Here is a 1,052,164-nt window from a genome sequence, read left to right on the forward strand (position 1 = left end):
TTCTCTGTTGACGGACATTTAGGTTGTTTCCATGTCTTGGCTATTGTGAATAGTACTGCTGTGAACATAGGGGTGCGTGTATCTTTCTGAATTATAGTTTTGTCTGGATATATGCCCAGGAGTGGGCTTGCTGGATCATATGGTAATTCTATTCTTCGTTTTTTGAGGAATCTCCATACCGTTTTCCATAGTGGCTGCACCAACTTACATTCCCACCAACAGTGTAGGAGGGTTCCCTTAAAAAAAAATCTTAATTAAAAAAAGACGAAGAGGAAGTTTGACAACCCAGTGATGCTTCTGGGCCTGAGTCACCCTGCCATGGGGCCCTCTAACAGGACTTAACACAGAGAAGAAGTAATATCCCGACAGGTGGGAGAGGGGAGCACAGGTGGTCTCCGTGGAGGCAGGAAGGCCACCTTCAACCCTGGAGAGCTGTGTGCCGGCCTGGCAGCAGGAGGCCGTGGAATTACCAGCAGGACCCTCCTCCTCAGGGTCCCCTGGGGATATCCCAGGTGTGGTGGGGTCCTTCCCTTCAGCAGGTGGGAGGGTGATACGAAATTACGGGAGCAAAAGCACTTTCATTGTAACTTCACTTATACGCACAGGCTGATAAGGAAGGAAGGATACCCGGTTCCAGTCCTAAAAAGCAAAGCTAATCACAAAACTTCCTGTTCCAAGACCTCTGCTATTTCCCAGTAACCTACAGGATAAAACTCTGATTCCTCCACTTGGCACGCAGGGCCCTTTCTGGTCCTAATGCTCCCTCCCTCCCTCCCCTGCTTTGACTCTTGGGACTGCACACTTCCCCCCAACCCTGCCCAGGCTACAGGGCTCTGTTCATCCACAAATACACTGATCTCTGCACCTGTGCCCTCTGCACCCTGTCTAGAAAGCCTGCCTTTCCTTTCTCTGTCCTACTACTTATTTTCTAAGGTCTGCTAAGTTGCTGTAACTCCCCAGCTCACTTCTCTTAACTCACCTTCTGCTTTCTGCTCCCCAGTTAGTCATCCTTTCCTTTGAGCTCCAAGATACACAGCGCCCAGCTTTATTTAAACAATCACCGCGTGGTGTTATAATTGTTGGTTGCCATCCCCGTCTCCCTTACTCTAGCAGGAGCAACCAGAAGACAGCCACGCCTCTCTCATCCCTATCTCTCACACCCCTTCCTACCTCCTTTCCTTGAGGCTCTTGAGTCAAACCTACGAACCTGTGGGGAGGATTCTTAAATCGGTAGGCAAGGGAATCCTGTGTCTAAATCAACAAGAGGAGTCTTTTAGAAATCTAGATAGCAATAGATAATTTTGGAAGGCGAGGCACAAAATGCTGTGTGCTAGGTGACTCAGGGACAGGTGACCCAGGAAATGACCCTGAGTGATGGTTCCTGGAGTGCAGTGGACACTCTCTGAACGCTGGTTGAAACCAGACTTTCCCTTGGCCCTGATTCTTGTGTTCCTACTTGCAATCCCTTCCTAAGGGGACTGTAACTGTAACAACTTCCCTAAATCATCCACGGGAAAACTCCTTTCAGCATAAAGGTTAGTTTTTCATTCAAGAAACTGGGAGGGGCTTCCCTGGTGGCGCAGTGGTTGAGAGTCCGCCTGCCGATGCAGGGGACACGGGTTTGTGCCCCGGTCCGGGAGGATCCCACATGCCGCGGAGCGGCTGGGCCCGTGAGCCGTGGCCGCTGAGCCTGTGCGTCCGGAGCCTGTGCTCCGCAACGGGAGAGGCCACGACAGTGAGGGGCCCGCGTACCGCAAAAAAAAAAAAAATAAGAAAAATAAGAAACTGGGAGAATTGGAAAATATTAACCGGCCAGGTTGTGTCCCCCCTCGGTGTCCCCGGCCTTGACTGGGTCTCTGCCACCCTTGTGCAGCCCTCAGTCCCTGGTTCTGGGAGCACTCCACCCCTCCGTCTCTCCCCGCGCCTCCTCACTCTGCCAGGATCTGCCAGGATCTGCCAGGATCACTTACTGGGCCGGTTAGTTCAACCTCCCTGGCCACATGATAAAGGACAGTGTTCACAGCACCAGCAGTTTCTATGATTCAGGTCACTTTACTGAGTCATCTGTCCCCGTGTTATCAAACACACCTCATTCTGGCACACTTGTTTCCAAAAGTGTTGCAAGATATTCAGATTTCTAAAAGGCTCCTCTTGCGGATTTATTTTAGGGTAGACACAGGATTACCTGGCCTTCTGGCTTAAGGATCCTCTTCATACTTTAATAGGGTTTGAGGCAGAAGCTTCAAGAGAAGAGATAGGAATTGGCTTTTTCAGTCTACCCCAGGATATTTGCCTCTCTTAAAATAAATCAGCCCTGTAGATCAGCCAGGAACATCAGTGGAAACTTGCTCATTTGGATTCAAAGGGGCCTAAATGCCTTCATTTCCCATTTCAATTTGAGGCCGAGAAGATGACCAGCTTCACTTAAACAGAGGTGATCATCGTGGTCCTCCCCGCAGGAATCCTTCGTCAACCTGGAAGGCAGGAATCACTTATGAGTGTTTGTGTCTTAGGCATGTCACCTCCAAGGAGTGATCAGCAAATCCTTTATGACACCTGTGCTGTGTTTCTTAGCTCCACTAGGATGTATATTCTAGCAATAACTCATTGTGGAGCATTCATGTGTGCTATTCATGGTTATTCATGGACACTACCCATGTGTGCTGTGGTTAACATTTTTATAGCCTCCATAAGTCACGGCAAAGGGAGGGTACCTCAGTGCTCTTCAAACCAGTAGCCAGTTTCCATGTGTGACTATCTAAACTTAAATGAACTAAAATTAAAAATGCAAGTTCTTGTCCGCACTCACCACACTTTAAGGGCTCAGTAGCCATATGTGTCTAACTGGCTGCTGTGTTGGACAGGGTGTGTTAGAGAAATTTCCTATAATGGCAGAGCTTCTCTTGGACATTTCCTAAACTACTTCTATTTGGACACAGAGAACGTTTGTGTCGTGTTACCTTTCCACAAATCGATTCAGATTTGGAATGAAGTATGTCCTGCAACTGTACAGAGCTATACAGATTGCGGAAGGGCTTGTCTGTGCCCCTCCAAGAGAGAAAGGGTGGCTTCCCCCAGCACCCATAAGCCCGGGAGCTGCTGGGAAAGGAGACAGGATGAAGTCAACCCTTTGGGTGCTCCCAGCCCTCTGAGCACAGGAGACGATGGGAACTTGTAGTGCCCTGAAATGCTTAATGCTGCCGGGAAGCAGCAAGGTGCATCTGTCTTTGTAATTCTGTGTGCTGCAGAGTGGGAGCCCCAGTACTCCCTGACATATTGGGCTTTAAACCTGTCACAGTAAATAGTCAGGAATTAATACACCAACTCCCCGACTCTGGCAGTGCAATTTGCCATCTAAATTGTTACCTTCCGCTGAGCGGTACGTAAACAAAACGAGCAGGTCACAGGGACTTTGCAGCGCACCTGGCGCTTACGGGGAACAGGCTCTTCCCCAAGAAGAGGGAGGGGAAGTCATAGGGCAGGGAGTTGGCATTTCACAGGTTCCTGCTGTGGGCCAAGCAGGGGGCCAGGTGCCTAGCAGGCTCTGCCTCTCTTATCTCTACAACTGCCCTGGGAGGGAGGAATTACCATTCCCATCTTGCCAGGGAGGACAGTGAAGGTCAGAGTCATTTGCTCAAGGTCACAAAGCTGGTGAGTTAAGGAGTCACCCTCAGCCTCGGTGGTTCTGGCCCAAGTTTCACACTCCACTGAATCAGGTCTTAGAACAGTTCTGAGGGGGAGGAGTCAACATGAGGTGTGGGAGCTGTTCATTCGTGAAGTGGGACCCTGGACAGAGCCCTACCCACCCCCAGAGGCATCCCTTTGATCCTTTCTGTGCACCCTTCCCCCAGCAGTGGGTTCCTTTGGTTCCAGCAGCCATACCTGCCTCTCCCTAGGGAAGACTGTCTTTGGGCTGCCACGGCACTCTGCTCACAAGAGCAAAAAGCTCCAAGTGCCTGGAAATTTCTGACCTCCCAGGAGTCCCTTAGCCAAGGACTGACTGTTTGGGGACTAGGAAAGCCCACAAACTGTGAGTTGTGACCTTCCAGAGCTCTGCCTGGGCTCACAGCCCTGCTCCCCCATCCCTCCCTCTGGGAGCACCTCCCTAATAAATCAGTTTCCCACAGATCCCTGTCTCAGGGTCTGCTTCTGAGAAACCCACTCTGAGACAGAGCATTTCTTCCCTGAAGGCAGCTGACTTGGATGTGGGACAGAGTTGATGGAACAGCTCAGGGCTCTCCTCCTTCATTAGTAAGTCACTGGAGGCTAATACTGCTCTGTCCGTGTCTGCCAGAGTGCCTGCATAAGAATCTTTGCCCGGTTGATGAGTACAAACTGATAAAACGTGTACATTTGGATGTATGACAAGTCAAAATTTGAACCAAAATCCAAAAGTGCAGACTTTCTCCTTTTTTTCTGTAGTGAAATATAGGTGTCTTATAATGTTGTGTTAATTTCTGCTGTACAGCACAGTGATTCAATTATGCATATACATTCTTTTTTAATATTCTTTTTCATTATGGTTTATCATAGGATACTGAATGTAATTCTCTGTGCTATACAGTAGGACCTTGCTGTTTATACGTTCTATATATAATAGCTTACATCTGCTAATCCCCACCTCCCACTCCATCCTTCCCCCAACCCCCTCCTCTATGTCCGTGAGTCTGTTTCTGTTTCATAGATAGGTTCATTTGTGTCATATTTTAGATTCCACATAAGTGATATCGTATGGTATTTGTCTTTCTCCTTCTGACTTATTTCACTTCCTATGACAATCTCTAGTTCCCTCCATGTTGCTGCAAATGGCATTATTTCATTCTTTTTTATGGCTGAGTAATACTCCATTGTGTATACGTACCACATCTTCTTTATCCATTCATCTGTCGATGGACATTTAGGTTGTTTCCAAGTCTGGGCTATTGTGACTAGTGCTGCTGTGAACATAGGGGTGCATGTATCTTTCTGAATTATAGTTTTGTCTGAATATATGCCCAGGACTGGGATTGCTGAATCATATGGTAATTCTATTTTAGTTTTTTGAGGAACCTCCATACCATTTTCCATAGTGACTGCACCAACTTATAGTCCATCCAAAGGTGTAGGAGGACTCCCTTTTCTCCACGCCCTCTCCGGCATTTGTTATTTGTAGGCTTTTTAATGATAGCCATTCTGACTGGTGAGAGGTGATACCTCATTGTAGTTTTGATTTGCATTTCTCTAATAATTAGTGATGTTGAGCAGCTTTTCATGTGCCTGTTGGCCATCTATATGTCTTCTTTGGAGAAATGTCTATGTAGGTCTTCTGCCCATTTTATTTAATTGGGTTGTTTGTTTTTTTGTTGTTGAGTTGTATGAGCTGTTTGTATATTTTGGAAATTAAGCCCTTGTTGGTCGCATCTTTGCAAATATTTTCTCCCATTCCGTAGGTTGTATTTTCGTTTTGTTTATGGTTTCCTTTGCTGTGCAAAAGCTTGTAAGTTTGCTTAGGTCCCATTTGTTTATTTTCGTTTTTATTTCTATTGCCTTGGGAGACTGACCTAAGAAAACATTGGTGCGATTTAAGTCAGAGAATGTTTTGCCTATGATCTCTTCTAGGAGCTTAATGGTGTCAGAACTGCAGATTTTTAAAATCTCACCCAAAAAAGTTGTCCCCTCTTCCCAAAGGGATCTTAATACAACTGGTATGTTCCATTCAACCAACCTGGGGTACAAATCAGTCATATCTCTTGTATTCTTTAATCACCCAACTCCCATCTTCCCACCTTATGTGGAAGAAAATTCCTCCTTGGTACCTTCTCTATCTCTGTCTCCCAATATACTTGGGCCTTACAGACTTAAAGAGGCCAGCCTTGCCTTGAAATGCCTGGTGGAGAGAGAGTGACAGTCTGCCCAGTGTTGTTCCTGGTATTGCTTCTGTGGCTGCCACATGGTGTCACTGTTGAAAACTGGTCCTGCGGAGCTGGATGGATGCCCCTCCACTGGGGTCAGAGCCACACTGCCCCGCCGCGCAGGCCGCAGCCCAGCTCCAAGGGTGCCGTTCTCACACACAGCCATGTGGCCATAGGACACAAATATGCCATCTGCAGCTGGTACAGCTGTGCACAGCAGCCTCACTCACACAAGCCTCCGCACGGCCTGTGATGCCCCAATTTGGGCTCCAGGGTTGCAGTTCTTTGATTTGCATTCATATGCTCAGCCATTTCCAGCAGCTCCCCTCCCCACCCCTGCTCTCCCCCCCCCCCCCCCCCGACTCCTCACGCCCACACACGCCAGCCTCCAGACCGTGCTGGTGAGCCTGGGTCAAGAGCCCAGGCCTCCCTTCCTCCGTGGTGAGCTCACCTTTGGGCCCTTTGGTATCCTCTGGCCAAGGGGCCTCAGGATGACCCAGTGCCCCATGGAGGTTCTAACCTATCTGAACATCGGCAGCTTGGGGCACAAGTAGTAATCTCCCCTCCACTCCCTAGTCACTCAACTCCCACCTTCCCAGCCCTCCTCCCAGGAAACCTGTTAGAGACTGGATTTTGTCCTCCTCAAAATTCATATGTTGAAATCCTAATCCCCAGTACCCCATACTGCGACCTTGTTTGGAGATAAGGCCTTTAAAGGTGTCACGAAGGTGAAAGGAGGTCATGTGGTGAACCCTACCTTAGTGTGACCGATGGTGTCCTTACAAGAAGAGATTAGACCATAGACCTGCACAGAGGAAAAACCATGTGAGGACACAGGGAGAGGGTGGACAACTACAGACAAGGAGAGAGGCCTCAGAAGAAAGCAACCCTGCTGACACCTTTCTCTCGGACTTTTGGCCTCCAGAACTGTGAGAAAAAACGTTTTTCTGTTGTTCATGCCACCCAGTCTGTGGTACTTTGTTATGGCTGTCCTGGCAAATGAATAGAAAGCCCCTTGCAAACTTTCCCACCATCTTCCCTCCTGCCAGCTCTGCCCCTCAAGGGGTATTGGGAAGAGCCAGTCTTGTTCTGACACAGAAGGTGTCCACTCTCCCCTAGGACGACACTGACTCATCTTACATTTTTCATGGTACAGAGGAACCATTCGCATGTTCAAGGTGGCTTCCCATATTCCCAAGCCAGAGAAGGGCTAGCAGCTTCTTCCTCCACAGAGTTTCATTACTATAATCAAAGCTATGCAGCTACCCCTACCAGCAACCCACTCCCCAACTCGGGTCTAAGAGATTTTGTCTTGTGCTGTGAATGAGCCTTAGTGGTCCCAAAGCGATAGCATGGTAACGACACTACTTACTGCTCTATTTCACCTTCCAGAATTGGAGAGGGAGTCTACAGAATGTTATTTTTCCAAAAAAAAATGTAGCTGCCTGGAAGGAAATCACTGCTCTCACGGAAAAGAACATGCATAGTTTCTCCCTCACATTTAGAGCTACCTTGAACGCCTAAGGGACTTCCCCCAGAGAGACAAAGCAACACTGGACCCTGGAGATGGGAGTCACTGCTAATTTAGTTCCCTGGGTCACATAGAAATGGAAGGAGGTGGCGTAGGGAGAGAGAGGCTGGCGTTCCCTGTCCGCTCATAGGGCTGCGGTACACTTTACATATCCCAAAGGCCATAATTATCTCCTGGAGAAGAAATTCAAATGACCCAGATAGTTAATTCAGTGAGATTGGCCCAAAAAGTATTTACCTAAAAGGCAGTTTGGTTGAAAAGAACATCACAACACAGTAAGGGTTTGCTTTCATTGCCTGAAAAATACAGGTGCCAGTTCCAAGGCTAAAGCCTAATGCAGTTAGGGAGGGAGGAGCTTTGGGAGTCTGGGAGGCAGACAGAGAGAGAGAGAGAAGGAGGGAGGAAAGAAAGAAAGGAGGGAAAGCGGGGGTTTTCATGACCCGGGAGGGGCTGTCCACGAACCCCTAGATCCTAGGAGTTCCCTCTGCATGGAACAAAGTGGAAGCACAGGAGAAGCTTATGTCTGACCACCTCCATCTCCTTTTCTGTGTCCATCTCTGGCCTCCTAGGATCCCCTTTCCCTGCCTCCAAGGCCCCAGGTTCTCCCCACCCCCATGACTGAGCCTCAGTCCCACAATGACCCCCTTCTATTTCCCTAATACAAATACTCGTTCCCTTAGTACATGGAGCTCAGCTCTGAGTCAAGAGCGAACTCGCTGGTGGAATTAATTCCCACAGCAGCTACCGTATGCCCAGCACCATGCTCAGGGCCCCCGGATGAGGGAAGGCTAGACGTGAGCCAGGCTGTCATTGGACATATAAGAAAATGGAACCGAGGTGCTCTACAAAAGCACGATGCTATTGACATAAGGTATCCGGTTTGATACCTGAGGCTGAGTAAGCCTTAGTTTCCTCCTTGGCAAAACGGAAATAGCAGGACCTCACTTGCAAGGTTGTTTGCAAGGGCTAATTGACAAATGCAAACATCTTATGGATGTTTTCAAGCTTAGATTGAAGGGATCAAACTTATGTGGGACCGAAGATATGGGGCAAAGGAATGAGAGTAAGGAAGGAGGCCAGAGACCACAAGGGGCCCATCTGAGAACTTAGTGCATTTAGTGCTACATGGAGGACAGTCCATGGGCCAAACCAGAATCCTTCTACAGCCTCCTTGGGGTTCGGAGAGTAGCCAGCATCTTCGTGTGCGGTCTGCACCTTCCCGCACATCGGAGTATTATAAGCATAGATTGGGGTCAACAGGACCCCTGGTTTCCACGTGTCAGTCTGGTCTTCCCAGTTGGAACATAAGCCCCTTGTCTCGCACAGGGCATCTCTGTCAGACCTGGGCACAGAGCTGCTACAGAGCGGCCCCTCAATAAATATTTGCAGACTGTCTGCCGGGAATGAGGCATGACTTAGGCCAACCACGTCACACACCTTCTGCCACCTCTTGGCCTGTGGCTGCCTTTCAGACCTTGATGCCACAGATGGAATGCGACTTCTACCAACTGTGGATGAAAGAAACTTCTTCTTGGTCCTCTGAGGGGAGGAAGAGCTACGGCGGTGTCCGGAGGGCTGCAGGGCCATATCGAGAGGCCCTGTGTAAATAGCACTGGCTCGACCCTTCCGGGGACGTGGGGAAGGGTCAGATGAAAGCTGACTTTCCTCGCTGGCCGGGGTATTGGCACCTGAGCCGTTGGCAGCAGGGCCCACGGGAGAAAGAGCGGAAGGGAGGGCAGGAAATCCCAGCAGAGCCCCACTCTCTGCAGTGACGTGGTGCCCTGGCCACACCCGGCTGCTCCAGCGGGGAAACAACTTCCTTTTGTGGTCTGACCCTGGCCGGCCGCCAGGCCTTCCACAAGAGCCTTGTGATGTGCACTTCTGAAATGTGTCGGTGGCGCGGAATGGCATGTCTAACTCGTGTTTGATGCCCGTCTGCGTTTACATCTCTTTCCCACGCCCACGGATGCAGACAGGCTGTGTATGGGAGCCGTGGTGTCCGGCCGTCCCGATGCCTGACTGTGTGGCCGGACACACTTCCTTTTACCCTCAACCTGCCCTCTGTCAGGGGTGGCTCCCTTGGAGGAGGACAAAGAGAAGGCAAAGGGGGCTATACTTGATATCAGCTGTTGGACGTGCATTAAGTCATTTTTAATCTTCACGACAATTTCATGAGGTGTGATGGCCCCCATTGTACAGGTGAGGAAACTGAGGCTCAGAGAGGTTACATCTTTGGCTCAGTAAAGCAACACAGCCAGAATGTGGCGGAGCAGCGACTCGACTCCAGCCTGTGTCCTCCAGTGACCAAACTCTGCTCAGTTTGGTTCTGACCAAACTGGCCCCTCTCTTAGGAGGATCATTCTTCCCAGAATCTTTCTCTTTAAGGATGGAGGCGGCGGCAGCCACTGTCCACACTTCTACTGTCTGAGCCCGCCTCACAGATCACCGTTGAAAGCCAGAGTTTGAGAAGGACCAAGATAGGCTGGGTCTGCTCACTCCGAATTCAGGGTTTGCTTCAAGGGCGTTTGACTTCATTTGGGTTGTTAATTCTCAAAGTATGTCTGTCAGAGTGCAGAAATTACCGTGATTATTCTTTTCCCACGATTTTCTTGTTTCTCTGCTGTTTCTTGATTAAGGCAGCTCCTGCCTGGCAGTCCTAGAGACACATTTTGATTCTAGCAAGTTCCCTGGGGGGGGTCTCTGGGCGACCCAGATGAGAATGAGGTGTGACGCTTTACACGCTGGTGACAGAGCCCAGCCCATTCACAGGCACTGGGAGGAAACAACTGTAACCACACAGACCCTGTCTTGGAGAGGGGGGTCCCCCCAAGGATTAGAACTGGAGGGCACCTGGGTCACTGGGAGGCCACCCCAGAAAGCTGCAGGCGAGCAGTAGGTGCAGTGGGATAGGGAAGGAAAGACAGACGATACAGGGGTTATTTATGGACAGGTCACCTCTTTGGGCACCTGGGGTGCCCTGAGAAGCTGTGTTGACAGGCCTCAGAGTTGTGCCATCCAAGAGATGAGGCAGGTGGAGTGCTTATCCACGGTCGTTGGTTGGCTTAGGTCTGTTCCCAAAGCCGAACGCACTTGTGGTCAGAGTCCTCAGGCAGAGAGAGACACACGTGTCTGGGATCAGAACCTGCAGCAGGGGGGCTGGTGAGCGCTGAGGGGCCCCCATGGTGGTGCCGCGCCAGACACTAGGAATGCAGGACAGAGGTCTTGCCCTCTTTTCCCATCCTCCTCCTTACGGGTGCAGATTTGCAAGATGCTATAGGAGGTGCTCTTGGTCACCTGGTCTGTCTGCATGCTCACCTTCTCAGGCATCACGGGCCAGGGAAGAAGGAATCAGGGTTCACTTCCCTGTTTGGGGGAATCTCAGGGGGACATAGATGAGGCACTTGGCGTTGTCATCAATGAAAAGGAAAAGAAAGAGGGCTGATCCAGAAATCCCTCAACGCACTGGGCACAGAAGCTGAGGCCTTGGTTGACCACCTGCCACGGTGGAGGTCTGCAGTGAAAGCCTACAGTTTTCAGCCTCCTCCTGGGGGTTGTCCATTAGAAGCGAAGATGTGACCACAAGACAAAATCAACCATGGCTTCTCTTGCAAGCGCAGTGAGGGGCTGGGGCATAGGAAGAGGGCATCATTGCAGCCTGGGGGCCAGTGCTGTATCTCATTCCTTCTCATTACCCAGCAATAAATTCATTGCCGGTCTTCCTCCTTCCCTCTGTCTCTGAGTCTGTCTGGCTTCTCTCTGCTTCTCCCTGTGGGCTTCTGTTCCCATTCGCACTCTCTCTCTCCCTCTCTCTGTCTCCTCTCTCTCTGTCTCTCTCTCATGCTCTCACTCTGTGTGTCTGCATGTGTGTGTGTGTGTGTGTGTGTGCCACTGGGTGTCTAAGATGTTCAACACCATCTCCCGTCTCAGCCCTCTCTCCTCCTTCTCTTTCCACCTCACCCCATCTTCTTAGGCTGCTTCCCCCGCCTCCTTTGGAGACCTGTGTACCCCACTGGGAAGGCTTGGAGTTTCAGCACCGGGAGCTGCATAAGTAACCAGCAGGAGGGCACAGGGCATAAGTGTCCAGGTGGCACGCTGCCTGTGCAGGCAGAGGACCTGGGCCTGACAGCCTCATCCATTGCCAAAGGCTGCTCCCAGCGTCAGGCACCAGCAGCCTTCCCCTCCACCCGCCTCCTTTTAGCCATGATCAACATTTCAAAAGCGAACACACAGGCCTACAGTAGGTTCCTATAATTCACCCAAGGGTTGCGCCTGCCTGCCACTGGGAGACAAGCCGCATTCTTCTCTCTGAGTGAGCTATTTTTAAGACTGCTTCCCCCCCCACCCTCGTTCCCAGTTCCCATTTCAGTCCAAGCACTGAATTAGATTCTTTCTTCATTTTGTAGGCTCCCCCTCTCTGTTATTATATAAAACCATTTCAGCCCTTAAGGAGTTGGCATCTGACATCCGCAGCTTCTGAATCCCTAGAACAGAGAAGGGAAGGAATAAACAGTAGGGAGGGAAAGAAATGTTCTGTTTCCGCTCCAGCAACATGAATCGTCAGAGTTAAATAGCAACAAAGTATTTGGTGTTAATCTTTAATATTCCCAGGAACTTGTCACCTCCTCCTTCAATCCCGGAGCTGCCGTTCTCCAAGTGATTCTGGCGCCTCTCACAAGATATCACACCTTCTATTATGCTCTAAAAAAAGTACCCACCAGAGGGGAGTTCATAGTGATTAGACTGCCAAAAAAAGGGGAAGGTGCTCATTGCTATTTACAAGGAAATGACTGAAAAGGATGAGCCACGATTCCTTTGCCGTCAATCTCGCCTATTTTAAGCAGACCCTTCCTGAGCTCATCCTCTGATGTTATTTCTCCCTTCCTCAGGCTCCAGAGCCAGCGGGTGGTGTTTGACAAATATCTAGGGATGCAGGTGACATTTGGGGGGACAGCTAGGAGTCTGCGCAAGCTGGGAATTACCGAGTCATGAGTACACAGGTAGAACTAAAGCCAAGGGAGCAGATAAGATAAATAGCGTTAAGATGATCGTGCAGATAACCGAGGAAACGGGGATGTGACCAAGTCCTCTGGCACTTCTACACTTAATGATGGATAGTGTGGGACTTCCCTGGTGGCGCAGTGGTTAAGAATCCACCTGCCAATGCAGGGGGCGTAGGTTCAAGCCCTGGTCTGGGAAGATCCCACATGCCGCGGAGCAGCTGAGCCCATGAGCCACAACTACTGAGCCCGCATGCCACAACTACTGAAGCCCACGCACCTAGAGCCCATGCTACACAATGAGAGAAGCCACCGCAATGGAGAAGCTCGCGCACGGCGACGAAGAGTAGCCCCCGCTCGCCGCAACTAGAGAAAGCCTGTGCGTAGCAACAAAGACCCAATGCAGTCAGATAAATAAATAAATAAATTTATATTTTAAAAAAATGACGGATAGAGTAAGAGGACCCCAAAAAGTAGACTGAAAACCATTGGAGGTGTAGCAGAATATTGTGTCACAGAAGCCAGAAAACACCCTGGAGAGCAATCCTCCACCGGTGAGGGACCAGAGTTCATGAATAAATGCCCCAACTTCCTCCCTGGTGGACTGAGCCCCCCTTGCCTACAGAGGTGACCTGCTCACTTACTCACCCTGGATCAGCTCCCTTCCCTCCCCTGTCCTACTTCTCCAAACTCCTCCTACCTCGATCTGCTTGGGGGCCCCCTACACTAAGACGGGGCCTCGATCAGCACGCTGAGAGGGTTACTATGATGCTGTTTCTATGACTCCACCCTTTGTTTAGGGCAGGCTAAAGTTGGAGCCTCCCCTCAGGGCCCCAGCCGCAGACTGAGGGCTTTATTACAAAACTCATAGGCCTGTATTTCCAGGTCACATCGTCCACGCTCCTGCCGGCTCTGGATATGACTGATCAGACTACTCCCTAAATGTAAAGCCCCGTTGAGCTGCGACAACCACCACCAAAAAAAAGGGAGAAGAAGAAAGAAAGAGAGAGAGAGAGAGAGAGGAAAGAAAGAAAGAAAGAAAGAAAATAAGAGAAAAGAAAAGGAAAGAAAGAAAGAAACTCAACCAGACACTCCTAAGAAAAAAATAAAATCTATGTCTCTGATGGCGAGGTCAGGAGATATTTTATTTTTCACACATTTATGCTGTACCTTCACAGGCTGAACCCATGAATCTTCGGTCTTTATCTTGAAATATATATTAAATGGGCATTAAACTGAGCAATAGTGATCCCTTCTCACAAGCGCCCCAGGCCTCATTGGGAGGAAGCAATTGGGAATGCTGGGCCCACGAGGCAGGAAGGCAGCTCTCCTGGGGATGCCAGGGGTGGTGCCTCTGGTCCGTGGTGCAAATCCCACTCAGCACCTGCTGCCTCAGTTGATCCCCAGGAAAATCAAGCCACACAGGGAGCCTGGCCTTTCACTCCTCACTCTCCCCGGCATTTAAAGGAAGCACTGTTTATTGGAGTTGCCTTCCTGGGGACAGACAATATTGAGGCAAGAAGTTGCTTTGAGGTTGAGCTTTAGTGCTTCCAATATTACCTCAACCTAGATCTGAAAGTTTGGCTTACCACGTTAAGTCTGTGTCCGTGTTCTAGAAAGATAAAGCAGGACAGAGAGAATGATGACGAGCTAAAGAATAAAGCCTACTTCACCTTGCTCCCCATTTGTGTCAAGAAAATGTGTAGTGATTCTTAACCTTTTTTGGGTCAATGACACCTGAGGCGCTGATGAAAGCTCTGGACCTAGTCCCCGGAAACATACACATTTACCCAAACACGGGAAGTGCCGCCTACTGGCCCTCAGATGAAGGACCTCTGCTAAATAAGGAGGAGGAAGAAAGGTGAAAGTAAGAAAGAACAGCAAGAAGAAAGCAAAGGGAAAAGAAGGGGAAATGCTTGAATGGCACTTTACGGTTTAAAATCACCTTCACATATGTTAACTGGTGCTTGCCATGGGAGAACTGTGGGCCGGGTCTTTCGGCCACAGGAGGGGCTCCCAAGCCCAACCTGGGGGCGGAATGGCTCCAAGGATCTTGGGAGAGGTGCCTCCAAGGTGAGATCCCAAAAGAGGAGTAGGAATCCACTAACCAAGAGGGGAAGAAAGAGGACGCAAGCCTCAGAGACAAGCAGGTGGAAAGTTCTGGAGATAAGAGAAATGGAAAGACAGGGGTGGGTTAGAGGCTATTTAGGCTTTGTTAATGATTTGTGACTGAATGGTTAAGTCTGGGTGAGGGGGAAAAGGAACACCAAGGCTCTGCTTGGTCAACTGAGTGTAGGATGGTCATGGTCATGGTTTTATTTTTTTCTTAGGAGTGTCTGGTGAGCTTTCTTTCTTTCTTTCTTTCTTTTTTTACTTTATTTCTTTTTGTTTCTTTCTTTCTGTAAAATTAATTAGAAAAATATTTATGAATTTTATAAATATTTTCCAACCATAAAATCATGACCAGTAGGCCTAGAAGAGACTTCAGAGAGTGTCTCGGCCAATATCTTCACTGTCACCCAAGCGAGGCTGTAAAAAAGGGGGCCCGTTTTCCATCCACAGGCAATGAGGTTGCAGAGGTAGGGACCAGCAAGGTGGTGGAGGGAGTGAGCCGAACCAAGATTCTAGGACATTCATTCACCAATGGAGTGCTGGATGGACTGGTGGGAAAAGACTGAAGAAAGATTGCAGTAAGAATGATTTTCCTTTAAGCCTTGGGAGCCAGAAGAAACTCAGTCCGTAACTGTGGCCTTCTGAGGGTCACATCACCACTGTGGGACCCCGTTGCTACCTGTAAAAGGGGAGATCTTGACATTTATCTCAGGAGTTGAATGAGACAGCATCTCAGTGCCTGGCACATAGTAGGTGCTTCATAAACACTCACTTCTTTGTGACATACCCAATCTGCCTCACCACCCGGTTCACCTCTGCCTTCCTAAGTTTCTATTACTGGAACCACAGCTCCATGCACAGTTTTTCCAGCTCTCTAAGCCCACCGTCTCCAGTCCCCAGTTCAATCACTCATAACCCTTCCTCACCCCTTTGCTTTCCTCCACGGGGCCGCTGTGTCTGAGAAGCATATAAATGTGCATGGCCGGGGATGACAATGCGATTGTCTGACTGGACGTTTTCGGGTCAACATGTAGAAGCCTGTAAAGTCTGCGTCCCACCCCATTTTAAGAGGACACACTGGCTTGGATCTGTTAGGAAGACTCCTCTGATGTATTAATTACGGCCCCACTGATTACACAGGAGGGTTTCTGGCAGCATTATGAGAAGGGATGGGCACCAAGCAGCCAGGAAAAGGAATGATGAGTTCGGCTTTTGCCTCACACTTAAGTCCAGTCTGAATTTCAGAAAAGACTTTCCTTTATCCTTTGCATACAAGGGATGGGATTTTCCAGCCTCTGATAAAACAGGCTTCAGGAAGAGCCAGGGGAAGGTCACTCCCACATTCAGTGCAGGGGAAGGTCACTCCCACATTCAATGTCCGCTTCCTATTGCAGGTGCATTGCAATGCAAAAGAAAAATGGTTTTCTGAAAATTAAGGAAATGTGGCATCTGCTTTGCACTCACAAAAGGAAGAGAGGGCTTGGAAGCCCAGAACTTGGGCCCAGGACGAGGACCCATTCTGCCTGCCCTCACTACCCCAGGAGCTCCCCTCTGGATCCAGGACCCCCGTATACCTCCAGAAAACCCATCAGGCCCAAACTCCAGAGAAGCCAGCCCACCCCCAGGGAAACCATTATCCCCTGGGATCAGCAACTGAAGCGTTCCCAGGAGTGGTCAGCGACCACCAAATGCCAAGGGAAGGCCCCCAGGTCACCTGCTTGTCTGTGCAAAGTGGACACGCAGAGCCATCCAAGGACAATCCACACCCACACCCCACCCCTCGAGGCTTTGGCAACTGCAACCAAGACTCCCGTCTGCTGCCCTGGACCAGAGACTCCTCAGGGAGGATGAATCTGTAAAAAATACGTGTGGCTCAAAAACATGTGGCATTTATTTATAAGGTGGTGCTAACAAATAGCTCATTTATCCTGAGAAAAAAATGGGCCAACTGAGTGGCTTCAGGCTATTTGAAATAATCTAATGGAATCTTTTAATGTGTTTAATAAGATTTTTAATAATCTAAAGAACACATGTTCATGGTAGGAAAATGAAAATTAAGAACTCTTGCACATAAATGACGCACATGTCCACAAAGGCACATGCCCAAGAATGTTCTTTGCAACATTGTTTGAGATAGTCAATAAATAGAAGCTACTTAAATGTCCAACAAGGTGGAAAGGGTTGAGTAAACTAAGGTCCACCCTTGCAACATGGAAACAGGTTATTGATAGAGTCAAATGTAGAACAATATACATGGTATGGAAAAATTCCATGGATGGAAAAATTACTTTAAAAGTTTTTATGCATTTAGCACTATTTACTATAGCCTGGACATGGAAGCAACCTAAGTGTCCACTGACAGATGAATGGATAAAGAAGATGTGGCACATATATACAATGGAATATTACTCAGCCATAAAAAGAAACAAAATTGAGTTATTTGTAGTAAGGTGGATGGACCTAGGGTCTGTCATACAGAGTGAAGTAAGTCAGAAAGAGAAAAACAAATACCATATGCTAACACATGTATATGGAATCTAAAAAAAAAAATGGCTCTGATGAACCTAGGGGCAGGACAGGAATAAAGACACAGATGTAGAGAATGGACTTGAGGACACGGGGAGGGGGAAGGGTAAGCTGGGACAAAGTGAGAGAGTAGCATTGACATATCTACAGTACCAAATGTAAAATATGTAGCTAGTGGGAAGCAGCTGCACGGCACAGGGAGATCAGCTCGGTGCTTTGCGACCACCTAGAGGGGTGGGATGGGGGGTGGGGAGGGAGATGCAAGAGGGAGGGGATATGGGGATATATGTATGCATATAGCTGATTCACTTTGTTATACAGCAGAAACTAACACAACACTGTAAAGCAATTATACTCCAATAAAGAAGTTTAAAAAAAAAGTTTTTATGCATTTACAAACAGAGAAAAATTGTCTGGAAAGAAACCCACCTAATGGATATATGTTACCCCCAAGGAGGAGTTAGGGAGGGGTGAGAAGAGTGGAAGCCTTTGTTTTATACAGCTTATATGCATCTGAATTCTTTGAAAGTCTTACTTTTCTAGCTCAAAGAAAATGAGAAAACCCACATTAGCAATAAATAAAGAAAAACTATGCATAATAAAAACCTAGAAATAACTCTGGTTAGTGCATATGTCCTCTTCTAAGTTTTACTACACAAATAAGATTGTCTTCATAGCTTAAATTTGCCTTAAAACAATATATCATGCACTTCTTTCCAAGTCAGTAAGCAAACGTATTTTTAGGGATCACCTCACAGTCCATTGCATATTTAAACAATTCCTCATTAGTAAACATTTAGGTTGTTTCTAATTTCTTTCTTTTTCAAACAAAAACAATGCAGTAATGAGCATCCTTATTACTAGATTGTTGCACATAATCACAATTATGTCCGTAGAACTAATTCCTAGAAGTAAAAATTGTTGGGTGAAAAAGCACGTGTATTTTAAGTTTTTTGTTTTTTTAGTAAATTTATTTATTTATTTTTGGCTGCGTTGGGTCTTTGTTGCTGCGCTCGGGCTTTTCTCTGGTTGCAGTGAGCGGGGGGCTACTCTTCGTTGCAGTGCACGCAGGGGCTTCTCATCACGGTGGCTTCTCTTGCTGCGGAGCATGGGCTCTAGGCGGGCAGGCTTCAGTAGTTGTGGCATTCAGGCTCAGTGGTTGTGGCTCGCGGGCTCTAGAGCACAGGCTCAGTGGTTGTGGCACACAGGCTTAGTTGCTCCGTGGCATGTGGGATCTTCCCGGACCAGGGCTCGAACCCGTGTCCCCTGCATTGGCAGGTGGATTCTTAATCTCTGCGCCACCAGGGAAGTCCCTATTTTAAGATTCTTAATGCATATGGTAAAATTGCCCTCCAGAAAGGTCACGAAAACTGCCTCCACGAAATTGCCTCCACGAAAACTCTGAAAACTGTAAAGGCTTTACTAAGTTTAACAACTAAACTCATTTGGTGGCACACCCTGACCTGAATGGACACGAGGCTATTTATGGCTTTATTTATCCCACTTAGTATGAGTATTTGTACATTTCATGCAGACACATAAATGTATATATTGCCCTAGTTCCTACAGGGAGTGTTATATAATTTACACATCATGTTGCTTTTCAAAAATCTGAAAAATTCTAAATTCCAGCACACTTCTGTCCCCAAGAGTTTCAGGTAATGGATTATGGACCAGTGTTCATTTATGCTTCCCTCGGCGGTGTATGAGAGTGCCGTTTTCTTCGTTTGCTCACCAATAAATTGTTTTCATCTTTGCCAGCCTGATTTTTAACGAACTTAAATGAGGTGGGGCACTTTTCCCGAGTTTTTGGACCGTTTGAATGCCTCCTCGCTTAGCCTGTCCGCTGCTGTCAGTAGCTCTGAGCTCCTCGGCTCTAGCGCCCCTTGGGGAGGCCTTGGGCTTCTGAACCTCTGCACCTTCATGCTGCTGCTGACCACTTCTGCACCCCCGCTCAGGGACCGCTGGCCCAAACTCCCCACATCAGCTCTTCCTCTGCCTTGATGGGAAGCTTCTCACCCTCTGCCTCCTGATGTCTGGTTATCACATCCAGCAGGCTGGAAGGGTCACCATTCTCTTCTAACTCATCCAGTTATTGGGTGGAGGAGTGGTCCCACAGCAGAGAGACAGGACCCCTGGTGACACCATTACTATAGGAAGTTGTCTTGTTTTCAGGAGGCCTACGTCTCTGAAGGGGGCTGCTGGGTCCGTGTAGATTCTACTGAAGCCTCACTCTGACCATAACCCACACCTCTGTTACTGAGTCTGACCCACCTTACCAGAGTCATTCTGTACATGGGGTTATTTTTTCTACCACTGTCATTTATACCAGTCCAAATGACCATGAAATTATAGATAGAGCCGTTCAGGGAGACTGATCCCAGCTGTCTGGCCCCATCACCTGATATCGCTGGGGTCCAGAGGGCTGGAGGAAAGCCAGGAGGCTGGCTCAAAGGAGCACCTGGGGGGAGGTACTGGGGACAAGGTATACCAGCAGGAACATGACACTGATGTCCAGGACCATGGACCATCATAGCTGCCCCAGGTATCTAGAAGTTGATGGCTGTGCCTGCCTCACTAAAACACCTTTGAAGCAGAGGATCAGCCCCTGGCTGACGCATGCAGATTCCTGCCTCCGGCCCAAGCCCGGAGCCTGTCATGGAATCACCCGTAGGCTAGACCAAGGTATCGGGAACACAGTCGTAGGGGCTCCAATCAGGGATGCATCCCAGAGAGCACTGCTCGAGCCTGGGGAAGGGACATCTGAATCCCGGTAAAGCACGTCCCTGAGAACCTACAGAAGCAGCTGCAGCCAGTGTAGACAGGAACAACCAAAAAAAAAAAAAAGAGTCTTGACGCAGAGCCTTCAAGAAGACATATGCAGTCATCCATGCCCTCGGGACAAAGCGTATCTGATGGCCCAAGACCACGTAAGCAGGCTTTGGGAAGTGGGCCAACGGGATATGTGGGTATTTCTAAAAGCAGTGTATTCTCCTGGCTCTTAATCTGGGATACTAACTGGGTTTATACATTGGTTCTAGCACTTCGGTAAGCTATGTAAATTTTCTGTGCCTAGCTTTTCTCATCTGTAGAGTGCGGATAGTTATTAGGGTCAAAAGAGGTCATATGGGTAAGATACGTGAGACAGTGCCTGGTGCGTAGTAAGCACTCAATAAATGTAAGCTGTTGTTGTTGTTATTGTTGCTTTATTGTTCCTTTGAGTGGTTATTAATATCATACTAGATGAAGAGTAAAAATATCTTTGATCCGGAGCCTCAAAGCTCGCTATGGAAAGCAGTAGAGAAAAGAACAAGAAACAAAGAAGGTGTCATTATCAAGGCTGGAGTTCTGATTGCCAGACCAACAGGAAATCTCTAATTTCTTCTGGTTAATAAAATTAATATGAGATGATACAGAAGAAGGGGTTGAGTCCCAAGACAACAGAAAGGGAATACACAGCAACTGAGGGGACTGCAAGGAAACCCACCAGGACCCTGGTGGCTGGGCAGGCGAGCCCTCAACCTACAGATGCCGCTGCAGACTGCAATCCCGGGGACGTGCAGGGGGAGGGTTGCTGGTGGCATAGGACAAGCCATTAAGAGGGCATGAGCATATGCAAAAAAGAGTAAGTTTAGAATGAGAACTCTTCTCTACAACTGCAAAAGTTAAAGGCACTTAGAAAAAGTTGGAAGACTGAAAGTTATTAAAAGAGGGCAGAGAGCTGAGGCATCTCCATCTTGCACGGGAATGGTCTTAGTAGGTGAAGTCTTTCCCCAAGAGAAATACGGAAACAAAGATAAAATGGATTCAGCGCTCAGTGTATCAGTGAAATGTCACAAGTCTCCATAATTTTTGCCTCTCCATGGCCAACCCTGAGCCCCACCCAGAATGTGCCTGGGTTGGGAGGGCTGGGGCCTGTGGGCTGAAGCTTCCCCCATCATGGAGAGGCAGTCAGCCTGGAACCCTGGGGAGGGGGCTCAGGGAGGTGGGGGGCAGTGGTGGGTCTGGACCAGGAGGGGTGCAGGGCTTGTTTAATGAACAAGCAGCCACTTGATCAATTTCAGGTGTTCACTCTCCACTCTGGGCAGCAGGTCTGGGCTCTGTGTGGACAGCCTTGCCATCCACCCACACCCCATGAAAGCCAGCCACAGAGACAGAGAAGTGTCTGTGGCCCGCTTACCAATTTTATAAGTGGCAGGACTTGACTTGTTGTTCTATAAATGTCAATTATGCCCACCCTTGGTAAAATTGGTAAGAAACATAACACCACAAAAAGGAGGAGGCTCTGATTCTGAAGAGATATCAACGGTGGCTCCAACCCACCAATTTTAGGATATAAAAGACCTTCTTAGAGTTAAGGGCATATCATCAAAGAGTTGCAAAGGATTATTTCAGGTTAACAAAATCCCTTTAAGATTTTCCAAGCTAGAGTTCTAAAATAAAATGGTGGGACTTCCCTGGTGGCGCAGTGTTTGAGAATCTACCTGCAAATGCAGGGGACACGGATTCAAGCCCTGGTCCGGGAAGATCCCACATGCCACGGAGCAACTAAGCCCGTGCACCACAACTACTGAGCCCGCGTGCCACAACTCCTGAAGCCCGTGCACCTAGAGCCTGTGCTCTGCCACAAGAGAAGCCACCGCAATGATAAGCCCACGCTCCACAACGAAGAGTAGCCCCCGCTCATCACAACTAGAGAAAGCCCGTGGGCAGCGACGAAGACCCAATGCAGCCAAAAATAAATAAATAAATAAATTTATTTTAAAAATAAATAAAATGGCAAAAGGGAGAGGGACACAAAACATTACTACTTATTTTCTATGGGTGTGGGTGTACACATATGAATACATGCACACGCAAATACTAAAGAGTGAGTATTTGCTGAACATTAATTCAATTTGATCTATCACTATGTATATGAACACAATATATAGAGAAAAAGGACTCTGGGAGCAAATATACCAAAAATGTCAATAATGGGATTGTGCAAGGTAGGATTCAGGTGATCATTTTCTTTTTTGAATTTTTTTTCCATTTTTCAAATTTCCAATGTTTTTGGTTTTGTTTTCGTTTTTTAGAGAAAATGTTAGATCTCAATGCCCTTGACCTTGACCTTGTACCTATGTATCCACCTTGTCCCAAGCAACCACATGTGAGCCGTGTGTGAGGACATACAGCAACTAGGCCCAAAAAAGTCCTGCCGTGTCTTTCTCCCACTGTGATTGCTCACAAAACAAAAATGAATTTTTCCATGGTAACCTACAGCTGCCTCGGTTAGACACAGAGGCCACTGGCAACTTTTAAGTAGCAGCTTCATGCCCTGCTCCTCTTCATGTATACAACTCGAGAGAAAAGTCGGGAAAAGGCAGAACACACTGTCGTGACTACGTCGCTTCAAACTGGCCATGGTTATCTGGGTGGTGAGATCAAAGATGACTACTATCTTTTTTCTTTTCACTCTTGTTATAATATGAATTTTTAAAATAATAACATGTATGGGTTATAGAGCCATATGAAAAATAAATAGTTTTATTTTAGGGGGGAGAAAAGAGTAAAACCTCGTTGCCACTCTATGCCCTCAGGAGAAAAATTCAATATCTTGACACAGCTTATAAGGCCCCACGTGATCTCATCCCAGATTATTCAGTGACATTTTAAGTATTTGGTTGAACCATGTGACATTGCAGTTTTTCTTAGTCAAAAGTGGTCAGTTATTGGCAACTTTATTTGCTTGAGCTCACCCAAGGCCCTTAATCTCAACCCAGTGCTGCTTCCTCGGCCTGCAAAACCCAACCCCTGCCCACCCCCATCTTTCCCTACCTCCCCTCACCACTTCTGCCTTGCTAACTCCTGCCTTTTCTTCAAGTCTTCTGGTCTCTCTGTCATTTCTTCCAAGAAGCTTTGGATTCTGGATTAGGCACCCCTCCTATGGGCTTCCCAAGCATCTGTCCTCATTCACTCAACAAATCATTATTAAGCACCCATTACACGCCCACCGAATTCCAGGCAGTAGGGACACGGTAATGACCAAGTCAGTGACCCCTAGTCCTACTGTACTGTAGTCCTGTCGGGTTCTTATTTCTAATCTCCATTAAACCCTGAACTCTTCTAGGTCCAACTGCATGTCTTGTACACCATGAAACAGCCACAGCTCCACGTACCTGACACATAATAATCACATACTCATTGAATGAAAAATAAATGAATTACTCAAATTTATCAAAGTAGTATTTAACTGATTTTATTTCTCTTCTGTACCAGTTTTTTTTTTTTTTTTTTAAGGTTATTGCTCTCACGATTTATCTTCTGACAAAAGGAAACAGCTGATAAAAGAAGCCCTCCTTTGTTCTGGATTTCCTGGCCGGGTCGTGCAAGTCCTGTTTGTTTTGACCGCCTCTGGAGTGCTTGCTGGGTGAGGTCAGGGAAGGGAAGGAGAACGCCGCCCGCCTGTTGTTGGAGCCACAGGAAGCCAGCTGCAAGCTCCGCTGTGTGGAGAGGGGGCGGGGGTTTGGGAGAACAAACCCCAGCCTGAGGAGAAGTGTGTCCTTAACGCCTATGCCAGCCTCAGGACCTGCCCAGCAAAAGCAGGCCATACATATTCAGGTCCCAGAATTGGAGGGCACTAGGGAAATAAAGACAACAAGCAGAGTCAGCACTTGCGAAGATCACAGAGCCAGGCCACAGCAAAGCTGAGGGTCCAGCCCTAACTTGCGACCCCAAAGTCCTTGTATTTTCCTGGAACACAGCTGGGGGCAGGGTGGGGGGTGGTATCTAAACCTCATAGCTCCTGGCTGCCACTCAAACTACATGACTTTGGGTGATCAACCCGCCCACCATTATTCACTGAATGCCTGTTATGTTCCAACACCTGTCCAGGTAGGCTGTAGTGGGAGAGGCAAATTCCCACCCTTGAAATCCCCACAGTGGGAGCGATATGATTTGTGGCGTCCATAAAATTATGCAACTCACCTGGGTGAGTCAGAGTCTGAGGCTCTGGAAGCCTTTGAAGGGGGAGGTGGCCTCTTCAGCCTGCCCCTCCCAGAAGCTCTGAGTTCAGTCCTTCCAGCCTGAAGCAGAGGCCCTGCTCCCTGAGTCCCACCTCCTCATGGTGGAACCTTTTACTTGTCTGAAGCATGTAGGAGTCCTGAGAACCCAGACAGCAGAGCAGAGGGGAAGGGAATACCCCAGCTGGCCATCTACAGTGGGCCAGGCCCTGGGTCGAGGCCTAAACACGCTATGTCCTTTCATCCTCGATTCAGTTCTTTACTGATTAAGAGACTGAAGCTTTAAAGAGAGTGGGGAGGACTGAGTTCTGGAGTGTCTGCTGCGAGCCCCCCAGGACTGTATTGCTTCCTTACGTTCGTTATGCACTAGCACAGGGATCCCAACCACACCTTCTATAACGAGTGGTCCAAGGCACTTCAGTTTGTCCATACTGGACAGCATGGATTTTGGAGAACATTTCCAGCATCTCAGACAGTTCTATTAAACAGCAGTGAACTAAGCCACGAGAGCAGGCAGCTCATAAAAGCACTTTTCCACCCCCTGCATCTTCTACTCTCATCCCTCGCAAAAGTGGTCATGGAGAAGGGGATGTTGCCGCCGCTTAATAAATATTTTCAGGATAAATGGGGAAGATCTGGTCTGAAAAGCAAGAAGGAAGTGGCTGCAGAGGTGTGAGTAAGCCCGATTTAATTGAGAAAGGCTCGCTACATGGTGGAGAGCTTGGGCAGACCGAAAGGTCCTTCCTTCATCACCCGTCCTCACCCATGAAAACACAGTAATGAGTGGTGACATAATTTATTGGAGCAATAAAGTCCATACCTACCCATCACTTCTTCAGATGCCTCATGTCTGACTGTGGGCACTTGCAGTAAAGCATTCCATCTGGACCAAACGGTAGTTAGCTCTGATGCGGGCAAGAGCGCCTGGTTAAAGTGAGAGCTAGGATCCTGGAGTTCCTGGAACCCAGTTCCTTTATGCTACTGATGGGGAAACTGAGGCCTCATCTATGGTCACACAGCTAGATGGAGGCAGAGCTGTTCTCCTGCCCACTTGCCACCTGGAGTTCAGGCCAGCGTGAGAGCAGACGCTCCTTGTCAGGACAAAGGAGAAAGAAGCTCAGGTGGCCAGAGAGCCAAGACTGAGATCAGGTTGATGAAGAAACCAGGAACAAAATAAGACAGGGGGTCGGGAACAAGCCCAGAGCGGTAGGGTCGACCAGATGCACACTGAGAAGGGGACGGCAGTTGGAAGGAAGATCCAAGTCTGACAGCATCCGGTGTTGGTGAGGATGATGGAAATGGTCACTCTTGTACACTGCTGGTGAGACTGCATATTGGTGGGGCCCTTCAGAGGACAATTTAACATTGTCTGGTAGAATTTAAAATGTGCATCCCTGTGACTCAGAAATCTCACTACTTCTCTAGGGAAATATTTGCACATGTGCAGAGACAGACATAAAACTTCATGGCAGCATTTCCTACGATCATGAGAAACTAGAAGAAACTTAGATGTCCAACCACGGGGATGGATCCATCGAAAGCAGTGTGTCCACACTAAGGGAATACTACAAAGCAATTAAATAGAGCATGGAGGATCCATCCAGGACCACCACATCACACACCATATCTTTGAATGAATTAGAATAGTCAGAGAAAGACAGCCTTCTCTTTGGGTTAAGCTGGCGGAGATGGGCTGGGTTTCAGCCTCCCTCATGCCCTCCAGGCTGCGTTACCAGAGAGAGAGCTCTGAGTTCAGTCCTTCCAACCTGAAGGACCATGTCAAATGGAAAAACAAGTTATAGAATAGTGTGCAAAACAGAATGCCTTTAATAAATGTAAACACACATTCTTTATATTTTCTACGGGGACATAAATACACAGCATGAATGTTAATGAGTAGAAAAAGAGCTAGGGGGTACACGTCTTCCTGCCATAGCTATTACTTCTTTAGTGGGCGGGTGGCACTGTTTGTCAAAGTGGTCTGTAATCTTATCCAAAGTGTTTTGCTTTAATGTTTCACAAGGAGAATGCATTTCTTTATAATTTGTATAATTAACTTTTAAATTAAAAACTAAAAAATGGAAAGTTGGGAAGTTGGGTTTTTGGGACAGAAGAAGAAATGTATGACATCCTAGGTGACACTCACACCACCATCACCACTAGATTTAAAGGCATCTTGCTCCATGGGCCAAAAACCCACACGAGTCCCTCCTGGACCTCAATTTGGAACTCAAGTTTCTAGGGTAGAGAGTGACAGAGTGCTCACATTGGATGAAAGAAGTTTTTAAAAATCAGAGAAAAGTAAGCCTAGTGAGACTCTCTCTTTTAGGTATGCCTGCAGGCAACCTTGGTGACTGCAGCCTCAGAAATCCCAGCTTTGTCCTCAAGGCTGGAAAATAACTGGAGAAAGTGGGGGAAGGAAGTGGAGTCTCCCCTTTCCCCATCTTCTCCCAGAAGCGGCATTTCCCCCAAAGCAAGGAGTACCTCTGTGCCCCGGTGGAAAATGGTGAGACAGTCAAACACAGTCAAGCAAGATCAAAAGGAACCATCCGATGACTTTGGGGCTTTATCACAGTGAAAAGAGGTGAGGGAAGTTGACTGGTCTTGAAATGTTTTTTAATTGTTTGATTTCACAGTCTTCTTGTTACTTAGTACCATTCATCTTCCTTCAAATCTCTAGCGGGAGCTTCATATGCTTGGCAGCTCAATTTCCTCTCAGCCTACAGATGAGACAAAAAGGTCCACCGGTCACTTATCTAGGCAAAGCATATTCGGAGCCATTGGAAGCTGCAATCCCTGGCAGGCTGTACTGAACCAGAGAGAATCAAGGCCCCCTTACCACATGGGAGTTGTGTAAGTTGACCCCTTCTTCCCATCCCTCCCCTACTGCCCAGTGTAGACCAGCTAGAAACATGAGCGATGGAATAAGGGAAAGGAAGACCATGCGTTCTCTCCCTACAAGTCCTTTGAGCCACAAGTCTAAGGCAGGCAATGGCAGAGGAGAAATCACAGCAATGGATAGAAGATTGGTGTTTTATTAGGACCTGGCTGTATTTAATCACTGAAAGTGGCCAGAAAGTTGTGGACTGTGCCAAGATAAATTAAAGATCAAGAAAAGCAGATATCACAGAGCACAGCAATGGGGAGGAAAAACAGTCTCATGTTTCTATCTCTACCACACTGAGTGTTCCCAATGAACCTCTTACATTTGGATTCTCTTAGTTGACCTATTTTTCCTAATCCTTTTGAGCCATTCAAAGCTCATTTTTATGTATCTTTTTAGGGATGAGAAACGAAACCAGAGCTCTCTGTCTCTCCCTTTGCTTTGCTTATATCTGCTTGGTTCATTCTCTCCCACAGCAGACAGGCTTTCTCTGAGTGGTAGAGAATAAGGCCACCTTCTTCTTCAACTTCAACTCCTTTCTGATCCATAACCCCTGGGACAGGGCCCTTCTCCAATTCCAACCGAAAAGTCTCAGAGACGGACCCTGATTGGTCTTGCTTGGGTCACATGATCCCCCAGCAAGGGGTCAGAGTCTTGTAACTGGCACACCCCCTCCCAGGTCATGTGTTTGGAGTTGGGGATGTGCAGTTCGTCAGAGCAGGGATGGGGCATGCTGGAACAAATGAGCAGGGCCCACGTGATTCTAATGCACATCTTCAGTAAGTACAGCCTCCATTCTTCTGACATCTTGGAATTCTTGTCTCTCTACTTTTAAAGGATAGTTTAAATCATGTGAGAGTTTTTTTTTTTTTTTTTTTTTTTTTTTAGCGTTACGCGGGCCTCTCACTGTTGTGGCCTCTCCCATTGCGGAGCACAGGCTCCGGACGCACAGGCTCAGCGGCCATGGCTCACGGGCCCGGCCGCTCCGCGGCATGTGGGATCTTCCCGGACCGGGGCACGAACCCGTGTCCCCTGCATCGGCAGGCGGACTCTCAACCACTGTGCCACCAGGGAAGCCCCATGTGAGAGTTTAAAAAAAAAAAAACTCCTTTTAACAGAATCAGGTGATTATGAAACAATAAAAATGAGTGATAGGAAAATTTCCATATTTAGCTTCCTCTCCCTAAAAGTTATAAAGCCCATTTGTTAACAAAAGAACCTCCCTTTTTGCTGTCCTTTTTCTTCTTTTGACAATAACCAGGGCTCTTAGAAAAGACTCATTCTCTTATTCAGTGAAATTTTATCCACTTATTCATATTTCAAAATATTTGGAAAAGTTAAATTTAAGTAATTTTCTAATATCTAAGCAGGACCTTAAAAAGAATCAATTGCCCTTCAGTCCATTTCCATACCCCCAGAGACCACAAGTTTGGTCTTTAGTTCAAGGTAGCAAAGATTAACTACTAGAACTTCAGGAACTTTGGAGACGTACAGAATAGCATATTGCTAAACATCCCTCTTGCTTTTTGCAAGACTGATCTCAAAAGCTATGTCCTCTCTGACCAGCCACCCATTCTAACCTAAGTGGAACTGATCACGCCCACTTCTGTGTCCCTACCATTGTTCTGAAGTCTACCAATCATAACAGGAAGACCATCATGGTGGAGATAATGGGGCTATGTTCATTTATCCCTCTCTTCCTTCCAGGCTGTGTACTTCTTAGGTTCGTGTCTGATTCACCACTGTGTTCCCTACATGCACTTGAGGGTGTGGCACAGTGGCAGTCTCTGGGATGGATGGATGGATGGATGGATGGATGGATGATGAAGTTCCTCTTGACGCCGAGAGTGTAGGTGATTCGTGAGTATGTGAGCCTATGGATGTGCTAGTGATTCAGGCCATTTTGATGTGGCATTTCCACAAGACCTACAATGAGTGAATAAATGACGTCCCTGACTGCAGAGGACCCCATCATCAATCTTGTGCCTCAAGCAGGCTCGCAAGGAGACGGAGTCGCTTTGTCCGTCTTTGCTTTACTTGGTTGTACAAGGCACAGCTTGGAGTGTTTCTCTGTTTCCTCGGCGGCTGTGGGCCGCACCCGCGGTGTTCACCTGTGAACTCTCTCCCAGAGCAGAACCAGCGTGCTGCGCCGCCCCCCCCGCCCCCCGCAGTAGTGCCAAGCCTCAGGGAATGCTGCCCTCCTGTCTCCCGCCGACAGCCAAGGCTCTGCAGAGCCTCAGAGGCGAGAAAGCAAAGCTCCCCAGAGGCCCAGTGCCTCCCTGGCAGGCATCCCCAGGGATTCAGGGCAGGCAGAGAATTGTCTCAGGGGCGGGCTTCCCGCCCACTTGACTGTGGCTCTGTGCAGGGCATGGAGAGGGAGTGGGGCACTGTGTGCAAGGCCGGGGAACCAGAGGAGGGCTGACACTCCTGTGAGACTGCTCGGCTCCCCAGCTTCCAGCCCTGCACAGAATCTCCACATTGCTTCTCCTCCAAGTTCTCCAGAAGCAGTGGTCTCAGGAGGTACAGCCTGGACACCCCCCACACCCAAGGACCTCGGGGTGGGCGGTGCCCTGCCATGCTGAGGTCACGCTGATTTGTAACTCAGCTGAGTTGACATCAGAGCCATCACTGTGCTCATTCTAAGTTTCTCTCCCTGGGCAGCTCATCCACAGCTGGAACTAACCACCCCAGTGCAGACCGTACCCACTCTGAGCCTGCATCTTCAGGGAGGAGCTGCCACTGGGCCTCCCACAAGCACCCCAAACTCAGCATGTGCCAAAGCTCATCTTCCCCCAAACCTGCTCTTCATCCTGCCTTGGGCAGCGTCACGTTCCAGACAGGACCGTGAGAGCTGCTCTCCCCACAGTCCCGCTCCTGCACCCAGTCATTCACAAAGCACAGCTGATTCTACCTCTCGACTCACTCATACCCCTTCCCTCGTCGTTCTCCCTCTCCATTCCTGTTGCCCTGTTTGGTCCAGGTGGGTCACCTCTTCCCTGAGCAACTGGGGAGTCCACTGCAGGTCTCCCTCACCCCCTGCCTCCTGCCTGACTCTATGGCCCTCTACAGACACCTGTGGGTGTACAATGTCTTCCCCTGTGATTTTCCAGAAACGTAATTCTGATCCTGCAACCCTTCTGCTGAAAATCTTTGGAAGGCTTGCCCTAGCTTCCAGAAAACTCCAATTCCTCTGTGCTGGGCAGAAGGTTCTATTGATATTTGACCCCTCCTTTTCTCTTGAGCTCACCTCTGGTCAGTCAAATCCCAGGGAGAATGATAATTAGACAAATCAGTCGCAGGGAGAGCAAAAGCCTCTGGGCCCATGGTTTTGCCCATTTTAAAGGTCATCCAGGCAGAGGCAGCCATCCGTGCGGGAGAGGCTGGTCAGAGTTGAAGGCTCCTAGCTGCCACTTTAAAGGGTGATAGCATTTGCCCCAATACCCTGTTCATGCTCCTGCACCCCTCAGGAGCGCGTCTTTCAGGATTCCAGGCTCCCAGGAAGCTTACGTCTCTCTCCTCTGCCCACATCTGAGTAACGGGCTAATGACTGATGTTCGCTAAGCTCCTACCGAATGTTCCAGGTACCTGGCTATGCCCTGTCTCATTCAATCTTCACAGCACCCCTGTGACGCTGTACAACCGTTACCCTCCTTTTACAGATGACCAGCTTGAGTCGCAGAGGTCAAGTTGCTTGCCCAAGGTCACACAGACAGAGAGTGGCAGAGCCGGGATTTGTAACCATGGGTATGCCCTACACTGCTAGGCCATGATGTTTCTTAGGTTCAGGAAGCCAAAGCTCTTCCAAGAGCAGAACGGGGAGGGCGCTCTACGGCATGGTGTTTTATTCCTTTGTGTGTACTTCTAGCACAGGTAATCAGCAGCTGATCTAGCATCTCTTCTGAAAAGATGCTTTTGCCCCCTTTGTGGATTTAGGCGTCCCGTTGAACAGAAAGAATGCAGAAGTATCTTGGTGGTGAGTTGCAGCTTGGCCTACCGAAAGATCTTGTCTTGGCCAAATTTGGGGAGAAAAAGAGGAAGCTCCACTTGGTCACTCTGATCTCAGAGGCTGCAGGCAGGGAACCTCAGTTCAGAAAGTGACCTCCCACATGCCCGGAAATGAGTTTGATTGTGGATTTAAACCCACTGCCGTGGTTCCACCAGGGACAGGAGGAAGTGTGCTCTGCATCTCAGAGATGGCAGCTGAGACGTGTGTGTCCTGTGTCTCCCCTTCAATGTGAAGAAAGCCTCGTCATCTCCTCCAGATGATAGGAGGTGAGACCAGAGCCCACAGGATGCCACAGGGGAGGTCGCGAGAAGCGCTGTATTAGGCGTGAAGACTGGCACTTGGGAGCCGAGATGAGATTTCACAGACGTGGCTGATCCCTTAAAGAGTGAATCTCTCAAGCTTCCTGTCTCGTCCTTATGGCTCTTCATCATCGATTTGGCTTTGGATTTAAGGTCAGTGAAAACACACAGCGCAGGTTATTCAGAAACTGCCTCTAAGGAGGTGGCTGCTTCCTTCGCAGTGGAAACATGGAATTTGACCTGTGTTCTTATCCCATCCTGGGCAACACAGAGGAGCCGGGCTTGAGGATTGGGGATGCAGGAGCGGGCCCTAACTGCGGGGCAGTCCACGCAGGGTGGATATGTATTCCTGGCATTCAGGAGAATGATTTATGACTTCATTTTATGTTTTAATGCTTTCTGTCAAAATTCCAAGAAGCCATAGTGACTGATGGGCAGCACAGAAAGAGGAAGAATGCTGTAGTGGAAACAGCCCAGATGAATGTTTAAAGTGAACAAGCAGTTGTTCAGCAGATGTCTTCTGAGCACCTACCATAGCCTCCTCGCTGCTTCCCAGGGAAGCAGAGTTCAGAGCCACCCTCCCCGCCCCCGCCCTTGAAGGACACTGAAGGCTCTAGCAATGCCTGACCTCTCTGGCAGAATGAAGGTTGACAATCCTTCTAACCGGGGTGTGGGGAGAGAATAGCGTCTTAGAGGAGCCCTGGTTCATGCCAACCCCACCTCAACCAGCAGTGAAGCTTCAGAAAAACCGAGCCGATGAGCTCACCCAGGGCAGAGAGAGACAAGACACAGCTCTTTGCTCTTTCCGGGTTCCAAATCCTGCACAGCCCCGAGCACACACCAGTTAGACGCGATTCTGGCCGCGCTGATGTCTGCCCGACCTCATCCCTCTGACACCAAGGTGTTCTCCCCACAGGCTACCCAGAGCCTCCTGCAAAACAGCCGAAAAGCCCCGCCTCGAGGAGCTTGGTGTCCATGGTGGGCCCTCTGCCCATTTCCACTCTCTACTCCAGCCTCTCCTTTGAAATAAATGTATTCAGTACAGCGGTACAAAATGGATGAAACAGTTGTTTTTAAATGATTTCATGCCCCTCCCAGAGGCACTCTTTTGTTCTTCTGTTTAATTTTTACATCACCTTGGCAATAACAAACTCGAGGGCGGATTCATCAAAGGAAACTGATAATTGCTAACCGTACATTTTATTTGGTTCATTATTTTGTTAACACCTGATTCCGAAAAATACTCCTGAACAGGGTGGAAGTGGCATAAAAATTATTAGCAACAAAGAGATCCTTTTTTGCATAGAAATAGGTTCATTACCTGCCAGCTGCAGTAAGTGTGTGGGACTTGCTTTGTGGCAGCCAACAACATCTATCAAGCACTTTCCACCTGCCTCCAGGTAAACAAACCCTTACAACCTAAGGGCTTGGTTCTGTTTTGCTTTGCAGAAACGTACCCGTATTGTCCTGGTTGGGATTCCAGATGGGTGGAAAATAGTACAGTACCAGGGACATGGGGTCGAAAAGTGGGCCTGGGGCAGCCCCAAAAAGGCAACAAGGTGTAGGATGTCCTAAGGGTTGGTTGGGGGGAGCATACTGGGAGACCCCTGAATCACTGAGAGCAGTAGAAAGTGTGTGTGATTCATTCCACGTTTATGAGGTACTTCCTATGCTCACAGTCAACAGCAGAATTCAAATGTATGTAAGTAGTGGGTAGTGGGTACCCGTGGATGCCTCCCAACAGATTTCAATGCCTTTACTGTGTTTGGGGAAACTCTCTGGTTCGTGACTGCCCCCCTCCCGCCCCCACCCAATGCAAGAGAGAAGCTATTTAGAATGCCTCTTGCCCAGCTGCTACTGCTTCTCAGGTACAGGCACGAGATAGCCTTCACCAACCTGACACCCACAGGAGACTTCGATTGGGAAGCTAATGCCATGAAGAATTTGGTGGCACATGGAACCCATTCAGCTGAGCGAAGCGGCAGAGTATCCAGTTCCCTGTGACAAAGGTTCCAAGGAGCATCCCAGCCCCAGACTCGGGTACGTGAACGTGATATTTGTGTCCAGGGATGTATTCTATTTGTGATAGAATCTGGCCACTATTTTTTGCCGCTGGGCGTTCAGGTTTGTTCCTCTGGACCTCTCAGATTCTCTGAGTTATCTGATAATGCTTGAACAAATTCCTTTTCTGCTGAAACCGGCTAGAATGAGTTTCTGACATTTGCAGTTGGGAACCCACTGTGCTCATAGCTCTATATGCTGCAAATGACAGAAGCCCAGAGGACATTTGCTGGGTTGTGAAACCGAAAACATCCAGGAGTATGTAGCTTCAGATATGGTTAGATACATGGACTAGGTCCAACTACATAATGTGCAAGCCCCGGCACAAATTGAAGGCACAGGGCCCTTTTTCAAAAAGTATTAGGAATTTCAAGTTGACGATGTAAGAGCATTAAACCAAGGGTCCTTCTAAGTGCAGAGCCCTATGTGACCGCACAGATTGCATTCCCACAAAGCTGGCCCTGCTCCAGGACCCCCGTGTTTCTCTCTCTACATCTTGCTTCTGTCAAGTCCCACCTGACCCTTGCCTGCCCACGCACTCCAATTTTTCCAGAGGGAAAGGCTGGATTCACACAGTTAAGACTCGGAGACCAGTTGTACCCACAGTGTGCCTAGGCACGCTAACCACCAGCACACGGATTAGCCTGGTATGTGGACTCTGGTCTTAGGTCAGGCCCCTGAAAGTAGCCTCTGCTGTGAGGATCCCTGTGCAGGGGATTTCTAGAGGAAGTGCTCCCAGGGGAGACCCGTAGGGAAGCAGGGAAGGGGAGGAAACTAAGCAAAGGTGCGTTCCCCCGCAGAGACCCTCGAAGGGGCCTTGCCTGTTCCCATAAGGCAGGGGTCCCCAACCCCCAGGCCGCGGACCAGTCTGTTGGGAACCGGGCTGCACAGCAGGAGGTGAGTGGTGGGCGAGCAGGTGAAGTTTCATCAGCCGCTCCCCGTTGCTCCCCATCACTCACATTACCGCCTGAACCATCCCTACCCCCCATCTTCCGTGGAGAAATTGTCTTCCAGGAAACCCGTCTCTGGTGCCAGAAAGGTTGGGGACCGCTGCCGTAAGGGGCTCTAGAGGGTGAGTGATGCCTCAGAGTTGTCTCCACCTGGCATTTCAATGCTCCCCGTGTGTACCCATCAGTCATTGATTAAGGGCCACGCCCCGTGTGGGTGGGCACATCTCTTCCTAGGCACTGCTGGCTCTCTGTGCATACGGTCCCTGTAGACTGAGGACCAGCTTCTAAAAAAGAAACACAGGTGCTAGCTCTTGGAGGTCAACACCAAAGTGAGGGGAGGGGTCACAGGCATTCGAAAGCCCTGGATTCAATGACTTCCCAACATCCTGACCCTACCTGCCGCTGCCCTGAGAAAATGCTGAGGTCCACGACCCCAGAATTCCACTGGGAATGTTTGCGTGTGATCCCTCCTGCCAGTGAATCAGGAAGTAGCAGGTGACGGGCAAGTGGTGACCAGAAGATTACGTGTATTTCTGAGCTCTTATTTACCCTAACATTTTAAAACTTAATCTTAGGCTACGTAAGTAAGTAATACAAAACTCAGATTCCCTATTTTGAAATGAATGACTTTCATAACAGTGTTTCGTTAGGACTACGTGAGCTTCTGAGTCTGTCACAGGAACAAATTTTACGCCAACTCTGGTCATCTGTTTTGACACCTGCACTTAGTCCCAGGGGATTCCTATTGGTCTTGAGCGATGCATATCATTAGATTCATTAAGGATGGGATCCGCTAAGAACAGGATTAATTATTAACAATCAGACATATGAATACAGTTTTATAACAGCTTTGTTGAAGTATAATTCACATACCATACAATTTCCCTATTTAAAGTGTACGATTCAGTCATTTTTAGTATATTGATAAAATTGGGCAACAATCAGCACAGGCAATTTTAGAAAGTTTTCATCACTCCAAAAAGAAACCCCCATACCCATTAGCATTCTTTATTCCCACTAAGGATTTGGAAAACCTTAGTCCTAAGCAAAAAATATTTAGGGCTGGTGGACCATCCCTCTCGTTCCTAATTTCAGGAACCATCCAGAAAGCCCTCTGGGAACAAATAGCTCTGGAAAATCCTCTGTTATCTACATGCACTTGGGAGAGTCATGACTTCGATTGCCTTTCTGACTGCCAGACTCAGGGACTGAGAAACAGAAGAAAGGGAAAGGCTATATCAACAGAAAGAAAGGGAAAGGCTATATCAACTCAATCAAGCCATGCCAATAGGTCCGGCCCGGGTCCAGTCCGAGAGAAACGTGAACATTTGCATCCCCAGCTACCATGAGAGCAGCAGTCCCCTCCAGCACACGAGGCAGAGTTATGGCCTGTTTCTTTCCTGAACACCAAGAGGCCCTCAAGTCACTTCCTAAAGAGGTCTTGCATCTCCAAATTCCAGCTTGGAGAAAACAGGGCGTTCCTTACACAGGAAGCTGGCCATGATGGCTGACCCAGTTTATACACTTCTGTTCCAAAAAAAAAGCCGCCTTTTAGGAGAAGAAAAGAGCAACGGAGCACCCAGCTAAGCGTGTTAGAAAATCTTTAAGAAATAAATTGCCAACATTATTAAGGGATTTACGTCTGACGAAACATTTTTTTAAATTCTTGTAACTGAGACAAAGAGTTTAGAAAAAATTATCTATGAGCCCCAGGGTTATTAAGTCAATTAAACATATACCTGCATGTAACTTTGCTGTAATAAAAGTCCTGACCAGAGTCTGGCGTTACCGAGTGAGGTACACTGAGTAAACACTCATTTGAAGACCTTTCCGCTGGAACATAAGAGTAAGGCAGTGAAAAGAATATATGTTCTGAACATCACATCGGCCCCATTAGGAGGGCTCTGTGATCACATTATTATGTGCTTTGTCTTCAGAGACTTCCCTGTCTTTTTCACCCATAAGCAGAAGAAGTCCTCTCCATCTCATTATCAGGCTCCCAGGGCCCGTTCTCTCTGATGTGCCTCCCTCCCTCACTTTGGAGCTCGACTTCCTTGAGATCTGTCATTGTCACCTTTATTATAATGGAGTCTTACAATCCCACAGCTAGTGACACTCAGGGGAGGAGTATGCTGATGAGGAAGGTGGGGATGCCTGGAGGAGACGTCTGTGATGGAAGTTTCCACAGAGGCGACACTGCAAACAGGCAGGAAGAACGAAGGTCTGGTAGGGAGATGGGCACTTCACCGCCCAATTTTCCTCCCGTGGTCTCGTGCAGGAAAAAGGAAGAAAGGCCGTGGAGGGTATCCATGAAAGGGGACCCTGTGTTACTTTAGTTGCAGCAGGCAGGAATATTCTCTTCTCAGGTAGAACAAGCAGAGTCTGGTACACACAGAGGCAGATGAGTAAACAGACAGAGGTGATGCATTTTCTTTTGTGGCATCTGTGGGCAAAAGGAGCTTAAAAGGCCCGTGGGAGGAAGGAACGATAGCTGGTTTCCTTTTCTCTCGTTGAATAGAGCCTCTGATTCAATGGTAGGACAGTTAACCAGGCCAATAGAACATGATGGGCTTCTTTCATTCCAAGAAGAGACTAGCCCTCCATGGGTGTTACTTAACTAGAAGAAGGTCAAAGATCACTGAGTATGATTCACCCACATTTAGGGGGCAGAATTGACCTAGAATGTCATAAAAAAGCACCAAAAGTGCAAGAGCAGTATTTTTAGAAGCACACCTAAGGGGTGGCCAAACAGAAAGGCAGCAACAAATCAAAAAAAAAAGGTTTAATCCTTCTAATTTGTCCACTTTGGCCCAAACAACAGAATTTAATCAAGTTCATATGCAGATGTGATTTGGGTGACTTATTTAACACTCCATAGATGAATACAGATCAGCTCTGTCTATCTATCTGTCTGTCGGTCTATTTTTCGTATTTTGCTCCCTAAGAGTGAATAATTATCAAGACAAAAATAAATTTAAAATGTACACCGCAACATCCCGAGTTGCAAAAGGACCCCACAGATTTATAAAATTGTTTGTGGCACTCTCAATCTTTTTCATTACTTTTTGAGGCTGCAAGGAAAAACACACCGCAATCTTGAGGAGAGATCCGGTCCAATACCATATGAAAATGGCACACAAGTTGCTCTGCCATTTTGAACAGAACAAAAGGGAAAAAATGAAGAGTTGTGGGAAAGGAAGAAAATGTACACTGTCAGATGAGATAACCTATGGGCTCAGTAAGAAAAAGATACAGGGGAGCTATTGCAGGTAGAAAAATGCTGTAGCAGGAAACTCTTCTGCTACTAAGGGTGGTAAAGGCCAACTTAAGAGGAAAGCCAAGAGATCCATAATCATCTACAAGAGGAAATAGGTTGGGGCAGTGAAATAGGACACCTCACTCAAAGTAATCCAAGGGCAGTTGCAGGGTGATTGTGATTCTAGGAGAGATCACAGTGCAGGAGAAGCATGATGAAGGTAATAGTTGATGAATATCCACTAGGATAAATTCCAGTGGGTTAAAGATGCAAGCTAAAGGTTTTTTTAAAAGATTTATTGGAAAACATGGAATTCTTCTATAACTTGGAACGGAGGAGAGCATTTCTTACTATGACTCAAAATACAGAAGAGACAAGAGAAGATTGATTAATTTGTCTACATAAAAAGTAAAACTTCTGAATGGCAAAAAAAAAAAAAAAAAGAGGAGAAGGAAGAGAAGGAGAAAAGAAAGCAGAAAAACAGAAAATAAAAAAAAGGACAACAAACTGGAAAAAATATTCATATTGCAGACAAAGAGCTAATCTTCCTATTATGGAGTGATCTTTATAGAAATTGAAGAGACTAATAGACAAAAGACTTGACTATCAGTTCACAGAAATAGAACTAAAAATAGCTCAAATGAATGAATATATGCTCAGCTTCACTCACAAGAGAAATGCAAATCCAAATGACACTGCAATATCATTCATACAATTCCAAAATTTTGATGACAGCCTGTTCAGTTGGGTTCTCCCAGAAGCAGGCCCTGCGATGAATATTTCAGTGTAGGTAGTTTATTTGGGAGGTGAGGGCAGGAAACACAGGTAGGGAAGTGAGGAGGAAAGGGAAAGGTGTTATGAAGGGTGTGTTCTGAAGCCAAGCCTGGAGCTCAGTTGGAGAACCGTGGGGGACAGTGCAGAACACATTCCAGGGTTATCCCCTCTAAGAACAGGAAGCTGAGGTATTTATCCACCAATTCCCTGACCATCACTGGTTGATGGTTGCTTGTGGAGAATGAACTCTCAGGCGTTTCTGCCTTGTCCATCCCCCAGGCTCACGCACAGGTCAAGCCTGTTTCCTGGAGCCAGAAAGAAGCCCTGGGGCAGAGTGGCAGCTGGTCTAGAGAAGACCTTCTAGCGGGTGTGGGTCAGGCAGGGCAGCATCTTTCCCCACACTCTCCATCAGTGAAGCTCCCAGGGCACAGGCTCTCTCATTGCTGGTGAGAACAGATACTGTTACAACACCTATCTATGGCAATTGGGAGTGCCAACTAGTTATTGGGAATCTGACAGTACCTAGTACTGATTCCGCCCTCCCGGTACATATACCCTTTGACTCAGCAGTCCCACTTCCAGGAATTTATCCTACAGTTAAGATTTGCACCTGTCATAAATGACACACGTGTAAGATGATTTATGCAGTGCTATTTGTAATGACAAACTCTTGGAAACAATCTAACGTCCATCGATGGGAAGGGGAGAGTTAAAATGCAGCTTTTTAAAAAAGTATAGTTGCTGTACAATATTATATAAGTTACAGGTGTACAATATAGTGATTCACAATTTTTAAAGGTTATACTCCATTTATAGTTATCATAAAATATTGGCTATCTTCGCCATGTTATGCAATATACCCTTGTAACTTATTTCTTACATAGTAGTTGAACCTCTTCCTCCCCTACTCCTATGTTGTCCTTCCCTGCTTCCCTTTCCCCACTGGTAACCACTAGTTTGTTCTCTGTATCTGTGAGCCTGCTTCTTTTTTGTTGTATTCACTCGCTGGTTGTATTTTTTTAGATTCCACATATAAGCGATATCATACAGTATTTGTCTTTCTTCAGCTTTAAAAACAATTGAGGCAGTTCTCTGGGTAGTGGATGTGGTGAGATTTCCAAGATACGTTGTTAAGTGACAAAAGTAAAGTGCAAGAAGATTATACTATCTTTTGCGTAAAAGGGGGGGAGGGTAAAAGGAAAATAACACAAGGTCATGTTTGTTTACATATGCATAGAGAAAGTGGCGGGATACGGAAGAAATAAGAGAGTTAAGGTGAGGGTTGGTAACTTGTGGATAGGGTGAAATATATTGAAAATATGTGAATCTATTATTTGCTTCCAAAATAAATTTAGAAATGCTGATGAACATGGAAATCTGAGGGGCATGGAATTACGTAGCACTTTTTTATTCCATGTTACATATTTCGGATTTGTTTGACTGCTGTACATGGTGCCTGCGTTGCTTTGCAATGTGAAAGGATACTGGAGATATAGTGACTAGATGCAAACTAGGGAGATAGATAGACAACAGTCAAAAATACATTACGGGGCTTCCCTGGTGGTGCAGTGGTTAAGAATCCACCCGCCAAGGCAGGGGACACGGGTTCGAGCCGTGCTCCGGGAAGATCCCACATGCCGTGGAGCAGCTAAGCCCATGCGCCACAACTGCTGAGCCTGCACTCTAGAGCCCACGAGCCACAACTACTGAAGCCCGCGCATCTAGAGCCCGTGCTCCGCAACAAGAGAAGCCACCGTAATGAGAAGCGTGTGCACCACAATGAAGAGTAGCCGCCCCCCCCGCCACCCGCCCCCGGCTCGCTGCAACTAGAGAAAGCCCGCCTGCAGCAACAAAGACCCAACACAGCCAAAAATAAATGAATTTATTTAGAAAAACACATTACAATGGAAATGCTTAACAGAGCAGGTGTTGAACTTAAGGAATAGAAAATGACTGGCTGGCTAAAGCAGAAAAAGAATGTATTGAAAGGCTATTAGATAATTCACAGAATCACCAGGAAGGTAGAAGCAACAGGCTCAAAATAAAAGCTGAAGCCCAAGGAGGTGAGGAAACAATACCCACAGAAGCATCTGATGAGGTCACTGTTGTCATCGCCCTCACTGCTGTCCCTAGGGGAGCAGGAAGTCAGGCCAGAAGGTTCAAGTGAACCACAAAGATATGACAATTTTTAAATGTCAGAGTAAGGTATGGGGCAGGTCACCAGGCAGAAATGTCAAAGCGGATGACCCAGAACTGAGCGTAGTGAGGACGTGAAAGGGATGAGAGATCGAGGTTGGAGGCAGATCCTTGAAGAGAACGTCAGAGGGGCTGTTGTGGAGTCACTCCGTACCCAAGGGAGTGGCAGAGTGTTCTGGCAGGGGAGCTGCCCAAGAACCCACAAGAATGTCCACAACAGGGCCACCTTTAATCATTGGCCAGACCCAGACAGCAAAAGCCAGTTGACAACAGTAACCAGTCTGTTAAGAAATACTACGTTCCTCTTACCTTTCCTCATGGCCGCAACCCCAGAAGGGTCAAAAACAGCAACTGGGCGGCGGGGAGGACATGATGGTGTGAGGCAGGAGTCAAGCCACCCTCCTCGCAGCCCTAGCTGGGACGAGGGGAGAATTTTTACCTTCGACTGAAGATGGAAGTGTTAAATTGTGACCGTGTTTTGCAACGTAGTGACCAGAAAACTTTGTTAGCTGACAAAGACCAGGAAAGTCACGGGCATTCATTTCATGTGGCATCCAATGGTAATGGTGGGACCATCCCTAAGAAGGAGGCTTAAGGGGGTGTCAGGTTGGGGTGGACAAAATAAAGTTGCCTTTAAGAGTAACCATCGTAGATCCGGTAAAGTGACAGTTGCGTAGGAAGTGGACATAACAGCTGCAGTCACTGGAATAAGTAAACCTGCTTCTTCACGTCACGCGCTCTAGTTTCAAAGTCCCAAGCAGAGAATCTGATTGGCTGAGCTGAGGCATCATGCCCATGATCCAGCTCCACGACCCATACGCTACCTGATGAATTCCCCTCATTTAGGAAAAGGGTTCAGAAAGTGGATGGATAAAAACGGACACATATGCACTATAACGGGAAGCTATGCATTCACATCTGATGGGTACGTGCTGGAGGTGGGGTGGGGGAGGGAGGAGTGGATTCCAAGAAGAGTAACATAGACCCCGCCCTCAGTGAAGCGGAGTCCTACTATTATAGCAACTACAACCTACAAGTATCTCACTTTCATCTAAAACTTTATAGCTTAGAAAGCTCTTTTATGTCTATACATTTGCCCTTGACAACAACACAGTGAGGTAACTCCCCAGGGTTCACCATGGTGCCTGGCATGTAGTAGGTATTCAGTAAATGTTTGCTAAATGGATGGAAAAGTAAAGGAATGTATGAGTAAGGAAGATTTAAATCCAGTGGCAAAAGTACAGCCTTTGCAGTTGGACAGTCTTGTTCAGCAATGCCCAATGGAACTGATGATGGCTCTTTATTCATGCTGTGTGATATGGTAGCCAAATGTGGCTACTGAGTGCTTGAAATGTGCTAAAGAGACTGAGGAATTAAAATTTAATTTAACCTTATTTTATTTTAACTTTAATTCATTTAACTTTAAATAGCCACCCACAGCCAATGGCTACTGCACTGGACAGTACAGAGTTCAAATTCCAGCTCTGTGTATCTAGCTTATAACCTGAGCAAATGGATGTCACCATTTGGATTACTGTGACTCCCACCATCACTGCTGTTTCTGCCACTACTACAGAGGGGATGCCAGGACTCAGAGAGGTTAAAGAGTCTGTCCGGGTCACTGAACTAGTGCACCACGGAGTGGGATTTGTGTTTCCTGTTTTCATTCCTGCGGTGGCTTTCTCATTACCAAGTTAAGCAAGGGCCCAAATACCCCAGAAGGGCATGAAGAATCGTCTGTGCCCTGAAAAATGAGTCTTCCACATATGTCCGTGATTAGTATTCACATTCATGTAGATTCCACAGTGATTAATAAAACGCAAATTTGTTTAAAAGCCTTACTGATTTTATAGTAGCTTTTTGTCATCATGCAGATTCTTAAACAACAGATACTAAAAGTACAGCTATCATGTGAGGTATCTCAGAATCTTTTGACATTGAAAAGGCATCCTCGTCCTCTTTGTTGAAAATGTCATTAACACCCCCTTCTTTTATTTATTTATTTTTGGCTGTGTCAGGTCTTGGTTGTGGCACGCGGGATCTTTCATTGTGGTGGGCGGGCTTCTCTCTAGTTGTGGTATGCGGGTTTTCTCTTCTCTAGTTGTGGTGCAGAGGCTCCCGAGCACGTGGGCTCTGTAGTTTGCGGCACACGGGCTCTCTCATTGAGGCATGTGAGCTCAGTAGTTGTGGCGCTTGGGCTTAGTTGCCCCGCGGCATGTGGGATCTTAGTTCCCTGACCAGGGATGGAACCCGCGTCCCCTGCATTGCAAGGCGGATTCTTTACCACTGGACCAGCAGGGAAGTCCCCAACATCCCCTTCTTAAAACATAGTTAAAGAAAGAAATGGGATACATATCCACATACACAAAAGAGTTAAATACCAAGAGAAAATGGTGATGCAAGAGACCCCACAAACCAGTATATACATTTGCTAGAAACACAAATGGTGGTTTTTGTTTTTAACCAAAGGAGGTTTATTTAAACTCAGTTAATAGAAAAGATCAACGTGTAATTTCCAAAAGGGTTCTGCAACAATCAGCAACTATGATAAATAAAGCTGAGTTTAGTTTTAAAAAACAAATTGCACACATTCAGAATAGATGAACAATGCTTTAAGGCAGATTTTGTGGAAGATTTCATAGTTTTAGAAGAGTGGTCCTGAATAGTGGGAATATAACCCAAAAGGTGCCCAGGAGGATCTATTGGGATGAGGAAATAAAATACTGCAACTCCTATACTGACTTTTTATCTTAAAAAAAAGAAGCCAAGCTTCATTGATATTTAATACATGTATTGACAGCAGTACCTGTATATGATTTAAATAAATAGACATCTAGAGAGCATATGCTCAACATTTTTTTACTAACCAGACTGCATAATTTAAAATCTTTAGACATTTTTGTTGTAGAAGACAACAAGCTCAGGATAAACCTGTGGTATGATGTGATTATTAAAAACAAGGCAAAAGTTGCATCATCTTAGCTACATTCGTTAGCTTCTCCCGTGTAACAAACCACCCCAGAGCAAGCTGGTTTAAAACAATCATTTTCTACTCTTGAGAACTTGCACAGTGTCCCTTGTTCTGATAATGTAAGAATAAGGGTTCTGAAAACTAAGTCTTATGAGGAAAGGTTGAGAGATCTGGCATCATGATGCTATGCAAAGAGAACATTCACAGGAGAGAGGAATATGTGTGTTAGACACTTACAGTCTTGATTTCTTATAGCTTAGATTCTAATACAGTTTATAGGGGAAGGGTAATATTTTGAATGGATGATCCCTTAAAGCAACAGAAATTGAAGCATTTTTTCTTTCTCTAATTGATTTCATAATTATAGAACTATATGATTTCACAGAGTTCCATTTGTGTGGAACGACACAGTCGACTAACATCAAAATTACTGGAAAATCCCAGAGGAGATGGATATATTCCATACTTATCAACTTTTCTCATTTTTATCAAAGAATTGGCTGTTTCCCCTCTTTTTATGAGAAAAACAATGCAGTCTTTGTTTCTATTCCTTTCCCCCCCTAATTCAGATTCTATAATCATAAATTCAAAATGTGGGCAGATTTGAAAGTGGATTATGAAGAAAAAGCTTTAGCATAAACAAAAGAAAGATGGAGTAAAATGTATGTCCGTCACTGCATGAGAAATGGTGTGACAAATACACGGCAATTTCGTCTAGAGAATGGTGGTAACTCAGAGCATTGCTGTCCACCTGAAAGAATATGTGAAGTAAAATATATTTAAAAGAAAACCCGTGCAAATGCAGTGTCCCTTCTGGATACAGCCGGAACAGTGTTCTGTTTGAATAATTTTATATCCTCTCCTAGAAATAAAATTTCTGCAAAGTTAAAGCAAAATGCTATTTTAAAAAATCTATGCATTGTTTAAGAAACTATAGATCTAATTTATTGTAAGATTTAGAATTAAAATTTAAGATCATCCAATAAAGTAAATTTGAATAAACAATATCCTTGAAAATTTAGATCAATGGTAAAATTTATATTTTTTGACTTTTAAACAAACAACAAACTGAGGCTGCAATGAAAACAGAAATGTCATTTCCTTCGGTAGCATTATTGGGAGAAAACTCAGAAATGACTATATCCCTACGCTAAGAGAATTTTTTTTTTTTTTTGGTCAAGTAGTTAAAAAAATCAATCTATATGTTCCTCCACTTTTCTAGGCTCAAAGTTATTTTTTGCTGAGTGGTGCAAAACGGAAAATGGACATTTGCTTCTGGCACTGTGACCTTCCCCAGGCCCTGTCCATGCTGCCCTGTCTGATGCGGTGTATTTCTGGAACACACTTGTGATATAACCAGCAATCATTCTCCATAAACACTCAACTTGACAGCAAGTGAGAGTAAAGAAAAAGTCTCTCTTTCACATCAATGAAGAGTGCCACACTATAAACACATTTCCTTTTTTTTTGTAAGGGAGGTGATTTTTAAAAAGATTAATTATCTTTAAAAGATGGGCTACAGCTCAACACTGTTATTTTCCTTCTGGTTATACACATGAATACACTAATTTTTGTTTTAAAACCAATGGAGCTGATTTTTAAAAAGAAATCTATAGCTGTTCCATACGTTTTCCAGCTAAGACCCGGCATCAAACTTCCATACGTTTAAGAAAGCTATACCCTCCACCCGCGTACATACACACTCATACACATAAACACCCGATCCAACTCCACTGTTATCCACTGATGACTAAACCATTTGAGATAGGTTGGTGGGGGACTGGGGGGAAGGGGCTGGGGAGGATTTTTTTTTTTTTTTTACAACAGACACGCATAATATTTACTGAACAAGACGTTTTGCTCTGTATTCTTTTAGCATGTGGGGGGACTCATCATTTTACTTAGACTTTATATGGCATGGGTTACTCAGTTCGCAGCAGAGGCACCTGCAGCAAATTAATTTGTTGTAGCACATTAATTATCTCATAGCTTCTATTAGGCTGCAGCTGTTGCTATTATGTTAATAGTATTTCTTATCACCACTGTATACAACAGGTTATGGCAATAATAGAAATATCTCTTTTTTTGCCCCCCCTCCCTGTTGTTTCCATGTTTCTGTGTCAGAAGGGAAGGCTGGAAGAAATTTAGGCAAATTAAGCCCCAAAGCACACTATAATTTTCTATTTCTGAACCGATTTGTGAGAGAATGGGTAACTGAAATTAGCAAAGAATCACCCCACACAAAGATGGCGCGTGCAGAATTTGTGAAAGCGAAAAAGAAGACGAAGGAGAAGCAACAGAGGGACGGAATACTGCAGTGCTGGGGTGGTGAGTGTTTGGATGGGGGCGGGGAAAATGCTGCAGTTTTCATGAAATAATAAGGTGGGGGAAAAAAGGCATACAAAGAGTAGGTTTTTCATTGTTTGTAAAATATAAACACAGATGAATTCTGTCTTTGGTTTGTTCATGCTTTTCACTCTGCACAGCAGGGATGTTCTTAAGAAGTTGCCCTCTGCGAAATTTCACTAAATGGGAACCGTGGACCCTGCATGATGGGATTATAATCACACCAGCCACTCCTTTTACATAATTTTTTGTTTAAGATCCAGTAAGACTCCCTGTTTTTAATATATATAAAGCAATAGACCTGGATATGTCGATAAACTGAGGGTTTGTGTCCCTATAGCCTAGTGCAAGCTAAAACAAAAAACCAGTGGTATCACATCTACAAATCTCAATGGATTCAAAAACAATATGAAAATTTTTAGCTGACAAGAACATGTCTGCTGCCTGCAGTCCCTGCAATAGCTCACCATGTTGCCTACTAACCGAAAGATCAAAAATTATCGATTTCATGGCGCTGCGTGCTCTGGAAAGAAAAAGCTACTTTAAAATTTGCATTGTTTAAGAAAGGAGTTAAAAGAAAAGAATCATTTTTTTCCTGAACACTTTGGAATGTGAAAATGGCTTGTTTTAATCTTATCCATGATTTACTATAATTCTATTATTTTTAGCAGCTGGAGTCTAGAAATGATTTTTTTCGATGAATTTAGGATTTTGTCGCAGTATACATCTGCAGTCCCAGAATCCTCCGGTAAGTTAATCCTTCTTTCGATGGGAAACGCCTTTAACCTTCTTGTGAATGAAGTATCTGCAACCATTTTGAAATTTTTAATAGAGAGGTGTGTGTGTGTGTGTGTGTGTGTGTGTGTGTGTATGTGTATGTGTGTGTGTATGTTTGGGGGAGGTATGTCTCCAAAGCATGATTTCTTAGCAATGCAGCGGTGTTTGTCTTAGTTCTTAGAAACATTGAGAAACGTATACCTTTGTGCTCTTTGAATATGATGGACGATGTCTCCATTGCTTCTCCTTACACCTTCTATGGTAGCCATTAAAATGTACTTCCTTAGTATGGCAGAGACTCTTGTGTCAAGCCAATGAAGGCCTGGAGAACACATAACTCCAAGCATGAAAAGTGTTCCTGGCACAGCTGAAGCGGCCATGAACATAACTACCACTGCTGCTGCTGCCGCCACCACCATGGACATCGCCTCCCACCACCTTCACTGCCCCCCCTCGTGCCGCAGTGCACACCAGATGCAAGCTTTCCATAGTGGCTCTCCGCCGAATTTGCCCAGTGGGTTCCTAGATGACTTCTGTGTGTAAGAATAGCCAACCATGTAGTCTGACAAGAGGTATTTACAACTACTTAGTCTGTTCAGCTGGAAAGAAATCAAAAGATAACACTGAACCCTGAGATGATGGATTGCAAATCACAAGCCCCAATCCATAAACAGCCCACTTGATGAACTGCTAAATGAAAAGCTGATTCTGATTTTTGTCCAGTGTTTGCAGGTTGTTGAAAAGAAATATTTTTGAATGAGCCTTCTTAGAGAGTCGGGAGTTATTGTTTATAAATGCATGGAATATTATTTAGTCTTACCTTTCTGCTGGGGGAGGATTCTTCCCAAGGAGATTCAGATTGTCCACAAGAGACCACACCCTCGTTTCACTGTTTTCTACTGTTTCTGTTTCTTTTCAAGGAGGGCTTCTTAACAATTACAATTACACATTCATTTAAGGATCCTCATCAAAAGGAGCCAGGCATCCATTTCTCTCTAAAGGAAGCCCATTGTCTTAGTGTTCAATAAATGTTTAATTAGTGGATTTGATAGAGTTAACTGTCCCAAAAGGGAACGGGCCTTCTTTGCAATGCTGCCTTGATTAATGTTTCTGTCGGAAGTGCAAAAACAATCTGGGCATTTCTTTGCCTAAGGTGATTCAAAAGTATGTGTTTTAGTGAAGGGACGCTGTACCTTCAGGCTCCATGGAACCACTGCTGGATGTGCCAATGGTCTGAAATCATGACAGGTAATACTTCCTCTGTTAAACCAGCTGGAGACACTTTTGGTTTCCAGGAACACAGCCTGAAATTTAGAACCATTTGTCCTCTGCAGTTTCACAAAATGGATTAATTCACGTCAAACCCAAGTGGCTAGCTCTAGAAGGAAAAGGTGTAAAAAGATAGCCAAGTGTTTTTTATGAAATATATTGCCCAAGGTCAATTTTTAAAAATCATTGTTACAAAATCACTTATTTCACCAACTCATCAGGTATTTTGATGCTTGTATTTCTTGTTGGTTTAATGTTAATATTTGTCTTCATTTCAGAGAAGTTATTCATCTCATATTTTTGGTGAGGCAATTGGAACAATTTCTATCTTGGGGATAAGCAAATAAAAATTCTGAGCAATTTGTTAAATTCAACTAATTCGTCTTAGTGCTAGTCACCCAGTAATTCTTCAGTACACTTAGATGTGATGGGAAAAATAGCCTGCTGCAAATTTTACATTTCCTTTACTAACATGTGTTTGCTTAAAGTATTAGCTAGAGATTTTAAATATTAATTATAAATTTAGATTAAGATATCTAAATTATAGAAAAATGCTTCAATTATTTTGGCATCTAAATAGAGAAATACAAACCTAGAAGAGTTTTTATCCTTTAGATGTTCTAATGGTGCAGATATTCCTTAACCAGTTTTAATAGTGTGCCTTATTCAGCAAAACAGAACCAAACCTGAACACAGAAAAAGGAAACGTCTGTTAAAAAATCACTCCGATATTTATTAGTCATCTTATTTTAAATATATGACTTTAATCAAATCAACTGCATATTCTTTAACTGTGTATATAAACATTAAAATTGGGGATCGGTACCTGAAAAAATGCCATTTACAGTTTTAAGTTTATATTAGAAACACTGCTTTGATGAAGTATCTTTCCTTTCGATCCGTTCAAATTATGACCAGATGGTTAACTGCAACCATCCTCTACTCTTAATTCTACAGAACTACTAGCAAAGGCACAAATGAGAAAGTCGTTGTAGACAATGGATCTCACTGAACATCATCCTAGTCTGTGGACTTTGCCCACTGCAGGGCCCCACGTATGCTATGGTGATAGACAGCAGTTAACATTACCACGGTATATAATAAAATATCTTTAAGATAGGGGGAAAAATTGAATTATTTAAAGAACATGTTGCCCCTGAAGCATAGCTATGCGTAAAACTACATAACCTACTCCATGAGTGAATGAGTAAGACGGTTTCCTGCCAGTACCTATGTATAAAGACCTATTGTTTGCATGCATTAATTACAGAGATAAAAGCCTCAAGATAACTTTGTTGCTTTTTGTACTCTCTCCATTGTTTTGGAGGAAAAATAAGCATACAACAACAGACTAGAGAAAGTGAATCGATCATAATTTTTTGAGCTTTGACAAATGCCAATCCTGCTGGATTACAATGGAGACATTTCCAAGGTAAATGAAGAACCAACTTCAACCTATTAAGACGAATTCGAAAATGTTTTTGAAGAATAGAAAATGCGTTTTAAAAAATTAGAAGCTGCCTAATCGATAGCTCTTTCCATAAACAACATACTTGGATTTCTTAAATAAGTGATACCCTATAAATGCACCTCCTCCAAAGAAAAATCCTCGCCACCACCACAAAAATCTATTGATACTTAGTAACAAAGTGGAACCAGATGAAAATGGAATCTGTAAGAATTAACCTAGTTGGCAGGGCTCTAGAGCTAGTCCATTTCTATCAGTCATTTGTTCACAGTAGGGACTCATCAGGACTTGTTGAATTGCGGGCTAGGCGCCTATCCTAACGCGAGTTCACAGCTTTCGAGAGTGGGGAGAACCGGCGGCTCGGCCGGGTACTTCATTTCCAGATTCGGGGTGAACAGCCGGTAGGGATGCGAGATCCACGATCCGGACCGTGGGGGGGCTCTGGGGCTCTTGGCTCGCCTGCGAGCCAAGTCCTGCAGACAGCCTGGGGCCCAGACCGCAACTACGGCGGAAGCACGAACGCGCCGGGGTCCCCTGACCGGGAGCCGGGCGGCGGCGGCGCCCAGCAGCGCCCGGAGCGGGCGGGCCCCGACCTCATTCCCCGCGCCGCCGGCGCGGCCCCGGCCCCGAACTTCCGCCCTCCCGGGACCTGTGCCGCCTGGCCCGCTCGGCCCCGGAGGGCCTGGGTCCCGATGCCGCCTCCCGCGAGCAGCGGGCAACGCGCGGCCAGCCCCGCGTCCGCTCTCACGGCCCGGGGCACGCGCGAGGCGGGGACGTCGGGCTTCGGACAGTGGAGAGTACCAGCGTCGTCCTCCCCACAGCCTACCCCGGCTCGCGGGGGCCCCCGGCCTCCCTGACTCGGACCACGGCGCCTTAGCGGGCCGCTCTCCCGTTCCGCACGGCGGGGCAGCCGCCGGCCTCTACCCGGGACAGCGTCCGGAGAGGACGCGTGCGCCCCGCCCCTGCCCCGGGCGGGCAGACGGCGGCGGGCTGCTCCGCAGCGCGCCCGCGGACTACTTTCCACCGCCCCCCCGCGCCCCGCCCCTTGTCCTCGCGCGGCGGAACGCTTCGCGCTGCGCCGCTGGCGGCAGGATACAGAGGCTCCTGCGCGACTTATAAGAGCTCCTTGTGCGGCGCCATTTTAAGCCTCTCGGTCTGTGGCAGCCGCGTTAGGCCGGCCCCGGGAGCGGAGAGCGAGGGGAGGCGGAGACCGAGGAAGGTCCGAGGAGCAGCTCCGATCCCCGTCGAGCCGCCACTGCAGGCCGAGGACGGTCGGACTACCGCGGCGGGAGGAGCCTGTTCCCCTGAGGTGCTTGGGCGCTCCTTTCCTTACCCTTCTGGGGCTGCTCCCACTCCCGCTTCGGAGCCAAACTTCGTCGCGGGCGCGCGGTCCCGGCGGCAGCTGGGAACCGGGCCCAGCGCAGCCCAGAGGCCCCGGGTGGGGAGCGGGGGTTGCGGGCTAGGGACGCCGGAGAGGCGGCGGAGGCGGGCCGCGCTCGGGGGGTGGAGGGCGGCGGCCTGGCCCGGTTCCGGTCGCGCCGCTCCTCGGGGGCCCGGGGGGCACCGCTTTCGGGGAGGGGGCGCCGCGAGGGCGCGTCCTGGAGCTCGGATGGCCGGCGGGGTGTGGGGGGGAGTGCTGTGGTTTCTGTCCGGGGCTCCGGCCGCGGCTGAGTTTGGGGGAGGGACCCTGCGCCTCGGGATGCGCCGGGGTGGGGGGCGGGGTGGGGACGGGGGACTCCGCCTTCCCGGCCTCCGCGGGGAGTTGGGGTGCGGGCGCTGGGCCTGGGACGCCACCCGAGGTCCCATCTCCAGGTTCCCCCTTTCGTGCTTAAGGACGGATTGTTAAGAGGATCGTTAGTATTTTTTTTTTTAATGCCCTGCCGGCGCGAGTGCGCTTGTTTAAATCGAAGCAACTTTAAACCTTAGAGGATCCAAACTACTATTGCAGACGGTGCGATGCGCCAGGAGGGTTTGCACAGATAAAAATCCATATCTTGCACGTATATTTTCTTGTACGGTGCAGGTGGGTGAAAGCGGCGTGCAAGGGAGGTCCTGGGAAAAATAAGGGCGAGGGCGACTGGCTTACTGGCTCTTATCAAGTGACCCATGGGATTCAGCCTCTGACTGCTTCGAAAATTTTGTTCGTGGAAATTATTTATTCAGATAGTTTTATGGCAGCTAAACTTGATTTTGAGAACACTTTCCAGCGGGGTGAATTTTTCCCTCGCTACGAAATTGCCCGAAGGAAATTCAAGCGTTGCAACTTCGTTCCGTGTTTTGTCTGGGGAGAGGACCTGGAACAGAGACTTTCGAAGTTCAGTTCTTACAGCCCGCTTCTGAATCCGCTAAACTTGAAAGCTTTGGCAGTCGGATGTAGTTGTTTCCTTCGATTTCTGTTCCCTGTTGGAGGGAGCATTGTCTCCTACTTTGTATCTTCCAGACATCTGTGGTCTCCCCTCCCCCCCCCCCCCCCGAGTTTGTGAGTGGTGAATGAAGGGAGACTGGCCTGCTGGTATGCAGAGGTCGGCAGAAGGAAATCGAGGAGTGGTTTTAGTGAAACGAGAGCTTTGTGTCGTGAATAGTGGTGGCTTAGACTAGACAGCAACTTGAAGAGACGGCTAGCCTTTGATAAAGTCTGGGCTGCTGTTTTTTGGATCGCTAAGTTATAAAGTATTTTGTCTGGAACTTGGGAAGCCATTTCATTATTGTCCCTTGGTGTACATTCAGTACCTTCAGCTATCTTCCTGTTAACTTGTCTTCGTCCTAAGAAGTAGTGGACATAGCTTGAAATGTTATTTATATAATGCTGCTGTTTAGTATCTGCTTAAATTAGTGACGTAAACTTGGAAGGCTCACCGCCCCCCCGCCCCCCGGTGTGAACTAAGGCGGCTGCTACATTTATTTTACTTTTACATTTAAAACCCACAAATAATCTGGGTTAAAAAAAAAAGTACCATTAAGGTTTGAGAATATCCTTTCACAAAATTTGATTAAGTTGTGCCCAGTATTCATTACTTTGACCTGGTCTTTGTTCTGAAGGCCTTGTACAAGGCCCTAAAGTGATTGCAACAGTAGCTTGAAAAACTTCCAGAAGACTATTCTATAGGATTAAAGGAATGCTGAGGCTATTCAAGTCTGAAGTCCTTGAGGGGGAAATTAAAAAACTGCACTAGAAAGTTTAGTATAGTATGTAACTTAGAGCCCTTGTGGAGTTCTAGGCCTGAGATTCTCCCAGAGGCTAGAGCAGTCATTTAAAATCACTTTCAGGAAAAACCAATTAAAAAAAAAAAAAAGGTGGCTTAAAAAAAAAAATTTAGCAGTGTTCAAGTGTAAGTGTTCAAGAATTTTCTTTCTTTTGAAATGTTGTCTATTTCCTTTACCAAGGTAATTATGTAGAAAAATGTAGGTTCCCATATTAAAGCTGAAACTGAATTGAGCTTTCTACTGTTACTAGTGATTAAGAGAATAAAAATTATACATATAAATGAAGTGTATTTTTGTTTTCATAGACACTTCCCTCTTCCACCTCCCCAAATGGGAAAGGGAAAATATGAAGTAGGCAGATTTCTCTAAGGGTGTTTTGAGATTTGGTTCTTAGGAAAACTTTATCTGCAGATATCCTTTTTTATTGTTGGGAGGGGTGGAAAGAGGAGCATAAGTATTGTTGAAACTAGGAACATGGAGAATTCAAAAGTTTGAATCTCAGTCTTTTATAGTTTTAAGTAGCAGTGAACTTAAAACCACAGAAATGGAGTATATGTAGTATCTTCAGCCAAATGAAACTTTTGTGTTATTGAAATGAAACAGTATACATCTGTCCAGTTACAATAAGCTTTTATTTCTCTTTTATGGTTTACTAGTTGCTGATAGTAATTGTAGAGGAGGAGGTGGTAAATTTTAAGTTTGTACTTTGAGCTTGGTTGGAAGTGTGCTTGATTGCCAACCCAGGGCAGAAGGGATGAATGCATTTAGAGCAGGACAAACTTCTAATAAAAAGTATTGGCAACTCTTTCGTGCTACATGTTGACTTGTGACATTGGTTGTGAAAACATTAGTTGTGTTAACTTAGTTGTATTCTTGTAGCTCTCTCTTTGTTGGGAATATGGTATCTTTAGTTGAAACACCTTGACTAAAAACATTTTTATACCATGAAAGTAAATAGTAAAACATAGACTAGGAGCTACTGCTTGCTGATTAGTCCAGAGCATGTAGCTGTTGCCTCTTGTACCCTCATTGAGAGGATACTGAGTTGCAGAATCAGTTCTCATTCTTTAACAGACTATTGTTTATGTAATACCTTTCTAATTGTGGTGTGATAGAGTAATAGGCTAAAATAAGTACTTAAGTTTCATGAAAGGAAAATATGTGATTTGTATTGCTTGAAAATGAGTAGGAGTTAACTTGTGTAGTTTTTCATCACTTAAACTCTGGAGAAAGTTCTTTATTTCCTCTGTTTACTTAAGAATGCTGCTTTTGTGTTTTACGCAAGTCTGAGCTTGACCAGCTTTGAAATCTAGATACTTCTGTTGAGGCCTGAACCCTGCCTGTATCCTTGAAGTATGTTTTTAATCTGCTTTCTCCCTAAGGAAAAAGCAGCTCTTAATAGACAAAGTCAGTCACATTAGGAACCCTTTTTAGAGTTTAACTATCTCTGTAAGTTTGTTAATTGTGGGCATCTCTTCTTTTAAGAGAGATTCCCTATCCCCAAAGTCTCCCTCAAACTTGATGCAGTTGAGTGAGAATAGAGTTAGGGCATACTATTGCATGCTTCGGTCACATTGAGTGCCCTCCAGTGGATATAATATAATGCCAGTGGTATTTTTTTCCCCATCAAGTTTGCGTGGAATATATTTACAAACGGTTTTGATGGGAAAGCATCAGTCAAGGAACCTTTTGAATTCTAGAATAGCTTATTTATATTATTACTGCTAATTAAAAAATCGTCTTGAGAACATGTCATCTCAACCATTATTTGCAGGAGAAAGGTCAAAGTTAAGTTTGGGGTTAAATTTTATTTGTTACTTAAAATAGGAAGTTCTGCTTAAATATATCATAATTATAAACCAAAAACTCAGTATAGTTTTGGGGTAAATGATCCTCATGTCTAGCCATATTAATGAATTACAGAAACTAAAATTCTCAGAAGAAGTTAACAAAGAGGTGAATTGTCAATTTGTCTAAAATCTCTTATACAGTAGAACATGAGTAAGTCTTCAGCTTGGTTTTATTTTCAAGGAATATTATGTCTGTGTTAAGAACTGGATATCAACAAGGCTAGTTGAGTCAACGTACGTGAACTCTAGAGCACAATGCCTAGTGACTATAGGCATTTGTGTAGCGTATACATTTGTATAGTGCTGTGATGCACAATACCAGTATTTTGACCTTTAAAATTTTCAGTAAAAACCTTTCTCCACACTCCTATGTTAAAAGTTCTTGCTGTTTCTATTAGTATCATTATTTTATGAAAATACTTGTTTTAAATCAGGTTCTGATTAGTAACAGGAAGAAAGCCCATTTAAAAATAGCTTTTAGGGACTTCCATGGTGGCACAGTGGTTAAGAATCCGCCTGCCGATGCAGGGGACACGGGTTCAAGCCCTGGTCCAGGAAGATCCCACATGCCGCAGAACAGTTAAGGCCGTGTGCCACAACTAGTGAGCCTGCGCTCTAGAGCCCCCGAGCCACAACTACTGAGCCTGCATGCCCTAGAACCCGTGCTCTGCAACAAGAGAAGCCACCGCATTGAGAAACCCGTGCACCGCAATTAAGAGTAGCCCCCGCTCGCTGCAAATAGAGAAAGCCTGCGCACAGCAAGGAAGACCCAGTGCAGCCAAAAATAAATAAAAGCAAACATTAAAAAAAAAATAGCTTTTAGAAGTCAAATGGTCATTTTATGGAAGATTCTCAGTTTAGAAAAAAAAATTTTAACTTTGTATATTTTCCATAGATAGGTGCTTGAAATGAAATTTAAAAGTTGATTGAGTAGGGAGGGAAAATGTTATCACTTACTATTCTATTTCGCTCTTGGAATTTAGTATATTTTTGTGGAAACATTGATAATGATTTTTGACTATTTAAGAAATGTATTATTGTTATACCTTTTTTAATAGACTTAAAAAAATTATTTAACTTATTTATTTTTGGCTTTGTTGGGTCTTCATTTCTGCGTGTGGGCTTTCTCTAGTTGTGGCGAGCGGGGGCTACTCTTCTTTGGGTGCGCGGGCTTCTCATTGTGGTGGCTTCTCTTGTTGCAGAGCATGGGTTCTAGGCGCGCGGGCTCAGTAGTTTTGGCTCGCGGGCTCAGTAGTTGTGGCTCACGGGCTCTAGAGCGCAGGCTCAGTAGTTGTGGCACACGGGCTTAGTTGCTCCGTGGCATGTGGGATCTTCCTGGAACAGGGCTTGAACCTGGGTCCCCTGCATTAGCAGGCGGATTCTTAACCACTGCGCCACCAGGGAAGTCCCTGTTATACCTTTTTAAAAACATAAGGCAAGATTGCCTCCGCTGTTTTATATAAATGGTTATTTCAGAATGGGTTGTGATCCTTCAGAAAGCATCATATGTGGAATAAGTAATGTCTAAGTCCATAACTAGTATTTGCATCATTTACTGTCTGTAGGTCAAATAGCTTCTATTCCAGTTTTCCAAGATTTTTATGAGATGAGAGTAGATTTGAAAGTTCTCCTGAAAACTATGTACATCTTACTTAAAAAAAAAAAATTCTGCCTGTTGAGGACCTAATTTATCTCTTGAAATAGGCTGCTTGTCTTCATTTATATAGCATGCAACAATTTGACATTCAAGATAAGTGACTAAAGTAAGATGGCTGTCACAAACCATATAGGATTGATCTTGCATCATAGTGGGAATAACTACTCAGTGTCTCCAGGGCCAGGCAGGTATGGACTAACTGGGACCCTGTGAACTATGACAAATTGGGGAACACATGTCCTATCTAAGCCAGTCTTCAGCTCCAGCCATTGTGTGGGAAAGTAGTTCATGTTTCCACATCATCTGAATTTTTTTTCCCCTAAGAGAAGCAGGAAATCTGGATTAATGTGCATCCCATGATTTGCACACATTGGTTTGGAAAGTTGGGTATTTAGTTTTCTGACTACATGTTTAAATGGCAGACTATGTCTGGGCTGAAAACGCAAAACATAGGCCAACATTGGTTTTAAAAATAATCTGAAAATAGTGCTGAAGACTGCAATTGTTTTTATATGATATGGTATAGCATGCAAGCCAAACTGATCAGTGGACTTTTCACAAAACATTCATCCCAAGGTGTTCACCCCTTGGCCTGTTCCGCAATCCCCATATAACTTTACAGAGCCACTGTAAAGTTTCTCTTGTAATAGTCCAGAAATTTCCTGCCCCTGATTTCTTTTGAACTTGTTGAAAAGGCCTCCCCTGCAACCCCCCCCCCCCAAAAAAAAACAGTTTGAAAAGTATGAATAGCTGGATGATGCTGGTTTGAAACTGCTTCACGCAGTGCCATTTTGCTCCCCTGTTTCTTTCCATCTATTAATTTCTTCACTAATATTCCCATGGTTTTACTTGTGATTTCATAACTTACATGTTGCTGGACTGATATTTTCCTTTTAACTGACGTAACAGGTGTGTTAAACAATTAGTTAAAAAATTGGGGGTGAGGGAGATATTTTTAACCTGTTTCAGTTCTTTGAAGTTCATCAGTCCTCATGGCATACAAAGGATAGTTGTGATAAATCTTATCTTAAATTCTGGTAACTGATCTGACTTGGAACGAAAAGATGTGCACATGTTAAAGGGTTAGTTAATAAGTTTCTTTTATTAACAGGTTTTATGATAGCTGAAATAATTGTGATATTTATGTACACACACTATTGTACATTATCCATATAAAATTGTGAGAAGTTAGATTTACTGCAGACTTTCTCGGGAATGCATTTTGAAGATGATCTTAATGATTGTAATTTGCTTCTCAGGGAGGGGGTTGTAAAAGCTGCCCCCCTACTTTGTAGTATAATTAAGTGGTTTGGGGGTAAGGGTGTAGGGAGTGAGTCTGTCTTTGAAGTCTTCTATATACCAGATGAATGCCCTATGTGTAAGGGAGGAAGGGTTTCTTGGAAATATTTTTCAATCCAACTAACTATGGAGGTTTCTAAGTGGAGTTCCATTCTATTGTGTAGAAAGTGCTGAGGTAGACACTTCAAATCTTTCCTGAGCAACTGAAAGAATATAGCAATGTCAAACATTACTTTATACCCAACAGTTCATTTAGATACAAAAGTAGACACTACATGAATGTTATATAGGAAACATAGTATGCTGACATGGTACTCTTTAGATAGATTCTTATTAGTCTTTCTGGTACTTTGCTTAAAGTTGTTTTACCTAAAGTTTGTTTAGTTTTTAAATTATTTTATTTTTTTAATTTGATATCTTCTCTTGGAAAAGCCACATGAGATATGAGTGAGGTTTATATCGTTGTAACTTTTACTTACGAATGTCCTCTGTGATCCATTTACAAGGTGAAACTCATATCTGATAGTTGTCCTCTATAGGTCACCGTTTCCTGCCTTAATTCTGCTGTCATTTTTCCTAGGTCCGAGTCAGAGTGCCAGCCAGCCTATTCCCCATAGAATGAAAAGAGGCTACAAAGTTTAACAGATTAGAAATCTGGGAGTCACTCATAAGGCAAAGTAATGATAGTTAAAATACTAAAACTGGATCTTTTTTGTAAGAATACTTACATTCTTGAATCATGCTTGAAGAATGCCCTGACTATATGCCAAAGAGCCTTAGGTTTCTCCTTATTGCCGTTATACCCCAGATCGTATTACATTTCTCTAGAAAGTGCTAAGACAGAAGACTGTTTAACCGTCTCTTTGCTCGTCATACTAGTCCCCTTTTCCCCATCAGAAGCTAAATAAGTAGGAACTCCTTCACCTTCTTATTATCAATCTGCATGGATGGAGGTTCCATCTTTATAAAGGAGTAAGCATTATATTCTGGTCAGAGGTCAGTCCTAACACATGTGTTTTGTAGGACTTTGTTTCTTTAGTTATGCCTCACTCTTCTGTATGTATTACCCATATCCCTCCACATTTGAATCCCATTGCTGTTTTTGGTCTCCATCTCCCACATATTATCATCTCCTGAAGTCCATTCATTGTGCCTTCTGGAACTCATAGTCCTTAGCAAATACTTTTTATTGTCTATCTGTTCTGGGAATGTTTCCTTCTCTTTCTTGCTCCAGCTATAACCTAGCCTCTCCGCTGATAATGCTACTGACTTTGAAACTCTCTGAAGTGGTAGATGTTTCCTCTTCTTGCACACCTTTTATTGGTGAACCAAGAGGTAGAGTAGATGTCTTCTTTGTTCCTCGTTATCACTTCTTGACCATCCTTTTCCAAAACTTTAAGCTTTGACTCTCATGCCATCAAATTATACCACCCACTACCCCTCCTCATTTCAGTCATCTACCAACTTTACTGGGTCATTCCCCTACTTCCTTGAATACCATTATCTCCTGGCTCACTGTCGTCTTTATTTCTGTCATAATTCTTGGTTCTTGGTGATACCAATATCCATGTGGAGCAGTGCTGCTCAAAATGTCACCTGGTCTGTGAACTGTTTGTTACCAGTATGAATTGCAGTAAGGAGTTTGTGCCAAAATGTAACTCACCTGTGTTGCTAAGTTCAGTGTTTAGTTCAGCTGACTTTTTTTGGTACCAGAACTTTTTTGATGAAGGAAGCAGTATGTTGGTTTATATAATCTGGCACAAGCTCCTTAGGGTGTCGTGGTCTGGTACTTTGAGTAGCACTGATGTAGAGGATGCTTCTGCTGTTCTGACCTCTTAGTTCCTTGATGTCCTCTCCTCCAGTGATCTTATTTTTCCATCTGATTCAACCCCCCCAGTACTTCAATTCAAACAGCCTTTCAGCCCCACTGAAACTTACACTGTCTTTCTAAGCTTTTCAGTATCCCTCACCCTCACTTCTACCCAACTGAAATTTCATGTTGAATCATAATCACTTCCTTATATAAACTCTCAACAACCTTGTCCCTCTCTGATTTCATGTCCAGTGGTCCTCGGTCTCCTAGTTCACCCCTCTTTATGACTGTATCTTTTTCCTCTCTCCTCAAACCTCCCCAAACCCACTCCCCCATCCTTGCTTTCATCTATTTCCCTTGCTTTCTATTTCACAAAGCATATTGAATAATTGGAAGAATTCCTGTATGCTTCCACATCTGTGACTGTGCCCTTTACCTTCTCCTCTGTCATCATGGACAAACTGTAGTGTTTAGAGATAAGGACAACCAGCTCATTTCTATACGAGATCCCATTCCCTCTTGCTCTCAAGAATACGACCCTGTCATTCTCCCTTCTCTTGCATCATTGGTTTTTCCTTCTGTGAGCATACAGACATGATATTATTTGTCCCATTTAAAACAAAAAAATCTTTTCTTCCTGTTTCCCCTTTCATCCACCCAGTCTGCTTCTTTTTCGAACAAGACACTTTGAAACAATTGCCTGGATACACTCTCTCCCCTTTTCTTTTCAGCCCCTACCAGTGACCACCATGTTATAAATCTCTAAGTCCTCATCTCACTTAACCTCTCAGTAGCATTTGGTACAGTTGCTTGAGACACAAGTTTCCCTTGGCTTCTAGGCCACCGCATCTGCTAGCAGGTTTTATTTCTACCTCACTGGTGGTTCCTCCTTAGTCTTCCTTGCTTTTTCTGTCATCTCTGACCTCTATGTTGTAGTGGCTGAAAATTTAGTCCTTGGACCTCTCCTTTTTCATTGTGTAAATACACTCCAGTCTCATAGCTTTAAACATTTAATCTATTTGCTCATGGCTTCCAGATTTATATCCCTAGCCTGGATTTCTCCCCTGAACTATAGATCCTGATAGCCAACTTTTCCCCCAACATTTTGGATGTCTCAGAAGCATTCTCAAATGTAATATCTAAAACTGAGCTCCCAATTTCTCTTAAAGCTGCTTCTCTTAGTCAGTCCTAAATGGAACTCTGTCTTTCCAGTTACTCACACTTAAAACCTTGCTGTTCTTGACTGTCTTTATCGCACCCCATATCCAAACCCTGTCTGAGAATTGTGTCTGCTCTCCTTCTAAAATATGTCCAAAATCTAGGCATTTCTTACCGTGCCATTTCATAGCCTTGCTGTCCTAATCTTTTGCCTGGATTACTGCACAGGTCTTCTAACTGGTCTTCCTGCTTACACCTTTGTTCCCCTTAAACGTATTCTCAACACAGTGGCCAGAATAATCCTTTTAAAGCAATAGATCATATAACTTCTCTGTTTGAAAACCTCCAGGGGCTTAACCGTCTCATTCTGTAAAAGCACAAACTCCTATGTGTTTGGACTACTCTCTTTATCACCTACTCCTTTCCTCCTCTCACTCTTCATAGAAATAAAGCTGAAAGGAGATAAGAAAGAAAGAGAGGAAACCAGTAAAATAACTACGGCAGTCATCCAGGTGACAGATGGTGGTGGCTTAGGTTAGGGTAGTAGTAGTAATTGTGGGAGAGATTTCTTAGGTAGGTTAGTAGCAGTAGGCACAGAGTAGCTAGATTGGAGGAATGCTTTAGAGTTAGAAACAATAGGCTCTGCAAACTCAGTAAAAGTGCAGTTCTTCCCCAACTTTCTATCTCCTGTCTCACTTTATGTTTTTCCTTAGGCCTCATCACTGTCTAACATAATAGATACTTTACCTTTTTACCACCTTTTTCTTAGCCTCCTAGAACATAAGCTCTAGGAAGACAGGGATTATTGTCTATTTCCTTACTGTTTTCTTCCCAGTACCTAGAAGAATAGTACATAACTAGATGATCAGTGAATATGTGTTGAGTGAATGACTTTTAAATCTTTTCACCTCATTTTGGATCTTTCCCAATAGCATACAAATATATTCCACCTTTGCAGAGGTGGTTCCTTCCTGTCATTTATGGCTCATGTCAGATTGAGTTCTTCCCTCTTCACTCATTTTCACTTTATTATATTCTTTTATTTAGTTTGTGGCACTTAATCATATTCTGAAGTAACATTTGTTTACTCGCTTGTTCTTTCCCCTGTCACTGTCTTTTTCTGATTTGTATGCCTGGTACTCAGAACAGCATCTGGAAGTTGTAGGTGCTAATAAATACTTGTTGAATGGGTGAATATTCTGGAATTGGACGACCTTTGTTTCTTTCCAGCTAATGCCCCTTTAATTTCTCTGCTCCCTTTCATAGTCTGAAAGAGATATCCTATGGATATGGTCTTCATTTTTCATCTCCTATTCCAGTGTGTGTTCTGCTTTCATTATTTCAGTGAATGTGCTCTTGCTGAACTCACTGTTGGACCTCCATGCTGACCAGTCAAAGAGATACTTTTTACCTTTAGTCTTGCTGGATCACTCAGCATTTGGTGCATTTTTTTTTTTTTTTAACTTCCCTCTGGAACCGTAGTGTCCAGTAGAACTTTCTGTGATGGTGGAAGTGTTCTACATATGTGTGGTCTGGTGTGGTCGCCACGAGCTACATGTGGCTCTTGAGCACTTGGAATGTGACTGACGAGCTAAATTTTAATAAAATTTAAATGTAAATACTCATGTGTGACTAACGGCTACTGTATTGGACAGCGCAGTTCTAGAAACGTCCTCCTTTCTTACATTGCACCAAACTCAGTAAGTATCACAACCTAATTGCTCAAGCCAAACACCTAGTAGTCATCTTTAATTCCTCTCATCTACTTTAATTTCTCTCATCTACTGCAATCAGTCCATCAACCAGAGACTCTTTTCTATCTCCAAATTATTTCTCTAACCTAGCTACTTTTTGTTCCTAGTGCTGTTACCCTAGCCTAGGCCACCACCATCTGTTACCTGGACATTGCTATAGTTGCTTTACTGGTTTCCCTTTTTTCTGTTCCCCTTTCAGTTTTTTTTCATTATAGCCAAAGCCAGTTTTGAAAGACTCAAATACGATCTTGTTATTCACCTGCTTATAACCTTTTATGGACTTCCAGTGGCACTTAGAGTAAAAAATACATTTTTTAACAAAGGCTGTAGAGCCCTACATGATCTGGCTATTTTCAGCCTCATCTCATTTTAATCACACTTTCCCAGTTTAACCGTACCACCGTGGTCTTAAAAGATGACGGGGGTCCTGATGATTGTGGGCTTCTGCACATGTTTTCTTGTTTCTGGAATGTTCCTGCTCTGCTCCTTACATGCTGGCTCTTCTGCATCTTTCTTCAGGTTTCAGCTTGAAGGTTATCCTCACAGCTTAAAGGTACCCTTGAAGGTTACCACAGAAGCCTGTGGCCACTCTGAGTAGGGCCTTGCACTTGTCCTAGTGTCATTTCCACTCCATTCTCCCACTTGTTAACTTAGTTATACACTTATCACTCTTTGTAATTGTTTATTCACTTGTTGTCTGTCTATCAAGAATGCAAGGACCACATCTATTTTATATCACCACTGTGTCCCCAGAATCTACTCTTCTTGGTATGTAGCAGTTGCATAACAAAATTTGAATATATGAAATCTTTACATTGCATTTATGCTATTGGTATTGCTATATCCTGGAACTATGGAGTAAATGAAAGAATTGTGGGAGAGATTTCTTGTGGAACAGAAAATCTCTTGATTAAATCACAATTTGGTAAGCTGGGAAGATAATATACCAATTGGGCATTCTTATATAGCTCCAGATTATGACTTATTTATTGGTGTATTTTTGGACTCACAGTAGAACAGAGATTTAGAGTTCCTTGAATTTCTTTGTTTTCAGGTAATGGAGTAACATTTTGAAAATAAAAGTTTCCTAGCTTACTCTGCTTTCTATAATATTCTGCTACTCTTCCTAAATTTGAGAGAGCCTCATAATTAGGAGACCTACTGCTATGGTAAGGCTGTCAAACGCAGCAAGATGTCCTTCTGCTTGGGAGAGTGCCGTAAACTTGATATGCGTCGTGTGGGGGCAGAAGGTTGCTAAAGATTAAGTTAGAATATGTGCTGTCTTAATGAATAGATGCTTTGCAAGGAGCTGATGTTAGGGTTACTCTGTGGAGTCAGGTTTATGTTTTGGGTTTTTTAGCTTGGGTTACTGACTAATGTTATACATAGAGTTGAGTCATATAGTTTGTCTACAGCTGTAGCCCTTTGCTCTGAGGGTAGCAGCATCAGCAACATGTATGGCACTTAAAAAAATAATACAGTGCCAAGGTTCTGTCCCAGCCCTGCTGATAGAAAACCGTGGGGATGGAGCCTGGTAACCTGTGTTTTTTAAAGTTCCAGGTTAGAGCCTTTGGAAGGATCTGTTTGCCAGTTTAAAGGGTTCTACAAGCAAGCTTGGAGATCTTTTTAGTAAAACACAATTTTAAAGGGGGAAATTGGATGAAGGCAGTCAAAAGGTACAGACTTCCAATTAAAAGATAGATAAGTACTAGGGATGTAATGTACACCATGGTAATTTAACATTGCTTTATGTTATATATGGAAGCTGTTAAGAGAGTAAATCCTAAGTTCTCATCACCAGAAACAATTTTTTTCTATTAATTTTGTATCTATATATGAGATGATGGGTGTTTGCTGAATATACTGTGATAATCTCTTCATGATGTATGTAAATCAGATCATGCTGTATATCTTATACAGTATGTATGTCTGTTATATCTCAATAAAACTGGAAGAAAAAATTATAAACTCTGGAAAAAAAAATAAAAATAACTGTTGGAAGGTACCAAGAGAGCTGCAAAAGAAGTTTGAGGAGATGTGACCCATGAAAGAAGGGAACTGCACTCACTGGGTGACATCCATATTTCTAAGGCTTCTCCAGTGAGAACAATCACCAGTGTTTCTGGTGCAGTACGACTAGAACTCATGAAGTATCAGACGATGGAGCTCAGGGTTGCCAGGATGGCTGGAAGTTGAGTTGGGGGGTAGGTAGATTCACAGTGGAGGGAGTCCCAGAGGGGAGCTTCAGAATCTGTACATAACTCCCTTCAGATCCTCGGCCTACCCCAGAAGTGTGTGTGTGTGTGTGTGTGTGTGTGTGTGTGTGTGTGTGTGTGTGTCGAGGGGTGGGGGGTGGCAATTCCAAGGAACTCATTTTAAAGCAATACATGGAACACTGAGGAACATGAGCAGAAATTTCAGCTTCCACCCGCACAGTGAAGAAGAGTTTGGAGCTTGGTCCTGCCAAGTTAGGGGGTCTTGGTAAACACCTCATGCTTTTCGTTTGAAACCAGAGAAGGGTCACACCTTAGGAGTAAAGACATTTCCCAGGATTAAGGTAATTTACCCTAAATCTAAGGGTAAAATCTGAAATAGATTCCTCCTAAGAAAGTGTAAAACCAAGCTCCGTAAAATTAAGGTGATTTAACTGCCTTAAAGAAGAAAACGCAACAGTCTTTAGAAGACTCCAGAAACCAGAGTCTCCACAATATATCTAATACACAATCTATAATGTGTGCAATATACAATCAATAATTACTAGACATGTGATAAAATAAGAAAAAGTCACCCAAAGTCAAGAGAAAAAAAATGCTGAAATAACCCAGATGTTAGGATTTGCAGACAAAAGTAAGACAAGAGGAACAAGACCAGCATATAATTTATAACAGCTATAAATGAAAAAACATGTTTAAAAAAAAGACTCTCCAACTGGGTTAAAAAAGATAACACCCAACATAATATTCAATGTATGAGGCACATTTAAAACAAAACAAAGATTCAAAAGGTGAAAGAGAAGTAGCAAAAATATATCAAATAATATATAAATAGCAGAAGTAACAGTATTTGTATCAAAGTCAGTTTGCTATAAGAAATTTAAATTCTTTGATAATCTGTACAGTTTTACAGAATTTGGTATTATATCTACATCCGTTGATATCTCTGTGATACATTGTTTAGTTAAAATGCTTTAGAAAACACATTTGGTATGAAGATACGTAGTACAGTTGACTTTTTTTTTATTTTTGTGGTACCCGGGCCTCTCACTGCCGTGGCCTCTCCCATTGCGGAGCACAGGCTCCGGACACGCAGGCTCAGCGGCCATGGCTCACGGGCCCAGCCGCTTCACGGCATGTGGGATCTTCCCGGACTGGGGCACAAACCCGTGTCCCCTGCATCGGCAGGCGGACTCTCAACCACTGCACCACCAGGGAAGCCCTGTACAGTTGACTCTTGAAGAACACAGGTTTGAACTGCATACATCAACTTAAACACTTTTTTCCACCAATAAATATAGTGCCTGTATTTTGATTTTACAAATCTTTAAGTGTGAGGAAAAGTTTCTGTTGGATTAGAGATCACAGTATGTGGAAGAAAAAAAACCAAAACAAACCAGGGGTTTGAGTTTTGATTCTGTCCCATCCTTGGGCGAGTCATTTATCAGTTCCTTTGTTTCTGAGGCAGAGATAGCAGTATGCAGATTTTCTACCATGTGGGGGCTAGTGCCGCTAAACCCCTGTCGTGTTGTTCAAGGGTCAGCCGTGTATATATATCTTCAAAAATGTTCATTGAGCACTTTCTGAAAGTACCAGGTGCGTAACTGTTGAAAAATTAGACTAAAATGCATAGAGAGAAAGTTGGACTTATTAAGACAGTAATATTCTTCATATTCCTCTGTATAAAGGTATTAACTTATAATCAGAAAATATATATATATATACACTATTGGGGGAAAAGTAGATGAAAAATCATTCTCTCTATGACAGTAACACTAGAAATTGTTTCTAGAGAGTTAAAAAATAATTCTAGGTAACTCATAATTTCTGTGTCATCATAACATCCTCTGTAGACACTGTCTCCATTGGCCAAACGTGTGGGTCTAAGTGATATTAATAATGATCATTAATTAATAACAACAACAGTGGCTAACATTTTTTATGGGGGGAAGAAAAAGGCATATTGAAGCCATGTTCTAGTTTGGCAAATACCTGATCTTAATGGCCTGATATGTTTTTCCCAAACAAATGGACTTGATGTGGCTTTCATATGTCATTTGGTCCAGTTTCATTTTTTTCACACAGCCTGCTTTTGAAGATACTCCTGGGAAAAAGGTGAGTGACTTCTCTTAGTAACCTAGTAGCCCACTTAAAAACCCTTTCTCTTGTTGGTCTTCATATTTAGGTTTAATGTACTTAATTAAAATGTAAACTCACTTGCCTTTCGTTTGTACTTAGTGAAAGTAATAAATAAGTGAAGGGTTGGCCAACTGCTGCCTACCACCTGTTTTTGTATGGCCTGAGAACTAAGAATGATTTTTATACTTTTTAATGGCTGATAAAAATCAAAAGACAGATAATATCTCATGGCACGTGAAATTTACGAAATTCAAATTTGCACCTTCCATGAATAAAGTTTTTGTTTGTTTGTTTTTTGCGGTACGTGGGCCTCTGGCTGTTGTGGCCTCTCCCTTTGCGGAGCACAGGCTCTGGAAGCGCAGGCTCAGTGGCCATGGCTCACGGTCCCAGCCGCTCCGCGGCATGTGGGATCTTCCCGGACCGGGGCACGAACCCGTGTCCCCTGCATCGGCAGGTGGACTCTCAGTCACTGTGCCACCAGTGAAGCCCCATGAATAAAGTTTTATTGGAACCTAGCCATGCTCATTAGTGTGCATATTGTCTGTGGTTGCTCTCTCACTACAATAGCAGAGTTGAATAGTTGCTACAGAGAGCTTAAGGCCTGCAAAACCCTGTAATATTTACTGTCTGGCCTTTAACAGAAAAAGTTTGCTGACTTCTGTTCTAGATGATATACATTGTTCACAAATGAATCCTTCGTGTTCGTAAAGGCATTTAAGAAGTCTCAGGTATATATAATTGTTGGCTTTCTAAGCCTCTATATTACATTTCAGTTGTTCTGCCTACTTTTAGAACATTTTTCTTGTTTTTAGCACATTCAGTCCATCAAGTATTTAAGAGCTTAATGTGTGCTAAGTACTTTGGAAGCAGTGAGGAGCTAAAGGTACAGCCCCAAGACCTCTCAGAGTTCACATATTGAGCTTGCCTTTTCTTTTTTTTTTTTTTAAAGATCAGTGTGCCGGTATGGTGGGGAAGGGGAACTCTTTTTTTTTTTTTTTTTTTTTGCGGTACACAGGCCTCTCACCGCTGTGGCCTCGCCCGTTGCGGAGCACAGGCTCCGGACACGCAGGCTCAGCGGCCATGGCTCACGGGCCCAGCCGCTCCGAGGCACGTGGGATCTTCCCGGACCGGGGCACGAACCCGTGTCCCCTGCATTGGCAGGCGGACTCTCAACCACTGCGCCACCAGGGAAGCCCAAGGGGAACTCTTATAACAAGTGGAGAAGAGGAAGGTTATTGTTATGGGATAAAAAGCAATGCATTTAAATTGCTTCTGGAAGTCTTTGATTCCCTTCCATTAATTCTGCCTGTAGCCTGAATTTAGAGAGTAACATCTAGAAACTTTCTTGAAGTAAAATCTTCCATTTCCTTGGCATAATATACTCATGTTTGAAAATCCTGCATTTTCTTGTCAGCATTTTTGCTAGGCACAGAGTCAAAATATGGAGTATGTACTGATTCAAATCTTAGAAATATTTTTAAATTTTTCTTTTTTTTGCTGTGGTTACTGTTTAAAGAATGTAGTTCTTTAGTATTACTTATGATACTTTTATCTAAAAGTTGCTAACCCTTCTCTTGCACTTAACTGCAACAGTGATTGTTAAATACTAATAGTGTGTAACTTTGGGGTGGGGATGGGATAAATGATTTGATTGAAAGGGCATGTGACTGAGCTAGACAGACCTGGATATGAGTTTTAACAGAGCAGTTTAATAGCTCTACTCATATTAACTGTTGCTAATCATTTTTTTCATCTGATGATTTGGGGGAATGTTGTCTACTTTATGAGGTTGCTTGGGAAGATTCCATTACTTTGTGATGCAGTTGATTTTTAGAATATTGCAGCTTTAGTAGAATAAGAACTGAATGAAAAATCTCTGTTAGATTAAATTACTAAAAATAGAAATTTATTGATATAATAAAATGACATTTGCCTAAATATTTTAAAAACCTAAGTTTGATTTCTTTGCTTTTAGAAAACATTGGTTATTTTTCCTAAGAATGTCTCTTTTTTTTTTTTTTTAAGGATGTCTCTTTTTTTAAGCAATTTCTTTGTGCCTTGAGGTGCTAATGGTTGGCTGAGTAGTTCCCACATTTCTTTTGCAGAAAGTCCATTTTATAGGCCACTTAGCTTTTATGTTTAGAAACATTTACTTAATGCTGTATATCACTGGCTAACATAGAGTGGGCTAAATGATAGATATTTTCTTGGGCAAATACCATTTCTAATACCGATATATTATTTCTATACATTTTCTTTGCAAATGTATGCAAAAATGTCTATTAAAAAGTATGCAGTGCCTTGCATATTAGATATATGTTGAATTTTTTCTATGTATTCTTTTTAACTTTTAACGTCTTCATAGTAATTCTCTAACCCTCTCAACGTGGATGATTTACAGTAGCCTCCTAACTCTTCTCCCTGCTTTGCTTTTGACCCTCGTGGTCTTTTTTTTCCATATAGACACTAGAGTGAACTTTAAAAATCCTAAATCACAGGTGTTAGTTATTTCAGTGGCTTCCCAGTATGTACCCTTATCCATCTGCTCCCTACCTCTTTTCATGGTTCCCTGATTTCTAGTTATACTGGTGACCTTTCAGTACTGTTTCCCTACAGGTCTTTCCTTCCTTTGCATTGGTTTTCTGCATGGAGTGTTCTGCCCCATCTTCACTTGGCTAGCTCCTCCTTCTGTGCTCCTGTCGCTTCCATCCTCATCACTCACTCTTACATAGTGTAGCCCTCCTCCCCAACTAAGTCACTCTATTCTTACCTTATTTTCTTCACAGCAGTTCTCACTCTTCAAATTATCTTGTTTTTATTGCTTAACTCTCTAATAGTAGAATGCAGGCTTTCCTAGACGTATGACCTTGACTCTCTGACTGTTATTCACTGTTCCTGCAATGCTAGTAACGTAAAAGATACTTAAATATTTGTTGAAGAGATGAATATACATTCCATTCAATGGATACATTATTTTTTATTCACTCCCTTGTTGATGAGCATTTGGGTAATTTCCAGCTTTTTCTCTGTGAATGCGTCACTGTGAAGTCCCTTGGCATGCTTCTGTGAATATTCTGCAGAATACATTTCTATTACAAAATTGGAATTTTTATGTGAAAGTGTTTACACTTACATTTAATGGATAGTGCCAACTTACCATCCAAAAAGTTTCTGCCAGTTTAACTATATCCATCTCAGCAGTCGGTATTATCTTTTCAGTCTTACCAGTCTGATAAGCAGAAATAAATGAGTTTAAACTCTTTTGCATATGTTTATTGCTTACTTTCTATTTTTCCTTCAGTGATGGTTCCTGCCCTTCTCTGCTGTACTTATTGATTTCTCCTCAGTTCTTTGTGTACTATGGATATTAGCCTTTAATCATATTTCACTTCTGGTGTCCAATATGTCATTTAAAAATTACTTTATACATGGTGGGTTTTTGCTTGGGATTTTAAGGTTTTATGCACACACACAAATTATCCTATCTATTTGATTTCAGAGTTCCAAGTCATGCTTATGTTGGGCTTCTTACCATGGTTTTATTTCCATATACACCACCCTTGTATAGACCATATTTTATCCCATTGGTATTTTTTTTTAACCTGTAAATATTTGGCATATGTAGGTTTAATTTTAATACAGTAAGAATGAAAAAATGGTATTTTACAAGGAAAAGTCCCTTTCTCCTAATACTATTAAGTAATCCAGCTGTCTCCCACCAGTTGAAATATCACCGTTTACATTTATTAAATTGCTACATTAAGTCTGGGTGCTTTCTTTTTTTTTTTTTTTTTTTTTTTTTTTTGCGGTACGCAGGCCTCTCACTGTCGTGGCCTCTCCCGTTGCGGAGCACAGGCTCCGGACACGCAGGCTCAGAGGCCATGGCTCACGGGCCCAGCCGCTCCGTGGCATGTGGGATCTTCCCGGACCAGGGCACGAACCCATGTCCCCTGCATTGGCAGGCAGACGCTCAACCACTGCGCCACCAGGGAAGCCCAGTCTGGGTGCTTTCTGATTAGTATAGTCTCTTAACCATTCCTACCCCCTATAATGTAATTGTTAATTGCTTTGGCTGTTGATTTATAATGAATTTTAGTATCTGATAGAATTGGTCCCTTATCGTTATTTTAGTCTTTTTTCTATTATCTTCACACTTCCGTTCCAAATGAATTTAAGGATCATTTTCAGGGGATTCCCTGGTGGCACAGTGGTTGGGAGTCTGCCTGCCGATGCAGGGGGCGCGGGTTCGTGCCCCGGTCCGGGAAGATCCCACATCTCACATGCCGTGGAGCGGCTGGGCCCATGAGCCATGGCCGCTGAGCCTGTGCCCTGCAACGGAAGAGGCCACAGCAGTGAGAGGCCTGCGTAACGCCAAAAAAAAAAAAGAATCATTTTCACTCCTAAAGAAATCTAACTGAGCATTTTCTTGGGAATACACTGAATTTATAAACTAAGTTAGAGAAAACTGGCATCTTTATATAGTACAAAAAAATTCTAGTCAAGAATAAGACAGCTCTCTAATTTTGTATGTACCTTTTTTTGTTGTTTTGTTGCATTAGAGTGGAACTCTTTGTGATTATGTTTTTCTGACTGTCTTAAATGTATTATAGGAACTAGTTTGTATATAATTTAATAACTTTCATTAAAAATTTGGTTGAACTGTGTTTTCTGTGCAGCTTTATCAGACTGTAAAATCCACTTAAAATGGTATAAAAGTGTCTCTAGAATGTTAAAAAGAGTGTCCTCAGTTTTAAAAGTAGCCAGTCATCATTTTGTGAACTTTGAGAAACAGAATTTTCAGTTTCAAGATGTAATGGAAACAGATCCTCCCACATAACTACAACCCCTAGCCTTTTAAAATAGACTTGTAGGCTGTTTAGCTTTCGTGACTGCTACCTTTTCAAGGAGATGGACATGCTTATTTTATTCTCATATTCGAGACTTGAGTGTGTAAGGTTTAGCTGATTTAACAAAAGTTTCTTCAAAATATTCATGTTGTTTCTGGTAACTCCATTTTAATGAACTTTAAAAGATTAACATACAAAAGTGTTTTAAAATCATATTTGGAGTTTAAATTATTTATCTGAAATATTGATGTATGGCTGTTTCTTATTTTATTTAGCTCTTTTTGCTATGCAGAGTGTAGAGATTAATGTAATAAACACTCATGTACTCACCACCCAGATTAACAGATGTAATTTTGCTATTTGATTAAACACATACACACATACACACACACACACACACACAGCTAAAGAATTGAAGCCATCTTTAATATCCTTTTGCATACTATGCCTTTTGCCCCTGAGTATTAAGAAGCAGGTATGTATTCTTTGTACTTTTACTACATAAACAATATGAAGTGTTGGGTTTTTTTTTTCAACTTGCATAAAATTATATTCGGAAATTATAAAAATGTGCCTGTGTCGATAAAGGCTATTCTGTATGTATTTTGAAATAGCTGTATTTTAAAATATCAGTCTTATATGCACACCAGTGTTCATAGCAGCACTATTCACAATAGCCAAGACATGGAAGCAGCCTAAGTGTCCATCAGTCCATCAGCAGATGAATGGGTAAAGAAGATGTGGTGTGTGTGTGTGTGTGTGTGTGTGTGTGTGTGTGTGTATATATATATATATATATGCATGCAATGGAATATTACTCAACCATAAAAAAGAATGAAATAATGTCATTTGCCACACCATGGATGGACCTAGAGTTTATTATACTAAGTGAAGTAAGTTAGAGAAAGACAGGTATCATATGATATAACTTATATGTGGAATCTAAAAAAATGATACAAATCAACTTATTTACAAAACAGAAACAGACTCACAGAGATAGTTACCAAAGGAGAAAAGGGTTACCAAAGGGGGAGGGGGAGGGATCAGTTAGGAGTATGGTATTAACAGATACATACCACTGTATATAAACTAGTTAAAAACAACAAGGGTTTACTGTATAGCACAGGGAGGTTACAATATCTTGTATAACCTATAATGGAAAAGAATCTGAAGCTGTACACCTGAAAGTAACACAATATTTTAAGTCAACTATAGTTTAAAAAAAAAAAGAAAAATTAAAGAAAGAAATTAAATTGAAAAAGATCCGTCTTTTTGGTAGCTTATATTAGTATAAGCTGGAGAAAAACAGTTTCTACTTTTTGTAGTAATTTGTTCTTAGAGTGGAAAAAGTGAAAATTTGTCTTAAAAACATTTTTTTTCGTGACGGATCAGAACTATTTTAGGATTGTGTTTATTGACCAGAGATGCTGTGTGCAGTTACTCATCAGTGAGACTAATGACATATCATACATGTAAAGTATATTGCCATAATTGAATTATTTTAAGTAGTGAAATCATATTCTCAGATACACGTAGTTGGTTTAAATGTACTATGTCAGCGATTATTCAAGTGACTTCTTACGCATGACATATACATGTACTGCATAAAAATGTTAAAAGGACGACATAAAAATCTGGCAAGACAAACGGCTGCAAGTAGGGGAAAAAATTAAGCATTCAGTCTTCTCAGAATTTAGAAAAACTTGTAAGGTGGGGTGGTGGTGTATACATTAGATGGGTGGACATAGCTATTAAAAGTTGTCCGAGGGCTTCCCTGGTGGCACAGTGGTTGGGAGTACACCTGCCAATGCAGGGGACACGGGTTCAAGCCCTGGTCCGTGAAGATCCCACATCCTGTGGAGCAGCTAAGCCCATGCGCCACAACTACTGAGCCTGCTCTTTAGAGCCCTCAAGCCACAATTACTGAGCCTGTGTGCCATGGCTACTGAAGCCTGCACACCAGAGCCCATGCTCTGCAGCAAGAGAAGCCACCGCAAAGAGAAGCCTGCACGCTGCAACGACTAGTAGCCCTCGCTCCTCACAACTAGAGAAAAGCTCGCACACAGCAACGAAGACCCAGCGCAGCCAAAAAAAAAAAAAAAAAAAGTTGTCCAAGGTAACAGTTGACGCTTGATAGGCCCTTGGTAAGGTGATCACTATTACAATGCCTTCTTTGAAAACTGTATCAATTTATGCTCCATCAGTATTTTGGAGCTATGTATCAAAAGCCTTAAAACTTAAACGTTCTTATTCTTTAACCCAGTAATTGAAGCAGTCCTTAGGTGGAAGGGAGGTGGAAGAAATTAAGAGAACTATTTATATGCAAAGATGTTTTTTCAGTGTTGTTTGAGTAGCAAACTAAATAGGAAAGACAAACTAAATATTCAAGAATGGGAGGTATGGTTAAATTATAGTATAGACCTATGATACAGTACAGATAATATTTGGTAAGGGTCTACAACACAAGGAATTGGCTTTTTATTTTATATTAAAAAAAACACCTAACAGTAAATTTTTTTTTTTCTTTTCCCCCCGGTACGCGGGCCTCTCACTGTTGTGGCCTCTCCCATTGCGGAGCACAGGCTCTGGACGCGCAGGCTCAGCGGCCATGGCTCACGGTCCTAGCCGCTCCGCAGCATGTGGGATCTTCCCGGACCGGGGCACGAACCCGTGTCCCCTGCATCGGCAGGCAGACTCTCAACTACTGCACCACCAGGGAAGCCCCCCCCCAACAGTAAATTTAACAGAATACCAAATATAACAATGTCATTAACAATGTCATTATTATGGGAATGCCAAAGGAAAATACCATTTTATACTAAGCATATATTATTTTTATGGATGAGGTAGAAGAGACACTAAAATGAAAGAAGGAAAATGATCAGGAACATTCTAATTTTCCCTAGCCACAGACAGTTCAGATTTCTAATGGCCATTTTTGTACCTACATATTTAAAGATAATACCAGGAGTATCAATCTAGGTGTTTCAGAGGAGCGCAAGTGTCATTAAATGTTTGTTTTTTATTGCCCAGTTTGGGGAAGACCCCTCCCAGGACATGGACTCTCACACACACACACACACACACACACACACAGCTGAGGAGTAAAAGCAGAAAGGAAACTAGAGTAAGTTGTGACTTAAAAGTGTTAGTGTTGAATAAAAAGTGCTGAGCCAGGAAGATTTGAGGAGACTATAAGTTTTTAAATGGCAAGGTATTAGTAGTGACGGTTAATAAAAATGCATATGTATGTGCTTTTAGATTTACAAAATAGACTTTAGTAAGAACTTTTTTCTGATTCCTGAGAGTATATCAAAAGTTTTTCGTGCACTTTCTTACTAGATTCTTGGAAAAGTTAATTGTTAGCATGAACAGCCAGTATTCTATTATAAACTGGTTTGATAATCTGTTTTATAGCAAAGTTACTTCTAGTTAGTAGTACTCAAACTTTTTGAAATCCAAGGTAATTAAGATAATTTTGTGTTGATGGGTGATATCTATATTGTGTCAAGATTTCGACCGAAGGCCACTTAAAATACAGAAGGTGAAGTAGAGCCCCCCAACAATCATTTTGAAGTTAGCTCTAAGGCTAATCTTTTATAATAATGTGGTATGTAAGAAAATATCGTTACTTTTTATAGCCACATAATGTACTAATGTATGTAATTTACTTTAATATCATTCTGTAGGAAGGCACCAGTATGGCACAGTATTAATAATTGTTAAGTATAGGTGATGTGTGCATTATAAAGTTGTGTCCACTTTTCTGCATATTTGAAAAATTTCATAAGAAAAAAGAAAAACCTAGCACGCTTAAGTAGTCTTGTTAGAAAAGCTGAAGGAAAAATTACTCATAGTAATACTTAGAATAAGGTACGGTGTAGGATGAACTTTCTCCTTAGATTGAAATTATTATATGTAATGGATATATATTTTTATAAACCTTATAGAGTTTAAGTCAGAAATAGATGAATTTTGAGGTGTTCTTTACAAAATATATAATTGGAAAAGAGTATATGTTAAGCAAAAAGAGAAAAATAAAAGGAAGTGTGCATGTATCCATTACCTCATTAGACTGGATAAGTTGGTGATCCCCCAGCACCCTACTTTCTTTGTCAGAGCACCACTTGGTGGTGATAAAGGCTGTCAGGACACACAGCATTCTAAATATAGTCTATAGTTGTGGTCACTTGCATCTGGGAACATTTAGTACTTCCATTTTTTTTTTTTAATCATCATACTCCCTTTATCTTGATTGGTACATAGTGGGCTTTCCTCATTTTTGTTTCTCATAATTCTTTTTGAAGTTGGAGCTTTGATCCCCTGAGTTGATCCTCTTGTTCCTTCTCTTTGCATTCTGTGTGTCTTTCTCCTTTATGCTCTAGGAGTTTTCTCAGTTTCAGTTATCTATTGAACTTTTTATTATTCTCTCCAATTTTTATGAGGGTAATAAAGTGAAACATTCTGTTTCCCTCCCCACCTTACCCCGATTTTAAAGTTTTGTTTCTCTGGAGTCTGGTTTTCCTGAAGTCTTTGATAAGCCTTAGTTAATTAGGAGCTCTAGGCCCTTAATGTATGGCAGGGTGTAGTAGAGGAGAGCCAGCCCTTGGGCTGAAAGCTCTGCAAGAGGAGAATAAGGAAGCTTTCCTTTGGGGCAAGATTCTGCCGTAGTTCTCTGGATAGGAAATTCAATTTCTTCAGTAAATATTTCTCAAATTTTAGGTAAATTTGGATTTGTCTGCAGATCAGTGTAGGGGTGAGTTGGTATATACTGCTGCTTATGTAGATCCCCATTTTCACTCCTACTTTTTACTTCTTTACTTGCTGATTGACACTTGGCCTCCCTCGCTTCAGAGGGTTGCCGTGAAGAGCAAGAATAATTTTTATGTATGTTACATAAGATTTAAAGTGCTATAAAAAATAATAGTACTAAGACGTCCCCAACATGCAAGTAGATACTGTAAGTTTGGAACATGAACTTGCTTTTTTCCATAAAATCATTATAATCTTGGTCAAGTTACTAGGTCAGCCCACATAAGTAGATTTTACCCAGTAATATGGCTAATATGTTTTGTCTTTGTCTCAACAAGGAAAAAAACACTAAGTATTTTTTTTTTCTTGATGCCAGGTACATCAAAGCACTTGTTAAACAGCTGCACCTGTAGATGTGACTAGTTGGTTTTTGAGTCCTGTGGCATTGGCCAGAGGAGAAGCTCAGTGTAAAACATGTTTTAAGTCTCCTTCCCTGGAAATATATTGGGAGCTGGAGTGGGGAACCCATTTTTCAGAGGGGTGGAGAAATGGTTAAATAGCCATTCTCAAAGATAGGCAGAAGATGCGAACTAAAATACAGTCATCGGTGGACAGAGAACCTGGGTTTCTTCCATCATAGTATTTCTCAACATATGGTCTGCAGATCACTTTCTGCATCCTTAGAATGTTCATTAAAAGTGCAGGTTTCTACACACCCCTTCCCATCCTATTGAATCGAAACAATAAACACATAATCCTACTTAGTACGTGATTTTAAAATATAAGTTTCTTGTTGACAGGAATCACCTTTGTTATTTTCTGTCCTTCACTTTGCCTTGTAAGTAAATCGTCAGTTGTTCCTACTGTGGACGATAAGACAATTGTGTCCACAACTCTTGTCAGCTTTAGGTGTCAAGTGATCTTTATGGTTATAAAAATCTAGTTTTGGAAGAGCAAATCCAGGAATAATCAACACATGCTTCCTTTACATAGAGAAAATAGGACTTCAGAGTACAGTTTCCAACTGCATTATATTAAACACATTTAAACTTTTTTGGACACTGATAGAAAACACAGTTCACACTTAAGTATCTTAGTCCACGTTGGTAATTTACATCTAATTTTTAATTTGTAGTGCAAGAGGAACTTGTTTGGGGCAAACTATGTAATAAAGGAAGTTTTGTTATTAGGAATATCTAGAGACCATGAGCCCTTAAACTGGTCTCATTTGCAAATAGATCCCTGTGTAATTCAGTGTTTTCCTGAATATTACACAAAAATGCCAAAATGCAGACATAAATGAGATGCTAAGATTTTTTAATATATATGTGAATGATTTTTACATTGATCAAAGCATTCACTTGTATTTATAATAAATCATTGCTATAACAATTGAACTTAGAAAAGTTTGATTAAAAAAGGTGCTTTTGGGGCTTCCTGGTGGCGCAGTGGTTGAGAGTCCGCCTGCCGATGCAGGGGACACGGGTTCGTGCCCAGGTCTGGGAGGGATCCCACATGCCGCGGAGCGGCTGGGCCCGTGAGCCATGGCTGCTGAGCCTGCGCGTCCGGAGCCTGTCCTCCGCAACGGAGAGGCCACAGCAGTGAGAGGCCCGCGTAACGCATAAAAAAAAAAAAAAAAAAAAAAAAAAAAGGTGCTTTTAATTTGTGTTGCAAAACTTTAATTTGAGAAGTAATTTTACTTCTTAGTACAAAGTCTGAAATCTACTGTTCTGATCCAGTCACCACACATGAAATACCTTATGAAGTTATTTAGATGGCATTGTATCATATCAGAAAAGAAAACAGTAACAATTGACCCGTTAAATGAAAATTTGGTGTTTTTTTTTTAATTTGGTGTTTTAAAATCCCACTGGACCCTCTGTTGTCCAAAGAAGCCCTATGAATTTTTCAGTGAAAGGAATTAAAAAGGGAGAGGAGAGGACTTCTGGAACTCAAGGAGGAGTTGATTTGAATAGCTTTTCCCCTCCCTGGCTTTCATTTGTAGAGTGCTTATGCTCTCTTTGTCGTCTTCAGTAATTTTGCGTTTTTGACATCCTGTTTATCTGTAATTTATATTTCTCCTGAAAAGAGGTGCTTGTTAAAGAGAAGTTTTCACTTAGAAGTTTGGCAATGATAGAGCTGTGGTTGAAGTGTTTGGAGGAGACCATGAGGTCGGTGTTTCACTATATCACATGGTAAAAGACGACTTGGGGCTTTTTGTGGATGTAGTCCATGATGTTTGACAGGCCATCCTAGTGACTTATGAGTATTAAAGTCAAACAATTTTAAATCCTAATGACTTTGATTAACTCTTTTAGGGTCTCTGAAGTACACCATACTACGGTTTTGAAAGTCTTGCGTGGACAATGGCTACCCAAGGTTTGTATCATAGTCTTTAGTTACTGAATTGGGACTCTGCTTCATTGCCATTAACCCAGTCTGGCTCAGATTCCCCTGCTTTCCTCTCTCCCTGCTTACTTGTCAGGCTACCTTTTGCTCCATTTTCTGCTCACTCCTCCTAATGGCTTGGTGAAATAGCAAACAAGCCACCAGCAGGAATCTAGTCTGGATGACTGCTTCTGGAGCCTGGATGCAGTACCATTCTTCACTGATTCAGTGAGTAACTGTTTAGGTGGTCTCCTAAGAGTACAGATTTTTCATCACTGAGCTGATCCTGGCCATCATTCTCTTATCCTTGGCTGTCTTTCAGACTTGACTTTATTTCTAAAAAGATTTCAGTGAGTCATATCATAGATTTTTATTTTCTAATTAAGGTAACATTTCCCTGGTAGTAATACTAGTGCTGTTTGATTTTTATAGCTGACTTGATGGAGCTGGACATGGCCATGGAGCCAGACAGAAAAGCAGCTGTTAGTCACTGGCAGCAACAATCTTACCTGGACTCTGGAATCCATTCTGGTGCCACTACCACAGCTCCTTCTCTGAGTGGTAAAGGCAATCCTGAGGAAGAGGATGTGGATACCACCCAAGTCCTGTATGAGTGGGAGCAGGGATTTTCTCAGTCCTTCACTCAAGAACAAGTAGCTGGTAAGAGTATTATTGCCTTACTGAAAGTCAGAATGCAGTTTTGAGAATTAAATAGTTATTCTAATAAAAGTTAGTGTATAATAGCTTAAATAAAATGGTGTGGTAAAGAGAAGGGAGTGATTGCAATATCACCATGACTGTTTAGGATAGCAAATACTTGGTGAATGCTGAGCTATGGATACTGAGTGTTGAATTTACCTTTTCCAGATATCGATGGACAGTATGCAATGACTCGAGCTCAGAGGGTACGAGCTGCTATGTTCCCTGAGACGTTAGATGAGGGCATGCAGATCCCATCTACACAGTTTGATGCCGCCATCCCACTATGTCCAGCGTGCTGGCTGAACCATCACAGATGCTGAAACATGCAGTTGTAAATTTGATTAACTATCAAGATGATGCAGAACTTGCACACGTGCAATCCCTGAATTGACAAAACTGCTAAACGATGAAGACCAAGTAAGTAGTGACATGGCTAGCTTTTTAATCTGCTTTGAAGGAAACTCCCAAGGAAGTAGGTCTTATAATATCTACCCAGTATCAGTAGTTGAAAACTGGAAAATGATGTCTCTAATTCCTGTACATTATAGTGGTGGTTAATAAGCTGCAGTTATGGTCCATCAGCTTTCTAAAAAGGAAGCTTCCAGACACGCCATCATGTCGTTCTCCGCAGATGGTGTCTGCTATTGTACGCACCATGCAGAATACAAATGATGTGGAAACGGCTCGCTGTACTGCTGGGACCTTACACAATCTTTCCCATCATCGTGAGGGCTTGCTGGCCATCTTTAAGTCTGGGGGCATTCCTGCCCTGGTGAAGATGCTTGGGTAAGAAAACATGGTCAGAATGCTGCAAGCTCAGAAGGAGAAGAGTGCAATCACAACATTTCTGATGAGACTTTTTTCTTCTTCCCAGTTCACCAGTGGATTCTGTATTGTTTTATGCCATTACAACTCTCCACAACCTTTTATTGCATCAGGAAGGAGCTAAAATGGCAGTGCGTTTAGCTGGCGGGCTGCAGAAAATGGTTGCCTTGCTCAACAAAACAAATGTTAAATTCTTGGCTATTACAACAGACTGCCTTCAGATTTTAGCTTATGGCAATCAAGAAAGCAAGGTAAAAGAATTGTACTGAATGTGGGAGCATGGGAGACCCCCAGTGTCATGTCCTTCTATGGATTTTGGCAAATTCATTGTATGCCTCACCCTTTGTATGTATCCTAGAAAAGTTGGACATCTCTATTTCTTTAAATATTTGAGTTGTCAGTATGTAATGCACTAATGCTAGGTGATAGGGATATAGCATGCAAGCTTCTCTTAAAGCTTTTATTCTTGGGTGGAAGAGAGACACTGAAATAATACCCTATTTACTATTTAATTCGTATGTTAGGAGGAAGTAAAGGGGCTATGAGAGCATGTAAATGAACCAGACCCTCTTTTGAGGGTTCAAGCAGATTTCTTGGAGAAAGTGATAGTTGGGTTTAGCTCTTGAGGATAAGATGGGATTGATTAAAGGTGAATGAAGGTTAGGGAGAGGAAATGGCATCTTTGACAGTTCTGCTGAGGGAGGAGCAGGGCAAGATTTGGAAATTCAAGAAATGCAAAGAGTAAGGAAGAGGAAGTGTGTGAGATGAGACTGTTGAGATAGGGCAGATCCTGCAGGGCTTAGTGGAACATGTTAAAAGAATAATGCGAAACAGTTTTTAGCAGAGGCCTGAAGTGATGAGATGTGTTTTCAGATCGGGGTAGAGTCAGGAGGTGGGGGTGTGCGGGGGAGTAAAGGGCAAGAACGACTATTTTATGCTGTCTCTTTTTGAGGTGGTTATGATTAGGAATAGCAAAGAGCCAGATCATTAAGAGTTTTTAAGTGCCCATTCTGGTTCACATTTTCACTCAACATTGGCTTTGATATAACTTGTGTATCTGGGCATTACTGTTTCATACCAACACGGTGTTTGGTTGTTTTTGTTTTTCCTTTTACTATGATCAGTGTGGGAAGAAGAAAACTGGGCCAGAGTTTATATATTTTTGGGAGGACTGGGGTGCATGAATTTGAGTGAAATGTTGTACAAGGAGGGGTTAAATAGGGCCCCAGTATGGGGGTCTAGCTAATGACGACCAGGAATATATTTAAGTCATTAAGCTGGCTGAAATTCTTGTATAATAAAATAGGTTGGTAATAGTAGCTTTTCTCAGGCATTTGATCGAGATTCTGTGACTAACAATATATACGCATCTTTCTAGCTGATCATTTTGGCTAGTGGTGGACCTCAAGCTTTAGTGAATATAATGAGGACCTACACCTATGAGAAACTACTGTGGACCACAAGCAGAGTACTGAAGGTGCTGTCTGTCTGCTCTAGTAATAAGCCGGCTATTGTAGAAGCTGGTAAGTATACTTGTCTCTTCTGGGTTCTCATGTTTGCAGCACGTGTAGTTCTAATTAGATTACCTTTCTTAGGAAAAGGGTGATAGAACTGACCTTAACAGGCTGAAAGTAGATGGTCCTATTCAGTTTGAAGCCAAAGTTGCATTCAGACAAAGTGTATGTTCTGCTAGACACCTTCTTTGGTGCTATGCAAGCCTAGTTTAGGCAGTGTTCATATTACCCATCAAAAATGATGGCTAGGAGCTTCCCTGGTGGTGCACTGGTTGAGAGTCGACCTGCCAATGCAGGGGACACGGGTTCGTGCTCCGGTCCGGGAAGATTCCACATGCCGCGGAGCAGCTGGTCCCGTGAGCCACAGCTGCTGAGCCTGCACGTCTGGAGCCTGTGCTCCGCAACGGGAGAGGTGACAACGGTGAGAGGCCCGCGTACTGCAAAAAAAAAAAAAAAAAAAAAAAGGTGCCTAATACTTGGCTTGATAACAGCTATTCCAGAAATACCTGGAATGTGTGCAACAAATACAGATTTTTAGACTTACTTAATCAGAATCCCTGGAGTTTTGAGGTGACGAGAGAGTCAGTAGGTAGCTGGAAATGTACGGGACTGGAGGCCTAGGAATCTTGATTTTTAGAAGTTCCCTAGGTTATTCTGATGCTCATTTGTTTATTCTGAAAATATTCAGCCCCTGTGTTTCAAGCACTGTAATAAGCACACGGCATACAATGGATAACAAAATAGGCATATGGTCCCTGTATTTATTCTTATAGGTGGTGAAGGTGACAGAAATACGCAGAAAGATGGAGTGATCACATTGGAATGAATGTCACAAGAGAAGTGAACAGCAAGCAGATAGTGATACAGAATTAATGGGGAGGGAAGGGGCTTCCTTGGGGGGGGGGTGTTAAGTGAAATTGCAGAATGAGAAGGTGTAAGCTATATGAGAAGGATTAAGTGCCTTCCAGATGGTCCTGAAGGTAGGAAAGAAATTGTTGAGTTCTAGGTGCCGAAGAGAAAGTCTGTGTAAGTAGAACCTAGTGAGTAAATGGGATGAATAGCTCAGGATGAGGGTAATGAGCTAGAGCCAGGCAGGGCTATATTGTGCAGGAGTTTCTAGGTCCCTGGAAGATGTTTATTCATGCTTTATTCCAGCTTTGGAAACACAGGTGTAGAATGCTTAGGTCAATTTGAAATACTAGGTGGGATCCAAATCCTAAAGGGCTCCTGAAGGTTATGCTAAAGCATTTGGTCTTTATCTTTCTTTTTTTAAAAAAATTAATTATTTTTGGCTGCGTTGGGTCTTCGTTGCTGTGCGCGGGCTTTCTCTAGTTGCGGCGAGCAGGGGCTACTCGTCCTTGTGGTGTGTGGGCTTCTCATTGCGGTGGCTTCTCTTGTTGCAGAGCACGGGCTTTGGGCGCGTGGGCTTCAGCAGTTGTGGTGCAAGGGCTCAGTAGTTGTAGCTCACGGGCTCTAGAGCACAGGCTCAGTAGTTGTGGCGCACAGGCTTAGTTGCTCTATGGCACGTGGGATCTTCCTGGACCAGGGCTTCAACCCGTGTCCCCTGCACTGGCAGGCAGATTCTTAACCACTGCACCACCAGGGAAGTCCCTGGTCTTTATCTTATAATGAGAAGCTATTGATGGCTGTTGAGCAGTGGCACAGCATCACAGTGAGGTGTTGGGAATATTAATACTAGCATCGTATGACAGTTCGAATGACCAAAGGCAAGCAGACCAGGCCACTGGGATGTTACAGGCTTCTAGGAATGAAGTCATTAGATATTAAAAATACATAGCAAAGGATGAATGTTATTTGAATTGACATATTCAAAGTGACTAAAGATCAGTAGGTAGCTGGCAATGTATGCTACTGGAATGCAAGGGAAGACTGGGCTGGGATAGAGATTTGGGAGTTGCCCTCTTAGTGTATGTGAGTAAGGGCTACAGGGAAGAGGCGGGGGTGCCTCTAAGCCATCTGCACCGGACTTTTACCCTGGGCATGCTGAATCAGAATGTGTGTGTTTTAAGTCTCTCAGGCTATTCTGAGAGGCATCTGGAACTAAGATCCACTCTCTTAACAGTGGAGGGAGGGAATGAGATCTGAGGGGAATCAAGTCTTTTTTTTCTAAATATAATTTTACTTTTTAAAAAAATTTATTTATTTATTTGGCTGCGCCAGGTCTTAGTTGCGGCACGTGGGATTTTCGTTGCAGTGTCAGGGATCTTTTAGTTGTGGCATGAGGGGTCTTTAGTTGCGGCATGTGAACTCTTAGTTGTGGCATGTGGGATCTAGTTCCCTGACCAGGGATCGAACCTGGGCCCCCTGCATAGGGAGCATGGAGTCTTAGCCACTGGACCACCAGGGAAGTAGCATCAGCCTTGTGCTCTCTGTTAGCAGCTGGAGCTACTGTGAGGAATGAACCAGATAGGGATGATACTGTCTTACTGTAGGGGTGGTAGGCTAAATTATAGTTGTGATAAATGCTGTGAAGGGAAAAGTACAGGGTGCCGTGAGAATTATAGCAGGTAGACCTAACCTAATTGAGGAAATAAAGCAGACCTGAAAAGATAAACAAGGAGACAAGGAAAAAGTACATCCCACTGTATTTAGAAGTGATGTCGGTAGGAGAGAGATGGTAAAGTTAAGCCAGTGTGTGGGGAGTTGAGCTTCCATTTAGACTTCTCTGCCAGTGTAAACGTCCTTCATTAGGGTCCTAAAATGATGGAAGGTTGTGAAACTTGGAAGCACATCTTTTGAGTCAGTGTCTTTTATACAGTCCGAGACGTAAAGCATTCTGGTGCCTTCTTTTTGGATTGTTCTCACCCCATGAGTTTACATAACTCCTTCAGGTCTTTGCTCAGATGTCACCCTCACACTTAGGTGACCTAATTACCCTACTTAAAAATGTAGCCCCCTCCTCTGTCTTGTGTTATGTTTTTTGTAGCACTTAACACCATTTGACACACTGTATAGTTTTAGTTTACTAGTTGTGTATTTGTTTATTGTCTGCCTCCAAGTAGACCATGAGCTCTGTGAAGGTAGGAGTTTTAGACTGTTCTGCTCACTGGTATAGCTCCAACTCAAAACAGAGCCTGGTATTAAATATTTTTGAAATAATTGGATGAAGGGAAGTAAGTAATAGGAATATTACCTACAGGGGGACTGTGGAGAGAATGAAGGCTTTTTCCACACAGGGGAGAAACAATAGATATTTGACAGAAATTGTCACTAGGTGAGATGAACTGGAAGAGAAAGGGAAACTGAGCAGCATTGTAGAAGATGAAAGGAAATAAAGGACTTCGATGGAGGGGATAAGCTTTGGCAATAAAGAGGGACACCTTCTAAGACTAGAGAAGACACTTTGTACTGATACGACTTGTGAGCTATTAGCCATCGCCTTAGATATTTTTAAATCTTTTTAGGTGGAATGCAAGCTTTAGGACTTCACCTGACAGATCCAAGTCAACGTCTTGTTCAGAATTGTCTTTGGACTCTGAGGAATCTTTCAGATGCTGCAACTAAACAGGTAAATTCTGAGTAAACTGGTGCCGCCTTAATGAAAAGAGTCAAGCTGAATATGTCCTGAGCGTCTGTTTTCATCTCCATAGGAAGGGATGGAAGGTCTTCTTGGGACCCTTGTTCAGCTTCTGGGCTCAGATGATATAAATGTGGTCACCTGCGCAGCTGGAATTCTTTCTAATCTCACTTGCAATAATTACAAGAACAAGATGATGGTGTGCCAAGTGGGTGGTATAGAGGCTCTTGTGCGTACTGTCCTTCGTGCCGGTGACAGGGAGGATATCACTGAGCCTGCCATCTGTGCTCTTCGTCATCTGACCAGCCGACACCAGGAAGCTGAGATGGCCCAGAATGCTGTTCGCCTTCACTATGGACTGCCAGTTGTGGTTAAACTCCTACATCCACCATCCCATTGGCCTCTGATCAAGGTAAATTGTCAGTGAAAGTAGAAGGTTGCAGAATTGAAAATGAACTGCCTCTGACTATTATTAGATGGCTGTCTAGGCACTGGGCATTGGTAAGTAGGAGTTGTATGCTTTAGTAAATAGGAAATATGTCTGGGATGGAGGTGAGGGTTTGAAGTGTTTCTGTAGTCAGTTTTACTTTCAAGTGATTGTGATAGTAGTGTGTTAGGAATTTTAGGGTAAGAAAATGGTTTTGTTGAGTTGTTCGCCAGTTCTTTACTCTTCCTTCTTTTCTGCAGGCTACCGTTGGATTGATTCGAAATCTTGCCCTTTGTCCCGCAAATCACGCACCTTTGCGTGAGCAGGGTGCCATTCCACGACTAGTTCAGTTGCTGGTTCGTGCACATCAGGATACCCAGCGCCGTACATCTATGGGTGGAACACAGCAGCAGTTTGTGGTAGGTAAATCTTAATAGTGACATCTGGCTATTTAAAAGGAATGCAAAAATCCATAAGATCCTGAACTACTGAGGTCATTGGCTTCCTCCATCCTCCTGCCTGCCTGAAGGGCTGCTTGCTATTGACTAAAAAAACTGACATGTCTCTGTGGCTGCATAGAAGAAGGAGTAATGTGGCCCCTGGTGGTATGTCCTTTGACATGTCCTTAACATCGTTGCCTCCTCAATCGTACAAAGGGGGTATGGAGTGTGATTTACTGCTTTGGGGTCTCATTTAACCCATACAAAAGGTTCACATCCTTAGGAAGTAGCAGAGCCATAATTTGAATCCAGGTCTGTCTGATTTCAGAGTCTCTTATCCCCCACTGCAGTTCTACCTATAAATGTTTAACGTACCTTTTACTAGCTCTTCCAAGAGTGGCTTAAAACTATTTCCCTGGACTTAACGAATGCCAACGAATTACAAGACTAACTAGTAGCATTTCTGGGATCTTTACCTACAGTCTTAGCCTGGAACTTCGATGTCAAGTTTGCGGTCTTAAAACTAGCTTCATTACAAGTATCTAAAGACACTTCTGATTCCTCAGAATGTGTTTTAAGACTCAGACCTTCAAAGATTCTCTCGTATTTAATCAGGTTACTTTAGAGAACAAGACTTTACAAGAACAGATCTTGAGACTGATTGCTAGTTGTGATATGGATGCACTCATTAGGAGGCTTTGCCTTTCTCTATTCATTACTTTTGGTGTTGGCCTGTCTCCATGAGGTGGCTTAATAGAATGCAAAGGGTACCTTTTAAAATCTCTCTAGGAAGAAAGGAGCTTTTGTGTCCTTATAAAAATGAAGTTGAATATAAAAGCTGCCGCAAGTAGCAGAATTATGACCTTTTAAAAAACTCAGATAGAGGGAAAGCAGATTGTAGTTATATTTTGCAAAAGCTAACTTCCTTCTCCCGTATAGGCTATCAGTTGAATAGTCTTGGAGGAGGTGAGTGGATTTTCTACTGGCAGCTCAGTAGAATTTTAGCAGTTGGTGATAAAACTTTGCTAAGTTTTCACCAAATACACATAGATGTACAAAGATAGAGGGAGCATCCGAAAGAAAACACTGACATAGTCTGCACGTCACTTTCCCATCTTTGTGTATCTTTTCTTTATATATCCTTTACCCAGAGTGATGGTGCCCTGACTGTAAGAAAGTTATCTTTGGGATTCAGAGGTATATTGAAGCTGTGCTTTGCTGTGCACAGTACCGTGATGGGGGAGGGGTGCTGCTTGGAATTAGTGCTGACAAGAGGCCACTTTCAGAAAGTGACATTCAACTGAATGGAGTCCACCTTCATTCCTGAGCTTAATTAATTGCAAATTCGGGGGAACTTTGGGTTTATAATGTGAATAACTAATCTAGTAATTGCTACTCATGAACAGAAAGCCTTTCAAGTATATAACTTTAGAGAGGACAGTGCCCTATTTATTACCACATTTCTCTTGGTAGGAGGGGGTCCGCATGGAAGAAATAGTTGAAGGTTGTACTGGAGCCCTTCACATCCTAGCTCGGGATGTTCACAACCGAATTGTTGTCAGAGGCCTAAATACCATTCCGTTGTTTGTGCAGGTATGTTGCTTTTAAGTGAGGTGTTCTAGATTCTGTGTGTCAGTAGAATTTCAGGATTTTAAAGATAAGCAAAATATCAGGAAATTAGAGACCAAAATAGGGGCACCAGCACTTAATTTTTCTTCTACTATCACCATTTCTAAAATGGCAGTACTGCCCATGCTTCCTGTTCAAGTATAAAAAATAGAATCTCAATGTGTCATGTCCTTTTAGTTGAATACATTTATGAAAAATTCCCTTCGTTTTTCTTGGGCAGTAGAAGGAGAAACATTGGGACTAGAACCTCAAGAAAGGAAGGAGACTTTCTCCTCCACCTTTAGGGTTGCTCAGTTTTGAAGGCACGAAAGCTGGTCTGGGCTGCTAGAGCACAGGCCTCCAGCCACCTCTGGGTCTTCCAAGTTTTAGCTTGCATAAAACTCTGAAGAAAAGGTTCATAGCTAAAAGTGCTCTAGAAAACCATTGCTCCTGAGCATCACTCAAGAACATAAATTTAGAGTTTATGATTTAATATAAGCAGTACAAATACCGCTTAGGGAATGTTTACACTGCAGTGCGGTGCTTGTCATGTTTTAACTTTAGGCTTAATTAGGTTTTGGGTGTATGTTTTCTCCTTAGCTGCTTTATTCTCCCATTGAAAATATCCAAAGAGTAGCTGCAGGGGTCCTCTGTGAACTTGCTCAGGACAAGGAGGCTGCAGAAGCTATTGAAGCTGAGGGAGCCACAGCTCCTCTGACAGAATTACTTCATTCTAGGAATGAAGGTGTGGGTAAGTAGGAAAGGAACCAGAGCCTTTAGCTTGTGTACAGTGTGACGCCTCAGCTTTTCCTCAAGGACCTTTATTCCATCCTTCTCCCAGCAACATATGCAGCTGCTGTTTTGTTCCGAATGTCTGAGGACAAGCCACAGGATTATAAGAAACGGCTTTCAGTTGAGCTGACCAGTTCTCTCTTCAGAACGGAGCCAATGGCTTGGAATGAGGTAGGCAGCGTGAGCACGCTTATTGGGCTGTTTGCTAGAGCAGGTATAAGGCGGTTCGTGGTTTCCTCTCAGACCACTCAGCACACGTTCATTTGCACCGACTGTGTCCTTGGCTTGAATATTCATTCTTTACACTCTTTTAGCAACTGCTGTGAGGAAAAACTACAGCTTTAAAAACAGCCTATTCAGAACAAACAAGTTAGAATTTCCAAGGGAGACAGATGAAAACGTTAGCAGATTGAAGAACAGTTTTCAAAAGGTTGTTGGGAAAGAGGCAGTCTATTAACCACCGGTAGTTGGAGGTCGGTTTATCAGTACTTAAAAAATGCTCAATTTTTCACCTACTTTTCTACTTGAATTTCTATTAATTTGTTCAGTATTTGTCCTCAGTACAGTTGTTCATTGAAACAGTAGAACCACCCTGAAAGTTTTTTCAATTATGGTACATAGTCATAAAGTGAATTATATTTGTTGAAATTTGTTGAATGAATGGAGGGAGATCCTGTATATTGTTAGGTGGAAAAAAAATAAAGCAAACTGCCCAACAGTGAGTAGTATGTTAGTTGGCTGTTTAATAGGCAATCTCAATATGTTCCAGCTTGAGCTCTGAACTTCCTCACCCACTCCCTTTCTCCAGACCTCTCCTCTCACAGTTAATGGCAACTTCGTTCTTCTAGCCGCGCAGGCTCTAAAAGTCTTTTCATATAACATATCCTGTCAGCAGCTCCTTTTGGGGGTAGACACTTTGCCTGTTTTGTTTCCTGTTATATTTCTAGCACCAGGAACAGCGCCTGGCACGTAGTAAGTACTTAATAATGTATACTTGTGGAAAGAATAAATTAGTATTTTTAATACTGTGTGCAATGGGAAAACATGTTTCTCTAGTATCTCTAGGTATCTTTGAAGGGTAGAGTTTGAAGTATTTCTGTATTTGTATACATCTGTATTTCAGAGTAATTCTGCATTTTCTAAGTATTTCTATAATGTTTGAGTTCTTTATTCTTTTCATAATCTCAAAATAAGTATGTTTTCAAAATACTGGACAGTATGCTCTGAGTTGAGAATTTTCATTTTGCTTCTTTGCTTTATACCTGTTTATCTAGACTGCTGATCTTGGACTTGATATCGGTGCCCAGGGAGAACCCCTTGGATATCGCCAGGATGGTATGTGTCTCACATTTCTTGATTATCTCCAGATCAAGCTAAAGGTCCAAAGCTTTATCAAAAGAGCTGGTTTGCTCATCTGGGAAACCAGTGTTGGCAGGAAAGTAGTGGTAGCAATTAAAGGCAGTTCTTAAATTCTAGAGTCAGCAGTAGTCTCTGTATTGGAGCACAGGGAATTCTGAGCCGCACTGAGCAAGCAGTGGGATCACACCAGTAAACGCGTCACTACTGCTAGGCCTCTGCAGTACAGTGCAGGGGGGACAAGTCGCCTGGCTTTTTATTCCGTTTTTTTTGTTCAGAGAACCCATAATACCTGTGTCTACAACCCACCCAGGAAGTGAGAGTATGGCAACTTCTGTCCCCAGGCTCCGCTCTGGGACGGGTATTTACATAGTTAGCTTTGCAGAAAACTCTAAAAATACAGTTCAAACCTGGGTAGTGGCGAGTGGAGCATAATTAGGGGTAGACCACTAACAGCTGTAACTATTCATCTTAAATTTATAATCTTACCTGGTTTTTCCTAGTTAATAAACCACTAAAGCTTATAAGCTTCTTACCTTCACAGGTACATGTTGTTAACCCTTAATACAAAACATATAAAGGCTTCATTGGAAACTGGCACATTTTCTTTGTACTTTTGTGGGTGTCGCCTGGACTTTCTAACAATAGATGACAGTTGCCAGACCTCCTTGTTATTTGCCTTCACTGCCTGCCATGACTCCTTGACGCCTCGGTGTCACACACAGTAGATTGCTGCTGCTGCTCCCCCCTCAGGAACCTGTCCCTGCCTGGGTAGATGCCAGAGGCCCAGGACGAGAACCTGCTGGTCTGCCTTTGGTGGAAACAGGCTTTGTGTGGCCTCATGGGTGGCCTGGCACTGGCACTTTGAAGAGGTTAGAAAGCAGCGCTTTCTGACAAGCTTGCTGCCCTTGGATGTTCCTAACCTTAGTGTTCACTTTTATGTCTTCTCTCTCTCTCTCCCTTACCCATTTCGTTGCTACCCCTGACTCTCCTAGATCCCAGCTACCGTTCTTTTCACTCTGGTGGATACGGCCAGGATGCCTTGGGTATGGACCCCATGATGGAGCATGAGATGGGCGGCCACCACCCTGGTGCTGACTATCCAGTTGATGGGCTGCCAGATCTGGGGCATGCCCAGGACCTCATGGATGGGCTGCCTCCAGGTGACAGCAATCAGCTGGCCTGGTTTGATACTGACCTGTAAATCATCCTTTAGGTAAGAAGTTAAAAAAGCCAGTTTGGGTAAAATACTTTTACTCTGCCTACAGAACTTCAGAAAGACCTGGTTGGTAGGGTGGGAGTGGTTTAGGCCTATTTGTAAATCTGCCACAAAAAAAGATACATTGAAAGGAGATGTCTTGGAACATGTGAATGTTCTCAGATTTCTGGTTTGTTACGTGGTCATGTGTGGAAGTTATTAACGTTAATGTTTTTTGCCACAGCTTTTGCAACTTAATACTCAAATGAGTAACATTTGCTGTTCTAAACATTAATAGCAGCCTTTCTCTCTTTATACAGCTGTATTGTCTGAACTTGCATTGTGATTGGCCTGTAGAGTTGCTGAGAGGGCTCGAGGGGTGGGCTGGTATCTCAGAAAGTGCCTGACACACTAACCAAGCTGAGTTTCCTATGGGAACAATTGAAGTAAACTTTTTGTTCTGGTCCTTTTTGGTCGAGGAGTAACAATACAAATGGATTTTGGGAGTGACTCAAGAAGTGAAGAATGCACAAGAATGGATCACAAGATGGAATTTATCAAACTCTAGCCTTGCTTGTTAAAATTTTTTTTTAAATATCTGTAATGGTACTGACTTTGCTTGCTTTGAAGTAGCTTTTTTTTTTCTTTTTTTCTTTTTTTTGCAGTAACTGTTAGTTTTTTAAGTCTCTCATAGTGTTAAGTTATAGTGAATACTGCTACAGCAATTTCTAATTTTTAAAAATTGAGTAATGGTGTAGAACACTAATTCATAATCACTCTAATTGTAATCTGAATAAAGTGTAACATTGTGTAGCCTTTTTGTATAAAATAGACAAATAGAAATGGTCCAATTAGTTTCCTTTTTAATATGCTTAAAATAAGCAGGTGGATCTATTTCATGTTTTTGATCAAAAACTTTATTTGGGATATATGTATGGGTAGGGTAAATCAGTAAGAGGTGTTATTTGGAACCTTGTTTTGGACAGTTTACCAGTTGCCTTTTATCCCAAAGTTGTTGTAACCTGCGGTGATACAAATGCTTCAAGAGAAAATGCAGTTATAAAAATGGTTCAGAATTAAACTTTTAATTCATTCGATTGTGTCACCTTTTTTTCCTTGTCACTTAGTGGTTTGCGAGGGTAATAAATTATTTCACTATGTGTCTTCCTCAGGATGAAGTTGAATAAACTTAAGTAATGATGGAAAGAGCCTTACTGCTAGTAGACGGAATTGTTTGTTTGCCAAGCTTCTTTAGCACTTACCCCTGGGTTAAATTGCACCAAAAGTGTTTCAGCCTTGAACGTTGATTCTGAGCTTGTGTAAGAAGAGGGGGGGAGTCCATCGTCTCCAACTGAAGGACTCTGGGCTTAGAGCTATGGCCAAGACTCCTTCATCCTGGCTGCAGCCACGTGTATAAATCCTGCCCACGTGACTAAAGGCATCTAGTTCTTTGGCTTTCAGTTTTGTCCCGTGTTGCCCAACAGGCATCCCCCACCCCAGACTCCATCACATGGTTTCATTCCTTTAAGGTAATAATGAAGAATTACTCACCTGGATTTGGACTTCAAGCACCTTCACAGAAGTGTGACTCATTTGGAGCGGGGAATTCCTTCAACTCCACTTTGAACTGATAGTTAAGATGGTTTACCTGCCGGTGTTTATCTGAATATATCAGAGAGAACTAGAATGGGCCTTCTTCCATGCTGTCTGCCAGGTGAGCCTGTCATCCTGGTGGTAGGTCTGACAGGCTTAGTTCATCCCTGAGGGCAGAGTCAGTAGACCTGTTTGTTAGAACTTGTGTTTTGGGCTTTAAAAAGCATGGAAGTGTTTTGTGCTTAGGGAGGGCTGTTTGTTTGTGATTTACTGTGTATTTAAAAACATGTATTCAGTACCTTTTTGTTGGATGAGGACCCTTTGGAGAAAGCTTTGTAAATTCTTCCCTGTGGTCTAAGATGTAATTGGGATTGGAGAGGAAACATTTGTGTACCTGGTGAGGGGGCAGTTGTGCCTCCAGTGCATGACACAGAGAACCAGGGCAGCACTGCATGAGCTATTAGGTAGGCTAGAGCTATTGGTTAGAGCGAAGATCTTCAGTGAGTTCAGCTTTTAACATAAAGAACCACAGCAGGGTGTTTTGTTTTTTTTTTTAAACCAAAAACATTTCAGAGCTTTGCCTAAAACCATTATAGTTTTGAAGTTCCATGTAAAAACTTTATATGAAGGTTAATCTGATTCAGCAAAGGTAGTTCTGCAGTGCACTTAGAAGGACAAAGAGCCAAGAACGGCAGAGACACTTGTGAAGAATAAGATGACAGGAGGACTTGTTCTGTCAGCTGTCAAGGCCTAACTGTAAAGCTAGAGGTGGTAAAATTTACACTGTTATTGGCACGTGTGTAGAAGTATACACTAAGGGAACAGAATAAGATGAAGACAATAGACACTTTAAGGGTAGCATTGGAGGTCAGTGTGAAAAAGAGGGACTTTTTAGTAAAAGTGTAGAACAGTTAGGTAGCCATTTGGATAAAACTGAAATTAATGCAAGAAAAAATCCATGATCAACAAAATATCAAAAGCCCTCACTGGAAGCCCACGTGTCCAATAATTTGCAAGAGAATGGCCGCAATGCAGTAAAAGACTACAGCTTCAACACAATAGTATGGGTATATCTCAAATATGATACTGAACAAAAGCAAGTCACAAATGCATGCCGTAGGACTGCACTGGTGCAAAAAGAAAGGCAAACTGTTTTAAGGAGATCATCTAGAGATAGTAAAACTAAAAAGCAAGAAAATTTAGATTACCACAAAAAAACAGAATAGTGGTTACCTGGGGATGGAGGTGCGTAGGACATCTGATCCCATGGCAGTGACCACCAATGAGCTGAAAAATGAAGCTTTTCCATGTTGGATGAGGTGTTCTAGACATGAGGCTTTGATCTGGTTATTGGAATCCTTGACAGTGAAAGATCTTGAGATAAATATGTCTTGATTAGTGTAATAAAAACAGAAGATCCGAATCGTGCCATATGGTTTGTAAACCAGCAGAGAGCTGAGTTGCTCCACTGCAGTTGTTTTGTTGTACTAGGTGAGAATCTAACTGCTTGCCTTGCTTGAGTGAACACCCATCAAATGCAATTAGAAAATAATGGGGGCGGGAAGCTGAAAAGGTAGTGCTTCCTTTTTCTTATTCATCAACGCCCTGTGTGGTGTCCACTCCACCTCCCCACCTCATGAGTAATCTACAGGGGGGTGACTGGCCTCCTCTGCCACCTCAGCATCAAGCCTCTGAGAGACCAGAGGCCAGGTGTGAAAGGCCAGCCTTCTTCCAGGTCACAGCAAGACTCCACACAGCCCTGGTCCTTATTCTGGGCCAAGGCTGGTGCTTGTTGCCCCTTCCCTCCCTCGGCCTCCTGGAAGCTTGAGGCTGTTGGGGCCAAAGCCTCCTGAAACTCAGTGAGTCTTGCCCCCACCCCACTCCAGACAGGTCTCCCCAGGGACCAAGCCTCTCTGGGCTTTTGTAGCTTCTTGCCGCCCCCTTCCCTACCAGTTCCCTCCTGAGGCTCCTACCTCAGCCCCTGCGTAAGTCCATTTATCAGAGAGATTTATTTCTACATATTTTTCTGTTGCTGGAGGAGGGAGAATAAAGGGCATTTTGCTTCAAGTGGAGGCAGGAGAGACCCAGGTCCTCTCACTATCGCTCACTTTGGACAAAAGCCTTAGCCACCGGAGCCTCCACTTCTGAGCTGTCGTCCCACAGGGCTAAGAGCTGCCTTGCATTCACAAAATTGACCTCAGAACCTCATGAGGTAATAGGGGAAACCTCATGACAGTATGGGAAACGGGAAGAGCTAGACAAGCCCAAAGAACCGTCAGTCGGTAAATTCTGTTGCTGCGTCCTACAGAGCCACTTGCTTAGCTGCCAGATGACTGTCAGTTCCTCTCAGGATACCCCCCAGGCCAGAGTCACCCCAGATAGATCGTCACAGAGGGACAGCTCCCTGGGCACCTACTCTCAGGCTGTAAGTTGAGGCAAGGTCTCAAAGCTTTGGGCCTGTTGTTAGGGAAAGAAGGCAGCCTGGTGCAGCCACTCGCCGGTCCGCTCCGCTCCGCTCCACGCAAGAAATGCTCCTGCTGCCTCCTTCGCCCCCTCACCCTGCAACTTCAGTGACGCCATTCACCCCTGGGGGGCTCAGCCGATGGACTGTAGCCAATTAGCAAACAGCTAAAGCTTGGAGGTGGTGGGAAGAGGAGGGCCGGTCGTTACCTGGGTCTGGGCCTCTGGTCACTGCGAGAATCCTGAGAGCTCTGATGGGTGGCTGGGGCCCAGGTCTTCTCAGAACTGGAGCCGGGGAAGCCGCAAAAGGGTATGGGCCTCTCACGTGGGGCAGGGGAAGGGTACTGCTCTCCGCCTCCCTCTTGTCTACTCAGCCAGACTGCTCATGTCCCCTCCCTCAGCTCATTAGGATTGGGGCTGCTGCTTTCCGTAAGGCACCTTTGTGAGAAGGACAAAAAGGATCCCCTAACTCCAGGAGGACACAGCCTCATGCCAGGGTGCAAAACTTGGCGTGGGCTAGCTTTAGCGCCTGTCACCCTGGGCTGAACACCCTTGGTGGGGTACTAGCCCTGCTTGGGGCCATCTCCTCCTTGCCCCTTGCCTATTCAAATACGCCTTTCCTCAAAGAGGCAAGGCTGTGGGACTCAGGGCCAGGCGTGGTCCACTTAACATGGTTCTGGAATGTTAAAACTTTCCTCCTGTTTCACCTTAAGCAGCAAAGACTCCTCCCTGCTCGACTCAAAAGGGTAGAGAAAGACGAATTCGATTGCTCTGAAATACCTTCTGGGGGACTCCAGGTCCAGAACTCCAGGGCGCTTCCCCCAAGAGCTGAATGAAAGGAGAGAGGACAGATTCTCTGGGGAAACAGGGAGAACTGTGCCTGTTCCCTGGACCAAAGAGGCAAAGCAACAGGAGCTGAAGGCCAGGCCTCCAGCTGCTCCCCATCAGCTTCCCCCACCCCAGGAACAAATCCAGCCAGGCCAGGGCCACCTGGGCGCACAGCCTGGTGATGGGCACATTGCCCAGCAGGACTTCCTGTGGGGCACTTAGGAGGCTATGAGAGCAAAGGACACTGCCTGCTCCTGGGTGGGGTTCCCCCTTACACCCCTGCTACTCAGCTCGACTCTGGACATCCCACTGGCAGACACACAGGCTGCGGACTCTGAGTCCCGAGTTCAACCCAGCAGTTGGGCAAGTGGACTGGCTCCTCTGAGCCTCAGTTTTCTCACCTATGAAATGGAGATAAGAAGGTCTGCTTGGCAGGTGGTGAGGTTTAAATAAGGTAAGTGACATCCACGCCTTTGACGGAGGGGGGCACGGAGCTGCTGTGTTCGTTACAAAGCCAAATGGAAGCTGGCACATTACCCAGATCACCGCGGCAAAGTGGGCCTGTTGGTGACAGTGTGCCCAGCTTCCCGTGATGCGGTAGGCGTGGGGCCGCCTTTGTGCCCCTGTGCCTCCCGCTTCTGCGTCCCCCGCCCATTCCCCCCACATAGGGGCTGCTGCCTGGGACAGAAGCCCATCTGGGCTCAGGCAGTGTGTGTCAAGGGGCAGATCCCCTCTCTAAGCAGCCCAGAGCACTGCAGCTACTGATGTAGTCGAGCCCTTTCATTCTGCAGGTGGGGAAACAGAGGACCCAGAGAGGAGGCCAAGGAATGTTCTCAACTTGCTCACCTGGTTCAAGCTGCCCAGGGTCCACCCCTCCCTCCCTCAGTACAACAGTCCCAGCCCCTTTCCGCAGTGTCCACCCAGTATTTTCACAGGCTTGACTCTTACACAGGGGGCACTAAGGGGCACATGTGTGAGGAAGACGCTGGAAAGGCTTCGAGGATAAGGGGGGGGGGGGCGGTCACTGGTAGAAGTTGGGGGTGTGATTCTACCTTGATGCCATCATCCCATCTAGATGAGCAGATCTTCAAGGAAGCCAGCGTTCCTTGAGTGTTTTGCATTCCTTTAGGCAAAGTTTTAACCACCTGTTCCTGTTAGTGCAGTCTTGCCCAGTTCTCCCCAAGATTCTTGGAATCACTTCATCCCTGAAATGAAGAAAAGCCAAGCAGGTAAAAGTAGGAGGAAGAGAAGAGACTATAACTTCCAAAGGCTTGCTCTGGAGCTGTAGCTGGGAGAGCATTCCTGCCTAGTCCTGCCTGTTAAATCTTCTCCAGAGAAGAAAGATGCTTATAGACGCTGGCAGGCCTAGACTAGCACAGGCAGTGCAGGCTTTAGCAGAGGCCTACCTGGCCCACACAGAGGGAAAGAGCATTCTGAGAACAGCTAGCAAACCTGGGGTTCCCAGATGCATCACACATGCACCGAGGAGGTCCATTCTGAGTGGGTGTTCTAGGATCTGGAGTCAGAGGTTCTGGGTTCAGCTGACTTTATTAGATCCAAATAGAGCTGTAGGTGCCACGTGGTGAATGTGTGTAGCTGAGGGTGGGTGCCGCAGAGTGGGCTCGTGCTAAATGCCTTCTTGCCTAGTGTCCAGCAGCTTGGAGGATCTCCAGGGCCAAGGAAGCCACTGCACTGTTGGCCGACGAACTGTGAGAAAAACCAAAGTAGAGACATTTAGGCATCCCCAGGGTAAAATGCTCTGTCTCCCAAAGGGGCTGGCCTCTTTTGCACCCGAGTACCTGATGGACCAGCTGCTTCCCAGAGCTGCCCCTAGCATCATCCCGAGAAGCAGAAACAGCGTTTGCAGGCTCCAGGGCCATGAGGGGAGGACCCCGGAGCCCACAGTCCCACAGGGGCTCAGCACCGGCCCTGCCACCCACCCCTCGACGTCTGAGCCCACTTTGGCCAGGTGCACCGATGCTGAGCTGTGAGGGCAAGTCAGGCGGACGGCAGCCAGAGCCTGCTGGCTCGAGGCCCACAGTGAGCCTGCCCGGCGCCTGCCTGCAGCTGACTTGTGCCATCCAGCAAAGATCCCAGCTGCTGACACTCCCTGCTCCATGCTGCCCCTTCTGGCCAATCAGCCAGAAGCTCATTCTCATAGGTCTGATGGGTTTATTCTCATAGGTGCGGATGTGCAATTAAGAGCTGCAAATGGAAACCTCGTTATTGGAGCAAATTGTTTGAGACACATTTAAACCTGTGCTTTAACAACTGTCACCAAAGAAAAGAATGGCGCGTAGCAGCGTGCCCTGACGTATCAAATTAGCTGACAGCACACCCTTCGCTACACAGAAATACAGCTGTTGCCAAGTGCCAGGGGGCCGCATAAAAGAGGTGGGTCGCAGGGGGACAGGACTGTGGTCGGAGATGGTGCCACGCACTCCTGCTCTGTGCATCAAAGGCCCCTTTGAGGGCGGAGGGAATGCACTTGAACTTGGCCTGCTCCCGGCTGAGACCAGGCTACTCGGGTGGAGCCGTGCTGCCCGCTCCGCCTGCCAGAGCAGCCCTTGGGGGCCAGTGACCGGCAAGGAGGACACACCCACCTGGCAGGGCCCCATCAGAACTGAGAATGCTGCCACCCAGTCACTCTTTGTCAACACGAGAAACCCTTTTTCTGGTGGGGCCATCCGAACAAAGCCCGAACAGGACAATTTCAGAGCAGCAGCCTGTCGACCAGTATGAGATCTGCCTGGTGTAGGCGTGTTAGTTGCTGGAGTGACACGTGTGGGTACGGAAGAGGCCACCAGCCTCAGGGAGGCTCGTTTTCACATGTTTGGTCCAAATTTGGGTCCAGCGCTCCCAAACTGGTAGAGCATGAATATGTACCGGCCTCGGACCCAGCTGGGGGGCGGGGGAGTCCCACACAGGCAGGCCGTGGAGAGGAAGGGCTCTCAGCAGCTCCCCGCTCAAGTCCATGCCTCCCGGTGGCTCTCCCACCCTCTGCCAGCACACATCTGCTCTGCTCACAGGGGCCTCATCTCAGCTGTCTGCACAAGGCCAGGGTCCCCAGGTATGGTCATCACCCGCTCCTCACGAAAACCAGTCTAGCGGAAGGCCTATGGCCCAGCCCGGGGAGCCAGTGTCCGTGCCTTACACCACAGGGGCCACCGGGCTGAGCAGGGGCCCCTCCCATCAAAGTCAGCCCGTCCTTCCCCTCAGCTCACAGTAACCACGGGAAAGAACTGACATCTTTGGCTTAAGCTACAGAGTAAAGGGGGTGGGGTAGGCCAGGAGGCGCTGTCCCCTCCCCACCCAATCCAGGATTAATACAACAAGGCTGCATGGAGCTGAGCCTTCGCAGACTCACCTTCCCAGCAATACCTCAACCGCATATGCTTCTCCAACTAATACAAAACCCCAAACACCAGGAAGCAGATTCCATAGAACCTTGTGGCCCTGAAAATAAACTACCAGGAATGCCGTGCACCACCCCGCGTCCCGCACACCCAGCGAAGGCCAGGTACCCCTTAGCAGGTGGGGCCTCCTCCCCAGGGCAGGGAGAGCAGCTGCAGCTCAGGGGCCACCACGCCCTCCGGCAGCCTCCCTCAGCTCTGGCGACAAGGCACTCACCCGAGTCATTTAATCAAGCCCCTGAACTGCCCCCAGAGCCCACCTGCCAGGCCCTGGCGCTGTCACATGCAGTGAGCCATTACACAGCACACCGGCTGCCTAAAGGGTGGATACCTGGGGGCAGTTCTCTCTTTATTCCCATGCCATTTTTCTCTGGTCACGTGGCACTAACATTTTAAATGACTCGTCAGCCCTACCCGCCCCCCCCTCCAACCCTGGAACCGCCTCTCCAGGGAGTGCAGGGGTGTGTGCGGCAAGAGCCCTCCCAGCGCCCTCACTACACCGGCATCGGCGTCACCGGGGGGCTGGCAGAGAGGCCGGTTCCTCCCTCCACAGGGTGCAGCGTGTTCCGGGTGACAGGGCCGTCCTGCTCTCGGCACCTCGCTTCCAGGATGCTCTAGACGTACTGACTGTGAAGCTGAGGACTGAGAGGCTGACCTAACCTCAGCTTCTCAGTGTCAAACTCTTCTAGGCGTTCAACAAGTTTTCCCTCTGACGGCAGCCGGGGCTGTAGAGTGGGCCTCCAGACCCTCCGCAAGGTGGTGGTAATGGGGCCTCTGGCCAGGCTGCTGCGGGGGGCACGTGTGCACAAACAGGTACTGCTTTTCTCATGAGGTTCATCAGGTCTCCCACCTGGTCATAATCCGCTCCCGTCCCCATCTGTAGATGGGAATACGGCCTCCCCATGCTGCACGGCTAGGATGCTCTTTTCTTCCCTCCTGTTACCTCCCCCAGCCTCCATAGTGGGGACTCCCGGGGGGTGGGGGCGCAGAGTAGCCCATCCCACACTGGGAGGGAGGGATCTCAGTGGGCAGTGTCAGGCGGGAAGGTGATGGTCCCTGGTGTGTAGGGGAAACCGGGGGGCGGGGGAAGAAAGAAGAGTGGAGAAAAGGAATGCCAGGCTATTTGCTGAGCCCAGGTACGCTCTGTGCTGCTCCTCCCACAGCCCTCCTGGGCCTACGTACCCCCCAGCCGGAGCCAGCCACTCCAGAGCCCGCAGGAGGCTGCCCGAATTCTTGAGGCTCTCCAGGTGCTTCTCATTGGAGGTGATCTGCAAGGGAGGGAGAGGAGAGTGGTCGGCTGGCCCATCCCTGACCCATGATCCGTTGGACGGGCACCCTGAGTCTCAGGCCACCAGTGCTATCGGGCAGTGAGCCCTGAGCCCCAGTGCACTGCTGACCACGGAGGCAACCCTTGGGGTGAGCAGGAAGGAGTCCGCTGCAGCTGGAGATGCGCCAGGGGAGGATGGGGTGCCTCCCGTCGGTCCCTCAGGAGGGTCTGTGTTCTGGAAGCCTGAACATTTCAGTTAAAGCAGATCATGGGTGGACAAACTTTCCAGTTGTCGGTTCCGGGACCCAGTGGGCCCATGCGTCCCAAGCCCAACACAACCTCTTTCATATAGACAGAAGGATGATGCTGGGCTCCCGTGATCTCAGGAGCCTGGGAAAAGAAAGAGGCACTAGGAATCAAACTGGTCACACCCTCACCCGCGTACCCTGGGAAGTGTGCCTCTGCCAATGGCCACCGTCCCGGGAGACACAGAGGAGGGACACTTGGGCGCCAGAGGCAGAATCATAAACTCTCAGGGCTGGAAGGGACTCGGATAGGCGCTGACCCAGCCCAGGCTCCTGGAGACCTCCTAATTCAGCCCTTCGGTAAAACGAGTCCATGCCCTACGAGGCAGAGAAGACTTCAGGAATGAACCTTGATTCTGCAATTAGACTGTTTCTCTTAATGCACCTTTCATGTCCTATTTTTATCTTTGATATTTAATAAATATTTTCTAATAAACACTTGTATGGAACTTCACATTTCAAAAGGCTCTGCAGTTTCCCGTACATTTTCTCACTTATCCCTTTCAGTAGCCTCACCTTGCAAGGTAAGCATGTCGTGTGTTTTATAGATGAGGTGACTGAAGCTTAGTGAGATTAAGGGACCACTACGGCAGTACACAGGGAGCTTGACCCTAACCCCACATGAGGCTGGAACCAGGCTGGCCTCGGCTGGCCCCACCATTTTCTGTCTTTCCACTTGATCATAGCAACCAGGGCTGGATTATCATCTCTGTAGTTCTCAGGGAGAGGCTGAATATTTCTTAATCAATCACTCATGGTGATAGGAAGGTCACAGGGGTAGTTAGACCTTAATGTGGCCTCTGAATTGTACGTGAATGAATCTGCACCTCCACTGAGCCCCTATCCCGCTTCCTGAGTGTGCCAGACCCCAGCTGCCAGCTCGACTGCATCAGGTGTAATTTCTGCAAAGATTTGCATCTTAAAAGAGCTGTGTGTAAATCTGTTCTGAAATTACACACCACTTGATGAGTTCAGAAGGCTGCTGTAGTTCAATTCTGTGTGAAGCAAGCACAAACTTACCCTGAAAGGGTCTTCAGCGAGGATTCCCATCTAATTTTTCTCAAAACCCTGCCTCATACAGCTCAGTTGAGCTACATCCAGACTCACTGCCCTTACCAGCCCTACCGTGGGATCGTGGGTAAGAGGCTGTGCTCCAAGTTGCAAAGAGATAACAAGACTACATTCACTCACGAGGCTAGCTGGAAGGTGCAAACAGAAGAATACGGTGAAAACTGTGTGATCAAAGGGAGAGACGAGAATAGCACCGTGTGCAGCTGACATAAATGCAAGCATAAGCAAAGCCAAGAGAATTAATTGAAAACTATGTGATCTGGCCACTTACCTGAACTCTTACTAGCAACATCAACTGTTGTTCTATCAATATGAGTTAATTAGAAAATAAAAATTTTAAATAATATCAATCAGAGGTTTTAGTTCTGGGAAAGACAGAGAAAACACATGCCACCCTTTCCATGTAAAACCTGAACAGAATGGACAGGGCAGCTCTTTCAGAACACTGAAGAGTAAACAACACTGGCAGATTGGGGAAGGACACTGAAACCGAAGCGCCATCTCCTCTCTCCCTCCAGTACAGACCACCTTGAACTCAACACACCCAAACCCCACAAGTGGGGCACACGAGAGAGCCCCAGGAGAAGCCAGGCTTGGGGAATGGGAAAGGAAACTTCGAAAAGCTCAGAGAGAGTAGATGAACCCCCCTTTCCTCTTCCTCAGTTCTCTCTTGCCCCAGGCCCCAGGCAATTCTGTGGTGGCAGCAACAGGAGCCATCAGCCAAAACTCTTCTCTCTCTCTGTTCTCACAGTGTTTGGCCCCGACATGACAATTGTGGAGGTTAAGCAGTTTGTGGCCAGACAGAAAATGGGAGACCCAGGGAGCCAGAAAGTACTGGGGAGATAACAGGGAAGAGCTCAAGAAAGCAACCCCATAAAATTATTTATGAACTTCTAGGCTCACCTTCAACCTGTGTTGGTTAAAATAAAAGGTTAAAAAAGATACACCATACAAACAGGAATCAACAGAAAGCTAGAGTGGCTGTATTAATATCAGGCAAAGAAGACTTTAGAACAAAGAAAATTATCAGGGATAAATAAAGACATAGCATCCTGATAAAAGGGTTCTCTCACTAAGAAGACAGAACAATAAATGTGTATGCATCTAACAACAGAAATTTAAAATACATAAAGAAAAACTGATACAACTGAAAGGAAAAACAGACAAATCCAAAACCGTAGCTGGAGACTTCAAATAACTCTTATAGTAACAGATAGGATGAGCAGACCAGAAATCAGCACGGATATGGAAAAGCTGAACAACACCGTCATCCAACTGGATCTCACTGATATTTGTAGAGCACGAAGCCCAGCAACAGCAGAATTTACATTTTTTTCCCAAGAATCCAGGAACGTTCACCAAGGTATACAATATTCTGGGTGAAAAAACAAATATTTACTAATTTAAGAGAACTGAAATCACATAAATTATATTCTCTGATCATCATGGAATTAAACTAGAAATAAATAACAAAGATAACAAAAATATCTCCAAATCAACTGGAAATTGAACAACACGCTCAAATAATCCAAGGATCAAAGAGGACATCCCAAGGAAAATTAGAAATGATTCTGAGCTGAATGAAAATGTCAATACAATATATCAACGTCTGTGGGGTGCAGCTAAAGTAGTGCTTAAAGAGAAATTTATAGTACAATACTTACATTAAAAAAGAAACGTCTCAAATCCATAATCCAAGCTTTCATGTTAAGAAACTAGAAAAAGAGCAAAACAAACCCAAACCCAAAGAGGGAAGGAAAAACAGAGCAGAAATCGAGAGTAATGTGGTAAATGTAGGCCCAAATATATCAATATCTAAATTTACCAAGTACTACAAATAAAAGACTAACTAACATTGTTAGATTAGATATAACCAAAATAAAACACAACTACATGATGCTTACAAACATACCTTAAATATAAGGGCACAGAGCAACTGAAGTTTAAAGAACGAAAAAAGAGATGCCACACAAATTGTAACCAAGGGAAGTTGGCATAGCTAATATCAGACAAACTCGACTTTAAGCCAATAATTATAACTAGGAATAAGGAGAGACATATCATATTTATAAAAAGATCAACTGGGCTTCCCTGGTGGCGCAGTGGTTGAGAATCTGCCTGCCAATGCAGGGGACATGGGTTCGAGCCCTGGTCTGGGAAGATCCCACATGCCGCGGAGCAACTAGGCCCGTGAGCCACAACTACTGAGCCTGCGCATCTGGAGCCTGTGCTCCACAACAAGAGAGACCGCGACAGTGAGAGGCCCGCGCACTGCGATGAAGAGTGGCCCCCGCTCGTCACGGCTAGAGAAAGCCCTCGCACAGAAACGAAGACCCAACACAGCCAAAAATAAATAAATTAATTAATTAAAAAAAAAAAAGAAGATCAACTGACCAGGAAGATATATCAAGTCTAAATTCTAAACGTACCTGATAACAACCTCAAAATCTGTAAAACAAAAAAATGACGGAACCAAAGTGAGAGTTACACAAATCCATAATCATGGTGGGATATTTTTCAATCTCTCCCAGTAACACGCATACGAAAATCAGAAGGGACATGGACGTTTTACACAACAAGATTAACAAACCTGACCTAATCGACATATATAGAAAAATTCATCTAACAACTGCAGAATATATGTTGTTTTCAAATGTCCATGGAAACTTTTCAACATATTACCACATACTGGGTCATAAAGCAAGTTCTGACAAATTTCAAAGATATAAATCTAACAAAATATGTCAGGATCTATGTTAAAAATTATAAAACGCTGATAAAATTTTTAAAAAACGAAATAAATGGATATAATGTGTTCATGAATTAGATGACTCAATATAGTAAAGATATTAATTTTCCCAAAATATAGGTTTAATGCAGTTTCTATCAAAACCCCAGCAGGATTTTTTGCAGACCCACACAAACAATATCAAAGTTTTGACAAGCGTGCAAAGGTAACTGAATGAGGGAACATTTTTGAACAAATGATGCTAGAACAAATGGACATCCATATGCAAAAACAGGACCCTAGGAACATGTCTTAATACCTCAAATAAAACATCATTCAAGGGAATTCCTGGGCGGTCCAGTGGTTAGGAGTCCACGCTCTCACTGCCGAGGGCCTGGGTTCGATCCCTGGTCTGGGAACTAAAATCCCATAAGCCGTGAGGCGTGGCCAAAAAAAAAAAAAAAAAAAAAAATAATTAAAAATGGATCATGGATCTGAATGCAAAATGTGAAACTATACAACTTCTGGAAGAAAATATAGGAGAAAAGATATGAGACCTTGGGTTTGTTCATGAGTTTTTAGATACAACACAAAAGCACAATCTCTGAAAGAAAAAAATGGACAAATTGGACTTTATCAATGTTAAAAACTTTGCTCTTTATATATGTACGATGGAATATTAATCAGCCATAAAAAGAATGAAATTTTGCCATTTGCAGCATGGATGGACCTAGAGATTATCATACTAAGTGAAGTAAGTCAGAGAAAGACAAATATATGATATCACTTACATGTGGAGTCTAAAACATAGTACAAATGAACTTATTTTAAAAACAGAAACAGACTCACAGACATAGAAAACAGACTTATGGCTACCAAAGGGAAAGCGGGGGGGATAAATTGGGAATTGGGGATTAACAGATACACACTACTATATATAAAATAGATAAACCACAAGGATTTACTGTACAGCACAGGGAACTATATTCAATATCATGTAATAAACTATAATGGAAAAGAATAAAAAATATAGATATATACATATGTATGTATAACTGAATCACTTTGCTGTACATCTGAAACGAACATTATTGTAAATCAACTACACTTCAGTTTCAAAAATTTAAAAATAAATAAATAAAATTTTTTTAAAAGCCTTTGCTCTTTGTAGAAGATTGATAAGAGAATAAGACAAAGCACAGACTAGGAGAAAATATTTGCAAATCACATATCTGATAAAGGACTTTTCTCCAGAACATATAAAGAACTCTTAAAATTCAGCAAGAGAATAACCCAATTTTTTAAATGGACAGAAAATCTGAATAGACACTTCATCAAAGAAGGTATTATAGATGGCAAACAAGGACATGAAATGATACTCAATATCATTTGTCACTAGGGAAACACAAATTGAAACTACAATGCAATACCACTACACACCTATTAGAATGCCTAAAATTCATAAAACTGACAATAACAAAGGCCAGCCAGGATGCAGAATACCAGAAACTCTCATTCATTGCTGTGGGAATGCAAAATGGTACAGCCACGGTGGAAGACACTTTGGCAATTCCTTATAGAATTGAACGTAGTTTTACCATACGGCCCAGCAATTGTACTCTTAGGTATCTGCCCAAGAGAAATGAAGACTTATGTCCACACGAAAACCTGCGTGCAAAAGTCTGTAGTAGCTTTATTCAAAAATCACTGAAAAGAAAAAGGAACCGAGACGTCCTTCAACAGGGAAATGGAAAAACAGCTAGGAAAGCCTTCATGCCTTACTTGGTATATAGGTCTGACTGGATTTTTAATGAGATATCAGTAAAGATAAGTCTGGATAATTTTTGAAAAGATAAGACTTTTAATCTGCCTTGCTAAATTATTTTGCCCTCTGACACCAATTTCCTAGGATTAGTCAAGCTTGTAATAGGATTTTAAATGGCTTTGAAATAATCCTTTGGAATGAGTTACTCCTTTCTCCCAGAGTCTGGTCTCCTCTTTGGCCACCAAAGGTTATAAATTATGATGGGTACCAACCTTCTTTTAGAAACATCCCACTGTATTTATCAGACAGTGTGGCCTTTACCCTTCTATTTTCTCAGTACTTAAACTTTGTTAAACAGCAAATTATGGGTCTGCTCAAAAGTCATCCCACCTCCTCCTCTTCTGAGTTACCTAAGCAGAGAACGTTCTGGGCACCCTGAGACCCGTCCTTCATGAGGCAGGAGGGAAAGTGACACTTGTCCACTGAGATACTGAATTCACGGCTGAGCAACTGCTGGAGAATTTCTCATGGCTCTGATGACAGTAGTCAAGAGCGAGCACTGCAGTGACTCTCTAAGAAAATAAATAATGCAAGAGGACACTAGCGAAGAGTGTCAACACAGTACCTTCCTCCTGTAGTTAATGTTTTCATTAGAAGTCACTTCCATTAGCCAAGACAAGGAAACAATTTTATTTTGCAATAATGTTCTATAGCAGAGGTTCCTGGACCTCTAAGAGTCCATGAGTAGATTTTATTATTTCAAAACATCAAATGGCAGGTGTCCATTTCCTGAAAACTAAGCCACGCCTGCCTCACAGTTTTCCTGCTCCTAAGACATCTGACTGGTAGCTGGATGGCTAAAGTCAATCAAAATGGAAACATGAATTATACTAAATACATACAAGTTCACCTGGTAGATAGGCATCCATTCAAAACATCGGGATCTTTAAGGGAAACACCATAAAAAGGTCGGGAATTTGAGCTTAGAATTAAGATCAACTTGGAAAGACAATTCCTCCATCTCTGTTTAATTGAGGGGATATGAAAAAGCAGATGATGGACTGAGGGTAAATATGCTACTTTATTCAACCTTCTGCTACAGTCCCTTGAACGTGGGTTGTGTCAATGAGCATTCAGGAATCACTGTGTAACCAAAACACTGAAAGGAGAGGCTGGTGTCCTGCAGAATCATCCCTCACGTTCCCACCAGGCTCACAAATTGTAAGGTAGTGGCTTTTTTTTTTTTTTTTTTTTTTAAACACACCCACCGTCCAGGACGGAGTGTGGGCTGGCTCCTTTCCGGATTTCAGCTTCCCAAATGCAAACTACCAAAAGAAGCCATCTCAAGCCCTCGGTTAATGACAGGAGCCTGAAGTTGGCAGCCTCCTCAGCGTGCCCGGGGGAGCTGAGGGGAGACTAGGTCTCCCGGGGCACAGTGGCCACCGGGGGACAAAGCCAGGCCTGGTGCCAACATTAATAAAGGCCTTAAAAACGCGTTAAGTCAGAATGTACTTTACTTTGTATCATCGTGATACATTGTGAGTTTATGCTCATGAATCTGACTCACAGCATCGTCCTCCTGCAGCTCGTAAAACCTTCGCTGCCAGCGTCTCTGGTTGGAAATGGTTTCACGTGTGGAGCTCCGTAGCCGTGAGTGAGGCAGGCACAGGCAGGCCGCCGGCCTCTGTTACGAGCGTGTAATGATACGTGTCTGTCTCTTCCCTGATCCTGAATGTGTGTGGCACGCCGCCGCCAAGTTAACCTTAGTTTTCTAATCGTGAGTTCCTCTGGACAGGCCCGGGCAACATGGACAGACCAGAAAAAACCCAGCAGACGGAGCTGACGAGAGCAAGCGTGGCCCAGGTGCTCCCCGGCGCTTGTTGTTACAGACACGCACTTCACACACGGGAGGATTATTTTAATTCCGTGGCCTTCAGATCTCATAAATACGAGTAAAAACAAGCAGGTAGCTATGACAACTCTACTTCAGAGAGTTTCAATTTCAAAAATAAACCTATCCATCGAGCCCCTTTATTTTGTTCTCCTAACATATACTTTGTCTTCTCTTCGGTTAAGGTTTTTGTTACTCCAAAGCCATTTCTACCCCTTGCATACTGAGACACGCTATCCCCTTGCCTTCTGATGCCAGGCTGGAATCTGGGAAGAACCTCTGGTCGGCGTGATGGAATCTGGCAGCCTCTCCCCGCTTTCCACCTGGTGCTCACTCTGGGTGTCTCCAGAAATTTCTTGAGCTGCCTTTCACATCCACATTTAAAGCAAGACTGTATGAATACAAGCTGCTCTGCATCCAGGCCCGTGTGCGTCTTCCATGAGTTGCTGAATGTATCCGGGGTGGAAGGGAGTAATTCTCACGCACGGCCTTTGGCTGCCTCATGGCATCTGTGCCTTCCCGGGAGTCCATTTAGAAATGTTGTATTCCTCAACAAAAGCAAGTGAGGCCCCCTTCTGACCCAGGCTAGTAATCAGGTGGATGATCTGAAGGAAATCTAGAGGCATCCCTAAGAATGCCTGTCAGTAGATCTGCTGATCACCAAGGAGTGAGGGAGTCCAGTTGGAACATACACTGGGGCATCTCGAGGGCAGAGGTGTGGGCTTGTGGATGAGGCAGGCCCAGTTCCAAAGCCTTAGTCACCCGGATTTGGCCCAGATCCTGTGAACTCAGGTTCTCTGCAGGGAGACCGAGACGTTACAGTGAAGCTGGGTGGTATCGGGCCAGAAGCGGCACCATCTTTGCATCCAGGCGGACTGCTATGGAGGCGTTCTTCCACGCGCTGCATGGAGCCCAGTGTAGCTTTAACTCACGGGGAGACCCTGGCAGCACAGAGGCCCGGGGAGACGGTGGCATCCGGATACAGTGATTCCTCAAGTTGAAGAAGGCTGAAGAGGAAGAAAACAGCTGAGCTCCTCTTGTTCAAGATCACCCATGAGTTTCCATGCCGAGCATTCAAAGAGAACGGGGAGGGGAGAGGGTGGGAGGATGCACAGGGCGTTCACCAACATGCATAGGCAGAGCTAAGAAAACCTAGGTTTCAGGTAAAAATTGTCGTGATTCACCTTTGTCTATAAAACTAACTGAGTCAGCAGGCCTTAGAGCAAAAAGAGCTCGGAATTTGGTTCAAGAAAGGAAACCACCATTTCTGAGCACCTATTGTGTGCAGGAACAGGGTTAAGTGCTTTCAAATATGTGAGCTTCTTTCTGACGACCATGAAAAAGAAGTCTTCCTAGGCTCACTTTACAGAAGAGGAAACGGAAGCCAGCAGGGCTAATGTGACTTGCCCAAGGTCACCTGGCCGGCAGGCAGTGGAACTGAGCTAAGACCCAGTCTCCCCACCTTCAAGATCCACGTGCCCTTCCAGAGAGTCCGTTCCATCCTCACGTCTGCTAAGCACACTGCCCAGCTGATGGCCGACTGGCTGATTAATAACAATCAATGACCGAGTGACCGATGACACGGTGTTTCACTTCAGGCTCCACTGGCTGCATGCCAACCGTGCTGCTTGGTGCCCCCTGCCACCCCGGTAGATCGTCTGGCACCCTTTGCTCCCCTCATTGTTGCTGTTGTTGATCCCCAACGTTTCCAGTGGGAGCAGGGTCCACAGAATCTCTCTCCTAGACAGCGTCAGGGGTTCCAGGTCTTGACCGAAGGAGTCCCTGGATCATATGTACTTCCAGCAAACACACCCTGATGTGCAGACCACCACGCGCTTGGTAGTTTCTCTTAGCACCTGGCGACCAGAAGGCTTTTCTGCATCTCTCCTCACACCCTCAGGTGGAGGGCTGTCCCTGCTGGGGATGGGACGTGAACTTACAGTTTGTGTACCATTATCTCCTGTTCTCTTCACAATAACCCTACGAGGAAGGTCTTCTATGACTTCACATTAGAGATGGGGTGAGGCTGGCATGGAGACCCAGATCTGGCCAACTCGCTCCACCGCCCTCCCTGCCCCAGTCGCCGTGCTGCCCTTTGCCGCCCCCATAAGGGTCTGGCTGCAGAAGCAGCGGCACAGAGACAGCCAGTGGCCACTGGGGAAGGCAGGAGCTGACACCTTCCATGAGTAAGGAGGAGGCTGCCATTCTGGCCCAGGGGGACCCAGCCCCGGCTTCCAGGAGCCCAGGTCCCGGAAGGAATGGCTTGGCCTGCCGTGTTTAAGACCGCAGTCTCTAGAGCCGGGGTCAAACTGGGGAGTACTCTCCTCTCATCTGATCTTTCCAGATTTGGAGAAGCAGCAAAAGCAAAGGAGGACAGATGGTGGGCAAATAGTTACCAAATGGCACGGGCGAGCTGACCTTAGTGAGAACACGCCAGTGTGGAAGGACTTTCTTCTCTCTGTTGACCTTTCCTTCCTCTCCTCCTGGGGTCTGTACGCTCCCCAACCTGGCCCGACACCTCAGTTCTCCTCTCCAAACTCCCGTCTGTACCTGTGGGCACCTGTTAAACCCAGAGCCCATGGAGATGACATGTTGAGGATGTGAATGCTTTTCTTTTTCACCCCATGAGACACGGTTGCTTTCTAGAAGAAAATTATCCGTAGCTGCCCTCTTCATTTTAGGCCAGCTAAATGAAGCTCTCTTCAGCTCTCTTCGGGGCAGTAAAAATGCCCTTAATGCTTAGAAACTGTTCATAATGACATCAGTTTCTGGCCATTCCATCCAGTAAGTTTAAAATGTTGAACATAAATATAGCTGGTTTGGGAAATCTTTTAGACCTGATCCAACTAACTATGACAGCCAAGTCCAAAATAAGTGAGGAAAAAGCAGTTTTAATTGGCAAAGAAATAGGATTGTGGATCTCTTGTGGATATAAGAATAAACTGTAAGTTGGCCCAAAGAAAGTTCTGGGGAAACACAGGATCAGACCGCACCATTTTCCCCAGAGGACCTGATCCAAGTGCTTAGAAAGGCAAACACGATAGAATACGTTTCCCAGTCAGTGGTGCTAGGATGTCAACCACGGGATGTGTCTGGAATCAGTTCCTCACAAGAGAAAACACCCAAGATAGTAACTGTCCTGTGATCTGGTAAGTGTGAGAACTTAGGGTAGTAAGAAGTGAGGAACTATGTGAGGAGATATTATGTGAGCTTGACCCAAACAAATCCCAGCTGACCCTTAGGAATGCTCTATGGGGTCATATTGAGGGGTCTATTTGACAACGCAGTCCTTGAATTTGTGGTGTGGGTAGGGTGTGTGTGTTAATGGTGGGGCTCTGAGGTGGAGAAGCAGATAGCGGAAGTGGCTTATTCAGTGCCTGCTTCCAGTCCTTTTTCTGAGCTTTCTATTGGATGGTGGGGAAAGGGGCGGGGGCAAGTGAGTGATATCAGGTCAACAAGGCTTAATAGGTCCCCCCAGTTTCCTTCTTTCCCCAGTTCCTCACTCGACCTAGTGAGGATACTGTCGGCCACTAAACCACGCTGCTGTGATCCAGCATCATAAATAAGAACAATCAGGAAAACGCACACCCTCTAATGTTAGGTAAAGAGCAGAAAATACAAAAGCAATGTGTGGAACGTGACTGCGATTACGTGAAATGACGATGGGGACATGCTCAGTTTGAGGTCTCCAGCGTTATCATCCTCGCTCCCAAGGCCCTCAGGCTAGTGAGAGGCGGGCAGAGAAGAAATCACAGTCCAACACGAGCTGAATACACATGAAGGCTCTTTCTGCAGCCGTAAAGGGTCGACAAATCTTAGTTAGCATGATTCTGTGGTCAAGAAGACAGGGTGTTGGGAATCCCCTGGCGATCCAGTGGTTAGGACTCTGTGCTTTCACTGCCAAGGGCGCAGTTTCGATCCCTGGCTGGGGAACTAAGATCCCGCAAACAGCATGGCGTGGCCAAAAAAAAGAAGAAGAAGAAGACGGGGTGTCTTGACCACCTGCTACATGCCAAGTCCTCTTTAGTTAGATTCTGGGGGTATAGTGTAGGATGGGTGTCAAGGCAGAGCTTCCACTGTGAGAAACACAGTTAAAACGTAAACGGAATATCCTTAAAAAACTAAAAACAGAGTCACCATATGATCCAGCAATTCCACTCCCGGGCATATAACCAGAAAAGACGAAAACTCTAATTCAAAAAGATACACTCACCCCAATGTTCTTAGCAGCACCATTCACAATAGCCAAGACATGGAAACCACCTAAATGTCCATCAACTGATGAATGGATAAAGAAGATGCTGCCTATGTATATACAATGGAATATTACTCAGCCATAAAAAAGAACGAAATAATGCCTTTTGCAGCAACATGGATGGAACCGGAGATGATCATACTAAGGGAAATAAGTCAGACAGAGAACGACAAATAGCATATGATATCACTTACAGGTGGAATCTAAAAACTGATACAATGAACTCATTTACAAAACAGAAACAGATTCACAGACAACAACAAACTTGGTTACCAAAGGGGAAAGGGCAGGGAGGGATAAGTTGGGAATTTGGGTTTAACAGAGAGAGAACCACTATTATATATAACAGATAAACAACAAGGACCTACTGTATAGCACAGGGAACTATATTCAAGATCTTGTAATAACCTATAATGGAAAAGAATCTGAAAAAGAATATACATACGTATGTACGTATAACTGAATCGCTCTGCTGTACACCTGAAGCACTGTAAATCAACAAAACTTCAATTAAAAAAAGAGTAAACAGGATAATTTGAGACAGCGGTGGGCGTCAGGAAGAATCAAGCAGGGGAGAGGGGAGAAGAGAAAGTGCGGCGGGCGGCCGCGTGCCCAGGACAGTCTCCCCGAGGAGACGACGCGTGAGGATGTGACGGTGAGAAAGAACGAGCCACGAGAAGAGACTGGGGACCCGTATTCTGCGGAGGGGCAAGAGCAGCTGTCACGCGGGTCCTAAGGGGGTAAGGACCCTGCTGGGGGCCTGGAGGTGGCAGAAGCAGGGACCCGCTGGAAGCAGGGAGCCAGTGAGGAGGGGATGCAGAACCGGCCCAGGGGCAGGCGGCAGGGCTCAGCGAACCACACCCAAGGACTCTCCGGCCAGCACCTTCCCTTCTGCTGAGCCTTCGACTAAGCACAGACGAGATGCTGCCGGGCCCTTCGTCCTGGACGGCAGAGCCTGCACGTCAGCAGAGGTGAGGCGTGGGTGACCGCCGGGGTCAGCAGAGGTGAGGCATGGGTGACCGCCGGGGTGAGGGTGCTGACGAGCCAAGCACGGACCTTTCCTCGCAGGCAAAGCACCTAAACAGATCCTTCTGGGGGGAACGAGAGGAGAGTCTGCATCCTAGCCTCTATGCTATGGAAACAGAGCCCTGGAGATTTCTATCAGAAATAAAGCAATTCAAGGACTTTTCCGAGAAGAGGAAGAAAAGGCAGGCATGGAGAGCTTAGATCTGAAAAACGGGTAACACGGATTACTTATTAATTCTCGGGGCGGGGCATAAATTACTGACCATTATCAGCAAGCTTGTAAACAGACTTAGTAAACGAGTGTTTCATTTTTTGCTAAGTGACCACTTCCGAAACACACGGTGAAACTGTCACCTAAATGAGCGAAGTCTTCAACCTCCTCCTGAAACACACACGTCACAGGTGGGGGGAAAGGTCAGTTGGTCGTGGCCGGCTGTGACTTCTGCTTATAGTCACACGCTGCACTGAGCAGGAGCTCCTGGGCCGCCGTGAATCCACTGAGTTCACAAGCACAGAAGGAGCCTTGGGGCTGGGTCTAGTACCCTGTCACCACAGGCCCTCAGGGCCGCCACGACAGAGGACTCCAGAGGCATCGAGTTGGGGTTTGTAAGTTCCGACAGAGGGTCTCGGGGGCTGCAGTTCAAGACAGCCAGGCCTGGAGACTGGACCAGAACACTCAGCCTGGCCTCCAGCCAGGAAGGCAAGTGAGGGGCCGCTCAGGGCTGGTGGGCAGGTCTGCAGACACAGGCAGCCACGGTCAGCAAAAGCCTGGCCGCGGGGAGCAGCCTGCTTTCTGAGGGACTCCGTCACCTCGGCAGCATCCTCGACACCCATCCGAACGAGGCAGACACGGTCGGGCAGAGCTAAGAGTCTACTTACTTCCTCTGCTGTCTTGCACCACCCTCCAAACATTACCTTATCCTCTGGGACTCTCTAAGGAAACATTAGGGGCTGCTGAAATTTCCTCGGACTGATAACACCGGGAGGGAAACGAAATGGGAAGGAAAATTAAAGCACATTTGGTTGATATAATTAAAACCATCAGACATCAATTAGTCCAAATTTAGGCCAGACATTGACTGCTGAAAATTCCCCTGGTGGCTCTTATGTTTGTTGAGGGACTTGATCAAATACTCCATTTGGAAATATTTTACTGATGACCATTTTTAGAAAATGAGCAGCTCCTTTGAGATCTCGGGCTCCCCTCCCACAGGCCGGACCACCGCTGGAGGGAAATCTTTGTGAGGCCCTTTGAGAAAGGCTGGTCCCACAAAGGGGAAGGGGCCTGGTGAAGTTCCTGGATTTTCACCTCAGAGAGACAGGTCAGCCGTCAGCTGACCCCCAAAGCATCCATTCTGCACAGCTGGGTGATGACAGGGTATGTGCATGTGCATGATAGGGGGTGGAAAACTCTCAGGAGAAGTCTGCCGACCCAAACATTCCCGCTCTGGGCGAACCTGATGGACCGCACAGGGCCAAGCAGAGTTGGTACGTGCAGGAAACAACTTCCCGGACAAGTGTCCAACTGGCCTCGGTTAAAATTAACTGAAGCGAGGTCTTGGAGGCTTCCGGAGCAACATCAAAGAGCCTGGGTATTCCTCTACGAAAGGGTCTGGCAGGCTGAGGTGGCCGACCTCTGCAGGCTCCGCCTTCATCCTTGGGCTGCTGGGCCCCGGTGGAGGCGGGGCACGGGGACAAGGAGCCGGTGCTGGTGACAGGACAGGGTTAGGGTCTTGGACTCAAGGGAGCAGTGACCACTCGTGCGGCCTCCTTCCGGGTCACCCTGAGCACTTTGAGAGGGACGCCAGAACTGTGGTCCAAGTGAGTCTCTAGTGGGTGGAGGTCTAGAGAAGCCTCAGGCTCTGCCTGTGCTCCTTTCTAGAGCAGACGGGACACAGAAGGGGCCTCGCAGAGTCGGGCCCAGAGCTCTGTGACCAACAGGGCCTCCCCCTCGACCCAGGCGAGTGACCGTGGGGGGATTCTCAGAAGTAGGTGGTTTGCCCACAGACAGGCTGGACCGTGGTTTCTCCACGTTTTCCTCAATGGCTCCGAGTACAAGGTCAAGCTTCTTAGAAGCCAAAGAGCATCACCCAAGAGGAAACCGTTCGGTGCTTTCAGATGAGGTTGAGTATTCATGACTTAAAGTGCCTCAAGGACCCTAGTTCAGAGGCAGAAGTATTCTAAGGAGGTTTTCCCTGAGCAGAGACAGGAAAATAAACAGACAGAGGAAAGGGTTTCTTTCACTAGAGGGGAGGAGGGGGAACCTTGCTCAAGTGTCCACAGCGCTGAGGCTGAGAGACCCTGGGTTTTGGATCCTGGATGAGGCGGATTGCTGCCTTCTCAAGTTATGCTAGGATGTCTGAGGAAGTTCAGGAGGTTACCTTTCCTTTTTTTTTTTTTTTTTTTTTTTTTTTTTTTTTTTCAAACATATGAAGCTAGGCCTTGGACCAGCCTTTGTTGTGATACACAATGGCCTTCCTTCTGCGGTACCTGGGTCTGTGACCATCACTGGGATGTATCCCACCCGGAATGCACGTGTGCTGCTGGGCCCTCCCCGGCTTCCTAAGGCAGAGCGCCCCCTGGTGAAGCATCCTTGAAACCCCACGCTCCGCCATCCCTGAATGTGGCTCCAGAAAGTACAGATTTTGCATATAGCTGCTGCCGGCCCAGCAGCAGTACCTCAGATGCAGCTCACAGAGGCCAGCCCCTGAGCTGCTCTCTGGACCAAAGTGCTCACCAGTTACACTGACTGACTCAACCAATCCAGGGGAGATGTTTTATATCCAGACCAAACTGGCACTCAGCTATCACTAGGTATTTCTTTTTTTTCCCATATGACCAACATGAGTGAGAGTTTAAGTTAAGCAAGCTTTATTATATTCCCCCGAAATTAGTTTTGTATGAGTTTCGGAATGGATCAGGATTCTGGAAAAAGTGTGACGGGCACGACGTTCTTACTTTGTATTTAGAGGATAATCACTCAATCACCATTCCAAGGTATCCCGTGGAAATGGGTAATCCTCCTCAATTAGCTTCACGAATAATTTCAGTGCAACTCCATGAAAAGAATAAAGGCCACAGGCTGTAGGAATTTTCCATGCCACTCAGCATGTCCTTTTACAGAAGATCCTAGGAACAGTTACTGGGCCTAGGATAGACAAATGAGTTCCAGGAATTGATGGTCCTCTGCTAATGCACCGTCTCCCATATCTGGATGAGATGGCTTCAGGGGAACAACAGGCTCCCTTAATTTAGGGCTATTATGAGGCTACAGTCCATTTCACCTCATGACAGAATGGCGCCACGATCCATTGTTACCTTGATGAGATGCTTTGGTTCACGATAATGAAGCATGACTTAAGACCTTAGGGATTCTGGGACTGTTTTAAGGAAATGCAACTTTATGCAGATTATCTACATACTGGACCTTCATAGGATTCCTTTAAATAGTCCAATCTCCATGCCTCTTAGAGTTATTCAAATGGTAAGCATTTGATTTTACACTTTCGTATAACGTTAAATTACTTAGTAAATAGAAGGATAGAGTAAAGCACTTGAACATAACTAGCCGAAAGGGTGCTGGGGAACATCCTGGACCCTGCGGTGGCTCATCTTTTTTCCACCCTCAGTACTTTGTGATGACACTACCTCTAGTTTGAAGGTGCAATGAAAACACTATCAGTATGAACTGTTATATGTGAAAATTATAGACTTTTCCATACTAGGTGAAATATACATATACATTAGAATAAACACACATACACACATCACTGTCAGAAGCCCAGGATAATGACAGACCAGGCTGTTAGCTAACGTGGAGGCCAAGAGGTCACTCAGAGAAGAAAGGATCCGTACACAATACACAATAAAAACTACCTCTTCAAATAGGGGGCCCAAAGTCCAGAAAAAGAGGTGAGGATGAGACAGCCAGATGGGGGAGGGTCTGAGGGCCAGGACTGGACATTCAGGTAAGGTACTCACTCCACCCATCATACTGCCCCCAGCTGAGGGCCCATGACCTTGGCTGAGGGCTCCACCTCCCCACCTGTCCACTCCTCTCCCTACAGAACCCAAAGAATCGCTCTGCACTTCTGTGAGGTCTCAAGTCCTCAGAGTGAGAAACTATAAACAAAGATCTTGAGCCCCTTCCCTTCCCTCCCTATGTCTTTTCTAACTTTTGTTATTTGTCTCTGAGTACACAGGGATGGGGGTGGGGGTGGAATCAGTGCTCTAAAGCTCAATCTTCTGCTGGTCCTCCCGAGATCCAAGGTAGCCTTGTGGCAACGCTCTGTTAGTAGCAGCTGGTCATGGCAGGAGCGAACAAATACTGAGCACTTACCGTATGCCAGGTACTGCTGTTCTAAGAACTTACAAATGAATTAGCTCATTTAAGCTTCTAAGGGTTAAGTGTTATTAAAGTTCCCATTTTATACATGAAGAGATTTTGGCACAGAAAGTTTATATTGCTAAGGAAGCTATTAAAAACCTTAAATAGAGAAATAGAAATTCAAATCCATAAAAATGACAAAATCCGAGAATAGAGGGCATTTTTGTCTTCTATTTATTTGTTTCTGTATTATTAAAACAACTGGCAAAATTTATTGTAATAACTTTTTTTTCCCTAAAATAACCATCTTTCTAAATGGTTTCTTTTTAACCATCTGTATCACGTGCAGTTTTTACCTAATTGATAGAGGACTTATAAAACTGTATTTTTTTTTTTACATTTTCTACATCCTTTTTCTATATTTTATCACTTCATTCTGTCTGCACATATTAATTTTTTTTTTTTTTTTTCAGTACACGGGCCTCTCACTGTTGTGGCCTCTCCCGTTGCGGAGCACAGGCTCCGGATGCGCAGGCTCAGCGGCCATGGCTCACGGGCCCAGCCGTTCGGCGGCATGTGGGATCTTCCCGGACCGGGGCACGAACCCGTGTCCCCTGCATCGGCAGGCGGACCCTCAACCACTGCGCCACCAGGGAAGCCCTGCACATATTAATTTTTAACAGCTTTACTGAGGCTTGATTGACATGATAAACTATACAAACAGAAGCTGTACAATTTGCTAAACTGTACATATGTATACAGCTGTATATATATGAGTATATAGTACATATGTATACAGTTGTATACATATGTGTATATGTACACGTGTTGTATACCTATGTGACGCAAACACCACAATCAAGATGGTGAACATACCCATCACCCTCAGAAGTTTCCTCCCGCCCATTTATAATCCCTCCCTTCTCCTCCCCACTCCCCCCTCCAATCCAGGTAACCACTCATCTGCTTTCTGTCACAATATGCTACTTTGCACTTCATAAAATTTTATGTAAGTGGCGTCATCTAGTACATATTCTTTTGTGTCTAGCTTCTTTTACTCAACATGACTATGTTGAGATTCATCCATATTGTAGCCCGTATCACTAATCCTTTCCTTTTTATTACTTAGTACTTCATTGTATGGATATACCAGTTTGTTTATCCAATCACTTATTATAAAGAAGTTTTAACTGAGTTTTTCTTTGTCATTTGGGAACCAAAATAATCATACGTGATACAATCTACAATAACCAGTTAGAAAATAAAGAAAAGATGACACATGCTATGAAATACCTAGAGAGGAAAAGTAAACTCACAAAAACTGGGCAAGACTTATTAGGAAAACTGAAAACTTCTAAGGAAGAGTCAAATACGAGAAGAGAAATTACATGCTCAGGGACGAGAAGAAGATACAGAAAGATGTCAGCTCTCTCAGGGTTCACCTGAAAATCCAATGCAACCCTTATCAAATGCCAATGAGAGTCTTTTGGATGGAATTTGATATGATTCGAGGTTCGTCTGGAAGAGAAAATATACAAAATACCAACGAACCACCCCAACAAGCTCCTCCTCTCAAGTGTCCAGAGCAGTCCCCTCTCTTGACAGCCAGCAGCACACCCAGGCCGTGGCCCCAGCCACATCCCTTCCAAAGTCCCCCTCAGAGAGCCACTTCCCAGCGCACCCCCGGATCATGGTCCTGGCAGGGCAAAGGCGTTAGGACCTGGGGTACAGCCTGTTGGGATGGGAGCAGTACTTTAATTGTCCAGAGCGCTTTCTCTCTTCTGGACTTTTCTTTGGGTGTGGTTTGGATGAGGTTGATACCCACCCTTTCCTTCAGGTGTGGGCATACGACCAAAGCCTGTCTAAGAAGTCCCAGTGGAACGTCACCCAAGCCAGGCCAATGAGATTCAATTCTAGGATACTGGCCGTTGGGCAGGACTGTTGTATACTGTCTTTCAGGGATCACTATCTTTCACTGCCTGATGCCCAGTGTCTTAAAAACCACTGTTTTATTGCTTATTATATACTGTTTATATATATCGTGTTGTTGTTTCAGGCAAGAGGGTGTATCGTGTCCTATTCTTCCATCTTTCCCTAAGGCGGAAGTCCTCATGTATTACTTTGTAATGCTTACACATCCAAAATTTATCTAAACATTTCTCTATCATACCTAGAACGTGTCCAGTTTTTCCTTTTCTGTGTGCACATGCATTACTTTGCAGTATATTTTAAGGTTGTACAGCAACACGGATAGCCAATAATACACTGATGTTCAGTTACAGTGGTAATAGTTTTCTTCAGAGAGCACAGATTAATTACCTTTTTTTTAAAAAAAAAAAAGCTCTAAGGACTGACTCACGGAGTTAAAGATGCGTAGCAAACACAGAATCTTAAATTCTTATTTGCAAGAATCTTTTGGCACAGATATAGCCAAATTAATTACAGGCCTTGGCCTAGACTACATGACTATACCTATATTGAACCAGAATAAAAATCCTGGTGGGCTTGATCCACTGCAGTTTGTTTAGATTTCTGACACTTCAGCAAGTAGTGCGGCCACTTACATCCCATGCAGCTGTGCTCCAGGTTGTCGGAATTCCTCTGCGTCCTGTATCTCATGGCTTCATGTGCCTAGGACTCCTACCTACCTGGTAGCAGGGAAGATGAAGGGTGATGGGAAAAGAATGCCTCTGTCATAGCTCTGCAACTCTGATAACCTGGATGCGGTGCCCTGTCCACTAACACTTCTGTGTGGGAATGCCTGAGACAGCTGTGCCCTGCACTGCCCACTAAACTGCCTCAGAGGCCCAGAGTCCAATGGGGTTGAAGTAGGGTGAACTAGGTCAACTCAAAGCCCTCACAAGAAAGACATGGGCCCACTGCACAGCCTGTGGTGCTCAGTGAACGTCCTGCAAGAAGAACTTATATATTACTTCCTATAAAGGATATTAGGACAGTGATGTGACAAAGCAGAGTGACTGCCGTGTCATTCGCTATCTGGGCTGCGGGTTGGCGCAGCTCTCCTCTTCACCTCCTGCCAGGGTAGAAACAATTTGCTGGTTGCAAAGGACAATTTAATAGCGCTTTGTTAGGGGCTACAATAAAGCATGGGTATGGATTCTGCTTTTGAAAAGTATTTGTCTTCTTTGACTTGATATTTAGGTGATTTTGAAGCAAACCATTAAGTACACAGAAACAAAACATTAGATCAAAAGATCAAACTTAAAAAGAATGCCTAGAAGATCAAAGCCTCCTACTTATCTTCTCTTGCACAAGTATCCAGCAGAGGGAGAAAACATTTCTTTTGAGAAATACTCTATTCAAAGAAAGATTAGAATCCGGCTTTAAGAGAATGGCCAAAGGGCGGAGAGAGAAAGGGTGGGGAAGAAGCAGTAATGGCATTCAGAGCAAACCTTCCGGCTACTAGTTCAGACAAGTTGGTGTATCCGTCAAATGTTGGAAAGCTCAAGAGCTTTCCAACAGCTCAAGAGCTGAGCTATTCAGCTGCTGGTGAACCCGCTCAGAATCTTTCCCAACATTGGTAGGGTCCACGGTGATGCCATTTGCCCAGGAAACGTGAGGCTCTGCTGTGCCCACCGACCAAGACTGACTCAGCTGCTGCTGCCACCAGCCTACGGGCAGAGTAAGTGGGTAGCAAGCTGTCCTTGCTGGGCATGGGCCTTGCCACAGCTGTATTTAGGAAGGGACCTCAATGCAGAAAGGACTGAGAACCAGCCCCTGATTCCAAGACTCTACAATGACAGAATATGTAACAGGTGAGACTATCGTTGATCCACAAGAGCCTGGTTTAGTGTCTAGGGGGAGCAAATGAGCTAGGGAAGGTATCTGTGAATGGCAGACACCTGCCCCACTGGCTGACCACACACTGGATTTCAACTCACTGACTAGGTGAATTCTCTCATTCTCCTACAGTTGTCTGATGATGGTAAGTGTGGGGCAGGCTTGGAACCTTTAACCAACCCCAAGTGAACAAAAGACGCCCTTCCCAGAGCTCTGGGGAAGCCCTATGCTCCAGTTACCTGACCTTCAAGACAGCCCTTCACTTCAGGTGTCATCTGTGTTCTCCATCTGGTGCAAGGCTCAAAGTTTTAGACTTTCCCCTGCTTCTCTGGACCATCCCAGGTCAGAGCCCTAGTAGCCCTTGCCACCTTCCCTTGGCTGACAGGGGAGATCAGAGGATCACAACAGGGGTTAGAAAAAGAATAAAGGTTTGAGACAGACTCCCTGGAAGGTCAGAGCTGAACAGCACTTTGTCCTCATCTTTTTTGCAAAGAATTTTGACAGAAACTTGACTACATAAAATCAAATTGTGCTCGGAAACCACCAATACGAACAGAATCAAAAGGTAAACGAGGGACTTCCCTGGTGGTCCAGTGGTTAAGACTCCATGCTCCCAATCAGGGGGCCTGGGTTCGACCCCTGGTCAGGGAACTAGATCCCACATGCCACAACTAAGACCCGGCGCAGCCAAATAAATAAATAATTTTTTTTTAAAAGGTAAATGAAAAACTGGGAAAACAGTTGCGACATAGTTCACGAAGAGCTCCTTTCCCTAGTAAAGAGCTCCCAGAAATCAATAACAGGGTCAACTTTTTAAAAAATGGGCAAAACATACAAAAACACAGTTCACAAGAAAGGAAACTCACATGGCTTTTAGACAGGAAACCGTGCTTAGTCTCACTTACAGTAAGTAAAATACAAATGAAAACTACAGCAAAATACCATTACCACCTCTCTGATTGGCAAAGATAAAACAAGTGGGGGGTGGGTGGGAAAGAGAGGTGCAGTGTGCAGAGTCAGCTGCCATTTGTGTAAAAGGGGAGGATGATGGACAGTCAACATTCCCCTCCATAAAGCATCTCTGGAGCAATGTCCAGAAAAATGATCATTCTGGCTGTCTCCAGAGCGGAGAGTCTAGTGACTGGAAAACGGGACTGGATGAGAGACTGTTCACTCTACATTCTTTTCATCAATTGAAATTTGAACCTGAGATTGCCTTAAAGCTGAACTCATTTTGTCAAGAACTAGGGAAAGAAGGTCTTTTCTGGTACCTCGTTTTGATGGACAGATTTACGTGCCACGCTGAATGAGACAGACTGTATCTTCAGAGATCGATATGGAACAATTTCCTTTAAAAAGATAATAGATCGGTGCATTATGGTTTGTGAAGGTCGTTCATATGTTATCTTCTTGAATCCTTGAAATAACCCTCTGAGGTGTGCATTATTTTTATCTCAGCTTTTCAGAGGGGGCGAGTGCGGCTCAGAGTGGATTCCTTGGGCCCAAGAGGGAAGTTCCAGAACCTGGATTTGGTCCTAAATTAACCTGGAGTGTGGCTCAGAGCAGCTTTCTTGAGCCCGAGAGGGAAGTTCCTGAGCCTGGATTCGGCCCTAAATGTAGCCTCACGAGGCTGCATTTTTAGATCTGCCCAGCCCAGGAGCTCAGAGGCCACGAACCTGCCCTAAGCCGAGGCAGAAGCAGAAGGGGGAGTGAGCGAGGGCAGCTGGCTGGCTGAGGCTGTGACGAGCCGCAGAGGGTCCCGCTTGGGTGTAGCCGCAAGACCCGTCCAGGCCTTCAGGAGAGGAGGCAGGGCCCAGGCAACACCTCAGGCTGCAGCCACAGCCACGGCTAGGGAGGCAGGGAGGCTGGTGCCAGGTGAAGAAAGGTGGCCCCGAACACACACTCAGAGCGGGGTAGGAGCACAGGTTTGGGGCAAGGCTTCCTGCCCAAACTGCAGGGCATCTTCCTTGTACCCCAAGCTCAGGCCCTCACACGCTCGGGGCTGCCTTCTCTCTCCACACCAGCCCTCGCTGCCTCAGGCCTTCAGCCCCTCCGAAGACCTCAACCCTAGGAGTGACAGTTAATCCAGGAGGCTCTCCACGGATGTCCATCATCTTTACCCAACCGTGATTCTCCAGGGACCCAAGACAGCAAGGCCTGGACTATCTGTCTCAGGGTCGGCCTGCTGCCAATTTCACCTTGTAATGGGCTGTTCACTGTTTGTGCAAACCGCTCACAGAAGATGGCAGAGGCCGACGCACAAGGCACTCCCTGCACATCGAGGGCCTGGCGGTAACTCCAGGAGAAGCAAGAGTTTTTCTCTCAACCAAATCCTCCCAGTAAGAGCCTCAAACCTTCCTAGGATGATATTAACATCTGCCAGAGTCCAAATATATGAACGAGAGCCATCTGTGAACGGGAAGTTATTGCACCGGAACCAAAGTCACGTTTACTCATAAAGTTTAGTCCAGTGGATTTTATTATTTATCAGGGCTACACGTGGAGACATCTGGGGGCAGAGTATGCGAGCCTTGTTTTCTTAAACTAGGTTGGACCTTCAGCTGGCCAAACTAGGTTGGACCTTCAGTTGGACCTTCAGTTGGCCAAGAGATGCCATGAGTCTGTGTAACATAATGTGACTGGGTTAAGTGTCTTCAGAGTTACCTTCAGGGTGCTTGGAAAGACCTAAAGGGAACACAGTGATTTTTTTGGACAAAGATAAGAATTATACTAAAATTCAGTTTGAGTCTGGTTATTCTTTGTATGTAGTTTTGTGGGAAAACTCAACTTCAAGTGATTTCACAAACAGAAAAAAAAAAAATTGAAATACAGCACGTGTGATCATAACAAACCCAACTTCCACTTTTCCCTTCCTAACCGAGCCTCCGGGGGACAGGAGGTCATTTCTGACTGTCTGAGTGAATCCTGGGAGCTGATCGCCAGCCAGGACCCTGACCTGGATCTAGTCACTAAGACTTTAGGGCAAGTCTGCTGGGAGCTTCTTGGAAAGGGTCCCTTCTCTAAGACCTGGGCAGGAGGTGGTGAAACTCTGGAGGGTCGGTCTTGGTATGATCTGAAGCTGCGGCAAATGTCCTGCTACAGCCCCAGAAAGCAGCTGGTAGAAGGAGGGCAGCTGCACAACGAGGGGCAAGCAGAGCCTCGTGCAGCTCCGGACCCCCTTCCATAAGATGTAACACACCCACTCCCCGCTTGCACTGTTTGACTCGGGGTTTTTTTTTTTTTTGCGGTACATGGGCCTCTCACTGTTGTGGCCTCTCCCGTTGCGGAGCACAGGCTCCGGACGTGCAGGCTCAGCGGCCATGGCTCACGGGCCCAGCCGCTCCGCGGCATGTGGGATCTTCCCAGACCGGGGCACGAACCCGTGTCCCCTGCGTCGGCAGGCGGACTCTCAACCACTGCGCCACCAGGGAAGCCCTGACTCGGGGTTTTTGTGACTTGCTGATAACATAACTACTAGTACCTAATACATGACGCCGAGAACGCTTTGAGGGGCCTTAACTTATCATACCCCAAGGGAACGGCAGCCAAAGACCAGCCAGCCCCACTCACGCACCTGCCCGGTGGCTGTGTTTACTCGGAGAAGGACCCTCTTCAAAGTAATTCTCTGAGTGGCCATCATTTCCAGCCTAGCCTTGAAATGTTGATGGTCAAACCTTTGGATTCCCCTTTGTTCTGGTTCACAAGAGAGCAGCGTCTCCCCAGCCGGGCCTCCCCACCTGACTGTTGGGGACCCACAGCACCAAACACACTGGGTGTGGAGGAGGCTCCGTGTCCGAGGGCACCGTGGAGGGAGCATGTGAAGCAGCCAGGCCACTCCTGAGGCTTTCGACCTTTTGCGAGTATAGCTGCATCTCCCACACATGTACACATTTTTAGTTAACTTATTGAAATTGCTTTGTTTCGTTACGGCTGTTGTTATGGCAATTATAAACCACATACTTAAAATGTTCTTGCCTCTGGAATAATACACCATCATCTGAGTGCAAGGACCATTGAAAAGTCATGGCTATTGCTTACCGGGTTTACCATTTCAGGTGTTTGAGGGAGAAGACGCAGTGCACTAAAACGACTGGAATAAATGCTTAAATCCCCAAGGGCGACACAATACTCAGAATTCTTAATTAGATTTTATAATCGTCTGTACCCAAAACCCATAACAATAATCATAATCACTTCCACAAAATTCCCTCAGAAATTTAGCATTATTGAAAATATCCACAAAGTACAAAGTGACTTTAATATGACTTGGTGACTCAACACAAACACATTCTACTGACAAAAGGCCAAGGCTGAGGCGAACGTTCGCCAGGATGAAAGCCTGAGCGGTATCCCCTGGCATCCTTCCGAGCCTCAGGTTGAAGGCGGCCGCAGAATCCAAGGTTGACAGAGCAGAAGGAATCTGGGGGCATATTCATCCAAACTCTCCTCATTGTACAGAGGGAACAGGGCTCAGACGGGAGGGCAGAAGCCCAAGGAGGAGAGTGAGTCAGTCTAATACTTGGCACTGGGCCCCCGATGTTCACGTTCTCCATTAATGCAAGCTTACTTTGGTACAAGACCTGGTAAGCTCTCTGCCGTACGTTATTATAGGGATGACGTTGATGCTGATTACGGTGGTGGTGGTGACGATGACAGCTAAGCTTACTGAAGATTTACTATGTACCAGGCACTTTATATGTATGAACTCATTTAATCAGACAACAGTTGGATGCAGAGGCGTGATTATGACCTCCATTTAACAGATGGGGAAATTGAGACAGGGGTCAAGTAACTTCCACCCAGCTGGAAAGTGGAGGAGTTGGGATTCGAACCCTCACATTCTGGCTTCCAAGCCTCTGCTCTTACTCTCTAGGTGATATTGCCTTTCGCCTAGGCTTCTGCCATCCTCCCTGGCTTCCACTCCTCAATAAGCCCTTTCTGGCTGTGTGGTGGTATTAGTGAGCGGTGGGCTTGCACTGGGAACGGTTCGGGGAAGCCCAAGGAACTGGACTGAGTTCTATTGCTGACATACCGAATGGCTGGGAGGCAATGTCATAAAGCACGTACCGGGTGCTGCCCAGGATTACTCGGGCTCCTCTAGGTCATGAGTTCCCTGTGGGGAAGGACTGTGGCACATGCATGCCATTTCCTGATACTCTGGACCATCGGTACCCTTCTAAGCTCTTGCCTGTCACAGCAGGGAACCCCAGAAACTACAATCCCCAGGGTCCCTTTCCAGCTGATGGTGGATTCGATTTTGGGGGTGAGATCAGTCAGGCCGAGAGAAGCCATGATTCGCTGGTGGATGCCAAGGGATTAGCAGAGGCCAGGTGTGAGATGGGTGGAGAGGCCCTCATGGTAGAGGCGACACTTGATCTGCATCTTGAAGGATTAGATGCAGTCTGTGAGATGGAGAGGAAGCAAAACGACTGCCTGTGGAGAGGACAGCGGGAACCGAGGCACGAGAGTGTGAAGGGTGTGGTGAGTCCAGGACCATGGGGCCGGCTGTGCCAGGCTTCGTGCGCCATGTGAAGGAGCCTGTACCTGTCTCTGTGAGTAGGAGAGAATCATGAGAGTTTCGGGAAAGGAAGTGATCAGATTTGGTTTGTAGTAATGTGACTCCAGGTCAATATGGTCAGCAGCAGTGATGGGGGGGAAAGTCCCTCCTTTTGTCGAAACGCACTGAAACGCAGGGTAGCACACAACCAAAACGACAAGGAGACACAAAATTCAGTCTGAAAGAGAGGGAAAGGATTCCTAAAGGGTAGTGGAGAGTGGGGCGGGAAGCCGAACCCTCCAGGGATCTTGACCAGGGTACCCACCACAAGGGCGGCTGTAGCACCAGCCTGGTGGGTGCCCGAGGTTACAGGCCCCAGACTTGCGAAACCAGAGCTAAGCTCCTTGGCTGAGGATGGGAGTCAGGAAGGTCTGTCCTGCCTGTAAAACAAGCACAGAAATCTCTGCCCAGCAGCTGGGGACCGTGGTGGGGAGGCGGCCAGCTCAGTGCCATTGGCGCCAAAAGGAAGAAGCATGAGACATGAGAGGCCTTTGTTGGGGGCTGACATTTACGCTGGGGCCTGAAGGAGAACGGGAGGCGGCCACACGAGGAGCGAGAGGAAGAGCAGAGCATCGGAGCGTCGTGAGCAGAGGGAACGCCGCGCCTAATGGCTCTAAGACCGCAAAGGGCCTGAGCAAAAAGCCGGGGTCTCCACGGCCAGAAGCTGATCACTGCGGGGGAGACGGGGCCCAGGCTGCCAAGGGCCTTGGGGTGACATCCAGATCGAGGCAGAACAAGCAGAATGGGGGTCACAGAAGGAAGGGGGAGGAAGTATCAGGTTGGGGAAACGGACAGTGAACACGGTGGTAAGACCTAATCCCCCAACTTTTCCCAAGCACAGGCCTGTCACGCTTCAGACCTCTGCAAATGGGGCCTGAGACAGTGAGGGGGCCATGCCCCAGGTGCTACCGTGTACCAGCTCCCTGCCGGGAAGGTGCTCTCTCCTTGCCTCACTAAAGCCCATCCATCCTGCAGGGACCCCATGTCTCCAGAAACTCCTCTCCCTCTTACAGCCTCCACGAGTCCCTGCTGTGCTCTCGCCCGCACTTATTTGCTGTTTAGCTTTCCCGTGTGTGCTTTGTGATCCTAGATTCCTTCCGGGCCCCTAGCTCCTGACTCTCTGTAGTCACTGATGCCTGGCACCTGCAGGGGGTGGCTGCTTCCCGCTTCAGTCGCTCGGAAAGCAGAACAGAGGGTGTGTCTCAGCTTTTTGATTCTGAGACTGATGCCACGCCACAGGAGGGTCCCACAGAGTTTCCCAGCATCTTGCACTGGAAAGGAGGAGACCAAAGGCTGCCGACGTTGAGCCCTCTTTAAAGGACTGCCAGACCTTTCTTCCTCAGAACACAGGTCTAATCCAGGGGGTCTCAACCCTTGTTACACACCAGAATCACCTCCACAGCTTTGAAACACACAGATCTTCAGGCCCCTCCAGACCCAGCACATCAGAATCTTTCGGGACTAGGGGCCAACACTTTCTTAAAGCTCCATAGGTTAATAGCCACTGAAATCAACTGAAGGCAAAGAAAAGTTCACACTATTAACTGATGTGTTTTCTCCAACATCTGAGGTGCTTTATGATGGACCACTGCTGCTTTCCAAAGTAAAGTACCTTGCCAAGCACAGCCTCTCGCACCGTAAAAGGCTGAGGATGGTCAGGCCATCAGAAGTTCTTGGATGGGCTAACGCATTATCATATTGCAGGAGAGCATGAACTTCAGCTCATCATCCCAGATGCAAAGGGCACGAACGATGCTCTCTTGGCAATGTAACATCCACACCGGCAGCACCTATAGGTCGAAGGCCTAACACAAATCGATACCTCCCCAGTCAACAATTGACTAGGCAACACTTCACCTTACGGGCTTACAGCAGGCAAAAAACTGCCCATCTCTACTGAGGACACTGCATCTATCACTGGATTCTGCTAATGAATGGAAGAATCAGACCATATCATATCATACAACACATACAGCAAGCGATATTCAGCTTAAAATGCAATGGATGAAAAATAATATCTGGCTTACAAGGCTAATACATAAACTCAAACCAGAAAGCTGCTGAGATACTTTTACAATTGAGCTTTTGTGTTTGCTGATGGATGAAGTATTGAAGTTTTTCTGTCCATAAGGAGAGAGAGCATTGGGACCAAAAGTAGTGGCTTTTGCTAAGCATTTAAAGATAAAAAGTGAAGAGTTTAAAAGCTTTCTATTCAACCCCGTATCGATCAGTCCCCAAAAGTCAGACAGAACTTCAACACTATACCCTGTCCACTCGTGTTTTCCTGTCTTTAACATAAATAAATTCACCAGAATTGGTGCTATTTGGAAATATTTAGATCTTCCTATTCTCATTTCTCCCTCTTAAAAAGAAAATAAGATTTTGATCTAGAAATAAGAAATAAGGGTCCCAGCTTCCATAGCTATGCCCTCTGTTATTGAAGATTAAATCAGTTAACAATTAGGCTCTCCTTCTCCAGACTGTATATTAGAGGAGTGATAACACCGGGAAGGTTGTAAACTTTCATGCATATTAGGAGTCCTCCAATCAGAGAGGGTCAAATGGAAGAAATATTCAAAATACGTAAGAAATGGCACGGCAAGGGACTGACCAGCCAGGATGCACACCATGGCCCATCCCAAGTGGCGCTTGTTTGGGTGTTTGGGTGGGATCTCAGGCTGGAGTAAAACATCAGGTTTGGAATAGCTGAACTCTTTAGGGAATCACTGAGGGTTAGGAACCTCAACAATTCAATGAGTTGGTGGCACAGAATATTTACAAAAATGGCTGCAATGATTTTCCCCTCTGTATCTACACCCCCGACTACGTGACCCTGCAGCTCCTCCCATCAAGAGGTAGCGTCTATTTCCCACTCTTGAATCCAGGTTGGCCTTCTGATTCGCTTTGGCCAATAGGATGTGATGGAAGCCATATGGTACCAGTTCCAAGCCTAGGGTTCAAGAGATTTTGCACACTTCCATTCTCCCTCTTGGACCTCTAAGAGAACAAGCCCGGATTAGCCTGTCGGAGAAGAGGTCACATGGGGCAGAACTGGCCCAGCTGTCCCAGCCAAGGCTCCAGATATGTGAGACAGCCCAGCAGTCCTGCAGAGCCACCTACCTGACCTGCAGCTGAGCAGGGATGCATGAGACGCCCCAGAAAGGCCAGCACCTCCCAGCCTAAACGGCTGACTTGCAGAATCATGAGCTATGACTATGGCTCTTGTTTTAAGTCAAGTTTCGGGGTGATTGGTTAATGCAACAATAGTTAACTGATGCAACTGGGGGTGGGGTCTCCCAGAAATTTAGATGGGGAGATTTTTATGTTCTGTGATTCTCTACTCAAGAGGAGTAGTTTGTAACTCTAGTGAACATACGCTTTTTGTGCTGCTTTACTTCCAACCATTATAGCCCATATCTTTTTCCACATTGCTTATCTGTATTTATTATAGTAATTTCTGACTATAAAATACTGCACTGAAGGAGTATAATATCATTTATCTAATCATGCCCATGTTGACGGGCTTTTGGATTGCTTGTAACTTCCAAGAATTACAAATAATTTTTTACATAAAACGTTTCCCATGTTTTGGATGATTTCTTTAGGACAGATCCTTAGGGACAGAATTACTGAGTGTAGGTTATTAACAATAATACGGCCCTTGAAACACGCCATCAGATCCTTTCCACAGGGGCTGAACCAATTTCCAGTGACATGAGCAGGGTTTGAGCACCAGTGTCATCACACACTTGCCAAAACTGGATTTATTTTTAGGAGGTGCACATTTAGCAGATGAAACATTGAAAACGGGGAGCTTTGCTTACATTTCTTTGAGTGGATGAAAGCCTGGGGCAACCATAGAGCTGTCTGATTTATATACCACTGGATAAATGAGGTTGGCATAAGATTTTGAAAATGCAGAGGATTAAGGAAGAGGTAAATGTTACTTAGATATTTATTTCTGGGACATTTACAGCAGCTCTGAATTGTGAAAACTGGTGGGTACTGGCGTTTCAAAAAATGAGTTTTTAGAGGAGGAAGCTTCATCACTACAGATACAGTATTTGAGTATGTATGCATGTGTAACTTTGCTCTACATGTATGTTTTTAATGGGCATTATTTAACATAATCATAACAATACAGAATCTTGCAATAAGTTTTCACTGATTTTTGTATTAAAATTATTCTGTGATTGCAGAACACTTCCCAAATAATATGAACACAGCTGGGAGAAGCTTTGTCTTAATTTAAGGATGTCCACACACAGCCACCAGACAGCCTGGTGAGGGCAATGGACACTTCCTCACCCAGATGGTGACAAGAAAGCACCACATAGGTCTCAGCTAGGAGAATGCTATGCTGACATCCTCCCAGGCATGATACAAGTGACTTGTGGCTAACAGTAGTTAGAACACTGACATTTATAAAAGAATTAATTTTCTCTTCTTGGAAAACAGATTAGAAACCCAAGGTTACCACCTAGAAATATTACATTCACCTTCTTGCATTCTGGAAGGCTCTTTTGCATGGCAAATTAAGGGGTGGGTTATAGCTAACGCTCTAGGAACTCAGCCTAACCTTCAGCTTATCACATCCATGCAACAGCAAGGAAATCCCGGAAGATTCTGAGCCTATGCACATGCCTCGCCAAGACCAAGTCAATACCAAGACTGGAAGGAAAAGTCAAATACGCTGGTGGACATGAGTTTGCAGATAATAGGCATCTGAAGTTTAACATATTGAACAAGTGAACACCCCATCTTGCTCTCCAAATCTACTCTACCTGCAGTCATTTTTGACTCCTTTCTCTGTCTCGCGCTCCAAATCCAATCTGTTAGGAAATCCAGTTCTGTCTCCAAAACATTTCAAAAATCTGACCACTTCGCACCACCCCTGCTACCACCACCCTGGGCAGAGCCACGGTTATCTTTGTTCTTGAAACTGTAATAAGCGACCTGACATCACCTTCCACTGTTCTCCTCCTCCCCCTCTCTTCTCTATCCACACTGGCCTCCCCTGATGTTCCCTGAGCCCGCCAGGTTTCTTGCTGTTCCTTGAACCTCCTGTTTTTTGAGTAAGTCAAGTACGCTCCCGTCTCAGGGTTTTTGCCTCTGCCGTTTCCTCTCCCCGGGATTCTCTTCCAGACACCTACACAGCTCACTCCCTCACCTCCTTCAAGTCTTTACACAAATGTCACCTTCCCAATTGCAGCCAAACCCCTTCATACGTTATATTCCCATTCCTTTGTTAATTGCCCCCAGCACTTAGTATTTCCTGCTACACTGTAGAATTCGTAATACACTGTATAATATAATGTCCTGTGCTTGTTGTTGACTGTCAGCTTCCCCCCACTAGAATGTAAAGTCTACAAGAGCAGGGATTTGTGTCTGTTCTGTTTCACTGATGCATCCCCAGATCTTGGAACGAAGTCTGGTATATGGTAGATAAGTATTTGTTCAATTGACTTTTTTCCTCCCCTTAATTTTAGACCCTGGGATCAGGGATGAGAAAGAGAAATCGTGAAACCTTCAACTCCAAAACAGGTCATGTTAATTTGGAGCCTTGAAACAATAAAAGATGGTACTACCAGTGCGACAATCCAGTGCCGGGCATGGCGCAGCACTTCTGCCCTCTGATGGACTATAGAAAAGCCAGAAGCTCCAGGACGCATTAACTGAACGTCAGTCCCAGAACAGTTCTTGAGCACAGATCTCACAATACCGACGGAACACTTTCTGGACTGAACATAATAAAATTTTGACCATCTCACGGATTTTGGGGGCTTCCTCTGACCTAGAATAGCTGGGATCTAAAGTCACAATAAGGAAGTAGCTGAACCCAGACTGAGGAGGAGGGTCTTGGAAGTATGTGGTGTGACTGGCTCAGGGACTTGCCCGAGGTCACGTCCGTATTGATGGAACAGGAGCCAGAAAGGGTCCGAGGAGGCTGCTGTATTTCACTCCAAAATGAAAAGGCGTGATTTCTGAATCATTTATTGCCCAGGGATCATTGGCACTGCCGGCTTCCTTCATCAGTCAACACTGTGCTGAGCGAAGTGGGGAGAAATTGATACCTGCAGGGATGGTGCCGCTGATATGAAGAATATTATACTAAGTAGATTTTTTTCTCTCTTAACCAGTTGGCATTTCTTTTTCACTTTAAGTGAAATGCTATTCAGTCTTTAAAAATGAGAGGAAATGTGCATTTCAATATAATGACAATACAGTGGACTGAATCTTGCTGAGACCCAGGATACCTACTAATTAGCTCCGAGTTACCCACCAGGAACTGATATAACACATGATCACTAACTTATTTAACGGTACAGAGACAGCTGAAAAGATTTTACGCCAATCCTAACTTATTTAACTTTTAGCCAGACAACAGCTTAAGCACCGGGTAGAATGGTTGGTCATGATTTTCTGCAGAAACAGGGGTGCTGTGTTTACAATACTGCAAAGGAATGCATCTGGGTAAACTAATTTTTAAGTATCTATTAATACAAATGAAAAAATGTGAAAAACATAAAATCAAGAGACTCGTTGCCATTTAATAAACATTGTCAGATATCACTAAAAGATCTCATAACCAAAATATTTATAGGGACAAAACATGTCTGTGAAAACTAACTTTGAATCCATGATGAATGTAACACCTGTTGGCGAGAGGTACTCTTATGTCTAAGAGCTATTTGATGCTGATTACCTATAGTAAAACTCAGTTCAAGGTTCTAAAACAATCTAGGCCTCTTGATTAGTAAATATTTTTATAATATTAATTCATTAAAATTTCTATTTAAGATTGACACTGAAGCCCAGGCTTAACTGATAACAAATGGCCAGGCTGAAGATGTCAGAGTCAGAGTAAGAACAGGGGGAAATTAGAATCATTCAAAGCTCTTGGATGAAGAACGTGGGCATTTTGTGTATTCTCACAGGAAACTTTTTTTGTTTTAACATCTTTACTGGAGTATAATTGCTTTACAATGTTGTGTTAGTTTCTACTGTACAACAAAGTGAATCAGCTATATGTATACATATGTCCCCATATCCTCTCCCTCTTGCATCTTCCCTCACACCCTCCCTATCCCACCCCTCTAGATGGTCACAAAGCACAGAGCTGATCTCCCTGGGCTATGTGGCTACTTCCCACTAGCTATCTATTTTACGTTTGGTAGTGTATATACGTCCATGTCACTCTCTCACTTCGTCCCAGCTTCCCCTTCCCCGCCGTGTCCTCAAGTCCGTTCTCTACGTCTGTGTCTTTATTACTGCCCTGCCACTAGGTTCATCAGTACCATATTTTTAGAGTCCATATATATGCATTAGCATATTATTTTTCTCTTTCTGACTTACTTCACTCTGTATGACAGTCTCTAGGTCCATCCACCTCATTACAAATAGCTCAATTTTGTTTCTTTTTATGGCTAAGTAATATTCCATTGTATATATGTGCCACACCTTCTTTATCCATTCATCTGTTGATGGACACTTAGGTTGCTTCCATGTCCTGGCTATTGTAAATAGAGCTGCAATGAACATTGTGGTACATGACTCTTTTTGAATTATGGTTTTCTCAGGGGATATGCCCAGCAGTGGGACGGCTAGGTCATAGGGTAGTTCTATTTTTAGTTTTTTAAGGAACCTCCAATACTCTTCTCCACAGTGGCTGTATCCATTTACATTCCCACCAACAGTGCAAGAGGGTTCCCTTTTCTCCACACCCTCTCCAGCATTTATTGTTTCTAGATTTTTTGATGATGGCCATTCTGACAGGTGTGAGGTGATACCTCATTGTGGTTTTGATTTGCATTTCTCTAATGATTAGTGATGTTGAGCATCTTTTCATGTTTTTATTGGCAATCTGTATCTCTTCTTTGGAGAAATGTCTGTTTAGGTCTTCTGCCCATTTTTGGATTGGGTTGTTTTTTTGATATTGAGTGGCATGAGCTGCTTGTATATTTTGGAGATTAATCCTTTGTCAGTTGCTTCATTTGCAAATATTTTCTCTCATTCTGAGGGCTGTCTTTTCGTCTTGTTTATGGTTTCCTTTGCTCTGCAAAAGCTTTTAAGTTTCATTAAGTCCCTTCTGTTCATTTTTATTTTTACTTCCATTACTCTAGGAGGTGGGTCAAAAAGGATCTTGCTGTGATTTATGTCAGAGTGTTCTTCCTATACTTTCCTCTAAGAGTTTTATAGTGTCTGGCCTTACATTTAGGTCTTTAATCCATTTTGAGTTTATTTTTGTGTATGGTGTTAGGATATATTCTAATTTCATTCTTTTATAAGTAGCTGTCCAGTTTTCCCAGCTTCCCACTTATTGAAGAGGCTGTCTTTTCTCCATTGTATAGTCTTGCCTCCTTTGTCAAAGATAAGGTAACCATATGTGCATGGGTTTATCTCTGGGCTTTCTATCCTGTTCCATTGATCTGTATTTCTGTTTTTGTGTCAGTACCATACTGGCTTGATTACTGTAGCTTTGTAGTATAGTCTGAAGTCAGGGAGCCTAATTCCTCTAGCTCTGTTTTTCTTTCACCAGATTGCTTTGGCAATTTGGGGTCTTCTGTGTTTCCATACAAATTGTAAAATTTCTTGTTCTAGTTCTTTGAAAAATGTCATTGGTAATTTGATAGGGATTGCATTGAATCTGTAGATTGCTTTGGGTAGTACAGTCATTTTTTTAAAAATTTTTATTTATTTATATATATTTTTGGCTGTGTTGGGTCTTCATTGCTGTGCACGGGCTTTCTCTAGCTGCAGCGAGCAGGGGCTACTCTTCATTGCAGTGCGCAGGCTTCACATTGTGGTGGCTTGTCTCGTGTACCACAGGCTCTAGGCATGCAGGCTTCAGTAGTTGTGGCATGCGGGCTCAGTAGCTGTGGCTCACGGGCTTAGCTGTTCCGCGGCATGTGGGTTCTTCCCAGACCAGGGATTGAACCTGTTGGCAGGCAGGCATTGGCAGGCAGATTCTTAACCACTGTGCCACCAGGGAAGTCCCAATATAGTCATTTTCACAGTGTTGAAACTTCCAATCTAAGAACATGGTATATCTCTCCAGCTGTTTGTATCGTCTGTGATTTCTTTCATTAGTGTCTTATAGTTATCTGCATACAGGTCCTTTGCCTCCTTAGGTAGGTTTATTCCTAGGTATATTATTCTTTTTGTTGGAATGGTAAATGGGAGTGTTTCCTTAATTTCTCTTTCTGATTTTTCATCATTAGTATATAGGAATGCAAGAGATTTCTGTGCATTAATTTTGTACCCTGCTACTTTACCAAATTCATTGATTTGCTCTAGTAGTTTTCTGGTGGCATCTTTAGGATTTTCTATGTATAGTATCATGTCATCTGCAAACAGTGACAGTTTTACTTCTTCTTTTCCAATTTGGATTCCTTTTATTTCTTTTTCTTCTCTGATTGCCATGGCTAAAACTTCCAAAACTATGTTGAATAAGAGTGGCAAGAGTGGACATCCTTGTCTTGTTCCTGATCTTAGAGGAAATCCTTTCATTTTTTTTCACCATTGAGAATGATGTTGGCTGTTGGTCTGCCATATATGGCTTTTATTACATTGAGATAGATTCCCTGTATGCCCACTTTTGGAGAGTTTTTATCATAAATGGGTGTTGAATTTTGTCAAAAGCTTTTTCTGCATCTATTGAAATTATCATATGGTTTTAATCCTTCAATTTGTTAATATGGTGTATCACAGTGGTTGATTTGCATATATTGAAGAATCCTTCAATTCCTAGGATAAACCCCACTTGATCATGGTGTATGATCCTTTTAATGGGCTGTTGGATTCTATTTGCTAGTATTTTGCTGAGAATTTTTGCATCTATGTTCATCAGTGATACTGGCCTGTGGTTTTCTTTTTTTGTGACATCTTTGTCTGGTTTTGGTATCAGGGTGATGGTGGTCTCGTAGAATGAGTTTGGGAGTGTTCCTCCCTCTGCTATACTTTGGAAGAGTTTGAGAAGAATAAGTGTTATCTCTTCTCTATATGCTTGACAGAATTCCCCTGTGAAGCCATCTGGCCCTGGGCTATGGTTTGTTGGAATTTTTTTTTTTAATTTTTTAATTTTTTGTGGTAAGCAGGCCTCTCACTGCTGTGGCCTCTCCCGTTGTGGAGCACAGGCTCCCGATGTGCAGGCCCAGCGGCCATGGCTCACGGGCCCAGCTGCTCCACGGCATGTGGGATCTTCCCGGACCGGGGCACGTACCCACGTCCCCTGCACCGGCAGGAGGATTCTCAACCACTGCGCCACCAGGGAAGCCCTGTTGGAATATTTTTAACCACAGTTTCAATTTCAGTGCTTGTGATTGGTCTGTCCACATTTTCTGTTTCTTCCTGATTTAGTCTTGGAAGGTTGTACCTTTCTAAGAATTTGTCCAGGGGCTTCCCTGGCAATGCAGTGGTTAAGAATCCACCTGCCAGTGCAGGGGACACGGGTTTGAGCCCTAGTCCGGGAAGATCCCACATGCTGCGGAGCAACTGAGCCTGTGTGCCACAACTACTGAGTGTGTGTTCTAGAGCCCATGCGTCGCAACGAGAGAAGCCACCACAATGAGAAGCCCATGCACCGCAACGAACAGTAGCCACCACTCATCACAACTAGAGAAAGCCCATGTGCAGCAATGAAGACCCAACAGAGACAAAAATAAATAAATTTTTAATTAAAAAAAATAATTTGTCCATTTCTTTCAGGTTGTCCATTTTATTGGCATATAGTTGTTTGCAGTAGTCTCTCATAATCCTTTGTATTTCTGAGGTGCCAGTTGTTAATTCCCTTCTTCCTTTCTAATTCTGTTCATTTGGGTCGTCTCCCTTTTTTTCCTGATGAGTCTGGCTAATGGTTTATCAATTTTGTTTATCTTCTCAAAGAACCAACTTTTAGTTTTATTCATCTTTGCTACTGTTCCCTTCATTTCTTTTTTCATTTATTTATTTATTTATTTATTTGCGGTACGCGGGCCTCTCACTGTTGTGGCCTCTCCCGCTGAGGAGCACAGGCTCTGGACACGCAGGCTCAGCGGCCATGGCTCACAGGCCTAGCCGTTCTGTAGCATGTGGGATCTTCCCGGACCGGGGCACGAACCCGTGTCCCCTGCATCGGCAGGCGGACCCTCAACCACTGCACCACCAGGGAAGCCCTTGACATGATCTTTATGATTTCTTTCCTTCTGCTAACTTTAGGGTTTTTTTGGTTCTTCTTTCTCTAATTACTTTAGATGTAAGGTTACGTTGTTTATTTGAGATTTTTCTTGTTTCTTGAGGTAAGATTGTACTGCTATAAACTTCCCTGTTAGAGCTGCTTTTGCTGCATCCCATAGGTTTTGGGTTGTCGTGTTTTCATTGTCATTTGTTTCCAGGTATCTCTTGGTTGTTTAGTAGCGTATTGTTTAGCCTCCACATGTTTGTATTTTTTACAGTTTTTTTTTTCCTATAATTGATATCTAGTCTCACAGCACTGTGGTTGGAAAAGATGCTTGATATGATTTCAATTTTCTCAAATTTACCAAGGCTTGATTTGTGACCCAAGATGTGATCTATCCTGGAGAATGTTCTGTGTGCACTTGAGAAGAAAGTGTATTCTGTTGTTTTTGGATGGAATGTCCTATAAACATCAATTAAGTCCATGTGGTCTAATGTGTCATTTAAAGCTTGTGTTTCCTTATTTATTTTCTGTCTGGATGATCTGTCCATTGGTGTAAGTGGGGTGTCAAAGTCCTCTACTATTATTGTGTTACTGTCAATTTCCCCTTTTATGGTTGTTAGCATTTGCCAATTTCCCCTTTTATGGCTTGTTAGCATTTGTATTGAGGTGCTCCTATGTTGGGTGCATAGATATTTACAGTTGTTATATCTTCTTCTTGGATTGATCCCTTGATCGTTATGTAGTGTCCTTCCCTGTCTCTTGCAATAGTCTTTAATAAAGTCTATTTTGTCTGATATGACTGTTGCTACTCAAGCTTTCTTTTGATTTCATTTGCACGGAATTTCTTTTTCCATCCCCTCACTTTCAGTCTGTATGTGTCCCTAAGTCTGAAGTGGGTCTCTTGTAGACAGCATATATACGGGTCTTGTTTTTGTATCCATTCAGTCAGTCTGTGTCTTTTGGCTTCAACAATTCATTCATTTACATTTAAGGTAATTATTTTTTTTATTATTTTTTTTTTTTGTGGTACGTGGGCCTCTCACTGCTGTGGCCTCTCCCGTTGCGGAGCACAGGCTCCGGACGCGCAGGCCCAGCGGCCATAGCTCACGGGCCCAGCTGCTCCGCGGCACGTGGGATCCTCCCAGACCGGGGCACGAACCCATGTCCCCTGCATCGGCAGGCAGACTCTCAACCACTGCACCACCAGGGAAGCCCTAAGGTAATTATTGATTGGTATGTTCCTATTACCATTTTCTTAATTGTTTTGGGTTTGTTTTTGTAGGTCTTTTCCTTCTCTTGTGTAGGAAACAACTTTTATCAATAGAAGTGCTATGATGAATGCTTGGCTAATGGAGAATTGAATAGACGTATTTAAAGAGTTTGAGTATCAGTTTAAAGTATGTTCAGCTTTCCTCTCTGAGATAAATGGAGTTTTCTCCAGCTCATGATTGAGTGGACACAAAATGATATTTGAATCAAGACTCAGTTGTTTAAGCAAGCTAGTACACAGGGATTTTCATATGTCTTGAATCCAGAATAAGAGAGGCAACAGGGATGACGGTGAAGGCCAGGCTACCATTGTGGCTTTTAAATGTCTAGTGGCCTTTTTTTTTGCCACACGTGGGATCTTAGCTCTCCTACCAGGGATTGAACCCATGCCCCCTGCAATGGAAGCATGGAGTCTTAACCACTGGGCCACCAGGGAAGTTCCCCTGGTGGCCTTCTGAAGAAAGAATATGAAAGAATAGACACCTGACAGGAACGATGCAGTGAGATTATTCTCTGAATAACCAAGTTTGTGATCAAAAGAGATAGTTTTATGAAAACTCAGCATGTTGTGATGAGCCATTTACTTTAACTATTTTCAAAGTACTTGAAGTATTTAGAATACTGCTCTGTTGTAGCACAGGTTTATTTACTTCCCAATTATTCTGCCAAAAGTTCAGATTCCAAGTTGCAAAACAGTCCTTATTTAAAGTGAACATAGAATTTTTAAATGAAGAAAAATAATAAAAAGCTATGATTCTAAATTAAAAAATCATGATGAATGTCTGTTGGGGAATACGGATAATTTCAAACATTTCAGTGATTTACGTTAGCAAATCAGCTATCTTTGGCTCTCTATATGTCAAACTTTAGATAAACAAGTTTATTTAAATATTTGAAAATCTAAATAATTTATCCCTAATTCAATGCAGACATCATAAGAGAATTTCATAATATTAAAGTGAAGTTTTTCTTAAAATGAAGTGTACTGAAACAGTCCATAGCAAAAGATTAGAAGACAAAATTATGCATTTATGTCAGAAGGACCAAAATCGGTATCGTATTCAAAATTCATAAAACGTCAAACATTCAAATATAAATGAGCAAATGTTATCATTATTCTTAAGTCATTACAATTTTTTAAAATGATAGCATTGGCTCATAATTGATTTTGACACTGTCTTCTTCTCAGGGTTCAGGAGAAAAGAGTTGCCTATTCTTGAAGAACATTTAAAGAACTTCCAGTTCAGGAGCTTACACTGTGATATTTTATTCTGCCTAAATCAAGATTAAATCATTGAAGATGTCACAGCAAGAAGTAAAACTCTAGGGAGGCTATTAACAATTTAGCATTTCTAGTTCATGCTGGAGTGTTAATTCCACTTCCCAAAGAAAACGGGAGAAGTGGTAATCATTCAAATTAAGATCCTGTGACTGCAGAACTGTGCCACCACATTTATATTAGAGCACATTTGGAGTAACGTGCAAATGTCTCTCCATGGAGGCAGTGAAGTTAGTGAGGTGTCAGCTTGATTTCTCCCTAAGTTATTTCTTCACACTAAAATACAGAAGTGATTCACAAACAGAAGTGAGTTTCTGCGTATGTGTCTAGCAGTGTCCTCTGAGATAAGGGGTTCTCTGGGCCAGGGACTAGTGATGGTCTTTAAGACTGCAGCTGTAAATGTGACTTTTCTGCACTGTAGTTTCCTTCTGACATGCTCAAGTCTGTAACTCAGGGTCACCTTGGGTAGCAAGCTCTGTAGCTACACCTGTGCTCTGAGGTATGCCAAGCTGGGGAGGACAGCAGCCTGCAGAAGTGCCCGGGACTGAAATTGGGCGCTGCGTGGCGGAGAATAACGTGAGAGGTGACAGCCAAGAGGTGTTCAAAACCCCCCAAGAATACTCAGAAATACGTGGGAGGGGGCCAGACATCCAGTAGTCATGTCCAATGGATGCTCTGCTTGTATTTGTCACTAAAGAGAGGGACACATTTGAAGGCCTGAAAAATGTGAGTAGGGGGTACTCAGTATCACGTGTAAAACGGTGAAACATCTGCCCGGGGTTTCCTCCTTCAAGAGAACATGGTCTTGTTGGCTCAGTAGAAACAAGAACTTTGAACATGGATAAATGTAACACTTGGATTCTTACTTTTTAGTAGCAAGCTGCTGAGATCAACCCTGGCTGACTTCAGCAGAGAAAGACATCAGGGGCTCACGATTCTGGGGGGGAGCTGGAAGCCTTGAGGCTAAGCTTTCAGGGACAAAGCTCACAGCAATTACCACCACTGCCACAAGGGACCCCAGCCTGCACCACGCTCTCTGCTGAGTGGGAAGCTCGTTATCCTACAGCCATGACTAGCAACAGCCCCGCTTCTTCTTGGCAATGCCATTTGTGCAGTGAGGGAGTCTGAGAGATATAGCTGAAATCCCCACCTGTAGCCCAGCTGCGAGGGAGGCTGGAATAGGAGTACAAAGTATTATCATTTGAGACAGTCTTGGCAGCTTCCTGCCAAGAGTTACAAGGCGGGGAACATTCCCCTAATATGGACAGGGGTGCACATGCTGGGCCATCAACGTGACAGGGTCAGGCCCAGAGGGGGAAGATATCTACCCTGGAGAGGGGAACTCCAGCCCTCTGTAAAGGTGGGTCCCTTTGTTTCATTTAAATTAATTAATATTTTTCCTGATGATAAAGATGCCTTGTGAGAGACTTCCATTCCCAACGTTAAGGCCTAGACTAAAAATTCTCACACTATAATAGCCTAGATGTGCTGATAAAATATGACCCACATTCCCTTAAATAAACAGCTGAACTAGCAAGGAAGTAAGGGAAATCCCCAGTGGGGAAACACAAGGAAGAAATTAAAACCTGGAGCAGTGGTGGCTGCCTGAGAACATGCTCATTTTGGTACACAAAAGCTTGAGTTTCCACTTCCCTTCTCATATTTATCGAAGGTCTCACTTTCCATCCTCACGTGCTGAGCAAACTCAATCTCTTTATTAATCTCACTGTGAACCAAATCTCATTGTACAGAAAAGTCCTTGGACTGGCACCAATCTATGGTTCATGCTTTGAGTAACACTGCATTTAGACTTTGTTGAATTAACTATACCCGTTAACTATTTAAAGATGACTACTAAATAAAAGAAACAAAATGTATCTATTTTTCAAACCAGTAGAAGAAGGAAAAAGGTATATATTTATTTACTTCTCAATCAGTTTACTAGAAGCCAGGAAAAAAAAAAGGGAAGGGGAAAGAATCAGAAAAATACAATAAAATGGCAGAAAAAATTAACTCCAAATATGATCACAATAAATGTGAACAGAATAAATGGACTAGTTACAAGACAGAGGTTGCCAGATCAGATAAAAACAACAACAGACGCAAGAGGGAAGAGATATGGGAATATATGTATATGTATAACTGATTCACTTTGTTATAAAGCAGAAACACACCATTGTAAAGCAATTACACCCCAATAAAGATGTTAAGAAAACAACAACAACAAAATCTAACTTTATGTTATTCAAATGAATAACAAATGAAACCTACCTAAAAGCACAAAAGCAGAGCAAGGCTGAGAGTAAAACTAAAAATGAAATAACAAGTATGATGGAAATTTATGCTTCAACTTGGTTAGGCCACAGTACCCAGACATTTTGTCAAACACTATTCCAGATGTTTCTGTGAAGGCATTTTTTAAGATGAGGTTAACATTGAAATCAGCAGACTTTGAGTAAAGCAGATTACCCTCCATAATGTAGGTGGGACACATCCAACCAGTTGAAGGCCTTAGTAGAAAAAGACTGACCTCCCCAGAAAAAGAGGGAATTCTGCCAGCAGATTGCCTTTGGACTCCACCTGCAACTTCCATGGGTCTCCAGCCTCCTGGCCTAACCCTGCAGATTTTGAACTCAACAAGCCTCCAAAATTGTGTGAGCCAATTACTTAAAATAAACCTCTCTATATACACATCTTATTGGTTCTGTTACTCTGGAGAACCCTGACCAACACAACAAGCAAACAAAGGGTAAAACAAACCTTAAGGTAAAGAGCATTAGGGGGGACATAGGAATAGAGGACTAAGAGGTACAAACCATTAGGTATAGAATAAGCTGCAAGAATACATTGTATAAGATGGGGAATATACCCAATATTTTATAATAACCATAAGTGGAGTATAACCTTTAAAAATTGTGAATCATTATATTGTACACCTATAGCTTATATAATATTGTACAGCAATGATACTCCAAATAAAAAAACAAGGATGAAGACGAGGAAGGCCTGAACACACTGATAAAAGAACAGTTCTCTAGGAAGTTTGCCAGTAAGCTAACAACTGTGATGTGCATAGACACAAATACTACAACCCTAAATATATGAGTAGAAATGAACGAATTATAAGGAGATATTGAAATCTATAATCACAGTGAGAGATGTCTATCATGCAGACAAAAACACTGGGAAGATGATAAAGACAGGAATGGAACAGAACTAACAAGATAAATATACCGGACACACATACAATTCTGTACCCTTATAGCTAGAGCGTAGAGTTTTTTTCAAACACGTGAAAAAATGACAAAAATTGACCACAAAGGATAGGCTCAGTGAATAGCTAACAACTATTATCAGCAAGATGGTATCTTCTGACCTATGATACAATTAAAATAGACAAAAATAATTAAAAGATACTTTAAAAAATCATAAATTTTGAATATTTAAAACATACTGCTAAATGACCAAGGGTGAACTCATGGAATACAGAATGTATTTAATGGAACACAGAACATATTTAGAACTAAAAAAGAATAGAAGGACTACATTTGAAATTTGCAGTTTTTAACTAAAGGGCTACTGAAAGGATAATTTAAAGTCTTAAGTGTTTTTATTAGGAATTAAAAGAAATTTAAAAATTAGTGGGAAAGATGATGAAATTATAAAGAAAAGCAATGGAATGATTATCACAAAGCAAGGAGAGTGGTTACACTGAGGAAGAGAGCAGAATATAGCAGGGGAGGCTGCACAAGGGATTCTGAGGGGCTGAAAATGTTCTTTTCCTAAACTGCATCATGGTTACCCATCTGTTTGCATTATAATTATTCTTTAAATTATGCAAATATGTTTACATGCCCTCTGTCTGAAAGATATTTTACAATAAAAGAGTTAAACTAAGAAAACAATTAAGTAAAACGTGTAACAGAGAGTTATCCGAAGAATAGCAAACAAACCAAAATCCAGCTCCTTGTTCTTTATAAGAGATACTTCTGAAACAAAGGTATGGAAAGGTTGCACGAAAAATGTGGAAAAAGACCAACCAGGAAGGTAATCAAAGAAATCTAGTGTAACTATATTAATTTAAAAAATAGACCTTAAGATAAAAACCATTATTAGGGATAGAAGAAGTTATTACAGAATAATAAGGTTTGAAATCACCAATAAAATAAAACAATTCTAAACTCGAATGCACCAGTGAAATAGTGTCAAAATATAGGAAGCAAAAACTGATAGAACTAAAGGGAGAAAGGTACAAATTTACAATCTGGCTGATAATCAGGCAGATACAAAATTTAAGTAGATATAGAATATTTCATCAAAATAATTAATAAGCTCAATTTAATGAGTATATATAGAGCTTTACACCCAACAAGTGAAGCAGGCATATTCTCCTAATGCACATATAAAACATTAGTGATAACACACTAGGCTATAAAGCAAGTCTCAAAAATTTTCAAGAATTAGGATCCATACAGATAAGGTCCTCTGACCACAGTACAATTCAATTAAAAGTCAGTAACAACAAAACAACCCAGAGGTTTGGAACCCCAAAACCTCACTTAAAAATAATTCATGATCCAAAGAAGGGATTATAATAAAATTGTTAAAAAATTTAGATCTGAGTGATAATAAAAATGCTATATATCAAAACCTGTAGAATTGTGCAAACGGCCCTATGAGGGATATTTATAGCCCTAAATGATTATATTAGAAAAGAAGAAAGGCTGAAAAGTAACAAGCTTATCATGAAAATTATTCAATAATAAATTAGAAGCAGAGAAGACTAAATCTAAAGAAAATAGAACTGTAGGAGCAAAGATGTATGAAACAGAAACAAACAAACACACAAATCAACAATGTCGAGAGATGGGTCTTAAAGACCAACAGAGTAGACAAACCTCAGGAGAAAATGAGAGAAGACAAAAAATACCATCAGGAATCAAAAGAGGTGCGTAATTACAGATACAGCAAAGACAAATAGTAGTAAGGCACTCAGTGGCTATGTGTCCCACGGGTAAATTATTCAACCTCTATAATACTTTGGTTTCATCATCTGTAAATTAGGGTTACCTAAAGAACCAATCTCACATGATTGTTGTGAAAATTAAACTAGTTAATGTATGTAATATGCTTAGACCTGTCCTTGGCAATAAAAGTGATAACAACTATTATATCTAGTGCTCACTAAATGTTAGGGGTTGCTCCCATTGTTGGTACTTATTTGTTATTTTCCCTTAGCCAGCTGGACTATTTTATTAGTATTTTCTAAGAACATCTTTTGATTTTGTTGATCTTCTCACTTATTGCATTATTTTCTATTTCATTTCCACTCATATCTAGCATTTCCTTCTGCTTTCTTTCAGCTTAATCTGTTATTCTTTTACAAGCTTCTTTAATTGAACATTCAACACATTTATTTTCAATGTTTCTTGTTTTCAAACTTTGTTTTTAATGCTAAAATGTCCTTCTAGCTAGCTAAGGCACTAAAGTACTGCCTAGGTTAAGCTATATAATGTTATTACTTCAATTCTATAGTAGTTTTAAAACATGCCCAGGAGTTCTTTGATAATCCTTCTATCAAAAAATGGAGTCTAATTTCCTGCTTCCTTCAGCCTGACTGACTGAGCTCAAGTGGAGAGAAGTGAGGGTGAGTGACTTCTGAAGCTAGGTCATAGCAGGAGATACAGCTACTGCAAGGCTCTACTGAGACGGTCATCCTTAGAACAAGCCAGCATGTTCTGGGGAAGCCCAGGCTATGTGAAGAGGCCGTGTATAGGTGTTCCAGCTGACAGCTACCATCCACTGCCAGACACAAGAGTAAGCCTTCAGATGATTCCAACCCCCAGACTTTGAGATGTGCCAGCTGATGTCCCGTGGAATAGAGGGGCAGAGACAGATGACTTTACTAAGTCTAAGCCAAACTACAGACCGGTCAACAAAATAAATGTTATATTTTTAGGCCACTAAGTTTCAGCATGCTTTGTTTTGTGGCAATAGACAACCATAACTGTTCTAAATACTTTTAATTTTAACATTATGAAATTCTTTTAAAGACATGAATTATTTAAGAATATGTATATTCCATAGTTTCCAAACAAACAAATAATGGTAGTGGTGATAGTGGTGATGGGATGGTTTATTTTATTATTCATTTCTAATTTAATTTGACTGTGGTTAGCAATGTGGTCTGAGTATATTATTTATTTTAAATTTGTTAAAAAATTTTGTAATAAGCTGTAAGTGTAATTGTTCCATATGTCCTTGTAAAGAATACATCTTTGTCTGGTGCAGGCTTTCATACATATATGTATTTGTGTGTGTGTGTGTGTGTATATATATATATATATATATATATATATATATATATATATACACACACACACACACATATGTACAAATATACACACATACACTCACACAAACATATATATATATGAAAACACTGATCTAATGAAAATTATATATAGGTCTACATTAGATGAGTAGTTTTCAAAGTTTTTGTTCTCAGGACCCCTTACATTTTTAAAACTGGAGGACCTCGAAGACATTTTGTTTATGTGGGGTATATTTATCAAGATTTACTGTACTAGAAATTAAAGCTGAGACATTTAAAAAACATTTATAAATTCATTTAAAAATTATAATAATAAAACCATGCATATTAGCAAATGTTGTACTTAAAAATGCATTTTTTAAAATAAGAAAATTTAGGAACAAGAGTGGCATTATTGGGCTTCCCTGGTGGCGCAGTGGTTGAGAGTCTGCCTGCCGATGCAGGGGACACGGGTTCGTGCCTGGTCCGGGAAGATCCCGCATGCCGCGGGGCGGCTGGGCCTGTGAGCCATGGCCGCTGAGCCTGCGCGTCCAGAGCCTGTGCTCTGCAACGGGAGGGGCCACAACAGTGAGAGGCCCGCGTACCGCGAAAAAAAAAAAGAGTGGCATTATTTTACACTTGAAAATTCTTTAATGTCTGGTGTATTAAAAGACAGTTGTATTCGTATATCTGCTTCTGCATTCAATCTGCTGGGATATATTGTTTTGGTCGAAGTACATGAAGAAAGTTCAGCCTCACACAGATACAAAATTGGAAAATGGAGAAGTATCATAATTGTCTTTCCAGGGAACTGTGAATATTCTTCTTTGATACTACTCCAACATAGAGCAAGTGTCAGTTTCTTAAGGATAACTGACATGAAATGGAAACCGTATCAGTATACTTTTCATACTCTATTATGTTGAAATTGATCCGTTTATCATGCACTTAAAATAGGTCTTTTACCACATAAAATTTTGTAATATCTTGTGTTTGTCATCTTGAAAATATTGTTCTACTGAGTTGTAAAGATATGCCCAAATGTTGACACATTTCATTATTTAATATCAAAAAAGTCATACTCATTAATATCACCACTGATCTCATCAGAAAAGTCTTTTAAGTATCGGGAGGTTGCCAAACTCAGTGGCGATTACACATTTCTAAAATTCTAATTTTTGCATGAAAACTGAATTTTTTGGCAACAAATGTGTTGTCTTTTCCAAAGTGACAGACTTCTTTCATTTTTGAGAAAATGACTGCCAAATGTTTGAGTCTAATCAGTTTGTCATTAGTTGTTCTTCTGAGTAAATATGGTATTCCTGACTTCCGGAATGGCAGTGTGAGGAGCTCCATGGACCCAGTCCCAGCAAAACAAGCATAATTGGTAGAAATTATTTTTTAAAAGTGTCTAAAATTGTCTTAAGGGCATACAACAAATGAAGAAACAGTTATTAAAGAAAACCCACTAATACTCAGTATGAACAGTGAAAGTCTGTGGCATTTCAACCATGATCCACTTAATCTCTCACCCTTTCCACCTCAGTATGATGGAAACTCCACTCCAGGCTGGTGCACCAAGAATACAGGGCTCCCTTTCCTGCCAGTTCCCACTTAAGGGCTATGATACACTCCTAGGAGGAGCAAGCCACGTGTGTTTCTCATCCTGCCCAACTATGTGTTGCAGAGGCTAAACTCTAGACAAATACAGCTGAGAGGCTGGGGGCTCCCTTCCTCCAGCCAGCTCCCACTCAGAGAGCAGATGCTCTAACATCAGGTGTGGCACACTGAGAATACTGGTGCCCAGATGGCCGTCACCCCTGTTTGTTCATAGGGCAGAGGATCCACCCTGGAATACATAAACTGAAAAGGCCAGAGGCTTCAGCCCCCACCTGACGCTGCTCACAAAACAAGGGTGTCACTCTAAGAGAAACTGGTCACTGTCCCCTCCCCCAGCTCCAGATTTGTGGCTCAGAGATTTTGCCCAGGGGAAGAGGCAGGATTTAAGAACCAAGAACGTCAAAGCTCTTCCCACAGGAACTGACTTTATTTGGAACAGAGTGTGAGGAAGTTCAAGGCAAAGGATGCTCTCAAAAACAAATAAGGTTTTGGTAGTCAGCAAGCAAGGGGAGGTCAGTAGCTTCATCACAGCAACAACCTAAACCGCAGGCCAACTTCTTTACCAGAGAGAACCAAGGAAAGAGACGGCTTGGAGGAGCCCTCCTGGGGTCAGAACAAATCTCAAGACTAGCCTCAAAAAGTCCCTGCAAAGGGGCCCAAATTTAATTGGATCAGACTGTGAGCCATTTTTTCCCAGAGCATTTTGAAAACAAAGATGGTACTCAGCAGTTAATAAAGGATAACAGTTTGATACGATACCAAAAATGCAGACAGCTTATTGGAGAGATCAGGGAAAGAGATAGAGAGCCTACTGAAATCATGGTCATCTCAGGGTGACTGTGTTGCACTCCTGAGAAAGTTTCATGAGAGGCTCCATGCTGCTGAGAGGGTGAGGAGAGAAACAGACTCCACTACAATAACTTGCCAGTCACTGAACAAATAAACAAGCAACTAGCAACGACAAACTCTGAGGGAAGGTGGACCGGTAACCAGAGTTGCTACAATATATTATCTTAAATATCCAGTTACCAACAATAAATTATGAACATGCAAAGAAACAGAAAAACATGACCCAAAGAGGAAAAAAAAAGGCAACAGAAACCATGACAGGGCCCAGACACTAGGTTTAACAGACGTAAACTTCAAAGCAGCGTTATAAATATGCTCAAAGATGTAACAGAAACCATGATTAAAGAAGTAAAGCAAAGTATGATGACAATATCTCATCAAATAGAGAATATCAATACAGATAATTTTTTTAAAAAAAATTAAATTCTGGTGTTGAAAAGTACAAAAATGAAACGGAAAGTTCACTAGAGACCCTCAACAGTAGATTTCAAAGGGCAGAAAAAAGAATCTGTAAACTTGAAGTTATATCAACAGAGAGACTATGCAATCCAAAGAACAAAGAGAAAACAAGAATGAAGAAAAATGAACAGAGGACTTGACTGCCAAGAAGGGAGAGCAGAAAGAGTCTGAGCTCACCTCCTTTCATGGGCACACCAAAATTACAAATATTTACAGAACAACTATTAGTGAAAAAGACTGGAACCTATGAGAAAAGATCTTCTACAATCAAAGATATAAAGAAGGAATCACAACAAGATGGGTAGGAGGGGTGGAGTAGCAGTATAGTCAAGACCCATAACCGCGGGTGGACAATACACAAATGGGAGAATAATTATAATTGCACAGGTTCTCCCCAAGGAACAAAGGGTCTGAGCCCCACGTCAGGCTCCCCAGCCTGGGTGTCCTGCATCAGGAAGACAAGCCCCCAGAACATCTGGCTCTGAAGGCCAGGAGGACTTACTTTCAGGAGACCCACAGGGCTGTGAGAAATAGAGAATCCACTTTTAAAGAATGCGCACAAAAATCTCACACACTCCGAGACCCAGGGCAGAAGCAGTCATTTGAAAGGAGCTTGTGTCAGAACTACTTGCTGATCTTGCAGAGTCTCCTGGAGAAGCAAGGGGCAACTGGAGTTCACCCTGGGGACACAGACACTGGCGGCAATGAATGTGGGGAGCTCATTCTACCACATGGACATTGGTGCTGACAAATGGCATCTTGGAATCCTCCCTCTGGCTTATTAGCCTCAGGACCCAGCACCACTCCCACCCACCAGTATGTAGACACCAGTATTGGGATGCCTCAGACCAAGCAACTAACTGGGTGAAGACAGAGCACCACCCACCAGCAAATAGGCTGCCTTAAGAACCCCCCTGAGCCCTTAGCCATTCCTGGACATGCCCTGCCCGTGAGAAGGTCCAGGACCAGGACCCAGCTACACAGAACTAGAATATTTTCCACAAAACTAGAACAAATAATTTTAAAATCTGTATGGAAACTCAGAAGACCCTGAACACCCAAAATGATCTTGAGACAGAAGAACAGAGCTGGAGGTATCAGACTCCCTGACTTCCGACTCTACTACAAAGCTACAGTAATCAAAACAGTATGGTGCTGGCACAAAAACAGACACATAAATCAATGGAACAATATAGAGAGCTCAGAAATAAATCCATGCACTTATGGTAAATTAATCTATGACAAAGGAGGCAAAAATATACAATGGAGAAAAGACAGTCTCTTCAATAAGTGGTATTGGAAAAAATGGACAGCTATATATATATATAATAAAATTATAACATTTTCTAACACCATATACAAAAATAAACTCAAAATGGATTAAAGGGGCTTCCCTGGTGGCGCAGTGGTTGAAGAGTCCGCCTGCCAATGCAGGGGACACGGGTTCGTGCCCCAGTCCGGGAGGGTCCCGCATGCCGCGGAGCGGCTGGGCCCGTGAGCCGTGGCCGCTGAGCCTGCACTCCACGGCGGGAGAGGCCATAGTGGTGAGAGGCCCGCGTACCGCAAAAAAAAAAAAAAAAAAAAAAAAAAAAGGATTAAAGACCTAAATATAAGTCCAGAAAGCATAAAACTCCCAGAAGAAAACATAGGCAGAACACTCTGACATAAATCACAGCAACATTTTTTTGGATCTGTCTCCTATGGCAAAGGAAACAAAAGCAAAAATAAACAAATGGGACCTAATTAAGCTTAAAAGCTTTTGCACAGCAAAGGATACCATCAACAAAGCAAAAAGATAACCTACTTCATGGGAGAAAATACTTGCAAATGATATGACCTATAAGAGATTACTATCCAAAATATATAAACAGCTCTTATAGCTCAACATATTAAAAAAGAAACAATTAAAAATGGGCAGAAGACTTGAAAAGACATTTTTCCAAAAAAGACATACAGATGGCCCACAGGCACATGAGAAGACATAATTAGAGAAATGCACATCAAAACCACCATGAGATATCACCTCATACCTGTCAGAATGACTACCATCAAAAAGACCACAAATAACAAATACTGGTGAGGATGTGGAGATAAGGCAACCCTTGTACACTGTTGGTGTAGCCACTGTGGAAAATAGTATGGAGGTTTCTCAAATAATTAAAACTAGAAATACCATATGGTCCAGCAATTTTACTCCTGTATATATAACTGAAGAAAACGAAAAGTAATTTAAAAGGCTACATGGACCCCAATGTCCATAGCAGCACTATTTACAATAGTCAAGATATAGAAGAAACCTAAGTGTCCACCAACAGGTGAATGGATAAAGAAGATATGTTACACACACACACGCCCCAAAGCACACACAAAAATGGAATACTATTCAGCCACAAAAAGAATGAAATCTTGCCATTTGCAGCAATGTGACTGGACTTGGAGGCTACTATGCTAAGTGAAATAAGTCAGACAAAAACAAATACTGTATGATATCACTTACATGTGGAATCTAAAAATAAAACAAACTAGTGAATATAACAAAAAAGAAACAGACTCAGAGATACAGAGAACAAAGTAGTGGATATCAGTGGAGAGAGGGAAGGAGGGAGGGGCAAGATAGGGGTAGGGCTGGGGTCCCCAAAGTCCTCTTAGGAACCGGGCCGCACAGCAGGTGAGCGGTGGGCGAGTGCGCGAAGCTTCATCTGCCGCTCCCCACTGCTTGCATTGCCGCCTCAACCATCCTCCACACCCACCCCTGACCACTGTCGGTGGAAAAATTGTCTTCCACGAAACCGGTCCCTGGTGCCAAAAAGGTTGAGGACTGCTGGGGTAGGGGATTAAGAGGTACAAACTACTACGTATAGGGACTTCCCTCCCTGGTGGTCCAGTGGGTAGGACTCCGAGCTCCCAATGCAGGGGGGCCGGGTTCTATCCCTCGTCGGGGAACTAGATGCTGCATGTATGCCACAACTAAGAGTTCGCGTGACGCAACTAAGAAGCCTGCATGCCGCAACGAAGATCCTGTGCGCCACAACTAAGACCCGGCGTAGTCAAAATAAATAAACAAATAAATATTTTTAAAAACCCACTACCATGTATAAAATAAATGTGCTACAAGGATATACTATATAGCACAGGGAATACAGCCAATATTTTCACAGTAACTATAAATGGAGTATAACCTTTAAAAATTGTGAACCATTATGTATGCCTGAAACATAATATTGTATATCAACTACACCTCAATCAAAAAAAGAAATCAAACTTCTGGTTACCAAAGGGGAAGGGACAAATTAGGAGTGTGAGATTAAGAGATACAGACTACTATGTATAAAATAGATAACCAACAAGGATATATTGTACAGCACAGGCAATTATAGCCATCATCTTCTAATAACTTATAATGGAGTATAATCTGCAAAAATACTGAATCACTGTGTTATACACCTAAAACTAACATAATATTGTAAACCGGCTATATTTCAATTAAAAAAAAAACAACAACTAGTATGCTGTGCCCCCTCCCCACAGCTGGTGTGCCAGCTCCATGAAGGCAGGAACTTGTCTTTTTTTGAGTTCGTCACCATATGCCAGCATCTACAACAGCCTCTTGTACATAACAGGCACTCAAGTCTTCGTTAAGTGAATGAGTTGACATCTTGGAATATTTTCCTCTTCTTTTGCTCTTCGCCCATATATTTTTCTTTGAAATTTTAAAAACATATTATATCATTTTCTAAAAACATTAATACTCTCCTTAAACATTCAAAGGTTTGAATGATTCAATATTTTAATGTAAAATAGGCAATTACATCTACTCTCTCAGCAATTCAAACTCACTTCTGATTTTGAAACACTATCATTTCACTTTTTTGCTGTCCCTGTAGAGCTGATTATTTATAAAGGTAAATAATCTAACACAAGGGTTTGCTAAACTTCTGTGATGGAAGAGGAGGTGACATAGCCCAGTTCCAGCCTGATGTCCCCCTCCCTCCCCTCACACTGACCAAGACACAACCACCATTTTTTTTCTTGGTCAAATATACATCCTTCTAAACAAAAATTTACTGATTTTATCATAGTAGGAACCTCAGGATTAACAGCTGATGCCGAACAGAATTGCAATTCTGATGGAGAAATTTATCGAAATACTCCAGAAGGTGTTTTGGTTTATCCTGCAATGCTATCTAAACCACAGACTGGGGCTCTGCCACTCACTAGAATAACTTCCCATGATTACAGACAAGAAAGACTTAGTTTCTGGTCCTGAGGTTGGGAAAGCTGCTGCCAGCTCCTCTCTTTTGATAGCTGTTTACTGTTAACTCACACATGCTGCAGGGAATCGTCACTTGACCTCCCTTCTCCTGTGGATGTAGTTTTATTGACCTTTTAACTAATGGGTATATCCTTTGCTATTGTCCCAGGGATTAAGGTAAATTATTAATGTTTTAAGGCAAAAATTGCTTGCAACTCTTTATCTTGCCTCTTGAGCAAATCCTAATGAAGGAAAATATAGGTGAAAAAAGTAAGATGGACAAAAAAAACCCTTGTTTTCGTTCTTCCATTCCATGAGTGATAAATGGTAATAGTTGAGATTCTGTTTCTCTGGCATAGAGAGTTGAGAAGATATTTTTAAAATGTGGGTCTCAAAACATAATTTCAGTCTGTAGATTAAGTTTGAGGTTATAAATTAAGAAGTCCACATCTGTTTGAACTGTGTTGTTAGGTTTTTTTTTACATTTTTTATTTTAACATCTTTATTAGAGTATAATTGCTTTACCATGGTGTGTCAGTTTCTGCTTTATAACAAAGTGAATCAGTTATACATATGTCCCCATATCTCTTCCCTCTTGCATCTCCCTCCCTCCCACCCTCCCTACTCCACTCCTCTAGGTGGTCACAAAGCACCGAGCTGATCTCCCTGTGCTATGCGGCTGCTTCCCACCAGCTATCTATTTTACGTTTGGTAGTGTATATACGTCCATGCCACTCTCTCACTTTGTCCCAGCTTACCCTTCCCCATCTCCGTGTCCTCAAGTCCATTCTCTACCTCTGCATCTTTATTTCCGTCTTGCCCCTAGGTTCTTCTGACCATTTTTTCTTTTCTTTTTTTTTTAGATTCCATATATATGTGTTAGCTTTTTAAAAATGGTTGTTTGCATATTTTCATAAAAATGAATACTTGGGTTTGGTCTTGAATTCAGTAAGTAGGCACAGTTATATTTAGTTTTTACTTAAAAACTGTACCTTTTTAAGTATAAATATAATAGTACTACGAGAAATGCCACAAATGAAGATTTGTTTATAGCTACCTAATCCTAAAACACTTTAATGAGAATCTTCTCTGTAGTTAGGGTACTATGCACGATGCTGGTAGAAAGAAAAGTCCAGGGTTTGTGACGTGCCCCGAGGCAAATCCTGATGAACAGGGCCAGCCAGCCACCTGAGTCATCTCGGAGTGACAGCGGCAGGCAGTCAGCCACGTGGTCTGTGTGGTCAGAGCAAATCTAGAAAAACTATTTGGACACTGTTGTTGACATTGTGTGTCCAACTGTGGCTTACAAAGAAAATGGGCAGCATTTGGAATGAGGAGGTCTTAATCAGTGACGTCCCCATAACTGGTAGAAGATGACTGATTCATTTAGAAAACTTAATTCCAGTATGTGTTAATTTTGTTCTAAAAAGAACTGTGTAGGACTCAGTACCACTGATTCTATTATGATGGATTTTGAGGAATAAAGGATCGTGTCTGAAAAGATATGATTAACTGTAACAGGTCTATGAAAATGAGTTTAGATATTTCTTGTGGATTTCTAGAAACAGGTCCTTTTTTTTTTTTTTTTTACTTAAATGCAATATTAAAACTAGTACAAGATGGCCCCAGAGACATTTAAGTGGCCATGTGGAGACTGAGGCAGCTTTGGGAACGGACCTGCAGACTATTTCTTTCTCAGGTGTCTGTGGGTATCTCCTCTAGGGTGGGGTGTCTGTGGACTAGTACAAGGGGCTGCTTGTGACGGCAATTTATACCGCAAACCAGGTGATTTCCATCATAAGAGCTATTAGGACACCTCGTTTCCACTGAGCTCTCAATGGCTCAAAAGATTTAAAAGCGCTTTTCATGTCATATGTGCATGGTTTTCATAACTCATCAAGAATGAGCTAGCTATTTACAATAACCAGGACATGGAAGCAACCTAAGTGTCCGTTGACAGATGAATGGATAAAGAAGATGTGGCACATATATACAATGGAACATTACTCAGCCATAAAAAGGAACAAAATTGAGTTATTTGTAGTGAGATGGATGGACCTAGAGACTGTCATACAGAGTGAAGTAAGTCAGAAAGAGAAAAACAAATACTGTACGCTAACACATACATATGGAATCTAAAAAAAAAAAAAAAAAGGTTCTGATGAACCCAGGGGCAGGACAGGAATAAAGACACAGACGTAGAGAATGGACTTGAGGACACGGGGAGGGGGAAGGGTAAGCTGGGACAAAGTGAGAGAGTAGCACGGACATATATACACTACCAAATGTAAAACAGATAGCTAGTGGGAAGCAGCCGCATAGCACAGGGAGATCAGCTCGGTGCTTTGTGACCACCTAGAGGGGTGGGGTAGGGAGGGTGGGAGGGAGGCACAAGAGGGAGGAGATACGGGGATATATGGATATGTATAGCTGATTCATTTTGTTATAAAGCAGAAACTAAAAATAAAGCAGTAAAGCAATTATATGCCAATAAAGATGTTAAAAAAGTAATAATAAAGCTTTACTGCTCCCCCCCCCCCACCCAGAAAAGAATGAGCTAGATGTTTAAGTGCTATCAATCTGGGGAGAGCCCAGATCAAAAGGGAGAACCTGCAGGTCTGTGGCTCTTTCAAAATCTAGGTTCTATTAAACAAGGAGAAACCTTTGCAAACATTGTTTTTACTAGCCTAAATATATTCTGGTATGTGATCAAAGCAAGTACATCTCCAATCTGCCAAGGAAATGCCATATCACCATATTCAATTTTTAAACATCTAACATTTACTGTTTACCATGCACCTGATACTTTTCTAAACACTTTTATATATTAGGTCATGCAAGCCTCCTAAAAGCTATATGAAATAGGTATTGCTATTGTACCCAATTAACAGATCTGGAAACTGAGGTCAGAGAGGTTAAATAAGTCTCCTTAAACTTAACACTGAATTAATAAGAGGTGGAGCCGGAGTCACTGAATTAATAAGTGGAGAGCCCAAGCTTTTATCTACTGATTCCATAATGGTTTCTTCATACATTTAGATACAAAACTTTCCCATAACTTAGTAAAACTCAGTAATGATATAAGTACGCTACATTTCAAATGTTTAAGGGTTTAAATGAAAATAAACTTGAATTTTCTTTTTTTTTTTTTTTTTTTTTTTTTTATGCGTTACGCGGGCCTCTCACTGCTGTGGCCTCTCCCGCTGCGGAGGACAGGCTCCGGACGCGCAGGCTCAGCGGCCATGGCTCACGGGCCCAGCCGCTCCGCGGCACGTGGGATCCCCCCAGACCGGGGCACGAACCCGTGTCCCCTGCATCGGCAGGCGGACTCCCAACCACTGCGCCACCAGGGAAGCCCTGAATTTTCTTTAAATTACGAAATAGGCCATATATGATTAGAAAATCTGCTCTTTGAATTCTGATTCCAGCTCTGCTGCTTACTGGTTACGAGACTTAAAGGAAATTCTCCTAGCGGTTTTGAGCCTGTTTCCCCAGCTATTAAAGTACAGATTTCTTGGGAGAATGAAGGGTCATACACATAAAGCCTCCATCTCATTGTGGGCACTCAACAAAAGGCAGCCATTATTATCATGAGATAATCTAGTGCAAAGTCCTATGTAAACCGTGCTATGTGAATCCAGAGAGTATCACTATCATTACCCTGAAAACGACGATGAATGTGATTATACAAGTCAACTGTTGGAATTACAGCCGAATTTTCAGTAACAGGGAGAGTTGTTGGGTCCCCAGGAGCCTCATACACCTAGCATAAATTCCTCCAGTGTCTGTGGGACAAAGAGGACACTCGCTAACCTTGCCCAGCTCCACAACCCAGGCTGGCCATTGAGAACAGCTTTCGCCAGCCACGGTCCCGGACAAAAATGCTTCTCAGTTTTTTTTTTTTTTTTTTTTTTTTTTTTTTTTTTTTTTGCGGTACGCGGGCCTCTCACTGTTGTGGCCTCTGCCATTGCGGAGCACAGGCTCCGGACGCGCAGGCCCAGCGGCCATGGCCCACGGGCCCAGCCGCTCCGCGGCACGTGGCATCCTCCCGGACCGGGGCTCAAACCTGTGCCCCCCATATCGGCAGGCGGACTCTCAACCACTGCGTCACCAGGGAAGCCCACTTCTCAGTTTTGAACAGGCTTCTGAATTGATTCTGAGGCCCATCCTTCAAATAAGGCATCTAGGCTGCTTCAGAATGAGTCTGAAGATTCAGTAATTTCATGCAATTATATCTTACTGCATTTTTTTAGGCCTGGAAACAGTCCATGGATCTTAACTGCCAGGTCTTCCTGGTTCTTACTTTTTCCCTTTATAATGCAGCAAATTCGGATCCTGGGAAGGTTTTTCCTCCCAAGATTTCACGATTCCATTACTACTTCAGGGGGCCCCTTTAAAATAAGATGAGAGGTAATAATTAGGGTCGTAACAGCCTCGGAAAACCCTTTTCTAGTCTCCAGTGTCCTTTAGAAACTCAGCATTAGTGTGCAAAGAGCTGGGGTATAAAATATTCAACAACTCCTGCATATATAGAAGGCTTGCTTCCTCCCACCCAGTGAGACTCCCACTCTAAAGGCTGGGTTGATGTTGCAGGTAAATTTTCCGTGACCTCCCTTTGCTCTAAGTCCCTTATGTGAATTTTTGTGGACAGTGTTTCTTAAAGCGATGTACCTGATACAACTGGACCCACTGTAAGGTAGTAGCTCTCAAGGTAATAGCTACAGACCACCTGCATCGGAACCACCTAGAACTGGATAAAAAGCAGAGCCTGACCCCAGACCTAATGAACCAGAATCTTTGGTAGAGGTCAAGAATCTGTATTTGTTCAAAGCTCCCAGGTGATTCCCATGAACACTAAAGTTTGGGAACCACTGGTTAAAGAAATGATGGATGCTTCCTTCTGGCCAAATCAGCCAATTCTCAGCGTACTTGCTAGACTACATCACAAACATATTAAAACTCGAGTCAAAATTTTTGCTTCACTCAAAAAGAAACAGAAATAAATATATACCAAAGATTTACAGGATGACATTTTGAAAATTAAGGTGAGAAGGACACATTGTAGGTAGTTATCTATATGATCTGGATAAGGGAAAGAATTCTTAAGCAAGGCTCCAAAGGTACAAACCAAAGGCAAACAGCTGATATTTTTTCTGGTTAACGAAGCACATCACAGGCAAAGTTAACAAGCATGACAGGCATGGAGATAATATGTGCCATCTTTAGATCTAAATACCCAGAACATATAAGCGATACTTGCAAATCAACCAGAAAAGGCCAAAGATACCAAGAGAACAATAAGCAAAGGATAGAAATAGAAAATTCACAGAAGCACTTGTTTGCAGAGAAACACAGATTAAATTTACGATGAGATATTACCTGACACCCATCGAAATGGATATCAGTGCCCAGCAAACAGAAAGTTGGGTAATACCAAATCCCGCAAGGATGTGCAGAAGCCAAGAACCCTCAAGAGCCACTGTGGATGGGTTTAACCTGGTGCAGGTCAAACCTCTGTCAAATCAAGTCAAACAATCTTTCAGTACTTTTTGAAAGACAGCCTGCCCATGCCCTACGTTTGGTCCTGTAAGTTCATCCTGGATCTGTACTCCAGATGCAAAGAACTACGTGTACATATAGTAACATGAATGGAGTTTTAAAGTCCAGTGTTGCGGAAAAAAAGTTTTTTAAAAAAACATTATCAATAGTACAGTGTCGTTTGAAATGCACCCACATACATACATAAAAGAGCTCTCTGTGTGTGAGTGGAGATTGGAGAAGGAGAAGAAACAACTAAATCCTGGCTCCTAGCTGAGTAACAGCAACAAACAACAAAAAAGAGTGGGGAAAGTAAGTCTCTCTAGACGGAGAAACTTTAAATTCAGCTCTAAGACAAAGAAATACACATTTTTGTTAACCAGGATTTACAGTATTGACTAAATACTCCAGTGGTCTCAGCACTCCTGTGCTATAGAAAGTTAATTCTCCATTGGCCGGCTAGGAGCTGACTGACATTCAGGGATCCTGCAACCATGCATATGGCCCTGCCTACTTACTGCCCACCAGGCAGGGCTGGCTGCACCTGCAGGTTTGCCGAGAGTCCTCTTCCCCCCAGCACCCCCTCCCCAATCTCACTCCCATGAGCACTTGCAAGTGGTGTAAAAGGCAGATAAGGTGATGGAGAGGCATTTTTACTGACAACAAAAAGTAACAAGCAAATAACCGCAATTCAAGGGGGAACAGACAGACTTTAGAATTTAAAAAAAATAGAAAAAAAGAAAAGATTGGAAATGTTTCCCCTTTCTTGTGGGCGGTACAGGTTAGTTACTCCCCTGGGTTCCTAAAGGGGGAAAGGCAGCAAAGCCTACACCTGGTTATCTTGAGCTGCTTCATGATCCAGCAGCATTTCAGCTCTTTGGCTTTGAGGAATGATGACTGTCACTGCAGGTTTGGCTCAGCAGGAAGGCAGGCAAACCAGAGATCGGGGTTCAGAGGCTGCAGCTAAGCTGAGTGAGGGGGGACCACTGAACGTCTTATGAGATCCTTTAGCAAATTCAGTGCATTTACTGAGTATCTACTCTGTGTGCAGAGCTACACAGAGGCAATGTGATATAGCAGAGCAAACATGAAAAGTTTAATAAGAACTCAATAATCAGAAACAACAGGGCACAGAGAACTACCATCAGGTACAGAGGATTAAGTGTCGGGGGAACAACCATTCAGTGTGCAGACAGCAGAGGAGGGGGCTGACAGCTATTGAGAGAGCAGAAATGGCAATGGGTCTTGAAGGATGGACGGGATTCGGGCAAGTGGAAAGAACAATGGGGGAACAGTAGGCGCAAAAGCAAAGGCTTGAGGTGAAAGGCACCCTCTCTCTCTGGGCCTCTACTCGCCAGCATTTTTCTCTTCACTTCATCAAAAGCAACATAAGGACATCTTCCTCCTTCACCCTGTGCACCGTGATCTCAGAAGAGCCTCCTTTGGTTTTCTTGTTTTCCAACCAGCATATCGTGATAAACTGTGCACATTTCCCTCTTGCGTGATGGAAATCTTTTTTTTGTGTGTGTGTGTGTGTGTGTGGTATGCGGGCCTCTCACTGTTGTGGCCTCTCCCATTGCGGAGCACGGGCTCCGGACGTGCAGGCTCAGTGGCCACAGCTCACGGGCCCAGCCGCTCTGCGGCATGTGGGATCCTCCCGGACCGGGGCACGAACCCGTGTCCCCTGCATCGGCAGGCGGCCTCTCAACCACCGCGCCACCAGGGAAGCCCTGTGAAGGAAATCTTGTACTAAAACTATAGATTGGGAAAACATTAGCACCGCGAGAATAAAAACAAACCATCATCCTTCCAAAGGAGGTAATTACCCAGCCAAATGAGATTATCTACACTAGCAGGGAGAAGGGAAGGGCCAGCAGGGCTGGTCCTCTTACAGTGGTAAGAATGTCCCTCATTTCTTCACAGCATAAACTATGATCTTCTGATGGCTTAAATGATATGCTTTTCATTAAAGAACCGCTTGAACTGTACACTCAGCCCCTGGTGACTATAAGATGGCTATCGTGGCAATATTCTCCCAAGAATCCCCTAGGCAAAGCTCTCTATCGAAAAAGTGACAATACCAGTTTGGTAACTCAGAAAAATGACATCTAAAAGAAGCCCAGTGGCTTCCCTGGTGGCGCACTGGTTCAGAATCTGCCTGCTAATGCAGGGGACGCGGGTTCGAGCCCTGGTCTGGGAAGATCCCACATGCCGCGGAGCAGCTGGGCCCGTGAGCCACAACTACGGAGCCCGTGCGTCTGGAGCCTGTGCTCCGCAACAAGAGAGGCTGCGACAGTGAGAGGCCCACGCACTGCGATGAAGAGTGGCCCCCGCTTGCCACAGCTGGAGAGGGCCCTCGTACAGAAACAAAGACCCAACACAGCCAAAAATAAATAAATAAATAAATGGTATTTTAAAAATAAATAAATAAAAGAAGCCCAGGAGGTGGGAGTGTCCTGGGCAGCTGGAAGAATTAAGATGGACTACGTGTGGATTAGAGACGGAAACAACTTTTCAAACAATATTTATATTTAAATATAAATTATTCACTGGTTTCTTAGAAGAAAGATAAGAGTTAAACTCCAATTAAGTACAAAAAAGAAATCAGATTTTATGTGATGTTATGTAAAGCAGATACTTTCAATACAAATACTTATCCATTCAGTAAATTCAAGGATTTATGTCATTGTCTTGGTTGAAAATGATTTTCAGAGACACTGAAATTGCATGTGAGGAGCCAAGTTCCTGGAACTGAGAAGGTGTTTTTAATGAAACAATGGATTTTATTTTACATACTATACACACACACACACACCTAACTGTATGTGTATACATGCACGTGTGTATGTCTGTACACATCTATATAGATAAACGTGTATATTTATATAGACATATAAAATAATGCTTTTATATATGTAATAAAGTAAAGCCAGGTCTTTATCATACTCCAGTAAAAATCACTGTACACAATGACGAGGCTCCTGGACCTCCCACTAACTGGGACTGTTTGCTTCAGCACAGCTGGAGCTCCCCAAGAACAGACTGCTCTGACCCGCTCTCTCATTCTCTCTGCAGGCAGCAAATTCACAGCATTCTGGTCACGAGAGGTACCATTATACCTCACAAATCAATACGGACAACTCCTCAAATTCGATTCTTGAATACAAGTTTGCAGTTAATTCCTGCAAGAATTTCATTATTAACTGAAATGCACTTTAGAATCTGTGATTGAAACGCCTGCTGGCTACAATTCCCAATTCTCCTCTTCAACTAGATTACCCTACATTTGTTGGAAAATGTATTAACCTTAAGTTAAAGAAAGTTCCATTTGCATGCTTGTATATACACAAGAACACGCATATAGTGGATTACATTATATCCTCCCTCCTGTGTTGAAAAAAAGTAAAAAGAAAAATATTAGGTCAATGGCAGACTTAAGGCAAAAGAAGCTTACAGTCAATAGGGTACATGTTTGGGGATTCTGGGATAAAAGAAAAGCTCACATGCAATCTATTGGTGGTCATGTGCGAAGTCCATTTGACAGAAGTTGTAAGCTGTTTTTAATGAAGTGTCTTCTCTTTCTCCCTAAGTCACTTCACGCTGATGGGTAGGATGGACAGTTTAACTGTTTCAAGGTCATTTAGAAATGGTCCTCTTTGACAGTGCCTGATGCTTTGGAGGGACACGGTAAAGGCCACAGAGGACAGGGGCACCATGAGCCAGACTAGCAACCAGAGGGACCCCTGCCAGAAGTCACGTAACCCCTCTCCCCCCGCTCATCCCATCAAGAGCAGGGCCTTTAGAACACACTGGCAGATGTTTTAGGTAAGGGCTCCGGATTGAATGCAGTCCCTTGACCAACTAGTTTAGCAATAACTATATAAAACAGCTCAGTGTTTGATAACACTGCATTTATATGTTAGGCTCTCTGACTTGATGTTTCCAAGCTTTTGATAAGGTGGACCAGCACAGAAGTTTTGCTTTGGGGGCGGTTTATTTATTTTTGGTGAAATGAGAAAAAACAATTTTTGGAATTAAACCCCCGGTTTCTAGAAGGGGAAGAAAAAGGACAATCTAGCACCTTCTACCTTTATCCTCACATCCTGAGCAACCTGCTAGAAGAAGATATCTTGCTGGACAAAGTCCACAGGGGACTTTGTTCAGAAGGAAATTGCACCAAATCCCTGGCCTATTTAATTTACCTCATTATAGCAAGGGCACTTTTTAGTCATGCCAACAAAGTGCTTTGATGACTATTTATTTTTTTTTTTTTACATCTTTATTGGAGTGTAATTGCTTTACGATGTTGTATTAGTTTCTGCTGTAAAACAAAGAGAATCAGCTATATGTATACATATATCCCCATATCCCCTCCCTCTTGCGTCTCCCTCCCACCCTCCCTATCCCACCCCTCTAGGTGGTCACAAAGCACGGAGCTGATCTCCCTGTGCTATGCGGCTGCTTCCCACTAGCTATCTATTTTACGTTTGGTAGTGTACGTATATCAATGCTACTCTCTCACTTCGTCCCAGCTTACCCGTCCCCCTCCCCATGTCCTCAAGTCGATGACCACTTATAACTTGCTTGTCCTTGAGATACTTTTCTCACTTCTCTCTATGGAATCTCTACTTCCGTTCATAGCCATTTGCCCTCGCACTGGCACCGGGGCCCCGGCCACTTGCCTTCTCTGTCATCTCCAGCACACTCCCCTCCAGGACCCACTAAGAGAAGCTGCTTCAGAATTCACAATTATGAACATAATTGACACCTTTTCATTCTGGAAGAGACCAGTAGTCACCTTTCAAGTGCAGCAATTATGGAAATAAGACACGCAGATGTGTAGTAATTTCCTAATAACTACAGACCTATGAAGTACCAGAGGAGGCCGTGAGGTTTCCAACCTGCTTAAGTATGCAGTGATGCTAATTAGCATGGTAACTTGTATTTATGCGGCGCCATCCTGCCCCAGCCACCTAAACTGGCATCAAGGCGTACCGTTAACAGTCACCAATAAAGAGTGACAACATTCAGAACACAAGAGGGACCTTTTTGGAAAGGAACACAGGCAGAGGAAACCTTAGGGCATGTTGGCATTTCTTTTCCTGTGGAAAAGGCTCTCCCACTGAGTCAGAGGCAATGGGGCAGAAATGAAGTTCAGACTTCTCCCTTCTTCACGTCTTAGAGGATGAAGATAATGGAGATGAAGACTTGGCACGTCTGAGCCTGAGTGTGGGGAGAACGGTAGATATGCCAGACGCCAGAACACTGCAGGATGCAAAGTGATCTGGATAATTCAGGATGGTCACCCAAGGAAGACGTAACTGAACAGGATAAATGCGGAATTCTGCAGTGAACGACAAAAGAACCCGCTCCTACTGAACAGGATGGGGAGTTGAGGCTTCACAGCGGCATGTTTAAAAAGGCAGTGTTTGCACACTTCCAGTCCACAGAGTGATACAGTTTCTACAGATGGAGAAGAAACCATCACTGTCACTAAATTAAGAACTGTTAGAATCAGCAAGAGAGTGGGCCAGCTCTGTTCTCTATTGTCAGACCACAGACGGAGAAGCACATTCACTCTGGGCCCTGCATTTTCAGAGGGATGCTGACAAACGAGGCGGCAGACAAAAGAGACCAGAGGGGTGGAGGGTCTGGAAACCAGCATGTAGCAGGATGAACAAAGAAACAGTTCTGAGGAGGAGAGGCGGGATGCTGAGAGAGCAGAGATGTGACTGCAATATACAGAAGTTTCTGGAGTTCTAAGAGAGGTTGGACTTAGTTTTATTTTATTACCAGTGAGCAAAATTAGATTCCATTGGTGGAAGTTACAGAGAGGAAGTTACACAGAAGGCCTATATGTAAATCCAACATAAAGCCTTGAAAGATGCTGGGCTTCCTGATATGGGATTTACTCAAATAGAAACTAAACAATCCCTTACAGGTGGAGGAACTGATCCTGGGCAGAGGTGAGGGTTAGGCTGCCCCTGGGACTCAGCCAAGGAGAGCGAGGCCTGCAGAGTAGGTGGATATATGGTGCTGAACAAACCAGAAGACCACAGCCCAGTTCTTATGTGGGACAGACACACAATCTTCCTTGGTTCCCCTTTATTTTACCTCTTTAAAATTTTTTTTAATTAACGTACAGTAAAATATATGTTTCTGTCAGTAAGAATTTTGGCATGTAAATTGTACGTTTCCCATCACCACAATCAAGATATGGTACAGTTCCATCACCAAAACTAATTCCCTTCTGCTGCTCCTTTTCCCAAAGCCTGGTAACCACTGACCTCTTCCCCATAGTTTTGTCATTTTGAGAGTGTCAGATAAATGGAATCCTACTGTATGGAACTTTTTGACACCGGCTTCTTTCACTTAGCACAATGCCTCTGAGATGCATCCGAGTTGCTGTGTGTGTCAACAGTTCAAATTCTTAAACAGAGGATGTTGGGGAACATCCAGTGGCTATTTTGGTTACTTTGAAATCTCTGGTTTTTCAGGTTTTCCAAACTTCTTGGCTTAATCTGGGGAGCAGTGAATCCAGTTCAAGAAAATTATAATATCTGGTGCCTCTAGTGATCTTTCTCTTTCCACTGCTCTTTAAATTTGAAGGAACCTGAACTCTAAAAAAGAAAAGTCACAGGCTCATTGTAAGAAACCCACATACTACAGATCGATTCATATATACATGGATAAGAAAAGGAAAACTTCCCTCTACAACTTTCACCTTTAGAGGAGTACGCTTTAATAGTGTAATGCCTATTCCTTATAAACTCTTTTCTAAACTTATTTAGTTACATATATTCAGTATTGATAAAAATGGAGTCTTACTAAAACGACAGTTTTATAACCCAGTACCACAAACATCTCTTCTTATCAATATATATAGTTCCACCTCATTATTTTTGTGTATTGCATGGTATTCTATTATACAGATAGACCAACATTTACATAATAGGTCCCCATATTGATGAATATTTAGATTATTTCCAAGTTTTCACTAATGCAATGTAACAATAAACACCTTTGTTTATATATCTTCGGGTTTAAAACCATTTGAATGAAAAAATAAAGCTCTCCGTAAGAAAGGGTATTTATTGGAAGAGCATATTAGATTTGAAAAATGGTACTGCATTAAGGAATAAAAATACAGAAACATACAGGATTATTAAAACATAGGCACCAAGATTAGAAGTTCCCAACTTGTACAAGCATGAAGGTGTTTCAGATTAATATCACATTACTTGGCCTCACCTCCACAGCCCCAGTGGTTTCTCTTTAGACAGTTAAATGTGCTTCTCCCCTGAAGCTGAGAGCTGTTTCCTGCCACTGATGTTACAATCCTGCCGTCACTGAGCTTTCTGGACTCAAGTGTACCAGGATCAATGCCAGAGACATTAGAATTTGCCAGCACAAGGATGCTCTGCATCTCTCGGATCCCTGCATGCCTATTTCCTCCTTGTTTCATTCAATCGTCTTCTCTCTCGTCCCCACAAGCCTCCTGGGACTGCTTTTGCTTTCCCAAGGAAATCGATGCTATACTGACTTCTTTTTTTATGAGTTTCATGACTTATCTGACAATCTGAGCACATTTGGACCTTTCCCGAGGCTGGCCACTGCTCACACATTGTCCCAGTTCCTCAGGCAATGCTTACCTAGGCAGTTTTTATAGGCAAAACCAGTTAAGTGAGGTCTAACTATTCTCCTACTGTGCTACAAACCCATCTGGGAATGAGGGTTCAGGGACCACGGCTGGGCATGGACAAGCAATGATGCTGTAAGAAGCTTGTGGGTCATCAAGGTGAGGGGTGACTGGAGAGTTAGAGGCCCAGAGCCAAGTCACAGGCTAAGAGACCCATTTACCCCTAAGGCATCTAAAAACTCCAAAGAACCCTTTGGCCCCAGCACTCTGTGGCTTAGAAGGACTTTTATGCCCATAATTTCACTTGGGCTCCATAATAGTCCCAGGCAGCAGAGCTAAGCCTATGAAAGCAGTCCAGCCACAGCCAGGGAAGTAGTCTGGAGTTCAGGGTTCTTACTAAGCCATGCTGTTATGCTCACAGTGGCTAAAAAGGTCATAGAGAAACGGGGTGAGGAGGCCAGAGGGAGACCAGAAGGAATGGTCCATCTGCCAGGCTCTGTAGGGAGTCACATGAGATCTGCAGCTTAGCGCTTGGCATTGCAGTTTCCCAAAGACCAAGGAGTCTGCTCATGTAGCATGCGCGCGCGCGCACACACACACACACACACACACACACACACGCACCACACACACACACACACACACACACGGGCTATTAGTAAACTCCATAATGAACTCTTTCGGGCACAGCGGCCGTTTGGGTGAAAGAAGGGAGTTGCCCCCAGACCGACTTAGGTAAATGTTAGTTCTGCAGGTCGGGCCTGCAACCATTCGTTAGGGTAAGAGATCTAGTTAGTACGGACTGTGTCAGGCAAGACTGTCTACCGAGGGGCAGGGAGCTCCTCTGGGCCAACAGTCAAGGAAATGGTACAGCAGTGATGCACGTAAGGGACTCATCAAGCGAGCAGAAACATTTGGGCGAGTCAATTCAAACTGGGCATCTACTCCACGGTTCTTGACAGCTAATCTACTCCAATTACCTGAAGAAAATGGAGTGTTCTTGGGGTAATAACATGCACAACTATAGAATAAAACCTGACTGCTTAATATTAATTCCGTGCCTTTAGATCCTTGGGAAAAAAGTAAAAACATGAGGAAAAATGTCTACCTGAGGTTATTCCTATGATCTTCTTTTCTCTCTACATCCCCAACCCCAAGATAACAAAAGTGTCACGACGTCATTTAGGATTCCTCAGTTTCTCCTTTTTCTATATTTACTTACACACTTTCCTAAGTATTTTATAGATTCAAGGTGAAAATGAACTTTTTCTCTGCAATCCAATTCCCTCATCATTAACACCTTTGCCAAGCCCACAGAATAGAGCTCTAAGGCTGTTTAAGGCAAATTTCTAAGCACTTTGTTTTATCCATTTGTATTTAATGAGAGATACCTAATAATGCAATTGGTCTCTGTTTGGTTGACTGTCAATAACTTCAGAGCCTTCCTTAGTGCCTTATAAAGAGCAAGTGATCAGTGAATATCTCTTAATATGGAATGAGTAGATATATGACTAGAAGGAAATATATCAAAATTATAACCAATAATTTATCTGGGACTATGGTATAATTTTTCTTTCCTCAAGTGTCTTTCCAAGTTTTCTATAAGCTAAAATAAATAGCTTTTAAAGAGAAAGTAAGATGTAAGAAATATATGGTGTAGCAGTACAAGATAATAATTAAAAGAAGTAAGATCTTGGGATGTTGAGTCTTAAAAGCTCACGAGTCTTTCTTCTGCACCCACTGGAAATCTGAGCATGACCACTATATGGCCTAGAGGACAAGGCTCATTCCTCCAGTAAGTACAGATTCTCCAGCCAAGAGGGAAAATATAAAACACAAATCAACAAGCCTACATTTCCATTTCAAAGCCGATCAACTCCAGAAGCACCAATGACAAAGCGGATCTGAGGGCCACATCAACATTTGTGAATTCCAGTCAAATATTCAAGTGATTTTAGGAAAAATTCTGGAGAACAGTCAAGTCTAAGCAAGAAACCACTTGATTTCATCATGATTAATGACACTTAGTGCTATAAAACGACAGTGTTTAGAGCTACCCATCTTCCCAACGTCAGTCTTGGTCAGAAGCCAGAAGTCTTAGCTGCTCAATGGAGTAAGCCTATACTGTGCTGCTTCGGAAGGCCAGATGGTATATAGCAAGCAAGGTAATAGTTTAAGATCCTTTCTTTAAGAAGCTTGGTATTAACCTTTAAACCAACTTTAATCAATCTTCAAAAATATTTCCTAGTCATCTCAGCTGAAATTTCTGAAACAAAACTTTTTTTTTTTTTTTTTTTCTTTCTTCAAGCAAAGCATGGTGCATTGAGACCCAGAGGGCAGGAAAATAACACACTTCTGGATGACTTATGCATGGCCATGATAAATCCAGACAGCGTGAGAGAGAATCTTTCCTGAAGGTCCCATTTCAGACTATATCAGAGTCAGAATAAACTGTGAAGACATCATCCAGAAATGTTTCAGATCAAGTCACTAAATTGAATCATGCAGACAAGTGTGACCTGGATAATTTCAAACTGCAGACTGACTGCCAGTGGCATCTATGGAAATTAATGTTATAATAGTAAAACCCGATGGTGTACACAACCTCAACAGACCTGCATTCACAGAGGGGAACTGGTGATTCAGTCACCACTCATTTCTATTTGTGACTGTGACGCCTTTTACTTCCCTTTAAATGGAGATACACTAAAAATCATGGAAAAGTTAATGCTGAGAAGTTGGATAGACAATCAGAATTGGGGGATCTGTACTGGGCCTCTGTCCGGGGAAAGAGTTGAAATCAGCAAATGTTTCATACTCACCTTGGCCTGCAGTACTGTTTCTTCACTTCAGTGTCTGGTATTTTTAAAATTCTGAAATCTTTCATATTTTACCTAAGGATAACTAAGGGTAGTGTCATCTTGTGATAATTTTCTTTTTCTTTCTTTTTCTTGCGGGGAGAAGTTGTCAGAAACAGATCCTGTAGTTTCTTTTTATCATTCAGGCAGTTTGAACTGAGCTGTTTTATTTTTCATCTATTTGCTGTAAAGGACATATAAACAGTTGGGATGCTGGCTATTCAGGACACGTATAATATAAGATAAATCATGATTGGCAAACCTGGTAGCACCTCAGTGGAGAACATTAAGAATTCAGACTCCCGGGCTGACCAGAGATTGTGATTCAGCTGGTCTGGACTGGGGTCTAATTGACTCCAAAGCAGGTGGGCCATGGATTGGCACTTGAGAACCATTGATCTAAGTGAAATACATAGTGCCAAGTTATTAAAGCTTCCAGGTCTGGCTTTCCCATTTTAATGGCCAGGTGCTATTTATTATAAAATGGTAAGATCTTGAGAGAGAATAAAAGTTCACAGGATAGGAAAACTGAGGAAAACACACACACACAATGGCAAAACTGAGGGTAGGAGACAGTCACATTTGCAAAATCGCTTTTTCCCTTCTAGTTGTTTATTAGAAGAGTGTTGCTATGGTGATAGGAAGAGTGCGGAATTGGAGGTTTGTGAAAGGGGTTGCAAACTGGAGAGAGCTTAACCTATAGAAATCTTTGTTAAAATTATTTCTCTGAATTGGGCTGACAGGCTGCCTCATCCACTCTCATCTGGAGGTCTGTCAAGTCTCTTTCGGTTCTATTAGCCACTGTGTTCTTTGTTTTCCTCCGTTACACTGGAGGGACCCAAAGCCTTGGCTACAAAGAAAGGGTGTCCCATCTGATATCCTAGGTTCCTTTCAGCTCTAAATTCTTGGACCTCCATCATGACTTTGGGGGATTTTCTTTATGGGCTATTTTTCTGCTTAGACCATATATTTATATAAATATTAATAAATACAGACAGACATTTTAAAATTGGTAAACCTGCTTTAAGCATCTTTGGAGGCTTCATGCTTGTCCATAAATATATATATATAACCATGAGCTGTGGAGAGTGACGCTAATGCGGGCTCTGCAGGTGCTTCTGTCTGCTACTCTTCCCCCACTCAACTTCCACATACTCTCCAAACAGGGTGGCAGGAAGTCCCCTTGTGTGGCTACATACCATTTAAACAAAGAAAGAGTTCTGGGTCTTTGAAGATTACTGCCAAAGAAAGATATCTGAGATGTGCATTTTAGTATCAGAATGGATGTGAATTTTGTGGAAAAGATTTAACCACAAAAAAGTTTCATTTTTTTTTGTTTTTTAAACTTATTTATTTTTGCCTGTGTTGGGTCTTTGTTGCTGCACGCAGGCTTTCTCTAGGTGCGGCGAGCAGGGGCTACTCTTCGTTGCGGTGTGTAGGTTTCTCTTCTTTGTGGTGCGTGGGCTTCTCATTGCGGTGGCTTCTTTGATGTGGAGCACGGGCTCTAGGTGTGCAGGTTTCAGTAGTTGTGGCTCACGGGCTCTAGAGCACAGGCTCAGTAGTTGTGGCACACGGGCTTAGTTGCTCCGTGGCATGTGAGATCTTCCCAGACCAGGGCTCAAACCTGGGTCCCCTACATTGGGAGGTGGATTCTTAACCACTGTGCCACCAGGCAAGCCCAAAACTTTCATGTTTAATTAACTTATGTTTTAATTCACCCTTTGAAGGAGTAGAGATCAAGATTCAAATAAAGGGGGAAGGAAAAACTGAACAGGGTTCTGGAATGTCACAGCTGGACGGGAAAGGGACAGTCAAAATGATAACTCTTTTCCTAGGGACAAAGAATTTAAAGTAGGACAAAAATTCATAAAGTTGAGAGTGAAAGGTCAACAAAGGTAAATTGTTATTTACATGAAACTGATGGTTATACAAGTGACAGAAACAAAAGTTTGACAATTCTAAATTGATTTTTTAAAAGGTACTTTTAACAGTGGCACAAGATTCTTTCTTTATAATTGTGTTCTTTAGAATGAGTAATTAGGTTACAAAAAAAAAATAGTAGTTACCGTACTTATTAAGAGTGGAGTTTTACTCCCAGCTAACAAAAGTCCAGGACCAGATGGCTTCACAGGTGAATTCTAAAAACATTCAGAGAAGAGTTAACACCTATCCTCCTCAAACTATTGCAAAATAGTGGTGAGGAAGGAATGCTTCTTCACTCATTCTATGAGGCCACTATCACCCTGATATCAAAACCAAACAAAGACATCACAAAAAATAAAATTACAGGCCAAGATCACTGATGAACATAGGTGCAAAAATTCTCAAACAAATGTTAGCAAACCAAACTCAGCAATACATTAAAAGGATCACACACCACAACCAAGTGGGATTTATCCCAGGGATGCAAGGATAGTTCAAAATTTGCAAACTGCTCAATGTGATACACCACACTCACAAACTGAAGAATAATAACAGATGCAGAAAAAGCATTTGACACAATTCAATAACCATTTATGATAAAAACACTCCACAAAGTGGGTATAGAGGGAGCATACCTCAACATAATAAAGGCCATATATGAAAGCCCACAGCTAACATCATACTCAACAGTGAAAAGCTGAAAGCATTACCTCTAAGATCAAGAACAAGACAATGATACCCACTCTCGCCACTTTTTTTTCAACACAGAATTGGAAGCCCTAGTCTCTGCAATCAGACAAGAAAAAGAAATAAAAGGAATTCAAATTAGAAAGTAAGAAGTGAAATTGTCACCGTTTGTAGATGATATGAGGTATACACAGACAATCCTAAAGATGTTACCAGAAAACTACTAGAACTCATTGGTGAATTCAGTAAAGTTGCAGGATACAAAATTAATATATAGAAATACGTTGCATTTCTATACACTAATGAGGAGCTATCAGAAAGAGAAATTAAGAAAAAACCCATTTACAATCATATCAAAAAGAATAAAATACCTAGGAATAAATCTAACTAAGGAGGCTAAAGATCTATACTCTGAAAACAGACACTGATGAAAGAAACTGAAGAAGACAGAAACAGATGGAAAGATATACCACGATCATTGACTGGAAGAATTAATATTGTTAAAATGACAGTACTACCCAAGGCAATCTACAGATTCAATGGAATCCTCATCAAAATACCAGTGGCATTTTTCACAGAATTAGAACAAATGATTCTGAAATACATATGGAAACATAAAAGACCCATAATAACCAAAACAGTCTTGAGAAAGAATAACAAAGCTGGAGGTATCATGATCCCTGATTTCAAATTACACTACAAAGCTATAGTCAGCAAAATGGTATGGTACTGGCATAAAAACAGACATATAGATGAATGGAACAGAATAGAGAGTCCAGAAATGAACCCACACTTACACGGGCAATTAATTTACAACAAAGGAGGCAAGAATACACAATGAGGAAAAGACAGCCTCTTCAATAAATGGTGCTGAGAAAACTGTACAGCTACATGCAAAAGAAGCAAATTAGACTACTTTCTCACACTATATACAAAAATAAACTCAAGATGGATTAAAAACTTAAATGTAAGACTAGAAACCATAAAACTTCTAGAAGAAAACATAGGCAGTACGCTCTTTGACATCAGTCTTAGCAATACTTTTTGAATATGTCTCCTTGGACAAGGGAAACAAAAGCAAAAATAAACAAATGGGATTACATCAAACTGAAAAGCTTTTGCACAGCAAAGGAAACTATCGACAAATAAAAAGGGAGCCTACTGCATGGAAGGAGATATTTGTAAACAATATAACCAAAAAGGGGTTAATATCCAAAATATAGAAAGAACTCATACAACTCAATAGTAAAAAAAAAAATCCTATTAAAAAATAGGCAGAGGTTCTGAATAGACATTTTTCCAAAGATGACATACAGATGGCCAAGAGGCACATGAAAAGCTGCTCAACACCACTAATTATTAGAGAAATGTAAATCAAAACTACAATGAGGTATCACCTCACACCAGTTAGAATGGGTATCATCAGAAAATCTACAAACAACAAATGCTGGAGAGGGCGTGGAGAAAAGGGAACCCTCTTGCACTGTTGGTGGGAATCTAAATTGATAAAGCCACTATGGAGAACAGTATGGAGGTTCCTTAAAAAACTAAAAACAGAATTACTTTATGACCCAGGAATCCCACTACTGGGCATATACCCAGAGAAAATCATAATTCAAAAAGACACATGCACCCCAACGTTCATTGCAGCACTATTTACAATAGCCAGGACATGGAAGCAACCTAATGCCCAATGACAGACAAATGGATAAAGAAGATGTGGTACATATATACAATGGAATATTACTCAGCCATAAAAAGGAACAAAATTGAGTCATTTGTTGAGATGTGGATGGATCTAGAGACTGTCATACAGAGTGAAGTAAGTCAGAAAGAGAAAAACAAATATCGTATATTAATGCATAGATGTGGAACCTAGAAAAATGGTACAGATGAACTGGTTTGCAGGGCAGAAACTGAGACACAGATGTAGAGAACAAACGTATGGACACCAAGGGGGGAAAGCAGCGGGGGGGTGGATGTGGGGGGATGTTGAATTGGGCGACTGGGATTGACATGTATACAATGATGTGTATAAAACTGATGACTAATAAGAACCTGCTGTATAAAAAAAATAAATAAAACTAAATTAAAAAAATAAATTAAAAAAAAGGCAGCCTACTGAATGGAAGAAGATATTTGTAAACAATATATCTGATAAGGGGTTAATATTCAAAATATAGAAAGAAATCATACAACTCAATAGTAGAAGAAAAAAAAATTCCAAATAAAAATTAGGCAGAAAATCCGAAAAGACATTTTTCCAAAGAAGATATACGATGGCCAAGAGGTACATGAAGACATCAACATCATTAATCATCAGGGAAATGCAAATCAAAACTACAATGAGATATCACCTCACACCTGTCAGAATGGCTATTATCAAAAAGACAACCAATAACAAGTGTTGACAAGGATGTGGAGAAAAAGGAACCCTCATGCACTGTTGATGGGAATGGAAATTGGTGCATCCACTATGAAAAACAGTATGAAGCTTCCTCAAAAAAAAAAAAAAAAAAAATAGAACTACAATACAAGCTGGCAATTCTACTCCTGGGTCTTTATCCAAAGAAACAAAAACACTAATTCAAAAAGATATAAGCACCCCTATGTTCCCTGCCGCATTATTTATAATAACCAAGATATAGAAGCAACCTAAGTGCCCACTGACAGATGAATGAAGAAAATGTGATACATACACACACACCCTCATGCACACGTGTACACACATACGGTAGACTATTACTCAGCCATAAAGAAGAATGAAATCTTGCCATTTGTGACATGTATGGACCTAGAGTGTATCACTCTAACCGAAATAAGTCAGAGAAAGACAAATACCATACAATTTCACTTATATGTGGAACCTAAAAAAAGAAAAAAACAACAAACGTAACAAAATAGAAGAGAACAAAGAGGTAGTTGCCAAAGGGAAGGATGCTTGGGGGGAGGAATTAAGAGGTACAAACTTTCAGTTACAAAATAAATGAGTCAGGATATAAAATGCACAGTGAGGGGAATGTAGTCAATAATTACATTGTGTCTTTGCAAAAAAAGAGATAATTTTTTTAAAAGACAGCTAAAAAAACAAAACAAAAAAAGGGTGGACTTTTTAATTAGCTTAATTTGAGTTAGGAACTAAGGCTCAGGTCGCTTAATGCTGGTTAACTCCACAGTAAGGTGATCTGAGTGTAAAGAATCACATTTCATGACCTGGGACACGAGAACTGATGTCATCAGTGACTCTGAATATTCATCAATCTCTATTTTCTTTTATTTAATAAATTCTTAAGTAGTTAAATGAGAATATCTTCATCTTCATATTATCATCAAGTTTAACAGCATTGGAAATTACTAAAATATTTCTTGGTGGTAGCTGATGTTTCTTGGGGACAGACAAAAGAAATACAAGAAAGAGTATCATAAAATGAAATACTTGTTCCCTTTTGCAAAGAAGTCACAACCACTAATGACACAAGATGTAAGAAAATTATGGCCTTATAAATTATTATAAGGTGTATACGCAAAGAACTATTTTGTTAAGGAATACTGTACATAATGCTGACTTACACCACGGAAATTGGCAGTTACAAAACAGGTGTGTCTTGGAGGCATGAGGCATTTAAGAGAGTTGAATGTCACATGCATGAGGACAGAAAGAAAGGATGTATTTGGTCTTTGAAGAGCACCAATGTTCTTGTCTCACATTATTTCTTATTTTAGATAATTTTTAAATGTCCATTCTGAGCCTCTAAAGGAATATGCAAAAAATGAAAAGAACCCAAATAAAAAATGCTCTACATTCTTATACAGAAATACTTAACCAGAAAATAGAAAAAAAAAAAAAAAACCCAAAAACCCTTGTAAACCTTTTCTAGAACAAGGCTGAGAGAAAGAGAGAGAGAGGGATAAAGAGAGAAAGCGAGGTGCTACATGGAGGAAAGAGGGAACCAGTTATGCCAGCTGACTGCATAGTATTTGCCACAAAGAAGGTGAGCCTGTCCTCCACCCAGACTCACTCAGCTACCCCTGGAGACCAGGCAGGGAAGGCAAGCGGGAGGATCAGGGCTCAGCTTGCTGCCCCTGCAAGACGTGGCGTCCCAGCCTCAGGCACTCCCAGCAGGACCCCTGTACTGTTACCAGGAAAACCCCCACTATAATGAAACTGCCTCTGGAGGACGACACTTTCTGTACAAAAGAAACTACCGACAAGAGCTCTAGGAAAATAACATGCAGTAAAGGGTCCTCCACACCAAGTTTAAAGCTTGTAAGAAAACGTGACAGAAAATGAAGGTGGGAGAACTTCAAGCCCCATCTGAAGTCCAGGGGTCTTGCCGGGCTCCAGCCTGGGAAAGACAAAGTGGTCAGAGGAGTGTCCTATGGATGTCTGTCCCATGTTGCTTCTGCACAAGCACAGAAGCCACTTCTCTTCAGCTCTCAAGGAGGAGTCAATGCACTGAAGGTTTAAGAAGTGAACTTGCCGGTACAGGCAGGCGTAGGGCTGGAGGATAAACTGCTATTTCACCCCAAAGTCCACCCACACTCCCCTTTACAAATGCCCGTGGGCTGCCCCTTCTTTGGCCAGGCCACTAACTGCCCCAGGTAGGCGTCCAGCGTTTGCGCTTACAGAGCCCAGCAATGGGTGGGACCAGGTAGGATGGGGTCTCCGGGGAGCCTGGGAGACGGGGAGTCAGGACGTCCCTGCCGTCTGCCTGCAGCCTGAGGGATGCCCGGCACAGGAAGCCGTGCGGCTACAGCCCCACTGCCAGTAACCTGCTGGGAACGACGGGGGAGAATGAAGAAGCTCTGCTTGGACTTGAGGACACGGGAAGGAACGGGAAGCTGGGGCGAAGTGAGAGAGTAGCATCGACATATATACATTACCAAGTGTAAAACAGCTAGTGGGAAGCAGCTGCACAGCACAGGGAGATCAGCTCCGTGCCTTGTGACCACCTAGAGGGGTGGGATAGGGAGGGTGGGAGGGGATATGGGGATGTACGTGTGTATGTGGCTGATCCGCTTTGCTGGGCAACAGAGGCTAGTGCAGTATCGTGAAGCAGTTACACTCCAATAAAGATCTATTAAAAAAATACCAACTGGGGAGGGGCTTCGCCGCAGCTCCAAACACTTTATTAAAGACGCTGATGACATTAGCTCCGTGTGAGAAGTCCTCTCCAGGTCACTACACTTCTCAAACGTCATCCTACTGGACTGTCACACAGTCTTTCTACTTCGGCCTTAGCCCCACTTTCTAGATGGGGAAAGGGAAGCCCCGAGACACTGCAGGCCACATAATGAGCCAACGGTAAATGCAGGTCTCAAATCCATGTCTTGTAACTCCAAATCCTGATAATGATTTAATTTTTATTTTGAATATTACATTTCTGGGCTCTAAAATTCTACTACACAGTATGTATTTACTGTGTTTATTTAAAAATACGAAACTAGGCAATTTTGGGAAAATAAAATTGACGTTGTTTTGACAGAGTCCTTGTATGGGCTTGGGGAGGGGTTCGGGAATAAGAGTAGCTGTCACCCCTCTCTGTCACTGGGGGTGTCTGGAAGGGCCTGGGTGAAGAAGGGGGCTCCTACGTTCCCTGTTCTGGGGGGCGGGGGGCGGGAAGGGCTGGTATCTGAGGTCACATCAACACCAGCCACACTTGCCAGGATAGGAAAAACGATACACACACACACACACACACACACACACACACACACACACACACGTGTGCACAGATGCAAATACAGCTGTGCATTCACATAGAATTGTGAAGTCTTGAGGCCCAGAATTCACCACCATTATCACCACCAAGAACTAAAATTTACAGTTTACAATTCCCCCTTCATACAATGTCCTCATTTCATAAGGTGGAATTAATCAAAGCCACTTAGTCTGTCTCAACCCAGACAGTTAATCCAAATCTGGTTCCTCTCCCGCAGTATGGGCTCCGGCCCAGCCCCCTGGGTTTGCCATCCTAATAGAAATCCCAGGATCTCCGGCAGCTCTGGATATGGCGGCCCTTGAAGTTCGGCGACTAGGGGACACAGAGAGCCATGGGGAGAATGTGTGAGCCTTTCTGTCTAGCCTCGTCTCTGAAAACCAGAGGGAAAGTTGATGAGGGCTAATCAAGTTCTCACAGCCCCACACCCTCTCTTCTCTCAAAGGCAGAGAGGATTCTCAAATGGAACAAAGCAATTTCTTTGCCAAGAAAGCTTTTATGTTCACCTTCAAAATAGCATTTCTGCTTTGCAGAAAGAGCCCATCAGAGAAGCACCTTCTTTGAGAGGGAGGAAGTAAATAAGAAGAGAGAGAGTGTCTGGGGCTCCAATTTTTCTCCAATAGGATCTGAGTGCCTCGACACAAGGGTACCCACACCCGGAATTCCAGTTTCCTTCCCCTGACTGTGCCCAGGCCTGTGGAGGCGGCTGCAGAAGTGGCAGGATGACCCGCTGGACACTCCACTGCTCCGAGATCAAGCTCGGAATGTGCTGGCCACGGCAAGGCAGGAATCACCACAGCATTCCTAAGATTTATAAGGAAATTCCCAGATGCTGGAGGAAAAACACCAAATCTTAATTTCTGGATTATGTGGGCTCCTCATTGGCTGGCCTTGCTCGTGAGGAGCTCTCTTGACCCAAACATCTTCCTCACTGGCCTGGCTACAAATTCCCTCCACGGCTCACCCCTCTGTTTAAAACTTGAAGACTGCTGTTAACATACCACTGTGATCTGATGGAATGATAACCCCTATGAAAGAAATCCCAGTTGCCTGGATAGGAAGCCCTCAAGGGCCCCAAGGGGACTCCAGGGAAGAGAGACCACGTGCTTTGGAGGAAGAGCAGCAGGCTGGGGGTGCCAGCTGTGGGCAGGGGCCTGGAGTAAGATTCCAGTAGACACAGCCGGTGCTCTGCCCAGTCCCCTCGGGTCTCTTTTCCCAAGTGTGCAGAGCACACCCAAGGGCCTGCACTCCCAGTGGGCTGCAGTACCTGGGGAGTCACATCCCACAGGATACCTCTTGCCAATGACTGACTGGAGGGCCACGGACAAAAGCCCAGTCCCCTGGTCTCAAGTGGGGACCAATTCTGATGCACAACTTACATTCAGTGTCCCCTGTGGAATCAGGATGAGACCACCCTCCTCAGAACTCTGCCTGAGATCCCACTGTTGTTTGGCTTTCTCCCCTTCCATGTCCTGTGTCTCCCAACCCCTTATAGGTTTCACCAGGGAGCACTTCCTCAGTCAACTCCTTGTACCCGAATCCTCACCTCAAGGTCTGCTTCTGAAGAACCCACCCTAAGACAGAGTTCCTGACTGCAAAGGACCAGCGGAATGGGGCTCCTCGGGTGAAGTGGGAGCAACACAACCTACATCCACTCTTCACTTTTCGGTTGGGGGCCCCTCTTAGAGCAAAGGTGGGAATTATACTTTGAATTTAGAATTCTCCAAGCAGCTAAAGGAAAACAGCCCTTTCTGAACACAGCAGCTTTGCTTAACCAGTGTATTTAATCACGTTCAGAGCTCAAGACCCACCTAGCGTTGTTGTCTAACACTTGTGGGCAGCAGGGCTGGGAAAGGCTGCTGGTTTCTCAACAGTGATTAATATTATTTGCATAAATTTGTAGAGGCACTTATCACAAAGAAAGTCTCCACCTAAGCAGTGCATGAAAATCAGCATAATATTAACCAGAAGAGGAAATTAAAAAGGAAAATGCCACCAGAAATTTCAGCTTATCAATCTTCATTCTTCCCCTTTAACACCGTTTCACTGCTGCTTATATCACATTTGCATAATTAAATTGCTGGGAGCGTGGGTTTTAATTTGGATGGAAAGTATATGTTATTTCTACTGTGTAAAAATTATTTGATGTTTGGGTTTTTAATGCTCACTCTTCAAATTAGTTACTAAAGGCAGAAAAATAATTTTGTTTTCCGTTTTTTTTTTTTTTTCCACAATCTATTTGACCGTGAGGTATTCAGATGTTGCTAGAAGGTTACAAGTACAGGAGTTAAGATGAAAGTAATGCAAACAGGCCTTGAGGAGGTGACATGGTGTCAGGGGAGTGCCCAGGTCAGTCTGTCCATACCCCAGCCCCTTATTTTGGTTTTGCCACGAATTTGCTGTGTGACACTGGGGTGGGGGCCATTTCTCTCTTTCTCACTCATCCATCCATCCATCCATTCAAGAAATATCTACTGATGCCCACTCTGGGCCAACAAGCGGTTAACTAGACCTACATTGTAATATAGTAGTGACTAGCCACATGTGGCTATTTAAGTATACATCTAAACTAATTAAAATTAAATACAATTAAAACTCAGTTCCTCAGTTCCCCTAGACACATTAGAAGTACTCAAGGGCTACCTATGACTAGTGGCTGCTGTATTGGACAGTATGACATAGAACATTTCCAACTGCAGGAGATTCTACTGGACACTGCTGAACTGCATGATTGCTCAAAGTCTTTACATCTCAAATGTTCCATGATTAAAATGATGCGAAAATGAGCCCAGTTCGTACTGGTAACCACGTGCAGTGCAAGGCTGAAGTTTCTGCCATTTTCTAGGCGTTCCCTGGGAGTCTTTTATAGAACTGGATGGGGTTGAGGTGGAAACACAGGGGACAAAGGGACAAGTTTCTGCTCTCGAAGGACATCTGAACCCAGTAGAGGAGACGGACACATGTACAAACGATACGCTGGGGCTGGGGGTAAAAGAATGGTTCCTAAGCTGAGAATAGGACCAGCCTCCTCAAATTTCCAAATGGAAGCCTGGCCGTTGTGTCATCCCACCTGGGAATGTCCCAGGCTGGTGTCATAACTGGTGCTCCCTCTGGATTAAGAGCCTATAATTGTTCTCCAACACGTGAGTTCTTAATTCTCCCGCAAGTACTGTGGTTATACCATGAAGGGGTTAAGAGTCTTCAGCATAAGCGGCAAGAGAGGAACAAGGAGACTGATGTGGGATTCACCTTCTGTGGCCAGGCCCTGTGATGGTGTGATAGTTTACATTACTTCCAGCAACTATTCACTGGGCCTTGGCCACGCGACTTGATTTGGCTTCACAGTGGGTAGAGATATTTGGATCTCCTTGATTTGGGGCTTGACCATGTGACTTGATTTGGCCAACGGGATGTTAGTGGACATGGCACAAGCAGAGGCCAGGAATGGACTCGCATGGTTGGGTTTGGTCTTTTGTGCTTCTGCCACTGCCAGGAGAAGGCCTTGTTCCGACCGGTCTACTGGCCCTGAGGAATGGAGCGGGGCTGAATCCAACCTGTGGCCTGGGGCCAGGCCTGGCTGAGCTTAGTCTAGATCAGAGAAACCCAGATGACCTGCCATCATGTGATCAAGAAATAAATGCTTATTGACGCGATGCTACAGAGTTCTGGGGTAGTGTGTTACATCATTGTGCTGTGCATTACCTTCATGATAGCTGATCATTACAGACGGTGACAAAAGGCAGGGCTAGGCCCGTTTCAGAAAAAGTACAGAGAAAGTACTGTGATTTTGTTTGGTAGTTGAGCTCTTTGGAGGAGCTGGCCTGGTGGCGCCACATTAAGCATGATAAAGACAGACCAGGGAAGCTTGGACAACCGCAGCCCCACAAGTGAAAGTTTACCTGCGCCGCGGAGACCTGCCCAAACCAGAACGGCAACCTAAATAAAGAGAGAAAGCCTGATGTTGGAACCATCACTATCACTATATTGTAACTTTGATTTCACAAAAGACAGAGGTGCCTAAGCCATCCTCACAGAGCACACTATATGCCTCTACTGCAAATTCTTTATAACTGACAGGGGAAGGGGAAACTTTGAAAATAACCTCATCCCTCAAATCTCTTTTCTCTCCTACCGACGTTATCAACGGGTATCCCTAGGGATAACATCACCAGCAAGTAGCCATGTCTGGCCCAGGAGAACAGATGAACAGACAGGTATGAATGGCGGTCGTGAGCCACTCTCCTCACCCGTCCCACACTCTTGGTCCGCTCCCAGCGGGGCAGGCACCCCTCTCATCTCTGTCCCTTGGGCTCAGGACTACTCTTCCTGAGAATCGCTGGAGGAAGTTGGCTATATCTCCTGGTGGAGGCTACAAGGGAGAAGAACAAGACCTAAAGCATCTGTAAAATCATCTCAAATATCAGAACATTTCCTGAAACATTTATAAATAAAGCGCACTACGTGAAAAGCTAAGAACGCACAAAAATTTAGCAGATGTGTTCAATGACGTAATTTTTTGGAGAAAACAACTCCAACATGGTTTGTGGTAAGACGTGGATGAAATGGAAGAAACTACCATGATGGTTTAATAAGTTTCTCTGCCTCCTTTTAAGTTCTTGGTCGATGCTGAGTAGAGAAGCGTGTGGGGAGACGACGTTACTGAGGTGAGGGTTCAGAATCAAGCTTCTCCATTTGCGTATTCGTGCCCGGGGACAGGCCAGCGCACCCAGTCACATCAGATGTGCACGGCCACAGGCCGCTTCACATCCCGGGGAAAGGGATGGACATGGAGAGGGAAAGGGCTGCCTGAGAGGCTAATGGACTTGCACCACAATCTAATGCTCCCATCTCGACTTGCTACTGAGCCGAGGCTTCTCACAGCTTTTCCTTGTCTGTGTTGCAATCAAAGCTGATTTAGGGGCCCCTAATGACTAGGATGTTGCTACTGTTATTAGAGCTAAAGTCATATAAGAAGGACGCAAGCGGCTACTGTCTAATACAGAGTCAGAGGAACAAAAAAGCAAACCACTGACAAGCTGTGGTCTTGTTTTAATTTGCATCCTTACGAGCTCCTGTCGCATTGTGATTGTCCGTAACAATGAATAAGCCTCTGTCACTGTGGAAGCTTCTCCCACAGCCTAACGCTAATTATCTTTTTCTTTCCCACCCGGGGCCTCGTGAGATTACTGACGAGACATAAACGGCAAACAAGGAGCCGCAGCAGGGCTGATGTGCCCCTCTCTTTGGTCTTACACAGTTTACATGAAAAACAGTGACTCACTTAGACTGTATTCTGGGCATCTTTATATTAGCTTTATATGTTTTTAAACACTTTAACCAAGATCATAGTGGTTAATGCCCAAATTTGATAAGCCTGTATATACTTTGCCACCCGTATTCTTTATTATAACAGCATCGCAGCAACTGTTGAAGTTGGGCTAGCTCTGGGTAGAGGGTAAACCTTACTTCAAGCAGCTCCTCAGAACAATACTAATGCTGAAAGCCCTCCCTCCCTCCCTCCCTCTCTCTTCATGTGAAAGAGAGAGAGAGACAGAGAGAGAGAGAGACAGAGAGAGAGAGCACGCCTGCAGGAATCAGAGGAGGGCAGCCCTGGGTGCTCTTCTGTGACTTGGGGCACGCAAGTCCAGAGGTCCTCAGTGTCCCTACACAAAGCACAGGCTTGACCCAACCATCTCAAGAGGAAGCAAGGTGGGTCCCGTGGGCACCTGTGTCTGCAGATGGCAACCTCCCCAGCCAGCATTCCGCCCAGGGTGGCCTCCTCACCCGACCGCCTGGCCTCACCTGTTGGAGGCCCCTGCTCCCCACAGACCCTGAGCTCTGTAGCAAGGCCTCATTCTCGTGCTCAAGAGCTGCCCTGAGGGGGTTCAGCACACTTGGTTGCATATGACTCGCACCCCTGTCGTATGCTTTCTCGTGCTATATTTTTCATAATTTAGTACGAACCTCTCTTCCCCACCAAGCTGTGAGCTCCTTGCGGGTGAGGGAATTTATTTTTTTTTAACTGATGCTTTATTCCCAGCGTCTGGCTCAATGCCTTGCAGGCATTCGATTCTCTCTCTTTCTTCTTCCTCCCTTCTTTCTCTCCCCCATTCTTCTGTCCTCCCTCCCTCTCGATGTCAGGGAGTCTTCTACGTATGGTCCATGCACTCTGCTAACTGCTAGTGGATGTGAACAAGACAGTTCCTCAAAGACCATCCAGTCTACGTGCAGAAACGAAACACAATAATGCCGTGAAATGCTACACTGGGGAAAGCCCAAGATGTTACCCAACTCGGGTTAGAAAAGGCTGTAAACTGAGCCTGCAGAGACAGCAGGGGTTTGCCAGGGGAAGAAGGTGAGCACAGGAGGTAGGGCTGGGAGGGAACAGAGCTCCAGGGACAGGGAACAACTCAAAGGTGAACAAGAGTCTGGTCAGCGAGGGGAACTGTCAGTGGCCAGAGTAGCTGCAGTGAAGGTACAAGGAGGGAGGAGGGCGAGGCAACACTAGGGAGATGAGCAGAGGTCAGCAGGGACTTCAAAAGCCGAGTTCAAGACTCCAGGGTTTATCCTGAGCGCACTGGGGACCCGCTGATAGGCTCTCGGCAGGGCAGGAAGGTGCTTTCACGAGGCGCTCAACCAGTATTTACCAAGCGGATTGCCCCATGCACTGAGGACATGCTTTCACTGGGACGGTCCATCCTTCTTGTCACCTTCAACATGACACACCGCTCACGTTTGGACACGTCATGACATTGGTACTTAATTTTATCAGCTTCTTGAAAGTTCGTATTGTCTCTTTCTTGTACGTGTCTCTAGATTTCCTCTTCCACAGCATTGTTCCCAACCTTTTTGGCTACTGAAGTCCTTAGCTCTCCTTCTCTGCAGACTCAGCGTTCCTTTTAGTGCCCGGAAAATGGGGCCCAGGAGGCACATCTACAGCAGACGTGGGGAGGGAGCAGGGGAGGCTGAAAGGGGCAGAAGAATCCTGACATTGAATGGTTTCAGGCTTAATTCAATACGTGCAAGCTTTTGGATGACGTTCATTTGCATCGTGACCGACTTTTCGTAATAACCGCAAAATGAATAAGGAAGAAGTACATTTTCACGTATGCCGTGGAAAAGAAACCGTAGGTAAAATAATTAAAAAAGATGACAGCAAGCAGAGATGCTATATCCTTGAGTTCTCTTCTCCTGAAATAATTCACTTAGAAAACCATTTTCCAAGTATTTTTGAGTATACGGCATTGAACGTGACAAGGGTGTGAGTCAGTCATGTGGATTTGGGGGCTCTGTCATGTATAGATAGACTCAATGCTTTTTCTGATGAGCTTCCAACTTTTCTAATGGCTTAAAAATAACCTGTAATACATGAGTCATTACTCAGGATTATCTTCAAAGAACTCCAATTACAGAATTTAGTCACTGGAATCCCCCCTTTTTAGACACAGGGACAAGTATTTAGGTAAAAAAACAACAACATAGGATTCACAAGTAAAGATTTATACTTTTTTCTGAATAGAACTAAATGAAAGTGCCGTCCCTGCAGCTCTGGCTGAGTTCAAAGGCACACAGTATCAGCTTTAAAGTCTATCCCAATAGTAGACTCAGCCCAAAGTTACACATGTTCTAACTAGACTTGTTGTGTGTCTACTGCTTTCAAGTCTTCAGCATGCAAAATGCTTCTTTATTTTTGGAGAAATCATAAAACAGAGAATTCTAACTTTGCATATTTCTAGTTTAGAGTTCATAGTCTAAAAAAAAGGGAGAATTGACAGCCTATAACACTGCAGGAGACAAGACATATTTCTCCCAGCTCTCAAAAATCAGGCGGTAGACAAACCCCTTCCAGATCAGGCTCTGATTCATCTTGGCAACTTCATTTCTTCCTCTTCCCTTTCATGCATTTAACACTCCATCTAGAAAAGGGAACCCTCCTACACTGCTGGTGGGAACGTAAATGGGCATAGCTACTATGGAGAACAGTATGGAGGCTCCTTAAAAAACTAAAAATAGAGCTACCATATATATGATCCTGTAATCCCACTCTGGGGCATATATCCAGAAAAGACAAAAACTCTAATTCAAAAAGATACATGCATCTCAATGTCCATCATCTCAATGTTCCATCTCAATGGAACCTAGAAAAATGGTACAGATGAGCCAGTTTGCAGGACAAAAGTTGAGACACAGATGTAGAGAACAGACATATGGACACCAAGTGGGGAAAACTGTGGTGGGGTGGGGATGGTGGTGTGCTGAATTGGGCGATTGGGATTAACATGTATACACTGATGTGTATAAAATTGATGACTAATAAGAACCTGCAGTATAAACAAACAAAACAACTAATACTAAACTTTCTTTGGGTTATTTGTATGGAAATATGTTAATATAAATGTTTCAGACATTACATGAAATTTCTAAAACTCTTATATGTTCTGGTATAATGTTATAAGTCATAATTCTAGTTATTACTTTAAAATGTATATCTCAGAAATAACTAAATTTCCTTGTCAATTGCATTATTATGAACTTTCATCCAATCTTTAACCGTGGTCATTTTTAAGTCTTCTGTCACTTACAGACAGCTCTGGGTGTACTCTGATGCTTTTGCAAATATGTTCCTATAAGAGGGTTTCATCTCCAAGGAGTTCATGGAAAAGACTCTGACGAGTACAGGTTTCTGGTAACTGACTATACTGCTGAACTGAATGAAGAAGCATTTTCAGAACTCTAATGGGAAACTGATGAACTCATAAAAGTGCTAACAAAAGATCAAGATGAAAAAAAAATTAATTACATGGGACTGAGTGAACTGATGAAGCTGATTATAATTTTTGTGACTTTCTGTTTGAATAAAAATAAAAAATCCCACAAGGACTCAGAGGCAAAGAATATACAAATCAACTTTCACTGCAAAGTAAAGGAGCTGTTACAGTGGAGGATTCCTGGACGGAATGTCAATATCATGACATAGTATGAGTGTGTTTCGTGTTTGGTAATTGCAATCGTTGCTTTTGTTGTGGTCATCCATTTACAATGCTTGGTGTCAGTCTATTTATCTCTTGTAAAAATAAAATACAGTGTGTGTGTGTGTGTGTGTGTGTGTGTGTGTCTGTGTGTCTGTGTGTGAGTGTGTGTGTGTGAGGAAAAAAAAAAAGATACATGCATCTCAATGTCCATAACAGCACTATTCACAGTAGCCAAGTCATGGGAACAACCTAAGTGTCCATCGACAGATGAATGGATAAAGAAAATATGGGGTATATATATATGCGTGTGTGTGTACACATACACACAATGGAATACTACTCAGCCATAAAAGAGAATAAAATAATGCCATTCGCAGCAATGTGGATGGACCTAGATATTATCACGTTAAATGAAGTCAGTCAGACAGAAAGAAAAGTATCAAATGATATCACTTATATGTGGAATCTAAACAGAATGATACAAATGAATTTATTTACAAAACAGAAATAGACTCGCAGACGCAGAAAACAAACTTATGGTTACCGAAGGGGAAAGAGAGGGTGGGAGGGATAAATTAGGAATTTGGGATTAACATATACACACTACGATATATAAAACAGATAAACAAGGACCTACTGTACGGCACAGGGAACCATATTCAATATCTTTTAATAACCTATAATGGAAAGGAATCTGAGAAAGAACATATATATGTATGTGTGTATATATATATGTATAACTGAATCACTTTGCTCTACACTTGAAGAATTGTAAATCAACTATACTTCAATAAAAAAATTAAATTTAAAAAACCTCCATCTAAAACTTCCTTTCCTTCCCCCTATATGGATCTCCCTTTTCTGCCTCCATACTCTTTCTCAGGCTGTTCCCTGTATCTGGAATGCTCTTCCCCCTATATCAGCACGCCTACATCATACATGAATGTTTCAAACTCATCTCAGATACCACCTAGTATCTCCAAGAAAAAAAGGAGGCCCTCGTCCCAATGGAATCATTGCAGCGCGCGGACCACATGTTGCCTTGCTGTGCCACGTACTGTGGGCTCATTGAGGGCAGCGTAAACCCACGGTAACCCCTAGTGCAGAGCCTGATTTACCACAGGCCTCAGTACCTGTTCCCTATATGAAAAATAAGGTATTAGAAAGTTATGAACAGGCAGATTTGCTGATTTAATACGTTAAAAAACTAAATGGGGATTGAGAGGAGGCAAAAAGAAAGACAAGGTCTCAAAGGCAAAAGGATGAAGTTCTGGCACAGGTGTAGCACTGACCACCAGCAAACACAATGCGGCATTTCCGGGTCCCTACACAAGGTGTCCTGGAGAACAAGGTAATGGCTACCACTGGGTGTGTCTGTGACCTGCTGGGGTTTCTGCAAGTGTTTTCCTTACACTATTTCATTTATTTCTCAAAAACAATTCTAGAATGTATGTTTTATTATCTCTGCTTCGCAGAGGAGAAATGGGGGTCAGAGAGGCTATGTGAGCTCAGGGAGGTCCAAACAGCTGAAATTTCTTCTCCTCCAAAGCCTATGTCTCTCTCCTTACACTGCCCCAAGATCATCATATTCTAAGAGAGAGAAGTGTAACTGAACACACACACCAAGCTCCAGGAAAACAAGGGTAAATGTACACATCAGGGCTTCCCTGGTGGTGCAGTGGTTGAGAGTCCGCCTGCTGATGCAGGGGATACGGGTTCGTGCCCCGGTCCGGGAAGATCCCACATGCCGCAGAGCGGCTGGGCCCGTGAGCCATGGCCGCTGGGCCTGCGCGTCCGGAGCCTGTGCTCCGCAACGGCAGAGGCCACGGCAGTGAGAGGCCCGCGTACCGCACACACATAAAAAAAAAGTACACATCAAACTCTTCGGAGCATTGTTAGTTTTACAGCAGGAAAAATCACAAGAGGTCAACAGAAGTTCCCCACATTGGCATAATACATCACACTTCCCAGAGAGCTTCCTTCCATGTCCATTAATTTACTCATCTATTACGTTCAGCATAATCTGAGTTAGAAGGTATGAACACGGCTTGGCTGTGCCTTCTTGGTGCTCACCTTACGCCAAGACTCAGAAAGCTTGGCGACTCCAGAGGAGAGAACATCTTCCGCAAGCTGACCCCGAACCAAGAGACCCAAGGAACCAAAGTGCCCTCCTAAAGCTGTGACCTGAGTGGTTCACTCTTCCCTGAGTCAGTCTCTAAGATACAGGTGCCAAGAGAGACGGGCACATCTGGAAGACCAGTGGATCTCCAGGGGTCAGGCCATACTAAAGGCCACACAAGATGGAAGGCTGAACTCTTACTGAATTTACCTCATACCCGCCCCCTAGTGTTATCATTTATAGAGCCTAGTTTTCTCACAATAACAGAACATCCCTTCATCTCTCGTCCATATCTAATATAGCTCCTAGAAGGCAGTCACAGACTCTTGTGACTTGACTGGGGCAAAAGAAGCACCTGCAGAATAATGCACGCTCAGAAGCTCCAGGTCTCTGGGGTCATCCTTAAGGAAGTCTGATTTTCTAGGTTGGTTCCTGAGAGCTGGCCTCTACGTCCATTCAGCTTGGGATGACTTAAGCCAAACTCCTCTCCTCCCAGCCCCTATGCCTGAGTCTTCCTCAGGGGCCAGCATGGAAGTTCCCCATTCGCCAACACCCAACATTTCTTGAGCAGATAGATGAGAGGGACCCGTAGTGGTAGTACTGGTAGTAGTATTACTAGTAGAAGTATTACTAGTCGTAGTAATAAGAAGCAGCTTCAAAGTCCTGTCCCTCAAGTAGAACTGAACTCTAGGAAAAGCAAAGGCAGGCTTTAGAATGGCAAAACAGGAATAGGGTCTTTTCTACCCTCATCCCATTTATCAAATATAAACATAAAGCCAATTTCCCCTTGGAGCTCTGAGCACACATACAAGGCATACAGGTTTCTCCTTGGAAGGGTCTCGCTATGGAATATAGGGCCCAAGGTACTTCATCTCTACTTTCAATGAAACAGAATAATTTTCCTTTATGTCGGTTTTTCCTCCATGAAGTAAAGGAAGCATCACCATGGCACCACTGTCAAGGTCACACATATCCTTCTGAAAAATAAGACCCAGATTACTTTGACCATCTTGCCATTATTAATATGGACATAAATTCTCTGTGTATATTTCCAGGCACATGGTATATATTTTATAATTTAGTATTACATTATGATAAACGTGATTTGAGTCATTCCTTCATAAACACAGATCTTGCCCATATTTTATGCAAACCTACTATTCATCATATTTAGCGCCCTCATATTTAACCTAAGAAGATAATGAAAGTGTAAGCTGAGGGAATCATTTTATAAAATTCTGACGTGGCTGTAGATGTCTCTCTCCCCTATAGAGGCTGTCCTTGACCCTTTGTTTTCTATTTTATTTTTCTTGTTTTTTGTTTTAAGTCATGGGCCTTTTTAAGACTAAAAGTCATGGATCCATTCTCCAGAAAAATATGCATGAACAGAAATGCAAGAGGTTTCATGTAACTAGTTATATTTCATTGCAAGTTTATTTCTTTAAGATGAATACAATAATCTGTATAAAGTATTATATACCGTTCATTATCCTTTTTATATGCCTATTGCACATATAAACCAAAAAGTAATCCTGCTTCAGAATGAACTTCAGTTTGAAGGCTTGCTGTTATATTTAGCTTCAGTAAGAAAGTGAGATTATGGCAGAGTGTTTGATAGCCAGGGGTGTGTGTGTGTGTGTGTGGTGTAGGTTTTTACAGTAACCAAATCTAGGCTTGCATCAAGCAACTCCAGAATCGTGTAGTATTCATGGTTCACTCTTCACTACGTCTTTCAAGAAGTGTCTTTGTGTTTGGCAAGGTCTGCCTCACTGGAGCTGCCCCTGTCATCACAGAAAAGATCCAGAAGTTTGAATTTCCATTTTAAAGTCTCAAAGGAGTTGGGTACTGTCGCCAGACGTCTGCAGATTTCTTTCTGTAGAGGAACTAACGAGACTTGGTCCTTTTGGAGGGTGAGCGGCGGGGCCTCTTCCTTCCCCACAGAGAGGTTCACGAGGTATCTGCCTCCACCCGGCTTTTCCACAATGAAAGCTCAGTCAAAAGAACTCAGGGTTTCTCAGGAGCATCAGTGATGGCAACCGTAGGACCTTGTAATGAAAGATTCCCCTCATTCATTTGGCAAAAGCCAAAACAAGACTTCTAAGTGTGTCACATGATCAATTTCTCCCTTCCAGATGGCTCTCAGAGTGAGCGGCCACCTTTTTTCACTCCCAACAGGAGTGTTCTGGACGGAAGATGGGCCAAACCACCCAAGAGTTGCCCTCTGGACAGCCAGCAAGCCTCTGGGCAGGAGGGGGAAATTTCACACCCTGTGTCACCACTTGACAAACACCTTCAGAAGCTGGTGAGTCAAGGCCTTGACTCTCCTAAATGACAACTTAGCCTGGCAGGAAATATTTCTTTGGGATTGTTGGTGGAAGGCCGGATACCAGAGCCCGTGGAGACAGAGATTAATGGCCCTTCCTTCTTCACGAAAGGAGTCAAACCAGAAGCTCTTTGGTTGAAACCACACACATCCAGTTGCAGCTGATAAAAAGTGGCATAATCGCCAATTTTTCCAGGATGTATTTTGAAATAATTAGAAATTTCAGGCATTCCAGAGTGGATGGTATTTGACAGGGCACTGCTTCATTCTTTCTCTCCTTATTCCAGCTACAAGCTGTAGACACTTCCCCACCTGCCACCCACCCCCCAGGATTGCTACAGGAGCCTTACGGACTGCCTAAAGATAAACTTAGGACACATCCAAGTTTCTGCCTTTTCAAACGTAGCCAACTTCCGTACCACCTAGTGAATCTCCACGCCACAGGGACAGGTGTTCCTCTGTGTTTAGCTGCTGGGGTCACCCTATCCACGGGGTAGAGGACCTGACCTTCCCTCCTCTATCCAGGTCACCTTTTGGGACATGCATTTTTACCAGGGCAATATTGCTCCCATAGGGGTAGAAATTGGCTTTTGGCAGGGGACAGGACTACACCTTAGTTACTACAATGATTTGTGTCCCTCCAAAGGACCACTATATATATATATATATATATATATATATATACACACACACACACACACACATATATATACATATATATACACACATATATATATATATACACATATATTTGTATATATGTATGTATGTATATATATAAAATATCTGTGGTATTTAAATTTTATAGGGAGAAGCAAATAGGAAAAATGTCTTAAGTTTCCTTGGGTACAAAATGGCAAAAGAAAAAAAGACAGACAAACACAGCTCCAGTGTATGTGAGGGGGTTGGGATGTCTCCAGACTGTTCCCATGTATAGCTATGTCCTCACACTCTTACTCGGCTGCAGGCATCCTCTGACTCAGCTTCTACTTACCACCTGGATTCGGGGACCACTGATTCCCTCCCCAACAAGTGCTCCAACGGTCACTGTAGCCACAAAGGTGAGGTCACACCCCACGCTGCCCCTGCCAGGATGCACACTGCTCCCACTTCCTTTATCCCTCCAGGCACAGCTTTCTTGAATAATATTTACCACAGTATTTACTGAGAGTATGAGAAAGGATTTGCCATTCAAAACAGAAGACTTAGGGCTTCCCTGGTGGTGCAGTGGTTAAGAATCCGCCTGCCAAGGCAGGCGACACGGGTTCGAGCCCTGGTCCGGGAAGATCCCACATGCCGTGGAGCAACTAAGCCCGTGTGCCACAACTACTCAGCCTACGCGCCACAACTACTGAAGCCCACGCGCCTAGAGCCCGTGCTCTGCAACAAGAGAAGCCACTGCAATGAGAATCCCGCACACAACAAATAGTAGCCCGTGCTCGCCACAACTAGAGAAAGCCCGCGTGCAGCAACGAAGACCCAAGGCCACCAAAAAAAAAAAAAAAAAAAAAAAAAAAAAAGAACACTTAGAAGTCTATATCAAGTTTTGGTGTCCCTCTAGGGGATTTAGCTGGTCGCCTGTTAACCAGTGCTTTCCCTGCCCCCTTCATGTTGCTGGGACCCCTCTCTCTCAGGTATAAGCTCATTCTCCCCATGCTCTGATTCCAGGCTTAGGACTCTCTGGCCACCAAGAAGAAGCCAAAAGTACTTAACACCACGGTAACCTCCCCTCCCAGAAAAGTGCCCTTTTGACTGGCCCAGCAGAGCAACTTAGCAGTCCTCTTTGTTTAACCTCCTCCTTTAGACTAGGTTCCCAGCCTCTGCGGAGCGCAAAACCCAAACAGGAAGCTGTGTGGCACGGAGGAAGGCAGATGACTCAGGGGATCTTTCCTAAGGTGCTGGTTAACAGGGGATGAGAAAGCTCTTGAGGTCAGACAAGGCCAACTCACAAGAGAACAGGGTATATGCATTTTCCAATCCCAAGCAAAACAGATCCGTAGCATCTTCCACTGGGTCAGAAGGGTACCCATGGGCCTCGACATCTGCCTCCTTCCCGTGCTTTTCCTCAACTGGACTTGCCGTCAAGGCCAGCAGTATCTGGTGGCCTTCCTCGTTGGGCTTAAAGAATCTAAGAAACCATCTGACTTTGGCCTCTCCCAGGGATACTGTTTCCTGCTTACTCTATGAAGTCCTAAGCTTAACACCCATTTCTGCTGAGTCTCCCCATCTTAGAAGCCTCTCTGGACATCAGGTTCCCACGGGCTAGAACCTGCGGGGCCTGGCTCCACTAGGCACTGACCTACTTCACTGAATACAAACCCGATAAGGCTCTCAGAAGGCCAGTGAAATAGGCACACATCTATATTGACGTATTTGGTTAACAATCTGGAGTAGTGGAGTGTTAATAAGAAGTCAACCACTATGTGTCTCAAGTAAATTGAAATCATACACTATTTGTCCTTTTGTGTCTGGCTTATTTCACTTAGCATAATTTTTTTAGGTTCATCCATGTTGTAGCATGTGTCAGAATTTCGTTTCCTTTTAAGGCCGAATAATATTCATTGTAAGGATATACAGAAGAAAAAAAAAAGAAGTCAATCACAACTAAAGCAAAACAACGTTCCATCTTACTTCCATAGAAGTAACTAACGTAATACCTACTACCTTGGTCAAAATAATGCTAGATGAAGTAGCAGATAATCCCTACCACTCTTTCACCTAAACCTCAGGGGCTTAACACCCTAGAAGTTTATTACTGTCTCCTTTAACAGTTCAGTGCAAGCTTCAAAGGTGGCCTGATGCCTCCGAGGCACATGTTCCTTCCATCTTGTGGCCTCACTGTCCCACGGGGGCCTCACAGCCCTGTGTATCCAACCGGCAAAGGGGCAGAGAGATGATGGAAAAGACACCTTTGCCTCCTAAGGAGCCTCAGCTCAGAGGCCACACCTGTGCTCACACCCCATTGGCTAGAACCCGAATGCAAGGGGTGCTGGGATATGCAGTCCCGTTGTGAGTCACATGAGAGGATGACTATGGCTGGCGCATCACTGGCTCCCGTCACCCTCCTTCTCCCGTCAGTCCACAGTGGCTGAGCAGAGGCTGTGCTGGGGTCGTGACCTCATGGGGAGGGGCCTTATGAGACCATGAGGACCAATCCCCTTTTACTGAAGGCTTGAGTGACTTGGCAGAGGCTGCATCCATTACAAACCAGCCTCCCTGGCTGTTTCAGGGATGTCCATGCTGAATGGTTTTCAACCAGCTACCTTTAGACCCCATTTGCAGGTAATTCTCATCTTCGTTTAACTGTTTCTTGATTTCACCTTCTAATTACAAACAATGTGTGGTAACAGGCCTCTTGCCTGTTAAGACTGGGAGCTCTCTGAGGTCAAGACACAATAGAGTGCTCTTTTATTGTACTTTATCTGCTCTTAAGTGAGGGAACCAAAGGGAAGCTTAACCAAGGCCAACTTATAGAAGGCTCCTGGAAGCTCAGGAAACGAAGGCCCCACTGTGAGACAGAGCAATGAAACTCTGAGGGGGTCAGGCCAGCCCACCAAAGAACCTGTGTTTACTACAGTATAACTTGTTTTCCAAATCTGTATTCATGCAACTGCAGACAAGAGCTACCGTGCAGTGTTGTCTAGGAAAACACTTGCCTTCTGCTATATTGTGGAAATCCAGAATGGCTGGCTGACCCCACTCCTACCTTGTGGATTCCCTTATCCCCAGTGATCTGGATCATCTTCTTTCCTTTCCCCTAACACATGCATCAAAACACTGCCCTCTTCCTATTAGGTTCATCATTCTTGAAGGAGTTGTTCTCAGCTCCCTACCACGTTGGAAAACCACTAGAAAACTCCTATTTGCCAAGGAACTAACGGTGCTAAGGGCAAACACAACACTCTTTCCAAGAGTGCCTGCCTATTAATGAGAGCTTGTTCCCCAAAGAAAGATCTCTAGTGGTGGAATTTTAGGAACTGATGATGGTTTCAGGGAGGACCTGAAAGGCAGAGATACTCTGAGGTGAAAAGGCATTCCTGATACTCTTCAATCACCCCCAAAACATGGTAGCTTTTGGTCCACCCACACCTAAACTTGCCCTGGAAGAGAGATCCAGCCCTGGGTTAAATCCCCACCTCCAAGCCCAAGAATGCCCTTGGGCGTAGCTAAAGCCCTGCAGAACCTGAGATCTGCTTACAGCCCAATTATTGCACCCATCTTGAAGACTTGGTGATGTTTTTTGGTGTCATCATCGCTACGGATACATTCTTAATAATAGAGATTTTGGGGTAGAAAGTCTTCAGGGAAATATTCACAATCAATCGGCACTTCCTTATTGTAAGAGAGCTGATTGTCAAGACTTGTTTGGGAAAAATATTTTATAAGGTCTCAAATCAAACTGTATAATCAGCACTCATGTTTTATGCAAATTAGAAGATATATTCTTATACTGCATCATAGGAACTAATCTGAGCACCACAGCTCAGAGAAAGCATTTGCCACCCGAAATTTAGAACAATAATTCACAGTCCATGGAACAGCGCATCACCACAGATTAGACTTGTTATAAATTTATAATGATTTCATATAAAAACATTACATTTTAATAGTTTCAAGAAATGACAGGGTAGGGCTGGTATAAATGTTTAACTAGCAGTGTCTCACACTTCACACTTTGTTTATTTCATTACTGGGTATGCTAAAATGAAACCGCTAGCTTGAAAAATGTCATCAAATTCAAAACAGAAAACTTATGAACAAAAACTCTTGATAAACCTGATTTCTAGCCCTGAGGATACCCCACAGCCTCTTTCAGGTAAACACCTGGATATTTCATTTAACTCTCCAGTAATTCTTCCATACAGGTAATTTTTAAAAATCATTCTTACTTGGGTAAGATGAATAATAGGCCATGGCCCTCGTAATTAAATTTATGTTCATATTGAAGGCTACCATGCAGGGGTCCTGTCCCTTCGTGTTCTCTGTGCCGAACTGTTCATTGGCTCTACTGTGACCTTACGTGTATTTCTATAAAGGAAAGAGGATCGCTCAAAAAAACATCAGGTCTTGTTAATAGGAGATTGAGCTGTGACAGTCACTGGGATGTGTCAGACACACAGACGAGACCTGAAGCTGCCTGGTAGAAATGCATCTGATTTGTTATTGTCGGGTCTGCCCTATTATCAGCTAGTGCCCTTTCTCTTGATACTCCCTTTTGAATTCTTAGTGGTTCTGACCTTTCTTTTCTGATACAATCACTCATAGAAGTCCGAGAATGCAGTGGTATTCCAAATCACAGCATGGTAAACTATATGCTTCCTATTTATTAATTGTAGACGAACCAGATTTAAAACTCCACGCCATACCAGCCAGTGCAAAAGGGCAGCTGTGGGACAGTATGTTTAGTCGGACTCCCTCTTCTGGGATTTTTAACTTTCTTAGTCATTTCTGCAACATTTGAATGATTATGACTAAAGGTCTGATGTTACCTGTACAATCAGCAAATAAAGACTGACTTTTGTTAGCTAAGAAAACAAGAATGTTCCTCCAGTCTAGGTGGTCCACAAGGAAGACAGGGTCAGTGTGGAAGGTAAGGTGATATCAGGCAAAGCCCATGAGAGCCAGGAGCCTGAGGGGTAGCTTCAAGTGGCAAGGGCAAGTCCCAGGTAGGGGACAAGGCAGGAGCTGAAAAGAAAGGGGCAGGGCTTCCCTGGTGGCGCAGTGGTTGAGAGTCCGCCTGCCGATGCAGGGGACACGGGTTCGTGCCCCGGTCCGGGAAGATCCCACATGCTGCGGAGCGGCTGGGCCCGTGAGCCATGGCCGCTGAGCCTGCGCGTTCAGAGCCTGTGCTCCGCAACGGGAGAGGCCACAACAGTGAGAGGTCCGCATATCGCAAAAAAAAAAAAAAAAAAAAAAAAAAAAAAAAGAAAGGGGCAGCGTGGGAAGTGGGATGCAGAGTAGAATATGGCACAAACACCCCATTCTCCACCTTTGGGGAGGTGGAACTTTGAAGGTGGCTCAGGTCCAAGCTCTGAGCAGGGCAGGGAGAGAAAGGCCAGCAGCAGGCAGGAATCGGGGATGTAAGTAACCTATAAAATCGAAGCCCCCTCCACTTTCCAGGCACCCTCTGCAACCCTGGGGGAGTGCTGGACCCTGTGGCATATTTTCCTTGGAGATTAAGGGAAATGGTGACCCTAAAAGCCTGGGATATGTGACGACATTTGGGCAAACGTGTGATCCTCATAGTAGCCTACAGGCAGATGCTTTCATCTGTAGTTCATTGATAAAGCAAAGAACGTTTACGGAAGTTAGGTAACTTATCCAAGGTTTCCCAATGGCATAAGCAGGGACTTATACCTAGACTGGAAATGAAAGCCTTGTCTCCTCATGAACCATAGCTTGCAGGGAAGCAGCTCTGAGCCAACTCTGAGAACGTCAGTGGTGTGTGGGCAGAACGTTCCTCTGAGCGTGGTGCACGGAGCTGGCAGGAAGACCACAACCGCCTTGGGGTGGGTGGGAGCCAGTGAGATGAAACCACAGACTGCATTGGGGCTACTTCCCTCACTGTCAGCTTCTCGGAGTGGGACGGCTCAACAGGGCAGGGCTGAGAGCTCCCTGGGACTGGAGACTTACCTGGGTTTGCCCATCATGCTTTGCCCGATGACCAGCACAGAGCATGGTGCAGAGCAGGGCTCAGCGCGTTTGCTGAACACCTTTATGAAATGGGAGTGGCTTGGGTATCAGTCTGCAGCCCAACGATCCAACATGCCACCCACTCTCCCTTACGTCGTCCCCCCGACAGGAGACATGTCAATTTGATGAATGCTCACTTAATTCAGGCTGCTGTGGCTGGTGTCACGGCAGATCCGAAGATAAATAAAAACAACAGAGCTGACACTGAGATAGTACCTCGCAATGTGCTAGGCACTGTTCTAACTGCTTTTGCAGAAGTAACTCATCTGAACTTCACAACAGCGCTACACAAAGAGAGTATTATTAGAATCCCATGCCACAGATGAAGGCATTGGGACACTGCAGGTTAAGGAACCTGAGGTCACAGGGCTAGTAAGCGGAGCTACGTTTCAAACGAGCGATTTTGGCTCTGGAGTCCAGGCTGCTTATCATTATGCCACGCTGCCTCTTACACGATCTCTTGCCACAGGGCATTTGGGGGCAAACACACCACGAAGTAGTGGGCTCTGCAGGACAGCCTGTGGCTTGAGTCCAGCCAAGGAGGAACAGGTGCAACGTTTATAAAAACCATTCATTTATCCAAACAAACCACAGGCCCAGTACAATTCTGTGTGTGAGGGACACAGAAAAGATGCTAAAAATAGACCTCATAGAGCTTATATCTTAGCGACGGAGATAAGCAGTAGAAAATAAACAAGCAAACAGACAAGACACCAGCAAACGATGAGTGTAATGGAGAAAAAGCAAGCTGGGTCAGGAGGCAGAGGGCACAGAGGCAGGGAAAGGGGCGTCTCGTTCACTGAGGCTGCCCAGGGAAGGCCTCTCGGTCCAGGTGACACCTGAGTCAAGACCTGAAAGGAGGCGGGAAGCCATGTGGGATTGGGAAAGCATCTTCCAGAGAGAGAGGCCTTGAGGTACCAGCGTGGCTGGTGTGTTTAAGGAGCAGCAAGTATGTCTGGATTGGAGGCAGCAAGAAGAAAGGTGGCAGGAGGGATGCTGAGATGTGCCGGGAGTGGAGGCCAAACTGTGAGAGCCTTGCAGGTGAGGGGAGGGCTGTGAGTTTCCTCTGAGATGGGGAGCCGTACTTCACTTGGGCTTTAAAAGGATCGCCCTGGCGGCTGTATTGAGAACAGCCTGTGGGGCGGGGACGGGCACTGGTAAAGCAGGAAGGCCCGTTCAGGCAGTTATCATAATTGACGTGAGAGGTGATGGATCAGCACAGGGGAGGTGGAGGTACTGAAAAGATCAGGTTCTCGATCTGTGTGGACAACGGGGCTGGAGCGAGATGGGGAGAAGTTAAAGATGCCTTCACTTGTTCCCCTGCTTCCTTTGGGCCCCGCTCAAAGGCCGCCCTGCTGGAGAAGCACTCGTACAGCCTGTGCTAGGTCTGACCTGACATACCTGAAGCTGCCATGGCTGAGATGGGGAGGGTGATGGGGCAGCAGGCTTAGGGAAGGAAGGCCACAGCACATCTGAGATACCCGTGGTCGGCTGAGCAAAGATGGGGAGCTGGCTGCCGACGCCATCAGATTCAAGTTCGGGGGCCCCGGGGGCTGAGCTCCCTGAGAAGCAGACGCAGATGGAGAGGAGTGGGCTTAGGGCGGAGTTTTCAGCGCCGCAGTGTTTAGAGAGACCAGCAAGGGAAACCAAGAGGTATGGCCAGCATGTCAGGAGGAGAAGCAAGAGAGTGCGGCGTCCCAGAATCCAAGGGAGGAGTTTCCTCAAGGAGCCACCAGCTGTGCCAAGGCCAAGTGAAAGGAAGGCCGAGGACTGTTGTTCACAAGCCACCATGCTCAGGGCTGTTCTGACGGAGGGGTGCGTACGGAAGCCTGGCTACCTGGATCCCAAGGAGCTCTGCTGGGACGGGGAGAGAAATGGGGCAGCTAGGCAGAGATGTGGGTACAGAAAGTGTTTTCTCCTTTTTAAAGATGGCTGATGTGACAACGTATCAGTACACTGATGGGACTGACCCCGCGGAGGGGAACATTGCGAGGCAGGAGATGGAAGGGGAACAGATGCTGGAGGCACATCCTTGAGCAAGAGGGAGGGGACGGAGGCCTTGGCCTCCCCCGCAGAAGAGGTGGGAGGTGGCGATGTCGGGGTGGGAGCCTGTGGCAGTTCTCTCCTGATCTAATTTCTCAGCGAAGTGTGAAGAAAAATCATTAGCCGAGAGAGAAGATGGAAAAAAAAATGATGGGTTTGGACATCTTTTAAAAAGGTTTGAAAGAGAAAACAGTAAACTAAGAGTCGACTGAGAGAAAACCCTCATTTGATGAGATAAAACTCAGGAGAAATAGACAAAATTATCAAAAGTACCAATTCCTTCTCCTGTTGTTTGAAAAGTGCTCTGGGACACAAATTCATCTTTTCCTGGGATCAGGGCTGACACGGGCCATCCCCTGAGGATGCGGGCGACTGAATCCATCAGAACTTGTTGCATATACTCTAGAAAACTGCTTAGAAGCTGGAAAGCTGTACTGTTGAACATACATCATTATAAGGGATTATTTTATATTACAACATTACCATCAGTTTTCATATCCCAGTGTGATTAAACCTTTTTTCAAAGCAGCATCTTATTGGGTGGTGGTTACATGAGTCTTTATTATTTTGTTCTCCACACGTTTCTGTGTGAGTGTGTAATAGCAATAATGATAATAAAATGCAGCTCCTTACTCAAATTCTGATATAATAGATGTGTATTACATGCAAGTTTCTGCCATAATATCTTTAAAGGTAGATTCTAATGCTTTGGAGTTGCTTCTAGGGAAGGTGGTTTATATTATGGATTTATATCATTACGAAGTAAGAGCTTCAGCCTTCTTGTAAAAAACAACAAAATAACTGAGTAAGCCTATACTTGGCGTTTCGCTGTTTGAAACATTACACAGGTCACTGTCTACTCAGAAAGGAGCTCAAAATAGTCGAGCAGAGATTAATTTGTGTTTAGAAGAGTTTTGCTGATAAACATTCTCTTACTGCAGTCTACTTTCCTGAGACACCATCAGTTGAATGCCTCAATGAACCAGAACAGCCCACTTCTTGGGCCAGAGCAAACAGCAGAGGGTTAATTATAGTAAGGTGATTCATTTCAGGTGTGAGGTCCTACAGGCATAGACCTGTGGATTAAAGAGCATGAAAAATGCAGCCCCTCCAAGTACTGCTGCCTGAAATATACAGAAAGTTCCTAGGTATGACAGTGCTAAATTATTTGGGGATTTTTTTTTTTTTTTTGAGAAAAGACAATTTTAAGAGAAAAGACATGTGGGATTGAATTAGAGACTGACATATTCAGGCTACTGATAAAGCAGAGATCAGTTAGGAAGATTTACATCAGCAACACATTTACAAAAACAGGTCCCTGGAGGATTTTGCCCATTCTTCCTTTCCTTTTTTCAATTTTTAAAAATTGTGGTAAAATACATGTCACATAAAATTTACCATCTTAATCGTTTAAGGTGTACAATTTCTTCCTTATTTGCAGTAAATATGATACAATATACACTACTTATGATGGTTAAAGATGTTAAATTAAAATATCTGGATTCAAATCCTCGATTCCCCACATACTCACGGGGCCTCCTGTGCCTCAGTTTCCCCAACTGGGGAAATGGGGTGTTCCTATCTCCCCTCATAGGGTGGCTCTAATGTCTTCCAGGTCAGTGACTCAGCTTAGTGGCCAGCCGAGAAAACACCCAATACACGTTGGCTGTTATATCATTATGAAGAGGGTGGTCAAGACAGTAACTTTGAAGAAAACCGTTTCCTAGTCTTTAGAGTCATCTGATTAACAGTGACAATAACTGGAAGGTCCCTGCACTTAGCAGCAGAGAACACTCCAGCTTTACAATGGCTCAGAAGCTCCGGAGAACAGAGCCCCACTCTGGCTGCACTGTCTCTGGGAGGTTACTGTGCAGTGATGCAGAGCCCGCCAGCCTGCAGCCTTTGTAGTGGTAATGGAGGCCGCCAGCCCGTGCACCACCTCGCAGTGGACTCTCCCAGCAGTGCGGCCCATCCTCAGAATGCCCCGGGGCCACTGATGAGACCCATACCAGAGGCTCCAGCTCTCAGGGGCCATGCAATTAAGCCTAACAAGGCACAAGGAGCTCCTTGGGGGGCACACGGAGATGCCCACAGTAATTGGCCACGGGCCTCTGGTTCCCCAGGGGTTAAGGATTATGTGCTGGCAGCAGGCAAGGGCCAAGGAAGGGTCAAGACCTTGAGGGAGGCCAGATGGGATCACCTCGCTTCATGCATAAGTCATGAGCAGCCCTGGTGACTGCTCTGTGCTTTCCTGGGCGAGACAGATCCCTAGTTCAGCGAAGCAGACGGCAGAGGCCTTCCCTGTGCTGGGAGACTGCTGGGGCCCAGGCTTGCTTCCCCACATCTGACTGTAGCTGCAAGAAAGCTGACTTCCGAGCTCTGGGTTCTTGCGGAGACAAGCAATAAAAACACGTGCATCGTGCGGTATGTGTTCTCATTTGGCTGCCGCTGAACCCCTCAGCAGGAGGTGTGTATCCCTGACAGGAAGGATGTGCATTCTCAACCAGAAAAAAGCCTTTACTGAGCAAATAAGAAGGAGGTAAGTGTACAATCTGGTAGGCATGTATGCCTGGATCCCGGATATTTATGAAGACACTTGCCATTTCCAAAATATGTATCTGTGTGTGCGCGCATGTACGTTGTCTTTTATCGGTGGCTTTCTCTGTGCTGTGACAAGGGATGCACTGCACTATGATAAACCCTTTGCGTAACTATCTCCTGTAATCCTCTATTAAGGGCCCTACCAGGTAAATTAGCACTCAGCTCTGAGATGTTAAGTGACCTGTCCAAGGACACACTGCAGCTAAGGGACAGAGTGAGGTCTGAACCTGCCTGTCCATGTCCAAGTGTCTTCCCTTAATCCAGTCACTGGTGCTTGACTGTCTAAAAGGGCTCACTCAGTACTCCCCCGAACCCATGTCCCAGCCTCTGCACCTGAACTGATGGATCAGCAACAATGCTGGCCCACCTGCTCTCCACCAGCCCCTAAGCTGGGCCCTTTGCCCTTGCTACTGCATTATTAATGCATTAGCCGGAGGATATTACCATTTTAACAGATTTTTTAAAAAAACTCTCCTACTTTCCGCTAGCCTGTTTCACAGCTTTATTTAATCAGTATTCTCTTCCTGATATTTCTCTCCTGGTGTTGCTCCAAGTCTCTCCCCTTGTGAATTCTTTACTAGATAAAATAGCCTTTAGAGACAGAAACCCTGAACAGTTACATCAATTTTGAATGTCATTATCATTTTCAAATAAGAGAAAAATTAAAATAAGAAATAAAAAAGATTTTTAGAAGTTGATGTCAGTAGGTCTTCCAGAAATAAATGGACAGACACAAATTAAGAGTTCCAGTCTCAAAAAAAAAAAAAGAGTTCCAGTCCCCTTCCCAGCAAACATAACTGAAAGTATCTGGAATTGGCTAAAGACACACTGGGTTCTGAAAAGGGCATCTCTCAGACTCAAATCTTGCTTACGGCTCTGCTAACCACCCATTCTGGATTTTTAGAAGCCACCTCTAGACCATGCTAGGACCACCTCTAGAACCACTTGGGGATCACGTTAAAGCACAAATTCTGACTCAACAGGCAAAGGGTGGGGCCTGAGATTCTGCATTTCAAATAAGCTTCCAAGTAATGAAGCTGCTGAAGGTCTGGGATCACGTTTTGAGTAGCAAGGGCCTAGAGGTCCTGTTAACCCCACCACACCAGGAAACTATGCCCAAGGTGGCACTTTTCAGTATTTTCACTAGACTCAATTCTGAATCCAAAAGTGCTTTTTCAAAAATAAACAAATGGGACCTAATTAAACTTAAAAGCTTTTGCACAGCAAAGGAAACCATCGACAAAATGAAAGACAACCAACTGCATGGGAGAAAATATTTGCAAATAATATGACCTATAAGGGGTTAATATCTAAAAATATATAAACAGCTCATACAACTCAACATCCAAAAACCAAACAACCTGATTAAAAATTGGGCAGAAGACCTGAATAGACATTTTTCCAAAGGGCACATGCAGATGGCCAACAGGCACACGAAAAGATGCTCAACATCGCTAATTATCAGGGAAATGCAAACCAAAACCACAAGATATCACTTCACATGTGTCAGAATGGCTATCATCAAAAAGACCACGAACAACAAATGTTGGCGAGGATGCAGAGAAAAGGGAACCCTCATACACTGTTGGTGGGAATGAGAATTGGTTCAGCCACTGTGGAGAACAGTATGGAGGTTTCTCAAAAAACTAAAAATAGAAGTACCAGATGACCCAGAAATTCCTCTCCTGGGTATATATCCAAGAAAACCTCAAAACATTAACTGGTAAAGATACATGCACCCCAATGTTTATAGCATCATTATTTACAATAGCCAAGACATGGAAGCAATCTAGGTGTTCATCAAAGTGTTCATCATGAATGGATAAAGAAGATGTGGTGTGTGTGTGTGTGTGTGTGTGTGTGTGTGTGTGTGTGTGTATGTATATGTATATATACACATACATGCATGTATATGTATGTATGTGTATACATATATAATGGAATATCACTCAGCCATAAAAAAAGAATGAAATTTGCAACAACATGGATGGACTTGGAGGGTATTATTCTATGTGAAATAAGTCAGACGGAGGAAGACAAATGCTGTATGACATCACTTATATGTGAAATATTAAAAATACAACAAACTACTGAATATAACAAAAAAGAAATAGACTCAGACATAGAGGACAAACCAGTGGTCACCAGTGGGGAGGGGAAAGAGCGGAGAGACAATCCAAGGGCAGGGGAGTAAAGGGTACAAACCATTATCACAAAACAAGCTACAAGGATATATTATACAACACAGGGAATATAGCCAATATTTAAAAATAACTATAAATGGAGTATAACCTTTAAAAATTATGAATCACTATACTGCACACCCGTAACTTATATAACATTGTACATCAATTATGCTTCAATTTTTTAAAAGTGCCTTTTGCTGAATCATCTCAGTATCTGGTCTGGAAGATCTAGCTGTCCTACCAGGGCCTGTCGTGAGTGAACACTTCTTCACATCACAGTAAACATTAACACTTGCTTCATTTAAAAAGAAGGGAATAAAAGGGAATAAAAAAAAGAAGGGAATAAAAAAAGAAGGGAATAGATATCCACTTAGGCACATACCCAATAAGCAAAGTGCTCTCCTGTGGAGGATGTGGGGAACCTGTCCACAACTGAGGGTTTCATCACCTTCTCTGTGCCAGGAGGGTGTTGAATGTGGGTGGGTCATCAGACCTGCTAATATACTGTTCCCACGAAGAGCTGTGGGGTTTCCTGGACCCATCTGCCACAATTCGTAACATTTCTCTCACTCTGTGCTCAGAAAGAATTCTTCAAGTTGGTTTCATAAATAATTCACTTGGCTTTTGTCAGTTTATTCCGTTATTCAATCCCTCTACTGGGTTTTAAAACTGGAACGTCGTGTTTTGTTTTACGGATGCGATAATCTTTGAAGTCTCTGTGAGAATACTAATTAGAATTTTTTTTTAAGTCTTCTTTCTTATATTTTTTTTTCCTGTGGCCACTGGCTTTTCTGGTTCACCTGTGGCCACTCTTTGGCCACTGACTTTCCTCAAATGTCCAGCAATTCTTCTTTGTCTGCCCATCTTTCGTAAAATGAAGATCTAATGAGCGAGGACTGGTACCTCAGGAATTTGTAAGATCTCGCTTTGATTTCCTTGGGGAAGCTGCTCCTGAATGATGCTGCTGAGAGCTATGGGCAGCCTTGCCCTGGGGTGAGTGAGAGAAATGTAAGAAAAATGAATGAAGACTTAACTTCAGAGAAGGAACAGGATGGAAGGTTGGGCATCCACTTTGGCGGAGGGCAGTGGCTCTGGAGGACCAGGGCAGCCCAGTCTGGAATTCAGTTATTCTTGTGCCCACCACAGGGCACCCTAGGGAAGACCCTGTGCACAGTGAACAGCTCCAAGGTGTGGGCTGGGCCTGGGCTCTGCCCTTCCTCTGAGCCTCTGCTGTTCCTGAGATTCTTCTAGAGCGTCTCAGCATTTCTGCTTCTTTCCCTATGGCGGTCTACGGTTTCCTAAATTCTGAATAGTCTTTCTGTTAAACTAATTGTGTCTTGTAGAAACTTCCCAAATTAGGCATCTACCACTGATACCTTTCCTTGTTTCCAGTGAGGTTGCGCATTTTCACTCATTTTTATACCTATTTTGATCATTTCAATGATTTTGGGAGGCCATCAAGGTAAACACATGAACTTTTTCACCATCATAATTTAAAATCTTAACTTGTTTAGAAATTGTATGTCAATATATGTGTTTATGTGTATATGTATATACACATACGTACATATATGTCATCTGTGTGTCTAGAAAGAAATAAAACATTAACTATGGTAATGTATGGATTATAAGTTTAAGGATGACATTATTTCCTTTTTACTCTTATATATTTCCCAAGTCACATTCCTTTTTTTGGATGCCGTTATTTTTTATAACAAAGTCACGTATCATAAAATTCACCATTTTAAAGTGTACAGTTCCGTGGTTTTTAGAATATGCACAAAGGTGTATAACCATCACCACAATAGGTTTTAGAACACCTTCATCATTCCCCCAAAACCCCGTATCCATTAACAGTCACTCTCCATTCCCTTTTCCCTCCAGCCCTTGGCAACCACTAATCTTTCTGTCTCTGTAGATTTGTCAATTCTAGTACATATTTCATAAAAATGGAAACACACAGTGTGTGGCATTTTGCACCTAAGTTCTTTCACTTAGCAAAACACTCTCAAGGTTCATCTATGTGATAGCATGTACCAGTACTTCATTCCTTTTTGTGGCTGAATAATACTTCATTGCATGGATATACCACATTTTATTTATCCATTCATCAGTTGACAGACATTTGGATTGTTACCACTGTTTATGGACAATGCTACTATGTATGAACTTCATGTGCAAACTGTGTATTACTTTTATAATTAAAAAATACTGCTTTAGAAAAATTACAAAAATATTTTTTCAAAAACAGTCAATAAGTCAAACTTTTCACTAATGTAGACTGGCTTTGTTCCTATTACTCAAAAGCGTTTCGTTTTACTGTACTCTTAAGACCTGTCTAATACCTGCAAATACTTGGATCTAATAAATTATCTAGGAGTAAGCAGACATTCTTGCATTAACTGGTGGTCAACTGACAAGTTTACCCTTTTTTTCAACATGGTGAAAGTACACTTATGTATGTTGACAACTTCTATGGTATTTCTAATCATTATATCAGAAGAGTAGGTCTTCCTTTTAAGAATACCATCTTAGAATGTATTTCACTCTGTCACGTACAACACTCAGAAGGCAATACTTGTGCAATGAATTAAAAACCTGCCCAGACGGTGAAAAAAAAAAAAAAAAAAATCTATGTTACCGCCCACTCATGGAGTGCAACCTTTAGAAAGGGATTATTTCCATTACATTTTCATCAGGGACTGGCAAAGAAAAGTATATCATATTATTACAGAGCCTGGAAATGAAATGACTTCCAGGTTGCTAGGCAACCCAGTAACGTTAAAGGCCCCAGGATCTGTGATCTCTAGAGACACTCTCAAATTTCATTAAAACCTTCTCATAACCATCACACAAAAAGTCCATGTGGAGTTTATAAACAGACTTTGTTTCTTGACATAATAATGAAGGAATTTTAAAAAAAGCAAATGGCATCAAAACTTGTGTGGTACTTAAAACCAAATATCTTTGTGACCCAATTAATGAAACCTACAATGCTTCTTGGGGTTTAAAGAAAGAAAGTACTCTCAGTTTATAGTAAATAAAAGTATTTAATATCCTGAAAAAAATTATACTGTGTAGAACTTAACAACTTTCTTTGACAAAAGGATAAATCTGTTCTGTGTATAAATCAAGAAGGGAGGCGAGGATAATTCGAAATGAGAGTCCCAGTCATTATTTGCTTCCAGGAGGGTCATGACAGTGGCATGTTTGCAACTGAAATAGGAGAGCAAGATGCTACGGGAAATAATTCTCAGGAACACTTTCAATACGTTTCCTTTAGCAATGTTGTTAGAAAAAGCTAATCCCTGAAACAGAAAAAGTTATGACAGGTCTCAGTAACGACCCCTGAGATACTGGTCTAGGATTTTTGGCTCAACTCCCTAAGATGTCAATGAGAATTGGTCTCTGTACCCCACATGTCGGCCACCTAACCTCCTCATCTATCTCCTGAAGTCCTAAGGAGGGATACTAGAAAGAGATCGTGTGGGTTTGCTCAGGCTTACTCATCCACCCCACGAGTCAAAACACTGAAAGATCAAAGTAAATGTCTACTGACATAGATCAGAAGGGTCATTTATTGTGATGGTTAATTTTAAAGGCAAATTCTTAAGCAGAAACTATGCCTGGATGTGGGATCATCAGATCTGCTAAGCTAAAAGGGTGATTACAGAGTGGCAAAGGGTTCTTATTACCCAAATTTTTATTTTCAAAAACCCAGGCCCCAGGAACTTGGGGCATGGATATGTTTACTGATAAATTGATGGGTGATTCTCTCTCATGTACACACATACACACAAACACACACACACACACACACACACACGTGTTCAGCCAGGCCTAGGCACAATGTTTTTTGTTTTTTTTAATTAGCATATCTGTGATACAGAAATCAACTACAAAGGGAAAATTCACATCTTACAAAAGATATGGGATTTCATTAAATCATTGCCAGTAATAGTGGAAGAATTACATAAAGTCTCTTTTTTTAACACCTTTATTGGAGTATAATTGCTTTACAATGTTGTGTTAGTTTCTGCTTTATAACAAAGTGAATCAGCTATACATATACATATATCCCCATATCCCCTCCCTCTTGCGTCTCCCTCCCACCCTTCCTATCCCACCCCACTAGGTGGTCACAAAGCACCGAGCTGATCTCCCTGTGCTATGCGGCTGCTTCCCACTAGCTATCTATTTTACATTCGGTAGTGTATATATGTCCATGCCACTCTCTCACTTCATCCCAGCTTACCATTCCCCCTCCCCATGTCCTCAAGTCCATTCTCTATGTAAGTCGGAAAGAGAAAAACAAATACCATATGCTAACACATATATATGGAATCTAAATAAAATAAAATAAAATAAATGATTCTGATGAACCTAGGGGCAGGACAGAAATAAAGACACAGACATACAAAGTCTTTGAAGAGGGAAGGTGTGACAGACAACACCGGATGGTCACCAGCTAAAGAAGAGAAAAATCTCTTCAAGTGTGAAGAAAGGGCAGGAACTTCAAAGGGGAATACTAATTTGAATAGCAATGGAAAATTAATGAAGACCTTAAACAGTTTTGCAAAAAAGACCGCATTTTACGATGATGCTGAGAAGGTTAGATATGAAGGCTGTTATAATGTGCTATCATGCACTTTTGAGAATGTGAAAGATGACACGCAAAAATGTCTAGAATTGCTGGTACAGCCCAATGTGATGGAGGAAAAGGGCCCAGCTACAGGCCGCCCTGGCAGGGTTCGGGTAGGTTCTGCCCACTCAGAGCAAGACAAGCCCTCTGTTGATTCTCGTGGGCAGAGAGACGTGGGGTCACCTCTGTCCTGGCTAGAGTCAGGAGAAGGCCCAGAACTCTGCAGGCACCAGCAAGGTCCCTGCCTCTTGCTCACAGCCTCATGCATTCTGTCTGCGCAATCTCAGTCGGGACCAGTCTCCAGCACCCACACTTCATCCTAGTTTACATTGATCACAATGCAGAGCCCAGGTCTCCCAGGTCACCCCTCTTCCCCTGGGCTCACACCCACAGTGCTCTGTACAGCCCTTTCTCGGGTTCCATTATTCACGGAGATGGCTCCGTGGTCCTCCCTGCTGCTTCCTGACCATTCCCCACTTTCTCCTCCATTACCCCCAGGGTTTTTTGCTTTTTTCTTTTTTTGCAGTACGCGGGCCTCTCACTGTTGTGGCCTCTCCCGTTTGCAGAGCACAGGCTCCGGACGCGCAGGCTCAGCGGCCATGGCTCACGGGCCCAGCCGCTCCGCGGCATGTGGGATCTTCCCGGACCGGGGCACGAAACCCGTGTCCCCTGCATCGGCAGGCGGACTCTCAACCACTGCGCCACCAGGGAAGCGCCCCCCGCCCCCCAGCTTTAAACCTAATGTCGCCAGAGAACACCGCCTGCTACTCTTCCCTGCTGCAGCTGTGGATCACTGGGTTCCCAGCTCACTGTCCTTGTCCCCAGTGCCACTCTTGTCACAGTGCCTGGTAATATTGCCGTCCATAGAGAGGGTCCTTCTAGTACCACTCAGGTCTCTGGTTTTCCTTCCCATGACCCTGTCTTCCTCCACACTTCAGACACTCACTCCTGTGGTTTTTCTCTAGACCTGGTTTTTGCCATTAACTGGCAGCCTTCCAGAATCCACATTCGAACAGCCCATGTTCTGATCACCACCTCTCACCGTTTTCTCCCTCCAGTCCAGACTTCTCTTACTTGGAATTCCAGGACCTGTAGATCCAACAGCCAACTAGACATTCCCACTTGGATGGCTGACAGGCATCTACCATAACGTGTCCCAAACACTGCTTCCGATTTCCCCTCTTCCCCCAGACCAGCTCCTCCTGAGTTTTGGCCATCTAGGTTTTGGGCTGGGCCCAAACTGGAATCATCTTTGACTACTGTTTGCCTCACAGCCCATATCCAATCTGCTGACAAATTCTACTGGTTGTACTGTCAAGATTTATGCAAAGTATAACCGCTCCAAGCCATGACCAGGACTCCCCAGGACTGCAATAACCTGTTGGCATCTCTCACCCCTCGCCCGCTTCAATGACCGCTCTCAGTGTGGCAACCAGATCGCCTCACCCTTCTGCTCAAAACCCTCCACAGGCTCTCGTCTCACTCAGGATGAAGGCCAGTCTTTGCAAGGATAACTTCCTCCCTCCACCAAACCCTTCTCTGTCATCTCCCTCACATCTTACGTACCTATTTCTTGCTTATTTTGCTTTGGACACACTGGCTTCCTTGGGGTTCCTGGGTAGGCACCTGCCTTGCAGACTTAGCAAATGCTGTCCCCTGTCTAGTGTGTCTTGCTCCAAATCTCCCCCTGGCTTCCTTCAGGTCTTTACTCAGATGTCATCTTGGTGAGACCTTCCCTGGTCACATCATCCAGGGCTGCAGATGTCCCACTGTGCGTCCTATCTTTCTTTCCGTCTATATGTTTCTTCTTAGTGCTTTTACTATCTAAAATATCAATAGTTTATTTAATAAATGCAGTTGCCATCTCACTCTCCCTGGTAAGCTCCAGTAGAGCAGGGATCTTAGTCTGTGTTGTTCGCACTGAACAGGCACTGCATAACTACTTGCTGAGCGAGTGGTCACTCTTACTTAGCGAAGACTTTTTCTGCACAGGCTTACAAAATGCGAAGTGACCCATTATAAGAATGCCTTCATAATGTTGTTAAAAGACAAAATCAATGCATTTAAATAAATTTCAGTTTTATTTCTTGAGATCAAGCCCCAGCCACACATTTTGTCATTACTTACCACAGTTGTTAGGCGGCCAGTTTAAGTGAATTTACATGAAGTGGTGGTTAGTTTTCCAGTATTACTTATTCCAGAACAAAAAGGAACCCCTGTGTTGCAAAATCATATACCTAAACTTGGTCAAGTATTTCTGTTGATCAATTTCAAAACACTTGCTTATACAAAACAACAAGAGGTCATAATTCACCTTTAAATTAAACTTTTCTAACGGCTTGAATTTAAAATACTCCCTCAGATAAATATTTAAAATATCAACTGAAAGTTTTTTTTATCTTTAGCTTTTCCCATGATTATTTAAAAACTGAAAACCCAAAACCCAACTCTGGTTCTTCCGTCATATACAGTATAACAACTTGAAAACAACCCTTTTGAGGAAAGGAAGATATTCCTATGAATATAATGTAGACATTAACTATTCTTTTAGCGGACAGAATTCATTTATTAAAATTGTTATAGATTATACAAAGGAAAATTACATTTAAAATATTCTTTTAAATACAAAAATTAGAAACATTTAGTACAGGTCTTCCTAAGGAAAGGTCCTCCAGAGCAATTTTCATTGCTCTCTGTATCCACAAGGAAGTAAACGTGTTCATCCTAATTTTTAACTATGCTTTGAATGTTCACTATTTTCAGAATGGTTTTGTTAAAGCATGTCATGGGTTTCCCTGGTGGCGCAGTGGTTGAGAGTTCCGCCTGCCGATGCAGGGGACACGGGTTCGTGCCCGGTCGGGAGGATCCCACATGCCGCGGAGCGGCTTGGCCTGTGAGACCATGGTTGCAGAGCCTGCGCATCCGGAGCCTGTGCTCCACAACGGGAGAGGCCACAACAGTGAGAGGCCCGCGTACCGCAAAAAAAAAGCATGTCATTAAAAAAATCCCACATTACCAAGGGAGTCTAGAGCATTCTGCACAGCAACAGCTGCACAGTGGGCTTGATGATGGTCAGAATGACCACGAAGAATCAGGAAAAGTCCACAGTTACTTGTAATCACTATCACTTGAACCAGATAATAAGTACCTATAAATGGGAATATTCAAAGTTTGAATAAATAAATGATCCCTCACAGCTTCTTCCCCTCCTTGGTCACGAGGAGGATACAAAACATAAAACAAATTCCAAGGACGCTTAGCTGTTTACTTATAATTTACAATGGGTAGATCCTCAACAAACTAATACTATGCAAGAAAGCAGCAGGTCTTCTCTCTTTTTGAGGGATACCTGTTCTCAAGGATAGCAGATTGGTCCTTTCCACAGTTTAAAAATTAATGCTTAAAAATTAACTACTTCTTTTGCTCCATCACCATTAGCCCATTTTTTATAGTCTTTTTATAGTCTTTTCTTTAAGAAGTTGTGGGGAATACAGATATTCACACAGTGCCAAAGCATCTCTGTGAGGATTACTTAGTGATTGCGAAGGGAAACACGTATCTACCTGATGGAGAAGCATAAGATAACCCCTTAGCCAAGCAATCAAACTTAGCATCACTGAAAGTGGGCAGCCTAGCATCATATGCTTCCCGATGGGATACAAGATTAGGGGCCATTACCAATGAGATACTGTGACCAAAAATGCTGTGAGGAAATATTCATACTATTTCAGACTGTTGGGCATTCTACCAGACAACTGACTCAGACTCTCCAAAAAGTCAATTTCATAGGGGAAAAAAAAGGCAGGAAGACTCTTCTAGATTAAAGGAGACTAAGAAAACAACAAATTCAGTATGTGAGCCTTGACTGGAACATGGCTTTTTTAAAAAAAGCTATTAAGTCGTTTTTTAACTAGGAAAATTAAACATGAATTGGGTATCAATGATATTATGAATCGTTATTAATTTTCTTGGGTGTGATAATGTTATTGGGCCAAGTGTCATGATTCCTTTGCTTTCACATGATTTAAAACACACACGTAGAAATAAAAAATATCAGGGTGACAACATTTTGTGTGAATAAAGTACATACAGAGACTTGAAAAATATGGTGAAATGATAACAATTCTGATAATAATTCTTGATTACATGGGTTCCCAATCATATTACTCTTTCAACTTTCATGTGGTTTTGAAACCTTTCATAATAGCAAGGTGGCTAAAGATACCATGCATGGCAACGGGAACGGAAAGAGGAAAAGACTCATTAGAGAACGAATTTTATCTGACAGAAGAATTTCAGGAGGCAGGTAGGGAGCTGAATCTCTTGAAATAAGAAGTCAAAACAGAAGGGAAATTATGCTGCCCAGGGCCCACAAACATCAGACTGAGAAGGAGGACAGGAAGGTGCCCAGCCTGACCTTGAGGAACCTCCATGTGGGAAGGGGCAGGGGAGAGGGCACATGCACACAGGAAATGTGCGCGAGAATGAGACATGTTCAGAGGGATGAGACATGTTGCACATCCTCAGGAAACCCACGGCAAAGATCCACATACTTCCTCTCTGAGGTGGATGTGGCTTCACTCACAGAAACACAGAAGTTTCGGTCTTGAGAGCGACTGGCTGTAAATGACCCTATTCCACTGGCCATAAGCTTCCTGATTTTGTCTTGCTCAGAATCTCAGGAATGTTCCCTCAGGGAACTAAGGAAAAATTTTTCAGCAAGATGTTTCTTTTCTTTGTTGGAAAGATACAACCAAATTAATCAAAGAGTTCCCAATTAACTTGTGAGTCCTATGGCAATCGCGGGCATAGATGCTCATCCAGTGCAACGATAAACGGTGTGCATGGATTCAGGGAAAGAGCCCTCTTGGAAACTCCTAAGAGCATCCTCTCAGAGTCTCAGGAAAACGTTCTAAGGGACGAGATTTCACAAAAATTGATTACATTTGCTTTTTACTCCTTTGGGTACAGAGTGTTTCTCTAAAAATTTTCACTGGCTTCACAACAATCTCCCCACTTCTTTCCCTTTGGGAAAATAAGTCAAGAAAAGAAGGCCTTACCATGAGAAAAATAAGCTAGGAGGGAGAGGTATCATTTTGCCTTCTTGTTATGCCTCAAGGAATAGTTCTTTACTTTTCTAATAGAAATTTAGGTCCCTTCTGATTCTACATCTACAACTCATCCTGCTCCTAAAATAGAAAAAGAATGGCTGCAGATTTCCTAGTTTCCTCATTTGGTCTCTTCAGAGCTTTAAAAACTCTGTATGTGAAGAAATGCTATTACACTGATTTTCAGCAACACAACATCTCTGCTCTCCTGGTGAAAATGGAAAGGACCAGGGGACCTATGTGAGAATTTGGAAGAAAAATAGTGGCGAGCATAGCAAGATTTTCTGAAAGCGGCAGGGTAAAGGATCCCCAAGGGATGGCTATTTGTAATAATCTTTAATACTATTCACCCTCAGAAAGCGAGCCCAAGTCCCACTGCTGCCACCTCTGCTGTACCAGGTAGATGGGTGAGCGGGCAGGTGAAAGGAGTTAGCAACCTCAGCGTGTTACGACCACCCTCTGCTTTCAGAGAGCAGTCAGTTTTACAGAACAAGTTTGTGGTGGCTTGTGTGTAGCCAATATTTTGAGTGTTGGAGTAAAGCTAGCTTTAATTAAGTGACAAGCAGCTGATCCACGATCATTACCCTGAGAAAACGCCCACTGATATCAAGTTTAAGGGACAGGTAAACCTGGCAGCAACCGGAAGGATCTCCATCACATTTTTAAAGCCAGAGTACAAAGTATATAATTATAAAACCACCAAACATCCTGGTAAATTACAATACATAATTAAATTCTCAGGTTTCCCCAACATTTTCTCAGTGTTCTAAATGCAGACTAAATAAGGAAGAGCACCCTAGGGGCAAAACATATCCCAACCCCATCAGCACAAATTAAACATCTTATTTCTTTCATCTGTTAGTGAAAATTCTGCTTTTAGAAAGTTACAGTCACAAGATTGGGAGCTGAAACAGATATTTCAAGAAAGGGCCTTTTGTGTAACTCACAGGGAGGAATCTGCCACATTATTCCTAAGATGGCTCTCTAATAACCACAGTTTACCGGTCATGGACACGCTTATTATGTGGCCTTAGAAACTGTAGGGCCAAGGGTATTTTGGGGTTGCCCTCTCTGAAATCATCCCGGCTTGCTCAGCTTTGGGGAAAGAGGCACTCCTCAATCAGGGCTTAAAAAGAGACAGTCTCACAGAGTAGAACCCTCTTGTTTTTAGAAATGCTCCGAAAGCGATTTACAGATTCAGTGCAATCTCTATCAAAATTCCAATAGCATTTTTCAAAGAAATAGAACAAACAATCCTAAAATTCGTATGAAACCACAAAAGACCCCAAGTAGCCAAAGCAATTTTGAAAAAGAACAAAGCTGGAGGTATCACACTCCCTGGTTTCAAACTATATTACAAAGATATAGTAATCGAAACAGTATGGTACTGGCATTGAAAACACACAAATATATCAATGGAACAGGATAGAGAGCCCAGAAATAAACCCATGCATATATGTTCAATTAATTTTTGACATAAGAGCCAAGAATATTCAATAGAGAAAGGTCAGTCTCTTCAATAAATGGTGTTGGGAAAACTAAACACATGCAAAAGAATGAAACTGAATCATTATCTTACACCACACACAAAAATTAACTCCAAATGGATTAAAGACTTGCACATAAGACCTAAAACCATACAACTCCTAGGAGAAAACATAAGCAGTAAGCTCCTTGACTCTGGTCTTAGAGATGATTTTTTTGGATCTGACACCAAAAGCAAAGGCAACAAAAGCAATAAACAAGTGGGACTACATCAAACTAAAAAGCTTCTGCACAGTGAAGGAAACCGTCAACAAAATGAAAGTCAACCTACCTAATGAGATAAAATATCTGCAAATCATATATCTTATAAGGGAATAATATCCAAAATATATTAATAGAAAGAGCTCATACAACTTAATAGTAGAAATGCAATCTGAATAAAAAATGGGCAGAAGACCTGAATAGACATTTCTCCAAAGAAGATATATAGATAGCTAGCAGGTACATAAAAAAATGCTCAACGTCACTAAACACCAGGGAAATGCAAATCAAAACCACGAGGAGATGTAACCTCATGCCAGTCAGAATGGTTATTATCAAAAAGACAACCAATAACAAATGTCGGCGAGGATGTGGAGAAAAGGGAATCCTTGTGTACTGTCGGTAGGAATGTAAACCAGTGCAAACACCATGGAAGACAGTGCAGAAGTTCCTCAAAAAATTAACATCAGAACTACCATAAGGCCCAGCAATTCCACTTCTGGGTGTATATCGAGAGAAAACAAAAACACTAATTCTAAAAGAAATATACACCCCAATGTTCACTGCAGCATTATTTACAATAGCCAAGATACGGAAACAATCTAAATGTCCAATGATAGAAGAATGTATAAAGAAAATTTGATACACAAACATACACACACACACACACACACACACACACACACACAATGGAATATTATTTGGCCATAAAAAAGAATGAAATCTTGGGACTTCCCTGGTGGTGCAGTGGATAAGACTCCATGCTCCCAATACAGGGGGCTTGGGTTTGAATCCTGGTCAGGGAACTAGATCCCACAACTAATGGTTTGCATGCCACAACTAAGGAACCCACGAGCTGCAACTAAGGAGCCCACCTGCTGCAACTAAGACCTGGTACAAGCAAAAAAAAAAAAAAGGAATCTTGCCATTTGTGACAACATGGATGGACCTTGAGGGAATTATGCTAAGTGAAGTAAGTCAGACAGAGAAAGATAAATTCCACATAATCTCAATTTTGTGTGGAATCTTAAAAGAAAAAAAAAATGGAAAGTAAAAGCCAAGCTCATAGATACAGACAATAGATTGGTGGTGAGGGGTTGGGAGTGGGTACAATGGGTGAAGGGATTAAAAGGTACAAATTTCCAGTTATAAAATAAATAAGTCATTGGGATGTGATGTATAGTATGGTGACTATAGTTAATAATACTGTATCGTATAATTGAAAGTTGCTAAGAAAATAAATCTTAGAAAAAAATGTATAACTATTTATGGCAATGGATGTTAGCTAGACTTACTGTGGTGATCATTTTGCAATATATACAAATATCTTGTACACCTAAAACTAATATAATGCGATATGCCAGTTTTGCCTCAATTAAGAAAAAAAGAATTGCTCCCAAGAAGGAGTGTGCACTTAATAAACGTCCTTTGAGGTAGGTCCTTAAAGAGCTTGTCTTTACCTCCTTAACTTCTTACAATCAGAAGGCTGCACTTAACAAGCCTCCTTAATCCAGTTACTGATTCAGGTAACAAATCCAAATTGCTCCCTGCCTCTCTATCAAGTCTGGCTCCCCCAGGCCACCGAGGAGAGCCTGAGACGCCAGCCCCCTTAAAATCACAGGAAATCTTTGCTCACATTCTTTCTATCTCCCAGGTTCCCATCCTCTATGCATCTACCTATCCAATCTCACCCCCTTCTAAGAAACTTGGAAGGGATAGTGTGGAGGGGACCGAAGCATCAGACTGGGGAACAACTAAATGCCTTTTAAGGTCCCTCTCATTCTGGCCTGTGCATCTACAAAGCACTCAAATGAGCTCACAATATACACTGAAGAGCAAAAATGAACAATTGCCAATAACAAAAGTAGAGATTTTATAGACATTTCTTACTCAGCTCAGTGGATACTTATTAAATACCAATTACATGCCGGGCACTGTGAGAAAGCTTTATTTCACCGTAAACATAATTTGAATTCAATTGAGATGCTACCACTGTCCTTTGGTTTCAGAGACCAGAACTTCCTAATTCTAACAACGGTGTCCGAACTCCAAATGTTTGGTCCCCTCTGGCCTTTCCTGGTCCATTTCTTATGTCTGTCAGTCTAGCCCTGTGGATTTTGGGGCCATTATTCAGGATGTGCTTCTTCCCGGTCCATGCATGGATGACCAACACATCCTTCTACACACTGCTCAAACACCATGTCCCGGCCAATCTCCTCCCCAAAGGGAATGTTTCTGTGGAACTTTGCTGGCTCCTCTAGCGTGGCACTGATTGCACTCTGCTTTATAATGAAGCTGGCGCTTCTCTCTCACTCCAGTTAGGGATCCCTGAGAACAGGCAGCAGGAAGAGCATATCTTACTGTCTTAGTTCCCCCAGTGTAGAGGATGCACACAGTAATAACTATTATTTTCCCATGAATGAAAGAATGAATCTCTTCGGTGCCTTCTAGATCGAAATTCAGTCAAGTTCAGCTTAACAAATACCCTCAGAGTCCAGATCAGTCCTGGACAGAGCAGCAGCAAGGTGGCTAGCTACTTGGCAAGAGCACAAGCTAGGGTCAGGTCAGCTTGGCTGGTCCCAGCTCTGCCGAGTCCTAGTTGGTGGCCTTGGGAGTGTTACGTAAGCTCTTTGAGCCTTAGCTTTTAACCTGTAAATGGAAGCAATCACTGGAGCTGACCGCTAAGGTAGCTGTGAAGATTAAATGAGATAATTCACCAGAAGTCCTTAACACAGAAACATCATCTGCTGACAACCTTTCATGGGCCAGACACTATAAACACGCTGAAAAAGACCACATCACTACTCTGAACAAGGGTAATGTGAAGGTGAGAACAGATGGTAAGCTGACAGTTACAAAGCAATGGCAACCACGGAGGTGAGGACAGGAAGCGGCGAGAGAGAGGGGAAGGACCACATCAGTCGAGAGTGCGCGCTGGCATCATACAACTCTGGGTCATCTGCTGCTGTTTCTCTCCAAACGTACTGAACTCAGTACTAAGTTTAAGCAGAACCGAGCCTCAGGATAGGCAAGTTCAAGGCCCAGAATCCCTGATTGTGTGTTTTGCACCACTTGAACCCAACACTGACCCATCCATGGCTAATTTAGAAAGTTTTCAGAAGATTATAAAGCACTTATCACAGATGGCTGGTAAACTTTATATTATGTTTACTTTACTACAATTAAAAAAAAAAACAAGCAGATGAGCAGAACCAGAAACTACTTCTATTTTCACATACACAGATAGAGTCACTTGGATTCAACTTTTCTTCCACCAACAAAACCTACCTGGCCCTATATGTGGCAGGTCAGAAACTATAAGGAAATCATTTCAGACAGTAAAATTAACTAAAAGATGGTGTAATCTGGTTACTTTGACCAAGTTGGGGTCTAACTGTTTCCTGCATGATTAAATTAACCTGGTTTTTAAAAATGATGTAATTTATTCCAAAGATAGGTCCATAATCTCCCTGCAATTCTAAAATCTAGAAAGCTCTGAAAATCAAAACTTTTATTCTTAAGTTTGGTTCAAAACCATATTTGGTGGCAAAACCTGACCTAACCCACGTGGGGTCACATATAGTTTTTGTTTACCCACTTGGTGTGAATGTTCATACACTTTGCAGCAGAAATATTACCATGCTTGACTACGGTACCACCCCAGGTGACTGCTGTGGAGTCATATCATATATAGTATAAGCACCATGCCCAAAAGATCTGGAAATTATAAAGTCCAAACTAAATATGGCCCTAACATTTTCAAATACGAGATGGTGAATCTCTATAAAATTAATTGTATCAGATGTGAGGTCAATATCCCCAAGCTTTTGTTTCTGTACCAAACACACGATTCTGCCACATGTACGTATCACTCATATTACCATATTTTCTAGTACTTGACCTCACATTGACTCACCAGTTTTAAATGAATAAAACTATTTTTTGAAAGAAATATCTTATCTCTACTGAAAAAGCTAGTCATCTGAGAGGCTTCCTCTCTGTTAAAAAGGGACATTCTGAAGGATTCGAGAGGTGTTAAAGACACAGCAGTACCAAATTGAGACTTTCCCCTTAAATCATCAGAAAGATCAAAATAAAATGGAAGAGGAAATATTTGCCTTACTATGTGATTCAATGTCATCTAGTGCTAGGTTGGAGTACCATGCCCAAGATCTACTTTCCCCAGAAGTATTTATCCTACACTTTGGGAGGCTCACTTAGATTGTGTCATCATCCGGTTACTCAGGGAATGACTCCACTAGACAGGAAGCATTGCTGCGGTTGGGAGGTTTGGCTGTACAAAAGCATAATGTAGCAGCGAGGAGGGTAACTCTCTATCCCTGTTCTAGTTCTGTCACCCATAACCTGCTGTGTAGATCTAGCTGGGTCACGTACTGCAGCTGTCTATCAAACTAGCATAAAAACTGTCTTGAAGGCAACTCTCTGGAGCATCCATAGCCTCCACTGCCAAAGGACACCTCAAGATAATTGGATCTAGAAGTGAACACAGAATGACAAGCCAGAACATGACACAGACTAATGGGACCTCCACTCCTCGACTAACTTCCACAACCGCTGCTGTAAATAACGGCCTTCGAAAGCAGCAGAACAAGATCTACTGTAAAAAGAAAGTCAGTCAGTCTTCAAAAGTACTTTCAAGTAAACATCAGCTATTTATATTTTTAAAAATAAAATAAATGGGGCGATGGACTTCCCTGATGGCTCAGTGGTTAAGAATCCGCCTGCCAATGCAGGGGACACAGGTTCGAGCCCTGGTCCGGGAAGATCCCACAAGCCGCAGAGTAGCTAAAGCCAAGCGCCACAACTACTGAGCCTGTGCCCTAGAGCCTGCGAGCCACAACTACTGAGCCTGCGCTCTAGAGCCCGTGAGCCACAGCTACTGAAGCCCGTGCACCTAGAGCCCTGTGCTCTGCAACAAAAAAAGCCACCACAATGAGAAGCCCGTGCACCACAATGAAGGGTAGCCCCTGCTTGCCGCAACTAGAGAACACCCTGGTGCAGCAAAGAAGACCCAACGCCGCCAAAAAATAAAATAAAATAAAATAAAAAAATAATACATGGGGCGAAAGGGAAAATTTTTTCCTACAGTACCACACTGGGGGTTAGAAACGTTGTGAGTTTGAAAATCTCCCTTTTGCAACCATTAAAAAATTTAAAAATAACAACACCACACTGATTTAATGAAGTGATCAAAATTAACATCACCAGTAAAGGGCAAACAGACGTCATAAGCCTCTGGATCTGATGGATTGAGAAGGACACAGTATGTCTTCTGGGGCTTACCTGAATCCAACTGTCCAGAAAACATCAGAGAGACCTACATTGAGGGAGAGTCTATAAAACATCTGGCCCGTTCTTCAGAAATGTCATGAAAGACGAAGAAAGGCTGCAGAACTATTCCAGATTAAGGACACACATCTACTAAAATACATGATCCTGGACTGGTTTCTACACCAGAAAACAAGCTATAAAGGACATTATGGGGACAGCTGACAAAACTGGAATACAGATGGCAGATTAGTAAAAGATTTGTATCAGTGTTAAATTTCCTGGTTTTGATAACTGTAGTTAGCTAAGTAACAGAACATCCATTTCATTACGAAGTACACACTCACATACTAAGGAGTAAGCAAGAACAATGTGTATAACTTACTCTCTCACAGTTCAAGAAAAATACTTGTACATGCAGATAGAAATGCAGAATATGATAAATGTTAACAGTAGGTGACTACGGGAAAAGGTAACTGGGAGTTCTCTGATGAAACTAGGTCGAAAAAAATGACAACTCCCCATCTACTGGCTGCCACTGAGGCCACCCACCCAAGCCCCAGTTTCTGTGTGGACTCACCATTCTTCTGAGAGTCCTCAACAGAAGCTTCTGCTCCTTCGGGTCCTCTTTGGACGTCAGTAATTCAGCAAAATTCTCTGCATTTTCGGGAGACAGGCTGTCTGGGTTTTCTCCTCCATACAACTGAACCAGTATAGACAGACACTTGGATGAAACTTCAAAAATTTCAGGATCCTCGTTAGGAAGCTGAAAATTAATAAATTGGACGACTTAAGCTTAACTGAAGATGGTGCTGGTATTCCTCAAGAACCACAGTAAAATTTGGCGTAACGGATAAAATGTCAGTCTGAGGACAAAGTTTAATGAAAGGAGTATTTTTTTGAATGGATCTTTTTCAAAATGCATACAGTAACTCAAACAAGGCTAACAGCACAAAATCAGAAGGAAATCCTGCAGTCCTTTCTTTAATCCATAGTGATGAATGACCTGTGACAAGCAAAGGACCAACATGTATTTTATATGCATATGTATAGATGCATATATTCATACAGGTGTACGTGCATCTATAGGTGTGGAAACAGTTTGATTTTTCCGAGGCACAACCCTTACATTCTTGTTTACTTAACTTGTTTAGGAAAATCCACTTTCTAGAAGATATTAAGAAACAGACAAGGTTGAACTTGTCTGTTTCCAAATCATTACTGACTAAACAGGCAGAGAGAAAGCATTGTTTCTGTATTAAAAGGTATATTATGAAATAATCATCATACCATAAGCGTTTTAACCTTTTAATGTTTTATTTTATTTCTAATAGCTTTGTTGAGCTATAATTCCTGTGACATACAATTCAGTCATTTAACATATATCTGCCATTCAATGGTTTTTAGTATTTTTCAGAGTAGTGCAACCACCAACAGAACCAATTTTAGAATTTTTTCATTACCTGAAAAAGAAACCCTGTACCTTGTAACCGCTACCTTCACGTCATCTCTTCCTTTCTACCCCCAGTCCCCGCCCAGTGCTAACGTGCTTTCTGTCTCTCTGGCTTTGCCTATTCTGGACATTTCAGATACTTGAAATCATACAAAATATGACCCTATCTGACTGGCTTCTTTCGCTTAGCATGTTCTCAAGATTCATCTATGCTGTAGCATGTATCAGTATTTCATTTCTTTTTATTATGTAGTAATATTCCACTGTATGGATATACCACATTTTGTTTATCCATTCATCAGTTGATGGACATCTGAGTTGTTTTCACCTTTTGACTAGTATGAATAACACTGCTGCGAAACATGTGTACAAACGTTTTTTGTGCAGACAAGCATTTGTTTCTCTTGGGTATATACTTAGAAGTGGAGGTGCTGAGTCATGTGATAACACTATGTGTAACTTTTTTTTTTTTTGCGGTACGCGGGCCTCTCACTGCTGTGTCCCTCTCCCGTTACGGAGCACAGGCTCCGGATGCGCAGGCTCAGCGGGCCATGGCTCACGGGCCCAGCCGCTCCACGGCATGTGGGATCTTCCCGGACCGGGCCACGAACCTGTGTCCCCTGCATCAGCAGGCGGACTCTCAACCACTGCGGCCACCAGGCAAGCCTATGTGTAACTTTCTGAGGAGCCGCCAGACTGTTTTCTAAGCTGCCATTAGCACCAGCAATGCGTGAGATTTCCAGTTTTCCCACATCCTCACCAACACTTGTTATTACCTGTATTTTTAATTACAGTCATCCTAGTGCATGTGGAGTGGTAACTCGTGGTGGTCTTTCATTTGTACCTCCCTGATGGCTAATGATGTTGAAAATCTTTTCATGTGCTTATTGTCCATTTGGATAACGTCTTTGGAGGAAATGTCTATTCAGATACTTTGCCCACTTTTTAAGATAGGTCATATGTCTTTTAGAATTGAGTCTAAGTGTCTTTATATATTTTAAATACAAATCCTTAGCAGATATATGATTTTCAAAAATGTTTTCCCATTCTGTGGGTTGCCTTTTTCACTTCTTGATAGTGTCCTTTTTTAAAAAAAATATTTATTTATTTGGCTGCGCCAGGTCCTAGCTGCAGCATGTGGGATCTAGTTCCCTGACCAGGAATCGAACCTGGGCGCCGCTGCATTGGGGCACTGAGTCTCAGCCACTGGACCACCAGGGAAGTCCCTTGATAGTGTCCTTTGAGGCACAAATATTTTTCATTTTGATGAAGTCAAATTTATCCATTTTTTTAAAAGATTTTTTTGATGTGGACCATTTTTAAAGTCTTGATTGAATTTGTTACAATACTGCTTCTATTTATGTTTTTTTTGAGTTTTGGGCCATAAGGCATGTGGGGATCTTAGCTCCCCGACCAGGGATTGAACCCACACTCCCTGCAATGGGAAGGCAAAGTCTCAACCACTGGACCACCAGGGAAGTCCCTATCTGTTCCTTTTATTCCTTGTGATTTTGGTGTCAAACCTAAGAAACCATTGCCTATTTCAAGGTCCTGAGATTTAAGCTTCTTCTGAGAATTTTTATAGTTTTAGCGCTTACATTCATTTTTAAGAACTTTATAGTTTCAGCTTTTACATTTAGGTCTTGATCCATTTTGAATTAATTTTTGTATATGGTATGAGTAGGCGACCACCTTCATTCTTCTGCAGGTGAATAAATCTTATTTTGAGATATTTGCAGGTTCATATACCATTGTAAGAAACAATACAAAGAGATACCACACATACTTCACCCAACTTCCCCAATGGAAACATCTTGCATAACTATAGTACAAGATCACAATCAGGAAATTAACATGTATATTAGGACAGCCACTCCTGCTTTTTAAAAATTAATATTTGCATGGTATATACTTTTCAAGCTTTTACTTTCAACCTGCCTGTATCATATCTGAAGTGAGATTTTTGTAGACAACACACTGTTAGACCATGTTTTGTTATCCATTCTAGTCATCTCTGTCTTTTAATTGGTGCATTTAGACCATTTACATTTTTATGATAAATATCAAGATGCTAGGGTTTAAGTCCAACATGCAATTTTATTGTCTTCTATTTATTTCCCCTGTTTCTTATTTTTCTGATTCCCTCTCTCTTTTTTTAACTTTCCTGTGGGTTACTTGAACATTTGTTTTGTGTTTTCATTAAGTATTATTAAATTCTCTTTTATTCCCAATATTATTTTCTTAGGGTTGCCATAACAAAGTACCACAAACTGGGTGACATAAACAACAGAAATGTATTACCTCGCAGTTCTGGAAGCTAGAAGTTCAAAATCAAACAGCAGGACCCTGCTCCCTCTGAAACTCATAGTATGAATCTTTGCTTGCTTCTTATGACTTGCTGGAAACCTCTGGCATTTCTTAGTTTGCGGCTGCATAATTCCCATCTCTGCCTCCGCCATCACATGGCTTCCTCCCTGTGTGTGTCTGAATTTACACGGTTGTCTTCTTACAAAGACACCAGTCACATTGGATTAGGGCCCCCCCCCCACTTGAGTATGACCTCATCTTAATTAACTACATCTAGACCATCAGTATTTTCAAATGAGGTTTAATATTCTGAAGTGCTGGGAGTTAGGACTTCAACGTATCATTTTTGTGGTGGACACAATTCAACCCGTTACACTTCCTATCAACTTTCTTGCGTGCTCAGCTGTTTATTCACCTTGGTTTCTCTCCTTCTGGCTGTTATGCTTCCCCAAATGTCTGGTGGTCCTTGGCTTTCTATTCTATGAATGAAAGATTGGTCAGATTATTATAGGCAGCTGGCTTCCATTTCCTTTCCATTTGTATATGTCTGATTCTTCAAGTTGCCTTCTCTGCCTGCGTTCTATGATTTCCTCAAACTCCAAATGCTTCTTTCTAGGGCATAACCCCAAACTAGAAATCACATCAGATAGTTCATTCTCTTTACAGTGCAGTTCTTGACCTATTATGTTGCAATAAAGCAGAGCAAAATTAATAAGGGAAGGGGACTGACAGGCCTGCCTGTTCTAAACGTGCATCTTCAATTAGCCTGGTTGAGTGCCTAGGGCCTCCATCAGTTTTCCACTCTGAGTTTATAGATCATCTGCATCTGTTCCTACCTTCTGGTTAGTTTCTTCCTATGTATGTTCTGGGTGATAAGTTTCTTCACTGTATTTCGATTCAGTTCCATCTGCTTTCTATCATCTAGTAACTGCACAAAATTTCTTTTCCACTAACAGCTTCTCCTTCCATTCTCCCATGATTGTAAGATATTTAATCCTTTCTCTATTTTCATAGCTTTTGGGTAGTTAGTGAGATACGAACAGGCATTCATGCTTCTATTTCAGTCTACTTTAACATTTCTTCATTTCTGAGTTAGTTTTGCTTCACTGTTGAAATGATGGGAGGATGCTTCTCATAAGTAATAATTTCAAAGATGGCTTATTTCTTGGATCCTTGTAAACTTGATAATGTTTGTGTTTTGTTTTGTTTTGTGTGCCCTGACCCACCACTACCAAAAAGATTGTGATGGTATAAAAGTCTTTCCATCTTCCCTGGACTAACAGGATAAGATTATACCCAAGTGCTTGCAAAAACAAACTAGCAGAAAAATACACGAAACAATGGTTTTTAAGACACTAGACATCAGGTAATGTAGGACAGTGATGCCCAAGGGATGGAGAACAATTGAGGTGAGCTCTACTCTTGTCCCAGGTCAGAGGCTTACGAGGTCACCAGGCCTAAGCACAGGGACGGCAACTGAGGTGGAAACCAGCAGATAAAAAATTTAAGTTGAGGAGACAGAGTGAAAAGTCTCAGAAAACCAAAGCAGCTAGAGTTCATAGGACAAAGTACCAGAGAGAAGGGAGCAGGCCAAAGCTCACTCTGAAGACACAGGTAACCTGGATAGCACTTTATCCATTAGAGAAAATGAATTTACGGTTAAAAACCTTCCTACAAAGAAAACTACAGGCCCAGATGGCTTTATTGGTGAATACCAAGTCTATACAAATTCTTCCAGAAAGCTAAAGGAAATGGAAACTTCCAAACTCATTCTATGTGGCCAGTACTATCCTGATACCAAAACTAGACAAACACATTCCAAGAAAAGACAACTTCAGTCCAATAGCCCTTATGAATATAGATGAAAAAATCTTCAGCAAAGTGTTAGCAAACCAAATTCAGCAACATATTAAAAGTATTGTATACTATGGCCAAGTGGGATTTATCCTAGGAATGTAAGGCTAGTTTAGCATCTAAAAATCAATGTTAGGTGCAACATTAATAGAATAAAAGACAAAAATCATAAGAGCCTTTCAACAGTCATAGAATAAGCATTTGACAAATTAAAACCCCTTTTAGGATAAAAAAAAAACTCAGCAAATTGTAAATAGAACAGAACCTTCTCAAATTGATAAAGGATATCTAGGGGAAAATCTACAGCTGACACCATACTTAACGGGTAAAGAGTGGATCCCTTCCCTCTAAGATCATGAACAAGATAGACGTCCATTCTTGCCAGGTCTATTCACCACTACATTGGAAGTTCTAGCTAGGGCAATAAGGCAAGGAAAAGAAATAAAAAGCATCTAGAAAGGCAAACCCTATTTGCAGATTACATGATCTTACATACAGAAAATCCTAGAGAATCCACTTTTTTTACTATAAAAATAAACAAGTTCTGAAAGGTGGTAGAATAAGAGATCAACATACACTAATATGTATAAAATAGGTAACTAATGAGAACCTGCTGTATAGCATAGAGAACTCTACTTAATGCTCTGTGGTGACCTAAATGGGAAGGAAATCCAAAAAAGAGGGATATATATATACACATAGTTGATTCACTTCGCTGTATAGCAGAAACTAACACAACACTGTAAAGCAACTATATCCCAATAAAAAAAAGCAATTGTATCTCTATACACTAGCAATGAAGAATCTGAAAACTAAATTAACAATTTCACTTATAATAGCGTCAAAAATAACAGGATATTTAGAACTAATGTTGAAAGAAGTACATAACCTGTACACTGAAAAGTGAAACATTCTTGGAAAAAATTAAACAAGGTACATAAACAGTAAAACATTCCATGTTCAAGGATTGGAAGAGTTAACATTATTAAGTTGGCAACATACCCCAAACTGATCTACAGATTAAAAGCATTCAGAGTTGCAGCTGGATTTTTTTTTTTTCAGAAATTGATGATCCTAAAATTCATATGGAAACGCAAGGGACTAAGAATAGCCGAAACAAACTTACAAAAGAAGAATAAATTTGGAGGGATCACATTTCCCAATTTCAAATTTTGCTACAAAGCTACAGTAATCCAGTAAATGTAGTACTGGAATAAGGACATGCATAATGATCCATGGAATAGAATTTAGAGCCCCTAATTAAACCCTTACATTTATGGTAAGCTGGTTTTCAACAAGAGTGCCAAGACAGTTTAATGGGAGGCGGTGAGAAAAATGGTCTTTTCAACAAATGGTGCTGAGACAACTAGATATCCATACGCAAAAGGACGAAGTTGGACCTGTACACCACACCACATCCAAAAATTATCTCCAAACGGATCAAATACCTAAATACAAGAGCTAAACATATAAAACTTTTAGAAGAAAACATAGGAGTAATTACACCTTTGTGTCCTTGGGTTAGGCAATGGTTTCTCGGGTAGGACACCAAAAGCACAAGCAACAACCAAAAAAATTTTGATAAACTGGACTTCAACAAAATCAAAACATTTTGTGCTGTAAATGATACCATGAAGACAGTAAAAAGACCACCCACAGAATAAGGGAAAATTGCTATGAATCTAATACCTAATAAGGGACTTGCATACACACACAATATAAAAACTCTTACAACTCAGTAATAAAAAGACAAATAACATAATTTTTCAAAGGCAAAGAAAATAGACATTTCTTGCAGAAAGGTATATAAATGGTCAATAACAACAGGAAAAGATATTCAACATCATTAGCCATCAGGGAAATGCAAATCAAAACCACTATGAGATACCACTTCACACCCACTAGGATGGCTGTAATTAAGAATACAGACAATGACAAGTGTTGGTGAGCGTGTGGGGCAACTAGAACCTTCATACATCGCTGGTGTTGATGGCAGCTTTGTAAAGCACTCTATTTCCTCAAAAGGTTAAACACACTGATCACAGGACTGACCAATTCCACTCTTAGATACATACTCAAGAGAAAGAAAGCACATTTACACAAAAACTTGTACACAGTTGTTCACAGTAGCCTTATTCAAAATAGCCAAAAAGTGTTAACTCAAATGTCCATAATAAATGGATAAGCAGCTATGGTGTATCTATATAATAGAATATTATTTGCCAAAACCAAGAATGAAGTACTGATACATGCTACAGACATGAATGAACCTTGAAAAAACATCATGCTAAGAGAAAGGCCACATATTATATAGTTCCATATATAAGAAATATCCAGAATAGGCCAATCTATAGAAACAGAAAGTAAATTAGTGATTGACAAGGGTCTGGAGGGGAGAGAATGGGGAGTGACTCTTAATGAATATGAAATTCCTTTCTGAACATTCAGACGAAGATGTTCTGGAATTAGATAATGGTGATGGTGCACAGCTCTGAGAAAATACTAAACAGCAGTGAACTGTACACTTTACAGGGGTTAAAGGGAAGCCCCTGATAAATCTTTTTTTAAAAAACAATAGCAACTCTGCACAAAGTCTTCAAGAAAAACGAAGAGGAGAGAATACTTCCCAACTCATTTGCTGAGACCAACATTATTACCCTGATACCAAAACCAGACAAAAACAGTATAAAAAAGTAAACTACAGGGCTTCCCCGGTGGCGCAGTGGTTGGGAGTCCGCCTGCCAATGCGGGGGACACGGGTTCGTGCCCCGGTCCGGGAGGGTCCCACGTGCCGCGGAGCGGCCGGGCCCGTGGGCCATGGCCGCTGGGCCTGCGCGTCCGGAGCCTGTGCTCCGCGGCGGGGTCGGGGAGGGGGGAGGCGGGCGGCTGCAGCAGTGAGAGGCCCGCGTACCACAAAAACAAACAAACAAACAAAAAGTAAACTACAAAACATATACACAGATGCACAAATTCTAAACAAAATTATAGCAAATCAAAGGATAATAATATTAAAGGAACAATAAAATATTAAAAGGATATTATATTATCAAACAAAATATTAAAAGGATAATAATAAGACAATACATCCTGACTAAACAGAGTATATCCTAGGAATGTAGGTCTGTTTAATGTTCAAAAAAATCAGTCAACGTAATAAATCAAATGTATTAATTTCCCAGGGCTACCATCATAATAAAGGATCACAAACTAGGGGAGTTAAAACAACAAAAATTTATCTTCTCACAGTTCTGGAGGCTAGAAGTCTGAAATCAAGGCAGAGCCATGCCCCTTCTGAAGCCTCCAGGGGTGAATCCCTCCTTGCTTCCTCCAGCATCCAATAGCCCCAGATGTTCCTTGGCTTGTGGCAGCAGAACTCCAATCTCTGCCTGCAACGTCACATTGCATTCTCCCTTGTGTCTCTGGCTTCATATGGTCATCTTCTTATAAGGACAGCAGTCATAATGGATTAGGGAGCCCTCACTATTTCAGTATGACTTCATCTTAACAAATTACATATACATGCAATCAGCCTATTTCCAAATAAGGTCCCACTCTGAGGTACTGGGGGGTTAGGATTTTAACACACACTTTTTGAGGGATATAGTCAACCCATAACACCATAATAACTAAAAAAGTAAAACCATATGATCATCTCAATAGAAAAAGTATTTAACAATATTCAACACCTATTTCTAACAAAAACTCAGCAAACAAGGAGTGGAAGGAAACTTCTTTAGCCTGATAAAAAATATGTCAGAGACTGAATGCCTCACCCTGAGATCAGAAAGATAGATAGGAACATCTGCTCTCACCACTTCCGCTCAACATGGGAGGTTCTGGTCAGCACAGTCAGGCCAAAATAAATTAATAAATAAAAGGCATCCAGATTGGAAAGGAACACTTAACTGCTTATTTGCAGAAGACATGATTCTCGATGTAGAAAATCCAATGGAATTCACAAACAATCCACTAGACCCCATAAATGAGTTTAACACAGTTAACAAAAACACTAAATGGAAAAGAGATACATGCACTCCAATGCTCATAGCAGCATTATTTACGGTTGCCAAGATATGGAAGCAACCTACATGTCCATCAACAGATGAATGGATAAAGAAGATGCAGTAAATAAATAAATAAATAAATAAATAAATAAAAATAAATAAATAAATATATGTACACACACACCCCCAATGGAATACTATTTGGCCATAAAAAGAATGAAATTTTGCCATTTGCAGCAATATGGATGGACTTGGAGGGCATTATGCTCAGTGAAATAAGTGGGACGGAGAAAGACAAATACTGTATGATACCACTTACACGTGGAATCTTAAAAATACAACAAATTAGTGAGTATAACAAAAAAGAAGCAGACTCACAGATACAGAGAACAAACTAGTGGATACCAATGGGGAGAGGGAGGGGGGAGGGGCAATATATCAATAGGAGTAGGGGATTAAGAGACACAAACTATTAGGTATAAAATAAGCTACAAGGGGGACTTCCCTGGTGGTCCAGTGGGTAGGACTTCCCTGGTGGTCAAGTGCAGAGGGCCTGGGTTCGATCATTGGTCAGGGAACTAGATCCTGCATGCATGCCGCAACTAAAAGTTCACATGCTGCAACTAGGAGTATGCAAGCCGTAACTGAGAAGTCCACATGCCACAACTAAGAGCCTGCATGCTGGAACTAAGAAGCCCACAGGCTGCAACTAAGAGCCCGCATGCTGCAACTGGGACCCGGTGCAGCCAAAATAAATAAATAAATAGATAAATAAATAAATACTAAAAAATAAATAAATCATTTTTTAAACACAAAGTAAGCTACAAGGATATACTGTACAACATGGGGAATACAGCCAACATTTTACAATAACTATAAATGGAGTATAACCTTTAAAAATTATGAATCACTATATTGTACTCCCATAACATTATATAATATTGCATAGCAACTACACTTCAATAAAATATAATTTTAAAAAATTTTAAAGGGAAATAATCACATGTGAGTATATCTGCATGTACAAAGTTATTCATTGCAATGCTATAAGTGAAAAAATTATAAACAGTCTAAATGTCCAACAGTAAATAATTATAATATGTACTCATAAAAAACCAATATCATGTACATCTAAAAAATTCAAAGATTTAGGGATAAATCTGACAAAAGATGAAAGACCTGTACACTAAACCCCACAAAATACTGCCGAGAGAAATTAAAGAGGATCCATATAACTGGAGGGATATATCTTGTTCATGAGTGAGAAGACTCAATTTTGTTAAAATGCCAATTCTCCCAAAATTAAGACTAAATGTAATCCCAATCGAAACCCCAATAGGTTTGTTTTTTTTGGGTAGAAATCAACAAACTGATTCTAAGTTTTTATATTATACATGTGTATATTAGTTGAAAGAATAATATTACCTGATTTCAAGACATTATTATAATGCTGAAATAATTAAAACAGTATGGCATTGGCGTAAAGTTAGACACAGATCAGAGACCAGGAACTAGACCCTCACAAATACAACTGAGTTTTGACAAAGGTGCAATGGCAATACAGTTGAGAATACAGTTTCAACAAATGTGCTCAAACAATATGCAGAAATATAAACTTCAATCTAGACCTTCTACCACGTACCAGAATTAACTCAAAATACTTGATAGCATGCGTCCATTCTAGGGTTAGCTAAGGTAGCTCAGAACCACCAAGGAACATCCACACTAAATGAAAGAAGCCAGAATCCTCAGGAATCCCTGAAACTCATATGGTTCTTTAAAATATATATATTGATAGACCTAAATACAAAACCTACCACTGTAAAATTTCTAAGAGAAAACAGAGGCAAAAAATTTGTTGACCTTGGATGTGGGAAAGATTTCTTACATATGATGCAAAAAGTGCAATTCACAAAAGAAAAAAAAAAAAGGTAAAATGGACTTCATTTAATCAAAAACTTCTCTTTGAAAAACACTGTCTAGTTCATATATGCTCAATAAGAGGTAGATAGTACCACCACCTCCCCCATTGCAAAGGATCCCTTTAATGGAGACCCATAAAAAAAGTGTTCTTTCAGATCTAGAAACTAGAATATGTTTTTTGCCCCAAAGAACTCTCACCCCACTACTCACCCCACTTACTGGGCAAGGTACAACTTGTAAATGATTATATTCTCATTTTTGTCTTGCAACCAGGACTCTTAAGGCCAAAACCATGGCCCAACTTTAGCAATTATATTAGACTTCATATTTGTATAGAAACTTCACCCTATCTTACCTTCCTTGTTTTCTTCACGTTTTCTACTTAGAAATTTCAGCCAGACCTTTTTTTTTTTTTAAAGGACACCCAAATTAAGTTTGAATTTCAGATAAACAATTTATCTTTTTTAGTTTAAGTATATCCATTTGGCATCTTGTAATTTACCGGATAACCCTAACTTGATAGCAAACATTCTCATTAGCAAACTCAAATGCTTTGTGGGAGAGATGAGATAACTAATATAAACACACACACAAATTGGATATATCTCAAAGTAAACTTATACTTCAACTTTAAAAACTGTTTTAAAAAATTGAAAATCACAGTTGTACTGTTTACTTCCCTTTATTCAACCCACATAATACAATACAGCATCTCAAAACCTTTCTCATTTTATATTCTATTTTTAAAATATTGCCTAGTACAGTGTTTTGCCAAAATTATAAGGGAATATTTATTTTCAGAGAAGAGAATATATTAACCAAGAAAGAAAAGAAGAAAACCACTTAGTAATACAAGGTTTTCTACCCCTTTGATATTATTTAAACACCTGGAGAAAAGATTCCCTCTGTTTTACCAAGACATCTTTAACAAGATTTCACATTAGGCCATGAATCTCTGTTCCTCTTCATTTTAATACATCCCTCCTGCCCAAACTCAGCTGAAGAGGCAGCAGAAAAGAGCATTAAGCTGATGAATGGTGGTTAATTCCTTATGACAGTGCCCCAGAAACACTGTTGACCACAGCCTTGACACTGTCCCCTTCCCCTGAGAAGTTATCCTTACTTCTTGGACCCCCAGGCACATTATATTCCTAAATGTGGAAATTTTGAGGGAAGAAAACCTGCCGTTACCATTACTGATTCAGCTGTAAGTCTATATATCATAGACTAGAGTAGCAGGGTTTTAAAAAAATCCAAAAATAAGTTGAAAGTCACTGGTAGGTCAAATCAGCATCGACTTCTGGGCCTCCTGCACTGCCCTGACTAGTTTCATAATAAACTTCACATTTTCCTCATCAATAACTAAAGAATGGGAAAACATAGATCATTTTAAAAATTATAACCAGTCAATATAGAAGGAGATTTAAATAATTCTACTGAAGCACCAAAGTTGCAGAAACCATAGAGGGTAAATACGTCAACACCGACTGCTAAGATGCTAGGTTCTGTGTAAAAGCTTTGGCCTGATCATATGTCCCTTTCTGCTATTTTTCTCTCTCTCCACTGTAGACATTCAGGTGGATTCTGTTTTTGTCATTGGATGACAGAAAGATGTTCGAGACAGATACCCAAGAAGTAACCAAATATTCCATTATGCTTCCACTTGTGTTCCCTACAATTTATTTTCCACACAGAAGCCACAGTGATTTTTTAAAAAACTTTTCTCAGATCATATCGCCCTCCTGCTCAAAACGTCCGAAAACTTCTCAGCGCATTTAGATATAGTCCAAAGGCCTTGCTGTGGCTGACAAGACCCTGTCTGAGCAACGAGGCAGCATGACTGGAGTGAATGTGGTGGAAGAGGCTAGACAATGAGGCCAGAGAGGGCAAGATGGCGCAGAGCCGGCACAAACATGAGTCAGATCCTCATTCACTGCTTGAACCACCATGAGCTTAGATATTCTTATGGTGATATTGTAGGTAGCATTATAGGATATGTGAGTGGAGTTCCAGGGATGGTCATGGCTAAAGATACAAACTTGGAAATCCTCCTTGTAGAGCCACCACTGAAATCAAGGAGTTGAGTGAGATCACCCGGGGAGAGGGTGGTAGCCCAGCCCTACACTGCAGGTGTGGAGCTTGGAAAGCTTCTCTTCAGGGAAGACACACATCACTTCTACCACCACCCTTCTCAGAAAATTCAGGCAGGCGTTACTCTGGGGTACTGTCTGATGTCTTCTCAGCTTCGACTTCTTTAGGAAAAGTCCCGGCATCATGTTGGAGGACGTGTACTAGGCTACTTGGTCTTCTGTATGTGGAAATTGGAGAAAAGCATAAGAGGGATCAAGTGCAGAGCTTTCCTCATACAGACTTTTGAAAACATCCCTATTTTCATCTCCTCCCCAGAGGCCAGAGGTGCTGTGGGGTTTCAGTGGGAAGGCCAACTCCCACCACCCTGCTGGCAACCCCGCAGGGTGTTTTGGGGCCAGGCTTCCTCTGCCTGTTTAATCCTTCTACAGGCTTCCTTCTGTCTCCTAGAAATACGTTGAAATCTTAATCTGCTACTGACTCCCATGTTCCCTTTCTCTTCATTGTTCTAACTTTATTCTTTCTTGAGTTCCTGCACTTTTCCTTTAAAGGCGTCTTGTGAGAGACAGGGGATGGACGTGTGAAAAGTGAGAACAGTGAAAAGAGACCTTCCTGTTCAAGATTTTCTTCGTAAATCTCACATTTATTCCACAGGACCATTTTAATGAACTAAAGAGTGTGGATGAAATTATGATTTAAAATTACTTAAAATTTGTAGATGAGTTTGGGAAGAATCTGTATTTTTAAATCTTACCATCAGGTACCTGCATGTCTCTCCACTCATTCAGGTCCTACCTTATGTCTTTGAAAATGTTACACAGTTATCGTCATATAATTTGCATGTTCTTGTTACATGTAGTTTTGGCCTTTTTGCGGGGGGCAGGGGTGTGGAGTTCTTTTCACAGAAAAACTTCTAACAGATTAATGCCAGTATAAAGAAAAGCTCTTGGTTTTGGTGTATTATGTTGTAAGCCACCAACTTACTGAAATTTGCTTTTAGTCCAACAAGTTTTTTATTTCAATCTTTTTTTCCCTAGGTATAAAAACCTTAGCAACTGCAAGTAATGATCATTTTTAGACTTAATATTTCTCTTATCTTACAGCATTACCAACAACACATCTCCCTCCCCCCGCCACTGTTGACTACTTCGTGACAGTAGAAGACATTCCTCTTTATTCAATTTTAATGAAAATGCTTTCAATGTTTATTTTAAATGCTTACAATTAATTTCTAGAAAATAACTTTCAACATGTTGGGAAGATTCACTCTATCTTAAATGGAGTTTTTAAAAATGAAGACTGGTTTAGCTGAACTAATTTTTAGCATTGATTATTATGATCATGTTTTTATTCTCCTTCAATTTCTTAAAATATTAAATTATGCTTTTCGAGTGCTTGAACTATTCTTGAATTCCTGGATCAAAACCTATTTGGTTACATTGGTCCTTTAATATACTGCTAGATCTGATTTACTTTTTTGAAATTTTCTCACCTGTTATTAATAAGTAAAAGTGATCTTCATTTGTTCTGTACTATTTTAGAGTAGGTTATGGCATTAGATTTATTATAGCTTTATGAAAATAAACTAGGAAGCTTTCCATCTTTTTCTGTACTCTAAATTATTTAAAGAGTATAGAAGTTGTCTATTTCTTGAAAATTTAGAACTCACTTGTAAAACCACCCAGGCCTGCAATGTTTTAATGATAGATCTTGTAGATGCAAAATATCACATTATTAGAATCCGGTTGTCTGGGGTGTTGTGTGTTTTTTTTTTTTTTCTATATTTTAAGTTTTTTCTTTTGGTAGTAACTAATGCAATTCTAGTATCTTCCCTTCAAATTGGCAGCCCTTCTAACTGTTTGTGAAAGAAATCTTAGCAGAATAATAAAGAGGAAAATGTTCCTTCTTTCCCTGCAGCTACAGAAAAGGAGAATCTATTGTATATCATAAAGTAGTCCTTGAAAATATCATTTCTAATAACGGAGCCTCATAAGACATCTAGAAGGCAAAGAGGGTGATCATGTCCTCTGTAACCAACATGTAACTTTTAAAACATAATTCTGATTTTTACCTTACCTAACAACATTTGCTTTCGTGATAATACCTACATTGACATCTTTGAATTTCTACAAGGTATACATACTCATAATGTCTCTGTTGGATTGCCATATCCTTCTTTTCCACATGCTTGTGGTGAAAACAAATTTAGACCTTGTGGATTCCTATTTAAACAGTTTGAGAGACATATTATTAGATGATTAAATTTACATCTTTTGAAGTTTGATATTTTTATCTATTCTGATGCCAATTTTGGTAATTTTTAATTTTCTATAAAATCGTCTACTTCTCTATACAAAGTTAATGCCTTAATGTTACACATAGTTTCCATTTGTGTGGCTATATTTCCTTTCTCTTTCCCAATGCTACAGCCATGGGATCCAAATTAATATAGTGAGACATCATTTTTACCTGGCAAATGGACAAAATTTTAGAAAGACTCAGAAGATGTAGTGCTGAAGATGTAGGAAAATGAGTATATTTATACACTTTTAATTAGAACATAAACTGCTAAAATCTTTTGGGAAGTCATATGGCAATTAATATTTATTAAAATTGAAAAGTAACTTTTAATCTAACCATCTCACTTCTGGGTGCTTATCTAACCAAAGGAAATACAGAAGTACCTAAACCCAAACAAAGATGTGTATTGTATTATGCTTCTAATAGCAAATAAGTGGAAACAACCTGACTGGCCATGCATCAGGAGATGTTTCAACTGAATAAACAACAGTACATTCACACTATGAAATACTGTGAAGCTATTAAAAAGAATGAGATCTTCTACGAGGCCACCATCACCTTGATACCAAAACCAGACAAGGATGTCACAAAGAAAGAAAACTACAGGCCAATATCACTGATGAACATAGATGCAAAAATCCTCAACAAAATACTAGCAAACAGAATCCAACAGCACATTAAAAGTATCATACACCATGATCAAGTGGGGTTTATCCCAGGAATGCAAGGATCCTTCAATACACACAAATCAATCAATGTGATACACCATATTAACAAACTGAAGGATAAAAACGATATGATCATCTCAATAAACGCAGAAAAAGCTTTCGAAAAAATTCAACACCCATTTATGATAAAAAAGCCTCCAGAAAGTAGGCATAGAGGGAACTTACCTCAAGGCCATATATGACAAACCCACAGCGAATATCGTTCTCAATGGTGAAAAACTGAAACAATTTCCTCTAACATCAGGAACAAGACAAGGTTGCCCACTCTCACCACTATTATTCAACATAGTTTTGGAAGTTTTAGCCACAGCAATCAGAGAAGAAAAGGAAGTAAAAGGAATCCAAGTTGGAAAAGAAGAAGTAAAGCTGTCACTGTTTGCAGATGACATGATACTATACATAGAGAATCCTAAAGATGCTACCAGAAAACTACTGGAGCTAATCAATGAATTTGGTAAAGTAGCAGGATACAAAATTAATGCCCCAAAATCTCTGGCATTGCTATACACTAATGATGAAAAATCTGAAACTGAAATCAAGAAACACTCCCATTTACCATTGCAACAAAAAGAATAAAATATCTAGAAATAAACCTACCTAAGGAGACAAAAGACCTGTATGCAGAAAATTATAAGACACTGATGAAAGAAATTAAAGATGATACAAATAGATGGAGAGATATACCATGTTCTTGGATCGGAAGAATCAACATTGTGAAAATGACTCTACTACCCAAAGCAATCTACAGATTCAAGGCAATCCCTATCAAACTACCACTGGCATTTTTCACAGAACTAGAACAAAAAATTTCACAATTTGTATGGAAACACAAAAGACCCCGAATAGCCAAAGCAATCTTGAGAACGAAAAATGGAGCTGGAGGAATCAGGCTCCCTGACTTCAGATCATACTACAAAGCTACAGTAATCAAGACAGTATGGTATTGGCAGAAAAACAGAAATATAGACCAATGTAACACGATAGAAAGCCCAGAGATAAACCCACGCACATATGGTCACCTTATCTTTGATAAAGGAGGCAGGAATGTACAGTGGAGAAAGGACAGCCTCTCCAATAAGTGGTGCTGGGAAAACGCGACAGCTACATGTAAAAGTATGAGATTAGAATACTCCCTAACACCATACACAAAAATAAGCTCAAAATGGATTAAAGACCTAAATGTAAGGACAGAAACTATCAAATTCTTAGAGGAAAACATAGGCAGAACACTCTATGACATAAATCACAGCAAGATCCTTTTTGACCCACCTCCTAGAGAAATGGAAATAAAAGCAAAAATAAACATGGGACCTAATGAAACGTAAAAGCTTTTGCACAGCAAAGGAAACCATAAACAAGACAACCCTCAGAATGGGAGAAAATATTTGCAAATGAAGCAACTGACAAAGGATTAATTTCCAAAATTTATAAGCAGCTCATGCAGCTCAATATCAAAAAAACAAACAACCCAATCCAAAAATGGGCAGAAGACCTAAATAGACATTTCTCCAAAGAAGAAATACAGATTGCCAACAAACACATGAAAGAATGCTCAACATCATTAATCATTAGAGAAATGCAAATCAAAACTACAATGAGATATCATCTCACACCAGTCAGAATCGCCATCATCAACAAATCTAGAAACAATAAATGCTGGAGAGGGTGTGGAGAAAAGGGAACACTCTTGTACTGCTGGTGGGAATGTGAATTGGTACAGCCACTATGGAGAACAGTATGGAGGTTCCTTAAAAAACTACAAACAGAACTACCATATGACCCAGCAATCCCACTACTGGGCATATACCCTGAGAAAACCATAATTCAAAAAGAGTCATGTACCAAACTGTTCATTGCAGCTCTATTTACAATAGACAGGAGATGGAAACAACCTAAGTGTCCATCATCAGATGAATGGATAAAGGAGATGTGGCACATATATACAATGGAATACTACTCAGTCATAAAAAGAAACAAAATTGAGCTATTTGTAATGAGGTGGATAGTCCTAGAGTCTGTCATACAGAGTGAAGTAAGTCAGAAAGAGAAAGACAAATACCGTATGCTAAAACATATATATGGAATTTAAGAAAAAAAAATGTCATGAAGAACCTAGGGGTAAGACAGGAATAAAGACACAGACCTACTAGAGAATGGACTTGAGGATATGGGGAGGGGGAAGGGTAAGCTGTGACAAAGCGCGAGAGAGGCATGGACACATATACACTACCAAATGTAAGGTAGACAGCTAGTGGGAAGCAGTTGCATAGCACAGGGAGATCAGCTTGGTGCTTTGTGACGGCCTGGAGGGATGGGATAGGGAGGGTGGGAGGGAGGGAGACGCAAGAGGGAAGAGATATGGGAACATATGTATAACTGATTCACTTTGTTATAAAGCAGAAACTAACACACCACTGTAAAGCAATTATACTCTAATAAAGGTGTTAAAAAATTATGCTATCTTGTGTCTAAGGAAAAAAAACAAAAAAAAAATTTAAAAAATAAAAAGAATGAGATCATTTTTTTAACATCTTTATTGTAGTATAATTGCTTTACAATGATGTGTTAGTTTCTGCTTTATAACAAAGTGAATCAGTTATACATATACATATATCCCCATATCTCTTCCCTCTTGCATCTCCCTCCCTCCCATCCTGCCTATCCCACCCCTCTAGGTGGTCACAAAGCACCTGATCTCCCTGTGCTATGTGGCTGCTTCCCACTAGCTATCTATTTTACATTTGGTAGTGTATATATGTCCATGCCACTCTCTCACTTTGTCCCAGCTTACCCTTCCCCCTCCCCATATCCTCAAGTCCATTCTCTAGTATAAATACTGACTTGGAAAGATGTCCATACTATTGCGATAAGTAAAAGGAAAAGCAAGTTACAAAATATCTATCCTCTGGTACTTTTAGAAATGGAAGCTAAAACAATACAAGAGAAAAACAATGATACAAACACATGTGATTGTAAGCAAAGTAAAAAGAATGCCAGGACACACATCAAATGTAAGCCATAGTTACACTGGAGGTAGTTCCTGGTTCGGGGAGGGGAGACTTTAGTTTTACTTCTATCATTTCTATATTGCTTGGAGTTGTTTTAATGGGCTGATGGCGTATTCTGCAATTCAAGTATTTGAAGTAAAGCTGTCTTCCCTACCCCAAAAATTTTTAAATGGGGAAATTTCCTGGGTACCTTCTGTAATGACCCTCACAAACTGTCAAGAGGTAAACGCAAGACTCACTATAACGAACGATAATGGCTGGAGAAGATGTGAAGGGCTAAGGCTGCATTTAACAGTTCCTGCAACAGACCATCATGATTTCTTATGACTGCCAAATAATGAACAAAGAAACTCGAATTTTTTACTTTTTGGTTATAAAATTCAAAAATGTGGACATCCCTGGTGGCACAGTGGTTAAGAATCCCCCTGCCAATGCAGGGGACACGGGTTCGAGCCCTGGTCCGGGAAGATCCCACATGTCACGGAGCAACTAAGCCCAAGAGCCACAGCTACTGAAGCCCATGTGCCTAGAGCCCGTGCTCCGCAACGAGAAGCCACCGCAATGAGAAGCCCGCGCACAACACAATGATGAGTAGCCCCCGCTCGCCGCAACTAGCGAAAGCCCGCGCACAGCAACGAAGACCCAACTCAGCCAAAAATAAATAAATAATAATAAAAAAAAAGATTCAAAAATGTATTACAGAATTACATGGATTAGAATTCTGCAAAAATTACTGTTTACTGAATCCAGGATATCAAAAAACACCTGGAGTTCTCTTTATGCTAAAATAATCCCTTTCTGAAAAGCTCATATCTAAATAATACAGGTTTGAGGTAGAGAATATACCCCAAAGGAAAATGTATAGGAGATAATACATTTATCCCTAAAAAGGGTTTTTATTTCCATTAAACGAATGGATATTTTATAGTAAAGTTACCAGGCTAATAAAATTAAAAAAACACTTCCTCACAGTAAAAAGCTTATCAAACCAGGCAATTTTTTACAATTGGGAGAAGAAAATTCTCTGCATAAAATGGTTAATTATAGTTATGGCTTTATTATCTAGACATTAAGCATAAATTCCATACGGTAAAGTCTCAGCTTTACAAACTAATGGTTCACTTATTCAAAGAAACTGATCCAGGATTAAAATAAAAGTGAGACTGTTTGTCTGAAGTTTTATACTGTGGGACTTTGTTGCCCCCAAAGCAGCTTTACTGGGAGGCTCTGCCCCTTGCACCTTCGTGATCTGTGCGACACTGCAGGGCACACTCACTGGAGATGAAATGGCAGTTAGTTAGGGCAGCTTATTTTAGAGTTAGAATGAAACTGTTGGCAATACCCCTGGGTACATTATTTCAGCACATTAATGAGGCTATTCACAAAGAGTTCATTACAATAAGAGAGATGTTTATTAGATCCGTAATATGATTACAGAACATGCTGTATGGGAAGGACCTCTGGGAGCTATAGGCAGGATAATTTTGCAGGCATTAAACAAAACAAAAAAGCCAAACACCATTATCAAAACTGCTAACTTCACTGTACCACAGTTATGGGTAAATATCCACATTATTTTTCTGCTTCAAAAATGATGCACCGGCATGCTTTCTGAATTTACGTGAAATCAAAGGGCTTTTTTCAGGGTGGCAAAAATAAAACAAATTCAGGGTGTTTACTGCTCATCTTAAATATGGTCTGAAGGCACCTGGGAATTGCATTTTGAGGTTGTAGCCGTAGGGGTTTTTGCATCGCATGTTATTGTACTACTGAGTAATAAAGATAATGCCGCCACCAGTATGGATACAACAGAGAGAGAAAAGCACACTGGTGGTGGGCGTTACTATGTGCCAAGTGCCGTGCCAACAGTTCTTCACACACTGTTCCTTTAGTCTTCCCAACAACCCCGTGTGGTGTTAAAATTTTCTCCTTTTTTTTGACATGGAAATGGAGACTTACTAACTTGCCCAAGGTCTTTCGTCTGGGCAACCAAAGAAGCCAACACAACCGTAATTAAATTAACTGGTGTTCAGAGGTGACCCAACGCCATCATGGAAATGCCACTGTGCCTTGCCAAACAGCCTCATGTGGACTGTCAAATCAATCAGATATCATCGTTTTGTCTCCCCTTTTTAAAGATGTAACCATTTCTCTTTTTGTTGCTGTTATCTATAAATGCAGAGCTCCGCGTTATTAGGCTATTATCCCCGCTGAAGACAAGTAACAGCAGTTTCCACAGTTTAAAAATCTAGCACACACTGTACGAGGCCGGGATATTTAAAGACCAGCAATGACAAAGTAAAACGCAATCAGTATGACCTTAAAGTAGACATAAAATACCTATATACAATACACACACACACACACACACACACACACAAATATATATATCAAGTTATCTGTTATCCATCAACACCTCGCAATTTTAAATGGAGTTTTCTTCATCACCCCGCATGTCTTGAGCGTGACTGTTTCTCTCTGATTAACCAATGGAGAAAAGGTGTCTTTCCACAGAGGAAACCAGCTGAAAATGCTACTTTCTCTGGAGGATCACATAATGTAAAAGCAAGGCTCTTCTGTGTAACCCCTGGCAGGATATATCAGAATAGCTCTCCTACCTGGAGGCTACTACTCACTTCCTTTCCTATGCTATAAAAGAATCACTATGGTTTCATCCCCTTCAGTTTTATTAGGAAAACATCCAATTAGGCCAAAGAGATGCTATTTTCATAGGACATGTTTTCCTATTATCTCTTAGGACACAAACTGCTCCCAATTATTTAATGATTGTGGCGCAAAGAATAAATATAATTATATTCAAAGAAATGGTATTTTCATAAGATATGCAGGTGCTACTCCCACTTATCTAATAATTATATGGCAAAGGATACAAAACAAAAATCTTAATAGTACTTGATGTTTGAAATCTTTTACAAATACAGCACCATGTAGATGTCCACCCTTCTCCTTACAACAAAATAATCCTGACTAAATCAAATATCTAAAAGTAGAAAACAAACAAACATGAAAGTACTAAAAGAAAATACAGGTGAATATATTTATAGTCTTGGAATGAGAAGGCCTTTTAAAAGATGACATAAAATTCAAAAGTCATAAAGAAAAACACTGATGGGCTTCCCTGGTGGCGCAGTGGGTGAGAGTCTGCCTGCCGATGCAGGGGACACAGGTTCGTGCCCCTGTCCGGGAAGATCCCACATGCCGCGGAGCGGCTGGGCCCGTGAGCCATGGCTGCTGAGCCTGCGCATCCAGAGCGCGTGCTCCACAACGGGAGAGCCCACAACAGTGAGAGGCCCAAGTACCACCAAAAAAAAAAAAGAAAAACACTGATAATGTTGACTACTGAATGAAAACTACCTTTATAGCTAAAGTACCAATAAAAATTAGAAACACAAAGAGAAAATAAAAAAGTATATTTGTTATGACAAAATTATAAACTTCTTAATATACAAAGAATTTTTAAAAATCAATAGAAAAAAACTAAATAGAAAACAAATGAGCAAAGATTACACTAAAGCAATTTATAGGAAAAGACACACAAACGGCTAACAAACCCACAAAAGATGCTAAATTACATTTAAAATGAAATAAATACAAAACACCAAAGACATACAAAATTTCATCTATAAGAAAAGCAAATGATGTAATTTCATAAAACTCAGTATCAGCAAGGCTGTGGGGAAACAGGCAGTCTCTCTTTTAGTGAGAATGAAAACTGGTTCTCCACCTTTTAGGGACAGCAATTTGGTAATATATATCAAAATTTAAAATTTACAACCCTTTCACCTAGTATATTAGACAGGATTCTCCCGAGAAAGAGCCAACAGGAGATATATAATTATTCAGAAAGAGATGTATTATGAAGGACTGGCTCCCATGGTTATGGAAGCTGAGAAGTTCCATGATTTGCCATCCATGAGCTCGAAGTTCAGGAAAGCTGATGGTATAGCTCTTCTCCAAACCTAGAGGCCCTGAAAACCAAGGGAGCCAATGGTGTAAATCCTAGTCTGAGTCTAAAGACCCAAGATCCAAGAGTTCTAACATATGATGGCAGCCGATGTAAGTCCCAGCTCAAGCGCAGAGCAAATTCACCTTCCTCTGTCTGCTTTACTGAGTCTACTGTTCAAATGCTAATCTCTTTCAGAAACACCTTCACAGGCACACCCAGAAACTACGTGTCACTATAAGCATTAAAAACAAACAAACAAATGAAAACTCAGAAGGGAGCTGTTCTACCCATACATCAGGATTACCGTCTCATGTTTCATTTGCACTTTCTGGCATCATGTATGTGAGGGTCCAGCATAAAAACATAATACATTATTCTATTATTATTTTATATTTTGGTACTTTATATTTTCCCAGTGTTAATGCTCAAAATGTTTTGAACTGATTTTTAAACAATCACTAGTACAGGAAAGAAGAGGTTAGTTATTAAATATTCAATTTATTTTTCTCTCAGTGATAAATTAAGAGAAACTGATCACAAAGTTACACACTGAATTTTCTGTATTTGCAGTGTTTCAGCATGATGGATTTTGTAATTATCTTGGCCTCCACATTCCAAACAGCTTTGAGGTTTCATTTACGTGAAATGTGAGTTTCCTGTTTTTGCCTCAAGTGTATCTTTAATTATGTGCTAAACCACACTTATAAAAAAAGTTGTGAGTTGAAAATTTAACCCTTCCATTCACCCTGACAAAAAGAAAGCCAGGGGAAGCTTAACCAAACAGTTTATACGCAAATCTACTTCTCTGTAAAATGAGTGTTTGTCTACTGAATTTGAAAGTGTATAGTCCAAAAGGCATGCTCTTGATGGTAGAATGATGACGGGAAATGAATTCTGCATGACAAGTCTTTAGTGACATCATACTGTTGTTCCCGAAGATGGCTCAACTCCAAGGACAGACAGAAACTATGGAAACCTGACTACTAATGACCCTAGGGAATCGAATGAAAATAAAAATAAAAATACCTATTAGAAGGTACACACCTAGGCTTAGAATCCACACAACGATACAGCAATTTCTAAGAAGGATGCTAATCAGTTCAACTCAGTCAAGGTTGATGATTCTCAAGTTGTTTCACCAGATCATGCAGACATGGCCCCAAATAAGTCTAAAATTGCTAAGATTCTATGTGAGAATAAGTCGTAACTTTGAACTAAAGATGAATACAATTATCTTTTGGCCCAAGTGATACTTCAAAGTAGGAACATGGAACTGCATGTAACCAAGATTCCTTGAGAATTTTTTTCTGAAAAATACTACACCTTTTCTGATACTGATACTAGGTAGTTTTCATTATCTCTGGAGTGAATTTTAAAATGACAGAGACTGAAGGGACCAGCAGAGCTCTTCTGGTCCAACTACTGACCTGTAGGCAAGACATGGTCATTTTAACTCCCTGGTGAACCTTTCAGATAAATTGGATGAAAAAGGTGCTTTTTACACACTGTGTCAATTGGCTGTGCTGGGTCACTGGATAAGGACATGTTAGGGTCCATCTGCCCAAAATGGCCTGCTTGGGAAGGGGGACCAGGTAGTCATGCTCTTTAACAGTAATTAGAAAGGAGACCCAGGGGCTGCTGCTAGTGACATGCCCACTCAGGAAGGGCATCAAGAATGGAATATTACTCTGCCATAAAAAGGAATGAAATAGGGCTTCCCTGGTGGCGCAGTGGTTAAGAATCCACCTGCCAATACAGGGGACACGGGTTCGAGCCCTGGTCTGGGAAGATCCCACATGCTGTGGAGCAACTAAGCCCAAGCACCACAACTACTGAGCCTGCGCTCTGGAGCCCACAAGCCACAACTACTGAACCCGCGTGCCACAACTACTGAAGCCTGCGTGCCTAGAGCCCCTGCTCTGCAACAAGAGTAGCCACCACAATGAGAAACCTGTGCACCTCAACGAAGAGTAGCCCCCGCTCGCCGCAACTAGAGAAAGCCCACGCACAGCAACGAAGACCCAACGCAGCCAAAAATAAATTTAAAAAAATAAATTTTTTTTAAAAAGGAATGAAATAATGCCATTTGCAGCAACACGGATGGACCTAGAGATTGTCATACTAAGTGAAGTAAGCCAGACAGAGGAAGACTAACATTATATGCTATCGCTTAAATGTGGAATCTTAAAAAAAACGATACAAATGAACTTATTTACGAAACAGAAATAGACCCACAGACATAGAAAGCAAAGTTACAGTTACCAAAGGGGAAAGGGGGTGGTGGGGTGGCATAAATTAGGAGTCTGGGATTAACATATACACAGTAGCATATATAAAATAGGTAAACAACAAGGACTTACTGTACAGCACAGGGAACTCTACTCAATATTTTGTAACAACCCATAAAGGAAAAGAATCTGATAAAAGTATATATCTGAATCACTGTGCTGTACACCTGAAGCTAACACAACACTGTAAATTAACTATGATTCACTTTTTAAAATATAGGAAAAAAAATAAAAGAATATTTTTTAAAAAAGAATTACAATTAGCAATCATCACAATGAATGTAGATCAAAAAAATCTCATTTGCTTTTTTCTAAAAGAAATCACTATTCTTATCATTTCATGGGTGTAGCACAGGTGCCCAGACATGGAACTTCCTGAGCCTAAAGTAGAAGAACAACATTTTAAAATTCAACATAAACTTTTATGCTCTACTGAGATATACCTAGCTGCTCATTTTGGAGGACCAAAATATAGTTTAGTATAGCATCACAGAGTGAATTTATTGCCACAGGAAATGCAACCAAATCGTTCTTCGTCTCCATTGAACAGAACAGTATGTTGACCCTTACTGGCAGAATTAAAGAGTGAATTCTGTTGTAGGAGCTACTGTGAGAAACTTAAGAGTTGCAGAGCTGGTGAACATTTATGAAGTTTTCCTACTGTGCTGGCCACTGGCAGAGATAGTGGGAGAGATACATGCTTCTGAATCATTCAAGAAGCATGGAGTACCCGTCAGATCTGACTCTGAGAATTCAAATCCTAAATTTAGAAAAAAAAAAACCACCTCACTGTTTACTAAAAATAAGGTGTATTAGGAAAAATGTTCAAGATTCTGAAGCTAGAATTACAGTCCAGATACAACTCTCCATCTGATGGACAGAATGTCAGATATCTCTAGAGAGGAAAGAGCTGGCACTAAGCTGCTTCCTTGCTTTGCTTCCATGCCTTACCTACTATACTCAGGGAAAAGCAAGAAGACCCCTTGGTCCCCACTGATGCAGGGTGAGAGCTGCCTCTGAGGCCAGCTTCTGGCCACTCTTGAATGAATAATGTTTCCAAGGCTGAGGCTGAATGTCACCTGTCCCGTGCCCTCTCAGGAGGATCCTTGCCCCACATCATTACACTAAACCTTTCTGTTTTATGACTCACACCCTAAATCAAAATTTTAATAAAAAATTGTCGAGAAATATCCTGTTAAGTCCTTGGTATAAATCACTCTACCCTCACTTCTTTTTGTGCCCTTTATACACACATACAAACAGCATGCTATAAATCAGCTCGTATTACAATTTTGTAACTAGGTTTCGGCACTTGTTATATCTCATTCGTGCACCCCACAATTATTTACTGACAGCTTGTGATAGCCAACCACTTTGAAAGGGTGGGTAGTAAGGCTGGGAACTAAACAGACAAGTGACTTTCAGTCAAGATAGTGTGTGACTTCAAATTTTGCACTACTACCTCCATAATAAGTACTAGAAGAAAAAAATTTATACGATACAAATATCTTTGTGGACCAGAAATGAAACAAACACACTGAAGCTTGAGGTTCAAAAGCTGTTAGAAGTATCTACACCGACTAGGATCTCCAATACAATTGGGGCCACACCCCATGTGGAGCTGGGACAAAAGTCAGGCACAGAGTGTGAAATGGAGGTTGGGGTTCCTGTCCACAAAAAGAAGCTGAAGAAGCTGTTCCAGCCTTGGGGCTTCGGATAATAAATGAAGCTGTTCTACTGTTGAAAAGAGCAGCAACAGAACCCGTGCCAAATCCCCTGCAGGCTCGATGTCTGGATTTGTAATAAATCCAGTATCATCATGATATTGGAATTTGGGGACCCAGAGCAGAGTCAAGGTAACCATAATATCACTAGATAGCAAGGGGCTGGTGCAGAGAAAAGAAACAGCAGCATCACAAAATACAAATAACTTCCACTCTTAATGAGCCTGGCTAGGAAGGAAGCCTAAAATAGAGAAAGAGAACCACCAAACACAATGACTACCGGGTGAATTCATTCAGGAAGAAATGAAAATAATAGAGTAGCCTCAAAAGGACTTATTTTTAACAGTTTCCTTGAAGCATAACTGACATGCCAAAAAACTACACATATTTATAACATACAGCAATCAAGGTAACAAACATATCCACAAACTTCAAAGGCATCTTTCCACCAATACCTCACTATTTTGATTATAGTAACTTCATAGTACATCTTGACATCAAGTAGTGTCAACCCTTCAACTTTGTTTTCTTCCAAAGTTGTCTTGGCTATACTAAGGTTCTTTGTATTTCATGAACATTTTAGAACAAATTAAACAATTCCTACAAAAAAAAAAATATCGTGCTGAAAAAATTCCCAGAAACACAAAAGCAACCAAGACTGAATCATGAAGAAGTAGAAAATGTGAATAGAACTGTAACTAGGAAGGAGATTGAATTAGTAATCAAAAATCTTCTGCAAGTACCTCTGCAGACCACAACAACACAGAGCCTAGGTGCTACCTCCTGGCGTGCACATGGGGCTGGCTCCTCAGCTACACGTCAAACACCAATTCTGCTGCCCGTGCTGGATGCCAAGTGAGATAATGTGATTTTTTAAAAAATAGTCTCCTATTTTCCTTTCTTTCATTTATTTATTTACTTATTAACATTTTTATTTATTTATTTATTTATTTGGCTGCTTAGGGTCTTAGTTGCAGCACACGGGATCTTTATTGCGGCATTCGGGACCTTTCCTTGCAGTGTGCGGTGTGTTCGTTGCAGCGCATGGGCTTCTCTCTAGTTGTGGCACGTGGGCTCAGTATTTGCGGCACGTGGGCTCCAGAGCGCATGGACTCAGCAGTCGCAGTGTGAGGGCTCTCTAGCTGTGCCGTGAAGGCTCCAGAGCGCGCAAGCTCAGTAGTTGCAACACATGGGCTCTCTAGTTGTGGCGTGCTCTCTAGAGTGCACAGGCTTAGTTGCGCCACGTCATGTGGGATCTTAGTTTCCCAACCAGGGGTGGAACCCACATCCCCTGGCGGATTCTTAACCACTGGACCAACAGGGAAGTCCCTATTTATTTATTAATTTTTTTGGCCACACCGTGCAGTTTGTGGGATATTAGTTCCCCAACCAGAATTGGAGGGCTTCACTGATGAATTCTGTTAAACATTTTAAGAAGAACTAATACTAATCCTTCTCAAATTTTTCCCAAAAATTGAAGAGAAGGGAACACCTAACTTGCTCTATGAGTCCAGCATCACCCTGATTCCAAACCCAGAAGACAGTGTAAAAAATAAAGCTACAGATCAATATCCCTAATGACCACTGACGCAAAAATCTTAAAATTCTGGACAACCAAATTCAGCAGCATATTAAAAGTATTAAACACCATGAACAAGTGGGCTTTATTCCTGGAATGCAAGGATGGTTCAGTATATGAAAATCAATCAATATAATACACAACAACAGTACCCAAAGCAATCTACAGATTCGATGCAGTCCCTCTCAAAATCCCAATAAAGTTTTCTGCAGAAATAGAAAACCCCATCCAAAAATCCATATGTAATTTCAAGTCACCCCAAATAACCAAAACCATCTTGAAAAAGGACAATAAAGCTGGACTCCTTGATGTTAAAACTTACTCTACAATGATGAAACCGGAAGAATGACATACAGACTAACTGAAGAGAACATAGATTCCAGAAATAAACCCACACATATATAGTCAAATGATTTTTGACAAGGGTGCCAAGACCGTTCAATGGGAAAGGATAGTCTTTTCGTCAAACGGTTCTGAGAAAACTGGATATCTGCATTCAAAAGAATGAAGTTAGACCCTTACCTAACACCATACGTGAAAATAAACTCAAAGTGAATGAAAGACCTAAGTGTAAGACCTAAAACTATAAAATTCTTGGAAGAAACATAAGGCAAAATCTTCATGACACTGCATTTGGCAACGATCTCCTGGATATGACACAAAAGGCACCAGGCAACAAATGAGAAATTAGGCAAACTGGACTTTATGAAAATTTTCAAGAAGTGTGCATCAAAACACAATATCAACAAGGTAAAAAGGCAACCCACAGAATGGCATAAAGTATTTTAATATCATATATTTGATAAAGCGTTAATTTTCAGATTACAGTTTCTTAATACTCGACAGCGAGAAACCAAACAACCTAATTCAAAAACGGGCAAAGAACGTGAATAGACATTTCTTCAAAGAAGATATCCAAATGATCAATAAGCACGTGAAAAGATGCCCAATATCACTAATAGTTAGAGAAAAACACATTAAAACTGCAATGAAATACCACTTCTATGCTAAAAGAAATAAGCCAGTCACAAAATGACAAATAATATATGACTCCACATACATGAGGTACTTAGAATAGTCAAAATCACAGAGACAGAAAATATTGGGTTGGCCAAAAGTTTTGTTCATTTTTTCCCGTAAGATGGCTCTAGCAGCATTTAGTTGTCTTTAACTTCATTGGAAACAATTTTGTTAGACTGTGTGTGACAGCTGTCATATCAGCGTGCATATAAAAAAAACTTACCAAAATTGGTGGATTTTTGTGTAGCCATTTTAATACTGAAGATGGAAGAAAAAAGGGAACATTTTCGGTATATTATGCTTTATTACTTCAAGAAAGGTAAAAACACAACTGAAACGCAAACAAAGACTTGTGCAGTGTATGGAGCAGATGCTGTGACTGATCGAACATGTCAAAAGCGGTTTCTGAAGTTTCATGCTGGAGATTTCTCGCTGGCTGATGCTCCGCGGTCGGGTAGACCAGTTGAAATCGAGAGCGATCAAACTGAGACATTAACTGAGAACAATCAACGTTATACCATTCGGGAGACAGCCGACATACTCAAAATATCCAAATCAAGCACTGAAAATCATTTGCACCAGCTTGGTTATGTTCATCGCTTTGATGTTTGGGTTCCACATAAGTTAAGGGAAACAAATCTTCTTGACTGTATTTCCACATACGATTCTCCATTGAAATGTAATGAAAACATTTTGTTTCTAAAACAAATTGTGATGGGTGATAAAAAGTGGATACTGCCCAATAACGTGGAATGGAAGAGACTGTGGGGCAAGTGAAATGAACCGTCACCAACCACACCAAAGGCTGGTCTTCATCCAAAGAAGGTGATGTGTATATGGTGGGATCAGAAGGGAGTCCTCTATTATGAGCTCCTTCCAGAAAACCAAACGATTAATTCCAGCAAGTACTGCTCCCAGTTAGACCAACTGAAAGCAGCACTCAATGAAAAGTGTCCAGAATTAGTCAACAGAAAACACATAAGCTTCCATCAGGGTAACGCAAGACCGCATGTTTCTATGATGACCAGGCAAAAACTGTTACAGCTTGCCTGGGAAGTTCTGATTCATCCGCCGTATATACAAGACACTGCACTTCGGATTTCCATTTATTTACGTCTTCACAAAATTCTCTTAATGGAAAAAATTTCCATTCCGTGGAAGACTGTAAAAGGCACCTGGAACAGTTCTTTGCTCAAAAAGATAAAAAGTTTTGGGAAGATGGAATTATGAAGTTGCCTGAAAAATGGCAGAAGGTAGTGGAACAAAAGGGTGAATACGTTGTTCAATAAAGTTCTTGGTGCAAATGAAAAATGTGTCTTTTATTTTTACTTAAAAACAGAAGGCACTTTTTGGCCAACCCAATAGAATGGTGGCTGTGTGGAGCGGGGAAGGGATAGTTACTGTTTAAAGGGTATAGAGTTTCAGTTTTACAAGATGAAAAGCATTACAGAGGTGGATGGTGGTTATGACTGTACAACATTATGAATATATTCAATACTACTGAACTGAGCACTTAAAATTGATTAACGGGGTAAATTTTACGTTATGTTTATTTCATCACAACAAAAAAAGAGAAAAAATTCAAACAGCCCTTCTTCCTTGGCCCAAATCATGTAGTTAGTTATTCCCTGCACAGGGCCCCAGGGAACCTAGAAGCATAGCAAAAGAATTTCTATATTGTACTGTGTGATAAATTGGCATGTTTGTGTACCCAATGGCTGTTCTTTGATCTTATGCATGATGCTTATGAAGGTATACTGAGGACCCTGTGTATTATTATCTGCAGAGTATATGCTGGATCTCTGTAATTCAATAATTTTTTGTCAGGAGGCTACAAGTTTACAGCCAAGAAGAAATGCCAGACACTTCACTAAAAGAAAAGTTATCCAGAGGATATTACAGGAGATCAACATAGGAGATGCTAGGTGAGGACTGCAATCCTACCCAGACTGCAGAGGGACAGCTTTCCGGTGGCCAAGAAAGACATGGTTAATATGAAAAGTATAAGCCAGGCTGAAGACTGGCATTTTTGGCATATAATAAGGAAAACCTTAAAACCAATTCTCTCTTATAAATTTGAAAATACTTATTTTAATAGGGGAATATTTAGGGGCTTCCCTGGTGGCACAGTGGTGAAGAATCTGCCTGCCAATGCAGGGGACACAGTTCTGAGCCCCGCAGAACAACTAAGCCCACGTGCCACAATTACTGAGCCTGCGCTCTAGAGCCCGCGAGCCACAACTACTGAGCCCGTGCACCACAACGACTGAAGCCCGCACTCCCAGAGCCTGTGCTCCCCAACAAGAGAAGCCACTGCAATGAAAAGCCCGCACACCGCAATGAAGAGTAGCCCCTGCTCACCGCAACTAGAGAAAGCCCGCGTGCAGCAATGAAGACCCAACGCAGCCAAAAATAAATAAATAAAATAAATTTATTTTTAAAAAAAGAAAATATTTATGTCAAACAACTACCCTGCTTTGTCTTTTCTTCAGGAGACATAGTCAACTTGTTATATATTTTATTAGCCATATCTTACTCACACTACGGTTACCAATTGAGGGTTCAAAGAGCCCCTTGAAATTCTGTATTGTGTACAGAACTTTGCATATAGGTGAGTCTAGGCATTTTTTCCCAGAGAGTTTAGAATCATCAGATTCTCTAAGTAGTTCACACTCAAGACAGACTGAGAGGACTTCCCCGGTGGTGCAGTGGTTAAGAATCCGCCTGCCAATGCAGGGGACATGGGTTCGAGCCCTGGTCTGGGAAGATCCTACGTGCCGCGGAGCAACTAAGCCTGTGAGCCACAACTACTGAACCTGAGCTCTAGAGACCACAAGCTACAACTACTGAAGCCCGCGCGACTAGAGCCCGGACTTCGCAACAAGAGAAGCCACCGCAACGAGAAGCCCACACACCGCAACGTAGAGTAGACCCCGCTCACCGCAACTAGAGAAAGCCGGGGTGCAGCAACGAAGACCCAAAGCAGCCAAAAATAAAAATTTATATATAAAAAAAAACAGACTGAGAATCCATCTTATACCCACAGTTCACTATGATTTTATAGTGTAAACATGGGTCGTAAATTATGGGTTGACAGGTTTCATGCTCCCTGAAGGATAAGTACGCTTACTTTCACAGGACCCTATCTGGAAAGAACCTCAAAAACTAACAAGTTCACTCTCCTTCCTTTAGGTAAAATACCTCTACAATTACCCAAGTCCAGTGAAAACTAAAAGTCTGCTTATTTTTCCCTGTGGGAAAGCAATTCCAGCACCTCATTCTGTAACTTATCACATTTTTAACAACCACTGTAAAAATTTATCTTTGGTCTGTATGTGCTCCAGTTGAGGCCCTCAATAGCCTTATTACTCTTGTTCTTCACTGTATACACAGCTGTAAATGTGTATTAATCTTTTCCAGAGAAGACATATTGTTTGTCGCAGGCCATTTTTAAACCTAATGACTCCAGTGGTAAATGTGTACATACACAACACAGTTCACACACTTTAGGCAGACATTTGGCCAACGTACTAGAACCTAAGTGTGATCAAGTTACTAGTAACAGGAGTTCAGAGTCCCAAAGGCTGGGGAAAATATCTCAGAGGATACACTGCAGCAAGAAGGGGCTCTCCAGCTATTTCTGGCAGCTGTAGTGTAGGCCAGAAGTACGGGTGTCATGGCATCTGGTGGAGGTCTGACCTTACCGGGGGCCCACAATATTGGGCCCCTCTGCAGCCCTCATCCTAGCCTGGCCTGTGATCACAGTTCCACTGCTCTCCCTAGTGGAGACTGTACATTCCAGGCTTTCCCGAGCACTGGCACCCCGACTCCCCCTACTTGCCTGCCTCTCTGGGTTCATCTCCTGTGGTCCTCCCTACACAGACATCGGACCCTCCAGGCCTCCCACCACCAGCAGCGGCACCCTGCCACCCTCTGTGTGTCTGCCCGCTAGCTAAGATTCACCGGCACTCTCAAGGGTTGCTTCCTGCTTCCCAGCGATTGTGGACGAGCTCTGCCCTGGGCAACCCAGCAAATTTGCCCACTGTCCTGTGGGCTGTAGTCACACCTTCTCCAATGAGGTCTGACCCACAGCCTTGGGGAAGAGGTATCCCCTTTCAAGTTTGTCCTTCCTGAGGTACTCTCCCTCTCCCTCAGCTTTCGGATACCCTACAGAGTTCTTTTGAAATCTTACATTTACTCGTCAATTATAGCTTAATAATTCTTTGTATTGAAATTCTTTTATTTAAATCACTATGTGGTTGGGACCCAGACTGACGCAATCACAATGTCTTTGTGCTCATCGATAATATTTGCTAACAGTGTATTTTCATTGTTTTTATTTTTCCTTCTAGTTAAAGTATATTATGGTTAAACAATGTGGTCTACACAATTCCTACTTATTGGAATTTATTGATATGCTTTTAACCTAACGCATGGTGAACTTTTTAAAGTATTTCCAGAAAATTGAAAAGAAGGTACAGTCTCTATTTTCAGGGTAGAAAGACAGATATACTTCTATTAGATTAATCTTACTAAAGTTTTCATATCCTCTATACCAGGGGTCAACAAACTTTTTCCGTAAAGAGCCAGATAGTAAACAACACAGGCCTGTGGGCTACAGAGTCCCTGTTGTAACTCCTCAACTCTACCGTCAAGATGCAAAAGCAGCCATAGACAATTGTTTGTGTGGCTGTATTCAATAAAACTTTACTTACAAAAAGAGGCAGTGGGCCAGAGTTAGTCCACATGCCTTAGTTTGTCAACCCCTGCTCTACATCATCATTTTCACCCACTTGAGTCGTCAAGCAATGAGAAAGACAGGTTAAATCTCTTGATATTACTGTACTTTGTTTTCCCTATATGTTTTGGTCTTTCCCTGTACGTTTTGGTCCTTCTCTGTTTTTATAGTTCCATGCTCTGATATTTGACACAAAAAGGTTCATAGTTATTGTATCTTCCTGTGGACTTTACTCCTTACCATTGTAGAGTCCTTCTCTTTGTCCTGATAAAGGTTTTTTGTTTGCATTAAACCTTACGTCTAATAGAGGAAAACACTTAGAAAGAAAACATACAATAAGACAATAAAATTAAGACCAAAGATAAGTTTAAGAATAAATCTAATTGGAATAAATTCAACTATTAAAGCAAATCTCAGAATGTGGCAAACACCAAAACCCTGTCTATAAGATACATATGTGAAATAGAGTGTCCTAGAAGTTTACCTGAAATAGATTCTTCAACTGCCTTTAAGCTTTTTTTATTGTTTAAATCTTATATGCTATTAATATAAGTATTATCCTACATACCATATATTGCATCAGTTATATTTAGTGGGGATATTTTGAGTCTTTTATATGGCCTTAAAGAGTGCATGATTTGGTTAGTCTTCCCTCTGTTCACTGGAGCCCCATCTATGTCCTGCATATTTCCAAAATATACAAACAGCTCATACAACTCAATAACAAAAAAAACCAAACAACCCAATCAAAAAATGGGCAGCAGACCTAAAAAGATATTTCTCCAAAGAAATATAGATAGCCAACAGGCACATGAAAAGATGCTCAACATTGCTAATTATCAGGGAAATGCAAGTCAAAACTACAATGAGGTTCAAACTTCAAGTCTCCATTGGGTTCTTTTCACATACTCAGTAGTCTTGTGCAGTCTCATCTGTTTTCGTGTAATTTCACTTATTTCATTCTATTTCTATGGAGACTGTGGTGGATATGCTCTAGCTCTGTCTGCGCTTCTGCATTTCAGGGTAGTCCTGCATGCCAAGTAACCCTAAAATATCTTTTTGAAAGAGAACTGACGCCCGCAATGGATTTCTTCTTCCTTCTTGGAATTCATTTCTTGATTTTCCTTTTTTTTTTTTTTTAACCTCACATCCATTAAGAAGAATTTGAGGCTCTGCCTTACTTAAATATCCACTTAAATGAATGATTAGCCACCGCATATTAAAGTAGAAATTTAGTATTTCCAGGCTAAATAATCTTCTGAAACTTCTTTCGGTTCTAGTTTTGAAAGGAATCAAAAGAGCACAGCAACTCAAGACATCATGAAATTCAAATAAAATCACTTCACCCTCTGCAACGACCTGAGAGACACACAAGCAGGTGTGTGAGCTCTTACCAGCGGGATAAGCAGGCTGATAAGGTCTGTCAGAGGCTTGCCGAGCAGCAGCAGGTCTTCTGCGGCCTGAGTGTCCCCTCCAGAGCCGGACTTCTGTGCCTGAACAGGGGGAGGAGAGGGGAAGGGGGTCTTGGAGATTAGTCAGTTTGGCCGCAGGAGACAGGTCCACCCAGTCCCAACAGATGACGGCGCAGAGGAAGCATCTGACCTCAGGCCCCTGAAGAGAAGCTATGCTGGGTAATCATGTGACAGAGTACTCACACTGCCACCAGCTGAGGCCACAGAGGCGGATCTGGGTGCACCACAGATAAAGCAATAACCAGGGCTGTCGCTGGAGGGATGATATTGATGTTCACACACTGCACGCAGTAAAGCACTTTACCTTCCCAACCATCCTGAGACGAGGTGCAGTTATCCCCATTTTTCAGGGGAGAAAACTAAAGTTCAGAGAGGTTGAGTAGTTTGTCTAAAGTCCCACAGACAATGGGTGACAAAGCTGGAGGATGAATCCAGGCTAAATGCCCCCAAATCACACAAGCTCACCTCTTCTGGGCACTGTTATACATACACATTATATGATGCAGACCAAATGCATTCTGCTGTGCCTTCCTTCTCTATATGCACACACCTGCTCAAATAACATCTAGAATATTGATCGAATGAACAGGCTTTGGACCACTGCATGAAGAAGCTTCAGATACAGGTCTACATTGCTTAGGAAGTACACAATGGAAGTAAGAATTCAGAAATGAGTGGCTTGAACTTTAAGTGTGCCTTTTCCAGGAGTTTTATAGAACTGCCTCATTTCAGAGAAGATTTCTATCATAGAGATGAATAATTTCATACTGAGAGAAGGCACTGATTATTTATTGTATTTGCTATAGCACATACACATTTCATTCACATACACCCTCTCTGTTTTTAATTTCACTCAGAACAAAACTACTTTTAGGTAATGACCTTTGCCAGAGCCTTTTTAAAGCAGGCTGCCCCGCCTTAGGTCACTAACATGGACTCTGGGGCCCCTCACATAAATGCCAAGATTCCTTCTGCCTTCGGGCGTATGGAGAGAATTTAAGTGGCGCGCTTTCCTTCGTTCAAAAAAAGGAAAAAGAAAAAAAAAAACAGGATGTTGTGGAAAATCAGACACCTGCCTTTTAACAGCTTGCACCTCTCTGCAGCCAAGGGGGACAACAATAATTGGTAGCTAGGAGTTTCCTCTCACCTCTCCCCTCCCCTATCCCTACTTCAACCCTTGGCCTCTATTAGAGAGGTGAAATTTCCTCCCAGAAAACAAAGGCGTAGCACTACCCTAGGTCTGAACCTTTCTGAGGTTCGGCTGTTGATGCTGCCTTCTGAAGCACCATGTGAGGTGGAATATCGGCCTTTGCACATTAATGTTATCCTTTAGAGAGGACCGACTGTCTCTTGGGAAAAATAAGGCAGTCTTGCAAACCAGCACCTAGGCAGGGAGGGGCATGGGGCCACTGCTTCCTTTCCAAACACACATAAGTAAGGAGACACGGCTACAAGCACAAGCACACACTGTGGGACTCTTCCCGCCAGGATATCCAGTGGGCCTCCAGACCCTCCAAGGTCTACAGTCATTTGTTATTGTCACCAAGAAACAACCTGACCCTGCCCGCCAGTATTCGGGTACCACCTCCTTATAAAGATGCCAGGCGTTCCAGAAAGGGAATGCTATAGCTTGCAGAAGAGGAAGGTGCACATCAGGAAGGCATATGAAATTCAACTCTCCTCACAAAAATCCAGGCCCACAGCAGAAACTCTGTGCGCCAAGGGGATCACATGTGGGTAGCCGAGCAACGAATACAGGGGCCTGGCCAGCCTCTCTCAGGGTCTCTCCAGCTCCCCAAGGGCACACTCTCCAGAGTCAGCCTCTCGATTCCCAGATACCTCATGTGTGCATTCTGCAAGGGGCTCTTTCCACAGCAAGAAAACCCACCTCTGCCGTGATGTTGCTACGGTCCTCCCTGTCCAGTCCTCTGCCTTTGCCTCTGTCCCACTGATCCCTTTCAGCAACTCACTGCCCCAGTCCTTGCTGGCTGGTAACCAACCCCACTCCTGGCCATCCACGGTTCTTGGCTCACCCAGCTGTTACAGCCTGGGCAAAAGGAGAGGGCAGCCTGAGTTGGGTGCTAGCAGTCGTGCTTGAGGCAAAATCTAAATTATTTGCTGACAAATTAAATGAGAAATATGAAAAAGGGAAATTTTAAGAATGACCCCCAGGTGTCTAGTTTGCACAGCAGGATGAGAGGGGCAGGGCTTGCTGGCAGGAGAATGGTTTGGGAGGTGAGTCCTGAGCTCCGCTTTAGACATGTTGAATTTGAGGGGACTGTGGGGCATTCTAGTGGTCACGTTTAGGAAGCTACTGAATATATTAAGTACGGATCTCAGACGAGAACTCCAGGTACAAATATAAATTTAATAGCTGTAAACATATAAAACACGGGCATGTCAACTTATGAGCCATATGTAATATTAAATGGCATTACAGCATTACCCAAAATGAGATAAGGGGATACAGCTAACTTCTTGGCACAAGAAGAAAGGCCAGGAAGAATATAACTCTATTACATCTACCACTGCTACATGAATCTAGTGCACAGGGGGCAGGTCCTCAACAGAGCTTTGTTACATAAACACAGAGGTACGGCACCTGTAGTGAACAAGAGTCAATTCCTCGGGCAGCTGCTGCCAACGTCTTAAGCAGGTTTAAGCACAACAGAGCACAACGTGCAATGGTGTGGCCTAGACAATTCAAGTCAACACTCGGTGTGCTCCCCAGACACCATCACCCACACGCTTGCCATGCACAGATGATACGACTCAGTCCCCACTCTGTAGAACCCCACGGTTTCATTAAAAGAATGGCATGCTTTACGATGGAAAACAGTATGGAGGTTCCTCGAAAAACTAAAAACAGAGTTGCCATATGATCCAGCAATATCACTCCTGGGCACATATCCAGACAAAACTATAATTCCGAAAGATACATGCACCCCTATGCTCATGGCAGCACGACTTACAGTAGCTAACACATGGAAACGGCCTAAATGTCCATCGACAGATGAATGGATAAAGAAGATATGGTACCTATATACGATGAAATACTACTCAGCCATTAAAAAGAATGAAATAGTGCCATTTCCAGAAGCATGGATGGATCTAGAGATGATCATACTATGCAAAGTAAGTCAGAAAGAGAAAGACAAGTACCATATGATAGCACTTATATGTGGAATCTAAAACACAACACAAATGAACTTATCTATAAAACAGACACAAACATAGAGAACAGACTTGTGGTTGCCAAGTGGGGAGGAGTGGGGTGGGCGAGGGAAGATGGATTGGAAGTTTGGTATTAGCAGATGCAAACTATTATACATAGAAGGGATAAACAACAAGGTCCTACTGTATAGCATAGGGAACTATGTTCGATATCCTGTGACAAACCATAATGGAAAAGAATATGAAAAAGAGTACACATATGCATAACTGAGTCACTTTGCTGTACAGCAGAAATTAACACAACACTGTAAAGCAACTATACATTAATAAAATTTAAAAATAGAAGAAGAATGGCAAGCTTTCAAATAACTGCACTAAAGGCAGAGTGTGAAAACTGCCACAGTGGAGGAGGGAATAGAGGAGCTGGGGCGGGAGTAGGAAAAGGTGACACAAAGTCACCGTTTGGATGGTGGGGACGAGGTCTGCAGGGAATGACATGGACAGCCGGTGTTTCAGGTGCTGGAATCACGTGAGGAAAGGCCGGGAGTGAAAAGGCACCGGATCCATGTGGAAAATGCCAAGGTGACTGTTTGGCGTGCGCATGGGCTGCATGAGGGCTGGCGGACAAGGCTGGAAAACCACCCTGGGGCTGATCATACGAGGCCTTGACCGTCTTGCAAAGGAGTTAGAAAATGATATGTAGATAATGAGATGTCATCGAAGTTTTCAAGGGCAGGAGAGAAACGATGAGGACCACGGACTACAGCAGACAAATCTCACTTGTACTCAGCCACCAGACAGGGTAGCTCATGGGGGACAACAATAAGGGCAAAGCCTGGAGGAGTCGAACTGGTAACTCCAAGGGATACTGAAATAGAGACTGTAGCCCCTACCCTGGCAGCCTTCACGTGGGTGTGAGATCAAAGACGACTCAGGGGCCACATTTCAGTCTTCCAGGCAATGCCGACACACCTGCCGACCAACAGCAGATAAACCGTCCTACTACCAGAGTAATGTATCAAGCTGTCCCCCATCACTCCAGAAGTGAGAGACAAGGCCCAGACTGGGAAGTCAGGTGACCTGGATTTTAATATTGAATATTTTCTTTCCCTAGCCCCCAAACTTGGTAACATTCCCCCGCCGCTGTTCACTCTGCAGGACCCTGTACCTCCCAGGGGTGAGGCATCTCAGTGTATTAAGATGATGATTTGCTCCACTATTTGGGTATTGGCCGTCATACCAAAATGAAGCTCCCTGACACCTAACACCCTTCTTCTCTTGATTCCTGCCAAAATCACAGGTGCCAAGCCCTAGGCTAAGCTCACAAATGCAAAATAAAACCATAAATTTATATCTCGTAAGCCTGCTAGGAATTAATTCTCTCCGTAAATACGAACTGAGTGCCCTCCCATGTGCCAGGACACAGAAATGAAGAAATCATGGCCCCCAGGAACCCTCTGTAAACAGAAAGGGGAGGTGAGCACCTTTCTTCTTGTTGCTATTAATAATACAGCAACCATTTATCGCTTACCTTCCCTGGGCCAGGTATACTTAAGGCACATCATATTTACATATCTTGTGTTCTCTCATTTAAGTCCCCTGCTGAGTAGTTAGCATGTCTACTTTACAGACAAGGAAACTGATACTCAGGACAAGTAACATGCCCAGCGCCTCACAGGTAAAAGTGACGTGGCTGGGGGCTTCCCTGGTGGCGCAGTGGTTCAGAGTCCGCCTGCTGATGCAGGGGACATGGGTTCGTGCCCCGGTCCGGGAAGATCCCACACACCACAGAGCGGCTGGGCCCGTGAGCCATGGCCGCTGAGCCTGTGAGTCCCGCAACGGGAGAGGCCACAAGAGTGAGAGACCCATGTACCGAAAGAAAAAAAAAAAAAGTGACGTGGCTGGGATTCAAATCCAAGGTGTTCCAGCCTGCAAGGCCCAGGTGCTCCCACCACACCAGTGAGTCCTGAGCATCTATTGGTCTCTGCTTCCACATCCTTCACACACAAACTCACAAGGTAGGTTGGGGATAGGGACTGGACTCCTAGCAGAGATTCTGACACCTCCCTCCCCTACTCCTCACCTTCCCAGTACACATTCCTGCATCATATCCCTCTCCTCCCTGAAAAAGAAAAGTGCTTCATAAATCTAAGCACTATTATCATTTTAAACACTGGCAACACTCAGCTCTTCTACTTTCGAGAGGTTCCTGTTAAAAGCAGACATGAGCTTTGAATGCAGAAGAATCCCAGGTGTGCAGACAAATGGAAGAGGTGACTTGTGCTTTGGAAAGAACTTTCAGCTCAGTGTTCTAGAAGGACGTGTCGTTGGCGCCCACTCCATTTCTTTTCGCAACCTTTTCCCTAATTCAGTCTCAAGGACCCTACCTCTTTCAGACTGACACCAGGTATCATGTAAATCAAAGTCAGTCATCAAGGTCAAAAGCAATACCTGGCAGATATTATAGGGAAAGATTTAGAAAGATGAGAGCAGTAAAATACAAAGTGGTGCTGAGGGCTTCCCTGGTGGTGCAGTGGTTGAGAGTCCACCTGCCGATGCAGGGGACACGGGTTCGTGCCCCGGTCCGGGAAGGTCCCACATGCCCCGGAGCGGCTGGGCCCGTGAGCCATGGCCACTGAGCCTGCGCGTCCGGAGCCTGTGCTCTGCAACGGGAGAGGCCACAACAGTGAGAGGCCCGTGTAACCCAAAAAAAAAAAAAAAAAAAAAAAAAAGTGGTGCTGAAAAAAATGAAAGAATAAAAAACAGTGATCTATTGGTACACTAACAAATTGAAAAAAAGAATTAGAAAATATTTTGTACTAAGGAGTTTCCTTTTAAACACCCTACCTGATCACTTGAAATAAAAGAGGATTTCTATGTTCTGGAATTTAAAGAATTTTTAGACTTCTGATCCTTTTTATCCACAACCTACACAATCTTTTTTTTTTTTTTTTTTTTTTGCGGTACGCGGGCCTCTCACTGTTGTGGCCTCTCCCGTTGCGGGGCACAGACCCCAGACGCGCAGGCCCAGCGGCCATGGCTCACAGGCCCAGCCGCTCCGAGGCACGTGGGATCTTCCCGGACCGGGGCACGAACCCGTGTCCCCTGCATCGGCAGGCGGACTCTCAACCACTGCACCACCAGGGAAGCCCCACAATCTTTTACAGATTGATTTCATCAAAGCATCTTGTGAGAGTAACTATCAACGACACCTTGAAGAATTACATAAAGCTACCACTGTGGAAAGTGAAATAAGAAACAATGCTCTCGATAACTGAAAAGGACCTACTGTATAGCACAGGGCACTCTACTCAATACTCTGTTATGACCTACATGGGAAAACAATCTAAAAAAGAGTGGACCTATGTGTATGTATAACTGATTCACTGTGCTGTATAGCAGAAACCAACACAACAATGTAAATCAACTATATTCCAATAAAAATTTTAAGAAAAAGAAACAATGCTCTCTGAAGAGACACTTATTAGAAAAGAGAGGGAAAACTAGGAGAAATCCATAATTCAGGATTCTGTAAGTACTTAGCCAAGCTTTACTGTTCATTTAGAATATGAGCAAAAAAAAATAGCAACGTAGTCCAAAGGCAATTTTCATCTACTGGCTTTACAAGTTTGGGTTAAAACTTATTGACTAACTATCAGCCTGGTTGAGGGGATCTTGGAATTATTTAGTAAAACACACAAGACAAGCTACATACATCACCACCTTAACTGCAGGTAAAAGATAATGATGAATAACAGAGACTAAACCGGGGTCTAGAGATTCATTCTTGGGTCTGCTACTGTGACTCTTGGCAAGGTATCAGAACAGTCTGCTTTCAACATCAACTTCTGCATCTATCCAAGCCAGGATGCTACCATTGATACACATCTCTTGCAATTTTATTGGGTTTCTAAATATAACAGTGAATTCATATTGGCTGTGTGCTATCCCATGATCTAAGTACCAGCTGACTCAATTCTTTAGAGAAAACATGAAAGGAGATAATTATGCATGTGGTGGTACCTAACATATAAAGTACTACTCAGTGAACTCACATGCCCTTCCTTCCTCAGAGCACGATGCCAGGTTACAGTCTGGGGCTACCTGACTTTTCTATAGCCACTAAATAATGGGGTGGCCAAAAGATTCATTCAGTGTTTCCATAAGATGGCCCTAGTGGCACTTAGTTGTCTTTAACTTCATTTGAAACAATTTTGTTAGTGACAGCTGTCATATCAGCGTGCGTTTAAAAAAAAACATCAAAATTGGTGGATTTTTGTGTAGCCATTTTAATACTGAAGATGGAAGAAAAAAAGCAACATTTTCGGGGGGCCTCCCTGGTGGCGCAGTGGTTGAGAATCCGCCTGCCGATGCAGGGGACGCGGGTTCGTGCCCCGGTCTGGGAGGATCCCACATGCCGCAGAGCGGCTGGGCCCGTGAGCCATGGCCGCTGAGCCTGCACGTCCGGAGCCTGTGCCCCGCAATGGGAGAGGCCACAACAGCAAGAGGCCCGCGTACCGCAAAAAAAAAAAAAAAAAAAAAAGCAACATTTTCAGCATACTATGCTTTATTATTTCAAGAAAGGTAAAAACACAACTGAAACGCAAACAAAGACTTGTGCAGTGTATGGAGCAGATGCTGTGACTGATCGAACATGTCAAAAGTGGTTTCTGAAGTTTCATGCTGGAGATTTCTCGCTGGTTGATGATCCGCGGTCAGGTAGACCAGTTGAAATCGAGAGCGATCAAACTGAGACATTAACTGAGAACAATCAACGTTATACCATACGGGAGACAGCCGACATACTCAAAATATCCAAATCAAGCACTGAAAATCATTTGCACCAGCTTGGTTATGTTCATCGCTTTGATGTCTGGGTTCCACATAAGTTAAGGGAAAATAACCTTCCTGACCGTATTTCCGCATGTGATTCTCCATTGAAATGTAATGAAAACGTTTTGTTTCTAAAACAAATTGTGATGAGTGATAAAAACTGGATACTGCCCAATAACGTGGAATGGAAGAGACTGTGGGGCAAGTGAAATGAACCGTCACCAGCCACACCAAGGCTGGTCTTCTTCCAAAGAAGGTGATGTGTATATGGTGGGATCAGAAGGGAGTCCTCTATTATGAGCTCCTTCCAGAAAACCAAACGATTAATTCCAGCAAGTACTGCTCCCAGTTAGACCAACTGAAAGCAGCACTCAATGAAAAGTGTCCAGAATTAGTCAACAGAAAACACATAAGCTTCCATCAGGGTAACGCAAGACCGCATGTTTCTATGATGACCAGGCAAAAACTGTTACAGCTTGGGTGGGAACTTCTGATTCATCCGCCATATTTACCAGACATTGCACCTTCGGATTTCCATTTATTTAGGTCTTTACAAAATTCTCTTAATGGAAAAAATTTCCATTCCGTGGAAGACTGTAAAAGGCACCTGGGACAGTTATTTGCTCAAAAAGACAAAAAGTTTTGGGAAAATGGAATTATGAAGTTGCCTGAAAATGGCAGAAGGCAGTGGAACAAAAAAGGGTGAATATGTTGTTCAATAAAGTTCTTGGTGCAAATGAAAAATGTGTCTTTTTATTTAAAAACCGAAGGAACTTTTTGGCCAACCCAATACATCTCTAGCCCTCAAAACCATCTTGCAGGGGGCCTGATTCCTCCAGCTCAAAGCAACGGTAATCAAGACAGTATGGTAGTGGCACAAAAACAGAAATATAGACCAATGGAACAGGAGAGAAAGCCCAGAGATAAACCCATGTACATATGGTCACCTTATCTTTGATAAAGGAGGCAAGAATATACAATGGAGAAAAGACTGCCTCTTCAATAAGTGTTACTGGGAAAACGCGACAGCTACATGTAAAAGAATGAAATTAGAACACTTCCTAACACCACACACAAAAATAAACTCAAAATGGATTAAGGACCTAAATATAAGGCCAGATTCTATAAAACTCTTAGAGGAAAACATAGGAAAACTATGACATAAGTCACAGCAAGATCCTTTTTGACCCACCTCCCAGAGAAATGGAAATAAAAACAAAAATAAACAAATGGGACCTAATGAAACGTAAAAGCTTTTGCACAGCAAAGGAAACTGTAAACAAGACAAAAAGACAACCCTCAGAATGGGAGAAAATATTTGCAAACGAAGCAACTGACAAAGGATTATCTCCAAAATATACAAGCAGCTCATGTAGCTCAATATCAAAAAAACAAACAACCCAATCCAAAAATGAGCAGAAGACCTAAACAGACATTTCCCCAAAGAAGATATACAGATGGCCAACAAACATATGAAAGGATGCTCAACATCACTATCATTAGAGAAAAGCAAATCAAAACTACAGTGAGGTATCACCTCACACCAGTCAGAATGGCCATCATCAAAAAATCTACAAACAATAAATGCTGGAGAGGGTGTGGAGAAAAGGGAACCCTCTTGCACTGTTGGTGGGAATGTAAATTGATGCAGCCACTATGGAGAACAGTATGGAGGTTCCTTAAAAAACTACAAATAGAACTATCATACGACCCAGCAATCCCACTACTGGGCATATACCCTGAGAAAACCATAATTCAAAAAGAGTCATGTACCAAACTGTTCATTGCAGCTCTATTTACAATAGCCAGGACATGGAAGTAACCTAAGTGTCCATCGACAGATGAATGGATAAAGAAGATGTGGCACATGTATACAATGGAATATTACAGCCATAAAAAGAAATGAAGTTGAGTTAGTTGTAGTGAGGTGGATGGAGATAGAGACTGTCACACAGAATGAAGTAAGTCAGAAAGAGAAAGACAAATACCATATGCTAACACATATATATGGAATCTTAAAAAAAAAAAAAAAAAGGTTCTGAAGAACCTAGAGGCAGGACAGGAATAAAGATGCAGGCGTAGAGAACAGACTTGAGGACACGGGGAGAGGGAAGGGTAAGCTGGGACAAAGTGAGAGAGTGGCATGGACATATATACACTACCAAATGTAAAATAAAATAGTGGGAAGCAGCCACATAGCACAGGGAGATCAGCTCGGTGCTTTCTGCCCACCTAGAGGGGTGGGATAGGGAGGGTGGGAGGGAGACGCAAGAGGGAGGGGATATGGAGATATACGTATACGTATAGCTGATTCACTTCGTGATAGAGCAGAAACTAACACACCATTGTAAAGCAATTATACTCCAATAAAGATATTAAAAAACAAAAAAAAACATCTTGCAATTCCACATTATCAGTCATAACGGAAAGCAAGTGTGAGGGTTTATGTGTTGCATATGCATGTATATGTATGTGTGTGTATCTATGCACATACAAACACATTATGTGTGCGTGTGTATGCGTACCTAAAACCTCAATCCGCTGCTGCTCGCTAGCTAATCCATCCTGTTGGGGGTGGGCTGGAGTGCCATCTCTGGACAGGAAAGACTACACACTGCCTGGCCAACCTCACAGTCCAAATGATCTCTGGGTCGCCAGCAGTTCCCTAATGAGTACTCACCAATTCTTTGCTTGGGCCTCTCCTGCTTTCCTTTCAGATTTTGTGTTCAAATTACCTGTCCTTGACACTGGTCACCCAAAGATGGCTAATGAATATGGTATTCTCTCCCTACGGAATCATATGTTCTTTTCCAAAAATAAAGCCACATTCAAGGAAGATGAGAGAAAAGAGAAGGAAAGGGAAGTGGGACGTGGCACAGGGTAGTTCAAGATGTGGAGAAAGAGGTCCTCTACCTGCAGAGCCAGTCGCACGACCCCGGAGGTATAGGTCAGCATGCTGTGCAAAATATCAAGCAGGGAAAATAGCAGGGCGGCTGCCATCTCGTTGTTGTTTTTATTGTCCACATCCAAGCACAGTGTGGCAGTTTCAGTGAACAGGTTACAGACATGATGGACCAGTCCTGGTGGTAAAATAGGAGAAGGGTAAAAACATTCATCATAAAATATAAAAATAACGTGTCACGTAAACCCAGAAGAGCAGGCATACATAGTCTACGTTGCATAAACTCTAAACAGTCCTTCAACTGTTATTTGTACCAGGTACACTTGGGAAGCGTTTCTAACATGCAGGTTCCCAGGCCACACGCCCAGAGAGTCTGCTCAGGAGCCTGGAATGAGGCCTAGGAATATACTTGTTAAAAAGCTCCCCCGCTGATTTTGATGGAAGGGTTCCCCAAATTACACTTTGAGAAACACTATACAACATGGACAGGCTTCCAGGGATGGAAGACTCCCTGACACTGCACAGTGCTATATGCAAACATCCTGTCCCCAGGTTCTGTTTAAAGGTACAGTTCTTCATGGGGTGGCTCAGAGACCACAAGTGAACTGGGGATCTATCAAGGATGGAAAAGTAATTGGGTCACCTCCAGAGGCTAAAGAAATGAAGTGATTTTTTTCACATGCATTCCAAAGTGTACGATAATGATTTTAAGCAATGTGAAATTGAGAAATTGCCAGGTCTGTCTCTGCAAACCTCATATTCACACTGTGGCTGGTCTTCATCAACTTTCACTTTTTTTTTTTTTGCGGTACGCGGGCCTCTCACCGTTCTGGCCTCTCCCGTTGCGGAGCACAAGCTCCGGACGCGCAGGCTCAGCGGCCATGGCTCACGGGCCCAGCCGCTCCGCGGCATGTGGGATCCTCCCGGACCAGGGCACGAACCCGTGTCCCCTGCATCGGCAGGCGGACTCTCAACCACTGCGCCACCAGGGAAGCCCTCAACTTTCACTTTGATGTAGTTTGTTATGACCAATACATTTAAGTTGGCATTTTTATTATTATTGTAACGCAGCATTACATTTTGAATTCCCAAAATGATTCAGATGTAAACGTGGTGAAAAGACAACATGAAATGTTATAAACCGAAACGGTAAGGGGGTCCTTTAGTATCAACAGATCTCAACGTTCTAGAAAAAAGTGAATCTTCGACTATAAATATTTTACACAAGCAGATGGGGAAAAAAACATGGTAAGCAAGGAGGACATGTGTTGTAAGCTGGACCTGCAATCCACTTATTTATTGGCCCTGCAATCCACTGGTCGCTAGTTCTCAGGACAATTGGATGGAAACTCTGTCAGGCACAGCCATCCGACCTTTGGTACCCTTCCCAGACACTGCACACGGTCATTTTCAGTAAACCAATCTAGTGTTCCTAGACAAGTGCAAAGTAATTAGACTACAAAAGCAATTAACTTTATCACTAAAGGCAGAGAGAAACCAAAATTACAGAGCATCATTCAAAGTTGTAATCCTTGCGGCAAAAACTGGTATAAGCCACAAAGCTGAAAATAAATACACTTGAAGGGAAAGTCGAATGAATTATTCGCAAAATTTCTCTATCAAGTGACAAGGTTTCATAGCACAAATCATCAATGACACATAGTAAAGAAAAGCAATTATTAGGACGCATGCATTACACCGACAGGCATTCTCTTCTGAGTTAGCCTGCATCACTCAAGTGCAGTCTATGAATCAGCACTTGGCGTTTGTGAGCTGCAGGTAGGGTAGAAGGGCTTTAAAATGTAGTATGTGGTAAACACATGCTGCAAGAGAAGATGCTCTCTTTTGGGGAGTTCAGGATTACTTTGCGACACATCATGCTGATGGTCAGAGGTGCAAGGGACCCAGCTATGTGAACAGCGGTCCTTCAGAAGGAGGAGGCGGACCCCTGGATACCCATCTACATGCTGCTTGATTCAGACGAAACAGCTGATGAACAACTGTGCTCTTCCTGATCTTTATTCAGTTTTCAAGCAGCACAAACAATGAATGCAATCGAATCCATGCTGGGCTGGCCAGCCTTTCCAGCCTGTGAAAAAACAGGCAACAAACACCAAGCTCTGAGATTACACTTGGAAGTCACCGGCTGTCAGGGAAGGTGCTCATATGAGATTAGAAATGAAGTATGACCTAAGTATTTCTTCGTAACAGTGAAAATGCCAGCAAAGCCCATTAATATGATGTTACATGGCCTAGCTCAGCCATATAGTCAGTGCTCCTCATAGACAGAACTTTCACTTCAGATGAAAATACAAGTTTTTCTTGTTTAAACATTTTATTATGAAAACAAAGAAAGTCATGAGAAATTTCAGTAAAATGAATCCCTATCACCCTCTTTCATAATTATGATAGTTTGCCAATATTGTTTAATTATCCCCATCTACTTTTTTTTTTTAGTATTTTAAAGCAAATTCTAGATATCATCTTATTTCTCCTGTAACTGCTTCTGTAAGTCTCACATATACCTTGTTTTTAAAAAACATAACCACAACGCCATTACCACCTAATACAATTAACCCACTTCTTAACATACTCAATATACCATCTGCGTTCAAAACTCAACTGCCACAAAAAACTGTCTTCTTTTTTACAGTTCATTTGTTTGACTCAAGATACAAAGCAGGTCCACACATTCCATTTGGCCACAGATCTTAAGTCTCCTTCAACCGCTAACAGTCCTCTTCCCCACCTGCAATTTTTCAGGCCATTTATTTCTTGGACAAATGAGAATATTTTTCCGGCAGATGTTCTTGTTGGGTTGTTCTTATATCCCTGCATTTCCTGTAAACTGGTAATTAGACCTATAGACTCAATTTAATTCAGGTTTGATTATTTTGGCAAGAATACTTGGAGCTGGCTACTGTGTATATCCTGTTGCAATATATCTGGAGGGATATACTGTCCGGTTGTTCTACTCTTAATAATGTTGAAATTGACCCATGGGTTCACGGGCGGTTAGCCTAACTCATCCAGTATAAACTTCCACATCAAACGTTATCTACTAATGACCAATGTCCAGTTGTATTATTTTAGACATGGCAATATGGAATTTTCAAATTCTGTCATTCCTTGTATATTTTTTCATCTGCTTTTCTTCTATAAAGAACCTTCCTTTATCAACTTATTTTGCTATCATAAAATATGGTTTGTAAAGGAAAGGCAAGGTAGATGCTTGATAAATGTTTCTTTGTTATCATTCACCAGTTTTCACAACAATGATTTTGGAGTGATTGCAAGTCCAAATGGGACCGAGGTGGCGGGGTGGGGGCAGCTAGAAATTACCAAGGTTACTGATTAGTTCACTTTGGAGCATCAATGTGAATATAATAGATTTTTAAATAACATATTTTATGGATTTTAGTTGATTTCGATCACTATTATTTTTATGCTAAACTTGTCCATCTATGGCCACTGAGAGCCCCTTGAAAATTACCTACCTTCTACTAAGATAATATGTCTCAAGCTCATCTTATGAATTCCTGCCTAAGACTGTGCATTAGTTACCTCTCGAGGGAGTCCTGGTTTCTTTTAATGAGACTGGTATTTAGAGACCATGGTCTCAGCACTAGAAACACTCATTGCTACTGGGTCACTGATTCAGTGGACAGAGATAAGAAGTATACATCTTTTAGACAGAAAGAAATAATGAGTTCATGCAGATATTTCCAATTCCACATTCCAGAAATGGACCCTCATCTCTAAGCAGCAAGGGAAAAAAGACAAATAACATACAAGGGAACTCCCATAAGTTTAACAGCTGATTTCTCAGCAGAAACTCTACAAGCCAGAAGGAAGTGACATGACATACTTAAAGTGATGAAAGGGGAGAACCTACAACCAAGATTACTCTACTCAGCAAGGATCTCATTCAGATTTGATGGAGAAATCAAAAGCTTTACAGACAAGCAAAAGCTAAGAGAATTCAGCACCACCAAACCAGCTCTGCAACAAATGCTAAAGGAACTTCTCTAAGTGGGAAACACAAGAGAAGAAAAAGACCTACAAAAACAAACCCATAACAATTAAGAAAATGATCATAGGAACATACATATTGATAATTACCTTAAACGTCAATGGATTAAATGCTCCAACCAAAAGACACAGACTGGCTGAATGGATACAAAAACAAGACCCATATATGTGCTGTCTACAAGAGACCCACTTCAGACCTAGGGACACATACAGACTGAAAGTGAGGGGATGGAAAAAGATATTCCATGCAAATGGAAATCAGAAGAAAGCTGGAGTACCAATATTCATATCAGACAAAATAGACTTTAAAACAAAGACTACTGCAAGAAACAGAGAAGGACACTACATAATGATCAAGAGATCAATCCAAGAAGAAGATATAACAACTATATATGCTCCCAACATAGGAGCACCTCAATACATAAGGCAACTGCTAACAGCTAAAAAAGAGGAAATCGAAAGTAACACAATAATAATGGGGGAACTTTAACATCTCACTTACACCCACGGACAGATCATCCAAAGAGAAACTTACTAAGGAAACACAAGCTTTAAATGACACAATAGACCACATACATTTAATTGATATTTATAGGACATTCCACCCCAAAACACCAGATTACACTTTCTTCTCAAGTGCGCACGGAACATTCTCCAGGATAGATCACACCGTGGGTCACAAATCAAGCCTTGGTAAATTTAAGAAAATTAAAATCATATCAAGTATCTTTTCTGACCACAACGTTATGAGATTAGAAATCAACTACAGGGAAAAAAATGTAAAAAACGCAAACATATGGAGGCTAAACAATACGTTACTAAATAACCAAGAGATCACTGAAGAAATCAAAGAGGAAATCAAAAAATACCGAGAGACAAATGACAATGAAAACACGATGATCCAAAACCTACGGGATGCAGCAAAAGCAGTTCTAAGAGGGAATTTTATAGCTATATAAGCCTACCTAAAGAAACAAGAAAAATCTCAAATAAACAATCTAAACTTACACCTAAAGGAACTAGAGGAAGAAGAACAAACAAAATCGAAAGTTAGCAGAAGGAAAGAAATCATAAAGATCAGAGCAGAAATAAATGAAATAGAAACAAAGAAAACAACAGAAAAGATCAATAAAACTAAAAGCTGGTTCCTTGAGAAGACAAACAAAATTGATAAACCATTAGCCAGACTCATCAAGAAAATGAGGGAGAGGACTCAAACCAATAAAATTAGAAACGAAAAAGGAGAAGTTACAACAGAAATACAAAGCATCCTAAGAGACTACTACAAGCAACTCTATGCCAAAAAAATGGACAACCTGGAAGAAATGGACAAATTCTTAGAAAGGTATAACCTTCCAAGACTGAACCAGGAAGAAATAGAAAATATGAACAGACCAAACACAAGTAATGAAATTGAAACTGTGGTTAGAAATATTCCAACAAACGAAAGTCCAGGACCAGATGGCTTCACCGGTGAATTCTATCAAACATTCAGAGAAGAGCTAACACCTATCCTTCTCAAAGACTTACAAAAAATTGCAGAGGAAGGAACACTCCCAAATTCATTCTACGAAGCCACCATAACCCCGATACCAAAACCAGACAAAGACACTACAAAAAAAGAAAATTACAGACCAATATCACTGATAATTATGGATGCAAAAATCCTCAATAAAATACTAGCAAAGAGAATCCAACAACACATTAAAAGGACCATACACCATGATCAAGTGGGATTTATCCCAGGGATACAAGGATTCTTCAACATAAGCAAATCAATGTGATATACCATATTAACAAATTGAAGAAGAAAAACCATATGATCATCTCAATAGATGCAGAAAAAGCTTTTGACAAAATTCAACACCCATTTATGATAAAAACTCTCCAGAAAGTGGGCAAACAGGGAACTTACCTCAACATAATAAAGGGCATATATGACAAACCCACAGCAAACATAATTCTCAGTGGTGAAAAACTGAAAGCATTTCCTCTAACATCAGGAACAGAAAAGGTTGCCCACTCTCACCACTATTATTCAACATAGTTTTGGAAATCCTAGCCATAGCAATCAGAGAAGAAAAAGAAATAAAAGGAATACAAATTGGAAAAGAAGTAATAATGTCACTGTTTGCAAATGACATGATACTATACATAGAGAACCCCAAAGATGCCACCAGAAAACTACTAGAGCTAATCAATGAATGTGGTAAAGTTGCAGGATACAAAATTAATGCACAGAAATCTCTTGTATTCCTATACACCAATGATGAAAAATCTGAAAGAGAAATTAAGGAAACACTCCCATTTACCACTGTAACAAAAAGAATAAAATACCTAGGAATACACCTACCCAGAGAGACAAAAGACCTGTATGCAGAAAACTATAAGACACTGATGAAAGAAATTAAAGATGATACAAAGAGATGGAGAGATATACCATGTTCTTGGATGGGAAGAATCAATACTGTGAAAATGACTATACTACCCAAAGCAATCTATAGATTTAATGCAATCCCTATCAAATTACCAATGGCATTTTTTACAGAAGTAGAACAAAAAATCTTAAACTTTGTATGGAGACACAAAAGATCCCGAATAGTCAAAGCAGTCTTGAGGGAAAATAATGGAGCTGGAGGAATCAGACTCCCTGACTTAAGATCATACTACAAAGCTACAGTAATCAAGACAATATGGTACTGGCACAAAAACAGAAATATAGATCAATGGAAAAGGACAGAAAGCCCAGAGATAAACCCACGCACCTATGGTCAACTAATCTATGACAAAGGAAGCAAGGATATACAATGGAGAAAAGACAGTCTCTTCGATAAGTGGTGCTGGGAAAACTGGACAGCTACATGTAAAAGAATGAAATTAGAACACTCCCTAACACCATATACAAAAATAAACTCAAAATGGATTAGAGACCTAAATGTAAGCCTGGACACTATAAAACTCTTTAGAGGAAAACATAGGAAGAACACTCTTTGACATAAATCACAGCAAGATCTTTTTTGATCCACCTCCTAGAGTAATGGAAATAAAAACAAAAATAAACAAATGGGACCTAATGAAACTTCAAAGCTTTTGCAAAGCAAAGGAAACTACAAACAAGACGAAAAGACAACCCTCAGAATGGGAGAAAATATTTGCAAACAAATCAATGGACAAAGGATTAATCTCCAAAATATAGAAAAAGCTCATGTAGCTCAATATTAAAAAAACAAACAACCCAATCCAAAAATGGGCAGAAGACCTAAATAGACATTTCTCCAAAGGAGACATACAGATGGCCAAGAAGCCTATGAAAAGTTGCTCAACATCACTAATTATTAGAGAAATGCAAATCAAAACTACATTGTGGTATCACCTCACACCAGTTAGAATGGGCATCATCAGAAAATCTACAAAACAACAAATGCTGGAGAAGGTGTGGAGAAAAGCGAACCCTCTTGCACTGTTGGTCGGAATGTAAATTGATACAGCCACTACGGAGAACAGTGTGGAGGTTCCTTAAAAAAAATAAAAATAGAATTACCATATGACCCAGCAATCCCACTACTGGGCATATACCCAGAGAAAACCATAATTCAAAAAGACACATGCACCCCAATGTTCATTGCAGCACTATTTACAATAGCCAGGTCATGGAAGCAACCTAATGCCCAATGACAGACGAATGGATAAAGAAGATGTGGTACATATATACAGTGGAATATTACTCAGCCATAAAAAGGAACGAAATTGAGTCATTTGTTGAGATGTGGATGGATCTAGAGACTGTCATACAGAGTGAAGTAAGTCAGAAAGAGAAAAACAAATATCGTATATTAACGCATATATGTTGAATCTAGAAAATGGTACAGATGAATCGGTTTGCAGGGCAGAAACTGAGACACAGATGCAGAGAACAAACGTATGGACACCAAGGGAGGAAAGTGGTGGGGGCTGGTGGTGGGATGAATTGGGAGATTGGGTTTGACATGTATACACTAATATGTATAAAATGGATGACTAATAAGAACCTGCTGTATAAAAAATATAAAATAGAATTCAAAAACAAAACAAAGCCTTCAAAAAGGAACACAATTTAGATCTTTATTAAAAAGGCAATGTATTTTCCATGTTTTACTTAAATTATATTGCATTAGTCATTTGCAATCATAGTCTATATGGAATTTTCCTTTGGGGGTTTTCATGTTTGGGTTTTAGGAAAGGACCCCCAATATATGGCTAATCTCTGAATAAATATTTTAACATTCCTAAATAAATAAATAAAATAAAAATAAAAAAATAATTCAGATTTTGGCCACAGAAGTGACACTTGGCAACTGACAGTTTCTCTTAGCAAATGATCATGGGATAAATGGAATAAATGCGACATGGATGGTGTCAACTGACAGATGATGTGGTTTTAAAACTCTCTTTCATGTATGTTGAACTGACCTTAAGTCAGCAATAATTGGAATAACTGAAGTCCAAATATCACGTGTATCACAAGTAGCCATGTTTAGCCACTTGTGCTGTCATGACAATGACAATCAGAGAGAGTGGTGGCATTATAAAGTTCCAGGGACACCAGTAATAAAAAAAAAAAAAAAAGGAACTTATATCCAGAATACGTAAATGATTCCTAAACTCAATAATAAAAAACCAAAATACCCAATGTTTAAAATGGATAATAGACTTGAACACTTAGTTTACAAAAGATATGTCAGTAAGCACATGAAAAGTGTCCAACATCATTAGTCATCAGGAAACTCCAAATTTGCAATGAGATACCACCACACACAAACAGGAATAATTATAATGAAAACACTGACAACACCAAATGTTGGTGAGGATGTAGAATGACCAGAACTTACATATACTGCTGATGGGAAACAGATGGCATTTTTTTATAAATTTAAATACATATTTACTACACTTCCTAGCAATTCCACTCTTAGGGATTTATCCAAGTAAAATGAAAACATATGTCCACAGAAAGACTCATTAGACCTGTGTTCAAAATAGCCCCAAATCGGAAATAGCCCAGGTGTCCATCAACAGGAGAACAGATAAACAAACTGAGATATATTCATACCATGGAGTACCACTCAGCAACAAAAAGAAATGAACCACTAAATCCCATAGTAACATGGCTGAATCTCAAAAACAGGGCTGAAAGAAAGACACCGGAAACAAAAAGAGGGTATATAAACTCAGCTGTATGAATACGTTTAAAGAAAACTCGTCTACATTGATTGAAACAGAATAGTAGCCGCTTCTGAGGGAGGGGCAGAACAGAACTTTCTAGGGTAACAGAAATGTTCTATACTTTAACGAGGTGTTAGTTACAGGAATGTATGCATTTTTCAAAAATGACTGAACTGTATATCTAACATTTGTCCCTTTCACTGTATATAAACCATACGTAAATTTTAAAGGAAATCAGTTGGGATAGACTGAGAGAGGTTGGAGGAAGTTAAGTGAAGCAGGAAGTGTGGTCTCTGCTGGGATGAGAGCAGCATTTACTGAGCACCTGCTTTGTGCCTGGCACTGGACTTTTACTTGGCTTTTTACATTTAATATCTCACCTGAATTCTCTAACAGCTCCAGGGGACAGATGCTAATATCTCCACTTTCTAGATGTGAAAACGAAAACTCAGGGGATTTAAGTAACCAGTTCAAGGTCACAGAGTAAGCAGGAGTCACAAAGTGATCTGAACCTGCATATAACTCCAAGGTCCATTTCTGTCAATACCACGGAGCCTCTGGGAGCAACCAGTGGGGAACTGAGACCAGAAGGTCAATGAGGAAACCTCTGCAGTTATGCCATGACCAAGTGCTGGTGAGGTGGGAAGCAAGGAGGGGGCAGAAACATCCCTCAGCAAGTGTGATTTGTGACTTCCTGGCAACAGTGAGGTGTGACCAAAAAGCCTCAGTAAGAGACAGGAGAACTAGACCCTCACTGGAGGAAATGGGCAAGTGAGTTTCCCAGGAACTATAATGTACGCTAGTTTTCAAGACACACTGGGTTTGAGATAACATCCAAAAGCCAAGGCGCAAAGGCTGTTGGAGATAAAGGCCTAGAAACCAGCTAACAGTCAGATCGGAAAAAGGTGGGAGATGACTGGAGAAAGTGGAAAAGTTTCCGAGGACGGGCAAGACAGAGGCCCAGAGTTAAAGACTGAGAGATGAGTAGATCCCAGACAGGGGAGGAATTTACAGGGGAAATGGAGGCAAAGGTGCCAACATAACAGAGAAAGAGCCATAATAACATAATGCCACAGACATCAACAAATGACCAGAATCAAACAGAAAAAGGGTGTCAAGGGTATCTAGTTGACACAGTTCAAAGCCTGAGAAAAGTTCACCGATTGGGTCACTTCCAGGTTACTGATGACTGTTGTTGGTAAAATTTGTTAGGTCCTGTGCCCTGAAGTCAGACTTCAAGTTGCCAGACCTTCCTTGTTACATTTTCCCACATACCATGTAGGTTTTGACATATTTGCTTCCATGCTGTCCAGAATTTCCCCATAGAGGGAGTTAGGAAATAGAGTTTCTTGGAAGGCAGGAGAGTTTGGACTAGCATTTGCATAAAGTTGACCACACCAGTTGTCCACATCCTCTGTGGGAGCAAAGGAGGCAGCCTGTTGGTCCCCTCACCTCACCGTATGGAACTTGAGGATTAGACTGTTCAAATAGGCAAAGCTCTGTGAAGGAGCTAACACATGATGCATTTTACTAAAGTGAAGGCATAAATCTAAGGAGGTGGCAAAGGGGAGGAAAGGAAGTTAACATTCCCTATTTCTGTACTTTCACTCTCCCCAGTCAAGAGAAAGACACTCCACCTCCAAAGAGACTGAATGAAGTTCCAGGATACTGCGAGGCTGGGTTCTCCAGAGTGAAAACTTTCCAAGGGATTCACCTGTCAGCAGGCACGTGCGTATGGCTCTTTCCTACCTTCCTCTGCCCCTAAGAAGGCTAATGACAATACAGCAGAGGCCGAGGCCTGAGCCCCTGGGAAGGGCCCAGCCATTTCTTTTGTTGCTGTCTTGGGAGGGGGTTTCTGCTCCTCTTCCCTCAACCAGACCCAGTCTGAGATACACTAGCCACCTGTGGCTAAGGTCAGCTCTGCTCCAGACCCTCAGGGCAAATGCACAGCCCCTTGCTATGTCCCCTGGCCCTCCCCTCGGGCTAGCTGGCTTGCATCTGTGCGCAAGGAAGAGAAGGCTCTCCTGCAGGAGGGTGTTGAGATCCAAGAGTGGAGTTCCAACGCCGAGGCAAATACACAGGAATAACAACAGCCAACTCTGTTTCTAGGTCAGCAGATGGACCTAGTATAGGAAGTGGGGCTAAGGGTGGTCCTCTATGGAGACCAGTATAATGAAAAGGGTTTCTGTGCATTGCTTGCCTGTCATCTCCCTTAGAGATGCTGTACAAAGACATCTGGGATAGCGTCCTAGTACTGCCCAGTCCTCTGGCCAAATGCCATCTTAATACTCCATCCCAGCATCTCTAAAAGAAATCAAAATTCATTAAGTCATAGAATGCAAGAACTATTTTACATGAATCATAACCAACTCTTCCCAAAAAATCCAAGAATTATTCTGTGTTAATTATAAGCAAATCTCTAAAGGGGTCATCCCCATAAGTTATTTTCAAGCGTTTCATATTCCAGAAATATTAATGAGCATGAGCTGTTCCCAGCTTTGGTCACTGTGTCCTTATTATAACACTACTTTCTCAAAATCTGTTGGAGCAGAGAACTAATATGAGTACACTTTGAAATTCCAAGCTTTTGAAAGTACTTTCCATTTCTATCATTAATGATTTGAAAACAACACTCTAAATCCAAGCATAAGCTCCCCAGATAGAGGCTTCCTTGCAGATAATTCTACATTTACATCATAAAAACATGTGGTCATTTCCACTAGGGTTCATTAGAGTCAACCTAAACAGACAATCCGGAAGAGGAGTAAAAAAGTATCTGTGCAACTCGATGTGGGGAAATGGTTTTGTTTTTCCCCAAATGATCAACGCTTAACCACCAAAACCACCAAAGTCACATCACATCAGCCGAGTTAAATGTCTTCTTTTAAATAGAACAACATGGAGGGTGAAAGTGGCAATGCTGTCCTGGATACACGGAAGGGTAAACGGAGGCATCTGTGAACTGCATGGGTCCTGAGCTGTAGCATCCCAGCAACCATTCCTGGCCAAAATTAAGGAGCTGACACACACACACAGAAATGACCCCAAACAAAAACACGTCCAAACATCTCTGAGGTTAAGAATTACTGAACCACCTTTGTGTCAGTCTTTGCCTCTGTTTTCTCCAGCCCGTTTATCTGTGTCCAATCTGCCTGCACAGGCTGGCATAGGTGCTTCCTAAGAGGCCCTGGGTGTCCACACTGTGCCTGGTCCCAGCCCACACCCTCACCCCAGCCTTCATCCTCCTCCCACATCTGCCCTCCCAATTCTTTTTTGGTTTTTTTTGGCCGTGCCGTGTGGCATGCAGGATCTTAGTTCTCCGACCAGGGGTCAAACATGCGCTCCCTGCAGTGGAAGCACGGAGTTTTACCGACTTGACCAGCAGGGAAGTCCCTGCCCTTCCAATTCTGCATGCCTCTGCCTTGGAGCTTTGGTGTCCACTCTCACCTAAAGCCCTCACCCTCACACCTGTCCCTCCCAAACACCGAGGGCCCATGAGAGTTTGGCTTTCCCCAGTCAGGAGAGGAACACTGAGTAAGTCTTGCTAGATGAGGATGACTAGCCAATTCATAATTCTATGCTCTGAAATTACTAACTCATTGAACCTGAAACGGAAAGTATGTCATAGGCTGGGACCTCTCAAATATGACAGACACTAATGTTTAAATGACACTTTTCTTCCAAAAACCTGAACGGACTCTGTATTCAGGGCATTCATTCTGAATTACTTTCCTAAGAAAACTTTGTCTATGAGAGTATCTTAAAAACAAACTCACTCCAGCTCCCCTGAGTCTACAACTCTCCCTGGATTCTCCTGTGATTAGCACAGAATCACTTAGTTCCACAGATAAAGAACACTGGACTGAATTATTCCAGGTGTATGATTTATCCTGGCCACCTGTCTCAGGGGCTGCAATGCCCTTTTCTGGTTTAAACAGAGGTCCTGAATTTTAGCAACACATAAACCTATTTCTGTGTGGCCAGAATGAGGCTCTAGTTGCATACTTGAGAGGTAAAAGTTTTGGACAGAATGAACTCAATTATAAAAACCATTGAAAGGAGCAGCTTAACACGTAAAGGATTTATGCACTGAAGATAACGTGAATTTTAATTACTCAGAGACAGCTAAAAGAGCATAGGATTAATTTAAACAAATATACCTGGAACAATTTTGGAAAGTGAGAATATAAAAAGTAGAAGTGGATGCTAATTTCATACCTGAAACTTATAATACAATGTTGTTTATGACTAAGTAAATTCTATTAACTCAAAGGTACAGAAACTTCCCAGTTTTTATCAGGAAATTAATGGGTAAAGAACAATGAATCATACACACGCAACGCCCAGGAAAGCGCTAGAAGAGAGTGGAGTGGAGGAGCAGGGAAGGAAACCCTCCTGGGAGGGAGGGACACAAAAGCAGGAGCCCAAAGTCCACTCCCCAAAGCCTGGAAGCTTTGTCTAATTCAGTTCCGACTACAACGCAGCACTTGCTGAATTATGAAGGGGCTTCTATGAGCTGGGCCCTGAGCTAGAGATGTGCTCTTGAGGCCCCAGAAGACCTTCAGTCCTTCCTTTTCCTTCCCCTGCCATCTATCTCCCAGCTGGTGGGTAAACGTTCAGGAGAAAACATGTATCAGGCAGCCAATGGTTCATTTGCGATATGCAGAGCTCATATGATGTACATCTCATAGTGCCAGACAATGGGGGAAAAAACTCAACAAGTGGCTCCTTCTTTTCAAGGCCCATTAAAAAGATATCCACGTGGGAAACACATCACAGAATAAAAGGTCAGCTTGGTGCTATCTGTCAGAGACCAATGATCAGTGGGAGGACAGGGGCAGGAGGGACTCAAAGTGGCCTTGGTAGGAAATGAGGGTTTGGATAGGCAGGAGGGAGGAGGGGCTCACTAGTTTTGGTCAAGAAACACGAGAAAGATTTCCAGTTGGGATTTGAACATGCCGTAGTCAAGCAGTTGCGGGAAGGCTAGAACATAGGGCCTGTGAGAGGGAGGCTGTAGTCAGATTCCCAAGGCAGAAGACCCTAGGTTTTATCCTATAAACAATGCAAAGTGGCAAAGATTTCTCCTATTGGTTTCTTACTATAAAAGCGATATATACTCATTATGGACAAACTCACATTTTGCATTTTTTTCTTACACTCTGTAAATATTCGAATAATACAGATATATGTATTTGTATATAAAATGTGTGACATAGAGAATTAAAACTCCCTAGACATTCCGTTTCCTTAAAAATCACGATACATAAGGGCTTGCTATGGATTCTTTCGAGGCATGTGAAATATACATAAACACACACACACACATGCATGGAACAGATTCTGTGGCTTGCCTTTTTTCACTGAAGAATCTGTCAGAGACATCTTCCCACACTATATAAAGTGCTTACTTGTTCTTTTAAATAACTAGATAGTATCCCATTTTTAAAATAAAATTCCATGATAAAGTTAATCCCAAGAAGGAGAAGCCGGGAAGTTTAGATATCGCCTGGCCGCTGTATGCTCTGCGTGAGGTGATTGTGTCCCCAGCCCTGTTTTCTTCCCCTGGAGTTCCAGAAGCAGGGCAGGGAAGGAGAGAGCCACATCTCTCTGGGGAACACATTTTAACATTTGAAACAGGGGAATGGCAGTGGTGATGCATCGTCTCCAGGATCAAACAGCAAGGATGCAGGGCTATAGCAAGAATGAAAAGGAAAGTGATGGACAGAAAAGAGAAACTGGGGGGAGAAGGGCTTCGAGTGTCACATTTGGGCCCCTGGTTCTAGCTGTTTCTGGGGCCCAGGAATGATTCTGCCTCGAGTGCCATCAGACACCCTTGGACTCGCAGACCTTCCACTTTTCATGTGGCTAGTTTGAGTCAAGTTTCTGATACATGCAGGTAAGAATCCTAACCAACACAGGAGACTGGGAATTCTTGTTTTTAAGTCCTCTTTTAACTGGATAGATTAGCAGTTCCCCAACTGTCAATTTTCAAGTTACTCAGTCATCTTCAAAAAATCCTTTCTTGACTCCATGCATAGTTATCCCCGTCCTACTTCCCTTTCTTTCAATCTGCATTTATTTATTTATTTTTATTTTTGTCAGTCTATTGCAGCCCCAGATCATTCTCCTCTCCCCAGAGGCAACTAGTTTTACTTGATTATTTTTTTATCTCTGTATCACTAAATAACACGCTTGCAGTTTTTTAGCTTTAGACATTATCTGATGACTTCCTACCACGCAATAATGAAGATGCAGGGCTTCCCTGGTGGCGCAGTGGTTGAGAATCTGCCTGCCAATGCAGGGGACATGGGTACAAGCCCTGGTCTGGGAAGATCCCACATGCCACGGAGCAACTGGGCCCGTGAGCAACAACTACTGAGCCTGCGCGTCTGGAGCCTGTGCTCCGCAACAAGAGAGGCCCGCGCACCGCGATGAAGAGTGGACCCCGCTTGCCACAACTAGAGAAAGCCCTTGCACAGAAAACGAAGACCCAACACAGCCATAAATAAATAAATAAATTAAAAAAAAAAATAATGAAGATGCAGCTCTCTTTCCCCACCCCTACCTCACATGCACACAATTCCCACGCCTCATCCCCCACTATGATTATCTCTTACTTTTAATCAGATTGATGTTCAGTGATTACATTGCTATGACTGTAAACACTATTCCTAAATAAATCATATAGAAAACTATGATTATTTTTCCTTTCCTGGGAAATTTCTTGTTTTTCCTGGAGTTAATAATTTAACTCTTATTTTAATAATTTTAAAATTTGATAATTTAATAATTATTAATGATAAATTATTAATAATTTCAATTTTAATAATCTGACTCTCATTTTAATGGCATTTTGAGACTGTGGTAGGATAAATAATGCCCTCTCTCCCTAAAGATATCCACATCCTAATCCCTGCAAACTGTGAATATTACCTTATAATGGCAAAAGGGACTATATAAATGTGATTAAGGATCCTGAGATGGAGAGATTATCCTGGATTATCCAAGTGGGTCGAATGTAATCACAAGGGTTCTTAGAAGAGGGAAGCAGGAGATCGGAGATAGTAGTAGGAAATGTGATGACAGAAGCAAGAGGTTGGAGTGATGCAAGGGAGGGGCCACAAGCCTAGGAATACAGCAGCTTCTAGCAGCTCTTCAACTTGGGTTTTCAAGGCAGGAAAACAGAAACCTCTAGAAGGAATGAAGCCCTGCCAACAGATGGCTTTAGACTTCTGACCTCCAGAACTGTAAGAGAATACATTTTTTATGTTGTTTTAGGATGCTAAACCTGTCGCTTTGTTAGAAACTAATACAAGGAGGAAACAAAAGTAATTCTTTTGGCTTAGTCTGTCGTCTTTACCAAGAAGTCCTCAGCCACTGTTCCTACTGATGAGACATACTTCTGCGTTTGCATCAGCTGATAGACCAAAACCTTAGAGAACCCAATCTGATAATGTTAGAGATGTTCTATAGTCATTACATTGTTCTGTAGGAAAAGCTTATGAATTGGCTCATTTCTGGTTGGCCAAATATGGAGAGGGAGACTATATCATTCAAATTATAGCAGAGAAAGTACAATGGACTGACAGCCTGGAGACACATATCCTGGTCTCAGCCCTACAGAACCTAACAGAGTGACTGTGATCAACTCTCTCCTTCTTACTGAGCCATAATTTCCTTACTAGAAAATGACGATGAAGGAGCACTGTGTGACACCTGAGGTTTCCTTTAGCTCTGATACTTTGTAATTATAAGTCAGAATGTGGCAAATGAAAATTGTGTTCCTCTAAACCTACTAAAACGCTACATGGAAAATTATTTGCAGACACTTCAATAAAGATTCACGATAACAAACTGTGACTATTAGTAAAATAAATAAATAAATAATAAAATAACATCAATACTCTAAACTAAAAGCTAGATATTAGAACTAGCCAGAGAAACAGTAATGATAGCAAAAACCTAGATGGCTCTTATCACGTGCCAGGTACTATTCTAAGTGCTTTAACAGATATCTAACAACAACAACAAAAAATCTCCTTAACAGCTCCATTTCACAGATGATGAAACTGAGGCTGAGAAAGGTTAGAAGCCTTTGCCAAGGCCATCTGGCTCCACAGTCTGTGCTATTACACACTATGCAAGATTGCTTTTCTGTAACTGAAATGACTGAAAAAGGAAAAAGAGGAAAATAAAACTATTCAGTCTAGTAAGTGAATGCAAAAAAACCCCCAGATTTATTTTAAAAGATGTAATTAGGAAGAGATAAGGATAAGAAAGGTAATGGGGAGGGCTTTACATAGCAAGTTGAATCTCTCCCACTACTAGAGAAATAGAAAGGGCTAAAGAAGAAGTGTAAACAAAAAGAAGGGCTAGAAAACTGCCATGGCACCAAGACACTCTGCCTTGAAAATCAATCTGCTTCATTAAAATCTTATTTTACAGGCTCCCCTGGTGGTGCAGTGGTTGAGAGCCCGCCTGCCGATGCAGGGGACACGGGTTCGTGCCCCGGTCTGGGAAGATCCCACATGCCGCGGAGCGGCTGGGCTTGTAAGCCATGGCCGCTGAGCCTGCGCGTCCGGAGCCTGTGCTCCGCAATGGGAGAGGCCACAACAGTGAGAGGCCCACGCACCGCAAAAAAAAAAAATCTTATTTTGCATAAAGTTATTTTGGCATTTGTACACAGCAGGTCTATTATCCCACAACAGTCTTCCACGTCAGTGACATCTTTCCACATTAGTTAATTAACAGATGCCACTCACAGAATGAGTCTATTCTAGCTGATGGTGCAGGAGACACAAAGCAATATTAGGTATTCAGCACCAGTGCTGTCCAGTAAATGACAACGATCAGCAGGGAATGTACATCCTTTTCCATTTTCTGGTGGAGAAAATAAACATTAGGAAGAATTTTTTTTTGCATTTTTAATTTTTTATTGAAGTATAGTTGATTTATAATGTGTTAGTTTCAGGTGTACAGCAAAGTGATTAATATATATATATGAATATATATATATATTCTTTTTCAGATTCTTTTGCCATATAGGTTATTACAAAATATTGAGTATAGTTCCCTGTGCTATACAGCAGGTCCTTGTTTATATGTACTTAGCTTTGATGCTTAACAACAGCTGTGCTCGTCTTTATATGAAGCAAAATATCTTTACAATAGTATTCTGCATTCACGCCAAAATCCGGCACTTCCCAGCGATTGCTGCGGACTCTAAATGAAGAAACATTGAATGTCGAGCTTGCAAATGCAGTGTTAGGAAATATCAACATTGTGGCAGCCATCACCATTCTCCTAGGTCTCCACCTTGAAATTTGGAGCTTAACATGGATCCTCCCCCATCCTTCTTTTCAAACATCTAATTGAATAAATTCATCAAGATTTTTCTAAACAGTTATTGGAATTTGTTCTTCTTAGTGATAGCTATCACTAGATCCTCATCACCTGAACTCAAGTCCAAAAAAAAAAAAATCCTTGAGCACCTGTCACGTACAAGGCAGCACTCCTGATGTTTATAGAGGCACAGGCGGAGGGGTCCCTCCCTCTGTGGCTTGGGTAAGTGGCCACAAATCAGGGATGAGGAGACACTAGACAAACACATCTAACCCAAAGCAGAAGATGTCAAATGCCACCGGGAGATACCAATGAAGTGACATGAGATGTGAAACCAGAGAGACTGCAGAGCCGGTCCAGAGGATCAGGGAAGGATTCTCCTGGGGCCATGTCTTCTTTCCGGCTGACTCTCATTACAGCCAGTTGGCCTCAGGGTTCCTTTTCACCTGTCTGGCCAAAATCCTCACAAAGAATTTTATATGTAGCTTTTATACATCGAATTTCTGAAAAATCTGAAGTCACATTGGAAATCAATTCAAGCTATAAAGGAATTTGCAAAAACTCACTTAAATTTTAATGTAAATGATGAAGCTGGCAGAAACCACCATAGAAGAAAATATATAAGGAATACTGGTTAAAAACAGGAAAACGTAATACTCATTCTTTACCTCCTTACACTTGACCTCTTCATGGCTCTTGACACATTTGACCTTCTGGAAATGCTGCCGCCTTCTCGGCTTACAGGATACCCCACACTTCTGTGTTTCCTCCCCATTCACTCCTCAGTTTCCTAAAGCTCTTTTGTCCTTCACACCACAATCAAGGTGTGTACTTATCTGATGAGTTGTCTGTCTTCCCTACTAGATCATAAATTCTACAAGAGCAGGAAACACATCTACTGGGGCTATTCCTATCTCACCTAAGCCTAGCACAGTCCCTGGCTCATACTGGGTACTCAACAAACTTGTGTTGAGTAACTGACATTACAACAAGATCAAAGAAGGGCTCACTCTAGAAATTCATAGCTGATTAATCATTAGAAAAACCATTAATAGAAGACACACTTAACAGTGTGTGGGAATAAACAAATATTACCCAAATGAGAACAAGCAGAGGCTATTCGGAGCTTGCTGTAGCAAAGGAGTCAGCTAGCATCACTTGTGTTTGGCAGAGAGTCAAAGGCAGGCAGGCAGGAGAGAGACAGCTTTATAGTGAAAAGACAGAGAGGCTTCGCAAACACACTGATTGGAGGCTGTTGGCATGGGGGAGCTGGAGGTGGGTTAACTAAGAGCAAGGTACCTTGTCATTGTCTGGGGGAGCATATTTGACTTTCTGTGGCTGGTCCTGAGTTGGAAGCAGGGGAAAAAATTAAGGAAGCCGGCAGTTCCTGACCAAGTCCTGACCGATTTGGGCCAAATGCTACAGAGGTGATGGTCTGGCATCCTGGAATGGTTGCTGCAGAGGTTGTAAGTCAGAAGTCTATTTTCATATAGGATCTGATCACTGTCCATTTATGTAACTGGCCAATCAACAGTAGAGGCATATGCATTCAGGGCAGGAACAAGGAGAGGATGCCCACTCTCACAATTTTCATTAAAAATTCTGTTGGAAAACAAGGACCCACTGTATGTACAGCACAGGGAACTATATTCAATATCTTATAACAATCTATAATGGAAAGGAATGTAAGAATATATATATGATTCAGTTTATACACACACACACACATAACTGAATCATTTTGCCTTCACCTGAAACTAACGCAATGTTGCAAATCAACTATACTTCAGTTAAAAAAATAAAAATTATGTTGGATAATCTAGCCAAGGCAATAATAATGGTTAACTACTTTCATAGTTAACAGGCTTCTTTAAAAGCCTATGTGGGGAGGGGACTAATGAGATTTGCAACCATTAAAAAAGATGAAGTAGAGCTACATGTACTGATACAGAAACATGTCTACAGAATAGAATATGGAAAACCAAGTTAATAAATAATACATATAGTATAATAGCATATACTACAGGCATTTAAGAGTAATTTTTTTTATTAAACACTTCCTAGTTTTTCAGCACAGTGCTGTTTTACACACTTTATCTTTACACACATCTCATCTAATCCTCCATGGCCATCCAGTTATTATTCCCATTAGTTTGCAGATGAGAAAGTGGGGACATCCCAGAGAATTGTATAAGTAAGGTGTAAACCAAGGCAAGCTAACTCCAGACCGGGATTCTTTCTCACTGTCTACTTCTGCTGGGAAAGCTCTACGTACATGGATAACCCAGGTGACCTGGGTTTGCTTTTAACTTTATACACTTCCTCATTATATAAATTTTCATAATGATTATATGTTGCTTTTATGATTGGAAAAGATACAGATATTTTACATCTTATAAAAAATTAAACTGTAAATTGACAGCACTTGATTTTTTAAGTCATGATCTGAAACGTACAAATTTGTTAGCAGTGAGTAAGGCTTCTGTTCAGAGTTCAGTTTGAACCTTTGTAACACCAAGTAAACTTGTATTCCATTCTGACACTTTCGTGAGGTTTGTTCCACCTTGAAGAAAGTTTCAAGTGTCTCAGCTGTGAGGAAGCTTGATACCAAGAAAACAAATACTACTTGGAAGCTTGTGAGACATTTAAGTACTGGCTTTGCTTATCTAATTGGGATGGCTTTGGTACAGGAGCATGTGAAAATCAAGGAGACAGAAAATGGAGCTGAGAAAATGACTACTCTGGTCATCTTTCCTGGAGGTCTCAGAGCAAAAGCAGTCTCATTCCTACTGACACAACACTGTAAATCAACTACGCTCCAATAAATTTTTTTTTAAAAAGAGACAGAGAGAAAAACCGAATGTTATGGGGGAAAAAAAAAAAGGAGGACTGCTATCCCATACCCTTCTGCTTTCTCCAAACTTTCTCACCCACTTCCCCCCCCCCACCCTCATTTCTGAGTTATTCAATTTCACTTAAGTTTCCTTCCTCTCTCCCTTTCATCTGTTGTTTTCAACTAAGCCAATTTCTCAATCCAAAGGAAACCTCCCACTGGCTTTGGCTTTGGGTGGTCCCTCAAAATTACCATCCTTTCTTTTTTTTTTTTTTTTTTTTTTTTTTGCGGTACACAGGCCTCTCACTGTTGTGACCTCTCCCATTACGGAGCACAGGCTCCGGATGCACAGGCTCAGCAGCCATGGCTCACGGGCCCCGCCGCTCCCCGCTCCGCGGCATGTGGGATCTTCCCGGACCAAGGCACGAACCCGTGTCCCCTGCATCAGCAGGCGGACTCTCAACCACTGCGCTACCAGGGAAGCCCTACCTCTCTTTCTTTTACAGACAGTGTAGATAAGCCTGTTTCCTTCCTACTTTTTCTACCGTTAAGGTCATCAATAGAATTTTCAAAAAGTACTTCACTACAAGCACTTTAGCATTTGATCACCTATTTTCAACAACGGTTTATTTCTCACTGCCCTGCTGGGTTCTCTGTCACTCATCACCAGTTGGTTGGTAAGAGAATATTTCATTGGGCACAAGGGGACAGTAACAGGATCTTTCTGAAGACTGGGAGTATCTAGATGGTAGGGGGTGTTATGCTTTCATTCTCTGGCTTGGCCCAGTGTTTCACAATTAACAGGTGGGTCTCCTCTGGTAGTGGAGCCAAATCCTACTAATAACGTGATGACCCAAAAGCCAGCACCATCACCCTTCCTGGCACAATCTTTTCTCCCCCTAAACCCTCCCAGTACATGCTTTGCCCCTAAGCTTCATCTCCGTTGGCACTACGTGCAAAGTTCTTGTTTCTAGTATAAGAAATGCATCTACTTTGCTGCTAAGTTTCCAAAGCATTCAGCACTAACACTCTGACATCCAGTAAACACAAGTTCTACTATGGAGGAGTTATTCAACTGATATCTCTCAAAGGAGACTGTCCTTCAGATGTCACCTCCCACCTACCTTGGCTAGCAAAATTCTAATCATTGTATTCTAACTATAAAGACTAAAACATATAGTATTAATATCAATACACAAAGGGTATGACTAGGATTATTCTAACATATGAATACTTTCACTTCCCCAACTTTACATGTTAATTCGATGCAGAGGATAAGACTCCCTGACTGACATCTTCAGGAAAAGGTCAAAGGTATGATGAATTCTCCTGAGATTTGAAACCTTGGTAGCAAGGCTATCTCTTCCCTCTCCGCCCAAATGCCTGTGCCCTATTGCCGTGTCTCTTGAATGACCCTGTATGCTACAGTAGTTCCTCTCCTGTTCCAGTGTTGGCTTGTATCACCACGTATGTATCTACAATTACTGTTTCAGCCTCCTGTCAGTTCTCTCTGCCTCCAATCTCCGTCCCACAAGTGGGGCAGCCTAATCTTGGCTCAGTATCACTGATGTAATGTCCCTTCACTGCCAAGAGAGAACCCGAGCACTGTGCCATCACCTACTTGACCAAGTCAGAGTCCAACCCAGCATTCAAGGTCCTCCACACCCTGCCAACCAACACAGACCCACCTGTCAAGCCAGGATGCATATTCTCAGCACCCTGCACCTCCTCCTTCACTCCTACCTCTGACCTCTGTTCCTGCTGTTCTTTCAAGCCAATGTGGTCTTTCCTCCTCAACTTCCCAACAGCCTTCACTTCACTCAAAGTGCAAACTTCCACTCACTTCCTTCTCCTTTGAGAGCTTCCATTTATGCCTTCCATTTTTGAAATATCATCTTGTAGTACTACTTATCTTTCCACGCAAAATGTTTCTTCCCAACTAGACAGCAAGCTCCTCAAAGAAAGAAATTATAATGGAATGAAAAGTACACTTAAAAAATATTGGAATATATATAGTTGAATTGAACAGGGTGCTTTTTTTGTGGGTCCTTTAATGCTTATCATGGTGTTTGAAATACATTCAGTACTTTCTGAACAAATAAATGAATATGTAAATTAATTTAGATGAGAGGGACAATAAAATCACTGGTGCTTGAGGGTATGGACTACATCTTCTGTATCATATACCCAGAGTCCATCTCAGTGGCTGACATCTACCAGTGCTCAATAGATATCTGTGTGACTGACAGTGAGAAAAGTAGACAGAGACAGGGGACAGCATTTAGATGAAGGTTATGAATATCACAGATTAAAATTTGTTGCAAAAAGAAAAACATTCAGTGTAAGAGAGTAATAGCCACTTAGAAGACGGAATTGAAGAGACAATCCCATTTACAATAGCAACAAAAGAAGATGAGATACTTAGGAATAAATATAACGAGAACTCTGCAAGGTCTATGTGAAGACATGCTTAAAACACTACTAAGGGACACTGAATCAGACAGATAGACAAATGGAGAGTCATAACATGTTTTTAGATAGAAAAGCTCAAAATCATAAAATTTTGATTCTTCTTAAATTAATCTATAAATTCAAAGTAACTGAGATAAGAATAAGCACTCAGTGTGTTTTCTGAAACTAGACAACCTAATTACAAAGTTGTCATGGAAAGAAATCAAAAGAGCAAGGAACCTTTTGAAAAAGGTAAAGTAACTAGAAGCGAGAATTATCCCAATCAAACATTTAAATACACAACTAACAATACTACAAAAATTAAGAGTTTGGCACTGGTACGTGAGTAAATAAACTTGGAGGGAAGAATGAAGAGGCCTGAAATCCACACAAAAATACACAGAAATGTAACATGATTGCATTTCAGATCAATGGAGAAAAGACAGAACATTCACTTAACAGTACTGGCACTACGGAGTATTCATAAAATAATAAATCCTACTCTCACAATTTAAAATCAAATAAATTCCAGGTGAATCAATGATTTAATAATCGAAACTGAATTCATAAAAGTAACAAAAAAATAAAAGAGAACTTTGAATTTAGAGTTGAGAAAGCACTCCTAATATAACACAAAAGCCATAAAAGATTTATAAGTAATATTTATAAAAATCTCATATTTCCGTACTAAAATGCAAGATTAACAAACAACATTAAAAGTCAAACAAGAAAGTAGCAAATACCTGCATAACATATGGTGGGGTTAATGTTCATTTATTTGTAAAGAACACTGACAAGCCAATAAGAAAACACGAAAAACACAGAAGAAAAGTGCTCAAAGGAAACAAATAGATATACCTTTCGAAGAGAAGGAAACACAAATGACTCGAATAAAGGATGAGATACGGATAATAAGTAAACTTCTAATTTAAAACAGACTGAGGAATCTGACATCCAGTCATGATGGTATAACTGGTATCAAACTAGTCCTTCTACCATAAATAATGTTAAACCTAGACAAAATGAAAGACACAACTGTTTTTCAGATGTGAGACAAGTAGTACAGGATTCTGATTCCTGAAGAGAGGGAAAATGCATGAAATGAGCTTTATAATCACACTGGCATTCTGCCCAAAAGAACTTTCCAGACTAAGCACAGGGTGATGGGGCCCAAGCAGAGCATCACAGACTCACTTTGCTGAGGAGCAGGAGACTGAAGCTAGGGTTTGCTGAAGCAGCTAGAACTTGCCAGGGAGACTAATGAAGAGGGTGGAGCTGTCCAGAAAAAAAGTTTCAGATCTGTAAGAATTAGGTCATTGGGCTTCCCTGGTGGCGCAGTAGTTGAGAGTCCGCCTGCCGATGCAGGGGGCACGGGTTCGTGCCCCGGTCCGGGAAGATCCCACATGCTGTGGAGCGGCTGGGCCCATGAGCCATGGCCGCTGAGCCTGCGCGTCCGGAGCCTGTGCTCCGCAACGGGAGAGGCCACAACAGTGAGAGGCCCGTGTACTGCAAAAAAAAAAAAGTTTCAGACACCTGCTTAGTGGTACCCTAAAGTCTTCAGCCAAATACTAAAATGTTCACTGGATGAGATTCCAGGAGATGTGATAGAGAACAGTACTTTGGAAGCTGTAGGTTGAATGGAGAGTGTGAAAACTGCACAGAGCTGGGAGACAAGGAGCTCTGAGAATCCAGAGAAAGGAGACCTTGTTAAACACACTGAGTATTCAACTGAGACCTTAGAAAAACCACACCTTACTAATAACCTGTGGTAACAAAAATTTAAAACAAGCCTTGAAAGAATCAAACAGAACCACCGGTAAATAAAATGACAGCCAGTATAGAAGTCAACATTCTCTAAAGGAAGACAACAAAATTCAGATTCACAATACAGCCTCCAGAACTGCCACCAGGCAATGAAAAATATGCAAAAAATCATGGAAATGTAATCCATAACCAAGAAAAGATACATCAGAGACACCAAGATGACACAGGGTTTAGAGCAGCAAATAAAAACATGTTGAAAGACATAAAAGAAAATATGATCATAATAAATTAACAGTAAGAATTCTTGAAGAAATAAGAACTAGGACTTCCCTAGTGGCACGGTGGTTAAGAATCTACCTGCCAACGGAGGGGACATGGGTTTGAGCCCTGGTCCAGGAAGATCCCACATGCCGCGGAGCAACTAAGCCTGTGTGCCACAACTACTGAGCCTGCGCTCAAGAGCCCATGAGCCACAACTACTGAAGCCCACTCGCCTAGAGCCCGTGCTCCGCAAGAAGAGAAGCCACCACAGTAAGAAGCCCCCACACGGCAACCAAGAGTAGCCCCCACTCGCCGCAACTAGAGAAAGCCCCTGCGCAGCAACGAAGACCCAACGCAGCCAAAAATAAATAAATTTATAAAAAAAATAAAAACACAATGGTATAACACAGGGAACTCTGCCCAATATTATGTAACAACCTAAATGGGAAAAGAATTTGAAAAAGAATGGATACATGTATATGTACAACTGAATCACTTTGCTGTACACCAGTTACTGTCACAACATTGTTAACCAACTATACTCCAATACAAAATAAAAAGTTAAAAAAATAAACACAATGGAACACTATTCTTTAATGAGAAGTAACAAAATACTGATACGTACTACAACACTGATAAACCTCAAAAGTGTTATGTAAGTTTTTAAAAAGTCAGATGCAAAAGACTATACTATATTGTATGATTCCATTTATGTGAAATGACCTGAAAAGACAAATCTCTAGAAACCAAAAGCTCAGATGGGAAATAGGACCCAGTAAAAAACCTGCCCTAAATCTCATGCCTCTGTATTATATTGTGCTATCAAATTTAATGACAATTTAAATATCAAGCTGAATTAAAATTGACTCCGTTACATGTTCTTACCATGAGACCACTTCATTCATTCATTCTCTCTCATTCTCTTGCTAATACTTTTATTGAGCAAGGAACTCAATTCTTACAGGTAAAGTGCAATTGAACACTGGTTTTCAAAATTTTTTTAACTGATGAAAACTCTTTTGCTAGGAAATATCATGAAGAACCCCAATATACAAAACAGATGAGAGTAGAGGTGCTCTGTTGAAATGAAGAGAAAGATGTCTTGCTTGTGATCTATCCTTAAATGCCCCCTTCCAACCATGCACTTTCCCCTTCTGGTGGCCTGGGCAATTATGAGACGACTACATTAAAGTCTGAAGTAAATAAATATTTGCAAAACCTCTGAAGCATCACAGTGGAATACTAATGTTTCTTGGCAAGGGGCAGCTTTTTTCCTGTGTGTAGGACAATGCACTGCAAAATGCAAGGGGTAGGAGTTTAAAGATTTTTTCAGTTGTCCAATTTCACTTCTGGCTTTAGATATCTGGCAATAAACAATTAATGTATTGAAATTTTAATTAATGGACTAATTCCACAAGAGCTTGCTAGCTTTATGTTGATGGAAATGGCACGTTCGTGGGGGACAATAAGATAACAACAGCACAGCAAAGTAGGGTAAAGAACAAGGTTGTTTTTGACCAGAGACGCCCTGCCTATGAACCCACCACCCCAGTCCTACCCACCTGCGGCCAGAATGAAGGACCAAGTTCTCCAGTCCCTGTAACCCACAGTGTACCACGTGCTATGGCCCAGAGTCTCCTGAGAGGTTTCACCCATCTCTCCGCATAGAAGTTTCCTACATGGGGATTCAGCTCCCCACAGGAGCACCTCCAGAAAAAGGCCCACTGGACGTTTTATAGTTGCCTGATCTTGTTGCATAGCCCTATCTGCCTCTGCAGAAACGTTTAAGCTGATATTTGTTCTGCTAACTTTATTTTTAGCTTTGAACTATTTGCCTAACGCTTATTAATTAATTCTTCCATTCTACTGCTGCTTTCATTTGAACTCCCTGAGTTGAATACATGGTCCATTTATCTTCATTTTTCTTATTTATTAACAAAAGAATTCAAACCCATTAACTTCAGTCTGAGAAGAGCTTAACTGAAAAAACAAAGTGTGAATATATAGTTTTTCCTGAGCCATTATTTTCTAAATAATCTGTCATTGTAGTTCCAACATTTCATTAAATTTTGTTATTTTGATGTAATCAAAACAATACTGGCACATAAATTATGAAGCATAATAATAAAATGCACATAAATGTTACACTGAACTTAAAAATTCACCAACTCCATTTAACCTTCCTCGATAATCCTCCATAGATATATCCACTATTCTGGATTTTGAATGTTTTATTCCCTTGCTTTTGCTTTCACAATCCTATTATTTATACGTATCCCTAAACGTATTGTTTAATTTTGTTTCTGAATTTTATAAAGTTGGTTATTATACTATACGTAGAATTGTGCAGCCTACTTTTTTGCTCACTTAATATTTATTGGTGCATATAGCTATGAGACAGTCATTTCATTGCTGGAAAATATTCCAGTATATGGTTTTATCACACTGATAAATCCATTTACCTACTGATGTTCATTTGGGTTGGTTCCATGCTGCTATAAATATGTTTGTACATTTCTCTGGGTTCACATATGCAAGAACTTCTCCAACATATATCTGTAGGAGAGAAATTGCTCAAAGGACATACAAATATTCGATTTTACAAGACAGTGTAACTATTGTCCACAGTCGAGCCATGACTGTAGACACCCATACACAGTGCTCACTTTGATCCATTAACTTTAGCAGTAATCTAGAGCCAATCTAATAGTATAAAAATAACTCGTTGAGAATTTAATTTGTATTTCCTGATTATTAAAAAGACTGTTATTTTCATATTTATTTGCAATTTCATATTTATTAGCCATATATCTGTTCAGTAAGCACCTATTCATTTCTTTTGCTTAATTTTCTAGTGGGATATTTGTCTTTTTCAATTCTCACTGAATTGTGGGAGTTCTTCATATACATGGGAAACTAATCCTATGCAAATTATGTACGTCAGAAACAGCTTCTCTCTGTTTATGCTTTGTCTTTTCACTTTGAATATGGTGCCTTACGATGAACAAATTTTTAAAACCTTAAGGCACTCAACATTTCTTCTAAAAGTTTTACAGTTTACTCGGTTTTTTTTGTTTGTTTTGTTTTTTGTTTTTTGTTTTTTTTTTCGGTACACAGGCCTCTCACTGTTGTGGCCTCTCCCGTTGCGGAGCACAGACTCCAGACGCGCAGGCTCAGCGGCCATGGCTCACGGGCCCAGCCGCTCCGCGGCATGTGGGATCTTCCCAGACCGGGGCACGAACCCGTGCCCCCTGCGTCGGCAGGCGGACTCCCAACCACTGCACCACCAGGGAAGCCCTAGAGTTCACTCTTTTGTATTTTAAATATATAAAACATCTGGACTTGATTCTTCTGAATGGTATAAAGCAGAGGCCCCATTTATTTCTTCATCCTAAGAAACTATTATCATAGGACCATTTATTGAATATTACATCATTTCTCCAGAGATCTGGAATGCTACTTCTGCCACAGAACAAGTAGGGCTCTATTTCTAAGCAATCTTTCTGTTCCATGGGCTTATTTGACCATATCTGAACCAAAACTCTGCTGTCTTAATTAGCAGAATTTGACTATACATGGCCTTTCTTCTTTGCTATAAAGTTTGGAATCAGATAACCAACTTTCAAAAATCAAAATCAAAACACTGATAGTACACTTATTTTAACTGTACTGAGTTCATTAACCAATTTGGGAGACTATTAGTACCTCTGCTATAGTCAGGTCTTCTCGTCCATGAATAAGACAGATCTCTCCAACTGTCTTCACTAATGTCATTCAATAAAGTTTTCTAATTTTCCACATAAAGGCCTTGCACATAGATTTTTAGATTAATGTATTGGGACTTCACTTTTTACTGCTAAATATTATATTTTTATATATAGAAATAATTTTTATATATTAATCTTAAATTGAGCCAACTTGCTAATTCCCTTTATTTCTAATAATTTTCTTGTAGTGGCTTTCCATGTAGAACATTATATCTATAAATAGCAACAATTTGTTTCTTTAAAATTGTTATACTTTTTATATTCTTTAAACATCATTCTGTGCTGGATAGGGGCTTACTGTGTCTATGGGCAATAATCTTGTTCCTAATTTTCAGAAGTAATGCCTCTTAGGCATTATCTTACAATTTAGTTTTGCTGGATATTTTTGGTAAATACTCTATATCAAGTTAAGGAAGTCTCCTTCTGTTTTTATTTGGCTAAGAGCTTTTTTTGGGGGGGTTCATTTTAATCTTAAAGGGGTGTTGAATTTTATCAAATGGCTTTCTGTATCAATTGTATTTTTTTCCTCTTTAGTCTGTAAATGTGGTTAGTGACATTTAATAGATTTTTCTAATGCTGAACCATTCTTAGATTACTGGATTAAAACCTATATGTTTATACTGTATTTCCTCTTTCATATTTCACTGAATTCTGTTTGCCATTTATGTTCATACATGAGACTGATTTGTATTTTTTGTTAATGTATTGTCCTAGGCTAGTTTCAGTATGAGATTAAACTGACCTCACAGAATGAGAAGGGGATAATGGAAGAGTGTAAAGTTGAAATTATCTGGCCTTTGAACTTTCGTAGAACTCCCATGTAAAACCATCTGAGCCTGATTTATTCTTTCTAGGAAGGTTTTTAAATTTCTTGAACAGTTATAGACAGGGTGACTACATATTCTACTTGGTCTGGAACACTACTGATTTACACATATTAAACAAATATTTTGAAAGTACTAGATTTGGATGATAAATTATATACTCAGTCTAGTTATAATACAATTCAGACTTTCTACATCTTGAATCAAGTTTGGTAAGTTATCTTTTTCTAAGAGTTTTTCTATTTTTCTATGTTTCCAAATTTATTGGCATAATATTTCCATAATATTCTTTTATTATTTCTTCAGTCACTATTCTTTTTTATTCTTATCACTATTTATTTGTACCTTCTGTCCTTTTTCTATTGAGGCTTTCTTGAGTTTGATCAATTTTATCAATCATTTCAAAGACCTATGAGTTGCCTTTGCTGATCTTCTCTACTGTATTAATGAACTTTTCTGCTTCATTAATTGCTGCTCTCGTCTTTATTATCACCTTCCTTTGGGTTTTTTCCCTTTCTTTTCTTTTTCTAACTTCTTAGGTTGAATCCTAGTTCATTAGTTTTCATCTTATCTTTTTTTTTCTACTGAAACCATTTAAGGCAGTGGTTCTCAATCCTGGCTGACACCCTGATATTTAGAAAATAGCAATGCCAGGGTCCCAATGTACAATAACCCTAATTTCATTGGTCTAAGGTGGGGCCAGGGTATCAGCTTCCTTATTTTAGTCTTTTTATCTCTGGTGGTGGGAGGGAGGAGAGATGGTGTAAAGGGCAAGGAGAAGCCAAGCTGAGCAAAGGTAGGAAACGTTTCTTTAGGAATCAGGGAGATGGAGTGAGGGCCCTCATGTTCCCTGTAGCCAATCTCTAGGATCAGGTCAACTCAGAAATTCCCAGAAGTGCTGGTGATATCCCTGAACTCTCAGTCCAGCACATTTTTTAAAAGATGAAACTATAGACACACAAAAAATTAGCAGCTGCGTGGGCCTTAGAGTGGGTGAGAAAATTCACTGCAAAGGGGCACAAGGAAACTGGGGTAATGAATATGTTCCATATCTTGATTATGGTGATGGTTTCACAACTGTACACTCATCACATTGCATACCTAGTGTACTTTATTACATGTAAATTATAGCTTAATAAATCTGGTTAAACACACACACCAAATCTACGCATCGACTGCCTTAAAGATGCAGTGCTTACTTTGCTGTACAGCAGAAACTGACACAGCCGTGTAAAGCAACTATACTCCAATTATAAAAAAAAAAAAAAATGCAATGCCTTTTGACATAGAAATACACCAGACTGATAAACTAGCCTAAGAAGAAAATACCTGCATTTTTAATGGACTTTTCAATAGTTGCAGAAGTTCAGAGAAGGTATGGGCATGGTAACGAATCAGCTGATTAACGAAGAGAACAGAAAACACTTAGCCCCATATGACTGTGAAAAGGAATCCTACATACCGAAGACTAAGTTAGAATTACGAATGTCAGGTGCCCAGAGCCTCAGTCTTCTAGAAGCAAGGAAGGCTTTTCTCAGCAAGTCACCATTTAATTTTGTAACTCTCACAAGAAACCAGGTTAGTGCAACAAAATCTCAGGGAGCTGGACATCGCTTAAGATGTAGTTGACGACCCGAAGGACCATCAGTGGCTCTGCCACAGGGAGCACAAAGGCAAATAACAAAGCCAACAGAGATCAAACTTCAGTTGTTAACAAACTAAATATATGTAAAACGTTTCAGAGATTATTTACACAAATAATCATGACATCAGCTCTTCTTTACACTGTAGGGGACACCAGAAGTGCTGGTGATGCCCCAGAACTCTCAGTCCAGCACTTTTTTTTTTTTTTTTTTTTTTTTTTTGCGGTACGCGGGCCTCTCACTGCCGTGGTCTCTCCCATTGCGGAGCACAGGCTCCGGACGTGCAGGCCCAGCAACCATGGCTCACGGGCCCAGCCGCTCCGTGGCATGTGGGATCTTCCTGGACCGGGGCACGAACCCGTGTCCCCTGCATCGGCAGGCGGACTTTCAACCACTGAGCCACCAGGAAAGCCCCCAGTACATTTTTTAAAAGACAAAACTATAACTGGTCTGGGGAAGAGGAAGAGGCATTGGTTTTAGAGCCTGCAGATCACAGCTGTCTCATCTAGTTTTGCAGGCACCCTACCTTCCTCAGGACCTACTCACCGACACTCCAAAGGTCCTGTCTGCCCTAAAAATCTCAGAAAAATTCCTGCTAATGTCACAGGATAACTAATTTTTATTTGTTTGTTTAGAAATCATTTATTTAGGTTAGAATGTTGAAAAAGATTAAAGACACTGAGCTCTGAACTGCCTAAAAAATTAACATAAATAATGAGTTTTTCACATTTTATCTATCTATGTGGCTGCGCCGGGTCTTAGTTGCAGAATGCGGGATCTAGTTCACTGACCAGGGATCAAACCCGGACCCCCCGCACTGCGAGCGCAGAGCCTTAGCCACTGGACCACCAGGGAAGTCCCTTTTTCACATTATATTTAACTTAAAAATATAACATATATGTAATTAGTACACATGCTTTATGAATCATTTGGTTTTCTTTTTCTTTTCTGGTTTGTTAAGAAGAAACCTGATGATTAATAGTTGACATCTGAATGTTCTAAAATGACATAAAACAATACCGTGTTCTTCTGAAAAAAAATCTGAATTTTACTCATGACATAAATACATTTTATTTATTTATTTACTTACTTACTTACTTATATTTTTGGCTGCACTGAGTCTTTGTTGCTGTGTGTGCAGGCTTTCTCTTGTTGCGGAGCACGGGCTCTAGGCACGTGGGCTTCAGTAGTTGTGGCTCGCGGGCTCCAGAGCACAGGCTCACTAGATGTGGCACACAGGCTTACTTGCTCTGTGACATATCGGACCCTCCTGGACCACGGATCGGACCCATGTCCCCCGCATTGGCAGGCGGATTCTCAACCACTGCGCCACCAGGGAAGTCCCTCATGATATAAATACATTTTGAAAGCAAGGATTCTGAAAAGGGGAGCTAGAGCTAGAAATACTGAATTACAGAGCCTCACCACTCAGAACTAGTCATTTGAATCACTGCTTTGATTTCAGCAATAGGAAAGGCCATTTTGGTTGAGTCGAAATAGACAAAAACAAACAGAAGAAAAACACCCCATTGAAGTAGATATGTTTTTTAAATTCTTATTTTGGGTCATTTGATTTTGAATTAAGACCGAGGTATTCAGTTGGTCAGCTAGAGAATGCTCATCCCCTTCACAATGATATGATTTTCTCTTCCTTCCCTCACGTCTCTGCTCAAATGTCATCTTGAAAGAGAAGCTTTCCCCCATCTTCCTGTACACACCCCCATCTCGCACGTCCTACCCCTTTATTCATGTCATGATCTGACATATATTTGACACACAAATTATTACTGTCTCTCTCCTTTAGAATATAATCACCGGTAAGACAGGGGCCCTTGTTTTATCCATTGCTATGACTGGTGCCTAAAAAAGTAGTTGGAATTAGTCATTCTCAACAAATATTCAAATAAATAAACGTTTGAATGACTACATGAACGGAAATAAAAGCTGTTTCTGTTATTTTGGACTATAAAATGGCTCAGGTCTTCCGAGTGATGTATGCAAATATGGAAGTGTAGAGCATAACTCTGAATTTCATTTTCCATCAATGTCTCATTACCTACTGATTAAATCTGACAAGCTGCAAAGGGAGACAAATCATTATTAGATCCCAACCTATCATCTATAACAACCTAAATGTAACTAATGATACATTTTATTATACATAATAGCTTTTAGAGGAAAAAAAAATATGGCCACAGTCTCACTGTGAAAGATTTTTGAATGAACTCTGCTCTATATTTGAACATAGCTAAATACATGGCTATACTTTCGTTTCAAAATGTAAATTATAAACGTACATTTAGACATACGGTTTCATTTGTAGAAAGATCATCTAATCACGAGTTGTAATATAAAATTCCACTGAGTTGTTGCTTTCTATCATAGATATGTGTGTATGTGTACATACACACATATTTTTATAGACACACACATATACATATATGTTTTTACACACATTCACACACACACAGTCCCTTAAAGGGAAATGATCATTTTCTCAGTGACATTTATGTGCCATATTAATTCTCAATATAACTAAACAATGATGATATTATCCCCATATTACAGATGAGGAAGCAATTCACACATGTGCCCTAGCTGAGTGCACAAGGTCACACAGCTATTATGTGGTACTATCAAATGACAAACCAATCTGACCTACTGAATCTAAGGTAGGCATATACTCAGTGTTAACCTACCATCTGTGTATACAAACAGTAATAGATTTTTTTAGAAAAACTTTTTATTGCTATAAACAAAAAAAATGTGTAAATATCATAAGTGCACAGCTAGATGAATTTTCCCCAACTGAAAACACCCATGTAAAGAGCCTGCAGCTTGAGAAAGAGAAAATCACCATTACCCAGAATCCTCTTATTCTTCCGCCAGACATTATTCTCCTCCCCAAAAGTCATTACTGCACTGATTTCCAATTTCAAGGATTAACTGCCTGGTTTTGTAGTCGGCAGAGCTAGAATCACAAGTTATGCTCATGAGATCCATTCACACTGTACTGAGTGGTTGTAGTTCATTATTCTCGTTGCTGTGTAGCTTTACAATGTGTGAATATGCCAAAGTATATTTAAACATTCTAAAGTTGATGAGTATTTGAGTAGTTTCCACTTTTCTGTAATTATAAATATTGTACTATGAACATCCTTGTACATGCCTCTCAATAACGTCTTATAGTTTTCAGTGTAGACATTTTGCCAATTAGATTTACTCCTAGTTACTTGAATTTTGGATGCTACTTATACACAGCAAGTCTTAAATTTTTGGTTTAAACTTGGTGGAAACATGATTGATTTTTTAATATTTATATCAATTGATTTTTATATTGACCTTGTCACTGGTAACCTTGATAAATTTTCTTATTAATGTCAATAGCTCAGAGATTCTTTTGCATTTTCTAGGTTCACATTCATGTCATCTGAAAATAATAGTACTTTTATTTCTTTCTTTCCAATTCTTACACATCTATTTCTTTTTCTTACCTTCTTGCACTGGCTAGGACATCCAATACAATGTTTACTGATAAAGTGATGAAGATGAATATCTTTGATTTATTTGAATCCCAGGGTGAAATTCTCAATGTTCTAACACTGAATATGACATTTTGCTTTAGTTTTGGGGTTTTTTTTTTTAGATCTTCTTTATCAAACTAAGGTAATTCCCTTCTAATCTTAGTAAGCTAATGGTTTTTAAATTACAAATAGGTGTTATACTTTGTCAAATGCATTTCTGTAGTGTTATTCTTTTAACTGTCCACATAGTAAGAAAAACTAAACTAGAAATGCCTGTCTCCCATAAATAGTTTATTTTTCCTCTCAGATTAACTTTCTTGCCTTCCAACACTGAGTCCTTCATTATTGAATCATTTCCGTGTCCTCTGTTACTTAAGCTAGTGTTTTTGTTATTTTAGACCACAGGCCAAAGTGATCAACTGGAGTGTGATAAGAAAATATAAGAACTTAACTTATAATTATTTTTACCAAAAAAAAAAATAACAAAACTGGTATTTCCACTGGATTTATGCATCACTTTGCTGCACAAAGAGAGTGGCGCTTGGTTATCCAGAGGGAAAAGAGTGAGCTGCAGGACTCAGGGAGAGTGGGCAATCCCATGGGTTTTGTAAAATTCCAGGGACTGGGACATAATAGCAGTTCATGTGCATCTGGTTCAATGGATGCACCAACTATATTATTTAGTATTAACTAAATTATAATCAAAAGGTAAAGTACTGGACTTCCCTGGTGGCACAGTGGTTAAGAATCCTCCTGCCGGGCTCCCCTGGTGGCGCAGTGGTTGAGAGTCCGCCTGCCGATGCAGGGGACGCGGGTTCGAGCCCCGGTCCGGGAAGATCCCACATGCCGCGGAGCGGCTGGGCCCGTGAGCCATGGCCGCTGAGCCTGCGCTCCGCAACGGGAGAGGTCACAACAGTGAGAGGCCCGCGTACCGCAAAAAAAAAAAAATAAAAAAAAAAAAATAAGAATCCTCCTGCCAATGCCGGGGACACGGGTTTGAGCCCTGGTCTGGGAAGAGGCCACGTGCTGCGGAGCAACTAAGCCCATGCGCCACAACTACTAAGCCTGCGCTCTAGAGCCCGCGAGCCACAACTACTGGGCCTGCGTGCCACAACTACTGAAGCCCGCGTGCCTAGAGCCTGTGTCCGCAACGAGAGAAGCCACGTTAATGAGAAACCCGCGCACCGCAATGAAGACCCAAAGCAGCCAAAAATTTTTTTTAAAAAAGGTAAAGTATCTCACTCCTGAAAAAAAGTGAACTTGAAGTTAATACTAATAATACAAACAAACAAAAATTCAGAACAATTCTGCTTCCTACACTTTCCCTCAGCTACACTATGATGCTAAAAGCAATGACAACCTAATCAGTCCTGAAAAGAAGTCAGTTTAAAAAACTAAAATTCTGAAAGCTACTGCTATAGCAACAAATCCTGCAATGTATTTTATCCTGATATTTTCACTAGAAATTATATGATTATGTTAGTTATATTAACTCCCACCATCATTGGAAAGAATTTTATACTAAGCACCTACAATAGAAAAATAAAACTGTTTCATGTGATTTTCAGTCTAGTATTTCTCAACATTTTAGGAAACAATGAAAGATACACAGAAGCCTCTTTGAGGTTTCATACTTGACAGTATTTGAACGTATACTATTTATGGAGCATGAACTTTGTACAAGACAACATCCTGACCTCTTTACTGTCATTCATGTACTATTTGCAACAACCCCTATACTGGACACTGTAATTAAACCTATTGTTACAGGTGAGGCCACTGAGGCACAGAGAAGTTAAGACTTGCCCAAGGTCATTGTGGGTATAAGTTTCAGAACCAGGACTTAAACCCAGGCAACCTGGATCAAGAGAGCCCACTCTCAAACACTAAGCCAGTGGTGGGGTTAGTTTTTTAAAAACGACAACAATAAAAAAAAAAAAAACAAGATCCTTAAAATAGGAATGTCTTTATAATATTTTGTAATGAGACGTAGAGTGATCATTGCTAATGTCATGGCCAAGATCTTAAAAGAGCTGCTAAACCTGAAAATGACTTACGCAGTTTTTTCTTTATAAAAAGAAACTTGCTAAGATTTTGTGTGGTAACAAATAAGTTGTCAGTATGCTATGTAGCAGATGATTACACACACACACACACACACACACACACATCTCTTCTTAACACACTCTTCACCTGTCCCTTCAAGGTGAAAGAGAAGTTTTAACATTGAGTGAAAAAGTTAACTACTATAAAGAGAGCATTTTGAAAAACGATGTTTGAAAAAGTATACAGCATCATCTGATGGACTTTTCTATAGCGTAATTTGTTCTAATATCTGCTGAAAGTCCTCAGATATATACCATAAGAAAAATCAGACAAAGAGAAAACGTCTTTAAATGAATAATGCAGAAGATAAAAAATGAACCATGACCACTTTATCACACCATACACAAATAGTAATTGGAGACGTTTCACAGGCCTACATATAAAAGGAAAATAATAAAGCTTAGAAGAAAGCATAGGAAAACATCTTCATGACTATGGCACAGGCAAAAAATATTTCAACAAGGCACAAAAAGCATTAACCATAAAAATATAAATTACAGTAAGTCCCCTACAAATGGACCTTCAAGTTGAGAACTTTCAAAGATGCAAACGTGCATCTGGTTCCAGCAAGGAAGCAGAACCATCAACGTCAGGCATGAGTGAAATCGCAGCTTGCCCTCTGTCTCCTATTGCTGATGGCCCTTCAGCTCTACCATCTCCCACCTCCTCTCCCTCCTCCAGTCAGCAACTCTTCTTGCCTGTTTACTCGTTGCCAGCCCCTGTTGTACTGTACTGTAAGATTAAGAATGTTTTCTTTATTTTTTTGTTTGTTTTTTATGTACTATTTGTGTGAAAAGTATTATAAATCTATAACAGTACAGTACTATATAGACGATTGTGTTAGTTGGGTACCTACGCTAATTCTGTTGGACTTACGAACAAATTAGCCTTACGAACGCACTCTCGGAATGGAATTCGTTCATATGTAGGGGACTTACTGTATAATTCATTAAATTAAGAACATTTGCTCCTTAAGTTTATCACTGAGGGGTATAAAGGCACACTATAGAATTGAAGAAATTATTTGCAATACACATATCCAACCAAGGACTCCTGCTTACAATATATAAAGAAACCTATAACTCAGTAAGAAAAACACAAGTCAACATTAGAAATGAGTGAAAGACATGCGAGGCACAAAAGAGGATATCCAAATGGCCAATCAATATATAAAAATGTTACAAATTTAAAACACGAGATATTACTACACACCAACAGAAAGACTAAAATTAAAAAGACAAAGACCAAATACGTAGAGCAACTGGAATTCTCTTACATTGCCAGTTTACGTACAAATTAGCATAACACTTGAGAAAACGGTTTGGCAAAATCTATTCAAGACTAACATGGCTTCCCTATGACACAGCAATTCCACTAGTAGATGTATGTATGTAGGTATGTGTGTCTGTGTGGGTGTGCATGCGTGGTTCTGCATGTTTCTGAAACAAATGAGGGGATATGTGCACAATAAGATATGTACAAGAATGTACATATTCTTCTCTGGTGGCACAGTGGTTAAGAATCCGCCTGCCAACGCAGGGGACACGGGTTTGAGCCCTGGTCCGGGAAGATCCCACATGCCATAGAGCACCTAAGCCCATGAGCCACAACTACTGAGCCTGCACTCTACAGCCCGTGAGACACAACTACTGAGCCCACGTGCCTAGAGCCCGTGCTCTGCAACAAGAGAAGCCACTGCAATGAGAAGCCCATGCAGGGCAACAAAGAGTAGCCCCCGCTTGCCACAACTAGAGAAAGCCTGCGCGCAGCAACGAAGACCCAACACGGTCAAAAATAAAATAAATTTATATATAAAAAGAGAATGTTCACAGCGGCTTTATTCATAACAGACATAAACTGAAAGCAAGCCAAATGTATAGCAGTAGGAAGAGAAAGAATCTGTAATGCATTAGTACAATGGGATACTAAACAAATTTTTTAAGTTAAAAAAAATAACTTATAAAGAACCAAGGTGGATGAGTCTCACAGAAATTATGCCATGAAAGTAGCCAGACACAAAAGTGGATATATTTATATTTCTTTTATATGAAGTTCATGAACAGACTAAAGTAATCAATGGTGACAGAAATAAGAATACTGATTGGCCCTGGATATGAGCATGGGCTGGGAAGAGATAAGAAGGAACTTTCTGGTGTAGTAAAAATGTTCTTTATCTGGATCTATGTGTTGGTTTTATAAGTTTACACATATGTAAAAATTCATTAAGCTGTATGCTTAAAAATTATGTAGTTTACTACTACATGTTAAAACTCAGTAAAAAGTAAATGAGATAGGACCAAAAAATGGAGGCTATTTTCACACCCACTTAAATGTTTTCCAAGCAATTCTTATAGAAGAATGTGATGTGTTCCAATTAGTTTGTAAGAATAGGCAATGTTCTGGGAAAATGAAATTTTACTAGCCGAATTATTTTTTAAAATACTTGCATAACTGGCATACGGTTTTGAAAATAAGTATAATTTAGGAAGCAGAGTCAATGGTGCATTTTCTCCACAAAGATCTATGCACTGTGATGAGGTTTACTTTTCGCTGTAACAGCCATTAAAACCAAGTATCAAAACTAATCAAACCAGAAGAAAATAAAAAGATAAACCACAGACTGGGAGAAAATATTTGCAAAACACATATCTGAGAAAGGACTTGTATCCAAAATACGGGAAGACTCCTTAGAGCTCAACAATAAGACAACAAACAACCCAATTAAAAAACAGGCAGAAGATCTGAACACATACTTCATCAAAGAAAATACACACAGATGCCAAATAAGCATATGAAAAGATGCTCCATATCGTACATCATTAGGGAATTGCAAATTAAAACAAGACACCACCACAAACTTATTAGAATAGTGAAAATCCAAAACACTGACACCAAATGCTGGTGAGGATACAGAGTAAAAATAACTCTCACTCATTGCTGGTGGGAATGCAAAGTGGTACAGCCACTGTGGAAGACAGTCTGGGCCTTTCTTACAAAATTATACATAGGTTTACCAGACAATCCAGCCAATTCTGCACCTTAGTGTATACTAGAACGAGCTGGAAACTTAAGTCCACACAAAAACCTGCACACAGATACTTATAGCAGCTTCATTCATAATTACCAAAACTTAGAAGCAACAAAGGTATTTTCAATAGGTAACTGGATAAACAAATTGTGGTAACCCAATGGAATACTGATAGACTATATATGGTAGGGACTTCCCTGGTGGTCCAGTGGGTGAGACTCCGCACTCCCAATGCAGAGGGCCCGGGTTCGATCCCTGGTCAGGGAACTAGAGCCCACATGCATGCTGCAACTGAGAAGTCCTCAGGCCACAACTAAAGAGCCCGCATGCCACACCAAAGATCCCACGTGCCACAATTAAGACCCGGAGCAGCCTAAATAAATAAATAAGGTAAATACAATGGAATGTTATTCAGCAATAAAAAGAAATGAGCTATCAAGCCACAAAAAGACACAGAGGAACCTTAAAATGCATATTGTTTGGTAAAAGAAGCCAGTATGAAAAGGCTGAATTTGGATGCTTCCGAACAGATGACATTCTGGAAACGGTAGAACTAGAAAGATATTACAAAGATCAGGGGCTTGGGGTGGGAAGGAGGGAGAGATGGACATGTGGAGCGGAGGATTTTTAGGGCAGTGAAACTATTCTGTACGATAATGTAATGGTGGATACGTGACATCATATACCTGGCAAAACCCACAGAATTGTATAATACAAAGAGTGAACCCTAAAGAAAACTATGGATTTTATATAATAATAATGTATCAATTGGTTCAATTATAATAATTGGTTCAATTATAATAAATATAACACACTAATGAAAGATGTTAATAAGAAGGGAACCCGTACAGGGGAGATAGGGGAGGACGACATACAGGGGCCCCTCTGTCCTTTCTGTTCAGCTTTTCTATAAACTTCAAACTGCTCTAAAAACTAAAGTCTGCTAATTAAGAAAAAGATAAACTAAATCACCAACTGCTCTATCATAAAATGCTAAATCACATTTTCAAAAATAATGGAGCATATTTGATTAAAATCTAAAAGGCATTTCATACCATTAAAATGAAGGAAATGAGCTTAAAATAATGTTTATTTCATTTGTATCTAATTGTAAGGGGATCCAAAGAGCCTCTCCCTTCCCCCAGCCCCACCAGGACACACAAGCACCCCTGTAGGTCCAGACTGTCTTGGGGAGGAGTGGGAGAGGAGAAACTGTTCTCAAACGGAGCTGGATCTTGAAAAGACTGCAGAGTGATTTACGATCGGGCCATTTTAAACCAGAAGAGAATTAGACACATTTAATTGGAAAGTCCATGTTTGAGGACTAAAGCTTCAGGGTTTTTCTGTGTGTGTGTGTGTGTGTGTGTGTGTGTGTGTGTGTGTCTCTCTCTCTCTCTCTCTCTCTCTCTCTCTTTGGTTTTGCTACACAGTTGTAATGGGGGCTTGTGAAAATGTTTACACTGGTATATATTTGTACATTTTTGCCCCTTCAACAATATATGAGTCTACAGCATCATTGGCTACATACGTTTTACCTTAAGACACTTCAACTGTAAAGTAAAATAACCCCTCAGGCCAAAACCAGGTTCCACTTTCATGTTGCCATTCTGAAAGCTCCCCCTATGGGCTCCCAGGATGTGGATGACTGGTTTTCCTCAAGGGACATTCACTTTGCCAGGTAGAGACCCTGATCCAGAGTTGTTCAAGGACAGACACCTTGGTCTTCAGAAAACATGCCATCTTGGGTCCTACATCTTATTACTGTAATTACTGTCATTATTTTTATTATTGGACCTATTCTCTCTCCTATCACCTGATCCTCTCACAAGCACACACCATATGCAATGCTCTTTAATTTTCAAGTGCATTTGCTCATTCATTCTTTTACTGATTCACTTAATAAATATTTCTTGAGCAACAATGACATGCCCAGTGTTGTGCTAGAAAAATCTGAATGAGTATCCCTTTACCCAGTAACAAATACCTGATCAAGCTGTCTGAGTCTAAACCCTTTGGATTGGCCACCCTGTCAAGACATGATTAGGAGGACTGAGAATTCCACCAACCTGCTTACTACTTCAATTTCAGAAAATGGACCTGTCCCCAAACAATTACTCTTTCTTCTTTATTTCAAATATAACAACTCCTCACTTTTTTGATTATTTGAAACCTATCTTTAAAGTAGGTATCAAGTTTTCCATACCAGTTACATATCAGAGAACTAGGGTGAATGCTATCCCCAGATAGAGAGCTCAGCTGGCGGAAGCCCAGGATTAAAGAATGCATGGCTTTATTCTCTGGGCAGAGATGTCTTTTCTTAACACTGGCCAGATATCTATATATATCTATCTATATATCTATATATATATCTATATATCTATATCTATATCTATATCTATATCTATATATATAGCATGCCACTGGTCACCAAGGACATCAAGGAAGAAGATACTGACCCATGTCTTTAAAGGAGGACCATGAGTCATCAGTAATATTACCCTCAAAGAAAGAAGGCAGTGTTCCAGTCAATTTCATCAACAGCAAACAAAACTAAAGCAAAAGCTTGGTTCCAAATGAGAGGCAGAAGAAAATACCCAATGGTGCTTTGACCAAACACTTGCAGTTCTGAAGATGGAGGTAAGCCAGCCCTTGGAGAAGGCATAGGGAGCAAACGGGCTCAAGTTACAATCTCTACACCTCAGGGTCATCCCAGCTGCTTTCCAGCTCGGGGAGCCCAGGGCAAGTTTCTGCACCTTGTTGGCCTTGCTTTCATCGTCCGTACAATGAGCGGTTTTTGAATAAATGATTTTCAGGAATACTCTATCTCTAAACCCTCTGTGATTCAAAAAAGGGTTACTGAATGAAATTGAAGGAAACAAAACCCAAATCAGAAGAATTGTTTCCAACAGGAACGAAGTCTTCTGGGCATGGTGCAGTGGAAGAGCTCTTAGGAGGGAGGAGAGGACAAACTATAATGCCCAGACTCAGTTACGGTGGAAATTGTTAACAGAATGAGAAACAAAAGCCCTATTATTTATTCAGTTATTTATACCTAATATCCAAGAGACATCTAAAGAAGAAAACTGGATTAAATCCAAAATTTGGTGCTTATATAGACAGAAGATCATACTGTCTGCCAATCACTCATTTTTGTATCTGTAAATGGAAAGAGCTGATAGCTTACATTTTACTGAAAATGTTAACACTAAATCATTGCTCTGTGGGGGCTCATTTTTTTAATTGTGCAAAATTCTACAGGCTTTAAAAATAAGAGGCACATTGAGACATTTGAAATCTAAGTGATCTCTTGATATTGGACTCAAAGTCAAAGCAGTGGACCACAGGACAAATAGAACACTTCACCCATGAAGGTTGACTATTAGCTTTGTTTCATGGTCTGTAAACGAGTTACTAAACTCCTCTATAAAGTTTTATTATTCTTCTAATCCCATTAATAACTGTCACCACTTTCAATGGCCTGTTTGCTGAATATGTCAACAATGTGCTGCAATAATGGCCACCTGGCATTTGATTTTTTTCTCTAAAACTAAGGATGTAACAGAGAAGGCGTTAGACACACTGTGCAACACTGATTATATCATTTAAAGGAAAGAAGAAAGAGCCAGATGTTAGCTGTCTCTCTTTGTACAGGTATAACCTGCTTGATTCCACATTTTCATCTTTAGTTCCTGAGTGTCAGTAGCCTAGACGGGAGGGAATAAAAGTAAATGTGTGTTTCAGCACATTGGGAAAGCACTTAACAGAGAAAACAATTTACATCTTAATAGTGTTCTTTCATTACGTTAACTTCTCCTCTGCTTTTCATCTTAGAGGTTGTAGGAATATTTGCAAACTGCTGGCAAGTATAAGAAAGAATCACAGAATCTCTAGAGCTGTCAAGGGGCTCTAGACGCCCTCAGCCAACCTCCCATCCACACTGGAACCGCTTCTCTGTTTGGTCTCCCTTGGAGACTTGTGGCACTCACTTTGTCCAGAAGCCGACATCTCTCTACCTAAGTTTTCAGACCCTTGGAAAGAACTGTCTTATGCTGAACAGGAAGTGGCTGCCCTGGAACTTTCCCTAGGACCCAAAGTCCTGCCTATTGGAGCAACTCACAACATGAACCTCCTCCCGTTTCCCAGGAGAGGCAGACACATTTGCAGACAGTGCTGGAAGCTCTGATTAATCAACTGGCTTACAAGCCAAACATCCCAGCATCCTCTGCACTCCTTAGAAGGAATGGTTTCCATCAGCCTCTCCACCATGGATGCCTAAAGCTAAGGAGCCTCTCGTTTTACCTGCAACGTTTCTTTAATGTTTAACGCAGAAGTAAACTCAACATTCTTCCTTATACAGAGGAGTCATTTGATGCCCCACAGTTGGGCCATCAGACAGTAGTCCACCCGCTGAAAGCAATGTGGTCGAGAATTTGAAGTTGAAGCACGTGTGAACATATGGGGAAAACAGGGACAGGAAAACCAAAGTACATTCATGGAAACCTTAATAATAAGACATGGAACAAATACAAACAATATAAGGAACACTTTACTCATTTTAAACATTTCATACATTATAATTAGTAAAATGGGAACTTTAATATTAATTTCTTTTCCGTGGCTCCTGTTTGATAAGAATTTTTCAGGATTTTCTGATCCTACAGTTTCAAGGAAGTTACTTCCAAAGTGGATTTACTATCTTGCAAAATACATACATACTAAAAAAAATTGTTTTTTAATGTAGTCTTTGATGTCACAATAGTTGCTATTTGCAAAATATTTGTGCTCTTCTTTCCAAAGAGTGGAATCTTTGCTAGAAAGTGGCTGCTCAGCCAGGCTCTCCACTCCCCAAACTCCTTGTGCCATCACATAGCCCAGACACCAGTTCTCACCCACGGGATGTGAGCAAGAGGGACATGTGTTATTTCCAGCCGGGTTTCTTTGTTGACTGTGGTAAAAATACATATATAACATAAAATTTGCCACTTTAACCATACAATTCAGTGACACTTAATACATTAATAATGCTGTGTAACCTTTGCCACTATTTCCAGACCATTTTCACCATCCCAAACAGAATCTCTATACCCATTAAATAAAACTCCCCGTTTCCCCCTTCTCCCAGCCCATGGTAACCACTATTCTACTTTCTGTAGAATATAAGTAAATTCATACATTATTTGTCCCTTTGTGTCTTCTAATATTTAGCATAATGTGTTCAAGGTTCATCCATGTTGTAGCATGGAACAGAATTTTATTCCTTTTTGTGGCTGAATAATATTCCACTGTACATATATACCACATTTGTTACCCATTTATCTGCTGATGGACATGTGGATTATTTCTACCTTTTGGCTATTGTGAATAATGCTGCAATGAACATTCACACGAAAGTATTTGTTTGAGGCCCTGTTTCACTTCTTTTGGGCATATACCTAGGAGGGGAATTGCTAGATCACATGGTAACTCTATGTTTCACTTTTGAGGAATCACCATAGTGCCTTCCACAGCAGTCGTACCATTTTACATTGCCACCAGAAATGCATGAGGGTTCCAGTTTCTCTGTATCTCACCAGCACTTGTTGTTTTCCTTTTTTTAAAAAAATAGTTGTGATTCTAATAAGTTCAAAGAAAGATCTCATTATAGTTTTGATTTGCATTTCCATAATGACAAATAACGTTGTGCATCTTTTCATGTGCTTATTGGCCATTAGTAGTTTTTTTTTTTTTTTTGAGAAATATCGATACAAGCTCTTTGCCCCTTTTTCAATTATTTGTTTGATTTTTGTTGTTGCTGAGTTGTAGGAGTTCTTTATATATTCTGGAAATTAATTCCTTATCAGACAGATGATTTGCAAGTATTTTCATCTCTAGCTGGGGTTCTTGAGAACCAGGTTGTCTTCTCCACTATATTACTCTTCTGCCTGTTGGATGCAGAGGATTCAAAGACCCAGGAGAATGACAGATGCATGGAATGGAATGAGATGAAAGAAAGCAGCCCACTGACCAGGAAGGCCACAAATTCTACTATTATACAACTGATATACTTCTTTTGTGTTAATCTACTGAAATTTTGGGGGTTTTTTTCCCACAAGCTAGCATTACCCAACTTAACAGTTGTCTGTACAAATGTTCACAGCCTACTTATATCATCTAAGAGTTAATTATCTCCATCTCCAAGATGTCCTCTCTATTAGTGCCTCTTAAATATGGTCTCAGGCCTTCCCTGATTAGCCTCTCTGTTTTTCAATTATCACAGACTAACATCATCATCATTTTATGTAGCCAGATTTATCTATAGTTCTGAAATTCCTCCATTCTTCTTTCTGTAAATGAGATATTTTCCATCCTAAGCTCTTAGGCACCCCTATTTCTTTGTAACTTCTTAAGAACTATAACTCTGAGTGTAAGCTTCCAGTTATAAGATGAATAAGTTCTAGGGATCTAATGTACAGCATGGTAATTATAGTTAATAATGCAGTATTATATACTTGAAAGCTGCTAAGACAGTAGTACTTAAATGTTCTCGCCACAAAAAAGAAATGGTAATTATGTAGCATAATATAATTTTGCAATATATGTGTATCAAATCAACAGTGTATACCTTAAACATATACACCATTATACGTAAATTATATCTCAATAGAAAAGGAAGGAAGCAAGGGAGGGAGGGAGGGAAGGAGGAAGGAAGGAGGAAGGGAGGAAGGGAGGAAGGGAGGAAGGGAGGAAGGGAGGAAGGGAGGAAGGGAGGAAGGATCCCACCAATAAATATTAATTATAAAAAAAGAACAATGGCCAGTCAGAATGGCCATCATTAAAAAGCCTACAAATAATAAACGCTAGAGAGTGTGTTGAGAAAAGGGAACCCTCCTACACCGTTGGTGGGAATGTAAACTGGTGCATCCATTATGGAAAGTAATATGGAGATTCCTTAAAAAACTAAAAATAGAGTTACCATATAATCCAACAATCCCACTCCTGGGCATATATCCAGAGAAAACTCTAATTTGAAAAGATGCACCCCAATGTTCATAGCAGCACTATTTATAATAGCCAAGACATGGAAGCAACCTAAATGTCCATTCACATATAAAATGGATAAAGAAGATGTTAGATATATATATATATACACACACACACACACACACACACACACAAAATAGAATACTACTCAGACATAAAAAAGAATGAAATAATGCCATTTGCAGCAACATGGATGGACCTAGAGATTATCATACTAAGTGAAGTAAGTCAGGTGAGAAAAGATAAATATACAATACCACTTATCTGTGGAATCTAAAATATGATACAAATGAACTAAATAAGTTCAAAACAGAAACAGACTCACAGATAAAGAAAACAAACTTATAGTTACCAATGGGGAAAGGGGTGGGGGTATAAATTAGGAGCTGGGATTGGAAGATACAAGCTACTGTGTATAAAATAGATAAACAACAAGGTCCTACTGTATAACACAGGGAACTATATTCAGTATCTTGTGAAAAAAAACTATAATGGAAAAGAATATGAAAAAGTATATATATGTGTATATATATATAACAATCACTTTGCTGTATACCTGAAATTAACACATTTTAAATTAACTATACTTCAATTTTTTTTTTTAAAAGGGCTCTGAATTTTTCAATACACTGCATTGTAACCTACTTGGAGCAGTAAAGTTTAACTCATTTTAAATGCCTGATACTGTCTTAGAATCTAATATCTTATCTTGGGCTTCACTTTTCTCACTCTAATGATCTGCTTATATGGTCCCATGTGAGGACCACTCAGTTATTTTTAGTACTTATTTTTAAATACTTATGCTAAGTGTATTAATTATACATGACAAATCTACATATATGATCATTTAATCCTCCAAACAAACATATGAAATAGGTACCATTATCCTAAAGAGATTAAGACCCAAAATATCTCACCAAATAAACTGTAGACTCAGGACTTAAACCCAGCTCTTTCAATGACCATACTATATTACTTTCTTCCACTCACATGCTAACTTCTCAAATTCTTCCCTAAATAATGGACTTACGTATTTCCTTTTTCTGGGAAGATAACTTCAAACCTCTTTGAGTAGCTCTTTGAGATATATTTATAAGAGGTACAACTCATTGTATGCTATTTCCCGACACTATTATAGATTTGCACCTTCTATTATATGTCCCTCCTTCCTATTTTTAACATGTTTTTAATCTGACCTAGCCAAAGAGCTTGTTAAATGTCTTTTCTTTTATTAAAAAACTTTTTTGATAAGTTATAATATGGCTTTGATATCTCAGAGTATTTCAGATTAAGAAGCGCAAGTGAGTACTGGTGACAAGACTCTTGGGAAGGGGAATAAAGACATTCCGTCTCAATGAAACATTAAAGAAGGAAAAGTGGACAGTTCAATCTATTTAACACATAGTTCTTCATATTTCAAAATTAAGGTCAGACAAAATGAAGGAAGCAAAAATAGCATCACTGCTTGTAAGTTTGTAGCTCCCAAAAACTGCTCTGCAAAATCCAAGATTATGTTCTCAGTTTCTACCAGTGGTTTTCGTTGTGCTCCAAAGCAACAGCATCTTCCCCTTGGAGATTAGTCAGCTGGATTCCGAAAGTGAGGAACTGGGTAAGACCTGGGTAAGCAGCCCAAATTTTAACCATTTTGGTGGCCTTAAAAGAACTCTACTGTCTTATGTATATCAGGTTCTGAATAAACATACGTCGAGGGAATAAAGATATGAAACACATCACTGCAGGTGAGGTCAGAAGTCAGACAACACATACGGCATAGGGCATACTGTGGCTGAGACTGTGGAACGTGAGCCCTACTCTTATCCACTACCACTCACTCACTCGCTCGCTCAGTGCATATTTATTGAGTGACGACCACGCACCAGGAACTGTGCAGGGGATGCAACTGTGAATGGGACAGGCAGGTTCCTGTCTCCGTAAGGCTTTCATTCTAGCAGATGGCATGGACTTTAACCAATTAATTACATAATTCATATTTTAATTAAAATTGTAATGTGTGCAACAAAAGAGAATATGGGATATCAAAGAAGGCTTCCTGGAGAAAATGGTGTTTGAACTGAGCACTGAAGGAAGTAATAAGGTAAGAAGGGTGGGGAATGGTACGTGGGATGGCATGCGGTGGAAAGCAACACAGTACCTGACAGAACCAGAGACAAGGTGACTGTGGCTACAGCACAGACAAAAGAGGGAAAAGTGGCTTGAAATGAAGTTGGTGAAATAAGAGCTATTGGTTATGTTAATGATTCCAGTCTTGCTCCTAAGAGCAGCAGAAAGCTAGCAGACGGAGTGATATGATAAAATTTGCCCCCTAAAATGATCATTCTGGCTGTCGCTACATGAAAAATACATCAGAGAGTTCTCATCTCCTTCTCCAAGATTCTTCTGTTCCAAGATCAGTCCTCCACAAATCATGAAAAAAACGTCAACATCCTTAACCTTTGGGGAAATGCAAATCAAAACCACGTGCGATACCACTTCATACCATTAGGATAGCCATAATAAAAAAGGACACATAATAACACGGGTTGGAAAGGGTGTGGAGAAATTGAACCCCCCATAACACTGCTGGTAGAAATTTTAAATGGTGTAGCCACTTTGGAAAGCAGTGTGGCAATTCCTCAAAAGATTAATAATAAAGTTACTATATGACCCTGAGATTCAAGTCCTAGATATATGCCAAGAGAAATGAAAACATATGTCCCCACAAAAACTTGTTCATGAATATTCACAGCATTCACAATAACTGAATGATGGAAAAACCAGATGTCCATCGACTGATGAATGGATAAACAAAACATGGTATATCTATACAATGGAATATTATTCTGCAAGAAATGAATGACGTCCTGAGATATGCTACAATATGGATAAAACTTGAAAACATGAAGCCAGTCACAAAAGACCACATATTATATAATTCCATGTATACGAAATTTCTAGAACAGGTATATCAATAAAAACAGAAGAGATAAATGGTTTCCTAGACAGAGGGGATTGGGGGGATGTGATGAATGATGGGGTTTCTTTCTAGGATGAAAAAATATTCTAAAACTGATTGCACAATTCTGTGAATACACAAAAAAAAAACCCCACTGAACTGTACCATTTAAATGGGTGAGTTGTAAGGTATGTCAATTAAATCTCAATAAAGCTGTTTTTAAAACAGTGACTAAAAGGTAGAGGGAGTCCAGGAACAAGCGATTATCATTCACCCAAATGCATCCTCCCCTTCCCCATTCTTATTCTTCCTTCTCTCACCTCTTCATCCTTTGAATGGACTTTCAAAGGGATGCCCAGTAGTGACCCTGGTAGCAAATCAATGGCCAACCAGGAGTCCAGGAGAAAGTACAGGGAAAACCCATCAATACCACAGTCCTAAAACTGGCCCTCAATGCTCTCCTCCAGTCTTTCCTGATCTCCAAAATACTCAGGATTAGAGCTGAAAAGAAAACTGGGACCCAGTACGGAGTCCACTGGCCTGAAGTAGGCCAGAGACAGGAACACACCTGAGAGAGGAAGAGGGGCGAAGCCTGAAATAAAGAAGGCAAGGCAAACCCAGGTGAAAGGTGGGACTGAGAACATCACCGGAAAATATAACAGGGTCCAAATAAACATTTTAGGATTCTGCAACACTGCTTCTGTTCTCTGCTGTGATTTATTCCATACAACTGTCCAACTGGGGCATCTGCGCCAACTGAGCAAGTGAAAGATTCTTGAGAGACCCCCTCTGCCCCCCCATCTCTTGTAGGTCTCATACAGGGCCTCACTGAGACCCAAGTCCTACAGCATGGTTGGAGGGGAATTAAGACAGCATTGCCTATTCCTATAAACAAAACAGAATCCAAAACAAATTTTAGCTTCTTGATTAACTAACAAGAAAAACTGATCTTGATTCCCCTGCTGTATGTCTCCTGCCTCCCTTCCCAATCCACTCTCTACCCTTCCCCACCCAGCCCTGGGTGCCACGCAGGGCCCAGGAAGCTGTCTTTCAGGACTGTGGCGCTTATGTGGGGAAAATATATACCTTGCTCAGCCTAATGAGGTATATATTGCTTACCTTTGTATAAAATTCACAATATTTGGCAGATATATTTCAAAGGTTTTGCAGTTTTTAAAAATGGAGTTGCACTTTTGCTCTATTTGGGTCTGGGAATGTAGATGTAAAATTAAAGTCACTTTTTTCCTATTACCAGAAACATTCAAAAGGGCCTTTAAAAATCAAATCTTTAATTCATCTAGCAAGTCATTATTATTTCCCAAGGATGGTACCAAATAGTGGTAATAATACAGCTATTTATTGGGAGTCCTTTATTTATTAAGCACTTTACATATTGATACATTATCTCATTTAAATCTTACCAACCCTGCAAAGAAGATTTAAGCTCTATTTTATTGATGAGGAAACCAACTTCATGGTGCTACTGTAAGGACAGAATAGAATGATGGAATTTCAGATCTCCATAAATTTTCACTTTATGAAAGGAAAATTAAAATAATGTACTCCCTCAGAGAGCAGGAGGTATAAATAACGATCAGACAGGAGACTGACCACAGCCCATAGACAGACATGCCCTTGAGAAGCACAGAATGGCAGACAGTCCAGGCTGGAGGTCACTTAATACTACTATACCCTGAAACCACTCTTCAAATTACTGCCTTCGCAGGTCATGTTTTTTATGATTTTCTGTTAGAGCTTAGGCCTAACTGTATACTTGAATTTATCAGTGGAAATTTATAGACACAGACACTTATGTATAAAGAATTCATCTTACAGCCCACTTGTTAGGGAGGGTTTTGTTAACTACAGCATCTTTCCTGACAGGTTTCAGAAGTCTCTAAGACTTCATTTACCTGCATAGTACCTGAATGAGTCAAGTAATACTACAGCCACTTTACAAGTAGGAAGCCAAGTAAATGGGGAAAAGGGAAAAGTATCTGCTTTTTCTTTGATTCATTCAGTACAGTAAACTGTTGGTTCATATGAGTGGCAAGACAAGAAATGAAAAGACACACTTCGTAGCAACAGAAACTGAAAGAGAACCTTGTATCTTACCTCGCGATTCCATTAAAGGAAAGTATATCTAGTTCAATGAAGGCTTTTCCAGATACCTAGTTTTATATAGTACCCACATGCAGCACTGAAAACTAATGCTGCAGTGTGTTCTTGTCCGAGAAGGAAGATATAACCTGAGATTTAAGTTGGGATCCTTGTTTTCCCCAAGTTTTATCACAAGCCTATCTTTATCCAAGTATTAGCTTAACAGAGAAGAGTTCTCAAAGCATCTTTAAGAGAAAAGAAAAGCCAACTTGGCATCCACCTTATACTATTCTTAAATGAAGTCTGGTAATATTATCTTACTGAATAATGTCATGTCAAATTCAAGAAATGCCCACTTTATGTTCAGCTGAAGTTCAATATTTTTGAGAGCATTCATATCTTATACATTTCCCCTATATTCACTTAAAATGAGAACAATTTTTAAAACTAAGAGCTGGATTATACCTACTCATCGCATAAGAATTTACTTCAGATTCAAAACTTCATGTAGACATGTTTAAATACTCTTTGAAGCTAATGGGGCAGTTTGTTAATGCAAAGTTTTAGTGATATCAAGGTAGTGAGAAATCAGAAAAGTTCAAGTACATGATGAAAATAACTGTTACTTAAACATACAAAAGTTTCTCAGGTGACAAGATTTTAAATTAGATTATTTGGGACTTCCCTGGCAGTCCAGTGGTTAAGATTTCGCCTTCCAATGCAGGGGGTGCAGGTTCGATCCCTGGTTGAGAAGCTAAGATCCCACATGCCTCGCGGCCAAAAAATCAAGACATAAAACAGGAGGAATATTATAACAAATTCAATAAAGACTTAAAAAAAATAAATTAGATTATTTGTGCCTTTTCTTTTAACATTAAAATGTAACCATTTTGCTAAGCGAAAGACGCCAAACACAAAGGCTTCATGTTATATGATTCCGTTTATATGAAATGTCCAGAATAAGTAAATTCAGAGACGGAAAGGAGTTAGTGGTTTCTGCGGGAACGAACGAATGGGAATGACTGATAAGGAGTACGCGGGATTGTCTGAAGTCATGACAGTGTTCTAGAATTAGATAATGGAGATAGTCCCACAACTTTGTGGCTACGCTAAAAAGCAGTGAATTGTGCACTTTAAAATGGTGAATTTTGTGGCACGTGAATTACACCTCAATGTCTAAACCTACACATTAAACAAGTGAAATTTCACTAAATACAGAAGAGTAAAGTATTTTCTAGAAATATCTTGGAGATAACATTAAAAAAAAAAAATCAATCCTTGGGACTTCTCTGGTGATCCAGTGTCTGAGAATCCACCTTCCAAGGCAGAGGACTCAGGTTCAATCCCTGGTCAGGGAACTAAGATCCCACATGCCACGGGGCAACTAAGCCTGTGCGCCACAACTACTGAGCCGGTGTGCTCTAGAGCCCGTGCGCCACAACTAGAGAGCCCGCACACCTCAATGAAGAGCCACATGCTGCAACAAAGATCCTGCGTGCCACAACTAAGACCCGATGCAGCCAAATAAATAAATAAATAAATAATTTAAAAATCAATCCTGAAAATCAGTCCTAGCTCCCCCATCACAGAATCTTTAGGCATGGAGACCACAGGAACTGCTGATAGGTAGAACAGGGCATTCAGAAAGATGAGGGTGCAGGAAACTCACGTGAAATGCTTGAGACCATTAAGGAAATTAAGCCATAGTAGTCAGGGAGTCACAGTCAGGGGCCCTTGTTTGGTGAAAGACTACCATGCTTATTTTGGTGACATTGACCATGGCCACTGAATGCATTTAAGGATTGGGAAGACAACCCAGAACCAAGCAGAACTTTAGAAGAAACCAACTTCACTGGGGTCCGCTGGAGTTACCCCAACTTAGGCAACTTGTTAATGTAAGAGTTTTCACAGCCTACCCTAGAGCTTAGCCCACAGACATGAGAGTCAAAATAACAGGTTTTTGTTTTTGTTTTAATTCACAGAGTTATAGGGTGGTTTGTAATCCAACAACAGCCAAATGAACTTGAAATAAACTCCATCTAGAATGAATAGGTATAATTGAATAAATCCCCTCAATAAAGGACAAAGTAAAGTGAACACTGAAATCAAGGAACACCAAACATTGACAGATATGTTAACAACGGATGCTATAGTTACACAGGGTAGTAAAGAAATACACATGCCTCTTATCAATAGTTAGCTGAAAACACTCAACAAAATATTTCTGGCATCTTAAATGTAAAATATTATAAGATACCAACTGTGATATTACTACAGTCTAAACTTTACTTGCATACTGGAAGGTATTTAATGCCTCCTATAAGTAACTGAAATAACAAATGTTATCTAAGGGACTTCCCTGCTGGTCCAGTGGTAAAGAATCTGTCTTCCAATGCAGGGGACAGGGGTTCGATCCCTGGTCGGGGAACTAAGATCCCACATGCTGTGAGGCAACTAATCCCATGTGCCACAACTACTGAGCCTGCGCACCTCAACTAGAGAGCCTGTGTGCCACAAACTACAGAGCCCATGCGCCCTGGAGCCCACGCACCACAGCCAGAGAAGAGAAAAAACAACCCACACGCCATAACTAGAGAGAAGCTGTGTGCCGCAACGAAAGATCCCACATGCCTCAATGAAGATCCTGTGTGCTGCAAGTAAGACCTTATGCAGCGAGAGGGAGGGAGGAGGGAGGGGAGGAAGGGGAGGGGGAAGGGGAGGAAGGGGAGGGGGAAGGGGAGGAAGGGGAGGGGGGAAGGGGAGGGGGAAGGGGAGGAAGGGGAGGGGGGAAGGGGAGGAAGGGGAGGAAGGGGAGGGGGGAAGGGGAGGAAGGGGAGGAAGGCGAGGGGGGAAGGGGAGGAAGGGGAGGAAGGCGAGGGGGGAGGGGAGGGGAGGGGAGGGGAGGGGAGGGGAGGGGAGGGGGAGGGCAGGGGAGAGGAGGGGAGGGCAGGGGAGGGGAGGGCAGGGGAGGGGAGGGCAGGGGAGGGGAGGGGAGGGCAGGGGAGGGGAGGGCAGGGGAGGGGGAGGAAGAAGGAAGGAAACAAATGTTGTCTAAGTAGTCTCAACAGGGAAAACTAGAATCAACTAAGGTAAAAATCACAGATAAGCCAGTTTTAGTTCAAGGTAAAGAAACACTTTCTAACAATTAGAATTCTTCAAAGGATGGAGTGTGCTGCTCCTGCGGATAAAGGGCTTTCTAATTCCAGACCCATTCACACAGCAATCCCTCAGGGTGACAGCAAACAAGAGTCCGGCTCTGTGTGGGAGCTGAGTCTATACACCAAAGATTTTCCAACCTGGGTTATCACTAGCCTCACCTGGAACCGTCCTCAGTCCCACTGCTTCCCAAGCCACCGGTCTAATCTTCACAAGTCAACCAAGATAGAGGGGTAAGTAGGTAGTCAGTAATTACCAACCAATTTCCTAATCAAATTGAACTGCAGTCTAGCCATAAGTTTCCAAACAGCTTTTGACAAAAATGACTCTGTACTCCCCGAAGGCACCAGCCAGTTCTGCTGGCTTTTCCTCGTGTCTTGCCCAGTGTTTCCTCTGCTGCGGCCACACTGGCCTCCCCACTGTTCCTCTGACCTGCCAGGCAGGCTCCCACCTAGGATTCACACCTACTGTTCTCTCCGCCCACCTTCCCTCAGGTTTATCCGTATGGCTGCTTCTTCACTTCCTTCCAGCTTTTACTTAACAACCATATTCACAGTGAGGCCTTCCTTGGCTCCCCAAGGTAGGATGTCGACCTCACTGCCATCCAGACACCTCATACCCCCTTTTTCTTTTTTGACTCCTTCAGTATTTATCACCGTGTAACATCTAACTTTATCTAATGTAAACTTCTTGTTTGTTTTTTTGGTTTGTTGTCTATTTTTTTCCACCAGAATGTCTGCTCCATGAGGGCAGAGGCCTTACCAGTTTCGTTCATTGACATCTTCCTTACACTGAGAACAATGCCTGGCACACAAATACTTGTTGAAAGACTGGATGATCTAGATCAGGGTGGAAAATCATCTGTTTTGTAAATAAATGTTTACTGAAACACAGTCATGTTCATCCCTTTATGTATTTATTGTCTATGGCTGTTTTTCTGCTACAAGAGCAGAACTGAGTAGTTGCAACAGATTACGGCCGACAAAGGCTAAAATATGTAAAATCTGGCTCTTTACAGGGTAGTGTGCCAACCCCAAGTGCGCCAGTCGTGGTGTCATGTAACGCTCTGGTTCTAAATGTCTAGGTAACTATACTAGACTAAAGATGGTCATGGATTCATTGCAGCTCTTGTCATCAAAGACGGAGCCTCTTTCCCTATCCCTAGACCCAGGCTGGCTTAGTGATTTCCTTCACTCAATAGCATGTGATGGAGGCGACGGAAGATTCCCGAGCCCAGGCCACGAGGGCCCTTGCAGCTTCCACTCGGACTCTTCTTGAATGCTGCCACCACGGGAAAAAGCCTGAGGGTGCCTCCTTGAGGGTGAGCATCCCCCCAGCCACACAAGGCTCCACACACACACCCACACACACACACACACACACACACACACACACACACACACACACACACACAGAGTGAGTCCAGCTGACACCAGCAGAGCCCAGACTGTGCTGCTGACCCACGGAAGAGTAAGCAAATATTGTTTTAAGCCACTTCTATACTGGCAGTATTGATCAGTAGCGACAAAGATCATATGGTCCTACAAGCCTGAAATACTTACTATCTCGGCCTTTACAGGAAGGTTTGCCAACTCCTGCTCTGCGACATCATTTTGAACGTTATTCTTAAATATAAAGGAATCGAAGAGAGCTATCAAGTACACCTTCAAAGCCCAAACAGCTCTCATAGTGATTTTCTGGTCTCTTGAGGAAACACCGATTTAGGCAGTTTTATAATAAACCTAGCAAGAAATGAGTGTTTTGATTTCTGACACACCATAAACCAACGGGGACAAACAATTTCCTTAAATGCTCCTTTGGAGGTGCTACAGTTTTTTGGCTACTGCAGTGTGTCATGTACATCCATTATGCTGACAGCTCTGCTGGTAAAACTGAAGCTGGAATTAACATCCATTATCAAAAGGTCATTGCCCCGAGATGAGCCGGCAGCCCATTTTAAAATGTTAATCACTCTAACACTTTTTTCAAATATAAACAAAAGGTCTTTGTTTTTTAATTCTTTCCCTAAACATTTCATTTAAAAATGAAAATGTTTAAGCAAAAAACCTGAACTATACAATGCAGCTGCATACTGGAGATGTGTCAATGACTCTACTTCTCAGAGTCTGCATACTTTTTGGGATGCCTACCAGGTGGCAGACGCTGTACGGAGGTCCTCACATATATTACCTACCACACCTCAACGAGTCTAAGATGCCAGTGATCAGAAGGAACAGTATTATTTTATGTACCACTAAGAACGAAAAAACGCTACCAATTACATGGCACACGCTTTATCACTTAGAACTTCGTCTTACACTCAATGCAAGTGCTCTGAGACTTATTTTGATATGGATTTTCTCATATATTGCCTTTATAATACATAAAAAAGGAAATCTAAGTAAAATTAATCGCTTGAGCTTTTCTAAAAAATTCTTCCCATTTGGAGGCTGACTCTTCTCATTTGTCAACTCGGAATCATCAACGTCCACGTTGCTCCGTAAGCTTTGTTCCATGAGAACACGGATGCAAGAGAGCACTGCAAAGCATCTCTCCTGAGGTCTCTGGGTTCACTTCCAGGGCACTCACACCCAGTCCACAAGGTTCAACACACACGTCAGCAGCAAAAACTATATCAGGACTGCCATGTGGATAGCAATGGTTGATGTACTTATTTCAGAGATACTAAAATGGGAGGGGCAAAAAAATGTATGCCTTAGAATTCATTCTACCACTGGGTGTTAGTGTGTGGTCTGAGGATGAAACTCAGTTTGACACTGGCCTAATACAGCTCCGTAATGAAGCACCTCAAGGCAGGAATAATCATTTCTACTCCATCTGCAGTACAGCTCACTTATATTGGGGTGATTTTTTAAGGTATTAATGTTACAAGTTAACTATGTTTGGAAGAGGGAATTTAATTCTGTATGACAAGTAATGAATACATAAACCAAAGACTGAGCCAGAATTGATCCAAAATAAAAATTAACAAGAAGACTTCATTCAAGCCAACCACATACATTCAAGCCCATTCATGTGGCCATGCTCCACTGAAATCTTAATACACTCTGGGTTGGCAAACACCCAACAGCTCTTTTACCCAACTTTGGAAAAATCAGCCCACACATTTAGTAGCCAAAGAGTCTGGAAAGCAGCAGAGTATAACGGAAAGCCAGACCTGGTGTTATCTCTGGAGAGTGAAATCAGACTTTCTGCAGCCACAAGGGCCTCGCCTCTCCTCCCCTCTAACCTCCCCTAGCAAGGGCCAGGAAGGAGATCCCAACCTCGGTGTACTCCTGGAATCCCACTACCCTTCCTCACCCCACCACACTTGCAGCCTGACCACCCTTCTCAGCCTTAAGACCACCTGGACTCAACATGCCCTCTGTCCCTACTCATGCTGTCACAAGAAGCTCAGGACTCCCAGTCACCCACAAATAGTATAAACAGCAAGAGGATTTGAGCATCTCCTTTCAGAGGCCACATCCCATCCCTGCCCAACCTCTGAACCCCTTCCACTGTGATATTTGGAGCTCATAGTCAGTTATCAGCTAAATCCCTCAAATCATCCTCTTCTCGTCTATATGTACCTTTTATCTTCCTACTCTACCTGAAACCTGCCCCTTTTAGAGCCTTGTCTCCTCAGCAGGACCTTCAAGTGATGGATACTTCTTTGTCCGCTCTGTCCGCATTTAACACTGGGCCTTGGTGGTGTCGCCTCGCACCCTATTGCTGCTTCTAGACCAGATGTTGGCAAACTTTTTCTTAAAAGGCCCTGAGGAAAATATTTTAGTCTTTGTCTCAACTACTCAACGCTGCTATTATACGACAAAGCCAACCGTAGACAACATGCAAATGAATGGACATATCTATATTTCAACAAAAATTTATTTGTAAAAGTAAGCAGCCAGCTGGCAGGCTATAATGTACTGAATCTCAGATCAAAAGTCTGTCCCACCTACTTCCCCTCCTCCAACTGCCATCATCCTCAGACCACTAGATCACCCCTGCCCCCTTATTCTCTGAGTTCAACGTTACACTAACACTACTCTTGCCATAATTATTTTTGTGATGTCCACTCCACTCCACAAAACACGGCAAGGGGCTAGATATTATGAGAACTGAAGCTTATCCAGTTGGGGAGTGGGGATAGGCTGTAAGAAGAAAAAAAAACTACGAATGTAAACTGTCCCTGCATAAATGAGGGCCCTTGCCACTTAAGCTTCGTGTTAAATCCGCCTGTGCTTCTTCCGGTGCTCCAAATCTAACAGTCCTCTGAACACGGAATTTCAGTAGATGCCTTCCATCATCATAGACAATCTTTCCATGCCTGACCTCTCAATTCCCTAAGATTCTGTCTTCTAGGATTTTTTCCTTTATCCTGCCTCAGCCATGCAATCCCATGCTTTCATGGGCTAGTAGCTGCAACCACTGGAATCTCAATTTCAGACACCTGACTCCTCATCCACTCTCTCAGCTGGCCAATAGGGCTACTAAGAATCTTACAGGCATTATTCCACAGTATCCTGATTCTCAGCCCAACTTAGAGAGGAGAATATTTTGAAGGATTCATGGGTAGGCTTTTTGTTTAATGGAATAAACTTCAATAAGATTTACAGGAAACTAACAAAGTTTTTGCTAGAATTATAACGTCAGAAGAACCACCAGCTTGGATTAAAAAGGACAGGGATAATTCATTTTCAGAATGAAAAGAGGTATTGGGGCCCCCTAACTTCTATGCACAGGAATCAGGCTGAAAAACCTACTAAGCTATAAATACGGGTCATTCTTATGGAAAAGGAACAATGATTCAGATGTTTTAATAGTTTAAACAATTTTAATAGTTTGCCTTTCTAGAAATTTCATCTAAGTTATCTAATTTACTGGGATATAGTTAGTTTATAGTATTCCCTTATAATCCTTCTTATTTCTATAAGGTCAGTAGTAATGACGTACCTAGCTGCAAATTAGCTGATTCCTTCTTCTGCCATTTCATATCTACTGTTGAGAACCTCTCGTGAATTATTCATCTCAATTATTATACTGTTCAACTTCAGAATTTCCATTTGATTCTTTTTTATAATGTTATCTCTTTATTGATATTCTCAACTTGTACAGACATCATTTTCACGCTTACCCTTTAAATCTTTAGACGTGGTTTCCTATATAGTTCTTTGCATGTATTGATAACAGCTGATTTAAAATCTTTGTCTAGTTAATCCAACATATGGATCTCCTCTGAAATAGTTTTACTGACTGCATTTTTCCTGTATATGGGCCATACCTTCCTATTTTTTATTTTTTTGAGCATGCTTTGTAATTGTTGATTAAAACTGGATATCTTAGATCATATAATATGTAAACTTTGGAAATCAGACCCCCCCCCCCTACACCAACGGTTTTCAGTTACTGCTGTTTTGTTGTAGTTAGTTCAGTGACTTTCCTGTGCTAATTCTTTAAGTCTGTATTACCTGTAGTGTCAAGCCACAGAAGTCTGTGTCATTTAGCTCAGCACCCAGCTAAAGACAGGCCAGAGATTTCCTTAAATGCCTTGAATCAGTAAGTCTTCCACCTTTGCCAAGGGGCTGCGTGTGTGTTGGAGAATGCCTTCAACATTTAGGCAGTTTACAGCTCCAGCCAGAGAGCCTTCTCCTCTTCTTATAGAGACTCATCAGTTTTTCTTGAATAAACATTCCTTACATTGTTGCAAGCCTATAGTAATTTGGTAATTTCCAGAGCTCACAAAGTTTACTACCAAACTTTTTTTTCCAGTGTTTTTGTTACTTTCATGGCAAGATAGGTTTATGGGGGTCATCAATGTACCCATTCTGGGAGCCTGCCTAGCAAGTTTTCTGTTAAAGAATTTCAGAGAAGAGGGAAAAAAAAGATATTCTTTTCTAGTTAAGCCCTGCCTTGTATATTTTATTTCTTTCTGCAGATCTGAGTTTCAGTTTTCATCTGGTATCACTTCCCTGTATCTTGAAAAGTCAATTTAACACTTACCATTAGGCAGAAAATTCCCCTTCCTTTCATTTATCTGAAATGTCCATATTTCACCTTCACTTTGAAAGGATATTTTCACTGAATATAAAAATCTAGGTTGGCAGCTTTTATTATGTCAACACTCAAGGTATTTTTCTGCTCTTCTGGCCTCTACTGCTTCTGACAAGAGATCAGCCATCATTTGTATTGCTGACCTCCTTGATGCGTCATTTTTCTCTGAACACTTTCAAAACTTTTATCTTCAATTTTCAGAAGTTTGGATATTGTGTGCTTAGGTAGTTTCTGTTTTTCAGTCTTGCTAAGGGTTTTCTTAGCTTCTTGGATCTATAAGCAAATATTTTCACCGAATGTGGGAATACTTTGGCCATTATTTATTTAAATTCTTTTTCTGCCCCATTATCCCTCTTCTGTTTCTGGGATTCCAATTACACATATGTTAGAATGCTTGATTACTGTCCTGCAGGTCACTGACGTTCTTTCATTTTTTAAAAATCTTTCTCTTTGTTCTTCAAATGGGAAAACTTTACTAATCTTTCAAGTTTAGTTACTGTTTCTTCTGCAGTTTTTAATCTAAACTCCAGGGAAGTTTTCATTTCAGATATTATACTTTTTGGTTCTAGACTTCTACTTGGCTCTAGTTTTTCATAGATTCCATTTCTCTGATGAAATTCCCTACCTCTTTTCTCTTTGGCCTTGGATATATTTATAATAGCTGTTTAAAAGCCTGATCTACCATTTCACAATATATACACCTACCAAATCATCACCTTGTATACCTTCAACTTACACATTGTTGTAGTTCGGCTACATCTTTAAAAAGCTGGAAAAAACTCTATCCAAAAAAAAAAAAAAAAAAAAAGTGCAACACATGAAAACTGGTACAGATTCCTGGTTTTGAGTTTCTCAGAATTTGGGATGATTTTAGGAAGTACAAGAATGCCAAGACCACATGAAATCACCTTGAATAATAAAGTGAGAGCATTACTCTCCTTTCAAATCTCGTGATTGTCAAGAGAGCATCAGTTGGGTGCTAGGGTTATCTTACCTCTCTGTTATTTGCTAATAAACATTTTTAACAGATAGGAAAAAAGCGCCTGATCGGTAATTCCAACATCTGGGTTATCTTGGGCTTTGTTTGAACTGACATTTTATTATTATTATTATAATTATTATTATCATCATCATTATATCATCATCATGGGCCACATTTTCTAGCTTCTTTTTCATGTATATTAAGTTTTGGCTGTATACTTGTCACTGCGGATAATATGTTGTAGAGAGTGTGGGTTATATTGTCATCTCTTAAGTGGTATTTTGTTCTAGCAGGCAGTTAAATTCCTTGTGAATCTTTTGATCCTAAGGGATTAATTTTATTATTTGTTAGGAAAGGTCTACAGTGGTTTAATCCTTAGTCCTAGGACATGGTTGAAACTCTATGGCAGGTCTAGAGTAGCCTTTAGTTTCAGGCTGGTGTAACTTTACTTAGGTGCATAGCAAGGTTTCTCCACTGGCTAGGATGGAATTCCTACATCTCCTATCACTGCATAATTTCTGCTATCTCAATTCAGTTCAAAAGAAGAGAGAAAACTTCCTTTAAAAAAAAAAAAGAAGAAGGAACACAGCAATGACACCAAAATCTAGCAAAAAACAGTATTTTTAAAAAAGAAAGAAACAGGGGCTTCCCTGGTGGCGCAGTGGTTGAGAGTCCGCCTGCTAATGCAGGGGACGCGGGTTCGTGCCCCAATCCGGGAAGATCCCACATGCAAAAAAAAAAAAAGAAAGAAAGAAACAGGAAACGAAACTAAAGACAACAATCCTACTTATAAGTAGCAATGGAAAATCCTGAATAACAGATTAACAAAGAATTTAAGTAGCACAATTAAAGAATATTATATCACAATTAAGTGTGGTTACTGACTCAAATGCTAGGATGATTTAATATTAGGTAATCTATTAAATATAATCTGTTACATGAATAGATCCAAGGAAAAATCATTTGCTCATTTCCAGAGATGCCAAGAAAGCATTTGACAAAAGTCATTATTTATTCTTGATTACAGAAGATAAAATTTAAATAGATAGGTACTTCTTAAACGGAACAAAGGATTCTGAGGTAATACCAAGGTATCCTCTATCTCATTCTCTTTGAATCTTGTAGTTGGACAAGAAAGAAAAAATAGAACTATAAAAGTTGAAAAGGAAGATGGTTACTAATGGTTATTATTATATAACCAGAAAGTAAACAGAATCATTTAGAAACCATTACTATGGAAAGTAATAAGAGAATTAACCTAGGAACAAAGTGAATAAATAGAAATCAAAAACACATACTAAAAAAAATAACTGAAAACTATATTGGCAGAAAATTCCTTATTTCTAACAGCAAGCAAAAAAGGATGGGAAGAAACCTGGGAAGAAATAAACAGCAAGAAATGCATATGGCCTATATAAGGAAAACTATAAAGAAACAAAGTCAAACGAATGGGAAAACATAACATACTCTTAGGTCCCAAGACAACCAATCTCATGTGACTTGATGGAAGTACAAATTGGCATGTTACTTACAACACCTTGTCAATATCTATGGAAATTACAGAGGCATATACCCCTTGATCCAGCTATTCTAACCCCAGGAATCTACCCTATAGATAGCCCTGCTCCCGTGTGAAGGTATGCATGCATAAGGTTATTCATTGCAGAACTATCTGTAATAGCAAAAGGTTGGACATTACCCATATCCATTAGAGTACTGGTCTATTCTGACATACTCATAAAACAGAATAGGATGCTGCTGTATAAAAGAATAAATATTTCTATGCACTCGAATCCCTCAACTGTTGGCAATATTTACTACTGCTGGGAATGTACATTTTTCTTAGGGTTAGGGGAGGAAAAAAATACTGCCAACATTTAAATATAATGACAACATAGAAACAAAACTCTAAATTCTTGGGGGAAAAAATCAGAACAGGGACTTAATGATCTTATCCACTGACTGATCTCATTCAAGTCTTATTTTTATGAACATTCAAATGAAAGATTTTATTAATATAAAAGTAGTAGACATTATGTTTAAAATGCAACAATATTCCCAACTTGATCTATAGAATCAATGCAATCCCAGTCAAAGTCCAAGCAAGTTATTTTATTAGTATCAACAAACTGATTCTAAAGATTATATGAAAAGGCAAAGACCCAGAACAGCCAACACAATATTGAGGAGAAGAACAAAGTTGAAGGACTGACGCTACCCGACTTCAAGACTTACTATAAAGCTACAGACATCAAAGACAGTGTGGTACTGGTGAAAGAATAAGCAAATAGATTAATGGAACAGAACAGACAGCCCTGAAACAGACTCACATAAATGTAGTTAAAAGACCTTTGGCAAAAGAGTAAAGGCAATACAATGGAGCAAAGACAGTCCCTTCAACAAATGGTGCTGGAACTAGACAGCAACATACACATACACACACACAAAACCTACCTTATACCTTTCACAAAAATTAACACACACACACACACAAAACCTACCTTATACCTTTCACAAAAATTAACTCAAAATGGATCAGACCTAATTGTAAAAAATTCAAAACTATAAAACTCCTAGAGGATAACATAACAAGATGACATCGGGTATAGTGATGACTTTTGAGATACAACACCACAGACAAAATTCATAACAGAAATAACTGATAAGTTGGACTTAATTAAAATTGAAAACTTCTGCTCTGCAGAAGACAATACCAAGAGAATCAGAAGACAAGCCACAAAACTGGGTGAAAATATTTGCAAAAGACGGATCTGATAAAGGATACTTGTTCAAAATATACAAAGAATTCCTGAAACCCAACAGTAAGAAAACAAATAACCCAATTAAAAATTAGGTTAAAGATCTTAGCAGAGATCACCAGAGAAAATATACAGATGGAAAACAAGAATATGAGAAAATGCTCCACATCATATGCCATCAGGGAAAGGCAAATTAAAACAATGAGCTACCACTGCACACCTACCACCATGTCCAAAATCCATAATACTGACAACACAAACTGCTGGCAAGGGTGCTGAGGAACAGGACCTCTCACTCTCTGTGGGAATGCAAAACGGTACAGCCACTTTGGAAGACAATTTAGCAGTTCCTTACAAAATCGAACAGTTAGTGTATGATTAGCAATTGCACTTCTTGGTATTTACCTAAAGGAGTTCAAAACTTAAGTCCACGTGGACCTAGAGTCTGTCATACAGAGCGAAGTAAGTCAAAGAGAAAAACAAATACCGTATGCTAACACATATATATGGAATCTAAGGAAAAAAAAAAAAAAGGTCATGAAGAACATAGGGGTAAGACGGGAATAAAGACACAGACCTACTAGAGCACGGACATGAGGATATGGGGAGGGGGAGGGGGAGGTTGTGACAAGGTGAGAGAGTGGCACGGACATATATACACTACCAAGCGTAAAGTGGATAGCTAGTGAGAAGCAGCTGCGTAGCACAGGGAGATCAGCTAGGTGGTTTATTACCACCTAGAGGGGTGGGATAGGGAGGGTGGGAGGGAGGGAGACGCAGGAGGGAAGAGATATGGGAACATGTGTATAATTGATTCACTTTGTTATAAAGCAGAAACTAACGTACCACTGTAAAGCAATTATACTCCAATAGAGATGTTAAACAATAAAAACAACAAAAAAGCTGCACACAGATATTTACAGCAGCTTTATTCAGAACTGCCAAAACCTGGAAGCAACCAAGATGTCCTTTGTTAGGTGAATGGATTAATAAACTGTGGTACATCCAGACAACGGAGAATTATTCAGCGCTAAAAAGAAATGAGCTATCAAACCATGAAAAGACATGGAGAAACCTTAAATAAACATTACTAAGTGAAAGAAGCCAATCTGAAAAGACTACCTACTGTGTGATTCTAACTTTATGACATTCTGGAAAAGGCAACACTCGGGAGACAATAAAAAGATCAGAGTTTGCGGAAGGCAGGGGTGTGAAGAGGCAGAGCACAGAGGATTTTTAGGGCAATGAAAGAAAAGACACCGTGTAATACTGTGATGATGGATATATGTCATACATTTGTCCAAACACATAGAACGTACAACACCAAGAGTGAACCCTATTGTAAACTAAGGACTTTGAGTGACTAGGATGTCAGCATTGGTCTATCTTTAGTAAAGAACATACCACTTTGGTGAGTGATGTTGACAATGGCGCAGGGGTTTTATGGGAAATCTCTGTACCTCCCTCTCAGTTTGGTTTTAACCCTAAAACTACTCTAAAAAAATGAAGTCCTTAAAAAGTTTTTCATTTTAATATTACAGATATGCATAAAGTGCAACGTAAAGCCACCCTCAACTCATCCAGTCTCATCTTCCAAGGTGCTTCTGACCATATATGCTTTCATTTTGATAGGCACAAATAAGTCTAAATACTCTGCTTACACTCTATTTCTTGGTTTCTCATCTGTAAGGAGTTTGTATTGATTTTGTGCCATGAAGGGCAATGAATTAACTCAGAGAATCTACCACAATCTAACGACACTTTCCATTTTTGCTGGTAATGTTATCATTATTTGTACACCTTTAAACATCTATTTTGATTGATCGACTTTAAATAGTACTTCTTGACTCTCTACTATGTAAAATGAGGAAACTTACAAATAGGCAAAATTCAACACAATCAAAGATGAAGTCTAAGAAGCATTTACCGTGTTCATAAAGGAGCTTCATATTCAGATCTTTGCAGGTGACCAGATTGTTGAGCAATGCAACCACACTTTGCATGGTGTTACCCAGAATGTTCGCCTGATGTTCCTGTAACAGATCACCATTCCATCAGAACAGTACAGAAATAGCATTACATCGTAATAAAGACAAATGATCAAACGACCTCCATCCCTGCATTCTTTTACAAGGTTGAATGATTATCTTTCTGCACTTGGGTGAAGCAGACCCCTCTGTGGCAAGGCCCCATCAGTGCGTTAGGTGAGCGGGAGGCAGTACGAATCGCTCAGCGCCAGCACTGCTGCGTGCGGTCCCCTGCCCACGCACTGAGGGACAACCACATAGCCCTCCGTGCTTTCAAAGGGCACCAAAGGAGTCAGAGAGATCAGAGATCAAGTATGTGGAACTTAGGAAACCACATGAAAGTGATTTTGAGATCACAGAAGAAAAACTTCTGAAAGAAATATTGCTGCAGTTTGGAGAGTAAACTGCTGTTCTCCTTCTTTAGTCTTACACATTGCTGGTTACGTCGGATATGACTTACTGCATCACTGCTTCAGTGTAATAAACTACACTTGGGACCTGAAAAAGTGAATTTTGCTTTCCCTAACGCTTTGCATCATACAGCAGGGAGTAACTTTGGCCTTCATTTCTCATTGTAAAGACACAAAAGACAACTTCTTTGTAACTTTTAAGGGACCTTAAAAATAACTTGGGGCTTCCCTGGTGGCGCAGTGGTTGAGAATCCACCTGCCAATGCAGGGGACATGGGTTCGAGCCCTGGTCCGGGAAGATCCCACACGCTGCGGAGCAACTAAGTCCGTGCACCACAACTACTGAGCCTGCGCTCTAGAGCCCGTGAGCCACAACTACTGAACCCGCATCCCGCAACTACTGAAGCCCCCATGCTTACAGCCCGTGCTCCACAAGAGAAGCCACAGAAATGAGAAGCCCGTGCACCTCAATGAAGAGTAGCCCCCACTCGCTGCAACTAGAGAAAGCCCATGCACAGCAACGAAGACCCAACGCAGCCAAAAATAAATAAAATAAAATTTAAAAAATAACTTAAGAGTATAGAAAGAATGGAGGCACTCTCTTCTCAGGACTGTGCCAATGCAAGCACTTGCTGGAAGTGAGTGCTTCTAGGCGGTTAGCTTGTCCCACACTAGCCCTGGCCCCGCCCCTTGGTCACTCTGTTAATAACGAGTCCTATCCTAAAGGGTTATGGGTGTATCAATTTAGTAGACTCCATCCAGACCCTTTCCTATTCATTTTCTCCCTTTCTCTCTCACACACACTCACACACAGAATACATGGTTTGCTCTGTTATCTAAACATAAGTTATATCATATTTATTAAGTCACTCAACAAATAACTAATGAAGATCTATTATGTACCTGTTCTAGGCACAGTTCTAGGCACCTGAGAGAACAAAACAAGGTTCCCTGTCCTCATGCAAAGAGACAACAAACAACAGGCACAGGGACTTCCCTAGTGGTCAAGTGGTTAAGACTCTGTGTTCCCAAAGCAGTGGGCCCAGGTTCGATCTCTGGTCAGGGAACTAGATCCCGTGTGCCCCAGCTAGAGATTCTGCATGCCACAAATAAGACCCGGAGCAGCCAAATAAATAAATACTAAAAAAAAAAAAAAAAAAAAGCAGGCACAGTAAGTAAGCAAACTGGACTACGTGTTAGAAGATAACAAGTGCTATGGTAGAAAAAGAAAAGAGCAGAGCAGGAAAGGAGGGTTGGGAGTTCAGCAGTGAGGCTGTCCATCATTTTACATGGTGTTGTCAGGGTGGGACTCATTGAGAAGGTGTCATCTGAGTGGAAAATTTATTTTACTTTTTAAATGCTGAAGGATCTTAGAATTCTTTGAACTTAGTTTTAATAAAATTTTCTTTTGAAATAATTTTAGATTTACAGAAGAGTTGCAAAGACAGTGTAGGGAGTTTCCATATACACTTCACCCAGATGTTCCCTATGTTAACAGCATACCCAACCAAGGTACACTGATCAAAACTCAGAAATGGGACTTCCCTGGTGGTCCAGTGGTAAAGAATCTGCCTTCCATATTTCACAGACCGAGAACAAAAAATTTCACAATTTGTATGGAAACACAAAAGACCCCGAATAGCCAAAGCAATCTTGAGAAAGAAAAACGGAGCTGGAGGAATCAGGCTCCCGGACTTCAGACTATACAACAGAGTTATGGTAATCAAGACAGTATGGTACTGGCACAAAAAGAGACATATAGATCAATGGAACAGGATAGAAAGCCCAGAGATAAACCCATGCACATATGGTCACCTCACCTTTGATAAAGGAGGCAAGAATATAAAATGGAGAAAAGACAGCCTCTTCAATAAGTGGTGCTGGGAAAATTGAACAGCTACATGTAAAAGAATGAAATTAGGGCTTCGCTGGTGGCTCAGTGGTTGAGAGTCCGCCTGCCCATGCAGGGGACACGGATTCGTGCCCCAGTCCGGGAAGATCCCACATGCCGCGGAGTGGCTGGGCCCGTGAGCCATGGCCGCTGAGCCTGCGCGTCCAGAGCCTGTGCTCCGCAATGGGAGAGGCCACAGCAGTGACAGGCCCGCGTACCGCAAAAAAAAAAAAAAAAAAAAAAAAGAATGAAATTAGAACACTCCCTAACACCATACACAAAAATAAAGTCAAAACGGATTAAAGACCTAAATGTAAGGCCAAACACTATCAAACTCTTAGAGGAAAACATAGGCAGAACACTCTATGACATAAATCACAGCAAGATCCTTTTTGACCCACCTCCCAGAGAAATGGAAATAAAAACAAAAATAAACAAATGGGACCTAATGAAACGTAAAACCTTTTGCACAGCAAAGGAAACCATAAACAAGACAAAAAGACAAGCCTCAGAATGATAGAAAATATTTGCAAATGAAGCAACTGACAAAGGATTAATCTCCAAAATTTACAAGCAGCTCATGCAGCTCAATATCAAAAAAAACAAACAACCCAATCCAAAAATGGGCAGAAGACCTAAACAGACATTTCTCCAAATTTGAACATATACAGATTGCCAACAAACACATGAAAGAATGCTCAACATCATTAAGCATTAGAGAAATGCAAATCAAAACTACAATGAGATATCACCTCACACCGGTCAGAATGGCCATCACCAAAAAATCTACAAACAAAAAAAAAAAAAAAAAAAAATCTACAAACAGCAAATGCTGGAGAGGTGTGGAGAAAAGGGAACCCTCATACACTGTTGGTGGGAATGTAAATGGATACAGCCACTATGGAGAACAGTATGGAGGTTCCTTAAAAAACTACAAATAGAACTACCATTTGAGCCAGCAATCCCACTACTGGGTATATACCCTGAGAAAGCGATAATTCAAAAAGAGTCATGTACCACAACGTTCACTGCAGCTCTATTTACAATAGCCAGAACATGGAAGCAACCTAAGTGCCCATCAACAGATGAATGGATAAAGAAGATGTGGCACATGTATACAATGGAATATTACGCAGCCATAAAAAGAAACAAAATTGAGTTATTTGTAGCGAGGTGGATGGACCTAGAGTCTGTCATACAAAGCGAAGTAAGTCAGAAAAAGAAAAACAAATACTGTATGCTAACACATATATATGGAATCTTAAAAAAAAAAAAGGTCATGAAGAACCTAGGGGCGAGACGGGAATAAACATGCAGACCTACTAGAGAATGGACTTGAGGACACGGGGAAGGGGAAGGGTAAGCTGAGACAAAGTGAGAGAGTGGCATGGACGTATATACACTACCAAATGTGAAATAGATAGCTAGTGGGAAGTAGTCGCATAGCACAGGGAAATCAGCTTGGTGCTTTGTGACCAGCTAGAAGGGTGGGAGGGACGGAGACGCAAGAGGGAAGAGATATGGGGATATAAGTGTATGTATAACTGATTCACTTTGTTATAAAGCAGAAACTAACACACCATTGTAAAGCAATTATACTCCAATAAAAACGTTAAAAAAAAAAAAAAAAAAGAATCCGCCTTCCAATGCAGGGGACACAGGTTCAATCCCTGGTCAGGGAACTAAGATCCCACATGCCGCGGGGCAACTAAGCCCATGATCCACAACTGCTGAGCTCACGCGCCTCAAGTAGAGACCCTGCGTGCTGGAAAACTACCGAGCCTGCACGCTCTGGAACCTGCATGCCGCAACTAGGGAGAGAAAACCCGTATGCCACAATTAGAGAGAAGCCCGCGCACCACAACAAAAGAGCCCGCATGCCTCAACGAAGATCCCATGTGCTGCAACTAAGACTTGACGCAGCCAAAAATAAATAAAATAAATCTTTAAAATAAGAAGCAAAACTAGGGACTTAACACTGATACAAAACTAACAGTGGAACTACAGACTTTATTCAAATTTCACATGTTCCACTAACATCCTTTTCTGTTCTGGGATCCAATCCAGGATCCCATATTGCATTTAGAATTAACTCATTTTTGCAATACATATTTACTAAGTGCCCACTGTTCTAGGCACTTGGCTTATGTCAGTGAATAGAAGAGACCAAAAAAAATTTTTTTTCACTAATTTTTTTTAAGAAACAGCCCTGCCCTTGCGGTTGCCCTGTGGAGTTTACCTTGAAGCAGAGGGGGAAGACAACATAGTAAATAATTCCATGGTATGTTAAAGATGATACACACTACAGGAGAAAACAGAACAGGGTAAAGTGGTTTGGGAGTGCCGCGGGGGAAGGCTGTAGTTTTAAACAAGGCACGTAAGGCATACCTCCTTCGGAAGGCAGCGCCTGAGCCGGTTTGGATTTACTCTTTATGCTGCCAGGTTCTGTTAGCTAGTTTGTTTTAGGGTAGTTGAATCAATGTTCTTCAATGTTACTGGCCTATGAGTGACATCCTCATCTGATTTTAGCATCAGTTTCACGCTAGCCTTGTCCATCCATTTTATTCCACAAATACTTATTGTACATCTATTTTGGGTGATGTGGTAGAACTCACTAATAAAAGCAACTGGGCTCAATGTATTTTTACCGGTAGATCTTTAAATATTTTTTTGAAAAACATCTTATACTCAGGAATGTACACACTGACCCAATTTTATTTCCATTTTCCAAGAAAATCACCTATAATGTCCAAGTTTCCAAACGTATTGTAATAGAATCGTACACAGCAGTCACCTGTCTTCACCTGTCTTCTCTGAACCGACTGACATCACCTTTTACCTGTCTCCTCCCGCTTTCTTATTGGTCTGACTCACCAAAGCCTTGCCTATTTTATTGGCCTTTTCAAGGAACCAGCTTTCCGTTTTACTCAAGAATCTACATTTGTGACTTCGAGTTAGTCATTACAAATGTACACGATTTCCCACTTCCCCCTCCTACATATGCAGGAGGATGGCACTTCCCTGCCCCCTCATAATTCGAGATGCCCATAACTGGACTTACTTTGGCCAATAGACTCAACTGGGCAGACGCTTTAAGGGTCAGAGAAGGCTTCGCCGTCCTGTCTTTCCTCTGCCCTTAAGACCAGTGATGGTCTAGACGGTAAAGGCTCCACTAGCCCAGGTCTCAGAGTGAGGACGTGCAGCAGAGACACCGGGACTCCCCTGATGAACACATGGCTTCCAAAGCGCACCAAAATACCAACACGGCATCAGGCTCTGAAACTGCAGTTAACAGACATGTACATCCCACCAACAGGAGCCACTTGATTTCATGAGTCTTACCATCTATATCTTTAATACAAGCCAAAAAGGTCTGCTTTCCAAATACCACTGGCTGAAAATTTATATTCTTTAGAAACACAGGCTTAAGAGTGGATGTTAATGTTTGATGCTATTAGGCTGTGAGTTTCTCTGTTTTACCTTTACAGATAGATACACACAAGGTCATTGAACGTATAAGTGAGGGAAAGACATCAGACGAGCCTAAACAGAAGACTTACTAGCTGCGGGGCTGGCAGCCGGGCCCGGGGGACAGCCGAGCCCGTCCAGCGCCACGTCTGCCATTCCCCGACATGCTGACAGTGCCTTGCATTGTGGTCACCGTAAAATAACTCTCATTGGCATCCAAGCTTAATAAAAACACCTTCATTCTGCTCAAAAAGGGCAATGGATAGATACGGAGAAGCCAAACTGAACAGCCTCAACCATATAAAATTCACTGACACCAGCTTAAGAATATTAATGTGGAAGCAACGGGCTGCCACCAATTTCATCTAAGTATTCGTACAGTTGGTTGGAAGGAAAGGGTGATTAATAAGCACGAAGATGACGTGACATGTTACTCATGACAAAGTAACTAACGATACATAGGAAACCTGTTCTCGTGAAGAATAAAGACACTGACAAATCTCTTCTTTTGGTCCCATTTGGTAAAATAACACATACCACTCCTGGTTCAAAGGCCAGTCTGTCGGCAAATATAGGTCAGTTTTACTGGAGATAAATCCATTGTTCCTTCCATATACATGTTTTTAGGATTAAATGCACCTTTTCTGCGCTCTTGGCAGTATTTCTGGCTCATTGCAAAGCCAATACTTTGGTTTTTCCTTGTGCTCACAGAGCGACAGCCACCTGTTGATGTAGGCATTTCCCTTAAGTACAAAAGCCAAGTTTCCAAACCTCCGTTATCCCCGAACACTAAGAACCCATGACCGTACCCCAGCCAACCAGGTCCTGAGACTCCTGGCCTGGGGTTTCCAGAATCACTGCAGAAGGAAGGGCTCTGCCAGCCCCACTACTCAATCCGCAGAGGGGCATAAAGGTACACTCTATCAAAAGCCCCCACTAACCTTATCACTGGAAACACTCAGGGCACCATAGTTGATGCAGAGAATAGAGACCAATAATCCCACAACCAGACTGGGAGGCATGATTCCTTTTCTATTCCAGCCATTATTCAGAGCACTGTTGTGCTTTAGTTTCTTTGTTGTTGATTTTCAGACCATTCATAGACTGAACTTTGTTCTAAATAAAGTAGGGGCATTATTAAAATTATATTATAAAATTGTACTTACTTCCTCTTCTTTCTTGTAGGTATAAATGTTTCCTACCTAGTATGAGGGAGGGAGACCGTGGAACAGAGTCACTGTTCCTGCTCAAGATGACAACATGGTTCTCTAGGGGGAACCTAGACAGTTATTGCTGTGGCCTAGATCATAACTGCCCCCAGAAAGAATGCTAAAGACAGGCGAAGAATAGTTGAGAAGGTATACATGTGAATTAAGCATACTTCTATTATTTTCTATCAAACTGAGTTATTTCATTTCTCTTAGCAACTTTATTAAGATTTGTTCTTGCTGTTCACAACCATATTCATAGCCCACAGGGCATAAATTATGCTTTGAAAAACATCATATTTACTTTCAAAGTCAGAGTAGAGAATTATACGAAGGGAGAAACCACCAGGGTAAACATGTGGGACGAGGGTTCTTCCTGGGCCCCCGGAAGACTGATGTAAAGAGGAAAGGGAACCACAAGCTTGATTCAAAGACATTGGGTCAGAGCTGGAGGGGAGGGAAGGGAAGATGCTGATTAAAGGCTGTGTCTTCATTAGATGTTCCTCTAAGACAACCCCTCTCCCTAAAAAGTCTACCTGAGCCCCAGGGTGAAAGGACTGTAACAGAAGCCTAGGTAAAATCCTGGTGTCTTTTTTTTTTTTTTTTTTTAAATCCCCATGGCTCACTAATAAAGAAAGGGGTCCACACCACTGGCACCCCAACACATGGAAGAAAAGTGGTGTGAGGAGAGAAGGAAGCTTTTAATGACCTGCAACAGGGTCTCTGGCACAGGGTCTGGGGCCCAGGCACCAGCACCTTCTGTGCTGATTGAGGAAGAGCAGCCACGTGGGCCCCAGCCAGGACAAGGCAGCACTGACAATATACTGATAAGGTACTATGTGCCATGGCCTCTACCCCAAGCATTCTATCTCGTTTAATCCTCACCAAAACCCTGAAGTCATTACAGTTCTCCCCTCTTCACAGATAAGGACATTGAGGTTAGCGAGATGAAGTGTCACTTGCCAAGGATCACCCAGCTCCTCGACTGTGAAGCTGGGATCCAGTCTGTAGGATGGCAGGGGTCCCTAATCACCAAGCGACGTTGCCTGCTGACCACATTAATGGAGCAGGAGAGCGGAGGGTGGGGTGTCAGGGTCACCAGTCAGCACACCCCAGGTTAGCCAACATCACCTGAGGACCCACGGACTTAAAAGAATCCAGAGGCAGGGGTGGAAAGCGGCACAGACATATTGATTTGGGGGCACTACTGTAATGTTGCCCTCCGTCTTCGGCTACAATGTGACCAGCCCTGTGTCACCACCACTGGGAACTCCTGGCTTCACAAGAGCCCTTAATACAGATCATTTGCTGTAAGACATGCAACCCGGGAAGCAAGATGTGGGTATTAGGCAACTAAGGAAAGGGAAGAATGGGCATACTACCCCCAAGGATGAAATTACATACTGGCCCCACAGTCACCAGCCACAGGATTGAGACGCTCAGTGTCAGTGTAGGCTTGATGGGTGAGAAAGAAAGCTGAGCTCACAGGAGAAGCCATCACTGCTATCCTACAAAGACACCCAAGGCGATCCTACTGCACTTTAAGATTATGACAAAAATCTTTAACTCCTTCATCCATAGCCCAATAAGCAAGGCTGACCTAATTTGTGTGCCCAACGCCACAGTGTACGGACATTTAACAAACAGGGCACTTGAGAGTTCTAATAAAACATAGCATTTGCCAGTAGAGATAATTAGAATGGAAGCCACAAAATTCTAGTGTTTGGCAACATAGATGAAACAACTTCATTAAAATGTACAGCTTCAGCAAATGAAAGGCAGGAGAGCACTGGACCCTGAAGAATCAGCCTTCTCGAAACTAATTGCTTCAGTGCTTGAAGAGGACAGCTCTGCAACACCAAGGGCACAGCAAGGAAACACCGCTAAAAAACGATCAGCCTTCCCAAAGTGCTTTCACTGTAGACGGAGCGTTATACTTGATGCTAATATCTGACGATGGAAACGGCACTAGAAGACTCCAGATGTCCAGATGAAAAAGTGGGGCTGGGGTCTGAACAGTCCAGGTAGGAGATACCTTTAACGATCAAAAATAACAGTGAACTGTGGCAACTCTCTTCCGCCCTTGGTGTGGGTCGGGATTCAAAAGACAACACGTTAGAAGACAAGAACCGATCCTACAAGGTCAGAGAGAGCACCGAGAGACCGAAAAGCAGAAGCACACACAAGTGATGCACAGGTGACATCCATGATCTCTTAGAAATAACACACAGCATATCCCATTCAACACACATTCACATCACCTTTCAGGGGGAAACACTTACGTTGTTCTGCAAGCTGCCCCTGTACTGCACATATACTTGCACTTGGTACAGATGTGCTGCCCCAGGACGTAGTGGGGTGTCCACCCACTCTCCTTTTCATACGTTCTCCTGCGTGCCCAGAATGCTAGAGATCTGGAGCCTGCAGAATCGAGCCTTCAGAGCACCCAAACCACATGAGTACATGCGTGCAGAAGAGGACACTTTCATGTTATTGATTTTTCATCAGGCTGTCCCACAGGCAGCTCAAACTCAGTGGAACCTAAACTGAACTCAGCTCCTTTCCCCTCACACTTTCTCCTTTTCCATTTTCCAATTCAATGAATGACCCTCCAATCTGCCCAGCTACCCAGTCATAAATCTTGGAATCACCCGGGACTACTGTCTCTATTCCCATCTCCCACATCCAAACAGCCACGACAGTCCCCTGGTTCTCCCCGAGCCCCTCCTGAATCTGTCGTCTGCTCTCCAACCCCACGGCCACTGCCCTCTTTGGCCGGGGCCACCACCGTCTCCTAAAGGTATCTCTACCTCCGGCCTCACCGTTCTGACTGCTAACCAGCTTCCTCTTTCTAAAGTGGCAGAGATTAGGCTCCACTCTCAGGGCTGACATAGGGGGCCGCGAGCCTGGGGAGTGAGTGTGTCAGAGTCTACAGTAGATCCAGGGTGGAGGGAGGCCACTGTTTCCCACAGTCCAGTTTGTGTCCAAAGTCCCAGTGGGATTCCAAGGCCTGAAAAGGGGAGAAGCCACAAGAACCAGGAGATGACACAGCAAGGGCACTGGAGCTCCAAGGCTTTCAATCCCAGAGGAGCATTGCATTATGAGTTCGAAATAGTCTCAAGACTTATCGAGACAAATACTGACCCCTGGGGGTGAGAAACAGGGAAGGAAACAAACTGGATTAAACGGCAAGGGCAGAGTGATTTAAAATGAATTCGCTCATAAATATATATATGGGATTTCCTGGGAAGAAAGGCCAGAATGTAGGGGTCCAAAGTGGGACTGTTTGGGGTATGAGGAAATTGGTGCTGGGGTAACCGCTACTGGGCCTTTGCTCTACCAGCTGTGAAGCAGTTAACCAGCTCCTCTGCCCTGTGGTCGGGGTTTTGTGGGGCTGAGCAGGCTCTGAGGAGACTCCAAGGGCCTGGAAATGTTCTTCTCCAATCTGTAGCCAAAAACATAAGATAAGATGCTCTCACCCTAAGGGCCTAGAGGTATAAAATTAAGTCCTTTCTTTTATTTAGATGTCCCTCCATCCTCCTGGTTAAACACACAAGAGAAAAGAGTTTCAAATTGTTTTTAAATTTGACTGACAAACATGGTAGAGCCCCCCTGGCAGCAAACACAAGTTATTATCAGCAATACATTCCAGCTGGCACAGAAGGGAGTCTGGCTCGGCTGGTACCATCTGTCAATCAGTGTGCCAGCTCGGCTCTAGAATCCCAGTCCTGTGCAACACCCACGGCAGTGCACTGTGGATGCCCTTCCGGCAGGTTAATTGTGTCACTTGGCTTCCCCAGCCGTGCCCTTTCACATTATTTAGGCTTCTAGCAGGAAGCTTCCGTCCTCTGGGCTCCCAGCAGGGCCCTAGGCCTCAAGGCAGGCGCAGTAGGCCCGAGCCAACACTATTCAGGAGGGAGAACCCTGGCCGTGGAGCCGAAGGGAAGCTGCCAGGACCAGTGTCCCCAGGGATGGATCGTACCCCTTTCATGTGTCTGCCTGGAGTGTTGAAAGACAGGCCACTCTGGCCCACAACACGCTCTCTGAGCTAAATACAGGCCTGAAATAGCAGGGACAGATGAGAAAGAGAAAATACAAGTGTGCATCCCAGACACAAAACCCCTCCTGCCTTCTCAGCATCCCTGCCAACGTGCAAAGTAAGAACAACAACAAAAGTAACAAAACTGGGTCATTTGTAGAGATGTGGATGGACCTAGAGACAGTCATACAGAGTGAAGTATGTCAGAAAGAGAGAAACAAATATTGTATATTATTATATATATTGTATATTATATTATTATATAATATATTATTATATATATTATTTGTATATAATATACAAATATTGTATATTATCTGTGGAATCTAGAAAAATGGTACAGATGAACCAGTTTGCAAGGCAGAAATAGAGACACAGATGTAGAGAACAAACGTATGGACACCAAGGAGGAGGGGGGGATCAATCAGGAGACTGGGATTAACATATATATATACTAATATGTATAAAATAACCAATGAGATCCTGCTGTATAGCACAGGGAACTCTACTTCACTGTACAGTAGCAACTAACACAACACTGTAAAACAGCTATACACGAATTAACAAAAAAAAAAAAAGAAAAGGAAAAGAACAACAATAAAAAAAAACACATTAAAGGCTTGGCAAACTCATATTCCTTCTTAAAAATTCAGGCCAGGGGCTTCCCTGGTGGCGCAGTGGTTGAGAGTCCGCCTGCCGATGCAGGGGACGCGGGTTCGTGCCCCGGTCCGGGAAGATCCCGCGTGCCGCGGAGCGGCTGGGTCCGTGAGCCAGTGCCGCTGAGCCTGTGCGTCTGGAGCCTGTGCTCCGCAGCGGGAGAGGCCACAACAGTGAGAGGCCCGCGTACCGCAAAAAAAAAAAAAAAAAAAAAATTCAGGCCAGATGTTGTGTGCTGAAGCTGGGGTGCGGACAGGCACGAAGGCTGCCCTTCTCACGTTGGACGGCGTTTCCATCACCTTCCCGTGCTTGCCTTCGTCACAGCACCTACCACATCCCTTAACTGTTGTTCATCGATTCCTCGGCCAGTGCCGAGCCCCTTGAGGGAAAAATCAGGACTTTTAGCCGGGTCTCCAGAGCCTAGGTGCAGTGCCCAGTATGCAGTGGCCTCTGGTTAAATAAGGAAACGCTCGATGTCGCTTACACAAACACATCTCGGGAAGGGATATACAGCTTGTGGGATGCTCCTCCGAGAAATGAACCTGTCAGCAACTAGAAACTGCCTTCAATGAAGCAATCAGTAAATATTTATGGAGCGCCTAAAGTTTGCTATTCAAGGGTGCGAAAAAAAACTACAGAAGGATAAAGAAAAGACCTTTCTCAAAACGTTTTCAATCAGTATCTATTTACGTCTGAATAATGTTTGCAGTAAGTGATACGTTCAGATATTTTCACTTAAAATGAAACACATAAAATCTCTCACCTGCTACATATTTGTCAAGTACTCATGAAGCACTTGAATCAGCATGGAAAATGTACACTCTAAAATTCTGAAAGACGTTGACAGTTTTAATGGGACCCTCCGTTAAAGATAACTGCTCACAAATATAAAGAAGTGTCCTATTCTAAAGAAAGAAAATATTACAGAAGGCAAAAATGAATGAAAAGATCAATACACAGAATTAGCACAAGACAGCTTTCAATTACAGCTGTCGTGACTGTGGGAGCTGGCAGTTTTTGCAGTGGGAATTCCCCAGGTGTTGGTACTCATGGTTCCTGTCCCAAAGCAGAACCAGTAAAACCTGCAGGAAAAAGATATTACCGGGAAACGACTGGAAGTTTACTTAAACCTAGGGTTGCAAGGCACATAAAGAAATGGTGCAGTAAGTGAAAAAAAAGTGGGCTGAAAAAAACATAAGAGCTCCTTGGCCTGCCCCAAAACAGCTGGCAAGCCGGGAGCAAAGCAAGAATCACACTACCAGACTTTGGAAGAACTGGAGAGGACTTTCTATGCCAATCATTTGATTTTAAAAATAAAGAAATCAAAGCCCTGAGAAGGGAACATAAGGAATAGGGCCAGGACTTCAACTCAGAAGTGCATCTTCCTTTTCCATTACCTCACCTTGCCCTCACAATTCTAAAATTCACATCAGGGAATGGATAAAGAACACGTGGTACATATACACAATGAAATACTACTCAGCCATAAAAAAGAATGAATAATGCCATCTGCAGCAACATGGATGCAACTAGAGATGATCATACTAAGTGAAGTAAGTCAGAAGGAGAAAGACAAATAGCATATGATGTCACTTATATGCAGAACCTCATATATGACACAAATGAACCTATCTACGAAACAAAGAGAATCACAGATATAGAGGCAGACTTGTGGTTGCCAAGGTGGAGTAGGGGGGTGGGGGAGGGATGGATTGGGAGTTTGGGATTAGCAGGAGCAAACTATTATATACAGAATGGATAAACTAGGTCCTACTGTAAAGCACAGGGAACTATATTCAATATCCTGCGATAAACCATAATGGAAGAGAATATGGAAAAGAATGTATATACATGTATAACTGAATCACTTTGCTGTACAGCAGAAATTAACAAAACACTGTAAATCAGCTATACGTCAATAAAAAAATAAATAACGATCATATCGAGGTATGCAGAGTCAAGGAGGTAACTTTAAAGATGGATACAAATTTTGTGCACACTGGAGGAGTGCTTTAAGTACTGCTCCCCAGGGCTGCAGACTCATTTGTCCTTAGCATCTTCTTTGATAGGTCAGCTCTTATCCCTGAACAGGTAGGTGAGATACCGTTGGGGAAGTGGGAAAACCTCAACGTAATGCCTACTGACCCCCATGCCTGGGAAGCACATACTTTCTGGAGCTGACAGGATTTTCTCGACCAGTTTTTGTTGCAGAGGGTTATCTCTAAAGAGGTGACAGGAGAGCCTAGCCATCTCATAGAAATGTTAAACAAGGAGCACCTTTTCCCAATAAATGATTCTGAGCAGGTAACAAATCAGACATCAGGGGAACTGCAAACACATATATGTGATGTTTAAAAATCAGCGGCATCTAAGGCAGCCCAGATCTCTGTCACTCTCCCTAAAATTTGCTGCACTTGGTATTTTATGCATGATCACACTTTTGTCCTCAATCTCCATAATGGAGGGCAGTTTTCCTCTTCTTAGACTCTACTTAGATAATAACAGTTATATTTGTTGGAACGTTCGATAAGCTCATTTTTGGCCACACGACGATAAAAACTATAACATCTTGGAAAACAAACTGGCTGCAATGTGATAAAATCATCTCAGGAATTTTTCATTTCCTAGATGATATTTTGTGTTCTTACTAGCATTTAAAAAATTAAATGGAATTGGAAGATTCCCTAGATATAAGCATAAACTGGTCAATGTTAATGTGGTTCATGCTGGACAACCACAGGGGGGATCAAGGTGTATTTTGCTGGGAAAAGGTTTGAGAAAAAGGATCAATAAACCTGCAGGGCATGGGCTGGGCAAACGAGAAGAGTCAGGAGACTGACCAACTTGACCATGGGAGAAAGTGACCATATACTTGCCATGTCCATTTCTGAAGTTGAAAAGGGAAATGACAGTTTAAATTAATTTCTTATGCCAAACCAGGCAGTATGCCTAAGAGCCTTGAGACATCAGTTGACCCTCCCCTTTAATATCTATTCTGGGACAAACACCCTTGGCAGCCTTGGCTATAGATTAGGCATCAAAGACTCATCTACGGAGTGCCCATTTGGTCGCGGCACTGTTTCTGCACGAAACCAACAGTCCCACCAGTTCATGAAAAGTCCCTTGGGCTCAGGAATGAGCAAGTGAGGAGGAGGGAAAAGGGAAAGCTATGGTGTTTTCATATTTTTAACTCCTGTATTTCAATAAATGAACTTCAGCTTGAAGAGCTTAGATGTCAAGTTGGCATCATTCAATTTTCCTCATGCAGGTCTGAGAGAAAACCAGAAATCAGAACGAGTGCTAAGAATAAAGGGAGGGAGGAAGGATAGAAGGGAGACAGACTACGGCGGGAGAAAGGCTGGGAAGGAAGAAAAGCGGGTCAGAAGGATTTTCCCCGAGAGGCAAAGTCAGCCCCCTAGGGCTGAGCTCAGGGAATCACCCCGCGTCTGCAGGTGCTAAATCAAGCGGTCTCCGCATCCAGGGCAGCTGTTCACCTCCATCTGGAACGAAAAGTGAGGCACAGACCTAGCACACATCCAGCCACTGGGTGCCTCCAAAGACATGCTGACCAGTGTTTCCGAGGGAGGTGCACAGAGACAGAGCTCTTGCTCCTGCACGGCACCACTGTCTACCGTCAGCCCCCAGGGGACCCCTGCCATTCTCGACAGACAGGGAGCAGAAAAGCAAGAGGAAGTGCTTTTAAGTCTGGGCACTTCCAGCTGTTTCTGGAGTCGTGGCGCCCTCCTTTTGGGCTGCTTTCTTGCTACCACACTCTCACCTGTGAGTAGAGTGATGGTGTCACAGCCCCTCCTGCGTGTGATTTTTTTTTTTTTACTTTACATTTATTTATTCTTTGGCTGCCTTGGGTCTTCCTTGCTGCGCGCGGGCTTTCTCTAGTTGCAGTGAGTGGGGGCCTGCATGTGAATTTTGATGAGCTGCAAATGACTAGATGCCTGGTCCCCTCGGGCTGACTGGCTGGCCGGGAATCCTTCCTCCTGTTGGGGTGCATGATAATGAATGGTGACGGCTGTCATGAGCTTGTGTTGGTGTGGGGTGAACAGAGAAGGGGTGTTGATCCGTAGGCGATGCCCCTGAGCTTCACAGGCATAAACAGCCCACTCCCGGAGGACTGGACTTTATCATTCGCCAGTCTTATTGGCTAAACTTAGAATCTCATCTCTCAGGGCACAAGTAGCAGGTTAAGCAAACCAATCAACCAACCGAAACCTGTTGAGGGAGCAGAAGGAATAATTCACGTAGCTCCAGTTCTGAAACGTTGCACGTCTCTATGCTCTGAAGTTCAACAAAACGTGTGCGTTCTGCTCCCACCAGGGATCTGCACTCCACCAGAGAGAGAGGCCGAGAGCAATGACTCTAGGCCACATCGTCCAACTCATTGTCACCAGATCCAACAAGGGCAGAGAAAGAGGCAAAACCTCAGGCAGCTGGAAACACGTTGTCTAAAGCCATACAGATGACAGGGAGACTCTCCCCTACAGCAACTCAGAGGGGCAGAGCGCCCAGATGCATCATTTTGCATCAGCTGTCTTATCCAGGTGCAGGGCTGCGAGCTCCACTGGAAGCAAGCAGCAGGGGTCTTTTATGGCTGCAGAAATGGATGCCCAGAGAGAAACGATCTACTTGGAGACTCAAGCTAAGGTCCTTTTCTTCCCTAACATCCTTTGATGCTATACCCGACGCTGTGTCTTTCCCAAATGAATCTCTGAATGAGAGGTTAAACAATGTCAAATTATATAACAATTTCTAAGCTTTGTGACTATAGTTAAACGAAACTGTTCTGCACAGTCTCAAATATTTATCTGTGGGTTGTGGCAAAGATCACTTAAATGTAAGTTTTAGCACTAGATTGGCATCCCCCCATCTACCCCTCCACAGAATGCTCACTGATCAAACCCAAGAACAATATAAAGTTGTGATATAATGTGAGGAAAAAAGTCCTCAGAATCCTGCCTTTCTTCAGCCCCCCAGAAGAACCCCAAGTAGCAGAATCCAGCTGAGTTACCATCAATGTCAACTTCACCACATAAATTTTGGAAGGGAGGGAGAAAGAGAGTATGTTTATGAATTACTGTCTGCTGAATCACAGGGTTTTATAACACAGAAAACAAAACTGACTTGGACAGAATAAATGGATGGTAGCTAAGACCCCACACTAAAAGAGAAAAAAGGTCTTAGTGTGAAACTTCATAAATTTAAAAGCATACGAACACATACTCTTGCACAGACAGACACAAAACTCTTTACAAAGTGCTACATGAACAATTCGTTAATTATTCATCATTTTGAGTAGGCTGCCCAACTGATACCCTGCTGTATTACAGAAAATAGAGTATATAATTTTGAAGAAGGTAAAACATGAAAAATCTCCTCGGCACACAAATGAGTGTCACTCCTTCAACAATCTGTACTGAAGACCAGCATATGCCAGGCCTGCCCTAGATCCTGATGAAGCGCCCCAAACCTGCCCCGAGATACCTGCCATTGGGGAGCTTCCCATCCAGTGGGTGGGCAGGGCAGACAGTCAGAACAGGCTAAGGGGCAGCACGGCGTGCCATCAAGGCAGGCCCTACTCTAAGTATCCCAGGGAATGAGACCTTGGAGAACTGAGATGATGAAAGAAGATTTTAAGAAAGAGACGGGAACGGACCTGGGAAGGAACCTGGGGAGGTCTAGAACCTGAGGAAGAGCAGAGACCCTGCAACTTAGGAACATGCAGCTGAGAGACAGAAGACGTTACAAGGGCACACTGAGGCCGGTCACTCTCAACACTTGGCTAAGACTTTTGGAACCCACTAAATCCTGGTTTATAGTAAATGCCCAGGATATTAATTTCTTGGGGATTCAGCGGAGTTGAAAGCAAACTAGACATCCACTGTCACTATGACTCACGGATCTGAGGTACATCATCTCCGCACAGAGTGGGCAGGAGTGGCACCATGTCACCCTCGTGGTCAACTCCACAGGGGTCACTCCCTGCCAACCTCGCTCAGCTCACCTCTGAGCAGCCTGCATCACCTGGCCTCCACACCTCCCTTCCTGCTTTCACTTGGCCCTGCGGGCCTCTGGGCACTGACTTCAGACTGAGCCTGAATTCACTAGGCTCTACCTCTCTGGCTGGAAAGGCCAGTTCTCACTCCTTAGATACAGCAAACAGAGGGGGCAAAAACTTCTGGAGGTTTTTAAGGCATACGGATTCTTAACTATCCTTCTACCATGAGTAGAAGGCTAACACTATTAGTGATTCTGTTATTATCTACAAATATGATATAGCTGTGGATATCCTTGAAGGCAAAGGGCTAACCAGAAGGATTCTTAGGAATTCTCAGAGCCTCTGCACTTTAGGCACAGTCATCAGTAAGTCTTAAGTTTTCTTTTCAACTATAAAACCAAACTTCTTTTGTATGAAAGCTCTCAGATAATGATACATGTGGCTTTCAAGAGATGAGGTCAGAAGGCTTTCGTGGTTGCGCAGTGGTTAAGAATCCGCCTGTCAATGCGGGGGACACGGATTCGAGCCCTGGTCCGGGAAGATCCCACATGTCGCAGAACAACTAAGCCCGTGTGCTGCAACTACTGAGCCTGCGCCCTAGAGCCCACGAGCCACAAGTACTGAAGCCCGCATGCTCCAGGGTCCGCGTGCTGCACCTACTGAGCCCGCATACTGCAACTACTTAAGCCCACACACCTAGAGCCTGTGCTCCACAACAAGAAAAGCCACCGCAATGAGAAGCCCGCACACCACAACCAAGAGGAGCCCACGCTCGCTGCAACTACAGAAAGCCCAGACGCAGCAACGAAGACCCAATGCGGCCAAAAAAAACCAAAAACCAAAACATAACCACACATGGTGATTATGCCTAAAAAAATTTTTTAAAAAAAGAGAGAGATGAGGTTAGACGGAGGATATACGATACTCTGGATGTGAGATGCTGATATCAAATAGCAAAAATGAAAGAACGGCATATTACTGGCTCTTTTTGTTTTTTAATGGAACTCATGGGCTTCTGTGTGCTCCCCAGAAATGCCTCAGAGTTGTGCTGTGGCTGGAAGCCTAAATGAGGTTTCAGAAAAGATAATGGAGCTTTAATGATGGAAACAGTAAGAAAATTAAATCTAATCATGTTCCATTAAGCATACTCCTAGCTCCCACTTTTACTAAATTATTTTATTATGATTTTACCTCTGTCTATTGAAACAACCTTTTATAGCAATGTGATTTGCAAGCATAAACAAGTCTCATTTAATAAACCCAGTGGGATTAATAAGATGAGACGGATCATCTAAAATTTTACTCATTCTGCAATGAGGAAGTAACCATTCAGAGAGATGAATACTTTGTTTTATATTTATTTCAGAGGAAAACATTACACTCTAATTAGAATCCTATTCAACAGTAACATATTACCTGCTAGAGAGCCTATCTCCAACCAGGCAGCTCCTTCTAGACCAGGCTTGAAAGGGAGTCACAGTCATCCCCACCTCAGCCGCTGGTGGGTTCCACACTACCAGCCACCTCACCTCCTCAGGACTTAGCCCCCATGCTTGTTCTCCTCCTACGACTCTTTGATGGACTGGTACCATGTTCCGAGTGTTTTGTTACTACAGACTGGAACTGCTGGACTGTTTGCTTCCAGCAAGACGCTCCTGCATAGCCATCTAGATGTGAATCCTTGAGTACATGAGTTGTGAACAATCACACAATCTGTCAAGGGGCAGGCAAACGACTGTCAACAATCATGCGATCTCTCATGGAATGCCACAGAGGAAGATGGGAAAGGATGTTCATTCTGGTCTCTGCAGAGAACCGGAAGCACCTGGTAGGTAGGTGGGGTTTTAGATATTCTTTCCAAAGCATGTTTACTTGCAAAACGTGTCACGATGATAAAGCTATGAAGCTTAACTAGAATCACCATTCGCTAATGAAATGAGTCTCTGGGCCAAATCCTAAGGGAGGCTATTAAGAAATAAAGGACTTAGTAGAAAAACTCACATTTAGAAAGAATGGTACCAATGGGAAAAGAGGTTGGGAGGGTGTTATATGATGAACAGACATAAATCCGTACCAACTTTCCATTCTAACTTTGTATTAAGGTCTGAAGAGAAAGAAAAAAAAATTATTATTAAGGATACACTTACGAAACAACTTTAACTAGAAATCATAAAATGTAATAAGTTCATAATGGTTACTAATATGTAAACGCCCAATAACACAGCAGCAACTCTCAGAAGTCAGAAGAAGTGAAGAGAAATACATGAAACCATACTAATAATCGGGTACTATATACCACCTCCTTCCATCTAAGATAGCTTATTAGTATGGCTACGCATGATAACTGCTCCACAGGCCATATCTTAGAGATATGTGTCAAATTCTGACATATGTACACAGAGTGTACACAAGCATACACAGAGAATTCATGAAAATTCACCAGAGCAGACACAAAGAAAACATCAATAAATTTCCCCCCAAATAAAAATTCTTCAGTGCAATTATCCAATACTATTAAGTAATTAAAAAACCAAACAAGATTTTCTGAAATGCTATTTTAAAACTCTTGAGGGAAATACAGATCTAAATTGCAAAGTTCTATGAAAATAAGGATAATGAAAACAACGCATTAGTATCTACGGAATACTGCTAAAGTTATCAGAGGAAAACATACAGCATTAGATACTGCAACAATAAAAATATAGAAATACCCACTCAGTTTTTTAGAAGCTAAGGAAAAAATGAAGTTACCAAAAGAAAGCAAAAGGAAATTCAAAAAGATAAAAGCAAAGTATAATGAATTAGGACACTTCTGCCTCTAGTAGGATACAATGGGTCACACAGGCCAATAATACCACCTTACTACTAGAAAACTCCAGAAAAATTACAAAATCATATTTGTAGAGATAACAGGGGGCTCAAAAGCACCAAGAAGTAACTGAACTAAAATCCAGAAAGTAGAGAACTTTTCCAGGGTGAACTGACACTTCCAAACATTTCCCCCACTAGGGAGGGGGGCATCTGCTGGTTCTAGATGCTGGCTGAAAGTTAAGCTTAGTACCTAGAGAGGGCCTCCACTGAAGGCATGAGAAACTAGCAATGGTGTGAAAGGTTGTATGGGGCTGGAATGACAAATAGGAAACTTCAGGGGCCTCAAGTGCAAAAGTAGTATCCCCGGAAGACATTTTATGGATTCTGAAGCTGCACAAGGCTAGTAAGCCGAACAGAAAGTCTGTAAAGGCTGAGTAAAATCTCCCACAGTCAGTGGTACAGGCATAACTCAGATATATTGCAAGTTCAGTTTCATCACAAACACACAAATATCATAATGAAGTGGGTCACACAAACTTTTTGGTTTCCCAGGGCACGTGCAAGTCATTTACACTCTACTATAGTCTACTGTGCGAAAGCGTCATGTCTAAAGAAACAACGTACATACCTTAATTTAAAAAGAATTTATTGCTAAAAGATGCTAACCACTACCTGAACCCTCAGCAAGTCACAATCTTTTTGCTGGTGGAGGGCCTGGCCTTGATGCTGATGGCTGCTGCCTGGTCATTTTTGTGGCTGCTGAAGGTTGGGATGGCTGCGACAACTCCTTAAACTAAGACGACAATGAACTCTGCCACATCCGTGGACTCGTCCCTTTGTGAACAATTCCTTTGTAGCTTGCAATTCTGTTTGAGTGCATTTTGCCCCCAGAACATCTTTCAAAATTGCAGTCAATCCTCTCAAACTCTGCCACTGCTTTATCAACTAAGTGTACGTGCTATTCGAAATCCTTTGTATCATTTCAACGATCTTCACAGCATCTTCAGCAGTAGATTCCATCTCAAGAAACCACTTCCTCTGCTCATCCACAAGAAGTAACTCCTCATCCATGAAAGCTTTATCACAGCGTTGCAGCAATTCCGTCACATCTTCAGGCTCCACTTCTAATTCTAGTTCTCTTGCTACGTCCACTACATGTGCACTTGCTTCTCCCACTCAAGTCTTGAACCCCTCAAAGTAATCCATGAAGGTGGGAACCAACTTCTGCGAAACTCCTGTTCATATTGAGAGTCTGACTTCTTCCTATGAATCATGAATGACGTTAATGGGATCTAGAATAGTAAATATTTCCCAGAAGGTTTTCAATTGACTTTGCCCAGATCCGTCAGAGGTACCACGATCTATGGCAACTACAGCGTTATGAAATGTCTTTCATAAAGAGTAAGACTTAAAAGTTGAAATGACTTCTTGATTCATGGGCTGCAGAATGAATGTTCTGTTAGCAGGCATGAAAACAACATTAATCTGGTTGTACATCTCCATCAGAGCTCTTGGATAACTAGATGCATTGTCAATGAGCAGTACTATTTTTTTTTCAATGCTTTTGGGTATATATACATCTTTAACATCTTTATTGGAGTATAATTGCTTTACAATGCTGCTGTATAGTTTCTGCTGTATAACAAACTAAATCAGCTATATGTATGCATCTATCCCCATATGCCCTCCCTCTTGCACCTCCTTCCCACCCTCCCTCCCTATCCCATCCCTCTAGGTGGTCACAAAACACCCAGCTGATCTCCCTGTGCTATACAGCTGCTTCCCACTAGCTATCTATTTTACATTTGGTAGTGTATATATATCAATGATACTTTTTCACTTCATCCCAGCTTAACCTTCCCTGTCCCAGTGCCCTCAAGTCCATTCTCTACGTCTGTGTCTTTATTCCTGTCCTGCCCCTAGGTTCATCAGAACTTTTTTTTTTTTTAGATTCCATATATATGTGTTAGCATACGGTATTTTTCTCTTTCTGACTTACTTCACTATATGACGGATGCTAGGTCCATCTACCTCACTACAAATAACTCAATTTCATTACTTTTTATGGCTGAGTAATATTCCATTGTGTATATATATCACATCTTCTTTATCCATTCATCTGTCGATGGACACTTAGCTTGCTTCCATGTCCTGGCTATTGTAAATAGTGCTGCAATTAACATTGTGGTACATGCCTCTTTTTGAATTATGGTTTTCTCAGGGTACATGCCCAGTAGTGGGATTGCTAGGTCATATGGTAGTTCTATTTTTAGTTTTTTAAGGAACCTCCATACTGTCTCCCAGAGTGGCTGTTATCAATTTACATTCGCACCAGTAGTGCAAGAGGGTTCCCTTTTCTCCACACCTGTTCCACCATTTATTGTTTGTAGATTTTTTGATGATGGCCATTCTGACCCCTGTGAGGTGATACCTCATTGTAGTTTTGATTTGCGTTTCTCTAATGACTAGTGATGTTGAGCATTCTTTCACGTGTTTGTTGGCAATCTGTATATCTTCTTTGGAGAAATGTCTGTTTAGGTCTTCTGCCCAATTCTGGATTGGGTTGTTTTTTTGATATTGAGCTGCATGAGCTGCTTGTATATTTTGGGGATTAATCCTTTGTCCGTTGCTTCGGTTGCAAATATTTTCTCCCATTCTGAGGGTTGTCTCTTCGTCTTGTTTATGGTTTCCTTTGCTGTGCAAAAACTTTGAAGTTTCATTAGGTCCCATTTGTTTCTTTTTATTTCCATTTCTCTAGGAGGTGGGTCAAAAAGGACTGTGCTGTGATTTATGTCATAGAGTGTTCTTCCTATGTTTTCCTCTAAGAGTTTTATAATGTCTGGCCTTACATTTAGATCTGTAATCAATTTTGAGTTTATATTTGTGTATGGTGTTAAGAAGTGTTCTAATTTCATTCTTCTACATGTAGCTGTCCAGTTTTCCCTGCACCACTTATTGAAGAGGATGTCTTTACTCCACTGTGTATCCTTGCCTCCTTTGTCATAGATTAGGTGACCACAGGTGCATGGGTTTATCTCTGGGCTTTCTATCCTGTTCCACTGAACTGTATTTCTGCTTTTGTGCCAGTACCATATTGTCTTGATTACTGTAGCTTTGTAGTATAGTCTGAAGTCAGGGAGTCTGATTCCTCCAGCTCCATTTTTCTTTCTCAAGATTGCTCTGGCTATTCGGGGTCTTTTGTGTTTCCATACCAATTGTAAAAAGTTTTTGTTTGAGTTCTGTGAAAAATGTCATTGGTAGCTTGACAGGGATTGCACTGAATCTGTACACTGCTTTGGGTAGTATAGTCATTTTCACAAGGTTGATTCTTCAAGTCCAAGAACATGGTATATCTCTCCATCTGTTTGTATATTAATTTCTTTCCTTAGTGTCTGATAGTTTTCTGCATACAAGTCTTTTTTCTCCTTAGGAAGGTTTATTCCTAGGTATTTACTATTTTGCGGTAGTAAATGGGATTGTTCCCTTAATTTCTCTCTCAGATTTTTCATTGTTAGCATATAAGAATGCAAGAGATTTCTGTGCATTAATTTTGTATCCTGCTACTTTAGCAAATTCAGTGACTACCTCTAGTAGTTTTCTGGTATCATCTTCAGGATTCTCTATGTGTAGTATCATGTCATCTGCAAACAGTGACAGCTTTACTTCTTCTTTTCCGATTTGGATTCATTTTATTTCGTTTTCTTCTCTGAGAGCCATGGCAAGGCCTTCCAAAACTATGTTGAATAATAGCAGTGAGATTGGGCAACCCTGTCTTGTTCCTGATCTTAGAGGAAATGGTTTCAGTTTTTCACCATTGAGAATGATGTTGGCTGTGTGTTTGTCATATATAGCCTTTATTATGTTGAGGTATGTTCCTTCTATGCTCACTTCCTGGAGATTTTTTATAATAAACGGGTGTTGAACATTGTCAAAAGCTTTTTCTGCATCTATTGAGATGATCCTATGGTTTTTATTCTTCAGTTTGTTAATATGGTGTATCACACTGATTGATTTGTGTATATTGAAGAATCCTTCCATTCCTGGGATAAAACCCACTTGATCATGGTGTATGATCCTTTTAATGTGTTGTTGGATTCTGTTTGCTAGTATTTTCTTGAGGATTTTGCATCTATGTTCATCAGTGATATCGGTCTTTAGTTTGTTTTGTGACATCTTTGGTTTTGGTTTCAGGGTGATGGTGGCATCACACAGTAAGTTTGGGAGTGTTCCTCCCTCTGCTATATTTTGGAAGAGTTTTAGAAGGATAGGTGTTAGCTCTCCTCTACATGTTTGATAGATTTCACCTGTGAAGCCATCTGGTCCTGGGCTTCTGTTTGTTGGAAGATTTTTAATTACAGTTTCAATTTCAGTGTTTGTAATTGGTCTGTTTATATTTTCTGTCTCTTCCTGGTTCAGTCTTGGAAGTTTGTACTTTTCTAAGAATTTGTCCATTTCCTCCAGGTTGTCCATTTTATTGGCAAATAGTTGCTTGTAGTAATCTCTCATGATCCTTTGTATTTCTGCAGTATCAACTGTTACCTCTCCTGTTTCATTTCTAATTCTGTTGATTTGCATCTTCTCCCTTTTTGCTTGATGAGTCTGGCTAATGGTTTATCAACTTTGTTTATCTTCTCAAAGAACCAGCTTTTAGAAATGAAATTGAGCTATTTGTAATGAGATGGATAAACCTAGAGTCTGTCATACAGAGTGAAGTAAGTCAGAAAGAAAAAGACAAATACCGTATGCTAACACATATATATGGAATTTAAGGAAAAAAAAATGTCATCAAGAACCTAGGGGTAAGACAGGAATAAAGACGCAGACCTACTGGAGAACGGACTTGAGGATATGGGGAGGGGGAAGGGTGAGTTTTGACAGGGCGAGAGAGAGTCATGGACATATACACACTAACAAACGTAGTAAGGTAGATAGCTAGGGGGAAGCAGCCGCAAGGCACAGGGATATTAGCTCCGTGCTTTGTGACAGCCTGGAGGGGTGGGATGGGGAGAGTGGGAGGGAGGGAGACCCAAGAGGGAAGACATATGGGAACATATGTATATGTATAGCTGATTCACTTTGTTATAAAGCAGAAACTAACACACCATTGTAAAGCAATTATACCCCAATAAAGATGTTTTAAAAAAAAAAAAAAAAAAAAAAAAAAGAACCAGCTTTTAGTTTTATTGATCTTTGCTATTGTTTCCTTCCTGTCTTTTTATTTCTGATCTGATCTTTATGATTTCTTTCCTTCTGCTAACTTTGGTGGGTTTTTTTTCTTCTTTCTCTAATTGCTTTAGGTGTAAATCTTTCTTGTTTCTTGACGTAGGATTGCATTGCTATAAACTTTCCTCTTAAAACTTGCTTTTGCCGCATCCCATAGGTTTTGGGTCATTGTGTTTTCATTGTCATTTGTTTCTAGGTATTTTTTGATTTCCTCTTTGATTTCTTCAGTGATCTCTTGGTTATTTAGTAGTGTATTTTTTAGCCTTCACGTGTTTGTATTTTTCACAGTTGTTTTCCTGTAATTGATATCTGGTCTCATAGGGCCGTGGTCGGAAAAGATACCTGATACGATTTCAATTTTCTTAAATTTACCGAGGCTTGCTTTGTGACCCAAGATATGATCTATCCTGGAGAATGTTCCATGAGCAGTTGAGAAGAAAGTGTATTCTGTTGTTTTGGGATGGGATATCCTATAAATATCACTTAAGTTTATTGGTCTAATGTGTCTTTTAAAGCTTGTGTTTCCTTATTTCTTTTCATTTTGGATAATCTGTCCGTTGGTGAAAGTGGGGTGCTAAAGTCTCCTCCTATATTATTGTGTTACCGTCGATTTCCCCTTTTACGGCTGTTAGCATTTGCCATATGTATTGAGGTGCTCCTATGTTGGGTGCATAAATATTTACAATTGTTATATCTTTTTCTTGGATTGATCCCTTGATCATTATGTAGTGTCCTTCTTTGTCTCTTGTAATAGTCTTTATTTTAAAGTCTATTTTGCCTGATATGAGTGTTGCTACTCCAGCTTTCTTTTGGTTTCCATTTGCATGGAATATCTTTTTCCATCCCCTCACTTTCAGCTTGTATGTGTCTCTAGGTCTGAAGTGGGTCTCTTGTAGACAGCACATACATGGGACTTGTTTTCGTATCCATTCAGCCAGTCTGTGTCTTTTGGTTGGAGCATTTAATCCATTTACATTTAAGGTAAATATCGATAGGTATGTTCCCATTACCATTTCGTAATTGTTATGGGTTTGTTATTGTAGGTCTTTTTCTTCTCTTGTATTTCCTGCCTAGAGAAGTTCCTTTAGCATTTGTTGTAGAGCCAGTTTGGTGGTGCTGAATTCTCTTAACTTTTGCTTGTCTGTAAAGGTTTTAATTTCTCCATCAAATCTGAATGAGATCCTTGCTGGGTAGAGTAATCTTGGTTGTAGGTTTTTCCCTTTCATCACTTTAAATATGTCCTGCCACTCCCTTCTGGCTTGCAGAGTTTCTGCTGAAAGATCAGCTGTTAACCTTATGGCGTTTCCCTTGTATGTTATTTGTTGCTTTTCCCTTCTGCTTTTAATATTTTTTCTTTGAATTTAATTTTTGATAGTTTGATTAATATGTGTCTTGGCATGTTTATCCTTGGATTTATCCTGTATGGGACTCTCTGTGCTTCCTGGACTTGACTGACTATTTCTTTCTGATGTTAGAGAAGTTTTCAATTATAATCTCTTCAATTATTTTCTCAGACCCCTTCTTTTTCTCTTCTTCTTCTGGAAACCCTATAATTCAAATTTTCTTGCATTTAATGTTATCCCAGAGGTCTCTGAGGCTGTACTGAATTCTTTTCATTCTTTTTTCTTTATTCTGCTCTGCGGCAGAGAGGGATAAATTGGGAGATTGGGACTGAAATATACACACTACTACTATATAAATATATATAGATGTATACTAGATATATAATAGATAACTAATAAGAACCTACTGCATAGCACAGGGAACTCGAGTTACTCAATACTCTGCAGTGGCCTGTATGGGAAAACAATCTAAGAAAAGGTAGATATATGTATAGGTACAACTGACTCACTTTGCTCTACACATGAAACTAACACAACATTGTAAATCAACTATACTCCAATAACAAAAAAAGAAAGAAAGAAAGAAAGAAACAACAACAAGTCAGGAAAAGCAATCCATTTCAAGCATTCAGATGGTCTCTCCCTTAAGATATCTGCCTTAATATGTCTGCATGTACATGAGGCATTAGATGTGAGAATGAGGGTGGGACATTCTGAAGGATAGAGCTGAATCTTCCAGTCTTACAGAGCTGAGGAGACAAAGAACTAAGAGGTCTCAATCAAACATCCAGGAAAGCCACACCTAAAGAACAGACTGTACCAAAGTTAGAACGGAGTCTTAATAAGACAGCCCTAACACAGCTTGCTTTCTGACTGGATTAAGTTGATCCACCCCTTACCCTAAATGCCTAAGAAAAAAAGGATCTCTCTTTGATGGAAAATATACTATCTGTAACCTCTACAGTTATTACAGAAACTACTGCTACAATGACCGTGCAAGTTAAAATCACACAAAGTGACCTTAATAATTAATGGGAAAAAAATATAATTGTTGCATGACCTTTAAAATTTGTTGTCAAAACATTCAAAACTCTTATCATCAGCTATGCATGTAGAGGGGAATTTTTAAGCCCTGATATTTACTACACTGTAATTTGAAACATTAGAAACATTGAGAATTAAAGTGTTTTATTTCATCGCTGTAAAACACCAACAAACAACAGTTTGAACAGTCCTTGTGTTTTCCTCATCATATAACTTATAAACTGATCATCTCTTCTATGCTTTGGGGAACTGTCATACTCATTTTCTAATATTTTATCATTTGCCTTTCAATGTTGTGAAATATCTCTGAGAGCTCCCTTCATGCTATTGTTTAACTGATGTCACTTCCTCTGGGAGATCTTAACTCTTTTCAGCACAACCACCTTCCTCACTAGTGTCAATACATGCACCTTTGCTGAGTTCCTCTGGCTGCATATATAGACTTCCTGGAATGGCAGCAGGGGTCAACATTCCCACAGATTTTTATTCTCTAATTCCATTTACATTTGATTAAAATTTTATTTCCAGCATTATCACATTTCCTTTCTCTGCCAAACTTTTGTCTTTCAATCTCTTTTTCAATTATCCACATTTGTGAAATGTCCTGTGGGTTTATCACTGGAAGATGAGAAGGAAACACAACTACAGATTTTGCTGCCTCAGCCTGAACAGAAACACCGTGACAAATCACCAACAGACTTTGAAAGAAGCGATGTGATAGGCCACTCATTGTGATGTGCATCTGTTATTCACTTAGTGACTTGATTTAAAAAGCTAGCAGTGAAGTGTATACTTAATGCAATTACTCACAGTTTATATACCATGGTAAGTGAAATGTGAGCCATGTTTCTAGGAAACTGGAGTTACTTAACTAAACCACAGTAGTTGAAATTCATGCATACTGGAACCACACAAAGAAATTTATTAGTTCATATCTAAAACAGAAACGACGTATAGAGAGAAAGACACATAGAAACAAACACAGAAATACACTAAATATTAACTATGATTATCTCTGGGTATGGGGTTATAGCTAATTTCTATTTTCTTCTTTGGGCTTTTCTGTGTATTTCAGTTTTCATACAGTGAAGATCTAAATGTAACACTTGTACAAAAAGGAAAAGCAATCATTATATTTAAAGGACAATACTAAGTTTTTTAAACTGATGATCTAGGCTGTTACCATTTCCTGGTGTAGAACATATATAATTTTTTTTTTTTTTTTTTTTTTTGGTACGCGGGCCTCTCACCGCTGTGGCCTCTCCCGTTGCGGAGCACAGGCTCCAGATGCGCAGGCTCAGCGGCCATGGCTCACGGACCCAGCCGCTCCGTGGCATGTGGGATCCTCCCGGACCGGGGCACGAACCCGTGTCCCCTGCATCAGCAGGCGGACTCTCAACCACTGCGACACCAGGGAAGACCAAACATATATAATTTCAAACTCATACAAACCACCGGAAATCCGAAAATGCGTATTTTTTTTCACAGTTTTCCTTAGGTAAATACTGATCAAATGTCACAGGGACTATTTCATCTAAGTGCCAGCAAATATTTTCTAGTTCGTTTTGTTTTTCCTTTTCCAATGAACAAACTATCACATTTTCTTCCTTTTCCCAAGTTCTTTGACTCCTAAAGCAGTGATGGGTTCTGTAAATATATTTTAACATTTAACCAGGGGGGAAAAGTCATAGCTCATTTCTCTAAATATTTACCTTATTAAAATTATTTGGCATAAACTATTTCTGCCCAACAATATAAGTGCAATGAGTTTGCCTAAGAAAATGTCAAAGGAAAAATGTTGATGTGTACATGTCAATAATTATGCAGATGTGTATAGAGTTTGTACACACATGGTGAAAGCACAAAACAACACAGTAAGTGAAACAAAAACTTGCACTACCCTTAGCTTGGCCTAGGAGTTTATCAAACTCTATCCATATATTATGTGAAGTGTTTTACCCTTGAATGGCCCCTTAACTTGAAACATAAAAGAGGAAATATTAATACATGCAAAAATAAGTGTATAAAATAATATTACCATTAAGTTGATTACTTACACAATTGCTTTCTGGTAGGCACATTAACATTCCCACCCTAGTTTTTTGGTGAGTGTATTTTTCTTAAGCAACTAATATCACGAACCTCATTAATGACACACAAACTAACCACACACAGAAAAAATATATTCAGTTGACACTGAGTAATATAGAACCATACATCTGCACTGCAAAGTGTGAATGTTGCCCCAGGTCACTAAAGTCCAGTTTTGTTTTCACTTTTCAACTGAACCCAAGCCATATATAATACATGCATAATACAAGCCAAATTGCATGACTCAGTTGACATTTTTTATTTATTTTTTTTTGGGGGGGTGGTTTTCAAGGATTAACCATTAGGACCAACAATTACTCCATGTAAGTGGGAGGTTAATGTCTTATCTATTAGAAAAAATATGGGGACTTCCCTGGTGGTGCAGTGGTTAAGAACCTGCCTGCCAATGCAGGGGACACAGGTTCGATCCCTGGTCCGTGAAGATCCCACACGCCGCTGAGCAACTAAGTCCGTGCACCACAACTACTGAGCCTGCACTCTATAGCCCGCAAGCCACAACTACTGAGCCTGCACTCTAGAGCCCATTAGCCACAACTACTGAGCCCGTGTGCCCTAGAGCCCATGCTCCTCTACAAGAGAAGCCACTGCGATGAGAAGCCCATGCACCGCAACAAAGAGCAGCCCCCGCTCGCGGCAACTAGAGAAAGCCCACCCACTGCAACGAAGATCCAATGCAGCCAAAAATAAATTTAAAAATTAATTTTTTTAAAAAAGAAAACAATGTGGTCCTCAAAGTAGCACATCAATTCCAAAGCCTCATCATAAGAAATCCATTACAAATATTGATATATGGAACATTCTATGAAAATACTCAATGGAAAACATTCTTCCTGGAATGACATCATTCATCCCTAGGATATAAACCATTCTGTGGCTAGGCTGACCTAAAGAAAAGCATGAGGCATAATAAAAAAAAGGTATGGAATTTTATTCACAGATCGGTTTTGGAAAGATGCCATACATAATGCCAATCTCAGTAGAACAAAAGGTTACCCAGTGATATTCTTTCTATCTCCCTGCTCATCTTGGTTTCCAATGACTAGTGTTTCATATAATGGATGCTTCCATTTCTCTCAGAAACAATGGGTTACATAACGATTCCTTATAAGAAACAATGGGTTTGTGTTACTAAACTTCTTCTTGTGGACCCAAATTGCCTAGGCTCTAATGAGGAAAGTTTTCTGAAAATAAAATCTCTGAAAGTCCCTGCAGAGAAGCCAGACATCTTGGTGCCTCTCCTAATCCATTCCAGTAGGGATGATAATAGCAGTGGAGGAGGAAAGGGTAACCCTGGAAACTCAGCATTTTTCTCTCCCCAAAAGGAACTGGCACGAGGGGATAGATTTCAATGCCTCATCTCATTTGAGTAAAGTCATTATTACTCATTAAATACGTAAGGCTAACAGAAAGGATACAAATGAAAATTAGAAAAAGAATGTGGAGACTGACACATTATTCTCATTTCTACATTTATAGCATAATTACTGAGCATCTATTCTGTCACCAGCCTTGTGCTAATCACGTTCACACTACAATTTCATGTCCCGTGAAGACTCGGCCTGCAGTGGCCGTAGAGTTGAGTCATCATAGTGTGAAAAAGTAATTCCTCATATCCCGCTAAGAGTCTGTTCATAGTTCCTTATAATAAAGCCAGAATTTATGGAACTGAAACAACCTTAATAGAGATGGTCCAGGTTTTCATTTTTCTATAGAGTTGGGTTTTAGTAAAAATGTATAACGATACTAAAACACCTGAAGAAGAAGAATGAGGAAAAGATTAAATGAAAGTCTAAATTTTTAAGTGTGGTACTTTCACTACAATAGAGGTTAAAACAATTAAGCAGGTGAGAAAGTTTGTGAAGAGACCTGAGTATGTATATACCTTCACATCATGTTAAAAGTGGCTTTTTCCAAACAGTAGAGCTGGATGGGCTACTTACAAAACAGTGCAGAAATGAATATTTAACAGTAACAGAGGTAGCGGACTGTTAATGGTTAACAGTACAAAACTCCGGAGCAAGACAGAACTGACCCTTACCATCCTGTGACCTTGGGCAAGTACTTAGCCTCTCCGTGCCTCTGCAGTCTTCGCGGTAACAATGAGGCAAACTACTTGATAAGGTTGTTATGAGGATTAGAAGTTAATATGTGTAAAGCACCTTGTATATACTAAACGCCCTAAATATGTGTTAAATCATTAAATATTGGAGAAAGACAATTTTAGATCTTTATTTTGAATCACACTCCAAAGCAAATTTTAAGTAGATTCAAAAGTTCAATGTTAGAAAATAAAATCACAACCATAAAAGAGAGAGAAATGTTGTTCTAATTAGGAGCAGGGAAATTATTTTAAAGTCTAATATCAAAACCCAAATCTTAAAGTATATAGATGTGACTCCAAAAGTATCCGAAATGTCTAAGATCAACAAATACGACTAAGAATCAAATGACAAACGAAGAAAATATTTAGGTCGTATGTGATAAATTTAATGTAATTAACATATAAAGAGCTCTTATAAATCACTAAGAAAATGATAAATATGTATATTGAAAAATGGGCAAGGCCATGAATAGGCAATCGATAGAAAAACAAATACAATTTCTAGTAATGTCACTCACTCTTCCAGGTGCTGGGGTTTCAGTGCTGAACGTGACAAAGAAGATCCCTGCCCTCATGAAGCTTAAATCTTACTGAGTGAAGACACAAAACTGACAAATAAGCAACAAAACTATCAAAAAGTATTAAGGGCCACATTAAGAATTAAAATGGTGTGATCTGATAAATAGTGACTAAGTAAATACCGGGTCAGTTGGAGGAAGCACCTCCCAGATGAGGTAAGATTTAGACAAACTTGAATGATAAGTGGATACCAGCCATACCAAGGTGAGGGGAGAGCATTCTAGGCAAATGGAACTTTACATAACGGTCCCAAGTGGATATCAGGTTGACAAGCTGGAGAAACAGGACAGCCACTGTGGCTGAAGCAGGTGATGGGGCAAGTGGTGAGGGGTGCAAGGAAGAGATGATGTGGACTTTGTGAATCTGAGTAAAGAGGTTTGGTTTTATTTTCAGTGGGATGTCAAGCCCTGGCAGGTTTTAAACTGGAGAGGGATATATAATTTTCATTTTAAGAAGGTAAAATCTGGCTGCCATTTGGAGCACGGATAGTAAGAAAAAGAAACCATGAAGCAGAGAGATGAGTCAGGCAGGACACATCGTAGCAATCCAGGTGAGATATGACAGTGAGGTGGACACGGTGGTGGTAACAGAGATGGAAAAAGTAGGCAAATGGAGGTATGTTTAGAAGAAGAGAATATAATCTGGGATCATCCTACATGGATGGAGAGAGGTATATTTTACGGAGATGGAGAAAACTATAGAAGCAACAGTTTGGGTATGGGTGAGGAAGGGCAGTGGGCACAGAATCAGAAAACCTCTTGCCTAGGTGAAGTTTGAGATACCTTTAAGACACCTATGTGGAGATTTCAGATGGGCGGCTCAACACAAGGCTCTGGGCTCCAAATGAAAGATCAAGGTTGAACATAAGATTTGCAAGTTTGCAGCAGATACAGACAGTGTTATCAGATTACAGGTGGTGCACTGACCAGATGAGATGACACATGGCGCACTCAAAAGGACTCAGCTGAAAATGCAGAGTGAAGGGACTCTTCACAGATGCGTAGGCAAGCTGGAGAGAGCCTGCAGGGGTGCTGAAGCACCCAGGGACCAGCGGTGACTACTCTTAGGCCCGAAGTGACAAGGGAAAGGGATCGTGTTGCCACAGCCCCAGAGGAGCTGGAGCCACAGAGGAGGGGACCCCAGACAGGAAGTGCAGTTATAAAGGAATTCAGCCACTGCCAGGACGGCCACCAGGCGGGGAGGTGCCCTCAATCACGCCAGCACCTCCTACTGGCAGAACCCCAAAGAAGCCAGAGGCTAAGGAAACCAGGTGATGTACTGGTTTCCTCCCGGAGCACTGAGCAGGCTAAAAATGCAGTTTGTTCGTTCTAAAAAGGGCAGTCAATGGAGAATTACTAACACAATAGTATTTGAAGCTATGGACATGGATAGATTTACTTACGGCGAAGTATGCAGATAAAAAAGAGAAGGGGTCCCAAGACAGGCTCTGAAGCGCCCTGTATCTTCGAGGTCCAATACAGCTTGAGGAGTCCGCAAAGGGGCCTGCGAAGCAGGAGCTAGGGAGGTGGGAGGGAAACTGCAGAGGGTGGGGCCACAGAAGCCAAGGCTGAGAATGGTCTCAACAAGGGAGGGCAGGCAATTTTATCAAGAGCTGTTTTCGGGTCAAGGAAGTAACAACAGAGACCACGGGATGTGCAAGTGTGAAAGTCATTGCTGACACTGACAAGCACAATCTCAGTAAAGAAGTGAAACAAAAACCTACAGAGTAGCTGAGGAAACCGCCTAAGGTAAAAAAGAGAGCATCAAAGACAACCCTTTCAAGAAATTTAGCTACGAGGGTGCTAAGAGAAATGAAGTAATAACTTGGAGAGAAGTGTGGGAAGAAGAGCATGCCTACTATTTCGTAACAAGAGAGCCAGAGAAGACAACAACTGAGAGAAAAACCTTACAAAGGCCAGAGGGGGTGGGCCCAGAACACAAGTCGAAGACTTGGTTTGCCATTGATAAAAGGAGGGTTATTCTAGTCATTCCACCAAGGGGACGGTGGGGGAGAAAGAGAAGGAGACGGGTACACGTGCCTAGAGGTCGGCAGCTTTGGTGCTGGATGAGCAAACGTTTCAATGAAGCTAAAGGCCGCTTGGTAGTGGGAGCTGCGGTTTGAGAGTGGGAACACACAGAGCACCACGGATTCCCAGTTGGGATTTAGTCAGTTAAAGAGAAACGGGTATAGTCAGTATGGTTGTGTTTTTCTCCAGCAGATTTTAATTTATCAGGTTAGGGTTGATGGAAAACAGGAAAAGAGTTGGGCTTAATAAAAGTTGTGGCTGTGACAGGTAAGGAATGGGGGGGCGGTAAGGGAACTGGGGTCCAAGGGCATGAGATGGATACATCACGGAGCAGAGAAAGGCAAGTGAGGACATAAGGGACGGGCAGATAGTGAGAATGGCGGCATCAAGGGTCTGGACACCCCCATGAGGCGGAAGGACTCCTGAGAGAACCACAGTAGGTGAGCTGGAAGGACAGGAGGGGCAGTCAAAGTGGGCTGCTTGGAGCGAGACTGTGAAGGGAGTTCCCTGATGAGCGAGGACAAGGTTAGAAATGTGTCCCGCCGGCTGGACACACGAGGTACGTGCAGGGGATGGAATAGAACATTAGAAGTGAGACGGCTGAGGTACTGATGGCCATCTACACGAAAACTGAAGTCACCAAGAATGATGACAGCAGTAGATGTGGGAAGGAAGAAAGTGAGCCAGATTCCAGGGAAAGCTCTCTCAACGTGAGCACTACTGACATTTGGGGCCAGGGAGGTCTCTGTTGGGGCCAACCCTGTGAACTGTATGCTACCATAGCATCCCTGACATCCACCCTTGAGACAGAGGTAGCATCCCACCCGAGTGTCTCTTTGCAGCTCCCCGGGTGGGCGGCCAGGCCTGAGAACAGGCCACACCTGCAGAGTCCTCAATTAAGAGTCAGGGGTAAAATCCACTGAGCGCCCCTGTTCGCAGGCAGCATGGAGGTGCCTGAGAAGGGAAGTCCCACCCAGAGTGGACACCCAGGTGTTCTGGTATCTCCCCACCCTCTGGTGGGGCACCGTGGAAAAGCCTTAAGGGACATATGTCTCCATGTGCCATCAAAAGCCAACCCAAGAGCTAACTCTTCTTCTGTAGCTGGGCCTTCCTTAAGGATTCTTGAGGCAACTCAAGAGGATCCAAGAATTCTTTTCTCTGTGTGGACCAAGGGAGATACATTGGCAAAACATACCACGTGGCAAAAAGTGAAAACCGAAACGTGCCTCTTGACATGTATTTCCCTAAATTAAAAAAATAATGACCACTTCCTAAAAACAAAAACAACCTCTTTCCTAAGCATTCCTTTCATTACTGGCGCTCCCTGACTTCCCAAAGGACTCAAACTAATAACCCTTAAGAGTTCTAAGGCCCCTGAGGGCTGAGTGGACCCACCAAACATTACAAGTATCCCCAGTATGCAAAACCAATGAAAGCAGATTCGCCCTGGTCCCAGATGACCTCGCCACCCCATGGCTGAGCAGCCTCCATCGCAGGGAGAAAGGCCTGGCCTGGCTTCAGCTGCAACCCCCGGCATCTATCTAAACAGTTTACAGCACTGCATACTTTCTCAACTAAACCCTCTAAAATATTAATTGTTAAAAAGTAGCTCAACTGGAGCTATGGAAAACTATAAAACATTTTATAGTGAAGTAAAATAAAATTCCAATGATTCAACAGATACAGAGCATCTCAGGAGACCAGACAGGGGGAGAGAGACGTATGCGAGCATCTCCCAGAGCACATGAGTAATGTATTTCAAACGAAAGCCTGTCATGGAGAGCAAAATGAATCATTTTTACAACGAAACCTGAAACCTAGAAACTGCCGTAGTTCTATGGTGCGGCAGGAAGTACTCACGTGTGAATCACGTGGGGCAGCATCAGAAGGAAAAGAGAACATTTTTTCTGCTTTGCCCAATTTAGATCAAGAATCATAATGTGAGTCTTAATCTAAGAAAACATCAAATATACGTGGATATTTGTATCACTTGCCGAATACACCAACACAAAAAGACCCAAGCAGATTTCCAAGGCAGTCTCAGTTGCTGCTTCTACAAAGACTACTCTGTGATGTTCCTCATGACTGTTTACAAGATAGGCTTATCATAAAATACAGTAAGCGGCATCCCCTTAGTATCCCATTATTGCTGTAACAAATTAACCACAAACTCAGCAGCTTAACACAAAAGTATTATTTTACAGTTCTGGAGGTCAGAAGTCCAAGGCGGGTCTCACGGAACTGAAAATCATGATGTTGGCAGGGCTGCATTCCTTCCTGGAAGCTGTCTCCTTGCCCTTTCCAGCTTCTGCAGGCCGCTGCATCCCTTGGGCCCCACCTTCCGCCTTCAAAGCCACCCGTGACCCTGGAGTCCTGCTCACATCTCTGAGGACTCCTCCTTGCACAGTTAAGGACCCTGTGATTACACTGGGCCCAGGGGGATAAAATCCAGATCATTTCCTTATCAGAAGGTCAGCTAATTAACAGCCTTAATTCCACCTGCAACCTTAAATCCCCGTCGCCCAGCAACCTAGCATGTGCCTAGGTTTCAGGGATTAGGACGTGGACATCTCGGTGGGTGGAGACAATATTCATAGGTAAAACCTCTCAACATCACTCCTACCCACAGCACAGGAGAGAATCTACATTAACATATAAAAAGACTGCTCAGAAAAGGCATTTTCAAAATGGGAAGGTTAGTGAATAATAACCACTGGTTAATATCTACAAAAATAATCTACTTAACACTGCTTGTTTTACTCACGTGTTGTAAAATGTGCTTTCCACACAAATGGTTCCCGGGTAGATACTTCTAAATTAAATTGAACCATGTCAAATCCTTGGTTAATATTCTTCTGAGGCTCACAGAGGACAAGAAGCAGAGTCTGGACCCCCAAAGCACCTTCCTTCCATCCACCACCACTCCCCCTTACACACTCACTCGACCGCGTAGGTATTCACTGAGCACCTACTGTGTGCCAGTCAGTGATCTGAGTGCAGGGATACGATGGCGACCAAATATGACATAGTTTCTGCTTCATGAAGTCAGTAATCATGCGGTAGACCTTTTAATCAACTAATCACACAAAACAAGCATAAAACTGCAAAATGACAAGTGCTATGAAGAAGGACAGGGTTTTGTGAGCACCTGTGACAAAGGCCTCTCACCTGGTCAACAGAGACCAGGTGATCCTCAGAAGAGACAGCTGGTAAAAGAGACGAGGACTCACTGCCAGTTTACCTTGGCAGGAGAACAGACTCATCCAAGCACAGGAAGGACAGGCACGCCCGCCCTTTGGGGAAGGGAGCAGACAGAACAAATACACACTTCTGCTGGTGAATATGGTCCAATGTGCAAACTGCAACACTTCCTGCTCAGCCCAAGTGTGCTTCCCTCCTGGAAGGGGTGCTGATCACCCCACAAGCAGGGAGTTGGCCCACTGTGTCTCTGTTACAATTTACACCATTCTGTGTTATAGCTTTTGAGTTATGTCTGCCTCCACTGTAAACTGTGAGCTCACTGAGGCCAAGACCTGTGTTTCATTCTCCTCTCTAATTGCAGCAGTGCCTGATGACCAACTGACTGAACAACAATGATGGCCACAGGTCACGCCCCAAAACTCCACATAATACCACTTTCCACTTCTCTCCCTGACACACACTCAGGAAACAGATGTAGCTCAGGTTGATGCCTATTATTTCTCAGAAGGAAAACTGATAAATGGGTAAAAGCACTTAAATCAAGAGACCAGGACAAGAACAAAACAATTCTAATGAAAAGAGAAAAGGGGCTTCCCTGGTGGCGCAGTGGTTGAGAGTCTGCCTGCCGACGCAGGGGACACGGGTTTGTGCCCTGGTCCAGGAAGATCCCACATGCCGCGGAGTGGCTGGGCCCGTGAGCCACGGCCGCTGAGCCTGCGTGTCCGGAGCCTGTGCTCCGCAACGGGAGAGGCCACAACAGTGAGAGGCCCGCATACAAAAAAAAAAAAAAGAGAAAAAGGAATGATGAATGATTCTTTTAAATTAATGTAATAGAATACAATCACTTGAATTGGTAAATATCCAAGACCTAGTGATTTGGGGAAAAAGCATTAAACACTACCTTAATGCAGACAAAATGAGAGAAGTCACAAATATACGAAATTAGGAAGAAAGGTAAATGTCCAATATGAAAATAAATATTTACACAATGTACTTTAATAAATAATGGATTGGATATTCTAGACAAATTCAAATTTCCAAAGTAAATTAAAGAAGAAAAAAAAAAAACCCTGAAGAGCCAATAACCAGGGGAGAAATTTTAAAGTTGTCAAAAAGTAATTAAATGAGGAGAAGAAAGAAATCTCCTGTATAGAAAATTCCAAATAATTTACTTAGATACTCTGCCCTCAAGAAGGTGGAACTTAATCCCCAACCTCTGAGTGCCTAATGACTTGCTTCCAAAGAGTAAAGTATGGAAATTGGGGGGGGGGGGGGGGGGGGGGGGGGGGGGGGGGGGGGGGGGGGGGGGGGGGGGGGGGGGGGGGGGGGGGGGGGGGGGGGGGGGGGGGGGGGGGGGGGGGTGGGGGGAGGGGGGGGGGGGGGGGGGGGGGGGGGTGGGCGGAAAGTAACTTTAGAGTAGAGGAACCTGACAAATTCCAGCCACATAATCAAGGTTAACACACTCAGTGACAGGTCTTGTTGATTGCCTGTACCCTTGATATGATGTGATGAAAACAGCACTTTACCTCTGTGGTATTCCTCCCCCAAGCCCATAACTATCTCATCATGAAAAAAAATTGGACATACTCGAATCATGGGATATTCTTGAAAACACCAGTAATACTCAAAACTGCCAAGGTCATCAAAAACAAGTAAAGTTTGAGGAAATGCCACAGCCTAGAGAAGATTAAGGAGACGTGATAACTAAATATTCAAGTAATCCACAGGAAGGCAGGAGAAAGAAAACAGAGAAAGAACCAAAAACAAAAAAGGAAAAACAGAAAAATAAAATGGCAAACTTAATATCTAACATCAATACTTACATTAAATATAAAAGGTCTAAATAAATCACTGAAAAGACAGATTTGAAGAGTGGATTAAGAAATAAAAATGACCCAACTATATGCTACCTACAAGAAACCCATTTTAACTATAATGATAAAGGGAGGCTGAATATTTAAAGGATGGAAAGAGACATACCTTGCAAACATTTATCAAAACAAAGCAGGTGTGGCTATATTGATATCAGAAAACACAGACTTTAGAGGAAAGAAAATGAGAAGGAACACAGATATTACATAATGACAAAATTATAACGATAAAATGACATGATGTTTCAAATCACCAAGAAGACTTAACGATCCTAAATACGTATGAACCAAGGAATAGAGATGCAAACACACGGAAATACAAACTGGGAGACGAGAAAAGAGAAAGAAACAAAACCATAATTATAATTAAAGACTTCAACACCCTTCTCTCCTCAACTGATAAAATAACTAGAAAGAAAATCACAAGGATATAGAAGTCAATACCACCATCAACCAAAACGGTCTAATCAACATTTATACAACACTTCAACCAATAACAGCAGAATACATATTCCTTTCAAGCATCCACAGAACATAAACCAAAAGACCATATCCTTGGCCATAAAACAACCCTCAAAAAATGTACACAAATTGAATGATGCAGAACATGGTGCACCAATGTAGATTCTCTGCTTTTGATACTGTACTATAGTTAAGTGTGCTACAACCACTGGGGGAAACTGAGCACAGTACACAGGACCTCTCTGGGCCACCTTTCCAGTTTCTTGTGAAACTATAGCTATATCCCAATATAAAGTTAAGAACAGTAGTAGGCCTGACATGAAAACTACAGAACAATTTCATACATTTACAAATACTTAAGTAAAGGCCCTTCTACAAGTTCGCGTATTAAATCTAGCACGACATTAGAAACAATAATGCATTATTCCTTAACTATAATATAGCCACGTAACACCTAAGGCTACTCTGTGCCAGATGACAGGCCGAGGCTACAGAGACAGGTGTGGCCCCTTATTCTCGTAGTGCGGACGAGGTAGAGAGGTCTCTGAAATTCAAAGGATGAGATGCACTCAGCCATGCAAGGAGACGGGAGAAGAACATTCTGGGGAGAGGGACTAGTAGAAGCAAAGGTCCTGAGGAGGAGAAAAGGAGGCCTATGCGTAGCCTATTCAGTAAACTGAGCTGTCAACATGGTGACAGCACAGTCAGGAAGGGAAAGTGAGGATGACATGAGGCGGGACGGGAAACCACAGTCAGATCATGCAGGGTTCGGAAGGAATTGGATCTCATGATGTAGGTGATAAGAAGCCACTACAAATAGATATATGCTGCTGAAAGGTTCTCACATAAGACACGGAGTGGTGCGACGTACACTTCCATATTACATGGAGGATTTATTCTGAGATGGAAGAAAAAACGGAATGTCTGATGCCCATACGATGTGGCATATAAACATAGAGCATAAGTGTGCTAGAGATGAATACAAATAGATGAAACGACCAGAAGATACCTAGCATTCACGAGTCATTAAACATACATAAGACATCTGGGCCCTAAATGTTCATGATACACTAAATATTAAACTAAATACTAAAATAGCAGATACCAATACATGGAGTTTTAATTAAGCCACACATTGGTGACATCTACTCAGGTGTGTTCTTTGCTTAAGAAACACAAATAAAACCCATGGATGGTCAGCAAGTTCACTGGCAAGTACGGCCAGGGCCAACTATACATGTCGCACCAAGTATGTGCTGTTGGCCTGAGATACTTTCCATCGGTGGCAACTGTTCCTCAGACGCAACTCTGAGGAAGGCTGATGCAGCCTGGGGGTGCGGGGGGATAGCATACGAACACACTGTTCCTCAGGATTCAGGTGGAGTGTACTTCACTCTGCTTGCACCCTATTAAAAGGTCTTAATTTACCCTACGCCTTACTTCTCACTATACGCACTTAATTGGGTCAATAAATCACGTGATGTGAGTTTCTTTTTATTTGATCTGTGATCCCCTATGTCCAATGACCCTTGGTTACTTTGTCTGGTAGTATATTGGGAGGTAATCATTACATCAGGGTAATTACCTACATGATAGTAGGCAAACTGAGGTAAATTAAAGATGCATATTGTAAACCCTACACCAACCATTAAAAGGTAAAATACTCAACTGATATAAAAGGTGGCTGGAAAAGACAGAAATAAACGAGAAAGAAGAACAGAAGATGCGACATGAAACTAGTAGTAAGATGGTAGTTTTAAATATTTTTAATGAAAATGTTCTAAACACCTCAAATAGAAGACTAATATTGTAAGGCTGGATGAAGAGGTAAAATCAAAGTACATCTATCTCCAGGAAAACACCTTTAAATACAAAGATGTAGACAGGTTAAAAGTTAAGGGATGGGAAAAGATATGCCTACTAACGCTAATCAAAGAAAGCTGCATGGGCTTCCCTGGTGGTGCAGTGGTTGAGAGTCCACCTGCCGATGTGGGGGGCGCAGGTTCGTGCCCCGGTCCAGGGGGATCCCACATGCTGCGGAGTGGTTGGGCCTGTGAGCCGTGGCCGCTGAGCCTGCGAGCCCGGAGCCTGTGCTCCGCAACGGGAGAGGCCGCGACGGTGGGAGTCCCGCGTACCGCAAAAAAAAAAAAAAAGAAAAGAAAAAGAAAGCTGCAGTGGTGATAGTAACATCAGACAAAGTGGGTTTTAGAACAAAGAATATTACCAAGGAGAAAGAGGAGCATCTCATAATGATAAGGAGTTCCATTCCTCAAAATGACACATAATCCCAAATTTAATTTTTTCATGGAATGACAGAGCTTCAAAGCAGAAAACAAAAGTGATATAACTGAAAGGGAACTAGCCAAAGACACAATTTTAGCCAGAGACACTATTACCCCTCTCTCAGTAAGTGACAGACAAGTAGACAGAAAACCAGTAAAGACACAGAAGACTTGAGCGACACTAACAACCAACTTGACTTAATTGACATTCACAGGACATTCCAACCAACAACAGCAGTTACACATTCTCCACAAGTATATAGGAAACATTTACCATAGACTGGGCCATAAAACAAGTCTGAAGAAATTGTACAGGATGCAAATCATACAAAGTATGTTCTCTAACCACAATGTAATTAAGTTGTAATCAATAAAAAATACATTTGGGCCCCAAATATGGGAAAACTAACTAACAGACTTCTAAATAATCCATGAATCAAAGAAGAAATCACAAAGGAAATTAGAAATTGTGTTGAACTAAATGAAAATGACATAAAACATATCAAAATTGAAACTAGGACAGTGCTTAGAGGGATATTTATAGTACTAAGTGATTACAGTAATAAAACAGAGAAGTCACAAACTGATGACCTCAGCATCTCGTAAAAAAATCAGAATAAGAGCAGAAAATGAAACCCAAAGGAAATAGCAGAAAAGGTGTAATAAAGAACAGAAATTAATGAGAAAACAAATAGGAAAAACAATCAATAAAACCAAAAGCTAGTTCTTTCAGAGGGCAAATAAAGGCAGTAAACCTCTAGCTAACTAAACCAGAAGGGAAATAAAAAGGGAACACTCTTTTTCATCACTGTTCAAAAAAAAGCAGTATCAGAAATGAGAGGGGGGCATCATTATAGATTCTCAGACACTAAAAGGATAATAAGGTAACACCATAACAACTTCATGCCAATAAATCTCACAGCTTAAATGAAATATACAAATTCCTTGAAAGATACCAAAAGAAATAAACTGAATAACCCTCTATCCGGTAGTGAAAATGAATTTGTACTTTAAAAGCTTCCCACAAAGATAACTTCAAGCCCAAGTGGCTTCACCGGTTATTTTTACTAAACATTTAAGGAGAAAATAAATACCAATTCTAAAAGAAAATTTTTCCCAAAAATTTGCAGAAGAGGGAACATGTTCCAACTCATTCCCTGGGACCAACACTACCCTGATACAAAAAACAGAAAAAGATTATAAGGAAAGAAAACTATAGAACAATATCCTTCATGGACATAGTCACAAAAATACTTAAAATTTTTACTAAATCAAATCCAGCATTATATATTAAAAAAATACAGCATGATCACATGGGTTTTAACTCCAGGCGGCAAGACTGTTTTAACATACAAAAGTCAATCAATAAATTCACCATATTAAAAAATGTTTTAAAGTGATTACATGATGATTTTAAGAGATGAAGGAAAAAAATCCGTCAGTGAAATCTCTCAACAAACTAGGAATGAAAGGGAACTTCTCAACCTGCTAAAGGGTTCTAACAAAACCAATGGTTCAAATCAGACATAATGCTTTCTCCCTAGGAAAAAGTATGTATGCTCAACAAAAGAAGCCAGGGATTCATTAAAAAAGAAGAGAGTCCATCCCTTATTACTAGTTTATATAAAATTCTAGGAAATGTAACCTAATCTACAGAGGCAAAGTAAATTAACAGTTGCTTGGGACAGGAATGGGGGTAGGGAGGGATGGGTTAAAAATAGGCACAAGGAAATGTTGGTGATGATGGGTATGTTCATTCATTATCTTGATTGCATATTTATGTAAAAACTCATCAAATTATATTGATACATTTCATATATGCAGCTTACATATGTCAATACAAACAATAAACAAAATACAGTGAATGAATGATAAATATGGCATTTCAAGTCACCATCATGATGAATTACATCAACGAACACCAATGGAAGAATTTGGTGATGGTGAGAGGGAGGTATGGGGAAGAGAAAAGCTGGACTTGTAGTCGTTCCTCACAACAAAGTTATTTTGGAGCAAAGATTTAGGATTTAATGATAAAACCATAAATGTATAGAATAAAAGACGGATTAATACTTTATAACCTTGTCGAAGAGAAGTTCTTTCCTAACAGAAGCTATAAGCAAAAAAAACTGACAAATTTGATATTAAAAAGCACACGGGTCAAAATACAAACAACTGACAATTTAAAACAGCTGTCCCCAACCTTTTTGGCACCAGGGACTGGTTTCGTGGAAGACAATTTTTCCACGGACCGGAGTGGGGGGATGGTTTGGGGATGATTCAAGTGCATTACATTTATTGTGCCCTTTATTTCTATTATTATTACGTTGAAATATATAATGAAATAATTATACAACTCACCATAATGCTGAGGCTGAGCTAAGGTGGTAACGTGAGCAATGGGGAGCAGCTGTAAACACAGATAAATCTTCACGCACTGGCCCACCGCTCACCTCCTGCTGTGCGGCCGGGTTCCTAACAGGCCAAGGACCACCGGTACTGGTCCGTGGCCCAGGGCTTGGGGACCCCTGATTTAAAAGACCAGTAATACTCAGTTGTGAGTATGGCGAGGCAGGTGTTGTTCTATACTACTGCTGCGTGGGGAATTTTATATTACCACTTCAGAGAGTAATATTAAAATACAAAAGATGTACATACTTTGGTGTAATATGCAACTTTTAAGAACTTATCCTATAGAAACTCACACAGATGTACAAAGATATTCTCTGTTCAGTGCTGCTCATATTAGCAGAAAGTTGGGGGGGAAACCTGAAATGTCCGTCAGTGGGGATTGGCTAAATAAATTATGCTAATACAAAAAATATTATATGGCCATCAAATAGAACAAATAACACATATGGGTGTACACACACACACACACACACACACACACACACACACACACACACACCCTGCTGCCATGGACACTGTAAAGTAAGACAGATATAAAATATATTATTTAGTAGGGTCCCATTTTTTTAAAAAAAAGAAGAGAGAGATAATACATATGTGGGGGACTTCCCTGGCGGTCCAGTGTCTAAGACTCCACACTCCCAATTCAGGGGGCCTGGGTTCGATCCCTGGTCAGGGAACTTGATCCCACATCCTGCAACTAAGAGTTCACATGCCGCAACTAGAGTTCCCGCATGCCGCAACTAAAGATCCCGTGTGCCGCAACAGAGATCCCACATGCTGCAATTAAGACCTAGTGCAGCCAAATAAATAAATATTTTTTTTAATAAATAAATATTTTTTTAAAATACATCCATGAAAAACAATGAGGAAAATATGCATCAAGCTGTAGGCTGTGATATTATGGAAGAATTTCCCATTCTATCTTAGACATTTCTGTACGATTTGAACTTTTTACAAGCACGTACTGTTTTTGTCGTCAGAAAAAAATAAACCAAAAAATCCTGTGTAATAACTTGCCCTTACTGGCATCTCATCATAGCGTTTCTCCAATTTGGTACCTCTAATAAATCCAAAATGCAATTCACTTGCTAGAGCTATTTAAAAAGCTCTCCTTTCCCCATAAATCTGTAAACTGCTTTACTGCATCAGATTTCCTGGCTCAGCTTGAAAATCCTTTGCAGCGAGGGGGTAAGCACATAAATTCTGCTTTTTCTTGCTCATCCAAGAAAATAAATGCAAAGAGCATCAAAAGCAAATGCTAGTAGATGTTTGCTGCTTTAATCAAAACTAGTAACTTTTTACTGGTATTTCCACATTCTCAAAAAAGTGGGTATCTCAATAATTTTGGTCATGAATAAACTTATGGGGTCCTACACTACTGAGGAACCTTCAGATGACATAACATTCACTGGTCATATATTGAGAATGAATGATCACTGCTTTTAAACTTGGCTCTTCCAGTACCTCTTTGTATATACCACAAGTCACCTTACCTTGTTCTATCTATCAAAGGGCCCCAAACACACAGGGCTTTGGAGTAGTGAGAATAGGCAAGGCCTGATGACCACAGTGGGCATTTTAACAGAAGCCTGAACCCAAAGCTGACCAACGGCCAATCACTGGGCATCCTCATATATTGCAGAGTTAGGAAAGAAGTAAAGTTCAGTGGTATCACTAGTCATGGCCAAAATTCAGGGGAGCTACAACCACACTGTCTTTTGTGAGTACATTATACTGAAGAACACTGGCGCTTCCTACCGTTTCATCTTCCAATCCACCATCGAGGGGCGAAAGGTCAGCTGTGATTGAAGAAAGGGTCTAAATATAACAGCCATGCCTCACTTCCCTCACTTGTTCACTAATAAATCAAAACGTACTGAAAAACAAAAAGCAGGGAGGGCAACGTGCTGGGGACGAATGCGGTTTGGTTGTACATAGAGCAGTTTCCTCCTGAAGCGAAAGTCACAGTGTGACTGAGGATACAAGACAGGAAATCACCTACTGCAGCACTATCCAACAGAAATATAATGCAAGCCACATATTTTTAATATTCTGAAAGCTGCAGTAAAAAAAAAGAAACAGATAAAATTAATTCTAATAATATTCCATTTAGCCCAACACACCCAAAATACTGCCATTTAAACATGTAATCAATACAGGAAAATTAATCAGCTACGTTACACTCTTTGTTCCCTTGGAAATTTGGTATCTATTTGACACTGTGAGCGCATCTCAATTCAGACAGCCACGTTTCAAGTGCTCGCTGTGCTACATGTGGCTACTGGCTACCATATTGAAAAGCGCAGGTCTGCACGAGAAATTTAATCAACAGCACAGGCAATGAGATGAGTGCAGGGGGACAGGCTCACATAAGTACCTAAGATTCACAGCCCTTCAAACAAGAACACCGCCTCTTCTTCCAGTACTATACTAATTCTTTTGCTTGTTCAAAATTCAATCCAGTGTTTGTTTTCTCTTGATTCTCCCTTATAACACCTTATTGGACCATGCGTCTCTTTTCACTGGTCTGTAACTCATTCTTGTTGAGGTTTCATTTATGTGCTATGCCCTAATTTTACACTTACTTCTTCACAAGTCTAATCCCACGATCAATTAAGAATAAAACCAAAAAAAACACAAAAGCTTAACACTCTTAGGAAGTACATTATTTGACATCCTATCACTTTCTACTTTTACGGTTTGTAACTAGACCATCTCCTTACAGAGAAGGAAGAGGGAATGGTACCTGTTTCCTCAAAGTGAAGCCCAGGAACTAGAGCATAACTAGAAACAAGAATAATGATGATAACACGCAAGATTACACGGACTTGGGAGAAGCGCTATGTAACACACTCCCAATATATGCCCTGTGATTGGCCAAAGATATCCTAAGCCCTATTTCAGCATTTTTTCAGTGGATATAACATGTAGTTTTTATCTTAATACAGTCCATCTTCTTTCAAACCATTTGGGCTGATTATGCAGTAACTAGTCATGCTTTAGTCCAAGTATACTGATAGAAGTTTATTTTACTTAGCTTCAACCCATTTATTCAGCTAACCAGATAACATGGTATTGATCAGATCAAAGCCATTAGTTCCGCTGCTGTACGGGCAACTTCACTTCATTCAATCTGGTATCAATACGTCGCACACTAGCCCCAGAGAGTTATTCTGTAAACATCAGTTTACAGAACAGATCTGCGCAAATCCATCTCCTTCCTCACCCCCACTGAACAAAACACTTCGAAGTACATACTTTAATGGCAGTCATGTTAGCAGTGTATAATATCATCTTCGTATACACCAGGAATTGGTTATAGAGCTCCATCTTACAGTCTACACAATCCCTGATAGGTATCCATGTAGACTGAAAATTCAGATTTATCCCCTGCATTCAGTAAGTACTCTTTGTGTAATTTTTAAAGTACCTTCCTAAGTCAAGCATTTTGAAATTTTAATCAAATCATGTTTTCTAGTTTAGAAACTCATGCTCAAGTACAGAGCAGCAGCTTATTAATGGCATACTGGACACAAGCATGCAGACGCTTAAACTTGTAAGTAACTTGTCATTTTAACCCTAAGAACCAATTCACATTAGATGGGCTGCAACTAGAATGGAGCAAAGTAATTTTAGAAGCCTGATGAACGCTCAGGATTGGAAACGTTCCTTAAATGGAATGAGGCTACCAGTCTGTACTACTTTGGTATTTCAGGGACTAAATCCTTTAGGCTCCAAAGGTTGGTAAAGAGACTCTTTTCTAAATATACAGTTGACTTGGAAGATTTACTCAAGCTTGCTTCAACTGCTATCCTCGAGAACTATTAAAACAATATAATTGTCAAACTTGTGTGCTGTTAATCCCATTTTTATTGTTAACATTTGCCAATGAAATTGCTCTTTAATTGTCTGCTCTGGAATAGACACATAAAATATCATGACAGCAATATTTTGGCACATATTGGAAAATCTGCTATGAATATAGATTTTTTTTCCAATAAAATACAGGTTGCCCATATTACTTGGCATTAAAATGATTTACCGAAGTAGGTCAAAACATAAACCACTGAAATAAAATGAAGAGAGATTAGAGTTATAGCAAAACCCAAAGGCTGATCCATCCAAATTCATACTTAAGACACATTTCAAAGCAATGTCTACTCTTTGGAAAGTGGCAAAGGAGAAAGAAGAATGCTTTCCATCCCGCTCGCCCAGCAACTCTGCACTCAAAAACCAAGCCACCAGGTCCTCCTATGATTGACTTTCTCCAGGAGCCCGCATTTATTGAGCAGATCCAGACTGCCTTAGAGTCGTAGACCCTGAAGGCTGTATGTGGGAATCGAGTCAGCTAAAATCAGTGCAGGCTGCCTGAGCCTCCACTCCCCTCAACACAGCTGCCTTGCGCTGCCCATGAAAATGCAGTGTCTGCCAGGGAAGCAGCACCGAGCTGCTGCGACAGCTCCCTTTTGTAAGCTATCAGCTACCTGGTTCTTCCCACCGCTTGGCCTGCCAAGAGTGGGGACACTTGCAGCTGGAACACAGGATTAAAAACATCCTGCCTGTTCTCTGGCCTGAATGCGGTGTTAGAACTCCTGAACCCTTAGATGATACCTCTGAGACCGGCTCTATCTTTTAAGCTCCCTTCCCACAGTCCCTTTGGCTGATGTCAGAAGCCTCGCTGATGGAGTCCTACAGGTGACTCCCAGAATCCGGCTTTCAACCTGTTTCAAGTTTCCAGTATAAGCCCGTGACCCTAATCCTGATCCTCTCCCAGACCCAACCCCAATGGCCAGGCAGCAGAGGGGCTCAAAAAGTCTTCTTTTAAATAGAGGATCCTGATTTTTTTAAATTTTTAAATTGAAGTATAGTTTATGTACAATACTATATAAGCTACAAGTGTACAAGATACTGACTCACATCTTTTCAAGGCTATACTCCTTTTACAGTTATTATAAAATTATTCCCCATGTACAATATAGCCTTGCAGCTTACTTTATTCATAATAGCTTGTACCTCTTAATCCTCTACCCCTCTCCTCCCTCCCCTCTCCCCACTGGTAACCACTAGTTTGTTTAGAGGACTGTGATTTTGAAGAGCATAAATTATTTGCAAAGCCAACAAATAAGAAAGAACCACAGTATAAAGCCCTGCGGGAATCTGGTCCCAAACTGCTCACTCCCTACCATCTCTCCATGGCTCTGGTGCAGGCACATTTAAGTACTCACCATCCCCAAAGCTGGAATGCACCCTCTCCTGGTGCCTGCAGCACCAGGCCCTTGTTCAAAGGTTACTTCTTCTGTGAAACTCCTCTCCCTACACGGAGCAGAGCCAATCACTCCCTCCCCTGGAGTTCACAGTATTCTCTTTCTCCCTTGAGAAACCTCCTACCGAACAGGATGACAAATTTAGAATTCTGCTGCCTCATTTTCACCTCCCTCCAAGCCTGCAGGAAAGACATGGAAGCTGACTGCAATTCCTGCCCACCAGAAGAAACAGCTTTGCTTTGTAATGAAAAACATCTAGGAGAGGTTGTCTTACACTGTGGGTAAGAGCATATCATATGAGGAACTCTAGAAAACAACGATGTTATAAAGCCCATTATCAGACTCTAAGTACATCAAACCGAAGATGGAAAACAGTTATGGGCTAAGAGTGAAGAAAAAAATCATCAGGTCACAGTGGACCACCAGCTAAACGAGTCAAATGCTGTTGTGTTTTTTAATGAGTGGCTAAAAGACACAAGCAGTGGCCAAAGGGTCTTGTACAATCTTTTCATTACGTCTCGTTCTGATCAAACCATTGCTAGAAGCTGCTATATATATGTCAGACACCACCTAGGCCCTTGAACTTAGAAACCAAACCTAACCGAAGTATACACTGTGTTTTCTTGAATCCAGGAATCCATCAGTTCTAAGATACACCATTATTTTATCAAGCACTACAGAAGAAAAATGCTGCCAATTAAACTATGGCATGGTTTCTTATTACTTAGAATTTTCATTTTATTTTTATTGAAAGAGCTCTTTTAAACTTAGACATGTATTTTTCTAATATATCATTCTTGGGCACTAATAAAAAGAAAAAGAAAACTGAAGTGAATTGGTTAAGGCAATGACAACCAGGTCACCTGGCTGAAAGCAACTGTAAAATGTCATTGATTTGGGAAGTATAGCCTGGATTCAGAAATGTTAAAATATGAGGGGAAAAAAAAAAAGTACAGCATAGAATCAATAAAATATTACGTCTAGCTCGGTGACAAAAATTTAGAAAGGACAAGGTAACAGTTCATAGGATAACTGCTACAAAGATACTTCATTGATTAAAAATGTATTTATACAGAGAAAAAAGTAGTGATTATTCAACTCAAGAAGGTCAAAAATAGAATAGGGATTCAATAATGTTTTTCAAATACATCAAAAGTCCCTGTCCCAAAAAGCAGTGATTTCCAACTGTTTTTTTCTTTACTTTTTTCTTAGCAGCAGACCTCTTTTCAAAATAAGGGCCTACAAAACACGAGTATGGAGCTGTTCCGGCAGGAGGAAAAAGCCTCCTCCCAGAAATGCCTCCGAGGTCAACAGGGCTCAGGACAAGTTGAAATCCTGACCTGGAAGTATATGTCACTTCGCACCCCCAACGACAGCTACAAACACAATGACAGGGGTTTCAATGGTGGCATTAATCAGTTAAACATTTGCGCAATATGAAGCTTTGCTAGGTGCTTGTTATACAAAGATTCATCACGTATGGAGGGGTTTCGGTAACATACACGGAAGAATTTTCCATGTGTGGGATTTTAGACCTTGAGATGATTGCCAAAGGCTGGGTAGAGAACTTTCTATCAGTCACAAAAGGAGCTGTATTGACCTCAGCAGCTCAGAAGCCCTCCTGGCACAGCAAGGGGATGAGTCACATCCGTGAGTTTAAGGTCCAGTCTAGCTCCAGCTCTCTCTGTCTGCAGCACCAAGTCTCTTTTCAAGTGCAAGCCAGAGGTGGCTGAATGTGGACAGCTTTGGCTCCTGCCCGCTGCCCAACCGTGCAGCCGAACCCAACATTAACGGCACCCGTGGCCCTCCAAAAACAAATCCAACTCCACAACGAATTAGCAAGTGATGTATGTCCTACCGAAGGTGGGAGATGCACATACCACTGGGCAAAGCTTAAAAATCCTCACTAGACAGCTGATGATCTCCATGGTTCTTCATCTCCTTTTTCTCCCTTTCTTCTCCTCTAAAATCCCCTTTGACTATTTGAAGCAATACAATTCTCTTAGCATGGCAGCTCTGGGTCATCTTGTTGTCACTTGAGCGTGCTTTGTGAATACTACCCATGCCCACCCCTACTCCCCGCCTAACTCAAATAGCTCAGCAAACCCAACAGCTCTCCACCAAAAAAAGGGCGATCTGCAGCTAAGAAAAATAACGTTTTTACCATACAGCCCTATCAGCACGCAAACAACTTGTAGATTAATAATTTAGGATGATTAAACAGGGCTAATCTTCCATTGGTAGGGTTATCAGACAATAACAGCCATTGCTCTACTGATGACCAAGGCAGGCTCGGCTGATCTGACTGAGGACATGTATGTCCCCCTCCTTTGTCCCTTGCACTGTCAGTCAGCTATGGAGGGAAACATTTTCGTAAAGGGGGGACAGCCCACTCAGGTACAAGAGAACACTTCTTTGGCTAAGGGCACTCCCTTGCTATAAGTACCAACTGAGTTTTCAGCCTAATTCTCAGATTTCTATTTAGTATAAATAGGGATTTATCAGAAGTGAGAAAAGCCAACCCTACGTCCCATTTTATTCTCTACACATAGGAACCAGAGAGGAAAGGTTTTCTTTAACCGATGGTTTTCAATCAAGTTGTGTTCTATGAATGGAAAAAATGGTGTACAGAAGCTAAGCTATTCTACGTTCTGAAGAAGACAACTTCTGCCCATAGGCATAAAATTGTTGATCTGACCCAGTGATGACAAAGTCAGAGAGCTTCATGGTGAAAATCAGAAAATTCATATTGAAGCACAGTGATCGTCATTCTGCCCTTCCTCCACAAACCAACCTCAGATACAGTATTCTTTCTATATTAGATAACATATTTTTTAACTTTATAGAAATAAAATGCAAAGGATTTTCAGAAAGAGGGCAGGTCATTAAACAGCATCCCTACACAATTTCAGAGCTGGACAAGAGCTCGTACAAGGAGACTGAGGCCTAATAAGGTTAAGTGACATGATGGACACACAACCCTTCTGGGCAGAGTTAGGGTTAGAACCCAACCAAACAACGTGGTCAAAACTTTAAAAACTTTTAAATTTCACTTGAATTTCAGACGCACATTTCTTCTCTTACCAGAATTACATCAAAAATGCGTGGGATCAGTTTGCTTTCTTCCACAAGTCTGTGAAAAAATGAAAAGATAATTTATTAATTATTTTAAAATTATTTAAACTGCTACCCTGATATGGAGCATTGCAGCCCATGTTTTATTGCTTAAATTCTGTGACCGGAAAAATATTGTGACTAAATACTCATTTTAATAAACTGAACTACATCTAAACACAAGAAACACGAGGCTTCTTTGCAAATGACTATTAGCCTCACTGAACTGTAGCAAGTAAAACCTCAGACTGATATTTAGAAATGTAAAATTTTATTAAAGTTCACAATTATTATAAAGACTGTCAAAATAGGCAATGCCAGCTGAAATAATGTAACTAATCCTCCCTGTGGTTAAATTATTAGCATGCCACACTGTAATCTTTCATATATGCCTCATTAGCTATCTTCTCAGCATTAATGATTTAATGTACAATGATTTTTAATGATCTTTTAAAAAAGGTAGACATCAATCACTCAATAGTTTCTAGGCACTTTCTCTCATCAAACCTAGTTATAAATTGTCATCTGTTTGTAACAGAAGAATTTTTTCATGCTACTTAAGGGAAAATAGCCTTGATTCAAAAGTGATAGTTTTTTAAGGACAATACTTCAATCTCTAAATATTCCTTTATTCCAGGGGTCAGTAAGCTTTTTTCTATAAAGGGCCAAATAGTAAATATTCTAGGCGTTGCAGGCCACACAGTCTCTATAGCATCTACTTACCTCTGTCTCCATGATGTAAAAGCAGGCATAAATAATACATAAATGAATAGGCATGGCTGTGTTCCAATAAAATTTTATTTATAAAAACAGGCAGTGTCCCATATTTGGCCCACAAGCTATAATTTTCTGATCCTGCTCCAGTTTAAAAAAACAATCAGATTCCTTAACTTGATTAGAATTTACTTTGTAGGATAAACTACAGCACTTAGGACAAGCATGTTGTTTTCGTTGCATGTATGTGTTGTTTGGCTATTTCACAGAAAACGCCAGGAGCACAGGAAGGGAATTTATCGCCTGGCCTCCCTAGAGCTTGTTTGTCTATGATAATACATTGATGAAAGAAAAGCCTATGAGATTAGCCCAAAAAAAGATCACAGTGTTTTACAAATATCTGTTAAGGAAAAGTGAGATAGAGAGAGAAGTCTCAGAGACTGAAGCACTTAGAAAGCCCTAGCTCAGTATCTAGCAAAAATAAACGCGATGATTTCTGTAGTCTCGATATATCAGAGGGAAAAGGTTTTGACTACAAATATTAAATTCATTTACATTCTCTCACTTTCCTGGGCAACTGAAGCCTCAGATGTGAGGATGGAGCTCCTTACTTATACCATGCCTGGGCAGGACAGGAAATGCACAGACTCAGGACCAAGCACAACTTTACGTCAGCACATTCTTAATCCTCTTGCTCAGCTTCCTAGATGTTAACCATATCGTTTGCTAAATAGGTCTTTTTCAATTTTTATGATATATACTTTTATTAGGCCCAGGCTGAAAGAGCCAAGCACATACATCTCCAAGGGGCCCTAGCAACCACAGCCAAGAAAGTCACAGGGACACAGGCACCACTGCCTCCCCAATGGTACCTAGAAGTGACAGCTCCCTGTATCACAGCCTACCCCAACATTCAGATCCAGAAGCAGCCACTCACAACACCAGCCTTTCTGTGATGGTATTTTAAAATACATTCTATTACTAAACATGATTACATAAACGACCTTAATTCTTTCTTAAAAATTGCAACTAGTTCGTCTCCTGGTCTCTGCATGACGAGCAGGCTGGCCTGCACTACCTCTTGCGTCTCCTTCAAGTTCTAACACTTCGATCCTCACATTCTTCTGAACACAATCAACCAGAAAAATTTTGTTCTTTGATTTGACTAACATAATTTAGAGCCACATCTGGTAAATAAAAAGGGAACTCAAGCTAAATAAAATCACTTTTAGTGAAAAAAATTTCTTTTCTATGACATTTTCCGTGACTCGTGAACTAACCTCACATGTAATCCCCAAAGCACTCTAAAGCAGGTATGGGACAACGGTGGCTGCATACACTTACAACTATCTGAGGCAGCATTTTTCCAGACCATGGGAAGTGACTGATAAGTGGGCAATGAGTTTACTGGCTACTGACTAGCATTTTCTTAATGTAAAACAATACAATAGAAAATATCCAAGGGTGTCACACACAGTACTGTCCGTGGCATTTTTATTTCACTTATAGGTCTGAATACGTGTACTGGGTAGTGACATAAAATGCATTTTGTTTTACTGTGAGTTGTATATAAAATATCTGAAATCCACAGATTTTAGACTGCTTTAGAGACCATAGTTTTCAATATGTTCTTAAATTTTGATTTAAAAAAATCCATCTCCTTACTTTAAGCATCTCCTTTCATATCATCAGAAGTCCAATCAGTAGCTCGGTTCTCAAATGATCAACCCTTGATGTGCTCTGAGTAATGGAGCTCTCTTGCTCTGACCTGGTCCTCTGGGGAGCAGCTCTGGTGCTCAGGCCTCTGTAGAGCAGGGAGGAGGAGGCTTACCTCTAAACAAAGTGGATGCGGCCGGTTCTCAGGGATTTAATCAGGCAGCAGGTCTTAAGTCATCACAGAGACTTTGGAAAATCATGCCTCAAAAGGCTATCCTATCCGGGGGCTCTGTTGTGGTTGGCCCCCATGATTTAAATGGCCAGTATCATCTTACTACATGAGTCTGTTATTTCCTAAATTTGAAAAGAATGAAATTTCTATGGTTTATAGACAGCCTGAAGGACAGGAAGGGAAAAGATTTATCTGAATTTTTTAAACCACAAACAAAGTAGAGATCTTTTTGAAATTATCCCAAATCTTCAAAGGATTGTGAAGATAGTAACTGTAGCACAGTAAACTTTTCTTCCTTTATGTTAGTCATCTAAGCACACTGTATTTAAGTAATTCCAGATGATTAAATTGAAATATACTGCCCTTTCCAAATACCATTCTTGGGACTACTTTACCTTGGGTTTTTTCTTGGGGAGGGGCGGTTCTTCTTCCCCTCAACAGTGTAATTTAATGATAAGATTGTACATGGTGAAAGAATTTTCCTTACAAGGTTTGATTACAGGAGATTGTCTGGGACTTTGTATATCTGTGGTTTATGTTATTAACAAAAGAGGTGCTGTTTGAATTAGAAAATTTTGAATGAATTTATGAAAATCTTTAGGATACATTATTTGGCATTCTAACTCCCTCCTGTTCTTAAAGTAAATGTTGCCATTGGTATTGGGAAATTTTTAAACATCTATTTATTGATAAATTATTTATTGATAATTTTTAATTGATAAATCATTTATTGATAACATCTTCATGTATTTATTAATGCTTGATAACTCATTTAAAATACCATGTATTTAAATTCTGATAAATACTTAGTTGAGGTTTATCTCTGGAAGCTATGAGCACAAATTTTAAGAAGATTTTATCATAAAATGTGCTAAATGGGGGCTTCCCTGGTGGCGCACTGGTTGAGAGTCCGCCTGCCGATGCAGGGGACACGGGTTCGTGCCCCGGTCCGGGAGGATCCCACATGCTGCGGAGCGGCTGGGCCCATGAGCCATGGCCGCTGAGCCTGTGCGTCCGGAGCCTGTGCTCTGCAACAGGAGAGGCCACAAGAGTGAGAGGCCCGCGTACCGCAAAAAAAAAAAAAAAAAATGTGCTAAATGATTACCAAAAAAGATTAAAATGTATAGTTTAAATAATAGGTCAACACTTTTGATGTAAGAAAGAACAATTGCTTTCGAGGTAAAGTTATTAGCGGTGACCTATGGAATCATGGTGGCCTTGCTTTTCTCTATTTTCTGGCACAATTACATTTCATATACTTTGAAAATAGGGCTAAATATAAAGTAAGCCTAGCAATATTTAGATATAAAAGACTAGTTGCAACACAGGAAAAATTTGTACAGGGAGATCACTCCCGTTCTGTTTAGAGAGCTATAACACTAGGTTGGGTTGAATTTCAAACCATTATTAGCATTCTTTAAAATTTTCCTTTAAAACTTAGGAGGTGCAGGGAGAGGAAGGCAGAGGATCTCCACCTGCTCTTTGCTCAGTTTTGCAGGACAAAGAAAGTGGTCCCCAAAAGCAATAAAACAGGCCTACAGAGACACAGGGGTCCACCCATGGAACTCCACTGTCTTGAGTTTGCTTCCTCGCTTGAAGTTTTTATCTACCCCTGGGGTAGAGACCATACACAGGAAAAAGGGCCACAAGTCTAGAGCCCCAACAGTCAACCCTATCCATCAGGGACAATGTCCTCCCCAAAGGGCTTCTCCACACACTGTCTCTGCATTTCTGGAATCCATCTGGTCACACAGATCTTACTTAGTACTGGAGACATTTCTTCCTGGATACTATCTCAAGTTATGATTAACACTCTTGAACCCTTGTCATGGGCTAATCTTATAACTCAAAATCGATGCCTTTAAGCTCAGTCAAGTCAAATAGCTTGAGTGACAAATATCATATGATATAGCTAATATATGAATGAATCACTTTGCTGTACACCTGAAACTAACACAGCATTGTAAATCAATTATACTTCAATCATTTTTTTAAATGGCTTGACATATACATAACCAAACATAAAAACAAAATTCAACTTATATCAGAGATATATGCACAGGATACAGGGGACGAGACGTGGGGAAAACCTAGTGAGCCCAGACTACTGAAAAGAGGTGCTCATCAGCCTTGAAAGACAGGGGATTGGCCAGCTACAGTGTGTGGAGGAGCCAGCTGTGCCTACATGGATACAATGGTGAGGATAATCGGAGAAGTCTAACTAGCAAAGGGACAATGTGAAAGATGGAGCAGAATGATGTAGCCTTGACCGTCGGGCTTAGAAGTTTGGATTGCACCCTAAAAGGATGGGAGGACTGACGAATTTTAAGCTGAAGAATGACACCGTTGGATTTGCTATTCAAACTCCAGTCTGACAGTAATAGGAATAAAGGAACTGGTGAAGCAGTGCAGCCTAGAACATTGCTCCTCAAAGTATGGTCTGCAGACCAGAGCCAGTCTGCAAACAGCCCACATCTATGACACTATAACGACAGAAACTGGAAAGATTAAGTTTTAATCTGTTGGATCTAATGATAAAAAATTTGAACTTTGTGGCAGTTTTATAACAAGGCCCCAGCAACATATGATGGCAAACAGAATATCTGCATAGTCTGCATAGTCTCCAAGGATCTATCCACAAGGTATTTACAGTGGGGAACCCTGGCAGGGAGCACCTTCCCCAAGGAGCATGTTTCACATCACCAGGAGTAAGACATACTGAATAAGACATACATATCATGTACACCCTGATAGCATACACTAAGGAGGGCACACCATAACCTCTGGGGTACTCTTGTGAAAAACGCATAACCCTAATCTAACCATGAAAAAATTCAAGCAAATTTGAGGGGCATCTTGCAAAATAACTACCTGTACACTTCAAAAGCGTTAGTCATGAAAGACAGGGAAGGGTGAGAACCGTCCCATATTGGAGCAGACTAAGGAGACCTGAAAACTAAATGCACTGTGGGGTCCTAGATTAGACCCGGTACCAGAGAAAGGACATTATTGGGAAAACTGGCAAAACTGGAATAAAATCTGCAGATCAGTTAACAATATTACATCAATGATAATTTCCTGGTTTTGACAACGGTACTATGGCTCCATAAGATGTTACCATTAGTGGCAGCTGGGTGAAGGGCATATGGAAATTCTCTGTAATATTTTTACAACTTTTCGATAAGGCTAAATTTATTTCAAAATTAAAATTTTTTTTTAATGGCTCCCAAATTCTTCAAGTCTCCTCTCTTTGAGAAGTGGGGCCTGTATCCTCTCCTCTTGAATCTTGGCAGGTTTGTAACTACTTTGACCGACAGAGTAGCATAGCAGTGACACTATGTGTTTTCTGCTTATATTCTGTCCTTTTATAATTTCGCTTTCATAGCATTTTATTAAAATGTTTATTCTGGTTATCTGCTGCTACATAACAAACCAATCCCAAATGTAGTGCCAGAAAGCAGTAAGTACTTTATGACACTCACTGATTCTGCGGGTCGTGAATTTGGACAGGGCACAGTGGGGATGACCTGTCTTTGTCCCCGATGTTTGAGGCCTCAGCTGGGAAGACACAAGGCTGGGGTTGACTAGACCAGCTTAGGGGCTGTAATTATCTGAAGGCTTCTCATTCACATGTCTGGCATCTGGGCTGCGATGACTCAAGGAAGGCTGTTAATTCCATTGACTGGATCACCCAGTACTGCCCTCTCCACGTGGCATGGCCTCTCAAAGCATGGCAGCTGAGTGCCAAGGAGGAGCCTTCCTAGAGAACCAGGCAGAAGCTGCATGGCCTTTTCTAACAGCCTTGCAACACAGGGCATCACCTGAAAATGGTAAGAGGTTATAAGCCTGTCATTAAGGCCAGCCCAGACTCAGGTGGAGGAAACTAGAGCCTCCTGAGAGAGGGCGTGGCATGGTCACGTGACAGAAGAGCACAGGGACGGGAGATGTTTTTGCAACGATCTGCCACAGTACTGGTCTGCAACACACTGGAATTTCAAAAACTGTTTCTTCACCAGTTTGAGCAACACTGGTCTAGAAGCAGAGAGACCAGTTACTAGGCTACTACAGGGATGCAAAGGAGACATGACAGAGGCCTCATAGTAGTTTTCTATTGCTGTATAACAAGTGGCCACAAACTTCATGGCTTAAAGCACACCTGCTGATTAGCTCAAAGGTCTGTAGGTCAGAAGTCTAGCTCAGCATGGCTGAGTTATATGCTCAGAGTATCAAAATTCTGGAATCAAGATGCCAGCTGGGTTAAATTCTCATCTGGAGGGTGGAAGGGATCCATTTTCCATCATTGTTGACAGAACTCAGTTCCTTGCAGTTGTAGGACTGAGGCCCCTATTTCCTTGCTGGCTGTCAGCTAGGGGTCCCTCTCAGGTTCTAGAGGCCACTCACATTCCTTGCCACGTGGCTCCCTCCATCTCCAAAACCAGCAACAGAGAATCTCCTCCAAGTAGAATCCTTCTCAAGCTTCGAATCTCTTTGGCTTACCTGTCTCTGACCTCTAGACCAGATTTAAATGGCTCATATGATTAGTCAGGGCCACCCAAATGATCTCCGTATTTTAAGGTCAACTAGTTTGGGACCTTAATGACATCTGCAATATCCCCTCACAACAGGACTAAGTTAGTGTTTAACTGAATCACTGAGAGAAGATGGGCTGGGAGTCTTGAAGGTCATCTTAGAATTCTGCCCACTATAAACTTGACCTTCCCCCCAATTCCATCTTACCCCCGCCTCCTTTTTTTTTTTAATAATTCAGATTTCATTCTCTGAATAAGCTGCTTCTGGCCAACTTGTGTACAAACCCAAAATAGATGCTGGACGTCTGTTAGCTTTCCAACAACGTTGGTTAGGAGTTTTAGATTTCACATTTGTTAATAACTGAGTGCTAGACTACACACAAAGCTTTTGTGTTTCTTATGGCTCACCTAACTTACCAGTCTAGTGGACCAACAACAGTCATTTAAAATAAAAGGTCTCTAACATCAAGCTGCATTTCATATTAGTGGTTCAGTGAATCAACTTCAAAAGGAAATGGTTTCATAATGTTTACTTATGGCATGATATTATGTCTATCTTGAAAGCAAGAATATTTGTAAGGTTCTTCCTTGAAATGTTTGCCTTTGCTTGCAATGCTTGCTAATCCTCTTGCAGAGAACTGCAGAAGTCTTACCAATAAAGGTACACATATAAAGACTTATTTTTCCCCAAAAGAAGGGGCAGGGTTAAGATTTGAGCAGCTTTAGCACAGAGAATTTCAGATCTAGTCATTTTTACCAACACCTACAGAATCCTCCTTAGTATAGGCATTCTACTTATTCCCTGAGGAAATTTGCACCCCAGTGGTCACAAAACATAAACAATCTAAAAATAACTTAATCCAAGTTATAAAGTTGACTGCTTCATTTGCTGAGAAAGTGTCAGAAATAAGCTAGCACACGAGCCATACCAGAATGTACCTGTGATGTACAAAAATCTCCCACTGCCTAAAGCAGCATGAAAAAGATATGAATTTCAGTAAGAGACACTTTGCTTATGTATAAAGCACACGATTTCCAATAGAAAGGAGGTTTTAGGTGGAAATAGAAGAACTTTACATTAGCAACTTTCAAACATGCTTCTCTACCTATTACCTCAATAGATGCCCAATACAGCCCTGTGATAATCCACATCTGTTGAATGAATCCAGGCAACAGAATGTTTCTATCACAGAAAGTACAGAAGGTGAGAAGGAGGAACAGTAGTCAAGAGGCTCTCCACGCAGTGTATTGCTCATTGACAAGACATCTCTGACTCCTTCTAATTCCAGATGCTGTGATATGCCTGAAAAGTCCCGTTCTGTCCTCGGCTTTACACAAAGCGTCCCTGCACAGGCAACAACGTTCTTGTTAACCAGCCAAGGGCTTTGGCCCCGCCTCCCCACACCCAGCCCAGTGCTTTCTGTTCTGCCTGGGTCCTGAGCCCTCACCTTCTGTCTTTCTGAACCCCGCGGCTCTGCAGCTGGCCTCCTCACTCTAATAATTCACTGAATCCTTGGCACTTTCTCCAAGACATGATTCTGTATTGGTCCCACAGCTCCGCAGGTTGAAACCACAGGTAAGAAGTGTGCTCATCCTTGCAGGACTGGGGAGGGGAAGGAACAGAAAGAAATGCAAATCAGTAAGAGAAAGGATTGGCAGGAACACAGGTTCCTAAGAGGACCACTAGACTGTCCACGTGGCATTTCTTTCCTCCTATGGACATGAGCCCGATACTAAAAAACAGCAATTGTATATAAGATATTTTAAAATTTATTTTCAATTTAATGAACCTTATTCTCTATGGCTCCTTTTTGTCCTGTTACTTAGTAACATGCAAGAGATTTTTGTTTTGGAATCCACTTAAAGTCAAGCTAAGATTCTTCCCTTTTCTCTCTCATTCACCCAATAAACATTTACTGAGTACCTATTATTACTGAATGCAATGCACTGGGCCGAGAGCCGTATCAAGTATTATAAGTGCTATGACAGATGTCTATAAAGGGTACAGAAGGGACAACAGAAATAGTCTCTTCTATCTGAGATGCAGAGTAAACGTGGATTGCACAATAACTACGTGAAAAACATGATTCCCAGTGCTGTCCATGTGCTAGCTCAGTGGATTCTAACAAAGAGAAACCATAGGGATGATGATGATGATGAATTCCTTCTTTTATTCAGACGAGAAACTGAGAGACAAAGAAATGATCGAGAGACAAGAAGTGGGGCTGAGATATAAACCCAGGCAGCTGACATGAGTGTCCTCACTGCACAGAGTAAGTTCTGCTCAAGCTGAACCTTGAAAGAGGAGTAGGTTATCTTGAAAGAGGAGTAGTGGATGGAAGACAGGGTAGAAGGGGAGGGAGGACAGCTAAGAATGAGTTGTGCCCTGGGCAAAGGGAACAGCATGAGAGAAAGCAAAAACATGATGACTCATTAAGGACAGAGAAAAGGTGAGTTTATTGAATAAGTGGAAGAAGTAAGGAGAAGGTAACAGAAGATCAGGCTGCGGACTTCCCTGGTGGTCCAGTGGTTAAGAATCCATATTGCAATGCAGAAAACACTGGTTCAATCCCTGGTCAGGGAACTAAGATCCCACGTACCGCGGAGCAACTAAGCCCGTGTGCCGCAAACTACAGAGCCCACCTCCTCTGGAACCCACGCACCACCACTAGAGAGAAGCCCGCGCACCTCAACAAAGAGCCCGCACGCCGCAAGGAAAGATCCTGTGTGCCGCAACTAAGACCCAATGCAGCCAAAAATAATAATAAATAAAGTCTGCATTAAAACATAATAATAATTTTTTAAAAAGATTAGGCTGGAGGAATAAACCAGGGCAGAGCACAAAAGATCTTGTTATCCATGCTGAAGAACTTCAACTTATTTGGTAAACTCCACCCTACAGGCCAAACCCTGCCACCAGCCAGTATCTGTGTGGCCCACGAGCTAAGAAAAGTTGTTAGGTTTCTAAATGGTTGGAAAAAAAATCAAAAGAAGAATATTTCATGACATATGACAACTGCGTGAAATTCAAATTTCAGCTTCCATAAATAAAGTTTTATTGGAACACAGCCATGCTCATTCATTTACATATTGTCCATGGCTGCTTTTACACCACAATGACAGAGTAGCTGCAACAGAGACCATATGGCCAGCAACGCCCAAAGGATTTACTATCTGGCCTTTTGCAGAAAAAGTTTGCTGAGTTAGCACATGTCCCTGCTCTAGGTGACTGGGTACCACTAAGAGAAGGATTAGGCAAAATGATTCCATCACCAGCTTTACCTTTTTACAATGATTATTCAGGCTACAGTGAGAGGATGGACTGAATGCAAAAAGGACTGGGAACAGGAAGGTCAGGTAGCTGCCAATGACCACTTTCAAGATAAGAGGTGATAAGAACCAAAGCAGGAGTAAACAGGAAAAGACCAACGAGGTTGTATCAACAGGACTTGAAAATCTATTGGATGCAGGAGAGACAGAGGAGGAAGGAAATTCAGAATGACTCTAGGTGCTTGACTTGTCCTACCTGGAGGCCACCGCCATGACCGCCACCAGAACAACAAACATCACAGCAAGGGATCTCATCTATGGAAGCTCCTATGCAATAATGCACTGGGCTTAGGGCTTCACCTCTTACTTAATCCTTACCTTGAGGTAGGAATGAGTAACCTATTCTATAGAGGAGGACACTAGCATGGAACCTTATCCAAGGTACACAGCTAATCAGTTTCAGACTTCATGATTTTTAACTGCTCTAAGATACAATATTAAGCTAACGTATGGGGGAAAGGCTAGTTTGGAGAAGAAGTGAGTTAAGTTTGGAAAGAGGAGCAAGAAGTGAGCTGAGGACAGAAACCCATGGAACACCAACATTTAAAGAGTTGGCAAGAAAAAGAAAACCTGAAAGTCTCAAAAGTTCACAGGAGGTAGGAAGCAAGGACGTCAATGGGAGTGGAATGGAAAAGGGTCAAGAAGAACAGCTTAACACTCAGCTCAACCTCCTTGATGTTCAGACCTTCGCTTCAGTCCCAATTCCTATAAACTGTACTTTCATTACGCTGAATAATTTCAGTATCCCCAAGCTCATTTCAGGGGCTACTTCTAAGATCAATCCATGATACTATGGTACTAACAGACAAAAATAGAGAGTGACGATCAACTTGAAACTACTGAACCAAAGGCTACCTTGCTGACCAGAAAAACCGTAAGATGGATTAGAGACTGTCATTCACATTTTAACTTTTGATAAGAACCACCAGCCTGTGTCTCTGTGTGTATGTGTTTAACAAATGTATTTTTTCTTGATTATAGAAAATTATTAAAAGCCATAATAATTGTATGTAGCTATTTATATAAAATTTTTTCTATAAAATATATAAATACGGAGGCATAAAATATAATACACTGAATGTTACGTTTGGGAGAATAGCAAAGCATTACAAATAAAATATTATAATGCCAGCACTCTAAGAAAATAGTAAGTTTTAATGTATGATTTCCTTGTTTTTTGATTCATATAAGACATGGGACCAACCTCATCGTTAAAATAATAGCTACCATTTCTTGTACATGTACTCTGTGTTGCTTGGACAGCCATGCCTTGTTTAATGTGTAATAACTATAGCTGAGTCCATTCTACAGAGGAAAACATTGATGCTTAGGCTGGTGAAGCAACCTGCTCACACTCACTCACAAAGCCAACAATAGATCTGGGGTTAGAACTGGAATCCGCCTGTTTTAATAGATCGTTAGGTGTATTATATCACAGTAGAGGGTGAGAGAAAAACTCAAATCATCCTACGTATATTGGGATTTTTTAAATGTATTTAAAACATTTCCCATGTTATCACATATTCAATTAAAGTATGAGTTCTCATACCTACATACTTTTTTTGTTGTTGTTATTAGGGTCAACTTTTTCTTTTTTTTTTAATTGATGTACAGTTGATTTACAATGTTGTGTTAGTTTCAGGTGTACAGAAAAGTGACTCAGTTATACATATACACATATACTTTATATATATATATATATATATATATATATATATATATATATATCTTTTTTGGATTCTTTTCCCTTATAGGTTATTACAAAATATTGAGTATAGTTCCCTGTGCTATACAGTAGATTCTTGTTGGTTGTCTATTTTATATATAGTTGTGTTTATCTGTTAATCCCAAACTCCCCTCCTTTCCCCTTTGATAACCATAAGTTTGTTTTCTATGTCTGTGGATCTATTTCTGTTTTGTAAATAAGTTCATTTGAATCACTTTTTTAGATTCCACATATAAGCAATATCATACAATATTTGTCTTTCTCTGTCTGGCTTACTTCACTTACTATGATAATCTCTAGGTCCATCCATGTTGCTGCAGATAGCGTTATTTCATTCTTCTTTATGGCTGAGTAATATTCCATTGTATACTTTTCTACCCTACATTGTATTTAACGAGTCCTCCATTGATGGACCCCTGTTTTCCACTTTTTTTTTTTTTTTTTTTTTTTTGCGGTACACGGGCCTCTCAGTGTTGTGGCCTCTCCCGTTGCGGAGCACAGGCTCCAGACGCACAGGCTCAGTGGCCATGGCTCACGGGCCCAGCCACTCCGCGGCATGTGGGCCAGATCGGGGCACGAACCCATGTGCCCTGCATCGGCAGGCAGACTCTCAACCACTGCGCCACCAGGGAAACCCTGTTTTCCACTTTTTACTAGTATTCTTTAGGGAAAAAAACAAATGTAATGGTTAAGGAATCGTGTCAAATGAGTTCAACTTCTCATTCGATCTTCCTAGCTCTGCACACATAACTCCAAGCGTTACTTTCCTCCCGTGTGATACCACTGCCTACTTCCCTTCCTGATGGTAAGGAGCAAATAAGGTTGTGCCTGTGAAGCACCCAGCCCTGCCTGGTACATACAAAGCTCTCTGTAAAGACAGATACCAGCTGTCTTTACTAATATTGTTGTTGCTGTTTTAAATCATGTTTTAATGCACATTCTTGTATATAAGTATTTGTGTAGATCTTGTACTATTTTCTTAGGATGAATTCCTAGAAGTGGAATCAAAGGCTACATTTAAGATTTAATACATACTGTCAGTTTGCCTGTCATAAAAGATGTACCAATTTATGACAGTGGATGTTTCACTAGCCTCTGAACGAGTGCTATTTTTTTTAAAAAACTCTACCAGTTTGATGTTTTTTTATCATCGTAGTGGAATTTTCTTTGATTACTAATGAGGGGGGCTCTTTTTATTCATGTTTATTTCAAGTTCTTTGTCCATTTGCCCTTTGGGCCTACCCTTCTTTAGAATTTCAAGATAACTAATGAAGTCTGTCCGTAAAAGCTGACCATTATGTTGCCTTTGTAAACAGTTGGTTTAAGCAGGATGTATGAGTACAAGCAGAGAGATGCACACACAAAAATGGTGCATTCTGAGGGTACAAGGTATCTCGGAGGCATTTCTCTCCTTGAAGAACCAGGGTTAGTCTCCTTCACTGCCTGGGTTTTTTTCCTCTGTAATCTAGCTATGGCAAAGAATGCTAAGTAATAACACATGTTCGAGATGGTGATAAAAATGTGCCAAGGAGGCCTCAGAACATTATATGAAACTCAGACCACTGTTTAGTCTGGCAGCTCTCATGCTCTTTAATTACATGACAAAGGCCCCGTCTGTACAGCAAACACTGTAATATATTCTGACCAATAACTGTCATCATATAAAATCAGAACACCTGACATGGAAGAGGGTTTGGTGTTGAGACAAGAGAACTGAATTGGTAATCTGTGCTTTGTGCCTCATGTTACATTCCACTCGGTTGGATTTCACTTTGTTCTACGAAGATGACTGACAGTGACAGGTGTATGGGATGGATTCAGACAACGCCTGGCTTCATCAACAGTAGATTAACAACAACGACGAGTCTGCAGCATAAGTACATTGCTAATTCTAAAATGGTCCATTACCTTGGTAAATCACCAAAAGAAAGTGCAAACATGACAACAGAAATGTGAGGCTAAATCTTGCCAAAAATTATCAGGGGACTTATTCTTTCAGACTTCAGAAGGTACACCGATCACATCAAAAGACTTTGTTTAGCTGTTATTTCTACAGTTAGGATGCCATGATGGTTCGCTGGCTGTAATAACCAAGTAAACGAAGGTTCCTAAATTAACTATGATTCATAAAGAGACCTAATAACTGTATAAGTACGAAATATAGAAATGTTTCATTGCCACTGCTATCTTTTCCCTTTTGCCACCGTTTTCAGTGCTGCACATTTTTTTTTTTAAATGAAGGCTCTTTTAGTGACTTGGTGGGCCTCTTCAGCCAAGTCATTTTAGTTATTTATTTATTTGATTGTGGTGGGTATTAGTTGTGGCAGGCAGGCTCTTAGTTGTGGCATGTGGGCTCCTTAGTTGGGGCCTCTGAACTCTTAGTTGAAGCATGCATGTGGGCTCTAGTTCCCTGACCAGGGATCGAGACCGAGCCCCCTGCATTGGCAGCGTGGAGTCTTATCCACTGCGCCGCCAGGGAAGTCCCCAGTGCTGCACATTTTAACACCATCAGAAGTAAAACAAATTTGTTTTACAAGTACAAAATAACCAAAAGGCATTAGCTGATGAGTCAAAAAAATCAAAGACGCCAATAAGAAAAGCTGGAAACTCCCACCAAGCAAAGATAAATAAACCCATCAGTCAAAATAAACATATCATACATTAATATTCTGGTCTGAGGCCATTGGTTCAACTGTCATCTTGACATATTCCTTAACGAACCAATTAAATGAAGATGTTAATCTGATGTTAAATAAACAAATAATTTAAAGGATACTCCTTTTAAATCCTAAAGATAATGATGCCTATGATGGCTGGATAAAGAAATGGAAAACTGTTTATCATGGTAAAGAATAAAGTAGATTGCTTTGACGGCATACCCTATATGTAAATGAGAAATCAAGTGTTCCACTGAAGGATACCAATGTTTAGATGGCAATGGCTTACGAAAGCTGCTGAAGGTTTTGGTTTTACCAATGCCCGTGACTGCCATCTAGCCATGGACACTGACACTCTCACCCTAGAACTGTCCAAGGGGAAGGTCTCATTTCTCCTGGCACACAGGCCACTTAGAGCTTTCACTTCCTCATAGAACTGGCAGGAAAAGCTCACTGCGGACTCACACCTATAAAACTGTTGGCACAAAACCCAGAGAAAGGTTTCTCTACGCGACTGACTCATTCCCTAATAATGACTGGGGAGTTGAGGAGCCTGCCACTGAATTAAGCCCAGTGTTCAACTACTTGGGAGGCTTGGAATGCAGTCCCAGAATTCGCATGACACTCTGACAGCCCAGGCTAAACTCTTGCGCTAAAAGAACTGTGGTATGTGAGCAGTCCTATCTTCCCAGTGCTTTCATGTCATCTCTACAATGGCCACAGAGTCCGCAGAACAGTCTCTGGCTCTGTCTAGGGGCACACGAAGCCGAAGGCTCTTGACAGTGAACAGCTGAGGAGGAGATGACCAGGGACCTATGGACTGCACACACTGCCCACCACTCCAAGGTTCCATCAAGCTGCACCAGGGAAGACATGGAGAATCACAGGCCCAAACTGTGTCTCTAATGCTTAAGTCTGAGCAAGTAATGAGCAGGTGATAAAATATGGCCAAGGACACAGTACACCTGAGATTTAACCAACTTTCTATGGTTAGATATGTTTCTAGGCAGAAGATATCTACTCTAGATAGAAGACCCAGGCTAAAAAACACCTCTAAGCAGGGTTCCAGAGAGGACTGAGCTCTGTCCTACCTCAAAGAGCTAAGAATAAATAGTAATTCTGAACATGCTTAAACAGTTTAATAAGGGAAATATAACGCATTTTCCATAGAGAAAATAATGTCTTCATAATTTTTTAAAACCCAAGTATAAAAAGAGGAACTCATAAAAAATGACCACAATAATCACAGTAATAGTTATTTTACTCTCTATCTGAAAGTAGGAAACGAAGGGTAGTAACAAACGGCAACAACCCCAAACAGAAATATGTAGACAACATTGAGGCTTTAGTAGTTCGTTTCTATAAATAGTCTAAAAATAGGAATACAGAACATAGTTTCCAGTTACCCAAATAAGAATTCAGTACCTTGACCACTCAATTCAATGACCTCATCACTTCCAAACTCTTTTCTAATCCCCCCTCAGGCACCCAGTTTCTAGACAGTTTTATGACTACTAATTGCACCACTTTCAAGCATCCCAGAGGCAGAGCATCACTTCCTAACTTCCGGGCTCAATTACCCCTGCGCCCGTGCACTGGATTCTAACACCTCTCCCTTAGGGAGCATTGCGGGTGCTACCCCCCTAGGAGGCAAGGATATCAGTCTCACAAGGCACTGCTCACCCTGTTGCTTCATCAGTTTTACCCTTCCTATGAGACCAAGGGTTGGGAAATTGTTCCAGTTGAGGGCCAGAAGTAAATACTCCTGGCTTTGCAGGTCATGCGGTCTCTTTCAAAACTACCCAGCTCTGCCACTGTAGCACAAAAGCAGCCACAAACAATAAATAAATGAATCAGTGTGGCTGTGTTCTGATAACATTTTATTTACCAAAGCAGGTGCGCTGGATTTGGCCCCTAAGCTGTAGTTTACCAACCTCTGCACTAGATCATCCTCATCAACATAGAAACATCGCTAAAATATTCAGAACGACAAAATTGCTTTGATGCTGTATCTCCCTCCAGCTCCCCATTTTCTAGCTCTGCTTTATAGCAAAACTCTCTTTAGAATTACTGATGTTCCCTGTCTCCACCTCATCATTCCCTTCTCAGTGAACTCCACCAGGCTTTTGCCCCTGAATGCCACCAAAAGTAACCCCTAAGAAATCACTCCTCTTGCCAGCTCTAACGGTTAGTTCTCCATCCTCATCTTACCTAGACTCGGAGCGGCACCTGACACTGTTGTTGTTCCCCTCAGCTGAAAGTTGCAGAAAATCAGAGGCTTGCTTCTCTAATAATGAAGCTAGCATTAATGCAGCTCGTCACCTCAATCTTGTATGTTGTCACCTTCCCAAAGAAGCTCTTAAACCACCCTCTTGAAAACAGCTGACCCCAGCCCATCACTCTCCATTCTCTAACCCCGCTTTACCGTTCTGTACACCACTTACACCACTAGCTGAAATCATGGGTTTTTTAAACTGATTTCCTTGTTTATTGTCTATTACCCCCATGCATTCGTAAGCTCCCTGAAAATCAGGACCGTGTATGTTTTGTCCAACTCGGAGAACACAACTATTTGTGAGGTGACTCAGTGAATTAATAAATAATACTAACTTTTCCTATAGGTAGAAAAATATCAAAGCTGATTCTGCCCTGAAGTTCCATAATTCTACAATGGAAGTGAACTGTAAACCTTCAAGAGACTTTGTGAAGAAGAGGAAAGAAACAAATGAACTTTCTTGTGGGCAAGTAAGGAACTACTTCAAGAGGAAATGTTAGGCGGCATTCTGTTAAAAAAATCCCTTAACGTCTATTTAAATAAAGAAGGAAGGAACTGCGAATTATTGTTGATTGTAGCCCCCCAAACGCCAGGGACTGCTCTGACCAAAGACTGCAACTAAATGCTGGCTTCCAACACGACAAGTGAGTGGCTCAAGCCCAGGCACCACGTGACCAAAGACACATCAGCATGTTGGGCTCTCGGCCAGGCCCTGGTTGCCACTCCATAAGGAAAGTTGTCACTGGTCCCGTGAGAATCAGAGGAGGATAACTGAAGTGAGTAAGCCTCCAGCATACAGGGTTGCTATGGGAAAACAGATTCAAGAGATTAAGTTGTTTCTAAGGACCGAGATAAACAGTCTCAATGGACCCAACTGATCCCCATACAGTAAGGTTAGGCAATAAAGTGTGTACCAAGTCACCAGGAACTTAGGGGAAATCTCTGTGATGATGAACAAGATAATAGAAGAAAATAAGCAGAAGTATTACTACCACTTGCACCAGGAAAAACTCACATAAGAGTTTTTTATTTCCTGAGAAGATTTAAAAAAACACCAAAACAGATTTGGATCAATTACTGTTGATCTTCCTCACAAAGCACTAAGGAAAACAGAATGCCTTGGATCAAACTCCTAAGGCTTTAGATTGGTGTCCTTCCATAATTCTATCAGAAGACTGGGATGGATGGAGAGAATTTATTTAATACCTACTCCATGAGTGCTTACGTAAAGACTTACGTTAGGGGCTTCCCTAGTGGCGCAGTGGTTGGGAGTCCGCCTGCCAGTGCGGGGCACACGGGTTCGAGCCCTGGTCCGGGAAGATCCCACATGCCGCGGAGCAGCTGAGCCCGTGTGCCGCAGCTGCTGAGCCTGCGCTCTAGAGCCCACGAGCCACAACTACTGAGCCCACGCGCCACATCTACTGAAGCCTGTGCACTCTGGAGCCCGTGCTCTGCAACAGGAGAGGCCACCACAGTGAGGGGCCCGCGCACCGCAGTGAAGAGTAGCCCCTGCTCACGGCAACTGGAGAGAGCCTGCGTACAGCAGCGAAGACCCAACACAGCCAAAACTAATAAATAAATAAATAAAAATAATAAATAAATTTATTTCTTTTTAAAAAAGACTTACATTAGTTCCTGTTGGAGACAGGATGATGCGTTATATCATAATTAACATAATAAGGAAGGATTTCAACCCTGTAAGTGTGGTTTAAGTCATGAGCAGAGGAGGGTTCAAAATCCAGGAGAGTGAGGGAAAGCACAGGTCAGCAACCAGGATATTACTAACCAGAACTGGGCCAAGAGCTGCCTCAATGATAAAAACAGAGAGAGGGGAGTGCCAGAACCTAACGACGATGGCAGAGGGAAACAAAGGAGAATCACGCGTGTGCTATTATCAGATCCACACGACACTGAAGACAAGTATGTTGAGGAACTGGACCACTCTTACAGGTAAATGTGACACAAAGAAACTTAAAACAATCCTATTTCAAAATCCACTGTGATATTCACTTGGGTGTCTTTTAAAATGTGACTCTGCTGGATAAGTACAAACAACAGGGGACTGGGAGGTCTAGATCTGAAACCTGATCTTCGCATTGACTACGGCGTCTGGGTCACACAAATTCCCTCTGGGGCCTCACTTTCCTCATGTGTAAAATGAAGACATCGGCCCAGGATACTAATCATGTCTTTTTATTCTGTATTTTTGATTCTTTGACATCTTAAGATCTTACTAACTCTGGGGGGAAGGCCCCTCCCAGGGCCAGACAGTTCCCAGAGATAGCAAACTACTCTCCTTTGAGCTTGCCTTTCCTATGCAAGCCAACCAAACCCCCAACAGCCTCCTTTATATGGAGCTCTTAAACTCCAGGCCACTGTTTCCCTGCCCTGACCATCCCAGGGCCAGGTACCAGCTAAGTAGAGATAAACCCCACACCTCAGAGCCCACTGAAATGATTCAAGAAGCCAATCCTAAGCCTGCTCACCCACTCCTACCCTTGTCAACTACAACAAAGGCTCTGGTCCATGTTCTCCTCTTCCTTCCTCTGCCTCCCGACTGCCTCTGTTGTTTCCCCACGTGGCTGCCCGTGGCGTGGTGTGCTCCCTCCTCTCGGAATCTGTGAGTGTAACACACCCTCTCTTTGAGGGCAGTCATTTCCTGGTGTGTTGATCTCAAGAGTAATTTTTTTTAATGTACATTTTAATGATCTCCCCAAAGTCCCATATAGTGCTAATGTTCTAATATTTCTCTATTCTCATGAATAAAGACAAAAAAGTTGTACTCCTTCAGTTCAGCAGTCAGGAAACATGCTCTGAAAAGGGCTAGAAAGTATACTTTTAGGCTTTGCCAGACACAAGTTCTCTGTGCCTCAAATTCGTCTGTGTCTGTAGGCTGCACAACTCTTTTTTATTTTTATTTTTTTGGTACGCAGGCCTCTCACTGTTGTGGCCTCTCCCGTTGCGGTGCACAGGCTCCGGACACACAGGCTCAGCGGCCATGGCTCACGGGCCCAGCCGCTCCGCGGCATGTGGGATCTTCCTGGACCGGGGCACGAACCTGTGTCCCCTGCATTGGCAGGCGGACTCTCAACCACTGCACCACCAGGGAAGCCCACTTAGGCTGTACAACTCTTTATCAGCATAACCACCACTCTTACCTCACAGGCCCTGGCCCTGTGGGCCAGAGCTTATGAATCTCTGTTTTAGACAACCAGGGAAAGCCTACAGATAAGGATGCCTTGTGAAACACAAAAAGCTTTACTGAACCCCTACTAGGATTTACCAGCACTCTATTGTACACAACTGGGGAACCACTACTTTTAAAGGTGTACAATAAACTCTAAGTGGTTGCCTTGTAAATGTCACACCAAAAAAGCAATCTGAAACCATACACTTCTGACCCTGAAATAGCTGCTAAGTATTCATGTAACCATGAATTCACATGTGTTGAAAGAAAACAATGAGAAAAGATTCCTTTGTTGAAATAAGCATCCTGTCTAAAGTCCAGGGGTCACAAACTCAACAGGGTCACAAATCAAAAAATCGTTTACAAGGAAAGCAGACAGACATCCTAATATGTGTGTATACACTCCGGATTTCCCTACAACCAGACAGTATAACATAAACACATCCATCTATAAAATCTTCCATAAGAATGTAAGATACTTTACCTTCAAAAAATAGTTAACAACAGTGGGAGATCTATCAAGATGGCAGAGGGGGAGGATGTGGACCTCAGCTTCCCCCACAAACACATCAAAAATACATCCACATGAAGAACACTTCTCACTGAAAACTAACTGGAAACTGGCAAAAAAGATTTCTGTACAACTAAGGCTGGGATAAAGATCCACAAGTAATTGGGTAGGAAGGGAAGAAAAGCAATCAGCCTGGGACCTGTGCCACTGGGAGGGAACTCAGAGGAAAGGGGAAGATACATGGGTGGAGACCCGCCCTGGGGAGGGAGTGCTGTGAGCCACAGATTGGACCCCAACCCTGGGGTCCTACAAAGGGGAGATGAGCCCCCTGGCTGGCTGGAGGACCACTGGGACCAACAGGAGGGCTGTGGGAAGCCTGGACTCCACGCCTACACAGGTGCATGCTGGCTTGTCCCCGAGGCAGGATGGAGAGCACAAACTGAGGACTGCTCTAGGGGAGTGAGCAGCTGTGAGGGACAAAGGGGACTTGGACTCACTGTGTCTAAGCAGAGCAAGGGAAACAACTACTGGTGCCTCTGCAGGAGGCGCACTGGAGACAGATCGAACCTCTGTCTGCAGCTGACATGAGCCAAAAGCCCCCACGGGACCCCTTACTTCAGCACTGCCCCCTCTGGGGCAAGGGTCCCAGGGCACGGAGCAGGGAAGGCCCATGCTTAAAGGCAAAGAGCCAGCTCCGGCCCGACCGTTAGGGCCTCTGCTCTACAACCTGGGATCAGACCCTGCCCCTGTTAGGTGGTGATGGCCACTGAGCAGAGGGGTGGTCCTGCCTCACACCTGGTGCCAGCTCTAGCCCCTCCATCTCCAGCTCCACCCCCACCTAGCAGAGAGCTGCCAGCACTCACTGATGTGACTTGGGTCCACGTCAAATCCAGATCTCCCACGAAAGGCACTGGGCATGCACAGTCTACACAGGGACACTCCCATATAAGGACAACACTTCAAGACAGCAACCTCTAAGTGTTTCACCTAAATTTACAGAGGCAGAGTAAGTTAAGCAAAATGAAAAGGCAGAGAAACAGGTCTCAATTGAAAGAGCAAAAGAAAACCCTCTTCTTTGCACGTTGTAATCACCTGGTGAGCTTCAAAAACTACTGATGTCTATGTCCAGCCTTAGCGATTGTGATTTAATTGGCCTGGGATATGGCCTGGGTTTTAGACTTTTTAAAAGATCCCCAGGGCTTCCCTGGTGGCAGAGTGGTTGAGAGTCCGCCTGCCGATGCAGGGGACACGGGTTCGTGCCCCAGTCCGGGAAGATCCCACATGCCGTGGAGTGGCTGGGCTCGTGAGCCATGGCCGCTGGGCCTGCGCGTCCGGAGCCTATGCTCCGCAATGGGAGAGGCCGCAACAGTGAGAGGCCCGCGTACCGAAAAAAAAAAAAAAAAAAAAAAAAGATCCCCAGATGATATTATGTACCCTGTGATGAAGCAATTCCACTTCTCATTATTATACACACGTGATGAATAATTAATTCATTATTAATTGTAGCCTTGTTTTATAATACCAACAGATTAGAAAAACATAAATGTTCACCAAAAGGTGACTTGTTAAACACGGAATATTCAAAAAATGTAATACAATGTATCTGTTTTTTTAAAAAAGTACAGATGGTATGTGAATTATATCTCAATAAAGCTGTTATACATATTTTTGAAAAGGAGTATAGAATGGTGCAGTCGACATACTACCGTATATGTGAAAGATAATATACACACACACACAAACTGGTCAAAGGGTGGCTATCTCCTGGGGTGAAAATATGCTTTTCTATGTAAACTCTTTCAAATACTGAAACTTGAAATGTGTTATATATTAACTCTTAAAAAATAAATTTTAAAAATTAAAATGAAACTTAAAATCAGTCTGGTCATATCATTCTCCAGGCAAACAGAATTTTTATAAGCTAACATTCAAAGGGGCATGAGGGAACATTTTGGAATGATGGAAATACTCTATCTTGATAGTGGTGGTGGTTGCATGATTGTATATGTTTCTCAAAACTCAGAGAACTGCGTACCTAAAATGAGTGAATTTTACTCTATGTAAGCTTATACTTCAATAAACCTGACTTAAAAAAAAAAAATTTTAGGGCTTCCCCGGTGGCACAGTGGTTGAGAGTCCGCCTGCTGATGCAGGGGATAAGGGTTCGTGACCCGGTCCAGGAAGTTCCCACATGCCGCGGAGCAGCTGGGCCCGTGAGCCATGGCCGCTGAGCCTGCGCGTCCGGAGCCTGTGCTCCGCAACGGGAGAGGCCACAACAGTGAGAGGCCCGCGTACCGCAAAAAAAAAAAAAAAAAAAATTAAAAGCTTACATGACAACCAGACCTTGTGAACAATGCTAGTCGGAATGTAAATTGGTACAACCAATTTGGAAAACTGCTTGGCAGTATCTACTGGATCTGGGCAAGCACAAGCTCTGTGAGACAGTATTTCCATTCTAGAAGGGATACACAATGGAGACACATACATGGATTCACAAGTAGCATACAAAGTAACAGCATGGTCACGCTACTCACGACAGCAAAAAAAAATAGGAATAGTGCAGACACTGTTAGAAGTAAAACGGATTAGTGGCCTGTAACGTATTTGTGCAATGGAAAGCCAAGCAGGGGGTGTTTCAGTTTGAAGGGTGGCATTGCCAAGACCAAGGACTGATGGCAAAGAACATGAGCAAAAAGCAAAATACAAATGGCCCTTAACCGTATAAAGAAATATTCAACTGCACTCATGAAAAGGAAAATGCAAATTAAAATTACAATGAAATAACCTCTCATCACCCTGGCAAAGTTCCAAAGTTTAACAACAAATTCTGATAGCAAGGTTGTAGGGGGCCAGGCATCCTCAAACATGTCCTTTGGAGATGCAAAATGGTAAAGTCCCCACCATAGGGCAATTTGGCCGAACCTGAAAACAAATTTTAAGTGCATTTATCCTTTGATACACAAATATCATATCTAGGGATTTAGCCTGTAAGACGTACATGCACACATACAAAATGAAGTATGAATATAAGATTATTCATTCTTTGCTCTATCACTAGATTAGAAAGAACTCAAGTCTATCCATTAGACATTAATGAGACAAAGTATGGTATATCTATACAATGGAAGAGTTTATAACTGTAAAACACAACGTGGAAGCTCTCTATGTATCGACATAGAAACAAAATTGGGGGAAAAAGTCATAGGGTAGAAAAACATACATAATATGCTATTTGTGTGTGAAAGGGAGAGATGAGAAAACACACAGTCACATTAGTTTGCCTTTGGACATAAAAGGAATAAAGCAGTCAGCCGTAAGGGATATAATGGGAAGGTGAGGAAAGACCACAGTGGGGAGAGGAAGGAACAGGTCTTCTCGGTATTATCTTTTTATATTGTTTTTTTCCCCCAAATAGAAATGTATTACCCATTTTGAAATGTTGCACTTAAAATTCGTTTTTGGAAAAAAAAAAATCCAGTTAGGGAAATAAAAAACTTCCTTTCCCCCATCCCCCGCTTCAAGGTATATGAATGGATTTTGCAAAATGCACACAGGTTGCTAGGGCCTGTGGGATCTAGCACCTCCCTTTAGAAGGGGTTGGGGAGAAGAGAGCGGGTGGGTGGAAACAGGCCTTTAATGCTTTGCTCTTGACCTCTGGAGCCTCAGCCAAAATCGACATGGGACAACTCTCATTTTAATATCCTGTTTCAAGAGAAAAGGCAAACAGAAGAGAACAGTGAATACAGAAAGAGATCCTACAAAAGGCAAAGTGGTATTTAAATTGGGTTTGGGGGTGATAAACAATTTCAGTTTACAAAATTATTAGGATATTTTTGTAGAGCAGTATGCAAAATGTATCTTGCCCTTTCAAACCCTTACATAGTTGTGTTTATTATAACTATAACATAACTTAATTTTAAAACCATTTTTCTCATTTTAAAAATTATTTGCCTAGGCAGAAATCTTTGTGTATATACGAGTTTTTCTCTTGAACAGATAATTAGAAGTAGAACTGACGGTTGAAGGCTGTGGACCTTTTACTATTGAATTTAGTGAATAAATATTAAGAGGTTCAAGTTTATCAGTAGATAAGTGAATGCAAAATGAAATGAAATCCCATTTTCATCCGTAATTTTGGCAAAGATATTGCCAAGAGTGTGAATAAATACTGATGCAAAAAGATCTTCAAATAATTTTGATAAATGAAAAGGCAAATTTCAGAAAAACACATACCCAATGATACTATCTATGATTTTTTAAAAAACTGACCACCACAAAGCAAAGCTATTTAAATTCAGTATATATTGAATTTAAATAGCCCCCCAAAAAGTTCAGGAAGGACACCCACCAAAATAATAACAAGTATTAGCCCTGGGGGAGAGACCTGTGCAGCAGTGGTGGGGAATGAGGAAGCCCAGGGGACTTCTTGATCACAGTGTTGGAATTTAATAAAAAGACAACATATTCAAGTATTAATTATGCAAGGAAAACAAAGAAAAAAGTTTATAAAAATTAATCCATTGAATTCTGCTTGTAAACTGAAAAAAAAAAAATAAACTGACTTCTAAACTAGTGTCTAACCATTTTAAAATAAAAAGGTTATAGGCCATCAGTGATCTGTTTCCACCTCACTAGATTTTTTCCCTCAATATGAAGAAATTCAGATGAATTTAATAAAGAGTTGGCAAGAAGAGAAAGTAGCCTGAAAACATGCTACATCAATGAGCAAGAGTCAACATAAAAAAAAAGGAAATGCAATCTGTTCAATCTAATGAAAGGATAAAATCAGTATACAATATTCCCACTTGGTATCAAAGGTCCAGAAAAGAAACAACTATCTGAATTTGGCTTTAACTCCTAACACAGATTCACTCTTTAGACATAAACTTCTTCTGTAGGAATAGAGAATGGTGCCTTCTGAGTGAGAAATTTAGAAGGCTCATTGGACAGACTTTTTAAAGACTACAGAAACACAGGATTCAGAATTGCCAACAATATAAGGAGTTAAGTGCTCCCCAAATTCTTTTGCAACGTGGCACAGGGAGTACACGGTAATGTTTATATGTCACTCTCTGGAAACAAATGAGGCTGCTCACGGCAGGACATAGGCCTGAGAGCTGTGACAGGCCCCACACTGTGGCTGACCTGAAGACCCAGAGCACCGGGGCAGCCCTGCAACTGGGTCATGGCATACCCTGGGCCCTGGCACACCCCTTGCGAAGGTTGTCTTAAGTCAGCCTTTCACTCAATACAGATACTCTACAAATAGCCTTTCTTGTTCAGCACTAACGATATGATGCTGGCTCATCACTATGCAGGACTTGTAAACAGAAGACCAGGTGAAATCCAGGTGGTTGGGACTGTATGATTTAGTTCTCTGAGAAAGATCAAAGGGAAACTCTACAGGTGCACTGCACCTACAGATACAGGATCCAAACCCAAAAGGTCCTCACACATCATCCATACAACCAAAACTAGTCTCCTTGTTTGAAAGCAACAACTCTTCTCTTGCCTTTCTGCAGAGTTGGGTGCTCTCTGACAAACCGTTCTTTGCAAGTGTGAAGCAGCTGCTGCTACCCTAGGCAACTAGCACGAAAAAATTTGGTATCATCACAGGTAGGGTCTTCAATAAAGACAAAACGCTCTCCACTACACAATGAAAATATGTCAACTAAAAAAATAAATAAATAATAAGGACTTAACTGGTGGCACACAGGTTAAGAATCCGCCTGCCAATGCTGGGGACGCAGGTTCAAGCTCTAGTCAGGGAAGGTCCCACATGCCACGGAGCAATGAAGCCTGTGCACCACAACTACTGAGCCTGCACTCTAGAGCCCACGAGCCACAACTACTGAGGCCACGTGCCACAACTACTGAAGCCCGTGTGCCTAGAGCCCGTGCTCCACAAGAGAAGCCACCACAATGAGAAGCCCATGCACCACAACAAAGAGTAGCCCGTTTGCTGCAACTAGAGAAAGCCCACACGCAGGAACAAAGACCCAAAGCAGCCAAAAATAAATAAATAAATTTATTTTTTAAAAAAACATTAATTCTTAAAAAAGCAGAAAAATTATAGTCTATAAATACTACAGAGATTTAATAAATAATTGTTCAGAAAAAAATAAATAATTGTTCAGTACAATGAGGCGAGAACTGACTTTTTAAAAGTATATGTGCTTATTTTTGTGTATGGTGTTAGGGAGTGTTCTAATTTCATTCTTTTACATGTAGCTGTCCAGTTTTCCCAGCACCACTTATTGAAGAGGCTGTCTTTTCTCCATTGTATATTCTTGCCTCCTTTGTCATAGATTAGGGGACCATATGTGCATGGGTTTATCTCTGGGCTTTCTATCCTGTTCCATTGATCTATATTTCTGTTTTTGTGCCAGCACCATACTGTCTTGATTACCATAACTCTGTTGTATAGTCTGAAGTCCGGGAGCCTGATTCCACCAGATCTGTTTTTCTTTCTCAAGATTGATTTGGCTATTCAGGGTCTTTTGTGTTTCCACACAAATTGTGAAACTTTTTGTTCTAGTTCTGTGAAAAATGACATTGGTAGTTTGATAGGGATTGCAATGAATCTGTAGATTGTTTTGGGCAGTAGAGTCATTTATACGAAAATAAACTCAAAATGGATTAAAGTCTAAATGTAAGTCCAGACACTATAAAACTCAGAGGAAAACATAGGCAGAACACTCTATGACATAAATCACAGCAAGATCCTTTTTGACCCACCTCCCAGAGAAACAGAAATAAAAACAAAAATAAACAAATGGGACCTAATGAAATTTCAAAGCTTTTGCACAGCAAAGGAAACCATAAACAAGACCAAAAGACAACCCTCAGAATGGGAGAAAATATTTGCAAACAAATCAACGGACAAAGGATTAATCTCCAAAATATACAAGCAGCTCATGCAGCTCAATATAAAAAAAACAAACAACCCAATCCAAAAATGGGCAGACCTAAACAGGCATTTCTCCAAACAAGATATACAGATTGCCAACAAACACATGAAAGAATGCTCAACGTCATTAATATTAGAGAAATGCAAATCAAAACTACAATGAGGTATCACCTCACACCAGTCAGAATGGCCATCATCAAAATATCTAGAAACAATAAATGCTGGAGAGGGTGTGGAGAAAATGGAACACTCCTGCACTGCTGGTGGGAATGTGAATTGGTACAGCCACTATGGAGAACAGTATGGAGGTTCCTTAAAAAACTACAAATAGAACTACCATATGACCCAGCAATCTCACTACTGGGCATATACCCTGAGAATACCATAATTCAAAAAGAGTCATGTACCAAAATGTTCATTGCAGCTCTATTTACAATAGCCAGGAGATGGAAACAACCTAAGTGCCCATCATCGGATGAATGGATAAAGAACACGTGGCACATATATACAATGGAATATTACTCAGCCATAAAAAGAAATGAAATCGAGTTATTTGTAGTGAGGTGGATAGACCTAGAGTCTGTCATACAGAGTGAAGTAAGTCAGAAAGAGAAAAACAAATACCGCATGCTAACACATACATATGGAATCTAAAAAAAAAAAAAAGGTTCTGATGAACCCAGGGGCAGGACAGGAATAAAGACACAGACCTAGAGAATGGACTTGAGGACGCGGGGAGGGGGAAGGGTAAGCTGGGACAAAGTGAGAGAGTAGCACTGACATATATACACTACCAAATGTAAAATAGATAGCTAGTGGGAAGCAGCCGCATAGCACAGGGAGATCAGCTCGGTGCTTTGTGACCACCTAGAGGGGTGGGGTAGGGAGGCACAAGAGGGAGGAGATACGGGGATATATGGATATGTATAGCTGATTCACTTTGTTATAAAGCAGAAACTAACACACCATTGTAAAGCAATTATACCTCAATAAAGATGTTAAATAAAAAAAAAAAGAACCATGTACCACAATGTTCATTGCAGCTCTATTTACAATAGCCAGGAGATGGAAGCAACTTAAGTGTCCATCATCGGATGGATGGTTAAAGAAGATGTGGCACATATATACAATGGAATATTACTCAGCCATAAAAAGAAACGAAATTGTGCTATTTGTAATGAGGTGGTTGGACCTAGAGCCTATCATACAAAATGAAGTCAGTCAGAAAGAGAAAGACAAATACCGTATGCTAACACATATATATGGAATCTAAGGGGAAAAAATGTCATGAAGAACCTAGGGGTAAGACGGGAATAAAGACACAGACCTACTAGAGAATGGACTTGAGGATGTGGGGAGGGGGAAGGGTAATCTGTGACAAATTGAGAGAGTGGCACGGACATATATACACTACCAAACGTAAAATAGATAGCTAGTGGGAAGCAGCCGCATAGCACAGGGAGATCAGCTCAGTGCTTTGTGACCACCTAGAGGGGTGGGATGGGGAGGGTAGGAGGGAGATGCAAGAGGGAGGGAACATGGGGATATATGTATACATATAGCTGATTCTCTTTGTTATAGAGCAGAAACTAACACAACATAGTAAAGCAATTGTACTCCAATAAAGATGTTAAAAAGAATAAAAGTATATGTGTTAGTATTTTCTCTTTAAAGAATTTATCATTTTAAAGCATTATGAATTCCACAGTATGCAAACTCTAATAAAAAATAAAAATATGAGAACATGACCCAATACACCACAGATGACAGATACTACAAACCATAAAACATGAAAATTTACCACTTTGGTAACTCAAACATAAGCCTTGTAGAATCTCATCATCTTTAACATTTTCAGAACACAGAAAATTTACTTTCTAGATGAGAAACAGAGAAAAGAAAATTTGAAGCGACAGTACCTGGTAAAAGTTGGGTTGTCTTCAGTCATGGCAACTAGCAGCTTCAGAGCATATGCTGGTACGGGGTCAGGCTCCGTGAGGATGTGCTCGTACCTGAAATGACAACGTGATTAGAAAACACTCAGTGCTTTTGTCACTTAACGTTTCCTCTGAACAACAGAAATAATATTCCATGTTTTCAACATGTGGAAGAAAACAGATACTGAAATAAGTGTATGAGATATAGGACCAGCACTTGCCAATGGTGGTGATGATACTGACCTACCCCACAGGGCAGGGATGTTGGGAAAATTCAATGAGACAATGCAGGTAAAATGATTAGTATTGAGCTGCGCACACAGTAAGAGGCCCAGAAACATTAGGCATTTGTGTTGGGTGTCGCAGGACCGCCCTCACATTCGGGGATTCTAGAGGACTCATGAGACTCACGTACAGTTGTATTTATAGTACGGACTTTGTACAGCAGCACAGCAAGGGCACACAGCTGAGTCATAAGGGAGACAGACACAGGTGGAGACTGGAAGATTCTACGTCCTTCTTATCCTCTCTCCCTCCCACGAGCAGTCACACAGAGCACACTCTCCCCCCAGCCACAAAAACGCAGCATGTGTGCGTGATGTTACTGCCCAAGGGCCCATTAGACACTCAAGTGACCAAGGTATTTATCACGTGGGACTGGTCGCATAGGCAACCTAACATGTACCAAAAATCCCAGACTCCCAGAATGAAAGCAGGCATCCAGCATAAACCATACTGTCTGCACAAACAGTCTGGGCACAGTGGACTACCCTCATCAATTAAACACTGAATGGCAGCTCTCTGAGAGCCAAGTTCCAAGATGGCAGCCAAGGCCAACCTTGCAAGCAGGACTTTCTCAGGAGAGCAGTCTCAGATCTGCTATGTCAACTTTTTGCTGAATGGCATTCTTATTAACACTTTAGAACCTGAAATGAAAAGTACTACCAGAGAGAATAAAACTCAAAATGTCTTCATCAAAAGTTTCCACTGCACTCTCATGTTATTTGCTAGATACAGAGCTGGCCTGTATACTGTGTGTGACCTACTTAGGTTCAGCTATCCAGTAAACAACACCATGTAGACGCTCAGTTAATAAGCACCAAATGAATGAATGAATAAATGGACAAACTAACCAATCAACTTTACGACTTAACTCTCCAGAACAACCAACTAACGAGGGAGCAAAACATCTCCAAAAATCCAAAATGTGTATTTAAAACTCCATGACATGAAGCAGATGTTTTATCCTCTAGAGTAGAGGGCCCCAGGCTCTTACTCAGAGCCTATTTACTCTCATTTTAGAAATCATTACATAACAAGCTTAATTATGCAGCCTCTAAGCCCACAGTCTTTAAAAAAGGAGCCAATAAAGGGAGGTGAGGGACTATTACAGAAAGACAACCCAAGAATTACAAGAAGTGGGGCTTGAAAGCATAGGAAAAACAAAAGAAAGCAAACCCAAGAACTCCTAGCAGAAAGCAGTCCAGGGAGCATTTAACGCAGAGGAAGCAGCCGCTCATCCCCCAATGGGAGCTGAGGGCCCATTACACACCATAATGTTCAAAACGGGGGTAGTGAGTCAAGAAAATGTTAAACTGGGTAGAACACTCTGTTTAAGGAGCCAGGAAGTACCATATTTCAGTAATTTTTCTTATGAAATATTTTTAAATTACAGCAATTAAAGATTCACCCATGTACGACAAAGATAAAAGACAAAATACCAATCGCTCATAAATAAAATATTAACAAATAAAAATCAAATTGAGGAAAACCAGACATTTTATCATACGAATAAAACAAAAATCAAGGAACATCTTTAGAGGTGATAAAAATGTATTTGTAAAATTAACATACAATTCGAAATTTTTTAAAAAACGAACAACTTAGCATTTTCCTTTTCTTAATAGTCTTATAAAATAAAAACCTCTTATCATCCTCAATTGGGGGCACCCAAGACCTCCTTTAGGTTCAATGATTTGCTAGACGGACTCACAGCACTCAGAAAAGCTGTTATGTTCCCGACTGCGGTTTATTACAGAGAAAGGATACTGGTTAAAATCAGCAAAGGTGAAAGGCACATAGTACAGAGTCCAGGAGGGACCAGGCAACAAGCTTCTAGCTGTCCTCTCCCAGTGCAGTTGTGTGGACAGAGCTTAATCCTCCCAGCAACAAGGCGTGAAAACACGTGTGAAGTACTGCCAGCCAGGGAAGCCTTGGCGTCCAGGGTTTTATTAGCGGTCGGTCCCTTAGGTGTGGAGTGCCTGTGTGGCTAACCTCTGTCTCCAGCCCCTCCGAGGGTCAAGCTGATATGGTGTGGCCCAATGCCCCGTCCGCCTTAATTCACATTGTTAGCGTGAATTATCTGGCATGGCTCAAGGCCCCAGGGATACAGACTCTCTTATCAGGAAGGATACTCCAAAGGCTCAGAAGGACTCTCCCAGAAGGGAGTCAAGAGCCAGTTTCTTCGTAATGTGCAGGGTTTGAACCACCCCACACCTGCTGAGCTAAGCGTTTGCAGCACACATCCTTAACAGGGAAACTGAGGCACTGCTGAATTTATAGTGAGGCATTAAAGTCAGAGACAAGAGAAGAATGCACTCTTCCACTGATGACTGGTATTCGCAAATTGTCAGCCAGAGGATTTCAACAGAAGTAGGGGTAAGAAGCTTCTTAGGAGTCACTCACATACCCCAGATGACCAGCTCCCCTCGTCCCCACTCCCAGACTTTCTGGAATCACTGAGGAAAGGACCACAAAACTATGAATTTTAAAAAGCTGCCCATGGGACGTCCTTACTCACATGCTTGTATAGAAAGCAGAGGAGAATATATGGACAATTAGTTAGAAATATAATAGAGAAAACAATCTCAAGAGGACTGAAAAATATGAAATATTTTTAAAGGGACTGAAGAATATGTAGAACCTACATTTAAAAACAAAACACTGATGAAACTTTTACTGTCTGAAATACAAATGTGTTGAGGTTGTTTGAAGGTTATTTCACCTTGAAACAGGAGGGAAGGATGAAGCTTGTACCAGCCTAATGCGTAACAATTTTCCCAAAGAATATTACTATGTTTTTCCCCCCTTGGAAAAAGAAGGGTAAATTTTATAACGGATATGTTTAGAATAGAAATATTGATATATTGAACATATTTTAGATAGGTTTCTAATGGTCAGCAAGAACTAGCCAAAAGAATGCTGTGATTTATTAAGCTTGTCTTTCTCAAGAGAGAGAATGCAACTGAGCTGATAGCAATTATATTTTGCACTCCTCTGAATAAGACTTGGCAGGAAAACAAAACAAAAAAAAGATAACCCCAGACTCCTGATATGGCTATAAAGGAGAGTGACCAGTGAGAAGCTGGCCCACTTGGATGGACAGGAGCTGGAGAGGAGCCCTCCAAGTGCCCTGAGCCCGGCCAGAGACTGCGATCGCTATCGACATGAGAGCATGCTGTCCAGATAGAGTCCCAACACCCCTCTCTTCCACTTCTAGGATCCTCCCCAAATAAGGGATCTTTGCTAGGTCCCATACAGCTGAAAACCAGGCAAGAAAAGCCATTCGTACTAAATTCTCTATCGAAGAGGAGAGAAAAGTGCTAAAAATCACATATTCAGGGATCCGAGGGACAGACTCTTCCCTACCTTGTCAAGTGCCTGGAGTAACCAGTGTCAAGCAGGTAGGCTGGCAGAACACTGAAACAGGCTACCTAAATAACTCTGATTATTGTGAGGAGTTATTCTGGGGGTGTGACCAAAGAACTGGCCACATGGAAAGAAGTGCCTATTTCACTGAGGGAAAGGGGAGGCACCATATCATAAAAAGGTCCACTCTGCTGGAATTAAACCCTAAACTCACATTTCACATGTCAATGGAGTGTACTCTGAGAATTTGGGAGGAAAGAGTGATTCCAGGATATCCAAGGAATTTTAAGGACAAATACAATGAGGAAGAACCTGCTAAAAGAAAAGCTAAAGTACTTTACAAAACTACTAGAATTTTTAAGTGTAGCGTGGGATCAAGAATGGACACACAAATTAAAAGGAAAGAAAGGTGACCCAACATTGGACAAGAGTCATCACAGAAAGGGAGACAGAATGGTCAGGCCATATCTTAAGAAAAGGTATCATCAATAAATTAAAAATTCAAGTACAAATTTTAACTTTGTTGAAATACTAAAATGAGTAAATATTCACATATTCTTAGGTGAGAAGGCCTCTATAGCATGACAACAAAGAGAAATGAATCCAAAAAGTATTCACAGTTTTAAAGTTTTTAAGTAGTAAATGTTTCTCAGTGGCAAAACCACCATAAACAAATCAAATGCAGGAAAATTTATTTGCAGAATATTGGTATATTTTATACATTCTTTTTTTTTTTTTGCGCGGTACGCAGACCTCTCACTGTTGTGGCCTCTCCTGTTGCGGAGCACAGGCTCCGGACACGTAGGCTCTGCGGCCATGGCTCACGGGCCTAGCTGCTCCACGGCATGTGGGATCTTCCCAGACCGGGGCATGAACCCGTGTCCCCTGCATTGGCAGGTGGACTCTCAACCACTGTGCCACAAGGGAAGCCCTATACATTCTTAATATATAAAGAGCTATTTGCAAACCAACAACCATCCCACTTAAAAAAAAAAAAAAATGTATAAAATCCACCTAAGAAGAATATAAATGGCCAACAAATATGGGGAGAAAATTGTCAGCATCATGACTATCTGAAGGAATACAAGCTGAAGCTACTAGGAGTACAGAAAAACAGGCAGTTTCATAAACAGAAGTGGTAGTATACACCGTTTGTCATCTTCAAAAAAAACATTGTCAAAACATGTCAAATGCCCTTAACATGTATTTAATTTTCAACACAGTGGTTCCACATCTAGAGATTCAACAAAAGGAAATCAGTATGCACCCAAAGATGTAGCCCTAAAAATGGTCTTTGTAGCAGTACATATAATAGTGAAATACAGGGAAAATCCTACACATTTACTAACCAGGAATTGTTTAATGATTTTAAAACATTTATAAATGTAGGTATAGGTAAGGAGATCACAAGACAGTCAATAAAAGAGTGTTATATAAGTATAGATACAGATATTCACAGTACGATGTCTGGGGGTAGGAGGAAGACACAGGTTCCAAGGAGGAAATTTCAGAAAGTACTAAGTAAATCTCACCAGGAATGGAGAAACCATATAGTGGAGAAGGCAGATGTTAACATAAAACGGTAGGCAAGAGGCAAAACACTGAGAGTCTTGAATGGCGGGGTGAGAACTATTAATGTTATCTTCTGCAACCTAAAGGTTTCAAGGTTTCTGAGCAAAGGAAGCTATGAGGAAGGCATTATGTTAAAATGCATTTGTAACAGTGCAAGGTGGATTCCAGGCTTAAAGAGTTTAAAGGAAGGAGATGTGTGGGGCTAGATAAAGAGAAGGCTGCCAAACAGCAAAAGCATGGAGGTGAAATCTACCTTTGGAGAAAGTTGCGGACTTTCCCTGGACTGCTATGAGAAAGGGGAAGATAGCCTACTCTTTTGGGCATTTTCTGTACAGGTTCTTCCAAAATTTGTACTAGGTGATATCTTGAGTCAACTCCAAAATTTTATGAACTGAGAGAGGGCATAAATCAAATAAATAGTTGATATCTTGAGACTTTCCAATCTTGTGTTTTTATGTGACCTAAGTTCTACGTGACACTCTATTGTCTTGCATGGATGCATAGATACTTAGGCATATCAGTAGTTACATGGATACATAGTAGATGGAGAAATAAACAAATGGTGGGAAGATACATATATACATACATATATATATTATATTTTTTAAGTGAGAGAAAGATAAGTAAGACTTCAAAATAAGTATTAAATATAATTTCAGGTGGTAAGCTCTAATGTCTGGGCTTCTTCGATAGAATCAACAGCAAATTTTCATTATGAAGGCCTGAAAGGCTAAAAAACAACAACCAAACAATGACTTCACTAAAGCAACACTTAAGGTTTACAAAATATTATCCAAAGAACTGGAGCACTGGAATTATTCTGATTCAGAAGGATGAAAGTACCTTTACCTTTACTCTAACTACCAAATTATCCCAATTCAGATTCCCATAGGTTGTGCCCCCAAAAGAGGAAAAATCACTCCACCTAAATGCACTGATTTAGGTACACACTCAAAACATAAAAAGATTAAGTAAAAAGAACTTTCTTTTGGTGCAAAAATATTTAATTAAATATTATCTGCAAAAAAAAAAAACCTTATCTAAGGAATGGCCAAAAATGAAATACTCCTATATATTCTGTTTCCCATCAAAGATGGTCAAGTTCATGCCTATTTTAACATAGAATACTTGTAGTTAAGGGAGACAAAGATGCAATACAGAAACATCTGGATGTCCTCTGAGCCACCAACACAGAAATCAGGTAGTGAAACTCATGACTTTTGCTGGATATTATTTCAGAGACATCAACTCTACAGTGTGTTGCAACTAATAAAATCCATTTATAAATTCAGATTTCTAAAAGGAAATACAATTCTAAGTTGTCAAGGATACAGTCCTTTCTGAGATTTTAAAAAACAAAGCCTTAATAATTTATGAAGTCATTATGGCCCTGATGATTGTACAGGTCACAAGAGAATTGTAAAAAAAAAAAAAAAAAAGACAGTACTCACTTGCCCCAGGAGAGAAATGCTGAATGTCCTACTGTCATAAAAACACTGTAAACACATTTATATCAGCGTGATCTCTTTTCAATACGAGACACTCAAAGCTAAAGAAAAATATGAAAACAGAACAAAACATGTTCGCAAAGTGGTTCCAGTCTATCAAAGGCAAATTGCTCAGCGCATTTTTTCCCCACGGCTTGCTGCCTGGCATAAAGTCTTCCCTGACTATGCTATTGAAATAAAATAAAATAGACCCTCCCTCCATTTCCCTTTGTCGATTTAAAAAACAAAAGTGTAACCTAAAAGTTGAGGATTGTTTTATTTGGCAGACTTGTTGAGGACTTAAGCCTGAGAGGCAGCCTCTCAGGTCGATCTGAGGTACTACTCCAGAGAAGTAAGGGAGGAGCCAGGATATACAGGAGTCTTTGCAACAAAAACCAGGCAGGTAGTCGGAACATCAAAAGATTACTGTCAATTAAAGAAAAACCAGGCACCTCAAGTGAATGAATCTAGCGCTTTTCTCTGTATGGGAAGATCCAAGAGTCGGGCTGATTGAAATCATTCCTTTGATATGCACCTTAGCTATCTGGGGCCAGTGTCCTGCTTTTCTCCATCCTGAATCCCCCCAGGGTGCAGAGTCTGGGGTGGTGGCAGTGGCTGAGGGCTTGATGGCCACATCCTTTGTTTACTGATACGGCAGGTGTCATTCTCTACCTACTTACACCATTTTCTGTTTTTTCTTCAGAGCACTCACAATTAACTGAAATCACCTTATATATTTATTTACTGCTTTGTCTCACCCAATATACCGTAAGAACACCGAGGGGCAAGGATTCAATCTTTCTCACCCCTGTATTCTGAGTTCCCGGCACACAGAAGTCACTTGATATATCATTTATATGATAAATGGGAGAAAGGAGGGAGAGGAGAGCAGAGAGAGGGTTTTAAACCTCCTGTGAACAATCACACAAGGTAGTTCAAATTACATTATTTACATTTGTAGGAATATTAGAATCTCCTCTTCCCCAAGAGTAGTGATGTGTTTCCTGAGTGGAGGATCTAGTCCTGTTTATAGCTAAATACTGAAAGAGCAATGCTCTCCCCTTATGTAACAAGTGTCAGAAGAAAAAGTTCCAACAGTCAGCAGAGGACTACTTTCAATGTTAAGATCTCACTGATAATGACTTTGATATAAAACTTCTGAGAGATGCTGATTTTAATTAATAAGGTCACTCTGGGCTTAAGTTCCATTAAATATTGCTTCTTCTCTTCTGCATGAACCTTTAAAGTTAAATCTGATCTCTTTGCTGGAAAAAGTCACGGCAATTTTCTGAGTATATGTGGTTTATCTTTCTTCCCAGAAAAAAACTTTTCCTCATTAACCATACAGATAGCAGTTACGTTCCTGGCATTTCAACTATCTTGAAGAAAGGAGGAGAAATGGAAAGCAGGAAGGGGAAGGAGGAAGAGAGGGCACACACACCAAGTCAATGGCAGGGCCAAGATTTGAATACAAATACATTCTAATCACAAGATCCACATTACCAATGAACACTACCACCAGCTTCAATAAGCATATGGTTTTCTCAAGCTGGTGGCCAAAGAGGAAGTCAGAGTAATGGCAAGCATGAAGGGCATTTGACAAACCACTGTGGACTTGAAGATGGAGGGGCCACGTGAAAAGAATTTCGGGCACCTAAAAGAACGTGAGGCAGCACAGAAACAGTGACTTTGGTCCTGCATCTGTATACTGGGATGAATGATGGCCCCCAAAAGATATGTCCAAGTGCTGACCCCCTGTGAATGTGATGTCCTTACAAGAGAGAAGCAGAGGCGAATGTGAGGCAGACACACAGGGGAGAAGGCCATGTGAAGACAGACACAGACTGGAGAGATGCTGCCATAAACCCAGGATGCCCAGAAGCCACCAGAAGCTGGCAGAGATACGCGGATTCACCCTCAGAGTCTCAAAAATGAACTAACCCTGCTGACACCTTGATGTCAGACTTCCAGCCTCCTAAACTGTGAGAGAATACATTTCTGTTGTTTTAAGCCGGTAGCTTTGATATTTATTTAATTTATACTTAAACATTTATGACTTACAAACTTCTACGGTTAAAAAAAATGATTAATTTATGAACTACCTGGCTCTACCAGACAATCCATTCCACAAAGGCAGAGGCTGTGCCTATCTTAGTCATTATTAGAAATATGCCTATGAAATAAGATGGATACAATTAGTATCAGTGAATGAACGGGCTGATGAAGAGAGAAAACTTTTCTCCCAAGCTTATTTCACAGAACTCTCACATGCAGATTTCTGCTAGAAATAAGCTGGTCTGCTTACTGCCCACCACTCTGCCACTTCCACACCTCTGCTTACCCCATTCCTGCCTGGGGTAGCCACGCCTCTTCCATCCAATCATACCCAGGTTTCAAAGTCTAACTCAAATACCATCTCTCTATATGTGGTTATTACATAATCCTCCACATACAAAAGGCACTAAACAAATGCTTGTAACTAAACCATCTCTTTAGAAAGCAAAGCATGCACAGTGAGAAGGGGTAACAGTTCTTTGATATTCACAATTTATATAGTAAGCCATTCACTCACGTTATCTAGGGTAGATGGGGTGACGCGTCAACTTGACTGGGCCACAGGCCACCAACGTTTGATTACTGGTGTGTCACCAAACATTCTGGGTGTGTCAGTGAGAGTATTTCTGGATGAGATTAACGTTTGAGTCAGTAGACAGAGTAAAGCAGATTGCCCTCCCTACTGTGGGTGGGCCTCATCTAATCCACTGAAGACCAAAATAGAACAAAAAGACTGAGTAAGAAGGAACTCCTCCTGCCCCACTTCCTTGAGCTGGGACATGGGTCTTTTGCTGCCTTTGGTCTTGAATGGAAACATCAACTCTTCTTGGGTCTCCAGCCTGTCAGCTTTCAGACTGGTACTGGTAAGTATACCCTCAGCTCTCCTCGTTCTCAGGCCTTCAGACTCAAACTGGAAATATACCATTGGCTCTCCTGGGTCCCTGCCTGCACACTGCAGATCTTAAGACTTCTTGGCCTCCATAATCATGTGAGCCAATTCCTTATAATAAATCTCAATCTCCCTCCCTCCCTCCCTCCCTCTCTCTCTCTCTCTCTCTCTCTCTCTCTCTCTCTCTCTCTCTCTCTCTCTCTCTATATATATATATATATATATATATATATATATATCCTATTTGTTCTGTTTCTCTGAGAACCATAACTAATACTTATTTTAATATGATATTTATTCTTACAACTGAATTTTCATTCATATCACACCACAGTTCTGAAAAGCACCTGGAACAGAGGTATTACATGGTATTTAACAAGATTAAATTATTGTGCTCCCTGAAAATTTTGTAACAGCCATTAGAAAAGACACCCACTCTTTTCGCTAGAATCATCAACCAGGAGCCACTTAACCACCAAGTAGAAAGAGCCTCTTTGAGAACAAAGCCACATAGATGTAGGCAGAGAAGAGATGGTAAGAAAGAGACATACACACAGTACTGTAGACGTAATTTAAACCCCTGAATCCAGCTATATTTGACACCAGCACAAGTCTCTGACATCTTCGTTATGTGAGCAAATAATTACTTTGCAAATTAGTCTCAGTTAAGTATTACTGTTTGCAAATAAAATCGTCTTAACTGGGGCTTCCCTGGTGGCGCAGTGGTTGGGAATACGCCTGCCAATGCAGGGAACACGGATTCGAGCCCTGGTCCGGGAAGATCCCACATGCCGCGGAGCAACTAAGCCCGTGTGCCACAACTACTGAGCCTGCACTCTAGAGCTCATGAGCCACAATTACTGAGCCTGCATGCTGCAACTACTGAAGCCCGTGCACCTAGAGCCCGTGCTCTGCAACAAGAGAAGCCACCGCGATGAGAAGCCTGCGCACCGCAACAAAGAGAAGCCCCCGCTCGCCGCAACTAGAGAAAGCCACGTGCAGCAATAAAGACCCAACTCAGCCAAAAATAAATAAATAAAATAAATAAATTTATTAAAAAAAAAGAAATCGTCTTAACTAATACAACACTTACAGGTGAAAAGTTTGAAAAGATTGTCACCTTGGCTTTACCCAAAGTATTATTTAAGGTCAAAAAAGGATTAAAACTTTTAACAAAATTAAAAGGATCTACGTTAATATGTCTATTTGCACATTGAAGCAGGTTTTATATAGCTCCCATAAACTCTAGAAACTTCATTATCCTTAAGCCATTATATGCACATACTCATTGAAGAACATGAATTTTCCATTATGAGCATTTCTAAACTCATTAATTACCAAGAGCTATCTTGAAAGACCAAATTCCTTGTCAAGGTTTCTAGTTTTCTAGTATCAAAATTAAATGAATTCATCATTTGTATTTCATTTTTTTACATTTTTTACATAATATTTATTGAGCCCTTACTATATATGCCAGGTGGGCACAGCCATCAGCATCTATTTAATGGCCACTTCTATGAAGTATGTAGTATTACTATCACTGTACCATTACAATCTTCATTTTAAAGTTTAATAGGAGGGATTACAATGTTCCCAATAATAACAGTAGTGGTGCTACATATTTGTCAAGAACGTACTATGGGGGATTTCCCTGGTGGTCTAGTGGTAAAGAATCTGCCTTACAATGCAGGGCATGTGGGTTCGATCCCTGGTCAGGGAACTAAGATCCCACGTGCTGCGGAGCAACTAAGCCCACGCAACACAACTATTGAGCTTGCGCTCCTCAACTAGAGAGCCCACGCGCCCTGGAGCCCGCATGCCACAACTAGAGAAGAGAAAAAAACAACCCGCACGCCACAACGACAGAGAAGCCCGCACACCACAACGAAAGATTCCCGCATGTCTCAACGACGATCTCGCATGCCGCAACTAAGACCCAACGCATCCAAAAATAAATAAACAGTAAAACAAAGAACGTACTATGTCCCACACACTGTACTAAGTGCTTTACAAGAAGTATCCCATTTAATCCTCATTTCTGAATCTTCTAAATTAGGTACTATTATCCTCATTTTATAGATGAGGAAACTGAGGCTTAAAGAATTAAATGCAGAGCCAAGACCTGCACTTCACATCAGAATCAGTACACAAGGTTTGAAAACATTCCACACCACATCCCAATAAATCCCATAACATTATCCAAAGTGCATTTCAAATTGCCTAATCAAAACCTGAGCTCATCTACATTACATTTGTTCTTGAGTTGCCATGTGGTTTACATTTGTGTTTTCCTCTTTAATTCCTCATCTCTGGAAAAGGTAAAGATGCCCATTAAAGGAAATACATATTATTTATGATAGCTCAAATGAATAAAATAGGAGCACTAAAATTATAGATTCAATAATTTTTATACTACAGACTGTCCCATAAGTGGGCAGACTTTAGAAACGATGAGATTTTATTTCAAATGTGCACCGGTGTTAACAAACTATTGTTAAACTGAGAAGTCTTGCTGGAGGTAATCCTGTCCCTCTTGGGGGACATCTCAGGTCCTGAAAAATGCTTCAGTACAAGTCGTCGGGTAGCAGATAAGATGGCACTGATAGCATTAATTAATCCCATGAAACAAGATTGGAATCTTATATCTACCCACATTAAGTACAAACCACACAATGCACACACGCATATATAACAAATGCAACCAAAAATATATTCATTGATAGTTTATCACTGAGAAAGCTCCACATGACAAAGTTTAATTGTTTTTCATATAGATAATCATTTCCTTACTTTGAGTATCAAAAGTATTCTTACTGTATGTATTACCAGGAGTCTCCCTGAAGCCAACTGCAGAAGCACGGGAGGCAAAAAGAACCAAGGGGCTAGCTTGTAAATCAAGCCATCACAGGTCAAGCTCCCGTCAGTCAAGACAGGCTCCCTCAGCTGGGAGAAGGGTTGTCACACGCTGGCTACACACTTCATAAAATATACCTTCCTAAGCCAACAAGGAGTGGTCGAGCTCTTCGGAATATAATTAGGTCTGGTTTCTATATTGTGCAAAAAAAAAAAAAAGGCTTTTTAATAAGAACAGATCTTGAGAAGTTTAACAAATACCGGGGAGCATCTGGTGGAGCTGCCATCCTTGAAAACTTGCTGAACTGACTCAGACTGCAGGCCAGGCCCTGAGGAAGCAGGATCAGGCACACGCTTTAATGCCTGACGCGCTTTCCAACATTTGTTTAATTTTATAAAAAATTTATTTAATAGTGATATGTGGCATGCACTTTTAAGCTTCAATTTTTTTAACTTCAACTTTTTTCTTTGATAAAATTTACAGTGTTGTCTGAATTATAAGGTGCCATTTTAGAGCTTAACATATTTGCATTGGGTGCTCTTAGCAGTCACTCTATTGTGTGTGTGCTATGTGAGCAATGGAGTAAAAGGAAAAAAATACTCCCCTTCTCTTCATTAATACTCATTAACTGTTCTGCCACCATCCCTCCCCCGCAAAAAATATTCTGTTTTTAACTCAACTTAATTTCCATTCCAAGAGTTTGGAGGGGAGGAAAGGAAGATTTCTTTCCATCTCTATTATTTCTGAGTAGGTCCAGGAAAAGTCCCAATTTTATGTTCAGGAGTCTTGTCATGTGGACCTTGAATAATAAACCTTATCCCTCTGGCCACAAACATTTTTAAACCTGCAAAACTCCAGTCATGTCCCCTGTAGAAAACAGATAAAGTTCTAAATGGATGTTTTTGAAGATGGACTGAGATTCTCCTGCATCCTATACAGCATAGTAGTTACTGCCTCTCTTTCTAGACCTCTTTTACAGCAAGCGCATAAGCCCCCGGACAAAAATATAAGGTCCCTGCGACCCCGAGCCCATCATTGGACCTCGTTTGCCAGAAGCATCCTGGGCACCCTACACTTCTCTACCTGAGTGCAGTGCATGGGACTTACTGGGGAAGTAAGACATCTCTAATGAGAGCCAGAAGACTGCTGTCAGAGTCGACATTCGCCTCCTTCTTGCCATCACCAACCTCCTGGTTCACGAGCAGAGATGTGGTTTCTGAGAGCAGCCGCAAGCTGAAGAGTCTCCACTCCACTTGAAAGAAAACAAAATGCCAAGAACGTGACCACATGGAGATAGAATGAAAACAGAATGTGTAACTGATGGAATTCTCACTGATGTGGTCACACTTACCATTCCCGCTTTGAACCAAGGAGACCAAGGGTGGGAGGATATAATCAACCACCTAAAAGGAAAGACGTAAAAGACTTGGTTCAAATCCCTACAAACAAAACACTGATATTGTTAGCGAACTCAAGTCCGTGTGCCTGACACACAGTGAGGCCAAACAATACTGAAACGTCGCAGTTTGGAGCGGACAAAGGTTTATAGCAGGGCCCTGCAAGGAGACGGGCGGCTCTTGCCTTAAAAACCCTGAACTTCCCGAAAGCTTTGAGCAAAGCCCTTTTACAGGAAAGGTGAGGGAGGGGCAGGGTTAGTTGTTGGAAGCTTCTTGGTGTCAGATCCTTTGCTCTTGAGGTCAGGTCATGATGCTGCTGTAAACGTCCACCAAACAAATGTTAGTCTCTGTTCTGACAAGAAGGGGCAAGATCCCAAGGTTCAACTTTCGCCCTCCAAGGTCCAGGCCCCGTTAAGAGGAGGGGTCCCTGCGCGGGCCGGTCACCCTGCCCAGGAGTGCTGGTCCAGCACCCAGCCCGGGTCCTCCCGCCAGTGCCTAGCCTGGCTGAGGAGGCAGATCTCAGCTGGCGGCACCCTCGGTGCCAGGTCCCCAGACCCCGCCCAGCCGTCATCCCTGAGGGAGCCAGGCGCCCAGGACCCAACCGGCCCTCAGGCTGCCCAAATCAGGGGCCGTGTCCCACGCACTGCGACCCACGGAGACCACCGCCACCGCCATTAGGTCGTGGAGGCAGGGATGGGGTAGAGGTTCGCCACTGCCTCGAGGCTGAGCCTGGACCATGAGCGGCCTGGTGAGGGCTCTGGAGCCCTGCGGGACACAGTCTGCAGCCTGCCCCCAAGGCCCCCAGCTCACCCGCCGGCCCAAGGCCAGAGGGCCTGGAGGGCCCCAAGGAGAAGGCCAGCCACAATCCGCCTCTCACCGCACTCTCTGCTACGCGCAGACCACTGTGAGGCTGACTGCTGGGGGAGCAGGACGTCTAACAGCCCCACTAAGGGTCACACACTGTCACTCGCACCCGCCCCACCCCTATTACAATATCAACCACTACCCATGCCTTTTCCACTGACAGAATCATTAGTCAAAGGACTGAAAAAAAAGCAACAGCTAAATTTACCCAGGATTTAAACTCTGCATGACATTTAATAAACCACCAAGCTCATTTAAATCTGAAAAAGTCCTCAGGTCAAAATGACATTATGGTCATCAAGACAGTAGTTTATCAAAACCTTCAGAGTTTATGAAAGGATCTTTAGTATATAATACAAACTCTGGTTGGCATGGGTTGACACTGAACCATCAAATAAAGATATGTAAGCTGGTGATAATTAGTCAAGTTTAAAGTAAACAACAATTAAAATGCTGGAGGAAAAGGAGATACATAATCCTCATGTTTCTGCAAATACATCAAAGCGCTATGACAAGTTAATCTTGGTGATTTTTAGAAATAGATTCCAAAGATCTAAACCCATTACACAAACCACCTCTATGATTTTCTAGTTATATCAGACAGAGCACAATCAAATATGGTTTGCAACCTACTCCAAAATAACAAATTTACCCCCCAAATGAAAATGGATGATGAAGAAAGGACAAATCATTTCCACAGTGTAATTCTGAAAACTACTATCTCATTTGGTGAACTCTTTTGGTGACAATAAACAAAATTCCTGTTGTTTATAGCTGAACTGATTCCTGATCCTAAGATGTGTATTTGCTCTCCTCACCACACTGACAAAAGGGCAGGAAAAGCGGTCCACGGCCCAACACCACCCTCTTGCTGTCCAAACCAATGAAAGGATACCCTACACAGGTAAGGATCTCCACACATGGGTAGTGGTCCGTCAGTGTTACCCTGTTCTAGCTCCACTCCACAAAATAAGTTTATACGTAACATTATATCTATATATTTGTACCACAACCCTAAGAACTAGGGATGTTTTGTTTACCCTCTTCCATTAAGTGACATCACATCACTCAAAGCATAGACATCAAGCTTCACTAAGGAATTTTTAGAACTCTAAACTCCCAGGTACACCAAAAGCAAAAACTACGCGAAGAAGAGAAATATATCCCACTATCAACCGCTATCAACACGCTCAACATCTATCTTGAAGGTTTAAGAGAGCATATTAAGAGAGGAGTGGGACTGAAATTATCTACATGTCCAACTCAATAAGTTCGAAAACCAACAATTAGGCATGGTCCAAAAAGCAAGGCTGTCAGAAGATGAAGAGACAAAAATCAGTAGTTTTCCAATATGCCTACAACAACCAAACAAATAACATAATTAGAAAAAGATACCATTTACAACAGTAATAAAATTCTAAGGTATCTATCTACGACATCATGACTTTCATAGAAATATACATACATATGTGTGTGTGTGTGTGTATATATATATATATATATATATATATATATATATATATATACAAAATATGTATGACAGCCATCGATGGACTTCTGAAAAACAGCTTGAAAGCTGTCACAACCATGCTCAAAACAAGAAAAAAGACAAACTGAAAATCAGTAACTCTTCTCAGACATACCAGAGGCTTCAAGTCACAGGGCAAACCAGCTGTCTCCCAGAAGTGAAGAGACAGGCAAAGACAGAGAATCATGGCTTAACAGGAGCAGAAACCACCAGTGGAGCCAGCAGCTGGAGCAAAAACATAAAGGGTAACTGAGTAATTGCCGGTGTCTGAGCAGAAGAGAGAAAACCTCCTTCAGGCCCTGCGTGCACCTGCACCTGACAACGGGGAGGGGGGTGAGGTGAGAAGCACTTGTGAAGTTCACAGCCCAGGCGCACATGCTCAGAAGAGGAATGAGACCAAATCAGAGGGGCTACGGAACCCTCCTCCCCCCACCTCACCACATCAATAGGGCTCCTGTGTAATAACAGGATTACAACAGAGAACTGCTTTATTATAAAGACACGGGCTTTATTTCAGAAGGAGCTATCAGGGAAACCCAAGACAACAGGAGAGACAAAATAAGGACATTATGGGGAATTTTAGCCTCTGAAACCTACAGCTACGGCAAACAGTAAACACAGCCTAGCTCTTAGCCAGATAAACATAAAACTTCACACTAACGGCTCAGTGATCTCAGTTCATTTTACCTGATACATCATGCTGGAGTGAAATATTTGAAGTGCTGAGAGGGAAAAAAACACCACCCTAGAATTCTGAGTGAAATTATCCCTCAAGAGTAAAAGGAAAAATAAAGACTTTCTCACACACACAGTAACTGAAGAAATGTTTTGCCAGCAGACTTGCCTTGCAAGAAATGTTAAGTTTTTCAGAAAGAAGGAAAATGACATAGGTCAGACACTCAGATCTATATGTTAGAGAAAAAATAAATGAAGGTAAAATATAGTAAATGATGAGAAGCCTCAGAGAGGTCAACTCTGTGCAAATTAATCTGTAATTCCAATAAAAATAAATATTCTAACGAGGTTTGCATGAACTCCTCATACTGATTCTATAATGTATTTGGAAAGGAGAGGGTCAGGAATAATGGAAAATTTTCCAAAAAGCATGAGGCATATTTGGTTCACCTTCTCAAGTTTCCAAGTTTACTGTGATGGAAATAAACATGATGGCACAAGCAAAGGGGTAGACAAAGAGATTCATGGAACAGAACAGAGAGCCTAGAAACAGATACATATGGGAACGCAGTAAGTAGCAGATAGAGTACTACCAACAGTGGAAAAACACATAGACTATTCACTGAAGGAATAGGTACAATTTAGTTGTCTATTTGGTAAAAAAAAAATCATAATGCTAAAAAAAAAATTACTGGAGGCTTAAAAGTTCTAACAGTTAAAACAAAAGCTCTTAAAGGAAAATATGAGAGAATGGCCTTTGTGTTATTAGAGTAGGAAAAGCCTTTTTAAATGATACCTAAAAAGTACAAACTAAAAGAAAATACTAACAGGGATTTCCCTGGTGGCACAGCGGTTGGGAATCTGCATGCCAATGCAGGGGACACGGGTTCAAGCCCTGGTCCAAAAAGATCCCACATGCCGCTGAGCAGCTAAGCCCGTGCGCCACAACTACTGAGCCTGCGCTCTAGAACCCACGAGCCGCAACTACTGAAGCCTGCTCGCCTAGAGCCTGTGCTCCTCAACAAGAGAAGCCACCGTGATGAGAAGCCCGCTTGCCGCAGTGAAGAGTAGCCCCCGCTCGCCACAACGAGAGAAAGCCCGCGTGCAGTAACGAAGACCCAATGCAGCCCAAAATAAATAATTTTTTTTAAATACTAATAAATTTGACATTAAAATGAAAAATACTCATAGATGAGCCCTCATAAACAAAATGAGAAGAAAAGCCATTGGCTAGGAGAAAGTTCTGCAATCCCTATACCTGACAATGGATGAATATGCAGAATACATGAACAGGGGACCCCCCGAAGGAGAATACCTAAATAGCCAGTAACCATATCAAAACTACTCAACTCCACTAATAATCAGAGAAATGAAAGGTAGAACAAAACAGATACCAACTTACACAAATCCAGTTAGAAAATCACATAATACCAAGACTGGGGGAAATGGGTACTCACATACCACAAAAAAAAAAAATCAGTATTTAACTTGGAAGAACAATTTCACAACACCAACCAAAGCTGAACACGAACACAGCATACAACTCAGCAATTCAGCTTCTACCTAACACATTTAAAAACACTCACTGCAGATCTGATTTCAGGAGTGAAAAGACAGTGAATAAATCATTACATTTATATTTCATTATTTAATGAAAACATCAACTTGCAAAATGATACAGGCAGCATGACACTATGTATCCTGAAACAATACCTATAATCTTAAAATACATACTAAATGTAAATGTCTGTATTAAAAATGTATTTCGTAAGTCTTAAAAGAAGAAATCTATTTAATTATAATATTATTTAATTTTTAAATTAACACAGTATTCCTCTGAATAACTCAAGGCAATTATAATAGCATCCCAAGATGATACAAATTTAATCCTTCCAACTGAGAATGATCCTTGAGAAGAAGTAACAGGAGGGTGGTAATGGAAAAATAAAATGCTTTTTATAATATGTAAATGAAGACTACAAGAAGGTTTAGAACATTATTTGACTATTCACCTTTAATTCGTATTTTTGGTGAGCGATGACAGTTGACTACTTTATCAAACGAAAGCTACCCATTAAGACATGAACTGAAAAATGAAATTACACGGAAAATATCTGCATGCTTAGCCAGTCAAACCAGGCAAAGGATATAAAAACTGAAGAACAATTTCATTAGTTTTATTTATACTCTATTCAATAACTACAGAGACTGAAATAATAAATGGTGTTCAGGAAAAGACTGTTGTTTTTACAATCCTCACAAGAAAAAGGAGACCACATCTCTTTTGGCAAAATGTTCACTTAAAGTTAAATATACAATGATTCCAGCCAAAAAGACAACATGAAAATAAAACATTTAAAATGTTAGTTACTTCGGAGACGAGAGCAAAGAAACATCTTTAGTTCCTGGAGTAGCGTTTAAGGCAGAAAATGTAAAGAAAATGTAGCAAAGGAAGTTAAATAAACCATTTCAATAAATTCCCATACAAATCAGAAGGGTATCTACTCTCAACAAAATGCAGGGGAGGGCTTCCCTGGTGGCACAGTGGTTGGGAGTCCGCCTGCCGATGCAGGGGACACGGGTTCGTGCCCCGGTCCAGGAAGACCCCACATGCCGCAGAGCGGCTGGGCCCATGGGCCATGGCCGCTGAGCCTGCGCATCCGGAGTCTGTGCTCCACGATGGGAGAGGCCACAGCGGTGAGAGGCTGGCGTACGGAAGAAAAAAAAAAAAAAAAAAAAATGCAAGGGAAAAAAGTCTGTATAACTGACACATCCCAACATTTACAAACATTAATTGTGTGTACACAATAATACATATACATACACACACAAACATAAAATAAATGATTTAGATGAGCTCACAGTATGTAGGTAAGGGGATTTTTATCACCACCACTCTCAGAACTTAATAGCTACTAAGGGCCAGAAGGGAAATGAGCCCATTTACAAATACGTATACACATATGTATAAAGCAACTAACATTATATAAATTGGGATGTGGAGACAAAAGCCAGCATTTCCTGGAAGAGGTTGGGATGTATTTTATTGTTGTTGCTGCCATTGCCTTTAAACTAAAGAGCTGCCAGAAGTTAGATTCAAAGGCCTAGAGATCCATGCGATGACTTAGGCTTTCTTTCTTCTTTTTCTGAGATATTTACAGTAATTTACTCTGAATTTAATTTGAAAACATTCACATGAGAATTAAAACAATCATCTAGACATACAATTTGCAAGATTCCAGTCAGAGATGAGAAAGGAACTCTAAATTGAGAGACTGTCTCAAGATGACAAATGAAGCAAAGTTCTAGCCTCAGCCTCCGGGCCCAAATCTCTGGAGCTCACAGGTACTCGCTCACAGAAGGGGACTGCTGCAAAATAAAAGAGCAGCTCCAAGGGTGCTCGAAGTGATCTGGGGGCACAGGGGAGAACAAACACAGGAAAAGGCTCTTGGAACCACAGTAATGATGGTTATTTGGGCCCAGGAGCAGGGCAAATTTTTTTAAAAAACTATTCTGACAACTATATTTCAGTACAAATGGTTTCCTATATAACCCTGTGCATTTTATTTAATTTGCTTTATGCATTTAAAAACACCATTGTTAGAAGGAGTCCGCAAACCTCGGCAGACTGCCCAAGGCTTCCAGCATACAAAACACAGGAACAAATGAGTCCAATGCCAAGAACACCCCTCGGCTGGGCTCAGTGGTTTCTTGAACCCTTCCAAGGGTGGGCCACCTGTACAATATTTCTAGCTAATCCACATCTCTTGCAAAAAGGACTAATTTCACCGAAGGAAAAAATCTTTCTAACAAAAGTATCATCAATATAAAGACACCTCACAAGTGTGAACTTCTGATCAGAGTTTTTCAAATGCTAACTAATCATCCCTGGAGGATGTATTCCTGAAAGTGTACTTCACATATAAACTGACCTCTCCTAGGACAGAGATTAAAACTAACTCACGCAAAGACTCACAGACACAGAAAACAAACGTAAGGTTACCAAAGGGGAAAGGGTGGGGAGGGATAAATTAGGAGTTTGGGATTAGCAGATACAAACTCCTATATATAAAACAGATAAACAACAAGGACCTACTATATACCACAGGGAACTATATTCAGTATCTTGTAATAAACTATAAAAGGATCTGAAAAAGTATATATGTGTATGTATGTATATATATATATACATATATATATATATCTGAATCAATTTGCCATACACTAGAAACTAACACAAAATTGTAAATCAATTCTACTTCAGTTAAAAAAAAAAACTAACTCATGCATATAATTTCACACCTCTTGTGAAAGGTTAAGTAGTTTCAAGTAAATTACACTAGGTTTCTCAAAATAATACTCGGAGAAACCATAAAATGACTTATGAAATCGTTTCACACTCCTCTCCCTTTGTATACATGATTTTTTTCTGCCTATAACACCCACTCCTCCCACAGGAGCCCATCAGGAGTTGATTCCTACGTGCCTTCAAAATTTAGCTCAAGAATTGCCTCCTCTAAAAAATCATCTCCAGACCCTGTTAGACTGAGTAGGGCTCGCGGCATGCCCCATGCATACCACCAACACAGTCCAATCATCTACGGCGGTCCAATCTTTGCTTTCCATATGGGTCCCTTCCTCTCAACCAGCACTGAACCGATTCAGAGCAGGGCCTGATTCTAGCACCCCAGTGTATTCTCAGTGCTTCATTTAAACAGGTGGTTTGCAAAAGGCACTTATTATGAATATATGAGTAAACAAAATACTTAAGTGTTTTCTGTGTCCATTTTTATATCACTGCTACACCTCTATTCATACTAATTTATCCTATTAATATGAATAGGATGTAAAAAAAAAAACTTTGAAACATAAAAGGTACTTGTCCTATAGAATGCTAATTTCTCAAAAAAAAAAAAAAACTCATTTGATTTTGTATCCTAGTTGTCAGCTGCCATCACCCCAAACTTCGAGATTTAAAAGGAAAACCCTTAGCCCTGCACGCACTAAGAAATCTAGTGTCCTCTCCAAGATTTATAGGAATGTGCAAGGGCTTATTTACTTTCCATGGTTCATTGCCAATGCTTGAGTTTTTACCTCACTGACTCTAGTATTTTATCTGCTTTTCACCTTCTCCTAATGTTTGCTTCCAAGAGTCTGAATATACAAATGAACAGTGGTCAGACTATTTATGACAAAAGGACTCCAGCCGCAACCTGTGCAGGAAACAGCATGGAAGCCACATTGTAACAGCTGCAGCCATAAACTCAGAATGGCTAGGACTTGATGGATAACTGCCAGCCTCACTCTTTTTTATACTGTGTCCCCTTTGACTCAAGACCAACCAGAGAAACCTAAATATGCTCTCCTATCCAAACCACATAGGATGCTCTGTTTCTCATCAGCTTGACTCCAGTCCCCCCATGGCAATCAGGGCACACCTTAAGCCCTCCCTCATTAGCATATATTAAATGACACGCCCACAGGTGCCATGACAGTTCCGAGGCCACCCATAAAAAGCCCAAAAGTGGGCGGTGGCCCAATTCCTGGAAATCCCTGCCCCTTCCCCAAAATAGCTGGAATAATCCTCCTACTTATTAGCCTATGAAATTACTGTGCCCATAAAAACTAACCACCCTGTATTTTGGGGCTGCTGTCGCCTTTTGAGACGGACTGCTTTCTGTCTGTGGAGTGTGTACCTCTCTCAATAAATCTACTTCTTACCTATCACTTCGCCTCTCACTGAGTTCCTTCTGCACTGAGACATAAAGAACCTGAGCTTCAGGTGTGCGGCTTCAATTAAAAGACAGTGGGTCTGAGCTCCAGTATGAGTTTTGGCTGTGTTTGAATCTCACCTGAGGTTGTACAGTTTCAACACCAATACAAAGAACGATTATCGATTAGTCATGTTACAGAATGTGTGATTCAAAAATATCACTTGGGGAGTGCGGTGTGACCCATGATGAACCTCAGTCTGCATTTTGAGAAGTCACATGAAAATGGTATGCTTTTTTTTTTTTTGCGTGTATCTTTTTTTTTTCATCTTTATTGGAGTATAATTGCTTTACAACGTTGTGTTAGTTTCTGCTGCATAACAAAGTGTATCAGCTATATGTATACATATATCCCCATTTCCCCTCCCTCTTGCATCTCCCTCCCACCTTCCCTACCCCACCACTCTAAGGTGGTCACAAAGCACCGAGCTGATCTCCCTGTGCTATTTTACATTTGGTAGGGTATATATGTCCATGCCACTCTCTCACTTCGTCCCAGCTTACTCTTCACCACCACCCCCCCGCACTGTTTCCTCAAGGAAAATGGTATGCTTTAATGACAACCCAATGCCAAACGGCAATAAAATAGATAACAATGAAGAAGAAAAAAGGACAAAAACCTAAAAACTCTCTTTACGAAATCACTTCCGAGTCACAGTGAGGAATCTAGGATGACAAAAATCTGATACAGCTTATGACAGAGAAACTCTTCTAACCCTTCCGATTGGCATGGTTTGCTCATTGGTACTAGGTCTCCTTGTTAAAAAGAAGAGACTGGAACATCTGAGACAATAGACTGAGAGCCCTTTTGCTGCTGTGGAGTTAGATGATTTGTTCATCAGTGCCTTCCCCTTCTAGAATCTTCCACAGAACTTATAAACAACATGTACACCATTTAAATAAATACCACTGTAACTCTATGCAATGTCCCTGCATTAATGACTTTTCTCTATCATAAAATTCCACCATTCATTACTTTTTTTAGTTGCAGAGGTAATACACCTATATGGAGCAATCCAAGGAATTTTAATATTTAATGTTAGTGGTATTGCTTTCTTAAACAAAGATATTCATGTGTGCTAAAGGTCATTTCAGGACATGTCATAAAAACAGAGTCGTTTTGAAGTCTTTTTGAAAATGCAGATTCCCAACTCTAGGGACATTTTTATTTCTGTGCTCCAAAACTGGGTCCCTCATTCAAAACACATGTGTCTGCATATGCTCATTAATTACTACTATTGGTCCTCAGCAACATGGCTCAGAAGAAATGAATGTCTGTGAGGTAGGGATGCTAAAGACAGCTCTGAGACCTTCAAGCGAAACAATCACAAATGCACTGAAACATGTAAATTACACTCACGCTAAACCATATTTCATTTGTTCTTAAGTAAAGCCACTGATGCCCAAGATGAAGATTTGTTTATAATTTTAAAAACTTCTTTTCCATTTTAAGAAAGGTTGAACATGAGATACTGAAGTTCAGCAGCTTTAAACTGTAAGTAACCATGTACCCACATTCAAATTTTCTTATTTCACGAAGAATAAAGCAACAATCTTATAACCTATGGAAAATATATTTCTAAACCTTAATCATTTATAACGAAAGTATGCTTTATACTCTTATTTTTGTAGAGGGTGTTTTTTCTAAATTAAAAAAAATTTTACTGATGGAAGTAAATAACTAGAAAGTGGAAGTTTACTATTCTAAGCACTCAACTAAAATTCCTATTCTACCTTTGAAAATTAATCAGCAGTTCCTTCATTTCAGTAGACCTTAAAAAAATCTGGTACATCTGACAGCACAACAATTAACATGTTCACACCAACTGCGAGTCTCCTTACCCCACACGAGGTACTGTCAGGTGTCCAGGAAAAACGTGCCTAGAACATGACCTCTACCACTGCTAATGGCAGAGCAGATGATTCAGAAGGCCCCTTTTGAGGAGAACAACTAACTATAAAAACTAGACACAACACTGTTTAAATCTTCTTTACAAGATTAAGTGCTTAGAAAGATGTTAAGGAATTCCCGAGGCCACATCAGGTAGGCAAAATTTCAGAAGTTTGACGATACACTACTGGCAAGACTGGGGAGAAACAGGCCCTCTGATCACTGCTGGTGGGAAAGCAAAATAGTAAACCCATGTGGAAGGGACTCGGGAAGTATCTAGCAAAACTACATACGCATCTACCCTTTGATCCCACAGTCCAGGAATTTGCACTGAAGAGACACCTCCAACAGAAGGAAACTGCACACGCACAAGGTTACTTGTTTGTGATTGAAAAGATTAGAAACTACCCAAATGTCCACACATCAGAGATGGGTTGAACAACCTACGATATACACAAACATGACGGAGTGCTACACTGCTCTTATGAAGAAAGAGATGGAATAATTTCCAGTATCCATACTAAATGAAAAAGCAAAGTGCAAAAGAGAAAATATAGTATGTTACTTCTTGTATAAGGAAGAAAGGGGAAATAAGAAAACGTTATCTCTACAAAAAGAAACACTGAAAGGACAAGCCAGACAACGAGACTGGTTACCTATAAGAGTAGGGAGGGTATGATGGAATGGTGATGAAGTGAGCAGGCTATATACCCGGGGGGGAGAGGGGAAGGGAGTGATGCTGCTCTGAATATGTCTGTTTTTACAGTTTTTACTTTTGGAAGCATGCTAACCTTCTACATATTCAAAAAATAAAATCAATGCGCTTCCCTGGTGGCGCAGTGGTTGAGAGTCCGCCTGCCGATGCAGGGGACACGGGTTTGTGCCCCGGTCCGGGAAGATCCCGCATGCCACGGAGTGGCAGGGCCCGTGAGCCATGGCCGCTGAGCCTGTGCTCCGCAACGGGAGAGGCCACAACAGTGAGAGGCCCGCGTACCGCAAAAATAAATAAATACATAAAATAAAAACATCAAATCGAATCAAAAAGCATAAGAAGGGAAGAAAACCTAAAATTGAAAGCAAATTGAAAATAAATCAACTATATTTCAAATGAATATTATTCAATATGACCACACTGAAAGGGCAGACGGGGCACTAATCCAAGTATTGACTGTACACCCCAGCCTTGCTTGGGTGACATCTGGGAGGTCGGGGGAGGAGGAAATTCTGCAAACAAATCCTGATTTCATGAGGTTTGTTTTCGTACTGGTCTGGGTAAAGCAATCCTGCAACAATTTCAGACGTATTATAACATTAAGCAAATGAGGAAATGTGCTGATGTTGCTGGAAGCCAGAATTTTTACAAAGGAAGAAAGGACACAAAAATATGGAATGGGGCAAGGCAAGAAAGAACCATGTGGGGATGAACTGGATTTGAAGACACTGGTGTGAACTCATGATTTCAAAATATGTTTATGTGTGTGTACGTGTATATGTAAGTATGCATACAAGTGTGTCCTCTGTGTGTTCATACGTGTACTTACATGTATATATTTCCTAGCTCTGTTTCTTGGAAGGGTCTAGAAGCTAAGACATCCCAGGAGACAGGAGACATTTAGCGCCCTGATTGTGGTCTCTAAAGCCATTTCCCACGAAAGGGAACCAGGGCTCCTCAAAGAAATGACTGATTCTAGAGCCAGGTCAGGTTAGTTACAAACTGAGGCAAGAATATCTTGCTGTGACACAAAGTAAAAACTCACTCAAAAAATGAGAGGGTATGTCACAAGGACAGAGGAGCCAACTTGAAAGGCCAAATCTGATATAATTAGAGCACCAAAATAATTATAGTAATGAAGGCATCGAAAAAAATAGGAATTTGTGGTAGACAGAATGATGGTAGACAGAAAGATGTCCACACCCTTATCCCTGAAACCTGTTCATTTGTTACCTTACACAGCAAAAGGGATTTTGTAGATGTGATTAAGTTAAGGAACTTGAGGTGTTTATCCTGGATTATACAGGTGGGCCCAATGTAAAATCAAAGGTCCTTGACAAGAGGGCCAAAGTCAGAGAAGAAGGTGTGACAACAAAAGCAGAGGTGAGAGAGAGAGAGAGAGAGGGGAGAGAGAGATTTGAAGGTACTACACTGCCAGCTTCAAAGATGGAGGAAGGGGGTCACAAGCCAAGGAATGCAGGCAGCTCTTAGAAGCTGGAAAAGCCAAACAAACAAACAAACAAACAGATTTTCTCCTTAGATCCTCTAAAAGGAACACAGGTAGGCTGACATCTTGCTTGTAGCCCCAAAGACCCATTCTGTACTTCTGACCTACAGAATTCTAAAATAATAAATCTGTGTTTTTTTAAGCCACTAAATTTGTGGTAATTTGTTATAGCAGCTACAGGAAACTAATACAGAATACAAGTCCATGTCAATGATACATAGATATGCTAATTCATATCAGTTAACTTCATTTAAAAAATAGGCTTAATGAACATTTTGGTACATGACTCTCTTTGAATTTTGGTTTTCTCAGGGTATATGCCAAGTAGTGGGATTGCTGGGTCATATGGTAATTCTATTTGTAGTTTTTTAAGGAACCTCCATACTGTTCTCCACAGTGGCTGAACCAATTCACATTCCCACCAGCAGTGCAAGAGTGTCCCCTTTTCTCCACACCCTCTCCAGCATTTATTGTTTCTTGATTTTTTGATGATGGCCATTCTGACTGGTGTGAGATGATATCTCATTGTAGTTTTGATTTGCATTTCTCTAATGATTAATGATGTTGAGCATTCTTTCATGTGTTTGTTGGCATTCTGTATATCTTCTTTGGAGAAATGTCTATTTAGGTCTTCTGCCCATTTTTGGATGGGGTTGTTTGTTTTTTTGTTATTTGCAGCTCTATTTACAATAGCCAGGACATGGAAACAACCTAAGCGCCCATCATCGGATGAATGGATAAAGAAGATGTGGCACATATACACAATGGAATATTACTCAGCCTTAAAAAGAAATGAAATTGAGCTATTTGTAATGAGATGGATAGACCTAGAATCTGTCATACAGAGTGAAGTAAGTCAGAAAGACAAAGACAAATACCGTATGCTAACACATATATATGGAATTTAAGGGAAAAAAATGTCATGAAGAACCTAGGGGTAAGATAGGAATAAAGACGCAGACCTACTGGAGAACGGACTTAAGGATATGGGGAGGGGGAAGGGTGAGTTTTGACAGGGCGAGAGAGAGTCATGGACATATACACACTAACAAACGTAGTAAGGTAGATAGCTGGGGGGAAGCAGCCGCAAGGCACAGGGATATTAGCTCGGTGCTTTGTGACAGCCTGGAAGGGTGGGATGGGGAGAGTGGGAGGGAGGGAGACGCAAGAGGGAAGACATATGGGAACATATGTATATGTATAGCTGATTCACTTTGTTGTAAAGCAGAAACTAACACACCATTGTAAAGCAATTATACCCCAATAAAGATGTTTAAAAAAAAAAAAAAAAAAATAGGCTTAAAAAAATAGGCTTACATTAAGCTCTAAACACTTTATTAGAAAAAATTTTTCATATCTGTGTAAACTTTTTAATATAACACAAAGATGTACTAATCCTAAGTATATAACTTAGTTAACTTTCACAATATGAACACACTCATATTACTAGCACCCAGATTAAAAAAAAAAAAAAAAGGCACTTCGAGGACATTTTGGACAAAGCCCCCTTGTAAACCCTTAATTGCCCCAAGGGTATCCACTAACCTGACTTGTAACTGATTAGTTTTCTCTGTTTTTAAACTTAATGCAAATCGATCATGTTATTTCGTATTTGTTATCTTTGTCACAGATTAACTTTGTGAGATTTATCCATGTTCTTCAGTGTAACTACAGATCATTCATTTTCCTTGCTGCAAAGTATTCTATTGCATGACCAAATCATAGCTTACTTACCCATTAGATTGTTGATTGGCATTTGGATAGTTTCCCATCTGGGGCTATGAGCATCCTCTACGTGTATATGGGTGAACATATGCTTGCATTTCTATTGAATGTATATTTATAGGTGAAATTGCTGAGTCATAATGTATTTATGTTTACTTTCAGTAGCTACTACCAAACAGGTTTCCAAAGGAATTGTACCAATTTACATTCCCACTAGAAGTTTCTGAGAGTTCCATTTGCTCTACATCCTCACCAACTCTTGGTACTAACTCAAAACTTTAGTTTCATTCAAGTTAAACTACTCAATGTTTATTAGCCTCCAGCCTTCAGTTTAAAAACTTACAAAAGGGGCTTCCCTGGTGGCGCAGTGGTTGAGAGTCTGCCTGCCGATGCAGGGGACGCGGGTTCGTGCCCCGGTCCGGGAGGATCCCACGTGTGGAGCGGCTGGGCCGCTGAGCCTGCGCGTCTGGAGCCTGTGCTCCGCAATGGGAGAGGCCACAACAGTGAGAGGCCCGCATAACGCAAAAAAAAAAAAAAAAAAAAAACTTACAAAAGAACAGTAATCAAGACAGTATGGTACTGGCACAAAAACAGAAAGGTAGATCAGTGGAACAGGATAGAAAGCCCAGAGATAAACCCATGCACATATGGACACCTTATCTTTGATAAAGGAGGCAGGAATGTACAGTGGAGAAAGGACAGCCTCTTCAATAAATGGTGCTGGGAAAACTGGACAGGTACATGTAAAAGTATGAGATTAGATCACTCCCTAACACCATACACAAAAATAAGCTCAAAATGGATTAAAGACCTAAATGTAAGGCCAGAAACTATCAAACTCTTAGAAGAAAACATAGGAAGAACACTCTATGACATAAATCACAGCAAAATCCTTTCTGACCCACCTCCTAGAGTAATGGAAATAAAAACAAAAATAAACAAATGGGACCTAATGAAACTTCAAAGCTTTTGCACAGCAAAGGAAACCATAACCAAGACCAAAAGACAACCCTCAGAATGGGAGAAAACATTTGCAAATGAAGCAACTGACAAAGGATTAATCTCCAAAATTTACAAGCAGCTCATGCAGCTCAATAACAAAAAAACAAACAACCCCATCCAAAAATGGGCAGAAGACCTAAATAGACATTTCTCCAAAGAAGATATACAGAATGCCAACAAACACATGAAAGAATGCTCAACATCATTAATCATTAGAGAAATGCAAATCAAACTACAATGAGATATTCATCTCACACCAGTCAGAATGGCCATCATCAAAAAATCTAGAAACAATAAATGCTGGAGAGGGTGTGGAGAAAGGGGGACACTCTTGCACTGCTGGTGGGAATGTGAAATGGTTCAGCCACTATGGAGAACAGTATGGAGGTTCCTTAAAAAACTACAAATAGAATTACCATATGACCCAGAAATCCCACTACTGGGCATATACCCTGAGAAAACCAAAATTCAAAAAGAGTCATGTACCGGGCTTCCCTGGTGGCGCAGTGGTTGGGAGTCCGCCTGCCGATGCAGGGGACACAGGTTCGTGCCCCGGTCCGGGAAGATCCCACATGACGCGGAGCAGCTGGGCCCGTGAGCCATGGCCGCTGGGCCTGCGCGTCCGGAGCCTGTGCTCCGCGGCGGGAGAGGCCACAACAGTGAAAGGCCCGCGTACCGCAAAAAAAAAAAAAAAAAAAAAAAAGAGTCATGTACCAAAATGTTCATTGCAGCTCTATTTACAATAGCCCGGAGATGGAAACAACCTAAGCGCCCATCATCGGATGAATGGATAAAGAAGATGTGGCACATATACACAATGGAATATTACTCAGCCTTAAAAAGAAATGAAATTGAGCTATTTGTAATGAGATGGATAGACCTAGAGTCTGTCATACAGAGTGAAGTAAGTCAGAAAGAAAAAGACAAATACTGTATGCTAACACATATATATGGAATTTAAGGGGAAAAAATGTCATGAAGAACCTAGGGGTAAGACAGGAATAAAGACGCAGACCTACTGGAGAACGGACTTGAGGATATGGGGAGGGGGGAAGGGTGAGTTTTGACAGGGCGAGAGAGAGTCATGGACATATACACACTAACAAACGTAGTAAGGTAGATAGCTAGGGGGAAGCAGCCGCAAGGCACAGGGATATTAGCTCGGTGCATTGTGACAGCCTGGAAGGGTGGGATGGGGAGAGTGGGAGGGAGGGAGACGCAAGAGGGAAGACATATGGGAACATATGTATATGTATAGCTGATTCACTTTGTTATAAAGCAGAAACCAACACACCATTGTAAAGCAATTATACCCCAATAAAGATGTTTAAAAGAAAAAAAAAAAAAAGGACAGGCTTTTCATTAAAGAAGGTATTATGGCTTAGCTTAAAGCCATGGCTTAAGCTTTTATGGTTTTTAAAGTTTAAACAGATTATATTTTAGGCAACTTATGTATATTACTGTTAGAAATTTCTAATAAAGAATCTTTATTTTCCCCTTTGCTATGAATAACATTTTTTTTGAAACCACCATGAATGGGAACAAATTCTCTGTACAAACCAAATCATTATGGTATTTCTAACTGCTCTGCAAGCCACACTGATAATTTCCAACTACGAGGCACTAAATGATCTCAACTGTGGGAAAAAAATGTGAGTTAACTATCTTTGCTTGGCAAGAATTAAATGCATGGAACCACTTCCACATAACAAAGTACTGACCAGTACCCTTGAATATAGTTTGTGCTAACACTTCCAACAATGTGATACCCTTTGCAGTGCTGGATCTTCAATTTCACGTATTCCAGTCATGCTCAAGAAGAGGTAATTAGAGGATTTCCCATGAGTTACAGCATTAAAAAAATATTTTTTAGGAAGTCCATGAGTTACAATGATAGCTTTCCTATAGTAACACAGGCTGTCCTTGCAATGATTATTATGGTAGCACTTCATGATTAGAAAGTAAACTAATTAAATGTCTAATTAAATATAAGTATAGACATTTGTAAATACTGGATCTTAACAGATTATCCATGGGGTTACTGCTCATTAAGGAAAAGAATCAATAAGCAACACTCAGGCAAGTAGTATCTCAATGGAAGACTGAGAAATCATTGCTAAGAAAGTAACCATAACAAACAGGCTTTCTGGCAATAGTGGGTATGGTTATTTGGATTAATTCTCTCACTGAAAATTCACAATGAAAAATTGCCAGATAAAATATCAACCACCAAAACCTTAAAATATTTAAGACCTGAAAAGGCAGTGGGGGAGCCTTCCTACCAATTTCTGAATGAAAGCCTTAACTAGAGAGTTGAGTAGAACATATGAGCATGGAACTGATAGTGCTCTGGAGGCATTTACCAATACCACAAACACAAGGCTCCAATGGAGGCCAGTGGGACCAGAGAGACGGGGTCTGAGCTCACGTCTGCCCAGCGTGCGGAGTTTTGGGAGTCTTCTACACAGAGCTGGGCACTTTGGGGCGGGTGTGGGGATGATACCCTCAGAGTTAGGAAAACCAGATCTAGTCACCAACCCCTCCACATAAATTCACACTCCTGGGAACTGCTGAGAAGGCTGCTCTGAGAAGTTATGCTCTCAGACCTACGGTCTCAGGAATTTTCACACTGGGTACAAATGACCGTGGTCTGAGGTCATTTGTGACAGGGCCCCAACAAACGTGAAGCCTCTTGGAGGAGGGAACATCCCACACTAGGCTTGAGGGAATGCCCACAAACAGATTTCAAGTCCCATGACCAACACGCAGTAAACGTTAACATGGTGTGCAAGAAAACAAGACGAAGTGGGTGTGAGCAAGATATAACAGACACCACATCACAGTCTTCTGACACTGAAATTATGAGACAGTGTAAAATAACTACATCTAACAAACGTGAATAAACAAAGCACAAACTGGGAAGTAACTATAAGGAAGAGGAAATTATAACAAGCAATACAGTAGATTGAATAAAACAGACAAGCAGAATTTCTAGTGACAACATAACTTCTACACATGAAAAGCAACCAAAATTTAAAACACTGTGGATGTATGTGGCCCCAGACTGAACACAGAAACAGAGCAAAATTAACCAGAATGTAACACTGAGAGAGAAAAAGGTGAAATATACAGAAAGACAGTAAGAAGTATAGAAAATACAGTGAGAAAGTTTAATATACACGGGATCTGAGCTGCTAACAGGAGACAGAGCAGGGGAGAGAGAAGATAAGCAGAGATGAGGGTTGAGAACTTTGCAAAGTTGAAGAAAAAGGGACAATCCGCAGATTCAAAAAGTACACAGAATCCTCAGCAGAATAAACAAAAGAAGTTCATATTAGTTACGACACAGTGAGTCTATAGAAACCAAAGGCCCTCCCCCCTCCACCCCAAAAAAGTCTTAGAGGAAACAAGGAACAGAGAGACAGATTATCTTCACAGGAAAAACCAACTATCAGTGAACTTCTGAATAGCAACAACCCAGAACGTAAGACAATGAAATAGTATCTTCACAGTACTAAACAACAACAAAAGTAACTGCAACCTAGAATTCAACCAGTCAGAAAAAAAAATCTCCCTCAAGAAACAATGACTTTGGGACTTCCCTGGTGGTCCAGTGGTTAAGACTCCGTGCTCCCAATACAGGGGGCCTGGGTTCAATCCAGTGTCAGGGAACTAGGTCCTGCATGCTGCAACTAAAAGGTCCCGTATGGCCGCAACTAAGACCCGACGCAGCCAAATAAAATAAATAAATATTGGGGGGAAAAAAAAGAAACAATGACTTTATCAGACAAAGAGTTTGCCACCAGCTCACCCAAAGCTAAGGAAAACTGTGAAGGATGAATGTCAGTCCAAAAATAAGTGAACCCAGATGGAAGGGACTGAGAAAGTAAGAAAGAAAGAAAAGCAAGAAAAGTAGTAAATATGGGGGCAAAGGCAAATGACCATATTATAGTAGTAATAATGAGTATTCTTTTATCATTTCATAACAAAAGGGAGTTAAAAAAGAGAGAGAAACAAGACAGACTTTAAAATATCAAAAAAATATATATATATATCAGGTAAAAGTTACATATATATCATGAGAGGACTAAATGGAGTTGAGTAGGCTACGGGCCTGTACTTTACTTAAAGAAAAAGATCATTTCTTTTTTAAGTTCAACTTTTGCTACCAACCTTACATAGAGAAAAAAAAATGCAGAAAAAAGTTAGCCAATAGAAAAGAAAGATAAGAAAGTAGAAGTGGGAAAAGAGAAATATGTATGACAAAGCTTGAAAGAAGATGGTGGAATGAATCTAAATATACTAACAATTACAGTAAATGTAAATGGAGTGTATGTTCCAGGGAAAAGTCAAATTAGACTTTTTTAATACTATATGATATTTACTTGACACAGATCTACACATAAGGACAGAGAGATGTTGAAAGGAAAGAATGAGAGAAGATGTATCAGGAAGCAAGCAGGTATGATTATATTAAGCTGGGATGAAACAGATCTTAGACAAAAACATTACTAGAAAATAAAGGTCACTTCACAATGAGAAAAAGGTCAATTTCATAAAAATGGCATAATAATTTTAAATTTGCATGCACCTAATAATATGGCTTCAAAATATATAAAACAAAAACTACAGAACTACACAAGAATAAACAAGTTCATAATAGCCTTAAAGGAGATTTAGAAACACTTCTCTTAGTAACTTCTAGGACAAACAGATAAAAATTAATAAAGATAGAAAAGATTTGAACAAGATAACTAATAAATTTAACCTAACAGACACATAACTGAATACTACACCTAAGAATTGCAAAATACCTATTCTTTCCAAACACATACAGAACATCTACCAAAAAATTTTGTAATGGACTATGAAGCAAGTCTTAATAAATTTCAATAGACTGAAATTAGAATATTTCTCTAACCTCAATGCAATTAAGTCAGAAATCAATTATTAAAAAAACTAAAAAGTGCCCATATGTTTGAAAATTTATTTATCTTAATAACCATGAATGAAAGCAAATATTTTAACCTGAATGATACCAAAAATGCTACCATACCAACACTTGTGGAATGCAGCTAAAGCAGTATTTAGGAGGGAGACACGATCTTCAACGCATATGTCAGAAGAGAAGAAATATTTTTAAAAATCAACTATTTATCTCAAAAAGTTAGAAAAAGAATGCAGAATAAATCCAAAGATAGGAGAAAGGAAGCAAACAGAATGGAAATTAACAAAATTAAAACAAAATTAAGCAAACAGAACAGAAATTAATAAAATAGAAAAGAAACATATAGTATGTAGGAGATTAGCAAAACCGAACACTGGCTGGCTCTTTGATAAAGTTAGTTAAAACTAAGAAACCTCTAGTTAGATTGTTAAAGAAAAGAAAAAGAAGGAATAACAGTAAATAGCAAATATTTTTAAAGGATATATTATTAAATTACACAAACACTAAGAAAAATTGGCAAGAAAATACTATGAACTTCTTTACGCCAATAAATTTGAAAAACTACACAAGAAAACCAAAATCTTAGAAAGACGTGGACAAGCACGTCATAAAAGATTATTCCCAAATGGCCAGTAAACATGTGAAAAACCACTCAGCCTCATAAGTAGTCTTGACTATACAATTTAAAACTATGGTGAAACATCACTATACACCCATTCATTTAAAAGGCTGAAATAACAAGAATTGGGAAGAACGAGGACATGAGGTCCTGCAGTGCTGGTGTGCAAGTAAACTGGCACCACCTCTCTGGAAAACACAATGTCACTTTCTAGACAAACTGAGTTTGCATATTTCCTATAACCACTAATTCCGTTCCTATGTATGTACCCCAGAAATAATGCATGCTTATGTGGAGCAAAATACATAAACAAGAAAATCTATAGCAGTATTGTTTGTAAGTGCCAAATACTAGACATGGCCTAATGTCTATCAAGGATAAATAAGTAAACTGTGATATTTCATATACTCAGGTTTCTATAATGGGACACTATACACTCATGAAGAATAAAAGCACAAAGATACTTAACAACATGGATGTTACAAACACTGAGCAAAAAAACCCAAGTCACAAATGCATACATACGGTATTGAAACAAACAGCAAAAGCAGGCAAAACCAGCCTACATTGTTTAAGAATGCAGGCACAGGCCCACAAAGGAACGCACGGGCATGATTACTATGACAGTCAGGATAGTGGTCCCCTCTCCAGGGAGGAAAGGATTTGTGACTGAGGGGACTTCGGGGCTCAGAATGGTAACATTGTGTTTTGTTTTTTCTTTTTTAACTGGGTGGTGATTTCTTGAGCACTTTGCTTTACAACTAGTCATCAAACTACACACACTTTAATACACTTTTCTGTATTTTATATTTTATAATAAAATATACTGAAAAGAGAACAACCATAAAGAGCTGGTAGACATTTCCTAGCCTCAAAAAATAATTATCCCGGGCTTCCCTGGTGGCGCAGTGGTTGAGAGTCCACCTGCCAATGCAGGGGACACGGGTTCATGCCCCGGTCCGGGAAGATCCCACGTGCCGCGGAGCGGCTGGGCCCGTGAGCCATGGCCGCTGAGCCTGCGCATCCGGAGCCTGTGCTTTGCAACAGAAGAGGCCACAACAGTGAGAGGCCCGCGTACCGCAAAAAAATAATAATTATTATTATTATTATAATTATCCCCTCTCTCTTGAGAATGTATCATTAAAGTCCTAAGCTGCCATGCAAGAAGTCGGGCCACCCTGAATTCTCCCTGCTGGAGACACCCACAGAGATGGAGAGAGAGATGCCTGCAGAGTTCCAGCTGGAGGCAGACATGTGAGGGAGTGACCTTCAGATGATTCCAGCCCCAGGCACCACTGACTGGAACCTCTTGAAAGACCCTGACTGAGAACTGCCTTGCTGACCTAAGTCAACCCCTAGAACCAGGAGAATACGAAAATGATTGCTGTGGTCCTCGTCTGACCTGGCTCCTCTTCTTGAAGGCTTTCTGCTGATGAGAACGTAGTCACAAACCTTTCCTCCCTCCTCTAAAGTCGTCACTCAGCTCACCTAAGGCTCACCCTAAGGCACAGGTTCTCAAATGGGGGCAATTTCACTGCCCAGAAGACATCTAGCAATGTGTAGAGACCCTTTTGGTTGTTGCGGCCGAGGGGGGCTGGACTGGGTGCTACCCTCATCTACTATGTATAGGCCAGGGATGCTGGTAAACAGCCTACAATGCCCAGGACGTGCCCCAAAGCAAGGAACTGTCCATCGCCAAATGCCCATAGCCCAAGGTTGAGAAACTCTGTTCTAAGAGTCTTCGCTGTTGGTTACAACCAATAATCAGGCAAGGAGTAAGAAGTAGCACACTGGGGGTAAGGCGTGGACCAGAAGGGAAAGAAAATAATGAGCAAAGAACCACCAAAAACAAGTCAACAAGGAAGGAAGGGATTTCTTATGTTCATCCTGTCAAGGGGCAACTTTTCTCAATGGTTATTTCATGTGAGGAACATATATGAACCAAGCACATGTAAACTAGTCTCTTTATATACGGAATTACCAAGTAAACAAAGAAGTATCTTTCTCCAAAGTCACCAGAACTGACCGTAGAGCAATAGTCTTTCAATAAAACAGGATACTGTATCACTGCTTCAAAAGTCGACAGGGTGATCTTGATAAATTCTTCTGATGCCATCAGTCCTAGAAATACAGTTAATTATTATAGATGTTTATTTATATGTCCAAAATCATAATATCAGAATACCTCAAGTATACATGTAAAATGTCCCATGGTCTACTCACCTATGGCTCCATCTATGTTAGTTTCTCCTGAGTCTACTGATTTAATATGACTCTGTAAAAAATAAAAACGTTAATAAATAGAGATTTTAAAATAGCTCTGATATAAGAATCATGCACAGAAAAAACTGAATATATGATCCTATAGATGTTCACCATGATGAACTCCAGGCAGTAGGAATCAAGGGATTTTTATCTTCGCATTATATTTTTCTACAGTTTCTAAATTTCATGGGATAAGTAGGCATTAATTTCTTTACCCAGAAGCGGAAAGATAATATTTTTACAAAGTCTCTTGATGGAGTTAACACACAAAAGTCATTAGAAATTTTTTTTAAAACTTGGATAATTCTACACTACACATGAATGGTAACTGCAAATAAATAATATTTATAAGAGGGTCCTTAAAAAAAACAGTAACATTTTGCCCAAAACTCTATCTATCATTCTTAATGAAAAAACTCGTGGAAGGCATTAAGTACTATATACATATTATGAACACTATAATCATAGCTTTGAAACATGATCATATGAATAGTATATATACACTATAAACTATAATCATTTTTAAATATACAAATCACTACCAGTGTGACGAAATGTTAAAATAAAATCAATAGCAATATAAGCACAGAAAGGTCAACCTGGTAAAGTGAGGATAATCCAGTTGACACATAAACCATTTCCAACATGCCAAACTTACTCACGCAGTACATTGGGACATTAGTGAGGATGGCACTGAATCAGGAGCAACAGTCATCTCAAAGGGAGGTCAAGCTTTAGCTACCCTGAGCATCAGTACTGCATCAAGATGCAGCAGTTAAAGGCCTGTCTTCAAAATTCACCACTGTTCTGAGACCCTCCTACATACTTTGTACCCCGAACCCAACTCCCTTAACTGTGCCCCACACACCATGCCCATGCCTCCCTGTGAGATGACCCCCAACAATGTTTCAGAGGCAGGCCTGAGCAGCTCAGCTGTGAACAACCTGGGGTGAACCTCCCAGACCCCAAGTGAGTGCTCCGAACAGACGGGGTGCTCTGTGAACATGATGTGAATGAAACCATCACTGCCCCGGCTAATAACAGGCGGAGCACCTGTGCTGGTGATGCACGGAGACACTGCAACTGAGTGCCTGCCCCTAGCTCACAAAATAATACATACATCATATTTTAGATATGATAACAAATAGCAAATAAAATATAAGATAGTCTTGGAATAAAAAATAATAATTATGTCAGCAATTAGCCTGGAGTGGAAAATATCAATAGATCTTATTATAATCCAATGATTTTCTTAAAATTTTTGGTAAATATAAAAGACTATAGAGTGTCCTTGTCCCCATGGGAAACCACAGCCACCCCCCTACTTCTGCAGGAGACCCTCCAACACTAGTAGCATGTGGGATCTTAGTTCCCAGACCAGGGATCGAACCTGCAGCGCCTGTATTGGAAGCGCAGAGTCTTAATCACTGGACTGTCAAGAACATGAGATTTTTTCCCAATCTTTAATGTGAGAACTACGTGGAGCTTCTGGAGGTAAAACCCACAAAGTGTCCCCTACCTTAGACTGAGCCCCCAGGAGTTTTCAACTCTCAAGCTAGTTCATGCTGACTCTCCAATAATTCATCACAATCACTAAAGTGTTCCTACCAGTTTATTATGAAACACACAATCAGGAAATATATCAGTTTGTTTCCTTTAAAAAACGAGCTAGAGATAGCCTCATCCACCAGAGGGCAGACAGCAGAAACAAGAAGAACGACAATCCTGCAGCCTGTGGAACGAAAACCACATTCACAGGAAGACAGACAGGATGAAAAGGCAGAGGGCTATGTACCAGATGAAGGAACAAGATAAAACCCCAGAAAAGCAACTAAATGAAGTGGAGATGGGCAACCTTCCAGAAAAAGAATTCAGAATAAAGATAGTGAAGATGATCCAGGACCTCAGAAAAAGACAAGATGCAAGAAATGTTTAACAAAGACCTAGAAGAATTAAAGAACAAACAAACAGAGATGAACAATACAATAACTGAAATGAAAACTACACTAGAAGGAATCAGTAGCAGAATAACTGAAGCAGAAGAACGGATAAGTGACCTGGAAGACAGAATGGTGGAATTCACTGCTGTGGAACAGAATAAAGAAAAAAGAATGAAAGAAATGAAGACAGCCTAAGATAAGAGACCTCTGGGGACAACATTAAACACAACAACACTCGCATCATAGGGGTCCCAGAAGGAGAAGAAAAAGAGAAAGGGCCCGAGGAAATACTTGAAGAGATTATAGTCCGAAAACTTCCCTAACATGGGAAAGGAAATAGCCACCCAAGTCCAGGGAGCACACAAAGTCCAATACAGGATAAACCCAAGGAGAAACACCCAAGACACATAGTAATCAAACTGGCAAAATTAAAGATAAAGAAAAATTACTGAAAGCAGCAAGGGAAAAATGACAAATAACATACAAGGGAACTCCCATAAGGTTAACAGCTGATTTCTCAGCAGAAACTCTACAAGCCAGAAGGGAGTGGCATGATATACTTAAAGTGATGAAAGGGAAGAACCTACAACCAAGATAACTCCACTCAGCAAGGATCTTATTCAGATTTGATGGAGAAATCAAAAGCTTTACAGACAAGCAAAAGCTAAGAGAATTAAGAAACACCAAACCAGCTCTACAACAAGTGCTAAAGGAACTTCTCTAAGTGGGAAACACAAGAGAAGAAAAGGACCTACAAAAACAAACCCCAGGGCTTCTCTGGTGGCTTAGTGGTTGAGAGTCCGCCTGCCGATGCAGGGGACACGGGTTCGTGACCCGGTCTGGGAAGATCCCACATGCCGTGGAGCAGCTAGGTCCGTGAGCCATGGCCGCTGAGCCTGCGCGTCCAGAACCTGTGCTCCGCAACGGGAGAGGCCACAACAGTGAGAGGCCCGCGTACCACAAAACAAAAACAAACCCCAAACAATTAAGAAGATGGTCACAGGAACATACATATCAATAATTACCTTAAACGTCAATGGATTAAATGTTCCAACCAAAAGACACAGACTCACTGAATGGATAAAAAAATCAAGACCCATATATATGCTGGCTAGAAGAAACCTTCTTCAGACCTAGGGACACATACAGACTGAGAGTGAGGGGATGGAAAAAGATATTCCAAGCAAATGGAAATCAAAAGAAAGCTGCAGTAGCAATGCTCATATCAGATAAAATAGACCTTAAAATAAAGACTGTTACGAGACAAGGAAGGACACTACATAATGATCAAGGGATCAATCCAAGAAGAAGATATAACAATTATAAATATATATGCACCCAACATAGGAGCACCTCAATACATAAGGCAACTGATAACAGCTATAAAAGATGAAATCGAGAGTAATCTCCAAAATATATAAACAGCTCATGGCAGCTCAATATTAAAGAAACAAACACCCAATCCAAAAATGTGCAGAAGACCTAAATAGACATTTCTCCAAAGAAGACACACAGATGGCCAAGAAGCACATGAAAAGCTGCTCAACATCACGAATTATTAGAGAAATGCAAATCAACACTACAATGAGGTATCACCTCACACCAGTGAGAATGGGCATCACCAGAAAATCTACAAACAACAAATGCTGGAGAGGGTGTGGAGAAAAGGAACCCTCTTGTACTGCTGGTTGGAATGTAAATTGATACAGCCACTATGGAGAACAGTATGGAGGTTCCTTAAAATACTGAAAATAGAACTACCATACGACCCAGCAATCCCACTACTGGGCATGTACGCTGAGAAAACCATAATTCAAAAAGACTCATGTACCACAATGTTCATTGCAGCACTATTTACAATAGCCAGGACATGGAAGCAACCTAAGTGTCCATCGACAGGTGAATGGATAAAGAAGATGTGACACATTATATACAATGGAATATTACTCAGCCATAAAAAGGAATGAAATTGGGTCATTTGTTGAGACATGGATGGATCCAGAGACTGTCATACAGAGTGAAGTAAGTCAGAAACAGAAAAACAAATATCGTATATTAACGCATATATGTGGAACCTAGAAAAATGGTACAGATGAACCAGTTTGCAGGGCAGAAATTGAGACACAGATGTAGAGAACAAACATATGGACACCAAGGGGGGAAAGCAGTGGCGGGTGGGGTGGTGGTGTGATGAATTGGGAGATTAGGATTGATATGTATACACTGATATGGATAAAATGGATGACTAACAAGAAACTGCTGTATAAAAAAATAAAATAAAATTCAAAAAACAAGACTATATATAACATACACAAAAGAAGATATACAGATAGGTTTTATGTTATAAAGAATAAAGACTCTTAAACCTACCATTCGAGTTAAGAACTAAGATATTCCCAATTCTTTGCATGAGCTTCCCACATCCCACCTGCCTGTCATTCCTCCAGAGATAACCACTGCCATGAATTTATCATTTCCTCAGCATTTCTTAATAGTTTTACCACATATACATATGTCTCTAAATACTATTTTTGTTTCAGTATTTTTAAACTTTACTGAAATGATATCAAACTGTATACAGTTCATACAGATGGGACAGTATGTAGCCATTAAAATGTGAAAAAAGGGCTTCCCTGGTGGCGCAGTGGTTGAGAGTCTGCCTGCCGATGCAGGGGACACGGGTTCATGCCCCGGTCCGGGAAGATCCCACATGCCGTGGAGCAGCTGGGCCCGTGAGCCATGGCCGCTGAGCCTGTGCGTCCGGAGCCTGTGCTCCGCAACGGGAGAGGCCACAACAGTGAGACGTCCACGTACCGCAAAAAAAAAAAAAAAAAAAGTGAAGAAAACTTTAAGATACGGGAAAATAGTTATGATACAATGTTAAATGGAAAAAAGAATACAAATCTATATATACTCAACATAGTTTCAACCACATGTATTGGTATAAGTCGTATACATATCTTATATATACATACGTAGATTTCTACACACAAATGCATATACATGAATTGAAAACACTAAGTAAACAACAATATGTTAACAATGGTTGTTAACGACTGATAGTTATAGGTGATATTTTTCTTCCAATATCGCTATAATTTTCTACATTTTCTTTAATAAGCATATGTCTTATAAATGCTTGAATTCTCTTTTTCAGTCTATAACTAAAACAAAAAAGACTAACAACGAAATAACATAATAAATAATAAAAAGAGGCACTGTAAGCTTTTCGTAATAATTTGGCTGAAATAATTTCATAAAATTTCAACATGGGCACATAACTCTGGCTGAATAAATATGGATTTGATGTTGAAAAGAGTTCATAAAAAGATGTCTTTTGACTTCAATAAGTCTACTTAAATGTCAATAGCTTACTTAAGTAAAGAAAGAAGAGGGAGAACAGTGTTTATAGTATGATCTTTCTATATGATTTTTTAAAGAATATATAGATAATATACAAACATAGATGTGAACAAAAATTTTCGAGGAAGAAGTCACAGGAACCACTCGCAGAGGCTCCCTTTGGGGAGGACTACTGGCCCACTTTCACTATTCATTTTCTGCTTTTCTGCACTGTTGGAATTTTCTAGCTATGCACATGCATTAATTTTTTTTCTGTTTTAACAGCGACAAGGGTTTTCTAGATGGTGAAACTACAGGGTTCTTTCAATTTATTTTCTTCCTTATACCTCCCCAGTTTAATTTTAAAAAAATCCCTACTGAATGTTTCAATGATTTACCAATTTAAATCTCTTTGGATCTATTCTTTCTTCTTCATTCTCAGTGTAATAGGAATTAATCAGGTGAGAGTGAGGACAGGGCAGGGAGGCATTGCAGATTCAAGGAGAGGAGGGAACGTATGAAGAGTCATCTAGGTGAGCGTGAAGGTGTATAAATTAGGAAAAGGAACTAGATGTCCCAGTCTGCAGAGAGGGCTTGTTTGAGATGAGCAGTCATGAATTTAAAGTGAGACCAGCTATTTTCGTCATGTTTTCCTCTAGCCATATTTAGTCACTCAAAGCAGGGGTGCCGTAGGTAGAGAATTAAACTGAACGAGGACTTGGGTTTGCCAGAGGAGGACAATGGAGGAAGAGACAGGAGAGGGATTACGGGTGTGTGTGGCAGTGATAGGGGTTGAACCAGGGACTCTAAGGGGAGTAAAGAGAAAAGTCACCGGGCCCAGGGAGGGCAGGATGGTGAGTGCAAAGTGGTAAAAGGCCAATTTAAGTCTCAGAGGAATTAAACGGCTGTTGGAGATGGGGAGCAGGGCTAGAGAGCTGAAAATTAGGTGTGGGAGCCAGAGAGCAGTGACGCTGAATATAAGGCCATGGGCGGAGGGAACTGAGGGAAGGAAAGACAAGCTCATGGGGAGAGAGGTGGTTGAGGAGCTGAGAGGCTGAGGTGTTGGAAGGATCCTCCCTAGGGATACCCGATTCTCTAAGAACGACAGTGAGCCCAGTGCTAAAAGACTCTGAGTGAGAAGCAATGACCCAGAAAAATCTGTAGGTGACCACAGTACATGGGGCATCTTCTAAGGGTGTGAGCTTCAAAGCTGGGAGTTTAGCAGGGGAACAAATAGGATGGGCACTTACTGTGGGGCAAAAAAATGGCCCTATCTAGAGAGAAAAAGGGAAAGCTGTGCGTCCAGGGCAGACCAGTGCCCTGCATTACTATTCAGTACTTCAGAGAAGCTGAGAATAAGCTCTCAAAGCAAGGTGGGTATATCAATTCGGGGTCTGTATTAAAAAAAAAAAAAAGAAAGGAAGAAAAGAAAAGAAAAAAGGAAAAAAAAGGAAAAAACCTTACAACAAGAACATTCGTGTGGCAATAAGTATATAGTCAACAGAAACTAACACACCATTGTAAAGCAATTATACTCCAATAAAGATGTTTAAAAAAATTATTATATAGTATATTTTTTAAAAATACAAGAGTACACTCTCTCTGCTTTATCTGGTACAAGTGAAGTCACAATCTATCAACAAAACAACATTCACTTAAAATAAAAATCTGCAGGGAATTCCCCGGCAGTCCAGTGGTTAGGACTCAGAGCTTCCACTGCAGGGGGCACGGGTTCAATCCCTGGTCAGTGAACTAAGAGCCCACAAGCTGCACAGTACAGCCAAAACAATGAAATTAAATAAATAAATAAATAAAAATCTGTAGAGGGCAGGAGTATGTCTTTTAATAATCATCCCAATGCCCAGGATGAGTGAAGATTTATCAATGACAGAGATTGTAATTATATTCTTATGTGAAAAATCACAATAATTTTATCATTTCTTTCATTTGAAAATTTGAATTTTGATGTCTTTTTGTAGAAAACTATAACCACCACACAACCACTGTACTTTTATCAACTGATGAGGCCAGAACTTAAGAACAAAGTCCTCTTCTTCAGCTCATTAATCAAGAGCACTTTCAGAAGGACACAAGAAACACAGTGAACATAAGGATAATACACATCATGAGTTCTCAAACAGATTTCCTTCCTGTCATTACTTCCTGTTTCTCAGCCCAATTCAACGAGGCTCGAAAGAACTATGGTGAAATTAACCGCAGAACTTCCTCATAGCACTTCCCTAGATGTTTCCCTGCTAAAAGTATCCCTAGGTACTTTTTTTTTTTTTTAACTGGAGAGGGAGGCAGATACAATGGCACGTTGCTTCTGCCAATAAGAAGTGAAAATAGAAATTATCAGCTATGTATTCTCTTTGGCCTGGACCCTTTGAAAGCTTAATAATGGTTTTAAAAGTGCCCTGTTAATTGCTTCCAAACACTTGCCTCTTTAAAACATAATGGAGACCAAAACTTCATTTTACTTGGGGAAGAAGTGTTTACAAAAGTTAATTCCTCTACTCATACCTCCAAGAAGTACCGTGACTTTTTCTACCAAAAAGATAAAAGATGTCTATAGGTTAACAGGCAAACCATGCCTGGTGCCAGTAGGAAAACTGAAGCCAATGGGAAACACAATTCCAATGCCCCCTCCGGCCTGTGCCGTCAGGAGCCTTCTAATGAGGGGAGATCATACCACCTGAGGCAGGCCAGCAGTTCCTGGAGAGCTCCTTCAGCAGAAGTCCAAGTATACAGCTACTAAAGGTGGACCAAGCTTGGATACCTCAAATTAAGGTGTATTTTTTAAATATAAAAGGACAACAGGCCTGCCATAATACAGTAGCTACTCAACCAGACACATTCTGAGAACACTAAAACTATAATTTACCTCCAGGTAGAACAACAGGGCTTTCACAACACCGTGCTAAGTGTATACAACATGAATGGTCTGGTCCCCCAGGCCACCAGGACGGGAGAAGCACTGTGCTCTGGCCAGCTCCACAAAGCCATTCTGCACACTGGCCTACAAACATTTGTAACTGTGCAACCTCCCCACCACCACCCCCCGAGAAAAAACAAACCCAAAACCTCTCAAACAACTTCAGGAAAGCCTTGCCTATGCAAAATGTAAAGTAATTCTTTCAAAGCAGAAACTCAAGAGGCTTTACCGTGCAAATGAACACCATGAACTTCTAAGGGGCTGTAGGCTGCCGGGAGTTGCTATGCCTCCGGCACCAGAGGGGCACTGTGACTTCAACAGTATTTGTGGCATCTTCTGAGTAGACTGTGAATCAACTCACAGAAGCAACATCTAACTCTCAACGGTTCATCATAACGTACACTAGAGCTGGGTGGGTAACTAAATCCAGGTCCTTGATTTTAGCCAATACTATTCTCCCTGGACTAGTGTCTGATCAGTGCCATCAACACCGAGTAAAGAAAGATGAACACACAGCTAAGGCCAAATAACAGATGAGGTAAGAAAAATAACAAAAGATTTCTGGGACTGGCCATGACTCAAACCAGGAAAATGGTCCAAAGAGAGCCAAAAGACCTTTTTCATTATGTGTATGAACTCCCAGTACTTGAGCGACATTATCAGGGAAAAGACTGCTAAAGAATTTTCAGTATCACAATTACCTTTGAACTAGGCAAGTTATTTTCTATGCCCTGAAAGTGCTTTTGTTAAGAAAACCCATACAGAGCCCTACAGAACACCCCCAACCTTCAAAGGGTACACCCACCCCTGGGAGAAGAAGATGAGGAGGCCCTTTCTCAGTGGAAGCCGATGAGTTACATGGAGCAGATGAGGTCTCCCTAAAGTCCACAAAGACTTTTATATTGGAGGACTTTTATATTGGTAGTTCCTTGAAAACCTAAACTGTACTCAGTTAATGTAGGCCCAGAAAAGTACTACAGGAGAAAAAATAAGAGAATGAACACAATTATATCTGTCCCAAACGATCACCGTGCCAAAATGTTCCAAGGTGGGCTACAAGGGCAAAATTACTCTTTTCAGGCATCAATATGATAGTGCAGTGGAGTTAGAAATATAGAATTATAGTTCTGCTAAAAATGATGCCCACATTGTCCTTTAAAACGATTAAAAAAGCAAATTAAAGGAGGTGGCAGACAAAATTCTAATAATTTTCAAATTCATGAATGTACTAGGAAAATTATGTGCTTTGTAGAATTCAGGACTCAAGGATGATAACACTTTGAAAATGAGTACAAAAGGACCCGTACTGCACTGACTAAACACACTGCTTACAAAAATCAGTGACCTCTCTTCTCAACATTCATACTTCAAAACATCATACTTCACCATATGATGACTCTTCTAGAAAACTATATTCTCACTTGTGGGTGGCAATCATTTCTTTTTACTCCAAACAAGCAATAAAATTGAGATGTTTACTTCATTTTAACTAGATACCTATATGACATGGCATTTTGAAAATCTCCGTTCACTGTTTATTATTAATATCAAAGTAAGACCGAAGATGCTGTGTGACCCTTTGTACAGCTCCCCATTTTATCAATAGTACATACTGTAACTATTCCAGGCAAGGGAAAAAGATAACATAATTCACGAGCCACAACTTGAACAAAGAGGCTATTTTTTGTGAGCAAAAATCAAAGTGAAAGATAATATGATGATTTGTTTTTCATTGTTACTCATCTCTTCAAAATTAAAGGCAAGATTACATTGAGCTCAAAAAAAAAAAAAATTGAGCTCAAGTTAGAGAAATACCATCACAAAAGAGATACTGCACAAAACTCAACAATGCTAGCCAAAGTAATGATGATGCTATATTCCCAGAATTCCATTTTTTATATATGTATAAATCTGTTCTCTTTCAGATTCTTTTCCATTATAGGTTATTATAAGATACTGAATACAGTTCCCTGTGCTATACAGTAGGCCCTTTCTGGTTATCTATTTTCTAAATATTAGTGTGTATATGTTAATCCCAAACTCCTGATTTATCCCTCCCCCATCCTCCCCTTTGGTAACTATAAATTTGTTTTCTATGTCTGTGATTCTGTTTCTGTTTTGTAAATAAGTTCATTTGTATCATTTTTTTTAGATTCCACATATATGCAATATCATATGATATTTGTCTGTCTGACTGACTTTGCTTAATATGATAATCTCTCTAGGTCCATCCCTGTTGCTGCAAATGACATTATCTCATTCTTTTTTATGGCTGAGTAACACTCCATTATATATATGTACCACATCTTCTTATCCATTCTTCTGTCCATGGACATTTAGGCTGTTTCTATGTCCTGGTTGTTGTAAATAGTGGTGCTATAAACGTAGGGGTGCACATATCAAAGTGTGTCAAAGTGCACACTTTAAATATAAATATATAAAAATTTTTTAATTTATTATTTTAATTTTTTTCATGATGTTTAATATCAAAATCTATGAAAATGTTTTCTATGGACTTATTTACGCTACTTGGGTCTGTCTCTGAACAAAGTGCATTATCAGAAGAGAATGTATTTTTCCTCCAAATGTCAAATTTTCTTACAGTCAACAGATAAAATATAAAAAGGTCACTTCCCTAGAGACAATAAGTACCACTAAGACTTTAAAATTACCTCATTCTGACACCAAATCCCACAAACAGTAGAGACAGCCACATTTTTATTAGGAACGTGAAGAATTCAGCATTACTCACAAGAATAGTTCCGTAACTGAAAAGGAACTCTTCTGTTACAACCTGAGGTCGAAATACCTGTGTGATGAAAGTTTCCACAGATTAAATCCCGAAAGCCATGTACAAAAGAAAAATGAAAATGTTTTGTCTGAGTTGATGTTTCTCAGCTCCAGTTTACAAAGAAGGGAGTCACATTTATATACATTTTTTCCAAACAGGATGATACCTGAGACGTTACAAGGTGAAGCACTATAGGCATGAGGGGGAGACACATCTTCAGCTGCTTCGCTTGAACTGTGGATGGGTGTTTACGACCAGAAACGTTAGCCAAGGCGTTCAGAATGTCACCTGCGAAGCACACCCCAGAGCACACGTGAGGTTAGAGACCACAGATACATAGGGACCACTGGTTGTGGGTTGAACACTAATGGGATTGCTGAGTGAGGCAATTAATCTCCAAATAAAAGAAGTGGGTAGAAGCTGCATTGTTTTATTCACAACTCTTGACCTTACAACAGAAAGTTGTGGCCTCTGGGGTCAGGATGGATATAAAATTGGTATCTCACCTAGAAATTTAAAATAGAAATGATTTTTTTCTTCTTTTTTTTTTGCACTTTCCAAATTTCAACCATGAGCACTCATTACTTATGTAAACAGAAAAAAGTTATTAGAAAATTACAAGTGAACAGATTATAGGTCTGAATTTTTTAACAATAGAACAGGGTGGTAGTAATAAGATACCAATTCCTAATACTTCTCACCGGATGGCAAGTCCAATAATAAATAAAACTTGTTTGTTGGATACCTGAATCCCTCATCTCCTGAGATAGGACGAGTCAGGAAATAAGAAACTCAACTATCAATTGACCAGCTCATGGCCTTTGGTTTGCAGATTTTAAAAAGGTTACAATCCAAATAAATTTTGAAATGCTCTATTTTCAGTCATTAACAGGCAAAAATCTCCCACAGTATTAGTAAGGAGCAAAAAGTTACTGTCAAATCAGCCATGAAGATATTTTCATTACTTTGATTTAATATTCTGAATTTCTGCACCTAAATATCTTTTCCCATAATGGGTTGGGTCAAATTTAACATTTTAAACATTTCTGGTTTATAGCTACATCTGCTGGAAAAGCATGGAATGAGATTTAAACTAAACGTACGCGTACGCATTCCTTAGATTATTTTCATGTCTGTAAATAACAGTGGAATAACCAATTTTGTTAGCTGTAATAAACATCCTTTGCAAATCATTATTACTTTCATCTTTTATTCAGACCAAAGAAAATTTCAAACTTTGAACTTTAATATCAAAATTCTTTAATATTAAATGTTAATGCCTATGCATTTTAAATTTTTTTTAACAAAAAATAAATTTGTGGCTATAACCTGAAGGAAAAAGCTTTTCTTCAGAATTATGCAGAGAGAAATCTTGAGAAAAGTTACCTAAAATGATAGCCTAAGTCCAATTTTAACCAATTAAAATGCTTTCCTTCTATTTTCCAAAACTGCTAGATGACACTCAATGTAACCGTTAGCCTGCTCATTGCCTCATTCATGTCACTGATACAAAATAATTATGAAAACAGATAAGGCACATTCAAATTTTGAAACTACACATTCAAGAAAAAGTGTCATTGCACTCGCCTGAAAAAAAAAGAAAAACCGGCAAGAACAAAAAAGAAGGGATGCCTAAATGCCAAGTCGCAGAAAGGTAAGCAGCAAGGGGCCTGAGGACGAGACTCCAATTTACCCAGGATTCGTGGCAGTTCCTGCACGATGTGACAGGTGAGCAGGTCCAGGCATTTGGACAGGTACTCATTGCCGCTCTGCTGTTCCTTGCCTGGAGTGGTCTTTCTGCTGTCTCTCTCGATGTACATCACCAGTCTACACACAGCAAAATGCAAAAGATTACCTCTCACGATAAAACAGTTGATAGCACCTGCCCGAACATGCCACCAAGGCAAGTGTTTCCAGGGGGCACAGTCCCCATCTTGTTGACATTTAGATTTGGAGCAACTTGTCAAGCACAGTCTATTTTTGCCTCCTCGGAACATTTATGCAGAGAGAAAATAAGGCAACTTTGAATCTCTCTGCCGATGTATCACAAAACAATGCCCTGACTTCATTTGCCTCCGGCCCATGAAAGGAAACCACATTCTTCAGACGACAGATGAAAGGCAAACAAAAGCGACTGGAGAGGAGAGGGCTTTGGTGTTCTAAAGATTCAAAGTAGAACCACAAGTTGTCTGCACTTGTGTTGGTCATCAATCTTAAACTTGCTCCGAACCCCAGGCAAGTCATATAAATTCCAGTTCTTTCATTAAGTTGTGTATATAAATCCAAAGAAAAAGTTTCATTTCAGCACTGGGTGATATAGATAGCAGACACTATCTGAACATCTGGATTTCACATGCCCTTTTGTCCACTGGTTTTATGAAATCTGTCTCAATAAACTTATTTCTTCTTCAAACAATTGGCATTTATTAAATACCAATCTCTGAACCAACTGCCTCCAATCCAGAACTAGGGGACATACTGAACCATCAGTCTCGTTACGTAGGGTATTGTTGAAAAGTTTTAGGCCCACGTTTCCTTCCCTTTGCTGGACCCACTCCCCAAGTTCCCAGTCCCCGAAATTCTCTAAAAGTCAATGAGTCCCCTGACTTCAAAGACCCCTTTACAGCAATCTCCCTTGCTGGACTCCCTTGCCATTATCCATCTCTCCAGCTCTGTTGCAATCACTCATCCCATCCAACTTCTACTTCTCAGAACTTCCAAAAACTCCCACTGTAAACCGGAAAGGGGTGGTTCTGGACACAATACACACACGTAACGTACACTGAAATCTTAACACTTAGCATTTACGTGGTTCTCTTAGTAGATTTATGCAGCCTTTTGCCTTCCTGCTTATTATTATTTGGAGCCCTATTAGTAAACACCTGGGAATGAAACCAAATCAGAAGTTTGGTTAGTTGACACCTGTTCCATCAGCCCAGCTAAGGAGCGGGACCAGAAAATACCATCTTCCTTTTCGGTTCCCCAAGATGGGTCGCGATATCTCCCTGCCCAGTCTCGCCATCTGCTGAACAGCTTTTCCAACATTAAAGATTCCGGCATTTAACTGCATCCCCTCCAAGCTAAGTATTACAAACATGCCCTCTGACCATAATCTGCTCTTATTCCTACTTGCACAATCTTGCACTGTGACAGTTCTTCAGCCTGCTGGGAACTTCCACTAACTGAATCCATGACATCTTCTCCCAATCCATCAGAACTTCTTCACTTACACTCTTGCCCTCTTTCTTTTCTTTGCACCCAAGCAGCCAAATGATTTGGATGAATCCAATGATCTATATACTTTCTGTACATCTGCAGAGAGCCTGCTCAAGTTAAATACGGGGCAGATTCACTCTATTGTAAATGCATGTCACCAATACTCAGTGGCACTGGACAGTACCAGTGACCCAACTACATTTCACTGGTCGACTTATTCCCAGTCTATCTTCCAATTTTTCTTCTCTTTATACCCTGAAATTTCCATCCTCTCATGAGACTCTCAGTGAGTGCTTTTGCCTCCTACTGTAGAGAGAAAATAGCATCATGAAAAAAACTCTTCTTCCTAATTCTCAGTTTACTGTGCGTCCTATCCTAGGCTCCTTTCCTCCCATCACAACTGCAGACCTCTCTCTCCTTCCAACTGTGCTTTGGATCACATTCCCTTCCACTTTCTCAGAACCTTAAAACTGCCAATTACTCGTTTTCTGCTTCTATATATTCACACTCTCCCATTTAACAAAACGCTTTTCACGTCCTTCTACCAACTGCCCCATTGCCTCTCTCCTCCCTTTCTCGGTAAAACCTCTTAAAAGAGAAATCTACAGCTTGTATCTCCAATTTTCCTCCTAACTTCCTCAACCCACCACAATGTGCTCTCACTCCCATCACTTGCTCTGAGGTCACCAACAACCTCCATGACATCAAAGCCAATGGACACCTGTCTGCCTTCACCTGTCTGAACAATTCGGCAGGGTTCAATACACCTGCCACTCCTGCTCGTCTACACATCATGACAGCATACGGTTCTAGTTTCCTTCTCTGGTTTCTTTAGCTGTTCCTTCTCTGGGTCTTTTGTTGGTTCATGCTCCTAAATGCTCAAATCTATCAAAACTCAGTTCTGGGTCCACTACTCTTTTCTTTCTACCCATCTCACGCAGGTCATCTCATCCCCACCCATGATTTAATTTACCACCTATCTACACAGACATTTTCCAATCACCTATGTACAGCCCAAACCTGGTGTCTCAAGCTACAGACCTGTACATTCAACTGCTGACTTGACTTGACATCTGCTTTTCCTTGTCTCAAAGGCATTCCTAACTCTACAGATCCCCAAAAAACACCATTATCATCCCAACAAAACTGGTTGTCTTTCAGAATATAATATTCCACCATACAGCGTCACTCTCTACAAGCCAGACACCTAGGAGTCATCCTTCTCACCGCCCTTTCTCTCACTTCCCACACCAAGTCAATCATTAAATACTCCTTAAACCATCACACTTTTCCACTCCTCACCAAATGCAAGCTTCCAAACTCCCTTCTCCTTCTTCTATGACCAGAGCCTCCTAGCTGGCCTACCTGCTTCTACTCTGTCTAACCCTTACACACTTTACATCTAAACTGATCTTGTCCACCACCTTGCTCCCGTGTTTAAAACCCTTCAGTGGAACCCCACTCTTCTTAACATGGGAGTTCTTAACACTCCTTATCATAACTTACAACACCCTCAACTATCTCTCCAGCTTCCACTTGCTTTCTCTCCCCAGCAGTCATACTGTTCTTCTTACAGTCCCTCAAACTCAATACCTCCCCCAGCAACAAGGTACTGCCTCTCTGCCTGCATGGTTTTTCTCTCCGCTCCTTGCTGGTGAACTCCTATACATATTCCATAATTCACTGCAGTTTTCACTGACTTCTTAAATTAAACCTATGACATTGTCTCATAGCATTAAGGCCCTTACCTAACTGCAGTTTCTTGATATATTTTTTTGTTATCTGATAATGTTTGTCATTCCAGTAAATTTAAAAATAGCCAAGGGCAAGGACTGTATCTGATTTTTCTCACCACAACATCATTGCACTTATGGGCATAGTTCCTGACACAAAATAAGGGCTCAATAAACATCAGCTGAATAGATACATATGGCTGTTGAGATTGCTGTAAGACTTTACCTAGTTCTCTACATCAATTCCTTGGTCCTTATTTCCCCCAAGGCCTTTTTCTTAATTCTACTGTTTGATTATACTGCTGGATCACATAAGAAGTAAAAGAATCTTCTGCTTAGGAAAAGATACCATGAGCAAAACCAAGAGACAAATAAATTGGGGAAAAATACGTCCCCCGTTTGGTCATCAATAGATAAATGGATAAAAAAAAGATGTGGTGTATACATGCAATGGAATTATCATTGCTTTGCAACACAAGGATGGAACTTAAGGACATTATGCTAGGTTAAAATCAGCCAGAAAGATAAACACTGCACGGTATTACTTATATGTGGAATCTAAAAAAAAACATCAAACTCAAAGGAAACTAAGAATAGAAAAGTGGTTGCCAGGGGTTGGGGTAAATAGTGAGAAGCTGGTATAAGGGTACAAAACTTTAAGCTACAAGATGAATAAGGTCTGAGGGTCTAACGTAAAACCTGGTGACTATAATTGAGAACACTGTATTATACGGTTCAAATTTGCTAAGAGTAAAACTTAAATGTTCTCACCAAACACAAAAACAGAAAATATGTGAAGTGACAGATGTGTTACCTAGATGGGAGGATCCTTTCTCAATGTATGTATATATCAAAGCACCACGATGTACACTTTAAATATCTTATAATTCTATATGTCAATTATATCTCAATAAAGCTAAAAAATTTTTAAGACAAATTGGGAAAAAACATTTCCAATTCCTATTAAAATACCTGTATACATATGACACACAGCAAAAATTTGAGGCGGAAACTGTCCAGCAAAAGGGAACTGGTTAAATAAAATACAGTCCACTGTTACAATGTAGCTACCAAAACAAGGAGCAAGCTCTACGTATATTTTGGGAAAAAAACGCGAGGTACCTTAAGTAAAACAAGCAAAGTTCAAAATAGTATGCTTTTGTGTAACAAGAGAGGAATATAATCTATACTCACTTTTGCTTGGATTTAAAAAAAAATTCTGGAAGGATGAATAAGCAAGTAATAATAACGCTTTATTTCGCATGGTGGTAATCTGGGGCTGTGGAGCATGACGTGTAATTTCTTACTTTTTGATTTCTTCTGGATTATGAACCATGAGTAGGAGTTACCTATTCAAAACTTAAGTTAAAATGTTTTGCAAACATGAGGCAGTATCATTGTTCTACACAGCCAATTTTTTAAAAAAAATTTTTAGGTGATGTAATGCTCAATTACACAGGATACGCTACCAGGTGATAAATGCTGTGTGCCCTACCCCTTTCTGTAAGAGCTATAGACCTCCATCTTCTCACTGTGCCAAGAGTCAGGCTGACTTTAAAGAAGAGGTAAATCAACAGCAATACCACACCAGTAGCCCAAAACTTTATTACGGCCTGTGCCCCATTATGATTTCTAGATTATTTTTCTCCTTTCCTTCAGTAGGGTGATTCTTTTAACTTGATAATATTGACAGAGATTTCAACAAATCTGGCTATAATTCCCAGCCCTAGCACTTTCTAACAGCGTGATCTTGAACAAATCTCTTAAGCTTACACAGGCTCTGGGTGCGCAGGCCTGGCAGCCATGGCTCACGGGCCTAGCTGCTCCACGGCATGCGGGATCTTCCCGGACCGGGGCACGAACCCGTGTCCCCTGCATCCGCAGGCAGACTCTCAACCACTGTGCCACCAGAGAAGCCCAAATTTCTTAAGCTCTTTAAAGCTTCAGTTTTCTAATTATAAATGGGATGAACTTCTCTACAAAACAGAAACAGACTCACAGACATAGAAAACAAACTTACGGCTACCAAAGGGGGAAGGGGGGAGAGGGATAAATTGAGAGTATGGGATTAACAGATACACACTACTATGTATAAAACAGATAAACAACAAGGACTCACTGTGTAGCAGAGGGAACTATATTCAGTATCTTATAATAAACTACAGCAGAAAAGAATTGAAAAAATATAGATATATATATGTATAACTCACTTTGCTGTACACCTGAAACTAACACAATACTGCAAATCAACTATACTTCAATTAAAAAAAAAAGAAATGGGTGGTATTAATGCGAACTTTAGTAATTATTAATATGGTAAGCATATTCTGATATTTCTTTGTTGTTCATATTTTCTCTTTTGTGCAATACCTGTTCCGGTCTTTTGCACATTCTCCCACGGGTTATTGATCTTTTGTTATTGACTTGGAGGCATTATTTATATGATCCAGAACTGTCCCTCTTCCCCTTCCTTTTTTTTTTTTCCTTCTTTCTCTTTCTTCTCCTTTGAGTGTCTTTCACACGGAAGTCTTCAATCCACTGGAAACTGATTTATCATATGGATTTCAAAAGAAATCTAATTCCACTGTTTTTCCAAGTAGATAACCACTTGCCCTGGTACCATGCATTGAAAAGATACTTCTAAAAATGAAGGATGAAGGAAAGGGAGCAAAAGTACAAATATTTGGCAAAATCTGATTAAAAAGTGTTTGATTTGTAGATTACCTCCTCTACCCAATGAATCTAGGTGACTACCGCCAGACTTGCACACACGTGGAAGTCTAGAGATTTATTCTCTAAAGAAAGTCAAACAGAACGTTTCTAGACTAGGAGAAAGCAAACTAAGTCAAAGAGGGAGCCACCGGGGGAATTCCCCAGCGGTCCAGTGGTTAAGACTCTGTGTTTTCATTGCCGAGGGCACGGGTTCAATCCCTGGTAGAGGAACTAAGATTCCACAAGCCACATGGTACGGCCAAAAAAAAAAAAAAAAAAGAGGTGGCCACCAAACAAAACCAGGAGACTAGGTGAATTTCTGCACAATGAATACTAGAACTTCCAGCCGCCTTCCCCAGGGTGGCTCCCCAGACCCAGGCAGCCAGGTCCCTGCCCTCCAGGCTGACACCTGCAACGCACTTCGGTGAAACTAACTGGCCCAAGAGAAACACCCTAGTGATACTGATGCTAAAGTTCATGTCAAAATGCCCATAGAAATGATCTTGGTGTGAAGCTCAAAGTCAACAAAATCCGCCCATGCGCTGAGTACTTCTAGAACAGGTTGGCATTCCCTCAACTCTTCAACCACCAGACTAAATATTACCAGTTATCTGAGAGCACGCCTTCTTTGTTTGATATTATATTTGCAGATCTTCATCTACATTCTTTTTCCTTGCTGTGTGGTATTCCAGTGTGTGAATATATCACAGTTTATTCATTTTACTGTTGATGGACATTGGGGCTATTTCAATTAATGAATATGGCCAAGCACTTCTTATGCTGAATGCATGGAAACATTTCTGTTGGACATATATTTGGAAGTGAAATTGCTGGATCATAAGGTATGCCTAGATTCAGATTAATAGGCATGGCTGATGATCAGTTTTCCAAAGTGATTAAGTCCATTTACACTGCAACAGGCAGGTATAAGAATTTCAGTTACTCTACATCCTTGCCACAATTCTGCATTATCAGGCTTTTTAATTATAGCCATGCTTCAGGACACCCATTGGTATTTCATTGTGACCAAAGTGCATTTTCCTGATGATGATTAACATATCTTTTCAGGTATTAATTGGCCATTCAAAGAAAACCAGTTCTGTAAAGTTCCTGTTCAAGTTTGTGCTCAGTTTTCTATTGGGTTATCTGCCCTTCAGTTGTTTATATATTTTAGCCACATGTCGATTATGTGTATAGCAGATACTTTTCCCTACTCTATGGCTTGTCTTGTTACTTTATTAGTGATGCATTCTGATGAAGAGAAGCTCTTAATTTTAAGGCAATCCAGTTTATCAATACTTTCCTTTGTCCTGCTAAAAACTCTTGGTCTAACTCCAAGGTAATGAAGAAATGTTCAAGTAAGTCAGAAAGAAAAAGACAAATACCGTATGCTAACACATATATATGGAATTTAAGGGAAAAAAAAATGTCATGAAGAACCTAGGGGTAAGACAGGAATAAAGACGCAGACCTACTGGAGAACGGACTTGAGGATATGGGGAGGGGGAAGGGTGAGTTTTGACAGGGCAAGAGAGAGTCATGGACATATACACACTAATAAAAGGTAGTAAGGTAGATAGCTGGGGGGAAGCAGCCACAAGGCACAGGGATATTAGCTCGGTGCTTTGTGACAGCCTGGAGGGGTGGGATGGGGAGAGTGGGAGGGAGGGAGACGCAAGAGGGAAGACATATGGGAACATATGTATATGTATAGCTGATTCACTTTGTTATAAAGCAGAAACTAACACACCATTGTAAAGCAATTATACCCCAATAAAGATGTTTTAAAAAAAAAAAAAGAAAAACAAATAGGAGTTTCAAAGAAGAAAGTAAATACAGATTTATAGTTCTTGGGACTATTTTTTAGTGTTCAATGATTTATACACTTTTTAAAGTATTACTGAATACTAATGATAAATACAATGTCCTAGATATAAAACTGAAGCTATGTAAAGCAAAAAAAAAAAAAAAAGAAATGTTCATGTGTCTAATCTACTGGAAATTTTATTGTTTTATCTTTTTACATTTCAATGTGCAATCTACATGAATTAACTCCTTTGTACATTGTAATTTAGAGATAAAGGGTTTTTTTATATTGATGCCAAAATGATCCAGCACCATTTATTGTTAAAAACCCTCATTTCCCCACTGTTTTCTTCTGTCTCCTGCTCTTCTCCATATTTTCCATCCTTTTGTTGCTCTCCATTGATCCCAGATGATTTGAGTACAGTATATTAATCTCTATTCAGCTGTGTCTAATCTGCAGTTAACCCGATCCACTGAGTTCTTCCTCTCAGTTACTGAACATCCACTTTGTTTGTCTTTATAGTTCTAATTGTCTACTGAAATTCTCCATCTTCCAAATTCTTTGAATATACTGATCGTAGTTATTTTAAGGTCTATATCTGATTAACTCCATTGTAACCCCTGGGGATACTGTAGTTTATCTCATTTGGTTTTTGTATCGTATCATCTTATCTTCTCATACGCCTGAGTACTTTCTGATGAGTGTTAGACTCTATCCACATGGTCTGTGAACAGTGGAAGGATATTTTGAGGCCTAGGGTTAGACTTCCCGAGACAGGATTTACATATAATCCTGGATCACCTTAACCCAACCAGAGACTGAGATGATTCAAAAGTGGTTCTTTCCCTATGCCTGGAAATCCTCCATATAAATAACAGGGTTGCCAGAAACAGAGGGCAGGGAAAATGGAAATGTTTATCTTTTGGAAATCAGAGAATACAAAAGAAATCCCATCAAAGTTTACAGAGTATAAAAAGTAAATTCACACTTATCTCTAAGGAATCAATTTTTTCTAAAATCTGTATTATCTATTGCAAAATTTAATAACGTGCTACTTAATTACGACAGTATGAAATACCATTTCTTTAAGGCAAAAACTACTCACTCTTCAACCACTAGCACAGACTGTTAACACATAAGAAAATATCTATTACCTCTGCTGGGAGAAATAAAAGACTGAAGGGGTCCATATAATATATTATAAATAATATATTTAAAAATAATATAAAACTCACTCTAGAATGATGCTTCATTTCTTCATGCCCTCCCTGACGCCTTCACATTACAGGATGTGTTTACACAGGCTATAGTAGAATAAATTGACTTTACTGACAGCGGAACATTAGTTAGTAAAAGAATTCACATTCTATGAAGGAAATAAAATGTGGAAACATTTGAGGGTAGTGTCCATAAACACTTCAAAATTGTTCTACGATGGAACTGCAAATGTTATTTCTTAGTGGTCTACAAAGATATCAAGTTAAAAAGATAAACAATCTGAACAGTAATCCAAGTATTGAGATGGGGGAGTCTGGCAGTGGAAGTGGACTTCGGGAACAGATTTGGTTCGTTTATGGCAACTTGAAGATTCCTCTCGGGCATGCCATTGAATATGTTAAGATAATATAAGGCTGGAGTGTAGAGAGGTCATACAGGTGCATATCAATAAATAGATGGTATGTGAAGCCACTGGATTAGGTGAAATCACATTAGGATAGCAACGTAAGAGAAACAGAGGGCCCAGGAAGATGCAGAAGAGGGAGAACCAGCAAAGAAGAGACTGAGGCGGGACAAAAGCAAAGAATGTATGCTAACTTCCTACCGTGAGCCCTGCAACTACAGAGGCAAATTCTGGTTCAAGTTGGCCAACTGAACCCAAATATTATACTTCCCTTTTTTTTTTTTTCTTCACATTCCCAAAGGAGATTCACATTATCCCGAAAAACAGGAAATTGCACCATTCACAGCCAGAACCTTCAAAGAATTTCCTAAGGATGATGGTGCAGATATAAGTGCATTAAGGGAAGGCCCAAGCTCACATGAAGGAAAAATGTGCGTGGGAAGCAAGGAGAACCCCAGCAGAACCCTAAGCTCTGAATGGCAGGGGAACAAGTTTACACTTTGAAGCTGATACGAAGAGGTGAGTTTCTCAACGCTATGAACCATTTTTTTTTTTTTTTTTTTTGCGGTACGCGGGCCTCTCACTGTTGTGGCCTCTCCTGTTGTGGAGCACAGGCTCCGGACGCGCAGGCTCAGCAGCCATGGCTCACGGGCCCAGCCGCTCCGCGGCATGTGGGATCTTCCCAGACCGGGGCACGAACCTGTGTCCCCTGCATCGGCAGGCGGACTCTCAACCACTGCGCCACCAGGGAAGCCCTATGAACCATTTTTAAAGAAATTAGTATCAGCAAACCTGGAACAAAGGCCATGGTAACTAAGAGGAGAGGGGTCACAGGGAGACTGAAGGAAAAAGCAAAGGAATGACTTCATGAAAGTGGCATTTGAGGAATATGAATCTGGTAATGGCACAGATAAATGATGAGAGAGGAAGTCAGCCAGGCGGGCAATGAGGAGTTACGAGTATGCAGGTGAACAGGAGAAACGGAAGGGAGCTCAAGAGCAGAGAAGAGCTGGCTGCCTGGAAATGGTGTGAACCGCAGACAAGATTCCACCAGTCTCTTACTGAGAGGATGGCACATTCACATAGTGAGAAATCAATTATACGGGGTTTAAAAATGAAGAAGCCACACCCCCTGCTTTACCTTAACCCGGGTTCCTCCAGGACGCTCTCACCCCTGCCCCACCCCCATTCCTACCCCCCTGAGACATCCCCTCCCCTTCTGGTCCTACTGGGCTCGGTGCCCATCAGTGGACTACTCCACTGTCTATTTCTACTGCAGATCTCCCCATGTGCAGTATGACGCTGACATGAGATGCAAACTGTGGCTAATCCATCCCACTTGGATTCACCCTGGACCACCTCACACACAGTTCCTTGGTGAAACCATACACTATTCCAGAAAATCAAGACACCATGCTTTTCTTTGCTTCACTTCAATCTAAACACATTTTCATGTATCTACTGCACATCCTTTAACTTATAAGTGTATTTTCCCCCTTAAGGAAAAATTTGTAGTTTAAATATGGGATCTTGGGAGGGAGGGATAATCTGGAATTAACAGATACAGACTACTTACGTATAAAATAGATTAACAACAAGGGACCTAATGCATAGTACAGGGAACTATATTCAATATCTTCTAATAACCTATAATGAAAAAGAATCTGAAAAAATATATATGTATATATAGATGAATTACTTTGCTGTATACCTGAAACTTTGTAAATCAGCTCTACGTCAATAAAAAATAATAAAATATTAATAAAAAAAAAATATGGGATCTTCAACAAACTCATCATCCAACACTTCTGTTTGTAATGACAGCTACCGTCTCTTGGGTTGCGATGGTCAGGCTATAGTCAGTTTTGGCCCAAATTCAAATTACACTGACACACCACATGTATGGACCTACTCCATGCTTATTTCTTCAGCTCCTAAATTTATAACTGGAATAGACATAGTTGGCAACTAGCAGAATCCACACATCGGCCATCTGATCTGTGCAGTGAGGGCTATTATGGTAAAAAGAGACAAACAGAAGCCCCTGGCATGTCCCCTCTTTAAAAAAGATAGTAACCCATATCCATAGAAAACCAAATCATAGGAATGGATGGATACCAACATCAAAAAAATTGAAAGGTACGGGATTGATAAAATCTATCATATCCCCATTCGCCTGTCTGGTCTGTGAACAATCTTAGAAAATGACTGTGTGGATTATCCAAAATATAAAGAGGTTGTGATTCCAACTGCAGCTGCAGTTTCAGGTCTGGTACCTCTACTGGAGCAAATCAACATCGCCCTGAGGTGGTACTCGCTACCGACCTGGCAAAGGCTTTGTTCTACGTATGCAACTGGAAGAACCGCCAGCACGTGTTTGCTTCTTACTCGGGGCAAACAGTAAAGTTCTGTTTTGAGAACTGCCTTGCCTTTGAGCTATGCTAACGATCCTGCTCTTGGCCATCAAAACAGTCCGCAAAGATCTACATCCTCTTGATGGCCCACCAACATCACACCTGTACTTGTGCACTAGCACTTTGATGACATGAGGCTGACTGGATCTGAGAAACAGGTAGCAGCAAGCACTTTAGTTGGCTTAGTAAAACATGTGAGAGACAGATAAACCGCATAAAAATCCATGGTCTACTAGCCCTCAATGAAGTTCCTAGGGCTCAGTGGTCTACAGCATGTTGGGCTATCCCTCCAGGTCAAAGACAAGTTATTGCATCTGCTACTGATTATGACCCAAAAAGTAGGCTTTGTGAACTTAGGAGGCAATACATACATACCACCTTTGAATGTGTCCCTCGGACTCATTATCTGAGAGACTCATAAATTTAATAGTTTTTAGCGGAATTGGAGTGAATAAAGGCTCTGCTGCAATTCCAACTTGCAGTGTAAGCTGCTTTGCCATACGCTGGGCCTTATGACCTAGCATGTCTACTGATATTCTCGGTGCCTGGAAAACAGGGGTGATGCATGGCGCCCCAGGGAAGCATCAATAAGTGAATCACGACCCTGATCTTTGGGTCACTGTATTCTGAAGAGTTGTGTCCTCCCCAAAATGTACATTAGAATCCGAACACTCAATGTAAGGAATGCTCCTCATCAACGATGGCCTAGATTCTGCCGCTCCAGCCAACACGAGAAACCGGTGCTGAGCCCTCAGCCTGGCCCCATGTCCTGGGGGGAACAGCCAGTCATCTAGCAACAGGTTGGTGTACAAAAGGGGCAGTAAACTCTCCTCGCTGGAACAGTTATACCCTGAATATGGACTCGCTGTCCTTGCCACATGCCTCTGCCAGTGCCACTAAGTACGGACTTAAGAAATACCTTATTTATCATCACGATAATCAATGTAACACTATATCTGATCAAGCAACTTACTAATAGCAAAAGAAAGGTGGTAATATGCTCAAGCCCACTAAACCTGCTCATCAGCAAGTACGCCATCACCCAGAGGCACCTGGCTTGGCTGAAAGGAGGAATGGCCGACTGCAAACTCAGTCGTGCTGCCAGCTGGGAAACGACACAACGAAAAACTGGGTCCTATCTTACAACAACAAAGTGTATGCGTTGAACCAGGAAACAAAATACATGCTTTTGCCTTCCCCACAGTCAAAACACACAGGGCTGGTAATCAAGGGGTAGAAGTGGGAGTGACTGCCTCTCAGTATTATACCTAATAGCCCACTCCCAAGATTTTTACTTCCAGTCTCCATGACCCTGAGCTCTGCTGGAAGGGGTCCAAGGAAGAAAGGTTTCCACCAGAGGACATAGCAAAAATTCCATTTTGGGGGATGAAGAGGATTACTCTACTGATTAAGAGTGAGTGATTCATGATCACCAAGGGAATATTACGTTGCTGTCAAACAGTGCAGACTGGGGCTACCCAGGAGATTCTCTGAAGAGCCTCACGGTACTTCCATATCTAAAAGCTAAAGTTAACAAAAATCTAAGCAACCAAGAAAAGGCTGGTTCACATCCTTCAGGTACTTGACATCCCCGGAAAAGTACCAATCTGTGATTCAAGTTTATTTATAACAGTGGAACTTCTGAATCATAAGGATTCATGATACACATTTTTAAATGCCCTCAAAAAGGTAACCTCACCTACTGGCTAAAAGTTGCCCCTGTAACTGTACTTTGGATATAAGATAGTACTTTGGATATAAGACAGTGCAAGCTTTCTTCCCTTGATTTGACATTATGATGGGTAGAAACAGTATTTGGTTATTTTAATTTGCATTTCTCTGATTAGACTTGAAGCTGAATATCTTTATGAATCTTTTTTACAGTACACAGATTAACTCTGTGTTATATACGATGCAATAATTTACAGATTTTCTTACCATGAAATTTTATTTATGATTTGCGGGGGTTATAAAAGTTTCTAAGCTAAACTATCACTATCTCCTTTCATGGTTTCTTTCAATCCTTTTCTGCTCAGAAAAGCTCTCCTTGCCCATATGTAAACATATTTTCTTCCAGCTGTTTACAGTTTCTTTCTCATATATAATTCTTTAATACATCTGGAATTGACTTTTGTATGGTATAAGCTGACAAAATATTTTCCCACACAGTTAACCAATTATACAAAGTAAACGTTTCTTTTTTTAAAAAAAAATCTTTTAAGATCAAAGCAGATTTTTTTCCCCACTGATTACCATATTAATAGCAATGCTATGGGGAAACAAACAAAAAACCTCTAGGAAAACCTGATCCATCAGGAGGCATTGACGTTGCTGGCTCACAGCAAACCTACACAATGAACTTACAAGACCATTCATCCCTCAGAGGGTTATCATTTCTAGAGACACACGAGACCCTGTTTTATCTTCTGTCATTTTCAATATGAGTATGAAATCGTTTGGAGAAATAGGTGAACACTTGGGGGCTATTATATCATTTTTATCTAACCCTGACAGCTCAATTTCACTGCCTGTTGTACGAGATAGATTTGAGAGCTGACATCATAGAAACCGTGCTGAAAGTTAATCCATAAAAGGCTGATGGTGATGATGGTAAGCAGGAAAAAATATCTACATAATGTAGCAAAGGTTACCGTGGGCTCCTGATATGAGGTTTCACTTCTCTGGCAGACAGGCAGCAACACGGTTAGCTCGGAAACACAGCTGCTAGCGGAGTTTCAAGGCACAGGTGTGGAAGGGAGAAGAGTTTGCTATACAAACTCATCACAGAGAACTTTAACATCTCGCTAACCTGAAGTCTGCCTCCCTTTCGCATACCTTTATATTCAACATTGCATTTTATATGCTCACTAGTGTAATACCTGGGCTGCAAAGCAAAAAGGAACAAATACCAACCATTCTTCCATAGTCTGGACTGGCTACCTATGTGATTTTGAAAGTAATTTATATTATTAATTTTAATCTACAAAGCCTAAACAAATCTGAGTTTTGACACACATATATCCCCATATCTCCTCCCTCTTGTGTCTCCCTCCCACCCTCCCTATCCCACCCCTCTAGGTGGTCACAAAGCACTGAGCTGATCTCCCTGTGCTATGTGGCTACTTCCCACTAGCTATCTATTTTACATTTGGTAGTGTATACATGTCCATGCCACTCTCTCACTTCGTCCCAGCTCACCCTTCCCCCCACCCCGTGTCCTCAAGTCCACTCTCTACATCTGCGTCTTTATACCTGTCCTGCTCCTAGGTTCTTCAGAACAATTTGTTTTTTTTTTTTTAGATTCCATATATATGTGTTAGCAATTTTGCTTCTTGACCCGTAAATCCTAAAACATTTACTCTCTGTTTCCAGGAGAAGTTTTCTAGTTCCTAGCCTAGATCCATCTCAGCAATTCTAGGATCTCCCCAGTATCCTACAACAAGTAAAAAGCCAGATCGAGAAATAGGCGATAAACCGTATGTTCAAGAGCACGGACCAGACAGTTTCAAAAACGTTAATCGAGAAGCATCAAAGGATGAAGGGAGGGGCTTCCCTGGTGGCGCAGTGGTTGAGAGTCCGCCTGCCGATGCAGGGGACACGGGTTCGTGTTCCGGTCCGGGAAGATCCCACATGCCGCGGAGCGGCTGGGCCCGTGAGCCCTGGCCGCTGAGCCTGCGCGTCCAGGGCCTGTGCTCCGCAACGGGAGAGGCCACAACAGTGAGGCCCGTGTACCGCAAAAAAAAAAAAAAAAAAAAAAAAAAAAAAAAAAAAAAAAAAAAAAAAAAAAAGGATGAAGGGAACCTGAGGTGCATCAGAACAGCTTCTCCTTTTAGAGGAAGGAGGTGAGACCCAGAGACAGTGAGAGATCTGCCTAGTCGAGAACCAGTCCATGTACTCCTGATCCTCGCCCTGCCTCTTCCTCCGCTTTTCTAGGCTGCTCCTCTGGGCTTTCAGCTACTCATTCCAGAAGCTCACACAAATCAGAACTATGACCAAACCACCAGTCAAGAACGCCTTGCAAAAATGTAAACCAAAACCAACTTTAACACCCTGCCTTGGACTGTACTCAGATCTAGGAAACTCCAAGCACTTCCCAACATCCTGCTTCAGCGTTTCCAAGCTGAGGTGACAAGTGAAACATTAAACCCTTGGAAAAATCTAGGAAAAAAATTTTGAATACCAGGTACATAGGGGCCAAGAAATACTACTAATAAAACTAATAAGCAGGGGTCAAATTGACGTCATTGGTGAAACTGTCAGAGAAAATCTTACCGTGCTTGGCAACTGAGCAGCAGCATCTCGTGGTTATGAATCAAAATATACAAAAGAACCAGGAAGGATTTTGCTCTGATGGATGTCGAGGGGCTGTCCAGTAAACGGATAATTGTAGAGACAAAATCCTGTGGGAGACATTAGAATATTTTTTGAGAAAACATGAAATAAATAGAGCAGTCAACTCTGAGGGTCAATAGACTGTAATAACCAAACAGATAGCAGAAAATAAAATAATATCAGCTATTGCGTTTGCATTTTTAATTTGTGCTGCTCCCTATACCAAGTTATTAATATGTATGATCTCATTTAAACCTGAAAAGAAGTTATGAAGAGTTGATAATATTATCCCTATTTTAAAGAGGAAAAGGAATCTTGAAAATTTAAGCACTTTGCCCCAATTCACAAAATTGAATTCAAATCCAGGCCAGGCAGATGACAAAGCCTGCTTCTTAACCCCTCCATCACACGACTAGAAGCGTAGCTATAAATAACTAGAACTGAAAGTCACAACTGCATGGAGGCATCAACTTCTGAGCAAACCTGCACACACAGAGATCACGTCTCTAGTCTACACAGCTGAGGTCCTACAGACATAAAATAAAAACAACAGCCAGGGCTTCCCTGATGGCGCAGTGGTTGAGAGTCCGCCTGCCGATGCAGGGGACACGGGTTCGTGCCCCGGTCCGGGAGGATTCCACATGCCGCAGAGCGGCTGGGCCCGTGAGCCATGGCCGCTAAGCCTGCGACCCGCCACCACGGGAGGGGCCACAACAGTGAGAGGCCCGCGTACAGCAAAAAAAAAAAAAAAGCCAGTATAGGATACAAAAGGAAAACCTCTATTTCTATAACATTCTTTTTTTTTTTTTTTTTTTTAATTTTATTTATTTTATTTAGTTATTTTTGGCTGTGTTGGGTCTTCGTTTCTGTGTGAGGGCTTTCTCCAGTTGCGGAGAGCGGGGGCCACTCCTCATCGTGGTGCGCGGGCCTCTCACTGTCGCGGCCTCTCTCGTTCCGGAGCACAAGCTCCAGACACGCAGGCTGAGTAGTTGTGGCTCACGGGCCTAGTTGCTCCGTGGCATGTGGGATCCTCCCAGACCAGGGTTCAAACCCGTGTCCCCTGCATCGGCAGGCAGACTCTCAACCACTGCGCCACCAGGGAAGCCCTATAACATTCTTTAATTAAAGGTTTAATACAACACAGAGGAATAAGTGTTGAGAAGTATTAGTGTCATTTTCTCTTCTGACAGATTTGCACTTCAGGTGCCTATTGATATGCAAAAAAATGGAATACACACACACACAGCGTTAATGAATGTAAGTAGGCAGAAATATGGAATCGTACTGTTAGCAAGATGGCTACAGAGAGCAGGAACGTTAAGTTCCCTAGAGTCCTTGACAGAGGTAAGCACCTAGCAGTGACACTGTGTGTCCAACGTAGATGTAAACAGCTCAATTTTTTGCCAAAGTTCTTTTACATTGAGTGCTATATTGTCAGGCAGGAAGAGCTTACACAGTCAGGTATATGCTTCTGTTTAAGGATGGAGATATATCTATACATCTATATAACTATTTATCTGTACCTCTGCATCAGGCTGACCTAGATCCTGAACCAAATAAACTAATTCATCAATTGGAGTAAAAAACAGAATCAACACCAAGGTGCCTTTGAGTAATAGATCTGTTTCCACCTTTCCAGTCGACAGTAGAAAGCCCATTTCCCCACAGTCAGCTCCCAAGTTCTAATTTATACACTGTGGTCCAAGGACCAAAACCACAAATCTGTTTCCCGCATTAACATTGCTCCCACACATCCACGTGCCTAATTCCAAAACCATTCAAATACCCACTAGCCATGGACTTAAAAACTGTTCCAGATTATAGAAGACTAGAGAGTCATGATAACTGACTGCAATTCAAGATCTGGAAGTTTTATTTCACGTCAAAGAACATTACTGGGACAATTTCAAAATCTGAATATGGTCCAGATTAGCAATTTATGTTAAATAAATGTTAGCTTCTTGCTTTTTAAATTGATGGCTTATTTTTTAGGGAATATTCAGTGAATTAGAGGTAAAGGAGCATCAGGTCAGTGACCTCATCTCAAATGAATAGAAATACACACACACACAGACACTCACTCACTCACATGATAAAAGATAGAAACTATAAAGCAAATAAGGTAAAACGTTAACATCTGGTGAATGTGGGTACAGGATATAGTGCAATTCTTTGTATTGCACATCCAACACTAAACTTGGCACCTACCCTAAGCATGATAATCTTATAAGGGTCATCAATGAGCACCCTCCTTGACTCTTCCTTCCTCTCTCAGGTGTCCAACTGATACCCAATTTCTATGAGAACAACACTCACACTGTCACTGCCCTATTTCAATGCATCCTTATATCTTTCTTGAATTACTGTAGCAGGCTTTGTCTAACTTTGCTTTCTTCCACCTATTCTACAAGTTGCAGCCACAGTGATCTTCCATAAAAGCAAATACATTATTCACCTATAAAATATCCTCAGCAGTTGCTAAAACCCTTGAGAGAAGCTAAATCCCTTATCGCGGCATACAAGGCCCTTCACAATCTGGCTTGTTATTACCTTTCCAAAATCGCTTATTGTACTACCACTCCTCTCATATACTCCCAACAGTCAGCACGAGGAAATAAACCAAGGAAGCGGAGAACACAGGAAAGAGGCAAAGGGAATCCCAGGATGATTCCAGAGTGATAGCTACTATAACCAGGTACAGAGGCTGCCTATTCATAACAGAGTTGGTCAGAAGGCTCCAGGAGAGATCTCTTTAAGGAGAAAAAATTGACGGAATACCTGATGCATCTGAATGCAATTTGAAAACAAAAAGTGATGTAATAAAAGTTTGCTAAATGTTGATCTAACCAAAATCAATACACTGAGTCATGAGTGGTGGTTCTGTCCTACTTGAAAATAAGCCCTAGACAAATCTAAGATTTAAAAAATAAACACCAAATGATTAAAAGATCTAGAAGACACCATGGAAGATACAGATACATATTTATACATATATAAAATCTCAGATTTGAGGGCTTCCCTGGTGGTGCAGTGGTTGAGAGTCCGCCTGCCGAGGCAGGGGACACGAGTTTGTGCCCTGGTCTGGGAAGATCCCACATGCCGCGGAGCAGCTGGGCCCGTGAGCCATGGCTGCTGAGCCTGCGCGTCCGGAGCCTGTGCCCCGCAACAGGAGAGGCCACAACAGTGAGAGGCCCATGTATCGCAAAAATAAATAGATAAATAAAATCTCAGATTTGAGAAAATGTTCATAAATAATGTATTAGAAAGGAAGAAAACAAGCATGAGAAATGTGAATACCAAAAAATGTTAAATTCTATATGGAGATAAAACACTATAAATGAACAAAAAAGAATTGCATAAACAAGATAAGATAAGATAATATAAGATAAGATAATTGTAGCATATTTTATGGATAAATTGCTAAATTTCTTGATATATAAATATCACTAACAACAACACAAAAAGAACTAAGGGAAATAAAAATAACTAAGAGCCCTAGAAACAACTGAAACCTCTGATCTCTTCTACATGGAACATTATCCCAGAATAATTTAAGACATTTCAAAATGTACAGAACACAGGACGCAAGTTTCATATAAAGCTATTCTAAGAAGGCAACAAAAAGTGAGAATTAAAGTACTTCAGCCAATGAAGAGTCGCCAACTCCACCCAAGCAAAACAAAAAAATGAAACAGAGGTAATCTGTAATATAACAGCTCAATCAGAAGGAAGTATCATTAAACAAGTATTTATAGACATAAAAAAGGTCCAAAACAGTTCGTTATATAAGAAAAGAAAGTATAGACACTATGCCTTAGGAACACAGATGCAAAAAAATCCTCAACAAAATATAAGTTGAATCCAGCAATATATTAAAAGTATAATACGTTACACTCAAGTGGGATTTATCCCAGGAATTCAAGACTAGTTCGATATATGAAAATCAATCAGTGTAATTCACCATATTAATAGATTAAAAAAGGAAAACCACAGAATCACATCAGTTGATAACAAAAAAGCATCTGACAGAATTCAATATCCACTCATGATAAAATCTCTCACCAAACTAGGAACAGAAGGGAACTGCCCCTGTCTCAAAAACATCTAGAAAAAAACCTACAGCTAACTACTAAATGTTCAAAGACTTGATGCTTCCTCCCACCCTGAAACTGGGAATTAAGCAAGGCTGTCCCATCATTCATAATTCAATGTTTTGCTGAAAGTCATAGGCAGTGTACAATAAGGACAGAAAAGTAAAAGGTATTCAGATTGGAATGGAAGAAATAGTATCAGATATCAAGACAACATAGAAAAGCCCAAATAATCTAAAAAAAAAAACAAACTTCTGAACTAATAAGTGAGTTTTAGCAAGATCTGATATATTTGTATACACTGGAATTTGTACATTCCAGTCATAATGAACAACTGGAAAACAATTTTTTTAAATAGCTACAACAACAAAAACAGAAGAAATATAGGTATAAACCTTAAAAAGTATGCCAAGAATCTGTATACAGTAAACTACAAAACAGTAAGAAAAAAATTTTTAAGATATAAATAAAAGACATTTTCTGTTCATGTATTAAAAGACTCAAGATAGTTAATATACATATCAATTCTCCCCAAACTGACTCATAGATTTAATGCAATTCCAATCAAAATCCCAGCAGGATTTTTAGTAGATACAGACAAGCTAATTGTAAAATTTATATGTAAAGGCAAAGCAACTAGCATAAGCACAACAATTTGGGGGGAAAAAAGACAGGAGAATCACACAATGGTTTTAAGACATTTTTAAAACTACAGTAATCAAAACAATGTGGTACTGACAAAATGACAGACACACAGACTAAGGGGAAACAGTAGAGAGTTCAGAAATATTACAGTCAATTGGTTTATGACAAAAGTACAAAGGGAATTTTGGAAAAAAGTTTTTGCTATAAACAACTGGCTATCCACAGGCAAAAAACTAAACTTCAACTCACACCTTGCACCATATACAAAAACTAACCCAAAATGGACCATAGAACTGAATGTAAAATGTAAAACCACAAAATCTTAAAAAGAAACAGAGGAGAAAATCTTCATGACCTTAGGTTAGGAAGAATTCTTAGATATAAACCAAAATCGCAATCCATAAAAGAAATAATTGATGAACTCAACTTAAACTTAGACTGTCTCCTCTGGGGAGGACACTGTAAGAAAAGATAAGCCACATACTAGGAGAAAGTATTTGTTACCAGAATATATAAAGAACTCTCAAAACTCAACATTAAGAAAAGTATTTTTCAAGGACAAAATATTTAAACAGACATTTCACCAAAGAATGTACACAGATGTCAAATAAACGCATGAAAGGATGTTCAACATCATAATCATTATAGTAACACAAATTAAGATCACAAGACACCACAACACATTTATTAGAAGGACTAAAATTTAAAATGACAAGTATGTGGAGCAACTAGAATTCTACATACACTGCTTGTGGGAACGCAAAATGGCACAATCATTCTGGAAAATAGTTTAGCAGTTTCATAAAAATGTTAGACGTAGGGACTTCCCTAGTGGCGCAGTGGTTAAGAATCCGCCTGACTATACAAGGGACACGGGTTCGAGCCCTGGTCCGGGAAGATCCCACATGCCGCGGAGCAACTAGGCCTGTGCACCACAACTACTGAGCCTGCACTCTAGAGCCCGCAAGCCACAACTACTGAGCCCGCGTGCCACAACTACTGAAGCCTGCATGCCTAGAGCCCACGCTCTGTGATGAGAAACCACTGCAACGAGAAGCCCACGCACTGCAACGAAGAGTAGCCCCCACTCACAACTAGAGAAAGCTCTGTGCAGCAACGAAGACCCAACGCAGCCAAAAAAAAAAAGTTAAACACATATCTATCGTATATGCCCAAACCACCGCACATCATTTCACTTAATGAAAACTTATGTTCACAGAAAAATCTACATGTAAAAGTTGATAGCAACATTACTCATAAGAGTCAAAAATTGGAAACAATCCTTAAGTCCCTGAACAGGTACATGGATAAATAAACTGTGGTATATCCACATAAAGGAATAGTACTCAGCAATCAAAAGGAATGAACTAACGGTACACACAATAATACAGAGGAATCTCAACTGCATGATGTTAAGTAAAAGAAACCAGTCTCAAAAATTACATACTGGGGGCTTCCCTGGTGGCGCAGTGGTTGAGAGTCCGCCTGCCGATGCGGGGGACGCGGGTTCGTGCCCTGGTCCGGGAAGATCCCACATGCCGCGAAGCGGCTGGGCCCGTGAGCCATGGCCGCTGAGCCTGCGCGTCCGGAGCCTGTGCTCCGCAACGGGAGAGGCCACAGCAGTGAGAGGCCCGCGTACCTCAAAAAAAAGAGGCCCGCGTACCGCAAAAAAAAAAAAAAAAAAAAAAAAAATTACATACTGGGCTTCCCTGGTGGCGCAGTGGTTGAGACTCCGCCTGCCGATGCAGGGGACACGGGTTCGTGCCCTGGTCCAGGAAGATCCCACATGCCGCGGAGCGGCTGGGCCTGTGAGCCATGGCCACCGAGCCTGCGCGTCCAGAGCCTGTGCTCCGCAACGGGAGAGGCCACAACAGTGAGAGGCCCACATACTGCATATAGGATCCCACTTATATAACATTCTGGAAAAGGTAAAACCATATGGGCATCACTGAATGCCAGGGACTGGGATGGGATATGGTTTACCTAAAAAAGGGAGCAGCACAAGGTCATTCTTTGGGAGGTTGGAATAGTTCTGTATCGTTCTTGTGATGGTGACAAGAGTCTATGCATGTGTTAATCCTCGTACAACTACACTCCAAAAAAATATGAATTGCATTGTGTATAAATTTTATATATAAATCAATACATATAAACATACAATCAGGCAAATTCAAGCAAAAACGAAAGCAGAAAGTTTGTTACTGATATACAAAGAGTTACATTACGATTTTTCCTGATATATAGGATAGAATCTAGGACAAAAAGAAGTAAACAACACTTTTTAATACCAAAGGCCACCATTCACAACACATACACAACAGTATTGAATACAGTAATGAAGGTTATGCCTTACATAGTATAGTGAACACCTTTAAAAAGTGAAGACTACAGGAGATGGAAGAAGGAATAGAAGACTTAATCACACTACTCTCAGTCCAAGACTGTCATGAGAACAAAAATAAGTAAGGATATAGAAGACCTAAATAACATAAGTAAAAGATTAGATATTATGGATATATATTAAAATTTAGACTCAAATAATAGAAAATGTACCTTTTTCTTAAATATGAAATGTTCCTTTAAGGTACCTATATAATAGGTGATAAAGAAAACCTTAATAGAATCCATGAAGTAAAAAATAATAACTGTAATGATCACAGTGCTGTAGAAATAGAAAGTAATAAAAAAAAAATCAATAATACAAAAGGCCCTCCTACCTGGAAAATTTTAAAACACTCTATTAAACAATCCTTGAGTAAAGGAAAAATGCAAACCAAAATTGTAGAACTTAAAAAAAATAACAGTAAAAACACCATATATAAGAATCTATAGGATACAATTAAAGCAGTCATCAGAAGAAAATGTGACCTGCAAATACATTTGTAAATTAAAATGAAAGAAGTGTGTGAACTAAATTCCCAACACAAAAAGCTGTAAAAAGAACAAGGTAAAGCAAAATGAAGCAAAGGGAGAAAATAAAGATGCAAGCAGAAACTAACAAGGTAAAAGGAAAAAAAGGGAAATGATAAATCAAAATGCTGCCTTTGATAAATATCAACAAAATAGATAAAGCACTCACTAAATTAATCAAGAAAAAGGGGAGACAGCAAAGATACACAAAAAGAATTACCACTGCCTGAAAAAGAAGAATTACCACTGCCTGACCTCAATTTAATGGCGTAAAAGTCAGCTATGTTATGTATAGAAGTAGTTCATAATTTATTGCTGTATAATATTCCATGGTGTGAACACAGAAAAATGTATATACCCATTTTACTCTTGGACATTTGGGTTGTTTGGAGTTTAGAACCACAATGAGTAAAGCTGTTATGGACATTCTTATACGTGTCTTTTAGTAAACACATAAATATGTGTTCTGATTAAGGATGACAAAAATACAGAACAATTTAAGAAAACTTAAAAGAGAAATGTATGATTTACACAAAGAAAACTGTAGATTGTTATGGAGCGATAAGAAAACACTGGAAAAAATGAAGCAGCAGCTTAATATTGTGGTAAAGAACTTGTAATCTGGAGTCAAGAAACCTGAGTGCGAGTGCAACAGTGCTTGACAGAATAGCATGTAGGAGATGATTACACACACACATTTCATAGCCTTGATATAATGACTGAAGGTGTTTGTCCAACTAGATACCAGAAAATATCATAAAGCATAAAGCTGCAAGAATTCCATTTTTGAAATTTGTATGGAAAATACAAATAAAACAAAAGAAAGAGCAAAACATTCACAAGTATATCTAAGACTTCAGCAAATGAAAAAGATAAAGGGCAGACTATTCATCTAATGATATCCTTACTTTACTACCTTTACCAGAAAGACTCTCAACAGGTTGTGAAAATTTTAAATAACGGGGGAAAACAAACTTATATATCTGTCAAAATAAATACGCAACCTTGGAAAAAGTATTTGAAATATTTGAAACTTTTTACAAAGAATCAATATCTTTAGGTATAAATAACTTTTACCAATATAACTTTTATGAACACTCTAGTGTAAAAAATTACAGAAACAAGCAAACAACTAATAAAAGAATTCTAAACTGCCTACGAGCAAATAAATCATGTACCCTAACTAGTAGGCAAAGAAATGCAAATTTAGGAAGAAAAAGAATCTGTTTTAAAACAAAGCAGACTAGCAAAGATGAGCTGGCATGGTCATGGGTAAATGGATAAATCTCAAATGTAGCTCATATGAGAGTAAGTGTTCAACCTTTCCTCTAGCTGGTAGGAAAGTGAGTTGTTACTTCTCCAAAGCCTTAAAACTGTTATTTTCTTCTGACACAGTTGTTATATCTCAAGAATTTTAGCCTAACCAAGTGATGAACAAAAGAGCTTTGAGAAGAATGCTCACGGTAGTACTATTTATAAGACAAACAAAAATAGAAACCACCTTAACATTCCCAAAATAGGGAATTTGTTAAATCCTAATTGTAGAAAAGATTGCATCTACCCATATCCAGTTTTACCTTCTTTCATTACAAACACTAATGATGCACGTGGGGAGGGCAGGTGGAGTAGGAAAGGGAAGTCACGGAAGTGACGCTACATGATTTCCAAAGCCAGCTCTGAAAGGCCATGCGGCTTCTGCCTGGTTCTCTTGGGACACTCTCTCTTGGAACCCAGCCACTACACTGTGAGGAAGCCCAAGCAGCCTTGAGGGGCCCATGTGGAAAGCAACTGAGGCTCCCAGCCCACAGCCCAGTAGGGTTCCCAGGGAACAGCGAGCACCAACTTCCCAGTCATCTGAGTGAGCCTTCTGGCAAGTTTATTCTCCAGCTCCCACTCAATCTCTCCCAACCTTGCCCAAATTACAGATTGGTGAGCAAAGTTAAATTACTGCTCTTGTTTAAGCCACTACATTTTGAAGTAGTTACACAGCAAAAGTGAAATATAGCTTAAGCATATAACGAAAGAGGAAATTTTTCCAGGCGCAACAGAAGTTTCGTACAGCAACGGTCATAATTTTAAAAACACAGACATGTCACTAAGAAGTGATGATTAAGGTCTACCGTATTTCTTATTGATGGAGTGTTATGCAGTCATTACTAACAATCTGGCAAAACTAAAATAATGCCTATTATTTTGAGTGAAACAAACTAGCACAGCAAATACCCGAAGATAAAAGAAACCGCATACAAGATTTGTTTCTAACATAGTAATTCCAAGTCCCTTAGAAGATACAATATATTACAGACTCTAACTTTGGATCTAAACCTACAAGCATCTTGTGCCCTAAATAAATTCTCATTTAGTCATTTCAGAAAAACTAAATGAACAGTACTGACTCCCTAAAACTAACTGCCCAGGGCACCATATTTAATCTTAAGCAACATGCACCAGACCTCTAGAACAGTATTAATCTTACAACACTGAGGAGGGAAGATTACAGGCTGCAGGCAAAGCCTAGTGCCAAGGATGAATAATCAAAGCTACTTTACTAAGGACCAAAAATGACCTCGGGTCACTTCAGTTTGCAATCCACTATGTATTCAGCTTTGATTTAAATTCATCTTGCCATTTGGCTCAACATAACTAAATTTTACACGTGGAGAAAAAAAAAAAAAAAAAACAGAAGCTGTTTAGCTCTATAGCCCAAACCACGGAACAACGAGTTCATGTCCAACATTCAAATGGTTCTTGGCAGTGATTTCAGAACGGACATACCTAAGTAATGTAAAGATGGTGTGATGAAATGTTCACAATGTGAGGAACTGGTCGAAATATATGAAGCTTCCATCACAAAGAAAATGATATCTTGATCAAAAGTAAGCAAAAGGATAAAAACCCCTCCAGTACATATAAGGACAAAATTATGAGATAAATAAAAAATAATGATGATGTAGACAACGTCCAAGTTATTTATTTCTCAAGAAGTAAAACTGATCTGTTTCAATCAACTATCACAGGTGAAAATCAATGAGCACAGCCTGGCCACCAAATGATAATAGCCTCAAAAAAAAAAAAAATCATGTGGATAATACACTGATACGATTTTCCCATTTAAGGTTGATGGAAGTGAAAAATGTACTGATTAAATCTAAAATTGTTTTTGGTTTACACTTTGCTTAAAGAAGTTTAGCCAAGTAGCTTAGTAAAATGTTTCTTATAGAACACATTTATTAACGTAGACAAAAGAATGTCAATACAAACTCATGTTATTAAAATGCATAAACTAATTACCATATTTTAAATCAGCAACCACTGAGTCAGGATGCCTAGTGACTTTGTGAGAAAAAAAAAAACCTGAGTTGACTGAGCTTTCACATTTTTCAAAGTTTTCTATGCATGAAATTTCACAGTGATCTTCCATAGTACTTCCAAACAACATAAGCAGTCTGCACCTTCCGACTTATTATTAATCACTGTTGTGCTACTTGGTCAAAACATGAAACCTGAAGCAACAGCTTCAGTCAGACTAGACTGCTAAAGTAAAAATGGACAGCAGCTCCTGTCAAAATTAGCAAATAAGACAAAAATTAGAAAGGCAGTATCCGTAGTCAGTAACACCCAGGAGGAAATCATCTTACCAACGAGCATGAACAAACCCACCTGTGAAACACGGTATGACTTTAAAGAGTAATGTTTAAATTGTTAAGCGACCCCAAAGCATATGAAGTGCAATGTGTGCATCACTGATTATGCAGTTACAAAGTACATTCAAGGTCACATACCTCAAAAAAAAAAAAAAAATGAGGCAGATGTTTGAATCCATGTAACCTGTAAAAAAGTTGATGTGAGTACACTACGCTCAATTAATTGAACTACAGCAGAGTAGGGCTCCCGGGGTTTTATATATTTTCAATTTTCTAACATCAAGAATCGGGCACTGGGCTGTTGTTTTTTTTGTTTTGTTTTGTTTCGTTTTCGGTATGTGGGCCTCTCACTGTTGTGGCCTCTCCCGTTGCGGGGCACAGGCTCCGGACGCGCAGGCCCAGCGGCCGTGGCCCATGGGCCCAGCCGCTCCGCAGCATGTGGGATCTTCCCGGACCGGGGCACAAACCCGTGTCCCCTGCATCGGCAGGTGGACTCTCAACCACTGAGCCACCAAGGAAGCCCTGTTTTGTTTGTTTCTAATTTTTATTTTAATTTTATTTATTTATTTTTGGTTGTATTGGGTCTTCGTTGCCGCACAGCTTTCTCTAGTTGCAGCGATCGGGTGCTACTCTTCGCTGCGGTGCGTGGGCTTCTCATTGTGGTGGCTTCTCTTGTTGCAGAGCTCGGGCTCTAGGTGCACAGGCATCAGTAGTTGTGGCTCGTGGGCTCTAGAGCACAGGCTCAGTAGTTGTGGCACACGGGCTTAGTCACTCTGCGGCATGTGGGATCTTCCCAGACCAGGGATCAAACCCATGTCCCCTGCATTGGCAGGTGGATTCTTAACCACTGCACCACCAGGGAAGTCCCACATTACTTGGTCTTCTTAACTTACTCAAACATTTCTTGGTTGTCTAAAGCTCATCCTCTGACAGATTCCTCAGGAAGAGTTCATGGGAACTGATCTCTTCCATGTTCATACATCTACCTGTGGTCTCTGTAACAGAACACCCAAGATATTGAATATAAAATCCTTGATGAGAGACTCTGGGAGGAGCAGCTAAGATAGTGCTTAATTTTACTTAAAAGTTTATCCTAAAGGAATAATTACAGATGTCCATGTGAAAGGATTTAGCCATAAGAATGTTCTCCCTAGCAAAAAAAAATGAAATTTTAAAATGTGCAGTAGTGAACTGCTGGAATGCATTGGGATACCTTCACATGATGGAAGGTCATAACACTTTAAAAACAATATTGAAGAGTTATACTGAGTTAGACACACGTTCCCAACATCACTGAATAGGAAAAGTATGAACAAACAGTATACAACTGATCCAATTACTGTAAAAAGATTCTAATAGCATGTGTATGTGGCAGCAAGGAGAAGGAAATTCGTGAAGGTCTGTGTATGTGTACACATATACACACAATAAATATGAATTTGAAAGATATATATCAAAATTTTTAAAGAGATTATTTTGGGATGGTTAAGCAGTTTATTTTAGTCTTCTGTATTCTATATCTCATATATTCTGGATTTTCAATACTAAACTCAAATTCATAAAAGTTATAAACATAATCTGATAAAAAGTAAATTTAAATGGCATTAGCTACTTTAAGTTTCTAGATATTATAATTAAAGGAAATTGCAATGACCTCATCCAATACCTGTCTTCCTAGTAAAACGGCAGCAAACACCTTTATGCACTCCCAAACTCCTCCAGCCCCAGATCTTCAAGATCGAATACTTGTAGGACACATTAATAAGCTTGGAAGAATGAGAAAAATAAAACTACAAAGTAAACCAGGAATTCTTTTTAAAAAATCAGTTTACAGGGCAAAGATTAGTAAATAAACTCACACCTAACTTACAAGGTTTTCTCTTATGCCTGGTCAGGCCTTCCAGAAGCTTCTCGTTGAGAGTCATTCAAGTATCTGAATTGTGAAAAGGTTATCAATTCCGTACATCTAGTGATGATGCAAGAATACTTACAAAGGACCATCTACCACGGTACGGAAAGTATCCTTTTAAGAGTTTCATTTGTTTTTTCTTTTTTGAAAACAGGGTAGAAAAACAGTTTGTCACTTTTTGTTTTGCCCAATTTCTCTATTTACTTGAATATGCAGAACACATGATTTGTAACTCAAAAGAGTTCCCTTGTCACCATGGCTGTGAACACTTTTCACACCATCACAAGTAAATTGTACTCTCATCATCTACCTTTCTAGAGAACAATTTAGCATTGTTTATGCACAGCCTTCTAAGTGTGCATAACACCTGTGGTAATCTACTAGCAGCAGACACAAAGTTGTATGTAGGGCTTCCCTGGTGGTGCACTGGTTGAGAGTCTGCCTGCCGATGCCTGGGACACGGGTTCGTGCCCCGGTCCAGGAAGATATCACATACCGCGGAGTAGCTGGGCCCGAGAGCCGTGGCCGCTGAGCCTGCGCGTCCGGAGCCTGTGCTCCACAACGGGAGAGGCCACAACAGTGAGAGGCCACAACAGTGAGAGGCCCGCGTACCGAAAAAAAAAAAAAAAAAAAAAAAAAGTTGTATGTAAACAGGATGCTCACTGCATCAGGGTGAGTACAAACCAAAAAGTCAGAGGCAAACAGGTCAACAGTGGGAGAATGGTTAAGTTACCATAGTGGCACAAAATGAAAAATTATATAGTAATTTTTTAAATGTTCCTACGGTATATTTAATGACATATTCATGAAAATGATAAATCGACACATTTTTATCGTAATTGTATAAATGTATGTATAAAATTCATAGACATACAGACCAAAGGCTAAAAAGAGATAAACCCACATGGCAATGGTAATTAGCTCTGGGTGGTGAGATTACAGTCGATTTTGTTTTCTTCTTTAGGTTCTACTACATTTTCTGCAGTAAATAGTAATTTCTCTTATTTAAAAGGAATGGCATGGGCCTCTTTTGGGGACTGAATTTCAACAACAAAAAAATATCACCATATAGAGGCATCAATCCCCCAAAAAGAACAGGTGCAGTACTTCCTCCCTGTCAGCAGGAAGCAGTAAGCCTGGTATTTGTTCCTGGGTCCCTTCCTCTTTCACTCATTCTAGCCCATTAACAACCAAGCACTTGAAAAAACACAATTAGCAATACTAAGATTGGTAAACCTGCCCCTAAAACACACACCTATATACAAATATTTGTACTTTTCTTTAAGTAAAAATAAAACAATGGCCATTGTGTCGAAACCCCTAAGGAAGGCCAGTATCACAGCCGTACATGAGCCGGGTCTTCTTCCTACTGCTCAGCCTCTTTCCATGTCCCCTCCTCACTGCTCACTCCGTTCAGCACTGCTGGCCTTCCTTCTCCTCCCGGGTCTCCCCATGACACCTCACACCTCGGGGAAGCCGAACTACAAAGTTCTTCCTGCAGAGGTTCACACAGCACACTCCTTCTTGTCACTGAGGGCTCAGCTGTAATCTCACCCCCTCAGAGAGGCCCTCCCTGATTTCCCTCCCAGCAAATGGTGTCTGGCTCCACTCCCTGCACACTTCCCCTTGCAAGACACTCTATCAACATCATCCTGTGTAATGCTCTTCAGAGCGCTAACACTATCCAAAGGAATTCTGTTTCCTTGTTTACTGCCTGGCCTGAGCATCAGCTTTAGCATTTATAAACTCCATGAACTTGACAAAATCACTCAACACACTAAGTCTCACTTGAGAATAACCCAGGGTTGTAAGTCACTAAGTGTCTGGCCTATAATAAATGTTCGCTATAAATTGTTTTAATTTAAAAAAATAGAACCTTACCTTTCAAATGACAATTCACTGTACATTACTCAGTGGCCGTAGATACATTTTAAAGATTATAGGACAAGACGGGAAAGATGCAGAATGGTTAGAGGCCTCAGCACCTGAGGATCAATGTATCACTGAGTTTGCTAGGTTTTCTCTCTGCCTCACACATCCCAGATTGGGTGCTGGATAATCCAGGAGCCAAACAGCACACAAACACAAATACACAGGAAAAATCAGCTCTCTCAAGCCAAAGGATCAGGAAAGGGGCAGCGTGGAAAGACCAAAAACATTAAGACAATAGCTACTCTACTCTAGCCGAACACCACGGAAAGACGATGGCCCCTTCAGCAAGGGGCAAGAAGAGAGACTAGCCTCCTACCCTCACGTGACCGTAACAAGGCACCCCAACACTCTTCCCTGCCAGGGAAATAGAAAGGACCAAGAGAGAGCTGGGACTTTCATCCCAACCCAGCAATAACAATGCCCCCTGGCCCCAACCATGGTATCAGGAGAGATACTGATGGGACGCCTGGACCTCCACGCATTTATAGCAGTAATCACGTTCCCCTCCTTCTTTCTGCTGGGATGGCATCAGAGGAGGCAAGTGGGAAGCCTTCAACTTTACCACCTTCCACCAGGAATGGGGCGCCCACCCCTACCCAACCAGTGTCAGTGGAGGAATAATGAGGAGCCCTCCCCCTACCAGCCAGGGGGGCATAGGAAGAAGCCCAGTGGAAAGCCTGGATTTCCACCCTTGCCCAGCAGTAAGGAGGGGCTCTACCACACCCCTCGGGTGTCAAGAGAAGTCTACAGGGGAACCTGGACTTTCACCCCAACCTGGAAGGAACAAAGCATCACCATCCTTCCTCTGCCAGTTCGGTGTCAGAGGAGGCCTACTAAAACAGAAGATTTAAATAAAATCCAGAGTCTTAAAACATAACACCCAAAATATACAATGGATATACAGCTTCTGTTAAACAAGTTGACAGAGTTCTGGAGCTCTGTTTCACAACCATGTGAATCTACTTAACACTCCTAACTGTACACTTAAGAATGGTTAACAGGGCTTCCCTGGTGGCGCAGTGGTTGAGAGTCCGCCTGCCGATGCAGGGGACACGGGTTTGTGCCTTGGTCCGGGAAGATCCCACATGCCGCGGAGCGGCGGGGCCCGTGAGCCATGGCCGCTGAGCCTGCGCATCCGGAGCCTGTGCTCCGCAACGGGAGAGGTCACAGCAGTGAGAGGCCCGCGTACCACAAAAAAAAAAAAAAAAAAGAATGGTTAACAGTAAATTTTATGTTTTTAACCACAATTTAAAAAAAAATTTTAAGTGCCAATATTAGTTAAAATCAAAAGATTACTTCTCATTTAACACGTGTAATTATTCAATCATTTATTTAAGATACATGGGACATTAAACATTATAAAACAATTACAAAGTCATATTAATTAGTGCATATTATTTTACTACCTTTGTGAAATATCTTAAACTCAATAAATCCAAGAAAAATAAAACTCTCAGCCTCTCTTACCACAATTTACATAGCAAAACTACTCAAGTGGTACTTTTTCTAATACAATGACTTGGAAAATTTAATAGCGAAAAATTAGACACAGACTATACTTTCTCTGAGGCTCAAATTTCTTCACAGAATTAAATCAGATTAATTAAAGGCAAAAAATGGATTGCTTTCTATTTTGACTTTCAAGATCAAGTTTATTATGTAAGCCTGACAATTATTAATTACTGAAATTTTTAGTTTTATAAAAAACCAAATTTAACGTGTTGCATTTCATGCAGGAGAAACATGGCAAACACTATATTTAAGTGGCCCCATTCCATACTTCCTAGCAGTGTTACCTTCACCATGTTGTACAAAACTCCAATTTGACAGTTATCTCCCCTCAGAAAAAGGGTAATTGCTCCAATAAGTATAAAGAATACTGCATACTACACTACCCTCATGAAGACTCATAATATACATGAACACACGAAAAAGTGAAAAATGTTGTACAACTGAAAATATGTCTGACTCATTGCTTTCCGAATGTGTATATAACCATGGTCCACTTTTTTTCACCTGTTAACGCCTCACTGAACACTAATGTTCAAGGGCAGGGCTTCTCCAACCATAAATTTCCAACAAATCCTCAAGAGACCTCATTAAAATGTCAATTCTGATTCAGCAGGTGTGGGCGGGGCCTGAGGGTCTGTGTATCCAACACGCTCCCAGGTGATGCAATGTTTCTGGTCCAGGGATCACTCCTTAGCAGGCGCTAGAGAAGACACTTGGAGGAAAGCTACTACAGGGACTTCTTTGTAGCTATGTAGTTTTCTGATACGAATTGAATACTTACAAACTCTACACTCCATAAAATAAGGGAATATCAAAGGATTGGAAGGAGACTAAGTTAAAAACAAGAGAAAGGGAGCTCTGAAGGTTATGTGTACTGGCAGGGTATCAGGACAAGGAAAGGAATAAAAATGAATCAGGGGAAGCAGAGAATATAAAAGGACCCCTCCTTAAGGCAGGCAAGAGATATGGGAAAAGAGATGAGGGCTGACGACAAGGAGGCATAAGAAATATTAGCATGTAAGAAGGACTCATAAATTTTCTGACTTTTCATTACTAAAATGGGACAAGCAGACAGATTTCTATTTCAATCACTAAAAGACTTTATAACATCTTCAGATGAATGTCCTGTGGTACAGAGGTTTGGCAAAGTTCAAAAGGGCCCCTTGAGATGAAAAATAAATTCTACAGAGATACATTGCTTATTGAGCCACTAAAATTGTAGGAGAACACAACAATTTTTAAAGTAGAGTAATAGGTCAAACCTTTTCTTGGATTAGCCTCTGAAGATGAATCCCACAGGACAGCATAGCACTGAATAAGGTCAACATGTACTGCTGGACTCTGCAGATGGCAGAGGCCAGGGAGTTTATTACTGAGGTCAGTCCCACCTTCTCAATAACATTCTGGAAGGCAGTAGGAGAATGGCGAGTGACTCTACACAAGGCCTGCAGGGACAGAAGAACAGATCCATCAGACTACTCCAAGCCCATGAACCAGTCCCCCACAAGAGAACAAATACTTCTGTGGAAAGGAGTAGAAGGTGTTTACCTTGCTCCTTCATTACTTACCTTGGCATAAGAAATTTGGGCAATTTCAACACATGTAAAATGGAAACAATAATCCAGCTACCAATAAATACTTAAGTTGCTGTAAAACATTAGAAACTCTTACAATGATCATATGCATTATGAGTTAACTAAAATGAGAAAATAATTCATGAGTCTACACAGAAAAACTTTAATAAAAAACATTAAGATAAGCCTTCTTTGTGCAGACACTAAGCTAAGCGTTGAAAAATAGTCATAAAAGTATTTGTTTATTGTTTAGTATGTGAAAAACATGATCTGAGAATATCTGAAGACTACCTCATTTAATCCTTCCAAATAACATATATGAAAGGTATTATTATTAACCCCATTTTATAGGTGATAAAACTAAGGCACAGAATATTTAAGTAATTTGCTCAAAGGCATATAGCTAGTAAATGGCAAAGCTAGAATTCAAACCAAGGTAATCAGACCCCTGAGCTACTCCTCAACTGCTCATAGAGTATCAAAGGTGAAACTTAAAATAAATAAACTCATAGAATTTAATGTGTTGTAATAGAAATGGGCTCAATTATGCTTGGAAAGGCAGGAAAAGCAAGTCAACAAAATCTACATAAGGAAAATGATAATTGAGTCGGTTTTTGAAGGTGAGTGGGAAAGTAAGGTGAAAAAGTAAGTAAAGAAAAGTCTAGCCAGAGAGAAGAGGAGACGTATTCACATGGAGACATGAAGAGCACAGCAGGTTCTCGGAAGGGAAATTTGTCTGGTGCATCTCTCAGGTGAAGGACAGAGAAGGTAGTATAGAAGGGAAAATGAAGACCCATCTATTGAAGAGACTGTCTTTTCCCCATTGTATATTCTTACCTCCTTTGTTGAAGATTGATTGACCATAGGTGCATAGGTTTATTTCCAGGCTCTCTATTCTGTTCCACTGATCTATGTGTCTGTTTTTGTGCCAGTACCATACTGGTTTTTTTGTTTTGTTTTGTTTTGTTTTTGCGGTACGCGGGCCTCTCACTGTTGTGGCCTCTCTCGTTGCGGAGCACAGGCTCCAGACGCGCAGGCTCAGCAGCCATGGCTCACGGGCCCAGCCGCTCTGCAGCATGTGGGATCTTCTCGGACCGGGGCACAAACCCGTGTCCCCTGCTTTGGCAGGTGGACTCTCAACCACTGCGCCACCAGGGAAGCCCACCATACTGTTTTGATTACTGTAGCTCTGTAGTATAGTCTGAAGCCTGGGAGTGTGGTGCCACCAGCTTCATTCCTTTTTCTCAAGATTGCTTTGGCAATTAGGGATCTTTGGTGGTTCCACACAAATTTTAGGATTATTTGTTCTAATTCTGTGAAAAATGTTGTATTTTGATAGGAATTGCATTAAATCTAATAGATTGCTTTAGACAGTATGGTCATTTTGATATTAATTCTTCCAATCCAAGAGCATGGGATACCTTTCCATTTCTTTGAATCATCTTCAATTTCCTTCATCAGTGTTTATAGTTTTCAGAGTATAGGTCTTTCACCTCCGTGGTTAAGTTTATTCCTAGGTATTTTAGTATTTTTGATGTGATTTTATTTTATTTTTTAATTTTTTGGCCACACGACATGCAGGATCTTAGTTCCCCAACCAGGGATCAAACCTGCATCTGCTGCAGTGGAAGTTTGGAGTCTCAACCACTAGACCACCAAGGAAGTCACTTGATGTGATTTTTTTTTTTTTTTAATTTCTCTTTCTGATAGTTCATTATTAGTGTATAGAGAAGCAACAAATTTCTGTACATTAATCTTGTATCCTGAATCTTTACTGAGTTCACTTATTACTTCTAATAGTTTTTTTGGTGAAGACTTTAGGTTTTTCTATGTAAAGTATCATGTCACCTGCAAATAGTGACAATTTACTTCTTCCCTTCCAATTTAGATGATGCCTTTTATTTATTTTTCTTGCCTGACTGCTATGGCTAGGACCTCCAATACAGTGTTAAATAGAGGTGTTGAGAGTGAACATCCTTGTCTTATTTCTGAATTTAGAGGAAAAGCTTTCAGCTTTTCACCACTGAGTATAATGGTAGTGTGAATTTGTCATAAATGGCCTTTATAATGTTGAGATATGTTCCCTCTATACCCACTTTAATGAAAGTTTTTAGCATGAAGGGATGTTGAATTTTGTCAAATGGTTTTTCTGCATCTACCGAGATTATCGTGTGATTTTTATTCTTCCTTTTGTTAATGTGGTGCACCTTACTGATTGATTTGCAAATGTTGAACCATCCTTGCATCCCTAGAATAAATCCAACTTGATTATGGTGTATGATCCTTTTTTCATACTGTTGGTTTGTTCTGCGAATATTTTGTGGAGAATTTCTGCACCTATATTCATCAAAGACATTGGCCTGTTATTTTTTGTAGTGTCTTTGTCTGATTTTGGTACCAGGCTAATGGTGGCCTCACACCTGTCAGAATGTCTATCATCAAAATGTCTACAGGGACTTCCCTGGTGGCACAGTGATTAAGAATCTGCCTGCCAATGCAGGGGACACGGGTTCGAGCCCTGGTCCAGGAAGATCCCACATGCCATGGAGCAACTAAGCCCATACGCCACAACTGCTGAGCCTGCGCTCTAGAGCCCTCAGGCCACAGCTACTGAGCCTGCGTACCACAAATACTGAGGCCCGCGCACCCTAGAGCCCATGCTCCACAACAAAAGAAGCCACCGCGATGAGAAGTCCGCACACCTCAACAAAGAGTAGGCCCCACTCGCCACAACTAGAGAAAGCCTGTGCGCAGCAACGAAGACCCAACGCAGCCAAAGAAATAATTTTTAAAAAAGGTCTACAAATAACAAATGTTGGAGAAGATGCAGAGAAAAGGGAACCCTTGTACATTATTGGTGGAAATGTAAATTGGTGCATCCACTATGGATGTTCCTCAAAACTCTAAAAATAGGACTACCACATGACTCAGGAACTCCGCTACTGGGTATATATCTAGAAAAAAATGAGAACACTAATTCGAAAACATAGATGCACCCCAATGTTCACAGCACCACTATTTACAATACCCAAGATATGAAAGAAACCTAAACAACAGATGAGTGGATAAAGAATATGTAGTACATATATACACAATGGAATACTACTCAGCCATAAAAAAGAAGGAAACTCTGCCATTTGCAGCAATGTGGATGGACCTAGAGAATATTATGCTTAGTGAAATAAATCAAAGACAAACACTGTATGATATGACTTACACGTGGAATTTTTAAAAGTAATACAAACAAATGTGTATAGGAAAACAGAAACAGACTCACAGATACTGAAAACAAACTAGTGGTTACCAGAGGGGAGAGAAAAAGGGGAAGGGGCAAGTCATGGATATGGGATTAAGAGATACAAACTTATGTATAAAATAGATAAGCAACAAGGATACAGAATATAGCACAGGAAATGATAGCATTATCTTGTAATAGCATTTAATGGAGTATCATCTGTAAAAATACTGAACCACTATGCTGTACACCTAAAACTAATAATAATGTAAATCAATTATATTTCAGTTAAGAAAACAGATTTATTTCATTATTTCAGTCAGTATTATTTCAAAGATTATTCAATCCCTGGATTAAAAAAAATAAGAGCAGTCTAAATAGAGCCCCTAAAGATCATGCTACGATTAGAATTTTTCAAGGATATTTAGGGGTCTCCCTTAAACTGGCTTCGAGACAATGGACAGTAAGTCTCATTAGCACGGTAACAATTCTTAGAGAGGCTTTCACAGCAAAACTGACTTCCTATTGAAATAAAATCCCTACGCGATCATAATGGGGATGTTTCTTGATACAAGATTTGTCCAGACTGCTTCTAAGTGTATTCAAAGCAATATGAGGGCAACTGGAAGTCCTCCTCTACAGAAAGCTGCTCAAAAGCCTAAGCTACCTTCCATTTTGAAGAGCTCATGCAGCAAATAACTTTTAACCCGTCACTTCTGGGTATCAAACACAGTTGAAAGCTCACAGAAGCTTAAGAGCACATGAGGGCTTGTATTTTCCAAATCAAAAAGAAATCAAATCTCAACACAGGTCTTCAGTGACTAGGTTTTGAAATATTTACTTAATAAAATAGAGCTTGAGACTACATTTTAAAACTGGAAAGTACACTTCCAGTTCAAAATTCACTTCAAAATTTGCCTCCAAAAGGACATTGTGGGGCTTCCCTGGTGGTGCAGTGGTTGAGCGTCTGCCTGCCAATGCGGGGGACGCGGGTTCGTGCCCCGGTCCGGGAAGATCCCACATGCCGCGGAGCGGCTGGGCCCGTGAGCCATGGCCGCTGAGCCTGTGCCCCGCAATGGGAGAGGCCACAACAGTGAGAGGCCCGCGTACCGCAAAAAAAAAAAAAGGACATTGTGTTACCTCCAGAATCTGTGACCATCTATTTATTAAAAGCAATGTCTAAGAAAGAGATTAATTCAAAACTGAAGGTGGCATATCTATTAGAAACATGAACACAATCACCACGGAATAAGTCTAAGAACCATTTCTTTTCTGTCTTTTGAATGATTTTTTCATGTCATATGAAAATTACATTGGGAACTTTTTCAAACTAGACACACTCTCATCTGACCTCTGAGATCTTAAGACACATCAGAACAGGGGCAGGGGGTGGAGAGAGAGGAGGAAGCAGTCAGTGTTGTTGAAAAGCTCCCCTCCAACCCCCGTGAGAACCGCTGCCCCGAAAAACTCTTCACTTTGTCACCTTTCCTCTCAGCACTTCAGTAATTCTAATTAGCCCAGTAACCTCCCTCATAGGAGCCATTCTACTCAATCTAACTCTAAAGGTTTCTCTCGTTCCCACTGTGGCTCATACAGAGATTCCCTGTAATCCTAATAGTTCTAGGAACCCTTTTATGCATTCAATACACTTCCCAAGTCAGGTCCGCTCCCTTCAACAACTAATCCCTAAGCAATGGATGCCACCACTCCTGAGTGGGAAGGATTAATTAGCCATCTTTCACTCCAAGCCAGGCCAGTGTTTTTCAAGAGCTCCAAGGTCTAGGGCACTGGTTCTCGAACTTCAGCAGGCATTAGAAGCACCTGGAGGCTTGTCAGAATGCAGATTACTGGGCCTCTCCCCGCAGAGATTCTGAGTCAGCAGGTCTGGGTCAGGGTCCAGAAACCTGTGTTTCTAACAAGTTCCCAGGTGATGGTAATGCTGCTCATCTGTGTCACACTGGTACAGGGGGACTCTATGGGGCCAAGAGATGACTAGGAGAAATGGGTCAGAAAATCAGTGACACAGGCCGTAGGCACAGACTGTTAACACGCGGAACAAGGAGCAAGTTGGTGACTCAGCACTGATGACACCATCCTCCAGCCTTGCTCTTGCAGCCATCAAGTCAACGGATATCCACCGGGCACCTACCACACGTGTTCAGGAGGGAACAACGGCAACAGGGTCCCTACCTTCCCAGAACTGACCTCCTAACAGAATGTATGATGATGTGCATACATAGGTTGCATAAATACAGCTGTGTTGACTGCTATGACAGAAAATACAAAGAGACACGAGGGGCAAGAAACACCCTGACGAAAGAGGTAACATTTAAGCTGAGAACTAAAAGATGAAGAATCGGCCATGTGAAAAGCCGGAGGAAGGCATCCCGGGCACAGGGAATAGCAAGGGGAAAAGTCCTGAGGCCGAAGAGTGCTTGGAAATTCTTGAAAATATCAGAACGTGTGTCATTGAAGCACAGTAAGTGAGGGAATGAGTGTTAGGAGATGTGACAAAAGAGGTAGGCAGAGGCAAAAATCACCCAACATCTTGAAAGTCATGTGAAGAATTCTGCTCTTTATCACTAAATGGGTACGTTAACCTCCAGAGCACATTCCTGAGAGGTTGTTATCGGAAAAGAAACCAAAAAAGAAGTTCAGCTCTGTAGGGCGTGCTGGGGAAAATTCAACTGTCATCCCTCTAGGAATCTGTGTAAAGTGTCTTCAGGATGCGTATTTTCAGTTTCTATATCCTCAACCTTTAATGAATCTTCTTAAGGCAGGTGAAATTTTCTTAAGATTATGATGTTAGAATAACTTTGTTTTAGGATCCCCAAACAATGATCTCATACTGTATTCCCCATTCTATCATTAGCAGGACCTTTGTGGCCTATTTCCCCTTGTAGCCCAAGTAAAGAAGAACGTTTAATGTTATCAACCTCCTGCCCTCCACTCATGACGTGAGACAAGAGGCTCCATATCAACCTTTGCAGGGAAAGTCCAAACCTGCAACCAAAGACCTGGCTTCAAACTGATAGAAAGATGAACAAAACACAGTCCTGGCTTTCCAGGAGTTTACAATCTATAAGGGATTACAGTAAAATAAGCTAGCATAACTAATTTACCCCACAAAATGTGCTAATTGCTTTAAACATTAAATTTTATCCTGAAACTCAAAGCACTTGCCAATTCTTAGCTTCTACCTAGTACTCTGTAGTATTTATCTAGTATTATCGTCCTTTAAAAAAATTTTTTAAGATGCTGAAAAGTTTTAGCAGAGCAGTAAGAAGAGGAGATGTGATTTTATGAAGTTCACCCTGTATGGAAAATGGAACTAGTGGAGCAGCAAACTGGCCGTGGGAGACCAGTTAAGGCCACTCCACTGGTCTCAGTGACAGATGGTGGTGGCCCGGATTATGGAGGCAGCAGCAGAGCTGCAGAGAGAGGCAGACAGATCTGAGCAGTATCTATGAATTAGAGTCAGAGGACAGGTCGACTGGCTGGATGTAAACAGCAAAGGGGAAGGAATTAGGGAAGATAGAGCATCAAAAATGATACCTAACCCTTTGTTTTCCTTAGTCTATCTTCCCTTACCTTCCCCTCCCAAGGGCAATACATCAGATTCTGAGGAAAGAGGTCAGAGGGGAATGGGAGCACTGAGCACAAGTGGCTCAGGACACACTCGGCAGTGACACGGGAGAAAGAGAATGACACAGAGGCAGCGGCCAGAGTGGATGGAGTCTGTTAAGCTGAATAAATTAACTGATTGAACAGATCAGTAAATATACTGAGAGTAACTGAAACCAGGTTTCTGCATGAGATTAGATTTACAAACACAGAAAATGGGAAGGCTGAAAAGAATCCTAAGTATGGGATTCAAATGGGAAGTATCAATATGAATGCATGAGCTCTGTTCCAAATACCCACAATGATAGATATAAGAACAATTCTATATGCGTGTGTATTATGAGTACATATACTTTTTTCTAGCTCTGAATACTAAGAAGGCCTGAAAACAATAACACCCCATAGCAATAAGCACAGCACTCTGATCGTGGTTTCTAGATACCAAAGGTCCCTTGGAGAAATGATTGGTTCCAGGGCTGGCAGAGCAAGTACAAAAGTAGCCCAGAAACTGCACGGTGTCAGAAAGTAAGGAAGTGATCGATGATAGAAATAGGTCAATGGGGGCTTCCCTGGTGGCACAGTGGTTAAAAATCCACCTGCCAATGAAGAGAACACGGGTTCGAGCCCTGGTCCAGGAAGATCTCACATGCCGTGGAGCAACTAAGCCCGTGTGCCACAACTGCTGAGCCTGTACGCCACAACTACTGAAGCCTGTGTGCCCAGAGCCCATGCTCCACAACAAGTGAAGCCACCTCAATAAGAAGCCTGCGCACCACAATGAAGAGTAGCCCCTGCTGGCTGCAACTGGAGAAACCCCGCACACAGCAACGAAGACCCAACGCAGCAAAAATAAAATAAATAAATAAATTCATTTTAAAAAAAAAGAAATAGGTCAATGGGACACAAAAGCCAGCTTGTAAGGCTTCTAGGATGACCTGAGCATCCAAACAATAAATAATAATAGTGGTAATAGTAGTATCACATTACAATTCATTGAATAAAATAGGTATCCATGGGGCTTCCCTGGTGGTGCAGTGGTTGGGAGTCTGCCTGCCGATGCAGGGGACACGGGTTCATGCCCCAGTCCGGGAAGATCCCACATGCCGCGGAGTGGCTGGGCCCGTGAGCCATGGTCGCTGAGCCTGCGTATCCGGAGCCTGTGCTCCACAACGGGAGAGGCCACAGCAGTGAGAGGCCCGCGTACCACAAAAAAAAAAAAGGTATCCATGATCATAAGGATATAAATACACACATACGTGTGGGAGAAGGGAAAGAGCTTCTTTAAAATAGAATTCCAACCAATACCAAAGGCCTGTTTTTGTACAGCTCATGAGAACAATGTACAATGGTTTTTACATTTTTAAAGTGTTAAAGAAAACTAACAAATATGGAACACAGACCATATGTGGCCATCAAAGCTCAAGATACGTATCATCTGGCCCTTTATAGAAAGTATTTGCCAATCTCTGATATAAAAGGAATGAAACAGATGGTCATCATATGGCAACGATCACAGAGGCATATGCTGCAGGTAAGGGTCCTCAATGATGTTAAGGAGGTTTAACGGGAAAACACTATATAGACCCAAGTCGAGCCTTGCCCTACAAAATACAAGCCCTGTGTCCTTTAAACCTGTAAATGACATGAAGTTCCCAGAAATACTGGGGAATTGTTTCAAACTGAAGGAGACTAAAGAAATATGAAAACAATATATAACATATGATACTGAACATGATCCTGGAGCAGAAAAGAAGAGGCATTTTGGAGGATATCGGAAAAATTACAGTGAAAAATTAATAAATTAGATGAACACTAAGAACAAAATATAAAAAGCCCAAGATCGAAGAGTGAAGCTTAATGTGTCAAACGAAGAAAGAGCTAGAAGGTGTGAGACTTCGGTGGGAACAAGCGGGAAAAAAATCTCTGCCAAGAAAAGAAGTCATGCTGAGCATAAAAATGAAAATGATAACACAAACCCAATTAAAGCAAGGTTATTTTAATTAAAGGCCCAGGATTAAAACGAATGCCTTAAGATGTGACTCAAAGATGGCTTGAGAAAGTTCACTAGTGTTTTTAGGACAGATACCAGATAGGGTTGAAGAGAAAACAGGCCAGAAAGGAGCAAGCTTGTGGCAATAACCCTTTAAAGAAGTATGGCTGGGGTGGGGTGCGGGGGAGGGGGGGAGGAGGGATGGAGGTACCTCCTAAGAAACTCTGGATATGTTTTTATGTGTGTCTTTTTATTTGTAATGTGGTAAAGAACACCTGAACACTGATTAGAAAGATCTAGTACACAAGGAGAGGGTAAAGATTTAGGAAAGAGCAAAAATAACCATTTGAGTTGAGATTCTCAAAAAATGAAGAGATAGAAGAATCATGGACATGTTTGTCTCTGACAGGAGAAGGGACAGTTCGTCAGCTGTAACAGGAGAGAAAGAACTGAGGCAGGATAGTTGTGGATGCAAATAGGTCCAAAGATGTGTAAGACAGACACTGGGATAATTTTCGCTGGATGTCTCCATTTTTCTCTGGGAAGTATTTACTGAGGGGGAAGCCACTTACTGAGGAGGCAGGAGGGAAAACATGGGATTGGAGGGTTAAGGAAAGAGGATATGGTCTGAAATTGGCACAGTGAGAAGCACAAGAATGAGGAGACTAGAGAAATACAGGGAGGGTACCAGATAACGTTGAGAGTCCAGATAAGACTGGTGATCAAAAAGAATATATAAATAAATCATATGAGAAAGGCCTGCGTCTGTTCAACTGACTATTAAATTGATACAACCAGGTTAACACATCTTCATACATAATTATCCTTTACATCAAGTCATTATAACCATGGAAGCAAAGCAGTAGACAACCAATCAAAATACAGAAACTGCAAAATCACAGATGCTTGAACATTAATATGAGTTCATTTGAACCACATGATAAACCCATTTAACGTAAAGTCTGAAAGAGGGAGCTAACAGGAAAAGTCAAGGGACACTAGAAATATACCAAACCAAATCCTGCACCCTAACCACTGCCGTGGTTTTCCACTATCACCTCCAAATAGTTTTTGAAACTGTAATTCATGGTCACACAAGATCCTATTGGAATTTCCTGACAGTCCTCCTGCTTCAGGAGAAAATCAAATTACTGTTCTCACCAACTGTTACTCTGAGATTTCTACCTATCCAATGAAATTTACTCTGTATCTAGCACAGTTCTTCAAGCTTGGTATTTAAATACATGCAAATATATCCCCAAAAGATGCTCCATCTTACCGATATTGCAGTTATCCTAAGAGAATCAACGGTAGAATGTTTGAATAGGTACCATAAAACAGGCCCAGTTTCTCCTGTAATAAAGCCCTGGGCCTGAGCAGAGAAGGTAGTGCAGACATTTTCAATAATCTTTGCTGCCATGTGATTCACAACACGTTCTTCCTAGAGAGAGAGAAGGAATAGAAAACAGTGAGAAAATTAAATAGGTATTATTTAGGATGAGAAATATATACACATCATTTCTTCATAATCACTGCTTTATAAATAAAGCCCTGATACCAAGAGCGCCCCTGGATGTGTTAGGTGTTTTAGGAGGTGTGGTCATTTTTTCAGGCTATTATAAGACTATTACATTTGGTTAATCACTAAACCTAGCATAACATAATTCTCCACGTATTTCAATAAAAAGGCTGAAATAATCTGGAAAATACACAATTATAGCTTACAGCATAACATAAAAACCGGAAGATAATTTTAAAATCATAAGGAGTATGCAGAACAATCTTTAGAAATTACTCAGGGCTGGAAATAATTAGTGTACCAATAAGCTAAAGACCACCTAAATACAGGGCATCAAGGAAAGCCCGAAGAAAGAGACTGCACCAGTGGTGTGACCAAATTAACCCTTAGACTAAAGGCTGTTCTGGATTGTTCTAAGAATGCTTAAGTCTCAAAAAGGATCAAGCTGTTTCCAGGTAACTTAAATGAGTCCAAGAAAAAGCACAAAAGTACTTAAAAGGCTATAAAGAAACAGAAGTGCCCAACATAAAAATCATGACATCTGACATCCAATTAAATTCACACACACTAAAAAGTAGGAAAATATAACTCATAAAAAGAAAATTTAATTAAGGGAAATGACACAGGTGACAGAATAAGAAAAAAGTATTTAAATGGCTACTATAAATACAGTCCATACACTCAAGAAGAAAGAAAGAAGAAAGAAGCATAAGGAAAAAAACAGAAAATTTTAAATGACCTAAATCCAAGGGCTAGAGATTATAATGTCTTATATGAAAAATACACTGAAATGGATTAACATATTAGACTCTGCAGACTCAATGATTAGTGAAGATTAGTGAAGACACAACACTTAGCAAAAAAAAAAAAAAAAAAAAAAGAAGAAAGAAAAAGAAAAAAAAGAAACAACTATCCAAAATAAACACAGAAAGAAATAAGACTGGGTAAAAAAGAAAAAAGCATTGGAACATCAGTGAACTGTGGGACAACTTCAAACAACCTAATGTATGTGCAATGAGAATCCCAAAAGGGGTGAGAGGGAGGCAGAAAAAATATTTGTTTGAAGAACTACTGGCTGAAATTTTTTCAAATTTATGAAAATTAATAATTCACACTCTAAGAAACTCAATGAACCTCAAGTAGAAAAAAGAAAAGTCACACCAAGGTACATCATCATCAAACTGCTAAAAACCAGTAATAAGGAGAAATCTGTAAAAGCAGCTAGAGTAAAAAGACACATTATGTAGAGATTATCTAACACATAACCTAACAAAAATAAGGATGACAGGAGACTTCTCATCAGAAACAATGCAAACCAGAAAACAGTGGAACAATCTTTAAAGTACCAAAAGAAAAAGAAAAAAGATAACTGTCAACCTATAAATCTATATCCAACAGTAACACCCTTCAAAAACAAAGGTAAAGGGCTTCCCTGGTGGCGCAGTGGTTGAGAGTCCGCCTGCCGATGCAGGGGACGCGGGTTCGTGCCCTGGTCCGGGAGGATCCCACGTGCCGCAGAGCAGCTGGGCCCGTGGGCCGTGGCTGCTGAGCCTGCGCGTCCGGAGCCTGTGCTCCACGACGGGAGAGGCCGCAGTGGCGAGAGGCCCGCGTACCGCAAAAAACAAACAAACAAACAAAAACAAAGGTAAGGGACTTCCCTGGTGGCACAGTGGTTAAGAATCCACCAGGGGACACGGGTTCAAGCCCTGGTCTCGGAAGATCCCACATGCCACGGAGCAACTAAGTCCATGTGCCACAACTACTGAACCTGCGCTCTAGAGTCCACGAGACACAACTACTGAAGCCAACGCGCCTAGAGCCTGTGCTCCACAACAAGAGGAGCCACCACGATGAGAAGCCCTAACACCACGATGAGAAGTCCTAGCACCACAACAAAGGGTAGCCCCCGCTGGCCGCAACTAGAGAAAGTCCATGCACAGCAACAAAGACCCAATGCAGCCAAAAGTAAAAATAAATAAATAAATATTAAAAAGTAAATTTAAGAAAGAAAGAAAAGGGACATTCTTAAAAAAAAAAAACAAAGGTAAAAGTGAGGAAAATAGGGACACGTTGGTAAAAAGGTACAAATTTTCACCTGTAAGATGAATAAAGTCTAGGGATCTAATGTAAAACAATGTGACTCTAGTTGATAACACAATATAGTATAATTGAAATTTGCTAAAAGAGAAGAATTAAATGTTCTCACCCCAGCCCCATAAAAAGATTAACGGGATAAAATATGAGACGACTGATGTGTTAGCTCAGTGGGGGAATCCTTTCACAATGTATGCATATATCAAATCATCACTTTGTACACCTCAAATATCTTACAATTTTATGTCAATCATACCTCAATAAAGCTGAAAAACAATTTAAATCCCTATCTCTGATAAAAAAAGACAAAAAACAATCAGCATGAACACAGATTTATATCTATATCTATCTATCAGATTAACAAGCTTGAGCTACTATAAGAAAAAAAGCACATCACCCAACAATGGCAGAATTCACCTTTCTTTCCCCCTAAGTACGTATACATACTGAGTCATGAGAGAAGTATCCACAAATACCAAAGATTTAAAATCATACATATACCACTCCCTCTAAACACAATACCATTAAATAATAAAAAGATAAATAGAAAAAACATAAAGACAGGTATTAAATGAGAAAGAAACAAAAGAGGTGTAGAATTTGTTAAGTTTACAAAGCATGTAATGGGATAAAACAGTTAACGGAACGTGAAAACTAACCTACAGAGAAACCGAACCAATATAAATCGTAGAACCCTGTGGAGCTTCCCCCTGAAGATTATCTGCTGCAGGCGAAGAGGAGGTATAAACCTCACCCTAGCAGTGAACATACCATACTTTGTGCCTCTTACCCCACCAAGTCTCTGGAAGCTGGTCTACTCCCTACTCAGTGAAAACTCAGGATCGCTTCTTTGTGCCATTCTCAAAGGTTTGCTTCAAGACACATTAGGTAACTCCATACTTAGTATTGCGTCCTACTAATAACAGCATTCCAAATATTATGAATAGTGATATTAAAAGGAAAAACACAAGAAACCCTGCATCATTCCTATTCCACATACATGTTGCTCACTTTCACTACATAAAGGCGAGGAGAACTGTGCGTACCCGCAGAGAACCCAATGTTGATGGCACACACATTCTTTATTAGGAAGATTAAACTTAAACTGTGACAGTTACAAAAACAGAAAATACAGCTGTACATTTTCACTTTTATCCAGTATCAAGAATTTTAACTTCTCTCTCATTTTCGTTAACTAGTGTCTAAAAACACTTCAAAGATAATACATATAATGGCTAACACCTCTATACATTCTAATTCAAGCCCCATCTTTTCCTAATTAAATACAAGCAATTTACCAATAGTTTTCTTTTTTAAAAAGCACTAAAAAAAATTCAATTTCCTCTTAAAAGAATTTTGTTACATCAAAATTATCTAATAAGCTATTGTTCAGAAATGAATAATAAAGCCAACCATTTATGTTTTGAACCTCACATTTTAACATATGCCAGGTGTCAGTTCAGCACCCATAATTATATACAGACTCTTATGCAAGCTATAAAAAAAGAGGTGGTTGGGGCTTCCCTGGTGGCGCAGTGGTTGAGAATCTGCCTGCCAATGCAGGGGACACGGGTTCGAGCCCTGGTCTGGGAAGATCCCACATGCCGCAGAGCAACTGGACCTGTGAGCCACAATTACTGAGCCTGCGCGTCTGGAGCCTGTGCTCCGCAGCAAGAGAGGCCGCGACAGTGAGAGGCCAGCGCACCGCGATGAAGAGTGGCCCCCGCTTGCCACAACTAGAGAAAGCCCTCACACAGAAACGAAGACCCAACACAGCCATAAATAAATAAATAAATAAAATATTAAAAAAAAAAAAAAGAGGTGGTTGATTAGATACAAATGCATAAATTAATCTCCTCTAAACACGTGGAAACACTCTAGGTACTATTTCCAGCTTCTGTGCGCACTGTACAGTAGGTTGCTACCTACCCAGATAAAAATAACTACCTTCAAGAAAAGCCAGCTTTCTCAGCCTCCCTATTCCATGCACATACAGAACATATGCCATCTAAGTTCAATGCCAAATATTCCTGAGATCAATACAGCAATGATACCAAGGGGAGAACTGCTCTTTGCTATTGTCTACAGTAGGTCAAAGCAATGCAATGGAAAGCTGTCAAAGAGGGCCCAAGTCAGAAGCACGTGGAAGATCAACCAACACAGGTACCTTTCCTTATACAAAACATCAGCTGGGGCCCCAGGGCTTGGCCAGTATCAAACTACTCAAGAGTGGCACACCTGGGACTGAAATCCACATCCTCTGACTCCCAGCTCAAGGTCTCCGAAATGCCAGCCCCAACTCTGAAACGATGACTCAGTGTCATCATGGGTACCTTTTCTTCTATACTGCCACACTCTTTTTAAAACAGTTATACCAGATCTTCTTTTTTTTTTTTGCATGTTCCACCTTAAGTCTCTCACTCTAAATACTTCCCCTCTTTCCACCTGGGCGTTTACATCTGTAACAAGATCAAAGGCACTTGACTCACATCTCTATTACCATTGTTAAAATTATAGAAATCATAACAGGTTGACCTGTTTGGAAAACAAGGTCATAATCTCTTAGGTAACCTTTTGAAAAAAAGAAAACCTACTGAAAACTATTTAAACAAACTCATGACAGCCCCAGCCCCAGTGTAAGACTATCTTCCTCTCCCTAAGTGGATCTCACAGCATGCCACAGGATAAGGTAGGTCTGTGGGCAAATAACTTTGAAAACATTGCATTCAATATGCGCCCATGGAGATTCGTAATTAAAAGCTCTGAAAAAAGTAAATAAAAGCTCTGAAAAGTACTAACTACAAACAAACGAAACTATTCAACCTTGTTTAACCCAGTGTGTCCCAAGGTATTTGACTGGAAAACCCTTAAAACACGTCTGAATCTCCCATGGCAAAGCTAGTCATCTATGCACAATGAACAAAAACAATATGTATAATTTAAAACTAAAATTGTCTTCTAAGAAGTCTACATATCAATTAAAACAAAAAAGTAAAATTTCCATTCCGCTTTTCTCGCAATGCACAGATTAAAGGGAGGAGAAAAGGGAGTACAAACCAGAATCAACGGCCCATGTCCAAAAAGGTACATTGCTAAGTTTTGAAAGTGAAAAAAGAAGTCAATTAAGTTAGGCAAAAAAAATCTCAATATGTTTAAGAACAACAGAGATAGCACAACAATGTGAATGTACTTATCTATATACTTAAAGGTTAAGATGGTAAATTTTATATTAAATATATATATATATTTTACCACAATTTAAAAATATACAAGAGAAATAGAACAGACCACATTCTTGATCTTTACAGTAATGCAACTTTGTTATTGCAACAAAAGAAAAAAGAGGCAATAAAATCCCACCCACTTGAAAAAGTTTAAACCATCTCATAAACAACCCTGGACCAAGATAAAATTTTAAACTAGGGATTATCTATAAAATAATAATAATGGAAACACTACATGTCAAAACAATGGGATACAGCTAACACTAGGTTGAAAGTTAATAGCCTTAAATGTCTTAGTAACTACACAAGAAAGAAAAAGGGGAAAAAAAAAAGCAAATGTAGTTACAAAACAACAATAAATGGCATACTGAACCAGGGATTAAAAAAAAATTTTCTTTCCAAATAAATGAAGATACGGCAGTGTCTTAATCATTTTCGCCTTTCCTGTGTGCAGCCAGTACATAATATGTTTCATAAATGCTACCTGTAAAGAACGGGAGCTGTACATGAGAGAGTTAACTTAAGCAATGAATTAAATACATTAGCTGAATGTCATCAGGAATTCAAAGGAACTTCAATCATCTTATTCCAGTGTTTTCTAAACCAAATGTGTCATTCTCTTTTTAGTTTTCTCACTGAGTATGCCTTCCATTTTCACTAATATCAACCAATTCTCCTCAAATTTATTCATAGATATATACTCTCAATCAACATCCCAACAGGTGAACTTGCATATAACTTTTAGAATCAACTTTTTAAGTAAAAAGGAACCAAAAAAAGCTAAGAAACTCATGAAAAAGATTAAAATGGTAAGAAAAAATGCCCCTCTATATTTTTAAATTATTAAAAATAAATACTATTAATTTAGACAGCATGGAACAGATAATAGGCCAACAGAACTAAATAAAGACAAGAGACATGCACATTGACATGACAGAGGTACACTGCAGAGCCGTGGGAAGATGGACTTTTAGTTAAGTGATGCTGGGATAACAGATTATGTTTATTTTAAAAAATAAAACTGGATCCACACATAGCACCACACACACAAAACAATTACAAATAGATTAAACTTCTAAAGGGAAAAAGGAAATATAAAACTTTTAGAAGAAATATGTAATAGACCATCTTAATGAAGTTGGAGGAGAGAAGCTTTTCTTAAGATATAAAAAACACAAATAATAAAGGAATGGATTGATAAATTTCTATTCAAATCAGGAACTTCTGCTTATCAACAGACACTGTAAAGAAAATGAAAAGACCAAACACAAATTAGAAAGTATCTGGGATACACATAAACAACAAAAAGTTAATATCCAGAATACATTTTTTAAAAATTCCTATGGGTGGAGTACCATGACATCTGAATTTTTTTCAAACAGTTCAGCAAATAAATGAATGAATAAATAATAAATACACACATATGGAAAGATATACACACACACATATTACAACAAAGCAAAGAGGACAAAACGTTAACAGTTGAACCTAGGTGACGAAAATAGAGGTGATCATTATAGTTTTCTTTCCTTTTCTAATACTTGAAACATTTTATAACAATAGGCTGGGTGGGTGGGAGGGTGGGAATGAAAGTGTGCAGAATTCCTACAAAGCAACAGAAAAAATTAAGACAATCATTTTCAAAACAGGAAAAACTACAGAAACCAAAATGAGTAGAAAAAGATGGTCATTATCATTAGTAATCAGGAAAATGCATATTAAAACTACTTTGAGAAACTTTAATGCCCACGAGACTGACAAAAACTTAAAGTCTGACTATATCAAATGTTCAAGAAGATGTGAGTTAATGGATACTCCTATACACTGCTGGTGTGAGTATAAACTGATACACACATGTGTCTCTGAGGCACACATCAACAACATACTATTCAGTGGTACAAACACTTTACACAATCAGCATGTACCAATCTCAACCTAACTTTAAGCAAAACTCTTAAGTCTCAAAAGAACACAGTGCCAGTCCATTTATAGAGTTCAGCATTTAGACTCAATCAACGTAATATTTAGCAATACAATCAAAAAGGGAAACACTATAAAGAAAAACTTGGGAAAGTAAAAAGAGAAAACAATTTTAAGAAAACCTTGGGAAAGTTTATCACCAAACTCAGAATAGTGTTTACTCTTTGAAAGAAAGTACAAATTGCAATCCTAGAGGGAGACAGAAAAATTCTCTAAGCAACCGGTGACTTCCCCTTGGCGTTTTTTGTTTTTTGTTTTTTGGGGGGGTTTTTTGACTGCTTTGGGTCTTCGTTGCTGCGTGCGGGCTTTCTCTAGTTGAAGCTAGTGGGGGCTTCGTTGCAGTGCACGGACTTATTGCACTGGCTTCTCTTGTTGTGGAGCACGGGCCCCAGGCTTCAGTAGTTGCGACACGCAGGCTTCAGTAGTTGCAGCACGCAGGCTCTAGGGCACAAGGGCTTCAGTAGTTGTGGCCCACAGGCTCTAGAGTGCAGGCTCAGTAGTTGTGGCCCATGGGCTTAGTTGCCCTGCGGCATGTGGTATCTTCCTGAACCAGGGCTCGAACCCATGTCTCCTGCATTGGCAGGTGGATTCTTAACCACTGCACCACCAGGGAAGTCCCCTCTCCCTTTTTTTTAAATAGAGTAAGTGGGTCAGAGTGTGTGCTTTTAACCATACTCCTACATTTCATATACTCTTCTGTATATGAGACACATTTCACTATTAAAGAACCTACATTCAGAAATACCAGTAGGGGCTGGGAAAACAGTTTTCTACATTAAAAAACAATTTTTTTTAATCATTGAACTGGCTTAAAATTTTTTTTCCTCAACTATGTCCTGAATACATTAGACAAATATGCTGAAGAATTGCTACAACTGAATTATTTTTGTAAGGACAGAAATCCTTTTTTAGGGGGGGATGATCACCTCTGAATTTATTTAACAGGGACAATATTAGTGTACATACTGCCAAAGCATACACTTAAATGCTTTTCAAACATATAAAATTTTCATAAATTAGAGAGTTCTGGACTTTTCTCCCTTTTTTTTTTTCTTTTCTCCCTCTTAATGAAAAGTATACAAGACTTGTCATACATACCAAGACAAAAGGCAAGTGTGTATATTCATTAACTATATCATTAGCTACATCGCTATTTTACAGTTATTACTTGTTAACAATACACATGTATATCAAACACTATTCTTTTTTTTTTTTTTTTTTTTTTTTTTTTTGCGGTACGCGGGCCTCTCACTGCTGTGGCCTCTCCCGTTGCGGAGCACAGGCTCCGGACACGCAGGCTCAGTGGCCATGGCTCACGGGCCCAGCCGCTCCGCCGCATGTGGGATCCTCCCAGACCGGGGCACGAACCCGTGTCCCCTGCATCGGCAGGCGGACTCTCAACCACTGCGCCACCAGGGAAGCCCTCAAACGCTATTCTTTACAGTATGTACTCAATGAAAACACAGGAGGGGGTGGGGAGGATATATTTAATAAAGGATACCACCTCATGGATTAGAATTGATCGTCTTTTACTAGGCATTAATCTAAGTTTTATAAATTAAAGACACAAAGTTTTTAAAATTTCTTTACACCATTTAAAAAATTTCTAGAAGACTCCTTTCTCCTTTGAGCTCCCGTATTTTATTCTTTTGCATGAATGTACTTGACAGATTCCACTTTATATGTTTATCTTAGCTCCCACAACAGGTAGGATCTGTGCATGTACAGAAGTTCCACCTTCTTCATCCATGTGCCCCCAGGTGTGCCTAGCTTGAGGCCTTGAATGATAAATCCAAACATGGCTTTTGACTAGAGATAAAAATAACTTAATTCTCATATTGTTGATAAAGTAAAGAATACTGGCTTCATTCACATCCCACAGTGACAACTGACTACACAGTTAACCCTACAGGCGGGTAAGTGTTCACACCTCCTTTCTGGATCACCAGGGGAAAACCTTGCAGAGATTCTTCTACACTTGGGACATCATTCCATTACCATATAACGCATGAAGTAATGAACTCAAAAGAAAGATGTTTATTCTGACATGTGTTTTTTTCCATTCCTTAAGGAATGTTTTTAGCTTATGGCTCTGCCTTGGGTGAAACAATGTCAAGGTTTAAAGCAAACAGAAAAATGCCAACCTTCTAGGTCAGTTACTAAATCCTCTACACAATTACACACAGGAGCTACGTATTCAGGTTGGTTGTTTGGCCAGCTGGCTGGTTTTCAGCCATTAACAATAGCATGAGAAGGGATGTGAATAAATTGAAAAAAAAAAAAAAACCCCACATCACATAATAATTACTACTTAATATTAAAATCAACAGATACTAGTGGCAGCTTCCCCGTTTCTGAACCACAAAATGGCAACCTGACAAGATAATCACAGGGATGTTGAGGTTCGCAGAAAATTCTCTGCATACACCTTGCCTGTTAAACTGTTGTATTGATAACTTTAAAAGAGAGGGGAGGATTAAGTATGTGTTGTTGAGAACTAGTTAGGTTGTTGATATTTGCTATCACCTCTTAAAAAGCAAGACATTTAAACAAGTGAATGAGAGTGAGTTCGTTTTTACACTGGATCCACTGTAGGTCCCTGGCTCACAGTGGCTTGTCGGCATTACTTAAATTCAGGAGCAGTACACTGCTTGGTTGACAGGCTCCTGCACTGCTGCGGGCTACAATCCTCACACAGTGCCTGCAGGGTTATTACAATTGCAAGCGTCTACAGAGGACAACAAAGGAGGCTTACCCCTTCCCGAAGGCACCTCATTAGCACCGTGTATGCAGCCGAGGGAACAGCCCAGCATTCTCGGGGCTTCTTTTTTTTTTCTTCCTAAAATGAAGTGGAAGGAAAGGCAGTGAAGCTAATAGCACAAAAGATATTAACCCTTTCAAGAAAAAGGCTCGGTTTCATATATACAAACTACCTAAAACTTCTTAACATTCTATTGAAAGTACAGCCTGACAATTATGACCTGATGAGGGGGTCTTTTACTGCACTGTACATACAAGGTATTTCTTCTGTTTCTCATTATGTTGTATATGATGTTGATAAGATCCCCTCAGCAGTAGCTAGATGGAGAGAACTAAGAAATGACAGTATGACCTGGTCGATAGAGAAACCATTCCACTGCTACTCCTACCTAAAAGGTATGACATTATCTGTAACGATTGGAAAGCACAGAACGCACAGCTTTGAGTAATATCTCCAGATAATCCACAGGAACTAGTAAAACTCAGGATGCTACCTAGCAAGACAAAGCTCAATACAAGTCAGCAATTATGATTAGCGGGTACACTGATTTTAATGACATCAGGAAAAATTCTTTCACAGAAGAACCAAATTAGAGAGATAACCGCTAGAACACTCCTGGAACCTATCAAATGAAATCACAAACTAAACCAGGGGCCACAGAGAAAAGTGAAAAACAATAATCTTTTTATAGCAGAAGAAATTCAGCTCTGCTTAGAATGTTTCTTTAAGATTGTCCAAATGTTAGAACTGGTACCTTACTGATCCAAAAGTATTTAATACCCATGATGAGAATTGTGACCCATTAAAACTGTACCCTTTATCATGGAATTGCACATAGGGTCATAATTTAGACATTACCATCCAGAGCTGCTCCAGCCCAAAAATCGCGAATTCAGCACCCAATTCAACTTCCAAACACAACTTTCCTCCCTTCCAGCTCATTTATTCAAGAGGCCCACCACAACCTCTCCTTAACATCACTGGACTCTGCTCCCCGTCTCCCCTCCCCCACCCCTTCTCTTTCCCCCAGTCTATCCCCAACCCTCCCTGACAGCCATTTAGATTCCTGGTCTATCATTTAATCACTCTTGCCAAAGGCCTGAATGACCTCACCCTCTGGAGTGCCCTTGTCCTGGGCCTGGGGAAACTCAACCTTAGAGGGAGCCAGTGGCTTGTTTTCTCCAGGCCTGCGCTCAGACAGCTGGGCTCTTGGAAGGGTGACACCAAGAACACAGAGTCCACAAAGGACCTAGGATCAGTAAGCCCAGGGACCTTCCACGTCACTCTCCAGGCCCATCTCTCTCTCTGACCAATTCCCTCTCCTACAGGACCACAGTACTTCAATCCCGTGGCCCTGCCATCACTTCACCTACTTTTCCTCCTCCACCGAGACCATGAAAGTGATGAGAGAGGAACTACTACCTCACCTCCACCTGCAGCAAGCTGCCGCTCATACCCAGTGGTTACAGCAGGACAGGCTCCTCCACCCCTTCCACGTGGGCTCACAAGCCCGTTCTCACCCTGCTTTCTTCAGGGTCACTAGGGTCTGGACCATCCCTTATTTCTCCTAAGTGCTCGATGCCCTATCTCCACGGGACCCCTTCCATTTCCACTAGAACAGACTCATTGTCATCTCCCATTTTCAGATGTGCCGTGAGAACTACATGTAGATGTTTTTCTTTTTTTTTGGCTGGGCCACGTGGCATGTGGGATCTTAGTTCCCCGACCAGGGATCAAACCCGTGTCCCCGGCAGTGGAAGTCCCCCGGAGGTGTATTTTTGATGTCTTTGTGGGAGAAGGTGAGCTCCACGTCCTTCTATTCCGCCAGCTTGATCTGGCCCCCTGTTGTCTCCCATTCTCACAACAGCCCCTCGCCCCTCCGCTCTTTCCCATAACCATCCTAAGCTTTACGCTCACTTCCTCAAGTGTCCTCACCTCCCCCTAAATCCTCAACACGCTGCCGTCTGACTTCTTCGGCCTCACTCACTCCACATTAAATAAATAAATACACGAAACAGCTCTTTTTGGGTTACCGGTGACTTTCGTGTCACTCAAGCCAGGGGACTCTGTGGTTCCCTTTCTTGGACATTCAGCCCTATCGACGTTCTCTTTTCTGAAATGCCCACTCCTCTCCTAAGTTTGCTCCTGCTTCACTTACTGTCCGTTAGGATCCAGAAGCCTCTCTTACCATCCTCCACTCTATTCTCCACTTATAAAGCAGAGTCATCTTTGTGGCACTTAAATCAGATGACACCCTTACCCTTCTTAAAACTTTATCGGCTTCCCCTTGCTCTCAGGATCAAGACCCAGGCATCCGACTTGGCCGAGGAGCCCTCCATGGTCACGTCCCTGCCAGTCTCTGCAGCCCTGCTTCCTGCTCATTCCCCTCCAGTCCCATTGGCCTTGGTGCAGTTCATGAGTGGAAAAAAGCACCTACTGTGTGCCAGGAACTCTTCTAAACAATAGCCACACAGCTGTGAGCAAGCTGTCTTAATGGTATTTAGTGGGGGACAAAGTCTTTTTTTCATTAAACAAAATAAACAAGTCAAGATAGTGATGAGCGCTATAAAGAAAAGCATAGCAATGGATAAACAAGGTCCTACTGTATAGCACAGGGACCTATATTCAATATCCTGTTATAAACCATAATGGAAAAGAATATTAAAAAGAATATATATATAAAAAACTGAGTCACTTCGCTGTACAGCAGAAATTAAACACAACATTGTACATCAACTATACCTCAATAAAAAAACTTTTTTAATTAAAAAAAAAAAAGGAAGAAAAGCACAGCAGGCTAAGGGGTTAGAGGAAGACTGTAGTCAGAGAGGCTCCATCTCACATTGCTCAGGGCCAGGAGAAGGCTCTCTGCAGGGATCCACGTGAACAGAGAGAAACTGTAAACATCTAGGGGGAAAACAATGCAAGCAAGCGGAACAGCAAATGCAAAGGTGTGGAGGCAGGATCAGGGTACGAGGGGTTTCAGGGAACTGAGGGGAGGGCAGTGCGCCTGGGAGGAGGAAACAAGTAAGAGGGTAGTGAGGGCAGAGGTCATATGGGGACTGGGGAGGCAGCTCACAAGAGCCCAGAAGGTAACTGGAGATTTAGCTGTGACAACCGGGAAGACAGGAAGCATGGGAGGGCTCTGAGGAGTGACAACGGCAGAGTCTCATGGGTTTAACAGGCTCACTCTGGCTGATGTCTGGGGAAGACTTCAATGGACACAAGAGTGAAGCAAGGAGATCATCCGGAAATGATTATGGGCTGGACAAAAAGGACAAAATATAAGAATACCTGGCCTCAATGTGATATGTATCCTTGACAAAAGTCAGGAAAAAAAATACATAAACTATAAATGTGTTGCCTCATAATATCCTCGTCAGAATCACAGTCTGGTCTTCTGTTCTCATGCTTATAACCTTAGGGTGTTACCAGAGAATCAAAAGGACAGGACTTAGGTGTCTACGTTATATACGATATGCATGTATGTACGTATGTGTGTGTGCGTATACATAGATCACTTCAGGTCAGTCTCACTACATCAGCACTGACCTGAGATGTTAAGGTTTACCTATATGCTAAGTGACAACGCCACAAACAGCCTCATCTCATGAAATATCAGTGATTTGTGTGGGTCCAGGGACATAACTTCCTTTTCTGGTTTGCTATCATAAAATGTGGTCAAATGTCATGGCCACAGAATCATCCCTTTATTAAAACAGCCTAGCTTACATCCAATTAAAGTGAGAACGAAGGGAAATGATTCTCTAGATCTACTTTTAGAAACCAACAGAAATATGATTCTGCATTATTCCATTTATATAAGACTCTACAAAATGCAAACTAGCCTATATGACAGAAGGCAATCAGCGGTTGCCTGGGGGTGGGGAGAGGGGCAGGAGGGAGGGGTAACAAACGGTGCTGAGAAAACTTTTGGAGGCGATAGATATTTTCATTATCTTGACTGTGGTGATGGTTTCACAGATGTATACATATATTAGCACTGATCAAATTTTAATCTTTAAACGTGTGCAGTTTATGGTATGCCAATTATACCTCAATTAAGCTGGGGGGAAAGGTAAAATAAAAAATGGGACACATGCCCCCCCCCCCCAAAAACTGGACTAGACTTCCACCCATGATAAGATGGCAGACCACACTTCCTGTGGTCTGAGATACCTGACCTTTCTTCTAAGGAAAGCAGTTTTATTCTGTATCCTTAAAATGCCTCAGAGAGCTGACACAAAACAAAGAATAATCAAGCCAAATATTAGCTGCAAGCATGAAGGGCTAAACAGAGCACTGAAGTTTGCTTTTATTCTGAGGGCCTGCAGAACTTGGTAAATTTGAGCTTTGATGTCAAGGCCTCCAGGGCCCAAGGTAAGAGTAAAATCAATATAAACTCTCCAGCCCCACCCCCGAAGAACTGCAAGGAAAACTGTCTTTCACAAAACTTAGCACACAAGAGAATGTTCCAGTGCAAGAGGAGGAGGGAGGGAGCTCTAAGTACTAACTGAGAAAGACATCCATATTAATTATTAAGAAATAGCTCCAGTGTATGTATCGCCATACACTGTTTTTAATACTGTATAACTATTAAGTGAAAAATGTTGCTCTACTTGCTATATAAAATGAGACAAAGTAAGAATCTACATTTCTAATCACTCATTTGTGCAAAACTAATGCTGTAAATATAAGAAAGTAATCGTAATGGTTATTTATTGGGGAACTACACAGATGGGGGACAAAAATAGAAAAGAGACCCTTCTCTGTATACCTTACTATACTTCCAAGTTTTCTAGTTTCATGAGTGTGTTATCTCTTCAAAATATAAAATTACCTGAGAATAAACTCAGCCAAGCTAAATGTACAAAAGCTTTATGAGTGAAATATATTGGGTTGGCCAAAAAGTTCATTTGGGTTTTTCTGTTAAGATGACGAACTTTTTGGCCAACCCAATAATTTAAATGACTTAAATGAAAAATCTTTTAATATAAATATATGAAAACACCATTTTTGTGTGCATTAAAGGACAACATATCATAAATGTGCTAATACTTTCCTCATAGATGCAGTACAATCCCGAACATGCATTAGGAGACTCAAAATCACAAAGACAGCAGTATTTCTGTATAGTCAATGCAGGGTTCAAAAGATGATTTCAGAACTGGACAATCTGATTCCAAAATTTATTCTGACATGTAAAGGGCCAGGAAGAGCCAAGACATTTATGAAAACGAAGACTAAGGAGGTGAGATTTGCGGTACAGGCTATCAATACTAAGCATGGAACTAAATGATTTTAAATACTGATGTTTTATAGTAATTAAGTTAATTGCCTTAAAATGATGATCATCCAGAAAGTCAATTTAGATACTAAGGATACTCAGGTTATATAACATTTAAGCAAGTTCTAGAAGCAAAACATAAGTACAAGGAGAGAGCTTTTGATTAACTTGTAACTCACTGGTGCTCATTAAAACACTCAGAGCATCACATGAAATGAATAACTCATAATTTATCTATATCTATTCAATATATTCCGAAATATAAGAGGTCCAATTCTGCAGTCACAAATTCTCATGCCATGTTAAGAGCTATATTTACACATAGTGTTTTAAATAATAATGGCGCTTTTACACTGGGAGAACCAACAGGACCCTCTTGCATCAAGGAGTCAAAGATGGCAGCAACCTAGGAAGTACTTTGGGGACTCTGGTCCACTGGTTTTAAAATACAGCCTGAGAATCTCCTACACTTTAAAGAAAAAGAGGCACTGGGGGAGAGGGAAGACAGACAAGGAGAGATAGAAGAAGAGTCAGAAAGACACTGAGAGCCTCTCTCCTCCAGAGGTAAAAATTTTCCTAAACTCCTTAGGTGTGCTCAAAGGGGCAAAATCAAAAAACTTTGATTTTGATATCCGCCATGATATGTCAGAACACATCAAAGAACAACAGAGTTAACCAGACAATCTTACCTGGGTGGCTATAAGATAGATCAGCTCCCCCAGGGTTGGTAAAAGGCACTGTTTTAATTTGCTGTTCCTGAAGTTTTCCCTAATTAATTCGGTTAAGAGAGTAACTGCCTGAAAAGAGAGGGAAAAAGTATATTATTTCATGTGTATCTCTTGGTTCTTTAGCCTATATGTAACAGGCAAGACACTCTACAAAACTCACCTTGCATTTTTAAGAACTGGTTTCCAAATTATTTTCAATATACGGGCCTTATTCCTGAAGGGAAAAAAACAGTAACTCTCCCAGACGAAGATACAAATACACCCAGTGAAATAAACTTACCGACTTACAGCACTTATCAGGTACCAAGCATTTTCACTATATCGCCAATCTTCTGTGAGGAAACCGTTGCTCTATCTTTAAAGCCAAAAAACCTAGGCTGAGAGAGTTGCAGCAGCTTGCCCCCATGCCATCCAGTCCACTTGGAAACCAGAATCTGAACACAGATTTTCCCATGCCAGATCCCTGGGATGCTCCAGCGCACCCCAGTTTGAAAAATTCTTACACTGCATGAAACTTTTAAGTGATTCCTTCAAAATTACAAGAGGGGCAACATTATACCAACATTCCACTGTAATCCACTTCCAAATCCGGCAGCATGTTTTATCAGATCTAGTTAATTTCCTAGGACTCACGCTGAGAAAATCCCATGTGCTCCATGCCAGAATGTATACCCCAGAACACAGGCTAATCAAATGATACTGTGACCATGAAGCAGGGTATAACGGTTTCAGAATGATACATATAGAATGAGATGGGAAAAAACTGCATATAAATAGTGTGAAGCATTGCTCCGAAACAGTGCGTGCAACTGAAAACATGGTGCACAAACAAGATGATTTCTTACTGTGACAAGATATAACTTTTTAAATTGAACATATATCAAAACATTAGGTCGTACAGCTAAAACTAATACAATGTTACATGTCAATTATATCTCACTTTAAAAACCAATTAAGGCTTCCCTGTTGGAGCAGTGGTTAAGAATCCGCCTGCCAATGCAGGGGACATGGGTTCAAGCACTGGTCTGGGAAGATCCCACATGCCACGGAGCAACTAAGCCTGTGAGCCACACCTACTGAGCCCGCACACCGAGAGCCCGTGCTCCGCAACAAGAGAAGCCACGGCAATGAGAAGCCCGCGCACCGCAACGAAGAGTAGCCCTCGCTCACCACAACTAGAGAAAAAAACCCGTGCGCAGCAATGAAGACCCAAGGCAGCCAAAAATAAATAAACAAAAAATAAAATAAATTTTTTAAAAAATTAAAAAGTTTAAAAACTGAAACTGAACACTTAAAAACTTTCAGAGCAATTTGACGATGCTACAACATCCCAGCATGTAATTACTGGTCCCGTACTGTAAAACAAGAGTGTGGACAAGTTGGAGTTGCACATCAGGGAGCTGCACAATAGTCATGCATGGGAGGAACGCTTGTTGATGTGGGTTTTTCTGAACAGCTTTACTGAGTTACAACTGACCTACAATGTGCTGCATTTTTTTTGGCCATCCGTGAGGCTTGCAGGATCTTAGCTCCCCGACCAGGGATTGAACCCAGGGCCACGGCAGTGAAAGTGCCGACTCCTAACCACTGGACCGCCAGGGAATTTCCAGAGCTGCGTATATTTAAAGTGTGCAATTAGATATGTTTGACATACGCACGTCCCAGTGAAATCACCACCACAATCAAGACAGCAACACCCCCAAGTGTTTCCTCAAGTTCCCTTGGTTATCCCTCCATTTCACTACCTTTCTCTCCTCCCACTGATTTACTTTCTGTCATTAGTTGGCATTTTCTAGAGTTTACGTTAATGGAATCATATACTATACATTCTTGTCTGGCTTCTTTCACTTAGCATAATGCATTTGAGATTCTTCCATGTTGTTATGCTTATACATAGTCCATTCTTTTCACTGCTGAGTAGTATTCCCCTGTACACGGATAACACCTTGTGTAACTCCCACCACCCACTGCCTTACACACAGTGAATCCCCCATATAAAGTGGTTGAGGAGGAAAAAGGAATCATATACATCACTTTAGCCCTTGCAGGTCACTTCTACACACAGTTTTCCTTTTCTTTCAACCCGTACTGATCATCCACTAGTATTACCTTGAACCCATCTGAAATTAACAATGTTCAGCCTTTTCTTTTCACCTACAAAAACAGCAATTTGTCACCAGCATACCTATCATAAAAGAACAGATAAAGGAAGTATTCTAAAGAGAAAGGAAATTATTAAAAAAAAAGAACCTTGGAAAATTAGGAAGGAAGCAAAAACATGGTAGGCAAAAATACAGGTAAATACAATAGGCTTTTCGCCTCCTATTAAGTTTTCTAAGTTATGTTGGATGGTTGAAGTAAATGTTAGGAAAATGCTTGATTTGGTTCTAAATGTATTTAGAGGATATATTTAAGACAACTATATAAAAATGAGGGAGGTTAAATGTTGAAAAGGGAGATAAGTTTTCTATACTTCACTTGAATGGGTAAAATGATGACACCACTAGACTGACAAAGTTATGTATAATATAAATATAAACAATGTTGTTTTTTAAAAAATCAAAGACAAGCTAAATAAATGAAAAGATGTATTTGTGTGTGTGTGTGTGCGTGTGTGTGTGTGTGTGTGTGTGTCTGTGTATTTTATTTTCTGTACAATATGATGCTTTGACATCTTAAAAAAACCTTTCTGGCTGGGGAGAGAATGACCCTACCCTCCCAGGGCCAGCCAATTCTCAGAGGTAGCAAAGGCCCAGGAGAGCATGTCTTTAATATGCAAACCCGCCAATCCAGAGCCATACCTCCTCTATCTGGCCCTTATACCTCAGGAGGCAATATTCTTCGCCTCCATCATCCCAGGACCAGGTACCACGCAACGAGAGACTCTTCCTATAGCCCAAAGCCTGCTGAAATTATTCAGACTAGCCAATTCTAAGGTGTTTATCTTGCCTCGCCTTTCCCGTGCAAACCCCAATAAAGGCTATGGCTTAAGCACTCCCCTTTCCTGCCTCCTGACCACCTTGGCGTTTTTCCATATGGCCCTGTATGCCATGCCTGTCTCTAGGACCTGTAAACATAATAAACTTTATTTTCCTGAGCCTCTCCTCTCTCTCCTCTTGTGGCGGCTCCTGACTGACCATCTCATAAATGAATACAAAAAGGAGATATACTATGTTCATATATAGTAAGACTCACGGTAAAGATGTCCATTTCCCCCAAACTGACAGCTTGGTTTATTGAAATTCCTATCAAAATCCTCGCAAGGTTTTTTCGGTAGATATCAATAAGATTATCCTACAGTTCATGTGGAAAGCAGAAGTGTCAGAAGAGCCAAAACAATTTTGAAAAAGGAGAATAAGGTGGTTGAAAGTGCTCCACCTGATTTCAAGACTTATTATACAGCTACAGTAATCAAGACTGTGTGGCATCGTCAGAGAAACAGGCACTCGGATCAATGGACCAGAACAGAGAATCCAGAACTAGCTCCATACAAGTATGGCCCACTGACTTTTGACAAAGGTGCAAAGGCAATACAACAGAGGGAAGTCAATCTTTTCAAGAAATGTTGCTGGAGCAAATGGCTCTCCACAGGAAAAACAAAAAGGAAACATCAACCTAAGTCATCTGACACTTTATACAAAATATCAACTCAAAATGGATCATGGATTTAAATGTAAAACAGAAAACTAGAAGTAAAAAAATAAGATAGTCTTCAGAATCTAGGCAAAGAGTAGATCTGATACCAAAAGCACAGAGACATTGTACCAAAGAAGCTATACAACTGGCAGATAAGCACGTGAAAAGATGTTCAACATCACTGGCTATCAGGGAAATGCAAATTAAAACCACAATGAGACATCACTACACACCTATCAGAACTGCAAAAATAAGAGTGACACCACCACCTGCTGCTGAGGATGGAGAGAAACTGGATCACTCATACCATTGCTGGTGGGGATGTAAAATGGTACAGGTAGTTCGGCAGTTTCTCTAAAACACAAACGAACCACTGAACATGCAGCTTACCAGAGAACCCAGAAACGCATCAGCATTTATCCCAGAGAAATGAAGACTTTCATCCACACACAAATCTGTACATCAATTTTACAACAGCTTTATTTGTAACTAACCAAACTGGAAATGATCCAGGTATCTTTCATCAGGTAAATGGTTAAATAAACCGTGGTACAGCCATACTAAGGAATACTATTAAGCAATAAAAAGTAACACACTGTTGGGACTTCCCTGGCAGTCGAATGGTTGGGACTTTGCCTACCAATGCAGGGGGTGCGGGTTCAATCCCCGGTCGGGGAGCTGGGGTCCCACATGGCTCGCAGCCAGAGGGCCGTGACATAAAACAGAAGCAATGTTGTAACAGGTTCAGTAAAGACTTTAAAAATGGTCCACATCAAAAAAAAAAAAAAGTAACAAACTGTTAACACGTGCAACAACCAGGATGAATAGCCAGAGAATTACATTAAGTGAAAAGAAGCCAACTCTGAAAGGTTACAGACCACACAATTCCATTCATACATCCTCAAAATGACAGAAGTACAGAACTGGAGAACAGATTAGTGGTCGCCAGGGGTTGGAAGGAGGGGCACGAGACAGAGGGAAGAGGGTGTGGTTTTAAAGGGCAATAAGGGTGATCCTTGTGGGGATGAAACTGTTCTCATTAACTATCTCAGCGTCAATATTCTGGCTGTGATATTGCACGATAGTTCTCCAAGATGTCACTATCGGGGAAAACTGGATGAAGTATACCCAGTGTCTCTCTGTACTATTTCTTACAACTGCATGTGAATCTACAATTATCTCAGACTAAAAGGTTTACTTCTTTTCAAGTCAACCTCATACTAAATTCAAAATCCAGATCCAACTTTCTGCTTCACAAAATTCATAGCAGGGACATATAGCCTTTCTCCATTTTATCATCCGCCGGCATTTTGTATCAGTAAGCATCACAGGAAATTAAAAACATTTTAATGCTGCAGACCCTTAAAGAGATAAAACTGAACTGCCTCCAGCATAAAAGAAATTGCTTTGGAGCTCGGTGTCCTGTAAATTGACAAACATCATATAATCTATGCCAGTAATGCCACAGCAACATGACATCTCACTTGCAAAAATTAACTTTGGATACCACTAAACAATACACAACAAATAATGTTTCCCTGCAATGTTATTTGTATAGATTTTCCACTTGTTCTATAAAAATTTAAAGAAATATTAATATTAAAAAGGAAAACTGTGGGCTTCCCTGGTGGTGCAGTGGTTGAGAGTCCGCCTGCCGATGCAGGGGACGTGGGTTCGTGCCCCAGTCCGGGAAGATCCCACATGCCGCGGAGAGGCTGTGTCCGTGAGCCATGGCCACTGGGCCTGTGCATCCGGAGCCTGTGCTCCGCAACGGGAGAGGCCACAACAGTGAGAGGCCCGCGTACCGCAAAAAAAAAAAAAAAAATCCACCTGCCAATGCAGGGGACATGGGTTTGAGCCCTGGTCCAGGAAGATCCCACATGCTGAGGAGCAACTAAGCCTGTGCGCCACAACTACTGAGTCCGCGTGCCACAACTACTGAAGCCTGTGCTCCGCAACAAGAGAAGCCACCACAATGAGAAGCCCACACACCGCAACGAAGAGTAGCCCCCGCTCTCTGCAACTAGAGAAAGCCCTTGCATAGCAACAAAGACCCAGTGCAACCAAAAATAAATTTATAAAACAAAAATTTGCCTGGCCTTCTAACATTGAAACTAAAAGAGATAAAAAATGGGATATTCAAGTATTGTGCTACTATTGTGTGCATTTTTGGAAAACCTAAGGAAAATGAGGGGGTTGGTGGGGGGACTCTTATTTCTAGTATCTTTATGCTTTGAGGCATATCTACACCATCACTGGTTCTATTTCCCTAATAGAAACTATCCTTCTGCAACCACGGGCATGATGGGTTGCTTATTTCTAGTAATAATTTAAGATTGTAATGCTATTCCCTAAACTATTTTGAAATCAAAACCCATTTTACAACAACTCTGACAAAGTGAAGCCAGGCCTCTTTTGGCTTTATCTGAAATCATCAGATTGACATTAAAAGGTCAAATGTGCTTCAATCTCACATACCCTGGACTGAGCCTCTTAGGCAGAAAGACAGGAAGATGAAGAAGTAAGAAGTTCTGCAGTTATAAAACTAATATTCTGAACTTGCAGAAAGAGTTTGCTTGCTCTTGACTCTCAAATTATAGTTTTTAAATGTCCATGTTAACAGGTATACAATTAACAGCTACAAACAGAAACTGAATTAAAGTCCAGGCCAAAGGGACATTTTTGAAACCCTATACAACTATTCCCAAAGGGAGATACAGCAGCAGCCATCACAACAACATAGTCTCCTAAATTAGATGCTATTCAGTATTCCTCCCCAATCCCTGAAGTAAGAGGCATTCCACAATCTCAAAGGAACAGAGAATTCCAATTGATACCACTTTGCCCAGCCCTTTTCTTTCTTAGAACACCATTTTCAATGTCCCAAACACAGCTTGGGCACATAAAAGGAGAGCCCATAATTCTTTCTTCAATTTTATTAAATCTTAGATTTCTTTGGGTATTGCATTTCAGATCTGTACACTTGAAACTTCAAGTTCTCATTTTCACAAGTGTTGGTTTAAAAAGCTTGAGAGAGAGAAAACACACTAGACAGATAGGAGAAGGCTGAAGAGGCAGGAACAGAAAGATGGTAAACCTGTTGGAAGAAAAAAAAATTCTGTATCTAATAATTAAAAATGTTGTTGCAATGTGGCAACACTGTAAGAAGTTCTCCTTGGTGATGTCTGGATATCAAAGTTTTAACATTAGCGTCTATACGAAAAGACAACCCTCAGAATGGGAGAAAATATTTGCAAATCAAGCAGCTGACAAAGGATTAATCTCCAAAATACACAAGCAGCTCATGCAGCTCAATACCAAAAAAAAACAACCCAATCCAAAAATGGGCAGAAGACCTAAATAGACGTTTCTCCAAAGAAGACATACAGATGGCCAACAAACACATGAAAGGATGCTCAACATCACTAATCATTAGAGAAATGCAAATCAAAACTACAATGAGGTATCACCTCACACCGGTCAGAATGGCCATCATCAAAAAATCTGCAAACAATAAATGCTGGAGAGGGTGTGGAGAAAAGGGAACCCTCTTGCACTGTTGATGGGAATGCAAATTGATGCAGCCATTATGGAGAACAGTATGGAGGTTCCTTAAAAAACTAAAAACAGAACTATCATACGACCCAGCAATCCCACTACTGGGCATATACCCTGAGAAAACCATAATTCAAAAAGACTCATGTACCACAATGTTCACTGCAGCTCTATTTACAATAGCCAGGACACGGAAGCAACCTAAGTGTCCATCGACAGATGAATGGATAAAGAAGATGTGGCACATATATACAATGGAATATTACTCAGCCATAAAAATAAACGAAACTGAGTTATTTGTAGTGAGGTGGATGGACCTAGGGTCTGTCATACAGAGTGAAGTAAGACAGAAAGAGAAAAACAAATACCGTATGCTAATGCATATACACGGAATCTTAAAAAAAAGATGGTTCTTACGAACCCAGGGGCAGGACAGGAATAAAGACACAGACGTAGAGAATGGACTTGAGGACACGGGGAGAGGGAAGGGTAAACTGGGACAAAGCGAGAGAGTGGCATGGACATGTATACACTATCAAATTTAAAATAGCTAGCTAGTGGGAAGCAGCTGCATAGCACAGGGAGATCAGCTCAGTGCTTTGCGACCACCTCGAGGGGTGGGATAGGGAGGGTGGGAGGGAGACGCAAGAGGGAGGGGATATGGGGATATATGCATACATATAGCTGATTCTCTTTGTTTTACAGCAGAAACTAACAACACTGTAAAGCAATTATACTCCAATAAAGATGTTTTAAAAAAAATAGCGTCTATGGATGTAAACTTTAATCCCTAATTCTCTGCATGCTAATTGGGTAACTACGTGGCATCGAACTCCTAAAAGCAAATAATCAGGGAGAAGTAAGGACTGCTATCTTGTCACTTCCCTGTCAAGGCCTAAATGTAAACAAACAACCTGTAACTGGTGGATTTTTTTCTCTCAAAGATTATGAACTGTCAGGAAAAGCAAATAAAATGCATAGTAAATTTCTCAGTCTTTTACAGCCGTAGAAAAAGTTTGGAAGTAGTAGGTACACAAACTTTATCACGTTCCTGGATTTTTTAATTAGATGTCAACAAATTCCAACTGCAAAAGAATGTGTCATTTTTTTGGTCAACAGTCACCCAAACCCTCTTCCTAACATCACCCAACTTCCTTTTGAAGAAATACCTCTCCTGTACTGTGCTTGGTCTGTGGGATGACAAAGCAGGCACTGTGTGGGAAGCCCTCCAAACATGGAACCTGCAAGGGCCCCTGGCTCCCTTCAGAAACATCTTTCCTCCCACAGCCAAGGCTCTTGCTCAGAAATCTGAACCTTGAGTCGGGTGACAGAGAATAAAGGAACAGCTGAAGTTCACTCATTCCTTCTAGCAATGGTCCCAAGCAAGTCTCCAAGAGGGTTCTGCTCCAAAGGCCCTCTGGAGCTCCCAGGTCCTGACTGTTCCAGACCTCCTCTTGGAGTCTCTGACCTTGCTCATTTCCCCTAATAAATACCCTTTATGCTTAAGTTAGGCAGAGTCAACCTGCAAAAGCGGTAAACAGTACTTGCGCCGTCCAGTTCCCCTCCCTTCCTGGACACACAAAAATACTTCCCAGCTCCCGTGGAGTTGGGTGGGGCCGTGTGAGTAGTTCTGACCAACTGGCTGGGTAGAAATGATGTATGTACACCTACATGCAATTTTCCCTACTCTAGTCCCCTGCCCCAGGAAACATGAAAGCATCCTGCTGAATGGAGATGCCACGTGAGCTGGAAGCAGCCTGGAATGCCGAGGGCAGCTGCCCTCAGAGCCACCTAGGCCTGCAGCAAGAGAATTTGAAGCCTCTGAGATTTTGATGGTCTCCATTACCATATCTTTAGCTAGTCATATCCTGACTGAGACACAGCGCTAATCATCCAATTCACAGAGACCACTCTAATGATACATAGGAATGATGAAGTTTTCCCATTTTAAAAGAATCACTGACAAAACAAGTCAGTAAACTACTGCACCCACATCTTAGGGTACAAGATCATTTGTGCGGCAGCTAAGGTCTGGCGTCAACATTTATATCATGGAACTGACACCAGTGTCGCAAAGCACCAATCACCAGAAAAGCTGTGAATGAGAAGTATACTGAGAAATCTTGCTATACAGGTTAAGAAATTCAATGTCAAACTGCAATAAATCTGTAGTTCAAAACCTGATTAATCATTAAAATTCTTTTGTCCATTTCTGGCAGATGGCAGACAAAATATCCTAAAGATTCCTCCCATGGAAAGTAATTGTAAAATGCCAGATAAAATATTTTCAAATATCCTTACAAAATGCATAGCTGAACTGGCAAGAAATTAAGGAAATCTCAAAGACAGAAACTTAAAAAATATTCAAAAAGAGAGAAAACAAGAAAATAAAGAAATAGGTAAGCATTCAAGACACTTTAACCCTGCAGGCATGTGGGTGAATCTTTGTGACCTTGAAATGACCTTTTGAAATGGAACAAGACACAAACTCTAGGGCTTACCCATGGTGTGCTATCACACAGGAAACCATTTACATTATGTTGGTACCCCAAGGATGTACGAATAAGAAGTGAACCAGCCTGCAAGAGAGGGCAGTAAGGAACCTCAAGACCTTGGTACTGAATGAAACGGTGGGGGAAAAAACAAAATCTTCCATGAGAATCAAAACAAAGCAGGTCTGCAGGGCTTCCCTGGTGGCACAGGGGTTAAGGATCCACCTACTAATGCATGGGACAGGGGTTCGAGCCCTGGTCCGGGAAGATCCCACGTGCTGAGGGGCAACTAAGCCCGTGCGCCGCAACTACCGAGCCTGCGCTCTAGAGCCCGCGAGCCACAACTACTGAGCCCGTGTGCCACAACTACTGAAGCCCACACGCCTAGAGCCCTGCTCCTCAACAAGAGAAGCCACCGCAATGAGAAGCCCGCGCACTGCAACGAAGAGTAGCCCCCTCTCACCGCAACTAGAGAAAGCTCGCGCTCAGCAACAAAGACCCAATGCAGCCAAAAATAAACAAAATAAATTAATTTTTTTAAAAAAGCAGGTCTGCAGCTCACAGTCACAATGCCTCTCACCTTGGAGGCCAGAGGTTCAAACACCTGGGAGTTTCCTAGCTTGACCAACTGAAATGTGGCCTTAATGATGGCCTTTAATTAATGAGGTCAAAACGCTAGGATTTCACCAGCATGCTGCAGAGCACTGGTTCTCAAATTTTAGTATGCAACGGAATCGCTGAAGAATCTGTAAAAACACAGAAAGCTGGGCCCTGCCCTCAGAGCTTCTCATGCACTGGGCCTGGGGTGGGCACTAAGAATGTGCGACTCTAACGAGCTGCCAAGAGATGCTAATGCTGATGGCCTCAACCACACTGAGAATCACTACTGCGGGACTCCAGTGTCTGCACATTCGAATCACCTGTGAAGCTTTAAAAACTACAGCTATCTGCATCCACCCCCAGAGATTCTGGTTTAACTGGTCTGGGGTATAGCCTGGACATGAGAATTTTTAAAGCCCCCCCGGGAATTCTTATGAGCCACTAAAGTTGAGAACCACTGCTACAGAGGACAGAGTCTGAAAGTGCAGGGAGCTGGAAACATTGGAATGGTTCTGCAAAGTGCAAACTGCCCAGCCATCCCCCTAAACCACCCCTCCTGGGAGGGTCTAAGAAACATGCCTTGGTGAGGGGGGGCACCAGCACCTCTGAGCAGCTCTGCAGCGGGATCCTTTATAGGTCAGAAACGACAGTGGGAAGACACACTGACGATGGAATTGGGTTCTCTGATCACAGAGGGAGCAAAGGAATTTAGGGATAGCAAAGACCAATGGCAGCACTTAACCGTACAAGTGCCACAGTGAGTCACAGGGCAATTTGGTGATCAGAGTATTCTGACCCATTAGAATCTCAGACAGTGGTCAACTGACCATCAAATCAGCCTACAAAGGTGATACTTGACATATAGTAAGAAAACGTCTGGGTCTATTTGGGCAGAGACCTAACAAAAATCACCGTAACAAGGACTCACAGCCTCTTACCCAGATCCCACGCCCAAGCTGGTTCACAGACCCAGAGCTCCTGGACCAAGCTGAAGTCCCCTTGAAAGAGACGCCTACAAATTGGCCACAGGTAAATGCTGTGAATCTGTCCCAGCACTCTGCTTCCCCAGAGGGTCCTCAGCCATCTACCATGACTGAGCACTGGGCAAAGGGAAATGCTCAGACTCTCTGAACTTATTAGATACTGGCTCTGAACGAGGGTTGACCTCTGAAGCCCTAAGGTGCCACTATACTCCAGGAGTCAGAGGAGGAGCTTATTAAGGCCTGGGGCTGCGTGGAGTCTTAACCAAATCCATCTCACATCTGTCCAGTGGGCCCACACACCTAGCCCTGCTTATTTTCCTAGCCCTAGAACATACAGTGAAAAAAGATACTAATTAGCAGGATTCCCACAACAGATCCCTATTTAGAGTAGGAAGGACCGAAGTGGCAGCAACTAGAACTAGAAAACCTACCCCAGGGCTTCCCTGGTGGCGCAGTGGTTGGGAGTCTGCCTGCCGACGCAGGGGACGCGGGTTCGTGCCCCGGTCCGGGAGGATCCCACATGCCGCGGAGCGGCTGGGCCCGTGAGCCATGGCCGCGGAACCTGCGCGTCCGGAGCCTGTGCTCCACGACGGGAGAGGCCACAACAGTGAGAGGCCCGCGTACCGCAAAAAAAAAAAAAAAAAAAAAAAAATAGAAAACCTCCCCTGCCTGCCCACCTGATGACAGTAAACCAAAAGCAAATCATATCCATGGAGATCAACGATTAGGGATCAGTGCCATTAAAGACCTGAGAGGTGTCGGGGCAGTGATTTCTACCACATGCCCACTGAACTTCCTGTTAGGCCAGTGCAGAATCCACTTGGGTCATGCAGAATGACTACAGCTTTCGCAAATCTAATCAGATGACGATGCTGATTGTAGCTGCAATTTCAGATATGGCATCTTTACAGAAGCAAATCAATACAGCCCCTGGCACTTTCTTTTCTATGCCAATCAGTGTAAAAAAAAAAAAAAATCCAAAGTTGTTTCTACTTGCTGAATTGCCCCTATATCAAGTCTCCCACTCTGTCATAATACAGTCCAGAGGGACCCTGATCATCCTGTTACTCTGTGGGACAACATGCTGTTCCCTTACACCGACGATATTACGCTAACTGGACCTAGTGAGCAGCACCCTAACTTACACGCCAGAGGGTAGGAGATAAATCCTGCCAGAAGTTCACAGTCTATTAACATTGGTGACGTTCCTAGGAATCCAGTGGTCCTGGAGCGTGCGATTACATTCCTTCTAAAGTGAGACAGAATTTGCTACACCTGGCACTACCCACCAAGATTAGGAGGTCCAATGATTAGCGAGCCCATCTGGATTTCAGAGGCTCCAACCATTCAGTGATCACTGATAAGGCCGCCAGTTTTGAGAGAGGCCCAAGAAGGAGTTCCGCAGCAGGTCCAGGCTTGTCTGCCAGACCCAGCAGACGTGTCCTATCACTGTCAGAACTGACTGTGGCAGAAAGGGATGCTATGGAAAGCCCGTGGCAAGCCCCTGTAGCAGACTCACGGCACAGATGCCCCAGATTTTGGAATAAGTCTTGCCCTCCCCTCTGCCAGCCGTCCTTCTCCATTTGAAAAGCCATTCCTGGCTTGTTGCTGGGCCCTGGCTGAGGCTGAATGCCTGCCTCCAGATACTTCGGGACCTGACCTGCCCATCATGAGCCGGAAGCACAGTAGCATCTTATTTTAAAGTTGAAATGGTACGTGTGAGCCCAAGCCAAGCAGATTCACTCATTCACATTCCACATGCAAGCAGCTCAGACTCCCACGGTATCCGCTGTCACTGCTCGGCTGCCTCTCCCTTCCTCAGCCCATCCCCGTGACTTTCTAGGGAGTTCTACATTTCCTCCCTGCCAGGACGAAAAAGCATAAATAGACCTGGTGCACACATGGATCTGCATGGTACTTCGGCACCAGTACAAAGTGGATGGCCACTTCGGTGCAATCCCACCCAAAGGTGGCCCAGAAGGACAGCGGTGAAAGGAAATCCTCTGAGTGGGCAGGACTTTGTTTATGGTAAATGTACATGCACTGCCCAGAGAGAGATGGACTTAGGGATGCATCTGTACCAACACAGAAAGCAGTAGCTAACAGGCTTGCCAGGGGGTCAAATACTTAGAAAGAAAACAACTGTACTAAAAAAAAAAAAAAAAGTCTGGGGGAGAGAGGCATAGATGGGCTCTTGGGACGGGAACAGAGTGCGAAGACATTCACAGCCCACCATGTAAGTGCCCACAAGAGGGCATCACCAGCCGGCTGGAACAGCAGAGCGATCCCGCGGATGCCAGGCAGCATCTTTCACCAGCTACACTGGTGCTCGCTCAACGAGGCCATGTACAAAGAACGTAGGGGGAAGGATGGAGGCGATGCATAGGCTCAACAACAGGGGCTTCTGCTCCCCCAGGCTGACCTGGCTACTGCCACTGCTGGGTGCCCAACCTGCCATGAACAGAGGCCAATACTGAGCCATGATACAGCTCCATTCCCTGGAGGGCCTGGCCGGCCGGCCAGCAGCAGGTTGACTACACTAGAACCTTCTGACCGTGGAGGGGACAGCACTGTGCCCTCACAGGAAGAGATGCCCATTCCAGGTATGGATCAGCCATCCTTGCCCCTGCACCTGTGCCAACTCCACCATCCACGGTCCTGCCCCTTTCAATCAGCCTCCCAAACGCATCTCCTTCTGGGCTCCAGGAACCACATTCATCCCAACCCACTTTTTTTCTTTTTCTTTTTTTTTGTTTGGTCACACCACACAGCATTCGGGATCCTAGTTCCCTGGCCAGGGATTGAACCCAGGCCACAGCAGTGAAAGTGCCAAGTCCTAACCGCTGGTCCGCCAGGGAACTCCCCAACCCACTTATTCCTTTGGGACCGAAAGGTGAGAACAATTCTACTATTACCAACCCTGGAAAATGGCACCATCCCTTGTACTCAATCACCCCTCTGTAAATAAACCACCATTGAATTATCCCAATTTGAGTGTGCCACAGGTTAGGGAGGGTGAATGGTAGTCCCCTTTGAAAAGCTTCACTTTCCAGTTTTTCCTTATCACCTTGTGAAATCAATTAATACTGAAAATGACAGTATTGGATGACAATAGCTGGATTCATCCTTTCCACCTTGGAAAAGAATGGTGGAACCCCATATCGTACACTTAGACTGACCAATAAGTTATCAGGCTTCATTTTGAGCAATGGCCTTTTAAGCCTTCACAAACCACTGGTTTTATAGTTTTGAGTTAGTCTTACTCAAATTTTTTAAAAAGGGAAAGAAACTGCTGGAATCACCAGGGACACAGAATTCATATGTCATCTCAGTATCAGAGAATCAGCCTCTGAATCCCACTTCTTGACTACTCATCAAGCATCGATGTACACAGATGGCAACGGGGTGGCAGAGGCTAAGGAGAGGGGTGCAAAGTAGACACTGGCAGCCTGCAGGGGCCTCCAGAGAGAATCTACCTACGGTGACGAGAACAGCAATGCTGTCCTAACACGTGCCTTTTTACCAACATAGGGTACTATAGCCACAATCCTTGGCAGCCATACCAGAAAGAGATGCATATACCCTCCTTCCACTCTTCTCTGCTTCCTTCTGGCACCCACAAACTAAACCTGACACAGACAGAGGAAGAGGCCATTCCAGGCCAGGCAGAAGAAACCAAGCCAGACATATATTCCAGGTACGGCCACACGGTGGCAGGTCCCCTCTTCTGTATCTAATGTAAGCATCTACTGGGGGGCAAAGTATATATATATATTTACTGAGGGTTAAATGACATTTTACTTGGGAAGAGCAGAAGACAATCACGTTCATGACATAAATGTTTCCTTAAGAGGTCGTTACCATTGTCCTTTATTAAAATTCTTTTCGATGTATAATAATTTAAAAGTTATGGCACAAAGACATAGCTCCAATACTGTAGTTCTGAGCTTGCTATATACAACTAGTATTATTTACTTGTCACTATATTCTTTTTTTTTTTTTGCGGTACACGGGCCTCTCACTGTTGTGGCCTCTCCGATTGAGGAGCACAGGCTCCGGACGCGCAGGCTCAGCGGCCATGGCTCACGGGCCCAGCCGCTCCGCGGCATGTGGGATCTTCCCGGACCGGGGCACGAACCCGTGTCCCCTGCATCAGCAGGCGGACTCTCAACCACTGCGCCACCAGGGAAGCCCATCACTATATTCTTAATGTCATCTTTTCCACACTCCTCAAATAGAAATATAAGGGAAGCTCATTTTTAAATTGCATTTTTCTGCTTCAGGAATCAGCTCTCATTTTGTGTTCTCTGCAACTCTTTCCATCACCAATTCTCTTCCCATGTTTCTTTCATCTAACAGAAAATTAAATGTGATGCTTTGCTAGGTTCCCAAGGATTACTAAATTATATCCCATTCAAATATATAAGCCTCACAACTGCTGTCCTAAAAGTATTATAACAAAGGTATGTTCATAGCCCAGGTAAAATGAGCATAAAAATTAGTCAGAGCAGCAAACACAGAGGCTGAAAATTGTTCTACAAGATGTCAGGTAAGAAATTAAATGAATTCTATCATTATAAGAAATTAGGAAGCATGCCTTTTAAATATTCTTTGATGTGAGATGTTTAATTTGTATGCAAAAGTGATTCAAATATGGCAATTCCCCAAACGATACGCACTTCAGCATCATGGCTTAATATAATAAACCCAGAACGTTTCACTTCGTTCTACACAAAGGTATGAATATTATTCAACCCTTGCTTTATTATTTAACAAATTTGTCTCTCATGCTGTCCATAAAGTAACAGAAAAAGAAGTTTGTTTAGCAGAAAGTTACAAGGGCAAATTCACTGAAACTAACCATGAGGAAGAATTATAAATGAGAATCAGTCCCAGCTCAGGCCCTCAAACAAGCCAGAAACGGTCGCGCAGTGCCTGGTGTGAAAGATGGCGTCTTACAGCCCCTCAGCACAGAAACTGCTGAGGATGCTACACTGAGGCAGCAGTGGGGTACAAAGCACCCTGCGGGGCCATCTGATACCTGTGAAAAGGGGGGAAATACAAGCCCAACAAGGTAGAGGTAGTTTTTTCAGGCAAGCACCTAGCACCATTTTCATAAATTACCATCAACAAGAAAATACTGCTCAAATGCAGGTTTTAGAAAGAAAAGTATTCACAAAAACATGGTTAACTAATTCATTAAGAGCTCTTCCCACCGGCAACATTTTGACTAGTGCTCTGTGTTTGGCTGTAACACAAACCCTCACACAGGCGGCACTGCTGTTAAGCGAGTCCTTACGGTGGGCCAAATTTATCAATAGCACTTTAGCCAAAGAAGAGAGCGATCGTTTTCCCTGAGATTTACGTGGAAAACCTACGTCTCTCTATGTTTCCTGTTGCCCTGCCAAGCAGCAAACATCCTTAGCCGAACTCAAAGTGTATTCTGAGGCTGGGTGAGGCTGCGTTCCTCCTCACTCTGGCTGATGCTCTCAAAACCTCTGTCCTGACCAAGGGCCTGTGATTCTGAGTCTCCCATCATCTTATCACACTGTCCTCTCTCCTCAGTGCCCTTGGCTACTGACCCCCCTGCTCATGCTTCTTGTCCACTGAGGACACGGCTTCCTTCCTGGCTCACCACCTTCCTCCCCACCTATACTCCTGTCCTCACTTTCAGCCAAGTGGATGTCCCTATGGGAGACACACTGGAACCCTGACCACACGACGGTCCCTTGAGCTCATAACACTTGGTCCCTTGACCTGTTCCTCTACCCCGACTCATCCAGTCACACCCAGAACCCTCACAGTATCCCCAATATTTCTCCAATTCAGACACCCTCTCACCTTCACTCACACCTCTCTCAAGCTTCCTTATTCAAAGCCCTTCAGCAATATTCCTTTAAACACCCAAGCCAATGATCCCACCACCTTCTCACAGTCTTTCTTTACATGCTTTCCTACACAGACTGGGTTCTGAACAGAAAAGACCTAAAACTGTAAGGCCTTAGGCAAGAGGGTTTGGAAATGACCACTCTCTCCCCTCAACAGACTCAAGTCCTCCCTTGATTAAAGACCCAATTATCTTCTGGAGAACATCACACAACTGGGCAGATTGTGATAAACAATTTAAGGTGAAACAAACCAAACTTGGTTTCTGTGCAGCTTTATTCTCTTTCCCATTCTCTGAAATGACAACTTCATATCTTCTCCTCCACCTCTTTCTGGTGGTGACCTTGAGGTACTCCATTGTCAGAAGCCATTAGATACAAGATCCCTCATTCTCCCACCACCAAATCAAACCCCCCACTCCACCTCCATTTATTAATCCTTTCTTCCTGTGACAGTGAATCGTGTCCCTTCTGATTTAAGGACAATTGCCCTGTTATCATTCATGCTATGTTGCCCGTCTTGTACCTTCTCATAAAGCTAAGTAAACGTGATGCTGAGTAAATATAAACATGTATCAATGTATATACTGTTGCATATGTGTATATACACACATACACACACCCACACACAAATATATGGGCAGGGTGGTGGTTGAATTCACCAATGAACTCACAGAAGCCCAGAGCTGTTTGGAGCGGAAGGTTTTTTATTAATGTATTCACACACATAGGGTTCTCCAAATTTTTCTGTCTTCTATCAGTTCCAGAAAGTTGTGTTATTCGGACAACTTGTCCATTTAAGCTGTCAAGTAAGTAGGCATAAAGCTATTCAGATTACCTCCTTAGTACCCTGAGTGCTGGATCTACTCCCTTGCTGTCTCCCTTTTAGTCCTGACATGGCTTATTTGTATTTTCTCTTTATTTTCTTTTGATCAATTTGGCTACAAGTTTAATAAGTTTATCAACATATGAACTACCAGTTTTACTGGTTTTTATATACTGTTACTTTTCCAGTTCATTGACTTCAGCTATTACTTTTTAGTATTTCCTTTATTTTAATTGCACTGGGTTGAATTTGCTTTCCTTTTCCTAAACTTTTTTTTAATAAATTTATTTATTTTATTGATTTATTTTTGGCTGCATTGGGTCTTTGTTGCTGCACATGGACTTTCTCTAGTTGCAGTGAGCGGGGGCTACTCTTCATTGTGGTGCACGGTCTTCTCATTGCAGTGGTTTCTCTTGTTGCAGAGCATGGGCTCTAGGTGCGTGGGCTTCAGTAGTTGTGGCACGCAGGCTCAGCAATTGTGGCTCACGGGCTCTAGAGCGCAGGCTCAGTAGTTGTGGCGCATGGGCTTAGCTGCTCTGCGGCATGTGGGATCTTCCCAGACCAGGGCTCGAACCTGTGTCCCCTGCATTGGCAGGTGGATTCTTAACCACTGCGCCACCAGGGAAGCCCTAAACTTCCTAAATTGGAACTTAGAACATTCTTGATTTCTCATATAGTGGTTCTCAAAGTACAGTCCTGGAACCAGCAGCAGTACAAAGTCATCTAGGAATCTATTAAGATACAAATTGTGCCCCCACTCCAGTCCTACTGAATGAGAAACTCTGTAGGTGAGGTCCAACAATCTGCATTCTAACAAGCCTTCCAGGCAACTCGGATATGTGTTCGGCTTTTCATAGCTAGTGCTCTACTCTGAGCATTTAAAGCTGTGGACTATTTCCCTCTCACTCCCACTTCAACAGCATCACAAAACTCTTGACATGGTAGGTGGCCATTATCATTCAGTTTAAAATTTACCTAAACCCTCCCTCTTCAGAGTTTTTCATTCACACATGAGTTACTGTTGGTGGGAATGTAAACTGGAACAGCCACCATGGAGGAGAGTATGGAGGATCCTTGAAAAACTAAAATTAGAGTTACCACTGTGATCCAGCAATCCCACTCCTGGGCGTGTATCTGGAGAAAACTAATTCGAAAAGACACATGCAGCACGATTACAATTCACTGCAGTGCTGCTTACAATAGCCAAGACATGGAAACTACCTAAATGCCCATCAACAGAAGAAGAACGGATAAAGAAGATGTGGAATGTGTATACAATGGAATATTACTCAGCCATGAAAAAAGAATGAAATAATGCCATTTGCAGCACCAGAGATGGACCTAGAGATGATCAGACTAAGTGAAAGACAGATGTGATATGGCTCATACATGGAATTTTGAAAAAAAGATACAAATGAACTTATTTGCAAAACAGAAAGAGACTCACAGACATAGAAAACAAACTTATGCTTACCAAAGGGGAAAGGGGTGGGGGATAATTTAGGAGTCTGGGACTAGCATATATACACTCCTACATATAAAATAGATAACCATCAAGGACCAGTACAGCACAGGGAACTATACTCAATATTTTGTAATAACCTATGAGAAAAGAATCTGACAAAGAATAGATATATATTATGTATAACTGAATCACTGTGCTGTACACCTGAAACAACAGTGTCAATCAACTATACTTCAGTAAAAATAAATAAATCATGCAACTGATGAAAAAAGAGGAAAAAAAAACATGAGTTACTTAAAAGTATTTTGCTTAATTTCTGAATATTTCAGGGATTTTCTAGATTTCCTCTTATTAACTTCTAAATTCCATCGTCGTCAGAGAATATATTCTAAATGATTTTAATCCTTTGTTGTTAAGATATATTTTATGGCTGACAATATGGTCTTAGTGAATATTCAGTGTGCATTTTAAATGAATGTAAATATTTTACAGTTGTTCAAATTAGTATTCTATAAATGTCAATTATTTCAATTTCATTCATATCATTCAAATCTGCTGTGTTCTGACTTTGTCTTGCTTGTTTAAAAATTACCCAACAATAATAACAGGTTTGTCTACTTCTTTTAGTTCTGTCAATTTTCCCTTCATTTATTTTAAAGTGCTCTTGGTTGGTGCCTACAAATTCAGGATTGTTAATGTTTTCTTATAAATTGAAACTCTCATTATGAAACACCCATCTTTATCTCTAGTGTAACTCCCTTACTATATACTTTGTTATTAACATAGCCATGCAGCTTTCTTGTTATCAGTGTTTCCATGGTATAACTTTTTCCGTGTTGTTAGTCTATCTTCATGTTTAAAGTACGGCTTATGTAACTGCATATAGCTAGGCTTCTCTTTCTAATCCAGTATGACAATCTGTGCCTTTTGGCTCAAGTACCTAGGCCACTGAACTTTAATGTAATTATTAATGTGGTATGGTTTAAGTCTATCATCTTGCTATTTGCTTTCTATTTGTCCCATTTGATCTTTCTCCCTTTAATCTTCCTTTCCCGACTTATTTTTGATTGAGTATTAATTTAGAATTGCATTTCATTTCTTCTACTGACCAAATTAGCTATAGCTCTTTGTTTACGTTTTTACTGGATACTCTTCAGGTTATGAGAGCATCCGTTAAGTAATCACATTTCACCTTAAATCAACATTACCTATTTCACATACAATGCAAAAACACATACAATGTGTACATACAACATAACATACACATAAAATATAGAATGAGATAGAAAAAACTTTTGATGGGATAATTGTGGAAAATTTTCCAAAAGTTTCTGAGGTCCTTGGCCAACTTGGAGGCTGTGTGTGTGCGTTGAGTGAAACTCCCTGGACCCCAGCAGAAAGCAGTGAGTGAGAGGTCAAAGAGGAGTAGAAATTTCAACAGTTGCTCAGTGTGCTGGGGAGATGGAGTTTGGAGGTCAAGTCCCACCAAGTTAAGTGGTGGGACTCAGTTCCTTGATCCAGGAAGACTGTTGGGTTCTACTTGAACTCTGTTCCCCTGTGTGAACTCAGAGCACCTGCCTGAGGATAAGCCAGTTAAAAACACAGCTCACACAGATTCCTTTCTTTCAAGTTGTATGCCCCCTCTAGCTTCTACCTACTTCCGTTTTTATATTCTGTCCAGATTCATTATCATTATTGGCAGAAGCTTCTCAACCATTACCAGAACCAGAACTCCAACGCAGGTCTGATTTTTATGTTAATTTCTCAGTTGGGAAGAAGTATAAATGCATACTCCAAACATTAATGAACTCAAAACACTGTGATTACAAACTTATATGAAAACTTTTTTTAACCTTTCTAGAGCTGAAGATAAAATCAACAAGCTTGCTTGTTATCTCCCCGTGTAGATAAATGGATTGCTCCATTTTTTATTCTCCCTGCAAAATTCCCCTTTTACTACAGGGATAGCTCTTCAAGAGCCTTAGTTCCAACTAACTGCCACTGGGGAAACTAAGGCCTCATCTACTGTTCTTAGGTTCTACCAGATCTCAAAATTAACAGCAATAACCACCACCCTACCCTGCCTCAGACAGCCTCAAAGTCTTACCATTTCAGATTTCAGCTCCCCATTTCTGACTTTTGAGAATTTCCCTTTCTTGCGCATCTAAGTATTTTACAAATCTTTCTGTTACATTTTATCCTGCATTTCTAGATATTTATTTTGCTGTGGGAGGATTTCCAGGTAATCTAAGTAGCTAACTTGTCATAATTAGGAAACCAAAGATTTCCCTTGTGGTCCAGTGGCTAAGACTCCGTGCTCCCAAAGCAGGGGGCCAGGGTTTGATCCCTGGTCAGGGAACTAGATCATACCGCACGTAAAGACCCCCGTGTGCCACAACTAAGACCCGGCTCAGACAAATAAATAAATAAATAAATAAATGAAATATTTTTTAAAGAAGAAAACCATACGTTATTTTATAATTAGACAAAAGCATAATAAATGCTACATGGGGAAAACTCTAGGTAAAAACAATTTCATTTATGTACATAAAATATGTACATTCCCCAAAACAATTTCATTTATGTACATAAAATATGTACATCCCCAAAAGTGCAACAAGTACCATTTGTTCTTCAAAAAAGCTATAAGTTGGAAATGAGGACTGTGGAAAATAAGGACCGTGACTGAGCTTGCCATGTGCAGTTGTTCCAGTAATGAAAAGCTACAGCACGCAAGGCACCGGCAGAGCGGAGGAAGCGGTACAATTGTGCAGCTTAATAGAGAGCAAGAGCCCAAAGGAAAGGAAAGCAAAGGAAAAAGATGTAACTTCACAATGGAGACATATGGCATCACCTCTTTAATCACGTGATCCAAGTAAGTACAATTAATAGGGTACAAACACCATATGCTTCCTGATATGACGAAATATGAAGCACCCAACATCACCTATGATATAGTCTTACAAAAAAAAAAAACTTTAACCTGAATCTAATCAAGCCCCCAAACCTAACTTACAGTTTATAGGAAATGTAGGGACTAGAAAATCAAGTTTCATGATACTAAGAAAAAGCAAGTAGACAAATGTGGAACATTCTACAAGACAACTGGCTTGGGCTTTTCAAGAACTCAATGTCATGGGGGAAAAAATGAGGAGACAAATCCAGAAGAAATATTAGCAAAAAGAATCCAACAGTGCATTATAAAGATGTTACTACATCATGACTCAAGTAGAGTTACTTTGAAAAATGCTAGGGTGGTTTAATTTTAGGGTTGCCACTGATATAATCCACCTATTAACAGAGATAGGAATAAAACCCATCAATCACCTCTATAGATATAACCAATTCAATACTCATTCATGTTAAAAATAAAGAACTTGGTAGATACTAATTTAATGTGATTTTATACCAAAACCAAGTATTAATGAGAATACAAATCACTGAAAATTCTCTTTCATTGGTGAAAGGATTTTAAGTTTATATAACTGTTTTGGAAGACAGTTTAGATTACCCTCTAAAGTTGAACATACACATACCCTATGACCTAGCAATTCTAACTCCTAGGTTTATCTAACAGAAAGTTCACATAAGTGCATCAAAATGTTTTTACAAGATTTATTTATAATAGCCAAATATGGCAAACAACCCAAATGTCCATCACTAGTGGTGTGATACTGTAAAGGAACTAGACACCTAAAACAAGGATGAATTTCACACATGACACGTAACAAAATAAGCCAGATACCAACGAATACGTCATATGATTCAATTTAAATAAATTTCAAAACAGGCAAAATAATCATAGTACCAGAAGGTATGGTAGTAGATACCTTTAGAGCAAAGGGAGAGACTAGCGATCGAGACGGGGCGTGAGCTGGCAATGTTACCAGTGGCAGCTTCCTGGGTTTTCACTTTGTGACAATTCAGTGAGCATGAAATTTATGTTTTGTACACATTTCTGTATATTTGTAACTCTTCAGTAAAAAAAAAAAGCATTACCATCTTTGACTCAAAAAGAAAGCACAAAGCAATCCCTAAATCTCTAATGCCAAAATATGTAATACAAATTGAAAAATATATATAATTATTTATCATACCGGTGACAGAAGTACAAAGTGAAGAATTATTTGAATTGACCTGAAAACTCAGTATTTTGACGGTATATATCACCTAGTGGATTGTATCCCAAGGACCAAAAACACCAAAACAAAACAAAAATATCTTAAACAGCACTTTGTAGTTTTACTGTTAGGAATAATATGGTTATTATTTTTAAACTATTTAATCTAAATTATAGGTTAAAGAAAATAGGCATGTTAATGTCATTAGCAGCTAAGACTTGCAGTTTATGAGAAATTAAAATTTTGAATAAAAAGGTAAAAAACATAATTGTAAATGTGAACTGCATTTAAGTATAGGTATGAAAGAACCTGTGACTTTTCTCTTTAAGAAATATTTCCTAGCTCTCACCCGTGAAAAGTTCTAAAAGAAACGACAATCCCAGCAGCAGTGAGCACCCCTACCCAGACTGCATTCTCGAAGCACCATTTTCGGCTAAAATTAAACAAGGTTCCTTACAGAATTGACTTCAGAACTAGGGCTGACTTTTCCCAAGAACAGTGAAATCTTGTTGACAGAAAGCAAGGAAGGTATCAGACACAGTAGTAGGCTCATATAGAAAGTAGAGAGGAGCAAACTAGAACGATCTCCCATTGGCCTGAGATGGAACAACTTAAGCATCTAAAAGACTAATGACTGCAACAGACTGAAATAAACATACATATGTAAACCCATAATTTCTTAATATAAAGAAAATCTCATTGGACAGATTAAGACTACTAAGGCACCAACTTATTATTCTGAATATTGGTCTATAAAGGGCAACAATCATTTATCCTGCCTTCTCTAAACAAACTACATTTTAGGATAACCAATTAGCTGATATGGGAAAGCTCTTATGTAAGGAAAACTCCCAGCTGTAAATGAGAAAGGAATTACAGAACGAGAAAATTATCATTTTTGCAACCCTAAAGGACTAATGCAACTAAGCAATGGTCATCAATGGATGTTAAAACTACTAAGTATGAGAGTGATGGGCAAGGTCATAGTCACAGGGCTGACCACACCTGAAGCCAGTGAGCAATCACAACACCAGTAACAAGGAGGCAACCAGACATTATTATACACACCTCCCTATGAGGCAACAGGAAATACACAGCACCAGGCAGGGGGAATTCCTACCCTTCCTCCATAAAGCAACTTGAATCTAATCAAGGCTCTACACCTAACTAGCAGTTCATAGGAAATACAGGTGAGAGAGAACCACGGCACCAAAAGGACAGAATAAAGTTTCCAACATTGCAGCTTTGGCTAAAACAAATGACAATTTGTCTTTGATAAATACATGGCACTAAAAAATAATAGGAACATGTTTGAAATTAAGGGACTTAAGAGTCAACGTTATCTAAATGCAATACACTGCATTTGTTTCAATCCTGGTTCAATGATAACATACAAAATGACAGGTACGAGGGACTTCCCTGGTGGTCCAGTGGTTAAGAATCTGCCTTCCAATGCAGGGGACGCTAGTTCAATCCCTGGTCAGGGAACTAAGCTCCCACATGCCGTGGGGCAACTAAGCCTGTGTGCTGCAACTACTGAGCCCACGCGCTCTGGAGCCCATGAGCCACAACTAGAGAGAAGTCCACGCGCCGCAACAAAGAGCCCAAGTGCCACAACTAAGACGCGACACACACACACACACACACACACACACAAAAATGACATGTATAAGACCATCATAAAAACATGAACACTGGGTATTAGATGATATTAAGACACCACTGTCGATTTTGTTGGGTGTGATAATGGTATTGTGATTGTATCTTTTAAAAACCTTTTCTGTTAGATATATGTACTAGAGTATTTAAGAGTATAATATGATGTCTGGAATTTTTTTAAAAAATACTATAGCAAGGTGGTGGTAGAATTCCCTGCCAGCCCAGGGGTTAGGACTCCACAGTTCCACTGCAGGGGGCACACGTTCAATCCCTGATTGGGGAAATAAGATCCCGCACACCACATGGCACAGCCAAAAAAAAAAAAATTATAGCAAGGGGAAGGGAAAGGAAGAGGGAGAAGACAGAGGGAAGAGAACAGAGAGAAGGAATGGGATAGGGAGGGTGAGTGAGAGAGAGATAAGACAACAGACGAACAATATTGGTAAAATTCTAATAATCGTTGGAATTGATAGCTCATTATTTCAGTCTACTTTTATGTATGTTGACATTTTCCATAATAAAAATGTTTAATGAAGGGATCAAACAAGAGTGTCTATTAATATCCCTTCCAGTTCTAAACTTTAAGGCTCTATATTTAATTTCATAAAATATATCCACTGCATGCTTAAGACTACATATATGTAGGATAATATAATATTTACTATAAATTATTACACATAAGAACCACAACAAATCACAACAGGGTGGTAAATGTGATATCTAGGAAGAAAAGTTTAAGCAGCTGGCAATATTTTTCTGTAGAAAAGACAAAGAAGAATTGAATAAATGCTTCTAAATACTCAATATATACAAGAGATCATGACCAACTCTTTTCTGTAGCCATTGATGATAGAATAGGATGGAAAGGACCTAAACTGTATCATAAGAATAGTAAAATAGATTTTTCTCCATCTCTTCTTGTCTCTGTAACAAATTATACTGCCACACTTTCCCACCATTCTTATAATCATTCATTAAATCCTTTAACACTGACTGAATACCAGAAATACACGTTACTTGGCTGGCTAGGCACTGTGGATTACAGTGATGAATAATAAAATGAGGTCCTAGGGCCTCCCGGGTGGTGCAGTGGTTAAGAATCCGCCTGCCAATGCAGGGCACATGGGTTCGAGCCCTGGTCCGGGAAGATCCCACATGGCGTGGAGCAACTAAGCCCGTGCACCACAACTACTGAGCCTGCGCTCTAAAGCCCGCGAGCCACAACTACTGAAGCCCGCGCCTGGAGCCTGTGCTCTGCAACAAGAGAAGCCACCGCAATGAGAAGCCTGCGCACCGCAACAAAGAGCAGCCCCCGCTCTCCGCAACTAGAGAAAGCCCGCCTGAAGCAACGAAGACCCAAGACAGCCAAAAATAATAAAACAAAATGAATAAAATCTATCTTTAAAATGAGGTTCTGGGTTTCCCTGGTGGCGCAGTGGTTGAGAGTCCGCCTGCCGATGCAGGGGACACGGGTTCGTGCCCCGGTCTGGGAAGATCCCACATGCGGCGGAGCGGCTGGGCCCGTGAGCCATGGCCGCTGAGCCTGCACGTCCGGAGCCTGTGCTCCGCAGCGGCAGAGGCCACAGTGGTGAGAGGCCCGCGTACCGCAAAAAAAATGAGATTTTATAAAAAAGAATGAAATCATGCCATTTGCAGCAACATGGAAAGACCTAGAGATTATCATACTAAGTGAAGTAAGCCAAAGACAAATGTCATATGGTATCGCTTATATGTGGAATCTAAAAAACAGAAAAATGATACAAATCAACTTATATACAAAACAGAAATAAACCCACAGACATAGAAAACAAACTTATGGTTACCAAAGGGGAAAGAGAGGGAGGATAAATTAGGAGTTTTGGATTCATATATATACGCTACCATATATAAAATAGATAACCAACAAGAACCTACTGTATAGCACAGGAAACCATTAATGTTTTGTAATAACCTATAAGGGAAAAGAATCTGAAAAAGAATATATATGTATGCATAACTGAATCACTTTACTGTACACCTGAAAATGACACACTATATCAACTATACTCCAATAAAAAATAAAATAAAATTTAAAAAATAAATTACTTAAATAAAATGAGATTCTATGCCTTTAAAATGCCTACAGGATCTTCAACCATGAGTTTTATTGTCTGCTGGTAGTAAACCTACTGGAAAAATCAGAACGCGTCTCACACTTGAAATTTTATTAATGATTTACTGAAAAACTATGTATGAAGACACAACTGTGTTACAGAAAGCTGGTCTCAAGAGTTCTGAACCTAAGGCTCATCATAGGGCCTCCCAGGAGTCCAAATCTCCTGAAATGACTGCATTTTTCTGGAGAGGCTGTCATGGCTTTCGTTAACCTCAAATGGTAATAATTGCCAATGGACTGGAACCACATTTCATGCAGCAGAAACTCCAAAAAACAGGGAAAAGATGAACACAGTACCAAATACCTGCCAAGCCTACTTCTTCCCGAAGTTGTAAAATAAAATTAACTTGAAAAACTTTGTTTCCAGTGTTTGAGCGCCCTCTAGTGGCTCTTTTAATTGTTACAGCCAATTGGTCATAGGAATTAATCAAGAACTAAAAAACGTTAAGTAGTAACAGAATAAATAAAAAAGATGGCATCACAAAGGAGCACCTGACACAATTTCAAGTTATTCTGTAAACTCGTCATTATCCAACAGAAAATAATTCACAGTATAGTATATTCATAATTCAAAAGTTTCCTAGGTAGTTAGATATACACTTGCTGTTTTAAATTAAGTATGATTTTTCCCGTTTCATTTCAAATTAATAAAACATCAGCAAACACCCAGAGAGGGAAAAGTGAAAGAACAGAGTACACAAGGACCTCAGGAATTAACACGCACCTCCTCCTCTCAATGGAGCATCAGGAATGCAATGGGTTATTTTTGTTTTGTGTGTGTGTGTGTGTGTGTGTGTGTGTGTGTGTGTGTGTGTGTGTGTTTGCGGTACGCGGGCCTCTCAATGTTGCGGCCTCTCCCATTGCAGAGCACAGGCTCCAGGCTCCGGACGCGCAGGCTCAGTGGCCACGGCTTACGGGCCCAGCCGCTCCGCGGCATGTGGGATCTTCCCGGACCGGGGCACGAACCCGTGTCCCCTGCATCGGCAGGCAGACTCTCAACCACTGCGCCACCAGGGAAGCCCAGGAATGCAATGTTTAATAAGGGACAACAACAGGAGCTGGGGAAATACTTTGAGAACACCGAGTACCCAGTCTCTGAAGAGAAGAAAGCACTGGCCACAGAACTCAACCCGAGTGAGCACGGGGACAGGTTCAGCTCAAGAACTGCTGGGCCAAATGCTCCCAGTAGCCGCAGCCGCAGCCGCAGCAATTTCCAGGGGGACCAGGCCACAGGCATGGAGCCAGGGGTGAGCTGGGCACATCACCCGAGGTGACTGGTGCCTTCTGCCCAGACCTGCCCAGTTCCTGTGGCAGAATATACTATCCCATCAGAGCCACAGGAGTCCCAAGCACGAGGACTTGGGCAGCCTCTCAGCTCCAGCCCTGCCTTCTGTTCTGTCTTCCCCAGACTCTGTGCCTCAAGGCAGCCCTCATCTCCAGACCTTCCATGACTCCTACCTACGTATGCCTCTCCCTCATCACCTCTGGCATCAAGCGGGAGCTGACCCTCTAAACAAGAGCCATCACAGCCCCAGGACATTCCTGAATATATAGATCAGTCTTGCCCAGGGAATGTCCTACTGATGTCCAGGAAAACTATCTATGACTGTGAGATTCACCCCAGCGTATTTCCCAGTGCTGAAAGGATGAACTCATTCGCAATGCTATTCAGCATTCCACTGTGTGAAGGCGACATACTTTGTCGATTCTGCTGTTGATAGACACGTGGGTTGTTTCAAATCTCGGGCTGTTACAAATCATGCTGGCAATATATATTCCTGTACGTGTCACTTGTGACCCTGGGTTACAGGGTAGTGACGTGCTCAGCTTTCAGAGATCAAGCAGTTTCCGAGAGCGGCTCCGCCCATTTACATTCCTCAGCAACATGTGAGCCCTCCTTCTGCTCAGTATTTTCACCGACACTGAGGACTGTTAAGGCTTTTTCATTTTTGCCAGTCTGGTGCCTGTCTTGAAATTTCATTTCGGATTTGCTTTGCTGATGCCTCAGCACTTTTCATATTGAATACTAGAATTTATATTGGCCAGACTTGGTTATTAACGTCTGCCTTCAAATATCATAGCAATTGGCAGATCTATCAACACTCTTCAAAATCTATCTGTGGAAAAAAAAAAAGAACTCGTATCCAGAATAAAATCATTTTTCACTCTTTCCACCACTACACACCTGGTCCAAGTGACCACCACCATCCCTCATCTGAACTGCCACAGCCCCCTAAACTGGTCTGATTCCACCTTGCCCCTGTCCTTGAAACAAAGTGATCCCTTCCAAACATCGGCCACACCAAGGCACTCCTCTGCTCCAAATCCTCCAATGGCTTCCCATCTCATTCAGACTAAAGCCCCAAGTTCTGACCATGGTTTACAACAAGGTTCTGGATGGCCTGGCCTCTGGCTACCTCACTAACCTCATCTCCCATCGGTATCTCATGCTCAGTTCCAGCTACACTCGCCTCCTCGTTGCTTCTCGAAACGTGCCAATCACTTACCTACCCCCAGTCCTTTCTTTTTTTCTTTTGACTTATTTTTATTGGAGTATAGTTGCTTTACAATATTGTGTTATACTGTACTGCAAAGTGAATCAGCTATACGTATACATACATCCCCTCTTTTTCGGATTTCCTTCTTATTTAGGTCACCATAGCACTTAGTAGAGTCCCCTGTGCTATACAGTAGGTTCTCATTAGTTATTTATTTTATACATAGTATCAATCCCAATCTCCCAATTCATCTCACCACCACCCTTTCCTCCTTGGTATCCATACGTTTGTTCTCTACATCTGCATCTCTATTTCCACTTTGTAAACAAGATCGTCTATACCAATTTATTCAGATTCCACATATATGAGTTAATATATGACATTTCTTTTTCCCTTTCTGACTTACTTCACTCTGTATGACAGTCTCCAGGTCCAACCATGTCTCTACAAATGATCCAATTTCATTCCTTTTAATGGCTGAGTAATATTCCATTGTATATATGGACCACATCTTCTTTATCCATTCCTCTGTTCGTGGACATCTAGGTTGCTTCCATATCCTGGCTATTGTAAATAGTGCTGCAATGAACATTGGGGTGCATGTGTCTTCCCCATCTGGAATGTTCTTCACCAGCTGAGGGAACTATTCCCTGAATTCCCTAAGGTCTCTGCTCAGCCTTCCCCAAACAGCCAATCTCTAAACCACTGCTGCTGCCACCTCATCATTTCCAAACCCTGCTACATCTTTCCCACTGCATTTATCACCACCGAATTTTATATATTTATTTGTTTATTATCTCTCTCCTTACACTGGAACACAAACTCTGCAAGAACAGAGAGTACCATCTATTTTTATAAAATAAGCACCTAGATAGCACCCTGTACATATGCAGGTACTGACAAATATTTGTTAAGAGTATCGTATATATGTCCATGCCACTCTCTCGCTTTGTCACAGCTTACCCTTCCCCCTCCCCATATACACTACCAAACATAAAATAGATAGCTAGTGGGAAGCAGCACATAGCACAGGGAGATCAGCTCGGTGCTTTGTGACCACCTAGAGGGGTGGGATAGGGAGGGTGGAAGGGAGGGAGACGCAAGAGGGAAGAGATATGGGAACATATGTATATGTATAACTGATTCACTTTGTTATAAAGCAGAAACTAACACACCATTGTAAAGCAGTTATACTCCAATAAAGATGTAAAAAAAAAAAAACAGAAGAAGAGTATCAATGCCAAAAATGAAATGGATTATCAGTGCCAAGAATAAAACAGCATCTATGAATTCCTTCTAGAACAAGACAAGAACTTGCCTGGAACGACGGTCTTACTGCAAGTAACACCGGCCATACCCACAAGAGGTACTCCGTAAGTGTTCAATTCGTAAAAGAACAAGAAAGAACTTACTTTTTCCTTCTCCATTCCCTTCTCCCCTACCTTTTCAGACCCTCTAAAACAATGCAGAATTTACTTCCATGCTACTATTAATTTTTTAAGAATATTTATATTCTTTTTCAAGAATCCATTCTTTCCAGATGATATTTCTCAACAGTAGCAGCTATTATTTAGACTTACAGTTAAATAGATTCATTGTTTTTATTTGTTTCTCCTTTACATTATCTTAAAACTTGGGTGGGAAAGTGGGTGTTGAAGTTGGCAGCTCAAGTAGCTTGCCCAAGTAAATTTTTTTTAGAAATGTTGGTGAAATTCAGATTGAGTTTCTGAAAATGTATTCTGTCCCCACGAGTAGGCAGTACAATGGACGTAACAGAGAAATTTAACATCACATGACCTCCTAAGTGTCAATCCATTTCCACCATTTTCTTTATCTTCTAGCCTTTAGTGTTACAGAAAAATTAAATGTTGAGCCTAATTTGCTTTTATTTCCTTATAACCTGGGATTTAGGTTTTATTTTTATCTTTGAAATTACAAATTTCACCAGGATAGGTCTACGTATACATTCTTTTTTTCAATGTTTTGCCTGACACTTGGTGAAAAATCTTTCATCTAAAGATGTGAGTCTTTCTTCAGCTCAGGGTGAAATTTTCTCCTATTATTTTTCATTTCTGTTTGCTTGGATCTCTCCTCCTGGAAATCCCATTGTGTTTCTCTTAGATAAGTGTTGTCCCATAGAAATAGAACTCAAGCCACACGGGCAATTTAAAATTTTCTGGTAGCCACATTAAAAAATAAAAGTAGAAATTTTAATATTTATCCTAATATATCCAAAAATACTGTTTTAGAATGTAATCTAAAAAAGAGTGGATATATGTATTTGTATAACTGATTCACTTTGCTGTACACCTGAAACTAACACAACGCTGTAAATCAACTATACTCCAATAAAAATTTAAAATAAAAATGTAATCTATAAAGAAAATTACAGGTGAGATACTTTACATTATTTTTTTTTCATACTGAGTCTTCAAAATCTGGTGTGTGGTCTCTACTTGCAGCTCATCTCAATTCAGGCTTGCTGCTTTTCAAGTGTCTAGTAGCCACTTTTGGCTGATGGCTACCATACTGGACAGTGTAAGAGATGTTCTGCAACTGTCTTCCGTGCCTTTTTAATTCATGATTTTTATCCTTTTTTTTTGTTCTTCTGAATCCTAAGAGAATTCATATCCTACTTATCTTCAAATTCACTAACTCGGCTTCTAAGGTACCCAGTATCTCCTGCTTACTACGGCATCTACTGAATATTTTAATTCAGTCATACTTTACACCTTCAGGGGCTCTTTCTTCACGGCACACTGTTCCCTCCTATTTTGATTATCCAGGAATGTCCTCTAGAATGTCAGGACTTGGTCTTAGAATTTTCATCAAGTTCTCTCCCATCTCCTCCAGCAAATCTGTTTCATTGGAGACTCTTTGCTCTGAGTCATCAGAAGGAGCCTCCACTCTTGAGCTTCTAAGTCTTCTCCTCTTCTGCCTAAATGTCACCGCCCGGTCTGCTTGGTCTTTTAGATAAAAATCTAGTTTACAGATCTCTGATAGCCAAGCTGGGTACCATCAGTGATCATATAGGTCACAATTCATTTTTCTTGGTCACAAAAAGAAGGAAAAGTTTAGACTTAGTAACATTGTCTTTAGTAGCTCAGAGGTCTAATAATTGCAGGGAATGGGGACGGAATCATAAGCAGAGGAAATGCACAGAGCACAAATTAATCTCCCATTTGCTTCCACCTAGACAGCCCAGGACTAGCTGGAATACCATCCCAGCAACTGGCTATGGTACTGGACAGCACAGATACAGGACAGTTTCTTTCACCACAGATAGTTCTATTAGACAGTACTTGGCTAAACAATTCTTCTCAGAGCCCCAAAAACCATACTACCAGGTCTGGCTCTACAAAAATCCCTTCTTTTTACCATTTTCTCCTTCCTTCAGGAGTTCTGCCCTTCCCCCTTAAAAGCCTTGGTTTTTCTCACCTATTTTGACTCAACACTCTCCTAGTCCAAGGGATAAAAATCTACTGCCAGTTAAGTGCAGTACACGTTAACAGGATAGATAGAAAGTAGTTTTTAGTGTTCAGGAACATTCAAAAAGACAGTACAGGGCTTCCCTGGTGGCGCAGTGGTTGAGAGTCCGCCTGCCGATGCAGAGGACACGGGTTCGTGCCCCGGTCTGGGAAGATCCCACATGCCACGGAGCGGCTGGGCCCGTGAGCCATGGCCGCTGAGCCTGCGCGTCCAGAGCCTGTGCTCCGCAACGGGAGAGGCCACAACAGTGAGAGGCCCGCGTACCACGAGAAAAAAAAAAAGGGGCAGTACAATGGTAGCATCCACTTCGTGGGACTTGGAATTACTGGTTAATTAATAAGGGCTTCCCAATATTGGTATTCGAAAGAAATGACTGATTCAGTTGTCCCTCAGCATCTGTGGGGAACTGGTTTCAGGAACCCCACAAATACCAAAATCCACAGATGCTCTTATATAAAATGGCCTAGTATTTGCATATAACCTATGCATATCCTCCCACATACTTTAAATCATCTCTAGATTATTTATTCTACCTAGTACAATGTAAATTTTATATAAATACTTGCCAGTGTGCAGCAAATTCAAGTTTTGCTTTCTGAAACTTTCTAGAACTTTTCTCCCCTTGAATATCTTCAATCCATGGCTGACTGAATCCACAGACTCAGAATCCATGAATACACAGTGCCGAACCACATTTGAAAATACTTTTAGTGCATGCCTGGCAGTTAAATACTGTCACTATTGTCAGAAATAAATGACAACTGGTGGGGATAAAAACACTAAATTCAATGTGAAAAACCCCAAAAAATTTTAATTTGAAGTTGAGCTGGGCTTCAGTAGAAAATACTTTAGTTATAATAAAATGTTGAGTAGACCACATGAAAACTAGTAATGAAATAAACCTTATCCATAAATTACTGAAATGCAGTAATGATGACTAGAGTCCACAAGCCTTGTAATTCCACCGCACCACCTTTGACAACAGACTATGCTGTAAATGAGCGGCCGTGCTGAAGTGTACAGGCCTACTGAGGTTATTTTATAACAACTGCCATAATTCCACACTTAACACCAATGAAAGCTGCATGTTCTAAAATCAAGAACAATCTTTGCCATTCGTAACATTTCAGTAATAAAAGAAATTACCTCAATAACAGGTGTATTTTCCTGGAGCTCCGTTGTGTGCGAGGCCAGTAAACCAATCAACCGAGCTACCTTGGCCCTTCTGTAAACAGAGAGAAAATGGGCTCTGAAGTGGAGAGTTAGGACTAAGGAAACCAACCCCAGTTAGTCACATTACACAACTGTAAGCATTAACATGAGATAGAAGTGGAATGAGACAGGGTGAGCAAACATTCCTGTACGTATACGGTCCAGAGAAACGTTCCCTTGTGTACACGGGGAGACCTGAACGCAATGCCCTCTGTAGCACCATCTGTAACGGTGACAAAAACTGAACAAGTTGTGCTTTAACAGTGAAATGGAAAATAAAAATTTTTTAAAGTCTCTGCTTGTTTTTTTTAACATCTTTATTGGAGTATAATTGCTTTACAATATTGTGTTAGTTTCTGCTGTATAACAAAGTGAATCAGCTATATACATACGTATATCCCCATATCCCCTCCCTCTTACATCTCCCTCCCACCCTCCTTGTGCTATGCCGCTGCTTCCCACTAGCTATCTATTTTATATTTGATAGTGTATATATGTCAATGTTTCTCTCTTACTTTGTTCCAGCTTATCCTTCCCCCTCCATGGGTCCTCAAGTCCACTCTCTACATCTGTGTCTTTATTCCTGCCCTGCCCCTAGGTTCATCAGAACCATTTTTTTTTTAGATTCCATATAAATGTGTTAGCATACGGTATTTGTTTTTCTCTTTCTAACTTACTTCACTCTGTATGACAGACTCTAGGTCCATCCACCTCACTACAAATAACTCAATTTCATTTCTTTCTGTGGCTGAGTAATATTCCATTGTATATATGTGCAACATCTTCTTTATCCATTCATCTGTCAATGGACACTTAGGTTGCTTCCATATCCTGGCTATTGTAAATAGAGCTGCAATGAACATTGTGGTACAACTCTTTTTTTTTTTTTTTTTTTTTCTTTTTTTGGTGCGGTATGCGGGCCTCTCACCGTTGTGGCCTCTCCTGTTGAGGAGCACAGGCTCCCGACGCGCAGGCTCAGCAGCCATGGCTCACGGGCCCAGCCGCTCCACGGAATGTGGGATCTTCCCTGACCGGGGCACGAACCCATGTCCCCTGCATCGGCAGGCGGACTCTCAACCACTGCGCCACCAGGGAAGCCCACATGACTCTTTTTGAATTATGGTTTTCTCAGGGTATATGCTCAGTAGTGGGATTGCTGGGTCATATGGTAGTTCTTAGTTTTTTTGTTTTTTTAAACATCTTTATTGGGGTATAATTGCTTTACAATGGTGTGTTAGTTTCTGCTTTATAACAAAGTGAATCAGCTATACATATACATATGTTCCCATGTCTTCCCTCTTGCGTCTCCCTCCCTCCCACTCTCCCTATCCCACCCCTCCAGGCTGTCACAAAGCACCGAGCTAATATCCTGTGCCTTGCGGCTGCTTCCCCCTAGCTATCTACCTTACTACGTTTATTAGTGTGTATATGTCCATGACTCTCTCTCACCCTGTCAAAGCTCACCCTTCCCCCTCCCCATATCCTCAAGTCCGTTCTCCAGTAGGTCTGTGTCTTTATTCCTGTCTTACCCCTAGGTTCTTCATGACATTTTTTTTCCTTAAATTCCATATATATGTGTTAGCATACGGTATTTATCTTTTTCTTTCTGACTTACTTCACTCTGAATGACAGACTCTAGGTCTATCCACCTCATTACAAATAGCTCAATTTCATTTCTTTTTAAGGCTGAGTAATATTCCATTGTATATATGTGCCACATCTTCTTTATCCATTCATCCGATGATGGGCGCTTAGGTTGTTTCCATCTCCGAGCTATTGTAAATAGAGCTGCAATGAACATTTTGGTACATGAGTCTTTTTGAATTTTGGTTTTCCCAGGGTATATGCCCAGTAGTGGGATTGCTGGGTCATATGGTAGTTCTTAGTTTTTTAAGGAACCTCTATACCGTTCTCCATAGTGGCTGTATCAATTTACATCCCCACCAACAATGCAAGAAGTTTCTCTTTTCTCCACACCCTCTCCAGCATTTACTGTTTGCAGATTTTTTGATGATGGCCATTCTGACTGGTGTGAGGTGATACCTCACTGTAGTTTTGATTCGCATTTCTTTAATGATTAGTGATGTTGAGCATCTTTTCATTTGTTTGTTGGCAATCTGTGTATCTTCTCTGGAGAAGTGTCTAATTAGGTCTTCTGCCCATTTGGGGGTTGTTTTTTTGATATTGAGCTGCATGCGCTGCTTGTATATTCTGGAGACTAATCCTTTGTCAGTTGTTTCATTTGCAAATATTTTCTCCCAGTCTGAGGGCTGTCTTTTCATCTTGTTTATGGTTTTCTTTGCTGTGCAAAAGCTTTTAAGTTTCATTAGGTCCTATTTGTTTATTTTTGTTTTTATTTCCATTTCTCTAGGAGGTGGGTCAAAAAGGATCTTGCTGTGATTTATGTCATACAGTGTTCTGCCTATGTTTTCCTCTAAGTTTTATAGTGTCTGGCCTTACATTTAGGTCTTTAATCCATTTTGAGCTTATTTTTGTGTATGGTATTAGGAAGTGTTCTAATTCCATTCTTTTACATGTAACTGTCCAGTTTTCCCCACATCACTTATTGAAGAGGCTGTCTTTTCTCCATTGTATACTCTTGCCTCCTTTATCAAAGATAAGGTGACCATATGTCCGAGGGTTTATCTCTGGGCTTTCTATCCTGTTCCATTGATCTATATTTCTGTTTTTGTGCCAGTACCATACTGTCTTGATTACTGTAGCTCTGTAGTATAGTCTGAAGTCTGGGAGCCTGATTCCTCCAGCTCCGTCTTTCTTTCTCAAGATTTCTGCTCTACTTATTAGTAGACCAATGAGTTTATACGCAAGTAGTCAGTAATTAATATCAGGATAGTGAAGCATATGTGTATATATTCGCTTTAAAAGAAATTTTTACAAGTCTAACAAATATTGTAAAAATACTTTCAGTGAGGTGTTTGTTTCATTACCCAGCAGAAAATGAAGTATTAAATTATAAAAGTAGTTTTAAAATGAAATATAAATTATTAAATAACACTTCAGGTGATTTGGAAATGTTCACTTCACGGAGAAAATTAGTTTTGATAAGACTTTTTTAATTGGAAAAAAAATGGTTGAGTTGATTATAACTGTACTCTTACTTAGTAATGCTTGCATTGCATGTTCCTCATCCAGAGAGCCTCTACTTTTCATATTCGTAAAATAAACTGTGCAGAACCCATGGAGGGAAACAAATCACACTCAGAGAAGTACCACAGGTAAGTGTTCATGTTGTCAGAACTCTATCACACAGAGATAATTCTTATGGCTTTCAACGCTTCTCGGATTAGCCATTTAAATCTCTAAACATAAACAGATTAAAGAAGTCCTAGGCATTTCTATGATTAGCATTCTGCCTCTGAGTAAGAAGATTATGTTTTAAAAGTAATGGTTTTGAAAAAGATTTGGCAGGACACTGGCCCAAAAGTTACAAGGAAAAGCTTCCAGTCACAGCTCTGTCACTGACCAGATACAGGACCACAGTCAAGTCAATTACACTTCAGTTTTGAATTGCTTAAATGTGTGCAGTTTAGAAGGTCAGATGGATTAACTTCTGAGTTTTCTCACAATGTAAAACAAATGCTATTATCAAAAACTCAATAATGCATTAAAGGATGCAAGGCAAAAACTTATTTATCTCAGTTCAAAGACAAGCTCAAAATACTTCAGAAACCTTGAAGCACTTTTTCAATCTACAAAAGTAGATAATGGCAACCAGATTTATCCAACTAAAAGAAAAATGTATCAGGACATGCTAATTAAATATTTTTCCCATTCTCACGAGAAACAATTCCTATCAGAACAAGAGAAAACACCCTCCTTGAAACTCCTACAGTTTTAAGTTGTAAACTATTTAAACTAATAGTGACAGTATTTCTCAATTTATGCCAAATACTTACATACAGCTATATCTATATGTAATGCCCTCACAAAACTGGCTCCGTCTCATAATTCAGAATTCTTCTTAAAGGTCACCGTTTCGGGTGCCCCACATGACCCATTACACTGTAGCTCAGAACATCCCACATCCATAACAGCACGCAAAGCTGCAATGGCCAATAAACCTTCGTGTGATAACAGAAACATTGTTCAGCACAGTATCCACCACACGCATGTGACTATCCAGCACTTGAAGTATGGCTGGTGCAACTGAAGAAATATATATATGTATACCCACACACACACAAAATTTACTTTAAGGAACTAGTTTTTTACTGAAGTATAATTGATGTACAATATTATATAAGTTACAAGTGTACAATATAGTGATTCACCATTTTTAAAGGTTATACTCCACATATAGTTATTATAAAACACTGGCTATATTCCCTGTGTTGTACAAGATATCCTTCTGGCTTATTTTATACAAATTAGTTTGTACCTCTTAATCCCTTACCCCTATCTTGCCTCTCCTCCATCCCTCTTACTGCTGATAACCACTAGTTTCTTCTCTATGAGTCTGCTTCTTTGTTATATTCACTAGTTTATTTTTCAGATGCCACATATAAGTGATATCATACAGTATTTGTCTGTCTCTATTTCACTTAGCATAATACCCTCCAAGTCCATCTGCGTTGCTGCAAATGGCAAAATCTGGTTCTTTTTATGGCTGAGTAGTATTCCATTGTATATATGTACCACACCTTTATCCATTCATCTGCTGATGGACATTTAGGCTGTTTCCATGTCTTGGCTATTGTGAAGAGTGCTGCTATGAACATTGAGGTGCATTATCTTTTCGAATTAGTGTTTTTGTTTCTTTCAAATATATATCCAGGAGTGAAAATGCTGGGTCATAGGGTAGTTCTATTTTTAGTTTTTTGAGAAATATGGAACTAGTTCTAAATTTAAATAACCACATGAGGCTTCCCTGGTGGCACAGTGGTTAAGAATCCGCCTGCCAATGCAGGGGACACGGGTTCGACCCCTGGTCCGGGAAGATCCCACATGCCGCGGAGCAACTAAGCCCGCGTGCCACAACTACTGAGCCTGTGCTCTAGAGCCCGCGAGCCACAACTACTGAAGCCCCTGTGCCACAACTACTGAAGCCCGTGCGCCTAAAGCCTGTGCTCTGCAACAAGAGAAGCCATCACAATGAGAAGACTGCGCCCCGCAACAAACAGTAGCCCCCGCTCACTGCAACTAGAGAAAGCCTGCATGCAGCAGCGAAGACCCGATGCAACCAAAAATTAAATAAATGAATAAATAAATTTAAACAAACAAATAAATAACCACATGCAGCTAGTGGCTACTGTATTAGAGCAGATCTAAAATGTTAGTTACTTCTTTGTGTGTTTAATAAAACAGACTATTTATTATCCATCTCCCCCCACTAGCCCACAAGGTCCATGAAGGCAGGGCTGCGAGCACTAAGACAGTACCTGGCATGGTCCCTCAATAAATGTTTGTTGAATGAATATAATATCAACATCAAAACAAAGTAACTAAACACATTAGTAGAAAATGGGTGGGTAAAAATATGACTGAATAAAGGTAAACAAAATTGGAGCAGGATTTTCAACGTAAATATCAAAGCAGAACTTAAGGCTAAAATCATTAAATGAGGAAAAGATTGTTTGAGGACTAAAAACAGTATGACCTACAAAGGATGTAAGCTGTGAGTCGTTACAAACCATATTAATAAATAATAATATATAATATTATTATATTAATAATACTAAAGAATAAAAAGTAAACCCAATAGTAGTGGGAAACTCCAATCTACCTCTCTCCCAAGCACAGCAAGAAAGCCACAGTGAATACAAACATACAAGCATCATAGTAACAGATGTATATATCAAGCTCTACGATCTAAACTCAGACCACACTTACTCAGTGGGAGGCTGTATAGGATGGTGTTCAGGACTCTGGAATGAAATGTCCTGAGGCCAGTCTTGGCCCCATGGTTGGGGCGGGGGAGGAGAGAAACCCTGGGTTAGTTACTCCTCCTTCATGTGCCTGATGACTTCATGTTAACTAGAACTAACAACAATATGTACCTCACCAAGTTACTCAAAGAGTCAAAGGAAATAATCCGTGTGGAGAAATTACCATGGTGTCTGACATTTAATATGTGCTGAATGGGCCAGCTATGATTACCACATTATCTACTACATTCATGACATTTGTGTGTGTGTGTGTGTGCGGTACGCGGGCCTCTCACTGGTGTGGCCTCTCCCGCTGCGGAGCACAGGCTCCGGACACGCAGGCTCAGCGGCCATGGCTCACGGGCCCAGCCGCTCCACGGCGTGTGGGATCCTCCCGGACCGGGGCACGAACCTGTGTCCCCTGCCTCGGCAGGCGGACTCTCAACCACGGCGCCACCAGGGAAGCCCCATGACATTTTTTTAATGATTTTTTATTAGAGCACAAAGATAAATTCATAGAATTCCCAAAGGCAAAAATTATACAGGACATATGATGATATAATAAAAGTGAAATAACAAACATAAACCAAAAATCCTAAACATTTGTAAATTTAGAAGCACTTCTGTATAGCTTAGACAGCAAATGAAAAATAAAAATGCCCATTAGGGCTTCCCTGGTGGCGCAGTGCTTGAGAGTCCGCCTGCCGATGCAGGGGACGCGGGTTTGTGCCCCGGTCCGGGAGGATCCCACATGCCACGGAGCAGCTGGGCCCGTGAGCCATGGCCGCTGGGCCTGCGCATCTGGAGCCTGTGCTCCGCAACGGGAGAGGCCACAACAGTGAGAGGCCCGCGTACCGCAAAAAGAAAAAAAAAAAAGCCCATTAATCACAATCGTGTAAATAACACAGATCAAGAGACTGCCATACAGAGTGAAGTCAGAAAGAGAAAAACAAATATCATATATTAACGCATATATGTAGAATTTAGAAAAATGGTACAGATGAACCAGTTTGCAAGGCAGAAATAAAGACACAGGTGTAGAGAACAAACGTATGGACATCAAGGGGGGAACGCGGGGGTGGGAGTATGAACTGGGAGATTGGGATTGACATATATACACTAATATGTATAAAACAGATAACTAATAAGAACCTGTATTTTAAAAAATAGAATTAAAAAAAAAACTTTACGATAGCAGACGGGACACTGACACCCACTTTTCTGTTCCCTCAAGAGTCTGCTAAAAGAAAACAAATTTATAATTAAATAACTGGAGACAGAAAGAAGGGCTGAAAGTAGACCAGAATGTTTGAGGAAATCCTGGATGACACACTTAGATGCAATTAGAAAATGGAGAGAAGAAATTCCTGTCTAAGAACCACAGGTAAAGACAGGTCTTCCCAACAAGCCTCAGAGGCTTGGAATAAAGTAAAACAGAAAGCAAGGATTAGTCATAGACAATCATCAGATTAGAGAACTTCACAATGAACAGGTGAGCCAGTTAGGTCCTGCCTCCTTCCCATCTCCCTCCCTGATACACAGAATAAACCCTCAGTCCTGGCCTCCAGGGTAAAAATGTAAAATTATCCCTGCAGTGAGCAATCTACTCTGGGGTGGGATACAAGTATGGATGTGGAGAACAGAGAGTGGTCCTCCACACCAGATACCAGAGCAAGGAAAGAGGTTAATGGAGGAAAGCCAGCCCCACCCCAAAGAAAAACCCAACCTGGAAACTGAAGAGGCCTCCAGCCTGCCTACCTGCTCCTTCAGCTAGGTGGGCTCCCAACATACAAGTCAACTAGTCAACAGGCATCAACCACTCACAGGCTAGCCCTTTAAAGAAGACGTTGTTGGAGAAACAGAGGAAGAGAACCATAGGGGAAATGTGTACTGCCAGTTTCTATGCTGATCAATTTAACCATTTATTCATAATATAAACTAAGCACTAAAGATCGCCAAGCATCTGAGGAACCAACAGCATTAAAAAGCAGGACCATGATGAAAACGAAGGGACCCACAGGTTAAAAAGAATAAAATTTTTATAATCCTAATGTTTAACCTTAAATATTAGTCACAATATTTAACCCTAAATTCTATTCCAAAACAGAATTTTTATAATCCTATAATTTATCCTCAAATTCAAAAGTACATTTTAAATCAAATTAGGCAGCTAGGAAAAAGGACCAATCAGAGAACAAATGAACAAAAACTTGAAAATATGATTGCTGAAATAAAATAGTGATTCTCAGTAAAATGAGCAAGGATAAGTATCAAGCTTGAAAACCCAAAGATAAAATCAGGGAAGAGCAGTAAAAGAGAGTTTGGCAGTTCTTCAAAAGGCTGAACACAGAATTACCGTATGACCCAACAATTCCACTACTAGGTATGTACCCAAGAGAAATTAAAACATATGTTCACATAAAACCTTTATACACATGATCAGAGCAGTGTTATTCATAACAGCCAAATGTGGAAGCAACCCAAGTGTCCATTAAGAATGGATACATGAAATACGGTTTATCCATACAATGGAATATTATTCAGGCATAAAAAAGAATGAAGGGGGAATTTCCCGGTGGTCCAGTGGTTAGGACTCCCTGCTTTCACTGAAGGGGCCCAAGTTCGATACCTGGTCAGGGAACTAATATCCCACAAGCCACGTGGCACAGCCAAAAAAAATGAAGTACTAATACATGCTACAACATGGATGAACCCTGAAAACATTATGCTAAGTGAAAAGATGCCAGTCACAAAATATCACATTTTGTATATTTATATGAAATATTCAGAATAGGCAAATCTATAGACAGAAAGTAGGTTAGTGGTTTCCAGGGACTGAGGGGAAGAGGGTAACAGGTACGAGATCTCACTGGGTGATGAAAAGTTCTGGAATTCGATAGTGGTGATACATGCACAATTTTGTGATTACACTAAAAACCGCTAAACTGTACAGTTTTAAAAAGTGAATTTCCATCATATCAGGAAACTAAAAAAGAAAAATCACATGATCATATCAATATATGCAAAAAAAGCATTTGACAAATTCCAACACCCATTCATGACAAAAACTCAGTAAACTAGGAATAGAGGGAACTTCTTTAACTTGTTAAAGACTATCTACAAAAAAATACAGCTAACATCATATTTAATGGTGATAAACTCAAATATTTCCCACTAAGATCAGGTACAGGGACTTCCCTTGTGGTCCAGTGGGTAAGACTCCATGCTCCCAATGCAGGGGGCCCAGGTTCAATCCCTGGTCAGGGAACTAGATCCCACATGCATGCCACAACTAAGAGTTCTCGTGCCACAACTAAGAAGCCCACGTGCTGCAACTAAGAAGCCCACATGCCGCAACTGAGACCTGGCGCCATCAAAATAAATAAATAATAGTTAAGGAATAAAAAAAGATCAGGTACAAGACAAGGACATCACCTCTCACCACTATTCCTTTTGAATATTACACTGAAAGCTCCAGGTAATGCAATAAGACAAGAAAAGGAAACAAAAGGCATACAGATTGGGAAGGAAGAAATAAAACTGTTTGCAAATGAAATGACTGTCTATACAGAAAATCCTGAAGAATTAACAACAACAAAAAAACCTCCTGGAACTATTAAGTGATTACAGCAAGGTGCAGGATACAAGGTCAATATATAAGTCTTACCAGCAATAAACTTGTAGAATTTGAAATTAAAAACACAATACCATTTACATTAGCACCCAATAAATGAAATACATAGGAACAAATCTAATAAAATATGTATAATTTCTATATGAGGAAAACTACAAAGCGCTATTGAACAAAATCAAAGAAGTAAACAAGTGGAGAGGTATTCCATGTTCATGAATAAGACTCAATATTGTCCTGATGTCAATTCTTCCCTAATTGATCTGTAGATTTGATGTGATTCCACATTGTCAGTGTGGATACTGACAAACTGATTCCAAGGTTTATATGGAGGCAAAAGATCCAGAATAGCCAACAATACTGGAGAAGAGCAACAAAGTTGGAGGACTGATGCTACCTGACTTCAAGACTTACTACAAAAAAAAAAAAAAAAAATAGACTTACTACAAAGCGACAGTTATCAAGACAGCGTGGTATTGGCAAAGAACAGATCAGTGGAACAGAACAGAGAGCCCAGAAACAGACTCACATAATCAAATGATCTTTGACAAAGGAGCAAAGGCAATACAATGGAGCAAAGATAGTCTTTTCAATGAATGGTGCTGGAATAACTGGACATCTACAAGAAAAAAAATGAATTTAGACACAGACTTTACACCCGCTCACAAAACTTCAACTCAAAACAGATCACAGACCTAAGTGTAAAATGCAAAACTATAAAACTCCTAGAAGATAACATAGAAAACCTAGATGACCTTGGGTGTAGCAATGACTTTTTATACACAACATCAAAGGCATGATCCATGAAAGAAATAATTGATAAGCTGGACTTCATTAAAATTAATAATTTCTGTTGTGCAAAAGAAATGTTGAGAATGAGAAGATATGCCACAGACTGGAAAAGAATACTTGCAAAAGACCCATCCGATAAAAAACTGTTTTCCAAAATATACAAAGACCTCTTGAAACTCAACAATAAGAAAACAACCTGATGAAAAAATGGGTCAAAGACTTGAACAGACACCTCACCAAAGAGGATATACAGATGGCAAATAAGCATATGAGAAAATGCTCCACGCCATATGTCATCAGGGAAATGCAAGTTAAAACAACAAGATACCACTACACACCTATCAAAACAGGCAAAATCCAGAACACTGAAAATACCAAATGCTGGCAAGGATGTGAAGCAACAGAACTCTCATTCATTGTTGATGAGAATACAAAATGGTACAGTCACTTTATAAGACAGTTTGGTGATTTCTTACAAAACTAAATGTACTCTTACCACACAATCCAACAATCAGGCTCCTCGGTATTTACCCAAAGGAGATGAATACATATGTCCACATGGATGTTAACAGCAGCTTTACTCATAATTGTCAAAACTTGGAAGCAATCAAGATGAGCTTCAGTATGTGAATGGTCAAATAAACCGTGGTACCTGCAGACAATGGGATACTTGGCACTAAAAAGAGTGATCTATCAAGCCATGAAAAGACATGGAGAAACCTTAAATGAATGTTACGAAGTAAAAGAAGCCAATCTGAGAAAACTACATACTTTACGTTTCCAACTACATGACATTCTGGAAAAGGAGAAACTATGAAGGTAATAAAAAGTTCAGTGGTTGTCAGAGGGATGAATAGGCAGAACACGTAGATTTTGGGGGCAGTGGAAATACTCTGTATGATACCACAGTGATGGATACACATCATCATACATTTGTCCAAATCCACAGAATGTACAACACTAAGACAGGATTGTAATGTAAAGTATAGACTTTGGATGATTTTGATGTGTCAATTTAGGATGTACCACTCTGGCAGGGGATATTGATAATTGGGAGAGGCGATGCATATGTGGGGGCAGAGATATGTGGGAAAACTCTGCTCCTTCCCCTTAATTTGCAGTGAACCTAAAACTGCTCTAAAAAATAAACTCAACAAAAACCAAGAAAATGTGAATTTTTTGATATGTGAATTGTATCTCAATAAAAGAGTGAGAAAGCAAAAGAAAATTAAGTCAATAGACCCTAAATTTGGGCTTCCCCGGTGGCGCAATGGTTAAGAATCCACCTGCCAATGCAGGGGACACGGGTTCGAGCCCTGGTCCGGGAAGATCCCACGTGCCACAAAGCAACTAAAGCCCGTGTGCCACAACTACTGAGCCTGCGCTTTAGAGCTCATGTGCCACAACTACTGAGCCCACATGCCACAACTACTGAAGCCCGCGTGCCTAGAGCCCATGCTCCGCAACAGGAGAAGCCACTGCAATGAGAAGCCCATGCACCACAACGAAGAGTAGCCCCCACTTGCCGCAACTAGAGAAAGCCCGCACACAGCAACAAAGACCCAACGCAGCCAAAAATATAAATAAATAGGCAAGCAAAAAAAAAAAAGAGAGACACACAAAATCCCACACCCATCCTACAGGAGTTTCAGGAGCAGAAAAAGGATGAAATAGAGATGAGGAAATCCTAAGGAAATAGGAAAGGAAAAGAAAGGTTGCAGCATTTAACAGACCGACTGGCAATGCAAATTAGTAAAAAGGGATACCTAGATACATTCTAGTAAAAGTTTGCAAGCCTGGAATATAAAGAAAAATTCTTTTTTCACTGGAAAACAAAATCAAACTGGTCACATATAAGAGGAAGAAAAAGTCAGGTTGGCCCCTGAGTCTTCCAGAGCTGCAGCCAGCACACGAGTGAGCAACAAAGCAGCATAGCACAGAGGTGAGTGTGGCCTGAAGGTGCAAGAAGGTCTCATTCAGCCTGCTATGCCTGAGCCCCCAAACCACAGGCAGAAAGCTTCAAGGAAGGAGGAACTCCAGAAGCAGAGCCTGAAAGATATTCTATTTAAAAAACAAAACAAAAAACTACCAAATAATGAAATCCCATCAACCAAGAAGTGAAGTAATTCACAAATGGAGAAACTGTATTTTAAAAATTGACGATGAGCATTCACTGTATTAAAGTACCAAACTATTAAAAATTAGAAAAATCCTTCCTAGAATATAAATATCAAAGGACCCCAAAATAAACCTGAGAACGAACAAAGTTGAAATCACATATTCTGATTTCAAAACTTACTACAAAGCTATGGTAATCGAGACACTGTGATACTCACATAAAGACAGATTTATAAACCAAGGGAATAGAACAGGGAGCCCAGAAACAAACCCTCAGCGTATATAGTCAAATGATTATCAACAAGAGTGCCAATACCGTTTAATGGGGAGAGGACAGCCTTTTCAACAAATGGTGCTGGGAAAACTGGATATAAACGTAACAAAAGAATGAAACTGGACTCTTACCTAACACTGTATAAATAAAAACTAACTCAAAATGGATCAAAAACCTAAATGTGAGCTAAAACTATAAAACCCTTAGAAAAAAACAAATGAAAACATTTATGACATTGGTTTTGCAGTGATTTCTTAGAACACTAAAAGCACAGGCAACAAAAGAAAAAATGAAAAACTAGGTTTCATCACAACTTAAAACTTTATGCAAAGGGCACTATCAGGGTAAAAAGGCAACCCACAGAATGGAAGAAAGTATTTGTCAGTCATATACCTAATATGTCGTTAACATCTAGAATACATATAGAACTCCCATAAATAAACAACACAAAACCCAGTTAGAAAATGGGCAAAGGACCTGGACAGACATTTCTCCAGAGAAGGTAAATAATGGTGCTCAACATCGGTAATTAGTGAAATGCAAATCAAAACCGCAATGACATATAACTTCATACCCATTAGGAGAGCTACTATTAAAAAAAATTGAAAAAAATAAGGGTTGAAGAGGATGTGGCGAAATTGGAACCCTCAAGCATTGCTGATAGAAATGTAAAATGGTGCAGCCACTGTGCAAAACAGTTATTATGGTATCTCAAGAAGTTGAACGTAACATTATCAAATAATCCAGCAATTCCACTCCTAGGTATATACACAAAAGAACTGAAAGCAGGGACTCAAACAGGTATATTTGCACCAATGCTCACAACAGCACTACTTGCAACAGCCAAAGGTAGAAGCAACCCAAGTGTCCATCAACAAATGGAAAGATAAACTGTGGCATATACATATATGGAATATTATTCAGCCTTAAAAAAGAATGAGTCTGAGACATGCTACAACACAGATGAACTCTGAAAACATTCAGGTAAGTGAAATAAGCCAGACACAAAAGGACAAATGTATGATCCCACTCATATTAGGTATCTACAACAGGGAAATTCATAGAAACAAAAAGTATAACAAAGGTCTTCAGGGACTGGGATGAGGCGGGATGGGAGTTACTGGTTAATGGGGAAGAGCTTCTGTTCGGAATAATGAAAAAGTTCTGGAAATTGACAGTGATCGTGGTTGCACAATATACGTATCACGATATACATAATGCCACTGAATTATACACTTAAAATGGCTAAAATGGTAAATTTTGTTACGTATATTTTATAATTAATAGAATTTTTAAATTAAAATATTACGCATTATCTGTGAATTATACCTCAATAAAGTTGATTGGCAAAGGCTATAAAATTTGATACGTATCCACTGTTAAAAGTTCTAACAAAACAGCATTTTTACACACATTGACTGGGAATGCACGTTGATATCGTGTTTCTATAGAGCATTTCAGCAATTTATCAGAAGTCACAAAAGTATCTATTGCCCTCTACCTATTCGTTCTAATTCTACAAATCTGCCCTTAGGGGAGAAAGGAAAAATAGGCATGAAGATTTAAGCACAAAATGTTCATCAATATATTATTTACAATATTATAATACTATCCAAAAATAGGGAAGGGTAAATAAAATGATCAAATATTCATAGCATATAAAAAGAGGCATACCATAAAAAAACTTAGACAAATTAATTAGTGACATTAAAAGAATACATGTTATAAAGTGGAGAAACGTAAAAAGTTATATGTTATTTTATTTTGTTTTTCTATATACTGAACAAAGCCAAGGAATAAACATACATACTTCAACAGTGACTGTCCCCCAGCTAAGTTAAAGACCCTTATCATATGCTATGATAAGGTGATATGACCCAGGACAGAGAAGGCCTCGCTGGAAGACGTAGTATTTGAATGGAGAAAGAGAGTAAAAGAAGGCTCCAAGCATAGGGCTTATCTATCCATATTTTCCTCAAATAAAAACTGTTTTACAATTAAACTTAAATCTAAAAAATGGAAAAAAATAGTAGTACCTGGAAAGGATTAAGAATGTCTGTTTTTTAAAAATCAGCAGAGGGCACCCTATTCAAGGATATAATCTGTTTTAGCCGAAGTGCTAAGATTTTTTTGTTGGTTTCTTTTACAGTGAGCATACCCCAATCCTTCTCAAAGTTTAACATGCCCAAAAATGATCTAAAAATCCTATTTTGTAACGCCAGATTTTACCTTGAGAGAGTAACATTAGAAGATGCGTAGGAATAATTATCCAAAAAAGCATTTTGTGAACACCTATTGTTTCCCCTATATTTTGGCAGCATAGAAGAATAATTACTATCCTACCACTGGCACATTTTACAAAACCCCTTCACATTCAAGTTTTCACAAGCTTCTCAACAATAATACAAGATAAGTAGGATTGATAACACCAACTTCCAAACCCCCAAAATACACTAAGTACCCACTAAGAACCAGGCACCGGGCAAGGTATTTCATACACCTACTTCATTCAAAATTTAATTGTAAAGAATATATAAAACTGAATCACTTTGCTGTACACCTGAAACTAACAACATTGTAAATCAACTACACTTCAGTTAAAAAAAATTTGATTGTTACCAAAAATCTATGAAGTTGATACACTATCCCCATTTTACAGATGAGTAAACTGACACTCAGCAGTTATAATAATTTGCCTGGGGGCAGATTTGTGATCTACACCCACATCTGTCTGAATCCAAAGCACTTCCATCATCCCACAAACAGTCCCCCAGAAGCTGAGACTCGGAAAGAGGTAATCAATTATCTGACCAAGTCTCATTGGCAACCAGAGCACAGAGCCTTCTTACACTTTAATGAGCTTTTCACCAAGTATGCTGCCCTCATATAAGCAAGTACACATCCTTCCATCAGGAGTTTACAGAACACAATCTCATTAGATTTTGTAAACCATCTTAAGGAAAGATAAAGTTGCAAGGGAAAACGCCTTAGAAGCATAACTAAATTAAAACACAGGGATAATTGTAAAGTATTTGATAAAGAATATTCAAAAGAGTAATCATTAATAAAGCTTCCAGATGTAGTTTACATAACCTTGGAATTATATTTATAATATTAGAATAAAGACTATTTTGAAATCTTTTTAAATGGACAACTGGGATGCCTACAGAAAGTGCTATGATTCAGGGTCATCATTACTTTAGACTATTTCGTGATAAGTATTTAGGACTATGTGCTTTTGATAAATATGTATGTTTTAACTACTTAATAATATAATAATTTATTAAGATGTAAATATTACTTACCTATCCCAGTTTGGAGCTATTCGCAAATGCTGAGTTAGCAACTGGAACTAGAAAAAAAAATTAAGATGTATTTAATTCATGTAATGACACAGAAAGTGACCACTAAGTTAACAAATCAAACCAGTATACATATGAAATGCAAATCCTGCACCAAGGAAATTAATTACGTTCAGTGTTTTTGCATCTTTGTAAATATAAGATAAAAATAAAAACTAAAAATAAGAACGTTCAGTTCCTCCCACTGAATTATATTCCCTAAATATGCCTCTGCCCCTCACCCCACAAACACGCACCAAGTACCAAATAAGGAACTGTAATACTATCCTGGAAGAAAATGAACTTAGATTTTTTCAAGCCAGTCCCCAAACCAAGGCCCACAAGGGAAAAGGCCCCAGACCACCGTAACTCCTTTCTGAGGATGACTTCAAAAGATCTGCCAAAATTCCCATGGTTTCATCGATGAATCAAGACGGTCCAAGAAATATCTCCAGGGGAAGAAGGAAAAAGGAAAGTCTTAGAGACTCAGTTCCCCGTTCAGTGTCACATCGGAAGCCTTGGAATTTACCAGGAAGACCCAGTAAAAAGAGCCCCTATTCCACGTGGGCAGCTCACTCCAGCAGCTGATGAAAAGACCTCTGTCTTATGATTTCACAGATGAAAAATACAACTACTACAAATTAACGTAAAATGCAAGCTGAGTGTTACCAAAGGAGTTGTTCAAAATCACTGTCGATTCAACTGCTTTTAGATCTAAGCATTAAACAGAGGACAATTCTGGCAAACCTATCATCTTGATGAGTCACTTGTTTTCATTGTAATTAAATCGTATTAGTATTTTAGCGCTTGTTTTAATCTCTACAGAAATAAAAGAGTTATGTGCAGGAGAGCTGCGAGCCCGTGATAGGAGGAGTCTTTACTTCACGACTTAACTACGTACCAGGGGTGAGTGGAGGAGCCTGGTGGCCACCTCCCTGTGCCCGGCCACCACGCACAAGTAGCAAAGGAGATTCAGCTTGGCTCGGGAGGCCCCTGTGCTCTTCTCGGGGGAGTCGATCTGTGAGCACACTTGTTGCAGAAAGTCATTCCAATCTTGGTCTTCTAGAAATACTAATTTATCCACTGCAGAGGAAAGAAAATATTAAAAGTGGGGACCATGTGAAAAAGGACTGCTGAGAACATTACCAGAAGAATAAAATGGAACACAGAATTTCAATACCTAAGGTGATGGCACACAAAATTATAAATTTACACTGTCAAAACCAAAAACACTCGACAGACATCACTACTTTTATTTGCTCTTCTATGTTCATCTCTTTTTCTCCCCATGGAGACGGTTTGAACTACGTCAATGGAAACCTATGCTTAAAAAAAGAAGGTAGATGCCTAAATTTAGGAGAATGTTCTTGCAACCAAGAACATAACAAAATGCAAACTTAAATAAAACTGTACTATGGAAAAAACAAGATACCCTTTGCATAAATGAAGCAACCTAGCCTTAAAGTACTGGAAAAGCCAAAACTTCTACAGATGTTATAAGGTCCCAGTGAAATTACTAGTAAACATAACTAGGTTAATACAAAGCTGAAATCATCTGGGAGTCCCACCTCCAAACCCCTATACAAACAAAAGACAAAAACTGGGAAATGAAATGCCAGCTGAAATTAACATAGTTTCACCTAATCTCTGTATTTAAACAAAATAAGCTATAACGGTAATTTCCTAAAATAATTCAAAGTAAAGGGGGAAAGGGACGGAATATTATTTTGAGATAATTTTCCTCTAAGTTTTCATAAATAGTGCTTCTACTTGGAACAGTTTATTTCAATTTGAACGTATGTTGTTTATTTTGAATTTACTTTGATTTGATTTCAAATCATAGATTCTACTCTAGCTATGATGAAGAATTTTTCCAGATCTAGTTTAACAGCTTAAAATATAACTTATCAAACAAAATTTAAGGTATAAGAAAAATTCTTATACTCACCCTAAGTAAGACTTTGTTAGGGGAAAGGGAATGTAACAATCAACCTTTAAGTATCTCCAGTCCTACATCAACCCCACAAAAGTGAACCAACCATCTGACCCTACTCCCTCAAGTAGAATCTCGATTCTTCATTGTGGTTTCCAACCTTCTGTACCCATAAGAGCACCATTAATGTTGGAAATTCAACTGGCTTTAAAAGGGAAAGGACAGGAGAAGGGCCCACCCGTTCAACAGGAAAACTCGCCCAGTTTCATAGGAACTTTCCCACTCACAAGAGTACTGAGCAGACTAGACCCAGCTGAGTAAGGTCAAACGCTGGCTCAAATGGATTACAGGTTGTTTATAATTTATAGTGTCTCAAGAATACAGCCAGTTGGCAAGAAAATAAAAATTTAGCTATTCATAAATAAAATATTCCATTTGCTATTAAATTTCATATTTGTATTTGTCCGCCATGAATCTATGTGCTTGATAAGCCCTTTATGATCCTACCTGAATGTGCTGGTAGATGCAGTATTTTTGGATCATATTTAATTGGTGGTTGTTTCATTATCTGTGGTTAAAAAAACAAAACAAAACCTTTTAAGATGGGTATCTATCTCCTGATATGTCTCCTATATCAGATTATAAATCAATGAGGACAGAAAAGAACACTGTAAAATTTATCACCAAAAAGAATAAGCATTCAACAAGGCCCCTTCAGAGTAAAATATACAAATATAGGTAATAATGCATAAAATAAAATCATTTCAATTGCTATCTTCAATAAAATAAAGCATCATGGAAAAGGGTCACCCTATCCTGGCTTACTCTTAGGCTAATTTACCTCTAGGTTAGAAATTTAGTTCCTCAACAAATATTTATTGGATACCTGCTAGGGTGAGGCACTATGCTAAGGGGGATACAAAGACATGATCCTACTGCCAGAGAGGCGACACACTGGCTAGAAAGATAAGACAAACATCTGTGAAACAACAGAAAAACACAAGATATTTAAATTAGAATGCAAAACAGGTGGGACATAATTACAGACAAAACACTTCAGAGAAGTGTTTCTAAAAAGATAGAGAATCAGAAAGGACTTTAGGTTGACGTGGTCAGGGCAGGGTTTATGGAAGACCTGGAAAATGGCATGAGGTCTTGAAGAGTGGTCAGGACTTGATGACTGAATTGGCGAAGATACAACTTCATGAATAGGAAAGCACACCATTTCCTTGAGCAAAGCGAGGAAAGCGTATAGCAGCTGGATCCATGAGTTTGGAATAGCTGGGGTACTTCAACATGACACTTTTAATTAAAAAATTCAACCATCGAACTTCCCTGGTGGCCCAGTGGTTAAGAATCCTCCTGCCAGTGCAGGGGACACAGGTTCAAGCCCTGGTCTGGGAAGATCCCACATGCTGCGGAGCAACTAAGCCCGAGAGCCACAACTACTAAGCCCGAGTACCACAACTACTGAAGCCCATGTGCCTAGAGCCATGCTCCACAACAAAGAGAAGCCACCACAATGAGAAACCCGCACTCTGCAATGAGGAGTAGCCCCCACTCGCCGCAACTACAGAAAGCCCGCATGCAGCAATGAAGACCCAATGCAGCCAAAAATAATTAATTAAAAAAAAAAATTCAATCATCATTGCTATGTCTAACTTCTCCAAAACCTCTCCATAGAGCATCTTTTAAACTTCTGCTGGTAGTATTCTCACCAAAACTGCATATCCTCATTCTAATCATGAGAAACACTTAGGCAAACCCAAATTGAGGGACATTCTACAAAATATTAATACCTGCCCAGTACTCTTCAAAGTGTCAAGATCATGAGACACAAGGAAGGAATATGAAATTACCACATGACTGTGAAGGACAAGGACAGATTGGAGCAAACTAAGGAGGTATAGAAACCAACTGTAGGGCTTCCCTGGTGGCGCAGTGGTTGAGAGTCTGCCTGCCGATGCAGGGGACACGGGTTCGTGCCCCGGTCCAGGAGGATCCGCATGCCGCGGAGCAGCTGGGCCCGTGAGCCATGGACGCTGAGCCTGCGCATCCGGAGGCTGTGCTCCGCAACGGGAGAGGCCACAACAGTGAGAGGCCCGCGTACCGCAAAAAAAAAAAAAAAACACAACTGTAACATGGGATCCGGGAACATAGAGGAAGGGCACTGGTGGCACAACTGATGAAATTCAAATCAGCTCATCAGTTAACAGCACTGCACCAATGTCAATCCCCTGGTTTTGCTAACAGTACTGTGTTCCTGTACAATGTTAACACTAAGAGAAGCTGGGTAAAAGGTATACAGGAAGTCTACTATTTTTGAACCTTTAAGTCTAAAATTAGTTCAAAATTAAAAGTTAAAAAAAAATAACTTCTAAGGTTTCCCAGAAACAACTAAGTCTGGTTATAAAAAGAAAGAAATACAGAATATGGTCAAAAGATAGCACAAATTGTTCTAGAAGTTCCACTGGGAAAATACCATTACACATTAAATTTGGTATAATATACAGTTACTCTGCCAGATACCTGAATGCATAAAGAGATAGCTCCATTATGACAAATAGCTGAGTAATCTATATTAAATGTTGTCTATCTAGTAAATAAACATTGATCTAAGAAGCCTTTTGTTCCAAACTATAGAAACTTCCCCAGTGAGATGAAACAGTCATAAATGAATAAAGAAAAAGACATTTTTAAAAAAGGAAGGAAATAAAAATGCATAATAGGTGGTGAAATGTGTGCTGGAGCTGGAAATCAACAGAAAACAGAGGAACTGAGAAATTAATTTCCTTTTCCAAGGAGAGTACTCATCATTCCCTACTAATACAGTATTATATTCCAAAGATGTGAAGCAATGAAAATCGCACTGGGTCAGAAGTGCATTGTAACCATGACTCCCCAAGCTCCCCGTGTCTCCCCATCATCTGCCCTACAATCCTGACAACCTATGAGAGGTGTGGTCTCCCTGTGATCTGCCCACCCACCCCAGTCTGGTGAGCGCTGCTCCCTGACACCTGCCTTCACAACACATCAGCGAGGAGAATGTCTGGAGTAATTCACCTAAGTAAATATGGAGAAATGAAGGGACTGAGGCTAAGGTCTGAGGTCTAGAAGTCAGCAGCCACTCTCCAGCTCATGTACTCTCCAGCTCATGTACTCTCCAGCTCATGTACTGACAGGCAGAGCTGCTGCAAAGGGGGGAAGAAAACTTACCCTTCCAGTGAAAGAGAGAGTGATGCAGGAAGAGGAGAGGGTTACAGAAAGGGTGAGGGTTAGGAATGTAGACACGTGGCAAGAAAGAAAGAAAAGCAGACGACAACAAGAACAGGAGAGAAAATATGGCAAAGAAGGGACTTCCCTAGTGGCCCAGTGGTTAAGACTGCACTTCCGGGCTTCCCTGGTGGCGCAGTGGTTGAGAGTCCGCCTGCCGATGCAGGGGACGTGGGTTCGTGCCCCGGTCCGGGAGGATACCACATGCCGTGGAGCAGCTGGGCCCGTGAGCCATGGCCGCTGAGCCTGTGCGTCCGGAGCCTGTGCTCCGCAACAGGAGAGGCCACAACACTGAGAGGCCATAGTACCAACGGAAAAAAAAAAAAAAAAAAAAAAAAAAGACTGCGCTTCCACTGAAAGGGGGCATGGATTCAATCCCTGGTCAGGGAACTAAGATCCCGCATACAGCGTGGCCAAAAAATAATTTTTTTTAAAAAAAGGAAAATAAGGCAAAGTATACTGGGAATGAAAACATCACCCAGATTTCAGCCCTCAGTTGTTAGGGTGCCTTCCCGCACCTTCGGATTGTCAATAATTGGGGTGATGACAAGATCTGAGTCTGTGTAGATAAGCTCTCTCATCCGGGTCTCCAGGTCCTGCTGACTCAGGTGTCCACGTGTAATCTGAAACAAGAACAAAAATTAGACCCGGTTTCTGTGACTAGTGAAAAGCTTTAAGAGACGGAGCTAGTAAGATGCTGAGTAGACTCCACTGAAAAAAGTCACCTGTATCAATGGACCTCCACTGCTATTCAAAACACTTCCACAGACAGTCTCATCTGATCTTCACAAAAATCCTAAATCTAGTGTATCACTATTCCCATTTTTACAGATGAAAAAAACAAGGCTCAGAGAAAGTAACTGACTTGCTCGTGTTTACCACAATGGCTGGTTAGAACTAGAAAACAGATCTTCTATAGTTTGATGTTCTAAACTATGATGAGACAAATTGGTCTTTCAATTACCAGCAAGGTTGTTATCTTTCATCGACCAAAAATTAATCAGCTTATTTCTGCTTTACAGAATATTCAATATGAAATTTAAATTACAGCATAAAAAAATTTCAAGCTGAAGTACTGACCTGTTATATAAGTATTAAGCACCCACATCTTTACAAATCCTAGTTAAAGCGGAATTGACACATAATGAAAATGAATAACTAGATGTTCCCCATCGGTTATTCAAGATGTTTCTTTGTGCTCTCCTTAAACCCAACTTTTTTTTTTTTTTTTTTTTTTTGCAGTACGCGGGCCTCTCATGGCTGTGGCCTCTCCCGTTGCGGAGCACAGGCTCTGGACGCGCAGGCTCAGAGGCCATGGCTCACGGGCCCAGCTGCTCCACGGCATGTGGGATCCTCCCGGACCGGGGCACGAACCCGCGTCCCCTGCATCGGCAGGCGGACTCTCAACCACTGCGCCACCAGGGAAGCCCAAAACTCAACTTTTATTCCTAGTGCTATGCCTTAGTATTTCACATCAGACAAAAAAAAAAAAAAAAAAAAAAAAGAGGATTTATGCATTAAGAACTTCCACTGAAACTTTGACTGAAAAAATGCTAACCAGAAAATCAAATCAGTGAAGTGAAAGGTAAGCAGAAAAAGAAATGATCCAAAACTAAGGTAAGGGACAGAGTAATTAGCTAACAAAGTTCATGGAAACCACAACAACCCTTCTTCAACTTAGAAGACAGACATATTAAAAACACATGAAGAATAAGGAGGAACTTTTGTAAAAAACTATGTTAAAGAAAATTTAAGAACATGGACTTTCAAAACAGATAAACTTGAAAGAAAAGCCAAAATGAAGTCAACTGAAAAAGTTTTACAATAATCTAAAAATGAGTAAGGTAGACCAATTAGAAAATTATATGTAGAAATTAATTTCATATACATAAAGTGAATGTATGCACAAAAACAGGTTATAAAAATACAATATCCCATTCACAATAGCAAAAAATAAACTGTTAAATAAAATGCTCAGGAATAAACTAATCAAAAATTGCAATGAGGTCCTACATATTAAATGAAAAAATTAAGTCATAAAATTATGTTCCCTTGTTTATAAATGAATACATAGGGGCTTCCCTGGTGGCGCAGTGGTTAAGACTCCGCCTGCCAATGCAGGGGACACGGGTTCGAGCCCTGGTCCGGGAAGATCCCACATGCCACGGAGCGGCTGGGCCCGTGAGCCACAACTACTGAGCCTGTGCTCTAGAGCCCGTGCTCCGCAACAAGAAAAGCCCCTGCTCGCCACAGCTAGAGAAAGCCCATGCGCAGCAACAAAGACTCAATGCAGCCAGTAAACAAACTTAGAAATTTATTTTAAAAAATTACAAAACATAAGCTCCCTTATATAATTAGTGCTTAAATATTCTCAATAAAATAATTACATACACTCCTCCACAATAAACATCTGGCAGAAGAAATTCAACATCTATCGCATTTCAGAATGCATTTTTTTACTTTTACAGTGATTTTCTATCTCACATATAACCAATTATTAGCACAGTGAGATTTTATTACAACCTATTTACATTTCATTTCCATACAAAATTAAGTTTCACATGGTTCGAATGCATTTCACATTACATAAAAAATACAGCAACAACTGCAATAAGTACAATAAATAATAACTTGGTGAATTTTTTACTTCAGAATATTTCTGCATTCAAAAAAACTATGATTGAAAGAAATTAAAGAATAACTAAATAGAAAGACATCCCATGTTTGTGGAAGAAAACTTTATATTGTTAGCATGGCGATACTCCTCAAATTGACCTAGAGATTCAACACAATTGCTGTCACAATCCCAGCTGGCTTCTTTGCACAAACTGACGAACTGATCCTAAAATTCATATGGAAATGCAAGAGACCCAGAATAGCCAAAAAACAAAAAACTCTGAAAAAGAACAAAGTCAGAAATCATACTTCTTAATTTCAAAACTTACTAAAAAGCCACAGTGATTAAGACAGTGTGCTAGTAGCATGACGAAAGACATATCAATCAATGGAACAGAACTGAGAGCCCAGAAGTAAACCTTCACATTTATAGTTAATTAATATTCAACAAGAATTCCAAGACATTATTTAATGTCTTGGGAAAGAAGAGCCTTCTCAACAAACGGTGCTGAGGCAACTGGATATCCACATGCAAAACAAAGAAGTTGGACCCCCTACCTCGTGCCATATGCAAAAATTAATTCAAAATGGATTACAGACCTAAATGTAAGAGCTAAGCATAGAAATAAACCTTTAAGACCTTAGAGTAGACAACTGTTTCTTAGTTATGTCACCAAGAGTACACAGGCAACAACAAACACACAAAAAAGATAATGTGGTCTACATCAGAATTTAACACCTTTGTGCTTCAAAGGACACCGTCAAGAAAGTGAAAGGACAATTCACAGAAGAAAATGTTTATAAATCATATATCTGTAATACATAAAGAACCCCTACAACTCAATAATGGGCAAAAGGTTTGAATAGACATTCTTCCAAAGAAAATATACAAATGGCCAATAAGCACATGAAAAGATGCTCGACATCATTAGCCAACAGGGAAATGCAAATTAAAACTACAGTGAGATATAATTTCACACTTACTAGGATGGCTGTAACCAAAAAGAGACGATGCAGCACTATTCACAATAACCAAAAGGTTGAAGCAACCCAAGTGTGCACCAAAAGATGAATTAATAAATTGGTACATACACACAATGGAATATTATCCAGACTTAAGAAGGAATGAAATTCCTGATACACGCTACAACGTGGATGGATCATGAAGACATTATGCTAAGTGAAATAAGCCAGATACAAAAGGACAAATATTGTGTGATTCCACTTATATAAGGTTACTAGGCAAATTCATAGAAGCAGAAAGTAGAACAGTGGTTGCCAGTGGATGGGGTTGGGGGGAGGGATGGGTAGGGGGGAATGGATAGTGGTGATGGTTACACAACAGTGTGAATGTACTTAATGCCACCAAACCGTACACTTAACGATGGTTAAAACGGTAAATTTTATGTAATGTGTATTTTACCACAATTTTTTAAAAGACATAATAACACGTTTTGGTGAGGATGTGCAAAAATTGGAACCCTCATACACTGGTGCTGAGAATGTAAAATGGTACAGCTGCTTTGGAAAACAATTTGGCAGTTCTTCAAAAGGTTAAACAGTTATCATACGATACAGCATAGAACACACACCCACACAAAGACGTACACAAATGTTCATAGCAGCATCGCTCGGAATAGCCAAAAGGGGAAACCCATCCAAATGTCCACAAATGGATGAATGGAAAAATAAAATGTGGTATATATACAACAGAATATTATTGGGTAGTAAAAAAGAATATAGTATTGATACATGGTACAATTTGGATGAATCTTAAAAACAATACGTTAAGTGAAAAAAGCCAGTCACAAAAGATCACATATTGTACGATCCCATTTATATGAAATGTCCGGAATAGGCATATTTATAAAGACAGAAAGTAGATTAGTGGTTGCCTCAGGCAAGAGGGTAGAGAAACTGGAAGAAAATAGGAGTGACTGCTAATGAGTACAGGGCTTCTTTGCAAAATGATGAGCATTCTAAAATTGACTGTGCTGAGGACTGCATAACTCTGTGACTATGCTAAAAGCCCCTGAATTATACACTTTAAATGGGTGAATTATATGGTGTGTCAATTATATCTCAATAAAGCTGTTATCAAAAAAACACCTATGAAGCACCTCTCTCTTAAGAGTACTTACTAGAAAAACCAGTGATAATCAAGGAAGATGACTCAGTCGTAAATTTTGCAATTAAAAACACAGTTCAGAGATTAACTTGCAATTATTCTTCTGAATCCCTGTATCCTACGCAAAAAGAAAAAAGAAAATTCCATCTCTGCTTACTTTGGTCAAGGGAGAAGTCTTCTGTGGTGAACTTTGAGTCATAGCCTCACCAGGATTTAATGCCACTGCAGTGCTAGTTCTTGGAGTCGGACGAGAACTGAAAAGTGCACACCAGTTAACGTTACTCACATTTCAGAAACTTTATCCTGTTTACTATTTTCTGGGTTAAAAAACACATCTCATGAAAAACGGTAGAATATGATGATTCTATGTGACCTCGTTAAGATTTTAAAAACTTTAAACTCTAATTTGTGTTTATGACACTCATTTTTTTAAACTGTTTTCAAAGTAATTTCCTGGGTAATTGTTTTTTTTATTTGGAACTTCTATACTATATACAGTATTTTCTGTTTTAACCAGAAACCTAAAAAAAAGATTTTATTTTTTTAATGTCTGCTGATCTAGGCAGGATTAACATAATAAAATAGAACAGATACTCTACAAAGCATAGACAAGGTTTACAATTTTATTTCATAAAATGTTTGAAATGGAAAATTACCTTGGTACCTACTTAAGCAAAAAGTTATATTCTGTATCTATTTTTAATGATTCCTCCTACACTCATCGATGGCTGCCATACTCTGTGGACCACTCCATTACACCCAGGTCTCTGATTCTGAGTTTTCTGCATTTTAAGAAATTCTTCCATTCAGATCATTACGGTCTCTTTTAATGAATTCCTTCAAATTTCCAAATTATCACCCCTCCTTCACCTACTTGCCTTTTTGTTCATTCATTAAACGAGGACTTACTTAGGTCATAAAATATACCAGAGATCGTACAAAATTTTTTTTAAAAAACTGAATTTAAAATGCCCAAGATATATATAAATAAATTTAACATGCTTTATATTTAAATATGAGTAAAACAAATCAGGAAACTTTAGTTTATCATTATAACCCCTATGTCATGAAATTAAACTATTTCTCTGAGACTAAAACTATAAATAAAATATAACACAATATTTACACATTAATAAAATTTTAAATACACTGGTCTTAGTCACTTTAAATACCATTCTAATTTTATTATTTCAATGATTGCAAATATTGTTTAAGCCTCCCAGATAAAGCGACATTTAAATAAAAACACAACCTGTTCTTTTTCTATAAGTCTTTATCTAAATAAAGCTGGAGTTCTGAAATTTTAAATTCAATTTTATTTGAAGTAGAAGTACAAAATGAAAAAGTTTTAATTAACCCTTATAAACAGGAAAAATAAGGTGGTTTGGTTACAATTTTTTAAAAATACGTAGCGACGTCTACATTCTATTGGCCAGCACTTAACAGTAACTTTGAAAGTAGAGAGTGAGACTGGAATTTGCATTTCTCCCTGTCCTTTATTTCTGTGTAACATGGTTTACCAGCCAAACAACAGACACTTGAAGAAGATTTCACTTTCATCTCCCATGGATCCCTTATTGCTCCGTCATTTTACATACCTGAGAAGAAACATGGACTCATTCAACTGACCCCCAAGAGTGCTCTTAGGCCGCAACTCAGATGGATTTTCTGTGGCAGGAAGATAAAACAATATCCATCAATGAACAAAAATATGAGCAGGGCACGACGTACACAGAGATTTAAAGAGAAAGGTAACGCAAATTAGGAACTCTCAGAAATAGCACTGAGTTCAAGAGTGCCAAATGAAAGCTCACCTAGTCTAAACGAGCGACTGAGCTGCTCACCACTCTTCTCCCCTTTTGCTTGTCCACAATGAGAGCTCTTGAGAATCTCCTTGGAATCTTGTGACCCAGAATACTCCAGGTTTCTGCTGTTCAACGATAGAAACCCAACACAACCAAGCTTACTACTGAGCTTTCTGTAGAGTTTTCTCTGTCAAACAAGAGGTTGGAAAAGATACTTAAACTGCACAGGACATTTGGCAAAACTACTGAGTTAGAGGGAGTTCCCTGGTGGTCCAGTGGTTAGGACTCCGCTCTTTCACTGCCAGGGCCTGGGTTCAATCCCCGGTCGGGGAACTAAGATCCTGTAAGCTGTGGGGCATGGCCAGAAAAAAAAACAACTAGCGAGTTAGAAAAGTAATATTTTTCATTGAGTAGCTAAAATGAGCACTTACTACATGGTAGGTATTGTACTAAGAAGCCTATAAACCTTATCCCTGAAAAATAAGTAACAGCAGGCAGATCGAAGAAGTAAACCAGAACTCAAGATATCAGTGAACCAGTAGTGAGTTTCCCTTTTATTTTTTTCCCTTCCAGTATTGTTCGACCTGGACTCAAAAGCAGTGAGTAGACAGGAGCCCCAAGAGAAGCCCTGTATCTCTGTTCCAAGGAACAGGAAAGGGGACCCCTAAGGGTCAGAGCAGTGGAAACACCCTAGTTTTTTGTTTGTTCTTTTGCTTTTGCTTTTTCCATTTTGTCCTTCCCCAGCCTGCAGGTAATCCTGCAGCAGCTACAAGGGACAGTAGCCACTTCTGGCCAGTGCCTAAAACCCTGAAGGAGGAACATTCTCTTCTCTAGCCAGAGAGTTATGACCCCCAAGAATGTGAAGCAAATCCCTGTCGCTCTGTTCTCTTTTTTCTCCTCTCTCCTTGTCCTACTGCAACTTGGTCCCAAACACATCCATCAAGACATAAAAACTATAATACACCATGACTAAGTGGGGTTTATTGTGGGAAGGCAAGGCTGCCTCAATATATGAAAACCACTTTATGTAAGAGTCCATAATGAGAGTCTAAAGAAGAAAAACCACATGATCATATCAAATGATACAGAAAGAATGACAAAATTTAACATTCATTCAAACTGAAAAGGGGAAGCTACAAAAACCTCCAGCTCATCATATTTAACAAGTAAAGGCTGAATGCTTTCATTCTAAAATGAGAAACCAGGCAATGTGTTCATTTTCATCACTCCTCATTCATTACCTTACCGAAAAAGTCCCAGCAAGGGAAGTAAGGCAAGAAAAAGAAATAAAAAGCATACAGATTAAAAGGAAGATGACAAACTAAGGTGAAAGGTGTCCTGGGATTTGCTGACACTGATGGACCAGGTCCTAAGCCCAGGTTTCTGTACTTTTCAGAGTCTAATACAATGTGAAAACATAGCTGAAGCTCAATGGATCACAGAAACTGAAGTTTGGGAGAGACCTTAAATAGAATTCAGACTTCTCTATCCGATACAGTGAATTTACAAGATCAAAATTAAGAATCAGACAACCACTTACCATCGAATGAAAGGAGGAGAGGGGGAGTCAATTATCTGGACTTTGCCTCTATTCATCTACTTCTCACCTTGTTCTTTTCAAAATACCATCACTTTGGGACTTCCCTGGTGGTCCAGTGGTTAAGAACCCACCTTCCAACGCAGGGGACACAGGTTAAATCCCTGATCAGGGAACTAAGATCCCACATGCCATGGGACAACTAAGCCCAGGCGCCACAACTGCTGAGCCTGTGTACCACAACTAGAGAGAAGTCTGCACGCTGCAACAAAAGATCCCACATGCCACAACTAAGACCCAACATAGCCAAAAACAAATTAATTAATTTTTTGAAAATACCATCACTTTTATAACTGTCCTGGGCTAAAAAGATTTTATAATAAAATGAAGTGGATTAGTCAGGATGAACTAGGTTATACTGTGGTAACACAAAATCCACAAATCCTAGAACTCAGAATCTCCTAGCTTTATGTCTCACTCAAGCACATAGCCACTGAAGGCTGGCAGGAAAGCTATGCTCACCATGGTCACTAAAGACCCAGCCTGACAGCAACTCCACTTGGACATTTCCTTCCCAATTACCTCATCAAGAGAAAGAAATGTGGCACATCACACAGTGGCTCTTTGAGTTTCTATCCAGAAATAACACAGGTCACTTCTGCTCACATTTTATTAGCCAAAGCAAGTCACGTGACTGCACCTAACTTGGGGAAATGAGATCCTACCATGTGCTGACAAGGTGGGAAGCCAGCTGAACACAATGAACAAAAACTAATGACGACCATACTAAATCCCTGCCTGGATAAACAATTGACCAGAAAATCAGCAAAATCAAGAACACAAAATGTCATGACTAAACTCTTTAAGCAACCCTTAATTAAACACATGCTTGATTTCCTCCTATTATGAAGGCATAGAAATTCATGTCATTGATGCTGCAAAAATAGAATAGCAAGGGTACAAGTGTTTAATAACCATGTCCCACACACAAAAATAAGCTTATACTACCTGACACTGGAATCCTCGTTGCTTGAGTCCTGATCTTTTCTAGTGAAAGCATCCTTCCAAAATGAGTGCTGCAGTAGTCCTGCCCAAGTTAATCTTTATAAAACATAAATGTAAAAAATCTATTTTAACATGATTTACCACAGAGAATTCCCAGGACATGCCCCAGTTACACAGATCAGATTTGTTTCACACATTCTTGTTGGAACTTCACTTTTAGAACTTCATTCAGAAAGAAACAAGATTATCAACCTCATGACTATATCCAGAGTCACGCTTCTCTTTAGAAGTCAAAACGTTATCTAACTAGCTCACCCACTTTAAAATGACTTCAGGCCATATTTAAAACCCAGACTCACTAGCAAAGCATCAACTTTTACTCCTAGTAGATTACACCTGAGGGGAATTCCTTGGCAGTCCAGTGGTTAGGATTCCATGCTTCCACTGCAGGAGGCACGGGTTCAATCCCTTGTTGGGGAACTAGGATCCCGCATGCCACAGAGGCGGCCAAAAAATTAATTAAATAGATTATACCTGAGGTATACTCAAACTCAGAATGATTAAGCTCGACTAAAATTTTAAAACAAAAAAGTAATTTGTATCTGATTCATTTAAGCGTTCAAAATTTCCATACTGAAATAAAAACTACCTTGATCAAAATTAAAACACAAATGTAATAGAGAGAATTTGCAACCACATATAATATTCCTTTTATACAAAGGGCTCCTAAAATTCACTAACAATTAAAATTACCAATAAAATGGAATTTTTTTTCATCCATTAGATTAGCAAAAATTTATAAGATCAACAAAACCCATTGTAGGTAACAATGGTGGGGGGAGGAAATTTCTAATGCTGGAGGTATAAACCCACCCGTGTTCCTAGGATGCAGCAAATGTGTCAAACTTTTTACTGTTCTCAGCCTTTGGCCAGCCACCCCACCTTAAGAAAATTATCCAAAGGTGATAACTGCCTAAGTGAACAACAAAAACAAAAATAGGATATTTACTGTAGCAGTCAGTGTATATGATATTCTAAATCAAGAAAACTCTCAATGTTGTTATTACAGGTTATTACATGTACATTCAGCAGCCATTTAAAATAACCAAGCAAATATAGAGAGAGAAAAAGACTAGATTATGGGGTGGTCTCATGTATGCAAAAGAGTATTTAATATGGGATATAAATATGTGGAAATGTGTCCTAAATAAATCCTAAATAAAGTAAGTTAAATTAAGTATATTTATATCTCATCCAAATATGTCTGGGAAGGTATCCACTAAAATAACGTTGATCCTAAAAGCATTCTATTGTAAGCATAGGAGTGTCTTACAACTTATACGAGAATCAACAGTCTTCTGCAGTTTTTCAGTTATATTTAATGAAGATACATTACATGCTACACTAAATTTATTCTTCATTTTATACCCTGAAGCAGAGACCCCAAATGCTTGCCTAAAACCCCTAGATACCTAGTGGCAGAACCAGAACCTAGGTTCTCTTGTCTCCCAGGCCAGGGAGACCCCCTCTTCACTCCCCACTCCCTCCTGCCCTGCCCCACTCCACACCATAAGGATTTCTAACTTCCTGCCATCCCTGCAACACAGAAAATTCACACTGTGCCTATTATCCTGTCACTTGATATTCCCAGTATGACAGGATTATCATAAATCACATCGCATTGAAATATTGCTCCGTTAGTCGTTATTACATTATCTTGACAGTGTCATCCCTAGTTGAGTAGGCTCAGACAGTTTTAGCCTGAAATCCACAACGGGGGGCAAAAAAAAAAATGTACCTCTTGGATTTGGGAGTTACAAGAAAATCTGTCAACCTATGAGGCGACTATTTGCTACGTAAAAGAGTTAAAATTCCTCATGATTAAAAACACCTGTAAACCGATCGCAGCCACTCAGTGTAAACTCAGATTTCTTTTTTTTTCAAAAAAGATAATTTGAACAGTTCTTTCTATATTAAGACCGGTACAGTGTTAGAAGTACACTAAAGGCAAAAGGATTCCAGTCTCTATTCATGTTAAAGTACTAACCCATACATACCTTTTCTGAGGATCTTTTTGAAGTAAACCATCAAGCAAATCAATAAAATCTGAAGAAGCTTTAGGACGAGAAGAATCTATACACAAAGTAATACCCAAAAAAGAAAAAAAGTGATAAGTAGCTGAAAACACACCCTACATCAACATCATAATAATAGTATTTTAAGCATATAAATTATTTTTAAGAGAACACTGAATACATAGTAACAGTCTTCATTTAACGCCAGGAGAGGGCTGGGGGGCAGGACACAAAATTAAAAACTCTTCCCTGGACCACAAAAATATGAATCTCAAAAAACTAAGTTCTGACTAACCTCTAAACTTTCTCTTTACTGAACAACCCCAGTAAGGACACCAGCTTGACAAACTCATACCCTTGGTCTTCAGCTATTAATTATGCCTCATTTTCTGACCATTTTCTCTTAACTTGACCAGCTTTGCTTTATAATATACTATGATTAGAGTACTTGCAATCTCTCTTTAAAGATTTTTAACAGGAAAATAATCATCACAATATTATGACAATGTCCAATTCCATTAATCTCCAAGTGTTTTGTCTTTTTATATTAGAAAGGTACATACCATGGTCAAATTATCAGTCTATCATTAAAAGAAGTGGCCATGAAGATAACGGCCAAAGCCATCAGAACAGATGGTGCTATCAGGCACTGTGGCCACAGTCTGATCAAGATCCCTGTGAAATAATTACGCTTAGGCCAAAGTGGTATCTTGACCAGACCTTTGATACCTTCATTCTCAGATTTCTGTTCCCTACATAAAAATCTTTAACTTATTAGGAGAAAACAATACTCAGTACTATGAGTACTTAAAACAACAACAAAAAAAATCAGAAGTCATCATTATGGGAGACAGGAAGGACTGATTTCTACGAAAATTAAATAAAGTTAATAAAAAAAGAAATGCTTTTTGTTTTAAAGAAATATAGACCATTTTCAAAATATCGAGAGTTGTTTTTTTCACCAAGGATGACTCTTAAAATATTGAAAATATTCCGTATTTCTGTTCTTTCCATTAATTACTGAGGATTTTTTTCTTTAAAAACTCACAACCTTATTTTTCATAAAGTCCTGTTTTCATCTTTGTGACTTAAGATTCACATCCTTTGAGTTGTGTAGCAAAGTGTTTTATTATGTTTGTACCTTCTTTTTCTTTTCTTAAAACTGTTAATGGTAGACTTGCATTAATTACACTTTGTATGATTAAATTGCCAACACTTTAAAAATACAACCATATCTAGCTTAAAAGACTTTAAAAGCTTATCTGGGTAGCATTCTGATTCATCAAGATAAGGACTGAGAAACACCTTTTTGTTCCTATTCAAGCACTAAATAGAAATAACTACATGGGACATGACTACATATTAAGTAAATGGTACATACACATGAACACACCAAAAAAAGACATAAAAGTTTGAGTTTCTTAAATCTTTGAACCAGACTTCTTCTGATATAGGAGCACAAGATAATTTGTATTTTTAAACGAGGGAAAGTCTTAGTAGTACTTTGTTTTCCATTTCAGTATCTTTTTAAAAATAGCAAAAGGGGGCTTCCCTGGTAGCGCAGTGGTTGAGAGTTTCGCCTGCCGATGCAGGGGACACGGGTTCGTGCCCCGGTACGGGAGGATCCCACGTGCCGCGGAGTGGCTGGGCCCCGTGAGCCATGGCCGCTGAGCCTGCGCGTCCGGAGCCTGTGCTCCGCAACGGGCGAGACCACAGCAGCGAGAGGCCTGTGTACCGCAAAAAAAAAAAAAAAAAAAAAAATAGCAAAAGGAATGCTAGCATTTCTAAAAATATCAATTTGTGACTATTTAGAAAATATAAATTTGAGGGGTTATGAATCAATACAAACACACTTTGGGGGATAAAAGTGCACCTTTAGTCCACGTAAGGAGTATATTAACTGCATTTATAATAAAAAACATCCTACCTTTGGAATAGGTGGCAAAGGATCTTCATAAAAAATCTTTTCAACTAATTCTGAGAAACTTTCTGAGAAGAACGGAGGTTTTCCTGAAATCATGTGAAAACTTGCAAAATTAAACAACAGTTTGCTGTTACCAATAATTCTTAATAAATCTCAACTACAGATAGTTCAGGATTGCATAATTTACAGGAAAAAATATGTATATAGCAATAACTAATTATTGAATGCCTAGTACATACCAGGCACACTGTCTATGTATTTTTATAGTTGTGTAATTCAAAATTTATCAACCTAACAAATACAAAATTCACTTATGGACAACCATGATCCAATGCCTACATGGGCCACTGGATACATCTGACAATTCACAGTCACAGGTACCTTTACAAGATTTTCTACTAATAATCAGTTAGACACATCAGTTAGGCATATTTCAACATTCCAAATGATTATCATGAAAAATACCTCCATGTCAAAAGTTCCTACAAATCTGCATATGCCTAGACACCAAGCAAGTCGGCCAAAATCAGTACATAGAAAATTTTAGGAAAACTAGCTTTTTCACATCTTATAGGTAAACTCTTTGAAAACGCCAGATGTAACCTTTGGGTGTGTGTGTCCAGCTCTGATTTTAACTGAACCAGAAAGTAATCACCTGAAAACATTTCATAGAGCAGGCAGCCCAAGGACCAGAGGTCACTGGTAACGGAGAAGTCAGTACCCCTCACAATTTCTGGAGCTGTATAGATAAGAGATCCTAAGAACAAGGGAGAAAGGACAGCTTGTTAGGCGTTTGTCCTGTTCCCCAACACAAATCAACCTAGGAGAGACCAGGTGAGGTGAAAAAGATGGGAGAACACGCACATAAATATAATTTCATGCATATTTCACATTTTTAAATGTGTTTCTAATATTAAGGTCCCACTTCCCAAGACTATGTGAGAATATATAAAAATACAAAGATTTTGAATATTCACCTGAGTAAGAGGTGTGGCACATTGAGGTGCATTCTTTTTTTAAATTAACAATGCAAATAGCTGAAAGAAAAGAACCTTTGATTGTAGTATTTTGAATAGGATAGGTTAAGTTATGCAGCAGTAAGCACCCCAAATTCCCAATCACTTAACCACACAGGTTTTCTTATAACTGAAACTACAAGCCCCTCACAGGTCAGCCAAGGGGCCCCGACCCTCACAGTCAGTCCATCCAAGACCCAGGCTTCATTTCAACCATGCTTCCTCAATCACCAAGGCAGGGGCAAAGAACGTAGCAAATTAAACACTGGCTCTTAAAATTCCCAAAGAGACTCGCATCACTTCTGCGCACACTTGGTGAGCTTTGGCAGGGAAGATGCAATCCTACCATGTAACCAGAAGAGGAACAGAACAGGACCTATTTGGTGAACAGCACTAGTGTGTATCATGTACACTTGATACAGCGTTTAGTATTACATAGAAACACCAAATTCTAGAGATAGAAAGTTCCCTTGCTTACTTATGAGAGCAGCTGAAGCCTGGAAGGTACTCTAACATCCTCTAAGTCACAGAGCTGGGCAGTAACAGAGCACTCGCCAAAACCCACAGCCTCCCACCTTCCAATGAGAATGTTCTTACCATGAAGTGAGTAATCACCAATCCCTTGGAAAAGAGGTTAATGTGCGCCCACCATGGGGACTGTTCTTAGATTAAGCTCAGAAGTAATCGAGTGTCACTGCTAGAAACTCTGACATTTCTTCACAACACAGCCCTCTTCCCCTTACGAAAGGGGAAAATTTCAAATACACATTCCTGAAACATATTGCCCTCCTTGGTTTCTGTATAAAAGCATAGTCCATAATACTCATTTTCATAGGATGCCACGGAATGATATTTGGGGATTTAGAAAGCCTTCTTCCTGGGCGTGAAATCTTACTTCAAGACTGGCCCTGCAAGTTAAAGTTCCTCACTTGTATTTATGGGGCCTCTGTTAACCCGCTGCTCCCCCGCCGTCCCTTTCCCTCATTCCTCTCATCCATGGCCATATGACTACCAAGCCCAAGGATGCCACTCTCTCTCTCAGTGCCCTTTGCTTCCTGGTGAGTGTACCAGAGCTTCGGTGGTCCAAAGTCTCAAGTACATACACCAGGAACTTGAGGAAAAAAGATCTTTATCACTTCTATCAAAAGTTCTGGTATAAGAAATATGACTTCACACTCTCCCCTCAAGCACAGCAATCTAACTGCCCAGGCCCCATCTCACTGACAAAACCACCTCCCAAGGACGCACCCTTAAAAACCTTCCTTACTTGCAGAAGAATATCAGCTGCTCAACAACGCTGAGTATCTCCTGAGCCACCAGTGTATGCCAGACACTGTTCTAAGTGCTGAGGATACAGCAGGAAGGGAGACAAAACCCCCCTCCTTATGTTCTAATGAGTGGTCAGTGATAAAGCTAAGGATAAGGCTTTGTCAGAGGTTCCCTGCACCTCACACGACACTAGAGCCACACGGAAAATGTAGGCCCTGGACAAAACCATCCATAAATCCAGACTTCTCCTGATCATTTTTAATACATTTTTTGACTGGCAACATAAAAGGTGGACATTATCTCCTAAACACGTGACTTGGGCGGCCCACAGTTTGAGTTCTGACCTGGAAGCTCTCCACGTACCTTTGACTCTACTTTTCATGTTTTTCTTCAGTACATTTTCCCCGCTATCACCTCCTCCTTCTTCTGCTGCCACCAATGCAAAGAATTCTTCCAAATTTTCACCTTCCACTTTGGCCAAGCAAAAATTACTAAACTTCAGTGTGCCAGGCCCTTCCAAGAGTATCTATAAAGGTTAAAAAACAAATGTGTTCAGAAACAAATTCTATTCAATTTGCATTTCCATCCGTACCTCTTGTAATCTCACTATAGAACTCTGAGTATTGGTTTTCTTGCTTCATCACAACTCAGAAAATTAAATGCTTACAATTTTTTAAAAAAAGAAGAGAAAGAAACATAAATTCAACATTTGACTAGTAAGAGAATCAAATATTAAATTGTCCCTTCTCAGATGTAGATGAAAAAACACATCGTTTAACCACAGAGGGAAACCTCAGTCTTTTGGGAAAGATAAAAAGGAAAGTATATGAAACAATCTATACTCACCTATTCTCAGTGACAGTTGAAAGAGGATTTGGAAGCCTACCTGTCCTAGGGGTTGTTCATTCAAATGAGAATGTATGATTTAGGGGTTGAGACTAGGGGTGTTGAAGTTAGAGATCTAGATTTGAGCCCTAGGTCCACCACTTACTGGCAGGTCTGACCTGCAGACTTTACTTAACCTTTGTAAATCTGTCTCTTCACCTACAAAATGGAAAAAATGATACTTAACTCTTCGGACTGTTGTAAGGACTGAGGCTATACACGATGCAGAGGGCTTCTGACAGTGACTGGCACGTGTTAAGTGCACAAGTCTGCTAATATAATTTGTGATTAGAAGTTATCTGTTGATTGTTGAAATCATACCTTTATCTCTTCCTCCCTGGCAATGGATCAGGGGGCTTCTTGGTCCTTAAAAGCAATTTAAAGTTTACCCTCAACTTCTAGTCACAAATACTAAGGATGTCAGTTAGTCTACAACAGTGACCTTTAAACTTTTTTTTTGAGCAGCCTGGAGGCCTTGTTAAGAAAAACTACTAGTCCCTACCCTGAGAGTTCCTGATTCAACAGGTCTGGGGTAGGGCCCAAGAAGCTGCATTTCTAACAAGTTCCAGGTAATGCTGATGCTGCTGGTACAGGGAACACACTTTGAAAACCACCGGCAGGGGGCAGATAAAAATTTTAAGTTAGTAAATATTTTGGACTTTGCAAGCCGTAAGGCTTCTGTCCTGATTATTGAAGTCTGCAGCCACTGACAATACATAAATGAAAGAATGTGGGTGTTCCAGTAAAACTCCATTTACAGAAACAGTCATCCTGCCAGAACTCTGCCAACCCCAGTTCTGGAATAAAAGTAACCTTACTATCAGCCTGAAGCTCCTAGGTTATAAAGAGCTGATACTAGACCTCACTAAAGAGCTCCTACACAGAGGTTGGTACGTTATAGCCTCTAGGCTTGTATAAGCATGAGCTAAGAGAGGTTTTTATGTTTCTGAACAGTTGGAAAAAAATGAAAATCAGCTAATATTTCTTGACGTGTGAAAATTACATGAAACTGACATTCCAGTGTCCATAAATAAAGTTTTATTGAAACAAAGTCACACCCACGCATTTACATATTGTCTATAGCTGCTTTCAGGGCTGTAATGCAGTTAAGTGGTTATAGTCTTGACACAAGTATATGAATATTTCAACAAGAACTTCTATTTGTTATACAGAATCTTTACGGAGCTTTTTGTAGGTTTAATTAGGTTCTCATATAGATGGCCTAGAAAAATGTTTAACAAGGAAATATTCAACTTTTCATTTCATTGTGTTCACATTAACAAAGGAAAAGAACTAGCAGCTAAGACCAGTAACACATACAATCCCTAAGAAAATGTCCTAAAAGTTTAACCTAAATATAATGCATAATCCTCACAATCTCCCTGAAATATCTCCTTCTACATCACAGGCAAGAAAACTAAGGTACAGAGAGAGAGAAAAGGTAACTTGTCCAGGGCCCACAGCTTCTAAATATCAGTGTTAAAGTGGCTCAGACTCTAAGCAGGTTTTGCGACTCTACGACACTGAAGCACGTTTACTTATGGATAACTAGTTTTACCAGAAAAGAAAAATATTTGACCCATAATATCAGGAATCATACGTACATAGCCAAGAATGTCATCATCAAACTAAAATAATGGCTCATAACTGTGTACTATAATTTAAGAGCGAAGAATCTTATTTTACTGATCTGTTGAGCTCATCATTCACCATATACCTCAAGAGCAATAATAATTACTCAGAGAACCCTGAAAGGAGGGGAGACTTCACTTTCTAAAAGCTACTTCAATAGGTAGCTAAATAGGAACCTAAAATATAGTACTATGTACTTCCTTTTGTTTAAAAAAAATGTTAACTTAAAATTTCAAGATGTTCTATATCAAAATTGTATCTAAAAATAAAAACATCTTTGAGGAAGCCCTATGAATTGAAACACAAACAGGAAACCCAAACTTTCATGAATTACCTTCCCAGGAGAAATGTCACAAAAGAGAATGCCAAGTTGATGAAGATGATGTAATCCAGTAATCAGGTCAATCCCAAATTCTCTTACAACATCTTCTGGGAGGTTTTCGTCTTGAGCAATAACCATTTCTAAGGAACCACCTGCAAGTTGATTAAAATCACCCACTTTAACCCACCAATATTACACAGTGCCTCTGGGAGGTTCCATGCTGGGACCTGAGCATTAAAACATGATCAAATCAGTATACCTGGACAGTCTGGCAGGGGAAACATACATGTTAACAAACAGTGGTCCAAGCACCGTAAATGGAAACCTCCACGCTCCAGAGCCAGCTCAGGGAGAATGACTGCTCAGACTGTAAGAATAGTCAATAAATAAGCCAGTGGGATGAAGGGAGAATCACTCTGGTGCTGTGATTTCTCACTCCAGATCCCTCAGGAAAGAAACAGCTACAAAAATTAGTGTTAAATACTAACCTAAGCTGTGCTCTTTAATCACACTGTGCAAAGTACGGTTACGTTTACTCCTGTGCAAAGTGAGGTCACATTCTACAAGAACTGCACAACAAAAAAAGGTGCTCTTCCTTAATAGTCAGAAAATCACAAACGCTGACGTACACCACTGATGAAATAAAAGGCCAATGGCAGACACACTGCAAATTCCATTTCTATACCCTACCAGGGTCCCACTCACATCTCCTATCATCTAAGTGCCAGAAACAAACCTTTTTTTTTTTTTTTTTTTAGGGTCAAGATTATAACAGGAGTCAAGTTCAGAGAAAGTGAAGTCTTAGCCGGCATCTGAAAGTTCAATCAGAATTAGTGCAATGAAGGTAGGAGTATTTTGGGGTCTGTTCATTTTGTTTGGCGGGTGAGGAACCATTCCAAACACAGGCATAAATTAGAGTTAGGCTATTACAATGGCCAGGGGTCACAAATAACAGCTGAAGCAAAAAGTAAAACAGGTTGAGTGCCCTGATCACCTCAAAAGTGTGTACATCTCATGAAAGTAATTAAACCACAGACTCCTCCTATTGATTCAGAAAAATAAAATGCAAATAAATTATTCCAAATAACCTCTTTAATGATTGTATTAAATTCTAAGTGCCAGTATGTAGGAGATTCATAAAGCTATAATTATATTTCATCTTAATATTTAATGATTTATTATTACTCAGTGTATAAATAGAAGTACACTAACCATGGTACTTGTTACATTTTTTCCTAAAGACACTGCAACTGAAAGCCCAGATAATACAGTATCTATGTATTTAGTCACCTTTCTTCCTGTATATAGTCCTAGAAAGTTATAGCAAGCAAGAGCTATAACATGTTATCTCTAATTATTGCTAGGTGGTGGTATTTGTTGATTCATCTTTGTATTTTTCCATATTGCTTAAGTTTTTAAGAGCAAGTATCCTTTGCATAAAAAGATAAGCACTTTATAAACTAATTAGCTAATAGCTAGTTGACCTAAAATACTTTGTTTTTACTGAATGGGAAAGCTTTTTTGATCAATAATCACTAAAAAAGATTTCTAAGTGTTATATAGGTGATTTAGCATTATTTTATACCAAAGTAAAGTTAACCCCAAATTGAATTTTACACGTCTTCCTCTTACCAAACACCTTTGCCCTTTTCCAGTCCCTAATATCTATCAAGCAATAGGTGTTCAAGTTAATGTACTCAATAGTATCAACACTGCTTATATTTGTAATAGAAGAAAAATGGAAAATAGCAAAAACTATATCAGGGCTTCCCTGGTGGCACAGTGGTTAAGAATCCACCTGCCAAAACAGGGGACACGGGTTCGAGCCTTGGTCTGGGATGATCCCACATGCCGCAGAGTAACTAAGCCCGTGCGCTACAACTACTGAGCCTGCGCTCTAGAGCCCATGAGTTACAACTACTGAGCCCGCGTGCCACAACTACTGAAGCCCGTGAATCTAGAGCCTGTGCTCTGCAACAAGAGAAGCCACCGCAACGAGAAGCCCACTCACTGCAACAAAGAGTAGCCCCTACTCACCACAACTAGAGAAAGCCCGCGCACAGCAACAAAGACCCAACACAGCCAAAAATAAATAAATTTATAAAAAAAAAAAAAACTACATCACGTTTTTTCAAAACTATATATTGTGGCTACAATCGTAGCACTTCTTACATGATCTTACCTGTGCAGAGTTCCACGACTAGCCAGAGATGATTACTGGTTTCATACCATTCATGAAAAGTTACAATATTCTTGTGTTTAATTTCACGGGTGAGACGAACCTATAAAAACACACAGCATTCACACTAAAATAAAAAAGTTCTTAAACCCTTGCATCTATTAAGAAACACCTAAATACACAACTGGGAAATAAATAAGAAAACACTGGAATTTATTCAGTGGAATTCTATACAGACATTAAGAATGATGGTTATGAAGGCTGGTGACATGGAAAAATGCTAATTCAATGTACAGTCTTTAAAAACAAACAAAACCTTGTACGAAAGTTTTGTGTATTTGTGTAAATTAACATCACAAAAGAATATTCATAGGAAAAATGACCAGAAGGTATACATCAAAATAGCTGCCGTTATGAGGAGAATTACTCATGTTTTTAAATTCTTTCTACTTCTCATTTTCTATCTCCTATATTAAGTACCCAGTACTTTCATAATGAGGAAAAAAGAAATAATTTTAAAGGAAACAAAAAAAACCTTTAAGAATAACCTAAAGGCTCAAAAATACAATAATAGTTAAACAAGTTGTATATTAATAATTATTATTAGGCCAACATTAAAGTATTTGTTGAATTTTATAACATGGAAAAATGACGTTATAATGTTAAGTGAAAAAAGCAAGAAATAAAATTATGTAATACCATGATTAGAAAATTTTTTCAAAGCCCATAGAAAAAAAGACAAGAAACAAACCAAAAAGAACAATGATTGCCTTTGGGTGATACAACAATGCTGCTCTTTCCTTCTATTCAGTTCTTTATATTCTCAAATTTCCTATAATGACAGTGTATTACTTTTACAATATTGAAAAGAACTCTCAAAGCCTTCTATTTTCTTTTTCAGCATATCCTTAGTGAATTCTAATATTAATTCACCTAGATTCTTAAAAGAGGAATGATTACCGATCTTAAAATGTACATTTCCATTAGATTATAAGAATACTTATGCACCAAAAACAAGAGTGAATTCAAAACTCAACAATAAAGATGCAAAAGCCTGTCCGTTTAAAAACGCTAAGTTGCTTCTGGAATTTTTGCTTTCTCCCTTTAAAATTCCCATTAAATATAGGAACTAAAACCACAAAAATGTATGCGAACCATCAAGACTCAGAATTGCTGATGACTAACGTACCAAAGTGCTTTGCACCCTTGCTTTCTGATTTTCTTTAAAAAAAGAAAAAAAAATTACAAATTCTACTGTCACTCAACACAGGCTAACGGGCCCATAATTAGTAGAAATACAGAGCTCCCCATTTTAGATATGGAATTTGGGGACTTCCCTGGTGGACCAGTAGTTAAGACTCCATGCTCCCAGTGCAGGAGGCCTGAGTTCGATCCCTGGTCAGGAAACTAGATCCCGCATGCCTCAGCTAAAAAAAAGAAAAAAGATCCCATGTGCCGCAACTAAGACCCGGCGCAGCCAAATAAATAAATAAATATTAAAAAAAAAAAAAAAAGAAATGGAATTTGGCACACTCTAGGAACAATTAGGTGGGCTCATACTGTACCAAAAATAAAGGAAAATGAATCTACATGACTTAGAAGACAGATGAGTAGAAAACCAAGCATCAGAGTGACTAAGAAAGAATTTGAAGAGCACCTTGTAATAGATCCCTAATATAAGGCCAAGAGAAAATGCGCAGAACCCTCAGTGAGCAAGTTTAAAGGGATCTCTGCTGATTCTGGCACAGAAAAGGGAAGGTCCTAGTGAAAAAATAAAAGAGGTACAGAAAACCCGACAGAATTCAGGCCACAGCACACCCCTCCGGACCCTCCTGTACACTCAGTACATGCCAAGTACCCACTCTTCCAGACGCTGGGCTGCCAATCTCACCCTCCACCCTCACCGCAACCACCCATCTGGAGCCTGCGCTGGCCAATGCAGGAGATACAGTGGCCAATACTCACCACAGATGGCTACTGTGCTCTTTTGAGGAGCAGTTGGTCTGAGCTGGGACGAGCCCCAAGTGTAAAATACACACCAGATGCTCAACACTTAACATCAAAATTAGAAAAATATCTCGATAACTTTATACTGGTTGCGTGCTGAAATAATACTTTGTATATACTGGATTATGTAATATATATTAATAAAATGAATTCCACTGATTTTTCCTTTTTCATCGTAGATACTATGAACTTTAAAATTAGATTTGTAACCACAAGGACTTCCCTGGTGGTGCAGTGGTTAAGAATCCACCTGCCAATGCAGGAGTCACAGGTTCGATCCCTGGTCCAGAAAGGTCCCACATGCTGCGGAGCAACTAAGCCCATGGGCCACAACTACTGAGCCTGTGCTCTAGAGCCCGTGTGCCACAACTACTGAAGCCCGCGCGCCTAGAGCCCGTGCTCTGCAACAAGAAAAGCCACCACAATGAGAAGTCCGCGCACCACAACGAAGAGTAGCCCCCGCTCACCGCCTAGAGAAAGCCCTCACACAGCAACAAAGACCCAACACAGCCAAAAATAAAAAATAAATAAAAATGTCTGTAACCCCCATTATATTCCTACTGGACAGCATTGCTAGATTTTTTTTTTTTTTCGGTATGCGGGCCTCTCACTGTTGTGGCCTCTCCCGTTGCGGAGCACTGGCTCCGGACACGCAGGCCCAGCGGCCATGGCTCATGGGCCCAGCCGCCCCGCGGCATGTGGGATCTTCCTGGACCGGGGCACGAACCCGCATCCCCTGCGTCGCAGGCGGACTCTCAACCACTGCGCCACCAGGGAAGCCCTAGATTTTTTCTTTTTACTGATAACTGTATTCTCTCCAAAATCTCTTCCACACACCCTAGTCCATGACCACCACTCACTCACTTTCCAGCTCACTCGCTCTAGTACTGCTATTCCAGTTCAATTCAACCCTCCACACACTCTGCATACACCCAAGGCACTTAAGCAGACACAAACCACGCTGACTGAGCTACCTTCCACTGATGATTCCCAATCTCAAATGGCCCCAGCTGGTCTGTTCTCCAGGTGACTAATTCACACCTTTTCTTTCCTCTTTTCTAGAACACTGCCTTCCCCTTCCCCCATCTCCTAACTGAAGGCTTAGATTTTCACCTCAAGAGAAATTCCTCATGTTCCCAGCTCTGAATCTACCAACTACTGTGCACCTTGCCCCCCATATACCTGTCTTCCCTTAAACTGTTCACACACCTTTCAAAAGCCAACACCTCCTCATGTACATGAGGATGGCTGTTTTAACAAACAAAAACCAAACGAAACAAACAAACAAAAAAACAGAAAATAACAAGTGCCTGCAAGGATGTAGAGAAATGGGATCCCTTGCACACTGTTGGTGGGAATATTAAATGGTATAGCCTCTGTGGAAAACAGAGTGTATATTTATTTCATGGGTTTGGACAAATATGTAATGACATGTATCATACAGAAGAGTTTCACTGCCCTAAAATCCTCTATACTCCACCTATTCATCCTTCCCACTCCTCCCCCCGCCCCCCAAACTCTGGTAACTACTCATCTTCTTACTGTTTCCATACTTTTGCCTTTTCCAGAACGTCATATGGTTGGAATCACACAGTATGTAGCCTTTCCAGATCAGCTTCTCTTACCTAACAACGTGCATTTAAGGTTCCTGTGTCTCCTTGTGGCTTGATAGCCCATTTCTTTTTATTACTGAACAGTATTTCATTGCATATATGTAGCAGTTTGTTTATTCATTCACTTACTGAAGGGCATCTTGATTGCTTCAATTTTGAATAAAGCTACTATAAACATGTGTGTGCAGGTTTTTGTGTGGACATAAGTTTTCAGCTCTTTTGGGAAAATACCAAGAGTTTGATTGTTGAATTGTCCAGAACTCTTTCCATCGTGCAGAACTGAAACTTTATACACATTAAACAATAACTCCCCATTTCCCCTTTCCCTGGCCTCCGGCAATCACCTTTGTATTTTGTTTCTGAAAGGTACCTCATATAAAATGGTGATGGCTACACAGCAATATGCACGTATTTAATATCAAACTGTATACTTAAAAATGCTTGATGATAAATTTTATTTTATGTGTATTTTACCGCAATAAAAAAAAAGTTGGAAAAAAAAAAGCTAGGTTTGGTCCAATGAGCCTGGGCTGTAAAGTTGGTACAGCTACTGCAAACCCAAGTCACTCTCACCCAATGTCCTGCCTTTGGAAAGCTTCATAATCATATACTAAATTTAAAAGTAAGTGATCTAATATAGAGTATATTTTCCCTGACTCTTACAAAAACAAACAACAAAAACCTAAGTTGCTAATTACTTGGGTATGTTTATTAGTCATTATTCAGGATTGGTGGCACTCCAGAGAAAAGGCTGCCCATTCCAAATTGATAATGTGCCATTTGCTATAGTGAGTTCAATGGCTTCTGTTTACATACTACTTACTCTATCTGATCATAACTCTGTCTTTTCCCAAAGGGAGGGAAACATACTTGACTTACCCAATTGGTTATTTCAGGCCTCTTGCACTTATCAGTACAGAGAATAGCTACAAAATTGATTGTTCCCTTCCGTCGCCCTTTGTAGACAACTGTCTTGCTTCCTCTGCCAATCTCTTCATACAGAATGAAGTTTTCCATCTCTGGGCTGACTTCTCACGTTTGATAAAATGGCAGCCTAATAGCATCTCTAGCTCCTAAAAAGTAAACAAAAATGACACTTAAAAATGCAAGCTTGAGACTTCCCTGGTGGTGTAGTGGTTAAGAATCCACCTGCCAATGCAGGAGACTCGGATTCAAGCCCTGGTCTGAGAAGATCCCACATGCCGCAAAGCAACTAAGCCCCTGCACCACAACTACTGAGCCTGCGAGCCACAACTACTTAAGCCCACGCACCCAGAGCCCATGCTGTGCAACAAAAGAAGCCACCGCAATGAGAAGCCCGTGCAACGAAGAGTAGCCCTCACTCACCGCAACTAGAGAAAGCATGCACACAGCAACGAACACCAAATAACAGCCAAATAAATAAATAAATAAATTTTTTTTAAATGCAAGCTAGTTGCATGATTAATTAGCCTAAGCTATTTAATATGTAAATAAATCTAATAATTCTATAAATTCAAAATATTCACCTACAAATGTTGAATACAAGTCTTTTTCATAGAATGAAAAAAGGAAAAAAATAAACAATTCACAAACTAATATTCAACGCCCTAGTAACAAGACTTTAATAAAAATAATGAAAATGACAGCTATTTCCAATACATGGAACAAAATCAGGGAATGAGTGAGATTTCAGCCAGTGTATCTTGATACCTCTCTTACTTTCTCTGTTACACTGGAAAGCACTTTGTGTCCATATCTGTATAATGAATGGGGTAATATGCCCCACCTAAACCCAAATGATGAGAAATGAGACAATGTCTGTGAATACACTCTATAAACAAATATGGAATGATAGTACATCTATCTAATCCATAAGGATTGGCGTCAATCCAAATATTATTCGAAGCAAATAAACTACTGGCTGAGCAAATTACTGGCTCCTGGGCCAAATCCAGCCTGCTGCCTATTCTATAAATTAAACTTAATTGGAACATAGCCATGCTCAATCATTTATATATTGCCCAAGGATGCTTTCAGGCTACTATGGCAGTGTTGAGTAGTTGTAACAGAGACCCTATGGCCTGCACACGCTCTAAAATATTTACTATCTGGCCCTTTACAGAAAAAGTTTGCCAACTCCTGTTTTAAATCAAGAATTTTTTTTTAAAACATCCACATCATTATCAAAGATAATGAGTTCATTTTCTTTGCCAAGAAAAATCCCCTAGTATTCCTGAGTGAATAACAATTTGATGTAGTCTTTTACTAGTCTAGGTTTTTTGTTTTTTTTTTTGTGGTATGCAAGCCTCTCACTGTTGTGGCCTCTCTCGTTGCGGAGCACACGCTCCGGACGCGCAGGCTCAACGGCCATGGCTCACGGGCCCAGCCGCTCCGCGGCATGTGGGATCTTCCCGGACCGGGGGCACGAACCCGTGTCCCCTGCATCGGCAGGCGGACTCTCAACCACTGCGCCACCAGGGAAGCCCACTAGTCTAGATTTTTAATTAAAACTGAAATAAAATAATGGACTTGATATATTAAACATATTTCCAACAACAAAGTTATTTACTCAACCAAAAACATCTTTTAAACTGGCATCTCTTTGAGAGGATTATACATGCTAGACTACATAAAACTTCCCAGAAATTATCCAAGCAGTAAGATATCCTCTTTAAAAACAGCTTATGTTTCCGTATGGTACCCAGGAAGTCAGAACACAGCAAAATCCCTATGAAACAGAATGTAAAAGAGCAATAAATTAATGGGTATGGGGTTTCTTTGGGGGCAGATAAAATGTTCTAGAATTAGATAATGTGGATGGTTGTATAACTTTGTAAATACACTAAAATTCACTGAATTGTACAATTTTAAAGGGGCTGAATTTTATAGTATGTGAATTTTATCTCAATATTTTTACTGAGGTATAACTGACATATAACAGCGTGTAAGTTTAAAGGGTACAACGTGTTGATACATTTATACATTATAATAGTGTTAAGTAATGCTATGATGGTAACCATCTCATCACATAATTATTTCTTTTTTCCAGCAAGAACATTTAAGATCTAGTCTCTTAGCAACTTCGAAGTACATAGTACATTTTTGCTGACTATGATCACGATGATGTACATTATATCTCCAGAACTTATTCATCTTTGGTTATAAGCCATACAGCAACAGAGGAGCAAGATTTGGCCGGTAGGCAATAGTTTACTGACCCCTGTCTTGGTATAGGAAACCATTAATCTAAGAATCTAGGAATAACTCTATCATTCCAACTTCCAATGAAATTAAAACTTACTGCAAGATGGGAAAAATTCTACTATAAAAACTTGTAGGCTCATGGACTTCCCTGGTGGTGCAGTGGTTAAGAATCTGCCTGCCAACGCACGGGACATGGGTTCAAGCCCTGGTCCAGGAGGATCTCACATGCCGTGGAGCAACTAAGCCCCTGCGTCACAACTACTGAGCCTGCGCTCTAGAGCCCGCGAGCCACAACTACTGAGCCCGCGTACCACAACTACTGAAGCCCACACACTCTAAGGCCCATGTGCAGCAACTACTGAGCCCAAGTGCTGCAACTCCTGAAGCCCATGGGCCTAGAGCCCGTGCTCCGCAACAAGCCACCGCAATGAGAAGCCCGCACAAAACAAAGACCCAATGCAGCCAAAATTAAAAACATTAATAGGCTAGTAATTACATTTAGTCATTTGGATTATAAACCTGGTATCTAGATCAAATAAGAAATCAAACTATTAACAGCGAAATTTCTAAATTCTAAGTAGAAAAAATGTGGGACAGTTTTGAATTTAAATCAATCAAACCCAAAAAAGGCACAGATAATATCTATTTTAAGAAACAGTTTTACTAAGTCCCTTTTACATTCCTCTCCTCCCTGAAACCCACTCATTAAAAAGAACTGTAAAAAATTAATGAACATGTATAACTGAATTACTCTGCTGTACATCTGAAATTAAAACATTGTAAATCAACTATATTTCAATAAAAATTTTTTTTTAATTAATAAACAGAAACACAGGAAGATAGCATCCACTTCCTAAAGCTTTTGGCCTTAAAGGGACATAAGGTCACCAAAGAAAAACTGCAATTTGCCCAAACCCAGGTTTGATATTTAGGGCATCTAATATCAGGAAAAGGGCTACACCTAGACCCAGATAGACTTCATGGCAGCCTACGTTTCCCAAAACCAAAACTAAGCACCAGCTGTGAGGTTTTCTCAGGCTAGTTGGTTACTGCAGAAATTGGATCCCACATTTCGCTTACAGCCAAATCTCTACGTGTTTTACTCAACAATAACAACCTCAACCCAATCTTTTGAGAAGGACCACAAGACACAGCCTTCAAGGCCTTAAAATAGAGTTTGATGAACCTACCTGCCCTTGGGCATCTCCATTATCATATTCCCTTTTTCTTTTTTGTATATGAAAAGGAAGAGCATGCCTTTGGGGTAGTCACCCAAAACCATGGAGACCACCATCAGCCCAAAGAGTATTATAAACAGCACCTGGACCCTGTGGCACAGGGATACCCCTTTGCCTTAGAGCCATTATAGCCACTGCCCTTTGGTTAAGGCCACTGGGAAAATCATGTGGGATCCCCTTTAACCATCTATGCCTCATGCAATAGCTCTCCTAAATTCTCATTACACTCAACGTTTATCAGCTGGCCTCCTCACCGCCTATGAAATCCTTTTGTTAACTGCCCCTCCCATAACTCTTTTATTGTTGTAATAACTTAACCTGGCTACTCTTCTCCCCTCCTTCACCAACAAAGTACCTCTCCACACGAACCACCTCATGGTTCTATAAGAAATTCCACTGGGTAAACGTGACTTCTCATAGTTCACTGCTGGTTATTTTAAAGGTGACAACGGCAAATACTGTGCTGGGTATGCTATTGCAACTCCTTTTGATGTTGTTGAGGCAGCATCTTTACCTATGGCTACTTCAGCCCAACATACTGAATTACACACCCTTACAGGGGCTTGTAGTTTAGCCAAGGACAAAAGTGTCAATATTTACACTGATAGTAGATATGTTTTTAGAGTAGCTCATGATTTTGGAATGTTAGGGAAGCAATGTGGCTTCTTTACTTCCAGTGGAAATAAAATTTTAAGTGGCCCCTATGTTCGGGAATTATTGAATGCAATACTTTTACCTGCCGCTTTAGCTATTATTAAGATTCCAGGGCATTCTAAGCTTGACTCTCTGGAAGCAAAAGGAAATCACCTTGCTGCTATTTCTACAAGGAATGCTGCCCTTAAAGGGGCCAACGGCAGCCAAACCTCTGTCACGGTCCAAAGAGATATTTCTCCAAATGATAATTTAGAAAAACTGGCTAGAAAGGCCCAACTGTTGGCCTCAGAAAAGGAAAAACAAGATTAGAAATTCAGGGGGTTCCCTGGTGGCACAGTCGTTAAGAATCCACCTGCCAATGCAGGGGACACGGGTTCGAGCCCTGGTCCGGGAAGATTCCACATGCCACGAAGCAACTAAGCCCGTGCGCCACAACTACTGAGCCTGCATTCTACAGCCTGCGTGCCACAACTACTGAGCCCATGTGCCACAACTACTGAAGCCCGCGCGCCTAGAGCCCGTGCTCCACAACAAGAGAAACCACCGCAATAAGAAGCCCGCACACCGCAACGAAGAGTAGCCCCCGCTCGCGGCAACTAAAGAAAGGCCACATGCAGCAACGAGGACCCAATGCAGCCAAAAATAAATAAATAAAAAGAAAGCTGCCTGCTGACTTAAAAAAATAAAATTAGAAATTCAGTAACTGTTGGTTTGATAGAAGAGAAAGCTCTGGATTGAACTAAGTAACAACAGTCCTATGGGAGACCAAGATCCCCACTCCTCACCACTGTACATGCTGCATTAAAGCATCAGTCTACTGACAAAATGATAGCCTTCATGAATCAATACTGCTGGGGAAACATTAAGAAGGCCACAAAAGGTGCCTACCTCACTTGTCAAAATACAACCCATGTAGGCCTGTGTGTACTGCCCCGGGACATTTTCATCTGCATGATGGACCATTTGAGGTCTGGCAAATGGATTTCATAAAACTTATCTAGTGAATAAAGTATGATTTAGTCACGGTCTGTACGTTTTCACTGGACTTCCCTTGCAGACAGCCTACTGCCTCTTAACGTGGCTAAAGTCCTTTTGGAAAAGAGTATCGCCACTTGGGAAACTCCTCTCAAACTTCATAGTAATCAAGTAACCCATTTCACAGGCCAGGTGCTTCAACAAGTGTGCGCTGTTCAGCTGGTTTTACAACACTTACACTTTACTCACCATCTTCAATCCTCTGGTTTAGTTGAACGTACTAACAGCATTATGAAGACTCAATTGGCAAAATGTGTAAAGACCCTCCAAACACCTTGGCCAAAAGCATTGCTGTTGGTCCTTCTAAATCTCAGATCCACCCCTTTTGGAATTCAGAAACTCTCAACCTTTGAGATCATCAGAGGACACCCAAAGCACTTGTCTCCTGCTTCTTACGACCCGCAATTAATAAAAGGAGAGATACTCCAACATTGAAAGATCTAATTGTCTCTATTAAAAATAACCATGATGGGCTTCCCTGGTGGCGCAGTGGTTGAGAGTCCACCTGCCGATGCAGGGGACGCGGATTCGGGCCCGGTCCGGGAAGATCCCACATGCCGCAGAGCGGCTGGGCCAGTGAGCCATGGCCGCTGAGCCTGCACGTCCGGAGCCTGTGCTCCGCAACAGGAGAGGCCACAACAGTGAGAGAGGCCCGCGTACCGCAAAAAAAAAAAAAAAAAAAACATGTTTTGGTAGGGTGGTCTTTTTAAATTTATTTTATTTACCTTTGGCTGTGCTGGGTTTTTGTTGCTGTGCGCGGGCTTTCTCTAGCTGCAGCAAACAGGGGCTACTCTTCGTTGCAGTGTGCCAGCTTCTCGTTGCGGTGGTTTCTCTTGTTGCAGAGCACGGGCTTCAGTAGTTGTGGCGCACGGGCTTAGTTGCTCCGAGGCATGTGGGATCTTCCCAGACCAAGGCTGGAACCCGTGTCCCCTGCATTGGCAGGCAGATTCTTAACCACTGCGCCACCAGGGAAGCCCGGTAGAGCAGTCTTTTTACCATGCACCCTCAGGAGACGAAGACCTTAAGCATCACACCTTGCAAACTGGAGATTTCATTTACTGGAAAAGACACTTCCAGAAGAACTGTCTTCAGCATCACTGGGAAGGCCCCTATCAAATACTAGTAACCAACCCTTGTGCCACCAACTCCAAGGAATACAACTCTAGGATTCACAATACATCTAAAGGAAGCACCACACTCTGACTGGACCTGCACATCCTCTGGTGACCTGAAAGTAAAGATTTCCCACAATTGAAGCAGACAGTATCTGATGAGACAGCTTTCCCAAGATATCCAGATCAGACCTGCTGGAAGGTTGCCACTGTTAGGCTGCACCCCTCAGGCCTGCAAGCCTTGTAGCTGCCAAGCCTCGAAGAGCCCAGACTCAGTGACAGAGACATAAATGGCTTACTGGACAGAGAATCTTACATGCCTGAAGCAAGGTCCTGGAGTGACACCCCACCGTGTATGGCAGACAGCAGACAGGACAGGACGTGGCAGCACTCTTCACTACTCAAGGGAGGAGGAGGCTACCATTTATGGGGGCGGGAATTGACATCAGATGGGCTCATCAGTTACCAGGGACTAATTAACCTCTATAATTAAAATGATTGGATAGTCATGTGAGTGAAGCAGGGACTGGTCAAGCAGGGCGTGTACAGAGAGCAGAGAACAGCCATTTTGAATGGCCTAACCAGACAGTAGCCAAACCTTTGATGATCGCCTAAGACTTCAGAGGATCGCCAATATCTATCATCTTGACAACATACGGATTTTAGATTAAAAGTGCCTGAGAGTTCTCCCTCCTACCTTTCCTCGTTACTTGTGACCTTAATAGGTTTCCCATCTGTGCACTTTCCCTCCGACTTGAGACACTACACCCAGGAAAGATACTTCCCGACATTGAGGGACAAAAAGCCCCTGAAACTAGAAAACCTGACTCTTGATCAGCAACGCTTTCAGAGAAAAATCTTGATCAAAATGGAGAAGTGTAAAAAACTAATAAACAGAAACCTCAATTAGAGTCAGAAGACCAGAAGCGGGGAGCTCTCATGCCCTGCAAAGATAGCAGAGCCCAACGAGAAGAAGAAAGATTCCTCTTCTTGGCTGGCAAGGACTCAACTCAATGAAAAGCCATGGATTCTTTGTTTATTACAGCCCTCCCAACTTCCTTTTCCTCTCTAAAAAAAGCTTTCGCCTTCCCTGCCATGCTGGGGAATTGCACGGTGGCTTGTCATGGTTACACACCCCGAATTGGGATTCCCTGCTGATGCCAAATAAACCCATCTTTCCTGGAGAAATGTGTGCCAGTCTTTTGGTTCAGGTAAACAGAACCAGTGCCGAGTCCTAACCCACTAAAATGCAGCCTTAACAGGAGTAATTATGTGGCAAAAAAAATAACCAGAGACCTTAATTAAATGTTCACGAATTGGTACATTAGGATACATCAGAATAAGATGTTGAAATAATAAGTTTTTATGTAAGATGAGTGATTTCTTGAAAACAAGGTTTTAGGCCACAAGAAAATAAAATCTTAAAATTTTGAATTTGAGTCAGGCCAAATTCACGTCCTCAATCTTTCACTGAATAGAGGCATCTGAGCAGAGCAGGCAGCTGAAATTAACAAAACACATCAATTACAAACTGGGTTTAGACGAGGGTTTATTACCTGCAGCACTTCCCGATTCTGTGAGCTCCACTTCCTTAGGCTAAAATAAGAATTAGATCAGATGGTCTTCTAAGTTTATCTTCCAAATTTGAAAGCCCATGACTAAGATTCTTTTTGACTCACTCCAGGGATGTTCCTCACCTTAGACTTCCTAATATGCATTTTTTTAACATTTGTAACGTCAACTTGTAAAATAAAACACAAATACAGAAAAACCCACAAAATAAATGTATACTTTAATGTATTATTATAAGAGAGACATCCTTGTAATCATCACTCAGGTCAGGAATAGCACTTTGCCAGCGACCCCAGAATCCCTTCCGAGCCTAGGACAATAACAACTCCTACTCCCCAAAAGTAATCACTCTCCGGACTTTGATGCGTTTCTTTATAGTTTTCTCACTGTAGTGTGCATTCCCATACACCACAGTTTAGTCTTCCACATCTTCTAAAAGTATGGTGCATTTTTAAGTCTCTTTTAATCTACAAGTTCACCTAGGTATCATCTGAGAAGCCAGAAGTCAGAGGAATTCACACATACGAGCAACTGAAGCATTTAAGATTCAGCGGACAGAGCCTACATTCAATAAACTCTGAAACGGTTCAGGTGGTAACAGTACGCTGGTAAAGACATGTGTGAACCCTCCTCTTAATCATCCCCACCTTCAAATCATTAACTCCCTCTCTAGCGGCAATCAGCAACGCCAGGAAACTCGATAGAAATGCAAATTCCCGCCCTGGGCCCAGATCTACTGAATCAGAAACTCTGGAAACAGGGTCCAGCAATTTTGCGTTTTAACTCGCCGTCCGGATGCGCGCTACCTTTGAAAACCGCAGGCGAAGTCAACCTTTCCCGAGAGCACAAAAGGCGGCGGGCACTATGCTAAGCACTAAACAAGTGCTCCTCCTCGCAACACTTTTCGGACCAAATCAACTGCAAGCTTTGAGCCTGGTCTGACGTCGGAAGTGTAGGCTCTAAGTCGCTACGTAAACACCCTCTCCTCCCCACCCCAAGTAGATCGCGGCCGGCGAACTGGCGGCTTTCACTGCCTCCCCATGTCCACCGACATCAGTCAGCGAGGCCGGCTTAGAACCCGGAAAGCTAAATCAGCGTTTTAAGGGATAAAACTCCGAATACGGGGCGTCTATAAAGCGCATCTCCCGAACCCAGGTCTAGAATAGGTGTCCCGCGTACCCTGAACCAAAAGATGTGCAGGGTTTAACACAAACACAAAGCAGAACCCGAAGAGAGAGGGGGCGCCGAGGGCACAGGGTCCACGGAGGGAGGGAGGGTGGTGGGCGGCTCCCTGCAGGCCTACAGTCTCTCCAACAAACGCTGAAAGACACAGGAACCCACATTAAAAACGACACTACCGCTCACCTTCTAGCTCGGTGGGGAGAAGCCGCAGGTCCACTGGAGGCCGGCCGCCAGCGCGCGCGTCTCGCCCCCGACCCCTTTGGACGAGTCCACTGGCCAAAAGCCAGGGGCGAAGCAATGGAGCAAGGCCGACAGCGTGAGGCCGTGCAGGTCTAGCACCCCTCTGTGTTTGCATTCGGCCTGCCCGTCTCCAGGGCAGCACGCAGAACGCCGGAAGGAGCGCAGGGCGCTGATTGGCTGAGCAGTTTCGCTTCCCATTGGCTGGGGCCTGGAAGTGAAGCCGCCTCGCGCCCAGCGTTAGGACGAGTCCACCGATCTACCCTAGGTCGGGGTAAAAAGTGCAGGGCTCAGAGCGTCGGCGACCGGCCTTGCGAGTTCTGCACCCCTCCGCATTTGGATTAGCCCATCCCGTTTCCAGGGCAGCACGCCGAACGCCGGAAGGAGCACAGGGGCGCTGACTGGCTGAGCACTTTGAGTAGCTATTGGCTGGGGCCCGGAAGTGGGCGGCAGTGTTGGAGAGTGTCCCTCCGAACTGTGTGTGGGGACTGGGGGCTTGGGCGGGTGGAGGAGAGCTGCCTGGGCGGTAGTTGCGTAGTTGGTGGCAGTGGAGTCCTGGGCCCTCGTCATTTCTTCCTGCACCCGCTGTCCTCCGTTTCCTTCCATCCTTTTTCTTTCTGACGCCCTCCAGAGTTCAGGTGGACGTGACGACATAATCCGGATAACGAATGGCTCCTCGAAGAGCTTCCTGACCCTTTAGAAAAAAGGCTATGAATTACCTTCTTTCTTGTACATAAGAAAACAGACCAGATCCCTGATCTCCAGTTGGTTGCTTATGACTTTCAAAGCTCCACGTTCTCAAATTCCAACCACCAGAAACGTTAACACCAGCTCCTCTCTTCCATGCGAGTTAGCGCAGAGATTATCAACTTTGGCATCAGAATCATCTGGAACGCTGGTTAAAACAAGCCCACCCACCCACAGAACTTCTGATTCTGTAAATCAGGACGAGGCCCCTAATTTCGCATTTCTATCAAGGTTCCAGGTGATGTGGATATTGCCGATAAGGGACCACGCTTTGCAAACCTTTACGTGTAGGAACCGTGCCTCTCTCTGATCTCAAGTTAACCACATCTCCTATTCTTTGACTTCTAACCCTTCTTGCCTTCTCAGGAGTCTTACATTAGCCATTATTGTCAGTTTTTTGTATTTAAGGGAATTGATGTAGAAAAAAATTCCTCATCTATCACTTCCTAATTAATCAAGACATACAATGAAATATCAGCTAGTTTATTCCGAGTTTTGACAGCCTACGCGTTCATGTCAGAAACAATACCAAATCCTGGTGCTTCTTAGCCTAAGTTCTTTGGATGCCTCCAGGGAATACATAAACCTGCCAAGGCAGTTAAAATGTTGTGTGCATGTGCATTCTTCTGGGTGGAGAGTCTATGGTTTGATCAGATTCTCAAAGGTACCAATGACCCAGAAAAGTTTAAGAACTGCTATAGATAATTTTAAGACAATATCACAAACACAAGCTAGAGAGTACTTGAAGGAAAAACTCACCCCGCTCAGTGACAACCACTGGACCAAAGGTAGGACCTCAACAGGCATTAGTTCAATTTCAAAAAATAAAAAACAGCTGAGTGCTGTTTAGGTTCTTGAACAGGGCAGAGCTGAAACACCATGTTCTTAATTGCTTCAATTCCTGGGCACTTTCAGGGTGACCTTTGCCTTCACCTTAATTTTAGATTTTCCTTCTCATTATAGTTGGTAAGAATGAATCTGACATGAAGGATACCAAATGCCGAATTACATGCAACCTCTTCCTCTCAGAAATACCTTCTGCTTCCTCTTCCTACTGTCTAGATTATCATAAAGAATCTCTTCATTCAGTCACATACAAAGTTCCTCTGAACAAAGCACTATGTTAGACATTGCAGAGGAGAAAAAATCACTTATTGGTTATCTTTCTTCATTCGAAGAAGCATGCAAAATAATAATACATGTAAAGTTAGGCAAAAAAAAAATTAGGGAAAGGGCAAACAAATTAAGAAAATTCACCTGGATCCTGGATAGAAGATACAACAACAAAAAAATACATATTTTGAAGGCTCTGGATGATGGTAAGTGTGCAGAATGGGCCCTGAAATGGGCTTTGTGTATTCTAGCTGCTATTAGAGAGAAAATCTTAAATCTTCACTGGCTACAAAGTAAAAACAAACCGTTTAGTCAGGAAAAATTTATTCCTGAAATAAATGCATCCTCGAGGTCTATAACATGCGCTGTGAAAAGCTGCAGTGTTGTAAACACTATGAGTTCATAGGCGGATTCCTCTCCGTGTTCGCTCCACATAAGCAGATAGCTTTACCCCACTCAATGCCGCCGGCCTCTTCAGGAATGGGTATGCTTCAGGGCACTCAGCCCTCTTGGTCTGTTTAGTCCGGGGAAGCTTTCAGAGTAGAGGCTCAGCAGAGAAGCTTCCATTGACACTGCTACGCTTAGGTCACAACTTTTAATGATAGAAGAGCTTTAAATCCAGGTTTATCTACCATGAAAAATACCTGGAGTGTAGTTTTTCCTTAAAGCCAGTTAAATATGCAGCACCTGTGTTGAAGAAATTCACATATTCTGGGCTCCCCTGGTGGCGCAGTGGTTGTGAGTCCGCCTGCCGATGCAGGGGACACGGGTTCGTGCCCCAGTCGGGGAAGATCCCACATGCCGCGGAGCGGCTGGGCCCGTGAGCCATGGCCGCTGAGCCTGTGCGTCCGGAGCCTGCGCTCCGCAACGGGAGAGGCCACAACAGTGAGAGGCCCGCGTACCGCAAAAAAAAAAAAAAAGTTCACATATTCTTATGACAACTGGGGAACCTGAGAAAGATGCTCCACTTCTACTCAGAAGGAAGCCAAACCAGGACACTTGTAAAAGGCTATAACTGTCCTCACAAATAATCTGGACTCATGATTCAAGGAACCTGAACACATGAATTTACTATGCAGCCTCCCAAATCCTCACTAAAGTGACTGAATCAGAACTTAAACCATAACGACACTTAAGAACAAGGAAAGAAATCATCATCAGATGGAAAATCTGAGGCCTTTCCATCTGGAACACAGAAGGCACTTGGCTTCACATAAGCAGAGGATCTATAGCAGAAGTAACCCCAACTCAGCCACTAACATGTGAGTCTCTGGGAATTTAATCCTCATCTTGGTAGTGGATGAAAGGAATTCCACCTCTGCTACCAACTGACTCGAAACTCTGGGCAGTGTCTCTCTGCCCTTGCTTCTGCTTTCAAGATAAAAACTTGGAAGTACTTCGTTAATGACATGAATAAAGGACTTAGAGCATTAGAGGATAGAGAATGTCTTCTGAACTTTGTGGCCCTTCCTGACCAGAATGATGGCAGTAGCTAGTGTTCTCATCTTCGGTGCAAAGATTGGAAGGTTCCTTGCTGGGAAAAGAGATTTGCCCAAGAGAAACTACTGACCTCTGGCTTAGGCAAGTTCTCCCAATAAAAGAGCTATTTCAGTACCTTGACACAAAATGCAGCTTATTCATCAATAAACCCTCAAAATGTGTAATAAACACTGAATGAGCCTTTTAGTGCCTTACCCTTGCATGTGAACACATAGCCAGAAATATCATGATATACAAGAAAAGACTCTAAAGACAAAGATTAAAATAAGCAAACGAATAAAGTAACTCAGAGGAAACAAAAACAATGCAGAGAGCAGACTAAAACTTCAAAATTATAATTAATAGCCTTATAGACGTGAAAAGGTATAGCATCCATAGTTTGCATTATCTTTTTTCTTTAAGAGATATTTAAGAGTTACGGTTTTGTTTGGTTTTAATTAACAAATTTTGCTGTTGTTGCAGTTGGCCTGTATGTTATTTGGCTTTGGGGGATTTTTTTGAAATATCCTTTGTGGTCTAATCGGTGGTTACTATTTTTAAATGTTCCACAGGAGTTTGAAAAGAAGATTTGTTTTTATTTGTTGGGTTCAAAATTTCATATGCATATCTTCAAGCTTATTAACTGGCATGTTCAAATCTTCCAAATCCTCTTTTTACGTCGCTTTGTCCTGCTTGCTCTGCCAGTTCCTGAGAACCATTTTTAGAAGTTACTCGTTATGGTTGTGGATTTGCCAATTCTTTGTTGTTAGGTTTAGCTCAAGGACAGTGAGCTTAGAAAAATAACAACAAAATGATCCCCATGGAAATAGAAGGAAAGCATTAGTAAAGACAAAAACAGAAATGAGGGCTTCCCTGGTGGCGCAGTGGTTGAGAGTCCGCCTGCCGACGCAGGGGACGCGGATTCATGCCCCTGTCCGGGAAGATCCCACATGCCGCAGAGCGGCTGGGCCCGTGAGCCATGGCTGCTGAGTCTGCGCGTCTGGAGCCTGTGCTGGAGCTGTAATGGGAGAGGCCACAGCAGTGGGAGGCCCGCGTACCAAAAAAAAAAAAAACACAAAAAAACCCCAGAAATGAATGAAACAGAATGGAGGGTGGGGAGGAATCCACTAACCAGGGGTATAAACCGAGAGGGCAGGAGATGGTTTCTATGATGTTCTTCTAGGTTGTCATTTCCCCAGAGAACTGGACACAGAGGCTGGCCAAGGTGTCATGGAGTTTCCAGCCCTCCCTTCAAGGAACAGATTCTCCTGGAGACAGAAGCTGGAGTCCGGGAGCCTCAGGACTGCTGTGCCCCATCACTCTGGAAGGCCTGGGAGAAAGCATGATCATCTTTCCAGCACCAACTTATTCCTGAAAAGCCAAACACCACCTCCCTCTTGGATAGGGGATTTTCAACCTTATAATACTAACCCATTGCCTGTAAAATGTCTGGCCTCCTAGGATGTCTTTTTCCTTTAATGACAAAATTAATCACTCTAACATCCACCGCACATACTGTGGCAACTCCTGGATGAACTAGATTTCCAGTGAAAATGTATTTTTTGGTCACTTCTTGCAAAAAATTTATTAATGGCTGGTCCCTTCCGACCGTCTTATCTCCAGCACATCCTGTCCACCTCTGGCCCTGAATCCCCTCGTGTACCTGACAGTGCTTTCTTCTTCTTCCTTCCCCAAAGCCCACGTTACTGTGTGAAACAGGTTTTACTGAAGTTGTAGCAATAACAGAGGGAGGTTACAGCCCAGAAAGGGAACAACTGAAAAGTGTTAGAAACAGACTCACAGACATAGAAAACAAACTTCTGGTTACCAAAGGGGGAAGTCGGGGAGGGATAAATTAGGAGTTTGGCGTTAAAATATACACACTACTATATATAAAATACGTAACCAGCAAGGACCTACTGTATAGCACAGGGAACTATACTTGGTATCTTGTAATAACCTATAATGGAAAAGAACCTAAAAAAGAATATATGTGTGCGTATGTATGTATAACTGAATCACTTTGCTGTGCACCTGAAATACAACATTGTAAATCAACTATATTTCAATAAAAATTTTAAGTGAACGTTAGACATGATGCTTATAAGGGTGTTAGAAAGCAGGCACCTTCACATTGCTGATGGGAGAGCGATCCGTCAATATCTATCAAAATAATAAATGCACATCCCCGTTGACCCAGAAATTCTACTTCTAAAAATTTATCCAGTGGATATATTCTTACATTTGCAAAACGACGTACGCACAAAAGTATTCATTACAGCCTTGTTTGTAATTTTTAAAAATTGGTAACAGCTCAAATGTCCATCAACAGGAGACTGATTAAATTAGAAATGAATTTGCTCTTTGTGCATTGATATGAAAATATCTCCAAGACTAATGATTAAGGGGAAAAAACAAGGTGCATAACACTGAGTGTAGTAGACTACCATCTGTGGAAAGAAAAAAAGAGGGGCAAGAATATATGTCGCTCATATATAAAAGAGTAGATCCACCATCTTCTGAAAGATGGACGAGAAACCAGTAACTACTGACTCTGTGGAGGGGAAGTGGGTGGATGGGTGCAGGACTGGGTATAAGAGATGCATTTTGAACAGTTCTAACTTGGAAGCACACAATTGAACTACCTATTCTATCTGTACACCATGTAATTTAAATGAATATATGTTTAAATTATATTTTATATATGTGTGTACTTTATACATTTATAATTTAAATGGACAAAATGGAGTGTGGCCGATCTACAGCCTGCAAGTTTTCTTACCTCTTCTACTCATCCAGGACTTTACCTCCCTTTCTTCCTTGTCCTCAGGGGAAAATTGTAAGCCTTAGCATGTTATCTGTTGGAGCATCTAAACTCTCTATCCATTACTCACCTCCCTCTAGACAGAACTAACCTAATCTAACCTTTCATCATCAGCGAAGTCATTGAGGAGTTTGCCTAAACAAATGTCGCCCACTCCTGACTTTTACCTTTAGCAGTGCAAAGAATATGCAGATTATTTGAGTTCAGATTTTTCTCTTACAAATTACTAGGTCAACCTCCCTAACAGTCTCTGATAGGGGAGAGGAGAGGCACACTCTCCTTGTCGAGAGTAAACGCCAGTTTCTTTTCCTCTTTCCTGATACATAGTTAACACTGAAATGAACATTTTTATACATCCATCTTGGCAAGTATCTCTGACTTTTTGCCTGAGGATAAATTCATATGTGATGGGGTGGTGCCAAAGGTTTAACACTTCCTTTGTGATTTTTAAAAAATTATTTTTAACCTTAGAAAGGCATTTCCCACATGGAAATTAGTTATTCACCTGTTTTTCTACTTGTTTCAGTTTGGGGTATCAGATTACTTAGTCCATCTGTAATTGTTCTCATGAACATTGGTAAATTAGGTTATAACTTTATTACCCCCTCAGAATAATTAACCAATTATCCTAGCGCTAAAATTCTTCCTTTCCTCAGGAATTTGTGGTGCCTCCTTCATTACAGACCAATTTTTTAATAAGCACATTGAGGTTTGTTGCTAGCTTATTAAAGTTGCGCCATCGAGTTCTCCATTTTTGAACCAGTTGGAGATGGTTCTTAATCCCCTGGGTATTAAATGTTAATAATACAGAAGAAAGAAAAATTATCGCAGAGAATGAAGGGGCAAGGATGACAAAAGATACAGAGAGGGAAAATGGTTAAGACAAGGCAGTGCAGTGTGTGTGACTGGGGGTCATTTCGAGTCAGGGCACTGAGCTGTCTCACGGCCTGGCTGTAACTAAAGAACCTCAGATTATGAGAGAAAAGTCTGGCATCGTGACTGCCTGGAGTCAGCAGTAGTCTAGGAGCAGGGTAGAGGAATCATATGTATCATCTGTCCATTCATTCAATAGATATATATTGAGGGCCCACAATGTGTCAGGTACTACATTAGCTCCTGAGGCTAAAGCAGTGAACAAAAAAATGGGATTCTGCCTCCTTGAGCTTACTGGAAGGAGAGAGAGAAAAATATTGTCCCTGGAGTAGGATATGTAGTCAGTGGGGGTTATGCATCTTGTTTCCTTTTCTTATTGAGATAAGCATTGTAGGTGACTGTCAGTTTTTGACAGCTCAGAATATTAATCTCCTTCTTATATTTGGGTTGTTGATCACTATCTTAGGTTGAGTTGCCTAGAAGTGGAACCTGAGAAGGGGATTCTTGTGGATGTGATTTACTGGGAAAGTGCTTGTAGGGGGAGGGCAGTGAGGGAAACAAGACAGGGCATGAGAAGAGCTAAGCAATGGAGACTACAATAGGCCTGAACCCATGGGGAGCTTGGAACCAAAATTTGCACCCCAGAGCTGGTCCCACCTTGAGGCAAGGGTGTCACTTTAGAATGCCTGTAGCAGTCAAACTGTGACTGCAGGCTGCTAGGGACGGGCAACCTAATTTCCAGGGTTGAGGTTGTTACAGTTAAGGTAAGAGTAAATTTCAGAAGAAGGAAGTGAATGGAGGATGCGCACGCTAGCCAGGCTAGAAAACCTGGGTGTGAAATCAAGAACATGTACTACATTCACCATATGGGCATTCCACTGGCTTTAACCCTCATCCTAATTATAACGCTGGACGTAGCCCTACCTCCGCCCTATGGCTCTTTGTCCTAAGGTTAACAAATGCCCGAAGCCAAGCCCAAGCCATAACCCTAAAACACACTCTGTTGCAACCCTAGACCTAACCTTAACCCTAAGTCTGATCTTTGCCCCAATTGTAACACTGATGTTTATGAGTGAAATTATATGATGTCCGGGACTGGGATTTGCTTCAAAATAATTCAAGGGATGAGGGGCTTGTGTGAGGGTAGAGATAGATCGGCTCCGCACTGATAATTCTTGAAGCTAGTGGTGAATACATCGAGCTCACTCTATGATTCTATTTTTTTTAATATTTGTTTATTTATTTATTTAGCTGCGCTGGGTCTTAATCACGGCATGCGGGAGCTTCATTGCGGCATGTGGGATCTTTAGTTGCGGCATGTGGGATCTTTATTTGTGGCATTTGGGATCTAGTTCCCTGACCAGGAATCGAGCCCGGGCCCCTTGCATTGGGAGCTCGGAGTCTTAGCCACTGGACCACCAGGGAAGTCCCTTTGATTCTATTTTTATATTTGAAATTTTTTATAATATAACTTTTTTTAAAAAACGGCTGGTTTTATTGGTGGTGGCTGTTAATCTTGGAATTTCTAAGGATGAAGTGAGGCCCCTAGGGATATATTATCAGGATCACCTCTTTAAAAAGAGGAAGAAGAGGGCTTCCCTGGTGGTGCAGTGGTTGAGAGTCCGCCTGCCGATGCAGGGGACACGGGTTTGTGCCCCGGTCCAGGAAGATCCCACATGCCACAGAGAGGCTGGGCCCGTGAGCCATGGCTGCTGAGCCTGCGCGTCTGGAGCCTGTGCTCCGCAACGGGAGAGGCCACAACAGTGAGAGGCCCGCGTACCGGAAAAAAAAAAAAAAGGAAGAAGAAATTAGAGAAGACTGGAACACTTAGAGAAAAGTGGTTTTTTTGAAAAGTGTTTTCTCTGATTTGTTCCAGGATTTTGCCTAAAACCCATGTCACAGTGGGCACCATAGGTTTAATGAAACTTAATACAGTTTTCTTCCAGTAAAATAGTTTCTATTTGATTATCCAGGACCCTTAAGAATCTAGATTACTATAATGAGGGGAAAATAGTGTCTTGTTATCCATAAAACTAAAATCTCACAGATACATTATTCTGCTTTTCTACTCTCAGTTCTGTGCAATTCGTCTATTCTTATGACAGAAATAACCCCTTAATTACTGTCACTTTGTGTCATATTTTGCTTTCTGGTCAAAATTAGTACCCCTTGATTGTTTTTTTTAATTGTCATGTATAATCTTATGTATTTTTTCTTCCATATGAACTTCAGGATATATTGTCATTTCCTTAAAATAAGATTTCTTTGGCATTTGATTGGAATTACATAAAATTCACGGATTAATTTGGGGATAAACGACATATCACAACATCGAGTCTTTCCATCTGGTTAACTGGGCTAACGTGTAATTACTATCCGCAGGTCTTAGTCAACTCTAATTAAACATGACAACGTTATATTAGCTGTGCTCAGGCAGACAGTTGGGGGGCCTCAAAGTGGCATTGGCTAGTGAGATCTGCAGAGGCAAGGGGCCTGCAATGGGTCATTTAGAGGCCCAGCACAAGAAGTGATGAGAATAATGGGATGGATTTTTGGAAAATGTGAAGTTTTCAGGATCCTCAGGTTTACTGGGGGGAAGGGCACAACTCCTTGCACCCAGGCCGGATGTGGACTCAGGTTGTATGTGAGCTGACTGAGAAAGGCAGGTGTACAGAATTTGAGGACACTGCTGCCATATTAACAGTCACCTGAGCTTTCTCTTTATTTTTTCTTTTCTTAACTTATTGTGCTTTTTTTTTGTTTTGTTTTGTTTTTTGTTTTTGCAGTACAAGGGCCTCTCACTGTTGCGGCCTCTCCCGTTGCGGAGCACTGGCTCCGGACGCGCAGGCCCAGCGGCCATGGCTCATGGGCCCAGCTGCCCCGCGGCATGTGGGATCTTCCTGGACTGGGGCACGAACCCGCGTCCCCTGCATCGGCAGAAATCGTACAGTGATTTCTTCCCCCTTTCTGTGCTGTACTCTTTGAAGAAAGTTACTACGTGCAGTCCACACTTCCGGAGTGCGGAGCTGTGCACCACGTGCTTGAGAGTAGAGATCTACACACTTTATTTGGAATTCTTCTGCGTGAGAGGTCTGTCTCTGCCTCCCCATGTATTTATTTATTCAGTCATTTATCTATATCAGTGTGGATTCACGGCTATTTATTTTGTACTTTGGGTTATAATCCAATACTACTTTATTTTGTGGTTCAAATTATTTCAGCTTTGGCCGTCGGATGCTCTTTCAGTGAACTCCTGTGCCCTTTGACATACCCTATCACTGTGGGCTGGATTGGGTTTTGTGTTTTGAGCGCTTCTTACTTGCTGGCACTCCCAGATGTTCCAGGCATATATTGTATTTTATCATCATGTTTTGCGTGTGAATGATTACGTTCTTTATTTGTGTTCATCCTTGTTTGTTTTCCTAGAGTACATCCTCAAGTAAGATTACGTCTTGTTTTAAAAAAAATACAAATTTGTTAAAATTTTAAGGGTCAATATTAAAGAAATAGAAATCGTTTGCAAAACTTTCAAACCCATTGAGAGGGGGAGGAAAAGAATCCAAACAATGTGTTCTATCCAACAAGCTTTTGAAAATAGAGAGGGGAAAAGGGAAACGATGACTTAATCAAGTTTCTTCGAATAGTGTGTCATTTTTTCCTGCTTGGCCCTGGGATGTATGACCTTGAAGGCTGCTTCAAACAAGGTTTCTGAATGGAAGCTGACTCAAGTTTGACTTTTCAGGAAAAAGATTCACGCTTTCTTCAGAATGTCCGAGATGCTCAGACGTAGGCACTCCTGCACTTTGCCCTGGGCTTTGTGCTTTTGTTGGCAATAACGTCATCCCGTGTGATGAGGTGGCTTTTGTGTCCTGTCCCGTGGGGTGATTCAAGTAAAATGAGAGGAATGAGCACTTCGTTCCATTCCTGAAAGTCCTTCTTTGTGTACTCAGCTGACAGGCCCGGCATCTTCCTTTAAGAGGCTGCCGCTGCACCCTCCATTTAATTGGTCCATGCGGAGTGGGCTTGGGAGGAATAAGTTAAACTGTGTCTCGCCACCTTATTCCACCATTTAACTCAGCTGTGTCTTTGCCAAGTTAGTATACCCTACATGGAGTTAGTTTCTTTTTTTTTTTTTTTTCGATACGCGGGCCTCTCACTGTCGTGGCCTCTCCCGTTGCGGAGCACAGGCTCCAGATGCGCAGGCTCAGTGGCCATGGCTCACGGGCCCAGCCGCTCTGCGGCATGTGGGATCTTCCCGGACCGGGGCACGAACCCGTGTCCCCTGCATCGGCAGGCGGACTCTCAACCACTGCGCCACCAGGGAAGCCCTGGAGTTTGTTTCTTATTGGTTCTTTATTCCCAGGGCCCAGTCAAAAAAACAGGAATCTATTCATATTGGGTCAATGGCTTAATTTTGCTAAATGCGGTAAATTTAGTAACACCAGGAGGAAAATGTTCTACTTGATGGTGCTGAGCAGTGCAAGATTGTTACTTTCGTTTTCTTCTCAGAGACATTGCAGTGCGGAAACAGCTGACCCTGCCTCTCCTCACCTCCCTTCTACTGTGACATAATCACAGAGTGGCTAAAGAATTTTCTTTGAGGCTCTTTGCTTTGCTTTGACGGCTTCCAATATAATCTGTTCTGAGCGCAAACACTGACTAGTATGCGTAATACTCATGGCAGGATAGGTGTCTTAGTTTGGGTTCCTCCAGAAGAAGATCCAGAGCTATGCAAGCAATTTATTTGGTGATCCCAGGAAACATAGGCAGGAGAGAAGAGAAGTGAGACAGGGGAAGGAGGATAGCCAATGAAGGATGTTTAATCAAGCAAAACTAACTGGAACTTAATCACATGGAGGGATTCTGGCAGCCAGCATAAAACATACATTGTCCTAAGGGACAGAGGAACTTCTGGTACAAGGTCATCAATTCCCCAGAACTTCCAGGCCGCTGTACTGAGCAGAGCAGCCTTCAGTGGCCAGGGGAGGCAGACAGTGAAAGAGATGCAGGGGCTGGCAGCTGGTACTGGCTGCACGAAACTGTAGGGCCACAAAGGATGTGGCTGGAGCCCCAAGAGTGTCCCTCAGAGCAGGTTTTGCTCCATTCTTATTAACAAGAAATTATTTCAGATGTCATAACACAGTATGATGGTATGATGGTACGTGTACCTTGCCAGATCGTATGTACTGGCATCTTTCATGAGTAACAGACGGCAACCCCAAGTCCTTACAGTCATGTGACCGAGCTGGGCCAGTCATATAACTTCGTGCTTCCTGATGAAGCATAAAGTATAGTAAAACCATAAGCTAGTAATTTTAACTGATAAGCAAATTTTCTTGATATTTTTCAAAATAGCACAAAACAAATGGAATAAAAAATATATTTTGTGCATGTGTCCGTTTCTCAGACCTCCCTTTGGCAGAAAATGCTAGCTGAGCACCAAAATCTATTTTCCCCTTCTTCTTTATTGTTCAGCTAGACTATATTTCCTAGCCTCCCTTGCAATTAAGTGTGGCTATGTCAGTAGGAACTCTGGCCAGTGAAATTTGAGTGGAAGTGGTATGTGTGCCCCTGCCAGGCCTGACTCATAAAACCTCCTCCATGCTCTTCACCCCAACCCCTAACTGAGATGGCCAGGCCCAGGGTGACCTAAGACGGCAGAGCCAAAATTAGCCCAAGTCCTTTAATAAGTGTGTGAAACAATCTGGAATTACTCTAGGCTGTTACTTGAGCAAAAAATTGGCATTGTGTTCAGCCATTATATTTTAGTGTTACCTATTATATCACTTTAGTCTGCTCTAATATTAATTAACCCCAACACCTACCCTGGGACCCCCATGGACCCTGGATGAAGAATCCTTGCTCAGGGGAAAATAAAACAAAACATATACCCACAGCACTAGGAAACAAGCATCTAGGATAATATTAGCCACACTTAAAATATACACCAGAAACTCAGAAAGGCATATACATTTGAAAAGATTTAGATAGAAGCAACTAGAGAATTAAAATAGCAGAGGTAGTTTTCTACCAGGCTAAACTGAGATTAGGACTCTTTAGCTTAGAAAAAGGATTAGATGAGCTCAAAGTCCATGAAAGCCGGAGGTTTAGCCAGTGTCAACAGAGTCATCCAATGAAACTGTAGAGTCCTAGAACTTGGAGATAAGAAGTCTTTTTCCATCATAATCAGAAAGTAATGTGGGACATTCATTACCCCAAGGATAATAATGTAGATCTTGAAACAAATAGGATCTAGTAGGTTTTTGATAGATGGTCACTTCACAATGGGCTGTGAAAAGACAGCTAAGAATGTTTGGGACATATCCTCAAGATCTTTTAAGTTTGATATGAAAAACAAAAATTACTACATTGTCCACCCCCTAAACAATAAAATGTTGATCTTTGGTTAGATTCTGAAGGCTTGATCATTCAACAAATATTTATTGAGCAATTACTATGTTCTAGTTATTGTGCTGAGGATACATCTGGGAATAAGTCTACCTCATGAATCAAGAAAGAGGAGATGGAAAATAAACAATAATAAATTTTATAGTATTTTTAAATGTGCTAAATAAGAAAAAAATAGAGCAGGGCAAGGGAAGTGGGATGCAAAGGGAATAGAAGTGGCATTATTAAATGAGATGGTTCAAGGAGGGGAAGGGTATTCCAGGCAAAGGGAACAGAGCCAAAGTGCTGAGGTGAGAGTGTCCCTGGGATGTTCAAGGAACAGCAAGGAGACCATTGGAATGAGTGAGTGAGTCGGAGAAAAGAGGAAAATGAGGTCGGGGGCAGACCATGTAGGTCTTATGGGCCATTGGGAAGACTCTTGCTTATACTGAGAGCACTGGGGAGACTTTTGAGTTTTAAAAGAGGAAGGCTGGGATTTCACTGGTGGTGAAGTGGTTAAGAAGCAGCCTGCCAATGCAGGGGACACGGGTTCGAGCCCTGGTCCGCGAAGATCCCACATGCTGCAGAGCACCTAAGCCCGTGCGCCACGACTACTGAGCCTGCGCTCTAGAGCCCACAAGCCACAACCACTGAGCCCGTGTGCCACAACTACTGAAGCCTGTGCTCCTAGAGCCTGTGCTCCACAAGAAAAGCCACCACAATGAGAAGCCCGTGCACCGCAGTGAAGAGTAGACCACCCCACTCTCCACAACTAGCCGTGGGCAGCAATGAAGACCCAACGCAGCCAAAAATAAATAAATAAATAAATAGATAGATAGATAAATAGATAGATAAAATAAAAATAAAAGAGGAAAGCCATGATGTGACTCACATTTTCCAGAACATTGGCTCCTGTGTTGACAATGGACTGTGGGGGAGATGGGGGCCGGGGAGCAAGCAGGGATTTAGGAGGCTCTAACAGGAATCTGGGAGAGGTGACGGTGGTTTGTAGTAAGACGGAAGCAGTGACAGTGGTGAGAAGTAGATTCTGGCCTATATTTTGAAGGTAGAACCTACAGACTTGAGGACAGATTGGATGTGGGGTGGAAAGAAGAGAGAAGTTATAAATGATTACAAGGTTTCTGGCCTGAGCCACTGAAACCTAGGAGCCTGAAAGAGCAGAAATTGGGGAAAGACCAGCAATTCCGGTTAGGGCATAGAAGGCTGAAATGCCTATTAGACATCCAAATGACAGTGTCAAGTAGGAAGTTTGTTTATAAACTTCTGGAGTCTGGAGTTCAGTAGGGAAAGTCAGGGCTAGAAGTATAAATTTGGAAGCTATCCATGCATAGCTGGTGTTTAAAGTCTCAAGATAAACACCAGATGCAATAAAGGCTATTGGTACTAATCCATTTTTTTTTTCCTTCTAAGGAATCTGTGAGCAATGCATCGACATTAATGTCTTAATTATAGGATTCCTTTCCCGCCCCAATCCTCACCTTTCCATTCTTCCCATCTTCCGAGACTGAGGCTGATTCTCCTTTATATGCAGGGAACAAAAGCAATGTGTTTAATTAGTCATAAGAGGCTAGAAACCTGGAGTGGATTCTGACCTTGTCAATTGTATGTGACTTTAGGTAAGTTAATTAACTTCTCTGAGGTTCAGTTTCTTTATCTATAAACTTCAGATGATAACAGCTACCCCATAGAGTTACTGTGAGGATTCAATGAGCTGTTATTATGAAAGCATTTAGTACTGTGCTTGGTACATATATGTGCTCAATAAATGTTAGATTAAAACCCCAAGATAAGACATTCAATGATAACGTGAATGTGGATATAAGGTAGTTGGACCTTTGCTCTCATTCTGGAATGGTGGCAGGTTCAAGTTCCCTTACCTAAAACTCTTCTCTTACCAAAACCATCACAGGCCCATGGTTTGGCTCTTCCCCAGAGCTCCAGCTATTGAGAGTCTCTGTTGCCTCTGGGTCTCTGTCTCATGCTGCCCCCTCCCTTTTGCATGGTTGGCTCCTATTCCTCTGGGTCTCGACTTAAGCGTCACCTCCTTAGACAGGTCCTCCCAAACCAAGTAATCTATCATAAATCTGCCTATTACCTACTTCTAGTGCCTGCATCCTTTTCTTCATAGCACTTGTCACAAGCTAACTCAATATGTGTGTATGTATCATGTTACCTGACTCCTCTCCTAGACTGAAAGGTCCAATGAGGCCAGGACTATACCTGTTTTCACTATACTGTCACCCTAGCCTATCCAACACCTGGCACAAATAGACACATACAGACACAAATTGTTAAAAAATGACTTATGCTCCTATTTTTTTTTACAATGTCTTCTATTATCAACCTGAGTTAGTATTTCAACCATTCCGTATGTACTGACTGGGCATCCATTAGGTAACAGGCGCTGGGAAAGCAACAATGAATAAAGCAGACAAAAATCCCTGCCCTCAGGCTGCTTTTTTGCTGGTGAGTCAGCCATCATTTTATGCATGTATGTCCTGTGTCATACTTGCTTCGTTTACTTTTTTGCTCAGCATCCACTTGACCAATGAGAGGTAGGAGCTGGTGGATAGATGTATCCTCCTTTTGTCTTGCATTCTATGCAGTTCCTCAGAGGGCCCCCCCAGTGGGACTGAGCTCAGTTGATCACAGAGGTGACCACCTAGATTAAGCACCCTTGGATGGGCTTTCTCTCCCTCTCTGTTTTGTGTGGTCCTGGTTCCTTTTCCCATCCCTGTTCCATGGGATCACTTCCCAAAAGTGATCACTGCCCTCAAGCCCTTCTCCAACACTGCTTTTGAGGAGAACCCGAGCCTACAGAGCTAATAGCATTTTAATTCTTTTGTCAGATCATTTTCTACATTTCCATCTTGGGTCCTTTGCTGTATTTTGTGTTCCTAAAGTTCAGGGATCAGATATGGTTTTTTTTTTTGCTGTTTGTTTTGTTTGTTTGTATTTTCCCCCAGTTACTAATTCAGAGCCTGGCAGATATCAACAAACATGTTGATTTTTATTTGATTTGACAAAAGGAAAGAATAGTGTGGCTTTCTGTGGCTCAAGGGAGGCCAGAGTGACTTTTTAAAATTTTTTTTATTTATTTATTGGCTGCATTGGGTCTTCGTTGCTGCGCACAGGCTTTCGCTAGTTGCGGTAAACGGGGGCTCCTCTTCGTTGTGGTGCCCCAGCTTCTCTCATTGCGGTGGCTTCTCTTGCTGCAGAGCATGGGCTCTTGGCGCGCGGGCTTCAGTAGTTGTGGCTCCTGGGCTCAATAGTTGTGGCTCGTGGGCTCTAGAGCCCAGGCTTAGTAGTTGTGGCACACGGGCTTAGTTGCTCCCAGGCATGTGGGATCCTCCTGGACCAGGGTTCGAGCCCATGTCCCCTGCATCGGCAGGCAGACTCTCAACCACTGTGACACCAGGGAAGCCCAGCAGGTGGATTCTTAACCACTGCGCCGCCAGGGAAGCCCAGAGTCACTTCTGGTGCAGAGACCTCTGCTAACACTGTATGGGACTGGGACCTACCAGGGCAATGACTGTTTTCTCTTCTGTGTGCCCATCCTGCCTCCCTCCCAGGGCCCTGCACCCTTGACTTGCAGCAGCGGCAGGTTATCAGCATCTCCAAGCAGCTCAGGGCCCATAGCTGGGGGGAGGGGCTCACTCACTCCAGGCGTTCTGCTTGCCACCTGTTTCCTCCAAGCTGGGAGTTCTAGAGGGAGATTGGCCCCTCCTCCTCCTGAGCGGGATCCACACGTCTGCCATCTGGTGCTGGAAACCAAATGTCAAGACCCTGCTCCCACAAGGCCACTGTCACACTCCAAATGGGTGAATGAATGACTTCAAAATTCTGTACCAAACTTGACTAAATCTCATGGATATAGAGAGTGACAGGCAGCTGGTAAAGGTGCAAAGACCATTGCACATGTTCAGCAGACAAGAGTTGTAGTTATGGGTCTACCACTAATTTGATGCTCCTCTGGTCATGTACCACTTTTCTGCCCGCAGTTTCCTGAAAATGAGAAGGTTGGACTAGATGATCTCAAAGATCCCCCAGCTCTAGGATTCTTAAATTACAGAACTGGTAGGAACCTGATCTGTCAGTTACACTTCACATAGTCTTTTTTTTTTTTCCTTAAAAACCCTCGCTCTTGGTAACAGCTCCATGTCTGCTCTAAACCCACTAGGAGTCAGCTCCAGCACATTTGCTCTTTGAATTCCCAGGCAGCCGTGCTCATTTATGTACACCTGGAATATGCTTGATCTCTTTTTGTAATTGAATTTCTTTTTCTTTTTTTTGGCCTTGCCATGTGGCTTGCAGGGACCTCAGTTGAACTCTGGCCACAGCAGTGAAAGCCTGGAATCCTAACCATTAGGCCACCAGGGAACTCCCTGTAACTGAAATTTTCTTTTTTTTTTTAAGAAGATGTTGGGGGTAGGAGTTTATTAATTCATTTATTTATTTTTGCTGTGTTGGGTCTTCATTTCTGCGTGAGGGCTTTCTCTAGTTGTGGCAAGCCGGGGACACTCTTCATCGCGGTGCGCGGGCCTCTCACTATCACGGCCTCTCCCTTTGCGGAGCACAGGCTCCAGACGCATAGGCTCAGTAGTTGTGGCTCATGGGCCTAGTTGCTCCACAGCATGTGGGATCCTCCCAGACCAGGGCTCGAACCCGTGTCCCCTGCACTAGCAGGCAGACTCTCAACCACTGCGCCATCAGGGAAGCCCAATTGAAATTGGACTCTCAACCACTGCGCCACCAGGGAAACCCCCAATTGAAATTTTTAATGGGATAATTAAAAATTATTCAGTCATTAGATAATAAAAATCATTAGATAGATAATAAAAAATCATTCAGTCATTAGAAATAATACACTTTACCCAATTTCCTCAATGATAACATTTTGCAACACCTTAATATGGTATCACAACTAGATACTGACATTCATACAATCTGCCTTACTCCATTTCCCCAGTTTTACTTGTACTTATGTGTGTCTGTGTAAGTTCTATATAGATTTTATCACCTGTTCTAAAGCCACAAGCTCTAAAACCACAAGGATCCTGTGTTGTCTTTTTATGACCACTTCTTGCCTTCCTCCCACCTCATCTCTTCTCCCACTTGATGGTTTTTCAAAATCTTTTTTTTTTAATATTTATTTACTTATTTATTTAGTTGCACCGGGTCTTAGTTACGGCAGGCAGGCTCCTTAGTTGCGGCTCCAGGGCTCGTTAGTTGTGGCATGTGAATTCTTAGTTGCAGCATGCATGTGGGATCTATCTCCCCAACCAGGGATCGAACCCAGGCCCCCTGCATTGAGAGCACGGAGTCTTATCCACTGCGCCACCAGGGAAGTCCCTCAAAATCTTTTTATTTGGAAATAATTTCAAACTTACAGAAACATTCCAATACGCCCTGTACCCAAATTCACTGACTGTTAGTATTCTGCCCATTTACTTTATCATTTTTCTATCAACATTTTTTTCCTTAATCATTTGAGGGTAAGTTGCATACAGAATGCCCCCTTACCCCTACACAATACTGCAGTGTGTATTTCCAAGGATAGGGCTATTCTTACACATGAACATAGTACAAATTATCAACATCAGCGAATTTAACATTGATCCAATACTTTAATCTACTATCAGGATTCCAATTTTGTCCACTGGAATGTCCTTTACAGCGTCCCCTCCCCCCAAAAGAATCCTGTCTAGGACCAGGTATCACATTTAGCTGTCACGATTTTATAGCACTCTTTAATCTGGAACATTTCCCAAGCCTTCTTTTGTGACATTGACATGTTTGAAGAATACAACTCCTGCCCCCTTTTAATAGATATTCTTCATTTTGGTTTGTCTGGGGTTTCATTATCATTAGATTCAGCTTATGCATTCTTCCGGGAAATACTGCATAGGTGATGTGTTCTGAGGACATGATATCCATCTGCTTTCATTAATGATGTCAGTATTTTTTTTTTTTTTTTTTTTTTTTGCAGTACGCAGGCCTCTCACTGTTGTGGCCTCTCCCGTTGGGGAGCACAGGCTCCGGACGCACAGGCTCAGCGGCCATGGCTCACGGGCCCAGCTGCTCCGTGGCATGTGGGATCTTCCCGGACCGGGGCACGAACCCGTGTCGCCTGCATCGGCAGGCGGGCTCTCAACCACTGCGCCACCAGCGAAGCCCAGTGATGTCAGTTTTGATCCTGGTCAAGGTGCTGTCTCCCTGTGCCTTTATATATTGAATATTTCTCTCTTGCTACTAATAAGCCTAAACCACCTATGGGAAAACACATTAATCCAGGTAAATATCTGCTCCCCAGTAAAGTCTCCCCTAGGGTGAGTATCCATTGATGATTCTTGCCTGACCCAGTCTCTACTATACACTGACTCTTCCAGTACTGGAAACCAGGTTTTCTATGGTTTAGTTTCCTTGGGTCTTCGGTTCTGGTCTGAGTCTTCTCCATGTCCTCCCAATGTCCTCTATGACCTCTGGCCAGGGACTAGCCCAACGCTGTAGACTCAGCAGCCTCAAGTGGAAATGAGGTCATGCGTGTTGTTCCCCGTTAAACCTTCCACCGGTCATTTGCATAATAGTGTAGCCTGTGAGGACTTACTTCCTGGATCGTTTCCTGATCCACCACACACCTGTCCTCCTCCCTTACCCTTTGGTGGCATTTTGTTCATCCATATTCCCCCCACCTCCCAGCTCTGTCCCACCCTTATTTAAGACTAAGGATTGCTTTCCTAAGGGACAGCCCGGCCTGCAGGAACGAAACGTCTGGACTTCTACTGTATTCTCGGCAAACAGCCTCCGCGTGAGTTCCACCCTGCCCTTAGACTGGCTGGACGGGCACGGAGAAGTGCTAGAAGTAAATAAGTGCTCGCGGCGGGGGTGGTTGGTAGTGGTGGTGGTGGTGGTGGTGTGTGATATCTTTTCCCGACCCGGGGTATTTCGCCGGGGACTTCTCCAGGCCCAAAGTCGCAGGAGCGGGTCACCTGCCAGCGAGGTAGGAGGGGCTTGGCTCTGGGCCGCTGGGCCGCGCTCCGCCCGGCGGGCGTCCTGGAGGTGGCGGCGCGGGCCGGCAGGCGGGGCCGGGGGAAGGGGAGGGCTCGGCGAGCGTCGGGCGGTGACGGCAGCGCGGAGGGGAGGTGCGAAGCGCCCGCCCGCCGAGAGCCATGGCGAGAGGCCGCGGCGCGGCGCCCGCATCAGTGCCCCGGTCCACAGCAGCGCCCCCGCCCGCCGCCCTGGGGCCCACCCGGCCGCCGCCCCCGCGCACCCAGAGCCCCTGACGGCCGCGCGCTACGAGCGAGACGCCCCCAGAGAGCGGCCGCGCGCGGGAGGGCGGCGCGGGAGGGAGCGCTGGGGTGCCCGAGCGCCCCGACGAACCCCGCGTCCGGAACCTCGGACCCCGAGCCCGGGAGCGCAGAGTCGGCGGGCGGGCAGAGGAAGGAGGAGGAGGCGCCCCAGCCGAGCCTGTCGCGTGCGCCCCGTTGCCGCCCGGCCGGCTGCTGCGGAGGGAACCGGAGCCGCCGGGCGGCCGGGACTCGGCCGAGGACAACGAAGAGGAGGCGGCCAGGAGAGCCGAGCGCCCGGGCAGCCCCGCGCCGGAGGCCCCCGGGATCACGCCTGCTACGGGGCCGCGCTTCGTGCGCCTCTCGAGGGTAAGCCCGTGGACCGCTGACCCGTGCCTCAGGCGCATCGGGCCCGGGGGTGGGTAGAGAAGGACACTGGTGTCCCGGGAGTGTGGATGCGTGGTGTGGTAGCGGCGAGAGGCAGGGACCCTGAGGGGGCGGCCCCCCTCTGGCATCGGCCGCACCTGCGGGAGGCCCTGGGGGGCACAGGAGGGTGCCAGTAGTGCATCGTATCGGTCACGCCGCGTGGCCTGGATTCCGGGCTCCGGCACTCCGAAGTGACAGTGAGGCGACCTTCAAAGAGTCCCGAGCTGAGCGAGAGCTGAACCCCGATTGCCACTCACCCGCAAAACGAATGTAAACTACATATTCTGAGAGTGTTTCGGTCGAGACAAATGGCTTTTAGGACCCCTCCTTTCCGTCCTGAGAGTTAAGAAGTTCACTTTGTCACTTTTTTGACCTGAGTTTTTCAGTTCTTTTCGAATCTCCAAGGTCAGCCTCCTGCAGGTAACAAGAAACTTAATGAAATGTATTGCTGCTTCTTTTGTAAAGTTGTGTTTAGGGAAGTACAGGTCGAAAGCCCGGCCCCGCTGCTCTTGGGGCTGGCGCTGGATGGCCCCTACCCGTTCAGTCTACGTGCTGTAGAACCCTTCGCTGCACTTGTTCAGAAACTGAAATCAGCGTCCACTTTGAGCGCCTCCTAAGTATGTCTAGGCCTCTGATTAAAAAATATTTTTTCCCATAAGCTTCCCTAGAACTTTGTTTGCTTCAAACAAATGTGTGGACGTTGTCAGTGTCTGCGAGTGTGTAGGCCGGCTGGGTACCCTTTCCGTGGAGCATCTTTTGGTGATGGGGTGGGGGGGAGACAAACCCCAGGGAAACTAGGAACAGGGTCTTTTCCGGTTTCCAACTACAAGAGCAGCAGAGAGGGAGGTGGCCGACTGAGCAGTGTGGGCTCTGGGCAGGGTGCATTGGGAAGGGTGTCCCAAGTTCCAGTGGAGGATGACAGGTTGGCTGGCAGGTTCAGAGTTCGACCTGGAGTGACAGATGGCACCTTCCTCTTTCTCTTGGTTTGGAAAGATCAGTCTTGTCTGCGCTCCGACCTCTGGCCCCAGCTTTATCACAGAGGTGCCCAGACAATCATGGGCTGAGCCACCTGGAGCGCTGAGCCGGGCTCAGGGATGATGCTGAGCTGGGTAGAAAGCCCATGTCTGTGTGCAGCAGGTTTGGCAAGAGTTGGGTTTCAGCTTGGCCTGAGCACAAGCCGTTTCCTGTTTGATGCCCCAGGGACCTGTGGGATTTGGTTTCCCATCCCCAGCTCTCCGTGGAGGGTGTCTCCACTCTCGCTGTGTTGCCCACACTCCTCTCTGGTGTGTTAAAAAAGGACATTGGCCTTGGAGTGGGGAACCTGAATTCAGATTCCAGCTCTTCTCTCTCTTTGCTGGCTGGGTGACCTTGGGCCCTTTTTTAACCTCTTTGACTTGGCTTCCCCCTCTCTGGGATTGCCCCCCTAAAACAAACAAACAAAACCCAAACAAACCTCACTGGACTGTTGTAAGGATTAAAGAGTGTTTTGAATGAAAGTGTCTGTAAAAGTTTGAATGACCTGGGAGGATGTTCAGGTCTCATTCCAACATGACTGGATTTGTGACTTGGTAACATTTTTGAGCCCTAACAGGGATAAGATAGCAGATATAATAGCGGTTATTTTCCTTCTTATAGATTTATTGTGAGGGTTGAATCAGATCCTGTAAAAGGACTTTGAAAATAAAATAGCACTGTTCACATTCCGAGGAGTTCCTAAACTTTCAGTTTCCAAACTAGCAACCTTTTACTGTTTGCCATCTGATGTGGACTTTCTTCTGAGCCCCTACCCCGACTTTGCACATAGTAGGTCTCTGTAATTGTTAGATGAGTCTGGAATTAACCCTCTGGGCTTCCCATCTTGACTGCCTGCTCCCAAGATGGGCAGCAGACCTTGGGCTTTCTCTGCCCCATCAGCTGTTGGTGTTTTCATACACTTGATTATTCTTTGGCACCGTACAGCCTGGAAGACAGCCGAGGAAGGCAAGCAGGTTGGTGGCCGCTTTTCCTGAAGGGGCAGTTCTTTATTTCTCCTATAGGGCTCCAATGAGAAAGGCATTGGAGGGTGAAGAGTTCATTTAAACTCACTGAGGGTTGCAGATATTAAATCAAGCCTTTCACCTGTCTTGCAGCTTAATAAACTTGAGGATAATATTACCGTGGCCAGCCTGTTCAAATATACGATTACATGACCCTTGGTTTTGAAAATGAACCCTGATCTGTTTAACTCCTCTGTATTTGGTATGCATCATGATTTTTGTGGGAGGACAAAGGGATGGTTCTTTTTTTTTTTGCGACACGCGGGCCTCTCACTGTTGTGGCCTCTCCCGTGCTCCGGACGCGCAGGCTCAGCAGCCATGGCTCACGGGCCCAGCCGCTCCACGGCATGTGGCATCTTCCCGGACTAGGTCACGAACCCATGTCCCCTGCATCGGCAGGCGGACTCTCAACCACCGCACCACCAGGGAAGCCCAGGGATGGTTCTTTTAAGGAGATTCAGATGTTAGGGAGAGAACTATCTCCACCAAGCCCAAGGCTCATGTGTGTTCTTAGATTTTATCTTGGGTGAGTGTCTGTTGTATAGAGATACACTGTGAATGGGTCTTCTGGTTCCTCCCCCACTCTTTTTTCTTCTTTTTGAATAAATGTTCCCTATTTTGACTTGCCTTCTTATTAGGTGTATCCAAATGGAGGCCACCTGCACTGTTGAAAAATTCAAAGCTTTAGCAAAGAGACAGTAAATAATAGCATATGTGTCAATCTAGATGCCTCTGAGCTACATATAATACCAAATGATGTGTAGCTGGTTAAAGAAAGGGTTTGACATGTGTTTATGAAGGGCTGTGTGGCTTCATTATTCATTGAGAAGCCTATTTAATTATGTGTTTGTTAATACTGCACCTGAGGTAGAAGAGGGTGGAACTGGGTGGGAAGCGAGCTCTTAAAATCCTTGTTTGTGCTTCTAGTCTGGCATTCTAGGAAAGACTGCTCCCAGACTCACCTGGGTGGTGGTGAGAAGCACTGTAAATCTCTCTGAAGACTATCTAGGGGCAGTGACCTTTCAGACGGCCGCTCACAGCCTTGAGAAAGTCTTTTGGTTTCCGTGTCTCAAGCTAGGAAATGGATTCTCTTCATGCTTCTGAAACTTGCCCTCATAACCTTCAGGGCAAAGGAACCCTGGAAAGGAGGATGGGGGAGCTCAGCCTGAGATTTCCACGACTTTTCAGTGTTACTTCAGCAATTCCTTTTATTTTTGAAATTAATTAGTTAATTAAATTAACTAATTAATTTATTTTGGCTGTGTTGGGTCTTTGTTGCTGCTGGCGGGCTTTCTCTAGTTGCGGCGAGGGGGGGCTACTCTTTCTTGCAGTGCACGGGCTTCTCATTGCCGTGGCTTCTCTTGTTGCGGAGCACGGGCTCTAGGCGCGTGGGCTTCAGTAGTTGTGGCACACAGGCTCAGTAGTTGTGGCACAAGGCCCAGTAGTTGTGTCACACAGGCTCAGTAGTTGTGGCTCGCAGGCTGTAGAGCACAGGCTCAGTAGTTGTTGTGCATGGGCTTAGTTGCTCCACGGCGTGTGAGATCTTCCTGGACCAGGGCTTGAACCCGTGTCCCCTGCATTGGCAGGCCGATTCTTTTTTTTTTTTTAATTGCTTTACAGTGGTGTGTTAGTTTCTGTTTTATAACAAAGTGAATCAGCTATACATATACATATATCCCCATATCTCCTCCCTCTTGCGTCTCCCTCCCACCCTCCCTTTCCCACCCCTCTAGGTCGTCACAAAGCACTGAGCTGATCTCCCTGTGCTGTGCGGCTGGCAGGCAGATTCTTAACCGCTCTGCCACCAAGGACGCCGTCAGCGATTCCTTTGATGTAGAATGGAATGCAGGATTCATCTTACGTATTTCAGTATAAAAATGCTTTAAATTGCTGCCTTGAGTCAAAAAGCGCTCAGGGAAGATGCACCTTATTTTCCCTGGGACTCTGGGGGCTCCCCACAGCATAAGCACCTGTACCCCAGTTTGACAGTCTTGGAACTGGATTATTTCTAGGATCTCTTCTAGTTCCAGATTTTATGATACGCCAGGACACTTCACAGCAGAAGGTAATCTTCCCAGAGGAAATGGATTTTGTACTGACATCTGAAAAGGATGCTCCATTTTTTAGGGGAAATAGGTATATGAGTAAATTAAAGAACCACCAGAATATAAATTATCTGGATTTGAATGTTAAGGAAGACCCTGCTCGGGGTATTCAGGGGGCTTTGAAATCTTTTTTGACAAAAAGAATTAGTTGAGGGACTTCCCTGGTAGCACAGTGGTTAAGAATCCGCCTGCCTAATGCAGGGGACACGGGTTCGATCCCTGATCCAGGGAGATCCCACATGCCACAGAGCAACTAAGTGCATGTGCCACAACTACTGAGCCCATGTGCCGCAACTACTGAAGCTCGCATGCCTAGAGCCCGTGCTCCACAACAAGAGAAGCCACTGCAATGAGAAGCCGGCACACCGCAACCAAGAGTAGCCCCCACTCACCACAACTAGAGAAAGCCTGCGGGCAGCAACGAAGACCCAATGCAACGAAAAATAAAAGAATTGAAAAAGAAAAAAAAAGAATTAGTTGGAAATAACTGTGAACATGTGGAGTAAGTGGTTTGACTTTTTCTGACGAGTATCCTTTAGCGTGCCATTCAGAGCCCTTCCCTCTTTATTGTACTTCTCCTAATGCCTAGGCTTAGTTAGTAGATAGTGTGATTATGTTGACTAACAAAATGCCACTGGTGTGCTTTTGCCTTCTGAGATGGCTTTGTGATGGTTTGTTTCTCTCCAAATAAATCCACTTCTAACCTATCACTTTGTCTCTCACTGAATTCTATCTGCGATGAGACATCAAGAACCTGAACTTAATTAAGTCCTAAAACCTGGTGTGGGATCTCAGATGACTGTGGAGGGCTTCCTGGTAGTGCAGTGGGTAAGAATCCGCCTGCCAATGCAGGGGATACGGGTTCGAGCCCTGGTTTGGGAAGATCCCACATGCCGCGGAGCAACTAAGCCCGTGTGCCACAACTACTGAGCCTGCGCTCTAGAGCCCGTGAGCCACAACGACTGAGCCTGCGTGCTACAGCTACTGAAGCCCGCACGCCTAGAGCCCGTGCTCTGCAACAAGAGAAGCCACTGCAATGTGAAGCCCGTGCACTGCAACGAAGAGTAGCCCCTGCTCGCCGCAGCTAGAGAAAGCCCGCATGCAGCAACAGAGACCCAACACAGCCAAAAATAAATAAGTAAATAAATAAATTTATTTTTTAAAAAAAAAGACCGTAAAAAAAAATGCCACTGTCTCCTGACTTGTGTTTACACAGATTAGCTATTGGTAAATTCTACATTTGATAACATAGATGCAGGTGTATTTGCAGCTCTTAAAATAGGTACTGATTAGAATAGGAATATGAGATTTTATTTTTTCTTCTCTCTCCAGGTTTGGAGAGAAGAAGCATCCATGCATATGGAGAACCAGAGGATTTTCGAGGTTCTTCATCAGTTCCTCTGATGTTTTGGTAAAGTCAAAAAAGTCCTTCCAGGCAGCCCTTTAATATCAACAGCATATACTGTGGGTGGGCCTGGATTTTTTTTTTTTTTTTTAATGGTAGCATCCTGCAAGCTCTCAGTTTTTCAGTTTTGCAAAAAGTAGAGGAGGCATGATCTAGTGTATGCTCGCCTCCTTTTATTATGGTCCTTCCCCAAAAATTTCCAGTTTGTGTTGTGGCCAAAGCTAAAATGTCTCCCTAGAGTATTGAAAATAGTTTGGCTTCACTTGTATTATTGAATCATCTATTTTAGCCAAGAGGAGCAGGTAAGCAATGAATGCAGAAGCCATCCTCGAGTTTCTGTTTGAGGACCATGGGGAAACTTTTCTTGGGGAGTGGGGAGCAAAAATTTCTTTGAGCTCCAGGAGCATCAGTTGTCTTCAGTATGATGAGAAAAGCTGGGAGTGAGTGACTGCAGACCGCTTGGCTAATTATCCCAAAGGGACAAAGGGTCCAGATTCATAGTGGAACCAAGTGGCTGTGGCCTGGGTGGAGAATGGCAGTGGGAGGAGGGTGACGCTCATTAGAGGGAGATCCTGACTGTTGCTGTTTCTGCCTGATTTTGGTCCCTGCTGTCATGGTTCCGGCTGATTGCAGGAGTGTAAGGCCTTGTTATTCAATGTGTGGTGGGTCGGCCTGCAGCCTCAGCGTCACCTGGGAGCTTGTTAGACCTGCAAAATGGCAGACCCTGCCCGGGACCTGCTAAATCTGAATCTGCATTTTAAACACGTCCCCAGGTGGTATTAATCGTTAGACATTCCTTCATGGTTACACAGAATGTTCTTTTCAGAAGCACAAGGCCAGACTTCTCGTATGTTGGGAAGAGTAAGTAGCCAGCACACACTTGCTCCCTGCGTTGCTGGGGAGAATTGGTGCTCAAAGCTGGATTCAACCCCTTGCCCTCCACTGAAAAGAAAGGGGCTGGGGTTTTCAGAAAAGATTGCTGAATCCACTCTCTTCCCAACACCCACCTCTTCCCTTCCTTCACTTGTATGCAATGAACTGTATAATCGGAGGACCCAGGAGAGAAGGGACAAACTGTCATTCTAAATCAGTAGTGAGAAAAGCAGCCCAAAATTTAACCAGTGGTTTACCCTCCCTACCCCAACATTGGGAGGTGTTTTGAGTTCTTAAAAATATGCCAGAGCGGTCATAGGCAGTTCTCAAATTCTAGCCAAGTAGTTGAGATGTCCATTCATGTATCCATCCATCTATCCACCTACCTATCCACCTACCTACCCTTTGAAGAGTAAATCTTAAGTGCTGGCTTATGTGCACTGTGAATATGGGAGACCACAAGAATGACAGAATGGGAGCCAGATGGAAGGTGAGTGGATCTGACCCCAGTATATGTAACTTTCTCCTCACCCTACCATCTTCCCTCCTGCTTCCTTAGCAGGTGCAGCGCCACAGGGCTACCGTGCCCCTTCTATAACCTCCTGTGGGGTGTGGGAGCAGATAACCTATCTTTGCCAAATTCTGTTTTTCCCTTAGAGGTGCCCAAGTCCTCCAGTCTGAGAGATGAAGGGAAATCCCTAATGCAGTGACCATTTTCGTTTCTTTAAAAAAATTGTGGTAAAGTAAATATAACATAAAATTTACCATTTTAGCCATTTTGAAGTGCACAGTTTTGTGGCATTAAGTACATTCACATTGTTGTACAAATATCACCACCATCTATTTCCAGAACTTTTTCATCTTACCCCAGTGAAACTCTGTACTGAATAAACACTAACTCCCCATTCTCCCCCTCTCCTCAGCCCATGGCAAACACCATTCTACTTTCTGTCTCTTATGAGTTTGAATATCTAGCAACCTCATATAAGAGGAATCATACAGTATTTGTCTTTTTGTATCTGGCTTATTTCACTTAGCATAATGTCTTCAAGGTTTATCATGTTGTATCACGTACCAGAATTTCATTCCTTTTTAAAACTGAATGTTATTGCATTGTTATGTATGTACCACATTTTGTTTACCCATTCATCCATCTTTGGACACTTGGGTTGCTTCCATCTTTTGGCTGTTGTGAGTAAGGCCGCTATGAACATGGGTATACAAACAACTGTTAGAGTCCCTGCTTTCACTACTTTTGGGTATGTATCCACAAGTGGAATTGCTGGATCCTATGGTAAGTCTGTGTTTAATTTTTGAGGAATCACCATACCGTTATCCTCAGTGAGTGCACCGTTTTGTATTCCCACCAGCAGTGCACAAGGGTTCCAATTTCTCAACATCCTCACTGGCACTTGTGATTTTCTGTTTTTTTAAATTTTACTTTATGTATAATTAATTAATTAATTATTTTAGCCACACGGCATGTGGGATCTTCGTTCCCCGACCAGGGATCAAACCCATGAGCCCTGAGTTGAAAGCATGGAGTCTTAACCACTGGACCGCCAGGGAAGTCCGATTTTCTGTTTTTTTTGTTGTTTTTTATAGTTGCCATCATAATGGTTGTGACATGGTTATTTCAAGTCACTTTTCTCCCTTCATTCTGTTATCCTCCCAGCACTAACCATGGTCTGTGCCTTGCTTTGAGCTCTGGGGAGTTCCTGAAAAGTGGTTGGTAATAGGAGTTCTTGCTTCAGCCCTTGCTTTTGATTGCTGTTTAACTCTGGGGGCGTCACATTTAATTTATTCAGCAAGTATAGTGGGATTCAGGTTAATAAGGTTTCTAGACGCTACCAGTGTTTTAGGGTCTCTGTGTTTATGGTCTTTGCCTCCATTTTTCCCTCACCTTTTTTATTTTGAATGGAAATTGGAGTGTGTGAGTTGGAGGACCAAAGAGGATAAAACAGAAGGGCAACTCAGGAAGACAATCCATTACATTTTGTGATTCTGAATACAGGGTTCTAACAGTGAATTTGGTTTTCTCCTTGGACCTTGACTTTCAGTGGGGGTGGGGTGTTGGTGGTCTGACACTGGCAGAAATCTGGCAGGACAGTTAGAATGGCAAGGGCCTTTTTTTTTTTTTTTTTTCCTCAATTAAAAGAGGAGTCCAAAGACGTGGGCCTTGCTTTCGTTGGAGAATTTCAAACCTGGGAAGAAAATTGGAGGTTTACTTAAACTAAAGGGACAGGCAGATTCTTGTTGAGTTAAGAAATTGGAACAAAGTTGGAATTGGTAAGCTTTGTGATGGGGGATTAAAAACACCAAACAAACAAAAAACCAAACCTATGATTCTGGGATAGCAGCCGTAATGATTTAGAGGAAAGGTGGAGAGCAGGAAAATGAGCAATTTGTTACATGTATGACTCACTGGTGCTCTGTGAGTGCTACATTTGGGTGCAGAATTTCTGAGACAACTGGCTTACTGGCTTTCATTGCAGAGAAGAAAAGATTGTTATCTGGACGGTGGGTATTTCATTTCAACCTTTGTATCTAGAATGTTTTCAATAAAAGGCTGAGTACTATGGGAATTGTAAAATTTTGCTTTATGGACCTGAGTAGTGTATAGCCTTGTTTTTTTTTTCATTTGGTAAAAAAATAAAAACGTCCAGATTTAACAATGTGTCTGGATAAACTACCATACTGTTGATGTGTTTGAAGCCGTGTTCCTTTTTTATTCCCCACTTTAAGATTGGTGCTTTGTCAGGGCTAGATATTTTGAACCCAGCAAAGAACTGTTTATGATAGTGAGCTCCTGAATCATTACCTTATATGATAACCTCATATAGTTATTTAAGAGGATCACATGAATTAATATGTACGCTTAACTCAGTAAGCATTTTGTGTTAGCCATTATTATTGTTGCTGTTATTGAACTCGTTATGATCCATTCATCCACAGATAATTTTGGAGCACATATCTGTGCCACGCCCTAGGGGTGTGTGCTGGCCTTCATCTTTGCGATACTAACAGGAATAGCCCCTGTGGTCTAAGGAAGTGATGTAGGCTGTGGTTTTTGTTCATCTGACAACTATCTTCCCTCCTTTGGCTCTGAGGAGAAAGGGTTAACTTTGCAAGAATCCCAAGGTATTAGAGAAATCCCTTTGACTTGATATTTGGACACAAATATCAAGACATTTCAAAGGTCTCTTAAAGGGAGAAGTGTAGTTTGTGTTAAAATTTTGAGAAAATACCTTTCTATTTGAGAAAATAAGGAGAATATTCTTATTACTACAACAGTAGATAAGGAATGACAAACAGATCATTGGGAAAATAGGCTAAAGTGCTGGCTGATGCAGTGGATGTATTTATACTATACTTGCAAGGTAGGAAAATAGTTTGTATTATTAAACGAGGAGCTACTTTACAAGTACAAGAGGAATGTCATAGCAACTATTGAATGTTACCATGAAAACCTTTTTATTTTTAAAAAAGTTTTATTGGAGGGCTTCCCTGGTGGCGCATTGGTTGAGAGTCTGCCTGCCGATGCAGGGGACACGGGTTCGTGCCCCGGTCCGGGAAGATCCCACATGCCGCGGAATGGCTGGGCCCGTGAGCCATGGCCGCTGAGCCTGCGCGTCCGGAGCCTGTGCTCCGCAACGGGAGAGGCCACAACAGTGAGAGGCCCGCATACCGTAAAAAAAAAAAGAAAGTTTTATTGGAGTATAGTTGATTTACAATGTTGTGTTAGTTTCAGGTGTACAGCAAAGTGAATCAGCTATATACCTGCATATATACACTACTTTTTAGATTCTTTTCCCATATAGGCCATTACAGAGTATTGAGTAGAGTTCCCTGCGCTATACAGTAAGTGCTTATTAGTTATCTATTTTATATATAGTCGTGTGTATATGTCAATCCCAATCTCCCAGTTTATCCCTCCCCCCTTTTCCCCCCGGGAACCGTAAGTTTGTTTTCTACATCTGTGACTCTGTTTCTGTTTTGTAAATAAGTTCATTTGTACCATTTTTTTAGATTCCACATATAAGTGATATCATATGATATTTGTCTTTCTCTGACTTCACTCAATATGACAATCTCTAGATCTATCCATGACATGAAAAACTTTTAGCTGGGTAAGTCTCTTGTTACTAGAAGAGAAATAATACTCCTATGGAAGGGATAAAAGAAAATAAATATTCCTGGGAGTTTGGTTATCTTATAGTCAGACCTTTATCGTTTATGATATACTGGATTCTCTATTTGGCAAGAGGCAGCAAGACAGAGAATGACGAGGATAATCAAGTCTCAGAATTTCCCTCATAAACTCTGAAGCTGCAGCTACATTTGTTCACAAGGGCGGAAAAGGGATGCAGTTTGTAGACTTTCCTAAGAGAAAGCTGTGGCAGGGCAGGGGTGTCGTTTAGGGGAGGTGGCTGGCTTTCCCTTGGTGAACGTGCCCAGGCCGGCGTGTGGTCCCAGGCCTCATCCACCTCCCAGTCGACTGAGACCTGCAGTGAAAGCCCTGGCTTTACCCAGGGAGAGAGAGCATGGTGACTTCACCTGGGGTTGTAAGTGATATTGTGGGTGGAAAGAAGTGGATTCCTTTGAGTGATGTTGAGGGGATGAGCCCTGCTCTTCGGGGAGATGGTGGTAGGGTTCGGGGAGGGGGGCGGAGTCAAGCCTGGGGCCGAGATTTCCACATTGGATTAACATCAATCAGTTGTGTAGGGGTGAAAGCCTGGAGGATCCTATTGTGAGTGTGCTGAGTTTGATGTGCTCGTGAGATTTCCAAGGGGAGGTATTTAGGGCAGTGGGACATCTGGGGCTGACACTCAGTAGAAAGATCTGAGTGTGAGGTCAGGGTCTGGGGGCTGTCCCCGTGTGGACAGTGGTGATACCACATGTAGAAGCACTCACAGAGATTGACCAGGAGGAGACCAGAAATGCTGGGAGAGAGTGTTCTTGTGGCGATAGGTGGGGTTCATAGGGTCCCTCTGCGGTGAAAGGCCAAGGAGGATAAGGGCTAAAATGTTCTTTGGGTTCGTTCACACATAATAGGTGTGCATTTATTTGTAGAGTTGTATCACTCGGTTCTCCATGGTTCAGGAGAGATGCTGGCTTAGCCTTGTAAACATCTTACAGTAACACGTTGACTGTAAGGATTCCTTTGGTATTCATGAATGTGTTCAGGTTTCCTTGCCAAGCATCATGTGTGTTTGTCTCACATATTGCTTGTGTCCGTATTTTTATGAATTCCTGAAATAATGAGCTCTGAATTAGAGATTTTTCTGCGCTTCGTGACTCACGTACATCTTGCTTGAGGTTTTACGGTTTGTGCTATTGGAGCTGTAGAATCGTGGTAAAATTGGAATTACAAATCACTTGTTTTAGCAAAGATGCTTCTGCAGCCCCACCAGAATGGACAAAATAAGAAATTTGACAATATCAACCCCTGGTGAGAATGTGGAACAGCTGGAATCCTCATGCACCGCATGCAAAGAAGAACAAACACTGGGAACATTGGCAATATTTACTAAAGCTGAGCGTATATATTATGACCCAGTGATTCACTTCTGGGCATATACTCAGCAGAAACCAGTGTTCTTTACTTAGTTCCTAGCAGTTTTACTAGCAATAGCTCCAAACTAGAAGAACCCCAAATGTCCATTAATTATTGCTGATTGTATACACAAATTGGTATATCCACACAACGGAGTACTACTCAGCCATACAAAGGAATGAAATACTAATCCACGCAACAGATGGATGAAAGTTCCAGGCAAAATATTGAGCAAAAGAGACCAGACACAAAATTATACACTGTAGGATTCCGTTTTCAGAAGCAGGCAGGGAATTCCCTGGCGGTCCAGCAGTTAAGACTCCGCGCTTCCACTGCAGGGGGCGCAGGTTTGATCCCTGGTTGGGGAACTAAGATCCCGCATGCTGCGTGGTGCGGTCAAAAATAAATAAATAAAACAAACAAAAAAAAACAGGCAAAACTATCCTGGAATAAGGATCAGAATAGTGGTGGTTACCTCTGAGGAAGTATTGACTGTATAAGGTGTATATGTAAGTAAAAATTAATGGAGCTGAATGTGTAAGATAATTAAAGATCCTAGTTAATTCGGCCACTATTAGATTTTAATGCAACATGATGTAAAATATTTATTCCACAGAATTTAACTGTGCTCGAACTTGTGGCTTTCATACCAATCCCCCTTCCCCTTGGAGTCATTTAGAACACACACACATATATACCCCTAGTAGATGGTCCGTAAGGCAGCTGTTGTCCAGTCTCTGACAGGGAGCATGGGTGTTTATTCTGCTTCATTGGTTCACCCAAGGTGTGTTGTTATTATTGTGGGCTAGGACCTTGGCTAAGTTAAAGTGACTGAGGCACTTGCCTACGGTACAAAATTTAAGGGCAGGGGAGTTGCCAAAACATTTAAGTAATCAATATCAATAGTATTTTAGTGCAATATTTCAAAAAAAGTCTAAATTAATGTAAAGAAATCAGTGATGAAAAAAATCAAAATTTTAAATAAAGACATAATTGGTATTACCGAATTTTCTTTTTACCTGATGCCCAAATACAGCTTGGCCAGGTGTACTGTTATGGGCCCAAAGGTGGAGCCAGGAGGAGTCCCTAAGACTTGAGAACCATAGACTTGACCTTGGATGTATAACCTAAAAAGAGTGAAAGTGGAAGGACAAGGTTGATAAAGAATATACTGATTCTGTTAATGCTTTTGGTGTTTTGCGAACGGAAACAACTCTTATTTTTGGAAAGGATTCTCAGTTTATTAAACGTTTCAACAAAAGGGAATAATGTATAAAAGTGCTTATAGTCCTTAAAATACCATAATTGTTCTTTAAATTTTTGTGAATTTTGCCATGTTAACTTATGGCAGGAGTGGCATTGGTGTTATAAATCAAAACAGGAAGTTGTCAAGGCTTAGATAACTTATTCATGGCATTAACAAGGTATAAAACACTGTCTTTTGGTGTGTAACAGTGTTTAACAGTAGGAAAAGTTAATGATTCTCCACCTTTCAGCTAATCATGTGATTGCTGTTGATATAATTACCTGGTAGGCAGGGATAGAATCATGTAATTTGCTGGCCTCAGTACGTGCTTACAGACATCCATGGTATTGTGTATCACCAAGCGCGGTTTCTGAAACGTGGCCTCCTTTGTCTTTTTCTGGTGAATAAGCCCCATGTATCATGTCCATTTGGCTCCTCACTGTGGTTGGGATGTGTTGCTCGGACTGAGAGAGAGATTGCAGATTTTTCAGCTTCTTTCAATTACTATGGATACCGTGTCAGGGCCAACTGGAGTCTCCTCTCTGTCAATTTCCAATAGGTTTCCCCTTAGAAGTTGAAATCCTTGCCCATCCTGATGCTAAGGTGCCTTTTGTTCAAGTCCCAGAGGGCCTTTAAAAGTGCACTGTGATGGGAATTGGTTTCAAAAGATTATACCAGCGAGGGTTAAAACTTCCCAAACTTGTAAAGCTTCACTTCTTTGTTCCCATGCCCCAGCACCCTCCTTTCCAATTTTTTGTGCATGGTTTCCTCCTAGTTACAGGCAGTGATCAGTGGGAAAGTCAAGCTGGCCGAGAGCCTCCCTGTCAGAGACAGTGAATCGCCAGAGATCCTGGAGGGGCCTGTACCCTGGCAGAAAGGCCCACGTGGTGGCATCCTGGCCTTTCCCTGAATGTGGAAAGGTTTTTCATTTAGGAGTTGCATTTCTTTAATAGATATTGGGCTTTTCAGACCTTTTCTTTCCTCTGGTGTTGGTTTTGGCAAGTTGCCTCTTTCAAGGAGTGTGTCCATTTCATTTAAGCTGTTGAATTATTTATTGGCATAACTATTGTGCTTTTAATGTCCAGAAGATCTGTAGGGATGTCCACCTCTTTTATTTCTGATATTTGCCTTTCGTGTTAAGAACCTCTCTGTTCCGAGGAGCTGGGGGAATCAGAGTAAGTTAGCTCAGGAAAACGGGTGGGGGTGATTTCAGGAAAGGGAGGGCGAAGGCAGTGGAGGAAGGAGAGCCTGGACGTGGGGGAGGGCAGGAGGCGGGCCTGGGCCAGCCCTCGGCCCCTCGTTTCCCTGGAGGAGCCTCTGAGGAAGGGGGGGTCACGTGGGTGGTGAGCTCATTAGGCTGGGGACACCAGCTGTGCTATTATTAAGGCTTTTAAGGTCCCTGGCAGATGTTCTTAGGCGGAGTTCCAGCCTCCCTCACTTCCCACATATGGCATGATACAGTACATGGAAAAAAGAGCGACTCGGAAACAAATAGCTTTTCCATGAAACACATTATTCCTTTTTTCCCATGAGCTTTTTCCTTTTCTTTCCCTCTCACTGTCACTCCCTCGGTGTCATTTTCTCTCTCTCTGCTGTTCCTTCTGTCTCTCTCTCTCTGTTTTCTCTCTGTGTGTCTTCTCTGTGTCTTTTCCCCTCCCTCTGTCTCTCTCTCTCTATTTCTGTGTTGTTTTCACTCCCCTGGTGCTCCCTCTGTCCCTCCCTTCCATACTTCCTTATTTTCTCCTTTTAGGCCCTTTTATTTAACCCTGTGTGGAACTAGAAAAAGACACAGTAGGGCAGGAAGAAAGTTTGCCCATTTTCGCGTAAAAGTGAACCTTGGCATTTCTAGAAAGTATAAGGAGGGCAGGTAAGTCCGAGGTGATGCTACACTGGAGGTTGTTTGGCCAAGTGTCCGTTTTAAATGCCCTCTTCATTCCTGTGGCACAGCGGTGGCTGCAGGGCCACTCTAAGCCCGAACAGATCGATGAGCTGGCCTGGAGCACGGGTAATTTTTGTTTAGTTTGGCACACGATTTGTGCCTTGTTGGTTCTGCTGATGACCTCTCCTGCATCTCATTGACCAGCTTTTATCAGTCAGCTTCCACATGTCCCTTCCCCCTCTCCCTTTCTTTTGATAGTAACCTACATCGCAGCTTGGGATCACAAGATAGAATCAATATCAAATTGACTTAAATTATTGTTCTAGGAGCCTGAATTTCTGCAGGAGATGTGCTGTTATATGATATGACCTCAATGTATATTCTTTAAAGCTCAGAGTGATGCAGGCTTCATTATAGATGTTTCCTTGTGTTTATTTCAAAGTGTTGATATTTTGAACTATTTATGTTAATTTTGTAGCTATGACACAGCATTTTATTCTCATTTCAAAAATAATGAAATAATATGTTCATACATTAGCATCTTTTCTTACTCTAATGATGGCTATAACTGTCAGAAGTAGATCTTAAGAAAAGTTTCTGTAACCTAGGCATTTTTCTTCAAGAGAGAGTAAATATAACTATTGTAGAAAAATACTTTTTTGAATTTAAAAAAGTATTTAGTTGCAAAAAAGGTAAAAAAAAAACCAACAACGCCCCAAACTCCAACTATAGAGTGAGATCAGCATGAGAAAAGTGATACTGAACTGGGCAACTAATTATTCACATTGATATCTCTGCCAATTGAGAGAATGGGAAAGAAAAACAGGAACAGTTTCTTTTCATTTTCCTAACTTTATCTGGAGAAGAGGAATCTTACAGACTGGTGGGTGCAGGTGCTGGAGCTCCGGGCTGTGGGCAGAGATGTGTACATGCCACGTCCGATGTATTTGCTGAGTGGTTCATGTTTGCTCCAGAAAGGTGGTTGGTTCTGATTTCATCGGCCTTCTGCAGGTAAGAGTCACCTTTGGTTGGAGTGAGGGTGTTCTTGGCAGGGTAGGAGCTGGAGGTCTCCTTAGAAGAATGATTGCTAAGCGTGTGTGTGCTAAGCCCAGAGTGGCTTCTCTGGGCCAGGCCTTGAGATTTGACAGTAAATAGACAGTCCAGGTCTGGGGGCAGGCCAGAGAGATGCAAATGTTGTGGGTAAGAAGAGACCCAGTAATGGTGAGGGGAGGGGAATGAGCCATGGGAAAATATGGAGGAACAGAGTGCCAGGTAGGGCAGACAGCAAGTGCCCAGGCCTCTGCAAGAGGGCCAGTGTGGCTGGAGGGCAGCACCCCCTGGGTAAGTGGACACGGATAGGGGGATGGTCAGCACAAGCCTGCATCTCACTGGCCTTCCGGGCCCTGGTCGGGAATTGAAATGTTAATCCAAGTATGATTGGAAGGAAGCTGCTGGAGGATTCTGGACAGGCGAGTGACATGAATTGATTGACTTTTTCACCGATCCCCCAGATGCTGTGTGGAGAGCCAGGGTCTGGGGGCAGGAGTGGAAGCAGGGAGAGAGGAGAGGTTGGTACAGGCCTAGGGAGAGTGGTAGCAGCTGAAGGCCAGTGGAAAGATGTGTTGTGGCCCGGTGGCTGGCAGTTCGGGACACCTGGCCCTGGGTGAGGGAAGCCACAAGCAAAGAAGATCTAGTGTGATGCCTTCAATCTTACCTGTATTCTAAGTGGAATTTTTAACATCACAAAGCATTTACACAGTTTAAGAATCCTGGTCTTAAAAATCGTTACATGCAATCTGTTGGTCAAGTGGTTGGTAGGGGCACTGGGGTTTAAGTTTTCCCAACACCAAAGAAATGAGTGGAGGCCTCCTCATCTCAAGCTGGAGCTACACCATGAGAAGGACGAGAATGCTATTTTCTTTTATGGCTGAGAAACGACGCTTCGTGGCAGAAGTCAGAAGGTGCTTCTCAAATCGATGAGCGTGAAGTAACCACTGAACAGATGACGAAGAGACAGGAGCAGTATGCCTCAGAGCATGGTATCAATAACAATCGATGATCGTTAACCTTAGGAATATGGATTTTCAAAATTGGAAAATGTCCGGGATTCTTAAAGGGCTCGATAATATCGTCTCAGTGTAAGTACACGTATTTGCTTAACCTGTGTCTGGAGACAGTGCCCTATTGGAACTCGACCATTTTATTTCTTATCTTTTATGTTTTTTTAATTGAAGTATAGTTGATCTACAGTGTTGTTAGTTTCTAATGTACAGCAAAGTGACTCAGTTTTTTTATGTATATATATACTTTTTCAGGTTCTTTTCCATTATAGTTTATTACAAGATATTGAATGTAGTTCCCTCTGCTATAGGGTAGGACCTTGTTTATATATTTTATATATAGTAATCTGTATCTGCTAATCCCAAACTAATTTATCCCTCCCCACACCCTTTCCCCTTTGGTAACTATAAATTTGTTTTCCATGTCTGAGAGTCTGTTTCTGTTTTGTAAATAAGTTCATTGGTATCATTTTTTAGATTCTGCATATAAGTGATACCATGTGTTATTTGTTTTTCTCTGTCTGACTTACTTCACTTAGTATGGTAATCTCTAGGTCCATCCATGTTGCTGCAAATGGCATTGGGAAATTGGCTATTTTAAAAATGCTTCTTTCATACGTTAGACTGGGGCTATCTGAAGGTACGTTTCCGGTTTCCTTATGATGGATGTGGGTGATAGCATTTTCCCCCCAGGGAGGATCAGAATTTCAGGGGCCAGGGAGATTCAAAAAGATTAAACAGCTGATCCAAGGTTTATCATTATCACTGTTGCTCACATCAGCAATCTGAGATTATTTCCCTCCCTGCAAGGCTGGCCTTGAGGCGTGGCACAGGGGAGAAACTAAACACAGCCACAGCTCCTGAGAAGTGAGGGGACTCGGCTGGTCCCCCGCAGCCTTGGAGGGACTGAGCCAAGAATGCTTAGCAGGTTCCCTTGTAAAGCAGGCGCTCATGCTTCAGGTGGGTCAGAGGCTGAGGTTATGGGTAAAGAATTTGAAGGGTGCATTCTCTTGGAATCTGAAGTATTTGAGGACAGAAAATCATGCTGCTTTCTGGCAGAGTTGTTTTGGGTTTTTTTTGTTGTTTTTTAAATCACCCTGAGACGGTGGCACCAATATTTTTTACCCCCCTAAAAAAGTGTGGTAGGCCGCTGTCCTCCTAGAAATGAAAATCCATTGTCATTGGAATTAAAACGCTGGCTGCTTTGTTTGGAAGTGTGGGAAGGAAGGGATTTTTCCTGTTGAGTAGGGTCAAGTTAGCTCTTTTAGAAATATAAATTCCAGACTAGTGTTTCCTTAAAAACAGATATTTCGATGAGTTTATTCTGGAACTATTAGCACGTCATGTTCTGGGCTCTTTTTAATGGGCTCTGGGTAATTACTGTGGCCTTCCATCTCAGTGAGTACAGTGAGCCATTCAGGAGGACAGGTGGTCGCTTATTAGCCACCAGCGGGTGGCCCCTGACCCCTCCTCCTCGGAGATGGTGTGAGGCACAATTAGAGAACCCCTGCATGGGCATATGTGATTGCTGGGGCATAAATAATGCAATCTACCCTGTCTTCTCTGTGAATGTGGTGGGCACGAGCTGACTTGATGTTCAGAAGCCGGAACCTCATATTCTGGGTCCAGCACTGTGACCCTTGGCGAGTTCTTAGCCAGTGAGCCTCGATTTTTCCATATTCTTTTCCATATTCTTATTCTATAGAATAAGACTGTGTAGTGTGATTGCAGGGATTAAAGAAGGGGATGTATAGGAAGGTTTGCCTTGTTCTTGCTGGTTGGCAGCATGTAGCAGGCATTCAGTGAAGAAGCTCTGAGCCCGTTCCTTTGGGGCTGGTGAGTTTCGGTGTATTATCCCCTCCTTCCTCCTTTCGGCTCCCAGCCTCACTGCCTCCTCCATAGAAGACTTTTGGTCATCTTTGACTTCATGTCATTTGACTTCAGGTCATCTTCCCCGACCTACTTCTGAATCATTCTGGATTCTGATGACTCACCTAGCACCTTGCCTGTCTCCCCTCCAGCAGTGGCTTCTCCACCCTGCTTCACCCACTGCCCCGGTCACAGCTGGACTGTGTCATCTCCTGGAGTTATCTGTTCCACCTCAGATCCTAGGCGTAACGTCCCTGCTCTCTGAACTCCAGTCCTTCCAGCCTTTTGCACGCATTCCTTGCCCCCTCCAGGTTCCTGACTTCTCCCCTTTCACCCTATCTTGTCCTCACTGAGTACCTGCTGTCCTTCCTTGGTGCCACCTGGCAGAACTCTGCCCCTGCCTTTTGGGGATGGCTGGAGAAATTATATAATCACCTGTCACCCAGCGTGATGACCCTGTAAAAGCAGCTTCAGCCGAGCCGTGGGCTCCGCCCAGCAGTTCCCTTGTGGTTCCTTGGGCTTCTCTCTCTGCGTTTTGCTGCAGTGACTGATCTAGACTTCCCGTGTCTCTTTCAAATACCTAAGCGCTTGCTTTCAGTAGATACTTTTTTTTTTTTTTTTTTTTTGCGGTATGCAGGCCTCTCACTGTTGCGGCCTCTCCCGTTGTGGAGCACAGGCTCCGGACGCGCAGGCTCAGCGGTCATGGCTCACGGGCCCAGCCGCTCCGCGGCATGCGGGATCGTCCCGGACCGGGGCACAAACCCGTGTCCCCTGCATCGGCAGGCAGACTCTCAACTACTGCGCCACCAGGGAAGCCCAGTAGATACTTTTAACAGAGTGAGCAGGAGACAGCAGCCTAGCTGCCCTGCAGCCTTCATGCCCGGCCGGCCGTGGGAGTGCCTTTCTCTTGTCCTCCCTCCTGTCAGGTGAGGGAAGGACCCTCTTCCTGCCTGAGGCTGATCTGTGCCCTCTTGTTGGATCGCATCCTATCCCACCTACTCAGGGCTGGTGCTTGTTGATCGGCCCTCCTTTCTGTCTCTTAGGAGAGCATCATCTATCCGTGGACCCCACCCACTATCCTATAACATACTCAGTTCTCTGCTATCTTCCTAGACCCCATGTCTTCACCCCCATTCCTAGCTTTTCCCTTCTTCGCTGCCAGTCTCACTGAAACGTCCTCTCCTCTTCTTTGTGGCCCTTTTACCATTGGGCACCTGAGCCCATGATTCCACCACCACCAGCACAGTGAATTTGGTGCTAAGCCCGGAGCACACCTTCGAGTACTGGCGTTCTTGACCTTTGACAGCACAGACTACATTACTTGCATCGTTTCCATCCCGAAACACTCTTTTCCCTTGGCTTCTGGAAAGCTACCCCCTCACGGCCTCCCTCCACCTCCTTCCGCCACCCCGCCTTGGCAGGCTGCAGCCTCCTCTGCCCCCGTGTAGCCTTTCAGTGGTGGTGTCCTCAGGGTGTGTCACCTCAGGTGAGCACCTTGCCTTGTACTTTGCCCCTACAGGCCCCACACCTGTGGCCTCGGTTCCCATCACAACCCAAATCTTTTCTCCTGAGCTCTGGACCCATTTACCTACCGGCTTGCGCACCGCACACCTCCGTGTTAAGATGCACAGACACTGCCCAGCTCGTTACCACCGCCAGTGCCACCACGTACTCCCCCTCGTCCCCGCCTCCTCCCCACCGTAAAAACGGTCTGCCTAGTCACATGGAGGGCACCACTGTTCTCAGCTGCTCAGGCAGGAACCTGGACCTTTTCCTGACTCTCCATTTCTGCTATTCCCTCCCTTCTGGGCAGTCGCCTCCCAGATCTCCCTTAATGCCCTGCTAGGCTTGGCTGCTCCAGTATTTTCTCTACTCTGCTGCTAAAGTGACCTTTCTAAAGTGCAGATAGAATCCCATCCCTCCCCTGCTTCAAACCCATTCAGGAACTCCCCATGGGGCCAAAGAGGCTGCTGCCCCTCCTTCCTTTGCTGAAGCCATTCAGAGCTTTTTCAGTTCCCTAACTGAGCCATGCTTTCTTCCTCCTCCGGGACTTTGCCTCTGCTGTTACCTCTCCTGTAGAGGACCCCCCCCCCGCCCCCCCGCCCCAATCTCTGCACAGCCTGTTCTGGCAGGCTGGCTAATTCCCACTCACCTTTTAGTTCTGACCTGAGATTGGCCTCGGAAGCCTTTCCTGACACCAGGTTACCCGTCTGTATCAGCAGGTTTTTTTCCAGTGGCCTATCACTGCTGTTATTTTTGTCTGTGGCTCCTTGACGGTAAAGAGCATTGTGCAAGGCTTCAGTTGGACAGTGGAAGGCATGCAGACGTCTGACTCGGCATTCGGCTCTTGAGCCAAAGGGCCATTCCTGTCTGTGTAGTATAGGGGACAAAACTTGTTGAGATAGTTACTCCCCACAGATTGCAAGTTCCACAAGGGCAGGGGTTTTTGTTGTATTCATTTTCTGCTATATTCCCAGTACTAGGGGGGCACATAATGGTGCCTGGCACTTAATAGTTGCTCAATAAATATTTCTCGAATGACTGAAGGGCAAAAGTGAGCTTTCCAATCTTAACCCAGTTGGTTTTCATGGTGCTGGTTTAAGTTGCTCCGTCCCTCCGCCAGGGTGATAGAAGGGCATGGATTTGGAAATAGCAGCCGACCTCACAGGAGCCGACTTTCTCTGCAGCCTCCCTGTGCTCTCTTTTATCACACATTCATGAACCTTTTAAAATCACAAGTTGTAGTCACAAGAGCCGTGTAACAGAATTCCTGGGTCATGAGATAGCCGTGGCTGCTCTGAGTCATGTCGCAACTGGGAAAAATTGATGTGTTTCTGGTCCTGAGAATTAGAGGCAGTGTCTCCTCACTTTCAGGCCAGATCTGTCTCTGGCTATTGAAGTGCCTTTTAACCTTCTGGGGAGCTTATGCTCCTTTGAAGTTAACCTGGCAGAGTGCAGAGATAGCACTGTGGAACCATGGAGGAGAGCCGTGCTATTGTGGTCTGATACAAACAAAAGTTACTTTGATAGTTTTAGGAGTTAAGTAACTAATTAGAGAAGGGTCTTCGTCATTCTTTTATTGGACAGATACTTATGGTGTGCCCATTTTCTTTCTTTCTTTTTTTTTGTGGCAGTGCCACAGGTGGGATCTTAGTTTCCCAAACAGGGATCGAACCTGCGCCCCCTGCACTGGAAGCACAGAGTCTTAACCACTGGACCACCCTTGCCTATTTTCTTCTACGATGTTACTCACTGGTTTATGGGTTTTGTTTCCAGCCTTTCCCCTAAATAGAATGGAAGCTGCTGTAAGTCAGGGACGTCATATATCACGTGAACTGGGGATGCTCAGGAACTAGCAGAGTGCCTGGCACAGTGTTTTGTTTTGTTTTTTCAAATAGAGACAGTTTTATTTTTCCTTTCCTACCCATGTGCCTTTCATTTCCATTTCTTGCCTTATTGCACTGGCTCGAACTTTCATCGCTGTGCTGAGTAAGCTTGGTAAAAGGTGACATACTTGCCTTGTTCCTGATCTTAGGGGGTGTGATGGTCAGTTCAATGTGTCCACTTGGCTAGGCTGTAGTCCTCAGTTACGCAATCAAACACTCATCTAGCTGTTATTGTGAGGGTATTTTGTAAATGTGATTAAAGTCCATAATCAGTTGGTTTTAAGTAAAGATTATTCTAGATAACTGGCACAGTGATTTCGTTGAATGAGTGGCAGGCACAATGCTGGGGATGGTGAACAGACACACAGACCTGCCCCCTGGAGTCTACAGTATGGTTGTGTACATGGACATAATGCAATTTCACAAACAAATGTAAAGTTGTAACTGTGACCATGAGGCCACTGTGCTTGGAGGGCTATCATAGGAACTTGTGGCTTAGGAAGTTTGGGAAGGCTCCCCTGAGGAGCCGAGAGCTAAAGGAAAAGTAGCCAGTCAAACGGAGGGGGCAGTGCCATTCAGGTGGAGGGAATAGCATGTTCTGTGTTGGGAGAGTGTGTTGGAGGAACCAACCCGAGCGAGATCTAGATAATCTCTTTCAGCCTCTAAAATTGGGCTCTAACACTTGCTTCTTCTTTCTCTTTTTTTTTGATGTTGGGCAAAGTATTTCATTTTATTTTAATAGATCTTTATTGGAGTATAATTGCTTCACAATACCATGTTAGTTTCTATTATACAACAAAGTGAATCAGCCATATGCATACATATATCCCCATATCCCCTCCCTCTTGAACCTCCCTCCCACCCTTCCTATCCCACCCCTCTAGGTGGTCACAAAGCAGTGAGCTGATCTCCCTATGCTATGCTGCTGCTTCCCACTAGCCAACTGTTTTACATTCGGTAGTGTATATATGTTGATATTACTCTCACTTTGCCCCAGCTTCCCCCTCCCACCCTATGACCCAGCAATCCCACTACTGGACATACACCCTGAAAAACCATAAATCAAAAAGAGACATGTACCACAGTGTTCATTGCAGCCCTATTTACCATAGCCAGGACATGGAACCAACGTAAATGTCCATCGACAGATGAATGGATAAAGAAGATGTGGCACATATATACAATGGAATATTACTCAGCCATAAAAATAAACGAAACTGAGTTATTTGTAGTGAGGTGGATGGACCTAGGGTCTGTCATACAGAGTGAAGTAAGACAGAAAGAGAAAAACGAATACCATATGCTAATGCATAAATATAGAATCAAAAAAAATTGTACTGATGAACCTAGTTGCAGGGCAGGAATAAAGATGTAGACATAGAGAATGGACTTGTCTCTTCGTTTGTTTTTTTTTACATCTTTATTGGAGTATAATTGCTTTACAGTGGTGTGTTAGTTTCTGCTTTATAACAAAGTGAGTCAGTTATACATATACATATGTTCCCATATCTCTTCCCTCTTGCATCTCCCTCCCTCCCACCCTCCCTATCCCACCCCTCTAGGTGGTCACAAAGCACCGAGCTGATCTCCCTGTGCTATGCGGCTGCTTCCCACTAGCTACCTATTTTACGTTTGGTAGTGTATATATGTCCATGCCACTCTCTCACTTTGTCCCAGCTTACCCTTCCCCCTCCCCATATCCTCAAGTCCATTCTCTAGTAGGTCTGTGTCTTTATTCCTGTCTTACCCCTAGATTCTTCATGACATTATTTTTTTCTTAAATTCCATATATATGTGTTAGCATACAGTATTTGTCTTTCTCTTTCTGACTTACTTCACTCTGTATGACAGACTCCAGGTCCATCCACCTCATTACAAATAGCTCAATTTCCTTTCTTTTTATGGCTGAGTAATATTCCATTGTATATATGTGCCACATCTTCTTTATCCATTCACCTGTCGATGGACACTTAGGTTGTTTCCATCTCCTGACTATTGTAAATAGAGCTGTAATGAACATTTTGGTACATGACTCTTTTTGAATTATGGTTTTCTCAGGGTACATGCCCAGTAGTGGGATTGCTGGGTCATATGGTAGTTCTATTTGTAGTTTTTTAAGGAACCTCCATACTGTTCTCCATAGTGGCTGTACCAAATCACATTCCCACCAGGAGTGCAAGAGTGTTCCCTTTTCTCCACACCCTCTCCAGCATTTATTGTTTCTAGATTTTTTGATGATGGCCATTCTGACTGGTGTGAGATGATATCTCATTGTAGTTTTGATTTGCATTTCTCTAATGATTAATGATGTTGAGCAACCTTTCATGTGTTTGTTGGCAATCTGTATATCTTCTTTGGAGAAATGTCTATTTAGGTCTTCTGCCCAGTTTTGGATTGGGTTGTTTTTTGATATTGAGCTGCATGAGCTGCTTGTAAATTTTGGAAATTAATCCTTTGTCAGTTCCTTCATTTGCAAATATTTTCTCCCATTCTGAGGGTTGTCTTTTGGTCTTGTTTATGGTTTCCTTTGCATGGTTTCCTTTGCTGTGCAAAAGCTTTGAAGTTTCATTAGGTCCCATTTGTTTATTTTTGTTTTTATTTCCATTTCCCTAGGAGGTGGGTCAAAAAGGATCTTGCTGTGATTTTTGTCATAGAGTGTTCTGCCTATGTTTTCCTCTAAGAGTTTGATAGTTTCTGTCCTTACATTTAGGTCTTTAATCCATTTTGAGCTTGTTTTTGTGCGTGGTGTTAGGGAGTGATCTAATCTCATACTTTTACATGTACCTGTCCAGTTTTCCCAGCACCGCTTATTGAAGAGGCTGTCCTTTCTCCACTGTACATTCCTGCCTCCTTTATCAAAGATAAGGTGACCATATGTGCGTGGGTTTATCTCTGGGCTTTCTATCCTGTTCCATTGATCTATATTTCTGTTTTTGTGCCAGTACCCTACTGTCTTGATTACTGTAGCTTTATAGTATAGTCTGAAGTCAGGGAGCCTGATTCCTCCAGCTCCGTTTTTCGTTCTCAAGATTGCTTTGGCTATTCGGGGTCTTTTGTGTTTCCATACAAATTGTGAAATTTTTTGTTCTAGTTCTGTGAAAAATGGAACTAGTTTGGTAGTGGTAGTTTGATAGGGATTGCATTGAATCTGTAGATTGCTTTGTGTAGTAGAGTCATTTTCACAATGTTGATTCTTCCAATCCAAGAACATGGTATATCTCTCCATCTATTTGTATCATCTTTAATTTCTTTCATCCGTGTCTTATAATTTTCTGCATACAGGTCTTTTATCTCCTTACGTAGGTTTATTCCTAGATATTTTATTCTTTTTGTTGCAATGGTAAATGGGAGTGTTTTCTTGATTTCACTTTCAGATTTGTCATCATTAGTGTATAGGAATGCCAGAGATTTCTGTGCATTCATTTTGTATCCTGATACTTTACCAAATTCATTGATTAGCTCTAGTAGTTTTCTGGTAGCATCTTTAGGATTCTCTATGTATAGTATCATGTCATGTGCAAACAGTGACAGCTTTACTTCTTCTTTTCCAATTTGGATTCCTTTTATTTCCTTTTCTTCTCTGATTGCTGTGGCTAAAACTTCCAAAACTATGTTGAATAAGAGTGGTGAGCGTGGGCAACCTTGTCTTGTTCCTGATCTTAGTGGAAATTCTTCTTTCTTAATGATAACAGTGGATAACATTTATTGAGCATTTACATGGATTATAGCATTTTATCCTCCCAGCCGACCCCCCCAGAGGTGGGTTCATGGAAACCAATTAGAGGTTGCCCAGCCGGCAAGTAGTTTTCTGCTTATTTTCTCTGGCTAGAACTTCCAGGACAGTGTTAAAGGGAGGTGGCAAGAGTGGACGTCCTTGTCTTGTTCCTGATCATAGGGGAAAACATTCAGTCTTTCACTATTAAGTCTGATGTTATCTGTAAGTTTTTCATAGATGCTCTTTATCAGGTTGAGGAAGTTTCTTTTTATTCCCAATTTGTTGAATTTTTTGTCCTGAAAGGTTGTTGAAATTTTGTGAAATGCATTTTCTGCATCTCTTGAGCTGGTCATATGGTCTTTGTCCTCTATTTTATTAATATGGTATATTACAATAAATGATTTTCAGAAATTGCCTCACTTTTTTATATTATTTTTCAGAACTGCCATTAAGTGAAAATACCTTTTCTTTTCAATGAAACAGACACTTCTTAATAGAAATTGCTTGTGCTTGAAGAATTCTTTTTCATTGAACTAAAGTTCTTTGTCCTTTTTCTTTTGGAAAAAGAACCTATAAAAGTGATTGCTTCACAGTATATGTCCCAGACAAGGAATACAATTCTTATTTTGGATGGCGAAAGGGCTGTTCTACTCTCTAGGGCTGATTATGTATCATTGCCACCGCTGTGATTACTGTCTTTAATATTGAAGTAGACCCTGACCTGTCATGGTCTGGAAGTGCTGCTAATTATACTGATCTCTTTGTCTCATCTTTTAAAAAGAATGATGATCCTGGGTTCTCATTACCAGAGGATGTTGGTCTCCTTTGTAAAGAATTCATTAGGAAGGATGCTTATGTGGAATTCGATCCTGGGAACTCTGCTTTACGGTTCTTGCTGACCTTTCCTCCCCTTTTGGGGTAAGGATTAGTGTATCGGTGGTTGTTATTGTGGGTTTATGGGCAGCAGCTTGGCAACCGTTTCATGGAGCTCAGCTGTCTCATTTTTTTTTTTTTTTTTTTTTTGCTGTATGCGGGCCTCTCACTGTTGTGGCCTCTCCCGTTGTGGAGCACAGGCTCCGGACACGCAGGCTCAGTGGCCATGGCTCACGGGCCCAGCCGCTCCATGGCATGTGGGATCTTCCCAGACCGGGGCAGCATGAACCCGTGTCCCCTGCATCGGCCAGCGGACTCCCAACCACTGCGCCACCAGGGAAGCCCTAAGCTGTCTCATTTTGTCTTTGCTTTTAGTTCTCCTCCTGCCTGTCCTCTTCTCTCCCCTCCATCTCGCCCCTCTCCTCCTGTCTTTTCCCCATTTCTCTTCCTCCTGTCTCCTCCCCATGGCCTCTCCTGCTGGTCCCTCCTTCATCCCTCCTCCTCTCCCTAGTTCCCTCCTCCTGACCCCTGCCCTCTCCCTTCCCCCTTTGTCTTGGGAATCCTTTGTCCTTGCTCTGACCGCAGCACCCCTGTAACTGCTCCAAACCCCCAGCCCTGTGGGCGAATCTCTCCAGCTTTAGATGGATGTTGTCTTTGGCTTTTTGCCTGTGGGTTTTTCCAACGCGAGCCCCTGCGTCCTGTTTTCTCCATGGAGGTGGGGAGTAAAGGGGATGCTAGCGTCCATGGTCTCCGACTGGCTATGTCTGCAAGGTCTGGCCACTTCTGAGCCAGTCCCTGGCTTTGCTCCCTGTGTCTCCGGTTCTCACACAGTGGCCTGCTGAGGGAACAGGAGCCCCTCCCCACTCCTTCCCCAGGGGACTGGGATTTGGAAGAGGACAATGCTTTGGCCTCTTAGAGCTCTTGATAACTTGATGGACAGCCTTCTTCCTGGCCCTTTAAAATGCCTTTGGTTAGTGGGAGGCTGTATAGTTTAAATAAAACAAAATGATGACTGTGATCATAGTTTAGTGTTTTGAAAATGGAAAGGCGAGTGTTCCTTGCCGTCTGGTTGTGATTCTTTGTGCTGATCTCCGGAAGTGGATTGGTATGGGATAAAAAGTGTGGCCCGTGACCAGCTAGTTCTCTTGACTTGCTGGAGTCCAGGTGTCCCTGTCCCCTGGCTTGGGTACAAACCCACCTTTCAAGTGGCCCCAGGCACTGGGTTGTTGTAGACTGTGGACCATAACACTGATGCTGGAATTTTAAAATACTGCTTTTTCATTATTATAGTGTCTTCCTCCCTCACCCCCATCTACTCTTAAGCCTGTTTTTTTTTTGTAAAAGAAAAAACCTTTTTATTTTATATTAGAGTATAGCCAATTAACAATGTTGTGATACTTTCAGGTGCAGAGCAAAGTGACTCAGCCATACATATGGCTGAGAATGTATCCATTCTCCCCCAGATTCCCCTCCCATCCAGGCTCAGGCTGTTGTTGTTGTTTTTTTTTTTTTTTTAAAGGTCGTTTGCATCTCATTTGTGTTATGTGGAAGGAGTTTTCTCTGTGTAAGAGGGCAACTTTCCTAGAAAGTAGAGTCGATAAATTGGATCTGCCAGTACAAGTTTCGTCTTGCGGTGCCAAGAGCTTGGGCTCTGGGGCCAGACCGCCCAGGTTCTAGCCCCCTCTACCCCTTGCCAGCCGTGTGATCATTTCCTAAGCTTCTAAAGTTGCGGTCTCCTCAGTAGGACTGAGATGGGGTGCTTCATTCATCAGGTGGTGAGGGTGAGGGGAGGTGCTACAGGTTAAGTGCTTATTAATAAATGCTATCTGTTAGTTATTACAGATATTTAGTAGCAAAGGTCAGCTGGTCAGCCACTGAAACAGCTATGAGCCTGCTGCCAGTTTTCTTTCTGGGCTCTGTTTTTTCACTGGAATTACATGATTTCTCTGGATTTTTAAGTTAGCTCAGTTTAAGAAACTCAAGCCATAAAACCAGTTTCCTCGAAGAAAATAAAATCTTTACCAGCTGATGCCTGTGTGTTTCTTTAAAAAGATTTCCTGTGACAAAGCAAGAGAGTGGCACAGACATATATACACTACCAAACGTAAAATAGATAGCTAGTGGGAAGCAGCTGCATAGCACAGGGAGATCAGCTCGGTGCTTTGTGACCACCTAGAGGGGTGGGCTAGGGAGGGTGGGAGGGAGGGAGACGCAAGAGGGAAGAGATATGGGGACATATGTATATGTATAACTGAGTCACTTTGTTATAAAGCGGAAACTTGCACACCATTGTAAAGCAATTATACTCCAATAAAGATGTAAAAAAAAAGATTTCCTGTAAGATGTGGCAATTTTGAAATGTGATGATTAAAATTTCTCAAAGCAGAAACCTGTTGCTACCATAAACTTCTGCTCATGAGAACACACTTTATAGTATATTTTATCTCTATAAATGTATACCTTTTCATTTTATAACCTTATGTAGAAGCTGGACTCATCTTCACTTACAGGAAACCCACTGTGGAAACTGTTCCAGGGTAGAAGTTTTAATGGTGGAATCACATTGTTATTTAATTCATTGAAACAAAAGCTGAAGTTTCTCTGAGGTTGGGTAGTCATGGGTCTACTCTGGGATAAGGAAGATCAGATACCCTTTGCCTAATGCTAACGCTTAAAGTGAAGATGGGGCCTCTGAGGCCCCTGGACTCTCCATTCGCTGCCGGGGTTGGGCCCCAGACTGGGACCCAGATCTCAGCCCAGCCTGCGGTGTTCTGTGATCCTGGGGACTTGGCATGTGTTTTCCACTTAGCCGAGGCTCCTGCAGCTGGAAGGGCTGGAAATCAGGCCGTTGTGCTTAATAAATTGGAACCCTGCACAGTGTACCCTTTATTTAGACGTTCTTCAGAATTGTCATAATTGCCCGTTACATATAAAGGTAATTTAAAAAATCTGTTTGTTGGAGCTTTTTGGTTGTGTGAACTTCAGGTAATTGAACAACTTAGTATATCCTATAAGCAGAGCACTTGTGCCTGCAGACCTCTGAGCCTGCAGAGATTGGCCTTCTTCTCCTACCTCCCTCCTCTCCTGTACCAGGCTGGTATCTGAGCCAGTAATGTGTGTTCTGGGGCAGTGGTCTCCAAACTGAGTGGCAAACAGATAAAAACTGGGGACTCACTTGGGTAGCGTTGCATCACTGGAAGTGTTGTGTTTTGGCTGAGCAACTGTTACAGTTTTTTGGTTTTTTTAAAAAAATTTATTTTATTATTATTTTATTTTTGGCTGCGTTGAGTCTTTGTCGCTGTACGCGGGCTTTCTCTAGTTACAGCGAGTGGGGGCTACTCTTCGTTGCGGTGTGTGGGCTTCTCATTGCGGTGGCTTCTCTTGTTGTGGAGCACGGGCTCTAGGCGTGCGGGCTTCTGTAGTTGTGGCACGTGGGCTCAGTAGTTGTGACACACGGGCTTAGTTGCTCTGTGGCATGTGGGATCTTCCCGGACCAGGGCTCCAACCCGTGTCACCTGGATTGGCAGGCAGATTCTTAACCACTGCACCACCAGGGAAGTCCAACTGTTACAGTTTTATTTCTTTCTATTGATTCAGATCTGCCATAGAACACATCTGGGGAAAAAAAAAAAAAAATCACACGTAAGTTTTGCACTAATCTGGAACTCCTAAGAGCCCCTCAGAAGGCCATAGCTTAGGAAGGCAGGCTGGAGTTAGGTGGCTCCACCGGCAGGTGTGGGTTCTGGTTGGTTGCTTCTGTGCTGCCTTGCCTGGCTGCTTGTACAAGACCTTCCTGCTCTGGAGGAGTTTGTGGCTCAGCTGACCGGCCAGGAGGATAAACCAGCTCTTGCTGGAGTTCCCACTCCTGCGAAGATGGAATTCACAGGATGTCTACTGCATGCTTGGAGCCCGTCTAACGGGGGGAAGATGGATCAGTGTGTTCGCAGTTGTTATGCTTGGTTTTAGGCTAGAAGGTGCAGTGTCTGCTGTAATTTATAGTACTTGTTTTGGGAGGAAGAAATAGAAATGTTTTCCCTTAAAACTAACTGCCAATCATAAATCCATAAAGCACCAATGGGTCATATTTCTGGTGCTGATGGAGTAGTTTTCTCTTCCTTCCCAGTAAATGTATGCTTTTTGTGTTGTTTTTTTTTTTTTGTGGTACGTGGGCCTCTCACTGTTGTGGCCTCTCCCGTTGCGGAGCACAGGCTCCGGACGCGCAGGCTCAGCGGCCATGGCTCACGGGCCCAGCCGCTCTGTGGCATGTGGGATCTTCCTGGACCGGGGCACGAACCCGTGTCCCCTGCATCGGCAGGCGGACTCTCAACCACTGCGCCACCAGGGAAACCCCAAATGTATGCTTTTTGATTGTCAATTCTGAACACTAAGTTTTGGTATTTTCTGAGGGTCTTAAAATAACTTTATTTCTTGTTCATCAGGATCGCCTTTTCCCCCTTCTAATCCTGTGTTCTCTACTGCCTGGCGACACCCCAGTGACTTACTTGGAGACCTTTTTGTGTTTTGCAGCTGCGCTATGGCCTCGTGATACGATAGCTTACTTAGCACGTGCCCAGTTTTTGAATTATTAGATCTGCAGGTTCCGTCAGAAGCAGGGAGTAATCATTGAAGTCCAAACCCACAAGAATTTAAAGGAGGTTACAAAGCAAAAACGCTCCACCCCAGGTAGGGCTCTGAGGGGCATGGCATCAGCCCTGTGCTGGAGTTCAGTGTGTTGGTGTCTTAGGGATGCGTTTGGCTTGAAATTACCTTTTGGTTTAGAACAGTGGCCCTCCTGCTGGTCCCCAGCCAGCAGCATCAGCTAACCTGGGAGCTTGTCTGAAATGCAAATTCTCGGGCCTTACTCCAGACCACAGAAACTCAGGCTTGGGGCCCAGCAATCTGTGTTTTCGCAAGCCCTCCAGAAGGTTCTAGTGCACGCTAACTCGTTCAGGTGATCTTGTAGACACACACAGAAAAGTCAGTTGTTGTGGCTTTGGGGTTTAGTCCCAGAAAACTTGGAAAGCTGTCCCCCTAGGGAGCCATAATCTCACCTGAGGCTTCCTGAGGGAAATATCCCTGGAGCATCACTGCTTAAGGCTGCTTATGCCATTGTTGAGCAATTTCAGCCTCTGATTTGGGAAAGTAGCCAAGTGGACCCAAAGCATGATTAAATCTGGAAGGAAAAAATAACTTGTCTTATTGTACATTATGTGAAGAACTAACAAGGTCTGTGTGTGTGGATGCTAGTGATAACAGCAGTTGGCATTCTGGGGGTTCCTTCCAGTCTTTATTCTGTGTGCATATGCTTATGAGATGTGTGTTTAACCTGGTTGAGCTCACACTGCATGCATTGTTCTCCCTTGTCTCCCTCTGACCCTCCCCCCCATCATGCAAGAGCCGCGGACACCAGTGTGCTAAGGACTGGGGTGGTGAGGGGGCCTCAGGATTTGAGTTCCCGTTGTCAGAGTTCCCTCCATCCTGAGCAAATCGGGGGCCAGGTGCACAGGCCCTCAAGAAGTCATTTTCCCATGGCATTTGGTGGTGTTGGTGTGCCTGGCTCCTCTCAAGCCTTCTGTTAAGGGGGAAAGGCAGGGGGAGCCGGCTGACCGGCCACTCCACTGCCATTTAGATTCCCTGACTCTGCAAGCTGGCTGAATGTTGCTTTTTCATGTGCTGCCTGGAATAAAGCCGTCGGATTCTTTCCTCCCGAACAATGGCTGTTTTTATGAGTTCTTGCTTCTCCCAGGCAATGCCCCGTACAATGAAATCTTTTCTTTTCCATTTGTTTAAGCTGGTGGACCTTATGGACCCCGTCTGCTTGACTTTTAGTGGACGTTTACAGTTTGTGTAGTGTGATAGCTGAGCTCATCCTTTGCACCTAGAGAAAGAAAAGGTGGATGATGACCACCCCGCAACCGCCCATCCCTGGGGGAAAAAAAAAACAAAAAACACCCGAACACTCTGCGAGAGAGAAAATACCACAGTCCCATTCAGAATTAGGGATCACGTTGGTGGCGAAGGAAGAGGGTAAAAGAGGACCCTTGGGGCAAGTGGCTGCTTTCGAGGGTCCTGCTAAGCCTCCCCTCTCCGTGAGGGAACTGGGTGCACTCTGCTTGGCCCCCTTCTGTGGTGTGGTCTCCTTTCCTCCTGGACCCGGGTGAAGACTGGAGAAATCCTGTCAGAAGAGCCACTGCCTCCCCGCCGCCGCCCCCAGGATTCAGGCCCACAGGAGCCCTGGCAAGGGCCTGCTCTGAGCCAAGTTCACACTGACCCTGCTTGACCTGGCTGGGCAGGTAGAGCAGGCCTCAGCTGGCCCGAGCAAAGAGGTATTCCGAATCCAGGGACACTGCCTTCCCTGCCTCCTTGATTTGTCTTTCCTGAGTGAAATGAGACCCAGCCCCTGTCTGCTGAGGGTCCCCTGTGCCTTTTCCATGACCAGCGATGGATTTACTGCTCGTCTCACACAGGTGGGAACCAAAATCTCTCTCCCTGAAGACAGCCTACTCTACCCTGACACTTAGGTAAGCTGTGACAGAGATATTGGGAAAGGTCTGCTTTCAATTTTTGTAGAATTTTCTCTAAACACTTGGGCTCTACCTGAATCTTACCTCTGTTCTCTAAGACTGGTTTTGTGGGTGTTGAGGTTACGGGGGAGGCAGACACCTGTCCTTAGGAAGCTGACGTTGGGGTGTGTGTGTGTGTGTCTGTGTATGTGTGTGGAACTTGTGTGTCTATAATAGTAACAGTAGTAGGGGCTTCCCTGGTGGCGCAGTGGTTGAGAATCTGCCTGCTAATGCAGGGGACGCGGGTTCGAGCCCTGGTCTGGGAAGATCCCACATGCCGCGGAGCAACTAGGCCCGTGAGCCACAACTACTGAGCCTGCGCGTCTGGAGCCCGTGCTCCGCAACAAGAGAGGCCGCGACAGTGAGAGACCTGCGCACCGCAATGAAGAGTGGCCCCCGCTCACTGCAACTAGAGAAAGCCCACGCACAGAAACGAAGACCCAACACAGCCAAAAAAAAAAAAAGAAAAAATTAGTAACAGTAGCTGCTGTTTATTGAGGGCTCATATGTGCCGGTTACTGCGCTGAGCACTGAGCCAGCGTGATCAATGAATCAATCCCGTGGAGTGAATGACCTCCTTCAGTCTTCCCTTTGGCTGCAGGGTCAGGCCTGGCTGGCTTCATGGCCCACGCTGCTGTCCTGCCTTGTCCTGGCCCCCAGCCTGGTACAGCCAGATACCTGCTGCACAGTGAGAGCCTTGCAGGCCAGAATCAGGAGCTTGGGTTTTATTTAAGCAATGATGAGAAGCTGTGGGTAGGTTTAAGCAGGAGTGTCTGAAATAACTCACCCCAGGTCACCTGCTCACCAGTTGTACAGCCAGTCCCACTCCTCACCTAGTGGCTGGAAGAAGCGGCATTATATCGGAAGACTCCATTATTTCCTATCAAAATGGCCTTCTGCTGTTTTATCACCATCATACCTGTTCCCAGCATGGTTGAACTGTTTGGAAGGGAATGTTACAGTTTATGCGTGGTGCTAAGTGGAGGTGACTTGGTTAGTTTATTCACTGAAGCAGATACAGCCAAGTCAGCAAGAGGTCAGTCATTCCCTGTCTTACAGACTAATCATTGACGTGATTATCTTTGAGCATTTGTTCATAGTACGTCAGCTGTGCGTACCCAAAGCCATAGACTCATGGAAAAATGTTTATTTTTCACATTGTCATATAGCGAAATAGACTTTTTTCTTTTGGCATCCACTTCTGTGAATTTTAATACATGTATAGAGTTGTGTGACCACCACCAGGATACGGAATAGTTTCATCACTCCAAATTGTGCCTATCCCTTTATTGTCACCCCTTCCCATAGACTTTAACAGCTTAAAAAAAATGGCTCTATTGAGATAGAACTCACATACCGTACAATTCACCCCTTTAAAGTGTAGAATTCACTGGTTTTTAGTGTATTCACAGAGTTGTACAGCCATCACCATAATCAATTTTAAACACTTGCATCACCCCAAAAAGAAACCCCGTACTCATCACCACTTCCTCCATATTTCCCCCAATCCTCCAGCCCCAGGCAACCACTAATCTGCTTTGTTTCCTTGGATTTGCCTATTCTGGACATTTCACATAAATAGAATCTTATAATATATGGTCCTTTGTGTCTGGCTCCTTTCACTTAGCATGATGTTTTCGAGGTTCATCCATGTTCTAGCATGGATCAGTACTTTATTCCCTTTTATTGCCATATAATATTCCCTGTGTGGGTATATACCACATTTTGTTTATCCATTTATCAGTTAATGAACTTTTGGATTGTTTCCACTTTTTGGCTCCTATGAATAATGTTGCTACGAACATTCATAGGCAAGATTTTGTGTGGACATGTATTTTCATTTCTCTTGGGTAGATGGGAAGGAGTGGAATTGCTAGATCATATGGTGACTTTTTGAGGAACTGCCAGACTGCTTTCCAGAGTGGTTGTACCCTTTTACATTTTCCCACAAGCAGTGTATCAGGGTTCCAGCACTTGTTATTATCTTTTTTTTATTTTAAAAACAATTTGTTTATATTTTATTTTTTTGATTAATTAATTTATTTATTTATTGGCTGTGTTGGGTCTTCGTTGCTGCACACAGGCTTTCTCTAGTTGCGGCAAGCGGGGGCTACTCTTCGTTGCCGTGTGTGGGCTTCTCATTGCGGTGGCTTCTCTTGTTGTGGAGCACGGGCTCTAGAGCACAGGCTCAGTAGTTGTGGCGCATGGGCTTAGTTGCTCCGCGGCATGTGGGATCTTCCCGGACCAGGGCTCGAACCTGTGTCCCCTGCCTTGGCAGGCAGATTCTTAACCACTGTGCCACCAGGGGAGTACCTTATTATTATTTTCTGATTTTAGTTATCCCAGAGGGTATGAATTGGTGTCTCACTGTGGTTTTGATTTGCGTTTCCCTGATGTCTGTTGATGTTGGGCGCCTTTTCATGTGCCTATTGGCCATTTGTGTCATGCATACCTTTGAAATGATTTTGTTTAATTGAAATATACCTGGGGTTAAGTATCCTGCAATAAATGCTTACTGTATTTCAACATAAATAGAAATATACCCTTTTCTCTTGTATCATTGAGTTTTAAAATTATAGATAGTATATCTGTTAACTGACATTAAATAGTTTGTTTAACCCAGGTGAATGTTAGAAATTGTCAAATCAAAAGCATTCTTTTTTGTTCTATTCACTCAGAAATCTTGTAGAAACAAGGTAAGAAATCCTGCTTTTTAATGTCCCAAATGCAACATAATAGTATGTGTTTTTCGTATCTTAAGCTTTAACTGTGTGCCACGTGAGGATACAACACGGAGTACTTGGGATGGTTTTTTTTTTTTTGAAAATCACAGTGCTTACTTTTTTCTGGCCTTAATTGTAATAGTAGACTGCTCTATATCCTTTCTAACATACTTCAACATCAACTTTTCTGTTTCCAGTACTTGGGTTTTAAAAATAAGAATCTCATGTGAGAGACAAAGTTAAGTACCAAAATTGCCTCAGTTGGAGGAGCCAGTTTGATACGGATTTGAGCCAACCTGTAACCTGAGTCACGCACAGCTGCTATTAATAGGATGGGGCCTGGTGAAGGGCACCTTCTGCTGCCTCAACCGATTCAGATTAAGCAGCTTCCCAGCCAGCAGTGACCATGGAGATGGGAAGTGGGGCACTGGTGCATTTTACGATGCAGTAATTAAAATCACTCTGAAACCAGTAAATTACTCTTTGGTATTTAGACTGCCTGGGATATCCAGTGCTACTTTGAATATCAGAGAAATGGAATATTCTTATGCAAATGTGGCTCTACCATGGGCTCCTGGAGGGCTAGAATCCAATTCTGGGCAAGAGTTTTCAAGACACAGACTGTCAACAGATTGACAGCGGTGCTGCTTGAATGAATGAATGAATGAGCAAATGAATGATGGGAGTAGCAGAAACCGATTGCCAGTTCACTTATCCGTCTTCTACTACCCTTTCCTCTTTCCTAACAGAATCCAGATTTTGTTCCACTCTTTAGCCTCCTCCTTTGCAACACCTGGGGCTGGGGGTGGGGGAGGCATGAGCAGGCATTGACTGGTCCAGGCCTATCACCGTGGTCCCATCCCTTCCCACCTCTTCACCCCCCCTTCCCCTATCCCCCCCACCTCTTCACCCCCATTTCCCCCACCCTCCACCCCCACTGACCATCACCCCCATACCCTCCATCCCCCCACCCTCTCCCCACCACCCCCGCCATGGTTTTGACACGGGCCGTCGCAATTAGGACCAGTCTGCTTCGGTCTCCTGAGGAAGGTTCTTGTGGGTAAGAAGGAGACATGTGAATACTGCCCCTCTGCTTCCCCTGCGCATTGTCACGTCTTGGTATTTGTTATCCCTTTGCGTTTGGGAGAGTGGAGGCAGGGAGGCACCGACAGTGTGGGAAGGGTTAGGAACATAATAAGCAGTTGACTGCCTATCCTGCAGGTGGGACTCGGCTTAGCAATCTCACTAGTGTATAGCTGCAGCCTGCCATCGGGGAGGGGGGAAACGTCTTAATGTCAACACTAAAGAGTCACAGAACGTCAGGTGTGTTTTGCAGTCCTTTGGGGACCTGATCAGCTTCATCTCCTTATGTAGATGGAGCCTTTGGAAACTGGAATGATATGCTTCAAGCCTTCAAGTTGACCTAAAGTTTATTTATTTATTAAAAAAAACCTCTATTATGGTATAATTTTAGATTTACAAAAAATTTGCAAAGAGTACAGAGAGTTTCCACACAACCTTGATCCATCTTTCCCTGATGTTAACACGTTTCATACCCATCGACCTTCAGTGGTGGTTTTTTTTGTTTTGTTTTGTTTTGTTTTTTGCTGTACATCGGCCTCTCACTGTTGTGGCCTCTCCCGTTGCAGAACACAGGCTCCGGACACACACACACACATACACAGAGAGCGTGAGAGAGGCAGCTCTGTTATCTGTCAGTCCTTTGATAGCTCATCACCCTCACACCTCCTGGGTACAGGGTGGACTCTGGCCATGGCAAGAGCAGGCAAGCAGCTACTCTGAAGCTGCAGTTCCAAAGCGGGAGATGTGGGGAGAACAAGCAGCTGTCTGGAGAGCTCTGGGTATCATGTGAACTCAACGCCACTGGAACTTTATTTAGTAGAAGATTGGCCTGAGATCCTTAATATAGACATCCCAGCTATCATGTGAGAATTCCATTCCACTCAAGTACAAATACAAGGGAATTTGGGAATGTTCGCTTTTGCTTGTCTCATGCTAAGTCATCTCACTTCTTTTCCATCTCATTTCTGACTCAGAAGACCAACAATGTGTATCCATTTATTAATTTATGGATCAGGAGCAACAAGTCCGAAGCATCCATCCTTCCATCCATCCGTTTGCCTAGATTTTAACTTTATTCAGTAGTATTTTGCTCTGGAAGTGATCCAGATTGCTTTGGAAGGGGACATTCAATCCAAATGATGACAGCCATTGGCACTCGCTCTGGGGCTTAGGAGGGAACGCACGCCCTTCTAACGCCGTCCCCCCAGAACGCAGCTGTCTCTCCTGGAGACTGGGACAGCTGCTCTGGCCAGGGCCACACCGCTGTGGCAGAAGGGGGACGATGAAATTGCAAGAGGGGCCATGGCTGAGATCCTGCTCGTGTGGGTGCTGCGGGAAAATCCTACAGCGGACAAGGTTTTGACAGTGGACAAATCGCTCAACTTCTAATCTGTCTACTTTCCCGTGGATGAATGGAATCTTCTGAAAGCTGGAGTAGAACGCTGCCAGCTACATAGAAATCTCTTATTTTCTTAGAGGACTGTTGGTATTACAAAGCACTGCCCTGTTAGGGGAGATGCAAACCAAGTACTTTAATGCTTTAAATTCCTTTTGGCTAAGGATAGATTTTTTGAATACTTTATTTTTCCCTATCAGGGCCAATTTTAGAAAAGTAAAGCTTGCACTCCCATGTTAAAAAAATTCCAGTGACGCCTTTAGCATTAAAAAATGTATATAGGGCTTCCCTGGTGGCGCAGTGGTTGAGAGTCCGCCTGCCGATGCAGGGGACACGGGTTCGTGCCCCGGTCTGGGAGGATCCCACATGCCGCGGAGCGGCTGGGCCCGTGGGCCATGGCTGCTGAGCCTGCGCGTCCGGAGCCTGTGCTCCGCAACGGGAGAGGCCACCACAGTGAGAGGCCCGCATACCTCAAAAAAAAAAAAAAAAAAAAAAAAAAAATGTATATATATACTTTTCTCAGAGACTGTTTTTTGTTTAACCTTTCAGAAGCTACAAAACCAGCTTAAATACAATATGATTATACTGCTGTACCGCTGAATAAACTTTCTATTTGAGTAATCACACTTTTGAGGCTTGCTTACTTGGTATTTTTTTTCTTTTCGCTGACCATGTATGCTTACTTGTTTGTGAAAAAACCATCTGTGTCTATACTGTCTATATGCCTTAAAACAAGATATTTTGCTATTGAGGAAGAGCAAAACAGGGCCAGGTCTGTAACAAAGACTGTTCAGTCTGCTGCGAAATACAGTTTTCATCAGTGAAGGTTCCATTTCATTGGGAAACAGTGGTGGACAGTCCTTCTGTCCTGCCAGCTAGATTTCCCTGGGACCCCCCTCTGGAGGAGTTGTTCTCCAGGCCCTGCAGGCTAGAACTAAGGCATGTTTTTCTTACTGAGGGAAGGGGCCGTGCACTTTCACGCATATCCCTTCCTACAACCGCCTCAGAAGATGAATGGCATTTTCTCTACGTTTTAGATGAAGAAGGTAACCTCAGAAAGTTGAAGAAACTCAGGTCACATGGATAGTGAGTAAAGTCAGAATTCCAGGCCTGATTTTCCAGTCCGAAATCCAGCACTCATTCTCCTAGCCCAGGGCTCGACAAATTAAGTCCTGTAGGCCAACTCCATCCCCCTCCAACCTGTTGTTGTATATAAACTTTTATTGGAACACAGCCATACCCATTTGTTTGCATATTATCGACGGCTGCTTTCCTGCTGCTGTGGCAGAGTTGAATAGTTGTGACAGAGACCATATTGCTTTCAAAGCCTGAGATATTCACTCTCTTTCCTTTTATAGAAAAAGTTTGGCAACTCTTGTCCTTGACCATAGCCGAAGAAGCATTAAGGTTCTTTGTGTAATCAGATTTTTCTTGCGGGAAGGACTTGGTGACTTTGTGAGTTCTTACTCTTTTGATGTGGACCATTTTTGAAGTCTTTATTGAATTTGTTACAATCGTGCTTCTGTTTTTTGTTTTGGTTTTTTGGCTACGAGGCATGTGGGATCTTAGCTCCCTCTGCATTGGAAGGCGAAGTCTTAACCACTGGACCACCAGGGAAGTCCCAAGTTCTTACTCTCTTGTGAGCCATATGGTGAACAAAGAGAAAGCAGGCAGGGGCAACACAGCTGTACCTTATTGTCCGAGGATAACGATGCTGTCTTTACATATAGGAGTTTATACAAATCTGGGCTGGGCTCCAGATTCTTGCCACACTCCTGTGGAGAGGTGGAGTTTGTATCTCTTCCCCTTGAATCTGAGCTGGCCTTCGGACTTACTCTTACCAGTAGACTGTGGCAGAAGTGACGCTGTGTAACTCTCAAGACCGAGTTTAAAGAGATCTTCGATTTCTGCCTCATACTTTGAACACTCCTGCCACCACTGGAGAAGCCCAATGGTGGAAACAGCATGTTTCCACATGAGAGAGAGGTCCCAGTCTTGCAGGCATCGCTGCCAAGGTGCTAGACATGTGAGGGAACTCATTTTAAATGCCCTAGCCCTTGTTATCATCTGATGCAACTTCGTGAGAGGTCCCAAGTGAGACCAGAAGAAGAACCACCCTGCTGAGCCTCTGCCACACCCACAGAAATGTGAGAGATAGTCAGTCGTTGTTGTTTTTAGCAATTATGTTTTGGGGTGGTTTGCTGTATAACAGTAGATAACTGAAACACCCCAAGACCAAGGTGAGATAGGACCTGGAGGACATGCCACAGAAGGCTCCTGGATTGGGTGATGGTGACACATCACAAAAATGTGAATTCTCTCACAGACGGTCCCAAGTCAGTGCAGGAGGACTTTTGAGTTGTGAAACAGTTTTCTGAACTTGCTGAGTTACCTGAATGTAATTCCTAAGAACTCTGAGGATGTTGTCAACTGGAATCTGGGAAGCTACCATGTGATTCTAGACTAATAAGGACAGGATGAATCTTGCTTTATTATGAACTTATCATGGAAAAGCAATTGAAAAGTAAAGATTTTAAGCAGCTTACAGAATGTTTCCTAAAATACTGAAGTTAAAATATTTGTGCTAGATTTCTTCTGGGAAATGAAAACTCTTTCTGAAAATGATCTATGAATTGATTTTACCTTAGAATATTAAGGATATATTTTCAATGGGTTAAGTAGCCACATTTTTTTCAGTAGTTACATTGGGTAAAGGCCGTTTGCTTTGATATTGTTTGAGTCTAATCAGAGGTCACAGAATTGTGGAAATTCTAGAACAGGTTTTAGAATGGGTTTTAAAATACATGTCTTTCTGCAGATCTGAATTGGCAGTGTTGGTTTATACTGAGTATTCCTGACCTCCAGGCCGTGAAGCTCTCATGTCAAAGCCCATGGTTACCTTTAAATCATTGAGCGTCTCAGGGTGAACTTGCAGCCGACAGAATGTCTGCCATGGTGGATTATTTGCCTCTGGACAAAGACCAAGCTCTTTTTAGCATGGGGTACGAGGCCAGGGCCACCTTAGTATACGATTACATAGATTACAGCGTGAGTAGTAGCCCCTGGAGCTGTGTGCTGAAGTGGCCTGCGTCTGCACTCGCCCCTCCACCTTTACCCCACAAATCTCAAGTTCCACCCATGTTGAACTTTTTTACGGTTTTCTTGTGCCTTCTGCCAAAAATGCCTTCCCTGCCCTTCCAACTAAACTGACAACTCCCGAACCTTGTTATAAACAACACCAATATATTTACACACTGCACCCCAAATAATTTAAAAATTGGCTACACTCATACCACTACCATCAGCAAACCTACTATATAAAATTCAAGATTTACTTTTTGCAGTTCTTTCTGACCCTTAGAGAATGTATCTCATTGAGTACATATAAGAGTATTGTATGCACCAGTGACACTGATTGATGCTTTTTTTTTTTCTCTTTTTTTTTTTTTTTTTCTCTTTTGATTGATGCTTTCTTTTCTTCTGAGGGCTAAGGTTGCTAAGGTTGTTACTGTTTGCTCTCTGGTTATGTCCATTTCTTTCTGTTTATATTCAGTGTTAGAGTCTCCATCTTCATTGGCTTAACTAAAATTTTAGATTATGGAAAACATTAACATGATCCAAAGTCCAAAGTGTAGGAAAGGCTCTACCCAAAGGCGGCTCATTACCTTCTTAATCTTTCACCCTTTTCCTACCCACCCCCAAAGGTAATCCATTTTCCATTGTTAGTTTATTCCTTATTTCTTTTTGTAAAAATAAACAGCTACTTAAGTGTGAATATTTTATTTCCCTTTTTCCTTGTAGAGAAAGTAGTAACCTTTTCTTTTTCACTTAGCAGTATATTCCAGAGACTGTTCTAGAATCAGTTTACGGAGATCTTCCCGATATATTCTTTTGTTTACTGTGGCGTAGTATTCCATTGTTTGGTATAAACTCCTATATGTAAACATTGAGGTTGCTTCCAGTATTTTACTCTTACAATTAATTTGTGTCCTAGTGAATCACTTGGATTTTTAAAAATGTTTTCCTGTGTTTTACATGAATCTTGTTCAGTTTACTTCTGAGTATTATATTTTGTTGTCGTATTTGGCGTTTTATCTTCTGTTGCATCTTCTAACTGGTTACTGATGAAGGCTGTCGATCGTTGTGCCCATTGTTACATAGCCGTGGAGATATTACAGTAGTATAGATATAACTTTGTCGCCAACCTTATTGAGAATGCTGCTGGCATTTCCTCGTGGAGCAAGGTGTTGCTGTTCACGAGTGAGGTTAGTCTCTAGTTTACGTTTTTTTTGTGCTGTATTTATCTGGTTTAGGTGTCAGTGGTTTCTTTTAAGATTTATTATTTATCTATTTTTTAAAATTTTGTTCATTTATTTTTGGTTGCGTTGGTCTTCATTGCTGTGTGTGGCCTTTCTCTAGTTGCGGCGAGCGGGGACTACTCTTCGTTGTGGTGCGCGGGCTTCTCATGGCGGTGGCTTCTCTTGCTGTGGAACACGGGCTCCAGGCACGCAGGCTTCAGTAGTTGTGGCATGCGGGCTCAGTCGTTGCGGCTTGCGGGCTCTAGAGTGCAGGCTCAGTAGTTGTGGCGCACGGGCTTAGTTGCTCCGCGGCATGTGGGATCTTCCCAGACCAGGGCTCGAACCCGTGTCCCCTGCATTGGCAGGCGGATTCTTAACCACTGCGCCACCAGCGAAGTCCCTATTTATTTATTTTTATTTTATTTATTTTTGGCTCGGGTCTTCGTTGTGGCACGCAGGCTCTTCATTGTGGCATGTGGGATCTTTCATTGCGGCATGCTGGCTCTTCGTTGTGGTGCACGGGCTTCTCTCTAGTTGTGGCATGTGGGTTTTCTCTTCTCTAGTTGTGGCGCACAGGCTCCAGGACATGTGGGCTCTGTAGTTTGTGGCACGCGGGCTCTAGTTGAGGCACGCAGGCTTAGTTGCCCCGCGGCATGTGGGGTCCCAGGGATCGAACCCAACCTGCATTGGAAAGTGGATTCTTTATCACTGTACCACCAGGGAAGTACCTAGGTGTCAGTGTTATATGTACTTCATAAAAAGAAATGGATTTCTTTTTCATTTCCTTTGCTCTGGAACAATTTAAGTATAATTGGGATTATCTAGTCTTTGAAGGTCTAATAGATCTCCTGTAAGATTCTGATTGTAAATTAACAGTAGGATTTGTTGGAGAAAATTCTCATGATGTGAAGTTTAAGGATTTCTTAAAAAATTTTTATGTTGGGTTATATGTCACAGTTGTAAGTATAAACAATAAGCTAATCAGAACTCTATCTAAAACCAATCCCCTTTCCGGAGATTCTTTTTAACTAAAATTTTGCAAATGACATTGACATGTAAAAGAAGATCTGCCAAGATTGGAATCATTCTGTATTGGTGGAAGCAAAGCTATTCCAGAATGTTGCCCCCTTTTTTTCCCATAGAACATGCTAATAGAGGCCAGGTGGATAACACAAAGGGATGAGATCAACCGGGTACCAGGTACTAGGGAGTGGTGGGGACTTTGGCACATTGGAGGGCAGCTGCTTTCTAGGTCCTGACCAAGTGTTACTTGTCAGCAAAATCTCACGAATGTGAGCCTCAAGTTGCCGGATCTCCACATTTATCAAGAGGGGCTGAGCAATCCAGACTTTTGTGTGTGAAAACTTATGATTTTTAAGACTTGGCAGTTAGTCCAAAAATTAAAAACACAGTGTAGGCAAAGCATAACACAGTTGTAAAAATGTGACCCCATCAGTTCCCCTGAGGCCACGTGGGTGGTGTTGTTTTAAAGCTATGAGCAAGCTGTCTTAGCTGGGTCTGCTGTTCAACTTTAAGTTGTGAAGAGGAGCTGTGAGGTGTGTTAGACCCACCAAGGCTGTGCAGAGATGCTGCTTGCTCTGTTCTGGAAATATGATGGAGAGACAAAGAGATAGCTTGGCTTGCTAAATAAAGCTGCATGTGGGTATTGGTCCCTCTGAGCAAGGTCATCAATGGTCAGATGTGGTGCCTCTGTGGGGCCGCCCGCAGTTGGCACCCTTGGGGGTGGTGTCTGGCGGGGACTAGTGAGGTGCCAGCCCTCTTCTGCTTGGGGATGACTCAGTCCTCCCTGCCCCCTTCCCCCCCGGCTCCCCGCCATCCAGTTCCTAGCTGGTGTGTTTCCTCCTTTCACTTCCTGTCTTGCTGTTGCCTTTATGTATTGTACTAACCATAATCCCTCACCCTAGTGAGATCCTGCCATCCCAGGAAGCTCTGTGACTGAAGGCCCAGCTGTCTGTTCACTCAATGTTTGCATGGCTGTTTTGACGAGTTTCCTAGTAACGGCCCTGTTAATTTCAGTCAGAAAGACTAATGGAGTGCCTTTTTCTGGGGTAAAAATGTGCTTCCTTCAGCCCATTGGTGGCTCTGATCTCTGACCTCACTGCTTCCTGGGATATTCTTATATAGAGACTTTGGGCTTCTGCTGTCAGTACCACACATTCCTAATTATTTGTGCTACTTCATGAGTAATTCCAAGGTCTGTTTTGGATTACTTAACTGAAAGTGGATGATAAAAATTGAGCTAAGATTTCCCATTCCTTTCTGGTAATTTCCAGATGCCCGCATTAGTGCTTTATAGAGAATTTGTTCTTTGCCGTCAAGCTGGTTTAAGTCTAGAATCTGACTTTGAATGTGGACCAAGTGGAACCCACTTGCCTCTCGGGGGATTATTTAGAATTAATAAAATCAGGAATGGGACACTTTTTTTTTACTACACATGTGCCTGAAGTATGAATTGTTGGCTGAAGGAACTTTTATGTGCTACAGTTTGTCTAGAGAATTAGGAACTTAAGGGCTTTATTGATTACGGTTAAGCACTTTTATTGAAAAGAACAATGTTTGTAGCTAAGTAGCTGTGTCCAAGCTGAGATGTTTCTTCTCACTTGATCCTACAGTGAAGTCAGTATACAGTGACAACTTGTTTCCATAGCTGCGGAATCTGTTTTCAAAAACACAAGGCTATGATTTCACTGTAGGTTCGGTGCACATTGAGAAGCTCACATGGAAATGGAAATGAAGTTTTCTTCAAAACACAATTTAAGGACTTCCCTGGTGGCGCAGTGGTTAAGAATCCGCCTGCCAATGCAGGGGACATGGGTTCGAGCCCTGGTCTGGGAAGATCCCACATTTCCTTCTCATTTCCTAATATGACAGATGACTCAGTGGAAATCCATTGTACTTTACGTCACCACAGTTATCGTGGTGACTAGCCTATCGTGTAGTTGTGGTTAAGATAGAACAGTTGGGTTGGTTGTGTTCAGTAGGTTTGAGCATAAAGGGTGAATCATTTAATTTATTCTATACTCGACGTTTACTATGTTCCAGGCACTGGGGACACAACAGTGAACAAAACAGACAGGAGTAAGTCTTTATTTTACTCAGTTTCTGCCAATACTATAGGAGGCATGGAATTTAAATTATGTGTGCTTGAACTTTTTATAAAGTCTGATTGTAGGAAAGTGCCTGTTGAAATAGGGCGCCCATTTCCCCAGAAGGTTAACCCCCGCTTCTGGGGAGTTTTCTCAGAGGTCTGAGCAGAGGTGTGATTTATTGAGCATTTACTAAGGGCTTAGAGGACATTTGACTTTAGTGTATTATCTCCTTTAATCCCCGTGAGAGCCCTGCATCATTAGGTACTATTACTATTTCCCATCTTACAGATGAGAAAACTGAGGCTTGTAGAAGTTAAACCGACCTGCCCAACATCCCATAGTGACTAATGGTGACGGTGTCTTTCTGTCCCCAGAGGGGTTGAACTTGTAGTGGATGTGCTTTAGGAAATGGCATTTGTACCTCTGTGGCCATGGTGAGGAAATGTGCTCATATCCAGGCTGTTTAAACGTGTGGACTGGTAGGACGGTGCAGCGGTGCTGAAGCGTGGAGAGGTGAGGGCTCGATTGTCGTGCTGGAGGACAGCCAAGGACCTAATAAGGAGGGGTAACAGGGCTATTGGGTGTAGTTCTGTGGATGGGAAAAGGATACCTGTGGAGATGAAATTCTACTGGAGATACTCTTCAATTATATTTGTATGTGTCTCATTTTTACTGAAACAGAGACACTATATTCTATACCCTGTTTGGTGACCTGCCTTTTTCCCACTCAGGCTATCCCGAGTACCTTTTCTTGGCTTCCGTGGGTTTCTCTGCAGCATCATTAGGAATGGAACATGTACAGACCTGTTATATGGATGGACCATGTTTTATTTCATTGAAATCCGTATTATTAGACGTTTTTTATTTTCCATTGTTTCACTGTGACGCAGTGCTGGAAGAGGAAAGTTCAATCTCTGTGCACCGTTATGATTTTTCCTTAGGAAATAATCGTAGAAGTGGAACTGCTATTTTTTTCTTTTTTTTTTTTTAATAAATTTATTAAATGTCCCCTGCATTGGCAGGTGGATTCTTAAGCACTGAGCCAGCAGGAAGCCCCAAGTGGAACTGCTTTTGATGCGTACTCCCGGATATGAGTGACCTCCTTACCCACATGGTCAGAGGCACAGGTTATAACTAGGGGGAAAAGGTGTGCATGTGGGATAGATAACAAGAGAGTATCTCATACTTGTTTTCATTTTCATTTCTCTGATTACTTGTGATTTTTCTCCTGAAAACTATTATTGAATTTTCTCTCATAATGATTCCTACATGAGTATTTTTATTGGGGAGGTTAACATTTTTCAGTGTAAAATAATCTTCATGGTTTCTTTGAAAGCATTTGTCTTGAAATCGACATTCTCTTATAATCTTAAAATTTTCTTTTTCATGTAGGATTGCTCCTTTTTATGTCCCAACTGGTCTTGAAAATTTTAGATCTACATAAGTGGTAAGAGAAGAATACCATGAACTAAGTTGATGTTGTCGTTACGCATTTATTGGTGCGTTTGCCATGTGCTGAGGCATTAAACACATTTGGGTTCAACACCGGCCCCGCCTCTAGGTTCTTGGGACTGTGGGGCGTTGCCTCCAGCCCCAGTTTCCCCATCGGCAACTGGAGGAGGGCTATGACGCAGGCCTGCAGGCTGCCCTGAGTTTTAGGTCAGCATTCCCTGGGGTAATGTACCCGGGCCTGGCCGGGCTCACGGTCACTGCAATAACCGGGAAGCATTCGTGTTCTTTTCCTTGTTGGAGTCATTATGATTTTTTTAAAGCCAGACTCCACCCGGGGAGTGAGTGCAGTAAAAGCCGGGACCCAAGAAGGGGTCCCGTACAGAGAACTGTTCTCTTTCCCTCTCTTCCTCTCTCACCCTTGCCCCGCATTCCCAGGCCTCTTCCTCACTCTGGTTATTATATTACCTTTATCCTTGAGCGTGACAGCTCCACAGCCACTGTTCTGGCTGGGTGAGGTTTTATCACTAACAGGTCTCACGTACTTGCCTTCCCCGTGGATCCCGACTCTCTCTCTCCCCGTTTCTTGCACCCCACACCCCTTCGAAGTGACAGCACATGCAGTGTGGGCTGCAGGGCTTCCTCATTTAAAACATCTGAGTCTTCTCAGGGAAAGTTTTCCTCTTCAGAGCAACCGCTTTCCAGCCTGGAATCGCAGAGATTTCCAACAAGCCACCCCACAGGGATTTGGGATGAGCTTCCCACTCCTGCTACACCCTGCCCGGCTTTGGCCAGCCTCTAGGGTTCCTCCCTGGACCTGGGAATGTGGAGAGGACTCTGGTGCAGATCGGGGTTTTCTGATGGGGGTTCGAATTGGGGCAGGGAGCATACGGGCCATGATGCTCCACCAAGAACCACCTCCAGCCTGCCTGCCACCTGCCAGGGTGGCTTACGCTCTCTGGCTAGCAGAATGAAATGTCCAGAGGCTGCTGTTTGTCCCGACTTGGTTTGGGAGCACAGAGCGGCTCTGTCGGCCTGCTATGCTGGGGAGGCTTGTCTGCAGAGGACCGTGCTGTAATTATGGTTCCTACACTGGCTTGTGCTACGGTGCTCCCTGAATGTCTTGTTCAGCTTTTAGGGTCTCTTAGGTGACTCAGGTCTCTTAGGTCTGCGCTGGGCTTGGGCCAGCTGCTCTCACTGAACTCGCTTTGTGCTGTAAGACGCATGAAGGTTCCGTTGGGGATGGAAGAGGAGAGGCAGGCTGTCAGTAGGGCTCTGCAGCTCAGCCTCACAGCGTGGTCTCCTTTCCCTGGAGAGGGAGCTATTTATGGCACATTATAAATCTGCTGCGGCCAGCCGGAGAGACAGGGACTGTTACGTAAGGCTGTCAGAGCGCGCTGCCTTTTTATTCTCCTTTCTTCCTTATTCTGGGAGAGGGCACTGGGCTTACAGAAGGCAGCGTGGCTGGGCACTTCTGTGCTCTGGGTTGTAGCAGAATTATTTTTGGAAACCGGGGAATTTGGTCACATGACACTTCTCATTCAGTGAGACCTGACCGATGAAATGGCTTTGTCCTTACTTCGTAGGCATCTTCAGGGGACAGTGCCTTGTATTGGTGGGTTTGCTTCTGTCCTCAGCACAGTTTAGAAAGAGAAGGCTGAGGTATGGGACTAAGCTGGGTCAGAGGCATTTTTCTCCACTTGACTTGAGTGATGGAAATTTTCTTTGAGTGATTCTTGATTAAAAAAAAAAATCGGAGGGATTCACCTTCAGAGCTAGAGAACAGTATGACCTTAAGAATGACATTTATTTCACACGTGTATGTTGGTGTCCGTGGGTGCTTGTGTGTGCCTGGGCATGAGAGCCTGGGAGAGAGAGAGAGCAAGGGTGGAAAGACACATGTGAGGGCACCGCACTCGTCTTGGGCGCACATGATGGGAGCACTGACGCACCTGTCTGGTGTGCGGGTCAGGGGCACATGACGGGTGCACGTGATGGGGGCCGTGCACGTGATGGGCACCGCGCACGTGACGGGCACACCTGTCAGGTGTCCGGGTCAGGCAGACGTGACAGACACAAGTGACAGGCGCAGGTGTTGGGCATATGTGACGGGCACACCCGTGCAGCCCCCATTGCGTGCTCAAGTTCTTCCCTTCAATCATCCTCGTGGAAACCTTGACAGTATCTGCCTTAGTCTCCAGCTGTCCTGGCCTCTCCTTTTTTAGGAACCCTCAGGCGTGCTCATAGGACTTCACAGAGAGCCCTGATTGCCGTCTTGGAGACCATATGGCATCTCCTTTCCTGTGCCTTTGGTTACCTCACGTGGCTCCGACTTTCTGGCTGTAGTTGCTGATATCAGCTCCTCCGAGTATTCTTCCTCATTCTGTGGGTGGCCACACGTGCCCTCTCCCAAGATGCTCCTTCCTCTTGCAGCATGGTATAGCAGTAGTTGACATTTTTGAGTAAATAAGAAATGCTTCCCGTCATTATCTGAGATGCTTCTGCCATTATCTGAGAGAAAACTTTGAGCTAGTCGCTTAACCTTTCCCCACCTCACAGAATGAGAACGGTTCTACCAAGCTATGGCATGGATTTATTTTAGGGGACAAATGGCGTTACATGTGTGAAAGCCCACAGAGAGCAGCATCGTCCTGTAGGGCCAGTGGCTGCTTCTTGGCGGTCCTGCTCTTTCCTGACACCGTTGCTGCAAAACTGCAACTCATCTCCTCCTCCTCCAGCTGTTCAACTCTTACATGATATTTTCTACTCCTTAGCCCCTTGTCCCGTTGGCCAGAAAAGTCAGATGAAGTGGGGAGTGATATGATGGAGAAGTAGGAGAGGAGAAGACCTGCACAGTCGCCCGTCAGCTGTCGGCCAGCCCAACATGGCCCTGGAGGTCAGACCCCCATCTTTGGGCTGTTTGGGGTGTGCATATTTCTTTTTTTTTTTTTTAACGTCTTTATTGGGGTATAATTGCTTTACAGTGGTGTGCTAGTTTCTGCTTTATGACAAAGTGAATCAGTTATACATATGCATATGTTCCCATATCTCTTCCCTCTTGCGCCTCCCTCCCTCCCACCCTCCCTATCCCACCCCTCCAGGCAGTCACAAAGCACCGAGCTGATCTCCCTGTGCTATGCGGCTGCTTCCCACTAGCTATCTACCTTAACGTTTGGTAGTGTATATATGTCCATGCCTCTCTCTCGTTTTGTCACAGCTCACCCTTCCCCCTCCCCATATCCTCAAGTCCGTTCTCCAGTAGGTCTGTGTCTTTATTCCTGTCTTACCCCTAGGTTCTTCATGACATTTTGTTTTCTTAAATTCCATATATATGTGTTAGCATACGGTATTTGTCTTTCTCTTTCTGACTTACTTCACTCTGTATGATAGACTCTAGGTCTATCCACCTCATTACAAATAGCTCAATTTCGTTTCTTTTTATGGCTGAGTAATATTCCATTGTATATATGTGCCACATCTTCTTTATCCATTCATCCGATGATGGGCACTTAGGTTGTTTCCATCTCCAGGCTATCGTAAATAGAGCTGCCATGAACATTTTGGTACATGACTCTTTTTGAATTCAGGGTGTGCATATTTCTTATACAGGCTTGAGTGGTCTCAGTGGGGTCCTCGCTTTGAGTTCCTTTGCCTCTGTTATGGCAAGAGCATTGTTTTGAGAGACAGTGGCTAGATGCAGGAGAATGATCATTGGTCGAGGACCCCATGAAATATCTGATTCTCCACTGGACTTCGAACAACTTTAAGGACATAAAGCACAATACACTCAAAACTGTAATACAGCAACATCTTTGGAGCCATTCAAATCTAGGTTCACATCCTGGGAGAGTAATTTAATCTCTCTGAGGCTGTTTTCTCTCCTGTAAAAAGCAGATACGGATATTACTTCATAGGTTGTGATCCTTAAACGAGATCATGCATGTAAATGAACAAGCCCAGTGCCAGACCTGTAGCTCATTTTGCAAGGAGTGCTGGGGCTCTCTGCACTTGCAAAAAGCACATGTTCATCTTATCACCATGTAAGCAGGCAGCCGTTTGCTCAGAGAAGTAGCTGTAAGATAGCATCAAAGCAAATAGCCCTGGCCAGAGAGGGGGGAACCCTGGTGCTAGTCATGCCTTAGTCAAGATCCTTTGCGAGTGTGTCGGCCTCAAGCAGGTATCAAGGTTCTGGGGTGCTCACCCTGATTTCAAATGGCTCTTTTCCTTTAGGACTATCCACAGCCTGCAAGTTCCTTGGCCTCATGTGAGATTATTCCTAAGATAGAAACAATGTGGTGAAAAAGTGCCTCCATTGCATGTCCAGGTGCTAAATGCTTGTGATCCCTAAGGTGGGTCTCCAGACGTTTGATTCGGTCTCAGGCCTGCCGTCCTAGGCCTGGCAGGCCATTTCCTTTCATTGTGTCTGCTTCTTCCGGCAGCTTGTCAACCATTGGTCGTACCCACATTTTATAGATGAGACATCTTGGAACCTGACCCGGGACTGCAGTCAGTAGGGGGTGGCTGGGCTGGGACTAAAACCCAGTCCTGTGTGGTACCCATCGTTGGATCTGAGTCATCTTGCTCTGGGGCTGAAAGGGCCTGGGAGGCTGTGGGCTGACTGTGGTCTGCCTTCTCAGTAGGCTTGGGGCTAGTGGGGGCTTCTAAAGCATACTGTGCCTTTAGAACCGAAGGCCCTTGTGGGCGGCAAAATTCTGAAGTTGTTCTCTCAAGGCTCCTGTCGCCTGGTTCGTCAGTCAAGTAATGATCTAGGTACTGCTATGAGGGGACTTTGCAGGTTGAATTAAGGCTATTGGTCACATGACTTTAAGATAGGGAGATTGTCCTGGATTATCTGAAGTGTGATCACATGAGCCCTTAAAAACAGAAAAGGAAAAAAAAAAAAAAAAAACAGGGGCTTCCCTGGTGGCGCAGTGGTTGAGAGTCCGCCTGCCGATGCAGGGGACGCGGGTTCGTGCCCCGGTCTGGGAGGATCCCACGTGCCGCGGAGCGGCTGGGCCCGTGAGCCATGGCCGCTGGGCCTGCGCGTCCGGAGCCTGTCCTCCGCAACGGGAGAGGCCGCAGCAGTGAGAGGCCCGCGTAACGCATAAAAAAAAAAAAAAAAAAAAAAAAAAAAAAACAGAAAAGGACAGAAGAGGGGACTAGAAAGATGCAGCAGAAGGAGAAGATAGAGTGTGTGAAGGATTCGACATGCCTTTGCTGGCTCTGAGATGTAGGGGTCGCATGCAGGGACTGGAGAGAGGCCTCTAGGAGCCCATGGAAAGGAGGAAAGGAGGAGAAGGAACACGGGCAGCCTCTAGGAACAAAGACCAGCCCCCGGCTAACAGCCAGCGTGGAAGTATGGTCTTCAGTCCTGCAACCACAAGTAACTGATTTCTGCCAACAACCTGAATAAACCTGGATACGGGTTTTCCCCCGGAGCTCCAGGAAGGAGCGCAGCCCTGCTGACGCCTCCGCTGGAGCCCGGCGAGGCTCATGTCAGACTGCTAACCTATAGGACTGTGACTTGAAAAATGACTATTTCAAGCCACTAAATTTGTGGCAGTTTGTCACAATAGCAATAGAGGGCTGATATGACCCTGGAGAACAATTCATCCCGTTTTGAAAACTTTTGCTGCGCTGGGACCTGTTTGTTCAGAATTGCTGAACTGTGACAGTAAGTCCGTCCTCCAGATACATTGGCTGCCTCTGCCCCCCAAACATAAACCTTGAAAGCGCAGGCACCTGGCTGACCATGGAGGGGGTCACCCAGCACAGGCTTCTCCTTGTCACCTGTTGGGCCGCCAACCCCGAAGCTCTGTTCTGGTTTTCTCCTGACAGCCTCTGAGTTTGTCCTGGAGGAAGCGCCTCCTTTAACCCTAGGGAAACAGGTGATCTGTGTTCACAAAGGGCAGCTCTGTCTGCACAGTATCGCTTGGCTCTCCTGCCAGAAGTTGCCTACACGTGGGTGGCAGAGGGTTCATGCTAATAGCACTGGGGCAGTGGGGGAAGGGCTGACTAGGACACAGAAGCCCTCCTGCAGCTCCACCTGCCTGCACTTGGGGTTCCTGGCATGGCTTATCTGCAAGGCCACTGGCTTTTTGTTGCTCACTCAGTCTCTTCTTTGTTCAGATGGGGTGGCTGAGGCCCAGAGGAGTGACACCATCCCCTCAGTGTCACACAGCTCTTGGAGTTTTTGCTCAGGTTCTGAGCCACAAAAATCCCATGCTGGAGGGGAAGGAAATCGTGCACACATGTATTCTGTCAGCAGCAAACTGCATTAGGCTTGAGCAGCTTGGTCAGTACTCTTTGACAGCCTAGGGGCTGGAATCTTGATCACGAGTTGAGGAGAAGAGTGAGGCACCGGACCTGGGCCAAGGGCCCCAGGCGAGAGGCCGGAGATCCCTCTCAGCTCAAATGCAAAACAGCCTGCCTCCTTGGGTACTATTTCCTGCTTCGTTTCCTGGTACCTCTTTTGCTGAAAATTTGACCAGGTTGCAGAATTTCTCACTCCTCTGCGAAGAAAAATCTCTCCTTCCCAAAGGCTCCCCAAGCAGAATCGATAAGACAGAGGCGCTTTCATCTCTCAGGGCCATCCACTCTCACTTTGCTTAAGCCTCGTTTGTTCCCTCTGCCTGAAAGAAGCCTTTTGCTTGGTGTGCCAGGGTTGGCCAGAGCCAGAGAGCATCCAGGGCTGTGGCTGCTTTGTTCCTGAACCCCGTGTGAAGCCTTGGAAATGCCCGCGTACATTAGAGTGAGGGGCAGTAACCAGGTGCCGAGGATCGTTTTCCCATGGGGTTCCCATCACTTACCTCAGTTCAGACCTGGATTCCCCTCCTGCTGGCTCTGTGACCTTTGGAAAGTTACTGAACCTCTCCGAGCATTCTTGTCCTCAGCTGTAAAATGGAACTGGTAGCAGTACTCAGCTAAGAGAGAGGTGACCAGCGGCAGGTGGTAGAACTTAGAGGTTCCAAAGCACTTGACATAGTATCTGGCGCACACCGTAAGTCTCAACAAAAGTCGATACTGTTAAGATTTTACAATTGTGCACTGCCTTAACAGAATACTGGTGTGGGAAATTGTGAAAATTTAGGAACATGCAAGGGTCACTTCTCTTAGACAGTAAATGAATCATTTTGAGGGGGAGGTGACCACTTTGAGAGTGTGTGAACTTGGAGGGTTGCCGTGTGCTTAATTAGCACTGTGCTGGGGACATTATTTGCATCTGTGTCCGTAATCAGTTTAACAGTCCGAGAGGTGTGGGTGTTATTACCTCAGAGAGGAGGAAACTGAGGCTGGAGACCTACAGGAACTCATCTCTCGCCTCTTCACCCCAAACGATGTTTTGGGGTCGTTGAGGCCATGTGCTAGGCGGTCTCTCCCACAGTGGAGGCTTGCCTCCTCTGCAAGTCTGATCAGATGCCTGGCTCTGTTTATTTCTGATCCTTGAGCTGTTAGAGATCAGCAGAAAAACTGCATTATGAATAAAAACACTGATAGACAGTTGTCCTAGGAAATTGAGTCCTTAACAGTGTCCTTCTGAGCACCACTCGGCACTCCACGGTCCCTGGGTCTCCTCAGAGGGTACCTGCTGTGACTCTTTCTTCTAGAAACTGGATGAGGGACTTGCAACCCAGATTTTCAGTGTTCTATTAATGAGGCTTCCTGATTCCTGAATTATTGTATATGGATGATCTTACACGTTTAATCGTGACATCACATTTGGTGTATGTTGATCTGTATTGGAAAGGATGAAGTGAGGTTCATTTGAGGCCATTCTGAAGGGCCCATGGGAGGTGGTCTGCATCCCTGGAACACCTCAGGAGTGTTTCAGAAAGTTTCCCCATTGATTTCTGTGAATCTTCAGGGTTAGCTGTGTGTAATTTGGGAGTTTTGACCCTTTGGTTCCTGTATGGATCATAGAACTACAGCTTCGTAGCTTCAGGAAATCCTCAGGTCGTTTGGACCAAACCCCTTGTTTCATTCATTATTATTTATTCTGCAGATGTTTACTCAGTAACTAACAGGTGCTAGGGCCAGCCCATGCTTTCAAGGAGCTCCCACAGCCTGTGGGAGAGATGAGTCCTGGACAGGGGGTGATGAAGGTATGGAGGTTTGCCAAATACAGAGAAGCTTTCCCCAAAGTCTGTTCCATGAAATAAATGCCATGGGACCAGATATCCTGTGGCAAAAGGTTTCGCGATATAATAGGTTTGGAAATGTTGGCATATGGATATTGGCGGAGAGTCCAGAAAGGTGCCTGATTCCGAGAGTCTGGAAATGATACTTTCAATGATAATGATTATTTTGAGAATGTGATATGTACCTGGCATGGACGTAAGTGCCTTATGTGGATAATCTTATTTTATAAAATCCAGTGATTTGGGCGGGCCATAATTTATAAACTGCTTTTGTATTGATAGAGATTTAGATTATTTCCCACTAGATTTTCATGGGCTAAAGATTGATCTTTTTACTTCAAGAAGGGTTTCTCAGTGCAGTGGAATATTATCCAGCCTTTAAAAAGGAATGAAATTCTGACATGCTGCAACATGGATGAACCTTGAGGACATTATGCTAAGTGAAATAAGCTAGTCACTAAAAGAGAAATACAGTAGGATCCCTCTTATAGGAGGCACTAAGAGTAGTGAGTTCATAGAGATACAGATAGACAGCACACTGGTGGCTGCCCCGTGCTGGCAGGAGCGGAAGTGGGGGATTATTGGTTAACGGATACAGAGTTTCATTTCTGCAAGATGCAAAGTGTTCTGGAGATGGGTTGTGCAACAGTGTGAATGTACTTAACACTCCTGAGCTTAAAGATGGTTAAGATGGTACCTTTTATGTTACGTGTTTGTTTTTAACCACAGTAAAACAAAAATACTGTTTTGGCAAAAAAGTCATATGGTGAGAATTAAAATTCACAAATCGTGGGATATGATGGACCTCAAGTTGGTATGTATGTGAATGCTGAATATACACATCTGTGTGCTTAATTATTTTAACTGGGGTTTGAGATGAAAAAAATCAATTGGAGTAGTTTTACTTTAAAAAAAAAGAGGGCTTCTCAAGCTTTTGAAGGCTTTGCCAGTTGATGCCCATAAAAAGGGGACTTTGGACTTGAATGTGGCTGCTTGAGTTCCCCTTGAGGCTTGAGTGAGCACGGGCTGGTGTCTCCAAAATTTGTTTTTTTGAGAAAATGTTTGCACTTACTTGAACTATTTGGCTGTGTTTCTGCGTTAGTGCGTGAGAGCTGTAAGTTGAAGCGAAGGTACTAGGAGGAGGGACAGTAGTGATTTGGGGCTGGTGATCGGGATTTAGGCCAACTCCCTCATTTTATAGAAAATGAAAGCAAACGTTGTAAAATCCATGATTGAAGTTCTCTTTAAGAAATCTTTATGTTTTTGACCCTTTGTTTTAAAAACCACATTGATTGGTGGGGACAGATGGTTACTAGACTTATGGTGATCATTTCATAACGTATGCAAATGTCAAATCACTATGTAGTACACCTGAAACTAACAAAATATGGTATGTTAATTATATTTCAATTTTTTAAAAACCCTATTGATTTCAGGGGGACAATGGCATTTTGCAAAGGGAGAAACTATTTCAAACTTTTGTGTAAGGATCATATAGACTCCGTCGAAGTACAGATTAAAGAAAATTCGAATGAGGGTCCAATCCATTAATGAGTTTTCAAAACCTTTTAGAGCCCATGTTCATTACCTACCATTTCTCTGTGTAGAACATCCTTCCACGCTGATCAATTCATATCTGGTCTGACACTTCCTTTTAGCAGCTGCAGAGTTCACGTCTCTGTGGCTGCACCGTAATTGGCTCCATCCTCTCTGTTACGTGTTAGCTTGTTCTTAACCTTTCACTGTGATAAGCACCCTTGGTCTGTGCATCCTCGGGTCAAAAAGCCACATGCATTTAGCCAAGCTGTCCTTCTGAATTTATTACCCATCTCTCCACTATAAGTTTCTTAAAAGTCTCATCAAATTGAGCATTGTTATACTTTTTAAATCTTTGTCAGTCTGATAAAGAGATTTTTTTGGATCGCAATTAAGGGTCCTGAAAATGTTTGGTGTGTGTGTTTGTATACTTCTTTTTTGGGGAGGGGAGAGAATCTTCATATCCTTTGCCCATTTTTCTTCTTTTAAGTGTCCCTGGTTTAATTTCACTGCCGTGCCTACTTAGCTTGTATTCCCCACCTCTGAGTTCTTTTTGTCCATCTGTTTAATAGTGATAGCTCACAAGGTGTGGTCCGAGTACCTGCAGCTCCTCGGGAAGAGTGGGGTAGTTATGTCTTTAAACATCTCAGAGTACCCTATAACAATAGCTTAATTGGTTCCCTTCTGGAAGGTCTTCTAGTCCACGCCCTCAGGCCTCTGCTGCCCACAATATTTTGGGAGTTCTTCTTGAGAATTCCAGGCTTTTTCTTACTGGGCGGCTTCTCCGTTTGTCTGTACTTGAATCACTGAGGAGATGTTGTTGATACAATCCTGTTTTTTATCTCTGGCTCCCTATCACTTTTCACCAGGGATGTACAGGCTCCCGCACCTCTTCCTACTTTATATTTGTGTGTTCATTTTAATGAGGGCAGGGAGTTGATCACCATTTACAATAGGAACTCTTGGTGTATTTTGGTAAATAACTTCATATTGAGGGCTGTAGTTTCCCTTCATCACTGACTGCACCATGTTGAGTAAACCTCTGTTAACTTTCCTCTTTTTCCTCTTTTTTTCTTATTTAAAAAAAAATGAACTGTAAATATATCATTACTAGAACAATAATTCTCAAACTTTCTTGGTCCCAGGAAAATGATTGAGGATCCCAAAGAGCTTTTGTTCATGTGTGTCACCTTGATTTACATATATTGTATTAGAAGTCAAAACAGAAAATTTTAAACCACAAGGATTCAGAAGTACACATTCCCTTCGTTAACCTTCAGAGCAAAGGTATCATCACACATCATGGAAATCTCTGGAGAGCTCCACCGTACCATCTATGAGAGAATGATAGTGAAAGTACCTTAGAAAATCATTTTGACCTTGCAGACCGTTTAAACTGGTTTCAGGGAACCCCGGGGGTTCTCAGGCCACACTTTGAGAACTGTCCTGCTGAAGAAGGTTTCTCAGGCTTTCTGTCTTGTTCATGATGGTCATGTTCGGCATTTTTTTCTGGGTATATGTGTGCATACCCACAGTATGTGGTATGTGGAGGTGGGCTGGGAGGAAAGGGCCCGTGGCTGAATTGAAAGTTAATGTCTAAGGCGGTAGCGCTCTCCTGAACCGTGTGGAGACATCTCTTGCATGTAGGTTTGCTGTTACTGGAACCAAGTGGGGTTCTCAGTAGCCTCTGCCATGCACCATCCCTTTTCTAGCAGGTATTTTTTAGGTCCATCCAGATTTTACGCGGGGGTGTGGACCCTGGGTCAGGCTGATGTTGCTGGAATGGCCCCTAGAGAGAGTGACCTGCTAGTCCCCAGACCCTTAACCTGCTGCCCTTGGATTCCTGAGAGCCTATGAATGGGCTGATTTTCCTGAACCTGCGTGTGTTTTTTTGGCATAAGGTCTGTAGTTTGCATCATATTCTTAAAGAAGTCTTCTAATTTCATGCTGTAGCTCAAGGTTGGGGCATGCCGTAAAGCTCTTGGAGAGTTGAGAATATACGGTGGTTGGAAAGGGTTTAAGAGAGGTATCACATCTTACATAATTCAATATACAAAAAAAAGATGGCTTTTTTTTAGAGGGGTGCATGTCTTCCCCAGGATGCTCATGCATAGCTCTTCCCACACTCCATGTGGCTGCCAGGTGACCTGGTATGCTCACTTCAGGGTAGGTGTCATCATTTTAGCTGTGGTCCAGTCTGTTGATTTGCTTAGAGCTGCTTCAAGACAGGTTTCAGTTAGTAAATGAAGCCACACACTCTGTATTTTGTTCTGTACTGGTTCCTGATTGGTTGAATGGAACTTCCCTTGCAGTTCTTTTATCGAAACTGAAGAATTCAATTGGAAGTACCTTGGCTTGAAGGAAACAGAATTTACAGTCTGATCCCACATCATCTCGGGGTCCTTATTTTCTGAAGATTCTGTTCTTTTTTTTTCAGAGACTCTAAGTCACTGAGCTCCTCTCTCTGGATTGTCCCATAGATTCCCCGTGAGGAGCCGCTGCTGGTGTGCCAGACCTCCTGGGGGCCGTCTGCCTGACTGCCCCTGACTCCGGCAGCGGGGTCCCCGATGGCAGTGGGCACCTCCCCGTGAAACCTGCCAAGCTGGACGCCACAGCTCTGCACGACGACACTTTGGCCAACTCCGTGCCCCCTTCGGAGGCGTGCAACCATGCAGTCCTAGCCTGCAGCCCGGGCATCCCTGAGGAACACTATGTAAGCGAGGCTGTGGAAGATGCTCCCGGCTGCAGAGGGTACCGGGATGCCTGCACCATCACTGGTAAGGGCACCTCTCCTTGCCAGGAACGGGGGAAGTCAGTGAGGGCCGGGGAAGGGTGGGGCCGTAGGAGTGGGTCCCGGGGAGGGATGTGGAGAGTGGGGAGGGACTACCGAAGTGCAAAGAGGCTGAGCTTTGGGATCACGAGACTGGCCATCCAGAACTGACTTGTCTGAGATGAAGACAGCACCTCATAGAACTGTCGTGAAGGTTAAAGACGGGATCACTGAACCTTGAGCAGCGTCCCTGGCCCGTAGCGGGGCTCAGTGTAGTTTGGCCCCCTGCCGCTCTCTCTGAGGCTCAGTTTCTTCAGACATAAGATAGGTGTAATGGAAATAACATGCCATGATGCTGTGGGCTGCAGCAGTGGGGAACTCCCTGCAGCACCCTTTGTACACTGTCAGGTTTTGCACAGACAAAAACTTTGTCGAGTTTTGTCGGTCATGCCTTCCCAGTGTCTTGAGAACAGGGCGCTCATCCCCCAGCGCACTGGCCACACCTGCTATTCAGGCACGTTGTAATGGAGCTCTCGTTTGTGTCTTTCCTCAAGGGATCATTGAGACAACTGCTTGGAGCCCTCACAGGAGGGGGCTCTGAGTGGGAATGGTGTGTAGTTTTCCCCTGTTCTCTCTCCAGTTAGGCATTGAGGGCCCCCAGCCCCACCCCATGTCAAGAGCTTCCTGGGTGTGAGGGGCTTGGAGGTGCCGGGATCCCAGCCGAAAGCCTGGGTGCTGACCCCCTGAGCTCCCGATTGCACCAGGGGCCTCCCCTCCACGTGTGCACTAAATCCTACTGCTGCTTGCCTGTGCCCTGAAGGACACGCTTCCGGCCCCCGCCCTCTCTCTACTACACCATCCGTTTCTCCTTGCTCCTGGATCTTTTCTGTTAGCACAAAAGCATGCTATCATCTCTCCCTTCTTAAAAAGAATCCTTCTTTGCTCTGCTTTCCCTGCAGCTAGCGCCTGTGTCTCTGCTCTTCGGTTTGCTCTGTTTTTCCTCCTGTTTTGCTCCTGTGTCCACCGCGAGCAGGCTTGTGACCCCACCGTGCCCCCAGTGCTGACGGCCTCATTCGGTTCAGGGGTCCATCCTTAGCCTTTTCAGCAGGAGTTGACACTGCCGACCACCCCCTTCTCCTGGAAATACTGTCCTCCCTTGGCTTTGGGTCCCGACCTTGCTAGCTGCTCCCCTCTGGGAACTTTGGGGGCCCCGGGGCTCAGCCCTTCACGCTCTCGGGTAACCCGCGCCCTAAGTGATCTCACGCGGGCTCCGGGATTTAGAATGTGCTTCTACGCTGAGCACTCCAGTTCCTGTCCTCAGACTGGACCTTTGCCCCGAAGGCCAGATGTGTCCGTCTGACTCCACATAACAACACTTGCACTTGGACGCCTGTTGGGCATCTCTGACTAACTTGGCCAGAAATGAACTCCTGATTTCCCCCTCCACCTGCTTTCTTTGCGGTCTTTCTAAATGGTACTTACATCCTTCCAGTTGCCCAGGCCAGAAGCCTTGGAAGCATTCATGACCTCTGTATTTCTATCAGACCCTGGTTTGCTGGGAAGTCTGTTGACTCTTTGTTCCCAGTGTGTCCAGAGTTTGACTGGTTCTCACCAGCCCCACAGTAACTACCCTGGTCCAAGCCACCTTCATCTCACGCCCGGATCATCGCAGTGGCCTCCTAACTGGGCCTCCTGTTTCCCTTCTTGCCTCTGTGTAATCCAATCTCTGCCCAGCCAAAAGAGTGGCTTTTTAAATACCACGTCAGGTGATTTAACTCTTGTGCTCCAAACCTCCAGCGGGCTCCCTTCTGACCGTGGCCTAAGTGACAGGGCTGCCTGTGCCCCTTTGACCTATCTCCTCTTCACTCACTCCATTCCGGACACACCGGCCTCCTCACTAATTCTTGGATGCACCCGGCACATCCCACCTCAGGGCCTTTGTTCTTGCTGCTGCTCAGCACCTGGATCGCCTTAACCCTAGATGTCCTCCTGATTCCTTCTTTACTTTCTCCAAATGGCATTTCCTTAGAGGCCTTTTGTGACTCCCCTGCATAGAGGGTGGTCCACACCCACCTTCCCCATCTCCCTTACCTGCTTTAGCTGTCTCCCCATACTTAGCCGTGAGTACTACATGTTTGTATTTCGTTGACCAAACTTGCAGTAGAATAGAAACTCGCTAAGGGCAAGGACTTTGTGCATCACCGAGTCCCAGTGTCTGAAAGAGCGCCTGCCTGTGGCCAGTGCTCAGTAAACATTTGCTGAATGAATGAGTTGTGTCATTTAATTAGTACCGCATCCCCATTAAATGGAGACTGTTGTCCTGTTTTTACAGGTAAAGAGACTAAATCAGGAAAGGTTCAGCATCTGGCCTAAGACCCTGAGCTCTAAGGGGCGGGGCTTGCGTGTAGGTCATGACCCCCGGGGTATGTGTTCCCTGCCACCTGCCCCCCACCCCCCACCAAGGAATACTGTCCAGTTGGGTGGGGACGTAGATGAGTGGAAATAGGCTGTGCAGAATGGTTACACCAGTGATAAGCACAGCACACGGGAGAGCATCAAGGAGGGTGCCTGGGTGAGCCTTGGAGGGGAAAGGATCTGGGAGACTAGGAGGGCTTCTCGGAGGAGGCAGTGTCCCAACTGCATCTTCATTTGTCTAAACACATGAGCTAATCACTGGGATTCTAGTGGCATCTGTGCCAGTGAAATCCGGGAAACATTTAGCTTGTCAAAGTCGTTTCGCTTTGAACATGACAACCGAGGGCAAAGTAATGGCAGAATTGCAGTGCTGAAGCTTCAAAGGCTACGGGGCGTGGTAACTGGGGGTTCTTTGCTGGAACATCTGTAGCAAGCACCGTAAGACAGCTGAGAAGCAGCTCAGTGCTGTCACGTTTGGCGGTGGCTTGGTAAACAGGAGCGTAAACACAGACACTGTTACATGTTTAAGATGCAGCCCGACAACGCAGAACACGCTCAGGTTAAAGTCTCATTTGTCGGTCACTGAGAGGAAGACACAGAACAGGAAACATTTTCCAGAGATCTGGAGTTTCTCCGAGAATGCGTATGTGGACTCCAAGGGCTTTGCCAAGTGCAGTCCTGGGAGACCGTTTGGCACCCGGCCTCTAATAAATCCACGCCACCCACAGTTCCTGGGGAGCGCTGAGATGAACAGCAGGCTTTTTGTTCCTCTTTAATTTTTAGGCAAAGCCCAAATGCCCATCACAAAGCCCTGCTCCCCCTCTCCCTCCCCTTATCCTCAACCTAGGGATATCACATTTTGGGGTGCGTCATTTTCTTCTTGGGGCAGTTTAACAAGATGAGCCGATAGGGTGCCCATGCTGCCTCTAGTTACGTAACCCATTGTGCTTCCAGGGCAGCGAGTAGTCTTAGGATTTGCCCCAACAAGCAAGCTCAGAGAACTGCTGAGTAGGTACAGAAGCTGGCTGTGCTGAAGTGCTGCCCGGGTTGGGTGCTAATGGGGGATCGCTGTTCGCTCTGAACTGCTGTTGGAGTTTCTTTCTGCACATGGCATTGGTATTTCAGTTTGAGCAGCCCGTGAGGGCCCAGCCTCTGCCAAGACTCTGCCCAGGCAGGCTCATTCGGACAAGCTCATGTGGTAAGTGTGTTTGCCCGGCGTGTCCACTGTTGCTTTTCTTTGTGAAAGTTGCGGCCGGAAGGGTGAAAAGGCCACAGGGAAAGTTGTTTCTCTCCTGTTCTGTTCGGCTTGGCGGGTTGTCCTTGGACCTGGGGTGGGGAATTGCAGTATCGAGTTATTGACAGGCAGAGCAGAGGGACCTCGGAGGCTGCTCACCCCTCAGCCCCTCATCCAGGCTCAGGGGAGGCAGGTGACCCCTGCAGGGCCATGAGCAGTGGGTCTGAGTTGGGACCGGGCTTCTGGACTCCACCACCTTGCTCTTTGAAATTCTCTGCAGCGGCTGACCACAGTCTCTGAGGCCCCTTCTGGCCTCTCCTACTGATTCTCCTGATCCTGTGTCTTATCCTGGTTTCTTAAAGCTTCACCTGGTGTCTGGGTCAGCAAGGAATTTTTCAGGAGGTGAAGAACAGAGTCAGGCAGGGTGTCTCCCCCGCTCCTTCCCTCTTTTCTGCCCCACTTTTCTTTTTTTCTGTACTAAATGTGCTTGGCCCGGTCCCTCCATCCACACCCCGGTGACGGCGAGCTTGCTAATGAGTTCTGCTCTGGCTTGTCTCTTGATGTGGGGCTGACGTTTCTCCTCACTTCCTCCAGGCTGCTCAGAGTCTGATGATTGATGACCCGTCTGGTTTCTGTCCTGTCTATATGCTGTTACAATCTGCTGGGCCACAAACCAGTGAGTTCCTCAGAGGCATGAGCTCCTCTTGCCCTGTTCTATTCAGTTTTAGGTTTCAAGACAGATGAGACTCTGGTTGGGAGATAATGGAGATGCTGTGGGGTGTGTGTGTGTGTGTGTGTGTGTGTGTGTGTGTGTGTGTGTCTGTGTATTTAAAGTATTTTCAGGCTTGTTCAATAATTCTGTTCAACTAGCATCTGTTCGAGGCCAGCTTTTTGCTGGTGTCCGTAGATGAGCTCTGGCCTCTCCCTCAGAGCCCTGGAGGTGGGCAGAGGTGGAAATGACTCGCTGTGACCCGGACAGGATTGCTGCCACTATAATTATGGGAACTGTCCTGTCTGGTGTCCTTGTCATCACAGGGCCACCATTTCAGATTTGTCCCTTTTCTGTCACTGATTTAAAGCCATCAGAGTTGATGATTTGTCCTCTGAAAACATGCTCAAATTAAAGTATTATGGACTTCTTTTATGAATTGAATGTATGTCAATTCCTGTCTAGAATAAAACATTTACTGTGTTTTCCATTGAAAATATATGATGTAAATGGTACTTACTTGGCTAGGTGAAACAGAAAAGAATGGACAGTGAAACATCTCTTCTTTCACAGAGAGAGAAAACGTGAATTAGAATCTAGGGAATTACAAGTTTTTTTCAAATTTATCATTTAGAAATGTTCTTTGCTTCTTCTCTCAGTGGAATGGCCCCTATTTAGCAGTTGTTTTGTTTTTGCAAATGCAGTGCAGGAGGAGGGCCTTGTTATGCTGATTTTAGAGCTAACACTTAACCTTCAGCAAAACACAAAACATTCACATTTGCCTTTTAAACATGCTTTAATGAGATTGGGAGTTACCAGCTGACCTTGCTTCTCCATTTCTCATCCTTAGGTGAGTGGGTAGAATATTTATCACACAAGGTTTTGACATATACTGTAAAATTTAGTTAAAATGTATTAGTAAGATTCTTGACATGTGAATGGGAGGCTACAGTTGCAGGTGCCTGCCATATTTTTATCCTCCTAATTGGTTTCGTTCTGAATTTGAAGCAGGTTTTTAATGCACCTAATGTATTGGTGTTAGTCCTTGCCTACTTTAAACCATTTTAGGAAGCTGGCAAATAATAAATTACAAGAAAAGTAAAGAGTAATCTTATTAAAGAATTGATCAGGGGTGCTTTGGTCCCAGCCACAAATAGTATTCCTAAGGGTGTTCTTTTAGATGCCAAGTTTTCATAATGGATTTACATTAATTTGTTCTGCAAGTATTAGAGCAAGTGTCACTTCACACACACTTCGTTCAAGATGCTCTTTAGTGGGACTGAAGCGGCCAGATGTGGGCCTCTGCCGTCAGCACCCTGTTTGTCCCACTCTGCGGAGGTTTGCTGTAGGGGGCTTTCCAGGGATTCAGCAAGAGAGGGTGCTGGGTGTGCCTTGCAGCTGGGTTTGGATGTTCTCCCAGCCACACAGTTCACTGGTGACTCTGGGACTCACGGCCCAGAGAAACTTGACTTTCTTCTCTGACGTCTGATCTTGTGTGAACATTGACAGACTTGAGCAAATCAAATGAAACTATTATGAACAGAAACTTTGTAACTGTAATTAGACCTGGAACAAATCAAATTTCATAAATCTTGTATTAGTCAGGGCTTTCCTGAGAAAACCAACAGGAGATATATATATGGTATATCATACTATAAGGAATTGGCTTACACAATTATGGAGGCTAACAAGTCCCAAGATCTGTAGTTGGCAAGTTGGAGATCCAGGGGAACCAGTGGTGTAATTCCAGTCCAGAGATTAGCAGGCTCGCCATCCTAGGAAGAGACAGTATTTCAGTTTGAGTCCAAAGGTAGGAAAAAGCTGATGTCAGCTGGAGGGCAGTCAGGCAGGAGGAATTCTGTCTTACTCGAGGGAGAGTCAGCCTTTTTGTTCTCTTCAGACCTTCAGTGGATTGGATGAGGCCTGCCCACGTCATGGAGGGGAATCTGCTCTACTCAGTCTACCGATTTAAATCTTCATCTCATCCAAAAACGCCCTCACAGAAACACCCAGAATAATGTTTGGCCAGATATCTGGGTACCCCATGGCTCAGTCAAGTTGACAGCCATCACAGATCCTAGCAATGGCTGACACGTATTGAGTAGTTGCTCTGTGCTTGGCAGGCTTCCAGGCACTGCTCTGGAAACTCACCTTTTTCTCAGCACAGTCCTGCCAAGCAGGTACTGTTATCACCCTCACCTTTAAGGAGGTGCAGAGTGGGGTGGCCTGTCCTCTCATGGAAACCAGGCATCCTTGGGTTTACAATCCAGTAGTGTTGTTTTCTGACCCTATTTAGCTTCCTTCATTGTGGATTTTTCTCTTCTAATAATTTCATTTAACTAGGGTTTTAAATGATGAAAGTAACACATGCAAATGGTAAAACTTGGAATTGTACCAAAGCATAGTCAACGTAGGGTAACAATCACTCATCCATCTGTACAATTTAACCATTAAAAAAAATCATTCCAGGAAGTTTTTATGCACATAATTCCTTTTCTAGAAATACACAAATGGGACCATACCATATACCCTAATCTGCATTAAAAAAATTAACTACTACTTATGATTGTTTCATTACAGTACATGGAATATTGCCTTATGCTTTGCAATGGCTCTATAGTCACTCGTTTGGCTGTATCGTTATCATCTCCATTTATTTAAACCAGCTGTTCTCAGACATTTTTTTTATAACAAACATTGTGTAGTTCCTCCTTTATTAAGCAAAAATTAATAGGTAACGAATCCCTCTAAACACATCATCTTAGAAGAACCAGTGTAATGCCTTACTGTAATGTAAAGGAGAAACTAAATTAAAATGATGGAGCCTGGATTCTGATTGTAGGTGTGTGGACCTGGCCTCATTAGGGTATGTAGTGAGCAGGCAGGCACTGCCCCTGCAGACAGGGTTGCTGTGCAAGTAGCAGCTATAAGGGCAGGGAGTTCATCATACTCGCCACTCAGTGGCCAAAAAAGAGCCTCTGTTTTTTGTCAGTCCCCTCTTGACGGATGCTTTAAGTTGTTTCCAGTGTTTGCTTTTTAACAGTGCTCCAAGGAACAGCGTTCTTGCATGTACATCTTTTGGGTCACTTATCCTTCATGTCTGTGGGCTAACAGGAAATGTGCATTTAGGATTTTGCGTGCATCACAGCACGGCCCTCCAGAGAGCCTGCACCCATTAAGTGCCCAGCATCCATGTGGGGAAGTGGCCGTCTCTGAGTTTGATCAACCATTTTCATCATGGTTAATCAGATAGTCATAAAAAATGGTATTTCATCTTATTTTGTTTCTTTTTAATTATGAATGAGTCTCTGCCTCCTTTCTATTTTTTTCCGCAGGCAACCTGTTTTTTGTCTTTGCTCATTTTTCTAGTGGGTTGTTGGCCTTTAAGAGGTATTCTTGAGATTTCGTTGTGTGTACAGAGGGTAGGGCGGTGTGCCAGGTTGAGATTCTTTTATATTTCGGAAGAGGAGAAAATGTCTTGAAAATAGTTACACAGATAACGATTTAACTACGGCTATGTTTGATATTCACAGAAGTACAGGGTGCTAAGAGATTGTATAAAGGGGATTTCTGAAGTGGCATTTCTTTCTCTTTTCTTTGGCCACGCCACGTGGCTTGTGGGATCTTAGTTCCCTGACCAGGGATCCAACCCAGCCCCTTGGCAGTGAAAGTGCAGAGTCCTAACCACTGGACCACCAGGGGATTCCCTGAAGTGGCATTTCTAAGAAGGTTTCTGTGGGAAAGTAGTCTTGGCAGATATCTGAAGGATAAGTAGGAGCTAGCAGGAAGGGAGGGAGGGAAAGAGCATTCCAAGCAGTGAAAATAGCATGAACAAAGGCCCTGTGGTGGGAAGATACTGTGATAATAGTAGCTAACATTGATAGAGCACTTATTATGTGCTAGACACTGTCCTAAACACCTTTTGTGTCTAACTTCGTTTAATTCTCATCTGTTAGTTATCCCTCGCTGTGAAACAAACTTCCGCAAACCTTGGCAGCTTGAAACAGCAAACATTTATAGTTTCACATATTTATGTGGGTCAGGAATTGAGGAGTAGCTTAGCTGGGTGGCTCTGGCTCAGGGTCCCTCATGATGTTGCAGTCAAGGTGAAAGCTTGCACTGTGGCAAACAGTCCTGGTAGTTCCTCGAAAGGTTCAAACATACTAGTTACTGTTTGACTTACCAATTCTACTCCTAGTTACGTACCCAAGAGAAATGAAAACATAATTCCACGCACAAAACTTTATGTGAGTGTTCCAAGCAGCATTATTCACAATAGCCAAAAAGTAGAAGCAACCCAAATGTCTATCAACTGATGAATGAGTAAACAAAATGTGGTATATTCATACCATGGAGTATATATAGTTCAGGAATAAAAAGGAATGAAGTACTGATACATGCTATGGCATGGATGACCCTTGAAAACAGTGTGCTCGTTGAAAGAAGCCAGACACAAAAGGTCACATGTGAAATGTCCGGAATAGGGAAATCGAATAGAGACAGGGGCCAGCAGGCTTTCTGGTTCCAGAGGGCGCTCTTGGAGAACTTTTGCTTTCAGTTTTCCTTCTCTCCTTTGCTTCTTTCTTCCTCTCGCCACTGCGTCCCCCTTCTTCTCTCCACCTCTTTCTTTTTCTTCCCACTCCTTTTCTCTCCTCCGTGCTACCTGTTTCTCCATCTCCCTACTCCTTCCCTTCTCTCCTTCCCTTCCCTGTGTTTCCCCTCCCCCACTGCATAAAAAGAAACAGTTACAGCTTTTAATTTTTTGCCTTGTAAAACAACTTGACAACGGAGGTGGATCTCGGTTGGTGAAGACATGGTAAGCCTCACCGTCCCGTTCAGTCGGAACCTCTTAGGTAAAGACAGCAGGTTACAGGGAGTGCTGCGTTAATGTTCTTTGGTGTTTTCCAGCATGTGGGAGAGGTGAGGTTGGGCTGTTGTAAAGCTGGCCCTTTCCCTGTAGTGTCTTAGGTAACAGGCTTCCTGTGATAATGAAGGGCTTTGTAACGCTCATTGGGAAACCCAGGGGTTTGTCGTGAAGGTGTGAACTTGCAGGTGAGGGGATGGAGGGAGGAGGGCCTGTCTCACTCTGCATGCAGTCCCTGGGCAGGACATCTTCTGAATTCTTGGATGGAGGTAAACGTGCTGGGAGAGGAATGGAGTGAAGAGGAGGCTTGAAGGCTGGGAGTTCTGGGAGTCTTCGGGAGGGAAGTGACCTCTGGGAGAGGAGGAAAGGAGAGAGGACCAGCCCGCCTCCGCTCTGGGCACCTGGAAGCTGCGCAGAGGCTGTGTTACCCTAGTTTCCCGCCCGGGGAGAGGCTGTTTCAGACCCTACCCAGCCCATTGGACTTCCTTCCCTGGCACCCCTGGGCACCGTGCTGGAGGAGGAGATGGGGTGCCAAGCGCGGTGAGCCTGGGAGCCCACGGCATTCTAGGGCTCTCCGTCTACCCATCATGCTTTGTGATTACCCCTCACCCCCCGGAGCCCAGCTTCAGGGCAGAGTAAGGTGGACTGTTGGTTTTGTGCAGCGTTGGGTTTTGTCCTGTGGGTGCCGCGAAAGTACCACAGAGGGAGGGAGGGAGGGAGGGCTGTGGGATTGAAGCTGCATGGGAAGAGGCGATGGAGGCGATATGGGGGATCAAGGGGAGGGGGTCTTCAGAACTGTGAGGACTGGGGGTTGTGGGCAGGGAGGGAGATGTGTGGATTTCAGATTTCAGAGGTCGCTGGCAGAGGGGGAGCATGGGGTCCAGGAGTTGAGCGGTGGGGAGTTGGACGGTGTTTGGCTTGGAGGTGACGTGCCCATCACGTCATGGGGATGATGACTGCAAGCCTGATGCCGCAGGGGGACGGACTGGGCAGTGGACAAGTGAGCACAAGCCAGGGGCAGCGTGAGTCTTGTCGACTTCAAAAATATTCACAGCCTAACGATTGAGAGTTATGTTTTATTTGGTGGGAATTTTTAGGACTTCAAGCCCAGAGGCAGCATCTCAAGTAACCCTGAGAGAACTGCTCCAAGGAGGCAAGTGGGGAGCCAGGTTATATAGAAGTTTTGCAACAAAGGGCAGGTAGTCTGAATGTCAAAAGAGTATCATTGGGGCATCCCTGGTGGCGCAGTGGTTGAGAGTCCGCCTGCCGATGCAGGGGACGCAGGTTCGTGCCCCGGTCCGGGAAGATCCCACGTGCCGCGGAGCGGCTGGGCCTGTGAGCCATGACCATGACAGTGAGAGGCCCGCGTACCACAAAAAAAAAAAAAAAAGAATATCATTATGGGACTTCCCTGATGGTCCAGTGGGTGAGACTCCGTGCTCCCAATGCAGGTGGCCTGGGTTCGACCCTTAGTGGGGGAACTAGAGCTCGCGTGCATTCCGCAACTAAGAGTTCGTATGCCGCAAGGAAGATCCTGCGTGCTGCAAGGAAGACCCTGTGCAGCCAGAATAAATAAATAATAAAATTAAAAAAAGATAATTGTTAATTAAAAACAAACAGATATCCCAAGTTAAGGAATTTAGCACTTCTCTATGTATGGGAAGATGAAAGAGTCTGGGCTCACTGAAATCATTCCTTTGATAGGCATCTCGGCTATCTGGGGCCAGTATCCTTGTGTTTTCACATCCTGAGTTTCCTCCGGGCTCACGGTAGGGAGTGGCTGCAATTGCTAGATGGCAGGTATTCTCTTCCTTCCCGAGTTCCCTCAGGGCTCACCAGCTCACTGTCTGGTGATGGCTGCAATCGGTGATGACTGTGACATTCTTTGTTTACTGATATAGCAGGCAGTATTCCCTTTTTCGGTCTCAAGCTAGCAAGGACTTTTTAAGGCAGGTGGAAGAAAATGACCTGGTATGGCCAGAGGAGCCAGAGATTGCCAACACGAAGCCAGACCCCCCAGAGAGTCAGCTTAGGGCAAGACTCGAATTTTCCTCTTCCAGAAGGTTTTCAGCGCTAAACTGGATTTTGATCTACATGATGGACCGTGCATGTGGGTCATGTTCTTGGTGGGAGAGAAGGAAGTCTTGCTTCTTAATGGTTAGAAACATGATGAGGAGGCAGAGCCGATGGGCATGGGAAACCCTGACCTCCCTTTCATCTTCTTTTGGTAGGAATTCCAGTTCTCACACCCAACCCAACACGTTAGATTTCAGTGTATCTGATAACTATACTTTTTTTTTCGGTGTTGAAAAAACCTCACAACAGACAACTCAGGTTGTCGTTAACTGTAGGTTTGAACTCCATTGCTCAGTGCTATTTCATTTCTATTAAGGAGGGGTTTGTGGAGAGTAGAAATGGGAAGGGTCAAGTCTGAGTCTGAGGCAAGGCCTGGAAGTACTTGTATTCTGGTGTCCTCTCCTCCCTTTGTCTGGGACCTGAGGGAGGGTGTGGGCCTGCCAGGTTGCGGATGCAGCGCCACCTAGTGGGCCAGAGGAGCACTAGCAACTGGAGTGGTAGCCTTAACCTTGAGACCAGACACCTGCAGTGCCCTGGGTGTGCAACTTTGAAAGGGATTGGAGGAGAGAGGAGTTACTTGTCTAAAGAGTATGAACAGGTAGGGCCGGCAACTTTAGATGTGTAGAACAAAAGAAATCTGCTCCCATCTCTTCTCCTGCCTTGGTCCATCCCACCTTTATTTTATTTTATTCCCATCTGCTATTTGCTGGAGTTAATTCCAGGAGTTGTTTTTTAAGGGAGGGTGTTGTGAAAGCCAAGAGTGGCCACATCTTCCTTGCTTAGACTACTTGTTAGGAGATCCTGATGGTGATGGAATGTCAGTCCTATGCAGTGAACTTTAATCCTCCTAGTTATCGGTGGCTGTACTTTACATGCTTTTAATTGGGTGTGTGTATTAGTTAGGTTTTGCTGTAGAAATGCTGGGTAACAAACAACTCTCAATTTCACAGTGGCTACTGCAACATTTACTCCTTGCTCTTTGTCTTAAGTTTCCATGCTTGAGCTTCATTTCAACGTCTGCTTCACTTGTCTCATTTGAAGATTTGGGATGACGGGCAGCAGCTGTGTAGGGCCGTGTTCTTCTCCTGGCAGGGGACAGGAGCTCAAGGGGACAAATGTAACCACACAGGCGCAGTCAGAGCCTCTGATTGGGACATGCAGTAAGTGACACATTCCATTGGCCCAGGGAAGTTCCATGGCCTAGCTCAAGGTCACTGAGTTGCGAAATGATACTTCATTCAAAGTGAGCCATAGCAAGGGTGGGGAATGAGGGAAGATCAGCCCGGATTTTAGAAGACCCTCAGGTAGCAGTAGTGGTCTTGAATGGCACAGGCATGTAGGTGGTCTTCAGGAAAGGCCCCTGAAGTGGTGTCAGTGGACCTTTAAGCCCTTTGCCTAGTCTCTTAGCTCTGCTGGGCTAGGAAACTCAGTGGGGGTGGGTAGGGGAAGGACCTGGGCTCCAATGGCCTAGGGTAGGGGCTAGCAGACTTATCCCTAAAGGGCCGGAGAGTAAATATTTTAGGTTTGTCAGTTCTGTAGTCTCTGCTGTTGTAGCAGACAGCGGCCACAGACAATACCTAAAGGAATGGGCGTAGCTCTTTTCCAATGCAAATTTTATTTATAAAAACAGGCAGGGGGCCGAATTTTACTGTGGACTGTAGTTGGTGGACTGCTGGTCTAGACCTTCAAGCCCTGATCTGTATCAGGACTTCAACTTAACAATAAGAGAGAAATATCCCTTTTTAGCTGAGAAGCCAAAAATAAAAATTCAAAGGGCTCCTGTTGGGTCCAGTAATAGCCCATTCTCCTCAGCATTGTTAAGCCGTGAACAGTTGTTCCATATCGTTGGAGTCTCCAGGCAGCCAGAGTTTATTGTTTCTCAGCGTGAAATCTCATTCTGCTTGACCCATTTTCAGTAGAAATGGCAGTGAAGGGTATTAGAAATTCCTTGGGCTTTCCTAGGATGATAGGGAAGGTGATTTAACCTTTTGGATGGATTCAGATACGTCTTTCATGAACAGTGTTTGGCAGGAGATTTGGAGATATGCCCAAGGGTGGTGGTAGGTGTGCCCAGAGACCTTTTCTCACATTCCTTGTGGGGTTACATTTTTGGTGTGTGAGTAACCACTTCAATGAGATAGAATTCACCCATTTACAGTGTATAATTTGATGGTTTTTAGTATGTTCACAGGGTTGTGCAATCATCGCCACAGTTAATTTTGGAACATTTTGATCACCCCAAAAAGACACCCCAGGCCCTTTAGCTGTCACCCACCAATACACTCACATGTCTCCCAGTGTGGCTGCATTTTTTTTTTTTTTTGCGGTACGCGGGCCTCTCACTGTTGTGGCCTCTTCTGTTGCGGAGCACAGGCTCCGGACGTGCAGGCTCTGCGGCCACAGCTCACGGGCCCAGCCGCTCCGCGGCATGTGGGATCTTCCCGGACCGGGGCACGAACCCGTGTCCCCTGCATCGGCAGGCGGACTCTCAACCACTGCGCCACCAGGGAAGCCCTGCATTTTTAATAAGCTTTCACAGAGTCGCTTTTTGGTTTCTGCTGTCCTTGCTTTTCTTGGCTCATCCCTGGCGTTGGGGAGTTGAGCAAGGAATCTTGAGTGGTCATCCATGCTATTCAAGTGTGCACCTCAGAGGAACTTTAACTGCTCCTGACACTTGCGTATCATACATACGTCACCTGATGAGATAACTTTAATTTTTTTCCCTTTATTTATTTATATTTAACAAAGGCTTATATTTCTTCATGTGTATTCTTTGTAGGAGGTTATCCTTTGTAATTTTTCTACATTTTGAGTTTACGTTTGTGTTGGTTTGAAACCTGGTTCAAGTAACGTGGAATCGTTTCACGCCCAGGTTTTATTGTTTCATCTGTTTTAACTGTTTATTATCAGACTGTAGTGATCTGTTTTTGGATGAGTTTGAAATCTTTTAATATCCAGATGATCTCGTGATGTTCTGAAAAAGTAACCATTGTTCATTTATAAACAGAATTTCCTGTTCCGGAAGTTAGTTTAGATTAACAATAAGACAGTTGACTGCATTGAATGGTAGAGGCACAGCAGGAATTTCGGGTTCACAAAATTTTGTTCTATTAATAAAATAAAGTTTCTGTGATTTGGCACATAAGTCTTTATCTCAAAGTTTATCCCGTATGCTAACTGACTTCCTTTGTTCCTTGGTAAGGGCTGACTTTGGAGAGGAGAGGATAGACAGGATTGGGCCCTGAACTCTGGTAGCTGCTCAGGCTGCCTTGAAGGTCTTTGAGAGTCTAACTGTAAATATTGGGTGTAAATGTTTTTGGAAACCAGAAAGCAAAGGTTAAGTGTAAAGAGTTAATAATTTGAAAACAGGAAATTGGATCTGAACCCCCAGATTAGAGCAACAAAACCCAAGAGGGGGGAGGAAGATTAGTGAGATGAAGTATAAGCAAGTTATCCTATTTTTGCTACAGATAATGAGAGAAATACAGATTTACCTCCTAGTAATTTAAAGGTAACTACCTGTATCAGCAAGGCTTAAGCTTAGCTGCATGGAACAGTGCCTTCACCTGATAGGATTTATTTTTCTTTCACATAAAAGAAGTTCAGAGGGAGGCTCTGCCGTGCTGGTGTGACCCTCCTGTCCTCAAAGGCCTGGGCTCCTCCTGTCCTTCATTTCCACCATACTCGTGGTTTCTATCCTTAAGGTCACCTCATGGTCTTAGAAGGCTGCTGAAGCTCCAGCTATCATGTCCAAGTTCCAGGTTGTAGGAAGGCAGCCTTTGGGAAAGCCTCACCATTCCATTGCTTAAATCTCAACGGCCAGAACTTAACACTCTTGGTCATACCTTGCTAGGAGGGAGGCTGAGAAATGTAGACTTCCCAGGTCTTTGATACTAAGGAAAGTAGGAGAGTATGGGTGGTTGGGAAGCCACTAGCAGTGTCTATCATGCCTCTTTGATGTGATATCATAAGGTGTCATATCTTAAAGATAGAGCGTGAACCTTCCAAATCAGTGTTTCCTTGTCTTTCACAACATGACCCCCATAAGAAAATGATGATGTTTGCATAGCTCAGAGGGTAAATGGTGGGCTTCCCTGGTGGCGCAGTGGTTGAGAGTCCGCCTGCCAATGCAGGGGACATGGGTTCGTGCCCCGGTCCGGGAAGATCCCACACGCCGCGGAGTGGCTGGGCCCGTGAGCCGTGGCCGCGGAGCCTACGCGTCCGGAGCCTGTGCTCCGCAACGGGAGAGGCCACAGCAGTAAGAGGCCCACGTACCGCAAAACAAACAAAAAAAACAAACAAAAGGGTAAATGGTGATGGTAACTCATAGCTGGAGGCCACCCTGCCTAGTGCCTGCCACCCTCCATTCCCAGCACTTGGAGGAAACTCAGCCTTAAATCACTAGGGAAAAAAAAAAAAAGAATCTGGTGACACATATTCTATAAAACAAAAGACAGGTAACTAACAGAACCTCGAGAGTAGAACCACCAGGAGGCAGGACAAAAGTAAGATCAGTCACGTCTGACATTTGAAGACAAAGTCTCTGAATGGGTCAAAAGTAAAGCTTTAACGATGTGCTATGTTTTAGGAAGTCTCAAAGCAAAGTACTCAAGAGAGTGGAAGTTGGGAGGAGGAGGAGAATTTAGAGAAAAGAGAGTTACACGGAGAAATTATTTAATCAGTGCAACCAGAGGGCCAGAGGCAGCGTGGGTGGTGGCTATGGCCAATGGGTCCAGACTCTGTGTGAGAAAGCCAGGTCTAATACTTACCACGTGATGTGGATCCAGTTACTTAACCTCTGTGCCTTAGTTTCCCCTTCTGTAAAGTGGGGATGCTAATAGTCTCCACTCTTAGGGCTGTTGGGAAGTTTAAATGAGTCAGTGGAGATAAATGCTTGGAGATGGTAGCATCCATAAACAGTTGCCATTATTATTGCTGTTGTTTGTTATCATTATAAACAGTACAGCTGGATCCCTATATAGCTCCTTCAAACCCAATAAAATCCAGGTGATTCATCAAGAGAGAATGTTAAGAATGAAGCCATAGACGTGCTAGAAGTAAATATTGCTGGATATTTTAGTAATCTTGAGATGGGGAAGGCCATCCAAAGGCTAGGATTACAAAGAAAATGATCAAGGGGAGATTAAGAGGTACAAACTTGTAGTTGCAAAACAAATGATTTACGGTATGAAATGTACAGTGTGGCGAGTATACTCAGTAGTTTTGTAGTATCTTTGGTTGGTGACAGACTGTGACTAGACCTATCCTAGTGATCATTTTGAAATATATAGAAATATTGAATTACGATGTTGTGTAACAGGAACTAACATAGTGTTGTAGGTCAGTTGTACTTCAGAAACAAACAAACAAAAACTCATAGAAACAGAGATCACATTTGTGGTTACCAAAGGGGGGGATGGGTGCTTCGGGGGAGGGAGCGCTGGATGAAGGCTGTCAAAAGGTACAGACTTCCAGTTATAAGATAAATAAGCGCTAGGGGTGTAATGTACAACATGATAAATATAATTAACTCTGTTGTTATATATGGAAGTTGTTGAGAGTAAATCCTAAGAGTTTTCATCACACGGAAACAATTTTTTCTCTCTCTTTAATTTTGTATCTATATGAGGTGATGAATGTTGCCTAAACTTATTGTGATAATCATTTCATGATGTGTGTAAGTCAAATCAGTATGCTGTCCACCTTAAACTTATACAGTGCTGTATACCAATTATATCTCAGTAAAACTGGTGGAAAAAAATTTGACTGCACAAAAATTAAACTTTAGACAGGCATTCTTGCTGTAGCACAGTATATTTGCTTCTGAAAAACTTTGTGTTCTACAAAATGGGACACTAAAAATAGCAGGAGTTATGTGACTTTGTAACCAGAACCAACAAAAACCGTACATTGGGAGATAACATGAGTAGAGTGGTCATCTTTTATTTATTTTTAGAAAATAATGGTAAAACGTACATAACATAAAGTTTACCATTTTAGCCTTTCTTTCTTTGGCTGTGTTGGGTCTTTTGCTGCGTGCAGGCTTTCTCTAGTTGAGGCGAGCGGGGGCTACTCTTCACTGCGGTGCGCGGGCTTCTCATTGCGGTGGCTTCTCTCGTTGTGGAGCACGGGCCCTAGGCGCGCGGGCTTCAGTAGTTGTGGCTCGCGGGCCCTAGAGCGCAGGCTTAGGAGTTGTGGCGCACGGGCTTAGCTGCTCCGAGGCATGCGGGATCTTCCCGGACCAGGGCTCGAACCCAGGTCCCTTACATTGGCAGGTGCATTCTTAACCACTGCGCCACCAGGGAAGCCCGATTTTAGCCATTTTTAAGTGAACACTTCACCTTGTTGTGCACACATCACCTCTGTAAATCTCCAGAACTTCGTCACCTTCCCCAGATGCAGCTGCACCCATTAAACACAGATTCCTCTTCCCCGCTCCTCCAGCCCCTGGCAGCCACCTTTCTGCGTTCCGTCTCTGAATTTGATTCCTCTAACAGCCCCCACAGGAGGATTCAGAGTGTCTGTCCTTTTGTGACTGGCTTGTTTCACTTGGTGTAACGTCCTCAAGGTCCATCCATATTGTAGCTTATGTCAGAATTTCCTTCCTTTGTAAGGCTGAATAATATTCCGTTGTACATATCTACCACATTTTGTTATCTGTTCATCCACTAAAGGACCCTTGGGTTGCTTCTACCTTCTGGCTATTGTGATAATGCTTCTATGAACCCGGTGTACAAATATCTGGTCACGTCCCTGCTTTTACTTCTTTTGGGTATATACCTGGAAGTGGAATTGCTGGATCATATGGTAATTCTGTTTAACTTTTCAAGGAACCTGGTTGTGCATGTTTTGAACTTTATCAGGTATGTACTATAAACACACTTATGTATTTTGCCCTTCAGATTTTTTGGATTCCGCTCTCATTTTTAATCCCATATGGGAGATTACTTGTTTGAGGGTCATGGCAGAATTTTGGTCCTCCAAACATGCTGTCAAACCGTTTGCTGCAAGTGTCGTTCCAATTTCCACCAGCTCCATCTGTCTAAACACTAATTCAGCTGTGAGCGCATTAATTACAATCACACTGACACTGGCTATTTTCATGTAAATATTTTCGCCTGGTAATTTAATAATTATAAGATATAGAATATGTACGCTTTTAAGAGAAATTATCAAGAAAACTGGAAAACCAAAGTCGTTTTTTCTATTTATTTCCTAGTAAAACAAATTCGAATGAATATTAATCCACCCCACCCCACCCCATGTTTTGAGCATTTTCCTGCAGGTTTAACTCAAAATTAACACATTGATTTTTCCTTTTAAAATAAAATTTCTGTGCAGTTCTAACTTTATGTCTTAGTGTTAGAATCAATCTATCTTGTAATGTGGTATCGTCTGCTTTTGTAGATTTCTGTGCCAAGCCCATTGGAGTCACTATTTCTGCAAAACACTGCAATCAGTTTGACATCCGGGGGCCTCCATAGCAGGGTTCTTCTGACTTTGCTTTGTCCCGCCTCTTCCTGCCCTCTGGTTGCACAACACGCTGGCGAGTCTGAGTGGCCGGGGCCACATTCAGTTGCACGAGGTGGCACTTCCGCCTTGTGTTGGAGACCCTGCTCGTGAAGGCGGCCGCTGGGCGGCTCGGCCGTCTCCGTTTGTGCTGTTGTCATGGGGAGCTGGTGTCGTGTGTGATCAAGCCACGGCTTAGAACCTGACACCCCACCTGTGTGGAACTGAACCGGGGTCATTGTTTATCCTTTTTCTTAGAAAGAGTCACTTCTGGTGGCAGGTAAGGCCACGGCCCTTCCAGCGTCAGGTTTTGTTTCTCTCTCTGAATCCTGATTACCTTGGCCTCTCTGCTTCCATGCGAATGTCTCTGGAGACACTGGTTACTGCTCACAGCGAGGCATCAAGGAAGAGAAGAGAACTCTTGTCCCCGTCATGTCCTTGTGGGGCTGGAATGTGAGCAGGAGGTATTGTGTCGGGAGGTGAACTCAGGATGGTGGGGACAGGAAGGCATCGGGAGACCTGGCGTCCAGTGCCAACACTGCTCAGCCACGAGACCTCGCCCAGGTCCCCGCACCTCTGGCAGGGCCTCAGTGTCCCCTTCTGTAGGTGGCAGGGCTGGGAGAGGCTGGCTTGGGTGTGAGCTCACGCCGGCCCTGGGGAGGGGTCTGAGAAGTCTCGGGTGGAAATGGCACAAGTGGTTTGTATCGTTCAGCAAAATGTTTATTGAGCGTTTACTGGTTACCAGGCAGGGTGCTGGGTAAACAGTGGAGAATGTCAGCCTGCGGGGTGGTCCTGACACTTCCTGAGGCTCCTGGTGCGGGGGGCCATGCAGCGGACCGTGCCTCGGTCTCACGTCTGCTACTGGCTGCTCTGTGACGTTCAGCCACCTCCTCAACCTCTCTGAGTGCAGCCCTCTTCTATTAAATGACGTGGTTGAGCCAGTAATTTCTAGTTCTAAAGGCCCCTTTGTAGTTGGTGAAATCACAACTTTTGTGGTATTCTAGAGAATAATTACTAACACTGAGTTCCCCGACGAAGCTTAGGTGAGGCTCTTAACTATGTGACCCTATGATAGAGAAGAATTTTCCAGAAGGACGTCTGGCAGATACCAGTTGCAAAGTATCAGATGTGTCCCTGGCACCAGTATGGCCTGTGTGTGAGTCTCTGAGCCCATGCCCTTTAATCCTAATAACTCAAGAAAAAGGCGTTGTTTCCAAGTCTGTACAGAATGATTTGCAGGCGGCTGAGTAGGTGAGCTTTCTCGTCTTGTGAAGACTTTAAAACATGGCTATGGGTTTGCAGTCACTGCCAAGGTTAATGCGTAATGACAGGGGCTTACGGACCCTAGCCAGAACTTCTTCAAGCACAGGCTAGCGTCACGTTCTTTGCTTGTCACCTTTAGTGTAGCCTGGAACCTTCTCCCAAGGCCCAGAGTTAGACACCAGGATGGGAAACCCCGGCGTGCAAACCGGAGGCACATGTGTTTAATTTGACCTCAGGTATTTACAGAATTCTCAACTAGCGTCCGACATTTAAAAATCAGGGAATCTTATGTAAAAATACAGATCCCCGCCCTCTCAGAAGAAGTCGGCATATCCAGGTGCTATGGGCCCCCCTCGTTGGAGGCGGGGTGTGCTGGGAGTGGCGGCCACCCCCAGACACAGCCCTTGGTCTGGTGGCTCGGAGACGTTTTGGGTAGAAAAAGAGCTTTTCTGCAACCTGATGCCTTTGTTCTACAGATGGAGAGACAAAGTCCCAGATAAACCAAGACGTGACTTGCGGGTGACATGGCGAAGTTGGGGGCAGGGCCAGGGCTGGGAGCGCATTCTCCAAACTCCTGGAGCAGCTCTTGCTGCATCCAGGGCCTCAGGCACTTGCCAGCAGGTGGCAGTCGTGGTGCTGGCTGGCCTGCCTCAGGGTCTGGCTTTCCTCCTTCCTCCTTTCCTGTGCCCTTCTGTTCCTCTCTTACTTTGATTTTGCCAGATTTTCTCTGGCCAAGCTTTTCCCCTTTGTCCAGCACTGCACTCTCTCCCCCTGCTGTTTTTCCTAGGATCTCCGGAGCCTGGGGGAGTGAGTGTTCAGGATACTGTCCTCCTCTCCCTTGCAGCTCTCTGTTCTCCTGGGCCCAGCGCCCTCGGCTCCTGTGTACAGGCAGAAGGCCCAGAAACCCCGGTGGAGCTACCCCCCGCCCATCTGGAGGTGGCCACCACTCAGAGCTTGTAACTGTGTGGTCCTAGATATGCTGGCTTTTTCCAACAGGCTAGGGATCTGTATTTCTGCATGAGATTCTCTGATTTTTAAACGTTGGACACTAATTCAGAGCTGCAGCCTCTGCTGTAAAGTGTGTCATCATCTGGGGCGCCTGGCACGTTTCATGAACCTGGCGTGTCACCTTTGCATCAGTGCAAATGCTAAGATGGAGGGGCCTCCTTCAAGCCCCCTCTGGGGGTTATGGATCTAGCCCAAGTCAGGTGGAGAGTGGACATAGCTGGACCTACAGCCCCAGACCCTCAGGGCCCTCTCCCACCTCCCACAGCCCTCAGTGAAGCCCCCATCCTTGGACAGGAGGACCCGCTTCAAACCTTATGCCTTGGAGAAAACTAGGAAGGGTTATAGCTCTGAAGAGATGAAAAGAAGTCGTACATTCTGCTCCCAGGGTGGTGCTCTAAGAATGCTGGACACTGGATTGGATTTGCGTTTGCTGAGTGGTTGAGGCGACATTCACTTCCCCGTGGGGACTTTCCTCCGTGCTGGATGAAGATACTGAGTGAGACTTGCAAAGACCTGGACACTAGATGGCTCCACCTCCCCCATGCTAAAGGCTGGGTGTTTGTCCGACTAGGCTTGCCATCCCCTTGCTGATTCTTCCTCCCTTTTTCCCATCATTCATCCAGCGCTTACGGAGCACTTCCTGTTGCCCAGCGTGATGCTGAGGGCTGGGTTAGGTGTTAAGGGGTAATTCAGAGCTCCTCCCCAGGGACTCTCTGTTAGAAAAGGCATGTAACACTGTAGTGAAATAATCTCTGTACTAAACACATAGCCAGAGGGGAGAGGTCAAGGGAAGCTTGAAATATGGGGTGAATTTGAGTGATATTTTGCGATGGAGCTTGCTGGTAGGGAAGGGCATTCCAGACAGCTAGAACAGCTGATGTCCAAACCAAGGTTTGTGCAAAAATGTGTTGGGAGGATGGCAAAAAGTTGGTGTGGCTTCACTGAAGGGACACTTGAGAAGTGGCTTTAATAAGGTAGATGTGTATTTCTTTCTCTCTTAAAAGTCCAAGTGGTAGATGGCCCAGGAGTGCTGCCCCTGTCCGCTTGTCCGAGGCACCCAGGTTTGCTCTGGTAACCCCCTAGGTGCTGCCTTTACTTATACAGTTGAAGGCGGCTCCTCCAGCACCACCCCATCTCTGCATTTCGACAGTTGGATAGGGTCTGACTTGGAAGTTCTGTTTACATCCTGTTAACCAGGCATACGGACTGACCTTACTGCAAGGAAAGGTGGAAAAGGTAGTTTTTAGCTGCGTGGCCACGTGCCCAGCCACACCTTCGGGGTGACTTTACCGAAAGAAAGAAGCAGAAATTGGATATCGGGAAGCAGTCAGTAGACTCTGTCTTGGGAAAGTGCGGGCTGAATCATGAAGCACTTTATAGGGAGCTGGGAGGTTTTTAAAGCAGGGCAATACTGTGATTTTAAAAGTGTCTTTCACAGGTGGAGCCGGCATCCATGGGGCTGTTGTAATTGGAGAAGGGGAGGATGCTGAGCCTAAGTCCACCCGACTTGCCTGGGTGAGCCTGGCCTTTGATGGTTTGCCAGGCTGGGGGTCGGTGGGTTCCGGGCTGCTGTTGCTGTCGATCTGCCAGAAGCCATGGACCTTTCGGGGCCTGGGTTCACTCAGGAGGTGGATGCCCTTCATTTGAGACTTACCCGAGACTACATGGTATAGCTTGTTAATAGTGTGAGCTGGAGCAGTGGAGAAATGATGACCGTAGAGAGCATTCAAAGGTTCCTTTCCTCCAGGTGAGGCCAGCGGTGCCCTTTCACGCACTGAGCTTGAGTAAGCGCCAGGGGTGGGGGTGGGTTGGCAGACAAGCTACTTCAGTTCTTGTCTCTACTTCCTACGCTCTGGAAGGAAAAATCATCCAGACACCTCCCTGATTTGTCAGTGTGTTTAGTTGGACACCTCTACCATACTTATGAAATCTGTACCTGTTGAGGACGAACACTTCCCGTTGAGAATAGCCTGGGAATCCCCCAGCATTTCTAGTGCTCTCACCTGGGAGACGGGCAGCAGATGGCAGAGGGAAGGGCACAGCTTACAGTCAGACGGCTGAGGCTTCTCGTACACAATCTACCACTTATTTAGCCAGGTGACCTTGCCCTACAGGATATTCCACAGCTCCTGTGAATCAGCTTCCTCACCTATCAGTCAGAGCAAATATTAGCTACGTCGCGGGTTGCCGGGAGGGTCAGAGAACGCACTGAAGGCTCCTGGCTTGGTGCTTGGCACGGTGAAAGCATTCCGGGGGAATTCTCAAAGGCTCTCATATTATGTTTACCCAACCTCAGGCCTCAGATGTGTCTTCTCCATGTGGCAGAGGTGGTGTCCCGCTCCACAGGGGGTCCTTGGGGCCCCTAGCCCTGCAGCCAGGGTCAAGGAAAGCTCCCTGGGCAGTCTTTAAAATCGTCTCCTAATTCTCTGGGCCTGCCACACAGCTGAAAACTTGTTGACGTTTACATGGCGGGTCACATTACGGAAAAGTCAAACATTCAGAGTTTTTTAAAAAGGCTTTTTGACACAGCCTCACCTTTGGATACTTGATCTCACTGGTCATCATACGCTTTAAGGAAAACGATACCTCTTGGGCACAAGGACTCACACTGTAAATATGTTGACCTTCAGCCCTGGGAACCTGGAAGGACAGGGGAGTCTCAGCGTTTGAGCAGCTGCCAGTGCGCTCACAAGTAACACGGTGTTCTTAGAAGGGATTTTATTTTTATTTTTTGGAGTCCGTTGCCTTTCCCACCACCAAATGGCAGTGACACCAGAAGATTCTAGCCTGTCGTGTGGGAGCGTCACGCAGGAATGTGTTGGTACCCTGCCCGTTCTCCTAGGGACAGGCTGGCGTGGGCTTTTGTGGAACAGATCTATGGTTAGCCAAGAGATGCCATCGTTTGGGTGTCATCCCTCCTTGACCCTGTATCCCCTCAGCCAGATGCTCGTCATTTTATGGCTGTGAGGCCTCACCTCGAGATGAGCTTTGTGGGAACTTACTCCCCACTCGACTGTGAGACGAGGAAATACTTCCTTAGTTAGGAGCTCAGCTGGAGCCTTTTGGAGGGTGTTTTGTCGTTGGTGGGAGATGATAAAGAGATATGAGACATCTTCTGCCTTGAGGTTGGGCTGCTGGCCCTGACCGAGGGGAGGGCATCACTCTGTTCTCCGCAGACCTTTGCAGAGTGTCTGAGCAGCTCCAGCCTGGTGGGGGCTGGCTGAAATGCCAAGTGCGCTGGCTGTGACATTTCCCACATGAGACAGAGAATCCTGAGCGTTCATATGTCCCCCTCCAGTCCCCAGAGCTCCAAGTAAAAGTTGAGATGTCTTTACTTTCCACTTATAACTCTTTCCGCAAGCACTTGAAAAGCCATGTGGACTTCCTGAGTCGAAATGTCCTGCAGTGAAGCTTTATATGTTGAATTAAGTAAGAACGGTTAGCGTGGAGTGGTAGGAGGTTTGGGGGGGGGGGGGCGCAGCTAGCAGGTGCTTTCCCTGGGCTCCTGCCCCAGAAGGGGGGAAGTTGGCCACTGAACGCTCTCTTTACCTGTGATTCCGTAATTTTTTTGGCTGCCGTGCAGCCTTCTTATTAAATACGAAGGAGATGGGGATTTTGGTAAGTCTCTGGTATAGCCCTTCTTCTGGGCAAAGGTGTCCACATTCTTCCTGAGGAAGACAGGTTAATACTGCCTGGTATGCTCAAAACACCATTCTGTCGGGGGAGAGGTGGTATTCAAGCTGTGCCTTGACGGAGGGGCACTTGTTGGTTTAATGGCTGGAAGCCCCATGAGGATACAAGCATTGCAAAGGCAGGACCATGACTGTTGCATTTTGCATCGTGTCTCCTGTGACTGTGGGACTCAGGATGTAGTTGGATGGTGATGGATGGATGTCGGTGGATGGAAGGAAATGCAGGAGGATGAACAGGCGAATGAATGAATTAAACAAAGGCAAAATCTTATCTATGTGGAGACACGGTTTTAATAGTGGCAGGAAGAAGTTTGGCATATTGGTGAAATTATAACTGCTTTGGCTTAATTGTAGAGTCATTGAGAGAATGGCCAGAGAAAGGGTTGGAAAGAAAGACTTAGCCCAAATGGTGAAAGCACAAGAAATTTGGGTTTACATCACAGAAAGTAGGCAGCTAAACAAGCAGGAACTATTTCAGGTAGGTCTGGCGGTAAGCATGCATAACTCCTAGTTTCAAGAGTAGAATTTAAATTGGAAAAGGATCTCTGATGTGGCCTCATCTGGCCTCTCTGTGCTGCGGGTAAGTAGCCAAGACACTGGCTGTAGGCCCCAGGGTTAGGTCACTAGCAGCGGCGGGGCCACCACCAGGTCGGGCTTTCATCTCTCCATCTTGTCCCCTCCAGACGTGTGCAACAGCACTGACCTTCCGGAAGTTGAGATCATCAGCCTGCTGGAGGAGCAGCTGCCCCATTACAAGCTAAGAGCTGACACCATCTACGGTTATGACCACGACGACTGGCTCCATACCCCCCTCATTTCTCCAGATGCCAACATTGACCTCACGACCGAGCAGATTGAGGAGACGCTGAAGTACTTCCGTGAGTGATTCCCCTTTCTTGTGATGCCCTGTCCTCCTTAGCCATGGCCGCACGTGAGCGCTTCTACTGGCCGCTGCATCTTGCAGCCTGCCATCTGTGGAAAGTACTTGAAGAAATGCGGCTGTGGGATTTAGCCCCATTAAAAGGCCTTGACTTTGAATCTTCTGGATAGAAATGTCAGAGTAGTGGGGACAAGTATGAGTTTTCATTTGAACCAGCTTTCTCTTAACCATATTGAAGAACAGAAAATGCTCCCACGTTTGCAGGGCAGAAATGGAGTCACAGATATGGGGAACAAATGTATGGACACCAAGGGGGGGAAGGGGGGTGGGGGGGCAGTGGTGGGATGAATTGGGAGATTGCGATTTACATATATACACTAATATGTATAAGATAGATAACTAATAAGAACCTGCTTTATAAAAAAAAATAAATAAAATTCCAAAAACTGACTAAATAAAAGTTTACTAACAACAACAACAAAAAAGATGGAAAAAGAAAAAAGAAAATGCTCCCAGGGACTTCCCTAGCCAGGGCCAAAAAAAAAAATGCTCCCATTTCCTTCCATGTAAATCCTTAGAAACTTGTGTTGGGGAGGAGCTTGTCTGCATTTAAAACCCATGGTATTGGGAATCTCTAGGCTGCTCAGTGTTTATAGGACGTAGCCTGACATATCAAGGCTGCTGATTTCTGTGTGAAAGCCCACTAAGCTGGTTATTCAGGAGAGGCAAAATGTTCCTGCAGCAGCAAACTGGTCCTGCCGTGGGCTGCAGAGCTGACACCTGTTAGGGTGAGCAGTACACTAGGTGGGGCTTCTTTCAGTGTGTTTGTGGTGACAAGGATGTGCAACTTGATTTTGCAGGTTTGAAAAATATACGATAATTCAAAAAATTCATACCAATGATATTGCTTTTTTTGTTTTTAGACTGAGGTCTAGTTGATTTACAACATACCAATGATATCTCTGACGTTCACTCAAGATGTAATTTTGATGTAATTTTTCTCTTTAGAAATTCATGGCAGCCCTGTGAGATTGGGAAGACCAGTTCTCTTTTGTTTTGACCCTCCTGACTTAAAATTCAAGTTAATTTGAACCCAGTCTAAATTAGTGATGTCACTTTCAAAGTGACATCATTTACATATCCATGTATCATTGTGTCACCTTAAAAAAAAAAAAGAGTACAGCAGTCCTGCTTCTACTTCGAGATAACTTGGTTCAAAACCGGCTTATTCAAATAAATAAATAAATAAAGTGGGGGAAAAAAAAAGAAAAAAAACCCCAGCGTTTTTGTGCATCTGTAAAGTTTTCTGTAATTATTTTTGCTAATACAAACCAATCTCCAATATTCTTGAATTTGTGAAATCATTAATAATAAACAAGTCGAACTTGCAAGTTTCTCCTTTAGCATGTATCTGGGCTATTTTCACATTTTCTCTATTAGTAAGGAAGGAATTTTGTTTAAATTGGCCTGTGTTTTTATACTTCATGCAAACCCCACAGTCTGTTTGTGAGCACTGCAGACGGTCAGTTTTGATAGGAGTAAAAATAGAATAGTCTACACCAGGGCAGATATGAAGCACATTAGACTTGAACTAGTGGTCAAGTTGACGCTTCAGAACTTCCAGTGTATCTTGTAGCCTAGAGGAGGCTCATTACAAGTCACTTTTGTTTTTTACCCACGGTATCTGTATGCCCAGGGACATGTGGTAGTTTTTGGAAAACCGCATCCTGGGTGACCTCCCTGGTAGGTTTCGTGTTTGGTTTCTCCAGACTGCTTCACCGTAGAATTCACAGCAGAGTTATTTTTCCAGAAATCCCTGTGTGTTACTTACTCTTCCTTAACAGACCCTCCTGTGATTCTGCAGGACTCCGCTTGGCCATTTCTGCTGAGGGAGGCTCCCGGGTCCCTCATACACACACTGATCAATCACTGACATTCACAGTATGATTGGAACACCACCCAAGGATAATACCTCACTGTTGTCAGAGACCTTTCATACGAATTGACTCATCTCGTCCCTGTAAAATGACTACAGTTTGGGCCAGGCTGATTTTATTATCAAGGAAATTGAGGTGTGGAGGGCTCATAGTATTTATTCCATAGCACTGATCTATAGCTTCTAAAATCCTTTTAACAGTATACTTGAACAGACATTGTGGCTTGTTATTATTTGTTTGTTTGTTTTGCTTCTAGTGATATATTTAAAGGAGAGAGAGAGAGAAAATCCTGGTGGATTTGGCAGTGCATAACACAAATTATAATAAAATTAGAAAACCAAAATAAACATTGAACAGAGATTCCAAAAGTTCTTAGAGCATGTTTGCCTTCAAGTCTAACCTTAATTCTGTATTTTCTTCTGTGGTACGTGCGCTTAGAGCAAAGTGGGTATTTGCTAAATATCAATTAAATGAACGAATGATCAAGCATTAACTCTTAACTTAAATACAGCGCCCTCTAGAGCAGGGCTTTCAAACTGAGGTCCTGGGACCCCCAAAGGGTCTGTAGAGAGAAATTGGAGTTCTGTTAACTTGTAAAGGAAAAAAAATTACATCCTTAATTTCATAAACTTCTAACTGAAATGCAGCATTTGCTTTCATTATGAACATAGAAAAAACAAAGCACAGTGGTATTACCAGGGCCTGTGACTTTGTCACCAGTAGAAGTCACAGATATTTTCATGTCATGCTACAGAAGAAGCAGATACAGAAGAAATAAGGTCTTTACTCATCACTGCTTTGAAATTACACTCAATATTAGATGTGCTGAGCTTGTTATTTAATGTGCATTGATAAAGAGGCACGGATATCGCAGACTTCTTTTCGAAGTTTTAATAACTGCATTGACATACAATTGGTTTCCTATGTAGTCCTTTGTATTTTATTTTACGTCTCTAAATCTTCCTTCTGAGGAGGGGTCTGTGAGCCTTGCCAGACTGGCCCAGGGGTCGGTGGAAGCAGAGGTTAGGAGCCCTGCTCTGTACCTGGATTTCATCTGTTTGTTTACACCTGTAACCCAGGACACGCCATGGTTCACACCACTGTGACTCACCAGCATATTAAATCAGTTGTGAGGTGTGTGGGAAGACAACGTAAACCTTCCTTTCATTTTAGATTTATTTTCTGCATCAATCAGGGCAGTGGTTCTCTTTGGGAATCAGGGTAAGTGGTTCCCCAGGGGGTTCTGATACGCTCCCCCAGGTGAGAACCACTGGACAAGAGGGTCACCTACACCATTGCTACACAGATCAGAGTGGACATCTTGGGTGGGATAAAACTCATCTCCCTTTCCTACATGTCATCCCCCAGAGGAGAGAAACGATGCTTTGCCTTTTAAATCTGGCCCTCACCTGGCTTGTTAAGAAGAGGCAAGAAAGCTTTGGGTTTCCACCTTTACCAGGTGGTAGAATGACCTTTTCAGACAAATTTCAACAGTCAAGTGGATTTTCACTCCTGTTGAGTCTGAGAAACACAGAAAATGAAAATGACCCACACAGCAAATGTACCCATAAATATGGAGCATTTAGGATTCGATGGTGCAACAGGAAGAAAGGATAGTCTTACTGTGTGCCAGGCACTGTTTTATTTTATTTAGTTATTTTTGGCTGTGTTGGGTCTTTGTGGCTGCACGCGGGCTTTCTCTAGTTGCGGCGCGCAGGCTTCTCGTTGTGGTGTCTTCTCTTGTTGCGGAGCACGGGCTGTTGGCGCGCGGGCTTCAGTAGTTGTGGCGTGTGGGCTCAGTAGTTGTGGGTTGCAGGCTCTAGAGCGCAGGCTCAGTAGTTGTGGCGCACGGGCTTAGTTGCTCCACGGCATGTGGGATCTTCCCAGACCAGGGCTCGAACACCTGTCCCCTGCATCGGCAGGCGGACTCTCAACCACTGCGCCACCAAGGAAGCCCCCAGGCACTGTTTTTAATGCTTTACAAGTATCTCATTTAATTCTCACGGTGACCTGTGAATAAAATAGTCTTGCTCTCCCTATTCTACAGATGAGAATACTGAGGCTCAGGGAAGTTAAGGAGCTTTTGCCCCAGATCACACAGCTGGTAAGGTGGGGTGCTGAGTTTCAAACCTAGGTTGTCTGGTCTCACTTTATGTCTTAATTAGCCGTTCTCTCAGAGAAGCTAAATAAGAAAAAAATTCTAGTTTAGGAATAAAACACATTTAGTAAATGTAAAGAAAGCAAACCCTCAGCTTTAGAATGTCAGTAGCTTATTTATTTATAAAAATGTGTCCGACATATTCAAAATTCATTTTCTTTCACTCAAGGTCACGGTCCGAAGTGAAACTTAGCCTGATGTAGCTTAATTTCAAGATGAGGTTTCCTTCTTCCCTGTGATTTTTGCCCCTGTGTCCTGTGGTCTATAGGTTATGCTTCCCTGAACTCAAGTGGAGATGACTCTGTGTGCTGTAGATTTTTCTAGTCTCATAACATTTAGTGGACACCAGCCATGAGGGTTGCCGTGTTGGTATGTGGGTAGCTACGCCTCATTCTGATTCCTTTTCTAAGAGCAGTGCTTTTTGTTAACTTTTTGGTTAAGGAGCATTGGACGAGAGAAGAAATCTCTCTCTGTATCAAGTGCAAATGATCTGCTGACAACTTCACCTCTGAGTTTATCTGGAACAATCCTTTTCCTAAGAAGAGAAGGTTATGCAGCAAATAAGAGTTTCAAGATATCATCTCACTGTTTGCTTTTGCTGTAAAGTATTATTAATGAATCAATCAACAGGTATTTATTGAGTGCCTGTTATGTACCTGTAATCTTTCATGAGCTTGACTTGTTTGAGTTTCAGCTGAGGTTTTCCGGCTAAGGAAGCAAAGACATCTGATTATTGATTTTCTTTCATTACCTAACCAGGGACTTTGCACCAGGTTGGGCCAACACAAGATGCCCTTGAGGCCTTCCGTTGGCATCCTGTACTGAGTTGTCTACCTTGCTTGTGTGGGAGGAGTGAATGGGGTCTGGGAACCTGCATGTTAAACCAGCTCCCCGTCCCATTTTAATTTTGTAACATTTAATTTAAACAACGGCAAAAAAATCAAAGGCCGTTGATCTAGTCTAACCATTATGGTACAGCCCATGTCCACTTCATGTTTGAATAGGCCAGAGTCCTCAGCCCAGTGCCTTGTATTAAATAGGTGCTTAATAAGTGCTTCTTAAATAAGAGAAAATGGAAAAGCATCTTCTTCAAATTAAAAAACAAGTTTTTTCTCCTTTCTTATCTTTTTTTGTAAAAACAAAGCAAAATTAAAAACAACGTACAGAATAGAAAGATGATTTTGTTTGTTGCCCCCTTCCAAAGATTGCCTTCATCTAACTAAAATCGTAAGTGAAACAAAAATAAAGGCACCACGATATGCACTGAGGCTGTGCAAATTAAAGGGATAAATAGCACACAATGCTGACCTTCTAAAGGGAGGGGTCAAAAGTTATATGAGATGGTGACCTAAGAGAAAACACTGTGTGCGTGTGTGTGTGCGTGTGTGTTTGCGGAAGGGGTGCCATGTGGAGCGCTGACAAACATTGTGGTAGGTGGGGTTGAAAGAAGGAAGGAAAGATAAAAGATGGGAGTCAGGGGAGGTTGTACAGGGCGTGGAGAAGGGATCTAATAGCCAGAGAAAACATTTCGTTATCATCAGCTAACAAAAATAATACTAAAATGTATACATTATAATATATTTATAAATAGTTACCGTGAGTTTCTTTCATGTAAACGCCCACGTACTGGTTGTGTCCTTTCTGCTGCTCTCAAGACCTCAGGCAATTTTGTTTCCAGGTGAGGACCTGAGTGAGCCCTGGAATTGTATCTTCTCCCCTCTCTTGCTCGCTCCTCCTGTGAGCGGGCTCTTCCTTGGGCCCATTTTCATTGCTTTTAGCTACACAGAGGTCTGCAGGGTCAAAGGTGGAAGCAGAGAAGCTCTGGCTGCACCATCACTCCCCACATGTCAGCGACACGTGGTCAAGGCGCCGCCTCCCCGCCATTCCCCTCCAGGCGTGGGCCTGGGCGCCAGGCATCCGGGAGAATTGAAGGAGCTTATCTCTGAAGGTCCAAAGCAGCCACATCCATGCAGGGTACTGACCGGGACCAGGAGCCCTGGGCACAGTGTCTGGTGAGCAGGGCAGCCAGCTACCTATCCCAGTGAGCAGATGACCCTGTGACCCTTAGGCCTACTTTGTCACTTGCCACCTGCCAGCTTTCACTCTTTCTCATCATTCTAGACTCCAATGCTGATTTATCTTTGCTTTTTCTTTTAAGAACAAAAATGCTTGGCAAGCAATTCTGTACAGATTGACCGTTTTCCTTTTCATGTGAATCCAGCATGTCTAAGACAAAGTTGGAACGGACTCAGGTGGGAAATTGACATGACAGCTCAGCTTGTAGCCCATCCGCCCCTCCTGGGTGATGGGCTCAGGCTGTAGTGGTTCTGAGGTACGGTTTGTGTTCTGAGCTTCTGGTTTGTGTTTTGAACCCTGTGACGTCTGCTACATGACCTGCTGGTCCCAGGCGTGAGATGCCCTGTGCAGCCCTCTCAGGTTGCAGGAAGCAAACTTGGAACCATGCAACATATCCGAACTCTGTTTCTTCTCTGTATCCTTCTCAGATGTATGAGTGATTTTAATGAGGACTGCATCCAGGCTGGGGTGCACTTGAGTCTGTAGGTCTCTGTTGGGTGTCGTCTCCTGCCTTTGTTCTGTCCCCACCTTCTCCCTGGAGGTGGGGTGGGTGCCTGCTTTTCCTGTGCTTGAAATGAGGTGGAGATGGTTTGGGAGGGGGTAGTTGACAGCAAGCTGTTCGCTAGCAGTCTGCCTTCTGCCACAGGAGCTCAGTGGCTGGTAGTGGCGCTGTTTTAAAAAATTAAGATCAGAAACTCATCTTAATTTGCAGTTATCTGCAAACTCATAACTGCATCAGTAGTAATTTAATCCAAAATTGTTAGCATTTAGTCATTTTTAAAATGTATTGAATAACTAAAATTCTTATATGTATATATATATATACATATGAGTCTATTAAATTGTGTATGTGAATAGTTATGTGTTCACACAACTAATAATTAGAAACTCAGAAATTTTATTAAATTCTTTTACACATTTAACTTTGATTACAGGTTAATTTAATTAGAGTCTTCTTAACTTTGCAGACCAAATCTATTAGAGTCTCTTAAATGCTTACAAAAGCCAATATAGAACTAACTTTGCAGCCCAGGATCTGATCCTCCTCCTACCTGGGGGTAGTTGTGGCCACAACATGAGGTTTTTCTGTTCTTCTACCTACCTCCTCATTCCGTATGCGGTTGGCTTATCCATAGCCACCCTACTTAGAGAAATGTTCATACAGTGCTTTATAAAAGATATTAGTGCCAGAAAGAGAACAGTCATACACACCCGCCCTCCCCTACTTCTTAAGATGGATTAAAAATGTCTCTCTATTATTTTCCCCTTTCCCTAAGGCAATATATCAGTTGCCTTGTTCACTTGGTTGCCCTTTTTTTATTTTCACGTTCATTGATGTTCGTGGCCTTCACAGATGCAACCCCTTTCCTTTAACTGTTATTAGCTATCTTTTCTTTTTGGTGTTCGAATTATCACAAGCTGGCTGGTGATGTCCTTTTAAGCAGGTGCCAATTCCTTATCACTTCTACCCCAGACCTTTCGGAGTGGTCTTTTGCTTTTCTGCAACATGCTACTGCAGGCCTGTCTTGAATTTTCCTGCCCAAAGACGTGGAATCAGCAACTCTCCAAGGAGCCCTGTTAAGATTTAACCCAGATCTGGGCACCAGAATGTTGATGTGCTGGGGCTGGGTGGAATAGTGTCCTAGTTGGGCCGCTTTCTTGACAGAGCTGACAATACAGGCCTACCTCGTTTTATTGTGCTTTGCAGATAACTGCATTTTTTACAGATTGAAGGTTTTTTTTAACGAACAAATCTGTCAGCACCATTTTTCCAACAGCATTTGCTCACTTTGTGTGTCTGTGTCACATTTTGATAAATCTCTTAATATTTCAAAAGTTTAAATTATTATTATATTTGTTATGGGGATGTGATGAGTGATCTTTTTTTTTTTTTTTTTTTGCGGTACGCGGGCCTCTCACCGTTGTGGCCTCTCCCGTTGCGGAGCACAGGCTCAGCGGCCAGGGCTCACGGGCCCAGCCGCTCCGCGGCATGTGGGATCCTCCCGGACCGGGCACGAACCCGTGTCCCCTGCATCGGCAGGCGGACTCTCAACCACTGCGCCACCAGGGAAGCCCGTGATGAGTGATCTTTGATGTTACAGTTGCCAAAAGATTACCACTTGCTGAAGGCTCAGATGATGGTTAGCATTTTTTTTAGCAATAAGTTATTTTTTTTTTTTTTTTTTTTTGCGTTACGCGGGCCTCTCACTGCTTTGGCCTCTCCCGTTGCGGAGGACAGGCTCCGGACGCGCAGGCCCAGCGGCCATGGCTCACGGGCCCAGCCGCTCCGCGGCATGTGGGATCCTCCCAGACCGGGGCACGAACCCATGTCCCCTGCATCGGCAGGCAGACTCTCAACCACTGCGCCACCAGGGAAGCCCCAATAAGTTATTTTTAAATTAAAGTAGGTACATATTTTTAAGACATAATGCTATTGCACACTTAATAGACTACAATATAATACAAACATAACTTTTATATGCACTTTGAAACCAAAAATTTCATGTGACTTGCTTTATTGCGATATTTGGTTTATGAAAGTGGTGGCCTGGAACCAAAAACGCAAGATCTCTGAGGTATACCTATAGAATTTTTTTTAACATCACAAAAGACACGTTGGTAATTTTAACTTAACTCTTACTCTCCTGATCATTTTTAATATCGTTCTTAAAAATATCTTTTCAATTTGTTTTCTCTGTGCGATGCCAACTTGAGTTATCTCCTTTAATTCTACCCCTTCTTTTTTTTTTCTTTCAAATTTTATTCGTAAATACTCCTTGAATGTTTTCTCAATTATTTTTTTTCTTTTAAAGAGACAGCCTTTATTTTAAGGATTTTTACATTGAAGACTTCAAAAAGTGGTAGGTTTTTAGAACTTACTGACCCGTATTTAAAAGGAACTGTTGACAAAGATTCGCCAGAAATAAGCTGAACAAACGGGAAAATACAGTTAATACTACTGAAACCTACTAAAATAATTCCAGGACATATGGTTTATCCGACATAACGATACCTCTAAATGCTGTCACTGATATGAAACCGACTGCTTCTTTTCTAGAGGCACAGTGGTATTCAATCACTTCTGTTCTTTCCTGAATATATAAAAGTTAAAATACCAATTAAAAAACTAATACATTCTTCTCTTTCAATGTTTCTTACAGATACAATTTCAATATTTTCCTTAAATAGTGGTGTGGTTTAAGCGATTTTCCATTCACAAGTCAAACAACAATCCACCCAAAGGGAACCGAGAGTCTGTAGGCTCCTAGTGCAAATAAAGAGTTCGCGGATGCAGCAACTGACCTTTCCAAAATACAAAACGGATAAAATTCTTAGAGGATACATTCAGTAAGCTCTACTAAGCAGCTGGCCACAGAACTAGAACATTTGATCATTTTCCTGGTGATTTCAGTGGGACTCCAGACGTTTCCAAACTCAGCTTGAACTCTCAGGCTTTGTATTTTGCTTTTCCAGTTTCGCTAATGACACAACCATGATTCAAATCCCTGGAGTATTCATTGTAGTCAGGGGCATATCCTACAACAGACTTGTCTGGAATTTCAAATCGAACAAAGTCTGGTCTATATCCAACGCTTCGAGGGGTCCTTTGCACCAGCAAGCTTGCAGCCTTGACCATCTTTGGATTATGCTGCTTGACCAAGGAAAGCAAGGTTTGCCTTGTTTTGCCAGTGTCAATTATATCGTCGACAATCAAGACATTCTTCCCAGTTAAAGTTGAGAGATCATCTCCACCAATTACTTTTATGTCACCTGTTGACTGGTCATTACAGTAGCTCTTCAGTCTGATGAAATCTACAGTCATAGGTCTAGATCTATCACTATTTCTGTTCATTTGATGTTACCCAGCAGGTCAACAAAGAATTTATAGCCCCCCTTGAGCACCCAGAGGGCCACGATGTGATGGCCTCCCATCTCCTTCATCACATCTCGAGCCAGCCGTTCCGCCCTGTCCATAATTAGTCCATGAGGAATAAACACCTTTTCCAAATCCTCAGCATACTGATTAGGTCTACAGAATAAATCTAGGTCATAACCTGGTGCATCATCACTAATCGCGACGCTGGGACTGCGGGTCGCCGTAACGGAGCCGGCTGGCGCGCGGGCTGAGGGCCGTCTGGGGAGGAGAAGCCGGCGGCTGGCCGAGCAGGAGGCGGCAGCACGGCGGGAGGCGGCAGCACGGCGGGAGGCGTCGGGAAAGCAGAGCGGCCTGCCCCAGCGCTCCGGCCGCCGCTGCTCAGAGCCCAGGCCTGTTTTCTCAATTATAGACAGAAAAGGCTTTGCAGGTGGTTGGTGCCGGGTTTGGATTCAGTTGCTCTTGGTTTCTGCTGCGTGATCCTGGTCAAGTGAGTTCAATTTTCTGAGCCCCCTTTCCTTGTCTGCCCAATGAAGGGGGTATTAGGTAGCAGGGGTCTGAGGAGTGAGTGAGCTGTAAAGGGCTGTTGTCTGATGTGCAGTCAGCATTTCTTAAATAGTGTTGTGTGAACATGAGGGTGAGTGAGGGGGTCTTCTCTGAGGCTGCTCCTGGGACCAGTCCCGATCCCTGATCCTCCTGGGGTGGGGCAGTGATGGGGGGGAGCCCAGGAACATCGGAGGAGGAGGTGCTTTTTCAGCTGCAGTAAGCCTGGGCCAAGGAAGGGCTGTAACTCTCTCGAGTCGTGGGAATGTTGGAGGAAAGTGTGGATTTGAAGGCAGAGAAACCTGTATTTTAACCTTGGAACCATCTCTGCAGAGTTGTGGATGGATTACTGCATCCTTCTGAGCCTATCACATGGCAGTTTTGGTATAGAGGTTCAATTTAAAATTTGCTCAAGGCCCATAAAATTCACCCATAAATGATGCTGTTTCCTTATTCATACACATTCTGCTTTCTTTCACATTTTCTAAGAAAATAAACTGGGAGACTTCCCTGGTGGCGCAGTGGTTAAGAATCTGCCTGCCAATGCGGGGGACACATGTTCCATCCCTGGTCTGGGAAGATCCCACATGCTGCGAAGCAGCTTAGCCCGTGCGCCACAACTACTGAGCCTGCGCTCTAGAGCCCACGAGCCACAACTACTGAAGCCCGTGCGCCTAGAGCCCGTGCTCCGCAACAAGAGAAGCCACCGCAATGTGAAGCCCGCGCACCGCAACGAAGAGTAGCCCCCGCTCGCTGCAACTAGGGAAAGCCCGCGTGCAGCAGCAAAGACCCAACGCAGCCCCCCAAAATAAATAATTAATTAATTAATTTAAAAAAAAGTCAGTTGGGTATATATGCAGTCTTCGGATTTGAGGTAAGTTGTGTTCAGTAATTTGTAAATGGCCTCACCCCACCCCCAGATTGCCACTTCTGCTCATTACTGTGAACTCAATGCCTTCTAACGAATTATGCTGGGAAAAGCTAATAAATGACGTTTCTACCTCATTTCCCTAATTACAGCTTAGAAAATTGTACTCTCTTTTTAATTGCTCATACTGGCTTGTTTCCTTTTTTTAAGGAATTAGAGTGATGAAGGTGATCCCAACTAACATTTATCGCAAACTCACTTTGTCCCAAGGCACTGTGCTAAGTGCTCTGCCATGCATTAATTAATTAACGCCTCGCCCCATCTATGCGGCAGGTATAGTCACCCCATTGAGCAGATAAGACTCAGGTGTCTAAGAAGTCACAGAGATGGGAAATGAGGATCCTGGACCAAACTTCAGGCTGCCCAACTCCAGAAGCTCTGCTCTTAGCTATGAAGCTAAACTGCCTGCCATTAGTTGACCATCCATCCATCCATCCATCCATTGATTTTTTGCTTTTATGGTGATGTGGGATGAATAAAATATTTTTGAAATTCGTAGCACTGTGAGGTAAATGGGCCCAGCCTTTGTTTAAGGGGTTTCTAACTGCATCTAACTTTTCTATGATGCTTTGTGGAGTTTGCATTTCCTGTTCCTTTATTACATCTTCATTTTGAAAATTAATATTGGACTCTCCCCGCCCCGAATATTGGATTGAACTTGTTGAACATGCTGATTTTGAGGAACCTGTTAACTGTTGATAGGTTTATTTATGAGGCCTATAATCATCTTTTTAGAAACACCTTAGGGAACCTTAAAAAAATAAAGTCTCGGAAAACCTTAGGACACCAGCCTCAGCTCACCTGTCATGAGGAATGACATCTGAGAGGTCGCCTAGTGGTTTGCTGTGGGACTCTTGAGAGGTGCCATCATTGCCAGGAAGAGACATGATAAGGACCAAAGGGAGAGATGAGATATGTTCAGATAATGGGGGCAGTTACAGCAGGAATTAAAATCATTGGCTGCTGACTTTAATTAGGTGAATGTCCTAGAAAATTCTAAATGTGTATCCAAGTTAGGGTCTGAGGAGGGCGCGCGCACGCACACACACACACACACACACACACACACACACACACACACACATATATACACACACACTGTAAAATCTACCCCCCACCCCAATCTGTCTATTCTATTGAAGAGCCTTGCCATCCAGTGTAGTCTGGGGAGCAGCAGCATTGCTATTATGTGGGCGCTTGTTAGAAATGCAGAATCTTGGGCCCAACTGCAGACCTGCTGCATCAGAGTCTGCCCTTTAGCAAGAGCTGCAGGTAATTCACATGCTCGTTAAAGCCTGGGAAGCCCTGTCCTAGAGGGATGCCTTTTCCTCCAAGGTCATTCACTGAGGTATCATATGCATTGGAAGGATAAAGGGAAATTGTCCCCGTTTGGTCACTGTGGTAGGAAAGAAGCTTGCCCTCCCAGTGGTGGTTGAAGAGTCCTTTTACTATTACTCATTCACAAATTATACACAAATTATATATATTATAGAAAGTTAAGAGGAAAACTGAATCAAGGCCACACTTGTTGCTGTTGCCACCAACAGATGGTTACAGTACCTGGCTAACAGGCTGGTGAGGTTCTGTAGGTAGTTTTGCTTTAGGGCAGTGGTTTTCCGAGGGAGATTTTGCTCCCAAGGGTCATTTGGCAGCATCTGGAGACATTTTTGGATGTCACATCTACAGAGAGAGAGGGTGGTGCTTCTGGCACCTAAATGGGTAGAGGCCAGGGATGCTGCTAAACATCCTGCCATGCCCAGGACAGCGCCCCACAACAAAGAATTATCTGACCCTAAATGTCAGTAGTGCTGTGGTTGAGAAACCCTGCTTTAGGGAGTGAGTTTAACTTATAGGAAGTCTAAAATCTGTTTAATTATCCCATTACTCATTTAAAAGAAATATTTCAAACATGCCAAACACTTAGGACTAATAAATGTTAACTTCACTTTTTTTTTTTTATAAATAAAACGTTACTGATGCATTTATAAGTACAGTTTCAAAGTCCCATTCCTTCACTCTTTCCCCAGAGGGAACCACCTTCCTGAGGGTGGGCGGTTTCCTTCGGGTGTGTATTTTTGTACCTTGATTACACATATAAATGTCCGTGAAAACAGCCTATTATATTGCACGGCCCCTTTGTAATGGCCTTCTCCTCTATTTGTATGTTGCAGGCTCTTTTTCTAGGAGTTTGAGCAAAGGCATGAGCAGAGAACAGGGCTGTATCTAAATGAAAACGTTTCCATTTTTCTAAGTATTTTACATTTCCTTTAGGTGGTCGTTAAAATTTTTAAGAAAACATGCTTAATGTTTAAAATCAGGTTGAGGAAAGAAGTAATGGTTGCAGATTTTTAAAGGTGGCCTTTTCAAATGCAGATTCTGTAGTGACCCAGAATTAAGCAAATAAACTTGTGCTGACATTTGCTGGAGGGTACGATGGTGGTAAGGTCCCTGGTGCTGCCCCCCTTTTCCACCTGCACCCTCCTTTCTGCCAACGCGGCACCTCTCAGCCCCTGCTCCCAGCATCCTTGGAAGACATTTCCTCCATCTCTGCATCATTTTTCAGAGCCGGCCTGTTTCTATGGCAACTGTGAGATTGAAAGATGAGCGGGAGCGGGAGGCGAGGCTGGAGTGAGACCTCAGGGTGGTGGTGTGTGTCCCTGACGTCACCTTCTGTGCTTCTGGATAGGACGATTCTGGCTACTCCCATTCAGGGCTGCTGGCTGGTGCCGCTTTATTAGCGGGGCTGCCAGGGTCTCTGATAGCTCTGCAAATTGCCTTTCTTTCTGCTCCTCCGACCCTCCACAATTTTTCTTTTCACTGCCCCTTTTCTGTTTTGGCTCCAGACTGTCATTAAGAATGCACAGCTTAATTCTGGCATGTTTTGGGACGCTCTTCTGCCCAGTGTTTTGGAAGGGCGGGGAGGCATGGCAGCGTTTCACTTGACGTCGATGGCGCCGTGAAGTGCATTCTCTCCTCTGCAAGAATACTGACTATGCAGAAATTTATCGAAGCGGATTATTATGAACTAGACTGGTATTATGAAGAATGCTCGGACGGTAATTATGACTCCTGCAGAACAGAGCGGGGATGTGTAGGGCCATTGTCTCCTTCGGGGGAGGGGGTGTCCTGGAATCTTCCTGGGGAGACGGGAAGAAGGAGGGCCACGGGACCAGCACCGCATGGCTCTGACCCTTGCGAAGGCATGGTGGAGGAGACAGCAGGTGGGCAGGGCTCGTGATTGTGGGAGGCTCCTTGGCAGTTTGGAGGTGGTGTTGGTGTGTGATGGGCTTGTGAGCATCACACTTCAGTGGGATTGAATTCTCTCTGGGGTGATGCGTGTGTGTGTGTGTGTGTGTGTGTGTGTGTGTGTGCGCGCGCGCGCGCGCGCGCGCAAGTGGAGATGAGGTCCTCGTTAGGGTTAAGGGACTAGTGTCTTCAGGAAGTGGTCCTCTGCCCTGGGAGAATCCACCCTTTTCTGAGCCCAGACTTGGGGGCACAGGGGAGGCTGGAGAAAAGGCAGAAGCAGCCTCCCACCTGGCAGACAAGTCAAATGAATATTTCTTGTGGGCTCCCAGAGATGGGGGTGGGAGATGCTGGGAGGGGTTGGAAGAGCCGGTATCCTCCGCCGTGTGTGCAGGGAGGGTGTGGCACATTCCAGAGGAGACTGGGTGGAGTTTATGTGGCTGGATCGGCCTCAGGAGGTTCTAGGCATCAGGAAATTGCACTGAGGTGCATTCTCAGGCTACAGGGGAGGAGCCTCGGGCTCCTGTGCTGTTGGCATCAAATTGTATATGACACAGTTAACCTGTCATCTTTAATTTCTTCTTTAAAGTGACTCTCAATCTATGCCTTTACATAGACACACACAAAAAGGAAGCAATATATATACTTAGAGGGTCCATTCCCCCAGTGATGATACGTTCCCAGCCTCACGCGAGCCAGTAATAGGTAAGGTAACTAACTGGTTTTTAATTGAATCTGGAGTTTCAGTCTCTCTAACATGACTACATTTGATTAACCTGAATGATGTAACAGGCTGGGACCTGACCTCATTAGTAAGCTAAGAACTACATAATTATCTCTTTATCTGCTGATTTCTGCCTTGACTGTGGGCTGCAGGAAGAGGGCCAAGAGCCTTTCTTAGTGGGGGTGAATGGATATTAAAATGTGCTGAGACACTTCCCTAGCTGAGCCCCACCATCCCCAAGCATTAGATGAAGACATTGCCATGTTGAGTCCCTGTGCATCTTTAAACATCTTGAGTAATGATGATGGTGGGCAACTCCCAGGGTTGTGAGGGGAAAAGATGACTCAGTTTTTTCTCTTTTGGGTATATTATTCTTGAAGCAAGTTCCCATCCTATTACCCAACTCCAGGAGGCAATTATAGGGGTGCTTCTTTTCAGAATCCATCATTGACCTCTTGAAGTTTTCTTGGTGATTTGTGACTCGCTGAACCCTCCATAACTTTTTAAAGTATGGACCACAGGATCACGGAGCATTGGTTACAGCAGAGGGCCTGTCTCACAGCCCGGGGATGCACTGGGTGTGGCCATGGCTCCCACGGAGCCATCCTGGAAGTGAGGGAGGAAGGTTTCTTACTGTCTTGACCCAGTTGCACACCGTCCAGCTCTGTTTACACCCTTGTCTGAGGAAATGAAGCCAGTCACTCTCGGTGGTTAATCTGAAGGGTGAGAGGAGGCCTGCTCTTATCTGAGTGTCTATCGGAAGGATTTTCTTACCCAGCCATTTCTCAGTTGAGTCTTTTGGCCCCGAGGCAGCCGGATCTCTCTTCTTCCAGCAGAAAAGGAAAGTGGAAGAAGAGGCAGCTCATCTGTCCAAGGGTAAATAAATGTTGATTGCAATTACTGTCGGGATTATGTTGAGTAAAATACTTGCCTTTATCCTCCATCCCAATTTAGATGAAGCAGAGAAGGCCACTGGGACGGAATTGACTGTGGCAACTGATGTTTTCGTAATCCCGTTACATTTCGTTTTAAAGATAGTTAAGTAAAGCAGGGAATTAAAGGAATGGAAGCTCAGAGCTAATCTGGTTTAGGAAACCCCACAAAAGAGGGTGGAATTCAAGAATATGCTAATGTTGTCGTTACTTGTTTATACGTGTCTCACTAGGGTTCTTTCCTGACCTCGGCAGGTTAGTCTGGAAACGAAGGCGATTTGCCTTTGTGTTTATGCATCTTTAAAATTGCAAATCAGTCTTTGAATAACCCTTTCATCTCCTGGTCCTGAACTTCCTGGTGAGGAGGCCAGGTAGGAGTTAGGCACACAGCGTTGCTTTGTCTCTCTTATTATTTGCCATTCGAATCTTTAGTGAGGGAAACTTCTAGGGAACTTTCCATACTAATAACAAACGATAAGTCACATGTTTTGAAAAAGATGCAGAATCATCATTTATGTCAGAGTTACCGACTCGCACTTAAATTGCAGCGTGAGCACCGAAAAAGTAATACATATGGGTGGGAATACAGATTGCAGGATGATTAGGGACCCCTTTTTTAAAGGTGGAATTAAGAAATGGCTGCTTTTCTCTTTCCTCTTTGAGGTTTAGGAGAGCTTTATTCAGTCCACTGATTGTATCCTTCCCCCTTAATCAGTTTTAGTTGTGGAGTCTAATACTCTGTGTCCCCCACTACCGCCCAAACAAGCGGTATGGGGCAGGGGCTTAGAATAGTAGGAAATTGGAGGGGTTGATTGCCCGATACCTTAAGGTAATTTTTAGAGTTTTGAAATAGCTAGCGATCAACAGAGTACAGCAGTGGTCTTCGCAGAATTTTCACACATGTACTCATTGTTTACCGTTTAAACTCTAGCATCAGAAAGAGTGGATATATGTATATGTATAACTGAGTCACTTTGCTGTACACCTGAAACTAACACAACACTGTAAATCAACTCTACTCCAATAAAAATTAAAAAAACAACAACTGTAGCGTCAAACAGGGTCCTGGTTACCTACGTTGGCTGTGTCCCACCTCTCATTGCAGGAACCTCTAAAACCTGGCAAATAATGGCAATCATTCGCTTATTAAAAAAGCAGATTCCCAGACTAACTCCAGACCAGGAGAGGCCCTGAGAAATCTGGATCTTTAGTGCACGCTTTCGGTGATTCTTTACGTCAGGTGTGTTTGGGAAACTATGCCAGTGTGAGTGGAGACCATTCCTGGGCACAGGGGTCTGGAAGATAATTCTTTATGTCTGTCACGAAATCCTATGTTGTTTCTTGGCTACACTGGTCACTTAAAAAAAGTATGCTTATAAAGAGTGTGAGGCTTTTTTAATTGTCAGAAAGGCTTGGGTTCAATTATATATGTCCCTAAGTTAAAGAAATGGAGTGCACTTTTTTTTTAAAAGAAGATGTTGGGGGTAGGAGTTTATTAATTAATTTATTTTTGCTGTGTTGGGTCTTCGTTTCTGTGCGAGGGCTTTCTCTAGTTGTGGCAAGCGGAGTCACCCTTCATCGTGGTGTGAGGGCCTCTCACTATCGCGGCCTCTCTTGTTGTGGAGCACAGGCTCCAGACGCGCAGGCTCAGTAGTTGTGGCTCACGGACCTAGTTGCTCCACGGCACGTGGGATCCTCCCAGACCAGGGCTCGCAACCCGTGTCCCCTGCATTAGCAGGCAGATTTCTCAACCACTGCACCACCGGGGAAGCCCTGGAGTGCACTTTTGTAGTTATTCTAGAAATAGGTAGAATGCCGGAAAAGAGTGCTGGCCTGGAGTCTGCCTTTGGGGCCTGTTTTGCATTCTGCATGGCTGTGTGGTGTTAAAAAGCAAAATTCAACGGATAAATATAAAGATCAAATTGGCTTTCTTCAGCGATTCATGAATTGAGCAACATCCCGTCTAGCAAGTAGAAAGGATCTCTGAGGAGCTGTATAAAATGGAAGGCTTTTATAGACAGATGGGAGCAGGGACAGGGAAAAAGCAGATTATCTCTCTTTCTTTGGGGGATGGATGGGGTCTATCAGGCAGATTACCTCATTACTGCTGACCGGGAAATTCCAGACGGACTGGTTAAGACTCCATTCCTGGGAGAGGCTGAAGCTGCATTTAGGTCAGGTATTAAGTCTTGGTTGGCTGCCCTGGGGCTTAGCACAAGCAACTCCATTTGGGGCCTGTTGTTTCTTTTTACCAGTGGTTGGGTACATCCTGGTACCCCAGTGAGCCTCTGTCAACCCAGCTTTCTCATCTGGCAAATGGGGATAACCACGTTGGCCAGAACCATTGCGAAGGAGGGTAATGCGTGTAAATAAAGTAAAAGCTCTTTGTGATCGGCGAAGTGCCAGGCCAGTGCTTAATTTTATTTTTTCAGAAATAGTACTAGTTATTAAGTTCTTTTAAAAAATCCCTTTCAAAAGGTAATTGGTATTTTGAACAAGGTATAGTATCTTGGGAATTCCCTGGCGGTCCAGCGGTTAGGACTCCACGCTTTCATGCTGAGGACGCAGGTCCAGACCCTGGTCGGGGAACTAAGATCCCACAAGCTGTGCAGCGCAGCCAGAAAAAAAAAAGGTATAGTATCTTGACCACCTGTTTCTTGCTGCAAACTCTTTTGTACTCATCCACCGTCGTGTCCCCTTTTACAACATTATAGGTTTGAATGTCACAGCAGGAGGTGGTCTAATTCATACTGATTTTATAAATGGGGACACTCAGGCAGATTGCGCAGTGGTTGTTTTTAGGACTTCTTATTCCATAATGAAAATCCACAGCATTACACACAGGTGGCACGGGTGCTGTTCCCTGACTGCAGTGACCTCTAAAATGTCACCCAGGGTCAGGGTGGCTGGTTTGCGAGTGAAGTTTTGTCAGAGGTATTTTAAGCATTAATTGAAAAACTGTTACTAGGCTTTTGAGATGCTTTTCTAACTTTCCTGCACTTGTGTTCAGACATGTAAACAGGCCCCATTTTTCATGTGTGTTTATTGTGGGATGCACCATTGGAGGTAGAGGCTGACTTTCCCTTTCCAACTCAGCAGTCTTCTGAATGGCTGTTAAGATGATTTAAAAAAAAAAAAAAAAGAACTAAATGTAAATGTATGACGTAGCTGTACATTTTTATCAGCAACTTTGGTAAAGCAGAGATAACGTCCTCCCTCAGATGTAGAAGCGGAGGACTAGAGGACTGATGAGAGGGCCAGAGGGAGCTTAGAGCCCAAGTTTTCAGAGCTTTGTGTTTCTCATTTATTTTTTTTAAATAGCATAAGTAAGGGCCTTGGGGAAGTGACCCTCAGTGACGGGCCACCCTGCTCTGTACAGGCAGAGAAGTAAAAGGACAGGGAGGCTCGTGGAGAGGAGCAGAATGCATGGGATACAGAGGGGAAGGAGACTCTTGGCAGAGGGTGAGGGGGGGTCAGCGGGAACAGGTTGCAGGGGAAAAGCAGGCCAAGCTGGCCGAGGAGCATCAGGTTCATGTCTGAAGACGAGGGGCATCCTTGGGCGTGCCTGTCCAGTGGGACTTTCTGTGATGATGGAAACGTTCTGTGCTGTCCAGTTTGGTAGCCACTAGCCCCGTGTGGCTATGGAGCGTCTGAAATGTGGCTACTGCCACTGAATTTTGGATTTTATTTAATTTTAATCAATAGAGATTTCAATGTAAATAGCCCTAGTGGCTCGTGACCACTCTTTGGGCAGCGGAGGGTGGACTTCTGTGGGGTGTGCAGAATAAATCTGGAGAGGACACTCACAGTAAGAGCTCCCTCTGATTGGAGGGAGGCGAGTGACACTTGCCTTCTGTGGCCTTGAACGTTCCCGGACGTGGGTCAGAACCCGTGCCCTGCCCCCCTGCTCTGGGCCACGGCTCTAGTCCTTACTTCTGGGACAGCACACACTGTAGCTGCTTGTCTGTCCGGGGTGAGCTGGGCCACCCTCAGCTCCACCTCCCATGTCCATGTCCCATGGTCCATCCGTCACCTGGCACAGGGATTCCCGGGCTTTCGTGCTGGTCTTTAGGGGTCTGTTCTGCTTTGACTTTTGGAAAACTGTTCTCTCAGAGAAGGTACACTTTGTCCCATCTCTGCCTTTAATCTTGAAGTGAATGCAGATGTGGATGAGGTTGGAGAATTCCCTCACACCCCCTGCAGAGGGAGGGAGGGAAGGAGGAAGGGTTTGAGGTGGGGAGTACCCTGAAGAATGAGAGAAATGGGGTGACATGGGGAGGCTAGGATGGCCTTGTGTTCACAATGCCATGTCCTAAATTTATCTTTTAATTTACATGTATATATATTTTAATTATATAATATATAGAGACTTGAACATCATTTGCTAAAGGTAGCCTAGAATTGAGTTAAAAGATGAGTATAACCAACTGGTTATGAGTAAAATCACTTAAAAGTATTTTCAAATATATGAAATCAGCTTTTTTTTTCATTTATATATACTACAGCCCCTCCCACTAGCCTGCACATCTTATAGTCAATCTGATACTCACCGAATGAATAATGCACAAAGTGGAGCTTTCTCCCTCCCTCCCTCCCCTCCCAGAGCTTCAGACTCACTGTCCTTTGCATTGAGTTAACAAGCCCCAATCGTTAAAGAACGATTTTTTTCCCCTGAGTGTCTGCCTTTATAAACATTGTATTTAAAGCTTATGAAGATTTTCAAAATGTGATTTTGAACTCCCTGCTACTGAATTTCTACTGACCCTACTTTTTTTTTTTTTTTTTTTTTTTTTTTTTTTGCGGTACGCGGGCCCCTCACTGTTGTGGCCTCTCCCGTTGCGGAGCACAGGCTCCGGACGTGCAGGCTCAGCGGCCATGGCTCACAGGCCCAGCCGCTCTGCGGCATGTGGGATCCTCCCGGACCGGGGCACGAACCCACGTCCCCTGCATCGGCAGGCGGACTCTCAACCACTGCGCCACCAGGGAAGCCCTGACCCTACTTTTTACAAAGAACACATTTTTATCATCCTAAAAGGTAGCAATCGTTTTCAGGTTCCAGAAAAGTAACCCGGCAATGAGTATGTCTCCAGGTGTTAATTTTGTAATAAAATCTTTATTCTATTCTGGTTTTCTATTTATAGGCACTGGTCTGTGGTCTTCTATTTGTTTTTATGGAGGTAGCGATTCAGTTTAGCAGACATTTTTAGCCGACTTAGCAGGATCTGCAGCCCTAAGGATTTAAAGATGGACGAGACCTAGTTCCTGAACTTGTGCAGAGGATTCTTGCTGACGATCTGGCCTCTGCTAAAGGCCCCCTTGGTTACCTGAGGGAGGTGACTGGGCAGAGAGGTGGTTTAGGTCTCCTGGTATAGCTTTTAGGAGCAGGGAGACGTGCCACAGTGTAGCGGGCAGGTGGCTGAAGCACAGGAATTGTAGAATGTGCCATGATTCTCTGAGACACCATTGCTTCAGGCCACCGTTCAGTGCGTTTGATGGAAGGACCTGCCATTTCACTGTTACAGGCAAAATCAAACAGTGTAGAGGAATTGGTAGTGAGATGTGCAATGAAACTTGATTCTTTTCTCAGGCAACTTTGCAAACTATTAGGCTGTAGATTTTTTCCCCCTTATCCTGCCATTAGAAAAGATCTTTATAAATTTGGCTGTGTGTACACAGATGTAGGGTGAGAGTGTGATTTACAAGACGCAGTTTAAAAAAGAGCAAATGCAATGTATTATTACCAAAGAAAAACTGGGATGAAGTAAGCTTAATACAAGTAGTGCTTACTGCAGTTTTTTCTTTTCCTCTTGCTAGAAACCAGAATGATCTTTTCCTTCCCTCTTCAGCCCTGTGTCATGCTGTTGTCACAGTCAGATTTGTCTCAAGTTTTGAAGCACGCCCACAGGAACTCTCTCACCTGAGGGAACTGGGCAATCAGTCACCAGGGCATCTCCTCCGCCAGAGCTCCACCTTTAGACAGGTGTGCCTGCTTGAGGCATGGATGGTATTGCCCTGTGCAGTTGCTGCGAAACTTGCAGGAAGCTACCATTCCTCATTGCTTCTGGAGGAGCAAAAGCGGAAGAAGAATCTGGATGCAGAGAGCTGGCCCAAGGCCGTGCACCTGCCTGCTCGCCTTCCTTCTGACTCCAGAGCACCCGTTAGGGCCACCCCAGGGCTGGGCAGGGCTTTCCCATTCCGATAGGTGCTTCTCCCCCCCCTCCGCCCCGCCTCCTTCTGTGGGAGCCACCCGCTTCCGGGTCGTCTGGGCGCCAATGGGCCAGTGGCCCTGTGTACACTCTCCACTTCAGCTGAGCCAGGGCTTGTCCGTGGCCCCAGCCAAGGCCCAGCGTGCGCCCCGGGGGCCCCGGCCCCAATGCCTCCTCCGGGAGGGCAGCCAGGAGCTCCTTCAGGGACCGCTCCTTTGGGTGATGTTTTGGCTTTGGGGTGACTTCAGCAATGTCCCTAAGAGATGTGGGAGGAGAAGAAGAATATTTTGAGTGTGACTGCCAGGGTGAAGAGAGGAAGCCCATCCACAAGCAGCCTGAAACCCTGGACCTCTTGGAGGAGGGTAAATTCTGTTCTTTGCGCCAGTCTGATCCTTTCCCTCTCAGTGTCTATGTAGGCCTGGCTGTTTCACTGATCTCACAGAAGTCTTTTATTTTCGTAGTGGGGTATAAGGTCAAGTACACACGTCTTACGTGGTGAATGTAAAGCTGCCAGGAGAGAAGCTGCGTTTCCAGCATCCTGGGAAGTCCCCTTGCCCCACTTTCTTTCTAGTTTACACCTCCTTCCTGGGAGACCACTGTCCTGACTTGTATCACCTTAGATTTGTTTTACCTGTTCTCGATCTATGTAAATGGAATCAAACAGTGTGTATTATTTTGTCTAGCTTCTGTTGCTTAACCGAGGTCTTTGAAATTCATACTTTTTTTTTTTTTTTTTTTCCTGCGGTATGCAGGCCTCTCACTGTTGTGGCCTCTCCCGTTGCGGAGCACAGGCTCCGGAAGCGCAGGCTCAGCGGCCATGGCTCACGGGCCCAGCCACCCCGCGGCATGTGGGATCTTCCCGGACGGGGGCACGAACCCGTGTCCCCTGCATCGGCAGGCGGACTCTCAACCACTGCGCCACCAGGGAAGCCCTGAAATTCATACTTTTTGCAAACGTCGGTAGTCCCCCGGCATGCACACACTTTACGGCATTCCAGCACTCTGTTTTAAGAGTTTTCATTGTTTTCTTCTGACTGAATGGCTTTTGGTGGGTTAATGGACAAGAAACTGAGTCATTATTAAATAATACGTCTTTGTTTACTTTAGGAAATTGTTTATTTTAAAAAATTATTAATCACCAATTTGAACTAGGAATTTTAAAAAAGTTTAGAAATATTTCAAATAGAAAAGTACAAGGGCTGACACTGAAATTACCTGGGAACTCACCACCAGGCTGTATCAGAGGGGTGCTGCTTTTGGAGAAGAGGAGGAGTGTTTTAAATAAAGATACACCCAAATGCTGAGTGTGAGTTTCCTAATTGGGCTTTTGGGGCTTTCACTCACAGCCCGGAAAAAGGGATTTTTTTGCGGGGGGCGGTGTTGTGAAACAGAATGTTTAAAGAGTGACTGCAAGAAGTTCTTTAGGTCTTGAGTAAAAGCAATCAAAAAACTTTTTCAAAATTCTCCTCTGTGATGGCCTGTTTTCATGTCTCAGAATAACTTTTTATTTTTTAAATGGTTTACAATTGGCTATATACTGAAAGTGTTTTTCTTTTGAGGTTACTGCCCTGAAAATATTAACACTTCACCTATAGGACAGTTAAAAGTGTTCAATTGGAGAAAGAGGGGGAGCAGTGCTGAAACCTGGCACCCCCTGCCTGGTCCTTTCATGAAAGAGATGGTGGAGGTGAAAGGAGAGAGGAGTGAAAGACCGACTGGGACTGTGCATTTGTTGGGTTCCTGGAAGTGATCAAGAGAAAGGCCTCCATCTGCTCTTAAGAACTAGGGCCAGCCCACATTTCACTGGATCAGCTCGTGTCCCTTGAAGCTGGGCCGCTCAGCGTGCATCCTGCGTACCCACATCACCTGGGAGCTTGTTAGAAATGCAGACTCCCAGGCCCCACCCCAGACCTACTGGGTCAGAATCTGCATTTTAACAAGACCTTCAGGGGATTCCTATGCACATTAAAGTATGAGATGAGCTGCTGCCTAAAAGCATAGTAAGAGCATTTTTAAAATCAATTATTGAACCATATGATTCTAAAATGAAAGGTTTTACTAGGTTCTAGAGCAGTATCATATATCCTTGTCAAGAGAAGAAAAACCATATTGTATGTATTTTATGTACATATATCTATGTATTTTGAACTTTTTTTTTTTAACTGATAGCCAGATGATGACGATACCGGTGTTTAGTATGTACTTGCTATGTGCCAGGCACCATTCCAAGTACTTTACGTGGATTCATGCATTTAATCCTTAAAATAACCATAAGAGGTTAAGTACTGTTATCATTTTCCATTTCATAGACTTCTAAGAGGAACCTTCAGCAACTCTTCTAAAGTTACACAGCTCATAGGTGATTTCAGCCTACATAGACTGGCTCTAGGGCCCTACATAGACTGCTCTTAGGTACTGTGCTAGCAGTTCTCAAGGTAGGGTCCCTACACAGCAGCATCAGCATCACCTGGGAACGGGTTAGAAATGCACATTCTTGGGCCCCACCCTAGACCTGCTGAGTCAGACATGCTGGGGTGGGACCCAGCAATCTGGGTTTTAGCACACCTTCTGGGTGATTCCACTGCACCTTTTCCTGTGCTGGTCCACATCTCACAGATGACAGGGTCTCTACTTTGTGATCACATTCGATGGTAGGGGTCGGGGGGCGGGGGGGAACAGTCTCTGTATTTGCCATCTTAAGATAGACTGTTGTATTTCTCTTCCTTGTCTCTTCTTTGTTCCCATCCAATTTCCCTCCTTTCAGCAGTAAAAATTTTTTTAGCTGTCCTGAAGGTGAAAATAATATTTTCAGGACAGTAACTGCAAAAGAAAGATACAACTGACCCTCGGTATCAGCCGGGGATTGTTTCCAGGACCCCCTTGGATACCAAAACCCATGGATGCTCAAGTCCCTTATATAAAATGGCATAGTATCTGCATATAACCTACACACATCCTCCCGTATACGTTAAATCATCTCTAGATTACACATGATACCTAATACAATGTAAACGCTATGTAAATAGTTGCCAGTGTGGCAAATTCAAGTTTTGCTTTCTGGAATTTTCTCTTTTCTGAATATTTTCAATCTGGAGTTAGTTGAGTCTGCATATGCAGAACCCATGGATATGGAAGGCCAACTAGACTTCACTGTCAACATGCTTAATTTTCTTTGTAAATTGAAATTCACTAGACTTGTTCCCGGCCTGAAGGAAGTCTGTGGCGTAGATCAGGAAGACAGAGGTTTGGTTTGGAAGTCTTGGTTTCTGTGTCCAGTTTTGCTGGAAGCCTGACCTGTATCCCAGAGCAAGGTGTTCACTGGGTGGGACCCTGTTTTCTTCTGACCCTGTGAATAGTGAGAATATGTGCAAGACATGGATGTAACCATGTTCCCTGGATTCTGAGGTGATTTAGGTGGTTTTCTACACCACTAATGGTTCTAAAAGAGATACTTCTGATTGAAAACTGAAGGACAAAATGAGATTGGGGTAACACTCATATTGGTAGCCATGGATACAGGAGACATTTGTTGTTCCCTCCCAGGTTACCTTGTGGGGGTGATAGGCCTCCCAGTGTCACCCGTTTAATCTTCAAGACAGCCTTTGAAATAAGCATTACTCCCATTTTGCACTCAAAGAGACTGAGGCTCAGATATGTTGTCCAGAGTCCCAGGGCCACAAGCACAGAGCAGGGCCTTCGCCCTGCCTTGGGGTCTGCCCTCCGCCACACCCAGGCTCTCAGCTAGTAGATCCTCGGGCCCTTGTCTCCCATTACCTCATGTCATCCTCATAACCCACAAGGCACCTGGAGAAGCATCTTGCTTGGCTCACACAGCTGTCAGAGGCAGCACTGCTCTTTCTGTCTTCAGGAGAGAAAATACCTGGGCTCTGTGTTTTCTGGTCACTGGAGGCTTGCGTTGTGCAGAAACTGAGTCGATCTCAAGTGATTTCTTACTGAGTGGTGTTCTTGAAGACAGGCTTTGCTTGTTTTCCCCCATCCCGTCTGCTCAGGACGAGCTGGAGCGGGGGGAATCACAGTGATGCTGAGTGACATGGTGGTCACGCCCCCTCTGTGCCCGAGTGGCAGCACCTACACCAGGAAAACACTGGTGAAGAGTGGAGTTTTGTCATCACTCCCTTGTGGTTTGTTGCATGGCAGTTTTCCCGCAGCTTTCTCAAGAAGAGGCCTAAAGAAGCCCGGCTACGTAATGTTGTTTCACCTGGACGCTTCTGAGGCTGTTACCCAATTGCAAGCTTGGTCAGTCAGTTCCTGGCAGGCGTCATTCAGGATTGCCTTCGGGTGGCAGGATTTGAAAAGAGCATGTGGCATGGTCTGGGGTTTACTGAGACCGCGGGACGGCGCACATCCCCTCCTCAGAGGCGCCTGCTGTCAGTCTTCCGCACAAAGGGTAGTTTTCAGGTGCTGAGCACTGACCAGTAATTATCATCTGCAAAAGCTGAGATGAAAACGATGGCCAACGTCCCATGTCCAAATTCTCCAGATGGTTCCAAGGTGAAGCACAAGAAGTAGTGCAAATGGAGCTCATTCCTCCAGTTTGAGAGGGACATCCTGGGCTGCAGGGGGAAGGCTGAGCCATGTGGGGAATGGTGCCGCGTCCCGCTGGTGGTTGTGCCGTCTTGTGGGGTGGGAATGTCCACCCCATGGAAAGAGCCATCAGGCCTGGGCCCTGCAGTCTGTATTGATTCAGCGTGGCCAGCAGCACTGAGTCCTTACAGGACTCTCTCCTGTAGGATCACGTTAGAGAAAGGAGCTGGCCTAGCTTATCAGCACTGACCTCAGCACTGTTACAAAGGTCTCTCTGCCCATGGTTTTCATCACCTTGGTTTCAGCCTGGGGTTTGTTTGTTAGTATCCATGGCTACTCCACGCGGGCCTCTGGTGATGTCCCTTGTTCAGGGCGGTTCTCTTTCTGGGGTGGGGGTACCAGCATCACCCCAGGGCTGGCCATGGGCAAAGCTGACCCACAGTCTGTGCATTTTGGGGTCCCCTCACTGCTCTGCCCACTTGGGGCACCTGTCCCCCAGTCCCCAGTCATCTTGTGTCTGAACTCCCCAAGAGCATTTTGTCACCTGGCACATCCTGCTTGTTCCATACTAATTTATACATGTGTCTGACCTTCCCAATTAGGCCTCGAAGTCCTCGAGGGTAGGATTCATGTGTTTATTACTCAGCTGTGGTTAAGAGCCCCAACTTGGGGGTCAAATAGAATCAGACCCTCTCATTATAGCTCTGTGACCTTGTGCAGTTTCACGTCTAAAATGTGGGTAATAGTAGTACTTTCTTCCTAGGATGAGGATGGACCCTGAAGGAGGGGTCTACATCCAGCACTTAGACATCTAGCACTTAGCAGAGTGCTGGGCACACAGTGAGCAGTCCATAAGTGAGCCACTTGGTTATTACCAAGGAGGCCTTCATTAAATGCTCTGGTGATGGATGGCCACCATAGGTCAACTCTGAGTGTTCAAGGTTAGGGAAGGGCGGATGGTTATATCCCCCAACAGACCAGGTTCAAGTACATGGTTATGTCCTGTCTGGCTTTGGACAAGTCACTTAGCCCCTCTCTCTGTCTCATAGTGTTTCATGGGGGTCATATTTGTGTCATCGGGTTATTCTGGGTTTTAAGTGAAATAATATTTGTAAAATGCCCATGGTAGCAGTTAGCATGTTGTAAATACTTAATAGTTATTTCCTTTCTTCTTCCTGGCCTCTTCAGTAACTTGCTTTGGTGCCCTGCTCTCAGACTACCCTGGCAAGGGGAAGTGAGCCTGTACAATCGTCACACTAAAATTTCAGCTGATGGTGATGTTGATGGGCAGGTAAATGTAGCCAGAGCTGTACGGTCAGGTCTCTGCTCTTGGCAAGACACCTCGCTCCCGCCTCCCAGTGCACAGACCCAGCACCATGCAGATGCTGGTCGTGGCCAAACAGACCACTCTTCGCGATGGACTGGGCTCTAGGCCGGCCTCTGCCACCACGCCGTCCCACAGACCGTCCCTGAAGCTGCCATGATAAACCAGCACCTTTCACCTAAGAGCAGTCGTAGTAGCCAGCAGCCTGCCCGTTTGCTTCTAGCTTAAGACCACAGCTGCTTATTAGTCGAGGCCTTTCTTTCTGTTAATGCAGCTTCTTTCTTAGCAGCTTTGTGCCTCATCATGTCTTTGTGTCTCGCTGGATTTGAACTTGATTGCCTCTTTCCAGATGGCTTCTTTTTCATGCAGGAAGCCTGGCGGGGAGGGGGTACCTCCCCTTTCCAAGACACATGCTCATCTGGAGGTGATGAGATATACACCAGGCTTTTATGTTTTCACCCCTCCCTGGGCCCTCTGGTTGCTTAGAAATGAGCCTTTCTTTGCAAAGACCGGTCTGGGAGTAAAACAAAACCTTCCCTTTTTTTTGAGCATCAACCATGTGTCGGGCCCCAAATGAATAAGACTCAGCTGCCATCGTGTGACTTTATACAGGTGGGAAGGGACCTGGGACATTCGTAAGAATTAGGTTCGTTACGCTTCTGGCCAGTTTTGACGTGAAGCCATCTAAACAAGAATACAAAGCATTTGTTCTGCCTTTTTTCGTTTTGTTCTAATTACTGACAAATGAGCATTGTTTTTTATTACCAGGTACTGTGGGCCTCACCCTATTCCTGTACACACTTCAAGGGCTGCATGAAAATAGGTTTTATTTGTTTTTTAAGCCAAATCATGTGTGTCTTATGGGTCTTAGTAGTTAATACACTTGGGCTTTGGGGCCAAGTCTAAATTATTTTGAAGATAGATGTTGAAGGGCAACAGGCAAAGGAAGGGCATGGCTGAATCTCCAAGAAGTGGCTGTAACTTGGGAGAAGGGTGAAACAGTAAAACTGGAGAGAGCTGGCTCTCGGTTTTCTTATGGACATATCATGAAATTCTTCTGCCATCTGAGCAAGTATTTATGACAGCTATCTCTGTGTAAAATAGATAGCTAGTGGGAACCTGCTATAAAGCACAGGAAGCTCAGCTCGGTGCTCTGTGATGACTTAGATGGGTGGGATGGGGGAGGGTGCAAGGGAGGTCCACGAGGGAGAGGATATATGTATACATATAGCTGATTCACTTCATTGTACAGCAGAAATGAACCCAACATTGTAAAGCAGTTATACTCCAATAAAAAAAAATACATAATGAATAAAATAAAAAATAAAAATAGTCTCGTCTGTGTGACATAGATTAGTACATTTATGTGCCGTTCACCAGTGCTGAGTTTTCGAATGGATGATTTGCTATTCCTAAACAGTTTTGCTGTCTGAGAACATTCTTGGGGCCGGAGGAAGGCTCCATCATGAGATCATGGAAGAATGTGTTTACCTTGTCATGTTATGGGGACGTGGCTGGAATATGGCATAGGTAGTTCAGGGATGCTTGTTTGCATGTTATTTGGTGGTAACTTAAATTATTGAGGTATAATTTACATACTGGAAAATTCGCCCATTTTAAGTGAACAGTTTAGTGTTTTTTAGTAAATTTACTGAGTTGGCAACCATCACCCTAATTCGGTTTTGGAACATACACATCTCCCTCCCGTAAGATCCTTCGTGCCTGTTTACAATTAATCCCCATTCCTACTCCTACTAATCTCAGGGAACCAGCGATCTGCTTTCTGTCTCTATAAGTTGCCTGTGCTGGATAGTTAATATGAATGGAGTCATATAATAGATGGTCTTTTATGTCTAGCTTCTGCTGAGCATAACATTTGCGTTTGTTTTGGACACCTTTTGGGGGAAGTGGATTTATTTGGTAGAGCTCCCTTGGTCAGAAGTGGAACTTCTATTTGAAATACTGTTCTCCTGGAGAGAGAAAACTTGTGACAGTTTATTTTAGATTGAGTATCTAGAAAACTGGTGCTCGAAACGTGCAGCTTGTGCTTGTCTTCCTGTTTAAAAGAGTCATTTGTTATTCCTCATTTCTCGGAAGAGAAACCCAAGACACAATTACAGGAGTTTGCCCAGGGCCTCATGACCTTGGTAGAGTCTCCTATGAAAACTTCAGCCTCAGGGCCACAGAGTCAGGGATCTGACCTACACCACAGATGCTTTTTGCTTTCTGTGTGCTTCTTAAACTTTGTTCATTTGTGCTGACCTCAGCCTTGCCCTTGCATTCTTTGTGGCTCCTTAGTTTATAGTTCAGGAGCCAGACTGGCCTCGGTTCAGCTCCCGCCATATGCAACCGCATTTGCTGTGACCTTGGTCAGGTCCTCAACTTCTCTGAGCTTCAGTTTCCCCATCCATGGAGTAGTCATCATAACAGCGCCTACCCTGCAAGATTGTTCTGAGGAGTAAACGAAAAGAAGCACATTAAATCCCCGGACATAGCATGGCCTCCATAAATGTTAGCTGCTGCCCCTGCTAGGAGTCTCCTTTTATTTTGAAATTCACCATTTGCGAGCTGTGTGACATTGGATGAGTTAGTTAACCTCTCTGAGCCTCAGTTTCTCATTTGTAAAATGAGGTGAACGTGAGTGTTTACCCTGTAGTATTTATTGCTCTGAGAAATAAATGATATAATCCATCTAGAGGGCTAAGAACAAGGCTAGGCTGTAGTCAGCATGCTTTGGTAAAAGTAGGCTGCTGCTGCTACTAATTTCTCTTAAAAGTTACCTCAGGAAGGACCCTCTATTGTAGTCAACTGCATATTTTTTGAAAAATATTTTAAGTAATGTTTTCCCCATCGGTGCATGATCACTCCTCAAAAAAATTGTTAAGCACAAAAAAGAATATTAAAATTGGTAATTCTATCCAAATATCAGCGTTTTTAATGGCTTTGCTGTTTTCTTGTGTGTATTGTAAATCCGTACACCTCCCCGCTGGTGAGATTATATGTATTTTGAAAACATAACTGGAATAATAGTGCCCATGCTTCCGTAGGAGTTTTTCATTTCTGCCTCTGACTTCTGTAGGTGGGCTCTGTCAAAGACCTCAGAACCTCCCGGAGGTTCTCCCTGCATGTTCTGCACCCCAAGCCTCCAGTCACCGTGTACGTGGTGACACTACGTGCCTGACTGGTTAATGCTGGAAAAAACCCTGGCCCAGGTGTACGTTTTATTGGGTTCAGTTGTTAAAGCAAGTTAAATATTTCTACAATTAGCTTTATAAAAGGGCAACACAAGGGGTCCTTGTGCTGGGGGATACAAGAAACTACACAGGCGATAACATCATTAGAGCTTAATATTCACACACACACATGCACGCTTACAATCACACGTGCGCTCGCGTGCGCATTCAAGTAAAATGGGGAAATCGAGTGAGATTCCTGGATTGTAGCAATGTCAGTACCCTGGTTGTGAATATAACGTTACACAATGTTACCGTTGGGTGACACTTAAAGGGTATATGGGATCTCTGTGTTATTTCTGACATCTGCATCTGATTATCTACACGTGATTAACGACAGTGATCGCAATTTTTTAAAAAATAGCTTTAAAAATATAATTTCTGTTTAATACAATCCCAGAGCAAAAAGCTGCTCCGAATCTTGTTCTCTTATGTTAGGGTGACATAGAGCCAAGATTAGTTTAAAATGTAGCCTGGTTGTCCTTTTTTCCAGGAAAGCAGAGGACTTGGTCCTTTGAGGAGAGCAAGGGGGACATTAGCTGGCCCTAGAGTCGCAGCAACAAGCTTCAACAGAGAGGCCTTTGTACCTGCCGGTAGATGACAGGGGACGCCATGCTCTCCTAGAGGGACCTGGCTAGAGGGCTCCCGGGTCTTGTCTGTACCATTGCAGAGCATCACAGCTGTGCAGCATGAAAACCAACTCCTGTCCGAGGCACAGGAATCTCCACTTAAGGATTTCTTGTGACCTCGGGCTGATGATCTATTTAGAGCAATTTGAGCTGGACTCCGTCTCCATCATATTAAATTCTGGTTCAAACCAACCCTGTACATCTCCCTTGCTTTTCCTTGTGGGAAGAGAAGGAAAATGCCTGAGGCAATGCTCCCTCCAGTGGCTGGAGGGTTCCTGCCATAAACTGGGTGGAGGAGAGGCCAGCAAAGGAACCTCTGCTCATCTCCCCCAGCCCCCAGCTCTGAGGGCCCTGTGTTGGGAGGGTTTCAGATTTGGAACCAGATTTCAGGTCTCCTCCTTAAGCTAGAAAATCATTCCAACAGATCAGATTTCTCTGCGCTCACCCACTAGGATGATCTCTACTTGGATTTATAAAATATTTAGAAACCTATTGTCCAGTTGCAATTAGCCATTAGTAACGCTACTGAGTTTGGTTTAGCAGTATACTTCAGTTCCCAAAGGCCTTGCATGGGCTGTGACTGCAAGTGGGTTGTTGCGAAAGCGAAGTTCTCTACGCTTAAAAGAATGATTTTCTAGAGTCTTAGTTATGAGGAGTTGCTAACAAGTTATTATGTAGCCCCTAAGTGGCTGGTTTCAAAAAATTTTACACTTTGGCCCTAAATCCATTTGCTTTCACTCCTTCCTCCTCAGAATAAAACCCATGCTACCTTCATGGTATTTGGACTACAAATCGATTCCTTGCCATTGATTTAAAATAAAACCACCCTGAGATTTTTCTGGAGACTAAAGCCTCCTTTCAGTGCACACCCTTTTACTCCAGAGGAAGAGCACAGTCCTAAAGTGGCCTGCAGACAGCCTCTTAAGGCCTCTTAAGCAAATGGCATATGTCGTGAAATACCATATATGAGAGTATTGGGTGGGAGTGTGGATTAAAACAAAAAAATCTGTCACCCTGGTTTTCATGGTTTGGAAACCGTTTGCATAGCCTTAGAATTTAGTCCATTTGGGGAAGAGTGGGCTGTGTGCCATTATGAAATTATCAGCTGAGGCTGTTTAATAATTATACCAAGAGCTGCTTTGGGAAGGACCCAGTCTATCCACGTAGTTGGGTCTGTACAGTGAGTGGGTTCGAGATCCTATGGATCTTTCTGACGGTTCATACCTCAGTCGCTGTGCTGCTGACCCACTTTGGTTTGCTGACCGTATACGAAGCCAGACCCCTTTCCACTCCAGCGCCCTGCCCTCAGCACCACCCCCGAGTGTGCACGTGCGTATGTGCACGTACGCGCACACACACACACACACACACACACACACGCGGCGTCAAGGCTTTGCAGTGAACAGTAGACCCCTGCCCCCTCACCCCACAGCTTGAATCTTTTCTCTGGAACCGGGGAACGAAACCTGGTGGGGCTGAACCCAGCAAAACCAATCACCCTTTATGCCCAGTACGACTTTAGAGTCACTTTTTTAGGTGGGTTGTTTGTTTGGCAGGCCTGTAGCATCAGTAGTTTCATTGTCATTTTTATTTCTTGCAGTTTTATGTGCTGAAAGAGTTGGCCAGATGACTAAGACATATAATGACATAGATTCTGTAACTCGGCTTCTTGAGGAGGTAAGTGATTTGGGGCAAGGCAAAGAGTCATTTATAGCTGATTATAATTTATATCAATTAAAGCATACATTACTGTCTTTCTCGGTGAAGAATCTCAGCAACTGAGCCCTCTCAGGGTATAATTCAGTGGCTTTATTTTATTTATCTTTTTTTTTTTTTTAAAAGTGACTCATGCTGTTTTTTTTTTTTTTTAATTAATTAATTTATTTATGGCTGTGTTGGGTCTTCGTTTCTGTGGGAGGGCTTTCTCTAGTTGTGGCAAGCGGGGTCCACTCTTCATCGCCGTGCGTGGGCCTCTCACTATCGTTGCCTCTCTTCTCTGTGGAGCACAGGCTCCAGACGCGCAGGCTCAGTAATTGTGGCTCACGGGCCCAGTTGCTCCACGGCATGCGGGATCTTCCCAGACCAGGGCTCGAACCCGTGTCCCCTGCATTCGCAGGCAGATTCTCAACCACTGCGCCACCAGGGAAGCCCTTTATTTATCTTTTGAACTGAGAGCTATGTTGGCTTCTGTCACTGTAACTTTGTACAAGGTATTTTGGATTTTAAAAGGAATGTATTAATGACACAGAATAGGGTGGCATTTAAATACTTGCTGTAGAATACCCTGTTTAAGACTTATAAACCCTTAAAATATATACTAATGATATATGTTAAGTGTATACAAAAAATGTCAGAAAAATACATCATTATCCATATCTTTGTAATGTTTTAGTTGCATTTTGTTATGTTTTTATTTACATCAGGTTAAGGGAATATTATTATGCGGTGTCAGCATGGAAATAACCAAAACAAGCATGGCAAGGAAAATTTTAGGAAACGTGCTTGGGATTAGATGAGCTGTAGTTAGTTTAGAGACTATGCTTTTCTCAATTTCTTCTCAGCATTCTGTTGACACTTGAGAATTAAGGTGCTGTGGTGGCCTCTGGAAGCAGATGAGTATAATGTGTGTATCCCCATGCCTTCAACAGGTCAGAACATGGTAGGTTCTCAGTATTTATTGAATAAGTGCCCATCTTAAAGCAGTACCTCCCACTCTTCCCACAAAATCAGACCTCAAATGCAGAGGTGCTAACCTTTTTTTTAAAGATTTCTTTTTTTGATGTGGACCATTTTTAAAGTCTTTATAGAATTTGTTACAATATTGCTTCTGTTTTATGTTTTGGTTTTTTGGACCTGAGGTGTGTGGGATCTTAGCTCCCTGACCAGGGATCGAACCCACACCCCCTGCATTGGAAGGCGAAGTCTTAACCACTGGACCGCCAGGGAAGTCCCAGAGGTGCTAACTTTTAGACCCTGGTTTCTGCTCTAGAATCTAGAATGATTTGGGGTCATGTGACTATTCATTAGCCCTTCTTGAGGAAGAGAGTAGAAAGATATGAGAGACACAGAAATCATCATTTTCAGCCGGTGGCAGAACAAAGTTGAAACACAGGACCAAGCAGGAGTGTGGGACCTGAGGTTTTTTGGTGGGGGGCATCTTTTCATCCCTTTATTTATTTATTTGTTTTTGCGGTACGCAGGCCTGCCACTGCTGTGGCCTCTCCCGCCGCGGAGCACAGGCTCCGGACGCGCAGGCCCAGCGGCCATGGCTCTTGGGCCTAGCCGCTCCACGGCATGTGGGATCCCCCCGGACCAGGGCACGAACCCGGGTCCGCTACATCGGCAGGCGGACTCTCAACCACTGCGCCACCAGGGAAGCCCTTTTCACCCCATTTTTATGTCTCTCTCTTTCCCTGCGCTTTTCCCTTCTGCACATCCAGTGTTCTCCTACCTGCTCTGAGGGCTGGACCCTTCCAATACTCCCCTACCCCTACCTCAAGTTCCTGAGGGTTCACCTGCCCTGCTACACACTCCCCTCCCATTCTCCTGGAGGCCCCCCATGGGTAGACCCAGTGTAGCTGAGACAGGGCAGGAGCCGAGACCCGCTTGACCACCTGCATGTCAGGGAGGTTACAAACTCCTCAGCCCCGAATAAGTGAGTTTATATTTTTTGGCCGTGTGACAGGGCCATTGGTGAGGCATTTTAGGGCACTGGCCTTCTGGTGACTCTCCAGTTGCAGCCGTCTCGGCGGCTGGCATTAGTGACCTCGTAGGCTAGCTTGGTTGGCACCACCAACTTTTGAAAATAGTTTTTACCATGTTCCCCCTTCCTGCTGTGTCAATTTTCCTCAACACTGTCCTGTTTCTAAATCCACTCCTCACTCCATACCCAATTAGTCCTCAAGTCTTCTGAGGGAGGTCCTACGTCTGTACCTTTATTATTTTTTTTCCAAGGCCACCACTCCAGCTCCTGGAGCCCTGGCAGTGAGATTTGAGTTTTCTCTCTTCTGTCATCTTCCCTGCAGCTGCCACCCTCCCAAGCCCTCTTTAATGACCTCGGCTTCCCACGACACTCAGAACTCCTTGGCATGGCATTCAAGGCTACACACTCGATCACATTCCTGAATCGTCTTAATACTCATCACCGGGACCTGCCTCCTGCTCTCCCACCTGTGACCTTTTGCACCGTTTGGCCCCTCTGTCTTTTCTTGCCTTGAGTGTCATACTGCAGGGCTCATTAGGGATCTCTGAAGCCATCACACTCCCCCAGCCCCAGGTAGTCCGTGCCCCAGCCAGCCCTGAGCTCGGGAACCACCCTGTCATTCTGTTGGCTTTGTTCATCCAACTGGATCGGTTAGAAGTTTTTCCAAGGCGAGGACCCTGTTGGGTCCTGATTTCTTTCGCCCTTTTAATCTTGGAAATGATGGGCCTTTGATAAGTGTCTGCCTCTGTGGTCACGCTTATTATTAAGGGTAAACTTTGAGAGCTGGGTGTTGTCTGTGCATCATCTCATTAATTCTACGATAGTTCTCAGAAGTAGATGCCACTATTTCCCCCATCCTACTGTGAGGGGACCTACATTTGAGAGGACAGACGACACCCAGTGGCTCAGCTGCTTTCCAGCCCGGGCCCTTAACCACTATGCACGTGGCCCTGTTGATTTTGGCTGTAGTTGTTTACTGCCCTGTTTGTTTAGTTTTGGGGAGTACGGTTAGTTGATTGTCAATGAGACATTTTTACTTTAAAAACATGAACTGGATAACTTTTTTTTTAATGGGCTGCTGCTTCAGTGAGTATCCATGGCCCGTGGTTCCTGGCTCCTGCCGGGTGTGAGCTGGCAGGGCTGGGTGAGGACTCTGCAGGGCCAGACCTGTCTCTGCTTGGATGTTTGAGGACCACTTCAGAGGAGCCTGGGACTCCAGCCCTGTATGGAGATCCTGGTCATCAGCACTTCACAGCTCATTGCTTAAATGAGTGTCACTGTATCAGGAAGTATGCTGTCGTCTTTAAAAAAAAAACCGAGTTGCTCAAAAGAGTATTTGTGGGGCAGTCTCTTCAGGTGGCTCTTTGCTGTGCTTTTTTGTTTTATTTTTAACAGCTCACCATGGCCATGGTCTGTGTGCATCAGCGTGTTTTATATACAAAGCTGTGCCTCTCCTTTTCCTGATAAGAATCACATCTGAGTTGCTGCCTTTCTTTGGAACTAGGCGGGTTTCCTGGTTAAAGTCTAATTGCCCCAGTCGCGTGAAGGTTGTGCCATGCTGTGCTTTTCTTGGCTTTGGTCCCGTTCCCTCTGGTCGTTTGCTTTGGTTTCGCACGGCTGCCGCAGGCAGGCGGGGTGCTGGCGGGATTTGCACAGGATGCCGGAGCACAGCCCTTGGCCAATGTGAAGAGTTTGCTTTCGGGTTAAAGGGGAAGAGGATTCTGCAGCTCGCCCTGGCTTTTGCTGCTGTTCGGAATTTACCTCTGGGCAAAGCTGTCTCCTCCCCAGTTACGGAGAGGGTTATTCCAGGAGCTCCTGAGTCATGCTTTTTTATCCCAAAATGGGTGAATGAGATGAGTCAGCTGCTCAGCGTGGGAGGCAGGCAGCTCTCCGTCTCTGGGGCCGTGCCAGGTGGCTCGAGTGTTCATGGTCATTGCTAAAAGGGGCTGAGACACAAGTCACAGTCTTTCTAAAAAATATTTTTATTGGAGTATAGTTGCTTTACAAGGTTGTGTTAACTTCTGCTGCCCAGCAAAATGAATCAGCCATACATATACGTATAGCCTACAGTGCATTAAGTTTTCAGCGAAACATAGCTGCGGAGAGGGAGCTAGGAGAGCCAGAATGAGCCCCACCTGACCGCCATCTCCTGGGGAATAAAAGAACCAGTTCTTCTAATAGCTGATTTCCAAATTGAGATTTATTTATGGTCTCATTTTCTCACTGGAGTTTGATCCAGTGGTCATTTCCTAGCTGTTTTCCTGGTTTTCGAAGTAAATACTTATCACATGTTGGCTGGTTGTAAGAAATGAGACTCTTTTCATTACTGAAATTCTTTTTTTTTTTTTTTTTTTGCGGTACGCGGGCCTCTCGCTGTTGTGGCCTCTCCCGTTGCGGAGCACAGGCTCCGGATGCGCAGGCTCAGCGGCCGTGGCTCACGGGCCCAGCCGCTCCGCGGCATGTGGGATCTTCCCGGACCGGGGCACGAACCCGTGTCCCCTGCGTCGGCAGGCAAACTCTAAACCACTGCGCCACCAGGGAAGCCCGCTTACTGAATTTCTTAAAGAGAAACCCAACTGACCTTTTGCCTTAGAAAAACCAGAGACCTGATGACTTTTTTGTTTAAGAATTTCATTTCATCTCTGAATATTTTTACTCTAACTTCCTTTTTTTTTTTTTTTTTTTTTCCCAGCAGAGCATTTTCTTTATGTTACTATACAGATTAGATTGTGGGTGTAGACAAAGTGAGAGTTGTCCCCTCCGGAGGGCAAGGAGGCCCTCAAGTCTGAGGTTTGACGTGTATTGGGGTATAGTGGGGAGGGGCGAGGGGCTTCGTTGTCGAGCCCCTCAGCATTTGTTTCCTTCCCCTGCCTGCGTCCCATTCCTCTTGGGTTCAGGCCCCTGTGTGCCATGGGAAGCCTTCAGCATTCTTCACGTGCTCATCAGTGCCTTGCCCAGCCTGTCTTCATCATTATGATTTTGGCTTGATTCGTTTGCACTGAAATCTGCATATGAAATGTCTGTGTGTGCTGGAACTTAGCAGCTGGATTGCATGATGGCAAGCAGCACAGAACAGTAGGCAGTGAGCCAGTGAGCATGAAGCACCTGCTGGGTATTCAGTCTGAGGGCTTGCTCTAGTAGAAAGATTTAACAGACTGGAGTGAGATTTATGGAGACCACACTTCCAAAGGGAAATGGACAGGGGTACTACAGTTTTCACGGAGAGTTAGCCAGCTGAAACCTGCACTAGTTGCTAATTTTGAGACGGCCCCTGTAGAAGTGGGTTCCCTCACACGATCCCTGTGGGTCATTTCCTCCCAGTACCAAATACGCACAACCGTTGTGTCTGAAAAGTAATAAAGGGCCGCTGAGATAAGGACCCTCCTTGGTAGACACAGTAGCCGGCACGGATGAATGCACAGAGAGGGGCGTCTCGGTTCGTTGGGCAGACTCACTGGTCCCCTTTGTTCCCTGGGAGGGCATGAGGGGGAGGCACAGATTGGGAAGGAGTTGGAGGAATTTATGGCTCACTTGACATGACACCCAGCTGGCTTCTGGGACAGCAGTTACAGGTTTCAGGACCATGGAAGACCTAGGGGAGAGAGACCATCATTTATGCAAGAGCTCCAGAGAGCCAAATCGCTGTTGGATTCAGTCCCCCCAAACTATGCTCTGACCTCCAGTGCTCTGCTCGTAATTCAGCGAAACTCCCATGATGAGCAAAGGAAGGTGTGCTACTCTTGCGTGGTATAATTTGGTGGATACATAGGCAGTTAGAAATAAAAAATGCTTTTTTGAAGTATCTTACAACTCAATGAATCATAGAGCTAGAAGGTTCTTCCAAGGGTCCCTCAGCAAGTCTGCCCGTCCACCCTACCTCATCTCACAGACGAGGGAACTGGACCCCGGGGATGTTGAATCAGAACCCAGACTCTCAAATTTTAAGGTAGAACGGTTCACCTGGAGCAGTTAAACTTTTGACGGGTACCTGCTATAAGAAATGCCTCTTAGGTTGTCGGTAAATGTGTGACAAGCAAAATTTAAGCATGAAGTGATAACCTTACTATGCGGAATGCACTTTGGTATTTCAGTTCTATGCTGTTGAATGTCATTTAAAACAAAATGACAGTTGCCATGACTAAAATGATTCTCAACCTACTGATGGTTTATAATCTGTGTTTGGGAAAGATGGATCTAGAGGGTACCCGATCCTTGTTAAGTGGAAGCCACAAGACTACATGGTTATCAGAAGCGGAGATTCCTGAATCCCCAGCTTTTTTCTGCTCAAAAGCCCATGTCCCTCTTCTTCTGCTTTTTTACACCAGATAAGCAGAATAATTAGCGTAGGCTTCTAAAAGGATTTCATTTTCCGGAGTTCTCCTCCCCGTGCCAATCCCCGCCTAAAAGTGAGCAAGTGCATCTACTCGTGATGGCCAGCAGTTTCACCAGCAAGGATCAGTGAGTCTGCATTTGGTGACGGCGCCCACCCCGCTGTCTCCACTGTCGGGCAACAGCTTTCCTCCCATAAAGGCAGCTGTATCTTTGTATGCCAGTAAAGATTTTCCTCTGTGCCCTGCTGTGCTCTAAATGTCAGCAACTGAGCTAACAGAAAATTCTGTCTGCAACAGTCTTTGTTTCTGAAGTAGGGCAATGTTATGCGTTGTTTCTCCGTTTTTAAAGCTATTTTTTTAAAAAAAATAAAGCCTAAGTAGCCTACCTTCCATAAGTAAAAGAAACACATAACTGTATCCTAGTTTAGAGGAACTTTAAACATTTTTGTTTCATACGCAGTAAATCTAAGGACCTCAGTAAATTCCAGCTTAATGTGTGCCAGAGAGGCTGCCTTGGCTATTTTAAGTGCACTTTGGAATTTCTGGATTCACGTATTCATTGAGCAAATAGTTACCGAGTGTCTCCCTGTGCTGGGTGCTGGCGATACAATAGCTCAGCCCTTCAGGTAGAGAGATAGGTTATCAAATGATTACACAAGGACCAAAAGCAGTTGCATAGAAAGGTTTTTGGAAGCATGTCTTCGCTGTAGGAAGAAACTTGTTTTCGTTAGATCGGAAGGTTCCCTTTCATTGCTTGGGGCCCTGGTAGCTGAGTGAGCTCCTCTTTGAACAGGTATCAGACACTGGTGCGTGGATGGTGAATTAGTTGATTCCCTTGTCCTTGCTGAACGCCCTTGTTTTCCTCAGCTGACCCTGAGTTCTGTGGGCTCCTGCTGGAAGCACGGGTTTTCTCAACCTCTGCTCTCGCTTCTGCCTTTCATAGAAAGAGCGGGATCTAGAGTTGGCTGCTCGGATCGGCCAGTCGTTGTTGAAGAAGAACAAGACACTCACCGAGAGGAATGAGTTGCTGGAGGAGCAGGTGGAACACATCAGGGAGGAGGTAAGGACCTGCCAGCAGGGGCATCTGCAGGGGCTTGGGTGCCGCAAAAGGCGTGCCTGAGGAAGGTGATGATTTCACGGGATCCCGCTGGGGAAGGCCCTCCCCGGACATGGAGAGCTGCCTTCCTGCTGCCCTTCCTGTTCATCTGTGTCTCCTTCCGGCAGTGTGGACAGGTCGCCCAGGCTGGGACCAGCCCTCACATGGTCAGTAGGCCCCCAGTGTGGACCAGCTACAGCCCGTGTCCTCCAAGAATCTAGATCATCATGTCAGCTGAGAAAGACACTCAGAGCTTGGCTGAAGGGCACACAGCCTATTCCAACAATGAGCGGAGATTCCTGAGCCAGGGTGGGCGTTGGCAGGCGGAGAAGGAACTGCAGCCATGCTGCAGAGTGAGGCAGTGACTGCCCCTTCGTCAGCACAATATAATTTTGTGTTTCTAAAACAAAACCAAAAATAGCCTATTGTTTTCATGATCGAAGCCCTACTATGTTAATGATACAAATCTTGGTCTATGTCTTCAGCCCCCATCATTATGGGGGGTGGGGGGCAGGGGAAGAACATTTTAGGCTTAACTTAGGGGCTGAGGTCTCAGAGGAGCGGCACTGGTTTTCTGGGAGGGATACGGTGTGGACGGGAGGAGGAAGGCTGCAGAGTCAGGCGGGTTTGCTACAACTAGAATTAGGAGCTTACAGCCAGGCCCCCCTTGCTAGTGTCTTTGCCGTCATCCTAACTGGCCTTTTTTTTTTTGCGGTACGCGGGCCTCTCACTGTTGTGGCCTCTCCTGTTGCGGAGCACAGGCTCCGGATGCGCAGGCTCAGTGGCCATGGCTCATGGGCCCAGCCGCTTCGCGGCATGTGGGATCCTCCCGGACCGGGGCATGAACCCGCGTCCCCTGCATCGGCAGGCGAACTCTCAACCACTGTGCCACCAGGGAAGCCCCGTAACTGGCCTTTGAACTGAACTGTGAGGACTTTGATTGGCTTTCCTTCTTCTCATTTCTTCTCCCTTATTTTCTATCAGAAACTTTCTTAGTGGGTGGGGGGGGCGACGGGGATGCCCTTATTCATGTCCCTAAGACGCATTCAGACTTTTTCCTCGTTAAAGATATTCCCAGCTATTGTCGTCTGGGTTTACCAATCTAATGTGATGAAACAGAGTAGCCACTCAATAAGAAAAAGTTTTTTTAAGCGTTTATTGTAATTTTTATTGATTTTTTTTTTTTTTCCCCTTCCGGTGTTACTGAGATATAATTGATGTACGGCACTGTATAAAGGCAAGTTTTAATCCTGGGCTTTCTTTAAAAGGTGATGAGGTAAGATACGGTCGTGTTCAAGGAGAAATAAAGTTGACCCCTGCTGTCCCGGCCTCCAGCATCATGACCTGAATCTCCCTTCTCCCAAGTATGGGAGAAGGTCAGCCTGGCCCCCTACTTGGCCCCTTCTGAGCAGAGGGACATGCCATCAGGAACCAGTAAATGGTCACCCGTCGCCCCTCACGTGCTACTTCTCCAAGGTGCTGCCCTTGCTTGGGGCTTCCTTTCCTCACACAAAGTGCATCCTGCACTTGGGGGTGGAAGTGACTTTTTGTCCCCTTGGGAAACCTTGGAGTTTGAAAACTGTTTCCCCTTGGCACATCATTAAATGATCAGTCTAGGTGTTGAAGCCGAAGCCTTTACGCACGTAAAACTGGTTTCTCCGTGGAAGAGAAAATATATTCACGGTGTTGTGTAGGAAAGTTGGGATAAACTATAGACCCCAAATCAAATTAGAAACAAGAAAGAATTAAAACGATTATAATCCTCCCTCACAGTGCTGGTTGCCTATTCATCGGTGCTGAATGGTGAAAGGGCAGGTGAAAATTTTTATGGTTCAGGTTTGTTTATTTTAAACCTGAAGTATAAATAAGTGCGACTTGCAGAACCATCCTTGCAGAGTAGTCGGTACGGCCAGTTCCTCGTGGTTGCCTCTTTTCTTCCTGTATCTGGAATGCCTATCTTGTAATCATTGAGTACAAAGCAGGGTCTGGCCAAGCTTGGCCAGAATTCCTGTGAGGGTGTAAGCAGTCACAAGGTGGCGCTATGAGATTTTCCAAGCGGGAGAACAAGGGTTGCTGGGCTCGCTGCTTGTAGCTGCCCACCCGGAACTGACATCACCAGGGGTCCTGGTCCGAGATGGGATTTGGTTTTGGCAGAAGTGAATGGCCTCTTCCTCCATGTGGTAACATGGTCCACGTCTCTGAGTGTTTTCCCAGCTGGTCATCCATTTACTTGCAAAGCCCCTATGCTGTCTTGCCGCCCCCCGCCCCAGCCATCATTCTAGCACCTTCTAGTCCCCTCTCACCTCTTCTTTGTACCAAAGTAAAAACTACAAATTTAAACAGAGGGATTTTTGCCAAAAAGTAATTGTATTTTTCTTAAATGGGATCAAACTCGGCCCTTTGTTTTCCTTGAATAGCACAAAATCGGTGACATGCCTTCACTTTGAATGAGGAATTTAAAAAATGTTGTCAGTGAGCAATAAGTGTTTAAGCACGAGTGGGGATGCTGTCACATTTAGAGAGCGCGTGACGGGCTGTGTTTGTGCAGGTGTCACAGCTCCGGCATGAACTGTCCATGAAGGATGAGCTGCTTCAGTTCTACACCAGCGCCGCAGAGGAGAGCGAGCCGGAGTCTGTGTGCTCCACCCCGTAAGTCACCCAAGGGCCTGTCTCTAGAGGCCGGAGCACTGGCTGGCTGTGGTCCATGTGCTTGGAGTTGCCTAGACAGCGTCACCTTCACTGACAGCACAGGTCAGCTGCTCTCAGCCTTCTGTAGGCCAGACATCTCCGAGTGCCTCCGACAGATGGATTTTCCCATTCTGATGGGATTTTAGTTTTCCTCTTCCTGGGTCTTACTGCTTATTTGTCAGTTCAGATTGGTTTGGCCTCGCTGTTAAGGAGTAACAGGCTGGACTCTGCATTTGGAGGAAATACAGGGTTCTGGAGCCAGCAGTGCTGTGGTGGGTCCTTGGGGGGTGCCTGGGGGGAGGGGCTTCTCTGAGTCAGCAGAGTCTCCTATTAGGAACATGAACTCTAGAGCCCGGTGGTCTGAGTTCAGATCTTGGCTCTGTGGCTCATGGCCAAGTTATTAACCTCTCTGTGCTTGTTTCCTCATTTGTAAAGTGGGCATAATAATAGTACTCAGTTCTTGGGGCTGTGAGCACTGAATGGGTTCATACATGTAGGGTACTTAAAATAGTTCTTGGCACATAGAAGGCATCCCAGATTGTGTAGACTTCAAATAGAGTTGGTTCCCCCGAAACCTGAGGCAAAGTAACAGCAAAGGGTTGGGATGTGGCTCTGAAGTGTTGTAAGCCTGTGCTGTTTTCCTGGTGGTGAGGGAGCAGCCTGATGGGTCATTGTCACCCCTGCACCTTTCGTGAGCTTTCCTTGAAACGGCCCTTCTTGGTGCTTCTCCATGGCTTGCCAGGTGGTCGGAGGAAATGCCTCCCTCCCTAGAAAGTGAACTTTCTCCCCCAGGTTGAAGAGGAATGAGTCGTCCTCCTCCGTCCAGAATTACTTCCATCTGGATTCTCTCCAGAAGAAGCTGAAGGACCTTGAAGAGGAGAACGTTGTACTTCGATCAGAGGTGAAGTGCACTCCCTGCCCTCGTCCCCTCTGCAAGGGTGGTGGCCCCATTTTGCATGTCTGGTGAGAATAGCTGTGATTACAGCCCCTCCGTCCTCCAGGGTGATGGTCTGTGAAAGAGCCATGTGGACCTGGGGTCACAGCCACACCAAGTGCCCAGAGGGCGTGCCTCACTTATGAGCTGGGCATTGCCTTCAAAGGGCAGCACATACTGTCCGGGCTGCAGCAGACGGACTGGTGAATTATGCAGCGTGAGGCTGGGTAAGAGTGGCAAACCCTTCTCCTTCTCGGTCAGGGCCAAAGCTCCTGGAAAGTGGGGCTTGCCATGGTGGTCTCCAGCTCGGACGCAGAAGTGACTTGGAGGCCTGGTGTGAAAGCCTCGTTTTCACTTTACTGCAGGTCAGATGTGCCCTAATAGTACACGAGAACTTGGAGACATATTTCTTAGACAGTTAACTTAAAAAGGTTGAACTGAGTGAGGCAGCTTGGAAACCCGTGCTTTTGAGTATTTCTGATTGGCTAGTCACTGTGGTGGGTACTTTGCCTGCATTCTTTTTTTAAAAAAATCTTCACAACAAGGCTGGAAGCTGGTTACTCTGATTCTCATTTACAGTAGGGAAAACCGGGACCCAGGCTACTAAGTGTTTTGATTGCCAAAGATCTTGCAAATTAGTGAGCAACAGAGCCAGGGTTTGTAAGTCTCTGTGGCTCCAAACCCCACATTATTTCTCTTCACCCACTACCCCTATCCAGAAATACAGATGCATGCAAATTTAGTACTTTTTGTTTACTTATCCATGGGTTTATGCTTTCTAGCCAGAGGTGTGGTACAGCCCTATCGATCAGGCCCTTGTCTGTCAAGTTTGGGCTGCATGTTCACCTAAGCTGGCCCAGGGTTCCCCAGAGTCCCTCCAATAGGGCAGACCACCTGTCACCTCGAACTTGCCTCGCATGTTGGGAAGAGCCTCATGTCTGGGCTTAACGGGATGCTCTCCTGCCCGAGGAAAGGGTCATTCGTGTCTCTTAGCCATCAACTCTTCCAGCCTCTCATTTACTGATGGGAGACATAAGCCCAGTGCGACCAAGCTTTCTCTGCCAGGCAGTGGCTGAGCCACGACTACAGTCCAGTTTTCCCCATTCTGAGTTCCAGCATCTGCCCCAAGTAAATGCTCTAGCCCCAGGCACACGGCAATTTGTCCCTCTGTCGGAGTCTTCCCCTAAAGCAAGCGGAGGGAATCTGATCCCAGCCACAGATTCCGGCTCCTGCATCTGGCTTTCAGGACTGTGGCATCTCTGGGGCCAGGACCTGAGGGCTCAGAGATACCTCTCTAACTGGGACATTTTCTTGGGGCCTTCAGATCTCTTCCCACCTTTTCAGCCAGGAGCAAAGCCATCCAGAGTCTGAGGGGTAGCTCTTGGGTCTCTGAACTTTAATGCTTTCATATTATACCCTGTTTTTGCTCAGCTGAATACAACAGGTCTAACTCCCACTCAGAAACTCAGAGGATGGTGCCCGGCACGTAGTAGGGGTGATAAGTTTTAGCCATTCTTGTGGTGGTGATTATCCTTAGAATGCCCACGGTAGGCAGGGCTGTGTCATAGCCACTGTTTGGGTCACAAGGGGGTCCATGACTGTGAGCCAGGACAGACACACGTGAATAGACAGGCCGACTGATAGAGGGGGCGCTCACAAGAGTTTTAGCAGCTGCTTTGTGTGGTGCCCTCTAGTGGTTGGGATTGACTTTCTATATCTGAGGGCTCAGTGGGTCACAGCTGGGGAGATGCTGAAGGGCAGCTTTCCAGACCCAGGTTAGCCCTTGCTGCATCCCCTAGGCTGTCCAGGTGCGACTGTGGGATCTCTGACCTGAGCCTTGTCCACAGGCCTGCCAGCTGAAGACGGAGACCATTACCTATGAAGAAAAGGAGCAGCAGCTGGTCAACGACTGCGTGAAGGAGCTGAGTATGGCCTGCCCCCCGCCCCTCCTGTCCCCCGCTTTTACTTTCCCCATCTGCCATCATTAAGACCAGACGGATTTGCATCACCTGATAGAGTGTGGTCTTCCTGCCGGCCTGGGCTCAGTAGCATTTTTTCCGAAAACTAGAGGCCTCCCCTGATCTTGTGCGGCACCCCTCACCCTCGTGTATGAGACAGCGGGTGCGGTGTTGTCAGCCATACATTCCCAGTCTCTCGCAATTAATTAAAATTAATTTTAATTTTGGCTTTCTGCTGGAATATTGGTTATCGAATGTCTGAGTTAGGTCCAGCATCGGAGTCCTGAGCTGAAGATGTGGAAGAACAGCCTTATAGTATCAGTAATTTGATGTGTAAACGTTGAGGCCAGAGTTCTCAGCTTTGCAAATACGATGTGCTTCACACGGAAGCACGGACACAGGAAGTACCCTCTCCATTATAAGTTTACACGTTAAGACAAATGGGCAACACGGTATTCTGAGTGTCAGCAAAACACTAAGTCAATGAAACGCACCCTATGTTTAAATCTAGTAGAATGAGTTATGGCTCTGAATATGGGTTGAAAACGCCCAGGGGAATTGTGTTGTGCATGGCGATAGTTCCTTTCTGGAACAGAGTGCAGCAGGGGTTCCTGTTACTGATGGGGGTGTGTTCCTGTGTGGAACGTGCAGAATTGGCCAGAGGCGCCTTCTGTTTGGTATGGCACCTCACGGCTGACTGCGAAAGCCTGCCCGATCTTCTCTGGGCAATGGGGTGAGGACCCACACAGAGCCTGCGAGCCACAGCTGGTGGGCCGGTTCCTCCTCACGACAGACCGAGCCCATATAGGAAGATGGGGACTCTCCCTCCAAGCCATCTTCACGTGCCCTCTCCACTACTCCCCCCTGTCTTGTAATAAAGATGTTTTTTTCTTGGACAAACCACAAAGAAACCATTCTCTCTGGCTCTTGCGACTGTCGTTTCTTGGTCAAAGGGGACGCCAACGTGCAGATTGCCAGTATCTCGGAGGAACTGGCCAAGAAGACGGAAGATGCTGCCCGCCAGCAGGAGGAGATCACACACCTGCTTTCCCAGATAGTTGATTTGCAGAAGAAGGCAAAAGCTGTAAGGCTTCTGTTTCTCTGGCCGATACAAAACTAGCTGTTCTGAGATCGAGAAGGGGCATTTACCCCAAAGACAGTGCCCTTTAGATTCATATTTTAGGAATTTGTGCCGTCCCTTTAGAGCTTTTGCTAAAGCTTAGCGGATTCAATAGCATAAAATTTGTTGCCCTGAATTGGCAAGGGGATCACATTTATCACCACTCACCTCCTAAGAAAAATCTGCAAATGAATAGAACTCATTAAGAAAGGTAAAGGGGCTGTAAACAGAGAGTTTGGGAATTCAAAGTCTGAATGATCTAGTTTGGTATTTGTCCTTAGGGCATCTGTATATTCTGCGGTAGAACCTTGTCCCCTTTAGATTTAAGATGAAGCAGCGAAAAAACAATTAAGTTTCCCCACGTCAGGCCTTTGCTAGAAGCCTGAGGTGAAATGCTTCCAGAGAGCGGCTGTGACTATGGAGGGTAGGGGTAAGCGATAGGGAATGAACACGGACACAGGAAGTACGCTGCCTTCCAAACTATATAAAAGACAAAATTTTACTCCAGTATAAGATAAAATCTCCCTGTGGACGTGTGATAGGATCATAACGGATCAGGGAATAAGAGGGGAAAAGTTAGACTTTTCTACGTGTCTTAAAAGAGAAGCTGATTTCCCTTTGCCACGTTCTAGTGTACAGTGGAAAATGAAGAACTTGTCCAACACCTGGGGGCCGCCAAGGATGCCCAGCGGCAGCTCACGGCCGAGGTGAGTGGCTCTCCCTCATTTCATCAGGGCCCCAGTCCCAGCTGGTGTAATCAGCCTCCCTCCAACAGGCTGTGTGGGCCCCGTCCATCTTAACGACCATTCTGATTTTGAATTGAATGTCATTCTTACTCCTAAGGCAGCTCCCAGTTGAGCTGACGCTGGTCGTGAGCACCTGGGGGGCTGGGCTGTACACCAGCCTGGAGCCCGGTGCGCACGGGCCCACGACAAACGTTCCAATAAGGGAAAGGACACAGAGCACGCCATGTCAGAGGAGCCCCGTTCAAAGACGTGGCAGGAAACGAGGGAGTGATGATTCGTCCTCTCGTTTGTTTTCTCTCAGTTGCTCGTTAGTGTTTTAGGAGATTTCCGAGTCTGCAAGTAAAAGAAAAACTATGCCTTGAGGACTCTTTGGCCTCAGGACACAGGGCAGCTGGTCCCGTGGAGGGCGGGAGCCTCTGGTAGTGATCCTGGTGGGTGGGTGGGCGGTACCAGGTCTCACATCCCAGCCCTCTGCCCTTTCCTGGTGTCCGGCAGCTGCGCGAGCTGGAGGACAAGTACGCCGAGTGCATGGAGATGCTCCACGAGGCCCAGGAAGAGCTCAAGAACCTCCGGAACAAGACCATGCCCAACACCACGTCCAGGCGCTACCACTCGCTGGGCCTGTTTCCCATGGTGAGTGCCCGCCTGCTGCCTGACCCCCACTTCCCACCCTCAGGCCAGCAGGTGCTCCTGGGAGGAGGGCGGGTCTGGAGCTGAGCCTCTGCAGGTGGCTTCTCCTTTTGCAGCTTGGATCTGGATCGGAGATGAGGGCTCACGAGCCCAGCCCGTGGCTTCTTAACCACGTGAGACGAATTGGTCCTTTATTTTCCGTCCCTCTGAATCTGTCTTTTCTACTCCTGCCCTTGGAAGAGAAATTTAGTAGGAACTAGATTTAGTAGGCACCTCAGGTATTTGGAAGGCACCCTACATTATTTTTCCCCCCGACCTTTTTAGAGTATGTGCTATTTTGGGCTCATAAGCGCGTTGGAGAATTCTTAAATTGCCTTAAGCTTCCGCTGGTTCTTTGTATGCTTATTAACCGTTCTGGTGGCTTTCGGCATCCGTGATCTGAAAAAAGATTTCCCTCTATGCTGGGTGTGACGTTTTTATATTTTTCGTCTTAGTTCCCCACAGTCTTATTTCTTTCACCCTGGCCTGATCTGTTTCATGTTTAAGCTTTAGGGGAATGTGTTTGAGAAGGGGGCTTTCCAGGACGCTGACCTCTCCCTATGGTCAGCACAGGGTGGTGCCCCTCTGCCGGTCATTTCCCAGTAGTATTGGGGGGAACTTTCTCATTTTATCTTCTTCTGTCAGACTAGGGCCCCTTGAAGGCGGGGACCATGTCTTATTGGCTCTTTCCTCCTTCCCTCTCTTTAATACTCTGCACCTAGCACAGTGCTTGGTACATTGTAGAGTTGTAGGTGCTTACTAGGTGTTAGATCTGGATGGCTGGATCAACGGACTGAAAAGCAAACCACCACAAACTTTTCAGGCTCTATTTCCATGCTTTGATGAGATACCAGTTCTCTCTGAGGAGAGAAGACCTTTTGAGAGAAACTCCTCTAAATGAAATAGGAGTGGAGGGCTGTATAAATGTTTGTGAAAGTTGGTCCCTTTCAAATTGACCTTTACTCAGGGCTCTTTTTTCTTCACAGATTCCCCCTCCACACTGCAGACACTGTCACCCAACCCCTTGCTGTCTGAATGAACCACTTTTTCTAAATCATGATCTCCTTTTCTTCTTTGATTTCGTATATAAAGTCAGGCGCTCTCTCTCCACCTGATTGAAATCTAAGGGAAACCAAAAAAGAAAGACACAGCGTAAATAAGTCAGCTTTCCAAGAAGCTGATTGGTGATCCAGTGATTCCAAGAATCCCAGTGAAGGCAGCAAAGGACAATATATCCCCTGAATCCCCATCTAGAGCTGACTATGCTCGGCTCACAGACGGACGGGCCCGTGTAGCTTTGTACGCTCCCTGCCTCACTTTTCCTCCTTCCCGGTTTCACATCTCCTGGGGCTGTCTTGTCTCCTGCATGCCTGGGGTTCACTGTCCTGTGTTCCTGCTCTCAAGGACAGACCTGTACTTTAAAGCTAAACCAGGACGTAAGAAAAGTTGAATTAAGTCTGCATTTGGGTTTCTTCTGGAGAGACTGATTCTCAGCGTTTATTATTTGCTGAGGTGGAGCTTTTGTTTGCCCTTTTTCTGCTGTTGGCAGAGCTCAGTTTTTGAAGACGGCTATTTTTAAAGTGCATTATGCATGAAAGGTATTTAAGGCAATCCAAAGCTTGCATCATGCCTGTGTCTCTGGAGCAGAACACCCGGCTCTGCCTCTCTTGCTCCCAGCCCTTCTAACTGCTGAATAAAACAGTGAGTAGCAGGTTTTGCTCAAGTATGTTCCCAATTCTCTTGCGTTATGGCCAAGAGTTCTTAATCTGGGATCTACAGACAGGATTCAGTGGGCCCTTGAACTTCGAGGGAGGATTATATCTCATATGTTCATTAATCCCTAACTGTACTTGGTGTTTCCTTCCTTCATGAAGGTAGGTAACAAACCACAGCGATATTAGCATATCACCATAGCGTGACTTTGTCATCCATCGAAATCACAGCTCTTTTCATAGCACATGTCAGTGGCCACAGATGTCCCAAGACACCACCTGTGCTAATCTCCGCTTCAGTCATTACCAGTCCTGAAACCCGATCCTGTGTGTTACTCTATCCTACTTGCAGTTATTAATATTTTAGTAATTAACTCAGTATATCTGGCTTCCTCTTTAATCCTAATTATTTTATTCATTTAAAAACATTATTCTGAGAAGGGATCCATGCTCATCTCCAGATGGCCCATGGGGGATCATGGCCACAAATGTCACAGACCTTGCTTGTGACTTTCCTTCAGAACAGCAGTGTCATTAGTAGTTTGGTATCTTGTTTCTTCTCTTAAGTGGTATGAAGGTCCTTCCCTTGTGCAGAACTTGGAATGTAAACAGTATTAAGAAAAATAAACTAGCTTAAAAATTACAAATTCCAGACGGGAGCATCCCCAGTGGACTGGGGGGCCCTGGAGGAGGCCCCATGCGTTGTCAGCTGGGAAGCCACTGGCCACAAGTGACTATGTAAATTTAAATCACTTAAAATTAGTGCAGTTAAGAATTCAGTTCCGGGCTTCCCTGGTGGCGCAGTGGTTGAGAGTCCGCCTGCCCATGCAAGGCACACGGGTTCGTGCCCCGGTCCGGGAAGATTCCACATGCCGCGGAGTGGCTGGGCCCGTGAGCCATGGCCGCTGAGCCTGCGCATCCGGAGCCCGTGCTCCGCAACGGGAGAGGCCACAACGGTGAGAGGCCCGCGTACCGCAAAAAAAAAGAACTCGGTTCCTCAGTCACACTGGTCACATTTCACGCGCTCAGTAGCCACCTGTGGCCAGTGTCTCCCATACTGGATGGTGCAGAAAGAGAACATTCCCGTCATCGCAGGAAGTTTGGCACAAATTTAGCCCTCCTCTTCAGGTTCTCCGAGGTGGTGTCCTCCTCTGAGGCCTCAGCAGGTGCTTTTCTGCACACCCTGGTCCTATCGGCATCCACCTGCGTGAGCATGAGGGGTCGCTTGTCAGCCTCCGCTTCACCCAGTGAGGCCTGGTGGGCGGTTCAGGGAGAGGGGTACTCGCCAGGCCCCTCCATTGTTGAGTCTGAGCTTGGGGCTTGGCCCATCCAGGAGGTGAGAAGTGCTCAATGACTGGTCTTCCCCAGACCCACAAATTCACAACCTGGCTAGAGAAAGACGCAAGTGGAGTGTTCAGAGAACTGGCAAGGTCTTCATGTGTTTGCTGTCTCCTTGGGGAGGAGACGAAGGATTCCTGGCGGAAGTGAGATGTGAGCCGGTTGTTAAAGGTGGGTGGGCCACAGATGGTTGGTGGGCACGGGAGCTTTCCCTGCCGGAGGCCAGGGATCACAAGAGCAGAGCCCAAATGACAGCACCCATCACTCAGGTCCTCCCCCGCAAGCTCTCTGCCTCTTCTTGTGGTCACCGCCACGGCTCCATGGTTCAGCCCAGGGAACATAGGGTTTGCTATCAGACCCTCAGTTCATAGGAGCCAAGGGGCTTTACACTCAGCTCCATGGGGATCGCTCAGCCCGGCGTTCTGCTCGTGGCAGATGCTGTCACCCTGTGTTCCGAGGCCTCGGTTTATGCTCTGTGTCCAGGCTGTCTTCGCACCTCTTCTAGAGACAGAGCACTTGAATTGCTGCTCACTCACTGTGTGTCTCCCGGCTTTTCCCAGGACTCCTTGGCGGCGGAGATCGAGGGAACCATGCGCAAGGAGCTACAGCTGGAAGAGCCCGAGTCGCCAGACATCGCGTACGGCCTTGGTTCTCAGCTCCCAGGGACTGTGGGGTGGGCCTCAGATGCCAGCAGTGATCACTGTGATCCTTCCGCAGACAGTCTAAATTAAGGGAAATTAGAGAACACAGCTGACAACCCCCCTCCTCCTCTGGTTGCGTTTTAAATATATATTATGAACTTGCAGAAAGTCAGGGAAGGACAGATGTATTTCCCATCTCTCTTCACACAGGCTCCATCTTGACACCACCGCTCATTTTTATCTTTCTTTTCAGTGGAACATGTTACCTAAAAGAATTTTGACGTCTGTCAGGAAAAGAAGAATAAGATGCAATCTGAGATACAGAGGGCTCTTCAGGGGGTGGGGTGTGAGCAAGGCTTCCGTTTCCTTTCTGCATACATACCGGCTTGTGCCATCTCTCTCCCTAACTTGAAACCTTGCACTTGGCCTGCTCAGAGGTGTAAGGAACCTGTGGATCTGATTTCATCAAGTTTTCTCTGTACCCAAATCCCATAGACAGAACTTAAACGGGATCCTGGAAGTGACCAGTCCCTAAGCCTCGGTGCATGTGTGAAGCCCTTTGCAGCCCAGAAAGAAGCAGCCATTATAGAAACATACCTACCTTTTTCTCCTTAAAAGAGAACAAATGAGCATCAAAGTGTGGTTCTGCTCTTAGAAATGGCAGTTTCCAGAAAAAAAAAAAAAAAAAAAAGACTAATTTGGTGTTTATCATCTCATCATAGAAGTTTTTAAGACTAACTTTAAGTCTTACTTTTTTAAAAAAATATGAATGGTCAACAAAGACTCATTCTGCAAAAATTTATTGAGCCCTGTTATGTGCTGAGCAGTGAACACTGCCCTCGTGGAATTTGCCTTCTAGAGACTATCATGAGAGAAGAAAACTAGGTGGGAGACAAAAGTTACCATTAAATATATCTGTAGGGGCTTCCCTGGTGGCGCAGTGGTTGAGAGTCCGCCTGCCGATGCAGGGGACGCGGGTTTGTGCCCCGGTCCGGGAAGATCCCACGTGCCGCGGAGCGGCTGGGCCCGTGAGCCATGGCCACTGAGCCTGCGCGTCTGGAGCCTGTGCTCCGGTAGGAAGCAGTATCAACTTTAGGACACAACCACGTAGTGGAGCCCTGAATTCTGTGGGTATTGAGTCTCTTGAATTCCAACCAACACCCTAAGAAACACGTGAAAGGCACAGGGTGTCGGGTTGCTTGGGGGTCACAGTGGGCCAGCTGCCTGTTGGCTTCTCAGTGGATAGTGTTTGGAGGGTTGAACTCCAGGGTCATTCCTGCATTTGCTTAGTCATGGATGATGTTGTGCATTCTCCCCAGTCACCAGAAGCGAGTCTTCGAGACCGTAAGAAACATCAACCAGGTCGTCAGGCAAAGGTCTCTGACCCCGTCCCCCATGAACATCCCTGGCTCCAACCAGTCCTCGGCCATGAACTCCCTCCTGTCCAGCTGTGTCAGCACCCCCCGGTCCAGCTTCTACGGCAGCGATGTCAGCAATGTCGTCCTTGACAACAAGACCAACAGCATCATCCTGGAAGCAGAGTCAGCAGACCTGGGGTGAGCCAGCCAGGGTCTTTTATCTTTCTGCTTTGGGGACAGGTAGGGGGGATTGAACACAGGTTCGGTAATCAGAAGAAGGGGGGCTGATAAGAGTCGCCTGAAAAGTGTAGACCTTTCAGTTCTCAAATCTGTTGTACCAACCGGCTGAGCTTATGCTTATCTTGATGCTGCTATATTAACCAGTTTAAAGTGTTATAACGGGATGCACCAGAAGTCGGCTTTTCTGTAAAATGTTGGAGGAGAGGAGAAATGACAATTTTTTTCTGTTAACCTTTATCTGTTAGGCTACAGACCAGACATTTGTTTCATGAACCCCTTTGTAGCTTGGATTCTGAAAGGCTGAGGAGGACTCAGGCTTGGTCTTGTGAGCAGAATCTGGTTTGCTTCAGGAGGTGGGGTGCAGGGTGTCTGGCAAGTGCCCGCCACACTATGCATTACTGGGATGGGTCCTCTTCAGTGGTGGTCTGTCCCTCTCATCCTGAAGCCCTGCAGGACCCCACCACCACCGCCATTTCATTGTCCATCCTTTTCCTATGACTTCACAAAATTGGCTTTTCTGACTGATGGGTCAGACGGTTGGAAACTGCTCTATCGGAACTTTGGTTTTTTTCTGGACTTTATCATTTTTCTTGTTGAAGTATAGTTGCTGTACAATATTATGTCAGTTACAGGTAGGTGTACAACATAGTGATTCACAATTTTTAAAGGTTATAGTCCACTTAGAGTTATTATAAAATATTGGTTATCGGCCTGAAGAAGGTTTCTTCCTAAGGCGTCATGAGGGAGATGTTTTGTAGGGGTTGGATTTTATGTAGTGTGTGCAAATTTGCAATGCACCTTAGTGCTCCCTCCTCACCTCCCTGAGGAAAAAAAGAACCAACAGAGGGAATTGTTATTCTGGACAGGCATTTGTTTCCCCATTTTAGCCTAAATTTCAACTGCCTTGGTTTCCTTAAAAGATCAGCTGCCACCTGGAAACTAGCAGTAAGGCCGTTGTTGTCTAGCGCCCCCTGCTGGGTGCTCCGCGCTCACCCCCCGTTTCCCCTCCTTCCAGAAACGAGGAGCGGAGCAAGAAGCCGGGCACGCCGGGCACCCCGGGCTCCCACGACCTGGAGACGGCGCTGCGGCGGCTGTCCCTCCGCCGGGAGAACTACCTCTCGGAGAGGAGGTTCTTCGAGGAGGAGCAGGAGCGGAAGCTCAGGGAGCTGGCGGAGAAGGGCGAGCTGCTCAGCGGCTCCCTGACGCCCACCGAGAGCATCATGTCCCTGGGCACGCACTCGCGCTTCTCGGAGTTCACCGGCTTCTCTGGCATGTCGTTCAGCAGCCGCTCCTACCTGCCCGAGAAGCTGCAGATCGTCAAGCCGCTGGAAGGTGATCACAAGGGGCCTCGGCCCCTCTCTGCCCTCCTCAGCGACTCTCTGTGGTCCCTGATCCACCACCGGAAAGCTGGCAACCTCTGTAACGCCTACTCCTTTTTCTTCCGAGATAGCCACCCGCGCTGCTGGTTTGAGTTCCTCTGAGTGCCCAGGCCTCCACCTCTCCCAGTGCAGGTTTGGAAATGCACACACAGGCAGCCCAGACTAACCTCCAACTCAGCCAAAGAAAAGAAAACGTGTTGGCGCCGGTTTTCCTAGTTCTCTTTCTCTTGCATTTAGGACCTTAGAAGTACAAATCTTTTGGGGAGGCAGAGGCGCTCCTAACATCCTCAGAGGTTAATCAGGACATGCCTGGGGGTGTGAGAAGTGTAGCCAATTGATGCTTTGACTTCTCAAAAAATTTGGTGTCAGGGAGGGGGTGTGCAAAGCAAACACTGTAAGTTGTTTTTTTCAATAGCCAGGTGAAAGCGGTTTGCTATTTGTTGACTCACATGTTCCGCTTTGGTCTTCAAATAAAGAGGGTGTGGCTTTCCGCAGATGCAGTGTTCTGAGCAAGGCTTGTAGACCTCCACAATTTGGGGGCCGGGAAGGGGGTGGCTGTGGTGGCGAGTGAGTCCTGTCCCTCTCTAAGCCTACCTTTTCCAGGGGCAATTCAGTTTCTAGTGTCATGGACACCCTAGATGATTAACCCCATGGAAAAACTCCCCTTTTTTCCTTCTTTTTGCTTTAGGCATTATAACATGTGTTCCTCTTACCTACCGCTACCCTGCTGAGAGCCACTAAGTGCTTGTAATTTTCTTTTTTTTTCTTCTTTAGTTTGGAAACCCAAGAGAGTTTGAGAAGGTATTTCAGAATTCTACTGTGTATCTAATGCAAAGCCAAATCAGAATTTCTGTAAGGCAGTATTTGTCACCTTTTTTTTTATTACCCTCTTTAAGAAGCCATTTTAGACATGAATTCCCAATCCCTCCCCCCCAGAAAAGTTAATGCCATAGATATATGTGTTATATATTTATCTGTGCCTAAAGAGAGTACAGATATTCACCCCAGAAGAACCAGTTTTCAGCCCTGGGGGGCAGTATCACCCCTGTTAGGATGCATGCTGTAAGATGAGGTTGTACTTGTAAAAGACCCAAGAAATGCTGGGTGCCATAATTCTCCAAAGGAAGGAAGAGGGTGGGCGAACATTCTTTTTTCATAATTACTTTTTAATTGTATAATTTAGGTCCTTCTTAGATTTCAGAAGAGGGATGGCTCATCCTTTTTTTAACTGTTTATTCAGTTGTAAGCTTGGTGATTGTTTTCTGATCCATAATTATGTCTGTTTTTCTTTCAATAAAATCTTCCATTTCTGCAATTTTACTTTTTGCCTTTCTTTTCTTTTTTCTCCTTTGTCTCTCAGAGGTCATTGGAATTTATCATCTCTATCTTGTCTGCTTTCTATATTTTACTTTGTGTTTCATTAGATCATCTAAGGATATGTTTTTGGATTCATTTTCCAAGCATATTGTAGGAAGAGATTTTTTTAAAAGTTATTTTGACCAATTCATCCTTTTCTCTTTTAATCTTGTGACGTAGATAGCAGTAGTTTTGTGATAAATTAATAGAATAAGAGGAAATCCCATTAGATTTGCAAGATAAATTTCAACTATAGTACCCTGCTCACCAGGAACCCATATCACTACCATTAAAAAGTCATGTCTTATCACTATGGGCTGTAAGGTATCCTCATGATAGAGATCTATCCCTCTGGCTCCATTTTGTAGTGCTCTGACTTCTTAAGTTGTTTAAAATACAACCAATATTTTTTTTCTTCCTCTCCTCTACAATTACTTCTGTGTTACCATGTTTAATTTGATATGGTGAAGTGCTGACATGGAAGTCTGCCTGATGCTGGGTTCATTACAGCTCTAACTGTGGTGTTGGATAAGTTACTTTACCTTTTTGAGTCCTGTTTCCCTTATTGTGAAATGGGGCTCACGTCTACCACACAAGATTGTGTCAAGGAATAAATGTGATGCGTTTTTATCGTGCCCGGCATCTGATAGGTGCTTGTTCACTTGTAGGCTCCTTGAACTTGCCCCTTTTCCAGTAATTCAGGTATAAGGGCTAGCCTTACCAGTGTTGAGACCTGGACCAGTATTTTGCTGCGGCCAGTGTTCTTACATCCTTTTCCACTGCCACCAAGAAGCTGATAGGATTCCCATGCTCTCCAGTGGCCCAGGTAAATGTACCTGTGGTGAGGCCCCTGGAGAATGTTGGCTGGGATCATAGCAGATAGCCAATCTGTGTCGTCCATCTGTGTCTCCCTTACCTATTTAATTAATCTTGCTATCTGCTCATTGGTGTCAGCCAAAATAACTGGGCTAGGTGTTTAAGAATGCTAGCACTCTTGTCTCTTCATCTTATCTTACACGTTTTAAGCAGGTAAAGGACAAACAAAATATTCAAAGTAGAAGGAGATATATCGGCATTAAAAGGATGAATCAGGCAGTATTTTCCCCCTCTATTTTGCTCTTCCTTTCTGATTGATTATAACCAGATAGTATTTCCAAATATAAACTAGTTAATATGTAATTGGGGAAAAGCATACACTTCCAAGGTGTACATTATCCAGCAGGTTTAGTTCTAACTTTTAAGCCCTAGGTGCTCTGCTGACATACATGGATTTAGTTTTCTTCTCCTTTGGTGACATGAAAACCTTTTAGTTACAACAGTGGGGTGTGGAAAGACAGCAAACAGAAGGAAAGGGGCAGTGGCCGTAATTACGTTTCTGCGCTGTCCATGCCCTGCTCCATAGACCATCCTGGTGCCAACTAGGAACGTGAAGGTTCCCCTCTTTGCCTGCCTGACCCCAGCTTCATTCTCATGTGGGTGGGAGAAGGTGATGGTAATGGGAGGTAGCTAATAGTACAGCAATCCTCCTGCTTTGTGCTTAACAAAGAAAGGAGGCCAGGAGGGGTTGGCACGGGAGGTGGGGGGGAGCTGGGGATAGGAGGGAGACAACAAAGGCTCTGAATAAGGCAGAACTCCTCACACTCCACCTCCCATCCACTGCCACGCCTGGACCACCACGTTTGCTCGGGCCCTTAGAACCAGTCAGGAGTAGAGATGGTCCATGAGCTCCCTGCATGGCATAACTCACATGACAGTCAAGTTTGCAGAGGTTTTCACCAATAGTCACTTTTGTAGAATAGAAGACACCTGTTTGAGAATTAGAACACTCACCTGATTTCTGAGGCTCACATTATGTGAGGCCTCCTCAGTGCTATCTGAGATGTGGTGTTTATGGTCAAGAGGCTGGGCACTGGAGCCAGCCTGGGTTTAAAGCCTGGCTGTGCAGCCTCTGGCAAGTCATTTTACCTCCCTGCGCTCGGTTTCCTCATCTGTATTGTGAGGATGGCAGGGTTATCCTGATGAATGAGTCAGTAAGCGTAGGCGTCTTAGAAGAGAGCCTGGCCCTTAGTGCTCAGTAAAGGTTGGCTATTCCATGAGTAAAGGAGGCCTGAGGCGTGGGGTAAAAAGGCACGTATTATGCATCTTTCCGCATAACCTTTCCATTGTAATCTCACTAGATTTCCTTGCTCTGCATTTTCAGGGAATGCAAAAAACTCCATGTACTTCTGTAGCCTTTTTAACTCCAAATAGCAACTCTGTAGCCTCATTTCTCTCTCGGACTCATGCATGGGGTGGGGAGAGATGGGGCAGCCTGTTAAACAGATGGAGAATGGAGGCCCACGGGACTCTTTTCTGGGCCCAGACCTCCAGCCTCAATGAGTTCTTTCCCGGTGCGTTGTAAACGTCTAGAACCCCCTTCAGAAGGATGAGGAGATCTGCCACTTCCTTGACGTGGTTCTTCACTTTCCATTGTGTTGACTTTCCCTTGAGTCCCCTTCCCAGTGTGGCCATGGCCACATTGCATCTGGGGATTTCTCATCTTCCTTCTAAGACCTGGATGCGCCGCCCCAAGCTGGGTGTCATATTGCCTTGTTTAAAATTTCTCCCCAGTGCAGTTTTGTTGCCAGGAATGTGGACATGTGAACAGTGAACACACAAACCGGGGGCCCATTTTGGATTATTATGCGTGGAGGTCCCCAGGAGTGGCAGGAGAAACCCCATTGGTGGGAGAGTGTGCATCTCCCGGCAGGCCCTGGACGCCCACGGGGAAGCTGCCCTGCCCGCCACTTATTCCTCCATATTCTCACCGAGCCCGGGTTCCTGGCTAGTTTTCAGACCTATGGTTTGAGGAGGGAGGCAGGATGAGTTTACAGAAAGAACTGGGCCTTTAGCACTGAACCCTGGCTATGCTACCGCTAACTCAGTGACTCTGGAAGTTACGTAACTTCAGTGAACCTCTGTCTGTGAGGTGTGGGTAATAATACTTAACCTTGCAGGGCGATTTTGAGGAGTGAGTCTAGGTGATACATGTAAAGCAAGCTGCCCTGCTGGTACGCCTCCATACAGGGTAGCTTGTTAGAAAATGTTGCCGTGGCACCTGGGACTCAGGATCCCATGCACAGGTTTGTTTCATTATATGTACCTTTCATCTCTTTCTTTTTTGCATTTAGAGTATTTTCTAGTTATATTCAATAGGTTGCGGTTACGTAGATTGCTATCGTACTTGGGACACTTAAAACCGGGAGAGACCCCTAAGAGTGTACAGTTTTTTCTCTTTTAAGTGGATTTGAAATTGCCCATTTGCAAAATCCTTTCAAGACTCCTCGGCCGAGACTGCCCCACGAAGAGTTATTTCCCAGCAGTGTTTTGGAGGCAGTGCACTCACTGGGCACAGCGGAGGGTCGGGGAGTTCAGTTACATTCCTGGACCACTTCCTGACCCCACTGCCTGACTGCCTGCCTTTCACTTCTCTTTCATCTTGACTCCTGAGCTCCTGGCCCCTGGCATCCCTGGTTCCCCTTTCTGACGTTCCCCAGGGCATCCTGGTAGTCTGGAGGGATTCTTGCCCTCCCAACAGAGGATGCCCTCGGGAAACCAGCAGTGAGTGTCTGGGAGTTCATTGAGAACTGTTCTCAAAGTCTCTCTGTTGAGCGTGGAATGTTATTGGTGTGGCTAGCTTCTTCATCTGTGGAATGGGGATAGAATGCCCACGGGCGGGGCACCCACAGTACCAGGGCCGTGTGAGGGGTATTAAGTGTCCTAAGGGGGAGAAGGTTTGCTCTAGCAGATGGGTTGGGCAGAATTCCGGCACAGAGTGACATGCTAAAGGTTCTGAGATGTAGTTCCTTAGTAAATACACTTCTTAACCCAAGTTTCCTAAGCAGACTTGGTCTTGGAACACCTCTCTTTGGGAGCACCGGGTTTACCTTCCAGGTCCTCAAGGACGCACTCCGGTGTTATTACAGACCTTGCTTGGTGTCATCTGAGTCCCAGGCTCTGGTGTCAGCCAGGAGATGGGCTCCTCTGCTTCAGACCTCTGTGTGGACTTACGTGTTCTTAAATCACGTCTCTTTAAGCCAGTTCCCACTCCCCAAAGCCTGCAGCCTGTCAGGCTTATTGGCGGAATACAGAAAACCTAGGTAAAGGAGGTGACGGCCGTGCCCACCACTTCTCTGTGTGCTACTTTAATTTCTTTTTGCTTTTCTCTTGTTGTGGGTCCTAGAGTTGGTTTGACATCGTCTTATTCTGCCTCTGCTCTGTCTTCCCTGTTCCCAGCTGTGTACTTGGTATAGAATCCATACACATTCCCCCCTCCCACCCCTCTTCTGTGCTTGCCTTGCTTATCTTTTCCTCTTCTATTTCTAAAGTGATTCTGTGTTGGATTTGGGGGTTGACATCAGTTGATTAAAATAAAGAGTTTGTCACCAAACGTCCTTGGCACATAGTATGGCGTTAATTTTACTTTGTAAAAAAATTGATTTTCGTCCTTAAATTGGTGCCCCTTCCGGGCATGGAAGGGGATTAGCACCTGCTGCACAGCAGGAGGGGCAAGGGAAGCTCAATGGGTGTCCCTACCAGAGTCCACCTGTGGCACCCAGGGCCCCCTGGGGCTCACGCTCCGCACTGGAGGGTGGTGAACAGCCATCCGCTTCGACCCCCGTCCTAACCGTCTCTTCTCCCTGTCGCCCCCTCTGCCCTTTCCCCTGCAAGGTTCTGCCACCCTTCACCACTGGCAGCAGTTGGCCCAGCCTCACCTCGGGGGCATCCTGGACCCCCGGCCTGGTGTGGTCACCAAGGGCTTCCGGACGCTGGACGTTGACCTGGACGAAGTGTACTGCCTTAACGACTTCGAAGAAGATGACACAGGTGACCACATTTCCCTCCCGGGCCTAGCTACCTCCACGCCAGTTCAGCACCCAGAGACCTCAGGTGAGAGGTCCCGAGCACGCGTGACTGTCTCAGGCAGCAGGAGTTACCCGAGCCGGCCTCAGGCTTTCCCAGAGGAGATGCAGGAGCCGCCAGCGGCCGAGGAGGAGGAGGGGTCTGGTGAGGGCATCGCGATCACTCCTGTAAACCTGGCATCTCTACCGGAGGCAGAGTTCCGGGCCATTCTCACTTCTGTCCCAAGCACCATCCGTAGTGGCTCTCTGTCTGTAGCTTCTGCTCGTCTGTGTGGGTGATGATGAAAGCATTCCCACTGTGCGGTTCCGTTTTTTAATAGAGTCTGATGCCTCCTTTTGTAACAAATGGGTGCGGCTCCCTGCCCACCTTGGAGGTGCATGGCCCGGTGGGCTCTTAAAGGGGAGTAGGAAAGGCTGCTAAAAAGAAGTGGATTATTGCCCCCTACCCGCCCTGAGCATCAGCTCCCCCTTCCTGTCCTGGCTCTCTCCCCATGTCTAAAAGGCAGCTTCTCGGGTCCCCTGGTGACTTCCAAACTGAGGTGAGCTGAGTTGGGCAGTTTTAGGGGCAATTATGAGTGCTGGATCGTTCAGAAGGTGAATGAGAGGATCTGTTACCTACACGATGCATTAAAATTGGAAGAAGCCCAGAAAGTGTTCAGGATTTCAGAGATCACTTCATAGATCAGCCTGTTCCCTTTCCTAACTGCAGTGAAGGCATATGTGTTTTCTTTCCAGCTTATACATGTGTTCAAAGTAGATTTTTTTTTTTTTTTTTTTTGCGGTACGCGGGCCTCTCACTGTTGTGGCCTCTCCCATTGCGGAGCACAGGCTCTGGATGCGCAGGCTCAGCGGCCATGGCTCACGGGCCCAGCCGCTCCGCGGCATGTGGGATCTTCCCAGACCGGGGCACGAACCCGCATCCCCTGCATCGGCAGGCGGACTCCCAACCACTGCGCCACCAGGGAAGCCCCAAAGTAGATTTTTTTTTTTTAAGTGTTTTAGCAATACTTCTTAATCCAGCAAACCCTGAGAGGATGTCAGTAAGCTTTTTTAGAGAGAGAACTCTAGATGGATCTGGAAAGAACACTGGCTGATCTCTGTGCCCACCTCCCTCCACCCCGATATTAAAGATATGACCATGAGGTTGCAGAATTACACATCCTAGGCCTCACTAGGAAGAAAAGCTTTGTGCCCAGGGCCCTAGCATCACAGGGTCACGTGGTTTACTATTTACCCCAGACTTCCTGGACCCCCTGGCTGCTTGGGCTGAGGGGAGAGACCCAGAAAAAGATGAATTAACCCAATGTCGTCATCCTCATGACATTCCCAAGCCGCCAGATTTGAGGAGAGGCCGTTCATCTTTGTGACTGATAATTTTCGTTCCTGAGAGGTACAACACTCCCCACAGAGTACAGGGCAGGAGAGAGCTGAGGTTCATGGTGGTGTCTCCCATCCCCTGGCTAAGTTCACACACCTCTGGCCAAGGAACTTTTCTTTTTTCTTTGACATAAACTTTAGAGGTATCATCAAGTAAAAGGATTATTTAGCACCTGGGTTTGTTTATGTCTTATTTTAATTTTTAGCCACTGAGTTACCAGATTAAGCTTGCAAGGGAATGAAAATGCACATTATTTAGGATCTTCTCACTTAAGAAAAGGAACCCTTTTCCCTCCGGTACTGTTACCTCCCTGTGTCATCAGCACTGGTGCCCCTCTGGAAGGCAGACCGTGGTACAGGAGACACTGTGTCTGCTAATTTTGTGGCTGAAGGGGCAGGCATCGTGTTGAATGTGGTGACCCCTCCCTGCAGCCTTGCAGGTGGATTAGAAGGTGAATCCTGTAGATTTAAAGAAGCACCATTCGGTTTCTCTTGGAGAAGAAGTTGTAGAGAAGGAATAAAGCTTATCAGTTCAGCTAAGAATATCTCGCCGAGGACAGAGGGAGCAAGGGGACCAGTTACGAGGAGCTAAGTCCTAACCACTTTCCTTACCACACACAAAGGCGTATCCATTGCTTCTTCCCACCTTCCTGAAACCTGCAGCAAATCCATCCCAGCAACTTGGAGGAGAGGCACGCAAACGTACAGTGGAAACTACAGAGGAGTCCCAATGGTAGTGTGCAACCAGAAAGAATTATATAGATCGCTGAAGGTAATTTAGGGAAGGTCTGATCATCTAGGCAAAGGTTCTTTCGAGCTTGTTTTCTGGGTAAGACTTGGTAAAAGCTCAGTGCAGGAGGGAAAGACGCGGACAATGATCTGGCTCTTTTTTCCCTGTGGGGAATGACAGAACCACTTTGATTCTAGGAATGTAAGAAGCACGTCACTCTACATAAATCATCCCAGGGACCCTGAGTGGCATTATGCACACAATCTTGGAGTCACAGGCAGACAGATAAGTTTCAGTGGGAAAGCCTGGGGCTTCCTCTGTCTTGGAATTTGTACCCCCCGCTGGCCTGGTCCCTGCCTTGGTCTGCCCTTTCCTGTTGCCAAACAGCACAGTTCCAGGAGCTGCCATCTGCCTGGGAAGACTTAGTAGGGAGAACCTTTGAAGACAGAAGGTGATTAACCTTTCTTTTTTAACAACTGGTATTATGGGAGGAAATTGGGAAAACTTGTATATTAGGCACTTTTGTCTAGAGCCTGCTCTCATGGAGAAAACATTTTGAGTACTGAAAAATATTTATTAATATATTTTAATGTATTATTGTGTCATTATTTGAGTTTTATAATCCCATGTCTTTAAAAAGGATAAATCCTTGTTATATTTGTAAATAATTTAGATGATTAAAATGGACTATGTAAAACAATTTTTAGATTACAGTTTTACTTTATTTCAGTAATATATTTTATGTTTTAATTCGTATAGAAAGTGCACTTTTATCAGAAATAGACATAATCTCGTACTGCCAGTGTTCTGAATTTTAGGTATTTATGTGTAGAGAAGAGGCTGCGTGTGGTAAAGGATTAAGGTCCGAGTTTAAAGTCACACAGGTCAGCAGATGGTTGGATGGACAGTCTAGGTGAATTATCGTGGATGCCTTGATTCTTAAAGGAGAGACAGAGGCAGGATTGATGCAACATAGAAGAAAGCAAAGGTCAGTTTACTTAATGCTCATACACATGGAGACCATTTCCAGTGGGAAAAATATCCTAAAACAGGCTCCGATAAATCATGGCAGCCTATCTGGCAGTGGTGCTGCAGTGGAGCTGTGTGTCATTTTTGAGGCTGAGTGTTGAAGGCAAAAATCACATTTGGTCAAAAGTGCCCTTGAAAATCCCTGAAGCTGCAGCACTTGGGCCCCCAGAAGCAAAAGCCAAGAACTAGCTTCTTTTGTAGCTTGCTTATTTGATACGTAGGTCCAGGCTCTGTTCAGGGGAGGTTACGTGAAGAGAAGGGAACAGCTGGTGGACGAAAGGAGGCAGACAGAAAACTCGAGGAACTGAGTATCACTCCAGCCTCCTCTGGGGCAGGGGCTGGTGTGAGCAAAGCCCCGGGTGGGCGTCCTGTTGCACTGTCAGTCCCACTGCAGAAGCAGGACCCAAAGGGGCTTGTGAGGGAACGTTGGCCGTGAGGACCTGATGAATGTAGAAGGGAAAGTCTGATACATTCGATTCACAGACCCTCTGGGAAGGTTCCTTCTTATCTCCACCCAGGGAGTTGACAAAGAGATCCCACTCTAGTGAGAAGACTTTTCAACCCCACCCTGGTGTGTAGCAGTTACAGGAGTTTGGTTATTATGGACAAAGCTGGGGTCTGCTCTCACCCCCCCGTATTAGGAGATGCTAAGGAAGCCCTGTGCTCTTGCATCAAAATGTATAGTAAACCAGAACCAGGCCAGTGCAGCCCAAAGTGAAAAATGAATGAAGAATCACATAATTGACTCATCCCAAACAGCACGGAGTCAACCCTGCTTAACATTTCCAGAACAAGCCCGCTTGCTGGAACCGCTTTTTCTATGGAACCTCACCTCTGAAAAGCATAGGAGGGCACTGCCGTGCTCCAAGGGGCACTCACATGGATTGTTGAGTGGGCGTTTGTTTGTACAATGCCTCTTCTAAAGTGGATGGCCCTTGAGGTAGCACGTGGGTGCGCGTTGAGGTTCCGGTGAGTTGTCCAGTTGCGCCGCCTGTTGACGCACGGGAGAAGTACGCTCTTGAACAGGCTCTGGTAGCACTCGCTGGGTGATGGACTTGCGGCCGCTTAGCCAGGCCCGCTCCCCGCACCTGTTGGTGTTTGCCACGGGACGGACATGAAGGCAGAGGGCGCAGGGTCCAGCTTTGTTGGCATCCGAAGAATCCAAAGAGACTCTTGCGTTTGCCCTTTTGATATTTTAACAGCATTCTAAAAAGTGATTTTGGGATTTTCCTGGTGGTCCAGTGGTAAAGAATCCACCCTGCAATGCAGGGGACATGGGTTCGATCCCTGGTCAGGGAACTGAGATCCCACATGCGGCGGGGCAACTAAGCTGGCGTGCCACAACTACTGAGTTCAAGCTCCTCAACTAGAGCCTGCGTGCTGCAAACTACAGAGCCCATGTGCTCTGGAACCGGTGGGCCACAGCTACAGAGCCCATGCACCCTGGAGCCTGCACGCCACAACTGAAGAAGAGAAAACCTACACGCCACAACTAGAGAGAAGCCCGGGCACCACAATTAAGATGCTGCATGCCTCAACAATGATCCTGCGTGCTGCAACTAAGACCTGCCACAGGCAAAAATAAATAAATATATCTTTTTTTAAAGTCATTTTATTTCCTGAAGATATCCCAAGGGCCACCTGAGGGAATTTCTGGTCCTCTCTTTGCCATTCCGTGAGATTGTTCCTCTGTTAAGTCACTTTTTAGATGAAACAGAGTAGACAGCTTGGTGTAAGGGGGACGAGTAGACTTTTTATTTTTAAAAATTTTGCAGGAAACACAAGTTGTACAGAAACCAGGAAGAGATCTTGTGATGTGGTTCGCAATCTCTGTGCTAGAAACCTCCCCAGTGCCTATGGGCTGGATGTCTGCATTGGGGACTCAGGGGTCCCTAGAGCTGCAGGACCAGACAGGGGCTGTATAAAAGAAATGCTTAAGAAGCAGAGAAAAAGAGTCACAGGCCCATGTTAAGCCTGGAACTAAGGGCTTAAAAATGTCATCTTGTAATACTGTGTAGTTTAATATCACTTTTATTTTTTAAAAAAGAAAAGAAGCTGTACTGCTGTATCTGAAACTGCCCTTGATTCCCTACCCCCCCAGAGAAAAACACTTGTTAAAGCCACATTAATCCCAAACAGCATTTATGTAAATGATGAAGCACACGGCAAACAAAGGTTTTATGGAGTTTTTCCCACATGGACTCATCATAGAACTTTTTTTTCCAGAAAAATTTATACGCAGAGTTATATAAAGAAGTGATAGAAAAAGTCTTTAGAGCATTTTGCTATGCCCTGAGAGTTTAGTTTTTTAGGAAGAATTCTAAAACATTGCTTAAAAAAATTAAAAATAAAAGGGGGCATGTAGCTGACAGGCAAAGATACGCATCCCACCTCCACTGTGGTTACTCCTTGAGCAAAAAACAACAAAGTCATTAGAAGCTGGTAAAAAGATGAAAAAAAAATAAAGTACTGACGTTTGCAGGGCTTTCAAGCCATGGCTTTAAGCTGGATGGACAATGCTTTTACTTTCAATAGGTTTGTTTTTTCTTGGACAGAAAAGGGCGGCCGGTGGATGCCACTGTTGATGTGGTGGCAGCTACTAGAATTAAAGGAGGTGGGGGGAGTGTGTGTGTGCGTGTGTGTGCGTGTGTGTGCGTGTGTGTGTGAGTGAGTTTATAGAAATGGCAGAGCAGATCCGAGTCGTGTGACGGTAGCTTCACACGACATGTTCAAATCAAGAAAAGGGGGAAAATGTCAAGCCATTTTGTTTATTTTACACAAGTTGGCCACTTCCCATGAAGAGTGGGAAAAGAATCTGGAAGGCTCTCAGTATGTCACAAAGATAAAGCCCCTTTTTCCAAGATTTTGGGATGGCTTTGTCATTTTAAAGAAAATATTTTAATAAGTTACTTCTGTAAGCCAAAAAATAGCTTGCATGTGTAGCATGGCCAGCATTCCTCTGTCCTCAGAGATCCCCTTGGAAGCCGTGTGTGTGTAGGTCCCAGCTCCCCATAGAGTTTCAGTAGGTGCAGCTGCACCCTGACAGCTGTGTGGGCTCCCGGGAGGGTTCTTTTAAGGATGATGCTATGATGGCCTTTAGAGAGAGAAGTTTCTGGTCTCCCGGCACATTCCCAGCCTGGCCTTCCCTGTGGGTGGGGGAAGGAAAGCATCGTTCCAATTGACCGACATGCATGAGCGCGTGTGAACAGATCTCATCACGTGGACGGCCAGGCTGCAAAGCCCAGTCACCCTGCAGGTCCCTGCCAGTATACCGAACTTTATCCGTGTTTCTTTCCTCTTCTCACCATTGGATCCCTGGGCTGCGAGGAGAGCACTGGGCTTTCCTGCCCATCTTCCCTGGAGACCCGAGCCTTCCACCAAGCAGCAGTCAACCTGGTCTGGGTAGCACACTTGCAGATAATCCCCAGCGTGGTCTTCAGGGCATCCAAGAAGGAAGCCCCAACTCACTGGAGACTCAGGGCTGGGCCAGGGCTCCCTCACGACTGGCTGTGGCGGCAAGATCCCAAGCACCCAATTTCCCATTCAGTACCAGGCACCATGTGCCCCCAGAGGAGCACAGCCAGTCCAGAGCCATTTACCAAGTGCACCTGCTCTGGGCAGAAAGCCCACCGGGGTCGGTCAGAGTGCAAGTGGGCAGGGGCACTGTCCTCCTTATACAGCCCTCTGAGACCCCACCTCGGCTGAAGGGTGTGTGCTTGCAGGTGGCACATTTTAAAGAACGAAAAATCTGCACGGTAGCTACCTGTATGTAGTTCACCAACGTAGATGGTCTTGAATAATCAAGGGTTAATTAAGTTTAAAGGTTCTCTTTGACAGATGAGGATTTTGTACCAGTTTCAGAGCCCATGGCCGGAGGAACAAAGAAAAATAATAAAGGTTAGGGTCTTTTGAGGGGGGGAAGTGCAAGTTCATTCCCAAATACAATATTTGATGAAAGTACTTGACAGTGTTGATACTTTTGGCTCACAACACTGCAGTCCTCCAGTCAGACCGAGAAAAGGAATGAGGATTTAAGTAGGAAGTCAGAACATTAAATCCAAAACCCCTGTCCTTGGAGGCCCCGAGCAAGCAGCATGCGGTTTACCCACAGCACCTAAGGCAGGGCTTTGGGGTGCAGCGGTGACTGCAGTAGTGAGCGCTCCCACTGAGCCCCTGCTCCCTGCCTAGAGGACTCTGTCAGTGCCTCTTGCTTTGGGAATTTGCTCTCTACTGTTCACAGAACTGTAGCAATCAGCCCCCAGCAGCTCAAGGAGCCTCGGGTGACTCACTGTCTCTGTGTTGTGTCCCAAGGAAGGGAGATGCTGCAGCGGCCCGGTGGGCAGTGGTGACTCGGAGAGCTGGCCGGTCCAGGCGTCCCAGTGGTATTGCGGAGGGGCCGAACCTCTGGCTTTGGCACTTTTGATCCTTGTTGTTGATTTTCCTTGGTCTTCTAAAGCTGTCCATCGCTTCTGGGGAATGATGACCTCTGAATTTTAGCAGCCTTTTCCTATTCCCAAAACCCATTTGCAATAAGATGGGTTTTGCTTCTGCTGATGCAACTGTCTCTCTAAAATGTCCATCTCACACTAACTGTTGCGATTGAAGATCCGATATGTAATGGGGTGGAGAAAGTGAACATGTGTGACCTTTTGATTTGATATTCTGGCCATGTATTTATTTAAATGGGGTACACTTCTAAGTTTAAATCAAGCCTTGCTTTTGTTTGATTTTTTTTAAAAATGTTCTCTCTCTTTCAACTGTTCTGTCTTAATTACTTCTACTTACTGCACTTTTCTTTCCTCCCTCCCAAATAACCCCTCACGCCTGTTATTTGGAATGCTTTTCTCAGGTTTTTTGTTGCTTTTGCTTCTAGACCTTATTGCAATCAGAGAATCGTGATTGGTTGGTTGCCTTTCCTTCATAGCTTCTAACATTTTTGTTTTGTTTGCAGTCATTTCTCAATTATCTGAGTTCCTAAACCATTACTTTTTTGCTTGAGAAACAAAGATGCATAAAGGCTATTTTTACGTGTGTTTTCCACCCCCCTCCTGCTTTGCCTGGAGCTCCCAGTGGCTGAGAGTTTGCTCTTGTGGCCGTGGTGCTGGCTGCCATGCCAGGGGCCACGGGAACCTTCCTTGACACAAAGACATGGATTGGACCACAATAATCAGGGGAAACCAGCCTTGCGTAGCTCCTGAGTCACCGCCACCATTTTTGTGCCTTGGCTGTGTCCTGCCTGCCTTCAATTTGCGTGTCTCCAATATGTTTTTGTTTGTTTGTTTCATCTGGGTTCTAGTTTTTTCTTTTCTTTTTGTTTTAAGATACAGTCACCCATGTGTGGATCTGTAGGTTCGGGGCACCGATCTCTTCTGGTTTGTTTTCCTTTTCCTTTTTGTCAAATCCAAGAGAAAACTTGCCATAAAGAGCTAGAAGATTCTAGTTCCAGCCTTTCGAATCTTCAGCATGCTCACGGCCTCCAATATCCTAATCCGTTGTCTCCCAAGGAGGTCTCTGGGGGCTGAGAGGCTGCAGGGGTGGAGTGGGTGGGGAGGGGGGCTGACCCAGACCTCACCTTGCATGCTATTGGGAGCAGCATCATTTTTCCTTTTTTTTTCTCTTCTTTTTTTACATTTGAGTTATGAATGAGGATGACCTCTGCAATCATGATGTCTCCTGTAGACTCTATTCCTACTTATCCCCTGCCGGCTTTCTGGTGCATGGTCCTAACGCTTCTGTGATTTACTTTGCTCCAGATCTTAGTCTTTCAGCTGCCTTAACAACTCTTTCGAGCTTTCAGAGGAAATATGTTGAGGACGACTCGTTCTGTCTCATTTTCGTCAGAAACCAGACATCCTAGAGATGGCAAGAAAGCAGCCCAGGGGGACTGGTGCTGCTCGCACCGCTGTGTGTCAGCCCAGCCCAGGTCCTGGCACTTCAGCCCCGCGGAGAACCCAGGCCCTGGGACTCCTGCCACGTTGTTGCTGAGGCAGCTGAGGCCCCATCTCCCTCCCTGTCGACCACAGTTAGACAGTAGTGGAGCCAGCTTCCTCAAGCCCCTTTTTGTGTAAACAGAAAAGGGAGCCCGTGAGCCTTGCCCTGTTCCCAGGCGCAAGTACCTCTCCCTGCCCTGCACCTCTCCCCTCCCCTTGGCAGAGTTTAGCACCTATTTGCCACTGAAAAGAAAAGTAAAGCAACAAAAGAAGGAAGCCGATTTGGACCTCTGAGGAGGGAACCCAAATTTACCCCCAAGGGCCCATTAGCCCTTCAAACTGGATCCACTACTGGCCAAAGAACGCTGATGGGAAACCCTGTCTGGACTGGGTTGGAAGCTGTAATTCGATGCTCTGCACACCAGTGCTCAAAAGTGTGGTTATTTTTGAGGGACCACCTTCGATCCAGAACATTCGCGTTTCACCTTCCTCGCCCAGATCCAGTTCACAAGGTAGCCCATCGCTTCTTGCATCTGTCCAGGGCCATGCGGGATTTTGACTTTTCTCATGGGTGTACTTGGATGCAAGGACTATATTTTGTTCCTCCCTTCCCCGCCCCCCCCCCCCCGATTTAGCCCACCACCCTGGGAAGTGCATGTCACAGACAAACTCCACCTTCACCTTCACCACCTGTCGCATCCTGCACCCTTCAGACGAGCTCACGCGGGTCACACCAAGGTAAGGGACCCGGCCGGGGGGTGGGCAGGGTGGGGTGAGGTTGAGACACTCCCTGTGAGACTTAACGTTGAGGAAAGCCAAAGCAGAGAGGCTCATTCAAATCTACCCCTAGCCAGTGGAAGCATCTCCCAAGCACTGCAGTCACCTGTTCTGAGTCCCATCTTTTTTTGCTTTCTTTCTTTCTTTTTGAATCAAGACCCCTATTGATTCAGATCCAGCACAGATAGAGAGACCTGGACCCACTTTTAGTTGCTCTTTTATTGGCCGTGGAAGATTCTTACGTCCCTTCTCAACCAGCTGAAGTTTAGGGCACTACCACAGCCCCCAAGTCCAAGTCTGTTGGCTTTTTGCCCCGAAGTTTGTCAGTAGAACGTGTTCTTTCACAGAATGGAGTTACTGAGCCCTGTGGTAGCACTTATGCCTCTGGCGATGGCCCCAGGGGCCATGCATCACAGCCACCCTGTAATGACCGAAATGATAAAACTTGAATGGAACCACATGTCCAGCGTGGTCCATTTCCCTTGGGCACCTCCAAGAAGTGATAAGAGTTGGTACCATGGGACAGAGGACTTGTATGGCCTGGGCGGGGGGTAGGGGGGGCGGTCTGCTTGGCTGGATTTCAGAGCTTCCAGTAAAAGGGAAAATGGTCTCCCCCAACGTGGTAGCGTGACCCCATCAGCTGATTTCTCTGTGGTACGAGGTGGCAGGGTGAGTGGAAGGTAACTTACGGGAGAGAGGCGAGCAGGGCCAGTTTGGAGGGAGCAGCTGCCCCAAGGAGCACCTTCAATGATGAATAATTCTCCGCAGGTCATGTGAGGAGGACGACGAAGCAGCCCCAGGCCCCGTTGAGCTGAGAGCAGATGTAGGGCAGAGAGTGAGCCCGCGGGCAAGGCAGGGGGTGAGAACACCACCAGCAGGGCCCCATGAAGGAGCTGTGTGTGCACGCGTGGCCGCCACTAACCCACGATGTAGGCGTGGATGTGTCTCTGATTGTGCCTGGCTAACTCGGCCTTGACAGCGGATACCTCTAACCTGTCTAAATGCCCCAGTCACTCCGAGTGCCAGCACTAATACAGGTCTAACCGAGGTTCTCACTGGAAGGGGACCTCTAAATTTTAGCTTGTCTCTCCGTCTCCCTTCCTGCCTCTGGAGAACCCGGCTTCCCTATCCCTCAGCTTTATGTTTGAAGAGATCATGTTTAAAACCACTGGACAGAGCTTCGCCCTGGGAGAGGCTGGCATCCTGGTGCCCTTCTGACTGTAGCCATAGGACCCGGCACCACACTCCTGCCTTCTTCTCTAAGTCCTTCTGGCCTCGTCAGGGATGAAAAAGCCTGAGAAGTCAGTAGTAAGAAAAGGCTTTTTACCTGAGTTTGAAAGAACTGCCGCTTGAAACAAAATAGAGAATCTCCCTAGGAATGGCTCTGTGAACAAGATTTTAAGTCCAGATTTTTGGGGGGCCCTCTATTGCTTGTAGATCAATTTTGTAGAATTCCACCTGTGCCTTTTTTTTTTTTTTTTTTTTGCGGTACGCGGGCCTCTCACTGTCGTGGCCTCTCCCGTTGCGGAGCACAGGCTCCAGATGCGCAGGCTCAGCGGCCATGGCTCACGGGCCCAGCCGCCCCGCAGCATGTGGGATCTTCCCGGACCGGGGCACGAACCTGCGTCCCCTGCATCGGCAGGCAGACTCGCAACCACTGCACCAACAGGGAAGCCCCACCTGTGCCTTTTGAAGAATCCACCTTTTAACCTGAGGAATCTGCTGTGGTTTCTAATCCCATGTTCCTCTGAGTACTCCCGACCCACCAGCATCCCCAGTCCCGAGCTTGCGTGAGACAGGCCTGTTCTGGGTTCCTCACCCTGTGCAGACTGGCCAGTGGTGAGGTCTCCTGAGTGTGCAGCCAAGTGATGCCTCTGCTTGTACTTGCCCTTGACCTGCCCCTCCTGCAGGAGGGGACCCTGCTCCACTCATTCCAAGGACCTGCTCCAGAGCCCATCCCCTTCCTCCCCTTTCCCTAAGTTGGTGCTTTGTCCAAGGTATGTGGCCTGTCCCCTGTCAGGCTGGGGAGAGAGGGCTCTATCCCCCGGCTCCCGTGGCACCCAGCTGCCTGTTCCCAGGGGCACCTGCAGCCCCTGCTGCGTCCTTAGGCAGTTGCCAGGGCAGATCTCATGAGACCGTCGGGGGGTGTGTTTTCTGTGCCGCCCAGTTGCTCATCCAGCAGCAGCTCAGGGCCTCTGTGCCTGGGTGGCCTCACTCCATCCCTGAAGCAGTTGTTAAAAGTGGGTCTCTCCTGGTTTTCAGGCAGACAGCAGTGCATTCCCCGCTGCTGCCCCTCTGTTATACCTTCTGCCCTAACTCCCTCACTGCTGGATACCAGCTTTTGGAACATAGTGGGTCCTCAGTCAGCATGACATGAGTAGACGAAGGAATCTTTCCACTTTTCCTTTAGTAACCAGGTTTCATACACCCAGTGGGCCTTTTTCTAGGTGGTACCATAGATGAAGATCTGATAATACGTGACGTGGCTCCCTCTGTCCCAATAACTCCACTCATCAAGGTGGACTTGGGCACCCACGGGGGAAGGACTAGGGGGCAGCAGGATGCAGAGGAAAGAACACTGTGGTGGGAGTCAGGAGGCCCGGGTCTGCTGCTGAGTTGATGGGCACCTTCAGCCTCAGTCTCCCCATCACCCTAGGGTCCTCCACCGAGATGTCCCACCTGCTTCGGCCATTCCCAGGATAAACTCTCATATCCCGTAGCCCTGGTTAACGTCTTGCCTTGGGGAAGCGGCTACTGGGAAGGAGGCGGGAATCTGAGTAAATTTGGTAGGGACAGAAAGCCTCTCTGCTGAAGGCCTTCCTCCTTTATCTTTGGGGTCACTCAGACTTGTGTTTAAATCCAGGGTCTTCCACTGAGTAGGTGAGTGTGACGTTGAGTAAGTCACCCAAGCTGAGCCTCAGTTCCCTCACCTGCAAAGGGGACAGTTGTACCCACCCTCTAGGGCTGAAGGAGGGAAATCACATGCAGCTTCCTTAACTTAAACCACGTCCCCACTTCGGGGAATCCATGGCCCCTTTGGTGAGAGGAAAAGCAGACATGGAAAGAGGCACCTGGGGAGCCTGGGCTGGGGGAGTCCCCTTAGCATGTCCTAGGCCTGCGCTGCACCCCTGCAGGCGGCTGGCCGCGGACTGCTTCCTTGGTGCTTGTGGGCATTTTCTGATCAATGACCTGTCATCTTTTCTTAATCAGCCTTAACTCGGCCCCGACTCCAGCTAGTGGCAGCACCAGCCACTTGAAGTCCACGCCGGTGGCCACTCCGTGCACTCCGCGGAGACTGAGCCTGGCCGAATCCTTCACTAACGTCCGTGAGTCCACGACCACCATGAGCACATCCCTGGGGCTGGTGTGGCTGCTGAAGGAGCGGGGCATTTCCGCGGCTGTCTACGACCCCCAGAGCTGGGACAGGGCCGGCCGGGGCTCTATCCTGCACTCCTACACCCCCAGGATGGCCGTGATCCCCTCTACCCCGCCCAACTCGCCTATGCAGTCGCCCGTGTCTTCCCCACCCTCCTTCGAGCTCAAGTGCACGAGCCCTCCCTACGACAACTTCCTGGCTTCCAAGCCAGCCAGCTCCATCCTCAGGGAGGTGAGGGAGAAGAAGGCTGTCCGGAGCAGCGAAAGCCAGACCGATGTGTCTGTCTCCAACCTTAACCTCGTGGACAAAGTTAGGAGGTTTGGTGTGGCCAAAGTGGTGAACTCGGGGCGAGCCCACGTCCCCACCTTGACTGAGGACCAGGGACCTCTCCTCTGTGGGCCCCCGGGCCCCACGCAGGTCCTTGTCCCCGGAGGCCTGGTACCTGAGGGCCTGCCCCTCGGATGCCCCACTGTCACCAGTGCCATCGGCGGGCTCCAGCTCAACAGTGGCATCCGACGGAACCGCAGCTTCCCCACCATGGTGGGGTCCAGCATGCAGATGAAAGCCCCCGTGACGCTCACCTCGGGCATCTTGATGGGTGCTAAACTCCCCAAACAAACTAGCTTACGGTGAGGCTGGGAGAAGGCCCTTCCCCTAGAGGAAACCAGTCTTGCTCTCCCCTCCCTCCCCTCCCCCTTCACTGCACACGCTTCCTCTGCTCTCCTCTGCCCATCCCCTCCTGAGCTAGACAAATCAACCTCGTGCCTAATGGGGGCAGAGTGGAGACTCTGTAAAATGTGTACATAGGACCTGGAGACCTGTATCTGCCCTGCCCTTCCTTCGAATCCCACGGGAAGCACCCCAGCACCGACATCGCTCTCTTGAGGACTTGGCCCGTGCTGGCCGGGGGCAGGGGCAGCCCGGTGTCTTTCCTCCTTCTTTCCTTTGAGAAGCGTTGAAACCCCCATGTGTGTTCTTATCCCATGGATAGGAAACCAGTGAAGCTGTGGCTGGCTGCCGGAGCCACACATCCTGAGCTGTCACGTAGCACAGTGGCTGTGCCGCCTGGTGTCACTGGGCACCTCGTCTCACCCTCCCTGTAAGAGCGTAAGGGGCCTCTGTCTGCTGCCACGTGCAGCTGCTGTAGCTTTCACGATGGGAGAGCTGTTCTTTCTTTCTTGGGTCCCAGCTTCTTCAAGACCTTCACTGCTCGGCCCCGACGGACGGTCGCTTCTTTTCTTGAGCTGTGACTTTTTCTTCTCATGCCTTCAGCCTGAATTCATCCCTCCGTGTTTTGTAATCCACCGTCGGGCCAGACGTCTGACCTGAGAGAGAATGTGTTTACACTCCTGCTGCCCCGTTTGGCAGCCCCTGTGTGTTCTGTGTGATTTGTTTTATTTTTCTGCTTTTTTTTTTTTTTTTTTTAATATATGCAGGGAAGTAATGGTACTAGATGGGAAGTCGCAGTGAATGTTCTCTCTGTGGTTCTGTGACACCAAAATACAAGTTTCAGACACACCAAGCAGCTAATGAGATAGCAGCTTATTTCTGGGACCCAGTGTCACAACCAAATTAAGACCAAGGCGATTTTGCCAATAGGATCATAAGGAAAGGGGGTTGGGGAAAGGTGGTGGATGAAATTTTGTCAACAGTAAAAGAGAAGAACCACGGCCAAAGGTAACACCAGACTGGTTCACAGAGAAATGAGGCTTTGGCGGTCCTCTTGTTCTGGTCCTTGTTCTGGACCCTAGACCGGTGAGCATGCTTTCATGTCTATGGTCTTCTTCTGCAGCCGTTCGATGCCCTCAAAACACGTTTTGCCCTCTTGTTTCAGACCAGAGTGGTCCCCAAAAGCCCTTTGTGTCCTTGTGCCACTTTTCATCCTTAGGAAAAGGTAGAGGTGTTGTGAGAAGAACCATGAACAGACAGGGAGTCTGGTCCCATCGCCGTCACTGACTAAGTTTCAAACTTTTATTTATTATTTGTGTGTGCTGTATTTTAAACAAACATCTTCTGTCCTCTCCAGCTCGGTCACGGTGCGCCTGCGGCTTTCCAATCCAAGCAGGTCGTTTATTTATTCTGATCTGAGGACTGCACTGCACGTCACGGTGCTCTGTGGCCATTTCTTCCAGACATTTATGGAAGGATAACACCATATGAAAATGAAATCGTCATTTGCACCCCCCATTACCCTCCTCCCGCCACCCTTGGCAAAAGACGTATCCTTCAATTGAGTGAGTGTGACCTTATGTCCACTGAAGATACTTTGAGAAAGTCCCCAGGAGCAAGCTTTGGTCCCATGATTTCATACTATTTATTCTCTGAACACGAGGGTGTTGGTTAATTGTGTTTTCAACTCTCCTCGCTGTGGTATGTGTGCACTCACTGCAAGGAACTTATATCTTTTTATTTGAATGTATTTTAAAGCCGTAGGTAGAATAACAAAGGAATATGAAAACCATGGATGGAACGGACCATTTTATGTATTCAGAGACAGGGGCCACCCATCATCATAAAGGAAATACCCGTGTAAAAGTCAACAATTCGGAGGTTGCAGTATTTAGTATAGTTAATAAATGATCAACATTGTGTACCCACTACCAAAAAGTGTGTTGTAATGCATCCAAAATCAACAATTAAATTTTATTTGCTAGCGAGTACCAATAAAATAAGTTCAAATGATGGAAAGCACACTGCTATTCTGATTTGTATTTTGTTCTTTTCATTGAGGAGACCATCTCTATGCAAGACTTGAAGGTATTCAGCTCTTGGGGGAACTGAAACGAAAGTCATATACTTCTGTTGTAACCCACCTTTCTTTTAATGTAATACATTCCCTTAGATAACCTTCCAATCAGACCCTGAAGCTCTTTCTCACTTTTCAGGGCTGCATACTACTCCACCACGTGCACGTGCCCACTGTGAATGCATACACACCCCCGTGGACCTTTAAGTTAATTCCAAATGTTTGCTCTCACACCACTGTAATGAAAAAGCCTCGCGTCTATGTAATTTTCCACATACATGAGCATATCTGTAGGATAAATTCCCAGATAGATGTTGCCAAATTGCCCTCCATAGAACTTGTTGAGACTTAAAAACCAAGCACAGTGGAGGATCACCATATGGAGAACGAAAGGATAAAATAAAATTTTCTGCCACCTTAATATTTGGGAGCAGTGAAATCACACAAGCAAACAGTAGTGGGTGGTGGCGGCATGGATTTCAATCAGGTGCTACCATTTGGTAGTGGTGTGACCTTGGGCAAGCCACTTCTGTTTGGGTCCTCCATTTTCTTAACCTGTAAAATGGGAATAGTAATACACCTTAGGGTTGATGCGCTGAGGGAGATATATTTTGAACATCTATGGGACATGGTGATAAGTGATCAGTTTCTCTCATGGAGTGTGCGTACAGTCTGTTAATAGGAGAGAGATGACCCCAAACATGGCATAATAAGGCCTGTTTCAACAGAGAATTGAAATAGGCTGGTGTGGGAGATGGGGTGGCTACTTTGGGCCGTCAGGAAAGGCCTCTCCAAGGAAGTGGCATTTGAGCCAACCATGTGACATCTGGCACACGGGCATCTAGGCAGAGAGAGCAGCTGGTGCAAAGGCCCAAAGGTAGGAAAGCATGTGGTGTGTTTGAGGAACAGAGAGAAGGTCTGCATGACTGTGTGCCAGTAGAGAAGGGGAGCATGGTTACGGCAGAGAAACCAGTGTCACCAAATGGCCCTTCTGATCCCCGTGTTTCCCAGTCACTTTGCAGTGGGCAGGGCACAGGACTAGTTCTGGCCAATGAGCTGTGAGCAGAGAAAAGTCCATGCATGATTTTCTATGCTCTTCTCTTGCTCTGAAGCCACATGTTGAAATGATGGCGTCACAAGTTGGCAGAGCCACCATTATCCTGGGTCTCTGTGTGGACCAGACTCCCTGCCCTCTAGCATTTGACATACGCTCTGAAGGAGAAACCAACTTTTGTTGTTAAGCCAGTGAGGTTTTGGGGTGGTGCATCAGAATCCCAGGGGGTAGGGTCCAGGTATGTGTTTCACCAAGCCCGGCAGGGGGTCCTGGGGCTCACTAGGCTCTGAGAACCACTGTGCTAGATCAGGCGGAGTTCGGGTGGGAGTCCTGCCGTGGGAGGAGTGGGTTCCCCTCCCCAGTGTCTCCCTATCTCGGGCTCAGGGAGGCCAGACAGCTGTAGCTGTAGCCACCTTGCTTGAAGTGGAGAGAGAGCATGGGTGGGTTAATCTACCGGCTGCGGCGGGGAAGGCTTTGAGACAAGGTGACCCTGGATCTGGGTTTCCAGGATGGGCAGGATTTGCCAAGTGGGGAGGGCATTCCAAGGGGAGGAGAGATGGGAAAAGGAGGCTGGAATGCATGCTTCTAAGTAGAATGCTGAGTAGAAGGGACAATAGAGTTAGAAAAACCACAATTTTGCAAAACTAACTCATTTAGACAACAGTGGATGCTAAAACTATTGGGTAAGAATTTGTTAGGTAGCAGGATATTTACATACATGGTACCTTCCCATAGAATGTTTATTAATTTTCGAAGTGCTGGGGAGGTACCTTTGCAGTGGAGAAACCTGTTGGGCACCACTTTAAACAAGTTATCAAACTGAACATTACCCAAATGGGACAAACTGGTATCAGGTACCACTCATGTGTGATGTCCTGGGAAGGACACAGCACTTCTATGCTGCTGTTCTAAAAATGCAAAACCTGAATCATGAAGTTGACAAATGGACGAACCCAAATTGAGGGACATTTTATAAAACCATGTACCTGTTCCCTTGAAAAATATCAATGCCATGAAAGAAAGAGGAATTGTTCCAGAATAAAGGGACAACGAATGCAATTCATGATCCCAAATTGGAAAAGATGCTATACAAGAAAAGATTGGGATGATCGGAGAAATTTGAATATTGGGAGTATATTTTAAAATATTGTATTAATATTAAATTTCCTGAATTCAGTCCTTGTACTCTATGTGAAAGCATGTCCTATTTCCTAGCAGAGACTAGCCAAAGGATTAAAATAAAGGGGCTTGCTGCCTCTCTGCAAGTCACCTTCAGATATTTCTTGCAAAAGCAAATAAGAATTTTTTTTAAAGGAAGGTGCAAGAAAAGGAACCCTCAAAAGCTGGGAAGCACCCTCGTACTATATGTTTTGTAAATACAAAAATGAATGCATTCTTCCGTCTTGTGACTGTGGCAGAGGGTTGCTCGAGGTGGTTTGGTTTTTCCCTCCCTGTTCTATGACGAAATTCCTTCTGTAGATCTGAGCCCTGCCCCCTGCCCAGGGAGCTTGACCAGAGGGCACCATGGCCCAAAGGGAAGTTCTCAAAGAGGCAGCTGATGGGACCAGGAAACAAAGATGTCAAAGTCTTGGTTTTTAGTTACGAAGAAAGAAAAGGCTGAGTATCTGTTTTGGCATAGGACAAAAAGATCTGGATGGAAAACCTAGCAGTTTTTCCTTCTACTGCTTACTGCCCCTCCCCCACGCCCCACTCCATGCCTCCCAGGGCCCAAAGAGGTTCACCAAGCTGATGCAGGAAGGAGGGAGCTCCTGCGGCAGCCTTCGCCTTCCCTGTCCCTGAACCAAGTCCAGGGTCCGGGGGAAGCCCCAGATGAGTGTGGGGATCCAAGGACAGGCAAGCTCATTTCCTGGGGGGATTGAGAAAATGGAGATGTTCCAGAACCCCTGCGCAGCTCCTCACCCCCATCACAGGGCAGTGACCACAGGGAGAGTAGAAGTGGCAGCAAGTGGGTCTCAATGGAAAGATCCGCAGGAGGTCCCGAAGTGTCTAGCACCAGGCAAATGTGGGACTCACTTCCAAACATTGCCTGGGAGCAGAGGCAGGTATGGCCTGGGGGCTTTCCAACAGGATAAAGAAAGTGGACACGTGCCTACCCCAAGCTCGAATGAGAGCCGGTGCACAGAACTTAGATGCTTCCTGGGGAGAAGTTGGTGGAGGTAGAAAGTTATTCTGAATTACCTGAATTGATTGGGAGATCATAATAGGGGTTAAGTCAAATTTAGAAAAAAATTAATGTTTTGCACATTTGGAAAACACCATATCCTGGGAGGATTTATTTTCTTTGGCCTGTAGAGGGCACTTGGAGACAGCAGAAGACCTGAAGGAACCTGCCCTGATGATCCAATCCTAAAATCAGGTGGGTGTGCTTTTCCCTGGAAAGTAATTCAAGGCAGGCAGCTGTCCTAGTAGAGACACTGAGGAAAGTCATGAGGCCTGGTCTACGTTCACCAGGTGAACCCAAGGCAGGCATTCACAGCGAAGGGCATGACATACACACAGGTTTGGGGCATTAGTGAAAAAACTGAGCGTAGAATGGGGAGGAAACCACCTCGAATATCCTCTTGCCACACCCAGGAGACAGAGGAAAGCACCTTTTTTTTTTTTTTTTTTTTTTTTTTTTGCGGTACGCGGGTCTCTCACTGTTGTGGCCTCTCCCGTTGCGGAGCACAGGCTCCGGACACGCAGGCTCAGCGGCCATGGCTCACGGGCCCAGCCGCTCCGCGGCACGTGGGACCTTCCCGGACCGGGGCACGAACCCGTGTCCCCTACATCGGCAGGCGGACTCTCAACCACTGCGCCACCAGGGAAGCCCGAAAGCACCTTTTTAAACTAGTTTACAAAAAAACATTCTATGTTACGGTATTTCCATCTTTTGAAATTAACCCACCCCACTTTTAATACATCTTCCTTTTAAAAATAATCTTTATTCTTTATGATTGAATCCAGAGTTGGAGGAAGTATTTGTTCAGAGAAAGCAAACAAGACGGGAACCTGGGGAAGCCGCATTCTGAGGGGAGGCACTGCCCTGCCTTAAGGAGCCCGACTTTGAGATGAGACACAGCCCTGCCTCAGGGAGTACGAATCTAAGGGGAAAAACAGCCTTGCCTTGAGGGAGCTGCCTTCTGTGAAGAGATATAGCCCTTCCTCAGGGAGCCCCACCATGAGGACACACAGCGCTGCTCTCGAAGAGCCATAGTCTGAGGGGGAGATACAGCCCTGGCTCAGGGAGTGGGAGGCTGAGGGGGAAGAAGAGGCTTGCAATCAGGGAGCTCCATTCTGAGGGGAAACACCTCCCTAAGTCAGGAAGCCGCACTATGAGGGAACACAGCCCTGCAATCCTTGAGGATCACAGTGAGGGGGAGACACAGAGCTCCGTCAGGGAACCCAGATGTGAGGGGAGACCCAGCCCTGTCCTCAGTGAGCTCCAGTCTGAGAGGTGACACAGCCCTGCTGAGAGAGCCCCATTCTGAAGGGAGATACAGCCCTTCCTTAGCCCGAGTCTGAGGGAAACACAGCCCTGGCCTCGTGCAGCTCCAGTCTAAGGGGGAGACAGCCCCGTCCTCGAGAAGTCACAGTGAAGAGGTGGGGATACAGCGATCCTTCAGGGAGCTGGAATCTGAGAGGAGACACAGAGCTGCCTCAGGGAGCGCAAACAAATCTGAGGATTAAAACAGCCTCGACTTCAGGGAGCCCCATTCTGAGGGGAGGTACAGCCCTTCCTCAGAGAGCCAGAAACTGAAAGAAACATTGCCCTACACTCAGGGAGCCACAGTGTGAGGAAACACGGCCCTGCTCTCAAAGAGGGAGAGATCCCTGCTTCAGAAACCCTGAGTCTGAGGGGAGACACAGCTCTTTCTCATGAAGCCCCAGTCTGAGGGAAGATACAGCCCCGCCTCCGGGAGCCTCAGGCTGAGGAGACACAGCTCCGCCCTTGAGGAGACACAGCTCCACCCTTGAGGAGACACAGCTCCGCCCTTGAGGAGACACAGTGAGGAGGAGATGCGGTGCTTTCACTGTTTCACTGGCCCTGGCCGGGGTCAATCCCTAGTCAGGGAACTAAGATCCCTCAAGCCATGAGGGGCATGACCAGAAAGAAAAAAGAGGAGCTCTAGCCCTGCCTCAGGGGGCCATACTCTGAGGGGAGACACAGCCGTGACTTCAGGGAGCCCTAGTCTGATGACAGAAACAGCCCGGCCTCAGGAAACCACTCTCAGAAAGCACAGCACTGCTACTGAGGGGCCACATTCTGAGGGAAGACACAGCCCTGCCTCAGGGTGCCTGACTACGAGGAAAAACAGGTCTGCTCTCGAAGAGCCCCAGTCTGAGGTAAGACAGAGGGCAGGGCAGGATTCGGCAGGGTTTTCTAGGGCCAGGCAGCTGCAGCACTGGGGGGCCGTCGGTAGCAGAGACTCCCAACTGCAGGCTAAAGTTTACGGACATTATTCAGAAGAGAAAAGCCACAGATGTGTCGTTCTCCCAAGCCCCCCAGTATATAAACCCTTGGTCCCCCCAGGGGCTTCTATGTGTCACCTGTGACACTAAGGCCCAGAGTAGCAGTGACAGCATGTGACCCCTGACTCTCCTGGTTACCTGACGTCCAGCCACCGGTGGCCTTCACCACCTTTGGGCTATTAGTCTGTGACTGGAGAAGAAACTGCGTTGCATGCTCGGCTGTGTGAGTGGCTGACCCACCACAGAAACGGTTGCTTGGCTCAGGAACTGTGTAGGAAGGTACCTCCACTCCCGTCAGCTCATATCCACTCTCTGGGCCCCACTGAGGCTGCCCTCTCAAGGCCAGAGTTCTGACCAGCAGATTACACAGGGATGGGTACAAGGGTCTTAGCCAGGTGTCAACAGCCAGCCAAGGCTCTGGGACTTTAACAACATGTACTGTGCTACTTCTCAGCCCTCAGTGGTGAAGGGTTGATTGGTTGGTTTTGTTTTTTTGTTTTTCTGATTTGCTTGTAACCAACCACCTCTTTTTAAACATCTTTATTGGAGTATAATTGCTTTACAATAGTGTGTTAGTTTCTGCTGTATAACAAATTGAATCAGTTATACATATACATATGTTCCCATATCTCTTCCCTCTTGCGTCTCCCTCCCTCCCACCCTCCCTATCCCACCCCTCTAGGTGGTCACAAAGCACCGAGCTGATCTCCCTGCGCTATGTGGCTCCTTCCCACTAGCTATCTATTTTACATTTGGTAGTGTATATATGTCCATGCCACTCTCTCACTTCGTCCCAGCTTACCCCTCCCCCTCACCGTGTCCTCAAGTCCAATCTCTACATCTGCATCTTTATTCCTGCCCTGGCCCTAGGTTCTTCAGAACCTTTTTTTTTAGATTCCATATTTATGTGTTAGCATACGGTATTTGTTTTTCTCTTTCTGACTTACTTCACTCTGTATGACAGACTCTAGGTCCATCCATCTCAGTACACATAGTTCAATTTCGTTTCTTTTTATGGCTGAGTAATATTCCATTGTATATATGTGTCACATCTTCTTTATCCATTCACCTGTCGATGGACACTTAGGTTGCTTCCATGTCCTGGCTATTGTAAATAGAGCTGCAATGAACATTGTGGTACATGAGTCTTTTTGAATTATGGTTTTCTCAGCGTACATGCCCAGTAGTGGGATTGCTGGGTCGTATGGTAGTTCTATTTTCAGTTTTTTAAGGAAGCTCCATAATGTTCTCCATAGTGGCTGTATCAATTTACATTCCAACCAACAGTGCAAGAGGGTTCCCTTTTCTCCATACCCTCTCCAGCACTTGCTGTTTGTAGATTTTTTGATGATGGCCATCCTGACCAGTGTGAGGTGATACCTCATTGCAGTTTTGACTTGCGTTTCTCTAAGGATTAGTGATGTTGAGCATCCTTTCATGTGTTTGTTGGCAACCTGTATATCTTCTTTAGAGAAATGCCTATTCAGGTCTTCTGCCCATTTCTGGATTGGGTTGTTTGTTTTTCTGTTATTCAGCTGCATGAGCTACTTGTAAATTTTGGAGATTAATCCTTTGTCAGTTACTTCATTTGCAAATATTTTCTCCCAATCTGAGGGTTGTCTTTTGGTCTTGTTTATGGTTTCCTTTGCTGTGCAAAAGCTTTGAAGTTTCATTAGGTCCCATTTGTTTATTTTTGTTTTTATTTCCATTTCTCTAGGAGGTGGGTCAAAAAGCATCTTGCTGTGGTTTATGTCATAGAGTGTTCTGCCTATCTTTTCCTCTGAGTTTGATAGTTTCTGTCCTTACATTTAGGTCTTTAATCCATTTTGAGCTTATTTTTGTGTATGGTGTTAGGGAGTGTTCTAATCACATACTTTTACATATACCTGTCCAGTTTTCCCAGCACCACTTATTGAAGAGGCTGTCTTTTCTCCACTGTATACTCTTGCCTTCTTTAACAAAGATAAGGTGACCATATGTGCGTGCGTTTATCTCTGGGCTTTCTATCCTGTTCCATTGATCTATATTTCTGTTTTTGTGCCAGTACCATACTGTCTTGATTACTGTAGCTTTGTAGTATAGTCTGAAGTCAGGGAGCCTGATTCCTCCAGCTCCATTTTTCGTTCTCAAGATTGCTTTGGATATTCGGGGTCTTTTGTGTTTCCATACAAATGGTGAAATTTTTTGTTCTAGTTCTGTGAAAAATGCCAGTGGTTGTTTGATAGGGATTGCATTGAATCTGTACATTGCTTTGCGTAGTAGAGTCATTTTCACAATGTTGATTCTTCCAATCCAGGAACATGCTATATCTGTCCATCTATTTGTATCATCTTTAATTTCTTTCATTAGTGTCTTATAATGTACTGCATACAGGTCTTTTTTCTCCTTAGGTAGGTTTATGTCTAGATATTTTATTCTTTTTGTTGCAATGGTAAATGGGAGTGTTTTATTAATTTCACTTTCAGAATTTTCATCATTAGTGTATAGGAATGCCAGAGATTTCTGTGCATTAATTTTGTATCCTGCTACTTTACCAAATTCATTGATTAGCTCTAATAGTTTTCTGGTAGCATCTTTAGGATTCTCCATGTATAGTATCATGTCATCTTCAAACAGTGACAGCTTTTTTCTTCTTTTCCAATTTGGATTCCTTTTATTTCCTTTTCTTCTCTGATGGCTGTGGCTAAAACTTCCACAACTATGTTGAATTATTCAACATAGTGGGCAGAGTGGTGAGGGTGGGCAACCTTGTCTTGTTCCTGATCTTAGTGGAAATGCTTTCAGTTTTTCACCATTGAGGACGATGTTGGCTGTCGGCTTGTCATATATGGCCTTTATTATGTTGAGGAAAATTTCCTCTCTGCCTACTTTCTGCAGGGTTTTTATCATAACTGGGTGTTGAATTTTGTTGAAAGCTTTCTCTGCATCTATTGAGATGATCATATCGTTTCTCTCCTTCAATTTGTTAATATGGTGTATCACGTTGATCGATTTGCATATATTGAAGAATCCTTGCATTGCTGGAATAAACCCCACTTGATCATGGTGTACGTTCCTTTTAATGTGTTGTTCAATTCTGTTTGATAGTAGTTTTTTGAGGATATATGCATCTATGTTCATCAGTTATATTGGCCTGTATTTTTCTCTCTTTGTGACATCTTTGTCTGGTTTTTGTATCAGGGTGATGGTGGCCTCGTAGAATGAGTTTGGGAGTGTTCCTCCCTCTGCTATATTTAGGAAGAGTTTGAGAAGGATAGGTGTTATCTCTTCTCTAATTGTTTGACAGAATTCACCTGTGAAGCCATCTGGTCCTGGGCTTTTGTTTCTTGGAAGATTTTTAATCACAGTTTCAATTTCAGTGCTTGTGATTTGTCTGTTCATATTTTCTATTGCTTCCTGATTCAGTCTTGGCAGGTTGTGCATTACTAAGAAGTTGTCTATTTCCTCCATGTTGTCCGTTTTATTGGCATAGTGTTGCTTGTAGTAATGTCTCATGATCTTTTGAATTTCTGAAGTGTCAGTTTGTTACTTCTCCTTTTTCATTTCTAATTCTATTGATTTGAGTCTTCTCCCTTTTTATGTTGATGAGTCTGGCTAATGGTTTATCAACTTTGTTTATCTTCTCAAAGAACCAGCTTTTAGTTTTATTGATCTTTGCTATCGTTTCGTTCATTTCTTTTTCATTTATTTCTGATATGATCTTTATGATTTGTTTCCTTCTCCTAACTTTGGGGTTGTTTTGTTCTTCTTTCAGTAATTGCTTTAGGTTCAATGTTAGGTTGTTTATTCGAGATATTTCCGGTTTCTTAAGGTAGGATTGTATTGCTGTAAACTTCCCTCTAACAACTGCTTTTGCTGCATCCCATAGGTTTTGGGTCGTCGTGTCTCCATTGTCATTTGTTTCTAGGTATTTTTTGATTTCCTCTTTGATTTCTTCAGTGATCACTTCGTTATTAAATAGTGTATTGTTTAGCCTCCATGTGTCTGTATTTTTTACATATCTTTTCCTGTAATTGATATTTAGTCTCATAGCATTGTGGTCGTAAAAGATACTTGATACGATTTCAATTTTCTTGAATTTGCCAAGGCTTGATTTGTGATCCAACGTAGGATCTATCCTGGAGAACGTTTCATGAGTACTGAGAAAAATTTGTATTCTGTTGTTTTTGGATGGCATTTCCTATGAATATCAATTAAGTCCATCTTGTTTGATGTATCATTTAAAGCTTGTGTTTCCTTATTTATTTTCATTTTGGATGATCTGTCCATTGGTGAAAGTGGGGTGTTAAAGTCCCCTACCATGAATGTGTTACTCTCACTTCCCCCTTTTATGGCTGTTAGTATTTGCCTTATATACTGAGGTGCTCTTATGTTGGGTGCATAAATATTTACAATTGTTATATCTTCTTCTTGGATCGATCCCTTGATCATTATGTAGTGTCCTTCTTTGTCTCTTGTAATAATCTTTATTTTAAAGTCTATTTTGTCTGATATGAGAATTGCTACTCCAGCTTTCTTTTGATTTCCATTTGCATGGAATATCTTTTTCCATCTCCTCACTTTCAGTCTGTATGTGTCCCTAGGTCTGAAGTGGGTCTCTTGTAGACAGCACATAAATGGGTCTTGTTTTTGTATCCATTCAGCCAGTCTGTATCTTTTGATGGAAGCATTTAATCCATTTACATTTAAGGTAATTATCGATATGTATGTTCCTATTCCCATTTTCTTAATTGTTTTGGGCTTGTTATTGTAGATGTTTTCCTTCTCTTGTGTTTCTTGCCTAGAGAAGTCCTTTAGCATTTGTTGTAAAGCTGGTTTGGTGGTGCTGAACCCTCTCAGCTTTTGCTTGTCAGTAAAGATTTTAAATTCTCCATCAAATCTGAATGAGATCCTTGCTGGGTAATCTCGGTTCTAGGTTTTTCTCCTTCATCACTTTAAATATGTCCTGCCACTCCCTTCTGGTTTGCAGAGTTTCTGCTGAAAGATCAGCTGTTAACCTTATGGGGATTCCCTTGTGTGTTATTTTTCCCTTGCTGCTTTTAATATGTCTTCTTTGTATTTAATTTTTGATAGTTTGATTACTATGTGTCTTGGCATGTTTCTTCTTGGGTTTATCCTGTATGGGACACTCTGTGCTTCCTGGACTTGATTAACTATTTCCTTTCCCATATTAGGGAAGTTTTCAACTATAATCTCTTCAAATATTTTCTCATTCCCTTTTTCTCTTCTTCTTCCGGGACCACTTTAATTCAAACGTTGGTGCATTTAATGTTGTCCCAGAGGTCTCTGAGACTGTCCTCAGTTCTTTTCATTCTTTTTTCTTTATTCTGCTCTGCAGTAGTTATTTCCACTATTTTATCTTCCAGGTCACTTATCCGTTCTTCTGCCTCAGTTATTCTGCTATTAATCCCTTCTAGAGTATTTTAAATTTCATTTATTGTATTTTTCATCATTCCTTGTTTCCTCTTTAGTTCTTGTAGGTCCTTGTTAAACGTTTCTTGCATTTTCTGTATTCTATTTCCAGGATTTTGGATCGTCTTTACTATCATTATTCTGAATTCTTTTTCAGGTACACTGCCTATTTCCTCTTCATTTGTTAGGTCTGGTGGGTTTTTACCTTGCTCCTTCATTTGCTGTGTGTTTTGCTGTCTTCTCATTTTGCTTATCTTACTGTGTTTGGGGTCTCCTTTTTGCAGGCTGCAGGTTCGTACTTCCCATTGTTTTTGGTGTCTTTCCCCAGTGGCTACAGTTGGTTCAGTGGGTTCTGTAGGCTTCCTGGTGGAGGGGAGTAGTTCCTGTGTTCTTGTGGATGAGGCTGGATCTTGTATTTCTGGTGGACAGGTCCACGTCTGGTGGTGTGTTTTGGGGTATCTGTGGCCTTTTTACGATTTTAGGCAGCCTCTCTTCTAATGGGTGGGGTTGTGTTCCTGTCTTGCTAGTTGTTTGGCATAGGGTGTCCAGCACTGTAGCTTGCTGGTCGTTGAGTGAAGCTGTGTCTTTGTGTTGAGATGGAGATCTCTGGGAGGTTTTCGCCGTTTGATATTACGTAGAGCTGAGAGGTCTCTTGTGGACCAGTGTCCTGAAGTTGGCTCTCCCACCTCAGAGGCACAGCACTGACTCCTGGCTGGAGCACCAAGAGTCTTTCATCAACATGGCTCAGAATCGAAGGGAGAAAAAGTAGAAAAAAGGAGAGAAAGATAGAGGGTAAAATAAAATAAAGTTTGATAAAATAAAATTATTATAATAAAAAATAGTTATTAAGAAAAAAATTTTTTAGAAAAGAAAAAAAAAACGGACGGACAAAACCTTAGGACAAATGGTGAAAGCAAAGTTATACAGACAAAATCTCACACAGAAGCGTACACATACACACTTACATAAAGAGGAAAATGGGAAAAAATAATATATCTTGCTCTCAAAGTCCACCTCCCTAATTTGGGATGATTCATTGTCTCTTCAGTTATTCCACAGATGCCGGGCATATCAAGTTGATTGTGGAGATTTAATCCGATACATCTGAGGCTGCTGGGAAAAATTTCCGTTTCTCTTCTTTGTTCGCACAGATCCTGGGGTTCAGCTTTGGGCTCGGCTCCGCCTCTGCGTGTAAGTTGCCTGAGGGCATCTGTTCTTCGCTCAGACAGGACGGGGTTAAGGGAGCAGCTGATTCGGGGGCCCTGGCACACTGAGGCCGGAGGGGAGGGAGGGGCATGGAGTGCGGGGCGGGCCTGCGGCGGCAGAGGCCGGCGTGACGTTGCACCAGCCTGAGGCGCGCCGTGCGTTCTCCGGGGGAAGTTGTCCCTGGATCACGGGACCCTGACAGTGGTGGGCTGCACAGGCTCCCGGGAGGGGTGGTGTGGACAGTGACCTGTGCTCGCCCACAGGCTTCTTGGTGGCGGCAGCAGCAGCCTTAGTGTCTCATGCCCGTCTCTGGGGTCTGCGCTGTTAGCCGCGGCTCGCGCCCGTCTCTGGAGCTCCTTTAAGCAATGCTCTTAATCCCCTCTCCTGGCGCACCAGGAAACAAAGAGGTAAGAAAACGTCTCTTCTCTCTTTGCAAGCTCCAGACTTTTCCCCGGACTCCCTCCCGGGTAGCCGTGGTGCACTAACCCCTTCAGGCTGTGTTCACGCCGCCAGTCCTCTCCCTGCGAACTGACGGAAGCCCGAGCCTCGGCTCCCAGACCCGCCCACTCTGGTGGGTGAGCAGAGGAGCCTCTCGGGCCGGTGAGTGCCGGTCGGCACCGATTCTCTGTGCGGGAATCTCCCCACTTTGCCCTCCACACCCCTGTTGCTGTGCTCTCCTCCGCCACCCGCAGTCTCCGCTCACGAAGGGGCTTCCTAGTGTGTGGGAACCTTTCCTCCTTCACAGATCCCTCCCACTGGTGCAGGTCCCGTCCCTATCCTTTGTCTCTGTTTATCCTTTTTACTTTTGCCCTACCCAGGTACGTGGGGGAATTTCTTCCCTATTGGGAGGTCTGAGGTCTTCTGCCAGCGTTCAGTGGGTGTTCTGTAGGAGCAGTTCCACAAGTAGATGTATTTCGGATGTATCTGTGGGAAGGAAGGTGATCTCGGTGTCTTACGCTTCTGTCATTTTCCTCAACTCCTCTGTGTGGGCCCTTATGTGTAAGCTGGTTCCTGCTTGGATCCTCATCCCCTTTGTGATGTGGGATATGGTGTGAGGTGGTTCCTGCTTGGTACCTCATCCCCTTTGTGATGAGGACCTTTTGGTGTGAGGTGGTTCCTGCTGTGCTCCTCATCCCCTTTGTTATGTGTGCCCTGTGGTGTGAGGTGGTTCCTACTGGGTTCCTCACCTTTTTTTTTTTCTTTTCATTTTTTTAAAGTAAAAATTGGATTGGAATGCAGTTGATTTACAATGTTGTCTCAGTTTCAGGTATACAGCAATTTGAATCAGTTATATATATTCATATATTCATCCTGTTTTAGATTCTTTTCCGATATAGGCCATTATAGAGTACTAAGTAGCGTTCCCTGTGCTATACAGTAGTTCCTTATTAGTTATCTATTTTATATATAGTAATGTGTATATATCAATCCCAATCTCTCACTTTATCCCTCCCTCGCTCCCCCTTCCTGCCTGGTAAGCATAAGTTTGTTTTCTACATCTGTGACTTTTCATTACCTTTTATTTTATATATTTATTTTTTTTGGGACGCGGGCCTCTCACTGTTGTGGCCTCTCCCGTTGCGGAGCACAGTCTCCGGACGCACAGGCTCAGCGGCCATAGCTCATGGGCTCAGCCGCTCCGCAGCATGTGGGATCCTCCCGGACTGGGGCACGAACCCGTGTCCCCTGAATCGGCAGGCGGACTCTCAACCACTGCGCCACCAGGGAAGTCCTCATTACCTTTTATTTTATTTTACATCTTTATTGGAGTATAATTGCTTTACAATGGTGTGTTGCTTTCTGCTTTATAACAATGTAACTCAGTTATACATATACATATGTTCCCATATGTCTTCCCTCTTGCGTCTCTCTCCCTCCCACCCTCCCTATCTCACCCCTCTAAGTGTTCACAAAGCACCGAGCTGATCTCCCTGTGCTATGCCGCTGCTTCCCACTAGCTATCTATTTTACGTTTGGTAGTGTATATATGTCCATGCCACTCTCTCAATTTGTCACAGATCACCCTTCCCCCTCCCCATATCCTCAAGTCCATTCTCTAGTAGGTCTGTGTCTTTATTCCCGTCTTACCCCTAGGTTCTTCATGACATGTTTTTCTTTCTTAGATTCCATATATATGTGTTATCATATGGTATTTGTCTTTCTCTTTCTGACTTACTTCAATCTGTATTACAGACTGCAGGTCCATCCACCTCACTACAAATAACTCAATTTCGTCTCTTTTGATGGCTGAGTAATATTCCATTGTATATATGTGCCACATCTTCTTTACCCATTCATCCGATGATGGACACTTAGGTTGCTTCCATCTCCTGGCTATTGTGAATAGAGCTGCAATGAGCATTTTGGTACATGACTCTTTTTTAATTATGGTTTTCTCAGGGTATATGCCTAGTAGTGGGATTGCTGGGTCATATGGTAGTTCTATTTGTAGTTTTCTAAGGAACCTCCATACTGTTCTCCATAGTGGCTGTACCAATTCACATTCCCACCAGCAGTGCAAGAGTGTTCCCTTTTTCCCACAGCTTTTGCAGCATTTATTGTTTCTACATTTTTTGATGATGCCCATTCTGTCCGGTGTGAGATGATATCTCATTGTAGTTTTGATTTGCATTACTCTAATGATTAATGATGAGTTTTCTTTCATGTGCTTTTTGGCAATCTCTATATTTTCTTTAGAGAAATGCCTATTCAGGTCTTCTGCCCATTTTTGGATTGGGTTTCTTTTTTTTGTTATTCAGCTGCATGAGCTGCTTGTAAATTTTGGAGATTAATCCTCTGTCAGTTACTTCATTTGCAAATATTTTCTCCCATTCTGAGAGTTGTCTTTTGGTCTTGTTTATGGTTTCCTTTGCTGTGCGAAAGCTTTGAAGTTTCATTAGGTCCCATTTGTTTATTTTTGTTTTTATTTCCATTTCTCTAGGAGGTGGGTCAAAAAGCATCTTGCTGTGGTTTATGTCATAGAGTGTTCTGCCTATGTTTTCCTCTGAGTTTGATAGTTTCTGTCATTACATTTAGGTCTTTAGTCCATTATGAGCTTATTTTTGTGTATGGTGTTAGGGAGTGTTCTAATCGCATACTCTTACATGTACCTGTCCAGTTTTCCCAGCACCACTTATTGAAGAGGCTGTCTTTTCTCCACTGTATACTGTTGCCTCCTTTATCAAAGATAAGGTGACCATATGTGCGTGCGTTTATCTCTGGGATTTCTATCCTGTTTCATTGATCTATATTTCTGTTTTTGTGCCAGTACCTTACTGTCGTGATTACTGTAGCTTTGTAGTATAGTCTGAAGTCAGGGAGCCTGATTCCTCCAGCTCCATTTTTCATTCTCAAGATTGATTTGGCTCTTCGGGGTCTTTTGTGTTTCCATGCAAATTGTGAAATTTTTTGTTCTAGTTCTGTAAAAATTGGCACGGGTAATTTGATAGGGATTGCATTGAATCTGTAGATTGCTTTGCGTAATAGAGTGATTTTCACAATGTTGATTCTTCCAATCCAAGAACATGGTATATCTTTCCATGTATTAGTATCATCTTTAATTTCCTTCATTAGTGTCTTATAGTTTTCTGCATACAAGTCTTTTGTCTCCTTAGGTAGACTTATTCGTAGGTATTTTATTCTTTTTGTTGCAGTGGTAAATGGGAGTGTTTCCTTGATTTCACTTTCAGATTTTTCATCATTAGTGTATAGGAATGCCAGAGATTTCTGTGCATTAATTTTGTATCCTGCTACTTTACCAAATTCATTGATTAGCTGTAGTAGTTTTCTAGTAGCATCTTTAGAATTCTTTATGTATGGTATCATGTCATCTGCAAACAGTGATAGTTTTACTCCTTCTTTTCTGACTTGGATTCCTTTTATTTCTTTTTCTTCTCTGATGGCTGTGGCTAAAACTTCCAAAACTATGTTGAATAATGGTGAGAGTGGGCAACCTTGTTTTGTTCCTTATGTTAGAGGAAATGGTTTCAGTTTTTCACCATTGAGAACGATATTCACTGTGGGTTTGTCATACATGGTCTTTATTATGTTGAGGTAAGTTCCCTCTATGCCTACTTTCTGGAGGGTTTTTATCATAAATGGGTGTTGAATTTTGTCGAAAGCTTTTTGTGCATCTATTGCGGTGATCATATCGTTTTTATCCTTCAGTTTGTTAATATGGTGTATCACAGTGATTGATTTGCGTGTATTGAAGAATTCTTGCATTCCTGGGATAAACCCCACTTCATCATGGTGTATGATCCTTTTAATGTGCTGTTGGATTCTGTTTGCTAGTATTTTGCTGAGGATTTTTGCATGTATGTTCATCAGTAATATTGGCCTGTAGTTTTCTTTTTTTGTGACATCTTTGGTATCAGGGTGATGGTGACCTCGTAGAATGAGTTTGGGAGTGTTCCTCCCTCTGCTGTAGTTTGGAAGAGTTTGAGACGGTTAGGTGTTAGCTCTTCTCTAAACGTTTGTTAGAATTCGCCTGTGAGGCCATCTGGTCCTGGGCTTTTGTTTGTTGGAAGATTTTTAATCACAGTTTCGATTTCAGTGCTTGTGATAAGTCTGTTTATATTTTCTATTTCTTCCTGGTCCAGTCTCGGAAGGTTGTGCTTTTCTAAGAATTTGTCCATTTTATTGGCATATTGATGTTTGTAGTGACCTCTCATGATCCTTGGTATTTCTGCCGTTTCAGTTGTTACTTCTCCTTTTTCATTTCTAATTCTGTTGATTTGAGACTTCTCCCTTTTTCTTGATGAGTCTGGCTAATGGTTTATCAATTTTGTTTACCTTCTCAAGGAACCAGTTTTTGGTTTTATGGATCTTTGCTATTGTTTCCTTCATTTCTTTTTCATTTATTTCTGATCTGATCTTTATGATTTCTTTCCTTTTGCTAACTTTGGGTTTCTTTTTTTATTCTTTCTCGAATTGCTTTAGGTGTAAGATTAGGTTGTTTATTTCATATTTTTCTTGTTTCTTGAGGTAGGATTGTATTGCTGTAAACTTCCCTTTTAGAACTGCTTTTGCTGCATCCCATGGGTTTTGGGTTGTCTTGTTTTCATTGTCATTTGTTTCTAGGTATTTTTTGATTTCCTCTTTGATTTCTTCAGTGATCACTTCGTTATTAGTGTATTGTTTAGCCTCCATGTGTTTGTATTTTGGACAGTTTTTTTCCTGTAACTGATATCTAGTCTCATAGTGTTGTGGTCAGAAAAGATACTTGATACGACTTCAATTTTCTGTAATTTACCAAGGCTTAATTTGTGACCCAAGATATGATCTATCTTGGAGAATGTTCCACGAGCACTTGAGAAGAAAGCATATTCTGTTGTTTTTGGATGGCATGTCCTATAAGTATCAGTTAAGTCCATCTTGTTTAATGTATCATTTAAAGCTTGTGTTTCCTTATTTATTTTCATTTTGGGTGATCTGTCCGTTGGTGAAAGTGGAGAGTTAAAATCCCCTACTATTATTGTGTTACTGTGGATTTCCCCTTTTATGGCTGTTAGCATTTACCTTATGTACTGAAGTGCTCCTATGTTGGGTACATAAATATTTACAATTGTTATATCTTCTTCTTGGATTGATCCCTTGATCATTATGTAGTGTCTTTCTCTGTCTCTTGTGACAGTCTTTATTTTAAAGTCTACTTTGTCTGATATGAGTATTGCTACTCCAGCTTTCTTTTGATTTCCATTTGCATGGGATATCTTTTTCCATTCCCTCACTTTCAGTCTGTGTCCCTAGGTATGTGTCCCTAGGTCTGAAGTGGGTCTCTTGTAGACAGCATATATACGGATCTTGTTTTTGTATCCATTCAGCCAGTCTGTGTCTTTTGGTCGGGGCAGTTAATCCATTTACATTTAAGGTCGTTATTGATATGTATGTTCTTATTACCATTTTCTTAACTGTTTTGGGTTTGTTTTTGTAGGTGTTTTCCTTCTCTTGTGTTTCCTGCCTAGATAAGTTCCTTTAGTATTTGTTGTAAAGCTGGTTTGGTGGTGCTGAATTCTCTTAACTTTTGCTTGTCTGCAAAGGTTTTAATTTCTCCGTCGAATCTGAATGAGATCCTTGCTGGGTAGAGTAATTTTGGTTGTAGGTTTTTCCCTTTCATCACTTTAAATATGTCCTGCCACTCCCTTCTAGCTTGCAGAGTTTCTGCTGAAAGATCAGCTGTTAACCTTATGGGGATTCCCTTGTATGTTATTTGTTGCTTTTCCCTTGCAGCTTTTAATATTTTTTCTTTGAATTTAATTTTGTTTAATAAATTTATTTATTTGTTTGTTTGTTTTTATTTTTGGCTGTGTTGGGTCATCGTTGCTGTGCGCGGGCTTTCTCTAGTTGCAGTGAACGGGGGCTACTCTTCGTTGTGGTGCGTAGGCTTCTCATTGTCATGGCTTCTCTTCTTGCGGAACCTGGGCTCTAGGCACACAGGCTTCAGTAGTTGTGGCATGTGAGCTAAGTAGTTGTGGCTTGCAGGTTCTTGAGCACAGGCTCAGTAGTTGTGGCACACGGGCTTAGTTGCTCTGTGGCATGTGGGATCTTCCCGGGCCAGGACTCGAACCTGTGTCCTTTGCATTGGCAGGCAGATTCTTGACCACTGAGCCACCAGGGAAGCCCCTGAATTTAATTTTTGATACTTTGATTAATATGTGTCTTAGCATGTTTATCCTTGAATTTGTCCTATATGGGGCTCTCTGCGCTTCCTGGACTTGATTGACTCTTTCCTTTCCCTTGTTAGGGAAGTTTTCAACTATAATCTCTTCAACTATTTTCTCAGATCCTTTCTGTTTTTCTTCTTCTTCTGGGACTCCTATAATTCGAATGTTGGTGTGTTTAATGTTGTCCCAGAGGTCTCTGAGACTGTCCTCAAATCTTTTCATTCTTTTTTCTTTATTCTGCTCTGTTGTAGTTTTTTCCACTATTTTATCTTCCAGATCACTTATCCATTCTTCTGCCTCAGTTATTCTACTATTGATTCCTTCTAGAGAATTTTTAATTTCATTTATTCTGTTGTTCATCACTGTTTGTTTGCTCTTTAGTTCTTCTAGGTCGTTGTTAAATGTCTATTTTATTTTCTCCATTCTATTTCCAAGATTTTAGATCACCTTTACTATCATTACTCTGAATTCTTTTTCAGGTAGACTGCCTATTTCCTCTTCATTTGTTTGGTTTGGTGGGTTTTTACCTTGCCCCTTCAACTGCTACCTATTTGTCTGTCTTCTCATTTTGTTTAACTTACGGTGTTTGGGGTCTCCTTTTCGCAGGCTGCAGGTTCGTAGTTCCTGTTGTTTGTGGTGTCTGCCCCCAGTGGGTGAGGTTGGTTCAGTGGCTTGTGTAGGCTTCCTGGTGGGTGGGGCTGGATCTTGTCTTTCTGGTGTCTGGTGATGTGTTTTGGGGTGTCTGTGAACTTAGTATGATTTTAGGCAGCCTCTCTGATAATGGGTGGGTTTGTGTTCCTGTCTTGCTAGTTGATTGGCATGGGGCCTCCAGCCCTGGAGCTTGCTGGCTGTTGGGTGGAGCTGGGTCTTAGGGTTGAGACGGAGTCTCTGGGAGAGCTCTCGCCGATTGATATTACGTGGGGCCAGGAGGTCTCTGGTGGACCAATGTCCTGAACTTGGCTCTCCCATAGCAGAGGCTCAGGCCTGACATCGGGCCGGAGCACCAAGACCCTGTCAGCCACATGGCTCAGTAAGAAAGGGAGAAAAAAAGAAAGAAAAAAAATTATTAAAATAAAAAAAAAATAATAATTTTAAAAAAGGAAGAGACCAACCAAACCAATAAACAAATCCACCAATGATAACAAGTGCTAAAAACTATACTAAGATAAACATAAAAATCAGAAACAAATCAGTCATGGACAGCAGACCCCAAGCCTACAGTTGCTCCCAAAATCTACCGCCTCAATTTTGGGATGATTAGTTGTCTGTTCCACAGATGCAGGGTACATCAAGTTGATTGTGGGGATTTAATCTGCTGCTCCTGAGGCTGCACAGAGAAATTACCCTTTCTCTTTTTTGTTCGCACAGCTCCTGGGGTTCAGCTTTGGTTTTGGCCCCAAGGGCTGTTCCAAGACAGAACGGGGTTAAAGCAGCGGCTGATTAGAGCTCTCTTGCTCACTCATGCTGGGGGGTGTGGGGTATGGTAGTTATAATTGGAATGTGGGGCAGGCCTGCGGCGGCAGAGGCCAGCGTGACATTGCAACAGCCTGAGGTGCACCGTGAATTCTCCCAGGGAACTTGTCCCTGGATCACAGGACCCTGGCAGTGGCGGGCTACACAGGCTCCCGGGCGTGTGTGGATAGTGACCTGTGCTCGCACACAGGGTTCTTGGTGGCTGCAGGAGGTGAAATGCTCCTTAGCGTTTCATGCCCGTCTCTGGTGTCCGAGCTGATAGCTGCGGCTCGCGCCCATCTCTGGAGCTCGTTTAGGCAGTGCTCTGCCTTCTGTGGGCAGACAGGGAAGGAATCCCCTCTCCTCGCGCCCCCTGAAACAATGGTCTCTTGCCCCTTAGGCAGCTCCAGACATTTTCCCGGACTCCCTCCCGGCTAGCTGTGGCGCACTAGCCCCCTTCAGGCTGTGTTCACGCAGCCAACCCCAGTCCTCTCCCTGGGATCTGACCTCCGAAGCCCGGAGCCTCAGCCCCCAGCCCCACTCGCCCCGGCGGGTGAGCAGACAGGCCTCTCGGGCTGGTGAGTGCTGGTCGGCACCAATCCTCTGTGCGGGAATCTCTCCGCTTTGCCCTCTGCACCCCTGTTGCTGAGCTCTCCTCCGAGGCTCCGAAGCTTCCCCCCTCCGCCACCTGCAGTCTCCGCCTGCAAAGGGGCTTCCTAGTGTGTGAAAACCTTTCCTCCTTCACAGCTCCCTCCCACTGGTGCAGGTCCCATCCCTATTCTTTTGTCTCTGTTTTTTCTTCTGCCCTACCCAGGTACGTGTGGATTTGCTTGCCTTTTGGGAAGTCTGAGGTCTTTTGCGAGCGTTCAGTAGGTGTTCTGTAGGAGTTGTTCCACGTGTAGATATATTTCTGTTGTATTTGTGAGGAGGAAGGTGATCTCCACGTCTTACTCCTCTGCTATCTTGAAGGTCCCCCCTGGTTTTGCTTTTTAAGTTGATCTATCGGGGGCAATATTTTTTGTAACATGTTATAATGATAAGTTACAGAAAAAAATAAAATTAAAAAATCCAAAATGCAAGACCAACTTCTTAATTACTGGATTCAACAGACATTAAATTACATTTCCAAAGTACATTACATGCACTCATTGGAACTTAACATTTTTAATAACTTGGAATTGTTTTTCACTTCAGCTTTCCTCTGCTCAAATCTGGAAAGCGTGAGGCGCTCACTAATTAGAGGTAACCATAGCTACCAAGTTATCTTTAAAATACATCTAAGATTTCCTTTTTTTTTTCTTGGTTTTAATTCTACAAAAAGCGTTTCATTTGTCGGTGGTTCTTGTTCTCTTTTCAGTTTCATTGAGTGATTTTCCAAGCTCTGGAGCCTTTTGGCAGTCATATTCAAGTTCCAACGTTAAGATAAAATAAATCACCCATTCTTAGAATAAACAGTCTGAGGGCCTGAATTATCTGGTTTTAAAATTTCAGCTGACTAGGTGGGTTAACCAGCAGCTTGGCAAAGAGAATCCTGCAGATTTCAACGTGTTTCTCTATGGAGAGAAGCTGGCACCCACAGGAGTGGTTGTTTTAAAAAACTGTCCACTTGAGGGCATTGTCATCTTCTGTAGAGGAGGAATCGATGCCCATTTCTTCAGTTAGCTAAGTTACTGAGTATGAAGAATTTCGCTGATACCCAGATTCCAGTGCTGCAGTGATGACTAGATGTCTCTTTGAGACTGGCTCCTGGGGCAGCTGCCCAGCTGTCTTGCCCCTTAATTCAGCCAGCTCTGCTGCTCTCTCCCAGCCTCTGAATATTACCTGCCATCATTCTTGGAACATTATACTGTGCTTTTGTGAATCTCCCACTGGAGTTCTTGGTTGCTGTACCTGCCATATCAGTATAGTGCCTGACACACAGGTGCGCTTCAATGAGTGTTGTCGGGCTAGTGAAGAGCTTGTGACAGTCCACACGAGGTGATACCAGAGAGCAGTTGAATCCTTTCCAGAATGGAACTTGGAAAAATATCAAACACTTTGAGTCACTCTGGCTACAGTCCAGAGGTGTTAGGGCAGGTAAGGCTTGAACTCTTGCCAATTCTGCCTGCTTCCATGTGCCCAGACCAGCATGTGAGCCATGGAAAGGAAAGGTAGAGAAGTTGTTAGTCTTGGAGCTTGATTAGGTGTAACATCCCACGTGTCACTAATCCCATTTGTGCTGTCTTGGGATTTTCCAAACCAGAAGCCTCTTGGGAGTCACAGTAAAGGATTCAAAATTAAGAGAATAAAATAAGCCACCCAATCTTAGAGAGTAGGCTGATGCTGTGAATGACTGGGTTTTTAAATTTCAGCACATCTTGAGATAATATTTCATCAAGATCCTAGAATTTCAGCGGAAACTACCAGGCCCTGGTGGGCAGAGAGGAGGCAGGGACAGTCCCTGAAGGCTATGAGTGGGGTCTTTCTTGAGCCTAACACAGCTGAGGACCAGAAGTGGGGTCTGGGCCACAGACACCTCCAGGAGATGCCCCTTGGTTCTGGCTCGAGGAGTGAAAAAGGGAATTCCTAATGGCCAGAGAGCATGAACATTCCCTGTTTTTTTCTTTCTTCTCTTTCTTTCATGCCACAGCCCCCAGGCAAACACACAGCTGCTGTGGTAGCAGTCAGTCATGAGCCTGGCCAGGGCCAAAACTCCAGGGAAGGGGAAACTTGCTCTTGGATCAGAGGAGCTGTGATCCCAAGAGGGTGGAGTCAATCCCCATTGCTTTTTTTCTCTCTCTATTCTTCTGCTACTTGGACCTGAACATGGGCCCAAACGTGGCAGTGTGTGGCAGAATAGGGTAGCCAGAGCCCCAAGTTTTTGGGTGGAGGACCAAAAAGGGGAGCCCCAGGGAACTGGAAAGTACTGGGGAGATCGTAGAAAGGGAGTAGCTCAGGAAAGCAACCCCATATAGTCCTTCATGAACTCCAGGGCTCACCCCAAGCCATGCAAGCTTGAATCTGGTCCTAATTAGCATATCGAAGACTTTGAGAACTAAAGTAACACATAGACCAGCATCTACTTCCCAGACTGGTCACTGGGTGGTGCCCAACTGATATGGAACCAAACAGCAGTATGCCTTCCTTGAAAACTGAACCGACCACCAGTCTTTCCAATGTCTGTCCCCTTTGGGGCTGCATGTCCTGTTGTATTGGGCCACCTGCGGCCTTTGCTGGATAAAACCCTGGGTTCCTGGGGGCCTCAGCCAGGAGGTACAGAAAAGCTGCTGTGTGATGGCTGGTGTTAGATGATCCCTGGACATCCCTTTGGACTAGTTCTCTCTGCTGATCCCGGCAGAGACCCAATAGAGGGAGTGGCCCACGAAAAGAGAGCTTCTGCTCTGGGTAGCTACCAGATCCCCCAGAACATTCCCGGCAATACATCTCTGGAATACGGTGAGACCCAAGGGGTTGTAATCACAGACTCTTTTCTATACTGTCGTGACTCCCAAGTGTGGTCCAGGACCAGATATTACCTGGGGGCTTACTTAGACCACAGCCCAGAACTGCTTAGTCAGAATGTGCAGTTCATCAAGATTTCCAGGTGACTCATACCCACTCCAGAGTCTGAGAAGTGCTAGAGCGATGGAGGTCACGCTAACCTAGGATCCATATGCCCACAAGTCTGTGAATTTCTTTAGCTGGGGAACCACGGGCTAGTCACTTTCATCTCTCAGAGTCTGTTTCCTCATTTGTAAAAGGACAATAACCTCTGTGCCACAGGGCCATGGAGAGGTCCAATACATATAAAAGTGCTGACCAGCACTGCCCCATTATTTGTTTAAAGGCCAAGAGCACCCCCAGAGAAACCCTGGTGTGGGATGGAGCTGGTAGATGAGAGCACCCCGTGGGGATGGGCTGATGGAGACCTCCATCTCCAGCTGCCTCTCTGGGATTCACCCAGACAAACGAGTAGCACTATAAGCTGGGCAGGTTATTTTTGCAACAGTGCCCCACTGGGGCCCAGGGCGGCCAGGGCTGGGCCATGGAACTGACACAGAAGGCCCTTTCACTAGCTACCTGGCCTGAAGTAGAGAAGCCAGCTCTATGCCCGACCCTCATTTCTCAAGCCCTTTCTGGGACCATCTACCACAGGGATTCCTCCTTGGGCCGCATACATCAGGAATCCCTCCTTGAATGTTCTGAGGATTAAAGGACCCTTTGCCCTCGGTAGAAACAGGGAATAAGGGGCAGAATGAAATCACTTTAATAGCATAGCAACACTTTAGGAACGGGGAGTGTGGGTCACAGATGAGGGAAACATTTTGTCTTCCACTTGTACATTTGTGCTAAGGTGCATGGTTACATTGGACAACGTTACAGACAGATTTTTCACATTGAACACTTAATAAATAGATACTTTAAATGTCAGACGTCAGAGACAACGAGTTATGAGCGTGATTGTTTTCTTATTCTGCCTCCTCTGAGTCAGGAGTTTGCTTCCTGTTGTGCTGACGAAGGCTGGGTCTTCTAGGAGGTGTATTCATACACCTCGGCACTGCGCCGGCCGAAATCCATCCAGCCGGTGTAGTCCCGGTCACTTATCCTGTGGCTGGGGTCCAGGCTCTGCAGGTTCTTGATTACAGACATTCGGCCAGAAGGAGCTACAAGGGGCAGAGAGGAAGGAAACGGGACCATTATATCTAAGAGCATCACGTGTTCAGTTTGTAAAGGAAAACAAGAGAAAAGGCCAGACAATACATAACCCGTACCTTCTGAAAGGTATCAAAGAGGTATCAAGATAGTGGGACTGCTGGGCCAAAATCTAAGCGAGGAGAAGGACCCATGTCTGTTTAACTGGAGACAGGGTAGTCTTTTCTAGTCGTGGGTGTGGTTTGCGATCTGTATGAATACATTCACTCTCACCTTTCACAGCTGGGACCTGCCTAGGTTTTTCTACTCCTAGGGGTGTTTTCCCTTACGTAGCTGGCTCTCAGCAGGTGCTAACCCAGGATTTCCCCAGTACTACCCACTTCTAAAGTTTACACCTTAATATCCCTGAGCCTGCCTGACCCTTTTTTTTTTTTTTGCGTTATGCGGGCCTCTCACTGTTGCGGCCTCTCCCGTTGCAGAGCACAGGCTCCGGACGCGCAGGCTCAGAGGCCATGGCTCACGGACCCAGCCGCTCCGCGGCTCGCGGGATCCTCCCGGACCGGGGCACGAACCCGCGTCCCCTGCATCGGCAGGCGGACTCCCAACCACTGCGCCACCAGGGAAGCCCCCTGACTCCTTTTAAGGTAATGCAGTTACGATATTTTGATGTTAGGATGTTTTTTAAAAAATGGAATCCAGTCCCACTGCTAGATAAATACTGTTTTAAAATTATTAATTTGAAAGCTACCTTCTCTTTTAAAAAAGTGGTATTGAGAAAAAGGCACACCATCGGATTAAAATCTCAGCACCTCAGTAACACTCAAAGAAGGGTGGGCAGAACAAAGAGGTAATTTAATTCAGCCATTTTGACCAAAATGCAATAACTGAACCTGAAATGGGCCCTTAGGGATGGGAGTTAAGTTCTTAGGAACAGGATGAGTCCGGGAATGATTCACGTTGAGTGGATAGGGCCATGATGAGGCATGTGACAGTCCTGGCCTACGGATCACACAGAGTGGTCTCCTGGGTAGAAAATCAGTGTCATGCCTTCTCTTACACAACCTAAGGGCCAAGAAAGGTCCCTCAGGGACCTCGACAGGTAAAGCCCAGGTGGCTTCAAGGGCAGAGGGGTGTAGGATCACTCGATGGTTCCTATTGTATTGGGAGCCACCGTGGTCCCACAGCTAACATTGAGCTCTTCTGTACAAGGCTGCCCTTGCCAACTCCTGCCCACAGGCTGCATCGAGTCAGACCATGGCTTATTCATTGATGACAGTGCAGAAGCAGGTATTCTGTCTTGTTGGATAATCAAATAAAGCTAGCTAAATTAAAAACCAGAAACAACCCTACAGAGCAGGTTATATCCCCACCCTTTCTTCTTCTCCCCTCTCTCTTCCCCCACCCCCCGCTCCATTAATTCCCAGCTTTGGAACTAAGCGCTTTGGAACCAAGCGTCACCCCAGCACGTTCCAGCCCCTTTGCAGGTATCCCCAGTCTACGCAGAGGAAAAACAGCCCCTGCTGTTTAATTGTTCAACACCTTTCAGGTGAAATATTAGTCCTTGCATTCAGCCAAACTCTCAGACCCAGTTATCTGTGCGCAGTCACACGGCAATATGCCCCATCCTCCTGCCTGTTGCTGCTGAGGTACACATGGTTCTGTGCATTTACCAGGGTCCTCACTCACTTAGTGGACACAGAGTAGGCACTTACACCTGACTTACACAATTGAAGGGCCGGGCTCCTTGAAATTTTAAATCTTGTAAAATGGACAGTACAGCTGGGAAGCTGAATGGCTTCCAGACGTTCCAGGGAGGGCAGGACTTGAGTAGACTCTCAACCCTGATGCTGCCTAGATGTGCTACCTCATGTAGGTCACTCAGTCTTCCAGAATCCCAGCTTCCACACTGACACAAGGAGGATAATAGACTTTACTGTGCAGGGCTGTTGTGAGGATGAAGAGAGACAATGCAGATGTAGCACTGGTCTTTGCTGGACTTGGGGCAGGTGTACACTAACAGAATTGCTTCTCCTCAGATCATGGAAAGCTCTACAGATAGTTTCTAATGATAAACTCTTGAGCACTCCCCAAAGGGTGCGTTTTCTTGTTTGGAATATTTAAGCATAATATATACTATAGTTGAGTAAATATTCACTGTCATCTCAAAATGTGTAAAACAGTCAAAGAAACTCTATAGATGTAGATACTTATTTCTAGTTCATATTTGTCAAATAGAAGAGCATGATTATTTTCTAGTTACTGCTGATCCTGGGTGTTGGCAGCTAAAGTTCCAAGTGACGGGTATTCCCATATGAGTTTGTGTGTCACGGCAGGCTGAAGGCAAAGGGCTGAGAAGAGGCACCAGGAAGGACCTTCCAGCTAAGATTTGTGGTTTAAAGCCACTGGCGGGTGTCAGTTCTAGGGAACTCATCTGGTAATTGGCTTTTTTACCCACAACTGTTTCTGGTGGATCTTTCTTGAAGGTATGAAGGGGCTTCCAGATTATGGTCAATGAAAAGCCTACGATATTTCAGACTGGTCTGGCTGCAATTCAACCCATATCCAAGGACAGATACTAAACTACTTTCAGGCACCCCCCCAAATTTTCAGATGTTCTCTGTCATCTGACTAGTATTTCCACATCTTTCAGTTTAATTAGCAGTAAAGCAAAATAGAAGATGGTAGTTGGGACAGTTTCCCAATGAGAGGATGAAATACAACAAATCATCTTCTATTCTTTCCTTCTGAAATCCCCTGGTAAAAAGGTCCCTTCTCACCTTCATACGGAATTATAGGAGATTCTGGAGAGCCAAACCCTTTATTTTCTCCCCATCTCATCAAGCCATGAGTTAAATTTCAAATCCAGGTCGTGGCACAACAGCAGGTTAAGAGAGCCTCGTGGGAATGGAGCCCACCCCTCCCCCTCCCAGCAGCTGTGGTTTATTGTCCAGCTGTGTTAGTCCAGTTTAAAATACCGCTCCCCAGTCAGTGTGTTCGCCATCAGTATCACTGTGGATAAAGGTGGTAGGAAAAAATCTGCCCCAGTCCAAATCATGATTTCCAGGAATTCTAGAGATGAATGAGCCTCCCTCTGAATCTCAGAAAGACCTGGAAGGGGCCGAGGGGAACCCACCCTCATGCCCTTTTTACAGATGAGATAGCCAGGCCCAGGAAGGGGACAGGGCTGTCCATATGCCACTCAGCTACTGAGCTGCTGAACCACCTTATTCCTGGAGAAAGACTTTGAGGCTGAGAAAAGTGTGGCTTGTTTAGCCCCTGCTGGAGGCAGAAGGGAGAGACAGGGAGGCGACCTGCGTACCTTTCCGAGACTGCTGGATGTACCTGGCCAGCAGCGCGCCCAGGTGCGCTCGGGATTCGTCGTCCACTCTCCGCACGGCCCTCAGCTGCCTCCGCGGGGCTTCGTCCTCCTGCTGCTCCCAGGGGCCCGCGGGGTCCGCGGGAGGCACGGGCTGCGCCAGGGCGCCCGCCGCCAGGACAGCCATCAGCATGCACAGGCACAAGCCACCGTTCATGGCTGCGGGGAGCAGAGGGGAGGGGACGTGAACGAAAAGGTGGGGCCTCCGCGGGCTCTCGCGGAGGGTCGGGCCCCCGAGGTACGGAGAAGGGGGCTCAGTCCAAACGCGCGGGGCTCGGGACCCGCCAGGCAGGTGCAAGCACGAGGGAGCCGTGACCCCAACGCGCGCGTCCGGGCTCACCGCGCTCGTCTTTTTTTGGGGAACCACAGCCGGGGCTGGGCAATGGTGCAGGGGACCCTGTCCTCTGCCCTGTTTAGCAGAAGGAATGTCTTCTGTTTTCCTTTAGTTTGAGGAAGTGTTACAGAGTGTCGTCTCTCTTCTCCTAACTGGAAAAGCAAGAGATTAAAGATAAGTGAAAATTATCCTAAAGAGAAGACTCTGTGGGAGAAATGAGACCCTTGAGGAATAGTAGCACCTTCCCAGAGAGCTAAGAAGCTTCCAATAGGGAAATAAATGGTGAAAAACCAAGAAGCACGGTTTAAAATGTGGGAGCAATAAATAAAAGCCACATCTTTCAAGTTTCTTCAAGGTGTACATGGGGACTGGCAATGAGCCACTACGCAAACACAGGCAGATTTTTTTTTTTTTTAAAGAAAGTCAGAAATCTGCGCTCAGTCGTCGGGCTTCAGCCAAGCACCGCTGCATTTTAGATCCGCCGGCAGAGAAAACACGCACGTTCTATTCCCCCAAAGACTTGAATTTCCCTGCAGTATTCAGAAAAGGAATTTAAATCTTAAAACCTCTCGGTAGTTTATTGGAAAAGATTGCAAAGTAGACTGCCCCGATGTGTAACATCTAGCAAAACGCAATTTACATGCTAATCCGAGCCAACAGACAGATACTCCGGTGTTGCCTGCGCGAGAGAAGAACAAAGCCGGCGAGCAGAAGTCCCTAAAGCAGCTCTACCCACCCGCACTGTCCTTTCTGACTACAAGAAATGTCTTTCGAGCTGTCGGAAAGAAGACACAGAAAACAGAAAAATGAAACGGAAGGGGCACAAAAGTGAAGACACCCTTCTTCACTTGGATGAAGGACACTTGGCACCTGGATCCCCCAAAGCGGGGAACTTACCTTCGGAACAGGACACAACCGGCTTCGCGTTCCTGCCAGAGCAGCAGGGGAGCCGAGCCAAGTTCCTGGTAGGCGGGCAGGAGGCTGCCTCTTAAATAGCCCCGCCCGAGCCGTTCGCCAGTCATCTATTTACCCAGCGCTGACGCAGCCGGGTAGCGACACGTGCTCAGAGGGCGGCAACGGGGGCGACAAAAGATTTAGGTGGCTGCCGGGAGAGAGCGGGCAATGGCCCAGCGGAGCCGGGTGAACCTGTCTCAGGCGGGGTGTCCGGCGTCAGCCCTGTCTCTGTCGGGAGAGCTTCCTCCCCAAGCCGGGCCCACCCCCTCTCCCTTGCCCATTCCAGCTCGAAGCTCCCCCTCTCAGGGCGGGAGACCTAGGAATGGGGACCCTCCTCCGGGATGGAGAAGCTGCCCGCGCGCCTATAGTCCGCTCGGGGGACCAGAGGGGCCAGAAGGGAAACTGGGGGTGGGGTGGAGGGGACGCTAGACCAGGCTGGGTGTCAGCAAAGTGTAATTCTGAGACGGAGGAAGTGTCGGCCCCGCTTGGAGCATCCCAAGCAGCTCTGGTCTTTTGACCCGAGAGTGGGCTTCCTCCGGCGGGGGGAGGGAAGAGGGGTCTTCACTTTGTTCTCAGCCGCATGAAAAGCCCTCGAAGTGCTCCAGGATTCTGAGGGCAAGGGTTCCCGGGTCAGTGAAAGGGCTCGGCTACGGCTGGCTGTTGGCGTCCTGGGCCCCGATTCACATAGCTGTAAAATGAGGATGACACCACTGGGCTTTGCCTGGAGTTTGGGAAAGGGCTGTGTTTTCTTCCGAGCGGAGCTGCCTCCTGCCCGCGGTGGCCGCGGCTCCTTGTGGCCAAGTGGCGCCAGCGAGTGTCCCCCAAATCCTCCCAGTCCCCATTCCCCTCTGGCATCGGCATCCGCCACTCCCACCTTCCCTGAGTACCCGAGCTCTCACACCTGGCCCGGTCCCCGCCGGCTTTGAAATAAGGACCTCGTCCCTCGTCACTCAACCACCTGGTAGGGACACGGGTGGCGCCGCGGCCGCTGTGCGCCCTTCCCTGCGCGGTCGCGTCCCTGGCTCCGTAGCTAGGCGACCCCCAGCTAGTGCGCCGTAGGGGTGCACATCCACCTCCGCCTTGAAGCCATTTGAGTTAGAGTCCGCTAGTTGCTGCTCCAGTTCGCCGCGTCCTGCAAAAGTCACTGATAACCCCATTTCACCGTCGGCAACCTAGGTGCGAACAGGAGCAGCGCCTGGCCGAGGCTCCTCCACAGACCCCTGGAGCCTCAGCGCACCGAGGCCTTCCAGCCTGGGACTTGGGGGTCGCCACCCATCCCTCGTCCCCTCCCGGGGTCCTCCACTCCTCCCCCTTTTTTCCCTTCCGGAGAAAGATTTGGAAGTGGTTCTTTCAAAATGGGAATCTGTACTCAGCTCCCGGGACGGTGGGACTGTAGGGATCGAAGTGGGTGGGGAGCCGGCGCGGGGCAGGGAGCTTGGCGGGGAGCCGCCTCTGGTTGCCGTCCCCCTTTCTAATCTCTAGAAGCTGCTGCATTTCTGCAATCTAAAGGCAACATTTTTGAAACAGAGCTGCAGATTGGATGTTTTCCAGTGGCTTTCCCACGAGGCTGCTGTGTAGTTCAGTTGGGGAAACTCGTTTGGTTTGTGACTGTGGCCAAGAAGTGTCTGAGAACACAAAAGTTGTTATAGAGCATAATCACCTAAGGCAGGGGCCCCCAATCCCCGGGCTGCGGACCGCTAACGGTCCGCGGCCTGTTAGGGACCCGCCGCAGAGCAGGAGGTGAGTGGCGGCTGGCGGGCGAGCTGGTGAAGCTTCCTCTGCCGCTCCCCATGGCTCCCCATCGCTGGCATTACCGCCTGAACCATCACTCGCATTACTGCGTGAAACATCCGCCCACCCATACCCCGGTCTGTGGAAACATTGTCTTCCGGTAAACCGGTACCTGGCGCCAAAAAGGTTGGGGACTGCTGACCTAAGGGGCTTGTTGAAACACCTCCCAGAGTCTCTGATTCAAGTTGGTCTGAGGTGGGGCCCAGCAATCTGCATTTCTAACAAGTTCCTTAATGCTGCTGGTGGTGCTTCCCTGACCACACTTAGAGACCCACTGCTGTAGAATTTCCTTAGGGTAAGCCAGTTACTGAACTCCCTTCCTTCCATCCATTTAGTTAACATTTATTGAACAATTTTCCTTGTGTCCTGTCTGTCCTCTCCTCATTTCCTCACTTCTGGTATCTGGGATCATCTCCCAAATAAACTACTTGCCCCCAAGCTTTTGTCTAATTTCAGGATAATACTACTGAAGATACCAACTGTCTATCAGGCACTGTTTGGTTACAACAGAGAGAAAAACAGGCAAAATCCCTGCACTTATGGTGCTTCCATTCTAGTTGCGGAGACAGATAATAAGCAAGACAAATATTAGCAGGTGCAGTAGGTGATTGGATGGTCACAAATGCTTAGGAGAAAAGTAGAGCCGGGCGAGGGTATGAGGGGGTTGGGCAGGGTATCTGCATGAACATGTGCAAACCCCTGCTTGAGGTCCCTCTGTGAGGGTCTTTGACATGTAGACCTCACTGCTCATGTTAAGGAGAAATGGTTTTTCTTCTCAGTACGAATAAAGACCAGGGGAGTTGTAATGGAATTTTACCTTGTTTGGAGGTTCTTTTTCTATTTTCCCAAGTGTGAGATGGCAATTAAATTTTACCCTTGTCTCAGGAAAGGAATAGAAAAGGGCAGAGCCCTCTCTGTTGCCCCCACCCCAACCCCAGCCAACCTCTTATCACTGAGTGAGACTCACAGCTGGGACTCAGATGCCCCATGATGTGGAAGGTCCCTAGCTTCATGCAGGGAACTGGAAGGGTGGGAACCATATCCAGATGTGTCATTGGAGAGAGAGTAGAGGTGAGAGAAAACCTATGACTGTTTATTGGTTTGGAATCTAGAAATTTCCATCTGATTGTGGTGAAGATAATTTTAGTGAGGTCCCATTCAGAGTTGGGGAGGCATCCCCAAAAGCAGTCCCTGAAACAGGAATGTGATCGTTTCCAGGTAGTATCTCAAAGACATGGGAAGTATCTCAAAGATATATGTCCATTTTGCTTTTGTACAAAACTTAGTGGAATTTCCAGGGACCTACTAGAGACCCCTACTTTATTATTCATGGAATTTAAACTTGTTACAGTGATCCCCATTTAAAGGAGGTCAGGAGAATGTTTGCTGTGATTAGAAATGTGTTTGAAGGCTTCTGTTTGGGACCTTGAATTTTTTTCTCTTAACCTTGTATTAGAAATGCCATTATTTGCCCTGGAATTTTCCAAAGGCCCACATAGCCAATGTCATCTGCCATTACATGAAGCAATGTGACAGAAAAGAAAGAAGTAGCTGTGGTCATGGCGAACAGTTTCCTGTTCCTAATGATGAGTTCCCTCAGAATCTCTTGTCTTAGTTCAGATGTTCACAAAAGCAAGGCTGAGACAAGCACCTGGGTGCAGGGAGATAACTTGGGAGGAATCTCAAGGAAGCAGGAGTGAAGGAGCAGGGAAGAGACAGAAGAAAATCAAGTGCATGTTAACGAGGGGGTTACTGCTGTGGACTCAATCCCGCTGAGGTCTCTGTGAGATAACCCAAGGCACACACATCATAACCAGCACTCCCGAGCCTGGGAGGAGAGCAGTTGCTCAGTAGATGTTTAACTGAACTCTTCATCTATACGAACATCTCATCTGCCAGTACGCCAGAGGACAGGAGCCATGGTTTATTCTCCCAATGCAAGAATGAACCCGGGCACATGCTAAGTGATCAATACATGTTCACTGAGGAAACAACTCTTAGTTTAGTTGACTGGATTTACAAGACATATAGCGGTGAATGAAAAGCCATTGGTTGGCCCTTGGCTGGGTCATGGACTCCCAAATAGCCACAGGAATTGTTTGTCTCCCAAATAGCCACAGGAATTGTTTGTAACACCATTTCTTTTAGCCATGGATGTAAGAGCCACCAGAAATGGGAGGTCGCCTCCTGAACAGGTGACAGGAAAGAGGAGAGGTCATCTCTCAGCCCATTGATCCCCACATGCAGAATGAGCCTTTGCTTTTCAAGCTAATACTGAAAAGCCAACAGGAATTGTAGTTGCCGGGGAAACCATCCACCAGTGTCTCCAGGCCTGTCTTTTGGGTCACTTGCCTTTGTAGAAGTTTTAAGAGCAGCCTCTATGGCCATAATTGGGAAAAGTTAATGAACAGGGAGACTTAAATTCTTTGAGGGGCAGTGTGAAGTCTTTGAGGTCCTGCTGATCCAGATTCCCTCCGAAGCGGGCCCCTCATAGCAGAGGACAAGCAAGTGTCCCTGCAATGTCCCCAGCCCCCAGCAGAGACACGTCCCACCTACCACCCTGGCTGCTGGTCAATGGCAGCTGTTTCCCCTACTCCAAATTAATGCTTGAGGACACAGCTGTTCCTAGACAGCCTTATCAGGGAAGGCTCTTAATTTTACAAATTAAAGTGGTTTGAATAGGTATTAAATGCACATAATTCAAAAACTTAAAGGTAGAAAAGGGTATATAGTTAAAACTAAGTCTCCCCCTCACCCCTGTCCTTCCCTAGAAGCAAGGACTGCTTCTGGTTTCTAGTGAATTCTTCCACAGAGAGTCCACGGACATACAAGCAAATCAATTAAGTGTCAAACACACACACACAGACACACACACACACACACACACACACACGTATAATTCCTACTTGGAAGCACATAATACGTAATGTTCTCTGCTTTACTTTTTTCACTTAAAATATATATTGGAGGTCACTTTGTATTGTTGGCATAATTCTACCTCTGTTTCTGTAGAACATTCCACTGGATGGATGTGCCTTAATTCATCTAGCCAGTGCCCTACTGATAAACATTTAAATAATTTCCAACATGTTCCAATTATAACCGAGGCTCCTTGACTATATACCATTCTGCTCATACATACTTTTACCTTTGGGATGAATTCTTAGAGGTGGAGCTGCTGAATTAAAGAGTATGTACACTTAAACTTTTGGTAAATATTGCCAAGTTACCCTTGGGGCAATTGTCCGCACCTGTCAGTAGGGCAGTATATTTATCTTTTCTTGCTTATTAATGCTTCAGCTCCAGCTTCTTGGCCACCTCCTCACTGCCTGAGAGCACTAGCTCTGAGGTGGTGGAGAGCTGAACCCACTGGGTTTTATCTTTGGATCACCGTTCTGTTTGAATTCCTGTGGCCTGTGCATGTAGGGGGCAGAGGGCGGGTGATACTTCTCAATGTGGCAGATACTGCTCTCTAGGTGACATTTTGGAAATTTATGAGGAATTTTTGGGTGAGCACAGTAATAGGCAGTGCCTACTGGCATTTGGTGGGAGGGGGCCAGGAGGCAGGGTGTCTGACAGCCTGCTGGACGGACAAGCACATGATGACGGATGACCCCCGGTGATTCATGTGGGTGAAAATCTTACCTATGATTAATCAAGCCTAGAAGCTCCTCCTCACCAAGCTACTGACCATTGGGCCTGACCACGGCATCCCATGTGCACTAGCTTCTCCTGGACAGGCCTGAGACCTGAGGGTGGAGAGGGAGATGTCAGATTTCAGCACAGAGATGGGCAGAGCCAGCTGAGGTGCTCCAGAGGTTCAGGGTTTTAGGAGGAGCAAGTTTGGGGCTACTTTGCCTAGGGATGATGTTGAGCAATATGCAAAGGGCGTGTCGACGGGAAAGGGAGCAAAAGGACAAGAGAAAATCATTCAGTGCTTTTAAAAAAGCAGAGGGAATTTAACCATGAAGGTAAAAGTTCTATTTAGATTTTCACGACATCCATTCTTTAAGGAATGGCAGGAACCTGCAGCATGTGCGGAAATTGGCGACCTGGAAATGAGGGATCTGTGCATAGATTCTCCTAGCACCCATGATGATGAGTGAAGGAAGGGGTTTGTTTATCCCATTGTGAGACTTCCCTGGAGACGCTGGCAACAGACAGGCCTCCAGCTGAGTGGGGAGCGTCAGGGTGCTGGGCCCAGGGTCGCCGAGGACGTGCAGAGGAGTGAGAATATGATGGTGGCTGCCAGATTGGGTTTCTTATGTAAGTTTCTAGAGCTTGGAGTGGGGAGGAAAAAGAGACTCAGTCTTTAAGCAAGAATGTTGGCTTATATTTTGAGTCCCTTAGTTTGGGACTCCCTGTAAACAGACCCTGAGACAAAGTCCAGATGCAGGTGGTGTGTTTGGGAGGGCATCCCAGGAAGCTGAACTGAGAAGGTGGGGAAGAGAGAAAAGTCGATACAACATGGGTTAAAGAACAGGTTACTGGGACTTCCCTGGTGGTGCAGTGGTTAAGAATCTGCCTGCCAATGCAGGGGACACTGGTTCGATCCTTAGTCTGGGAAGATCCCACATGCTGTGGAGCAACTAAGCCCATGTGCCACAACTACTGAAGCCCGTGCACCTAGAGCCCATGCTCCACGACAAGAGAAGCAACCACAATGAGAAGCCTGCACACCGCAACAAAGAGTAGCCCCTGCTCGCCACAACTAGGGAAAGCCCACATGCAGCAATGAAGACAGAATGGAGCCAAAAATAAATATAATTAAAATAAAATAAAGCAAACAATGTCTTAAAAAAAAAAGAAAAAAAGAACAGGCTACTGCTGGGGCCCACTGGGGTTCAAAGAAGCTGTATAGAAATCACTTCAAAATTTTCCCACTAGAGCGTTTATCTGTGACTCCTATGTCCTATTGTTTGAGGGTTTCTGTAGCAAGTGTGAAAGAGGGAGACCTAACAGGCAGAGAAGAGAGATGCAGGTATTCGGCGTGGGAAGCCATCAGCTGGTACAAGAAGTGTCCCCCACAGCTGCAGGTGAATTCAGGGAGACAGAGGGGATATCAGGTGAAACATCAACAGCGGCTCCTGCAGCCCCTAAGTGCAAGTCTCAGGAAAGACCCCATTACATTCTTGAACTGTGAAAACACACAAATCTCCCTATTTTCTTCTTGTTTGGGGGGGAACATGTGCACCAATGTGTACAAATATTTTGACCTGGAGAAATGTTCAAGGAATATGTCCTCTTTCATGGTGGGCGCTGTTCTCTTTCTTCTCTGACCCTGGGAACTTCATAGTGAAAATGATATTAGTTCTGAGTCTCAGGTCTCACACCCACTGTCTGTGTCACGCAGAGCAAGCCACTTTGGTTTCACGACCCTGCGTTTGCACAACGAACCAAGGTGGGGAGAAATCACTTCCTAGAAGGATGTAAACCATCAAGGGGATAAACCTTAGCCATGTGAGGTGAGGGCTCGGGGACAAGAAAACTCTCACCTCCAGCCCTTTTCCACCTTCCAGTTTTACAGATCCAGGGCTCCTGAGTTCTATCAGTTACTTGGAGAACAGCAGCTCCACTGATGTCAAAGTGACAGAGAACAGCACTCAAGTCCACTGAAACCATCAAGTTTTAGAAGGTTTATTCTGGGCTCCCTGGGGACGACCCCTTGTATAACAAGATGCTAATTTTAACGGGAAATCATGGATGCAGAGAGCAGGAGTGAACGTGTAGCTATTTCTTGGCAATCCTAATTGCTGCAAGAGTTGCCAGGCTGCTAAAGGCATTCGCCTGGGCTGTACACACAGCTGGGAAATCAGAAGCGAGGAGCTGGGTTTGTTACCAGCCAAAACCCTGGAACTCACAAGGCAATCTGCTCTCCTTGAGAAGGTACAGATGGGTCTCAAGGATTTGTCTGGAGAAATGCTACTGATTTCTTGGCTGTGGTTGTGTTTCTTTTTCTTCTGCCCATAACAATTTGCTTTCTTGCTTTAAAAAGGCCCATGCAATAGGCACTGTGATTGGAAAGCACTTGCCTTCACAGACCAGGCTCTCACGTATTAGTGTAGGTGCTTCATCACATGGCATGGGTGCCCTGCCCATGTCTCTTTAGCACTTACTTTCCTGTGTGGGTTGTTCTGACTTCCAGCTCCCAGCCCCCGTGACTCTTTGCCGGAGTGCTGTCTCTCGTAGAGGGGAGCCTGCTTCAAGGGCTAGGGAATGAATGCCCCGAGGAGCAGCCCTCAACCAGCAACTAGTGGGAAGTGGTGACCACATACCTCAGCTCTCTCATGCTGAACCAGTTTCCATGCTGGCTTCATGGGTCCCTAGCACAGTTCAGCCCTAATGGCCATTGGTGGTATCATGCTCAGTAATGCAACCTTTATTGGCTGCCTTCCCTGACTTGTCTCACTTCCTTATTTCCATCCCTGTGCTTCCTGGGATCACCTCCCACATTAACCACTTGCCCTCAAAGTCTTTGCTTAGGGTCTACTTCTGCAAAAACCCAAACTACAATGGTTGAATTTTCAACCAGCTTCCATCAACCTGAGTCATATTCCAGGGTTAAACGTATTCCTCCTGCTTATTACCCCTGTCCATGGGCTATAAACTTCTGCTGGCTATGTGGCTAAGAGCCCTGCACAGTCCTGGGATGCTGTGGTTAGTAGGGTGTAGTGTTGGCTTTGAAGAGTCTACTTCTCCCAGGCATCAGGGGCTGACGTGTAGATGTGAACACGAGGGTTTATCTTGGCAGGTTGCAGAAGCTTCCTTTTGCGCAAGTTGGCAAAGCATTTGCTGAATATTTCATGGCCCCTAATCCACAGAGGTGGCCTCAATCCAGCATCCAGACTTTCATGCTTTCTTAGGACCATCAAACCACGGGGTAACCCCCAGGTATATATTTCCTTGAGTCTGAATGCCATGTTTTGGACTAATCATTCTCCATGTGGAGTCCATGGATCCATCCCCTACTTCACAATCATCAGGGATGCCTATTAAAAAGGCAGACTAGGGGTCTCCTCTCAGACCTACTGCATCAGAACCTCTGGAGATGAGTTAGATGTCTGCTTTTTTAACAAGTTCCTGAAATGTCTTGGCTGGGCTTCCCAGAAGCCGATCTGAGTGATGCAGCAGGCAGTGTTCCCAGGGAAGACTGGTCGAAGAGTGAGGGAAGTAAGACAGGGATGGGGAAGCCAAGGCAGGGTGTGATCCCAGAGAAATCCCACACAGGCTGGCCTCCACTTGATCCTCAGGGAAGCTCTGGCATTTAAGTTATATCTCAGTGATGTCCCTACTTGAGGCAAGGGGGCTGAGCTTTCATAGCTGCACCCGTCAATCATTGGCTGAGGGCTGTGTGGGCACTTCCGGTTTTCTGTAGGTGCAGGCAGGAACTCCAGTAGCCCGAGCACAGCCCTCTAGATAAAATCACAAGTGGAAGCTATTAGAAGCAACAAAACTGATCCACCTTGGCAGAACACAGACCATGGCCATGTATCTGTTGATTCTTATTTGAAATCGGGATCTTGGACTAGAATTAACTCCATGGAGTGGAGATGGTGATAGGAGTCGGGCGGGGGATGGAGGGTGCTTTGGGGAGTGTGGTTGGGTCAGACAATTCCAGATGGGCTTGGCTCTCCAAGCCAGCTCCTTTCGAGATCTCTCCACCACTGCGATGTGCAAATGTTCCTGATCACTCTTCCTGGTTGTCTGATGGGTAACTTTTAATGTACAAGCATGCACACATGCCATTAGAGTAAACATAACTGGATCAAACCTTCAAAGGTTTTTCTCCCTTCTGTCTGCTGGAAGGGAAAGAGGAGGCCCAGGGCTCTTTTGCCAAGTTCCTTCCCTCCCCACAGAAACTGCAAAGGACATCCCAATGCCTTACGGGGTTTCACAGTGGAGAGGTGGGTGTAATTACTTGAACAATAGGAGGGAGTCACTTCAATGGCTGTATTTTTAAGCAGATGCCTTGGTGTCAAGCACTAAGACTGTCCTGGGAAAACCAGGCTTATTTATTATTTCTTTTGGGTGGGGGAGGGGTTATGTCCACATAAAATAAATATATTTTTGAATCATAATGAAAAGAAAGTGAAGAAAAAGATTTTGACAAAATTCAACACCCATTTATGATAAAAACTCTCCAGAAAGTGGGCATAAATGGAACCTACCTCAACATAATAAAGGCCATATACGACAAACCCACAGCAAACATCATTCTCAATGGTGAAAAACTGAAAGCATTTCCACTAAGGTCAGGAACAAGACAAGGATGTTCACTCTCGTCACTATTATTCAACATAGTTTTGGAAGTCCTAGCCACGGCAATCAGAGAAGAAAAAGGAATACAAATTGGAAAAGAAGAAGGAAAACTGTCACTGTTTGCAGATGACATGATACTATACATAGAGAATCCTAAAGATGCCACCAGAAAACTAGTAGAGCTAATCAATGAATTTGGTAAATTTGCAGGATACAAAATTAATGCACAGAAATCTCTTGCATTCCTATACACTAACAACGAAAGATCAGAAAGAGAAATTAAGGAAACAATCCCATTCACCATTGCAACAAAAAGAATAAAATACCTAGGGTTAAACCTACATGAGGACGTAAAAGACCTGTACTCAGAAAACTATAAGACACTGATGAAAGAAATCAAAGATGACACAGACAGATGGAGAGATATACCATGTTCTTGGATTGGAAGAATCAATATTGTGAAAATGACTATACTACCCCAAGCAATCTACAGATTCAGTGCAATCCCTATCAAATTACCAATGGCATTTTTTACAGAGCTAGAACAAAAAAATCTTAAAATTTGTATGGAGACACAAAAGACCCCGAACAGCCAAAGCAATCTTGAGGGGAAAAAACAGAGCTGGAGGAATGAGACTCCCTGACTTCAGACTATACTACAAAGCTATAGTAATCAAGACAATATGGTACTGGCACAAAAACAGAAATATAGATCAATGGAACAGGATAGAAAGCCCAGAGATAAACCCACACACCTATGGTCAACTAATCTATGACAAAGGAGGCAAGGATATACAATGGAGAAAAGACAGCCTCTTCAATAAGTGGTACTGGGAAAACTGAGCAACTACATGTAAAAGAATGAAGTCAGAACACTTCCTAACCCATACACAAAAATAAACTCAAAATGGATTAAAGACCTAAATGTAAGACCAGACACTATAAAACTCTTAGAGGAAAACATAGACAGAACACTCTATGATATAAATCACAACAAGATCCTTTTTGACCCACCTCTTAGAGTGATGCAAATAAAAACAAAAATAAACAAATGGGACCTAATGAAACTTAAAAGCTTTTGCACAGCAAAGGAAACCATAAACAAGACAAAAAGACAACCCTCCAAATGAGAGAAAATATTTGCAAATGAAACAACGGACAAAGGATTAATCTCCAAAATATATAAACAGCTCATGCAGCTCAATATTAAAAAAACAAGCAACCCAATCAAAAAATGGGCAGAAAACCTAAATAAACATTTCTCCAAAGAAGACATACAGATGGCCAAGAGGCACATGAAAAGCTGCTCAACATCACGAATTATTAGAGAAATGCAAATCAAAACTACGAGGTATCACCTAACACCAGTCAGAATGGGCATCATCAGAAAATCTACAAACAACAAATGCTGGAGAGGGTGTGGAGAAAAGGGAACCCTCTTGCACTGTTGGTGGGAATGTAAATTGATACAGCCACTATGGAGAACAGTATGGAGGTTCCTTAAAAAACTAAAAATAGAATTACCATATGATCCAGCAATCCCACTACTGGGCATATACTCAGAGAAAACCATAATTCAAAAAGACACGTGCACCCCAATGTTCATTGCAGCACTATTTACAATGCCAGGTCATGGAAGCAACCTAAATGCCCATCAACAGAGGAAAGGATAAAGAAGATGTGGTACATATATGCAATGGAATATTACTCAGCCATAAAAAGGAACGAAATTGGGTCATTTGTAGAGACGTGGATGGACCTAGAGACTGTCACACAGAGTGAAGTAAGTCAGAAAGAGAAAAACAAATATTGTATATTAACACATATATGTGGAATCTAGAAAAATGGTATTGGTGAACCGGTTTGCAGGGCAGAAATAGAGACGCAGATGTAGAGAACAAAGGTATGGACACCAAGGGAGGAAATTGGGGGCTGGGGTGGTGGTGGGATGAATTGGGAGTTTGGGATTGACATATATACACTAATATGTATAAAATAGGTAACTAATAAAAAAAAGAAAAGAAAAGAAAGTGAGAGCAGATAAATTTAGGAAAGGAGGCGAGGAGGATGCCAGGAGCTTCTGGACCTTGTTCCCACCCTCACACACATTTCTGTTTGCTCCTCAGAGCAGCCACTTCTCAGAACACTCCTCAGAAGGGCTTGACATTGAGATCAGTGAAGCCTCTCCGTAGCTAGAACCTGATCACCACTGCGAATGAAAACACGCTCTTCCTTTCAGGGAAAATTTACAGAGTAGAACTTTATATGGGGCAGTGACCAAAATTGTCTGATGGTTTGTTGTCCAATCTGGAAGGTTTTGACAGTGGAAATTCTGGCTGCTGGATTATTTCATGTCTGTCAGGGCTTAGAAGCTCTGAGTTTTCTGGGTCAAATCAAAGGTGATTTTTTTCTCTCTCTCAGTCTATAGTTCAGGTTCTCATGGGCTCATACTGAGGCTGTTATCATAGCCTCTAACACTCCCCGCTCCTTCCCTTCCTTCCAATATCAATTGCTGCATAACAAATCACCCCAAAACTAGCTTTTTCTGGCAGTGACCTCCACATCCCCCTGCCTCTACAGTTTCCCCACCTGCATCTATCCTCTGTCTGTGTGAGATCTGGGGCCAAACCAGAATAAGGGCATCTAAAGAAAAATATTTCTCTGACCAGGTGTCCCCCATTTTAAGCCTGGATTCTCTCCTTCTTCTTGGTTAGCTGAAATTTACAATTACCTTTCCTACTTGGAGCCAAAATGTGGCCCAAGAACACCTGGGGGCATATTCTACTACCCCCTCTTAAGGCTAACATTAGCTTAAGGGACTGAGTAAGTCCCTTACTGGAGAGCTGGTAATCTTCACTTTGGGGATGGTGGCAAACCAGGTATGGACCAAGCCTGTTGTGTTTGGAAAATGGGGTACCAGCTGCGCTTTTCCCCATTCTCTGGGATAGGACACCTACTGCCAATAGTGGGCTCACTGTGCAATCAGAGGCGTGAGTTTAGCATTAATTCCTCACCTTCTTAGACAGTCCCTTGGATGGAGCACGATTTCTCATTGAGATGGCAGGTTATAATTGGAAGGGGGATCTTAGTTCCCCCACCAGGGATCGAACCTGCACCCCCTGCAGTGGAAGCGCAGAGTCTTATCCACTGGACCACCAGGTAAGTCCCTGTTTACCATATTTTATCAATTCTAAGATGTAGATATTTTTTCACATTTTAACATTTGAAATCAGGCATCTCACAACTGCTGGAGACTAGATTGCTGTAGTTGTTCACATTGATATCGCTTCACCTAAGTAATGGCATTGTTGCGTGTTGAGTTTAAACACTATTTTCATGTCTTTCATAAGGTTACACTACAATTTGACATCAAAATAAAAGGTTTTTCTCTGTTTCTTTTACACAGAAACAGCAGTAAGACCTAGATATATTTTGTCAGTGAAGCAAATATTCATTGTTGGAGAAATGATTGCAATTCCATATTTTCTCAGCAAATGATAGTCAAGGGCTTAAAGTCATCCTGAGATCTCTGTCCTCATACACTGCTCCAACCAAGCCTAAGCTATTATTTTTTTTCTCTACTTGGCAATCAGGATACAGAACAGGGCAGAGGAAAGGACACAGGCATGCAGGGTTTTTTCTTTTCTGCTTTTTCTGAGTGGAATAACTTTGCAGGAGGACAAGTCCCTTCCCTTAGGTATGAAGTTAGGACTGGTTGAGTGCCCACTCACATCATGGAGGCACTGGGTTCCCACAGAGGATCCTCATGGGAATGGAGCCCATATGTGATAATCAGAATACTTCCTTGCTAGGTAGGAATGCACAGGTCAAATAATCATGGTACCCACCTCACCACATATTTGTGTGTGCACATGCAGGGACACACACACACACACACACACACACACACACACACACACACACTTCTTTCTCTTTCCCTTCCCCTGTTGTTGTCCTAGTTGTGTTTATGAGGAAGTAGCTCATGCATCAGAGTCAGGAGAAAGGGGATGCAACTGTGCATGGATTTAAGAAAAGCATTTGATAAAAACACAATTCTTAGCATAGCACAGAGTGATATCAAATGTGTATAAATTCACATTTTAGGAGGTCTGGATAACCTTCATTTGTATATAGCACAAGTGTCATTTTATTAGTGTAGTCTGTTTAAAAATGCAGTTCTAAAAAGCTGTCCTAGGTTTTGGGGAAAGAAAGAAATTTGAGGAACATTTTCTGGTGTGTCTTCCTACCAAAATGGTCTGATTATTTCTACCTGCCCTTTCGGGAACAGACTTGGAGAGATTACAGTACTTGTCCGAGGCCACAGAGCCAACAGATGGCAAAGCAGGGACCAGGGAAATGGGGGGTCAATGGTAAAAGTAGAAGCTTTAGCACAAGGTAGACTTGCTTTCAAATCACAGAAATATCAGCTAAAATTTCCTTTCTCTTAAGTGGAATAGCACTGAATAAGGGAGGGGGAGAAAGAACCTCAAATTACGGACTTTCTGAGAACATAAACCTCAGGCACATAATAGAAGATGATTACAGGTGCCCCTTTCCTCCATGAAGGTCATCACTATATATCTAAGTCTTCCAGGTCAAGGCCAAGAAAAATGACGTTTCATTCATCATCACTTCTGCCCGTCTGAGCTATTTTCTTCTCTGTGAAGGTCAGGTTTCTCTGTGCTCTGAACGAATCACAAGCCGACATCGTTATTTTACTGTGAATGGGGAGGGCAGTCCAATAGCTTTTCCTCCTGCTGCAGGCAGAGGCAGGGCAGTAGCCTTTCTAGAAGAGTTGAAGTATCTCCTTTTCCCCCAGATGAATGGGAGCTGTGGAGGTTCACAAGAGAGAAGACGAGTTCTGTGACCCTCCAGGAGGTAGCAAGTGGAGAGAGTTTTATCCTCAGGCAACAGCCTTCTGGTATGATGCTAGCAATTTCTCTTCCTCTTTCTAGTGGACCATGACAGCTTCCCAGAATGCTGTCTCCTCTCCCATTCTGCTAGCAGAGCTTCTCTTTACTGTGGGGAAACCAACTCATGTGCTTTGGATGGGTCTATAATTCCCCTCCTCACCTACTCCCTCATGCGTGGGCCATGGCAGTAGGTATGGCCATTCTCCTGGCTGCAGTGATTGGTTCCCAGATCAGCACTTAACCCAAGCAGAGCCAATCAGAGTTCCTCTATAAGACTTGATACGTTACCACTGAGGGAGCTGGCTTGTCTTTATCTAGGATACAGTAGAATCAGTAGAGGCCTTTGTAATCAAGAGCTGTGGGTGGCTGCAAAAACGCAGGAGTCTGCCTGAGAATTCAGCCAGTATGGAGGACTGAGAGAGAGAGAGACAGGAAAGAGAAAAAGAGATGGACAATGCCTTTTTTTTTTTCCAATACTAGTGAAATTTTACTAGCGAGATTCTTTTTTTTGTTTTTTTTGCGGTACGCGGGCCTCTCACTGTTGTGGCCTCTCCCCTTGTGGAGCACAGGCTCCGGACGCGCAGGCTCAGCGGCCACGGCTCACGGGCCCAGCTGCTCCGTGGCATGTGGGATCTTCCCGGACCAGGTCACGAACCCATGCCCCCTGCATCGGCAGGTGGACTCTCAACCACTGCGCCACCAGGGAAGCCTGCTAGTGAGATTCTTAAAATTTACATGACAAAGAAAATGCAGAATGAGTGTAATCATAAGATGTAAGCCTTAGGAAAAATGAGTCGCTCATTTCTTTTAGGACCGTTGATAGACTATTTAATGGTACATAAAAAAAAAAAAAGAGCAAACCAGAAGAAAAGATTTATGTTCCCTTCCAGTGCTGATTTATGTTAACGGTGCTCTGATTTCTTCCTATTTTGGATTTTAACTCCTGTATCCATCTGTGCCTGAGAAGACCTACATCTGGATTTCCTAGTAATGGTAGTCAGCAAATTGCAATTCTTGCCAGTTTGTTTGAGCCAGGCTTTTGTCACATTCATTTCAGTCTGAACCTTGACTTCTATCAAGTCTGTCCCGCCTTGTTTATCCAGGTGAATGGAGGAAGAAGCATTTATTCTTGGGATAGGAAGGGTATTTGTGATTACAATCAACGACTCACGCTACTCCTTGGAAAAGGCAGCTCAGACGTGGATACATGTGTTCATCATTGTCTTCTCCTCTCTTCTACCTTGCCTTAGAGCGTAATGCAATTGGAGCCTTTGCTGTGGAAGGCTCTGGAGGTGTTCTAAGATGCTCAGTGTTCTCATGTTCTCTCTCCACTGCTCCCCCATGAAGAGAATGGAGAAAAGGGACTGATGGGGACTGATTTGGAAGAGAAAGCCTTAGATTCCCTTCCCTTTAAAACAGCTGGGATGCTGCTGGGAAGGAGACACTGGGTGAACCCAAGGCACCTCAACACAACACATTCGGAAAGGAAAAGGCCTAGTCATGGCCTTGAGGAGGTCTTGGTGGGGGGTGGTGGTCCATATATCTGAAGCTGAACGTCCTCTTCATAATATTCATCTATGAAATGTCCATTGTACTGCCTCTCCAATGTCACAGAGTGGCCCACGCCCAGCTGAACTGCAAGGATGAGGCTCTCTGGCAAGAACAAATTGCAATTGACTTAATTTCTCTGGGCTTCATTGACAGTGAACTGGTTGCATGATTACAGGGAACTAAGGCTGTCTTACAGAGCAGGGCTTGCTTAGGATGTTACTGGTTTCCAGCTCCGGGGACTGGGGAAACAAGCTATTGACTGAGGGATTTTGCTTTCCAAATCAGTAAACCAAGGCGTTTGAAATTAGGCGAGGTCTGAAAGATGTTGAACTAACAGCTAAGAATTTATTAAAATAACTTTATTGAGGTATTAGAGTACAACAAACAGCACATAGAGTATACAGTTGGTATCACTTTTGACCTATGTGTACACCCTTGAAGCCATCACAATCAAGACAACAAACATTTCCATCTCCTGCAAAGTTTCCAAGTATCTCTTCCCACCTTCCCTCCCAAGCCCAGGAAACCATTGATCTGTTGTCAGTATAGATTCGTTTCCATTTCTTAGGCTCGCTAATAATAATTTTAAAGTGAGTTGAAAACAGTGTTTAGATAAGACAGTACTGCCTCCTCAAAACAAATGGGGAAAGCTCCCCTGAACTGGTGGAGTTGGGAGCAGATACCCTCTCTGCCCAACAATAAATTCCTAGATGTTTTCCTCTCACTGTCCCTTGAGAAATGAGCCATAGGCTAGCCCAGGGGGTGGCATGTGTTTGGAAACTTTGCAATAAGAGTTATCCAAGTAGAGCCAAGGCTCTTAGGTCGATGCAGAGAAAGATGAGGGGGGTGAGATGGCCAAGGGACTGATCCAAGGCCCTTCATTTTGCTACGATTAGAACCAAAGGGACTACATTTATTCTGAAGCACAAGGAATGTAGGAGGAAGCCTTTAAATGTTAATGTCTCTAAACAATGGAGCAAATTAGCAGAAATGGCTAACTAGCTCTTGGGGCAATTATCATTATCACTGATTTTTTTTTTTTTTTCAATGAAGGGCTGGGATGTAGCAGGGATAGGATAGAAGGGGGAATTAATTGTAGCTGTCATTTACTCACTTTCCTTGCTCGGTTTATTATATTTCATAGAATGAATATATCTTACAGTTTATTCTAATTGTCATTTGAGGGTTTCCAGTTTTTGGCTACTACCGTAATGCTACCAGGAAAAAAGATAAATTCTCATCTTTCTGAGTTGAAGTAGCCTTGGTCCGTCCAGTCTAAAGGCAGAGGAATGGACTACAGACATCCTAAATCTTCATCCAGGTCTGATTCAATCATAAAAAGTTTTACAGTGTTTTACATAAACATACTTTGAAGAATAGCTTATCAAGTGAACATTTAAAAGTGTCTGAGCCTAACTTGATAAGCTCCATTTTGAGATTATCAACAGAAAGCCTTTGTGCTGAGAAAGGTCAGCAATGAGCAGATCCTCTGATGTAGACATGGATCTATTCACACACCTGCTCCCATGTGCTTGCCCTGCTGCTAACCTGGGCCTGGTGATGGTGTAAACTTGACCCCCCACTGCCATGACGTAAGCTACCTTTGGGACATAATTTTAGGCTCAGAGAGAGTAAAAAGGCATCATTAAAAACTGATAAGATTTGGACTTCCCTGGTGGTGCAGTGGTTAAGAATCCGCCTGCCAATGCAGGGGTCACGGGTTCGAGCCCTGGTCTGGGAAGATCCCACATGCCGCGAGCAACTAAGCCCGTGCACCACAACTACTGAGCCCATGGGCCACAACTACTGAAGCGCTCGTGCCTAGAGCCTGTGCTCCGCAATAAGAGAAGCCACCGCAATGAGAAGCCCGCATGCTGCAATGAAAAGTAGCCCTCACTCACCGCAACTAGAGAAAGCCCACGCGCAGTAACAAAGACCCAATGCAGCCAGATAAATAAATTTATTTTTTAAAAAACTGACAAGATTTACATCTACAAATAAATCATGCTCATTTCCCCCCATACATTTTCTCTCAGGCCATTAAAACTTGATGGATCGAATTCTATTGTTGAACAAATATCATCTCCCATATCTTGGGACTCTTCAGTATTTCAGAGATACCGGTTTATCGATATGTGCTACCTGAAAAATCATTTTGTTTATCTTTTATAAAACTACATTGCAATTACATTAGAAATTAATGTCAAATGAATTGGAAATCAATTCATCTGGGGAGGTCATGGTGCACGGGGGGAAGTACACTGAAATCATTAAAGACGGGAAATCAACCTCATTGTGGTTTTCTCACATTGTGAACTAAATGTGTTTGCATGTTCCCCCCAGCAGATCCCTAGGCAAATGCCACATTTGTTTTTAGGTTCTTAGTTCCTAACCTAATGTCTAGCACATAGTAAAAGCTAAGTAAACATCTATTGAATGAAGGAATGAATGAACCAGAGTTACTACTTTTTAAAAAAATATTTATTTATTTATTTGGTTGCACTGGGTCTTGGTCGCAGCAAGTGGGCTTCTTAGTTGTGGCATGCATGTGGGATCGACTTCCCTGACTAGGAATTTAACCCGGGCCCCCTTTATTGGAAGTGTGAGTCTTGACCACTGCACCACCAGGGAAGTCCCCAGAGTTCCTACTCTTGAACATTCATATTATTTCCAGTGTTTTTTTTTTTTTGCTCTGGACGTGCAGGCTCAGCGGCCATGGCTCACGGGCCCAGCCGCTCTGTGGCACGTGGGATCCTCCCGGGCTGGGGCACGAACCCGTGTCCCCTGCATCGGCAGGCGGACTCTCAACCACTGCGCCACCAGGGAAGCCCCAGTGTTTTTTTTTTTTTAAGGAGGTAAGGGCCCAATTTCTTCGTGAATAGATCTTTTTCCTTTAAGTTCATTATTGTCTTAAAGCATAATTCCATGAATTAGATTATTGGATTAAAGAATGTCAATATCTTCTTATATATTTTTAAAAGTGAAAAGGAAGAAGTAGAACTGTCGCTGTTCGCAGATGACATGATATTGTATATAGAAAACCCTAGAGAAAATCCTAAGTTTTTTGGTGGTCCAAAAAACTATTAGCACTCATCAATGAATTCAGGAGAATTGCAGCATACAAAATTAATATACAGAAATCTGTTGCGTTTCTATACACTAATAATGAACTATCAGAAAGAGAAATTAAGAAAACAATCCCACTTACTACATGAGTAGCTAATAGGGAAAGAGTGAGAGCTTGACACCTGGGTGGGAAACATTTTGGTGGCTGAACCCAACAGTCTTGAATCCCCAGATTCCCTTGAACTTTCCTGGCTGTCAAAAGCAACCTCCTCTCTCTGCCAGAGGAGATGGTCTCCCCTGGCCTGGAGATCATGTTGACCTCACTCGAATTGGTGCTTCACAAAGACATACTAATTCTCTTCAAGAGCTGCCCAGCCTGATGGAATTGGGAATTCAGGATGACGGGTGTTGTCATGACTCCCTGTGAGCACTGATGACTAAGGACCAAATAGGGTTCCCCTACCCCGATGCCTTGGCGCTGTGCAAGACCGGGGATTGTGGGACCACCTAGAGAGTGGGGTTTCCCAGGGAGGACTGAGGTTGTTCTTCCTGTAGCCCAGCAGAATGGGGACTTGAGTGAGAAATTAAGTAGAGTCATGGGATACAAAGCAAGTTCTAGTTCTTGAATTCTTTATTTCAAAAGATGAAACTTATGCTTATCACACACCCAAGGACATTAAACTTCCCCTCTCCTGCCCCTACTCCACCCCACCTCCTTTCCTTCCACATGGACTGAGACGGGGTGAGCTGACCGCTATGCTCCATCTGGTTTGCACTAACTCCTACATGCTTGCCCTCAGGCTCTCCCCGTCCTGTACAGCTGTGTGCTTGGCAAAGTGAGGTCAGATGAAGCCCAAAACCATGGCAGAGAGAGGCTAATCCCCTCCCTGAATGCCACTGTACACTTGCCAAGATGTGGCTTTTGGGACAGACAACCCAAATAACATTCTAGGACCATTCTTCTGAATATCAGAAAATTATTTAAGTGACAAATAGAAATTAAAGACTTTATCAATTAAGGCACATCAGAGAGTACCTAAAGAACAGGTGACCCTGGATTAAACCACGGTCAGGGTTTTTATAGGACGGGAGAGCTGAACACGTGGACGTGTGGTTTGGGTTTAGGCAACAGTTTTCACCTTTAATAGCAACTCATGGTTTAAAAGTCACTCCTGGTTTTCTGCCTCTTGCTCATGTCATCAGTGCAATCCCAATACCATCATCAGTATAGTATATCCCAAGAAGCATTTTTGTAAGCCATGGCTTATCCTCTAGTCAAGGTTTCCAGCATGAGGGAGCTATATAGCAAAGAAATAAGAAAAAGGGACAAGGTTAGAAGGCAAGGAGGAAATTGGAGGGGTCCCTCTCGTGCAGGTTTTAGTTCTTATACTCAAGAATCACAGATTGCACCACAAATGAAAGCATGCAAATGCTCCTCACCTGCAGTGTTCTCCTACCCCCATTCTTGAAGGTCATCACTGCAGATCTTCCTATGGGCTCTAACTTCTCCCCGCATCTGCTCAGGAAACATCCCTGTCCCTCTGCTCAGACCTAGGGGCATCCTTTGTGACCATCTTTATTGGGACCGAAAGACAATGCTCACCTCTGTAAGGCCCAGGGACAGGTATAAAGATCCTGAGACTCTGCAACCCTGCCTAGCCCAGCCTTTCCCTCTCGGCCTCTTGTCACCTTCCTGGCCTCTCTTCCTGATGTGTGAGGACACTGCTTAGCCTGCCCGTCCTGCTGGGTGAGCTTCACCATCCTCTCCTGTTACCCCAGCCATCTTCCCATTTCTCCAGCGTGCTCCCCAAGGCTGGTGTCCTGGGCCGCTCTCTCAGGCTAGTTGGTGGTTCCCTCTGCTGGCCCATCAAGCCCTCAGGTCACCGCTTCTACCAGCCCTGCCCCCTTTCCTCTTTTCCTAGGTATTCTCTATCAAGGGTGTGGCAGTTCCATCTGGAAAATCCCAGTTGCCCTCTGGCGGATGTCTACATCAGCCTGGCCCTTGTTTCTGGTGATAATGAAAAGGTAGCCATGGAGACGCACCTGTGGGAAGCCCTGGTATGGACCTTAGAAATGCTCCCTCCCCCTCAGGCCACAGAGGCCTTCCATCTGCTGGAAGAGGAGATACCACCTCCTTTTCTAAAACAGAGGTCTGGCAGCACTCTTCAGGCCTCCATTTAATTTGACTAGCATGTCTTCTGGAAGCAGAGAATGATTTTTGGATTCCCTCAAGCTCAGTCTGTTTACCCTTGGCTGTTTCAGGAATGAGGAAACTTAACCCCATCCTTCCTGGATGACAGGCATGGAAGTAATTAAGACTGTGACGTTTCCCTTTTGCTTTGTCCCTTTCCTCCGTGGTCAGAGGTGTGAGCAGGGCCCCAGTTAATACACAAGGTGAACTTTTACAAAGTACCACCATGTTAATCTAAATAAAGGGGTGAAGTTATATTATCAAAGAAGAAGATTTGTTTTTCAATCAGGGCTCTATAATCATGCCATAAATGTTGCCTTCCCTGACGCTCTCATTCAGTCACTTATTAGGTAGCAAACTCTTACTGTTTACCTACCACATGCAACAACTGTGCCAGGCATTAGGGATAAAAAAGGTAGATGAACATGGACATTATCCTGGAATTTCATGGAAGCACACTTTTTTTTGTTTTGTTTTGTTTTGCGGCATGTGTGCCTCTCACTGTTGCGGCCTCTCCCGTTGCGGAGCACAGGCTCCGGACGCACAGGCTCAGCGGCCATGGCTCACGGGCCCAGCCGCTCCGTGGCATGTGGGATCTTCCCGGACCGGGGCACAAACCCATGTCCCCTGCATCGGCAGGCGGACTCTCAACCACTGTGCCACCAGGGAAGCCCAGAAGCACACTTCTAAAGGGGAAGATGGATTTAGAATTACACCCTCTGCCCAGGGAGGCTGTAGGGGGAAGCATCAGAATCCCTCTGGGGACTTGGAGAAGTCTTCTAGGAAGAGATGAAATATAACCTGAATTTTAAACACATTTGGATGTAGCTAGATAAAGGTGGGAAAGGAGAAAATCATGGGCATTTTAGATGGAAAGAACAGCACCTGCGTGAAACAACTTGGCTTTTCTGATGTCTGAAGGCAAATTTGGTATTGCTAAAGCCAAGGATGCTTGTAAAAAATGGCAGGAGGTGAGGTAGGTGAGTCTAGATCATGGATTTGTTTTAGGGTTAACCCAAAGAGTTCCTGAGGAAACAAGCGGTCATCAAAATTTTGCAGGCGGAAGAGTGACATGGTGAGCTTTAGGAAAACCATTCTGGCTGCAAAGAAATGGGGAGTGAGATGGAAGTGAAGGAGCCTACTTGGGAAGCAATTCCAGCCATCTGGCTACAAGGAAATGAGAACCCCAACTGAGGCAGTGACAGTGGGGATGGACCTTCAGAATGGGGCAGATCTGAGGTGTCTAGCAAGTAAAGTTGACAAAACTCAGTAACCAACTGATGGTCAGAGTGAGTAAAACAGAAGAGTCTAAAACATTCCTGGGTTCCTGGAATGACTGCCTGGGTTGAAAGGTAATTTGTGGTAATTTCCTACAGTAATCCTGGGAAACCAATACAATGGTGAATTAAGAGTTGGGCTTCTTGTTCTTGGTTGTATTAGTTATCTATTGCTGCATAACAAATTACCGTGAACTTACTGGCTTACGGTAAGACACATTTATTATCTCACATTTTCTGTGGGTCAGGAACTTAGGACATTCTTAGTTGGGTAAGCCTGTCTATAGTCTGTCATGACACTGCGGTCAAGATGTTAGCCAAAGATGCAGGGTTTTGAAAGCTTGATTGGAACTGAAGGAACCACTTTCCACTTTCAAAATAACTCAACAGACTAATTGAGTTGATGAGATGAGAGAGAGACCAAGACAAAAGCCACAGGCTTTTCATGACCCAGTTTCGTAAGCTACACACTTCTCCTTCTTCTTATTCATTAACAGCATGTCACTAAGTTCAGTCCACACTCAAGAGGAGAAGAATTAGACTCCACCTCTTAAAGGGAAGAGTTTCAAAGAATTTGTAGACATATTTCTTAAACCATCACACTGAAGTATCTGTGGGAGTTCCTTGTAGAGACACCCAGGGGACTTTTGGCTCCATTGGGCCTGAAGACTAGCAAACTGGTCTGGGCTGCAGACATGGATTTGTGATGAAAGGGAGGACCTAAGAGGTCTAGAAGGACAGGAAGCTGCAGTCAGGTAGTTTAAGGCTTTAGAGTCAAAGCAGTGGCGGGTTATGCCAAGTTCTAGGGTGTGGACATGATGTTATTCCTAAAGCATTAGGTTGAACTGTATAAAATGACTGATTTTGTAGGTCAGGAGCTACATGTGGTTCAACATACATAAGCATTGATGGAAGTCGCTAAAGTAGAGTTTTTGAACTTGGTTTCAGGCTGAAGACCCTTGTTTGTATATTCTCTGTCCTTCTAACAAAAGGACCAGCTACTTTTCCCTTTTCACTCTTTTGTGTTTACCTTATCTGACTGCTCATTTGCCTTCAGAAAGCTGGCTGTCATGCTGGAATAAGTGGATCTTGTCTGCCTTGGTCCTTAGAAAACTTCCTTTGAGCTTTCCCCATTTCAGTTGGGTCCAAAACCACGTGATTGAAAGGTTTCTGTATGTCAGTCCGTGTGATTGCAATCTAGGAGCTATCACTCCTAAATTGAGAGTCAGCAATAAAATTTAAAGACTGTTTCCTTCCCAAACATATTGAAAATAATTACTTTTAAATGGCAGCAAAATGCATCCCTGGTGTCTGAACCAAAGCTAGTGTGTATATTTTGAGAGCTCCTGCTAAGCGGACTATTGCATTTGTTGGAAATTGCACTGAAGGGAGGAACGGCATTCTCCTAGACCAGATACTAAAAGAAAATCACCCCAAAGAATTATAATATCCTTCATATCTTATAATTTTATGGACTGATGCAAGTAGCTTCTTTCTGTCCATCAAAGGCTTTATAAATGGCATGGAAAATAAGGACCCCATGGCCAGCACCTATTAACAAGATGAACATTCTGGGCACACTGTTTCAATAACTCCCACTGGCTCCCAGAGGTATAATTAGGGTTGAATTTTTCACGAACGCAAACATCATATTCTTTGTCCACTATGCTGTGCTTTGTGCTTGACTATTTGCAGTGCTCCACTCAGGAAAACAGAAAGGGAGAGAAGACAGTCATGTCCTCAGCAAAAGGAAGGGATTCTGGGGCTTGCTGTAAGTGTCCCTCAGGCCCTGCCATGCCACTGGGGCCACTTCCTGACTAGGTCTGCCCACTCGAGCTCACGCTGAGGTCGGATGAGGAGTCAGCAGCCTCCTGGAGCTGAATCTCCCCAGCAAGACTTTCAGGCTTTGAAAAACAACCTGAAAATGTCCTGAAAATACAGAAAAAAAAAAAAAGAAAGAAAATATCTTTCACGTTTAGTCCCGAATAGATTTACTTACTCCATAATTTTTAAGACATTAAAGGAAAAAAAAAGTGACATGGCTGCAATTTTTTTCTCTGGACCGATCTTGTTCATCCTCCTGGCTTATCCAGTGGGGTCGTATCTGGTCTGATTTGCTGTCGTATTGGAAATGTTTTGTTAATGGAAATCAACAGCCATTGCCTCCAGAAGAATCTTCCTAAAATATAAATCTAATCATGCCATTCTCCTACTTACCACCTTTTGGTGGTTTTTTATACTATGGAAGAAGTCCAAGCTCCCCAGCACAGCCTGTGAGGTCTTCATGATCTCCTTCTAACGGTCTCCATCCCCATTTCCTGCCTTTCCTGTAACAGGCAACCTACTCTCCTGCCACTTACAATGATTTTAAATTACTGACTGTTCTCTAAATGTGCCTTTCTTTTACACAATCCTGGAGCACAATTTCTGCTCATTCTCCAGCTGCCTAAAGAATACGTCAAAAGTTAGGTCACATTCTGATAAAATAGATATGTTTCAACCCAAAGCCAGCTTCTTATTTAATGGGGAAATACTGAAGACGTTCCTGCTAAAGATAAGAACAAGGCAAGAAAGAAACGGTTGCCACTGCACTTCAGCATCAGAAAGATAAAATATCTAGAAGTAAATTGAACAGGAAATGTGTAAACCTTTATGTGCAAAACTCTGAAACACTCCTGAGAGTCAAAAAGACAGACCTAAACCAATGAAAGATATAACGTATTCTTGGATAGGAAGACAACATCATGAAGATTTAAATCCTGCTCAGATTATTTAAAGAATTTAATGTGATCTCTACAAAAACACAAAGCTTTCCTCCTCCCCCCACCCCCGACCCCCAGGAACTTGCGAAGATAGATATGAAGTTCCTATGGAGAAACAAAAAGGCAAAATTGGCCAGGAAAACCATGAAAAAAAAGAAAAATACTGGAGAATATGGTATCGCCTTATCATATATTAAAACATACTAGAAATCCTCAATATTTAAACTAATTGTTGCCTGAGGAGACAGACCAATGGAGCATCATAGAAAGACCTGGGGTAGGACCCAAGTACATGTATCAATCCAGTACGGGATAAAGGCGGTGTCTCAAATCCGTGGGGAAAATGGGATGTGTAATAACTGGTTTGAGACAACTGGCCAGCCATTTGGGAAAAGATCACACTGGACCTATACTTCATATGTATAGTAAGATAAACTTCAAATAGATCAGAGATCTACATGTAAAAAATGAAATCATAAGTACTGAAAGAAAATATGGATGGATTCCTTTAAACACCTGAAGCTGCTTTTTTATTTTTATTTTTTAAATAATTTGATTTATTTATTTATGGCTGCATTGGGTCTTCATTGCTACGCGCAAGCTTTCTCTAGTTGCGGCGAGCATGGGCTACTCTTTGTTGCAGTGCGTGGGCATCTCGTGGTGGCTTTTGTTGCGGAGCACAGGCTCTAGGTGTGCGGGCTTCAGTAGCTGTGGCATGCGGGCTCAGTACCTGTGGCTCGCAGGTTGTAGAGCGCAGTCTCAGTAGCTGTGGCCCACGGGCTTAGTTACTCCACGCATGGCATGTGGGATCTTCGTGGACAAGGGACCAAACCCTTGCATTGGCAGGCGAATTCTTAACCACTGCACCATCAGGGAAGTCCCCTTGAAGCTGGTTTTTTAAGCTAACCTATTCTTGCTTAATGTGAAATTCTCTCTCATCCTTCTGAAGTTTTATTCTCTTGATTAACTGTGCTTCCTCGGGTGTTTGTTCATTCTTCTCTCTGCTTCATTAGTGCTCTCTTACGTGATCTTGACTTTTTTCAGGTGTTTTGTAAATTTTGGTTGTGTGTTCATTTTTGCATTTGAGTTGTCCTGAAAGCCTGTCTGTGTGTGTGCCATTATTTACCACAGTTTATCATCACTGATGCAGGCAATGGGTGACATACAGCTGCCGGGGGAGAGTCCAGATTTCTGGATGTGGGGACCACTGGTTTCTTTCTGAGTCATTGGCCGGGAAGGATACTGCCTGCCTGGTGACCTAAGCATCTACACTCCCTTCTCCCTCCTGAACGCTGACACTTCTGTCACGTACTAGTAGCATACGCAGTGGAAGGTGGGAGATGTTTTGAACCACCTGTCTGCTTCTCCTGTCATATCCCAGCCAGAACCCCTTCAGATCTCTGTACCCACCTCTCCCCACCTCGGAGCTCCCCCTAGAATCCCTTCCTCCTTTTTGAGTCCTTTCCTTCCCATATCCTTCAAATCGATCCCATTTCCTTCTGACTTTCAGGTATCTCTCACAATGTCCACTAATGGCACCATCTCTTGTTTTCCAAAATAGTTATAGATTTTTAAAAGATACATTTTCTTGAATTTCTTGGGATTTAAATGAGGAGACTGCAGTGGCTACGTATAATTCTCTTGATCCAAGGTTATCCTTTGTAAAAAGTATAAGCAGGCAATTAGGCCGTTGACAAAATTGTCCTTGGGCTCCCAGAGTAGGAACGGAAACTGCAAAATTAGGATCTGAACTATTTCCCATTAATGATCCTAAGACTGCAAAGGAAGGACCCTAGGGAATCATGGTGTTCTCGAATCCCATTCCTGTCAGGGATTCCTCTGTCATCCATTGTAATAACAATGACTTGGTTGCCATTCCGTGATGCTACTGTTGGCTGGAAAACATTCAGATCCATAGTGCTCAGAATCTAAATCAATCCCATTGATCGTAAGATAATAGATGATCCCAAGTCACAACCCATATACCTGGTAATTGCCACTTTATCCAAGGAAGACATCTTTAAACAAGCTTTAATAAGAATGTTAAATGTTTTGCAGGTAAGAGCTTGAGAATTACAAATGGGAAGCAGTCATCATGGTGGAAAGAGGTTGAATTTATCTGCAAACTGATAGGGATCTGTGTGGTACAGGAGAAATTGCCCATGAAAGCAGTAATAAGAATACCCACACTATTCTACCTTCCCCAGCTCCTCTGAGAAGGAGTACTAAACAGTATCCCTCACCACCCGTGGGCTCCTCCTGCCTGGTTCCTGACCCTACAGAAGGTAAGAGAGGAAACCTCAGCGCTGAGAAATTCCCAACTTCATTTGCTGGTGGTGCCGGAACCTGGGTGAGCTCCTGGGTGAGCTCCAGGCATGTCGCCAAACTTTGTCATATTGGCTTCATCCCAAGCTTCTCAGGCCAGGGCAGGTGGATCTACCCCAGTGGAGCTTCTCAGCATCCCAGGAGTATGAGCAGCTGTTACATAAAAGTGGTACTTTTATCTAAAATATCAATTTTTCCAGAAACGTTCAGGGGAAGCATCACAGTTTTATGTAAACAAACAAACATAGACATATTATGGAGTAGAAGGCAATCTTACCATTAATTTTTAAGATAAAATATGAGATGTCAAAGAAGTGTTAGAATTATGGAGGGTGGCTTTAGGCTCTTTGTCTTCACAGCTTTCATAGTATTTATTTGATTCTCCTCTCACCTTTTTTCTTGAAAGTTTCACTGGAAGAGTTTGGGGAGCCACTGGGGCAGATACTGTAGACAGACTCACTCAATACCCACCACACACTTTCCTTATCTGCTTGGCTTCTGGTCCTGCAGCCTCTGAAAAACTAAAAACTACATTTTCCAGATTTTTTTGTAAGTAAGGTTTCCTAAGTTGTGCCGAGCTAATGTACCCATATGAGACTACCTGAAATCAAGGACAAAGGTGATTTGCCTGTGGTGTCTAGAACAGTGCCATGGTGCCCTTCTCTTGGCTGAGGACCTTATCTCTCCTCCCCCTCCCCCTCCCTGCAAAGATAGTGTAAAGAGCATAGATAAAGACCCAGTTCTCAGTGTGGACTGGCCCCTACTTATCTTCCTGAGATTGTCTATTCACTCATTGTTCAAGGAAATACCTTAAATCCATTCACTTGGAAGTATCGAGGCTGTAGTCTGCTGTCAGGATCCAGGAGAGAGATGATGAACTTCTTAACCATCAGTGGTCCTCAGATTGGGCTTCCCTGGTGGCGCAGTGGTTGAGAATCCATCTGCCAAGGCAGGGGACACGGGTTCAAGGCCTGGTCCGGGAAGATCCCACATGCTGCGGAGCAACTAAGCCCATGCGCCACAGCTACTGAGCCTGCACTCTAGAGCCTGCGAGCCACAACTACTGAGCCTGTGTGCCACAACTACTGAAGCCCGTGCGCCTAGAGCCCGCGTACCGCAACAAAGAGTAGCCCCCGCTTGCTGCAACTAGAGAAGGCCCGTGCGCAGCAACGAAGACCCAATGCAGCCAAAAATAAATAAATAAATTTATTAAAAAAAAAAAAAAAGGTCCTCAGATTGAAGAGAGTGAATAGATTCCAGAGATGTTCAGGAGACAGACTCAACTGAGCATGGGGATAGAGAAGTGAGGGTCAGAGTGATGACAGGTGGGCTTTTTCGTGTGCCTTTCCCGTATTCATTGTAAGTGAATAGTGCTCACTTTGCGTCTTCAGGACCCTGAGCTGACTGCTTAACTGTGTATAATATTTTTTTTAGAGAAAGAATACATGGTTGCTGAGTTTAGGCAGCATCTAGGTAGGAAGTTTTCTCCAAAAAACACGCTTTTAAAATTTAAGCTGGTAAAGAATTACTAAGTTCAGAACCTGAATACAGCAAAGCAAGGAAACGGAAATGAGAAAAATTCTGTTTCCAGGCACTGGTCTGTGCAGTTTTGATGTATGCAAGGGGTAGAGAATATGCGGGATCAGAGGGAGAGGATGACCATTTATTGAGTGTGCCTAGCCTTGGGCCAGGTGTGTGCTCTCAAGTAATCCTCCCAATAACTTGGCTTTACAGGGATCATCAAATGATCAATCAGTCAGTTTATCAATCCTCAAATACTCTTTGAACTCTGAGTCCAGGGCTTGGCCATACAGAGCCAGACCAGCCGAGATCACAGGAGTAGACCCAGTCCCTCTACAGCCAGAGAACACAGCGGTTGTGGTTTCGCTGCTTCTCTTCCTCCTCTAAGTCCCCAAACCTGCAGGAACAGGTCACACGTTCCAGAATGTTTCTGACTTCAAGAAAAAAACTCACTGGGAGGTCCCTAGGATTAGCCAGTCTTTGGGGGACTTTACCATCCCCTCTCCCGTAACTGCCGACAGCCCCTCACCAGGCCATTCCAAATAAACCATCTAAGTAAAAGGAGTGCCCTTGTTATGCAAACAATTATCCTTAGCTTACCCTCACTCGCCCTACCTCCCCCAGTCAGCTCATGGAGAAATTCTGAAGCCATGGCCGTAAGCAAGTTGGGATGGCTCAGGACTATTCTGTTGTTCATTTTCACTTCTTAATTATGGAAAATTTCAAACACATATAAAAGTAGAGAAAACAGTATACACAAATTCTCATTTACCCATTACTTGCATCTATTTTTATTTTTATGCAAATCCCAGGGAGGGTGCTTACCACTTCATTAGTAAATCATGCAGTAGATATCTCTAAAACACAAAGATTCTTTTGTTCGAAGCATTATCAACATCAGAAATTCTCAATAATGATCTGATATCATCTCACTTATGTTTATTTTACTCATTGGCACTTTTCTACAAAAACAAGCATTGCATTTCCATCTTTCTCTTCCCTCTCCTGGCCTGGAAGCAGCTCCCTGTTGCTCAGGTAAATCGCCTGGCCCAGCTATACAGGTGTCCCCGTTTACAACCCTCCCCATGTGACTCTGGTCCAGGGACAGTCTTTCATTCCCTTACTTGAGGTTGTTTATTATATTTAAGGGAAATTCTGAGTGGCTTTCAGAGCTCTCAAGCTGGAGAGAAAATAATTATAACCAATTTGAAATTCCAGCCCTGATTTCAAGATCCCTCCAGGGTATTCATTATTTTATTTTTACCGTGAGCTTTAAACATTGGGTCCTTTACTTAAAAGACACCCTTGGGTTTGGTTTTTACCAACAGCCCAATAAGCAATTCCAAATTCTGAAGTACAAAACCAACGTTATTTAGAACAGCTTGTTAGCAAAAGCCTCCTGCAATCAGGCTGAGAACATGGTCGGAAAAGAAAACTACGCAAAGGCCTCATTCACTCAACTGAAACTTACATTGGGCATCAACGACATGTATATCTGGCATTGCATAAGGGCTGCGAGGAAGTCCCTGCTTTCAGGGACTTTTCACTTTAGTTGAGAGGTAAGACGTTTGCACAAATCAGATGACTAGCACTCATGGGCAATCTAAGGGCTAAAGGAGCAGCTCAGATCATGGTCTGAGCACTGTTCCTTCAAGCTGCAGTGGACTGGGCAGGTTCCTGGGGAGGAGGGAATTGTGCCCGGGAGGCTGGGACAGTCTGGTGGGAGCAGAGGTGTCATAGAGGGAGGGGAGGGACAAGGGACACCACAGGACAGTGACAGTGAGCCTGGGAATAAGTGGTGGGTTTCCGGCTCCAAGCTGTGGGGTGAGTTATGGTAGAGACCAGAGCTCTGGCAGACAGGGTGAATGTCTGGAGGTCAGAAGCTAACTTCTGAGTACAGGAGCCAGGTCCAAAGCCAGAGCAAGCAGAGCCCAGCATTGGAGGACAGTGCGCCGGGTCAAGGTGGGAAAAGAGACCTTGGGAGAGCCAGGTTGGGGTGCAGGAAGAACTGGCCCCTGACCCCCCCACCCAGCCAGGAACGCTTGCCCTGACTGGTAGCCCTCAGCCCAAGGGCGGAGCTTTGTGAGCCCTTCCTGCTGGCCTTGAGCTGCACTGGGTTCCCAGGCTCTGTCCCCTCCCTGACCTCTGCTGACCCAGACCTTTGTCCAAACTCCTAGGTTCTTGCTGTCCAGTCTCCCACCCAGCACCCCGAGTCCCTGCTCTTGCTGGCGCCCTGGATGGAGACCTGATTGATTTAGTGCCTCCCTCTCCTCCATCTTTTTTTTTTTTTTTTTTCTCTTCTCCACCTTTGACTGACCTTGGACTCCTCCTCTTGCCTCCTGAGTTTCAGACACCTTGCCTTTTCTGTCCATTTTTGCCCTTCTTTCTGAGCCTGACCGCTGCCCCTCGGTCCGCAGCCCTACATCTACTTCATCCTCACTTCCTGACAAACTCAAACTGTGTCATTAAATTTTAACATGAAATCTGCTCTAAAGTGAATTTTAATAATATGATGGTGTTTGGTCTAAATAAGAAAATGGGCTTATTGAGTGGTCCCTGCATGGCCAACCCATGGCACCTTTGACAGACAAACATGTGGATCTGGTTTTCCATGTCACCCTACACTTCTCTGGAGTGAAATCAGAGCTTAGTACTGTTATTTCAAATGTACAGGAAGGAAAGTATTTTTCTTTTTCTTTTTTCATTAACTCAGTTTCGAAAATAGAAGCTCCTGAGCCAGATAATGCCTTAGATTTCTTCCAGCTTAAACGTTTGTTTTTATGGTCTTGCTTTTGCTAAATTGAATAACTTGAATAAATTTCACATAGCTTTTCAGAAACAAACAGGGTTTTGTGTAACTTTTTATCCTCAGTTCAAGTATTCCATGGCTTTAATGAGTTCGCTCACTCTACACTTTATGTCTGAGCATCTGAGACATTTTCTTTCTTTTTTAAAAATAAATTTATTTATTTTATTTTTGGCTGCATTGGGTCTTTGTTGCTGTGCGGGCTTTCTCCAGTTGCAGCAATCGGGGGCTACTCTTCATTGTGGTGCGCGGGCTTCTCACTCCAGTGGTTTCTCTTGTTGCGGAGCATGAGCTCTAGGTGCACGGGCTTCAGTAGTTGTGGCTCACAGGCTCCAGAGCACAGGCTCAGTAGTTGTGGTGCAGGGGCTTAGTTGCTCTGTGACATGTGAGATCTTCCTGGACCAGGGATCAAACCTGTGTCCCCTGCATTAGCAGGCGGATTCTTAACTGCACCACCAGGGAAGTCCTGAGACATTTTCAAGTAAGAAGCTGTGGAGATTGAAATAGTTACCCCTGCAGCAAAATCAGCCTCATGTTACAGGCCATCCTGCGACTATGAGCCCCAAGACACTGGGGTCCCATCCATGCTAATCCCTGGTGAGGAGTGGACTCAGTACAGATGTTTCTCAGGGCCCAGCACACCTGTGTGCAGAATTGGCCACCTCTTACCCACACTGAGGTTTATGTAGCTGAAAAAATTCTGGAAGTCCTATTCAAAAGTAGAGTTGGAATCATAGCCAAGGTAAACTCTACAAAAACAGATTGCCCATCTTGCTATACAAGTCTGGATATTTTCAGTTATGAGAGAGAGAGAGAGAGAGAGTCAAAATAAAATTTATTAAACAAAATAATTAGTTGGTTGGCATAACCAAAAAAGTCCCGGGAGTATATGGCTTCAGGTATGGCTGAAGCAGGGGCTCAGATAATATCTACAGGAAACTTTCTCTACCTTTCTTGTGTTTGCTTTCCTTTGTGTTGGCTTCATTCAGAAGTAGACAAATATGACCACTAGCAGTTTCCAGTTTTTATTCTACCAGCTTAACATCAGAGGTAAGAGACCGACTCTTCACTTTTTGTAAGAGCTTTCTTGAGATATAATTCCCATATTAAATAGCTCACCCTCTTAAAGTTCACCCACTTGATAAGTCAATGGTTTTTGGTATATTTATTCACAGAATTATTCAACCATCATCACAATCAATTGGGAATATTTCATCATCCCAAAACAAAACTCTATATCCTTTAGCAGTCATTCCCCCTTTCCCGGAGCTCCCACCTCCAACCCTAGACAACCACCAATCTACTTTCTGTTTCTACTGCTTTGCCTATTCTGAACTGTTCGCATAAATGAAATCAAACAATGTGTCGTCCTTTGTGACTGTCTTCTTTCACTTAGCATAAGGCTTTCAAGGTTCATTCATATTGTAGTATATATCAGTATTATATTATATTCCTTTTTATTGTCTAACAATATTCTGCTGGATGGATATACAACATTTTAATTATCCATTCATTAGTTGATGAACATTTGAGTTGTTTCTAATTTGGGGCTATTGTAAACAATGAAGCTATGAACATTTGTGCACAAGTGTTTGTGTGGACATATGTTTTCATTTCCCTTGGGTATATACCCAGCAGTGGAATTAGGGGGTCATACGGTAATTCTATGTTTAACCTTCTGAGGAACTGCTAGACTGTTTTCCTAAAAGCCTGCACAGTTTTACGTTCCCATCGGCATCGTTTGAAGGTTTGTTTCTCCACATCCTCAATAACACTTGTTAGCTGTCATTAGTCACACTAGTGAGTGTTAAGTGGTAGCTCATTGTGGTTTTGATTTGCATTTTCCTTGGAAAGGAAAAGGGGTAAGGAGAATTCTTGAGAGGCAAGCATCGTCATTCCAGACATGAAGTTTGAACTTAGAATTAACTGAATATTTACACAAAAGAGGCATTCAGATCAGAAGAATTTGATTAAAAGAATTAATTACCTTTAATTGATAAATGTAAATGTTTTCTGCCCTCAGAGGGAAATGACTCTGAAGCAAGATATGGTCATATATATTTCTCATATGTATCATACAACACACACACACACACACACACACAGATACATGCATACACACACACAAAGAAAATTACATTTTATGCCTGAGTTTTGGTGGGTAAATATTGATGCAGCTACATTTGACACAAATGATATACCAGACACTTGATTAATATAATATCATTCAAATATCTTATTTTATAAATTAAAAACAAAAACAAGCTGAAACCCAAAGCTGATAAGGGACAGAAAATTGGAGACAGGTCTGGATCTTCCAGTTTCCTGACCAGTGCTCTTCCCACCACACTACATGCCCATCCTCTGAGTCCTCGGGGTGCTCTGTTCCTGGTTGATATGGTGAGTTGAGTTTGATTCATTTCTAATCATGGAGCAAAGGTACAAAATTGCATAGAAATAAAAGCCTAGGACGATGACAGAAACAGTGATGATAAATGCTAACTCTTACAGAAGAAAATGTTCCTCATGTTTCTGTATGGATAATCAACTCCCACAGCCCCTTGCATGAATGTACTCTTTGTTTGGGTCTCCAGCCTCATGCATTATGGATGAACATTGTCGATGTGCAGATTGCAGGGACATGGCTCCTCCAAAGCAAAATCAACACTCAACTCAACAACCACCTACAAACAGCCTGTAGCCCTATAGTCCAGGGCTTGAAAGACAGTAAAAATGAATCCGTGATAAGGGGCAGGCTTATCTTCAGGGCCTCACGTCCAAGGGTGAGGTTGAAGGAAGGAACCCCACCCTGGGTTATCACCTCACATTCTACAATCCCCTGGGTTTCTTAGCAAAAGAGAAAAGCAACTGCTAAAGCAGCCATCACCCAGGCGACAAGGAGTCCCGCCCTGATTCTACGTGGAGTTTACCTGGTGCATGTGTGCACTCAACTCATGAGACCTGGCCCCTCTTCCCTGCACACTTTCCTACCACATCCGGAGAAGGATGGCTTGCAGGATTAAATGCTTTCTTTTTACTTAACTAACATCCCATTTTTAGATAGATATTTTTCAAATTTCTCCCTTTTTATAAACACTGCAATGAACGAACATCTTTGTAAATAAGGACATCACGTTACTCTGTCAAAAGATGCTTATGTTTACCATTTTCAATATGTGGCCAAATTGCTTTCCAGAAAGGTCTTCTCTATCCTCATTCCAACAGTGTATCAAAGAAACAGATATTCTGTATATTTGACCATCCAGTATAATATCATTTTTTAAATTCTTGCCATTTAATAGGCTAAAAAAATGCTTTCTCGTTATTGTTTTAATATATTTCCTCAGTTGCTAACGAATTGGGACTTTTTTTCATTTGTTTATTGGCCATTTGTGGTTCTTTTATGAATCGCCTATTCACGTTCTTTGCTCATTTTTCACTTGGAATGCTCATCTATTCCGTATTGATTTGCAAGAGCCTCCATCCAATTTTAATGAAAAGTTTAAATTCCTGGTGCAGCTGTCAGAACTGCTTACGGCTGCAGTTCTCTGCAGATCTAATTGTTTTAATAAGTCTCACTAATGACTCAGTGGTTAATGAAGGTGTAGATCTGATTGTGGGAGCTTAGAAAAGCAACGTAATTAGAAATTTCCTCTCCCGATCAAAAGACCCAACTATATTTATCAGTTCAACTTCCTACTTTTTTTGTCTATTTTGAAAAATACATTTAAATATATCCCTCTGGTCTTGGCAGGGTGGTGGGGAGGGCATGAGGACCGTGTCTGGCTGTTATATAACCCTCCAATTAATTTAGGGTCTTATTTCCTCTTTTAGTTTTCGTATTTTGTCTTGAAAAGGGAAGCTTCAGATTCTCAGGTTCATATCTGCCTTGGCTGCCTCTGGAACCGGGAGTGAGGCTGTCACCTAGCAACCAGCGCTCTGCTTATAGAAACCTAAGCTGTGGCCTGGCCAAGAGGGGAAAATCACCAATTGGAATGAAAAGTTTTAGCTTTGAACTTGAGAGCAGCCAGAGACACAGCACTGAGTGAGAAGGAAGAGCCAAGATCGTTTTCCCAGGGGAACCCAGGCTCACTGAGTCCTGAGGCAGAGTTGGAGTGGGGCGTGGCTTCAGGGACAACCTCTGGAAGCTTTGATCCCCACTCTAAGGGGTGACCAGAAGCTCGGTATTTTCAACTTGGGTGCCACAACCCCTGAGTGATCTGAGACAGGTAGCTGAGGCTCTTGGAACACTTGGTGCTCCCCAGTGGTCAATACTTGGGAGCCACAGGGCTCAAAGCTTCACTCAAGAATGTGGGCATGCAATGAAGTATCACCTCACACAGGTCAGGATGGCCATGATCAAAAACTCTACAAACAATAAATGCTGGAGAGTGTGTGGAGAAAAGGGAACCCTCCTACACTGTTGGTGAGAATGTAAAGTGATACAGCCACTATGGAGAACAGTAGGGAGGTTCCTTAAAAAACTAAAAATAGAACTACCATATGACCCAGTAATCCAACTACTGGGCATATACACTGAGAAAACCATAACTCAAAAAGGGTCATGTACCACATGTTCATTGCAGCATTGTTTACACTAGCCAGGACATGGAAGCAACCTAAGTGTCCATTGACAGATGAATGGACAAAAAAGATGTGGCACATATATACAGTGGAATATTACTCAGCCATAAAAAGAAATGAAATTGAGTTATTTGTAGTGAGGTGGATGGACCTAGAATCTTTCATACAGAGTGAAGTAAGTCAGAAAGAGAAAAACAAATACCGTATGCTAATACATATATATGGAATCTAAAAAAAAAAAAAGTTCTGAAGAACCTAGGGGCAGGACAGGAGTAAAGACGCAAATGTAGAGAGTGGACTTGAGGACACGGGGAGGGGGAAGGGTAAGCTGGGAGAAAGTGAGAGAGTGACATGGACATATATACACTACCAAATGTAAAATAGATAGCTGGTGGGAAGCAGCCACATAGCACAGGGAGATCAGCTGCGTGCTTTCTGACCACCTAGAGGGGTGGGATAAGGAGAGTGGGAGGGAGACACAAGAGGGAGGGGATATGGGGATATATGTATGCATATAGCTGATTCACTTTGTTATACAGCAGCAGCTAACACAACAATGTAAGGCAATTATACTCCAATAAAGATGTTTAAAAAATAATAAAAGGTGTGAAAAAAAAGAATATGGTTTTTTAAGGAACCTCCATACTGTTCTCCATAGTGTCTGTATCAACTTACATTCCCACCAACAGTGCAAGAGGGTTCCCTTTTCTCTACACCCTCTCCAGCATTTATTGTTTCTAGATTTTTTGAAGATGGCCATTCTGACCAGTGTAAGGTGATATCGTATTGTAGTTTTGATTTGAATTTCTCTAATGATTAATGATGTTGAGCATGCTTTCATGTGTTTGTTGGCAATCTGTATATGTTCTTTGAAGAAATGTCTATTTAGGTCTTCTGCCCATTTTTGGATTGGGTTGTTTGTTTTTTTGTTATTGAGCTGCATGAGCTGCTTGTAAATTTTGGAGATTAATCCTTTGTCAGTTGCTTCATTTGCAAATATTTTCTCCCATTCTGAAGGTGGTCTTGTTTATGGTTTCCTTTGCCGTGCAGAAGCTTTGAAGTTTCATTAGGTCCCATTTGTTTGCTTTTGTTTTATTTCCATGTCTCTAGGAGGTGGGTCAAAAAGGATCTTGCTGTGATTTATGTCATAGTGTTCTGCTTATGTTTTCCTCTAAGAGTTTTATAGTTTCTGGCCTTACATTTAGGTCTTGAATCCATTTTGAGCTTATTTTTGTGTATGGTGCTAAGGAGTGTTCTAATCGCATACTTTTACATGTAGCTGTCCAGTTTTCCCAGCACCACTTATTGAAGAGGCTGTCTTTTCTCCACTGTATATTCTTGCCTCCTTTATCAAAGATAAGGTCATACAGAGTGAAGTAAGTGAAGTAAGTCAGAAAAAGAAAAACAAATACCGTATGCTAACACATATATATGGAATCTAAGAAAAACAAAAAACAAAAAAACGGTCATGAAGAACCTAGGGGTAACATGGGAATAAAGGCACAGACCTACTAGAGCATGGACTTGAGGATATGGGGAGGGGGAAGGGTGATCTGTGACAAATTGAGAGAGTGGCATGGACATATATACACTACCAAACGTAAAATAGATAGCTATGGAAAGCAGCCACATAGCACAGGGAGATCAGCTCGGTGCTTTGTGACCACCTAGAGGGGTGGGATAGGGAGGGTGGGAGGGAGGGAGGCGCAAAAGGGAAGAGATATGGGAACATATATATATGTATAACTGATTCACTTTGTTATAAAGCAGAAACTAACACACCATTGTAAAGAAATTATACTCCAATAAAGATGTTAAAAAAATACTTAAAAAAAAAAAAGAATGTGGACATGAAGTCTGCTTCCTGGGGGTCCAGCCTTATCACCTGGGTCTGAGCAGTAATGTGTAAAACCACCTGAGGGTCTCCCATACCATGAGGCTTAGGGGGTGGATTTTAGCACTTCCAGGGCATTCCTCAGGAAGTGGAGTTCTGAGGAGAGTAGGGGGCTCTGGCTGGTGTTGTAATCCTACAGACAAACTGCCCCTATTTGGTAGTTATAGTATCTTTCCTTGAAAAACCACCCTCCTCTCCCTCACATACATACCCACACCCCTCATGGATTCCCACCTTCTTAGTTTTCCTTCTCTTTCTCCATGGACTTGTTCTGGCCAACGGAATATTACTGAGCTTGACAGGAGCAGAGGTCTCAAATGTCCTTCTGCGGTTTGTCTTACTCTTCTGTTCTCTATTATGAAAAGACAAGCCCCAGCTAGCCCCAGGTCCAAGGAGAATAAGGAGATATATATTGCACAACCTGAACTTAGCTGTAGCTTGAAACAGAGCCATCCCAGCCAACCCCCATGCCCAGGACAAGAAAAATGAAAGGTTGTGAGTCACTGAGATTCAAGGACTCTTCGTTGAGCAGCTTTATTGCAGCAAGACCTGACTAATACACTGCTCTTTACTCCTACCACAATTTTCTTCTAGATGTTCTGGTTCCTGCATTTTCTGAGGCCTGGTTGGTCAGCTTTCCTTTCGGTTCTGCAAGCTTCATCATATCCTCCTGATAAATTCTTCTCTTTGCTAAAGTTAGGTGGAATTGATTTCTGTGGCTTGTCACACAGTCCTGATTGTAGAACTCATGGGCCAAGTCTCCTCTGCAGAGTTGCCCACTCCTCGGGCTGAATCCAGAAGCTCCATCATATGATCTGAATGCTCCATTCCAGCCTTTCCCCACCATCCTTTTCTTTCTCAATGGCCTCTGCTGCTTCCAGCTGAAACAGTATGTGCCCCGGAGAATGTCAAGGGGCTTTGTATACAGTTGCTTTGCCTGGGTCATCCTCTTCCATCTCCAGAGGCTGAAGTCCTGTGCACCTTTCAGGACTTCACCCGAACACCATGTCTAGGTTCTCCGGGCATCCCCTCTCCCCTCTGCAATACTGGAAGCAGTTGCCCCTAGTCCGGAGGCAGCTTACCTTCCTTTACGAGCTCTATGGTTTATTCCCTTACCAGGGTGGACTCACTGAGGCCAACACTCAGGGGGAGCAGAGGGAGCCCAAGACCTTTTCCATCACATTCATCCCTGTTAGTCACTTTCCAGCGGCATTTCGGGTGCCACTGACGCTTGGGATTAAGGGTCTTGTAGTATCTATTTTTGTATCCATGGTGTCAAGCTCAGAGCCAAGAACAAAGGTATACTCTAAAGAGCTGTTGGTGGTTCGAATGCAGGCATGAACAAATGTCCATCTTTTCTAGAATCTCAGGTCAGAATAAGCACATAATACAAATAAATTTGGGGCCAGTCATGTGCTTCCTTCTATCCTGAGATGGGACATGGCTATCATCTTATTTACCCTGTCCAAGGATGACGTTGGGTCCGGGGTCAGCCACGGGCCAAACCTTATGGGAAAACATCCGAATGAAGCACCCAACACGAAATTCACTCAAACCTTTCTGCTGCAGTTGAGGGGACCCTGGTGGCCTGTGCTCATAGCTTCAGCACATGGAACCCATGAAACCAAGGTCCAGAGTGGGGAAGCAAGAAACCAAAATTCACACAGAAAATAAAGGGAAGCGTGGGAAGTAGAAGCGCAGACTCCAGATTGTTTGTCCTCTATTTCTTACAAAGAGTGACAGACAAGAGAGGGTCCAAGCTGGGTTTTTCCACTGGGTCTTCCTACACAGCCTGGGGAGGGCATCAGCATCCCCGTGCCAACCTCCACAGACACAAAGGCTGCTATTCCGTGCCCAGGAGCATTCTCAAAATAATAGTGCTGCCTGCCTCTGTGGGCTGGAGCCAGCTGTCTTGGTACACTCGGTTCCTGAATTACAATTTCCTGCTCTTTACTTGTGGTGATAATTGGTATCACAGTAACCGGTCAACCATGCCCACTTGTTTCCTGGTAGCTGAGGCTTGAACAGGCAGGAGAGACATCCAAGATGGAAGGAACCAGGTGAGTGTCTTGTGATGGGACAGGCAGGACTGTTGGAGCCAGAAAGATCTGAGTTCAAATTCTGCCTCTGCCACTTGCTGGCTCTGTGGCCTCATTTTCTCACTTGAAAAGTGGGAGTATTAAAAACATTCACCCTGGGGAGCTGACGTGAGGTGAATAAAGGTGGTCAGTGAGTATTATCTTACTCTGTAGAATAAGAAAGAGGGCAGTCTCAGGCTGGGCTCCCCCAGAAGCAGACCCTGAGCCAAGGAGTTTATTTGGGAGGTGATCTTAGGGAACACCAGGATGAGAGTGGGGAAGTGAGTCAGGAAAGGGAATGCTTTAATGTGCAGCCTACCCCTGTGAGCAATTGGAGTTCAACCCCTTTGGGACCTCTGGAAGGCAGGTGGAACACACCTCAGATTGTCCCTCCAGGAAAGGGTGAGGAAGTTGGAATATTTATCCACCCCAGTGACCATCCACCATTGGTTGAGGGCTGCCGGGGGACTGGGCTTAATTTCCCAGCACAACTTGCTCCTTATGCCAGCTCAGTGGGTCTAAGTAGCCAGAGAAAGCCTTCTTTGGGCAGCAGGTTGCCGCTGCTGGGGACATCATGGGGTCCACATGGATGGGAATGGTCAGGGCAAGCCACCCACAGTATCTGCTACAAGGCAACACAGCTCATCAGGAGAAGACAGATCTGTCCTATCAGGTCTGAGCTTGGGCTAGAATTAGGATGCGAAACCTAAAAGTCAGGAGCTGGTGCAGGTGGCCCTGGGAGGTGAGGAGTGAGCCAGGAATGAGGTGAGGGGTCCTGGACATTTGTCATCAACTGTCTTGGAGCCCCAAGTCTTGTGTTCCCGGGCACGAGCCACAGTGTGAGGCAGGTTAGCTTTCTCCCTCCCGGGATGACCTGGGACTATGTTGAGAGATTTTCTCAGTCTTTTCAAAACATAAGGGTCCCTGTTTCCCACACACACCCTCACTCAGCACTCGGTACCAGCTCTTTAGATTCACCCCAAGCATGAGAGCGGGAGAGAGCGTGCATGTGTGTGTGTGTCGTGTGTGTGTGTGTGTGTGTGTGTGTGTGCAAGTCCTGGGAGGACTGCCTGGAGGACGACCCGTTCTCGCATCGAATACAGTGATTGCAGACTGGGCTGAGATGAATAGCACAATAAGAGATGGGCAACATGGAAGGGGCAGAGAACAGAATTAAGGAGCCCTGTGCAGGAGAAACGGGCTGAATTCTGTGTGAATCCTCTCAAGGCGCAGCCTCCCCCAAAGGCCAGTGGATAACAGTATCTGGAGATGCCTTACGCTGTCTAAGTCAAGTGTCAGAAATTCCCACCCGGTTTGGATTTGAACGGATTACTTGGGTTCTCTGAATGCTTTGCAGACAGAATTACAGAGACTTTGTGACTTCCAAATGTAAGTATAATGAAATGAGAAAGTAACATCAAAACGCCTCGCCATTCTCATGGAAAAATCACCCAGGAAAAGAGCTTTAAGTGGACTTCCCTCCGGTGGTTAAGACTCTGCACTTCCACTGCAGGAGGCAACAGGTTTTTTCCCTCGTCAGGGAAATAAGATCCCGCATGCCGCGTGCTGAGGCCGAAAAACAAAAAATGGAGCTTTTAGAACACAAGTTTCATTGGAGTTTTCCTCATACAGGTACTGATGATAACCATTATTATCAATGATAACAATCACTATTGCTATTTCAGCAAGCACCGTTTCTCAAGAATCTCCCATGTACCAGTTATCTTGATTTTTGTATCTTATTACATTGAAGCCTCACAAGAATCCAGATATGAGGAAACAAAGGCACTGAGAGGTTAATTGATTTGCTCAAGGCTGCACAGTGGTTAAGTGGTAGGGCTGGGATTCAGCACCAGATTTCTCACGTTCCAAAGCTTGCTCTTTAAATTCTTCACTCCATGGACAAGGTGATATATTTGAAACTGATTTCCTTTGAGTGGTAAAATGGTATTCTTGTAAGTATTGAGGTCATTTCTTGACCGTTTTATCTACTCTTTATCATAATCAGAATTTGCAGAATTCCCACAGCCACATGGAATCCATGGTTTTGATTCGACTTCCAGACTTGGTGATGATTCCATGCCAACCAACTAACAAAGGCTGCAAATTTATAGACCAAATCCAGCATGCAGATTTGCTTACATTGGCCTACACGGTATTTAAAAGTAATTTGAAGTTACACTTACAGCTTGGGAGATTTGATATCAAAATCAAGATTTCCAGATCTTTGTGAATAATCAGAGGATCTACAATGCTGATGGCAGCTCCCTCTTCTGTTCACCGCAGTCCCCACCCATCTCTAATGCCTCCCTATCATTGGTGCCAAGTGACAGGAGCCAGGTAGCATCACACTTTGCACTGTGTTTTTTCTTAGAGTACATTAGATTTTTCTAATTCCTTTACCCCCGCAATTGTTTTCTCACCTTCCTGGCCTCTGTAGGCATTTGAGGTTTTGACACTTAAAAATCAACTTCTTTAGATGAATTCAATGGAATGGTTATTTGATACTCTCTATTATCCATTTAAAAATTAATAAACAAATTCCTCTTTAACTGTTTAAAAAAGAAAATCAGCTTCCCCAGTTTGGTTCTTTAGAAACACCAGGAAACCATCCTAGGTTTACTGTCCTCTCTCCTGTGCTCTTATCCTGCTGAATGGCACAAAGACACCAACTCACCTGCGAACGAACCTTTTTAAAATTGTGGATCTCACACGAGTTACTGTGTGAGACAGTAACAGTCCAAACGAGTTACTGTGACCTCAGGCAACTTCCTTAACTTCCCCCAGCCTCTGCTTCCTCATCTGGAAAAGGACTCCAGGTCACTTAACGTGGGCAGTTAGACAAAAGGCAAGTCAAATGCTCAGTTCGCCCAAAACACTGAGACCCAGTCTACCAAATGAGCGAGTCACCAAATCGTTTGATTCTTTGAAGTATCCTGTTTCCGTTGATCAGCTCTTGTCTTGTCCCCATATCAGGATTTTACGGGATATTTAGCTCTTGTCTTCCCCAGCTCTCCACTGCTGCAGCTGGAGACTGAAGCACCAAGTGGGGGAGAAGATTACAGGGGAGAAAGGAGATTAAAGAGAGGCAGGCTGGGGCGGGGACTGGAGGCGATGCATAAAGAGAATACATTCATGAGACTGTGTTCTTTATTATGAAGACTCTCATAAATACATTATCCATATGAATAAGAAAGCATGAATGAAGAATATGCCCATAAGAATTCTCCTTATTAAAGAATATATTACTCTCCTTTCCCTCCCCCTCCCCCTGTCCACCCTTAGGCTCCAACAGCAGCAGCAGGAAATGGGAGCAAGGACACTCTGAATGTTCCTTTTCAATGCTGCTATAAAGACATAATGAAAACTTCAATTAAAATGAAATGATTAAACAAAAGAAGTGACTTTATCAAAGTTGCCATTCAGCCTAGTGGGAAATATACTGGTACTTTTCTCATTGGAACACTGGGAAGATTAAACGAGATGATGATTCTGAGGTCCACAGCATAGCACTCCATACACAGGGACTATTGTCACACTGCTCAGAATGGTGCCACCGCCCAGCCTGCCACCCAAATCTATGACCTGAGTCAGCCTTAACTCCTCCCTCCTACCCACCTTCAAGTCCAGTCCAAACCAAGATTCTATCTGCATGGTGACTAAAAGAGACCCCCGAGGGACTTCCCTGGTGGTCCAGTGGTTAAGACTCCAGGCTTCCACTGCAGGGGGCGCAGGTCCCGTCCCTGGTCGGGGAACTAAGATCCCATGTGCCACATGGTGCAGCAAAAAAAAAAAAAAAGAGAGAGAGAGAGAGAGAGAGACCCCAGGGAGCGTGGGAAGGAAGGAATTAAGGATGTCTTGAGACTTACACCAGAAAATCAGCTCATGATCGAGTGAACAGAAATGCAGAGGCCCCAGGCCCACAATGGAATCACTCCTTCGCAGGGAGAATGGGTCCCTTGGTGAAGGCTGATGAAACAGGGAAGCCTGAAGGAGAGGCAGAAGTTGCACACTGGTGGAGTCTGCCCACCCACTGCCCAAGAGAGAGGCTGGAGCCATTAAAATTTCGCTTTCTGAGTTCATGTTCACCAAGGCACCATCGGATAACCTGGCTTCCTGAGGAGCAATGCCTCCAAGGAGAGAATGTTCTCACCCCACTGCTGCCAACCTCCAGGCTGCTTGAAATTAGTAATTTTCTTTCTGGTTTGTTCTCAGGTCCCGTGTGGGTTATGTTTATTCAAGCATCAATAACTTCTGGGACTGAAAAGATTCAATCTCTGAGCTTACACGGCTGAAGGTAAGAACCAGATGAGTGACTCATTCTCCAGGGTCAGTGTTCCCTGGTGGGGGCCTCTCTGTATGGCCAGTACCAGGACCCCAAATGTGATTGAGGGCTCTTTCCCCTAGTAGCCTCAAGCACCTCAACAAGACATCAGGTCTGGGGCAGAAAGTAGGACCCAGTACTGCTGCAAAACAGAATCAGGCTTGAAGTTCCCTGTGAGGCACCAGCAAATGTTCTTGATCAGGACTTATGGCCTTTCCTAATAGTGTTGGAGAGGAAGGGGAAAGTTCTTCCCCAGATTAGCCTTAAAATCGAATCGAGGAAAATTTTGTGCCTAGATGATGGCATATTAAAGTGTTTAGCAAAAGCAAGAATTTATAAAAAATTGTCCCTGATCTATAAGAACTAGGGAACTTAATAAATCTTCCAGGATTTTTAGCCACGCTTGCGATATATCATACTGAGAAATTGCATTAGTATGTAGACGAGATGGGCAGAGGGCTGTGGGCTCCTGAAGCAATAGGACAACACTCCAGAGCATTCTTGTGGTAATGAGTGTGTCTCTCCCGCGTAGGGTACCCAAGAGAAGGAAAGGGGGAAGGGAGACGAGATACGTGTTGCGTGTCCTGATGACCTACTTTGCGCAGACACAGGGCTGGTAACCTTGACTGTATAATAGCGTCTCTTTGAACCCTCACTGTGTAAATCATTTGCTGTTTGTTTGTTTTTTAAATCTCCATCATGTTAAGTTTCTTAGGGTATCAAATGAGATAAAAAGCAGTACTTACTGTGTAAATACTGCTGGATCCCGCAGAGTAAAAAGGAACAGCCAACCCAAGGCTGGAGAAGGGCAAGATCCAGGGACAGGTCTGTGGACTCAGCAGTAGGTTTGCTGATGACCTCTTTGGTGAACTGACTTGTCCGTGACTTAGCAACCCAAGGTCCAGCCCCTCAGTTCAAGGGCAGAGAACATGATGGCCATAGCCAAAATTGGGTTCTCCCATATATCAGCCAGGGATGGCCAAGAGGGTGGGGACGTGCAGTGTAGACAAAACCTGTGAGGGCTCATCCATGCTGGATTTGTGAGCTGTTGTTCTCAGAGATGCCGTAGTGGCAAGGTCCCCAGGTTTCCCAACACCAGCTCCTGGTGTGATGCTCTCAAATCACCATGAGTGCGTTACAATGAACGCTCGTCCCTTTCACCACAAAACCTATTTTGCTCTTTATATTATGAGCTTATATAGCGATGTAAAAATTAATAATTAAAAGAAACAAACCGCGCTAACTTAAAGTTTTTCGCTGCAATAAGTACTTAACAAATTAACCTAATTAAACCAGACCTCTCTGAGGATTTGTACAATCCTTTTTGTCTCTTTTCAAGTAAATGAATCTTTCCCACCGAGGAAAAGATGGTGTCGTGAGCAATACTCCTGCTTCTTTGTTTTCCCTGGGGTTGGAGGAGCTGGGGGCCTGGGAGGTACCTGCACCAACAGGGTTCCAGATGCAGTTTTGGCTTCCCCACTGAGCTACATTTGCAGAAATTTAGAAGGCAGAAGGGAGGTAATAGACATTCTCCATCTCACAGGAACTGGTGTACATTGAGAATCCACAGGCCAGAGTTCTTTGCAGCAGTTATGACTCAGTAGATAAAGGGAATGGCCTAGGAATCACCATTTTACAGCCACTCCAGGTGATTTTTATCATGACACAAGTGTGGAAACATTGCAAGTCACCACGCTGCCTTCTCTATTGATTTTCCATAGCTGAGAAAGTTACTTCATCTCCTGGGGCCTCAATTTCCAGCCTTTGACTTGGGCACTATGATAGTGACCCATTATTATGTGCCAGTTGCCTAAAACGTCTTCAGTGCAAAGTCTTTAATTAAAAAGCTGGAGACCCGATTTTCCAGCTAATGAATGGGATGGAAAATTAACACCAGTACTGTACCAGAGTTTGGAGGGGCTGTGTGGGGAAGCTCTAGGTTTTGGGGAGATACCCATTCCATCTCCATCACTCACCAGGCTGGAGTAAAGCTGAGTTATTTAGCTCCTCCAACCTCAGTTTCTCCACCTATGATATAGTTATGATTCATACCTTCATACCTACCCTGTAAGATTTTGCAAGTTCTGAAAACACTGCATGTAAGGGCCTATGTGTACTATTTGTAAAACTGGCGTTAATATGGTAGTTGCTGGTGATAGAATAGTAACAGGAATCATTGTTAGTGATATTTTTAAACCTAGCTTTGATCATTCTGTAAAGCAGACAGGGAGATCTGGCCCTGGGATGAGTGCTCATCGTAACGCCCATTATCAGTGGCTTTGAGAGCAACACGCCAGGAGCTGGTGTTGGGAAACCCTAGAGAGGCCGGTCCAATCAATACACTAACATTTGCTTTGTCATCAAGCCTCATGCCCATGTTGACACAAGTGGCCATTAGAGGACGATGACGAGCCATGGCAGAAGTAATGGGCTGGAAGGAGGCGGCAGCACGCTGGATGTGGCACTTGAGGAGATAGTGTTTTAATCAATTGTAGGTGGTCATTAATGTCTGGGATAAGGTTGGCTTGAGGTCAGGTGTGTTATCGCATGCAGACCCAACCTCGGAAACAATGTGGGTTCCCAGCTCAAGAAGAAAGGGGCTCTCAAGGCCTCAAAAGCTTCTCAATGACCTCAACAGCAAGGGAGGCCGCCAGCAGGAATTTTACTGTACGATTCATGCTGTGTGGGCAGGAACTATCAAGTACCCTTTTCTCTAGAGGTAGGGGAAGCCACCCCAAACCAACTGATTAAGCTGATCCGTCAGTACTGAGAATGATGAAAAGTTCTGCCCCTGAAATTCCAACTTGCAGCTCTTTCTTCTGCTTTCTGAAAATGACCAGGAAGCAAACAAAAGGAAGGGTTGACTTGCTCTCAGTGTTGCCTGCCTTTCAGGTGGCCATGATTCACTCATATTGTTTACTTTCTGTCTAGATTGACCGGAGAAACAAGATGGGCTTATATACATTATAGTTTGGCCACTAAGTGGATACGGTGCAGTTGTTAAAAATGGTTCTGGGATCCCTGTCATAGGCATGGAAATTTTAGACCACGAAATATTAAGTGAAGAAGGCGAGATACAGAACTGTATACACAGTAGTAGTTCATGTTTATAAGGAAAAAATGTGCCCACACCCACAATGAAGTCAGGAAGAGCACACATGAAGAGGTTGACACTAACCATCCCCGTGGCAGGGTGCCCCCAACTGTGTCTACCTGACAATAATGAAAACTTCTGCTTCCAGTGGGGGGATGGTGAGCATTTTAAATTTCCTTCCTTATGACTCCCTGTACTCTCCGAGTTTTCCTTATGAAATGTATGTTGTTTAGTTTTAAAAGTGCAGAAAATGAAAAGGGGGAAGCCACAAACAGGCACTACGGCATTCTTTGTAATGGTTTAAAAAATGGCTCTATCTAAAAATCTGACAGTAGGGGGAAAAGTTAAGTAAAATCTGGTGTATTCATCCAATGGCATGTTAACTGGCCTTAAGATTTCATTCTGAAGGCTCTAGCACCTTGGTGAAGATGTTGCTGCAGACAGGCTCTCTAGGGCCACTTCCATTCTTTCCCTCCTGTACAAGGGTCCCCCCATCATAGCTTGGGTTCCCGCAAATGATCTGGCTTCCGAGGAACAGGTCCTCTGCTGCTGCTACTGCTTCCATGTCTCAGGCATGTGCGCCCTGGAAGCCCAGACTGTCACCCGCTGCTCCACTCCGTGCAAGGATTCTGTGAGCCACGAAGCTTTGGAAATAAACCCCTTTCTTCTTAAAATGGAAATACATGTAGGGAAAGGTTCATTACCATGCTCTTCCTTTCTAAAAAGTGAGGTCCAAAACTCTCTCTAGAGCAGTATCACAGCCTTGTTGGAAAAGAAGAAAAACCCAAATCAGAAAAAAAGACCGAAAGGGAATGCAACCAAAGCATGACAGTGACTGATTGGCTTCTAAGATCACAGGAGGACTCTTCTTGTTTATGTTTCTGTCTTTTGCACAATTTCTCTAATACAAGTATGTGTTGACAAGTTTTTAAAACTTAACATTTCATAAGAAAGATCAACTGTCACTGGAGTCTCTCCACAAAAGTGCAGAGAGGATTTTTGTGGTCTCCTCGCTGCCACCTGTGTGTCCCGGTGTGGACACCGTAGCTGGCGCTGGCGTCTCTTCCTCTCTTCTGTGACTCCCCTTCCCATCCTCTGTATCTTTTCTTCCTTTCTCTATTAATATTGGCTATCATGGGCACATCTTATTTTCCAGATGTTTTCCTTCCTTCGAATCCTCCACCTGAGATTAAATACTAAGGAAGCATGATAATGGTAAATAGTGATTTTCATCGTAACAATCACAGTATAATAGGACAAGTGGAGCCCTTTGAACCAGGTTGAATAACTAGTGGTCTACTCTGCATCCTGCATCCCTGGATGAAGCAAATTTTGCCCTTTTCCACCTGGAGCCATCAAGGGTGAGATAATCAACGGGATGAGTGAAGGCAGTGAACAGGAGAGCATCTTCACTAGGAAGATGCCAGGGGCAAGTGCAGCGAGGGCTTCCCAGTAGCTACAGCTTGCATCCGTCCAACCACCGCTCCAGAGTGTCAGAGTCCTGGCAGTTGAGGGTCCAGGAGGTCCTGCGGGGAGGAAGGCCAGGGAGAGAGAACCGGAGGGGGCTCCCCATACTCACAGCTCGGCATCTCCAGGGAGCTCAGCCCCCGCTGGCCAATTTAAACCCACTGCCTGGCCCCTGGAGCATTTGAGTGGGCACAGTTCTGAAAGCTTTCTTGCATCCCAAGTATGTCTCTCTCGCTGGCTGGCTCCACCACCCGCTGGCATGAGAGCTGGTGCTTCCTCCATCCTGCTCACGACATCTCCCCTTCCCGTAAACCCCACACTGCAAGATGGAGAGGCTGAGCTGTGAACTGTGAAATCCTTCTCCAACCCTGCAAAGCATTTGTAGCTTCTCTGAAGTGAGCATCAGAGAAGCTCTGTGACATGTATGGTGAGTACTGGGCAGATCCTAGTCCTGAAACTGGAACACTTGTCCCACAGCCACGGCCTCTTGTTACCTTTCCATGCACCTGCTTCACCCCTCACCTTCCAAAATTCCTTCCAGCTCTTCAACCTAGGTCAGCTGGACTGAGTTTCTCTAACCTTTTCTCCTGGTCCCCCAAACATGACCCTCCTATTCCCAGCCCCTTGGCCAGAATCCAGACCCCAGGTCCTCCTCTCCCATCCTAGAAGTGGTGGGAGTCACCAGGCCACGGCAGGCCATTAGACATCAGTTCGTCCCATCCCTCGACCGGGCATGAAGCTCCATGAGTCTTCCAGGGTAGGGGGTCACACAGTTGGAGAAGGGGCGGCGACCCCCTGGCCCCTCATAGCTACAAAGCAGCAGGGAAAACACACACAGACGTATTTTCAGAAACTGCAGCGCCCTCCATAGCCCCTGGCAGGCACTGCAGAAGGAACTCCTTGGGGAGGCGAGTGGGGGGAGCCTGGGTCTTCTCCCTTCCTGTCCGCCCCAAGTTCCACAGAGCAGCCTGATCTGAGCTTTGGAAAAGCCATGGCGGCGTATTAGCTTAATGAGAGCTCACTTCCCTGGGAATCCTGAGCATGTAAGAGACCTTGATCAGACTGGCCCAGCACATCTCTACTTACTGCCATACAATGAAGATGGCTTTAGCTCATTAATGCTTGCCCTAGGGGGCCAGCCAAGCTTCCAAATTAATTGGAAAGTCAAGACTATGCATGAAAGATATTTCCAACACCCAGAAGACAGTTAACATTAACAAGAGGATTCCCACTTTAAAATGCAATCTATTAACTTAGTGAGAAAAATAGGTTAACGAATAAGGGGTGTTGAGACCACCGACCAGCCATTTGAAAAATATAAAGGTGGATGCCCTGTCTCACTTTTTAATACCAAAATAATTTCCAAGAAGGACCAACATTTAGGTATAAAGCCATGACAATTCTATTTTATAATTTATTTAACAAAAACTTAACATAGGGTATTTTGTGCCAGGGACTGTCCTAATATAGAGGAAAACATGGCTTGATTTCTTTAGAATCTTTTGTCTTAATCTTGGTTGCTATACACTTACAGTCCCAAACCAGTGGGACTTGATGAGTGGGTGAAAGTCATTAATACAGGCTACTTACAATTTTCTTGGCACATTCAATTGTCTCCTTTAAATTTGGATTCAGTAAAGCTGTGAAGAAAATGAAGTGGAATGATGCCATGTCACCACTTGGCAGCTAAGTCAGAGTGATGTCAAGGAAGCTACCAGGGGCTCACGTTAGAGAGGCTTCCATGTGATTCCAAGAATAAATCTATCCCTGTATTTTTCTCAGACAACACTGGGAAGTAGCAGGATGTGGTCATCATCTTTTACTAAATCTATTGATTTTTTCTTATAATTCTTATAATGATATTTTCATTAAAAATGTATATGATGGGGACTTCCCTGGTGGTCCAATGGTAAAGAATCTGCCTTCCAATGCAGGGGACGTGGGTTTGATCCCTGATCAGGGAACTAAGATCCCACATGCCGCGGGGCAACTAAGCCCGCGCGCCACACCTGGAGAAGAGAAAACCTGCACGCCACAACTAGAGAGAAGACTGCGCGCTGCAAGAAAGAGCCCATGTGCCACAACTAAGACCCGATGCAGCCAAAAAAAATGTATATGTATAGTGAATATCCTGTGCTAGGCTATAGAAGAAGCAGTGGAGATAGAATGAGAAACACAATAAATCCATCCCTGCCTTCATAACGCCTACAGTCTGGAAGGGGGTAGATAAAGATTATAGACAATTATAATACAAAGGATACCTGGAACCACGGGGGAAGGCAGCATTGAGTGGGGACACCTAATTCAGTGTTGAATTAGGGTCACGGAAGGGTTATTGGGCCCAGTGACATCTAGTGGAGTAGGTAAGGAAAAGGGGTTGACATCACAGAAGGAAAACTGTTCCAGGCAGAAGGAACAGCATGTGAGAGGGCCCAGAGGTGCCCCTGAAGAACCAACATGTCTATGCATCCATCCTTCCATTCCCTCCTTGGACCGTGAAACCAAGACCTCCCACCTGGGACCCCCTCCTTCTTGCCCGCACTACAGTCTCCCCGCTTCCATAACCTAGTCTGAAATAAAATAAAAGCCTTGTCAGGTAGGTACTATTATTAACTCCATTTTCTTTTTAAAATTTTATTATTTATTTATTTTTTTTTTGTTGCGTTGGGTCTTCGTTGCTTCACGCGGGCTTTCTCTAGTTGCGGTGGCTTCTCTTGTTGCGGAGCATGGGCTATAGACACGCGGGCTTCAGTAGTTGTGGCACGTGGGCTCCAGAGCACAGGCTCAGTAGTTGTGGTGCATGGGCTTAGTTGCTCCATAGCATGTGAGATCTTCCCGGACCAGGGATCAAACCCGTGTCCCCGGCATTGGCAGGCGGATTCTTAACCACTGCACCACCAGGGAAGTCCCATAACTCCATTTTCTAGATAAGAAAACTGAGGCTCAAATCACATAACTAGTGATTATGTGGAGGTAGAGCCAAGGTTCTGTCTGACCTCAAAGCCTGTGCTTTTTCTGTTCCCCACCCTGCCTGACAGGAAAACTATGCAATTCCTCTGAATTGCCCCCCAGTACTTAGCACAAGGTCTAGCCCCTCTAGATGGTGCCTTGTGAGTCCTGTTGGCTTGTGGTTACAAATTCCCAGGGAAGACTGTCTTACCCCTTTCGTTAGAGTGTCTTCCCTCTGGGGTTTTCTGGCTCATCCCTTTCAGCTGACAGGGTAGCTCTCAGGGCTCTCAGGTCTCTTTGGACGTTGCCAGTGCGCCTGCGTACCTTGCTCAGACCCTGTCTACACAGTGACCTCAAACCCCCAGGGTCATCATCGGCTTCAGTCTTCACTTATCTATCTGCATTCTTGCTCCTCTCTTTAGCCTCTAGGGATTTCTTACCTTCTTGCCAGTTCAGCTAGGTACTTTAAAAGATGGGGGGTTTTTTGGTTTTGTTTTTTTACTTTTTTACATTTTATCTAGTGGGAGGGTTTTTCAAGATATCTAGTCCACCGTATTTTCATCACAGCACTCAATACCACCTCTATTACAGATAATTGTATTGGATTCTGGAGATAAACATACATAACCTTCTTATGAGACATAAATTACAGCCCATCTTCTCCCGGTGATCACTCTGCCTGTCAAAGTGGCAGCCTCCGCTCCCCTTGAAGAAGAGTGTCTTCTATATCAGGCCCAGCCAGAGCCCTCTGCCCTCACCCGTCAGGCTCCTCCCTGCCTCCCCCTCTGCCCACCTGCACGTGGGTCTCCATCGCTGCGTCCCAGGCTGCCCAGCCTGACTCACCGCAGCCCCTTCTCCTCGCGGACCTTTGGCAGTGCAGTGCTCTGCTTGGCCTCCCTGGGGTCCACCCTGGATTTGGTTCAGCCCCGTCTTTGCCAGGCCCTCCTTCTCTCAGCTCCAAACTTGTAAACGCTGGCCAGCCCTCTGAGCTCAATGCGGCCGCCCCCGCGGGCCCCAGGGTGGAAGGAGGGAGGGATCCACCAGAGCAGGACACGTGGCAACGGTTCTTGCCGTGGTCACACCGGTCACGGTTGCGGATCTGAAAGAGGCCGTAGCCGGTGTAGTCACCGCGCAAGCTGTCGTAGGCAGCAGTCAGGCACACCCCTAAGATGGAACGGGAGGGGTGTGGCTCGGAGGAGAGCTGGGGAAGCCTGGGCAGGGGGCAGTGGGAAAAGACATGAGGAGTGGGGCTGAGAGGGGCTACTTACAGTTTTCGAGGCTGTAGCCCTCAAAATCACTCAGGCCTCCTTCGTGGAGCTTTTTAGCCACCACCCAGCACCCCAAGACAGCAGCGCCACTTGGAACCACCAGGTACCCAATGAGGGAGAGCACCATGGACGCCTTCATCCTCTCCAGCTCAGGGTGATGGCCACCAGGTGAGTGAATGGAGTCACAGGTAATTCTCACCGAGATCACTGGGACTCTGGCCGAAGAGAAGGGCGCTGTGGGACTGGGGGTGTGTAATTCAGGGATGCCCTCCTGGCTTAACCACAATACCTCTTCCCATCCTAATTCTGTGTTTCGTGTCACTGCAAACCCATGGTACCCAAGGCCCTGCCTCTCCTCTTCCCCTTCACCTCCTGTTTTCTCAGGAAACTGCTCTTTCCAAGGTCTCCTTCCCACCCCCCACCCCCATTCTTTCCCTCCAGCAAAACCCAATGGATGCTTCTTCACACTCATTTCTCCTGACAGTAGATACAGATGCTCAAATGCTTTTTTCCTCTTTACTGTGAAAGCAGAACTTGTTCATGAAACACATTTTGGAAAATAGAAAATGAGAAAAGAAAAAAATAACTCATCACGGCCCCACCGTGAGGAGCACAACAGCCACTGTCATGTTGAATTATTTCCACCATTGCCTTTTATCCTGGAATATATTCTGTGCTGTGGTCTACAAACCAAACTCCAGTGACCTTTTCTCTCATTGTCCTCACAAGGAGACCTGGACCTGCCCGGACCTGCCAGTGATTAGCTGGGTCGTCATTGGAAAGAGCAGAGAAGTCTCTTAGCCTCACAGCACCTCTGCATTCACTCCTCTCTTCCTCTTGTTCACCTTCACGCCGTCACAGTCACCTTGCACATTTCTTTGTACCTGCCCATCTCATTCCCACCCAGGTCCTTTGCACCTGCTATCCCTTCTGCCTGGAACGTGATTCCCCCAACCACCACACAGCTTGCCCTTTCCTGTCATGGTCTCAGCTCACACAAGCTCACCACTTCAAATAGGATTGTCTGAGCACTTCCCCACCCCAGAAAGTAGTTTTCATTTTCTTCACAATATAAGTAAATTTCAGAAAGTTCCTCGTTCATCTGTCTACCTCCCATACCAGAGTGTAAACACCAGGCATGCAGAAAACTGGCCTGTCTTGTCCTCTGCTTTAGCCTCAGAACTTAGAACAGAACCTGGGGCACAGTAGGTGCTCAGTGAATCTTTGATCAATGAATGAATGAATGAATGATTGAACAAAAACCTACTCTTCCCAACAGAACTGTCATCGGATGAGCAATAAGTGAATGTGCTGATGTGCATCTCCTGCAGCTGGGAATAGTCATGCCTGTCCCAGTTCGTGCCCACCGTACACCCACTTACCATCCTTCTGCAGGCCCTTGGTGCCTCCTCAGGGGAAGGGAAGAGCAGCCACTGCAACAGGCTCAACGTTGATTGCAGGAAAGTCGCTCTATCTACACTCCGCTCCCTGGATTTTTCAGAGGTCACTTCCTTGATCACCCGTTTGCCCTCACCCAAGAGCTTCCAAACCCTAAGTCCTTCTTCGTGACCTGCTCTTCTAGAATCTTTTCTATGACATCAGTTGCTATGCACCAGGGTATTCTGAAACAGGGAGGGGTTGGTCACCAGCACATTTGTATTAGTTTTCTATTCCTGCTATAACAAGTCACCTCCAGCTTAGCAGCTAAAACAACACAAATGTATGAACTCAAAGTTCTATAGGTCAGAAGTCTAATAGGGCTCACCAGGCTAAAAGCAAGGTGTTGGAAGGGCCATGCTCCTTTCTGGGGGCCCTAAAGAAGGATCCACTCCCTTGCTCATTTGGGCTGTTGGCAGAATACGGTCCTTGTAGCTGTAGCACCGAGATCTCTGTTTCCTTGCCAGCTGTCAGCTGAGGGTCATTCCTAGCTGCCAGGGGCCATCTGCATTTCTGGACTCTACCTCCTTCCTCTAACTTCAAAGACAGCAAGGGTCTCTCTTTCACGCTGAATCTCACCTGCCTCTCCTTCCATCGTTGTATCTCATGGACTCACCTTCTGCCTCCCCTCCTGCTTTTAAGGACACGTGTGATTACACTGGCTCGCCCAGACTCTCCAGGATAATCTCCCCGTTTATGTCATTTGGAGTTACCCCCAAACAAGCTTCTGTCAGTGGGCCTGGACTGGCAGGGTGAGGGTATGTTCATTTCTACTATGGGGCACCCACACGCTGCTTCTGGGAGTGTGCTCGGCCCCGGGCGTCCCCGGGAGTCCCGACCAGCAGGACAAATCCTTGTGAGTCCGAGGAGGAACCTGTAGGGGTTGAAAAGAGAAGAAGGGGCAGGAGACGCGAAAGAATGGAGGCAAGACAAAATCCTGATCAAGCCTCAAACTTTTATTGCTGCAGTAGCTGTATTTATACAGTACAGAGAAAGGGGGGCGGGATCCAGAATAAGGGAAGTATTTGGCAAATTATCATTGGTGCTGCGTGCGCGGGCTTTCGTTTTAGGCGCGGGCTTTTGTTTTTAGGCGCGGGCTTTTATCTCATTAAGCAGGAAGAGAAGCAGGATGTCGGCCATCTTCTAATGGCGAAAACTTCTTGGCTCCCAACATCTCCTCCCTTTTTATTTCTTTTAAGGAGGTGGGCATTAACCGAGTGAGGGAGTAGTGACCTGAATCCTCCCGTGGACAATGTATGTGTGTCCACCATTGCTGGCTCTTGGTATCTTTTGGGGAGGAGAGGCAGAGCCGAGAATAATCTTAGATACTGAAGCCAAAAACAATGTTTAGATACCAACCTCTTTCATAATTCAGGTATACTCACAGGGAATAACAGAGATTACCTTATGTATAAAGGTTTTCCCTTGTGCATGCTTTACTGTCACACTCAACTCGGTACCCATACCCTCCCATCAAAGAGGGGGGTAGGCATGTCTCTGTCTCATGCCGCTCCAGTGGAGGGGCAGCCAGAATCATCTTTTGGTTCTGCTTCAGGTTAAATTCTGAGGCAAGTGTGGAGGGGGTTCAGCCTGGCTGACAACCAGCAAAGATGACAGGATCAGGGTCACAACGGATAGTCCTTGTTGTCTTTGTCGTCTTTTCAATGCCAAGAGGATCTCCATCTTTTTCTGAAAAGGAAAAGAAATACAATCTCAGGGAAAAGGGCCCTGGATAATTTTCATTATTTCATAGAATTTATAGGTTTAATAAGACGCTCGGGCAGCCAACGTGCTCCACCTTCCTTGGTATTGTATACACATGCAGACCCCTCCCCCAGATGAGGAGTGGATCGGGCCCATGCCACTTAAAGGTCAAAGGGTCTTTCCACATAACTTGTGCATATTGATTTTTAGTTTCTTGATGCCAAAGACGATCGGCGGCAGATCTACCATTAATATCTAATTGTAAAAAATTAATAACAAATAGGGCATGACTAAGAATATTTTTTGGGGAATTTTTTGTAGCAGTTAAATCATTATTTTTAAGTTTGGAAATGGTATTTTTAAGAGTTTGATGGGCTCTTTCTACTATGCCTTGACCCTGGGGGTTATAGGGAATTCCCGTAAGATGTTTTATTTGAAACCGGGTGCAAAAATCTTGGAAAGCCTGGGAAGTATACCCAGGCCCATTATCTGTTTTAATTATTTGAGGCTTGCCTAAAACTGTAAAACATTGGAGCACATGTGAAATAATGTTTCTTGTGGCTTCTCCTCCCTGGAGGGAGGCATATATAAAGCCGCTAAAAGTGTCAATGGACACATGAATAAATTTTAATTTTCCAAATTCAGCAAGATGGGTGACATCCATTTGCCAAATTTCATTAGGTAATAAACCTCTTGGGTTTACTCCAAGATGTGGAAGAGGTAAAAGTGTAACGCACCCTGGACAATTTTTTACAATTTGTCTTGCCTGCTCTCGAGTGAGCTTGAACAACAAGCGAAGAGTATGTGCATTAACATGATGTAGCTGATGAAATTGAGTAGCTTGAGAAATAGGATCAGAGGTTATGGTGCACATTAGGCGGGCATTTTTATCAGCTAAATCATTGCCCTGAGAAAGGGGTCCAGGGAGATCTGTATGAGCCCTAAGATGATCAATAAAAAAAGGCACTTGTCTCCGGAGTATAAGACTCTGAAGCTGTTGAAAAAGGGGAACAGCATTGGAAGAGGGTTTAATATATGGAACAGTTTCTAAAAGGGGGACGGACAAGGCTATATATGAGCTATCCGTATATAAATTAAAGGGGGTTTCTTGTAATATTTCAAAAACCTGAAGAATGGCAAAAAGCTCAACAAGCTGTGCTGACAAAAAGGGGGATTGTACCCTATAGGACTGATTGTTTATAACATATACAGCAACACCGGATGATGATCCATCAGTAAATACTAAGGCAGCATCTACCAAAGGAACAGCAGAAGTAATTTTGGGAAATATAAAGAGATGTTTTCTAGCAAACTGAAGGAGCTTATCAGGAGGATAATGATTATCAATATTACCCTGAAAGGAGGATAAGGAAACAAGCCATTTATCATCAGTTTGCAGTAACCAATTAAGTTCTTCTTTGGTATAGGGGAGAATCAAATGATCAGGATCTCTGCCAAAAAATTGACGGCTTTTTTCCCTAAGGTCTTGGAGGAGTCGCCATGAGCCAGTCCTCTTTTTTATCACGAATATAGGGGTATTCCATGGAGAAGTGGTGGCTTCCAAATGTCCAGCGGCCAATTGTTCCTGTACTAACTTTGTGGCAGCTGTGAGTTTTTCTTCTGTTAAAGGCCATTGGTCCACCCAAACGGGGTCATCAGTTTTCCATCGTATTTTGTCCGCATGGGGCACAGGAAGGTCAACGGCCGCTAAGAAAAAGGCGAACTACCTAGGCCCTGGCGACTTATATTAGATGTCAGGGAAATAGGTTGTCTGATTCCTTGATTATTTTTTCCTAAACCTAAGCCTGGTAGAAACCCTTGATTCAGCATTTGTTGGGTCACCACCTCGTTGGGGCTGGCCATGATTAACTTTAATTGTGACAAGATGTCGCGTCCCCAAAGGTTTAATGGGATGTGTGGCAAAATGTAAGGTTGCACCTGTCCAGTATTACCTTCAGCATCTGTCCATGTAAGAACCTTGGAACTCCGTTTAGGATTGGTAGAATGTCCTATGCCTTGTAAATGAGTTATAGATACTGTACAAGGCCAAGAGGAGGGCCAATATTTCTCCGAAATAACTGTTGCATCAGCTCCTGTATCGACTAAACCTTCAAATTTCTTTCCATCTAACCACAGGGTTAAGAGCGGCCTTTCAGGAGTAATTTGTTGGACCCAATAGACATCTGAGGAACCAAAAGCAGCATCTGCTCTAGGGTAACTAGTGTGGCTCTTATTCAAAGAATTTAGGGGTAACAATACTAACTGTGCTATCCTTTGACCTCTAGGGATCGATATAGGGCCTTGTAAAGCAGATGCCAAAAGGGTAATTTGACCCGAATAATCATTGTCGATAACACCAGGTATAATTTGGAGGCCAGCCAAAGCAGAGCTACCTCTTCCTAAAATTAAGCCATAAGTATTTGGGGGCAGGGGGCCATAAACTTCTGTGGGAATCGGTTGCACTCCTTGTTCTGGGACTAATATTGAGTCGGTGGAGGCACAGAGGTCCAATCCTGCGCTTCCGGGGGTGGCTCGGCAGAGGGAGCCAACGTCTGGGTGAGGGGAACTTGTCCAGATTTTTGAGGAACAAACCGAATCGCCCCTTGGTTCGGTTCCAAGGAAGGGGCCAGGGGCTGGCCCCATGAAAAGTTTCCCTGTTTTTTGGGGAGTAGTTGGCCATTTATGTCCGTTTTTGAATAACATTCCGAAGACCAATGTTTGCCTCTTTTACAGCGAGGACAAACGGTGGTGGGAGGAGCTCGGGATTGATGTTGGGGTTGTTGTGGGTTAGCCTTTGATGACTGTCCTTGTCTATATAGTGGACAATCCCGGGCAAAGTGTCCAGGTTGTTTGCAATTATAGCAAGTTTTTTGTTGTTTGTCTAGGGCGGATGTGTCTTCAATAAAATCTTTTAGGGCGGCTCCTATTGCAAGACCAACAGAATGGGAAGGACCAATTCCGGAACACAATTTAATATAATCAGCAAGGCTACCACCACGATGAGCCCGAAGGGCAGCCTGGCAGGCCGGATTAGCATTTTCATAAGCTAAATGTTTAACAAAGGCGTTATCAGTTTCACTGTCGCCCACCAGACGTTCGGTGGCGTCCGTGAGGCGGCTAATAAACTCACAATAAGGCTCTTCTGGTCCCTGGCGAATTTTCGCCAAGGAAGTTGTGGCCGAACCCTTAGGCGGAAGGCGGCGCCAGGCCTTAAGGCCAGCATTTTGTATTTGAGCCAACAGACCAGGGGGAAAAGCAGCCTGAGCCTCATTGGAATCATAGGGGCTGCTTTAAGAATTGTTTCTCCGGTCTCAACAACCTTTTGGATATCGGGGTCAAAAAAATGACCCATAAGAATCTCTCTAATTAAATTCCAATATGAAAATGCAGTCACAGGTACTTTAGAAGGCCCAAAAGTCTTATAATAATCATTTAAACAATCTCCTACACGATTCCAACATTTTTTATCTATCGTTCCTTCTTGTGGGAACCATGGGCAAACATCAGACAAAAATATTAAAAAATCACGCAAATCTTTTTTTCTAGCCTTAATCTTTCGCATCTTGAAGGAATCCTCGATCCCCTGAAGAAAGAGTTCGTGGGAACTCAATTCCTGTCCCATTTTTAAGCTCCACTTACCTTACTCTCTACCGGTCACAACTGCCGAAGGGCGGCTAGTCCTCCGGGGACCTAATCGAGCTGCACTTTCGAGTTCACTCTCGCGGCGGCTCAGTGGGTGCCTGGCCAGGCCTTCGTAAGCGTGCTACCTCCGTTAGGATCCGTTCCTCGAGCCCCACGTTGGGCGCCAATTGTGCTCGGCCCCGGGCGTCCCCGGGAGTCCCGACCAGCAGGACAAATCCTTGTGAGTCCGAGGAGGAACCTGTAGGGGTTGAAAAGAGAAGAAGGGGCAGGAGACGCGAAAGAATGGAGGCAAGACAAAATCCTGATCAAGCCTCAAACTTTTATTGCTGCAGTAGCTGTATTTATACAGTACAGAGAAAGGGGGGCGGGATCCAGAATAAGGGAAGTATTTGGCAAATTATCATTGGTGCTGCGTGCGTGGGCTTTCGTTTTAGGCGCGGGCTTTTGTTTTTAGGCGCGGGCTTTTATCTCATTAAGCAGGAAGAGAAGCAGGATGTCGGCCATCTTCTAATGGCGAAAACTTCTTGGCTCCCAACATGGGAGGTTTTCCAGGGGAGCGGCCCTGGCTGGGTCCTGGGATCCCCAGAAGCTCTGATGCTATAATCACTCTCCCAGGAATAATGCATCAGTACCCATTCCTCACTTACTATGACCTAACTGAATTTGCATGAGGGGAGAAAACTGTGGCCTTGGGAGTCAATATTATAAGTGCTTATTGTTATCTGGACATTCTCTAGGTTCCGGGAGTGGCAGGGGATGTGCTTGCCCTGAGGAAGGCGCACTGTGGGACCATCCTCTCCTGCAGCCCTAGAACCTGATGTAGTTTCCTTCCCTCCCTGGCCTGTACTAATTACAAAGGGGGAAATGTGCTTTGCGTGGAGAAGTCTTGACAGCACCACTCTAACCAAGGTGTCAGGCTTGGCACTGACAGTAGTGGGATGGCCTGACATTACGTGTCACTCGTGACCTACGGGGGAAGCTACACAACATCACACTGGCCCCTCACATTCCGTTCCCCACGCCTGGTGACCCAGGAAAAGGCATCAATCATTAAGCTCCATGGTCCTGAGTCTTCCAGCAAAGCTGCTAGGATCCCTCCTCCCACAAGTGGAGAACACCTGCGTATACACGAAGGCCACCTTTAGCCCCAGAATACAGAGATGTGCGCATAAGGGGGCCCCTGCCAACTGTTCCATCACAGCTTTGGTTATTGTAAAGATCATTTGTCAGCTATAATCCAACTGTAAGATAAATTTGGCTGCTTCAAGTCCCAAGTCCACTACAGGAGCCAGGATCCCTGAATTGGGGCCAGGATCAGCCACTTCTAAGTCGGGGACAGGGAGCCAGCCCTGAATCCCTGAGTTTCACCTGCTCTCACAGGGCTGAGCCCTCTCAGTTTGCCCCAGCCCTGGGCTCTAGCCGGACTTCTCCTGAGCCTTCCCCAACAGATGGATCTCCATCTGCTCCTCAGACATCACCCGATAACACAGTCTATAATTACGTTTGTATCTGCATCTATATCTGTACAGCGTCTGCACAAAAAAAAAAAAAGGCTGGAGACAAGAAAAGACGCTGGCTAGCCAATCCTACAGACACTCAAAAACATGCAAGGTGGAAGTTCCCTTTGAAATGATCTAGTTTACCTGTTCTGAAAACTGTTTCTTGCCAGTGAAGCCAGTGGCAGGCAGAAACCCTTGATGCCAGCTCACCTTCTTTGCTGCCTTTGCAAGTGGCCCATAGGGACGATATCAGGGCTTGAGGAAGAAGCAACCAGTTCATCATGTTATTCATATCTGAGTAAGGCAGAAACAGGACCAGGTCCGGAACTCAGGGCTTCTGCGCCCAAAGAAAGAGGTCTGAGAATATATTTTTGTCGTCCAGCCAAAACCATTCCTCCCTAAAAGAACCTCCGTGGTGGGCAGAGAGCCCTGATTGAGCAGGACCCCTGTCTCTGGCCTAGGGGTGGGTGTATGACCTAGTTCTGGCCTGTAGGATGTAAGGGGAAATGCACTGAGGAGAGGGCCCCTGGGAATGATTTCCTTTTGGTAACAGACACAAGGAAGGAGAGAGTCCCATTCGAGGCCACCCTGCTTCCCCTTTGAACTCAGCCTCACGAGGGATGATGCAGCCATTATTTGACATTAGGGGACCTAGAAAATGACACTGATACCAAATCACAGCCTGATACCCCTGATCCCTGAACCACTATCAGCAGTCGCCCATCTCCAGACTTCTTCTTACGCAAGGAAAACAAAGCTCTGTGGCGTGAGCCCCCTTTTGTCAGGCAATGTACCTTCTGCTGAAAGCATCTCTGACAGATTCAAGGGATTTGTGTAAATCTGCCACACGTTTATTTTCAAATCCAAGCATTTCTAGCTGTGGTGTTGCTTCCCTAGTTTGAAAAGATATTTTTACACTTCAGCTGAAATGGCATCAGAAAGAAAACAGCCCCACTTTTGTGTACTCACTGAGGGGTTGTCTGAGGCAAAGTGTGTTCGCGGAAAGGGAGAGGGGAGAGGAGGTGTTTTCTTCTATGAAAATTTTTGTTGTTGCCCGTGTAGGACAAAGCCTCCCTCGGATGCTGAGATGGAAGGAGAAAGACTTCAGGCTGAACAGAGAGAGACTCTGAGCTGGAAGCAAGCAGGGGACACATCACGACTTTAAGTGCCGGCATCGCAGGAGGGAGCCACCGTTATGGTCCGGGAGCTTATGGGCCCACATTGCAAAGGGGATGAGGAACCCAGCAGGAACCACTGCAAACCAAAGGGCCCTCATCACAAAGAGGATGAGAAACCACCTCACACCAAAGTTCCCCCATCACAAAGGGTATGAGGAACCCAGCAGGACTCACCTCACACCAAAGGGCCCCTATCACAAAAGGGATAAGGACCCTTTGTGATGTGGGCCCTTTGGTGTGAGGTGGTTCCCGCTGGGTTCCTCATCCATTTTGTAATGTGGCCCCTTTGGTGTGAGGTGGTTCCTGCTGGGTTCCTCATCCCATTTGTGATGTGGGCCCTTTGGTGTCAAATGGTTCCTGCTGGGTTCCTCATCCCCTTTGGAATGTGGACCATTTGGTGTGAGGTGTTTCCTGTTGCGTTCCTCATCCCGTTTGTGAATAGGGCCCTTTGGTGTGAGGTGTTTCCTGCTGAGTTCCTCATCCCCTTTGTGATGTGGGCTTTTGGTGTGAGGTGGTTCCTCCTGGGTTACTCATCCCCTTTGTGATTCAGGTAGTTCCTGCTGGGTGCCTCATCCCCTTTGTGAGTGGCCCCTTTGGTGTGAGGTGGTTCCTGCTTTGTACCTCATCCCCTTTGTGATGTGGACCCTTTGGTGTGAGATGGTTCCTGCTGGGTTCCTCATCACCTTTGTGATGTGGGCCCTTTGGTGTGCAGTGGTTCCTGCTGGGTCCCGCATCCCCTTTGTGATGTGGGCCCTTTGGTGTGAGGTGGTTCCTGCTGGGTTCCTCAACTTTTTTTTCTCATTTCTTAAAGTAAAAATTTTATTGGAATACAGTTGATTTACAATGTTGTGTCAGTTTCAGGTATACAGCCGTTTGAATCAGTTATACATATTCATATATTCATCCTCTTTTAGATTCTTTTCCGATATAGGCCATTATAGAGTACTAAGTAGCGTTCCCTGTGCTATACAGTAGTTCCTTATTAGTTATCTATTTTGTATATCGTAATGTGTATATATCAATCCCAATCTCTCACTTTATCCCTCCCTCCCTCCCCCTTCCTGCCTGGCAACCATAAGTTTGTTTTCTACATCTGTGACTTCTCATTACCTTTTATTTTATATATTTATTTTTCTTGGGACGCGGGCCTCTCACTGTTGTGGCCTCTCCCGTTGCGGAGCACAGGCTCCAGACGTGCAGGCTCAGCGGCCATGGCTCATGGGCTCAGCCGCTCCGCAGCATGTGGGATCCTCCCGGACCGGGACACGAACCCGTGTCCCCTGAATCGGCAGGCGGACTCTCAACCACTGCGCCACCAGGGAAGTCCTCATTACCTTTTATTTTATTTTACATCTTTATTGGAGTATAATTGCTTTACAATGGTGTGTTGCTTTCTGCTTTATAACAATGTAACTCAGTTATACATATACATATGTTCCCATATGTCTTCCCTCTTGCGTCTCTCTCCCTCCCACCCTCCCTATCTCACCCCTCTAAGTGTTCACAAAGCACCGAGCTGATCTCCCTGTGCTATGCGGCTGCTTCCCACTAGCTATCTATTTTACGTTTGGTAGTGTATATATGTCCATGCCACTCTCTCAATTTGTCACAGATCACCCTTCCCCCTCCCCATATCCTCAAGTCCATTCTCTAGTAGGTCTGTGTCTTTATTCCCGTCTTACCCCTAGGTTCTTCATGACATGTTTTTCTTTCTTAGATTCCATATATATGTGTTATCATATGGTATTTGTCTTTCTCTTTCTGACTTACTTCACTCTGTATTACAGACTGCAGGTCCATCCACCTCACTACAAATAACTCAATTTCGTTTCTTTTTATGGCTGAGTAATATTCCATTGTACATATGTGCCACATCATCTCTATCCATTCATCCGATGATGGACACTTAGGTTGCTTCCATCTCCTAGCTATTGTAAATAGAGCTGCAATGAACAGTTTGGTACATGACTCTTTTTGAATTATGGTTTTGTCAGCGTATATGCCCAGTAGTGGGATGCGGCGAGCCGCTTCTGACCAGCAGAATGACGAATCACCACACGCTAGATTCTTCTCGCATCACACTTTATTGGAGTACAGCTTGGTTTCGGGCGGATGGAAGGAAGACCCCGTACGCTCGAGCCTGTCTGCTTATATAAGGGCTTAAGGACTCGTGTAAGTCCCTGATTCGTCCGTATGGTTATCGCATTTCGCAAGCCGGACTTTGGATAGGCCACTGCTTCAAAACCTGATTAGCATATTAGGTGCATACACCCTAGCGGCATACTTAGTGCATGCGTAATGGCTATCCGGCCGCGCCCTACAGTGGGATTGCTGGGTTATACGATAGTTCTATTTGTAGTTTTTTAAGGAACCTCCATACTGTCCTCCGTAGTGGCTGTACCAATTCACATTCCCACCAGCAGTGCAAGATTGTTCCCTTTTCTCCACAGCTTCTCCAGCATTTATTGTTTCTACATTTTTTGATGATGCCCATTCTGACAGGTGTGAGATGATATCTCATTGTAGTTTTGATTTGCCTTACTCTAATGATTAATGATGAGTTTTCTTTCATGTGCCTGTTGGCAATCTGCATATTTTCTTTTGAGAAATGCCTATTTAGGTCTTCTGCCCATTTTTGGATTGGGTTGTTTGTTTTTTTGTTATTGAGCTGCATGAGCTGCTTGTAAATTTTGGAGATTAATCCTCTGTCAGTTACTTCATTTGCAAATATTTTCTCCCATTCTGAGGGTTGTCTTTTAGTCTTGTTTATGGTTTCCTTTGCTGTGCAAAAGTTTTTAAGTTTCATTAGGTCCCATTTGTTTATTTTTATTTCCATTTCTCTAGAAGGTGGGTCAAAAAGGATCTTGCTGTGGTTTATGTCATAGAGTGTTCTGCCTATGTTTTCCTCTAAGAGTTTGATAGTTTCTGTCCTTAAATTTAGGTCTTTAATTCGTTTTGAGCTTATTTTTGTGTATGGTGTTATGGAGTGTTCTAATCACATACTTTTACATGTACCTGTCCTGTTTTCCCAGCACCACTTATTGAAGAGGCTGTCTTTTCTCCACTGTATACTCTTGCCTCCTTTATCAATGATAAGGTGACCATATGTGTGTGCGTTTATCTCTGGGCTTTCTATCCTGTTCCATTGATCTATATTTCTGTTTTTGTGCCAGTACCATACTGTCGTGATTACTGTAGCTTTGTAGTATAGTCCGAAGTCAGGGAGCCTGATTCCTCCAGCCCCATTTTTCGTCCTCAAGGTTGCTTTGGATATTCGGGGTCTTTTGTGTTTCCATACAAATGGTGAAATTTTTTGTTCTAGTTCTGTGAAAAATGCCAGTGGTGTTTGACAGGGATTGCATTGAATCTGTAGATTCCTTTGCGTAGTAGAGTCATTTTCACAATGTTGATTCTTCCAATCCAGGAACATGCTATATCTGTCCATCTATTTGTATCATCTTTAATTTCTTTCATTAGTGTCTTACAGTGTTCTGCATACAGGTCTTTTGTCTCCTTAGGTAGGTTTATTCCTAGATATTTTATTCTTTCTCTTGCAATGGGAAATGGGAGTGTTTTCTTAATTTCACTTTCAGATTTTTCATCATTAGTGTACAGGAATGCCAGAGATTTCTGTGAATTAATTTTGTATCCTGCTCCTTTACCAAATTCACTGATTAGCTCTAGTAGTTTTATGGTAGCATGTTTAGGATTCTCTATGTATAGTATCATGTCATCTTCAAACAGTGACAGCTTTATTTCTTCTTTTCCAATTTGGATTCCTTTTCTTTCCTTTTCTTCTCTGATTGCTGTGGCTAAAACTTCCAAAACTTTGTTGAATAAGAGTGGTGAGAGTGGGCAACCTTGTCTTGTTCCTGATCTTAGTGGAAATGGTTTCCGTTTTTCACCATTAAGGACGATGTTGGCTGTCGGTTTGTCATATATGGCCTTTATTATGTTGAGGAAAATTCCCTCTATGCCTACTTTCTGCAGGGATTTTATCATAACTGGGTGTTGAATTTTGTTGAAAGCGTTCTCTGCATCTATTGAGATGATCATATGGTTTTTCTCCTTCAATTTGTTAATATGGTGTATCACGTTGATTGATTTGCGTATATTGAAGAATCCTTGCATTGCTGGAATAAACCCCACTTGATCATGGTGTACGTTCCTTTTAATGTGCTGTTGGATTCTGTTTGCTAGTAGTTTGTGCAGAACATTTGTATCTATGTTCATCAGTGATATTGGCCTGTAGATTTCTTTCTTTGTGACATCCTTGTGTGGTTTTTGTATCAGAGTGATGGTGGCCTCGTAGAATGAGTTTGGGAGTGTTCCTCCCTCTGCTATATTTTGAAAGAGTTTGAGAAGGATAGGTGTTATCTCTTCTCTAAATGTTTGATAGAATTCGCCTGTGAAGCCATCTGGTCCTGGGCTTTTGTTTCTTGGAAGATTTTTAATCACAGTTTCAATTTCAGTGCTTGTGATTTGTCTGTTCATATTTTCTATTGCTTCCTGATTCAGTCTTGGTAGGTCGTGCATTTCTAAGAATTTGTGTATTTCCTCCATGTTGTCCATTTTATTGGCATAGAGTTGCTTGTAGTAATGTCTCATGATCTTTTGAATTTCTGCAGTGTCAGTTTGTTACTTCTCCTTTTTCACTTCTAATTCTATTGATTTGAGTCTTCTCCCTTTTTATTTGATGAGTCTGGCTAATGGTTTATCAATTTTGTTTATCTTCTCAAAGAACCAGCTTTTAGTTTTATTGATCTTTGCTATCGTTTCGTTCATTTCTTTTTCATTTATTTCTGATATGATCTTTATGATTTGTTTCCTTCTCCTAACTTTGGGGTTGTTGTGTTCTTCTTTCAGTAATTGCTTTAGGTTCAAGGTTAGGTTGTTTATTCGAGATGTTTCCTGTTTCTTAAGGTAGGATTGTATTGCTATAAACTTCCCTCTTAGAAGTGCTTTTGCTGCACCCCATAGGTTTTGGGTCGTCGTGTCTCCATTGTCTCTTGTTTCTAGGTATTTTTTGATTTCCTCTTTGATTTCTTCAGTGATCACTTCGTTATTAAATAGTGTATTGTTTAGCCTCCATGTGTTTGTATTTTTCACAGATCGTTTCCTGTAATTGATATCTAGTCTCATAGCATTGTGGTCGGAAAAGATACTTGATACAATTTCAATTATCTCAAATTTACCATGGCTTGATTTGTGACCCAAGATAGGATCTATCCTGGAGAATGTTCTATGAGCACTTGAGAAAAATGTGTATTCTGTTGATTTTGGACAGAATGTCTTATAAATATCAACTAAGTCCATCTTGTTTAATGTATCATTTAAAGCTTGTGTTTCCTTATTTATTTTCATTTTGGATGATCTGTCCATTGGTGAAAGTGGGGTGTTATAGTCCCCTACCATGAATGTGTTACTGTCACTTTCCCCTTTTATGGCTGTTAGTATTTGCCTTAGGTATTGAGGTGCTCCCATGTTGGGTGCATAAATATTTACAATTGTTATATCTTCTTCTTGGATCGATCCCTTGATCATTATGTATTGTTCTTCTTTGTCTCTTGTAATAACCTTAATGTTAAAGTCTATTTTGTCTGATATGAGAATTGCTAGTCCAGCTTTCTTTTGATTTCCATTTGCATGGAATATGTTTTTCCATCCCCTCACTTTCAGTCTGTATGTGTCCCTAGGTCTGAAGTGGGTCTCTTGTAGACAGCACATATATGGGTCTTGTTTTTGTATCCATTCAGCCAGTCTGTATGTTTTGATGGAAGCATTTAATCCATTTACATTTAAGGTAATTATCGATATGTATGTTCCTACTCCCATTTTCTTAATTGTTTTGGGCTTGTTATTGTAGATCTTTTCCTCCTCTTGTGTTTCTTGCCTAGAGAAGTCCTTTAGCATTTGTTGTAAAGCTGGTTTGGTGGTGCTGAACTCTCTCAGCTTTTGCTTGTCTGTATAGATTTTAAATTCTCCATCAAATCTGAATGAGATCCCTGCTGGGTAATCTTGGTTGTAGGTTTTTCTCCTTCATCACTTTAAATATGTCCTGCCACTCCCTCTGGCTTGCAGAGTTTCTGCTGAAAGATGAGCTGTTAACCTTATGGGGATTCCCTTGTGTGTTATTTGTTGTTTTTCCCTTGCTGCTTTTAATATGTTTTCTTTGTATTTAATTTTTGATAGATTAATATGTGTCTTGGCATGTTTCTTCTTGGATTGATCCTGTATGGGACTCTCTGTGCTTCCTCGACTTGATTAACTATTTCCTTTCCCATATTAGGGAAGTTTTCAACTCTAATCTCTTCAAATATTTTCTCAGTCCCTTTCTTTTTCTCTTCTTCTTCTGAGACCACATTAATTCGAATGTTGGTGCGTTTAATGTTGTGTCAGAGGTCTCTGAGACTGTCCTCAGTTCTTTTCATTCTTTTTTCTTTATTCTGCTCTGCAGTAGTTATTTTCAGTATTTTATCTTACAGGTCACTTATCCATTCTTCTGCCTCAGTTATTCCGCTATTAATCCCTTCTAGAGTATTTTAAATTTCACTTATTGTATTTTTCATCATTCCTTGTTTCCTCTTTACTTCTTGTAGGACCTTGATAAATGTTTCTTGCATTTTCTCTATTCTATCTCCAAGATTTTGATCATCTTTACTATCATTATTCTGAATTCTTTTTCAGGTAGACTGCCTATTTCCTCTTCATTTGTTAGGTCTGGTGGGTTTTTACCTTGCTCCTTCATCTGCTGTGTGTTTTTCTGTCTTCTCATTTTGCTTATCTTACTGTGTTTGGGGTCTCCTTTTTGCAGGCTGCAGGTTCGTACTTCCTGTTGTTTTTGGTGTCTGTCCCCAGTGGCTAGAGGTGGTTCAGTGGGTTCTGTAGGCTTCCTGGTGGAGGGGAGTAGTGCCTGCGTTCTGGTGGATGAAGCTGGATCTTGTCTTTCTGGTGGACAGGTCCACGTCTGGTGGTGTGTTTTGGGGTGTCTGTGGCCTTTATACGATTTTAGGCAGCCTCTCTGCTACCGGGTGGGGTTGTGTTCCTGTCTTGCTAGTTGTTTGGCATAGGGTGTCCAGCACTGTAACTTGCTGGTCGTTGAGTGAAGCTGGGTCTTGGTGTTGAGATGGAGATCTCTGGGAGGTTTCTTCCATTTGCTATTACATAGAGCTGGGAGGTCTCTTGAGGACTGGTGTCCTGAAGTTGGCTCTCCCACCTCGGAGGCACAGCACTGACTCCTGGCTGGAGCACCAAGAGCCTTTCATCAACACGGCTCAGAATAAAAGGGAGAAAAAGTAGAAAGAAAGAAAGAGGATAAAATAAAAAAGGAAGATAAAATAAAGTTATTAAAGTAAAACATAGTTATTAAGAAAATAATTTTTAGAAAAGAAAAAAAAACGGACGGACAGAAACTTAGGACAAATGGTGAAAGCAACGTTATACAGACAAAATCTCACACAGAAGCATACACATACATACTTACATAAAGAGGAAAAGGGGAAATATATCTTGCTCTCAAACTCCACCTCCCCAGTTTGGGATGATTCATAGTCTATTGAGGTATTCCACAGATGCAGGGTATATCAAGTTGATTGTGGAGATTTAATCCACTGCATCTGAGGCTGCTGGGAGAAATTTCCATTTCTCTTCCCTGTTCGTACAGCTCCTTGGGTTCAGCTTTGGGCTCGGCTCCGCCTCTGCGTGTAAGTCGCCTGAGGGCGTCTGTTCTTCGCTCAGACAGGATGGGGTTAAGGGAGCAGCTGATTCGGGGGCCCTGGCTCACTCAGGCCGGGAGGAGGGAGGGGCACGGAGTGCGGGGCGAGCCTCCAGCAGCAGAGGCCGGCGTGACGCTGCACCAGCCTGAGGCACGCCGTGCGTTCTCCCGGGGAAGTTGTCCCTGGATCCCGGGACCCTGGCAGTGGCGGGCTGCACAGGCTCCCGGGAGGGGCGATGTGGACAGTGACCTGTGCTCGCCCACAGGCTTCTTGGTGGCGGCAGCAGCAGCCTTAGCGTCTCATGCCCGTCTCCGGGGTCTGCGCTCTTAGCCGCAGCTCGCGCCCGTCTCTGGAGCTCCTTTAAGCAGCGCTCTTAATCCCCTCTCCTGGCGCACCAGGAAACAAAGAGGTAAGAAAACGTCTCTTGTCTCTTTGCAAGCTCCAGACTTTTCCCCGGACTCCCTCCCGGGTAGCCGTGGTGCACTAACCCCTTCAGGCTGTGTTCACGCCACCGGTCCTCTCCCTGCCAGCCAACCGAAGCCCGAGCCTCGGCTCCCAGCCCCCGCCCACCGCGGTGGGTGAGCAGACAAGCCTCTCGGGCTGGTGAGTGCCGGTCGGCACCGATTCTCTGTGCGGGAATCTCCCCACTTTGCCCTCCACACCCCTGTTGCTGTGCTCTCCTCCGCCACCCGCAGTCTCCGCCCACGAAGGGGCTTCCTAGTGTGTGGGAACCTTTCCTCCTTCACAGATCCCTCCCACTGGTGCAGGTCCTGTGACTATTCTTTTGTCTCTGTTTACCCTTTCTACTTTTGCCCTACCCAGGTACGTGGGGAATTTCTTGCCTATTGGGAGGTCTGAGGTCTTCTGCCAGCGTTCAGTGGGTGTTCTCTAGAAGCAGTTCCACAAGTAGATGTATTTTGGATGTATCTGTGGGAAGGAAGGTGATCTCGGTCTCTTACGCTTCTGCCGTTTTCCTCAACTCCTCTATGTGGGCCCTTATGTGTCAGCTGGTTCCTGCTTGGATCCTCATCCCCTTTGTGATGGGTATGGTTTGAGGTGGTTCCTGCTGTGTTCCTCATCCCCTTTGTTATGTGTGCCCTGTGGCGTGAGGTGGTTCCTACTGGGTTCCTCAACTTTTTTTTCTCATTTCTTAAAGTAAAAATTTTATTGGAATACAGTTGATTTACAATGTTGTGTCAGTTTCAGGTATACAGCCGTTTGAATCAGTTATACATATTCATATATTCATCCTCTTTTAGATTCTTTTCCGATATAGGCCATTATAGAGTACTAAGTAGCGTTCCGTGTGCTATACAGTAGTTCCTTATTAGTTATCTATTTTGTATATAGTAATGTGTATATATCAATCCCAATCTCTCACTTTATCCCTCCCTCCCTCCCCCTTCCTGCCTGGCAACCATAAGTTTGTTTTCTACATCTGTGACTTCTCATTACCTTTTATTTTATATATTTATTTACTTTGGGAGGCGGGCCTCTCACTGTTGTGGCCTCTCCCGTTGCGGAGCACAGGCTCCAGACGTGCAGGCTCAGCGGCCATGGCTCATGGGCTCAGCCGCTCCGCAGCATGTGGGATCCTCCCGGACCGGGGCACGAACCCGTGTCCCCTGAATCGGCAGGCGGACTCTCAACCACTGCGCCACCAGGGAAGCCCTCATTACCTTTTATTTTATTTTACATCTTTATTGGAGTATAATTGCTTTACAATGGTGTGTTGCTTTCTGCTTTATAACAATGTAACTCAGTTATACATATACATATGTTCCCATATGTCTTCCCTCTTGCGTCTCTCTCCCTCCCACCCTCCCTATCTCACCCCTCTAAGTGTTCACAAAGCACCGAGCTGATCTCCCTGTGCTATGCGGCTGCTTCCCACTAGCTATCTATTTTACGTTTGGTAGTGTATATATGTCCATGCCACTCTCTCAATTTGTCACAGATCACCCTTCCCCCTCCCCATATCCTCAAGTCCATTCTCTAGTAGGTCTGTGTCTTTATTCCCGTCTTACCCCTAGGTTCTTCATGACATGTTTTTCTTTCTTAGATTCCATATATATGTGTTATCATATGGTATTTGTCTTTCTCTTTCTGACTTACTTCACTCTGTATTACAGACTGCAGGTCCATCCACCTCACTACAAATAACTCAATTTCGTTTCTTTTTATGGCTGAGTAATATTCCATTGTACATATGTGCCACATCATCTCTATCCATTCATCCGGTGATGGACACTTAGGTTGCTTCCATCTCCTAGCTATTGTAAATAGAGCTGCAATGAACAGTTTGGTACATGACTCTTTTTGAATTATGGTTTTGTCAGCGTATATGCCCAGTAGTGGGATTGCTGGGTTATACGATAGTTCTATTTGTAGTTTTTTAAGGAACCTCCATACTGTCCTCCGTAGTGGCTGTACCAATTCACATTCCCACCAGCAGTGCAAGATTGTTCCATTTTCTCCACAGCTTCTCCAGCATTTATTGTTTCTACATTTTTTGATGATGCCCATTCTGACAGGTGTGAGATGATATCTCATTGTAGTTTTGATTTGCCTTACTCTAATGATTAATGATGAGTTTTCTTTCATGTGCCTGTTGGCAATCTGCATATTTTCTTTTGAGAAATGCCTATTTAGGTCTTCTGCCCATTTTTGGATTGGGTTGTTTGTTTTTTTGTTATTGAGCTGCATGAGCTGCTTGTAAATTTCTGAGATTAATCCTCTGTCAGTTACTTCATTTGCAAATATTTTCTCCCATTCTGAGGGTTGTCTTTTAGTCTTGTTTATGGTTTCCTTTGCTGTGCAAAAGTTTTTAAGTTTCATTAGGTCCCATTTGTTTATTTTTATTTCCATTTCTCTAGAAGGTGGGTCAAAAAGGATCTTGCTGTGGTTTATGTCATAGAGTGTTCTGCCTATGTTTTCCTCTAAGAGTTTGATAGTTTCTGTCCTTAAATTTAGGTCTTTAATTCGTTTTGAGCTTATTTTTGTGTATGGTGTTATGGAGTGTTCTAATCACATACTTTTACATGTACCTGTCCTGTTTTCCCAGCACCACTTATTGAAGAGGCTGTCTTTTCTCCACTGTATACTCTTGCCTCCTTTATCAATGATAAGGTGACCATATGTGTGTTCGTTTATCTCTGGGCTTTCTATCCTGTTCCATTGATCTATATTTCTGTTTTTGTGCCAGTACCATACTGTCGTGATTACTGTAGCTTTGTAGTATAGTCCGAAGTCAGGGAGCCTGATTCCTCCAGCCCCATTTTTCGTCCTCAAGGTTGCTTTGGATATTCGGGGTCTTTTGTGTTTCCATACAAATGGTGAAATTTTTTGTTCTAGTTCTGTGAAAAATGCCAGTGGTGTTTGACAGGGATTGCATTGAATCTGTAGATTCCTTTGCGTAGTAGAGTCATTTTCACAATGTTGATTCTTCCAATCCAGGAACATGCTATATCTGTCCATCTATTTGTATCATCTTTAATTTCTTTCATTAGTGTCTTACAGTGTTCTGCATACAGGTCTTTTGTCTCCTTAGGTAGGTTTATTCCTAGATATTTTATTCTTTCTCTTGCAATGGGAAATGGGAGTGTTTTCTTAATTTCACTTTCAGATTTTTCATCATTAGTGTACAGGAATGCCAGAGATTTCTGTGAATTAATTTTGTATCCTGCTCCTTTACCAAATTCACTGATTAGCTCTAGTAGTTTTATGGTAGCATGTTTAGGATTCTCTATGTATAGTATCATGTCATCTTCAAACAGTGACAGCTTTATTTCTTCTTTTCCAATTTGGATTCCTTTTCTTTCCTTTTCTTCTCTGATTGCTGTGGCTAAAACTTCCAAAACTTTGTTGAATAAGAGTGGTGAGAGTGGGCAACCTTGTCTTGTTCCTGATCTTAGTGGAAATGGTTTCCGTTTTTCACCATTAAGGACGATGTTGGCTGTCGGTTTGTCATATATGGCCTTTATTATGTTGAGGAAAATTCCCTCTATGCCTACTTTCTGCAGGGATTTTATCATAACTGGGTGTTGAATTTTGTTGAAAGCGTTCTCTGCATCTATTGAGATGATCATATGGTTTTTCTCCTTCAATTTGTTAATATGGTGTATCACGTTGATTGATTTGCGTATATTGAAGAATCCTTGCATTGCTGGAATAAACCCCACTTGATCATGGTGTACGTTCCTTTTAATGTGCTGTTGGATTCTGTTTGCTAGTAGTTTGTGCAGAACATTTGTATCTATGTTCATCAGTGATATTGGCCTGTAGATTTCTTTCTTTGTGACATCCTTGTGTGGTTTTTGTATCAGAGTGATGGTGGCCTCGTAGAATGAGTTTGGGAGTGTTCCTCCCTCTGCTATATTTTGAAAGAGTTTGAGAAGGATAGGTGTTATCTCTTCTCTAAATGTTTGATAGAATTCGCCTGTGAAGCCATCTGGTCCTGGGCTTTTGTTTCTTGGAAGATTTTTAATCACAGTTTCAATTTCAGTGCTTGTGATTTGTCTGTTCATATTTTCTATTGCTTCCTGATTCAGTCTTGGTAGGTCGTGCATTTCTAAGAATTTGTGTATTTCCTCCATGTTGTCCATTTTATTGGCATAGAGTTGCTTGTAGTAATGTCTCATGATCTTTTGAATTTCTGCAGTGTCAGTTTGTTACTTCTCCTTTTTCACTTCTAATTCTATTGATTTGAGTCTTCTCCCTTTTTATTTGATGAGTCTGGCTAATGGTTTATCAATTTTGTTTATCTTCTCAAAGAACCAGCTTTTAGTTTTATTGATCTTTGCTATCGTTTCGTTCATTTCTTTTTCATTTATTTCTGATATGATCTTTATGATTTGTTTCCTTCTCCTAACTTTGGGGTTGTTGTGTTCTTCTTTCAGTAATTGCTTTAGGTTCAAGGTTAGGTTGTTTATTCGAGATGTTTCCTGTTTCTTAAGGTAGGATTGTATTGCTATAAACTTCCCTCTTAGAAGTGCTTTTGCTGCACCCCATAGGTTTTGGGTCGTCGTGTCTCCATTGTCTTTTGTTTCTAGGTATTTTTTGATTTCCTCTTTGATTTCTTCAGTGATCACTTCGTTATTAAATAGTGTATTGTTTAGCCTCCATGTGTTTGTATTTTTCACAGATCGTTTCCTGTAATTGATATCTAGTCTCATAGCATTGTGGTCGGAAAAGATACTTGATACAATTTCAATTATCTCAAATTTACCATGGCTTGATTTGTGACCCAAGATAGGATCTATCCTGGAGAATGTTCTATGAGCACTTGAGAAAAATGTGTATTCTGTTGATTTTGGACAGAATGTCTTATAAATATCAACTAAGTCCATCTTGTTTAATGTATCATTTAAAGCTTGTGTTTCCTTATTTATTTTCATTTTGGATGATCTGTCCATTGGTGAAAGTGGGGTGTTAAAGTCCCCTACCATGAATGTGTTACTGTCACTTTCCCCTTTTATGGCTGTTAGTATTTGCCTTAGGTATTGAGGTGCTCCCATGTTGGGTGCATAAATATTTACAATTGTTATATCTTCTTCTTGGATCGATCCCTTGATCATTATGTATTGTTCTTCTTTGTCTCTTGTAATAACCTTAATGTTAAAGTCTATATTGTCTGATATGAGAATTGCTAGTCCAGCTTTCTTTTGATTTCCATTTGCATGGAATACGTTTTTCCATCCCCTCACTTTCAGTCTGTATGTGTCCCTAGGTCTGAAGTGGGTCTCTTGTAGACAGCACATATATGGGTCTTGCTTTTGTATCCATTCAGCCAGTCTGTATGTTTTGATGGAAGCATTTAATCCATTTACATTTAAGGTAATTATCGATATGTATGTTCCTACTCCCATTTTCTTAATTGTTTTGGGCTTGTTATTGTAGATCTTTTCCTTCTCTTGTGTTTCTTGCCTAGAGAAGTCCTTTAGCATTTGTTGTAAAGCTGGTTTGGTGGTGCTGAACTCTCTCAGCTTTTGCTTGTCTGTAAAGATTTTAAATTCTCCATCAAATCTGAATGAGATCCCTGCTGGGTAATCTTGGTTGTAGGTTTTTCTCCTTCATCACTTTAAATATGTCCTGCCACTCCCTCTGGCTTGCAGAGTTTCTGCTGAAAGATGAGCTGTTAACCTTATGGGGATTCCCTTGTGTGTTATTTGTTGTTTTTCCCTTGCTGCTTTTAATATGTTTTCTTTGTATTTAATTTTTGATAGATGGATTAATATGTGTCTTGGCATGTTTCTTCTTGGATTTATCCTGTATGGGACTCTCTGTGCTTCCTCGACTTGATTAACTATTTCCTTTCCCATATTAGGGAAGTTTTCAACTATAATCTCTTCAAATATTTTCTCAGTCCCTTTCTTTTTCTCTTCTTCTTCTGAGACCACATTAATTCGTATGTTGGTGTGTTTAGTATTGTCCTAGAGGTCTCTGAGACTGTCCTCAGTTCTTTTCATTCTTTTTTCTTTATTCTGCTCTGCAGTAGTTATTTTCAGTATTTTATCTTCCAGGTCACTTATCCATTCTTCTGCCTCAGTTATTCTGCTATTAATCCCTTCTAGAGTATTTTAAATTTCATTTATTTTGGTTTTCATCATTCCTTGTTTCCTCTTTACTTCTTGTAGGGCCTTGATAAATGTTTCTTGCATTTTCTCTATTCTATCTCCAAGATTTTGATCATCTTTACTATCATTATTCTGAATTCTTTTTCAGGTACACTGCCTATTTCCTCTTCATTTGTTAGGTCTGGTGGGTTTTTACCTTGCTCCTTCATCTGCTGTGTGTTTTTCTGTCTTCTCATTTTGCTTATCTTACTGTGTTTGGGGTCTCCTTTTTGCAGGCTGCAGGTTCGTACTTCGCATTGTTTTTGGTGTCTTTCCCCAGTGGCTACAGTTGGTTCAGTGGGTTGTGTAGGCTTCCTGGTGGAGGGGAGTAGTGCCTGTGTTCTGGTGGATGCGGCTGGACCTTGTCTTTCTGGTGGACAGGTCCATGTCTGGTGGTGTGTTTTGGGGTGTCTGTGGCCTTTTTACGATTTTAGGCAGCCTCTCTGCTAATGAGTGGGGTTGTGTCCCTGTCTTGCTAGGTGTTTGGCATAGGGTGTCCAGCACTGTAGCTTGCTGGTCGTTGAGTGAAGCTGTGTCTTTGTGTTGAGATGGAGATCTTTGACAGGTTTTCGCCATTTGATATTACGTCGAGCTGGGAGGTCTCTTGAGGCACAGTGTCCTGAGGTTGGCTCTCCCACCACAGAGGCACAGCACTGACTCCTGGCTGGAGCACCAAGAGCCTTTCATCAACACGGCTCTGAATAAACGGGAGAAAATGTAGAAAGAAAGAGGATAAAATAAAGTAAGATATAATAAAGTTATTAAAATAAAAAATAGTTATTAAGAAAATAATTTTTTAGAAAAGAAGAAAAAACGAATGGACAGAAACTTAGGACAAATGGTGAAAGCAAAGTTATACAGAGGAAATCTCACAGAAGCATAGAAATACACACATAAAGAGGAAAAGGGAAAAAATAATATATTTTGCTCTCAAAGTCCACCTCCCCAATTTGGAATGATTTATTGTCTATTCTGTTATTCCACAGATGCAGGGTATATTAAGTTGATTGTGGAGATTTAATCCGCTGCATCTGAGGCTGCTGGGAGAAATTTCTGTTTCTCTTCTTTGTTCGCACACCTCCTTGGGTTCAGCTTTGGGTTTGCCTCTGCCTCTGCGTGTAAGTCGCCTGAGGGCGTTTGTCCTTCGCCCAGAAAAGACGGGGTTAAGGGAGCAGCTGATTCGGGCGCTGTGGGTCACTCAGGCCGGGTGACGGAGGGGCACAGAGTGCAGGGCGAGACTGCAGCGGCAGAGGCCGGCGTGACGTTGCAACAGCCTGATGAGCGCCATGCATTCTCCCGGGGAAGTTGTTCCTGTATCACGGGACACTGGGAGTGGCGGGCTGCACAGGCTGACAGGAGGGGTTGTGTGGACAGTTACCTGTGCTCGCCCACTGGCTTCTTGGTGCCGACAGCAGCAGCCTTAGCGTCTCATGCCCATCTGTAGGGTCTAAGCTGTTAGCCGCGGCTTGTGCCCGTCTCTGGAGCTCCTTTAAGCAGCGGTCTTAACCTCCTCTCCTCGCGGACCAGGAAACAAAGAGGTAAGAAAATGTCTCTTCTCTTTGCCAGCTCCAGAATTCTCCCCGAACTCCCTCCCGGGTAGCCGTGGTGCACTAACCCCTTCAGGCTGTGTTCACGCCGCCAGTCCTCTCCCTGTGATCCGACCGAAGCCCGAGCCTTAGCTCCCAGCCCCCGCCCACCCCGGCGGGTGAGTAGACAAGCCGCTCGGGCCAGTGAGTGCTGGTCGGCACCGATTCTTTGTGCGGGAATCTCCCCGCTTAGCCCTCCGCACCCCTTTTGCTGTGCTGCCCTCCGCCACCCGCAGTCTCCGCCCACGAAGGGGCTTCCTAGTGTGTGGAAACCTTTCGTCCTTCACAGATCCCTCCCACTAGTGCAGATCCTGTCGCTATTCTTTTGTCTCTGTTTATTCTTTTTACTTTTGCCCTACCCAGGTACGTGGGGAATTTCTTGCCTATTGGGAGGTCTGAGGTCTTCTGCCAGCGTTCAGTGGGTGTTCTCTAGAAGCAGTTCCACAAGTAGATGTATTTCGGATGTATCTGTGGGAAGGAAGGTGATATCCGCGTCCTACACTTCTGCTATTTTCCTCAACTCCTCTATGTGGGCCCTTATGTGTCAGCTGGCTCCTACTTGGATCCTCATCCCCTTTGTGATGTAGGATATGGTGTGAGGTGGTTTCTGCTTGGTACCTCATCCCCTTTGTGATAAGGACCTTTTGGTGTGAGGTGGTTCCTGCTGGGTTCCTCAAGCTTTTTTTTTTTCATTTTTTAAAGTAAAAATTTTTTTGGAATACAGTTGATTTAGAATGTTGTGTCAGTTTCAGGTATACAGCAATTTGAATCAGTTATACATATTCATATATTCATCCTCTTTTAGATTTTTTTCCGATATAGGCCATTATAGAGTACTAAGTAGCATTCCCTCTGCTATACAGTAGGTCCCTATTGGTTGTCTGTTTTATATATAGTATAGTGTGTATATGTCAATCCCAATCTCTCAGTTTATCCCTCCCTCCCTCCCCCTTCCTGCCTGGTAACCATAAGTTTGTTTTCTCCATCTGTGACTTGTCATTACCTTTTATCTTGTATATTTATTTTTTTGGTACACAGGCCTCTCACTGTTGTGGCCTCTCCCATTGCGGAGCACAGTCTCCGGACGCACAGGCTCAGCGGCCATAGCTCATGGGCCCAACCGCTCCGCGGCATGTGGGATACTCCCAGACCAGGGCAGGAACCCGTGTCCCCTGCATCGGCAGGTGGATTCTTAACCACTGTGCAACCAGGGAAGCCCTCATTACCTTTTATTTTATTTTACATCTTTATTGGAGTATAATTGCTTTACAGTGGTGTGTTGCTTTCTGGTTTATAATAATGTAACTCAGTTATGCATATACATATGTTCCCATATGTCTTTCCTGTTGCGTCTCTCTCCCTCCCAGCCTCCCTATCTCACCCCTCTAGGTGTTCACAAAGCACAGAGCTGATCTCCCTATGCTATGGGGCAGCTTCCCACTAGCTACCTATTTTACGTTTGTTAGTGTATATATGTCCATGCCACTCTCTCAATTTGTCACAGCTTACCTTTTCCCCTCCGCATATCCTCAAGTCCATTCTCTAGTAGGTCTGTGTCTTTATTCCCATCTTACCCCTAGGTTCTTCATGACATGTTTTTTTTCTTAGATTACATATATATGTTTTAGCATATGGTATTTGTCTTTCTCTTTCTGACTTACTTCACTCTGTATTACAGACTGTAGGTCCATCCACCTCACTAAAAATAACTCAATTTCGTTTCTTATTATGGCTGAGTAATATTCCATTGTATATATGTGCCACATCTTCTGTATCCATTCATCCGATGATGGACACTTAGGTTGCTTCCATCTCCTGGCTATTGTAAATAGAGCTGCAATGAACGTTTTGGTACATGAACCTTTTTGAATTATGGTTTTCTCAGGGTATATGCCCAGTATTGGGATTGCTGGGTCATACGGTAGGTTTATTTGTAGTTTTCTAAGGAACTTCCATACTGTTCTCCATAATGGCTGTACCAATTCACATTCCCACCAGCAGTGCAAGAGTGTTCCCTTTTCTCCACAGCTTCTCCAGCATTTATTGTTTCTACATTTTTTGATGATGCCCATTCTGACCGGTGTGAAATGATATCTTATTGTAGTTTTGATTTGCATTACTCTAGTGATTAATGATGAGTTTTCTTTCATGTGCTTGTTGGCAGTCTGTATACTTTCTTTTGAGAAATGCCTATTTAAATCTTCTGCCCATTTTTGGATTGGGTTGTTTGTTTTTCTGTTATTGAGCTGCATGAGCTGCTTGTAAATTTTGGAGATTAATCCTTTGTCAGTTACTTCATTTGCAAATATTTTCTCCCATTCTGAGGGTTGTCTTTTGGTCTTGTTTACGGTTTCCTTTGCTGTACAAAAGATTTTAAGTTTCATTAGGTCCCATTTGTTTATTTTTATTTCCATTTCTCTAGGAGGTGGGTCAAAAAGGATCTTGCAGTGATTGATGCCATAGAGTGTTCTGCCTATGTTTTCCTCTAAGTGTTTGATAGTTTCTGTCCTTACATTTAGATCTTTAATCCATTTTGAGCTTATTTTTGTGTATGGTGTTAGGGAGTGTTCTAATTGCATACTTTTATATGAAGCTGTCCAGTTTTCCCAGCACCACTTATTGAAGAGGCTGTCTTTTCTCCACCGTATACTCTTGCCTCCTTTATCAAAGATACGGTGACCATATGTGTGTGCGTTTATCTCTGGGCTTTCTATCCTGTTCCATTGATCTATATTTCTGTTTTTGTGCCAGTACCATACTGTCGTGATTACTGTTGCTTTGTAGTATAGTTTGAAGTCAGGGAGCCTGATTCCTCCAGCCCCATTTTTCGTTCTCAAAATTGCTTTGGATATTCGGAGTCTTTTGTGTTTCCATACTAATTGTGAAATGTTTTGTTCTAGTTCTGTGAAAAATGCCGGTAGTTGTTTGATAGGGATTGCATTGAATCTGTAGATTGCTTTGCGTAGTAGACTGATTTTCACAATGTTGATTCTTCCAATCCAAGAACATGGTATATCTGTCCATCTATTTGTATCATCTTTAATTTCTTTCATCGGTGTCTTATAATTTTCTGCATACAGGTCTTTTGTCTCCTTAGGTAGGTTTATTTTTAGATATCTTATTCTTTTTGTTGCAATGGTAAATGGGAGTGTTTTCTTGATTTCAGTTTCAGATTTTTCATCATTAGTGTACAGCAATGCCAGAGATTTCTGGGCATTAATTTTGTATCCTGCTCCTTTACCAAATTCATTGATTAGCTCTAGTAGTTTTCTGGTAGCATCTTTAGGATTCTCTATGAACAGTATCATGTCATCTTCAAACAGTGACAGCTTTATTTCTTCTTTTGCAATTTGGATTCCTTTTATTTCCTTTTCTTCTGTGATTGCTGTGGCTAAAACTTCCAAAACTATGTTGAATAAGAGTGGTGAGAGTGGGCAACCTTGTCTTGTTCCTGATCTTAGTGGAAATGGTTTCCGTTTTTCACCATTGAAGACGATGTTGGCTGTCGGTTTGGCATATATGGCCTTTATTATGTTGAGGAAAATTCCCTCTATGCCTACTTTCTGCAGGGATTTTATCATAACTGGGTGTTGAATTTTGTTGAAAGCTGTCTCTGCATCTATTGAGATTATCATATCGTTTTTCTTCTTCAATTTGTTCATATGGTGTATCACATTGATCGATTTGCATATATTGAAGAATCCTTGCATTGCAGGAATAAACCCCACTTGATCATGGTGTACATTCCTTTTAATATGCCGTTGGATTCTGTTTGATAGTAGTTTGTGGAGGACATTTGCATCTATGTTCATCAATGATATTGGCCTATAGTTTTCTTTCTTTGTGACATCTTTGTCTGGTTTTTGTATCAGGGTGATGGTGGCCTCGTAGAATGAGTTTGGGAGTGTTCCTCCCTCTGCTATACTTTGGAAGAGCTTGAGAAGGATAGGTGTCATCTCTTCTCTAAATGTTTGATAGAATTCACCTGTGAAGCCATCTGGTCCTGAGCTTTTGTTTGTCGGAACATTTTTAATCACAGTTTCAATTTCAGTGCTTGTGATTTGTCTGTTCATATTTTCTATTGCTTCCTGATTCAGCCTTGGCAGGTTGTGCATTTCTAAGAATTTGTCTATTTCCTCCAGGTTGTCCACTTTATTGGCATAGAGTTGCTTGTAGTAATGTATCATGATCTTTTGTATTTCTGCAGTGTCAGTTTGTTACTTCTCCTTTTACAGTTCTAATTCTATTGATTTGAGTCTTCTCTGTTTTTACCTTGATGAGTCTGGCTAATGGTTTATCAATTTTGTTTATCTTCTCAAAGAACCAGCTTTTAGTTTTATTGATCTTTGCTATCATTTCTTTTTCATTTATTTCTGATATGATCTTTATGATTTGTTTCCTTCTCCTAACTTTGGAGTTGTTTTGTTCTTCTTTCAGTAATTGCTTTAGTTTCAACGTTAGGTTGTTTATTCGAGATGTTTTCTGTTCCTTAAGGTAGGATTGTATTGCTATAAACTTCCCTCGTAGAACTACTTTTGCTGCATCCCATACGTTTTGGGTCGTCGTGTCTCCATTGTCATTTGTTTCTAGGTATTTTTTGATTTCCTCTTTGATTTCTTCAGTGATCACTTCGTTATTAAATAGTGTATTGTTTAGCCTCCATGTGTTTGTATTTTTTACAAATCTTTTCCTGTAATTGATATCTAGTGTCATAGCACTGTGGTCGTAAAAGATACTTGATACAATTTCAATTTTCTTAAATCTACCAAGGCTTGATTTGTGATCCAAGATAGGATCTATCTTAGAGAATGTTCCATGTGTACTTGAGAAAAATGTGTATTCTGTTGTTTTTGGATGGCATTTGCTATGAATATCAATTAATCAATTGTTTAATGTATCATTTAAAGATTGTGTTTCCTCATTTATTTTCATTTTGGATGATCTGTCCATTGGTGATAGTGGGGTGTTAAAGTCCCCTACTATGAATATCTTACTGTCACTTTCCCCTTTTATGGCTGTTAGTATTTGCCTTATGTATTGAGGTGCTCCTACGTTGGGTCCATAAATATTTACAATTTTTATATCTTCTTCTGGGATCAATCCCTTGATCATTATGTAGTGTCCTTCTTTGTCTCTTGTAATAATCTTTATTTTAAAGTCTATGTTGTCTGATATGAGAATTGCTAGTCCAGCATTCTTTTGATTTCCATTTGCATGGAATATCTTTTTCCATCCCCTCACTGTCAGTCTGTATGTGTCCCTAGGTCTGAAGTGGGTCTCTTGTAGACAGCACATAAATGGGTTTTGTTTTTGTATCCATTTAGCCAGTGTGTATGTTTTGATGGAAGCGTTTAATCCATTTACATTTAAGGTAATTATAGATATGTATGTTCCTATTCCCATTTTCTTAATTGTTGGGTTTTGTTTTTGTATCCATTTAGCCAGTGTGTATGTTTTGATGGAAGCGTTTAATCCATTTACATTTAAGGTAATTATAGATATGTATGTTCCTATTCCCATTTTCTTAATTGTTTTGGGCTTGTTATTGTAGATCTTTTCCTTCTCTTGTGTTTCTTGCCTAGAGAAGTCCTTTAGCATATGTTGTAATGCTGGTTTAGTGGTGCTGAACTCTCTCAGCTTTTGCTTGTCTGTAAAGATTTTAAATTCTCCATCAAATCTGAATGAGATCCTTGCTGGGTAATCTTGGTTGTAGGTTTTTCTCCTTCATCTCTTTAAATTTGTCCTGCCACTCCCTTCTGGCTTGCAGAGTTTCTGCTGAAAGAACAGCTGTTAACTTTATAGGGATTCCCTTGTGTGTTATTTGTTGTTTTTCCCCTGCTTCTTTTAATATGTTTTCTTTGTATTTAATTTTTCATAGTTTGATTAATATGTGTCTTGGCGTGTTTCTTCTTGGATTTATCCATATGGGACTCTCTGTGCTTCCTCGACTTGATTACCTATTTCCTTTCCCATATTAGGGAAGTTTTCAACTATAATCTCTTCAAATATTTTCTCAGTCCCTTTCTTTTTCTCTTCTTCTTCTGAGACCACATTAATTCGAATGTTGGTGTGTTTAGTGTTGTGTCAGAGGTCTCTGAGACTGTCCTCAGTTCTTTTCATTCTTTTTTCTTTATTCTGCTCTGCAGTAGTTATTTTCAGTATTTTATCTTACAGGTCACTTATCCATTCTTCTGCCTCAGTTATTCCGCTATTAATCCCTTCTAGAGTATTTTAAATTTCACTTATTGTGTTTTTCATCATTCCTTGTTTCCTCTTTACTTCTTGTAGGGCCTTGATAAATGTTTCTTGCATTTTCTCTATTCTATCTCCAAGATTTTGATCATCTTTACTATCATTATTCTGAATTCTTTTTCAGGTAGACTGCCTATTTCCTCTTCATTTGTTAGGTCTGGTGGGTTTTTATCTTACTCCTTCATCTGCTGTGTGTTTTTCTGTCTTCTCATTTTGCTTACCTGATTGTGTTTGGGGTCTCCTTTTTGCTGGCTACAGGTTCGTAGTTCCCATTGTTTTTGGTGTCTTTCCCCAGTGGCTAGAGTTGGTTCAGTGGGTTGTGTAGGCTTCCTAGTGGAGGGGAGTAGTGCCTGTCTTCTGGTGGAAGAGCCTGGAACTTGTCTTTCTGGTGGACAGGTCCACGTCTGATGGTGTGTTTTGGGGTGTCTGTGGCCTTTTTACGATTTTAGGCAGCCTCTCTGCTAACGGGTGGGGTTGTGTTCCTGTCTTGCTAGTTGTTTGGCATAGGGTGTCCTGCACTGTAGCTTGCTGGTCATTGAGTGAAGCTGGGTCTTGGTGTTGAGATGGAGATCTCTGCGAGGTTTTTGCCATTTGATTTTACGTAGTGCTGGGAGGTCTCTTGAGGACCAGTGTCCTGAAGTTGGCTCTCCTACCTCAGAGGCACAGCACTAACTCCTGGCTGGAGCACCAAAAGCCTGTCATTAACATGGCTCAGCATAAAAGGGAGAAAAAGTAGAAAGAAAGAAAGATAGATAGAGGATAAAATAACATAAGATAAAATAAAGTTATTAAAATAAAAAGTAGTATAAAAATTTTTAAAAAGCAAAGCTATACAGACAGAAATCTCACATAAAAAGGAAAAGCAGAGAAAAAAATATCTTGCCCTCAAAGTCCACCTCCACCGTTTGGGATGATTCGTTTTCTATTCAGGTATTCCACAGATGCAGGGTATATCAAGTTGATTGTGGAGATTTAATCTGATACATCTGAGGCTGCTGGGAGAAATTTCCATTTCTCTTCTTTGTTCCCACAGCTCCCTGGTGTTCACCTTTGGGTTTGTCTCCACCTCTGCGTGTAAGTCGCTTGAGGGCAGCTGTTCTTTGCTCATACAGGAAGGGGTTAAGTGAGCAGCTGATTTGGGCGCTCTGGTTCAGTCAGGCCGGGAGGAGGGAAGGGCACGGAGTGCGGGGCGAGCCTGCAGTGGCAGAGGCCTGCGTGACGCTGCACCAGCCTGAGGCACGCCGTGCGTTCTCCCGGGGAAGTTGTCCCTGGATCACGGGACCCTGGCAGTGGCGGGCTGCCCAGGCTCCCGGGAGGGGTGGTGTGGACAGTTACCTGTGCTCGCCCACAGGATTCTTGGTGGCGGCAGCAGCAGCCTTAGCGTCTCATGCCCGTCTCTGTGGTCCACGCTGTTAGCCATGGCTCACGCCCGTCTCTGGAGCTCCTTTAAGCAGCGCTCTTAATCCTTTCTCCTTGCGCACCAGGACACAAAGAGGTAAGAATACATCTCTTGTCTCTTCGCCAGCTCCAGAGTTTTCCCGGACTCCGTCCCGGCTAGCTGTGGTGCACTAACCCCTTCAGGCTGTGTTCACACCGCCAGTCCTCCCCGTGCGATCCGACCGAAGCCCGAGCCTCAACTCCCAGCTCCCACTCGCCCTGGTGAGTCCCGGTCAGCACCAATTCTCTGTGCGGGAATCTCCCCACTTTGCCCTCCACAGTGCTGTTGCTGTGCTCTTCTCCGCCACCCGCAGTCTCCGCCCACGAAGGGGCTTCCTAGTGTGTGGAAACCTTTCCTCCTTCACAGCTCCCTCCCACTGGTGCAAGTCCTGTCGTTATTCTTTTGTCTCTGTTTATTCTTTTTACTTTTGCCCTACCCAGGTACGTGGGGAATTTCTTGCCTATTGGGAGGTCTGAGGTCTTCTGCCAGCGTTCAGTGTGTGTCCTGTAGGAGTAGTTCCACAAGTAGATGTATTTCGGATGTATCTGTGGGGAGGAAGGTGATCTCCACGTTTTACACTTCTGCCATTTTCCTCAACTCCTCTATGTGCGCCCTAATGTGAGACGTGGTTCATGGTTGGATCCTCAACCCCTTTGTAATGTGGGATTTGGTGTGAGTTCGTTCCTGCTTGGTTCCTCATCCCCCTTGAGGTGTGAGCCCTTTGGTGTGAGGTGGTTCCTGCTGGGTCTGTCATCCCCTTTGTGATTTGGTCCCTTTGCTGTTAGGTGGTTCCTGCTGGATTCCTCATCCCATGTGTGAAATGGGCTTTTGATGTGAGGTGCTTCCTGCTTGGTTTCTCATCCCCTTTGTGATGTGGGCCCTTTGGTGTGAGGTGGTCACTGCTTCTTTCTTCATGCCCTTGTGATGTGGACTTGTGTGAGGTAGTTCCTGCTGGGTACCTCGTCCCCTTTGTGATGTAGGCCCTTTGGTGTGAGTTTGTTCCTGCTGGGTTATTCATCCCCTTAGTGATGTGGGCTTTTGCCGTGAGGTGGTTCCTGCTGGGTTCTTCATCCCTTTGCCATATGGGCTTTTGGTGTGATGTGTTTCCTGCTTGGTTCCGCATACCCTTTGTGATGGGGGCTTTTGGTGTGAGGTGGTTCTTGCTGGGTTCTTCATCCCCTTTGTGATGTGGGACCTTTGGTGTGAGATGGTTCCTGCTTGGTTCCTCATCCTTTTTTTTTTTTTTTTGAGGTACGCAGGCCCCCACTGTTATGGCCTCTCCCTTTGTGGAGCACAGGCTCTGGACCCGCAGGCTCAGCGGCCATGGCTCATAGGCCCAGCCGCTCCGCAGCATGGGGGATCTTACTGGACCTGGGCATGAACCCACGTCCCCTGCATCGGCAGGCAGACTCTCAACCACTGCGCCGCCAGGGATGCCCTTCATCCCTTTTTTGTGTGGACTTCTGGTTTGAGGTGGTTTGTGCTGGGTTCGTCATCCCCTTTGTGATGTAGGCCCTTTTGTGTGAGGTGGTTCATGCTGGTTTCTTCATCACCTTTGCAATATGAGATTTTCATTTGAGGTGGCTCCTGCTGGGTTTTCATCCCGTTTGTGATGCGGGACCCTTGGTGTGAGTAGGTTCCTGCTGGGTCCCTCATCCCCTTTGTGATGTGGGCTTTTCCTGTGGGGTGGTTTCTCATGGGTTCCTCATCCCCTTTCTGATGTGTACCCTTTGTTGTGAGGGGTTTCCTGCTGGGTGCCTCATCCCCTTTGTGATGTGGACCCTTGGGTGTGAAGTGGATCCTGCTGGATACCTCATCCCCTTTGTGATGTGGGTGCTTTGTTTTGAGGTGGTCCCTGCTTTGTTCCTCATGCCCTTGTGATGTGGACTTGTGGTGTGAGGTGGTTCCTGCTTGGTTCCTCTTCCCCATTCTGATGTGGGCCCTTTGGTTTGAGGTGGTTCCTGCTTGGTTTTATCCCCTTTGTGATGTTGGTCGTTTGCTGTGAATTGTTTCCAGCGTGGTTCCTTATCCCCTTTGTGATGTGGGCCCTTTGGTGTGAGGTGGTTCCTGCTGCGTTCCTCATCCCCTTTGTGATGTGGGCCTTTTGGTGTGAGGTGGTTCCTGCTGCGTTCCTCATCCCCTTTGTGATGTGGGCTTTTGGTGTGAGGTGGATCCTGCTGGGTTACTCCTTTCCTTTGCGATATGGGCCCTTTGGTGTCAGATGGTTCTTTCTTGGTCCCACATCCCCTTTGTGATGTGGGCTTTTGGTGTGAAGTGGTTTCTGCTGGGTTCCTCATCCGCTTTGTGATGTGGGCCCTTTGGTGTGAGGTGGTTCCTACTGGGTTACTCATCCCGTTTGTGATGTGGACCCTTTGTTGTGACACACTTCCTGCTGGGTTACTCATTCCCTTTGTAATGTGGGCCCTTTGGTTTGGTGGTTCCTGCTGGGTTCCTCATCCACTTTGTGATCAGTGTTCTTTGGTGTGCGGTTGTTCCTGCTGGGTTTCTTATCCCCTATGTGATGTGGGCTTTTAGTGTCAGGTGGTTCCCGCTTGGTTCCTCATCCCCTTTTTGATGTGGGCCATTGGGTGTGAAGTGGATCTTGCTGGGGTCCTCATGCCCTTTGTGATCTGGGCCCTATGGTGGGAGGTGGCTCCTGCCGGTTTCTTCAAACACTATGTGATGTCATTTTTGTCTTGAAGTGGTTCCACCTTGGTCCCTCATCCCCTTTGTGATGTGGGCTATTGGGTTTGTGGATCCAGCTGGGTTTGTCATCCCATTTGCGATGTGTGCTTTTGGTGCGAAGTGGTTCCTGCTCGTTTCCTAATTCCTTATGTAATGTGGGCTTTTGGTGTGAGGTGGTTTCTGCTGTGTTCCTCATCCCCTTTGCAATGTGGGCCCTTTGGTGTGAGGTGATTTCTGCTGGGTTCCTCATCCCGATTTTAATGTGGACCATTATATGTGAAGTGGTTCTTGCTGGGTACCTCATCCCCTTTGTAATGTGGGCGTTTGGTGTTAGGTGTTTCTTGCTGGGTTCCTCATCCACCTTGTGATACTGACTTTTAGTGTGAGGTGGTTACTTGTTTTCTCATCCCCTTTGTGATGTGGATCCTTTGGTGTGAGGTGGTTCCTACTTGTTTCCTCATGCAGTTTCTGATGTCGGTGGTTCCTGCTGGTTTCCTCATTCCGTTTGCGATGTGGACTTTTGGTGTGAAGTTGTTCCTGCTGGGTTCCTCATCCTCTTTGTGATGTGGACCCTTGGGTGTGAAGTGGTTCCTGCTGTGTTCCTCATTCCCTTTGCGATGTGCGGTTTTGTTGTGAGGTGGATTCTAATGGGAACTTCATCCCCTCTGTGATGTGGACCCATTCGTGTGAGCTTGTTCTTGCTGGGTTCCTCATCCCCTATGTAATGTGGGCCTTTTGGTGTGAGTTAGCTCCTGCTGGGTTCCTCGTCACCTTTTTGATGTGGGCTTTTTGTGTGAGGTGGTTCCTGCTGTGTTCCTCATTCCATATGTGCTGTGGACCCTTTGTTGTGAGGTGGCTATTGATGGGTTCCTCATCCCCTTTCTGATGTGTACCCTTTGTTGTGAGGTGTTTCCTGCTCGGTTCCTCATCCCCTTTTGAAAGGGATGAGGAACCCAGCAGGAACCATGTCACACCAAAACCCCACATTACAAAAGGGATGAGGAACCCAACAGGGACGACCTCACACCAAAGGGTCCATATCATGAAGGGATGAAGATCCAAAAAGTAACCACTTCATAACAAAAGGCCACATCCCAAAGGGCATCAGGAACCATGCAGGAACCCTCACACTATGGTCCACATCACAAAGCGGATGAGGAATCAAGCAGACTCTATCTCACCAAAAGCCCACATCACAAACGAGAGGAACCAAGCAGAAGCCACCTAACACCAAAAGCCCACATCACAAAGGGATGAGGAACCCAGCAGGAGCCACTTCACACAAAAGGGCCCACATCACAAAGGGGATGAGGAGCCAAACATGTACCACTTTACACCAAAGGGCTCACATCACAAAGGTGATGAGGAAACAAGCAGGAACCACCTGGCACAAAGGGCCTATATCACAAAGGCGCTGAATAACCCAGCTGGGACCACCTCACACCAAGGGGTCCATGTCACAAAGAGGAGGAGGAACCCACTAGGTGCCACCTCAAACCAAAGGTCCCGCATCACAAATGGGATGAGGAACCCAGCAGAAAACTCCTCACACCAAAAGCCCACATCACAAAGGAGATGAGGAATGCAGCAGGATCCACCTCACACCAAAATTCACATCACATAGTGGATGAGTAACCCAGCAGGAATAACCTGACAGCAAAGGGCCAACATAACAAAGGGGATGAAGAACCCAGCAGAAACCACCTCACACCAAATGGTCCCCATCACAAAGGTTATGAGGAACCTAGCAGGAAGCACCTCAAAGCAAAAGCCCACATCAAAAAGGGGATGAGGAACCAAGAAAGAACCATCTCACACCAAAGGCCCCATATTGAAAAGGGGATGAAGAACGCAGCAGGAACCACCTCACACCAAAAGCCCACATCACAAGCGGGATGAAGAATGCAGCAGGAACCACCTCACACCAAGAGTCCACATCATATAGGGGATGAGGAACCCAGCACAAGCCACCTCACACCGAAAGCCAACATCACAGTGGGGATGAGGCACATAGCAGTAACCACTTCACACAAAGGGCCCACAATACAAAACGGATGAGGAACCCAGCAGGAACCACCTCAAAAATGGTCCACATTTCACAGGGGATGAAGAACCCAGCAGGAACCACCTCAAAACAAAAGCCTGCATCACAAGGGGGATGAGGAGCCAAGCGGGAACCACATCACACCAGAGGGCCCACATCACCAAGTGGATGAGTAACCAAGCAGGAGCAACCTCACCCCAAATGGACCATATCAAAAATTGGAAGAGGAACCCAGCAGGAAACACCTAACACCAAGTGGTCTACATCACAAAGGGTGGCAGCAACCCAACATGAACCACCTCACACCAAAAGGCAACATCACACAGGGGATGAGGAACGCAGCTGGAACCAAATCACAAAAAGGGCCCAAAACACCAAACGGATGAGGAACCCAGCAGGAACAGCCTCACACCAAAGGGTCCACATCACAAAGGGATGAGGAACCCAGCAGGACCCACCTCACACCAAAGGCTACATCACAAAAGGGATGAGGAGTCAAGCAGGAGCCACATCAAAACAAATGGCCCACATGACAAAGGGGACGAAGAACCAAGCAGAAACCACCACACACCAAAGGGCCCACATCAGGACTTGGATAAGGAACCAGGCAGGAATCACCTCACAACAAAAGCTCACATCTCCAAGGGGATGAGGAACCACCTCATACATTAGGGCCCACATAGAGGAGTTAAGGAAAATGCCAGAAGTGTAAGAAGCAGAAATCAACTTCCACCATACAGATACATCCGAAATACATCTACGTGTGGAACTGCTCCTACAGGACACCCACTGAACACTGGCAGAAGACCTCAGACCTCTCAATAGGCAAGAAACTCCCTATGTACCTGGGTAGGGCAAAAGTAAAAAGAATAAACAGAGACAAAAGAATAATGACAGGACTTGCACCAGTGGGAGGGAGCTGTGAAGGAGGAAAGGTTCCCACACACTAGGAAGCCCCTTGGTGGGCGGAGACTGTGGGTGGCAGAGGAGAGCACAGCAACAGGGGTGCAGAGGGAAAAGCAGGGAGATTCCTGCACAGAGGATTGGTGCCGACGGGGACTCACCAAGGCGAGTGGGAGCTGGGAATTGAGGTTCGGGCTTCGGTCGGATGGCAGGGGGAGGACTGGCGGCGTGAACACAGCCTGAAGGGGTTGGTGCACCACGGCTACCCAGGAGGGAGTCCGGGAAAGTCTGGAGCTGCCGAAGAGACAAGAGACGTTTTCTTACCTCTGTGTGTCCTGGTGCACGAGGAGAGGGGATTAAGAGCGCTGCTTAAAGGAGCTCGAGAGATGGGCGTGAGCCGCGGCTAACAGCGAGGACACCAGAGACAGGCATGGGACGCTAAGGTTGCTGCTGCCGCCACCAAGAAGCCTGTGGACGAGCACAGGTCACTGTCCACACCACCCCTCCCAGGAGCCTCTGCAGCCCGCCACTGCCAGGGTCCCGTGATCCAGGGACAACTTCCCCAGGAGAACGCACGGCGCGCCTCAGGCTGGTGCAGCGTCACGCCAGCCTCTGCAGCCGCAGGCACGCCCCACACTCCGTGCCCCTCCCTCCTCCCGGCCTGAGTGAGCCAGAGCACCTGAATCAGCTGATCCCTTAACCCCGATCTATCTGAGCGAAGAACAGACGCCCTCAGGCAACTTACACACAGAGGTGGAGCCAAACTCAAAGCTGAGCCTCTGGAAGCTGTGCGAACAAAGAAGAGAAATGGAAATTTCTCCTAGCAGCCTCAGATGTATCCGATTAAATTTCCACAGTCACTTTATATACCCTGCATCTGTGGAATACCTGAATAGACAATCATCCCAAATTGGGGAGGTGGACTTTGAGAGCAAGATATATTATTTTTTCCCCTTTTCCTCTTTATGTAAGTGTGTATGTGTATGCTTCTATGTAAGATTTTCCTCTGTATAGCTTTGCTTTTTAAAAATTTTTCTCTTTATAACTTTTATTTTAATTATTTCATTTTATTTTATCTTACTTTATGTTATCCTCTGTCTTTCTTTCTTTCTACTTTTTCTCCCTTTTATTCTGAGCCGTGTTGATGAAAGGCTCTTGGTGCTCCAGCCAGGAGTGCTGTGCCTCTGAGGTGGGAGAGCCAACTTCAGGACACTGGTCCTCAAGAGACCTCCCAGCTCTACATAATATCAAAGGGTGAAAACCTCCCAGAGATCTCCATCTCAACACCAAGACCCAGCTTCACTCAACGACCAGCAAGCTACAGTGCTGGACACCCTATGCCAAACAACTAGCAAGACAGGAACACAACCCCACCCATTAGCAGAGAGGCTGCCTAAAATCGTAAAAGGCCAGAGACACCCCAAAACACACCACCAGACGTGGACCTGTCCACCAGAAAGACAAGATCCAGCCTCATCCACCAGAACACAGGCACTACTCCCCTCCACCAGGAAGCCTACAGAACCCACTGAACCAACTGTAGCCACTGGGGACAGACACCAAAAACAACAGGAACTACGAATCTGCAGCCTGCAAAAAGGAGACCCCAAACACAGTAAGATAAGCAAAATGAGAAGACAGAAAAACACACAGCAGATGAAGGAGCAAGGTAAAAACCCACCAGACCTAACAAATGAAGAGGAAATAGGCAGTCTACCTGAAAAAGAATTCAGAATAATGATAGTAAAGATGATCCAAAATCTTGGAAATAGAATAGAGTAAATGTAAGAAACATTTAACAAGGACCTACAAGAAGTAAAGAGGAAACAAGCAATGATGAAAAACACAATAAATGAAATTTAAAATACTCTAGAAGGGATTAATAGCAGAATAACTGAGGCAGAAGAACGGATAAGTGACCTGGAAGATAAAATACTGGAAATAACTACTGCAGAGCAGACTAACGATAAAGGAATGAGAAGAACTGAGGACAGTCTCAGAGACCTCTGGGCAACAATAAACACACCAACATTTGAATTAAAGTGGTCCTAGAAGAAGAAGACAAAAAGAAAGGGACTGAGACAATATTTGAAGAGATTATAGTTGAAAACTTCCTTAATATGTGAAAGGAAGAGAGTCCCATACAGGATAAATCCACGAAGAAATACGCCAGGACACATATTAATCAAACTATCAAAAATTAAATACAAAGAAAACATATTATAAACAGCAAGGGAAAAATAACACACAACGAATCTGCATAAGGTTAACAACTGATTTTTCAGCAGAAACTCTGCAAGCTAGAAGGGAGTGGCAGGACAAATTTAGAGTGATGAAGGAGAAAAACCTACAACCAAGATTACCCAGCAAGGATCTCATTCAGATTTGATGCAGAATTTAAAATCTTTACAGAAAAGCAAAAGCTGAGAGAGTTCAGCACCACCAAACCAGCTTTACAACAAATGCTAAAGGACTTCTCTAGGCAAGAAACACAAGAGAAGGAAAAGATCTACAATAACAAGCCCAAAACAATTAAGAAAATGGGAATAGGAACATACATATCTATAATTACCTTAAATGTAAATGGATTAAATGCTTCCATCAAAAGATACAGACTGGTTGAATGGATACAAAAACAAAACCCATTTATGTGCTGTCTACAGGAGACCCACTTCAGACCTAGGGACACATACAGACTGAAAGTGAGGGGATGGATAAAGATATTCCATGCAAATGGAAATCAAAAGAAAGCTGGACTAGCAATTCTCATATCAGACAAAATAGACTTTAAAATAAAGATTATTACAAGAGACAAAGAAGGACACTACATAATGATGAAGGTATCGATCCAAGCAGAAGATATAACAGTTGTAAATATTTATGCACCCAATGTAGGAGCACCTCAATACGTAAGGCAAATACTAACAGCCATAAAAGGGGAAAGTGACAGTAACACATTCATAGCAGGGGACTGTAACACCACACTTTCACCAATGGACAGATCATTCAAAAGGAAAATAAATAAGGAAACACAAGCTTTAAATGATACATTAAAACAAGCTTTAAATGATACATTTAAGATGGACTTAATATATATTCATAGGAAATGCCATCCAAAAACAACAGAATACAAACTTTTCTCAAGTACTCATGGAACATTTTCCAGGATAGATCCTATCTTGGATCACAGATCAAGCCTTGGTAAATTTAAGAAAATTGAAATTGTAACAAGTATCTTTTACGACTACAATGCTATGAGACTAGACATCAATTACAGGAAACGATCTGTAAAAAATACAAACACATAGAGGCTAAACAATACACTACTTAATAATGAAGTGATCAGTGAAGAAATCAAAGAGGAAATCAAAAAATACCTAGAAACAAATGACAATGGAGACACGACGACCCAAAACCTATGGGATGCAGCAAAAGCACTTCTACGAGGGAAGTTTATAGCAATACAATCCTACCTTAAGAAACAGGAAACATCTCGAATAAACAACCTAACCTTGAACCTAAAGCAATTACTGAAAGAAGAACAAAACAACTCCAAAGTTAGGAGAAGGAAAGAAATCATAAAGATCATATCAGAAATAAATGAAAAAGAAATGAACGAAACGATAGCAAAGATCAATAAAACTAAAAGCTGGTTCTTTGGGAAGATATACAAAAATGATAAACCATTAGCTAGACTCAGCAAGATAAAAAGGGAGAAGACTCAAATCAATAGAATTAGAAGTGAAAAAGGAGAAGTAACAAACTGACACTGCAGAAATTCAAAAGATCATGAGACATTACTACAAGCAACTCTATGCCAATAAAATGGACAACCTGGAGGAAATAGATAAATTCTTAGAAATGCACAGCCTGCCAAGGCTGAATCAGGAAGCAATAGAAAATATGAGCAGACAAATCACAAGCACTGAAATTGAAACTCATTAAAAATCTTCCAAGAAACAAAAGCCCAGGACCAGATGGCTTCACAGGCGAATTCTATCAAACATTTAGAGAAGAGATAACACCTATCCTTCTCAAACTCTTCCAAAGTATAGCAGAGTTAGGAACACTCCCACACTCATTCTATGAGGCCACCATCACCCTGATACAAAAACCAGACAAAGATTTCACAAAGAAAGAAAACTACAGGCCAATATCACTGATGAACATGTAGGCAAATATCCTCCACAAACTACTATCAAACAGAATACAATAGCACATTAAAAGGAACGTACACCAAGATCAAGTGGGGTTTATTCCAGCAATGCAAGGTTCTTCAATATACGCATATCAATGAATGTGATACACCATATTAACAAATTGGAGGAGAAAAACCATATGATCATCTCAATAGATGCAGAGAAAGTTTTCAACAAAATTCAACACCCAGTTATGATTAAAAAAAACTCTGCAGAACATAGGCATAGTGGGAATTTTCCTCAACATAATAAAGGCCATATATGCCAAACCGACAGCCAACATCGTCTTCAATGGTGAAAAACTGAAACCATTTCCACTAAGATCAGGAACAACACAAGGCTGCCTACTCTCACCACTCTTATTCAACGGAGTTTTGGAAGTTTTAGCCACAGCAGTCAGAGAAGAAAAGGAAATAAAAGGAATCCAAATTGGAAAAGAAGAAATAAAGCTGTTACTCTTTGAAGATGACATGATAGTATACATAGAGAATCCTAAACATGCTACCAGAAAACTACTAGAGCTAATCAATGAATTTGGTAAAGTAGCAGGATACAAAATTAATGCACAGAAATTTCTGGCATTCCTATACACTAATGATGAAAGATCTGAAAGTGAAATTAAGGAAACACTCCCATTTACCATTGAAACAAAAAGAATAAAATATCTAGGAATAAACGTATCTAAGTAGACAAAAGACCTGTATGCAGATCATTATAAGACACTAATGAAAGAAATTAAATATGATACAAATAGATGGAGAGATATAGCATGTTCCTGGATTGAAGAATCAACATTGTGAAAATGACTCTACTACACAAAGCAATCTACACATTCAATGCAATCCCTATCAAACAACCACTGGCATTTTTCACAGAACTAGAACAAAAAATTTCACCATTTGTATGGAAACACAAAAGACCCTGAATATCCAAAGCGATCTTGAGAACGAAAAATGGAGCTGGAGGAATCAGGCTCCCTGACTTCAGACTATACTACAAAGCTACAGTAATCACGACAGTATGGTACTGGCAGAAAAACAGAAATATAGATCAATGGAACAGGATAGAAAGTCCAGAGATAAACGCATGCACATATGGTCACCTTATCTTTGATAAAGGACGCAAGCGTATACAGTGGAGAAAAGACAGCCTCTTCAATAAGTGGTGCTGGGAAAACTGGACAGGTACATGTCAAAGTATGCGATTAGAACACTCCCTAGCACCATACACAAAAATAAGCTCAAAATGGATTAAAGACCTAAATGTAAGGACAGAAACTATCAAAGTCTCAGAGGAAAACATAGGCAGAACACTCTATGATTTAAATCACAGCAAGATCCTTTTTGACCCACCTCCTAGAGAAATGGAAATAAAAATAAAAGTAAACAAATGGGACCTAATGTAAGTTAAACGCTTTTGCACAGCAAAGGAAACCACAAACAAGACCAAAAGACAACCCTCAGAATGGGAGAAAATATTTACAAATGAAGGAACTGACAAAGGATTAATTTCCAAAATTTACAAGCAGCACATGCAGCTCAATAACAAGAAAACAAACAACCCAATCCAAAAATGGTCAGAAGACCTAAATAGACATTTCTCCAAAGAAGATATACAGACTACCAACAAACACATGAAAGAATGCTCAACATCATTAATCATCAGAGCAATGCAAATCTAAACTACAATGAGATATCATCTCACACCAGTCAAAATGGCCATCATCAAAAAATCTAGAAACAATAAATGCTGGAGAGGGTGTGGAGAAAAGGGAACACTCTTGCACTGCTGGTGGGAATGTGAATTGGTACAGCCACTATGGAGAACAGTATGGAGGTTCCTTAAAAAATTACAAATAGAACTACCATATGACCCAGCAATCCCACTACTGGGCATATACCCTGCGAAAACCATAATTTACAGAGTCATGTACCCAAATGTTCATTGCAGCTCTATTTACCATAGCCCACAGATGGAAACAACCTAAGTGCCCATCATCGGATGAATGGATAGAGAAGATGTGGCACATATATACAATGGAATATTACTAAGCCATAAAAATTAACAAAATTGAGCTATTTGTAATGAGGTGGATACCTAGAGTTTCTCATACAGAGTGAAGTAAGAAGAGAAAGACAAATACCATATGCTAACACATATATATGGAATTTTTTAAAATGTCATGAAGAACCTAGGGGTAAGACAGGAATAAAGACACAGACCTACTAGAGAATGGACTTGAGGATATGGGGAGGGGGAAGGCTGACCTGTGACAAAGCAAGAGCTAGTCATGGACATATATACACTGCCAAACGTAAGGTAGATAGCTAGTGGGAAGCAGCCGTATAGCACAGGGAGATCAGCTTGGTGCTTTGTGACTGCCTGGCGGGGTGGGATAGGGAGGGAGACGTAAGAGGGAGGAGATATGGGAACATATGTGTATGTATAACTGATTCACTTTGCTGTAAAGCAGAAACTAGCACACCATTTTAAAGCAATATACCCCAATAAAGATGTTTAAAAAAAAAAAGCCCACAACATAAAGTGGATAAGGAACTCAGCAGGAACCAACTCACACCAAAAGCCAACATTACAAAGGGGATGAGTAACCCAGTAGGAAATACCACACATAAAAAGGGCCCGATTAACAAGGGGGATGAGGACCAAGAAGGAACCACCTCACAGCAAAGGGCCCACAACACAAAGGGGACGAGGAACCCAGCAGGAACCACTTCACACCAAGGCCCCACATCGCAAAGTGGATGAGGAACACAGCAGGAACCACTGCACAACAAAGGGCCCATATCACAAAGGGGATGAAGAACCAAACAGGAGCCACCTCACAACAAAAGCCTACATCACCACGGGATGAGGAACACAGCAGGAACCACCTCACCCCAAAGGCCAACATTACAAAGGGGATGAGGCACCCAGCTGGAATGACCTTACATCAAAGAAGCCAAATCACAAAGGGGATGAGGAAACAACAAGGAACCACCTCACACTAAAAGCCCATATCACATAGTGGATGAGGAACCCAGCAAGAACCACCTAACACCAAACGCACACATTACAAAGCAGATGAGGTACGCAGCAAGAACCCCTTCACATCGAAGGGTCCACATTAAAAACGAGATGAGGAACCCAGCAGAAACCGCGTCACACCAAAGGGCCCACATCACATATGAGATGAGGAACACAACAGGAACCACCTCACACCAAAGGGCCCACATGGCAAAGGGGATGAGGAACAAAGCAGAAACCACCTCACACCAAAAGCCCACATTACATAGGGAATCAGGAAACGAGCAGGAGCCACCTCACACCAAAAGCGCACATCGCAAATGGGATGAGGAACCCAGCTGGATCCACCTCAAACCCAATGGCCCACATCAGAAAGGGGATGAGGGACCAAGGTGAAACCACTTCAAAACAAAAGATGACATCACATAGGGTATGAGGACACCAGCAGACACCAAATCACAACAGAAGCCCACATCACAAAGGGGATGAGGAACCCAGCAGGAACCTTCGTGCACCAGAATCCCACATTACGTAGGGAATGAGGAAAGCAGCAGGAAGCACCTAACACCAAAGGACCCTCACCACAAAGCAGATGAGGTACCCAGCAAGAACAAGCTCACACGAATGGGTCAACATCACAAAGGGGATGAGGATCCCATTAGGATCACCTCACAACAAAACCGCACATCGCAAAGGGAATGATGAACCCAACAGGAACCACTGCAAACCCAATGACCCACATCACAAAGGTGATGAGGAACCCAGCAGGAGCCACCACACACCAAAGGGCCCAGATCGCAAAGGGCATGAGGACCCCAGCAAGATCCACTTCACACCCAATGGCCCACATCACAAAGGGATGAGGACCCAAACGGGAACCACCTAGCACCAAAAGCCCACATTGCATAGAGAAGGAGGAAACCAGCCTGACCACCTCACACCAAAGAACACTGATCACAAAGTGGATGAGGAACCCAGCAGGAACCACCTCACAACTAAGGGCCCACATCATAAAGGGGATGAGGAACCTGGCAGGAACCACTTCACAAAGAAGGTCCCACAACACATAGGGGATGAGGAACCAAGCAGGAACCACCTCTCACCAAAGTGCCCACATCACAAGGGTGATGAGGAACCCAGCAGGAACCTTCTCACACCAAAAGCCCACATCACATAGAGAATGAGGAAAGCAGCAGGAACCACCTCACACCAAAGGACCCTCACCACAAAAGGGATGAGGAACCCAGCAAGAACAAGCTCACACGAATGGGTCTACATCACAAAGGGGATGAGGAACCCATTAGGATCCACCTAACAACAAAACCGCACATCGCAAAGGGAATGAGGAACCCAGGAGGAACCACTTCACACCCAAAGGTCCACATCACAAAGCAGACGAGGTACCCAGCAGGAAACACCTCACACCAAAGGATACACATCAGAAGGGGGATGAAAACCCCATCAGGAACCACCTCACACCAAAAGCCCACATCGCAAAGGGGATGAGGAGCCCATCAGCAAGCTCTCACACCAACGGGCCCATATAAAAAAGGGGATGAGGAAGCCAGCAAGAACCATCTCACACCAAAGGGTCCACATCACTAAGGGGATGAGGAACCCAGCAGGAACAATTTCACACCAAAAGCCCACATCGTAAACGGAATGGGGAAAAAAGCAGGAACCACTTAACCCAAAGCCTCACATCGGAAACGTGATGAGGAACCAAGTACGAGCCACCTCACATCAAAGGACTCACATCACAAAGGGGATGAGCAACTAAGCAGGAACCACCGCACAACAAAAGCCTGCATCACCATGGGTATGAGGAGCCCAGCAGGAAGCACTTCAACCCAAAGGCCCACATTACAAATGGGATGAGGCACCCGGCCAGAACCACCTTACACCAAAGAACCCACATCACAAAGGGGATGAGGAAACAAGGAACCACCTCACACTAAAAGCCCATATCACAAGGTAGATGAGTACCCAACAAGAACCACTTCACATCGAAGGGTCCACATTAAAAACGGGATGAGGAACCCAGCATAAACCACCTCACACCAAAGGGCCCACATCTCATATGGGATGAGGAACAAAGCAGGGACCACCTCACACCAAAAGCCCACATAACAAATGCGATGAGGAACCCAGCAGGAGCCACCTCACACCACAAGCCCACATTACATAGAGAATCAGGAAATGAGCAGGAACCACCTCACACCAAAAGCGCACATCGCAAATGGGATTAGGAACCCAGCTGGATCCACTTCAAACCCAATGGCCCACCTCACAAAGGGGATGAGGGACCAAGCTGGAAACACTTCAAAATAAAAGATGACATCACATAGGATATGAGGAAACCAACAGAAACCAAATCACAACAAAAGCCCACATCACAAAAGGGATGAGGAACCCAGCAGGAGCTGTGTCACACAAAAGGGCTCAGATAGCAAAGGGCATGAGGACCCCAGCAAGATCCACTTCACACCAAATGGCCCATATCACAAAGGGGATGAAGAACCAAGCGGGAAGCACCTGACACAAAGCCCACATGACATAGGGGATGAGGAACCCAGCAGGAGCCACCTCGCCCCAAAAGCCCACATCGCATAGAGAATGAGGAAACCAGCAGGACCTCCTCACACCAAAGAACACTTATCACAAAGTGGATGAGGAACCCAGCAGGAGCCAGCTCACACCAAAAGCCCACATCTCAAAGAGGATGAGGAACCAAGCAGTAAACACCTCACACCAAAGGGCTGACATCACAGAGGGGAAGAGAAAAAGCAGAAACCACCTCACACCAAAGGGTCCCCATCAAAAAAGGGATGAGGAACCCAGCAGGAACCACCTCACACAAAAGGGCCCACATCGCAAAGGGGATGAGGAACCAAGAAGGAATAACCTGACACCAAAAGTCACACATTACTAAGGGGATGAGGAACCCATCAGGAACCACCTCACAACAAAGGGCCTACATCGTAAAGGGGGTGAGGAACCTGGCAGGAACCACTTCACAACAAAGGTCCCACATCACATAGGGGATGAGGAACCAAGCAGGAACCACCTCACACCAAAGGGCCCACATCACAAAAGGGATGAGGAACCCAGCAAGAACAGGCTCACATGAATGAGTCCACATCACAAAGGGGATGAGGATCCCATTAGGAACCGCCTCACAACAAAACCGCACATTGCAATGGGGATGAGGTGCCCAGCAGGAACCTTCTCGCACCAAAAGCCCACATCACATATTGGATGAGGAACACAGCAGGAGCCACCTCACACCAAAGGGCCCAGATCACAAAGGGGATGAGGAACCAAGCAGAAACCACCTCACACCACAAGCCCACATTACATAGGGATCAGGAAACGAGCAGGAACCACCTCACACCAAAAGCGCACATTGCAAATGGGATTAGGAGCCCAGCTGGATCCACTTCAAACCCAATGGCCCACATCACAAAGGGGATGAGGGACCAAGGTGGAAACACTTGAAAACAAAAGATGACATCACATAGGGTATTAGGAAATCATCAGACACCAAATCACAACAGAAGCCCACATCACAAAACGGATGAGGAACCCAGCAGGAGCCACCTCACACCAAAGGGCCCAGATCGCAAAGGGCATGAGGACCCCAGCAAGATCCACTTCACACCCAATGGTCCACATCACAAAGGGGATGAGGAACCAAGCGGGAACCACCTGACACTAAAAGCCCACATCACGTAGGGGATGAGGAACCCAGGAGGACCCACCTCGCACCAAAAGCCCACATCACAAAGAGAATGAGGAAACCAGCAGGACCACCTCACACCAAAGAATACTGATCACAAAGTGGATGAGGAACCCAGAAGGAACCACCTCATGACAAAGGCCCACAACATAAAGTGGATTAGGAACCCAGCAGGAACCACCTCACACCAAAAGCCAACATTACAAAGGGGATGAGTAACCCACTAGGAACCACCTCACACAAAAGGGCCCAATTAACAAGGGGGATGAGGAAGCAAGAAGGACCCACCTCACACCAAAGGGCCCACATCACAAAGTGGATGAGGAACCCAGCAGGAACCACTTCTCACCAAGGCCTCACATCGCAAAGGGGATGAGGAACCCAGTAGGAACCAACATGCACCAAAAACCCACATTACAAAGGAGATGTGGAACCCAGCAGAAACCATATCACACAAAATGCCCACATTGCAAAGGGGATGAGGAACCCAGCAGGAACCACCTCACACCAAAGAGTCCACATCACAAAAGGAATGAGGAACCCAGCATAAACCATCACACACCAAAGGACCCACATCACAAAGAGGATGAGGAACCCAGCAGGAACCACCTCATACCAAAAGCCCATATTACAAAGGGGATGAGGTACCCAGAAGGAACCACTTCACACCCAAGGGTCCACATCACAAAGAGATGAGGACCAAGCTGGAAACACTTGAAAACAAAAGACGACATCACATAGGGTATTAGGAACACAGGAGGAAACACCTCACACCAAAAGCCAACTTCACAAAAGAAATGAGGGACTCAGCAGGACCCACCTAACACCAAACGGTACACAACACAAAGGGGATGAGGAACCCAGCAGGAACCACCTCACACTAAATGCCAACATCGCAAAGAGGATGGGGAACCCAGCAGGAACCACCTCACACTAAAAACCCACATCACATAGATAATAAGGAACACAGCAGGAACAACATTACACCAAAGGTCCACATCAAAAATTGTATGAGGAACCCATCAGGAACCACCTCACAACAAAAGTACACACGCAAATGGAATGAGGAACCCAGCAGGAACCACTTCGCACCCAATGGCCCACATCAGCAATGGGATAAGGAACCCAGCAGGAACCAGCTCACACCAAAAGCCAACATAACAAAGGGGATGAGTAACCCACTAGGAACCACCTCACACCAAAGGGCCCGATACACAAAGGGGATGAGGAACCAAGAAGGAACCACCTCACACCAAAGGGCCCACATCGCAAAGGGGATGAGGAACCCAGCAGGAACCACTGCACAACAAAGGATCGACATCACAAAGGGGATGAGGAACCAAGAAGGAACCCCCTGACACCAATGACACACATCACTAAGTGAATGAGGAACCCAGCAGGAAGCACTCACACCAACAGGCCCATATCACAAAGGGGATGAGGAACCCATCAGGAACAAGTTCACACCAAAAGCCCACATCCCAAAAGGAATGGGAAACAAGCAGGAACCACCTAACCCAAAGCCCCACATCACAAAGGGGATGAGGAACCAAGCAGTAAACACCTCACACCAAAGCACCGACATCACAGAGGGGATGACAAACAAAGCAGAAACCACCTCACACCAAAGGGCCCCCATCACAAAAGGGATGAGGAATCAAGCAGGAACCAATTCACAACATAAGCCCACAACATAAAGTGGATTAGGAACCCAGCAGGAACCACCTCACACAAAAAGCCAACATTACAAAGGGGATGAGTAACCCAATAGGATCCACCTAACACCATAGGGCCTATTCACAAAGGTGATGAGGAACCCAGCAGGAACCACATTACCCCAAAATCCCACATCTTAAAGGGGATGAGGAATGAAGTAGGAACCACCTCACACCAAAGGGTCCACAAAACAAAGGGGATGAGTAACCCATCAGGAACCACCTCACACCAAAATCCCACATCGCAAAGGGGATGAGGAACCCAGAAGGGGCCACCTGACACCATAAGCTTACATCACAAAGGGGATGAGGAACACAGCAGGAACCACCTCACATCAAAGAGTCCACATCACAAGGGGATAAGGAACCAACAAGGAACCATGATACACCAAAGAGCCCACATCACAAAGGGAATCAGAAACCCAGCAGGAACCACCTCACCCTAAAAGCCCACATCACAAAGGGGATGAGGAACCCAGCAGGAAGCCTTCACACAAACGGGCCCATATCACAAAGTGGACGAGGAAACCAGCAAGAGTCACTCACACCAAACGGTCCACATCACTAAGGGGACGAGGAACCCAGCAAAAACAACTTCTCACCAAAAGCTCACATCGCAAATGGAATGAGGAAACAAGCAGGAACCTCCTCACAACAACAGCCTACATCACAAAGGGGATGAGGAACCCAGCAGGAAACAACATACCCCAAAGGCCCACATTACGAAGGGGATAAGGCACCGAGCAGGAAACACCGCACACCACAGGGTCCACAACAAAAAGGGGATGAGGAACGCATGAGGAACCACCTCACACCAAAAGCCCCCGTCACAAAGGGGATGAGGAACCAAGCAGGAACCACTTCAAACCAAAGGGCCAACATCAGAAAGGGGATGAGGAACCCAACCAGAAAAACCTCACACCAAAGGGCCTACATCACAAATGGGATGAGGAACCCAGCAGGAACCACCTCAAACCATATCCCACATCACAAAGGGGATGAGGATCCAAGCAGGAACCGGCTCACACATAAGGGCCCACATAGAGGAGTTGAGGAAAACGGCAGAAGCGTAAGAGACCGAGATCACCTTCCTTCCCACAGATACATCCGAAATACATCTACTTGTGGAACTGCTTCTAGAGAACACCCACTGAACGCTGGCAGAAGACCTCAGACCTCCCAATAGGCAAGAAATTCCCCACGTACCTGGGTAGGGCAAAAGTAGAAAGGGTAAACAGAGACAAAAGAATAGTCACAGGACCTGCACCAGTAGGAGGGATCTGTGAAGGAGGAAAGGTTCCCACACACTAGGAAGCCCCTTCGTGGGCGGAGACTGCGGGTGGCGGAGGAGAGCACAGCAACAGGGGTGTGGAGGGCAAAGTGGGGAGATTCCCGCACAGAGAATCGGTGCCGACCGGCACTCACCGGCCCGAGAGGCTTGTCTGCTCACCCACCGCGGTGGGCGGGGGCTGGGAGCCGAGGCTCGGGCTTCGGTTGGCTGGCAGGGAGAGGACCGGTGGCGTGAACACAGCCTGAAGGGGTTAGTGCACCACGGCTACCCGGGAGGGAGTCCGGGGAAAAGTCTGGAGCTTGCAAAGAGACAAGAGACGTTTTCTTACCTCTTTCTTTCCTGGTGCGCCAGGAGAGGGGATTAAGAGCACTGCTTAAAGGAGCTCCAGAGACGGGCGCGAGCTGCGGCTAAGAGCGCAGACCCCAGAGACGGGCATGAGACGCTAAGGCTGCTGCTGCCGCCACCAAGAAGCCTGTGGGCGAGCACAGGTCACTGTCCACATCGCCCCTCCCGGGAGCCTGTGCAGCCCGCCACTGCCAGGGTCCCGGGATCCAGGGACAACTTCCCCGGGAGAACGCACGGCGTGCCTCAGGCTGGTGCAGCGTCACGCCGGCCTCTGCTGCTGGAGGCTCGCCCCGCACTCCGTGCCCCTCCCTCCTCCCGGCCTGAGTGAGCCAGGGCCCCCGAATCAGCTGCTCCCTTAACCCCATCCTGTCTGAGCGAAGAACAGACGCCCTCAGGCGACTTACACGCAGAGGCGGAGCCGAGCCCAAAGCTGAACCCAAGGAGCTGTACGAACAGGGAAGAGAAATGGAAATTTCTCCCAGCAGCCTCAGATGCAGTGGATTAAATCTCCACAATCAACTTGATATACCCTGCATCTGTGGAATACCTCAATAGACTATGAATCATCCCAAACTGGGGAGGTGGAGTTTGAGAGCAAGATATATTTCCCCTTTTCCTCTTTATGTAAGTATGTATGTGTATGCTTCTGTGTGAGATTTTGTCTGTATAACGTTGCTTTCACCATTTGTCCTAAGTTTCTGTCCGTCCGTTTTTTTTTTCTTTTCTAAAAATTATTTTCTTAATAACTATGTTTTACTTTAATAACTTTATTTTATCTTCCTTTTTTATTTTATCCCCTTTCTTTCTTTCTACTTTTTCTCCCTTTTATTCTGAGCCGTGTTGATGAAAGGCTCTTGGTGCTCCAGCCAGGAGTCAGTGCTGTGCCTCCGAGGTGGGAGAGCCAACTTCAGGACACCAGTCCTCAAGAGACCTCCCAGCTCTATGTAATAGCAAATGGAAGAAACCTCCCAGAGATCTCCATCTCAACACCAAGACCCAGCTTCACTCAACGACCAGCAAGCTACAGTGCTGGACACCCTATGCCAAACAACTAGCAAGACAGGAACACAACCCCACCCGGTAGCAGAGAGGCTGCCTAAAATCGTAAAAAGGCCACAGACACCCCAAAACACACCACCAGACGTGGACCTGTCCACCAGAAAGACAAGATCCAGCTTCATCCACCAGAACGCAGGCACTACTCCCCTCCACCAGGAAGCCTACAGAACCCACTGAACCACCTCTAGCCACTGGGGACAGACACCAAAAACAACAGGAAGTACGAACCTGCAGCCTGCAAAAAGGAGACCCCAAACACAGTAAGATAAGCAAAATGAGAAGACAGAAAAACACACAGCAGATGAAGGAGCAAGGTAAAAACCCACCAGACCTAACAAATGAAGAGGAAATAGGCAGTCTACCTGAAAAAGAATTCAGAATAATGATAGTAAAGATGATCAAAATCTTGGAGATAGAATAGAGAAAATGCAAGAAACATTTATCAAGGTCCTACAAGAAGTAAAGAGGAAACAAGGAATGATGAAAAACACAATAAGTGAAATTTAAAATACTCTAGAAGGGATTAATAGCGGAATAACTGAGGCAGAAGAATGGATAAGTGACCTGTAAGATAAAATAGTGAAAATAACTACTGCAGAGCAGAATAAAGAAAAAAGAATGAAAAGAACTGAGGACAGTCTCAGAGACCTCTGACACAACATTAAACGCACCAACATTCGAATTAATGTGGTCTCAGAAGAAGAAGAGAAAAAGAAAGGGACTGAGAAAATATTTGAAGAGATTATAGTTGAAAACTTCCCTAATATGGGAAAGGAAATAGTTAATCAAGTCGAGGAAGCACAGAGAGTCCCATACAGGATAAATCCAAGAAGAAACATGCCAAGACACATATTAATCCATCTATCAAAAATTAAATACAAAGAAAACATATTAAAAGCAGCAAGGGAAAAACAACAAATAACACACAAGGGAATCCCCATAAGGTTAACAGCTCATCTTTCAGCAGAAACTCTGCAAGCCAGAGGGAGTGGCAGGACATATTTAAAGTGATGAAGGAGAAAAACCTACAACCAAGATTACCCAGCAGGGATCTCATTCAGATTTGATGGAGAATTTAAAATCTATACAGACAAGCAAAAGCTGAGAGAGTTCAGCACCACCAAACCAGCTTTACAACAAATGCTAAAGTACTTCTCTAGGCAAGAAACACAAGAGGAGGAAAAGATCTACAATAACAAGCCCAAAACAATTAAGAAAATGGGAGTAGGAACATACATATCGATAATTACCTTAAATGTAAATGGATTAAATGCTTCCATCAAAACATACAGACTGGGCTTCCCTGGTGGCGCAGTGGTTGGGCGTCCGCCTGCCAATGCAGGGGACGCGGGTTCGAGCCCTGGTCCGGGAGGATCCCACATGCCATGGAGCAACTGGGCCCGTGAGCCACAAATACTGAGCCTGCGCGCCTGGAGCTTGTGCTCCGCAGCAAGAGAGGCCGCGACAGTGAGAGGCCCGCACACCGCGATGAAGAGTGGTCCCTGCTCGCCCCAACTAGAGAAAGCCCTCGTACAGAAACGAAGACCCAACATAGCCAAAAATAAATAAATAAATAATTAAAAAAAAAAAAAAAAGACAGTACTTTAAAAAAAAAAAAAAAAAAAAAACATACAGACTGGCTGAATGGATACAAAAACAAGACCCATATATGTGCTGTCTACAAGAGACCCACTTCAGACCTAGGGACACATACAGACTGAAAGTGAGGGGATGGAAAAACATATTCCATGCAAATGGAAATCAAAAGAAAGCTGGACTAGCAATTCTCATATCAGACAAAATAGACTTTAACATTAAGGTTATTACAAGAGACAAAGAAGAACAATACATAATGATCAAGGGATCGATCCAAGAAGAAGATATAACAATTGTAAATATTTATGCACCCAACATGGGAGCACCTCAATACCTAAGGCAAATACTAACAGCCATAAAAGGGGAAAGTGACAGTAACACATTCATGGTAGGGGACTTTAACACCCCACTTTCACCAATGGACAGATCATCCAAAATGAAAATAAATAAGGAAACACAAGCTTTAAATGATACATTAAACAAGATGGACTTAGTTGATATTTATAAGACATTCTGTCCAAAATCAACAGAATACACATTTTTCTCAAGTGCTCATAGAACATTCTCCAGGATAGATCCTATCTTGGGTCACAAATCAAGCCATGGTAAATTTGAGATAATTGAAATTGTATCAAGTATCATTTCCGACCACAATGCTATGAGACTAGATATCAATTACAGGAAACGATCTGTGAAAAATACAAACACATGGAGGCTAAACAATACACTATTTAATAACGAAGTGATCACTGAAGAAATCAAAGAGGAAATCAAAAAATACCTAGAAACAAGAGACAATGGAGACACGACGACCCAAAACCTATGGGGTGCAGCAAAAGCACTTCTAAGAGGGAAGTTTATAGCAATACAATCCTACCTTAAGAAACAGGAAACATCTCGAATAAACAACCTAACCTTGAACCTAAAGCAATTACTGAAAGAAGAACACAACAACCCCAAAGTTAGGAGAAGGAAACAAATCATAAAGATCATATCAGAAATAAATGAAAAAGAAATGAACGAAACGATAGCAAAGATCAATAAAACTAAAAGCTGGCTCTTTGAGAAGATAAACAAAATTGATAAACCATTAGCCAGACTCATCAAATAAAAAGGGAGAAGACTCAAATCAATAGAATTAGAAATGAAAAAGGAGAAGTAACAAACTGACACTGCAGAAATTCAAAAGATCATGAGACATTACTACAAGCAACTCTATGCCAATAAAATGCACAACATGGAGGAAATACACAAATTCTTAGAAATGCACAACCTACCAAGACTGAATCAGGAAGCAATAGAAAATATGAACAGACAAATCACAAGCACTGAAATTGAAACTGTGATTAAAAATCTTCCAAGAAACAAAAGCCCAGGACCAGATGGCTTCACAGGCGAATTCTATCAAACATTTAGAGAAGAGATAACACCTATCCTTCTCAAACTCTTTCAAAATATAGCAGAGGGAGGAACACTCCCAAACTCATTCTACGAGGCCACCATCACTCTGATACAAAAACTACACAAGGATGTCACAAAGAAAGAAATCTACAGGCCAATATCACTGATGAACATAGATACAAATGTTCTGCACAAACTACTAGCAAACAGAATCCAACAGCACATTAAAAGGAACGTACACCATGATCAAGTGGGGTTTATTCCAGCAATGCAAGGATTCTTCAATATACGCAAATCAATCAACGTGATACACCATATTAACAAATTGAAGGAGAAAAACCATATGATCATCTCAATAGATGCAGAGAACGCTTTCAACAAAATTCAACACCCAGTTATGATAAAATCCCTGCAGAAAGTAGGCATAGAGGGAATTTTCCTCAACATAATAAAGGCCATATATGACAAACCGACAGCCAACATCGTCCTTAATGGTGAAAAACGGAAACCATTTCCACTAAGATCAGGAACAAGACAAGGTTGCCCACTCTCACCACTCTTATTCAACAAAGTTTTGGAAGTTTTAGCCACAGCAATCAGAGAAGAAAAGGAAAGAAAAGGAATCCAAATTGGAAAAGAAGAAATAAAGCTGTCACTGTTTGAAGATGACATGATACTATACATAGAGAATCCTAAACATGCTACCATAAAACTACTAGAGCTAATCAGTGAATTTGGTAAAGGAGCAGGATACAAAATTAATTCACAGAAATCTCTGGCATTCCTGTACACTAATGATGAAAAATCTGAAAGTGAAATTAAGAAAACACTCCCATTTCCCATTGCAAGAGAAAGAATAAAATATCTAGGAATAAACCTACCTAAGGAGACAAAAGACCTGTATGCAGAACACTGTAAGACACTAATGAATGAAATTAAAGATGATACAAATAGATGGACAGATATAGCATGTTCCTGGATTGGAAGAATCAACATTGTGAAAATGACTCTACTACGCAAAGGAATCTACAGATTCAATGCAATCCCTATCAAACACCACTGGCATTTTTCACAGAACTAGAACAAAAAATTTCACCATTTGTATGGAAACACAAAAGACCCCGAATATCCAAAGCAACCTTGAGAACGAAAAATGGGGCTGGAGGAATCAGGCTCCCTGACTTCGGACTATACTACAAAGCTACAGTAATCACGACAGTACGGTACTGGCACAAAAACAGAAATATAGATCAATGGAACAGGATAGAAAGCCCAGAGATAAACGCACACACATATGGTCACCTTATCATTGATAAAGGAGGCAAGAGTATACAGTGGAGAAAAGACAGCCTCTTCAATAAGTGGTGCTGGGAAAACAGGACAGGTACATGTAAAAGTATGTGATTAGAACACTCCATAACACCATACACAAAAATAAGCTCAAAACGAATTAAAGACCTAAATTTAAGGACAGAAACTATCAAACTCTTAGAGGAAAACATAGGCAGAACACTCTATGACATAAACCACAGCAAGATCCTTTTTGACCCACCTCCTAGAGAAATGGAAATAAAAATAAACAAATGGGACCTAATGAAACTTAAAAACTTTTGCACAGCAAAGGAAACCATAAACAAGACTAAAAGACAACCCTCAGAATGGGAGAAAATATTTGCAAATGAAGTAGCTGAAGTAGCTGAGGATTAATCTCAGAAATTTACAAGCAGCTCATGCAGCTCAATAACAAAAAACAACCCAATCCAAAAATGGGCAGAAGACCTAAATAGGCATTTCTCAAAAGAAAATATGCAGATTGCCAACAGGCACATGAAAGAAAACTCATCATTAATCATTAGAGTAAGGCAAATCAAAACTACAATGAGACATCATCTCACACCTGTCAGAATGGGCATCATCAAAAAATGTAGAAACAATAAATGCTGGAGAAGCTGTGGAGAAAAGGGAACAATCTTGCACTGCTGGTGGGAATGTGAATTGGTACAGCCACTACGGAGGACAGTATGGAGGTTCCTTAGAAAACTACAAATAGAACTATCGTATAACCCAGCAATCCCACTACTGGGCATATACGCTGACAAAACCATAATTCAAAAAGAGTCATGTACCAAACTGTTCATTGCAGCTCTATTTACAATAGCTAGGAGATGGAAGCAACCTAAGTGTCCATCATCGGATGAATGGATAGAGATGATGTGGCACATATGTACAATGGAATATTACTCAGCCATAAAAAGAAACGAAATTGAGTTATTTGTAGTGAGGTGGATGGACCTGCAGTCTGTAATACAGAGTGAAGTAAGTCAGAAAGAGAAAGACAAATACCATATGATAACACATATATATGGAATCTAAGAAAGAAAAACATGTCATGAAGAACCTAGGGGTAAGACGGGAATAAAGACACAGACCTACTAGAGAATGGACTTGAGGATATGGGGAGGGGGAAGGGTGATCTGTGACAAATTGAGAGAGTGGCATGGACATATATACACTACCAAACGTAAAATAGATAGCTAGTGGGAAGCAGCCGCATAGCACAGGGAGATCAGCTCGGTGCTTTGTGAACACTTAGAGGGGTGAGATAGGGAGGGTGGGAGGGAGAGAGACGCAAGAGGGAAGACATATGGGAACATATGTATATGTATAACTGAGTTACATTGTTATAAAGCAGAAAGCAACACACCATTGTAAAGCAATTATACTCCAATAAAGATGTAAAATAAAATAAAAGGTAATGAGGGCTTCCCTGGTGGCGCAGTGGTTGAGAGTCCGCCTGCCGATTCAGGGGACACGGGTTCGTGCCCCGGTCCGGGAGGATCCCACATGCTGCGGAGCGGCTGAGCCCATGAGCCATGGCCGCTGAGCCTGCACGTCTGGAGCCTGTGCTCCGCAACGGGAGAGGCCACAACAGTGAGAGGCCCGCCTCCCAAAGTAAATAAATATATAAAATAAAAGGTAATGAGAAGTCACAGATGTAGAAAACAAACTTATGGTTGCCAGGCAGGAAGGGGGAGGGAGGGAGGGATAAAGTGAGAGATTGGGATTGATATATACACATTACTATATACAAAATAGATAACTAATAAGGAACTACTGTATAGCACACGGAACGCTACTTAGTACTCTATAATGGCCTATATCGGAAAAGAATCTAAAAGAGGATGAATATATGAATATGTATAACTGATTCAAACGGCTGTATACCTGAAACTGACACAACATTGTAAATCAACTGTATTCCAATAAAATTTTTACTTTAAGAAATGAGAAAAAAAAGTTGAGGAACCCAGTAGGAACCACCTCACGCCACAGGGCACACATAACAAAGGGGATGAGGAACACAGCAGGAACCACCTCAAACCATACCCCACATCACAAAGGGGATGAGGATCCAAGCAGGAACCAGCTGACACATAAGGGCCCACATAGAGGAGTTGAGGAAAATGGCAGAAGCGTAAGAGACCGAGATCACCTTCCTTCCCACAGATACATCCGAAATACATCTACTTGTGGAACTGCTTCTAGAGAACACCCACTGAACGCTGGCAGAAGACCTCAGACCTCCCAATAGGCAAGAAATTCCCCACGTACCTGGGTAGGGCAAAAGTAGAAAGGGTAAACAGAGACAAAAGAATAGTCACAGGACCTGCACCAGTGGGAGGGATCTGTGAAGGAGGAAAGGTTCCCACACACTAGGAAGCCCCTTCGTGGGCGGAGACTGCGGGTGGCGGAGGAGAGCACAGCAACAGGGGTGTGGAGGGCAAAGTGGGGAGATTCCCGCACAGAGAATCGGTGCCGACCGGCACTCACCGGCCCGAGAGGCTTGTCTGCTCACCCACCGCGGTGGGCGGGGGCTGGGAGCCGAGGCTCGGGCTTCGGTTGGCTGGCAGGGAGAGGACCGGTGGCGTGAACACAGCCTGAAGGGGTTAGTGCACCACGGCTACCCGGGAGGGAGTCCGGGGAAAAGTCTGGAGCTTGCAAAGAGACAAGAGACGTTTTCTTACCTCTTTGTTTCCTGGTGCGCCAGGAGAGGGGATTAAGAGCACTGCTTAAAGGAGCTCCAGAGACGGGCGCGAGCTGCGGCTAAGAGCGCAGACCCCAGAGACGGGCATGAGACGCTAAGGCTGCTGCTGCCGCCACCAAGAAGCCCGTGGGCGAGCACAGGTCACTGTCCACATCGCCCCTCCCGGGAGCCTGTGCAGCCCGCCACTGCCAGGGTCCCGGGATCCAGGGACAACTTCCCCAGGAGAACGCACGGCGTGCCTCAGGCTGGTGCAGCGTCACGCCGGCCTCTGCTGCTGGAGGCTCGCCCCGCACTCCGTGCCCCTCCCTCCTCCCGGCCTGAGTGAGCCAGGGCCCCCGAATCAGCTGTTCCCTTAACCCCGTCCTGTCTGAGCGAAGAACAGACGCCCTCAGGCGACTTACACGCAGAGGCGGAGCCGAGCCCAAAGCTGAACCCAAGGAGCTGTGCGAACAGGGAAGAGAAATGGAAATTTCTCCCAGCAGCCTCAGATGCAGTGGATTAAATCTCCACAATCAACTTGATATACCCTGCATCTGTGGAATACCTCAATAGACTATGAATCATCCCAAACTGGGGAGGTGGAGTTTGAGAGCAAGATATATTTCCCCTTTTCCTCTTTATGTAAGTATGTATGTGTATGCTTCTGTGTGAGATTTTGTCTGTATAACGTTGCTTTTACCATTTGTCCTAAGTTTCTATCCGTCCGTTTTTTTTTTCTTTTCTAAAAAGTATTTTCTTAATAACTATGTTTTACTTTAATAACTTTATCTTCCTTTTTTATTTTATCCCCTTTCTTTCTTTCTACTTTTTCTCCCTTTTATTCTGAGCCGTGTTGATGAAAGGCTCTTGGTGCTCCAGCCAGGAGTCAGTGCTGTGCCTCCGAGGTGGGAGAGCCAACTTCAGGACACCAGTCCTCAAGAGACCTCCCAGCTCTATGTAATAGCAAATGGAAGAAACCTCCCAGAGATCTCCATCTCAACACCAAGACCCAGCTTCACTCAACGACCAGCAAGCTACAGTGCTGGACACCCTATGCCAAACAACTAGCAAGACAGGAACACAACCCCACCCGTTAGCAGAGAGGCTGCCTAAAATCGTAAAAAGGCCACAGACACCCCAAAACACACCACCAGACGTGGACCTGTCCACCAGAAAGACAAGATCCAGCTTCATCCACCAGAACGCAGGCACTACTCCCCTCCACCAGGAAGCCTACAGAACCCACTGAACCACCTCTAGCCACTGGGGACAGACACCAAAAACAACAGGAAGTACGAACCTGCAGCCTGCAAAAAGGAGACCCCAAACACAGTAAGATAAGCAAAATGAGAAGACAGAAAAACACACAGCAGATGAAGGAGCAAGGTAAAAACCCACCAGACCTAACAAATGAAGAGGAAATAGGCAGTCTACCTGAAAAAGAATTCAGAATAATGATAGTAAAGATGATCAAAATCTTGGAGATAGAATAGAGAAAATGCAAGAAACATTTATCAAGGTCCTACAAGAAGTAAAGAGGAAACAAGGAATGATGAAAAACACAATAAGTGAAATTTAAAATACTCTAGAAGGGATTAATAGCGGAATAACTGAGGCAGAAGAATGGATAAGTGACCTGTAAGATAAAATAGTGAAAATAACTACTGCAGAGCAGAATAAAGAAAAAAGAATGAAAAGAACTGAGGACAGTCTCAGAGACCTCTGACACAACATTAAACGCACCAACATTCGAATTAATGTGGTCTCAGAAGAAGAAGAGAAAAAGAAAGGGACTGAGAAAATATTTGAAGAGATTATAGTTGAAAACTTCCCTAATATGGGAAAGGAAATAGTTAATCAAGTCGAGGAAGCACAGAGTCCCATACAGGATAAATCCAAGAAGAAACATGCCAAGACACATATTAATCCATCTATCAAAAATTAAATACAAAGAAAACATATTAAAAGCAGGAAGGGAAAAATAACACACAAGGGAATCCCCATAAGGTTAACAGCTCATCTTTCAGCAGAAACTCTGCAAGCCAGAGGGAGTGGCAGGACATATTTAAAGTGATGAAGGAGAAAAACCTACAACCAAGATTACCCAGCAGGGATCTCATTCAGATTTGATGGAGAATTTAAAATCTTTACAGACAAGCAAAAGCTGAGAGAGTTCAGCACCACCAAACCAGCTTTACAACAAATGCTAAAGGACTTCTCTAGGCAAGAAACACAAGAGGAGGAAAAGATCTACAATAACAAGCCCAAAACAGTTAAGAAAATGGGAGTAGGAACATACATATCGATAATTACCTTAAATGTAAATGGATTAAATGCTTCCATCGAAACATACAGACTGGTTGAATGGATACAAAAACAAGACCCATATATGTGCTGTCTACAAGAGACCCACTTCAGACCTAGGGACACATACAGACTGAAAGTGAGGGGATGGAAAAACGTATTCCATGCAAATGGAAATCAAAAGAAAGCTGGACTAGCAATTCTTATATCAGACAAAATAGACTTTAACATTAAGGTTATTACAAGAGACAAAGAAGAACAATACATAATGATCAAGGGATCGATCCAAGAAGAAGATATAACAATTGTAAATATTTATGCACCCAACATGGGAGCACCTCAATACCTAAGGCAAATACTAACAGCCATAAAAGGGGAAAGTGACAGTAACACATTCATGGTAGGGGACTTTAACACCCCACTTTCACCAATGGACAGATCATCCAAAATGAAAATAAATAAGGAAACACAAGCTTTAAATGATACATTAAACAAGATGGACTTAATTGATATTTATAAGACATTCTGTCCAAAATCAACAGAATACACATTTTTCTCAAGTGCTCATAGAACATTCTCCAGGATAGATCCTATCTTGGGTCACAAATCAAGCCATGGTAAATTTGAGATAATTGAAATTGTATCAAGTATCTTTTCCGACCACAATGCTATGAGACTAGATATCAATTACAGGAAACGATCTGTGAAAAATACAAACACATGGAGGCTAAACAATACACTATTTAATAACGAAGTGATCACTGAAGAAATCAAAGAGGAAATCAAAAAATACCTAGAAACAAGAGACAATGGAGACACGACGACCCAAAACCTATGGGGTGCAGCAAAAGCACTTCTAAGAGGGAAGTTTATAGCAATACAATCCTACCTTAAGAAACAGGAAACATCTCGAATAAACAACCTAACCTTGAACCTAAAGCAATTACTGAAAGAAGAACAAAACAACCCCAAAGTTAGGAGAAGGAAACAAATCATAAAGATCATATCAGAAATAAATGAAAAAGAAATGAACGAAACGATAGCAAAGATCAATAAAACTAAAAGCTGGCTCTTTGAGAAGATAAACAAAATTGATAAACCATTAGCCAGACTCATCAAATAAAAAGGGAGAAGACTCAAATCAATAGAATTAGAAATGAAAAAGGAGAAGTAACAAACTGACACTGCAGAAATTCAAAAGATCATGAGACATTACTACAAGCAACTCTATGCCAATAAAATGCACAACATGGAGGAAATACACAAATTCTTAGAAATGCACAACCTACCAAGACTGAATCAGGAAGCAATAGAAAATATGAACAGACAAATCACAAGCACTGAAATTGAAACTGTGATTAAAAATCTTCCAAGAAACAAAAGCCCAGGACCAGATGGCTTCACAGGCGAATTCTATCAAACATTTAGAGAAGAGATAACACCTATCCTTCTCAAACTCTTTCAAAATATAGCAGAGGGAGGAACACTCCCAAACTCATTCTACGAGGCCACCATCACTCTGATACAAAAACCACACAAGGATGTCACAAAGAAAGAAATCTACAGGCCAATATCACTGATGAACATAGATACAAATGTTCTGCACAAACTACTAGCAAACAGAATCCAACAGCACATTAAAAGGAACGTACACCATGATCAAGTGGGGTTTATTCCAGCAATGCAAGGATTCTTCAATATATGCAAATCAATCAACGTGATACATCATATTAACAAATTGAAGGAGAAAAACCATATGATCATCTCAATAGATGCAGAGAACGCTTTCAACAAAATTCAACACCCAGTTATGATAAAATCCCTGCAGAAAGTAGGCATAGAGGGAATTTTCCTCAACATAATAAAGGCCATATATGACAAACCGACAGCCAACATCGTCCTTAATGGTGAAAAACGGAAACCATTTCCACTAAGATCAGGAACAAGACAAGGTTGCCCACTCTCACCACTCTTATTCAACAAAGTTTTGGAAGTTTTAGCCACAGCAATCAGAGAAGAAAAGGAAAGAAAAGGAATCCAAATTGGAAAAGAAGAAATAAAGCTGTCACTGTTTGAAGATGACATGATACTATACATAGAGAATCCTAAACATGCTACCATAAAACTACTAGAGCTAATCAGTGAATTTGGTAAAGGAGCAGGATACAAAATTAATTCACAGAAATCTCTGGCATTCCTGTACACTAATGATGAAAAATCTGAAAGTGAAATTAAGAAAACACTCCCATTTCCCATTGCAAGAGAAAGAATAAAATATCTAGGAATAAACCTACCTAAGGAGACAAAAGACCTGTATGCAGAACACTGTAAGACACTAATGAATGAAATTAAAGATGATACAAATAGATGGACAGATATAGCATGTTCCTGGATTGGAAGAATCAACATTGTGAAAATGACTCTACTACGCAAAGGAATCTACAGATTCAATGCAATCCCTATCAAACACCACTGGCATTTTTCACAGAACTAGAACAAAAAATTTCACCATTTGTATGGAAACACAAAAGACCCCGAATATCCAAAGCAACCTTGAGAACGAAAAATGGGGCTGGAGGAATCAGGCTCCCTGACTTCGGACTATACTACAAAGCTACAGTAATCACTGACAGTATGGTACTGGCACAAAAACAGAAATATAGATCAATGGAACAGGATAGAAAGCCCAGAGATAAACGCACACACATATGGTCACCTTATCATTGATAAAGGAGGCAAGAGTATACAGTGGAGAAAAGACAGCCTCTTCAATAAGTGGTGCTGGGAAAACAGGACAGGTACATGTAAAAGTATGTGATTAGAACACTCCATAACACCATACACAAAAATAAGCTCAAAACGAATTAAAGACCTAAATTTAAGGACAGAAACTATCAAACTCTTAGAGGAAAACATAGGCAGAACACTCTATGACATAAACCACAGCAAGATCCTTTTTGACCCACCTTCTAGAGAAATGGAAATAAAAATAAACAAATGGGACCTAATGAAACTTAAAAACTTTTGCACAGCAAAGGAAACCATAAACAAGACTAAAAGACAACCCTCAGAATGGGAGAAAATATTTGCAAATGAAGTAGCTGAAGTAGCTGAGGATTAATCTCAGAAATTTACAAGCAGCTCATGCAGCTCAATAACAAAAAAACAACCCAATCCAAAAATGGGCAGAAGACCTAAATAGGCATTTCTCAAAAGAAAATATGCAGATTGCCAACAGGCACATGAAAGAAAACTCATCATTAATCATTAGAGTAAGGCAAATCAAAACTACAATGAGACATCATCTCACACCTGTCAGAATGGGCATCATCAAAAAATGTAGAAACAATAAATGCTGGAGAAGCTGTGGAGAAAAGGGAACAATCTTGCACTGCTGGTGGGAATGTGAATTGGTACAGCCACTACGGAGGACAGTATGGAGGTTCCTTAGAAAACTACAAATAGAACTATCGTATAACCCAGCAATCCCACTACTGGGCATATACGCTGACAAAACCATAATTCAAAAAGAGTCATGTACCAAACTGTTCATTGCAGCTCTATTTACAATAGCTAGGAGATGGAAGCAACCTAAGTGTCCATCATCGGATGAATGGATAGAGATGATGTGGCACATATGTACAATGGAATATTACTCAGCCATAAAAAGAAACGAAATTGAGTTATTTGTAGTGAGGTGGATGGACCTGCAGTCTGTAATACAGAGTGAAGTAAGTCAGAAAGAGAAAGACAAATACCATATGATAACACATATATATGGAATCTAAGAAAGAAAAACATGTCATGAAGAACCTAGGGGTAAGACGGGAATAAAGACACAGACCTACTAGAGAATGGACTTGAGGATATGGGGAGGGGGAAGGGTGATCTGTGACAAATTGAGAGAGTGGCATGGACATATATACACTACCAAACGTAAAATAGATAGCTAGTGGGAAGCAGCCGCATAGCACAGGGAGATCAGCTCGGTGCTTTGTGAACACTTAGAGGGGTGAGATAGGGAGGGTGGGAGGGAGAGAGACGCAAGAGGGAAGACATATGGGAACATATGTATATGTATAACTGAGTTACATTGTTATAAAGCAGAAAGCAACACACCATTGTAAAGCAATTATACTCCAATAAAGATGTAAAATAAAATAAAAGGTAATGAGGGCTTCCCTGGTGGCGCAGTGGTTGAGAGTCCGCCTGCCGATTCAGGGGACACGGGTTCGTGCCCCGGTCCGGGAGGATCCCACATGCTGCGGAGCGGCTGAGCCCATGAGCCATGGCCGCTGAGCCTGCACGTCTGGAGCCTGTGCTCCGCAACGGGAGAGGCCACAACAGTGAGAGGCCCGCCTCCCAAAGTAAATAAATATATAAAATAAAAGGTAATGAGAAGTCACAGATGTAGAAAACAAACTTATGGTTGCCAGGCAGGAAGGGGGAGGGAGGGAGGGATAAAGTGAGAGATTGGGATTGATATATACACATTACTATATACAAAATAGATAACTAATAAGGAACTACTGTATAGCACACGGAACGCTACTTAGTACTCTATAATGGCCTATATCGGAAAAGAATCTAAAAGAGGATGAATATATGAATATGTATAACTGATTCAAACGGCTGTATACCTGAAACTGACACAACATTGTAAATCAACTGTATTCCAATAAAATTTTTACTTTAAGAAATGAGAAAAAAAAGTTGAGGAACCCAGTAGGAACCACCTCACGCCACAGGGCACACATAACAAAGGGGATGAGGAACACAGCAGGAACCACCTCAAACCATACCCATCACAAAGGGGATGAGGATCCAAGCAGGAACCAGCTGACACATAAGGGCCCACATAGAGGAGTTGAGGAAAACGGCAGAAGCGTAAGAGACCGAGATCACCTTCCTTCCCACAGATACATCCAAAATACATCTACTTGTGGAACTGCTTCTAGAGAACACCCACTGAACGCTGGCAGAAGACCTCAGACCTCCCAATAGGCAAGAAATTCCCCACGTACCTGGGTAGGGCAAAAGTAGAAAGGGTAAACAGAGACAAAAGAATAGTCACAGGACCTGCACCAGTGGGAGGGATCTGTGAAGGAGGAAAGGTTCCCACACACTAGGAAGCCCCTTCGTGGGCGGAGACTGCGGGTGGCGGAGGAGAGCACAGCAACAGGGGTGTGGAGGGCAAAGTGGGGAGATTCCCGCACAGAGAATCGGTGCCGACCGGCACTCACCAGCCCGAGAGGCTTGTCTGCTCACCCACCGCGGTGGGCGGGGGCTGGGAGCCGAGGCTCGGGCTTCGGTTGGCTGGCAGGGAGAGGACCGGTGGCGTGAACACAGCCTGAAGGGGTTAGTGCACCACGGCTACCCGGGAGGGAGTCCGGGGAAAAGTCTGGAGCTTGCAAAGAGACAAGAGACGTTTTCATACCTCTTTCTTTCCTGGTGCGCCAGGAGAGGGGATTAAGAGCACTGCTTAAAGGAGCTCCAGAGACGGGCGCGAGCTGCGGCTAAGAGCGCAGACCCCGGAGACGGGCATGAGACGCTAAGGCTGCTGCTGCCGCCACCAAGAAGCCCGTGGGCGAGCACAGGTCACTGTCCACATCGCCCCTCCCGGGAGCCTGTGCAGCCCGCCACTGCCAGGGTCCCGTGATCCAGGGACACTTCCCCGGGAGAACGCACGGCGTGCCTCAGGCTGGTGCAGCGTCACGCCGGCCTCTGCTGCCGGAGGCTCGCCCCGCACTCCGTGCCCCTCCCTCCTCCCGGCCTGAGTGAGCCAGGGCCCCCGAATCAGCTGTTCCCTTAACCCCGTCCTGTCTGAGCGAAGAACAGACGCCCTCAGGCGACTTACACGCAGAGGCGGAGCCGAGCCCAAAGCTGAACCCAAGGAGCTGTGCGAACAGGGAAGAGAAATGGAAATTTCTCCCAGCAGCCTCAGATGCAGCGGATTAAATCTCCACAATCAACTTGATATACCCTGCATCTGTGGAATACCTCAATAGACTATGAATCATCCCAAACTGGGGAGGTGGAGTTTGAGAGCAAGATATATTTCCCCTTTTCCTCTTTATGTAAGTATGTATGTGTATGCTTCTGTGTGAGATTTTGTCTGTATAACGTTGCTTTTACCATTTGTCCTAAGTTTCTATCCGTCCGTTTTTTTTTTCTTTTCTAAAAAGTATTTTCTTAATAACTATGTTTTACTTTAATAACTTTATCTTCCTTTTTTATTTTATCCCCTTTCTTTCTTTCTACTTTTTCTCCCTTTTATTCTGAGCCGTGTTGATGAAAGGCTCTTGGTGCTCCAGCCAGGAGTCAGTGCTGTGCCTCCGAGGTGGGAGAGCCAACTTCAGGACACCAGTCCTCAAGAGACCTCCCAGCTCTACGTAATAGCAAATGGAAGAAACCTCCCAGAGATCTCCATCTCAACACCAAGACCCAGCTTCACTCAACGACCAGCAAGCTACAGTGCTGGACACCCTATGCCAAACAACTAGCAAGACAGGAACACAACCCCACCCGTTAGCAGAGAGGCTGCCTAAAATCGTAAAAAGGCCACAGACACCCCAAAACACACCACCAGACGTGGACCTGTCCACCAGAAAGACAAGATCCAGCTTCATCCACCAGAACGCAGGCACTACTCCCCTCCACCAGGAAGCCTACAGAACCCACTGAACCACCTCTAGCCACTGGGGACAGACACCAAAAACAACAGGAAGTACGAACCTGCAGCCAGCAAAAAGGAGACCCCAAACACAATCAGGTAAGCAAAATGAGAAGACAGAAAAACACACAGCAGATGAAGGAGCAAGGTAAAAACCCACCAGACCTAACAAATGAAGAGGAAATAGGCAGTGTACCTGAAAAAGAATTCAGAATAATGATAGTAAAGATGATCAAAATCTTGGAGATAGAATAGAGAAAATGCAAGAAACATTTATCAAGGCCCTACAAGAAGTAAAGAGGAAACAAGGAATGATGAAAAACACAATAAGTGAAATTTAAAATACTCTAGAAGGGATTAATAGCGGAATAACTGAGGCAGAAGAATGGATAAGTGACCTGTAAGATAAAATACTGAAAATAACTACTGCAGAGCAGAATAAAGAAAAAAGAATGAAAAGAACTGAGGACAGTCTCAGAGACCTCTGACACAACACTAAACACACCAACATTCGAATTAATGTGGTCTCAGAAGAAGAAGAGAAAAAGAAAGGGACTGAGAAAATATTTGAAGAGATTATAGTTGAAAACTTCCCTAATATGGGAAAGGAAATAGTTAATCAAGTCGAGGAAGCACAGAGAGTCCCATACAGGATAAATCCAAGAAGAAACATGCCAAGACACATATTAATCCATCTATCAAAAATTAAATACAAAGAAAACATATTAAAAGCAGCAAGGGAAAAACAACAAATAACACACAAGGGAATCCCCATAAGGTTAACAGCTCATCTTTCAGCAGAAACTCTGCAAGCCAGAGGGAGTGGCAGGACATATTTAAAGTGATGAAGGAGAAAAACCTACAACCAAGATTACCCAGCAGGGATCTCATTCAGATTTGATGGAGAATTTAAAATCTTTACAGACAAGCAAAAGCTGAGAGAGTTCAGCACCACCAAACCAGCTTTACAACAAATGCTAAAGGACTTCTCTAGGCAAGAAACACAAGAGGAGGAAAAGATCTACAATAACAAGCCCAAAACAGTTAAGAAAATGGGAGTAGGAACATACATATCGATAATTACCTTAAATGTAAATGGATTAAATGCTTCCATCGAAACATACAGACTGGTTGAATGGATACAAAAACAAGACCCATATATGTGCTGTCTACAAGAGACCCACTTCAGACCTAGGGACACATACAGACTGAAAGTGAGGGGATGGAAAAACGTATTCCATGCAAATGGAAATCAAAAGAAAGCTGGACTAGCAATTCTCATATCAGACAAAATAGACTTTAACATTAAGGTTATTACAAGAGACAAAGAAGAACAATACATAATGATCAAGGGATCGATCCAAGAAGAAGATATAACAATTGTAAATATTTATGCACCCAACATGGGAGCACCTCAATACCTAAGGCAAATACTAACAGCCATAAAAGGGGAAAGTGACAGTAACACATTCATGGTAGGGGACTTTAACACCCCACTTTCACCAATGGACAGATCATCCAAAATGAAAATAAATAAGGAAACACAAGCTTTAAATGATATATTAAACAAGATGGACTTATTTATAAGTCATTCCGGCCAAAATCAACAGAATACACATTTTTCTCAAGTGCTCATAGAACATTCTCCAGGATAGATCCTATCTTGGGTCACAAATCAAGCCATGGTAAATTTGAGATAACTGAGATTGTATCAAGTATCTTTTCCGACCACAATGCTATGAGACTAGATATCAATTACAGGAAACGATCTGTGAAAAATACAAACACATGGAGGCTAAACAATACACTATTTAATAACGAAGTGATCACTGAAGAAATCAAAAAATACCTAGAAACAAATGACAATGGAGACGCGATGACCCAAAACCTATGGGATGCAACAAAAGCAGTTCTAAGAGGGAAGTTTATAGCAATACAATCCTACCTTAAGAAACAGGAAACATCTCGAATAAACAACCTAACCTTGAACCTAAAGCAATTACTGAAAGAAGAACACAAAAACCCCAAAGTTAGGAGAAGGAAACAAATCATAAAGATCATATCAGAAATAAATGAAAAAGAAATGAACGAAATGATAGCAAAGATCAATAAAACTAAAAGTTGGTTCTTTGAGAAGATAAACAAAATTGATAAACCATTAGCCAGACTCATCAAATAAAAAGGGAGAAGACTCAAATCAATAGAATTAGAAATGAAAAAGGAGAAGTAACAAACTGACACAGCAGAAATTCAAAAGATCATGAGACATTACTACAAGCAACTCTATGCCAATAAAATGCACAACCTGGAAGAAATAGACAAATTCTTAGAAATGCACAACCTACCAAGACTGAATCAGGAAGCAATAGAAAATATGAACAGACAAATCACAAGCACTGAAATTGAAACTGTGATTAAAAATCTTCCAAGAAACAAAAGCCCAGGACCAGATGGCTTCACAGGCGAATTCTATCAAACATTTAGAGAAGAGATAACACCTATCCTTCTCAAACTCTTTCAAAATATAGCAGAGGGAGGAACACTCCCAAACTCATTCTACGAGGCCACCATCACTCTGATACAAAAACCACACAAGGATGTCACAAAGAAAGAAATCTACAGGCCAATATCACTGATGAACATAGATACAAATGTTCTGCACAAACTACTAGCAAACAGAATCCAACAGCACATTAAAAGGAACGTACACCATGATCAAGTGGGGTTTATTCCAGCAATGCAAGGATTCTTCAATATACACAAATCAATCAACGTGATATACCATATTAACAAATTGAAGGAGAAAAACCATATGATCATCTCAATAGATGCAGAGAACGCTTTCAACAAAATTCAACACCCAGTTATGATAAAATCCCTGCAGAAAGTAGGCATAGAGGGAATTTTCCTCAACATAATAAAGGCCATATATGACAAACCGACAGCCAACATCGTCCTTAATGGTGAAAAACGGAAACCATTTCCACTAAGATCAGGAACAAGACAAGGTTGCCCACTCTCACCACTCTTATTCAACAAAGTTTTGGAAGTTTTAGCCACAGCAATCAGAGAAGAAAAGGAAAGAAAAGGAATCCAAATTGGAAAAGAAGAAATAAAGCTGTCACTGTTTGAAGATGACATGATACTATACATAGAGAATCCTAAACATGCTACCATAAAACTACTAGAGCTAATCAGTGAATTTGGTAAAGGAGCAGGATACAAAATTAATTCACAGAAATCTCTGGCATTCCTGTACACTAATGATGAAAAATCTGAAAGTGAAATTAAGAAAACACTCCCATTTCCCATTGCAAGAGAAAGAATAAAATATCTAGGAATAAACCTACCTAAGGAGACAAAAGACCTGTATGCAGAACACTGTAAGACACTAATGAATGAAATTAAAGATGATACAAATAGATGGACAGATATAGCATGTTCCTGGATTGGAAGAATCAACATTGTGAAAATGACTCTACTACGCAAAGGAATCTACAGATTCAATGCAATCCCTATCAAACACCACTGGCATTTTTCACAGAACTAGAACAAAAAATTTCACCATTTGTATGGAAACACAAAAGACCCCGAATATCCAAAGCAACCTTGAGAACGAAAAATGGGGCTGGAGGAATCAGGCTCCCTGACTTCGGACTATACTACAAAGCTACAGTAATCACGACAGTATGGTACTGGCACAAAAACAGAAATATAGATCAATGGAACAGGATAGAAAGCCCAGAGATAAACGCACACACATATGGTCACCTTATCATTGATAAAGGAGGCAAGAGTATACAGTGGAGAAAAGACAGCCTCTTCAATAAGTGGTGCTGGGAAAACAGGACAGGTACATGTAAAAGTATGTGATTAGAACACTCCATAACACCATACACAAAAATAAGCTCAAAACGAATTAAAGACCTAAATTTAAGGACAGAAACTATCAAACTCTTAGAGGAAAACATAGGCAGAACACTCTATGACATAAACCACAGCAAGATCCTTTTTGACCCACCTCCTAGAGAAATGGAAATAAAAATAAACAAATGGGACCTAATGAAACTTAAAAACTTTTGCACAGCAAAGGAAACCATAAACAAGACTAAAAGACAACCCTCAGAATGGGAGAAAATATTTGCAAATGAAGTAGCTGAAGTAGCTGAGGATTAATCTCAGAAATTTACAAGCAGCTCATGCAGCTCAATAACAAAAAACAACCCAATCCAAAAATGGGCAGAAGACCTAAATAGGCATTTCTCAAAAGAAAATATGCAGATTGCCAACAGGCACATGAAAGAAAACTCATCATTAATCATTAGAGTAAGGCAAATCAAAACTACAATGAGACATCATCTCACACCTGTCAGAATGGGCATCATCAAAAAATGTAGAAACAATAAATGCTGGAGAAGCTGTGGAGAAAAGGGAACAATCTTGCACTGCTGGTGGGAATGTGAATTGGTACAGCCACTACGGAGGACAGTATGGAGGTTCCTTAGAAAACTACAAATAGAACTATCGTATAACCCAGCAATCCCACTACTGGGCATATACGCTGACAAAACCATAATTCAAAAAGAGTCATGTACCAAACTGTTCATTGCAGCTCTATTTACAATAGCTAGGAGATGGAAGCAACCTAAGTGTCCATCATCGGATGAATGGATAGAGATGATGTGGCACATATGTACAATGGAATATTACTCAGCCATAAAAAGAAACGAAATTGAGTTATTTGTAGTGAGGTGGATGGACCTGCAGTCTGTAATACAGAGTGAAGTAAGTCAGAAAGAGAAAGACAAATACCATATGATAACACATATATATGGAATCTAAGAAAGAAAAACATGTCATGAAGAACCTAGGGGTAAGACGGGAATAAAGACACAGACCTACTAGAGAATGGACTTGAGGATATGGGGAGGGGGAAGGGTGATCTGTGACAAATTGAGAGAGTGGCATGGACATATATACACTACCAAACGTAAAATAGATAGCTAGTGGGAAGCAGCCGCATAGCACAGGGAGATCAGCTCGGTGCTTTGTGAACACTTAGAGGGGTGAGATAGGGAGGGTGGGAGGGAGAGAGACGCAAGAGGGAAGACATATGGGAACATATGTATATGTATAACTGAGTTACACTGTTATAAAGCAGAAAGCAACACACCATTGTAAAGCAATTATACTCCAATAAAGATGTAAAATAAAATAAAAGGTAATGAGGGCTTCCCTGGTGGCGCAGTGGTTGAGAGTCCGCCTGCCGATTCAGGGGACACGGGTTCGTGCCCCGGTCCGGGAGGATCCCACATGCTGCGGAGCGGCTGAGCCCATGAGCCATGGCCACTGAGCCTGCACGTCTGGAGCCTGTGCTCCGCAACGGGAGAGGCCACAACAGTGAGAGGCCCGCCTCCCAAAGTAAATAAATATATAAAATAAAAGGTAATGAGAAGTCACAGATGTAGAAAACAAACTTATGGTTGCCAGGCAGGAAGGGGGAGGGAGGGAGGGATAAAGTGAGAGATTGGGATTGATATATACACATTACTATATACAAAATAGATAACTAATAAGGAACTACTGTATAGCACACGGAACGCTACTTAGTACTCTATAATGGCCTATATCGGAAAAGAATCTAAAAGAGGATGAATATATGATTATGTATAACTGATTCAAACGGCTGTATACCTGAAACTGACACAACATTGTAAATCAACTGTATTCCAATAAAATTTTTACTTTAAGAAATGAGAAAAAAAAGTTGAGGAACCCAGTAGGAACCACCTCACGCCACAGGGCACACATAACAAAGGGGATGAGGAACACAGCAGGAACCACCTCAAACCATACCCCACATCACAAAGGGGATGAGGATCCAAGCAGGAACCAGCTGACACATAAGGGCCCACATAGAGGAGTTGAGGAAAATGGCAGAAGCGTAAGAGACCGAGATCACCTTCCTTCCCACAGATACATCCGAAATACATCTACTTGTGGAACTGCTTCTAGAGAACACCCACTGAACGCTGGCAGAAGACCTCAGACCTCCCAATAGGCAAGAAATTCCCCACGTACCTGGGTAGGGCAAAAGTAGAAAGGGTAAACAGAGACAAAAGAATAGTCACAGGACCTGCACCAGTGGGAGGGATCTGTGAAGGAGGAAAGGTTCCCACACACTAGGAAGCCCCTTCGTGGGCGGAGACTGCGGGTGGCGGAGGAGAGCACAGCAACAGGGGTGTGGAGGGCAAAGTGGGGAGATTCCCGCACAGAGAATCGGTGCCGACCGGCACTCACCGGCCCGAGAGGCTTGTCTGCTCACCCACCGCGGTGGGCGGGGGCTGGGAGCCGAGGCTCGGGCTTCGGTTGGCTGGCAGGGAGAGGACCGGTGGCGTGAACACAGCCTGAAGGGGTTAGTGCACCACGGCTACCCGGGAGGGAGTCCGGGGAAAAGTCTGGAGCTTGCAAAGAGACAAGAGACGTTTTCTTACCTCTTTCTTTCCTGGTGCGCCAGGAGAGGGGATTAAGAGCACTGCTTAAAGGAGCTCCAGAGACGGGCGCGAGCTGCGGCTAAGAGCGCAGACCCCAGAGACGGGCATGAGACGCTAAGGCTGCTGCTGCCGCCACCAAGAAGCCTGTGGGCGAGCACAGGTCACTGTCCACATCGCCCCTCCCGGGAGCCTGTGTAGCCCGCCACTGCCAGGCAGGGTCCCGTGATCCAGGGACAACTTCCCCGGGAGAACGCACGGCGTGCCTCAGGCTGGTGCAGCGTCACGCCGGCCTCTGCTGCCGGAGGCTCGCCCCGCACTCCGTGCCCCTCCCTCCTCCCGGCCTGAGTGAGCCAGGGCCCCCGAATCAGCTGCTCCCTTAACCCCGTCCTGTCTGAGTGAAGAACAGACGCCCTCAGGCGACTTACACGCAGAGGCGAAGCCAAACCCAAAGCTGAACCCAAGAAGCTGTGCGAACAGGGAAGAGAAATGGAAATTTCTCCCAGCAGCCTCAGATGCAGCGGATTAAATCTCCACAATCAACTTGATATACCCTGCATCTGTGGAATACCTCAATAGACTACGAATCATCCCAAATTGGGGAGGTGGAGTTTGAGAGCAAGATATATTTCCCCTTTTCCTCTTTATGTAAGTGTGTATGTATATGCTTCTGTGTGAGATTTTGTCTGTATAACTTTGCTTTCACCATTTGTCCTAAGTTTCTGTCCGTCCGTTTTTTTTTCTTTTCTAAAAATTTTTTTCTTAATAAGTATGTTTTACTTTAATAACTTTATTTTATTTTATCTTCCTTTTTTATTTTATCCTCTCTCTTTCTTTCTTTCTACTTTTTCTCCCTTTTATTCTGAGCCATGTTGATGAAAGGCTCTTGGTGCTCCAGCCAGGAGTCAGTGCTGTGCCTCCGAGGTGGGAGAGCCAACTTCAGGACACCAGTCCTCAAGAGACCTCCCAGCTCTACGTAATAGCAAATGGAAGAAACCTCCCAGAGATCTCCATCTCAACACCAAGACCCAGCTTCACTCAACGACCAGCAAGCTACAGTGCTGGACACCCTATGCCAAACAACTAGCAAGACAGGAACACAACCCCACCCGTTAGCAGAGAGGCTGCCTAAAATCGTAAAAAGGCCACAGACACCCCAAAACACACCACCAGACGTGGACCTGTCCACCAGAAAGACAAGATCCAGCTTCATCCACCAGAACGCAGGCACTACTCCCCTCCACCAGGAAGCCTACAGAACCCACTGAACCACCTCTAGCCACTGGGGACAGACACCAAAAACAACAGGAAGTACGAACCTGCAGCCTGCAAAAAGGAGACCCCAAACACAGTAAGATAAGCAAAATGAGAAGACAGAAAAACACACAGCAGATGAAGGAGCAAGGTAAAAACCCACCAGACCTAACAAATGAAGAGGAAATAGGCAGTCTACCTGAAAAAGAATTCAGAATAATGATAGTAAAGATGATCAAAATCTTGGAGATAGAATAGAGAAAATGCAAGAAACATTTATCAAGGTCCTACAAGAAGTAAAGAGGAAACAAGGAATGATGAAAAACACAATAAATGAAATTTAAAATACTCTAGAAGGGATTAATAGCGGAATAACTGAGGCAGAAGAATGGATAAGTGAACTGTAAGATAAAATACTGAAAATAACTACTGCAGAGCAGAATAAAGAAAAAAGAATGAAAAGAACTGAGGACAGTCTCAGAGACCTCTGACACAACATTAAACGCACCAACATTCGAATTAATGTGGTCTCAGAAGAAGAAGAGAAAAAGAAAGGGACTGAGAAAATATTTGAAGAGATTATAGTTGAAAACTTCCCTAATATGGGAAAGGAAATAGTTAATCAAGTCGAGGAAGCACAGAGAGTCCCATACAGGATAAATCCAAGAAGAAACACGCCAAGACACATATTAATCAATCTATCAAAAATTAAATACAAAGAAAACATATTAAAAGCAGCAAGGGAAAAACAACAAATAACACATAAGCGAATCCCCATAAGGTTAACAGCTCATCTTTCAGCAGAAACTCTGCAAGCCAGAGGGAGTGGCAGGACATATTTAAAGTGATGAAGGAGAAAAACCTACAACCAAGATTACTCAGCAAGGATCTCATTCAGATTTCATGGAAAATTTTAAATCTTTACAGACAAGCAAAAGCTGAGAGAGTTCAGCACCACCAAACCAGCTTTACAACAAATGCTAAAGGACTTCTCTAGGCAAGAAACACAAGAGAAGGAAAAGATCTACAATAACAAGCCCAAAACAATTAAGAAAATGGGAATAGGAACATACATATCAATAATTACCTTAAATGTAAATGGATTAAATGCTTCCATCGAAAGATACAGACTGGCTGAATGGATACAAAAACAAGACCCATATATGTGCTGTCTACAAGAGACCCACTTCAGACCTAGGGACACATACAGACTGAAAGTGAGGGGATGGAAAAACATATTCCATGCAAATGGAAATCAAAAGAAAGCTGGACTAGCAATTCTCATATCAGACAAACTAGACTTTAAAATTAAGATTATTACAAGAGACAAAGAAGGACACTACATAATGATCAAGGGATCGATCCAAGAAGAAGATATAACAATTGTTAGTATTTATGCACCCAAAATAGGAGCACCTCAATATGTAAGGCAAATACTAACAGCCATAATAGGGAAATGTGAAGGTAACACATTCGTAGTAGGGGACTTTAACACCCCACTTTCACCAATGGACAGATCATCCAAAATGAAAATAAATAAGGAAACACAAGCTTTAAATGATACATTAAACACAAGGTTTAAATGACACAATTAAGATGGACTTAATTGATATTCACAGGAAATGCCATGCAAAAACAACAGAATACAAATTTTTCTCAAGTACTCATGGAAGATTCTCCAGGATAGATCCTATCTTGGATCACAAATCAGGCCTTGGTAAATTTAAGAAAACTGAGATTGTATCAAGTATCATTTACAACCACAATGCTATGAGACTAGATATCAATTACAGGAAAAGATTTGTAAAAAATACAAACACATGGAGGCGAAACAATACACTACTTAATAACGAAGTGATCACTGAAGAAATCAAAGAGGAAATCAAAAAATACCTAGAAACAAATGACAATGGAGACAGGACGACCCAAAACCTATGGGGTGCAGCAAAAGCACTTCTAAGAGGGAAGTTTATAGCAATACAATCCTACCTTAAGAAACAGGAAACATCTCGAATAAACAACCTAACCTTGAACCTAAAGCAATTACTGAAAGAAGAACAAAACAACCCCAAAGTTAGGAGAAGGAAACAAATCATAAAGATCATATCAGAAATAAATGAAAAAGAAATGAATGAAATGATAGCAAAGATCAATAAAACTAAAAACGTGTTCTTTGAGAAGATAAACAAAATTGATAAATCATTAGCCAGACTCATCAAGATAAAAACAGAGAAGACTCAAATCAATAGAATTAGAAATGAAAAAGGAGAAGTAACAAACTGACACTGCAGAAATACAAAAGATCATGAGACATTACTACAAGCAACTCTATGCCTATAAAATGGACAACCTGGAGGAATACTCAAATTCTTAGAAATGCACAACCTGCGAAGACTGAATCAGGAAGCAATAGAAAATATGAACAGACAATCACAAGCACTGAACTTTAAACTGTGATTAAAAATCTTCCAAGAAACAAAAGCCCAGGACCAGATGGCTTCACAGGCGAATTCTATCAAACATTTAGAGAAGAGATAACACCTATCCTTCTCAAACTGTTCTAAAATATAGCAGAGGGAGGAACACTCCCAAACTCATTCTACGAGGCCACCATCACCCTGATACAAAAACCAGACAAAGATATCACAAAGAAAGAAAACTACAGGTCAATATCACTGATGAACATAGATGCAAATGCCCTTAACAAACTACTAGCAAACAGAATCCAACATCACATTAAAAGGAACGTACACCATGATCAAGTGGGGTTTATTCCAGCAATGCAAGGATTCTTCAATATACACAAATCAATCAACGTGATACACGATAATAACAAATTGAAGGAGAAAAACGATACGATCATCTCAATAGATGCAGAGAAAGCTTTCAACAAAATTCAACTCCCAGTTATGATAAAAACCCTGCAGAAAGTAGGCATAGAGGGAATTCTCCTCAACATAATAAAGGCCATATATGACAAACCGACAGCCAACATCGTCCTTAATGGTGAAAAACTGAAACCATTTCCACTAAGATCAGGAACAACACAAGGTTGCACACTCTCATCACACATATTTAACATAGTTTTGGAAGTTTTAGCCACATAAATCAGAGAAGAAAAGGAAATAAAAGGAATACAAATTGGAAAGGAAGAAATAAAGCTGTCACTGTTTGAAGATGACATGATATACATAGAGAATCCTAAACATGCTACCAGAAAACTGCTAGATTGAATCAATGAATTTGGTAAAGTAGCAGGATACAAAATTAATGCACAGAAATCTCTGGCATTCCTATACACTAATGGTGAAAAATCGGAAAGTGAAATTATGAAAACACTCCCATTTACCATTGCATCAAAACGAGTAAAATATCTAGGACTAAACCTACCTAAGGAGACAAAAGACCTGTATGCAGAACACTATAAGACACTAATGAAAGAAATTAAAGATGATACAAATAGATGGACAGATATAGCATGTTCCTGGATTGGAAGAATCAACATTGTGAAAATGACTCTACTACGCAAAGGAATCTACAGATTCAATGCAATCCCTATCAAACACCACTGGCATTTTTCACAGAACTAGAACAAAAAATTTCACAATCTGTATGGACACACAAAAGACCCCAAATACCCAAAGCAATCTTAAGAAGGAAAAATGGAGCTGGAGGAATCAGGCTCCCTGACTTCAGAGCTACAGTAATCTCGACAGTATGTTTCTGGCACAAATACAGAAATATATGTCAATGGAACAGGATAGAAAGCCCAGAGATAAACACACACACATATGGTCACCTTATCTTTGATAATGGAGGCAAGAGTATACAGTGGAGAAAAGAAAGCCTCTTCAATAAGTGGTGCTAGGAAAACTGGACAGTTACATGTAAAAGTATGCGATTAGAACACTCCCTAACGCTATACACAAAAATAAGCTCAAAATGGATTAAAGACCTAAATGTAAGGACAGAAACTATCAAACTATTAGAGGAAAACATAGGCAGAACACTCTATGACATAAATCACAGCAAGATCCTTTTTGACCCACCTCCTAGAACAATGGAAATAAAAACAAAAATAAACAAATGGGACCCAATGAAACTTAAAAGCTTTTGCACAGTAAAGGAAACCAGAAACAAGACCAAAAGACAACCCTCAGAATCGGAGAGAATATTTGCAATTGAAGCAACTGACAAAGGATTAATTTCCAAACTTTACAAGCAGCTCATGCAGCTCAATAACAAGAAAACAAACAACCCAATCCAAAAATGGGCAGAAGACCTATATAGACATTTCTCCAAAGAAGATATACAGACTGCCAACAAACACATGAAAGTATGCTCAACATCATTAATAATCAGAGAAATGCAAATCAAAACTACAATAAGATGTCATCTAACAGCAATCAGAATGGCCATCATCAAAAAATCTAGAAACAGTAAATGCTGGAGAGGGTGTGGAGAAGAGGGAACAGTCTTGCACTGCTGGTGGCAATGTGAATTGGTAAAGCCACTGTGGAGAACAGTATGGAGGTTTCTTAAAAAACTACAAATAGAACTACCATATGACCCAGCAATCCCACTACTGGGCATATACCCTGAGAAAACCATAATTCACAAAGAGTCATGTACCAAAACCTTCATTGCAGCTCTATTTACAATAGCCCAGAGATGGAAACAATCTAAGGGCCCATCATCTAAAGAAGATGTGGCACATATATACAATGGAATATTACTCAGCCATAAAAAGAAACGAAATTGAGCTATTTGTAATGAGTTGGATAGACCTACAGTCTGTCATACAGGGCAAAGTAAGTCAGAAAGAGAAAGACAAATACCGTATGCTAACACATATATATGGAATTTAAGGGAAAAAATGTCATGAAGAACCTAGGGGTAAAACAGTAATAAAGACACAGACCTACTAGAGAACCGACTTCAGGATATGGGAAGGGGGATGGGTGAGCTGTGACAAAGCGAGAGAGAGGCATGGACATATATACACTACCAAACGTAAGGTAGATAGCTAGTGGGAAGCAGCCGCATAGCACAGGGAGATCAGCTCTGTGCTTTGTGACCTCCTGGAGGGTTGGGATAGGGAGGGTGAGAGGGAGGGAGACGCAAGAGCAAGGAGATATGGGAACATATGTGTATGTATAACTGATTCACTTTGTTGTAAAGCAGAAACTAACACATCTTGTAAAGCAATTATACCCCAATAAAGATGTTAAAAAAAAAAGCACACACATAAAGTGGATTAGGACCCCAGCAGGAACCACCTCACACAAAAGGGCCCGATTAACAAGGGGGATGAGGAGCCAAGAAGGAACCACCTTACAGCAAAGGGCCCACATCACAAAGGGAATGAGGAACTCAGCAGGAACCACTTCACACCAAGGCCCCACATCGCAAAGGGGATGAGGAACTCAGCAGGAACCACTGCACAACAAAGGACCCACATCACAAAGGGGATGAGGATTCAAGAAGGAATAACCTGACACCAAAAATCACACATCACTAAGGGGATGAAAAACCCATCAGGAACCACCTCACAACATAGGGCCCACATCGTTAAGGGGATTAGGAACCTGGCAGGAACCGCTGCACACCAAAGTGCCCACATCACAAAGGGGATGAGGAACCCAGCAGGAAGCTTCTCGCACCAAAAGCCCTCATCACATAGGAAATGAGGAAAGCAGCAGGAACCACCTAACACCAAAGAACCGTCACCAAAATGGGGATGAGGAACCCAGCAAGAACAAGGTCATACTAATGGGTCCACATTACAAAGGGGATGAGGATCCCATTTGGATACACCTCACACCAAAAGCCCACATTGTAAAGGGGATGAGGAACCCATCAGCAAGCTCTCACACCAACGGGCTCATATAACAAAGAGGATGAGGAAGTCAGCAAGAACCACCTCATACCAAAGACTCTACATCACAAAAGGAATGAGGAACCCAGCATAAACCATCACACACCAAAGGACCCAGATAACAAAGCGGATGAGGAACCCAGCAGGAACCACCTCATACCAAAAGCCCATATTACAAATGGGATGAGGTACCCAGCAGGAACCACTTCGCACCCAAGGGTCCACATCACAAAGGGGATGAGGAACCAAGCTGGAAACACTTGAAAACAAAAGATGACATCACATAGGGTATTAGGAACACAGGAGGAAACACCTCACACCAAAAGCCAACTTCACAAAAGAAATGAGGAACTCAGCAGGACCCACCTAATATCAAAGGGTACACAACACAAAGGGGATGAGGAACCCCTCTGGAACCACCTCACACCAAAAGCTCACATCACAAAGGGGATGACGAATCAAGCAGGAACCACCTTGCACCAACGGGCCCACATCAAAAAGGGTATGGGGAACCAAGCAGAAACCACTTTACACCAAGGGGCCCACATTACAAAGGGGATGAGGAACCCAGCAGGAACCACCTCACACTAAATGCCAACATCGCAAAGAGGATGAGGAACCCAGCAGGAACCACCTCACACTAAATGCCCACATCACAAAGAGGATGGGGAACCCAGCAGGAACCACCTCACAACAAAAGTGCACATCACAAGTGGAATGAGGAACCCAGCAGAAACAACTTCACACAAAATGGCCCACATCAGCAATGGGATGAGGAACCCAGCAGGAACCAGCTCACACCAAAAGCCAACATAACAAAGGGGATGAGTAACCCACTAGGAACCACCTCACACCAAAGGACCCGATACACAAAGGGGATGAGGAACCAAGAAGGAACGACCTCACACCAAAGGGCCCACATCGCAAAGGGGATGAGGAACCCAACAGGAACGACTGCACAACAAAGGGTCCCCATCACAAAGGGGATGAGGAACCAAGAAGGAACCCCCTGACACCAATGGCACACATCACTAAGTGAATGAGGAACCCAGCAGGAAGCACTCACGCCAACAGGCCCATATCACAAAGGGGATGAGGAACCCATCAGGAACAAGTTCACACCAAAAGCCCACATCACAAAAGGAATGAGGAAACAAGCAGTAACCACTTAACCCAAAGCCCCACATCACAAAGGGGATGAGGAACCCAGCAGGAACCACCTCACAACAAAAGCCCACATTACATAGGGAATCAGGAAACGAGCAGGACCCACCTGACACCAAAAGCACACATTGCAAATGGGATGAGGAACCCAACTGGATCCATTTCAAACTCAATGGCCCACATCACAAAGGTGATGAGGGATCAAGGTGGAACCACTTAAAAACAAAAGATGACATCACATAGGGTATGAGGAACCCAGCAGGAGCCACCTCACATAAAAGGCCCCAGATCGCAAAGGGCATGAGGACCCCAGCAGGATCCACTACACACCCAATGGCCCACATCACAAAGGGGATGAGGAACCAAGCTGGAACCACCTCACATTAAAGCCCACATCTCATAGGGGATTAGGAACCCAGCAGGAACCACATCACACGAAAAGCCCACTTCGCATAGAGGATGAGGAAACCAGTAGGAACCACCTCACACAAATAACACTCATCACAAAGGGGATGAGGAACCCATCAGGAACCACCTCACAACAAAAGCGTACATCACAAAGAGGATGAGGAACCAAGACGGAACCACCTCACACCAAAGGGCCCACATCGCAAAGGGGATGAGGAACCCAGCAGGAACCACTTCACACCAAGCCCTCATATTGCCAAGAGGATGAGGAACCCAGCAGGAACCACCTCACAACAAAGGACCCACATGGTAAACGGGATGAGGAACCTAGCAAGAACCACCTCATACCAAAGGGCCCACATCACAAAGGGGATGAGGAACACAGCAGGAGGTGCCTCACACCAAAGTCCACATCACAAAGGAGATGAGGAACCCAGCAGGAACCAACTCGCAGGAAAGCTCAACTTACAAATGTGATGAGGTACTCAGCAGGAACCACCTCCCACCAAAGGGTCCACATCACAAACAGGACGAGGAACCCAGCAAGACCACCACGCACCAAAAGCCCACATTACAAAGATGAGAAACCCAGCAGAAACCATATCATGCAAAAAGCCCACATTGCAAAGGTGATGAGGAACAAAGCAGTAACCACCTCACACCAAAGGCCCATATTACAAATGGGATGAGGTACCCAGCAGAAATCACTTCACACCCAAGGGTCCACTTCAAAAAGGGGATGAAGAACCAAGCTGGAACCACTTCAAAACAAAAGGTGACATCACAGAGGGTACAAGGAACCCAGCAAGAACCAGCTCACAACGAAAGCCCACATCACAAAAGGGATGAGGAACCAACAAGGAACCACATTACACCAAAAAGCCCACATCACAAAGGGAATCAGAAACCCAGCAGGAACCACCTCACCCTAAAAGCCCACATCACAAAGTTGGTGAGGAAACCAGCATAAACCACCTCACAACAAAAGCCCACATCAAAAAGTGGATGAGAAACCCAGCAGGAACCACGTCACACCAAAAGCCAACATTACAAGGGGGATGAGGAACCAAGCAGGAACCACCTCACACCAAAAGCCTACATCACAAAGGGGATGAGGAACAAATCAGAAACCACCTCACACCAAAAGCCCACATCACAAAGGGGATGAGGAACAAATCAGAAACCACCTCACACCAAAAGCCCACATCACATAGGGAATCAGGAAACGAACAGGAACCACCTCACACCAAAAGAGCACATCGCAAATGGTATGTGAACCCAGCTGGTTCCACTTTACACACAATGGTCCACATCACAAAGGGGATGAGGAATGAAGCTGGAACGACTGTAAAACAAAACATGACATCACATAGGATATAAGGAACCCAGCAGGAGCCACCTCACAACAAAAGCCAACATCACAAAAGCAATGAGGGACTCAGCAGGATCCACCTAACACCAAAGGGTCCACAACACAAAGGGGATGAGGAACCCATCAGGAACCACCTCACTCCAAAACATCACATCGCAAAGGGGATGAGGAACCTGGAAGGAACCACCTCACACTAAAAGCCCACATCACAAAGAGGATGGGGAACCCAGCAAGAACAAGCTCACACGAATGGGTCCACATCACAAAGGGGATGAGGATCCCATTAGGAACCACCTCACAATAAAACTGCACATCGCAAAGGGAATGAGGAACCCAGCAGGATCCACTTCACACCCAAGGGTCCACATCACAAAGGGGATGAGGTACCCAGCAGAAATCACTTCAAACCCAAGGGTCCACATCAAAAAGGGGATGAAGAACCAAGCTGGAACCACATCAAAACAAAAGGTGACATCTCAGAGGGTATGAGGAACCCAGCAAGAACCAGCTCACAACGAAAGCCCACATCACAAAAGGGATCAGAAACCCACTAGGAACCACCTCACAACAAAGGGTCCACAAAACAAAGGGGATGAGTAACCCATCAGGAACCACCTCACACCAAAATCCCACATCGCAAAGGGGATGAGGAACCCAGAAGGGGCCACCTGACACCATAAGCTTACATCACAAAGGGAATGAGGAACACAGCAGGAACCACGTCACATCAAAGAGTCCACATCACAAGAGGATAAGGAACCAACAAAGAACCATGATACACCAAAGAGCCCACATCACAAAGGGAATCAGAAACCCAGCAGGAACCACCTCACCCTGAAAGCCCACATCACAAAGGGGATGAGGAACCCAGCAGGAAGCCTTCACACAAACGGGCCCATATCACAAAGTGGACGAGGAAACCAGCAAGAGCCACTCACACCAAACGGTCCACATCACTAAGGGGATGAGGAACCCAGCAAAAACAACTTCTCACCAAAAGCTCACATCGCAAATGGAATGAGGAAACAAGCAGGAACCTCCTCACGACAACAGCCTACATCACAAAGGGGATGAGGAACCCAGCAGGAAACAACATACCCCAAAGGCCCACATTACGAAGGGGATAAGGCACCGAGCAGGAAACACCGCACACCACAGGGTCCACAACAAAAAGGGGATGAGGAACGCATGAGGAACCACCTCACACCAAAAGCCCCCGTCACAAAGGGGATGAGGAACCAAGCAGGAACCACTTCAAACCAAAGGGCCAACATCAGAAAGGGGATGAGGAACCCAACCAGAAAAACCTCACACCAAAGGGCCCACATCACAAATGGGATGAGGAACCCAGCAGGAACCACCTCACACCAAAGGGCCCACATCACAAAGGGGATGATTAACCAAGCAGGAACCACCTCACACATAAGGCCCCACATAGAGGAGTTGAGGAAAATGGTGGAAGCATAAGACGCGGAGATCACCTTCCTCCCCACAGATACATCCGAAATACATCTACTTGTGGAACTGCTCCTACAGAACACCCACTGAACGCTGGCAGAAGACCTCAGACCTCCCAATAGGCAAGAAATTCCCAACGCACCTGGGTAGGGCAAAAGTAAAAACAATAAACAGAGGCAAAAGTATAGGGCAAGGACCTGCAACAGTGGGAGGGAACTGTGAAGGAGCAAAGGTTTCCAAACACTAGGAAGCCCGCTGGCGGGCGGAGACTGTGGGTGGCGGAAGACAGCACAGCAAAAGCGGTGCGGAGGGCAAAGCGGGGAGATTCCCGCACAGAGAATCGTTGCCAACCGGCACTCACCGGCCCGAGAGGCTTCTCTGCTCAACGACCGTGGTGGCGGGGGCTGGGAGCTGAGGCTCGGGCTTCGGTGGGATCGCAGGGAGAGGACTGGCGGCGTGAACACAGCCTGCAGGGGGTTAGTGCACCACGGCTACCCGGGAGGGAGTCCCCGGAAACGTCTGGGGCTGGCGAAGAGACAAGAGACGTTTTCTTACCTGTTTCCTGGTGCGCCAGGAGAGGGGATTAAGAGCGCTGCTTAAAGGAGCTCCAGAGATGGGCACGAGCCGCGTCTAACAACGCAGACCCCACAGACAGGCATGAGACGCTAAGGCTGCTGCTGCCGCCACTGCCAGAGTCCCGTGATCCAGGGACAATTTCCCCGGGAGAACGCATGGCACGCCTCAGGCTGGTGCAACGTCACGCCGGCCTCTGCCGCCGCAGGCTCGTCACACAGGCTCCCTCCCCCCGGCCTGAGTGAGCCATAGCCCCCGGATCAGCTGCTCCCTTAACTCCGTCCTGTCTGAGTGAAAAACAGACGCCCTCAGGCGACCTACATGCAGAGGCGGAGCCAAGTCCAAGCTGAACCAAAGGAGCTGTGCGAACAGGGAAGAGAACCGGAAATTTCTCCCAGCAGCCTCAGATGCAGCGGATTAAATCTCCACAATCAACTTGATATACCCTGCATCTGTGGAATACCTCAAGAGACAATGAATCATCCCAAATTGAGGAGGTGGACTTTGAGAGCAAGATACATTATTTTTTCCCTTTTTCCTCTTTTTGTGAGTGTGTATGTGTTTGCTTCTGTGTGAGATTTTGTCGGTTTAGCTTTGCTTTCACCATTTGTTCTAGGGTTCTGTCCGTCCGTTTTTTAATTTTTTTGTTTTTAAAATTTTTCTCTTAATAACTATTTTTTATTTTAATAACTTTATTTTATCTTACTTTATTTTATTTTAGTTTATCCTCTATCTTTCTTTCTTTCTAGTTTTTCTCCCTTTTATTCTGAGCCGTGTAGATGAAAGGCTCTTGGTGCTCCAGCCAGGAGTCAGTGCTGTGCCTCTGAGGTAGGAGAGCCAACCTCAGGACACTGGTTCTCAAGAGACCTCCCAGCTCTACGTAATATCAAATGGCGAAAACCTCCCAGAGATCTCCATCTCAACACCAAGACCCAGCTTCACTCAACGACCAGCAAGCTACAGTGCTGGACACCCTATGCCAAACAACTAGCAAGACAGGAACACAACCCCACCCATTAACAGAGATGCTGCTTAAAATGATAAAAACGCCACAGACACCCCAAAACACACCACCAGACGTGGACCTGCCCACCAGAAAGGCAAGATCCAGCCTCATCCACCAGAACACTGGCACTACTCCCCTCCACCAGGAAGCCTACACAACCCAATGAACCAACTGTAGCCACTGGGGACAGACACCAAAAACAACGGGAACTATGAGCCTGCAGCCTGCAAAAAGGAGACCCCAAACACAGTAAGATAAGCAAAATGAGAAGACAGAAAAACACATAGCAGATGAAGGAGCAAGATTAAAACCCACCAGACCTAACAAATAAAGAGGAAATAGGCAGTGTACCTGAAAAAGAATTCAGAATAATGATAGTAAAGATGATCAAAATCTTGGAGATAGAATAGAGAAAATGCAAGAAACATTTATCAAGGCCCTACAAGAAGTAAAGAGGAAACAAGGAATGATGAAAAACACAATAAATGAAATTTAAAATACTCTAGAAGGGATTAATAGCGGAATAACTGAGGCAGAAGAATGGATAAGTGACCTGTAAGATAAAATACTGAAAATAACTACTGCAGAGCAGAATAAAGAAAAAAGAATGAAAAGAACTGAGGACAGTCTCAGAGACCTCTGGGACAACATTAAATGCACAAACATTCGAATTAATGTGTTCCCAGAAGAAGAAGAGTAAAAGAAAGGGACTGAGAAAATATTTGAAAATATTTCCTATATAAGGGAAGGGAAATAAGTTAATCAAGTCCAGGAAACACAGAGAGTCCCATACAGGATAAATCCAAGAAGAATCACGCCAAGACACATATTAATCAAACTATCAAAAATTAAATACAAAGAAAACATTAAAAGCAGCAAGGGAAAAACAACAAATAACACACAAGGGAATCCCCATAAGGTTAACAGCTGATCTTTCAGCAGAAATTCTGCAAGCCAGAAGGGAGAGACAGGACATATTTAAAGTGATGAAGGAGAAAAACCTACAACCAAGATTACTCTACCCAGCTAGTATCTCATTCAGATTTGAAAGAGAAATTGAAACCTTTACAGACAAGCAAAAGCTGAGAGAGTTCAGCACCACCATACCAGCTTTACAACAAATGCTAAAGGAACTTCTCTAGGCAAGAAACACAAGAGAAGGAAAAGATCTACAATAACAAGCCCAAAACAATTAAGAACATGGGAATAGGAACAAACATATCGATAATTACCTTAAATGTAAATGGATTAAATGCTCCCACTACAAGATACAGACTGGCTGAATGGATACAAAAACAAGACCCATATATGTGCTGTCTACAAGAGACCCACTTCAGACCTAGGCACACATACAGACTGAAAGTGAGGGGATGGAAAAAGATATTCCATGCACATGGAAATCAAAAGAAAGCTGGACTGGGCTTCCCTGGTGGCGCAGTGGTTGAGAGTCTGCCTGCCAATGCAGGGGACACGGGTTCGTGCCCCGGTCCGGGAAGAGCCCACATGCCGCGGAGCGGCTGGGCCCGTGAGCCATGGCTGCTGAGCCTGCGCGTCCAGAGCCTGTGCTCCGCAACGGGAGAGGCCACAACAGTGAGAGGCCTGCGTACCTAAAAAAAAAAAAAAAAAACAATTAAAAGAAAGCTGGACTAGCAATTCTCATATCAGACAAAATAGACTTTAAAATAAAGATTATTAAAAGAGTCAAAGAAGGACACTACATAATGATCACGTGATCGATACAAGAAGAAGATGTAACAATTGTAAATATTTATGCACCCAACATAGGAGCACCTCAATACATAAGGCAAATACTAACAGCCATAAAAGGGGAAATCGACAGTAACACATTCATAGCAGGGGACTTTAACACCCTACTTACACCAATGGAAAGATCATCCAAAATGAAAATAAATAAGGAAACACAAGCTTTAAATGATAGATTAAATAAGATGGACTTAATTGATATTTATAAGACATTCTGTCCAAAATCAACAGAATACACATTTTTCTCAAGTGCTCATGGAACATTCTCCAGGATAGATCCTATCTTGGGTCACAAATAAAGCCTTGGTAAATTAAAGAAAATTGAAATTGTATCAAGTATCTTTTCTGACCACAACGCTATGAGACTAGATATCAATTACAGGAAAAGATCTGTAAAAAAATACAAACTCATGGAGGCTAAACAATACACTACTTAATAACGAAGTGATCACTTTAGAAATCAAAGAGGAAATAAAAAAATACCTAGAAACAAATGACAATGGAGACACGACGACCCAAAACCTATGGGATGCAGCAAAAGCAGTTCTAAGAGGGAAGTTTATAGCAATACAATCCTACCTTAAGAAACAGGAAACATCTCGAATAAACAACCTAACCTTGCACCTAAAGCAATTAGAGAAAGAAGAGCAAAACAACCCCAAAGTTAGCAGAAGGAAACAAATCATAAAGATCAGATCAGAAATAAATGCAAAGGAAATTAAGGAAACGATGGCAAAAATCAATAAAACTAAAAGCTGGTTCTCTGAGAAGATAAACAAAATTGATAAACCTTTAGCCAGACTCATCAAGATAAAAAGGGAGACGACTCAAAACAATAGAATTAGAAATGAAAAAGGACAAGTAACAACTGACACTGCAGAAATACAAAAGATCATGAGACATTACTACAAGCAACTCTATGCCAATAAAATGGACAACCTGGAGGAACAGTCACATTCTTTGAAATGCACAACCTGCCAAGACTGAATCAGGAAGCAATAGAAAATATGAACAGACAAATCACAAGCACTGAAATTGAAACTGTGATTAAAAATCTTCCAACAAACGAAAGTCCAGGACCAGATGGCTTCACAGGCGAATTCTAACAAACATTTAGAGAAGAGGTAACACCTATCCTTCTCAAACTGTTCCAAAATATAGCAGAGGGAGGAACACTCCCAAACTCATTCTACGAGGCCACCATCACCCTGATACAAAAACCAGACAAAGATGTCACAAAGAAAGAAAACTACAGGCCAATATCACTGATGAACATAGATGCAAAAATCCTCAACAAACTATTAGCAAACAGAATCCAACAGCATATTAAAAGGATCATACACCATGATCAAGTGGGGTTTATTCCAGCAATGCAAGGATTCTTCAATATACGCAAATCAATCAACGTGATGAACCATATTAGCAAATTGAAGGAGAAAAACCATATGATCATCTCAATAGATGCAGAGAAACTTTCGACAAAATTCAGCACCCATTTATGATAAAAACCCTGCAGAAAGTAGGCATAGAGGGAATTTTCCTCAACATAATGAAGGCCATATATGACAAACCGACAGCCAACATCATCCTCAATGGTGAAAAACTGAAATCATTTCCACTAAGATCAGGAACAAGTCAAGGTTGCGCACTCACACCACTCTTTTTTTTTTTTTTTTTTCTTTTTTTTTTTTTTCACACCACTCTTATTCAACATAGTTTTGGAAGTTTTCGTCACAGCAATCAGAGAAGAAAAGAAAAAAAGAGGAATTCAAATTGGAAATGAAGAAGTAAAGCTGTCACTGTTTGAAGATGACATGATACTATACATAGAGAATCCTAAAGTTGCTACCAGAAAACTACTAGAGCTAATCAATGAATTTGGTAAAGTAGCAGGATACAAAATTAATGCACAGAAATCTCTGGCATTCCTATACACTAATGGTGAAAAATCGGAAAGTGAAATTAAGAAAACACTACCATTTACCATTGCAACAAAAAGAATAAAATATCTAGGAATAAACCTACCTAAGGAGACAAAAGACCTGTATGCAGAAAATTATGAGACACTGATGAAAGAAATTAAAGATGATACATATAGATGGAGAGATATATCATGTTCCTGGATGGGAAGAATCAACATTGTGAAAATGACTCTACTATGCAAAGGAATCTACAGATTCAATGCAATCCCTATCAAACTACCACTGGCATTTTTTACAGAACTAGAGCAAAAAATTTCACAATTTGTATGGAAACACAAAAGACCCCGAATATCCAAAGCAATCTTGAGAACGAAAAATGGAGCTGGAGGAATCAGGCTCCCTGACTTCAGACTATACTACAAAGCTACAGTAATCAAGACAGTATGGTACTGGCACAAAAACAGAAATATAGATCAATGGAACAGGATAGAAAGCCCAGAGATAAACGCACGCACATATGGTCACCTTATATTTGATAAAGAAGGCAAGAACATACAGTGGAGAAAAGACAGCCTCTTCAATAAGTGGTGCTGGGAAAACAGGACAGGTACATGTCAAAGTATGCGATTAGAACACTCCATAACACCATACACAAAAATAAGCGCAAAATGGATTAAAGACCTAAATGTAAGGACAGAAACTATCAAATTCTTAGAGGAAAACATAGGCAGAACACTCTATGGCATCAATCACAGCAAGATCCTTTTTGACCCACCTCCTCGAGAAATGGAAATAAAAACAAAAATAAACAAATGGGACTTAATGAAACTTAAAAGCTTTTGCACATCAAAGGAAACCATAAACAAGACCAAAAGACAACACTCAGAATGGGAGAAAATATTTGCAAATGAAGTAACTGACAGAGGATTAATCTCAGAAATTTACAAGCAGCTCATGCAGCTCAATAACAAAAAAACAAACAACACAATCCAAAAATGGGCAGAAGACCTAAATAGACATTTCTCCAAAGAACATATAGAGATTGCCAACAAACAAATGAAAGCATGCTCAACATCATTAATCATTAGAGAAATGCCAATCAAAACTACAATGAGATATCATCTTATACCAATCAGAATGGCCATCATCAAAAAATGTAGAACAATAAATGCTGGAGAGGCTGTGGAGAAAAGAGAACACTCTTGCACTGCTGGTGGGAATGTGAATTGGTACAGCCACTATGGAGAACAGTAAGGAGGTTCCTTAAAAAACTACAAATAGAACTACTATATGACCCAGCAATCCCACTACTGGGCATATACCGTATGCCCACTACTGGGCTGAGAAAACCATAATTCAAAAAGAGTCATGTACCAAAATGTTCATTGCAGCTCTATTTACAATAGCCAGGAGATGGAAACAACCTAAGTGTCCATCATCGGATGAATGGATAGAGAAGATGTGGCACATATGTACAATGGAATATTACTCAGCCATAAAAAGAAATGAAACTGAGCTATTTGTAATGAGGTGGATGGACCTGCAGTCTGTCATACAGAGTGAAGTAAGTCAGAAAGAAAGAGAAATACCGTATGCTAACACATATATATGGAATTTAAGAAAAAAAAATGTCATGAAGAACCCAGGGGTAAGACAGGAATAAAGACACAGACCTACTAGAAAACGGACTTGAGGATATGGGGATGGGAAGGGTAATCTGTGACAAAGCGAGAGAGAGGCATGGACATATATACACTACCAACGTAAGGTAGATAGATAGTGGGAAGCAGCCGCATAGCACAGGGAGATCAGCTTGGTGCTTTGTGACCGCCTGGAGGTGTGGGATAGGGAGGGTGGGAGGGAGGGAGACGCAAGAGGGAAGAGATATGGGGACATATGTATATGTATAACTGATTCACTTTGTTATAAAACAGAAACTAACACACCATTGTAAAGGAATTATACCCCAAAAAAGATGTAAAAAAAAACTGCAAAAGTCCTGGGTGAGGAGCTTCTAATATTGTACTTCCCAGCATACATGAGATACACAGGCGATGGAGCCCCAACCTCCTCATCCCTCCAGCCGTCACCATGGGGAGAAACAAGCCGCATAGCCAGCCTGGCCTGTGGTTTGGGGGATTCAGGCTGACTTGTCTTCGGTCCCTCCATCAGGTCAGAGAGAAAAGACAAACACTGGTGAACCCACTACCTCCCCCAGCAAGGCCTTCTGGGGCAAAGGAAAACCCATTTGAGTCCATGAATCCAAAAAACTCACATTCACACCCATTCCCTACTCATACGTGCACCTTTCTGCCTTGAAGGAAATTGCTTTCCATTTGAAGAGTTGTTGTGAGCACAGAAAAGATGAGTTACAATCTAGAAGTCTGTGCCCAGTGCCAAAGCAGACGGGCCCACGGGAAGGACTATGGTGTGGAGACTGCCAGAACCGCTCCTGGGGCCCAGGCTCTGGGGGCATGGCTTACACTGGTCATGTCATTTTATGCTCCTGACAGCCCTGAGAAGGGGCTCTATTTTACAGAGGAGGACCCAACGCTTTCAGGTTCAGAGTAACCTGCCAAAGTTCACAGCAATAGTGAGTGGTGGACCCCAGGTCTGTCTGACTCCAGAGGCCATCCTCTTAAACCCACGCCCTGCTGCTTTTGTGCTCCAGAGACAGAAGACCTGGGTGGGTCCTGATACTGCTGCTTAATAGCTGTGTGACCTAGGACAAGAAACTTCACTCTCCAAACCTCAGTATCTCTGCCTGAAAGATGGGGCTAGAAGTAGTGCTGACTTCATCAGGTTATGTGGAAAGTTCTAATCCATAATAAGCTCTCCATGAATGCCAAGGGCAATCCAGGAGTGCAGCTCAGAGGTGGTATAAGCAAGCCAGACTGATAGTGAGGGGAGCTAACAGGCAGAGGCTGAAGGCTGGGGCATCAGCCCGTTGGATCTCAACCCTGGCTGTACGTCAGAATCATCTGGGGAGTCACACCTCAAACCAGGTAATTATGAACATCTGAAAGTAGGACCCAAGCATCGGTATTTCTGCAAATCCTCAGGTGACTCCAGTGTGCAGACAGAGTTGAAAGCCATTGGCCTAGCCCTTTGCTCTTAGACGTGAGGACCTTCGATAAGCATGGGTGTCACCTGGAGCATGTCAGAAATGCAGAATCTTAGACCCACCTCAGATCTGCTGAATCGGAACCTGCATTTGAGCAACATCCCTGGGTGATTCGTGTGCACATTGTTTTCTTTTTATTTTGATTAATTAATTAATTTATTTGGCCACACCACACAGCATGTGGGATCTTAGTTCCCCGACCAGGGATTGCACCTGTGCCCCCTGCAGTGGAAGCGCGGAATCCTAACCAATGGACCGCCAGGGAAGTCCCTTGTGTGTACATTAAATTCTAAGCATCCCTTGGCTGGCCCGTGGGTCACAGATGGGGTAAATCAGCAAAATGCCAGGCTATGAACCCCATTAAAAGCCAAAGTACAAGTGAGGGGGGAAATGAGGGGCGGCTATTTAGAGCAATCATTCACGGATAACCTCATCTCCTGGCAAATGCAAAGGGCAAGGGCAGGGTAGGTCTCTATATGTTTAAACTTCAATGAATCCACGATCGCAGACACTCAGGAAGTCGGAGATTCTACCGGCCGCCCAGTGTTTGCTCATCCACCACTGTATCAGCCAGAAGACTAACATTATCTGGTGTCAACAATGCATGTAGCCTGGGATTAGCAGGAGAATATCAGCCTGCATGAAGCCTTGGAATCATGATAGGGAAATAATTCCCAAAGGGCCTTTTCCTCACCCAGAATGAGCAGCTCTTCATCGATGGGCAAACAGGGGCTGCTGAGGCAGGGTCTGAGGAGAGTGGGTGGTGGCTGGGTCCCAGCAGGGCTATGAGCTCAACCTCTGTGACAGAGCTCGGGGCAGCCTCTGTTGTGGCCCCAGAAACAGGACTTTCTTGGGAGGGAAAAGGGGTCTACAACATGTGGAACCTGAAGGAATGATATAAAGTAAAATTTTTAAATAAATTTATTTATTTATTTTTGGCTGTGTTGGGTCTTCGTTGCTGTGCACGTGGCTTTCTCTAGTTGCGGCGAGCGGGGGCTACTCTTCGTTGCAGCGCGCGGGCTTCTCATTGGGGTGGCTTCTCTTGTTGCGGAGCATGGGCTCCAGGCACAGGGGCTTCAGTAGTTGCGGCTTGCAGGCTCTAAAGTGCAGATTCAGTAGTTGTGGCTTATGGGCTTAGTTGCTCCGCGGCATGTGGGATCTTCCCGGACCAGGGCTCGAACCCGCATACCCCGCACTGGCAGGCGGACTCTTAACCACTGGGCCACCAGGGAAACCCTATAAACTAAATTTTAATCAGTATTTACTATCTCTGGTAATCCCGATGGGTTCAACATATTTGATAAAAGGCAGCTGGAAAGCAGATTCTACATCTTATACTGAAAGCATTCAAGAAGACTGTATAAACACGAAGACTCAGTTTTAAAAAGCAGTTCAGTCTGGTTCAGTATTCACCATTATCTTAGCAGAGGCAATTCTTTGGGTTGGCCTTTGATAATCTAATCAAAGCTATGGATCCTCTCTCTAAAAAAATGGACATAGGGCTTCCCTGCTGGTGCAGTGGTTAAGAATCCGCCTGTCAATGCAGGGGACACGCGTTCGAGCCCTGGTCCGGGAAGATCCCACATGCTGCGGAGCAACTAAGCCCATGCGCCATAACTACTGAATCTGTGCTCTAGAGTCCATGAGCCAGAACTACTGAAGCCCACGTGCCTAGAGCCCGTGCTGCGAAACAATAGAAGCCACCGCAATGAGAAGCCTGCGCACCGCAACGAAGAGTAGCCCCTGTTCGCCACAATTAGAGAAAGCCTGCGCACAGCAACAAAGACCCAATGCAGACAAAAATAAACACATTTTAAAAAAAATGGACATAAACACAAACTACCTACACAAAGTACCGACAACTTCAGGGAATCCACAGACCCCTGAATCACTTCCTTGAATCCATCTTAGAGTGTCCTGGAGCAGACCAAAATGGAATTCTGCTGGTTTGCTTCCCACCATTCATTAGCACTTCTGATTATGCCACATTTATTTCTTTCGGGGTCCACCTACTTCCAGTCCCTGTACTCAAGGTTGGAGCATGTGACATGGGGCTGAACCACGCAGTGCATCCCATACTCCTGGCTACAGTGACTGGTCAAGGGATAGACACATGAACCTATTTAGGACCAAAAAGTGTCAGTGAAAATTAAAGGAAGGCCATTTACTCTTTCCTATTGATGTGGAACAGGAATGCTGTAGCCACAGCAGCGAGGAGCTGCCAGTTGCCATCTTGGGATCACAGGGGAGAGTCTTTGTGCTAATAGACTCAACACAAAGTAAGCAGAGCCCAGAAATTATGAGAGAAACCAGATCCTGAACCTGACATTTCAGCCTTGAAGTCCTGTCATACCTATCTTTGGATGGTTTAGTAAATAAAACTGTAAGTTCGGGCTTCCCTGGTGGCGCAGTGGTTGAGAGTCCGCCTGCCGATGCAGGGGACACGGGTTCGTGCCCCGGTCCGGAAGATCCCACATGCCACGGAGCAGCTGGGCCCGTGAGCCATGGCCGCTGAGCCTGCGCGTCCAGAGCCTGTGCTCCGCAACAGGAGAGGCCACAACAGTGAGAGGCCTGTGTACCGCAAAAAAACCCAAAAATACCCGTAAGTCCATGCTTAAAGCAGTTTGAGTCACATGCAACAGAAAGTGCTCAAATGAATAATCTTCATTAACTCATTGGATAGCCTGATGGCCCTTCATGCAGCTACCAGTTAAATAAATAATGTCACTATGCAAGTGTTCTTTATGACTTGTTTCGGCCTTTCAGTTTCAGGAAATCTCTTCATCCCTACGGTTAATCTTCTGCTTATCCCAGACTCCTGTATAAATAAACCCTTTCCGATACAAGTCTCCTTCACTTACATGTACCAGTGATGTTTATCACGTACCACAGAGTTGCACATTGTGATATCATATTACAATAGGTGAATTGTGTACATCTGATTAAAGCAGCCTAACCTGCGGTCCACATTTTGGACCTCAATACTTAACAACACAGGTATTCTGAAATCAAAAGGTTCAGTGCTATGACTGTCATTAAACGCAACTTTAAGCAAGATCATTCTTAGGCCTCAACGATACACGTGTCATTGTTTTGCAGATTACAGATTGTTGATTTCTAGCAAGCCAGAGTGGAAAGAGGCCTCAGCCACCCAGACCCCAGATTTAGGTGAATTCTCTTCAGCCCTGTGAAAAAGGCTGTGCCATGCAATAAAGCCAGGCAGACCTGAGAGCAAATTTGGCTCCTCCAATTTACTAACTCATGCTGCATCCGAGTTTCCGGTTCCCCAGCTATAAAAATGGATGTATTCACTACTATATATAAAGTAGATAAACAACAAGGAGCTACCGTATAGCACAGGGAACTATATTCACTATCTTCCATTAACCTATAATGGAAAAGAATCTGAAAAATTATAGATATATATTTATATGTGTAACTGAATCAGTTTGCTGTACACCAGAAACTAACACAACACTGTAAGTCAACCATACTTCAATAAAAAATAATTCATCAAGCTTAAGATTTTAAAACTGCACTGTGTGTAACTTATACCCCAACCTTTTAAAACACAGACTAATATATATACATACCATATGCACATTATATATACACACATATATAATATATATGTATGCATTTTATATAAAATATATATGTCTGTATGTAGCTATTTTATAAATATATGTATTATATATTACATACATGTTACCATTTCCAAGTCTAATCAAGAAATGATTCTTTTGGCTACTGTTTTTTAAAGATTTTTTTGATGTGAACCGTTTTTAAGTCTTTATTGAATTTGTTACAATACTGCTTCTGTTTTATGTTTTGGTTTGTTTGTTTGTTTGTTTGTTTTTTGGCTGTGAGGCATGTGGGATCCTAGTTCCCCATCCAGGGATCGAACCCACACCACCTGCACTGGAAGGCAAACCACTGGAGCACCAGGGAAGTCCCTTGGCTACTTTCACTCCTGGCGGTTTTGATTTTTGTTTTCCTCAAAATCACTCTCCTTTTCTTCTCTTTAAATTTTGATTTTATTAATATGATTCTATTGTTGGCAAAAACATATTTTAAGCTTTTAATTTTAGCTATTTTCTGAATAGATGACTCATCTGGAGTCATATAGTACTACTCTCAAGCACACCAGGGATCAAGCCCATTTTGCCCAAACACACTGCATAACCTTCCTCCTTCTGAGATCTTGCCACCTCCCCAGAATCCACCAAAAGTGGGCAAGGTCCTCTTTGTCTCAGACCTCTGTGCCTTCACACATGCTGTTCCCTGTGCCTGGAAAACCCTTCCTTCTTTCTTGGCATGTCTGACTTCCATACATCCTTCCAAACCTAACCAGCCTTCTTGGTATCCTCCCCCTTTCCTTTATCTGCTTTCCATGCATGGCCTCTGTGTCAGAATTCTTCCCACTGAACTCTGTCTGTCTTCAACTCTGTGAATTTCTCCAGCTCATCTCCAGAGACATGTCTGAGTGGGCTTTACTTCCCCTTCCATTAGTGCCCAGCAAACAGAGGGGCTGCAGTTTGTCAGAACATGACCCCCCAAATGGATAGAAAAACCTTAAGTTCAACTGAAACATAACAGTTTTACAGGGTTTTCATAAATAAGAAATTTCCAATATTGCAGAAGTTCATCTGGAGACTGAGGAAATGAAGTGTTCATAAAAACAAAAGTGCTGTGAATGCAACGGTGTAAGTGAGAAGCTTCTCTTTTCTATGAAAACTAATTGCCCCCCACAGGCTGATGGCAAAAAAAGGAGCAATGAAGGATGCCAGAATTATTTATAAAGATCTAGCTCCTGTGGCTTTGATAAATTTATCATGAAATGCCCTACAGAACCTCAACCCCAGTGGGAACCTGTTTCTTCTGTGATCACAACCTGAGATATGTTTAAGGTTCTACCTCGGGCTGGGTTTCAGAAACATCAAATGCCTGAATTTGTGTGTGTGTGTGTGTAAAAGAAGTTGTAAACGCTTTGGAGAACTAGAGAACTATTTGGAAATATATCTCATCAGGGACTGCAAGTCTTTGAAATATCTATTCCAAATCCCCACTCATTTTTTCCTTCGTACAGCTCCTGGGTAGAAAGACACAGAAGACCTGCTTTTGTGAATTTAAATACAGGCTTCCTAGAAATCTGGTGGATGTTAGTGATTCTTGGGGATAAACAGATAAAAGCTCTGAGTAAAAACCTCGGTTCCACCCAAGATTCATGATCCCAGAGATGTATCCAACTCATCTACCTTCCTCCACGTTGCCACCAACTCCAGTCCTCTGGGGCTTTCCTTCAACGTGTGAAGTATTTTTAGTAAATAAGTTGAAAGAAGAGGAAGAAGGAAGTCAGGTGGTGGTAATCATCATCTGAGCATCTCTGGACCCTCTCCAGGTAGCTCTGGGAAGACAGAAATGTTAACAGGATCTGAAAGTAACATCTCTCCATAAATTCATGGCAAACAGCATTTTGCTACTTCTGATTCTACTCTACTCTAATGGAACTTGGCTCTACGAACCATGAAGCTCCCAATATCCAGGCAGGAGGACAAAAGGAAAGGAAACCCTGAGTAGTTGTATGATCTTGGTGCCTATTTAGAAGGATGTTAAAACGGGGCTCCTCTGGCCTCAGTTTCAGAAGATGCTTCCCTATGTTAACCACCAGATAGCCAACTCAATCTGAGACACAGCCTTCCCATACACAAACTTACCAAGTAAGTGGGAACCCTCAGCTGGATCAAGGATGTCAAGCAAGATGAAAGCATGGAAAGAGATATGATTTGAGGAGGAATTCTTTGGAGAAAACTGTGCTGGGACTTCAAGAGTTTAGATGGAATGCTACCTCCATTGCTTTTGGTCTAGAGAGAGGGCTTCAGTGGGAATATTCGGAAGGCTTTTGGGTTCTCTGAGCTGGGGAACAACATGGCCTGGAGTAGTACTCCTGCCTGGGAAATCAAGGGTGTGTGTGTGTGTGTGTGTGTGTGTGTCCTGTGGACCAGGTGTGGGCCCTGTTGAGTCTTATTGAATTATATCTCGATAAGGCTGTTATTTTAAAAGAGAAAGAGAGAGAAAGAAAGAGAGAGGGGCTTCCCTGGTGGCGCAGTGGTTGAGAGTCCGCCTGTCGATGCAGGGGACGCGGGTTCGTGTCCTGCTCCGGGAAGATCCCATATGCCACGGAGCGGCTAGGCCCGTGAGCCATGGCAGTTGAGCCTGCGCGTCCGGAGCCTGTGCTCCGCAATGGGAGAGGCCACAACAGTGAGAGGCCCGCGTACCGCAAAAAAAAAAAAAAAAAAAGAAAGAGAGAGAGAGCAGTGGGGTACCTCAGTCTTTGAGCCAAACAGGCCTGTGCTGATACCAGCTCCACCACTTACTGGCCGTGTGGAAATCTCTCGAAGCCTCTGTTTCCTTACCTGTAAAGTAGGAACTTAAATACCTACTATACAGGCTTATTGTGAAGACTGAGTAAGACTGAATAAGATCAGGTGTATGAGCTGCTAAATATGCTGTAAGAATACAGGATAGAGCACATAATAAGTGGATGCTAATAGTAATATTAGTAATAGTATTAAAGGATGAGATGTGCTTGGCCTCAGAGGTCTTTTCATTCATTCATTCATTCACTCATTCATTCATTGAGTGAATACATACCAAGGGCTACCCTGTGCCTGCCAATGTTCACAGCACTGGGGATATGGCAATGAACAAATCAGGAAAAAAAAAAAAATCCTACAATGGAATACTATTCGGCCAAACAAAAAGAATGAAATTTTGCCATTTGCAGCAACATGGGTGGGCTTGGAGGGCATTATACTAAGTGAAATAAGTCAGACAGAGAAAGACAAATACTGTATGATATCACTGATATGTAAAATCTAAAACATACAACATGGGACTTCCCTGGTGGTCCAGTGGCTAAGACTCCGTGTTCCCAATGCAGGGGGCCCGGGTTCGATCCCTGGTCAGAGAACTAGATCCCACATGCCACAGCTAAGAGTTCGCATGCCACAACGAAGATCCTGTGTGCCACAACTAAGACCCAACGCAACCAAATAAATAAATATTAAAAAAAAGTACAACAAGCTAGTGCATATACAAAAAAGAGGCAAACTCACTGTTATAGAGAATAAACTAGTGTTTACCAGTGCGGAGAGAGAAGAGGGGAGGAGCAATACAGGGGAGAAGGAGAGGGAGGTACAAACATTTGGGTGTAAGATCGGCTACAAGGATGCATTATACAACACGGGGAATACAGCCAATATTTTGTAATAACTGCAAACTTAAAAAAAATTATGTTATATTTTATTATTATTTAAAAATTTTATTGGCATATAGTTGGTTTACAATGTTGTGTTAGTTTCAGGTGTACAGTAAAGTGATTCAGTTATACATATACATATATTCATTCTTTTTCTGATTCTAAAAATTATATTTAAAAAACTCCTGGTCTTGTGGAGCTTACATTCTAGAAGGGGGAGAAATACTACACAGACAGACAGACGTGGCAAATATCAGACAGGGACAGACGAAGGCCTCCAGGCCTTCTCCGAGCAGCTCGTTTTCAGGTTTTGCATTTCAGCCTTTAAATGAGTTTTCCCTTGAACCCATAATCCTCAAGGCTACAATCCTCAAGTCTGCAAAACTTCTGCCCATGGTATTCCCAAGACACTCCAAGCTGCATCTTGGGGCAAACTTGGCATCTCAGGCATAACTATTCTTTCCATATTTGATGCTAATGACCTGACTTAAAACAGGCCCTCTGGAAATAGAGACACAGATGTAGAGGACAAACGTATGGACACCAAGGGGGGAAAGCAGCGGGGGTGGTGGTGGGATGAATTGGGAGATTGGGATTGACATATATACACTAATATGTATAAAATAGATAACTAATAAGAACCTGCTCTATAGCACAGGAAACTCCACTTCTCTGTACAGTAGAAACTAACACAACATTGTAAAACAATTATACCCCCCCCCAAAAAAACAGGCCCTCTTACAAAATCGATTTTCCCATCACTTTCGAGAGAAAGCTATACTTCCCAGCAAACACAGTTCCAAGTAGTCATCGAGATTCCTGCTGATAATAGGGCCTCATGTCTCTCTGATTCAGTCTGGATCTTTCAAAACGCCTTGATTAAATTTGGCTCTTCTGAAATGTCAGTGGCTTTGACTCAGGAAGTGTGAATTCTCAGCAAGTCTGCCAAGTGTAGGACGCTTCCCTTTATCACACATTCACTTTCTTCAGTGACTGAGGCCTGTGTCTTACACAAATGAGTGCATTTTTAGCCTGATGGCTGAGGAAGAGCTCTTTCCAGAATTAAATTCCCATTTCCCTTTGTCTTGCAGGCTCACTGTGCCCTGTGGGGACGTCATGCCCAGGTCCCCTCAGTCTCCTGAGCCTGGCGGTACAGGTTCCCAGCTCACTGGGCAGTGATGTTTGAATGACAAGGGGATGTTGAGGCAACATCTACTGGGAGGGTGTCCTTGGCTGTGATAAAGCACTTCTCAGTTTTCAGAAATCTCTGCAGGCTCCTCTGTCTTCTCTCCCTCCCGAGCTCATGGCAGAGAGATGGGCTACGATTCTCTGATGCGATGTATTTGACTGATAGAACAGACACAATGACAGTCCCCTCTGGGAAGCAGCTCGAGAACTGACTGCTGTATTTTCTGACAGATGACAAGGGAGGAGGATATGAATGGACCAGGTACACCTGTCCTTTAATAGCCTGACACCTGGAACAACCAGCACTCCAGTTGTCATGGAAACAAAGAACAGGGTTGGGATGGGAATAGTGCTGAGACCGTGGGGAGATTTCACTGAGACCCTCTGTGTGTTGCTGGGGAACACGTGGAAATATTAGCTGCATCTCCTCCTGTGTCCTTGTTGTTTCTTAGCCCAATAGCTGAGACCTCCCACAGGGGCAGGATGAGAGAACAAGAAACTCAAAACCTTGGCTTGGCTTTTAAATGTCAAAAGTCATTCTGAGTTGTAAGAAACTGAAGGACTTGGCATGAAATTTACAGATCATCTAGAAACTTTGAAGACTTGTGATAGCTCAGAGCCAGTTTTCCCTGCCCCAGAGGAGAGGAGGGTCCCAGGATTAAGGAAGGGACAGCCTCTGGGGGGTCATGTGGGCAGCAAGGGAGGTGGACACTGGGGCTTTCCCTGGAAATGGCGTTGCTCCTCCACCACCCGCTATATGGAAACTGCGGGGCATTTCTTAGGGACCTAGGGACCAGGGGGATAGGACAGGGACCTCAGACAGGCATGGGGTCCACGCCTAAGGTTGCAGATAAAACACAATACTAGGGACAGACTAAAAAAATCACTCATTGTTTACCTGAAATTCAAATTTAACTGGGTGACCTGTATTTTTACTTGCTAAATCTGGCAGCCCTACTACTGGGAGAATCTAAAAGGCCCCCTCACTGTGAGCTTGAAGAGGGAGACACAGGCAAGGAAGGGCGGCAGGACACAGCAGCCTGGGGTGCATCACAACCCCGTGGCCAGCAGCAGGGGAAGGAAAATGTTTGGTCTGCATCCCAGGGAGCCCCAGAGCCAGCCTCTGGGTAAGGTTTCAGAAATCAGATGAGGAGAACACAGCTGCCACCTGCAGGGACCCCTTTCTTCAGAGCACCAGAGCAGATTGATGGTGGGACTCAGACCAGATTTTCACACACACACACCATACATGTGCCTCTGTGCAAAAACCCCCCATGGATCAAGCCCTGTGCCAGCTGGTGCACTTTTATGCTTAATACTTTCTAAATGTGTTATTCTTTCCTTGGTCAGCCCCTCTACACTTGCAACTACCCCGTAAGGTAGGTGTTTTTTATCTCCATTTTCCTGATGAAGCAATATAGACAAAGAACTTAGGTGAGTATCCCAGAGTCACCTTGCTGGCAGGTGGCAGAACTGAGGCGTGAGGCCAGCTGTTTAGTTCCGGAACCCGCACTCTCAACCTCCATGGGCTTGGCCTAAGGAATTCCGGAGCAGAAGGACACTGTTGCAGGTCTATGACCGAGGGCAGCCCGGACAACGACACTCCCAGGACTGTGGAGAGCGCCAGCCCAGCCCGAAAGATGCTCGGGGTCTCCAGCCATCCCTCCTGTCAGCCCTGGCCTCCCGGGAATGCAGGGATACACCAGGACACAGATGGGAGGATTAAGAGATGAGCTTTAGGGCTTCCCTGGTGGCGCAGTGGTTGGGAGTCTGCCTGCCGATGCAGGGGACACGGGTTCGTGCCCCGGTCCTGGAGGATCCCACATGCCGCGGAGCGGCTGGGCCCGTGAGCCATGGCCGCTGGGCCTGCGCGTCCGGAGCCTGTGCTCCGTGGTGGGAGAGGCCACAGCAGTGAGAGGCCCACATACCGCAAAAAAAAATAAAATAAAATAAAGAGATGAGATTTAGACACTGAGGATGGGCACAAAAGGGAGTAATGGCCCCAGAAGAGAACCAGCAATGCCTCCCTCACAAATCCCCACATACTCTAAGCCAGGACACAGAGACCCTCTGATCTGGAGTGGAAGGAATTTGCAGGGGTGGTGGAAGCTGTTCTCTCCAGGTACAAAAGACATCAGTGTCTTGTAGAAGACTCTCCCAACAGAGTCTTAAGTCCCCAGGTCATGAACTCTGGAAAACTGGCAAGGATTTGGGGTGACCTGATCATGAAGCATCTCTCTTTGTATTTCTTCTGATTTTTCTATCTTCCCAACACTCAGTCTCTGCCACAGGCTGTGGCCAATGACAGTAATGTGGGAGTAGAATGTAACACACATTGGTGTTAGACGTGGAATAGCACGATGGTTAGGTAAGAGAGGCTCTGAAGCCAGCCTGCCTGTGTTCAAATGCCAGCTCTGCTGGGTGACATTGGACAAGCTCCTGACCCTCTCTGTGCCTCTGTTTCCACATCTGGAAAATAAGGACGATAATAGCACATGCTTCACAATCTTTCGGAGGAGCAAATGAGATAATATATGTAAAAATCTTAGAGCAGGCCTGAAACATAAAAGCCCTCAAGAAGTTAAGATTCTGGGAGAGTGGGGCTCAGTTTAAAAGCTATTGCAGTGACACAATTAGTTTTGAGTCTGAGGGAGGAAACTGAGGAACAATTCTAGCCCCTTGTGCAAGGCCTGGAGTCGCTAAGTAGCAGAGCAGTAATTCCCATTTTAACTGGATGGCTCCAAAGCCAGGGCTCCATTCCTTACACCCTCCTCTTTCTATTTACATCAGGTAAACTGGGCTGAGCGGAGTCCTGAGGCCTCAGGAACTTGGCGCCACTGCCACCTGGTGGTGATGCTGCCACATGGCCCGAGGCTGGGACTCCCCACTGAAGGCAACCAGAGGTGAAGAATCGAGGACTCCCAAGGGGCAGCTTGACCAGTGAAATGAGACAGGTCCCCAAAGTCTCTCTGGAAACCTTGTCCACAGGGAGCTCAAGATTCTCGAGATTAGAATCTCTCCTTCTTGAAAAGGCTCTTTGAGACAAATGCTTGCCAAGGTCTACATGTGTGATTAGTTGTTTAATCAGATTAGCCAGCTCTTGGGCAGGAGAAAAGTCAAGGGAATGGGACATGGGACAGGTAAATTTTGATGGAGAAGATGCATTCAGAAGGACTTAAAGCATAAGCCTCAGCTGAAGAGGTCAGATTTGGGCTTCTGCATATTCACAATGGAGGTGCTTAGCATGACCCGAAGGTGGCCTCCCCGAACAGCTTGGGCTCTGGTGGGGAGAAGGGGTGCCGTATTAGAACTCTTTCTATTTCATGTGACAGAAGGCCAGCAGACACTGGCTTAGGCAAAGAAGGGAGCTGTATCTCAGAAACTAAAAAGTCCACAGGCAAATCGGCTTTAGGTACCTGCTGTATAACACAGGGAACTCCACTTCGCTGTACAGTAGAAAACAACACAACATTGTAAAACAGCTATACCCCAATTTTTAAAAAAAAAAGGTTTCAAGGGAAAAAAAGTCTGCCTTAGGTGCATCTGGATCCAGGGACTCAAATAATGTCAGCAGATACGTCTCTCATCATCTCTTGGGTCTGATATCCTGTGTCCTGGCTCAAATCTCAGGCAGGTCAACGTGGCCACAACAGCAGCAGGCTTATGTTTTCCTGGCTTACTAGCAGAGAAGCACACTTTTTTCCCAGAGTTCTGGCAAAAGTTCCAGGGCTGGTGCTCACTGGCTCAGCTTGAGGCATGCGACCATCAGCAAGGCTCTCACTGGTCAGGCCTAAGGCATGTACCCGCTACTGGAGCCAGAGTAAGGCTGACCCCCACTCCACCATTGAACCATGTGGGCCAAGAGTAGGGGAGCAGTAGGTTCCACCCCAGTAATCAAGACGGTGCTACCAGAAGGGCACGTGTTCTGCATGGATATATTTTTCACCGTGACATCAGGAGGACTAAGGAAGAGTCTCCAATAGCTGAGTGGCCAGCATGTGCCAGGCTAGAGCACCCTGGCCATGATGAAACACATCCAGCCCCTCCACATGGAGGGAAGGCCACGACCCCAACCCTACTCTGGTCGCAGATTAAGGGATCCTCAGGCCCAAGCTTCCCCATGAGTTGATGCTTCTCTGAGACCAGGGATGGGACATTTCTTTAATGCACACAATTGTGTACTTTCCTGGGGCAAGGCCTTTCTCCTGGTCCTCTGGTGGTGCCCAGTTGTTCTCAAATGTGGCCTTGGCTCTAGCTTGCAAGGCCTCTACCCTCTACTCCCTTCTTGCTCCCCAGCTGTAGGTTATACACACACACACACACACACACACACACACACACACACACACACACACACACACGATCCCGCCTCCACGACCAGTTCCAGACCTCCCTTCCCCTTGTGCTCCGGCCCCTTCAGAGCACTGTTCCCCCTGAGCCCCACCTCTGGACTGCATCACTCAGAGAGCCTAAGCCCAGCCTGTGGCCTCCACTCACACCCTAACTCATCCCTGCAGAAGATTCTGGTCTCCTCAACCACTCTGAGGGCTCCAAGGGCAGGGGCTGAGCTTCCTCCTTGCCTCCTCACCCCTTTCAAGGCAGAGGACAGAGATGTCTCCACACCGCAAGGGCGGATAAATTATCTCATATCTGGAGCAAATTATCTCATATCAAGAGACAAGAGAGCCAACAGCCAATCCAGGGTGGCTACCCAGAAGCAGCAATGGGTGTGAGGATTCACTTGGGCTGCAGCAGAACTGTTTAACTTGTCTGGGCCCCTGGCCCCATCTTTCTGGGCCCTGTCCCATCCCAGGCAAGAAGAAGCCGAGGGCAGGGGGAGCTGACAAGTGACTTGGGCCTGGGCGGGGTCAGGATAAAGGGGAAGTAAGAGAGAGGCATGTGCAGCTGAGGCTATTTTTACCCAGATCTGAGCAAAAAGAAGTGTGGGCAGCTCTGGCCAGTTAGTCCCATCCCCTGGTGCCTGGCCACAAAGTCAAGAGACCTGAGGGCAGGGCTGTGTCTCCCCTCAGGGCTGTGTCTCCCCTACCAGGCTCCGTGAGGCAAGGCTGCGTCTCCACCCTTAGACTGGGGCTCTTCGAGGGAAAGGCTGTGTTTTTTCAGAGTCATGCTCCCTGATTTAGGGCTGTGTCTCCCCTCTGACTGGAGGTCCTTGAGGACAGGCTGGGTCTCCCCTCAGAGTCGGGTTCCCTGAAGGAGTGCTGTATCTCCCCCTCACTGTGGCTTCTCAAGGGCAGGGCTGGGTTTCCTCAGAGTGAGCTCCCTGAGCGAGGGCTGTATCTCCCCCTCAGACTGTGGTTCTTTGAGAGCAGGGCTGTGTTTCCTCATAGTGGGGCTCCCTGAGGTAGGGAGGTGTCTCCCCTCAGTCTGGGGCAGCACCCACTGGATTGGGAGCCAGAGGGAGGGATGGGAAGAGGACAGGCAGAAGTGAGAACTTCCCCCAGGTGTCCTGGAGACTCCCAGCCTTGAGGCCCTGGCCTTTCTCTAGGGACTGTGGACTTGGAGACTCAGGCACTGCCTGACGGGAGCCAGCCACATATTCTCATTCCCTGTGACAGGCAAGGTGGATTGGGGTCAGAAGCCAGGCTAGGCTGATGCCCATATTCAGAAGTTAGGTATGATCCTGGGGTCATGGGTCACTCTGGATTGAGGCCCATGATCAGGATCAAAGGTTAGTTTTAATTGAGACCCATGATAAGGGTCAGGGTTCAGGTTGGAGGCAGGGATCAGTCTAAGATCATGTATAACTCTGGGCGGAGGCCTTGGGTCATTAGGGATCAGCCTGTGATCAAGGGTCAGATTTGGCCTAGAGTCAAAGATAGGTCTAAGCAGGATAGGCTTGCTGGAGGAGCTCCAGCTCTCTTGCTATCCATCATCACCACTCTGGGCCTATCATCCCAGGTCTTCCCAGAGGCGGTGACTGACATGGACTCTAACCCTGAAGCATGACAAAGTCTCCCCTGAGAGACTGTGGAGGAAGGCATTCCTGACAGAAGGAACAGCACAGGCAACGCCAGGGAGGCATGAAAGAGCTTGGTGTTCTACAAGGCAGAGCCCAAGGCTTGGGCAGGAGTGGGGTAGAGTATCCAAGGCCAGACTAAGGAGGGGCTGGGGAGAGCTTCCCTCAGAGCCTGTGAGAGGGCAGCATTAGAATCCTGGGACAAAGGGAGGGCGGCGTCAGCTATGGGTTTTAGGAAGACTCATTCACTTATTTGTTCATTCAATAAACACCAGTAGAGGGCCATGTGCCAGGCACCATTCCGGGGACCTGAGATACATTGGGGAACAAAACACCTGGAAATCCCTGCCCTCATGGAACTTCTATTCTAGCAGAGAGAAACAGACAATATGTGTAATAGAGTATGTTCACAAATAACTAAAGGACATTGTACCTTAGGAGGTGATAAGCACATTGGGGAAAAGATGTAGACAGAGTGAGGGGGCCCAGTCCAGGATTCGGAGGGGAGGAAGCAGTTTAGAGTATGAAGTAAGGGAGTCAGCCTTAAAGAGAAAGGTGAGGAGCTATGGTGATACCTGGAAGAAGAGCATTCCAAGCAGAGGGACCTAAGACCCAAGAGCAAGAGTGGGCTAGGAATCGGAAAACAAACTTACGGGTACTAAAGGGGAAGGTGGGGGAGGATGAGTTAAGAGTTTGGGATTAACATATACACACTACTATACATAAAATAGATAAACTACAAGAACCTACTGTAGGGCTTCCCTGGTGGTGCAGTGGTTGAGAGTCCGCCTGCCGATGCAGGGGACGCGGGTTCGTGCCCCGGTCTGGGAGGATCCCACATGCCGCGGAGCGGCTGGGCCCGTGAGCCATGGCCGCTGAGCCTGCGGGGGGAAAAAAAAAAAAAGAACCTACTGTATAGTACAGGGAACTACATTCAATATCTTGTAATAGCCTATAATGGAAAAGAATATATGTATATGTATAACTGAATCACTTTGCTGTACACCAGAAACTAACACAACATCGTAAATTAACTACATTTCAATATTTAAAAAAGAGTGGGCCAGGAATGAGTTCTTGGACTAGCAGGGAGGCCAGGGTGGCTGGAGACAAGAGTGGGAGAAGCAGAGGAGAGGTAAAGAGGAGGTGATGGGGGTCTCACTCAGGATTTGTAAGCACTTTGAACTAAGGAGCAAATCACCTCATTTATGTTTTAAGATGTGTTTTAAAATAATCAGTCTTAGAGAAATAGTTAAATAACACCACAGAATGCAATCACCAAAACTCTGACTGTGGGAAGCCAGTGAACAGGAGGACCAGTCCAATTTCTTCCAAGGAGAACTTGTGAGGAAAGGAGAGGCAGAGAGATGAGGGAGCCTCTATATTGAATTATAATATGTGAACCTTATTTAAACAAACAACTGGTAGAAAATAAAAGTATTTATAAGGCAAAGAAAGAAAATTAAATAATGACATTATTTAACGCTGTTAAGGAATTTTGGCAGGTGGCGAGGTGTGGTGAGCATAAAAATGGTATTGAGTGATGATAGTATTGTGGGTCTTTCTTTCTTTTTCTTTTTTTTTTTTTTTTGAGTGCTTATCCTGTAGAGGTACCTACTGAGATATATTAAATATAAAATGATAGATCGGTGATTTGATTTAAAATGATCATGGCTGGGGTGGGGACACAGAGAAAACAAAGTGATGGGGGATACGTGGGAGTTCATTATGCTATTTTATCCACTTTGTATATTTTGAAGCTTTTCTTAACAAGTTAAAAAACAATAATAATACTCAACTTGCCTGCTGAGGTTGGAGAGTAGGAGGCCAACACCTTGGTTTCCACAGAGGACCTAGCTAGACCATATCTGGACTTCTGACCTACAGAAAATAGGAGGTAATAAATGGGTGTTGCTTTAAGATGCTAAGTTTGTGGTCATTTGAAACACAACAACAGAAAACTAATACAGTTCCCTTATCCCTTTCCCCTCCCTTGCCTTACAGAGAGAAAACAGGACTTAGACGTTTATCTTTCCTGGACATTTTTTAGACTTTTTCTATATATTTTTGTATCCATAAAAGTTACATAGTATTGTTTGCAGATTTTAAGTTCTATATAAGGAACACTGTATTCTACACCTCACTCTGCAACCTGCTTTTCTTGCTCAATACCATATTTTGAGATATCTATCCCTGCTGGGAAATGTGGCTCTAGTTGATTTTTTTTTTTTTTTTTTTGACAGCTGAATGGAATTCCTGAGGGAAGGGTGTTCAGGTCTTCCACTCTGACTGTAGATTTGACAATTCATCCTTTTTTCATGTATCTTGAGGCTATATCATTAGATGCTTAGATGTTCATGATTATTTCATCTTTTTGATAGATTGAATGTTCTAATAGTACGAACTATTCCTCTTAAATTTCCCATCTTAAATTCTCCTCCTTTCACATTTACTGTGATGATTAATGTTTGTGATTATTTCTGATATCTGATTTTATGCTTCTATGTATCATGTATTCTTGTTTCTAATCTCCCACATTGACGGAGTTTTCTTTGTGTTATTTTTCCTTCTTCTAGTTGTTTGGGAGTTCCATTGAGACTTCCATCTTTTTCCGCCGATAACCTTAAATTTTTAACACACACACTAGTCTCTGATGGCATCAATTATGTTACTTAATCCCCAGGTCTGTTTTGTCCCGTTGACATTATCTTCCTTGTCCAGAATCTCTGTCCAAGGCCAGCTACACAACAATTCACAGGAACCCGGGGCTGGGAGTGGAGAGGTGAGTGTGGGAACTGAGATCTTCTGTGGACCTAGGCTGAGCTCCTCCTGGGGTCGGGGTGCTACAAGGGCCACAGAGTCCATTGCCTCAGGAATGAGCTCTGAGACACAGCCTGGTGCTGGGGTCCTGGGCACCCTCCCTGTGACTCATTCCCTCTCTGCCACTAATCACCCAGAGCCTTGCCCCTAACTCAGCCTCCTCCCAATACACGCTGGCCACGCCCTGCTCTCAGACCCGGCTGGGAGCAGATGCGTCTGTCCTGACTCACACCCACACACAGCACACACCCTCACGTGCTCTTATACACGGACACACACACACACATGCGCACACAGATACGGCAGTAGGCATTTGGCCAAGAAACTGTGGCTGCTGTTAGAGAATAAATGGGGGAGGCGGGGAGTCCTCACCTCTGGAGTCTCCCAGACTTGCTGTACCACGATGCCAAGCTGCATGATGACAGACCGCTGACCCCCTCATAATAAGCCCTGGGATTCTGAGGAAAGGAGCTCCCTCTTGAGTCATCCCTGTCTGTGCCCAGAAGAGGCATTCCCCAAGGGTAGGACCTTAGGCTCCTCTTCCTCTGTCTCCTGGAGCAGGAGCTCTCCCCCGGCCTTCATTTTCCATGCCTCAGTTTCCCCTCTGTGGTAGCCGCAGACATGCCTCACTTGGATCTCCTGTCAAGAAAGAACATGCCATTCAGCTGTGGGGAATGCAGTGAGCTGACAGGCTCTCTGAGTAGCGCTTTCAGGATTCACCACAGCATTTGAGGTGAGGGTTCTGCTATTCCCAGATGGCCCCCAGACACTGACTGTGAAGAGTAGGGTTACTAAGGCGCCCACATGTCACCTTTGCTCTGCAGCTCCGGGTCAGGCTAGCAGAGGCCCTGTCAGAGCTGGGTCGCAGTCTGAGGTTCTCCCTGCTGGGTCCTGCCTTTTCCTCCTTTGTCTTTCACAGGGTCCCCCTGCCATCCAATAAACTTCCAATACTACTAACTCCGTCTTAGCATCTGATCACTGGAGGGCCTGAACTGATGCACCTAGAGTCGGCACCATCACCTCCCCTCCGCCCCCTCCCTCCCGAGCTCTAAGCCCAGCCTCCAGGACCAAGGGGTGATGCTGGCCATTTCCAAACCCGTCCCTGGGCTTCATTTCCCCATCTCTCAAGTCAGAACAATTCTCCCTGCATCACCTGCACTCCCATGAACTCTTGTTTTTTAGCTGGTGCAGCCGCAGCATCACCGGAAGCTCCCTCCAGCGCCCTCGCAAGCAGTGATAGGCTGTCCTAGAGGGGCAGCCAATGTCTAAGTCACTGCAACATCCCCAGTGCTCATCAGAGGGCCAGGTCAGTGGAGGTGGTGATACAAGAGGGACGAAGGAATGCTATTCGCTGCAAGCAGTTACAGAAAGGATGAAGGGAATATTGCTTCTTTAAGCAATAGGCCTCTCCTGCCCTCCACCAAACCATGGCTTGGAGTTAAGAAACATCTTCTCACAGGAAGAACCGGCCCCAAAGAAGGAGAGGCCTGGGGAGGTGATGAGCACCTCTTATCCTTGGAGCTGCCAGCCCCACTCGATGAATAAAGACCTAAGGTGTCTTCAACTCAGAAGCCCAGAAAGGGCAAAGCTTGCTTGCATCCACACAGAAATGTGGATGGCTCCGGAAGGGGCATCCTGAGCAGTGACTCCCCAGGCCAGGTCCCTGCCAAGGAGGCCAAGACCACACCGCGGTCCCCAGCTGCCCTTCCCACTCCACTGCAGACCTCACCATCATTGAGTTCCTCAGCTGGGAGCCTTGAAGCAGTGAGTGCACGACTCAAGAGGTGGGAGAAGGACTGGGGGAGGCAAGGTGGCACCCACAGCAAGAACGAGGCAGGCAGCCAGGAAGCCACGCAGGCTCCAAATGAGTAACTGCCGACTCTTTCCTGCCTTGCCTGTCATCACGGGGGAAGGCAAGTGACTCTGCCTCTCTCTCTTTCCCCCCACCTTCTGCACCCCTCTGTTTCCTGCATCCAGAAGGGAGGTGGGGCTTGGGCCAGAGACTGGAGACTGGTTCCAGGGATCCAGGAGGAGAGACTTCAGAACAGAAGACCCTTGGAGGAATCCATTCAAGAGGACATGGGGGAGCAGAGAGCAAGAGGTGGCTGTGGCCCCCTCCCCAAACCTGGACTGATGAGGTAAAGGCCAACTCCAGAGGGACTCAGGCTTTGGGGGGGATGGAGAATGGAGATCCAAGTCACTGTTTCCCACCCCCTCAAATAGTCTGTCTCTGTGCCCCCCCCAACACACACACACCTCCTGTTTCTGATATCCCACTCCCACCCCAGAAGCTTTCCCAGATCATCTGACAGGTGAAAGGATGGTTTTCTCATCAGATTCCAAGGACTCCCCAGGAGTAGGCCCCCAGGGGATCCCCACAATGCCTCCGGACATAGAACTGGACATGCGGTAACAATTCGTCAAAACAAGGTCAAGGGCTTCCCCGGTGGCGCAGTGGTTGAGAGTCTGCCTGTCGATGCAGGGGATGCGGGTTCGTGCCCCGGTCTGGGAGGATCCCACATGCCGTGGAGCGGCTGGGCCTGCGGCTGGGCCCGTGAGCCATGGCTGCCGAGCCTGCGCGTCCGGAGCCTGTGCTCCGCGATGGGAGAGGCCACAGCAGTGAGAGGCCCGCGTACCGCAAAAAAAAAAAAAAGGTAAAAAAAAAACCGAAGTCAAACATACTCTTGGTTGAATTGTTCAGGTATTGGTTTGTTTTTGCTATTTTCTTTTTCCTGCTTCTTTCACTTCTGAAGTTGTTTTGTGCCTTTTGATAGGTAAGGAAGGGTGGGTCTCCCAGGAGAACAATTCTGAAAGAACAAAGAAGTAATTTTCATTGCAAAGAATCTGCATGGAAACTATTATTCCTCAGTCACCCTGGATGCAAGGGCATCCAGGGGCCCTGCCACTCACTCTCGCTGCTTCCAGCCTGCCCACGTGTAGTCCTCAAGCTAAGGAGGGGGTGTCGTGTGGACACCCTCCAGAATAAGGGGAGAGGCAGCCACCCCCAGCTGACAGCCTTAAGATTCCCACCCCTCCTCCATCTGCCCCCTTCTGGGCCTGGCCAAGGGTCACTTGGCAAAGTGGGGTCTGGCTCTCTCCTATTCCCCAATCCTCACCTCCCTCAAATGCACCCTCAAGTAACCAAGATACTTGTCCTCAGAGAGAGCAGAACTTTAACAGGCCAAAGGACATGCTTTAATGGTGGGATTTCATCAGCATTCCGCAGCTGATCAGATGGGTGTGTGTGTGTGTGTGTGTGTGTGTGTGTGTAGAGTGGGCAAAGGTTTATGAGATCCAAAGCTCATGGATTTGCCATTCATATCTAGGATCCCTGGGTCACTGTGCCAAGCAAAGGTGACTTTCCAGTATGAGGACAAAATTCCACTGCTCTGCTAGAGCACTGAGGCCTGAGAGGGAGTAGTGGCAGGGTCGCAGGGGGAGGCAAGGACCTCTGACTCCTGAGCCTAACCTGGCCTCCAGAAGTGAGAATGGATGAGGAGATGGCTTGTGATTCTTCAAACACTTCCTCCCCTGAGAAAGCGAGTTCAAACCCCAGAATGGCCAGGGCAAGGGCATCTCCACAGTTCTCCTGTCTGGGGAAGGGCTTATGTCCAGGCTTACTGATGATATCTGGAAGGAGGTAGAAATTTGGAGGGAGTACAATAGCTCCCCAGGTCCTCCTCAGGCAACAGGTGCCACTGTCTTATATGTCTCTGTGCCCCAGTGCAAAGCGCAGAGCCTGGCACACAGCAAACTCTTAATGATTGTGCAAGGGAGGGAAGGAGGGAGGGAGGGAGAATAGGAAGCAAATGCTAGCACCCCAAATAAGCCGAAATCGTGGAGCGGCTTGGCGCTCATCCCTTCCTGGCTTTCCCTTGTCTCTCCATAACTCCATCCTACCCTTAGAAGGTCGGCGGCCCGAGTACCCCGCGCTGCAGGGAGGGAAAGCAGGGTGCGCCCGCAGGGAACTCTGACGCACTTGCTGATCAGCCGGAGCCTGGAGTAAGACCTCCTTCAAGCAGCCGCACATTCCGCAGGCGCCCAGGGACGCGCAGCCCTCTCCGCCTCTCCACTGAACATCGCCTGCCCTCATCCCCCTATCACAGTCACCCATCAGCCACCCTACCCCACTGCCACTACCGCCACCTCCAGCCTCGACTGCACCAGTCTCGAACCCTTGGAAAGAGGGCAACGCAGCCACCTGCATTTGGTCCACAAGAAGGCGCCCTTCCAGGGCGCGGAGCCAGTGAACCTGCCCCTTATTCTAAGGAAGAATAAACCGAGCTCTGAGGATGCACGGTGGAGGAGGGCTGGCCCGATGTCCCCCGCCGAACCTTGGAAGTGAGGCATCAGAGGCCGGCTCCGGGCCTTTCTCTGTATCTCAGTTTTCCAGTACGTAAAATAGGGAAGGCTGGAGGAGGAGGGCTCTGGTTGTTTTAGGTCGGATGAGCTTAGACCGGGCCCGCGCGCTGGCAACAGACCTTCCCTTCCCGCGTGGGGGCGCTGGAACTTCAGTTCTGCCTCCTTCCAGAGGTGCCCCGGCCCAGAAGCGCAAGGGAGCGGACTCGTCATCCTTCCTGAAGCACGATCCCCCGCCCCCGCCTGGTCGTGAATGGTCCGGAAGCCCAGCCGGTGCCGAGCGCGCCCTGCCGGGTCGTCGGGGCTCAGGAGAGGCACCAAGGAACCCAGCGTCGGGACTCACTCGCGCCCTAGCTCCCCTTAGCCTGGCCTCTCTGGCGCGAGGGATGAGCTGGGGTGACTGAAAATGGATCAAACAGTGAGCCCCACCTATCTGGGGCACTTGCAGCCCAGGACCCTAGGCAGGTCGCGCCCTCAGCCTAGAGGATCAGAAGTGATTTGTGCTGTCTCCTAATCCGGCCCGCCTGCACCAGCCCTCCGAGGCGCAGAAGTGGAAAATGGGGAGGCTGGCGGGCGGACCTCCTAGAGGAGGTGGCTCTGAAGTTGGACGAGCAGAGCGCCCTGGGGTGGGGCTAAGGGGGCGTGTGGGAGTGGGAGATCGTAACCTGGCGCTTGGAAACGTCGTGAGCCAAGCAGGAAAGAATGGGACGTGTTGGGTCTCCCGGGGATGCGGTCCGAAGGGACGAAGGCCTGCCCACACCTCGCCTCTGAGGACTGACGTGTGAGACTGGCGGAGGGAGCGCTGGTACACCCGACTCGCCGGGGCTTCCCCCAGCCCCGCCCCACACCTGCGCGGCCGCCCCGCCTCTGCCGAGCCATTGGCTGCACCCGCCGCCCGTCAGACGAGCCCCCGGGGCCCGCCCCCGCTCCGAGCGGGGCCTCTTAACGCAGGGGCACCGCAGCAGCGCCACCCTGTCAGTCTCCCCAACGTCCGCTGCGCGGTACGCCGCCCATCCGCCCGCCCTTTACCGGCGCCGGGCCGCCCGCCGCGGACCCGGGGCGGACCATGCGCCCTCCTAGACCTCCGCCCGCCCGCTGGCTCTGCGTGCTGGTCGGCGCCCTAGCCTGCGCCCTCGGGCCAGCGGTGAGTGTCCGCCGAGCCGCCCAGAGTCCCGGCAGCTGGGGGTGGAGCGAGGGTGACGGGAGCCCAGCCGTGTGCTCAAGTCTGTGTGGAGGGGATAAGGGGCGCGGAGCACCGTGTCTCGCCTCCCCTGCGCCTCAGACCGGATCTAGACCCGAGGACGGGGTGGGGTCTCCGTCGAGCCTAGTCCCTTCCAGCGCTGTTTGGAGCCCGCTCAGCGCCGGGATCTGGGACACCGGTGGAGGGGAGACGGTTAAGGGTGGACTCCAAACTTGCCTTCCGTGTAGTACCTGTGGGTTGGGGAAGTCAGTGGATGCAGGGTCGGGGACTGTGGTCCACCGAAATGGAAGGTCTGCTAGACAGGAGGTTGGAGGCAGGCTGTGAGGGTCGTCGTTGTGTGCTGTGCCCCACCGGAGGTGTCTGTGGGGCATTAAGCTACTTGTAGAAGTGACATTCAGCAGCAGACCAAACACCGAGGACCCCGGGACCTGGGAAGGGGCTTTTGGGATCAGGTGGCTGGCAGGCAGACCCTTCTGTGCCCTCCCACTGAGCAGAGCTGAAAGGTATGGAGCTCAAGGTGGAAGGTGGTGGACAGTAAGGATTTGGAGTGGTGTTTCTCAGGGAGGGCTAGACATGTGCATGGGGAAAGCTAACCAGGAAACAAACAACCAACAAACAGTGGCCACCCTCTTCCTCCCACTTCTGCTTCATCTCCATATGGGTGTGTGTGTGCCCCTGGTGCATGTGTGCCCATGTGTGTGCCTGGGGGTGTGGCTTACCTGGGCTGCAGGGCAGATTCTGGTTGAGGCAGGAGATGCATGAGTCATCTCTCTGTAAGATCAGGGAAGACCTGAAGACTACCCAAGCCCATTTTACAGATGGGCAAAGTGAGGCCCAAAGATAACAGAGCCACACCTGTCCCCCACCCATCAGACCTGGGCTGAGGTTGATTTCTTTCTACCCTTTCCCCAGGACCTGAGGAATCTGCAGTTGCTGCTTGGGCAGGGCCTAAAACCTGTGGGTTCCAGGTCTGGCACCAGCTCCAAGTTGGCTGGTGGGTGGATGGAGTATATTGGTCATCTAGTTTCCTCTATCCCATGATTACCTCCCTTACCATCACCTCCACCAGGGCAGGAATCTCTGTTCCATCTAGCTAATGTCTTGCACACTCCGGGATGGGGTGCTCATTGTTTGTCCTGGGAGCAGGCCTTAAGACAATTGGCATAATTCCTCTCCTCCCACTAATGGCCGTGGTGAGACCCACCTCCTGAGCACTCAAAGCCTCACCAAGTTCTGGCCCTGAGGCCGTAGCTCTGGCACCACTTACAGCCTCTCAGTATCACAAAGCCTCCAGGCCTCAACAGCAACCCTCGGGCTCTTCCACCCTTGGGCTCCAACCACTCAAATTCTCCCTGGAGGGGCTTCCCTGGTGGCACAGTGGTTGAGAGTCCGCCTGCCGATGCAGGGGACAGTGCCCCGGTCCGGGAAGATCCCACATGCCGCGGAGCAGCTGGACCCGTGAGCCATGGCCGCTGAGCCAGCGCGTCCGGAGCCTGTGCTCCGCAACAGGAGAGGCCATGGCAGTGAGAGGCCCACGTACCACAAAAAAAAAAAAAAAAAATTCTCCCTGGATGAGCCAGGGATCTTGAGACCGCCACTGGCACCCCATTCTCCCATCCCTGGAGGCTTCTCAGCTTAGGGGCAGAGTGATTTCAGTGGGGCCCCTTCTCGTGCAACATCTGCCCCCCACCTCCTGAGAAAGTCCAAAGCCTGGCTCTTCCCATGCCTACCCTCCCCTGTTCTTTCCACATTTTGTTTGGTTAGTTCCCAACTTGAGCTGCTCCTCCAGAAAGCCTTCCCTGATTGCTCCAGCCCACTCAGCCCTTCCCCCTCTGACCCCACCCTTCAACCCTACTCACCTCCCAGCCTGGGCTCTTTTGACCATCCCATGGGATCAAGGGCTAAGGTCTCTCACCCTCCCATGTCCCCTACAGCCCAGTGCAGGGCTGGGCCCACAGAGGGAGAAGGGACTCACCCAGGACTGGATGAGAGCAGAAGGGACTCACCCAGGAGTGGATGAGGGCAGGCTGGAATGAGGGGCTCCCATTTCCCTCTCTATTTCTCCCTCCTCCCCACTAGCCAGCACTTGCTCCCATAAGGAATGGACACCAGGCAATCCTACTCCAGCCAGACTTGGCGGGGGGTGGGGGGGGGGTAGCGGGGGGGGGGGGAGTACGTTACCAGAGTCATAAAATGGTAGCTGCAAAGTTCAGTTTGAAAGCCCAAGGCCTTATCACTCCTGTTTATGGAGCCCTGACCTCAGTCTGTGAAGAGGAAATCTCTGAACAGGGAAGCAAAAAAAGGAAAGAAAACCTCCAGTGTCTCAGAAGAGGAAGTCCGCCCCAAGACCACCCTCCAGGCCTTCCACTACCCCCACCCCCTGGACAGCAGGCACAGGGGCTCCTCACTGGTAGCAGAACTGCTCAGGCCAGTGCCCAGCCCAGAGCAGGGGCGGGAGGTGTCATAGAGAAGGAGCAGACCCACGCCCTGCCCTGGGAAGATTCTCCAGTTGGTAGGGGAGAGCTGAGCCAGTGACCCAGGAGAACCAGCCCAGGTGGGTGTGGGGTGCAGCTGCCCAGAAATGGGGCAAGGGTTGCTGAGAGGAGCAGTCAGGGAAGGCTCCCTGGAGGAGGAAGAGCAGTCCCTGAAGAGTTCAGCCAAATGCTCCAACCTTCCACCTGAGACCATAAAACAACCTCTGTTGGCAGGACCAATGAGCCTGACCCCAGAAAGTGGAGGAAGCCCTCAGTTCCCCCCAGAGACTAGGGTGGCCCTGGGCTTGGGGGACACTTGGTTCCTCTGATTCTTCTCTGAAGCGGGTTGCTGGCCATCTGCTCCTGAAGGCTTCACCTTGCCGTAGGCATGCAGCCCCAGCCCTCTGCTTCCAGCTGCTCCAGAAGCTGTCCATGGCTACCCAGCCCTCCCGGCCCCCAGCAAGCCACCCTATGGGCTTTAGGAAACACAGCTACAGAGGGGTCAGGTCTCCTCCTTAAGTCAAGGGACAACGTCAGTTAGACCTGCCCAGGGCTCCCCAGGGACTGCACTGGAAGAGCGAGCTCCCTTCAGAGGTTTCCACCCTCCCATGCTCCCCTGAGTCTCCATCTTTCCTGACGTTTCTAGAGCTTCCATGATAAGGACCCTGAGCTGGGTCCTCCCTTTACTCCATGGCAATGGCCAGTTGACCTGGAGAGCATGTTTCCTTTCTGTGGAAGGGCCTCTGTTTCCCCATCACAAAAGGGAGAGTGAGAACCCTTGGCCCAAGATTCAAGAGAAATGGGAAGAGAGGCCAGCTCCACCCTGGCTGGGGCAGAGTCTTCCCACCCACCCACCCCCAGCATCACGACTGACTGTGAAATGGGCTTGGCCGTCCAGTCAGGACTTCAGTGAGACTTGAAGGAGGTGAAAGTGCTGTGTGAACTATGTGACAGGTCTTTCTTTCCTCTTGATCCCCAGCTTGGGAGCCCTAGGGACCCTTCTTCAGCCCTCTCTTGCCCCCCTTGCCCAGGGGCTTCCAGGGCAGGCGGGAGTACTGGGGACAGGGAGTAGTGCTTCCTCATGGGCGGCCAGACAGTTTGGGGGGTGAGGCTCCAGGCCCAGGCAGGCAACGGATGATGGGCCTCCCTGCACGCAGGCAGCCTCATGGCAACCCAGCCTGGGTGGAGCCTGCCACTCGCAGGGGCCCTTCGCTGTGACACCCCTGGACGTGGATGCAGGAATGGGGCCAGGGGACTAGACAGAGCCCTGTCCCTTTCTCCCTGCTCTTTGTCATCATCCTCCCAGACTCAGCCCTCCCCTCACTGACTTTCCGAACACAAAGCTGTTCTCACTGCACCCAGGAAAATGTACAATACATGCAAACTCTCCCACATACCTTCGATGTATTTCAGAAGAAAAAGAAATACAATTTAATCTTTCCATCACATTATGGGTTTTTTTTTAGCTTTTATTGTGAACATTTTCAAACATATTTTTTTTAAGTGGAGTGAATAGTATAATGAACGTGGAAATACCCATTTCTTGGAGTGATGTCAGCAAAATGGCAGGCAGTATAGGAATGTCCTGTGTTTGTCCACTCCCAATGTCTAGATTTGAAAATTATTAACCTTTAACCATTAATATTTGCATCATTTGCTTTTTTTGGCCAAACTATTTTGAAATACATTATAGACATCATAGAACAAATTATTTTAAGATGCATCTCTAAAATCAAAGGATATTTTCCTATGTAACTATGATACCATTATCGCACCTAACAAAATTAACAGGGATTCCTTAATAGTCGATATTCAGATATCCCCCAGCAGCATTTAATCCAGCATCACAAGATGAGTGGTGATATTATCAAGGTGGGAGGGTTGCACCTACTACAAGGACCTTTCCTGCCTGTGCCATGATGGGACTGTACAGCGAGCTGGCAGGTGGGTGAGGGGATGAGCAGGAGGCCTGGAGCAGGGTGGGTGGGCAGGAAGCTGGGCTTCACTGGACAGGGCCCAATCTTATACGCACCTCCTCTCATGTGGTTCATGATGTGAAGGTCCATATCTCCCAGGAAGTGCCTCCCACCACCTTAAAAACAAGTTTTTCCTGCCCAGGGGGTCATCAGAGGAGGAGAAGAGGTCACCAGCCGACATATCGAGGAGTCATGGCTCCCTGTCAGTGCCCTGCTCTCTGCCGGTGACCCGACATCAACATCACCCACAGACACCGTGTTTGAAACTGAGTGTCTTTCCCCAGTGGTGCCCAGGATGACTTTCAAAGGACAGAGGATTTAAACCTGAGTCTCTGCCGCCCCGGCTTTGCTGGCCATTCTTGTGGCGATCCTCTGCAAAGAAAGCCTGTAAGGCTTCATGGCCCTCAGTAAACCTTGCAAGAAGGGCCTCTTGAGGGACCAGGTTTAACCCCAGGCTGAATGCCTTTGCTTGCATTCTCCTAATAATGAGAGCCCTTGCCCTGGTACCACCCTAAGCTGAGGAAAGTTCTTTCTTGCCCCAAACCCAAGCCTGCATCCCAAGCCCTATGTCTCCACTCTTTTTCTTACCCGCCATCCACAAACACCAATTCTCACTCCACCCTCCTACCCCGCCAGAGCTCAGCCTTCCCCAGGACTTGCAGAGACAGGAGGCTTTGGACTATTGGCAAAAGGATGTCAAAATACAGGGAGGGGGAGAGAAATCAGACTGCAGTAGTGGGTAGGGGAAAACCAGGCTTGAGACCTTTCCTCTGGAGGGCACTGCTGCCCCTTGTCAGTGGGCAGGACATTCAGACTGCCTGGGGTTCCGCAGGGCATTCAGGCTGGCGCTAGGCTGGGTCCGGGCATAGACAGCAAGGCAGCCGGACATGAGGGGCTGGGCTGAGCTGGGGCTTTGGCAACAACTGCTAACCCTTGGCAATCCCCTCATGTCCCTTACATGTGACCCAACACAACCCTGGATGTAGGTGGTGCTGTCATTGTCCTCATTTTACAGATGAGGTGAGGTGACTTGCCCAAGGCCGCCCAGCCCAGAAGTGGCAGACAGTACGCTTCCAGAACTTGTGGACTTAACTAGGCTCCGCTCTCTTATAAGAGGAGCTACTTCTTCCAAAGTGGCAATGGCATGTCACATGACGCCCTGGGACTTTAGAGGCAGTTTTTAATTAGTGAAATGTACAAATCTGAAGTGATGGCTCAAGGAATTATCTCACACGTGTGCACCTATGTAGCCACCCCCCAGATCAAGCTATTATACATTCCCATCAGCCCAACAGACTTCCTTGTGTCTCTTCCCACTAAGATGATAATTTCAGCTTCTTTTATTGCCCTCTGCAAAGCTAGGAGCATGTTTCTCCTGTTTTCCGTGACTGCTGGATCCCATGATTTACCTTACCTTCCTATGCCTGCCCCCATTCTTTCCTCCTTTTACTCCTTCTCTCCTCTCCCCTTCACCTCCTCCTCGGCTACAAGATCTCCATCTCCTTACCAATTCAAACACAAAAGCCAAAATGAAGGGGACAGCGGGGGAAGCTGGGTTGCAGTCCTGAGTGCCTTTGATCACACTGCTTTCTCTCTGGGTCCTCAGTTTCCCCTCATGACTCTTTATTGCCCCTTATTTCAGTGGGGGGCAGGGAGGAGCTTAAATAAATCGTGGGATACGGGATGGTAATGGGAGGATGGTAAATGTGACCCTCCCGAGCCCCCGCTCTCTACTCCCCATTCCCCAGCTTGTTCCAACCATCCCTAACAGGAAAAAAAAAAAAAAGAGCCCTCCTTTGACAAACCTCAGAAGCACAAATCATCCATGGTGGCCCACAGTGCTTGGTAATTTACAGGCAGGAAGTTCTTTCTCCTGTCTCACCTATTCCAGCCTGCTGCATTTTAGACCCCTCTCACAGACTAGCTGCTCCTCAGAGGGACTCATGCGCACCCACCGCCCTGCTTCTGTCTCCCATGGCTTCTCCAGCCGTAGTTCTCTGGCCCTGGGATGAAGCTGGAGGTTCTGATTCAAGACCGGTAGCTGTGGTCTCAAGCTTCCCTTGAGGGGGTTGCGTATGGCCCACAACACCTGAGCCGGCCTCACCCTGTCTCTCTGAGCCCCTAGCATCTAACAGCTACGACTCTCAGCACCTTCACACTTTCCCCCAGAACCGCAGCCTTTGCCCTATATCTCAGGCAGCCCCACGTCAGGAAGAGGAAGCAGGGCCTCTCCCAAGCCCCTCACGGTGGGAATAAAGAGGAAGAGGCCTACTGAGCAAGTGGGATTAACAAGACTTGGTTAATCCACGCCCCCAGCCAGATACTCAGGACTCTCCTACAAACCCCCAGTCAGTCACCTCCCCCATCCGGCCAACAAAATGGCAGGAGACACAGGATCAGGATTGAAGGAATGCTATGGACTTCTTCACTCTTGCCTGAGTCCCTTCTTTTGGGCTCAGGAACTGCTGTCACAGAGAAGGTATTGGGGGTCCAGTCTGGCCTGAAACTCTCATCTTAAACCAACTGCAAGGTGAGACTGACTTTGAGGCCTGCTTCCTCCTCTCCACATGAGGTGGCAGGAGGCAAGTTGGGAGACCTAGGCAGTGGTGGGATTAGGAAGGGTCTTGAATGCCAGTTTTGATGTCTGGGCTTTGACTCCTAGGACCATCAGAGATTTGATGCAGGAGAACGAGGATGGGGATACACATTTTACAAAGATCCCTCAGGTTGCAGGTGGTGGGGCTGAGAGCTACTACACTAGTCCAGGCAGAGGTGATGCGGCCTGGCCCCTGCCTACGTCTCCCAACTTGTCTCCTGATGCCTCCAGCGCCCCTTGCTGCAGCCACATCGGGCTTCTTGCAACCTTGAATATATTAGGCATTTTCATGCCTCCACGCTTCTGCACACACTGCTCCTACTTTCTGGAATGTTCTTACTCTACCTCTAATTGTCAAACTCTTACACAACATCAGAGGCCCACCACTACTTCTCATTCTCTGTGAACCCCACACACCAGCTATATCATCCCCTGGAACCCTTCCCTGGGATCATTAGACTTGGCTACAACTGGCTGGGAATTTTCTACTTTTGTGTGTCTGGAGTCCAGATGGATAATGAGGATGTTTAGAATAGGAAAGTATGTAGAAGAGGAAGTCCATAGTCTGCCTGAATTCCTCAGTGATAAGGGCTAGAGACAGCTGTCCTGGCCCTGTCCTCCAAAGGGCAATGGCTGACCAGATGGTCCAAGACAAGGCCATGGAGAGGGATTGATGCAGTCCAGACCAGTGGCCAGAGACTTAGGTCCCTCTGGAAATGTGCATTGCTGAGTGACCTCCAGTCCCTCTTTGGGTCTCTATTTCCTTTACCCTCCTTCTCCAGATGGGGCCCAGCACCCAATTGTGGTGAAAGCAGAACTCATCCTCTAGACCAGTGGTCCCCAACATTTTTGGCACCAGGGACCAGTTTCGTGGAAGACAATTTTTCCACGGACAGGGTGAGGTGGGGGTGGGGGAGATGATTCAGGCAGTAATGTGAGTGATGGGGGGAATGGTTTGGGCGGTAATGTGAGCAACGGAAGCTTCACTCGCTTGCCGGCCGCTCACCTCCTGCTGTGTGGCCCGGTTCTTAATCCTGCAGCCCAGGGGGTTGGGGACCTGTGCTCTGGACCACCCTCACTTTATTCAGAGATACCCCCAGGCTCCCAGGTTATCCCAAGGGCTCCTGCCCTTCCTCTACACACTGCCTCTCAGGAGAGACACTGTGGCTGTGCTGCTGGGGGAGCAGAGTTGCCCAGAGAAGGTGACCCTACACCCCTTCACCCTCAGAAAATAGCAGGCAGAAGCCACCAGGAGCCCTATGATGCCCTCAGTGACTGGAAAATAACCATGTCCCAGCAAACAGCATGGCCATAGCCCAGGCTTAAGAGGGCTCAGCAAATGAAGGCATCCATTGTCCTGTCTTCAGAGCACAAGTCTGGACTCTTGGTTACAAGGACAGAAAACTCAACTGGCTTAAGCCATACAGAAAGTTATTCAGTCATGTTCCTGGAAGCAGGGCTGATTTCAGGCATGGCTGCGTTCAGGGGCTTAGACAATGTCAAGAGGATCCAGTTTTTCTCTACCTCTTTATCCTTCCTTTAACTGTGTGGCTTCATCATTGTGCTATACTTGGCAATAAGGTGGTGGCGGTAGTTCTAGCCCCTGCGCCCTGCGTCCTTTGAGGTTCCCAGTCCAGTGGGAGAGAACAAATCCACTTGCCTAATTGCTTAATCCAAGGTCCCAGCAATGAGCTTCCTGGCTCTGAGGAGCCTGAATTAGGCCATGTGCCAGGGACTATGGCCAGGAACACTTTGACTGGCTTAAATCTGGTCGTATATTGATCCCCTGGAAGAGGGTTCATCAGAACCCCATAGACCAAGAGTGAGAAAGGACGTGGTTTTCCAGGTAGAGGTGAGGACATGGCGTCAGAGGAAGGTGAAGGATGGTAGAAGGCAGCAACAGAGATGTCTACTACTACCCATTCTGCTTTCATGTTGTGGGGTGATGGCAGCTGAAAATGGGCAGGAGAAGCAGGCCAGGCCAGGGGAGAACCAGAAGGCGGAACAAACCCTGTTGCTGAAGGACAACACGCTGGGAAGTTACCTTGGGGAGAAACATGCTCCAAGCAAGCAAGAGAGACCAATGGTGGGATGCAAACTGGGGAGGCCAATCCCTGGGTTCCTCTCCCAGAGGCCACCTCTGGGATCCCTCTGGCCACCCGTCTTCCCATGCCCCAGCAGGATGAGCCAGACACAAATCCCTTAAGACAAAGCACCATGAGTATTTCCGGCCCTTCTGGGCAGGAGGGGAAGCATGTGACCCCAGCACCCAGACCTCACTGGCCATGAGCCTGGAAGCCACATAGTGAACGTGGGTTCCATCTTGGACCATTAACGCTACCAGCCAATTAGGGTAAAGATATTAGCTGGAAAGTCATTTAAAACTTGGCATATGGAAAGTAACACAGATCTATTGTGGAGCAGGATACGCTTGTTCATATAACTGTTTAAAAGAAAAGATACGAGGGGGCTTCCCTGGTGGCGCAGTGGTTGAGAGTCCTCCTGCCGATGCAGGGGACGCGGGTTCATGCCCCAGTCCGGGAAGATCCCACATGCCGCAGAGCGGCTGGGCCCGTGAGCCATGGCCGCTGGGCCTTGCGCGTCCGGAGCCTGTGCTCCGCGACGGGAGGGACCACAACAGTGAGAGGCCCGCGTACCGCAAAAAAAAAAAAAAAAAAAAAAAAAGAAAAGATATGAGATTTAAGAGTATGGTCCCTCTTTGGGGTCACATGCTTACAATGGGATTGACTTGTTTAGAACAATGCCAGACGGGGACCCCTTAAAAGAAGGAAATAATGGAGACCCCAACATACCTAGGCTCTCCCCACAGCCCTACTGCAAGAAGCCTTTGGGTCAGCAAGGGAGGTGGTTGAGGCCCATTTAGCCCACCAGGAAACTGAGGTCCAGGGAGGTGAAGACCATGTCCCAGGGTGAGGGGGGACAAGTGGAAGAGATGCTGATAAACTCTGATTCTGGAGCAATCTTGCTGGCCTCTCCCCACAGCCTGTTGGGACTGTGACATTCTTCTCCCCGGGCAGAGATGAGGAAGCTGATGTGAGGTGGCAGCCACTTCCCTAAAGCCAAAGAGACAGACAGAAGCTGCCACCAGCCCAATGGTTCCTTCACGGAGGCCTTTACCCCCCTTCCTCACCCAGTGGCTCCCAAGACCTGCTTTTTCTGGCTGTTCCTGTGCAGCTATCACCCCTACTCACATGTCAGACCCAGTGCCGATGTCTCCCTGGCACACAGGTCAGATCTCACCCCTAATCCCTGGCCAGGGCACAGGGGAGGGGAGGGGAGAAGCTTGGGCTTTCCCATCCCTTTTCCTTACCTCCAGCCATCCTAAAGGGGCCTCTTGTACTTCCTGAGACCTCCCTCACCCTCATTAGATCTGACAGAGCTTGAATTATTCAGAAGCTAAGGAGGCGGGGTTGGGGTTATCTGGCCAAGGAGGCCCAGAATTCCCTTCCCAGCCTGGTGACCCAGGGGGACTGAGCACAGGCTCCTAGAATGAGGACAGAGGCTGGAAGATGCAGCCAGACTCCTGGATTCCTCCCAGGCCTGGCTCCAAGAACAGGAAGCCAGGGTCTAGCTCATAATGAGGTGACACCTCCTGGGCCCCACTCATCCATGGAGTCTGAAGCAGTGACTGAGGGCTCCCAACCCAAACTGGAAAGTCCAGTGGGCCAGCTCTGGGCTCTAAGGAGAGGCCCTCTAAACTCTGTCCATAGCCGTACCACCCACAAAGAGACAGTGTTGTTACAGCCATGGTACTGCTAGGACCACCAGGAAACCATGACAGGGCCCTCAAGGCAGACCCCGCTTTGGGGACAATGGACAAGAGTTTGGGGTCAGATCTAGGTCAGGGTCAGGCTTCCGTTTAAGGTCGAATTCACTCTGGGGTTGGGATTGGGGTTTAGTCTGGAACTTGGATCAGTCCGGTGACTGGGCCTTGCTTGGCGCTGTGCTCCTGGAGTCCGTGGATGACAAGTAGGCTGTGGATGAGGGTGACGGGTCCCCCTCCCTGTCTCTGTTCCCCAGGGCGGCTGGGAAGTCGGGCTGCAGCAGGAGGAGTGTGACTATATGCAGATGATCAAGGTACAGCACAACCAGTGCCTGAAGGAGGCCCAGCTGGAGAATGCAACAACAGGTGAGGCCCCCAGTGACAAGAAGGAGCCCCCAAGGAGGCCCCCTCCCTCACACCGTGAGCCCAGGTCCACTCTCAGGTCGAGGCCATCAGAGCAAATGGCAGCACCCTCTGGTCTTCACTCCCCAATCCTGTGCTCCCCGCCTTGGGCTCAGCAGCCCTGGGGTGAGAACGGAAGGAAGTAGATGGCTTCCTTCAAAAGTTGCAGCCTGAGCCAGACTCAGAAGGGTGGGCAGGATTGGGAGAAGCAGAGAGGCTGGGAAATTGGAAGGCGTCCAGGCCTACTGCCCGTGGCAGGTGGGGAGCGGCTATGGAGTTCAAGGCTCCCTGTGAGGGAGGGGGAGGGCCGGAGCAGTGGGGAGCCCAGACCAGCTCCGGGCCTCCCTCCCAGAGGTCACCTCCCCGAGGCCGAGCTTACAGCTACGTAGCAGCCTGGCTCAGGAGCAGGGAGCATCTTTCTTCCTGGCTCCCCAGTGCCCCCATCTCCCTGAGGCTGGCAGTTATGCACCCCGTCCTGGGCCCCTCCTCCTGGGCCCTGCCGCCCAGGCTCTCTGCCTCCCGTAGAGGTAGTGAGTGTGTGTATAGCATCACGGATGGCCTCTGCCTCTCCCAGCTCGCAAGGAGGGCCGGCCCTTTCTCTCCCAGGGCCCTGAGACTGCGGCCTGGGTAGAGGGGTGGCCGGACCTGCCTGCTGCCTATGCCCCACCCCCCCGCCAGGGCAGGGAGGCAGGACCAGGCTGCAGACAGGCCTCGGAAAGGCTCCACAGTGGGATCCGGGATCATGCACAGCCCAGAGAGGCCCAGACCCCAGACTGTGGGCCCCAAGGGCAGGCCACCCTCGTGATCCCAATGAGGTCATTGCTGGCACAGGGTGCATGGCAGGTGCCAACACCCTGTCACCAGGCAGCTGGCCCGAGATCCAGAGGAGGGCATGTATGGGTCTGAGGGCGGTGAGTCTGCCCATGACCTTGTGAGAGGCTCTGCATACGTTCACGCATATCCAGCTGTGTGCTCCTGGCCCCTGTCTGTCTAGGGCTATGGCTGTGCCTCTGGGGTGTGTAGCTCCGTGACTCACTCTGAATGCCTTTGTGTGTTGGAGGCATGTGTTTGTGTAAGCCTGGACCTGCCTGGATGTGTCTGCCTGGTGTGCTGTGTGTGTGTGTGTGTGTGTGTGTGTGTGTGTGAGTGTCTGTGGCACGCTCAGTCATGTCTGTACATGTGTGTCTATGAGTTGTGTGTGTCTCTCTGTGCCTGTGTTTGCTTGTGTCTGGTTTTTCCATGTCCAAGTAAGTGTACATGTATGTATATGTGCGTGTGTGTTTGTGAGTCTGTGTGCCTGGGGGTGCTTGTCAGTGTGTGTGTCTCTCTGTGCACACACGTCTATAAAACGACAAGCGGAGGCCCCCCACCCCTGCCTCGCCACCCCCCACTCCAGGCTGGGCTTTCTTTCCTGTTGAGGTGGCAGCACCCAATGGGCATGTTCAGCCAGCCTGGGCCGTGGGTCTCTGTGGGCCTGATGACGTGTGCGGTGGGACCTGAGTGGCCTCCCTGGGGCAGACACACAGGGAATACTCCCAGGCCCAGCTCACAACCACAGGCCCTCCAGGCGCCCAGCATTTTCTTGCCTGTCACCCCATCTCAGCTTCCCGACCCTGCTGTCTCCAGCAGGACGCCTCCCTGACCACGTGCCCCCTACCAGCCCCTCTTCCCTGGCTCCCCCGCTGCCTGCTGGCCTGCACCCCAGCACAGTTCACAACCCAGGCCTGGTGGTGCTGAGATTCCTTGAGGCCAAGCGTAGCCGCCCTGAGAGCAGAGCCCAGCCTCCCTCCCCTCTGTGCCTCTTCTGGTGAAGCTGAACTCAGGGCCAGAGACCCAGCTCTGAATCCACTCCTGATCTGGACCGCCGCTGGAGATCCAGAGAGCCTGAAGCCTGGCAAGTACCCAAACATAATAGCCGCCCTGCAAGACAGGGTGTGCCCAGCATTGTCAGGGCTATACACACTCCAGCCATGCAAGATTCCTGGAAATGGCACTGAGCCCTTCAGACCAGGCAGAGTGCAAGAGGTTTGCTGGAGATGGAGCGTGTGAACAGGCTGTCCCCCTCGCCAGCGACGTGACGTGGGGCTAGTTACATAATTGCTCTGTGCCTCAGTTGCTCATGTGTAAAATGGGAGGGGGTTAAATAAGTTATTTATGTAAAGAGGGTAGAACAGTGTCTCCCATATATAAAGGCTACATAAATGTTTGCTGATGATATTATGAACAGGGTCTTAAATCACTAGCAGGATTTGACTGGCCTGAAGAGCAGCTACATGGCCTCCAGAGATGCTGGCACAGGAATGGAGGAGAGACTGGGAGCCAGAGTGAGGCCACAGAAGACTCAGGATAGGATGAGTGGTAGCGGATGAGGTCCCCAAGGCAGGGAGGCTGTGCACTCTGACCAGGCCACGGAGATCCAGGCATTCTCAGCCTTCAGCTGCAGGTGCCACCTGGCTACCGCAGCCCCAGATGGCACCCCTCCCCCCTGTCGGCCCACTTTAGCATTCAGAGGCCCGAGGCTCTTCCCCAGGTGGGGATGTCCCTCCACCTCCTCTTCCCAGGCCCCCTTCTTGGGAACTCGTGAACCTTCGGACCTGGGCTGGGCTGGTTTTGGCCCAGCTGGAGTTGACTTTAGCTCAGGGGTTGGGTTTCCTGAGTAAATCTATGGGACTGGCAGGGTTGCAAAGAGACAATTAAACCTCCCTCCGGGGACGGCATCCAGAGGAGTCCTTGTTCCTCGGGGCCACCCAGACCCTGAACAGGCAAAACCGTGGCATTTGCATCTGCCTATTAAAGTGGACCCCTAGAGACCCCTAGGGGGTCTGTGCATCCGTCACCAGCCAGGCCTTCAAGGCTAATAGGTACACAGCGGAGAGCTCAGCCTGAGATGCAGGGCTTACTCCAAACTCACTCCCTAATCACCACCCCTGTCACAATTCACAGTGTGACTGGGTTGGAGGCATCTGTGTTGTATGTGAGTTTTATGAAGACTCTTCAAGAACTAGCTAAATCCCAATATACCCATCACCCTATCATACCCAACAGCTCCTTTTTACAAGAAATATTTTCTAATGCCTCCCTTACTATTATAAAATGAAATTTAGGACACACAGTTTTTTTTAATGATGTTCTAGTTATAACGTAAAACAAAAATAAAGACACATATAATAAAATACTATGTGTGCTGGAATACTATGTGTACATTCCAGCACGATCACACCAAAAGATAAGAAGACATAGTCTAAAGGTTGTACCTATAAATATAAATTCTGGGAATGTGAGAGCTTTAAACATAGATTGATATATATGCCGGTTACATCACCCACCCAGGTTCACGGCAGCATTGTCGTAGGTGATTTTCCAAAACATTGAACAGCTCTTAGTGAGAACAACTCTTAGAGCACAACGAAGCCCAGTCTTCTCTTCCTTTACTTGGCGGTTGCATTCCTGGAAAACTCGTATTGTCAAACCCGTAGGACAAGTACCTTGTGTTTATATGTAAAATGGAGTAAGAGTCTAGCCTCTGGTCATCACAAAAGGTTTTCATCTATGCAAACGCCCAGCAACTCATTTGAAAGTCCCAAACACTACACAATTCATCGCTGTGCGCGACCATGCAGGATACCTGCCTGGCATCCCTGTCGCCTGCCCATTGAATGCCGGGGAAGGCCCCCCTAGTCTCTGCAACAAACAAAACCCCACCACTGTTTGAAACACACAGGGGGCGCTCTGTCTCTCACCAAGGACCATGGGGCTGTACTTATGCCTCCTTCTCCCCTTTCCCTGTACAGCCTGGGCAGGGCTGTGCCTCCCCTCTCAGACTGGAGGCTCCTCAAGGTGGGAGCCTGGAGGAGGAGGAAAAGAGTGGGTGCCTGTGGGCTCAGACCCCAAGGCTGGAGGCACCTGGTGGCCACGCTGACCCATGTGTCCTCTGCCTTCACCCCACAGGCTGCAGCAAGATGTGGGACAACCTCACCTGCTGGCCAGCCACCCCTCGGGGCCAGGTGGTCGTCTTGGCCTGCCCTCTCATCTTTAAACTCTTCTCCCCCATTCAAGGTAAGAACCCTGGGTTGAAGGGCAGGAGCTTGGTGGCAGGAGTAGAGCCGGCTGGAGTAGGGACTCACCTCTCAAGGAAGTGAGAAGGCAAAGGAGGTGCTCAAAGAGGCTGGAGCAATCAGGGGCGGCTTCCTGGAACAGGTTGCGCTGACATTAGTTCTCTGAAGGACTCATGGGATTTGATTAGCTCTTCACAGAAAGATAAGCATGTGGGAAGGCCTCACTAAATATTTGCTCAGCAACTGATAACTGATTGATAGTTATGGCTGCCATGTTCCCATTGTTTTGGGCTATCCACTCAGAGGCAATGACCTTTCTGACTTTACGAAACTGACCTTTCTTACACACCTTGTCAAGTTCTGCCTAAGTGAATGTTCACATACAAGGCAGAAAGGAAAAGCAGGAAGCTCTTTAGGAAGTGGGCTGTCTTGCTACCAGTAATTAAAGATGACACAGTAAGTCATCCTTTCATTCAGTGAATGTTCATTAAACACCTACTATGTTGACTGGCACTGAGCTAGACAAGCACAGTGAGGGGCAGAGGGATAAAATGCTCTGTCCTCGGGGAGCTCACGTTCTGGTTGGAGAGGCGTGTAGCAAGAAAACAAATGCATGTATTATAAATGATAAGCGGTGCTGGGAGAGAGAAGAGAGGGAAACAACCTAAGGCAGGCGTCATGGCGGCCTCTCTGAGGAGGTGTTACTGCAGCCGCGGTCTGAAGACCTGGGCTGGGAAAGAGCCGCAAAGGTCCTGGCAGGGGGATCGCTCAGAGGATCAACAGCCCATGGGATGAGCCCTGAGGAAACTCAGTGGAGGCCAGTGTGGCTAGAGCAGTGAGCCCAGGGGAGGGAGGAGAGGAAAGAGAGAGGCGGGCAGAGGCCAGACCACGCAGGCCTTGAGGACTGACAGGACTTGGGCTTTTCCTACGGTCACTGAGAAGCCACTGCAGGGGTTAAGCAGGCGACGGAAACAGTCCAGTTCGGGTTTTTAACTGATAACTGGTTTCTGTGCAAAGACAGGATTCTAGGAGTACGAATAGGAAGACCCAACCCCAAGGCAGACGAGAGATGATGATGGTTTGGACTCGGGTGGAGAGCAGGGCAGAGGAGGGAAGCGGGAAGGTGCGGTGGAGGGGGGATAGGACTCGAGTGTGCCCCGCTCAGGTATGGGTTTGATGAGCTGGGGGAGGACAGAGGGAGGAGCAGGGCTGGGGTGGGAAGGGTTGGTGATGAATGGGACCTAGATAAGGGCTCAGAGGATGAGCAGAAAGTCTCTCACCCCAGGTGGCCTTTGCCCCTCTGGACCTGTTTCCCTATTTGTAAAGTGGGAATGGGAGATGGACCAAATGGTCTCTTTGGAGCAGGCCAGTTTCGCTCCCCAGTGCCCGGTGTTGTGACCTCAGCAGTGTGACCTGAGGTCAGCAGACCTCAGCAGAGATCCGGATGCCCTCCCTGAGGGTCAGCCATAGGTGTGCCGTACTCCAGGCCAGCGCCCCCCTAGCCCAGCCCTCTTCCAGCGGGACCCAGCACCTGGGCAGACAGGAGACGAGCTCCTCTGGCAGCTCTCATAATGCTCCCTTCAGCAGAGCCCTGGCAACCAGCCTTTCCTGGGATCCCTGGAAGCGCCTGCTTAATTGCATTCCTCCTGAGGCTCTTCCTTCTGTCCCTGCTGGAATTGTAAAGGGAGATCCTTCACTTGAGAACCTGGAGTCCAGCCCACCATCTGGCTAACCCCGAGGCTGCCAGCCTCAGGGGGGCCCACACCAAGCCTTTCGGCAGATGAGAGAAAGGCAGCCCTTCCTCAGGTGGATTCAACATCTCACCAGAACCTACCTAGTGACAAGCTGAATATGAGGTACACTTTAGCCCCCAGTGTTCATCAGCCAGATGCCCTTGTTGTGCAGTGAGCAACCTGTCTAGCTATACTTGGCAGCCTTAGCCTCTGAAAATGATGGCAAGAGATAGGAGACTGGGCTAGGGGCTGAATATGTAAAGGAAAGAGGCTGTGTTTTCCTGGGCAGCTAGATGAAGAAGGTGTGAGCCTCAATTCCAAAGAGGAAAGTTTGCATGTAAGGGAAGTGTGGGATAGCAGTGATGGCAACCCCAACTCCTGCCCCTCTGGGTAACAGGACTGGGGAAGGAGTGTCTTCTCTGGAAGGGTTGGAAGGGACCTGGTTCTACAGGGAAAGCTGAAGAGAGTTAAAAGACGTCATTTGGCCAGGCTGGGTAAAGAACACGGGAAGGAGGGGTGGCCAGGCAAAGATTGCTCACCAAGGCACCAAAATGTTTGTGGAGGTCTAGTCCTTTTTTTTTCAATTTATTTATTTTTTGTTGGAGTATTGTTGCTTTACAATGTTGTTAGTTTCTGCTGTACAGCACAGTGAATCAGCTATACATGTACACATATCCCCTCTTTTTTGGATTTCCTTCCCGTTAAGGTCACCACAGAGCACTGAGTAGAGTTCCCCGTGCGATACAGTCGGTTCTCATTAGTTATCTATTTTATACATAGTAGTGTATATATGTCAATCCCAGTCTCCCAACTGTGGAGGTCTAGTCCTTTCATTTGTGGTCTGCATGTCTTTCACCTGTGGTGTTTTTGCCATTAAATATTCGAAGAGACTTTTTTTAAGAGTTAAAAGTAGGAGGGCTATTTTGATAAGAAGACACCACAGTCTGTATTACCTGTGTCTATGGGGTCTGTGGGGCACCTAATCCCCACAGCATCACATGAAGCCGTAGATAAGAAGGTCTTGTCAACCTAAGACGTCTGCCCTGGTTGGCTGGGGTGGGCCGCCATTGACAGGATTTCAGCAAGAGAGTGCCACGATCAGGTCTAGATTTTAGAACAACCCTCCAGGATTCAGGGTGCGGAGTGGGTTGGAGGGGCAGGAAAACAGGGAGAACCATCAGGAGGCTCCTACCTAATCCAGGGGAGATGAGACGGTTGGTGCTGGTGTCGAGGAAAGGGAAGCTGGGGCAGGACTGGTGACTGATGGGGGAGGAGAGAGGTGAGTGGGGAGAAAATGACCCCCGATTTCTAGCCCCAGTCACCGAGTAGGGCTTTTCACGTGGAGAACTGAGGGAGGAAAGGGGGCAGGGCAGCCGTGACTTCTTTTTTGAGACATGACGAACGGGAGGAGACTGGGAGGATGTGGAGTGGCCCTCCCAGCACAGGGTTAAAGTCCCTTGCCCTTTCTCGTACCCTCCGTAGCCCCCTCTACACACACAGGGTCTGTCGGTTCCCCAGCCCAGACTGGGGAAGGCACTGTTGACACTCAGGGTCCCATGGTGACTTCTACTGAGATCATCTCAAGAGCAGTTCCCTTGGAGTCCTGGACTTCAGTCCCAGGCTCTTCAAAGAGGCCACCCAGCCCTGAAGATGCCCCACTATCCCCTGCCCTCCCTTGCTCTCTGGGCAATCGGGGCTCCAAGGGACAAAGTCCCCCTTCAGCCGCTGCTGGGAGCCCAAAAAGATGTGGAGTCAGGCTGACCTCGGTCTGCATCCCAGGCCTGCTGCTTCTTTGCTGTGTGACCATGGGCAAGTCACCCAACCTCTCTCACTCTTGGCGTCCCCGCTTTTAATGGGACTATTGGTAACTCCTGATCACGAGCCTTAACACATTAATGTTTGCTCCCCACCGCTCCCACAGAAGGCATGTGATGCTGCTGTGTAGACATTGATGGGTCACCCAGCCTCACTAGCTTAATTCATAGTGGATTCAGGTGTCCACTATGTCATGGGCCTGGCCTCATCGAGCCCTGGACCCTCCGGCCAGTGGGGAACCCAAAGCCTGAGCTTTAGTGTCCCTGCTTTAAGGCTGGCTGGTTTGGCCTTGTCCCCTTTTTCCTACTTGCCCCAGTCTGGCAGGGTCAGTCCCCCAAGAATCAGCTCCTGGGAAGGGGAATGGCCTCCGGGCCCCCAGTGAGCTCCTGAGATCTGGGGCTGATGGGGGCCTGCAGTTTGATGAGTGGCTGCTTGAAGCCTCCAGGCCGGCCCACCCTCTGCTGCAACGGGAGAAAGCTGAGGGGGTGAGGAGGGGCGGTGTGCAGAGGGGCAGCGTGAAGATTTTTCTCATGCCCTGGGAGCCTCCTGTGGCAGTGCGGTTGGGAGGCCTGTGCAGAAATGGGCCACCAGGGCAAGAAACTGGCCCAACCTAGGGTCCCTTCCTCAGCAAAGTCCTTCTTGCCACCCCTGGGACCTCACAGTGGAAAGAGACCCAACGGGCTGCTCCTTCCTGGTTATCCCCCTACCCCTAGTTGTCCGTCAGTTCCTCATCCATAAAGTAGGGTGACAAGAACCTCTTTCAAATGGTGGCCAGGAGGATTTACAGAAATAGGGAATAGGGAATCACCTGGGATGTTCTGAGCACACGGTAAGGTTTGGAAATTTTAAACATCTGCACAGTGACCCTCCCTGAGCTCAGGATGGCTTGACGCCTCCTACAGCTCTGCACCTGGACACCCGAAACAAGTCCTCGGTCACCTCAGTGCCGATGAGGGCCAAGGTTACCTGGGAAGACTATGGGACCGCACCTGCTCTACCCTCTCCTATGTATGTGGCCTTGAGCAAGTGACCAGCCTCTTGGAGCCTTACTTCTCAACTGTGAAATGGGATTACTTTCCCACTGGGTGGTTGAGGGGCTTCAAAAAGATAATACGCCTGAAGCGCTCTGTACAGTGTACCTGGGAAAGGTTCTCAAAACGTGCATTGTGGTGATGGTGATGGTCATGGTCATGGTGATGCTGGTGCTGATGGAGGTGCTGATGGTGGTGGTGCAGGTGAGAAAGGAGCTGGACGGCAAGGATGTCAGGACCCATCTTCTCTCTCAGCTCTTCTTCATCGCCTCGCCTTATCTCTTTCCCTACTTTTCTCTCCCCTCCCCCTTCTTCCTCATCCTCTTACCCCTTTCTCCTCCTACCTGTTCTCTCTCCCCTCATCCTCCCTCCCTCCCTCTCCTTTCCTTCTTCCTCCTTCCCCTCCCCCTTCCTCCTTCTCCTTTCCTCTCCCACAACAAGCCTGGCAGGAAGGCTGTGTCCTGGACTCAGTGCCTCTGTAATGAGTCCTGGGACGGGGGCAGAGAGCTCTTCTCTGGCTCACCCATTTTCTATTCAGCCTCTCCCCTCCCTGGCGAGTGGGGAGCCTTGGGGTCACCCCTCATCTCACGTGGCCGCTCAGTGGTCCTGCCCCTTAGCTGCAGCCCTGGTCCTCCGGGGACAGCGGACAGCGCCACTGTCCCGGAACCCCAGCCTTAGTGGTTCAGCCCCGAGATTCTGCAATGGTGTGCAGCTCAATTATTCTCATACTTGCCTTTGCCTGGGCAGGTGCCCCTTCTCCGTGTGTGAGGGCTTCACACCTGTGCCCTTATCAGAGGTCCTCCGACGCCCACCCACCTCCCGCCTCACCTTTGGTCCCTCTCCAGCAGCACATCTGAACGCCCAGCTCCCAGGCGTGGGAGGAAATCCAGACCCGTAGGCCCAGGCAGGCTGACCCAGGAGGGCTGGGCAGGCCTGGGCCCCTTGCCGCAGCCAGAAGGCTGCTGTCTGTACCTACAGGACAGACAGAGGAAGCATCTGCCACACCAGCATCCGTGGCCCTGTGACGGGGCTCAGCATTCAGCTCATGACAAGGGCCAGGGATCGTTCCACGCCAAGGATCCAGGCTGCTCGTGACAAGGACCAGAGCTTACATTGCGCCTGGGGTCAGGTTCCGACACGACAAGGGGCAGGAATGTCTGCTTTGGCTGTCATCTGTGTTGGTGCGTCCCCCGGCCACCCTGGAGGTGCTTCTCCCTGCCCCAGGCTGCCCCGTGATGCCCTGGGTGTCCAGGTCAGAACAGCTGGAGCCTGATGCCGCAGTGGGTGGTGAGAGTAGGGCTGAGCAGAGAGACAGCCAGGCCCCATGCCTACTCCTCCAGCCTACCCACTCCCTGCCTCAACCTCTCTCCTCTCTGCCCCTGCCCTCCACCCAGGCCGCAACGTGAGCCGCAGCTGCACTGACGAGGGCTGGACGCCCCTGGAGCCTGGTCCCTACCCCGTTGCCTGTGGCTTGGATGACAACGCATCGAGTTTGGACGAGGTGGGCCTCAGTGCACCCCACACACACACGCTAGAGTACCTGGGCCCACTAGTTCCTTCCACTCTCTCCCACCAAGGGACACAGTTGCCTTCCATGTCGGAGCCAGGACTCCCAGGGTCTGCCCTCCTCAAGCCTCCTCCCTCTCCAGGCCCACATTCCCAGGGGCGCATCCCCTGGCTCCCCTGACAGGATCCAGGAGGGGGCTTCCAGGAGGATGACTCACAGCATCAAAGCAGAAGCAGCACCCCCAGGCCAGGCCACTCCACTCCCTCGTGGGAGCCTTGATACAGCCCTGGCAGGGCAGACAGAGCCCATCCCACCTGTCACATGCAGAAGAGAAACTGAGGTGCGGACCCTGGAATGAACCAGCCTCAGATACCCAGGAGCCAGTCAGGGGCAGGGACAGGGACAGGACCATTGTCCTCAGTCCCAGGATGGGGATCTGCCCTGGAGCAGGTGGAGCATAGGTGGTCTCTGTAAGGATGTGGGGCCAGGAGCCAGGGAAGGACATTGATGGGGAGGCTGGTGTATAACTGAAGTCCCGAGCTAGGAGCCCCTCGCTGCTTTGGTGGGTGAATGTAGTCTGTCTGTGATGACTTCTGTCCCACCCCCAAAGCCCTTCACAGACAAGGCTTTCACTCCTCCCAAGAGGGCAGCAATTTCCTCAGAGGCCTTAAAAGCCCACCAGATCCTCGGGCAGGATCCTTCTTGACCACTGGCCTCTGTTCCAGCAGGGTGTGGAAGGTGGGGAGGAAGGAGGGGTGGCCCAGTGACCATGGCTCTGCGTGTGTGTCCATGGGGAGGGGCCAGCAGGAAGCCCTTGGTGTCCAGCTTTGTCCCTCCTCCCGCTAAATCCAGCCTCTGAGAGTCCCAAATGGGAAATTACCCTCCCCCTAGCGTCTTCTTTACCATTGTCCATTCCTCGCCACTTGGTGAGAGGGCCTCATGTGGGGGGTCTGAAGGGCAAGCAGTCTTGTGCTTGAGGACGTCAAGCCCAGAGCTGGCCCAGAAGGGCTGTTGGACACGTGACTGAAGAATGAATGGATGGACCAATGGATCGTGTGAGGTCTTCGCTCCTTCCCCCACTGACATTTCCCTTGTGAAGGAGCGGAGAAAGGGCATTCAACCCCCTCCCGACCCTGGGAAGCAGTCCTGTCTCATCTGTGGAAACCAGGGAGAAAGGGGCTCTGGGAACTGGAAGGGGCCACTCAGCTACTCCTGGGAGCCCTGGGCCTCAGCCTCCTCATCTGCCAAGGCAGGGATGGGAGGCAGGATGTATAGGGCACCCCGCCTCTGCCAACACCCCCTAGGTGAGTCCCCCCACCCCCGCCCAAGATCCTCACCCACCTCCCTCTAGCAGCAGCAGACAATGTTCTACAGTTCTGTGAAGACTGGCTACACCGTCGGCTACAGCCTGTCCCTCGCCACCCTCCTGGTCGCCACTGCCATCCTGAGCCTGTTCAGGTGAGGACCAGCTCCTGCAACAGGTCTCAAAGCAGACCAGCCAGGTCACTCCTCACCCAGGCATGCTCTGCCCCCTCCACTGTCGGCTCCCAGGTATCACACAGTCCTTCCCCAGCGCCCCCGCCAGGCCAGCCTCCCCTAGAGACGGCAGGGTGCTCGAAGTGTTCACCTGTGTCGGCCTCATCCCTCACAGGATGCCCTGTACCTGGGGATAGGGCACCAGCGGGCGGGGCCTGTGCCCTGGAATGAGGCACCTGCAAGCCAGGCTGCACACATGGGTAGGATACCTGGGGACAGGGCCCCCCTTCGGGGTGGGGCCTGCATTCAGAGGCTACAAGCCCTACCCTTCCTCCGAGCACTGGACTTGTTGGTTGGGGTGGGGGTCTGAGGCCCCTTCGGCCTCCTAGATCTGGCCACCTCCCACAGGAAGCTCCACTGCACGCGGAACTACATCCACATGCATCTCTTCATATCCTTCATCCTGAGGGCCACCGCTGTCTTCATCAAAGACTTGGCCCTCTTCGACAGCAGGGAGTCGGACCACTGCTCCAAGGGCTCGGTGAGGACCTGCCCAGGCCCACCTCCCTGGCCCACCTCTGCCATCTCTCACCTGAATCTCCTCTTCTCCCTCTCCTCCCTCCTGTCTCCCCTTTTCTCTCTCTCTCTCCCTTTCTCTCTCTCCCTCTCTCTTTCTCTCTCTCGCTCCAAAGATGGCCCCCCTCCGACCCTGCCTGCCAGCTCCTTGGATCCCGCTTCCCTCCCAGCAGCAGGAGATGCTGCTTGGCCATCTGGGAGTTCACACACCTACTCCTGCCAATGAAAAACACCTCTCCTGGGTGCAAAGTGGTACACTTCGTGCCAGAGCCCACAGCCCCCTTCCCGCCTCTGCTGCTAACTTCCTATGTGACCTTAGGGAGATCCCTTCCTCAGTTTCCCCATCGTGCAAGGACATTCAAGCTTCCTTCCATCCCTCCTCTCTGCCATCTGCATACCCATGGCTCTGCTCACCGTGCCCCCCTTCCTACTCCCCCCGTTGCCTTCTGGAGTCAGTCCAAACCCACACAGCCCTCCTCTTCTTCTATTCTTCCCCTGCCCTCAGTCACTCTGGACCTTCCTAGGCAAGGGAGCTTAAGAGAGCATTTAAGGAATTCATCGCCCATCACTAAGGGGTCCATCTCCAAGTGATTCTGTGCTCAGGGCCTCCTCCCTGAGTGCCCCCTGAGCTGAGACAGAGAGCTCAAGACCAGCCCTGGCTCCCATCCGTCCCCTGTGGTCAGTGACTTTTTGCCTCATGAGTGACCTCAGAGACAGTGCATTATTTCAGGGGTCAGAAGTACCTTCTCCCCAGAGAGTGAAATTGAAAGTGAATCTCCCCAGGGAGTTTCCTGGCTGTCCAGTGGTTAGGAATCCACGTTCTCACTGCCAAGGCCCCAGGTTTGATCCCTGACCTGGGAACTGAGATCCCACAAGCCGCGAGGTGTGGCCAAAAAAAAAAAAAAAGTGACTTTCTCCAGAGAGTGATGGTGGTATCTCAGGCATCTCGACAAGGGGGAGGGGAGCCACCCTGGCCATTCCCAGAGCGCCTCAGATGATCCAGCCTGGGAGTAGGGCTCAGACCTGTGTGAGCTCCGGAGCCTGGGGAGGAGCCTGAAGCCTCCAGCGCACTTGTTGAGGATAATTGTGGAAATGAGCTTCCCGATTCATTAGCAGTTCTGTGAAGCTTTTCTAAGGCAAGGAGAAGCACAGACAATAGTCCTGTTAAAGAGCTGAGTTATTCTTGCCGTAAAGCAGATGAGGGAAAGTGGGGGAAACAGACTGCCCGTAACAGGAGGGACTGAAGTAAGACCTGAGGAAGGACTTTCCAACCATTGGGAGAGGCGGGTAGGCTGCTCTCTGAGGTGCCTCAAAGCCGAGGGCACAGGAGGAAAGGGTGGGAACCTGTGTTCTGGGTACAAGGAGGAATGAAAGCAGAGGGGCTTCCTGGAGGAGGGTGGCTTTAAGCTCTGGCTTACAGGTATCTGGGCTCAATCTGAAACGGCAGATAGTTTCTGGGAGAGGACAGATGGCCCAGAAGACCTGCTAATCATGTGAGCTGGGCCGCCCAGAGCTCCTGATTTCCCTGCCCAGGGGTCTCCCTAACTCCTCCATTGTCCTCACCTGCCTGGGGAACCCCTTCTTCCTCTAGCTCCTCTGGCCCCCAGGAGGAAGGATCATCCCTCCACTCTCCTCTTTTTCCTAACTTCTACTTCACCCTCCTCTTCCCTCTTCTCCGTCCCCATCTTTCCCCCAACAATTCCATCTAAACCCCACTCCACAGTCCACAGCCCATATCCCTACACTTTCAAGGGATTCTTGCTAATGCAAGCAAGAATACCTCTTCCAGCTACCTTCAGTCGTAATAGGAATAAGATAAATGAGTAGCGGAGATGGTAAGTGGATGGGTTGGTAGCTGGATGACTGAGTAAATAGTGTGTGGATGACTAAGTGGAAGGATAGATGGATAAAGTAAGAAAAATTGGATAGATCATGGGTGGGGGTATATTGGTGGTTGGATGGATGAGCAGATTGATGGACAAGTGGATAAATGAATGGATGGATAGATGTCTAGGTGTGTGGGTTGGTAGTGGATGTCTAGTACGTGGATAGTAGATGAATGGAGAGATAGACAGGTGAGTCTGTGGATGGACTGATAGGTGGAAGATGATGGATGCAGATAGATAGTTAATGGTTGGATGCATGGATGGTAGATGGATAGATGGGTGAGTTGGCAGTGGATGTCTGGTGGGTGGGTGGGTAAGTAAATGGATAAATAGATAGGTGGGTAGGTGGATGGTTGGATGGGTAGGTGGGTGGATAGATATATAGATAGGAAGATGAATAGATGATAAATTGATGGGTGGATAATTAAACTTGCAAGCTTATTCCAAAGCATCAGATGATGTAAAATTAGGGATAATGGGAAAACCACTGAGTATATTTCTAAGGGAATAATACAAAAATAACTAAGAGAGTAAGTTGGCTGTACTGCAATCCTGTTTGTCACCCCAGACAGAGATGCGGGCAGGCAGGGACCCCTGCTAGCTCCACTGGGCCCCCCTCGTCTCCTCCCCCTGCAGGTGGGCTGTAAGGCTGCCGTGGTGTTATTCCAGTACTGTGTCATGGCCAACTTCTTCTGGCTGCTGGTGGAGGGCCTCTACCTGCACACCCTGCTTGCCGTCTCCTTCTTCTCCGAGAGGAAGTACTTCTGGGGGTACATATTCATCGGCTGGGGTATGGTACCAGGGAGGGCTGCCAGGCTGGGAACGAGGGGGCGAAGCCTGGGGAGCTCATTAGGGGGTGGGTACCAACCCTGCCTGCTGCCTTAGGTCTTGCTGGGCTGCAGATCCTGCCTGCAAGGCACCTGGCCGTGGGTTGATCAAAGTCCTCCCGTCGTCTAACCCCTGGGCAGGTGCCTTCTGGCTGCGGCTGCACCTCGAGCTGACCCGTGGAACAGACAGGTTCTCTGAGCATCCTTCCATTTTCCCTCCAGTCCTTGAAACACACAGGGCCGCTGCTAATCTATACAGTGCCTCTGCCAAAATGAGAAAACGAGTCCCCTTTAGGCAGACACAGTCCCTCAGACATAGAGCTTCACCCCCTCAACGAGGCATCTTTGTGCACTGAGCTACCTATATATGCCACCATACGTGGCCACGTTGGAAACGCACCCTTTTCTCTCCCTGGCTCTTCCTCCTTGATCTCCCCCTCTTCCTGCCACACTCTCTCCTCTTTCTCTCTCCTTTGGCCCTGACAGGGGTGCCCAGCACATTTACCATGGTGTGGACCATCATCAGAATCCATTTTGAGGATTACGGGTGAGCTGTCACCCCACCCCGTGCTCCTGGCTGCTGTCACTCGGGGCAGACCCCCCGGGTGGGATGAGGGGGACCAGGGAGTAACAGACTCTGGACCAGTGGTCTCTAAAGGGTTTGGGGGCAGAGCCGGGGACAACAGGAGGACTGCTGACTCTCTGGCCGAGGACAATCTCTCTCATTCTCCCCCACCATACCCTGCCCAGATGCTGGGATACCATCATCTCCTCACTGTGGTGGATCATAAAGGCCCCCATCCTCGCCTCCATCTTGGTAAGGCCTCCTCCCACCACTTAGGGATGGGGAGACTGAGGCCCGGAGTGGGTAGACAACTGACCAAGGTCCCACAGGAAATTCATGTCTAGGTCAGAACTGAACCCTAGGCTTCCCAATGCCTAATGCAGGACTGTCCCCAGCCCTTTCCCCACCAGTTTTTCCTCTAGAGTAGAGAAAGCAGATTGGGAGGCCCAGCCCTTAGGGATGTGAGGGAGAGTTCCTGGATGACTTTCCCAAAGCGGGAAGAGTTAGGGGAGAGGTAAGATGGATGGATAGCTGGGCCCTGGGGAAGAAGACAGGCCATCAGCCCAGGGGGCTGGACACCCTGGCTCCCCTCTCTGACCACCCGACCTTGGCCCCCACCCACCAGGTGAACTTCATCCTCTTTATTCGCATCATCAGAATCCTGGTTCACAAACTGCGGGCCCCAGATGTCGGGAAGAGTGACAGCAGCCCGTACTCGTGAGTATGGGCCCAGGGCCCCGGCTCTCCCGGTATCCCCAGCCCCAGTCCACAAATCATCCCACGTCCCCTGGAAGCCCCCCTCCAGAATCATCAAAAACCCACCTTGCTCTTGCCCACCTCTGCCCCCATGGCCTGGCTCAGTGCACGAGTGTCCCCTGCCCAGTCCCACCCTCACCAGGCCCACGAGTCCCAGGTCTGCTTCTCCTGCATGACTTACCTAGCAGGTGATCGGCCCCGCTGTGTATCTGCCGTCAAGCTAGGGAGCTCAAGAACACAGTAGATAACCTGTGTCCTGTTCACACCGTGTGCCCAGTCCCTGCCATGGGCCTGGCACAGAAAAGGGGCACAGTAGATGCATGCCCCGGGGGAGCCCCCAGTCTACCAAGGAAATGGCCATATTCGGGACTCAGTCCTCCCTGAGAGTAGTAACAGCATCCACAGGTTACATGCCAGGTGTGTGCGACGGGGTTTCCAAGCATCATCTCATTTCGTCTGTACAGTCTCCTCCAGATTGTCCCCATTTCACAGATGAGGAAACTGACACATACTCCCTCCTCCTCTAGGGTTTGGGAGCACATCGTCTTGGCAGAGGGAGGGCACGGTGTCTGTGGGACAGGGGTCATATCCTTGCTTGGAAAGGTGTGAGGGCTCTTCCTGTGCTTGGGGGGCCTGGAGAACAGGCAGGCTTTCATGAGAGCAACAAGGCTGGAAGACAGAACTGCAGAAACATGAATGGGGCGGCTGTGGGAGGGTGAGTCGGTCTGTGTGCCCACAGATGGGAACAGAGATCGATTATCAGCACTGCACAGACAAGGCAAACCTGGGGTGTCCTACAGGGGCCTTCCAGTCCTGTGATCCAGAATGTTCTCCTGGGCCTGGCTTCTCTCTGGGGAATCTGTGCTGTGGTTCTAAGATTCCTGGCTAGAATGTCACGAGCTGCTGGATTTAGGATTCTATTCTGGAATCCTGTGATTCTCTCTGATGAGACTAAGACTCCCGTTCCTGGTGTGACAGCACTTCCTCCCTCGGGGTGTGGAGGTGGAGCTTCCCTTCCAGTTTGAGAAAGGAAGGCCCTGCAGGGGTCTGCAGTCTCCCAGGGGGGTAGCACATCAGGCCTGTGCCCCCTCCTCCTCTACTTTCCCTGTGGGGCCTTGTTTTCCCCAACATACAACTGCTCAAAAGGGCTTGAATCTGAGGCAGAGAGAGCCGGTCATCACCATGTCCATGTGGGTGAGGTGGAAACTGAACAGCTGTCGGCAGGCAGAAGGGGTGGGGGGAGTAGGAGATGGAGCTCCCCGCGGAGGGACTGTCAGCTCCCACTCTCCACCTCCCCACAAGCCTCCAATTTAAAGAAAGCCTCCATCTGTCAGCCCCAGGCGCGTGGGATAGGTTTGCAGTCAAGGAGCGGTGGGCAGTGCTCGGGACACTGGCGTGGCTGGGGACCAGGTCCAGGAAGGAGTGGAGGGAAAAGGCCAGCTCCTCTGCCCCCAGTTTGCTGTGGGTCCTCGGGCCCAGGGCTAGGCCTCCCTGGACTGACTGCCAAGGCAGGAGACACAGAGGCAGAGACACACTCACCCCTCAGACCTCTCCCAGCCAGGGAACTGTGGGTTCACACTGCCTGGACCAGCTATGAGGTCAAGTGGCTGGGAGGCCTGAAACAGGATGAGCTCTGCTCCATGGGAAAGGGGCAAGTCATTTAGAGTGACTGTGGACCCTGCTGAGCACACATGGCCGGTGAAGGAGGAGCTGGTCCTCCAGAGAATTCTGAGGGTGCGTGTATTGGTGTGGGGAGCGGGGGTGGGGCGGAAAAGGGTGTAATCCCAGAAAAGGTGGCAACTCCTGGGGAAGTAGATACAGCAGAGAAGCCAAAGACAGGGCTTTACTAGTTGACCCTGAGTCATCCTTGGTGACCAGGCACAAACTTGAGCACCCATTATCCTCCCAAGTGGCCTCGGGCATCTGTGGTCAGCAACCCAATTACAAAAACTTCCTTCCCAAACGCCCTCATTTCCAGTAGAGTATTGGTCTCTCATATATATATCTCATGTATATAAATGCACCGTATTTCATAGCACCCGAAGCGCTTCCAAGTTTACAGTGGGCCCCGCTTCTATTACTTGCCCCATTGTACAGATTGGAGAAACTGAGACCAGGGGAAGGGAAACCAGGATCTCCTGTTGCTCAAGAAACTATCCCCATTAGCGGCCATAGAGCCTGAAATACCACTATTACACGTAATCCTTGGGATGGAGCCCTGGCCCTCCTTTATACTCCCTCCTCCAGAAAGCGAAAATAGAGGGGTTTCTCTCTCCTTGCAAGCTACATTTGCTAGGATTCTTTATCCACTTACTTCTAGTGAAATTTGACCAGTGGGAGGCTCTGGAAGGGTATTAGATAGGACAAAGGGGAGGGAAGCTACAGACTTTCTTTCATGGCTCCAGCGTTGACTCTGGCATGGTCTCTGGCATTGACTATACCTCTTTGTGGCTCAAGCTCATTCAAGAAGCCCTTCTCAACACGTTTCCATCTCATTCAAGGGACTCCTCCCATGTTGATTTTAGCACTTACTTAGTAAGGCCTCTACCATAGGATCCCAACCCTTTCCAGGTAGCCCTGTCCTTGGGTTCTGGTAAAGCCACCTCTTCCCTTTGTCCCTCCTTCACTGGAGCTGGAAGTCCAAGGGAGGAGGCCCAGGGGGCATGAGGTCATAGGCACTGCAGATATGGAACAGAAACAGTTGTGGACATAGGACTGATGGGAACCAACAGTCTATCCTCACACATCCTGGTCGTTGTCCCTGTCTTCTCTGCCCCATGTGCGTACATGTGTGGACACCCATACCCACTGCCTGCCCCTCCCCTGCCCCCAGGAGGCTGGCCAAGTCCACCCTTCTGCTGATCCCCCTGTTTGGAGTGCACTACATCATGTTTGCCTTCTTCCCCGACAACTTTAAGGCTGAAGTGAAAATGGTCTTTGAGCTCGTCGTGGGGTCTTTCCAGGTATGAACTGTGGACTTAAGGCTGCGTTCTTCTCTGGGCTTTAAGGGAGGAAATTCGCCTGGGGCCTTGGCCTCTTGCCGCTAGATTCCAGTCTTTTCATTGCAATAAGTATTTATTAAGCAGCAACTGTATGTTTGGCCCTTTGTTTCACCAGGGGAACACAGGGGTGGGGCAGGGTTTGGGGCTCCCAGGGTCTGTCTACCTCACCTCTCCCGCTCCCTTCCTCCCCAGGGTTTTGTGGTGGCCATCCTCTACTGCTTCCTCAATGGCGAGGTAAGCCCCTCTCAGACCTTGGGGGGGGTCAAGGAACAGAACTCTGGTAGCCCCAAGGTCCAAAACCCCTGACGGGATATGTGCAGAGCAAAGAAGAGTCAAACCTTGCTACTCCGGCTGTGGTCCTCAGACTCGTAAATCAGTGATGGCACCTAGGACCTTGTTTAAAATGCTGATTTCTGGGCCCACCCCAGGCCTGCTGACTCTGAATCTGCTTTTAAGAAAACCTCAGGGGATTCATGTGCACATCAGAGTTTTAGAAGTGCTGTGTTAGGTGGCTGTGTGCAGAGTGAGTGGGGATGGGTGAAGTGAAGCCTGAGTCACTGTGGATCCCTGGTTACAAAGCACAGAAGTCTATTGGGATGAGCTCAAGGTGAGCTGGAGGGCAGGGATCAGGAGATCGGGCCGCATACCTCTCCCTCCCTGGACTGAATTCTCTGATCCTCTCTGGCTCCTACCTCCCCCCACTCCAATCCCTTGATTTGACCTGGCCCCTAGGAGGTCCCATCTCTGCACTGCCCAAGGTAGCATCTGGCCTTTCAAGTTAGATTCCCCAAGAGGCTATGACTGTCTGGCTCACGCACCCTAGACAGAGTGCAGCCCAATCTGCAAGGCAGGAGGCTTCACAGGGGCGCGCCTGACCACCCTCCCTTCTCCCAGGTGCAGGCAGAGCTGCGGCGGAAGTGGCGGCGCTGGCATCTGCAGGGCGTCTTGGGTTGGAAGCCCAAATACCAGCACCCGTCAGCAGGCAGCAGCGGGGCCACGTGCAGCACTCAGGTCTCCATGCTGACGCGCGTCAGCCCCGGCGCGCGCCGCTCCTCCAGCTTCCAGGCCGAAGTCTCCCTGGTCTGACCGCCAGGTGCCCAGGCGGGTGGGCGGCCCCTCCCGTCCGCACCGCCCCCCACCCCGCGCGGCAGCGGGGGGCAAAGGCCTGCCAGGCGAGGTCAGCCCCAGCCCTGAGCTCGGAGGCTGCCCGGGCACCCCCAGCTCACTGTCCGGAAGCCCCTGGAGAACGCTGCCCTTGCGCCTGCCTGGGGAGACGACGGGGGAGAGCTGGGAGCTCCTACCTAGAAGATGAGGGGTGGAGCTCAGTCTTCAGACTCCGCCCCCAAAGGCCCCCTCCGCCCATTAAGGGCAAGAAATCTGCATACTCTCACCTGATTCCACGGCCTGGTAGATCTCGCTACCCACCCGAGGAGGGCCACCGCCTATCCCCTGACAATGCATGTGGGAACGTGGTGTGATCTGAGGGGACAAAGGTCTTGCCCCAAAAGGTCACCTGCCACCGCCACCTCGACAGTGCCTGAAGTTCCACCGTTGCTGTCAGTTTCCTTTGGGTTAAGCGTCACCATTCTGGCATCTCTCCAAAGACGCGGTCCCCTCCCTCAGTGCCTCCTCATAGCTGCCAGCTCTTCAAGGTGAATGAGTTTTTCTGCCTCCGGCAGATGCGGTTGTAAACGAGGGGTTTTAGTTCGGGGAGGGCAGCTATCTTCATAGTCCCCGCTAAAGTGGAGTCATCCCGGGATGGCTGGAACAATCCCAGGAGCTTGCCACCAGCCCTACCAATCCTTATGGGCTGTGGGAGCTGCCCCTGGCTGCCTACCAATGTGCCAACTATTAGGACCGGTCTCAGAGATGTACACTCTTGGGCCCCTTAATCCTCAGAGCAACCCAGCAAGGTGGGCACTACTGTCCCTATTTCACAGTGAGCCTCACAGAGAGCAGGTACCTCATCTTGTCACACAGACAGCATTTGAACTCAGATCTTGCTGATGGGAAAGTGAAAGCACAGACTCTTAACTGCTGCCTTTTATATATTGTAACAAGCTGGATCCTCTTGCTTATTTGTATCACCACTGATATTGTTATTACCACCAACCCGCAAACCCCATTCCCCCCCCACCCTCCCTGGAATCCCCCAGCCCATGTATCATCTGGACAAGAGCCTGGTGGCTGTCGTGTCCTGTGTCCGCCCTGCACCCCTGTGGCCACATGGCTTCCTACTCACGCCCCAGCCAGAAGATCCCCTTGGGACTGCAAACAGGCTTGTGCAACAATAAACACTGGGTTGGATTCGCTTGGTTTTCCTGGTGGTTGGTGTTCCCGTGTGGGCTAAAATGGAGACCAGCTTCCAACTTGCGGCCGTGCCCCCCACCCCGCTTCGAAGGAGGGCTGGTCCAAGACATCACTGAAACCAGATGCCACCACCCCTCTGGCTTCCATGTGAGGAACACACAGTTCTAAGGGCTTTCAACTCATATCTTGCTGAGTGGTACCCTCTCTCCTCTGAGTGTGGTGAAGTTATACCCCGTCCTCGTAGTGTCCTCCCACCCCCTGAATCCAACCAAGAAGAGATAGTTCTATTCTTGGATCTATACAGAACAGCTGACAGCTGCCCTTGGTCCCAAAAGTGGTTACATGGGGGTACCTGCACCCAAGGAGCACATGGGGTGTGAGATGACCATGTTGCCAAGAAGTGGCAGATAGAGGACAGGTCAGATGTCACCAAAACAGAGACAATACAGCAAATAGAAAGGTTTAGACACAGAGGCTGCAGGGTGAAGAAGATGACGCTGGTCAGCAAGGAATGGATTCAAAGCCACTGCTCCAGCTGACCTCCCTGGCTTCCACTTCCTGCAAACGTCCTGCCCGGACCTGGCCCATCCACCACCGTGCCTGAAATCCCACCATTAGTGAGTCATGTCTGGGGAGAAGCAGAGTTATCAGCCAGGAGGGTAAAAAGTGAATAAAACAGAGACCCAAGACAGGGACAAAAAAGGGAGGACAGAAGTGGGGCCCCGCCTCGGAGGTAGCAGGAGGTGAAAAGCTCCCCACCCCCCAAACCCTGGTAGTGGAGCACTCAGGAATGGGGAGAAGGTGAGACACTGTCCCTGGCCAGCAGAGGTCATGAGCAGACATCCCAGGCTGCCTATGGAGTGGGAGTGGAATAGGGGTGACCACGAGCAGAATTTCTCCTGCAGCCCCTCTTTCCTCCGGCTCCCCGGTCCCTCTCCTGCCTTTCCCGGCACAGACCAGACCAGCTCATCTCTATTGCCACCTGGTGGTGCCTCAAGGACAGCACCAAAGTTGGCCTCAAGGACCCAAATACCTGAGTGCAGGCCCCTCCCCAGGAAGCCAGTTGACACAGAGGGCAGGCCTCTCTCCTCAGCTCCATTTCAGAACGAGATACAAGAGAGAGGAAGTGGTGAGGACACAGGATTGATGACCCCAGGGACAGTTTGGGATTAAGGAGACCCAGGACCTGGCCCTCAGATCAAGGCCCCTGACCTTGTGGCAGTGATTCCCATCCCAGACCCAGCCGTGACCCTAGGTGGAACCAGACCTCTGGTTCCCCACAGGCTAGGCCCTGACCCTTGACCAAGGCTGACCCCAGATCCTGAGGGCAAAGCCCAGTTAGCTCAGGTGGGCTCCCTCTGGGAAGACAAAGACAAGTAGCCCCTCACCATCCCGGCACAGATGGCCACCATGTGGATGACTCCTGCCACTCCAGGGGACAGGCTGCCCAAGGAGGGTGACCAGTCTGCCAGTAGAATGGATAGGGAGCATCTTCCCAGGTGAGGGGTAGTCCCTGTGGACTAGGCAGTAGTTTCCAGATCCCAAGGGAGCATGAGAGATGCCAGGGACACCTGAATCGGTGAGCGGGTGCGGGGAGCCATTTGCAGTAGGAATTCAGGGGAACACTTCTTAAATGAGGCCAAGGGGATGAGGGTGGGTTTGGGGCAGGCCACTCGGGCTGCTGAGAAGGGCCCCAGGGACAGGCCAAGGAAAAGCTGCCAGTCCTTCATCCAGGTGAGGGAGGACCTGGTTTGGGACGTGCTGAAGCTAATGTCTGTGGGGCATCTGGGGAGAAGTCCCAAGGCTGTTGGAAACTGACCTAAGGCAACAGGGCCCAGGCAGGAGTTAGGGAGACCAGGGCAGCCCCCGGGGGGCTGGGGTACAGGGATTCTGTATCCCCAGGCACCTCCATCTGGTGGGCAAGGCCAGGTGGGGTGAAGAGTTGGTCTCAGCGCCTCAGTTCCCATCACTTGCCCAGGGCCTATTTTAATGAGCAAGGCCCACCCCCCACCCCCATGTGGGAACAGCAACTGCTCTTATTTCTCCCGGGGGAGCGGGCCAGAGCCACAGCTGGCCGTCATTAAACACCCTGATCGGGCCAGGGATGGCCGAGATATTAATAGCCAGGACACAGCCTCCCAGAAAGAGGGACAGGAACCTCTGCAGGTCATGGGGATGAGGAGGATGTGTCCGGAGGCCATCCTGGCAACGACCCAGCCCCCATGCAGGGCAGATTATGTCCAGAGAGGAGGGGAGGGACTTGCTTGGGATCACCAGCAAGTCACTGGTCCAGCCCGGCCTTGAACCCAGTTCTCACAGTCCCAGAACCCTGCCTCATTGTATGAATTGTCATAGGTGCCATTCACTGGGATTGCCCTGTGTAGAAACATAGAAGCAGACCTGGTTGGTGACCCTGAGTCTTCATCGTCTTTATTTAAAAATCTTGACATTTTTTTTGTTCGCTTTGTATTTTTACATTAGTTTTGATTTTTTTTAATATTACATTAGGGCTTCCCTGGTGGCGCAGTGGTTGAGAGTCCGCCTGCTGATGCAGGGGATGCGGGTTCGTGCCCCGGTCCGGGAAGATCCCACATGCCGCGGAGCGGCTGGACCCGTGAGCCATGGCTGCTGAGCTTGCGTGTCCGGAGCCTGTGCTCCGCAACGGGAGAGGCCACAGCAGTGAGAGGCCCGCATACCCCAAAAAAAAAAAAAAAAAAAAAAAAAATTACATTAAAGGGAATTCCCTGGTGGTCCAGTGGTTAGGAATCACTCTGTGCTTCCACTGCAGGGGGCACAGGTTCGATCCCTGGTCAGGGAATTAAGGTCCTGTAAAATATCACTTATCCTGATTACCTACTGAGTTTTTTTGTGACCCTCATTAAATTTTGCATCCAAGGACAGTGCCTCACTTGCCTCACCCTAGTCCCAGCCCAGCTCCCAGAGATCCCAGCATCTCTGAGCCCAGCATACTGGCATGGAAAAAACTTTGAAGAGCTCCGAACAAGCCTCTATGTGGCCCAGAGGGAAGGGGTCCTGCCAGGGTGATGCCCACGAGAAGTAGGGGGCTCCAGGGTTAATTCAGAGGTTCAATAATGTCAACGTAGACCTAGATGTTTTCTACCTGTCCACTCTGCCATCCTCAATGTGTTGACTTTCATCCACAGACTCATCCCCTCTTGACTGCAAGACAACTGCTTCTGCCCCAAGCATCATGTTCTCACAGAACTCCATCCACTGGCAGGGAGGAGAGTGCTTTCTGTGTGTCTCCTTTTGTCAGGAAGATAAGCTATCCCAGAACCCACCTTCTACATACTCTCTTCAGGCTCCTTGGCCAGGACTAGGTCACACACCCAAGCCCTGGCTGCAAGAGAGACCAGGCTTCCAGAGGGAAGTTGATCTGATAAGGAAGAAGGATTGATCTGATAAGGGAAGATGGTTGTTGAGTAGGCAACCAACAGAGTCTGACTCTCAATCTCCTTTTGGATGTCTCTTTGGGTAAGTGCGTGGCCCTTCAGATTCCCTCCATCTGAGCCTGGTGGTGTGGTAGATGGTGGAGGAGAGGAAGCCAAATCAGTCATGGGTCAGTGCAGGGAAGAGAAAACACTCTAGGTCTTTCGTGCAGAAAGAGGTTTAAAGTAGGAAGTTAACCACAATGTTCACTGCAGCTCTGTTTACAATAGCCAGGACATGGAAGCAACCTAAGTGTCCATCGACAGACGAATGGACAAAGAAGATGTGGCACATATATACAATGGAATATTACTCAGCCATAAAAAGAAACGAAATTGAACTATGTGTACTGAGATGGATGGACCTAGAGTCTGTCATACAGAGTGAAGTAAGTCAGAAAGGGAAAAACAAATACCGTATGCTAATGCATATATATGGAATCTAAAAAAAAAAAAAAATAGTGGTTCTGAAGAACCTAGGGGCAGGACAGGAATAAAGACACAGACGAAGAGAATGGACTTGAGGACACGGGGAGGGGGAAGGTTAAGTTGGGACGAAGTGAGAGAGTGACATGGACATATATACACTACCAAATGTAAAATAGCACAGGGAGATCAGCTCAGTGCTTTGTGACCACCTAGAGGGGCGGGATAGGGAGGGTGGGAAGGAGATGCAAGCGGGAGGGGATATGGGGATATATGTATACATATAGCTGATTCACTTTGTTACACAGCAGAAACTAACACAACACTGTAAAGCAATTATACTCCAATACAGATGTCAAAAAAAAAAAAAAGCAGGAAATTAAATGTATAAAGATTTGGAGAAATGGAAAATAGGGCACACCTAGCTTCATGGTCACATCACCCCAGCTGCCACCTTGTAGGAAATTATTGTCAGTGTCCTACTTGCACATCCATTAAACTGGTGACAAGGAAGCAGAAGGAACAAAGTGTCCTGCTGCTGCAAAAATTCACGTCTGCCAGATCCCACCCGGCAGCCACCGCACTGCAGGTAGAAAGGCCTCCATCTCCCTTCTGCCTTCCAACTCTCTCCCACAGCGCTTCCCTCCAAGTTGCATCTAGATCTCCAGCAGCGTGGCGGCCTGGGAAATGTGGTCTTTAGCCTTCTAGCCCCTGCAACACAGGGAAATATGGAAGGGGCCAGAGAGGGAAGCCGAGTGCCAACAGGCAATTTCTAGCACAGAGGCTCAGGTGGCCTTGTAGCCTGAGTCCCGAGAAAGCAGAGCCTGTGACCAGGAAACAGGAACAAGGAACAGAGAAGTGTGATGCAGGGAAACAGAGAAAGCCAAAATCAAGGTGGTTTATTGAACTGGTCACTGCTTTGCCGACAGGAACTCGTGTCCCACTGGGACCCTCTGAGGAGTGGGCAGAACACACCTCAAGGTCTGCCCACGGCAATGCCCTCACACTGCCAGGCTGGGCAGGCCTGAGTGTAAGCGGGTCCTTGCAGGCATCCTACACTGGCTCCAGAGGGACTGGGGCACAAAGCGAGAGCTGTGTGGGACAGCTGAGATGGGGGATGGTCCCGTTAATCCTGCAGGAGCTGGCAAAGGTAGGTGAAGAGGATACAAGGCAGGGTCCAATACGGGTGGCCTCCTGGCAGGAGAGAACGGAGCCTGGCACCAAGCTAGGGCTAGGGTCTTCTACTAGGGTCTCGATGGACACTCACGGTGGCCGGGTGCTCATAGCTCGTGAGCTCACAGTCTGTTCTCTTGGCTGGGGTCCCACCTCAGCTCACTCTGGCTCCTCAGACCCCTCCAGGCTCAGCCATGCCTCCATCCAGCCCTGGGGATGAGTTGCTCTCACCTCAGCACTGGCCCCGGCAGTGCTGAGACAGGCCCACCAGTCCCAGCTCAGCCACCTTCCCCGTGCCCTGTGGGGCACACAGGAACTTCTGGACTCTTCCAGGCCTCTGGGAGTGGAGGGAGGCTTGAGAGAAGACACCCACTCCGACCTTCTTGCCATCAAATCTGTAGCTCCACCATTTTTACCCAGTAGGGCCACCTGAGGGCCACAGGCTGCCTGGGGGGCCGTCTTCCAATGCAGAGGGGGACACACGCCCCCTCTGTCTTCAGCTTTCAGTTTCTTTCCCTTCAAGATTTCATCCCAGAGGATGATACCAGGACACGCGTCTGAGAGATGCACGCCCTCCTGTTTCCACCACTCACCAGCTGAGGCTGGGCTTTCCTCCCTCCCCCTCCATCCTCCCTTCTCCTTGAGATGGCTTCACCCACCCCACCCTGCCCCGGTCATCCTGGTGGAGGGGCTTCAGAGGAATACGATTTCAGGGCTTAGCGGATGAGAATGCTATCGGTTTAATATTTTTCAAAGTATTAACGTCATCATATTCACTCAGCAAACAGTTACTGAGCACGTCCTGTGTGCACAGTTCCAAGCAGCGACCAAGGCAGAGGCCCTGTGCTCACTGAGCTAAGCCTCCAATGGAGGAGTCGATAATAAATGAGGAAAATTACAGAAGAAACAAGGCAAGAAGCGGGGCTTGGCTAAGGGGTGCTCTGTTGGTTGGAGTAGTTGGAAGAGGTCTCCCCAAAGGGAGATAGTGGAGCAGCAACAGGTCATTCCCCTTTCCTGGTAATCAGAGGGTTTTAAAACCATATATATATAATGTCAGAACTGGGGCCCAGAGACCTTGAGGTCTAGGTCAAAACGTCCACTCCCCTGCCTCTGCGGCAGCAGCCCGGACAGTATGTGAGAGCCATGTACTGGGACTTGGGGCCTCGGTGCCATCCAAGCCTCCCCTATGTAGGGGCTCCAGTGCCCACTGCTCACACACTCACCAGGAGGGGATACCTGCCTGGACATAGGGAGGGTTGTTCCTTAGAGCTACATTGTGGCAGTGACCCGGGTCCAGAGACTCCATCTGGGCAGGGGGGCCAAGTGGCACCCTCCCACCCCCGGTTCAGTGTCCTCCGTGCCAAGTGACAGAGAACAGGCAGCTCTTGAAAAGACTAATATTTGCTCTTCAAATGGGAGCTGGCACAGGCTGTTTCCTGCAACTGGCGTCTGGCTCACCCCGTGGGATGGACACAACAGGAGGCACTCCGGGAGATAGGCAGATATCCCCACGGACACCAGCATCCCGGACAAGATGATGTCTTTGAGATGGGGACAGCATGTTCCAAGGTCCCATCTGATTCATCTCACATCTGCTTGCACACCTTCATGGCGGAGTGCTCACAACCTCTCCAAGCGCTGTTGGACAGCTCTGTGAGAAAGTGCATCCTCACTCTGGCCCTGTGTTCCTTGTTTATGGCCCTTGCTCTCATCCCTGCGGCCTCAGAAAATGTGCCTGGAACCACCCCTCAGGGCAGTCATGGTCCTGGTCACCTTCACGCCTCCCAGCCCCAGGCCCCTCCTGCTTCACTTCCGCGGGCTCACACTGCTGGCTCCGTGGCCAGAACAGGCTATTTCTGGGGTGGGAGGAAAATCTTGCCTCGGGTGCACCTCTGTCCCCCAGCAGCTGTGTGCTTTTTGTCCACATGAGAGCCTTTCAGCTGAGTGCCTCATGTGGGAGAAAGTCTCCGTCAGGAAACTACTGGTCAGACAGCCTGAATCTGAGAAGGAGAGAGTCCCGGTGGCCAGAGTCAGCTCCCACCCGCCTGCATTCCCTCTCTGGAGCCCCCTCCTCCCTGCTTTCTCCCCTCCGCCCCTGCCCCCATGGGTCCCAGAAACCCTCTCTGCCCATTACAGCCCCTGCACTCGGCTCGAGTTCCCCCCACCCTGGTCGCCCACTGAAGAAGCTCTGGAGGCCGAAACACTCTGGCAGCTCGTGGGGCTATGGAGGCCCCCAGGGGCAGGCCCTGTCGGCCTCGTCAAGTCCAGTCAGGGCTGGGCACCCTGGGAAAGCTCTCCAGGGGCAACGCGGGCCCCCTGGTTCTCCCAGGGCTCTCAGACCTGACTGCTGACTTTAGCCAGCCCTCCTTCTTTTAAAAAAATTCCTTATTATCTCTATATGTAACTCACAAACTCCTGGCCCCTCGTAGGGCAACCATGCAAATGAATTTGACATGTATCTTTTGGAGTACATTCTTAGGAAATATTAGATCATTTTGTGCACATACGTTTCTAATCGTATAAATATTATTTTTCACTCAGTTCTATTATTTTTTTTTTTTTTTTAGTCCTATGTTTTGAAGATGCATCCATGTGACTACATCTAAATCTGGTACTTCTGCCTCCTGCCTGCTGCTCCATGGTGAGCCTACACGCTTCATCTGTCCACGGTAGACACACAGATTGCTTTCTGCCAACACACATAGTGCTTCAGTAAACATTTCTCTTCATACGTGACCCCTTAAAGATCTGTGTAAGAAGTTCCCAGGGACATAGAACCAGAAGTGAAGTTTCCACATCATAAGGCGTGTGTACAGTAAATTTCAGTAGGCAGCTGTATTAGTTTGCTAGGGCCACCAGAACAAAGTACCACAGGCTGGGTGCATGAAAGAACAGAAATTTATTTTCTCACATTTCTGAAGGCTAGCAGTTGGCGATCAAGGTGTCAGTGGGCCTGGTTTCTTCTTGGCTTGCAGACGGCCACCTTCTCCCTGTACTTTCCCATGGTCTCCCCTCTGTATGGGTCTGTGTCCTAATCTCTTCTTATAAGACACCAGTCATATTGGATTTGGGCCCACCCACATGACCTCTTATATTTTTAACCTTAATTACCTCTTTAAAGACCCTATCTCCCAATACAGTCACGTTTTGAGGTACCGGGGGTTAGGACTTCGACATATGAATTTGGGGAGAACACAGTTCAGCTCATAACAGTAGCACTGCTCTTCAGATTTGCTGTACACGAAGTCCTAGATCCCCATACTCGCTCCAATACTTGGTCCCATCCAGGTTTCTAAATTTTGCCAAACTCACAGGCGTAAGGTGATGTCTTATGGTTATTTTAATATGTATTTCTAATGATTTTAAACATCTTCATATGCTTACGAGCTTTCTGGGTTTTCTCTGCTGCAAACTGCTCATTTTTCTATTGAAGCTGCTCGTCTTTCTTGCTGATTTAAGGAATTGCTTGTATATTAATCCCTTACTGGTTTCAGACACTGTAAATATCTTCTCTCATTCTTTTAACTTTGCCCATGAAATCCTTATTTGTATGTCATCAGATTCATCAATCATTTTGCCTTAAGGGTCGTGCCTATGACGTTTTGTTTAAGAAGTACTTTTTCACCCCACGTCACAGATACTCTCCATCGTGCTCTTCAGTGAACTTAATAGTTTTTGCCCTGCACATTCGATCCGGGGATGTCTTAGAGCTGACTCAGCAGAGCCAGGCGCACTCAGGTGGGCCCCTTCTCTCTGAGCCCCTTCACTCCTCCGCTGGCACTGCCCAAGGATGCTGGGCAGCTGTCAGGCATCACTTCTGCTACCTGACCCCACAGGGGGTTAGAGTCCAAGAAAAAGGAAGGCAATTCATCAGCCTTCCCGGCACCCAGCCTTCCTGGCACAGAAAGGGCATCCTTCACGGGTCAAGATCCCTTTTTATTCTTTGTGGGTGCCGCCAGGTGCGCTGATGGCACCTTGGTCTCAGCTCAGAGGACAGAGCTCTGGGCTACACTGTCATTGGCTACCTAGGACAGACCTCAACTTCCTCACCTGAGCAACAAGGGGGGTGAACCCAGTGGTATCTAAAGGGTCTGCCAACGCCCGAATCCCAGAACTCAGTGCCGTCAGGAGAGGCTGGTGCATTTGTTTCCTTTCTGGGAATTTCATCAGCTGCTAAAGGAACGATCCTGCAAAACAGCACAGTCCCCTGAGCTGGGAACCTGATGATGTGCCCCCTGGTGGCCATTTCCTGACAGAGCTCGTCCTGGGAAATGAAAACGACATCACCCTCAGAGTACATAC

At 43.6% G+C, this 1,052,164-nt stretch overlaps 7 protein-coding genes across 17 annotated transcripts; 3 read left to right on the forward strand and 4 right to left on the reverse strand.

Moving 5' to 3' along the window:
- Window positions 1–50,445: 50,445 nt before the first annotated feature.
- On the forward strand, window positions 50,446–91,886 carry CTNNB1 (catenin beta 1). The gene is given in 18 exon segments (XM_032647446.1): window positions 50,446–50,627; window positions 78,323–78,383; window positions 78,825–79,052; window positions 79,260–79,364; window positions 79,367–79,459; window positions 79,462–79,524; window positions 79,654–79,712; window positions 79,714–79,880; window positions 79,969–80,170; window positions 81,298–81,442; window positions 84,859–84,962; window positions 85,045–85,383; window positions 85,659–85,817; window positions 87,312–87,431; window positions 88,047–88,197; window positions 88,288–88,409; window positions 89,513–89,573; window positions 90,590–91,886. Coding segments are annotated over 17 exon segments (2,340 nt in total). The 5' UTR covers window positions 50,446–50,627; window positions 78,323–78,370; the 3' UTR covers window positions 90,799–91,886.
- On the reverse strand, window positions 91,438–621,808 carry ULK4 (unc-51 like kinase 4). 7 transcript variants are annotated; one of them, XR_004352053.1, is made up of 38 exons: window positions 621,662–621,808; window positions 612,379–612,572; window positions 607,883–607,982; window positions 605,713–605,852; window positions 603,225–603,387; window positions 601,232–601,333; window positions 600,581–600,662; window positions 598,635–598,712; window positions 596,581–596,673; window positions 594,045–594,160; window positions 593,829–593,898; window positions 592,388–592,484; window positions 588,005–588,109; window positions 584,721–584,781; window positions 583,182–583,363; window positions 582,245–582,291; window positions 566,174–566,252; window positions 531,625–531,732; window positions 525,643–525,726; window positions 515,350–515,511; window positions 504,910–505,092; window positions 486,945–487,072; window positions 470,863–470,996; window positions 469,336–469,457; window positions 469,131–469,187; window positions 458,120–458,171; window positions 457,923–458,017; window positions 434,609–434,660; window positions 434,365–434,509; window positions 420,735–420,827; window positions 391,059–391,107; window positions 337,457–337,562; window positions 269,740–269,906; window positions 258,742–258,840; window positions 222,946–223,131; window positions 100,269–100,354; window positions 97,126–97,380; window positions 91,438–96,878 (listed from the first exon to the last, which is right to left on the reverse strand). XR_004352053.1 is itself a non-coding variant. In XM_032647441.1 (37 exons), exons 2-37 carry the CDS (start codon window positions 612,514–612,516, stop codon window positions 97,317–97,319), a joined length of 3,825 nt encoding a protein of 1,274 aa, XP_032503332.1. In that variant the 5' UTR covers window positions 612,517–612,572; window positions 621,662–621,808; the 3' UTR covers window positions 91,438–97,316. The 7 variants fall into 7 exon arrangements, 4 of the variants coding, with proteins under 4 accessions (XP_032503332.1, XP_032503334.1, XP_032503335.1 ...); XR_004352054.1 differs by having other exon boundaries at window positions 91,438–93,759; window positions 94,802–97,380; XR_004352055.1 differs by having other exon boundaries at window positions 91,438–92,552; window positions 93,619–97,380.
- A 106,591-nt stretch (window positions 621,809–728,399) lies between these two features.
- On the forward strand, window positions 728,400–807,025 carry TRAK1 (trafficking kinesin protein 1). 5 transcript variants are annotated; one of them, XM_032650397.1, is made up of 16 exons: window positions 728,400–728,589; window positions 762,544–762,620; window positions 769,921–770,037; window positions 772,622–772,722; window positions 773,554–773,662; window positions 775,543–775,621; window positions 776,607–776,737; window positions 777,406–777,480; window positions 778,015–778,152; window positions 781,799–781,875; window positions 783,199–783,435; window positions 784,493–784,809; window positions 790,923–791,141; window positions 800,815–800,917; window positions 801,725–801,815; window positions 804,167–804,297. In XM_032650397.1, the coding sequence occupies exons 2-16, from the start codon at window positions 762,570–762,572 to the stop codon at window positions 804,170–804,172; spliced, it is 1,851 nt and encodes a 616-aa protein (XP_032506288.1). In that variant the 5' UTR covers window positions 728,400–728,589; window positions 762,544–762,569; the 3' UTR covers window positions 804,173–804,297. The 5 variants fall into 5 exon arrangements, with proteins under 5 accessions (XP_032506288.1, XP_032506284.1, XP_032506286.1 ...); XM_032650393.1 differs by lacking the exon at window positions 801,725–801,815 and having other exon boundaries at window positions 790,923–791,258; window positions 804,167–807,025; XM_032650395.1 differs by lacking the exon at window positions 801,725–801,815 and having other exon boundaries at window positions 804,167–807,025.
- Window positions 737,652–739,082, reverse strand: LOC116762130 (hypoxanthine-guanine phosphoribosyltransferase-like; the record flags this gene model as incomplete). The annotated part of the gene is given in 2 exon segments (XM_032648890.1): window positions 737,652–738,614; window positions 738,617–739,082. Coding segments are annotated over 2 exon segments (870 nt in total), but the record flags the coding sequence as incomplete, so codon positions are not given.
- A 24,540-nt stretch (window positions 807,026–831,565) lies between the features above and the next one.
- Window positions 831,566–836,638, reverse strand: CCK (cholecystokinin). The gene is made up of 3 exons (XM_032649894.1): window positions 836,580–836,638; window positions 835,292–835,507; window positions 831,566–831,983 (listed from the first exon to the last, which is right to left on the reverse strand). Exons 2-3 carry the CDS (start codon window positions 835,503–835,505, stop codon window positions 831,850–831,852), a joined length of 348 nt encoding a protein of 115 aa, XP_032505785.1. The 5' UTR covers window positions 835,506–835,507; window positions 836,580–836,638; the 3' UTR covers window positions 831,566–831,849.
- Window positions 836,639–886,528: 49,890 nt separating this feature from the next.
- On the reverse strand, window positions 886,529–890,895 carry LYZL4 (lysozyme like 4). Its single transcript, XM_032648891.1, has 4 exons — window positions 890,757–890,895; window positions 890,530–890,652; window positions 888,119–888,179; window positions 886,529–886,598 (listed from the first exon to the last, which is right to left on the reverse strand). Exons 1-4 carry the CDS (start codon window positions 890,893–890,895, stop codon window positions 886,529–886,531), a joined length of 393 nt encoding a protein of 130 aa, XP_032504782.1.
- A 118,907-nt stretch (window positions 890,896–1,009,802) lies between these two features.
- Window positions 1,009,803–1,042,813, forward strand: VIPR1 (vasoactive intestinal peptide receptor 1). The gene is made up of 13 exons (XM_032648812.1): window positions 1,009,803–1,009,986; window positions 1,021,131–1,021,239; window positions 1,025,224–1,025,331; window positions 1,031,304–1,031,410; window positions 1,032,771–1,032,874; window positions 1,033,301–1,033,433; window positions 1,035,991–1,036,144; window positions 1,036,668–1,036,728; window positions 1,036,932–1,036,998; window positions 1,037,372–1,037,463; window positions 1,040,336–1,040,465; window positions 1,040,697–1,040,738; window positions 1,041,399–1,042,813. The coding sequence occupies exons 1-13, from the start codon at window positions 1,009,909–1,009,911 to the stop codon at window positions 1,041,588–1,041,590; spliced, it is 1,377 nt and encodes a 458-aa protein (XP_032504703.1). The 5' UTR covers window positions 1,009,803–1,009,908; the 3' UTR covers window positions 1,041,591–1,042,813.
- Window positions 1,042,814–1,052,164: the final 9,351 nt, after the last annotated feature.

Source organism: Phocoena sinus, chromosome 11 (genome assembly GCF_008692025.1).
Source record: "Phocoena sinus isolate mPhoSin1 chromosome 11, mPhoSin1.pri, whole genome shotgun sequence".
Lineage (NCBI taxonomy): Eukaryota > Metazoa > Chordata > Mammalia > Artiodactyla > Phocoenidae > Phocoena > Phocoena sinus.

Coding starts and splice junctions, on each gene's coding strand:
- ULK4 (XM_032647441.1), bottom strand. CDS start 612,516: ATGGAAAACTTCATTCTGTATGAAGAGATTGGCAGAGGAAGCAAGACA. Junction 505,093..515,349: donor TTAGGATAACTGCAATATCG/GTAAGATGGAGC, acceptor CTGTCCCTGCAG/GCCTTGTGTAGAGTCACTCG. Junction 420,828..434,364: donor AGAGATGTCTTACTTCCCCA/GTAAGTCCCATG, acceptor TTGTCATTTCAG/GTACGAGCACATCCTCACGG.
- TRAK1 (XM_032650393.1), top strand. CDS start 762,570: ATGACTAAGACATATAATGACATAGATTCTGTAACTCGGCTTCTTGAG. Junction 773,663..775,542: donor ACGTTGTACTTCGATCAGAG/GTGAAGTGCACT, acceptor CCTTGTCCACAG/GCCTGCCAGCTGAAGACGGA. Junction 776,738..777,405: donor TGCAGAAGAAGGCAAAAGCT/GTAAGGCTTCTG, acceptor GCCACGTTCTAG/TGTACAGTGGAAAATGAAGA.
- CCK (XM_032649894.1), bottom strand. CDS start 835,505: ATGAACGGTGGCTTGTGCCTGTGCATGCTGATGGCTGTCCTGGCGGCG. Junction 831,984..835,291: donor CATCCAGCAGTCTCGGAAAG/GTACGCAGGTCG, acceptor TGCCCCTTGTAG/CTCCTTCTGGCCGAATGTCT.
- LYZL4 (XM_032648891.1), bottom strand. CDS start 890,895: ATGAAGGCGTCCATGGTGCTCTCCCTCATTGGGTACCTGGTGGTTCCA. Junction 890,653..890,756: donor GGGCTACAGCCTCGAAAACT/GTAAGTAGCCCC, acceptor GTTCCATCTTAG/GGGTGTGCCTGACTGCTGCC. Junction 886,599..888,118: donor AAGAAAATTGTAAGTAGCCT/GTATTAATGACT, acceptor TCCTCCCCGCAG/GACCTCCTGGACCCTCAACT.
- VIPR1 (XM_032648812.1), top strand. CDS start 1,009,909: ATGCGCCCTCCTAGACCTCCGCCCGCCCGCTGGCTCTGCGTGCTGGTC. Junction 1,025,332..1,031,303: donor ACTCTTCTCCCCCATTCAAG/GTAAGAACCCTG, acceptor CCCTCCACCCAG/GCCGCAACGTGAGCCGCAGC. Junction 1,037,464..1,040,335: donor AGTGACAGCAGCCCGTACTC/GTGAGTATGGGC, acceptor CCCTGCCCCCAG/GAGGCTGGCCAAGTCCACCC.